Source organism: Ochlerotatus camptorhynchus, unplaced genomic scaffold, assembly GCF_037179485.1.
Source record: "Ochlerotatus camptorhynchus isolate MF236.1 unplaced genomic scaffold, CSIRO-AGI_Acam_v1.1 ptg000232l, whole genome shotgun sequence".
Classification (NCBI taxonomy): domain Eukaryota; kingdom Metazoa; phylum Arthropoda; class Insecta; order Diptera; family Culicidae; genus Ochlerotatus; species Ochlerotatus camptorhynchus.
Window position 1 is genome coordinate 9,219,768 of NW_027040722.1, and position 1,059,860 is coordinate 10,279,627.

Sequence of the window (1,059,860 nt, forward strand, 5' to 3'; positions counted from 1 at the left end):
TGATGAACAAAGCAACAAGGAGCTGAAAAGGTGGAGTAGGCAGTTGATGACGTTCAAACCGAAAATCAGAAGATGAGGAGTAAACAAAAACAGAAGACTAGATAAGAAAATGAAGGACACATAAACACATTTCGAAAAAGTAGCACACAAATGCAGCGTCATATATCATATATGTTTTTTTACATTTTAGATCATGTAAAGTAATGAGACATTTCATGACATAGGGGAAATGGATGTAATGTCGGCCTAAATGCCCCACATGGGACCATACATAAATTCATCAATCGACTAAATTTTCAATAGCGACCAAAAATATCCATTAGTACCATCCCAATGACGCGTTCATCTAGATACAATTGATAAATAGCAAATTTTTAGCAATGGGCCCAATCTTAGATCCATAGGCCAACTTTAGAGACATTTCCCCTATTGCAAAAATTGTATGCAAGAATCAATTTTATTGCAAGTTGTTAGCTCAGTGGAATATTTTGCTGAATATTGATTTGAGCGCAAGTTTTTCGGCAATAACCAAGATCAAACTGATACATAAACATCACTGAGCGTAATCTGTAAAAGGTTTGGATTTGTGAATTTGGGAGTTTGGGAGTTTCTAAAACGAAATAAGGATTTGTTTTTGACATAGGACTATGTCTGTGATTTATATATGTTATATATATTGTGAAAACCGAAAATGGAACATGTAACAAAATTACGAAAGATTTTGAACGTTAATGACTCAGCTGTCTCTGGACCAATTTCAATTATTTTATCACCAATCGATCAGAAATATGTCTACGCATTTGTTAAATTTAAGAACTTATCATTTTTTACAATGTCACTTTGTTGTTGCAATTATAGTTAAACTTATCACCGATTGCCTGCGAAAAGCGATTTCCCTAACACAAATTTCTCATTAGAATATTTCAGAAGGTGTCTTAAATTTCTTTTAGGGAAAATCAATCACTTTTATCTGCACTTTATATTTTCTAAAATATAAACGATTAGTCAAAATTACGTTCCTAACACTGGTAAACCATCTTGATTTCTTCATCAACAACTAAAACGAATTATCACGGTATTTGAACATATTTTCAACTTATTAGGGCAGACACTAAGCAAAATTCGCGCTTTACTTCTCTTTTAAGAAAGGATATGAAATAAAAATGGAACGATCCTACATTAGGTGACTTCTAAATTTATTTACCTTTCCATACGCACCAGAGGACTCATTCTCACCCAATCTCATCACAAAAACTGAAAACAATTTAAGATTTTTTTTCTATTTCAGACATTCCATGCATCTGTCTATTTCAATATATTCTTACGATCCCACTCGCCAAGTCTTTTTTTAATAAAATATATCTGGATGAGTGTCGATTCCCCTGATAGGTACTGTTGAATTTGTTAAAGAGTTACAAATTGTTGAGATATTGTTAAATGAATATTGTTAAAAATCTAAACATTTAAAAGAACAATAGTGCCATCTAGCGAGCTAACTCCGAACTAGACAATCCACAATAAAAAAGGTCTTAACCTCTTGAACAACATAGCAGAAAACAGAAACTTTGTATCTAGGAAGGATCTCGAGATATTGATCCAATATTTACATGAAATTCATGAGAACACTAATACCACCTGGTGAGATGATTCCGAACTAAACTTTGCTCAATTCAGAAGGTATTAGCCTCATGAACAACATTGCAGATCACAGTAATTTCGTATCAAGCAAGGATCTCGTGATGTCAACCCTGCAAATATATAAACATACTAGTGCCCCCTAGCGAGAGAATTCTGAACTTAACATTTCACAAATCAAAAGGTCTTTGCTTCCTGAACATCATTGCAGAAAACAGCAACTTTGTATCTAGCAAGGATCTCGAGTTGTCAACCCTCCATGTACCCAGAGTTTAAAAGAATACTAGTGCCACCCAGTGAGATAATTCTGAGGTAATCTATTCAAAATTCAAAAATCCTGAGCCTCCTGAACAACATTGTAGAAAACAGAAACTTTGTATAACTAAAGCAAAGATCTCGAGATGTCGAGATGAGGCATTCACACGAATGTCATAAGAACACTAGTGCCTTAACTCAACTGTCCTCAATTCAAAAGGCCTTAGCTTAATGAACAACATTGCACGAAACATCAACTTTGTATCTAGCAAGGATCTCGAGATGTCAACCCTGCCTGTATGTTCATGAAATTTATAAGAACACTAGTGCCACCTCACGGGAGGAATTCAAATTTTTTGGATGGTATTGTTGGAAGGAGATTCTTATTTTCCCGTAGAATTCGTGTGTCTCTGCTTGTGGGTCCACCCCTCCATTTATGGCTTTTCATACAGCGTTCTTGTTAATTAAGATCGGCAACTTAAACTGATCTTGCTGTAGAGTGGATCCACATAAAAGTCAAGAACTTTGAAGGGACAGTGAATAACTTACATATATGTTTACATACATTTTTATTTTTCGGGTTATTTCTCATCATGCAAGACATCAGTAAGATGAGATTCGCTTTCCATTTTATTATTAGTCCTGTTAGTTATTCATCACACTTTTTTCACAACTGCAAGAAGAGAATATCAAATATCATAAATCTGACATTTCAGTCAAAGTGTTTTTTATGTTACTTCATACGCGAAGTTAACGATTTTCAGAGTTGGTTGGAAATGCTAACATGAAGCTTTAGTGTGATGATTTATTAGCTAGAGAATGATCTTTAGAAGAATGTAGGTGGATAGTTCCGTTAGAGTACGGCAGTATGAAAATTGAATAGAAGTTGAAAATGAGCGAAGGGCCATTAAAGCGACAGTTTTCAAGATGACGCACATTTTTGCCTAGCCCGTACGATGTACGCGGGGACTTGAAGTATGTCTCCAAGTCCACAGGCAAAAATGTGCGTCCCTCTTGTTGCTCATAAACTGACTGCGGCTGTGGAATAGTTCTAGCGACGTTTTCATCACTACCTAAAGCCCCACGTCGCGAGAGCATTTCCAGTCGATGGTGTGTTTATAATGCAGTTCTTCTTTACCCAACTATTGTGTTGCTCCTCTCGTCATGACCAACGTGATCATCTCAGAGAGAAAGCAGTAGGGTGGTTGTTGCGTGCTGTACCATCATCAGCATTGTTGACGGCTACTCCCGCCTTGAGTTGTTACATTCAAAGTGTTTTTTATGTTACTTCATACGCGAAGTTAACGATTTTCAGAGTTGGTTGGAAATGCTAACATGAAGCTTTAGTGTGATGATTTATTAGCTAGAGAATGATCTTTAGAAGAATGTAGGTGGATAGTTCCGTTAGAGTACGGCAGTATGAAAATTGAATAGAAGTTGAAAATGAGCGAAGGGCCATTAAAGCGACAGTTTTCAAGATGACGCACATTTTTGCCTAGCCCGTACGATGTACGCGGGGACTTGAAGTATGTCTCCAAGTCCACAGGCAAAAATGTGCGTCATCTTGAAAACTGTCGCTTTAATGGCCCTTCGCTCATTTTCAACTTCTATTCAATTTTCATACTGCCGTACTCTAACGGAACTATCCACCTACATTCTTCTAAAGATCATTCTCTAGCTAATAAATCATCACACTAAAGCTTCATGTTAGCATTTCCAACCAACTCTGACATTTCAGTGTTCTGCATGTTATTATGTGAATAATATTATCAATTTTCATTGCAGAATATCAACTATTTTATCTATATAATTGTATTCCATTATTTTATATTTTAATGTTCTCATATATTTCATTTCTACATTACATAAATTTACTTTTTTGCTAAGTAATGAACCCACTGGTGATCGAAAACTTTGAGAAGCTTCTGGAGCTAAATCCTCAAACATGTTTTATGACTTTGTACTACCTATATTTAACACAGGATGTCAGCCCTTCAAGAAATATTCCCAATCGTGTAGTCTTCTCCGATTTCGGCAATTCAGTGAATTTTGATTTATCTATGACGCAGGAAATCCGCGGAATTCCAGAACATCATCGTCCTATGATTGCTTCGTCATTATACGCTGCAAAGTTTGGCCATGTTGATTTTGCAAGAACGTTTTTCACAGATGGATCTCTAATAGAGGAGTCCGCTGGTTTTGGTGTATTTAATGAATTTCATAGCGCCTCTCGAAAACTTGAAGCTCCTTGTTCTGTGTATGTGGCTGAACTGGCAGCAATTCACTACACTTTGGAAACTATTGCTTCACTTCTTCCACACCACTACTTTATTTTTACGAATAGTCTCAGTTCTGTCGAGGCTATCCGTTCCATTAGGCCGGTAAAGCACTTCTCGTATTTTCTCTTGAAAATACGAGAACTGCTTAGTGCTTTATCCGTGCGCTCTTTCATCATCACCTTCGCGTGGGTCCCTTCGCATTGCTCAATTTTGGGCAATGAGAAGGCGGATTCACTTGCGAAGGTGTGCGCTATGGAAGGCGACATTTATGATCGACAAATCGCCTATAGTGAACTTTTTCCTATTTATCGTGGGCAGTCGCTCGATAGCTGGCAACATCAATGGAGTGAAGGGAGCTTGGGACGATGGCTACATTCAATTATCCCTAAGGTGTCGAAGTTTGCATGGTTCAAAGGGTTGGACTTGGGTCGAGACTTCATACGCATGATGTTTCGTCTCATGTCCAATCACTATTGTCTAAACGCTCATTTGTTCCGTGTGGGGTTGGGAGACAGCAATCTCTGTGAATGTGGACGAGGTTACCAGGACGCTGATTGCATCCTTTGGTCTTGTGCGGAGTATCGTGGAGTTAGATCACATTTTTATGATTCCCTTCGGGCACGAGGTAGACAACCTAATGTTCCAGTTCGGGATATTTTGGCTAGACGCGATCTGGAGTTTATGAAACTCATATATATTTACTTTAAGAATATTAACCTTTGATTGTAAGTTTGATTAACCTTGTGTTTAGTTTGTATTTTGTACGTGTGGGGGGTTTTTTTTCAATGTTTGTTTTCAAGATGAATAGAAAGAATTTCATGCTTTAGGATTAATTAAAACAGTTGTATCGTAAACCACATTTGAAACCTCTTTCTTCCCTTTTCCCATCCAAAAAATTGTAAATCTCCACTAACCTCGAGACAACCGCGAGTACTCGGTCCAGTTCCTTTAACTTTAAATTTAAGACAGTAATAATGTATAACGCAAAGGATAACTCGGCTCTGTAAAGTTTATTCGATTGAGCCTGTACAAATAAAGTAATTATAAAAAAAATTACTTTGTAAAAATGAATACCAGCTTGGGTGTCAGCATCAGGGTATTATTTGACCTGGAACTGGGTAATGAAGTGGTATGACAACCGGAGTCTAGGAGAGAATAATCACTATCATTTTATTTATCCAACCGATTCGATTGTGGTGGTGTGAATGCTACTCCACCAGTTTCAATGAGATTGCTGCGCCCTTCTTAACAAACCATCCTGTTGGAAGCTTAATAAGGAAAGGAGATTCTTAAATTTCCGTGAATTTCACGAAAGTGTCTCTACATACGGATCCGCCCCTCCATTTTTGGCCCTTCATACAGCGATATTGTGAACTCAGATCGGTAGCTCAAATTGATCTTGCCATTAAGCGGACCTGCATGCAAGACAAGATGTATATCACAGTTCCAAGTGTTTTTGAAAAACTACAAGGGACAGCCCTATGGGGTTGTACGAAATGGTGACGTAGGACTACGTGGTCTTATATAATAAATCTTATTTGTTAACTGCAGCAGGAGCATGTGTTTTGTGTAGGAATAGGAATTTGAGCAGGGCTCTCTCTGTTTATATTATTATTATTATTTAGCTTTATTTAGGAGGCTTTCAGCCTTAGGCTGGTTCGCCTCCAAGACTCTCTGTTTATACTCTTTAGTATGACTTACTTGACATAGATGGCCCACAGCGACTCACAAAGAACTACTGATTCCGATCAATAGTGGTGCGCAGTGTTGGGAAAATATAAAAAAAATCAAATCTCACCAACGCCCAAGATCACGTTTGATTTTCGTAGACAAAAATCAACAAGCAAACAACTGCGGTTTATTTTGAAAGCTGTGATATCGCAGCTCGGAATATCAAGCAAACAAAACTCACCAACTGCAAATCTCACCAAACTGTGGTGAGATTGAGTTTACTGATTTTTGCTTAGCAATCGAAACTTCCATACCGGCTTGTAATAGTCCCTTCGCGTCTGCCATCGGTGAAGATTGAAAAGAGATAGCAAACTATGCTTTCTCTTTCTAAGAAAATGATGTGCAATGGAATCATTTTTTTTTTTTTTTTCCTTTGGTTTGTTTTTTTTGTCGATCTTGTTTTCCGTGCTGAGCACCAATGCTACCGACGTGCCAGGAAGGCAGCTCCCACACCTGGACCCTACCTATCGACCCATCAACTCATGAACCGGGGACCAACGGCTTTACTTCCCATCCGAAGGAAGGCGTGATCAGAGATGTTATGCCTCAGAACATCCCGGCGGCGCCGGCTGGGATTGAACCCAGGCCTGCTGGGGTGAGAGGTAATCACGGGAATCATTTTTGTGTCGACTCAACTATCAGCTTGATTTTTGCACGTTGTGAATAGTCTCGCAATATCAAAGGAGCTTTTAAAATCAATATCAAGCATGATATTTTGTTCCAATATCACGCGTGATATTGTGAGCGCATGAGAGCGGAAAAATATCAATTGATTTCTGATTTTGCCAACACTGGTGGTGCGGCTTCTTGCAGGCAGTCTTTCGTTGTGTACTGAAGAACAATATTCAACGCCACAAGCCAAAAGCACTGCTGATGCTAATACCGACCACCAGACACCACCACACACGGTGATTGAAATTAAATCAGCGGTGAGGGCAGTCTTGATAGCTAGCTGCTTGCGGGGAGCCTTTCGTTATGTACTGGAAAACACCACCACTCATCACGCGGTGATTGAATAAACACCGTTTGGTGAGACCGGATGGAATTCCAACTTAGAAATCTGTGTTAGGGAAATTGCTTTTCGCAGGCAATCAGTGATAATTTTAACTATAGCAACAGATGAACATTCGTGCAATTTTCAATAATGACATTTTCAAAAATGATAAAGACTTAATTTAAACAGATGTGTTGAAATATTTCTGATCGATTGGTGATAAAATTATTAAAATTGATTCAGGGGCAGCTGAGTTATTAACGTTCAAAATCTTTCATAATTTTGTTACATTTTCCATTTCCGGTTTTTACAAAGTGTACCCCCATATAGATCACAGACGTAGTCCTACGTCAAAAGCACGGAGCTTTAGGATCAGTTTCATGATTTGACCACTTTTACGGATATTCCGAATCTGTTAGTGGACCTTCCTGTGGTCCTCAATGTAAATTAGCTGGTCTCAACTCCGAATTTATTGTGATAAGACGTTTATGAGTGGTTTCTAAAAAATCGTGGAGCTTTAGGATCAGTTTCATGAATTGACACCTTATGCGAATGTGCCAGATCTTCTAGTGGACCAACCCGTGATTCTCAGCGTCCAGTTACTGGACACAACACAGAATTCATTTTGATAAGAAGTGTTTGAGTGGTTTAGAAAAAATTGCTGAGATCTAGGATAAGTTCCATGAATTGACCACTTTTACGCATGTTCCGGATCTTCCACAGGGCCAGACTTGTGACCTACTGGAAACTGACTATTCCCAAAAGGTGGCCAACTATCTGCTTAACAACTTCTCCAAAGACATCAGGAAGTTTTGGTCCCAATTACCTCAAAACCCATATGGTAAGTGAATTCGATAATGCCGGATCAACCGCATTATAGGAACCAGTACTGAGATTTGTCATTGTCATTGACAGACTTTTGCGCGATATTGACAAAATTGTTTTTCATAAAGTCAGGGATAGACTTGATCTTTAAAAAAAATCTTTGTCAAAATCTCATTCATTTTTTCGTTAATGACAAAGATTCACCTGGTAACAGAAAGGGTAATTTCTTGCATTCTGAGACACATTATTGTTATCCAAGCTGTTCAGGCCGTAGATGCTTGTTCACTTTAATGGCTCCATGTAATTGTTTTCCTCAAGCCATTTAATTTCATTTTAAATTTAGCTAATAAACAAATCAGCACATGTTCGTCACTGACAAAAATGCCACTGACAATTGACATGGTTTGCCTTGACGATGACTGTTAGCTCAAACGAGTGACCAAAGCAGAATTTTGAGTATCACCGTGTATTGTCGAAATTGTGCAGCAGTGATAGGAACCCAGTGGCACCCGTAATATAGGAATCCGGCAAAAACGAATCCGTACTATATTAATCTTTTCTGTATACAGCCATTGCATAGCAAAACGATATAGTGAAGAATTTCGTAAAAATTTGTAGTTTTATTCCTTATCGCAAAATATCAGACCAGTATTTTAGTTTTATTTTATCAATTGGCTGACAATTTCCATGTTAAGATGGCCCAAAAAATATTTTTTTTTCAAAGATGACTTTTTTCAAAAATTTATAACTTTTGAACCACTGAGCCAATTTCAAAGATTAAAATATCAAATGAAAAGTAATAAAATATTCTTTTTAGCGAATCTTTAATGATATTCAAAAAATTGGATTTTGCATTGACAACATTGATTGTATTTGTTTTTATGGTTTGTAGACAGAGGACGCAACATGTTTTTTATATTTTTTCTTGAACATTTAGGTTTTTTTACATAAAATATCAAAAAATCAGCGGTAATTTTTTGTTTGTTTTCGTGTTATATTTGTTTGTTGAAGTTATCTAGTTTTGGGTTTTCGCTCAATACTCCTATGTGACTAGACCTATGCGGCTCCATTGATACAGTGCTAACAAAGTAACATAATTTATACCTATTTGATTCGATCTACATTTATTTGCATGATTGTTTGTTATGAGCACTCACTTACATTGTGCAAAAATTCTGCCATTTTGAATCTTGCAATTTTTTTTAAAGAAATAGAAATGACGTCTTTGACAAAGCTGAAGGATAGAATAAATTATCCCTATAATATAGGGGAAATGGATGTAATGTAGGGCTTAATGCCCCTAATTTGAGCCTTTAAATAAATTCAGCAATGGACTTAATTTTCAATAGCGACCAAAATATTCATTAATACCGTCCCAATGACGCGTTCATCTAGATTAAACTGATAAGTAGCAGATTTTTAGCGATGGGCCTAATCTTAGATCCATAGGCCAACATTCGAGCCATTTCCCCTATATCAAAAGATTTGGACTCTTAAAAATTTACAAAAATCGTAAACCAACAAGTTATGGGCAAATTTTTGAACTTTCATTGAGCAATTTTGAAATTTTTGCAAAGAAAACAGTTTAAATGGTTTTGATAAAAACGATTCATTATCGACCGATGCCTTTGATTCCCCTTTATTCGTTTTGTATTAAACTCAGACAAATATTTATGTTCCTTTTTTTTAATCCAGGAGAAGCACCTACTCTTCCCAACTGGTCGCCCTTTATCGCTGCAGAGGAAAAGCATTGAAACGGAACCGAAAATCTATCAAGTTTCCCTGCAGGGGAACTCCACGGCATAGCATAGTAGGTAGTTAGGCAGACGAAGACATGCAGACAGACAGACGGACGGACAGATAGGGCTGCTGCTGCTGCTACTGCTCGCTACTACTGATGATGCTGATGCTCACTACTGATGGGGCAGTGAAGGAAAGCACCCAGCTGAACAGCTTTATTATCGAGTAATTTCCTGTTTCGAGACAACAAGGCGCCTCCGAAATCGTTCCCGCGCGTTCCTTGCTTTCCATATAACGATAACGAGCTCCTATGCCTTGCCCGTCGGCATCGCAGCGGCCGTGCTTGGGACACTACATCAGGAACCGGACGAGCAAATCGAGGCTTGAAGCTTTTGGGAGATTTTTTCTTTTGGTCGGATAATCTTTTGAGAATGTGTGTGTGTGTGTCGGAAGATCTCGGTTGTCGGAATCTTTGATCCGGTGCGATAAGTATCGAAGCGAATGGTGAGTACTCGAAGTCAGTGGGAATTGCAGGTCACTCGATGGCGAGCAAATGACTGATTTTATCGTGTGAACATGCTGCTGTCTATTCTGGGCTGTTGGCTGAGGGATTGCCGGAAAAAGATTTTCGGAAAAATGGATTTGGTTGATTGATATTCCAAAGAAGTATAACAGTTTATTTTTTTCTCATTTTTATCCGAAATGCGAAATGTTCTCTATGTTGTTGTTGTCAATAGATAACGAAAGACAGATTTTAAAGAATGAATAAGCTTCCGCTTTTGCACTCAGAGGCCCGTACCAGCAGGATCAAACCTATATTTAACTTTTCGCTTCACTTTGTCGACTCATTAGCTGAACCTCCCAACAAACTGTGTACCTTTCTGTCTGTAGTATCGACTACGCTTGGCACTGAATGATTGAGTGGTTCCTGGAAGACGAGATTGGGTAAACCACTAATTTGCGAGCCAATATCTGCGCCAGTAAACAACCTTCATTACACATCCAAGCGAAATACTACCCGACCACTTGACGTTTCTAATTAGCCCCAGCTTGATAGCAGCAACCACCGACCAACCAACGACATAAGGATACATCCCAACACAAGCCCATTAAATTTGCACGATTCGTTCGCGAAAGCCAATCAACGGTTGCTGTTTTCGCTAATGGATATTATTGAGGATGAAGCGGGAAACTCAACATCAGCCTAATTTCTACGCCACACAATATTGCCATGCTGCTGGAATTTTCCGAAGGAAGCGGCAGCAAATCGAAATTGCGGAAACCGAACCGGAACTTTGGCTCGATTTAGGGGAGGAATGTAAGCGATACTCGTGCGAACGACGAGAACAGAGCAAACAAAAGTTATATGGCTTGTGCTTGTGATGGTTGTTTGTGTGTGTGTGTAGGATGTATCCGGATTCGATTCGGAAACAAAACAAACCAAGAAGCACCATATTGTGCCACATTCTCCGTGCTCAATCGGCACGTCACGAGCATGGCCAATTGAAATTTGACCATAAATCATAGTAAGAGTCATGGGAGACGGGCAATGATGAATATATTTGCTTTCGGCTTCCGATTGCCTCTGGTGATGGATGCAATGAATAAGAACACAAACAAAAAGGGAATGATTGCCGTATTTTAAGACGTTGGCATTTGGGAAATTCAGCAGCACCGGTGGTTCAGTGGTAAGCGTGATTACCTCTGATATTCTAAACTGATCGCCAATTCTAAAATTAACAGTTAATTCCGTTGTTTGTGATAAATTTCACTTTCGCCTGTTGTCCTTCGTTCATCTTTGGCTTGTACATTTTTGCTACCTTTCTCGGTAGGATGACTTTGGTTGCGTATGGATTTACGTCAATCCTCATTCTACTTCAGTTCAGAGAAAGACAAATTTCCCGTAAAAACATGGCACTGTTGTTTTATTACCAATCAATTCAACCTTCCCGTAACTCAGTGTCGGATTTTTCCAACCGGATGCAAAAGGAACAAATCACTGTCAATAATTGTACAAAAGCATCTTAACCATAAAAATGGGGTCACTCATAATTGATTCGATCGCTTTGACCACGCCTAGATCACGTCCAAAAGTCTGGTTCGATTCACCGCTCAGTATTTTTCAGTTCAGCATTGAAAAGCTGAGTAAAGTTCAGCCCCTCTGAATGGGGATTCATTCGACGTTGCCCTAATCTTTGGTCATCTAAAGACCCATTCAGCCGAGGGTTCTCCCCTTGCCGGACCTTTGAAACGATACAAAATAGCACACGGCGATTTCAAGAAAAAAAAAGAAACATAAAGTGGTACACCTTGTAATGGAATTATGAAACCACTCTTCTTTCAAGCACTCCCTCGAGACGATATGGTCCTATATGGAACAAAAAAAAAAATTGGATCCAAAACGGTGAATGTGGCAGCAGAATTGTAATTGAATTTGAAACCCGGCCTTCGGTTCTTCTCCCAGACAAGTGCGCGGGTCCCGTACGAACCTTCGTGGTAGGATAACGATAACCAGCTCCGGGGTGGCGTGGCGGTGGCGGCGGAAACATCAAGTGGGAAAATTGAGTGCGAAAGAAAAATTCTCGCCAAGATATGAGCACCCACAGAAAAAAAGAAAAATGAGACCGACTCGAATTCGATTTGGAGGCAGAGCCATCCAACGGACGACGCTCGGAAATCGACTGTTATTTATAGAAAATTTTTATTGCATTTCACGCCGATAAAGTTTCCACTTTCGAAGGGCAATTCCGATCCGATTGGATCGATGGCAACCATTTCCGACTACACATTCCCGGCTGGCTTGGACGCTGGGGCGTAAGTTGTTCGGTTTTAGAGACTTTCAATCGAGCCGGCTGTATCGGGGAGTCGTAAAATGGGCTACAATTTGCACTAATCGATCGGCAGTAAACTTTTGCCATCAATCCGTTGCGGTTTGCGGAAAATTCCGTTGAAGGTTGTTGGAAGTTTAGTCAATATAGTTGAACTGGGTCGGATCGACTGACGGAATGAGAGAGGAACTAGGGTGCATCTCGAATTGGGAAATCCTGCCGATCTAATGCCGGGACGCCAGATTTGCAGACATGTATGTTTGCAATGGTGGATCTGCTAAGATCGTCAGAAAACATTTCGAGCTACATGGGTCCGGGTTTTGCCGGTTTTCATGCATTTCTTTGAGGGCTCTCTTTAAAGCTTTTCAAATCGTTGACAGTAGGCCGAATGTTGACCCCCTTAATAGTCAAAAATGCATGACATACATCAATTTGGTGTAGTTCTACGTCATACTGCGGTCATGTCTAAGATACAACACTTTATTTTTTGACTTAGGATTACATCTCGGATTTCTAAATGGGTATACACTTTGTGAAAACCGAAAATGGAACATGTAACGAAATTATGAAAGATTTTGAACGTTAATAGCTCAGCTGCCCCTGGACCAACCTCAATGATTTTATCACCAATCTATCAGATATATTTCTACGCATTGATAGCAATTCCGACTGCTGATTTACAGAAACTATTGAAAAAGTGATAATGTCAAGCATTGTCCAGTGTACAAATAAAAATTGATTAAGTTATCACAATCTTCGTTCCGGTGAGAGTGGTCGCCACATCAGCAGCGTGCCATCCAAAGCTCCAAAGGACATCGAACTAGCCGGGGAAGGTGAAAGCCCAAATAAAATGTCTGCGAAGACAAGTGGAGTTGGAGCAAACGGAACCTCTCAAAGGTGTGGCTCCGCAGGGCCAACTACCGTTCAAACGAGCGGCACGAAGGCCTAGCGAATACGAAGGTATGCCATGTTTTCTAAAACTTCCTGCGTGTGAAGCGGTTAACATGTAGGTAGTTAAACCATTTATCTTCCATAGGAAAACACCGTCTGCCAAAACTGGAAAATCTACCGAAGGCGAATGGTAATGATACATATACTGGACAGCCGTTGTAAATCTCAATTACTTTAATACGATTTTGACTGTGAAAGCTATTGCTTATTTATAAGAAAACAAATAGAACTCAACCATATTCAGTGTTTTCTATAAGTTTGGGATATTTTATAGCGTAAATGAATGTATTATTGCATTAGCAATGAATTGATGTGATCGACCATAATACAGTCATGTACAATAGTACATCTAGCGACATCTGTTGCAAACATGGTTGAACAGAGTTTAAATTTCAATCCAACAGGTGGAGCTAGCGTAGCAACACTAGCGTTCTGGGTGGCAAAGAAGTGCAGAAACGACATGAAACTTAAACTTAACTCTTGATCGAGAATCCATAACGGCGGATTCAAATGTGCAGCGGACCCATCTGTCAAAACCACAGAAATTTGTTATCTAGATAAAAATAATTTGCCCGGAATAGATTAGACACGAACCAACTCATACATTTTGTATGCGAGTTCGTGGCTAGGATACACATTTTCCGCGAACACGGCGGCAGATGTCAGTTTTGCGATCTGATCATAAATTTGACGGTATCTTGTATGGTCATTCATGTCGGTTTGTCGGTGGTTCAGTTGCCCTTTGCTTTCAAGGTAATTCTTGCTCAAAATGACGCTACTGTAGGGGAACTAGCGGCAAGAAGGTCATCCGGGGAAAGTGTGCCACCCTCAATATATTATGAAAATGAAAACATTTCAATCCTATCTCACCATGAATCTATGCATGGTATTCTTATGAAGCTTTCTAAACAAATTAAACCGAAACGAAGTCGTAAAAAATTTAAAAAGCTTTTCGACCCATCATTTCATAGACCGGGGATCAACGGCTTTACTTCCCTTCCGAAGGAAGGTGAGACCATAGATTTTATGCCTCAGAAAATCCCAGCGGCGCCGACTGGGATTGAACTCAGGCCTTTTGGGGTCACCGTTTTTGCACTTACTCATATTTTGGGGTTAATAATCAAAATGGAAGGTATAAGAAATTTATCACTTTTATCAAAATGAAAAAAAGCTTCTCACCATGAACCTTTAAAACCCATTCTTCATTGAAGTAACATGGATTTTAACTAAATTTCTTCTCTCTTTCAAGAACTGCTCATTGCTCCGGGAATATAAAATTTAAATGCCAAAACGCTTGCGGATTGGATTGCTTATTTCGGCAAATTCTTGCAATTTTCTATCTAGGGCTGTTCTGAAAATCAAGGCCTGAAACTCGAAACACCCTAACCATTCTGCTCGGAACGGAACGCCCGTCCTGAGAAAATCCTCTGGGCTGTAACATTCTCAACCGAAGCCGTCCTTCTTTCCACATCCAACCGCTCACAAGAACGGCAATTTCCACTGCTAATCGAATGGAAACGGCAACCGCCTAGCTTCAAGTGAAAGCATCCAAATTTATCGTCGCCCTAAAGCATTGCTTCACTACAACACGGCTCAATGCACCGAAAGGCTTCTTGCCACCAGCCACCGCACCGGAATGCATAAATGTTTGCCCATTGCGAGCTGCACACGGTCGTCGTCCCGAAACATGCACTTGCCCACGAATGGCGGTGGCGTCCGACCGTCGTCCGTCCACTACTGTGGGGCACAAGTTTTGCTTTTGAACCGGAACCAGCAATGACGCTGAATTGCTTCGTAATTGTGTTTATGATAGTGTTTTTGCCGGTGCTTTTTTTTTCTGCCTGAGCGTTGGGATTTCGACTCTGTCGGGTACCTACGCCGTGGGAAGATAAACGATCGAACTCAATAAAAGTCATATCATGGATGCTCTGTTCATGGAACATTGGCACCCCTCGGTGGTTTGGGGTATCGCAGCAATTGCTCTCGAGGGACGGGCGGAGGAAATCGAAACTGTTTGACTAGGATTGCTTGCATTAAATTGGGAACGGAAAATTGCTCGTGGTTTGCAATTGTATCCGAGGGAAAGGGATTTTAAATTTCACAATCTTTATGAAACTAGTGTGCTTTGCAATAAGATAAGCACAAAACCTAAGAATAGCCCAAAAAGTTTCGGATTACCGTCCTTGCACAGTCTAAAGAAACGATTAGGTAGTATACCACAAACATTCACCCTCGTGGTATCAAATTTGTCGCCTGCCGAACTGCGCCACCTTCCGTCAACTATATCCCGTACCATCGTATGGCCAATAACCGAACAAAGTACGGTTCTACATTCGACGGCCTCGTCCAAGGAACTGAACAGACCAGAACAATCACACAAAAGCCCTAGGGAGGTGCAGAGGATAATCCGATAATAAATCTACTAATCTCCGTGTGCTGCTTGCTTTCTGTCTCTCTCTCCTGGGTGATGAACCTTTTGTGAGTGTATGTCACTGGACCAGGACCAAAACCAGGCCGGAAATCTTGAACGGCAAAACTTTTATTGCCGCATTAATTTTTGCTCCTCCGGTCCCGGTGCGACACCGGTGGTGGACAAGTCAAGCTCTTTATCGATGGCCATGGGGACCCGGTTTCGTATCGAGACAAGCTTATTATCGCAGATTCCAGCAAACCTGCCAGGTCAGACAACAGTCAGACAGCTGGATGGGGGGGAAGGGGAGGGGAGGGTGTCGGTTTGGGGTGCAAACTGTTCCGGAGCCAACTTCTGAAAGCCGGAATTAAATAATTGCTGGAAGCACAATGTCTCGCTTCTCGTTCTGCGTGGCTGCGTCAACTTGCTGCTGTGACGTCGAAGCGATACAACAAAGAGCCCGTTGGACTTTGGGAAGTAGGAAATTACTTCACCAAGCTCCGGCTTAGCCGGTGAGCTGCTCTGTGTAACGAGAAAATGAATAATTTCCAGCTGTCCACTTTGTCAGGATCAAACAGGACTAGCAAGATTGATTGCGGCGAGGACTGCTGCAGAAGTCAGAGAGATTTTTGCGGCGGAAAAAGTTAATGAAGTCATTGCGGTTGTTCTCGGAAGGTGGCGGTCGGTGACTGGAGGTTGTCGAGGAAGCTCATTTCGAGATAATTTCACGAAGATTTCAATGTTTGGGGAAGTTTTTGCACGGTACTTACAACCGGTGTTTTGTGGTGGTATACCTGAAAAAAGGGAGAAAATACAATATTAATGAACGTCTGATTTTTGGCAAGGGGGGCAAAATTTCGAGAAAGGCATAATAGGTAAATGATGCATGGAGTATAATTCATCTTAAACGATTTAAGTTGTTGTTGAAATTTTACTGACAGGTTCAAGGTCGTTCAGTTCGGTGAAATCAGATAAAGTTTGTGGAAGTCGATCATCAAAAATCGATTCAATTTCAGTGATTTCAAGTGGGCTACACAGCAAAAAAATAATTTTGATATCACGTCAAAGTGGATGCACTACAATCATGTCGAAAATATGGTGTAATATTACTTGCTAAAAAGGACAAAATTATCATTAATACAATGCATGAACTGACATTACGCTGCTTTTACTGCATTTGTTTATTTATGTGGTCATAAAAATTACATGAAATTTTCGACATGATTGTAGTGCATCCACTTTGATGTGATATCAAAATTATTTTTTTGCTGTGTAGTAGGACATCGATCTGTCAAATTGATTATACCATAGTTGGAGATGCTTAACGTCAAATATCAGACTTAAAGGGGTCAAATAATTATCGATCATTTCAGTTAGGTTACTCTAAGCCAAAGCTTGATTTGTGTGCTTTACATAGCATATTTCCATTTTTTGAGTACCCAAGTAACGATATAGTTGCAATATAGCTTGTATATTCTTACTTTGTTGAGTATGGTTAGTTGGGGAATCTGATGAAACTGTCACTTCTTGAAACTGATCCCTTTCGTATTTCTTTTATTCTCTTTTCGCACACGTGCAAAACAAGAAAAACCCGGAAAAGACGGAATCATGTCAAAACTGACCACGGACGATCTACGGAAGGAAATTTCCGGTGAAGCACGGAATGAAATACGAAGCGTTAGAGAAAAACTCCAAGGGATTTCAAAAGAAGCAACTAACGGCGGCGGAAGAGCAGAATATGGTGAGAGCTGTCCAAATTAAATGTCAAAATTTAACTAAATAAATACATGCCAGGTTTGAAAATAATATTTTCGAACCTGGATATCCATTTGATAATGGTGATGCATACATGCGAGGCTTATTGTGAGTGAAAGTAACCTCGGAATGGGCGTGACTTTCCAGACATTCTGAAATGGGTTGCTGGATCTGCAATAGAGCTATCATCTTCTAATTCCCGGACTGTCTACAATGACCATAAATGCGACATTGTAGAGAGAGTTCTTCCATAATAACACTGCTGGCCAGTGGGGGTTAGAGGGAATACACACACACACACACACACACACACACACACACACACACACACACACACACACACACACACACACACACACACACACACACACACACACACACACACACACACACACACACACACACACACACACACACACACACACACACACACACACACACACACACACACACACACACACACACACACACACACACACACACTCACACACACACACACACACACAAACACACACACACACACACACACACACACACACACACATGGTTACCAATATGAAATCTGTTGGTTAGCTCTGAAGAAAAAATATTTGTTCCAAAAGTCTCATGGTATCTTCATTTACAATTTATGGAAAATAATCATTGAAACGTTTTTTACAATGCGATTTGATTAAATTTTTACGTTTGAAAACGTGCATTATCTACACTACCCGTCAAAAGGGACGACTCGCCTGGAAAAGTATTGCTACACTCATTTGAATATTGCATCACTCCCAAAAAAGTTTAGCATCACCCAAGAAAAGTTTATATATTCACTCAAATTTGAACAAATTCACTGTATCACTGTTTAATTATTGTGGTAAACATTCAGAAAGCCCTAAATTAGACTAGGAAAGTTTTGCAGAAAGTGATGGCTCACGGTAGAGAAGTTAGATATCACTATGGATAGTACTGAATCATTTTGAGCTAGAAATCATTTCAAATTTATTGATCCTTAGTAGATAAGTTTGGAATCACTATGAAAAATAGTAAATCATTAAATATATTTTACCCGTCATAAGAATAATATCGCTCCACGTAAAATCAGACCTGAAAAGTTTAGAATCTCGTGAAGTCGTTGCGATTCTTTACACAAAACTTTGGTATGATTTGAATTTGAACTGAATCAGAACTGAAAAGTTTGAAATCACTTGAATTTGATGTGAATCAGACCTGAAAAGTTTGAAATCACTTGAATTGGATGTGAATCAGACCTGAAAAGTTTGGAATCACTTGAATTTGATGTGAATTTAGACCTGAAAAGTTTGAAATCACTTGAATTTAATGTGAATCCTACCTGAAAAGTTTGAAATCACTTGAATTTGATGTGAATCCTACCTGAAAAGTTTGAAATCACTTTTTTTTTTTTTTTCCCTTGGTTTGTTTACCGTCGATCTTGTTTTCCGTGCTGAGCACCAATGCTACCGACGTGCCAGGAAGGCAGCTCCCCCACCTGGACCCTACCTATCGACCCATCAACTCATGAACCGGGGACCAACGGCTTTACTTCCCTTCCGAAGGAAGGCGTGATCAGAGATGTTATGCCTCAGAACATCCCGGCGGCGCCGACTGGGATTGAACCCAGGCCTGCTGGGGTGAGAAGTAATCACACTTACCACTACACCACCGGCGCCGTTTTTGAAATCACTTGAATTTGATGTGAATCCGACCTGAAAAGTTTGAAATCACTTGAATTGGATGTTGATTATTCTTTCCTCGCCAATCGAACGCAAATAACCGGCATCATCGGATAGAGGAAACTTTCACCAAACCAAAGATGGTGTTAGTTTGCGTAGACGAGCCTTGAGTCACGAGAAAAGGGTTGCCGAAGTTTTGTTAGCAATAGCTGATAGGCTATTTTCTGTTGTTGGTCGTGATTTGCTCGATTGGTTCCACTATTTGAAAGCTCAATTGGTTCCCAAGATTCTATCCACCAGACTTTGAATATAGCGACTATAGATTACTCTGGTTTTCTGCGAGAACACAAATAACTGGGCATATAGTTTTGGTTCCTGATCCTGCAGCTGATCCTATTTCTAGTCTCGGTTCTAAACATTTATTATTTTCTCTCGTAAATCACAAAAAATATTTTTAAAGATGCAATTTTATTCTTCATTTGAGTGGTAGCCAGACGATATTTCTAATTAATAATAATTAATTGAAAAGTTAGCTGAGCGCAAACGTCTTAGTTTTCTTTATTATGGAGGTTTTCAGCCTGAGACTGGTTCGCCCCCGTAGTTTAAAAAAAAAAGAACTTTTGTTGATTCACCATCACAAAAAAAACTTTTGCTTTTCCAACTAAATGGGCATAAGAATACCAACAAAGGACTCACGTTTAGATTCGCGCACGGAACTTCGCGGAAGGCACATAGTGAAACATGATATATCGGAATTTCTAGGGATACTAAAGTTTCATGTTAATGACCCAAGGAATCCGGAAACTCTCAGGAACTATGTGTCTTCTATTGATGGGGTCTCAAATTTCTCAACCACTGTTACCTTGTTCAAAAACGGTGTCGAATATCGATTTCTGATCACTTCATGTTGTTCCTGTTCCGGAAATATTCAAACTGAAATCATAATCTTTCTAGATAATTCTCAAAATAGAGCTAACGGAAGACCTTATTATTACTTGTGCCACATTGTGAGAACATTTTGAACTCATATGTCTAGCACCTGCAATGTCATGGTCATGAGAACAACTTTATTGAAGACACCAATTTGAGATATGGTCAAAATGGTGCAGGCTAAGACATCCCCATTAACAACAGTGGATGTTCAAAGAACACTAAGTTGAGGGGGTTAGAGGCAAAGGGGAACAAGTGATTTTGATCGATTCTTTTCATCGGCTTTCTCTTTTCATAATCACGGCTTTGCCAACCAATTTCAAGCTATTTTCGCTACATAGTTTGATAAAGGAGGTCATCATCTGTCATGCAGGATAGCAACCGCATCAAGGAATATGTTTGCCGGTGATTTATTAACGAAAGACAAAGCCATGAAGAGAATAGATCAAAATCAATTGCACCCCTTTGCCTCTAATCCCCTCAGTTGAGAGCAAGCGTATAATTCTAGTTGGGGTATAGTAGCCAAAGAAGATTGCATTTTTTCTTTTAACCACTCAAATAGCTTGAAGCATGTTTGCAAAACTGTGGCTCTTCAATTAGAATATCGAATGAATCATGAAATTAATAGACAAATGCAGACAGGACGTCTTGAAATGTTAATCTAGATCTGTCCAGTATATACATACATATACATATACAAAGCTAACTGTCATTTCAAAACGTAGTCAGAAATGATACCATTTTATTCCACATTAAACTGGTTTAAATGAACACGCTAAATATAAAAGGATTGTAGTAATGCATGAATTTACTGTTCCTTTCTTTGTCCACATGTTCGGTTCGGTATGGGTATGGAAATAAATAAATTTTCGGGTTCGAGTTGGACCGGACCAGGCATCGAACTTACCACTTGCAGCCATGGTCAGGCCCGTTTTTACTGCCAACACACTTAAAAAAAATTTTTTTTAGATACTATGAGTCTGACATGTACACATGACATAGTTTTGACATAAATTCAAGTCATAACAGATGCGAAATTCAGCTTTATCAAACGAACTTTTCACCAAGTACCGAACTAAAATTAGTTATTTCTAAGTGTGTATACTATCAGAAAATCCTCCAGCTTTGAAGGCCAACAAAACGTAAACTTAAACTCTTGCCATTATCAGATGTAGCACAGAGCACAATCAAACCGTCCCTTTCGGGGATCAAGTAAACAGCAATTGAAATAATCTTCCAAAACCCTCACCGAAGGAGGAGGACTGCCATCCACTTTAGCGAACAAGATTGCCCCGTTCTCTAAGAGCCCTGTGCGACGTGCTTCGCGATGAAAATAGCTTCCTCGTTCCAAAGCAGCGCGCTACACAAAGTGTCACTTTAACACAATTTAGTTGGCAATTTCCATCTCCATTCTGGCAACGTTTGTATATTGTCGGTCCTCGTGGGGTGCTTTTGCGCTGCCTTAGTACAAGCATTCGCTTCTTCGTACTCAATTCACTCTTCTACGGAGGACCAATCATGATCCATTTTTCGACGCTCGCAAGAATGGTGCTATTCCGTTTTGTTAACACTTTATTTGGCGCGTTGTATTGAAAAATATATTTGGAGGGGAAACTGCCAAAATGACCATTTGCATTGGATATAGTTATAGTACTCAAACTGCTTTGATTCAGGTCTCAAACTACTTACACTTTGGCATTACCATTCTCAGAATTACACAATAGCCTTTGAGGCACATTTTAAGCACCGTTTAGGGCTTGTAACAGTTGGTCATGCAAGAGTCCCCCCGAAGAGCTTTGTTTGAAGGGCTGTCCACCCTTCACTCTTTATGGACTGTCCTCCAACCTATTGAGCTGATTTTTTGCAAATCAGCTACAAAATAACAACTCGATTGGTGTGAGAAGTGCCAAACTAGCCGGTTACTAGCTAGCATGAATACAAGTATCCTCCAAGTGATCAGATTTGAAGAATCTTTTAAGTAGATTGATGTGTTTTTAAGTACAAAATAGTGTGATGTGATTAAATTGTCTCAAAGAATGTGCTTTGAAAGTCATATGTTGAAATGAAGATGGGAGTGTACGTTGGGATCGTTATTTTTTGGTTGTCGGATCGGTGCTTGAAATATGTATGTGTGCGTTCTATACATCCGTGACATTCGCAAATAGTGAAATAGCAGTGAAAGTGTTGAGGAACAGAAAGGGAAAAAATAGAAGGAAAAATAACCGAAGCCCGGTGCTATGTGTGTGCGCCGTGTTGTTAAAGCTGATATGTCTTCGTCATTGGAGTTGCTAGAAAATTTATCAGGAGGGGGCCTAGGAGGGGCCTGTTGCATTTATTTATTTGCTAAGCTACGGTTAATGAAGAATGAAGATGCTATTGAATCAAATGGCGTCAAGGCAACATATTTTTGGGTATTTTTTTCCTGTGACCAATAATATGACATTGAGTGAGGCTTACGATGATTTGAGTGGTTAAACAGATATGATTTTGTTTATTTCATAAAAATGATTGCGACCTCGATTTTGGGAACTCACTGATTTTGAACAAGTAATGATCGTTTGTTCATGCTTTTGACGTTGCTGTGATTTCTATATGGGGGTACACTTTGTGAAAACCAAAAATGGAACATGTAACAAAATTGTGAAAGATTTTGAACGTTAATAAATCAGCTGTCCCTGGAACAATTTCACCAATTGATCAGAAGTATTCCTACGCATCTGTTAAAGTTAACTTATCATTTTTCAAAATGTCACTTTTGAATTTTGCACGAACGTAAAACTGTTGCCATGATAGTTAAAATTATCACCGATTGCCAAAGTTGAATTCCATCCGCTCTCACCAAACGGCGTTTATTCAATCACCGTGTGGTGAGTGGTGGTGTTCTTCAGTACACAACGAAAGGCTCCCCACAAGCAGCTAGTTGTTGTTGTTGGCCTCAACCGTTCTTCGGATTCAGTTCCAATTACCGTGTGTGGTGGTGTCCGGTCGTAGGCATAGGCAGCAGCAGCAGTGCTTTCGGCACGTGGCTTTTAACCTTGTTCTCCAGTACACAACGAAAGACTGCCTGCAAGCAACGAGCTGGAGCCCACATGAGCATCCATAGAAGGAGGAAGCAGCCGCCCACCTATTGATCGGAATCAGTAGCTCTTCGTGAGTCGCTGTGGGCCATCTATTTCAGCTGCAGTTAACAAATATGATTTATTATATAAGCCACGTAGTCCTACGTCACCATTGCGTACAACCCCATAGGGCTGTCCCTTGTAGTTTTTTGTAATAAAATCATGTAGCGTCCGGATCTCATAAAGTTAAGCATCTCCAACTTAACAAAATTAATTAATTATTTAATTAATTAATTATGCATAAAACCGTGTTTAAATTGGATGATAAATAAAAAAGATATCGTCAAATGAATGGGTCCGTTTTATAAATTGAACAGTCTTTATGTGACTGGTTTTGTGGCGTCATAAGTATTTTTTATGGCTTAATTTATTGCTTATTATCTGGCATTTATTACAAATACCTTTTAATCGCATGATTATTACTGAATGGGTTGTGAAATTTTCTTTAGGTGCACAGCAGCTGGAGGCATTGAAGCGGACTTATTGTTTCTGTAAACGTTGTGCTACAGAATGGGTTTGTTCGAATCTACAGCAATATTTGTGATGGATGGTTGTTGTAATCTTTTCTTTTGCCTCTCGATGTTTTGATTCCTCTTTCGAAACATACACAGAAAGATGCTTCTGCTTCGAGAGAACACCGTTAAGCTGGGCATAGACAGGGCAAGTTAGTTGATCAAGTCAGTTGGATTCAACTGACTTGAACGCAAATTGAACGTCTAAACCATGCTATTTAACTGACTTGATCAACTCACTTGAATTGAAAAAGTTGAACCAGGCTCAACTTTTCAAGCCAATTGAATTCGACTGAGTTGATCATTAGACATGCCTAGTCTAAGCCCAGCTTAAGGGTGAGGAGAACTTTGCCACGACTTGTTGTGTGAGTTCCACGAGCTACGATCCGTATGACACATAATGACGACGATGATCATCAGTTCTGCCCATTACTCCTTGTGATTACTTAACATTTTCCTGTCTTTATTTCAAATGTTATTTCATATTTTGGTAGTTAGTAAGGTGGCTTATGTGTTAACATTGATAAAATTGGCATTGTTTGCATTTTATTGACTTTTACTGGATGATAAACCCTGGACAATCTTTCAAAGTGGAATTATTCGGTTAAACAGATTTTCGAGACCGATTTTCTTTTTTTTCAGTGAATGTGCTCAGGGGAGGTCCGTGTTTGCGTAAATGGCTCTATGAACTGTTTTGAAGTTAATTCACTAAACACATAATTATCGACTCGTTTTTTTTAATGCATCATCAATCTGGAGTGTGCTGGGCGATTACTGGGGGAGACAACCTCCAAAATGTTTATTGACATCAACATGATTCATTATTCACCACAATTATTCCGATTCGGGTTTGAGTTCCATTTGCTCGGGTTCGCTCATTGACTGAGTGAATTTTCCTAGGTTTTCCTCAGGGGTCTGCGGAGAGAGAATCGGGGGATTTTTAATCAGTCTTTGAATATACTGAGTGGGACTGTTTTAGATTGTCCTTACAGTCGTGCGAATGCTTGGGTAGCCTGCGTTTTTGAGAATTTGAGTGGATGCGGCTCGGCTTTAAGTCGGATGCAACGGCTGTGTGCATTTGAAAGATTTTTTTCCAGCGCTTGATTTATATATTTTCAGTTGTGTAACCACAAGACGAGAAAATTATGATTAATCTGAACGACAGTTCGTGCATATAAACGAGGTAAAATTTAAATTTGAACTTCGAGTAACTCTACGCCCATTAGAAGAACGATATGCTGGTAGCCTTATTTGCTGTTTTGTTTTGATCTGTGTTCCATTTCACATCGTTTCATTTCGCTTTTCACCACTTCATATTATTTTCTTCGGTCATATTAAACATTTAATATTATTGTATTATGTTATATCCACCAGGATCTTGGATCTAAATTATACAGTCGTCATGTAATGTATTTCCTAGGAATGATATTTTACTGTATGTAATATTTTATCAATTTATTTTATTCTTCTTTTTTTTTTCTTGATTTGTTTCCCGTCGATCTTGTTTTCCGTGCTGAGCACCAATCCTACCGACACCAAGGAGGCAGCTTACACACCTGGATCCTACCTATCGACCCATCAACTCATGAACCGAAGACTAACGGCTTTACTTCCCTTCCGAAGGCGGGATTAGAGATGTTATGTCGCAGAACATCCCAGCGGCGCCGATTGGAATCCAAGCCTGCTGGGGTTAGAGGTTTATTTTATTCTTCATATTAGTATGTTTTCAAAAACAATCAAAACGATTTTTGTTCTGATCATCGATATTTAAAAGTTCAAATTGTAATCTAATATTACTAATGTTTGTCTCAGACAGCATTTCGATCAGAAGTGATGTTTTCGTGCTATAATTCATTGAAAAATGACAAGGACGCCATTTTGAAAAAGTAGAAGGGTCTGTGCCTAGAGGCACGAACGGAAACTTGACGTAGGACCGCTAGTCTTCTTCTTCTTCTTCGAATTTCAAGCTTATTGCATATCGCATATTATCTTATTGCGTGCTCTCAACTTAGTGTTCTAGATGCACTTCCACAGTTATTAATTGAGAGCTTTTGATGCCTTTACCATTTTTGCATTAGTATAATTGTGTGGCAAGTCCAATCATACTTCTGTGCTTAGGGAAGTCGAGAAATTTTCCAAAATTCCTAGACCGGACCGGGAATTGAACCCAGCCACCTCCAGCATGGTCTTGCTTTGTAGCTGCGCCTTTACCGACTGAGTTAAGGGAGGCCCAAATGGACGTGGACCGCTAGTGGACGGAACAAATATGTTGATCATTTATTTCTTAACTCTTTTCGTTTTTGAATGAGTGGCCCTGAAAATGGTCGGTTGTTTTTCAAATGGTGGCCACACCAGTGCAATAGTCAATGCCGACCGAATGACGACGGCCTAGTCATGCTGCCTATTGCGGGAAGCCTTTCCTCCGGTCGATGTGGGTGTTTTCATCGTCGTCGTCGTCTTCGTATTGGTGCGATGCGTGCTGTTCCACTCGGACGTCGTGTCCGACGCTAATCCGTCCGTTGCTCGAAAGCAAATGACGAAGAAAACGATATGGCAAGCGTTTTTATTACCGCTGCTTTTCTCCTCCCTTCCTTTCATTGGTGAAATTGTGAGCGGTTAACCGAGAATTGAGCTCGCTTATGTGAGAAAGGGAATGTGTCGTGTGTTCGATTTGCGCTCTATCGTTGCGTCCGTGTTTGGGATTTTTCGTTACATGTCTGAATTTTGATTGTTTTTAATGTAACCCCAGTATAGAAATTTAAGACGTAGTCCTACGTAAAAAAAAAATGATACAAGATCCAACATGGCCGAAATTAAGCAAATATCGGAACGATTGCCCGTAGCAAACAACTTTGCAAAGTTTCAAGAAAATCGGAGCAGATCGAGTCATAGACTTGTTTCTATTTGGGTTGGAAATGCTCAATATTGGTATTTAGGTTAGGTCTGACGCTACTAATAAAGTTTTCTTGAAACTTACAATATTTTCTTGACAATGAAGTTGAAGTTTTAAAATATTGATTTTTGCGGGATCTAGAACCTAAAAAAATTTAATCCGGAAATTTTTGAAATTAGAACTCCAAAATGATCAAATTTCAAACTCCTTCAAATATCCCAGAACCATTCTTAAAGAAATCTTAGTCTTAAATTATCAAAATTTTCTGAAAAGAAACCAATTGCCCAATCCATCGGGATCAACTGATTTTATCTCGTCTCCGCTCGGGACATACTCGGACGACCCATAATATGGGGAGTGCGACTTCGTTCAGAAAACATTGCGATATTTGCAACAAAGATGACGATAGGGCACCCTTTAGTAAACTGCACAGGTTTTCAGGGAATTAGGGAGCTTTATGGGATCCCAACCAACAAGAGAAACGCACTGGCCAATGACCCTTCAACCGGAGCAGCTGTTATATGCTTCATTAAGGACGTCAACGTGTATAAGAAAATCTGGCCTACCACACTGACAAGAACCAACCCACTGCATCGAACAAGGACCAACAGCTGTAACGAACTCTAAATACACCACCGACAATTTGCCGACTCTTCCTACTTCTCGTTGCAGTCATGATCTCTTGGAAAAGAACCAATCAGCGTCTCAGCAGACAGGTTTCCTTGCATTCGGTCCTTGGCGGTATGTTGGGACCAGCCTTGTAAGCAATTTCTTATGTGATTCCTAATCTTCTATTCATTGTTCCCTAGTTTGAAGTGGTTAAGACTAGGGTTCTGATGTATGGTCATTATCGGTGTCATAGCTTATTTTTGTTGCCAAGGAATCCAATTTTGACTGGCAAAGGGGCGCGCTTTTGGAGGGTGTTCCTACACTCCGAAGGATATAAATAGTGGGACCTTTCAATTAGAATCGATTCCTTGTGATGAAGGCAAGAATGACAACTGTATTTAAACCGAATACTTCATCATTTCTCAATAGTGATGGAGTAATACGACATGCACTAAACTAAGGACACGGGATAAACTACAATAAAAAAAAGCGGTCACCGTAGCTGACACAGTTTCTGTGACAATCTACTGTCTTTGCTTGCAAAACAAGCTATCAAATTACAGTACCAAACTAAGATGTCATATGACATGCTCTGTCATACGACGCTGTCGCCGCATGTATTTTAGTTTTTTCTCATTAAAAGAGCTGCTGATGTTGTGCTTGGGTGTATTCTGAAAATAGCAAACAACGATGTCCTAGTAAGAACATATCTGGTCAGAAATGGTTTAATTTACACAAAATTGAGGAATTAGAACGAAATCACATATGTCATATGATAGTTATTTGAAAATTTTATTTTTCCTCGAATGTTGTTCTGCCGTTTGTGTTGTATAAGAGAGACGACGCAAGAGCATGAGAGTACGAACACAAACAGACTGTCAAGCATGACAACGAAGCGAGTGTAGTAAAAAACGTCAACTGTTTCATCCCCTGGTTGGGACATGTCCATTTCTAGTAAAATACCATTCAAGCGAAAATCAAAGTTGTCTCTCGGGGTAGCAGTCCGTGCTGTATGAACAAGGGCGTTAGTAGGTGAGGGACCGATTACACACGGTCGTCTCGGGGCCTAGCAAGGGTGGGTTTTTCATGTGTGAAAGGTGTTCTACGGGCTTACCAACGTTGGCTTCGTGCGCGAACAATAACCTAACTTGAAGAGAAACCTTTAAATGTTCCTAATTGCCAGTATACGTTGCAAATTTTATCAAGTGAGGGTCTTGAAAAAGTAAACTAAGAATCTTATTATTGTTTTTCTTTGCCTTTGATCTCTCAATTTAGTCGAAGTTCCAAAATATTCAAAAATTGTTTACGTTACGTTATGCATTTAGGAGTATTTTCATGTCCACAATTTAAACAAAAAGAAGTGTGCAATACACAGCAAAAAATGTTGTATCGAACAATGTAATTCAAGCTGATGTATGAAATAATGATGTAATAGCAAAAAACAGATACAATATTACATCAATGGATGTAATTTTGTTCGCAAAACCGATGTACATCGTGCAACTTTATATTACACAACCGATGGATTGACCTGGTTGCAGCAGTTTGGATGTAATATTCAACAACTTTTTTTTTCTGTGTAGTTCGCCAATAATTTAAAAATTAATAAAGGCTAACAAGAAAGCTTAAAATGGCACTTTTGGAAAAACCAAATCTGCGGCAATCCCGGGATGATTCTTGAGAAATTGAAAATAAATCCTGTTAAGAGTTCCGCGGATAATAATATCAAAAATCAAGCACAGAAAATACTTCAAGATCTGAGGCTTCTAAATACCTCTGAATAAAGTTTATTGAATTACTCTACATTTTTCTAAATTCCACGGTAATGATTTTTTTTTTTGAAGATCAATTTGCCGTTTTATTTTATTAGATGAGTCATTACAAAGATAGCAAAATTTGACTTTGTCCAATCTACATTGAAAACTTTCATAAAACTCTGCAAATAATTTATTTTTTTAAATTCATTTATAATTAATTCAAGAATCACTCTGAAATTCACTTTAAATTATCATACAACAGCTCTGAAATTCTATGCAGGGCACTCCTAGCAAAACGTTATTCATCTTATTAATTATAGAAATATTAAAGAAAGTATAATTCTAGAATGAATTCGAATAATTATCCATAGAAATGTCACGCAATTCACCTTATAAAAGTCTTCAAAATTTATTCAAATCTGTCAATATTCTTCTCAAAATACCATTGTAGTGCCGTAAAACGGGGTAACATTGATAGTTTTTTAAAGTATATTCTAAATATTTTTTACAGCAATGAATGTTTTTCAAATTTTATATTTTTATAACAAGTACTGAGGATCCAAGAGTAAATTCGTTAGTAATATGTTGAATGAAAATTAAAGCATTTGCACTATTTTTTTAGTTTTGTGACCGAACTTCAGTATTTTGATTTGGGGTTACTTTGATAATGCTCGATGAATGTAGAAAAAAATAAGTGAAACTCAAGCAATTTAGTTCATTAAATATGAAACTTTGAAAGATTATATAATCAGAAAACTTCATAAGGAATAAGAATACAACATTGAATTTGTGATGGCTGTATCGGAAATACATTTCATAAGTGATGGTTTGAGTGGTTTTTCAAAAAAGCGAAAAATACGAAAATGGTTTTTTAATATTTTTGTAAAATATGTAACACATACTATATAAAAACTATATACGATATCAACGGAAAAACCTTATATGGATCCAATGTTTCTTATTTGGAAAAAGCACAGCGAGTAAATTTATTATTTATATTATACTATCAAAGTTACCCGCATTATCAAAGATACCCTGTTTTACGGTACATTATAACAAGGGCATTTTGAAAAAAGCAAATAAAAGCTGACTAAATGTAAATTGGTTCGCACAAAAAGACCAGTAATTCGTTATTCAATAAGTTTAAAAAGTCCATTAATAGTTGCTTTTCAGTACTTTTATCAAAATTTCAAAGTCGCAGCATTAGATGGTTACATTTCTCCAGTTTGAACGGAATCTCGAACCTTCCTCTTGATGGAGCTCAACAGCGCCCGCACAGTGGAAACGGGACATGGAGTCAGCACATTTCTTACATTTTACCCGCATTTGCTGGATTTCCTTGACCACCCCACCCTTCGTCAAAGTCGCTACTTTGAAATTGCCCAGTATTTTTCGATTGGTCGAAATTCTGGGCAATTCGGAGGATTCATTAGCATGGGGACAAAATTGATCTTGTTGGCAGCATATCACTCCAGAACCACCTTGGAGTAGTGGCAGCTGGCGAAATCGGGCCAAACGATGACTTTGCCCCTATGCTTGCGGATGAACGGCATTACACGCTTTTTAAGGCATTATTCGATGTAAACTTGGGATGTCATCGTCGAGGATGTGACAAATGGTTCCGTTTTCAGGCCACAACTGCAAATCGCTTGCCAAATCTTGGCCTTCTTCACGAACTTGTCAGCAAACACGAACTTGAATCTTCCCGACACATCCCCACATCCAGTCGCGATGTAAAACTTTTGACCGGGAAGCTGCTGCAAATCGAGTTTGACTTATGTTTCGTCATCGATAAAAGTGCAGCCCTAGTGTTTCGTCAAAACACGGTCGCACAAGAGCCTTGCACGCTTTTTGGCCACGGAATTCTGCTTCATGTGCCGGTTCGGATGTTTACTGGCTTTGTACGACTTGTATCCTTCCCTGGCAAAGATATTCCGCGCAGTTTGAAAGTTGGCGTTGTACTTTCTGGCCACATCTTGGATTTAATGACCGGGGTTGGCTTTAACGCACTTTAACACCTTGCTGCGCAGCTGACGATCACTGGTTCCAGTTTTTTTTTTCGTTGGTCGGCTGATTCCTTCTTTTCCTTTATTTAACGTCGGTCTCTGTTCCGCAATCTAGTGTCAATCACCGACGGACATCGATTGCTATCCATTGACGGCAATCGAATGTGCAGGAAGGCAGCTTCCACACCTGCGTAGGATATCGCACCCATTCAACACACATGGGCCAACCAACGGCTTTACTTCCCTTCCGAAAGGAAGACATCACCAGAGATTTTTATGCCTTAGAAAAATCCCACCGACCTCGGCTGGGATTGAACCCAGACCCATCGGAGTGTTAGAAAGCAGTCACGCTTACCACTACACCACCGGCGCCGGCGGCTGATTATTTTCCAGTGGAGTTTCCACACTCAGGGTTTCCTTGTAGATTTTGAGCACTCGACAAACTGTTGTTTTTGGCATCTTCAGCATTTTAGCCAGTTTGGAACCGGAGCACTCTGCATTTTGCAAGTGTTTTTCGAGTCACATTTGACGTTATTTCTGAACGCGATCGACTACTTTGATCAAACTTACACCCGTTGTTATCTATAGAAGAGTAAACAAACCACTGTCAAAGATTTTCGATTCCCAACACTAGAGGCGTGCTAGCGGCGCGCGAGGGGTGCACCAATTTAAGTTTAGTCTGCATTTATTGACAGATTTGAACCGATTTTCGACACTTTTCTAAGGTGAATTGTATGAAATTTCTATGGTTGATTTGTGAATTACATGAAATTTCGAAAGAATCAATTCAATCACATTTATTCAATAACTATGCCCAGGCATGGAAAATCATTTGCAATCATTTCATACATTCATTTACATTAACGGCGCCGGTGGTGTTGTGGTAAGCGTGATTACCTCTCACCCCAGCAGGCCTGGATTCAATCCCAGTCGGCGCCGCCGGGATGTTCTGAGGCATAACATCGCTGATCACGCCTTCCTTCGGATGGGAAGTAAAGCCGTTGGTCCCCGGTTCATGAGTTGCTGGGTCGATAGGTAGGGTCCAGGTGTGGGAGCTGCCTTCCTGGCACGTCGGTAGCATTGGCGCTCAGCACGGAAAACAAGATCGAAGGAAAAAACAAACCAAAGGAAAAAAAAAATTCATTTACATTCATTTGCCTCTAACTTTTTTCATCAACAGCATTCCGCAAAATGATGTGAAAAGTATTTGTAGGTTTTGTTATTAGCTACAACTTTTGTTCATAACTCAAATCTGTATCTCTTATGCATCACGAACTAGAGCGGGCAGAACTTGTTACTGTTTTTTTGTGAATGTAAAATACATTCACTGAAAAACAGTAGTGGCTTCTGTTCGCTCTGGTTCGTCGTGCATAAGAAATACGAATTTGACTGAATAACAAAAGTTGTAGCTAATAAGAAAACCTACAAAAGTTCTATAGATCATTTTGCGGAATGTTGTTCAAGAAAAAAGTTAGAGGCAAATGAATGTAAATGAATGCACGAAATGAATGCAAATGATTTTCCATGCCATGCCTTCTTTGATAATGACAAAGTGATTCTCATATTTATTTTAAAATAATTTGGAAAAGAAGTTTTTGAAGGACAATGCATTTGCAGATAATTCATCAGAACAGTAAAAAAAAAAACTCTGTGAATAGTTATATACGAGTTTTTAAAGTAGCTAGTATATAAACAAATGTTGTTATCTGTTCAATGTTTTCAGAACTCTCTTGAATCTATCTTGAGAATTAATTTGAAATTAGTCTTAGATTGGTATTTTCCCTAGAATTATTGGGAAATCTGAAAGTCTATAAAGAAATCTAATCTTATCTTCTTATCTACTCTCTTGGAGATCTCTCCATAACTCCATTAAAATTTATTTTTGGCATAGGAGAAATGGATCTAATGTTGGCCTATGGCCCCATTGCTAAAAATCTGCTATTTATCAATTTTATCTAGATGAACTTGTCATCGGGACGGTACTAGTGGATATTTTTGGTCGCTGTTGAAAATTTAATCGATAGCTGAATTTATGTATGGTCCCAAATTAGGGGCATTTAGGCCGACTTTACATCAATTTCTCCTACTATGTTATCATTTTTAGATTTTTTTTAAATCTCTTGAAAATTGCTTTAGAGTTTTCTTATGCTTAAAAGTAATTCAAGGGGACTGTATCTTGAAAACTGAGTCCAGTATAAGGGTCTTTCAATTTCTTCAAGGTCCAACATTTCTATTTTTTGTAGAGAGGATGAATTAGGTATCATCATTAACGGGATTTCCCTGGTATTTTTTTCCGAATTAACCGCCTTATCTTTTTTTAATGAGGTTATGGCTAATTTCAAACAAATTCGAGTTTCTGGGTTTCTTCTCAATCAGGAAACGTGATAATTTTTCCGCTTCAAAAGAAATTTCCTACGAAAAAAAAGATTAATAACCTACAGTGAATTTCAACGAAAGTAAGAGCACAATAAGCAATGAGCGAGTCAGAATTTTTGGAATATATGATGTTTTTGAAGTTCTGAAGGGCATTTGCAACATGTACTGGTGTTTAAATAATATGTTAGGTTTTATTCGTTTTTTTTTATGATTTTGGGCCACGATATTATTAATAATGGTTCTGGAAAAAGTTTATGGGTCTTTGAATTTCAGGAATTCAACATTTTATTTTATTTATTGTTATGATTTAATTTTTTCCGATATTTTGGACTACGAACAATTTTCAAGATTCTGGGGCGTTTGTAATTGTGACCACGCAGTGAATGAATTCCAATATGGTACGGATGGATATAGAGCTCTCAATTTGGACATTAAATTTAAGGCAGGCCCAAAGCATCAGGTAAGAGGAAAAAAATTAAAAGTTTTACCAGATATGCTCCACCGAAAATTCCAGTCAATCCTTCTGCTAGCTACCTTCATTGAATTTCCTTCATTCATTGTGTGTCCTACCGAGAATCACTATCCTTAAAAAAAAACACAACACTGAAACTGAAACCCAGCCCAACCGTATCACTTACTTTGTTGGCAATGCTAAACTTCTCCCATTCAAGTACACTTTCTCGCACAGGCAAAAAAGAGTTCATCTTCCCAAAGTAAATTCTTTCTAACAGGCTGCTTCCGGTTTGTACCATGCTAGGCATGAAAAATGAATAAAAAATAAAAGAGAAACTCCTCTCTTGAAGCCGGATAATTTTCCATTTTCGTATGAAAAATCTTCAGTGAAGGATGCAGGTCGAGGTGGGTGGTGGGATGTGAGTGGCAGCTCGACGAAATGAAATGAAAATATTTCCTCATATGTACGTGCATTACGACGACGACGACGACGACGACGACGCCGACGACGACGATGGGAGCGCCGTAGATAATACTCTGGTCTCGGATGCATATTCAGCATTTCTGGAGATTCAATCCGGTCGGCGTGCCGCTCGGGGTGGTGGCGCATGTTTATTCAGTCTTCGCTGATGCCGCTGTCACTGCTGCATATGCATGTAAAGAGGCTGACGGGGATTTCGGAAGGAAACGAACCGCGCTTGCATATGCACGAAACATTCTTTGCAACTAGCGCGGTGCAGAAAAGTGTCTCCCGTGACGGGAGGTGGGAACCGGAAGGACAAAGGGAAGCTCTGTTTGTCTAGAAGCATGGGAAATGTAGAAAAATACAGTTTTAAATTCACGTCACATTGTAACGCTGGTCGTTGGGTAGGTGGTGTGGTGGTGGGGGAGGGGAAATATATGTCTGGTACATTTAATTTCGGTGAAGGATGGTTTCGTACAATGAAATATTTGTTCGGAGTTAATAGGAAGAAGATTTACAAGAGAAATAGTTCGGCGGAAATGGATCCTCAAACATTGACTCATGTTCGGTGGAAAGCAAATTTCAAACACAGTTCTTTCTAGAGCTCTAAGGGTTCACCTCACTTCATCATGTGCTCTTGAAACCTGCCGCTTCATGCACGGTTCATCACAGATTCTTGAAATAACAAACGACAACGTGTGCATCACAAAGTTGATAGGATGTGTAAAATTAAAGAAATCCAAAGATTTCTGATTTTCATTTGCTTAAAAGTCAATCCAAACATCCACATGCATCCGCCGTCCGGAGAATCGCTTCTGACAATAAATTCTATTTTTTACCACTCTATGAACTTCCCGCAGCAAACCTAATCAACTGAAAGTGTTTTCAAATTTCCTTCCCGAGTCTAGAGTCTAGGCAAAGAGTTGTTCTTTTTTTTTGTTTCAACCATTTATTAAGTTGGCCATTTCCCATCCCACCTCGATTCGTACGAATCGCTCGCTTCATGCCACTAGGGTAACAACCGCAAATTTGTTCTTTCAGCTGTAATAGATAAACTTTAACCCAGTGCCTAGGCGCCGAACCAGAAACGGGCGGTGGTCGGGGAAACTTGCTTTACGTGTTTCCTTCTGCAAAGCAATCAACTCGAAAAAAAAAGACTAGCAATAACACAACTGTATACTTGTCCTCGAGGAGCTAGTCGGAGGTACCAATGCAGAAGGAGATTTCCACCACCACGGGACTTCCCTTATAGGTGAACACGGCAATCACTTTCACACTCCAGTGGAGTCGTACCTCTCTCACCCAAGGGACAAGGTGTCATGTAAGAAGTGTCATTTTTGCTTATTCCCACCTCACCAGTGCCGGTCGTTGCCGGTCCCAGGCCAGGCCCCATTTGGGTTGGAAAGTTTTGCTTTGGTTCATTTTCACTCTCGGTTTAATTTCTGTTGCTGTCTTCTGCTAAACGGAGTCCGTCCGTCGTGCTGTTGGTTGGCTGGGTAGGTACGACGACGACGACGACGACGGGTGTCACTTCCAGCTCAGAAGACAACCGCACAGCTATCAACGTGCAACAACTTGAAACAAATGATACCCGAACGACGGTCGTTTGATGCGAGGGAGAAAGAAATGGAAACATCAACGACCTCTGTTTACTTTTCTTGTTTTTTTTTTTGGTTTTAAAAGCTGATAGTGTTGTCATGTTGTAGTGGAGTGAGATTTGTAAAGGCGAATCGTTGATTTTAGTATTATTTGAATGTTCTTCATTCTGGGTAGCAAAGTGATCGAAATATTCAAGTGGATAGGACAACCTATAACACGAGCAGGAACGAATAACTCGTTACCTTAAATTTTTATGGATGCCAGGCTTAGAGGTTGCCTTGATCAAGAGAATGCTGTTATGTCAAAATTCAAATGCATGCTGGTAGTTGGCCTATCGTTAAGGTTGTCTAAGTTGAGTTTTCCCGAAAATAAACTTTGAACCTTGGAAACTTTTCAAGGAGGTTGGTCTGTGCTAGATTTTCAAAACCATCATTCAAGAAATTTTAATTAAAATTCCAAAGAAAGTTTGAAGAGAGTTTTTTAGAAATTCTATTGATGACACCAAGATCTTCCTGATAAGACTACCATAGTAGACACTTCGAAAGTATCATGTAAATTTAGGTGCTGGGTCGATTTCTTCACCTTCGCTTAAATCTTAAATCAGGTTTACCCACATAGTTAAAACTAGTTTAAGGGTTTAGCGGAGGTAAAAATGTCGGCCCTGGGACTAATATTTTTTGGAAGAATTTCAATATAATTGAGAGAAGAGCTTCAGTTGCATTTTAACGAGAGCTCTGAGAAATTTCTGTGGCAATTGGATGTGGATTGTTGCTCCGAATTCTAGTATTTTTTAAAAACAATTTAAAAGAAATTTAAGAGGGCTCTGATGAGAATTTCAAGGAAATCTCGTGAACTCTGAAGGTCTTCCAACTCTGCGGATAGTTTTATAGGCATTTTCGGGTGATTTCTGATGCTAATTCCAAGAGAATTCTACAGAGTTCGAAACTCCAGGAAAATAAGGATAATTGTAAATTGCTATTTGCTGGCATCATGTATAACGTAATCAAAAGGAAATTATTTATTCAAAACATTTCAAAAGCTCTTCATACGAGATTTCGTTTAGAGATTCGATATAAGTGAAGTTAAAAAACATTCTGGGACGCACCGATGTTAGCACCATGGAAGCCACCAATTCTCTCTCCACAGTCGAGCCATTCGTGCCAGCGTTCTAAAGTCGTCCTGGCCCTGTGTGTGAGTTGAAAAGGTGGTCTTCCAGTTAGGTTACGTTAGGCAAGTATCATCTGTTTCTCGACCAGTACCACTCCTGATTCGTTCATTGGTTCCAGCTCATTATCAGTCATCAATCATCCGTCACCTACCGGTCGCCTAAGAACTCTGGGACGCATTGAAGTTTGCACTACGGAAGCCCCTTCTTCTCCCGCCACAGTCGAGTTAATCCAGTCATCGTCCTGCAGTCGTCCTGGACCTGTGTGTGGGCTTGGAGAAGGGGTCTGCCAACCCGCAACTCAAGGCAAGTATGATCGTGTCATGATCTGTCCCGCTCCTGATTCGTCCATTGGTTTTAGCGCTATACCAACCTTCAACCATCCATCGCCCGCCTGTCACCTGAACACTCTGGGACGCATTGAAGTTTGCACTACGGAAGCCCTTTCTTCTCCCACCACAGTCGAGTCATTCCAGTCATCGTCCCGCAGTCGTCTCGGACCTGTGTGTGGGCTTGGAGAAGGGGTCTTCCAACCCGCATCTCTAGGCAAGTATGTTCGTGTCATCACCAGTTCCACTCCTGATTCGTCCGTTGCTTCCAGCGCCTCACCGTCTCAAGAGCAACAACCGGCTGGTTCGAATGAAACGTCATACTCCGATGGCTTCAAATCCCACATCACCATGGGATGGCACTGCACTGCACTGGATCTTGCTCGGCACGTTTTGGAACATCCCAGACCAGAACGCGCTGCCTGCTGCCTCAAGGAAGTCCCTGAGCCACTCAACCCAGTCGCGCTTGCTGATTCCTGTCATCGAAGTCGTTCTGGCCCTGTGGTTGAGAATGGTGAAGGGGTCTTCCAACCTTCTACATCAGGCAAGTATGCGTTTGTTGAAAAAAGTTCTTCTCCTGATCCGTCACTATGTTCCAGAGTACCACCATGCTCGTTTCGGCTGATCGATCATTCTGCAGACCTCCAACCGACTTCGTTCGACTGCCTGTTGGTGTATTACCAGAACGTTCGTGGCCTGCGAACAAAGATTGATGATTTTTTCCTGACTGCCGTTGACTCTGACTACGATGTCATAGTTCTTACGGAAACCTAGCTCGATGACCGCATTAATTCATCTCAATTATTTGGCAGTCTATTCATGGTATTTCGAAACGACCGCAACCACCAGAATTGTACCAAATCGCGTGGGGGAGGCGTCTTGATTGCGGTATCCAAACAGCTCCTGCAGCGATCCTGCTCCAGTTTGCACTTCTCTAGAGCAGCTGTGGGTCAAAATAACGACGCCTCGTAGATCAATAAGTGTTGGCGCTATGTATCTACCTCCAGTCCGAAAATCTGATAAGAGCAGCATTGCAAACCACATCAGTTCGATTGGTACCGTGTTCTCTCGACTAGAACAAAACGACCTAGCTCTGGTATTTGGTGACTACAATCAGTCTCGGCTCTCATGAAATGTTCCTGCAAACGATCATCCTAGCATTGATGTTCTTCGCTCGAACATGCCCGCATGCTGCTGTGCTCTCCTTGATGATTTCAACCTGCATGGTTTTACGCAACTCAACTCGATACTGAATAGCAACTCTCGGCTGCTTGATCTCGTTCTGGGGAACGAAGCTGCAGGACTGGAATGTTCTATCCTAGAAGCCCCAGAGCCTTTGATTGGTATTGGCACCAATCATCCTGCGTTGGAAGCGTCCATCAACCTATCTGTTCCTGTTCGCTACGATAACCCCCCTGTTGATGTACATGAGCTCGACTTTCGTAGAGCAGATTTCGTCGCGCTAAGTCACTCGCTTGCCCAGGCAGATTGGCAGTTCCTTGACACGTGTTCATCTATTGATGAAGCTGTCAACTACTTCGCTAAGGTCGTTGGCCCTCTCCCAAACCCGCATGGTCCAATGCTCGACTACGGAATTTGAAGCGACTGAGATCGAAGGCCCTCCGTAAATACTGTCGTACTCGTAACCCATTCACCAAACGATTATTTTCAACAGCGAGCAAAGAATATCGCACATATAACCGCATTCTTTACAAGAGCTACACAAGGCGTGTGCAGGCTAATTTACGGTTTAATCCAAAGCAGTTCTGGTCATTCGTGGATACCAAACGAAACGAGGAGGGGCTACCAGTCGAAATTCACCTGGGTGATAGAATCACCAGCCATGTAATCTTCTGGCAGAACATTTCAAAAGCATTTTCAATGACACTACGGCTTCGTTGTCCCAAGTTGCTGAAGCGGTGAGGGACACTTTCAGTGATGCTTCCAATTTTTCGATTACCTCGGTTACAGCAGACCTCGTCGAATCCGCCATCAAAAAGATGAAATGTTCTAATGCTGCTGGCCCTGACGGGATCCCCTCAAGCATCCTGAAGCGATGCTGTTCAGAGCTTACAACACCGCTTTCGAAGCGGTTCAATATTTCATTACAGCAGGGGAGTTCCCTACGCGTTGGAAATCGTCATTCATGTTCCCGATCTACAAGAAAGGAGACCAGAGAAACGTCGAAAATTACCGAGGGATCACATCACTCAGTGCCTGCTCTGAAGTTTTCGAAATCACCATCAACGACGCATTATTCTCTAGCTGCAGAAATTGCATTTCTCCTGACCAACACGGTTTTTATCCCAAGAGATCAACAAATCTAGCTTCGTTCATTTCTTTATGTCTTCGGAGTATGGAAGCTGGAGCGCAGGTGGACGTTGTATATACAGATCTCAAGGCTGCATTCGAACGGGTTGACCACTCCATACTGCTAGCTAAAGTTGAAAAACTCGGTGTATCCTCGGGTTTAACTCGTTGGTAGGACTTGAACCAATCTGACCAATCGGGAACTTTGTGTTAGAATCGAATCAGAGCAATCGGACTATTTTACAAACAGCTCCGGTGTTCCTCAAGGTAGCAACTTGTGAATGAGACCGGACGGATCCTCCCAACTGGTTGTCGATCGTTCTACGCGGATGATGTGAAGATCTATGTGATTGTTCGTAGCTTCGCCGATTGCTTGCGGCTTCAGCACCTAATCGATACTTTCGAAGAGTGGTGCTCAAGAAACTATCTCACGTTGAATGTACAAAAATGTAATATTATCTCATTTCATCGCAAGCTGAAACCAGCGGCATTCAACAATACGATAAATCATCAACTTCTGCAACGTGTGGACATTGTTCGTGACCTAGGAATCACGCTGGACTGCGTCTTAACATTCAAGCTTCATTACTCGGGCATCGTTGCGAAAGCTAACAGGCAACTCGGGTTCATTTTCAAGATCGCTGACGAGTTTCGCGATCCTGCCTGTCAAAAAGCTCTATACTACTCTCTAGTGCGATCGATCTTGGAATTCAGCTCGGTACACTGAAAATATATTTTCGTTAATTTATTCACACTCATTTCGTAAAAACTGATTTCGTTGATGAAACAAATTTTTCGTTAATAGTGCGAAACATTCGTATTCCATGTCACTAGGCTCAATACCAACATTATGCATGATTCGTACAATACAAGAACGGTACTTCGTACGGACGTATGCAATGCATATGAAAATAATTCGTGCAACAATTTGTGCACCTACGAAAAATATTCGTGCATACAAGCTATTGCACGCGCGACATTCGTGAATATTACGAAACTATTCTTTGATGTACGAACTGGATTCGTTTGTGGTACAAAATGAGAATGACAGTCAGTAGAACTTGTTATTATTTGTCAGTGAGATTTTTAATATCGTTAAGAAAAGCGAATGTTTATGGATTTGTGAGAGACCATCATGCTGGATTGTGACTGTGGAATTTATTGGACACGATCCCCGGCATCGAGCATCATCTACATACACAGCACCTGCAGTGTAATAAAAAGCTCACCGTCATCTCCAACAACGGAGGGCACATCTTGGAGGATTCAAACAGATTTTTTTTTTCTGAGGGTGGACAACATGACGGATGATGGGGTGAGTAATTTACCAAACTTTTTGTGATTCCTGTTGGAACTAATTTTCTCTTCTGTTTCCTCGACGTTGCCTGAAGATCGTTTCCCAGACGAAACAAAACGTTTGCGTGATTTCCAACTACTATATGGAGTTCAATTACCCCTGCGAAGGTGCGATGGATTTTGACATGAAATGATTGCGCACTTGAAGAAGGTTCGGGTATTATCAAATTCCTGGAACGTTCCATCGGCCAAGAAGCAAGGTTTTCGGCAATACTAAAGCTAAAACTATCTTTGATTTGAATTATCTTCCGAGTTGAAAATGCACTCAATGAAAACGATGAAGATATTCAATAAAGTTTTATTGATTTCTTAAATAGACAATTTTATTTACCCACAAATGTTTCGTGTGCCTTCGCGTTCTATTTCGTACAATGTATATGTTTTATTATGGGTCTACGAATGTTTCGTACTATTTGAAATACATGAGCTATTACACACGAATAATTCGTATATGTTTTATGAAACATTCGTAACGAATGAGATAACGCTTCGTAAAATACACGAATGTTACGAATCAAACGATTTTATGAATTTAAACGAAACCAGCTTCGTAAAAAGTACGAATCTATTTCGTTGCAGATAACAACGAATGTATTCATGAAACAAACGAACGATTTCGTTATATAAACTAAATTTAATTTTCAGTGTAGTACGGTGCCCGTATCAAGCAGTTTGGATAGCGAGGATTGAATCTGTTCAAAGGAAATTTGTTCGGTATGCCTTTCGTCACCTTCCTTGGAATGACCCTGTGAACCTTCCGCCGTACGAGGATCGTTGTCAACTCCTGGGTCTTGAAACACTAGAACATAGGCGGACGATTAGTCAGGCCGTGTTCGCAGCGAAAGTACTTATTGGTGATATTGACTCTCCAGGAATCTTGGCTAAATTCGAAATCTACGCACCCGAACGAGTTCTTCGGTCGAGAAGTTTCCTGCATCTTGGACCTCGTGCTGCGAACTACAGCTTTCATGACCCAATACGGTTCAAGTCTGGGCGTTTCGACGAGTTTTACGAGTTTTTCGACTTTAACTGTGCAGCGGAAACCTTTCGTCACCGTATTCAACGCAGACTCCTGACAAGGATTGTGCTACGTGTTTATTTTTTTGCCGGTTCAACTGCATGACGAGGACTTCTACCTGATTCACGGACAACTCTATGCCATAGGACGATAACTTTTTTTATGCTATAGACTTGATTATTGTTCGTTGTAATTCTATTGTATTATTGTGATTCATGTATTTCGAAAATATGTGGGCTTTTTACGCCTTTTCTAGGCTTTTCCCCATCAGGCTTCATTTAGACACGTTAAGTCCGATGAAGAAAAACAAATAAAATAAAATAAATTAAATTGAATAAATCAAATTTCTTGATCACCAGTCAGCAAAAATAATCAGATGAATTTTACTTTTAAGTAATTTTATGTTCCATGATTAAGGCGGAACGAGTTGGATCTGAAGTACGGGAGATTCACTAACGAGGTGGCGTTAAAATTCGAAATCGGTTACGACTACGATGCGGGGTGATGTCGTGTGTATCATCGAAAACAATCTCAAGCCAACTAAAAGACAGATTTTCTAGGGCTCCTAGCACCGTATTTAGTTTTTGGAAAAGTACTGATTCAGAATAACGACTAAGAATCCGCTGGAATGACAAGATAGACGATCGGTTGGACCGAGATGATTAATCATATCAACAGCGTTCGCATACCAAGATGCTACTATCGAAAGGCAGGGGACAGAGCTCTACAGAATATACAACTGCATACATTTGTCGATGCAGGCAAAGACGCATGTGCGAATTGTCAACGAAGACGGTGAAGTGGAAGTGGCGTTAGCCTCCGCAAAAACGAAGGTCGTGCCGCTGAAACCCATCACCATTACAAGGTTGAAGCTACAGGCCTGCATGTTGGGAGCACGCATCGTCAAGTATATAATCGACGGCAATTCCTACCCGATCAAGAAGCGTGTATATTGAAGCGACTCAAGTGAGCGGATCTTCGAAAATATAGTCCGTATGTAGCGTTCCGAGTGGCCGAGATCTTGGAAGCTACGAATCGTAACGAGTGGCGCTGGGTAACACCGGAGGAATATCCTGCTGATGAAGCTACGAAGTGGGGCGCCGGACCATACTTCAATTCCAACAGTAGCTGGTACAACGGTCCTAACTTTCAGGTAAACAAGAGTGGACGATCCGGAATCCAACGGAATCGGGAGGAGAGGAGGTACGAGCCTGTTACCTTCATCGGGAGATTCATACCCCGGAATAAATAGTGGACATCGATCGATTCTCTAAATGGACGCATTTGCAACGTGTTATGGCTTACATCCACCGCTTCGTCAATAATTGTCGTAAGGTTGGTCGTAACACCTAGGGTTTCACGGCAAATGAACTTTCTGCGAATAGTTTGCACCTGACAAAGTAACAATTTCAGTTAGAAAAGTCGAGCAGCATCTACGAAGCGACACCAATCCTGGATGAATGTGGAGTTGGGTGGGGCGAAAATGGATAGAGATATCGCCAAACGGACAACAATCACGTTTTTACTTAAAGATGCACTAGACTTGTTCAAAAATCGGCTTCGTTCTACATCTTAACGAAAGATGATGATTTTGAGATATGTTGTTCATTTGGCCCTAGTAATCTTTTTCCACATGAGAAAACAGTCCGTTAAGCCGATGACCGAATACCCTATCATCCTTTCGAAGAAACATAGATCGGCAGTGCTACTGGTTGATCACTATCATCGTCACTTCAAGCATGGCAACAAAGAGACGGTAGTTAACGAGATTCGGCAACGATTCCAAATTCCAAGACTTCGTTCCCTAGTGACCCCAGTTGACCACACTTCCGCAAGCTAGATTGTCACCCTTTATCCGCTCATTCAGCTTTTTTGGACTGGATTATTTTGAACCCTTCCTAGTGAAGGTTGGACGCAGTCACGTGAAAAGGTGGATTGCGGTCTTTACTTGTATGACTGTACAAGCCGACCAGCTGGAAGTTGTAAGCAGCATGACCGCTGAGTCCTGCGTATCATGCGTTCGTCGATTTGTGTGCCGTAGGGGATTTCCCGTTGAAATCCATAGCGACAACGGCACAAACTTCCAAGGCGCAGAGCGGTTATTGCGATAGCAGATCAATAGCAAACTTGTAACGACATTCACCAGTTCGACAACAGCTTGGCGCTTCATTCCGCTGGGTGCACCTCACATGGGTGGTGCCTGGGAGCGATTGGTAAGATCTCTTACAACAGCGATGAATGTGGCCTACGACAATGAAAAGCTGGACGTCGAAGCTCTTCACACGATGATCGTTGAAGCATAATCTATAGTCAACAGCAGACCGTAGACCACTTCCTGTTAGGAAGCTCATCCGGTGTCAAGCAACCTGCGGTACAATTCGAGGAAAGCAGTTTACTACTGAAGCGATCGTGGGTGATGATTCAACACCGGCTGAATTCATTTTGAAACCGTTGGATACGGGAGTACTTGCCGACACTGATGAAAAGAACAAAATGGTTTGGCACAACAGAGAATGTGAAAGCAAGGGACGCTGTATTCGTTAGAGATGACACCAGAAGGAACAGGTGGACACGCGGTCGTATACTGTAAGCAATAACAGCGGCGGATAGCAGAGTTCGGCATGTGATCGTTCAAACGAACGGAGGAGTATTAAGAAGATCGGTCCCCAAGTAAAATTGCAAGCTTTATAGAGGTTTTATAGCATTCTACAAGTCTAAATCATGGTCTACAGAACCCTCATTAATCCATAATGGTTACTTGGGTCTCTAAGCTTACAGTTCTTGATGTGGCCACGAAAGATGGACCCGAGGAGGCTCACGGGTTCCACCGGGAGGAGAATGATGCCACAAGCACGGACAGTTGGCAGCCCGGCCATGGTATGATGGGATGACGATGAGTTGAAGAAAATAAACTTATTGGACGGTTGCTAGAAGCTTCAGCTGGATTTTTATCTGGTTTCTAAAATTGAAACAACTTTTGCATTTTTTCATGTATCAGGAAAAATTTCCAAATTGAATCATCTGTTATATTATTGTACCAAAAAAGAAAAGGTTTTCTCTAGGAGTTTTTTTGAAGAGGATATAGAAAATTTCATGATCATCTGGAGCTTTCATACTATGAAACTTTTAAATTATAGATTTTACTTCATCCAAAACCAGTCCTCCAGGAATCATCAATAAAAGTGTTCCGAAAATCCCAAGCAACCGTATTATCAATTGAACTTGTAAGACCTCAAGGAAAATTATGGGAACTTTGAAATTTCTTTGCAAGTTTCTGAGTTCTCCGAATTTGTGATCAAAATTTAACCACCTTTCAAAAGCGTTGGAATTGGCTTTTAAGGTTTTTTTTTTTCAAAACTTCCAAGCTTCCAAAACTGCCAATGATCGCAAGTCAGTCCCATCTGCATTTTTATCAATTTTGAGTTAGCAACATTATTCAGTTTACCTTTCTATGTTTTTTGAGATGTGCTATTCAAAAAAGGTGGTTTGTTCAAGAAAAATGAAAAGCGATACCAAGTCAAATTGTCTCACAGCGAAAAGTAACCGCAAGTCAGTCCCATTAGAAAAAAAACTATGTTAGAAATGTTAGACAACACGTCGCATCATGAGATTTGTGTCAATACAGATTTTGTCCACTTCCCCTAGGGTATCTGGAACATGTCCGGATGTGGCCAATATAGTTCTTACGCTACTCAGTTTGACCGCCAATGGATATGGCTTTGAATTATCATGTGATTTGATGGATTTTATAACATTCCCCAGAAAACCATTCCCCAGAAAAGATGATGAAATTTGTAATTTATCACTTTTTTTATTGGTTATTTGATATTATATTTCAGTTTTTCTATTACAGAACAGCTTAATATACATATTTTATTTATTACTTTTATGGAACTATGTAGTTATCAATTCCAAACCATTGTATAGCACATTAGAAAATGACAACCTTCTATTTTATTCTTTTTTATGTACGCGAAAGAAGATTCCAGGAGTGACTATAATAAACAAAAATAGTCAATCTAAACAATGGCATACTTTTCTGAGGAATGGTACATTCTGGGGAATGGTTTTCTGAGGAATGGTGCATTCTGGGGAATGAGATTCTGGGGAATGGTTTCGGGGGAATGGTTTCTGGGGAATGGTTTGCTTGGGAATGGTTTTCTGGGGAATGTTATAAAACCGATTTGATGTATCGCTTGATGGATTTTGATTTAAAAGGATTTACCACTTCCCCGGGGATTCCCCTGGTCATCATGACTCTTATTGATCTTATTTTTGAATTCTCATGTAAACTGATTTATCGCATGGTGGGTTTGGCACGTTTATGAAAAGCTCTAGTCTGATGAAGACCCATACTCACCGGAGTATGTTTCGGCCATTGCTCTGGAACCAGCGGAACAAATCCAAAAACATTCAATAACGTTCTATGGGACCATGGTATCTTTCTACTGTCCAATACTGTGCTAAACTAATATAGCATCGTCATGGAATTGTGACTGACTTGCGGTTATTTTTCTCATTGACTTTAAATGTAATCGCAAGTCAGTCCCACTCAGATTTTGGCCATTTAATGAAAAATTATTATATAGATATTTTTCCAATATTTTTGGGTAAACATAGATGTATTATATCACATTGTACGTTAATTTTTAAATTTATCCCTCCAACGTAAGTGTCAAATCAGAAAACTTGGAAACTCTTTGAACGCCTTTTTCTCATTTTCAGTTTTTTACAGATGGGACTGACTTGCGATTATGAGCAGAACAGGGGTTGGAACTCGGAATTAATTTCGAAACATTATTTTCAAAACTTCTACTCCTTAGGGCAGAGAATCGCTTTTTAATTTGTTTTTTCAAATCCCGCCAGATAACTTTCATGACAAGATCGCGTTTTTTTTTTATACTACCACCTACGGACATTTTTCAGACGCATCAAGAGCTAAAAATCATCGTCAATTATAATTGAATCGAATTTAACCGCGCATTTTGGTACTGACGCAACTCTTGCTTCAACTATAGAAGTAGTCAGAGATTCAAGACCATAATTGATTTCATCTTTGGTTTGCAAAGGAATGTTTGGATCAAATTTATGTTCCATAAATGTTGAATATTGCTCACAACCAGCTCTATGGTAATTAAAAGTAGAGCTGTTGGGATTCGAAATTATTTCATGGGAGACTTCAAAAGCTACGGGAAAGTGATCAGAACCGAAGGCAGCATGGGTTGACAGTTGACATTAATCAGTTAAGACCATATCAATTGCTGAGAGATTTCTTGCTGAAGAAAAGCATTTTGAGTTGTTTGGATATTGAATATTGTAATAACCTGTAGAACAATCATCAAACAAAATATTACCATTGGAATTGATTTGAGCATTATTCAAAGAGTGATGTTTTAGAAGAATTAAGATCCATGACGGGTAAGTTTCTCAAGGTCACCCTTGAGAAAATTCTTTTCATAGCCTACGCATTGGAATGGCAAATAGGCAGCTATAAACGTAAGTTGTACAAATTTAGGTTCGACAGAAGCTCCCAAAGTTTCAAAAACCCTAGTTTTAAATGAAGAAAGGATTTGATGTTTATTATGTCTATGAACAATGATAGCAACGCCACCACCGGCTCCTTCAAGACAATCATTTCGATAAATGAAATAATTTGCGTTTCTTTTAACCTTATGGTCAGATATGAGAAACGTTTCAGTTAAAGTATAAAGGCAATATGCACGTTATGACCTCTCAAAAAGTTAAAAAAAAACTCGTCCTTATTATTTTTAAGAGATAGAGCATTCCAATTCAAAAAATTTAATGATTTAAAATCCATTACTAAATTTAAAAGTCATAACGATATTGTTCGCAAATTAAACTCCAGTTTAAAAAGCATCAAACATGTTCAATTTAAACATATCAGTAATCATGTCAATTAATGATTTCTGTAAGAACTTCGTTTTAGAAGCAGTAATTCTTCCTAAGTCAAAATTATCAAAATATCCTTTAGATTCATGTAGGCTACAATTTTGATTTCTACCCGATGCAATAGCAGCATAGGTAGCTCCATTTACTCGCTGAACATTGTTAGCAGTGAGGGGAGCAGTTGTAGATGCAAAATTTGAAGCAGGGGTGATGTTTGTATCTACGGGTACGAATGTAGAATTTTTTTACTCGCTGACCGTTGTTAACAGCAGAAGAATGTTTCTTCCGCTGGAAGGTTCATCCAGCTTCCTCTGCAAGTCTCTGAAAACTGTAATTGGAAGTTTATTCATCCATTTCTAGCGACTTCCTTGATAAGCCGTCTTGGCTTCGCATAAAAATGTCTTTTGATTTCCCCAGAAGTTTACCTAAATAAACTTGGAAATTTCTTCTGGTGACCCTCGAAAAAATTCTCCAATTTCTCCTGAAGCATTTTTTTCCGATTTACCTTAAAAAAAACCTTCAGACATCCTCTGGAAGTTTCTTGAAACTTTCTTCCCCTCTTGAAACTTTCTTATTACTTCCTTAAAAGTTGTGCTAATTTAATTTGTTTAGAAACCACCTCGCTTATCCATTTTAGATTTTAATATTTTTAAGTCAAATTAAACCTCAACTCTCATGACTTGTTTCAAAAGTATTTTTGGTTATTCTGTTAAGATTTAAGCATATTTGAAATGGAGACCTTAATGTATCAGGGTATATTTAAAATAAATTAGGCTGCATAAAAGTCTTCCGGATGCTGTGATTCAACTAAAATTTGACGTGTTTCAAATTAATCAGCATATCTTTTTACCACACATATGCTTAAGTGGTCCAGTAGGTAGGTTGTAGGTATGATTGATGCCTGTGAATCAGTGACTTCCGGTTCGAATCCTGAAAGTCAATGGTAATTTTTAGACTTTTAATAACAAAATAAATATGTAAATCCAATTAGTCAGCACCTTGTTGCAGTCCCATTGAAATATATATGAAATCTGCGCTCTTCCATTTTTTTTCTAAATAAAACTAGATAGCTGAACAAGGGTTGGAAAAGACAGTTACTTAATGCCTTAAAAAGCTTATAATTTATATATCAGTTAAGCATTCAGCTGATTAAAATCACCAGATTTAGACGTTTAAAAGCTGAGCAAAAGTTAACGTGGTCTATGTACAAGCATTATTCAAACTAAGGCTGAATTAAAATCGATTAAACAACACTTGTTTAGCATCAAATTGTTACCTGGGTGTTTCATGCTGCTATCTGGAATGCTACAGAAATGCCAGACTGTTGAAAAACAAGGTAATTATAAGAACTTTGAAATTATTTCAATATGTACGATTATTGGGAACGTCAATAACTCTTGATCGGCTAAAGATATTGACAAACTTTGAGTAGCAAAAATTTGCACCTTCTAAAGATCTAAAAGCTTTCTCAAGACACCTTTGCTGAGAAGTTCGAAATAAGAAAACTAGAGCAAAAAAACTGTTTTCTTAAGAGCCACCCTAATTTAATTCAAGAAAATAGCGCTAAATCGGCTAATTTAAGAGATACAAAAAAGTTATGTTTAACAAAGTTGCTTGAAATTAGCTCAGCTATAACTTTGCCGAAGAATGTACACCTTATTATATTCAAACAAAAAGTTAGATTTTTGATTTGAATGATAATAGGAACCACCCTAGAATTCATTGTCATAAACATGAGGGCGTAACTATAAGGAACAACTTTGTAGAAGAAACTTTTAGTCTAAAGTTCAAATTTCAGGCTCAAAACATATCATTCCACCTATATCTGCATTCTGGGCCACTGTCTATTGGAGTTGCATGGAAGAGAAAACAAATTCAAAGTTATAAATGGTATTTAAAGTACAAAATAATTTAAAATTTAAAAATCTGATAAATAATTCTCAGCACTGCGGTAAAAACCAAGAATCATGAGATTTTCGTTGTCCGTAATTATCAAGAAAAATGATTATTGTTGTTTTTTTTTAGTTATCTGATATAATGAACCTAACTTCAAGCTGATTCGGAAACTCAAACAAATGTGGAAGTTATACATTTAAAAAAATTGACAAAGGCTGGTTAAACTTAAACTTTAAACGTGCAAGTATAGACTTGCATTAAAAAAAAGTTACGCTAGTTTAATTCATTTTAGAATGCACCCACCCTTGACAGATTAAAAATGAACTTCCATTCTCATGGGTTGTTTCAAACGTGTTTGAGGTAATTCTTGGAAATTCTGCTTATTTTTCCTGGAGCATTCTTCCGATTAACCTTAGAAGATCATTCGATTTCCTCTGGAAGTTTCTTAAAACTGTTTCTTATGACTGCTCTTGAAATGTTGTATAATTGTATTCCAATATTCCCTCAATACTTATGTATGTTAATTTAATTTGTTTAGAACCACCTGGATTTGCTATTTCAATTTGAAATAATTAAAGTCAAATTGAACTTCAGTTATTATTAGTTGTTTCGAATATATTTGAGCATATTATGTGAATATTTTCACATATTCGATTCTTATAAAATTACATGTATCGAGGCATATTTGAAAATAGTTGTGCTAATTTAATTTATGATAAAAATCACCCTGCTTTGTCATTTCAGATTGAATTATTTCTAAGTTGAATTGAATCTCAATTCTCATGAGAAGTTTTATAGTTATTTCAGGTTATTGTGTAAAGATTTCAGCATACTTTGAGCTTAGGCTGTCATATACCGGGGAATTATTGAAACAAAGTTTGGCTAATTTAATTTATTTTCAAAATCATCTGACTTTGCCAATTCAGATTGAAATATTTATAAGTCAAAATGAACCTCAATTCCCATGAGTTATTTCAATAGTATATAAGGATATTCCGTGAATATTTCAGCATAGACTTGCATGTTTGTGGGTAGTTATGAGAATAATAATGCTGATGTAATTTAATTTAGAAATCACCCAGCCCTGCCATTTCAGATTGAAATATTTATAATTCAAAGCCAACCTCCACTATAATAAGTTTTTTTTTCAAATGTATTTGAATAGTTTCTCGGGATATAGTGACTAATTCCCGGGAATCAGGAATCGTGATTTTTGGTAAATTTCACGGGAATAGTTTCTCGGGATGTACTTTTATGACAATGAAAATTCAGACTTGCTGAAACTCTTCCAACTCACTGGAGGTTTTAAAACACTCTTGTTCTGCGAGTTAAGCCTGGCTGGCCTCACCTCAAGTGAGTGGCGGCAGGAATATGAAAGAAGTAAACAAAAACTCCTCGAGAGAGAGAGGGAGAGTGAATATCAGCGAGAGGATGATTTGACGTGAGGTGCGCTTTTCGAGACTCCGGATGACTTTTTCGTTCGACGCAAGAAGCTCAGAGTTCACCCTGAGTGAGAGTAAGAGCGTGTGATAGAAAACATGAACATGAATGGGAGCAAACCTCACACCATTCCCCCCCCCCTTCGCTCACAAGCTCTGAAGCTCAGTGGAATGATTTGACAGTAGGCAATCTACTTCTCAGAAAAAGGCTACGCTCGACTCATTTCTAACTCGCGAGTGAGGCTCCATCAAGCCTGTGAAAATTACACAATATTTTCGCAATAGCTTTTGTTGATGATGTATAGCACAACTTTTAAGGCCCAAATACAATGTGGGCGTTAGCGGAATGGACACGGACAGTTCGACAGCTATCACAAATGACATCATAATGTTTAATCGAAGTTGGTTTGGTTCAAGCTCTGCCTATAGCAGACGAGATTTATTTTTGCATTATCAACGTATTTTTTAGTCGAAGCTTACTTCATCACGACAATCCGACAAAAAAAAAACATGTACTCAAGTCGGGCTAATCCTCTGCTGACACGCGAGCGCACAATTTTTAAGATCTTTCAATACCGTCTTTGTAAAAACAGCAGAAAAATACAATATTTGGTGCAAACTATGTATCTTATATGCTGAAGATACGTGAGATAACATGGGCTTTTAAACTTTAAAAAAATTACAATGAAAATTATTACAATCTCAGTTGTTTGGAATTTAGGTGAATTTCGCAAGCTACGCGGATCTTAGAATTCAAGCGGGCATTTTTACGAGGACTCTGTAATTTACGCGGTTTTATCAAATACGCAACACGTATCCCCCGCGTAAAAAGCGACTCCAGTGTACTTGCATTTAGCTTATTTTTCAGTTTCTCGTGTGATAATGAATAGAGAAGCTTTGCAATGCTTATGAGACACTTTTTAAGTATATTATTCAGGCAAATTATACAAGTAGAATTAAAGCGATAATGTTGATGCAAATGCGTTCTGTTCGGCTTTTCGCTAAGCTGGCCAGTCTTACATAACAAAAGAGATCGAAAGGACTTATAAAACATTTTATAAGCATGCTATTACTCGACCATTATTCTATTTGCCGGATTAATTACAGCTAATTATTGTTTATTGGGTTCATCCACTTAATGCTTCAAAAAGTGCGATTAGCGGGCAATTAGCGGGCTTGTTGGCCACATGGAATTTTCTTCTGCGATCGGTGGTTGGCTGGGTCTCGCTCTTTGTCCTTTGAAAGATACCATGCACGAAATGGGTAGCAAAGTTCCACATTTTATAATTATCCGCGTCTCACAAAAATGTAATGGCGTTTAACCTTTCAGAAGCTTAAACATTTAACTAACTGACACCAATTTGACAGCGCTAAAATGTGGTGGGTGATGTAAAAGACATCATAAATCATGCTTAAAATTGTAAATCTACTCCAGTTTCGTATCCCTCCTCGCTCTCGCTACTTGAAATCAGTATCAAATTGCATTAAAATTTCTATAAACCAAACCTTTTCGATCCATTAACTTCGCTTCCAGACCGTGTGTCCAATTTTTTCGCCGCCCGCACTAACTCGAAACTTCACGCTCCCTGCATCCAGATGTTTGCCATCAAAAGTGACGACTGAAACTCACACAATGCCTGCTGCGTACGCTCGTAATTTAATTCCACTGTTCCTGCCATCCAATTTGACTGACATTTTACAGATACCCTATACCCCCCTCCCCTTCCCGGTTCTGTTCACTGTGGAAGACAAATATTTTGCATACTTTCGAGCACTACGTGAGTAGAAATCGCCTTTTCTTTATCCCTGGTAGTACTCACTTCCATCTTGGCCCAACGACGGCGGCCACCAGGAGGACTTACGATGCTGAGGCCAATTTTAATTAAGCATTGTTCCTCCTCCACTTTATCTTCTCGTCTCAGGGTGAAAATTAGTCTAAAAGGTCCCGTAAGCTAATTTCGGCCCATAAGAATAGCCAGACCCGCTCCACTTCGACAGAGAGCATTCTTCACCAAGTTGAGCCGAATTCAAATTAGGAACCAACAAGAGATAATACGCACGGCTCTCCGTCTCACTCGAAGGGACACAAAAAGCCTCGGTCAAGGGAAGCTTCTTTGTGGACAAATTTCCATCTCCAACGAAGAAGGCAAGGCCACTAGGTACTGTTCGAAAGCTTCTTTCTAGTTTTGAAGAGGGTTTTCTTCTGCCAACGAAAAATGCAAATCAGTCCAGTTGGGTTAAGTTGACCCAAAAGTGAAGGCCACTTTGTAATAATCTCCTTCGGAATGGGGGGTGATTCCGGACCGAAAGGGCGGAGACACCCAGTCAGTGGCAGTGGCGTTTTTTGCTCTGAAAGTGTCACTGCGGTCCGGTCGTAGTTGATGGAAAGAGGATTTCCGTTGGTTTTGCTGGAATTGTTGTTTTCGGGTGAAGAATTAGTACGTGTGAAAGAAAGGATACTCACAGCTGAGCTAATCAACCCAGGCACTTGGATCGAGAAGGATTAGATCCGACTAAAGTGCTGGATTCTTGTGGAGCTGAGTAGCACATTATACCGAATGAGGGCGACAAAGCTCTTAGAAGTTATCAGAATGATGAGATAATTATTTGATTGTAGTGCGGAGGGAACTTTTCTCGTCATGAATAACCTTTAATTTAAGTGAATTTTGCCTTTGTGAACTGGTAAACTTTTTTTTTGGGTCGAGCTCGGAAAAAAACATTTCACAAAATGCTCAGTCACTTCTGGAATATCTCTGAAATAGCATGTCAGTCTGTCTATTGAAAATGTGAAAGAACCGTGAGCTTTCACAACTATACAACCAAAATGAAAACAGGCAATTCATGACGGCACTGCCAATGCGATGAAGGCAGTGAGATGAGCACATAATGAAATGCGAACCAAATTATCCAACAGTGAGCAGTTGCCAACCCACAAACTATGGCACAAGTTTTTCCCTGTATAGTTTGATCCTTCCTGAGTGCACTCTGTTTGACATGCTAATAACGATTTGCATTTCGGAATGCCACTTTCAGAGGAATAAAACGATGCATTACTCATGGAATTGCAATTGCAATTTTGATAGAATGATTTTCCCATTCCGTCCCGGTGAAGCGATCCCATGACAGCTAAATTTTGAATACACTAATTTACCATCAAACGATTGCTCCCGATGACGATTGGCATGTTTCTACAGCGACCAAAGCCGGGGAGACAGAGAGATGTGTTCATAAATATTCACCGAGCTCTCTGTGGTCTTTGGCGCTTCTCCATGGAAACCGAGCTCGCTCCGTCAGGTCGTTATGCCATTCAATATTGGCCAAGTGGAAATAATTTATCAGCGCTCGCGAGCTCGAATCAGAGCAATTTCGTTACCGGTGAGTGAATCGTTTGCCACAGTATTCGCACAGACAGGGGCGAACTCGGAATTTCCCAACGAAAGAAGACGAAAGATGTCTGCCACCCAAGACGCACCACGGGCGTACGATGAGGACGGTTATAACAATCGAAGAAAATTGCAGCATCTCGCCAATCAATTGTACTCCTGCAAACCTGGCCGTCGGCTAGACTGGCTCACGATTGTATAAACTACTGTTCCGAACATTCAAAGCAGGGTATTCTACAGCGGTCAAGCCCCTTACAGTCAGTTTTAATGCAACATGTCTTCGATATTGATGTTTTGGTACAGAGGTGTATTCTGATTCAAGAGGTTCTTTAAATTAAAAAAATATATCGTTTACTATACTGCCTATAATCGCATATCAGTCCCATTTGGATGTTCGTCAATTTTGCGATAACAACGCTATCCACTATCAGTTGGCATCTACTTTCATATTGTGCGACTTTGATCAAGAAAAATGTGTAAGCAACATCAAGTCAGTTTGTCCCATTAAGTTAAGTAATCGCAAATCGATGTAAGAAAATTTGTTTTCGTTAAAATAACTATTGCGAAAAAGGTAATTTCTATTAGATATTTTTGCAAACAGTGACAGATAGCAGTCATGAAAATCCAGTGGAGGTGCCGGGCAAAGGTGTTACATCAAGACCAGCGATTGAGAGGGGTCTCAGCTCCATTTTGTGGACGGGCCTTCTAGGGCCGTTTTTTAGCGAGCCGAGGCCTGCATTCACAAACCTAAAACACGATCGGGTAGAGGAGAATTTCCCGGAGGATTTGGTGGACTTCAGTTCATGACGAGGTGGCCTTGCAGGGTGCGTTTGCAGAGCGGAGTTCAGGCATTTTAAGGTATTGACATCCTAGACAAATGGTAAGTTCCAAATTCACTGTTGTCGCCGTCGTAGTTACCGAAGGCAGTACCATTCGTATTTTTAAAATTAACCATCAATCACTGAAACTATATGAACCATAGCGTATCTCTGTTGTTCGTGACATACCAAGTGTTCGAATCACTCAGTTTTACAAACTCGTTTTTGTGCTCAATCTTTATTCACCACAACACAGTAGCACAACGGGGACATATGCACTATGGCAGGTAAGTTTCTTGAGGTTTTTGTTCTCTTTTTAGCCTTCGCGGGGGCTCACAGCACAAGTAAGTATCTTACGATAATCTTAGTTCATTTATTTATCACTTCACTAACTTCAATTATAACTACTAACTTTATTTCTAATTACTACAAATAATTCAAATTCAATTTTTATGACTTCTCTACTGGTTCACTACCGGGTACACTTGATGACAATGATGATGATGGGCGTCGTGTTGTCACTTTTACATCGAAACAATCTTGGTTCGGCTTTTATAACAGGTCGTCTTCTGTTTGGTTCGCCGGAAGAGTTGAATCGCAAAATCCCGAAGGGAGCCATTGTCGATGAACGAGATGGTTGGTGCTAACATGCCGCAAATATTCACACCTAGGTGACGTGACGATGCTATTTTCGTGATGCGAACATCCTGGCCCCTTCAGAAATCACATTTCTGATAGTCGAATACTCGGTCGAATCGATTTGCTCACGTTCGTATTGTGGTTCCCATTGAAGATGTGTGGCAGCTGTCATCGGTCGGCTCTTCTCGTCTTGATATCGATGATCATCAGCAGGAGTAGAATGTAAACATGCAAAGGAAGACCCGGTAGAGGGTTTCGTAAATTTTATAAATTTGGACAGGTTCTTACCTTGTCCCTTAATTCAAAGGGCCTTGTATTTCATTTTAGGTGATCCGGACGGCTACTATCAACAGGAACGAGGAATGGGCCAGCATATTGTTGCAAACGGTGAAGTTTAAGGACTCAAAGTTGGATAGTTGATGTTGCACTTGGACGCCGAGTTCATTGTTGTGTTGATTTGGTAATGTGCTGGTGGATCGATGGTTATATCTTCTGTAGGTGGAATTGGCAGGATGCAAATTTTTGCTACGGGACGAGTAAAGCGACCGGTTGGTGTCTGAACGGTCACTACCCGTGTGATGCCATCAGAACCCGGATGAACGTCGACGATTCTGCCCATCGGCCACGACATTGGAGCCGAATTTTCATCCTTGAGGAGAACCAGTTGATTTTGCTTGATGGTGATCGGTGGACTGCACCATTTCGAACGGGATTGAAGTGTAGCCAAATATTCGGATTGCCATCGTTTCCAAACCAGTTGAAAAATCTTCTGTGTTTGCTCCCACTGTCGCAGACGGTTTAGCGGAACTTCGGTGACGTCGGTGTCAGGAATAGCCTTGAGCGCTGATCCAACGAGGAAATGACCAGGCGTCAGTGGCTCGAAATCGGACGGATCTTCGCTGAGTGGAACGATGGGACGAGAATTCAGGCAAGATTCGATTTGAACTAATAGCGTCTCCATTTCATCATGTGCCAGAGTTCGAGTGCCGAGTACACGGATAAAATGCTTCTGTGCAGAACGAATCGCAGCTTCCCAAAGTCCACCGAAGTGTGAAGCCTTTGGTGGATTAAAATGCCAACGGATTCCTGTACTGGTGCATTCATGTGCGACGGCCTGACGATACTCCTTACTGCGGACCAATTTTCGCAGCTCGTTGGCAGCTCCGACAAAGTTGCTACCGTTGTCACTGTAGATATCGCTGCACAGACCTCGGCGAGATACGAAGCGACGTAGTGCTTGAAGAAATTTAGCCGTACTCAAGTCGACGACCAGCTCAATATGTACGGAGCGTGTTGAAAAGCAAACGAACACTGCCACGTAGGCCTTTTGGGGTGCTGCCCGACGGTGTATGGGTTGCAGCGAGATGGGTCCCCAATAATCAATACCGGTCACGGAGAACGGTCGAGATGCTGTGACGCGTGGCGACGGTAGTTCAGCCATGAACTGTTCCAGAAGTTGCGGACGTGCCCTAGAGCAAGTGACACAGTTGCGGTAAATGAATCTGGCAAGACTTCTGGCCCCTATGATCCAGTACCGCAGACGCAAAATGGCAATGATGAGTTGTGGAGCAGCGTGTAGGTGTTTTTCGTGGCATGAACGAACCAATAGCTTTGAGAGAGGGTGAGAAGCTGGAATGATGATCTGGTGCTTGCTATCGTAAGGCTGTGGCGCTTGCACAAGACGGCCACCAATGCGAATAAGCCGATCGTCCGACACAAACGGATGAAACCAGCGCAAGCGGGACTTCACTGAAACGTGCATGAATTTCTCGAGATCTTTCCACTCCTCAATGAAGGTTTGTTGCTGAACCAATCGAATAAGAGTGGCCTCTGCTGCTTTTTTCTCATCCGATGTGACGTAAGTTGAATGGTTGCTTGCTGCGTTTTGGCGACAATTGTGGATGAATCGACGACAGTAAGCGGTTACTCTGAGCAAACGGTCGTAGTCGGAGAACTTTGTTGAGAGTTGATCGACGAATGTTGGTTCAGAGGATGCTGTGCATACAGTTTTCCGCTGTTTACCTGCTTCTGCTAGTGCTTCGGTGTTGGGTGCGATTTCATGCTGCTTGATCGGCCAAGACGTTTGAGCGAGTTGCAGCCATTTCGGCCCGTGCCACCAGAGTTGATTGTCCAAAATATCTTCTGCTGCAATTCCTCGTGATAGGAGATCTGCAGGATTCTCTTGCCCAGCGACGTGATGCCAGGAACAATTTTGCGTAGCTTGCTGAATTTTAGACACGCGATTCGCGACGAAGGTGGTCCATGTTGACGGCGTAGCATTCAGCCAGCTGAGAACCGTCGTCGAATCAACCCAGAAGAATGTTGCACCGGGTAGTTCGAGTGATTTCATGACCTTTTGATAGAGCTGGGCTGCAAGAAGTGCCCCACATAGTTCTAACCGAGGAATGCTTTGCTGCTGGAGTGGTGCTACTTTAGACTTGGCTGTGAGAAGGGCTACCTTGAACGATCCAGAATTGTCTGCCGATCGGATGTAGCAGCACGTGCCGTATGCGTGCTGAGAAGCGTCCGAGAAGAAATGGTATTGAACGAATGCTGGTTTTGCTGAGAGGATATAGCGCGTGATCCGTAGGTCATTGAGAAGCGGTAATTGCGATGTATAATTATGCCAAGGTTCCTTCATTGGCATTGGAAGCTCTTCGTCCCAGCTCCAGCTTCTTCCGCTGTCATCCTTCAACGTCCAGAGGGCTTGCATAAAAATTTTAGCGGAGATAACGACTGGACCTAGTAAACCGAGGGGATCAAAGAGGCGAGCGATTTGTGATAATGCTTTTCGCTTAGTTAGTGAAGCATCAAATGTGTCAGCTGGCAGTTCAATACGGTACTTCAGCTGATCTGACGCAGGTTCCCAATGAAGACCTAACGACTTGATGGATTGGTTATGATCCAGTTCAATGGAGGTCTTTAGTGCTCGATTTTCTGGAGCGATACCTTCCAGAACAGCTTCTTCGTTAGATGTCCACTTTCGAAGTTCAAACCCGCCTTTGGCCAGGAGTGCTTCTAGCTGCTGACGGAGCTTAGTTGCTTCTTCGACGTTGCTTGCGCCCGAGTAAAGATCGTCCACGTAGAAGTCCTTACGTAAGACTTCGGCTGTCTCTGGAAAACTGTCCTGTTCGTCATCTGCAAGTTGCAGGAGGACACGAGTAGCGAGAAAGGGTGCGCTTGCAGTGCCATAAGTTACAGTTAGCAGCTCATAAGTACCCAGAGGTAGCTTCTATGATGTCGTTCAAACAATTCGTAGAAGCGGAGTGTCACGTTCGTCTACGAGTACTTGTCGGTACATCTGCTTGGCGTCAGCGATGACCATTATTCGACGGATCCGGGAGCGCATGATGATTGACCGAATCTCTTGCTGCACGGTTGGGCCTACCATAAGTGCGTCGTTGAGCGATGGTCCCTCCGGAGTCTTGCATGATGCGTCGAAGACCACTCGCAGTTTCGTAGTAGTGCTCTCTTCTCTAACTACAGCGTGGTGAGGCATATGATAGCATGGAGATGGAGGCGACTGGTAGTCAAACACCTGCTTCATGTGGCCCAAAGCAAGGTATTCGTCCATGAAGTCACGGTATTGCTGTGCTATGCCTGGGTTACGAACAAGTCGACCTTCCAGCATTCGAAAACGACGGACGGCAGTAGAACGGTTGTCGCCAAGTTGTTCGATGACGTTTTCCTTCACGGGTAAGCGAACAATGTACCTTCCCTCAGAGTTGCGCTTCACGGTGTGTCGAAAGTGTTCTTCGCAAGCGGCTTCTTCGACGGAATGGTTTGGAGTGCTTTCGTCTTCTTCGATTGACCAAAACTTTTCGATGAGCTTATGTAAATCGGTGATCGTTGCAACATTGGCGATGATTGGAGACCTCGGAGTGCCGTGCGAAGTCTTTCCAGACACTATCCAGCCAAGGACTGAGTTGACCAAGGTCGGAAGGGATTCGCCAAGCTGAATGCGACCTGAAACTTTAAAGAGCTCAAAGAATACTTCTGCGCCAATGATAATATCCACTGGATTTAATTCGTAGAACAATGGGTCGGCTAGCTGAACACCGGGAGGAATGGTCCAAGAAGAAGTGTCTACTTGAACAGAGGGCAAATCGATGGTGACTTTGGGCAGAACAAGGAACTCAGCAGAGGTGGAGTAGTCACAAACCCTTGATTGAATCGAAGCGACGATCTTGTACCGTGCGTACGTTGATGATTGCCCAATGCCACTGATCGGAACGGATATTTTTGTGCGCTGAGATTTGATGACTTGCGAGAGTGATTCGGTAATGAAGCAACATTCACTACCGGAATCGAGAAGCGCTCTGGCAACATGTTCAGTGCCGTTGTCGTCCACTAATTTAACGACTGCGGTAGCCAAAAGCACGCCCTTTCGTGCTTGACCGGTGCTTGCATGGCTTGAAGGTGCGGTGACGGTAGCGGATACAGATGCTTTCGGCTGTTCGAGTTTCGCAGAGGATGCTGTAGCTGTTGATTGAGGACTTGGATGCCTGGAGCTTACAGAGGCAGAATTCATCCCGGAGCAGAGCTGTGTGTGGTGACGACCTCGACACTTTCGGCAGGAACTGGATGACGAACAGTCTCGAGCTTGGTGACCCGTGCGCAGGCAGTTACGGCATAGTTGATGGCGGCGAACTTCCTTTTCCTTCGCTTCGACGTCGAGTTTTGAGAACAGCTGGCACATATAGAGTGGGTGATGATCAGAACACACGACGCATTTCCGACCAGCTTGAACTTGACTGGCCCCATGACTAGCAACGACACGTTGACTGGATCTTTTCATCTGTTGAGTGGATGCTGGAGTATCGACAGCTTTTCCCTGGATCGTTTGCAGAACAGTCACTCTTCGCTGGATAAAGGAGGTCAGATCCTTGAACGTCACGTCTGGTTTAGTTGAAGATAATTCCTCCCAGTCCCTTCGAGTTGTGGGATCTAGGCGGACGCTGAGCATACGGATCAGAATGGAGTCCCAAAACTCGGTTATCTCACCGAGCTGCTTCAACACCTTCACATTGGCTTCGAAGTTCTCTACCAGCAGATGTAAATCGGCCGCAGATTCGCGTTTCAGGGTACCGACTTCGAAAAGAGCGTCGAGGTACGATTGTTTCAGACGCGAAGGGTTTTGATAATGCTCAACCAGCAGATTCCAGGCCACGTGGTAGTTATTGGCACTGATGGTAATCGTTTGAACCAGTTTTAAGGCCTCTCCAGCCAGAGAGGAACGAAGGTAGTAAAACTTCTGGATGTTAGATAATTTGACAGAAGAGTGAACCAGAGAGACATACAGATCATGGAAATTCAACCAGGTGTCGATGTTTCCACTAAACGTAGGAAGTTTTAAGTCGGGTAAGCGTACATGCGACGATGAACCATGGACTTGTGAGCTTGAAGAAGAAGACGTAGTCATGGACGTCGATAGCGGAGATTTATTTTTGGATAGCAGAAGACCTTTCACCCGGTAGTAGGCAGTTTCAAAGTCGACCCGTTCTTTAAGCTGCTCGTCGATCGTCTCATCGACGGATTCAAGCTCTGATTGAGTGCTCTGAAAGTCGGTCCACACCTTGTCGAGGTTCTCAAGGCGTACTGGTATCTCGAAGGCATCCCTTTCTTCCTGGTAATTGTTAACGAACGTCTTGATCAGGTTGAATGAGACGGTTAGGCTCTTCAGCTTGGTCTTCAATCCCTTGATGCGACGTTCCGTTGACATGATGAACGGCGACAGTGGTCTGTAAAGCGAAAGACCGCGCAGATCACACGAGAAAGAGTAGAGGAAATAGGAAATCTAATTACCTTTGAAAAGGCAAAATGTGCCTTGTATAGCTATTCAATTAGCGAAAGTGATGGCGGATTCCAAAGCTACTTCGCGATTGTTCCACGGACTATGATGGCGGACCGTGCGCTAGGTGGCTTGTAGTAGCGATGGCGGTTGTCTCACAATGGACAGTTACCGGAACGGACGGAGTTTGACGGTCGTAATCCGGTGCAAAGGACCATATGTTCGAATCACTCAGTTTTACAAACTCGTTTCTGTGCTCAATCTTTATTCACCACAACACAGTAGCACAACGGGGACATATGCACTATGGCAGGTAAGTTTCTTGAGGTTTTTGTTCTCTTTTTAGACTTCGCGGGGGCTCACAGCACAAGTAAGTATCTTACGATAATCTTAGTTCATTTATTTATCACTTCACTAACTTCAAATATAACTACTAATTTTATTTCTAATTACTACAAATAATTCAAATTCAATTTTTATGACTTCTCTACTGGTTCACTAGCGGGTACACTTGATGACAATGATGATGATGGGCGTCGTGATGTCACTTTTACTGATCATCGAAACAATCTTGGTTCGGCTTTTATAACAGGTCGTCTTCTGTTTGGTTCGCCGGAAGAGTTGAATCGCAAAATCCCGAAGAAAGCCATTGTCGATGAACGAGATGGTTGGTGCTAACATGCCGCAAATATTCACACCTAGGTGACGTGACGATGCTATTTTCGTGATGCGAACACCAAGTGAAAATTTAATCATATTTTGTCGTGGAGTGTTGTGAATTTTAGAAGCTTGATAACCCTGGAGGTAAATATTATAAATTAACTAAAGACGATGTTAAATAAGAGACGCGCGAAGATTGAAGCCAAAAGTTCCAATCGAACCGTCAAACACGGTTCCAATCGAGCAATGTTAATAAACACGAGCGCTTCATGAGGAAAAGCGTGAGGAGTGTTGAGATTGCGGTTGACATTTAATTATAATTATGTTTCCTTAAAAATATAATTAAGTATTGCGTAATTAAGTTTCAAAAAAATACCATAAACGAATGATAACCTAAATTATTGAACTTTTCTTAAATGGTTTGAATGATACCCGAAGCACGTCGTTAAACAATTTCATAATGGTTGCGAATGAAAAGTGCAATTGGTTACTATTTGACTTTTGGAATACAAATAAAACACAAGTAAAATCTTTTGAGATTAATTGTTTATGGCATCATTGCTATAAAGCAAATATTTTAAAAAATTTACGCAGTCGCTGATCGACTCTCAAGTTTTTAATCACAAGTGAATTTGGAGAAAGACTTCAAAAAAGGGACTTCTCGATTACTTTAAAAAAAAATTTTTGATCGTCGGTTGGCGTAGCTGGTAGCTCATCCACGCATACAAACACCACTAGCAGATAGTGATGGTAGTGTTACACAGAAAAAAATCTGAGTTATACGTGGCATAAACAGCAAAATCGTTTACAATATTGCTTATTTATGCAATATTGCGCTTAAATTTACACGAAATATCGCATAAATTTATGCCACATCTAGCGTTAATTTTATGTGCGCTTTATCTCGCAGAAATTTGCGTAGTTTATGAACAGCCCCTAAGTTATTTTTTCTGCCAGGTTTGGCAACCCATAATGTTGTCAACTTCGAGTGAATTTTAATTTGAGCGAATACTTTTTTGATAGTTTCGGTAGTATCGGTATTCAAACGAAATATTTGAATAATCAATTTTTGGCAACACAGAGTGAAATCGAAGATAATATTGTAACAAATATTTTACAGAGCGTTGCTCAAAATTATGCAATCTGCGGTTCATGCATCTCCTATCTAAAGTCCTCTAGATAAAGTATGGACGACTATCAGCACAAAACTGAAAAAAAAAGCTGTTCCAATCGAGCAAAGCGGTGCATACTTTACTTTCCATACTGTAATGTATGAATGAAATCTCGATTATTTTTTCGAAGGGACGTATCAGCTTTTGTAAACAATGCATTTGATCGTCGATTTGACGAAACTGGTAGCTCGCTAACACATACTAACACTACCATTAAATAGGGGAAAATTTCCTCTACCTGATAGTGGTGTTAGAGCCTTTGACTGTGTTCCAATATTATAATGTTCGAGAACCCCTCTCGTGTTGGTTGACCGATTTTCGAGAAGGTGTTTGTTAAAATGGATTGTTTTTCTGTCAAAAATGAGTCTTATGAACTACCAGGGTTATTGCAAAATTTCTCATCTTTAAAATGTTAGCGAAAACTTACCAAATGGAACACAGCAATTCAACGTGTGTTCGATTTTGACGCTCTGGTTCTATGGGATGTTACACACCAAATTTAAATCGCTGAAAATCAGCAAAATTTAGCTGATTTTAGATTTGATGAAAGATCAGCAAACTTCCCAGCAAAATAAAGCTACGGAAGCATTCAGCTATTCGAACTTCTGTCAAAATGAAAACATTTGACGGAATCTTCAGTAAATCCGATGCTGCAGCAAATGTCTTTCGACAGTACTTTGCTGGATGTTCAGTAATATTGTTGTTTGCTACGTTTGCTGGAGTATCAGTATCATTTGTTTTCGCTTTCGTAAAGGGCATAAATTAATGCAATTCACTGTATTGAATCATCCTTATTTAAATAAATCCAAGTAGATAATAAGCAATTGATACGGTGAAAATTATTCGCCGCAGCGCCATGCGATCTTGTATTTACTACTGACAACACCTTGCGAAGAGTGCTAAAATTATATGGAAATATTGCTTAATTAATCAAATGATAAATTCGAATCTCTTACTTCGGCTATCTTCCTGGTCAATTTGGCTAGTAATCGCACGATGAATTTGTAAAAAAGCGCACATTCAAAAAAACAAAAAACGCGGGAATGTGAATCTCAAAACAAAAATTTGTGTTGACAGATCATATTGTTAGCTGAACATCCAGCAACATTTTCTGGCATGCTGATTATTCAGTATAAAGTGGTTTTGCTAGAATAAGTTCAGCAATCCATTTTCCTGGAACTCGATTCAGATTTTTGGTGTGTAGGTATTGGTTTAGAGTGCTGAATCAATGGTAAAATTAACAGATTGCTTAGATGTTCCTTTTCATGTTGGTTTCAATCAGCGATGGCATGTATCTTAATTTTTGTTCATGATAAAAGAAGGGATGGTTTTAAGGCTGTAAAGCTGAATTTTTCATGCAAAACCGCTAGACTAGATCATTGTCTACACCCAACCGGGGAATGTAATGCCTTGTTCAGACTGGAGAGTTATAACATGTTATAACAGTTGTCAAATAATTGCAACACAGAAACCACCATCAAGATAGCGCTATAACATGTTATAGCTCTGTAGTCTGAACGTACTATAAATAAGATTCGCTTACAATTATGTGGAATTCATCATCAGAAAATTTTAGTGAAATTTAATCATATCGAAAAAAGTGCCGATTGGGGGGGGGGGGTCACTCGAACCACGAACTTTGCGATTAACAGACCTGTGCTTTCTCCACTGCTCTCTCTATGCTTCTGGATATGGAAAGGCTAAAAGCAAACAAGAAGCGTTCATTTCCTCGCATACTCGACTTCGTTTGATATTTTCTACTGGAGAGAATCGAGACAAGTGTGTGCGTCGTTGTACCATGTTATACATAAAAATCAAGGCAAATGCCTGCTTGTGCAGGTGCATATTCAGAACAATGAATAAAAAAAGATTAAAAATCATTGGTCAGCATCTAACATTCCCTGCGATGTTCATGAACAGAGGATGATAGGAAATGGAACTAACATACATTCTAATAAACTTTTGGTTTGCGTGTAGTTAAAAACTGAATTATTAAGTTTGATGCATTTTTCAGAAGAATAACGAGAAGATGAATTGAATTGATAACGACTTCAAGTAATGAACAATCTTAATTGATAAAAACTCATTGTCCTCCTTTAATGTTAAGAAAAGAATCTCCAAACCTAAAACGAAATGTCCTCCTTTTCAAGGTTTTTGATATGGTAACCCTACTCATTCTGGCAAACCGAAACCAGCATCTGAGAGATAATTTGCTCTATCCAAGCGGTGTGATACTTCATGATGGTCGAAAAATCTCTAGCAAATCAATCCACGAAACATATGTTTTCATCTCTTGCATCATAATCCATCTACTCGCATCGTCTCTACCCTCGGCTCTATCACATGATATAATTAGTTTGAGTTGGTGTGTTTTAATTCTTGAACCATCTACGTTTCAAAGCATTGTTTACGTTCGGCTTGTATGCCTTTTCACATGTTGCTGAATAAAGATCTGGTGAACTCAAATCTGCACAGTAAGAAAAAATTATCCAAAATTAAGTTCACTTTCACTCAACACGCGGCGTCCGTAGGGCTTGGTAAAATTAATTTAATGAAAAAAAAAAACTACATTTTGAGTAATTTGCCACATTTTTTATATGGACCTTAATTGATTTTTGTAAGGCTCGTCACAGTTTCCAAAACCTTCCTCCCCCCCAAAAGTGTGACATAATTAATGGACGATCCCTAAGTGTTCTACTACTACTTTTATTTCAAAATATGGCCAACCCAATTCTGAGAAAATCAGTCACGATTCTTGAGAGTAAGTTTTGAAAAATAATGTAACTTTGAGTGAAGCACACAAAATTTGAAAATTATATTCAACAATTTGCCTGCGAGGAAAGTTCCATTCAATACCTTTCAAATGATCTAAAGAGAACGAAAATTGGACGTAACATGACAGAGATATGAACATAAAAAATTACCATGTTTTTTTTGGGGTGTCCTTAAACTTATGCTCGGGAGTGTACATTCAGACTATAGCTGACATTGACGTTCTGTTATTGATATCAACTATAGTCTGAACAGGTCTGAACGTAGAATAATGTCATAACGTCAGGGTTGGCAGGTAAAATTCATGACATAGCTAATACTATCTGCCACACCTTTTATTTGATTATAATTATGAATTGATTACACGCTTAAATAATAAAGCCACGAATGGTTATAGTAACCTTTCTCATGGGGAGAGGGTATTTATTACTGTTGCGTCTTTTCAGAAACATATGGAAATTCGGGAAGTGAAGCATATTGTTTATTTATAATATTTGGTGGAGGGATCATTTTTGCTTGATGAGCAGAATATGCTCTCCGACAATAGAATAAAACGCCATCGTTGGGTTCCGAGAGCATGAAGCGCAGTAAATAACGAAAAGTTGAATTGTTAAAACCATGAATTTTGGAAAGGGTTTATGGGTGATCCAGTTTGGAAGACATTGTTGGCTGCTTTCAGGGACGTTGCTTCATTTAAATAGCTTTTTGTTAAGTCAGTCGTAGATTGTGGTATTGTGCGGGGTACGATGGCTAAAGAGCGACCGGTTTTGCTTATTGAGTAGAAGATCATGGGTTAAAACCCAAGCGTCATTACATTATTGAGTTGATATATGCAGGCCTTTTTTGTAGAAAATCGTTAATAATAGAAATTGGTGGAATGGTTCATAAAATTAATATTTATATTTAAACAAATGTGACGTACGCCTACTTTCGGGAATTTCAATTCATATTAATAGCTTCTTGTAACCGATAATGAACGATCGTCGTTCGTAGGTTGTTGTGATGTAACGGGCACGGTGGCCTTAGAGCGACCGTTTTTGCTTACTGAGCAGAAGATCGTGGGGTAGAACCCAAGCTCCTACTACACTACTGAGCGTAATGAAATTCAGTTAAAAAAGTAATAGAGTAAATAGATGTAATTTCGGCCTATATGCCCCTAATTTGGGCCCATACATATATTCAGCAATGGACTTAATTTTCAAAAGCGACCAATAATATCCATTAGTACCGTTCCAATGACGCGTTCATCTAGGTAATTGCAGATTTTTAGCGATGGGCTCAATCTTAGATCCATAGGCCAACATTAGTGCCATTTCCCCTATTTGAGTTTTAGGAAAGACGTGTTGATTGAAGATGGACATCAAATTCTTTGATGTCATCGTCGATGAGGTCGTCGCCGGGATCGAAACAAAGTAACTACATATTGAACGGAAACTTGATCGTAATTGTTTGGTGATATAAGGAGCTCGGTGGCCTAGTGGCAACCTATTTCGCTTACTGAGCAGAAGATCGTGGCGGTTCAAACCCAAGCTCCTTCGCACTATAGAATCGTTAGGACATCAATTCAGCATATCGTTTACGATAACAAAACGAATCCTGTTTCAATCCCAACCCTTTTATCCAACATCCCAGTGATTTCTCGCGAAGGTGCAGAGGTGTTCTCAGCTTTCATTAAATTGAGTATTACGTCAACATATTCCTACCCATTCCTTTCTTGACCAGCATTTGGACGTGGCTGGCGCTGGTATTGCCTAATGTTAGATCACCAGTATTTACCCATTGAGGTTGAATGCTAGTCCCAAACAACGTCTATTGGTTCTCTGTGTAATTACATTTGATCTGACAATAACAGAGCTGCATCCTTGGGTAGTCAATCAAGCTCATGATCATGCTCATTAGAGTGATGCAAAATTGGAAATTTTCGCTCCACAATACTTAAACGATTCCAAATCGGATCCTGACTAACCTCTCAAAATTTGAACTCATTTGGTGAGAAACTGAGATGGCACAAACCATTTGAAGTTTGTATGGGAATTACTATGGTAAAACCAAGATTTTTGTTCATATCGATCTAATAATTCACCATATCGGTCTGCTTCAAAAGCTTTCAATTTTACTTGTAGGAAATTTTCCCAGCTAAAACATTGCTGAAGACCATTTTTTGATTAAATGCAAGGATCGAAAGTTATCAATGGTTCAATGCGCTGATGTCTTATGATCATGCTCAATCAACTGCTCAGCTGGGGATTTGAATAGGACACAAAAATCATGGCTACTATGTCACACTGCAAAATACAGTGTTGCCTACAGAGCAGCTGCTTGATCATATCATAAGTTTACCAATCTCTTAAATAATTAATTACTTTTTCCTGTCTCGTTTTACATAAAAACGATCTTCAGCAAAGTTGTAGCTGTAGTAATTTTCTATAAGATAGGTTATCGAACTGTTTCGTAGCTCAATATGGAAAAACGCTAGAAGGCAATGAACAAAAAGTTGAGATTTCCAATAGTATTTTACATGTAAACTTCAAATGGCTTGTGCGAAGTCTGTTTCTATCCAAATGAGTTGTAACTTTGGGAGGCTTATCAGGACCCGATTTGAAACCATTTAAGCACTGTGGAGCGAAAAAGTCAAATTTTGCATCAGTCTAATGCTCATGCTTAAGCAAAGTAATCGCATATCAGTCCCATACTGAAATTTAATCGTCCAGAGGACAAGTTACAGTTCTGCTTTTAGAGCTGCTATTTTTTTCGCTGATATAACAAAGCAAGCAATGCAACTGCTTGAATGCAACTGATTTTTACTTAAACAAATTATGAATAAATTTAATATGATTATGGAAATTGCACTTCGTAACGCCAACTGCCATTTTATCAATGCCAACTTTTTTCATATGGAACTGAAATGTGATTAAAGCATTTTTTTTGTCTCGATTTTACAATCAAAATTTAAAGCAAAATAACCACTTCACTATTTGACACAAAATTAACAAATTAACAGCTCGTACCGCTGAGGGGCTCTAAGATGGTGATTTTTGCTAATGTAATTACACATAAATTTAAAACCGATCCAGTACTCCAAAATTGATGAAGTTCGGGAGTTCGGTTCCATCAAAATTCAGATTACGAATATGCAATTACCTTAATACAACTAAAGAACCCAATTGCTAAATTAACAGGTTTCAAATTGAACCTCAGTAACAGCCCCCTAATCCAAAGAATTGTAAAGTGAACCAGTCTGAGCCCTGGTGCGGGAGTAAAACTCCAAGCAACGGTGGTCCATGGTAACTAGATTGGAGACACACATACACAGACAATCACTGACTGAAGAGAATGGAAAGCCCCTCCCTTTCCACCTTCAACGGGGTCCAATATTGGAAGAGGATGAAAAATTCATATTATTTGATTTGATTGATCCGAGCTAACATTTGCACCGTGGGCTCGGCGGTGGATTCTCCCGAACGAATTTGATTTGATTTGAGATACTATGATGAATGAAAATCGAGCTGGTATAATTGGCAGGATAAACATTATTTGCTTGTTTTTGGGGAACAGTAACCTGTGTGTGTGTCAAAGTTGAGGACCGCTGATATTTGGATCAGAATGTGGATAATTCATGTAGGTTCACCGTACAACTATGGTTGTTTGAAGTGTTTGTAAATTTAATCTGCATCAGATTCGGGATACGTTTTTCTCTAGTAGGGTAAGTGAGCCAGATATGGCACTTGTGCTCCAGTTTTTGGTCCTAGAGACTTACTCAAATTTGAAGTAAATTTGCATGACTTTATTTGTGTAGACATGTGACAAAATCTACGTTCTAATCGAGCATGTAAATAAATTTGGTAGAAACTGAAAAAGAAAAGAAAAGTAAGATAGGGTCAATTAGGGAACCTCTTGAGCATGAGCATGAGCATGATTGATCACCCAAGGTTCTTTTTCTTCTTCGCATTTCAAGCTTAATGTTTATCGCATTTTAGCTTATGGCGTGCTCTCAACTTAGTGTTCTAGATGCACTTCCACAGTTATCAATTGAGAGCTTTCGATACCTGTATCATTTTTGCATTGGTATAATTGTGTGGCTAGTACAATCATACCTAATGCACAGGAAAATCGAGAAACTTTCCAACCAAATTATTCTTAGACGGAACTGGGAATCGAACCCAGCCACCTTCAGCATGGTCTTGCTTTGTAGCTGCGCCTTTACCGACTAAGCTACGAGAGGCTCCGACCACCCACGATTGGTACTTTGTTATTGCAAGATCAGTTTTAACTACACAGAGAACCAATAGACGATGCTTGGGACTAGAATTCATCCTCAAACTGGGCAATACCAACGCCGGCCGCACCCGAACATAGGTCAAGAAAGGAATGGGTAGGAATGTGTGGACGTGACACTCGCTTTGCTGGAAGCCGGGTAGTCCTCTACACTTCCACGAGAAATCACTGAGATGTTGGGTAAGAGGGTTGGGATTGCAGCAGGGTTCGTTTTGGTAAACGATAAGCTAAAATGATGTCCTAACGATCATATAACGCGAAGAAGCTTGAAATTGAACCCAAGGTCTTCTTCTCAGTAAGCAAAAACGTTTGCCATCAGGTAAACGAGCTCCTTTTTAATCATCGAGTTGCTGTTATTGCCATGCCATGTAGTCATATTAACAAAGAAAATGCTTGACGAATCTTGAATGTGGATGGGTCTGAGATAACACTCGTAATGTTTTGCTCAGTAAGTAAAAACGGTGGCTCTAAGGCCACCGAGCCCCTTATATCACAGCATACCGTTAAACGTGTTGTTGTTTGAATGGCACCGACGACAACGACAATTTCCGATTTGACTATAAATCTCTTTAATATTCAAAGACTTTGGATTACGTTTACTTAGTAAGCAACCCAACAAACAATTTGAGTTGATCAACAGCTGATTAAGCTATTTTTTAGCTGAAAAAGGTTGGTTTTGCCTGAATAAGCTCTTATTCAATATTCAATGTTTGTTGGGAAGCCACTGCTACCGACGATCTTTCAAATTCGTACACTAAAAGCTACGGCTTTCATTAAGTTCATTAAGTTCCTCCAATCGAGATCGTTTAATGTTTCGATTGGCTCTTTACGCATTGTTCAGGTTACCATAACAAGCTTTGACCGACGTGACGATTGTTTAAGCCCTGATTAAACAAGCTATTCAAATGAAATTACGTTCTAGAAAGTAGTATATAATATATCTCAAACTGAATCACACGAGCGCCTTTTTTTTCTAAACAATTCGAAGCGTTCCACTCAATATCTATCAGTTGCGATTTTCTGCAATAGTAGCCTGGGATAAATCGTAATGTTTTTTCCCCCACCATAATCAACTATGATATTACACCACTGTGCCGTTTAAGTTGATCTTATTACTCTCAGGCGGAACAATTCTAGGAGATTTGGAATGAAGAAATATGATGACCTGGGTCTTCACCACGTTTATACGGATCTTCCAGCTGTTGAAATAATCAGACAGGACATCCAGTCCTCTCTGAAGTTTGGCGGTCAGATCTCCGATTATCATACCCTTATAGACGATGGATGTTTCATCTTCGAACAGGGATAACGATCCACCATCAGGGAGGGCCGGCATATGGGAGGTGAACAGGCTTAACAAGATGGGTCCAAAAATGCTTCCTTTGTGGAACACCTGCACCGATGTTAAAGGCATCCGATGTGATGCCATTCAGAGAGACCCGGAATTTCCTGTCCGAGAGATAGTATTTTTTTTAAGATCTTCACAAGGATGATCAAAAAACCGTATCACTGCAATTTGTAGACCAAAAGCCTTTCAACGTCCAACAATGCCATGGTAGATGTTTTGGATACAGACTTCTTCCGTCAGAGAATGTTTGTCACCCGAGTCAGCTGGTGAACAGTCGAGCGACCTCTACGGAAGCCGAGCTGTTGCTCGAGCAACAAGTTGTTTTCATCAGCACATGCTAGGAGCCAGTGGTAGACTGCTCTTTCGAACAGCTTAGATAACCCCGAGAGAAGGCTGATGGGTCGGTAATTTGAAGGAGAGGACAGATCTTTCCCAGGTTTCCGGATGGACTTAAGATGACTTCCAGCACGAGGGGAAGCAGCCAAGTCTAAGGCAAATATCAGTGGTAAATATCAGTGCCAGTTGGTTGAAGAACCAGGAGCTCAAGTGTTTGAATTCTAGATTAAAAATTTGGTCGAAATCTGGGACCTTCATGTTTTTAGATGATTCCATATTCCATCCAACAGTTCGTCGTTGTTGGGAATTCGATGGAGGATGGCTGCATTTTCAGCAACTGTAGTATCGTATGGACTTGCCATGTTCAGTGCGAGATTATGAGAGCTGAAAAAGTGGCTCATATGGCAATTTTTCGTGCCATGGCCGTAAGAGAGGCAGTTCATGCACTGCGTTACACCACGGTGTTGAGGTCTGTACGACTGCCAAGAGATGATAGCCTGGAACAGTTCCCGGATGTTGTCCTTCAGCCCGGCAAGTGTGATGGAGCCCTTCGTAAAGTGGGCCAGGAATAACTGGCCCGGTACCTGGTGTTCGGCAAGGGTAACTGATTCATCGGATACATTGCCTCTGGTTTAATACCAAGCCGCTCCAACTAAGCCTTTACAATGGCCGCCTCAACTGACGACAAACCTCGCAGAGCCACCAACAATGGCTTCAGCGACGGCAAATCATAAGGGTAAAAATCCACCTTTTTGTCCTTCAGGATACTCTCGACCGACTTGTACCCCTCCAGGCTGGTACACATAATTTTCCTACAGACGCTGCAGAGTATAAACCGAGGCTGTAGGTTGTGATCTGCCAACACAGTCCTAGGTTGGTCGACATCCGGGGGAATCCGCTCCTTTTTTTGTGATGGCAACGGCGTCATCACCACCTCCAGAACTGGTTGCATTGTATCACATGGTTATCAGTGTTCGGGCCTTCTTCATAGGGTCCCCTACTGGTGATACGCTAGTACGCTGACATACCATTTGTTGGTTTTTGGCAAGTTGAACCAAACTATTAACGGATTAACGATGCAGCTTCCACGAGCTCCCTTCTATTGCTGCTACTGCTGCTGCTGCTACTTTTGTTGCTGCTGGTGGTCCATCACCTCCAAAATTCGTCACAAGAATACTTTCTATGAGCCCGTATTGATACCCTACGTTATTTTCATCTGTTTCTCTATTGGCTGCTAGCTGTGACGGGATTTACCTGCACGATTTTTCACGCCAACGAGATTTTACTCAAATTGTGTGTTTCATTACCCAAGTATTTTTTTTTATACCTTGATATTAAGTTATCATTTTTATTCATTAATATTCCACTCTATATACCACATGTGTGACGATGACGACACTTCCAGGAAGCGAAACGAAAAAACAATAACGAAACAAACTTTAACCGAACAACTCGAGAAATTTGAACTGAACTGAACTGCTTGACGGCCACGCAGAGAATGATCATAATGGTTGGTTGATAATAGCTAAACAGTTTGATAAATTTTCAATAATTAACCACTGATAACACCACTGATAACACCAAACAAATCATGCATTCCATCTGAATCAAACTGTGTAATCAAAATTGAAAATCATTCATAAATGACCATGTTATAAGCGTTAAAAATCTAACACTATTTCATCACAGAATTCATGATCATGATTTGCACCCCAGTTAAGTTAACAGTCCTACGTCAAAAAGATCCAAATGTTGTCTCCTTGGACCACAGTGCAATGATAGGCCTTCATATATGACCACGTGGGCCCGAAAGAGTAGAAATAATTGGAAGAAGCTCAAACCTGTGTGTGCTGAATCCAACTAATGTGATATGATTGTAATTGTAGTGAGTCGTGTACCTGAAAGAAAGGAAAATAAACACAATGTAATGTAAGTACGACAGCTAAATATGTGTGAAAAATTTCAAACATCCACGTCGTTCTTAAAAAAATCATTTGAATTTCTGCATTTTACTAGAGGATCACAATCCGCTCATGAACAGAGCCAAAGGAATAATTCAACAGAAAATTTTCATTATGTCAAAAGTAACATTCACACCGATCCGAGAAAAATAAAGTTTTGTTTTCATTACGGAAAAGTTATTCCTATTTTTATTAAACACATATAATCTCATAGTGATAGCAATGTTTAACACATTAAGCAGGGGTTTAATAATACAAAGCAGATTGCTAGCTTTCATGCTACAATATACTGGTGTTTGAGTCAACAGTTATTAAACGTCGTTGGGTGGCCCCCTAATGTTACTTAAGTCAAAGTGTATTTACCAGGATATTCGGGTGAATTATCAATTACGTCTCCTTACGGGGCTGCACGTTCATCATTTTAGGATCACCGAAATCATCTTAGCAACACTAATTAATAATGAGAATGCGAAACGACGAACGTACACTTTTCACGGGTTTCTCTGGGCTGTTACTTAAGACAAACGGCATCTCCATAGAAATCGGGTGACTTAAGTAGCAACGAAAATATTTCGATTGGTCAAAAAGTAAAATTGTTTTGTATGTATGTATGTAAGGTAGCCACCATCCCTTCACAGATCTTGTCTTGTATGCAGCTCCACTTAATAGCAAGATCAATTTGAGCTACCGATCTGAATTCACAATATCCAAAAACGGAGGTGCAGACCCGTAAGCAGTGACACTTACACGAAATCCACGGGAATTTAAAAATCTCCTTCCAACGATACGATCTAACAAATCGAATAACACAATTCGCAATACTTATTAAGCTTCCTACAGGATGGTTTGTAAAGAAGGGAGCGTCAATCTAACTGAAACTGTTGAAGTAGAATTCACACCACCACAATCGAATTGGTAGGATAAAGAAAATGATAGTGTTTATTCCCTCCTAGACTCCGGTTGTCATACCACTCCATCGTCCAGTCCCAGATCAAATGAGACCCTGATGCTCCCTCCTAACCCAGTATTTATTTATATAATGAAAATATATGTAGTGGAGAAATGAAATATTCAAAACATTAAATATGAAATAATGAATATAAATTTATATAGATAAAATAGTTGATATTCTGCAATGAAAATAATAATTATTTTACATATAATAAGATGCAGCTCTATGTTTCCTCAGCTCACAATATCAAGTGGTGGTAACACTGAAATTTCAAGGTTATATTAAGCAAATATATATTTTTATCTCTAATTACTAAAAATGTAAGGATGTAAATGTAAAGTGTAAAGTGTGATGTATAACTAACATGACTAACAATAGAATGGAATTGCGAGAAAAATAAAGAAAAGATCTCACCCAATATGTTGCAAAGGAAACCATGACATCACGATGATTTCGAAGAACTCCAATAGATATGCTGCCGCTACTTCTTCAACCGGTGTTAAAAACAGCACTCTCGCCTTTCGGTTCTCACACAGCACAGCAAACCCTATCAACCACGAAATACACTCTAGAGGGATCTCAGCAGAGAAAAAAAGGACTGTATCCACTTTCCATCACCAATCACTCGCGATGGCAACTCTTCACCGGCCCAATCAACTCGCGACCAACGCCGAAATCAGAACCAAACCAGGGATGTGTTCATAATTTATTATATAAATAATGCTCATGTTTAAAGTTTGTCATACAAGTGTATCCACGGCATTACACTGACCAGCAGACGATCACTTTTGTAAGCCGTAAACTTGCTAATTCACGGTAACGTCGACTACCGAATCACCACCAAAACTCGCAACGGACACATTATCAGCACTTTGCCAACCGGACCGAGTTCAAACTCGCACACGGTGACGAGACTCTCGATAGAACTACACGATCAAAGCGTGACATCCGAACACGGTGAACCGGCCCCCGGGAGGTAATCGCAGGCAAACTTACGCTAGCTACAAAAAAAAATCCGTGCAAAGAAACGGATCCAATAAACGTCACTCTCGCGAAAGCACACCCGTCGTCCTCGAGCGGCAAAAAAAGGAATCGGTGGGCAATTTTGTGATACGGAATTTCTACAATAAACCGGGAATGTACGAATTTCACCACATCCAACTGCGAAACACGTTTAGGAGCACTTTTGGTACACTTTCGATCGAAAACACTTAATTTTTTTTTTTCAAAAATTGTTGCGAGTGAACCAACATCATCTCCGCGTAAGTAAACTAAAATTAAAATTATCACTCGCGATGCCACAAATTTCGGGTCCGGTAGAAAAAAAATCAAACAACGCAGATGGCGTCAAAACTTCTGTTGCTTGCAAACATGATGAATCATGTTTTCTTTCTCGATTCTAAAACTTCTTGGAAAGCGAGAAACCACCAATCAAACACGCATAACCATCCGGGAGGCAGAATGCCAGCACTAATCCAGCAAATGCAACCGAAAACTATGAATGCGAACGCACGCACAAAACAGAGAACAAACTTAAAACACAACCGTATCCAAAAGCGAACCTCACACGGTAAGAAATATTGTCAATACTTACAAGTATTGACAATAATATTGATGATGTGAATACAGAAATATTGTCAATACCGATGTATTGACGTCAATATAAAATGTATTGACAATACGATTATTGTCAATACAAACTGTCGTGTAGGGTCCACTAAAGGCATTCGAAACACCGATCATAGCGAAAATTTGAAAATGGGATGTGATCCTATAATCGTACCGTATATAGTGTAATAGCAGGAGCATCGATTGGCACTGACAGCTCGACTTTGTTTACCTTTGCTACTTTCGACGTAATGAAAATTTGCTCTTGAGTTCACCAGTATGAACGCTCACCACACACCACCACTCATAGCAGACAGATGAGCTAGTTGTACTGAGCGGGAGTGTGAAAGGAAGCTGAACGATAGCGTATGTTTTATATGTGACCAGAGGTTGAAACAGTTGACGTTTTTTACTACACTCGCTCCGTTGCCGTGCGCGACAGTCTGTTTGTATTCGAACACTCATGCTCTACCGTCGTCTCTCTCACACAACACGAGCGGTAGAATAACATTCGAGCTAAAAGAAAATTATCAAAATAGCTATCATATGACATGTGTGATTTTGTTGTAATTCCTCAATTTGGTGTAAATCAAACCATTTCTTATCAGAAATATTATTACTAGGACATCATTGCTTGCAGAATTCACACAAGCACACCATCAGCAGCTCTTATTATGAGAAAAACTAAAATACATACATTCGTGACGGTCTTCGGCCTGTCATACGACATTTTAATTTGGTACTGTACTATGATAGCTTGTTTTGCAAGTGTCGGAGGCAAAGGCAGTCAATTATCACAGAAAATGTGTCGACTACCGTGACCGCTTACAAGACTGTATGTGACAGCTGAGCTAGAACTAGTTCACTGAGCGAGAGCGTGAACGTGAGTTCGACGAGAGCGTCACTAGAATAAATGTTCCGGTTCCTTCCAGTGATGAATGGTGAGAGCAAATTTTGTGGAGCAATAATATCAGCAATGAAAGTTACACCTACACTCAAAAAATTTCACACATTTGATCGAAGTGTTTAAACACTTGATTTTCTAAATGCACAATCACATTTACTTTAAGTGTATTTCACCTTGGTTCAATGTGTTACACACGTTAATTTATAGTGTTTCAAACTTTGAAATGTTGAAAATCTTGCACTATCTATTCAAGTGTATTGCACATTGAATCACGCTACTGTTCAAAACAGATGGATTTAAAGTGTTTTGCATTTCAATACGATGTGAATTGCTTGCTCAGAAAGGTAAACATCGATAACAAGAGTTGTGACTTTATCCTATCAACCTGCCTCATATATGAGAACAACCGTGGCACAGTGAGATCGAACGAAGACTCCGGCAGCAGCATACCCCAACAGTCCATGATCGAATCCCAAATCAGATCCATTAAAAATATATGTGAAAGCTCTGGCCTGTGGCAGTTTTGTTTTATATATTTGTCGATTCATTTTTAGAGTCGGTAAAGTAGAATTCGATAAAGTAGAATATTGAACTATGGTGTGCAAAGCTATTGATATCACCATATGAGGCCCATAGAATCCAAGTGTATCACAATTCAAATCCATAGTGTTCAGGCATGGTTCATAGCATAAGTTTCACACATGAAATGGATGTGTTTCACAATATGCGCAAAATTAAGTGTGAGACACATGATGATGACGTGTGGAATTTTTGGAGTGTAGATTAGATTCGACGAGGTATGCCCATCAAACAATTCAGAGTCACATATAATGAAATGCTGAATAAAACGAGTTGTCAAATGTGTTACCGTTTCCGCTTTCCAAGTAAAAGGTCGTGAGTTCAATCCCAAGCTCAAAGCTTTTTTTTTATTTGTGTTCTACGCCTAATTAATTTAAATTGTAATCACCTATCATATGACTCACGACAATGAATGCAGTGATGTAGTTTAAAAAATATTTAAATATTCAAAAATTTGCTGAAGAGCTTTTCCAAAGAACAAGTTCACCTTAGTGAGCTGAACGGGTCACATCCGTTCAGTAAGCTGAGCTATTTGGTCCTTCTCTACATTTTACAGCGTACATGAAGTTAATACTAGATTTGGCGTAAATTTACACGATAATTTCTAAAAATATAGGTGAAATATAACATAAATCGGCAATATTGCATACAAACTTGCTATCGAGTTTGCCATTTATGACAAAATAAAGCTGAACATTTCACGAGGAAGATTTTACGCGATGAATGTAACTTAATTATTCATTTTGTAATTCTTGCACCTTCAACGCATAACTCTAGATAAAGCTGGGATTAGGGCGAAACAGCTTTTGTAAACAATGACTTCTCTCGATGATTTCTCGGAAGTCATAGCTCTCCCTGGCGAATCGACATCACCATCAAGTAGAGGAAGACTTTTTCTACTCGATGGATAAGTTTGTTTGTGTAGGCGTGCCTTGAATTCCGAGAAATCAGCAAGAGAAGTCATTGTTTACAAAAGCTGTTACGCCCTAGTTTCAGCTCTATCTAGAACTGCAGCTACGCTTCCAAATTAAAAGGATACTGGTAACACACACTTTAAAATAACTACTTGTTTCTACGCTTTTTGCTTTAATATAGAGGCTTTCAGCCCTGAACGGGTTTGCCTCTTTAAGAAATAACAAATATTACACGGACGGAATCCATCTTTTGGAAGAAAGAAGGAGACTTAAACAAACATGTCATAGTTGAAGATGCTAATAACAGACTAAAGTGTTCATTTTAAACGATGGATGAGGAGATGAAAGTATAGAGTTGATAAATAGTTCCGTTATTCCGTTACGGCAGTGTGGAAATTGTATATAGAGAGTAGAAGGCGAGCAAGGGCAACATTGAGGAAGGTACGATTCGGGTTGATCATCTCTCTTTACCAAACTCCCCCGTTGGAGAGGGATGGTGAGGGGTATTTCCCTACCCCCTCCGCCACCACTGGCAATAAGAGATGATCACCGATCTGCTCATGTACCGACGATGTGTTTGAAACAGTTCTATCGATTGTACCACACTTAAGTCGTAATCTGAAGGGAGACATCGAGTCGTAGGTTTGCAGCTAAAGGGTGATACGGTCAAAATTTGGTCAAGGGAAAACGCGTGTAAATCGGTGAAATCGTTTATTTAAAAAATCAAATTAAATTTCTTTTTCAAGTTCAATTAGTATAAAATTCCGCTTTTCCAAATCCGAATTGCCGGGCCTTACGCTTGACCCCTGCCATCAGATTTTGTACAGCCACCTTGTCCACCTTCTTCGCCGCAGAAAGCCAGTTTGCCTTGAACTGCTGCTCGCCCTTAGCAGTTTTTTTGGTCTTCTTTAGGTTCCGCTTGACAATAGCCCAGTATTTCTCAATTGGGCGGAGCTCTGGCGTGTTGGGAGGGTTCTTGTCCTTGGGAACCACCTGCACGTTGTTGGCGGCGTACCACTCCATGGCCTTTTTACCGTAATGGCAAGATGCCAAATCCGGCCAAAACAGTACGGAACAACCGTGTTTCTTCAGGAAAGGCAGCAGACGTTTATTCAAACACTCTTTCACGTAAATTTCTTGGTTGACAGTCCCGGAAGCTATGAAAATGCTGCTTTTCAAGCCACAGGTACAGATGGCTTGCCAAACCAGATATTTCTTTGCAAACTTTGACAGTTTCATGTGCTTGAAAACATCTGCTACCTTTCCCCTTCCTTTTGCCGTATAAAACTCCTGTCCCGGAAGCTGCTTGTAGTCGGCTTTGACGTAGGTTTCGTCGTCCATTACCACGTAGTCAAACTTCGTCAGCATCGTCGTGTACAGCCTCCGGGATCGCGCTTTGGCCGTCGTATTTTGCTTATCATCGCGATTTGGAGTCACTACCTTCTTGTAAGTCGATAGTCCGGCTCGTTTTTTGGCTCGATGCACGGTTGTAGACGATACACCCAGCTTATTTGCGGCATCTCGGAGAGAGAGGTTAGGGTTTCGCTTGAAACTACCGGCAACTCTCTTTGTCGTCTCAGCGGCTTCCGGTTTTCGATTTCCCCCCGATCCAGACTTCCTGGCTGTCGATAAACGTTCCCCAAACACTTTAATTACATTTGTAACGGTTGATTTGGCAACTTTTAGCGATTTTGCCAATTTTGCGTGCGAGTAGCTCGTATTTTCGCGATGCGCGAGCAAAATTTTGATACGCTGCTCTTCTTGCTTGGACGGCATTTTGACAACTGAAGAGTGAATTCCAAAATCAAAATAGGAGCAACATTCTACACACACACACCTTCAAAATGAGGGGTGTTCAGGTTTTTTAAATGCAAAATTGAAAGAAATACGTCAAGTTGATATTGACCAAATTTTGACCGTATCACCCTTTATTGCTGCCTCTATCACTGTATGTGCTTTTGTTATCGTTGGCTTGACGATCTCGAGGATACACTAAAGCTGGGTTTAGACTAGGCAAATCAAATGATCAACTCAGTTGAATTCAATTGACTTGAAAAGTTGAGCCTGGTTCAACCTTGTAACTTTTGAAGACTTCCCACCATATTTGGCGCGGACGTCTTCACTAGTCAGCTGAGTTAACTCACCTCTTTAATAATTCTCAGGGTCTACCAAACTTACTAGTGGCAACTCACCTGTCCCTTTTGCTGTTGAAAGCGAACCAAGCTGAAATCAATTTTCGGTGCACACAAGAAAAATATTCAAAGCAAAAATTTACGGAAATCAAACTAACAAACGGTTTTTTCAAATATTTAACTTCATAATTTATTGGAAGTTTACTACGAGAATAAAAAATAAGAACGGACCCACTGAACGAATAAGCTGCTCCTGCTGCTGGTCGTGATACCGTCACCACGGTACCGTCGGAGGCTGCACCACACCGGTTCTCCACCGGTCGACGTCTGCTGTGCTGAGCTTCACTGGGTCCCAACCGGCCTTGGGGAACTCCTGCTGCTACTGCTTTCGGTTCCGACTTTGGTCGGAGGGGATCTTCACGGTAGATGGCCGTATGTTGATGGACGACCTTTGGCAAACATGGATAGCGTTCGTGTGCACACTTCCTTCAAGAGGAATTATTTTCGGTTTAGTTCACACTCGCGACACCTTGCAATTCCGGTCGGCTAACTTCACGGACAGTCTATGTGCCGACTTCTAACGTCTCGACCGGTTTGCGACCTCTCACTCCACTACTGGCCTCAACGTTGGCGATAGGGAGGACCAGGGCCACGTGGTGGCCTTACAAGTTATCACTTTCCGCGAACCGTAATAACTGTTCGTGAACGAAACCACTATTTGCTAAAGCAAATCTTTAAACACGTGAATTTGAAAACGAAGTTTAGACTTTGTCTGCACAATTTCACTTAATTCACGCTTGTCAAATGTTCTATTCCAGGTATAAGAGACCGTCCTTGTGGGCCGGACGATCCTATATAGCATTCCTGGTCCCATGCTTACATATACCGGATCACGTTCAGGGTGAATTGCGCCTTTTGTAGTAGAGTAGCCGCTGTAATGGTTTTGGTCTTGGCTACCTAGACCAATTTCATAGAGATGCGAGCAGTGAAATCCCCCTACAATCCCTAGGCTAGCTATGTTCGACTTTCGAAGTCTACCTACGCTACTCTAGCTCCTGACTGGTCAACCGGCTTGAGAGGGGTCGTATTTGACGACACATCGATTCTTTTTGCCGTGCTGCAAGTTGTTCGATTTAAACTTTTTTTGGAAATTTACGTGACAACCCAACTCAACACCGGCTGCCAGAAAATTAATATTTTTAAATTCAAAAGGCGAAATTTGATTTCAATTCATTTAAATAATTATAGTTTTCAATCATTCTCTGGTGTTAAAATTTACATTTACTCACAACATTTCAGGTGTAATTTATTATTAATTTCAAAGCTATCACCAAGCATTAAATTTCAGCTCGTAAACTTTGGAAAAGGTTAAAACCTTTTTCAATTCAAGTGAGTTGATCAAGTCAGTTGAATGGCATAGTTCACACGTTCAATTGGGATTCAAGTCAGTTGAATTCAACTGACTTGATCAATTGACTTGCCCTGTCTAAGCCCAGCTTAGGCCTTGTCAAAGTTGTCCTTGCTGGCTTTCTACTCTCTATATTTATACAATTTTCACAATGCCGTATTCTAACTGGAAAAATCAACTCTATACATTCATCATCTATGACCACTTTGAGTCTGTTATTTGACGCTTAAGATCTTCAACTATGTAAATCGTTAACTTCACGCAGAAGTAACACAAACACAAATAGTTAAAGTAAAAAACATGATCCATGACTTAAACAGTTCAATACTTGACGTAGAGCACGTTTGAATGAACTAAATTTCGCTTCTGTTATCACTAAATTTAAATCTAAAGTTGACGTTCGTATATGTGAGCACCTGTACATGAATTTGTCTGAGTGTATAGAGTTCTATGTGATTCAAACGAAACATCGACCTCTCTGATCCGTCACCATCGAAGCGAGTTTTCCTCACCGATGAAGACCTGTTTGATTAATCTCATTCTTATTTCATGTCACCTTAGCAGCCTCCGTCTTTGTTCGATGGACCAACCAATGTCGAATGATGCCGTGAAGATAAGATCCCTATCCGATAAACATCCACAGTGGGGCCTTCGTTTTGTGTTAGTGTTCAGAATTTAGATAGAAACAATGCAATGGCTTCATTCGTTTCTTCCTTCGGACCGGAAAGGAAGCGTTCATCCCATCACTTAACGAGATCGAATTCGCTATCATGCACAATGGGGATGCAGACCGAGTTGGCCCAGCAGTTTCCTTTGATCTGAACTGCCCCGGGAAGCAGAAGAAAAATAAGAAGAGAAGGAACAAATGTTTCACCGGTGGTCGAACCGGAGAGCTATTGCTGTGGAAAATCGGAAACAATTTTATTTTCTATCAAAAGGTATGGCGCAGTGGAATCAACTTTTCTCCAGAACCGGTGATGAAACGGTTGCTCATAGCGGAACAAGGAACGGAAAGCTGCTGTTTCGTTTTCTCTGGGATTACGGTTGCAGAGGGGATGGGGGTGAGGGTAAACAATCAACTGTGTATAGTTGGAAAACAAAAACAAAGGAAAAAGTTAAATTTTCTGTAAGGCTATTTGCATATTTCACCACTCACTTTCGGGGCTTCTTCTATTGCTCCCGAGAAAAGTTGTGTTCTTTGGCAGGATCGTTTTCGCCGGATCTTGTTTGGTTGTTTCTAACGGGTGCCTCTTGTCTACCGTGGAAATTTGTTTGAATACAACTCACTCGGAGGATGAAAATTGGGAAAAAGTTGGCAAAATGGTTAAAAGGAAGGAAGGGGGTTTTCCGGGGGGAAAAAACTGTATGCTCACAGATTATCTCCCCAGGACGATGATTATGGGCCTTTGGAGAGATCCCTGCTCTCAGGGGGTAGGGGAGAGAGGTGAATCTTGACTGCACACGGTTCAGGAGGTCGACACGGCCAGTTGAACTTCAAAAGAGAGAGAGGGAGAGACAGAGATGTTGCTTCATTTCAGCTGATGCTGGTTTTTCTTCTGCTTCTGCAGCTGACGGCGAAGGTCTGGTGTTGGAATTCTTCCGGAGTTGTGGAGGGAAAGCCCAGGCAAACAAATCCTGGCAGAAGTATTTGAATAATACAAACGAGGTCTGGATATAAAAGGAAAAAGGTTCATCATGGTGAATGCCTTCTGTAGAGCCATGGTTACGAGCTTCCAGTAACATCAATAAAAGTGAGGCATTTTCATCGTGCTCGGGAGATATCTTCACTAATTGCAAAACGGTATTGATTGTAAAATAGTATGCTGCACTTGCGATAATGAAGACATTAATGGGTACACAACAACTTAAATAAACAATTCTTTTGAGCAGTGCTGGAAAACTGTTTGCCTCTCATGTAAGAACTTTAACATCCACGAGACGACACTTCCATTTTTCGCACTCCTCTATGTTTGTGTCAGATCGTTCAAAACTGGACCTACCAAAAAATGGGTAAACTATGTTGGGAGTGACAAGTTGACAAATGGATAACATCGACATGAATCTAATCGACTTTGATCATTTGTTAACTTGTCACTCCAAACATAGTTCACTAACTTCCGTGAAAGTTTAGTGTTGACCGATCTGGGTGGATTATACCCAAATTTGGGTAATATTGATATAGCATGTAGATAACCTCATAGATGTTTTAACATACACAGCAAATATTTGATTTTCTTATTAGTGTTCGAAAAAGTAGTGTAAATTTCTGTTCAATATGATGCACATAAAAGGAGCGTTACAAGTTTACATTATAAATCATGTAAAGTTCTGAGACATTTCATGAAATGTTGCAAATATTGTATACAAAAGCCTATATTTTTAAACAACATTGCTTACAAGTTGCTCGTTTGCCTGAAATGAAATACAAGTTTACGTGATTGAATGCTTACATCACAATTAAAATTCAGATTTTTTGCTGTGCACGGCTCTTCATGGGGTTCTAGAAAACTTTATAGAATCTGTGCTCTATTTACTTCCGAATTCTTTCCACAGAAACTCACAGAACCCCCAAAAAAAAAATGAGGGCGATCCTCAGGACCAATGCACATCGCAAGACAATTCTCGTGTCACTTTTCAAATAGACCAATTTAACATATCCACCATTTTGAGAAAATCGAAGTTAAAGTTCAACATATTATTATTTTAACTGTTTAGAAACTATACATTTTGCACTACTATTTTTAATGTAGTTAGCGAATAATAACGTTGAAAATTCAGTATAAACGGTAAAATCACAATTTTGAATTTCATGCTACAATATAGACAAAACCACATAGGACGTTTTGACTAGTCGGACATGTTAAATTGGACGATTTTTCTCAATGACATAACTTTAACCTAACTTTAGATTGGCCCTGCCTTTAGAAAATGAGCACCAATCATGTTAGGCAGTCCGAATGACCGAAGTAACAATCATGTTCCCCTTTATTTCAAACTGTACATTGGACAATTTTTGACCTATGATTATCTTAAATAAATGAAAGTAAATTTGGATGGGTATTTTTGCATCATATACAATGATAGAAGAGCAATAGTTTGTATCGCTTAACTCGATTTTTTTTACATTTGATAGTTAGGACCGTTTGAAAAGTGACGCAAGAATTAATTGAGGCACACCGCCTCATTTCATGTTAAAGTCTGACTAAAATTAAATTGATAGGCACAAAAAGACCTGTAATTCGAGAACGAAATCTCGAACCTTCCTCTTGATGGAGCCCATCAACGCCTGCACAGTGGAAACGAACACGGTATCAGCGCTTTCCTCAATTTAACCCGCACTTTCTGGATGTCCTTGATTGCCCCGCCGCTTCGTCGAGGTCGCTGCTTTGAAATTGCCCAGTATTTTTCGATTGGTCCAAATTCCGGGCAATTCGGAGGATTCATTAGCTTGGGGACACAATCGATCTTGTTGGCAGCATACCACTCCAGAAACACCTTGGAGTAGTGGCAGCTGGCCAAATTGGGCCAAAAGATGACTTAGACCCTATGCTTGCGGATGGACGGCAATACACACTTTTTCAGGCATTCTTCGATGTAAACTTAGGATGTCATCGTCGAGGTTGTGACGAATGGGCTCGTTCTCAGGCCACAACTGCAAATCGCTTGCCAATTCATGGCCTTCTTCGCGAACTTGTCGGCAAACACCAAACTTGAATCTTCCCGGCACATCCCCACGTCTTGTCGCAATGTAAAACTTTTGACCGGGAAGCTGCTTAAAATCGAGTTTGACGAGTATGTATCGATCAAAGGGCAGCCCTTGTGATTCGTCAAAAAACGGTCGTACAAAAGCCTTGCACACTTTTTGACCACGGAATTCTGCTTCATGTGCCGGTTCGGATGTTTACTGGCTTTGTACGACTTGTATCCTTCCCTGGCAAGGATGTTCCGCACCATTTGAAAGTTGGCAACCCAACAAACATTGGAAGCGTAATAAGAGCTTATTCAGGCAAAACTATGTTTCTTCAGCTAAAAAATAGCCTATTCAGCCCTTAATCAGCACAAATTGTTTGTTGGGAATGTACCTTCTGGCCACATCTCGGATCGAACGACTGGGGTTTGCTTTAACTCACCTCAACACCTTGCTGCGCAACTGACGATCCCTGGTTCCAGTTTTTTCGTAGGTCCGCTGATTCCTTTCCACACTCAGGGTTTCCTGGCAGGTTTTGAACACTCGACAAACTGTTGTTTTCGGCAACTTAAGCACTTTGCACAGCTTGGAACGGGACCACTCTCCATTTGACGTTATTTCTGAACGCGATCCAGTTGTTAACTATAGGAGAGTTAAAAAACCACTGTCAAAGATTTTCAACCCCCAACACTAGAGGCGTGCTAGTGGTGCGCGAGGGGCGTACCAATTTACTCTAACGCACACAAGCGAGGAGCAGCAAACAGTAATTTTATCCCCTGGGTGGATCGGAGAAACCATTCTTCATGAAAGTTCAGAGTTCGTCAGCTGGTAATAGCTTCCTTTTCGCCTACCTCACGTTTGGCATTGAAAATTGTTTACGGTTCACGGAACTATGGAACTGTTCGTTCACGGATTTTTATTAAATTTTAGGAAACCTTATCGAAATTTTGATTTATTAAAAGAAGTTTAGGTAATTTCCAAAAAAGAACACGGAAGCTATGAGAAGTGCAAGGAACATCTAGAAAGTCACGGATCTTCATGGATTCAGAGAGAACGTTCTGGACGTTTTGAAATTTCCGGGAAGTTAGCCGAACCTTGAACCAAACTTATGAGTGGTACGCTTAACTTCTGTAACGTAGGGTAAATGGCTCTTATGTTGGCCTATGGATCTAAGATTGGGACCATCGCTAAAAATATTCCCCTTATCAATTTTATCTAGATGAATGTGTCATTGGGACGGAACTTATGGGTATTTTTGGTCGCAATTGAAAATTTAGTCGATTGCTGAATTTATGTATGGGCTCAAATTAGGGGTATTTAGGCCGATATTACATCCATTGCCCCTACGCGGATTTTTTGACATGATCCCAGAAAGATTTCTACTGGAATTCCAGGAGAAATTCGGACGATTATTGATGAGTAGCTTGTACCGTAGCAACATGGTACCGGCTTTTACTTTCTATGTCGAAAGTGACTTAGGTGTTCATTTTCTCCGAATTTACTGCTTCTCTTCTTGCATGTAAGAACTTTGCGCACTGAAATCTAGCACTTTATCCTTCTTGGATGCCAGCTTGTGGATCGTAAAAAAAAACAGCCAGCAAAACAAAGATTCTGGAGCTACAATAGAAAAGGGTCCATCAGTATTTAGTAGTTAGAAGATTCTGAGAGGTAAGCACATATCATCGGTAAGAGACGGGTGCATTGCCAATTATACAACGGTGGACCTATGGTCTACGGATGTATTTGGCTAATGACATTTGAGTTTCGAATCCGTTTCCCTCTCTAGTCTTTTTGGGCAAGCGTTCTCCAATACACACCAATCGTCTATTACCGACGTTATATGCTTGTACCGCAACCACTCAGTATCGGTCGATGTGAACAAACACAGCTCGTATCAACATGTTGCACACATTAAAGAAAATTTTAGAACTTGTTGTTAAAGGCCAGCTGTAGTAATAGTTTGTTGATACCAGAACAATCGGGATATCGGGAAGGTCATTCTTGTGAAACCGCGTTGAATTTGGTATTAGCAAAGTGGAAAAATGACGATAATAAGATGCGATCGTTGCTGTTTTTTTTTTTGATCTTAAACGCGCTTTAGAAACAATTTCTAGGCCCTTATTGTTGAGATCAATCAAGCGCTTTGGAATTACGAGTACTGCATATAAATGGTTTGAGAGCTATTTGTCTGACAGAACTCAACGGACTGTTTTTAATGATTCTGTTTCCAGTCCCGTGGGGAATAACCTTGGAGTGCCCCAGGGAAGTGTATTAGGGCCCCTGTTATTTATTATGTATATTAATGACTTGCGACGTGTTTTACGATTTTGCGACAATAATCTTTTTGCAGATGATACTGTGTTATTCATTGCAGCTAAGGATTTAGATGATGCCGTTTTACACTTGAATGAAGATTTGCGTTCTCTAAGTAGATGGTTGAAGTATAAGCAGTTTGAATTGAATACAAGTAAAACTAAATTTATGGTAATCTCGCGGAATCGAGTAAATGAGAACGTCTCTGTTGTAATTGATGATGAGGCTATTGATCGCGTTCGGGAGATTAAATATCTTGGTGTGAATATTGATGACACACTTAAGTGCAACTCTCACATTTACAATGTCATCAAGAAAATTGCCAAGAAGTATGGAATTCTATGTCGACTGAAAAACGATTTAACTATTGCCAGTAAAAAACAGCTATACAAATCAATCATCTCTCCTCATCTAGACTTTTGCCCTTCCATTTTATTTCTGGCCAATGCAACACAAATATCGAGATTACAGCGCTTGTTGAATAAAATAATGCGTTTGGTTATGAGATGTAATAGATTCACTTCCTCAACTTTGATGCTAGACGCCTTACAATGGTTGTCGGTGAAGCAAAGAATTGCATATTTGACTATGGTGTTCATTTTTAAAGTAGTTAACGGTTTGCTGCCTCGATATTTGTGTGATCGAATTGAAAGAGGAAGTGACTTTCATAGATATAATACTAGAAACGCGGTTGAAATAAGAACACCACATTTCTTGACTTGTGCTTCACAAAATTCATTATATTATAAAGGAATAAATGTTTTCAATTCGATGCCTAGACATATCAAACGTTTAGCAACACTTACAGAATTTAAAAGACACTGCATTTCAAACGTTAAAATTGTCTTTTGAGCAGTTATCCAGTGATTTTTTTTTATGAATTTACAAATTATGTATCTTGACGAAGTTATCTCTAACGGATTATGTTATATGGATAGCTGTCAAAACGACTTCTTTAATAATTATTGTAGCACTGCAAAAACTATTTCTGTTCGCCACGATGGTGATAATGGATTTTTAATATTTGATTTAATAGTAGATTAATTAAAAAAAAGTAGTCTACAAAGGTTTGAGCCTCGCGCGCGTATTACGGATAAAGAGGACTGAATTTAAAATTTTATAAAAAAAAATGCAATTTTGAAGCTTATTTGGAAGATACTAGAGTTAGTAGTAAGTTGTCTGGCAAATTTTGGGGGTTGGTGAGCATTCCTGGCATTGCTGAAAATTATGATAGCATCAGATTGCGGGGTTGCTTGTGTAATAGGATGCTTTGTTGATTGTTCATTAACTCTTGATTGATTGTAATACTTATGAATATTTTAGGTGGACAACAAGGCAAGCTAAGAGTTGGACGCCTGAGCTTTTCCACATTTATATCGCTGTGAAGCAATTGTAAACTCTAGAGGGAGTTTATATCTGTAACTGAAACCAGTTCGATGTTGTTTGCAAACCTGGTTAAATTGTCATATTTAATTATCTTAAAGATAAACCGTCCAGCTCAAACCTTTGTAGGGGTAAGAGTTGGTACCATCATCATCATCATCATCATCATCATCATCATGTGTTCTACATCACACATGTTGGATAAGGGATGTCCAATGCAGTATGAATAGAGCAATGAGTTGCTGGTCCCACCTCCGACCACTGGGCCGTAGTGATGATGGTAGTTTTCACATAGTGTTTTTTTTCCAATTGAAAAAATAATTATGTTTATCTGAATATCACATAACATAATATATTCTATATGTGTTATCATATAGAATTAATGGGACACATAAGATTCATGTGATTTAATGGTGCAATTTTAAACTATGGGATCACATTAAAGTTATGTGAATATCACATGCATATTTTCCACTGGTCATGTGATTTATTTTTTCAGTGAGTTTAATCCTCTCTTGGTTCTTACCGAATCGAGGATTGAGATTTTATCCAAATTTTCGAAAATCTGGATGAAATCGCATATGACCCTAGATGGAACTTACCGCCTTTGATGTCAGTTAATAAAATAAATAAGTTGCTTAAGGTGCATTTTCGAAACTTTAAACTCAGTTAAAGCACTAAATAAATTCAGATTGCAAAAAGTTGTTGCCATTTTATTTAAAAGGCAGGAGAAATGCAATCGACTTGTTAATGCAATCTTAAATGATGGGTTTGGAATTTTGAAAACGCAGCAAAGTAAATGTCATCTGAAAGCAAGCTCCTTCTGCATTAGTTTGTTTTTGTTTTGCTCCTGATGTCTCAACTTCAGAGAATGCTTCAGTTCCTATTAAAGAGTTAGATCGAAGAAGTCATATCAAGAACATTGGCAACATTGCCATAATCGAAGGGACAGATACAGTAGCACCAACCGGTGGTAACTAACGGTTTTTAAATTGGCTCACTACTTGACCAGACTATTGGTTCCAAGCAAATCGATTAATGTACCCCATTCTAGTACTACACAATGTTTGTTTTGAATCGCTATGAAAGTTTGACAGATAAAATGAGGGTTAAGTGGATTTTCCTATGTTTCGAGGGGTGCATCGATTAACTTGGGACCGAAGATAGTTCCAGAGCAGAGCCAAAAAGTTGAGCACGTTTCTTCGGGACCTACTAGTCTTAGAGTTACCTCTATGGTAGCACTGCACTTAAGCGAAGCCGGAAGTAACGCATAGAAAAATGCCCAAACGCACAACCCTTATATATAAGGTTGGATTATATGCTATCAAATTCAATCGGAGCATTTAGCTTTGAGCAGATTATGCTTGTCTTATAGCAGTCGATTTAGAAAACGGGAGAGTTGCCAGTCACCTTGATATGCTTTCTTCGGTTAGATCCAATATGTGCAATGGTATTTGCTAGAAATTAAATTTATATTTTTAGCAGCAGTTATGTAATGTTATGTAATCCAATGTTTGGCCGTATAAGCTAATATGCAGCTAACATTTTTAGCTGGGAATGTACAGTTTTTTTTTCCTTGAATTGTTTTCCGTCGATCTTGTTTTCCGTGCTGAGCACCAATGCTACCGACGCCAGGGAGGCAGCTCCCACACCTGGACCCAACGGCTTTAATTCCCTTCCGAAGGAAGGTGTGATCAGAGATGTTATGCCTCAGAACATCCCGGTGGCGCCGACTGGAATTGAACCCAGGCCTGCTGGGGCGAGAGATTATCACGCTTACTACTACATCACCGGTGTCGCTGAGAATGTACAGTTGATGAGTCTACTTTACGTCAACTTTTGTGTTATGGAGTGTTGACTGTCATTGTATAGAAGATCTGTCAAATGTTCGACTTTCATTTAATCAAATCAGTCCGGTTTCAGCCAACATTTGACAGATCTCATATACATGGCTAGACCTAAAAGTTAATGCTTCTTGAACGAAGCTATGCATCGTAAGTTTTTTCTTATCCACTGTAATGTAAGTATATTGAATGTAATACACCTCCGACTTGGTAGTTAACGTGCATGCAAACAGAAAAAAAAGTGGGATAGTAACTGTCTAGATGTTCAATTCAAGCACAGTTCTGGATCAACAATAGAAAAGATGGGCCCATCAGCATTTGAAAACAGACCGTTCCAAAGCCCTTCACTCACGAAGCGAAGGCCACCCACGCAAACCAACACCATCATCGGATAGAGGAAACTTCTACCCACACGATGATGGTGTTGGTTTATGTGGGCGGCCTTCGATTTATGAGGAATGGGCTTTGGAATGGTTTGTTTACAAATGCTGATCGGCCCTTTTCTATTGTTGATCCAGAATTTTCACAACGTAAACTATACGATATGAGGCAACCTTTACTCAACCTCTATACAAGGAAATCTGGCGAACTTAGTCAGCTACTTATGGCTGTTGGGACGGTTGTAATAAGCTCTTATTGCATATATTTACGCTTCTATATAGCTGTAATTCATCTGTTTATTTGTATATGAACTTGAAAGGCGCTTATTCAACCTTTTCCCGATTATCCAATAATCACTTAGCTTGATCTTGAAGTCGGGTTGAATATTGTTTACTTTTTTTATGGGAGATATTTGTTGATTTTGACGTAGGACTGCTTCTGTGATTTCTATATGGGAGTACCCTTTGTGAAAACCGAAAATGGAACATGTAACAAAATTATGAAAGATTTTTAACGTTAATAACTCAGCTGCCCCTGGCTCAATATCTATCATTTTATCAACAATCGATCAGCGATATTTCTACGCATCTGTTTATCTTAAGACTTTATCATTTTTCAAAATGTCACTATTGAAAATTACACGAATGTGCAACTGTTGCTATGATAATTAAAATGATCACCAATTGCCTGCGAAAAGTGGTTTCCTTAACACAGTTGAATTCCATCCGGTCTCACCAAACGGTGTTTATTCAATCACCACAGGGTGAGTGGAGATGTTTTCCAGTACACAACGAACGTCTGCCTGCAAGCAGCGAGCTGCAGCCCACATGAGCATCCATAGAAAGAAGAAGAAGCTGCACCGCTATTGATTGGAATCAGTAGCTCTTCGTGAGTCGCTGTGGGCCATCTATGTCAAGCGCGTCATTTTTAGGAGTATAAACAGAGAGATCCCCGCTCACATTCCTTTTCCTGCACAAAATATAAACCCCTGCTGCAGATAACAAGTCATATTAAATTATTTAAGACCACGTACTCCTACGTCACCATTGCGTACAACCCCATAGCCGTTGGTCCCCGGTCCATCAGTTTATGGGTCGGTAGGTAGCGTCCAGGTGTTGGGAGTTGCCTCTCTGGCACCCTTAGCAATAGTACTCAGTACGGAAAACAAGATCGACGGAAAACAAATAAAAGAAAAAAAGTTATTGATTTTATTTAGCTGCGAATCAAATTACTCGAAATTAATTAAAAGCACACCATCAATTTATTACTATGGACTGGAACATGGACTTGAACTTGACCGAATTGTCAAACCTGACGTAAACGAATCTACATGACCTTCTACTACAAGACCGCTGAGGAGAGACTTTAAAATAGTGCACATGAATCACTTTTCTTGACTAGTTGGTTTAGCTTTGTAAAGGAGCGGAGTAAAAGCTGTAAAACTACACACGTCTAATAATAAACCTAGAGTCTTGCTTCCAAAGTAACGCTCACACTGTTTATTAGCTGAATACAGGTTGTTTAGTTGTTGAAAAGTCATTTTGAAGTTTAAATTATTCAGCAAGAGTAGTTGGTTGTTTAGGAGCCATCCATGAGTAATATATTCACTTTAAAAGCTTTGTTTTGCAGCTGCAAGATGAAAGCTGATTAATATGTGCATAGAAGTGACATAAGCGTGTATTGGCTGCTGTTATTCAGTGCGACTGACAAATTTAATAATGATGATAAAAATGTTACGTAAACGCTCTCCAAATCAATTTTGCTTACTTCTGATTGTAGCTGTATCTGCAGCCTCTTTTCTGCTACTTTACAGCACAATGTTGGAAAAGGTGGTTTATCAAGCAGAAAATGTTAGTTTGGTACAGAGATGCCAGATTTACAGACATTTTTTTTCGGTACAGACATTTACAGACTTTTGTAATCAAGGGAAAATTTTAAAATTTATTTAATCACACGTGCGATCCATTTTGCAACATGCATTAGAAATTCGCGCATTTTCTAATCCACCACATGAATAAGCTGTCACTGTTATAGACGGTCTTAATTATAGACCTGTGAGTGTGCTGCCATGTTCTATCATTTTTTGAACATAATTTTGGAATATTGTGTAATTTTTTCCTGAATCGGAATTATTTATTCCCTCAACTATGTCTAAGAGAGCATTTCGATTGGAAGTTTCGTTTTCGAGTTTTGATTTGTTGAAAAATATCGAATAAGTCATTTGAATTTTGTTTTACCGAGATTCAAAATGGACGAATTTTTACATAAATATGAATGTTTGAGCATACCAATTAATTATGCAAAATTTCATGCAAATCGCAGACGGTTGAATAAAAAGTACATTTCGTTTTTTTATTTGGCCTGGAACTGCTCAATGGCCTCATTGTATTTCAATGCACTATGCCCATCTAATTCAAACTGACCCCCCATATTGCAAATGTAAGATAACGGATTCGCTTCCAACTATCAATTTGGTTTTCTATTTTTCATCGCCCCCGCTCCGGTTCCAGCTTAGAACAATCGTTTGCCTACTTTTACGTCCAAAGTAAATTTGCCACTCCTTGCAACGAATGCACTTCCACACCACCTCACTGACTGCGTCAAGTAAGCAGCCAAGACAGTTGCCAAGTTGATAAATACACATTTCTGGTAGACCGGAGAAAGAGGCTTTGCATTCACCACTCTTCTTTACTTCTTACTCCGCTGGCCTCCCGCACGCCTGTCGAAACTCAAACTGGGAGGCGACGAAGGCCGCTTCCATTTGAATTGAGATAAACCATGGTGCAATAACCACCCCGGGGCAGAGGGCACGAGGTAGAAATCTTTTCGGTCCAAGAATGTGATACACTTTCACAGAATCTCGGTTTTCTTTTGGCAGGCAGCACACAACTTTGCGTTTTCCTTGCTGACGTCCTATGGATGAATAGAGGACTATGCTTGGGCGTTATTGTGTTAGTGTACTGGGTCGGATGAACAGAGTGGAGCTTTGAATTCGGGTTCTTTTGGTTTTCTTGAAGAGTTCTTTCACACTGCATCACTGCATGCCAAGTAGATACCACCGTCATCTACGGAACAAAAAAAAATGCCGGGAATGGGGGACGGCGACCAGTTCGAAATGGCAAAGTGAAAGATGATAAAACCTTGGTTACTGGAATCCACTATTCCCTGTGTAGAGATGTAAACGTCTGTGGGTGCTGGGGCTTTCATTGCGTTCCAACTTTGGTTTACTGCTGTTGAGGTCGGCTTTGGTTTACGTTTGCTGAAAGAGGAGTCCGTAGTGGATAGATGGGGTGTCTTCTGGAAACAATAACACGTCCTATTGTGGTTACGTTGGTACTAACACGAACAAAAACGTATGATTCAAGTGATTGCACACAGCGGAAACGTTGTAGAGAACTTGGTAGTTTGTATCTGAAATGGTGGTTGTATTTTTACCTGCATTTATGCCGTTGTTGGTGTTATTGAAATGATTTTGATTCTAATCCCGGACACGTCGTCTTACAACAGTTTACTCATTGACAGATAGATCATAGAGATTCATTTACCCTTCGTCTGTAACTTGGGGTCAATTTGGCCCCAAATTAAAATGGTCATATCTCAGCGAAGGCTCAACGGATTTTTTCAATCTCAAAGGTTTTGTAAAGTATGTTTAATACTTTACTTTTAGTTTAAATTATCAAACCTTAAAGCTTGATTTATTCAATATCTGGACATACTACGCTCTGTTTATTGTACTGCAGTGTTCCTAGCAGTCAGACCTGGAATGTTCTGACAGCAGTTTGTTTTGAAATGTTTCCTCTTTCAGTGCTGAAAAGTTCGTTTCGATTCAGATTATTTCAAAGAAGTTACACTTGATGGAAGCCGCGAACCGAACATCAATTTTGAACACCCACTTGGAAAACCCGAAGTGGTTCAAAAATCGCGAAGTCGTTGAAATTGGCTAAATCGACCGTGTGCAGTGTTCTCAATCGTTTTCGTGAGCGGCATACTATCGATCGGCAGGATCATTGCAAGCGTCGTAGTGTAACTAAGGATCGGAAGCTACATTTGAAGGTGTTGAGAACGGTTAAAGCAAACCCAGGGCTGTCGGATTATGATATTGCCAAGAAATTCAATACCAGCATAAGCACCGTCAAAAGGATTCATTAGCGAGTAGGATTTCGATCTTTTCGGGCCAGTAAACATCCAAACAGGACACTGAAGCAGAATATAGTGGTCAAAAGACGTGCCCAGAAGTTGTACAATGAGGCTCTTACAAAGTACGAAGGATGCATCCTCATGGACTACGAAACGTACGTGAAGATGGATTATGGGCAGCTTCCCGGACCTAAGTTCTATAAAGCCACTGCACAGTGGTCCACAATGCATATTTAGGTGGAAGGATATGTTTTGAGCCTGAAATTGAAACTTCAGACTAAAAGTCTCTTCTACAAAGTTGTTCCTTAAAGTTAGACCCTCATTTATATGATAGTGAATTATAAGGTGGTTCTTATTATCATTAAAATAAAAAATAAACTAATTTTTTTTTGTTTGATGAAATTAAGGTATGCATTCTCCGGCAAAGTCATAGCTGAGCTAATTTCAAGCAATTTTGTAAAAATAATCAAGATTTCCCTGTACGTTTTGAGCACGTGCCATACGGTGTGTCTAGGAAAATTCAACACTTTAGCCAGCTTGGGCGTGGACCATGATGGATTTTTCTACGCTCCTCAAGCATGGTTTCCAAATCGAGAGCGTTTTATGAACTGAAAAAATAAACTGTAACATTTGGATTTCACCATGCCATGATGTTTCCAAACCACAAATATGTCTGATAATTTGTCAACAAACAAGAATATTTTGTTTCATTCAGGCAGAGCTCTCTAAAATCTTATATCTATTTCTAATTACTTCAGATGTATTGCAAGACCTCTTGCTTGTCTTTGGGAAAGGTAATGAGTGTTTATGGTGTTCATAACACTAGTTTACAAAACAACATAAAAAGTGTGAACTTTAGTGGTTGACCAACGTTTCTAATGCAAAATTTTACGCTGAATTCAATGCCGTGGTCAGAAAAAATTAAAGTAGAGCCATTTTTGAGATATACAAAAATTTTGATTTTTTGAATTTTGGACAAAACTACGATTACTAAAATGTCAATATATTTGGAACTAGTGCACCAATTTTAAATCTTTTTTTTTATGAAAATGAAGCTAAATAAATTGGGCGGCGCCGGTGGTTTAGTGGTAAGCGTGATTATCTCTCACCCAAGCAGGCCTGGGTTCAATCCCAGTCGGCGCCGCCGGGATGTTCTGAGGCATAACATCTCTGATCACGCCTTCCTTCGGAAGGGAAGTAAAGCCGTTGGTCCTCGGTTCATGAGTTGGTGGGTCGATAGGTAGGGTCCAGGTGTGGGAGTTGCCTCCCTGGCGTCGGTAGCATTGGTGCTCAGCACGGAAAACAAGATCGACGGAAAACAAATCAAGGAAAAAAAAAAAAAAAAGCTAAATAAATTTTCTATCGTTCACTAGAATATTATGTTTTGATTAAAAATTTAATTTTGAAGTAATTTAAAAATTTACAGCATTTTTTTTTTATTTTTCCTTTGAACTTTCCATAAAAATCTTGTTTTAATTAACATTTTTTATGGGATAAAAAGATTTAAAAAATCGTTCCATAATTTATTCTTAAAGTCCATTAAAAACTGGAGAAAATGAGCCTTTAATGGATGAAATCGGTTGGAAATTGTCGAAGTTATGATTTTTTTGTTAAATCATGGAAATTGAATGTTCCAAGATTGGCCGTTGTCCCGCTCCTACGTTCATGCACCACTTCCAGTAAGCCTTTCTGCGGACGTGTACGCATACGGTGCATTTCACTAACACTACCAGCTGTCACGCAAAATTAAATGGGATATTTTCAACAATATAATTTACGCTAGTGTTTGTGAGACCGCTCGGCGAGAACCTAACACAACCAACTCAATTTGACAGCTTTCTTTCTTTAACATTGCTTAACGATGTATACGACAAAACGTGAATTCAAGTGTAAAAATGATCCTTAAAAGTTTTGTTATGCGTGTGGCAACTATATATTTACAAAATCGGTCAATTTCACTGCTTCGTTGCAAACTGCATACAGGCATACAAACAATTGATCCTGGAGACTTTGACGAACCGTGGATTCCAAAAGTATTATGTAGTTCGTGCAAAACGTGCTTGGCTAGGTGGATGTCAGGCGCAAGGTAAATTGATTTTTTGAATAACTTTCATATAAACAATTTATGTAGTGCTTTGTTTTTTCCTGATCGACATTATCTTACTTCATCTATTTTTGATAAGCGTTAATGTCTTACTTACTAACTCACTTATTTATTATCTGTCAGTCGCTATTTGTCCTTTGACATGCCCACCATATGGCGTCGACCGTTTTGTCATGCAACGGATTGTTATTTCTGCTTGACAAAAGTTAAGCAACAAGGACGTCACAAAACAGTTGAGTATCCACAAGTGGCTTCTATGACAAAACCTGTTCCATACTCAAGTTCGGTCCCGTATCCTGTTTATCCAAAGCGGAAACGAGCGCCCTCTGTTGAATCGACCGTTACAAAAAGTGAGGAGGAATTCAAGGAGGAATGCGAGGAAGACTTCGAGGTGGAATTGGAAAGAAACCCAAAACTGTTTACACAATCCGAATTTAATGATTTGGTGCGAGATCTCGACTAATCGAAGAAGAAATCCGAATTGCTGGCATCACGCTTGAAAGAACACAACATGCTGAGCAAGGAGGTCAAAATTTCTTGTCACAGGAATCGTCACAAGAAATTTGACAAATATTATTCTACAAAGGACAAGGCATGTTTTTGCCATGACGTAAACGGCTTGTTTGAAGAGTTTGGTGAGCCATATGATCCAGCTGAATGGCGTTTATTCATCGATAGCAGCAAGTTGAGCTTGAAAGCCGTTTTACTGCATCAAGGGAATGAGAAACCTTCTATTCCATTAGTTCATGCCGTTAATATGAAGGAAACGTATGAATCAATGGCTCTATTGCTCAATTTGATAAATTACAATCAACACAATTGGAAAATTTGTTCCGATCTTAAAGTGGTTGCCATGTTGACTGGATTGCAACAGGGATACACAAAATATATGTGTTTTTTGTGTAAATGGGACAGTCGAGCTCGTAAGGAACACTACGTCCGAAAAGATTGGCCAAAACGGGATAATTTCACAATTGGTAAAGACAACGTTAAAAATGATCCTCTTGTGGTAAAAGAACGCATAATACTTCCACCACTACATATAAAACTTGGGCTATTCAAAAATTTCGTCAAAGCGTTGCAAAAAGAAGGGCCGGCATTCCAGTACTTGAAATCAATATTTCCAAATTTATCTGACGCATCTACCTGACTGTTGGCCCACAGATCAAAAAACTGCTCAATGATTCCGCATTCAATACAGTTTTGACACCAGATGAGGAAGAAGCGTGGAAATCGTTCCAGCGTGTTGTCACAACCTTTTTAGGAAATTTCAGAAGCCCAGATTATGAGGAAGCCGTCGATGAATTACTCAAAAATCATGAGAAAATAGGTATAAATCAAAAATATTGTGTTTGTTACATATAATTAATTTCAAATCCTTTTATTTCACTGAACACAGGTGTGAATATGTCTTTGAAGATACATTTCCCACATTCTCACATGGATTTTTTCCCGGAAAATCTTGGTGACGAGAGTGATAAGCACGGCGAACGTTTTCACCAACAAATGAAGATGATGGAACGTCGTTACCAAGGGTTTTGGGATGAAGCAATGATGGGTGACTATTGTTGATTTCTGATTCGAGAAACAAGTTCAAAACATCGATGACAAAGTCATTCGATTCTCAATCATTTTTAATAAAACCTAAATAAATTTCTTTTGTATCAACTCGGTTTTAAATCCTGATATGCCTTAATCAAATTGATATGTAGAGAAAAAAATCTCCCATGAAAACTTTACATGCGATTTGGATGCTTACAATGACACCTAGAAAAGGAACTCTAAAGCTGTTGTATTTCAGCAACATTTTTAAGTGTTTTACAAAAATGCTCATAACTTCAACAATTTCCAACCGATTTCATCCATTAAAGACTCATTTTCTCCGGTTTTGAATGCACTTTAAGAATAAATTATGAATTATTTTTGAATCTTTTTATCCCATTAAAAATGTTGATTAAAACAAGATTTTTATGGAAAATTCGCAGGAAAAATAGAAAAAAAAATGCTGTAAATTTTTAAATGACTTCAAAATTAAATTTTTAATTAAGACATATTATTCTAGTAAACGATAGCAAATTTATTCAGCTTCATTTTAAAAAATTCAAAATTGGTGCACTAGTTCCAAAGATATTGACATTTTAGTAATCGTACTTTTGTCCAAAATTCAAAAAATCAAAATTTTTGTGTATCTCAAAAATGGTTCTACTTTAATTTTTTCTGACCACGGCATTGAATTCAGCGTAGAATTTTGCATTGGAAATGATCATCACCTTACCGAGTTCAAAAATGCTGTAAACTAGTGTAATTAGTCCGTTTTGTGTATTCCTACATCCCTAGCACTACTGATCGACGAATCATGTTTTTCAATCAATAATTGTTACAATGTTCTTTTTGCATTTCAACTTTCAGCAACATTTTCTTCAACCAACCAAGCTGTTTTCAAATTTCAGTTCAATTAATTTGATTTGAGTTCAGTTGTTTGTTCAGTTGCTTGTAGATTCGAAGAAATACTTCAAATCTCCTCGTGCATTTTACGAGTTAGGTAAGAAGTGTGCGTTTGACTAGTACTGTCGCATTAATGGCCCTTCACTCATTATCAACTCCTTACTCCTCAACAACTTACAACTTTCATACTGCCGTACTGTAACGGAACTATCGACCTACTCTCTTCAGACCTTCCTCTTGTAACTCTACTGTCTGTATCCCGGTAAAAACGCTCAGTAGCAAGAAACCTCTCGAGCTGTGTCTCAAGGTCGGCTTACTACTGGGTAATCTGGAGGGGCTTCGCGATCCTATTATGCAGTACTGTCACCTGACTAAAAGCTATGGAAAGTTTAAGTGACACAGTAATCGAAGAGTGTATACTAATTATTTATTAATAAAAGCTATAGCAGGTGTGGATTGGATTTCTAATAGTAGTTCTATTGAATTTTCTGGGTGTACAGTGGGTTTTTACTATGGGGGTTTGACGTACCGGTACTGAACTACTGTCGTTGATTCTGCTCCGCCGAAGACTACTCTGCCGATGTGCGAGCGCTCGCCGATGATCCTACGTACGACGAGCTTGACGTCGGGCGAATCAAGACTGACAGGGTGGTGATGTTGGAACAACAGCTCGACTTAACTTGATGGCGATCTGCGCTCTCCTGGCGTCCACCCTCGTTGACGAGAATCACCAGAGTCCAGGCAAGGCCGGAGTGACTCTGCTGAGAGGGGTCCTCTTTTGCGTTTAGAGCCGCCTTGGCCCGAGGAATGCGGCGATTTTGACCTTGCAATGCCAAATCGAAATGATGTCCTTTACTGTTAGGATTAATAGCCACTAAGGACCAATAATCCGACTCGTGTGCTTCCTGACCGACTTAGTCGGTTGGTTCACAAAATGGCGCTTGAAATCATAGTTTCGCCCGAATGTTGTTGTACCCACTGATTGAATACTCATAACCCACTGTACTGTTGTACGGTTTTATACAATTTTCAAATTTAAAAACAATTAATCCTACTAACAAATTAACATTTTTTTACAACGACCCTACTAATCCAACACCAAATAACTTTAAGAGACGTGACGGTACATTTAACAACTATGCACAAATTAAAAATCTAACATGTTTTGTTACAAACGGTTACACTCTAGCTAATAAATTATCACACTAGAGCTTCATGTTTGATAGCATTTCCAACCAACTCAGTTGTTTATTATTTTTGACATTTCGATGTGCGGTTATTCCAGTTATAAACAGGGATGGTAAATCATTTACATTCATTTCGTGCATTCATTTATATTCATTTGCCTCTAAATTTTTTCATCATCAGAATACCGTAAAATAATGTATGAAGTTTTTTTTTTTTTTCTATTAATTTATTTGATAAGGCTCAACCGAATTAACTTTACAGAGCCGAGGATTCTTGTTCACTATACAATACATCTTAAAACTATAGTCAAAAGGTACAACACAATAAACATTTTATCTTCCGCTATCCAATAAGCCTCCTCCACGAGAACGGGAGCCGCTTCCAGTGGTTTACTTGTATGGCAGAGCCAACGAGGGTCAGAGCACTTCCATTGCAGCAATGGACGCAAAACGTGGTCAGCACTCACACATTCATCACGAAACGGTTGTTTTCCAAAGTCGACGACGCATCGACTGAAAGAACTGCTGATGAAGAACAATGAGGAGGACCACACAATGGTTGCTGCCGAGTAAACAGACAATCGCGTGATACACATTAAGAGTGGTCTGCTTCTGTCGACAGCCGAGTGAACACTGTAAGAAGTTTTTGTAGCTTTTGATATTAACTACAACTCTTTTTAGTAACTAAAATCTGAATCTCTCTGAAATAGAGCTGGCAGAACATGTTATTGTTTTTCAGTGAATGCAATTTACATTCACTGAAAAACAATGGTGGGTTCTTATCGCTCTGATTCATCATACATAAGAGATACAGATTTAAGTTGTTGACAAAAGATGTAGTTAATATTAAAGCCTACAAAAGCTTCACACACTATTTTACAGAATTCTGTTTATGAAAAAAGTTAGAGGCAAATGAATGTAAATGAATGCACGAAATGAATGTAAATGATTTTCCATCCCTGTTTATAACAGAGAAAGGAGAGCAAAATAACTTCCCTTGTTGGCAAGCATCTAGATCGAAATATTTCCCCAGCACCATTGCTGGTTTTTTTTTCGGGAACTTCAGGTGGCAGATCATATACTTGCACATATTGAACAAATAATTGGTCAGGGTAATGCAGCAGTGTATGCAGCGTCAAAAAAATAGGATTTGAGTTAGATGAACAGGAGTTTCTCCTCAGCTATTCTGTATATTACTTCTATCAGGACAGGATCCACGTCCAGCGCCTTAGTGAAATTAATAATATCGCTTAACGACGGCCTTCCAGCACCGTTTCAAAAGTTAACTTTTCACTTCAACACTGCTACTCATCTTCAATGTTTGTAACAAAAGAAACCACACACGACCGAGTTGTGGGTAGACGCAATGCGAGCAACAAACAAAGCCCTGATAAAACATCTGTCGATAGCACTATCGACACCGGGAATCAACATCTGTTGTTCACAGCTTAAAGCGAACTGATTCTCAAACTTATCTAGGAGATCTAATCATGAAGTTCTACAGACCCAACAAAGGTACAAATGTTAGAAATAGTAAACGTTGATTGAGCACCATGATAAATATTTGAAGTGACAAAGTATTTCGAACTCTCCAAATTATTCAGGTGTTGATATTTCAATGTTCTACATAATCAACACGGTGTTTTACGATGTCCTAACAAACTATTTGACCCCGTAGAGCTTTATGGGGCTCCATAATATCATGTTGGATACATAATTACGATGACGAAGTATTTTGGGGTCTCCAAATAATCCTGAAGTTTAGAACAGTGTGCTTTGCATCTCAGAATCTTCAATTTTTTACAATTTAAAAATAACTTGCCTTAAAACCGATCAACCGTAGAAAAGCTTAAATTAAAGTAAATTTTACCCAAATATTCGTTAGCCCGATAGATTTCAGGTCAAACCAGTGAACCATCTTCCTTAATAAAAAAAAAAGAGAATCCAGTGAAACGGAATGAATCTGTTTGCATTCCCCATTCAGGACCTCCCGCCCCCCCACCGGCAAGGTCGTTAATTCAAATTGTTTCGTGATTTATCTTCGTGAGCTGGGACGGTTCGGTCCGTGTTACTAAGCTGCTATATAGTAAGGGGAAAGTTTCGCAAGGTGATACCAGTTAGCGTGTGTTTGCATTGCACAGCCCCGGGGTTGGCTCAAGGTGTGCTGAAACTTTTCGATACTTAAAAAATACATTGAGTGTAGGAAGGGGCGGTGCGAGTGGCGAAAATTTGCACAGCATAAAGCCATTTCGGAAGAATGGAACGCCCGCTGCATTCGCTGACAGTTGCAGCAGCGCGCTCGCAGCTTGACTCGGAACCGGAAGCGGATGGTTCGTTGTTCGACGATTGAGCGAGCGTGTGATAAAAGGTGCATGTTCGACATGAACACGTACTTGTCGGTTGTCATGAGCTGAGCGTGTTACTTGTTGATGGATGTTACGAACGTGGATGTGTGTTTCACATGTGTGCTCGGAAAACATGGAATTGATCTTTAGTTGCACTGGGAGAAAGGGGGGGGTAAAGACTTTAATAATCATTTTTAACAGCGTTCAGTGTTTTAGTGCACCATGGACGTAGATTTCCATTAATTACAGATTTTAGCGAGAGGTAGACAATAGGCAGAAAAAGCGTCCTGTGGACGTATCACTTCAACGTCAGCTGCAATAATTTCCATCGGCCGCTAATATTATTCTCAAATAACGAAATTTATCCCAAACCAAACAACCAATCCGCCTCAATTGATTCCACTTCAATTTTCGGGATGACCACTTTCAGGGGACCAATTATACAACGGCACTCGCCCAAACTAGTTCATTAAATTGATGACAAAATGCGACCAGTCAATTTTTGCGTCATTCAAAACGTGCTGATTGTATAACCGACATTCCTCCCCTCCTCCATCACCACACACACACACACCAAACGACCACCTGACCACAATCAGCCAAATGAAAATGTGACCAAACTGAGCGCGATAATGATCCACTCATCGTTGAACAAAACTCGGTGGCCTTTGCCCCATTCACCGTCAGATCTAATCACCTCAGAACAATGGACCGACTTGATTGTGTTCCGAAAGTCCAACCGAGGCCAACTCTCTCTCTCTCTCTCTCTCTCTCTATCTCTCTCGCTGTGCAACGATAAACAATCAAAAATCAACAAAATGTTCGAACCACCGCTTGCCGCAAACTCGCGTCGGTCTATTCCACTAATCCGGGCTATTTGTTTTAGATGGTGCAATTTCCGAGACCGAATCATGCGTGCGAATGGCCTATTTCGGCCTGCGAAGAGTGCACTGCAAATATTTTCCGCCAAATTTAATGTTCGCAAATATTTGACTCTGATACCCCCCCTCAGCATGGGACCGCGGTTCACCCGGAACAGGCAGACCAGTGCATGAGGTGGGATTTTTTCCTTCGTTCTTGTTGGCAACCGAGAAAATAATCAAATAATCAGAGAAGTGTGTTGCTTCATGTCGAACAATGATGACGAATTTCCTAAAGCACAACGATCGAGAGAGTAGTGAAATTGATAAAGGTTTGCACTCATCAACTAACGTCATTGAGAACCGCAGGTGCAGTCGAGTGCTATTTCGAATTTGGCATGGGACTGGTTCCGAAACAAACATAGCGAACAACGAAACATATTTTAAGTTTTACCTCTCAGAATTCCATGAATATTCGCATAATTGTTCGCTAGGGGCAATGAAGCAAGTTTGAGCTGGAATTTTGCTATTTTGACATGCGCCAAAATGTTTCGAAATGGTGTAATCGTTATTTTTCAATAAATCATAGCCCGAAAACTAAACGACTAATCGAAATGTTGTCTGAGACAAAGGTGTAGGACACTGGATTTCCCTTTCAGAAAAAAAAATTGGTGGGATTGTGTATAAGACACGACCGCATGGTTGACGTCGCCTACGTTAAGCTGGGTAGTGAAATTCTCGTGCATTTTTCTAGATATTGATTTAAAAAATAGTACAAGTAATCTATGATTTTGGTCCTTTGTACATATTTTGGATTTCCTACTTAGTAAATCTCATACAAATGCGAATATATATTCTATTTCATTTGGTTCCTAAATTACAATCAGAAATGAGTAAGGCTTTCTTCAGGTGATTCATTGCATCGTCCAACAATGACTTCAAGATTTCTAGGGCACAAATCTTGGACGGTTGTGACATCACTCATGAAATTGAAACTCCTTGTGTACTGGGCAGCAACAAACGTGAAGTTTCAGTTTCAGTTTAGTGAGAGCTGATATGTGTGCTCTTGAAATTTTATGAGGTAATGAGATTGATCAGAAATAAGGTTTCCATAGCGATCCAACTTCAATGCACAAAAAAAAACCAGAGTGCACAATGTTGTAGTTAACGTTATTCTTTGCGATGTGGTGTAACCATGACACCTTTCTGGCGTTGATCCACTCGAACCAGGACGTTCCAGATATACAAAAATTCCACTACCTGAAGTCATCATTAATTGGAGAAAAGCTGCTCAGGTCGTCGAGTCATTCACGATTAGTGCTGCCAACTATCCACTGGCCTGGCAAGCACTGGTGAGCAGATATGCAAACGAATACCTCCTCAAGAAGCGACACCTGCAGGCGATGTTAGAGATGCAATGGGTGTAGAAGGAGACGACAGCTTCGTTGCACGGCAGCTTGGTGAACCAGTGGACGCTTGGAGCACAATATTGGAGCATTTGCTGTGCGTTCGCCTTCCGGACGATTCTCTCAAGGCGTGGGAAGATCATGCATCAACGACCGAGAACCCAACCTACGATGCTCTCATTGAGTTCCTGCATCGGCGCATCCGTGTACTGGAGTCCATTTCGGTCAATCACGCTCAACCTCCGCCACAGTACGTCACCTCTCATGTTTTTTCCACTCGAAAAACATCCAACATGGAATTTTCGTCCCATGCAGCGGTCGATAGTCCTCCCATCAATTGTTATGCTTGTGAACAGCGCCATCCGTTGGTGAAGTGCATGAAGTTCGAGAAAATGAGTGCAGCTGACCGGCTAACCCTGGTCAACGTGAATCGGCTTTGCTTGAACTGTTTCCGGTCTGATCATTTCTCGAGGAACTGTCCGTCGAGATACACGTGCAGGTTTTGCAAGAGGCGTCATCATTCTCTACTCCATTCTGGATTCGGAGACAATCCAATTACATCCGAATCAAGTAATGAGACGCAGGTGTCTGCCAACGTAAATCTGGCCTCAGCGAGTGACGAGTCAACATCGTCCGTTCTATCAGCAGCCGCATCCACCCAACCAACGCAGACCGACTGCAGTCTACAGCCTCAAGAGATTGAGAGAAACGTTTTCATGCTAACAGCAATCGTTGTGGTCGTTGATCGCTATGGCAAGGAGCACTTGGCACGTGCTCTGTTGGATTGTGGATCCCAACCCAACCTGATTACCGAGAAGATGACTCAATTACTAAGGCTGAAGCGAAGCAAGACGAAATTTCTTGTCCAGGGAATTGGTCCACAACCACAGAACGTGAGGGAGTCCGTTCACGTTCAGATCCGGTCCAGGAAGGAGAACTTTTCCGTGGATGCCGATTTCCTGATTCTTCCGAAGGTCACTCCTGAAATACCCGTCCACAATGTTCCAGTAGATCATTCTAACCTTCCACCGAAGCTCTTCCTGGCTGATCCCCAGTTCCATAAGCGTGCGCCAATAGACATGATTCTGGGGATTAAACATTTCTTCTCATTCTTCCAATCGGCGAACAGGATCAACTTGTCTGAATCGCTTCCCACGCTGATCGACAGCGTTTTCGGGTGGTTAGTGTCTGGCTCAGCAAGCAAAGAACCTACTGTAAGTCAGGATCCTCCACGCTCCATTGTAGCGGTATACCTGTTCAATCTGGAAGAGAGCATCGAGCGATTTTGGAAGGTTGAAGAGTTGCCGGTCCGGTCCGATTATTCATTAGAGCAGTGCGAAGAACTGTTTTCGTCTACCCCTTCGAAAGATCCCGAGGGGCGATACATGGTACACCTGCCTCGTCAATCCAATTTTGACGAGCTGATCGGCTACTCCAAGTCAATGGCACTCAACCGATTCAATCTACTCGAACGAAGACTCGAGCGTAATCCTGAACTGATGGAAGAATATCACAAGTTTATGGCAGAATATCTCTCCCTTGGTCATATGCGTCGTGTTCAAGACAGCAGCAAGAACCAGTCTAAAGGATACTATCTCCCACATGGTGAAGGAAGCCAGCACGACGACAAAGGTACGTGTAGTCTTCGATGCGTCGGCCAAAACCTCTACAGGCTTTTCTCTAAACGAAGCTATGTTAGTAGGTCCCGTGGTACAGAATGATCTCCTGGTGTTAGTATGCGTGGGCAAGCTATCAGTTACGCCAAACCGACGATAAAATGCGTTGATTACAAATGCTGATATCTCGCGTCACTTTTCAAATAGACCTATGAAGAACCAATGAGAAAATCGAAGTTGAAGGTCGACAGTTTAGAAACAATACATTTTGCAATACTATTTATAAATAATGTTGCACATTCAGTATAAATGGTAAAATCACAATTTACTTTGAATTTAATGCTACCATATAGAAAAAAAAACACATAGGACGTTTTTTTTCCTTGATTTGTTTTCCGTCGATCTTGTTTTCCGTGCTGAGCACCAATGCTACCGACGCCAGGGAGGCAGCTCCTACACCTGGATCCTACCTATCGACCCATCATGAGTTGAACAACTCATGAACCGGGGACCAACGGCTTTACTTCCCTTCCGAAGGAAGGCGTGATCAGAGATGTAATGCCTCAGAACATCCCGGTGGCGCCGACTGGGATTGAACCCAGGCCTGCTGGGGTGAGAGGTAATCACGCTTACCACTACACCACCGGCACCGCTATAGGACGTTTTGATTGGTCAAGTTGTACATCGGACATGTTACAAAGGACGATTTTTCTCAATGACATAATCAATGACTGTTACATTGGACGTTTTGTTCTAAATGATACTAGATTCCCTTTCACAGATTTCAGAGTAGAGTACTTATCTTTAGATTGGCCCCGCCTTTAGAAAAAGAGCACCAATCATGTTAGGTAAGTTGTAACAATCATGTACCCATAATTTCAAACGGTACATTGGACAATGTTTGACCTATGGTTATCTTAAATAAATGAAAGTAAAGCTGGATGGGTGTTTTTGCATCATATACAATGATAGAAGAGCAAAAGTTTGTTTCACTTAACCTCGAATTGTTTACATAAGTTACTTAGGACCATTTGAAAAGTGACGCGAGATATGTCCTTTCGAAAAAGTAATCGATATTTGTAGGACGCGAGATCGTTATCACTCAGGCACAGTCGTTATCAGCAGTCACAGTGATCGCGACAGGAACGATGTGCAAGGTCTAGTACAAACATCGAACGCTGCGTGCTTGACAGGAACCGCTGCCTTCCTACTGCTACTGCTGTTCCCTTCTCACCCGCCGTCCGAGGCAAAAATGAGATGAGGCACAAAAGCAGCGCTGTTTTATAACTTTTAAATGTGCAACCAAATGGTACTCGACTGGGTTGAAAATATTGATAAAATTATCACTTTTTATTTGTACAGTTTTGAACAGTTTTTTTTGTAAAATTGGAAAAGCATTTATTTTAGCTGATTTTGAGAGTTATTTCCTATAGCTTGGTGTATTTGGATTTTAATTTCATCTATAAATGACAAAGTTATAAGCGTTCAAAACCTTACACCTTTTTGTGACGGTCGCAATTTTAGATTTTCGATTTTCCCTTTCCGTAAGACGTAGCCTATGTCAAAAATAAGCACTCCAATCAATTCTCGGTATAGGGTTTTTGATCTAATTTTCATCCCACTAAGCACAACCCACGCTTTACCTCTCTTTCTTAAACGGGTTTTAACAATATATGAAATGTTTCTATCAAAGATGACTTCTGTATTCCCCTTTTCCTAAGTATCGTTTGATTTGTTACAGAGCCGCACATTGTTGAGATATTGTTAAAAATTCAACAGTGCTTCTTGATTCCAAATTTATTCTACGAGTTTCAATACCTACGGATAAAGGTAGAAAAAGCGAGTTCGCTAAGAGCGTTTCTTTTGTTTTGAGAACAATGAGCGTAAATATTCATATAATACGCTCTAATAGGCATTGGTACAAACGTATCACTGATTTGTGCACGGTAAAATCATTAATTATACTGATGTTTTCTGCTCGATAGAACGGAAATGGACGATTACGACGAATCTATCGAGTGAGCAAACTAATTGGCTAAATATTACTTTTTTAAGATTACGTACGTTTTGTTGACATGCGTTTCTGTGGTGCAAAAGGTGATTTCCCTAACACAGATTACAGATTGCAGTACCTAGCACTGAAAAAACCGGACGGTACAAAACATGCTTTGACGGTTTTATGTACTGAGAGGGTGAACCAGCCGATGGATGAAAGCCTTGTAAATAAAGGGGGAAAAATTACTTAGAGTGCCTCGAAAAAAATTGCTCGAATGTTCCTTGAACATCTATAGCTGATTGCATCTGAAACTGGACTGTCCTAGAAATGCAAAAAAGTGTGATAAAAGTGCACGTTTCAGTTTTATCACACTTTTTAATAAGTGAAAACGTGCTTGTTAGTCCAATTTGGTGTGAAACGCATAATACAAAGTTCCCTAATCCTTATTTCTGGTAATTTTTCTCAATTTCTATGAAGTTTCATCAATTTGGTCCATAATATTTTTTCCAAGTTCTTTCAACTCGACCAAGATCTCAGAACATCCATAACCTTCCACAAACATCCTAAAAGACCTTGATTTTTCTAAATATCTGGGAGAAGCTATGTTCCAAAAATTGCCGAATCAAACTCTGAAGCTTTATGAAGTATGCTCAATTTGTACAATACTCCCTCAGATTCTTCAAAATTTCTTGAACTTCTACGAAGTATACGGAGCTTCCTCAATTTTGGCTAAACTCCTACGAAGTTCCTTGAACTTTAAAAAAATTTCAACACTTCTATGAAGTTTTACGGGTTTCCTCGAATTGCTGTGAAGTTTGCTTGATTTCTGGGGATTTTTTTTTACTATCGGACAAAATGGTGAGCATGCTTGGCATGCACAGTTGTACACACCAACTGCTCATTTGGTAATAACTTTTCACTCAGATGTTGAAATTTATTTTTCTTTAAAGTAATTGATAGATTAGGCTCATATATATGCGAAGATTAGGTTAAGATTTACATTTGAATCAACAATAATCAATTTAACACTTCAATTCCGAGATGTGTGGTGAGCATTTCCTCCTCATTTTTACAACGCAAAAACAAATACAGTTTACTACTAGCATTAAAATCTACTTTTTGTTAGATATCTATAACAAGCTTACACTCTATTCTATCAACTGCCTCAAAAAGAACTATGTTCCGTCAACTGTGTGCAAAGTTATTAGCAAATGAGCAGTTCGTGACCAAAACTGTGTATGCCAAGCATGATGGTGAGAACCTTCGGACATGGCCCAAGCAACAGACATCCATCAAAATAGGTTGCTGCAACTTGATTGTGACTGAAATAAGGTGCATAAAAGTAACCACAACAGTTAAATGACAAGTGTGCTGCTAGGGGGTGACAATGCTATGAAATGTAGTGCTGGCATACCAAAACTACCGCCTCATGCAGTATTCCAACGGCTGTCGCTTTATTTTTCCTACGACAGCCTTGAGATTGAGCTATAAGCGATAGCCCACAGTGAGGCTGTCATACGTTGCCGTCTTGTGCAGTACACGACAGCTCGTTCTTGTTCATTCGGCTATGACAGTCTCAGATGGTCATTCGTAACGCTCCTTGTTCATACAACAATCAGTCTGTCAAACAACCGATTTGTTGCTGCTGTCTTTGAAATTTTGTTCGTATGTCGTGAGACTGCTAATACACTACCAGTGTGACGCTGAAGCTCGTTCGGTTGCTATCAAGTTCGTGCTGCCCATTGCAACATTTTGATCCTATATATTTTTTTCTAAACGTGCGGTTTTGAGCAGATCAGACATTCCGACATTCCAGCAAAAAATGTAAGCCTACCTGACACCAACCTGGCTTCTACCAAAACCCAACATGATGTTGGCCCGAAATTGACCCTATATAAACGAAGAATTGATCCGACATCGACCTGAAATTTGGCCGACGTCGATCATAAATTGACCTAACATTTATCCGACATCGGACCGACATATCTGTTCGGGATCATTTTTCTGGGTTTCTTCCATACTCCACTGCCGTATATCAATTGTATATGTGGAGTATATCGTGACAGCCTTTTCAAGACAGCCACTTGGGTAAGCTGAGGGATGTCGTCGGAAGGCTGTCATGACGACAGAAACATTGAAAACCTGGTCATTAAGAAATGTATAAATACAGCCCATTCGGTCCACGACGTTCCAAGCACGGTGATTTTCGCAAAGCGGATATAGACGCTTTTATTTGTTCTAACGTGTGCTGTTGCCAATACACTTCGAATTCAGATCTGAACGTACGGTAGCAAGCGGTAGTAAAGCACACATAGCAACAGTCAATTCATGTATAAACCAACTGTCGCAAGAAGGCTGTACTATTTGGAAGCCTGATGTAGTGTTTATGATAATATGAATGGTAAAATTTTAGTTGAAGTTTATGGGATTCCCCGGACGGTATTTTCAAAATTCATAATAGATGAACAAGCATCGTAGAATAAATATTCTGTAGTGAAATGAAAACCTCAGCAACTCATATAACATATAGTCTAAAAAATGTTTCCCACGAAAATGTTCACGATGGAGAAAAATCACAACGAAAAGCAGGAAAATCTACCCAGGAATTAAGAAACAGCTGATCCTGGTAATTCCTGGAAATCTGGAAATACTTTTATTCAGAGAACAAATAGGTCCATCAATATGTTCAATTTTAGTCTTCCTGAAGCTTATTTAATCTTCCCTTAGAAGTTTCTTCCTACTTTCCCCTTAAATTTTCTTCTCCCTTAATCCGTAAGATATTGTACGATTCTTCCTGGAAAGTTATTTCGACATCCCTAGAAAGCTTCTTCTGACTTCTCTCGAAAGGTTATTCCGTCTTCTTCTGCCGGAACATGAGAGATGCTTCCAGAGTTTCATTGTAGTTCTATTAGCTTAAGGAAAAATGCAGGATCTTTTAAGAAGTTCCGTAGCTGCATAAAAGCCTAGAAATTTGAACAGTTCCATTTACTTCTGTTAATACTCGAGATCCCGGAAATTTGAGGTAAATACAGAGAACACCAATGAACTTAAGGAAACACAAGAAATATTTCAGAAACATCACACGTCCAAAGAACTTCAGGGAATTTCAATGGATTTCAGGGCAGTTCCATTTGAATCAGGAGAATTGAGAAAACTTTAGAGAAGCTCTGAGGACATCAGGACCGATCAATTACTTTCATGGAAATTTCTGAATCTTTTTAAGGAGTTCCGAGAAATTCAGGGAGTTTCTGAAAACTTCAGCAAGTGTCAGAGATATTGAACATCGAAAAATTCTGCGATAATTTTAAGGGAAGTTCTGCGCTTTTAATGGCAGTTTTAAGATCTTTTAAAAGCTTTGAAAATCTGGAAGAACTGATCAATGCTGATGTTCAATTCATTTCAAGAAGTTCCAAAATCTTCAAGAAAGCTTAGAGACTTTCAAAGAAGATTAGATATTTTCCGTTAGTTTCATTTTAATCGGGGACGTTTCGAGTTCTTTGAGTATGATCAGAGGTTAGGTTAGGTTATTAGCGAGAATTTCAGCCAGAGGCTGGTACATCTCTTGAGTATGATCAGAGAACTTCATAACATTCCTATTGAATTCAGGAAAATTGCAAGAACTTTCAAGAAGGTCCGAGAAATTATGGAATGTTCCGAAGTGCATTTCAGGAATGTTTGATGTCATCAAGGATATTTTATGAAAATAACTGGATAACTTGAACGTGTAAGGAACTTCATGGAATATTGTTCCATCATTCCGAAGAAATCCCTTTCTTCAGTATTTTTTTCCCAACCAAAAAGCTGTTTTTTCGACTGTTCCGCAAGCCTTGTGGCTTCAGACTTTCTCCAGCGGTTTCCTCCTCTCTATCTGAAGAAGTTTCTTCGCGCGTCTTCAGGAAGTTTACTCCGTCTTCTCCAGGAAGTTATATTAGGGTTCTAGCGGATGTATCTATCGAATTCTCCCAGATGATTTATTCTTCTTCCATAAACCATTCTCCGTTGGTTTTTTATCTCGACTTCTTTTGAAAGGTTTTTCCTAGCTTCTTCTGGCTTCCAATGGATTTCCGAAACTTTTATGGTTTCTTTTGGATATGTCATTGGATTTTTTTCCGAAAGCTTCTTTAAATTTTCGCCAAAAGTTTCCCGTTATATTTCTAGGAAATTCCTCGGATGTTTTCCGACTTCCTTCAATCTTCCTTCAGAAGACCTTCTTTATTCTCTCTGTGGAAGGTTTTCAGCTTCCGTCAGAAGCTTATTCAAACATTCCCCAGAAAGTAAACTTTCCCTTCTTAGTCCGAAATTTGCATTTTCCCCCTGAAAGACGACTAAAATATAAATTTAATTAAAATAGTAAATACCAATAATTAGACCTTTTTTTAAAACATGTAATACCGATAAGCTTGAACCTGGACTATGCTCGTAGAGGACCAACGCGCCCTTGGTGTTGCGAACCATCTACGGTGGAGTGCAGATGGATGACGGAGCGTGGATGAGGCGGATGAACCACGAATTTCACCAGCTGCTGGGAGAACCATCCATCGTCCATATTGCAAAAAATAGGCGACTACGGTGGACTGGGCACGTCGTAAGAATGCCGCACGACGACCCAGTGGAAATGGTTCTCGAAAGTGACCCAACAGGAATAAGAGGCGGCAACGGGGAAGTTGGATCGACCAAGTAGAAACCGACCTGCCAACCCTTCGCAGACTACGAGGCTGTCGAAGTGTGGCCATGGATCGAGTAGAGTGGAGACGACTCCTTTGTACAGCAGAAGACATCAAGGCCTTAGTCAGGTCAATTTCAGTTCCACCCCTTTTCTTCAGTATGTACTTCAAAATTGACCAGTATTCCTCAATTGGGTTCTTTAATTTTGAAAAATAAAAAATTTGCTGGTTCATGATCCCAGAAGTAACGAAAGTATCGCTTTTCAGCCCACAACTGTTTGCCAGATTGCTTGCCAGACAAGGAACTTTTTGGGAAATTTCGAGTTCTTTTTGAATTTACATTCTTCCGAGGCACTCTTCCGGTCAACCGAGGTATCACAATATGAACGAAAACTGACAAATTCAATAGTTTTGCTAACTCTCGAGAGGATAGACCGGGATTTTCGTTTCGAGCGCGCAGGATCGAATCGCGATGGGCTTGCTCCGGTGAAGCCATGATGTAAATAAATGAACGTATCCTGACTATTGTTGTCTATTGTAATTATATACCCTCTTAGATTAGTAGAGTGAAATTTTGTAAAACACACTCAAAAAACTATAAGGGACAGCCCTATGAGGTTGTACGCAATGGTGACGTAGGGCTACGTGGTCTTATATAATAAATGTCATGTGTTAACTGCAGCAGGAGCTTGTGCTTTGTGTAGGAATAGGAATTTGAGCGAGGTTCTCTCTGTTTATTTTCTTTAGTATGACTATTATTACCCTGAAAAGAACCTATTGATATGAATTTTAGTTGGGACATGTTCAGAAATATAACTCGTTTGGAAAATCTTGGTGGCCCTGAAAAGGCTTAAAGACCTCGGCCCGTCTGCTGCTGGACAGGGGTTGAACTAGTGTCTGCGACAGGTTGGAAGGCCACAACGAGGGAAACCTCAATCTTGCTACGATGAATGGGTACTCGGAAGACGGCGCAACTGCTACTGGACACGGGTTGACTAGGTGGCTCGACGGCTTGGAAGGACGCAGTGAAGGATACCTCAAAGACGAATGGGCACTTGGAAGAGTATTGGCCTGGCTACTGCTGGACACGGGTTGACCCGGTCATTGTAAAGGCGCAGAGAAGGATACCTCAACTTCGCTGAGAAATGAGCAGTCAGAAGAGTCTCGGTCCGGTTGCTTCAGGATTGGAAGCTTGGTTTCTACCGTTTTTCTGGTTCCTTTTGTTGATCGTCGCGATGATTCTACTTCCACACGGGGGTAGTTGCTTTGTTGCTTATGTGACTAGATGAGATCATCAGATGATCAGACCAGAGATACGTTTGACACCGCCACGGCGAGCCATACGACCGATGGCGGGCTTGGTAATACCCTATATATTATCACGAAGAACCTTGCGATGACGCTTGGCGCCTACTTTACCAAGACCTGTTCCTCCTTTGCCACGACCAGTCATTGTTGCTTGTCAGGTCGAAGAGTGAACTACCTAGCCTGCCACCACCTTCCTACTACTGCTATTGCTGCTTTAGCTCGTCGTCCGAAGCGAACATAAGTTGAGGCTGGAAAGCAGTGCTCTTTTATATCTTTTCAGGTTAAAACAGAATGATGTGCAACCAAGTGGTACTCGATTATGACGACCGGGTTTGGGAAGAACGTTTTTTTTTTCACGAAAACAGTGATAAAATTACCATTTTTTATTTGTACGTTGAACAATGCCTAACATTTATCACTTTTTCAATAGTTTCTTGTTGAAAATCAACTGTCAAAAGCAATGCTTTTGATGCATAGAGATATGTATGATCGATGGGTGATACAATTATTGAAATTGGTCAAGGGGCAGCTGAGCTATTCACGTTCAAAATCTTTCATAATTATGTTACATGTTCCATTTTTGGTTTTCACAAAGTGTACCCGCATATACAAATCACAGACGTAGTCATTTGTCGAAATGCCTTAATGGCAATGGCGTTGTTAATGCATTCGGATTTTTTCGTGTGCAACCTTTAGAAAGTAAAGAAATCAAAAATCGCGTGTGGTCAAAAACTGGAAGGCACTGAATGTACACGGGACTTGAAAACAAATTGTACAACATAATCCTCTCCTCTCCACACAATCGAACAAACCTCTAACAAACAGCTTCCATAATGCAACATTGCTCATGGGATACATCTGGACATTCCCGGACCCACAGCCAATCCATTTCCATAATGCAACACTGGCCTCAATAGTGCTGCATAATAGCTTCCGACGGATTCAGCAAAAACGCCCCTCAGTCGCCCTCGCAGGGCACAGCTAATTTAAATCAACCAAATCGCAAACCACAATCGGTCCCACACGAGTACCGTTGACCCTCCACAGGCAGTCCCGTTTCCGTAGTTTATCGGTCGTTTTCATTACGATTCAACGTGACCAATTTGGTATAAATGTACGTAGGAATAACGACGACGACGATGACATTTGGGGACTAACTAGGGCACCAGGGAACCCTCCAGAGGTCGCTCTTTTTAATAGCTGCCGCTCATTTTCCATGTGGTCTGGAATCAACACAGCACTGAAGGGCAGCTGTGTGGCCCAGAAACGCCGTTAATGGAAATATAGCTCCCAACAGATGACGATTTGCAACCACGCGCCACACTTTCCATCGATGAGAATGATGGCGATGACGACGGCGATGGTGATGGTGGTGATGATGATGATGATAATGTCGAATGTGACCAGCTCTCCGGTAGGATGCGAACGGTCCGGCAGTTTGCAAATGTTGCCCCCGGTGCTGATCGTTGGGATTGCTTTTGGCAGGATTTGACCGATAATTTCGGGATAAATTATGAGCTTTTCGCTGAGCACCGTGGTGCATTCTGCTGCACCAATCTCTGACTGCACGGCATGGGTACCTGATTGAGGTGGGGGCTGCAGGGCAAGGCGGATGGAATGGGTTTGAGTGGAAGTTATGCCGCACGTGGGACTGTTTTACGTTGCGTTAGAGAGATATGGTAAACGAATTAATGCGTTCGTTTTATGGAGCTGACTTTATTGATGGTTGGGATGCTTTTTATCGGAGAATATTTAATGTACTCTTAGGGGAAAAGCAGGATCATTAACCAATGCTTTTCAATGGCGGAAGGATTTTAATATGCTGTCGAATTGATGAGTTCAATATAATTCGACGGTAGCTTTTAATTGAAAATCAATCATTTAATAATGTTGTTTAGAAGGATTTAGCATTATTCAGCATTTTTTAGCATTCGCTGTTTAGCGAACGTATTGTGATATTGATTTAAAACACAATTTAAGCAACCTATTATTTCGGTCCTATGTACATATTTTGGATTTCATACTTAGTAAAACTTGGTAAAATTTAAGAACCCATAAAAATGCGAATGCATTACATTAGTTCCTAAATTCCAATCAGATATGCATTTTAGAATAGGAACATATGACGAAATATGTACAAGCTAATTTTTTTATTTATGAAGGGTGGAAATTATCGATTATCATATTCTTCAGCATTATTGTTGTGGGATAAAACAATTCCCAAAAAAATACGTTAATTTTCTCCAGTAGCTCCACCATTAGTTTTAAATTAGGGCTCTGAAGGGTGGGTGCTTAACTCACCTCGTATGCTCATTATGCCCCTTCCTCTCATATTAACAGAATACTGTGACTTTTCTCAAATCGAAAATTCGAAACCATAAGTATGTGTTTAGTATGACATTAATTGAAGATTAGGGGGATTCAGTTATTCAACTTCAGAATCAGAGCAAAAGCTCGTATACATTTTCTTCATTTGAATGTTAAAGGCTTGTAAAAAATTAATTTGAATTTCCTGGCTCGCGTTAAAGGACCTTCTCTAGCGTCCAAACCAATAGATGGTGTCTAGACTGATGCAAAATTTGAAAATTTCACTCCACTCAAACGGTTCCAAATTGGGCCCTGATTAGCCTCCCGAAATTTGAACTAATTTTGAAAGAAACTGACTTGGCACAAACCATTTGAAGTTTATATGGGAATTACTATGGAGAAACCATAATTTCGGTTCATATCCATCTCAAAATTCACCAGTCCACTCTACTTTAGAAAATGATAGCTATGCTTATTGAAAATATTCTCAGCTACAACTTTGTTAAAGACCACTTTTTGATCAAATGTAAGGAACAAAAATTATTAATAATTCAAGTCACTGATGTCTTATGATTATGCTCAATCAACTGTTCAGCAGGCAACATTGGTGTTTATGGCGCGTAGAATAGAGGACAAAAATCACGGCTACTATGTCACACTGCAGAATGCAGTGTTGCCCACAATACAGTTTCTTAATCTTGCCATAAGATTATCAATCTCTTAAACAAATAATAACTATTTAATTTGACGTTTGGCTGACAAACGATTTTCTGCAAAGTTGTAGCTGATAAAAATTCTCATAAGAATAGCAATAGAATTTGTTAACAGTACAATATGTAAAAAGGCTAGAAGACAATGAACAAAAAGTTTTGTTTTTCCACAGTAATTTCCATACAAACTTCAAATGGTTTGTGCCAAGTCAGTTTCTCACTAAATGAGTTCAAGTTTTGGGAGGCTAATCAGGGCCCAAATTGGAACCGTTTGAGCACTGTGGAGCGAAAATTTCAAATTTGCATCAGTCTATTGGTTACCCATTACCTCTGACTGTTTGAATGCTTTTAGATTAGCATTGAAAATACCTCTTACATGAAAAATTATGCTATGATGGAGTATAACCATTGGAAAAAAAATTCCAGGATATTGCGATAGTGTTCGCGGTGTTTGATGAAGCATCGCCCGCCCCAGCATGGGTAAACCGCCGCGTGTTGATGCAACTGCTATTCCGGCTGGGAAACGATCCCGATCGGACACCGGCAGTGCACAATTGACATCGAAGAAGCTGTTGGCCAACAACCGTTACGCCATCCTAGAAAACGACGGTGAACCGCCGTTCTTCGTAAAAGGATTCCCGGAAGGCTTGCGGGATAAAATCAACTTTTACATCGGTAAAAGTTGAGGCGACAAAGCTGCTTAAGGTGGTCTTGTCTGGCTTTTCCGACATGGAAACAGTCACACTGTCAGATGAATTGAAGCAACATGGACTCAAGCCAATCAACATCTTCAAGACGTCATGACGTTTCACGTAGGTACCGCGACTAGCTGTATGTGGTCCACTTGGAAAGAAATTCAACATTCTTGAAGGACCTCCAGAGCATTCGGGCCCTTTTCCGCATCGTGGTGATTTGGGGACAGTACAGTCCACCGTGATGTCACCCAATGCGCAAACTGCCCGAACAGGCATGGAACGAGAAACTGCCACATGACCTACCACTGCAACAATTGTGGCAAGCAGCACCCACCTGATGCCTGTGATGTAATGGAGGGCGCAGCACATCGGGCAAGACATGCCCGAAGCGAGTAGAATTAATTAATATCCGCAAAAAAGTCTCACGCAGAATCAACCTGGCCACAGAAGAGTGCCAGAAAATAACGGGCAAAACATTCCTGTCATCCCGCAACGGTGTCAAATTCCGGTGTTTCCGCTACTTCCACTCAACAACCGTTTTGCTGCTGCTGCATCGGTCGTGCCAACAGCTGGGGTGCCTAACACTCCGGAAAACTCAAGACGTCAGTCATATGCGGCAACCGCTGCATCCCAAAGCACCTCTCCACCTCCAGGGCTATCGTTATCGTGGAAGCATGAAGGTGTCCCCTCCCCTTCACCAACGATCGAGAACGTAGACTCGTAGACTCGTGACAGAAGTCATCATGATCCAGCACACCTACAGGACCCGAACAGAACAGCGTCATGCTGCAGTATCCCTCATCAATAAATATGGACCGTGAAGCCAACAAAATTACCATTGAATTCCTCAACGAACAAAACATCGATATCATCATCATAACCGAGACGCACCTGAAGCCCGAGATTAACGTCTTCCTTCCCCCAAACAAATCATGCTGACGGGTCAGCAGCAGACCTGCGACGAGACATTAACAAGCTAACAGAATCGCTGGCGACCTGAACGCCAAATATCACAGGTACATTGCAGGTCACTGCAAGAAGCGCAGTACAACTTATTGAGCCCGGACACTCCCGGACTACCCGATTGAGAAGGTTCGGTCATCATGCTACCATCGACATCTACAGGGTACCTGACGAATTTTTGCAGTAAATGGCATATTTGAGAAAAAATACACCAGTTGGTTATTCTAGCAATGAATTTTGTGCGATTTATTTTCTTTCGCAACATATGGAAGTTGTAAGTAAATTTATTCAAAAAAAATTGCCTTACCTTTCGACGACTGTAGTTAGACGCTTCCGGAAACTGCAGTATGCACGTTTTAAAATGTTTCGATCCATAGATGTCATCACTGCCTTGATTTTAGCTTTTAGCGACTTAAGTGTGGTGTGAGGGGTTCTATTGGTATCCCGTTGGACGACGCCCTATACAAAATAATCCAACGGATTGATATCGGGACTGCTTGGGGGCCAAATTTCTTCCTCCCAAATTTATGAAATATTTTCCGTAAGCCATTTCTGTGCTTTATTAGCAGTATGAGCAGGTGCTCCGTCTTATCACTTTCCCAAGCCTTTTTTAATATTATTCACTGTTCTTTCAGACACATTTACCGACCGAATTATTTCTTTCATGCATACTCCGGCACGCAACAAAGCGACAACGGCTGACAGATTGCTCTCTTGTTTCGACATATTTACGTTTACTCAACATTGTTTGTTTAAATCTTACACCTAACAGTATAAGCTATCCAGTGCTGCCAAATATATCTAAATCATGATGCACAAGCATGAGAAATTACTATTTGAAATTTACTGCAAAAATTCGTCACGCACCCTGTACATAAATATTGACAACATTAATGACAACACGCTAAAGCGCTCGATACACGGGTCAATATATTGATAGTAAATTGACATACTGACAATATTATTCTAAAGGTAATATTGATATAGATGGATTGATGACGAGTATTGTTGAACTGATCTTCATTTAATTTTGTGAATATTCTTCCCCTACCCAAGAGGAGGGAGAACGTACGTCATTTAGATCGACTGACTCACAAAGCACCTTCACGCATGCAGCGATGCATGCAGTGTTGCCATTTGTTTAAATCTTCGTGTGTGATATAAAATCGAATTCAAACTAAATACAAAATATACCTTTTTACAGCCACCAATCATCCAGGCTACTTTTATATGGATGTACATTTTCTACAAAATCCCAAGCATAGTCATGTTATTTTTTTACTTTAAAATAAAATAAATACTATCAGCGTTTCGCATACCTACACGTACCGTAAAATAATTATTATATGCATAATTTTAATTTATGAATGTTTACGAAAACATCAGCATGATAGATTCTATTTGGGCAACTGCGTACCGTGAACGTGGGTTATTTCACACTTGTAGTAATTCCGCGCACTCGACAATCGTTTTGATTAAATTCGATCAATTATGAAGTACATGTCATGTTATCTGTTGTTGTGTATTTTCTGTGTTCTATCAAAAAGTTACAACATTTGGAATACCAATTTCAATTTCAGAATAATCCACGTTCACGGTACATCCTATGTTAATTAATAAACTATATGTGTGGTGCGCCAGTGGTGTAGTGGTAAGCGTGATTACTTCTCACCCCAGCAGGCCTGGGTTCAATCCCAGTCGGTGCCGCCGGGATGTTCTGAGGCATAACATCTCTGATCAGACCTTCATTCGGAAGGGAAGTAAAGCCGTTGGTCCCCGGTTCATGAGTTGGGAGTTGAGAGAGTCCAGGTGTGGGAGCTCTGCCTCCCTGGCGTCGGTAGCATTGCTGCTCAGCACGGAAAACAAGATCGACGGAAAACAAATCAAAAGGAAAAAAAATCTTGATTAAACAAGTGTATCATTATGATAAAACTAAGCATTATATGTATGGGTAACATTGATTACCTTCGAGTAACGGTCATTTGAATTTTTTTTCCAATTTTTTCAGTTGTTCAAAAACTCGGAAAAATTTACCGACTTCGGTGATCCAAATTCAGTGTGTAGCTAGTATTTTCAATACATACAGGTCCAGCAATCGTTTCTGTTTGGACCCGATTGCAAACATTAAATCTAAACACACTTTCTTTTGCTGATCCATGTTTCTTGTGTGGGGAAATTGAGACAAGTAACATTGACTTTAATACATTGAGGTAAAAAGACTTCTAACGTATTTCCATTAATGTTGTCAATATTCGTATATTGATATATTGATGGCAAAATTGACGGTTTTTTGTTAATACATTCTGAGTATTGACAAAGGAAAATTAAAATAAGCGTTTCGTCTATACTTGTCATCAAATATCGTCTTCAGTATCACCTTTTCAATAATATTGTCATTATGTCAATTTATTGTCAATATATTGATATGTGTAATGGGCGCTTTAATCAGAATTCGGATCCATCATTACTTATAACCCCAGTTGAAAAGGCCAATGCTCTTGGTCAACATTTTGCGATTTCACATAACCTTGGCCAAGTCATGGTGAGTCCCCACGAACCAGCAGTATCGGAAGCAATGTCTTTTTTTATAATTACTTTATTTGTACAGGCTCAATCGAATAAACTTTACAGAGCCGAGTTATCCTTTGCGTTTTACATTATTACTGTCTTATATTTAAAGTTAAAGGAGCTGGACCGAGTACTCGCGGTTGTCTCGAGGTTAGTGGAGATTTACAATTTTTTGGATGGGAAAGTGGAAGAAGGAGGTTTGAAATGTGGTTTACGATACAACTATTTAATTAATCCTAAAGCATGAAATTATTTCTATTCATCTTGAAAACAAACATTGAAAAAAAAAACCCCCACACGTACAAAATACTAACTAAACACAAGGTTAATCAAACTTACAATCTAAGGTTAATATCCTTAAAGTAAACATATATGCCTAAATGTCAATGTACTTTTCTTCGAGTAACGAACTTTTCAGTCTCGGAGCACTTAATTTTACATGGCATGTTTATTTACGTCTCATCCTTTATGTCAAAGATGGATTCCGTCACGTGTAAAATTAGGTATTTCTAAGTGTGTATATTTTGTCCCTGACGAAAGTAGAATATCGGCTGATGAAGTGATAGCAGCCATTAAACCAACCAAGAACATGAATGCCCCTGGGCAACCTCGAGTTGAAAAACTAGAGTGTTGATTTCTTCGAGCTCCTTTTTTTAACTAGTTCGTTTATTTGAAATGCTCAATCGCGTTAGCTTTACGGAGCCGATAGTTCATTGTTCTTTGTTTGTAACAAAATTTACTTAATTCTATGTCTAGTAGGAGTTGGGTCGAATACTCGCGGCTTACTCGAGGTAAGAGAGGTACATTGTCGAAGGATAGGATCAGGGGAAGAGCTTTCGTTGTCTCATCAGAGCGTTGTCACCAGTATGAACGGTAGTGCGGTTCTAGTTTCGCCTGGAGTTCGACGAGGAGACTCATCGAGACAAACAAAAACTATTAAAGAAAGACAAAAGACAAAGGAATTATTTTTTTATACAAGACATGTAAAGAAACACATAAACAGACTGCATATAGCAGATATCGTGACACGTCTCTGATAGGAACATAGGGACATAGGAACAGATATCGTGACACGTCTCTGATAGGAACATGGCGGCGTCATTATCCGTACATTGCTAAACTGCGTGATCGATGTCATCGTAACCGATTCCACACCGACAGATGTTGCTGTCCACGAGGCTTATTCTATTGAGATGCGTATCTAGCGAATAGTGGTTGGACATAAGTCTACTCATCACGCGAATGAAGTCACGACTCAAGTCCAAGCCTTTAAACCACGCTCTCGAAGAAACATGAGGAATAATTGATTGTAACCACCGTCCAAGATGTCCATTGTCCCAATCGATTTGCCAACTCGAAAGCGTACTCTGACGCACTGAGTGGTAAACTTCATCGTGTGAAATTTGCCTGTCATAAAATTCGCCTTCCTGCGAGCCCACCTTTGCGAGAGAGTCATTACCTGGGATTGAGCAATGTGAAGAGACCCATACAAAGGCTTTCGCCCAGCACACTCACCTGCTCCCTTACCTTTGAAAGGAAATAAGATGAGTGCCTACCTTGTTTCATCGACTGAATAGCCTCTATCGAACTGAGACTATCCGAGAAGATGAAGTAATGGTCTGCGGGCATGTTGGAAATCATTCCAAATGCGAAGTTGATTGCTGACAGCTCAGCAACAAAAAAAGGAACAAGGTTCCTGGAGTTTGCGGAAGGCGCTTGAGCTTATTACGCGGGAACCGGATGGCTGAACGACGGTGCAATGCGAGAAAAAAAACAAACGGTTGCGTCCTCTGCGTAAGATGGCCGAAAGACGAAAAAGAAGGAATGGATGGTTTGTCCTTCAAAAAAAGCTAAGTACAATAGTTTTGTGTTGCGTTAAATGTAGAGGGTGGGAATGGGATGCAGATTTTCCGGAAAAGCTGCAGTAATGTGGGTGACGTTTCCTCGAATTTGGGTGGAATTTTGTTCATTAGTATGTGGATACACTTTTTGCGCTTTTTGAGTGAACTGATATGAGCACACTGATAAAATTTCAAAGGTTATTTTTATGTGTCCCACACATGAATTTTTGAAATGTGATCAACGAATTATATCTATTTGTCAAACGCATACTTAATATGTGTACACATAAAAGCCATGTGTAACCAAACAAACTTTTCTTTTGACTAATAAATTTTATGTGTACTTCTGGGTGGATTCTGTTTATGTGTGGTCACATAAAAAAATCATGTGGAAATTCGTCAGTAAAAATGTGTGGAATTGTATTAGTGTAGCATTTTTTGTCTGAGTATAGAATGGTAGAGATAGGCGAGACAACAACCAATTGAAGCGTTTGTTGTAATGCCATCTAGTGTCAATTTAAAAAAAAAGTATAGATGTAATGATAGTACACGACTAGAAAATGGTTCCCAGCGACCAGTTCACTTTTCCTTACTTTTGATAGTTTGTCTCATTTTCTCCTTCTAATGTTGCCAAAAACAATGAAAATTAATGAGATAAGATTAAATTTGTTCGTTTGTGGTTGTGTATGAAAAAAATGCTTAAGGTTGTGTTGATTCTGCCATGGTTATTGTATTTGGTGGGTTTTTTTTTCAGTTATGTCGCTTTCGTTATTGCGGTGTAGCACCGGTGTAGTGTAAACAGGAATAAGCGCGAGTCTTTGACAGCTTAACATCATTAGTTTTTAAACAAAGGTGCAACCTATATCAACACCCTAAATTATTTCAGTGTACGGCAGTGTAGCACCGCAAAACGAAAACGAAATAAATTTCGTATAATTTGAGTGCATCACATGAACTTAAGTTTACTTTAATTGATTATAATTCAAATTGAAAAGACATAGAGGTTTTGGGCCTACGGGAGAAGAGGTAGTATAATTATTTTCACTCCCACGAGTTTTCCTCTCAATCAATAGAAGAAAAAAAGATAAAACACAACATATTTCCTTAGCTACGAGTGTGACAACGATGCGGCGAGTTCACTATGTTATATTTTCATTTTATTTCAGCAACCTTATCTTCCAGCAGATGATCCGGACAGCAATTTCAACATTAATAAAAAAAAACTACATATCCCAAGTAACATTTCTGGTTTTATAAGGGTTCTGTAGATCATGATTTATACTTGTAGAATGCTATAAAACCTCAATAAAACTTGCAATGTTTCTTGGGATGCCAGCAACACTGACTGGGTGTATCCTATGGCTTACCTTCCCTACTAACATAATTCCTAAATTCCCGAGACATTTATGAGGGGTCGTAGAGTTCTCTGCATCTCTCTTAAGTAAATGTTGGACTAACATACCTTTCCTATCCCTACCAGTTGTAAGGACGTGGCCAGGACAATCCTTAACTGTTGGAGCGGGATATGTCTTTATCTGGGAGATAGTAATTACCTCCTACTTACTATCTGTCCAGTAATAGATATCCGTCTTGCTCTTAATAGTTTTGAATTCGTACCACCTACGATATTGTGCAACTTGTTCGATGCTAATGCTAATGCTAATGGTGTGTTCAGCCCAAGAATTTCATCAAAATTTGCAATTATAAGTGTGTTTGTCACTCTGCATTTGATTAGTATTCTGAGAGAGAGTTTCCACACAAATAAAAATTCTGAATATTAATTGTGATGTAAACATTCATTCACGTAAACTTGTATTTCATTTCATGCAACTGAGCAACTTGTAAGCAATGTTGTTTACAAAGATAGGCTTTTGTATTCAATATTTGCTACATTGCATGAAATGTGTCAGAACTTTACATGGTATATAATGTAAACGTATATGATATGTGACGCTCCATTTATGTGCATCATATTGAACAGAAATGTACACAACTTTTTCGAACTGTGCAGAAACGGTTCTTGAGGGGTGTTACTCCTGCCCAGAGATGCAGGACTTAGAGACATATCTGTGAATTTACAGACTTTTATTTTTTTCACCGACATTTGTTTGGTTTCAGACATTTACAGACTTTTTGGTTTTTTTTTCACAGATATTTACAGACTTTTGTAATCAAGGGAAAATTAAAAAAAATATTTCCTTACACTGTTTTACACCTTTAATCAAATTGTACGTGCGATGCATTTTGCAACACGCATTAGAAATTCGCGCGTTTTCAAATCCAACCAACGAGCTGTCATTGTTATAGACGGTCACAGTAATAGACCTGGCAATGTGCTGCAATGTTGTACCAAAAACGAGCATTTCCATACAATTTGTCGGTTTGTTTGGATACGTCAACTAACGTTGGCCGGTCTATAACTTGACTGTCTATAGTATAGTGTATTATAGTGTAGTATAGTGTTCCAATCTTTTCCATCTTTTTATTCAAGAGCCCACCCAGAACAGTTTTAGTGCTGAACGAAGTGTCGTCAAAATGTGGAAAAAATCGAGAAAAATCAAAGGGAACCCGAGAGGAAACCCCATAACAAACTTTTTCATAGGATCAAGAAAGCTATAAGTTAATGAAAATATTTGCACTAATCATTATGTTGCGTTCCGTGTGATTTGAGGTATCGCACGATGCAATTCGGCGAATGTCACGTGTCACGTATCTGGAGATGGTGATCACAAACCGGCTAAACTTTAACAGCCACATCGAATATGCATGCGAGAAGGCGGCAAAGGTCATCCACGCAATAGCCAGAATCATGCCGAACAATTCTGGTCCAAGCAGCAGCAAGAGGCGTCTTCTGGCTAGCATGTCCTCATCGATACTAAGGTACGGAGGTCCAGGCTGGATTGAAGCGCTGAAAACGAAGCAGACCCAAAGGAAATTGAGCAGTACGTTCCGGCTCATGGCCATGCGAATCGTGAGTGCGTACAAAACTATTTCAATGGCAGTATGCGTATGGCCGGTATGATCCCAATCGGCATCACCTTGACAGAGGACTACGAGTGCTATATGACGATAGAAACCAGTCTGAAACGAGTATATTTGATATATGTTCCACATCGAAGTTTGAAGTTGTCACGACTAGGATTCGGCGGTAGATCTTATATCAGTAACGCACCATACAAAGGTGATTTCCCAACGTTACTGGGTTGAAAAGAAATTGGAACGAACTCATCAAGTTTAGCCAATTGAACTGAAGGCTGGCTGACATGTGTTGATGTAGAAGTCCAAATTGTAGACGAAGCTTGACGAAGATCAATATGAACTAGTCCAGTTTATGGTAGTTGCGCGGAATGTCTTCCGTCGATTTGAGAATACAAATATTCGGATGTATGTAGTTGATTTTTGATGTGCATTGGCAAGCTTTTTCGTGGCCAATAGTCAGGTTCAACGTTGCAACTCAACGAATGATGGAACTAATGATGGGACGAAACGAATGTTGGGACGCCTCGTGGAGGTTCTACTTGTCTTCGGAACAGCTTCTCAGCTACAAATAATAGGGACTGAGGAACTAGAAATTGTCTCCTGGGCCTGGTTTTGACCAGATCAGCAACAGATTATAGATAAAAAAAAAACTCCACGGAAAAAACAAACGTCAGGTTCGCTCACACGCACAACCTACTCCGAGAGGAGATACTCACCCTTAGCACGGAAAATGTCGTCGAAGAAATGTGTCGAGAGGAGGGCACCTTCAACGCCGTCAGCAGAGCAGTAACGCAGATCATGTCAGCACTGCAGCAAAAATGGCGAGAAGACCAGCTGGAAAGTAGTAATGTGCTCACACAAGTGCGAACTGAAAACCGAAACCGAAAAAACTCTCCGTCAGAGTAGGCTGAATCCACCACTGGGGTTAACCGAGTAGAACGCGACGCTGGAAGCTAAAGAGCTCACAAATTGGAGAGACGATCAGCGAACTGGAAGCGCCAATTAGCTGAGTTAAAGTGAGGTGCGTAATGCACGGCCCCCTCACAAGTAATACGACAAGTGGTTCCGGGGGGAAAGGGCAAAACGTCCATAGAGGTTTTAGTGCGGTAAGAATCCCACACACCGTGTCACCGCGACTGTGCGCCCAGTCATCAGGCGGTGGCACGATGGCATTTTGAAGGTTTCCTCCTTGCCAAAACAAAATGAGCTGACGAGTGCAACGGGAAGAACAGTAGATGTATAGACTAGGGTGTTACACCCTAGATACGTCAACTTAGTGGTTGGCACAGCCTATACACCGAACAATTACAAATTACAATTACAATAGATTAAGTAAATATTGCCATCGAGATTCGCAGCTTTTCTCGGTGCCTTCGAATTCCCGGTTCATTGGGTCTCGTCCCACACCTGTCCGGTTGCACTTTTGGTCCAGAGTTACTCTCATTGCTCGTCCACTAAAGTATCGTACCAGGATTACTAGCTGAAAATCCTCTGTAATCGCGTTGTAAGCGTCCTCTTCCGACGACAATCGTCGTTAGGTACAAATGATCCCATTCTTCTCCAGCAACGCTGATCTTAGTTCCGGCTCAGTGACAGCGAACAATTTGGACCCGCTGCCATTGCCATCGCTCCATCGGATTGCCACACCACACTTACGGCTTTTGTCACCTTGTGCGATTTTTTGGTGGTTTCTTTTTTTTTCCTAAAAAAGAAAAGAAAGATGAAAAACCCACCCAGCGTTTTGTTTGCGGAAGGGGAGGCAGGAGAGCAAACTTTTCTTTTCATGATTTTTTTCCATCCAGCCCCCGTAGTTGTTGCCGCGCCGCGGAACAATATTTTTTCAAGCGTAAACGGCGGCCAAAGGAAAGGAGAGTTAAATGAAAAAATGATCAACATGGAACCGACGACGACGATGGAGGTGCTTCCTCTAAAGCGGACTTCCGGGAGAATGAGCACCAAACGGCTGTTTGTGAGAAAATTTTCAGCACTTCCTAGCGTAATAATGATGCCACCCGCTCACCCCGCACAGCATACAGAGAACGAGGAAAACGAGAGTGAAGGTTGACGCGAGCAGGGATCAAGATGTGAGACGGCCGGAGCACCCGGGTCAGACTCCAAATGTTCAATGACAGTAAGTTTTAACGAGATGACTTTTCCAACAAGTCGAGAGTTTATTTCGGACGTTTTGAGTGGCCAACGGGAACGAGGGAAAAGTAAGCGAAAGTGGGAATGGTTGAAAATTTAAATAAAGCGGATGCCAGTTGGCGAGCTTCGAAAGTTTGCGAGGAAAGTTCCGCTGGGAGCGGTGGATTTTGATGAAACATAATGCCATGGTCATCGGAGTGTGCTTAAGTCAATGTGCGGGAATTGGGGCTCTTTGGTGGACGCCGTTGGGACACTGTGATGGCTAATCGAGTGGGTTATTTAGAGTGCTATGTTTTTTTGTGTGTGATTTAATGTGGGATTCAGGCTGAGAGTGGGAATTTTGAGAGAAGCTACCTATAAGGCACTTTCACGATTCGTCTGATGAGGCCGGTTTTGTTCGTGCCTTCCCTCAACTATCGTTCTTTGAGTACTTGCACAGTTGTTAATTGAAAGCGTTGTTAATTGAAGACGAATCCTGTTCTATTTTACCATTCGTATATTGTGCAGCACTCCAAACTACTTTTCCACAAAGGACCAGATTCCAATCTACGAGTTTCGCTAGAAAGATTTTCATCCATCAATCGTTCGCCTGGTCTCACGGACAGCTATATCATGTGTCCTGTCTGCAAAGCGATGGATACCTCCCACGGGGATTTGTCTCGTACGTGCTTCGGTACGAGGAAAATCGATTTCCACTAAATTTCATCCGGATATGAGAATCTAGCGTTCTGGGAAAGAATACACCATCAAAACAAAAGATGATCGCACAACCTACCACGAATGATGATGAATGCATCATCTCTCGACGCTCGTCGTCGTCGTCGTCCTGGTCGTTTCGATATCGAACTGAGTTGATTTTTTTTTTCTGTACACGGTAGGTAATTGAATTGAATGTGATCTCGGAACGACAAAAAATCGATTTTCATTCGTTGCTGTTACAGGACAAACATATTGATTATTATGAAAGTTTTTTCCTTAAAGACTGTTGGCAGTATGATACAGTATTTCTTTGCTGTTCAATTATTATGTAGCACTAATTCACAGCACACTTTTTCTCCGTTTCCACCTAATCGATTAATGAAACTCTCCTCGAGAGCTAATTAGCTTCCGGAAAGCAACTCAAATGCAGATTTCCGCAGTTTTAAATAATTGTTCGAGTTGCAGCGGACGGGAACCAACGAAGCGTACCTTCAACCATGTCGTCCTTGGGAGAGCGGAAAACTTTTCTCACCACCAACGGCGCGGTAAAGTTTCTCCAACAAATTTGTGCACAAAGATTTTCCTTGCACCTGGATCTCAGCGTTGTCGCTACGGTCCCACTACCGGCACACGACCAAGTCTAATGGCTGCAGCTGTCGTCGACGGCACTCGCGCACAGAGTCGGTGAATCGGAGATGAATAATTAAGGAATGGATTTCGTTACCAACTCTGTCGTTCTCCCTCTCTCTCTCTATCTGTATGCAAAGTTAGGTTATCGAGCCTCGATTTGAGCACCTGTGGATACAAATATGCATTGGAGCTTCGACAGGTCGTGAGAATTGGCAAAGTGCAGCGGTGAGTTTGAGTTTGTCGACCAGGGCAAAAGTTGCCCACGAGGTTGGATGCAATCTGCATTCCCCGATTAGCACATAAGGTTGGCATTATCATGAATGTTTAATCTGAAAAGTTTGAAGGCTTTTTAATCAAGCCTTATTGTTGCAGCGGTAGAAGTTTGGTGATCTGCTCATTGAGTGTATCGGCTACCGCTAGTGAGGCTTGTTTTGATGACCCAATTAACAGTATTAGCCTGCAGAGCAGACAATAATTTACTTATGCATAAGCTGTTGTGCAGCTACGATTGTTTGATGGAGACGACGAAGGTAAGTATTTACATGAATTGGTAGGGTAGTGCCTCCATAAATCATCCCCTTCATATTTTGACCACTTGGTAGATCCTTATTATTGGTATAAGGTATTCTCCATTTTTTTGCATTGGACCACAGCTCGGTATAAGTAACGCATCCTCCGTTTATGCGGTCTCCACTAGCATCTTGCGATGATCAATCCCCCATAATTGTAATTGTATCCTCCGGTTGGGTGTATAACTTTCGAATTTCACGAATTTCAAAATAGGTTTTTGTTGAATGAAACTTCACACTATTTGCCGCCATTTCCCCTCAAAATCTCAAAACTGAAAAATTTAGACTTGTGACAGTTGTAGCCGTCACTGGTCGATCTCGAATAAGTATGCGGCTTAAGCGCCACTCCGTTAAAGGAGACCGCATACCATGTTGAGTTTGCCCGGATGAGACTGCCTCAAGGGCGAGTCCAAGTGTAATCTTCCTAAAAAGAAGAGATCGAGCCAGCTTCACTACCACCGAAATTGATCGGGTAGAAAACCTTATTGCTAAAACAGCATAATCTCTCACACCCCGAAATATTTCCCCGAAGCTCACGGTAAGAGATCACACAAACCTAAACGACGTTACACGTCAAGCTTTCCTCATCGGTAGTTCCACTTATTTCCGCCAGAGGTGCAGCTTCAACAAAAGAGGTACGCCACATACAAGTCAAATTCCGACCACGCGGAAGACAACATAATTACCCGGACCCGAAACAACGTGAAGACACTTTCTTCCTTTCATTCAAAAGTTTTAATAGGACTGATCAACAACATTACATTCAATTCAAATCAAACATTCATTTTATAACGGAAAACGGTAAGTTGAGGTTTATTGTAAACTCATGCTTTTCAGAACTTTGGATTGCTTGTATTTTCCTACTCCTCTTTATTCTATTCCTCTACCTATACTTGTGTGCGTGCGGTTCTTCTATCTACCTATCATATTGTGCTGTGCTCTTGTGTTTTTCTTCTCGGTTAATCTCACGACGATGCAGCAAGCGGGGAACGGCAAAGCTTGGCACCCGGGTGTCTCACATTAATGGGTTGGGTGGGCATCCATATATTACGATACGGGTGCACGTTGACCTGCCGACACCCAACCTCACAAATATTGGACTTATCCAAATCTTAGCAATTCATGCTCTTCGACCTTATGGTCGGCAAAAAAGGTCCTCCGTGGCGCCCTCGCCCTCGCCACACTCAACAAAGAAACAATTGGAACGGACTCACCAGTTGATGATGCTGCTGTTGACTGCTGCGCTGCTGTTACGGGCGGCGACGGTGCTACTTAGCGTTCGACCGTTGGTGATTAAACGGCCAACGATTTCCACGTGGTTGGACGGATGGTAATTCTACCACAGGTGGCGCTTGACAACCACCAAGCCCCGACAAGCGATGTGGATGCGGATCGCTTTCCACCGGCCAAGGTGACGGTTGCCGGAATCTTTCGCCCCGGGGATGCAGATGATGGCGTTGGAAGAGGATGTAGCCGTCGGCTGTTGAAAATACCATTAAGCACATTGCACAGATTGTCTTTACCGAGCAGCACATTACCTGGTCTAGCTTGTTTTTTTCACACACAAAGTCTAGCCTATGACGCACACTACTTTTAGATTGATAGCTATAACTAAACAATCAACGAGGAGAAATTAGAATTCAAGAATAAAGTAAAACCACGTTGCTTTAACTCACTATACAAAACTATCAAATAACGCGAACAAAAAAAGGACACACTTCCACTGTTATCTGCGGTTCGGACGAAAGTGAGGCGAAACCGTGACCCTCAGATTAGGGAAGGTGACCTCGGCCGAACTTAACGGAAGTTCGATTTTCCCGCGAACTTCTTCGAACTAGATCGGCAATGCGAGAGATCATTCCGATCGCTGGTCCTTCGTTCAATGTCGGGTGTAGCCACAACTCTCTCTTTTCCCAACTTTCCCGAAGATTTCACTGGACTCGGCCTTGGGAGAAATTGCACAAGGTCGTGTGGCTTTACTCACGAGATATTCTATTTTTATAGTAAATCGACCAGTGTCGTTTCGCTACTGGCGTAGTTTTTGGCGTATAGATTAGATCCATTTCATCCTACTTTAATTATAGCTAATTTGATATTTACAACAATGAGTGACTGGCTGTTTTAATATTTGCAACATGGAGTGACTGACTGATTTAATATTTACAACACGGAGTGACTGACTGATTTAATATTTACAACATGGAGTGACCGTTACATCACTCCCTACTGGATTACGAAAATTTAGTTGAATTGATTCAACTAAATTTTCGTACCGGATTTCTTAGATAAATGTTTTAAATTGAAAGCTAGCTCAACTATTGAAGTATTAACAGTTCGTGGTCATATGTGGTCATCGTCAATCCGAAGGTCGACTCATCCTCTATTTAGTCCTCACAATCCATCACAGACCGTGGCACGTACTGACCGTCAGCGTTTCTCAACTCAGGTCTCCAGCGAAACGTCAATTTACGTATGCAATTTAATTATGCTAAACTTCCATCTATGAATTTGGATATTTGGAATCTGGTCTAAATAACTTTACAACGGAAAACAGTTCTGATTGCTGACTTAATTCGGATTGTTTAGTGCTTCCCTTCATCCCCACAACATCATAATATGCTTTCCTCCGAGTTCGTTCCAAACTCAGTGAAAACATCCCCAAATAAAAAAATATCCTTAACACAAGCTCATTCAGCGTTGATCCCTACCCCAATCATTACGTTGAGCACCGAAATCTCGACTGAATTCACCGCAAAAACTGTTAAGCAAAACTGGCCCACCCCGGAGCTTCCCTCCAGGCAAATTGTCCATTTCTTACAAAACGCAAATTCCCCAAACTCTTAATTGAATTTCCACATCAGATTTATTATCTGCTCAACGGAAATTTAACAAAGACTCCAACCGATAACGCGTAACGCCTACGCTTCACACTTGACTTCACACCCAAGCACTAAACACACCTACTGCCATCACGCAATCGAACTGTCAGAGCAAAACTGAACCTCAATCAAAACGAAGTGAAAAAAATGTGCTGCTGTAGCTGTCCGTAATTTTATTGTTTCGGAAAAAAAAAACTGAATTTCATGTCGGAAATTACTTCAAAACTACGCTGTTACTGATCTGCTGGTTTTCCATCGCAATTGGATTACGGGGAGAGTATTCTACTGCTGATTCTAATTGCAAGATTTAATGTACTTTGTGTTTACTTTACAGGAGCTGCGACGTGGGATACTATTGCAACAACAAAAGGACTACTTCGGATTACTGTTCACTACCAATGCTATGGATTTGGATGCTATTACACGAAATTGGCCAATAAAGTATCTGAATCTGATGTTAAATGGACAAACTGAATGAAACTGCTCTATCTACCAAATTCTGAGGAACAAGAACCATGAATGGGATTGCGCAGGCTTGTTACCGTGAAAAAAATGTGAACTGGTGCCCGGATGATTGACACACAGACAGCGACACGAAAAAGGACTCAATACTGACGATGGAAGCGCAACTTAAAACGAAAACCTACATCTACTATGTACAACAAGCAAAAAGGACGACTGAAGCAAATCAACCGACACCAAACAAAATGATTTATATTACAAAAATGGATATGTACAATACTGGTGTCAACTAGAAACTACAACTAACCCTAGAAGTAAGTGCTAATATAGAATTAATGTAGGATAACTAACAACTAATATTCAAATTCATTCAGATTAGGTAGGTTTTATTTACTGCTTATGTGGTTCTCTTCTTCTCTTTGTTGCGTCGTCAGAATGCTCTAAGCTGTTGTTAATGGTCAGCTGAGATACTGTTGTTTCATTCATTACTTCATTATATCCGAGCCCATTCATAAAGTTCGTCACCAGTAGATATTCATTTTTTGTGGGACGGCTCAACTCTTTGCTTGAGGAGCACTTTCTGAACGGCTGGTTATGTTTTTGTGCTAGCTCGAGGCTGCTTTGTCCACTCATTGAGAATTCATAGCTTGACGAGGACTCATCTCGATAAACGAGGAATTGATAAAGTTTCTGCAAATTACTTGATTTTGGTGCATTCTAGATGCTTAGTTGCCTTTTAAAAAGGTATCATAGCTGAACCAACTGCATCCACTCAACTCGTTTCCAAGAAGTGAGATTTGATGCCATAAATGTTTTTTCGAGTATCCATAGGATACATCGTTACCTTGAAGAGGCTGCATAGCTTAAAGACAAATAAATTAGGAGGCGGGCAACCTGAGCTTTTTTAGGTATCGACAATTAAATACCCCGAGCCTTTTGCCCACTTCGTCCTCTAAATCATAACAGTGATCTCCTACTACTCTCTTGACAACCGCAGGGATGTACTTAGGGGCCAATTTCGCGCAATAACCTTTCCCCTTGTCCGAGAGTTCTGTGTTTTTCTTCAAAACTTTTTCTCCCACGGTAAACTTTGGACAATCCGTATTGGCTCTCAGATTGTAATATCTGGAATGCTTTTCAAAGGCTTTTTTAATGTTTTCTCTAATTTCCGAAAACAGTTTCTCTCTATCCGGGTCGCGTAGTATCTGGACTCCATCCGCCGTGTCTCTCAGATGCCGATACTCTCTGCCATCTGAGACCATGTTCCGGCCGAACATGACAAAATAAGGTGTGTATCGGGTAGCCTCGTGGACTGAATTTCTTATGGCGTTGGCAATGGTTTGAATATTGTTCGCCCACTCCTTGTGGTTGTTCTTAATAGTCGCCCGAATGGCTGTTGTAAGGACACGGTTAACTCTTTCTGCGTCGTTTATTTGAGGATGGTAATTGGGAGTGCGCCAATGAGTAACATTGTAGCGCTTCAGCAGTTCCTGAAAGGATTTCCCCACGAATTGAGTCCCATTGTCCGTAAGAACAACTTCAGGGACGCCAAACAATTGGAACACCATGTTCTCTACGAACGGTACTAAAGACTCCGCTGTTGCCTGTCTAAATGGTTGGATGAGCACAAATTTGCTAAAAACGTCCGTGATTACGAGCAGACACGTATTCCTGCTCTTCCCTGACACAGGAAGCGGTCCAACGTAGTCCATGGTAATGAATTGCCAAGGGTAGTCAGCAATCTTCTTCTGTGCTACCAACGGTGCTGTTGTATTGACATTCGTTGCCTTGCTTGTTTGGCACACCATGCAGTCTCGGCAGTACAATTTGACTTGTTTACTCATTCGTGGCCAGAAATATTTTTCCCTAATCGACGACAGTGTCTTTTCAAAACCCAAGTGCGCTTTCCCGTGAATGCTCTTGATAATTTCCTCTCGTTCCGTTTTTGGTGCGTATCGTTTCCATGAAAATCTGGTGTCTTCCACTTTCCCTTGCTGTTTCACCAATTTGTAGATTTGGTTGTCTATCACTCGAAAATCTGCGTAATTCTGTGGGTCTCGATTGATTTGGTTCCTTAGGTCTTCGTGCTCCGGGTCTATTGCTAGGGCAGATATCATATCCAGTGAACGCGACAAACAATCTGCTGTGATATTCTGTTTCCCTTTCCGATACTCTAATTCCACATCGTACGATTGGATTTTTAAGGCCCATCTTAATAGCTTAGAATTCCCAGATTCGATTCCCATCGTAAATAGCCAGAGTAGGCTTCTCGCGTCCGTGATCACTTTAAATCTCGTGCCCTCCACAAAATGACGGAAGTGCTCTATTGCGAGTAAAACTCCAAGGCATTCTTTTTCAACACTGGCGTATCTGCGCTGTGTACTAGACAGCTTTTTACTGAAATATGCGACAATTTTTGACTCTCCTTCTACCTTCTGAATCAGTGCAGCTCCAAGTGCATTATCAGATGCATCTGATTCAATAATAAAAGATTGAGTGAAATCGGGATTCACCAGTATAGGTGCAGACACCAATGCCGATTTCAAGTTTTGAAACGCCTCTTCTGCTGCCTCGGTCCAAATAAACTTCTTCTGCCCCTTCCTCAAAAGATCCGAGATTGGAGCGACGATCTTGCTGTAGTTCTGAATGAATTTCTGGTAAAATCCGGCTAGTCCCAAGAGTCGTCGAATATCTTTTATAGTCTTTGGCCTTGTGTAATTCAGGATCGGTTCAATTCTCGAGTTGTCAATTGCCACTCCCTTTTCAGTCAACACGTATCCTAGGTAGTTGACCTGTCTTTGGCAAAATTTAGATTTGTCCAGAGAAATTGTAAGGTTAGCCCTTTTTAGACGTTCTGCCACCGTTTTTAACAACTTAAAATGTTCTGACAAGGTTTTTGTCGCCACCACGATGTCGTCCAAATAAACAAACACGTGAGGCTCCAAATCAAACCCTATAGCTTTGTCCATTAGTCTGCACATCGTAAAGGGTGCATTTGTCAGACCAAATGGGCAAACTTTGAAACGGTAGAGGCCTTTGGCTGTCCTGAATGCGGTGTAATCCCGTGATTCTGTTTTCAAAGGAATCTGGAAATATGCGTCCTTAAGATCAATCACCGAGAAAAACCTCGCGCTTTCCAGACGATGAAAGATTCCCCTCATATCCCGCATAGGATACGAATCTTTCTTCGTGAGAGCGTTAATTCTACGGGAATCTAAACACACTCTCAGTTTCCCGTTCGCTTTGCGAACAGGAACTAGAGGGTTTGCCCATTCGCTAGAGCATTCCTCGATAGCGTCCAATTCTTTATATCGCTCTATCTCACGATCCATCTCGGCTTGGATTGCAGGCGAACATCGATATACCGGTTGTCTCCGAGGTCTTGCTTCCTCTCTGAGCGTGATCTCATGCTCTATTAACATCGTGCGGCCCAAACGACCATCCGACGTGCACGGAAATAGTTTGACCACATTCGCCAATTCTCGTCTCTCATCTTCTGTCAAATCGTGTTCCGTTTCGATAGTATCGGGGGTGATTTTTGACGGCTCTGGAAGATCTATTCCCGGAATGTCCAGTGATTCGTCTGGTGCTGGTTTCTCCATAGCTGGCAGCGTCTCTATGGGCTGGATGTAAAAATGAAACAGTTCGGTTGGAAGTTCTTCCGATGCACTTATTTCTGTTATTTCCTCCAGTCCAGTCACGCCTTGCATCATCGGCTTAATCTGGAACGCTTTCCAGAAATTTATTCCTAGAATTATATTCCTAGTTATTTCGGGTACTACCACGACTGATATAACCCTGGTGATTCCTCGAAAAGTTACTGGAAGATTTGCATAACCGCTGCAGGAATATTGGGTCTGATCAGCTGTGCATACGCGTATTGGAGAAGGCAAAACTTCCAGTCCGTTCTGCTCAATTAGTTTACTAGAGTTCATTACGCTAATACTGGCACCTGAATCCAGTAAAGCTTCCATTTCCGTCTCGAAAACTTTGACCTTAACGTGTGGACAACGGTTAGTTTGAATACGAATTTCTTGTAAGCTTTCGAAAGGGTCTATGTAAGTTTGAGAAGCTGTTAAGGGAACGTCATTAAAATCTGGAATGCTTGTGTTCCCAACCTCGCACCCCGGACTCAGTTTCCCGACTCGCCTGCCTGGTTTTGTCGGTTTCGCCTCGGATGGTTGTCGCAGGTTGTTGAAATTTTCCCAGGATAGCCGCAAATGTAGCAAAAGGTTGTTTTTTGCTCTCTGCAATCCCTCCAAAAGTGTCCATGTTGACGGCAATTCCAGCAGAGGGGTTGTCTCGTTTCGTCTTGACGATCATCCCTCCTTGGCCTGACCTCTCGTTCCGGTTCTCTGCCTTGAGTTTGGTTTCTTGATGGCTTCTTCCCCACTACGTTGATTTCCTCTTCCTCCGAATCTTCCTCCTGTTCCTCGATGTTGTGAATCGTGTGTTTTGGTCCTACCGGATGTAGTGATGGGTCGTTAGCGTCGATTCGGTAGTTAAGTTGTATCAATTGTTCTAGGTTCTCCACTGCGAAACATGCCAGTTTCGAACGATAATGTTGTCGCATATTCTCCCATATGATTTCGAATTTCCTGTGGCACGAGAGACGTTTCGTTAGGAGTTTATTCAACCGCTCTATTTCCGTAACGAATGCTATGAATGTTTCTCCTTTCTGCTGTTTCCGATCATAGATTCTTTGTCGGTTACCCTGATCCTGATTAGGGTTTCCAAATCTGAATCTAATCCGGGTTTCAAAGATCTCCCACGTCCATGAGGGTTGGTAATACGTAAAAAACCAATTTGAAGCCTCCCCTCTTAACAACAAGTGAATGTTACTCAACACATGCTCGCTAGGTATGCTGTTCATGCTCGCCAAAACTTTCACCTTGAAGATAAAATCTTCTAAGGATGGTGACCTTGCATCTCCTGAGAAAGAGAGATTCCACTTCTCTATCTTTCTATCGTGATGGGTCCTATCATCTCTATAACCTCTTCGATTCAGTTGTGGGACCTCCCATCCAACACCCCCATCTTCCCCGCTACTGTACGTATACTCTTCCGGGACGAACCCGTTTTCTCTGAAATCGCTCTGGTTATCTGACCCTTGATTTCCTGTCCTTCCGTGTCCCGTATTACGTTGTCCCTGTTGGTGTGCATTACCGTGTGTCGGCTGTTGCCACGCTAACCTTGGCTGTCTGTTCCCGGGCATCCCCCTTGGAGGTTGATTTTGGGGTGTGTTTGCGATTGACCCTGGTGGCACCCAATTTCCTAACCGCTGAGTCTGAGGCTGAGTATTTGGTATCCAATTTTGTTGTGAGCTTAAACACAATTTCAAGATGTTTAACTGCGATTCTAACTCTGCGATCCTCGATTTCAGCTGATCCTCCTCTGTATCCTTTTTACCTTGTTTTTTAATTGCTCCCACGTTTTTCTTGACCTTGTTTTTCTTGTTTCCCGTCGGTACCGAGAAACCAACTTTTTTCTTTTTCTGGTTTTTGGAAACTGTTGGTTGACTTTCCTCATCTGTGTTTTTGGATCCTTCTGAATCAGTTTCCTTCGTAGAGTCTATTTGTTCCGTATCTGCTGGTAATAACGGGCTCAATGCATTCTGAACTATCAACAGGTCCGAGATGTTCCCTAATAGATCTTGTTTCATCTTAAGAGATTCATCGTCCCTCGTATTACTCCGCTCCACCCTGAGATAATAATGTTTCAATCGAGATATTAGTCTCATATCTGAACCCTTTGCCAATTCTGTCCTTATTCCGTTTACCCGTGAAGAAACTAAATCATACTCTTCCTCAATTGTGTAAGGAGACCGGTATTCTCGTTTCTCCTTAGCGTCTTTGTAAAACAGTCTCCTAAGTAGTCTCTGTTTAATTCCCAACTCTTGCTCTAGATCTTCCTCATAATTTCTTAATTTAAGCTCATAATTCACCTCTTCCTCCCGTAAGTGCTCGGCATACGGAAATCGAGCACCCATTTTGAATTCAATTAATTTTCCTTACTAAATTAAACTAAGATAAACTATATTATATTTAAGCTAGAATTTAAACTAAAAAAATATACAACTCAAATATAGCAGCAATTCATTAAACTTTACTTGACCTAATACTCCAAATATCCGAAATCCGAAAAAAAAAAAATTTATCCTAAAAAAAAATCCACAAACTCCAGTACTCCACAAAAACTTGAACATAACAACATTTCACATTAACCCAAAAATCAACACAAATAGTCTATAAAGCTAACTGCAGGTTCGAACTTGCAGTTGGGCGCCAATTTGTAGCCGTCACTGGTCGATCTCGAATAAGTATGCGGCTTAAGCGCCACTCCGTTAAAGGAGACCGCATACCATGTTGAGTTTGCCCGGATGAGACTGCCTCAAGGGCGAGTCCAAGTGTAATCTTCCTAAAAAGAAGAGATCGAGCCAGCTTCACTACCACCGAAATTGATCGGGTAGAAAACCTTATTGCTAAAACAGCATAATCTCTCACACCCCGAAATATTTCCCCGAAGCTCACGGTAAGAGATCACACAAACCTAAACGACGTTACACGTCAAGCTTTCCTCATCGGTAGTTCCACTTATTTCCGCCAGAGGTGCAGCTTCAACAAAAGAGGTACGCCACATACAAGTCAAATTCCGACCACGCGGAAGACAACATAATTACCCGGACCCGAAACAACGTGAAGACACTTTCTTCCTTTCATTCAAAAGTTTTAATAGGACTGATCAACAACATTACATTCAATTCAAATCAAACATTCATTTTATAACGGAAAACGGTAAGTTGAGGTTTATTGTAAACTCATGCTTTTCAGAACTTTGGATTGCTTGTATTTTCCTACTCCTCTTTATTCTATTCCTCTACCTATACTTGTGTGCGTGCGGTTCTTCTATCTACCTATCATATTGTGCTGTGCTCTTGTGTTTTTCTTCTCGGTTAATCTCACGACGATGCAGCAAGCGGGGAACGGCAAAGCTTGGCACCCGGGTGTCTCACATTAATGGGTTGGGTGGGCATCCATATATTACGATACGGGTGCACGTTGACCTGCCGACACCCAACCTCACAAATATTGGACTTATCCAAATCTTAGCAATTCATGCTCTTCGACCTTATGGTCGGCAAAAAAGGTCCTCCGTGGCGCCCTCGCCGGACGCCACACTCAACAAAGAAACAATTGGAACGGACTCACCAGTTGATGATGCTGCTGTTGACTGCTGCGCTGCTGTTACGGGCGGCGACGGTGCTACTTAGCGTTCGACCGTTGGTGATTAAACGGCCAACGATTTCCACGTGGTTGGACGGATGGTAATTCTACCACAGGTGGCGCTTGACAACCACCAAGCCCCGACAAGCGATGTGGATGCGGATCGCTTTCCACCGGCCAAGGTGACGGTTGCCGGAATCTTTCGCCCCGGGGATGCAGATGATGGCGTTGGAAGAGGATGTAGCCGTCGGCTGTTGAAAATACCATTAAGCACATTGCACAGATTGTCTTTACCGAGCAGCACATTACCTGGTCTAGCTTGTTTTTTTCACACACAAAGTCTAGCCTATGACGCACACTACTTTTAGATTGATAGCTATAACTAAACAATCAACGAGGAGAAATTAGAATTCAAGAATAAAGTAAAACCACGTTGCTTTAACTCACTATACAAAACTATCAAATAACGCGAACAAAAAAAGGACACACTTCCACTGTTATCTGCGGTTCGGACGAAAGTGAGGCGAAACCGTGACCCTCAGATTAGGGAAGGTGACCTCGGCCGAACTTAACGGAAGTTCGATTTTCCCGCGAACTTCTTCGAACTAGATCGGCAATGCGAGAGATCATTCCGATCGCTGGTCCTTCGTTCAATGTCGGGTGTAGCCACAACTCTCTCTTTTCCCAACTTTCCCGAAGATTTCACTGGACTCGGCCTTGGGAGAAATTGCACAAGGTCGTGTGGCTTTACTCACGAGATATTCTATTTTTATAGTAAATCGACCAGTGTCGTTTCGCTACTGGCGTAGTTTTTGGCGTATAGATTAGATCCATTTCATCCTACTTTAATTATAGCTAATTTGATATTTACAACAATGAGTGACTGGCTGTTTTAATATTTGCAACATGGAGTGACTGACTGATTTAATATTTACAACACGGAGTGACTGACTGATTTAATATTTACAACATGGAGTGACCGTTACACAGTTTTGCATGAAACGACATACCCTAGCAGCACGCATGTCACTGAACAATTGTGGTTACTTGTGTGCCACTTATTCCAGTCACAATCAAGTTGCAGCAGCTTATTTCGATCGAAGTGTGCTGCTTGGGTAGTCGTCCGATGTTATCCATTATTCCATCCAGCCGATTGCAAGCAGAACGATCACGGTACCATTCCTACTCCATAACATTCTTGACAGCATTTAGGGTAGCAATTTACTTTAAGGCATGTTCAAAAGCCTGACATATCTTAAAGAAGTTTCCCCAAAATTATCTGAAGTTCGCAGAAATTTCCTCAAGCTCGCATAGCTTCATAGAAATTCAATTAAAATTGCAGAAATCCCCCGAAATCCGCAGAAATTTTCTGAAGTTTTCAGAGATTCTTTGAAGTTTGAGAAAAAGCCTCAAGTTCTCTAAAGACCACAGAAATTATTCAATGTTTTCAGAATTCCCTGATGTTCACAAAATTTCCATTAAATTTCGTAGAACTTCTCTCCGGTTCGCAGAACTTTCCTGAAGTTGACAGACATTTTTTGAAGCTTGCAGGAATTTTTGGAAGTAAGCAGAAATTCCGAGAAATGTTTACACATTCCCGGAGGTTTGCAGAACGTCTCTCAAATTATCAGAAATCCTTTGAAGTGTGTAGAAATTCTTAAAAGTGCACAGAAATTTTCTTGAGTTAGTAGAAATTACCTCATGTTCTCTGAAGTTCGCAGAAATTCTATGAAGTTTGATGAAATTTTCCGAAACGCACAGAAATTTCTGGAAGTGTGCAGAAATTCCTTGAAGTTCATGTTTGCAGGACATCTCTGAGGTTTGCAAATAATTTCCTGAAGTTCTGAAAAATTCTCTTAAGTTTTCAAAATTACCACAAGCTTCCTGAAGTTCGTTGAAATTCTTTATTGTTTGCAATAATTCCCATACAGAACTTTCCTGAAGTTCACACAAAATTCCTGAAATTTGCAGAAATTCCCTGAAGTTAACAGAGCATCCCTCAAGTATGCAGAATATGTTCACAGCAATTCTGATGTTCACAAAAATTGTCCGAAGTTTGCAGACATTCCTTGTAGTTCTTAGAAATTTCCTGAAGTTCTCAGAAATTCTCTGAAGTTCACAAAAATTCATTGAAATTTGCAGAAATTCCTTAAATTTTGTATATTTTCTCTGCAATTCGCAAAACTTTTCTGAATTACGCAGGAATTCTTTGTGAGAAAAGTTCGCAAAAATTCAACAAATTTCTAAATTTTGCAGAAACTCCCTGAATTTTTCAGAAATTCTCTCAGTGTCACAGAACATCACTGCAGTTCACATACATTATTATAAACAGGAATTCCCTGAAATTTTCAGAACATTTCTAAACTTTTCTGCAGGTTGCAGAACTCAACGGAAATTTGCAGATCTTCCCGGAAGTTTTCAGAAAATTTTGAAGTCTAAAGAACTTCCCAGAAGTTTGCATAATGTTATTGAAGTTCGCAGAACTTCCCTGAAATTCTGCAAACTTCAGTAAACACTCTGCTCGTGCGTATAAAATGCTTCTCAATAGATAAATTTTTTTGTTGTAGGAAGTATGTCTCTAATTTCAAATGTTTTTGGAAGAATTGGTGGATGTCATTTATTATTTTGCCGTGAATGTAATGGTTTCTATTAGTTATGTCATATTTTAAATTTTTATCAATTTATTGCACTACCACCGAGTCCAGTTATTACGGTCCACGGTATCTAACCAGTTTATTCAATACACATTTAATTCATCCCAACTAACTAAGACATAGACAATGGCAATAACATCGAAACATGTCCATGCAGATTAATAAAGTCTATACGTATCATTTGCGATCAATTTCCATGCATAAGATGTGCTAGTTAATCCAAATAGTTTTGAAGTTCAGATCAAATGATCTACTGAATCATCCACGGCCTAAGCAACGAAACATGTTCAAACAGGTTCATAGTCTAAGCGCATCATTTACGATTTAATCACATAAAGGAAATTGCTCTAATGTTGGCCTATGGATGGATGGATATTTCTCTTAAGACCTTCAGTTCCTTTATGAATTTATGTCCTCGACAGTTAATTAAACCACACTTAGCTGCTGCTGTAGTCATTCCAAGCCAATAACGCAGTCCCATGTCCCTTCCAGTGACTCCATATCGATTGCAACGAAACGATTGCCAAGTAGGTCGTAAACGGACCCCTTCAAATTTTACATCCTCTTGGTATTTCGCGGCCAATCCTGCTACCTGTTAAAGAACCAAGATGGAAATCAGAAATTATTTATTAGAATCGAAAAAAAAATATTATTTGAAGTCACTGTGCACACCAATCTTGGGTCAACCTTTTTCTCAGTGCCCCGGAAGTGTGACGCAAGTGTGCCGACTGTGCCGGTCATAGAGCAAGCTGCGATTTTTTGTAAAATACGAATATTTTGGTATATTTGCAACCCGGTATTTATGACAGCTTGAATGCACACATCTTGGACACTACAAAGAAAAAAAAAAGAAGCTGGAGAGCAACCGAAAGTGTCCCCGCATCGAAAACCGTTGGATGCTATAGTTGAACGGCCCCGAAAATGTCGAATATCGTGCTCGATAAGGAACCCTTCTACCGACCAATAAAACACCTCTACGCCAATTGGAAGGAACCAGAGTTTTCCCATGATGATTCACTGCAGAAGGCGGATTGCATTCTGACGGCGGTCGGCGTAGATGAGGAAACCATCTACAGCAAATCCACCTCGCTGCCGACCTGGCTGCTGGGATACGAGCTGATCGATACGATTACGGTGCTGTGCGAAAAGTCCATATTTTTCCTGCCCAGCAAAAAGAAGATCGACTTCTTGAAGCAGATCGAGAAGGACAGTGAGGAGGGCGTTGGTAAAGCTGTTGGTTTGGGATAAGAACGACAAAGACAAGGTCAATTTTGAAGAGCTGCTAGAGGCGATCAATGGATCCAAGGATGGCAAAACGTTGGGCGCCTTCTCCAAGTACAACTTCCCGGGTGAATTCTGTGAATCGTTGCGAGTCTTCGTCAAGAACAAGAGCTTCGATACGGTGGACATCACCATCGGGTACCGGTGTGGATTCCAACTAGTTGGACATGTGCTACCCGGCGATTATCCAGTTGTGTGGCAATTACAGCTTGAAGTTCAGTGCATTCAGCGACAAGAACTATCTGCATTTCGAATCGATCATCTATGCTCTGGGTGAACGTTACAAGTCCTACTGCTCCAATATCGTCCAAACGTTGCTGATAATTCTACTCTGAAGCTCTACACTTTTCTGCTCAATCTGGAAGAGGAACTGCTGATGGTGATTATTCCTGGCAAGAAGCTCTCGGAGGTTTTCGACGTCGGAATGGATTATGACAAGAAGGAGGATCCCAAGCTAAGACGTTTGGTTTTGCCATCGCGTTGGAGCTCTGGGAGAATTTGATCGTAGTAACCAGGGCAATTCGGTTTAAAAATTGGAAGGTTGAGGTACTACGGTTGAATGGAAGCATAAAAAATGTATGGACCCTACTTTTCACTTTTTCAGCTGAAAATCACCAGCAATCGGTCAATTTATCATCTACCAAATCAAACTCACTTGAACAATACCGAAATATCTTTCACGGCACTATCACATGGAATTTGTATTGCTTCCTAACCTAATCGAAAACCATTTATTCCCTCTCGTAGAAGATGACACATATGCGACAATAAAGCCACCGACAAGCCGACATGAATGACCATAGCAAAAGCAATAAAATTTCTGACCAAAGCACACTACTGACATCTGGCTCCGTGTTCGTGGAAAATATTTAGCTAAGCCATGAACCCGAATGCAAAACTTATGAATTGGTTCGTGTCTGATCTATTCTGGACAAATTATTTTCATCTAGATAAAAAAAATCCTGTGGTTTTGACAGTTCGGATCACTGGACATTTAAATCGACCGTTTACGATTTTCGGGCATAAGTCGGAATTAAGTGTCATGTCGGTTTGTCGGTGATAAAACTACTCTTATACTTAATTCTAATTTAAACAGAAATTTCACTTAAAATTTACATTCGTCGCATTGGTGGTGAGGCCACATTTGTTACGCTTCACCGCCATCAAAGCATATCCATCGTTTCCGCAGTAGTTGGACCAGGAGTTCTTGATTAGCCAGTAATCTTCTCCTTTGAGTTTTCCGTATCCAACCGCCACCACTGCATGATCCAATCCATCCAAACTGTTCTCGTATTCCGGTTCGTAGTTCACTCTATTTGCGTAGAAGCTGAAAGATTTGTGACCAGCATCGATAGCAATCGACAGCCCTCGGAAACCTGCATTTCGAATTCAATTGTGAACTGAGAAGTGAATTGCTGGTCTGAGATCCTCTAGTATATTTAATTAGAGTATGTTTCTGAAATACACAGTCAAACAGCACGTAATGTTGTGAACAACTTAAATGACTGCTGTCTAGCAGTGCTCCCATTTTATTTAATGAACAATCCAATGCCTACGAAATTGTGCTGATGGATGGGACCAAACTGTGCCGAATCTTCTTTCAGCACACTATGTTGAGTGGCTTACCCCTTGTTTGAAGTGCAAACTTACCAAAAACAATACTCCATAAACCATATATATATTCTCGTCTGTTTACACCCGACAACCCTTGCCACTTTAAATCGTCACTTCAGTACGACTTTTGTCACTGAAAAACGACTGTGAGAATAAGATGAGAGTTCATCCAAAGTGACTTTTCTCACCTCACTCGCCAGCCGGAACGGGATAACACAAGTGAATCGGGTCATCTCACCTCATACGCAGCGCAGAATAAACCTCAATACTAAACTTCCAATGGAACTGACAACAGCGGAAAATCGAAACACAGCTCCAACGAGTGGAATACCTTTGAAAATGTCCTTCGTTTGGACATCAGATCCTGTAGTCGCTCATTTTTTTTCTGAAAAATGTTGTTGACTTCCAGAGTGCCTCGAGCCAAAAACCGAAAAATTTCCACGGAAAAATATAGACGAACAATTTCACAACAGGAAAACTTTCGGGTCCGTTTTGAAGCAGGGCACACTTTGATATCCAACGTTTTCGTCTACACGGTAAAAAAAAAGTACCCAACGGCCGGTTCACTTTTACCTCATTTTGACTAGTTTGTCTCCTTTCTCCTTCTAATGTTGTCAAAAACAAGGGCAAAACCATCCAACAGGGGTAGTAAAGTGTGGGAACCCAAAGTTGAGTAAAAGCATATATATCTACTTTTGAGCACAACTGCCAATATTGCATACAAGTAAATCAAAACTACTTTGACCCACTTTACCTACTTTTGGGTTCCTTCATTAAAGTGCCGAAATGAGTGAAAAGTACTTACTCCTGGGGTTATTTTTTTCTTACCGTGTAGGCTTTAGAAAACAAACAAATTCCATTTTGCCGACACAATAGAGATTTCTGACGTTTTTCGTACGCACACTACGTATACGCAAAAAATTTTAATCGGGAATAAAAACTTCATAGTGGAAAATTTTCCCGATGAAAACAAATCACTGACACAATCATATTTTAGCAATCTCCATTGGCGTAAATAGAGGGGGGCCGGGGGGCCTGGCCCCCCAGGCTTTGGGTTGCCCTCCCCCCAGAAAATTGCAGAAATAAATACCGGAGCAATTTATTTTCCAGATTATTCGGAATAAATTTTGCTGCGATTTTAAATTGCTTAATATATTGCATATTCATGGTTGATAATTGGTTATCATCTTTTATTTATTGTTTCGTTGATTCCCTTTAGTGTAGAAACGTTATGCCTTGATGACGCTTGGTGCAGTAACTAACTTTTTAAATTGGCATACCGTTACTGTAACTTCACTCCTCATAGACTTCTCTGACACCGTTGGTATTAGTGAGTAAAAAAGCCCGCTGACAGTTGATTTTGCGGTTAAAAAAAAATAAACAAAATCGTTTTTACTCTGTTAGACTAGCACAATTGTGTTAGTGAGATCTCGCGGCAAGAAGTCTATGTCATCCAATGACGTTTATATAAGGTTCGGGCCAATAGGCAGCTTGCTGATGTTAGAAGCATAGTAATTGTAAGTAATCTCCCTCCCCATACTACCGATGGTTTAAGTCTTGTCAGCTAGGGACATGGCCCCCTCCAACCCAACATGGTAGTTACGCCTCTGCTCTATAGAGATTTTCACGTCCAGTTGGATTGGTGCGATTTGTAAGAGCGTAATAGTGAAAATCCGAGAAAAATACGTAACAAATCGCTGTCAATCTCATATTGACAGATATAATTTCATGCATTTTTGTGTGCGTGAGTTAAACGTCACTAATCTCTATTGACTGATGCACGAACAGAACTTCACGAAAAATTAAACGTCAATGGCGCCTTGTTTACTAAAAATGAACACATGACGTAATGTCTGCTTAACTTTAGAAAAGGTCCTATCATCTTTTATAAACAACTTGATCGGTTTTTATCACGCAAACCAAAGAACGCCCCGCAAACCAAAAGCACTATCGGGAAGAGGAGAATTCACTCCACTCGATTTTGTTTTGGTTTACGTGGGCGTACTTTGGTTCGCACAAAAAAGGGCTTAACAAGTTTTGTGAACATTATTCATGTGTTCATTTTTAGTAAACAGGACACCGCTGTTGTGTCAATTTTTATTCAGTAGATGAATAAAAGTTCACCCGTGCACTCGTCTATAGACGAGTGCATGGTTGGAATTGAGTTCACTCACTCAAAAAAAAGTGGCACAAACTGCAAACACTTTTTACCAATCATGAATACTAATGGCGGTAAGCTGCACCTCGTTTTAACTTTTAGTTCCGACTCCTGATTAACTCTGATGTCGACGTCAAAGCAGCTGAATATTTTTGATCGCGAGTTAATCCGAGGTTAATACTGGTTGGAGCTGACCACCATAAATGTTCTTTATTCAGCTCCAACCGGTATTTTCCAGGGATTAAATCCCGATGACAGCCTTTTTTTGCCGTCGACGTCGATGTTAATCAATACTATCCTTACAAAAACATTTGGCAGATCTTTCAATCATGGACAGTATTCAAAATTCGAATTGGAGCTTACCGCCATTAGCGTTCATGATTAGTAAACATTGCCTTAGACTGAGATGGAAAATAACAGGTGGGCAGGAATTCACGGTCTCCCAGTGTTGGTGAGTTCTTTGCCGTTAATGTTCACGAAAAGTTCACTATTTTGCCCTACAGAAATTCAAAATAAATTTTTTTATGGGTGGATTTGGACAGTTTTTGACTTGTTTTATACGACCGGAAGGTGTATGCTGGTCACAAATGCCGGACCAAACTGATTTCCTACGCAATTAATCAATCTGTGATGTGAATTTCGCTAATAAACACGAGGAGCATTTCTTATAGCAAACTTGCCATAGCAAAATGTAAACAAACTAACACTTCTTCCTACTGTGTCACCTCTTTTACTCGCCTAGGCCTGAGACCGCCCGCTACCTTTTTAAGTAGTTGTGATATCGCGATGCCTTTCTATTGCTTCTTCTTTTTCATTTTTATTTATGGATGTTGCATTTTAGTGTTGGTAAATAGCACAAGTGAGAGGCAAGTTTATATGGCCGTAAAGCAATGATTATTAGACTGCAAGAGAATTCACTCAAGAAGAGCTTCACATACTTCTCACATATAATCAAAATATGAAATCAAAAATAGAGCAGATGGAAACAGAAGCGACCGGCAATCAAGGAACATGAGTTCGAATCTTGCTTTGAGAAACACTCGACGGAATAGAGGTTAATTATGTTTATGTGTTAAAATGCAAACATTAATTTAAGACATTTATAATATAATCATTAATTTAATTTCTAGATAAGTTCTTTCAATTAACCATTAGAGTGATTAATTGAAAGAATATCAATCCAAGATTGAACAGATGCTTATTATTACTTACTCTATCATCACAGAATGAGAAACTTATACCAAACAATATGTCGCACGAAATTTGTCTCTGTTTTGGACTACAGAATAACAAATTACTTTCTAACACCCCAATGGGTCTGGGTTCAATCCCAGCCGAGGTCGGTGGGATTTTTCTGAGGCATAAAAATTTATGGTCACGTCTTCCTTCAGAAGTGAAGTAAAGCCGTTGGTCCCGGCCCATGAGTGTAGTGAATGGGTGCGATATCCTACGCAGGTGTGGAAGCTGCCTTCCTGCACATTCGGTTGTCGTCAATGGATGGCAATCGATGTCCGTCGGTGATTGGCACTAGATTGCGGAACAGAGACCGACGTTAAATAAAGGAAACGAAATACCACTAGTCAGAAGGAAGCTGTGTCCAAAACTCAAAAGTTGGCTAAAAGATATATCTGCCCAACTGTGTAATCTAGTATGGAGTAGCAACATCAATACTCATCTCACCATAAACCACATAATCTAGCAAAGGCATATTTAAAAAAAAAAAAACCCTCTTTGTTTTGGTTATCTCAAAAGAAGCTCTACACGCCGCACCGGTCAAATCCACCGGCATCCAGCTAGCCTTGTGTCTGCTCCTAGCCGCCCTAAATAATACTTGGACATGTCCGAAACCAAAATCCATCAAATGATTGCTCGTCAATTATGTATTCATCAAACGCCTTCTCCGGCAACGCAGCGATCCGTAATATCGTAGGTAGCCATCCGCTGCTAGGGTAGGAGAAATGATTGATTTGTCGAATGTCCAAATACGTCCCACGCACTCATCCAGCTGCCGCTGCGTTCAACTCGCCCAATCGGAACCCCACTTCAGACTCACTGAGCCGAATAATAGTCTAATCAGCTGACCGGAAAATTGATAGATTAGAGGGAAAGAAAATTGATGACTCTACCTCGACTTTGTCTTAATGCGGGAACTCTAGTATCGCTGTTTGGCCGTCGTCCGTGATTGCAGTTGCTCGTACCTGAAAGTAGAGAAAGAGGAGACGAGGGGAGAAAAATTAGAATTTAATGTTAATCTTTTGTTCGGAGATAACAAGCCTAAATTTCGCAGTAATTAAATTAACATCATCAATTACATATGCAGATGCTCTATTAACCCTTTTAAAGGGTGAGGTAGCCAAACATGGAATCGACTCGTACTCTTATTTAAAGATAAAGTTCACGTGGTGTAATTATTTTTGGAAAAAATTAACTCACATATTGTGTGTGAAAATAGTTAGTCCAAATTTGGGTTTTTTTTTTATCAAAAAAACAAAAATTTAAAGAGAGTTGGGTTTTTCTGGACGTGCTTCAAAATTCCAGAAATCTTGATTGTTGATAGATCAAATATTCAAGGTTTATCTGTTGAGCTTTGGGCTTGATTGATTTTGTTACAAGTTGGAGCAATTTGAGCAAATCTCTATTTTTTAATATTCTTTTTCAAACTGCTATACTTATAAGAAATTTTCAAGATTTTGCCCATTTATTATAAAATCATAGTACTTTTATTTGGCTACAGTTTTACTAAAATACGTTACGCTTGAAATTAGTTGCATCACTCATTTTTTTTAAGGAAAAATGGTCATTTGTTGACTGAAATATTGCTCTCAAATTGTTTATTTTTGCTTTGAAAAATAAGGAGTGTTGATAAATGCCAAAAGTTACTACTAGTTACTGAACAAATATTAATTGTTGGTGGCAATATAGTTGCCACTGCCTTATAAAGGGTTAATGGACCCAGAAGAGTCGTTACGCGGCGTGGATCAGCTGCGGAGCCTTTGTCGGAATGCTGCTCTGCTCTACTCTCTAAGCGAGATTAAATTAATTTACCTAGGCTCGACAACTATGGCGGGGAAGGAGTGTGAAGGTGATTTAATTCCGCATTAGGTGCCTGGCAGCGAAATCGGTTTGCTCGTCCCTAATTAGCTTCATTGTGCGAATTTCCGCACAGGCCTTTCACCGGCACTCGTCTTGCCTGATGGATAAACAAGTTCCAACAGGCATCATTGTGCTCGACGGTAGTGCTAGGCGAAGTTATCAAATTACTACTCATTCGTAGTCACATGACCAGCAGCTGCGTGAACGCAACGAACGGAAGTTCTATTCAATTCGCTACATCATCGCCGTAATGGACGTCGAATACTTCGGTTGTAATCTGTTTGCATTGTCAAAGGGACGGACGTGCAGAGCGATAAACTAAACGATCCGCTGTTCCAGACATTTCTCGACGCACATTTCAAAGGGTCAGTTTGCTAGATTAACATTCTAATTTCCAAGATGATCTAATTGTCTACGTTTGATTAGCAGCCTAGTCCAGAAATAACAAAACAGTTATTGAATATCACATACTCTGCACCGGGGATGTAAGATTTACTTCCAATTATGAGGGATTCATCATAATTTGGTGGAGAAAACTTCCACGAAATAGACAGTCTTCGGTTTCCACGTTTTACCAATGTTCGTACCACCTCTGGATAGCGATGCCTATGTTTCCACCTCGTTTGTCAGTTCAGATCAGCAAATGACGTTCGAAAGAATTATTTACATCATGGTTTTGGATTATTTGCTTTATGCCACTGAACCAATACAGCGGCGCCGGTGATGTAGTGGTAAGCGTGATTACCTCTCACCGCAAAAAGGCCTGGGTTCAATCCCAGTCGGTGCCGCAGGGATGTTCTGAGGCATTGATTACGCCTTCCTTTGGAACGGATTTAGCTCCCCGGTTCATGAGTTGATGAGTCGATAGGTAGGGTCCATGAGGGATTCATCATCGCAGGATGTTATTGTAGACCACATGAACTGGGGATGATATCAGCGCTGCCAGATTTTATTTAAGCTTTTCGATATTAAAATCGCTATTTATTAGACCTGTTCATTTTAAACGAAATGTTCGGAATGTAACGGGTCAACCGTGATTACTGTTCGTCATGTTAATTTGTACTTCTGTGTAAATTTTCAGCAAAATCGGTGATGATTTTGAGGTGCTTCAAGTTAATTTTATGTTTTCAAGGTAATTCACGGCTTACAATATTTGTATCTCGAGACTGAAATAACGGAAACTGCTGTAACAACTTTCATAGCAAAGTTTAATGTGTCATGTATCAACTTTGTGACCAAAGGTTGACTATTAGAAGTGATTTTATTGAAGTTTGACTTAGTTTCATGCTCGAAGATATCTTAAAAAGTGAAGAATTTTAAAGTATTTGTTCTACGTATTTTCCACCCGTATGATATAAAAATGTGTAGTGTACGGCATAATGTTCCTCATATTGTTCTAGAAGTTTCATTCCAACATAGTTTTCGTGTTTATTTCATAGATTGACAAATAAAAATCAGAAAAGAGGCCGTTTTAGCTAAAATTCACAAGACAACAGAACCAATAAATGTCAATTAGATTGACAGAACATAGTTGCATTGCTTTTCAATGACGACCGATGACTGTTTCATTGATATATGATTTTTTCATAAATATGAATCCTCAGTAGACGTGTTTTTTATCAAAGGCAAGTGTCACTCGAACCATAACAGCAATTTATAAAATAACGAATATTTTGAATGGCTCGAGTGACACTTGCCTTTGATAAAAAAAACACGTCTACTGAGGATTCATAGTTATGGAAAAATCATATATCAATGAAACAGTCATCGGTCGTCATTGAAAAGCAATGCAACTATGTTCTGTCAATCTAATTGACTTTTATTGGTTCTGTTGTCTTGTGAATTTTAGCTAAAACGGCCTCTTTTCTGATTTTTATCTCTCAATCGTCTGTGCCTTGTCTTCTATGATGACGTCAACTGAGAGCAGCGATTGACCACTAACCTCCAAAAATCTTCCATTACCTTCCTCGTCGTTCACGATTGGGTACGCTGACGTGTTTCCGCTCACTGATGGCTTCGGATCAGCTGCTTCACCACTAGCTTGCCTTGAATTTGATTCGTTTCTCCGCTTGAAACAGGTTTCCTCACCATGACCCACTCAATTGCACACGGGGCAACGGGGACGACGCTGTGGCTGCGGACAATTTATCGAGATATGTCCGGAACCATGGCAGTTGAAACACTCGTCCTTCGTATTTCGTTTCGGTAGTACTTCGGCATCCCCATTTGTTCGGTTCTTTTCATGCTGCTTCCTGCTACCCGGATTCATCACACTGGCTTTTGGAACGTTCAATCTGACAGCATAATTTCGACGCTTGCACATCTCCTGGTTCGACTCGCAGTAACGAATGTGTTCGAGTAGCTCATATATACTCTCGTAGCGCCGGGTTACCACACTGTTGTACAACGGATCGTATGACAATCCGATAATCACGTACTTAATGATCGCCGAACTGCTCAATTTCCCCTTCTGTCCGATGGCATTCATCCGAAAAACATAATTATCGTAAGACTCTTTGCCATCCGTGACGCATTTTGCCAGCTTCCGATGAACGTCCGCTTTGTCTTCATACTCCGGATAAGCAATACAGATGCTGGCCTTGAAATTTTCCCACGTTCGAATACACTGCCGGACACCAAGATACCACTGGTACGCTGCTCCACCAAGCCGACAGGATGCATACAACAATGTCGAATTTGACGTCCACGCATACAGCTCTCAATAGTGATCGATTGTCTGAAGCCAATCCAATACACCGCTTCCCTCCTTGAACAATGGAATGAGCTGCTTAAGTTCCTCCGGATGGAAATGTCGCTCTCCACCACCGGCACTCATTTTTACATCATCCTTCGTTTCTTCCTCTTCTTCTTCCTGGTCGTCGGCATCCTCATCGGGTCCCTGAGACTTACGGCCTCCCTTTCGTCTCGGCATCTTCATTCGCTCGCTGGAGGATCCAAAATCGCTGTCTCCGGATGGGGCTAGAGTTATGCCACTCGTTTTCGCTGGTCAACGCTGGCTCGATGCACTCCCACTGGATTCGCTTGACGCTCGAATCTCGGTTTTCGACATCCACAATCTCGATACTTCGGTGCGGATAATTTCGAACACTTCAGGATTGCCACGTTTTACGAAAGGCCAATCCGATCAGGCCAGATCCCACTTCTGAATAAATTGTAGTGATTTTTCGGATCTCGCACGAACACGTTTTATCTGGAGAAAATAACTTCTATGTATATACTGTTCGACTGTCGTATCTCGAATGTTCTGTTAATTGCGTCTTCTGTTTTTACTACTTCCGCTGTGGCACGTATAACGGAAAGCGCTTTAACTGTTGAGCATCTGCCCAACGGGCTCATTACTGTACGTTTGGACAACTCAAACTGCTACAAAAGAAATATAATAAGAAGCGTCTGGCGCAAGTTTAAAGATACTTTCGGAAAAAAATCGTGACATCTAGAGGAATTCAGAAAGGTTTCGTACCAGAGATGAAAATTCCTGGAGTACCCATTTCCAGTGGAAGCTAGAAGAAACTCGGAAAAACCTTACAATAGAAGTCGAAAAAAAAAACTTCCGGAAGAAGCTCATGGAGAACTTCCAGAAAAAGAAACTTACTGGAGAGACGGTAGTTTGGAAGAAACTTCTGAAGAAAATCGGATGCTTCATCTGGTGCAAGCCAGAAGTTTTTCCGGGCAGTCGAAATAAGCTTCCAGGAGAAGATGGGCATAAACATTTCGGAAACAAAGATTTCTGGGAACATCTGGTGGCCAGCGGCAGAGTCTTCTAGGGAAATTAGCACAATATTCCGGAGGCAGTTGAAAATACTGGTGGGAGAAGACGGAAGAACCTTTCGAGCGAAGCCTGAAGAAGCTTCCGAGGGAAGTCGAAATAACTTTCCGGGAAGAATCAGAAAGAAACTTACGGGGTAAGAAAATTCCAGGGGAAGATTAAATAATCTAACATTTTGATGCACCTTCTTGGTCAGATAAAAGAGAAATGTACCTCTCTAATTCCACCAAAAAACAGTTGGTGACACTTGGAATAACTTTAAGCAATAGATAAAGTAGTAGTATACATCATTGATTTAATTGAATGTTCGAGAAGAGCGGCGATTTTTTATCTTCTTTCTCCTCTCCATCATTTGCAAGCATTCCTTGCCAGTGCTGCAAAATCTCGACAATACACGGTGATATTGACAATTCTGTTTTGGTCACTCATTTGAGCTTACAGTCACAGTCAAGGCAAACCATGTCAATTGTCAATGACAATGCTGTCAGTGACGAACATGTGTGTATTTTTATGTTAATTAAATTTTTAACGAAATTAAATGACTTGAGCAACACAAATTACATGCAGCCATTAATGTGAACAAGCATCTACGTCCGGAACTGCTTTGATAACATTAATATGACACAGAATGTACGATACTACACTTTTTTTACCAGATGAATCTTTGTCATTGACGAAAAAATTAATTAGATTTTGACGATGGTTTTTTGAGGATCAAGGCTGCAAGTGACTAAGTGCTGCTTTATTAAAGGTGAATCCTCATCTCGAAGCTTAATTACAGTAACGTGCAATAGTTAAGTGATAACATAAACAGCCACCTTTCACAAAATGACGGTTATTTGCCACTCTTGCACCATCTAAGTAACAGATAAACCTGGCTTCATACCGACATTACAAATGCTGAACTCGCAAGCAACTACACAATCTACCGCTGTGACCGGAATTCTCGCACCAGCGCACTCCGACGTGGCACTGCCGTCTTAATTGCCGTGAAATCCGAGCTGAAGTGTAAGGCTGGCATCTTGTGGGCGTTGAGAGCCTCGAACAAATTGCTGTTCAAGTCGATTTACAACATCAATCGATCTTCCTGTGCTGCATATATATTCGACCAAACAGCCAGCCCGACATTTACACCAAACACGCTGAGTCCGTACAACAGCTCCTTGGTATGGCGAACCCTCACGATATAACCATAGTTGTGGGCGATTACAATCTGCCAAATCTAGCTTGGGACTTCGATGAGGACGTCAGAGGATTTCTGCCTCTCAATGCTTCATCAGGACAGGAACTCGCTGTAGTGGAGTCCATACTGTCTACTGGATTGAAGCAAATCAACGATATGGTGAACACGAATGGTAAGCTTCTAGACCTGGTTCTCGTCAGTGACTCCGATTGCATCGAGCTATTTGAACCACCCTCTGCAATTATGAAAGTTGATTGTCACCACAAGCCTTTGGTTCTAAAAGTTGACACCCGTTCGAGAGATCATCCGCTCCCGTACCCGGCAGCCCGCAGGGACTATAATTTTGCACAATGTGATTTCGATGTTGTTAACACGAGGATTGCCGCCTTGGATTGGGTACAAATACTTGACCAACCAACCATTGATGCCGCCGTCTCCGTATTCTACGACAACATCTATAAAGTAATCCAAGATATTGTTCCGGTGAAGACACGAAAATCTTGTTTGCAATTCCAACAACCTTGGTTGAATCCGCCACTCCCGTTATGTCTATTTTCAATCGATCACTTAAGGATGGCGTTTTTCCGGATGCCTGGAAGCTCGCCTCAATTACACCAATCTTCAAGTCCGGTAACATGCACAAAGTGGAAAATTACCGACCTATCTCGATCCTGAACTGCTTGGCCAAAGTTCTCGAAAGTCTTCTGCATGAGAAGTTGTATCCAGCTGTTCAACCCATAATCTCAGAGTTTCAGCATGGATTCATGAAAAAGCGCTCGACAGTCTCTAACTTGATGACCTACACGAACACTCTTATAGGTAGCATCGAGAAGCGTCAGCAAGTGGACTCTGTTTACATCGACTTCTCTAAGGCTTTTGACAAAGTCCCTCACGACCTAGCCATTATGAAGCTGCACCGCCTTGGTCTTCCACCGTGGCTCGTTTGTTGGTTGAAATCATATTTTCTTATCATCCAGGAAGGTTTTCGTTAAGGTACGTGATTCCAGATCCGAGGTATTCCATATACCATCGGGGGTTACTCAAGGGAGTCACCTAGGACCTCTCATTTTCGTTCTGTTTATTAACGGCGTGTGTGATATGCTAAAGGTTAATGCCATTAAGGATCTTGGGCTCATCTTGGACAGCAAACTACGGTTTAACGAGCACATATGCATGGCAGTTGCAAAGGCCAACTAGATGTGCGCTTATTGGACTGCAAACACTAACAAATCGCCGAGTCTTTCTCCAGAGGATGTTCATATTTGACATTAGTAATCATCTTGACTGCAGTTGTTTGCTCGGGAACATCAATTTCCACACTCCAACTCGCCGTCTCCGCAACTATTACTTTCTGTGGACTCCCGGACATCGTACTGCTTACGGTTATAACAATCCTCTCGATAGATGTTGCCGACTGTTTAATGATGTGTGTGATGTTTTTGATTTTAATATAAGTAGACCAGTTTTTAAGAATAGGATTAAGTCACTTTAAACAGTCTGTATGGCTAAAATGTCAAAGATGGTGGTTAAATAAATAAAATAAATAAAGATGTTCCAATTACATGTAACGGCTTTTGTAAAGCTGTGTTCCATCTCAAATGCTCCGGCGTCTCTCCTACAGCCTTGTTGGAAACGTCCAATAACAAGCAATTGAGTCGGATGGGCAAATCGTGTACCATGCTTATGGACGACATCCGATTCCGTACCTCTGTTCGACGCACTTACGAAGCTGGGAAGGAAATTGCTCTCAGCGGCCACAAGGAGATCGTCGAGAAATTAAAATCAGACATTATGTCTAAGCTCAAGCAGGAGATCCGTTCAAACTTCTCCGCTTTGGTCAACTCAAGCTCGATTAACGCCTAGGTCTTCATCAAAAACTGCTCGACGTCGTAGCCTTTTTGGTAAGCCTTAACCGAGTCACACTTAGGTGAATAACCAAAATGATCTAATGTGCGGGACAGGTGGATTCTTATCTCCATCGCTTGGTCACTTATCCGCACCACCACCGGAACAAAAGTTCTGGCTATACTTTTCACGAATCTCTCGTGATGTCACCACCGGTCAAGAACGAGATTTCGCAATGAAACGTCTAGCTACAGAAGATATCGAGGTTGTGCGTATGGTGGCAAAATGAAAGGATGTAAATACTATGACGTTAATCGGACTTAGCCCGGACCTCAAGTCAAGAGCCCTATCAACGACAACCTAGCCCAAGGGTGTCATATTCCGCGATAATTAAGAACAATACTAATGGAAATTTGTGAAGCCTCAACATACGCCAAAAGCTTTCATTGGACTTCAATTCTCCCAGTGGACCAGATTCGGAGGAAACCGACATGACTACACCTACTCTTCAACCCCGGGACGCAACACTTCTGGTATCACGGAAGGCCTTGATCCCTCCCCAGCACAGTCGAGTTTTTCCTGCCAGCGACCAGCAGCCTTCCGGTCCTGTGCCTGGGACTGGTGAATGGCCGCTTATCCAGGCAAGTACAATTTTCATTTAGGTACATCGATTCATGATGCGTCAATCACTTCCAGCATACCGTCTTTTCAACGCTTCCATTATCAACATCTGATTGCCCACTTGGACGTACCGCCACTGGCATTACGGAAGCCTTCGATCCACCCGCCACAGTCAAGCCATTCCAGCCAGCGATCTGCAGCCGTCCCGGTCCTCTGTGCGGGCGTGATGACGAGGTCATCCAACCCGTCGGTTCTAGTTCGTCATTTCATAATCGATCATCGCTGCATGGCCAGTTGTCTATCTCGCCTATCGCTACGCGTCACGCAAATGGGAGTCACCGGATAATGAGACGCACCGCCGTTAACTTTATTGAAGCTCCTGAACCCCCCATCATCGTCTCGCCAAGTTCAAGCGGCAGTCCATAGAAACGATACGCAAGTATCTTCTGATGTCTTGCTGTATTATCAAAACCTGGGTGGAATCAACAGCTCCCTATCAGAGTACCAGCTTGCATTCAGTGACGCCTGCTACGAAATCAACGCTTTTACCAAAACTTGAATCAATGGCAATACATTATCATATCAGCTGTTCGACCGTACATACACCGTTATGCAATCAATCCAGGTGTGCCCAAAAGGCCAACTGAGCAATGCCAGCCACTCAACTCTGACGAACTTCACTCGGCTGACCGAGTCCTCTGTCGACTAGCGCAACTGGATAACTTCCAAGAAGAGCGGAACCATCTTGTCGCTCGTACAAACGTAACGAAATCGAGTTCGTTGAAGTGGTTGAAGCCCTACGTTGTTGAATTAGGATTGATCCATCTCGACAATGCCGAACTACCTGAGTCTACCAAGCACCCTATTATCCTATGCGCCAAACATCCGTTAGCCAGCATGCTCGCTGTACACTGTCACAAAACGTTGCTTAACGCTGGCCAACAATTGATGTTGGCTACCCTCCGCCAGAAATGTTGGGTTCTGGGCGGACGAAACCTCGTCAGACGCACGTACCATCAATGCATCACTTGCTTCCATAGCAAGCCGAAATTGATTCAGCAAACTGTAGCAGGTCTACCAGCATCCCGTGTCACTCCTTTCTCCGTCTGTGGTGTAGACTACTGTGGGCCGTTCTATGTCAAATCGGCAGTCCGGAAGTCATCTGCTTTTCCACACGATCCGTCCACATTGAGCTCGTGAGCGATCTTACGTCTGCCGCATTCGTCGCCGCACTGCGTCGCTTAATAGCTCGAAGATTACCGAGCTGCATTCAAATAATGCCACGACCTTCAAAGGAGCTTCACACGCCTTGCATCGAGCGTACCAAATGCTGAAGCAGGACGCCACTGACCGAAACCATTTCCTTTCCTGGTGCGCAAACCACGAGATCCGGTGGAAGTTCATTCCGCCACGTGCGCCTCATTTTGGAGGCCTCTGGGAGGCTGCGGTGAAGTCCGCGAAGACCCACCTCCTCAAGGAAATTGGCAATACGAATCTTGCCTACGAGGATATGCTCAACTTACTAGCGCAGGTTGAGATGTGCCTCAATTCGCGACCATTAACGCCCCTGTCCTCAGAACCATCGGACCTGGAAGCCCTGACACCTGGTCACTTCCTGGTAGTTTCCAACCTCCAATCCGTTCCCGAAGCAACATTGGTCAACATTCCCGAAAACCGGCTCAACCATTAGGAACAAACTCAGCGCCACCTTCAACGAATCTGGGCACGTTGGTACCCGGAATACCTCCAGCAGCTGCAGTCCAGGGCTGTTCAAGACTGCAAATCACCTAGCAAAATCGAGATCGGATGGCTTGCCGTGATCAAGGACGATTGCCTACCACTCGCTCAATGGCCCCCGGGCAAAATTGTGAAGGTCCATCCTGGGAAAGACGGGATCGTCAGAGTGGTCACGCTGAAGACTGCCTCCTCGGACAACGTCATGCAACCCGTCGCGTGGATTGCCTTGCTACCAATACCCAACGATCAGTCCGATGCAACAGTCGGAGACCATTAGAGCAGTACCAAACTGGCTCCAGGCTCAAGTAGAAACCAGGTTATTACCATTCCAATAAATCTAATCCACCCGTATGATCTACCCTTTTTGTTTTCGGCTGACAACAACGAGGTCAACGCACTCAATCTATCTACTGCATCACCGCTGTTAAGAACACCCGATTGAACAGAGAGTCGAGCAAACAATCCTCTCAGGTGACGCAGATACCACTAGCAAGCGAAGATGCATAATTAGTGATTGAGTGAACTAGTATTAGTGTTGAAATGATAGGGCTATTACAAAGCTGGCCGGAATGTTGAGGCCTTGCCGTAAACCTAAATCTAAATTAATATATACTTTAGTCAAAGATTGCCAAACCTACCCTAAAACTACGGCTTATATACTTAAGGATGCATGTGTGATAATGGATAACAGAGAGAGTAATAACGAATACCATTGTAAAAATACAAGTATTTCACTTGGTCAACCCGATCAAAACAATCAGTCCAAACTCAACTCACAGCGTGAATACACGGTCGATTGTGCGCGTCAAAACGAAACACAAATTTCTTGATCCAAGGTCCGAAAGTAGGTTTTTAGTGCTTGTCCGCGACTTTAGCGCAAAGTGGGAAAGCAGAAGATTATTCAATTCCTACAACGGTGCGCGATCGATGTGTGCTAGTCTAGCGCTCTAGTGAAAGAGCGAGGATAGCAAAAACAAGTGCAAGTTAGTGCAGCCGTTTCGACGGCGAAAAAAAAACCTTCGGTCCAGCAATTACAGCCAACTGGCTTGTACACCATCTCATCATCATTTTGAAATGCACAAATTTTCCGGATAAATTTCCTTCGACTGAAACTTGTTCCAGTTAGCAGATTTTCAGTTTTTTTTTTAATTTATTTGTACAGGCTTAATCGAATAAACTTTACAGAGCCAAGTTATCATTTGCGTTCTACCTAATAGATGCTTTAAAGCTAAAGTTAAAGGAATTGAACCGATTACTCGCGGTCGTCTCGAGGTTAGTAGAGATTTACAGTTTTATGGATGGGGAGAGGGAGAAGGAGGTTTGAGTTATGATTTACGATCCAAATATTCCATTATTCCTAAATCATGAACTTATTCTTATTCAATACGGTATCCGCAGTGGAATTATAAAATTATTACAGAAACAAACATTAAAAAAAAACCACACGAACAAAACAAAAACTAAACACAAGGTTAGTCAAACTTACAATCTAAGGTTAATATTCTTTAAGAAAACATATATGAGTTTCATAAACTCCAGATCACGTCTACCCAAAATATCCCGAACTGGAACATTAGGTAGTCCACCTCGAGCCCGAAGGGAATCGTACAGCTCAGATCTGACTCCACGATACTCAGCACATGACCAAATAATATGACCGGCGTTCTGGTAACATTGTCCACATTCACAGAAATTGCTGTCCCCCAGCCCAACACGGAACAAGTGAGCGTTTAACGAATAGTGATTGGACATGAGGCGAGACATCATACGAATGAAGTCTCGACCCACATCCAACCCCTTGAACCAAGGACTCCTCGACACCTTAGGGATGATCGAATATAGCCATCGTCCCAAACTTCCTTCGCTCCATTTATTCTGCCAGCTGACGAGTGACTGTTGGCGATAAATGAAGAAAAATTCATCGTAGGCGATTTGTCGATCGTAAATATCGCCTTCCATAGCGCCCACCTTTGCAAGCGAGTCCGCCTTCTCATTTCCCGGAATCGAGCAATGAGATGGCAGCCATGCAAAGGTGATGACAAAAGATCTTAAAGATAAAGCACTTAGAAGCTCTCGTATTTTCATGAGAAAATACGAGGAGTGCTTTACCGGCCTCATAGAGCGAATAGCCTCGACAGAACTGAGACTATCCGTAATCCGCCAGCTCAGCAATATACACGGAACAGGGAGCTTGAAGCATTCGAGAGGCGCTATGAAATTCGTTAAAAATACCAAAACCAGCGGACGACTCTATTAATGATCCATCTGTGAAGAACGATCTTGCGGAGTCAACTTGGCCAAACTTTGCAGCGTAAATTGACGGAACAATCTTGGAACGATGAAGTTCTGGGATCCCACAAATCTCCCGCGTCATAGATACATCAAAACTAACTGAATTGCCGAAGTCGGAGAAGCATACACGATGAGGATTATGCTGGGAAGGGCTGACATCCAGTGTTATATACACGTAGTACAATGACATAAAACGAGTTTGAGGGATAAACTCAAGATTCTTTTCAAAGTTTTCGATTACCAGTGAGTTCATAACTTCACAACGGGTGAGGAGCCTGAGGGACAATTCCGAAAACCGATCCCATAGTGGCAACATGCCCGTCAAAACTTCTAGACTCATCGTATGAGTCGAGTGCATGCATCCTAACGCGATACGAAGACAACGATACTGGATACGTTCCAGTTTGATGATGTGAGTTTTAGCCGCCGACTGGAAACAAAAACTACCGTATTCTAAAACCGATAAAATCGTTGTCTGGTACAACGTAAAAAGATCGTGTGGATGAGCTCCCCACCACGTTCCGGTAATTGTTCGGAGAAAATTGATCCTTTGTTGGCATTTTCGTCTCAGATACTCAATGTGGGATCGCCAGGTGAATTTGGAATCGAACCAGACCCCAAGATATTTGAAAGACATGGAATGAGTGAGATGTAAGACTTTCAGTTAATGGTCTTCAATTCTTTACGATAAAATTCTTATTAAATTGTCCGAGATTTGTGCTCTAGAAAACTTGAAGTGATAGGGCATGGACGCTCCAAGGAATCACCTTAACTTTAGTTTCATATATTAAAAAGAATGAATGATGCTCGACCGATACCATCCCTGCCTACTGCCGATAAAAAAGCATTCAAAGTTATCCAAGCATCAAGCGAGAAATTCAACCCACATTCGCCGAAAAATCATCATTTTGCTATCTCTTTTCTGCTTGGTAGACTAGTAGTTCCATCGCGTAAATTTCCTACACCAACAATAATGAAGCGTTACATCCTCCTCCCTTAGATAAATAAGATGATGATTGATTTTTGACACTGCGCGCGTTGTGGTACAGAAGTAGGCTTTTAAGAAAACTAAACAAAGTGAGCCCGGGGATGGATGGACGTTCATCGATTGCCAAGTGAGAAGCGAATGAACAAAGAGACAAGCATATCCTAGTACCCTCTTCATGTTGGAGTGACAGCTCATCCTTATCAAAATATATCCCGAAAAAGAGTTGAGCCACGTGTCAGTTTTTCGGATATTGATTTCTCTCTTCCGAACACGAGTTAAAGCAGCAGTTTGAAGGCAATTTTTTGTACAACCAAGCACTCTGATCACGAGAACATTGCACGTATACCACGCAAATATAGCCCAATCCCCTACAGGCTCATTAAAAAAAATTGGAAACTTTCAATCTAACCTCTCGTGTGCTCCGGTGCTCGTTTCAACTTTAATCAATTCCGCGGGATCCCCGTGAAATTTTTAACGAGTCTACTTTCCACAAGGCACGCAAGCACCCTCAAACAGCCTGCAGGGTGAATGTGGGAGCTTTTTCGCTTTCTGGTTTTTGTTTCATTTCCCTCCGCGGTGCGCGGGTCAGCAAAGTATCCGTAAAGTTTGCGTTCGGGGTTTTTTTTTGTGGGCATCCATTTTTCATCGAAACGGATGTGGCCGTGGAAAAGTCTGCAAATGAGGTTCACAAATTCCGGTGAAATATTCAACGATCCCATCGGATGCTTGTATCGGCAGGCCTATCATAATGTCGGTGATGGTTGTTTGAATGGGTATAATTAGTGGAAAAGGGAGAGAAAGAATGAACGGGTACCTGCCCACGAATGATCCGGATGCAGTAAGCTGATGTTTTTGTGCTGCAAGAGACTTTTGTTTTGCAATTTTCCCTCCTCATGGACACGGAGGTTGGCGGTAATGAAGCAAAGAGTTATATTAAGTCTCTTTATATTTGCAACTATGGTGATTTTACATAGTGAAACGAGTACTGCAAAATCTTGACAATACACGGTGATATTGACAATTCTGCTTTGGTCACTCATTTGAGCTTACATTCATCATCAAGGAAAACCATCCCAAGTAACATTTTAAGTTTTATGAAATACTACAAAGCAACTATAAAACAACATTCATAAAACTCTGGTCAACGCTGTTTTGTCATTACTGCATCCACCAAAACCTCATTAAGACTAGAATATGTCTAGCTGGCCCATTCTGGAGAAGGTTCTGAAGGGTGTATTCTCAAAGCTCTTCAAGATTGATTTACTGCAAAAAGTTGTAAGACGAACGCATTGAGAACCATTTGAAAGCTACAATAAAAGCTATTTAGAGATAATAAAATCGCTTTTCGAGTCATTTCCCCTAGCTACTTGCTAAATCCACTGCTTTACTATCCGATTTATGAATCCGATCTTATCAAAATAATTAAAATAGAAACTGATGGTATAAAAATCTTGTTAAATATCCAACTTTATTACAATAGTTCTCATTAAGTCGCCTAGTTTTAAGTGCCTTATTAAATTTTATGTGAAATCTACATGAAAACATCGAAATAAACAAGTCCGCCCTCGTAAAACGTCGATTTGACTAATTATTTTACATTGAAGAAAAAAAACAAATTAATCTTTAGATCGAGCTTGGCCGAGATTGTTTTTTTTAATGATTTTCGCATTTAAATGTTTTCTTATTGCAAAATTTACCAAAATATAGTTAAATTCAAGGAAATATAGATTGAAAATCGAAGAATGTAAAAAACAAGCCAACTAATTGTAACATGACGGTGGCATAAAAGTTGATTTTCATGGGTCATTTGTGAAAAAGTTGTTTTGCTTTCAAGAAATCCTTAACAAATTCATAAGGTTTTAAAGTGGCTTTTATGAAGAAAACTTGCAGGCTGAATTGTATTTATCTAAAGCTTGCATTTTGCTTGATTCTAACCCGTTCAGATTTATGGCAGCATTTATGGAGGCAAAGTTGCCTGCGAAAAGTTAAACGTCAGAGTTTGTTTATCTTTCAATATTTAGTTGCGCTGTGGGATCCAGTGTTCTTCCAGGCGGTTTTCTCCCGATGGATTGGGAGCAGTTCCTCGAACAGGATTTCGAACAGCTGGAAGCGCAATCGTTCCCGAAAAAGATCCCCTTCTTCCAGATGGTTACAGAAGTGCACCATCCAACGATGCAGGGATGTACGCTTGAATGAAATTTGCGAAGAGTTGATTCTTTCGCCGAATAAAATCGCTGCTATGGATCGGAAACCAGCTATTCTCCGGTAGCTAACAGTTTCAGTGGTTCGCTGCCGGTTGTTATTTCGATTGTCATCCATACGCAACATCTGGATAAGGTTGGTATGTTTTTCAACTTTCGACAATGTTTTATGAATTCGAGGGCCCCGCTCACTTTACTCTTATCCGCGAGATGGTAAGTCGTTGATGGTGTGCTGGTTCTTCTAAAGAAGTAAATTTTGCTAAAATCGACTTGAATTATTCATCCGACCTCGGCTATCCTTCGAGAATTCCTTGTCATAAATTTGGCTTTAATTAACTATATTTTAAGCTCAAATTTTAAACAAAGTAATTGGGAAGTTTATGATGCCCTTTAAGAAGCCTAAAAAGCAACAATAAATGATTTTTGCTCTAATGTAAAACCTAATGGTTTTATGATTGCTTTTATAATGATAGAACACGTTTATAAACTATTTTATCAAGACACTAATAAACAATTAATCATTTTGTTCGACCATTTTCCACAGAGATGGCGCTGTTCCCCTGGTAGGAAGTGATAAAAATCCCCATATAGAAATTGAGAGAAGTGGGAATAATTCGCTTTCGGTGCATATTCAGGTGAAAAACAAGTGAACGACAACCTAATGAAATTTATTAGGGACTTTGTCGTTCAGTTTTTTCCCGGAAATTATAGTTAATCAAGCTACAATTAATTAGAAATGATTTTTCCCCATACAATTTTACCCGCTTTACTACCAGTCCCCAGAGAGCCAAAAAATTCAAATTTGAGAGAGAAATTCTCTCTCACGAGCTCAATCCCTCAACAGGCCATGTATTTTGTTGACACTCGATTTGTGATTTCCCTTTCACAGATTACAAAATAGAGTACCTGACACTACAAAACATGTCTGGTACCTCTATGTTTGCATTTGCTTTAACATTTGAAGTCCCTCCTTTTTACATATTCTGCGCAAAAGATACTTTATGCCCCACCCCATACATAAAATTCGGCAGGAAATTCTGTGAGGGGTGAGCTATTTTGTGTGCAGAATGTGTAAAAAAGGAGGGACTTCGAATAATAATCTAAATGCATATATAGAGGTACCAGACATGTTTTGCACTGCAGTGTCCTCTGTGAACAATTATAGGAAAACAGATTGTGTGTAGTTTCCGATAAATGTCACCGCAAACAACAGCTGTGACATCTGATGGAACATGAATGCAGAAGCTTGACAAAATGATCAATTGCTAATGACGTTTATGCTTGAATTACAGAGCAGTTTTAAGGAGGGATTGAAAGCTGCTTTAAATTTATTTTTAAAACAAGACAGTTTTTGACTTTCTTGCCAGACTATAAAAAAGGTTTTTAAAACAGCAAAAAGCTGAATTACGAATCAGGAATGTTTTACACTTTGAAATGCTGTATTTATACTAAATGGATTGTTCATTGTCGTTATAAAACCATCATAAATCAGAGTGGATGCCAAATGGTTGCTGAATTGTTACTTGGGTGGTTACTGAATTGTTACTTGGGATGTCAATTGTCAATGACAATGCTGTCAGTGACGAACATGTGTAGATATTTTTTTTATTAGCTAAATCTAATGGAGTAATGAAATTGGGTTGTTAGCGGAATGCTTAAATAAACCGGCAAAGAAGGTTATCTTCCATTTACTTCCACCAAATTAATTTTGGTATCCATGACAGATACATTTCATTACTTCATTATTATGGCTACCAAGCCTTTGGGATTTTTTTCCTTATTAGAGATTTGAATAGATATTTCTCCTTTACTTAACTTAATTTTTTGGTTATTATTAGTTAGGTAGGTCCCGATTCTACACGATGTAGTTTCATTTTTAAACCTGTGATCTTGAATTTTTTACCTAGGGGATGAGTTCTTTAGGGGATTAGGCTTTTGATAAGTCTTTAGTGGGGATGAAGACTGTCCATTGTAGAATTAAATGGAAGATATCCGTTTTTGCTGTTTTATAACTAAATCTGTAACGAAATGAAATGACTTGAGTAACACAATTACATGGAGCCGTTAAAGTAAACAAGTATCTACGTCCTGAAATGCTTGGATAACAATAATGTGACACAGATTGCACGAAATTACATTTTTTGTTACCAGGTGAGTCTTTGTCATTGACGAAAAAATTAATAAGATTTTGACTAAGGTTTTGGCGTAGGATCACGTCTTTCGGCAACATATTGAGGGTGAAATAAAAAAACCACGTTACGAAAAGTAGTAAGGTTTTGACCACCAATAACTCAGTCAATAGCGGATGGATTTTAATTCGAAACAAGCCAATCGATTGGAAATTTTTCTACGATCTGCTAAAATGAACACTTTATCAATTTCCAATAGGTCATTAAAAATGCCACGTACATTGAAGTCAAAATACGTATCTGTCATTAGTACTATTAATTAGGTGGAATTAAATGGAAGATAACCTTTTTTGCTGATTTATTTAAGCAATCCGCTAACAACTCAATTTCATTACTTCATAAATGAAATGTTGCGTTCCCATCCACATTACTATGCGCTCATTTGAGCAAAACTGCGCTGAATACATACAACCAATCCTGTGATAGTAAAATAATAACAGGTGAGTCGTAATTTTTCTCAAGTGGCGACAAATATGTTAGGACGAAATTCAAATGATATGCATATCCAAAGCATCACTTGGCTGAAGCAATGGAATATCTAAATTATCGGTTTAACAAAAATTATCTGTAAGGGTAAAATTACAAAGATAAGAAAGACCACATCATGAGAACGGATTGTAAGAATTTCAAAAAAAAATGAGAATGTCGAGAACTTCGCGATGATGAACCATGAGAATTGATAAATTACACAGTGTTACCCAAGCGACACCATTTGTTTCTCGGTCAGCAACAACAACCTTAGTGTGACTAAATGAAGGTCTAAATTATGGATAACGCATCGTATATAAAACTTCATTGTACCATAAAAGGGCAAAAGTGGAAACTAATGTTTGTTGCAATAGGTGTTGTAAATCAGTTGCATGTAACGTTATATTTGGATGATTCAAGTTGCAAATGAGGTTTACTGACTTAACAGTGTAACCCGCCAGCCTGTCGAGCTTTCCGTTCACAACATGCGTGGTTTACGCGCCAGTCCCAACGGGAGACCACCCAGCAGATTGCAGGTTTGCCCGGCCTGAGACCCTCCTGAGGATTGGGTCGATGTTTCCCGAATACGGGGAGAATGCTGACTGGCTGCGGGGAAGATTCGCCCAAGAAGATTTCCCGTGAAGTCCCTTAACATTACAAGTGCACAAGAACAACAATTTGTCCAGAACAGAAGTCACGTGAGCGGGGTTTTCATTGCGGGCCTACCCAGAACGATCTATCGTACCAACTGTTAAGATTCGAGAGACGCCAGAGATCAGAATCGGGCTGATCATCCCAGTAAACTACCAAAGCGAACGGAACGACATGGAAACCCCCAAAGACGTTAAAACCTGAGAGTTTTTCCTAGTACGCTATCATAAGAAAACCATGTAATTGGGTGTTCAACGGTATTTATTCAGGGGAACATCACAATTGTTGCAAGCTCATCTCGACACCAAAACTCCACTCGAATAAAACAAGCTTTTCCGATCGGTACATTCGTTTGTGTATTGTTTGCTCTCTACATGTCTGCTTGCGTAGGCCTTTATCTAACCTTCCCTTTCCTCTCCTCTTTCCTATCCTTTAGTGTGCACTACCAATGCTATATCCCAGACGTGTGTTCAGCGTGTGTCCTAATAACCATTCATGTTCTTCGAGTGCTTCGAGTTTTCACTGGTTAACCCATTCAGTGAGACTACCACGGACTTTCGTTCGGTCTCATGCGCATGGACGATACAACGAGAAATGGGTTACATGCATGTACTCACGATTGACTACCTAGGGCTTATGTCGCTGCAGCTTGATGAGGAGAAGGCGGCGCGCGGTACCGAAGCTGCGTACCAGTGCTGATAAAAATCATTTCTTCTACACTCAATTTAGCTGAAAATGAAGAAAACCTCAACAGATAGACCAACTACCTGCATGAATTTGAATTTTGATATAAACAAATTCCCTTGATCTAGGCAACCTCTGAGTATCAAAAATAACATTTGTTTTTCTTCATTCGTGGCTGGATTCTCATTATCGCCTCTGTTGTTGTAAATATTGATATTCGTCTTCATCTTGGTCGGGATGATATTGAGGATCAAATGCAAAATGATTATTTTCATTTTAAACAAATATAGCGCTGAAGAACGTGGTTTTTAGACATAAGTCGACGGCAAATTATTGCCTCAAGCTGAACTGATGATAATATCGATGATTTAGGCAGTGTGGTCGACAATATTCAAAATAATCATTTTTCCCAAAATGTCGTTGATTATTTTGCTTTTGAGGATCACTTCTGATTTTGACAATTTTGGGTTTGATAATCGAGCACTGGTGAATATCAACAAACGCGTATTCGTTGATGTATAATAAACTCATTTGTTCATTTCGCTCGTTTCGTAACTACGAAGATGTTCAAAACAAACGCAATTCATCGACACTGGGTTGAAGCGATACTCCTTGCATGTGATGGTAAATGATAAAAACAGACACTGCTGCGTACGCACTACTTTGGCCCAGAAACTATCGCGGATGCGATCATACGATGCTGATTGGTCCTCACCGGAAGCGCGGGCTTACGCGGGAACGCGGCACATGCGTTCGTTCGTCCATACCCACGACCACGTGTTGCGTTGGTTGATCGGTGTTCCGACAGATACCGATGACGATTTCGTTTGGCCTGCCTGTCTAGGTCACGTAGATTAACGGACGCGACCTCTTCCGACCACGTGTGCCTCAGGGATACTCCGAAGTCGACAGCGGTTTCTCATGAAAGGTGGTCTATCGGCAAATGGCCTTCGCTGCCACGAACCTATGGGGATAACACACGCGCGCGCTAGTAATTCGACCTATTTTGTAGTCTAGAAATTACTACCTTTTCCTCATTAACTTCTGGATCCACACACTTTGCCGCCCACTGCACTGCACTAGCTAGAGTTTGCCTAACTTGTCTCTAAAGGAAAGGGAAATGTTTTAACAATCCTACTAGGGATTCTCATGTCGTTAACTACCTGTTTAAACACACCACGACACGATAAGAAAACTGACCACTATTGCCTCTTCCACAAGTCGATTTGAACGAAGTCCAATTTCACTAATGCCAAAATTCTCGCAATTGTGCACCTGATTGTTAGAGCTTCGCAGCATCTCTTTCTAACAAGCTGTTCAAGCATCCAGACAATTTCTCCCCGAAATTCAGGGGGAGGGCGCAAAGCCGAACGGAAAAAAGGTCAACGCATTTTAAAATGGAAATTTGGCGGGTCGATGTCCGCTTCTCGACGTGGTCCCGTCGGTACGCTCAACAGGAAGTTACATTTTATTTTGCGCTTGCATCTGAACGCAGGGAACTCATTTTGTATGACAAGTGTAACTCAACATGAGTGGATTTTCTTTGGCGGTGAACACCTTTATGAATTTAAATGAAAAAACGAAACTTCATGCAATTTGATTAAATGAGTATATTGTAAAAATATGAATTCTGAACTAACTAAATAAATAACTATCTATATGGAAAGCGTACTTGTTACAACATTTTAGTGATTTTTCGTATTCATGTGAACGACAATCCAATTATTCACATAAATGCATTGGAAATACTTCTATGGTGATGCGGAAAAATAATACTTCCTAAGATTTTAATGGTTTTAGGAAATCGTTAGATATCGATTTGGGTAAATTTTTACACGTATTAGCTCATTTAATATATTTGGAGCACGCCAGTGACAAGGCCTATACCAACAGCAGCGTTTGACAGTAGGCAGCATGTCCCGGGCTCAAATCGTTTATTTTGCTGTGCTGGGCCCACTGTCGCGGTATAACATGTTGCGTACGCACCTGCCTGATTTGGAGGAGTTTTGGTGCATCGCTTAGGATCAAACCAGATTTTCAGCCTGCTAAATTGTATTTATGAAAATGTCAACCCTCTCTCTCAGCTGTAAGAAACTGTAAGAAATGTTGAGACTCAGCAAAATTCTGAACTGATTTAATTTTTTTATATTTGAAATATTTGTGAACATTCTCCATTATAGCTACATAAATTCGACCGGTAATGTACGTTTCATCCAGATATAATCCAAGTCACTGAACTGTTGTTATCGGGTTATTAACGGGCTTGGTGGTTACTTGGAAATCTTGTTATCTTCTTAAATTTAAACTGGGTTTAGACAGGGCAAGTCAATTGTTCAAGTCAGTTGAATTCAACCACTTGGCTCCACTTTTCAAGCCAATTGAATTCAACTGAGTTGACGATTTGACTTGCCTAGTCTAAATCAAGCTTTAAGTTGGGTTCAGACAGGGCAAGTTAATTGATCAAGTCAGTTGAATTCAACTGACTTAAACGCGAATTGAACGTGTATACCATGCCTTTCAACTGACTTGATCAACTTACTTGAATTTAAAAAAGTTGAACCAGGCTCAACTTTTCAAGCCAATTGAATTCAACTGAGTTGATCATTTGACTTGCCTAGTCTAAACCCAACTTAAAGCTTGGTTTAGACTAGGTAAGTCAAATCATCAACTCAGTTGAATTCAATTGACTTGAAAAGTGGAGCCAAGTAATTGAATTCAACTGACTTGATCAATTGACTTGCCCCGTCTAAACCCAGCTTAAAGGTGTATTCAGACCTGAGCGAGAGCGAGAGTAGCGGAGCGTACTTTGGGTATTCGGGGCACTAGGCTCTCTGAAGATGGCTTGATTGCTACCACGCCACAGCGGGCTTCAAAAAAGTCTCTGCAATGCAATTGCAGATTAACAGATTTTTTTTTTCAGAAAAAAAAGATTTAAATGTGGCAACTCTGCTCGCAGCTCAGCTGCGGTGCTATTTAGATGGAAAAGTGCGCAGCTAAGCTACTTCTGCGTGCTACTATTCATGAAGAGGCTAGCATTCGCGTCTCTTATGTCGTAAGGACCAGTCAGTGTTACGAATGGGCAAGGGGGAGCACAGGCTAGTGAATGCCACCCACCGTCTCTTATAATTCAATAATACATTATTTAATCCTTTCTGATGTCCAAAAGTACCGCCGAGTGACTGGGTTGGAAGACCCCCTCTCCACATCCGACTACAGGTCCGGAACGACTATGGTGAGCGGCGGCAGCAAATGGCTGGACTGAGACGGAGGGATCAGGGGCTTCCACGAGGCTTTCTACGGTGCGTTCCGGGCTCCGAGGTACGAGAGTTGATTCGGCGGCATTCAAGGTGCTGAAATTTGGATCGGCATCAGACATCGTATTTGCGCTATTAATTATGTACTCGCCTGTTCTAGCAAGTTGAAAGACCCCCAATCCACATCTAAAGTCAGGGCCAGGACGACTATGATGAACGCTGACAGGAATTAGCACGACTGAGTTAGAGGAACCGGGGGCTTCCATAAAGCTTTCCACGATGCGTCCCGGTTGCAAAGCAGATTGGTTCATCCAGAGTTCAGAAGACATCGAGCTTACTACGTCGTTTTCAGAAGGCGAGGTTGGATCGGATGGTTGCGTTAAGTATTCGCTGCTGGAAGCGGAAGGTGGCTCAGAAAAAGAAGGTTTTGGAACGTATCGAAACTTGCCTGTAAGTACAGGCTGGAAGACCTCGTCACCGATTCCAAAACCAGGGCCAGGACGACTTCTGATGATTAGATCTACAAACAGCTCGACTGGTTCGGAGGGATCAGAGGCTTCTGAAGCGCTGTGTTGTTGCGTCCCAGATCCGCCCAACAGCACGTTAGTAATTGAAAAGGAAGTATCCTGGAACTGGTGTCACTGTGCTGGACCAATACGAGTGATTTTGGTCACCTTCTTTGACCGGGAATCATCGAACTCACGGAACTGAATGCCCTCCGGCCACGAATAGCAGGAAAGGGCAACATCTCGTTTGTTTTGGTTGACGCCGACTTTGAAGGAAACGTAGTTTAACGTTGACGGATCTTTTCCTCTGGGAACCAACTTGGCAACCCGAGGTTTCTCGTCTGTTTCCAGACACAAACACTTAGAGACAAGAGATGAAATTTCATCGTTCGTAGTAGTGGGATGAAACGCCGATGTGTACTGGAGAACAATGTTCAACGCCACGCGCCGAACGCACAGGCACAGGCTAGTGAATGCCACCCACCGTCTCTTATAATTCAATAATACATTATTTAATCCTTTCTGATGTCCAAAAGTACCGCCGAGAACGCATTTTTTGAAGCCCGCTGTAGCGCGGTAGCAATCAAGCCATCTTCAGACAACCTAGTGCCCCTGAATACCCGAAGTCCGCTCCGCTACTCTCGCTCTCGCTTAGGTCTGAATACACCTTAAATCTGAAATTCAAATTTGAATGAAACCTATGACGTCTCACTCGTGACATCCGAGTAGTTGGAACAATCTGAAGTTTTGGAAAATATTTTATGGAAAAAAACATGTTTTAAGCAAGTAGATTCTTTACTGAAATCCTTTTTTGATGATGATGATGATGATGATGATGATGATGCCTGTATAAATCTGTAAAATAACCAATGTCTGTATAATGTGTGTGTCCTGCATACAGGTATAAATACAGATATGTCTGTATATCTGGCATCCCTGCCGATCACTAGTGGTGTGGTTTCTTCCTCCTTCTTTTGTGGGCTGCAGCTCGCTGCTGGCGAGCAGCCTTTCGTTGTTTATTGTTTATTGTTGCCATACATCAACAGGCTGGCTGTAGCCCAAATGATGTTAATAATACTAATCATAATAATAATAATAGTAAAATTACATGTCAAATAATCACAGAAAGAAAAACAAAGCAACATGGTCAGAATGTAAAAAAACATAAATGGAAATACACTAATTTTCTCTGTCAGTCACTGCGGCCGGCGAAAACAGATGAGAATCTCCGACGAAGCGCATCACGTGTGAGGTGAAAGTCGAATACAGATGCGACTCTGTTGAACACACGCTGTAGTCCGCAAATCGCACCATCGTAGTTCGTGCGACGCAGTGGCAGTCTCAGCATGAGGTTGTTACGGAGTGGTCGGGGTTGCACGTTTAGGTCAATTTGCCTTAGGATAGCCTCACAATCTATTCGTCCCTGTAGAGTGTCGGCGATAATCAAAGCTCTGTTGGTGTCCCTTCTAATCCGGAGAGGTTCAAGGTTTATCAGTTGGCAGCGACTCTCGTAGCTGGGCAGCCGAAGCGGATCTCTCCAGGGAAGTCTACCAAGCGCAAAACGAAGAAAGCGACGTTGAACAGATTCGATTCTCTCGGCACCATTGTTGTAATTTGGATTCCAAACCGCAGAACAATACTCAAGCGTCGATCGTACGAGGGAGCAGTAAAGAGATTTTAAGCAGTAGACATCGGTGAAATTCTTAGCTATCCTGAAGATGAATCCTAAAGTCCTAGACGACTTATTGATGACATAAGAAATGTGTTGCCTGAATGTTAGCTGTGAATCCAACACCACACCCAGGTCTTTCACCTGATTCACGCGTTCGAGTGTCGTTCCAAGCAGGTCATAGCTGAATACAATCGGTTGCTTTTTTCGTGAGAAGGTTATGGCAGAGCACTTTGCTGGGTTCACTACCATTCGATTTAAAGTACACCAACTGGCGAAGACATTAAGCTGATGTTGAAGATTGTGGCAGTCAGCGATCGAGCAAATTCGTAAAAATATTTTGAGGTCGTCTGCATATGCTAATCGAGGTCCTTCGATAACCAGGTTCACGTCGTTGAAGTAGAGTAGAAAAATCAACGGTCCCAGATGGCTTCCCTGCGGTATATCTGATGTGGCAAAGAAGCTAGCTGATTTGCAATCTCTTATAGCAACCATAAGTTGGCGACCAGTAAGATACGAACGGAACCAACTCAAGAGATTACCGCTCACCCCAAGCCTGTCGAGTTTAGCAACCGCAATGTCATGATTCAACTTATCGAATGCCGCGGATAGATCGGTATATATAACGTCCGTCTGTAGCCGTTCAGTCATACTATCGGTAATGTAGGATGTGAGGCATAGCAGATTGGTGGTTGTAGAGCGACCGCCAGTAAACCCGTGTTGATCAGCACTCAGATACTGCTTGCTGTGAGAGAGCAACGGTTCCATAATAACAAGCTCGAATAGTTTCGAAACAGCACTCAGCGATGTAATTCCACGATAGTTATCCACGGCTCATTTGCTTCCCTTTTTGTGGACAGGAAACATGTGTGCACATTTCCAGAAGGATGGAAATATACCACTGGAAAGAGACATCCGGAATAGACGGTGAAGTGGAGTTAACAAGCAAGCAATATGTTTCTTCAAAAACACGGACGGAACTCCATCGGGTCCAGGGTTGAAGGACGATTTGAGCTGCGTTGCAGCGTTAGAAATCATCTCAACGTTGACATCAATTGCACTCAGCGTTTGACCATTTAGTGGGATGTTCCTGGCTGCGAGGGAAACATGGTCGTCACTTAGTCTCTCATCAATGAACGCACTGGCAAAATTGACAGAAAAAAGGCGACAAATATCCTGCGGAGTGGAAGCGACTTCACTGTTCAATTCCATTGACGATGGGAGGCCAGATTCTCTGCGTTGCTCGTTCACGTAGTTCCAGAAGGATTTCGGGTGTAGTTTAAGGTTACGCTGAATACCTCGTTGAAATCGCAGAAAGCATCGACGACTGGCTCGCTGATACTCGTGATTAAGCCTCACGTAGTGATGTTTCAGAGGAAGCGTGCGATACTTCGTAAATCTTCTCAATGCTGCTCTCTTGATCGACTTCAACCTACGCAGCTCAATCGTCTGCCAGGGAGGGTGAGAGTCTTTGCGTTGAATTCTTTTCGGGACGTGTCTGTCAATGACATATGCCAAGACATGAGAAAAAGTTTGCGCAGCGGCCTCAACGTCGTCATGATCGAGAATGTTCTCCCAGTCCATGTTTGACAACACATCTACAATGCTTCGATGGTCGGCCTTTCGAAAGTCATTAGAAACCGCAGCAGGAAGACTATCGAAATCACAAACGAGATTGTCCTCAACAGTGACAATCAGAGGAGGGTGGTGCGGAACAAGCTTAACTAGTGGACAAGGTGCTGTGGAAATGAACGGAGCGTTGTCCTGAGTGCTCACGAAGCAGAGGTCCAAACTACGGCTGTTCTCGTTGACTACGTAGTTAATTTGAGAAAGCGTTGCTACGCTATAGTTATCGAGAAGGCCGATAGCTCCTGCATGAAATACAGAACGTTCTGGATCTGGATAGAGGAAGCCGCTATGGGATGGTCTCCACGAAACGCCTGCTAGGTTAAAGTCCCCAAAAATGAATAGCTCATCAATTGGAGTCGCTCTTTCCATTACTGTGAAGACTGATTGACAGTGAGTCTCGATGAGTTCAAGATCACGAACTCGATCTGGAGGCATGTACAATGCGCACAAAAATAATGTGCGATCGCCCAGTTTAATGGCTGTCCAAACCTGTTCCACACTGTTCCACGATTCATTTTCGATTGCTCTCGCCTCCAATCCGGAACGGACAGCCACAAGAACGCCACCACCAGTAGATTTTCGGCTGTTGTTTGGATTCCGATCGCAACGAAAAACCTCATAATCGGATCCGAACACCTGGCTGGAAAGCGTTCGCGAATCGAGCCACGTCTCGCATAGGACAATCACATCATAGCAACGATCAACATCAGAATTCATTCCGCCGGCGTTTTGGAAGAAAATCACCATGTCCTGCTTGCGGCTTACAATCGAACGTCTGTTCTCCCTGGAAATCACGGAAGCATCAGGCAGCGAATGAACATTAAAAATACCATGTGGATACTCGCCATAGTGACTGGGTTGGAAGACCCCCTCTCCACATCCGACTACAGGTCCGGAACGACTATGGTGAGCGGCGGCAGCAAATGGCTGGACTGAGACGGAGGGATCAGGGGCTTCCACGAGGCTTTCTACGGTGCGTTCCGGGCTCCGAGGTACGAGAGTTGATTCGGCGGCATTCAAGGTGCTGAAATTTGGATCGGCATCAGACATCGTATTTGCGCTATTAATTATGTACTCGCCTGTTCTAGCAAGTTGAAAGACCCCCAATCCACATCTAAAGTCAGGGCCAGGACGACTATGATGAACGCTGACAGGAATTAGCACGACTGAGTTAGAGGAACCGGGGGCTTCCATAAAGCTTTCCACGATGCGTCCCGGTTGCAAAGCAGATTGGTTCATCCAGAGTTCAGAAGACATCGAGCTTACTACGTCGTTTTCAGAAGGCGAGGTTGGATCGGATGGTTGCGTTAAGTATTCGCTGCTGGAAGCGGAAGGTGGCTCAGAAAAAGAAGGTTTTGGAACGTATCGAAACTTGCCTGTAAGTACAGGCTGGAAGACCTCGTCACCGATTCCAAAACCAGGGCCAGGACGACTTCTGATGATTAGATCTACAAACAGCTCGACTGGTTCGGAGGGATCAGAGGCTTCCGAAGCGCTGTGTTGTTGCGTCCCAGATCCGCCCAACAGCACCTTAGTAATTGAAAAGGAAGTATCCTGGAACTGGTGTCACTGTGCTGGACCAATACGAGTGATTTTGGTCACCTTCTTTGACCGGGAATCATCGAACTCACGGAACTGAATGCCCTCCGGCCACGAATAGCAGGAAAGGGCAACATCTCGTTTGTTTTGGTTGACGCCGACTTTGAAGGAAACGTAGTTTAACGTTGACGGATCTTTTCCTCTGGGAACCAACTTGGCAACCCGAGGTTTCTCGTCTGTTTCCAGACACAAACACTTAGAGACAAGAGATGAAATTTCATCGTTCGTAGTAGTGGGATGAAACGCCGATGTGTACTGGAGAACAATGTTCAATGCCACGCGCCGAACGCACTACTGCTGCCGTTGCTGATGACGACCGACCGGACACCACCACACACGGTGATTGAATAAGCACCATTTAGGGAGACCGAAAGAAATTCGATTTTGAAATCTGTATTAGGGAAAGTGCTTTTTGTAGGCAATCATATTTTAATCACCATTGCAGCAGTTGGACATTAGTGTAATTTTCAATAGTTACCTATTGATAATTAGTAAAGTTTTCATTTTAGGTTCGTAGAAAAATTTCCAATCGGTTGGTTTGTTTGGAATTAAAATCCATCCGCTATTGACAGAGTTATAGGTGGTCAAAACCTGACAACTTTTCGTAACGCGGTCATTTTTTTTTTAAATTGCACCCCCAATATGTTGAAACACGTAATCCTACGTCAAAACCTTCGTCAAAATCTTATTCATTTTTCGTCAATGGCAAAGATTCACCTGGTAACAAAAAGTGAAATTTCGTGCATTAATAATAATCGGTTTTCGGAGCAATATAAAACATGAAATATCTACACAAATCACGGTTAATATTTCCTTCTGAATAGTAGGACTTCTGATAGAAAAGTTCGGTGATGTCGAATTAATTCAGGTGCTTCAACTAGTGCTCTAATATTCGATCCAATTTTAACGAGCCAATAACGTATGGCACGAAACTCGGATATCAACTCCAGATAGAGGTAGCGCAAATAAAAACCTACCCACAAATCACTACCAAGAGTCCACCAATCTGATCAAAGGCAATCGAATGGAATAGAATCGAATCGTAAACCCCTTAAAAGTACCTACGACCAGCCCCTCGACGACGATGACGACAACAACGACGGAGGATTTGTGCCGAAATCGACGCCCATTTGGAATGCAATCACGATCACGATTTGCCACTTCAGTCTCCGGATTTTGCACGCCCGTTTTGGCTTGCTACTCACGCGTGACGACAATCTTCCGTGCGTGATGAATTCATTTGCCATTATCGATAAGCGTACAAATGGCACACGGGCCCGGATGGGAAAGATTGCACACCCCCATAAAATCTCTGCTGATTCCGAACAGAAAAGAAATTTTCCGCAAGTCATATGCCAAACGGCGGCCGAACGAACAGACGAACGGGGTGAAAATTGTGGAAAAATCCATAATCATAACGATAATAATGGTGGCGATGTGTGCGATTGCATCCATTGGATGCTGCGAGGAGCTTAGGAACACAGTTCTGTGATTTTTTTTCCCCCACCGATAAGCCATAAACGGATTTGGACGGAGCCGGTCAGCTATATGTTCGCACCCTCAATTTGATGGGAAATTGCAGCACTTAAGGGGACACAAAAGCAAGTGCCCCATCAAATGACAGAAAATGAGATTTCGACCGAACGAGTTATCGGTGTCCGATGATGGAAAATTGTATGGACTTTGATTAGATTCTTGAAATAGCTCTTTCCAACCTTAAGTGGATAAGAATCTAAAGATTGCACTGGTTTCTATTTCCTGAAATTCTTTTGATGCCTTCATCTCTGAGCATTGTGGAAGATTGAATCAGGATGCGAGTGAGTGTTCCTTACAAAACATCCAATTAAATCACCCCCCATTAAGTCCATGCAGAAGAAACCTTCAAAATTTAAATTTTTCCCACCATATGTGAGCAACCTGGCAGCGACGACGAAGCATTAGCATCTAATCCCGCTTAATGTACCCGGACTTGTCAAAGTTTTTGGCAACATCCTTCCCGGTTAACTTCGCCTCGCTCTCGCCCAAACGCCCTTCCGCACACCTATTCCCACCAAGAAGCTGAAAGCTCCTGCTCTGTTGAGCTGATAGAAAATGTGATTTTTCCTTCAATCCTGCACATCCGCTGTTGTTTCGCTGCTGGGAGCTGACTGACTGCCTGCCGGCCTTCCTACGACGACTCGCACGAGCGTAAAATTTATAGCCGAAAAAAAAAAGTTGAAAACCATAAATTCAGGTGATACGACAGCCGTGTGACGGATGGTAACCGTGAAAATGTTGCTCGCTCGCATTCCCTGGAAAATGGGGAAAACTTTCCGGCGGTTTTTTTTGATGTTTCACTTTACTCCTTAGTGCGGTGCGTGGGCCGTGTGCTGCGAGTGAGTGGATAAAACATCCGACAGCTTTATGTGGCAGTTTTGCGACAGGATGCTTACCGCGTGAATGAGTTTCCTCTGTTTTCGGGATGTTGTGTGGGTAAACAGTTCTTGTTCGCTGTTCAGCGGTGATTTTTTTTTCTCATTTCATTAGAGAATGCAATGTTGCGGGATGTCGGTTTTCGGGGATCCCGGTTCAGGCTTCCGGTTCTGGTTCCGGTGGGAAAATATTAAGGACGAATTCCAGGCGGGGAGTTTATCGCTGGGTGGTAGTAACGTCCACGTGGGAGATTAATTATCCCCAAGGCGGCGTAATAAAGTTCTAGCTATGCGCTTCTTGCTGAGGACGGACCATCAAAAGTGCAGGTTTGCGAGCTGAGGAAGTAAATCTTTTGTGCAAGACAGGATGGCCAACATCGGTGGGAGCAATTTTTGGGTTTGCTTCAGGGACTGCTCAGAGCTTTTGTTATTATAAAACTGACGTTCATGAGCATGATGGCGATGTTGATGATGATAAACTTGATTATGGTACTATGAAAAGAACGTAAGCTGGGTATTTTTTGCAACAAGGAGCGTCTTGCGGCTTCTGAGTGGAGCTGCGCTGGAAGCTGACTATTGAAATTAATTCTACCGTTTCATCTCTACAGTATGTTGTAAAATATAAAGATAGTGTGTGAGGATTTTATTTAATAAACTATCGTTGCCATGCTTCTAAATACGGTACACTATGACTAGCGAACTTTTCCCTTGGAGAACTTCATGAAATATCGCGAACTTTTCCAACACTGATCAGGATGATAAAACATTATAGAATAAATACTTAAGGCTAGCACGGGAAGCATTGAAGTCAAAAAAGTTATAACATTTATTGAAAATTTTACACATGCTAGTAATTGGTTCGTTTGCACCATAGTTTGTGCGAGAAGTCGGAAATTGACTCGTCTTATATTAATGTTAAGCTGTTGCAAAAGTGGACAACAGTCAATGTCCGAACGCAGGAGATCGGCGATGAAGACAGCCTTAGCGACGTCACGGCGAGCACTGAGAAGTTGTAGGCTCAGCAAGTTACAACGACTTTCATAATTAGGGAGGTTTACAGAGTCTCTCCAGGGTAGCCAACGAAGAGCATAGCGAACAAATCTCCTCTGAATAGACTCAAGTCGATTCGTGGCATTGTTGTAAAACGGCGCCCAAACTACTGAACAGTATTCCAGTGTCGAACGGACTAGTGAACAATAAAGCGTTTTCAAGCACGAAGTATCTATTTATTTATTTATTTGTATGCATCAACATGCTGTGTATAGCCCCAATGATGATTTAAGTAACTTATATAGGTAAGTCAAAAAATAAAAACTAAGAATAAAATACATAAATAAAACACACAATCATTCACGGTTAACTGTGCCAGAAAAGAACGATGAGAAGTATCTTCGTAGCAGCTGTCGAGGCATATGGAAATCGAAAAATGCCCGAGACTCGATTGAACACTCGTTGCAGCCCACCGATTGCACCGTTCATGCCATAGTTTGTGCGCTGAAGTGGCAATCTCAGCATAACGTTGTTACGTAGCGCACGGGGTTGGACGTTAATGTTGACTTGTCCCAAGATTGCACTGCAATCAATTCTACCTTGTAAAGTGTCCGCAATGAACAGGGCCCTAGAGGTGTCTCTTCTAGTTCGGAGAGGCTCCAGATAAATCAGCTGGCAACGACTTTCATAGCTGGGCAGATGAAATGGGTCTCTCCAAGGCAGCTTCCGCAGAGCGAATCGAAGAAAACGGCGTTGAACGGACTCAACTCTCTCAGCACCATTGTTGTAGTTTGGACTCCAGACCACAGAACAACATTCCAGAATGGATCGCACCAAGGAACAGTACAGTGACTTCAAACAGTAGATATCGGAGAAATTCTTTGCTATCCTGAAGATAAATCCCAATGGCCTAGACGCCTTGTCGACAACGTACGAGAAGTGCTGCTTGTACGTAAGTTGAGAATCCAGAATAACACCCAGATCTTTCACATGGTTCACACGGTCGATTACAGTGCCGATAAGTTTGTATTCAAATGTGATTGGTTCTTTCTTCCGAGTAAAAGTGATCACTGAACACTTAGTGGGGTTAACCCTCATTCGGTTCAAATTACACCAGCTGGCAAAGGCTTCGAACTGACGTGACAGTCATCAATCAAGCGGATTCGTAGGTAGATTTTAAGATCGTCTGCATACGATAGTCGTGGGCCTTCGATGACCAAGTTCACGTCATTGAAGTAGAGTAAGAAAATCAAAGGTCCCAGGTGACTTCCTTGAGGTATTCCTGACGTAGCTAGATAGATATTGGACTGGTTGTCACCAATGGCAACCATCAGTTGCCGATCAGTGAGATATGAACGAAACCTTCGCAAGAGGTTGCCGCTGACCCCAAGTCTATGCAACTTGGCAATCGCGATGGCATGGTTTAGCTTATCGAAGGCAGCTGACAAGTCGGTGTATATGACGTCTGTTTGAGTCCTCTCTGCCATGCTTTCCGTAAGATACGATGTCAAACACAGCAGATTTATGGAAGTAGAACGACCGGAAGTGAAGCCGTGTTGATCACCACTTAGATACTGCTTACAATGAGAGAGTAGAGGCTCCATGATAACAAACTCGAATAACTTCGAAACTGCACTCAACGACGTAATTCCACGATAATTGTCCACATCCCGTTTGCTGCCCTTTTTGTGGATAGGAAACATATGTGCGAATTTCCAAGAAGATGGAAATGTACCACTCGAGATGGACAATCGAAATAGGTGAAGCATGGGCATCAGCAAGCTGGCGATATGCTTTTTCAGGAATACGGATGGAACGCCATCGGGTCCTAAATTGAAGGACGACTTGAGTTGTGATGCGGCAGTGGAAATCATCTCGACGTTGACATCCATCGCACCCAGTGTTTGACCGTACAGTGGAACATTACAGTGGGGGAAATTCGTTTAAACGCAATGTCATTTTTGCGTTTATTTTCAACACAAAAGATCGAGACAAAAAATCAAATATAGTTTGTCATAGCCCATCAGAAGTCTCGTATTTGAGAACACAATTTGATTGGAAGTTCATAATGACTTTTGAAAAAATCCCAAAAAAGGTGATTTTGGGGGGGAAATTCGTTTAAACGCACACTAACGTAAAGCCGCATTGAGCGTACCTATGCTCCTGTTATCTTGCGCATCTGTCATATTTACACTGTATAGCCCTCGTTCGCCATTAACACGAGTTTAAATTTGCGTTGCGCGGTAGTTGTTGCTTGTTTTCGGCAAAATGGGTAAAGGAAAGTATTTAAGCCAGTTGGAGCAAATACTGGTTCGAGAACTCAAAAGTCGCGGTGAGAGCAATCGCAAAATTGCACGTGTGATCCACAGATCGGAAGCAGCAATCAGGAACCTGCTGAAAAAAGGCAAGACGTATGGCGTAAAAAAGAAAACAAAGGGAAATTCGAAGATCACCAACCGTGTCCGAAACCAAATCATACAAATGGGAGACTCTGGAAACTTCTCTGCTGCGCAAATCAAGCAAGAAATGGGGCTTTCCATTTCTAAGAGGCGTGTACGGCAGATTCTACATGGAAGTGGCCACTTAAAGTACACCAAAAAAGCAAAAAAACCCAATCTTCAACCGGCCCACATTAGCGCCAGATTGAATTTCGCTAAAAAATACATGTCTTGGACTACGGAATGGGACAATGTTATTTTTTCTGACGAGAAGAAATTCAATTTGGACGGCCCAGACTGCACCGCATATTATTGGCACGATTTGAGGAAATCTCCGCAGGTTAAGTTGAGCAGGAACTTTGGAGGTGGTACTCTAATGTGTTGGGCTGCTTTTTCGATCCATGGAAAGACCCCTATTGCCACCATTTCAACCAGGATGAATTCGGGAAAGTACTTGGAGCTTCTGGAAGATGTTTTGATCCCGTTTACTGAAGACGTTATGCCGGAAAATTTCGTATTTCAACAGGATAATGCAGCAATTCATGTCAGCAAGCAATCTTTGAAATGGTTTTCTGAACGAGACATCAGTCTTTTGGATTGGCCAGCTCGTAGTCCGGATCTAAATCCTATCGAGAACTTGTGGGGCATCCTGGCACGTCAGGTTTACAAAGGCGGAAGGCAGTTTAAAACAGTTCGTGAACTTGAGTCAGCCGTAAGAGAAGCCTGGAGCTTGATACCTGATACAACTCTGCAGAAGCTGGTGAAATCAATGCCGAACAGAATTTTCGAAACTATTCAGAAAAACGGAAAGCAAACGAAGTATTAACTATTGTTTATTGTTGATTTTTGAACTGTGAACTCGATTTGATTAATAAAACTAAAAGTGCGTTTAAACGAATTTCCCCCCCAAAATCACCTTTTTTGGGATTTTTTCAAAAGTCATTATGAACTTCCAATCAAATTGTGTTCTCAAATACGAGACTTCTGATGGGCTATGACAAACTATATTTGATTTTTTGTCTCGATCTTTTGTGTTGAAAATAAACGCAAAAATGACATTGCGTTTAAACGAATTTCCCCCACTGTACTAGCTGCTAGGGTAACGTGTTCGTCAGTTAATCTCTCATTCGTGAAAACACTGGCGAACTTCTCAGAAAACAACCGACAGATCTGCTGATGAGTGGAAGCAACTGCTCCATTCAACACCATTGAAGAAGGTAGGCCGGATTCCTTGCGCTGCTCATTTACGTAATTCCAGAATGACTTCGGGTGCGACTTGAGTTTCCTCTGAATCCCTCGTTGATATCGCGAATAGCATCGACAGCTAACTCGCTTAGTGACGTTTCAGCGAAAGCGTACGATACTCTGAAATCTTTAGCAAAGCGAAAAATAAGCCAAGCTGAGAAGATGCTTTACTGGCGACATATGACACATGCTCCTTGAAGGTTAGCTGACAATCTAACATGACTCCTAAGTCTTTGACTGTAGACTCCCCATTCAGTGTCTGACCGTGAAGGCTGTACGTAAAGCAGGTGGGTGATTTTTTTCTGCAGAAACTGATGATGGAACATTTGGAAGCATTCAATACCATCCTTTTCTTGTGATACCAAGTAGCAAAAACGTCCAGCTGTTGTTGAAGGAAAACTGAATCACTACGATCCTTTACGACAAAATACAGTTTAAAATCATCCGCTTAAGATAGCTTCGGACACCTGATTGAATAGTGAATGTCATTCAAACACATCAGAAATACGAACGGCCCAATATGACTACCTTGGGGTACACCAGAAGAAACCGGAAACGACTGAGAAATACGGTCACCTATTTCCACTGACATTTGACGACCGGTGAGGTAAGAACGAAGCCAATTAAGAAGAGGACCATGGAAGCCTAATCGCTCTAATTTGGCAACAGCAATCTTGTGGTTCATTTTATCAAACGCAGCAGAGAGATCCGTGTAGATAGCATCAACTTGTTCGCCTTTTTCAAGCTCGCGAATTATAAAAGATGTGTATTGCACGAGATTTGATGCAGTGGATCTCTTCTGCATAAATCCATGTTGTTCGGAGGCAACGTAACTGGAGCAAGTGTGTTTAAAATAATCCAAAACTATCAGCTCAAAAAGTTTTGAAACTTCGCACAGAGCCGCAATGCCTCGATAGTTGATTACTGACTGTTTATCGCCTTTCTTGAAGACAGGAAAAACAAAAGAATTCTTCCAGCCATCAGGGAAGATTCCAGAATTCAACGAGAGGTTGAATATAAATGCTAGTGGTGCGCTCAAGGCTCCTCTACAGTTTTTAATCACCACTGATGGAATTCCATCCCAATACTGGAAGAATGTTTTAAGCGAAGGCCTGCTGTTTGAACGTCATCTCTTGATAAAAGTGGATGAGATTCAACGACTGAACGTATGGAAGCCTCACTTGCTGCATCTGAAACGTGTTCGTCAGAGAGCTCCTCGTTGACGAAAACACTGCAGAAATGTGATCTGAATAGATCCGCGATACCATCCACATTAGACATTTCTCGATCCCCGCTGAACATCGTAGAGGGCAGACCCGATTCCTTTCGTTGATCTTTCACGTGATTCCAGAAGCTTTTAGGATTAGTTTTGAGCTGGTGTTCTAGGTAGAGTTGCTTGTTGAGCTGTTTGTACTGCTTGTTAATGCGTATGGATTTCTTTCTCGACACGTCAGTTCGCAGTTTGCAAAACTTTTTCAAGGAAGCCCGTTTAGATGATTTAACACGTTTCGAACGAGGGTTTGACCATGGAGGGTGAGCTGGTATGACTGGAGTTTTCTTAGGTGCGAAATATTTACGTCATGATCACGCAGTTCTTCATCCCAGTTTACGCTCTCGAAAAAGGCAGTCATTCCATCGAAGTCTGCCTTCCAGTAGTCATATGAAATGCTATCCATAGTGTTACGAAAATAAAATGCCTGGTTCAATTTCAATGATATATGCTGAGGTGGATGATGCCTACAACGCTTAACTAGTGGCTCAGGCGCCTCATAAATCGAGCAACTAGAAGCAACCTCACGGCTAAGAAAACCTAAATCAAGCAATCTATCATTCTCATTGAAAACACTATTTAGTTGCAGGAGATCAGCAGTACTGTAACTGTCCAGAAGAGCTGTTTGAGCAGCTAGATTGAGGATGGAGGAACCCGGCGTCATTCCAGGACCATTTGATAGACGATAGATTGAAATCACCAATTACGAGGATGTCGTCATTTGCATTGATCTTGGATATGATCCAAAAGAGAGAGTTTAAGTGTTGATCAATCAACTCGGAATCTCCAAGGCAGTCCGGGGCAGATACACCACACAGACGAAAACTACTTTCGATTGTAGAGAGTTGGACACCCACAGTTGTTTGACACCAGTACACCTAGGTGGATTGAGCTGCCGAGATTGAAAGACTGATCGAACAGCAAGTAGAACTCCACCATCAGAATTTTTGGGGCTCGTTTCTCGAGATCGGTCAGTACGATAGACAGTAAAGTCCAAACCATATATCTGTCTAGAGAGCGTGTTGCTGTTTAACCATGTTTCCGTAAAAGCGTAAATGTCGTAGCAAGCATCCGAACAGGCCAGTTTGTACGCTGCTACAGATGTATTTATGCCACCGACATTCTGATAGTAGAGTAGTACCGCATCATCCTGCGTTTTTGTTGCATTACGGTTGTCGTTGCTGCGTTTGGTATCATCATGGCATGAGACGGCTGAAAGGGTGGAAGAACTTTGTACGGCAGCGTAGTGATCATTTTCTGCTTCGGCAGGGCATATACTATTAATGGAATTACCTGAGAGAACAAGCTCAGTAGCTTGGATCCACACTGACAAAACTGGGCCAAAAGTCATTTTTTGTTATGGTGTTAATGTAAACCGGGTCGTCCAATACGGATAATTTAAAGGACAGGAAGCTTAGAGGGCGTCCCCTACTAGCGGTTGACGTCAAGGGCTGGCAGCGGAACAAGGTCCTAGCCCAATCGGTCGAATGGTTTGATGTAAAACTGTTTATAGTTGACAGAAGGCTCAACGATTGCGGATTGAGTTGATGCAGCAGGTGCAATTAATCCATGGTTCGTACATGAATCAATAGGGGTTCGCAGTGTCGGGGTCGGATTTGAATCCGAAGACATTGTACTAAGCGGTGCAGGAGTTTGAATTTGTTGATTCACTAATGGTAAAGCAACATGCTGAGGTACAGACGTATTTGCATAGTTTGGATATTGAAGATATGACGGTGGCGGTGCACACCACGGCGCTAGAGGATTAGGCCACGCTAACGGGTTCGCTTCCCCACGGTGCGGCGGTAAGAACCAGTATGGCATAGGAGTACATGCAAATGGAACTGATGCTTTTGGTCTAGATGATGCAGGTGTAGAGGATGGTTTCCGAGTTTTACTCTTTGGCGGCTTTCATGTCTTGGAGCTGGAATCGGATGGAAAGCCTGAATTGGAAGTGCAGTACCGTTGCCCGCTCCAGCTGGACATATACCCGTTGTCAAATTACCTGGCAGGAGTACTGGTGGGAGACAATTTTTATATGACTCGGTATGGTCCGGAAACCAAATTGTGTATTTGAAAATAGATTGTTTGATTCAACCCAATGGTCAAGTCTTAAAAGGATAATTTTTTCTAAAAATTTCCTCAGGCATGATAACATAGAGATCGGACGGTAAGAATTGTGATCAGACGCTGGTTTTCCAGGCTTTTGAATAGCTATTACCTTAACCTGTCTCCATGCTGGTGGAACTATATTGAATTCCATAAATGAATTATGTAGGTTAAGTAATCGTCTTTTAGCGATATCGGGGAGGTTTTTTAGATGATGATGATGATGATGATGATGGTCCCACCTCTTACCCCTACAAAGGTTTGAGCTGGACGATTTATCTTTAAGATAATTAAATATAAACATTTTAACCAGGTTAGCAAACAAAAACGAGCTGGTTACAGTTACAGATATAAATTCCCTCTAGACTTTACAGTTGCTTCACAGCAATATACATAAATGTGAAAAAGCTTAGGCGTCCACCTCTTAGTTCGCCTTTTTGTCCACCTAGAATATTCATAAGTATTACAAGCAATCAAGAGTTAATGAACAATCAACAAAGCATCCTATACACTAGCAACCCCGCAATGATGCTATTATAATTTTCAGCAATGTCAGGAATGCTCACGAACCCCCGACATTCAGCCAGAAAACTTAATACTAACTCAAAGTATCTTCCAAATAAGCTTCAAAGTTGCATTTTTTTTTATCAAATGTTAAATTCAGTCCTCTATATCCGTAATACGCGCGCGAGGCTCAAACCTTTGTAGACTACTACTTTTTTTTTTTAACTACTACTTTAATTCAAATATAAAAAAAAATCCATCATCACCATCGTGGCGAACAAAATAGTTTTTGCAGTGCTACAATAATTATTAAAAAGTCGTTATGACAGCTATCCATACAAAATAATCCGTTATAAATAACTTCGTCAAGATACATACTTCGTCCATTCATAAAAAAAAAAAAAAAAAAATCACTGGATAACTGTTCAAAAGACAGTTTTAACGTGTGAAATACAATGTCTCTTGAATTCTGCTAATGTTGTTGCACGTTTAATATGTCTAGGCATCGAATTGAAAACATTTACTCCTTTAAAATACAATGAATTCTGTGAAGCGCAAGTCAAGAAATGTGGTGTTCTTATTTCATCCGCGTTTCTAGTATTATATCTATGAAAATCACTTCCTCTTTCAATTCGATCACACAAATATCGAGGCAGCAAACCATTTACTACTTTAAAAATGAACACCATAGTCAAATAAACTATTCTTTGCTTCACTGACAGCCATTTTAAAGCGTCCAGCATCAAAGTTGAGGAAGTGAATCTATTACATCGCAAAATCAAACGCATTATTTTATTCTGCAAGCGCTGTAATCTCGATATTTGTGTTTCATTGGCTAGAAATAAAATGGATGGGCAAAAGTCTAGATGAGGAGAGATGATTGATTTGTATAGCTGTATTTTACTGGCAATAGTTAAATCGTTTTTCAGTCGACATAGAATTCCATACTTCTTGGCAATTTTCTTGATGACATTGTCAATGTGAGAGTTGAACTTAAGTTTGTCATCAATAATCACGCCAAGATATTTAATCTCCCGAACGCGATCAATAGCCTCATCATCAATTACCACGGAGACATTATCATTTACTCGGTTCCGCGAAATTACCATGAATTTAGTTTTACTTGTATTTAATTTCAACTGCTTACATTTCAACCATCTACTTAGAGAACGCAAATCTTCATTCAAATGTGAGACGGGAACTTCTAAATCCTTAGCTGCAATGAATAACACAGTATCATCTGCAAAAAGATTAATGTCGCAAAATCGTAAAACGCGTCGCAAATCATTAATATACATAATAAATAAAAGAGGCCCTAATACACTTCCCTGGGGCACTCCAAGGTTATTCCCCACGGGACTGGAAACAGAATCATTAAAAACAGTCCGTTGAGTTCTGTCAGATAAATAGCTTTCAAACCATTTATAAGCAGTACTCGTAATTCCAAAGCGCTTGATTGTACTTAACAGTAAGGGCCTAGAAATTGTTTCAAAAGCGCGTTTCAGATCCAAAAAAACAGCAACAGTCGTATCTTTACGCTCCAAGTTGTCTTTCCACTTTGCTAACACCAAATTCAACGCAGTTTCACAGGAATGACCTTCCCGATATCCTGATTGTTCTGGTATCAACAAAGAGTTGCTATTCAAATACTCCAACAGCTGGCCTTTAACAACAAGTTCTAAAATTTTCTCTAATGTGTGCAACATGTTGATGGGACGAAACTCTTCGGCTTTAATCGTTCCAGCAACTTTTTGAATAGGAACCACTAAGGATTCCTTCCAAATTTGTGGCACATGTCCAGTCTGCAAAGATTCATTAATAAGGTCCAGCAAGATGTGGTCAATGACATGAAAGCAATCTTGAATAACTCTAGAATTAACATTATCTACTCCAGCCGATTTTCCTAATGAAAAGCAAATAACTCTAAGTTCATCTAAAGTAATTTGGTGAAAACCTTCAAATCTACAACTACTATTAACTGGCTGTTTTATTTCGTCAGGTTCATCGACCAATTCAATGGATTGATTAATCAATGAAACACTTTCGACAAAATAATCATTAAACATAGATGCAATTACTGGTTCTGACTGTTCTAATGTGCCATTAAAAGTTATGGACCGCGGTTTGCAATTACTAGGTTTTAATAAAGATTTCAAAATTTTCCATAACTCTTTGCTGTTGTTTTGATGCTGATCAATCTTCCTCTGGACATATTCACAACGAGTTTGTTTTATCGATTGTGAATATTTATTACGCGCGATTGTGTACCTATTCCAATGATTATCATTATTTGATCTGCAAAACTTTTTGTACCATTTGTCCCTCTTACGTTTAAGACGCAAAAGTTCCAAATTGTACCAGCTGTTCGAGTTTTTCAAAGAAACAAACTTTTGCTCAACTAATTGATTGGTACACGTTTTCAAAGTGTTAGTTAGAACAGCTGCAGATTCATCTAAATTACCGGCCGCGAATGGAAAATCCACGCTTCTCTCAACAAGATTTGAAACAGCCTGTTTCGAATATTTCCTCCAGCACTTCAATTTGACTAAGTCATCGTTATTATTGATATTATCTAATACATTAATCACTAAGGTCTCATGATCGGTTATTTTCAAATCAGCATCCGGAACTGAACAAATGGAATCAAAATTGGAATAAACGTGGTCAATTAAAGTTCTACTGTGCCTGGAAATACGCGTATACTCATCTACCGTTTGTTTTAAATTGAAAAAATCAGCTAAACGCTTCAAATGATTCGAATTATGGTTGTCACGCCAATTAATATTAAAATCACCAGCTAATATATTTAATTTACTTGAATCAAGGAATGTCTCTAGCCAGTTATCTAAAACATCAACAAAACGCTGGTCACTAGAACTGGGAGAATGATACAAAACACCATAATTACCCATCTTCATGCCACGCACAACTGTAATGCCCAAGAACCAGTTACCATCGATAACTTCGTTGATTCGAAGGTCGAATTGAATTGATTCTTTGACATAAATAGCAACACCGCCAGTGTGTCTAGAATGTGATAAACAAGCAGCAACAATATATCCCGGAATACTATACTGATCAAAAGCTTCAGTTTCTACAATATGAGTTTCAGATAATAAAACTAAAAGAGGACGTTTTTCCTCAACAATCTGACGTAATGCTACGTAGTTTGTTGACAACCCCGCAATATTCAAATATAAAAAATCAAATTGATTCACATTCCTGGAACTTGGCTGCTATTTATTGAAACGCAAGCTGCTTTTCTTCTGTTCAAAAAGTCTTTTATAGAGCAAACATTCAGGACTAAATGCGGCATGGTTGACGTCCAAGTTCATTTTACGTTCTTTATTCATTTTCAAACAATTAACACATTTCAATACAGTTGACGTACACTCCGATGTTTTGTGTTGTTGGCTGCACCTAGAGCATCTCTCACAATTTTTGCAATCCATGCTCTTGTGCCCAAATTCTCCACATTTGAAACACCTCAATACATTAATCGCGGGAACTATAGAGCACCGATCAAACCCTACATTTACTTTTTTCGCGCATAACAAACATTTATACGTATCGAAATCGACTTCAATCACAACACTGAACTTGTTGTACGTGAAGCGTGGATTTTCAAACATGTTAACTACTTTTACATCATTTATAGCGATGTCTTCATTTTGACTTTTTAAATAGTCAATGAAGACATCGGAGGAATACTGATCGCTCATGCCCACTATTTTCAATCTCGGCACCGAAGTGGGAACAACAGCACTATAGTTTTCACCCAGATTGCTTTTAATACCATTTTTGACATCACTTACATTTGCTCCTGTTGCACACTCAACAATAATGGAGCCATCTTTACCATTTCTAAAATTACTGATTTTGTGTGTTTTTGGATCCAACTGAGTTTTCAAAAACTTACGAGTGTCTTCGCAAGCTTGTTTGGACTCTTTCGGTTTAATCACAATGACCGGACGAGTCTTACGATTATCTTGTTTGTTACTGTTACTGTTATTTTTACTGTTACTGTTACTAACATGTTTACTTTTACTAGCACGACTGTCTCTTTTTACAACATCCGCAAAACTCGCATTTTCTTGAAAAACATCATCATTATCACTATTACTGATTACTAATTTACGTTTTTTGCGTCTGGTATTTTGGTCCGATTCCGACTGAATCGTCCTAGATACACTGCACTGATCATTCATTACCGCTAATTTGTTTTCCGCATCAATTTTAAAAAATGAACTTTTCATATTATCCAATTTCTCACAAATTAAATTTTCAAAACCATTTACATTTCGGCTTATATCTGCCATCCCGCTTTTAACCGCGATGTCTATCTGAGCAGCAATGTGATCTCGTATGCCAGTGATAGAGTCCGAGAGTTGAAAAACTTTCTTCATCTCTTCTTCTATCCTATTGACGCGCGAGATCAGATCATTCTGCTCGCCACAACACTGACCTGATAGACAGTTACCACATTTGAAAACAACATTTGCATTATCTGCTATTAGGCGCGCCGCAGTCTTAGTGAGTGCCGCACAATTGAAGTGGAACATTCCATTGCACGGACCTACACATGTGACTGGGAGCCCACTAATAGTAATAGACTCCTTGCAGACATTACACACATCCATATTACCACGCCAAATTAAACGCGCACACTGTTAGCAGTAGACATATACAGGGGAAGAGAACACAAAATAAAATTTTACCGCCGCAGCTCACTATACAAAATCAATAGCGCGCTGGGGGGAAAATCAAAATTAAATCCAAAACGAGTTGCTAGGCAACGGTTCTCTACTTATCCTGTTAAAAACAACACAAGGGGCACGCGTTGGGATGATCCTTTCGCGGCACACGGCACTATTTCACACGAAATTATGTATTTATTTCCACAGCACAACTCAACAAAAACACTACTTTGTTCGCCATATCACGGTATGGTTTAGAAGGTCGAATTTGATCATATCGCTTCCCGGAGCAGAGTTATTCGGTGAAAGAAGTGCCATTGAAAATTCCTGTATTGTGAATGGTTCATCCAGAGAACCGTTACTTCGGGCTGTATCCCGTAAAGTTGGTTGTGCTGGAACAGAATCTGGACAAACCTTTTTAGCGAAGTCGAATATCCATTGTGAGGAGTATTCTTCACTCTCATTGGAAGATGAGCGGTTTCGCTAATAGCGAGCCTTTTTCCAAAGCGTTGTCATCGAGGTTTCTCTAGAAAGTCCCTCGATAAAAGTACGCCAGTAATTTCGTTTCTTTGCTTTTAGTATGTTTTTAAGCTTTTTTTCAAGCTTTAGATACTTTTCAAAAAGCTCAGATCTTTCATGTCTACGATAATCTTTAGAGGCAAGATACAACTTTGTGCATTCGTCATCCCATCCAGGGGTGGCGGGTCTTCTTTTGAGGGATGCAGTTGGAACACGTCGTTTCTGAGCTTCTAATGCGCTTTTGTAGATTAGTTTGATAAAGAAACGATACTCTTCCAGTGGTGGTAGAGGATCGGTAGAATCAATACCAAGAGTTACCGCCGATACAAATTTTTGCCAATCAATATTCCTCGTGAGGTCAAAAGGAACTTGAATTGACTGATCTGTTTTTAGACGACCACTTTTGATTGAAATAATAATTGGCAAGTGATCACTACCATGGGGATCATTGATAACCTCCCACAGACAATCTAATGATAGTGAGTTAGAGCACAAAGATCTCGAGCAGGAGCGTTTGCTATACGTGTTGTTTCACCAGTGTTCAAGATAGTCAAGTTGAAATCGTCACACAAATCATAGAAAATACCCGCTCTATTGTCATCGTATGATTCGCCCCAACCAGTACCGTGTGAGTTCATATCGCCCAGTATTAGAACTGGAGATGGAAGGATATTAACTGAACTCCAAAGCTGACGGCGGTTTATGGAAGTCCTTGGAGGGACATATACAGAAGCTATGCAAAAATCTTTGTTCTTCACATTTATTTGGCACGACAATTGCAATGCAATGCCTGAAATTATTGGGATTGAGATTTTATAGAAGGAGTAGCACTTTTTGATCCCCAAAAGTACGCCACCATATGAATCATCTCGGTCCAGGCGGATAATGTTAAAATCGTGGAAGTTTAGTTCATCTTCAGAAGAAAGCCAAGTTTCACAGAGTGCAAATATATCACAATCAGAATTGTGAATCAAATACTTGAACGAGTCTAATTTAGGTATTAAACTACGACAGTTCCATTGTAATAAAGTTATCATATCTTGATCCTCACTCGACGAATTATCCATCGAAAGATATGAATTCACCATTTTTGGTAACCCCTTACGATTACCTTTATTAGGTAGCTGCAGCAAGGATCAGATGGAGCAGCAATTAGCGATTTGTTCGGCTTTTTCAATGAATCCCCGCTACCTTCAGATTTTTGCATGCTTTTGAGAGTGGTTTTATTTTTTTTTCCGGCTCACGCCCGGGGAGCTAGTCGGCTTCCTTTTACCGGCGGCGTGTACCTCCGGAGACACACTCTCATCTGCTATGTCAGAATCTCAAAAGTGTTTTCATTTTGAGCGCCTGATGCCAACGAAGCAGAGGTTCCATTTTGCAACTTAACCATTTCTGCAAACGTCAGCTTGGAGCGTTCTTTTACGCTTCACATTGTTGGTACGCTTCTTGTACGCGGGGCAGTCCTGCAAAGCATGAAGAGGTTCTTTGCCACAGTAAGCACATTTAGTTGCTTTCTGTAGGTAACATCAGTAGTCTTGCTGTAATAAGTAGGCGCTCAGATTTAGAATTTTGATAATTTACCTGCAGAGTTCTGTCAGTTAAACAATCACGAGTTCAAATGTCACCTGCGGACAAGTGACGAATGACCCAAGACTGTAATTTTAAAAAAGAGAGAGAGAGAGAGAGAGAGAGAGAGATTTTCTCTTCACCCCAAAATCACACACGCATATCGAGCAACATGGGCCTTTCGAGAGAAAAGCTGCTCCAAAATCCATTATCTGCACCTCTTCTCCAAGAATCACTGGGAGGCGAACTGTGGAGAAAAATCCGTTCCAAATCTCCAATCCTGGGGTGTGTCGGATAATGACAACCGCAGCCCCAGTGATCTCAATTTCACAACCTCGTGTGTCATCGTCATCGTCCTCGTCGATCCGATTGCTTCATGCATAATAACATTATTCAAATCACTTAACGAAATTTGAATAATTTATGGAATACTTGATCCCGTGTGCCACCGTGTCACATTCTGTTGCGCCACCAGAGCGGAACCGTAAAGATATTATGCAGCACTGTTATAAGAAGAAAAATCCGTGCGCGTGTGTGTGTTTGTGTGTGTGTGTGTGTGTGTGTGGTTTGCACGAAGAAGAAGAAGGAGCCGACATGGAGAATCGCTCACAGCTTGAACGTTCTCCACCTCTGCCTCTGTGAGGTGTTGAAAGCATCACCTTAACGATTTCCACCTTGGTGGAATCTAGAGGGAGCCGCATTCTTTCCGTCTGAGGGGACTTAGTGCCTGCCGAGAGGCTCTGTGTTGGAAATTGAATGACGAGGATTATACGGCAGGAAAATGGCATGTTTCGTACTCGTTTCCCCTGGAGATTGATCTGATGATGAGCTAACAATGATATCCGGGATGATTAGACTGCTGGCTGGAAAGGGGGTGGGTAGTTGTTGGCACTTTGGATTTAGATGACTTTTGAACATTGTGTCGTAAAAAGAATGAAGATGATGATGAACATTAGACGGAATGGGATGCCGAGCTTTTACTGCCATTTGGACCGTGGAAATAAGAAAATTGTTTGAAACTGTTAAAGAATTAAGATTTTCGGTTATGGGAGACAAACAGCAAAAGGAGAAAACCATATTTGTAGACAAAGCAGAATTACTTCTGATTGCTTCGATCCCTTGGCATAATTCGTATCAAAAACCATTTTCGAAGCGAGTGGCAATGGGAATTCCCTCAAAACCCACCACCAATCAACGAAGGCGACAATTCCCAGCGCTCACGACACCGAACAGATTGTGCAATTATTTTCAACCCCCGGTTTCGGCTGGAATCCAATCGCGGAGCAGCGCTCATCACTTCCATCAGCAGCGGAAAACCTGTTGTATAGCATTTCGAAAACATCCACCTTTCGCTCGAAGCCGCACTTTCCACAGCGGAGGTACAATGTTATAATTGATACTTGACAAAATAATAAACACGAACTCACTCCAACCGCACTCCAAGGCGGGAGAAAAACACTTGGTTTGAACAGTTGCCATCGTCTTCTTGCTAGCTTACTGCTGGCTCGATAAACTAGAATGCTATACACATCTCCGTATACAGATCGTTAGCATTCGAAGAGCTTTCATCAGAAGCTGGAGAGCAGTGAACAGGAGCGTGGAGAGATTTTAATTGACGACCACAACAACAAGTGGAAGGATTCACTTCGCATTGCGCGATGCTTCGAGAATAGGTATGTACATATCTATATCCTACAAGCATACCGAGTATCTAGCACTAGTAAAATACTTTCAAGTGATATCAAACAACCGGTCGGTGCACTAATGAATGCGGCTCACTATGTTGTGCGATTGTTTTGATTTTTTTTCATTGTTTTGTTTCAACTAGAGCTGGAGTAATGAGTGCAATATTTATTTATGCACATATTTTTCTATATATATTTGTAATCATGCACTGATTGGAAACTGCAATTGAAAGTAACTGATATGAGAGTATATTTATTTACATTCGTTGTTTAACTGCCATTCATTAGCGCTTCAGACTCTTCTACGAATGAATGTTTTTTAACTCTTTATTTGTTCCAAATTCAATATCAATTACATTTCATTTTAATCAAGGTGCTCCAGCTACTACAGTAACTTACCAGCATTAATTGCTACGATTTATATCTAAGTGTTTTTACGTTGTTCCTGCCTTGGCAATTCCGTATTTTAAACAGGTTTTTTTTAACGTACATGTCAGTATAACAATTTTCTATGTAGAATTTGTTCCTCGCTGACCGTTTTCAACAGCAGAGGAATTTGTACCGTTTCTTAGGATCTTTCTTCACAGGACAGCCGTCCTTTGCGTGAGAGGAATCACCACAATTCATGCATTTAGCTGGTAGTTAGAAATTTTGGGCACTTACGGCACTGGGTGAGGTTTTGGAAACTCACAGTGGCACAACTCCAAGCAATTTTGCCAGTTCATCCTTGATCTGATCCAGGGATTCACCGCTGGGAAGACCTTTCATGACAACCTTGATTAGACGTTCACTTTTGGTGTCGTAAGTAAAAAATGTGTCCTGCTTCTCAGTAAGATGCTTGAGAAGACGTTTGAATCCATCCAAGGTTTCAGCCAATACAACGGCAGTAAAAACTTGAATTTCACGAAGTTCAAAAGTTCCATGCGAAGAGCATGGAAATCGGAAGCGGTTTTCACAATAGGGGGAATCTTTTCCTTTTTGGCATTAAGTTTACTAGAATTTTCTTGGATGATGGATCATTCTCATCATCCGAGAGCAAATCAAATTGATTGCTCGAATTAATTTCATCAGAAGGGGGATCAAGAGATTGCCCCTTTCTTTTACGGTTAGGTGCCATGGTGGCGGTAAATTTTTTATTCAAATCGTCTTCCAAGCAGATTACTAGAAGGATTGAAGAGGAATGTTCCAAATTGATATCCAAGAAGGATTACCTCGGGTAGGGTTCAAACAAGGATCGAAGAGAAATAAAAGTCAAACAAAGTAGAAAATTTACAGGTAAACTGAGCACTGAAAAGTGCTGTTTAATTTTTTTGTAGCTTTAGGTAGTAGTAACACTTGCTTCAGCAAAAAGCAAAGAGATCCGCACGACAAGAGAGCACGATGTGGACTGATTATACGAATGAATGATTTTTATGAAGGGTATGATGATTGATTATTCAGCAAAAGTGGATCAATCGTGGCTCAACAATGTATTTAATTTAAATATTGGAAAATGCATATCGTTACATCAGAGTTTTTTTTTCTGATACGTTAACGTTGCCAAAAAATCATATTAACGAATTCTGGTGAATCTACACAGAAACAAAAAAAATGAATTTAATGTGCCATCGGCGTGAAGGAATTCAAGAAAAAAAAATAAACAATTTTAAATAGCATTAATTTTCCACCAAAGCTCAAAACAACCACTTCTCATCTGGTCATATCTCAAAAACTAATTTTTCAAATCGTTTGCCCTTGGAATCATATCAAGTAGAACGGTTTTCAAAGTTTGTTGTAAATTTGAGCCCAAAAGACCATTTTTTTGCCAATTTGGATACCTGCCCGTAATCTGCCTGTTTACTGTAGTTATTATAATAAAGGTAGAAGGGTCTGTGCCTAGGGGCACGAACGGAAGCTTGACATAGGATCGCTAGTGGACGGAACAAATATGTTGATCATTTAGTTCTTAACTCTTTCCGTTTTTGAATTGGTGGCCCTGAAAAGGGCTGGTTGTTTTTCGAATGATGGCCCTTAAAAGGGCCGTTATTTCTAGATAGAGCTGGAATTAGGGCGTAACAGCCTTTGTAAACAATTAATTCTCTCGTCGATTTCTAGGAATTCAAGGCACGCCTACACAAACCAACATATCCATCGAGTAGGGGTAGTCTTCCCCTACTCGATAGTGAAGTCGATTTGCCAGGGAGAGCCATGACTTTCGAGAAATACTCAAGAGAAGTCATTGTTTACAAAAGCTGTTACGCCCTAATTCCAGCTCTATCTAGATTTGTTCTTTTCTGGTGTCCTTTTGATCGTTTGGGACGGCTACCGTGTAGCTGTTGTAGTGATTATTGATACCTGTTATTTTAAAAGTTTGTTTTTGACATTAAGGTTATTCGCTGTGATATCTTTATTCTCTTAACCACTTCGAAACTTCAAGTGCCCAGAATATACGCTTCTATGACACGTGCAAAATTTAACAGCAATTTCAGGTGAAATGGGGCACCGATCTCCGAGATTGTCTACGTGGCGGCCATTTGTGGAATCAACTTGGAATCACCTTAAATTCTGACTGATGATATTACTACTTAACTATATCAGTAAGTATAGGCCGATGGTAAGAAAAATAAGTGACGAATACAGTCAAGATTCCTAAAGTGCGGATTCATTCTTGCCGGATTCCTATAGTACTGATAGATTCCTATAGTACGGTTGATCCGGCATTAACGAATACACGTAGCATAAGGGATTACAGCTAAGTGGGACCAAACACTGATTGTACGGCAATTTAAAGAGATAACTTCCTGATGTTTTAAGAAGTTGTTAAGCCACCTTTTGGGACGATTCAGCTTCCGGTAGGCCACAAGTCTGGTCTTGTGGAAGATCCGGAATATCCGTAAAAGTGTTCAATTCATGAAACTGATCCTATAACTCCGCGGTTTTTTCGAAACCACTCATAATCGTCTTATCAGAATGAATTCAGAGTTGTGACTGGAATATGGGCCCTGAGACAGTTCTTTCATACTGAGTCTCTTCAAGATCAAGTGCATTTCAGCGCTGAGCAAATTTGTTGTACTGTAATTATATCAAGGAGAGGTATCTAGGTTTTGAACGTAATGCACAACCTGATCATCGAGCGGACTTTGGATAGTTGAGCCAAGCGATGAAGCGACATACTTGCCGATCGCATTTGCTTTCTCCTGTGGGGTGATTTTGAGCCGATCGTCATCATTTTCGACTCTGAGAGGTGGAACGGGTTTGGGATGAGTTTTCAGGACCCTGGCTACCTTCCAGAATGGTCTGGAGCGGCCGCTCAGATTCTGGACAACACGCCCGAAACTTTCAGTTCGAATTGAGTCCATTCTGGAAGCAATCTGCCTGCTCAGATTGGCCATTTCACGTTTTTGTCCAGATCTGCAGTCCTCTGAAACTGGCGTCTACGAAGATTTCTCAACCGAATCAGTAATTGGGTATGGGAATCAATAGCAACAAACTTACCCCTTGTCTAAGCATGTCTTGTCAGCCACGGATATGGCCTGTTGAAGTCCTTCCAACGCCCGGTCGATGTCATCTACGGTGTCGAGCAGTGGGTTTTCTTCGATGTTGCTGTCCACTATTTGTCCATACTGCACCCAGTTGACAAAATGGTAGTCTTTACGAAGGCAGCTTCTAGCAGAAACCACGTTGACACCGACTTCAGTCATCACCGGTTGGTGGTCGGAGCTGAGATCGTTGTGCCGACAGGAAAAAGTCCAGGGTGGAGGGATTTCCCGTCGGAGAGATGAAAGTTGGTTCGTCCGGAAATTGCACGGTGTACAGTCCATGTTGTGTGTGGTCGAACAATAGACATCCGTTCCGGTTCCTCTGGTAGTTCCGCCAAGCTTCATGGCGGGCGTTCAAGTCCAAGTTCACCTCCACACTAGCGGCCTCGATGATAGTTACGAAGAAACCGATATGGCAAGCGTTTTTATTACCGTTGCTTTTCTCCTACCTTCCTTTAATTGGTGAAATGGTGAGCGGTTAACCGAGCATTGAGCTCGCTCATGTGAGTAAGGGGAATGTGTCGTGTGTTCGATTTGCGCTCTATCGTTGCGTCCTTTTTTTGGGATTTTTCGTTACATGTCTGAATTTTGTTTTTTTTTCAATGGATAGAACTTGAAGACGTAGTCCTACGTCAAAAGGCTATGGTTTGGCAAGCCATTTATGAGTGGGGTATGCTTTCCAAACGGTTTGCAACAACGGAGACCATGACAATCGATGTTTACGTGCTTGAGTGTTTAAACAAGCGTCTGTTACCCATGATCCGCAAACACGACGCCTCAGTACTGTTTTGGCCGGATTTAGGCGTCGGTTCATCCCTCCAAGGACACGGTAGCCTAGTATAAAGCCAACAAGGTCCAATTCGTACCCAAGGAGATGAATCCGCTAAACTGTTCCAGACCAGGCCAATCGAAACGTTTTGGGTCCGGACCAAAGTATATTTACGGAAACATGAAAAGGCCGTGGATTCCGTTACAAAGTTTGCGAAAGACTGGGAAAAAATATCCAAAATTATTGGAAAGGCATCTGTGCTGAAGCTAATGAGTAGTGTGAGATCAAAAATCCACTCCTTGACCTACGACTGATCGGATCTCGGATTTTCTACGTTTAAATGCAAGAGAATACTATAAAGATCATCAATACGAAATAAAAATTTAATTTGCTGTAAACAGAGATTGGTTATCGTTTTTTTTAATCGTGCTGAGACATTCTGGGACATCCTATATCATCGGTAAGAGACGTCTCTTACCGATGATATGTGCTTACATTTTAGTATCTTCTAACATTCCTATAAAACAACTAATACTGACTGAAAAATCTTAAGCCGCAATTAATGAAAAAAAAATTATGGTTTTTTGATCCACGAGAACTGCATCATACGATAAAACTGATTTTATATCAAACTAAACATATTTCAAGAGCAAAAAATGCTTTTAGATGAGGGACCGATGTTTTGCTAAGCAACTAGAGCAGATGAACATTGTTTATCGGGAAAGTTATCAGTTAGCTAAGGACCAGCGCTGTACTTTCTCGACCGTTCACGATGCTCCAGGAGCAAACTGGTTAACTGAATTCCACGTCAATTCCGAACATATTTAAATTCCAATTGCGTCGCAAGCTACTTATCCGACTTTATAATTACAGCCAAATTTGCACAGATTTTCCCAAATTTCCACCGAAGCAATCCCTAATTAGCAGCCAAAATCTTTTCCCACTGCCACCGGCAACTTCTCCGCGGTTAAGCCCAGCTGAGCCTTGGGTCTTGTGGCGTGTCTAAACTTTTTTTTCACCCCACTTGCTACTTCTTTGTTTCACCATTTGGTGTGCTGCTTCGGGGCTGAGCTACTGGTTTTGAAATTTAATTACGACATGAGAAAAATCCAATCAAAATCATGTAATCTAATTTTCGCTTTTATTCGCTGCCCGTCTCCGTCGACACCATCGACATTCGTCCGGGTAGTGGTTTTGGCGGTGCTTGGGTGGCCACGTGTTGGGAAAAATCACGGATAATGTACTTTGTTTTTTCCCTTTTCATCAGCTTGTGCGACTTTGTCGTCGTCGTCGTTGGTGACGTGATGGCAATAGATATAGGCTGGGGATAATCCGGAAGATTGCCGTGGGAAAACGGAGCCGAGAATCAAATGCAATCGTATTCACAGAGTTTGCTTGAGCTGTGGTGGCTTTTCCGTTCCACCAGCAAGTGAAAGCTCGGTTCGTTCGGCAGGCGAGGATTAGAAGCATTCGAGCCATTAATTCGTATTTTCCGGAACGTGAACTTACGGACGGATGACATAGTGAGACAGAAAGAACGCCAGCGCCAGCTAGATAAGAACACGCTAGCACAGTAAGCTCATACTACAAAAAGCCTCGATCGCCGATAACAGTTGAGAAATGGAAGCGAATGGACGTCAGCTCCTATTGGGGAAATCGTTACATACAGTGAGGAATCTTTATTTCCGGATGGTTTATTCGTTCGTATTATTTTATTCGGATACATGGACGCCGTTATTTAACTGAAAAGGATAGCATATCCGGTCAGTATTCTACCTGCCGAAGCTCAAGCATTTAGGTATCCGAATAATGGAATACGGAATACGGAATAAGGATACCCGACTGTCGTTTATACCCGAATGTTCAATTCCATTATTTGGGTTTACGAGATAGTTAGAGCTGTTGAAACATTTAAGTTTTGAGCTAATCTCGCATTTTTAGGAAATTTCCACTGTTTTAGGTCATATGGGCAATTCTATAGTCTGATGCAGTCGGAAGCACGTATAATTTTATTGAAGCGCCCCTAGTGGTCAGTTCAGGAAAGACATCAGTTTGTTTGGAAAGTGCTCCTCTTTTAATGCTGGAAATTCCGTCACGATTCGTGATGATTTTAAAACCTGGAACCTGATGGAAGACGAGAGAAGAAAATTTACTTAACGCAAAATAATAAAAAAATCCAACCTCTTCCACTTCAAAAATCACAAAAACGAAAAACGAAAGAAGAACATCCTGAAAGCACGAGAAGATGTCTCTCACCAGTTTAAATTCATTTCAGCAGACAAATTCGCCCGGAAGCGATGACTTGGCAGTGTATCTGAAGCTGTGGTCGTAACAAACCCAGAGTTTCGTCACAAACAAGTTGGCGAATCTGAAGGTGTACAGACAAGAGTACCAGGAATAACGCATTCTATCGTTAATTAACTGACAGTACCCCAGGTCATCAAAACTTGCTCAAAGATTTATAGTTGACATAACTCGTCATCGGCAATGCGATGATCAATCGTTTCGATTCAGCCACCATTCGAAAGGTATAACAATCTACTTTCATTTGCTATAGGAAGAAACCCAATTACACCTACACAGTTTGACAAAGTAATGTAAATTTCTGTCACATGCGTCATAAAGGGCAAACACGAAATTATTGCAACACTTACAACTGACTGTATCTTTATGCCTACAAAGCGGAAATTAACCAAACTTTCCATAGTTTCTCTTGGAAGTGAATTGTTTACATCCTGTAAATTGCGTTATTGTCGCTAAGATGAAAGTGAGAAAATGTTGTACGCTCACATGGAAAATCTGGAGCTGTCCCATCTTTAGGAAAAATACTGTATATCAATAATTCAACCGTATCAAGAGATATAAGCAGGTTTGTTCCGTCTCCGCCGCAAGTGAACCAACCATCTTGACAATCGCCACTGACGAACAGCGACAAACAACACTAACCAATCAGCGACGTCCATATCACCATACGCAGACAGCGCGCTTCTATAGAAGTGGCACCCATTAGGCAAACTCAAAGGACCAGATCATTCTGCATCAAACCGTTGTGCAGTACAGTCGGTTGTTTGATTCGCTCGCTAAGTGCCAGTGATATTAATAGTGCTACGCGTTTGTTCACGTTTTCGGTCGTTTCGGTGCATCGCGTGTGATGTCGAAGCGGAAGAAGTAGACAGGCTCGAACCAGGGTTCGAACCCTGCAACCCAGTCTAACGCTGCCCAAGGCGGCAAAAAGACGAAGAGAGACACATCCGACCGTGGAAGTGTCCATATCCCAATGAATAGTGATCCCCAGGATAACGCAACAGCAATCAACGATAGTGACGTCGGTGATTTCGGCGGGTCCGTTGAAAACATGGCCACGAGCGGTCAGAACGGTCCGAAAGTGAAACTCCCACCTCTGGTGGTGAAGTCAGTACCACTTGACAAGGTGGCTCAAGAGATCGCATCCCTTGGCGTCGCTGCCGAGTACAAACTGTGCGGGGTTGGCACGAAAATCATCCTCCTCACCAAAGCGGACTACAACAAAGCTTTGGCTTTGCTGAAGAATTCCAAAGTGGAATTTTTCACACACGACATCCCGAGCGACAAGCCATTTAAGGCTTTCGAAACGAAGGTGATCGAAGCTGAAATTAAAGACCGGTACAAGCTGGCCCCCATCGCCGTCTTTCAGATCAAGAGGAGGCACGAAAGCCAGAGGAAGTACCAGGATTGCCTTTTCCTGGTACACTTCGAGAAGGGGACGGTGACGCTTAATGCGTTGCAAGCGATCCGCTCGCTCTTCAACGTCATCATCCGTTGGGAGTCCTACCGTAGTGGCCGCCGCGATGTAACGCAGTGTCAGCGCTGCCTCAACTTCGGACACGGCACCCGAAATTGCAACATCAACCCACGCTGCAGCTTTTGCACCAAGGACCATGCCTCCTCCGACTGCCCAGATGACAGTCCTGACGTTATGAAGTGTGTCAATTGTGGTGGTGATCATCAGGGCTCTGACAGGCAGTGCCCCAAACGCGAGGAGTTCAAGCGTATCCGAAAGGATGCATCGACCTCCAACCAACCAGGACGTAAGAAAAATAAGTCCCCGACTTTCGGGCCAGGCGATTTTCCGCCTCTTCGAACCAACCAGCATCCGCGAGTGCAACCCGGTCCCCCCCCCCCCAACCAACGCCCGGTGAACAAATTCCATTCCCCCCCGGATCCTGGAGAACACCGCCAACGCTAGAAGGTGCATGTACCATGTACTCGGTGAACGAGTGTTGGAACATGTTCGTCCATGTTACAAGCGTTTTCCGCAAGTGCACCAACAAGAACGAACAGTTCGAAACTATCTATGGTTATGCATTATGGCGTCTAATCCACTATGCATAGTCAAATGGAACACTTGCTCCTTAAGAGCAAATACCATCGACGTGGGCCTCCTCATCGAGACCCACCTCAAGTCCGGAGACAGTTGCTGGTTACCGGACCACAACATCATTCGGCTTGAGCGTACTAGCTCCAGGGGGGGGGGGGGTGTTGCAATCATCGTCAGAAAAGGGATAAAATACCGCAGTCTGTCCCCATATCCGCACCTCTATCATCGAGGCCCTTGGTGTGGAGGTGGAGTCGGCGACTGGATACGTTAAGTTCATCACCGTCTACTGCCCTCGACAGTGTGCCGCCAGCAGCGGACTCGCGGCTAAATTCAAGAAAGACCTGTCCACCATCATCCGTACCGGTTCCCGCTTCGTTGTTGGAGGAGATCTGATTGCTCGCCATGAGGCCTGGTGGAACTACCAGCAGAACCAGAACGGTAGTCTGCTGTTCGACCATTCGCAGGATGGGCTGTACTCCGTTTGGTTCTCGGATGAACCAACATTTATCTCACCGGCGAGCAACCCATCGACGCTAGACCTGTTCCTGACAAATACCGGCTTGTCCAAGCCGGTAGCCTTGAACGAACTCAGCTCCGACCACCAACCGGTGGTGGCTGAACTGGGATACAACGTAGCTCCTGCTCCAAGCCTGCGCAAGGACTACCATCGCGTAAACTGGGCCCAGTTTGGACGCGTGGTAGACAGGCACATCATCGATAACCCGCCGCTTGACTCCGTGGATGACATCGACCGAGCGTTGGGGGGACTTCACCAAGCCATAACCGTGGCTGACGAGGCGTGTGTCCGACGAGTTCCTGTGAGGGGTAAGTTTATTGCCATTGATTCCCACACCCAACTATTGATTCGACTGAGAAATGTTCGTAGACGCCAGTTCCAAAGAACCGGAGATCTAGCGTGAAAACGAGAAATGGTCGATCTGAACAAGGAGATTGCTTCCAGAATGGTCTCACTCCGGAACGAAAGTTTCGGGCGGCTCATCCAGAATCTGGACGACCGTTCCAGATCATTCTGGAAGGTTGCCAAGGTCCTAAAGATGCACCCCAAACCCATTCATCCACTCAAAGATGAAAATGATGACGATCGGCTCATAATCACCCCTCAGGAGAAAGCAAATGCGATTGGTGAGCATATTGCCAAATCGCACTTGCTTGACTTCAACATCCAAAGTCCGCTCGATGTTCAGGTTGAGCAATGCGTACTCAACCTTGATTCCTCCCCTTGTGCCATCCCTCCGGAGGATAGAATCACAGTGGAACAGATTTGCTCAGCTCTGAAATGCACCAAAAACATGAAGGCCCCCGGGTTTGACGGAACATTTAACCTATCGGCACTGCCGAAAGGGAAAGTGCCTTCCCAGACCGAACAAGGTTCAAGGACCGGTTGCCATTGGATCACAAGCACGGACAAGGAAGGAAACCGGGAGCAGCATGTAGGAAGACGGAGAGAAAGGTGGAGGGTAATTTCACCCGCATTAAACACGTGAAATTTCCGTGCAGAAGATCAAGGCAAGACCTGGATTACATGCATTCAAAATTCAAATCATCCCAAACCACGATGAACGCCAGCAAACTATTGCCGAATCTGGGTAAGGAAACTCTACACTGAAATGTAGACCAGATACAGTTTCTGTGTAATGGATGATGAAACATACATCAAAGCTGACTTCAAATAAATACCTGGACAGGAGTTTTACACCGGAAAAGATAATTTCCAAGTGGATGATCGTTTCAAGAAAAAGAAAATGTCGAAATTTGCATCAAAATACCTTATTTGGCAAGCTATCTGCACCTGTAGAAAAGGAAGTAAAATATTCGTGACTGAAGGCACCATCAATTTACAAAAATGAATGCCTCCAAAAACGTCTGCTACCATTTTGAAGTAGCACATTAAAACACCATTGTTTTGGCCAAACTAAGCTTCATGTCATTATTCTAAAAGCGTGCTGGAATGGTATGAGGCTAATTCAATGCATTTTGTCCCCAAATACACGAATCCACCGAACTGTCCCGAATTACGCCCAATCGAAACCTATTGGGCCATGATGAAGCGGGAACTCAAAAAGGCCAAGGAGAAAGTAAAGGATACAAACTACATGCGGAGGGAATGGATAAAAAATGAGAAAAAGGTACCGGATATGAACGTACAAGCTCTTATCGATGGCGTGAAGCAAAAGTGTCGGGCATTTTGCTAAAACAAAAATAAAATTAATCCAATATATGTATACTGAGCTAAATACGTGTATAGGAGCACCCTAAAAATTTTATATAATCTGATATATAAGTGAAATTTGAGAGCAAATTCAATGTGTTGCAATAATTTCGTGTTCGCCTTTTATATCATACAAGTGTAAACGATTGTCTAGCGCTGCTTTCCACAGATATTCAACTGGTCCTTGCGCATAACGAGTAATTGGCTTCAGTATTCTTGGACATTAAGGGGGCTTTTGATTCCACACAGATGTTAACTTTCTGGAATTTAAAATAATTTCTTGTACAATTGGATGTTAGAAAAGCAAATGAACTTTTCCCTCGGACAACTGACAACTTCCAGAATTAGCTATATGGTCCTGTCTCAAGTATCAGCCCTCTTATAAATGACTTTTATGTCAAAGATATCGACAACTGGTTGACAGAACAATGCACGCTAAGACAACTTACAGACGACGGTGTGGTTTCCGTACGATGTCCACATGCCATGGACTTGCAAGAACCATTGCAAAGTTCCTTAGATAAATTGTCTTCTTGCGCTAGGAATTGAATTCTCGCCGCTGAAAACTGAACTGGTAGTGTTTCCTCGAAAGCGGTACCCAGCCCAAATGAAGCTTAATCTTTTGGGCAGAAACATTACTCAATCATTGTCCTTCAAGTACCTTGAGTTTGATTCAAAGTGCACTTGGAATATCCATATTACGTATTTGAAGAAAAAATGTCAGCAGATGATCAACTTTCTCCGTTCAATTTGTGACACATGATGGGATGCTCATCAGGGATACTTCATAACGCTTTATAAAACAACAATTCTCTCTGTTCTAGAGTACGGCTTCACTCTAGTTCACTTTAAAGCCTCATTAATCGTTTTGTGTAACAACGGCGCCGGTGGAGTAGAGGTAAGCGTGATTGCCTCTCACCCCAGCAGGCCTGGGTTCAATCCCAGGGAAGTAAAGCCGTTGCTCCCTGGTTCATGAGTTGTTGGCAGTCTGGCAATCACTCAATCAGGACAAATCAATTTTGTAATTTGTCCCTACGTTTCGGCTCTGACAAATTACAAAATTAATTTGTTCTGATTGAGTTATTGCCACACTGCCAAGCCGAAAGTGATTATTGTAAAACCTCACAGTCGAACACTCCAACACAATATAGTTCTAAGAAATGTCGGGAAAACATTTGAGGAACTCCCAACAGGGGAAGCCAGAAAACATTTGGAAATCGGAAACAAATTCTTGTAGTAGTCATTTAGATGAAACTTCCTGGAGGCGCTGTTGCTGTAGATTGGAGGAAGTTTTTGGAGAAAGTCGGACGCCAGAGGGCTGTCGCTATTCTCAATCACGCCCATCTTTACCATAACTAGGGATAGGGAAGTGTTATGTTTGAGTATATAATATTTAGAGTGTATTGTACTTAGTTTCTGGATTCTCCAGACGAATGATTCGTTAAACGATTAATACTTACAGATACTAACACTGAGTGAACATGCTCTATACGATTGTAATGTATTGTTGTAAACCCCTATATAAACCCCATGGAACAAATATACAAGATCAGTAGTAATTCTTCAACCCAACTATACGCGTGCATTGCATAGATATCCGAGTGGCTGCAGTTCCTAGAATATTATAACTGACGACGAGGAAAAAGTCGGAAGAGTAGAAGTAGTGAGTTGATAGTGAGTGGTGATGGTGAATTCTGTTTTGTTCACTGCAGTAGGTGCTTTCTGTTGTATCGACGGCAGTGTGGCGCATTGGCTGTTGTGAAGTGCTGATCGTCAAAAGTTTTCTTTTTTTCAAGTGCATTAGCCGTAAAGTGTGCGACGGTGCTGGACGAAGAAATTCTGCTCCCTTGGCCAAGTACTTGGCGGTGCTGAATTGGGAAAAAAATTCTCGCAAGGTGCATTTGCCGGAGAATGCGAAATTTTGAAATTCATAGGAAAGAAAAGTGTTCCTAGTTGATGTTTATGCTGTTGGTGCTGATCGGTTTTCAAAGGCCATGTTTAACCCCGTACGGTTGCGCTGCAGTAGCGTCGTCGGGTGGCACATTAGATTAAAAAGTAAAATTGTAGGCTTAAAAAGACATTATTAAAAAAAAAAAAAAAAAAAAAGTTACGAAAAAGTGTGAAAAACGGCTGTTTAGATCAGAAATTAAAAGTGGAATCAAAGTGAGCAGGCTAAAAAAAGAAAACAAAATTAAATAAAAATAAAGTGCAAACAAATCGGAAGCAAAGGAAAAAGTGTAAACTGCAGAAGAAAACCGGAAGAGCGACGAAAAAGGGCAAGAAGTGCTACCAAAAGACCGGCGGGTAAGCTGGCGGGACCGCCATTGGAATTTTTCAAGGACGTTCAGGACGACTGTTGGGTGAAATAAAAGGTGCAGTAAAAAAAATGGCTTTGATTGGTGCTGTTGACCCCTACGTGCCTGGCACGTCTTTTTCAAATTATGTCGAAATGGTAGAATACTTTTTTTCTTCTAACAACATTGAAGTGGTTCGCAAAAAGGACATTTTTATTAGCCTAGCGGGTATAACAGTTTTTGAGGAATTGAAACTGTTATACCCAGCTACAGATTTGAAAACCTTATCGTACGCCGATATCACAAAGAAACTAAAAGAGAGATATGACAAAATCGACTCTACCATTGTACTTAGATACAAATTTAGGTGTAGGAAACAAGGCCCATCTGAGTCGGGAGAAAATTTCGTTCTTGCGGTCAAATTGCTGGCGGAATCTTGTGAATTTGGCAACCATCGCGACGATGCTATCCGCGACCAATTAGTTTTTGGAGTTTTTGATCGTGATCTTCAAAAGCGACTACTGAACGAGGAAAATTTAACAGTTCGGACAGCAGAGCGTTTAATCAAAAATAGCGAAATAACCGTTTCCCAGGCACAAGCGATTAATTCTGAAGTAAGTGTAAATTCGGTGAAATACCGCCTGGGCAATAGGTCTAGCCGTTTCGACAGATTTGAAGAAGAACGTGGTCGTGGTAGAATGCGAAGTAGAAGTCGTGAATTTTATGACAAACGTGGAGCATTTAGAGGAAGGTCACGATCGGACGACAGATCGGTCAGCCGTGGTAGATATGCAAATTTCACTTGCCATTTTTGTAAACGGAAGGGCCATATACAGAAAAACTGCTACCGCTACAATAACAGCCAGAGGACGACGGTGAAATTTGTGGAGGAGACTTCGAAGCCAGACAAAGTTCACGAGTATTTTAAACGTCTTAAGGTAGACTATAACAGTGACAGTGATGAGTCAAATCGCAATCGGTTCTCACCCAGTTTCGGCCCACCGGGGGCAAATGAGGGTACCAGCGAAAACTGAACGGCGCAAAGTGGCGCTTCAGTCGGTTCATAAGAGAGGTACGAAGAGGAGTTATGACGATTTAGAGGAAGATATGGATCCTCCAATGCTTGATTCCTTATTCGAAGCCCCTCCACCGTCTAGAAGCGAAATCCACCCAGACGCTCTACGATCGTCATCGATGCAAAATTCAGCTACAACTAATCAACATGATCAACCCATGGTAAGAAGATCAACTCGAACAAAGAAGGCAAAGATAGATAACAGTTTCGTGTATTTTTAAATTATGTCAATATTTAATTGATTTCGAATATAAAGCAAGGTAGTACTTTTAGCGCATATTTAATTATGAATTCAATAATTTGAAATCTGAATAAATTTGAAATTTCAAATAGAAGATTTTAACTTAAGTGGAAAGGTATTGTTATGTTTGAGTATATAATATTTAGAGTGTATTGTACTTAGTTTCTGGATTCTCCAGGCGAATGATTCGTTAAACGATTAATACTTACAGATACTAACACAGAGTGAACATGCTCTATACGATTGTAATGTATTGTTGTAAACCCCTATATAAACCCCATGGAACAAATATACAAGATCAGTAGTAATTCTTCAACCCAACTATACGCGTGCATTGCGTAGATATCCGAGTGGCTGCAGTTCCTAGAATATTATAGGAAGGAAATGTTAATGTAGTATTTACTTAACGAGAGGCCACCGATTTAGCGACACCCTCATAAGTGCTACGGAGTTGGAGGGTTGGGTAGGGTATTCAGTTAGGATTCACCTTAAGTTGGCGAAGCAACCAAAAGCATGTATTGTTTATTTGTTGTTTATTTAATCTCTCGATAGCCGGCTATCGAAAGAACATATTCATTCTGTTTAGTGATCATGAATTTTAAGAGTCATGACGGAGAGCTTGGGATTAAACCCATGATTTACTGCTCAGTAAGCAAAAACGATCCCTCGAGGGTCATCGAGCATCTCAGAACCATAACGCTTCACGACAATACAGGACTACGTTTTCGCTTGATATGCAAATAGTTTCCAAGGTAAATGTTCAATATCAAATATACAAATGATGGTGGCGATTTATTGTGCGGTGGAAGAGCTTGGAGTTAAATCCATGATTTTCTGCTCAGTAAGCGAATTCGATCCCTCCAGGGTCATCGAGCATCTCCACAGCGCTTCGCGTCAAAGTACGAATAAATGGATAACATATCTATTATTGAATAACTTTTATTTACGACTGTTACATGAAAGAAATAAAATATAAACTACAAACAAAACGTGACTACTAAAATCTCAAAAAGATATTCTCACAAATATATTTCACGCAACCAGGAATCTCAAAACCATTACACGCTATAATGATACTCTGCACATGTTAGACACAAGAAGAGGCCAAAAAGCAAGCGTCCGACACACAAAACCCGTCAAATCCACTTGCAGTCACAATCAACGATTCTACGAATCGCGAGCGCTCACGAATCATAAAACCGCTGACTGCGACACTCTGAAAGCGAAATTGACAGGCTCTATGCGTCAAACACCCGCCCTGCAATCTCCTCCCGCATCCAACAACACAAACCTCCATTACAACATCTAACGAATTCAAAACTCCGAAAATCACTCATCTATAGCAAGTGAGTGGAAGCAACCCTGCATGCAACTATTCTTCATGATACACTTTTTCTGCCTATCTTTCTATTAGGCCGGTGGACATGCGTTAGCTTCGAAACTTCTAACCAAACTTGACCAAACGAAATTAAACATAACCCTTTGCTTCAGTACCGTCAACCTCCATGTCCATGGGAAGAGGGTATGCAATTTCAGCCTCAGCGTGCTCAACAAAAACTCTTCAGACCCACCATGATCACAGAAAAGGGAACTTTAAAGTACAAGCACATCACTGAAGACATCAAACGTCTAAAACCAGAAAAAAAAGCACTTGGATGACTCTCTTGCCGTTCCTACTCGATATCAACATGCGAAAATTGGGCGCTCGATAAATTACAGCATGAACGTGGCTCTTGGAAAAGATGTCCAATACAAAATTGTAGAAAACTGATAGATGGTATCGAAACAAGTAAACAAATAAACTGGAACGAACTCACCAAATGAACGATGGTTTGCACGTGAAGCCAATAATTGAAAGACTGTTGCATCTCCTAATTCTAGCTAAACATTTCATAACATTCCTTCGGATCTTCAAAGAAGCTCTTGCACCTGCTTCCAATCAGAATCATCGATTATGATGAACGAAAACACTTTGGAATGCATTTCCAACCGATCACTTTCACTTTCTTGCACTAAAATTAGAAAACGCCAAGAAAAAATAAAACCGTAAATTTGACACTCGGAAATTTTTCGCAGAAAATGGAGTACCGTAAAACGGGGTAACATTGATAGTTTTTCAAAGTATTTTCTAAATATTTTTTACAGCAATGAATGTTTTTCAAATTTTATATTTTTAATACAAGTACTGAGGGTCCAAGAGTTAATTCGTTAGTAATATGTTGAACGAAAATTAAAGCATTTGCACTATTTTTTTAGTTTTGTGACCGAACTTCAGTATTTTGATTTGGGGTTACTTTGATAATGCTCGATGAATGTAGAAAAAAATGAGTGAAACTCGAACAATTTAGTTCTCTAAATATGAAACATTGAATGAGTATATAATCAGAAAACTTCATAAGCAATAAGAATACAACATTGAATTTGTGATAGCTGTATAGGGAATACATTTCATAAGTGATGGTTTGAAAATTGTTTTTTAATATTTTTGTAAAATATGGAACACATACTAAATAAAAATTAGATACGATATCAACGGAAATACCCTAAGCTACAATATGGAACCAATGTTTCTTATTAAGAAAAAACACAGTGAGTTAATTTATTCTTTATATTATACTATTGTGGTAGAAAGTTTGTTTATATATATATCGGCATTGACGGTGGTGGACTTCCGGCGGACTGACTAGACTGTAATTTTAAACAGTCTCCAGAGAAAGAGACTGTCCACCAAATGGACAGTTAGATAGGGAACCTAAACGGTTTCAAACAGGGACTACCCAGAGGGATCCCTAATAAGAGCGTAGAGGCTATAAGTACTTGTACTGAATAGACTTCAGAACACAACTGCTTTATTAATCAATTTCGTTGGCCTTAAATAGATGGGCCCCTATGTTGCGCTACATTGTGCATTTGCACGGATTCTAATGGGGAGACTTCTGGAGTGACTTATGCTGAAGTCAGCGTGACAAAATAATCAATGCTTTGCGTATAGAACTTTGCATTCAGCGATCGATTGAACTGCAGTGCACTTGCCGTGGCGTGGTGCCTCGATACAGCGTATCGGTCACGTAAGCATAAAATTATATGCGCACCGCATTTAATTTAACAAAGAATGGGCACATCTTTTATTTCGTGCACCACACTATCAAAGTTACCCGCGTTATCAAAGATACCCCGTTTTACGGTGCTAACGCTAGTACCCTGTTTAAAACCTTTGTATACTAAAACTTTTTAGTTTGAGTTTTTCGATTTTTTCAATGTTCTACAAAGTTGTAAGTCCTCTTAAAATGTACATTTTTTCTTAATGAAACAAATCGCTATTTCTTCATGTAAAGGATTTACATACGTATTTATAATTTTTCAACACTAACTTTAAAGGGGTGTATCTTGCAGGTTAGCAGGTATTAGCAGCTAAACTCGATGTAATTTCTTTCAACAACTTATACCCTACTATAACACATACAATTCATAGGGGGATCCAAGGGGATGCCTAATGAATTATTTAATAAAGTACCTCAATGTTTTGCTACGTTTTGATGTTTCATGACCATTTATCCAAGTATGTACCGCATGCGTGATAATGTTTGCACCATCGTACAAATAAGATTTCCGTTTCACCTGGGCATACAATGCCTTGGTTTTTTTTTTGCATTCACGTAACCTATAGCTCATACCGTAGTAGGCTGTGTATAAAAAAATGATTTACTTAGTTTGATAGTTGCACCATGACGAAGTGGCAGCGTATTCGTGATTTGTCCCACGCGCAAATGTCGCAAAAAGACATTTCAATCACCGTGGGAGTGTCCCGGTGGACCGTCAAAAGGGTTTTAGACCGAGAAAAGAAAGGACAACTATCCGCGAAGGTGGCCACAGGTCGTCCGAGGTCAGCTCGGGTTCCGAGGGTTATCGCTGCTATCAAAAGGAAGATTCGGGTGAATCCAGTGCGTTCAATAAGGAAAATGGCGAAGGAACACGGTATCAGTGACTTTATGGCACGGAAGATCGTAAAGGAAGATTGCGGGGCAAAGTCAAAGGCACGGAAATGATGATGATTACACATGATTACCAACCACATCCGGGAGCTTCGAGTCGAACGATGCAAGAAAATCTTGAACTTCCTTAGGCGAAAAAATCCAGCAATCCTGTTCACCGACGAGAGCATGTTTACCGTCGATCCCGAACCAAATTCCAGAACCGACCGATGTATTAGTTCTCTTCTGGTGAAAGACGTGGCCGACGATCACAAGAACGCTTATCTGACCAAGTATCCTACTAGCGTTATGGTGTTCGGATTGGTGGCTTCCGATGGCAAAAAAATGGACCCGGTGTTCATTCCAGAAGGCGACAAGGTCAACACGGAGGTCTACATCAGGATTTTAAGTAAGTATGTTCTTCCGTGGATCAAAGAACAGTACGGACCGAAGCCAAATGTTGTATTTCAACAAGATGGGGCTCCGTGCCACACCTCGAACCGCACTCAGAAGTGGTTGCAGGAACATCTTCCGTTGTGGGCGAAGGATATGTGGCCGCCACCCAGCCCCAATCTTAATCCGCTGGATTACTCAATATGGCGCGTCATGAAGGCCAAGGCCTGTTCTAAACGCCACCCGAGTACAGCAAGCCTCAGACAAACATTGACCCGTACCTGGAGAGAAATGGATCCAGACTACATTATTAGAACCTGCCGTGCATTCCGGAAGCGTGTGGAGGCCGTAATTGCAGCAAGTGGAAACTCGATCGATGATTTACATAGTTTAAGACTCTGAAAAACATCCCCCTTTGAATAAATAAAAAAAAAAGTAGAAGGGTCTGTGCCTATGGGCACGAATGGGAGCTTGACGTAGGACCGCTAGGGCACGGAACAAATGTGAAGGAAATTTAGTAAAAGAACTTGATCGGTTATATATTCTCTATATTCTCTACATTCAATCTCAGGCATTCTGAGGCATAACATTTCTGATCGCGCCTTCCTTCTGAAGGGAAGCAAATCCGTTGGTCCCCGGTTCATGAATTGATGGATCGATAGGTAGGGTCCAGGTGTGGGAGCTGCCTCCCTGGCGTCGGTAGCATTGGTGCTCAGCACGGAAAACAAGATCGACTGAAAACAAATCTCGACTCACTTATCAATAGGTCCTATCTACATTGATCGATTATCATCAATTCTCTCTCTTTCGTAAATAACTCGGCTTCAAAACATTTTCCTGTCGTCTTCGTCGAATTAGATGCTAGGTTCCCAAGTAACCAAAAGTTCCACATTCAACGATTAAAATCACTTTCAAGTTCCGTTAAATTCAAATAAAGTTCCAACCGAACCTTCAAGTTCCATACAGTTCAAATAAAGTTCCGACAGAGCTCTCAAGTTCCATAAAGTTCGAATAAAGTTCTGACAGAATTTTCAAGCCACATGAAGCAATCCGCACAAGTCTTTATTAGTAACAAAATTTAATGTACGTAAATATTAAATGATCAGTGGCCCGAATAAATCATTATTCTTATATTCATGCAGTGCATCAACATTCTATCCAAACATAAAAAAAAATTAATTAAAAATTAATTTCCTGGATTCAAACCCGTGTATTCGGCATGCAATCTACTAACGCTAACCACTGCGCCACATATGTGTTGGAATACCATGCGGGCAAATACCAATTTAAAATTCATCAAGGTCTTGTGTTTTGTATGCAAGTCAATTAGTTGGGACTGAAAACTCCAACAGTAGGCGGGACAACAGCTCACTCTAATATATTTCAGATGACGCAGCGGTTCGTGCTGGGGCTCTCACGCAGAAGGACTCTGAGTTTAATTCTTCAAACAGCTCCAATTTTACTACTAATGCTGATAAATCAATAAACATTAATACCTGTCTTTATAAATAACTTTCATAAAAGTGCGAACTATAAACATAGAATTGGTGTAGAGGACAAAAACCTTTTTTAATTTATTTTCTAAAAGTTCCGTTCAAGTTCCGCCAGAAGCTGCTTAGAATGCTCTGCAATTATGATACAGGAACTTTCAAGTTCTTATAACGACTTAAAAATGAGGCTGCTTAGAATTCTAAAGACCATCACCAACTAAGCTGCTTAAGCCACCAAATGGCCTTTTATCAGAACTTTTGGTTACTTGGGTTGTTGCTTCTTCCATTGAACTGTGTGTAGAAAATATCCGGCCGTGGCGATTAAAAGTTGATTAAGAGAATCGATTAAAATCTTTTGCACCCCTGCTTTCAAGTTTGGTTACAAGAGCATTTTGTGTGGTCGTTGGGGGCGAGTGGTGCTGAATATGGACAAACAGCCAGATAAATTCTATTCCTACTTTTAACTGTAATAAGCTTGGTGGCCCTGAGAAGGGCAATCTTGTTGCCAAAGTTGGCGATGATTTAACCTCCGAAACCGTACAGAGTTCGTCTGTCGCTTCAAATCGTAGACGACACATCCGCCGCTTACACTTGGCGTGTTCAGTGTAGGTGGCAGCATCACGGATCTCATTTTCCAAGAACACCTTTAGCACACCTCGTAGATCAGACCGGAGACACGTTTGACACCGCCACGGCGAGCCAGACGACTGCTTTTGCAGCTTCTGCTGGCTGCTCACCACGGCGTCCGAAGCGAAAATGAGTTGAGGCTAGACAGCAGCGTTTTTTTTTGTGCATTAATTTATTTGATAAGGCTCAACCGAATTAACTTTACAGAGCCGAGAATTCTTGGTCAATATACAATACATCTTAAAACTATAGTCAAAAGGTACAACACAATAAACACTTTATCTTCCGCTATCCAAAAAGCCTCCTCCTTCAGAACTGGAGCCGCTTCCAGTAGTTTCATTGTATGGCAAATTGTTGTACGCCAACGAGGGTCAGAGCGCGTCCATTGCAGCAATGGACGCAAAACGTGGTCAGCACTCACACACTCATCACGAAACGGTTGCTTTCCAAAGTCGACGACGCATCGACTGAAAGAGCTGCTGATGAAGAACAATGAGGAGAACCACACAATGGTTGCTGCCGAGAAAACAGACGATCGCGTGGCACACATCGAGAATGGCCTGCTTTTGTCGACAGCCGAGTGAACACTGAGACAGCAGCGTTGTTTTATATCTTTTCAGTTTAAAACAGAATGATGTGCAACCAAGTTGTACTTGATTATGACGACTGCGTTTGGGAACAACGTTTATTTCATGAAAACTGTGAAAAAAATATCACTTTTTATTTGTACTTTGGATAATGCTTTTTAATATTTTCTTGTTGGAAATCATCAGTTGGAAGCATTGCGTAGACATATTTCTGGTCGATTGGTGATAAAATTATTGAAATTGATCCAGGGGCAACTGAGCTGTTAATATTCAAAATCTTTCATAATTTTGTTTCATGTTCCATTTTCGGTTTTCACAAAGTATACCCCAGTATACAAATTAAAGCCTTAGTCCTACGTCAAAAACTCCAAAACGAAATTTTTGAGAATTTTTTCTTATTTTGACATTGTTCAATGGTGCAAACATTATCACGCATACGGTATATGAACTTAAACCCAAAAGCGCCAGCCCGTGTAACGTCAAAAAGGGCTGAAACATTCAGAGAGTTGTTATCTCACCTACTGGCACGATTCAGGATTTTGGCCTGTGGAAAATATGAACTTTTACTTTTTCAATTGTAATCTAGTTGATACGCAGCATAAGCTGCCTGTATTTTTATGCAATATACGAACAAAATGCACATATAAATTCAAGAATGAATATCTGCATAATACTTACTTGAATCATGATGCTGTTTTCAGAAAAGTTGTTCCTTATAGTTTAAGCTACGTGTGCTGAAATTCTGAGCTTAATCGAACTAGCTGAACCAGTTCTATGCACGAAAGAGTGTACATTTCAACCAATATCCCCATATATTGTATAATATAATTTTTAGAGAGTGGTTTTCTCACCTAATAACAAATAATTATAAAAAATTTCCCCCACATAAATTTGGGCCAGTCTAAATAGCACATGTGGTCCAGAATGTTCCATATTATATGATGATGATGATGGTCCCACCTCTTACCCCTACAAAGGTTTGAGCTGGACGATTTATCTTTAAGATAATTGAATATGACATTTTTACCAGGTTGGCAAACAAAATCGAGCTGGTTTCAGTTACAGATATAGATTCCCTCTAAAGTTTACAGTTGCTTCACAGCGATATAAATGTGGAAAAGCTCAGGCGTCTACCTCTTAGTTCACCTTTTTGTCCACCTAAAATTTTCATAAGTATTGCAAGCAATCAAGAGTTAATGAACAATCAACAAAGCATCCTATTACACTAGTAACCCCGCAATCTGATGCTATCATAATTTTCAGCAATGTCAGGAATGCTCACAAACCCCCAACATTTGCCAGAAAACTTACTACTAACTCAAAGTATCTTCCAAATAAGCTTCAAAATTGCATTTTTTTTTTATCAAATGTTAAATTCAGTCCTCTATATCCGTAATACGCGCGCGAGGCTCAAACCTTTGTAGACTACTTTTTTTTTTAATTAATCTACTATAAAATCATATATTAAAAATCCATCATCACCCTCGTGGCGAACAGAAATAGTTTTTGCAGTGCTACAATAATTATTAAAAAGTCGTTATGACAGCTATCCATATAAAATAATCCGTTAGAGATAACTTCGTCAAGATACATAATTTGTCAATTCATAAAAAAAATCACTGGATAACTGTTCAAAAGACAGTTTTAACGTGTGAAATGCAGTGTCTCTTAAATTCTGTAAGTGTTGCTAAACGTTTGATATGTCTAGGCATCGAATTGAAAACATTTATTCCTTTATAATATAATGAATTTTGTGAAGCACAAGTCAAGAAATGTGGTGTTCTTATTTCAACCGCGTTTCTAGTATTATATCTATGAAAGTCACTTCCTCTTTCAATTCGATCACACAAATATCGAGGCAGCAAACCGTTAACTACTTTAAAAATGAACACCATAGTCAAATATACAATTCTTTGCTTCACCGACAACCATTGTAAGGCGTCTAACATCAAAGTTGAGGAAGTGAATCTACTACATCTCAAAATCAAACGCATTATTTTATTCTGCAAGCGCTGTAATCTCGATATTTGTGTTGCATTGGCCAGAAATAAAATGGAAGGGCAAAAGTCTAGATGAGGAGAGATGATTGATTTGTATAGCTGTATTTTACTGGCAATAGTTAAATCGTTTTTCAGTCGACAGAATTCCATACTTCTTGGCATTTTTCTTGATGACATTGTCAATGTGAGAGTTGAACTTAAGTGTGTCATCAATAATCACGCCAAGATATTTAATCTCCCGAACGCGATCAATAGTCTCATCATCAATTACAACAGAGACGTTCTTATTTACTCGATTCCGCGAAATAACCATAAATTTAGTTTTACTTGTATTCAATTTTAACTGCTTATACTTCAACCATCTACTTAGAGAACGCAAATCTTCATTCAAGTGTAAAACGGCATCATCTAAATCCTTAGCTGCAATGAATAACACAGTATCATCTGCAAAAAGATTAATGTCGCAAAATCGTAAAACACGTCACAAGTCATTAATATACATAATAAATAACAGGGGCCCTAATACACTTCCCTGGGGCACTCCAAGGGTATTCCCCACGGGACTGGAAATAGAATCATTAAAAACAGTCCGTTGAGTTCTGTCAGACAAATAGCTTTCAAACCATTTATATGCAGTACTCGTAATTCCAAAGCGCTTGATTGATCTTAACATTAAGGGCCTAGAAATTGTTTCAAAAGCGCGTTTAAGATCCAAAAAAACAGCAACAATCGTATCTTTACACTCCAAGTTATTTTTCCACTTCGCTAATACCAAATTCAACGCGGTTTCACAAGAATGACCTTCCCGATATCCCGATTGTTCTGGTATCAACAAACTATTACTATTTAAATACTCCAACAGCTGGCCTTTAACAACAAGTTCTAAAATTTTCTCTAATGTGTGCAACATGTTGATGGGACGAAACTCTTCGGCTTTAATCGTTCCAGCAACTTTTTGAATAGGGACCACTAAGGATTCCTTCCAAATTTGTGGCACATGTCCAGTTTGTAATGATTCATCAATAAGGTCCAGCAAGATGTCGCCAATGACATGAAAGCAATCTTGAATAACTCTAGCATTAACATTATCTACTCCAGCCGATTTTCCTAATCAAATACAAATAACTCTAAGTTCATCTAATGTGATTGGGTGAAAAACTTCAAATCTACAACTACTATTAACTGGCTGTTTTATTTCGTCAGGTTCATCGACCAATTCAATAGATTGATTAATCAATGAAACGCTATCTACGAAATAATCATTAAACTTAGCTGCAATTACTTGTTCTGACTGTTCTAATGTGCCATTAAAAGTAATGGACCGCGGTTTGCAATTACTAGGTTTTAATAAAGATTTCAAAATGTTCCATAACTCTTTGCTGTTGTTTTGATGCTGATCAATCTTCCTTTGAACATATTCACAACGAGTTTTCTTTATCGATTGTGAATACTTATTACGCGCGATTGTGTACCTAGTCCAATGATTGTCATTATTAGATCTACAAAACTTTTTGTACAATTTGTCCCTTTTCCGTTTAAGACGCAAAAGATCCAAATTGTATCAGCTGTTCGAGTTTTTCAAAGAAACAAACTTTTGCTCAACTAGTTGATTGGTACACGTTTTCAAAGCGTTATTAAGAACAGCTGTAGATTCATCTAAGTTACCGGCCGCGAATGGAAAATCCAGGCTTCTCTCAACAAGATTCGAAACAGCTTGCTTCGAATATTTCCTCCAGCACTTCAATTTTACAAAATTATCGTTATCGTTAACATGGTCTAAGACATTAATCACTAAAGTCTCATGATCGGTTATTTTCAAATCAGTATCCGTAACTGAACAAATGGAATCAAAATTGGAATAAACGTGGTCAATTAAAGTTCTACTGTGCCTGGAAATACGCGTATACTCATTTACCGTTTGCTTTAAATTAAAAAACTCAGCTAAACGCTTCAAATGATTCGAATTATGGTTATCACGCCAATTAATATTAAAATCACCAGCCAATATATTTAATTTACTAGAATCAAGGAATGTCTCAAACCAGTTATCTAAAACTTCAACAAAACGCTGGTCACTAGAACTGGGAGAATGATACAAAACACCATAATTACCCATCTTCATGCCACGTACAACTGTAATGCCCAAGAACCAGTTGCCATCAATAACTTCGTTGGTACGAAGGTTGAATTGAACTGATTCTTTGACATAAATAGCAACACCGCCAGTGTGTCTAGAATGTGATAAACAAGCAGCAACAATATATCCCGGAATACTATACTGATCAAAAGCTTCAGTTTCTACAATATGAGTTTCAGATAAGAAAACTAAAAGAGGACGTTTTTCCTCAACAATCTGACGTAATGCTACGTAGTTTGTTGACAACCCCGCAATATTCAAGTATAAAAAATCGAATTGATTCACATTCCTGGAACTTGGCTGCTATTTATTGAAACGCAAGCTGCTTTTCTTCTGATCAAAAAGTCTTTTATAAAGCAAACATTCCGAGCTAAATGCGGCATGGTTGACGTCCAAGTTCATTTTTCGTTCTTTATTCGTTTTCAAACAATTAATACATTTCAATACAGTTGACGTACACTCCGACGTTTTGTGTTGTTGGCTGCACCTAGAGCATCTATCACAATTTTTGCAATCCATGCTCTTGTGCCCAAATTCTCCACATTTGAAGCATCTCAACACATTAATCGCGGGAACTATCGAGCACCGATCAAACCCTACATTTACTTTTTTCGCACATAACAAACATTTATACGTATCGACATCGACTTCAATTACAACACTAAACTTGTTATAAGTGAAGCGTGGATTTTCAAACATGTTCACTACTTTAACATCATTTATAGCGATGTCTTCATTTTGACTTTTTAAGTAGTCAATGAAGACATCGGAGGAAAACTGATCGCTCATGCCCACTATTTTCAATCTTGGCACCGAAGTGGGAACAACAGCACTATATTGTTCACCCAGATTGCTTTCAATACCAGTTTTTACATCATTTAGATTAGCTCCTGTTGCACACTCAACAATAATAGAGCCATCTCTATCATTCCTGAAATTACTGATTTTGTGTGTTTTTGGATCTAATTGTGTTTTCAAAAACTTACGAGTATCTTCGCAAGCTTGTTTGGACTCTTTTGGTTTGATCACAATGACCGGACGAGTCTTACGATTACTCTGTTTGTTACTGTTACTGTTAATGTTACTGTTACTGTTAATGTTACTATTACTGTTACTAATATTTTTACTTTTACTTGCATGACTAGATCTTTTTACAACATCCGCAAAACTCGCATTTTCTTGAAAAACATCATCAGTCGAATCGTTGTCACTATTTCGAAATTTACGTTTTTTGCGTCTGGGATTTTGGTCCGATTCAGAATGAACCGTCCTAGATGCACCATTCGTTGCAGCTAAATTTTTTTCCGTACTAATTTCAAAACATGAACTAGTCATCTTATTCCATTTCTCACTAATTAATTTTTCAAAGCAACTTAAAGAATCGTTCATATTTTGTTGCATTTTTTCCACGCCAATTCTCAACGCGTTGTCTATCTGAGCAGCAACGTTGTTTCGTATACCAGTGATAGAGTCAGCAACAGAAGACAATTGCTTCATTGCTTCCCCAAGCATTTTGGTATCCGAAACCGATACATTCTGCTCGTCACAACTCTGATCTGACAGACAATTACTACACTTGAATAGAACATTTGCATTATCTGTGATAAGCTTTGCCTGAGTCCGCGTGAGTGTAGTGCACTTGCAATGAAATACACGAGCACACTTACCCACACAGATAACCGGCAAATCACTTACCAAAATCCCCAAATTACATATTGCACACTCAGCCATATATATCACCTATACACATAAACTTTACATGCAACACTACAGAGACACAAGTAAAAAAACGAACGAAAGCAAAAATTTACAATGCCGTAGCTTACTAAAAGGTCACCAATTAGCTTGCCGGGCGAAGGAAAATACAAAAAATGAACGAGAACCAGCGGCAACAGCAACCGTTCTCCTACTTATCCAATAAATTATCACTACGGGGCACGCGTAGGATCACTTCTACCGCGGCACAAGCACAATTTCACACTTAATTAATTGATTATTTATCACAGCACTGCGAAATAAACTATAACGTTCGCCATTACCAATACTGATGATTCCATACACAACCATAGTCACATAGAGATTTCTATTCTTTGGTTATAAATATAATCGTTTCGGCTTACACCTCAAAGTGCACAATGAGATTTAAAATGGAGGAGAGCAAACTTTTGTGAAAATGTGAGGATGAGTGCTACAAAGAGTGGATGCATTTCTCTTTGAGTATGTTGATTAAATTATCTCTTTGTTCACTTTTTTAGAGGGACTAACATATCTGAAGATGGGATAAGCAGAGTTTTGGTAGCGTAGGATCCAATCTTTTTCAGGGATTCAGGGAAATAATAATCAGCTTAGCAATCTAAAAAATAATGCTTCCAATCTGGTCCACTAAAAAGCCTCAAGCCTTCCGAAATTAGCTTCTGAATACTCCCTTTGATAAAAGCATCGCAACTTATCCCGGCTTCTGGGTAAAACCTATCAAAGCATAATTTCAGATGCTTCATCAGATTCAAAGCCTGCTGGAGTTTTTCCCATTTTCTACCAGCACTTTCCGATCCATCAGCCGGCTAAGCTAATCAATTTCGCACAGCACGAGTAAATCCCAAAGAAATTACTTTCAACTATCTCCGACATGCTGTAATGTGTGTATGTGTGTTCTTGTGTGGCATGTCATTACACCTTCGGAACTTTCCCAGCTTTCATAGTGACAAAAAGTAACTGTGATAAGCTGTGCACTGAAATAGGCAAAACCTAGCAAAACCACTCACTCCGCAACAAATGTCATAAAGCTACCTTTTGTACGCTTCCAGTCCAGGTTCATTTATCATCCGGTGTTATGATATCCCTACCGACGGACGACGACTTCGAAGACCTTCAAGCTTCCAGGCCTAAGTTCTTCTGACGGAACTACGGAACAAGAGCGTCATTGTTTGTTGATGCTGCTGAGCATGTCCATGTAGAGACGGACTTGATTGCATTCACATGAACTACAGGAGGGAAAAGTCAACCGACCAACGACGTGTATGTTACATACATATTCAGATCAACCGAGACGTAGAGAGGGGTGAGGGTTAAATGCCAGAATACCATGGTGGGCAGGGTGAAAGTAAAGTGTTTCTCCTCAGATGAAATGATATTGTGCGGTTGGGTGGAGCAAGTAAGCAGGACAAACTGACCTACCTAGGAGCCTAGTCGGGTGCGGTGAGGTGCCGGATCCATCTTGAGCTTCGGGTTGAATGTGCGGTTAAGGGGACCCTTTTTACGGTTCGTCACCAACTGAATGTGTCGGTTGCGTTGAGGCGTGCAAAATGTGTTCATCAGAGCATGTATATGTGTGTGTGTTCTTGTACGTACACAAACCTATAATAACAACAACGGGCAACGGGGCAGAGAATGTTCGGGCGGATGGAAAGGGGGAAGCTGGGACCGAGTGGGATGGCCAAGTAAAATATTTCTTAGGTTGGTCCCCGCTGGGCTTTATTTATGCACACGTGTCGTGTGTGTGCGCTATAGCCTCGCGATAGCCTGGCCAGTAAAAGTTGGGCAAACATTCTGGAGGCGGCGGGTTCGATTCCCGGATTGGCTGAGGAAAATTTTTTGACTTTCCTGCGCATAGAGTGGCGACGAGTTCAGGCCCAAATATCTGGTTGGGACGTATTGGACAATGACGAGAGAGAGAGAGAGAGAGAAGACTCAGTGCGTTTTCGGAACGAAGAACACGCACCGAGCATTGCATTCGTTAGATGTGGCATGGGTTCATCTGGGAATTTATCCAGCTTGCTGGTTTTAATTCAAAGATCATAATTCAACGTTCATTCTGAAATAATAAACATTGGAATTCTGATAATGCTCTGCATTGAATTCTGATAATCTCACACTTAGATCTCTGATTAACCTATGAGAATTTGATTAGCATATCAGGATTTCATTGTCTTACCATCTGTTAAACTATTCGCATGCAACTATCTTCGTTCTTCATATTCTAGAAGCAGGAAATGCGGAAAATGATAGTCAATTTGCACTCGCAAGCAGGAAGTAGGAAAAATTCCATCAATTTTATTTGTTTTGTCCCTAGGCATATCGATAACGATAATGGAGAACGACAGGTTCACAGCCCAAGTAAATTGAAATGCCTACGGCATAGCTTCGTTAGATGTTCCTCGGCTGAAAGATAAACCACCATCAGGAATAAATGTCCATGCTCATGTCCATCATCTAAAGCAGCATAAAGTGAATCAATTACCTTTTCCCTGAACCGTTTCCAACGCAATGTACTTTAATGCGTTTTACTGGGATAATTTAAATAACAGAACGATCATAATGCAAGTGGAAAGGACATTCTTCTTTCCTTTGTCATCCACCAACGACACTCCTCGGAGCGCTACTTAATTCTTAAGATTCCTACGAACGACGACGACGACGCCGGGCGAAGGAAAACTCTGTGAGCAGGACTTCCGGGAAAAACTTTCCGCCCAACCGAAGGAAGATGATATTGTTTCTAAAACTTTCACAGACAGTCGCAAAAAGGAAACCCCTCGCAGGAAAAGTTCCCAGCGTTGCAGTTTACAACTCGCTTGCACAGACGAGTCGAGAGTGCATTATCGACCGGTGACGGTGGAATCCGTGCTGACGTTTAACTGACTGTTGCCAGAGGGTGCTGGCTGCTGCTGGCCGTCGGTGCGGTGTTGAAAAAGGGATGATAAGAATTGAAGTTTGCTCTCGGAGCTAATCGACGTTTGTTGAGGGAGAAGGAACTTCGTTTCCTAGAGATCAAACTTTTCGAACGGTTAGTTGCTTCACGCTTGAGTAAAGCATGATTACGAGTGTTGCAACTTCCAAAGTATAATTTTCACGCGACGGAGGGTAAGGTATATTATAGTAAGCGGTTTTTTCGATTAGTTTTTATTTAACATACACAGCAAAAAATTAATTTTGATATCACATCAAAGTGGATGCACTTCAGTCGTGTCGAAAATATGGTGTAATATTACTTGCCAAAAAGGACAAAATTATCATTAATACAGTGCATGAATTTACATTACGCTGCTTTTACTGCATTTGTTTATTGTTGTGGCCATAAAAATTACATTAGATTTTCGACATGATTGAAGTGCATCTTCTTGGATGTAATATTACAATTTATTTTTTGCTGTGTATGCTTCAAAGTGCAGAACAACGCCAAATTCAAGATTCATATTATTTACATGAAATTCAAACCATAAATTGAATATAATTCTAATGAGAGATTTTTTCACATTAAAAAGATTCGCATGAGGACGGTTCGCATAAAGCACGTTTATGTCAGTGCACAATATGCAAAATAGGCGTTTTGCATAATTTATCTCATAAGATGTCTCCACCAGTAGCGATATGATGATGACATATTCTCTCTATGCCAAAGATTGCTTCAATTGCTTGGCTTTTGGGCACATCAGACTAAGATGTCGTGCAGTAAAGGCCGCTTGAGGGAGATGTTCCGGAGATCATCACCGAGGACAGGTCCTGTACAAACTTAAAGTTCTGAAAATATGAAAATCCGACAAACACGATGTGTCGGATCGCTCCTGCCCCAGTTACACCTGGAAATCCGAGGTACAGAAAATTAAAGTCGAAAGCGACCTTCCATATCCCGAAACCCATCGTCTGTGTAAACAAAGCAACGGGACGAGGTCCTACTGTGGAGTCGCTTCAGCCAGCATTGAAGCCAAGTTCGTCGAATTGAACAACCGAATCGAGGACTTGGCTAGCCATGCTAGAGACAAAGATAGGACGATCCTACAACTACAATCTGCCCTACAGCTAAGTAACATCAACCCCGGGCCTACACCGATCGACACACCCTATGTTGATCTTGTCATGGTCATCCTTGTTGCCATGATTCAAAAGCAAATGCAACAAACCAGTCAACAAATGGAACACATGAGCAGCAATTTCTAGTCAGTTATCAAAGTCATTCAAATCGATACCCAGCGCAAGCTGATGCTTATCAAGACACATTACAGACCCTCCTCCAGCAGCGACATATCCTTCTCCAAGGAGGAGAATTTGGATACAACCATCAACCCTAATAATATTTTTCTTATTATATTAATTTCAGGATCTTTAATTACTATTTCTTCTAATTCTTGATTAGGAGCATGAATAGGGTTAGAAATTAACTTACTATCATTTATTCCCTTAATAAATGAAGGTAAAAAAAATTTAATAACTTCAGAAAGTAGATTAAAATATTTTTTAACTCAAGCTTTTGCTTCATCAATTTTATTATTTGCAATTATTTTAATAATATTATTTTTTTAATAATAATTGAATAATAAATAACAATTTTAATGATTTATTAATTTTATCAACTTTATTATTAAAAAGAGGAGCAGCTCCTTTTCATTTTTAACACCGTTACCAAACCAGATACTCTTCTGCCAAACACTAATACTCCGAAATCTGTCAAAAATCGCTCACCACGCATAGCTTAAGCTCCCAAAGTCCAAAGACCGCTTCACAGTTCACCGGAGCCACCCAAAAACGTCAAGCCTCTCAAAGAAAAATTGAATTAGTTATTTCACAATCACTTCCAACTATCGGCTATCTGACCCTCACTTTTCTTTCTGAACACTCCAATGACTAACTAACCACCACTACGCACATCGAACACTCGCAAAAACCATCGCCAAACATACCTGTGTATGGCATCAGGTAGCCGGGGCACCGTTGAAACGGAAGCTATATCCCAACCGGAATCATCGGACACCCCCCGATGCTCGAGCTACCCAGACGAAGATAGCTGTGCCTTGGGCACGCAGGGCAACGGCAGTGCGGACGTTTTTTTCCACACCGGAACTACCGGACCACCTCTGCAGTCCTCGGACAAGGGAAAAACAGAAGAGCCCAGTGGTAGCCCCTGGTAGCCGGAGCCCCGTCGGTGCGGACACCACTGCCACGCCGGAACTGACGGCAACACCGCGACGCCGGAGGAAGTATGGAAGAGAGAGACAAAAAGACGGCAACGTCTATCCCCTTATCGACCTCGAGGGAGTCAATACAGCTATGAATATCGGGACGGACAAGGGTACACTTACTCATGCCCCGAAGGACACCGAAGGAAAGCATCAAGCCGCTCCAACCACGACCAGCACACACCCAGGTAAAGAAAAAAAATCTCTCGTTGGGTGGATGAAACACCTCCACCTGCCCTTGGTGGGGCTCTGTTTCATTCGGTTCACTGCTCAAGCCCACCGACCGTACCATCCGTTGTGTCATCCCCGCCCTGGTTGGATAGAACACCTCCGCCTGACCCCGGTAGGGCCCTGACTGAATCGGACCATCCTATGGAGCCAATCGTCGACACCAGTCATTTAGACACCTCCAAGTACCTACGATATCCACCACCCCGTAAACCCTATCTACCAAGGTGAGAGCTTTAACGTTTTGTTCCCTACGGCAGCTCTACCGAAGCCCACGAATCCTGCAAATGGAATATAAACGGGTTTTTCATCCATTTCCCATCGAAATTGGTCATTGGCTTGAAGGAGGTCAACAAAGTCTCGGCCGATTTGATGAACCGTTCGCTAGGAGGAAAATACAGCTGGACCCTCAAGCGGGGAAATAATATCCGACACACCGTAGCCCCGATGGTGCTACGTGGGATCCCTTTCCGTCGTATCGATACCAGCTCATAGCTTCCCATCATCGCCGTACAGATAGACAATTCCTCTAGCATTACCGTAGCCTGTGCGTACCTGCCATGCGGCCGTATTTCCAACCTCGAAAAACAAATAAACGAAACTCTAAACAAGCTGTCCGAACTGCGGATCTTCGTCCGTGACCTGAACGGACACCTCCCAAGTAACAATTTTGGTTTTATGAGGGTTCTGTAAACCATGGTTTAGATGTGGCATGCTTCAAAACCACTATAAAACTTGCAATGTTACTTGGACATCCGCACTGATGCACGTTTGTGAAAGGGAGGGCTTTTATTTATTTTATTTATTCGTCAATCAATCAAAACGTAGACTACATATAAGCATTAGGACTTATGTTCTATGACCTCACAGGGTTCTGACATATATTTTGAATTCTGTTGAGGGCATATTCAGGTCAATCATTTCACAATGATGATTATAAACAGTCATCATCTGATTTACCGGTCCAAATTTAGCGTAATTGGTCCGATGGCGATCCACTGCGAACAAGTGTCGATTGCGTAATTGTCGGAAAGGTGCATACACATTTAATCTTGACAATAGATCAGCTGAGTCAATGCATTGCGAAATGATATTGCTTAATAAAGAAATCATTGCGTAATCTCGACGTTCTTTAAATGTTTAAATGCCAGGGCTGGTAGAGATCACTGCTGTCAAAAATAGTGTTTTTAGTGACCATGTTGAAGAAAAACGTGACCAAATAGTGACTTACAGTTGCAACAATATTGACTAAAAAGTGACCTTAGAGATGAAATGTAGACGTTATGATCGCATACCAAATAAATGTTTGATGTTTTAGACTTAGGGTAATTGATTCTGGTTGGACCTATCCAAAAACTGATGATGGTTGGACCTATTTTTTCAATCGCTAGTTTAGTCAATCTTCGCTAAAAAAAATTTCAAAGATCACTTTAGTATCATAAAATACTCATTTTCTTCAATTTGCATGGGTGTTTTATTGAAAAAAAAACTTCAAAACAATTGAGTTTCAATGAGTTTTCAGAACAGTTCACTTTCCACGCATTAGCTCGTCATTATGCCTTACTTTCAAACACACAAAAAAGGAATACTTTTTACATTTATTTTTATTTTCATGCAGTAAAATACTGCTTTAAGGTGTAAACAACACGTTAGTATGCCATTTATCCATTGGTTTCACTAAAATGTTTGAATAATTGACGAAATTTGAAAAGATAAATATGATCATGGTTGGACCTATGTGTTTCCTAAGACGGCCGCTAGGTGCGCTTCGGTTTGTCTACATCCTACGCGCAGCTGATTTGAAATTCGATTTCGTTTTGGCCGAGTGATCAGTTTCTTCGATTGAAAAAATGGCTAAAGAAAAGAGTTATACGGTCGAAAATCTACAAGAGACTGTTCTTTTAGTAAGAAATAAATCACTTACCGCGTACCAGGCACAGAAAAGGTACAATGTTCCGAAAACGACACTTCACGCAAAAATTAAGGGAAGCCACGGCAAGAAATATGGAAGGGAAATGTGTTGAGTGTTGATTTGGAGAACCAGTTAGGGGATTGGGTTTGTAAATGCGCTGCTTCTGGCAGTCCCAAGATGACCAAAAAGACCTTGGAAGCTGCTAAAGACCTTGCGTCACTAGTTGGGCGTAAATTTAAAGGAGGAATTCCATCGTCAGGTTGGCTGAAAGGGTAACCACCGATTTCCAACCTACCACGAAAGCGCCGAAAGAATCTGTTAATATGAATTTACATTAAGCACTTCTCATACACCTTCTGTGTGTGAATTAACTTGAAATAAAATGTTATCAAACTTAACATTGTTAACTGAAACCAATTTCCGAAAAAAAAAACTTTTAGGAGAAAAAGAACTACCCAACAAACATTGGAGGCAGAACAAGAGCTTATTCAGTCAAAAATTAGCTTCTTCAGCTAAAAAATAGCTTGTTCAGCCTTTAAGCAGCTCATATTGTTTGTTGGGTATAAAACTGGAATTTAGTTCTGATATTTGGTCATTTTAAGCCCCTAAATTCCCCGAGGGTACCTAGAACATGCCCGGAAGTGGCCAATGTGGTCCAAGGCACTCAATTTTGTTATTGATCTTGTTATTGAATTTGGAAGCAATGTGAAGTGTCGCATGATAGGTTTTATTCCTTCCATATAAAAATTAGGTCCATGATCCATATACCCTGTAACTTGTTCCGGCCATATCTCCGGAACCAGTTGACCGATTCCAAAAATATTTGATAGCTTTCAATGGGACCACAATACCTATAGTTTGACGTTAAAAAAAAATTCCAAATCGGGTCAATGATTTCCGAGAAAATAAGCCATGATGAATAGCTAATGCGTGGAAAGTAAACTTTTTTAAAAACGAAGTTAAACTCAAATTTCTTGATTTTTTTTAAATAGCAAATTCATAAAAACTGTATAAAAAGGGTTTTTTCATGATACTAATAAGGTCTAAACAAAGTTTTTGAACAAATATGGGCTAAACTAGCATTTGTAAAAATAGGTCAACCATCATCATTTTTAGGTCCAACCAAGATCAGTATAGGTCCAAGGTTGTTCATAATATTTAACTTTTTATGTTATTATTAGAAACAAGAAAGGTAGATCTTAATCACGCATTTTTTATAATTATATGTTGAATTCATAAAAAAATACGACATGAATGTTGACGTCGTGTGAAACCGGCCTAAATAGGTCCAACCATCATCAGTTACCCTATTCAATTAATATCTCATAAGCACTTATATCGTACTGAACCCTTAAAGCAAAAGATTCAATACAAAGTTTATGGCCAAACCTACGGTATTAGTCTACTAACTGCAAAAACCTGGAAAACCGGGATTTTTTTCCTTAAAATACCTTCCTAAATAAGGATATAACAAAAAAAGATGTATGAATGAACTTTATAGATACATTCGCAGTGGATTCACAAATAAATAATAAGTAAAACAGAGGCTTTACATGTTTTTTTTTTTTATTTTGAAACATTTATTTTTATTTATACGACCTATCCATATTTCCTAGAAATTTAAAATTTGAAATAGTTCTGGACTTTAAAGCTATTATACTTCAAGAATCCAATTCCATGCACTATTTAAAGGTTTGTGGAATTTTATTATAAGTTCTCGAAATGTTTCTGAAGGCCACTGTTCTTCTGTGATATTTTAGAAGTTTTTCTAAATTTCTGGATTTTTTGTTCTCTCTCCATTTTCATGGAATTAGAACAAAATAATTAATTAATTTTCACTGAAGTTCTCAAAATGTCACGACGTCCCTTAAATTATCGACACCAATTATAAACTCCTTCAATAGTCTAGGTGTTATTTAAACTGCCTTAACGATTACTGAATTTATTTAATGTTGTATGTAAGAACCCACAACTGTACTGAAATTATTTGATTTGTCTTGAAGTTGCGACAATTTTCCTTAAGTATTATAGCCATTATAAACGCTCACTAATTTTCCTTGAATTTAACTATGCTTACCTGAAGTTCTCTGAATTTGTTTAGTGAACCAGAAAATTTTCTAATAAATATTCATAATCCCTTTGATGCTTTTGAATCAATCATAGAGCTCTTGGAATGCCCCAGAATTCCATGGAATTCCTTGTTAGTTGCTGCAAACTTGCTTAAGTTAATGGGATTATTCTGAAGCTATCTGGTCATTCTTGAAGTACTTGAAACTTTGATTAAACTATAAAATATCTAAATTTATTAGAAGTTTTCTGAAATTTCTTGAAGATATCGCTGCTTGCTAAAAGTTCACGCATGTTTTTAATTAATGGAACTTCGTTGATGTTCTTTCATCAATTTAGCTAAATTAACACACTTTTTAAATTCTTGTGATCTCAATAATATAACACCCTTATATAACATTAACGTTTTCCCGATGTTCATATAATTTATATCACGTTCCAAAAATTCTCTCGGAGCTTTGCTGAAGTTTTCGGAAATTCCCTGAGTTCCTCGTTTTTTTTTCCTTGATTTGTTTTCCGTCGCTACTGTTTTCCGTACTGAGTACCAATGCTACCGATACCAGGAAGGCAGTTCCCACACCTGGACCCTCCCTATCGACCCATCAGTTAGACCGGGCTCCAACGGAAGGCGTGAAAAAAGATTGTATGCGTCAAAAAATCCCAGCAGCGCCGACTGGGATTGAACCCAGGCTTTTTGGGGTGAGAGGCAATCACGCTTACCACTAGTCCATCGGCGCCGCTCTTCTCAAATCTTCTTTAAGGTTTCTACAATTTCCTTGAAATTATGTGAACTGCTCTTTGATTCTCTGATCTCTCTTGATGTTCTCGAAGCTTCCCTTAAGCTCTCAATTCTATTGAAGATCTCGGTTCTGCTCGGAAATAAATGGATTTCCCGTAAACACCTTTATATTTCCCTGAAATTCTCTGGACTTTTGTGAAGTACCTGAAACATTTCTGAAGTTTTCATAAATTCTCTAAAGGTCTCTGTTCTTCCCGGTACTTTTCGGAACATCTTATCGCATCATGGAACCATCCTGATTTTGTCCTAATTTTCGATTAAATTTTTTTAAACTGCTCCACAAGTGTGGACTAAAGCTACGGAAACTGTACTTAAGATCTGAAATTACCCAAACATCTCTAGATCTAGCTTTTCTGAGGTGCTTAGAATTTTTTCTTGCACAATACCTCTCAAGTTTTCTATATTTCTCAAGTTCGCTTGACACCTATGAAATTCTCTGAAATTCTAGGAACTTCATAAAAGTTCCTGAAAATAAAGGAACCGCAGTAAGTTCCCCATGTTTTCAGCGTATTAACTTCCCTTATGTTCCCGCAGTTTGTTTATGGAGCTTCACTGAAATTCTTAGCATTTCCTTTCATTCATCAGAACTTCTCCTAAGTTCCTACAGTTGTTGTGAAGGTAATGGGACGGCAATGAAGATCTCTAATCTTTCATAAGGTTAATAACGAATTTGAAATAAATCATTTATTTTTTTCCATGATTCTGGAAGTTGGAAAATTTTCAATATCTTGAACTTGTACATGGAATACGAAACTTCAAGACACTGCATATTTTTAGACATTGGACTTACTCAAATTAGGTTAGTTTTTTTTTAACTTTATTAAAGTGGGAAATTAAGTTGGTGTTAAACTTCAACATTCATTGGATTTGATTGTAAAACTGTTTCTTTAAATTTGATTTCCATGACTTATTTTTTTGGGTTAATTGCTGTTGTTTTTTATCCAAAAAAAAAAAAAACATAATTGTAACGCATTTAAAAAATAGCTTTCTTATTATCAGCCTGGAATTTATCCGTTAAAGTTCTAAGACTAAGATTAAGTGACTCGCTACCAGCCCTGTTGAATGCTGATCAAATAGCAACGTGCTTAGTATGACGTATGGCTAACTTACCTAGTGCATATTATAAAAACTGCTTTTGGTTTGTCTCTATTCGTTCTTCGTGCTTTTTCATACAAGGTGACCAAACAACGCTACAATATTATAATATTGACCTCACATAAGCAACGTAAAGTGTAGTCCTCAATAATGGACCTCCCACTAATTTTTAATGGACGTCACGCCTACGCAATCCAAATCATAGCAGCTAGTCGGACCCTTTCCGGTAAAATTATGTAGAGTGCCAACCCCAACCTCTATGGCAGCGACAATTACCCGGTCCATCTTCAGCTCCACGCCACCGCCGTCCCTGCAGTCACCAGCAGACCCGGCAGGAGATATAGGAAAACAGGAGACTGGGCAAAATACGACGCCAGTATCCGTTCCCTTCTAGAGCAATGCAATCCGGATAACATCCAAGACTTTACGAAAACGAGTAGCAACCCAGGACAAAAAGCCCTTCGCTGGTGGAATAACGACACCGAAAAGGCTGTTAAGGCACGTCAAAAGGCACTGTAAAAGTGTTGGAGTTAGAAACCTAGCAAGCGACGAATAATCGAAGCAACCTACAAATAAATGTATTCTCATAGTCTGAAATAAAATGCCATTCCAAGTTTGTCTCTCATCAAGCTAAGACGTATTTTCAAGTAGTAGTAAATCCGGTCTACGGCCATATCACATTCAAGAGGTTTTGGGCCCGAAGAAGTTCAAGATGGAAAGATCCGGAATAACGAAGCTGACGAACGAAAACTACGAAACCTGGAAGCTGGAGGTGGAATTCCTGCTGGTTCGCGAAGGACTATGGAAGTACATCGTGCCCGGAGTCAAGCCGGAAGAGGCTGCAAACCAAGCGAACGCGGCGGAGCTGATTGCCTGAGCAGGAGTCAACACGGCCTTATCCGGGATACGCAAACCGCAAAGGAAGTATGGAAGAATCTGGAGAAGCAACATGAAAAGAAGTTACTAACGTCGAAGGTTCACCTGCTGAAGCGGATTTGCGATCTCATGTTCTAGGAAGGAGACGACATCGAGGACCACCTGGTAGAATTCGAGAGTTTGTTTGAAAAACTGGCCAACGCTGGTACGAAGCTCGACGACGATTTGCAGGTAATCCTAGTGTTCCGCAGTCTACCAAGCTCTTTCGACGCGCTGACGACTACCCTCGAAAATCGGTCGGAGGACGAGCTGATGCTGGCCCTTGTAAAGGATAAAATTATCAATGAGGTGCAGAAGCGAAAAGGGACTGTTCCGGCGGATTCAGCGGTATTAAAGGTGGCCGGGAAATCGAAATCCATTGTGTGCCACCACTGCCAGAAGGTCGGCCACAAGAAGCGAGACTGTAGAATTTGGCAGAAGCAGAGCCAGGATGAAGTTTCTCGAAGTGAAAAATCGGTTGCCAAGAAAACCAAGAAGTTTGCCAAGCAACAGGCAAATGCAATAAAAACGGAGTCCACTGAAGAGGATATCGTTTTCAGCGCTCGTGAAGGACCAGTGACGAAATGGATCGTGGATTCTCGAGCCAGCTCCGGCGCACATGTCGAAAGTTTTTCGTATCCGTTGAGAAACCACGAGATGATATCCCAAGTTTCGTTACTGTCGCTTATGGGAAGAAAGCATTGGTGAAAGGTGTGGGAAACTGCCAGATCCATTGCTACGGGAAACACAGCGAAGCAAAGCAAATCGTGCTCACCGGTGTCCTGTACGTCCCAGATCTGGATATGAACCTCGTTTCCGTCGGGAAACTCGTCCAGAAAGGCGCAGCGGTAGAGTTCAACGACAATGGCTGTACGATTGTCAAAGGTACACGGATTGTGGCTGAAGCAAGGTGTAGCAACGGTCTCTACCACTTGCAGATGGAGGAACGCGTGGGTGCGGCAATTGAGCATTGCAATAAGAAGAACTGTTTGCATGACTGGCACCGTAAGCTCTGTCACCGTGATGTGAAGGCAGTCCAAGAACTGGGGCAACGACAATTGGCAACGGGCATCAATATTAAGCAGTGCGGTTTGGTTTTGCCTTGTGAGACCTATCTGCAGGGAAAGATGGCACGACTGCCATTTCCAAAGGAAGCAACGAAGAAAACGACGGCTGTGATGGACCTGGTTCACAGTGACCTGTGTGGACCAATGAGGACGGTGACCCCGGGTGGTTGTCGTTATTTCCTGACGCTTATTGACGACCACAGCCGGTACACAACGCTGTATCTGATGCGAGAAAAATCAGAAACATTTGACGCTATCCAGGACTATGTTCAGAAAATGAAGACGGAGTTTGGCAGACCGCCGAAAGTGCTGAGATCCGCCCAGAGAGGCGAATATCGTGGCTCGAAGATCATGACGTTCCTCAAGCGTGAAGGTATCCAGCAACAATTTACGGCAGCATATTCACCGCAGCAGAACGGAGTCGCAGAAAGAAAGAACCGTTCCTTGGTGGAGATGGCCAGGTGTATGCTTTTGGAAGCAGGTATGCATAATCGCTACTGGGGAGAAGCAATCAACACAGTAAGTCATCTGCAAAACATGTTGCCAACGAAAGCGGTTAATCAAACTCCGTACGAGATTTGGCATGGAGTCAAGCCGGACGTTTCGAACCTGCAAGTGTTCGGAACATCAGCATACGTATTTGTTCCTGAAGTCAAACGATCGAAAGTCGAATCCAAAGCCGAAAAACTTACTTTTGTCGGCTACTCGTTGCAACACAAAGCGTGGCGTTTCATCAGCATGAAGACGAACAAAGTGACGATTAGCCGGGATGCCCGATTCCTGCCTTCGATGATCGACAAGGGGGAAATTTCCACAGAGGACGAAGGTACGCTATTCTTTCCGTTATCGCTATTCAATCAAAACCGTAGTGATACGGATACACCGGAGGAGCTGAGACAACCTGAACCAGTAATCGATCGTGAAATCATGGAAGAGGAAGATCTCCACGATGTTGAAGAACATTCGGATGAAAGCCTGTACGAAGATGCTGATGAAGCAGAAGCACTCGATGGAGGTGAGTCACAGGAGGAGTCGGTACCAATCCACGTAAAGCAAGATGTAGGTACACAGCGACTATCAACCAGGGTGACGAAGGGTATTCCACCTCAACGCTACTGTGCCGACAGTCGGGTTGCACATTACGACAATGACGAGCCGCGCACCTATCAAGAAGCTGTGACTGGTCCGGAGAAAGACATGTGGAAGCAAGCCATACAGGATGAATTGCAATCGATGTACGAGAACAACGTTTGGGAGTTGACCATGTTGCCGGCTGGTAAGAAAACCATTGGATGTCGCTGGATCTTCAAAAAGAAAACGGACGAGAATGGAAGGGTCATCCGGTACAAGGCGCGACTTGTCGCTCAAGGGTTTTTGTTACCGTGGTGAAGCAAACAACGCACCGGACACTATTCTCCGTCGCCTGCCAGAAGAAACTTCTCATCAAACATGCAGATGTCAAGACAGCGTACTTGAATGGTGAGCTACAAGAACCCGTGGTTTGTTGTCTTCGCAAAGGATTGTACGGGTTGAAGCAAGCCGCCCGTATTTGGAACCACAAATTGGACAAAACGCTGATACAAATGGGGTTCAAGCCGTCCAAGAACGATTGTTGTCTCTATGTCATGCAGAACTGAGGTAAAATCGCTTATATTGCTGTATATGTTGACGATTTCATTATAGCATGCGAGACTGAAAACGACTACAAGGCCATCGTTAATGAGCTGAACCAATATTTCACGGTAACGTCGCTCGGGGATATCCAGCACTTCCTTGGTGTCCAGGTCTTCCGTTCCGAGAAACACGTTGCACTAAGTCAGAGAGCCTACATCCAGAAGCTTCTGACAAGATTCGGTTTGGAAAACGCGAAGCCATCCGCTATACCATTGGACCCAGGCCACCTACATCCAAAGGAGGAGACCCCGCTGCCCAATAACCATTAGTATGCCAGCTTGATTATTGGGTTGTTGTACGTGGCCATGTGTACTCGACCTGATGTTGCAGCAGCTGTTTCAATCCTGGGGAGAAAAACTAGTTGCTCATCACAGGCTGATTGGGTGGAGGCGAAGCGTATCCTGAGGTACTTAAAAGGTACTATTGACCACGAGCTAATCCTGGGAGCCGATTCCACGCAATTGGAGGTGTACGTAGATGCCGACTGGGCTGGTCACACTAAAGATCGCAAGTCAACCACAGGCTACCTGATCCGGTATGCAGGTGGTATGATTGGATGGTGTTCCAGGAAACAACATTGCGTAACATTGAGTAGTTCGGAAGCCGAGTACGTTGCTATAACGGAGAGCTGCAAGGAGTTATGCTAGATATTACGACTATTCGACGATCTGGGAATCCACGCCAAGTTTCCGGTTACTGTGAATGAGGACAACCAGAGCGCCATCAAGCAACTCGAATCCGACTCCAGCGAGCGACGTTCGAAGCATGTTGACACGAAGTACCACTATGCGTGTCAACTGAAGGAGCAAGGAATCATCAGTCCACAGTACCTTCCAACAAACGAAATGATTGCAGACATGATGACGAATCCTCTTCAACGTATCAAGCAAACGCGGTTTCGAGATGCAGCCATGATTCTTTCGTCGAGGAGGAGTGTTGGAGGTAGAAACCTAGGAAGCGACGAATAATCGAAGCAACCTACAAATAAATGTATTCTCATAGTCTGAAATAAAATGCCATTCCAAGTTTGTCTCTTATCAAGCTAAGACGTATTTTCAAGTAGTAGTAAATCCGGTCTACGGCCATATCACATTCAAGTAAAAGCTCAAGCGCCTCTGCCATAACGACCCCGATCGCGATGCTGCCCTTGGCAACCACCGCAAGCTCCACAACCAGTGCTGCGAAGAAGTGAGAATTACTAAGCAATCCAGCTGGATGAACTTTCTTGACAGCATCAACGAGTCGCAGTCCTCGGCTGACCTTTGGAGTTGAGTAAACGCCTTCAGTGGCAAGCGATGTACAGGGTGCGTGACGAATTTTTGCAGTAAATGGCATATTTGAGAAAAAATACACCAGTTAGTTATTCTAGCAATGAATTTTGTGCGATTTATTTTCTTTCGCAACATATGGAAGTTGTAAGTAAATTTATTCAATAAATTGCCTTCCCTTTCGACGACTGTAGTCAGACGCTTCCGGAAACTGCAGTATGCACGTTTTAAAATGTTTCGATCCATAGATGTCATCACTGCCTTGATTTTAGCTTCTAGCGACTTAAGTGTGGTGTGAGAGGTTCTATTGGTATCCCGTTGGACGACGCCCTATACAAAATAATCCAACGGATTGATATCGGGACTGCTTGGGGGCCAAATTTCTTCCTCCCAAATTTACGAAATATTTTCCGTAAGCCATTTCTGTGCTTTATTAGCAGTATGAGCAGGTGCTCCGTCTCATCACTTTCCCAAGCCTTTTTTAATATTATACACTGTTCTTTCAGACACATTTACCGACCGAATTATTTCTTTCATGCATACTCCGGCGCGCAACAAAGCGACAACGGCTGACAGATTGGTCTCTTGTTTCGACATCTTTACGTTTACTCAACATTGTTTGTTTAAATCTTACACCTAACAGTATAAGCCAGTGCTGCCAAATATATCTAAATCATGATGCACAAGCATGAGAAATTACTATTTGAAATTTACTGCAAAAATTCGTCACGCACCCTGTATAGCTCCACTGTATCTCCAAGTCAATGGCTCCGCGGTATCCGACTCTGACATTGTCATGGACTTCTGGTAATTTCCACTATCAACGACAATCGATGATCAACCAATGATTTTTGTGAGTTTTGAGAAGTTCTACCGATTGGATAGGCTAAAAATTTAGCAAAAATCGAGATTAATGATTATTGGAACTTACTCTTCGATTAATTTGGAGCCGCAATAATTGATAACATGCTACATCATGCTTCGAAATTTACCAATTTTCCATACATTTTTGTATGGCGTCCTTATGTTTATTTCCGTAGGGGAAAATCACATTTTCATTTACTTCTCCTAGGTATATTATGCAATTGGTTCATTCTTAGGTTTATATTGTAACATGATAATGTGACTTCCAACACACACGATTTAGAATTTATCTGATTCTTAAAGTTGGAGGAGCCATCTATAAAGTGTCTTTATATATATTTCCACTAGTGTATATATAAAAAAAAACACTGCCATTCCACTGCGGAAAACATTAAAGGTCCTGAGCGTCCTCATAAAACGCAAGTTTTGTTTTGAGCCCCACTTTCAAGCCGTCAGGATCGAACCTGACGTTTGTTTTTTCCGTGGAGTTTTTTTTTTCTATAATCGGTTGCTGATCTGACCATAACCAGGCCCAGGAGACAATTTCTAGTTACTCAGTTCCTATTATTTGCCGCTGAGAAGCTGTTCCGAAGACAAGTAGAACCTCCACGAGGCGTCCCATCCCTAGTAGCACGGTTGTCACAAATCGGTTGTGGCATCTTCTATACAACTTAAATCAGTCATAAACAAGTTTCTGCAACTTATTGTGACGGAAATGTGCTACTCGGGATCATTCATCCCATCATTCGTCCCATCATTCGTCCCATCATTCGTTCCATCATTCGTTGAGTCGCAGCGTTGAACCTGACTATTGGCCACGAAAAGGCTTGCCATCAAAAATCGACTAAATACATCCGAACATTTGTTTATCTCAAATCAACGGAAGACATTTCGCGCAACTACCATAAACCGGACTAGTTTCTGTTGATCTTCGTCAAGTTTGGTCTACAATTTGGACTTCTACATCAACACATGTCAGGCAGGCTTTAGGTTCAATTGGCTAAACTTGGTGAGTTCGTTCCATTTTGTAAATTTTATCTGTTCAAACTAGTAACGTTGGGAGATCACCTTTTTGTAGTACGTTACTGGTATAAGATCTACCATCGAACCCTAGGCGTTACAACTTCAAACTAAGGAATCAGGATTTTCCAGTAATCAACGGATTACATTTTAGTGTTTGTTACTTTTTATGACTTGATAATAGTGACAAGACTCGGGTAGTGACCACCGCTGTTATGCATTTCTATATTGCATATTTTAAATCAAAATTATTGATTATGTTCATAGCGTTTACATAATTATTTTCCCTTTGTCCTTCTCCTTTTCCTTTCTCTCTTCTTTTTTCAGAAAGCGATTAATGCCGCTATAGCCTTAAGCCATAAAAGGTGACAAAAGAGTTAGTGCTCATGTCCCAACCGTCAGAAGAAAATGGAGCATCACTTAACCTTTCTAGCTTTGATGCTTCCAACAACCAACCAATCATATAATTACCAAAATTGGAACGTACGGTACGAGATGTCCACGTTTCATCCATGTAATGGATTCTGAGGCATCGAAGATTTAAACAGACCCGATGTTTTCTGAATCATCTTGCCCCTTAAATGCTGCACAGTAGGCCTGGCCGTTTTGATAGGTGTGACGCATCTTCGATGTGAAACATATATCAAATCGACAAGAAAAATTATGGAGGTATATCCATCATTGTCCAGGATGCTTTCAAAAACTGGCTGTGTTGGTGTTAGATTAGATTAGATTAGATTAGAGCCCCACTTTCAAACCGTCAAGTCCGTCAAGCTAAACCTGGTACGGACAATCTCCAGGCAGCACCAATCCAACATCCGCAACATTCGGTTTAAAATTCGACAGTCGTCTGCTCTACGGCCTTGAGCTCAGCTGTTCAGTCGCCGAAAAGCTGATGAAAACCCTCGCAGCTATGTCCACATTGTATCCGGCCTTTTCCCATCAACGCAAGCCGATGCAGCTTGAATACATACTTTCCGGTTTCGCACACATGCAGCTATTGTCAACAAGACCGCTGCCTTCTCCGCAAGAACCCAGGATGCGGAGGGTTCTTCCCATTTGTTATCAATATTTCTCTTTACGCCAGCTTGCAATTTTGTGTTCTTTGGGCACTTCCACAGGTGAGAGCTCCCCGCCTTCAGCATAGTTTTTTATTCCAAGCGCACCTTCATTAAATTATCCAGCGGCACAATGTATCAATGAGAGCTTCAGATAGCCTTTTCGTAAAAGGAATGATTTTACCAAACCGGAGTTGGAAGGTTCGATTCCCGGTCCGGTTGATTAAATCTTTCGAGTTGTAAATTTTCTCGACTTCCACAAAATTATACATTGGCATAGAAAGCTCTCAATTAAAAATTGGAGAAGTGCATCTAGAACCCATTGTTGAGAACGGGCAAATCGCTGGCTGCAGAAAATCCTAGAAGAAGACCAAGAAGAAGATGAAATGTACCTAAATTAATCTGCTCGCTGAATGTTTAATAAATCTGAGAGGTGTTCTGACGAAACTTCACGGGCCTTGAACGCTCATGCTAATGGTAATGTTTCATTAAATGTCCCCGGATGCTCACTGCTCTCCAGCAACATTGGTTTTCCGCTAGAACATAGAAAATGCCTCCAAAATCGTCAACCCCAGCCAGATAACTCCTGCACGCGAGTTAGCTTCCATCCAATGGATTAGAAGCTCAACTTTATCAACTCCTTGTGGCGTATCATTGCCCGCATACACCAACAGTCAAATCTAGAGAGTTAAGCATCTGTCTGGATTGCAAACAAAGTGCGGCACCAGCTCAACTTTCCCGCATCGCCTCGGGTAGCAGAAATTTGCATACTTGAAGACCACACCGTGCCACCGAGAACTGAGCAGCAACCCATCCACTTCACCCCATACAATATCACCGACGGCGAATATTACCCTTGAAATGTTGGCAGCACGAAAACAAACAGTTTGTCGGATTCCCCAACGCCATAGAGTCGGCTCCTTTCATGCTGGTTGACTGAGCTTTTGCCATGCCATCGGCAGTGCGTCAGCTTTTATGTTAATATCCACTCATCATCATCATCATCCTCAGGAAGGAGGCAGGGCCGATGTCGGTGTTATGAAGACGTTAAACATATACCTATCCACCGTTTGGGAAACGAGGAGGATGGGACGTCGTTCTCGTTGAAGTCAAGCTTCGGCCATCCGATGATGATGATGATGATGACGACACGTAGGGATGGACGAGGACCATCTCAGGCCCAGATATTTCTGCATCAGCGAAAATAATCGTCTTAAAGTTGATGACACGGTAAGAGTTCCCCACCCCGCACCTACTTAAGAATGAGGATGTAACGGGCGGGAAATGATGATGAATGCTCTATTTTTGTACCGCCACCACTACCCATGGATTGGGTTCGATCATCACATCAAGACGGCTGGTTGGCCTCCCTTCCCCGCATCTCAAGATGTCGTTGCTGTCTGATGGTTGCCTTTTTCTTTTGCATGACGACATCGGAAAATATGCTAGCGGCAGTGTTTATTTTTGTTGATTCTTCGCTTCCTCCTCCTTGGTGTCTACCAGCGCGCCCACATCATCGTCTTCAGTTCTGTGTAGTTTTGGAAGAATATTATACATTGCATACGGCGAGCTTTAGCGGAGGGCTTTAGCAAACGGATCCGGCAGCATCCTGACGCTTCATTGTTGCTTGGCTCGAGGATGTTTGTTTATACTTTCCGGAAGCTGGCAATTTGTTGTTTGCTCAAGTGAAAGCGGATCGAAACGGGTGGTGGAAGGGGAAGCGGACCGCTATTCTATCCGCTGGCTCCTCAGCACGATGACAGTCAATCATGTTCGGCAAATGGAAGGAAATTTAATGAGCGAAAGGATATTTAATGTCGCCGGGAATAGAAATTGAATTTAGTACGAGTATGGGAAGTAAGATTTCCGGATGTGGTTTCTGCACAGTTGAAGAATTTATTTTGGGGTGGATGTATTGCTTTGTATCTAGACAACCAACCAACCCGGGGGGTACCCGTAACATATCCGGATGTTGCCAGTGTGGTTATGGACACTTCAAATGACTACCACTGAACTAATTTTTGAACTCTCATGTGATTTGGTGCGTCACATGATGGGTTTTCATCGATTCAGGTCAGATTTAGAACCAGTTAACCGATTCCAAATATATATGGGACCTAATGGCATTATATGGGAATATAGATCCTTTTTGTCGATTCGGGATAATATCTGGGGACAAGATTCAAAATTTGAAGACAGTTGAAGATCGTCTGGATAATACTAGAACAACCTTCTTCTTCTTCTTTCTTGGATTTCAAGCTTATTGCTTATTGCATATTAGCTTATTGCGTGCTCTCAACTTAGTGTTCTACCGATGCACTTTCACAGTTATTAATTGAGAGCTTTCGATGCCTGTACCATTTTTGCATTGGTATAATTGTGTGGCAAGTACAATCATACTTCTATGCCCAGGGAAGTCGAGAAGTTTTCCATCCCAAAAAAATCCTAGACCGAACCGGGAATCTAATCCAGTTGCCTCCATCATGGTCTAGCTTTGTAGCTGTGTATTTTACCGACTGTGCTAAGGGAGGCTCCATCAATCTGCAGCCTCGAAAAATATCCAGAGGAATTTACTGAAATCTTCGATCTGCTGTAAACCTTTTGAATACTTCCTAATCAACACTGGTGAGAATATTTGAGCGACGTCATTTGAATGTACAACACTTTATTTTTTGAACTTCATCAATCCCAAGTCTTGAAATCAGTGTTCACTCGGCTGTCGACAGAAGCAGACCACTCTCGATGTGTGTCACGCGGTCGTCTTTTTGCTTGGCAGCAACCTTTGTGTGGTCCTCCTCATTGTTCTTCATCAGAAGTTCTTTCGGTCGATGCGTCGTCAACTTTGGAAAGCAACCACTGGAAGTGGCTCCCGTTCTGATGGAGGAGGCTTATTGGGTAGCAGAAGATAAAGTGTTTATTGTGTTGTACCTTTTGACTATAGTTTTAAGATTTATTGTATAGTGAACAAGAATCCTCGGCTCTGTAAAGTTAATTCGATTGAGCCTTAATGATCACACTAAAGCTTCATTGTAGATAAAGGGTGTCCACGATGAAATTGCCACACTATGAAATTGCTCTAACTTTTTAACCGTTGGGTAGAATTTAATGAAAATTTGGGTGGATTTAGTTCATAGTGCATTATTTACATCCTGCAAGTTTTAAAGTCCTGTGATCAAAACTCGCGGAAATGGAGTCGAAAGAACAGCTCGTGCGTGATAAAATCTTGCGCATTCATCACGAGAACAAGGATCTCTCGCATCGTTCCATCGCTAAAACGTTGGGAATCGCGAATTCCACGGTTTCGCGAGTGATTAAGCGGTTCGAGGAACGGTTTACCACCGATCGGAAGCCCAGAAGTGAAGGAAAAAGTATTCCGTACAACACCAAAAATCACAACCGCGTAGTTGGGGCCTTCAACCGAAATCCGAACGCCTCCGTTAGGGATGTAGCTAAGAAGCTGCACCTAAGCCGAAATTTTGTCCAGAAGGCCAAAACTAAGGCTGGGCTTCGAACGTTCAAGGTACAAAAGGCCCCTAATCGCGACGAGAAGCAGAACAAGTCCGCCAAAACCCGTGCCAGGAAGTTGTACCTCAACATGCTGACGAAAGTTGAATGCTGCATCATGGACGACGAAACATATGTGAAGGCCGACTTCAAACAGATCCCCGGCAACCTGTTTTTCACGGCCAAGGATAAGTTCAGCGTTCCGGAGCATGTCCGCACTCAGAAGATGTCCAAATTTGCGAAGAAATTCCTGGTTTGGCAAGCCATCTGCACGTGCGGGAAGCGGAGTGCACCTTTCGTGACCCAGGACACGATGAACGGACAGGTGTACATAAAAGAGTGCCTCCAGAAGCGGCTGCTTCCTCTCCTGAAGGCCCACAACGTCCCAACAATCTTCTGGCCGGATTTGGCCTCATGCCACTACTCCAAGGACGTGCTGAAGTGGTATGCGGACAATAAGGTCAATTTCGTGCCGAAAATATTCAACCCTCCCAACACTCCGGAGCTCCGCCCCATCGAGAAGTACTGGGCGATTATGAAGCAGCACCTTCTTAAACGACCTAAGGTAGTGAAGACAGTCGAGGAACTGAAGAAAGTATGGGTTTACATGCAAAAAACGGTTGATTCACAGGTTGTGCAGAATCTTATGGCCAGGGTTAAGGCCAAGGTGTGGGCATTTGCGTATGGACTGTAAATAAAATACGAGTAAAATGGTTAAATGAAGTTTAATAGTTATTTCTCAATCCCTGAAAATTTGATGGCAATCGGATGAAAACTCGAATTTTGCGAATCAATTTTGTGTGTGGCAATTTCATCGTGGACACCCTTTAGCATTTCCAACTAACTCTGAAAATCGCAAACTTCGCGTATGAAGTAACATAAAAACTTTGAATGTTTCCAGAGAACTTTATTGATATCAAGAAGCATTTCTTAAAGATTCTAAAGACCATTATTTAGACATGTAAAATGCTTTAAAACCTTAGTCCGATAGCTATCTGCTCTCCTCAATGTTGAACTTGATCAAGCTTAATACCCTCTGTCATCAGCAAATCACTGTATGAAGGGCCAAAAACGATCGGATGGATGTTTTTTCCATGATTTATTTTCCGTCGATCTTGTTTTCCGTGCTGAGCACCAATGCTACCGACGCCAGGAAGGCAGCTCCCACACCTGGACCCTACCTATCGACCCATCAACTCTTGAACCGGGGACCAACAAGTCGGAAGTAAAGCCTACTTCCCTTCCGAAAGAAGGCGTGATCAGAGATGTTATGCCTCAGAACATTCCGGCGGTGCCTACTGGGATTGAACCCAGGTCTGGGGTGAGAGGTAATCACGCTTACCACTACACCACCGGCGCCGCTAGAATGGATGGATTGATAGGCATTGGACATGTTAAAAATTTTCTAACAATTTGATCAGACGATTGGTCAGAAAACGAGCCGTCCAACAGGAAGATGCCCCCAATAAATGGGGAGAAGAGCCCGCTCTTTATCTACGAAATGTTAGCAACAGGGAGTTGACATTCTTACTCTCTCCATCCAAATCGCTTCATTTGGGTGCCTTGATGGTCCTTCATTATCCATAATTTTTGATATATAGTAATATGTAATATATAATAATCAGCTTTCAGAAGCATTACGCCTACAAAAATATGCGAGTCGCTTGAAATCTGCCAAAAATAAATTAGGGCTAAGCGTAGATGTACAGGTGAAGAATAAGAGAAAGGAGAGTCAAAGACATGCACAATTACAAGTCGTAATTTCTTCCACAAAGTTCCTCAGCGTTAGCGTTGTAATGATAAACTTCGTAGATTGGATCTTCTGAAATTCTCAGTTAGACTACTTTCAGGAATAATGCTGGGGAGTAAACATTGGTTCCAATCTAAACAATAGTAACAGAAGCATGACTATCGCTATTCCCGGCCAAACCCATCTTTACCATAACTAGGGATAGGGAAGGAAATGTTGATGTAGTACTTACTTAATCATAGGCCACCGATTTAGCGACACCCTCATAAGTGCTATGGACCTACCCTACCCAACCCTCCAAGTAGGGTATTCGGTTAGGATTCACCTCAAGTTGGCGATGCAACCAAAAGTATGTATTGTATAATGTATGTATTAAAACAACAAATAGTTTATTTAATCTCTCGATAGACGGCTATCGAAAGAACGTATTCAATTTGTTCAGTGATTATTAATTTTGAGAGTCATGACGGAGAGCTTGGGATTAAACCCACGATTTTCTGCTCAGTAAGCAAAAACGATCCCTCCAGGGTCATCGAACATCTCATAACCATAACACTTCGCGACAAAACACGACTACGTTTTTGCTTGATATGCAAATAGTTTCCGAGGTTGACCTCAAGTTGGCGAAGCAACCAAAAGTATATATTGTTTATTTGTTGTTCATTTAATCTCTCGATAGCCGACTATCGAAAGAAAATATTCATTTTGTTTAATGATCATGAATTTTAAGACTCATGATTTTCTGCTCAGTAAGCAAAAGCGGTTGATCTAAGGCCACCAAGCCCCTCGTATCACATCATACCGTTACCCTTATACCCCGTTCACATTACAGCCCATATCACGTAATATAGGCTGTCTTGCAATGAGCACTCATACATAGGATTTCCAGTGAAAACTAGATATATGAGTGCTCATTGCAAGACACCGTATATCACAACTTGAATGCTTTTTCTGATTGAAAGTTGTTGGGTTTCATACTTGAATCGAAAGTACCTGATGACGGCCAACTCCGACGGCAAACGGTTTCTGGGAAAATGCTTCCTCGTAATACCGGTTATGAGATCCGACTTGAGCTTGGTTTTTGGTGACATGATTTTCTTTTTTCGTTCAGCTTGCTACGGCAATCAAATGGAAACTAATAAATTGTGTGATCCCTCTCTGATCATGTATCCTCCTATTGAATTCTAGAAACTTCGAAACAAATGTTATCAAGTGATTTGCAACAAAGTAGGTGATTTGTATTTTTATCGATTTCAATGATAGTTTGATTTTCTGGTGGACATACTGCAAGTATTGAAATTCTGAACTTTTCTTTCCACAGTAAATCACGAATAACTTTTTAACGGTTAAAAATGAGGTAAAAGTGTCTCCGGCAAAGTTTTTCCTTATAAAATTTCCCATATTTTTGCTGCATTTGATTGATAATAACGCTATGTTTGATACCCACTTTTGATGATTGAATGCAGAATGCAAAAAACATCATTTTGGAAAATTTGAAAAATTGTAACTAACAAATTGGTCACAGAACATCCCGTAGCAATTTTTTCTCTTATAGTTTTGACCCTTGGTAATCTGCGAAAAATACAAAAGGGTGAGATTTCACTGAAATTTAAAGAACTAAAAATATTTATTGGATAATACCTATGAAAAATGGACTTTTTTCAAAAATCTCGTCGGGGCGACCTCTAAACAACATTTCTCAGAGTTGCCGCCATACAAAAGTTTGTTTGTAACACCCTTAGCTATCATTTGGAGGGCGAGCCCCCAGATTTCCATATATAGTGCAATTTTGGGACACCCTAACACGCATACATCCTTTCCGAAACTGATGGTTTAAACAATTCAACTATTAATTATTACCTGCAGAACCCAAAGATGGCAGTTTATTTTGTTGAAGGAGAGCTTGGGGTTAAACCCTCTAGGGTTATTGAGCATCGCAAAGCCACAACACTCCACTGCAAAATATGATTAAGTTTTCACCAGGTATGTAATAAACAACAGAAATGCGCGAGTTTCAGTGGCTGATGGTTAATTTCAAATATACTAACGGTACTGCCTACGGTGACTACGACGGTGATTACGACAGCGACTACGACGGTGCATACGACGACGACAACAGTGAATTTGTAACTTAAAGTTTGTCTTGGGTTACTGTTACTGTTTGCAAAAATATCTAATAGCAATTACCTATGCTGTAATACTTCCTTCAACGAAAACAAATTTTCTTGCATTGCCATGGTCATCTGGGAGGAGGTTCAAGTCTAGTGCTTTCCCCAGGAACCGTTCACGGTCACCAGCTACCGCCCGTCCAGTCTTGGGCGTATCCAGCGAGGCATCCTTCAGCTTGCGCACAATCTACGACACTGGCGAGAGACCAGCAGACAAGCACTTTTGCAAGCCGTAAACTCGCTGATTCACGGCAACGTCGGCCACCGAATCACCACCAAAACTCGCGACGGATACATTTGCCAACCGGACCGTGTTCAAACTCGCACACGGTGAAGAGACTGTCGATAGAACTACACGCCGAAAGCGTGACATCCGAACACGGTGAACCGGCCTCCCGGGAGGCAATGAAAGTTACAAGCATACTCACACACCGCTGGTTACAAAAACACACCCGTGAAAAGAAACGGATCCAATAAACGTCACTCTCGCAAAATCAAACCTGTCGTCTTCGAACGGCAAAAAAGTAGAAGGGTCTGTGTCTAGGGATACGAACGGGAGCTTGACGTAGGACCGCTAGGGCACGGAACAAATGTGAAGAAAATTTAGTTCTTTTAATTGATCGATCATCTATTATCTTAACTCTTTCCGGTTTTGATTTGTAGGCGTACCAAATTTGTAGTATTTTTTTCCAATGAGAAAGATGATGAAGAGAATCGATCAAAATCATTTGCACCCCTGCAATATTAACAATATTACAACTCTGGAGAGCATTTTGTGTGGTCGTTGGGGGCATGTGGCTCTGAGTATGGACCAAGGCAGATAAATTCTATTCTAATTTTTTACTGTAATAAGATTGTTGGACCAGAAAAGGGCCGTTTTGTTGCCAAAGTTGGTGATGATTTAACCTCCGAAACTGTACACAGTTCGTCTGTCGCTTAAAAGCGTAGATGACGTCGTTGGCCGCTTACGCTTGGCGTGTTCAATATAGGTGGCAGGATCACGGATCACATTTTCCAAGGACACCTTCAGCACACCTCGTGTTTTCTCGTAAATCAGACCGGAGACACGTTTGATACCGCCACGGCGAGCCAGACGACTGCTTTGGCTGCTTCTGCTGCCTGCTCATCACGGTTTCCGAAGCGAAAATGAGTTGAGGCTAGACAGCAGCGTTGTTTTATATCTATTCAGGTTAAAGCAGAATGATGTGCATCCAAGTGGTACTCGATTATGACGACTACGTTTTTTAAACAACGTAAAAAAATAAGACTTTTTATTTGTACTTTGGATAATGCTTGACATTACCACTTTTTCAATAGTTTCTCGTTGTAAATCATCAGTTGGAAGCATTGCGTAGACATATTTCTGATCTATTGGTGAAAAAATTATTGAAATTGATCCAGGGGCACCTGAGTTATTAATGTTCAAAATCTTTCATAATTTTGTTTCATGTTCCACATTCAGTTTTCACAAAGTGTACCCCAGTATAGAAATTAAAGACGTAGTCCCACGTCAAAAATGGAACTCGGTGATCAATTTAGTGATACGGAATTTCCACTGAAAATCAACAGGAAATGCACGAATTTCACCACACCCAACTGCGAAACACGTTCAGAAGCACTTTTGGTACACTTTCAATATCAATTTCAGCCGAAAACACTTAATTTTTTTTGCAAAAATAGTTGCGAGCGAACCAACATCAGCACCGACCGTGCCGAGTTCTTTCACGCACCTTACAGCGCGTAAATAAATTGAAATGAAAATTATCATTCGCGATGCCACAAATTTCTGGCCCGGGAGAAACAAATCAAACAACGCAGATAGCGTCATCTCTTCTCATGCTTACAAACATGATGAATCACGCTTTCTTTCTCGATTCTAAGACTTCCCGGAAAGCGAAAACCAATCACACACGTATAACACACGTATAACAAAACAGAGAGCAAACTCAAAACACAACCGTAAGCGAAGGGGTTCAAAACTACACTCGGTAATTTCTTCCACAAAGTTTCTTGAACATAAACTCAGTTCCTGAACTTCTTGCCAATCCATTTAACTTAAACGATCCCTGAACGTATGGAAATTTCCATGTACTTCTTTTAAGTTTCCTGATCTTCTAAGATTGTTTCCATTAGATTAAACAAACTATAATTGAATTTCTTTCAAGTAAACATCTGCATTAGAGTGATGCAAAATTTGAAATTTTCGCTCCACAATACTTAAATAATTCCAAATCGGATCCTGACTAACCTCTCACAATTTGAACTCATTTGATGAGAAACTGAGATCGCACAAACCATTTGAAGTTTGTATTGGAATTACTATGGTTAAACCAAGGTTTTTGTTCATGTCTATCTAATAAAGGGTGATACGGTCAAAATTTGGTCAATATCAACTTGACGTATTTCTTTCAATTTTGCATTTAAAAAACCTGAACACCCCTCATTTTGAAGGTGTGTGTGTGTAGAATGTTGCTCCTATTTTGATTTTGGAATTCACTCTTCAGTTGTCAAAATGCCGTCCAAGCAAGAAGAGCAGCGTATCAAAATTTTGCTCGCGCATCGCGAAAATCCGAACTACTCGCACGCAAAGTTGGCAAAATCGCTAAAAGTTGCCAAATCAACCGTTACAAATGTAATTAAAGTGTTTGGGGAACGTTTGTCGACAGCCAGGAAGTCTGGATCGGGAGGAAATCGAAAACCGGAAGCCGCTGAGACGACAAAGAGAGTTGCCGGTAGTTTCAAGCGAAACCCTAACCTCTCTCTCCGAGATGCCGCAAATAAGCTGGGTGTATCGTCTACAACCGTGCATCGAGCCAAAAAAACGAGCCGGACTATCGACTTACAAGAAGGTAGTGACTCCAAATCGCGATGATAAACAAAATACGACGGCCAAAGCGCGATCCCGGAGGCTGTACACGACGATGCTGACGAAGTTTGACTGCGTGGTAATGGACGACGAAACCTACGTCAAAGCCGACTACAAGCAGCTTCCGGGACAGGAGTTTTATACGGCAAAAGGAAGGGGAAAGGTAGCAGATGTTTTCAAGCACATGAAACTGTCAAAGTTCGCAAAGAAATATCTGGTTTGGCAAGCCATCTGTACCTGTGGCTTGAAAAGCAGCATTTTCATAGCTTCCGAGACTGTCAACCAAGAAATTTACGTAAAAGAGTGTTTGAATAAACGTCTGCTGCCTTTCCTGAAGAAACACGGTTGTTCCGTACTGTTTTGGCCGGATTTGGCATCTTGCCATTACGGTAAAAAGGCCATGGAGTGGTACGCCGCCAAAAACGTGCAGGTGGTTCCCAAGGACAAGAACCCTCCCAACACGCCAGAGCTCCGCCCAATTGATAAATACTGGGCTATTGTCAAGCGGAACCTAAAGAAGACCAAAAAAACTGCTAAGGGCGAGCAGCAGTTCAAGACAAACTGGCTTTCTGCGGCGAAGAAGGTGGACAAGGTGGCTGTACAAAATCTGATGGCAGGGGTCAAGCGTAAGGCCCGGCAATTCGGATTTGGAAAAGCGGAAGCCTAACTGAATATTTTTCCTGAATTTTATACTAATTGAACTTGAAGAAGAAATTTAATTTGATTTTTTAAATAAACGATTTCACCGATTTACACGCGTTTTCCCTTGACCAAATTTTGACCGTATCACCCTTTAATTCACCATATCGGTCTGCTTCAAAAACTTTAAACTGTGCTTGTAGGAAATTTTCCCAGCTACAGCTTTGCTGAAGATCACTTTTTGATTTAATGCAAGGACCGAAAGTTATCAATGGTTCAATGCACTGATGTCTTATGATCATGCGCAATCAACTGCTCAGCAGGCAACATTGGTGTTTCTGGGGCGTTGAATAGGACACACAAATCATGACTACTATGTCACACTGCAAAATACAGTGTTGCCTACAGAGCAGCTACTTGACCATGTCATAAGTTTACCAATCTCTTAAATGATTAATAACTATTTCCTGTCTCGTTTTACATAGAAACGATCTTCAGCAAAGTTGTAGTTGAGGAAATTTTCTATAATAATGGCTATCGAACTGTTTTGCAGCTCAATATGGAAAAAGACTAGAAGGCAATTAACAAAAAATTGAGATTTCCCATAGTAATTTACATGCAAACTTCAAAAAGCTTGTGCGAAGTCTGTTTCAAACCAAATGTGTTGTAACTTTGCGAGGCTAATCAGGACCCAATTTGAAACCATTTAAGCACTATGGAGCGAAAAAGTCAAATTTTGCATCAGTCTGATCTGCAAAGTCCCATTATCTTTACGTCTAAAAAATGATCCCATCTTGCCTGAACTTATTCCATGTTTTATAATTATTATTTTTTCCATGGTCGATCAAGATCTTAGAACATCCATGAACTTCTCCAAACCTCCGGGAAGACCCTGAACATTTTCTATAATTCATTTGAGGACCATTCCGTGATCCCCAGCGTCCATTTTCTTATCACTACTTCGATAAGAGTGAGTGGTTTCTAAAAAACCCGGAGCTATAGGATGCGTTTTATGAACTGACCACTTTTACATATGTTGCGGAGCTAAAAGTGAACGATCCCATATTCCCCATTTTCTGTTCACAAGTTCAAATTTATTGTATTACGACGTATATGAGTGGTTTCTAATAAAAACCACAGACCTCTAAGATCAGTTTCATTAATTGACCACTTTTACGGATGTTCCGGATCTTTCACAGGACCAGACTTGTCTCATACCGGAAACTGACTATTCCTAAAAGGTGGCCAACAATCTTAAGATCTTAAGATCTAATCTATCTGCGATGAGCAGGGCCCGCGAAGTGTCTCTCCGAGTACGTAGAAGCTCCAGATCAATCAGTTGACATCGACTTTCATAACTGGGTAGACGAAAAGGGTTTCTCCAAGGCAGCTTCCTCAGAGCAAATCGAAGAAATCGACGCTGAACGGACTCAACTCTTTCAGCACCATTGTTACAGCTTGGGTTCCATACTGTAGAGCAATATTCCAGGGTGGACCGCACCAGGGAACAGTATAGCGATTTGAGACAATATATATCGGCAAAATTCTTTGCAATCCTGAAAATGAATCCCTGCTTGTTGCTTATACGTTAACTGGGAATCCAGAATAACACCCAGGTCTTTTACGTGGTTGACACGGCTGATAGTTGTTTCCTGAAGTGCATAATTGAACATGATCGGTTCCTTCTTGCGAGAGAAGGTGATATCTGAGCATTTCGTGGGGTTGACCTCCATTCGGTTTAAGTTGCACCAGTTAGCAAACGCTATGATTATTATTATTTAACTTTATTAAGGAGGCTTTCAGCCTTGGGCTGGATTGCCTCCAAATAGCAAACGCTATGAGCTGGCATTGGAGGAAGTGACAGTCATCGGTAGAACGGATCCGGATATAGATTTTAAGATCATATGCATACGATAGACGAGGGCCCTTAGAGGACCAGATTCACGTCGTTAAAGTACAACAGGAAAATCATCGGGTGACTTCCTTGAGGTATCCCTGACGTGGCTGGGTAAGTAGCAGACTGACATTCACCAACGGTTACCATCAGCTGGCGATCACTGAGATAAGAGCGAAACCATCGCAGGAGGTTGCCATTTACCCCGAGTCTATCTAACTTAGCAATAGCAATTGCATGGTTCAGTTTATCGAATGCAGCCGACAAGTCGGTGTAAATTACGTCCGTTTGAGCCCGTTCTGGCATGCTTTCCGTGACATACGAAGTCAGACAAAGTAGATAAGTGGTAGTAGAACGACCGGAAACGAAGCCGTGTTGATCACTAAATAGATACTGCTTACAATGAGAGAGCAGGGGCTCCATGATGACTACCCAGACAACCAGAAGTCGTATAACAATGTACAGACAGTATCGTAAATTGCTACAGGTTAAGTCAAAATCGCACATAAGAATGGCATACCTCACATTATGTTTAAGTTCAATCGTATAGAATGCAAATGTCCGACTAATATGCGATGGCTCATTTTTCTCTCGTACTGTATCATAAATTAAATCGGATTACATCGTCAGACTTTTAAAAATGAATTTGTTATTACAGATTAAATCGTATATGATGTTAAATGAACTCGTTTAAAATTAAACGAAAATATGCACGTATATGGCCACTTTTGTACGTATAAGCCATTTTTTTGCATTGTATACGAGTTGTTTGTTTGTATATATGTTTGTATATCACGAAAACAATTTTGAATATACGTGCATTCTGGTTGTCTGGGTAACTCGAATAACTTCAAAACTGAGCTCAACGATGTGATTCCACGGTAATTATCTACGTCCCGTTTGATTTCCTTTCTGTGAACAGGAAACATACGTGCAAACTTCCAACAAGATGGAAATAAATCACTCGAGATGGACATGCGGAATAGATGCTGCAACGGTGTCAGCAAGCTGGCGATATGCTTCTTCTGAAATACTGATGGGACACCATCGGGTCCAGGGTTGAAGGACGACTTAAGTTGTTGTGCGGCAGTGGAAATCATCTCGACGTCGATGTCAATTGCACCCAACGCTTGACCGGAGAGTGGTACATTACTAGCTGCTAGGGTAACGTGGTCGTCGATTAATATCTCATCAGAGAATACGCTGGCAAACTTGTCTGAAAACAAGCGACAGATCTCCTGAGAGGTGGAAGCAACTTCTCCGTTGAACATCATTGATGATGGTAGGCCAGACTCTTTGCGCTGCTCGCTAATGTAATTCCAGAAGGACTTCGGGTGTGAGTTGAGTTTACTCTGAATCCCACGTTGATATCGCGAAAAGCATCGATGGCTAACTCGCTTGAACTCATTATTGAGCCTAACGTAATAATGTTTCAGGGACAGCGTACGATACTTGGTGAATTTCCTTAGTGCCCCTCGCTTGGTCGATTTCAACTTTCGCAATTGGCTCGTCTGGCAAGGAAGGTGTGACCTTTTTCGGTGAACTCTCTTTGGAACGTGTCTGTCAATGACATACGCCAAGACATGTGAAAAAGTTTGCGCAGCGGTTTCAACGTTATCAGGGTCCAGGACGCTTCCCCAGTCTATGCTAGACAGCACGTCGATGATACTACTGTGATCAGCTTTCCGAAAATCGTATGACACGTTTGTGGAAATGTCTTCAAAATCCCGAACGTGACTATCTTGGACAGTGACAACCAAAGGAGGATGATGAGGAACTTGCTTTACTAGTGGAGAAGGTGCCGTGGAGCAGTGTCCTGAGTGCTAACGAAACAGAGGTCTAAGCTTCGATTGTTCTCGTTAACTACGTCATTGATTTGAGATAGCGTTGCTGCACAGCTTTAAGAAAGTATTGAGAAACTTTAAGACGTACCGAGAATTTCAGGAAAGTCCAGAGAGCTACAGTTTCATTATTTTCGGGGAGGATTTGAGTATTTCGAGCAACTCCGTTAATTAATTGCAAGAACTATAGCGTATTCCGATAATTACAGAACTGTTCCAAACATTTTCGGAAACTGTGGGGTATTCAGAGCAGTTCCATGATCATCAGGAAAATTTTTGGTACGTAGCTCGGAAAAAAATCCATTACCATATTCGTGAACTGTTCACGGTCAGCGCGTAGAAGGAAATGAACACATTGAACTATATATTGCGGCTCTCGTTCGCAAATAAGGGAACGGATTTGAAGAGAACGAGAAGTGCCGAAAAATTCTTGAAACTATAGAGGACTTCTTGAATGAACGGAAACTCCACGCAAGGGAAAATCAGGGAAATTTATAGATTTTAAATAAAGTTCCTTGAGCTTCATTCAAGGGAGTATGTATCAAATCTCGGGAGCTTCTCCATTGACCGAATAATTTTATGGTTTTTCAATTTACTTCACGGAAGTTGCGGCAACTTTAATATATTCTGAGAAATTCTGAGAAATCTAGAGATCTTTTTTGGAGAACAGTTATATTAACTCCGAAAATTCAGAATAGTGGAGACTTACGGCGAATTTGAAAAATCTAGATGAATCGGTAATTTTGATTAGGTTTTTTCAGTGAGTTTCCAGCTCTTAATTTACCACGACAGCACTGGTGCTGGATTTACTTTGAATTCTTGTAAATTTCGGATGCAAATAATAGTTGAACTACTCCTCCTTGATGAAAAAATAACGAAACAAAATAATCAATCCAACTTTTCTTAGCAATCGAAATCATCATCCCATGCCCCCTAAAATGAGCTGCTAAATGTTCTGTCCACAGCGCAATCCAACCCACCGCATTCCGACGAAAACAGACGCCGACATGGCCGTTAACTCGGGTCAATTTACCGTGCATCAAAGTAACAAATGGGCTCACTTTGGCTACGAAAGTTTTCCTCATTAATTTTTCTTCCACTTGCTTTCAAATCCCCGCTGCTGGCGTCCACAATTTCGGAAAGGTGCCAAAAGCAGAACCACATAAAATGTCTACTAATCACAGCTCCAGCGGCCGCACCTTCGAGCGACTTTGACGGAGTATGTGCTGCGTGCTGTGGCAGGGGGGTCCAACTTTTGTCATCTACGTAATAAGTTCATGTCTCGCTTCGAAGGTTTCACCGTGTCTTTGTTCCTCACAAAAACGAACGAAAAGGTCCTAAGTTAGATGGGAAGTTCAAAAAGAAAAAAATAATGGAAATTCTTTCTCCTAGCTCAGCAATCCTGGACGGTGTCCGACAAAGTCTGGCTGCTGACTGGACATGGGTGCGCACATACACACGTTTCTGCCCACCCACCGGTTGACTTTCGCATCCTTTGTTGTCGTCGGGAGCATCAAATCTTGCTTCAAGGGGATGATAATGCGGTTTGATGAATTTTACGCTTGGCAGGTCGAAAGGTATGCTCGGCCGGCTCGGCTCCATCTCCGTCTCCGCTCTGGTTAAGAAGATTTAATCAGCATCGGGTGCGTGTGCGTAAAGGTGGGTAATCGTATGTGATTTGTGGTATGTCAGTATACCACCCCCAAAAAGGAATGTGTACGAGGATAGGGAAAAGTGAAATCACAGACCGTGAGAAACCCTTGGAATCAATCTCGCTGGTTGCGCACACCAGGTTGGGATTTGTTTTACATTTACGATTTGCTCCGAAGTCTATCTCCTTGCTTTGTTACAAAGAAGGGCATTTAGATCAAACACTGGATTTGTTGCTCTGTTTCCGATGAAATGGGAGATGATGGTAATTTTAATACCTATTTACCTGTAACGAAGGAAAGAGAAAACAGAACGTTAGACTTCGGTTACGAGGGAATCGGCTTACTGGCTGTGGTTGGTACGAAAGTTAATTACGACAGTGATACCGTGAACAATAATACCGTCTTCTGGCTTCGATGGAACACCTTGCTTTATGGTTAACCAGTGGTTTATTCATATTTTGAACAAGGATCGGAAATCACTTTTCATGTAAATGCATGGATCGTATGTGTATCATATGTATGAAAATTAACGGTGATTAGAATTGAGATTATTATTTATAAATCCAAAAGTAATTAAATTAATATAAGAAACGAAAGAGTTATTTGTTGTTGAAAATTGTTTGTTTGTTTGTTTATTGTCCAGTAGCGTAAGATACATATCTTTTCAAATAACTACCTCTGGTTTAGCAATCGATACAAATATCAAAAAAATACTAATTGAATCAATCATTACTACCTATCCTTTTCAATTTATAAAACTCTCTAATTCATTTGGGATCAAAAATTAATGCAGCCACTCTTGAAAATTGCTTCCGACGAAGAGCGCTTTACTGCGGGTGGTAACGAATTGTAGTTTAGCACACCTCGAGCCAACAGTGAACTGGCGTAACCTGCGGTGTTGTTAGCTGGTATTACTAGGTTCTGCAAACGACGACCTCGAGCTAGGATGAGTCTGCCATGAAGTATAGCTGGGGACTGTGTTGATAGCAGTTTTCTCAGGAAAATACAGGACCGATATGCGTAGATGTTTTGTAACGAACATCCCATGAGGTTCTGTTGCAGGTGACTCACATGGTCGTAGCGGCTCAATCCATAGACATATCTCACACAGCAGTTTAGCGCCACACGTAATCGGTCGAAGCAGCTTGCACTAGGAAGGATATATAGAACATCGCCGAACAAAAAATGTGGTTGGATCAAGGATTTGAAGAGTTTCAATCTGGTCGCAGGAGTGGAACTCCGGATCAGAAAGTGGCTAAACTTGTAATTTGCGAACACTAGCACACCTAGCGGTAGAAGGCATTTTCTGCCTGCAGTTAAGATAGGCAGCATGCTATGATAGTGTGAGTGCACATAGAAAGCCCGTGTGGAACGCTAGCACAACATGTTGCTTGTTGAGCAGAAGAACGAACTACTTTTTGATTCATTGATTTGTTTACACTTCCCCTTCTGTTCTGTGATCTGGTCTCAGTCGGCGCGGTGGAGGTACAGCAGTATAGCGAGCGAAGACAAGCATAGATCTTGTGATGAACATCGCCTTACTCTTTGCTGGATTCACGTGAAGGTCGTTTCGCCGCGACCAATCCGCAACTCGTTCGAGATCTGCATTCACCATCCTGACCAACTCACGAGCCGGCTGACGTAAAGTTCCACATCATCGGCAAAAATCTGAAAAGAATAGGACTGCAGCACCGTCGGTATGTCGTTAATATGGCAGCAGAATAGTAGAGGACCAAGGACTGAACCTTGAGGTACGCCTGACGGCACCTCGGCGCTGCTGGAGCAGCGATCCCCACAGAATACCGTCTGTCTTCTTCCACGAAGGTACGACTCCATCTGGTTTACAGCACCAAAGGAAAAGTTGAATCGTACTTCCAGCTTTGCTAATAGTTTGCTATGAGGGATAGTATCGAAAGCCTTGGAGAAGTCCAGAAGTAGCAGTATACTAGCACCTTTTTTATCAACGATGGCTCCTAAGTCGTCGTGCACTCTAAGTGCAGTTTTGATACTCTGGCCTCCACGAAAACCAGCTTGACAGTCAGTCAGCAGGTTGTTAACTTTGATGTACTAGGACATTTTCTGTTTGAGAAGCTTCTCAAAAACCTTCGACAACGCGCAAAGTATGCTGATTGGACGCAGATTGGTAATATCGTTTGAATGCGCTTTCTTTTTCCGAGGCAAAATTTTTGTGTGCTTCCAGCAATCGGGAAAGGTAGATGTTTCTATGAACATGTTAAACTGATGAGTAATGTGTTGCAGGACAAACGGTAGGATGATCCTAACGAAGGTAATCGGTAAACCGTCCATCCCAATAGCGTTTGATGTAATATCCCAGATAGCATTGACAACTTCCCAGTACCTCACAGGTTGGAAAGAGAAGCTATACGGTGAAGGAAGTGCTGATCTCCAAGCTCTTGCTACTCGGGTGCTGTTTGTAAAGTTGGCTGCGAATGTTTGATTCACTTCGCCCGGATCAAACTCACATGGAGGTGACGATTTATCCTTGCCGACTCCAAGGCTCTTTACCCGTTTCCAAAGGGTTTTCGACGGAGTTCTGCTGTCCAAGAAACGGTCTATATACTACTGTTTGGCTTGAACAATTTTCATGTTAGGACGGTTCCTCAGCACCTTATACCGCTGTCACTTTACGTCCTTCAATTGCGTTGTAGCTTGCAACCAGTCCTTGTACGCCAAGTCTCGTTCGAGCAGGGACTGACGTACACTATCAGAGAACCACGGTGAATCATGCACAGTTTTGATATGCTCATTGAAGAATTCCATAGAGTCATTCGGGTTTGCGATCTCGTAAAAGTGGTTCCATGGAATAGACAGTAAAGCATTTTCCAGACCATGCGGATCGAAATTCACATAGTCACGATAAGTGCATCGGCTGGGGGGCCGTGAGATGTCGAGATCTACCGACGCAAAGATAGGATCATGAACTGGACCTGGCCGAACCGCATAACTTTTTCGTTGCTATGTGTTAGGAAGAGATCAAGTTGTGAACCTCATGGCTGCGGAGCATCGATTCAAATGGCGTGCGCTTGTAGCTAGGGCGGAGCATGTCAGTATTAAAATCTCCCACAAGAAAGATGTGTTCATAGTGAACAGCGAAATCGGCCAACTTCTCTGTTTCTAACTTGTAAAGTAGAATGCTAGCAAAGGTCAATTTTGAGGAAGGTACAAATCAGGTTGATCACCTCCTTTACCAAACTCCCCCATTGGGGCGCCACTGATCAAACCTGATCAGATTCTAAAACAATTTTATAGGGTTGAGGAAATTTTTCAATCCCTTTACCTTAAAAAAGAATAATCCAAGCATGAAGCAATTTTCAAGATTCTGGATTGAAGATTCAAATTTTCGATCATGAAATATTTTCCAAGTTCGCAGATTTGAAAAAAAAAAACTTTCAATGGATCTTAGAAAATTGACAATGTTCATGGGCTTGAAAAAATATTCATGAATTTCGTGGAATTACCTTGACAATTTCTGAAGCATTTTGCGGCGAACTAAAAGGGAATTCTAAGAGAGTTCTGACTGGAATTTCATTTTAGATTTGAGGAGAACTTCTAGTGAAACCTATGGAATGCTTCCAACGTATTTATGTGGACCTTTTGATGGAATGCTCAGAAGATTTCCAAGGGAATTATTAGAAGAATTCCTAGGTAGTACTGAGCAGAATTCAAATCAGAAGAGCCACAATTTGATTCTAAGCAGAATTCCAAAGTGAGATGAAAATTCAAATCAAAAGATTATTAACCCTTCGTCTGAGCCAAAAAAAAAACTAACGTTGTCTGTACCTTGGGGTCAACTTGACCCCAAATTCAAATTGTCATATATCAGCGATGGTTCAAAGGATTTTTGAAAATTCAAATGATTTGTAAAGTAAATGTCATGTAAAGGTCTTCAAAACTATTGAAAATGTAAAACAGAATTTACTCTTCGCCATCTTATAAACACATTATATAACACTATCTACAGTGCCTGCTCATATGAAAGGTTCCCGTCTTCAGCAAAGTTGTTAATATGGCCAAGACTTATCCTAAGGCAAAGGGTTTAGTTCAGAACTAACTAACCAGACAGTACTAGCGTGACATTAATTTTGAATTGTTAGCCCTTACTTAGCATCTTGACTAGATAGAAGGTTTCCGTCTCCAGAAAAGCTGTTCAGATGGACAAGTCTTATATTATGGTAAATTATTCAACTCAGAACTAACTCACCTGCTGTCGCTATTGTGACATTAATTTTACATTATTTGCGTAACTTAACATATGGACTAGATAGAAGATTTTCGTTTCCAGTAAAGTTGTTCAGATGGACAAGACTTATCCTACGGTAAAGAGTTCAGAATTCACTCACAAGACAGTACTAGTGCAACATTCATTTTTAATTGTTGTCCTAACTTAATGTATGGACTAGATACTCTATCTCAGTGGTGCTCATCCATTAGTCATACACTTTCCGAAAATACCCGTATTGTAGGGTATATGACAGTATTTTTTGATGGCCACCGTCTTGGATTTCAAAATTACGTCTGACATAGATTCCCGGCTTCTACATGTCATTCGATTTTCAGAAAGCAGCCACATTGTAGGGTATTTGACAGTTTTTCTTGAACCGATGGCCGCCATCTTGGATTTTAAAATGGCGTCTGGCATCGATTTTCGGCCTCTACACTTTCTGAAAATACCCATATTGTAGGGTATATGACAGTTTTTCTTGAACCGATGGCCGCCATCTTAGATTTCAAAATAGCGTCTGGCATAGATTTCCGACCTCTACACGCCGTTCCCTTTCCGGAAATAACCATATTGTAGGGTATATGACAGTATTTCTTGAACCGATGGCCGTCATCTTGGCTTTTAAAATGGCGTATGGCATCGATTTTCAGCCTCTACGCTTCCAAAAATACCCATATTTTAGGGTATATGACAGTTTTTCTTGTACTGATGGCCACCGTCTTGGATTTCAAAATGACGTCTGGCATAGATTTCTGGCTTCTACACGTCATTCCCTTTTCAGAAAGTATCCACATTGTAGGATATTTGGCAGTATTTCTTGAACCGATGGCCGCCAGTGAAGGTCCCAAAGAAGGGGGATCTGACTGTGTGCGACAATTGGCGAGGCATCATGTTACTGTGTATTGTTCTCAAAGTTCTGTGCAAAGTTATCCTGAATCGGATATAGGAGAAGGTCGACGCGACTCTCCGATGGCAGCAGGCAGGATTCCGTGCCGAAAGATCTTGTGTGGACCATATTGTCACACTCTGCATCGTCCTGGACGGCGGGTCTCATCATCAACGTCAACAAGACCAAATCGTTGAATATCAACACGGGCAACCCTTCCAACTTTACGGTAGCGGGGCAAGCAGTGGAGAAGGTCGAAAGTTTCCAATATCTTGGCAGCCAAATAGCGTCGGACGGCGGGACCAAGAGCGACATAGGTGCACGAATCAAGAAGGCTAGGGCTGCCTTTGCGAGTTTACGAAACGTATGGAGATCCAACCAGATAAGTCAATGCACCAACATCCGAATTTTCAACTCGAACGTGAAATCTGTGCTAATGGTGCACAGGACCCCATCTTGGATTTTAAAATGGCGTCTGGCATCGATTTTCAGCCTCTACACTTTCCGAAAATACCCTTATTGTAGGGTATATGACAGTTTTTCTTGAACTGATGGCCGCCATCTTAGATTTCAAAAAAATGTCTGGCATAGATTTCCGGCCTCTACACGCCGTTCCCTTTCCGGAAATAAACATATTGTAGGGTATTTGACAGCTTTTCTTGAATCGATGACCACCATCTTGGATTTTAAAACACATCATCCCAATCTACACATCATCCCAATTCCGTTTCGTGTCCTCACATTGTACAGCAACATCTTATATGGACAAACTTTCCAAACATAACATATTACGGACGTTGCGTTTAGTAAATAGAGAGAAGAGCAGCTATTTAGCAACGCCAGCTAGCGCTGAGAGTACCAGAACTGCATGAGCACAGCCACCTCCCGAAGTAGTCGCTTCGCAGTGGTCCCGGAGGGATCCAAGCAGAGGAGAGAGTAAGGAATTGTTTTTAGTGGAGCTGCTTTAGGCAACTAGTGGATACCATACCATGCCAACTTCACTACAGACCAGGCTTCTTGTATGCTTTCCTAAACCATACAATAAAAAAAAAAAAAAACACACACACACACACACTGACACACACACACACACACACACACACACACACACACACACACACACACACACACACACACACACACACACACACACACACACACACACACACACACACACACACACAGCACACACACACACACACACACGCACACACACACACACACACACACACACACACACACACACACACACACACACACACACACACACACACACACACACACACACACACACACACACACACACACACACACACACACACACACACACACACACACACACACACACACACACACACACACACACACACACACACACACACACACACACACACACACACACACACACACACACACACACACACACACACACACACACACACACACACACACACACACACACACACACACACACACAAGGCCATATTGCAAGAGGCTGCACGAAGCATCCGAGGTGTATGCTCTGCAAAAAAGAGGACGGTAACGATCATACGACGGGAGGCTTCAAATGCCTAGCATACAAAAAGGCGATGGCAGGCCAACAGTAATGGAGGTAACCCAAATAAACCTCAATCATTGCGATATTGCTCAGCAACTGTTGTGGCAGTCGACAACAGAAACAAAGTGCGACGTTGCAATCATTGCGGAACCGTATCGAGTCCCTCCCGATAACGGTAACTGGGTTGCGGATAGAGCTGGGATGGCAGCTATACAAGTTATGGGCAGATACCCCATTCAAGAAGTGGTTGCGAGCTCATACGAAGGCTTCGTCATCGCCAAAATCAACGGAATCTTCATGTGTAGTTGTTACGCAACCCCCAGATGGACGATGGAGAAGTTCCACGAGATGCTTGATGGACTTACCGAAGAGCTGGTCGGACGACGACCGGTAGTCATCGGAGGAGACTTCAATGCTTGGGCAGTGGAGTGGGGAAGCAGGTGTTCCAATGCAAGAGGGCACAGTCTGCTGGAAGCTCTGGCAAAACTGGAAGTTATGCTGGCCAATAAAGGCACCAGCAGCACTTTTCGCAGAGATGGCCGAGAATTCATTATCGACGTTACTTTCTGCAGTCCGTCGCTGATGGCAAACAAGGATTGGAGAGTGTGCGAAGGATATACCCATAGCGACCATCAGGCGATACGATATGGCATCGGTCAACGGAATACTGTGGCAGTACGGAGGACGAGAACTTGTGACCGAAAGTGGAAGACGAAAGCTTTCGACAAGGATTTGTTCGTTGAGGCACTTCGTGTGGATGGGAGTCCCGTAGATCTAAATGCGGACGAGCTGACAGAAACGTTAGTGAGAGCATGTGACACGACCATGCCGAGGAAACTGGAGCCAAATAACAGACGGCGTCCAGTCTACTGGTGGAACGAGGCACTTAGTACTCTCCGCGCTAGTTGTCTCAGAGCCAGAAGACGTGTTCAGAGAGCAAGAACGGAAGCAGACAGAGAGGAACGAAGAGAAGTGTTTCGAGCGGCCAGGGCCGCTTTTAAACGAGTGATTAAGCAGAGCAAGTCGAACTGTTTTAAGGAGCTGTGTCGAGACGCTGATGCCAACCCCTGGGGCGACGCATACCGAGTCGTGATGGCGAAGATCAGAGGTCCAACGATGCCCGCTGAAATGTGCCCAGAGAAGCTGAAAGTCATCGTGGAAGGACTTTTCCCGAAGCACGACCCAACAACCTGGCCACCTACACCGTACGGAGAAGGAGAGGGAGATAACGTCGAAATCACCAACGAGGAGCTCGTAGTAGTGGCGAAAGGATTGAAGGTGAAGAAAGCTCCCGGTCCGGATGGAATCCCCAACGTAGCGTTGAAAGCGGCGATCCAGTCATCCCCGGACATGTTCAGGATGGTGTTGCAGAAATGCCTGAACGAGGGTCACTTCCCTGACAGGTGGAAGATACAGAAGCTAGTGTTGCTGCCGAAACCAGGAAAACCGCCGGGGGATCCAGCATCATACAGGCCTATATGCCTGCTGGATACACTCGGAAAACTCTTGGAGAGGATCATCCTAAACAGGCTGACGAAATACACGGAGAGTGAGCACGGATTGTCGGAGAGGCAGTTCGGATTCCGGAAAGGGAGATCGACGGTGGATGCAATTCGGACAGTGGTCGAGAGAGCTGAAAAGGCGTCCAAACAGAAGCGGAGAGGAGATCGATATTGCGCCGTGATAACGATCGACGTCAAGAATGCGTTCAACAGCGCCAGCTGGGAGGCCATCACCGAAGCACTGCATAGAATGAGGGTCCCTGACTACCTGTGCAGGATCCTGAGGAGTTATTTCCAGAACCGGGTTCTGGTCTACGAGACAGACATGGGACAGAGATCGATTAGGATCACAGCGGGAGTTCCACAAGGCTCCATCCTTGGTCCAACGCTCTGGAACGGGATGTACAACGGCGTGCTAACGCTGAAACTGCCCAAAGGAGTTGAGATCGTTGGCTTTGCGGACGACGTCGTCTTGACGGTAACAGGCGAGACGCTGGAAGAGGTGGAAGTGTTGTCAACCGAGGCAATCGACATGATTGGTAACTGGATGAAAGGAGCGAAGCTGCAAATAGCCCACCACAAAACGGAAGTGTTATTGGTCAGTAACTGTAAAGCGGTACAGCGGGCAGAAATCACCGTCGGAGAGCACACCATAGCCTCGAAGCGTGTGTTAAAATACCTGGGAGTGATGATCGATGACCGGCTAAACTTCAACAGCCACGTCGAATATGCCTGTGAGAAGGCTTCGAAGGCCATCAACGCGATAGCTAGAAGCATGCCGAACAACGCTGGTCCCAGCAGTAGCAAGAGGCGTCTTCTGGCCAGCGTGTCATCATCGATACTGAGATATGGAGGTCCAGCCTGGGTTCCAGCGCTGGAAACGAAGCAGAACCAAAGGAAACTGAGCAGTACGTTCCGGCTCATGGCCATGCGAGTCGTGAGTGCGTACAGAACCATCTCGTCGGAAGCAGTATGCGTTATCGCCGGTATGATCCCTATCGGCATCACCCTGGCGGAGGACAGCGAGTGCTACAGGCAGAGGGAAGCCGGAAGAGTACGGAAAGTTGTGAGAGTGGAGTCATTGGCTAAGTGGCAACAGGAGTGGAACACGACGGAGAACGGTAGATGGACACATAGACTAATACCGATTCTTTCGACCTGGGTGAACAGAAAACACGGAGAAGTCAATTTCCACCTAACGCAGTTCCTGTCTGGCCACGGCTGCTTCAGGAAATACCTGCATCGGTTCGGACACGCAGCGTCACCCCTCTGTCCGGAGTGTGGCAACGTCGATGAAACGCCGGAGCATGTGGTCTTTGACTGTCCAAGGTTCGAGGCAGTGCGAACGGAGATGCCCGTCCTTAACGTGGAGAATGTCGTTGATGAAATGTGTCGAGAGGAGGACTCTTGGAATGCCGTCAGCAGGGCAGTCACACAGATTATGTCAGAGCTGCAGCGTAAATGGAGAGAAGAGCAGCGATCTAGCAACGCCAGCTAGCGCTGAGAGTACGACAAGTGCATGAGCACAGCCACCCCCCGAAGTAGTCGCTTCACAGTGGTCCCGGGGGGATCCAGGCAGAGGAGAGAGTAAGGAATGGGTTTTAGTGGAGCTGCACTACAGGCCAGGCTTCTTGAAGCTTTCCTAAACCTTACTATAAAAAAAAAACACACACACGTTTGCTTCGTTGAAGATCGAATTAATCTATTTTTTGATTAATAAAGAATCGATCCTAAAAATCGAAAATCGAGATCAACTATCTCCTAATGATCGATCCAAGATCGCTCAATCCTGCTTCGTGTTTGCCATGGGTGAAGTGTAGAGAAAGAGATAGCAAACTATACTTTCTCTTTCTAAGAAAACGATGTGCAACGGAAACATTGTTTGGTGTCGAGTCAACTCTCTGCTCCATTTTACATTGAATAGTCTCGCAACATCAAAGGAGCTTGTAAAATCAATATCAAGCATGATATTTTGTTCGGGAAAAATATTGTTTGATTGAAGGTTTTGTCAACAATGAATACTGAATACCCTCTATCTGTGGTTGTACAGCACGCGTCTCCGTGTTGCTTCTAAACGTTTCTTTAATTTGCCTAGTTTTTCCGTCCGGTCGCGACTTAATCTACTGAAACCGGGTAGCACACGTTCCGGTGAATCCGACGTACCTAAAATTAGGTCAGGAATCGTGAAAACTCGAAGATAATTGTTGAATCTCTTCCCGGTCGCGTCTCGGTCTGCGCGAGGAAGTTTTTCACCATCCAGTCGCCATCTTTAAACTCAACATACGTAGCAAGATAGCTACCGCCGGGGCATTTTGCTGTACGACGTTGGGAAACTGCGGCCACCGTCGGGGCTCCCAACTGTTCGGGCTGGTTCTGCCACCGTCGGGGCACCCAGCTGCTAAACGAAAATTCATGAGAACGCAAACTCATCCAGAAGTGCGCGAAGCAAAGCTACCATCGTCGGGGCACCTTGCTGTTTCGTAGTTAGGGAATTGCGGCCACCGCCGGGACCCCTAACTGACTGCTGCTGGTTGAATCATGCCTCCGCCGGGGCTCCAAGCTTATCTGTGACTTCCTAATGACTGTTTCCTCTGTGAACATTGCCTTATTTTCGGCGAAAAACTTTTTTGTAACTTGCTGATCCAATGCATCACTAATATGTGAACTCCATTGAAGTCGTCGTTTGGTAGTGCTAATATCATCATGAGTGACGAAGATATCTGTGGTAGCTGTGGCCGTGAAAATCCACCCACGACCAAGAAGATAAAAGGAAAGCCGAAGCAAGGAAGCAAGGAAACGGAGAACATCAGTTGAATAAGCTGTGATAGTTGCCTGAAATGGTTTCACACAACTTGCGTCCTAATCAGCGATCTAGTTTCACCTGAACTCAAAAGCTTCTGGTATTTCTGTGAGACTTGCAGCATGCTAGGAAATCTAATCCCTAAGCAACAACAGCAGCAACAGGATTCGACACCAGCACCGGACAATGACGCTCACGAACGTCTGGTGAAGTTAATCGAAGAACTGTCAGCAGAAATGCTCAAGCTGCGTGAGGAGGTGGAAGTTTCACGGTCCTGGTGTAAGAAACAAGTTGAACGTCTTCAGAATCGTGTGCTCGAGGTCGACAGAACATACGACCGGCAGTCTGCACAAACCAAGTTTCTCGAAACCACCGAACAGAAGATCGAAGCGATTGAATCGGGAGCCAAGCTTGCTGTCGTATCCTCGCAAACTGTCAACAGTTACAGAGTCGCTGTTAACAAAGTTCCATACCGAGCCGATGAGAACCTCGGAGCCATTGTTAGGTCAGGTATTTCCGTCTACCAGTTAGATCTTCAAAATGGTCGGATCGCTCGCTCACACCCACAATTGTCATCGTGTTCGACGGAAACGAAGCCAGGAATTTGACGCTGCGCGTGTACTACAAGAAGCACAGGGATGCAAAATTGTGTATGCTGGATGATGATCCTCCGCTAGACTATCGGTTCACTCTGAACGAAGGCCTGTCCCTCACAACTTTCCGAATACGGAACCTTGCTCTGAGACTTAAACACAAAAAAGTCATCAGCTCTGTGTTTATTCGAAATGACACAGTTTCCGTTCGTCTCATTGATCAATCCGAATACACGCTAATCAACTATACCAATCAACTCATGGAACTCATTGGCTCGACAACAGAAGGTGAAAATTCATCGCTGTTCTTCGACGCACAGTCCTCAGTTTTTTCGCTTGGATTAACACCCTAACTGCACTACCATTTCGACGACTTTAATTCCACCAGATGACTACCCAAAACAACTTCGTGTAGGACATCTCAACGTTCGCAGTCTCGAACGACATATTGATGGTGTCAAGTTAATGCTCGACCGTGACAAATACCATTTCTTCTGCGTAACTGAGACTAAAGTGATACAATCCTCATCGGCTGGACCTATTCGGATTCCCGCCTAAAACTTTATTAAGCATTCGCTTTCGTCTGGACGTGGTAGGAGTGCCAAGACGTGACGAGGGGCAGGAATTTATGTTAAGAAGGGTATCAAGGCGGTGCCGATTTTGAAATCAACTTTCGACCCAACCATTCCTATCAACCAACGGCTTGAATTTATGGCCATCCAAGCTAGGTTTGGCGATGCCAACAAGTGCATCGTCGTTTTATACAACCCCTCTGGTTGCAACGCACTTTTTGCCCAACAATATGAAAAGCTTCTACTCGATCTGCTGGAACACCATTTTGACAGGATCTTCCTGGTTGGTGACTACAATATCAACGTCGCTGCGAGTCAACCCACTGCGAACCTACTTGCTTTGAAACGGATTCATACCACCTTCAATTTTACGGTGCTACCCACGTCGGCCACCCGGATCACTGAACACAGCTCTACTACCATTGATCTAATGGTAACCGATCACCCACTGTTCATCAAAAAATCCAAAGCTGTAAATGCGAACTCCATTTCCGATCACGAAGCTGTGTATCTGATCGCTGACGTGCGCATACCTGAAGCTCTACCTCGTCGTATGAAAGTACGGAATCTCGGTAGGATAGATCCCCTACGGCTGCAAGCTGATTTCCAGGCAAAGGACCTACAGCACATCTACCAAGAAGAAGACATCGACATCAAAACACAACTTCTCACTAGCGAACTCTATTCGCTTTTGAATCAGCATGCTCCGGAGCGGATAATTAGTGTTCGTGACAAACGCACGCCATGGATAACGAACGTAATCTAAGCTGCAATCACCTTACGGGACCTAGCCTATTCTCTTTATGTGCGAAATCCGAATCGTGTCAGAGGAGATACTCAATGGCGAGACTACATCTCCAAAAAAAGTAGGGCCGGCAGCCTAATTGGTGCTGCCAAAAAAAGGTATGCTGATTCGCAGTTTGGCATGGATCTTCCTGCTAAGCAGCTATGGTGCAACCTGAGGAGAGAGGGCATACATAACAATGTAAAGAAGAATGCGGCCATGGAGGAATTTGATGCTGACCGACTAAATCAGATCTTTGCTGAAGGCCAGCATATGTTACAGCATAGGGCTGTACCTTCGCAAGCGAACGCAGAATCCGATCGACCACCCGCAAATGTGGCCGACGGCCAATTCCAGTTCAGGCTCACTAACGTCAACGAAGTCACCAGGAAAATTTAAGAGATTGGGACCAACGCGAAAGGGATGGATGAAATCCCCATCTCATTCATCAAGCTGCTCTGCCCGTTTATCCTCCCCCTCCTGACTCACCTGTTCATGCGATTATCGATGCTCAAACTTTCCCCTCCGTCTGGAAAAAGGCCATCGTTACCCCGATACCGAAATCATCAAACCCTACTTCACCGAAGGACTTCAGGCCCATTAGTGTCCTACCTGCGGTGTCTAAAGTACTGGAGAAGATTCTACTGTCGCAAATAACGGATCATCTCGATCAGGAATACAGGAAAAACCACAGTACCACAACTGCTCTAGTCAAGGTTGCTCACGATATCCTCAACAACTTTGACGATAACAGGTGCACAGTAATGGTTCTTGTCGACTTTTCGTTGGCATTCAACTGTGTCAGACATGGTCTACTTGAAACGAAGCTGAGGAGGGAATTCGGGTTTTCAAACTCCGCGTGTAATTTGATTTCATCTTTCCTGGCGCAGCGAAGCCAGGTTGTAGACCTGGGTGGTACTCCCTCGAATCCCCGGAATCTCACCGACGGTACGCCACAAGGATCCTGTCTGAGCGCCCTGCTGTTTTGCCTATACATCAACAGCCTGCCTGGTGTGCTAAAATGCGAGTATCACCTATATGCGGACGACCTCCAAATCTACATATCAGGCCCCGCAAGCGAAATTAACAGGCTCGTCGAAGCAATCAACCAGGATCTCCTCGCTATCGAACGTTGGGCCACTGAGAATCGTCTGTTTCCCAAACCAAAGAAGACGCAAGCTATAATATTTTGTAGAGATGGGGCCATAATCCCTCAAAATGACATCCGCTTCTGTGATGAAACCATTACTTTGTCGAACAAAGTTACCAACCTTGGTCTCATTATGGACTCTAACCTAAAATGGACCGACCAGATAAACGAAGTCACCAAAAAGATCTACATTACTCTTCGTACGTTCATGCGCTTCCGTGAAGTGCTTTCCAGACAGATTCGTATGAAGCTCGTCCAAGCTGTGGTGATGCCGTTCTTCGCATACTGCGACGTCGTGTACTACCCAGGACTGTCCTCCGCGCTCAAGACTCAGTTGCATCGATGCTTCAAGTCGTCGGTGAGGTTCGTGTATGGAATCCGAGGGCGTGACACGACCAGAGAAGTGCGACACACCATACTCGGATGCAATCTGCCGGAAAACTACCACCGTCGTATATGCTGCTTCATGTACGGGGGTCTACCATGGAAACCTCCCAGAGTACATCACGCAGTACACACCTAAAGGTCGGAACGAGCGAGCTAGATCCTTTGTCCTACCGCATCACACCACAAGTTCCCGAAAAAGTGTTCTAATATTCGGAGCGTCCACCTGAAACGCACTACCACTAGCTACAAGGCAGCAACGGACTCTCACTTCGCTTAAAGCGGCGCTTCACAGAGCTGATTAATTCACTAGGCTAATACCAATAGTAGCTGTCGATTTAAGAAATGTCAAATGTTTAGACTTAGACTTTAATTTCATTCTTAACTCCCCAAAATGGTTGCTTCCTTGACCTGATTTATGGTTCTGTAACTGACAGGTTTTCGTTATGCTATCAATAAATTACAAATTATGAATGTAAATCTTAGTATGTTAATAGTTAGTATTTTTAAGTTTTATAGCAAGCTGTTAGCAGACAAGTTTAACGTTATGGATGCTGAATGATGTGTACAGGCACTTATACATTATTTTATTGCAATCAAGAACGTATCTGATAGGGGGCACACTCTAAAATTTACCATCACAGCACTGATCCCGCTCCAAAAGTAAATACCCGCATCAAACTACCATAATTAATGCTAAGGCCGTAAAACCCACTAACCCACCGAGCAGCCAAAAGTGAATCATTGTCCCGGTCCAGGATTTTTCGTGCTCCGCCAGTTGAGCGTAAACAAAAACAAATCATTTCCCAATTAAGTGGGATTTGGTTTGGTCGCAGCGTCCGATGAGAAATTCGCTCCATAGTGGGTAATAAAGTGCCAACTTTTCCCCTACGGGCGATGGAACTCCTATGTCGACAGTTTCTCGTTTCCCATTCCGTGGGAACAGTTGCTAAAATAAGCTGCTCGCCATCAATGTCAACGAGCTTTATCTTCAACAAATTTCCTTATTGTCCCCCCATTAGCTATATTACGCCCCTACTGGGACTATACGCCGTCTCTCAAAATAGTGTTCTAGATACACTTCGACTGTTGTTAATTGAGAGCTTTCTATGTTTACATCAGTATTATTGAGCGGCAAGTACTATCATACTTTTTGCCCAGACCGGATCCAGCCGCCTCCAGAATGGTCTTGCTTTATGGCTGCGCCTTTACCGACTGATCTAAGGAAGGCCCCCTGTGAAAAAAAGTACACTCAGTACAAAACCTTCTTGGCCCGAGATTGAAATCCGGTGATTTGGTGATATGGCTATTTCCTACGGTAAACTCCATACGACGATTTACGGGAAGAGAACTTTTTCAATTAAAAGTCCTGTCCTGAACCGAGATGTGGTAGTCGACCTGGGAACTGAACGGCGAACTTCCCAACATCGGCTGGTTCCAGCGTACAAAACAGGCATGCATTGGTTTGGAAGGTAGACCGGCATATCCGGAAAGTATGCCAAGATGTAAAAGTTTCCGTTCCATACGTGGAACCACAACCATATTTTCCTTCAATCTCGGCTTGTTTGTTTCCTTCCGATATGCTGTGTACGGCCCAAGGTGCGGTGTGGTGATGGGAAAACGGGAGTGTATGGTCTTATGGCTGTCGTGCGGCATGTGTTGTATGGATTGGCTTTTGGGCTTTTGTGGATGTACGTATAAATGATGTAATTTTGGGTGATGTTATAAAAATTGATATTCGTAAGGTTTGAAAAAAGAAGCCCATCTGTTGGCTCCAAAATTCCATCTGGAACTAGCTCATCTTGACTAAACCCAGCCACTTTACCTAGAATAACCATTCCATGAATTAAGAAAAGTAAACACTCAATGCCATCATATGTGAGTGCGAGCTTGCACTCGGTTCCGGCCGTAAAGTTCAAGCGATTGCATTACCCTCGCAAATGTCAGCAACGTACAATGTATGAGTTAAAAGTTTGTTATTTACAGTTACCTCCCGGAGGGAACCCCGAACGAATGACGTGCATCGCCCCTGTTGGCAGCTGGATTGCACAGCTTGACGCACAAAAGGTAAGCACTAGAGGCAACTAATTCCAATTTCCCAGCAGAAACTATCCAGGAGGCAACTTTTGCTACACTTGTCAATCGGAGGGAGCTTGAGAATGTTCCGTCGGTTCGGTGCATGGAAAATTTTCAAATGAATTTCCAGGACAACCCACTGAAGGAGCAGGCTTAATGATTGCATTCAGTCCTTCTGAGAAAGCATGTGAGAAGTTGGTGTGCCCTGTTAGAGAAATTCGATTTCAAGCAATTTGAAACATTGTCGTAACCATTTTCAGAACTTGTCTACTGTGTATTCTGCCAGTAGAGCAACTTGACTATCGAAAGGCTCGTCGAGATAAAGCAGATACGATTTCAACGTTTTACAGAACGAAATCGATTGTGCAGCTTTTAAGAAAAATGATCGTAAAATGCTTTTAAATCCATTATCACTCACAGATTCGAAAAATGAAAAAAAGCATAGCGCATAGCACCGAAAAGCATGTACCACTCAACACCAACCTGTTCCCATCTTCACGCCTGGAAACCCTTGCAGCAAGGCAGAGGGATGGGATTGATTTATGATGTTGTGGGGTTTGACCAAGTCCCATAGCTCATCTTCACCCGACCGATGGATGATAAAAGAGCTTAATGCAGCTATGTTTTCTGCGAGGCAAGAAGCTGTTGATAAAACTCAAACGCATACTCACACTCAGACGCCCACAAAATCATGTTTACACTCCCGAGAGGGAACCCATTATCATCATTTATCAATCAACTTCCTCGCGCAACCAGACGGCTTCCACAACTGACTGGCTTCGGGAGGTGCTTTGTTGACTACACCTACCTTGGCTTCTTGCTCTGCTTTCTTCGTTGGTTGGGTTTGGATTTTCCCGGCGCAAAGTGTTTTTCGTCTTCTCACTTTGGTTGCAGTACTTACACTGGCTCCTATGGCTCCTTCGTGGAAGGAATAAAGTACTGTTTACATCATCATCCTCATCACCACCAACTTGCGGGAACGGTCGGTGATGTAAATAGGATATATTTGATGAGATCTCAGATTGATGTGTTTGTGAAGCAAACTGAATTTATTCAGTCCGACCTAGGCTGGATTTCTAATCCTCTTCTAATACTAACTGTATTATTCATGAAAATTGCATAGAGGCTCCCTTTTTTTTCCCTCTGTTCAGGACATAAAACCACTGCGACAAGTAATCTGATCTATTGTAGTATATTCCGTGTCCTTAGTTTAGTGCATGTCGTACTACTCCATCACTATTGAGAAATATGAAGCGTTTGGGTTTAATACAATTGTCATTCTTGCTTTCATCGCAAGGAATCGATTCTAATTAAAAGGTTCCACTATTTATACCTTTTAAAGAGTGAGAGTACCCTCCAAAGGTGCGCCCCATTGGCAGTCAAAATTGGATTCCTTAGCAATAAAATTAAGTAATGACATCGATAATGATCATGCATCAGAACCGAAGACTTAACCATTTGAAACTAGGGAACAACGAATAGAATATTGGGAATCACATAGATGATTACTTGGGTAGTCACAATTAAAGCTGAACATTGAGAACAAAAGCTGATTTAAGGTGTACGAAGCTGCTTAACACCAGATTGAATATAAAGTTGATTAGTAGTGCATAAAGGGAATTGTATCCTCATAATTCAACCTCTAAAATTTAGCTGATTTAAAGACTGTACAAGAGTTATTTATGCTTCACACTTCTCTACAAATCAGCAACGCACTACAAATATTTTGATAGCCTAATAGAACAATATGAATCTTTTGCACAATATTGTTTAATTACGTCAGTGTCATTTCCGACATTTTAGTTTTTCTTAATTCACTGCCGACCTTTCTAATCCCAAGCAGCGCCAGCAGTAAAGACAAGCAAAAGGACCTTTTTAGCTTTAGCTTCCAGTCCTCCGAAGACGTCGGAAATATTAACATTTGTATTCCTGTGTTTTGTCTGTTCACCACCTTACACCTAAACCTACCCAAAAATGGGTAAACATGCATTTACCCAAATCTGGGTGCACGTACCTGCGACACAAACTGGGTAACGGTTACTCAGATGTTTGTATATGATAAAAGGGTAAACTTTAGCAATTTTAATAGAAATTAGATTACATGACCGTTGCAATAGCTCTATCAAACATAACCTCACCCGACTAGCTCCTCTAGCCTGTTATTGATTGTTGATGTCGTATTGTCGGAATAATATAAACTACGGAATACGACATTGAAATACCAAAAAATGAGCCTTCCAAATAAACGAACTAGTTATAAAATCCCCAAAAACGATGCCGTTACAAATGCTAACCATTTATTGAGATTCGATTTTAATAGAGATCTATAAATAAGGAACTACAACAAAGATTTGGCATCGCAAAAAGCGTCACAGAATATCTCGATAACCTAGAATTAGGAAAATGTTCAAAGTCCAGAAACTAACACTATACTTACTAACTTAAGCTGCTGGTAGCATTCGCCATGAAACAGTTACATATCTGTACATTGTTTAGCATCAGATTGATATATTTTGAGGATCTTAACTTTAACTGGCAGCTCCACAATCTCCCTTTCATACCTGCGCAATTTTTAACTTGAGGAAAATTTCGATTGGAACTATTTACCCAGAATCTGGGTGGATCTGGGTTTAAATTGTGTATACTTACTTACTTAAGGGTCCTGTGCACCACCAGCGGTGCAAAGGGCCAACGTGAAAGACTTCCATCCTGGGTGGCTGCTCGCTTTTGCCTTGACCTGGGCCCAGGTCAGATTTCTATCGACTTTCTTAATTTCCTTATTGAGGCTCCGCCGCCATGAGCCCCTGGGTCTGCCTCTGCTGCGATGTTCTGCCGGATTCTAATCCAGCGCTTGCTTGCAAATTTCGTTTTCGCCCCGTCGAAGTGTGTGTGCCCGACTCACCTCCACTTTCGCTCTCGAATTTCTGTTGCTATCGGCTTCTGATGACATTGACGATGGAGCTCGGCATTCGAGATCCAGTTGTGAGGCCACCAGGCACAAATTATATACCGCAGGCATCGGTTGATGAAGACCTGCAGCTTTTGAGTGTTCTCCGCTGATACAAACCACTTCTCGCTGGCGTATAACAACACAGATTTCACGTTCGAGTCGAAAATTCGGATTTTGGTGCGTTGGCTTATCTGGTTGGATCTCCATACGTTTCGTAAACTCGCAAAGGCAGCCCTAGCCTTCTTGATTCGTGCACCTATGACTGACGCTATTTGGCTGCCAAGATATTGGAAACTTTCGACCTTCTCCACTGCTTGCCCCGCTATCGTAAAGTTGGAAGGGTTGCCCGTGTTGGTATCCAACGATTTGGTCTTGTTGACGTTGATCGTGAGACCCGCCGCAGAGGAGCGTTCGGCTAGGTCATTGAGCAACATCATCAGCCAAATCGAAGTCGTTGAGATGCTCCATAGTGATAGGCTGCCAAAGCAGCCCACGGTTCGGTACACGGTCAATTGCACCATGATCTCGTCGATTACGATGAGAAACAGCAGCGGTGATAGTATACATTCTTGTCTCACACCAGCGACTACCCGGATAGGGTCGGACAAGGCTCCGTTATGCAGAACTCTGCACGTGAAAGCCTCATACTCCCTTGCGTTAGGACTCCCTTGCGTCTCAGGGCACCCCACATATTCTCGTGATTGAGACGGTCGAAAGCTTTTTCGTAGTCAATGAATACCAAATAAAGGGACTCTTGGAATTCATTGACCTGCTCCAGGATGATGCGGAGCGTAACAATATGGTCCACACAAGATCTTCCGGCACGGAATCCTGCCTGCTGCCGTCGGAGAGTCGCGTCGATCTTCTCCTGTATCCGATTCAGGATAACTTTGCACAGAACTTTGAGAACAATACACAGTAACATGATGCCTCGCCAATTGTCGCACACAGTCAAATCCCCCTTCTTTGGGACCTTCACTAAGATGCCCTGCATCCAGTCGGCCGGAAAAGTCGCGGTGTCCCAGATATTACAGAATAGTTGATGCAACATTTGTGCGGATAGCATGGGGTCAGCTTTGAGCATCTCTGCTGATATGCGATCGACCCCTGGAGCCTTGTTGGATTTCTTGCTTCGGATAGCTGCTTTAATCTCCTGCAGTGATGGGGCCTCGGAATTGACGCGAGTGATGCGCTGCACCCTAGGTGGATCATGCCGAGATGTTGATGGCCGGTTGGCCGTCGAAACTTGAAGAAGTTGTTCGAAGTGCTCAAACCAGCGTTTCAGCTGGTCAGTGGGGTCGGTAAGCAATTGTCCAGTCGTGTCCTTCACTGGAATCCTCGGTTTCATCCTTGCTCCACTCAGGCGTCGTGAGATATCGTAGAGGAGGCGTATATCGCCAGTGTTTGCGGCTTTCTCCCCTTCGTCGGCCAGGGAGTTCACCCACGCTCGCTTGTCCCGTCTGCAAGATCGCTTGACTTCCTTCTCTAGAGCCGAGTACCGTTGACGGGCTTCGTTCTTGGCTCCTCTGGTTCTCGCCCGCTCTATCGCGGCTTTTGCTTCTCTACGCTCCTCGATCTTCCTCCAGGTTTTCTTCAGTGATCCACTCCTTCCTCTGAGTGCGCAGCTCACCCAGGTTGTTCTCGCATGTTTCAATAAAGGCATTCTTGATGGCCGTCCTTTGTTCTTCTACGCTGCCACCTTCTGGAACGTCCGCAGCTCGAGTCTCAAGTTCTTCAACAAAAGACCTTTTTACCGCTGGATCTTCAAGTCGGCGTGTGTTGAACCGCCGCCCGAGTCTCTCCTCCCGTCGCTGGATCCGCGCCATGTGTAGGCGGATTTCACCGAATAGAAGGTGATGGTCAGACACGATGTCGGCGCTGCGTTTATTCCGGACATCAAGAAGGCTCCGTATCCATTTTCGGCTGAATCAGATGTGGTCGATCTGATTTTCGGTATGTCCATCACGGGAAACCCACGTGACTTTGTGCACTGGCCGATGGGGAAAGAGCGAGCCCCCGATCACCATGTCGTTATTGCCACAAAATTCTGCAAACAGCTCACCGTTCTCGCTCATTTCGCCGAGACCATGGCGTCCCATGACACGCTCATAGTCCGTGTTATCGGAGCCGATCTTCGCATTGAAGTCACCAGTGTAGATCTTGATGTCACCCTTTGGAACCTTATCCACGACGGCATTCAGTTAACTGTAAAAATTCTCCTTGTCCTGTAGCTCGGCAGCATCGGTTGGCGCATAACATTGGATTATGGTAAGGTTACGAACCCGTGTTCTAAATCTGGCAACGATTATCCTCTCATTAACAAGCTCCCACTTGATGAGCGCAGCACTTGCCTTGACGCTAAGTAGGAGACCAACTCCACGATGGCGGGGAGCGTTTTCACCTCGAATACCAGAGTACAGTATGACCCATAAAAAAATGCGACATTGATTACAGCTTATTTTTGGGTTTATTTTAAAACTGTTTTTACCACTATTTTATATGCGTGTATTCGTTAGAATCTCTACTGTCAAGTGATGTAAACAAAACAGTGATTTTTGTTTTAAAAGTTTGCAAAAATGTACGCAAAAGAAATTGTTACCAGTTTGCCTCTCGCCCAAAAGTCAGTGAAAGAGATAACAAAGATCGTAGGATGCCACCGGTCCACTGTTCATCGAATTAAACGTTCTCTCCTTGCTGGACCACATCCACGGAAGCCAGGAAGTGGACGTCCGCGATCGGCACGCACTCCAGGGGTCATCAGATCGGTCAAAAGAAAAATAACGGTGAATCCGGTAAGATCGATCCGGAAATTGGCAAAACAAGCCAATATCTCCAACACCTCGATGCAACGGTTGGTCAAAGATGACTTGAAGGCTTCGTCTAGGGCTAGAGTGAAGCGCCACCTGATAACGAACCGGATTAAGGGACTGCGGCTTGAGAGATCTAAGCGGCTTCTCTCCATCTTGAAGAAGAAAAAAACAATAATCGTGTTCTCTGACGAAAAACTTTTCAACATCGATCCGGTGTCCAACACGCGCACTGACCGGTTTATTTCGCCGAAGAAGATCGAGGAGGTTCCTGAGAACATAAAATTTAAGTTTACCACCAAGCATCCTGCAGGAGTTATGGTTTTCGGAGCAGTCGCGTCCAACGGCTTGAAAATGCCTCCGGTATTCATCAAAGAGGGTCTAAAAGTGAATACGGAGGTCTACATCGGCATTTTGAAGGACCATCTGATGCCATGGATTAAGGTCAACTTTGGAGAAGACCAATTAGTCGTTTTCCAGCAGGATGGAGCGCCCTGCCATACTTCTAACAGGACCCAAGCTTGGCTCACCGAGAACCTGAATTTTTGGTCGAAGGAGCTTTGGCCCCCCAGCAGCCCGGACTTGAATCCATTGGATTATTCAATATGGGCCTATGTTCAGGCTAAGGCCTGTGAAACCCCCCATCCCAGTGTGGATTCGCTCAAGTCATCCATTCGCAAGGCATGGAACTCGATGCCAGCGTCATATATTACGACCGTGTGTTCCAGATTTCGACCCCGCCTGGAGCAGGTGATCGAGAACCAGGGAGGACACATTGAATAAATGTATTCAAAACATGTCAAATAAACATGGGAAAGCAAAAATATATTTGTTTCAATCAGCAGTTTAGAAGGAATCACATTTAATTGGAAAAAAGTTGGAAGGGTTGTATACTAGATACGACCGCAGGGTTGGCGTTGGATAACGTCTGTTATGTGTTGTATTTAATTGTGTATATTATATTTTAGGAATATTCCTTAATAACTCTTTTGCGAAAGTTTGGTGGCCCTGAAAAGGGCCGTTTTGTTGGGCTGATGTTGTTGGGTTTGCTCTACTCTGTCGCCCTGGAGGAGCTTTGGAATGATGTTGGTAGTTCGAAGACAGACAGCATCTCCCCTTCCAGCGTTCCCACACCCCAGTATAGTCCCCAAATTTAAGTGTAACTGTGATATTCTGGATAGAAATTGTCTTCAAAACTAACTCTTTGTCGAATTATTGGTGGCCCTGAAAAGGGCCGTTTTGGTTGTGGTTTTGGAATGATAGACTGAATAAATGATTATGTTTGAAAAATTTCAGTTTTTGCTCCGATCAACAACCATACGGGGCAATATGAGCACCCTAGTAAAAGTTAAGGTTTTGACAGGTTTTCACTAGAAAATAACATGCATGAATCAAGTGAAATAGAAACATAAGTTCTTTTAGCAACAGTTACGTGTATTGCTCGCTGTAGAACCAGCGGACCAGTAAAATGTAATATAGTGAATGCGATGCTTGTTTTCTTGACTGCATATCTTATAATATTCTAGAGATTTTGAGCTAATGTTACATTTCCATTATTATCTTAGACATGTAATTGAATTTTGATACGGTTTTCATGGAGATGCATATTAGAGCATTTTCAACAAGTTTGTAAAAAAAATAGATTGAGTTAATAAGTATTATGCCCAAACGAACGGTGGCCCATCTCGCCCCGTATGGTCTTCTTGCCCCCATCGCCTCTATTGGACTGAATTCGGAAACGCTCATGTCCAACCGGTTTCGTTTTGGGCTGGAAATTCTCTAAAGCAACATATTTAAAAAATCTGGGAAAATCCGGAACATAATTAAAAATTCTTGAAATAAACGTATTAACATATAAGTGAATTATATCAAGAGCAAATTTTCATTATGTCGTAAGTAACATTCGCACCGATCCGAGAAAAATTAAGTTTTGTTTTGATAACCGAAAAGTTATTCCTATTTCCAATTAAACACATATAATCTCATAGTGATTGCAATGTTTAACATATTTAGCCGGATTTTAATCATACAAATGCAAATCGCTAGCTTTCATGCTAAAAAATACTGGTTTTTGAGTCAAAAGTTATTATACGTCGTTTGGTGGCCCCTATTGTTACTTAAGTCAAAGTGTATTTACCAGGATATGCGGGAGAATTATCAATTACGTCTCCTTACGTGCAGCCCATTCATCATTTTAGGACCACCGAAATCATCTTAGCAACAAACAGTTCGATTTATTCACTTTAATAATGAGAAAGCGAAACGACGAACGTACACTTTTCACGGGTTTCTCAGCGCTGTTACTTAAGGCAAACGGCATCTCCATAGAAATCGGGTGACTTACACGCAGAAAAATGGATTTTTGTTTCAGGGCCTAATGTATTTTGTTCTTGATTCAAACATATTGTATCACTATTTCAACAATACATATTTTTTAATCAACAAAATAGTTTTTAGAATCAACAAACAGATTATTAACTCTACAACCGGTTTCTTGATTCAAAAATATTTTTCTTTGAATCAACCGAATAATATATTTGAATCTATGCCAAAAATATATTAGGCCCTGAGCCAAAAATATATCCATTTGAATTTAAGAATCATTTCTCTGCGTGTAAGTAACATCGAAAACTATTTTGATCGGAAGGTGATTACGTCAAAAAGCAATTTGACTGGTAAATACATTTAAAAATGGAATGTGATCCTATATTCGGACAGTATATAGTGTAATAGCAGGAGCATCGATTGACACTGATAGCTCGACTTTGTTTACCTTTGTTACATTCGACGTAATGAAAATTTGCTCTTGATATCTGGGTTAGTATCTGGCAAGACGATTGAAAATCTGGAAAATCAAATAAATCAGGAATACTGGCAACGCTGTCTCGTTTTATGCCCGTAGAGACAACCGACACTCATCCCATTTTGAGTATTTTGCTACCCACAGTATTTATTGTACCGTCCCTGTATTCATAATATGCTACTCGACGCAGGTATAAAACCACCCTCGACGGTCGAAATGTCATCATTCGCTGCCAGACTGTTGAGCAGTTCAGTCGATTTGAATTCTCTCTAGTTTCGTTCGTTCGTTCGCAAGTCGAATTAGCTCCGCGTTGTGTAGTGACGCTCTCGCTGACCCAGCCATGGGTAAGAAATCGCGCGGTAACACGAGTGCCGGTTTACCGGGAAAACAGACTCTCCCAGGAGATAGCGCGACCACCGAGCCAGCCCAGAAGAAGCAGAAGAAAACCCCATTGCCCATCCCGACAGGCATTGCGGACCCGCAGCCGGGGCCTCCCGGAACTAAACGACCCAGACCTGAAGACAGCAGCGCCACCGCATCAGCAGCAAAAAAGCTGCTGAGCAACAATCCGTTCTCCGCCCTGCAGAACGGAGCCCAGCCGCAGTCGGACCCTGAGACGGTGCCGAAAAAAGTTAAGTTGCCACCCTTCTATGTGAAGGGCTTCCCTCCCGGGCTATGGGAGCAGCTGGATTTCTACATTAAGCAGGGCCTTCGCTGCACCATTCAACGGTGCACGGAAGGCTACAAACTGATGGTCCCGGCCGAAAAACACTTTAACGCAGTTCAGGCCCTCTTGGACAGAATGAAGCTGGAGTACTTCTCCCACGACATCGAGGCCACCAAGCCGCTGAAAGTGGTGCTGCGCGGGCTCCACGACATGGACACCACCACCTTAATGGACGAGATTAAGGCGAACGGCCTCAAGCCGGTCGAAGTCCACAAGATGACCCGCAGCAAGGCCATCAAGTATCGTGACCAGCTCTACCTGGTCCATCTGGAGAAGAACTCCACAACCGTGAAGGATCTCCAGACGACACGCACACTGTTCCACATCGTAGTGAAGTGGGAGCGGTATAAGCCCACCCACCGTGGCGTCACTCAGTGCTCGAACTGCCTATTGTTCGGGCACGGCACCAGGAATTGCCGCATGGCCAGCTGCTGCATCAAATGCGGCAAAAACCACAAGATCGACAACTGCGACAGCATCGAGGAAGCCACTCCCACATGCGCCAACTGCGGTGCCGCCCACAAGGCCACGAGTAAGGCCTGTCCGAAGCGGGCCGAATACGCCGAGATCCGGAAGAAGGCCTCGTCCAACAACCAGCCCGGTCGCAAGAAGGTTCCAGAAAACAACGCGCAGAACTTTCCTCCGTTATCACCGGTCCAATCACGGCCAATTCCAGTGTTGCCGCCGCTCCCGCTCAACCAACAGTTGGCTGCCGCTGCAGTACCCGGTCAAGCCTCCGGGCCATCGACGGATCCCCCTGCTCCGGGATTGGCCGGTACAACCGGCGAAGCTACAGACGATTCTCCGCTGTCAACGGATGAGATCGTCACACTGTTGGCCCAGGCCATCATCATCAAGCGCACCTGCGCAACAAGAACACAACAGCTCCAAGCTATCATCTCCTTCGTCGCTAATTATGGACCGTGAACCCATAAAGATCGCCAACTGGAACGCTCGCTCCGTAGGGGCGAAAAACATTGAGCTTGCAGACTTCCTCCGCAAGCACGACATCGACGTGGGCCTTCTCACCGAGACCCACCTCAAGACCGGTGACAGCTTCTGGCTGCCCGACCACAGCATTGTCCGGCTTGATCGCACCAGCTCCAGGGGGGGCGGTGTCGCGGTCATCATCAAGAAAGGCATCAAGTACTGCACCCTACCCCACTACCGCACTTCCATCATCGAGGCCGTCGGCGTTGAGGTGGAAACATCGACCGGAAACGTCCGGTTCATCGTTGTCTACTGCCCCCGGCAATGTACCGTTAGCAATGGTACAGCACAGCAGTTCAAGAACGACCTTGCCATCATAACCCGCACCAATGCCCGCTTCGTAATCGGAGGGGACCTGAACGCCCGGCACGAGGCCTGGCGGAACTACCAGCAGAACCAAAACGGCCGCCTGCTATTCGACCATTCCCAGCATGGTCTCTATTCCGTCTGGTTTCCGGACGAACCAACCTTCACATCACCGGCGGGCAACCCATCGACGCTGGACCTGTTCTTGGCAAACACCAGATTAGCCAAGCCGGTTGCCGTCAACGACCTGAGTTCGGACCACCAACCGGTGCTGACCGAGCTGGGCTACAACGTGGCCCCTGCACCGTGCCAGCGGAAGGACTACCATCGAGTCAACTGGGTCCAGTTTCGACGCGTGGTCGACCGCCACATCGACGACAACCCACCACTCGACACAGTGGAGGACATCGACCGGGCCCTGGAGGGTCTCCATCAAGCCATATCCGTGGCTGACGAAGAGTGCGTTCGACGAGTTCCTGTGAGGGGTAAGTTTCAAGCAATTGATTCCCACACCAAACTCTTGATTCGGCTCAGAAATGTTCGTAGACGCCAGTTTCAGCGGACTGGGGATCTGCAGCGTAAATACGAAATGGTCGATCTGAATCGGCAGATCGCTTCCAGAATGGTCTCAATCCGGAACGAGAGTTTCGGGCGGCTCGTTCAGAACCTGGACGACCGTTCCAGACCATTCTGGAAGGTTGCCAAGGTGCTGAAGTCTCACCCCAAGCCCATTCCACCACTTAGAGTCAATGACGAACGGCTTATCACCAACGAAGAGAAGGCCAATGCAATTGGGGAGCACATTGCCCAATCGCATTTGCTTGGCTCTACAATCCCAAGTCCACTCGAGAACCAGGTTGTGCAGTGCGTCCAGACGTTAGATACCTACCCTTGTGCCGTCCCTCCAGAAGAACGGATTACAGAGGAACAAATTTGCTCAGCGCTGAAATATAGTAAAAACATGAAGGCTCCCGGGTTTGACGGAATATTCAACCTAGCGTTGAAAAATCTCAGCCCGAGGGTCCACTCGCTGCTGGCTGCCATCCTCAACAGATGCTTGGAGCTGCACTACTTTCCAAGCATCTGGAAGGTGGCAAAAATCATCCCGATCCGCAAACCTGGGAAAGACCCTTCACTACCGTCAAGCTACAGACCGATTAGCCTGCTCTCAGCGCTGAGCAAGCTGTTCGAAAAATTGATCCTCAGCCGACTAAACAAGTTTGTGGAGGAACATGACATTCTTCTTCCGGAACAGTTCGGGTTCCGCAAGGGGCATTCCACCAATCATCAGCTAGTGCGGGTGATGAATAACATCCGAAGTAACAAAGCTGTATCCAAGTCCACAGCCATGGCCTTGTTAGACGTCGAAAAGGCGTTTGACAATGTCTGGCACGACGGACTTATATACAAGCTTTGTAACTCCAACTTTCCACCATACCTTGTGAAAATCACCCGTAACTATCTCCAGCAAAGGTCGTTCAGGGTGTCGTTGAATAGTTCCCTTTCGGGACAATTTCCGATCCCAGCAGGTGTTCCGCAAGGGAGTCTGCTGGGACCACTGCTTTACAGCATCTACACGTCGGACATCCCTCCTCTAGGAGACGGTTGCGTGTTCTTTCTGTTCGCAGATGACACCGCGATAGCCGTCAAGGGTAGGATGCCTCGTGAAATTACGAACAAGCTGCAACGATGCCTTGACACCTTTACTGATTATGCCACCACGTGGAAAATCAAAATCAACGCCTCGAAAACCCAAGCGATCATGTTCCTTCACAGACAATCACCAAAACTTAAACCGTCTCCCTCCTGTACCGTAATAATGGATGGTACAAGGGTCGAGTGGTCCACTGATGTTACTTATCTCGGGATGTTGTTCGATGAGAAGCTCCTGTTCCGCTCGCACATAGAGAAAACCCTAGTTAAGTGCTCCGCCTTGGTTAGGTGTTTGTATCCGCTCATTTGCCGCAGATCCCGCCTCTCAAGGCAAAACAAACTGGCTGTTTACAAACAGATCATAGCCCCCGCGATCTTCTATGCCGCCCCGGTGTGGGAATCGTGCGCTCAGACCCACAGGAACAAAATCCAGGTTGCACAGAATAGAGTGTTGAGGATGATCCTAGATCGTCCATTCGACACAAGAATAGCAGACCTCCATCAAGAGGCAGAAATTCCCAAAGTAGATTCCAAAATTGATGATATGACAACTAAATTTATTCAAAAATGCAATCTTTCTGAACATGCTTTAATAAGCAATTTGTACATAGTAGGTTAAGTGTATATAGTAGAGTAAGTTAGTTTTAAGCTGTAAATAGTAGTATTAAGTAGTTTCTCTTCAAATTCTAAAAACAAAACAAACCAATCCCACCAAGGTGGTCGACCGTGTACTAAGTCTAGGACTAATCCTGTAAAACAAATTTTAAATTTTGCCCATACCTAAAGATGAAGAAAGCAATTAAATCACTTAGTAAAAAAAATTTATATGGTAATCGTCCAAGTTAAACTAAAATAAAGATCATTTAAACTAAAAACGAAATGTCATCATTACAGTTTCAGCATCGAACTGTTCGTGTCGTTCGTTGCATTATGTCTGGACGTGGAAAAGGAGGCAAAGTCAAGGGAAAGACAAAGTCCCGTTCGAGCCGCGCTGGATTGCAGTTTCCAGTCGGTCGTATTCACCGTCTACTCCGAAAGGGCAACTATTCCGAGCGTGTTGGAGCCGGTGCTCCCGTCTACCTGGCTGCCGTGATGGAGTATCTGGCCGCTGAAGTTCTCGAGTTGGCAGGAAATGCCGCTCGTGACAACAAGAAAACCCGAATTATCCCACGTCACCTGCAGTTGGCCATCCGCAACGACGAAGAGCTGAACAAACTTCTTTCCGGAGTGACCATCGCTCAGGGTGGTGTCTTACCAAACATCCAGGCCGTCCTGTTGCCCAAGAAGACCGAAAAGAAGGCCTAAATTCGATCCAAGTTCCTACCCTTTAACAAAATCCGTCCTTTTCAGGACGACCAATTTGATGGTAAAGAGTTTCGTTTTCAAAACAGTTTCCTTCGTGGTGCGCAAGGAGTGATAAAATGAATCCATTAAAAACATGGTTGAATCTTTCTGTCATGCTCTCCCTAGTTAATTGATATCCTCATCGAGTAGGTTCGATGATGGTTGATGGGCCCAATCTTAGATCCATTTCCCCTACCTTGCAGAGCTGCGGTGGCCCTGGACTTATGGCCTACATTGATGCAGCGGAATGAAATTCATTAGCAAATTACGGTTGAGATTTCAGAAATGATCATGGTGTGCGTCCAATTTGAAGTGTGGTGTGATTTCTGATAATGACATCGGTTTACTGGATCCCGGTTAATGTACCTTACTCTCCGCTTTGGACGTAAACTGCTTGCCTTCAATAAATTGAGTGATTTGACTAGTAACTTCAAAAGAGGTTTTCCTCGGACCACTGATTCTGAACTGTATTGTTCCTTCATTGCTCAACATTTACCGTTACCGTTGGGACTTCCGGTCTTCTTTGCTTAGCCAACAAGTTAATCGTATTGAAGCGATACTTCTAGATTATTATTACGCCTATACTGTGGGCGCATAGAACAATAAAACCGAGCCTGGTTAGTAGGTGAACACAAAATACTAAAGTAGAACATTCTACCAACATATAGAGTCTAAGAGATTCCTTCAAAAAGGCACAGTATATGCGACCGAAACTTCGGATGAAATCCAAACAGATATTTTGAGAGGAACCAGTCGATCACAATCCTCTTATTGAGTTTAACCGGTATTACCAGAGAAATAAGACGCGTTAACCACGAATCCTTGGGAATGATCGTGACACGCTTCATATGGATGACGAACCGTCCTCATCTCATCCTCAGAAAATGGTACCCATTATTTTAATCGGCATCCTTTTGAAAAATTCCCCTCACAAAAAGGCTTTTCATGTACTGCCAGAGGGTAGGGGGAGAGAGGCAATTTAATTATTACTAAAATGAACAAAATTTACGATGTGCGCTTCCATCGTGCAAACTTTATTGTGATTGCCGAAGCATACACTCAAAAAATTTACCACATAGGTATCTAATGGATGAAAACCATGTGAATTTCACATAGCTAAAAATCCCACCACAAAATCACATGAATATCAGGAGGACGATGAAAGTCATGAAAAAAGTGTCGGAAAGGTATTAGAAAATTAATCGTTCAACTCTTTCTTGATAATGTTGTGGCCCTGAAAAGGGCCATTTTTCCAACGCGCTCGGCGTAGTTGCCCTTTCGCCCCCAGGCTCTGCTGCCGCTGCTCTGCTGCCGTTGCTCTGCTTCCGCTGCTCTGGTACTGCTGCTCTGCTGCTGGGTCGACGATCGGATAGACAATGATGGAACGGGCGACCTTGTTGGACGCTTATATAGTAGAACAGAAAATATCAGAGGTGTCAGATACTCGCATCTGATGTCTCGGTTGGAGAAAGTATAAGAATATAAAAAAATCAATCGATTTTCACCATCTTTAGACAATGGTTTACTTTTAACCATTTTTCAATAGTTTACAGAATGAAATCAATAGTTTTGAAATATTCAGCAAATTGCTAGAAATATTTCCAATCGATTGATGCCATTATCTCGTAAATCTATCGAGAGACGGTTGAGTTATTATCGTTCAAAATCTTTTAATTTTTCGTAACTCATCCAAAATGACTGTATTCAATTTTGTACCCCCGTATGTTGCCGAAAGACGTTATCCAACGTCAAAAATGTCCCATGTCGCATTTTTTTATGGGTCATACTGTATAGTAGTACCTGTCCCGACGGCAGTTTGTGTTCTCCAAAGTTTGGCCAACGAACTTCACTCAGTCCCAGGATTTCTAGCTTCATGCGTCGCGCCTTGTTGGCGAGTTGTGCCAGTTTACCCTGCTGGGCTAACGTCAATACATACGATCCAATTCGTGTTCGTTGTTTTGCGCTAAAAGTTGTTGCCGTTATATCAGTTCGATGTCTTTCTCTATTGGTTTCTGTAACAATTGTAAAGGTTTCAGAGACAGTAGGTGGTTGGCCTAAGGTCTCCTATCCGCCGTGATGGGGCTGCCATCTTAGGTGTAGCTTCCGGGGAAGAGCATTTCTTATTCAGCCGCTGGATGCCAGTCAGACGCTGTTTGAGCCGCACCTCCATGGTGAATAGACGCTCGGGTTGGTCGCACCTCCTCGCTCTGCTATTGTCGGATTGACAACATTGCCCAGGCTACGCCAACCAGCTGTGTCCATGTTTCAGCTGGCAGTCTTTTGTGATCATATGACTTGTGGAGGCGTGAGGTAGGAACTTGTGAGGACCGGAGCTAGGTATATCGCTCCTTCCAGATTGTCACTCACCATTTTGTAGCCCACATTGTGTTTACTGCACTTGAAAATGAGAGGTGTGTTTTACTGTCACCAATTGTTGTTTACAATTCTGAATTGCTGTATAATACTCTTCTGGCTGCTGTTATTCAACTTAAATTTGACGTGATTCAAGTTAATGATCATACTTGCTTTAGTGGTCCAGTAGGTATAGTTGACGCGTGTGAATCAGCGACTGCCAGTTCGAATCCCGAAATACAAAGGTAATTTTTGGACACATTATAACAAAATAAATATATAAATCCAATTAGCCAGCAAACATGGTAAAAAATCTCATAAAAAAATATAAGATATTAAGTGGTCTTCCATATTTTTTTTGAAATAAGAATATAATGCTGAACAAGGGTTGGCTGACTGTTATTTAACGCCTTAAATAGCGCTTGAATAACTCTTGTTCAGTCTTTAGAGCAGCTACTTTTTAGAGGTTGAATTATGAGGATGAAATTCGCTTTATGCACTATTAATCAACTATATAGTCAACCTGATGCTAAGCAGCTTCGTACACCTTAAATCAATCAACAATCAGCTTCTGTTCTGAATGTTCAGCTTGAATTGTTACTTGGGATATTTTATATTACTGTTAAGCTTTCGGATGATTAAAATCACCAGATTTAAATGTTTAAAAGCTGGACAAGGGTTAATGTGGTCTAAGTACAACAATTATTCAAACAAAGGCTGAATTAAAATCGTTGAAACAACACTTCTTTCCTTTATTTTAACGTCGGTCTCTGTTCCGCAATCTAGTGCCAATCACCGACGGACATCGATTGCCATCCATTGACGACAATCGAATGTGTAGGAAGGCAGCTTCCACACCTGCGTAGCATATCGCACCCATTCAACACACATGGGCGGGGACCAACCGGCTTTACTTCCCTTCCCAAGGAAGACGTGACCAGAGATTTTGACGTTGGATAACGTCTTTTGGCAACATACGGGGGTACAAAATTGAAAACAGTCATTTTGGATGCGTTACGAAAAATTAAAAGATTTCAAATGATAATAACTCAACCGTCTCTTGATAGATTTACGAGAGAATGGCATCAATCGATTGCAAATATTTCTAGCAATTTGTTGAATGTTTCAAAACTATTGATTTCTTTCTGAAAACTATTGAAAAATGGTTAAAAGTAAACCATTGTCTAAAGATGGTGAAAATCGATTGATTTTTTTATATTCTTATACTTTCTCCAACCGAGACATCAGATGCGAGTATCTGACACCTCTGATATTTTCTGTTCTACTATATAAGCGTCCAACAAGGTCGCCCGTTCCATCATTGTCTATCCGACCGTCGACCCAGCAGCAGAGCAGCAGTACCAGAGCAGCAGTACCAGAGCCTGGGGGCGAAAGGGCAACTACGCCGAGTGCGTTGGTGCCAGTGCTCCGGTATACTGGGCCGCCGTCATGGAATGACCAGCTGCTGCAGTTCTCAGTCGGTCGTATTCACCGTCTGCTCCGCAAGGGCAACTACGCCGAGCGCGTTGGAAAAATGCCCCTTTTCAAGGCCACAACATTATCAAGAAAGAGTTGAACGATTAATTTTCTAATGCCTTTCCGACACTTGAATCTCGAATGTTGAATCTTTGCAAGCCATATTTTATCTCGAAAAATAATTTTAAAATTCTTAACAATGGATACGAGAATCTTGAAAACATAATAAAATTTACTGAGAAAGTACCATAAAATATACGTTATTTTCTAGTGGATTGGGCTACATGATGCTACATGAAAAGGTGAAATTTATTTCCAAATCATACTGGACCCGCTGTGTTAGTTTTCAAAATCTCGAAAACAAACCCCCGTACACGTTTTACTTCTTTACTTAATCTGGACTAGAACGGAACGAGCGAATTAAAATTTTAAAAGTTCACTACAACTCTCTTGAATTATTGTGGTGGCCCTGAAAAGAGCCGGTTTTTGTTAAGAATTCGACGGAGTAAATAAGCGCGTTCTCCACGAATACGACGAGCCAGCTGGATGTCCTTCGGCATGATAGTGACACGCTTGGCGTGGATGGCACACAGATTGGTATCCTCGAACAGACCGACCAGATAGGCCTCGCTAGCTTCCTGCAGAGCCATAACAGCTGAGCTCTGGAAGCGCAGATCGGTCTTGAAGTCCTGGGCAATATCACGAACCAGACGTTGGAAAGGCAACTTTCGGATCAGCAGTTCGGTGGATTTCTGATAGCGACGGATCTCACGCAAGGCGACGGTGCCTGGCCGGTAGCGATGGGGCTTCTTTACACCTCCGGTGGCTGGAGCGCTCTTACGAGCGGCCTTCGTTGCCAACTGCTTGCGAGGAGCCTTCCCTCCAGTAGACTTGCGAGCGGATGATTACAATCACCAGATTTAAATGTTTAAAAGCTGGACAAGGGTTAATGTGGTCTAAGTACAACAATTATTCAAACAAAGGCTGAATTAAAATCGTTGAAACAACACTTCTTTCCTTTATTTTAACGTCGGTCTCTGTTCCGCAATCTAGTGCCAATCACCGACGGACATCGATTGCCATCCATTGACGACAATCGAATGTGTAGGAAGGCAGCTTCCACACCTGCGTAGCATATCGCACCCATTCAACACACATGGGCGGGGACCAACCGGCTTTACTTCCCTTCCCAAGGAAGACGTGACCAGAGATTTTGACGTTGGATAACGTCTTTCGGCAACATACGGGGGTACAAAATTGAAAACAGTCATTTTGGATGCGTTACGAAAAATTAAAAGATTTCAAATGATAATAACTCAACCGTCTCTTGATAGATTTACGAGATAATGGCATCAATCGATTGCAAATATTTCTAGCAATTTGCTGAATGTTTCAAAACTATTGATTTCTTTCTGAAAACTATTGAAAAATGGTTAAAAGTAAACCATTGTCTAAAGATGGTGAAAATCGATTGATTTTTTTATATTCTTATACATTCTCGAACCGAGACATCAGATGCGAGTATCTGACACCTCTGATATTTTCTGTTCTACTATATAAGCGTCCAACAAGGTCGCCCGTTCCATCATTGTCTATCTGACCGTCGACCCAGCAGCAGAGCAGCAGTACCAGAGCAGCAGTACCAGAGCCTGGGGGCGAAAGGGCAACTACGCCGAGTGCGTTGGTGCCAGTGCTCCGGTATACTGGGCCGCCGTCATGGAATGACCAGCTGCTGCAGTTCTCAGTCGGTCGTATTCACCGTCTGCTCCGCAAGGGCAACTACGCCGAGCGCGTTGGAAAAATGGCCCTTTTCAAGGCCACAACATTATCAAGAAAGAGTTGAACGATTAATTTTCTAATGCCTTTCCGACACTTGAATCTCGAATGTTGAATCTTTGCAAGCCATATTTTATCTCGAAAAATAATTTTAAAATTCTTAACAATGGATACGAGAATCTTGAAAACATAATAAAATTTACTGAGAAAGTACCATAAAATATACGTTATTTTCTAGTGGATTGGGCTACATGATGCTACATGAAAAGGTGAAATTTATTTCCAAATCATACTGGACCCGCTGTGTTAGTTTTCAAAATCTCGAAAACAAACCCCCGTACACGTTTTACTTCTTTACTTAATATGGACTAGAACGGAACGAGCGAATTAAAATTTTAAAAGTTCACTACAACTCTCTTGAATTATTGTGGTGGCCCTGAAAAGAGCCGGTTTTTGTTAAGATTTCGACGGGGTAATTAAGCGCGTTCTCCACGAATACGACGAGCCAGCTGGATGTCCTTCGGCATGATAGTGACACGCTTGGCGTGGATGGCACACATATTGGTATCCTCGAACAGACCGACCAGATAGGCCTCGCTAGCTTCCTGCAGAGCCATAACAGCTGAGCTCTGGAAGCGCAGAATATTCCTAAAATATAATATACACAATTAAGTGGTGCCGGTGGTGTAGTGGTAAGTGTGATTACCTCTCACCCCAGCAGGCCTGGGTTCAATCCCAGTCGGCGCCGCCGGGATGTTCTGAGGCATAACATCTCTGATCACGCCTTCCTTCGGATGGGAAGTAAAGCCGTTGGTCCCCGGTTCATGAGTTGATGGGTCGATAGGTAGGGTCCAGGTGTGGGAGCTGCCTTCCTGGCACGTCGGTAGCATTGGTACTCAGCACGGAAAACAAGATCGACGGAAAAAACAAACCAAAGGAAAAAAAAAAAAAAAAACAATTAAGTACAACAAAAACAGACGTTATTCAACGCCAACCCTGCGGTCGTATCTAGTATACAACCCTTCCAACTTTTTTTTATGCCTCAGAAAAATTCCACCGACCTCGGCTGGGATTGAACCCAGATCCATTGGGGTGAGAAAGTAGTCACGCTTACCACTATACAACCGGCGCCGGCACTCTCTATGGTCAAAACATAGCTGACCGAATCATACAGAATGATAACACGTTCGTTTGAAGCTCTCGCTGTGATGAGGGCCACCTTCATTGCAAAGGCCTCCGCAGAAAACACGCTACACTGTGATGAAAGTCCTAAAGATTGTACTCGAAAAAAAAATGCAACATTTTCGTTTATGTATATCTTATTATTGCATGGGTAGTCAAGTGGGGTTATCGAGGTGGCTTCCAAGCAAGTATTCCTTCGACAAAAAATTATGGGAGCTGTCGTGGAAAATCCAGGCCAGTTCCACAGGTGGATCACGAAACAGTTTGGAATCGACAATACGACCGTGTCCCGTGTGGTAAAATCGTTCAAGGAGACCTAGAGGACCCAGCGGCGAGCTGGCAGCGGAAAAAAAGCGAAGACGACCGACACCACGAACGCATGGAAGATGAGGAATTACTTCAAGCGCAATCCGAACCTTTCGAATCGTGACGTGGCCAAGAAGGTCAATTCTTCAAGCTGATTCGTCCAGCAGACAATAAAGCGGGACGAACTTCTTGCCTTCATGGTATGGAAGGCGCCTATCCCGTGCCAGGAAGCTGTACCACGAGTGGTTGGTGCAGCCGAAATGCATCGTAATCGACGATGAGACGTACATTAAAGTGGATGGTAAGCAGATCCCCGGCTTGGAGTTTTTCGTTGGCAAGTCCCACCTGGATGTTCCGGAGAAGTTCCGACAAATTTGCCAAGATATACTTAGTGTGGCAGGTGATCTGTGGGTACGACCGGGACCATCAACGGCCAAATTTATAAAGAAGAATGCCTTCAGAAGCGCCTGCTGTCCTTCGTCCGGTCTCACCAAGGCGACACTCTGTTTTGGTCGGATTTGGCATCGAGTCATTACGCGAAACCGGTGATGGAGTGGTACGAAGCCAACGATGTTGTTTTTGTACCCAAGGAGGCAAATCCGCCAAACTCGCCAGAGCTTCACTCAATAGAAAAATTCTGGGCAATTATGAAGGGAAAGCTCCTAAAAGCAGTGAAGGTCTTCAAAAACGACACGGATTTGAAAAAAGGGTGGATGAAAGTGTGTAAGCAAGATGGCGCAAGTGATGCACAGGATTTGATGGGTAGCGTTAGGTTCAAAGGGCGGTCATTTAGCCTAGGAGAGGAGGTTGAATAAACCAGCTTAGCTAATATGTGTTTATTTATTCCCTGAGAATTTCAAAAAGTCTTTATTGTTTGTTGAATGCTGTTGCTGAATACACCTGCTCCAACTATGTTCTGGCACTTAGAGCCTTCCGTAATGGTCAAAGCACGGTTAAACCGGTTTGTCAGCAACTCCTGCACAATGGGACGCACTGTATTATCCATCAAACGAATTCCAACACGAATTACAGCTTGCAGAACCATTAGATCGAACGGAAATGTACCTGCTTCTGCCATGATCGCTGGAATCGGACTGGCGACGTACGTCCCTGAGGCTAACCGGTTCATCCGGTTGTAGATGGGTGCAAGAGTCTGCACCACCGAATCCTTCGCTCTATTGACGAGTCCGATACCGTACATAAGTCGTGACGTGACGGTTGCCGATACAGAAAATCGCGTTACGCTCACGGAAGTTTAGCCCCAATCATCTTCAAGATCCGCAGCCTAGAGTCACACGTTACTTTGACTATGTTGCGATGGTGTTTGAAGGACAGCGACCGGTCAAGGTTGACGCCGACAACTTACAGTTTATTCGTCCTCGGTACAGCTGCGCGGTCGATGAAGATATCGTTGCTGGGTTCTCAAAATTCTGAAGCCGATGCTTTTCGCCCACTTGTCGACAGCTTTCACTGCAGCCTGTAGATCTCGATACAGAGGACGCTTCTTATTCCTCTGTACCACCAGCAAAGTATCGTCCGCATGGAGAAGCACGGTGAAAGTATGGGGCACCACTCTGAAAATCGTCTGCATCGCAATAAGGAATAGCGTGACCGACAACACTGATCCTTGAGGGACTCCGTTCTCCAATGGCATTTCATCCGATAAATGTTCTTCTACGATCACCCGGAAAGACCTGTCAGCGAGGAAGCTGTTCAGCAAGATTCCGTACCGCCAAGTGGTGTTGTATGCTTTCAACAGATCAAGCGATGCTATCAAGCAGTGTTCGTCTCGATTTGGCAATGACCGATCCAACTCCGCCAAGTATGTATCGATGGCTCTCCCAGCTCTAACTCAGTCGTCAATCTGCGATTCACAATACGTTCGAACACCGATACAGTTGGTCGAAGTCGTGTCCTATTTTGTCGTTCATTGCAGTTTGGTGCTTTCTGTACCTTGAATGAACGTAGTTCTGCTCGTTTCTTGGCTTTCTGCACGAAACTTTTGGTCAGGTGCAGTTTTTTTCACGACATCCCCAACGGAATAGTTCGGTTTGCGTTTGAAGGCAGCAACCAGTCGCATGTGATCTTCAATGCAGTACGGAACATTTTTTCTTGCAGTCATGTGCTTCCGATTGACAGTTAAACGTTCTCCGAAACGTTTTATGGCACGAGAAACTGTAGACTGTTGGATTCCCAAACTCTTTCCGATGGCTCTGTGCGAAAGATGTGGATTGCTACCAGAAATTTCACATTGAAACTCACGCCGTGTAAACAATACACACTCAAGCCATCTTACCCAAAATTTAAATAAAATTATCCCAATGGGCAAAATGTTTTAGCTTTTTTAAAGTGATGCAATTTAACTGTGGACACCCTTTAATATAAGATTTTATGATGATAATTTAATAAAAATAAAACATAACTTAAATAATACTTTCCAGCATTCTACCATTTGCACCATATTTAAGGGCATAACTTCAGCATTCTTCATTGTAAATAAGATAATCGTGAAAGTCTTTTGAGAAAATGAACAATGTAAATTTCAAACATAATTTAACAGTTGTTTTTCCCTCGGTGTACGTTTTCTTTAAATATAATTTTAGTACCTACAACTTCTTCCAAGACAATTTAAAACAATAAATCGTTTTCATGCTATGGTTTATTGATAAAATACAACCTTATTTTTACAGATGCTCTGATAATGGAAAATACCTCCTTGGGCACCAACAAACCTATGTACAAAGTTTTACTCAAATCTGAAAGGGTCAAGGTCAATACAATAGCTAATCAATAACTGGTTGTTTAATAGAATAGTTAAATCAATAACTTTTAAAAATTCGGACTAATGATCCATTGGATGTAACGCATTCGGCCTAATGGCCCTAAACCCTTAATTCTGAGTAGCTTTATTGGGGTTCCTGATACAGTGCCTTTCCGCAGTACATTTCAGGATAGTTTGGAGACCCTAAAATTACAATCGAGCGCCACGAAGCTCTTCAGGTTTAAATGGTATGAAATGGTCGGAACATTGCAGAATATTTTGTTAAGTGTGTAAAACATTTTGAGCCAATTTTTAGGATAGCTTGGAGTACTCGATATCATTTTTCTTTCATCAATATGCTCTGCATGAGATGATGGGCCTGTACGAACGTTTACCGGTCCTGATTTTTTTTTTCGAGCCATAGTAGAATCCTAGAGGTAACGTGCTCAACTTTTTGCCTCAGCTCTGGTACTATCTTCGGTCCAGAGCTAATCGATGCACCCCTCGAAACATAGGAAAATCCACGAACCCCACATTTTATCTGTCGAAATTTCATAGCGAATCAAAACAAACATAGTGTAGTACTAGAATATCGACTAGAATGGGCTAATTTAATAGATTTGCTTGGAACCAATAGGCTACCCAACAAACATTGGAAGCAGAATAAGAGCTTATTCAAACGGCGCCGGTGGTGTAGTGGTAAGCGTGATTACCTCTCACCCCAGCAGGCCTGGGTTCAATCCCAGTCGGCGCCGCCGGGATGTTCTGAGGCATAACATCTCTGATCACGCCTTCCTTCGGATGGGAAGTAAAGCCATTGGTCCCCGGTTCATGAGTTGATGGGTCAATAGGTAGGGTCCAGGTGTGGGAGCTGCCTTCCTGGCACGTCGGTAGCATTGGTGCTCAGCACGGAAAACAAGATCGACGGAAAAAACAAACCAAAGGAAAAAAAAGAGCTTATTCAGGTTAAATCATGCTTCTTGAGCTGAAAAAGTGCTTATTCAGCCTTTAATTAGCTCATGTTGTTTGTTGGGTAGTCAAGTAGACAGTCAATTTAAAATCGTTAGTTTCCACTGGTTGGTAGAATGCCTTGGAGTCTGGAGAACTTCAAGAGCACATCTCTGAGATGTAGAATTAAAGTTATTTTGTTACCTCAGCTATGTATCTCATATAATGTTAAAGGTAAGCATACATCTCACAACACTCGACGAAGAGTATGTGGTTCTCCCATTTGCTTCTCACACTTTTTTCCAACTAAACTGTGAGAATGCGATCCACTCAATGAACGGTACACTCTGTGCGGCGCAGGGAGCGAATAAATTCAACAAGTGCTATTGTCTTATTTGAATTCTTTGCAGTCGTTGCTTACCATGACTGCAGGCATAGGAAATGAAGAAGGGCATAACAAAGAAGAATTTTGTCTTTTTGCTGTGTTTCCCATTTGCAACCCTACACTGAGTGGTGCTCTTTGCGTTGGAGCCGTCGGAGCGATGGCTACACATTGAGCTTTCGTTATTTCTGGGTGTGTGTGTCTGTCTTCTCTCTTTCGCTGCTTTACACTTACGCAGGGTGAAAGACAAGCTAACTTTGTGTTTGCTTGATTCTCACTTTGTTGATTTCAGAAAATCAGTACATTGCGTGCATTGAGCGATCAGATGACAGCCTTGGATATGTGCAGCCATTTAACAACTTAACGATGATGATGGATGTCGAGATTTCAGTGCAGCAAAGAAATAAATTTGATTCCTGAATGGAATTGATGCTGCAAATGGGAAAAGGACTTGACAGTCAGCAAAGCATCCAATCAGTCTGACAGCACTCACCAACCCAAGTATGTAAAACCGTCGTTGATGCCGGACGATGCCAGAGTTGTTGACTTACTAATCATGACTCAGGATTGGGGATTATGTTTACCATTCAATGTGTTTTCGCTCTCCTCTTTTGGTGGGGATGAAGATTCTGATGGGAATGGAATTGACCATTTCCGGAGCTGTGCTTTCAAGTCGTGCTGTGTGTGCTTTTGCTGAGTCGTTTTCTCGTGGATGAACTCTACTTCCGGCTTTTGATGGTGAATCTGCTCTAGGCGTTTTCTTTGGAATGGAAAATTGTGTTATGTGGGTGCAGAGCGTTGAATTATCGAACCGATGCGTTCAAATCTGTAAACAAATCTATATTATGATGCTTACGACGACTCTTCACGTAGGAGTCACTTATCAGAACTTTTCGGAAGTAAACTTGACAAGCTCAAAAGTGCCAAGCAGGAATTGATCCCCTAGCACCATCTGTTACGAGTGGCAGCTTTTCGATTCGAAACCACTTTCCATCATTTCTTCACCATCACCATTTCGTTGCCATTCATCATTATGGCCCCCCTTTCTCAGCCAGTGGATCGGCAAAATAGCTTCAGCAGCTCTAGCAAAGTTTATTATTTCATTATTCACGCTTCAATGCACCCATCCACATACAAACTTGCTTGTGCTATAGTACACCCTCGTCCCACCCACGAGCAACCAGACGAAACCGGAACAAAGCTGACAGAGGGTAACAGCTGCCAGTGCGCCACTTGAAACGTGAATCTCGCCGCAAAACTTGTCAAAGTAGCACTAAGCCGCGAATGGCTGACTGGCCATCGCCAGCACCAACCATCTGCCACATCAGTTTCACATATACACACACCCTCACACTCACGTCTTCTTAGGTCTCAGTGGGAGCGGCAAGACTTTTGACGGAGCTTACCCTCAATTGAGCACACTTTATCATCGATACGTGATGCATTTCAGTCGGTTGATCCATCTTCTTCCGAGTTCCAATACGGTGCGGTTGAAACGTCGCGTCATGCACTGATACTGTAGTTCCGACACAAAGACGCGTAAAAGTTTGATTTAGAGGCCATCGGGACTATCACAAGCACTTTGCTGCGCTGTGCACAATTGAGGTGCACTTTGTTGCTTTGGCAGCAACATCCGGAGAAAATTTAACTTGTACTATATGTATTTTAAAATTGGAAAATAATCGTTTGAAAAGTGATGAATTGACAAATGACCAATGGATAGTCAAACAAATTTATTAAGTTGGCGCGTTGAAAACTGTTGAAACTTTCAATGGATAAGTTGACCAATTGACCAATCAACAATTGACCAATCGACAATTGACCAATCGACAATTGATCAATCGACAATTGACTAATCAACAATTGACAATTGACCAATCGACAATTGACCAATCGACAATTGACCAATTGACCAAATCACAATTGACTATTTGGAAATTTACCAATTGGCAATTGAAATTTACCAATTGGCAATTGAAATTTACCAAATTCCAAATCTTTGTCAGCAACATCCGGAGAAAATTTAACTTGTACTATATGTATTTTAAAATTGAACAATGATCGTATGAAAAGTGATGAATTGACAGATGACAAAGATGATATTATTATTATTATTTAGCTTTATTTAGGAGGCTTTCAGCCTTAGGCTGGTTCGCCTCCAACAACAAAGATGATAGTCAAACAAATTTATTAAATTGGCGCGTTGAAAACTGACTCATTTCAATGGATAAGTTGACCAATTGACCAATCGACAATTGACCAATTGACAATTGACCAATCGACAATTGATTAATCGACAATTGACTAATCAACAATTGACTAATCAACAATTGACCAATCGAAAATTGACCAATCGACATTTGACCAATCGACAATTGACCAATCGACAATTGACCATTCGGCAATTGACCAATCGACAGTTGACCAATTGGAAATTGACCAATCGACAGTTGACCAATTGGAAATTGACCAATCGACAATTGACCAATCGACAATTGACCAATCGACAATTGACCAATCGACAATTGACCAATCGACAATTGACCAATCGACAACTGACCAATCGACAATTGACCAATCGACACTTGACCAATCGACAACTGACCAATCGACAATTGACCAATCGACAATTGACCAATCGACAATTGACCAATCGATAATTGACCAATCGATAATTGACCAATCGACAATTGACCATTCGGCAATTGACCAATCGACAGTTGACCAATTGTAAATTGACCAATCGACAATTGACCAATCGACAATTGACCAATCGACAATTGACCAATCGACAATTGACCAATCGACAATTGACCAATCGACAATTGACCAATCGACAATTGACCAATCGACAACTGACCAATCGACAATTGACCAATCGACAATTGACCAATTAACCAAATCACAATTGACCAATTGGAAATTCACCAATTGGCAATTGAAATTTACCAAATTCCAAATCTTTGTCTCAGGCATCATTTCGAGCAGAAGTGTTTTTGATAAATTTCATTACGCCAATATGAAAATTTAAAATGATTCAAAATGGCTGAACTTTAGCAAATCAGTGAATCATCTCCCTTAAACTTAGATAATTTGACAGGAGTCAGCATTTTTCACCGCGTTTTTCAATTTCTGGAAAAGTCAAAAAAGTTTAAACTTTTTTCCACACAAATCCACAATTCAAAAACCCAGTAAAACCTTACTGACTGGATTAGTGTGCATGACAAACATCAATTGACAATTTGCAATTTACCAATTGACAATTGGCCAACCGGCTAAAGTGCAATTGACGATTGACCAATTGACGATCAGCCAATTGACGATCGAGCAATTTACAATTGACATATAACAAATAGACTAATTGACAATACCGGAGATAAACCAGCCTTTGGGAAAAAGATCTTTATTTAAGAAACAACAACAACCAATTGACAATAAAAAAATGACTCTTTGAATATTAAGCGATTAAAAAAATTCCAACTGACAATTGACCTACAGATTAATCGACATGTGACCCGAACAACTATCCATTGGAAAAAAAAATCAGTAGAAAATTGAATGTTCGCAAATTGCACAATTCACAATAGAAAAGTTTATAATTCACTAATTTTGAATGGATCAGTTCAGAATTTTCCAATTAAAATTTAGAATTAAACAATTTAGAATTGACCAATTCAGAAAACATCAAATTCACAATCGACCAATTTAAAATAGACCAATTCAGAATTGACCAAGTCAGAATTGACCATTTCAAAATTCACCCATTAATAAATGACCAATTTAGAATTGACTAATTTAAAATAGACCAATTCACTATTGACGAATGTAGAATTGACCAATAATTGACCAACTTACAAATGACCAATTCTGAATTAATCAATTCAGAATTGATCACTTCTGAATTAACCAATGCAGAATCGATCGATTCAGAAATGACTAATTCAAAATTTACCAATTCAGAACTGAGCAATAATTGACCAATTTTGAATTGACCAATTAAGAATTGATGTTTCAATTCAGTTTCAATTAATAATGTTTTAATTAATTGATCAATTCAGAATTCACCAATCCAGAAATCACCAAATAATAATTGACTAAATGAAAAATTTACCGAATCAAAATTGACCAATTCAGGATTGAGCAAATAATAATTGACCAATTCAGAATTGACCAATACAGAATTTACCAATTCAGAAATGGCAAAATAAGAAAAACAATCTTAAAAAATTTACCAATTCCAAATCGACCAATTCAATGACCAAATAATAATTGACAAATTAATGAATTTTCCGAATCAGAATCGACCTATTCAGAATTGCTGATTACAAAAATTCATTAATGTAGAGTTGCCCAATTTAGAATTTACCAATTCCAAATTGACCAGGTGAGAGTTGACGAATTTATAATGGATCAATCAGTTACCAACTAAGAAATGACCAATTCAGAATTGACCTATTCAGAATTGATCAATTCAGAAATAACCAATCCACAATTGACCAATTCAGAATTGACCCATTTTTAATTGATCAAATAATAATTGACCAATAAAAGTATTTAACAAATCAAAATGAACCAATTGACAAATGAAAAAAATATCAATTCAGAATTGACCATATTAAAAATTTACCAATTCAAAATTGACCAACTCAGAAATTACCAAATAATAATTGAAATATCAAAGAGATCTTCAAATCAGAATCGATCAATTCAGAGCTGACCAATAACAAAATAGACCAATTCAGAATTGACCAATTCAGTATTGACCAATTCAGAATTAACCAATGCTGAATTGACCAATTTTTAAATGACCATTTAAGAATTGACGAATTAAAAATTGATCAATTCAGAATTTCACCAACCCAGAAATGACCAAATAATAATTGACTAATTGGAAAATTTACCGAATCAAAATTGAGCAATTCAGAATTGACCAATTCAGAATTGACCAATTCAGAAATTACCAGTTCAGAGTTGACGAATTCAGAACTGACCAATTAAGAAATGACCAATTTTGAATTGACTAATACAGAATTTGCCAATTCAGAAATGGCAATATAAGAAAAGATAATCTTAAAAATTTACCAATTCAGAAATGACTAAATAATAATTGACAAATTAAAGAATTTTCCAAATCATAATCGACCGATTACAAAAATACATTAATGCAGAGTTGCCCAATTTAGAATTTACAAAATTCAGAATTTACAAATTCAGAGAAGACGAATTCAGAATTGATCAATAATTTACCAATTAAGAAATTACCAATTCAGAATTGACCTATTCAAAATTGATCAATTCAGAAATAACCAATCCACAATTGACCAATTCAGAATTGACCAAATAATAATTGATCAATAAAAATAATTACCAATTCAAAATTGACAAATTGACAAATGAAAAAAATATCAATTCAGAATTGACCATATTAAAAATTTATCAATTCATAATTGACCAACTCAGAAATTACCAAATAATAATTGAAAAATCAAAGAGTTTTCCAAATCAGAATCGATCAATTCAGAACTGACCAATAACAAAATAGACCAATTCAGAATTGACCAATTCAGAATTGACCAATTCAGAAATGACCAAATAAGAATTGATCAAATTATAAATTTACCATCTTTTTTTTTTAAATTGACCGATTCAGAATTATCCAATTACAAATTTGAACAAGTCAAAATCGACCAATTCAGGATTGACCGATTCAGAATTTACGAATTTGGAATTGACAAATTCAGAATTGACCAATTCAAAATTGACCAATTCAAAATTGACCAATTCAAAATTGACCAATTCAGAATTGACCAATTCAGAATCGACCAGCGGCGCCGGTGGTGTAGTGGTAAGCGTGATTACCTCTCACCCCAGCAGGCCTGGTTCAATCCCAGTCGGCGCCGTTCTGAATCATAACATCTCTGATCACGCCTTCCTTCGGATGGGAAGTATAGCCGTTGGTCCCTGGTTCATGAGTTGATGGGTCAATAGGTAGGGTCCAGGTGTAGAAGCTGCCTCCCTGGCGTCGGTAGCTTTGGTGCTAGGCACGGAAAACAAGATCGACGGAAAACAAATCAAGGAGAAAAAAAAATCTGAATCGATTTATTCAGAATTGACCAATTCAGAATTGGTCAATTCTGAAACGACAAATAAAAAAAAATAATGAATTCAAAATTGACCTATTGAGAATTATCCAATTCAGAATCGACTAATTTATAAATGACCAAATTAGAATTGAACCGTTATAAAATTTACCAAACATTATTTAACCAATTCAGAATTGACCAATTACAAATTTGACCAATGCGAAATTGACCAATTTAGATTCGACCAATTCAAAATTGACCAACTTAGAAGTGACCAATTAATTTAAATTGATAATAAACTAAATTTTTAACATTATCCATTTGAAAATTGACCAATTGAAAACTGACCAATCGTTAATGGCCACTCAAAAATTGAAGGTTCGAAAAATGATCAATTGAAAATTGAGACGATAAAAAATGACTGGAAATCGAATGGCTCAAAGCACTTTTCAATCTTGATGGCGTTTCAAAACCTGAACAACAACAAAAGTCAATCAAAAGCTATTTTCATTAAGCTTTCGATCAAAGCAACGCCTGAAGGGCAGCATGTTTCAGAGTCCCATAAAAGCTTTGTCGCATTTTCTACGTAGAATTTACTTTTATCTTAATCCATGATGGGGAAGCGAAACTTCAGTCGACTAAAGCACGTGGCCTCGGTAATGAGATTTATGATGTTCAATCTGTTTTCGCTTCTAGCTTCTATACTTTACATCGTTCATTAATTATTCCGTACCCTGTATCAGCCGATGGTTGATCGGAGCTGCATTTACGTGTCTGTTTGGCTTTTTGCCAGTAAGATAAAATTCAGAATCAGCAAACGATAAAAGCTAAAGAAAGGATTCTCTAAAATTGTCGCAGAAACATTGGGAACGTGCACAAAATACGCTACGAGAGGGTTCTAAAATTGATCAAAAATAGGCTACGTCATTTATAGGTGGTACCTGTGAGAAAACTTTTGATGACGTAAGACGATGTTGCGTCAATCAATAAAGGCTGCCTTATTTCAAGTGACAGTGTTGCCACGCTAGAACGAATTAGACTTTGAGCAAATTCGCTCAAAATCGCTGATCTTAGTTACTCTTAATTATACCTGTAGCGTAAACCAGTCTTGATTTCATCAATCAACAAGGACGAGACATTCTCGAAAATGAAACCAGTTCAAATATTTGCTTTTTACAGCAGCTGCAGTGAGAATCATTTCCGCGAAGCATATAACTTTCCCCAAAGCAGACAAACACCGAGAAAAGAACTAATTTGAAGCGGCAGACGACGCATGGTGGTGTTCCGTCCGTCGTCGACAGCTGTCTTGGCAATAATGAAAGCTTTCGCATGCTTCTGGCGAGGTTGCGAAGCAGACGTTTTTGTACTACGTCACGGAAAAAAAATAAAACAAACATCATGTTCCAGGCAAAGGATTCGACGTGGAGCTGAGATGAGGGAGGAGCGAGTTTCAATTACATACCCGGAGAAAACGCGAACGACGACGACAACGGTAACGCATTGCGTTACAGGGGGATTTTCCATTATACTAACATTCGTGTGGGGCTTTGGGACCGGAGAATAATCCGGTTCTTATTCTCCACCCAATTCCTTGGCACGTGTGGTTCGAAGAGGTTCGCAGAAACAGTTGACGTCGCGTCGAGGGTCGATCGAGGCTAGACCGAGAGCAGACTCTCCCAGGTTGCGAATGCCCACTATAGGTGGATTATTTGGCTTCGTTTTCTCCTGGGAATCGATAAATTTGAACTCAAACACATGTCCTTGAGTTCGGGCGATTGGCAATTCTAGGACACTGGAAGCTCAAATTTCGTTTATATTTGCGTCGAAATGCTCAATTTTGGATTCAGATCCATCATTGTGGAATGCAAAATGACTTTGAACTGTGATTTTCAGAAAAATCACTCGTTCGCTTAGTGTTACTCAACCGCTTCAAAAGGATTCAATCTCCCCATGAATCGAAAGGTTCCCATCTTTCAGTCTCTTGGTTGTGACCTTTTCCATCGAATGTTGCAGATGGAGTGGGTGGACATTTTTAAAATCGAGGCTTTTTCCACCGAAAAGATAGCCATGTCCCAAAAAAACACCCCCGTTATGCTTCGAGGGTGGTTTTTTTTATGGGAAGAGATCGTATTTCTAGGTTTTTTAAATTCATTTTTCGACTTCAGCATCCAGTTGCGCTGTTATAATCCAGACACCATCGGGCGGGTTGTCTTTGATATCAATCGGATTAAGTGTTTTATGGGTTAATCGATTTCTAAAACGGAGATAATGCGATTGACCGATGCTATCGGGGAATGGCTGGCATGGTTGATGGCATTGGATGATGCAAGAAGAATTGGCAGGTGAGAGGGTATCGATTTTCTGGTGTGGCCTTGATTCAGTAGAGTTGATTTGCGAACCATGTGTGAACCAAGCTTGAGCTTAAGATGACCCCACATTTCCTAGTTACTACTCGATAATTGACAAGAACCAGCACAATTCCACACAGATCCAAATAAATGAGGCTTGGGATGAGCCTCTATGTATATTGGGATGGGTTAACTATACAACCCCTTGCTCCCCACTACTCTTTTGATCTGTTTTGATGGCCCCGGCAATTATATTTTTCTAGTAAGTTCAAGATTCACGGAAAATGTTGATGCATGAACATGAATTAGCTTGAGTTGGAGAATCTAGTAGTTTTTCAAAAACCATCTGATCAAACGTTATTGAGATGTTTTGATCGAGAGACTTAAATATTGGACAGTAAAGCTTGATCTAAGTTTTTTTTAAACCATTAATAAAAAATATATATCCCAGGTAAAGCATTTCGAAATCGCAGACATACAACAAAAATTTCAAAGAAAATCTTTCACATTCTGAGACTCATTTAAATTTGCAAGATGTCGGGCTTTAAAAAAATCCAAGAAACAGCATTTTAAAAACATAATAGACGATTCTGGGCTTTGAGATCGAAGTGTGCTCTGCTTCTGTAAGGACGTGAAAAATTTCCGAGTGTCAAATTTTAGGCTTACCTTTTTCTGTCATTGATTTTTTCATTGCTTTGTAGCCCGAAACATTGTGCCACTCGCTAACCTAGTTCTAGTAAAGAACTTTAGTGCAAAGCAAGTGCAAGTGATCGGTTAATATCCATTTCAAAGTGTTTTTTTCATCAGCATCCTTTTTGTCAGAACTGTTATTAGGCGGTTGGCAAGCTGGCCCGATGTTTCTGATTGGATTGGAGGCGGATTGTGCAAGAGTTTCTATGAAGATCCGACGGAATGGTTTAAACTAGAAAGTGCAACAGTCTTCCAAGTTTTAGCTTCACGGGCAAACCATCGTTCAATTGGTGAGTAACCTGTTTTGGTTTCTACAAGTTTGTCTTAGACATTATTTGGAAGAGCCGCTTTCCTGCTGTATTTTGATGAGAAATCAAATGTCGAGTGCGCTATTGTCAAAAGTTGGGAAAGAGTGGGTATGGCCAAGTTCCAACAAAGCTTGCCTAGTGCTTTTCTGGTTTAAGACGTTTGATGTTTGTACCTCAAAGTTTCATTTTTGTGATCATGATTTGCCTGAAGAATTTTTGAACTAGTATGGAAATAACCCGGAAAAGTCTTTGAAGTGCCTTTGGTTCAATAGTAGTGCAGTAGTACAGAGTACCAGAGTAAGAATACAAAATTAATGAAACTGGCTGAGATCTTTCCTCTATAAATAAAAATGTTCTTAAATTTATAATATACTAGCTAAGTGTGCCTGGCCTTGCTCGAGATTCAATATTAGCTTGAGTTTATGCGCCAATAAAGAAAGCAAGACAGACAGACAGACAGACAGACAGACAGACAGACAGACAGACAGACAGACAGACAGACAGACAGACAGACAGACAGACAGACAGACAGACAGACAGACAGACAGACAGACAGACAGACAGACAGACAGACAGACAGACAGACAGACAGACAGACAGACAGACAGACAGACAGACAGACAGACAGACAGACAGACAGACAGACAGACAGACAGACAGACAGACAGACAGACAGACAGACAGACAGACAGACAGACAGACAGACAGACAGACAGACAGACAGACAGACAGACAGACAGACAGACAGACAGACAGACAGACAGACAGACAGACAGACAGACAGACAGACAGACAGACAGACAGACAGACAGACAGACAGACAGACAGACAGACAGACAGACAGACAGACAGACAGACAGACAGACAGACAGACAGACAGACAGACAGACAGACAGACAGACAGACAGACAGACAGACAGACAGACAGACAGACAGACAGACAGACAGACAGACAGACAGACAGACAGACAGACAGACAGACAGACAGACAGACAGACAGACAGACAGACAGACAGACAGACAGACAGACAGACAGACAGACAGACAGACAGACAGACAGACAGACAGACAGACAGACAGACAGACAGACAGACAGACAGACAGACAGACAGACAGACAGACAGACAGACAGACAGACAGACAGACAGACAGACAGACAGACAGACAGACAGACAGACAGACAGACAGACAGACAGACAGACAGACAGACAGACAGACAGACAGACAGACAGACAGACAGACAGACAGACAGACAGACAGACAGACAGACAGACAGACAGACAGACAGACAGACAGACAGACAGACAGACAGACAGACAGACAGACAGACAGACAGACAGACAGACAGACAGACAGACAGACAGACAGACAGACAGACAGACAGACAGACAGACAGACAGACAGACAGACAGACAGACAGACAGACAGACAGACAGACAGACAGACAGACAGACAGACAGACAGACAGACAGACAGACAGACAGACAGACAGACAGACAGACAGACAGACAGACAGACAGACAGACAGACAGACAGACAGACAGACAGACAGACAGACAGACAGACAGACAGACAGACAGACAGACAGACAGACAGACAGACAGACAGACAGACAGACAGACAGACAGACAGACAGACAGACAGACAGACAGACAGACAGACAGACAGACAGACAGACAGACAGACAGACAGACAGACAGACAGACAGACAGACAGACAGACAGACAGACAGACAGACAGACAGACAGACAGACAGACAGACAGACAGACAGACAGACAGACAGACAGACAGACAGACAGACAGACAGACAGACAGACAGACAGACAGACAGACAGACAGACAGACAGACAGACAGACAGACAGACAGACAGACAGACAGACAGACAGACAGACAGACAGACAGACAGACAGACAGACAGACAGACAGACAGACAGACAGACAGACAGACAGACAGACAGACAGACAGACAGACAGACAGACAGACAGACAGACAGACAGACAGACAGACAGACAGACAGACAGACAGACAGACAGACAGACAGACAGACAGACAGACAGACAGACAGACAGACAGACAGACAGACAGACAGACAGACAGACAGACAGACAGACAGACAGACAGACAGACAGACAGACAGACAGACAGACAGACAGACAGACAGACAGACAGACAGACAGACAGACAGACAGACAGACAGACAGACAGACAGACAGACAGACAGACAGACAGACAGACAGACAGACAGACAGACAGACAGACAGACAGACAGACAGACAGACAGACAGACAGACAGACAGACAGACAGACAGACAGACAGACAGACAGACAGACAGACAGACAGACAGACAGACAGACAGACAGACAGACAGACAGACAGACAGACAGACAGACAGACAGACAGACAGACAGACAGACAGACAGACAGACAGACAGACAGACAGACAGACAGACAGACAGACAGACAGACAGACAGACAGACAGACAGACAGACAGACAGACAGACAGACAGACAGACAGACAGACAGACAGACAGACAGACAGACAGACAGACAGACAGACAGACAGACAGACAGACAGACAGACAGACAGACAGACAGACAGACAGACAGACAGACAGACAGACAGACAGACAGACAGACAGACAGACAGACAGCCATTGGTATCCACATACCTCTACTGTCCCGTATCATCGACACCCATCCCGACCTCCCGATAATTGCGGTACGAATTGAAAATCCGATCACGGTAACGGTTGTTTCAGCATAAATATTTGCCGAATGGTAAGATTGTTAATCTGCAGGCGCAGCTATTTAGTTTCATGAAAAAGATTTGCGAACCCATCCTCCTTCTGGGCAATTTCAATGGGCACCATCAGGCATGAGCCTGGGGCAGCCCACTGGCAAACTGCCGAGGTATTGACGTTTTCAACTCAGCGCAAACCCTAGGCTTGGTCGTGCTTAATGACGGGACACCCACCTTCACCAGAGGCCAAATGGAATCGGCAAATGACCTTACACCTTACACCTTACAGACCACGCTGGCACGCCTGACTGGACTGCCTACCAGAACGTAATTGAAAGCCTATGTACCGATACGGGTCCTTCATCCATCGACGAACTCACGCAAGTCCACGTTGATGCCGCCTCCGCCACCACCCCGAAAACAAGCTCCAACCCTTTTAGGAAAGCCCTCCACTGATGGTCGCCCGATACTAAATCCGCTTATAAAGCCAGACGGAAGACCCTACGAGCTGCTACGAGACTCCCCCCAACAATCCTGATCAAGAGGAGGCCGTTGCACACTACCGTCGCCAAGGAAGGAGAAGCTACTAATCTATTGCCCTCAAGACAGAAGACACTACCACAACGGATCCCGACGTCATCGCTGATAGGCTTGGATTTCATTTTCAATCCCCGTCAGTTATCGACAGTTGCTCGGCGGACTTTCAGCGTAAGCAAAACGGAACTGTATATTCCATCGAAAACTTCCCCGAGTAGTACACTTCCGTTAATAAAAGTTGCAGCAACTTGTTAATGACTGAAATAAGTCATAAAGAAGTTTGTACAACCGATATATGACAAGCGTCCCTATCCCCTACGACGACTCTAACGCCCACTACAATCAGCCGTTCATCTTCCGAGAACTAATTTTCGCCCTATGTGGAAAGCAAAAGGGAATTCCGCTGACCCTGATGAGGTCGGTTACCCGCTTCTAACACATCTGCCTCTGACTGGTAAACTCAAGCTGCTGGATCTGTTGAACAGGGAATGGTTAAGCGATTCTATCCCGTCGCTATGGAATCAATACCTGGTTGTCCCTATCTGTAAGACTGGCAAACCACTAGAAGATTACCGCCCAATTCCCCTCAAGTGCTCCTTCTCCAAGATTAGAGAGAGGATGGTCAATCGTCGTCTTTGCAGATTCTTCAATAAGCACAGCTTAGATCACGCTTGGACAAGCCCTTCATGACACCTTGGCGGGCGCTCAACATGTCGAGATAGCTGCACTAGACATCTCTGAAGCTTATAACCGCACCTGGATGCCGGCGGTTGACTAGGGACTCAAGGGACATGTTCTTCATTTCGCTCGGAACTTCGGGAATCGGGAACCATCGACGTGTCAGTATGAATGGTGTATTCTGCAATCCCCCAGTAGATATTTTTATTATCGTCTACTCCAATGATATCGTCATTATGGCCGCCAAGAATACTATATCAAAATCCTCTGGACGAAACTGGCACAGGCCGGTTTGTGCATCGTTGGGCATCTGGTGCCGGATTCCAGTTGTCAGCGGAGAAAAGTTTGTTCACCCACATCTGCATTCATGGCCACCGGTCTTTGTCCACACCCATCATGATTGGGACCCAGGTTATATCGAAACGAAACACCGTCAAAATCCTCGCCGCCCACTTCGATGAGACCATCTGCCAAATTCTGCTGAACCTACTACACTTCCTCACAAGACGCCATCCCGACAGCAACCGGCACCTACGAATCCGTATCTCCAAGGCGATCATCGACTCCCGGCTTACGTACGGGATCAAACTCAAGTGCAAGGCTAGATCGAACATCGTAGAAAAAACTATCTACTGTCTATCAAAGGGCCATCCGCATTCCCTCCGGTCTACTTCCATACTCCCCTTTGACCGACTTTTCGACATGACCATCTGCCACCGAACCATCGGATTCCTTGAGAAGACTACGGGTTCTAGCAAAGGAGTGTTCGTCCTCGGGGAGGCCAACCAACTCCTTACCAGAACTGCCAGCTAGACCCTCCCTCAGTGTCCAGGGTCCTCTTATGTGGAGCCAGGGGTTGGAACCTGTCCAAATTGCCATCGATCAGACAATGAAACAAAAGTTCTAGGCCGGTTCCAACGCCCATGCCGTTACCCACACACTTAAAATTTTTCGTCGAGATTCCAACAGCCGAGATTCCGTAAAACAATTGCCGAGACTCAGCTAACAAATATCATTATGCTGAGATATCAGCTAACAAACAGATGTTTTGCAGATATATCAGCAAAAGTAAATGCCGAGGTAATCGGCTGTTGGAGATTTTACCGAGCTAGATTAAGTGTGCAGACCCACCGTAACCTAATCAAACACCGTTACAAAGGATATAGCTTACGTTACTCTGACGGATCACTTTCGCAAGGTAAAGTCATAGGGTTTCTCGGGTGAGGCCACCTCCACTTTCTTTGCCAGCATCAGCTAACCAATTGTCCTATTCACCGACTCAGTCAGTGTTGTAGCCGCCACTGCCGATGCCGAACACCCCACTCACCCATGGATACAGGCCATCCTCTCGAGTGCTCTATTGTAATTTTTCTTGCTAAAGAATTGTTTAGATTTTCCTTCTTTACTTGAATCTTGGTTTAATCTAGGTAGGATTCGATTCTGCACGTGGTGGTTTCATTTTTATACCTGATCTTAAAATGTTCACCTAGTGGATTGAATTGCACATTTCGGTCGAAATGCGGATCTGTCATGGATTCAAAATACTAAGTGGAATGAAATGGAAAATAATCACCTTTCTCGCTCTTGTACGTATTCCACTGAGAACCCAATTCACAACTTCCATCTGTTATAATCATGTGTGCTAATCAGTGCCAATAAGCCATGACCATGGGACTTGCCATGAGTAGTGTAGTAGCATCGAGGATATTTATGCAGTCCATGTGTAGCGACGTCGTGGATTTTTCAGCAGTAGAAAAGAGGTTCTGCAAGAAGTTGCATCAGGTTACAATCAGTACAGACAAGATCCCATATTATCGCATGTACCCGAAAAACGGTTCACACAACACATCATCATGGCATAGGAACATTCAAAACTCCCTCGCAACTCGCACTCGAAACACCACTGTCGCTGTAAATTACTCGTTTATATCCCTGTCAAACCGATTGGCACATTAACAGGAACGCATTACGAAACTCAAACAGCTTTCACCCAAGTGGCTTAATGTACTCATCGGATATCGGAACAAGATAATGCTCTTCAATCCAAGGTAAACAAGCAAGACAACAGGCAAAAAACGCCTACAGCCTCTCGAAAACGACGCTGTTAAGTAGTTGACACGTCCTCCCTTATTTCCCAGGGTGCGGACTTTTGTTCGCATGCCGAAAAGCGGGAGGGGCATTTCCAATTTCAACTTTCCAAACAACAACGCAGTACCAAAAATAGACAGTCGGACGGCGGCGCTTGACTCGTCCCATACGGCGAAGTCATAGTGGACGTACATTGAGATGAAGAAGACGTCGAGGCGGCGAAATGACACTTTGACGTTAAATCGATTGGATGAATATTTGGGGAACTTTGCTTAAAATTCCATTCAAATGGAACGGAAATGGTCACCGAGGGATGGCCGTGATGGAGTGCCATTGTGTCGTTAGAATGTAATTTGATCACCGTCGATTTGTAGGTCAGAAGAATATAGGTTGACGCCAGCAGGTTGGTCTTGAGTTGAGTTGCTACAAATCATCTCGACCACAATCCTTAAGGGAAACCACATTCGGAATTGCAGAATAATGGCACCCTTTTCCGCAAAATTAAATCTGACGATTTATGTGGCTTGTTTCGTCTCATATAAATATATCAAATCTTATTAGCAATAACAACGTTTACTCTTTCGGTCGGTGGGTTGAAGACGGGCGGTTTATCCCATTGAAATTCCACCGGCACGCAATTCGCAGCCAGAAAGTCACAAGTCACTTCCATCGTCCCCGCTTCAATCTGGCCTCACAGATGCACTGTGGGGAATCTCCGTACAACGAGGTGGTCAGAAATATGTTCTTGCTTATTCTGCATTTTGAGGGGTTGAAACCGTTGACGGTTCTTACTACACTCGCTTCGGTGTTGTACTCGACAGTCTGTTTGTATTCGTGAACTCAAGCTCTACCGTCGTATCTCTCACACAACACAAACGGTAGAACAACATTCGAAAAAAAAATTAAAATTATCTAATAATTATCATGTGACAATGTGTGATTTTGTTCTTATTCCTATATTTGGTGTAAATTAAACCATTTCTGATCAGAAATGTTATTACTAGGACATCGTTGCTTGCAATTTTCCGACTTCACACAAGCACAACATTAGCATCACTTGTTGTTAGAAAAACTAAAATACATAAATACGTGACTTCTTCGACGAAAGTGTCGTATGACAGAGACTGACATTTTAATTTGGTACTGTAATTTGATAGCTTGTTTTGCAAGTGTCGGAAGCAAAGGGAGTCAATTATCACAGAAAATGCGTTTGTATGTACCACTTCAATACTGTTAAGCATTTGACCACAACTGTTTGGTTGCTGGGTACATTTTTGCAGAGTGCTAGTACACTAGCGCTCGCAAATCCGCACAGATTTAAACACCACACAAGCAACAATAATGTATGGTGGCCTTGAAAAGAACCGCTTTGTCGTGATGGTTGAGCAATGCTGAACTATTGGGGTGTTCAACACATATGAGACTGGAGAGCTGTATGTTGTTTGGAACGAGGAGGACGCATATGGTATAGATGGCCCACAGTGACTCACACAGAGCTACTTAAAAAACACAAAGAGCTACTGAATCCGATCAGTAGCGATGCAGTTTCTTCCTCCTTCTTCTGTGCATGGACACTCAAATGGGGTGCATCTGACGATAGCTTCATCGAGATTTCGAGGAATTCTCCGTTGAAAATTGAATGGACGATTTTGAAGTCGTCAGAGCCACTTGAAAGTTCTCAAATTTTTTCTGAAGTTAATGAAACTGCCTTGAAGTTTTGTTGTAGTTTGATAAACTAGCCTGATGCTCACAATACTTCTCCTCAAATCCGGAACTATATAGGACTTCTTAAAGTTTCTCAATTTTTCAAACGATCACAGAGCTCCTTTAAAGGTTTAACAATTCACTGAAGTCCTCTAAACTTCTTTAAAATCTATGTGACTTCTCTAATGTTGACGGAACTGCTCAGAGGTTCTCTGTTCTTTTCTTAAATTCTCAAAACTTCTCTAAAGTTTTTGCAGTTATCATGAAGCTTGTTTTACTGCGCTGATTATAAATCGTCCTAAAAATGTTTAAGCTTCAGTGAACTTCTGAACTTATGCGAAGACCTCAAATAACTTTTTAACGTCTCTGAAGTTATCTTTATCTGCAAATCTGGGAACTGCTTTAAATTCACCACTCATTTTCTGAAACTAATTTTCGGAGCTTACTAACTTCTTTCAAATGCTCCCGCATTTTTCTAATGTTTATAAAATTTCCTGACGTTCACGGATCTTATCTTAAGCTCCATTGAATTATATGAAGCAATGTTTCTGAAGACCACTTTCTTGCTGTGAAGTTTTCGAAGTTTTTCTAAATTCCTGAAACTTTTGTGCTCCCGAAACTTTCATGGAATTCAAACGAAATAATTAATATAGTTCTAAGATTTTCACTGAAGTTCATAAAACTTCCCTTGAATTATCGACTCTAATTTAAAACTTCTTCAATAGTCTAGACTTTCATGGTGCCTGAACGATTATTGAATTTCTTTAAAGTTCTCTAGACTGCCCTGAATTTATCAGTATTTTTTAAGAACCCGAAACTTTACTAAAATTAGTTAACTTGCCTTGAAGTTTCGACAATGTTCCTTAAGAATTATAACCATTATTAATACTCACTAATTTTCTCTGAACTTATCTATGCTTACCTGAAGTATGCTTGTTTAATAATCCAGCAAATTTTCTGATACATATTCATAATTCCCTGACGCTTCTGACTTTCTAGGATCAATCATAGAATTCTTGGAAAACCCTTTAATTCCACGGAACTCCTTGTAAGTCGCTACAAATTTTCTTAAGTTAATGGGATTTTTCTGAAGCTATCTAAAAATATCTAAATTTAGTTCTTTGGAATTTCTTGAAGATATGACTGCTTGCTAAAAGTTCTCGCTTTTATTTTATTAATGGTGCTTCGTTGATGTCCTTTAATCAACAAAGCTAAATTTTCGAAATTTTTTAAGTTCTATAAATCTCAATGATATAACACTCTTAAAATACTGTTACGTTTTCCGGATGTTCAAAAAAATTCCAGGACTGCTCTCTTTGCTGAAGTTTTTGGAAATTCACTGAATATCTCGAAACTTCTTTAAGGTTTCTAATATTTCTTTGCACATCATGGAACTATCTTGAATTAATCTAAATGTACGGGAATTGTTCATAAGATCTGAAACTCCCCAAAGATATCTAGATCTAGCTTTTCAGAAGTGCTTTGAACTTCTTTAAAATTTGCACAATACCCCCCAAATTTTCCGAATTTCTCAAATTTGCTTGACACCTGTGAAGGTCTCTGATATTCTAGAAACTTCATAAAAGTTCCTGAAAAGTCACGGATGCTGAAAGAACCGCTTTGAGGTTCTTAGAGCTTCCAGTAAGTTTCCCATATTTTCACCGTGTTAACTTCCCTTATGTTCCTGCAGTTTGTTAATAGAGCTTCACTTAAAATTCTCAGTATTCCTCGGCTACCCGCTGCTCAAGAACCTGCCTATCCCGGGTAAAATAAAAATGCTGGAACTTTTCAACCAGCTTTGGCAGACAGACTCGTATCCAGAGCATTGGAGGGAGAGCTTGGTTGTCCCCATTCCCAAAGCAAACGAGCCGACACGGAATGTGGCGAAGTTCTGACCCATTGTGCTCACCTGCTGATCAACCGACGACTGAAGTAGTTTCTCGAGTCTGGCGGCTTTCTAGACCATCACCAACACGCATTCCGGCAAGGCTACGGTACATCTACGTATTTTGCGACGCTAGGAGCGTTCCTCAAGGATGCCAAGGATAATGGTCTCCATACGGAGTTGGTTTTCCTGGACATTGTGAAAGCCTACAACCGTACATGGACGTCCGCGATACTGAAGCAACCCGTCAGCTGGAGCCTTAGCGGCCAGCTCATCCATTTCGTTCAAAATTTCCTGACTGGCAGATCCTTCCGAGTCTCGGTAGGTAATATCAAATCCCGCACTTTCTGCGAGGAAACCGGCGTTCCCCAAGGTTCTGTGATCGCTGTCACTCTGTTCCTGGTAGCCATGAACAGTGTCTTCGAGCGGTTATCAGCAAACATCGTAGCTACAGGTCAAACTTCGGGACGAACGAGGATTAGAGCCCAAGCAGGGGTTTCCACCGTAGCCAGATGGGCCACTTCGAAAGGTTTTCAGCTGTCTGCTGGAAAGAGCACTAGGTGCCACGTTTGCCAGTACCGACATCGGGTCTGCGGACCTCCCATAAAGATCGGTAATCAAGCTATCCCATTGAAGAAAACGGTGAAACTGCTGGGGGTTGTCATTGACTGGTCACTGAGTATTGACCAGCACCTTAAAGGGGTCAAGGCCAGCTGTCGCAGCAGGATCAACCTCATCCGCACAATCTCCCGTCCCCACCGGTCCAACAACAGAGAAGTACGTTTCCGTGTTGCCCGGGCCATCGTAGACAGCCGGCTGATGTATGGACTGGAGCTGACCTGCATCGCTACGGAAAAGGCAATACAAATACTCGCTCCGGTGTACAATAGCTACACGCGCATCATCTCCGGTTTCCTACCCTCGACGTCGGCCGATGCCAGCTGTGTCATTGCCAACAAGCATTTTCAGTAAATACCGCCGGAAACGACAGAATCTGCCTCCTCAGCGAGGGGGCGGAGAGAGTTCTCCGTACAATCGCCAACGCAGATTCACTGGTACGGAGAAAAGAGTTGGCAATCTCACGCACCAAACATCGATAGCCGGATAAAGGAGAAGTTCAGAGCCGGGGACAATTCCGTAGCCCTTAGGAGATCGGTAGCAGAGCTGACCGGATTGTACCCAAACTACATGCATCGTTACACGGACGGGTCAAGATCTAGAGCTAGAGTCAGAATGGGAATCGCTGGTGACATTTCCCCAACGAGTAGAAGTCTGCCAAAACAATGTTCGGTGTTCTTGGCAGAAGCAGCGGCTATTCTTCATGCCATCACGGTTCCTGCGGATCGACCAATCCTGATCCTGTCGGACTCCCGCAGTGTTATTCAGGCCCTTTCGTCGGAGGACCCGGTCCACCCCTGGATCCAGGGCATCTTGAAGGTTGCGCCACCAAACACTACATACGCATGGACTCCCGGACACTGCGGGATCCCAAGGAACATCGAGGCGGACAACCTTGCCGGGTCAGGCCCATCGGGTCCTCGGTACTCGCACAAGGTACCGTTGCAGGACGTAAAGACATGGATCACTTGCACAGTGCGGACAGCGTGGGCAACGGAATGGTCCAGTGCCAGACTTTCGTTTATTAGAAAAATTAGAGGTGACATAGGAAAGTAGACGGACCTTGCAAACCTGCGAGATCAGAGGATTTTTTCCAGACTCCGGACAGAACACTCCTTAATCTCACAAGATTTCAGCAGAGGACCCTTCAGGAAGACCTGTGAGTTCTGCCATATTCCTTCGACGGTGTAGCACGTGGTATGCGTATGTCCACAATTCGAGCACCTTCGTTGCCTCCACGGTCTGTCTGCCAGCGTACGGGACACGCTAGCAGACGTGCCCTCAACTCAAGCAGCTGTGCCAACCGGTGGAAACTAACAATTTCAAATTGGCTCACTTGTTGACTAGCCTATTGGTCCCAAGCAAATCGATTAACGTACCCCATTGTAGTCAAAATTCTAGTACTACACAATGTTTGTTTTGATTCGCTATCTATGTTTGCCAGATAAAATGAGGGGTTTGTGGCTTTTCCTATGTTTCGAGGGGTGAATCTATTAGCTTGGGACCGACGATAGTACCAAGAAAATCCACCTTTTACCGCTGGCTTACTACTGCTACTGTTGGTACTGGCTCACCACACCGTCCTATGCAAAAGCAAAGCGAACAGCAGCGCTGTTTTATAACTGTTCAGGTTCAAGCAGAACGATGTGCAAACAAGTGGTACTCGATTATGACGACTGAGTTTGGGAAAAAAGTTTATTTCATGGAAACAGCGATACAATTATCACTTTTATTTGCACATTTTTCAAAAAAAAATATGAAATATTAGGAAAGCTATTATTTCAGATTTGCACAGCTATTTCCTATCGATTGGTGTATTTGGATTTTCATTTCATCTATAAATGACAAAGTTACAAGCGTTCAAAGCCTAACACCTTTTCGTGCCGGTCGCAATTTTAGATTTTTGATTTAACTCCTGTACCTCCTCGTAAGAGGTAAATATCCGAAAATAACATCTGAAATTTGTTCCTGCAATAGCGGTCTAATAGTAAATTAAGCAATGACGGTATCAAATTAATAACAAAGTACTAAAGCTTAGGTATTTATTTGATATGCAATTATCATGATTTTTTTAAATGGTGTTCGGTGTGCTTTTTTTTATTTTATTTTTTGATATTTCCCCTCTTATGCAATGTGAATCCATATCAACTTCAGTATCAATCGTAGAGATTTTATCCGGGAAAAAGCCTACTGACAACATGCACATCATGGAATGATATCATTTAGATATTTATTGCTCTCCAAAGTATTTTGAAGCTAGGATCTTCAAGATCTACAGGCTCAATGATGTCTTCAAAACCTTTATGAATACGTGAATAAATTTAGTATAAGTTTAATAATTTGGGTTTTGAACAGTTCATACGTCATTTGAAAGCTAATGAGTATTTCTCGTTAAAACCCGGCAGCCATTGCACAGTGGTCCAGAATGCAGATTTAGGTGGAATGATATGTTTTGAGCCTGAAATTGAAACTTTAGATTAAAAGTCTCTTCTACAAAGTTGTTCCTTATAGTTAGGCGCTCATTTTCATAACAATGAATTCTAGGGTGGTTCCTATTGTCATTAAAATCAAATATCTAACTTTTTTGTTTGAATAAATTAAGGTATACGTTCATGGGCAAAGCTATAGCTGAGCTAATTTCAAGCAACTTTGTTGAAAATAACTTTTTTTATCTCTTAAATTGGCCGATTTAGCGCTATTTTTTTAATTGAGTTAGGGTGGCTCTTAAAAAACCAGTTTTTTTGCTCTATTTTTCTTATTTCGAATTTCTCAGCAAAGGTGTATTGAAATAACTTTTAGATCTTAAGATGGCGCAAATTTTTGCTGCACAAAGCTTGTCAATATCTTTCGCCGATCAAGAGTTATTGACGTTTTTATACTAAAAGTATTCACTTTTCAAATATTAATATCTCTGGTTGGGGCAAACAAAAAAAAAAAGTTTTTTTATGGCATTTGAAAGGACGTATGTTATTCTCAATAATATGAAAAAAATGGAGGTATATTATTTTTTGAACTCGTTTAAAATCAATTTGAATTTATTCATATTTTTACAATATTTGGGTATATATTTTTTTATTAGAAGAGATACAGGCAACAAATTCAGCTATAAAACATTCGTCTTAAAGAGTTTTAAAAGTCTCTACAAGATGACTTTCATGATAAATTTCAAATAAAAAAGTTGTTGGCAAAAGATGGATTTCATAGGACCACTCTAATGAAAAATTTATATAAAATGTGCTAGTACATTTGTTTCAATATTTGGACATATAGTGTCTTCGAAGAAGTTTTTTCTTCTTAAAAATTCCCTTCTTTTGGTGTTTGCAAACGTCAGGGTGGTCCTCAAATAAGGGAATTTTTTAAACTAACTTTTTTGTTTTACAAAATAAAAACATGTGTTGTTTAAAAAGTTGTAGTTAAGTCAATTGCAAGCAACTTTGTCGAAGAAAACATTTTTCTATCTCTAAACGTTCTCTTTTTAGAGTAATTTTTCGGAGTTGACTTAGGGTGTTCCTGGAAAAATTTTTTTTTAGCAATAACTTTTTTATTTGGAATTTCTCATGAAAATTATTTTCTAGAGAATTTTAAAACTTTTTAAGACGAATGTTTTATAGCTGAATTTGTTGCCTGTATCTCTTCTTATAAAAAAGATATACCCAAATATAGCAAAAAATATGAATAAATTCAAATTGATTTTATGCAAGTTTAAGAACTAACATACCTCCATTTTTTCATTTTACTGAGAATAACATACGCCGTTTCAAATGCCGTAAAAAACTTTTTTTTTGTTTGCCCCAACCAGAGATATTAACATTTGAAGAGTGTATATTTTTAGTATAAAAACGTCAATAACTCTTGATCGCCTAAAGATATTGACAAACTTTGTGCAGCAAAAATTTGCGCCTTCTTAAGATCTAAAAATTATCTGAAGACACCTTTGCTGAGAAATTCGTAATAAGCAAACTAGAGCAAAACAACTGTTTTTTTGAGAGCCACCCTAACTCAATTCAAGAAAATAGCTCTAAATCGGCCAATTTAAGAGATAAAAAAAAAGTTATTTTCAACAAAGTTGCTTGAAATTAGCTCAGCTATAACTTTTCTCATGAATGTATACCTTAATTTATTCAAACAAAAAAGATAGATATTTGATTTTGATGATAATAGGAACCACCCAAGAATTCATTGTTATCAAAATGAGGGCCTAACTATAAGGAACAACTTTGTAGAAGAGACTGTTAGTCTAAAGTTTCAATTTCAGGCTCAAAACATATCATTCCGCCTAAAGCTGCATGCTGGACCACTGTGCATTGACCTTTAAATATTTAACTATATCCGGTGGGTGGGCCGAAAATAATGAAAAAAATGGTATTTCCGCTTTTCTTAGCTCAAATCAATGGACCCCTCTCACCAAGGGGCCTTACAGTTTTCAAAAAAATATGTATGGATCCCTCCTGCAAACAGCACGTTATTATGAAGATGAAGAATAAGCATTTCATTCGGATTGGATATTTTTTGGCGGCCATCTTGGATTTAACCGCCATATTGGAATTTATCAGAAAACGTATTTTTCACTATGTTCGCAACCACCGATTTCGATTCTGAGGTCACCGTGGAATAGTCTACTACCACTGGACGAACACGAATCACGAATAGCAGAAAGGCAATTTCCAACTATTGGCCACCAGCAACCCCATAGTGCGCTGTTCCGTCAGCAAAAAAAAAAAAACGATCATCGTAGACTACACAAACGCAACGAATTCCAAATACAGCATTCAATGCACGTAGAAATGTTTTCCTCCCGTTTATCCCTTATCTTTATTATCGCAATTTGGTGGCAGTCGTGGCTGGACTGGCACTGGCAACGTTCTACTACTGCTCGGTCCGTGTCCATACAACGGACACACTGATGGCCACTAGGTAGCAAGTGATTGAAACGTTGCCGGCAAAGGGGTCGGTAGGAACCGGAGAGCTGAAGGTCACGTCTACAAAGACGTCTCCTCCTGGTCGCGGTTGAGAGCAAGCACGGTTAGAGTAGGATGACGGCAACGGATGACTGGTGGTAAATATTTATGGATCAGTCTCGAGCGCGCAATCTCGTTGCCGCCAGTCGTGTCCCGTTGACAGTAATGGCCTTTGGTGCGGTGGTGCTAGATTATTGCTACAGTGGAATTTGTACTCTGGGAATATGCATTGCTGGCTGTGTGACCTATAAAAGTGAGATGATGGCTCGGTTGGGGCGGGATCCTGTACGGATCGGAGTGGTTCCTTTAATGGAACGTGGTAGTTCTCGGTCGTGTACCATGCATGGAACGATGAAAGGTCAACCGACATTTGAAAACAAAGAAACATGTTAGAAGCTTTATAACATTTTATAAATAATTAAGAATTTGACAGGGGGACTAGGATATAAGAGGATTTCCGGAGTGATGTGCGTTTTCCATGCTTCAAGGACACTCTCGAGTCTTTTCGAATCTCAAAAAGGGGTACGACAAGGTGATGGACTTTTGTGTCTGCTGTTTGTTGGATTGAAAGGTGTGTGATACGATCTTCAGAAAGTTCATCCTGCTACTTGGCTTCGCCAACATGACACGGAACTTAGTGGAAACGTTCATCAGACTGAAGGCTGAAGCCAATCGGATTGGACTCTAACCCATAAAGTACCAGGGCGAACAACTTAAAAAAAACTACAAGGGACTGCCTTATGGGGTTTTACGCAATGATGACGTAGGACTACGTGGTTTTATATAATAAATGGTAAGGTGTATCTATATTGAACCAGGTATTAATCTGAACCATATTTTAATTATTTTCCTTACCTCATTTTTATATTTTGATTTTCTGTTCTATTTACTATCGTACAGATTTGTCGTAGGTACAAGCAGAAGCAATACTTTTGTGTGCGGAATCTGACGAAATATTGCTTGGAGCCAATGCTCATGATTGTGCTGGGTAATTTTAACATGGACCTCATGAACGAAGGGAAACTTGAAGTTCGTCGAGTTCATGAAGAAATATTTGCACCTGGACATGGACTTAATTTTCGTTCACAACGTCCGCCTTGCCAGTAAAAAGAAGAACTCTTACACGTTAAACCATCGCCCAGTTTTGTCACTTTTCGAGTTCTAGGCTCTTAACTCAGGGCGTTTATCATCGTTGCCAATCTGCACCGTACCGGAGTGAAAAAAAAAAACTCAGAACTCATCTGACAAATCAAACGGCCCTTTTCAGGGCCACAAAAATTTTCTGGCTATTTGAATCTCTATCTTCTCAATGCAATTAGGCAGTTCTGTGTCAACCATATAAGATCACCATAAATAATTTTTTGTACGGCTACGCTGGACACGGGTAGACCTGGTGGTTGGAAAGGCCTTCATTGCTACGAGAAATGGGCACTCAGAGAGCCCAGTTGCTTCAGGATTAGAAGCTTGGTTGCTACCGTACTGCTGGTTCCAGGAATTTCATTCATGCCAAGATTAGTAGAATTCCTTAACAATCTCATTTCAAATTAGTTTCGGATAGGGAAAATGAACGAAGCTTAACCTCAGGTGCGTCCCGGACGCTTCAGGTAACAGCGCCACGAATGACGTTTTCCAGCATCACCTTATCTTGAGCACACTCGGGTTTTAGATTAGACTGGAGATACGCTTGACATCACCACGACGCGCCAGATGACGGACGGCGGGCTTGGTAATACCCTGTAAGTTATCATGCATCACAGCTGGCTGCTCCTTTGTCCAGTCCTTTGCCTCACTTGCCACGTCCAGTCATTGTTTATGCTGTTGATGTTTCTTCGGGTAAGGTTGAAAAAAATTTGACAAGAAATTCAAATTTTCTGCTTTTTTATACCTACTTGAGGGTTAAATTCTTCTTGCTGTTGTATTCTTGTTCTTTCATCGTTTATGATTGGTTGAACATGGCAAAAGCATGTTATAAAAGAGAAATTTTTATTCAACACATTGCATTCAACGTATCCACAGTTTCCAGCGTCTGGTCCGTGAAATTGCCCAGGACTTCAAGAACGATCTGCACTTCCAGAGCTCGGCCGTTAATGGACCTGCAGGAATCCAGCGAAGTCTATCTGGTCGGTCTGTTCGCCATCCACGTCAAGCGTGTCACAATTATGCCAAAGGACATTCAGCTTGCTCTTCGTATTTGTGGTGAACGCTCTTAATTTTTCCGTCGAAATCTATCAAAACCGGCCCTTTTCAGAGCCACTAAAAGATTCCACAAGAGAGTTGGGAAGGAAATTTCTGCTGCTTACAACTGATCGCATCACAGTGAATCTTGATTCAAAAATTGCAACCACCAAGGGCCCTAGAACCAAAAGCGGTGCGATGCTATGACGATGACTGTAAGGGGCTTAGAAGCAGAAGGGTGAAAGCCAATTCTCTTTATCGATTTCTTCTTTTGTGATGACCATGGATTCCTATTTCGCACTACTTCTGCTATGCTCTTCTATCATCCACAATAACAAACGTATCAATGAATGTGTTTGCCGTCGAGTTAACGTTATCAGACCGTGCACTTCGTAGTTGCTCCTCCGTAAATGATCAGAACTAATCCACTTGCTCAGAGAACTAACTAGGTGGTGCATGGGATAAGCTTTCAATCTTCAATGTACAAGGATATTAATTCAATCTATAGATCAATTCACAGCGCCGGCCACGTCCTCATGGTCTTTTGGGGAGGGAAGGATGATTAGTTCAACGTCCGATTGTTACTAGAGACAGAGAATACCTCTACATCTCCACGGCTGTCTCGGGAAGGATAGTTGTGTTAGTGAGGTAGGTTATTCAGGATTCACTGTGGTAAGTGACGCGATCGGTTAAAGCAGAATTTCTTTTTATTTAAATCTAGTGGGGATAGAATAAGGCAAAGTGAAAAATTGCAAAGAAGGGGACAAGCCAGGGATTGAACTTCCTACCTTCTGCTCAGTAAGCAGAAACGGTAACCACTGAACTATTGAACCTCGTCGTAATGCTACATCGACATGTTTCGTCTAGGAATGCTTCTCTGATAACTGTGTTGGGGAAGCAGCATATGCATGTGCTTAATCGGTGGATTTGTTAGTTAATTCGACGCTTTTGGACAAAGCTGGACATTTACCACTTTTTCAATAGTTTCTTGTTGAAAATCAAAATTCGAAAGCGTTGTTATCGATGCGTAGCCATATTTCTGATCGATTGGTGATAAAATTATTGAAAATGGACCAGAGGCAGTTGAGTTATTAACGATCAAAACCTTTCACAATTTTGTTTGATGTTCCATTTTCGGTTTTCACAAAGTGTACCCCCATATAGAAATCACAGACGTAGTCCTACGTCAAAAAATCGTTTTGAGCAATGCCCCATTCGATTTTCATAAACATAGATTTTTATGTAAGAGGAATAGTTAAACTAATTTTTGATGTAACTACCATCGATGTAGAACCCTCCCCGTTCTTGGGAGATGAAAATATGTGTCTGTTTTTTGTACTTTAAATGTTTTAAATATTCATACGAATTGGATTTCTGGCGCATCAAATTATACCAGTGGCAGTCGTGGCTTTTACTTCTCTACGCTCCACAATCTTTAAATGTTCCCTCATTTCACATCCGTTGAACCATTTTGAACGGCCATCCCATAGTGGTTATATCACATCATTGCTAATGATGTATATATCTATATCTTTTCCAGTACCATGGAGTCAACAAAGTAAAAATGAAAGAAGAGCTGCAAAATGGAGCACATTCGATACGACAATGGAGTGATGCTCGTTAAGCAAATACCCGGAGACACTGTCCATTTTCAGCATTGTTTTTACGGTTTTATTAGACACAACTAGGAACTTAAGATCATCATACAATGATAATGGACGTCGACATATCGTAGAACACATCAGAAATAACATGGGAGACTTTCGGGAGACTAGTAGCGACTAGCAGTGGTGCAGAGAAGGGCAAAAAGTTCACAAATAGGCACGACAAGGGTGAAGAAACAGGGAAAATTGATGAGATCGTTTAAGTTTTTAAATTTTTATTATTGTTCATATAAAGTAAACAATGCTGGGATTGGGAGGGACCATCAGGTTACCTGATTGAAGCGATTTGGATGAAGAGGATTGAATTGTCAACTGCCTGTTGTTGGGAAAGGGCGGGCTCTTCTCCACACTCACTGTTTTATATCTTTTCAGGTTCCAGCAGAACGATGTGCCACCAAATGGTACTCAATTATGACGACTGGGTTAGGGAAAATCGATTATTCTATGAAACAGAGACAAAATTATCATTTGTACATTTTTCAAATGTTTTTTGTAGAAAATTGAAAAAAATATTTATTTCAGCAGATTTGTAATGTAGTAGCCTATCGATTGGCGTATTTGGATTTTATTTTCATCTATAAATGACAAAGTTACAGGCGTTCAAAACCTAAAACTATTTCACCACACATATTTTTTGATTTGCACCCCAGTATAGTCGACAAAGACGTAGTTCTACGTCAAAAATCTACAAACTATTAATTTAAAGCAATTCCACTAATCTGACTGACCAATTATTTTACAGTAATCTCATCTTTTATTTGGCTTCAAAATTTTTGATATAACTTCATTATAACCGGAGATATTGGTATTTTAGAAAAAAAAAAAATGTTTAAATTGAAACTTCTCTTTTCATCTGTACTTGAAAACTTTTCTTCTGATATTTGTCTGACTACATTTTTGGATTCAGCGCACTATTTTACCAGATAAATGATCATCATTGTACAAAGTTCTAATATGCTGTAAACTATTGTAGAGAATTCTGAAATAGAAAACCATAAATCTAATTCAATTATTTTGAAAAAGAACAACGTCTTTAATTTCTATACTGGGGTCACATAAAAAAAAAATCAAAATTCAGACATGTAACGAAAAATCCCAAACACGGACGCAACGATAGAACGAAAACCGAACAAACGACACATTGCGCATGCTCACATGAGCGAGCACAACACTCGGTTGATCGCTCACCATTTCACAAATGGATGCAAACTTAAATGGATACATACAAAAAATTTCCTTGTTGTTCACGGATGAGTTTGATAATATCTGTTTCTATAATCCGTAATTTACCGTTCATAAATGAGGAAACAGGGTTATTTTTATATAGAAAAGGCCAAACACGTGAATATTCAACGTGATCCTATTCACTCACTTATGAATTGGCGCTAACCAAACCTTCACTACTTTGTAGTATAGAGCCTAAGCTTTAAAAAGTGTACTTTGTGCTGTGTTTCGGATTGCCACCTTCTCCCCTATATGCAGCTGAAATTAAGGAAAAATAAATGTACAAAGTACTATAACTTTGAAAGGGATGATTTTAGCCACAAACTATTTTGAGCAAAAACATGTAATTGTATGTTTTTTACATTTTTCTACGATATTGTTTACATCAAAATTTGCAATAAAAAAAGTTATACTAAAAAAACTTAATTTAAGGGGGTTCCATCAAAAACGCTTCATATCTTTACAAGTATTCGTCATACAAATTTGGTGTTTTGAACAAAGTTTCATCTTTTTGTGAGTACTACAACTTTGCTGAAAAAAAAATACCATTCCATCTCTTTTGCAAAAAAGTTAGTTTTATTTTTTTTTACAGTATGCCATGACAAATATTGGCAATTGTCATAATATGCGCAATGTTTTTATGAACAATTCTTCTGAAGACAGTTTTTGGATTAAGTTGACGGTTTGACCACAAAACAATTAAGTTCACCAAATTGGCATCTCCGACCACTGTGGGCCGCCATCATCCGGTCGGCATCGAATTAAATGACCAACATATTTATTCCGTCCACTAGCGGTCCTACGTCATTCGTGCCCCTTCTACTTTTTTTTAATTTTTAAGCTCTTCTGTAATGAGCAGAAATATTTCGAGCTTTCCGGGATTCGGGCATCCATCCCGAGGCATATTTAAACCATATTATTACTTTATTGATTTACTAAAGTGCATTCCAACAAAATCCATTTTCGATCATAAAAACCAACAAAAGCTTTTCATTCTCATCTGATTTCCCTAGGACATTAAGGCATCCTATTCCATTAACTCATTTGGTTCCAGAGTGCTCATGTATCTTCTGCTTGTTGAACCAATCGGATTCAAAAATTCCATATCAGTCATGGGATGATGGGAACCATTTCCCAACAACCGCAACGGATTATTTTTTATAGTTTACATCAAACAAACAATCTCCCTTAAGTAAACAAAAAGTTGAGCCCGAAAGGGTAGTGCATTGATCAGGCCTCGAAGGGAAAAGAGTTAAGGCATCATCGGAAAGTGTATTATCCTTCGGGTACCTATCCAGACCGGTTGTGGGTACAAGCTGGCGGGAGAAACATTTAAAATCCATTAACAAAATCGATTGAAAGTGACGACAGCAGAGAACATCCGGTACAAAAGGATGACTTGCATCCCCACCCTCAACCGCAGTCTCTCTGACGGTAGCTCTCTTGAGTAGAATCACGTCCAGCACTAGAACCAAAGCAGCGAACAGTTTTATTCAATTTTACCAAGAGACGCCTCCTGCTACAAGTTAATGAAAATAAATTAAACCTCGAGGGCGCAGCAGGACGACCGGTCAACAGCGCACGTTCTACGTCATCGCACTGACTGCGGCGCTCGGTGGGAGGAAAGGACCCGTGGGGAGCATTCTTTATCGTTTCTTAAAAGTCATAACAAAAGGATAAAAGCCAGTTGCCGTGATTCCGGTTCTTCGTCCGATGGATAAAGAAAACTTCGTTCCGAGGAGCCATAGCGATGATGATGATGATGTCGAGCTGCGGCGCGCAGTAAGAACAACACCAACACGGACGAACGGACGGACAGACGGACGGAAAGGCTGAAAGCTCTCCCCGGAGCCGGAGATGAAGCGAAGGGATAATCTGTGTGCTAGACCTCAATCCTCGTTCCCCTTCGCTTATCGGGCTCTGGTCCAGCGGCTCAGCCGTTTGCTCAACACCATGTCTGGGTCCGGTCCGGTCATCATCAGTCAGGTGTCGGATGAATAATGGCCAAATACGGCGCTGAAGGCGGGCGTAAGCTTTTGTTATTTTTCATCACTTGAAGGTGGGCCGGAAAAGTGGGGACGAGGGATAGGTCATGGGGACGGAGGCTTTCTTGGATAAATAATAAGCATCTTGGGATCGGTGATGATGATTTTATGCCGGGATGACGTTAGCCCAAAGTGTCTATATGATGGTTTGCATCAAGTGTCGATCAATTTGAATCGGTGCACTACACGGCAATTGATTAGAAAGTACGTGAATAATTTTAATTAAAAAAAACTTCAGAAATTCTACGCTAATCAGAATCAGATGAGAGTTTTACGGCTCTCTATTAATAGTTTAAATTAAATTGTTTTGATCAAATAGGAAATTAACTGTATCGGCAGATTATTTTTTCCAGCCTTTCATCTATTTCTCCACAATGCTGAACGCAACCCGGAAGCATTCGGTCACCTTCTCGGCTCCCCTCTGCGTCTTGATTTCCACGTAGAGCCTCCAGTCGCCAACGAATGTGTCCGGTATGTTCTCGAAGCCCATATCTCCCATGATGAGCATCTCAAACTTTTCGGTGTGCTGTAAGTTACCCACATGGTTCAGAGCGATTCTCAACTAAGCTATCAATCAAAATTACTCACTCCTGCTGCGTACGGGCAGTCTTGCTGTTTCATGGCCGCTGTGAGTACATACCACGGTTCTCCGCTGCTCATAATCAGCGGACAAGCATTGGGCACATCCCGGGAAATTTCCCCATCAACCCACGAGCCCTGCTTCAGCCGTGTGGAATACATCTTCAGCTGGAAAAGCATTCCCGATGGAGTTTACCTCGAACTCCAAGAATTTTAAGAGCATCATATTACCTCAATCGGATCGTTGTATTCGCCATCAAAAACCATATTTCCGTTCATCACCGAGTTACCATCGTCGTCTTGGAGCGTTTGCAGCTCGTCCATGTTGATGGCCGGAGCCGGTTGCCCATTGTCACAATCCTGGAAGAAGTCCGCTATGTCGATAATGTTCTCCGCCTGTATCCACCCAACGGCCAACGCAAGCACCATCGCAGCTACTGCCAATCGAAGAGAACACATTTCACTCACAATCCGAGCTCCGGTGTACTTACTACAAGTTTCTGCTTCCCTCGGGCGGAAGTTACAGCGAGACGTTCCAATCCCAAACTGGGGTGGTAAATTGGAAAATTGGCCGATTTATAATCCATACGTGCCGGCACGCATTGTTTGGGGATGGCGTGTTTCACCCACCTAATCGTTACCGTTGAAATCTGCGTGTTAATGGCGGAAGTTGCCAGACGAACATGCCGCCGCGGGCTTTTCTATATATCTCTATAACAGACAAACGGCGTGGTGCGGAGGGAAGGAGGGAGCTTTCGTTCGGGAAATTCGTGACGTGAGTCAATTCGGATGATGTGTGTTCGCTACTGGTCGTGATGCTGATGAAATCGAGCTATTCGAACGTTGCCTTCAACATCGGAAACATGAAATGGGCGGATCGTCATTTCCCCGGGGAAGTTTGATTATGGTTCGTGTGTAAAGTGATAGTGTTCTGTGTGGATCGTGTAGCTCATTTCTAGAAATGTAATAATTTTGGAAATATATGGACAAAAGTTCTCAAGAATTAAGCCGACAAAGTTTGAATGCTTATGGGTGAAGGTGAGACCAAAAACAAAATTAATCCACCAATAGTGAGATCTTACCCTTCCAAGTAAAATAAATTCCAACATTGCTCATATCATGTGAAGTGTTCGATGATTAATCATCAGAAGAATCGCATGATGGATTTTGACCCTAGCCAGAAACTAGTCACTGCACATTGGTCCAGAATGGAAATAAAGCAGGAAATGTCCATTTAGAGCATCAAATTGAAACATTAGTGAAAAAGTGTCTTCGACAAAGTTATTTCTTATAGTTAGGCTCTCATTTTGGCATCAATGAATACTAGGGTGGTCCAATTTATAATTTAAACAAAAATTAAAACTTTTGTATTTTCAAAAATAAAGGTATTCTTCGGCAAATTTGTTGATCAGCTAATTTCAAACAACTTTGGAGAAAACTTTTGTTGTTGTTGTATTGTTAACTCGTCGATATCTGTTGCCGATCAAAAGCTATTGACATTTTTTCTTTTAAAAATACGTCATTTTTGTTTACTAATACCATATTCATAATGGGTAATCATAAAAATATATTGCAGAATTTAAAAAAGCATATTTTATCAAAATAATAAAAAAAAAATTGTAGATAATTTAATTTTAAAACTTCTTTAAAGTCAATTTGGTTTTGATCTTTATTTAAAAAAAAAATGGAGATAACCTCTTTATATAAGAAGATGCAGACGATGTTTTTTATGGCATTGCATGCGTCTGATAATGCTTCAAAAGTCTCTACACTTGTGTCTTACTGGTCAGGGTGGCCTTCAAATAAATTGATATAAAAAACTTGCTCTTTTTTTTTTTGAATATTAAGACACATAATATTTAGTAAAGTTGTAGCTGAGTTAGTTTTAAGCAACTTTACTGAAAAAAAAACATTTCTTTTATCGTGAAGTAATGAAATTGGGTTGTTAGAATGCTCAAAAACACCAAAAACATTTATCTTCCATTTTATTCTACTTAATTAATGTTTGTATCCATAAAGGATGGCTAGAAGTAAATTGGTACGCACAAAAAGACCTGTAATTCGCGATACAATAAGTTTAAAAAGTCCATTGATGGTTGCTGTAACTTTTATTAAAACTTCAAAGCTACAGCATTAGATGGTTACATTTCTACAGTTCAAACGAAATCTCTAACCTTCCTCTTGATGGAGCTCATCAGCGCCTGCACAGTGGAAACGGACACGGAATCAGCGTATTTCTTCCATTTTGCCCGCATTTGCTGGATGCCCTTGACTGCCCCGCCGCTTCGTCAAAGTTGCTGCTTTGAAATTGCCCAGTATTTTTCGATCGGTTGAAATTCCGGGCAATTCGGAGGATTCATTAGCTGGGGGCACAATAGATCTTGCTTGCAGCATACCGATCCAAAACCACCTTGGAGTAGTGGCAGCTGGCCAAATCGGGCCAAAAGATGACTTTGCCACTATGCTTGCGGATGAACGGCTTTTTCAGGCATTCTTCGATATAAACTTGGGATGTGGTTCCGTTTTCAGGCCACAACTGCAAATCGCTTGCCAAATCATGGCCTTCTTCGCAAACTTGTCGGCAAACACGAACTTGAATCTTCCGGCACATCCCCACGTCCAGTCGCGATGTTAAACTTTTGACCGGGAAGCTGCTTCAAATCGAGTTTGACGTATGTTTCGTCATCGATCAAAGTGCAGCCCTTGTGTTTCGTCAAAACACGGTCGTACACTTTTTTTTTGCTTCATGTGCCGGTTCGGCTTTGTAAGACTTGTATCCTTCCCTGGCAAGGATGTTCCGCACCGTTTGAAAGTTGGCGTTGTACCTTCTGGTCACATATCAGATCGAAAGACCGGGGTTGGCTTTAATGCACCTCAACCCTTGCTGCGCAGCTGACGATCCCTGGTTCCAGTTTTTTCGTAGGTCCACTGATTCCTTTCCGCACTCAGAGTTTCCTTGTAGGTTTTGAGCACTCGACAAACTGTTGTTTTCGGCATCTTCAACACTTTAGCCAGCTTGGAACCGGACCACTCCGGATTTTCCAAGTGTTTGTGCACAATATTTTTTTCTTCTGTCAAGTTCCATTGGACGTTATTTCTGAACGCGATCGACTACTTTGATCAAACTTGCACCAGTTGTTCTCTATAGCAGTGTAAACAAACCACTATCAAGAATTTTCGATTCCCAACACCAGAGGCGTGCTAGCGGCGTGCGAAGGGTGTACCAATTTACTTTTAGTCAGCCTTTACGTATTTTGACCAAGGTTGCAAAGACTCATTTCAGCTAAAACAATGTTTTTCTAAATTATGAAATAATTAGATGCCATGATCAAATTTTGAATTGGTAGGATACAAGAAGAGGTTGCAAAGTATGTGTTTGACATATTAAACCTGTCTATTTCACTTCATGAGAGTCACAATCAGCTATTTTTCACAAACTCACTCACTCACTCACTCACTCACTCAGCGATCAGCAAATCGCTGATTGTGACTCATAGAAAGCAAAATTTACAGGTTTTATGTTTCCAACGCATACTTTGTAACCTCTTCTTGTAAGTTACAAGTAAAACATGCCATCATACCAATTTTTGGTTTTATTATTCCGAAAAACATTATTTTAGCTGAAATGAGTCTTTGCAACCTTGATTTTGACTCATTCGAGTTCGGGACATCGTTGTTGTCTATAGCAACCGCGTACGCGCTCGGAATATTGCTGTGTTTTGGTGATATTTCGCGATCGATTGATTCGCGCAGCTAGTGGCTAGTGTTAACTAGTGACAAACGTTCAAGTCCGATCATAATCGGTGAAAATTTGAGTGATAATAGTGCGATTAAAGTGCCTCACCGCGTGGATACAGTGGAAACAACAAACGGCCATCGCGTCGTTCGACGGTTGTGTAGTGTGGTCCATTGAGGTTTCTTTGCTCGATTTTTTTTTTTGGTTTGTGGTAAAAAGTTTTTCACTGAAAAGGGAAGTGACTGGAGTCACTTTTTTGGTGATTTCGCTTTGTAGGCGTGGAATTGAAGGAGCGTAAGGTAGGAAAATCTTTTGTTTTTCTTTATTTTACCGTCTCTGGGGTAAACAACGGGTGACCGTTGTTACTTTTTACCTTTTTCCAACGTCCGCCGTGTGTAAGCGCGAAAAAGTGGTAGAGTAGGGTAAGGCGGTAATGACGGCCGCTAGTAGCGGTGACCCTGGAGGGTCAAGGGAACAATGGCCAAGGTTAGGAAATTCAACGCGTGAATTTGGTGCACTGTCATACCTTCTGTTAACCAGTAAGGATGCAGAAAAACCATTAAAGTCGGATCCTTTCATTGTTGGAAAGTCGGTAGAAGATGCTGCAGGCGGGTCAATTGAAGGAGCATCGACAGAAGCTCAAGGAACTCGATACACGCTCAGAGTTAGGAATCAAATCCAGGTCAATAAGCTGCTAAAGTTGTCCACTCTTTTAGATGGTACTGAGGTCGTCGTTCAACTGCATCCCAACTTGAATGTGAGCCGTTGCGTTATTTCATGCTTTGAGGCGATCCGCATGGAGGAGAAAGATTTCCTACTTGGTCTCATTAGCCAGGGGGTCATTCGAGTCCAGCAAATCACTCGCAAAGAGCACGGTAAGCCAGTCAGCACGTCAGCCCTGATCCTTACATTTAACAGGAGCAACTTCCCGTCGCATGTAAAAATTGGTGTCCTTCGTGTCGCTACCCGTCCGTACTACCCTAATCCTCTCTTGTGCTATGGGTGTGTCCGATACGGTCATCCCCGTGTCCGATGTCCTGGTCCGAAACGCTGTTTTAACTGTTCTGCCGATCATGAACTGGCGGAGGATGAACAGTGTGCAGCAGCTGCCCACTGCATCAATTGTGGTGGACCTCATCGTCCGAACAACCGTCAATGCCCGGTTTATAAGAAGGAAGTGGAAGTGATCCGTTTAAAAGTGGGTCATAATCTGACGTACCCTGAGGCACGCAAGCGAATCGAAACAGGAACAGGAAGCTACGCCGCAGTTGCAGCCTAGCAGACTGCCGACCGGAAAAAATTGGAGGACCTAGAAAAGAAAATGGAGGAGAAAGACGCCCAAATTGCTCAATTTCTTGAAGTGATGAAGAAGAAGGACGAAAAGATTGACAAATTAATGGGACACATTAAACTGTTTCGAACAACGCAAGTTCAACAAACCCCTCTGGCCCAGCCGAGTAAACCGATCCATCCTTCCGAAAGTCAATCGAGCCAAGCAATCGAATCGAACCTGCATTCTCAACTCGTGAGAAAATCCGGAGAATCGCAGATAGCCGCACCGTCGATGCATCTCAGAAGTAGATCGCCAGCGACAACGGAATCTAGATATAACAAGACGAAAAAAAGGCACGACAGGAGCAAAAACAACTCACCCGGCCGACAAAGCCCACCGCTGAAGAAGCCTGTTGAAAAAACATTGACATCCGACCAGAAAACGATAAGCGTCGACGAGGATGAGATCGAAGAGACGCCCCCTAGTCAGCATCTTCGATAAGATTCATGCATTTACCGACCAACAATTCATACCTGACATGCGAAACGGACAACGACATCGATCGACTTGAAGGGAGGGAAAGTGTAGTACCCCCTTCACTCTCACTGGAGAGAGCGCAGCAGGCCGGAGGACCCCAACCCGTTGATGGAGAATCCCCCTCTGCGGGGACCACCTACCCTACCATAATACCACCTCGTTTTTTACCCACAACAATTGAAAATTCGCCAGCGCTTTTGATAACCCCGTCTAACAACAACGTTTGGATAACAATGATGACCTACGCACGAATACTGACAACGAAGGTAATCGGTTTGGATGTGAGGAAAGTGAAGTACTCCTTCCAACGCAGGTAGTAGCCGATGGAAACTACGACACAGCCCTGGCCGCCGCCCTAAACGAGCAACCAAAATCAACAGCACCCCATCACTCTCTTCACTCCGAGCTCTTCCATGGATTTCAACACCTGACAGCACCGTAGCAAGCAACGATACTACACAAAGTCTTTCCCCAGTGTCGGCTGTTGCCGGCAATTTGGGAAGAAATCGTGTAGTAGTTTCGGCAACGGCTGACACTGTGGGGCAAGACGTCCCATCTCGATACAACCGCGAAAAAATACTGCCGTGCCCAATATCTTTACAGATCATGTTACATCCCCACCAGAGCTATATCCCGGAGAAAGTCCTTCAAGTACTCGTCGAGCAAATATTACACAAAGTGCTTCCCCAGTGCCGGCTGTTGCCGGTATTGGAAAAACTAGTGTAATGGTTTCGACGGCAGCCAGCACTGTGGGGCCAAGCGTCCCACAGGCAAGTTCTGAATCGATAGAGTTACCAGCACGGATTACTGCGGCACCTTGCGCTTTTACAGGCGACCCGCCACCGACACGAAGACCATCATTATCCTCATCGCCGTCCATCACACGGTCAGCTAGTATCAATTACCACTTCGTGGGCTCAGGGGCAACATCAGCGAACTGAAACTCCTCATAGCTGAGCTCGAACCCTGCATCATCGCACTCCAGGAGACCAAGGTGAATCAGACTGTCGCACCACCAGACTACATCGGCAAGAACTACACGCTACTGTTGGAATCCAATAACACGCACTACTGGCAACACGGGGTTGGTCTTGCTGTCCAAGAAGGCATACCTTTCGAGTGACTGCAAGTAGACAACTCCTTACACCTCGTCGCTGTGCGCATCCACACACCGATTCAGATAACTGTAGTCTCTATCTACGTCCCGCCGAGCTCAACACAGTGTCAGGATGCGTTGAGTGATCTACTCGACCGACTGGAAGGTCCTATCATGTTTCTGGGGGATTTCAACGCTCATCATCTAGCATGGGGATCACAAACAGTGAACGCACTCGGCCGTTTCATCTCCGAAGCTACTTTGAACAAGCGGCTGGTAATTCTGAACAATGGCTCACCCACTCGCATCGACCTGGCCACAGGCAACACCTCAGCAATCGATTTGACCTTCTGCTCCAAGAGTGTGGCTTGCAGATTCACGTGGTGAACCCTACCGGACACGCGCAATAGTGACCATTTCCCGATAACAGTTTCAATTCCTGGGTGGTCATCCTCACGAACGACGCGGTGGAAATGGTTGTACGTTATATGAACGTATCACCACAGAAACCATCCGGCCAGATGTTGAATGGGACGTAGACAGCTTCACGGAGAAGATAATTGCAGCAGCAACTCGTGCCATACCGCAAACCAGCGACCGTATGGGGCCTAAAGCGGTACCATGGTGGTGCCCTGAAGCGAAGGCGGCGATTCAACATCGACGAAAGTGTCTTCGATCTCTGCGGCGCCTGCGGACATCTGATCCTGATCAACCCGCTGCATTGGTGAGGTTTCAGGAAACCAGAACTGTAGCACGGAAGACGATAAAGGAAGCAAAAGCACGATTGTGGGAGAACTTCGTGGCCAAAATTGCACTTAAGCAGCACGACAACCGAACTGTGGCGAACGGTGAACACGCTACGTGGCAGCCGACAACAACGTACCATCGCACTCAAGCGATCGGATGGCTTCACCGATGACCCCGAAGAAACTGCGGAAGCGCTAGCCAGTTTTTACAGCGATAGATCTGCGACCTCCAGTTACCCTACTTCCTTTCAGAAGACTAAGGCAGCAGCTGAAAGAGAGTCCATGGATGTTTCGCCAAACACGGACGACGTGTACAACAGCGACATTACCCTAAGCGAACTTCTAGGGGCTCTCGAGAAAGGGCGAGCTGCCTCGACAGGACCCGACATGATAGGGTACCCAATGCTTCGACGTCTACCTTTGTCCGTGAAGATGACACTGCTAGAGCTGCTCAACCGGATCTGGCGTAGTGGAGAGTTTCCCACCAGCTGGCGAAATGCAATCGTGGTGCCCATTCCGAAGCCAAACTGCCTCGATACCGGACCCGCCGCGTTCCGTCCAATCTCGCTCACCAGCTGCATGGCGAAGCTCCTTGAACGCATCATAAATCGACGACTGATCACCGAGCTAGAGTCGAGCGGGCGACTCGACAAACGACAGCACGGTTTCCGTGCCGGGCGAGGCACCGACACGTTTTTTTCCGAGCTCGAGAGAACGCTTCCAAGCACAGACGAGCACTGTCTGATAGCTGTCGAAGGCTCACGACACCACCTGGTGGCGCGGCATAATCCGCACTCTGAGGTCATGGAGAATTCGTGGTCGGATGCTGAACATGATGAAAAGCTTCCTCTCGGAGCGAACGGGGGCATATGTCTCGCCAGTATCCGTTGGAAAACGGAGTTCCGCAGGGCTCTGTCCTGTCAGTGACGCTGTTCCTCATCGCGATGCAGCCCATCTTCCGAGTAGTGCCCAACGGAGTCTTCATTCTTTTGTACGCGGACGATATCCTCTTAGCAGTGCGAGGTGCTAAAACTGAAGGCTTACACCGAAAACTACAGGTCGCTGTCAAAGTCATCAACAAATGGACGAAAAGCGTTGGTTTCACTGTGTCGGCAACAAAGTCACATGTCTTCTACTGCAGTCCGAACGCACGACGGGATCCCATGCGGGGTATCTCTATCGAGATATCGAGAACCGGCTGAGAATTTTAGGTGTAACCATGGAACGAACGTTAACCTTCAAACCTCAATGCAATATGGTTAAGAAAGCATGCGAATCTCGGTTACGGATTTTACAGATGACCGGTGCAAAACTTCCACGTGGAAAGTTGGGTCAGCCATAGTTACTGCGAAGCTGCTCTACGGGATTGGACTTGTTAGTCGAGGAGGGCCAGCAACCTTGCAGACTCTCGCTCCTGCCTACAAAAAAATGGTTCGCTTTGCTTCCGGAGCATTCGTGACGAGCCCGATTACTCGGTGATGGCTGAAGCTGGAACCTAAACAAACAATTTTAGCTGCAAACTAGCTTATACAAGCAAATATTAGCTGTATAAGCCATTTTTTGGCTGTATAAGCTAATCTGCAGCTAAAATTGTTAGTTGGGACTCTACCCTTCGAACTGCTAGCAGCACAGACCACAGTAATCATTGCGATCCGAATGCTCGCAAAGAATCCAAACAGCAGCACCCTACCTCTGATTACACGCGCTTCAAATCGCCTCCAAGAATTTACCGGTTCAATGCTTCCTGCTGTCGGTTCACTTGTGAGGCAGAGCAATCGTTTGTGGCACGCGCGAAAACCGACGATAGTGTGGGATGTGAAAAGAAGCATACGCGCTGGAGACGCACCGGAGAAAGTTCGTCCAGTTGTTCGACAATTACTGGAGACCTGCTTCCGTAGTTCAACCATCGTCTACACGGACGGCTCCAAGTGTGAAGACACGGTAGGAGCTGCATTCTTCAACGAAAGGCTATCTAGGACCTACAGTCTTCCGAAGGAATGTAGTGTTTTCTCTGCGGAGGCCTACGCTATTAAAATGGTCGCCACCATCCCTAATGTTCAAAATGAGTTGGTTATTCTCACGGACTCCGCAAGCTGCCTACTGGCTTTGGAGGCTGGAACTTCCCGGCACCCTTGGGTGCAGGAAGTAGAGAGAATCGTGCAAAGCAATATCATCCGTTTCTGCTGGATCCCTGGACACGCCGGCATCAGGGGAAACTCTGAAGCTGACCGACTAGCCAATGAGGCTAGAAGACAACCAGCCATCGACGTACCGATTCCAAGCGAGGATGCGATAAAAGCGGTGAAACATACGATACGTGGTCAGTGGAATAGGCAGTCGTTTAGCACAACAGAATCGAAGCTGAGGGAGGTGAAATTTGACACGCACAGATGGACAGAACGAGGAAGTTCAGCCGACCAGCGTATGCTTACACGTCTGAGAATCGGCCATACGCGACTAACCCACACGTTTCTTCTGAAGAAGGAAGCCCCACCGGTGTGTGAATGTTGTGGCACGGTGTTGGATGTAAAGCACATCATTCTTGAGTGCAGGAAATACGACAAAGAGAGAAGGAAAAATGGCATCAGGACCAATCTACGTGAAGCTCTGGACAACACGGAAGAAAGAACAACACGAATGCTTAATTTCCTACATGAAACGAATTTGTACAAAAAGCTCTAGAATAGCAAATTACAAGAACTTTATAATAACAAATTGCACAGGTGAAAGAAAGATTAACCAACACATAGTAGAAGACTAGAATAACAAATTAAAAGAACTGTAGAATAACAAATTACACAGGTAAAGATGGTAGAAAGATGAAGAAATTCGTGAAGAAAAGCGAAGTAGGAGAGTAGTATGAAGTGAAGCGAAGGAGAAAAGTAATTGTTTGGAAGCAAAGAAGAAAATAAGAGAGAAGCAACTGAATTGTAGCACTTACACTAACAAAAACACTTGCACACCATACACAATACACCAAACAACAAATCGAACGGACATGAATGCATCGCGGAGATGTAAAATGTCCTTAATAAACAATAAAAAAAAGTATTTTGACTACAATGTGTAGTCCTTATCAGTGTCATTTCTATTGAAGACTTATCAAAATCTAACCGCCTCAAGTACTCATTCCACAGGTAAACAAGTCAAAATCACAGGTGTAAATACAACGTGTAGAATTGGAACCTACCTAACCAATAAACAAAGATTTAAGTAAAGTAATCAAGGAGAATCTAAGCAACTCTTAAATAAGAAAAATCCCCACAGGCTTGATTTCCATCGTGATGCAGTAGGGAAATTGGGTAGTTATACCTTTTAAACCTGTGACCTTGACATGTTTAACTAGAGGTTGAGTACTAGACTGATGCAAATTTTGACATTTTCGCTCCACAGTGCTCAAACGGTTCCAAATCGGGTCCTGATTAGTCTCCCAAAATTTGAACTCGTTTGATAAGAAACTGACATGGCACAAACTATTTGAAGCTTATATGGAAATTACTATAGTAAAACCAAATGTTTTGTTCATATCCATCTAACAACTTATCATATCGCTCTGCTTTAAAAAATGATAACTGAACTCGTAGAAAATTTTCTCAGCTACAACTTTGTCCTGAACCACTTTTCAATATAATGTAAGCATCAAAAGTTATCAATAATTCAAGCCACTAATGTCTTACGATTATGCTCAATCAACTGTTCAGCAGGCAACATTGGTGTTTCTGGCGCTTGGAATAGAGCACAAAAATCATGGCTTCTATGTCACACTGCAAGATACAGTGTTGCTCACAAAACAGCTGCTTGATCATGCCATAAGATTATCAATCTCTTAAACAATTAATAACTATTTTATTTGCCGTTTGGCTCAACAACTATATTCTGCTTAGTTGAAGCTGAGAAATTTTTCCATAAGTATAGCTTTTGAATTTTTGACCAGTGCAATATGTAAAAAAGTAAGAAGACGATGAACAAAAAGTTTGGATTTCCCATAGTAATTTCCATATAAACTTCAAATGGTTTGTGCCAAGTCAGTTTCTTTTCAAATGAGTTCAAATTTTGGGAGACTAATCAGGACCCGATTTGGAACCTTTTGAGCACTGTGGAGCGAAAATTTCAAAATTTGCATCAGTCTATTGAGTACTTAAGGGATAGATTTTGATTCAAATTTCTCATGAATAATATCTTCAAGAGACTTTTGGATCATCATGAGACGCATGTTTTGTGTTGGAAACATCGTCGGTTTCTCTTTTAGTGAAAAAGTTAAATTTTATTATATTTTTAAAAAATATCAAAGTCAAATTTTCAAAGGCAAAGCAGTCTAAAAACCTAGAAATCCCTTTCACAGATTTCAAAATAGATTCCTTGACACATCAAAACATGCCTAGTACCCAAGGGGAAATCAACTCTGCACACCTTAATCTATGCCGATAGTTTTCGCTGTGCCGAAAGTTACGTGAAACGCTGTACCGAAGCGTGTCAATCAAGTATCCCATGAGTTTGGCAACCCTGAAGATTTATTGACTTTTGTTTATTTACGATTGTGCAATAAAACAAAGCGTGCTAAAAATAAATTGATGTATGCATGCGTGCTAAAAATAAATCACTGCTGCACCACGGAAATTTCACCTGAATCAGCTAACCAAAACAAATCTGTTCCACTGAAAACTGATTGTAGCCCTGGTGTATGCCGGTTCCTTAGCTATACTCCGTCGGATGGTTTCCGGAAAGCTGGATGTAGTTCTTCATCCGAGGTGTTGACCATGAAACAGAACAACAAAGATAATAACTGCGAAGTGAAGGTGGAACTATTCAATCGGCTGCAAGCGGAGGACGGCTACATGAAGATTAGCGGGGATTTAAAAAAAAGTTTATCGATTTCCTCGAGGTGAACTTCTTCGAGGTGTCCAATGTGATTCTTTTGTATGCCAAGGGGGAAGGTTTGCAGGGGTTAAGGATCGGGTTTAGGTTGTTGAAATGTATTCAGGTGTAACGTAACTGTCACTTTTGACTTCCATCACTGATTTCTAGCTAACAATCATTAAATCAAGCAATGCAATAACACCATCGAAGATATAAGACAATCCTCCATCGTTTGTTCATGCCAATTTGAATAATTGAATTGTTATTTGTGAGATGTCAACAATGGAAGTAAAAAGTAACAGGTACTTTACATTGAGGTATAAAGGGTGTCCACGATGAAATTGCCACACACAAAATTGATTCGCAAAATTCGAGTTTTCATCCGATTGCCATCAAATTTTCAGGGATTGAGAAATAACTATTAAACTTCATTTACCATTTTACTCGTATTTTATTTACAGTCCATACGCAAATGCCCGCACCTTGGCCTTAACCCCGGCCATAAGATTCTGCACAACCTGTGAATCAACCGTTTTTTGCATGTAAACCCATACTTTCTTCAGTTCCTCGACTGTCTTCACTACCTTAAGTCGTTTAAGAAGGTGCTGCTTCATAATCGCCCAGTACTTCTCGATGGGGCGGAGCTCCGGAGTGTTGGGAGGGTTGAACATTTTCGGCACGAAATTGACCTTATTGTCCGCATACCACTTCAGCACGTCCTTGGAGTAGTGGCATGAGGCCAAATCCGGCCAGAAGATTGTTGGGACGTTGTGGGCCTTCAGGAGATGAAGCAGCCGCTTCTGGAGGCACTCTTTTATGTACACCTGTCCGTTCATCGTGTCCTGGGTCACGAAAGGTGCACTCCGCTTCCCGCACGTGCAGATGGCTTGCCAAATCAGGAATTTCTTCGCAAATTTGGACATCTTCTGAGTGCGGACATGCTCCGGAACGCTGAACTTATCCTTGGCCGTGAAAAACAGGTTGCCGGGGATCTGTTTGAAGTCGGCCTTCACATATGTTTCGTCGTCCATGATGCAGCATTCAACTTTCGTCAGCATGTTGAGGTACAACTTCCTGGAACGGGTTTTGGCGAACTTGTTCTGCTTCTCGTCGCGATTAAGGGCCTTTTGTACCTTGAACGTTCGAAGCCCAGCCTTAGTTTTGGCCTTCTGGACAAAACTTCGGCTTAGGTGCAGCTTCTTAGCCACATCCCTAACGGAGGCGTTCGGATTTCGGTTGAAGGCCCCAACTACGCGGTTGTGATTTTTGGTGTTGTACGGAATACTTTTTCCTTCACTTCTGGGCTTCCGATCGGTGGTCAACCGTTCCTCGAACCGCTTAATCACTCGCGACACCGTGGAATTCGCGATTCCCAACGTTTTAGCGATGGAACGATGCGAGAGATCCTTGTTCTCGTGATGAATGCGCAAGATTTTATCACGCACAAACTGTTCTTTCAACTCCATTTCCGCTAGTTTTGATCACAGGACTTTAAAACTTGCAGGATGTAAATAATGCACAATGAACTAAATCCACCCAAATTTTCATTAAATTCTACCCAACGGTTAAAAAGTTAGAGCAATTTCATAGTGTGGCAATTTCATCGTGGACACCTTTTACCTGTATTGTTAGATGAATAAAACATAAAACAATGTTTAAAGAAAGCCTATCTAATATGTCGAAGACTGCACAATAGGGTATCATAATATTTGTTGAACGAATGCTGATTATTTAAACAGCGTGAGCTACCGGTGGCTATGAAGATCGCTCATCTGAGGGGGATGATTTGTATGACGCTATGTATTTGGCCACCGTGCCTGTGGAATTGACCCATGTAAACCGTGATTACCGATATTGTCGCTACCGGAAACGACAAGCAATTGTTGCAATCATGTTTGTTGCAAAAGTGGATGACCCTGAGGGTGATCTAGTTATTGCTGTTGCTGGTTATGATTTCGGCGCTGCTATTTATCACCACACTTAAACAACTCTTGCAGGGAATTAGACGAAGTACTGGCTGCAGAAGAGTTCCGAGCAAAGTCCTATAGGTTTGGCTTCTAATCCAGGATACGATCGTCTAGTCTGATGGATTTAATAAATTCATCCTGAAGCGAAGATCAGCTACTGTCAACAAAGTGCGAAACCTCAGCAACTATTGGAAAATCGTCAGCAAAAAACAAATATTCTGTGTCATTCTTGTCAATTTGTGCCCTAGCGTACCGAGCAGTGTGCACGTGATGTGATTCGGCACAGTGTGCAGAGTTGATTACCCCATGGGTATAACTTTTTTTTTTGTATTGGCTGAAATTTCAAAGTAACTAGAAAAATGATAGACATTATGGTCTACTGAAAATTTAAACAGATTGGCCAAGTGTTTCAGGTTTTATTCCGGGTCTCCGAGATGCCATCGGGGGGAGAAAAGGTACCAGTAGTCTAGAACTAGGTGAAACCACAGCAACATCCATCTATTGGTAGAGCTGATTTATATTTTAACAAAACCAACCCACAACCTGGTTCTAAATACTGAGTATCCACCGGAACGTAATCCGATGACCCGGATCAACCTTAATCTTGATTATAATGTATTTTTGATCAAAGTAGGCCTTGATTGTTATCTGCAACTATAAGAAATTAAGTAAAATTGAGATTTTTTTTTAGCTGGTCATTGGCTGGCAAACCAAAAGTTTTGGAACATCCGTAAAATTGATTGCTACGTAAATTTGGTCACCGAACCGATAAACAGAATACGGTAGCCACATCCCGCGCCAGGAAACTGAACCTCGAGTGGTTGGTGCAGCCGAAATGCATCGTAATGGACGATGAGACGTACATTAAAGCGGATGGCAAGCAGATCTCCGGCCTGGAGTTTTTCGTCGGCAAGTCCCGCCTGGATGTTCCGGAGAAGCTCCGGTAGAAGAGGGTCGACAAATTTGCCAAGACGAACTTAGTGTGGCAGGCGATCTGTGGGTGCGGCAAATTCAGCAAGCCGTACATAACGACCAGCATCATCAACGGTCAAATATATAAAGAAGAATGCCTCCAGAAGCGCCTGCTGTCCTTCCTCCGGTCCCGCGAAGGTGACACTCTATTTGGTCAGATCTGGAATCGTGCCATTACTCGTAACCGGTGTTGGAGTGGTACAAAGCCAACGATGTTGTTTTTGTGCCGAAGGAGGCAAATCCGCCAAACTCGCCAGAACTTCGCTCAATAGAAAAACTCCGGGCGATTATGAAGGGCAAGCTCCGGAAAACAGGAAACGTCTTCAAACCCGACAAGGATTTGAAGAAAGAGTGGATGAAAGTGTGTAAGAAAGATGGTGCACAATGTTGCACAGGATTTGATGGGTAGCGTTAAGTCATAGGTGCGACCATTTAGCCTAGGAGAGGAGGTTGAATAAACCAACTTTGCAAAAACATATCTGTGTTTATTTTTTTTTCCTTTGATTTGTTTTCCGTTGATCTTGTTTTCCGTGCTGAGCACCAATGCTACCGACGCCAGAGAGGCAGCTCCCACACATGGACCCTACCTATCGACCCATCAACTCATGAACCGGGGACCAACGGCTTTACTTCCCTTCCGAAGGAAGGCGCGATCAGAGATGCTATGCCTCAGAACATCCCAGTGGCGCCGACTGGGATTCAACCCAGGAATGCTGGGGTGAGAGGAAATCACGCTTACCACTACACCACCGGTGCCGCTGATGTGTTTATTTATTATCTGAGAGTCTCAAAAATACCCGACTTAAAATGCATTTTTGGTGATCATTTTTGTCTGTTGCATTTTTTTCGAGTACAGTCCTTAAAAACTATTGTATACTGGACAGCTCAGATCAGAATTCTCATAACTGATTGTTTGCTTAAAATTGACTGCTCTGCTACATGGAATGTTGCTGTCTTTGGAAAAGTTTTCAGATGAATTCAACAAATTCTGTATTTTATTGTTACGTTCCATCTGGAATTATGCGTTCGTCATCAACTTTCATTTTATTTTTCGGTACTTGGGAAATGGTGACCTTATAAACACATTTTTTTTTTGCCAATCACCCCTATTCTGTATTTCATTTCGAACGAAATTCTCATACAAAAAAATATTTTTTTGTATGAGAATTTCGTTCAAAACGAAATACAGAATAGGGGTGAATATCTCACGATATATGGGTCATTCAAAACGAATCGATTACGGCACGTGTGATCGGCCTTCTACAATTTAAATATAGTCATTTTGGGTGAACATATTAAAAATTAATTAGATTGTGCTGATGAGGCACCCATCCATCTTTCCTGCAAGTCGATATGGTGATGACATATTTCCTCTATACTCATGATTGTATGCCATTTGGAAAAAACTCGCGGATCTCTCGGTCTACTTTCAGTAATTGACCATTTTCCCGGTGTTTTCGGATATCCAGAGGACTATTTTCTGGCCACTTGGTTGCAGAATCGATATGATGATGGTATATTTCCTCTATGCTCATGATTGTATGAAATTTATAAAAAAAAATCGTTGATCTCAAGGTCTACTTTCTGGAATTAAATATTTTTCCGGTGATTCCGGATATCCAGAGAACCATTTTCTGGCCACTTGGTTGCAGAATCGATATGATGATGGTAAATTTTCTCTATGCTCATGATTGTATGCAATTTAGAAAAAAATCGCAGATCTCTAGGTCAACTTTCTGGAATCGACTAGTTTCCCGGTAATTCCGGATATCCAGAGGACCATTTTCTGACCAATTGTTCACAAAATCTATATGGTGATAGTATATTTCCTCTATGCTCATTATTGTATGCAATTTTGAAAAAAAAAATGCGTAGCTCTAGGACTTCTTTAAAGAATTGACCATTTTCCCGGTGATTCCGGATATCCAGAAGGGCGTTTAGTAACCACCGCAGGACCAAATCAATATGGCACTGAGATATATATTCTTAGCTTAGCGTTCTTCACATGTTCTTAAAAAAGCACGGATCTCCAGGTCTATTTTTAAGAATTGACCATTTTCCCGGTGTTTCCGGATATCCAGAGGAATGTTTTCTGGCCACTTGGTTGCAGAATCGATATGGTGATGGTATATTTTCTTTATGGTCATGATTATTTGCAATTAAGAAAAAAAATGGGGATCTCTAGGTCCACTTTCTGGAATTGAACATTTTCCCGGTAAATCCGAATTTCCACAGAGTGACATTTCAACTCCAATTGGTTCCTTGTCTGTTCCGTTTGAAAGTAGATAGTCATACCTTTCAAGTAGTGCCTCAATCTTAAGATGTGGTAACCAAATTGCCGAGAACCAGTCTTGCCAACATGAATCGACACGCATTGTGCAGCCTTGAGGTTATGTCAGTTAAAATACAGCTTTCCCCCGAAGAACGCGGTACCCACTGAGTTGCACCCACCGCTTTTTCTCGGTGGGTTTTCAACCAAGCGCACAGTGGCACGAATATGAATAAAGACGGTCAAAAATATTTTCTACCCTTTTTCGACGTTTTAGAGACTGGGTGTCTTGGGAGAAGTTGCTCAAAATTATAACTCGCATCTTTTGAAATACACACCTGAATAATCTTAAAGCTAGTATTACACATATAAATTCTAACTTTATCCAGTTACGAGATAATGGTTCCATGTCTTGGACAAAGTTGCAGAGCAGATGATTTCATGAACATTTGCTAAAGGCACCAAATTTCTACATCATAACTCTGTAGAGCTATAATAGATTTTCTTTTAACACTACCTTAATATTGGTTTTTTAAGTTAATTAGTGCTTTTTTCAAATTTGATCAATTTATCATGTTGTAAGAAATTGTTGGCATCATTAAAATATACAACTTTGCTGAATACACCAATGCTCTTCATTGACATCAATGTGATATACAGCCCATCAAGCGTTTTTGTGACGTCATACTCACCGGCTCGAAAAGAGGGTGGGCGGGCCCTGGCGGGGTCTAAAACTGGTTGTATTTTGAAGATTACCTTATAAAATAGTACTTCTGAAAATTTCAGCGTTGGGTACTGAGGGGTACCTAGCCAAATCTCGATTCGAAAATGTCAATATTATATACAGCCCATCGGACGGTTTTGTGACGCCATATTGAACGGCCCGAAAAGATGGTAGGCGGCCCCTGGCAGGGTTTAAAACCGATTGAATTTCGAAGATTACATTATAAAATAGTACTCCTGAAAAGTTCAGTGCTGGGTTTCCAGGGGTATCTAGTCAAATTTCGAGACGAAATAGTCAATGTTATATGTACCCCATCATGCGTTTTTGTGACGTCATATTCAATGGCTCGAAAATAGGGTAGGCGGGCCCTGATCTAGTCGAAAACTGATTGTATTTGGAAGATCACCTTATAAAATAGTACTCTTAAAAATTTGAGCGTTGGGTACCGAGGGGTACCTAGTCAAATCTCGTTTATATATATTTAGTACAAGTTATAAACCAATGTGTGCTACGAGTGTGCTACTTACTCATGATAAAATTTACAACTATATAAAAATTGCATTATCTTGAAATGTTATCAATGGGTTTGTTATCAACTGCATATTCTGAACTTTGATATTTTGAATATGCCAATATTGAAAAAAATATGCTTTAATTACTCCTTACCTGACTATCTTCGATAATATTTGACATGACGATTTCCATGAATCTGCTCCGCCCACACTTTGAACAATTTCATCCGACAAAGATTGAATGAATTCATTTTGAACCACAACTTCAATACAAGTTGTTCGTAAAGAGACGAACCAGCTACAGGCTGAAAGTCTCTATAATAGAGCAAAAAAAAAAAAAAGTTGTTCGTGAAAAAAATCACACCTAGATAATTAAATAAACTCTATCGCTCTTTGCTATCGCCAAAACGTCAAGCGCAAAATAGTCATCTGCAGCAGCGTTCAGCGATGTGCACGAGGAAGTTTCAAACATCTGTTGTGAAGTCACGTTCCATGTTCTGAAAAGAGGGTGGTGTGGGTAGGTCCAAAGTTGGAACCCTTTAGAACCGTAGTCAGAATTTTATCATTTATTCTAGTTTTCTTGAAAGTTATACCGATATTTTAGTCCATATTGTATATAATAAAGGGCAAAGAATATACCAATATTATTAGCTTGCATTATAATATTTCCAACTATCAACATATGAGTATCAATATTGCAATGAATGTACATATCAATGTAGGTACACTGAAGAACAAACACATTAAGAACAAACCCATTAAATACATCTCCAGATTAAGCTTAATAATTTAAATAATTTGCAAGTTCAAACATGTGTAGGTTAAAATCTGGGTACTGCGGAGTCGACCAATTTTATTTTGCAAGCCAATGGAAAACTGCTTGAAAATTTTCTCAAGTTTAAAATTGATTTGCTCTTTCTCAGTTGATTCCCGCCAAAAGCTCTGAGCCAGGAGTGCTCGAGCCCCCATGACTCTATCAAAGTTTGTTTACATACATGTTTCGCCAAAGTATGTTTTACTGTAATTGAAAACTCAGCTGCCTCATAAAAACTATGCTGGTTTTTATACTTTCATCACTAAGCTTGTTGGTTTTTATCTTTGAGCTTAAAATTAAGAACGTGTTATGAAAAAGTATAGAGCATTTTAATGAGATTACAATGCTTGACGGTCGATAAGAACAGTAACTGCATTTGCTGCTTCTGAATGTTTGGCTCCCACTTGGCAGTTCACACTGGCTCCCAAGTGACAAGCACCTTGAGTGAGTCCGCAGTACTCAGGTTAAAATCATTGATTCATAGCTCAATACCCAACGCGGAATTTTTCAGGAGTACTATTTTATAATGTAATCTTTGAAATTCAATTGGTTATAAACCCTGCCAGGGGCCGCCTACCATCTTTTCGGGCCGTCCAATATGGCGTCACAAAACCGTCCGATGGGTTGTATATAATATTGACATTTTCGAATCGAGATTTGGCTAGGTACCCCTCAGTACCCAACGCTGAAATTTTCAGAAGTACTATTTTATATGGTAATCTTCAAAATACAACCAGTTTTAGACCCCGCCAGGGCCCGCCCACCCTCTTTTCGAGCCGTTGAATATGACGTCACAAAAACGCTTGATGGGCTGTATATCACATTGATGTCAATGAAGAGCATTGGTGTATTCAGCAAAGTTGTATATTTTAATGATGCCAACAATTTCTTACAACATGATAAATTGATCAAATTTGAAAAAAAGCACTAATTAACTTAAAAAACCAATATTAAGGTAGTCTTAAAAGAAAATCTATTATAGCTCTACAGAGTTATGATGTAGAAATTTCGTGTCTTTAGCAAATGTTCATGAAATCAACTGTTCTGCAACTTTGTCCAAGACATGGAACCATTATCTCGTAACTGGAAAAAGTTAGAATTTGGATGTGTAATACTAGCTGAAATATTATTCAGGTGTGTATTTCAAAAGATGCGAGTTATAATTTTGAGCAACTTCTCCCAAGGCACCCAGTCTCTAAAACGTCGAAAAAGGGTAGAAAATATTTTTGACCGTCTTTATTCATATTCGTGCCACTGTGAAGCGGTCTGATTTTCTGCGAGTGACTAGTTCTCTATTGAGTCTACTCACATGCAAAACATCAACCCCACCGAGAAAAAGCGGTGGGTGCAACTCAGTGGGTAACGCGTTCTTCGGGGATAGCTGTAAATTCATTCCAAGTTAAGACTCTATAGGCGACTAACGTCACTAATAAGGCTTGTACTCGAAAAAAATGCACCATTTTTATCCGTGTGTAACTTTTTTATCCGTGGGTAAAAATTGATGAAAATCTGGGTATAACTAGTTTGGAGTGAATTGTTTACATGTGCAGAATTTCATAACAATCGGTTCAGTGGTTATTGAGATGTCATCGAAACAAGAAGAAAATCGCTGGAGAATTTCGTGCGACGCATGGAAAATCCGACTGCGACCATGAGATGGATCGGAAGACAACTGGGAATCACCCGTACAACTGTGTCTCGGGTGGTAAAATCGTTTAAGGAGTCCCAGACGACCGAGCGGCGGGCTGGAAGTGGAAGAAAATTGAAGACAACTGACCCTGTGAAGGCCCGGAAGGTGTTGGATTATTTCAAGCGTAATCCGAACCTTTCGATTCGCGACGCGGCTCTGAAGGCAAAGTGTTCCGCCTGGTTCGTTCAGCAAACCATGAAAGGAGCTAGGCGTGATCAACAAAACATGGCGGCCAAATCCCGCACAAGGAAGCTGTATCGAAAGTTGTTAACGAAACCGATGTGTGTGGTTATGGATGACGAAACCTACATCAAGGCAGACGCAAAACAGGTACCGGGGCTGGAGTTCTACGTTGCCAAATCATGGTTTGATGTTCCGGAAGACATAAAGAAGAAGAAAGTGGACAAATTCGCCAAAAAATACTTGCTCTGGCAGGCCATATGCCAATGCGGTAAACTGAGTAAACCGTACATCACAATGGGTACCATGAACAGCGAAATTTACCGCACCGAGTGCCTCCAGAAACGTCTGTTGCCCTTTCTGCGGTCCCACGGAGGCGAGGCATTATTTTGGCCGGACCTGGTATCATGCCATTACGCGCGATCGACGTTGGATTGGTCTTTTTCTTCATGTTCGCATTTCAAGCTTATTGCTTAGCGCATATTAGCTTATTGCGTGCTCTCAACTTAGTGTTCTAAATGCACTTCCACAGTTATTAATTGAGAGCTTTCGATGCCAATACCAATGCATGAGTTTGTATATTGTGTGGCAAGCACAATGATACTCTATATGCCCAGGGAAGTCGATACAATTTCCAACCCGGAAGATTCCCTCGACCGGACCGGGAATGGAACCCGCTGCCTCCGGCTTGGTAATCGTTGGATTGGTACAGAGACAATAAAGTTGTTTTTGTACCAAAAACCGCCAACCCCCCAAATTCACCAGAGATTCATCCGGTGGAAAGATTTTGGGCCATAATGAAGGCCAAAGTTTGAAAATCGTGCAAGGTGTTTAAAAACGAGCTGGAGTTGAAGAAAGAATGGATGAAAGTGACCAAAAAGGTCGGCTCCACTATTGCACAAGATGTAATGAGGGGTCTTAAGGGAAAGGTACGGGCTTTCAGCGATAGAAAGGAAATTGAATAAAGTAATTATGCCGAAACATAATCCAGGTGTATTAGTTCATTCCCTGAAAGTTTCAAGAAAATGCGACTTAAAATAAATTTTTGGCGAACACTTTTGTCTGGTGCATTTTTTTCGAGTACAGGCCTTGATATCCAAACTCCGGTTCTGCCACACAGCACAAACAAAAATAATTTACATTATTTGAACTCAAAATGAGTATATTCTATTAATTTTGAATCAAATACAAAGAGGTCTACTTCAATGCGGTATATTCTGGCGTCTGGCTTGGCATCAAATGACCCATATGGAATTTCCGTGGGAATCTTTCTCGAATGAAGAGAAGAGAAAGAATAATGCAAGTTTTGAAAACTTTAACTATAACTAGAACTACTATATGTCGTTTGTATATGTATCGATCTTATTTTCCATACTGAGTACCAATGCTATGACGCCAAGGTGGCAGCTCCCACACCTGGACCCAACCACCTATCGTCCCATCAAATCATAGACCGGGGACCTATATGTTTACTTCCCCTTGGAAGAGATTAGGTGATCAGAGATTGTATGCCTCAGAAAATCCCGGCGGCACCGACTGGGATCGAACCCATACCCTTTGGGGTGAGAGGCAATCACGCTTACCCCTACACTACCGGCGCCGCAGTTATGAATTCTAAAGGACCTAATTGTCTTATTTAAAAAATTTAATCTTAATTTAGGGTTTATTCCATATTCGTCCAATTTCAAAAATTTGAATGATGAATTGTGTATTTTGGAGTTGAGTTTATAATTCATTTATTTTGTTATTAATATATGATTGACTGGAGCAGCAAAACTAATCTCGTTGCCATTTTTCAACAATGCGGTCGTGCTTATTATGAACAACATAAGTTGATATGATAAGTTATAATGTTGTTATTTCCTTCTGATCGGGAAACTTCTCCTCGAAACTTCCACTGAATTCAAAAGGAACGATATGAGAACAAAATAAAATGTGGGCGGCCCAGATTTCGATGGAAACCGTTGGATTGTATGCATTGGATTTCTTCGGAAATAGGCTAACATGACCCAGCATAAAATACATGGAAATTGTCTAAACAAATATGAATAAATTGCCATCGCCCGACACGGAGATCGGTTTACAAACGCAAACATGGCGGCTTACCTGTTCAAAATCCGCTTCGACGGCTTATCCTTCTCCGATTATTCCCTTGACCGGTGATTCCACCAAATCAGCGCAGTTGCACCTGCTCCGACAATCCCAGCTCACGGGTACTTTTTTTTTTGGATTCAGCTTATCAGTATTTAAACGATGTCGATCACCGTATTAAAAAAAAAGTCGTATCCCTTTCGATTCCAAGCGAGTCGTTGAATCCGGTTGTGCCCTGTAGTGGAGATCTTAATCCCTGCTCGTAGTCCCGAGGCGAATTTATTATTATTTTTCAGCACAGCACAATATCAGTCAAATAAAATGCATTCACAAATACTCGTGAGCACCCACGATGGAAAGCCTCGAATTGATGGTCCACTTTTCATTTGATGGATGACAGCACTACGTGTGACACGTTCACAATGCACCGACCGATCGACCGACACATACACACACAATCGCACACAAACGCGCAACTAAAAGCCGCCCGTCACTTTCCACGTCGGTCCTGGAGCTACCCTGCCGCCTTTTTTTTTCAAGCTATAATTTTGCGTCAAGGATTTAATCCACTACTCGTCTGGTTCCCGACGCCACCCGAGAGGAGGAACGAGAGCAGCTATTTTACCCATTAATGCCCGGTTCAACTACACATCCTGACAGACTGGCAATGCAGAAACGGCACCAGCAGCAACAGCAGGCGACGGAACGATGGAACCTATAATCCGCTTTGGGCCGGGTGGTGGTGGGTGGCATCCAAGCAATCGAGGAATATTTGCGAATTTCTATGTGAATGTTGTTTGTATACTTTTTTGTCGTTACTTGAAATTTGCGGCGTTTTTGCACTCTGTGTTTTCTCTGTTAGGGACAGGAATGCAAACAATGTGTTTGGTTTTTTCACGTATTGTTTTTTTTTTTTTTTCTTCCGGGTTTGTGCACTTGGTTTATGTTTTTGTAGGGAATTTGCTGTTTTATAGAAATTTTATGGTTTCGTTTCTTTTTCCCCTTTTCGGGACGCTTTGATTAATAGGTATGGGTGTGATTTATGATCGTTCTCGGGCGCAACTGCGGCAATGGGTTGAACGCGGCACTGACCTCAGAGCGATTATTAGTAATTAGAGCAAATTTGCACTACCATTAATCATACACAGCACACGGCGCTGGTCGGATCCGAGGGCTTCAGAGTCGATTTCACGGAGCACCGGTTTAAGGAAGGATATGGAAGCTGCCTCTAATCCACCGAGCACGAGTCGTGGCACGCATTTCCCATAAATTTTCCCACCATCATCGTCAGAGAGTAACAGCAGCAACCGCGTACCAGGCGGACGTCACGTTCGCTTCCTTGTACAGCAACTGACACTCGTCGGATCCGCACTCCTGTCGCACCACTTTGACCCACTTGCCACAACACTATCGCGTCTCGTAAATTATTCACGACTGCATCAGACTTACTTCCTCATTCGCATTTCACTCAACACCCCTCTCGTCAGCTCCTCGCACCATCCACCCAAAACGGCTACCGCCCAGCTACTTTCACCTTGATAGCTCGTCCTTCCCACGGAAAACAACAATAATTTCACCAATTACAACTCTTCACATCCATTGTCCACCCAAAAGGCCAAATTTCCACCCCACAGCGTTGACAACAACAACAACAAATCTTCAAGCGAAAGTGCTTTTCCTCGGGAAAAGGGAAGCCTCTCTGAATCGACGTCGCGTCAAAGGCGCCTCTCAACGCGTCCACGTCCGAAATGATCTGACAACGAACTAAACGGGCTGCTGCTTCGACAACGACGGGATGACCCTACCCTAGGCCCAGCACAGTAGAGTTGAAGACGGCAGCAGGCACCCACGGTGCCCAATTCGGATTCGGGACCACTTTCACTCCTTTGCAGCAACAGCAGTGGCGATTTCCGCTCGTGGTGAATCCGGTGTGAGCCTTTCTCTTCCAACGACCTGTAGAACAAGAGCCACGCTTTCTCTCGCTCTCGGCAGAAGGATGTCACGTGGGGTGGTGCGATGCAACAGCGGTGGAAAAGTGTCACTCCGCTCTCACTGGTTCTCGCTGTAGGAGAGCAAGGGATTCGGCTCTCGTTTGGAAAAACAGGTCAACAGGCAACCGGATCGGATGCGAGAGCAACAAGTGTGTGTTGTTTTGATTCTCTTCAGCTGCACGGGAGAACACGACGCTACCTAATGGTGCGAGAGTGTTTGGGACATCCTGCTGCGTGACAGCTCCGTGGGGGTGTCACGTGTGACAGGTTGATTGATGTAGCGTTAAACGCAGTGTGCGGTCGGTGTATCAACAGATGCGTGTTGCTTGGGAGAGAGAGAGAGAGAGAGCGAGAGGTGGAGGGATTTTTTATTCGAAGTGAGAAAAGTTGCTTATGCTAGACGCCGCTTGACCGCGCTGTGATAGGTAGAAGGGAATCAAGGTGGTGTTTGAATCGATCAGTAAGGTAAAATGAGATGCAGAAGAGCGATTCTACATTTGTAAATCTATATTTGTCTGAAAATTTGCAGAAACGTTCCCTATGATAGAAAATGCAATTTTTTTTTAACTTTATACCCCGGACAGACTATGGCTTATATCATGTGATATAGGCTGTCTTGCAATGAGCACTCATATATCTAGTTTTCACTGGAAATCCTATGTATGAGTGCTCATTGCAAGACAGCCTATATTACATGATATAAGCCATAGTCTGTCCTACCCTTTAGATCGCATTTTTAGATCCAGCCTTATTTTTGAAAAGGACCTATAGAAAAAGGCTAAGCTTGACTTCAGGAATCTGTTAAGGGCTGAACAAAATGACAGTGGCAAACGCACTATGTATCAAAATTACTCTAACCGCTGTACCGCTGCCACTTTGCCACATTTCTACCCACAATGCATGCGCGCAAAATCTATTTATGTTTCCTCTTCCGCTTCATGTTGTACGTAAAGAAACCACGTAAGCGGCATTATTTTGATCGCAATTTTGAGCTTGGGCGACTGATATTTGTATGGCAATAAGTATTAATAATTATTTATATCAAGACTATCTTGATTATTTCAGCCACGATGGATCAGTCTGTTTCTGTTTAATCTGACCTCGGAACACAGCAACAAGTAGAAGATGAGAATAATGTGTTAAATCAGATCGAGCCCAATTCTGGTGTCCAGGAAAGAGAACATAATCCTCAGTTGGGTATACTTTTGGCGTTATTCTTGAGCTACGAGAAGAATTAAAAACAAAACAAAATACTTGAGAGAATAGAATTTTCTAGCATCATATTGGATTGGGTCTTAAAAGAACAGAAAATTTGACGCTATCTGCATTGTTTGATTTTTTTCTCCCGGTCCAGAAATTTGTGGCATCGCGAATGATAATTTTAATTTTAGTTTATTTACGCGGTGACGGAGTTGGTTCACTCGCAACTATTTTTGAAAAAAATAAGTGATTTCGAACGAAAGTGTACCATAAGTGCTTCTGAACGTGTTTCGCAGTTGGGTGTGGTGAAATTCGTGCATTCCCGTTTGATTTTGGAAATCCGTATCACAAAATTGCCCACCGATTCCTTTTTTTTTGCCGTTGGACGACGACGGGTGTTCTTTCGCAAGAGTGACGTTTATTGGATCCGTTTCTTTGCACGGGTGTGTTTTTTTTTGTAACTAGCGTAAGTGTGCCTGCGATTTGCATCGAGTGTCGGAGATTGTGAGTAATCTGAAGGATGCCTCGCTGTATACGCCCAAGACTGGACGGGCGTTAGATGATGGCCGTGAACGGTTCCTGGGGAAAGCACTATATGCGAACCTCCTCCCAGATGACCATGGCAATACAGGAAGTATTACAACAAAGGTAATTGCTATTAGATATTTTGCAAACAGCGACAGCTAGCGACATGAAGAACCAGTAGAGGTGCCGGGCAAAGGTGTTTATCCTAGACAAATGCTAGATAAACATTTCAAAAGGTCCTATCTGCATTGATCGATTCTCTTCATCAACTTTCTCTTTCGTCAATAACTCAGCTGCAAAACTTTCCCCTGTAGTATTTGACGTTTTGGACGCTAGATAAGAACCTTCTTTATCAAACTATGTGGTAGAATTAGCGCGAAATCTGTTTGCATAGCAGTGGTTATGAAAAGAGAAAGTCGATGAAGAGAATCGATCAAAGCAGATAGGACCATTTGGACCAATGTTCATCGAGAATGGTAGGTTACAAATTCGCTGTTGTCGTTGTCGTGGGCGCCATCGTAGTCGTAGGCAGTACCGTTAGGAAATTTAAAATTAAACATCAACCGCTGAAAATATGAATTATCGCGTATTTCTGTTGTTCATTACATTCCAAGTGAAATTCGAGAACGTAATTTCATTTGAATAGCTTGTTTAACCAGGTCTTTAACAATCGTCACGTCGACCATAGCTTGTTATGATTGTCTGAACCATGCGTAAAGAGAAAATCGAATCATTAAACGTCGCGTGAAACTGGATCTTAATGAAGGCCTAAGTACTCTTTCGTAGCTTTTAGTTTTAGGATTGCAAAGATCGTCAGTTGCAGTGGCTTGCTTACTGAGGCGAAAAACGCGGTCCCAGATCCTTTCATATTAAAAATGTATGGAGAGATCGCTTGTTTATGGTTTTTTTTTTTTGTAAAACTTTTGGTTGTCGTTGGTGCCGCGTTTGAATAGTTATAAAAACTTGAGTAACGCTATAATGTGATATGTGGGGCTCGGTGGCCTTAGAGCAACTGGTTTTGCTTACTGAGCAGAACATCATGAGTCTAATCTCAAGCATGACTACATGGTAATAACAACAACTCGATGATTGAAAAGGAGCTCCCCAATTAACCATAGGCACGTTATTTCGCCTTTTTGGCTATATACGGGCCTCATCAGAACTTGCAAACACTGGTGTAGCCGTTGTTCAGTTGTATATAGCCAAAAAGGCGAAATAACGTGCCTATGGTTACTTGGGTCGTCTGCCTAGTGGAAAACGTTTTTTCTTACTGAGCAGAAGACCGTGGGTTCAATCCCAAGCTCCTTCGCGTTATTTGACGGTTAGGACATCAATTCAGCTTATCGTTTACCAAAACGAACCCTGCTGCAAACCCAACCCTATTACCCAATATCCCAGTGATTCCTCGTGGAAGTGCAGAGGTGTTCTCGGCTTCCATCTCGCGTTTGTGTTTTTGGTCAGGAGTGAACTTGCGCGGGACCCAGCGGCACGATAACTTTTTCATACGCAGAATCTCGCCCAAAATATGGCGTGTGCACTCAGTACTAATCTTTGCGGTATCTGTTAGCTCGCGCACCTTCACCTTCCGGTCAGCCAACACCATTTCATGTATTTTGACGTAGACTACGTCTTACGGGAAGGTACTGGGGGTAAATCGAAAATCTAAAATTGCGACCGTCACGAAAAGGTGTAAGGTTTTGAACGCTTATAGCTTTGTCATTTATAGATGAAATTAAAATCGAAATACGCCACCGATATGAAATAATTCTCAATATCTGCCACAATAAATATTATTTTTTTTTTCCAATTTTTCGTAATAAAACAGTTGAAAAATTCAAAAATAAAAAGTGATAATTTTACCAACATTTTCATGAAATAAACTTTCTCTCGAAACCCAGTCATCATAATCGAGTACCACTAGGTTGCACATTGTTCTGATTGAACCTGAAAAGTTATAAAACCACGCTGCTGTCTTGGCTCAACTCATTTTTGCTTCGGACGGCGTTAGAGAAGGTAGCAGCAGCAGCAGTTGTGGTTCCGGTCAACTGTAGCGTTCACCATTTCAAACCCCGAACCTTGTGCGACGGGAACGACGAGAACACTGGCTGCTGGCAGCGAGCCCTGTCGTCTCGATGGCCCAAGCACTCTGCCAGAATGATGTGATAACGAGCCCGCGTTCTACAAACACTTCTTGACCTGGGTCCCAGTTGCCGAGTTAAATTCTACTCGTGGTTAAAAGTGACATTTTGAAAGTTACTTTTAATGTTCGTAAAACTCGGTGATTTCAGGCTGTTAACCATTTGCCGAGTTAAATTTAACTCATGATTAAAAGTGACATTTCGAAAGTTATTTCTTATGTTCGAAAATCCCTGTGTTACCGATCGATCGGTTTTCGAGAAGAACTCAGCTGCGGTTGTCAAAATTTAACATCTTGTTTGTCAGAGATAACCACGCTTAGATAGGGTAGAGAACTACTTCGGCCTAATCGCCCATTTTGGGCCTATCGAGCAGAAAACTTCAAAGAAATCCTTGATTTCAGAGTTAACAAGTCAATTATGCGTTTGGTACGATACTTTAGGTAATAAGCTCCGGAACGAAGTCAATGAGAACGCGCCCATTATTCCCAAAAACAAAAGAAGCGCTCCGACCGAATCAATTTTTATCTTAATTGATTAATTAATTTATCTTTATTAGGGAGGCTTTCAGCCTGGGGCTGGTTCGCCTCCATATTTTTATCTTCATCCGATAGGCCGAAGTGAATTCATAGGCGTTTCAATGGCGTTGCAATCTATTAGGCCGAGTTTAGAATCCGTAGGCCGAGTTTGGCGTCAAGAAGCAGTGTTAGACTTTTAACCATATCTCAACGATTGGTTTATCTTTATCAAATCTTACGATACGTATGGAAAGGTAAATAAATTTGAAAGCCATCAGTTATAATAACATTCCGTTTGCTGCTAAAATATGCTAAATTAAGAACGACTAAGTGCGGGTTGTGCTTAGTAGGCTGGAAATGGGGTAGTTAACCATAGCAGGGTTTTTTTGTCTGCTTTTTCTAAATTTTTTGTCAAAAATCCGCCAATGGTTCACCGCCCTCAATCATTTGGTTTTCAAACAGAACTCAGCCACGGTTGCCAAAATTTAACTTCTAGTCAGTCAGAAATAACCATGTTCGAATAGCAGGGTTACTCGATAACTTTCCATCTGTCACTTTTAACCACAAGTTAAATTTAACTAGCCAATCGGGACACAGGCTTGGAAGTAAAATAAGGGATCATCCAAAAAAAGCGTAGCATTTTTTAGACCATTCAACCCCCCCACACCTCGACAATAACCTAAAGAAATCATTCATGAACTTTGCCTTTTTTTTTTGCAGAAAATTAGTGCAACGAGCTAAAATTATATGAAAATATTTTTTCTCATACATTTTTAACCGTCTAAAAAATTAAAGTTATCAGAGAAAATTCTGTCTCGAGCTCAATCTCTCAACATGGCATGTTTTTTGATAATACTCGATTAGTGATTTATCTTTCACAGATAACAAAATAGAGTACTTCACACTACTAAACATGTCTGGTAGGTACCTCTATATATGCATTTAGATTACCATCCATATACATATTTTGCAATATAGATACTTAAGAGATACCAGACATGCTTTGTATTGCACTGCCCTCTATAAACAATTAACGAAAAACAGATTATCCGGAGCTTCCGATAGATGTCACCGCAAACAACAGCAATGACATCTGATTGAAAATCAATGCATGAATTAATGAATGAATTTTTCTAGCGTTCTGAAGAAGAAACGCTGTGGAAACCTCATTAACACATAACACATTACACATAACACATAAAAATTTCAAGAGCACAAATATCAGCTCTCACAAAACTTATAACAATGAAACTGGAACTTCACGTTTGCTGTAGTGCAGTACTCAAAGAGTTCCAATTTCATGAGTGATGTCACAACAGCGTCTAAGATTTGTGCTCTAGTGATAGGGAATATCAGCCATCATGGCGGCCATTGTTGGACGCTTCAAGGAATCACCTGAAGAAAGCATTACCTTCATATGTATCATATCTGATTGTAATTTAGGAACCAAAAGGAATTGAATATGTATTCGTATTTTTATGAGGTCCTGAATTAAACAAAGTTTTACTAAGTAGAAAATCAAAAATATCTAAATTCGACCGAAATCATAGGTTACTTCTACTGTATTTCAAATCTATATCTAGAAAAATGCTCTAGAAGTTCACTAAACAGCTTAACGCAGTCTACGTCAACGATGCGGTCGTATCTTGTACACAACCCCACAATTTTTTGTGACATTGTCCTCTGTAACCGGACTGCCACTGTGGACTTGATCGTTGTGGAGTTGTGGCCGTTTTGCCTCTCGAAAAATAATGTTTCATGAGAGAATGAAAATCGTTTTTATCCATACTCAACATGATGCCAAAAACGTCAACAACAATCAGCTGTCAAAACAAAACTATAGACAGTATCGCACTGAAATTTGGCAGCGCATTCTGGTGGTCAAGGAGGTTATCTTTAACCCCACCGTACTTGAAGGCATCAAATTCGAGAGTCGTCTCTATCATTTTCAATCAGTTGGAGAACTAATCGTCATGAAGTCATACGGTTATTTGAATGATCTTCGATTCAGCTGACATAGTGAAGATTTTCTTTTTTTCCCCGTCGATCTTGTTTTCCGTGCTGAGCACCAATGCTACCAACGTGCCAGGAAGGCAGCTCCCACAACTGGACCCTACCTATCGACACATCAACTCATGAACCGGGGACCAACGGCTTAACTTCCCATCCGAAAGAATTATTATTATTTAACTTTATTAATGAGGCTTTCAGCCTTGGGCTGGTTCGCCTCCACCATCCGAAAGAAGGCGTGATCAGAGATGTTATGCCTCAGAACATCCCGGCGGCGCCGACTGGGATTGAACCCAGGCCTGCTGGGGTGAGAGGTAATCACGCTTACCACTACACCACCGGCGCCTTTATAGTGAAGAAATATGTGACGGATTATTTGATTGAATAGTTGGTCAGTTCTGAAAAATGAATCAATCCGGATGCTTGTAAACTTATCCAAGGGGCTTTGAAATTCTCCGAAGTTCAGTGATCGTCTCTGAATATGCAATAACTTCAAAAAATTTGGGAGCACTTTGAAGAAGTACTATGAACCGTGAGGAAATATCGACAGCTTCGGAGAAGAGGTATGAATATTAGGAATACTGCAGGAGCTTAAGAAAAGTTCCGTAATTTTTATGGAAGTCCAGAGAACCCTAATTTATTGAACAGTTCAAAGACCTTCTGGGGAGTAAAGATATCCTTAGGGAAATCCTGACTATCGGGAAAGTTCTGACTAGAACTTAGTTCTGAGGAGAACTTCAGAGTAGTTCTGAGGAGAACTTCAGAATAGTTCTAACAATCATCCAATCAACAATCATACAATCGAGGGGTGCGAATATAGACTCCAAGAAATATATGGGGCATTCCAGCTCAAGTAGGTGCAGAATTTGAAAACAAAAATTGTGGTCGATGTAACCGATTTGACCCAAACTTGACCAAACGTTTATTTTGGCATTCTGAGCAAATGCCCTTTTTGATTTTTCTCTAAAGTGCCTAGATCCTTCTGGACTGCAACCCTGGATTTTCGAGATCTTTAAAAATGTCATCTTTCAGAAGAGATTACTCCACAACCAAATAAGCTATTCGTGATCTTAGAACGTCAATTTCAAGATTGTTTAATGTAGATTCATATAGATGCACCCAAATTTTGCTTTTGTTGTATTAACTACAGTAAACAGGCTGATTACGGGCAGGTATCCAAATTGTAAAAAATGGCATATTTTCACTATGGGCGGGATTTTTTATTTCTTAATAATTTTGGCCCACATTTTCACCACACTTTGGAAAACTCTTCTACTGAATGTGTTTCCAAGGGCGAATGATTTGGAAAAATAGTTTTTAAGATATGACCAGATGAGTGAGTGGTAGTTTTGAGCTTTTCTGGTGGAAAATCAATACTATTTTTTCTTGAATTCCTCCACGCCGATGGCACAATAATATGACATCGACCACTGGTGGTGTACCCACTTGAATTGGAATGACTCATATTCAAGTTAATTTCATTAATTACATTTAGTATGTAATATGTAAATTTGTATGACTTGTAAATTTTGTCATCAAATTGGGGGAGGTAGCTCATCGATTCTTCCGGTTCGCCTCCTAGCATCGTGCTATAAGGTACCAGGCGATAACCAGGGTAGTTGATCGATAGCTCGATGACGTCATTTCGTTGGCGTCTGCAACGGGAAATTCTCATAGCAGGCGTTGACGATGGGACGTTGTCGAGTTGTTGAATAGCAACTATCGTGGTAACTCACCGATTACCTGTCGATCTGCCAAATTTGGAAAGACGTCTCATTGAATTGTCTCATATAATAATATTCCGCCCACTATATCACAAGAAATTGCGAGTAGCTGAGTGGAATGGAGATAAGTTAAGCATTGGGTACAGGACCAAGTCTCCCCTGGGTGGTGCCAAAAGATGAGCGCAATAGAATCATCAAGTTGCCATAAGGCACGGAATGAGACTATTGCATGGCTGGGTAGTCAAAGTCTTCCATTCGTTAGTCATTTCAGGTGGATTAGAACAGGTTTAGGTGGGCGTTGGCCAGATTTGGATTTTTCAGATGTAATCCTGGATAGGACCCTGCCATTGAACGTCGCGTGAAAGTGGAACTTAATGAAGGCCTATGTACTTTTTCGTAGTTTTTAGTTTTCGGATTTGAAAAATCGTCAGTTACAGTGGCCTGCTTACTGAGCAGAAAAACGCTGTCCCAGGTCCTTACATATCAAAGAGATTTATGGTAAAATCGCTTGTGTATCGTGTATTTTGCGAAACTCGTTGTTGTCGTTGGTTCCGGGTTTGAATGGATACACAAATTTGAGCAACGGTATTATGTGATATGAGGGGCTCGGTGACCTTAGAGCAACCGTTTTTGCTTACTGAGCAGAACATCATGAGTCTAATCTCAGGCCCATCCACATTCAAGATTCGTCAATCGTTTTATTTGTTAATATGACTACATGGTTATAACAGAAACTCGGTGAATAAAAAGGTGCTCGTCTGCCTAGTGGCAAACGTTTTTGCTTACTGAGCAGAAGACCGTGGGTTTATTCCCAAGCTCCTTCGCGTTACATGATCGTTAGGACATCAATTCAGCTTATCGTTTACCAAAACGAACCCTGCTGCAAACCCAACCCTCTTATACAACATCACAGTAATTCCTCGTGGAAGTGCAGAGGTGTTCTCGGTTTCCATCAAAGCGAGTGTCATGTCAACACAATCCTTCCCATTCCTTTCTTGACCTGTGTTCGGGCGCGGCTGGCGCTGGTATTGCCTAATTTAAGATCACCAGTTTTTACACATTGAGGATGATTGCTAGTCCCAAGCATCGTCTATTGGTTCTCTGTGTAATTACAGCTGATCTGGCAGTAACAGAGTAGCAACCGTGGGTGGTCAATCAAGCTCAAGCTCAAGCTCAAGCTTGTAAATTTTGTCATCAAATAAAATTATATGCTGAAATACATACATTAAATATATATTATACAAATTATCATTTAGCTTACGCATCGTGAAGATAAACAAATACAATGGTAGCCTTTTAGGCCATATAGACACTGAGCAGTTGAGCGAAAGAGTGGATCATATTGTTAATATAATATATCTAGATAGAGCGTAACAGCTTATGTAGACAATGACTTTTTTCGATGATTTCTAGAAAATCAAGACTCGCCAACGCAAATCAACATCATCATCGGGTAGAAGAAGACTTCCTCTATCCGACGGTTATGTTGGTTTGCATGGGCGTGCCTAGAATTCCTAGAAATCATCGAGAGTAGTCATTGTTTATAAAGGCTGTTACGCCCTAATTCCAGCTCTATCTAGATATTTGACTTCAAAGAAATTCTGAGGAAAACTTCAGAGTGGTTCTTAGGAGAACTTCATAGTAGTGCTGAGGAGACCTTCAAATAAGTTTTGAAGAGAATTTCCGAGAACTCCAGAGGAGTTCCATTGGCCTCAGGAAAATTTCGGAAAATTTATGAAACTCTCCGAGAGCACTCGGAACATGTCTAGTCAGCGTTGTCTTGAGTACTTAATATTGATAAATACTTATGTGTTTATGTTAGCGTGTATCCTGGTTTGGTTGAGTTTTCGTGTTCCCGGTGTTCTAAATCAAAACCGATCTCGGTTTTCGAGTTGATGTACAGAACCGCAGCTTGAAAACCGGTCGATGTGCTAGAATTTTGGTTTTGGTTCACGAGATCTGAACCGTGCGCATGGTTCAAATCTATGAAACCAAAACCGGGTGTACCGTTCTTGGTTCAGACCATTGGCAAGAATTAAATAGCAGTGCTCCCAAAACGGCAAGTAAAATATGTGTGCAGAGCGACAGTTGTTATTAATATAATGTCAAATATTTTGATTGCCAATACTGGTAGCAAAGGAACGGGAATACATTTGGAAGCCTGACAAATACCCGTCAATATGAGTATTTTTGGAATCGGGATGAAGCCTAGAGTTTGAAAAATAAATGACCCATCCGATATGGCGGCTTGCAGCTATTTAAAAACTGGGAAATCTATAAAATACCCTTCAATATAGGTATTTTCAGAATCGGGATAACGTCTAGAGACCATACGTCATCCCGATTCCGGAAATACCCATATTTTTGGGTATTTGACTGTATTTCCCAGCTTGTCTATAATCAGAAGCCGCCATTTTGAAATACATCAATTCTTACATCAATTTCCGGTCCCTAAACTTCATCCCGATTCCAAAATATTAATATTGAAGGATATTTGACAGTATTTCCCAGATTTTTTGAACCAAAAACCGCCACTGAACAACTTTGCCGAAGAAAGCAACTTTCTAGATGACAAGGATTTCAAGATATCCAAAACAAGGATCAAAAATTCATATACACTAGCACCGCGTAGTGTTAAAATTCCGAACTTCTGTCCACCAACCTTTAGGTATTGATCAACTGAACAACTTTGCCGAAGACAGCAACTTCCAAGATGGCAAAGAGTTGAAGATATGACATAAACAAGGAAATCTCTGATAGATGCACACTAGCGCCGCGTAGTGAGAAAATTTCGAACTTCTCTCCCCCAACCATTAGGTTATAATCTACTGAACAACTTTGCCTAAGATATTCCATGTTGATCCCTATTAGGTCAAATCCCATATGCTACGTGTACTCCATTTACGGGATTCCCTCGCGTAAATGGAATCATTCGACACCAACGTAAATGGAATTCGTGTAGACCAAGTTTGCGTTCTTCGGGGGGAGGGTGTAATACAGAAGTAGGGGAAATGACGGCTTCGGCATGACAGAATATTTTCGGCAACCCAAATTGATACGCTTCTTTCACTGGATTTCCCTACGAAAACACTTCGCCAAATGCATTAAAACGATTCTTTGGACATTTAGCTTCAATTTGATTATATTTTTACCACTGAGAAAAAGCCAGCTAGCAAGGTTTTCTTTAAATGAAACACACGCACTACAAAATGCCGCTGATTTACAGTTGCCGATGAAAGCACAGCTTTTTAAAACGCAGCTCAAATAGAAAGGTTGCCGAGTAAAAATCAAGGAGTGAAGGTGGCTGTCAAACACGAACAATCGTCGCCTACCTCGCATAACTGGTTCCAAACCTAAACAGCCCATAAGAAACCTACAGGGTTTGTTTACGTTTGGAACCTATTTCATACAAGAATGCCTGATTTGACAGCACGTCCCTCCAGGTTAAAACATGTTGCCCACAATAGTCGCTCTTACTAGAGAAGTTTTGTAAAAGCGTTTCAAAACTGTGTTTGACAATTATTTCGACTGAAAATGTTAGAACAGCTGGCAGTAAAAGTTTGTTAACAAACCAATACTGCATATGTGTGTGTTTCTTAGAGAAAAAGACTATAGAGATTAGTGACGTTTAACGCACGCACACTAGCGGGTGCATCGATGTGTAAAGTTGTTTACTATTTTCCTCTGGCTAACTTAAAAAACGTAGCAAATTAGATCTGTCAAAATGAGTTTGACAGCGATTTGTTTTGTATTTCCCTCGGATTTTCACTAACACGCTCTCATATATCGCACCAATACAACCGGATGCGGGGCTTCCCTTAGTTCAGTCGGTAAAGGCGCAGCTACAAAGCAAGACCATGCTGGAGGTGGGTGGGTTCGATTCCCGGTCCGGTCTAGGAATTTTTCGGGTTGGAAAATTCCTCGACTTCCCTGGGCATAGAAGTACGATTGGACTTGCCACACAATTATACCAATGCAAAAATGGTACAGGCATCGAAAGTTCTCAATTAATAACTGTGGAAGTGCATCTAGAACACTAAGTTGAGAGCACGCAATAAGCAAATATGCGATATGCAATAAGCTTGAAATGCGAAGAAGAAGAAGAAGAAGAAGACAACCGGACGCGAAAATCTCAATAGAAAGATGGTCGCTGCTTAGGTTGCCGAGAATACGTTAATTCCCCTTATAAGATGACTCCTGCACACTTAGAAATAACTAATTTTACACGTGACGGAATCCATCTTTGACATAAAAGATGAGACGTAAACAAACATGTCATGTAATATTAAGTGCTCCGTGACTGAAAAGTACGTTGCTTGACGAAAAGTACGTTTGATTGAGCTATATTTAGCGTATGTTATGATATAAAGTTATGTCAAAATTGAAGCGTGTATATGTCACTCTCAGAGCACCTAAACTTACATGAATTTTCTAAGTGTGTGTGTAGGTGTAGTACAGCAAAGGACATCCACACACTTAGAAAAAATAATGTAAATTTAGGTGTTCTGAGACTGACAAAAACGAGCGTCAATTTTGATATAAAATTGAGTCATAATAGACGCACAATTCAGCTCAATCAAACGTACTTTCGAACTTTTCAGTCTCGGAGCACTTAATTTTACATGACATGTTTGTTTACGTCTCATCCTTTATGTCAAAAATGGATTCCGTTACGTGTAAGATAAGCTTTTTCAAAGTGTGCATGCCATAGCCCGACTGATAAGGTAACAGAACCAGGGCGAGAGGAGACCCAGGCCAGGCTGTTGAAACTTTTCTTCTTACTATAAAATAACTAAATGGATATCACACACACACATCGAGTTTTGTATATTTATTGAATCCAACACCCATCTCACTCACCACCAATGGATGAAACGTCCATGCGCCTCCCTTGAGACTTGTTCTACTAATTAGTCATCACATATAATTTGGCAAAATACTAGAACAGCAGTCATAGCAAGGCATACCGGTGTGTCTGCGAAAAGACCCCAACCATCATTGAGAGGCCAAATTCGTCCTATAGAACCGGTCATAGTCATATCGACAGCATAAAAGAACATCGAATTAATTTTATTGCACATCGCAGTTGCCCTAGGTAGCTATTCATCTGGACTATAACATTTCCTTTGTGGTCATTTTTGCTCTCTCCTTTGTCCATAATATTCCACCGACACGGGAGAATACCAAGAGACCGTCCATTCACGTCCACAAAGCCAACCAGCCAGCGAGTTGGTGGCAGAATCCTTTGACTCCCCGTATGGGTACGTTACTGGACATGAGAGCAATGATGGAAGTCAAAGTTCTATTCTGCTGGAGAAAAGAAAGACGTTTGACTTTTAGCCATGTGGATCCAGTTCAGGCTGTCTATTCATCCGATTGAATTGTGTGACGATGAATAGAGTTGGGCCCGTGCATCGCTTTTCGTACTGCTCTGTCCAAACTTCCGACTGGTTGTCGTCTTTTGATGTGTTTTCAACGATGACCAACGGAGAGTCGATGTATGTTGACGTCTCTTAGTGATAAATATATGTCTAGGTAGAAGGTGCCTTTGTTTTGCGTGCCTTTCTTTTCCACCAGCTTTCTACTTGCATTGGTGTTTCGTGCTTGACAGAGACTGTCGTGAGGCAAAAGCCGTGTTGTCAGCGCCGCCCCCCCCCCCCCCCTGGGAGTAGCATCAATCGCAATTTCGATGCGGTGACTTGTTGTTGACCTGAGCGGTAAGGCTTAAGTTCCAGTGGAAAAGAAAGTCAACACAAGGGGTGGTACAGTTAGAAGAATTTTCGTAGGTGGATTTTTTTTCATCCCAAAGATGGAACATCAAACAGGACTCACATCACCTTTGAACATCTGCAGTTTGAGGATTCTGTTTTGATTGGACATCGATGAACCCCTGTGCCTGCCGTCATCTTCATTGCCATCATTCTGTGTTGCCTTTCTTGGACACCACCGGCCGAAAGACTATAATATCACTTGAAAACACACACTATATTCAAGAAATATTAAGCTAATTGAATTTACAACTGTAGTACGAACAGTACAATCCCATTATACGGTTCGTGTTAACCGTGATAGGATCCTGAACAAAAGAACGTTCCATTCCTCGCCGATAGCTTGAAGTAGCCGGACGTAGTTTGTTCGTGTCTCCGTTGCGGGTATTGGTTTCGTAGCCGGTGGAGTTTTTTTTCCCACCATAGTGGTTTTTTATATCGCGCGTTTTACCTACCGTGGACGAAGTTCAGTGCCCAAGGCAACCGCAGTCAGCAGAGGAAGTAGCCACCTTTAGCGACGCTATAGGTGGACTATCATCTCACCGTCATCATCTCATCACCACTCCAAAGCAGCAAGCAACAACAACAAAGCAGCAAACGGAGTGGCTGCACCAGCTCACACAGCCGGCACCGGCCGGTGTTAAGTATACCTACTATACAATAGTCTTCTCTAGCCCATTGCCGCGCTTTTGTTATTCAATTTTGCGCGTGGCTTTGCCCTCTCCCCTGATAGGGTTGTGAGGGCTATAGTGGTGCAACTTCTTGCAACTAGTGAAAAGTTTTTTTTTTTTTTTTTTTTTTGATAATTTTGTTTTTGTTTTGCTTGGTTGTTTATACACTGGGCAACAAAATATTAACATCTAGTAGTTAAGTAGTTTAATTGGTGAAGGGTTTTTTTTTAGTTTTTTTTTTCTCTTTCCTTTTTAAGCGGTTGTGCACCGCTTTTGCGCAACACTCATGGCGTCTTCGGATACCTACGTTGCGCGAACTAGATACTACCAACCGTCTTCGAAAGGACCATGGGTTGTCTTTTTTCGGCCTAAAAATAAACCTTTGAAAACTCTCGACATTTCGAGAGACTTGCTGCGGAAGTATCCGGGAATCTTGGTACATAAGGAGAGATTCAATAAACTGCGTGTAGAAGCACCGACTTATGATGTGGCAAATAAAATTGCTGAACATGAGCTGTTTAGTGTTGAGTACAACATCTACATCCCTTCTCGAGATGTGGAGATAGAAGGTGTGGTCTCCGACGCGAGTCTGAGTGTCGAGGATTTAAAACGAGCATCGGGTTGCTTCAAAAACTCGAAAATCGGTCAGCAGGTACTATACTGTACTATACTGGATGTTAGGCAACTGCATTCAGTATCTTTGCAAGATGACAAGAAAGTTTATCAGCATTCAGACTCGTTTCGGGTGACTTTCGCTGGTTCAGCTCTCCCAAACTTTGTCAAAGTTGATGGTGCTTTTTTTCCGGTGCGGTTGTTTGTACAGAGGGTATATAATTGTACCAACTGCAAAAGGCTGGGACACTCGGCCAGCCATTGCGGCAACAAAACTCGTTGTGGCAAATGTGGTGAAAACCACAAAGAGGATTCTTGCCACAAAGAATCAGTAAAATGCGCTTATTGTAGCGAGAATCCTCACCCCTTGCAGGAGTGCCCGATGTACAAGCAGCACTCCGATAAAGTGCAGCGTTCAATCTCTGGACGCTCCAAGCAGACGTATGCTCAAATGTTGAAGGCTGCATCAGCCGTCCAAGATGCAAACCAATTTTCGGTTTTGTCAGTTGAAGAATCGGACTCTGACTCATCCGATGAGGGTGACTCTACGGTGGTACACGCACCTTTGAAAACGAACGGATCCTCAAAACGAAAATGCTCCTCCCCGAAAGTGCGCCGTAAGAAAACTAAAGTCACTCCCAGAGGATTGCAAAATTCCCAGGGTAATGGGGCTGAAAAAATTAAATCGAAGGCTCCTACTGCTCCACTTCCTGGCTGCAGTAAGGATTTTCCGCCATTACCCAACAAAGAAAAGAAAAACAAAAAAGCTGCTCCTCAAACTTCTCAAAAGAAATCCAAGTCCGAACGCGGTTTGCTAGCTTTTTCGGACATTGTGGAATTCATAATAAATATGTTCAACATACAAGACCCTCTTAGAAGCTTAGTTTCTGCCTTGCTTCCAACATTAGAATCATATCTTAAGCAATTGACTGTTTCATGGCCCCTCCTTGCATCAATCATATCTTTCGATGGATAATTCGTCGAACGAGGTTGAAGATATGATCACTGTGCTACAGTGGAACTGCCGTAGTCTAGTGCCTAAACTAGACTCGTTCAAATTTTTACTTCACAATTCTGATTGTGATATATTTGCTCTCTGTGAAACATGGCTTTCTTCCGATAAAGAACTCAACTTCCACGATTTTAACATTATTCGCCTGGATAGAGACGATTCTTATGGAGGAGTACTTTTAGGGATCAAAAAGTGCTACCCTTTCTACAAAATTTCCCTTCCTGCTCTATCAGGCGTCGAAATCGTCGCTTGCCAAATAAATGTGAAGAACAAAGATCTTTGCATAGCTTCAGTATACGTTCCACCAAGAACCTCCATTAGCCGTAGTCAACTCTGGAATCTAGTTTCGATTCTTCCATCCCCAGTATTAATTCTGGGTGATATGAACTCCCATGGTACTGGGTGGGGCGATCTATATGACGACAATAGAGCGGCTATTTTTTACGATTTATGTGACGATTTCAATTTGACTATTTTGAACACTGGTGAAGCGACACGTATAGCAAAACCTCCGGCTCGAGAAAGCCGACTCGACCTATCTTTGTGTTCAAGATCGCTATCATTGGATTGTCAGTGGAAGGTTATCAATGATCCCCATGGTAGCGATCATTTGCCAATCATCATTTCAATTAAGTGTGGCCCTCACTCTGCAGAACCATCTCGGGTTCCATTTGATCTTACAAGGAACATCGACTGGCAGAAATATGCAACGGCGGTGACAATCGGTGTCGAATCAATAGATGCGCTTCCACCATTGGAAGAATATCGATTCCTAGCCGATTTGATTTACAAAAGCTCACTGGAAGCACAAAAAAGAAAAGTTCCAAGTGCACCCTTTAAAAGGAGACCAGCCACACCTGGTTGGGACGAAGAATGCACAAAATTGTATGTAGAAAAATCTGATGCTTTCAAAGCTTTTCGTAGACACAAAACCTCCACTTACTTCGAGGAATATTCAAAGCTTGAGACAAAGCTGAAACAATTAATCAAAGCAAAAAAACGCGGTTATTGGCGCAATTTCGTCGAGGGACTCTCACGAGAAACCTCAATGAACACCTTGTGGAGGGTGGCTCGCAACATGCGTAACCGCTCATCTTTCAATGAGAGTGAAGAATACTCCAACCGATGGATATTCGATTTCGCTAAAAAGGTCTGTCCGGACTCAGTTCCAGCACAAAATATTCTTCGAGAAGCGTCTCCTAGCGGCGGCTCTCTGGATAGACCATTCTCAATGCTGGATTTCTCTATGGCTCTTCTTTCATCGAACAACTCCTCACCGGGAAGCGATATGATTAAATTCATTCTTCTGAAAAATCTCCCAGATATTGCTAAAAGACGCTTGCTAGATTTATTCAATTCCTTGCTAGAAAACAACATTGTACCGCCTGAATGGAGACAGGTCAAAGTAATAGCCATTAAAAAACCTGGCAAATCAGCGTCTGACCATAACTCATACCGTCCGATTGCTATGCTTTCGTGTATTAGGAAATTGTTGGAGAAAATGATCCTTCGGAGACTCGATCACTGGGTCGAATCAAATAACTTGCTATCAAATACACAGTTTGGGTTCCGCAAGAGCAAAGGAACAAACGATTGTCTAGCGCTGCTTTCCACAGATATTCAACTGGCCTTTGCACACAAGGAGCAACTGGCTTCAGTATTCTTGGACATTAAGGGGGCTTTTGATTCAGTTTCCATTGAAATTCTGTCAGACAATCTGCACAGATGTGGACTTTCCGGAATTTTAAATAATTTCTTGTACAATTTGTTGTCAGAAAAGCAAATGAACTTTTCCCTTGGACAACTGACAACTTCCAGAATTAGCTACATGGGCCTGCCCCAAGGCTCATGTCTCAGCCCTCTTCTTTATAACTTTTACGTCAAAGATATCGACAACTGTTTGGCAGAACAATGCACGCTAAGACAACTTGCAGATGACGGTGTGGTTTCCGTAAGAGGTCCACATGCCGTGGACTTGCAAGGACCATTGCAAAATTCCTTAGATAACTTGTCTTCTTGGGCTATGAATCTAGGGATCGAATTCTCGCCGCAGAAAACTGAACTGGTAGTGTTTACTCGAAAGCGGTACCCAGCCCAAATGCATCTTAATCTTTTGGGCAGAAACATTACCCAATCATTGTCTTTCAAGTACCTTGGGGTCTGGTTTGATTCAAAGTGCACTTGGAATGCCCATATTACGTATTTGAAGCAAAAATGTCAGCAGAGGATCAACTTTCTCCGTTCAATTTGTGGCACATGGTGGGGTGCTCATCCGGGAGACCTCATAACGCTTTATAAAACAACTATTCTCTCTGTTCTAGAGTACGGCTCTTTCTGCTTTCTCTCGGCAAGAAAAAGTCACCTAATAAAATTGGAACGAATTCAATATCGTTGTCTGCGTATTGCTCTAGGCTGTATGCACTCAACGCATAACATGAGTCTCGAGGTTCTGGCAGGAGTAACACCCCTCCAGAACCGTTTCTGGGAGCTCTCTCTCAGAATACTAATCAAATGCGGAGTGACGAACACACTTATAATTGCTAATTTTGAAGAAATTCTTGGGTTGAACACACAATCTCGATTTATGAGAATCTACCACCACTACATATCATCAGATATGTGTCTTCCTTGTTATACTCCAGACCGTGTTCACTTCACCAATCGCAGTTCCTCAATTGAATATGATCTGACCATGAAACAAGCAACTCATGGGATTCCCGATCAACTTCGACCTTTTATTATTCCGCGTATTTTTACTGAAAAGTACCAACAAGTCAATTGCATGAAAAGATATTTTACAGACGGGTCTCGTCTCAGTGGATCCACTGGCTTCGGTGTCTTCAATGAAAACTCTAGCGCCTTCCGCAAACTCCAGGAACCTTGTTCCGTTTTTGTTGCTGAGCTGGCAGCAATCAACTTCGCATTGGGGATGATTTCCAACATGCCCGCAGACCATTACTTCATCTTCTCGGATAGTCTCAGTTCGATTGAGGCTATTCGGTCGATGAAACAAGGTAGGCACTCATCTTATTTCCTTTCAAAGGTAAGGGAGCAGATGTGTGTGCTGGTCGAAAGATCATATATGATTACCTTTGTATGGGTCCCCTCACATTGCTCAATCCCAGGCAATGAGAAGGCGGACTCTCTCGCAAAGGTGGGCGCGCAGGAAGGCGAATTGTATGACAGGCAAATTTCACACGATGAATTTTACCATTTAGTGCGTCAGAGTACCTTTTCGAGTTGGCAAACCGATTGGGACACTGGAAATCTTGGACGGTGGTTACATTCAATTATTCCTAATGTTTCTTCGAGAGCGTGGTTTAAAGGCTTGGACTTAAGTCGTGACTTCATTCGCGTGATGAGTAGACTTATGTCCAACCACTACTCGCTAGATGCTCATCTCAATAGAATAAACCTCGTGGACAGCAACATCTGTCGGTGTGGAAACGGTTACGATGACATCGAACACGCAGTTTGGCAATGTACGGATAATGACGCCGCCAGAGAGCGACTTTTGAATACCCTCGAGGCCCAAGGAAGACAACCCTATGTTCCTATCAGAGACGTGTTGGCAACCCGTGATCTCTGCTATATGCAGTCCGTTTATGTTTTTCTTCAAATGTCTAGTATAAGAATTTAATTCCTTTTGTCTTTTGTCTCTCTTTATTAGTTTTTGTTTGTCTTGTCCCCCCGTCTCGATGAGTCTCATCGTCGCCCACTGGTCACCCACCATAGCCGGTCGAACTCCGGACGAAGCTAGAACAGCACTACCGTTCATACTGGCGACAACGCTCTGATGAGACAACGAAACCCTACCCCAAGCTCCTCCCCTGATCCTATCCTTCGAAAATGTACCCTTCTAACCTCGAGTAAGCCGCGAGTAATCGGCTCAACTCCTACTAGACATAGAATTAAGTGAATTTTGTTACACACAGTGAACAATGAATTATCGGCTCCGTAAAGCTAACGCGATTGAGCCTTCCAAATAAACGAACTAGATAAAAAAAAAAAAAAAAGAACGTTCACCCAGAATTGCAAGTTGTATTAGATAAACTAATGGATGAAAAACTAATAAACTTTATTTAGCTATAAGCTTTCCCTCACAGAAAGTGGTCTGCTAAAAAGATTTTGGAGTATTCCTCTCCACAACAACGAGAAAGACACTTGCCACCGCGTAGGTGTCTAAATCAGAGCTTTTCCCTACATACATGCCATTTCCCTGTGGAATTGATTTGTCGTAATATCCTTTCGCTAGCTCCCTCCATTGATCAATTGTTCAAGCTTCTCCGGCATAAGAGACACGACAGCAGCAGCACAATCTACTAATTAATTGATAGCTGTATTTATTGATACATTCACTTGGTATAGAAACAAGTTAATAGCATTTCAGCGAGTTCATGGAGTAGGCGTTGCTGGCGAGGGAGTGCTAAGGTGAAGCAAAGTTCCTAATTTAATGGTTTCTATTTTGTTGGAACATATTTGGTGACACACTAGCTATTACTTGAATGGGTTGTCGATGAAAATATTGCCGTTGAAACTGTTTGTTTGCTGTAGGGCTAGAAAAATATGGCTTTAGGAATGCAGTTATGCATTTGTGAAATTGGAAATATCACTTTGATCGTTTGCTGTCCGACTTGTTTGACTGTTTATGAGAAACGGAAAACCGGAAGTGAATTCATGCTATACAGTAGCATACATTTGATAAACAGTTTTGTAGACAAATTTCATACCAAAGCAGTATCACGTCCAGTGTTGGAAAAGTTCGCGATATATCACGAAGTTCCCCAAGGGAAAAATTCGCGAGTCATAGTGAGTTTTCGCGAACTTTTCCATCACTGATCACGTCAAATGACGAATCGATCAGACTTGACCTTCTCCGATTTACATGAAACTATGCATAATTGTTTGCTATGGGCAATAATTCACATTTTTGCTAAAATTCGGTCCTAGAAATTATTTCAAAATGGTGTATTCGACATAAATCCTAGCACAAGAACATCAGTTCCAGAGCTGGTAAATATCACGGCCGTCATGTGACGATGAGAAAACAGATATTTCCACTATCACGAGACGAAACTACCTATCAATGTGATGAACTAGCCTACGGCTAAAAATCACAAAAATAAAGAAAAAAAAAAGAAAAAAAAAAACTACCTATCATTAAATAGCTTTCTTGTCATTTTTCAACATTTCTAACTGATTTAGATGATTTTTTTCTTCAGTACAAGTAACTTTAATAGCATTAAATTATCTAGTAATTACGATGATCACAACACTGTCACGTTCTGTCATGACACAACATTTGATGAGATTTTGGAAAAAATCTTCTATCATCGTTTTCTCATCCAATGATAGTGACAGAACTATCTCTGTAAATATCGCTTGAGATCTTTAATTGAAAATGACATTTGCCAGCCATGATCACATTTAATCAAAGTGATGTCTGCCACAAAGTTTTAAAGTATAATAAATTATATCTAGGAAAAAAAATACACGGTAAGTTCATTTTAGTAATTTTGATAGACAAATTTAAAAAGTGTAAAATACTTAAAAAGGCACTCATTCAATACTTTAGAATGTTTTAAGGATAGCTTATCATAAAATAAATTTGCTTAGATAAGAGTCGTCCACTGATTATGATATGGTTTTGAGAGATCATTAGACACTGTCAAATTTTCAGATCACTCCCTACCCGCCTGAAATTTTAGTAAGAGTTCAAAAATTGTAGAAAGTCGTTTTATATAGAGATGGGAAATTTTAGTTTAAAAAGGTCAGTTAATCATACGGTCATTTAAAATATATTTACGATTTTCGACATAAAGGCGGTTAAGATCAAATTATTTTCTTAAACATTGAATTTAACCTAAAACAATAGAAGCCCCAAAGTTTACCAAGATTATTTTGTTTTTTTTTCAGGAAGGATATTAATCAAGAAATGCCCATCGCTTCTAGCCTCCACACTTCAAACGGGTTTCACTCGGATATTGACGCTATCGAAGCTGCTGATTGCTCAGCTCCGGCTGCTTTTGTCCAGCTGTGACTATGAAGTACTTGTCTTTACGGAAACATGGCTCCGTGCTGATATTTACAGCAGTAAGCAAATTTCATTGGATTACGTTTTCATCCGCTGTGATCGCAATGAGTTAACCAATTCTCATTTGCGAGACGGTGGTGTACTAATTGCGGCCAAAAACTACCTGGAGTGTGAATCTATTTCGATAGCTAACTGTGACAATCTTGAGAAAATTGCAGTTTGCATAAATTCGCAATCTCATTCGCTTTATGTAGTAGCCATCTATCTTCCTCCTAACTCGAGTGCCGAGCTATATATTGCTCATGCAAGGGCCGTTCAACAGGTGGCAGATCGTTTATCGGAGACTGACATAATCCTTCAAACGCCTTTACTGATACTGAGATAAACTTTGCAGAAGCTATGTTTTCCAGATTAATAACATTGTCAACACGAACGCAAGACTCCTTAACCTGGCGTTCACCAATCTCCCGGAGTATCTTGACCTGATTGCCGCACCTGCATCGCTGTTAACTGTTGATAATCATCACACACCAATCATCTTACTACTTGACGAGAGTGTTGTACCATCCGTACTTGACGGTCAGGACAAATGTTTCAAATTTGACTATTTGGCATGCGACTTTGACTTGTTGAGTTCTATTTTTATGAATATTGAGTGGGAACAATTATCAAGTTATGCTTCAGTAGACCAGATGTTATCAGCTTTCTGTGAATCTCTCTCTGAAGTTATAAATCATCATGTACCTCGAAAGAGACAAGCTCCGATTTTTGCTTTCAACAAACCGTGGTGGACTGCAGAGTTACGTACGCTTCGTAAACGACGCAACAGGTTTTTCCAAACTAAAAATGAGTCCGATAAAGCTAGACTCGTTGAGCTTGAGTTGGAGTACAAAACCACCCTTTCTACAGCACACGAAAACTATTTGTGTAGGATACAGACAACCATCAAGGAAAATCCTTCGCGCTTTTGGGATTTCATTAAGAAACGCAAAGCTGACTTCGGCATCCCTGGATCGGTCAACTTCGAAGGAACCACTTCTCGCTCATGCTCGGAGACAGCTAATTTCTTTGAGAGCGTATTTAGTAAAGCATCACCCGTTCAACGTCAAGCAGGCTTCGAGCAGTTCCGTCTCATAACATAAATCTTCAATGCATCCAGTTTTCTCCAGACGACGTTCAGAAAGCCCTCGAAAATCTCGATTCAACGGAAGGACCCGGAACGGACAGGCTGCTTCCTGTATTGTTGAAAAACTGTACCGCTACGCTTGCGTCGCCCATCGCTGATTTTTTCAACCAATCGCTCCAAGCAGGGTTCTACATTTTCGAAACAAAATCGCTTCATTTCGAGCAATATCATTTTCGTGTAAGTCATCGTGTTTCTTGTTATCGAGTGACGATGAACATTCCTCTTTTCAAACATGACAGGACTATCACTTGTTTTGTTCGTCGAGTGCTTCAGTTAATTTCATATGAAGCAAAGACTTGTTTCAATTGACGCAATGAATGACTCGAAAACTGCTTCCTTCATTTTTTTCCACTTTCACTTCAATTCGGGGCTCATTCGACTTGTCACGACCTGACGACGCAGGCATCAAAATATAGTATCCGGATAGTATCCGCACAATATAGGTTGCCGATAGGGAAGGCATCCAGATTAGGTGTAGTAATAATATATTATTTAATATTGAACGAAAATTAAATTAACGAGGCCATTCTGGACTCCAAGATGGCGGCCATCGGGGTCAGGGAAAGCCTCAAATACCCCACAATATGGGTATTTTCGGAACGGAGACAACGAAAATCGATATCCGATGCTATGTTGGACTCCAATATGGCGTCCATAGGGTTTCAGAACATGTGTCAAATAACCTACAATATGGTTAATTTCAGAACAGGGACAACGCGTAGATGCCAAAAATCGATATCAGATACCACTTTGGAATCAGTGTTCACTTGGCTGTCGACAAAAGCAGGCCACTCTCGATGTGTGCTACGCGATCGTCTGTTTTCTCGGCAGCAACCATTGTGTGGTCCTCCACATTGTTCTTCATTAGCAGTTCTTTCGGTCGATGCGTCGTCGACTTTGGAAAGCAACCGTTTCGTGATGAGTGTGTGAGTGCTGACCACGTTTTGCGTCCATTGTTGCAATGGACGCGCTCTGACCCTCGTTGGCGTACAACAATTTGCCATACAATGAAACTACTGGAAGCGGCTCCAGTTCTGATGGAGGAGGCTTTTTGGATAGCGGAAGATAAAGTGTTTATTGTGTTGTACCTTTTGACTATAGTTTTAAGATGTATTGTAAAGTGACCAAGAATCCTCGGCTCTGTAAAGTTAATTCGGTTGAGCCTTATCAAATAAATTAATAAACAAAAAAAAACACTTTGGAATCCAATATGGCGGCCATCAGGGTTCAGAAAGTGTCAAATACCCTACCATATGGGAATGACGACAACGTGTGCATGCCAAAAATCGATATTCGATGCCATTTTGGACCCCAATATGGCGGCCATAGGGTTTCCCAAAAGTGTCAAATACCCTAAGATCTGGGTATTTTCGGAACGGGGACCACGCGTAGATGCTTAAAATCGATATTCGATGCCATTTTTAGGCTATTTGATACTTCTTCTTAAATTGAATTTCAAGATGGCGTCGCACATCGATTTATGGCTTCTAGGTGTCAGCCCGATTCCAAAAAAGACGGCGTGACATCAATTTTCGGCATCTATGTCTCATCCCCATCCTGAAAATACCCACATTTTAGGAAATTTGACAAATCTGCAAATCGGAAGCCGCCGTTTGGATTACAAAATGGCGTCGGATATCGATTCCCGGCTTCTAGACGTTACCCGGATTCTTAAAAATAAAAATCGTTTGTATGGGTATTTGACGGATTACAAAATGGCGTCGGATATTGATTTCCAATCTCCAGACGTCACCCTGATTCCAAAAATACCCATGTTGATGGGATGGCATCAGCATTTCCCATTTTCTTTCTGAAATAGGAAGCCGTCATATTGGAAATCAAAATGGCGTCGGATATCGATTTCCGGCCTCTAGACGTCACCCTGATTCCAAAAAATACCTATATTGATGGGTATTTGACAATATTTCCCACTTGTTCTGGAATCGGAAGCCGCTATCTTCGATTTCAAAATGGCGTCGGATATCGATTTTCATCCTCTAGACATTATCCCGATTCCTAAAATACCTTTTTTGATAAGTATTTGACAGCATTTCTAACTTTTTCTTAAACTGGAAGCCGCCATCTTGGATTTGAAAATGGCGTCGCATATCAATTTTCGATCTCTAGACGTGACTCCAATTCAAAAGGTAAACAAATCACCCAACAATGATAAATTCTACAACCAAATGTACAGATCTATGCGCACACGCTTAAATGAACCGAGTGAACAACCATCAAAGTCATAAAAACTGCGCGAATTTGGATCAAACAGCTTCATTTCAATGCAAAAGTATGTTCATTTGACAATGAAAGAAGAAATGAACACGAGTCAAGCCAAAACAAACAGCATGAAAACCGATCGAAAGTGGTTCTGTTGATGTTGACGGGGATCTGCTCGAAGAGAGGACAGAATGACTTTCAATTGAAAGTGATGGTTGAGAGCTTCATCGTCACTTGAAAGTGACTTTGTGGGGCCCTGATCGTAACTGCCAAAGCATACACTGGTGCTTGGTTTCATTCGTCGTTATGCTTCTGGTTTCGCCGACGTTTATTGCCTCAAGACACTATTCTGCTCGCTGTTTCGTAGTATCTTAGATTATGCTTCCCCAGTGTGGTCTCCATTTTACACTACGCATATTCTTACGATTGAACGGATTCAGAAAAGCTTCATGTCATATGTTAAAAATAAACTAAAAGCTGAAACATGGACACAGCTGGGCGGCATAGCCTGGGCAATGTTGCCAGTCCGGCAATAACAAAGTGAAGAGGTTCGATGCGAACACTGGCGTGGTAGCCATAAATACGGTGAAAGAGGAAATGATTCACCAAACCTGAGCGTCTGTTCACCATAAAGATGCGGCTCAAAACGGCGTCTGTTCTCCATGTTAGGAGCGGCTGATCACCGTCCTAGTGCCAGCGTGGGACTCTAAACAGAGCTGTGCACGATGGTCTCCTGGCGAGACAGGGGGTTGTATCAGGCCTAACAAGCTGCCCTGAAAAAAAAAAACATAAAGTTGCAAATACCGAAGAGAGAAATACGGATCGGAACAATCGGTACAGACCTACGCGACGAACTACGATTGGAAACTCGGTACATGGAACTGCAAATCGCTCGGTTTCCCGGGCTGCGATAGGTTAATCTATGACGAACTTCAACCACGCAACTTCGAAGTCGTAGCACTGCAGCAACTTTGCTGGACGGGACCAAAGGTATGGAAAAACGGGTATCGAGCGGCTACTTTCTACCAGAACTGTGGCACCACCAACGATCTGGGAACCGGCATTGTAGTGCTGGGTAAGATACGCCAGCGCGTGATTGGTTGGTAGCCGATCAACGCGAGGATGTGGAAGTTGAGGATTAAGGACCGTTTCTTCAACTACAGAAGGAAGTGTTATATGCGCAGCTGGAGCAGGTGTACGAAGGCTGTTCGCAACGAGACGTCAAAATCGTCATCGGCGACATCAACCCTATGAACATGAAGGTAGGACGGAAAGCCAATGAGTAGACCGGCAATCAGCGCATGCCGTATCGAACGACAACGGCCAACGATGCAGGAACTTTGCAGCCTCTCTCTGTATGGTAGTCTGATGTGTCTTTTTTCCCCGCAAGGATATCCACAAAGCCACCTGGAGATCACCTGACCAACACACAGAAATCCAAATCGACCACGTTCTAATCGACGGGAAAATATCAACGTCCGCACGTACCGCAGTGCGAACATAGATTCGTACCACTACCTAGTTGCAGTATGCATGCGCTGAAAACTCTCTAAGGTGCATAGCACCCGTCGAAGTCGAACGCTGCGACCCAACATTCAGCAATTACGGGATGCCGGACTTTCCCAAGACTACGCGCAGCAGCTGGAAGTTGCACTACCCACAGAAGAGCAGCTTGGCGCAGCTACTCTTGAAGATGGGTGGAGGGATATCCGTTCCACCATAGGTAGTACTGCTGCAGTGGCACTATGTACTGTCATCCCGGACCGAAGAAATGACTGGTTTGACGGCGAATGCAAACTGTTAGTAGAGAAGAAGAGTGCAGCACGGACGAGAATGCTGCAACACTGCAGGAGATTGAATGTGGAGCGATACAGACAAGCGCGCAACAGACAAAACTCGGTTTTCCGAAGGAAGAAGCGTCAGCAGGAAGACCGAGATCGCTAGGCGATGGAAAATCTGTACCACGTAAACGACACACGGAAGTTCTACGAGAAGCTAAATAGTTCACGCAAAAGCTACGTACCTCAAGCCGATATGTGCAAGGACTTGGACGGTAACCTTCTCACGAACGAGTGTGAGGTGATTGAAAGGTGGAAGCAGTACAATGACGAGCACCTCAAAGCAAGGTTGCAAAGACTCATTTCAGCTAAAATAATGTTTTTCGGAATAATAAAACCAAAAGATGGTATGATGGCATGTTTTACTTGTAAGTTACAAGAAGAGGTTACAAAGTATGCGTTGGAAACATAAAACCTGTAAATTTTGATTTCTATGAGTCACAATCAGCGATTTGCTGATCGCTGAGTGAGTGAGTGAGTGAGTGAGTGAGTTTGTGAAAATTCGCTGATTGTGACTCTCATGAAGTGAAATAAACAGGTTTAATATGTCAAACACATTCTTTGCAACCTCTTCTTGTATCCTACCAATTCAAAATTTGATCATGGCATCTAATTATTTCATAATTTAGAAAAACATTGTTTTAGCTGAAATGAGTCTTTGCAACCTTGCCTCAAAGGTGAAGCAGCAGAACACGAAGGTGGCACGTCAACAGACCTTGGAGCACGCGCAGAAGACGACAGGCTACCGGCCCCTGATCTTCAAGAAGTTGAGGAGGAGATCGGTCGGCTGAAGAACAACAAAGCAACTGGTGTAGAGCAACTACTAAGTGAGCTATCAAAATACGGTGGTGAAGCACTGGCTAGAGCACTGCACTGGGTAATTGCCAAGATTATAGAGGAGGAGATATTACCGGAAGAGTGGATGGAAGTTGTCGTATGCCCAATCTACAAAAAGGGCGACAAGTTGGATTGCTGCAACTGCCGCGCGATCGCACTGCTGAGCACCGCCTACAAGGTACTCTCCCAAATTCTGTACTGCCGCCTGTCACCATTTGCAAGAGTGGGGCAATACCAGGCGGGATTCATGGGTGCCCGCGCTACCACGGACCAAATTTTCGTGATTCGGCAGGTTTTGCAGAAATGCCGCGAATACCACGTACCCACACATCATTTGTTCATTTGTTCAATTGATCGAGATCAGCTATGGCAGATTATGTACGAGTACGAATTTCCGCATAAACTGACGCTATTGGTCAAGGCGACGATGGATCGAGTGATGTGCGTTGTACGAGTATCGGGGACACTCTCGAATCCCTTTGAATCTCGAAGGGGGTTACGGCAAGGTGATGGACTTTCGTGTCTGCTATTCAACATCGCGTTAGAAGGTGTGATCAGAAGAGCTGGGATATACACGAGTGGCACGATCTTCAGGAAGTTCATCCAGCTTCTTGGCTTCGCCGATGACATTGACATCATGGCACGGAACTTTGAGATGATGGCGGAAACGTACATCAGACTGAAGGCTGAAGCTAGGCGGATTGGACTTCCCATCAACGCATCAAAGACAAAATACATGAAAGGAAGAGGTTCTAGGGAAGACAATGTTAGCCTCCCACGCCAAGTTCAGATTGACGGTAACGAAATCGAGGTGGTCGATGAGTTCGTGTATTTTGGTTCACTGGTGACCGCCGAAAATGATACCAGCAGAGAAATTCAAAGACGCATTATGGCTGGATTTTGGATTTAGGGAACCCAAACTAATTAAGAATATGTCATAGAAAGTCACTCCAAAGCCAAATGAGTTGTTTATAAATTTCACCCAATATCTATATTTTCCAATTTGAGATTTAAAAAATGTACATAAACAAAACAGAACACTCTTTATAATAAGTTATCATGCGGAACGATAGCATTATCATATTCGATTGATTTTGATATCAAAAGTTAGTCAATTTTATTTAATGTAAAAAGTAACTTCTATTATTACAATTTATGCGATCAATTTGACCCCGAATAAAATCGTTTAAAATCCGCACACTTAAAATTCAGTCGCAAAATTCGCATTTGCAACCAAATTTTCAGGGAGTAAAAAGAAACAAATTCACCTCTATACCTGAATGCACGAGCCTTGGCCATAAGGTTCTGCACGACTTCAAAATCGACAGTTTTTTTTTCATATTAACCCATGTTTTCTTCATTTCTTCTACATTCTTCACCACTTTAGGTCGTTTTAGAAGGTGTTCCTTCATAATGGCCCAGCATTTTTCTATTGGGCACAGTTCCGGAGTGTTTGGGGGGTTCAGATCTCTCGGCACGAAATCGACATCATTCACCTTATACCACTCTAGCACGTCTTTCGTGTAATGGCATGACGCCGAATCCGGGCAGAAGATCATCGGACCGTCATGAGCCTTCAGGAGAGGGAGAAACCGCTTCTGGAGACACTCTTCCAAATACACCTGTCCATTGGTGCTTGCCGTAACGAAAGGTTTACTCCGCTTTCCGCAAGTACAAATCGCTTGCAGAATTAAGAACTTCTTGGCGAACTTCGACATCTTCTGTGTCCGGAGGCTCTCGTGAACATCGCACTTATCGTTGGCAGTCACATACAGGTTTCCTGGAATCTGGTTGAAGTCCGCCTTCACATATGTCATCCATTACGCAGCAGTTTGGTTTCGTTAACTTCTGGTCGTACAACTTCCGGGCACGGCTTTTTGCAACCGTATTTTGTTTTTCGTCACGGTTTGGAGAATTCTGAACCTTTAACGTACGTAGTCCAGCTCGAGATTTGGTATTCTGCACTAAAGTCTTGCTCACATGCAACTTTTTAGCCACATCTCGAACTGAGGCGTTCGGTTTCCGTTTAAAGGCCCCAATCACGTGTTTGTGATCGTTATCGTTGACCAGACGTTCTTCGAACCATTTTATGATACCCGACACCGTGGAATTCACGATTCATAACCTTTTTTTTCCGATGGCGCGATGCGACAGATTCTTATTCTCAAAGTACTTTTTCGCGCATGCACCATTTTGAAAACTTTTGCGCACCTGATGAAATCAACTCACAGAGTGTAAGCAATACACATTAAACTATGTCCACGCAAAATTTCAATTAATTTTATCCAACGGATCAAAAGTTAGAGCAATTTGAGTGTGTGCGGATTTTAAACGGTACACCCTTTATTTCACAAACGCAGACAGTACATGAGCAAGTCGAACGCACACTTTTTTGCCCGCAGATTGGAAAAAATACTTCCAGTCTCCTCATCCATTAATGTATGAGTTAGGTAAAGTAGTGTGTATTTGACAAGTACTGTCGCATTAATAGCCCTTCGCTCATTTTCAACTTCTATTCAATTTTCATACTGTTGTACTCTAGTGAAACTATCTACCTACCCTCGTCAGACCTTTCTCCAGCTTATAAATTATCATGTTACCATTTCGACAAAAACATTACCAAACCATTGATTTCAAAGCTTAGAAGTTTTGGCCTAGATTTAGTATTCAGCAGTAGGATAAATCAGCTGAAGTCACTGTTAGGATCAACTAAAGATTCAATAAATGTCTTAGGGAAAGCCGGAGTCTACAAAATCTCTTGTCCAGATTGCAATAAAATCTACATTGGTCAGACGAAAAGGACTTTGGAAACAAGGTTTAAGGAACACATCGCAGAGGTAAAAAAGACTAACAAAGAGATGGATAAAGGACTTCATTATGAATTTAAATCCAAGGTTGCAGAACATATCGTTAAAAAGGGGCACAATTTGATTAAGGAAAACATTAATATCCTGCGGACTGTATCTTCACCTTGGAAACTAGACGTGGCCGAAAGTCTAGAAATATTTAAACATAATCCATCAACATTGCTTAAGAGAGATCAAGGAAACAGATACTCGAGACTCTTTAGCATGCTACCTAAAACAACACATCATAACATGCATCTACCTGTTGGAGACTAAATTTAGGTACCTGTTTAGGTAAATTTTGACATGGCAGTGGATACCTGCTGATTTTTAGTACCTATTGATTAGTATATAGCTCGTAGATAAAAGATGGATTCTTCAGTGGTGTTGAGTACTTGGCACTGTTGAAGTTTACAACTAGTAGACGAAATACGCGTATCTGTCAAAAGATAAGCAATTATAACGGAATTTAAAGGAAATAAACCAACCCACTCAAAGCTCTTCATAAAGGGATTCCGTTAAGAGGTTCGACAAATTTAAAGGATGTTAGATAGCATTTCCAACCACCTCTGAATACAAATTCCATCCGTGAAGCATTGATGCCTCCATTTAGCTTCAATGTATCCATCAATGCTACAAAATTAAGCTTAAGAACATTACTTTCGATGTTCAGCAATCAAAATGAACTCAGCCATTCATCAGTTATCGATGTCCTCAATGACCTTAACTGGCAGTTAATCAAACATAATTTGCAGATAAATCTTTTACCTCAACTCAACAAGCTGACAAGGTGACCAACAAGCTGAGATGTATTGGTTGACAAACGTATAACATTAAATCCGAAGTTCAGTAGAAAGTTATAACTAGCTGAGTGTGCCTGGACTTGCTCGGGATTCAATATTAGCTTGAGTTTATGCGCCGATTTAAAAAAAAATATGCTATATTGTACGTAGCCCCCTCCCCTCATATTTAAGGGACTATGACCTCCACATGCCAAATTTGGTTCCATTTGCTTGATTACACAGATAAAAATTCTGAATTTTAATTGTGATGTAAACATTCATTCACCTAGACTTGTATTTCATTTCACCAAAGATATCTAAATAGCAAGATATCCCACTAATCAATTCCTCATACAAGATGTCACACATGTCATCATAACATATAATTACCACCCTTATGTGCTTGCAGTGCCATCTGTTGAGTTCATATTGAAACTCTTGGGAGTTTCCTGTAAACTTCACCACCAGGGCTCAATAATTGACTGGTGTCAGCATTACAGATGTCAACGCGGGCATTGATGATCAGCCGAGGGAAGAGGACAATATCATTCTCGAAGTCATCATCATTATATTGCCATAGCAAGATTTTTACTTGTTTGTGATTGCTTCGATTATCAATCATTACCACTTTATACGCAACAGAAACAGTTGAGAAAATACACATCCAAGCGCGCATCATGATGTGCTTGCAGTATGTTTTGCTTTCGAGCGAAAGCGTTTCCAATATACCGCCGTTAGCAGTAAGATGCAAATCTCTAATAGTAAGTGAAGATTTGCGGAGCTGTTGCTCAAAGTAATCTTAATAAGCATAGAAGTAAACATTGGAAAAACATTCAATCTCTATTAAGAATTATTCCAATACCCAAGCCACTGGAAATGCAACGTATTGAAATCATTGCTAAACGTAATAAAATATGCCGTCTTCTTTGGCCAACGCAGCTCGCATTCCATTAAAAAATTACGTTGCAATAATCATTACTTTCCTATTTTATACCGTAGGAAGTATTTGTCAACGCCGGTGAAAGCAAACGCAAACAGAAGTAGCCGAAGCTGAATGATGACGATGAGGTATGACACGGCTTCGTGTTTTGATATGCGCTGTACCGTCCGCTCAGTTGTGTGGGTTCGTACATGTATAGATGTTGCGTTGGTGTGCGTATTTTCTTCAAATGCTGCAGTTCAACGTTGTCTCGTCACAAACCGTTTGGCGCTGTTACTTGTTTCTATAAATACCAAAGAGTGAAAGGGGTCTGATTTCACGCAACCGAGCAACTTGCAAACAATATTGTTTACAAAGATGGGCTTTTGTGTACAATATTTGCTACATTGCATGAAATGTCTCAGAAGTTTACATGATATATAATGTAAACGTATATGATATGTGACGCTCAATTTAAGTGCATCATATTGAACAGAAATTTACACTACTTTTTCGAACTGTGTAGTTCTCGAGTTATGCAAAAAATTTCTGTTTCATTTGTATTGGAGCCCCCCTTTACATAGGGGGAGGGGTCTCGAACCATCATTAGAACCTTTTCCGGCCCAAAAAAACCCCTGCATTCAAATTTTCACGCCGGTCGGTTCAGTAGTTCCCGAGTCTATAAGGGTCAGACAGACAGACAGAAATTCATTAATACATATACAAGTTAAGAACGAACCCTCTTGGACCACAACCAACCGCTTCATCGGTGCATCTCTATTATCATCATCACCGTCAGCAACAACAGCAACCAATCACTTCATTGGTAAATCTCTATTATCGTCATCATCGTCATCATCCATACCAACAACAACAACGACAACGCCGATGACGACGACTAAGACTCAGCAATCGGCATAGCAGCCAGCACGATCACTAATCCGCACCCAAGTCCAAACATCAGCAATTCTTCCCCAGCAACACAAGGAACACAAAGGTAGCACAGTAACGAGCAAAGCATATTCCTACATCAGCAAATGGCCATCCGGCAGCCAAAGATGTCACCAACCCTTGAACCTGCCAATGATCGAAGACGCCTCAGCAGTTTTGTCGCCTTTGCAACAGAAACACGGCGACCACGTTCCCTCTTTAAATTTATCTTACTCAGCTGCAAGGTTGCAAATACTCATTTCAGCTAAAATAATGTTTTTCGGAATAATAAAGCCAAAAGATGGTATGATGACATGTTTTACTTGTAACTTACAAGAAGAGGTTACAAAGTATGCGTATGAAACATAAAACCTGTAAATTTTGCTTTCCATGAGACACAATCAGCGATTTTCTGATCGCTGAGTGAGTGAGTGAGTGTGTGAAAAATCGCTGATTGTGACTCTCATGCAGTGAAATAAACAGGTTTAATATGTCAAACACATTCTTTGCAACCGGGGGGCGACCTCGGCGTAGTGGTTAACATCCATACCTCTCACGCCAAAGTCACGAGTTCAAATCTCACCCCCGAACAAGTCACGAATGACACAAGAGTGTTAAAGTGACTATAATTAAAAAAAAAATCTTTGCAGCCTCTTCTTGTATCTTACCTATTTAAAATATGATCATAAAGGGTGATACGGTCAAAATTTGGTCAAGGGAAAACGCGTGTAAATCGGTGAAATCGTTTATTTAAAAAATCAAATTAAATTTCTTTTTCAAGTTCAATTAGTATAAAATTCAGGAAAAATATTCAGTTAGGCTTCCGCTTTTCCAAATCCGAATTGCCGGGCCTTACGCTTGACCCCTGCCATCAGATTTTGTACAGCCACCTTGTCCACCTTCTTCGCCGCAGAAAGCCAGTTTGCCTTGAACTGCTGCTCGCCCTTAGCAGTTTTTTTGGTCTTCTTTAGGTTCCGCTTGACAATAGCCCAGTATTTCTCAATTGGGCGGAGCTCTGGCGTGTTGGGAGGGTTCTTGTCCTTGGGAACCACCTGCACGTTGTTGGCGGCGTACCACTCCATGGCCTTTTTACCGTAATGGCAAGATGCCAAATCCGGCCAAAACAGTACGGAACAACCGTGTTTCTTCAGGAAAGGCAGCAGACGTTTATTCAAACACTCTTTCACGTAAATTTCTTGGTTGACAGTCCCGGAAGCTATGAAAATGCTGCTTTTCAAGCCACAGGTACAGATCGCTTGCCAAACCAGATATTTCTTTGCGAACTTTGACAGTTTCATGTGCTTGAAAACATCTGCTACCTTTCCCCTTCCTTTTGCCGTATAAAACTCCTGTCCCGGAAGCTGCTTGTAGTCGGCTTTGACGTAGGTTTCGTCGTCCATTACCACGCAGTCAAACTTCGTCAGCATCGTCGTGTACAGCCTCCGAGATCGCGCTTTGGCCGTCGTATTTTGTTTATCATCGCGATTTGGAGTAACTACCTTCTTGTAAGTCGATAGTCTGGCTCGTTTTTTGGCTCGATGCACGGTTGTAGACGATACACCCAGCTTATTTGCGGCATCTCGGAGAGAGAGGTTAGGGTTTCGCTTGAAACTACCGGCAACTCTCTTTGTCGTCTCAGCGGCTTCCGGTTTTCGATTTCCCCCCGATCCAGACTTCCTGGCTGTCGACAAACGTTCCCCAAACACTTTAATTACATTTGTAACGGTTGATTTGGCAACTTTTAGCGATTTTGCCAACTTTGCGTGCGAGTAGCTCGGATTTTCGCGATGCGCGAGCAAAATTTTGATACGCTGCTCTTCTTGCTTGGACGGCATTTTGACAACTGAAGAGTGAATTCCAAAATCAAAATAGGAGCAATATTCTACACACACACACCTTCAAAATGAGGGGTGTTCAGGTTTTTTAAATGCAAAATTGAAAGAAATACGTCAAGTTGATATTGACCAAATTTTGACCGTATCACCCTTTAGCATCTAATTATTTCATAATTTAAAAACAAAAAACATTGTTTTAGCTGAAACGAGTATTTGCAACCTTGCTCAGCTGATTGATAGGGCTTCGGTAGGTTTGGAAATAATATAATTCAATAAATAAGTTCAGTTGGTTTTAGACCTTAGTAGAGTTAACTAGTGTTTTTTTTTTAAACTTAAGTCTGGATGACACATCCAAAAGTTATATATAGAAGAAGATATATATATATATATATATATACATGCCATATCGTATTGAAGTTGAATTCGGACGCTGGTAAATGATCATGATCATCATGCTATCAGAAACCATCACCACTTTCGTTATGTTGCCATATCTAATCTGTTTGCCCGAGCACTCATCCCGTGCTGTTCAACTAAAACTTTTCTACAATCTTCCTCAAACAATACCGGTAAGTGTGCTGTATTCTTTCACAGATCTTTTATCTGAGAAAACAGCCTCCCCTTCCCGTTTCAACAAACCAATCTCGCTAAACCTGAAGCACGGCTTACTATCCAGCCCTCTGCTCCCCGGAAGCAAGTACCATCGTACACCAACTTGTTGAGCCCCATGCTCGAATTCGATCCGCTCTGACGCTGCTGACTAGGTGGGAAATGTTCATAAGCCATGTAAAAAATAGGGCGGAGGGTGAAATGTCCATACAATTGAACGACCGATTGTCTACGTGGGAAGAAGGAGAGTGTGTGTCTAAAACTTCTCAAACCCGGTCTACGTAGTTTATGAACCGCCCCTTGGTTGGATCGACAAAGACGGACACCCTCAACAAAGACTCCGTCGCGGCAAACTCCTGGGGCTTCCCCTCACACCCACCGTGCAGCATTGTAAAACCATCCGGGAGGCATCATAACAACACCGCACCATCGAGTGAGCTGTTTGCTCCCGCATCCTCCCCGATTCACGCACATCTCGGAAGTAGGCACCAACCTACCCCTACCCATCCCGGAAGATCGATGAAATCACACATCTGCGACACATCACGACCAGCGAACACGGACTTCGGCTTCGGCCGTCGGGATTTTCTTCGCATTTTCCACAAAGCTGATGCTGCAGAGCCGAGTTCGGCTCAACGGCAGACGGCACTCACTCTCGCCCGTTATTGTCCGGTTGCAGAATCCTCTCAGCGGAGAGATAAGTCATCGCCCACAATGGGCGAGAAGGATGAGGAAGCAACATGCAACATTCAACCCAAGAAATGTCGCGCGACATCGAAGTGACGCACGACTCCCGTGTTGCAGAGAGCGCATCAGCTGCGCCTGATCGGCTCGAGGAAATGCAGCCACATGCCAGCACGGGGACGGGGCACTTCCGGGGGAACCTGGTGGGAAACCGAGGTCGGAGAAACCGAACAAAAACAGATTGGAGGAAACTCAGCGGCGAAGACTTTCGCCTTTTCCCAGCACCGACCCAGAGGGTGTAGGAAGATTAGCGAGTCAGTCGGTTAGAATTCGTCGGACAGCCACCAGGTGCGCGCCTTTCGGTTCGTCGGAGATCCGGTCGGGAACCCTACATATCCGGACAGCGGAAATATCGTGGTCGCGTGCGTGCGTGAGTCAAATCAATTCGCGAGTGCCGGGGGCTGCTGCTTTGCCGAAGAGGGGTGGGTGTTTGTTTGGATTTCCAAGCTACGGACGTGCGATTCGTGAACAGGTGTGTACGTGTGTGTGTATGTGTGTGTGTGTGTGTGTGTGTTTTTATGTCACTATTGTGTGCTGGAAGTCGAGAGTTGACTCATATTTGACGTTGAGATTTCAAATTGTATTACCTAGAAACTATGTAGCTGTCGTGGATTCAAAAAAAGATCAAATGTAGTTTGGTGGTGGGTTTCAATAACACGTGAACATAGAATTGCACCAAATGGATAGTAAACTTTGGTCATGGATATGAGTTAAGTTTCCTCGTTTAATTTTGATGTTTAGTTTTCCAATGAAATATTAACAGCTTGCCAAATATTTCCTCGAAACGGAGCATTTCCATCATTCAAATGTGCAATAAATTTAGGAATGTTGTTGTGCGGCTGACAGTGCGGCATTTGCTCATCTCATATTTGAATCATTAGCATCATTAGTTGCTCACATGAAAGAGCATTTATTTTCAGACGATTTTATCATAAAAAACTACATAACAATTTAACAATTTTAGATGGAATGGTTTCGTGAATGAATATAACATCAAACAGATTTTACGATTTTTCGATGAATTTCCAAACCAGTAATCCAGTTTGTAGCCGACAAACTGGACAAACTATCTCAACTAACAACATAGCTAAACTTCAAGCTTATTTCTCATCGCATATCAAGCTTATTGCAAGCTCTCAACCTAGTGTTCGAGATGCAGTTCCACAGTTTTTAATTGAGAGCTTTCGATGCCTGTACCATTTTTGCATTAGTATAATTGTGTGGCAAGTACAATCATACTCTTTACCCAGGGAAGTCAAGAAATTTTCCAATCCAAAACATTACTAGACTGGACCGGGAATCGAACCCAGCCACCTCCAGTATGGGCTTGCTTTGCAGCTGCGATTTTACCGACTGAGCTAAGGGAGGGTGTTCCTACAATCCAAAGGGTATATCTAGCATCTAGTATACCTAGTATACCTATCTAGTATACCTTACAGCTAAAGTCGGATCCTTGCGATAAAAGTAAGAATGACAACTGTATCGGACTTCTGTACGGAAACCCAATTTTCTTTCATATCTTCCTCAGATTTGACCTCCTTGCGATGCTTCCGTAGTGCGTGCCTTATAATAGCCCAGTATTTTTTGATGGGCCTTAGTTCCGGTTCGTTGGGGGCGTTCATGTCCTTGGTTCGTACCCAAGTGACCCCGTTGGCTTTGAACCACTCCAGGACAACATTTGAAGAGTGGCATGAAGCTAGATCCGGCCAGAAGTTCGTAGGGCCCTCGTGTTGCTTCAACAGAGGAAGCAGACGCTTCTGTAGACACTCCTGGAGGTAGATTTCCCCGTTTACAATCCCGGTAGTCACTCCGCTTGCCACATGACCAGATCGCTTGCCAAATCATGTATTTCTTGGCAAACTCTGCTTCCTTACTTCCTCCGGAACATCAAACTTGTGCTGGACGGTAAAGAACAATAGCCCCGGAAGCTGCCGGAAGTCCGTCTTGACGTAAGTCTCATCATCCATCTGGGTGTACAATTTCCGGGCCCGTGACTTTCCCACCGTATTTTGCCGGTCTTCACGATTTGAAGCCTTCTGCACTTTCAGTCCCCAGAAGTCGTATAACAATGTTCAAACAGTATCGTAAATAACTACAGTTTAAGTCAACATCGCATATAAGTATGACAAACATTGCATTATGTTTAAGTTATAACGTATAGAATGCAAATTTCCGACTTGCGACGAATAATTTTTCCATCGTACTGTATCACAAATTAAATCTGATTACATCGTAAGGCTTTTCAAATGGTATTTGTTATTACAGATTAAATCGTATATAATGTCAAATCAACTCGTTTAAAAAGAAATTAAAATTCGCACGTATATGGCCTTCACTTTTGTTGGTATAGGCTAGGCCCTCTTTTTGCATTCTATACGATTTGTTTGTTTGTATATAAGGTTGTATATCATAGAAACAATTTTGAATATTTACTGGAGTCGCTTTTTACGCGGTTTTTTTACACGGTTGTTTTTACGCGGTTAGGGCCGCTGAGTCGCAATTTACGCGGTACTTTTTTAACGATTTCTCGACAACGATACGACCTATCGAGTTGATTCCAATCACATTATCCGTTTCAAACTATATGTAATCAAATGGCATACTTTAAAAAAAATCACAATTTTTTGTGTAAATACAGAATTTTTTTTATAATATGTCTATATGGACCATAGCATGCTATAATAACGAATGGCATCAAAATCCGATTTAAAAAAATATTTAAGCAGGTGAAAAATCAAAATCTCGGATGTTTTATTTAACGCGGTTTTTTTTTTCACGCGGCACGTATCCCTCGCGTAAAAAGCGATTCCAGTGTACGTGCATTCTGGTTGTGTGGGTCCCTCCCGGTCCTTGGCTCTCTGAACGAAAGACTTGGACAGATTCAACTTTTTGACCACATCCCTGACCGAATCATTGGAATTCCACTTAAATGCTTTCGTGACACGCTTGTGATCCTGATCACTAATAGAACATCCATTCTGACCGCAGTTCTCCTACCGTTCGATGCTCAGAGTTTGGTAGTAAAGTTTAATCACACGACTCACCGACTCACGACTGCACGATTCCGAGTTGTTTTCCAATATCCCGATGAGAGAGTTGAGGATTTTCCAGGTGCTTGCGCAAAATCAATTCGCGACGTTGCTTTTTGGGTGACGCAATTTTTAAACAATACAGCATTTTTTCTACAGTAATTTTTTTCGTGCTGCTATTTGATGTGGGACACCCTTTATTTGTTTCTAAGATATTGATAAAAGAAGGAAGTGATTTCTTGGAAATCACTTAAAATAGAAAATGCTCCCCTGGACCGAGGGGTGCTTGGATCGGCACAAAAATTTAATTTCACTAAAGTTAGACCAAAATAAACATCTCCTCAAAGTTTGTCAAAATCGGAAGAGGTCAATCGCACTTTTTTTTTCTAGGTCACTTGACGCGCACCATAATAATTGTAATGGTATACTAATCTTATAAGAGCCAATAACAATAATCCAAATATCAGAAGAACCGTTTTCCAGCAACCTGGTAGTAGAATCGATAAAGTTTGGGCATATTTACGCTATGCTCAAGATTGTATGCACTGTGGCAGGAATAGCGATCTCCTAGTCAACTTTTGGGAACTGACCATTTTCCAGTGATTTACCGTATGCGTGATAATGTTTGCACCATTGAGCAATGTCAAAATTAAAAAAAAATCAAAAATTTCGTTTTCAAGTTTTTTTATTTATTCAAAGAGGGGATGTTTTTCAGAGTCTTAAACTATGCTAATCATCGATCGAGTTTCCACTTGCTGCAATTACGGCCTCCACACGCTTCCGGAATGCACGGCAAGTTCTAATAATGTATAATGAGAGAGAGAAGGATTAGTATTTTCCATTTAATTCCACTATTTTATTTGCTTATCCTTGACAGATACGCGTATTTCGTCTAAAATGAGCAGACTTCTTCAGTGTCTTGTACAAATACTCGACTAGTCTGGATCCATTTCTCTCCAGGTACGGGTCAATGTTTGTATGAGGCATGCTGTACTCGGGTGGCGTTTAGAACAGGCCTTGACCTTCATGACGCGCCATATTGAGTAATCCAGCGGATTAAGATCGGGGCTAGATGGCGGCCACATATCCTTCGCCCAGAACGGAAGATGTTCCGGCAATCACTTCTGAGTGCGTCTCGAGGTGTATCACGGAACCCCGTCTTGTTGAAATACAACATTTGGCTTCGGACCGTACTGTTCTTTGATCCACGGAAGAACATACTTACTTAAATCCCGATGTAGACCTCCGTGTTGGCTTTGTCGCCTTCTGGAATGAACACCGGGTCCATTTTTGTTTGCCATTGGAAACCACAAATCCAAACACCATAATACTAAATAGCAGGATGCTTGGTCAGATACACGTTCTTGTGCTCGTCGGAAGCAGTCGGAAGAGTACTAATATTCCTTTCGGTTCTGGATTTTGATACGGGATCGACGGTAAACATGCTCTAGTCGGTGAACAGGATTACTGGATTTTTTCGCTTAAGGAAGTTCACAATTTTCTTGCATCGTTCGACTCATAGCTCCCGGATGCGGTTGGCAATCATGTGAGTTTTTTTTCCGTGCCCTCGACTTCGCCCCGCAATCTTCCTTTATGATCTTCCGTGCCGTTCCTTTGCCATTTTCCTTATTGAACGCACTGGATTCACCCGAATCTTTCTTTTGATAGCAGCGATAACCCTCGGAACCCGAGCTGACCTCGGACGACCTGTGGCCACCTTCGGTCTAAAACCCTTTTGACGGTCCACCGAGACAATCCCACGGCGATTGAAATGTCTTTTTGCGACATTTGCGCGTGGTACAAATCACGAATACGCTGCCACTTTGTCATGGTGCAACTGTCAAACTAAGTAAATCATTTTCTTCTATACACAGCCTACTACGGTATGATCTATAGGTTACGTGCATGCAAAGAAAACTAAGGCATTGTATGCACTGGTGAAACGGGAACCTTATTTTTGTACGATGGTGCAAACATTATCATGCATACGGTAGGATATCCAGAGGACCGTTTTATGGCCACCCGGTAGGATAATCGATATGGTGATGGAATATTTCCTCTATGCTCACGGATCTCTAGGTTTACTTTTAGCCTAAAGTTTTAGGAATTGACCATATTTCCGGTGATTTCGGATACCCAGAGGACCGTTTTCTGACCACCCAGTAGCAGAGTGGATATGGTGATGGCATATTGATCATATTCTCGGTGATTCTGGATATCCGGATGTCTACTCAGTGATTCCGGGTGATTCTTCTCACGGGTTTTCCCGTTCCGACTGGTCAACCGTAGGTTCAATCGGGTTTCTACCTGTTTATAATGAAAATAGATAGTTCTACCTTAATCATAACGATTGAAAATCGCATTTTTGAGCAGGGTTGGCTTTCTGTCAGTCAAGTTCCGATTTTTGTTTAAATGTCGCATGACACATTTTAGTCCTGGGACGTGTTCGGAATGGCCATAGTCGTTTTCGCCACCAATGATCGATATTTTAAGAATAATGAAGTAAGGCTATATACAGCCATTCCATAACAAAACGATATAGTGGTTCTCAAAATTTCGTAACAATTGGTAGTTTTGTTTCTTATCGAAAAATATGTATCAATGGAGACGCAGTCGTATTGTTGCAAGTTCCCCGGTAGCGGTAGAGAAAAACTTCCATAGGGCGGAGTAATCACAAACACTTAAAGCAATGTGCACCAACAAATCAAAAATAAGGCATTACAATCATCTTAACAACCGTGTATTATGGCTACCATCTTCCTGAACATCCTTCCTACTTTCCTTTCTCAACTGTGAGATTCTTCAAGAACTCCCTGCCATTTTCTTTTCTACTCTACTGCTATGTCACATAAAAGTTTCACTACTCACGATGGGCCAATCTTCTACCTTTGGCTGCTGCTGATGGGTGCACCTGCATCGCCGGTACTGCTTGGGTGAATGTACTTCATCGTTCCGGCCGTGGACGCACCGTGTACCGCTTCCCTCGTACGCCACTAACAACTTCCGTGTTGGTGCGACACCGTTGGATTTCCGTCTAGATAGCGAGCAAACGTAATCGCTGGGGCTCACCTCGCTTCCTGCTTCTGCTGCTGTCTTCATCCGCTGAGCTGTCACGCAAGCCAGCGCTTCTCCGCCCGGATAGCGAACGAGTGTTGCTTCACTTCGACCGTGCACGCGGACGCTCGTGTCCACACCGGTTGCCACCACTGTCGTCTTAGTCAGCACATAGCTGCCCGAGGCTCGATCGGCCACCGATGCTCTCGTTCGTGTGCGTGAGCGCTCCCTTTCCGTTTTCTATTGCTGCGGTCGCAAACCGAACTCCAGAAAGCTAGAGGAAAAAATGGCCTATTGAGGTTAGGTTTGGACTCATCTCACAAACCAGCACGTGACCTACTTCTCTTGAAGGCCTTTCTTGTTCGGATGTAGACCGGTTCGCTTTGAGTAAACCAGCCAGTTCGTGCAACGTAGGTCAGCCTGCAGAAGAGGTTGATTTAGCCGATTTGTTCTCGGAGGGTGTGCTGGCTACTAACCTTGCTATACCACGCGAATTTGCACTGGGTGCTTTCCAAGGGGATTGCTACAGTCGATAGTGGATCTTTTCGCTCCGTTTGCCCACCAAACCTCGGTCTGGGTGAGAAAAAGGCTTGCTTTATGGTTGGCAAAAGCTTCTACAGCGTGTTACCTTTTTGCAGTGTTGATTCCTCCTAAATGGACCTCTGTGGCTTGGATGTCTCACGAACGTCAATGAGCAGCCAGTGATCTGTGCGTTTTCGCTACGCCCGTTCGTAGAATCTCAATCGGACACAGCCGTCTCGCCAACACCAATTGAGGGCCGAACAGATCCGTTGTATGCCACAGCAATGGCTGTCTTCTCTTGCACTGGTAGCTTATTTCTTCCTCCTGGATCAATAGCCACACGCGAGTCACTTTTCCCGCACCGGCAGCTGTTATTTTCTACCCGGGCCAAACAACAATTTTCAGATGACTATTTTTTTCCGCACAGAAGATCGAACACACGTGAACTTTTCAGAGCACAAAGACGATTTGCCTATCTACGCACTCTTCTCCTTTGTTTTCAGCGGAAGCCAACGGGTTCGGATGCATTCAGCACCTAACCGGGTGCAATATAATTCGCTGTATGAAGTCAGCTGTCAAGCAGTGCACCCATGCAGCATACGGTTTCACCGTTGGCACGGAAACTTTTCGTTAACGTTTTTGTTTTTTACCGTTAATTTTGCTTATTTACATCTACATATTAACTTTAATCGAAACTCCCCCCCTTGTCCGACTGCGCATATGATATAAATCTCATTGTTTTTGAATAATTCAATAATTAATCTAAACATACAAAGTTGATGACATGAGATACTCCGAAATTATTATTTGACCGGCAGTGTTGGCAGGAAAAGTGATTTTTGGCATTTAATTCAAACCATATATATTTGAACGGTTATAACTTATTTTTAGATACATTCTAGCACCGTACTTCCTTGAGCAAAGTTGTTAGGTACTTTCTGGACTATATTTGAACATGACTAGTTGCATGGTTCAAGCCAAATTGTGGTCACTAGGAATGAAAATGCAAAAAAACTAGGTTTTCCCATACTAATTCCCATACAAATTTCAAACAAAACGCGGAAAGCAGGGTTATAACCAATCTTCCCCAAATTTTGCACAGTTGTTTGGAACCAAAAATGGAACCAAAAAAAGGTTGTTCTCGCTTAATGAGTTCAAGTATGCTTTTTTTTATATAACGGTGACCCACCCTATTGGGTACCCACGTGCTACTCCAAAATATATAATGGCTTGTCAAGGAGCCCACATTTATTACATTTTGGGAAAAATATTTGAACCAACATTGAACTATAATCACCAAAAACAATAAAATACTTGAAAAATTTAAGATGAAGTATAATAGTCACAATATAATGATATAGGGGAAATGGTTCTAATAGTAGCCTATGGATCTAAGATTGGACCCATCGCTAAAAAACTGCTATTTATCAATTTTATCTAGATGAACGCGTCATTGGGACGGTACTACTGGATATTTTTGGTCGCTATGGGCCCAAATTAGGGGTATTTAAGTCGACATGACATCCATTTCCCCTACATCAATTTTGCATAGGTCAACGTGATACTGCGGTCGTGTCTAGGACACAACCCTTTAAATTTTTTATAATAACCTTTCATTTGAAATCATCATCAAGTCATTCAAATCGGCCAGTGCACAGTGGTCCAGAATGCAGATTTAGGTGTAATGATATGTTTTGAGCCTGAAATTGAATTAATTAAGGTATACGTTATAGCTGAATTAATTTCAAGCAACTTTGCAGAACACAACTTTTTTGTATCTCTTGAATTGGCCGATTTAGAGCTATTTTCTTGAATTGAGTTATGGTGGCTCTAAAAAAACAGTTGTTTTGCTTTTTATTTGAAATTTCTCATGAAAGTCATCTTCTAGAGACTTTTAAAACTCTTTAAGACTAATGTTTTCTATCCAAATTTGTTGCCTGTATCTCTTCTAATAAAAAAGATATACCCGAATATAGTAAAAAATATGAATAAATTCAAATTGATTTTATACGAGTTTATAAATAACATACCTCCATTTTTTTCATATTATTGAAAATAACATACGCCCTTTCAAATGCCGTAAAATAACTTTTTTTTTATTTGCCCCCAAGAGATATAAACATTTGAAAAGTGCATATTTTTAGCATAAAAACGTCAATAACTCTTGATCGGCGAAAGATATTGACAAGCTTTGCGCAGCAAAAATTTGCGCCTTAAGATCTAAAAGTTATTGAAGACACCTTTGCTGAGATATACGAAATAAGAAAACTAGAGCAAAACAACTTTTTTTTAGAGCCACCCTATTTCAATTCAAGAAAATAGCTCTAAATCGTCCAATTTAAGAGATACAAAAAAGTAATTCTCTACAAAGTTGCTAGAAATTAGCTCAGCTATAACTGCCGAAGAATGAATACCTTAATTTATTCAAACAAAAAAGTAAGATACATGTTTTTAATGATAATAGAAACCACCCTAGAATTCATTATCATAAAAATGAGGGCCTAACTATAAGGAACAACTTTGTAGAAGAGACTTTTAAAGTTTCAATTTTTAGTCTAAAGTTTCAATTTCAGGCTCAAAACGTATCATTCCACCTAAATCTGCATTCTGAAACACTGTTCAGTGGTTCAAAAGTTACGATTTAAAAACAAAATCATTTTTGGAGAAAAAAAAATAGGAAAGAATCGATTTTTTGCACCACTTTTTAACATGGGAATGGTCACCATAAAAAAAAAAGAAAAATACGGGTCTAATATTTTTCGATAAGGAACAAAACTACCAATTGTTACGAAATTCTGACAACGACTATATCGTTTTGCTTTGGAATGTCTGCATAGCGGTGCCAGTGGTGTAGTGGTAAGCGTGATTGCCTCTCCCACCAAAGGGCCCGGCATTACATCTCTGATAATGTCGGAAGGGTAGTAAAGCCGTTGGTCCCCGATTGATGAGTTGATGAGTCGATAGGTAGGGTCCAGGTGTGGGAGCTACCTCCCTGGCGTCGGTAGCATTGGTACTAAGTTCGGAAAATAAGCTAGATAGAAAACATTAAATTCAATTTTGACAACATTAAATGTTCAGGCTTGTTGCCAAAATCGAACGGACAGTGTAGGTGATAGTAAACGTATTTCCCCTCCGGTTTATTTTACAGTGCATCAACAAACGGAACCAACCCACGACGGAGCTTACCCATCGCCACTCCGGCTAAGTACCATCATTCACGTCAACATCAACAACAGCCACTTCACCGCTGGAAGACAAGTTCACTCTCCATGCGAAAAGTGCTTTAAATTAAAAGTCAAAAGAAAAACATTGATTGCCAAACTTGCTGCCGCCGCCATCACATCAGGTGTCTTTCGGTTTGGTTCGGGGCCACTTCCGTCGGAGATTTCCGCAGGTACGCAGCAACAAAAATCGAAAGCGAAGCCGAAACGGTGTGAAAGGAAGTCCAAGTTTACCGGTTCTGCCCACCCATTGACCTTAATAGTCGTCGTCGTCTCCGAGATCGTCCCACCGAGCTTCAGCTTCCCGTGAAGCTCGCCGGTGCCAACAACCAAACAGCTCAACAAATCCGAAACTCGAGACAGCGCTTCCTAGAAGTTTTCCATCACTTTGTCTTCTTCGCCTCCGAAGTTCGCGTTGAAAACCCATCAGACGAAGAAGACTGTTTTGTTTTATTGTGAGCGCGAGTGTGTTCCAAATTGGAAACCGGAGTATTGGGAAGGATAGCCAATTCTGCGGTGGGGAAGCGACAGGAAAATAAGTGTAAATTGATATTTATTGCCAGTGGGATTCCGGAGCTGTTATTCCCGCAGCGTGTTTTGTCCATTCTGTGTCGTGGACCCAAAACGGACGTAGTTGAATGGTGGAAGAAGCAGCATTTGAGCATCCTTTCTTTTTACAGCAGCAGTGAAATAACAATTAGAAGAAATTGGAAAAGAGAACTTGTTCGCCTCAACAACAACGGAACGGAATCAACGGTAACAAGGTTTCGAGAGAAGTGATTGAAGGCCAGAACTTTTTATGTTTGTTTGCAGTGAAAAGAGTCGAAGTGAATCGGATTCCGGAGTGTTGGGGGTTGCGAAATCCTGTCCAGCTGTGTAAACTAATTGGGTAAGTTTTTATGGGCGGTAGAGGTTTATTTCAGTGCTTTAACGTGGGATGGGACGACACGTCTTTAACATTCAATCGAGAGCTTTCCAAGAAATCAGTCATCATAACCCCGTTCAGTGGTAGGGAATCAAGCTTGTCGATAAGCGTCGGGAGGTGGTATTATGATTTTCTGAAAGCTCCCAAAGTCAAAACCGTGATTGGAATTTATGCTTCATATGAGGCTTTGTGAAGCGAACGTTTCTAAGACGAATTTAAAAGGATCTTGACTCCGATTCTGAAGCAGCAGACCCACTTACAACATTCCTTTGAATATAGCTTTGGAGCAATAGAAACATTCACCTAGATAAGATTCACTGACGTAGGCAGGAATCAAACCCCTCCCCCAGACCGCAGCTCGTCGAACCAATCCCAGAAAGAAAAGCAGAATCATAATTAAATGATTGCCAAAGTGCAACAATGTATGAGTCATCGTTGAAAATCCACTCAAAGCTAGTTGGGATACCTCATTTGAATTCATCAATAATCCTACAGAACGGAACTGCCTAGAATCGCATTTCAGTCCCATATGACTTTTCGACGATTTTGAGATACGTGCACTAATGGGCCTAATTTTTATTATTCTTCATCTACATAGTATCGAGTTGTTAGTTCTGAAATAATAGGAAAAAAAGATGAGGTCTGTTTGTCCCATGTTAAAAGTAATCGCATATCAGTCCCACTATGACAAATGTATAAAAAAAGCAACCATAGGCATTTAGCAAGTATGTTTAGTAAGGATTCTTATTTTCGTGCTGTTCAATACATAATATTGAATGAAAACAAAGGAAAATATAATAATAAAGGCATATTAAAGCGATGAAAAAAATAAATTAGCCGTCCTGTTTTCCATGGGCATCAGGTAACTTTTCCCAAAACTGTTTTTTCCTTCCTTTACCAATGGCATAATAGTTGCAGCTTTTCTGTCCAGGTCAATTCCCCTGGGTTGACAACTCTTTATCAAATGTTCCTCCTTGAAGTGCTCTACTGAAACCACTTTTTCCTGGTTGGCTGTTAATATCTTACAGCTGTTCAAATCGTCACCTTGTGTTGGAGTGTTCGACTGTGAGGTTCTGCAATAATCAGTTTCGGCTTGGCAGTCTGGCAATCACTCATCAGAACGAATTAATTTTGTAATTTGTCCCTACGTTTCGGCTCTGATTAAGGCCTTCTTCAGGGGAAACTGAGGGGAATTTTATTTTAAGAATTAATTGTTTCACATATCAAAAATATTTTGCACTCACAATTGTTGGATTTGTTCTTTGTCTAGATACTGTTTGAAGTCTAACGTCTAAGGGCTCAGCTTGTTTAGCACGTACTGGGAGACAGGGAAAGAAATGCTGTGGAAGCATGTCCAATACTTTAACTTTTTTTCGCCTTCAACCACAGGTGTAAAGTCTGGGTATGTCATCGGTGGGTTTCGTCTCATTGCACCTTCAACTGCGGCGTGGAAGCTGTCTGCTGCCAGGAAGGTGTGCCCTGATTAAAAAAAATTAGAACCAACTCCTTCATCTCCACATTTTTGGAATTTATATGAAGGATGATATTCGGAAAACTTTCAAAAAAATTGCACCACTGTTTTGTAGCAGCTGATTGACGCAGCTCAAACTGCAAATTTAATATTCAAATTAGTGTTTTACGATGTACAATTTAACACTCTACTTACAAAAGATAGTTTCTTCTCTACACCTCTTGCTAGAAGCGATTTGCGGTGATTTGTCGATCTCAACACGTTTCTTCACTAATCTGAGTTCAATCATGGATAATTAGATTTTCATATAATAATACCAATTTAGGTTTTGAATACTTACGATACTAGTCTGGACTTAAATCCACAATTCTAGTCACTAGACATTAGATTTAGTTTTGTGTACTAGTGCTTGCCAACCTAGATATAAGATGTTGTTTTCAGTACATTATTTCTACTTACATGATCAAATTTACCGTATATCCAATTGAACACACTTTCTGATACGATTAAATGCACGTTTAGATACCTTAAAACTAGTTTTGATTATTTTTTCAACCGAAATATGAGCTAATTTTGCTAAACGCAATCCAGAATGAACGACTTTCTTTTTGGATACATTCCTCCAATTCAATTCTACCGTTTACCTGACAGCGACGTAGCATGTTCGCTAGACTGGTATTTGGCCCAAACCATGTTCCCAGTTTGAGATGAGGTGAAGGAAATGATTCCAATTTTTGTTTTGGGACGCACAGTTGTCCAGCCACAAAACAAGCGTTTCCAAACCCCTAAAGCTTGTGATGCTCCTATGAAAACACCCAGCTAGGTCGTTAGAAGATCGGCCGTTCACAGCTTCGTGTACTTCCCGAAAGGAACGAAGGTTTCATTAAAGGCTATTAGCCTTTGTGAGAACACAACTGTCTTCAGTCCATCTCACGGTACTCCGCACCATCCTCACGGTACTCCGCACGGGATGCTTTGACTAGCTGAAAATGTTCACTGTATTGCTTACATGTGGCACAAGAGTCGTTTGTTGGTGGAGCCTCGGTCGTATGTCCGGAAGTTTTCTGATGTTGAAGTGCCGAAACACATGTTTCGCATTGCTCGTGTCCAAGTTTTACCATCGATATGTTTATATCCTTCAGGATACGCCCCTAAAATTGGTAGCTGACACCGATATCGTGAGTTGCCTGGTAGTTTTGGTGCATGGCCGTTTTGGTTAAACCCGATGGCAAATACAGCCGATTTGGACCATGAGCACGTCGATAATGTGATATGGTCGGTTTGTATTTATCGATATGTGCTCTGACTGAATCACGCTTTCTAGTGCTGCCAACATATTTTCCTCGCTTGGGAGCCTTTGATAGTACATCATCGTCGTCAGGATCATCAACGAATCGGTAGATAATATTTCTGCAATAAGGTTAAAACAAACAATAGGTTTAACGTATTAGTTCGTATGATCAAAGAAAACTTACCCGCAGTGTTCCCCGTAGCTCAGTATTGAGAATAAATTTCTACACACGGTCGGTGATTCGTCGCTTGCCACAGCTCAAATGTGAAAATCATACGAGTGACGCTTTCTAAGTTTATCGTCGGTGAAACGATGTCGGGTACGTCTTTCCACGGCTTTACGCTGGACCCTTGCTCGCATGAAACATTTTTGCTCCGAAGCATACAGTGTCCAAAAAAATTTGTTGGTGTCGATCCTGTTATCTTTGGAGACCAATTTGGCATATTCGTTGGCGCAGCCACAATTCTCCAAAATTGCAGCATGTGCACTAGACTGATACAAAATTTGAAATTTTTGCTCCACAGTGCTCAAACGGTTTCAAATCAGGTCCTGATTAGCCTCACAAAATTTGAACTCATTTGGTAAGAAACTGACTTGGCACAAACTATTCGAAGTTTATGTGGAAATTACTATGGAAAAACCAAACTTTTTGTTCATTGTCTTCTACCCATTTTCCATAGTGCTGTTTCTAAAATTGCTATATTTATTCTTACAGGAAATTTTTTAAGCTACAACTTTGCGCAATATCGTTTTTCAGCCAAATGTCAAATTAAATTGTTATTAATTGTTTAAGATATTGATAATCTTACGGCATAATCAAGCAGCTGTTCTGTGGGCAACACTGTATTCTGCAGTGTGACATACTATTTGTGCTCTATTCTTCGCACCATTAACACCAATGTTGCCTGCTAAACAGGGATCGACTAAAAACTCAGAGTGGTGCAAAAAACACTGGTGCTACTCTAAAATAAGGGTGCGCGGCCCTTATGTTTGGAAGGAGAAAGAGACTAAGGAGAGAGAGATTTCATATTTAGGAGAGACTAGTTGGACAGCTCAGGTGCTACTTGCGTATCGCACAATCGAGTAGTGCACGGTGTTATGACGGAAGTAGTACGGGTCAATGTCGGTCAACATCGGGTTGAGGTTTGGTTGAAGTCAGGTTGGAGTCGGGTTGGCTTAGCTGTTTCACCGGAATGTCGAATAGAGCTCCGTTTATGTTTAACTGGTGACAATAGATTACGTTGCAATTAACCACTTCATTCGAGCAGTTATAATGACGTTTACTACCACTCAAACTTTGAAATAAACATTATTTTACAATTTTTTCTTCTAGAACCTCGAGAAAAGTAGCCAACATTTGTGCGTTTCATAAAAAAATAGAAATTAGTTGGTCCAGTTTTGTGAAATCGCTGTTAGAAAGTCACGCCAAAACTCCTTGACAAAGTGGTCAATTGAATTTTTTTTATGGTAATTGTATAGTTATAGCGGCAAGCGCAAACTTTCCAATACACTGAAAACCGTTTGACAACCCAGAATGAGCACGTTGCAGCAAACGCGGCATTGCACTAAAACGCGTTTTTTCAACATTTTGGAAAAACGGCAACCTGAGAAGTGCTCAATGTTTTCAGTTGATTTTTTTTGTAATTTTTAACCTTCAAGAGGTTAATCAAATAATCATTCAAGGTCGTAGTAAGTAGTCAGAACGATGTTAGACGCATCCGGACATCTTTCGGGTACTCCCGGGAAGTGGTCAGATTATTATTGAAACAACGACTCATCAAATTACATGAGATTTCAAAAATATGATCTTTGGTAGCCACGCTGGCTAGACATAATCTGGGTGCTCCCGGGGAGTTTTCTTAAAGTTTTCGAAATTTTCCTGAGGCTAATGGAACTTCTCTGGAGATTTCGGAAATTCTTTTCAGAACTACTCTGTAGGACTCATCAGAACTACTATGAACTTCTCCTCAGAACTACTCCGAAACTCTACACAGAACTACTCTGAAGTTCACCTCAGAACTACTCTGAAGGTCTCCTCAGAACTACTCTTAAACTTTACACAGAAATGCTCTGAAATTTTCTGCACAACAACTCTGAAATTTTTCCCAGAATTACGGTGAAACGGTAAAGTTCTCCTCAGAGCTATTTTGAAGTTAGCCTCAGAACTACCTTGCACTTCTTCTCAGAACTACTCTGAAGTTCTTGTAAGAATTACTTTGAACTAATCTTCTCTACTCTTAAGTTCTCCTCAGAACATCTTAGAAACTCTCCATTGAACTACTCTGGAGTTTTCCTCAAAACTACTTTAAAATTTCCTCAGAGTTACGCTGAAGTTCTCCTCAGAACTACTTTGAAGTTCTTCTCAGAACTACTTTAAACTTTTCCTCAGAACTACTCTGAAGTTCTCATGAGAATTACTTTGAACTTCTCTTCAGAACTACTCTGATGTTCTCCTAAAAACTACACTAGATCTTCGATTTAGTTTTCAATATTTTCCAGAACTACTCTACAATTATCATCAGAATTACGCTGAAGTTCTCCTCGGAACTACTTTAAAGTTCTCCTCAGAATTACGCTGAAGTTTTCCTCAGAACTACTCTGAAGGTCTCCTCAGTATTAATTCTAACTTTTCCTCAGAACTATTCTAAAGTTCTTTTTGAACTTCTCATAAGAAATACTTCAAAGATCTTCTCAGAACTACTCTGAAGTTCTTCTCAGAACTAATCTGAAACCCTCCATAGAACTACTCTGAAGTTCTCATCAGAACTACTTTAAAATTCACCTCAGAATTACAGTGATGTTCTCCTCAGAACTATTTTGAAGTTCTTCTCAGAACTACTTTGAATTTTTCTGAAGTGCTTTTAAGAAATATTTTGAACATCACATCAGAAATACTCTGAAGTTCTCCTCAGAGCTACTCTTAAGTTCTCCTCAGAGCTACTCTTAAGTTCTCATCAGAACTACTTTAAAACTCTCCATTGAACTACTCTGGAGTTTTTCTCAGAACTACTCTAAAATTTCCTCAGAATTACGCTGAAGTTCTCCTCAGAACTACTCTGAAGTTCTCATCAGAATTACTTTGAACTGCTCTTCAGAACTACTCTGAAGTTCTCCTCAGAACTACTTTGAACTTCTCTTCAAAACTACTTTGAAGTTCTCATCAGAACTACTTTTAAGTTTTCCTCAGAACAACTTTGAACTTCTCCTCAGAAATTCTCCTCAGAAATTCTCTGAAGGTCTCCTCAGCATTCATTTGAACTTTTCCTCACAACTATTCTGAAGTTCTTTTCAGAATTTCTTTGCACTCCAAAAGCCTCTTCAGAGCTACTCTGAAGTTCTTCTCAGAACTAATCTGAAACTCTCCATAGAACTAATCTGAAGTTTTCATCAGAACTACTTTAAAATTCACCTCAAAATTACACTGATGTTCTCCTCAGAACTACTTTGAACTTTTCCTCAGAACTACTTTGAAACTTTACACAGAAATATTCTGAAGTTTTCCTCAAAACAACTCTGAAATTTTCCCCAGAATTAAGGTGAAGTTCCCCTCAAAACTACCTTGCACTTCTCCTCAGAATTACTTTGAAGTTCTTTTAAGAATTACTTTGAAATTTTACTCAGAACTACTTTAAAGTTCTTTTAAGAATTACTTTGAACTTATCATCAGTAATACTTTTGAAGTTCGCCTAAGAGCTACTCTTCAGTTCTCCTCAGAATAACTTTTAAACTCTCAATTGAACTACTCTGGAGTTTTCCTCAGAACTACTTTAAAATTGTCCTCAGAATTACGCTGAAGTTCTCATCAGAACTACTTTGAAGTTCTTTTCAGCACTACTTTGAACTTTTCCTCAGAACTACTCTGAAGTTCTTCTCAGAACTAATCTGAAACTCTCCATAGAACTACTCTGAAGTTCTCATCAGAACTACTTTAAAATTCACCTCAAAATTACAGTGATGTTCTCCTCGGAACTACTCTAAAGTTCTCCTCAGAATTACTTCGAACTTCTCCTCAGAACTACTGTGAAGTTCTCATCAGAATTACTTTGTACTTCTCTTCAGAACAACTTTGAACTTCTCCTCAGAACAACTCTGAAGGTCTCCTCAGCATTAATTTGAACTTTTCCTCAGAACTATTCTGAAATTCTTTTCAAAATTTCTTAGAACTTCTCCTCAGAAATACTCCGAAGGTCTGCTTAGAGCTACTCTGAAGTACTTCTCAGAACTAATCTGAAACTCTCCATAGAACAACTCTGAAGTTCTCATCAGAACTACTTTAAAATTCTCCTCAGAATTACGCTGGAGTTCTCATCAGAACTACTTTGAAATTCTTCTCAGAACTACTTTGAACATTTCCTCAGAACTACTCTGAAACTTTACACAGAAATATTCTGAAATTTTCCTCTGAACTACTCTGAAACTTTCCATTGAACTACTCTGGAGTGTTCCTTAGAACTAGTTTAAAATTCTCCTCAAAATTACACTGAAGTTTTCCTCAGAACTACTTTGAAGTTCTCCTCAGAATTATTTAGAAAACTTTTCCTCAGAACTACTCTAAAGTTCTCTTCAAAATTACTTTGAATTTCTCCTCAGAAATACTTTGAAGTTTTCATAAAAACTACTTTGAAGTTCTCATAAAAAGTACTCTAGATCTTCGATGAAGGTTTCAACATTTTTCTGAACTACTCTACAATTCTCCTCAGAATTATTTACGCTGAAGTTCTCCTCAGAACTACTTTGAAGTTACCCTCAGAATTACTTTGAACTTCTCTTCAGAACTACTCTGAAGTTCTCCTCAGAATTACTTTGAAGTTCTCCTCAGAACCGCTCTGAATTTCTCCACAGAAATACTCTGAAGTTCCCCTCAGACTTATTCTGATACTCTCCACAAATACTCTGAAATTCTCATCAGAATTACTCTGAAGTCAAATATATTATATTAACAATATGATCCACTTTTTCGCTTAGCCGGTGAACCGAATTTTTAGTGATGACAGCTTCTGTGTGGCCAAAAAGGCTACCAATGTATTTTTTATCTTCAAGATGGGGAATCCATATGAAAATTTGTTTAATATTATAAATGTATGTATTTCAGCATACCATTTACAAATGTTCGTGTCATATACTAAATGTAAGTAATGAAATTAGTTTGAATATATTTTTTGGAGTAAGTGCTATATTCTCGCCCCTCGATTGTATGATTGTTGATTGGATGATTGCTGCTGACCTTTTTCAACGCTAGATGGTGCGAGAAGCAGTATTTTTTAGGTCGCTATTACAATGTACCTATGGAAATGGCATGAATGGATCATATTGTTCATATGCTATATTTGTTGAAGTTATTTCAGAACTACCCTGAAATTTTCCTCACAGCTAATCTGAAGTTCTCCTCAGAAGTAAGTTCTCGTCAGAACGTCAGGACATCCCTAAAGATATCTTTACTCCCCAGAAGGTCTTTGAAATTTTCAATAAATTAGAGTCCTCTGGGCTTCCCTAAAAATCACGGAACTTTCGTTAAGCTCCCGCAGTTTTCCTGATATTCATAACTTTTTTCCGAAGCTCTCGATATTTCCTCACGGTGCATAGTAGTTCTTCGAGGTACTCCCAAATTGTTTGAAGTTATTGCATATTCAGAGACGATCACGGAACTTCGGAGAATTTCAAAGCCCCTTGGATGTTTCAGATTGATTCATTATTCAGAAGATCTTCTATTGATCAACTATCCAATCTGAATTTTAATAGTGATGTAAACATTCATTCACGTAAACTTGTATTTCATTTCACGCAACCGAGCAACTTGTAAACAATGTTGTTTCCAACAATGGGCTTTTGTAAACAATATTTGCTACATTGCATGAAATGTCTCAGAACTTTGCATGATATATAATGCTCCATTTATGTGCATCATACTCAACAGAAATTTACACTACTTTTTCGAACTGTGTAGCGTCCGTCATAACCCAAGTAACAATTAGAGTTTTATGAAGGTTCTGTAGACTATGAATTAGACTTGTAGCATGCTATAAAACCATTTATCATGGTCTATCTTGCAATGTTACTTGGGAAGTAATATGAAAGTGTCGAAGACAGTATAGCTTTATATGTTGAAACCAGGGATGCCAGATATACAGACATGTCTGCATTTACACAGACATTTGATGATGCATACAGGCTTCATACAGAGTACATAGATTATACAGACATTGGTAAAAATGGTAGATTTATACAGACATTAATATCCATCAGCATCAAAAACGGGTTTCAGTAAAGAATTTACTTGCTTAAAACATGCCTTTTTTCCAGCAGATATTTGCCAAAATTCAGAGCTGCTACGACTACCCGGGTGTCACGTGTGAGACTTCGGAGATATAACTTGAATTTGTATTTCCAATTTGAGTATTTGTAGCCCTTCATAACTCTGAAATTTCTAAGACCTCTCAGAACTTCCACGACCTTATTAGTTCCCTGAATACTCTCCACAGATCTCTGAGCCTCTCCGAAGTTCATTGAACCTATCAGTAGTTCTCCAAATGTATCAGAAGCTCTTTAAGTTTCGCTGTTTCTTCTTTTCATTATTCCTGATTATTTAGGAATTTCTCTGAGAAGTTTAGAGAAGCAGAAGTCTTAAAAAGGCTCAGAGATCACCTTTATGTTTTTGGATGAATTTCAGATGAGTTTAGTGAACTCTACAGAAATTTGGAAAATAATGGAGAAACATCTTGAATTGAAATAAGTTCAATGGACTAAAGATAAATTCAAAAAATTTGAACGCATATTCACTGAAATGAAGGAAATATCTCAAATAAAAAACACATCAGACAAGTTTGAGCGGACTTCAGCGAAGCTAAGGAACCGTAGAAAGGTTACTCGAAGACGTTCAAAGTAACCATAGTTCTAGTAGTTGATGGGTTTCAAAGAAGTTTAGGGAATTTCCACAAAGTTTAGGAAATCTTGAATTTGCTTTGTTAAAAAATGCTTTAAAGCATAAAATAAGTTCAGGAAATCTTTCAAAAATTAAGGGAATCAGATTGAAGTATATTATAGGTCACTTAATGAAAGTTCAGAAAATTTAAGAAAGGTTCAAGATTGGATCAGAGAGGTTCACAGAACATCCAATACCCATTGAGATATTATAGGTTGAAAATTTCTTATTTCAAAGTTTTTATAAACCTTAGAATTATGGTTCGAGTAGATTTGGAATGGATTATATTTAAAATCTCTCGTAGCTCCGCAATTAACCAACGCAGGGTTCAGATTTGTTGGTGCTTCTCTCATTGAATGTGACTGTAATGTAATTATCACGAAATAACGATAAAAAAATGTTTCACGAATATGCTCAGAAATGACTTTCACATCTGTCCAGGGTTCCTTCCATTCATTTTGGCTATAAAAATGTTTTATGAAATTATGGAATAATAAGATATTATTATAACATTTTATTTGTGTAAGCAACAAGAAAAGATTGTTAAGCTTGTGTTTGACACATAATACCTGCCAATTTTGCTACATGAGAGTCGCAATAAGCGATTTTGTCATTTATCTCACCCACTCTTCGCTCTTCACTCTTCGCGAAGAGGCGACCAGAAAATCGCTCATTGTGGCTCTGTCAAAGCTAAATTTGCAGGTTTTATGTGTCAAACACAAGCTTTAAAATCTTTTTTTGTTCCTTACACATACAAAATACCACCATAATATCTTATTATTCCATAATTTTCTAAAACATTTTTTTAGTCAAAATGAATGGAAGGCACCCTGCATCTGTCACTCAACTTTCCCTCTTATCCCTACTCTCAGTATTAAAAATGTATGGTACAGACAAATGCAGACATTTTATTAGAATTCATACAGACAATTTGAAAAACCATCTGCCATCCCTGATTGAAACAAATGAGATAATCGACTACCGACCTATTAGTGAAAATCCCATAAGCTGTGGGTATCCTTATTCGTGGATAGCTCGGCAATAAGGATTCCTGACTGTAGCTTGTTTCATCTATCTTTGCGCTGAAATTATCTGACAATGTCTTTACATGGCCATGAGGATGCAACGATATGTGTTATTTAGGATCTAATGCATTGTTCAGCTTGAATTATGCAAAGTTTCATGCAAATCGGAGATGGTCGAGTTTTTCCAATTTGTCATTTGCAATCCTTTGGCACGGCCATTCATTCTTGAAGCTGCCGTCAGTGATAGCGGTGGCGTTGATGTCGGCATGATTTTAAGCATCGTTCATACGTTATACCATTGATAGACATACAAAGCATAAAAGCGTTAAATATTTCTTCACTATGTCAACTGAATCAGAGATCATTCAAACGACCATATGACTTCATGACGATTAGCTAGTTTGAAGATTTCGAACTGATTGAATGTGATAGAGATGATTCGCGTATATGATGCCTTCAAGTAGATCAAGTATTATTCTGAGGAACTTGGACTGATAAAAAAAAAGTGACGTCTCGTAAGCATTCTTTTAAGATGCATGCTAGACCAGGGATTATGCAAAAGGTCTCCAGATGATCGAAAATTCTTTCATTTCAAATATTTTGTTTTTTTTTATACATACATAGTACATTGCGCGTTTGCAGCTGTGCCGCTATCATTGTGTTCAGCCCTTTACTCAAAAATGAGTGACATCAACCTCACTTCTAACGATTTTGAGTTAGTTTCCCCGGCCGTGTAAAATAATCAAAATGCTGTCTTTGCTGTTTTTCCTCCAACAATAGCGGCTCAGTGGCACTTTGAAACTTACGTCAAAATTTGCTTTTGACTAGGCTTTACTAGGAACTCACGCTGAGCCCCCGTTGCACCCATTGTGGCCTTTCTTCAACCTGTCATGGCGTGTGTCTAAATTCTACCACAATATGTCGATGAAACCACTCAAAAGTCACTTTTTCCTCATCTGTCAATAATTTGCACGTATCTATGGTCGTCACCTCTAGCCCGCTAGTCGTCGGTCGGTTACCATAGCGCTGATTGAACTTCGTTTCGGTGTAAAACGGGTGATGCCCAACCGAAAGCGGAAATTTCCACGGTTCGGTAATGATCAAAGGGATGCGGTTTCCAGGTGATGATTTTTCTCTCTCGCAACGGCTCACTACTATTTTGCAGTGCCAACCCGCTGGAGGGGGCCTTTCGTAATGAATGGAAGCCAGCAGCGTGGCCAACCGGAGTAGAGGCTGTCGTTGCCATTTTAAAATTGTTAGGTTTTGGAAGTGGACGAATGGGCGGGAGCAGTGGTTCACTAAATGTCTGGAAAGTTTCCCCGAGCGTGAACGGGCAGCAGTCTATCAAAGGGAGCATTGTGGGTTGGGTTGAACTTTGCGGATCGAAAGAACATTCGGAGGTCGTAGGTTTAGTGCATATCAAACCGATTCAGGGTGAAAACTATTTTCGATAGCTTTACATTAGTTTCATCAATGCATACACCAGTCTATCGCATACCGGGCATCCCAAACCGGAGTGGGTGGACGTGTTAAATGAATGAAATCAACATAAAATGGGGAACTTTTTATAGTGTTCTGTGGTGGTTCATTAAAGAGTGGGGATTCGTTTGAACTTTTGCTCACTTTTTCAAAGTAAGCTATGTGGCGGTGTAGTAAAATAACACGCTAGTAACGAGTTTCCGGAACGTGCACGTTGATTAGTACATGAGGCTATGTTCCGGGCTTGAACTTAGCCAGGAAAAGGTAAACCAGAAAAACGTATCTTTTTTTTTAACCTCATTTAATTACAATTAATATTCAGGAGAAAATGAAAATAACTTTTTCCAGCGCGTTGCTTCCAGTGATGAATTTAATAAGCTCATCGAAAGCGCTTTTTCCCAGTTAACTGCCAACATTTAACCTCCCCCCGCACGGGTGGTGTGGGTGATTGCGCAGTTTTTCCGCTCTTTATTGACTGCCTTTTTTCCTCGTTAATGTAGTTTTATCCATCGTTGCTTGGTTCTTGTTCGCCCGTTACCGCAGGGAATGCGATCAGTTGCTTTTTGGAGAAGGATGGAACCCATTGAATTGGGCCAACCGGCGCTGACCTTGTTGGACGGGATAACAAGTTTGTTCGGTTCGGTGGACCGAAAATAATTGATGGGGCTTTATTTTCCAACGCATGGGAAGTTTCTTTGCTCGTGAATGTTCACTGTACAAAAGTGTCATTGACGCAAGGGTCTGGTTGATGTCTGAATGGTATTGGGTTGGCTCAGGCTTATGATCCGAGCTCCCGCTGTCCGATGAATCGGTTATAAATGAAAATTATCGATAAATTTTTAGTCGATTATTCCTTTACGTCTCCCTTTTCCGATAATCGATTAATAAGGTTCGATTATCGTTCGATTAACGCCCGATTATTTTGCATTTTTTTTTAAATTGAAAAACGCATACCGGTTTAAAATTTATTATCAAGTCAACACATCACTATCAAAAGCTCTTGAACTGCCCAAACGATGAGCATCCACGTTTCACTCGAGCGGATTTTTCTGCACAGAAAATCAAAAGTAAAAGTCGAAGTTGAATTGAGAAATTAGATTGGAACTGTTCTCGTCGAAAGTTACTCATCAGAAAAACTAAACCTTTTACACATGAATTGTCAACTCTACACAATAGTTATTCTAGCGGTGGTGTAGTGGTAAGCGTGATTGCCTCTCACCCCAAAGGGCCTGGGTTCAATCCAGGTAATTTTCTGAGGCAAACAATCTTTGATCACGCCTTCCTTGGGAAGAGAAGTAAAGCCATTGGTTCCCTGTTCATGAGTTGATAGGTGGTAGGGTACAGGTGTGGAGCTGCCTCCCTGGCGTCGGTAGCATTCAGCTCAGTGGCAGGCGCTTAGGCAACATGTTATACCGTGACAGCGGGTCCAGCACAGCAAAAAAAAAAGATGTGAGCCCGGGGGCGTGCTGCTGTAGAATCGTGATCTGCACTTGTACTTTCGGATTATGGACGGTAACCAGGAACACAACTTACTGTAGAGAAAGTTCCACTTTGAATGAATTTATTCTCCCTTTCTCCTCTCTGAACCTCTGTATATCACAGCCTACTGCATCTCTCCTTCCTTCTTAATGAAATTGATAATATTCTCTCCTGCTGATACTAACCAACTCTATTACATTTGTATATTAAATAATCTTTCAAATATTCTGGTTTTCCAGCTTCACGACGTCTTCTAGTCCTAATTGGTCCAGTAGATGTTGATTCAACCGGAGTATCTACTGCTTCCTGTTCGAGTGGTTCTTCCGATGTCTTTTCATCCAGGTTCACGATTTCATCGAAAACTAATGCTGGTTCTTCAAGGTTGAAGAAACAGCTGCTACAAGTTAACCGTTTAGTATGTCATACTCAATACCGGTTTCCAGATTCTTCACAGTTAGTCGCGTTCCATTTTTCTTTGTAACTATGTACGGCTGTGGATCAAAAGTAGGCGTTAACTTGTTACGTTTCGAGAAATTCGTAACTACTACGTGGTCTCCAACATCAATCACTGAATGTTTAGCTCGTCTTCGGTTGTCACCATATATCCTACCCTTTTCCTTCTTTGTTCGATCGGTTTCTTTTATTTTAGCGTATGCTTCTCTTTCATTTTCAACGGTAAGGTTGGGTAATTTATCCTTCAAGTTACGACCAAACATTAATTTCGCTGGAGTTTCGTTGGTAATGGAATGTGGGGTATTTCGATAATCCAACAAGAAATCGTATGGATCATTCTTCCAGTCTCGTCCTTGAGCAACACTTATTTTTACAGATTTCTGTAGTATTCTGTTGTAGCGTTCAACTAATCCATTTTGGAATGGCGCATTTGGTACCGAGTGTTTGACATCTATTCCTGATGTTTTACAAAAAAACCACGAGTTCTTCTGATCCAAACGGAGGTCCATTTCACAAATTAATTCGTTTGGAAAACCAAACCGGGCAAAAATCGTGCGCAATTTCAATATTGTTGCCTTAGCGGTTATTGTTGTCATAATTTCTATCCCAGGAAATCGTGAAAAATAGTCCATAACAACCAGAAGGTGTACACCATTCGAAACTTCTGTAAAATCTAATGCTAATTTCTTTCATGGCCCTGCTGGTAAAGGTACTCTTACCATTGGTTCAGTCACTGGATTTGAAACCAATAAGCATCCGTTACATGCTCTGACAAACCTTTCAACCATCGTATCGATCCAAACCCACCATACCTTTTCCCTCAACCTTTTCTTCATTGCGACAATGCCTAGATGAGGTTCGTGGGCAAGCTTTAGAACCCGAATCTGTAAAGCTTTTGGCACAATAATTTTATTGTTTTTCAAAACCAGTTCTCCGTCTGTAGAGAGATCGCTTGATATCAATTTGTACCGGATCAACGTTTTAGGCCATGAATGTTGTTATGTATTGACATTTTTCACGGAGCATTAACTGATGGAACGCTTGTCTAATGTCGAATTTAGCGAAAACTTTGCTATTCTTCAACTGACTAACCATTTGTTCAAGAGTGGGTAAAGGATGAACTTCCCTTACTATAATAGCCTTATCAGCCTCTCTAAGGTCAACTATTATTCTTACTTCATCTGCACTCTTACGCTTCACCAGCATAGGCGATATTACGCTTCACCAGCATAGGCCTTACGGGTGGAATTGATTTGTCAATTTTGATGTTTGCACAATAGTCTACATAGAATTTATATATTTTGGATAACAAATAATTAGCTAAATTTTTACGATATATTATGATTATGATTCCTTACCTTTAATACAGGGCAACACTTCATCAGTTACTGCATGTAGAAATGTAATGATTCCGAGAGCTTCTGCGGTATTACCAGAAAGCAATGAGCATTTTCCATCCTGGATTACGAAGAGCGTTGTATCGAAATATTTCTCACCTACAGAAACCCGAGCATCCACTTCGCCTAGAACGGTCAATGACTTCATGGATCCATAAGCACGAAAAACTTTGTCGCTTCCTTTCCTAACGTCAAAAGCGTTGAACCCAACCTCAACACATCTTCATCAGCTCCGGTATCAATCGAAACTTACTTACTCCTCCGATTTTATCATCCGCAGTATGTTTGCCTTCAAGATGAAAAAGTTCACGGATTTCCACCATATTTGTCCCATCGTCCACTTCACGCACGAATTTCTCCTTCCGGTCATGATGATTCTGGATTCTGTTGTAGCCAGCTTTCTGAGTTGATCGGTTTTCGTTTGTTCGGATGTGGTGTTTTACAACATGTCCCAGTTTGTCACATTTTCTGCAACGAGAAGCTTTCGCAGGACAACGAGCATCATTGGCCAAATGGTTTCCCATCCACCTGGAGCAGGCAAACCTTCCTTTTTTCAAATCGTTACCCGCTTCACCTACCGCATTTAGTTCATCCAAAGGAACGGATTTCCCTCAAAGTTCTTGCAGCTGCAATTTCACTGATTCTTGAGTGCATGCGATTTTAAGCATGTCTTCCAGAATAGAATCAGCTTCTAGGTACTTGGCACGAAGTTTGTCTTCATGTTGTGTAGCAAACACAATATGGTCCATGATCATATCGTCAACTTGATCACCAAAACTGCACTGAGCGGCCTGCTCCTTCAAGCGAATCACGAATTTGTCAATTTTCTCATTCGGGTTGAACATAAGCTGACGAAATTTGAACCGCTCGTATCTCTGTGACATTTTTGGAGAGTAGTAGTTATCCAACACTTCCATAGCCAATCTGTAGCGGTTATCTAGAATAGCCGATTCACACACGGTGACATCCCGTGCTATCTTTCGGACGTCTGGCCCACCGAAACACATTAGAGCTTTGAACATCTCATCGTGATCATCGATGCCTTTCTAGATCAGATAGGAAACGAATTGATCTTTCCATAATTTACAGCGTGTACTCGTTGATCCGTCGCCAATTCCAGAAAATGGGTGGATGTTGAAGTTCAACTGTAAATTATTATTTATTTATTAGTATTAGTGTGAAAAACACTGACATGTTTACTCATTAAGTTAGATTGTTGCTCAGCAACCTGTTTTCTCCTGTTTTGGAGTAATCAACAATTTGTATGAAGTTGTCATAGCAACGCCCAAAATTTTCCCATGTTTCGTTTAACGGACCGGAATAATGTATTCCCTTCGTTTTATTTTTCTTTAGCGCTACGAACCAGATTATTTTACATGGAATTTCCTTCATTTCTTTGTAAGAAATGGGCCGAAATTTTCATGAATCCCTTCGTTTGCTTGGACCGAAACGGGCCGGAAAATTCCCTTCGTTTCTAACCGGAGAGCAGACCGAAATTGCTTAATGACATTTCCTTTACTCTCTACTTTACTTATGGGCTCTGAATTATAGTTTCCCCTCACCGATTAAGAATTTTCTTCTTAATTTCACTATTTTTTCAAACACCCAACCCCACTAATGAATATCAATAGTATTGTTAATTACCGTAGCCATTTCTTCAGCACTCTGCCTTACAGCTTTCCTTCTTTTTCCAGATGATTTCCTCCGATCGAATTAAACTTTCCGCTTGGTTCGTCTCCGGACTCGTCGCCAATTGTAGAATCGTGATCTGCACTTGTACTTTCGGATTATTGACGGTAACCAGAAACACAACTTACTGTAGAGAAAGTTCCACTTTGAATGAATTTATTCTCCCTTTCTCCTCTCTGAACCTCTGTATATCACAGCCTACTACAGCTGCTTCCTGTCAAACGTTGCTGTTGGTATAGGCCTTGTCATTGGCCTGGTACCATTGGTACTCAGTACGGAAAACAAAATCGACTGAAAAGAAATCAAGGGAAAAAAAGCATACAGTCAAGATTCCTATAGTAAGGTTAATAGGAACCGGCATTAACGAATACACGTAGCATATGGGATTAAAGCTAATTGAGGACAGAGGCTTATTGTAGGGTAATTTGAAAAGATAACTTGCTGGTGTCTTCTGAAAAGTTATTAAACAAAAAATTTGCCACCTTTTAGGAACATTTACTCTGATCCTCCGGAAGACCCGGAAAATCCGTAAAAGTTGTCAATTCATGAAACTAATCCTAGAGCTTCGCGTTTTTTTTTCGAAACCGCTCATAAAGACGTCTTATCAGAATTAATTTGTAGTTGTGACCTGAATATGGACCCAAAGAACCACGGGATGGTCACCCGGAACATCCGTAAAAATGGTCAATCCATGAATCTGATCCTAGAGCTCAGCAGATTTTTCGACATCACTCCTAGAATAAATTCGGAGTTGTGACTGAAATATTACCCTGGGGATAACGTAATGGTCCTCTGAAAGTTATGAAACATCCGTAGAAGTGATCAATTCACGAAACTGATCCTAGCGCTCAGTTTTTTTTTTTCGCAATCACTCATAAACGCTTTATCATAATGAATGTGACCGAAATCTGAAACCTGGGGACCACGGTATGGTGGACCAATTTTGCATTCGAAAATCCACAAGTCTGGTCCATCGGAAGATCTGGAACATCCGTAAAAGTGGTAAATCAATTAGACTGATCTTAGAGCTACGTGTTGGTTTCGGTTGTTCCGGATCTTTTTGGGAACCATCCCGTGATCCACAGCATCCATTTTCTGGTCACAACTCCTAATTCTTAGTGATCAGAGAGTGGTTTCGAAAAAAAACATGGAGCTCTAGGATCGATTTCAAATAAGGACCAGTTTTGCGGATGTTCTGGATCTTTTAGTGGACCACCCCGTAGTCCCCCAACGTCCATTTTCGGGTAAAAATCTTAATTAAATGTGAAAAAACATCTATGAGTTGTTCCGAAAAAAAAAACCGCGGAGCCTTAGGATCTGTTTCGTCGGAGGACCATCGCATAGCCCCCAGGATCCATTTTCTGGTCACAACTCTGAATTCATTCTAACAAGACGTCTATGAGTGGTTTCCCGTATTCTCCAGAGTCTATATTCTATTCACAACTCCAAATTCATTCTGATAAGACGTGGTTTAGCAGAAAAACCGCGGAGCTTTAGGATCAGTTTCATAAAATGACCACTTTCACGGATTTTCCGGATCTTCCACAGGACCAGTCTTGTGACTTACCAGGAACTGACTATTCCCAAAATGTGACCAACGATCTGCTTAACAACTTCTCCAACGACATCAGGAAGTTATCTCTTCAAATTGCCGTACAATCAGTGTTTGGTCCCCATTAGCTCAAATTCCATATGCTACGTGTATTCGTTAATGCCGGATCGATCGTAATATAGGAATCCAGTGGAAACCGTACTATAGACGTACTATACTATGCAAGAACGAATCCGTACTATAGGAATCTTGACTGAATAGATTTCTCTCATGGAAAGTCGGTGTCTTCTATTTACATGAACGGATGCTCCCCGCGGTAGGAACGGTTATGTACGATGCTTTGTTTACTTTGGTTTTTGCGAAGCACCGAATTAAGCCAGCGCACATCACAATTAAGCCGGCGCGGTAGCAACTGTTTATAAACGACTGACCGTGAAATGTGTTACTTTCTCACTGCTGCTGTTAAGTTGACAATAGTGTATTTTCTCCTAGCGTATGGGGCAAGAGCATAGCCAGGCTTCGAGCTAGGGAGGGGCAAAAAAAATACTATGGAAAATTTGGCCGAATGCCATTTCACCGAACGCCATTTCCCCCAAAAGCCTTTGTGTTGCTGAGTTTGAGGGGGGGGGGGCAGTTGACCCCCACTGATCCTCTCTGGCTACGCCTATGGTATGGGGGTCTTTTACTCGTTAATTTCCTCCTCGGATTGATGTTGGAATTTTAAACCTTTGTAGTCCCGTCCATTCAACTTAGTGTAGAAAATGAGTTGCAGCCAGTCATGAATGGTAATTTAAGAGCTGGTTACTCACAGATGTTTCAAATGTGCACTCCCACCTATCTCAAATCCGTACCCCTAATAAAAAAATACCGTACCCGAACGATAGCCCAAATGGTAGAACTATGGTTTGGAGGATACCCTGAACACGTCGTTAAGTGAAATAACCATACAAATGTGATTAGGGCCCCTTTATTATTTAAAGCTTAGGAATGTACACACAATGAAAACTTGTCTGCAATCAGTTCGCCATGAAACTTAAAAATAATAACCGGTAAATCTAAACGCTACGATGCACAGTGCGGCCCATAGACAAAAATCGATTTTCATTTTGTTTCATTTGGGTAAACTAACCCTGCAATGTAAACAAGTATGGGTTTGCTTGAGAAAGCATCACAACTACTAATACAGCCATGTGAACTGTCAGTGTTCAGAGAGGAAAATAAACTCGAACATCTTCTAGAAATTTCACTAATTTTCAACATACTCGGAAATATTTTCTTCTGCGTAAAATCAATTCCAGTAAAATGGACAACAACAGTCAAGGTCAATATAAGTGTGTTACAATTACCCATTGGATTAATGTTGGTCTCAGTTCGGACATTGACGCAGATCATGCCGATATGTTGATGGCTGGTAGAAGAGGTGTACATATATCGTAGAGGAGGCGTATATCACCAGTGTTTGCGGCTTTCTCCCCTTCGTCGGCCAGGGAGTTCACCCACGCTCGCTTGTCCCGTCTGCAAGAGCGCTTGACTTCCTTCTCTAGAGCCGAGTACCGTTGACGGGCTTCGTTTTTGGCTACTCTGGTTCTCGCCCGCTCTATCGCGGCTTTTGCTTCTCTACGCTTCTCAATATTCCGTCAGGTTCCATCAGTGATCCACTCTTTCCTCTGGATGCGCAGCTCACCCAGGTTGTTCTCGCTTGTTTCTATAAAGGCATTCTTGATGGTCGTCCATTGTTCTTCTACGCTGCCACCTTCAGGAACGTCCGCAGCTTGAGTCTCAAGTTCTTCAACGAAAGACCTTTTTACCACTGGATCTTCAAGTCGGCGTGTGTTGAACCGCCGTCCGAGTCTCTCCTCCCGTCGATGGATCCACGTCATGCGTAGGCGGATCTCGAAGGTGACGGTCAGACGCGATGTCGGCGCTGCGTTTTTTTCCGGACATCAAGCAAGCTCCGTCTCCATTTGTAACGTCGTGCGTTTATTTGGTTTAAATTTTAAGTTTAGTTTAGAATAACTATGGTTAGTAATTAAAACCCGTAATTAATTAAGAATTTCAATGCAATAAAAAATGAGTGATTCGTTTCCAAATTCAAAATAACAAAAGTGTCTTGACTACGTGCACTTGTCGGGATTGTATAGTATGATTCGGTTCAAATGCAATGTAGCAATAAGTTTCATGATACGTACATTTGTCAGGATATTTATGGCAAGATAAAAGTGAGCATTGTAGATATGAAGCATTTATAGCAAGCTAGCATATATAGCTTTCCTTAATAGATTGGTAAATACGTGAAAGAGAGAGGATTAAAATGAACACCTGAGTAAAATGGAGAAGCCGAACATTGATCCTTTTATATTTAAGAAATTCCGTGGTTTTTTGGGAAAAAGAATTGGAACTTCGCTAACAAATCGGCTGGAGAGCAGTAGTGTTTGACGTGGTTTTCAAGTTCGTCAGTCAAGTGTGAACTCAGTGAAATTCAATCAAAAAGACAAAGATTTTTCTTGTCTGAAGCAAGTAGTTCGCTTTTCAAACCGCTGTGTAAATAGTTTTTGTTCAACGAGCTTTTTTTTGTACGGGCTGGAATTTTTCGGCGAGACCGTCTGGTTTCTCGTGGCGTCAACTTGACTGCCATTTCCGTCCGTTGAATTCGGACAAAGACCCGTGTGCATTGCGAAGGCCTGCCTGTTGTAGGTAGTTAAACGGAGTGTCGTGAAGTCACTAGTTTGATTAAGCGATTTTTTTCTCGACGGTCGCCAAAAGCCTTTGGTAGAGTCCCCATTACGCTACAACCCCGGTGACCATGACACTCGAGAGCTCGGACCGCAGAAGTACGAAGCCAATTGCGTACCTTGGTTCGGATTTTAACCCAAGAGGGGGAGATTTCATTTCATCTCGGGGGGGTCATAGCGGAAACATAGTACGTGAAGCCATGCGACGGTACGTTGGTCTCTCTCCTCCGTGGAGCGAGTCTTCCGGGAAAAACTCGACTCCGTCGATGCTCAACTCTCTCGAAAATAAATCGGAAGCCATCCGTCCAGCCGCCACTACCTCCACACCTCTTTTTTCGGCCATACCGGACGTGGGTCACCTTTCGTCGCTGAACGCCATTACCGCAGCTAGATGGACGTCATTCCGAAACCGCCACCATCATCATAGGTCATCGGAAGGTCGACAGTCACCATCGCCAGGACCTTGGTAAAGTCAACGGCCGCCATTGCCGCTCGATCAGTCGCCATCACCATTTCGTCCGTCGCATCGCACCAAAAAAACCTGGGCAGGTATGTTCGTACTTTTTGTTCATGGCCATGAATAGTTTGCTCTTTTGAACCGAGTTTAGTCCAACCCGAATGAATGTAGAAGAATGATGTTAATATAGATTGAAATTTGAAGTTTTTCGTCGTTACTTAATTTTCCGTTACGATTTTTTAGCTGGCTCGCTCGTAATGGAGTTCTTGGGCTGGTCTTGGATTCGCCTCAGACACATTCATTCTAGTTTGGTTCGTTAGGGTTAATGAAGATTGGGACTATAATTTGTGGTCTTCTTTAAGATTGCGGGTTTCCCTGATGGTAAATGAATCGTAAAGGGTGTCCACGATGAAATTGCCACACACAAAATTGATTCGCAAAATTCGAGTTTTCATCCGATTGCCATCAAATTTTCAGGGATTGAGAAATAACTATTAAACTTCATTTTACCATTTTACTCGTATTTTATTTACAGTCCATACGCAAATGCCCGCACCTTGGCCTTAACCCCGGCCATAAGATTCTGCACAACCTGTGAATCAACCGTTTTTTGCATGTAAACCCATACTTTCTTCAGTTCCTCGACTGTCTTCACTACCTTAGGTCGTTTAAGAAGGTGCTGCTTCATAATCGCCCAGTACTTCTCGATGGGGCGGAGCTCCGGAGTGTTGGGAGGGTTGAACATTTTCGGCACGAAATTGACCTTATTGTCCGCATACCACTTCAGCACGTCCTTGGAGTAGTGGCATGAGGCCAAATCCGACCAGAAGATTGTTGGGACGTTGTGGGCCTTCAGGAGAGGAAGCAGCCGCTTCTGGAGGCACTCTTTTATGTACACCTGTCCGTTCATCGTGTCCTGGGTCACGAAAGGTGCACTCCGCTTCCCGCACGTGCAGATGGCTTGCCAAACCAGGAATTTCTTCGCAAATTTGGACATCTTCTGAGTGCGGACATGCTCCGGAACGCTGAACTTATCCTTGGCCGTGAAAAACAGGTTGCCGGGGATCTGTTTGAAGTCGGCCTTCACATATGTTTCGTCGTCCATGATGCAGCATTCAACTTTCGTCAGCATGTTGAGGTACAACTTCCTGGCACGGGTTTTGGCGGACTTGTTCTGCTTCTCGTCGCGATTAGGGGCCTTTTGTACCTTGAACGTTCGAAGCCCAGCCTTAGTTTTGGCCTTCTGGACAAAACTTCGGCTTAGGTGCAGCTTCTTAGCCACATCCCTAACGGAGGCGTTCGGATTTCGGTTGAAGGCCCCAACTACGCGGTTGTGATTTTTGGTGTTGTACGGAATACTTTTTCCTTCACTTCTGGGCTTCCGATCGGTGGTCAACCGTTCCTCGAACCACTTAATCACTCGCGACACCGTGGAATTCACGATTCCCAACGTTTTAGCGATGGAACGATGCGAGAGATCCTTGTTCTCGTGATGAATGCGCAAGATTTTATCACGCACGAGCTGTTCTTTCGACTCCATTTCCGCGAGTTTTGATCACAGGACTTTAAAACTTGCAGGATGTAAATAATGCACTATGAACTAAATCCACCCAAATTTTCATTAAATTCTACCCAACGGTTAAAAAGTTAGAGCAATTTCATAGTGTGGCAATTTCATCGTGGACACCCTTTATAAAGGTGTTCTTTCGATAAATATTAGTTTCCGTCATAAGTTTCGAATTTCACTGAGGAAGGTTAAGCATCTAAGTCGGGCAAAGCAAACACGACCGGTGGTCTCTCTTAAAGAGAGTGGTGCTTAAGCGAACGGTTACACATTTTCGGCTGATGCAGTCGTCGTTATTGCCACAAAATTCTGCAAACAGCTCACCGTTTTCGCTCATTTCGCCGAGGCCATGGCGTCCCATAACACGCTCATAGTTCAAGTTGTCGTAGCCGATCTTTGCATTGAAGTCGCCAGTGTAGATCTTGATGTCACCCTTTGGAACCTTATCCACGACGGCATTCAGTTGAGTGTAAAAATATCCTTGCCCTGTAGCTCGGCAGCATCGGTTGAGGCATAACATTGGATTATGGTAAGGTTACGAAACCGTGTTCTAAATCTGGCAACGATTATTCTCTCATTAATAGACTCCCACTTGATGAGCGCAGCACTTGCCTGGACGCTAAGTAGGAGACCAACTCCACGATGGCGGGGAGCGTTTACACCTCGAATACCAGAGTATAGTAGTACCTGTCCCGACGGCAGTTTGTGTTCTCCAAAGCTTGGCCAACGAACTTCACTCAGTCCCAGGATTTCTAGCTTCATGCGTCGCGCCTCGTTGGCTAGTTGTGCCGATTCGTGTCCGTTGTTTCACGCTAAAAGACGTTGCCGTTAAATCAGTTCGATTTTTTTCTTTGTTGAACAATTATGAAGGTTTCAGTGACAGTATGTGGTTAGCCTAAGGTCTCCTATCCGCCGTGATGGGGCTGCCATCTTAGGTGTAGCTTCCGGGGAAGAGCATTTCTTATTCAGCCGCTGGATGCCAGTCAGACGCTCTCTGAGGCACTCCTCCATGGTGAACAGACAATCGGGTTGGCGAAACGTTTCCTCTATCGGCCATGTTTCAGCTGGCAGTCTTTTGTGATCATATGACTCGTGGAGACGTGAGGTAGGAATTTGTGGGAGATTTCTAGGTACATCGCTCCTTGCAGATTGTTACTCACCAATTTGTAGCCCATTCGGTAAACAAAATTAAATGTGTACATTAACCGGCGCCGGTGGTGTAGTGGTAAGTTATGCACGGTGGAAAAGTTGGAATCGTATTTCTTTGCCAAATCACGTATGAAGACACCTGGGTTACTTTTCACGTACCTCAACACCTTTCTCCTCAGCTCTGTGCTCTATCCACACTCAGAGTATCCTTGTAACGTTTGATTACAAGACTCACCGTTGACTTTAGGAACTTTAACACTTTTGCTATTTTTGAGGCAGACCACGAAGGGTTCTCTAGATGTTTGTGCACAATTAATTTTCTTTTCTCAAGTTCCATGATCTGTTAATTCGGGATGCGTCGATCAATCGAGACAAACTTTTCACCAATTTCTTTGTCAATAAAACATCATCAAATTCCTGTCAAACGTCTTTTGTTCCAACCACCAGGGGCACGGTGGTGTATTAAACCGTGCGTCCAGATTTACTTTGAATCGAGCTTTATTACATATTACTAAACAAATTACCGAATTTGGTAAAATTTTACCGAAATATCTACAGCTGCGCGTTCAGTAAACCAATACTTACCGTTCGGTTATTTATTTTATAGATTTTCGGTTAAATTTATTTGTCAAACTTACCGAACATTGATAAATTTGAATATGACCAGTGAATTTGACGTGACGTGAAATTGATATCGAAAATCTGTGAAACTCTTTACTAAACTTTCTGTAGTTTTCAACGAACACTCAGCTGTATATATTTCGGTAAAACTTTACCGATTGGATGTGTCATCCAGACTTAAGTTTAAAAAAAAAACACTAGTTAACTCTACTGAGGTCTAAAACCAACTGAACTGATTTATTGAATTATATTATAACCAATCCTATCAATCAGCTGAGTAAGATAAATTTAAAGAGGGAACGTGGTCGCCGTGTTGCTGTTGCAAAGGCGACAAAACTGCTGAGGTGTCTTCCGTCGTTGGCGGGTCCAAGGGTTGGTGACATTGTTAGTTGGTGGTGAAACTGCTGAGGTGTCTTCGATCGTTGGCAGGTCCAAGGGTTGGTGACATCGTTGGCTGCCGGATGACCATTTGATGATGTAGGAATATGCCTTGCTCGTTACTGAGCTACCTTTGTGTTCCTGGGGAAGAATTGCTGATGCTTGGACTTGGGTGCGGGTTAGTGATCGTGCTAACTGCTATGCCGATTGCTGAGTCTTAGTCGTCGTCATCGGCGTTGTTGTTTTTGTTGTTGGTATGGATGATGACGATGATGACGATAATAGAGATGTACCAATGAAGTGATTGGTTGCTGTTGTTGCTAATGGTATGGATGACGGTGATGATGATAATAGAGATGCACCGATGAAGCGGTTGGTTGTGGTCCAAGAGGGTTCGTGCTTAACTTACACACTTAATCTAGCTCGGAAAAATCTCCTACAACCAACTACCTCGGCATTTACTTTGTTGATATCTCTGAAAAATATTTGGCTGAGTCTCGGCCATTGTTTTACTGAATCTCAGCAAAATAAATTGCAGAATTACTCGGTTGAGATCACTGTAAATAATATGACAAAAATTTGCAGTTTTATTTTTTTCAAAGACATCAATTTTATTTTTTTATTTTTCATAAATAATAGTTATGTATCAATTGCAATAATTATATTGCTACTGATACATAAATATTTTTGCTTTTTTAAAATAATTAGTTTAGAAGGCGCATCACTTTCCTGCCATCTGATAAATGATGTAGATGGGACGAAGAATGTGTGATCTCTTGAATTCTGCATATTCCGACGTCATAATTTTGTGCGTCAATGTCATCTGCATTTAAGTGCTCATCAAACTCGTAGTTTTTATAAATATTGCAGACGAATGTTATCTCATCGTTAATTTTGATAAACTGGCGCGCTTCTTTGAATTAATAGACTTGTCTCTTGATAATCAATACAGTTCCAGATTTGATTTTCGGTTTTCTCTAGCATTGCGTAATTCAGTACTTGAACGACTTTACTAGCATCGACAGAAATCAATCCATCAGGAATGGGTATGCAATCGAGTTTAATGAAAATTCCAGACCCTTCTTGCAGTCGTAACGGTCTGAATAGTATGTTTCTGAATACGTTGTATGCCATCTTGAATTGGTCCTTAATCGCTAAAGTGAGGGGGATATTTTTTCTTGATGCTGTGGTTGATGCCATTTTTTTTAAAATATTTATGTTTCATTTTGGGAATAAACGTGGACGTAAGATTAAGATTAAGTCTCTTATCATTAATGTGATATTGTCCACGAAACATTTCATTTGCCTTGCTGACATCTTAAATTTCGTCTTTGATTCCTGGAGAAGTACTCTTACGCTCATTATAATCATAATCGTATCGTTGGATACGTTGATTCAGTATTTGTAGTGAAAAATATCCTTTTGAAATAAAACGTAAAATACTGCAGGCGAAGGCATCATGAGAAAATGCTTCATAGAAGTCGTGCATACAGTCTACTACCTTTAGGTCAGTAATATGAAAGTTCGGATTCCTGTTTCCGAAAACCGACCGTTTTCAAGCGCCATATTGTAGGATTCTTCAGTGCGGTATAGTGTGATGGATCGTCCACTGTACGTTTCCTTATGTTTTCAAGATTCATTGAACAAATCCTGCATGGATGATTTGCAACGAATGATCTACTGTTATACAGAATTTGAACAGTATTCTGTATTACAGTAGACCTAAGCCTCAAAATAAGAAAAAAATACTGGTATCCTTCTGTTTTGACACGTATTTTCACGGGAGTTTTTTTTCAGATGACTGATTTCTTGAATTAAGCTAAGTAGTATTTCTGCAGATTTTTCGACAGCTAAGTATACAGGAAGCCAGGAACAATGTTTCAATTTTCCCATGAATATGCCTTGGTAAACTGGAAAAATTTATGCAAAATCAAGTAAGCGCTTGTTTACCAGCTTTCGAACCCAATGAATTGTTAATTTTAAACAAATCTGCGATTTTTTTTTTAATCTTTATTAAAGAGATTTTTAGCCTTAGGCAAGTTCATCTCTAGTCTGCGAAAATAAAGTAAGGAATGCAAATTTCATCTGGCCTTTTTTCAACTTTTTGCTTCCAGAATTTGCCTTTAACAAAATTTCCAATTACACACGGCGAATGAGAACGACTCAAATTTGAGTTTAGTTAACTCATAATCGCCAAAAGTGCAGGAACTCAGCGATGAGTAAAATTTGTCCCATGGTTTTCTGTGGAAAACCTAAAAAAATTGCAGGAAAATGGGGAAATTGACGAAAATTTTATTCAGTCTCGGAGTAGTACCAATAGACTGAGTGAATCCAATCTTTACTTTTCTCAAATTCGGGAATTTTTCCCTGGAAAATCCTGGAAAAACTTGGGAAAACATGAGGCAAATTAACTCATCGCTGAGTTCCTGCACTTTTGGCGATTATGAGTGAACTAAACTCAAATTTGAGTCGTTCTCATTCGCCGTGCACCTTCTGACGAAGTAGTAAGCTCCTGGTAACTGTCCAATAATGCTTCGATATTCACTCCAACAGCAATGTCATCCTTTTTCAATAATTTTTCTACATCCTCCTTTTGCTCGAATATGTCCTCCTTTTTATTCCTTGAACTCTTTCCAGTAACATATTCTAAACATTGTTTTCCAAGAGCGTTGTTTGCAGGGCTTATTTGTTTAATAGATCACTGCACGAAGATTTGTTGCACTCTTCTCTCACCCGTAAATTTTGACAGTTTTGGGTGGTTTGTTTTGGCTCCCATTCGTTGCCATCTCTTTTACTCAGAGACAAAATGATAGCAACCAAAAAGTGAGGTTAGGGACCGTGCACTGCTCTTTTATGTCGTAACCTCATCTTATCCAATCCTCTGCCAAGAATGAGGGTTGCTGAAACCACCACCATCGGTGGTGTCAGCACTGTAGCCTACAGTTTTTATGCTATGTTTATATGTGCATTGACGACACGTATGCGTTAAAAATTCTTGTGTGAATAATCATTAATGAAACTTGAATATTTCATGATTAGCTTGCCTAATTTAAAAAAATTATATAATAAATATTTAATTCCTACAAGTACGCGCTTGTTGAACATTTATCACGATTATTTTGCCACGCAACAAATCAAACATCTATGTAAACGGAGCATAATTTCTCAATGTTTGCATCAGCTGTCTTAGATTGGCAGATAATCGAGCCAAAGAACCAATAACTTTGGCTTCAAGCCAAATGTACGTGGATGACGTTTCTGCCACCGGAGTGATCTTATCTAGCAAATGCCATTCGAGGGTGGGACTAGGAGTATTGAGATTTTTACATCCGGTTGTATTGGTGCGATATGTGAGAGCGTGTTAGTGAAAATCCGAGGAAATACATAACAAATAACTGTCAAGCTTATTGTGATACACGCTGATAGAATCCACCCAGATCGGTCAAAACTGAACCTACCCAAAAATGGGTAAACTGTGTTTGAAGTCATAAGTTGACAAATGAACAACGTCGATCGAATTCATGTCGAATTAATGTCGATGTTCTTCATTTGTCAACTTGTCACTTCAAACACAGTTTACCCATTTTTGGGTAGGTTCAGTTTTGACCGATCTGGGTGGATTCTACCCAAATTTGGGTAGTTTTGAAATAGCATCTAGATCTAATTTCATACATTTTTTAGGTTAGGCAGAGGAAAATAATAAACAACTTTACACGGCGATATACCCGGTATTGTGCGTGCGTTAAACGTCACTTATCTCTATACTACAGCTGTTAACCCCTCTACATTTAGGCTGCGGTTCATTTGGTGAATTTTAATGTTATAATGGTCGAAAATTTCTCCGTTGTTGATCGTGTGATTTTCGAAAAGGTGCTTGTCAAAATTGATTCCTGGTCTGCCAGGAATAAGTCTGGTACAATAGAAGGTTTATTTGAAAATTTTCTATCTGTCAAATTTAAGTTAAAATTCACCAAATGGAACACAGCCACACATATTGAATCTAACATGTTTTTGATTTTGACGTTTTGGTTCTATTGGATTTTAGGTATTTCAAGCACAACTATTCAAATCGATGTATCTGATTTGAATAGTTATGCTTGATTCGCCTTCGGCTGAAAATCTCTCAAATAAAGATTTAAAAAAAGTTACGCTTGATTTTTTTAGTCCGCTGCCTTACTGAAAGCGAAGAGGCACGCGTGAAATCGAATGTAAGAAATAATATCCATAATAGGAATTCTTTTGTATAGAACGCTAAGCGCGCCTCTTCGCTCCCACTATGGCAGCAGCCTTAGAGTCCTGTGCTGAATAAATGGTAAAATTAACAGGTTGCTTAAATGTTCCATGTAAGGCTGTAAATTTGTAGTTTTCATGCAAATCAGCTAGATTGATTGATTGATTGATTTATCTTTATTTAGGAGGCTTTCAGCCTGAGGCTGGTTCGCCTCCAATCCAAATCAGCTAGACTAGATCATTTCCAAGTATCAAAAATGAATTATGAAGGCTCAAACTAATGCGTTTTCATTTTTTTTTAAATTCTTTATTTAAGAGATTTTTAGCCTTAGGCTAGTTCATCTCTAAAAATGCGTTTTCAGAAGTATAACGAGAAGATGAATTGAATTGGTAACGACTACAAGTTATAAACAATCTCAGTTGAACCTTTGCAAACCACGAATTTTGTGATAGCGCACATATTATTAAAACGTTTGATAAAAACTCATTGTCCTCATTTAATGTTAAGAAAAGGAATCATTGTCCTCCTTAATCTCCAAGCCTCAAATTAAATGTCCTCCTTGTCAAGTTTTTGATATGGTAACCCTAATTTCACGAGATGATTTTTTTCTTTTTTCATGATTTTTTATTCATGAAAATGGTAACGAATTTGTTTCCGTGTATGACTGCAGATAACCAACAGTCTCATATATAGAAAAATCATTCCTAATTTCACCAGAAAGTGGGGAGTAACGGGCAAAATGGGGAATTCTCATTAGTTTGCACTAAACAAAACCAGCGGCCTTCGATTCCTCGGCTTTGTTTACTCAAGAACAAGTGACTGAACTGACTCTTGAAACCAGCGACACGAAATAAGTGCGACTCTGTGTCAGTTTTTGCCCACTACACAGTGGTCTAGAATGCAGATTTAGGTGGAAGGATATGTTTTGAGCCTGAAATTGAAACTTTAGACTTAAATTCTCTCCTGCAAAGTTGTCCCTTACAGTTAAGCCCTCATTTTTATGACAATGAATTTACGGGTGGTTCTTATTATCCTTGATATAAAAAATATAACTTTTTTGTTTTTTAGAAATTAAGGTATACATTTATTGGAAAAGTTATAGTTGAGCTAATTTCAAGCAACATTGTAAAAAGAACTTTTTTGTATCTCTTTCATGAGACATTTTAAATAAAAAAAGTTAGTGCTAAAAAACTATTTTCCGAGGAACACCCTATGTCAAACCAAAAAATAAATGCAAAACGAGAACTTTAAGAGATAGAAAAAAAATATATATATATCTCCGACAAAGTTGCTTGAAATTACCTCAGCTACAACTTTTCTAAACAATACATGTCTTTATTTTGTAAAACAAAAAAGTTAGTTTTTAAAAATCCGCTAATTTGAGGACCACCCTGACGTTTGCAAACACCAAAAGACGGGAATTTTTAGGCACAAAAACTTCTCCGAAGACACTAAATGATCAAATATGGAAACAAATGTACTAGTACATTTTATTTAAATTTGCCATCAGAGTGGTCCTATGAAAACCTTCTTTTGCCGATAACCTTTTTATTTCAAATTTCTCATGAAAGTCATCTTCTAGATACTTGTTTTTATCGCTTCATATAAAAAATATATACCCAATTATAGTACAAAATATGAATAACTCCAAATTAATTTTATACGATTTAAAAATATTGCAAATTTTTGCGTATTATTGAGAATAACATGCGCTCTTTAAAATGCCGTAAAAAACTTTTTTTTGCCCTGACCAGGGGTTTTTCATATTTGAAAAGGGCATATTTTTAGTAGAAAAACGTCAATAACTCTTGATCACCGAAAGATATTGACAAGCTTTGTGCAGCAAAAATTTGCACCTTCTAAAGATCTAAAAGTTTTTTCATAACACCTTTGCTGAGAAATTTGAAATAAGAAAACTAGAGCAAAACAACTTTTTTTTCAGAGCCCCTAATTCAATTAAAAAAAATAGCTCTAAGTCAGTCAATTTAAGAGATTCAAATTAGTTCTTTTTTATAAAGTTGCTTGAAATTAGCTCAACTATAACTTTTCCGAAGAATGTATACCTTAATTTCTACAAACAAAACAGTTAGATTTTTGATTTCAATGATAATAAGAACCACCCTACAATTCATTGTCATAAAAATTAGGACCTAACTATAAGGAACAACTTTGCAGAAGAAACTTTTAGTCTATAGTTTCAATTTCAGGCTCAAAACATACTTTTCCACCAAAATCTGCATTCTGCACCACTGTGCACTGTGCGTTGGATGTTCTTGTTCAATATCAGGCGCTTCCATCGCGTCGCATCGCTCGGTAGTGGTCGATGGCGACCGTCTCCGAAATCCTTCCATTCGTTGGCTGGGTCACAAAGTAGGGAAGGAAAATATTTATTTGTAGTTTTGAGAATGGCACGATCAAGATAGAAGCAAAAAAAAAATCATTCATCTCATGCCATTGATTCGCTGTGGCCTGGATCCTGCCTGAGTCAGGTGGAATGAAAGGGAAGGGAAGCAATTTAGAGCGGATTATCTCTTCCTGCTGCGAAGCAACGGGCAAGTTGGATTCCGGTTCAGCGGAGATAAAATGCTGGCAAGTTGGTTGCTGCTGGCCGGAACGGGTAGCTACGGAACTCCAAATGATAGTGTTCGGAAGTAAGGGACGATAACAAATAAGAACGAAGCAACGACGACGTGCTTCTGGGAGTTTCACCCGGGAGCTACTGGTGTCGATTTGAGTTCGGTATTTTTAAGTCAATTTCACAACTTTGATGCTTGCTGGAGAAAGCGATTTGGAGGGCTTTGGGAGTTGGTGGGCTGGGAAATAGTAATGCAAGGATTATTGTGAATTGCAATTTTTATCGAGGGATTTGAATCCTTCTTACTGGTTGGAGCAAAGGTACTGCTTGTGAAAAGGACCTATTTTCTTTGATCGGTTTTCTTCATCGATTATATTGTCGTTGTTATAAGGAGGGTAAATTTCTTGATATTTATATACTTATTCGTAACCTACTTAAATCCTTTCCAAGCATTACTCACACACACACACCCGCCGATTGCATACTCTAAACATTCTAGGTCAACCGGTTGTCCCACAGTCTGGCACCGTTTTACCTGCACAAGAAAGAAAAAAAAAAAAATCCGAGATCAGCCTGGTCCCAAACGAGGAAAACTTTTCCCATTTTTCTTCTGCTGCCGTATCCTTTTCCCCGGTGGTGTTGTCGCCGTGCCAAAGGTCAGGTCTTTGCTGAATTACTCTTTCTCGTAGCCAAGTTTATACCTGACTCAGCCATTACGTTTTCCTACTTTAAAATTGATTCCTTTCCCGAAAACTTGCACCGACATTAGATAAACTAGTTGACTTGCTGTTAACCCATTTTTTCGGCTTCCCTCCCTGCCGGCAGCAGTCGGAGGAAATTTATCAAAAAACTTTCGGTCATTTCCGACGCTTTAGTCCGAGTGCAACTGACGATGCCGGCAGCAGCAGCAGCAGCAGCAAGTGCGAAAAATGGGACTGTTTGTTCAACCCGACGACGACGACGACGACGACAACGGCGATGGCAGAGAGCCGCCAGATCGGTGACGGTTGTCGGTGCCAAGCAGCAGTTCCGGCAAAATACGCGCCAACGCTGGCTGCAGCCCGAACAACCGAAACCCCAAAGCGTGTGGAATGCAGTTTTCGGACAATTTCCTGTGCAACTTGGACGACTAATTGGATGCCCAAAAGTATACGCGAATTTGAAATCGGATTTCTGAATGAAAAGAGAAAAAGAGGACTTTGAGCAGCAAAAAATAAAAATAAAAAAATTAAACGAGGCCATAATTAAACGTCAGCTTTTGAGTGCTGGCTCTGGAGTATGGCTTTAAAAGTTGACATCCGGGTTTGCAGCTGTGAATTGATTTTGAAATGACCGGAAAGACTGCTGACGCAATGGGTTGCCCCAGAGTAGACTTGCTTGAAGGGTATGAATTCATAAAAAAAAGTGGCTTATTATGTATGTAGTTATTATTTTTATTTACGAATTTAAACAATTTTGTATTCTCAGTCAAGTCCATTACAAGAAGCATGCAAAGCCACAATGTGTTACATTTGTGCTTCAAGAACAATATTTAGGCAAACAGGCTATTCAAGGAGTTCCACCTATTCGACTTACCTCAATTCCTCGTATTTTTGCTGAAAAGTATCAACAAGTCAATTGCAAGAGAAGATTTTTCACTGCTGGATATCGCATTGATGGATCCACTGGCTTCAGCGTCTTCAATCAATACTCAACCGCCTTTCGGAAACTTCAGGAACCTTGTGTCTATGCCCACAGACCATTACTTCATCTTCTCGTATGGTCTCATTTCGATTGAGGCTAATCGGTCGATGAAACCAGGTAGGCACTCATCTTATTTCCTTTCAAAGGTAAGAGAGCAGATGAGTTTGCTCGTCGAAAGATCATATAGGATTAACTTTATATGGATCCCCTCACACTGCTCAATCCCAGGCAATGAGAAGGCAGACTCTCTCGCAAAGGTGGGTGCACATCAAGGCGAGATTTATGGTAGAAGAATTTCACATGATGCTTTTTTCCCATTAGTACGTCATAGTTCTCTTTTAAGTTGGCAAAACGATTGGACAAGTAATTCTCTTGGGCGGTGGTTACATTCCATTACACCAAATGTTTCTTCGAGAGCGTGGTTCAAAGGTCTGGATATAAGTCGGGGATTCATTTGCGTGATATCAAGACTTATGTCCAACCACTACTCACTAGACGCACATCTCTGCAGAATAAACCTCGTTGACAGCAATATATGTAGGTGCAAAACCGGTTATGATGACATCGATCACGCAGTTTGGAATTTCCCGGGTAATGACGCCTCTAGAGCACGACTGTTGGGTACCCTAGTGGCCCGAGGTAGACAACCCTTCCGTAAAGTATGAAATGTATTGGGAGCCCGTGATCTTCCCTACATGCAGGCGATCTACAAATTCCTTTGTTTGTCTGATGTTAGAGTTTGATGTGACCATCCCTTCCTTTCCACACATTTTCCAGCCATTGTATCCCAGTCTCATTATCCACCTGTTTCTGTGCTACTTGCCTCTGCCCAGCCAGCATTTGGTCAACCGGTCGAGAGTAGTATCTGAAGGAGGCTTTAGAAACCTGTTTCCTACCTAGATCCTTCCAATCGAAATTGTTACCCATTAACCCCGAGCCCGCCATGAGTAATTGGTACCCAATATTAACCTAGAAGTACTGCTGTTTAAAATGTTACTTACGGATTTTTGGCTCCGCAAAGTGTCACACACTACTGCGCCTAGTAAATAAATGAACTAGTTATAATAACAAGTCAGTTAGGAATGTGCTGACATGATACTTTATTTTTTGGATGCCTCTTGACTTCGACGAGAAATCACTGGGATGTTGAATAAAAGGGTTGGGTTTGAAGCAGGTTTCATTTTTTGCAAACGGTCCGCTTAATTAAAATGATAGGTTCAAGTTAAGAAAGAAAGCGACGAACGAATCTTGAATTGTGAAAGGGCCTGCGATTAGTCTCATGATTTTCAGCTCAGATAGCAAAAACGGTCACTCTAAGGCCACTGAGCTCCATCTATCACATCACACCACTTATGATCCAGATGTTGTTTTATCCCTTGATTTGTTTTCCGTCGATCTTGTTTTCCGTCCTTACCACCAATGCTATAGACGCCAGGGAGGCAGCTCCCACACCTGGATCCTACCTATCGACTCATCAACTCATAAACCGGGGACCAACGGCTTTACTTCCCTTCCGAAGGAAGTCGTGATCAGAGATGTTATGCCTCAGAATATCCCGGGGGCACCAACTGAGATTGAACCCAAGCCTGCTGGGATGAGAGGTAATCACGCTTGCCACTCCACCACCGGCGCCACTTCGAGATGTTGTTGTAACCATGAGCGAGCAATGAGACTATAAAACGCCTTAACATAACGGGGCCTGGGTTTGACCCAACGATTTTCTGCTCAGTAAGCAAAAAAAAGTAGAAGGGTCTGTGCCTAGGGGCACGAACGGAAGCTTGACGTAGGACCGCTAGTGGTCGGAATAAATGTGAAGAGCATTTAGTTCTTTTAATTGATCAATTATCTATTATCTCAACTCTTTCCATTTTTTAATTGTAGGCGTACCAAATTTGTAGTAATTTTTTTCAAAGAGAAAGTTGATTAAGAGAATCAATCAAATTCACTTGCACCCCTGCTTCCAAGTTTGGTTACAAGATTAAAACTCTGGAGAGCATTTTGTGTGGTCGTTGGGGAGTTTGTGGTTCTGAATATGGACAAACAAGCACAGATAAATTCTATTCAAACGTTTGACACCACCACGGCGAGCCAGACGACCGATGGCGGTTATCTGGAAGAACTTTGCGATGACGCTTGGCGCCTCCTTTACCAGACCTTTTCCTCCTTTGCCACGACCAGTCAATTGTTGCTTGTTGGGTGTGAAGGAGTGGACTAGCCACCACCTTCCTACTGCTGCTATCGCTGCTCACCACGCCGTCCGAAGCTAAAATGAGCTAATGCCATTTTTTTTTCAGTTTAAATGATCTTTATTTCTTGTGTTTGTGTGGTTTACATGTATGAATTTTTTTTTTTCAAGTGACACAGATGCGTCTTTTCAACTTTAGTACAGTGAGATTTTAATTATTATTTACTGTTTCTAGTCCTATCAGGCCTATTTTAAAGTATGACCACCTTGGTGGGATTGGTTTGATTTGAATTGGAAAAAGGAGTCTACTTATAACTACTATTTACAACTACACCTAATCTACAACTACTATATACACCTAACCTACTATATACAAATTGCTTATCAAAGCATGTTCTGATAAATTACATTTTTGTGCAAATTTAGTCTTAATTTCGTTAATTTTGGAATCTATTTTGGCAATGCCTGCCTCTTCATGTAAATTTGTTATTCTAGTGTCAAAAGGACGATCAAGGACCATCCTCAGCACTCTATTCTGAGCGACCTGAATTTTGTTCCTGTGAGTCTGTGCACATGATTCCCACACCGGAGCTGCGTAGAGGATCGCAGGTGCTATGATTTGTTTGTAGACGGCCAGTTTGTTCACCCTTGAGAGGCGGGATCTGCGGCAAATCAGCGGATACAGACACCTAACCAAGGTAGAACACTTGACTACAGTTTTCTCTACATGCGAACGGAAGAGGAGCTTTTCATCGATCAACATTCCGAGATAGGTTACTTCGGCGGACCACTCAACCCTTGTGCCATCCATGATTACAGTACAAGATGGAGCCGGTTTCAGTTTGGGCGATTGCCGATGTAGGAACATGATCGCTTGTGTTTTGGAGGGATTGATTTTAATTTTCCACGTGGTGGCATAATCAGCAAAGGCGTTAAGGCATCGTTGAAGTTTGTTCGTTATTTCGCGAGGCATCCTTCCTTTGACGGCTATTGCGGTATCATCTGCGAACAGGAAGAACACGCAACCGTCTCCAAGGGGAGGAATGTCGGAAGTATAAATGCTGTAAAGCAAGGGGCCCAGCAGACTGCCTTGCGGCACTCCTGCTGGGATGGAAAACGTGTCGGAAAGACAACCATTCAACGATACCTTAAACGACCTTTGCTGAAGGTAGTTACGGGTGATTTTAATCAGATGTAATGGGAAGTTGAAGTTACAAAGCTTGTACACAAGTCCGTCATGCCAAACATTGTCAAACGCCTTTTCAACGTCTAACAAGGCCATGGCTGTGGACTTGGATACAGCTTTGTTACTTCGGATGTTATTCATCACCCGTACTAGCTGATGATTGGTGGAGTGCCCCTTTCTGAACCCAAACTGTTCCGGAAGGAGAATGTTATTTTCCTCGACAAACTTGAGCAAACGATTGAGAATGAGTTTCTCGAACAATTTGCTCAGCGCTGAAAGGAGGCTGATTGGTCTGTAGCTTGAAGGCAATGTTGGATCCTTACCGGGTTTGCGGATTGGTATGATTTTTGCTACTTTCCAGATACTTGGAAAGTAGTGCAGTTCCAAACATCTGTTGAAGATAGCGGTTAGAAGAGACTGCACTTTCATGCTGAGTCTCTTCAAGATCAAGTTGAATATACCGTCAAACCCGGGAGCCTTCATGTTCTTGGTGCATTTCAGCGCTGAGCAAATTTGTTGTACTGTAATCATATCCGCCGGAGGCACGACACAAGGGGAGGCATCTAGGTTTTGAACGCATTGCGCAACCTGATCTTCGAGCGGACTTTGGATATTCGAGCCAAGCAAATGCGATGAAGCGACATGCTCGCCGATCGCATTTGCTTTCTCCTGTGGGGTGATTAAAAGCCGATCGTCATCATTTTCGACTCTGAGAGGTGGAATGGGTTTGGGATGAGTTTTCAGGACCTTGGCTACCTTCCAAAATGGTCTGGAGCGGTCGTCCAGATTCTGGACAACACGCCCGAAACTTTCATTTCGGAGTGAGTCCATTCTGGAAGCAATCTGTCTGTTCAGATCAGCCATTTCACGTTTTTTGCCCAGATCTCCAGTCCTCTGAAACTGGCGTCTACGAACATTTCTCAGGCGAATCAAAAGTTGGGTGTGGGAATCAATGGCAATAAACTTACCCCTCACAGGAACTCGTCGGACGCACGCCTCGTCAGCCACGGTTATGGCTTGGTGGAGTCCCTCCAACGCTCGGTCGATGTCCTCCACGGTGTCAAGCGGCGGGTTGTCGATGATGTGCCTGTCTACCACGCGTCCAAACTGGGCCCAGTTAACGCGATGGTAGTCCTTGCGCAGGCTTGAAGCAGGAGCCACGTTGCAGCCCAGTTCAGCCACCACCGGTTGGTGGTCGGAGCTGAGTTCGTTCAAGGCTACCGGCTTGGACAAGCCGATATTTGTCAGGAACAGGTCTAGCGTCGATGGGTTGCCCGCCGGTGAGATGAATGTTGGTTCATCCGAAAACCAAACGGAATACAGCCCATGCTGTGAGTGGTCGAACAGGAGACGACCGTTCTGGTTCTGCTGGTAGTTCCGCCAGGCCTCATGGCGAGCATTCAGATCTCCTCCAACTACGAAGCGGGAACCGGTACGGGTGATGGTGGACAGGTCCTTCTTGAATTTAGCCGCTAGTCCACTGCTGGCGGCACACTGTCGAGGGCAGTAGACGGCGATGAACTGGACGTATCCAGTCGACGACTCCACCTCCACACCAAGGGCCTCGATGATAGTGGTGCGGATATGGGACAGAGTGTGGTATTTTATTCCTTTCTTGACGACGACCGCAACACCACCCCCCCTGGAGCTGGTGCGATCAAGCCGGATAGTGTTATGGTCAGGCAACCAGAAGCTGTCGCCGGACTTTAGATGGGTCTCGGTTAGAAGGCCCACGTCGATGCTGTGCTTGCGGAGGAAGTCGGCAAGCTCAATCTTTTTTGCTCTTACAGAGCAAGCATTCCAGGTGACGATACTTAGCGGTTTAGACGCCATACTGGATGATGAACTTACCGAGCACTTGGATCTGTTCGGGCTTATTGCGGCACTTACGAAGAGCACCGGACATGTTGACGAAAATTTCCATCAGTTCATCCGCTGTGAACAGATCGGGGTTGTTGTTTTGCGCTGTTGGTTGTCTCCAGAATCCAGGGGGGGATGGAGAGCTTTGACCAGCAGAATCACCGGAAGCTTCTTGAGGGGGGGCGGGTTGCACCCGCGAATTCGCTTGCCTTTGCTGGGGAGCACGAAGAGGCGGAAAATCCTCCGTCCTGAATGATGGGGTTTTGTCCTTCTTGCGTCCTGGTTGATTGTTGCTTGACGCCAGCTTTCGGATGCGTTTGAAGTCCTCGCGTTTGGAGCACTGTCTGTCAGAGCCTTGATGTGCACCACCACAGTTAGCGCATTTTATCGCCACGGCTCCATCCGCAGGGCAGTTGGAAGTGGCGTGTTCTTGAGCGCAGTTGCTGCAGCGTGGCTTGATGTTGCAGTTGCGGGTACCGTGTCCAAAATTGAGGCACCTCTGACACTGCGTTACGTCACGATGACCACCACGGTATGGCTCCCACCGTACGATGATGGAGTAGATCGATCGGATGGCTTGTAGCGCATTGAGCGTCACCGTCCCTTTCTGGAAGTGCACCAGGAAAAGACAATCCGGGTACGTCTTCACGTTTTCATCTCTCCTTGTCATTCGGAAGACAGCGATTGGGGCTAGCTTGTACCGGTTGATTTCGGCTTCGACCATCTTGGGGTCGAAGTTTGGTAGGCCCCTGATGACTACCTTGAAGGGCTTCTCACCGGGGATGTCGTGCGTGAAGAATTCCGCCTTGGTATCCTTCAGATATTTCACGGCCACTTCGTACTCCGCTTTGGTTCGGAGCATCACCTTGGTGCCGATCCTGCCGAGCTTATACTCAGCTGCAACGCCCAGCGATGAAAGATCGCCAATCAGCGTGTTGAGTGGGACTTGCTTCACCACCAGTGGAGGAAGCTTCATTTTTGCTGCACTCGGGCTGGCAGCAGTTTCGTTGTCGACGGCGTCACCGAAATCACCAATGACGCTGACGTTCGTCGCGGTGGCATCGTCCCGTCCACTCGCACCATCGGACTGGCCTTGATTTTTCTTCCTCTTCTTAGACCGCTTCACCGTGGCTGAGGTGGGATTCCCTACATCGGTGGGAAGAGTAGCGTACCTATTCGAAATAGGTACACTCAAGCTACCCTCACCGCTGTTCTTCTTCTCTGTTTTCTCTCGGAGCCTGCTCCGGGAGCGCTGTCTTCCCATCACACGACGCGAATAAACGTTTGGAATAACTATCGAACAACTCGACAGAGCGAGCAAATACCGGACTGTACTGCTTGACGAACAAGCAGAGAATCTCTCTGAGCTAATGCCATACAGCAGCGCTCTTTTATATCTTTTCAGGTTAAAGCAGAATGTTGTGCAACCAAGTGGTATAAAATCTACAAAGACTCCTCCCATTATAAGTAGTTTGCTATCAAGTAGCGACAGTGGCTCTTTTCCTTTTGCGTACACGGCGAATGAGAACGACCCAAATTTGAGTTTAGTTCACTCATAATCTCCAAAAGTGCAGGAACTCAGCGATGAGTAAATTTGTCTCATGGTTTCCTGTGGAAAACCTCAAAAATCTGCCAGAAAATGAGAAAATTGACGATAATTTTATTCAGTCTCGGAGTAGTACCAATAGACTGAGTGAATCCAAGCTTTACTTCTCAAATTCGGGAATTTTTCCCTGTAAAAACCTGGGAAACCATGAAGCAAATTTACTCATCGATGAGTTTCTGCACTTTATTTCTTATTTCTGAGATAACTAAACTCAAATTTAGGTCGTTCTCATTCGCCGTGATATCACCTTGAAAGATATCGGCGCCGGAAAACAGATCTCGCGTCACTTTTCAATAGGTCCTATCTACATTGATCGAATCTCTTCAGGGGGGGGGGGGGGGCAAAATCTTTCTCAATTTGTTACATGTTCCATTTTCGGTTTTCACAAAGTTTACCCCCATATGGAAATCATAGACGCAGTCCTACGTCAAAAATTCCATTGGCCTACTGACCTTAATCCCACGTGATGCTGTATATGTAGAGATTGGTTCACTCCCTTTCAACCGGTACATTGCCAACATCATCTGTCGAAGAGCGATCGGGATAGCTTCAAAGACAACATGTCAGGGAGGGTTCCTCATAGTGGAGACTAATAAATTCCTGATGAAATTTGTCAACCAAGAGCTCCTCAGGAACGTGGAACGAATGGTCCAAGATGGCTACCTTGGGGAACACCGGATGTCACGGGGAAGGATGAAAAACATAGTCTCCAATCTTGACAGACATGTTTTGACCAGTCAGGTAAGTAGCCATCGTGAATAACACCTATTCTGTCGTATTTAGCCAACGTAATGTGGTTCATTTTGCCAAATGCTGCGGAGAGGTCTGTGTAGATGGCATCTACTTGATGGCCACGTTCTACTTCACGAATGATGAACTAAGTGAACGTAACTAAATTGGTCGTCGTGGAACGCTTAGGCATGAAGCCATGCTGATCCGTCGAGATACAGTGTGCAAAGCTTTGAACCAATTTTTCGAGTATAATAAACTCAAAAAGTTTGGAGGTAGCACTAAACGAAGCTATTTCACGGTAGTATGAAACAGTTCTTTTGCAGCCTTTCTTGTTGATTGGGAACACGAAAGACTCTTTCCAGCAAGCTGAGAAAACTCCAGACATAAAGAAGAGATTGAAAACGTTGGCTAGAGTTGTCGCGAGAGCATTCAGGTAGCATTTGAGAACTAACGACGGTACGCCATATGGACCGGAGCCCGTTGAAGATTTTAGCTGCCTCCCGGCTGAAATAACCATTTCGCTGGTGGTAAAAAATGGATGGCTGGAGAAAGTTGATGGAGAGACGTTTCTAGACGCAGAAATTACATCCTGAGTCGTTGAAAACACTGCTGAATTGTGTGCGAAACAATTCGGAAATACCCACGATAGAGTTCACATCCACTACACCGGTCGACATACTTGAGGGTAGTCCGTTTTCCTTGCTTTGGGCATTCACATGGCGCCAAAAGCTCTTAGGATGTCATTTCAGACGACCCTGAAGTTGGTCTTGGTGTGCATGGTACAGTTGGTTGTTGAGTTAGGTATTTGCTGTGCTTACGAAGAGCAGCCTTTTTTGTTCAATTGCTTAAGCTCTGAATTCGACCAGGCAGGTTTAACAGGTTCGCGACTGATTCGCTTAGGTACGAATTGATCGATTGCGCACAAAAGAATGTTGGATGTCGTCGATGCGACGAGGTTAGAATCACAGTCACGCAGTACCTCTTACCAGTCGACATTTGAGAGAAAATCATTCATTTAGCTGAAGTTGGCTTCGCCAAAGCTATAAAGGACGCTCTATACAGTGCCTTTGAAATTACGATGAACGTTGAGCTTTATGCTCACCAGTAGAGAAGATGTTGCCTACAGTTTTTAACAAGCGGGGAGGGCGCTGATATGTTGGAACAATCAGTGCAAATCTCCTCACTTACAAAACAGAGATCGAGCATGCAGTTTTTATGGTTTGAACCGGAATTTTCAGAGAGTGGTTTTCTCACATAATGGCACAAATCGGGGGGTTGACCCGTTAAAAATATCTGCCATATAAACGTGGGCCAGTCTAATAATACAGTCATATAGCATAGCCCTGCAAGTCATACTAACAACGTAAAAATAAAGTGTGTAAAACATGGTATGAAGTTAGTTATGAATTTAATAATTTCATGTCAAATTGAAAGTTCCCAGATTCGAAAAATAGGCAACTCGTTGTAAGTCAATACTGATTAAGTTGAAATATAAGTCTCGGAGCACTGCATTATCTATTTGGAACGCCCTGCTAGGTGTTCTAAGCTTTGACACAATTATGCAATTTCAGCGCACTGCTGTTGATGGATGCTTCAGTCATCTTGCATCATCCATTCATACGTATGTGAGTAGTGAAAATGCATCGTTGCTACCAATTTTTCACCCACTTTAACTAAAGATGTGAACAGCGTCATCAGAAGCATCCCATCCAACGCCCTCGCATCACATTGCATCGCTCTTACGCGGCGGGAATAAGTATGTTTGCAAACCATATGGAACTCTTTTGCAGTGCTTTACGACGTGGTGCAAGATGCACGGGAAGTGGAAGAGGGTGCATGGAATTTAATTTATCCGTAGATTTTTCATCCTCCCGGTGCAGATTTTTCTTCTCGTTCGCTCCAAGGATCCATGAATAAGGCCAACTCAAATCAGAGCAGCCTTGCGGGTGATGATGAGCGGGTGGTGCTGGGTGACCTGGGGGTGTATTATTTGTCATGCTGTCTTCATGTGGAAATCATTTTAATGGAACAATTCTCATCATTTTCCGGAGAATTTTGATTGATCATCCAATCAACACTAACATTTTATTGATTCATTGATATTAGTCAACCGGTTCTGAATGAAACTCATAAATTTAAATTATATTTCATGTTTTAGTGCAATGCGAAGAAACCAATGATTTTAAAGGGTAAGGTCTAAGAATATATTGTAAGCAGGAAACGAGCACCGTACAAAACTCTTGAGCTTTCCTAGATTAAATGTGAATGGAAGAAAGTTTCCAAGCAGCTCTTGTTTGAAAACAACATCGAGAAGCTGCGAGATTGTATGCATTTCACAAATGGGTCGTCAACAAGAAAATTGAAAGCAGCTGCTTATATGTACCGACTATGAGTAGGCAGCAGTTACTGTACATGGTATAATTAGAGCACTTGTGCAACTGAAAATTATGGCATGCAAAGCTCTTGAGAGACCACAAAACATACCTCCCTGAACTGACTCCAAAAGCTAACTGACTGCACTCACTACCATTTCATTACAATTTCAATGCTTTCCTTATTTTTCAGATTCAACATACACTAATTACAGAGTCATAAAAGGTAAGTGGTACGCATGAACCCCTATAGAAAACGTTATCCTTACCACTGACCTCGAACGAATATCATCCCGACACAAAAAATAAACTCCAACAAAAAGTCGAGAAAGTAAATCCGGGAAGTTGTTCACCGCGATTCCAGCAGCAGTTTGCAAACTTGGTCAATTTCATTTGGGTCGAAGGAAGTTCAAACGAAAACAAACACCGGCAGCGTGACAAACAAGTCGTAAAATGGGTTTCTTCCCGATTCGATGATGATGATGATGATGCTATAATGCCATGGAAACAACAAGTTGGCAAAAAGTAAGAAAAGTAATGAAAAGTGGAAAACGATCCCCACTCATTGCGGGAAGGCAATTATCGGGAAGGGTTGCGAATCGATTTGGTCGATTTGAGAGAAGTCTCGATACGAGCTTTGAAGGCGAACCAATTAGGAATGATTAATTTGTTGATGGTGAACCCGTTTGAATTTCGGCAGAAAAAAAAAAGAATTTTTATTGAGAAGGTAGACTATTTTTTTTTTGTGTGTTAACAGGGATTAAATAATTGAATTTCAGAGAACAGAGAAGACAAACAGTGGAAATTTTGGATGCGAATAAGGCTTCTAACGCTGCTAACGTACCGCAACAATAGGGCTGTTTCCCCTATCTGAAAATTTCAGCGCATTCGGATGTAACACGATCTGACGCTTTTGGCTTAAAGTTCATATGGGGATTTTAGTTGAAATGTATGGAGAAATAACATCCCTTCAGCACCGGTGGCATGAGGCATGATTGGCAGTTAATTTCATATAGATGAGTGTGTGGTAGTTTGTATTGTCTACTCATTAAAATTATATACGAAAGAATTTTGTCTTCAAACTGTCATGAGTAAAAATATTCTTTAGCTGAATTTGCGCAGCTAAAAATTCCGAGATTTCTGTATATTGTGACATTGAGTGAATCTAATCGTTGAAAATAGTGAGCTTAGAGCTGGGGCAAGACAGCTGTACTCAGAGTAAATATATTTGCAGCGAGTAAATTTGAGTTACTCATATTTACTCAAAAATAATCAAAGTAGTCTCGATTTTCTGATCAAAGAAAATATCGTCTGACAGCATATTTCGTTTGAAGCATCTGTTCGCCCATTTGACAGATCAAATCGCTCGTTTAAAAAATCGAATTGTGGACAAACGAAGTGCTCCTGTGGTAGTTTGACCGAGGTTTGACTGCACGACGGTTTTACGGGGCTTGTCGTTCGTGTGTGGCTTGGATGCCTTTCAGTGAAGTTTGACTCATTTACATGGATGAGTGGATTTATATAATGGTGAATAAATATCGAAGGATATTTCAAAAAGAAGAAGTAAACAAATTATTTACCCTTTGTGGAACCTTAACATTAATAATCATGCCATGGCCAACAACCAAAAACAGTGCCGTACCGTTTTTGGAAACACGGCCTCATATGTTTATTTCCTCAATGTTGTGCCCAGAACACAACATTTCATGAAACATCAAGCGTCTAATCCCTAAAGAATGATCGAGTTATGTTATAAATCGAATAAAGCTTTCGATGAATTTATAGATAGCATAACATACAAAAATCATATGTTACCAATAATATGAAGGCACTGTATTCTTATCTTTTTGAAAATCGTGCAGCCTGTATGTACTCTATTATTTTTATATATTCGTGTAAATTACGTTTTCATTGAGTTCCTGGAAGTTAAGAAAAACATATATAAACGTGAACTATATTGCTCTAAGAATTGAATTTATTGAATTAATTTAGCCTAATCCAAACCTATCGAACCACCCCAACCAGAAATTCCAAGAAAGCACGTCAACTTACTTTGCTTGACAGCATCGGTTTCAACATTATGTTCAATATAACAATCAGGTTGCTATGTTTATATAAGATATGGAGCAACGTGACTTGCTCAGAGTTACTCAAAATTAACTCTGGTTTTACTCATGATCGAAAACTGTCTTGCCCCCAGGCTTAGAGTGGCTAATGGGAATGAAACTTGGATGTGATTGCAAATCAAACATGATGTCATTCATAAGAAAAATTGTTTGTAGGATCTGAAGTTGTCTGAATATTGTTATGGTGAGTGCTGAGCTGTTTAACATATAGTTTATTTATTGAGATAGGAATGGCTGCTTTATTGCACATAATCAAATCAGTTCCATGTGGCAGTAGGTCTCGGAGAGGCCTTTATGTAATGGCAGTTAGATGCTTGTAGGATTCAATTTTCTTCCATTGTATTTTTGTGTGAAGAATATAAAAATGCTAATTGCAATAAAAATAGGTTCCTGTACATTTCTGTTAATTTGCAAGAATAATGTTAGTAAAGAACAAATGGAAATTAATGAATTAGTTCTGTTTTACTAAAAACTAAGAGATCTAAATAATGATCAGCTCCGTGAAGCTTAATGTTCCGAGTTGCCTAGCCTGAATATTGTGAGATTTGAGTGTCTCCGAATGTAATTTTTGTTTTTGATCAATGTGGATATGAATATGGTATATTGGCTCTGAGTTGCCTGTATAATATGTTTGAACGAATGAAAATAAACAAATCAGCTCTGGGTTGCTAAAGACGTAGAGAGATCTAAATAATGATAAGCTCCGTGTGGCTGAAGGCTCTAAGTTGCCTTAATATTGTGAGATTTGAGTGTCTCCGATTGTAACTTTGGTTATGATCAATGATATGATATACTGGCTTTGAGTTGCCTGTGTGATGTTTTTGAACAAATGAAAATAAATAAATCAGCTATGTGTTGCTGAAGACTAAGGTCTGCATAATGATTAGCTCCGTGTGGCTTAAGGCTTTAAGTTGCCTGAATATGATTATTTTTGAATAAATAAACATACATAAATCAGCTCTGTGTGGCTAAAGACTTAAAGAGGTCTGAATAATAATATGATCATGTCATTGTTTTGAGATTCGAATCTCGCCAATTGTAAATTTGCTTGTAACTTATACACAAGATGCTACATAAAATAATAGTTATCTGCTCTGAGGTGCCTGTATGTTTTATATTTTAATGGAAATAATTAAATCAGTTATGGTTGGCTGTTTAGTTACATGCAACTCCATGCTCGGAGATTCCGGAATATTGTAAGCATTGAGTGGCTCAAATTAACACAGAGTCTTCTGCATCTAAGATCAGAAAAATCGCAACCGTTTACAGTCAGGAATACGATGATGATAACGGAAATGAGATTGTAAATGAATTGTTTTCAGAATAAGTTTTAGATTTTTTTTTTCTTTTTGCTTAATTTGAAATAATTTAGAGAACAATTTTATATCATTGGATTCATAGCGGGATTGCAAGTCAAGTTCTTAATCGACTCGGGGGCAGAAGTTAATACAGTGGATAAGGAAACTTTCTTTGCTCTGAGAAACAACAATTCCATCTATTGTTTGAGAGATGGTTCGGATAAACAACTTAAAGCATATGCGACGGATTGCTGTATCGGATCGTTGCTATGATGTGATTGTCCTATGCGAGACGTGGCTCGATTCTCGAACGCTTTCCAGCCAGGTGTTCGGATCCGATTATGAGGTTTTTCGTTGCGATCGGAATCCAAACAACAGCCGAAAATCTACTGGTGGTGGCGTTCTTGTGGCTGTCCGTTCCGGATTGGAGGCGAGAGCAATCGAAAATGAATCGTGGAACAGTGTGGAACAGGTTTGGACAGCCATAAAACTGGGCGATCGCACATTATTTTTGTGCGCATTGTACATGCCTCCAGATCGAGTTCGTGATCTTGAACTCATCGAGACTCACTGTCAATCAGTCTTCACAGTAATGGAAAGAGCGACTCCAATTGATGAGCTATTCATTTTTGGGGACTTTAACCTAGCAGGCGTTTCGTGGAGACCATCCCATAGCGGCTTCCTCTATCCAGATCCAGAACGTTCTGTATTTCATGCAGGAGCTATCGGCCTTCTCGATAACTATAGCGTAGCAACGCTTTCTCAAATTAACTACGTAGTCAACGAGAACAACCGTAGTTTGGACCTCTGCTTCGTGAGCACTCAGGACAATGCTCCGTTCATTTCAACAGCACCTTGTCCACTAGTTAAGCTTGTTCCGCACCATCCTCCTCTGATTGTCACTGTTGAGGACAATCTCGTTCGTGATTTCGAAAGTCTTCCTGCTGCGGTTTCTTATGACTTTCGAAAGGCCGACCATCGAAGCATTGTAGATGTGTTGTCAAACATGGACTGGGAGAACATTCTCGATCATGACGACGTTGAGGCCGCTGCGCAAACTTTTTCTCATGTCTTGGCATATGTCATTGACAGACACGTCCCGAAAAGAATTCAACGCAAAGACTCTCACCCTCCCTGGCAGACGATTGAGCTGCGTAGGTTGAAGTCGATCAAGAGAGCAGCATTGAGAAGATTTACGAAGTATCGCACGCTTCCTCTGAAACATCACTACGTGAGGCTTAATCACGAGTATCAGCGAGCCAGTCGTCGATGCTTTCTGCGATTTCAACGAGGTATTCAGCGTAACCTTAAACTTCACCCGAAATCCTTCTGGAACTACGTGAACGAGCAACGCAGAGAATCTGGCCTCCCATCGTCAATGGAATTGAACAGTGAAGTCGCTTCCACTCCGCAGGATATTTGTCGCCTTTTTTCTGTCAATTTTGCCAGTGCGTTCATTGATGAGAGACTAAGTGACGACCATGTTTCCCTCGCAGCCAGGAACATCCCACTAAATGGTCAAACGCTGAGTGCAATTGATGTCAACGTTGAGATGATTTCTAACGCTGCAACGCAGCTCAAATCGTCCTTCAACCCTGGACCCGATGGAGTTCCGTCCGTGTTTTTGAAGAAACATATTGCTTGCTTGTTAACTCCACTTTACCGTCTATTCCGGATGTCTCTCTCCAGTGGTATATTTCCATCCTTCTGGAAATGTGCACACATGTTTCCTGTCCACAAAAAGGGAAGCAAACGAGCCGTGGATAACTATCGTGGAATTACATCGCTGAGTGCTGTTTCGAAACTATTCGAGCTTGTTATTATGGAACCGTTGCTCTCTCACAGCAAGCAGTATCTGAGTGCTGATCAACACGGGTTTACTGGCGGTCGCTCTACAACCACCAATCTGCTATGCCTCACATCCTACATTACCGATAGTATGACTGAACGGGTACAGACGGACGTTATATATACCGATCTATCCGCGGCATTCGATAAGTTGAATCATGACATTGCGATTGCTAAACTTGACAGGCTTGGGGTGAGCGGTAATCTCTTGAGTTGGTTCCGTTCGTATCTTACTGGTCGCCAACTTATGGTTGCTATAGGAGATTGCAAATCAGCTAGCTTCTTTGCCACATCAGGTATACCGCAGGGAAGCCATCTGGGACCGTTGATTTTTCTACTCTACTTCAACGACGTGAACCTGGTTATCGAAGGACCTCGATTAGCATATGTAGACGACCTCAAAATATTTTTACGAATTTGCTCGATCGCTGACTGCCACAATCTTCAACATCAGCTTAATGTCTTTGCCAGTTGGTGTACTTTAAATCGAATGGTAGTGAACCCAGCAAAGTGCTCTGCCATAACGTTCTCACGAAAAAAGCAACCGATTGTATTCAGCTATGACCTGCTTGGAACGACACTCGAACGCGTGAATCAGGTGAAAGACCTGGGTGTGGTGTTGGATTCACAGCTAACATTCAGGCAACACATTTCTTATGTCATCAATAAGTCGTCTAGGACTTTAGGATTCATCTTCAGGATAGCTAAGAATTTCACCGATGTCTACTGCTTAAAATCTCTTTACTGCTCCCTCGTACGATCGACGCTTGAGTATTGTTCTGCGGTTTGGAATCCGAATTACAACAATGGTGCCGAGAGAATCGAATCTGTTCAACGTCGCTTTCTTCGTTTTGCGCTTCGTAGACTGCCCTGGAGAGATCCGCTTCGGCTGCCCAGCTACGAGAGTCGCTGCCAACTGATAAACCTTGAACCTCTCCGGATTAGAAGGGACACCAGCAGAGCTTTGTTTATCGCCGACACTCTACAGGGACGAATAGATTGTGAGGCTATCCTGATGCAAATTGACCTAAACGTGCAACCCCGACCACTTCGTAACAACCTCATGCTGAGACTGCCACTGCGTCGCACGAACTACGGGGCATATGGTGCGATTTGCGGACTACAGCGTGTGTTCAACAGAGTCGCACCTGTATTCGACTTTCACCTCACACGTGATGCGCTTCGTCGGAGATTCTCATCTGTTTTCGCCGGCCGCAGTGACTGACAGAAAAAATTAGTGTATTTCCATTTATGTTTTTTTTTTACATTCTGACCATGTTGCTTTGTTTTTCTTTCTGTGATTATTTGACATGTAATTTTACTATTATTATTTTTATGATTAGTATTATTAACATCATTTGGGCTACAGCCAGCCTGTTGATGTATGGCAACAATAAACCAAGGAGAAATTTCAGTAGTTGAAAATTTTGTTTCAGAATTGTATATTTCCGAAGAACGTTCACGCTTCACGGAAAAATTCTATACTGTTGAAAACGGAAGACCTTTGTCAGGCAGAAATACTTCAGTCCGGTACAGTGTACTGCAAGTTGGTTTGAATGTCCCAATTCTTACACCTCCTTACATCGACTGCAGATTGCAGCCAGGGGAAATACGAGCTTTGATATGTTCAGGAGAGTTTCCAAAATTCAATGTTTCGCCAGTAAAACTCGTATACGATAACAACAGACCTCCGTCACGAAATATATTAACCAACATACCACCAGCATTCAAGGAAGAAACTGAAAAAAGATTAAAAATCTGCTATCTATGGGAATTATTGAACCGGTTACTGAACCAATGGATAAATCATTCTGTTCGTCGTTGTTAGTAGTACCGAAGGGCAAAAACGACATCCGGCTTGTAGTTGATTTAAGGGGTCCAAACAAAAGTATAATTCGAACACCATTTCGAATGCCAACACTGGAAAGTTTATCAGCAGATTTGGATGGAACTAATTATTTTTCTACAATTGACCTCACAAGTGCATTCTTCCATGTTGAACTTCATGAAAACTCAAGACACTTGACCAATTTATTCGCTGGAAACGCAACTTACCGTTATAAGAGACTACCTTTTGGATTATGCAACGCGCCTGATATTTTCCAAGAAATCCTCCAAACAGTAGTGCTTGCAGGATGCGTAGGTTGTCACAACTATTTAGATGATATATTGGTATCTGGAAGAACACAATCTGAACATGACAAGAATCTCAAGGTTATTTTATTGTACAGTAATTATATAGTACTCCAAGCAAAATATTCATATTGAACAATTTTTCTATAGGTGGTTCTTCGCTGCCTGAATGAACACGGCGTTAGTATAAATTATAAAATATGTGCAATAGGCAAGCAAACTGTGAAATTTCTAGGGTTCTCTCTTTCTCATGACGGATTACGGGCTGATGAGGACAAATTGATGGTCATACAAATGGCCGGAAAATTAATCTGAGGTTAAAAGTTTCTTAGGGCTGATGAACTTCATGGAACGATTTATTTTGAAACGAGCGGAACGAACCAAGAATTTGAGACAACTTGCCAAAGCCGAAACCTTTTATTGGAGACAAGATGAAGAAGATGCATTCGTTTATTTGAAAACTGAGGCATTGAAGTCTATATCGAAGCTAGGATATTTTCGTTCCGAAGATCAGACCGAGTTATTTGTGGACGCTTCTCCTATTGGACTGGGAGCTGTATTAGTTCAATATGATCAGGTTGCCAGAGTAATATCGTGTGCTTCAAAAGCATTCAGAGATGCGGAGAGGCGATATCCACAAACCCAAAAGGAATCATTAGCGATGGTGTGGGCAGTTGAAAGATTTTCATTTTACCTGTTGAGCAAATCTTTCACCATTAGAACGGATTCGGAAGCGAACGAATTCATATTTGGCAGAGGAATTAAAGCAGGGAAGTTTCTCGTGCAGAGGCCTGGGCTCTCAGACTTCAGGCTTATGATTTTAAAGTAAAACTCATACCTGGTCGTTCTAACGTTGCAGATTCATTATCTCGTCTTATAAAGAGTACACAATGTGACGAGCCATTTGATGAGGACAACGACAAACATATTCTTTACGCTTTGGACGCAGGCTCACTATAAATCACATGGAAGGACATAGAAAAATCTTCAGAAGACGATGCTGAGATAATCGATATACGATTTGCTCTGGATACGGGAAGATGACCAGAGAATCTTAAACGATTTGAAGCTCATGCGAAGGAACTCCGTGTTTCGGATCCAATAATTTTCAAAGGAGATCGAATTGTTCTGCCAAGAAATCTACGACACGTGGCTCTTCAAACAGTCTAATATAATTTTTCAATTAAAATGGGTACGGATGTTCCAATAGATCATAATTTGATCAATACTGAACACAGTTTGAGCAATATTTTACCAGACGAGGTTCAAGAAAGTGATGTGAAGCCTACTAATAAACCGAAGAGATCAATTCAAAAACCATCTAAACTTAATGACATGTTCTTGTATTGTGTATATGAATAGAGAGTAGATAAGGAAAGGGATGTAGAGAATAGGACAAATTTATCGGTTGTTATGCTGACATTCATTAGAGATCGATATCTTTTTTTTTTTTTTTTTTCTTTTTTTTTTTTTTTTTTTTTTTTATTATAGTCACTTTAACACTCTTGAGTCATTCGTGACTTGTCCGGGGGTGAGATTTGAACTCGTGACTTTGGCGTGAGAGGTATGGATGTTAACCACTACGCCGGGGTCGCCCCCGAGATCGATATCGTTTGAGGTAAAGAAAATGATCGGTGAAATCAATTGTAGGCTTGTTGATAAAATGGACACAATAAATCAGTCTTAAGAGTGAGTTCGTAACGAAGGGAAGCAAAAAAAAAGAAAGAAGGTTCCAGATAAAGCCGCTTGGAAATGGATGGTCCAGAAATCGAGTCCGGTCACGACGATAACTACTCGCTCAAGGGGTTGGTCACTCTAAAATGTGTGCCAAAAATACAGATGGGCACACCTGGGCACTTTGATTGGCACCCATCGTTAGAAATTTTCATGGTATTTAAAGCTACTGGCAACACTGTACTATATCTGCGCCTACTCTGTGCATGTGTCAACATGTTAATCATTGCTGTTGACAAAATCCAATTTTTGATTTCATAACTTCAACCGTGAATTTCCGGCGAAGTTCTGCCATGGATTCCTCACAGCGCACATATTTTCAAAACATTAGGATGAGCGAGGTCATCAAGGCGATGACCGTTGCCAAGTACAATTGTAATCTGGAGGTCATACTGGAGTTCTTCCGGATGGAGATTCTACCGACTTCGAGATCGGAGAACCTCCACTCAAGACGATCGAACTGTTCAAGGATCTGGTGCGGAAGGCTGTGGTGTTTGAGAACAGTTTGATCGAAGTTGGGCAGGGGTGGCATCGTTCCGGAAGCTGATTGAAAAGATGACCATGAAGGGACTGCTACTGGTCATAATGCCGATTCGGAATGTGATTAGTGATTTGGTTAGCAGGGGGAACGAGACCCTGAAGTAGGAAGTGAAGGGAACGTTGAAGACGTTGGTAAATCGATTTCGGGCGGGGAGATTCGTGACGGAGCTGAAATCACAGCCGAAGGAGGTTAAGTGGAATTGTAAGATGTTGATTGGTCAGTTGTTGAGCTTGGTTAGGTTTAACTCTCAGACACGCTCCTAGTAACCCAGCGTTTGAAAAATAATATGCATAGGTCCCAGCGCAATGTAAAGTGACCGGTGTTTACCATGGAGCCCAGCAAACAGTTCGGTAAGCATTTCAACATCGCGATGTTAGCAATAATCCTCGTAGAACTTATCCGAACGCAGCTTTTCAATATCATTATGGAATCCGAGCTGCACAGAAGGTCGAAAGGGGATCGGTGTCCATACAAAGGCTACCATCTGGCCGTAGTAGTTTTATCACTGGTCATTAACCATGTTTGATACCGTAACGCTTCACCACTTCGTTGATCAGCCAACCGATGAATTCGCCTTCGATGATAACTCGGAACATGTTCGGAGGTGGAATCCTACCATCGACAGCGCCCCAGCTTTTTGCCAGAGACATCATACTTCTCTCCATTTGTCCGATCGTTGGACTATCTTACCGTGTGGAAATATTAAACCCCACCTTCAAGTCTGATTCCGGTTGAAACTCCCGCTGGCGACGCATCTTTGACTGAGTCGATGGCTTTCGGGAGAAACTCCTCCCGGAAGCGTTCATCAGAATCTGAAGAGCATCTGGCCAAGTTTCCTCTGATGCTGCACGCTCGCTTCGTCTACTTACCACCGTCATCTGTGGTTCATCCAAGTCCTCATCATACTCCAATCCAGAAGAAATTATTGTCCTGTCGGAAATTGGAAGTGCCTCCCTCGGAGAACGTTCTCACTCTAAACTTTAACCCACATAGAATTTTCACTTCTACACGTTATTCTGGTTCCAAAAATACCCATACTGTTGAGTATTTGACAGCTCTTTTTTTCAAAAATCAAAAGCTGCCATCTTGGATTTCTAGATGGCGCCCAACATCGATTTTTGACCTCTACACGTCATCCCCGTTCGAAAAATACCCATAGTTTAGGGTTTTTGACAGTATATCTAAAATCGATAGCTGCCATCTTGAATAGCAAATCAATCTACGAAAAATCTTTTTTCATCTCTTGTATCTAAATCCATCTACTTGCATCGCTCTTCACCTTTTTGCAGGAAATCTTCAAAATCTTCATCAATCTTCCTTCTATCTTATAAGTGTGCGTGCATCTAACAACAGCACAGCAAATATATAGATAGAGTCGCTCCCCTCGATTTTCAGAATATATTTGAAACACACTTAGAAATTCCTAATCTGACGGAATCCATCTTTGAAATGAAGGATGAGACTTAAACAAACATGTAATGTAAAATTAAGTTCTCCGAGACTGAAAAGTTTGAAATTACGTTTGATTGAGCTGAATTTTGCGTCTATTTTGACTCAATGTTACGTCTAAATTGACGCTCGTTTATTTCAGTCTCAGAGCACCTAAATTTACATCAATGTTTCTAAGTGTGCAGTTTTTATAGAACCAATGGCCGCCATCTTGGATTTCAAAGTGGAAAAAAGCATAATTGATCGACCTTTATACGTCATCCCCGTTCCGGAAATACTCATATTGTAGGATATTTGCAAGGGGTAATCAACTCTGCACACTGTGCCGAAACGCAGCATGGCACACTATTCGGCACGTTAAGGCACACGTTGACAAGTAGAATACAAAAAATATTATATTATATGGCATCACTGTTGAGCGTGGAATTTTTAACCAATCGTTGCTAAGGATGAATACTATGTTGCTCCAATGTAAAACCCAATAAGTTCGTGGATTGTGACATGCTGCATTTCGAAAATATGTAAGTATTTTCTGCACCATAAATCCAATCAAACTAACAAGACTCAGTCCATCTAATCTGATTCGCAGTGAAAACCCTTGCGGCTTGTGGTTTTGTAAAGTCGACCGTAACGTTTTACCTCCAACGAGGGTTGATCAAATGCCTAGAAGATCTGGTTTGGAATGCGATCGGCGAAATCGTTGAGTTTGCTTTTGCTGTAAACAGGTTGGTACATGGAGTTCAAAAGCAAACCGGTAGACATTGAACGTCAATTTATGCACATTCACAGTACATATCTCTGTAGGGAAAAATCTCCTCTGAAAGGTGACTAGATTGTGCTGGCTGCAGAATACATGTTGAAGAAGTTTGTTTTCAACGGTAGTCGATCAGACTCCCGGAAAGAGTGATTTTATGTAAGTAGATTAGATTGTTACTTCCAACGGTCTATCAGCGGCCGGAAAGAGATGGAACCGGTGGGAACATTGTTGGAGACCAACTATAGAGGATGATGACTTCTGTAGTTTGTTTTGTGTGAGTTGTATAATTTTTTTGAATTTTGGGTGCTAATAGGGTCTGAATAACTGCCTCTTTCTCTTGAGCCCACTCTAGAACCTACATTTCGTATTTAGATCTATAAGTGAACTACTGATCTGAGTTCCTCTGGTATATTCAATTAGAGGATGTTCCTGAATATACAGTCAAACAGCACGTAATGTTGTGAATAACTTCAATGACAGTTATCCAGTAGTGCTCCCATTGTATTTATCACAACCCAATGCCTACACGCAGGCAAAAGAACGTAAGAATTCCATAATAAACAATTGAATTTTAGCCATAAAAAAATGAGTGTGAAGTTCATTGATTTGCCTTATGAAAAATAATGTTGACAAAAAAATAACAAATCGGAGCAGACTGGAACCGGAAAATGGACGTTGAGGTTAGGGGGCCCGTGTGTCGACCACTCGGTTTGGGGAAATGAAATGGTTAAAGGCATATAAGAGCTACCTCATGTTACCCGAAAATCATTGATAAGTCACGCTTATGAAATTCATATATGTTGTTTATAAGTTGAGCCTTATTAATTTCTTAGGTCTATTTGCCTCAGCGTTCGAGATTGTGCCGAAGGTGTGCCCAAGGTATCCCGGAGGTGTGCCGATGGATGTTCTGAATCTGATTTCGGCACAATGTGCTGAGTGACTAACAGAGTGTCATACTGTTTCGGCACAGTGTGCAGATTTGATTCCCCCTTGGATGACCGCCAACTTGGATTCAAAAATGACATGCAATATCGATTTCCATTAGGGCACTTGACAGTGTTTCAAGAACCCATGGCCGCCATCTTGGATTTCAAAATAGCGCCCAACTTCGAATTTTGAACTCTACACGTCATCCCTGTTCCGAAAGTACTCACATTGCACAGCAACATCCTAACTGGGCAGTTTTGACGTAGACTACGTCTTACGGGAAGGTGCTGGGGGTAAATCGAAAATCTAAAATTGCGAACGTCACGAAAATGTGTAAGGTTTCGAACGCTTATATTTTTGTCATTTATAGATGAAATTTGAATCCAAATACACCAACCGATAGGAAATAACTCTCATAATCTGCTACAATTAATGTTTTTCTAATTTTTCATAAAATAACTGTTGAAAATTTACAAATAAAAATAAAAATAACAATGTTGTCACTGTTTTCATGAAATAAACGTTATTTCCAATCCCAATCGTCATAATCGAGTACCATTTGGTTGCTAATCGTGCTGCTTGAACCAGAAAAGTTATAAAACAGCGCTGCTTTTGTGCCTCAACGCATTTTCGCTTCGGACGGCGGTTGACCAGGTAGCAGTATCGATGGCGCAAGCGCTCTGAAGTGGATCAACGTCCTTGTCTGAATGTTAATGATCCCGCGTTCTACAAAGCTCGATTACTTTTTCGAATGGACATATCAGCTTTTGTAAACGACGCATTTTATCGTCCGTTTGGTGTAACTGATAGCTCGCCCACGCATACTACTAACACCACTATATCAGGTAGGGGAAAATTCCCCCTATCTGATGGTAGTGTTAGCATGTGTGCGTGAGCTACCAGTTACGCCAAATCGAACACCAAATGTGTTTTTTACAAAAGCTGATAAGTCTCTTGGAAAAAGTAATCGAGAAATACTCTTGGGCGAAATTTCGGTTGTTTTCGATTCAGTTTTGTTGGAAACAGTTCAGAATTTGTTTTAGTAGATTTTTATTTGCTGCATGATACTTAATTACATCATATTCATATATTAATTGAAAATTATTATTAGTTGAAGTTACTTAATATTTTCGCTCTACGAAGATCCTTTGATTGAAGAGTTACCTAAAAACAGAACAAAAATATTAGAACATGAATTCTCAATTTTCTACTCGACTGGATTATTACATTAATCCAGAGGATTTACTGACTGATGAAGTTTTTTTTTTATCTAGTTCGTTTATTTGCAAGGCTCAATCGCGTTAGCTTTACGGAGCCGATAATTCATTGTTCTTTGTTTGTAACAAAATTCACTTAATTCTATGTCTAGTAGGAGTTGGGCCGATTACTCACGGCTTACTCGAGGTTAGAGGGGTACATTGTCGAAGGATAGGAAAAGGGGAGGAGCTTGGGTAGGGTTTCGTTGTCTCCTCAGAGTGATGTCGCCAGTATGAACGGTAGTGTGGTTCTATCTGACTGATGAAGTTGACTATGAGTTGAAACTGAGATGCTTGCCAATAGATGGGTCACTTCGTGTCAGATGCCAGAGATTGAGACAAGCGCAATTGGAAGAAATTCGAAAACCAAAAACGTTGAGAGTAAAAAAATCAATTGCTGAAGAATATGGGACGTTCAAAGAAAAGGTTCAGGACATCAAACATGCCATTCAGTTTTACCCCGAACCTAAATTGATTTCTCGCCTAAGACATTGTAGACTGAGAGTTCTGCGATCCAATGCGGTAACAAGAGAGCAGGTGCGATTGAGGAAGGAATTTCTTTCGGAGATCGAGGGCCTATTAGACCATTACGGTGACCCAATAGATCGTAGAGGCACTCAATGGCCTCCAAACATACACATGAACCACTCTCGTACTCCAGGGCAAGAGCAGTTAGAAGAAGAAGAAGGTTTGTTGGATGAGACAATTGGCGGTGAGGGGTCACAGACTAGTGACGGATTTAACGAAGGGTTAGACCATCTGTGGGAAGACATTCGCAACCGTTCTCAAAGGCAAGAGCATGGGAAACAGGAACTGCTGTTACCCAATAGGAGGAGGCAAAACACACCACGAACCTCATCCAATATTCCCGCAGTACAGATGGACCACTTGAAGGAAGAGATAAACCAATATATACAACAGGCATTAACACAGCAGATGGCGGCATTAATGGACAGATTGACCCCGATGTTAAACAACCGTATGACATCAACACCCACAACCCCAAGATCTCCAGCAACACCATAGTCAATGCCACAGCCGTTACCAATGCCACCACCCTATCCTATGCCACCACCTTGTCCTATACCACCCCCATCACCACCTCTACCACCACCACCATCACCACCTCCACCACCACCGGCACCTCCAACTCCACCACTACCTGTACCACAGCAGCCGCCTCGGATACGCCAACCGAATCCAAGAAATGATCGATATCTTAACTCTCTAGCATCACATGTTTCTTCAGCGGGAGACCTCGATCCAGTTCCGTATGTTTGACCTCCGTACGATTCATGAAACCGTTGGCAGGTCCCTGTTAGTAAGTGGCGCATTAACTTCAGTGGGAATTCCAGAGGCCCAACTGTCACTCAATTCCTAAATAGAGTTGAGGTATTAGCTCGTAACAATCGCGTCTCGGACGAAGAACTTTTGAGTCAGGCTAATTTCTTTTTCAAAGAAGGGTCAGAGGCTAAAGAATGGTATTTTACTTTTTGCAACAAATTTATCAGTTTTTTTTTTTCCTTTGGTTTATTTTTTCCGTCGATCTTGTTTTCCGTGCTGAGCACCAATGCTACCAACGTGCCAGGAAGGCAGCTCCCACACCTGGACCCTACCTATCGACCCATCAACTCATGAACCGGGGACTAACGGCTTTACTTCCCATCCGAAGGATGGCGTGATCAGAGATGTTATGCCTCAGAACATCCTGGCGGTGCCGACTGGGATTGAACCCAGGCCTGCTGGGGTGAGAGGTAATCACGCTTACCACTACACCATCGGCGCCGTTTAAATTTATTCAAACATCAACTTAGGTTACGTTTTGAACAACCCAACAAGGACAAGGTGATTGAACGCCAAATCCTTGATAGAAGGCAGCATCCTCAGGAGACCTTCAATGCGTTCGTTTCGGTTATTGAAAAGCTTACTCAGCAGCTGACTAGGCCAATGTCAGAAGAGAGGAAATTGGATATCCTCACCGAAAATATGAAAGATTGTTACAAGCCCTTTTTGACAATTTATAGGGTTGAGCGAGTCGAGGAACTGGGTTGGACAAATCGATGTATCGGAGCTACAGTAATTACTCCAAGAATAGGCCACCCCAAATACACCATTTAGAGGAGACAGAACAGGAATGGGAATCGGAGTAGGACCAAGAAGAAGAGTTGAATGCTATTGGACAATCACTGAAGCGTAAGAAACCGATTGAAAAACCTAAAGAGTTGACTGGGGCGGTACCAAAAATACCACTAGCGGAACAAAATAATATTTTGTGTTGGAACTGTCGGCAATACGGCCATTATTGGCGCGATTGCGAAAAGCAAAAAAAAAAATTGTCATTTTTGTGGGCAGATGAATTACATCACTTCAAATTGTCCCAACAAACATCGTTTCCAGACTCATCAGGAAAACGAGAATTCAGAAAGATCGTAGGGAGGGACCTTCTGCCTCGTCACAAACCTCCCCTGTAGAGGGTCCATATGATCAATGTCGTCCGTATTCAAAATATGCTACTGCTTTTTCCATCAACACAAAACCCAATAGATGTCCGTACGTTGATGTTGAGGTACTTGGAACTCCCTACTTGTGCTTGTACTTGAAAGCCCTCTTGGATTGCAGCTCTCTTGTGAGCCAAATCTACAAACTCATTGCCTTATTGACTATTTGTTCAGACAATTCCTTTGCTTAGTCATCTAAACAGTCGGTTAACTAGCTTGATTCCAATTCGCTGCGGTCGTTAACAAAAGAGGAAACTTTCCCTAAAGTACCATACCCCGCGTCGTAAAGCACCCATTTTCCATATCCAGTCTGCTCTAAGTGACGAACCTCCCCCGAACCACACTCGAATGTCATGTAATGAATTACACGTACCGGAATAAATCATAAATAATCGAGTCTTCAGCCAAAAGGAAAACACTTCAACGACGCAAAACGAAACACGATTTGTGGGAACTTCTTCCAAGTCGGCGAACCACAGCCATGCAGGAAGACGTGTTGATAGGCAGTTAATTTTCCACACTCCTAATGCGATTAGCGAAGCGCTAGGGGACGGTGGAGCATACATGTGGAATTATGTTTCATTACACGGCATGTCGGAGAGGTCCTAATTGATGTCTTTGTTTTGCTTTGTTTGGAAACTTGGTGGAAGCTGGGGTTGCCCAACGAAACCACCCAAGGGGGCAGTTTGTTACGAAGCGAAAGTTTTAGCTCGGCTCTGGCGGCAGATCAACAGATTCTTCCTGTGATTCAATTAATGGGGGGAAATCCATCATGCTCTAACCGAGAAGTGTAGGTGCTTGTGTTGGCAAACTTCTGACGGAATGCTGCAGGAGCAAAAGAAGATGAGATCAAAGTAGAAACATTGCATTACAGTGTTTGGTGGGAATCGAGGCGAAATCAGGAAGCATTCTCTCGGGCCAAGCAACAAAGTAGCAATTCGTAATTGGCAATTGTTGCTGGAGTGGTTCTGGATATGTGGCTAGAAGGGGGTGGAAGGTGCAAACAAGTTCCAAGATACAACTTTGATTACTTTGCTGGTGTTTTCTGGTGATTAACAGTAGGAAAGTTGTTCCTGTAAAGCTTCGAGCATCGACGGGGATCTCCGGGCTGAATATTGACTTATCAAATCAGTTCGAGCAACTAGATTACACGGTTCGTTTAATCAAATAAAGGTAGTAAATTCTGCTGGCGCTTGAGCAATATTTTCGACTTAAAGCACTTTCATTTTCACACGCTGAACTTAAAGCTCACTCAAAATAATTGCCACTCATTTGCATTGATGTTGTCGGAACGAGCTCGAATTAACCACTCAGCCGGTCCCCTTTGCAATAGACTTCGTAGCCTACCGACCGGCAGGTTAAACGATTGCCCTTGGTAGCTGCCTACTCACTTCACGTACAAAGTGACTACTAAATAGCTCGTAGGAAAGTCATTTTGGGGCACACTTTCTCCTTTTTCGCACATTTCACGGTTGGTCACGGCTGGATTGCGCTGGTCTGCCAGGTCGACGAAGGCTTGTCAAAAAACACGGCATGGAGAGAGACTGGTATTTTCCATGTTGTCCACCCACTCCCATCCATAAAGCTGTAATCCGTTTACCTACGAGCAGGGTTCGAGCGAAGGAGCCCGAAGCGTGTCTCCATTTTTCCGCAGTTTTGTTGTTCCGCACGTTGTAATGGATTGACATAAATAAATCGTAAAATGGCGTGTCCTGTTCATTTCGGTTGCGTTTCCTTCTTCAGTTGGTGCCTGAACAGCTGACTGCCATCACGTTCCCGGTTTGATGAATCTTTTAGTGTGGGCTAGCCCGCGGTGAAGAGGCATTTCGAGCAATAGTGCACACAGTTTGGTCCAGATTAGAGTGAAATTTTCGTGAAGGATTCTGCCCTATAGCAAGTGGTTGAAGTAGTAAGTTTCTTTTCTCGTTCCATGTTTTACAGCGAACTGATCACTACGATACATTTGTATTTTCTAACGTTAGTCTTGGAGTGGCTGTCATAGTAGCCATGATTATCGTAGAATGACATCAAATGAACTCTTCAGCTTCTAATCTGACTACGTGCAAATTAAATCATCCAAAATGTCGATCTGTAAATCCGCAATTTCTCCAAAAATCGACACCAGACCGCCGATTTTGTTCGTAGAGAACGTTCTGCATTCGACAAAGCTAGTGCACGACATCCGGCGACAGCGCGAGATTGCCAGAGATAACAAGGAGCTCCTGAAACGAATCAACAAGATCAATCGAACTGAGGTTTCCGAACATTCAACTCAAATGAAAAAAAAGTTGGACTTATCTTCGAAATTCTTTAACAGGGATTCCTCGGAGTCAAATACGATTACAAACCGAAGAAGTTGCTTCACTTGGAAGCCCGGAAATGCAATGCCAACCAGATTGAACAGGACAATCTGGCACTGCTGCAGAGGATCTTGAACGTTGTAAGTATGCGAACGTGGAAATTGATGCCATGTATTCTAGAAATTTACATCTTCTCAAAATCCAGAAACCGGAGATAAACGCCTCCGCTCAGGAGAAGTCCTACCAAAAATTAATCAAATATAGAATCATTTGCAACAAGTTCTCCAAGCAAACTGAAAAACTACCGAGGAAATCGAAATCTCCCACTTGTTCGCGGTAATGATCGATGATTGTTGATTAGAATAATGTAAAATTAAAATGCTCATTTCCAGCATTCGGATGGAACTCTTTGAACGCACCGATCGCAAGTTGGGTTCAATCAAAATCAATATAAATGTCACTGCTCTAGTGGATCATTTTAGGAAGGAGAGGATCAACTGCCTTGACGGAAGCATCCATCGGATCTATCAAAATCAATACATCGTAATCCGTGGCCACTTCGGTGCGGTTGATTATGGCAAAGAATCGCAAAGGCTGCTGCTCGAACATGTCGGACGAGGATCGCTGCTGAGAGCAACTGTAAACGATCAGCCAGCTTTGTTGATAACTCTGAAGACATTTCCACGGCTTGCCAACTGCGAATTGATTGGAATCGTGGATGACGACTGCGAAAGGATGCTTAATGTTTTGAACTTTTACGGTTCAACGAACGGAAGAACATTGGAGCCTTTGTGTTTTCGAGTGAAAATCGATCGACAATAATCAATTGGGAGGAAATTATACATTCTGATCACAAATGTTTGAAAGGTTTTACAATTTGAAATATTTCATTGAAAGTTTAACTTTTGTTCGACGGAATCCTAGAAGTTTCTGAAATTTCAAGATTTCAAACATTGTTAGCCTGTTTACTTAGTCAAAATTATTATGTCCAAGATTATTAATTATATAATTTGCTTCAGTAGGGAAATCCCTCCCCTGGGCAAGTTTTTGCACCTTGCTGCTGGTGGGCGGCCCTAATTTCATGATTCACAATGGAGTTTTGGAGACGGTAGGTTTATGGCCGGCATTGCTGACTCATGCCGCGATAGAATGGCGCCATGTTTAGCCGATGGGGATTACTAAACTTCCCCTCTCTGATCAACCACTGTATGAGAGAATCAAAGATCTAGGGGCCTTATTACGGGTGTCACTACGCGGTGATAAGGAAGTGATACTCATAATAAGAGCCGTGATTGCCGTACAAATCAAATGGGAATCACTTCACCGTGCCGACAAGTGACAAGTTTTCACCGTGAAGTGACATCCGTAATAAGCCCACTAGTCTGGCAGTGATAGTATAACACTTGTTACTCCTTTGTTTGAGAGCCGTGTCGTAGTACGCTTACGTATACTGCCTTTAAAAGCATAACTGTTCCATATAAATAGGACAATTATGCGAGTATCGGCAGAATAGGTTCTGAAGTTGGGTGCAATACTGCCGGGTTTTGCCGCCAATCACTTTTATTTTATTTATTTTTACGCGGATAGATTTATTTGGGTTTGCAAGGGAATTATAATACTGAAATTTTTCAGAAAGTGCCAAACAGTAACATAAAACACCATTTTCGTACATGGTATTGTAACTAATTTTATATGTGCTTCATTTTGATGTGGGATGAGTGTTTGAACTATGGCTCTTATTACGGATTTCACTTCACGGTGAAAATGAAGTGAAGTGACCACTTGTCACTCATGTTGAAGTGATTGCCGTGTAAATCAAATGTGAATCACTTCTGCGGGTGACCACCGTGAAGTGACATCGGTAATAAGGGCCATAAACGTATATGTATTTTTGTGTTGCGAAACGGAACATATACTATATATAATTTAAAAATCAGTTAGGAAACTAACTTCAAAGTGGTGCATTTTAGTCCCTTGAAGGTGTCACCTGGGACGAACAAAGGTCATAGTCCAAAGTACTTGAAACAGGTTAAATTTTAGATTTCAAGTACATATACTTAATAAAGCATAGGTTATGATTGATTAGGTAGATTAATAATATTATTAATAATCATCGCATGAACTGCGACAAGGAAATTCAGACAGTCTAATAATATTAAACAGATTAACAAAAGAGCTAAGACGTGGGGGGGGGGGGGGCTTAGGTTTAGGTTTAGGAAGGCAACTAGCTTTTAAAGTTATAGAATGGATCTTTGTATTTAGTATATTTGTTAATTACAGTCAATAGTGATAGTTATATCTTTGATCAGGCGCTTATGAATAAGTGATGTTTTGGAAAGGATGTGATGAATATGTTGAAATGTTTGAGGTGAGAATTAGGACTGTAGTGCTTTAGAATGTTTTCGGTAAGGTAGAATACGTAAACTAAACCCTTTTGAGTAAACTTTCTAGAATCAATTCATGCAATTTACAGAAAAGAGATATGCTAAATGAATAATTTATTAAGTAGTAAACGTTCATTCATACATTGCCTTGGCGATGTAAAACAGTATTCTTCTCTAACGATACTTGATATCTTCGTCTAACGTAGTCACGGGGTAAGTCACTCAGCACATTGTGCTAAAATTAGGTTCGTCACACCTTCGGAACACCTTCGGCACACTCTCGTAGGCATTGGATTGTTTGTAAATAAAATGGGAGCCCTGCTGGACAACTGCCATTGAAGTTGTTCACAACATTACTTGCTGTTTGCCTTCTAGATTTTCTAATTGAATATACCCGAAGAACTCAGACCAGCAGTTCACTTCTCGGTTCACTTATAGATCTTTATAAGAAATGTAGGTTCTAGAGTGGGCTCAAAAGAAAGAGGCAGTTAATCAGACCCCATTGGTAACCTTAATTCAAATAATGCTGAAACTTTCACAAAACAAACTACAGAAGTCATATGCATCATCCTCTATAGTCGATCTTCAACAATGTTCATCAACTCTTTTCAGCCACTGATAGGCCGTTGCTTTTCACATCACATTTAATATCCTATGAACACAAAACACGAAAATTTCGCACACCCGCCACTTCCCGCGTCATCCTCAATCCAATTTATCCATGCTATTTCAAACCAAAACATTCAAGGTGTCAGAAATGCAGGGTTGCCGGGACGGGTATTTCACAAACAGTCGCAGCTTGCTCTATGACCGACACAATCGGCACACCTGTGGCATACTTGCGGCACACTGAAAAAAATTTGACCCAAGATTAGTGTGAGGAGTGACCTTGAACGTAGTAGTAGTAGCAGTGTCACATGATCTTACAACAATTGCCTGCAAAAAGTGCTACAGGGGTTGGCAGGGCTAAATACGGATCTAACACTCATCCATTGCATCAACAGAGCCTTATTACCACTGTCACTTCACGGTGCAAACAAAGTGAAGTGACCACTTGTCACTCACGGTGAAGTGATTTCCGTGTAAGTCAAATGAGAATCACTTCACCGTGAATGATAAGTTGTCACTTCACCGTGAAGTGACATCGGTAATAAGGGCCAATCATTTTATTTTTCTACTAATCTACAGCTAGGTTACTCAAAATAACTAGGATAGGCAAATTTTTGGTCAACTTTGAAGTATTGTAACTTCGTCAAATATGATCCGATTTTAAATCTTCCAAGAGCATTTGACTGGAAAACTAATATTGTTCTACTATGTAGCCATGAAAATAATCCTGGTAACCAGATACCGGAGATATTCCGGGTTTCCGGAGGGCTTATCCAACTTGCTAAATTGTTGGTGAAATTTTATATATGATGCTGGTTAATTATATATATTTTTAGTAAATACAACGGCATGTTTTTGAGTAAAAATGCAACTGCTCCCTACTACAGGTTCCCCCGGAGGTATCCCGTGATTACGAGAGCTGCCAATGTGGTCACTGATCCATTTGAAATTTAATGAATGCCTATTCCTGAAAAACCATGAAGAATGAGCTGTCGCACGGCATGTTTTGGTGTAAAAATGCAATTGTCCCCTGCTCCAGTTTTCCCCGGGGGCATACTGGATGTTCCGAGAGTGGCCAATGTGGTCAATGATGCGTTTAAAGTTTATCGAAAGTCTATTGATGAGAAACGATGCAAAAAGAGCTGTCCCACGGCATGTTATGAGTGATTAAATGATCTGTCCGCATTCAGAACCCTCCACCAGAACTGATTCCAGGGAAATGGCCATATCTCGGTTGATTATAAGCTGATTTTAGTTCTTGGCATATGATTCGCTTTAGAAATGGTTCTTCTTTCGTTGTATTTACTAAAAATATATATACTTAACCAGCATCATATATAAAATTTCGGAAACCCGGAATATCTACAGTATGCGGTGACCAGGATTATTTTCGTGGCTACACACTAAAACAATATTAGTTTTCCAGTCAAATGCTCTTGAAAGATTTAAAATCGGATCATATTTGACGATGCTACAACATTCCAAAGTTGACCAAAGATTTGCATATCCTATTTATTTTGAGTAACCCCTGTATCTATGCTTCTTTTCAAGGGGTAATCAACTCTGCACTCTGTGCCGAAACACAGCATGATACACTGTTCGGCACATTAAGGCACATTTTGACAAGTGGGACTCAGGCAATATAATATAAACCGGCATCATTGTTTTGTGTTGATGTTTTGCCAATCGTTGCTAAGGTTCAATACTTTGTTTACTCCAAAATGAAACTGGTGATACAAGGATTCAATCAAGTATTTAAAAGTGACAAACGGGTACCCACCGGGTGTTGAAGTTCGTTCGAAAAATTAAGTGTTGTCTGAATCATAAATCTCTTCAAACCTAGCAAAACTAAGTCCGTCTCTTCCGAATCACAAAAAAAAAATCCAGCGGATCGTGTTTTCATCTAGAACAGCTTCTATTTGGGCCTCACTTCAATCGAGTTCATCTACATCATGACCGGTCCAGAGCGTTTTGTCGATACGGCAGTGAAGATGGTTATAACGGGCTACCTCTAGACAGGGTTGCTTCCACTCTTCTTCTTGTTTGCATTTCAAGCTTATTGCATATCGCATATTAGCTTATTGCGTGCTCTCAACTTAGTGTTCTAGATGCACTTTCACAGTTATTAATTGAGAGCTTTCGATGCCTGCATTAGTACAATTGTGTGGCAAGTACAATCATACTCTATGCCCAGGGAAGTCGAGAAATTTTCCAACCCGAAAAATTCCTAGACCGGACCGGGAATTGAACCCAGCCAGCTCCAGCATGGTCTTGCTTTGTAGCTGTGCCTTTACCGACTGAGCTAAGGAAGGCCTTGCTTCCACTCACTTGCTATAAAAAATATTTTTTTCGGAACTATTCAATCATTAGATGATATAATGATATGTTGTACTTGTGAGTAAAAAAGAGAGCGTAAAGTAAGTGTTTGATTCAGAGTGAGCGCTCACGAGTCGTAGAATCGATTATTGTGACGCACTGAAAGCAATATTGACCGATTCGATGTATCAAACACGTACTTTACGATCTCTTCTTGTAGCTTACAAATACTAATTATCATTATACCATTTAATGATTTCATAATTCCGAAAAACATTTTTTTTATAGCAAGTGAGTGGAAGTAACCCTGTCTAGAGGTCTAGAGGACGATTCGTTTTCGATTGAGGAAAGGTTCCAAAGGCCACACCACCAATTTCATCAATATCAAGCAGATGGATTCCAACTATACGACAGGGAAGGCGGAACACCTACAATATGATTCGTTATGTTATGATGAACATCGAACATCTATAGCTTGATGAATACTCACATTCAGTATTAGAAAGTTCACCAAAATGCACTACGAATCATGAATTTTTTCATTGATGAACTTCGTGCAATATCGCGAACTATTCCAACGCTGCTAAAATGCTCGCTCACATGCTTTACCCAAAGGTCATTCACTGGAGACCTTATTTCAGAATACACTTCTAATTTTTGAACTTAATATTGTATACTATCGTGGGTATCCTATCTCGAAGCGTACAACGAAGGATCACGGCAAGATCTTCTGAGAGAGTTGAGTTGGTTATGCAGAATGATAAGAAGAAAACAAGCTTATCATACGGAGCAGCCAGATTTGAATCCCGGTCTTGCCGAGTATCTTCGGGACGGACATTTACACATTTTCTCCAGCGTTTTTTCTCGGATTTTCTTTCCAGTAATTTGGTATTGACTTTGACAGGATAACCACAGGACTAGGACAGGAGTCCATAAAATTTTGAAAGATGTATAAGTATTGCTGAAAGCTCTTGAATCGTGAATCGCCCACGTTTGTCATCTATGTGGAGCTGAGTGGATTGGGTGGAAACTTCTCGACTGCTGACCTACAGGCGCCGGATAAAGCAATTCCGCTGAAGTCTGTGGTGGACGAGAATCCTATTTTCGAAGCATGACAGGTCTTCAGGGGGAGATGTTTGATAGTTTTCTTCGGTGGAGGGAAGGTACCACAACAAAATCAGATCGTAGTTTGGTAGGCTTGAATGGTAGGCGATACGATAGGCTTGGATTATATCTTTGAATACACGCACTTCCGAGTCGATCAGTTGATTTAAAACTGGTTCGACGGTGTTGCTCCTAGCGTAGAATTGTACTATCGCCTGTTCGAGTTATGGGTTTACTTTAGTCGGGGAGGGATTTCATTCATCAACGATCGGATTTCTCCTTTGTTTCTGTACACCTGCAAGGCATCAAGAATTCAAAAAGGTATCGAGCCAGAATATTGTGGATGGGTTGAATTTGCATGATCACCGTATTGGTTTGATGATTTCCAGTTCCTCTTCCACCTCCCGACCCGCTAACGCTTTAATGAGAATGAAGGTGAACCATTTGTGCAGAATTAATGGGCGAGGTGATAAGCTAATCCGACCCATCGTTCAAAATTTTTCATTTTTTTTTTATTATTTTTTCAGGTGTGGTGCCAAAATAAACAATGTTTTTACACACTGAGCGAAAATTCACAATTTTTCGTTACGTTTTAACCCAAAACCATTGATAAACAGGTGTCCACTTTCTTTAATGAACGGTCCTTAGATTCAAACAATTTACCGGTTACTATCAGCCAAAAATATTAACTATGGTTAACGGTTAAAAATACTATATAATTTATTGCTAGTGCATGGTACTTTCTACTGAAATACGGTAAATACAATAAGAAGTGTCGTAATTTCAACTATTTTATGACATGGTTAAAATAAACATAGTTTTCTTGCATGAATTACTAAAAAAATATGCTCAGTGAAGAAGCGACAGAGTGCCCGAAGAAAGGACGGGAGTGGTCGTAAAAGTGGTCCAATGGACAGTAAAATGACCAGGAAAGTGATGCAACAGTTGAAGAACCGTCCAAATATGTCAATTCCAGATGTCGCTACCGGGTGTTCAATAAAAGAATGAGAATTTTTTTGTCATATAGCTAGTACAAATTTTTTTTTTGTTCAACGAATTCAGTATTTTTTTTTTTTAACATAATGTTTATTCTTCAAAAAACCGTCAATGAATATTGGAGAAGGGGCCCTGGTCAGCCGTACGACGCAACTTAGTCGCGATGCTCTCACAAGAGCGCTGGACGGCACTGAAATCATTCTCATTTTTTGTGGAACACCCGTTAAATAGTCCAAGGTATCAGTCAGTTTTGTGCAGAAAACCATGAAGCGTGCTAGGTTCTACGTTTACAAGGTGCAAAAATCCCCAAACCGGAATGAAAATCAAAACATCACTGCGAAAACCCGCGCCCGGAAACTTTACACGGAGTTGCTCACCAAATCGTGTTGCATCGTGATGGATCACGAAGCTTACGTCAAGGCCGACATCTTCTTGGGCAAAAATCTTTCGTATTGTGCAACACTAACAATTTTCGCAATGTAAACGCTTTACTCATTTCATTTATAAAGTCTCAAGCTGTGCAAATCTGGCGAACTTAGTCAGCTACTTATGGCTGGTTGTGACGGTTAGGACAAGCTCTTATTGCATATCTAATTACGCTTCTATACAGCTTTTATCCTTCTGTTTAGTTGTGTGTGAACTTGAAAGGCGCTCACTCACCCTTTTCCGTTGAGCCAATAATCGCTAAACAGCTTTCTCTTGACGCCAGGTTAAATATTGTTTACGGTTTTATTTAACGGAGAAATGTATCATGTTTATTTTACTGCAAAATCAAATAAATCGAAATAAGTTATAATTATTATTATTTAAGTTATAATTATTACCCTGCACTGGAACCTGGATTTGAACTCAAGGCGACCGCATTGGCAAAACTTGACACTACCAAATGTGCTACGCCAACACTTTGAACTGATGTAAAAATATCAACATGCCCTTCTTGAACAAGATCGCTGAGTAGAGGCTTTATAGTAGTGCAAATGAATCACTTTTCTTGACTAGTTAGTTCAGATTTGTAAAGGAGCGGAGGAAATGGTGTAAAACTTCACAAGTCTAAAAATAAACCTAGTTGACTGTAAAATAGCTTCCACAGTAGCGCTAACACAGTTTATTAGATCAGTACAGGTTGTTTAGTTGTTGAAAAAGCACTTTTTATGTTTATGGTACTCAGCAAGAGTGGTTGGTTGTGTAGAAGCCATTAAATAAGTAATAGATTTGCTTTATTAGATTTGTTTCGAAGCTAAAAGTTGAAAGTTGATTAATATTTGCATAGAAGTGACATTAGCGTTTGTTGGGTGATGTTATTCAGTACGACTGACAAATTGAATAATGGTTATGAAAAAGTTGAGTAAACGCTCTCCAAAACTATTTTGCTAGCTTCTGCCGGTAGCTGCATCTCCAGCTTTGTTTCAGCTACTTTACAGCACAACGCTGGAAAAGTTGGCTTTTAAAGCGGAAAATGGTAGTTGGGTATGTATTGAGTTTAAAGGCGATCATGAAAAACATCTTCCATGACTATCACTGACAATGTGTGTTCAACTACACTAAATGTTGCAGTCAAGCAGGTTGTACTGAAACTTATACAAGTTATCTAAGGAACTCTTATTAGATCAATCTATTTATGTGGTTTTATTGCTTAATAGACGTATTATACGGGTTTCCAACAAACAATTGAGAGCACTTAAGAAACGCATAACCCAAGTAACAATGTTTATTTGGAGAGACGCTTTCGTTTTGATTTTGTTCAGCTGCATGCTGAATAATAATTGCCGAATTTGTTTATCACAACTTCTGTAAAACCCTTGTTTACAATGATTCGGAGAATCTGTTCAACTACAACATTATATGTATACGGTATAAGAGTAGAAGCATCTTTTATAAAGGGCGAACACGAAATTATTGCGACACCGAAAATGTCATGCCAATTTTCTTATAATGTTTAGAATCAAACCAAAATTTTAGGGTAGTTTTATACATATATTTACTTCAAAAATCAAAAGAAAAGTTAATCGATGGAGCCTTGAGTGTAAAATTGAACGCATTTTTGCTTGCTTCCCTCCATCAAAGTCTTTACAGTGTCATACGGTACCAGTTTCTCAGTTGTTTTTTTTTCCATTATCTTAACATGTACTTCTCGTCTTTGACTGTCTTCTTGCTCTTCCGAAGTTTCCGCTTCATTATTGCCCAGTACTGCTCCACCGGGCGCAGCTCCGGACAGTTTGGTGGATTCATGTCCTTTGGAACAAAATGGACAGCATTGGCCTCATACCACTCCAGAACACTTTTAGAATAGTGGCATGATGCCAAATCTGGCCAAAATAGCGGAGCTTTGTCGTGCTGCTGCAAGAACGGCAAAAGGCGCTTCTCGAGGCACTCAGATTTGTAGATCTCGCAATTTACTGTGCCCTTTGTCACGAAAGGCTCACTCCTCAGTCCGCAAGAGCAGATGGCCTGCCAAATGAGATATTTGGAGGCGAACTTCGACATTTTCTTTTTCTTAAATTTGTCGTCCACATCGAACTTGCTCTTGCCGGTGAAAAACTCCAATCCCGGAATTTGCTTAAAATCGGCTTTTATATACGTTTCGTCGTCCATTACACAGCAGCCATATTTTGTCAGCATCTTCTCGTAGAGCTTCCGTGCCCGAGTTTTAGCCGTCGATTGTTGCCGCTCATCGTGGTTTGGGAAGTTCTGTACCTTGTATGTATGTAGTCCAGCTCTCTTCTTTGCATTCTGGACGTAGCTCTGCGACATGCCGATCTTTTTAGCCAAATCACGGCTTGAGACGTTGGGATTTGCTTTAATCATCCGCTTCACCTTTCCCTCCGTCTTTTTGTTCTCCGGTCCCGGTTTTCTTCCAGCTCCTTTGCCGTGGTCCAACGTCAACCGCTCCTGGAACCGCTTCAACACTCTGGAGACGGTTGAATGGTGAATGTTCAACATTTTTCCCAACTGCCGGTGCGAGAGGTCAGGAAAATCCAGGTGTTTGGAAAGAATTTGTTCTCTCAACTCGCGTTGGTTCACCTCCATTTTCGTTGAATAGAAAAACACGACTTCGAGTTTGACAGCATGTACACAATACACATCAATGAGAAAGTGTGCAAAATTTGGTTGATTTTTACCCAATGGTAAAAAAGTTATGCCCTGTTGAATGTGTCGCAATAATTTCGTGTTCACCCTTTACTACCTTTATATATTTAAACTCAAGTTTTATTGTTTTGGTGAAAGCTCTTATATCACGTTTGTAGACACTTCCTAACAGCTGCTTCGAAATTTAGTAGAGAGTAAACCTGAAAGGCGTTTGTCACGCTTTTTCATGACTCCCAAATAACCACTATACAGCAAGCGGTGAAAAGCGTCGCGTGCACCATTTTGATACGTTGCTCGTCTTGCTTGGACGCCATTTTGATACACACCTACAAAATGAGGGGTGTTCAGGTTTTTCAAATGCTCGATTAAAAGAAATGCGTCAAACTTAATTCGATCACAGTTTGATCGTATCGTATCGTACAGACATTTTTGAAAAGTATCTGGCATCCTTGCACTCAGTCAAACTGATTGAAAAGCTGCCGGTCCGATCTGTAAACAATCATAACTTTCATTACAGCAAACAGTTCATTATTATTGTTCATATTTACCTTTACTTGGCAGGTACAATACATGAATAAACAGAGCCAGAAAAAAACACTTTCGCACCCACGATGATCCCCTTCTTCTTATTTTCCTTGGTTATTACATCCTAACTAGCACTTAACGCCAGCTCTCAATCCCAGTGTTCTTGAAGTACATCAAGAGTTGTCAATTGACAGTTTTCTAAATGAATCATTGCTTCCGTGTATTATGTCGCACCCAACACCTCCTGCAATGCTACACTGCACCTTTACCAGACCAGACCATCGGGAATCCATACCAACAAATCAACAGTGCAGCCACCCAGACCAGTTCGTACTTCCAGCCACCAGAAGCGAATTATGGCAACCGCTCCAAACAGGCAGCAGCCCATAATGAAAATGGTTGTTTGCGTTGTTTCAATAAAGATAACAATTTTATGAAATTATGTTAATTATGATTATTTGATTTGCACCGCAGTCTCCGGGTGGGTGCGCTGCAGTTTCCCATCGTTGCGATGAAAGTAAAGCCAAATAATCACTGCTGTGAGGGCAAGCTTTTGGGAAGGGGGGGCTGTCCATAGCAGGCAGAAGAGAAAATATTCGTGACAACCCTTGGCCCCGGGTGGAATAATGCAATCGAAATTCCACCCGGGTGCCATTAATCAACGGGTAGTCTCACCGATTTATGCGTGCGGGTGTGTTTGCGCTGAACCCGGGATTGGGTGAAAATACAACAACAGTAGCTGAACCGAGGAATGAGGTGAAATTAATTAATAATGATGAAAAATCGTTGCAACAAATAATGGCATTATGAGGCAGAAAATTGATTACAGATTCCTCGTTTTCCGATAGCACTTCGAAGGTCGTAAAAGCATTTTAACGGTTGTTGATTCGCTATGACTGAGTGCAGTGCCAGTTTTTCTGTTTTTTTTTTTCTTTTTTCAAGCGGTTCAGTTTTGAATAACTCCGAGATTAATCGGTAATCGAATCAATGGGGTGAATTTTCAATTTGTCAGTGTTTATTCTGTTTAAAGGTGTGCAATTTTATTCATCGCCTGCGAAATGCGATTTTCTGAGCTTATATTCTCATTATCCGATCCGGAGGCTGCTGTTGCAAATCAAATATGCTTAATGCAGCGAACATTTTCATTGTTTCCCGTGCAAACCTTTCGGACTCGCTTCATTAATCACATTTTCGACGATTAACGGGAGCCCGCATGTTGAACAGCCGGTGGAAATGTGACGTTTGCAGGTTTGGTGCATGAAATGCCTACCCCTGCCACCGAAAGTTCCGTTCATCAACCGGGCCTGTCCTTTGACCAATTGAGCTAATGTTCTGTCGATGATTGACACTAATCACATACAAAAAATCAGCTCAATCAGTTGAAAAACAGCCTTCAGGGTTTTAGATGAAGGTTCTAACGAGGTATACTGATAACCACCACACCTCCTGGATATACTTAAAAGGTGATTCTAGCTCACATAAGTTCACGTGCTGGTGGATAAACCGGTACTAGGACACCAATGAAATTTATGGGTAAAAGTGACCATCAAATTTTTCAAACAGACCATACATTAAAAAAAAAAGACCCTAAGCAAGAGTTGAGGTTGTAGCCGGCGCCGGTGGTGTAGTGGTAAGCGTGACTGCTTTCTAACACCCCAATGGGTCTGGGTTCAATCCCAGTCGAGGTCGCACAGTGGTCGGAAATGCCAATTTGGTGAACTTAATTGTTTTGTGGTCAAACCGTTGACTTAATCCAAAAACTGTCTTAAGAAGAATTGTTCACAAAAACATTGCACATATTATGACGAATATCAATATTTGTCATGGCATACTATTAAAAAAATAAAAAAAATAACTTTTTTCACAAAAGAGATAGAAGAGTAGTTTCTTCAACAAAGTTGTAGTACTCATAAAAATATGAAGCTTCGCTCAAAACATCAAATTTCTATGACGAATACTTGTGAAGATATGAAGCGTTTTTGATGGAAACCCCCTTAAATTCAATTTTTTAAGTATAACTTTTTTTATAACAGTTTTTAAAGTAAACAATGTTCCAAAAAAACGTAAACAACATACAAATACATGTTTTTGCTGGAGACAGTATGTGGCTAAAATCGTCCCTTTCAAAGTTATAGTACTTTTTACATTTATTTTTCCTTAATTTCAGCTGCATATAGGGGAGAAGGTGGCAAACCGGGACACAGCACCAAGTACTGTTTCTAAAGCTTAGACTTTGTACTACAAAGTAGTGAAGGTTTGGTTAGCGCCAATTAATAAATGAGTTGAATGTTAACGTGTTTGGCCTTTTTGTATATAAAAATGAACGGTAAATTACGAATTATAGAAACAGATATTATCAAACTCATCCGTGAACAAAAAGGAATGATTAATTTGAACAAAACATTTTCTAAGACAAGCACTTTGTGTGCTTAGTTTACTCCAGTTGTCAATATAAATTTTGGTTAGAAAAGAGTGAAGCTAAAGCGGTGGTGCACTGTTTACCATCCTTAACAAACCCTTTACCATCTTCAACAAGATACTGCTGACCCGTGCGAATTCAGTTGGCTAGTGAGACGACTGAAGTTACCCTCAAAGAGCATGTGGATAATAAGATCCAAAATCTTCGGCCAACGGAATTCGAAATCAATGGTCGTCGGATCCGAGTCGAATATAGGCTACATATGACCATGGTTGCAAGTAACATTACAGGTTTTTCGCGGTTTTATAGCATTCTACAAGTCTACAGAACCCTCATAAAACCAAAATTGTTACTTGGGAGGTCTCTTTCACCCGAAACAAATTACGCACACGCAAATCAACAACACCATGAGCACGAGCACGAGCATGATTGACCGCCCACGGTTGCTACTATGTTATTGTCAAATCAGCTGTAATTACACAAAGAACCAATAGACGATGCTTGGTACTAACAATCATCCTCAATGTGTAAAAATATAAATGGGATATTGAGTAAGAAGGATTACAGTAGGTTTCGTTTTGGTAAACGATAAGCTGAATTGCGAAGGAGCTTGGGATTGAACCCATGATTTTCTGCTCATTAAGAAAAATCGTTTGCCACTAGGCAAACGAGCTCCTTTTATAACAGCACACCAATGATCGATTTGTTTTTATTCCAATGTAATAACATTTACAAATAAAGCAATTAACGAATCTTGAATGTGGAAGGGCTTGAGCTTAAATTCATGATGTTCTTTAGCATTAGCATTAGCATTAGCATTATTGACCGCCCACGGTTGCTACTCTGTTATTGCCAGATCAGCTGCAATTACACAGAGAACCAACAGATGATGTTTGGGACTAACATTCATCCTCAATGTGTAAAAACTGAAGATCTAATATTTAGCAATACCAGCGCCGGCCGTGTCCGAATGCAGGTCCAATAGGGAATGGGAAGGAATGTGTTGACGTGATACTCGCTGTGAAGGAAACCGAGAAATCCTCTGCGCTTCCACGAGAAATCACTGGGATGTTGGATGTGGGGAAAGGTTTGCAGCAGCAGGGATCGTTTTTGGTAAACTAATGCTGATTGTAGTGATTTATGATAGGTACACAAACACAAAAACACACACACGCACACACACGCACTCGTGAGAATAAACAGAATATAAAATGATATTTAACTGAACTTTAACTTAATTTTAATTTTAACTTAACTTTAACTTAACTTTAACTTACCTTTAACTTAACTTTAACTTAACTTTAACTTAACTTTAACTAAACTTTAACTTAACTTTAATTTAACTTTAACTTTACTTTACTTAGCTTTAACTTAACTTTAACTTAACTTTAACTTAACTTTAACTTAACTTTAACTTAACTTTAACTTAACTTTAACTTAACTTTAACTTAACTTTAACTTAACTTTAACTTAACTTTAACTTAACTTTAACTTAACTTTAACTTAACTTTAACTTAACTTTAACTTAACTTTAAATTAACTTTAACTTAACTTTAACTTAACTTTAACTTAACTTTAACTTAACTTTAACTTAACTTTAACTTAACTTTAACTTAACTCTAACTTAACTTTAACTTAACTTTAAATTAACTTTGCCTGAACTTTAACTTAACTTTAACTTAACTTTAACTTAACTTTAACTTAACTTTAACTTAACTTTAACTTAACTTTAACTTAACTTTAACTTAACTTTAAATTAACTTTAACTTAACTTTAACTTAACTTTAACTTAACTTTAACTTAACTTTAACTTAACTTTAACTTAACTTTAACTTAACTTTAACTTAACTTTAACTTAACTTTAACTTAACTTTAACTTAACTTTAACTTAACTTTAAATTAACTTTGCCTGAACTTTAACTTAACTTTAACTTAACTTTAACTTAACTTTAACTTAACTTTAACTTAACTTTAACTTAACTTTAAATTAACTTTAACTTAACTTTAACTTAACTTTAACTTAACTTTAACTTAACTTTAACTTAACTTTAACTTAACTTTAACTTAACTTTAACTTAACTTTAACTTAACTTTAACTTAACTTTAACTTAACTTTAACTTAACTTTAACTTAACTTTAACTTAACTTTAACTTAACTTTAACTTAACTTTAACTTAACTTTAACTTAACTTTAACTTAACTTTAACTTAACTTTAACTTAACTTTAACTTAACTTTAACTTAACTTTAACTTAACTTTAACTTAACTTTAACTTAACTTTAACTTAACTTTAACTTAACTTTAACTTAACTTTAACTTAACTTCAACTCAACTTCAACTTAACTTTAACTTAACTTTAATTTTAGTTTAACTTAACTTTAACTTAACTTTAAATTAACTTTAACTTAACTTTAACTTAACTTTAACTTAACTTTAACTTAACTTTAACTTAACTTTAACTTAACTTTAACTTAACTTTAACTTAACTTTAACTTAACTTTAACTTAACTTTAACTTAACTTTAACTTAACTTTAACTTAACTTTAACTTAACTTTAACTTAACTCTAACTTAACTTTAACTTAACTTTAAATTAACTTTGCCTGAACTTTAACTTAACTTTAACTTAACTTTAACTTAACTTTAACTTAACTTTAACTTAACTTTAACTTAACTTTAACTTAACTTTAACTTAACTTTAACTTATCTTTAACTTAACTTTAACTTAACTTTAACTTAACTTTAACTTAACTTTAACTTAACTTTAAATTAACTTTGCCTGAACTTTAACTTAACTTTAACTTAACTTTAACTTAACTTTAACTTAACTTTAACTTAACTTTAAATTAACTTTAACTTAACTTTAACTTAACTTTAACTTAACTTTAACTTAACTTTAACTTAACTTTAACTTAACTTTAACTTAACTTTAACTTAACTTTAACTTAACTTTAAATTAACTTTGCCTGAACTTTAACTTAACTTTAACTTAACTTTAACTTAACTTTAACTTAACTTTAACTTAACTTTAACTTAACTTTAAATTAACTTTAACTTAACTTTAACTTAACTTTAACTTAACTTTAACTTAACTTTAACTTAACTTTAACTTAACTTTAACTTAACTTTAACTTAACTTTAACTTAACTTTAACTTAACTTTAACTTAACTTTAACTTAACTTTAACTTAACTTTAACTTAACTTTAACTTAACTTTAACTTAACTTTAACTTAACTTTAACTTAACTTTAACTTAACTTTAACTTAACTTTAACTTAACTTTAACTTAACTTTAACTTAACTTTAACTTAACTTTAACTTAACTTTAACTTAACTTTAACTTAACTTTAACTTAACTTCAACTCAACTTCAACTTAACTTTAACTTCACTTTAACTTAACTTTAATTTTAGTTTAACTTTACATTAACTTTACTTTAACTTAACATTAACTTTACTTTAACTTCACTTTAACTTAACTTTAATTTTAGTTTAACTTTACATTAACTTTACTTTAACTTTACATTAACTTTACTTTAACTTTACATTAACTTTACTTTAACTTCTGTAGGCTAGTTCTAAGCTGAATAAGTGAATATTTATAATATAAAATAAATGCAAAGTTCAATAATATAAATGAATTATTATAATATAATCCTAGAGGTGTTTCATCATCGAAGAGCTGAAAGCAAGCATAGATAATTAAAATCCATACATCCCGCATGAATGAAAACTGAAAAAAATGTATTATTATTATGTAAATCTAATGATGTCACATATTCAAATATTCAACGAGCTGAAAATAAACTTATGTTATTTAAAAAAACGGATCTAACTTGAATGAAGGCTGGGAAAAACTAATCATTACGTCATCGAAAAGCTGAAAATAAACTTAGAGCATGAGCATCAGCAAAATTGACCGCCCACGACTGCCAACACCAAGGAGCTGAAAACCAATTCAAACAAATCAAATCAACATACAAAACCAGGGTGAAAGCTGTAATAGTGTATCATTACACTATAAATCTAATGATGTTCCGTTATCGAAGAGCTGAAAGAAAACTCAAATAATTTAAATCAATAGATCCAGTCTAAATGAAGGCTGAAAAAAGAGAATAATTATACAGCAATGACCCTATTTTGCCAGCTAGCAAAATTATGTGTATCTTAAACATCCACTTTGAAGGAGGAAGTGAATCAAAAATAACATTGAACTTTAAGTGCTATCATGCATTAGAATATTCTTGAAATAACCTGAAATAATTCTGAAAAAAGAATGAATCATTACACTGCCAATCTAAAGATGTTTCTCCTTTGAAGAGCTGAAAGAAGTTGAAAACGCTGAAAAAAAGCTAAAAGTTTGGTTGAAGTAAAGCTAGATTTGGGTAATCCGCTTTTAGCGTGTACGGGTTTTTATCATGAACTACTCTTCAAAATTAATAGCACCATCATCAAAAGTGCAAATTGAACACCGACGCAGCGAGACAGCACCGATGCGCGGTATATACTAAGAGGTGAGGAGAAAGGAAACCATCGGACTCCCCCATCCCGACAGTGTTCTTATAGACCTTTTTGATGTTTAATAGTCTTTCTCTATCTAGTACACAGGGATGAATGAATGGTTTGTTTTCCCACTAATCTGTTTCCCTCTTGCTCGCACTCTTTTCATTTAAATAATGCATTAGGGTGCGCCGATTATACGTCAAAAAGCTCAATGCAGCAGCAGACGTGACGTCACGTCTACTGTTGCGCAAGTAACCGCGAGAACGAAATAGCCCACCAGTCTCCCCCCCCCCCATCCCCCAGCACCGCGCATCGAGACAGTACAACTGCATCGTTGTCTATAAATTAACTCGTTTTCAGCATCGACCCATAGCCCATAGGGGAAGTGCACCAGCATTGGCCACGCTCTCACATCGGCCACTTCGGAACGACACTTCACGTTCCACTACTTCGAGATGTTAAGCTGCGTTCATTTTGTGGGCACAAACCATACCCACCGGTGTAACACAAAACGCACGAACACTGCGATTCTATCGGTTTTCTAAGGGCCATGTAGGATTTATGAAATACATTAATTAGCGTTCAAATCCTCTTACCTTATCACTCAGGTCGATACCTGATTTACCTGATCTCCCTTCCTCCGCCTTTCACTTGCTTTGTTTTGCTGTTTATTTTTTTTTTGTTTCCGCCCCTCACTTATACGTGGGACAACAACGCGACGATCACTCGCAGGTTGACAGATGTCGAGCCATCCGCACACACATTCATCATTCGAACCCCTCACTTGGGGGAGCTCACAAACACCATCTTACTCTCTCGCTTAACACATTTTCTCCTTTATCCCACAAATTCACCACCATTTACCGCCTCGATCCAACACAAACACAAACATAGACTAGATATTTATTTTGGTTGAATGAACCATCTCGCGCGTGTGTGTTCGTTGCACTACGGCTAATACATCGCACTCGGGTATCGCGAACTAGAAACATCGCCACATCAATGACGCAGCATTATGCAAATAATAACTAATAAAACAACGATAAAACATTCGACTTTCAGGCATCCTCGGTAATATTTCGGACTACCGTACAGAAATTCACACCTATCACTCGGGAATTTCACCTCTAGAGATCTATTTTCAATAAAAAATCGATAAAAATATAAGCACCGATTTACACACGACAAGACGCGTGGCCAGGGTTGCCAGCGAGCCTGAGCTTAAATTCATGATGTTCTACTCAGTAAGCAAAAATGGTCACTCTAAGGCCACCAAGCCCCTCATGTAACATCATACAAACTACGATCGTGTTGTTATTACAACCATTAAGAACCGGACCATACGGTGACGTTGATAACGATGTTAAGTTTCAGAAAACACACGATAACCAAGAAATATTACTATAAGCCTCTTTATTATAATAGGACCTGGGATTAATTCAAACTCAAACTTGACGGTGGTGCCTTTTACACAAAAATAAGCCTCTTAAACGAAAATCTTTAAAACCAGGAGACAAAAAAGCTTCGCAAAAAGCGCTTAAACCTTCAATAAATTCTATTTTTAAGCGACGTTCGTTGTTTAGATTTCTTCCTTACGTAAGATGGATCAAAATCCATAAAACTTTCACATTTTGTTTTTTTTGGGCTGCCGTGCCCCTTACTTTTTTTTTGCTAGTTTGCTTATTTGGAAGGCTCAATCGCGTTAGCTCTACGGAGCCGATAGTTCATTGTTCTTTGTTTGTAACAACATTCACTTAATTCTATGGCTAGTAGGAGTTGGACTGAATACTTGCGGCTTGCTCGAGGTTAGAGAGGTACATTGTCGAAGGATAGGATCAGAGGAGGAGCTTGTGGGTGAGGTTTCGTTGTCTCATCGGAGCATTGTCACCAGTATGAACGGTAGTGCGGTTCTAGTTTCGTCTGGAGTTCGACCGGCTATGGTGACCAGTGGGCGACGATGAGACTTATTGAGAAGGGGGGACAAGACAAACTAAAGAGAGACAAAAGACAAAGGAATTAAATTCTTATACTAGACATTTGAAGAAACACATAAACCGACTGCACATAGCAGATATCGCGAGTTCCCAACACGTCTCTGATAGGAACATAGGGTTGTCTTCCTTGGGCCTCAAGGGTATTCAAAAGTTGCTCTCTGGCTGCGTCATTATCCATACATTGCCAAACTGCGTGATCGATGTGCCGCTTACTTCACATAGTAAATTACAACTGACGCGATGATTTTACCAGCGAACAAATATTGCACATTTTTTAAGTTATCTCGACTGAACTCTATTGCGTTTTAAAACGACTGTTTTTTCTTTCATATTGCACCGGACCACCCTGATTGTGCCGTGATAACCGTCAGTCTTCATCCACTGTCTCATGATCGTGTTACGGACACACCTAAAAACAAATCGGTCAAGTGCCAAGCTTGCATGTTCGATCGCGACATTTATTTAACTAACGAATTTTGCTTCAACATGAAACAAAAAATCATACTGAAATATTCATGCCTCACGCGATCGAGGTCGTCCCTCTGGCAAATGGGAAACGATGAAAATAAATAAAGCATTCCCCCGAAGGGACGCATCCACTCCCGCAAACAATGCATCCAAGCCCAGGCACGCGTGGCCTAGCCACCAGCCACACCAAACCAACCATCAAACGCGTTGCCCACAAAAGCAAGACACGTCCCCTCAAAAATGCAAACGAGAAATGTATGAGAACAATCTTCAACTGGAACGTACTCACATGCCAAAACAATCCCATAAAAACCAATAAACTAGAACAAACATGAAGAGCCAAAGGCTAACCAATTGAAATGTTAAAACAAATGTTAAAATAAACATAAATTTTATTACACTACAAACGTATTCACATCATTCGCTGCCAGACGTTTTTTTCTCTCGCTCTCTTCTTTCGTTGCGTTGTTCCGTTTTTTCTCGCGGTGACCCAGCCAGGGGTAAAAAATCGCGCGGTGGCACTAGTGCCGGCAATCTCGGGAAACGGTCTAGGCCTTAAGACAACAGTGATATTGCGACAGCCGCGAAGAAGCTGCTGGACAACAATCGGTTCTCCGTTCTAAAGGACGGTGTATAACCGATGACGGAAACAACAGGACAGAATGCCGCCCGTCTACTTCCCGCGGACTGCGGGAAAAAATAAACTTCTACATCACGCAGGGTGTCCGGTGCACCATCCAGCTGTGCACGGAAGAATACAAACTGATGGTTCCGGCATTGAAATATTACAAGGCGGTACAGACCATACTGGACCAATCAAAGGTGGAGTACTTCTTCCACGACACTGAGACTGTTAAGCCGTTCAATGTGGTCCTGCGAGGACTATATGACATGGACACAGGCGTCCTCCTGTAAGAGCTGGTGGCTAATCGACTAAAGCCGGTCCAAATTCACAAGATGGCCTGCCACAACAAGGCCGTCAAGTACCGCGACCAGCTATACCTGGTTCATCTTGAGAAGAATTCAACAACTTTGATGGACCTCCAGGGCATCCGCGTCCTGTTCGACATAGCGGTGAAGTGGGAGGGGAACAAGCTCTGGGGGTGGTGGAGTGGCCATCGCTACCAGGAACAACATCTGCTGCCGGCTGCTACCCAGTTTCCAGCTGAAAATGGTTGAAGCATTGGGAGTGGAAGTTTTCACATCCGTCGGCGCCGTCACCATCATTACGGCCTACTGCCCGAAACAAGCAAACGCCAGGGATGGATCCATGGAGACCTGTGGAGGGATATTGTCAAGATAGCACGACGCCGTACCAAATTCATCATCGCTGGCGACCTGAACGCCAAACATCAAGCTTGGGGCAACCAAAGGCGGAATCAAAACGGCACCATCCTGCATGACGACCTGCAATAGGCTCACTACACTATCCTGGCGCCGGACACTCCCACCCGGCTGAGTCGGTTCGGCGTGCACTCCATCATCGACATCTTCGTCAGCAATATGGGAGGCAACATCAAGCAACCTGTGACCCACCAGGAGCTGAGTTCGGACCATTATCCGGTGGTGGCCGAAGTGGGCTCATCCGTCAACCGATTCAAAGCTTCCCGACGCAACTATCATCGTGTCAGCTGGCGATATCCCGGGCCAGAGAACAACACATACTGACAGGTGAGCAATACTCTGAACCTTGACAGATCTACCAAAGACCTTATAAGACTCCGTAACACCATCCGAAGGCAGTACCAACACTCTGGTCTGCCTGTCCTTAAGACCCACTGTTATCGCCTTACAAAAACCATCCAAGCCAGGATGGTGAACCTCAGAAACCAGGACTTTGCTAACAGGATCCGTTCTCTCCCAGATTGTGCAAAGCCCTTTTGGAAACTAACCAAAATTCTTAAAAATAAGCCAAGACCCATTCCACCACTGACCCCACTGAATTGCTATAGCAACCCAGTGGTTCATCTGATAACTCCTTAAGAGAAGGCTACCGCGATAGGTTAACACTTTGTCAGCTCCAATGCTACCGACGACGCCAGGAAGGCAGCTCCCACACCTGGACCCTACCTATCGACCCATCAAGTCATGAACCGGGGACCAACGGCTTTACTTCCCTTCCGAAAAAAGTTCGTTCGACCGTCCACCAGCTGACTCGAGTAACAAACATTCTCAGACGGAACAAGTCTGTTTCGAAAACATCTGCCATGGCGTTGTTGGACGTTGAAAAAGCGTTCGATAATGTCTGGCATGATGGCTTGGTGTTCAAATTGCAGCAGTACGGTCTTCCAATCTTCCTAGTGAAGATAATAAACAACTATCTATCAGAAAAGACGTTCCGAGTCTCTCTGAATGGCATCACATCGGATGCTTTCAACATCGGATGCTTTCAACATCGGTGCCGGGGTTCCACAAGGAAGCATCCTTGGCCCCATTTTGTTCAACCTGTTCACCTTCGATATGCCGGCTCTCCCTAATGGTGGATCGTTGTCTCTGTTCGAAGATGACACATCCATCGTTTACAAGGGTAGGGTCATCGGAGCACTGATTGCCAAACTTCAGAGAGGCCTGGACGTCCTGTCTTATTATTTCAACAGCTGGAAGATCCGTATAAACGTGGCAACGACACAGGACATCATCTTTCCACACACTAAATCTTCCAGACTTGTTCCGTCTGAGAATAATAAGATATTGCCTCAACGGCACAGTGGTGGTCGAAAGAGGTAGTCTACCTCGGCTTAACACTAGACAGCAAGCTGATTTTCAGGGAGTGCGTTGACAAAACCAAAACCAAGTGTAACATCTTGATAAGATCACTGTATCCACTCATCAACAGGAGGTCTACTCTATCCCTGAGAAATAAGCTTGCTGTCTACAAACAAATAATCCTACTCGTAATAGAATACGGGATGCCAATCTGGGAGAGTTGTGCCAAATGCCATCACCTTAAACTTCAAAGGATCCAGATCAATATCCTGAGGATGGACCTAAACAGTCCCCCGCGGACTAGAAATTCTGAGATCTACCTCCTGGCTGGAATTCAGACATTAGAAGAACGGAAAGCATTCATCCTGGAAAGATTCAGAGACACCTGTCTGAGATCAAATCATCAGATCATACGTGATCTAGCACGTTAGGTTAAGTTATACTCGTAGTTAGGTAGGTTTTCACTTTTTTCAAATCAAACAAAACACACCCCCAATAGGGATATTCTGTACTATAGTTGAGAAATGCTAATATTAATTTAGAATATCAAATTAAACAAATATGAAGAGCCAGGTATGCTAATCAACTAAAATGTTAAATCAATGTACTATCATAATCAACAGAAATAATCATATATTAACTACTACTACGAACGTACTCACCAAATCAATATATCCGGGAGCGCATTCCCGATGCTTCCACGCATATTTTTCTCTAGTCAGCCACACAATAACTAAATATCACTTTTCTTTTTCAAATCACTCTGTGCATAAAAGCAATGCAGATCACAAAAACCTAACAAAAGATCAGCGCGGTCGAGTCACATCGGCAACAAAGGGGAGCGAGAGCACACCAGGCCCCAAAGTAAATAACAGGGGGAAAACATCAGCACAACCCGAGCAGGAACGAATTTCTCGGTACCTCAAATTGATATGGATGAGCCTGACATAAGAGGTAAAATACCAAAAAATAATACCGAAAAAATGTTCTCATAATACCAATATCAAATCACAAACAAACAGACGTAACACTTCATTGTGTATCTTCGTTCACGCATTTAACGGTTGATTTGAATATTATCAGTTCCGCGAACTACTCGCCGCAACGCTGGCATCGGATCACTTTGACGTTTCTATACATTCTATAGAACTTTGATGCAATATTGTTTGCTAGTTAGCGAGCAAGCTTGTTTTCCGCGAGAAGGCCGAGAGATGTCGTTACTGAGTTCCTATGTTTTGAGATACTATGTTTACAAGAAAAACTTTTTCAAAGAAATATGTCTGTTTGTCTGTGACCAAATGCCTCCGTTAGTGAGGCAAACCGATTCCGGCGAATCAGTTCAGAAGCAGGAGCTCACGTTTCTGTCAGGAACTATTCAACCGAATTGAGGCGCTCAAGAAGCCGAGGTTAGTGATTTCGAAATTTATATCGACAAAAATCCACGACTTTGTTATATCAGTTCGAAATCAATATTAAAGTTTACCCCAGTGTAGTCGACATAGCCGATTAGTGACAGTTGTAAACGACAACAAACGACAGGTTGTAGTGTTCTCAGGTCACGGGAAAAAACCCGTTCCGAAATTCGTCAATCTCCAGTCACGATTTTCGGAACAAGTAAATTTTTCGTTTACGAAAGTACACCATGAATAAAAATCATGAAATCGTGAACATTGTTCCACAAAATAAACGTAACGCCTGCAAAGGCAACAAAAGTCATAGAATCGTGAATTCTGTTCGGAAAATCATGATCTAGTTCTGGCAAACGTGATTTATTTTCATGCGTTGTGATTGATACCGAGAACCTTGTTCTCGAAAACGGACTGTAAAATGTCAACTTCATTATAATTACCAATATTTTAAATAGAGTGAGGAAGTGGAATAAATACAACAACAGCCTTGATGCAGGTTTTACCCGCATCCCAAACTGGCATCAGCAGGTATCTGTCCAGCAGATGGAATGAACACACTTTCAGCTGAGTTTTCAGTTTAAAAAATCAACACTACCTTCAACTTCCATCGGAGCGGCGGGAGCAAGAACACCGGATGCGTTCGGGGATTCTTTTTCTTCGAGGACGGCCAGTATGATGACATGTACCAGCCACTGCCATTATACCGGACCACCATTCTGATGATACGGCTCAGCTCAATCAATAATAATCGAGAGACTATTCTCGACGGATACGAGCACTCTAAAAGGATGAAATCAACAACAACTGAAAATGACAGCTGCAGCATTGAATGTGATCCAAGTTCACGATTTCAGGAACGAAAATCACACGAAATCATGATTTTATTTTGTGTTTTCTGTAGCGTTATGAAATCGATGGTCGCGCTGAACAGGCGTGACTTAAGTTCATGGATTTGGGATTTATTTCATGAAAATGTTATTTACTCGATCACGTTTACGGGAACTAAGTCATGAATTCAAACGAACTAGCAGTTCATGCTGTTCTAGTAGGGTACAGGCAAGGGAACTCTCGGATAACGGCAATTAATAAATCTTACTTAATCAACGAGTTCTTTATTTAGTCCGCTCAAGTACGCGTCGTCGGTACAACTGATTTCTACACTTTCATCAGAAACTCATCATATTTAAGTATATGCAGAGGGGCGTGACAATTTGGGTAACTTTGAATTATCACAACATCTTCTCTCTTTTGCAAAACAAATACAACAGATTTAAGAAACAATAAAATCTCTACACTAAGCTGGCATTCTGATTTCTCTCTTCGGACGGCCCCGACGTGATGGGGTAACGACAACATCTCTCCTGGAATAGAACTAACATTCAAAACATCGGACGTCTTATCGGTGCACGGTTCAGCCTCATCCAAGTTGCTGGTGTGAAATGGTTCATCGGTCAGAACGGCTGTCTCCGCTCTTGATGTTTGTGGAAGATCTACAGGCACTGTTGATGATTTGCTTGTTTCCACCATTGGAGAGCCAATTGATGCAAAAGAAACTGCAGGTTCTTTGCGAGGCTTAACGTTTACAGCATTCCGACGATAATCGGTTCCATCCACAATAGGTAACTATGATCGATCACTAAGTTGATTACTGACGAATCCCGGAGACCAGACCTTAGATGATTGTGGCCGTGCTTGTACGTAGACTGGCGATCCAATTTCTAAAGCTGGCAGTTGACGTGAGTGCTTATCGTAATTGTACTTGATCTTTTGACGGTTCTTCCTGATTGCTTCTGGAACGCCTTCCACGACTTTCTGCAATAGATTCGTTGCCGGAATTGGTATTCCACAACGGGTACTGCGTGAGAACAATCTGGATGCAGGACTAGTACCGATATTGTTGGGTGTGTTTCTCCAAAGTTGTATTACGAACCAAAGATCCTGCTGTTTGGCGATTTTTACAGTGGCTTCCGCCTTACCGTTGGCCTGTTGGTGGTGTGGCGCAGACGTAGAATGTTGAAATCCCCATAGTTTTGCAAACTGAGTCATCTCCTCGTTTACAAAGTTAGTTGCATTATCAGTAATTACAAACTGAGGCGTCCCATGACAAGCCAAGTTTCGCTTACACGCATCTATAACAGAAGCCGGTGTCAAGTCCTTTATCAGATCCAACTCGATTAATCTGAATACTGATCAACTGTCACTAAGAAGTTTCGTTGCTTTCCTTTGTATGCTTGAAAGAAAACGTCCTTTGACACCAATTGAAACGGGTAGATCGGTACGGCGTGGCTCTTCATCGGTGGGCTCCAAATTTGGCGCATATTGAACATTCTTGGACACGATCCTTAATCTGTCGACTCATTCCCGGACAGAACACGTTGGTTCTAGCCAATCTCAATGTGAACTCAATGCCGGTGTGACTGGTGTGCAACTTTTCAATCAACGAACGATGAAGCTTTGACGGGATAACGATTCGATCACCTCGAAAAACCAATCCACTTTGAGTAGCGAGCTCATGACGATGTTTGTAGAAGGGTTTTACAGGAGCTGAAACTTGATCCACTTTTTCCGGCCATCCATGATTGATGTACAGCAGTATTGTTTGTAAGGCACTGTCGCTTGCAGTGTGCTCAATAATCTCATTAATGCGATCGTCCGAAATACTAAGATAACTGCTTAGATCGATGTTTTCTACTTCGCCGAAGACTCTGTATATGTTCATTTTCCTATAGTCTTTCAAATCGTTCTGTGTATCGGGTGCTCGCGAGATGGCATCAGCTAGAACGTTATCTTTACCGGATACAAACTGGAACTGAACGTTGTACCTTTGCAGATTTAGTAGCATGTGCTGCAACCGCTTCGGAGCCTTGAGAAGCGGTTTCTGGTAGACGTTTATTAGTGGTTTATGATCTGTTTTCACAACTACCCTCGGGTTTCTGATGATTATTTGATCAAACTGGATACAAGCGAATAGCACCGCTAGAAGTTCTTTCTCTATCTGAGCGTAGTTTTTTTTTTTCGTATGTGTCAGTATTCGCGATGCATAACCGATGATCCTGTTGTCCTGGTATACTGCTACTCCGGGCCCGAAAGAACTAGCATCACACTCGATCCAAAGGGGTTCCTTCACATCGTAATACTGAAGGGTTTTGACGTCGGACACCATTGCCTTGATCTTGTCGAATTCCTTTTGTTCAACGGAACTCCATATCCACTGAACTTTTCGGATATCAGCTTGCGTAGTGTGTGGAGATCCGCGCTAAGGTTGGGAAGAAATCTGCTCAGATAATTCACCACCATTCCTACGAACCGCATAAGGTCCTTGCGGTTTGCTGGAGCTGGATAGTTTTTAATAACTGATATCTTCGACTCATCGGCCTGAATGCCCCTATCGGTAAGAATATGTCCAAAGAACCTAACTGACGGTCTACATAACACGAGTTTCGAACGATTAAGCTTTATATTGCACTACTTAACACGTTCAAAGAGTTTCTCCAGACAACGGTTGTGATCCTGCATCGCCTCTTCCAAGGTTTCACCGCATCCAAAAATCAGCAAATCGTCCGCAAGACATTCTACTCCATCCAAATCTCCAATCGCCTCCCACAACTTCAACTGGAATCTGCCAAAGGGAGTCCAGAAGGTGGTTAGGAGGCTGCTGACATCATCAAGAACAACTTGCCAGAACCCTTTCCTTGCATCCACCGTTGAAAATACTTTTGCTTTACCCAATTCCGGCATGATCTCCATCGAGTGTATTGAATTGAAGATTTGGGCGTTTAGCTTTATTCAAAGGTATAGGATCTAGACAGATTCTAAAGGACTCACCTGATGATGAACGATTTACCAAAAGTATATTGCTCACCCAGTCTTTGAGGGCGTGGGTTCGAATCCCACTTCTGACACCATGTTCTAGTAGGGTGCAGACAAGGGAACTCTCGGATAATGGCAATTATCAACGAGTTCTTTATTTAGTCCGCTTAAGTACGCGTCGTCGGTTCAACTGATTTCTACACTCTCATCAGAAACTCATCATATTTAAGTAAATGCAGATGGGCGTGACACTTTGGGTAACTTTGAATTATCACAACACATGCTTTCGTGATTTGTTGTTCACGAATACCGGAACGGGTTTTTTATGCGTGTAGAGGAGTTGAGCAGTAATAAAGCCGGTGCCGGTGGTGTAGTGGTGAGCGTGACTGCTTTCTCACCCCAAGCCTTTTTTCCGAAGCGAAAGTGGCGATTTCATTGCCAACATCTCAAATGGTAACCCATTCTCTTTCCGTTTAGAGTTGACAAACTTCCAAAAATGTTGTTGATGTCCGCGTAGATTTTCCTGAGTTCGTCTGCAGTAGCGCTTGCACAGATAACGGTTATAGGTGCAATGATTGTTACTAGCACGAGCGAAATGTTGCTTGGCAGAAGGATCACGAGACTGGCAGTAGGTTTCGAGTGCTTTGGATCTTAGACGTTTGAGTCGTGGTTTCGAGATGGTCTGCGCTTTGAAAATAAACCAAGTAACTCTTCAACACGCTGTTAAAGTACTCTCCAACTACTTTGCTTGGGTGGTCGATCTTACACTGTAACGCACCACGAAGAGATTATCTACCCGCGTTACGTGGGAAAATCATCTTGTTTTTTTTTTTTTTTTAATCGATTTTTAAATTCTCAATGTGGGTTGCAATTAGCGAAAAAATGTAGTCATGGATTTTTCATATATTTCCGATCAACAAATGTCACTATTGGTCGTTTTTTCTAATGTTTCAAAATCACAATTTGGTCACTTTTTTGTTGTTTTAGTCACTACAGTCATTACTATTATATAAAATACCCACTACCAGCATGCTTGGCATACACAGTTTTTCTCACGAACTGCTAATTTACTAATAACTTTACACAGAGTTGACGAAACATGGTTCTGTTTGAAGCAGTCGATAGAATAGAGTTTAAGCTTTTTAAAGGTATGTAAAAAAAAGGAGAGAGATCTGGCAACCCTGCCACGCGTTGTGTCATGGAAAAAGTCGGTCGTGATAATTTTGATTTTTTTGTTAAAAGTGGTGCTCTAAAAATCCAACTTGCCTATGCTCAGTGTTAAATTCGATATCGTTATTCGAAAATGTATCGAGGATGCATTCAAAATCACCCATTTGTAGCTGATTTCTGAATTTGTGTTTTCTTCGTGCGCGATTGGGAATGCGATGTTTTCCGTCTTGTACAAATGATACTACCACATACGCGCGAGTGTCGACGTGCGACTCACACACACCACCCCAAACCAAGCAACAGCTAAAATGAACCAGGAGATTCATCGGCGAATTGCACAGGGATACGGGTTATGGTTCAGAAAGTGTGCGTTTGGGAAATATAAATTGCATTCCGCGATACATGGAGATAGCCTGAGAGCCTGACAGCTGTTACCTACTATATTTTGCAACCCAGCAACCTTGCTATGAATAACGGTGCTCATTCATAAGCCATGCAGCGAGCAAGCTAAAATCAACCCGACAGTTCATTCGGCACGGCGGCTTGTTTGTGTGCCATTCTTCTTTCCTTCTACTAGGCTGGCGTTTGTATTGGTGGAGTTAACCCAGCTCACCACTCGGCGAGCTGTCACTGTTTGTTTTGCTCTAGGCAGAGAGTCAGTGGTAGTGCCGATCAGAAAATATTCATCAAAACAACGACGTTCGAGAAGCAGATAATAGCCGTGGAGGAAAAAACTAATCAGATTGTGAGCCGGGATCAGTAGAGCGATACGTTAGGTGACAATGGCTAATGTGATCACAGTTCCTTTTTATCATCCGGTGGAAAAACACCCGTGATAGGTAACCGGGATGCAAAATACCCCGGAAACGAAAATGCAGCCAGACATGCATTCGTACAGCTGGGGTGGTTTCGGAGTGGTCCCTCATGAACCGATTTTTTGTTTTTTGCCTAGCCCAATAAGGTAAGTACCCTCACCATTCCTAACCCCATGTTTTGATTCTATCTCCGTAGGATCGGGTCAGTCCCTACCATGAGTCTATCGTGGTACTGACAGGGATTCTCTTGGATGGCAGTGTTATCGATCAGCCAGTTGACTGGGACGATTTACTGTGGATAGAACGACTTGAGAACAATGGTATGTCGTATACAATTACTCTTGGGCAAATCCGCTTTAACTCAAGAGGTAAGGTAAGTGAAATTCGATAGAGGTGTGAGCGAAATGATTGCTGTTATACCGTTGATGTACGTGTGATGATTTTGGAGAGAGTACCAGCAAAACCTCTACAATACGATAAACATTATTCCTCCATTACGATGTGCTGGCTTCTTGCAGCTGATTAAAGAGTGTTATTGAACGATTCGGGAGCATAGGTTTTCGCATTTTTGAGCGATGATTCGCGTGTCGATTTGTCCAAGCTCTCGGTTTGCGCATGCGAGCTTGCACCACTATTTTACTGCGGGAACGTAGTCCTTCCTGATGATGGTGTTGGCTTGCGTGGATGGAAGGGGAGTTTAGACGGGTTGATGATTTGGTTTTTGTATGTACAGGAGGATGGGTCTGTTTATGAATTTGTTCTTGGATGGGTGTTTCAGTAGTGGTGCGCTGGGTTCCTGTAGCTTTAGGTGGGGTGTCCATAAGCAGCTGCTGAAGCCTAGGGACCATCCATTAAGTACGTCACGTAAAATTTGGGAAAAATTAACCCCCTCCCCCCTTCGTCACGCTTTTTTCAATACTAAATACATTGTTTGTCACAGAAGCTGTAGGCAGTCAAGGTTAACCTCCTGCAGACACGCGACATGGACATTCTGTGACAAGAAATAGTTGTCAATCGCTTCCTGCTTGCTCTTCATACGACAGCCGTGGACGTTGAGCGATGCCAACCGTAATCCGCGACTAGCATCTACAAATACTTCAACCTCAACAGTTTCCTGAGATGCTGACTGTTCGTAACGGGACACTTTGGAAGCAATCAATAGATGATCCGGCGGTGGTTTACGACGCAACTGAGCGGACACTGATGGACGAAGTCTTTCCAAAGAAACCACACTTGAGTACACATTACAATCACCTCGATCCTCTTCAAGAATGTGGACGGATGCAACACTCGCAAGGCCCATCGGATCAAGTCGACGTGTTTCTTTAACGTCACTATGAATGAAAATAGTTATACGAAACAGTGACGCCATAAGGGACAATGCTGCCAAACCGGCATCATGATGGCCAATACGCAACCGAAATAGATAAGAAGCTAAATCTTCTTGTTTGCAATCGATTCCGCACAACTCCAACAAATTCGGCTGAGTCTCAAGTTCACTTGCCATCAAACCTCGGTAGATATTCAAACTCTCTTCAGTTGGCGGTACTCGAGTGAGTTGATGGTGCAGCGATGAAAATATTGATTGATTGGTATCTCCAACAGATACGACGGTGGCTGCGATACTTACATCAAACAGCAGAACTGTATTCGATTGAAATCCAGCGTTAGAAAAGGCAGGTAATTCCCGAGGACGAAAACATAAAACGCTGTCATAATGGGTGCGAACCCCATCATGCATACCCCGATAAAAAATATTATAAACGGGCCATTCCTGATGTTCGGATCTTGCTGGGACAAACTCGATCTTTCCGTTATCTTGGTGTACGACTATAGATATCTGATGATGGTTGCAAATTGCAGCAACAGATTCTGCACCACCCCAGAAGCCGTCCGACCATAATGCATCCAAATATCTTCGAATTTTAACGTCAATCGGAACATTCTCCAGCACGAAATCTTCAGCAAAAGTGATCAAATGACCAGTATAAAATTCCAGGTTTTCACGGATCTCATCAACAGCTGCTACCCTTAGCTGCCTGCTATATGAGCAAAACAGATCATGGCTGGGTACTATACCAAACAGCTGATGAACAATTGCCCCAAAGAGACAATTTCCGTCTCCCGGAATTTGCAGTAACCAGTAGAAATCGCCCTTATTGTCAGTCAAAAAATCCATGGTTTTAACCTAAAAATACATGGTTCGTTGCGAATATACCTATATTAACATAATCTATAATATATTTAAGGATTTCATACCTCAGAGATCGTTTTGGGAGTATTATGGGCACTATTCTTAATGAAACACTTTTTTTTTTTTAATATAATTTCGACTTAAATTTTAACGAGGGAGTAAGTAGTTTTACCACGTGATGATTGCAGGGAATATCTTGTAGATCTTGCTGCCTTTTTTCTCAATGATAAATGAGGCGTGGGAGTGTGGGGGTTTGGAGGAGGAATAAACACAAAGCTGTATTAGTGTGTGTGGAGACAGAACAAAAAAATTATGAATGAACGTTGAATGAATTTTATTCTATGACTAAGAGTGTGAATGAACCCAAAATGCATGAGTGAATGTGAATGGGGCATACGTGATACCAGTATGTATTGTATAATGGTATTTTTACAGTTTGTACCGTTCTGATTCATATTACGAACACGCTCAAATTCTGAGCACTTGTGTTTTTGTATGGGACGGATTTTGAAAAATTTTCTTTTAGGATGTCCATATTACGATAAGTCGTGAGTTTAAATACATTCTGAGCGGATCAGCAATATTTTAGGTAAAAAAGGTGTTTTTCAAAGGATGATTTTAACGCACTGTTCGGAATTTGAATCAATACGGTAAATCGCGCGATGATCGAGACGTTTCCGTCGGATAAGATTATTTTGCGGCCGAGTGTCTAGGAAGCTATGGAAACCGAAATGGCTCTTGATTTTGTTTTATGCCCTTATAGTATAAACCACCACCGCACTTCGTGAGTTGCCCCAATAGAACCCTTGCTTTTGGTTTGAATCAGTACAAATTCGTTCTATTAGGGTAGAGCACTACTTCGTCGTAATCGCCCATTTCCGTTCTATCGATCAGATAAGATCAATAATATCAATGATTTCACCATTCACAAATCAATAATAGGTTTTTTCTGATGCGTAAGTTCATTAGCTACAACATAAATCCAGTTAGAGCGCATTATATGAATATTTACGCTCATTGTTCTCAAAACAAAAGAAGCACTCCTAGCGAATTCTCTTTTTCTACGTTTATCCGTAGGACGAAGAAAATCTAATGGCGTTTCAATGCGTTAGGACGGAATTGAAACTCGTTGAACGAATTTAGAATCAAGAAGCAGTGTTAGATTTTAAACAATATCTCAACAATTTGAGACTCTTTATCAAATCCAACGGTACGTATGGAAAGGTGAATGAATTTATAAGTCATCTTTGACATAAATATTCCATTTTTTGTTTAAATTCGTTCAGAAAAGAGAGGTAAAGCGCGGGTTGTGCTTAGTAGGACGGAAATTAGATAAAAAACCCTATATAAAAAAAAGAAGTATACATATTCATTTTCTTCCGAACTGAATAAACCACCATCACACTTTGTGAGTGGCCCCAACAGTATCCTTGCCGTTGGTCTAAATCGGGTCAAATCGGTTCTAATAATTATTTTATATTCAATCAAGTAAACCACCATCACACTTTGTGAGTGGCCCCAACAGCATCCTTGCTGTTGGTTTAAATCGGTTCAAACAGCTTATAATTAATTATTTTGGTCATTGATAAAATAAAATAAACCATCATCACACTTTGTGAGTGGCCCCAACAGTATCCTTATTGTTGGTTTAAATCGGTATACACACATCTAATAATGATCTACATCTCTAGACAGCCGGCTGTTTAGAGCATAAATCGAAAACACTTATAAATAACTACACAAAACAAAAGATCGCATCACTTATCAAGGTGAATCCTGATCCAACGAACCTAACCCACTAACAAAACCTCCTTCCTGTGACTTTTGTGGGATGCAGAGGTAAACACGGTCCCAAAACAACAAAAGTCACACACTAACATTCCTTCCCTCTCCCACCTGATTGCAAGGACGTGGCCGGTGACGTTATTGATCTTTAAAGGTAGGAGTCACTGGAACATGTACACTGAGAATGGCAGGTTACTCCCAAGCCCCATTCAGTTGATTCTTTGTACAATTTCACTGGTTCAGATCAATCACGGAGTGCAACTATCGATACGTGCAGTCAGACTAAGCTAAGCTAAGCTAAGCTAAGCTTTAAAGGTATGTAAAAAAAAAGGAGATTGGAATTCTAATAATAAACTGTATTTGATTTTGAGTTGCAAAAATGAAGTGAGAAATGCTCGCTGCACATCTCGGACTTTAAGTGTAAACATTCATTGGTGTTGATTCAAATGATAAGATTTACCTACTCTTTGCATGTCTACAGTAAACTATGATCCTCATCTATCAATTACTTTAAAGAAAACTAAATTCCAACAACTGAGTGAAAACTTATTAACAAATGAGCAGTTGGTGTGTACAACTGTGCATGCCAAGCATGACTACCAGCCCTTCAATGTAGGCTGAAAAGACTGCTTCGGCAATACTTTTCCCAATTATCGTTAGGGTAGGTAAATGAAGTCCTTGAGCACTATTTTTTATGAGCGTGATGTTTCCGAGCATGGATTGGCCAATTTTGAACGCCCAAGGACTTTTTTCGCCCTCCTTTCGATAAAAGCTAAAGGAGATACCAAAGCCAGCATTTCCTCTGCATGACAAAATGGTACTCCATACTTTGGAAAACGGTGGCACACATGACCTTTTGCAACAAAATCCCTCCATATCACTGCTCCACACCGGCTAAAATTAACCCCAGGCTGTCGATGTACAACCACACTGATTGACCTTTACAACAATGCTTCGACAAGCCTTCAGGAAATGACTGAAAATATCACTTCTACTGCCTACCGTTGAAAGGCGCACTGCCTCAACCGAAATGATGTTAATCACACGCCAACGGAAATTTTATTAATTTTCCACTCAGCTACTCGGAAAATCCATCCTGCCTGCCGGCGGCAAGTGACCAGTTGATTATCCACTGACCGGTCGAAAGCTAGATTTAATTTAACCTGCTCCCTACTGAAGCAGGAAACCATCACTAATCTAAAATTTGATTTGCCTATGTGCATTATCAGCGGTTGGAGTCAGGCGGCGGAAGGGGGGGGGGGAGCACTTGAATTTAATGAAAATGCGAAACTGCTAGTTTAATTAATTTGCAAAATTTATTGAGTGTCACTTATGATCGCTGCTAGCAGTTCCAGCCAACAGCAGTTTAATTACCGGAATGCGAGGTTTGTAGCCTGCACCGTCGAGTGCGGTTATTGAAATAGTATTTGTCCTGTCAACTTTTTATTTCGTTTTTGAATGTCCAAATTGAATGAATGATTTGGGGATTTATAGAGTGTGAAAATCGTTTCGATTTGCCAACAAGTGACTGATTGTGTCAATTCCGTCAGTGCCTGGTAGGATACAAAGTGATTTTGATGTTTGGATTTTAGTGGAATCTTCATTAACACTATTCGATATGTTGGGGGGCCCCTTAGCTCAGTCGGTCAAGGCCCAGCTACTAAGCAATGCCATGCTGGGAGTGGCTGGGTTCGAATCTCGTACTTGCCACACAATTATACTTATGCAAAAATGGTACAGGCATCGAAAGAGCGGAGATATTTGTCAAACGAATAGCTTCGACGAAGCAATCCGGTGTTTGCGTTTTTGATTTTTACAGAGTTGAGGAACTGTCACCGAACCTTGACCTTGTGTGAAAGTCGATAAGTTATTCGAAGAATATCACCTTTTTCAACTCTCGGTCAGGCGGAAGCACCACTCCGAATGGAACACGACATCGGAACCAGCCGGTGACTCCGCTTCCGGCTGTGCACGAGCTAAGGGGCGATGTGTTGAAGTGATGATGACGTTTCCCATGCATAACACACTTACCTACATTCACTCCCGAGGACAAACGCCGCAAACTGGTGAGCGTTGGCAACATGACGCCTTTCGTGCCGGGAAACGGAAACAGGGAAACTGGTCGGCGCTTCTGGTAAGAATGTATGAGGCAAAACATAAGTTCGGTCTCGGGAATACATGGAGTTCTTCTTTTTCTCGATTTTTTTTCCGTTTCAACATGGTTGGGCAAAAAGGAAATGTGGAGCACGTGAACCGTGGGAAGCAATATTTCTTCCCAATGAAAAAGCTCGTTTTGGTGAGGTACATGTTTGAATTTCCATGCTCAGCCTCGTTCGCTAGTGCCACGTCGTTCATTCCAGCCGAGACCAACCGTAAGATGATTTAAATTTGGCTGGATGTGAGAAGTGAAAATGTTCAACTCAACTTCGGTTGGCAGCAAAGAGCAAGTAAATAAGGGCAACGCAAACGAGCTCAGATTTCCACCCAGTCAACGTTCATGAATATATTAAAGTAAAATCCAAGTCGCAGCTTTGCACTTTTCCCCAATCCTGAACCAAACAGCTAAATTTGAATCAAAACCGAACCGCATCGTTCCCACTTTTTTTTTTGGAAACAGCGAAAATTGTTCCCGGCTTTGCGGGTGGCTCACCGCAAGACGTTTCAATTTTTCACTTTTCCGACAAAATGCGCCCACCAGGATTTGCTGGTTTCTGGCCGGCAGGGAGGCACCGAAAACGATCCCACCGAGTGCAAGCAGAAGAATGAAAAGAGTAAATATTTGGGAAAGTTTCTCGCATATTAAAAGACTTCCTGCTGCTTTTGTTGTAGCAAGTCTGCATTACGATGCCAAGACGACGAAAATGATGACGATGATGGAATGGCTGAGGTTGACTCCGGCTCCAGCGGGGAAACTTTCGACAGAGTCTTCGAAGGCAGCTTTGTGCATCAAATTGCGAGGACGTAATGTGCAGATGTAGGAAATTCTTTCGGAAAGTACAATATGTGTACAGAAATGGAACTATTTGAAGAATGCACCGAAAGTGGATTTTTTAAGATTGGAAAGCTGGAGAAAATTTTGTAGGTTAGGTTCATTCTTCCGTATTTGGTTGTGCTGCTCGTGGTATGCAAGCTACTAACGGGATGAGTAAGGATTCTGAATTTTGAAATTGAAACTGATATGCTGATTTTGAAATTATATGTATTTGTCTTTCTCAAAGACCAAGGGCAGGGCCATCTTTACTACCCTTGGGGGCCCTGGTCTATTTTTTATGCTGGTGCTCTCTATTTTATTTTCAATTTTCAAAATTTACCTTCCATGAAATAAAGGTGATTTTATTCTAACATATACTCCCGATCATATGTTGGGGTCACACCAAAAAAAATGCAAATGTGTAATTTTCAAAACTCTGTCATTTAACGTCCAATATTCGTTTTCTTAAGATTTAATAAAATTATCCAATTTCGTTTACTAAAAGTTCCCACAAAGGTACAAAAATTTTCAAAATTTACTCTTAAGAATCATGCCTGATTTTCTCAGAATTGAGTTGGCCAAATTTTGAAATGGAGGAGGAAAAGAACCCTTATTCTGTACGCAACGGGCCAGTTTTGTAAAGTTTGGAGGAAAAATAAAAAAAAAATTAATAAAAATATTTAATCGAATAACCGATCACAAGTGTGGGGTGCTGTTTCACTGTTGTAAGTTAAGGTGAAATTTTACTTAAAACAAATTAAAAAACATGTTAAGCCTTCTTATTCTCTACTTATTATTTTTCTTCCTCTTCTTCTTCTTCTTCTTCTTCTTCTTCTTCTTCTTCTTCTTCTTCGTATTTCAAGCTTATCGCATATAAGCTCATTGCGTGCTCTCAATCTAGTGTTTTAGATGCACTTCCACAGTTATTGATTAAGAGCTTTCGATGCCTGTACCATTTTTGTATCACACTTCTATGCCCAGGGAAGTCGAGAAATTTTCCAACCCGGAAAATTCCTAGACCGGACCGGGAATCGAACCCAGCCACCTCCAGCATGGTGTTGTTTTGTAGCTGCGCCTTCACCGGCTGAGCTAAATAAGGGACGTCCCAAATATGTTATGCCACTGCATATCTAAAATTGGACGGAAAATAGCAAAGATATGATCAAAAAACATTTTCAGGTTTTGTTATGAAACTTATGATCGGGAGTGTACATTACAGTCAAGAATCCTTATTGCCGGAGTAAGGGGGGGAGGGCGTGAATAAGGAACCGCGAATAAGGGTACCCACAGCTTATGGGATTTTCACTAATGGGGGCTGTGGTGGATTACCTCGTTTGTTTCAATATATAAAGTACTGGGATAGACCAACAAGCCTGTGTCATTGGATCCAGTTTTTTTTTTTGGAAGTTGAACCATTGCGTCTATTATTTGAACTTTTGTGGTACCCCTGTTTACTGTTCGTATCATGCAAGCTGACCACCATTTAATGAGTGGACAGCTAATTGCCTGGACACGTCCTTTCCCAGTCAGGTATGATATGGTTTATGAAACCAACTAATCCTGGAAAGGTCCAGGATTAGTTTCACGTTCTACAGAAACGGCAGATATCGCTCTGAACCCGACCAATGTTCTTCAAATGATAACTACTCACACAATGCCCAGTTACTAGGCCAGTGTATATACTAAGAGCCCGTTTGTTGAGCTCCAAGAGCTTTTTGGTATGTGTTACATTTGGAGCTATAAATCTGTTCGACTGGTTGCACTTCGTGACGGCCATCCAGTTGGCCATCACCCTTTGTTCTTCCCAGCGTTTGAGTTCCATTTTTACCGTACAGTTTGATATTCCATAGTATGGTTCTGGGCCAATAAACGGTGAATTGGAACCTAATTTTGCGAGGTCGTCTGCCCTTTCATTCCCTTCAATGCCACAGTGACCAGGAACCCAATATAAGTTTACTGAGTTATGTTTACACAGCTGTCGCAACAAGAGAATACATTCACGATTTCCGCTTGAAACACTGTTGGACAATGTCCCATCGCTACTGAAATATTTGTGCCAGGGCCAAAGATTCCTGCACCTGTTTGTGTCCCAATTTTTGAGCCATCTGTGAAAAATATGATTGATCCTTGACGAACGCTAGGACCACCGACTTCCCAATCCGAACGCAACATTTCACATACGTTGAAGGGAGTGTCATAATTGGTTTCATCCAGTCTCCATTCATACTCATCATTGGTCCTATTTGAAAGTATTGTAAAATGCTTAGGTGATCAACCAGGTCACCAGGCATGACTTTTTTAGACCTTTTGAGCCTTAGAGCACTTCTTTCCACTTCTAGTTGCACGTATTCATGCAAGGGCAGTAGATTGAGAATTGGCCACCACACTAACGAAGCATAAGTTACTTTTGGACGGATTACTGATGTGTAAATCCACATTGTCATTGTTGGTTTCAAACCCCATTTTCTATCAACAGTTTTGGAGCATAACCACAGGGCACTGGTTGACTTGTTGATCACAGAATCAATCTGAGCATTCCCAACAGTCCGCATCGTGCTCTCTTGCCGTGCGGATCTATTTGCTTTTTGCTTAAGGAAGTGTTACTACTACCTAAAGCTACAACAAATTTAAACAGCACTTTCAGTGCTCAACCTGTAAAAATTTTCTACCTTGTTCAACTCTTATTCCTCTTCGATCCTTGTTTGGACCCTACCCGAGGTAATCCTTCTTGGATATCGATTTGGAAAATTCCTCTTCGATCCTTCAGATTCTTATAGTAATCTGCTTGGAAGTCGATTTGAATACAAATTTACTGCCGCCATGGCGCCTAAACGCAAAAGAAAGGGGCAAACTCTTGACCCCCCTTCTGATGAAATTAATTTGAGTAATCAATTTGATTTGCTCACGGATGATGAGAATGATCCATCATCCAAGAAAAATTCTAGTAAACTTTTCCGGCTTAATGCCAAGAAGGAAAAGATTCCCCTATTGTGATAACCACTTCCGATTTCCATGCTCTTCGCATGGAACTTTTGAATTTCGTGAAAGTTAAGTTTTCACTACAAATTGGACGTCGGGGTGAATGCCGTGTATTGGTTGAAACCTTGGACGGATTTAAATGTCTTCTCAAGTATCTTACTGAGAAGAAGCACATTTTTTTTACTTACGACACCAAAACTGAACGTGTGTTCAAGGTTGTCATGAAAGGACTGCCCAGTGGTGAATTCCTGGATCAGATCAAAGATGAACTGTGTAACAGGTGGGGTACTCCCTGCCCAGCACTAATGAGACCCCCCTCTAAACTACCTCAGGGTCGGCATGCGCGCTTGAATATCACGGCCAAGGAAACACTCGAATATCTAACACACACAACACTTGTTTAATTATAGGCACCTTTATTGTTCCCACTTTCGTCCCACTTTCTTATTCGCTATCTCATACCTCGTTTCTTCTAATTCTTCAGCGCGGGCCCGCTGTTGGTCCTTCCACAGCCACTCCTTCACCTTCCTCAGCTTCCTTCTGGGCACTTTTCACAGGCCAGTCGGTTCCTTTCCTCGACTTGATTCGCAAACCGGTCGCGTACTTCGGTACTTTCCGCGACGGTTCTTCAATCTCTCTCTCTCTCTTCACTATACTCGTGGCGTGGCGATGGGCCGTTGGTTAGTATTCCCGGATACCTTCGTATCGAAAGATGCTCCGTGTCTAACCGCGCCGTATGCCGAATGACGGACACTACGGGGTCTGACCACGCCGTGGATGAATTGCCAGCGGTAAACTACAGGGTCCTGTGGACATAATGAGGAATCAAGATGGCGGTTATTGGCGATCGAGAAGGTGTTTCTCTAAAAGGGAATTTTACCTGGATGGTTCTGCACCTCACTCTCCTTCTTCACTTTTTTTTCACGTCCTCACGGTTTTTTACTGGTTTCGAACTTGCTTGAACTAGCTTTACGAAGTATCACTGTTGAGTATCGCCAATCAAATAATTTTCGACGATGGCGGCTGACCTATCCTCTCTCCTCCTCGCTGAGCCATCGTCCTTCCGCCCTATTTCGCCTCATCATGGCCCCATTATGCCACCTCCTAATGGCCTCCAAATCCAGTAAACGATGCCATCTGGTGGTAGGTAGCGGATCTTCCTGTCGTTTAGGCGGTGTGGCTGTGTACTGTCCAGTGGGTGATTTTGTGGGCGATGGGTGGTGTTGGTAGCTTGTATTCAAACCTTTCCTTGGCATATTGTTATACATAAAATACGAAACACTAATCGCGACAATCTCACTAATCTCAGACAAACAGACACACCACTGGTTACAACTGGCAAAAATAACTTGGAGTTGTACCACTCCAAGTAATCAAAATGAAAATGAAATCCCCTCCTGGCGATTCGCGCAACGGGATTTCTAATGATTTTTATTTAGTTCACTTCAAGTCTAGTGAACTAAACAACCTTAAGGCCTAGGAGAAAGCTAGCCTTATGCTCCATGTCCGAGTGAAGTGGGAACACTTCAGGGAGACTGGAGGAAATTTCCAAAACCTTACCCAGTGCCGTAAGTGCCAGGGATGGGGTCACGGAACTAAAAATTGCTACATGCCAGCTAAATGCATGAACTGTGGTGATTCCTCTCACGCAAAGGACGACTTTCCTGTGAAGGAAGATCCTAAGAAATTTAAATGTTCAAATTGTGGTGAAAACCACAAATCCAATTTTTGGGAATGTAAGACTCGCAAAGCGATCCTACAATCTCGTTCTAACCATCAAGTAGGAAACGCTCCACGTTTCCGACCAGGTACAAATTCCTCTGCTGTTAACAACGGTCAGCGAGGAACAAATTCTACATTCGTACCCGTAGGTACAAATATCACCCCTGCCTCAAATGTTTCATCTGTACCTACTCCCCTCGCTGCTAACCATGTTCAGCGAGTTAATGGAGCTACCTATGCTGCTATTGCAGCGGGTAGAAATCAAAATACTAACCAACGTTCTAACGGAAATTTTGACAATTTTGACTTAGGAAGCATTACTGCCCCTAAAATGGAATTTTTACAGAATTCATTAATTGACATGATTTTTGATATGCTTAAATGTAACTCCATGTTTGATGTTATTCAAACTGGAGTAAAATTTGCTAATAATATTGTCATGACTTTAAAATTCAGTAATGGATTTTAAAGCATTAAACATTTTAAATTGGAATGCTCGATCTCTTAAAGATATTGAAGACGAGCTATTTAACTTTTTGAGAGTTCATAACGTGCATATTGCCGTTATAACTGAAACTATCCTTAAACCTCCTAAGGAGCCTCCCTTAGCTCAGTCGGTAAAGGCGCAGCTACAAAGCAAGACCATGTTGGAGGTGGCTGGGTTCGATTCCCGGTTCGGTCTTGGAATTTTTCGGGTTGGAAAATTTCTCGACTTCCCTGGGCATAGAAGTATGATTGGACTTGCCACACAATCATATCGATGCAAAAATGGTACAGGCATCGAAAGCTCTCAATTAATAACTGTGGAAGTGCATGTAGAACACTAAGTTGAGAGCACGCAATAAGCTAATATGCGATATGCAATAAGCTTGAAATACGAAGAAGAAGAAGAAGAAAAAGTTCCTTAAACCTGGTCATAAGGTTAAGAAGGACTCAAATTATTTGATTTATAGAAATGATCGTCTTGATGGACCCTGTGGTGGCGTTGCCATCATTATTCATAGACGAATCAAACATAAAATACTTTCTTCATTTGAAACCAAAGTTTTTGAAACTTTGGGAGTTTCTGTTGAAACAAAATTTGGACAACTTACGTTTATAGCTGCCTATTTGCCATTCCAATGCGTAGGCCAGCAAAAGAATTTTCTCAAGGGTGACCTCCAGAAACTTACCCGTCATAGGTCTAAATTCTTCATTATTGGTGATTTTAATCCAAAACACCGCTCATGGAATAATGCTCAAAGCAATTCCAATGGTAATATTCTGTTTGATGATTGTTCTGCAGGTTATTACACTATTCAATATCCCAACTGCCCAACATGCTTTTCTTCTGCAAGAAATCCCTCAACTATTGATTTGGTCTTAACTGATTCATGTCAACTTTGTAGCCAATTGGTTACCCATGCTGACTTCGGTTCTGATCACCTTCCAGTAACTTTTGAAATATCCCAAGAAATAATTTGTAATCCCAACAGCTCTACTTTCAATTACCATAGAGCTGATTGGGAGCAATATCGAACATTTATGGAATATATTTAACTTCGATCCAAACATTCCTTTGCAAACCAAAGATGAAATTAATTATGCTCTTGAATCTCTGACTACTTCTATAGTTGCAGCAAGAGCTGCCTCAGTACCAAAATGCGAGGTTAAATTCGATTCAATTATAATAGACGACGATCTTCAGCTCTTGATCCGTCTTAAAAATGTCCGTAGGAGATAATATCAAAGAACACGCGATCCTGCCATGAAAGTTATCTGGCGGGATTTTCAAAAACACATTAAAAAGCGATTCTCTGCCCTGAGGAACAAAACTTTTGAAAATAATGTTTCTAAATTAGACCCGAGTTCCAAACCCTTTTGGAAACTCACAAAATTTTTGAAAAAACCTCAAAAGCCTATTCCTGCGCTTAAAGAAGGTGGTAAAATTTTGATCACAAATATGGAAAAAGCTCAGAAACTTGCTAAGCAATTCGAGAGTTCCCATAATTTCAGTTTGGGTCTTACTAGTCCTATTGAGAATCAGGTTGCTCGGGATTATCTGAATATTTTCTCTCGGGAAAATATTTTTGATGATTCCTGGGGGACTGATTTGGACGAAGTAAGGTCTATAACTAAAAAGTTTCAAAATATGAAAGCTCCAGGTGATGATAGAATATTCTATATCCTCATCAAAAAACTCCCAGAGAGTACCTTGTCTTTCTTGATACAATTATTTAACAGATGTTTCCATTTGGCATACTTTCCTAATAAATGGAAAAATGCAAAAGTTGTTCCAATTTTGAAGCCGGATAAAAATCCAGGTGAAGCTTCTTGCTACCGTCCAATAAGTTTGCTTTCTTCAATAAGTAAACTTTTTGAAAAGATAATTTTGAATAGAATGATGCTTCACATCAATACGAACTCAATTTTTGCAGATGAGCAGTTTGGATTTCGCCATGGGCATTCAACTACTCTTAAAAGTTACCAATTTAATTCGTTCAAACAAATCTGAAGGCCACTCAACTGGAGTTGCTCTTCTAGACATAGAAAAAGCCTTCGAAAGTGTTTGGCATGAAGGTTTGATTGCTAAATTGAAAAAGTTTAATTTTCCACTTTACATTATGAAATTAGTTCAAATTTATGTAACTGACAGAACTCTGCAGGTAAATTATCAAAATTCCAAATCTAATCGACTACCTGTTAGAGCAGGAGTTCCTCAGGGTAGCATTCTTGGGCCTATATTGTATAACATTTTCACTTCGGACCTCCCTGATTTGCCTCAGGGTTGCCACAAATCTTTGTTCGCTGATGACACAGGCATTTCCGCTAAAGGAAGAAGTCTTCGTGTTGTTTGCAGCAGACTGCAGAAAAGTTTAGATATTTTCTCTTCTTATTTACAAAAATGGAAGATTTCTCCCAACGCTTCCAAAACTCAACTTATAATATTTCCACATAAGCCTAGAGCTTCGTTTTTGAAACCTAGTAGTAGTCACATAGTCACTATGAACGGAGTTCCAATTTCCTGGTCAAACCAAGTGAAATATCTTGGATTAATACTTGACCAAAAATTAACTTTTAAAGATCACATTGAGGGTATTCAAGCCAAATGTAACAAATATATAAAATGTTTGTATCCTCTTATAAACAGGAAATCCAAACTTTGCCTGACGAATAAACTTCTAATATTTAAACAAGTTTTTAGACCGGCCATGCTTTACGCTGTGCCAATATGGTCTAGTTGTTGCACTACCAGGAAAAAAGCACTTCAAAGGATTCAGAACAAAGTTCTGAAAATGATTTTGAAGTTACCTCCCTGGTACAGTACAACCGAAGTACATATAATTTCGAATGTTGAGACTTTAGAACAAATGTCCAACAAAATAATTAATAATTTCAGTCAAAAATCGTTGCAATCCTCAATTGCAACGATTAATTCCCTTTATACTTAGAAAAGATTTAGTTTTAGTTTTTAGTTTTAAGATATCAATTGTTATACTGACATGCAGGGTTAAAAAACCTGTTTAAAATACTGAATTTCCAAGACAGGAACAATGTAAAAATACTTAGATATATATCATAACAATTAAGGCAGGTAAGTTACTGTAGTAACAGGAGCACCTTGGTTAAAATGAAATGTATTTTATTTTGAATTTGGATCAAATAAAGAGTTAAAAAAAAAATCTGAGCATTCCAATTCAACTTGGCATCCTATATAACTCCTAGGTATTTGACCTGTTCACTAAGATGGATCTGTTCTCCTCCAAGCTGGAACTCCTTTAGGTTGAACTTCATCTTTCTAGTAAAAGGAACGATTACTATTTTTGACGAATTAATGTTTAGGCCCTCCTTAATACACCAAGATTAGGTTAACTTTAGAGCCTGTTGCATTCTTTCTGAAATTATAGCGTCAAACTTTCCTCTAACTACGATGACTATATCATCCGCAAAGCCCACAACTTCGAAACCTTTCGCCTCTAGGCTTCTTAGAAGATCATCTACAACTAAAGACCGCATTAGTGGTGAGAGGACTCCTCCTTGATCCTTGAGGACAGTCTTTCGTTGCCTTTACTGTTATAGATGAGCTTCCCAGCCCAGAAGTGACTTTTCTGTTTTGCAAGCATAGTATGAATCCAGTTGACGATGTGCGTGTCGAAGTTCGTTTTCTTCATGGCGTTAACCATAGAAGAATAGGATGCGTTGTCAAAAGCTCCTTCAATATCCAAGAAAGAACAAAGTGCGATTTCGTTAACTGAAAGTGATTTTTCGATTTTAGTTACCAAAGTATGGAGAGCACTAACTGTTGATTTTCCAGATTGATACGAAAACTGAAAATTAGATATTGGATGCGTTAACATGTAAGTTGAATTGATGAACACCTCGGGCCTAAATGCTTTTGGCTGCGTTTTATCACGTCTCTCGTTTTTCGGTATGAATATAACTCTTACCAATCTCCATTTTGTGGAATGTAGTTTAATCTTAAACTCGCCTTGTAAATCTTAGTTAGAGACGGAATCAGCATTGTTTCACCGTTTTGAAGTAGTGCCGGGAATATGCCATCCAGGTTTTATTGGAAACTACGCTGCTAGAGGCGCTCCACTTTTATGTTACTTTTAATGGGCGCTATAATATATGGATCTTACCCAAGTAACAATTCAAGCTGAACAGTAAGAACAGAAGCTGATTATTGGTTGATTTAAGGTGTACAGCACTGATTAGCATTAGGCTGAATATATAGTTGATTAGTAGTGCATGAAGCTAATTATATCCGCATAATCCAACATCAATAAGTTTGCTGATCTAAAGATTGAACAAGCCATATTTAAGCTTCTCACAACTCCACAAATCAGTAATGCGTTACACATATTTTGATACCTTGATTTGTTAAATTTCGTTAGTATCTGTGTCACTCGTTGCATTTCTGGCAATTTAGATTTTCTAAATTCACTGCCCACTTTTTTAATTACAAGCAGCGGCAGCAGTAGAGATAAGGAAGGGGAGATTTTTAGGAATAGCTCCAGGTAGATATGGGCTGCGACGACGTCGGAAGTATGAGCACTAGACTGATACAAAATTTGACTTTTTCGCTCGACAGTGCTTAAATGGTTTCAAATCGTGTCCTGATTAGCCTTCCAAAGTTACAACTTCGCACAAGCCACAAGGATTGTTGGATGATAGACAGAACAATTCGGAATTCCTCCACTAGGTGGCGCTAGTGAGCATTTGAAGTTAATATGTTTGTACTGCTGTATCTCAAGATCCTGACTTTTTAGACGGAAGATTTCTGCGGCAAAGTTGATCAGGGTGTCAAGGATTGTTGGATGATAGACAGAACATTTCGGAATTCCTCCACTAGGTGGTGCTAGTGATTATTGATAGTGAATATATTTGTGCTGCTGTAAATCAAGATCCTGACTATTTAGACGGATGATTTCTAGGGCAAAGTTGATCAGGGGGTCAAGGATTGTTGGATGATGGACAGAACAATTTGGAATTCCTCAACTAGGTGGCGCTAGTGAGCATTGAAAGTGAATATATTTGTGCTGCTGTATCTCAAGATCCTGAATATTTAGACGGATGATTTCTTCGGCAGTTGAATTTGATTTTATTTTTAAATTTTTATTTCCTGAAATTGGAATTGTTGGTTTGTTTCAGTGGGCGCTATGGATCTTTAATTGAATTTAATGTTGTGTGTTTATTTTGATGATGAGCATGCTCGTGAAGGGCGTTTGAAAAATGGGGAAATTGGATGTATTTTTTTGTTAACTTTGGTGATATTAATGAAACTGAAAAGCGTATGAAATGTTTTATGAAATTGGAAATGTTGGTTTTAATGTCCCTTAAGTAACAGGGAGTTCAAGTGATATTGAATTGAATTTTATTATTGGTTTTGTGTCGTCTTAGTGTTGAATCATTTACTTTATAATCTAAATTTTTGAAAAGATATGTGTCTAACAAACAACATTTTTTAAAGGTTTTCGTTAAAACTCGAAATTTTTCAAAGAAAATCGTGAAAATCTGGAAAGCTCAAGGAAAATGTAAGTAAGTAAACATTAACTCTTCAAAATTATTGGTGCCCTCAAAGCTATGAAGCGCCCCCTTTTGGTAGATGCCTCCCCCCCTCAAATGAAGAAGGCTGCGCACGCCAGTGATGAAATCTCGAACCTTCCTCTTGATGGAGCCCATCAGCGCCCGCACAATGGAAACGGACAGGGAATCAGCACAATTCTTCCTTTTTGCCCGCATTTGCAAGATGATCTAGACTGCCCCGCCGTTTCGTTGAAGTGACTGCTTTGAAGTTACCCAATTTTTTTTCGATTGGTCGAAATTCCAGGCAATTCAGAGGTTTCATTAACTTGAGTATAGCGGCACCGGTGATGCAGTGGTAAGTGTGATTACCTCACACCCCAGCAGGCCTGGGTTTAATCCCAGTCGGTGCCGCCGGGATGTTTTGAGGCATAACATCTCCTTCGGAAGGGAAGTAAAGCCGTTGGTCTCCGATTCATGAGCTGATGCGTTGATAGGTAGGTTCCAGGTGTGGGAGCTGCCTCCCTGGCGTCGGTAGCAAGATCGACGAAAAACAAATCAAGGAAAATATTTAGCTTGGAGTCAAAACCTATCTTTTTGCAGCAAACCTCTCCAGAACCACCTTGGAGTAGTGGCAGCTGCCCAAATCGGGCCAAAAGATGACTTTTCCCCTATGCTCGCGCATGAACGGCAATACACGCTTTTTAGGCATTCTTTGATGTAATCTTGGGGTGTCATCGTCGAGGATGTTCCGTTTTCAGGCCAGAACTGCAAATCGCTTGCCAAATCATGGCCTTCTTCGCGAACTTGTCGGCAAACACGAACTTAAATCTTCCCGGCACATCCCCACGGCCAGTCGCGATGTAAAACTTTTGACCGGGAAGCTTCTTAAAATCGAGCTTGACGTATGTTTCGTCATCGATCAAAGTGCAGCCCTTATGTTTCGTCAAAACATGGTCGTACAAGAGCTTTGCACGCTTTTTGGCCACGGAATTCTGCTTCATGTGCCGGTTCGGATGTTTACTGGCTTTTTACGACTCGTATCCTTCCCTGGCAAGGATGTTCCGCATCGTTTGAAAGTTGGCGTTATAAATGTTATTTTGTACAGAAGAAAAAGAAGTGATAGTGACGAACACCTTAAGAGTAACTTAAAAAGCCGTTGGGTACAATGATGATTGATTTTTATTCCAAACAAATTGACATCAGACGCACAGTTTGTTTCCTACATAAAAGCTGTCAAAAGCTTGACTTGTGCTAAACGATCAAAACCCATTCATCGAAGTGTCGATACAAAGTGCAACACACGATTCCAATCTTCCTTCCTTTCTTCCCTCCAAAAAGCAATAAAGAAAATCAACAACAACCATTAAAAATCCCTATCGGTATAATTGGCTTCCCATTCTGCTGGATTGGCATCATTTTTGCCTCTATATGCTACGCATATCCTGTTCATCCAAAAATAATGGCTAACAGGGCACCAACCAACACAGAAAAAAAACGACGCGACGACGACGACGCCGCATCCGCGAAAGTCAACTGCCGCCTGTCAATCGAGGATGGAAATCCGACCATCATTGGCGGGAGGGAGAAACGGAAAGAAGAAAGTCAATTGCGACATCATTTGTCGGTGGTATATTGTTCTGATGTCTTGATGGAAGAGGAGGGCAAAGTGCGTAGGGTGGTGAACGTTCGGTTTCACTCTGCCACCCTTCATTTCTTTTTTCGAAGCTTGTCGTGCCACAATCAATGAAGTATGACACCATCGTTAAGGTCGAGCCTCTCCAAGACCGTCCCATGGGACTTGATCGTCGCTTTGATGGATCTTGGGAATCATACAATATGCCAAGGGGGGGGGGGAGCGATATGAGTATAGTAATAACGACGATAGCACGGGATTTGAATATTCCCGGGAGTAGGAATTCCCCTGCGGGGCCGAATGAATCGTGACGGGACGTCATTATTGCTAGCCCTATGCGGAAGCGGAAATTCCGAAGTACGGAGCGGCTGCACGGGGAAATGGAGCGAAATTTATTAGCCATCAATAACGCCATCGGAATCAGAAAGCGTTCAGTAACAAGGCTTGTGGACGTAATTGGAATAACTTTCCAAAATGATACTGATTGTCATATCATAATATGGAAGTGTGTGAGTCATTAATCAATACCGCATACATGTTTCGATGAAGAACAACCGATCGAATTTCCATCATAACGATGGTGCAACCTTGCTTCCACAGCAAAAAGAGAAACACCGATAAAAACGCTTCGAAAAAAGCAAGTTTAATTGAAAATCTGTCACCACCATCTGGATGTGTGGCAATTTTTGTGCCAGGAAAAGTTTTTCAAACAATTTCGACTCCGTTCGTCATCTATGCTCTCTTGAATTCCACACACACACACACACATACACAAACGCACGCGGTCATCGAAACTGAGATCGTTGATTGGAAAATGCCGAGTGCAAACCTTACTCCAAACCGCAACGAACAACCCCCATCCTGATTCAGGAAAAACTTCCAACCCCACACCAGAGTGACTATCGGTTATGATTTGATGGCATTTGCCACAGCCAGTGCAGCTTTCGACACCGAAGAGGTCGCAGCAGTTGACCTGAACCTGAGAATGAATAGTCCATACCCGCTGCCATATGCCGCACCTCACACGCGACAACAACATTCTGGTGCTTGGATGTCAAGGGTGGTTGAGAAGGGAGGGAGAGGGGGGTGGTGTAGTGGTAAAACGGTCTGTGTCGTTGGCATATTTCTAAAAAATGAATGTTGATCTAACCGATACCCAAAGCGACCAGCTGTGTGAGTGGATCATTTGAGTCCACCAGGTCGGTGCAGGCACAGATGCATATCGAACGAGAGTGGATCCCTGAAATAGAACCCAAGTGGGTTTCGAATGGCTTTCATGCACTTCCTATGAACGTCAATCTGTGCGGATGAACTGCTGCGGTAGTGGCATCCGTGATGGTGCTGATACAGATGGTCCAATGAGGACAGCCACACAGTTTTGTCGGTAATGGTAGGTCATCGTGTCAGAGTTTATACGAATGGCAGCAGTACATCTGTAGGTACTTTTTACTAATACGTAGGGACCATTCTGAGTTTTGGGAAAATAGCCTTTGCATTATCAATAGACTTTGACAAGTTCTTGCATTTTGGCACCCTTGTGAACACCGATTATGACCCAGGAGAAGCATACAAAGATGCATTGTGGCACGGAATCGTGATTACTTTGGACTTGTAAGGAAGCTACGAAGTTGACTATTCGCAAATATACTGTATTAGCAATATAGTTCACTCTTCACACTCTTCATGTAACTAATGTATGCTATAAACATTACGAGAAATGCTTCAAAACTACATCAGAGATTCGAATCAAACTTTTATTTTCATATTCCAATAGGTATCCACAGGCCTAAGCAATGTGCACACCTTTTTTCCCTGATTGTAGTTAATGTGATTAAATTAAATTATTTTCGAGTGTAATAATTGCAACTCTCTCACCTGTCGACTGTAATCAAATGCATGTTGGTTGCCTTTTCTGACGTTTGGTGGTTTGTCAAACAGGAAGCTTCTGTCCCCCTGTGTGATGTATAGAAAATATATAGCCTATTTACTATCAGTCAACTGGAACACCTCCTCGAGCGAAACATTGACATTACCGTCATAACCGAAATTCCCCTGAAGCCCGAGATAAACGTCTAACTTCCCGATCTCCAGCTCGTGACGCTTGATCGAACCTGCTCCGGGATTCGGGAAATATTTATTAGATATCCCGGGAAGTGAATAAAGATAGTAGATTGTTTTAATAGTAGTATTTTTCGACTTTTTTTTAACGATGTTCTGAAATGTATGTTTGATGAAATTACATGATTTGTGAAGATGTTTGAAGACATGCGAAAGCTGAAGAAGAAGGATTTTTTTTTTATTTTAAGCTGGCATGTGAATATGTTTGATAAATAAATGAAAATTGGTGGGGTTGTGTATAAGGCACGACCGCAAGGTTGACGTAGACTACGTTATGCTGTGTGTGAAATTCTTGTGCATTTTTCTAGATATTGATTTAAAATACAGTACAATTAACCTATGAGTTCGGTCCTATGCACATATTTTGGATTTCCTACTTAGTAAAGCTTGGTTCAATTCAGGACTCCATAAAAATGCGAATACATATTCTATTATATTTGGTTCCTAAATTACAATCAGATATGAGTAAGGCTTTCTTCAGGTGATTAATTGAAGCGTCCAACAATCACCGTCATGATGGTTAATATTCCCTATCACTTCAAGATTTCTAGGACACAAATCTTGGACGTTTGTGGCATCATTCATGAAATTGAAACTCCTTGTGAAACTTGACTAAGTAACCGTGGCTGAGTTCTGTTTGAAAACTGATCAATTTCCGGCATTTGAAAATAACTTTCGAAATATCACGTTTAACCACGAGTTAAATTCAACTCGGCAAGTGGTACACAGCCCAAAAAGTATTTCTCGATTATTTGTTTGAAGGGACGTATCAGCATTTGTAAACAACGCATTTGATCATCGATTTGGCGTAACTGATAGCTCTCCCACGCATGATAACACTACCATCAGATAGAGGAAATTTTCCCTACCTGATATAGTGGTGTTAGTATGTGGGGCGAGCTATCAGTTATGCCAAACCGACGATAAAATGCGTTGTTTACAAAAGCTGATATGTCCTTTCGAAAAAGTAATCGAGATTTGCAGTTATCATTCACGCAAGGAGCGCTTGCGTGCCATCGAGGCGAAGCCACTACCAGCAGCCAGAGATCTCGACGGGAACGACGCGCAAAGGTCGAGGTGAAAAACTCGAACGCTGCGCGCTTGACAGGTTCCGCATTTCTACTGCTACTACTGCTACTGTTGCTGCTACCGGCTTACCCGCCGTCCGAAGCGAAAATAAGTTGAGGCACATTAGCAGCGCTGTTTTATAACATTTCAGATTCAAGCCGCACGATTTGCAACCAAATGGTACTCGATTATCACGACTGGGCTTGGGGAGATCGTTTATTTCATGAAAACAGTGATAAAATTATCACTTTTTATTTGTACATTTTTAAATCAGTTTTATGAAAAATTTAAAAAAGCGTTTATTGTAACAGCTTACGAGAGTTATTTCCTATCGATTGGTGTATTTGAATTTTAATTTCATCTATAAATGACAAAGTTATAAGCGTTCAAAACCTTACACCTTTTTGTGACGGTCGCAATTTTAGATTTTCGATTTACCCCCAGTACCTTCCCGTAGTAGGACGTAGTCTACGTAAAAAAAAAACTCTACAACGTGGGTATTTCCGAAAAGGGGACGACGTGTAGAGGCCGTCGATGCCATTTGATCTTTGGTCACAAAATAAATTGAAATGGTTGAGTATTGTCTTGACCAAGTGTTCAACAGCGATGAAACAAAACTGTTTTACGAAAAAAAAAAACGCCAAAAATGTTATGTCTCAGAGCATCTGAAAACAATGATGGGTTCGAAAGGGGACAAAGAAGGGTTCTCAATCATGTTTTGCTCTAACACGAAAGGGTCTGTGATGATGAAGCCGTTGGTTATCAACAATGTCGCGAATCCAAGGGTCTATAAATATTTACAGAAAGCGAATCTCCCTGTGCACTATCGTAGGAACAAGAAAGATTTAATGAGGACTGGATAAACGACTGCTTCTCACCACAGTTGGAGGAGTTCTGCGCAGCCAAGAGCATTAGCTTCAAGACTTTGTTGCTCCTTGAGAACGCTCCGTCGCATCCGCCCACCATAAGCAATCCCAACATAATGCTTTCATACATGCCACCATAGATCACGTCTTCGATTCAACTCCTTGATCAAGGCATCATAAAAAACTTCAAGCTGAACTATGTCAAGAGAAACTACAGTTTTCTTCTGGAAACGGCCGAGAATGAAGGCCTTTTCACTAGTGGATACATGGAAGAAGTTCAGCATCAAGAATTGTTTCGACTGCTTGGATGTGGTTCTAAAGGATATAAAACAAAGCACGTCGGTATACTGCTGGAAGAAAATTCTTCCGTCGTATTTCGTGAATTCACAAGGCAATGAAGACGACAACGAGGATTTGTAGATCATGTTCGAAATTCAACAAATCGATGGAATGTCTAGGGCGCCGGGGATGGCACATAGTGAAATCAACGAAATCATAAGAGATGAACCGGCAACAGAAGATCAAATTATTAGTGAACTGGACTCATTTACAATGAATTTGGATTAAATTTTCATCCCAAAACGTCAGAAATCGAGTACGAAAACTTCTGCACATTGAACAGTGATGTCGAACATAGTGCAAAAATGCAAGATTTGCTAAGGGAAGACGAAGCCCTCCTTACGGAGTGGAAGAACAAGGGTGACTAGAGTGCATAAAACATGACAGCGCTGATTGGTTCTTTGTCATGGAAAAAGGAAATACATTGTGCAATAAATCTACAGTTCACAAAAGAAAAAAAAAAAAAAAACAAAATATACAAAAGCGTTTAATTGCTTTGAGGAATTTTCCACGATACGTTGCCAAGAAGCTCAATGCTACGCTATACACAATAAATTATACACAATATGCTTGGTAAGCCTTATTCAGGAGACTTAATGCGATGCCAGATTTTGAGCTCCAAAATACCAATTAGACAAAATTCTTTTTTCTAGTGGATTATCGCCAAACCTCCTCTGTGAACCCATATTGTAGGGTAATTGTCAGTTTTTCTTAAACCTACACGTCGTCTCCTTTCCGGAAGTACCCATATTGTATATTTGGTTTCCAAAATGGCACCTGGCATCGATTTCTGGCCTCTACTCGTCATCCCCTCTTCGGAAATACGATTATTGTAGGGTATTTGACAGTTTTCTTGAATCGAACTTGGGTTCGAAAATGGCGTCTGACATCGATTTCCGGCCTATACACGTCATCCCTTATTCGGAAATGCCCATATTGTAGGGAACCGGACAGTTTTTCTTAAACCGACGACCGCCATATTGGATTTTAAAATGGCGTTCGAAATCGATTTCCGGCCTCCGCACATTATCATTTTTCCGGTTTCTGTTCTCACATTGCACAGCATCATCTTATATGGACAAGCGTTCCAGACAACGCACATTGACGAAGTTCACGAGCACACTAGCGCCGCATAGTGAGAGGGTTCTGAAATAATATGACCAACATCTGAAAGGACTTGGTCACCTGCACAACTTTACTGAAGACAGCAACTTTCTGCATGGCCAGGAACACGAAATATTCTATGTTGGACCTAAGATCCATATATTATAGCAACCATCATAAGTAAGACAACAGTGGAGGGCCTCTAGCAGCGTAGTTCCCAATAAATCCTGAATCCAATGACACAGGCTTGTTGGTCTATCCCAGTACTTTATACATTGAAACAAATGAAGTAATCCACCACATTTCAGAATGTCTGGAGAGTCACGCCCATTCCGAGGTTACTTTCACTTACAATAAGCCCCGCATGTATGCATCACCGTTATCAAATGGATATTGGTATTACATACACGCATCCAGGTTCGAAAATATATTTTTAAACCTTGCATGTATTTAGTTTAATTTTGATACATATTTTTTTAATAATTGGAAAGCTCTCACCATATTCTGCTTTTCCGCCGTCGTTGATTTCTTCTTTTGGAATCCCTTGGATTTTTCTATAACACTTCGTACTCCATTCCGTGCTTCACCGGCAATTTCCTTCCGTAGATCGTCCTTGGTTGGTTCTAGTATGATTCCGCCTTTTTTGGTCGGTTTCATGTCCACCATCTGTCATTGAATTGCCATGATGATCTGGAACGAGGCTCACGTCCACGTCGCTGTTGTGAGAAAAGAAAATAAAAGAAATACGAAAGGGATCAGTTTCAAGAAGTGACAGTTTCATCAGATTCCCCAACTAACCATACTCAAGCAAAGTAATAATATACAAGCTATATTGCGACTTTATGGTTACTTGGGAACTCATATGGCCGTCAGAATGGTTCATCGGTTGCGAAGTGAAGTATTTCTGAAAGTGATGCGTTATATTTCTCAATGTTTTGATTTTATCCTAACGTTACCTCAATGCTATATCACAGAAAAGCAGACACAACACATTGCACATTTATCATTGTAAACCCTTTCGCCATCTGTCGTATATACTTTGATGGGCAATACCCTCAACACATGATTGTAGTGTGTAAACGTCAAACGCTAGGGAATTGATTATGTGCACCACAAGTGGCGGTACTACCAACTAAGAAACATTTAAATTGATCGTTAAAAACGATTTTGATGAACGTTTTATTAGTGTTATGTCTGCATGTCTGTGATCATACCTTCATTATCGCAACTTCGGGTAATCTGCGAAAGTACTTGCATTTTTCTCAGACACTTTTGATCTAACTGTAATTACTCTCTCATACTCGAAATGTGCCACGACCAAATTGGCACAACGACGCCCTATACGCTCTCGGACCGAAGCGCTGGAAGTCCAAACCTGTTATGCCGTATATCTCGAAAACGGCTAGAGATGTCGTCAAACGGACAAAAATTTGAGTTTTAGAGGGTTGGGTTTGCAGCAGGGTTCGTTTTGGTAAACGATAAGCTGAATTGATGTCCTAACGATCATATAAGGCGAAGGAGCTTGGGATTGAACCCACGGTTTTCTGTTCAGTAAGCAAAAACGTTTGCCACTTGGCAAACGAGCTCCTTTTTAATCATCGAGTTGCTGTTATTACCATGTAGTCATGTTAATAAATAAAACGATTGACGAATCTTAAATGTGGATGAGATTGAGATTAGACTCATGATGTTCTGCTCAGTAAGCAAAACTGGTTGCTCCAAGGCCATCTAGCCCCTCATATCACATTATAGCGTTACTCAAGTTTTTATAACTATTCAAACCCGGCAGCGACGACAACGAAAAGTTTTACAAAATACACGATAAACGAGCGATCTTACTATGCCTTTTTAATATGAAGGAACCTGGGAATGCGTTGTTCCGCTCAGTAAGCAAGCCACTGCAATCGACGATTTTTGAAATCCTAAAACTAAAAGCTACGAAAGAGTACTTAGGCCTTCTTTAAGATCCACTTTCACGTGTTGTTCAATGTTTCGATTTTCTCTTTACGCATGGTTCAGGCAATCATAACACGCTATGACCGACGTAATGATTGTTTAAGACCTGGTTAAACAAGCTATTCAAATGAAATTACATTCTCGAATATCACTTGGCATGTAATCAGGGCTGATAGCGTGTCACTTTTTAGTGACTTTGTCACTTTTTTGAAGGTGGTCACTAAAAAGTCCCTATTCTCGACAAAAAGTCACTAAAGTCACTTTTTTCGCCAATCCCGCTTGAATTGCAATGTAAAATTCGTTAAAAAAAAATAAAAATTGTAACAGTGCTACACTGCTTAGTTCTTAGTTGGAAGTACGCAGAAGAAACCTGGACGATACATAATCAAAGCACACTTTTATTTGCGATTTCACACCTTTGATGAATCCAGATTCAACTGCAAAATTAAATAATCAGGGTGACCGGGACTAGATTTTCAGGATACAGTTACTTTGAAGAACTATTCAAAGAACTTTTTCCAAGTAGGCCTGTGAACAATTTCTTGGGTACAAATTGGACTAGGAACTACTTGGAAAGCAGTTCCAGATAATTTTAAGGAGAAATCCATGCGAATTTTCAGTAGAACTTAGAGGAGAACTCCAAGACAATTCAGATTAAAAATTTATAAGAACTCAGAGGTGAACAGTATAAGAATTTCTAAGGGGGTGAATTCTTTAAAAAAGTTTATAATTCAAAGAGAATCTAAGGACGAATTTGATGATTGTTTTAGTGTTCTGCAGAGAATTTCTGCACTGTTATAAAAAAAATTCAAGGCACTCCCAGAGATAAAATCGAATTTATTTTAGATGAACTCTATAAAAATAAATTCTTTTAAAGAAATACTTCAACTTAAATATAATCCTGTTAAGCTCTGTAAAGCTCTGGAACTTCAAATACGGCAAGTTGGAATTTAAATAACTGAACAGTCTCAAATACTCATGTTAAATATTTATTTCGTTACAATATATAAGAACCTTATGGTAATTAAAATCAAACACTTCATCAATAAGTAGCTTTTGGTTTTATATATAATTAATCTACTGATTGGTTTAAGTTAAATTTGAATCCATGTCTCTAAAATTTCACCTTTCATCAAGTTCATATACCTGTTGAGTTTAAATTTTTATTCTTGTCAATGTGTATCATTTTCAATGTCCTAGAACTCTAGTTTTGTAGGCAATTCTGAGGCAATTCCAAGGCAACATTGAATAGGATTCAATACAAATTTTAATGAAAATTCATAACAGCTTTTGACTCTTATTCTTAAGGAATTATGAGAAAATTTGGACGAGAAGGAGGATTACACCATGATCATTCTGAGGAGAACTTCAAGATAATACAAAAAGAGGACATTCTGAGGATAATTTAAAGAAGACCCTGAGACAAAAGAACCCAAAGCATATTTCTATGTGAGTTTTTGGAGAAATCATAGGATTACAATTGAATATGAGTATAATTTCTATAGAACCTCAAATGAATTCGGTTAAAAATTTCAAGAGGGTTCTGACAAATTTTGTGGAGAAATTTAAGCAAAACTGAAAGTAATTGTTCAGGTGAGAATTGCATAGTTCCTAGTAAGAATTATTAATAATGTAATGAGCATTGCAGAGTGAATTAAAATAGTTTTCTAAAGATGTTGTAATATTTTTTTAAATCTTTTTTTTTCTTTACACTAGTCAATAATACCTATCAAATTTCTGGCTCCATTTAAAATGTTTCCATTATACATTTGGATTGTATTTTTGAAAAATGGGTGAAATTAGGATCATAGGTTAATGAAACTATGGTACTTTATGGTAGAAACATTCGGAAAAACCTGTCCCAAGACGACCTGATGACACATTCAGCCTTTGTTCGATCCAGTAGATGTTCGGCCCAGTAGAATGAATAGCAACTCCTGTTGTAGAAGAATTCTGCTTTTTTTCAGTAATTCAAAAACTAGATCTGGGTATCTATGTCATTAAATATTTTAAAACATCTCGCTTCCTCATTTCCCTGTCTTCTTATTAGGTAACTAAGCAAACGCGGAGCACCTTCGTGAAGCAAATCCGCAGATCGCATAAAGATTATCATAGTTCATAACTAAAACGCGTAACGTGTTAGAGAATAGATTTATTCTAAACTTTAATTCGGGAGACCATAATAATTTCAAATATGGTAAATTATCTCTGTTATTGAAAGTCGTGTTACACGGTGTTGTTAGTTTTTAATCTAGTTGTGCAAGATCTTGCAATATAAACTTTTGACGAATGCGTACAGATAGGAAATCAATGTCTACCTTTTTTGGATGACTAATAAATCAATTTGCATGATTCTATTTCTGGAAGTTTTCTGATCATGTTTAAGTCACATTTTGGTAACTTTTTAAAATGATTTTGGTCACTTTTTAGTCACTTTTTTAAATGCTTTTAGTCACTAATTCACTATTTTTATTGCTTAACACTGCTATCAGCCCTGCATGTAATGAACAACAGAAATACGCGATAATTCATATTTTCAACGGTTGATGGTTGATTTTAAATATACTAACGGTACTGCCTACGGCGACTACGACGGCGATTACGACAGCGACTACGGCGGCGCCTACGACATCGACAACAGAAAAATTTGTATCTTACCATTTGTCTAGGATATAACACCTTTGCCCGGCACTGGGGGAGAGGTAGCTCATCGATTCTTCCGGTTCGCCTCCTAGCATCGTGCTATAAGGTACCAGGCGATAACCAGGGTAGTTTATCGAAAGCTCGATGACGTCGTTTCGTTGGCGTCTGCAATGGGAAATTCTCATAGCAGGCGTTGACGCTGGGACGTTGTCGAGTTGTTGAATAGCAACTATCGTGGTAACTCACCAATTACCTGGCGATCTGCCAAATTTGGAAAGACGTCTGCATTGAATTGTCTCATATAATAATATTCCGCCCACTATATCACAAGAAATTGCGAGTAGCTGAGTGGAATGGAGATAAGTTAAGCATTGGGTACAGGACCAAGTCTCCCCTGGGTGGTGCCAAAAGATGAGCGCAATAGAATCATCAAGTTGCCATAAGGCACGGAATGAGACTATTGCATGGCTGGGTAGTCAAAGTCTTCAATTCGTTAGTCATTTCAGGTGGATTAGAACAGGTTTAGGTGGGCGTTGGCCAGATTTGGATTTTTCAGATGTAATCCTGGATAGGACCCTGTCATTGAACGTCGCGTGAAAGTGAAACTTAATGAAGGCCTAAGTACTTTTTCGTAGTTTTTAGTTTTCGGATTTGAAAGATCGTCGGTTACAGTGGCCTGCTTACTGAGCAGAAAAACGCGGTCCCAGGTCCTTACATATCAAAGAGATTCATGGTCAAATCGCTTGTGTATCGTGTATTTTGCGAAACTCGTTGTTGTCGTTGGTTCCGGGTTTGAATGGATACACAAATTTGAGCAACGGTATTATGTGATATGAGGGGCTCGGTGGCCTTAGAGCAACCGTTTTTGCTTACTGAGCAGAACATCATGAGTCTAATCTCAGGCCCATCCACATTCAAGATTCGTCAATCGTTTTATTTTTTTTAATATGACTACATGGTAATAACAACAACTCGGTTATTAAAAAGGTGCTCGTCTGCCTAGTGGCAAACGTTTTTGCTTACTGAGCAGAAGACCGTGGGTTTAGTCCCAAGCTCCTTCGCGTTATATGATCGTTAGGACATTCAGCTTATCGTTTACCAAAACGAACCCTGCTGCAAACCCGACCCTCTTATCCAACATCCCAGTGATTCCTCGTGGAAGTGCAGAGGTGTTCTCGGCTTCCATCAAAGCGAGTGTCATGTCAACACAATCCTTCCCATTCCTTTCTTGACCTGTGTTCGGGCGCGGCCAGCGCTGGTATTGCCTAATTTAAGATCACCAGTTTTTACACATTGAGGATGTTTGCTAGTCCCAAGCATCGTCTATTGGTTCTCTGTGTAATTACAGCTGATCTGGCAGTAACAGAGTAGCAACCGTGGGCGGTCAATCAAGCTCAAGATATAACACCTTTGCCCGGCACCTCCACTGGTTCTTCATGTCCGCTATCTGTCACTGTTTGCAAAAATGTCTAATAGCAATTACCTTCGCTGTAATACTTCCTGCATTGATATGGTCATCTGGGAGGAGGGTCGCATCTAGTGCTTTCCCCAGGAACCGTTCACGGCCACCAGATACCGCCCGTCCAGTCTTGGGCGTATCCAGCGAGGCATCCTTGAGATTACTCACAATCTCCGACACTCAATGCAAATCGCAGGCACACTTACGCTATTTACAAAAAACACACCCGTGCAAAGAAACGGATCCAATAAACGTCACTCTCACGAAAGCACACCCGGCGTCGTCGAACGGCAAAAAAAGAAATCGGTGGGCAATTTTGTGATATGGATTTCCACAATCAACCGGGAATGCACGAATGTCACCACACCCAACTGCGAAACTAAAATTAAAATTATCACTCGCGATGCCACAAATTTCTCCCAAATACAATCCAGTAGTGCTAAGTTAATAAACTAGTTTGCATGTTCCGAGATATGCTCTAAATAAAATTAACCGTCGCGAGTTGATTGGCTCGTTACTGAAAACCCTAACTTCACTGTTCCAGCGTTCAGGAGGAAACATGCAATAATTGAAGACATTGTAAGGGGCATGGAGACTGGCCCTATTGTGTGGTTGGAGTCAATTCACCAGTAGATTTTGGATGCGGAAATTATCCCCGTTATCTACTGCTGAGCTATCCGCTAAGGTTATAGATCCTCCCCTTTCACCTTAAGTTGCGGTACGTTAGAAGCGATAGGAGACTCCACACACAACTATAGGAACCTAACACTTCTAACGCACTGCAACTATAGGAGCATTTACCCTATGAGTTAACCGAAGGAAATATTTCAAAACGACCGAAAGCCGCCCATCCAAATCTCCTGTGGCATTATAATTAATTGACGAGGCAGGAGTTTTCCCCCCGTACCGTCGTTGTCGTTCATCCTCATCATGTCATCATCATCATCATCAACGGATGCGTGATTTCACTTTAGAACACATGCCAACCAGCATCAGCTAGGTAGCTACGCGAGATCCGGCACAAGATGAAGATTTATTAGCGTCATTAGAAAGGGTCAAAACAAGAGTATCAGCTTTGCCGTCAGGTTAGGATTAAAAGAGCTTTTCACGGTGATTTTGGTAGGGGTCTGCTCCGGAGCTGTACCTAAATACTCTGGCTCTGCGTTGATAATGAAAAACTTGATGCAGGATTCGGGAATAGAATTAACCTATCTGATGGTCCCATTAGATTTCCACGAAATGGATGAATACTGCTTAATACACACACATTTTTAGGTCGTCAGCTCAGGAATTCTCTTGTGCAAGCTATGCAAGAATATTTTTCGAGCGGATAACAACCTGAGTGAAACATTGTTGAACATACTTTCAAGGCCTCTTTAAAACTGAGGCGATTCAATTGAAACTATCTGCAACTACCCGGAAAGCTACCGTTTTAAAAATGTATTAAAATCATGACCCGAAAGGAGTAAAACCTCGTTGAACAGAATCCCTGTATACCAAAAAAAAAAGGTACTAGTAGGTTCCTATGCACATATTCAGGTAAATTTGGCAAGGATTAACTGAGAGGCCCAGTACCAGCCAGTACACCTCATCAACGTCCATCACATCCGGATCCAACAACTGGCGAAAAAGGCAAAGAGTTTCCCACTCTACCATCGATGTACATTTCCCCACTTGTCTGCATAAGTTTCCTTCCATATGGCTGTGTATGTTTGTGTCAGGAAATTAAATGGAAGTTTGGCCTGATTCGCATCCAAAGGCCTCCAGCCCTGACTGCCAATGCATGGCGTTGAGCATTTATACGGCGATGATGATGACGATGATGGGTGAAGTCGAGGAGCCCATCAGAGAGAGAAAAAAAATACAAGGAAGACGAGCAGGAAAACTACCAACAACCTGTAAAATGTGGAACGAAGCATACAGCTGTCCTGCGAAGAACGCGTTACCCGCGGAGTTCTACCCACCGCTTTTCCTCGGCGTCACTCGCAGAAAATCAAAGAGATTGGTTGAAGCCCCGCCGAGAAAAAGCGGTGGGTAGAACTCAGTGGACAACGCGTTCATCGGGGGAATGCTGTACATGGTAGATTCCGGGTTCAACAAAGGCAGAAATCGAGCAGCAGTTCCGAAGCTGAAGTGCTCGCTGTTGTTGTAGCTGTTGTTTCAACTTGTCGGAAAAGTGAATCGACTGCTCTCTGCTACGCAAGGGTTGGTTGCTACTTTTATCGATTTTCCTTCGATTATACGCCATATCGGGTTACATAATCAAACACACGAGCTGGCTGGCTGGCTGGTTGGCTGGCTGGTTGGTTGGTAGCGGAAGGTATCTAATTTTCTCCGGTGATGTGCAAACGTGGAACAGTCAGTGGAGCGCTCGACTGGAAGAGAGATAATCGTGTTAAGTTGAGGGAGCCAGGTGGGGTAAACTGCATGGCAAAGCAGCTAGAAGGTGGGATGCATTTCAAGCACATCGATAAGTTGGCGATAATGGTTCGAGGACCTGTTCGGGGATATATTTATAACTCTTGAAGATGAGTCTGACAAAGACTTACCTGGATAAACTACAGCAGCGCTATATTATGTGAATTTTCGCGAATAATTTCTTTTAGATATAACATTATTGATTGGCACAGGAAGCTCACAATTAATAACCATGGAAGTGCTACAAAAACACGAAGTTGAGAGCAGGAAAACTGCTCGCATAAGAAGGGATAAAAGTACAAGGATATAGACTAAGACACGTTGAAGGTCACGAGTTCAAAAATCAAACCAAATCAAAAATCCAAACCAAAAATCAAACCACGGTGAAAGCTAGGAGAAAAGCCCTCCGAGCCGCGAAGCGTTAACGAAAAGGTCATACACACAAAGAACACTCAACGATTTCTTATCGTTCCAAGCGAAATGAGTGACGCCAGAGCATAAGATAAGGAACGTCAAAACCAGCAGTTGCAACGATTTCCTAGAAAGCATCAACTCTGACCAAACAGCGTCGGAACTTTGGAGCCGGATTAATGCCCTGAACTGGAGAAGGAAGGCCAAAAGCGTGGCTATCCACTTGCCACATGATGTCACGCGCGATCCTTTAAAGATTGCTGACGCACTTGTCAATCATTTTGAACGTTACGACTGTGCTTTCATCCGACGAAACAGTGCCTCTACACGTTCACTAACCAATATGACCATCCCGGTAGACAACGATCCCTCACCCATCAATGCATCCTTCCGTGGTACAGATGACATAGGCTACCCTATGCTACAATACCTTCCACCTAGCACCAAAGCTGCTTTTCTAGACATCTTGAACGGTCACTGGACGGGTAACACTTTGGTAGACACACAGCATGGTGGTACATATACCCAAGCAAGATCAGGCAGCTTCTACCACTAACAACTTTCGTCCTATCTCGTTGAATTGCTGTGCCAGCAAAGTTCTGGTTAATCGCCGTCTATTCCGTCATCTGGAGGATAACAATCTTTTCGACCACCGACAGCACGCTTTCCCTCCTGGCCACGGTACGGGAACGTACTTCGCTGGGCTTGGAGAAGTCTTGCAGAAGGCGATGGACAACGACATGCAGGTAGACATCGTATCTCTCGATCTGGCTAAAGCTTACCACTGCACTTGGACTCCACGGGTCATCCAACAGCTGGCAGATTGTGATCTAAGTGGCCATCTGCTGCATTTTGTACGAGTCCAAGTCATCATCGGCCTTTAGGAAAGGCGTCGCACCCCGATAGGCTTCGTCCTATCGGCGGAGAAGAGCGTGATCTCCCTTCTCTGCAGGTCTCGCCATCGTCCACTTCCAACAGCTATCACATCAAACGGGGTTCCGATGCCCTTAAACATGACCACAAATCCTCGGAGCTCGTATGGATAGACGCTTGATGTTTGGGAATCACTTTTCCGATATCAAGGCCAATTACGATCGGCGAAAGCGACAATCAACAACCGCATTGTCTACGGCATTGAATTGTTCTCTATGGCCAGCGACTCCCTGATTAGTTCCAATCTATAAAACCGCAACCTGGATCGTTGCTGGCCTCCTGCCATCAACACCGGCCGATTCAGCGTGTATCCAACTTGGAGATCTCACTTTTCTTGTACCAATTTGCTGGAACGTTATGCTGCAGAGCTACATGCTATCTGGAGTAGACATCCGGAAATTCCGAGATCTTTCTCCTCAACGAGCGAAATAGAGTCCTCAGAGCCCTCGCCCATCAGGATCTCCACAGGGTGCACTGGAACGGAGCAAGGAGCCCTACACACCCACGTCACCGAAATGCTAGAGCATGCAAATATCGAATCTTCCTTCACCGGTATACCAACGGCTCCAGGGCCTCCAATGGGGTCGGCTTTGGGTTAGCTGACCAAACCTGCAGCACATTCTACCATCTCCCAAACGCTTGCTCGGTCTTCTAGGTCGAGGCTGCTGCGATTCTCTATGCTTCCACCATTCCAGCTGACAAACAGTTCTGCATACTCTGGGATTCCGCATGCGTCATGGTCACCTTGAGATCCCCGATTTCCAAGCACCCTGCCTTTTATGGATCCCGGGTCACTGTGGCATGCAGGGCAACGACTCTGGTGGCTTTATATCAACAAAGTCCTCGGTCCAGACGCGAAGAAATTCGCCAAACTCACTCTCCGTACCACTTGGTCCCAGGAATATCTCATATCAGAGGAGTTTTCATCCGGAGAATAAAAAGCGAAATCAATAAATTCCGTTTTCGATTCGGCCATACACCCCACGCACAATATGGGGGGTGGGTCCCCTTTTCAAGAAACGGTGCAATACATGCGACACAACGATGACTGTGCAGCACATCATCGTCAACTGCTCATGCTTCCAAGGTTCCAGAGAACTTTATGCGATCCCGGGCAGTATTCACCGCCCTACCAAATGACCCGTAAGCAGAAGCAGCACTGATCTGCTTCATTAAGGACCACCGACACGACAATACCTCTCTCAATCTCGAAACCATCCTATCGAGTCTATATCGCTTGCAGCGGACGTCCCAGCACCATCCGCTGGCAGTCAGCCGTACAAAGTAAGCAAGTTCATCAAATGAGACAGCCGAGCAGTGCTGTTGTTGAGGGTAGTCGCAGGTAGTCGACGACTAACTAGCGACTACCCAAAATTTCATAATTCGTTCAATTGCTGCGCCCTTATATTACTTCTACGACTACTACGCTCAAATTTTACGACGACAGCACTGAACCCGAGACAGCACCCGATATTTGTTTATTTAGATTTAGTTAACTATTTCTAGTAATCCTTTCTGGAAAACTCCCTTCCGAAGCCTCCACCAATTTTTCTAAAACTCTGTAACTTAGGAGGCCTCCTTCATGGACCTCCGGAAGCGAACCAGCCTCTGGCTGAAAGCCTCTATAATAAATAAAACTTTATACCTAACCATGTCAGAACTTTACTGAAGTTTTCGGAAATTTTCTGAGTTTCTTGGAACTTCTGTAAAGCTTCTGAAATTTCCTTGGGATCTACTGAACTGCCGTGAGGCTCCCGAAGCCATCCTGAAGTTCTGGCTATGTTTCTGAACTGCCCTAAAATAAATGGACTGTCCTAAAAATCTTTAACTTTTGTAAAATTCCCATAACATGTTTATAGTTTTCCAAAAACTTTAGGAGATTCCTGGACTTCTCTGAAATTCATCGATCTTCTTAAAGTTTCTCAAAATTTTGCAGACTTTCATGTTGCTGTCCCGAATTAATCGAAACTAATGTTCATAGATCTTTAAACTTTCCCGAGAGTCTATTCGTCTTTGAAGTTATCGCGCCAGCCTTAAGTTTGGTATAGTTTAGTTTTCTTTATTAAAGAGGCTTTCAGCCTTTGGCTGGTTCGCCTAATGACACCCTAAGATCTCTGAGCTCTCTTGGTAATCTCTAGATCTCTCTGAGTTCTTGAAACTTTAAAGTTTCCACAATTTTCCTCAACTCATCTGGAATTCTCTGAAGTTTTCATAACTTTCCTAAAGCATTCTGGATATCCCTGAAGTTCCTGCTGTCTCCCTGAAGCTGATGCACCTACATGAAAGGACTTGAAGCTGATGTGCTCGAGATTTTATAGAAGTTTCCCTACTATGTCTTCAAAATCTTCGGTATTTCCTTTCATTCCTCAAAATTTCTTCAAAGTTCCTAAAAATTTTGTTGACCGCCCTGAAGTTCTGTAATCATTACTCGGCATTAGCCGAGCCAGTGGAGGCAGGGGTAGGTGCGATTGTCCCCTAAACTCAGCAACTTCAAAGCGTTTGGCCAAATGACATTCGGCCAAATCCACCAAAGTAAAAAAAGTAAGAGGTTGTATTCAAGACTCGACCGTAGATTTGACGTATGATTACGGGCTCGCTATCAATATTTGGTGACTATGTTTGGGAAACCACTTTTTTTGCAGGCAATCGGTGATAATTCTGATCACCATTTCAAGAGTAGGACATTTGTGTAATTTTCAATAGTGGCGTATTGAAAATTGATAAAGTATAAATTTAAGCAGCTTCGTAGTAAAATTACCAACCGATTGGCTTGTTTAAAATTAAAATCCATCCGCTATTGACAGAGTTATAAGTGGTTAAAACCTGACCACTTTTCGTAACGCGGTTGATCTGGGTTTTTTTTTAATTGCACCCCCAATATGTTGCTGGAACATGTAATCCTACACCAAAATCTCACCCCCCCCCCCCAGTTGGAAACCTGGCTTCACCCTTGTCACTGGAGCTCTCACTACTCTCCTGATAATGTTCCTGGAATAGCCCTGAAATTAATAACACTGCTCTAAGGGGGTTTACGAAGACGTGACCAAATGTGACAAACGGAGGAGGTGGGGTTTGTTCAACCGTGACGTCACGTAACCATATTTTTTAGTTTTAAATTATTGTATGCGTACATTAAATTGAGTCGAATTGGCTAAAAATTAAAATATTTTAACATCGTTGCTATATGAAACATTTAATCACTTTCAAAATGCTCAGATTGCTGATTTGTAATTATCCCGAGCAGGCTTGGAAATTTTCAACCTCATGACAATAAACTATGTAACAAAGACAGCACCAACAAGGCAACGCTCATGTGACTGCATCTGCTTGAAAGAATGATCTACTGTTGCGTGACGTTTCCCAATAACAGTAAGTTGTTTCGCGTACGTTGGACGACAAGATTGACGGATACTGTTGACATGGTTATTGACAAAAAAAAGTCTTGTTATTCTAGCATTCTGTAACGACAAAGCTGCCACTGGTCGTTTTCTAGTAAATGCATGTCGAAACCTAAGAGGAAGAGGAGACAATACTATAGTCGCTATATTCATAGTCTGGCGGATAGAATCGCGGGAACCAATTGAGCTGTCAAATAGCGGAACCAATCGAGCAAATCACGACCAACAACAGAAAAGAGCACATCAGCTATTGCGAACAAAACATTGGAAACCCTTTTCTCGTGACTCAAGGCTCACCTACGCAAACTAACACAAAGGTTGCAAATACTCATTTCAGCTAAAACAATGTGTTTTTTTAAATTATGAAATAATTAGATGCCATGATCATATTTTGAATTGGTTGCAAAGAATGTGTTTGACATATTAAACCTGTTTATTTCACTTCATGAGAGTCACAATCAGCTATTTTTCACACACTCACTCACTCACTCAGCGATCAGAAAATCGCTGATGGTGCCGCATAGAAAGCAAAATTTACAGGTTTTATGTTTCAAACGCATACTTTGTAACCTCTTCTTGTAAGTTACAAGTAAAACATGCCATCGTACCATTTTTTGGTTTTATTATTCCGAAAAACATTATTTTAGCTGAAATGAGTTTTTACAACCTTGACTAACACCATCTTTGGGTTGAGGAAAGTTTCCCCTATCCGATGATGCCGGTAATTTGCGTTCGATTGGCGAGGAAATAATAATCAACGTTTTGTTTAAAAAAAATTGATACTACATTTTCTATTGTTTGTCTAAAATATATCGAATTGGTTCCGCTTTTTGATGGATCGAAATTCTATCCGCCAGGCTATGAATATAGCGACTATAGACAATACGGGGGCGAAAACGAACCACTTTTCTGACAAACGCGAACCAACTCGTGATTGGCCGATTTGAAGTGCGTAAGATACAAATAGATAAAGATATAGATAGAGAAAGAGATAAAAGAGAAAGAAGCCAGTTGTCTCCTCTTCCTCTTAGGTCGATACGAGTCATAACAATATTGAAATTACTGGAATTATGTTGTTTTGACGGGATTTCCCCTCTGACTCGAAGTAGCTTGGCGTTATTGAACTTTGTGTTTGGAAGTACCTAAGTGATTTCTAGTGAGTATTTTCGCATCGGGGATGACGTTTATATGCCAAAAATCGATGTCCGACGCCATTTTGAAATACACAATGGTGGCTCTTGGATTCGGAAAAGCTGTCAAATACCCTAGAATATGGGTATTTTTGGAACGGGACGACGTGTAGATACCGAAAATCGATGTCCGACGCCATATTGGAATCCACGATGGTGGCTTTTGAATTCGAAAAAGCTGTCAAATACCATACAATATGGGCATTTTGACAATGGGACCGACGTGCTGATGCAGAAAATCAATGCCCGATGCCATTTTGAGTTCCAAGATAGTGACTCTCAGATTCAGAAAAGCTGCCAAATACCCTACAATATGGGTATTTTTGGAACGGGGACGACGTGTAGATACCGAAAATCAATGACTGACACTTTTGTTGAATCCAAGATGGTGGCCATTGCTTTCAGAAAAAAACTGTAAAATACCATAAAATATGGATATTTTTAGAACGGGGACGGCGTGTAGTTTCCGAAAATCGGAATTCTAAAATATCGGTTTTAAAAAATGGCGTCTAACATCATTTGACAGTTTTATTTATAAAAAAAAAACAACAACAAAGGCCTGCTGTAATTTTGTATTCCAAAATAACGTCGGACAACGGTTTTTGGCAACTACGTATCGTCCCCACTCCGAAAATACCCATATTGTGGAGGTATTTGACATTTCTTTCCAGTTTATCTGCAACCGTAAGCCACCATCCTGAAATCAAATAGGGCATCGTACAACAATTGCTAGTCGTTAGATTCTGAAAATATCCATATTGATGTGAATTTTACTGTATTTCCCACTTTTCTTGTAACTGGAAGACGCCATCTTGAATTTCAAGACATCCATTTCATATTTCTAGACTTCATCCAAATCCCGAAAATTTCTATATTGAAGGGTATTTCACCGTGATTAGCACTTTTTCTGTAACCAGATTTCAAAATGGCGTCAGACATCGACTAACGATATCTACCCGTCACTATGATTCTGAAAATACCCATATTGTGGGGTTCTTGACAAGATTTCCCACTTTTTCTGAAACTGGAAGCCACCATTTTGAATTTGAAGACAGCGTCGGATATCGATTTATGGTCTCTTTACGTCCCTCTGATTACAAAAAACAAATCTAGATAGAGCTGAAATTAGGGCGTAACAGCCTTTGTAAACAATGACTTCTCTCGATGATTTCTAGGAATTCAAGGCACGCCTACATGAAACAACATATCCGTCGAGTAGGGGAAGTCTTCCTCTACTCGATGAGGATGTCGATTTCCCAGGAAGAGCCATGACTTTCAAGAAATCATCAAGAGAAGTCATTGTTTACTTACTTAATTATCCTGGTCCGACATCCCTCAGGATTGCACCTGCATCACAATGTTACGCCAATTCACTTGGTTCGTGGCTGCTTGTCTTCAATTTCTTGACCGTCCCACACTTCCAAGATCCTGCTCCACTTGTTCTAACCACCTTGCTTGCTGTGCTCCTCTGCGTCTAGTACCGGCTGGACTCGAGGCAAACACCATTTTTGCGGGATTGTTGTCTGGCATTCTTAAAACGTATCCCACCCATCGTACCCGTCCAGCTATCGCAACTTTCTGGATACAGGGTTCGCCATAGAGTTGCGCCAGCTCGTGGTTCATCCTTCGCCTCCATACACCGTTCCCACATACCTCGCCAAAGATGTTCCTAAGCACTCGTCGTTCGAAAGCACTCAGTGCTTGCAGGTCCTCCTCGAGCATCGTCCACGTCTCGTGCCCGTAGAGATTTACCGGTCTTACATGGTACATTTAGTACGGAGGTGATGTTTACCTGACCTCAGGGTCTTGTGAAGTCCGTAGTAAGCACGACTTCCGGCAATAATACGCCGACGAATTTCCCTGCTGCAGTTGTTATCCGACGTCACCTCGAACTCATCTCCGTCGATTATCACGCTTCTGCATATGCGAGCCCTATCCCACTCGGTTTCTCCAGCTAACAGATACTTTGTCTTCGACGGATTCACCTTTAATCCAACCTTCTCTGCTTCACGTTTCAGCCTGGTGTATTGCTCCGTAACGGCCTGAAACGTTCTTCCGACAATGTCCACGTCGTCAGCGAAGCATATAAACTGGCTGGACTTATTGAAGATCGTGCCCCGCATGTTAAAACCCGCACGTTTCATAACACCTTCTAGCGCAATGTTGAACAGGAGGCAGGAAAGACCATCGCCTTGTTGAAGTCCTTTGCGAGCTTCAAACGAGTCCGATAACGCACCCGATATCTTCACGCAGCACTGCTCACCATCCATCGTAGCCCTGATCAGTCTAGTCAGCTTCCCGGGAAAACCGTTCTCGTCCATAATCTTCCTTAGCTCTTCGCTGTCAATAGTATCATAAGCGGCCCTGAAATCGATGAATAGGTGGTGCGTAGGGACTTGATATTCACGACACTTTTGGAGGATCTGCCGCAACGTAATGATTTGGTCCGTTGTCGATGGCCCGTCCACAAAACCGGCTTGATAACTTCCCACAAATCTGCTTGCTAGCGGCGATAAACGGTGAAAGATGATCTGAGAAAGCACTTTGTAGGCCGCGTTAAGAATAGTGATCGCTCGATAGTTCTCACATTCTAGTTTGTCGCCTTTTTTATATACTGGTCATATTACTCCCTCTTTCCACTCCTCCGGTAGTTGTTCTGTATCCCAGATCCTGACTATCAGTCGGTGCAGACAAGTGGCCAACTTATCCGGACCCATTTTGATAAGTTCTGCTCCGATACCATCTTTCCCAGCTGCTTTGTTGTTCTTAAGCTGTCGGATAGCATTCTTAACTTCACCTACCGTGGGAGCTGGCATGCCCGCTTCATCCGCTGTACCGACGAAGCCATTCCTCCTGCCACCTTGGTCCTCCACCTCTGCGCCGTTCAGATGTTGAAGTCATTGTTTACAAAAGCTGTTGCGCCCTAATTCCAGCTTTATCTAGAAATATTGAAGGGTATTTCACAGTACTTCTCACTTTTTCTAACTATAAACCACCATATTGAATTTCAAATGGCGTCGGACCATAGGCATAGCCAGTGGAGGGGGGGGGGGGGTGTTATCTGCCCCCTTAACCCAGCAACACAAAGACTTTCGGTGAAATGGCATTCGGCCAAAATTTACATAGCCTCTCCTTAGCTCGAAACCTGGCTATGCCTTTGCGTCGGACTATGATATCCGGTCTCTAGGCATCACCCTGATTCTGAAATAATCCATATTGAAGGGTATGTATTTGACTATTTTTTCCACTTTATCTGATACCGAAAGCCTTCATATTGGATTGTAAAAAGGGCGTTGGACATCGATTTCTGGTCTTAGAACGTTACCACAATTCCGAAAATATTCAAATCAAACGGTATTTGACAGCATTTCCCACTTTTCTGATACCGGATTGGATTTCAAAATGGTTTCAGATATCGATATCTGGTCTAAAGACGTAATCCTGATTTCGAAACTGTCCATATTATTGGCCCTTAGACATCATCCCGATTCCGGAATTACCAAAATTAAAAGGGATTTAACAGAATTTCCCTCTTTTTCAGATATATGGCATCCGTATTAGAATGAATGGATTCTTGTCGTTATGCTATTTATGCTCTGAACCATTTGGTGGATTATTTAACTTTTGGTTAAAATTTGACAGATGGAAAGTTATCGATTAACCCTGCTATCCGAGCGTGGTTACTTCTGACAGACAAGAAGTTTAATTTTGACAACCTTGGCTAAGTTCTTCTTGAAAACCGGTCGATCGACACCACAGGGATTTTCGAACATAAGATATAACTTTCGAAATTTAACTTTTAACCAAGAGTTACATTCAACTCGGCAAATGTTTCACAGCCTTACAAAGGATGTCTGAAAGAATATCGTGTAGCCTATGCAACGTTCCTTCAACATCTACTAAGGTCCCTTGAGTTTTACAAAATATCCTAACATCCTACGAATTAACCTGAATTTTTACCAAATTCTTTATATTTTTCTATCCATCTTAATTTTCCAATTACTTTTGGAATGATCCAAATCACCTACAAAAATTCTTAAACATCTAGGATGTTCCTTGAAATTTAATGAAGTTCCGGAAACTTCCAAAAAGTTCAATTGAGGTTTTTTGAAGTAAGATCTCTGACAAACTGCACCGAAGTTCCCTAAACTGTAGCGAGGATCCCTTATGATCTTTGAAGTTTGCTGAACTGTTTTTAGATCTTCTAGGAAATTCCATGGAAGAATATGAAGTTTAATGTAGCTTTTCAAAATGCTACGAAATTCACAAAACTTCTACAAAGTTTGCAGCACTTCTACGTTTATAGTTGTTTTTCCGCGAAGTTTTACGTATCTAATTTCTTGAACTGGTACGTAATTCCCTGAAGTATCCTGACAATATACGAAGATTCCCGAGTAATAATGAGGTTCCTTGAAATTAAATAATGTTTAATTTCCACGAAGATCCCAAAACTTAAATAGAGTTCCCACTTCTACGCAGTTTTCTGAACTATTCCAAAGCACCCTGAGTTTCAAAGATTTTTTTTTTCTGAAGCTCAATGAAGTTCTCAGAATATCTCCTAAGTTTCGTTAATTTCTGTGAAATTCCATGGGGTCAAAGAAAAACCCCTGACCAATAGAGCCTGGAGTAGCCTTATTATGCTATCGATTTGTTGCTGATATATTATAAATTCTCGACATTGTTTCTTCTAGTCTAGAACATTATTAAAAGTAGACATTCATCAAACTCAATAATAATTCGTGGAGGGGGGGGCTAGAAAATTCTGGAGGGAGCCTGGCCCCCTTGGCACCACCATTAGCTACGGTAATGTGAAATTCGAGAAGTCTATGGAACATGTGGAGGGGGGTCGTGGAGAATGTACTTTTGTTATATTTCTTCTTCTTCTTCTTCTTATTCTTCTTCTTCTTCTTCTTCGCATTTCAAGCTAATTGCATATCGTATATTAGTTTATTGCGTGCTCTCAACTTAGTGTTCTAGATGCACTTCCACAGTTCTTAATTGAGAGCTTTCGATGCCTGTACCATTTTTGCATTGGTTTAATTGTGTGGCAACGGCAAGTCCAAACATACTTCCTATGCCCAGGGAAGTCGAGAAATTTTCCATCCCGAAAAATTCCTAGACCGGACCGGGAATCGAACCCAGCCACCTCCAACATGGTCTTGCTTTGTAGCTGAGCCTTTACCGACTGAGCTAAGGGAGGTCCCATTTGTTAAATTTTACTCACTTTTTTTGCAATTTTGAGTCAATTTGCCTCAGCCACTGAGCTACTCTCATCGGCCGTGTTTTTTCAGTTCATTGAAGGTTTTCCTCCGCACAGCAGCGGGATGCGTTAATTATTTATGGTTATGATTTCCCCCCTTCTGTTTGCACATTATTCAACACAACTCGTTCGTTGACTCGTTTCGGTTTCTTTTTCGTCTTTTCCTTCGTTATCACGCCTTTGGGTTCGTTTTAGAACCAAATTAACATGAAATTCACAGCAGTTTTTCCTTCAACCAGGACCGCTGTCGGAGACGATGGGAATCACTGCCAATCGTAGTCTCTCTCGCTCTATTTCTTTCGTTGTTGTCTCTAAAAATAAGCCACATTACAGTTTTTTTTCCACTGGAGCACTGAGGGAATAAAACAAATTGACTTCGCTGTCTCATGGTGGGTACCTCCGTATTTTCTTGCCGTTGCCAAATGGAAGAGAAAAGTGTTGCCTTTAGCCAAGCAGCTGCGCCGTTTTCTAATTTAAATATTTATCTTATCCCAACGCGACAAACGGCAAATAGAAATTGAGAAAACAACCGAGATCTGGACTGATTCGCCCGGTAGGTATGCGAGATTTCCAAGAAAGAGGCTGATTTTTTCTAAGTAGATGATTGTGCCGATTGAAGTGAGTTGGCACATTGTACGATGGGAAGCATCGGAGTGCAAATTCTCATGAACTACGATGGGGTGATAGTAATCCATTACGGCACTCACTCGCTACGACGGCTGTTTCATGCTGGGCAATTTACGACGGCACTACACAGGTGCTTCGACTGGCAATATCAATAAAATTAACCTTATCATATTTCAAATCGCTCGAAATATACGCACACTTTCATAAAGCATAAAGTCGCATTCGCTTCGCTTTCCAGCATACTGTTGAATACTGTTTCCGCCTCGTTTTTCCACGCCACACATCCGCATAATATTGAAACGTAAAAAAAGCATAGTAGGCTTTTTGTCGGAACGGAACCAAGCCAAACAAAAAAAGCATCACAAAGCACGCCACCAACTCCCGACAAAGCGGCTGCCAGGCAAATAAAGAAATCCTAAGCCTAAACCATAAGAAAAGGATTATTTCCATAAATATTATCCTTGGAAATGCCGGTGTGGCTCCCCGCGCCGGTGTTCGCTGTTAGGTGAATGTGTGCTGGTGTTCCCCTTGATGGCTTTGAAATTTGAAATACACGCAAACTGCACGGAGCCGGCGCACTATGGGGGGTTCTCCGTTCTGGTGGACATAAGTCGAAAAACAGACAAAATATGTTGTTGTAACATATTATCACAGACAAACAGACATATCACTCGCAAGTTGTTCATCGAATAAGCATTTGACGGTCAATTTAAAAGTATCGTAGTTGGTAGTACCACCACCTGTGGCGCGTATAGTCAATTCCCTTGCGTTTGACGTTTACACACTACCGCCATCTGTTCAGTGTAGTGCCCACCACAGTGTACTCAACAGATGGCGGTAATGTTTTAGCGACGATGTTTTACAGTGAGACATATTCCATGTGTTATGTCTGTTTGTCTGTGATATTATAGTGAATACTCTAGCTAAGATAACCTCAAAATATCTCTGCCTAATAGGATGACTAGCATGTTATTAAGTTAAGGTTTGTATCTAAAGCACGACCGCGTTTTTGGCGTAGAACTATGAGATATTCTTTTTACTGCTCCATTCAATAACACAAGTTCAAAATGAACAATTCATTTTTCAAATTTTTATTAATAGGGTGGTTTTGGAATAAATGCTAAAATTAAGATTCAAAACTGCAGGAAGCCAAAAGTAGGTCAACGGGTCAAAGAAGTTTTAATTTACCTTTACAATTATTAATTTATTAATTAATTAAATATTAATTAATTTACAAGGACACACACATTACTATCCTCATTGGGCGGTTTTGACAAGGGACTGACTGGCGTCCATTTTTGTTACTAATGGCTGACTAAAAGTCAATTGGTACGCCCCTCACGCGCCACTATCACACCTCTAGTGTTGGGAATCGAAAAACTTTTATAGAGAACAACTGGTGCAAGTTTGATCAAAGTAGTCGATCACGTTCAGAAATAACGTCCAATGGAACTCGATGGAAGACAAATTTTGTGCACAAACACCTAGAAAAGTGCTGAAGATGCCGAAAACAATAGGAAAACAAGGAAACCCTGAGTGTGGAAAGGAATCAGCACCTACGAAAACTCTGGAACCAGAGATGGTCAGCTGCGCAGCAATGTGTTGAGGTGCGTCAAAACCAACCCCGGTCTTTCGATCTGAGATGTGGCCAGAAGGTACAATGCCAACTTTCATACGGTGTGGAATATCATTTCCAGGGAAGGATACAAGTCGTTCAAAACCAGCAAACATCCGAATCGGCACATGATGCAGAATTCTGTGGCCAAAAAGCGTGCAAGGCTCTTGTACGACCGTGTTTTGACAGACACAAGGACTGCACTTTGATCGATGACGAAACATACGTCAAACTCGATTGGAAGCAGCTTTTCGGGCAAAAGTTTTACATCGCGAATGGGAATGGGGATGTGCCGGGAAGATTCAAGTTCGTGTTTGCCAACAAGTTCGTGAAGAAGGCCATGATTTGGAAAGCGATTTGCAATGTGGCCTGAAAACGTTCGTCACATCCTCGACGATGACATCGCAAGTTTAAATCGAAGAATGCCAGAAAAAGCGTTTATTGACATTCATCCGCAAGCATAGGGGCAAAGTCATCACAATCAGTTTAACAACATATTTTTGGTCACCTGCTGGTGAGAAGCACTTTCCCATAGTGCACCGTCGTGGTGGTTGTCGTCGTCGTCTCAACGGGGTGGCACATCACCCAGAAACAGCTCAGCGAAAGTAGGTTTTCCCATAGCCACAAGCCGAGATTTGCCACAAAAATCCCGGGTAGGCTCCCCCTCCCCGTAGCAATCGCGACCAAATCTTTGCAATCGCTTTAATTTGCTAAGCCTTGATGAGAACACAGCTTTGGGTGTTGTGCCCCGACTGGTATTAATGTGCCATATGTGTCGGGGGTTCGCGAATAACCATGAGCGCAATTCTCACTCCCATCGAGGCTCTTCCTGCATCACATCACACAAACGATCTGTTGAAGGTTGAAGACAGGCTCAAGTTCCAATGGGAACGTTGTGAGCGGGCAAAGAAAATTTTGCGTGGATATTTTCCCTTCCTGGATTAAGATTGTGGTTGAAAGCGAAAAGAATACACAGTTGCTAAAAAGCACTAGGCTATGCGCGCGGAAATGCCTTCTTCCGGTGGGGCTGCAGCTGAAGTTTGCTGAAATTGGCCGACCTGGAGCCACTTTGAAGGATAAAGTCACTGTAGGGTTGCAAGGCTCGGAAGGCGAGTGGTGGTGGAGAATGAAAGATTTATTTTATTACCTTTTAAATGTATCCCTGAACGTACCATGAGTGGATTTATTTCACATAGGTTTGAGCAAATATTGCAAATCTTTTTAATTTAATTCTAAGGCATTGGCATACTGTATAATTAAACATAATATTAATGTACAAAATACAATGTAATGTAAAAAATGGACTATGCAAATTCACATATGAAATCATGAATGGTGGTTTGTAGTTCTCAGGGATTATAGCTCGGATGTGCCTGATGAAGTGAATAAAAAAAAACTGTCTGAAATCCTTAATCTTGAATTTAGAAAAAATGCCAGCAAATCTTACGAAGAGTTTTAGGCGGCACCCATAAATTTTGAAACTCCTAAAGGGGATGGGAAGAGGTCACCTTTATAGTTACGAATTGTTTGATTTTATTTAGAGTATTTTGAATTACCTTGAAATAAAAAAGCTATAATCAAATCATAAATTTAGACAGCGGTCCGGTGGTGTAGTGGTAAGCGTGAATGAGGCACCCAAAGGGGCCTGGCTTCAAACCCCATCAGCGCCGTTGGAATTTACTGAGGCATAACACCTCTAATCACGCCTTCCTTCGGAAGTGAAGTAAAGCCGTTGGTCCCCGGTCCATGAGTTGATAAGTCGATAGGTAGGGTTCAGGTGTGGAAGCTGCCTGCCTGGTGTCGGTAGCATTGGTAATAAGTACGGAAAACAAGATCGACGGAAAACAAATCAAGGAAAAAAAAAGGTTTCATCTGATCGCAGTACGATTACTGCCTCTATGGGAAGCACCAAGGAAATTCAACAGTCTTCCTGGGAATCAAGATTCTACGAGATCGTGAACAAGGAATCATGAAGCTTTCGCATACGGGATTGATCGAGAAGATTCTACACCGTTTTTGGATGAGCAACTGCAAACCATGCCAAACTCCTGCTGAAACCAGGTTGCAGTTGGAAGTGGTGAACCAATTGGATGTCTAATGTACCTGTTGATTGGTACCCGACCGGATTCGTGTTTCATCGTCGGGTATCTTTCGAGGTTTCAAGACACAGCAAGTCTGGAGCACTGGCAACATGCGAAGAGAGTCCTGAGGTACATTCAGGGTACTAGGCATTTGGAGATGGTTTACCATTGCAGCCCGAATAACGCCCCTGTTGTTGGTTTTATGGATGCCGACTACGCAAATGATGAGGAGGACCGGAAGTGCGTTCCAAGATTCCAACTGAAAGTCTTCGGCTGTACGGTGGCGTGATCTTCTAAGAAACAAGGCGCGATGGCGATGTCATCTACTGAAGCTGAATATATCGCCATGAGCAGCTGCATCAGTGAATCCATATGGCTCAGTGGATTAATGGGTGATCTGGCGCATATCAAGTTGTTGTATCCGGTTCCAATATTCGAGGATAACCAAGAATGAAGCAACAGGAAGAGACGAAGAGGACAAAGCACATAGATGTAAAGTACCATTTCATCCGTGATGCTGTAGTTGTGGGTTGAATCCAGTTGGTCTACGTTCCGACGCAACGACAAGAAGCGGACCTGCTGACAAAATCTCTGGCAGCTCCATCGTTCCTGAATCTACGCAGTAAATTAGGATTCGAAATAAGCAACTGCGAGGGGGTGAAGAAGAATGAAATTGTAGTAGCAGTTGACTTACTGAAGAGCTTATATAACTATGTTACCTGACAAATTTTCATTTACATAAACGAACTTTCCATTTCTCAGAGCATATAAATTGCAAAACGTAAGCATTATTTTTTCAAGATTTGCTGCTTGAACGTCGAGCAGTTCAGTTCAAATTGTCATTCGCTCCGTCTAAGCGTACTTATGAGTGTATCGAGCATTTCAAGCGTAGCTATTCAAATCGATGTATCTGCTTTTGTAGACATTCACTACAGTTGACGATTTGTCTTAACTGCTAACTCACTCACGAAAACAAACACCATCATCAGGTAGGGGCATATTTCCCCTACTAGTTGGTGTCTTTAGTTTCTTTGAATGATCTAGCAGTAGCCACAAATCGTCGATTTAAGTGAATGTTTACAAAATCAGATACGTCGATTTGAATAGTTATGCTTGATTTGTTCGCGACGACAGTTGATTCGGTCACATCGTGTATGTGTGCATGCCCTGAGATGGGACGCTCGCGGAGCATCCAACGCGGGAAAATACCGGTGAAGGGACCTCAAAAAGTAGCGCACCTTTTTCGAATAGATACGCCACTTTCCCCACCGATGAAGTATACAGCCAGCGGGCTGCCAAGGAAAAACGCAGCAAAAAGATTAGGAAGAACCACCAATCCGATGGCGCAAGTGGTCAAGATGATGTTGCCGCGACGAACGTCAGCGACTTCGGCGACGCTGCCGAAAATATGAATGCTGTGGGTGCAGCAAAAGTCTCCCCCATTGGTGGTGAAAAATGTTCACCTCAACGAACTCATTGCTGAACTGCCGGCTCTGGGTGTGAAAGTGGAATATAAGTTGGGACGAGTCGGTAAAAAAATGGGGCTTCGAACAAACGCGGAGTGGTAAGCGTGATTACCTCTCACCCCAGCAGGCCTGGGTTCAATCCCAGTCGGCGCCGCCGGGATGTTCTTGAGGCATAACATCTCTGATCACGCCTTCCTTCGGATGGGAAGTAAAGCCGTTGGTCCCCGGTTCATGAGTTGATGGGTCGATAGGTAGGGTCCAGGTGTGGGAGCTGCCTTCCTGGCACGTCGGTAGCATTGGTGCTCAGCACGGAAAACAAGATCGACGGAAAAAACAAACCAAAGGAAAAAAAAAAAAAAAACAAACGCGGAGCACGATTTGATCGTCGCCCACTTGAAGAACGCCAGTACGGAATTTTTTCAACATGACATCCCCGGTGAGAGGCTATTAAGGTGGTTGTCAGAGGTCTCCCAAACTACGACCCGAAGCTGATCGAGGTCGAGATTAGAGACCGGTACAAGCTGGCTCTCACCGCGGTTTCAGAATCACGAGGAAGGACGAGACCGCGAAGGCATTTCCCGAAGTGACGCTAAATGCGTTGAAAGCCATCCGCTCAATCAACTTGATCAATGTTCGATGGGAGCCATATTGTGGCGGTCATCGCGTTGTGACCCAGTGCCAGCGCTGTCTGAATTTCGGACACGGCACTCGTGTGCCCAAAATTACGTCACCACCGAATGTGCGGACGAAGCTGCGGTGGCCAAATGCGTCAACTGTGGAGGAGCGCATCAAGCAAACAACAGGCAGTGCATCAAACGCGAAGAATTCAAGTGGATCTGAAAACAATAAACCAGGACGAAGGAAGGAGAAGACGCCGGCCTTTAGACCGGAAGATTTTCCCGCCGCTCCGCTCAACGAAACAGGGTCTTGCGAATCCATGGACCCGATTCGCCCCCTCCCAAGAACCCTTTGGCGCTTCTGCTGGACAAAGCTCTCCATCCCCCCTGGATTCCGGAGTCAACCAACACCAAAATCATACCACCGCCGTTAACGAGTTTCGGCAGATCTTTCGGATTCCGAAGATCAGGCAGCTGTTCCAAGGTGTCAATGCGAGCTGTCAGAAGTGCAAAGACCAGCGGGCTATTCCACGTCCTCCCCCGATGGGCGATCTTCCTGCGGCAAGGGTGGCGGCCTTTACAAGACCATTTTCATTTATTGGCATTGATTATTTTGAACCTATGTTGGTGGCAGTAGCGTGTCGAACTGAAAAGCGGTGGGATGTGCTAATAACGTGTTTGACTATACGGGCGGTACATTTAGAAATCGCACATTCGCTCAATGCGAGTTCGTGCATAATGGCATTGAGAAAATTCATGGCGTGGCGGGGTGTACCAAGAAGGAGATACAGTGACCGTGGTACGAACTTTATGGCAGCAAGCAAGGAACTGGCGGCAGTGCGTGAAGAACTTGAGGTGGAACTCAATGAGATCGATCAGGAGAGGATCGTCCAAGCAGTCGTTGGACCTGAAACGGAGTGGACATTTCCTCCTCCAGCGTCTCCGCATACGGGTGAAGCCTGGGAAAGGCTCATTCAGTCGGTGAAGAAGAACCTAACCTAACGACGAAGTACTCCAGAATATGTTGGCCGAAGTGGATAACGTTATCAATTCTCGTCCATTGACGCATGTTTCGGTAGAAGATCCAGAGGCTCCAGTTCTAACACCCAACCATTTTCTCCTGGGTTCTTCGAGCGGTATCAAGCCGACCACTGTCTTCGATGACAGCACGGTGGTTCTGCGCCGGGCATGGTGTGCCTCACAGGTCGAAGCGAACATCTAACCAAGCGGACAAAGTGGTTCAACGAAGTCAAGCCGATTGAGGTGAACGACATCGTGGTAGTCGTCGACCCAGGACTTCCACGAATTTGTTGGCCCAAGGGACGGGTAATTTCGATCAACAGGAGCAAATACGGGCACGTGAGATCGCAGCAGTTCAGACCCAGGAGGGTATCTACGAGCAACCGGCGACAAAGCTAGCGGCCATTGAGGTTCGACGCGACGAAGAGGTAATCCAAGGAATTGGCATACCCGGGGGGAGTGTTACGACCCCACGGTCGGTGCGCCTCACCTTATAAATCGAAACAACCTTGCAATTCAGCGGATGTCCAGGAAGGAAACGAAGAACGACACGACAATGCGACCGGCTCTCGATTCATCGAATGTCACTCCGATTTGACAACTACGTGGCCGTCGGAAGAAACGTCATTCACCGAGATATTGCTTGACGTGGGTAAAACAATAATGATAAAGCAATTTAACGTGGTTTGATTGATAGTGGAAGAACTTAAATAAGTGCCTAACTCTAGTTAAAATCTACTTAAAACCTTTAAAACTATTACTATTTCGTGAATTGATCGAGAACTTTTTGCTGGTTGAAAGCTAAAGGACTAATTAATCTAAAGTATTTACAAAAGCTTGTTAAGCTAAACGTTCAGTGTTAATCATCCGGCTAGTAAAGCCAGGCCAGTGGACATAACATGAGGTGTTGTTTGTGAGGCACTTAAATTTCAACCCGACGTTAAAGAGGACTGAAGGAAGCACTAACAAAACAAGTTAAAATACTAAACGAAGTTTTTAACGCTTGTATCGAAATATTTTTGCTTCGTTTTCGTGCTATGATTAATTGAAAATATATCGAACACGACATTTTGGAATATAAGGCGTTAGTCAAAATGGCCGAATTCCAGCACAAACTTGATTTAATGCCTCAAACGAAAAGGTTCTTGGAATTCTGAGAGATAAAATCTAAAATTTGTTGATTTTTTCGCTATTTGGCATGGAACTGCACCGCATGGAACAATTAGAAAATGAAAACCCTAATACCCACAAATTTCAGCTCTGAATGAATAGGAAGTGCACGTGCCTTTCATTTATCCAAATGCTCTCTTTTGTGCATTATAGGATACATTTCACACATACAGGATAACTACCAAACAGCAGGTGAGCAGCTGCTTTCTGTTTTTTTCCTGCAATCATTCCAGTCTGGCCAAATATATGTTAAACAAGGTACCAGCAGAGTAAATTCACCAAATGATACCGGCATCCAACATTTCCCCGCATAGCTCCAACATGAATTGGAAAGATACAGAAAGAAACCCTAATGCTTCCGCGTAGGAAGCCTAGCATAAAATTCATTTCGAATTCCCACCACAATAACAGCCACACGGTCAGGGCCGGAGGCCGAGACACAGCAAGCCAGCCAGCCAGCCAGCCAGCCAAGCCTCCAGTTCCGAGAAGAAACGAATCCCGCTGCTGAATCACGTGCAAATCAAATACCGTCGTCGAAATAAATGTTAGCAAATAAGCTTGCCGGAGCTAATTTCATGCTATTTACGTTTTCTCATAAATACACATCTATTCAATATTTATCATTCTAAATCCCCTCTCCCGGCTTGTGCCTCTTCGTCACCGATGTCGATGTGGTGGTGGTGTCTGTGTTCCGTTTTAGGACTCCCCCAGACGTCTCGCAGCCCTCCGCCGGACACGTGTCGAGGATTGGCTTAACATTTGACAATCCTTGAAAAAGTTACCCTCTGCCCCGACGTACGCCACTGGACCCAGCTGCCTCCCAGAGAAATGCAAATGTAGGATTAGTCGAGTTCCTTGTTTGAGGGTGAGGGGGGATTGTGGATGGCACGAAGCAATGATTTAAAAAGCACCAGAGAAAATAGAGGCTCAGTGTATGGTATCACGCACATGAACACAAAATGGGGAAACATTTCTCATTCGTTCGGAAGACGACTCTGCTCCACCGGGAACTGAGTGCTGGAGATGATTTTTGCCGCAGTCGTTGGTAATCGGCGGGAGCCTTACCATTAAAGCCGGTTTTCGGGAGATTTTCAATGCCAACCCGGACTGGAACGATTTTGAATTCCCGCAACGTTGGCGGCGAGTGCAACGGTGTATGGTGGTAACGATTTTCATACGAGATTAGAATAAATTTGGGAAAACATATTTCCATTTCCGGAGAATGGAGGCCGTGTTTGCGTGAGCAGCATATGTACGTGGAAGCTTGAATATCAATTGAATGTGCATGCAAAAAGGCGGAATACCCCTTTTAATGAACGTCAATTTGTTCACGGTGGCTGGCATGTCTACCAAAAGAAATCCGATTAGATTGGAAATCTGACCACTCTGGATCGGATAAAGATCTGACGGGCCGGGTTCGGAAATCGATTGGCAGTGACTATTTAGTACTTTGAAAAATAATTAAATTCAACAAACTTGTCAAACTAACGAACTTGCTTACCTACGAAGATGTATCGATCACATCCAGGCGCCATGGAGCGATCCAATATTAATTCAGCTACGTAGTCTGTACTTTCTATATGGGGGTAAACTTTGTGAAAACCGAAAATGGAACATGTAACAAAATTATGAAAGATTTTGAACGTTAATAACTCAGCTGCCCCTGTACCAATTTCAATAATTTTATCACCAATCGATCAGAAATATCCTACGCATTTGTTACATTTAAAATCGCACGAATGTGCAACTGTTGCTATGATAATTAAAATTATCACCGATTGCCTGCGAAAAGCGATTTCCCTAACACAGATTTCAAAGTCGAATTCCTTTCGAGTGGTGGTGTTCTCCAGTACACAACGAAACTGCTTGCTTCGTGTTTTCATCTTTCACTTCAATTCGGGGCTCATTCGATTTGTCACGCGTCGCGTCTTCAGGCATCAAAATATAGTATCCGTACAATATCGGGTGCCGATAAGGATGGCATCCGGGTTATATGTAGTAATATAATGTTATTTTATATTAAACGAAAATTAAATTAACGAGGCCATTCTGGAGTCCAAATACATTACTATATCGGTATTTTCGGAACGGGGACGACGTGTAGATGCCAAAAATCGATATTCGACGCCATTTTGTAATCCAATATGGTGGCCATCAGGTTTCAGAAAAGTATCTAATGCCGTCAGATCTGGGTATTTTTGGAACGAGGACGACGCGTAGATGCCGAAACTTGATACCTGACACCTGACACAATTTTGAAATCCAAGATGGTGGCCACCGGGTTTCAGAAAAGTGTCAAATACCCTAAGATATGGGTATTTTCGGAACGGGGCCGAAGCGTAGACGCCAAAAATCGATATTCGAAGCAATTTTGGAATCCAAGATGGCGGCCATGGGGTTACAAAAAAGTGTCAAAAACACTAACACTTTTCGGAACGGAGACGATGCGTAGAAGCTGAAAATCAATATTCAACGCCATTTGGGGCTGTTCATAAACTACGTAGACAGTTTAGGGGGAGGGCTGACAATTATCCACGGCCCATACAAATTTTAAAATTTTTGTATGGACAATTGTCTACGCGGGGGGGTTAATAAAAAAAAAAGTGTATACGTAGTTTATGAACAGCCCCTTCGTAGGGTATTTGACACTTCTTCTGAAATCGGATGCCACTATCTTGAATTTCAAGATGGCGTTGGACATCGATTTCCGGCCTCACCCCGATTCCAAAAATGTCCACATTGATCGATATATGATAGTATTTCACACTTTTTCTGAACCAATCCCTCCATGTTAAATTTTGAAATGGCAAAAATCAAACAGTGGTTTCTGACCTCTAGATGGTACTGGGATATCGAAAATACCCACATTGCATAGTGGTCCAGAATGCAGATTTAGGTGGAATGATATGATTTGAGCCTGAAATTTAAACTTTAGACTAAAGGTCTCTTCTACAAAGTTGTTCCTTATAGTTAGGCCCTCAAATCTCAAATCTCAAATCTTACTTTTTTGATTGAATAAATTAAGGTATACATTTTTTGGCAAAGTTATTGCTGACCTAATTTCAAGCAACTTTAAAGAAAACAACTTTTTTGTTTCTCTTAAATTGGCCGATTTAGAGCTATTTTCTTGAATTGAGTTAGGGTGGCGCTAAAATAAACAGTTATTTTGCTCTAGTTTTCTAATTTCAAATTTCTCAGCAAAGGTGTCTTGAAATGACTTTTAGATCTTTAGAAGGCGCAAATTTTAAAATAAAGCTTGTCAATATCTTTAGCCAATCAAGAGTTATTTACGTTTTTTTACTAAAAATATGCACTTTTTAAATGTTAATATCTCTGGTTGGGGCAACCAAAAAAAAAGTTTTTATACGGCATTTGAAAGGGCGTATGTTATTCTGAATAATGTGAAAAAATTGGAGGTTTGTTATTTTTTAAACTCGTATAAAATCAATTCGAATTTATTCATTTTTATGCTATATTTGGGTAGGGTAAATGTTGGCTTCGGCACCCATTGACTGTTTTCGGCAACCTAAATTTAAACGTTGATTTAACTATGTTTTCCCATCAACGCACTTCCCTGAATGTGTCCAAACGATTGTTTAGCCTTTCAGCTTCAATCTGATTATATTTGAACGATCGAGCAATCCAGTAATGCTACATTTTTCTTCAAATAAAGCATACGCACTACAAAATGGGGTTGATTTCGAGTTGCCGATAACAGAACAGCTGGTTAACACGCAGTTCTAATGGGAAGGTTGCCGAAGAAAAAGAGGCTGCCGACAATAGTCACACTCACCTGAGAAGTTTGGAGCGTTGTAAAAACGCTTTCAAAACGTTTTGAAAAATTCTGTCGATTGGAATGGATAGAGAAGCAAGCAGCAGATGAATGTAAACAAACAGACACATCATATATGTGCGGACGCTGAGAAAATGCTAGTAAAAGTGCAGACGCTGCTTAGATTGACGAGAATACGTAAATTCCCCTATATCTTTTTTTATTAGAAGAGATGCAGACAAAAAAATTTGCTATAGAACATTCGTCTTAAATAGTTTTAAAAGTTTCTAGAGGATGACTTTCATTAGAAGTTTGAAATAAAAATGTTAGTGCTAAAAACTATTATTTCCAGGAAATCCCTAAGTCAACTCCTAAAAATTACTCTAAAATGAGAACGTTAAGAGATAAAAATAAATTCTTCCACAAAGTTTCTTGCAATCATTTTAATTACAATTTTTTCAAACAACACATGTTTTTATTTTGTAAAACAAAAAAGTTAGTGTTAAAAATTCCCTTATTTGAGGACCACCCAGACGTTTGCAAACACCAAAAGAAGGGAACTTTTAAGAACAAAAACTTCTTCTAAGACACTAAATGTCCAAATATTGAAACAAAAGTACTAGCACATTTTATTTAAATTTGTCACTAGAGTGGTCCTATAAAATGCATCTTTTGTCAACAACTCTTTTATTTGAAATTTCTCATGAAAGTCGTCTTCTAGAGACTTTTAAAACTCTTTGAAGCGAATGTTTTATAGCGAAATTTGTTGGCTGTATCTCTTCTTATGAAAAAGACATACCCAAATTTATTAAAAAATATGAATAAATTCAAATTGATTTTATACGAGTTTAAAAAATAACGTACATCAATTTTTTACATATTATTGAGAATAACATAGGGTTACGGTATGTAATGTGGGTCTAGTCCTTTCATTCGGCCTATCACGCAAATAAATAATTAATTAAGGAATATTACACAAAAAATAAGGAAAATATTGATCACTGATGGTTGATAAATGTGTACCACACACAAATCAATTTATATCACAACATTTCAATACATTTTCAGCTCTCGTAAGTAATAAAACTGGTTGAGAATATCACAATGTTCGGAGTTTTTAGCCGCCATGACTTATAAGGTTAAGATGGGAAGGTTGACTGACGATCATCAAATGGCCTGATTATGGCATTTATTGATTGGAATTACCTGATAATACACACTAGACGTAAAACTTACAGTTGCTGTTTGAATATTTTATGTTTATTTTAATTGTTTAACAACGTTTTCACAAGTAAAACATGGACCCAACTTTAGGGACACATTTCTTTTCTATGTTCCTAACTATGGCCCATGAAATTCATTTGACAGCATATAGCAATAAGAGTAACGTCAACAATGTTGTTTTGCATTTGGATGATAAGGAACGAACAGGAAGGGAGATTTTTTCTGGCAAACCTGTATAATGAACATCACAATGTTCTGATTTAGATATTCTGCGGTCAAAAGACGATAAGCGAAATTTTTAATTTTTAATTTTTAAATTGAGTGATTTAATGTAGTTTTCGTAAAATTTTCTCTAAGAAATGTTTTGAGGAATGAAGAGCATTAAGTTAACAGTGATAGTGATAAAAAAAAATACATCAGAAAACGTTACCAAGAGCGTTTTTTTGAGGATCAAACAAGATAGGACGAAGTTGCATCCATAAATAGACCCAATTTGGGGACAATAGACCCATATTACATACATTTCCCTCGTGAGTTATTGTCTTAAAAAAAGTAAGTTTTTCAACTTTTCGTGGTTTCTGATAGCAAACGACATGATAAGCATATCTAAGCATACCATTTAGCAGTAGAATATCGTTTGCAGGTAAATTCATTGATGAGTTATGATTAAAAACGTAATCGATGGCTGCATATTAGACCGAGGTTAGGGACGTATACCCTACGTCCTTTCAAATGCCGTAAAAAAAATTTTTTTTGCTTGTCCCAACCAGAGATATTATCATTTAAAAAGTGCATATTTTTAGTATAAAAACGTTAATAACTCTTGATAGGCGAAAGATATTGACAAGCTATTTGGAGCAAAAATTTGCGCCTTCTAATGATCTAAAAGTCATTTGAAGACACCTTTGCTTAAAAATTTGAAATGAGAAAACTAGAGCAAAATAACTGTTTTTAGCGCCACCCTAACTGAATTCAAGAAAATAGCTCTCAATCTTCCACTTTAAGAGATACAAAAAAGTTGTTGATCGCGCACGGACAGGACCCGGTTTTAACGTTGTGTGATAAAAGGAAATACACGACCGATTATTTTGGCCGTACTGCCATGGCAGAGGCATACGTACTATTGACTTTTTATTTGTTATCGTCTATCATACAATACAATACTACACAGTACAGAACAAGACTATAGACACTGTATATACAAGCAACGACATCTGTGTGTGGATGGATACATCTTTAGTGTGTAGGGTAGTTGCACATATGTTCGACGTGTGCCCAAACATACTGCCCCCCAAAACCAACGGTTTTAAACTTTGATGAAACGAAGAAGACAGTGAAGCATACACGCTAACTGTAGAATAATCCGACAAATGCACTCACCCGTTAACAGTGAGCATGTTTCCTGACCAGAACTATCGTAGTTCACGGTGAGCCAGGAACGTACATGCTCAGCCAGATGGCTACCTTGAGAGCCACACCATCGTAGCTGGAAGTGAAGTGGATTCCACGGAGTTGATGGCGTAATTCACTCTGCATCTTCATCATCGTCACAGGTTTAAAAATGGTTACACAATGCACTGTTGTAGTGATGCCCGTCGGTCAAGTGGTCACGGCACCATTATGATCGCGCACGGACAGGACCCGGTTTTTACGTTGTGTGATAAAAGGAAATACACGACCGATTATTTTGGCCGTACTGCCATGGCAGAGGCATACGTACTATTGACTTTTTATTTGTTATCGTCTATCATACAATACAATACTACACAGTACAGAACAAGACTATAGACACTGTATATACAAGCAACGACATCTGTGTGTGGATGGATACATCTTTAGTGTGTAGGGTAGTTGCACATATGTTCGACGTGTGCCCAAACAGTTGTTTTCAACAAAATTGCTTGAAATTAGCTCAGCTATAACTTTGTCTAAGAATGTAAACCTTAATTTATTCAAACAAAAAAGTTAGATTTTGGATTTTACTGATAATAAGAACCACCCTAGAATTCATTGTCATAAAAATGAGGGCCTAACTATAAGGAACAACTTTGTACAAGAGACTTTTAGACTAAAGTTTCAATTTCAGGCTCAAAACATATCATTCCACCTAAATATGCATTCTGGACCACTGTGCATTGATGGGTAGTTGACAGTATTTCCCACTTTTCCTTCAGCTGGAAGCCGTCATCTTGGATTTCAAAATGACGTCAAATATCATTTTTCAGCCTCTAGTCGTCAATACCCATATTGATGGGACGGCATCAGAATTTCCCACTTTTTCTGAAATCGGAAGCCGCCAGCTTGGATTTCCAAATGACGTAGGATATCGATTTTCAGAATCCAGACGTGACCCCCCAAGTAACATTGCAAGTTTTATCATGGTTTTAAAGCATGCTACAAGTCTAAATCATAGTCTGCAGAACCCTCATAAAACCCTAATTGCTACTTGGGCCCGATTAAAAAATACCCACATTGATGGGTATTTTACAGTATTTCCCACTTTTCTTGGAAGCCGCCACCTTGGATTTCAATATGCCGACGGATATCGATTTGTATTCTCTAGACGTCATCTCAATTCCAAAAATACCCATATTGATGGGTATTTGACAGTATTTTCCGTATTTACTCGAACCGGAAGCCATCATCTTGGATTTCAAAATGGCGTCGGAACTAAATTTGTATTCTCTAGACAGAATCCTGGTTCGAAAAATACCAATATTGATGGGTATTTGACAGTATTTCCCACTTTTTCTTAAACTGGAAGCCGCCATATTAAATTTCAAAATGGCGTCGCATATCAACTTTCATCATTTCTGTAGACTTCAGCCCGATTCCAAAAATATCCATATTGATGGGTAAACAAACCACCCGACAATGATAAATTCGACATCCACGTGCGCAAATCTTTTGGGCATGCGCTTGAATGAACCGAGTGAACAATCAACAGAAGTCAGGAAAACAGCGTGAATTTGGATCGAACAGCTTCGCTTCAATACGAAAGTAAGCTCATTTGACAATGGAAGACGAAATGAACAAGAGTCAAGCCAAAACAAACAGCATGAAAACTGATCGAAAGTGATTCTGTTGATGTTGAAGGGGATTTGCTCGAAGAGAAGATAGAATGACTTTCATATTGAAAGTGAAGGTTGACAGCTTCGTCGTCGCTTGACGATTTTCAATTGAAAGTGACTTTGTTGGGCCCTGATGCCAAGCGCGTCACCCTCATTCCAAACAACAAACAGCTAACCAGCCTCATCTGTGTTTAACACCCTAATAGCTCAGCATTACTCAACCATCACGACAAACGGTTCTTTTCAGGACGACCATAAATTTGTAAAAGAGCATTTTTTGGACATTTGACAAGGTCATCAATCGGATGTCAGTTCCCATATCAAGATAGAGCTGGAATTACGGCGTAACAGCTTTTGTAAACAACGACTTCATTCGATGATGTCTTGAAAGTCAAGGCTCGCCCACGCAATGACAAACTGACAAGCGGAGAAATCATACAATATCATATCAATTTGTTATTTTGACAAACTAAGTAGCTTTCAGTAGCTATTTCAGATAAATTAATAATGTAAACACAATCACAAAAGTCTAACTTCAGTGTTGCCAAACTCATGGGATATTGACACCTTGATTGATACACCTCGGCCTACTTCGGAATGATCGGCACAACGCATGGCACAGCTTTCGGCATTGCCAAAACTCTTGGCACAGATTAAGGTGTGCAGAGTTGAATACCCCTTGGTCCGTATTCTATCAATATTTATCAAGTAATCCATGATACTGTTCCGGTAAAGGCTCGTGTAGACCTTCTATGCATTTCCAAAAACCGTGGTGGAATTCGCAATTGCGTAATCTGTGTAACCGTCAGCAGGACTGCTGAAAACAAGTATGGTGCGCAACAAGTACAACAGTTTGCTAAAGAAAGAAAGAGAAGTACAACAGTTTGCATGAAGTTACCTCCAGAGTGGCATCAAAGAAAACCCGTCATCGTTCTGGTCTTTCGTAAACGCACACAAAAGAAGCTCCTCCACCGATGCCAGTTCTGCAAACCTCTTCGCTGATTTCTTCCGAAGCGTTTTAGAATTCGATCAATCTCCTCCGCATCAGCAGTACATAGACCAGTTGCCGAACTACAACATTCGTCTGCAGCAGCTTAACTTCAGCCATGACGCTATTTTCAAAACCCTTTGTTCGGTGGATGCATTGAAAGGCCCAGGTCCGGATCGTATTACACAGTCTTTCATCAAGAATTGTGCAGCATCGTTGGCCACACTCGTTATGTCTATCTTCCGGAAATGTGCTTTTTGGAACGGTCAAATTTTGTATAAGCCAGTATTTTGGGTGTACTAGCGTAGGAATCCCATGTTAGATAGAGTGTCTGTATTTACCCACAATTTAGTGATTTAATATTGACCAGCACTGAAATCAAACAATCCAAACTGGAAAACGCTTTATTTGAACGCAGCATGCTCCCATCCTTCTCAGAATAATCTCTTCTGGAGTTCCACTTCTTAATTCCTTCAAAGCAAACTTCCAGCGTTGGGACCTTCCACTGAAACCCTACGCTTGTTTCCTCTTCCATAGATTTAAACGTTTTGCCATAAAATAATCATTCACCACCACTTGAGCACCCACACAGTGGAAAACTCAAAACCCATCCACTCACAAGCCAAGACCGACTACAGTAATCACTCAATTTAATCAGCCCTTTTTGAAATCGTTCATCATCAACGAAACCAATGCAATTTTTCAGTCGTCTTATTGCCACCAAAGTATACGTTACACATCCATCCTGAAAACGAATGAGAAAGATTGTGAAATTTGGCGAGGCTGACAAAATCCGATCATAGCTGTATATTCATAATTTCTCGAATCGCCTTCCTCGCTGCATCCGTGTTTTCCGAGAAGCTTTTCCGTAGATTACACTCAAACCTCAACCCTTCAGCTGTCTTTCGGTTCGGTGAAGGCATTTTCGGCATCAGCCACGCGCTCGGTCTCGTGTCGTCTTCCGAGGTTGTGGACGATGTTCTTCCTTAAAGCCCAGCTTGAGGGACAAAACAGGAACTTTGATGGCGTTATTTTCATCTCTGGCGGAATGTTGGAATTGAATTTTTTCATATCCTCCTGCCAAAGGATGGGTTCTTTGTTGACGACAACGGTGTTGCAGCCGGGCCAGGGCGGACAGTTTAGGAGGATGATATTTTTCGGAAAACTCGATTCTAAAAATACCACCTTTACCTTCTGGACGACAACCGCAACGAGCGACAAGGAACCTAGTTAGTGGGACGAGCACACTTTAGTGAGATTTTCGACAAATAGATAAGCGGCTCATTCCAGCGCTTATTTTTTTCTGAAGGGAAAATTTCCCGCCATCATCGCCGTCGTTTGAAAGGGCTGAAGCTGCTAGAATTGGGTTGGGGGTTTCCCTTTTGAAGCTTCCAGCCTCCCGGTGCCGTTTGATGTGGATCGAAGTGGGGGGGAAAAAAATCACCGGAAATTGTTTCGGGGTGTTTTCAATGATTCTTCTATTTGCCTTTCGATCCAACCATCCGTGCAACCCGGGCGTGTGTGGATCTTATATTGTTGGCAAAGATTATTCATAGCATGATAAGGCGGAAAAGGGGATCAACAGCAACGGCAGAACGGTGCGGTTGCCGTGATTGGGAGAGGATATTTTTGAGTGATATTTTCTATTTGTGTCTATTGTGAGGTAAAAGAAATTTACCTCGTAGGAGGTTATTGGGGATTCAATATCCGGAGAAACATCAAAACGTTATCTGTCTAGTCTACAGGTTTTTGGATTTCCTTAGGATAAAAATATTCTAGTATCGAATTTGAAATTTTCAATTGAAAACTAAAATGATTTTTTTTTTCAATTTCTATGCTCAGTTTTAACATGGTGTTTTCAAAATAATTCATGTTACAGAAAGACAGTTATTCAGGCTTTATGAGCATGACCATGATTGACCGCCCATGGTTGCTACTTTGTTATTTTCAAATCACCTGTAATTACACAAGGAACCAACAGATGATGCTTGGGATTAGCAATCATCATCATCAGAACTTCCAGTAGTGATTATTGATTAATTATTCAATAACTACTTTCCAACATGAGGTCAAACTTCTCTGGAATGATGCAGTAATTCATAAGTACCAGTACTTTCCGAACACATTCCGATATTTTATTAAATGATTCAGCACTTTCCAAAGTGCTTTTTAACTGTTCTGAAGTGATTCAGTAAATTCTGAAGTAATTCCAAATTTTTCGGAAGTGTTTTAGTACTTTCTGAAATGATTCAGTATTTTCCGAAATGTTATCAAGCGTTGCAGTCCTTTTCGAAGTGATTCCGTACTTTCCTGAGGTGATTCAGTATTTTACTAAGTGACTCATATTCAAACCTTTTTTTTTTCTTGATTTGTTTTTCGTCGATCTTGTTTTCCGTGCTGAACACCAATGCTACCAATGCACACCTGGGCCCTACCTATCGACCCATAAACTCATGAACCGGGGACCAACGGCTTTACTTCCCTTCCGAAGGAAGGCGTGATCAGCGATGTTATGCCTCAGAACATCCCTGTGGCACCGGCTGGGATTGAACCCAGGCCTGCTGGGGTGAGAGGTAATCACGCTTACCACTACACCACTGGAGCCGCTTATATTCAAACCTTGGTAAACATTTGAAGTCACTTCCTTGAAACGATACAGTGATTGAGGGGCACGCAATACAAAGAACCGGTGCGTTGAACTAAAATGCAATCAAAAGTACTTAGAGTAATTAATGCGTTTTGAAGTAGTACTGAAGGTAATTAAAATTACCTATCCATAATTAATGGTTGGTAAATGCTGGGTAATGCGCAAGACAGATCCCATTGAGATCACTAGCCTCTTTCTAGCAACTCCTATCCCTACATCCCCATGGTACCGGCAGAGAACTCTGAGCAACTTTAGGGAAGATCGGGTAGCCAACCCCGGTGGGAACTTTGGTCATACAGCTGGTATGGCTGATAGGGAAGGGGGGGGGGGGTTTGCTTCGACAAGCCTGAGCGTCTGTTCTCCAGGAGGAGCGGCGCACAACAGCGTCTGTTCCCCATGTTAGGGGCGGTTGATCTACGTCCGAGTGCCAGTGAAAGACTCTAAGCACAACTGTGCACCCTGGTCCTCGGGAAAGTTAGGGGGTTGGTGTCAGGCCCTGCAAGCCAGCCGTTAAAAAAGCATTGCAACGGAAAATCAGCAACAGAGGAATACGAACAGAGACCAACGGCAACGACCCCAGCGACGGAATAGGACTTGCGATTGGAAACTCGGCACGTGGAACTGTCGATCTCTCAGTTTCATCGGGAGCACCCGAATACCCGCCAATCTACTGAAGGACCGGGGATTCGGCATCGTAGCGCTGCAGGAGGTGTGTTGGACAGGATCCATCGTGCGAACATTTAGAGGTAATCATACCATCTACCAGCTTTCATCGTGATGGGCGAAATGCAGAAGCGCGTGATCGGTTGGTGGTCGATCGACGAAAGAATGTGCAGGTTGAGGATCAAGGGCCGATTCTTCAACTTTAGCATAATCAACGTGCACATCCCTCACTTCGGAAGCACTGATGAAGACAAGGACGCATTTTACGCGCAGCTCGACCGCGAGTACGATCACTGCCCAAGCCACGACGTCAAGATCATCATAGGAGACCTAAACGCTCAGGTAGGCCAGGAGGAGGAGTTCAGACCGACGGTTGGAAAGTTCAGCGCCCACCAGCTGACGAACGGGAACGGCCTACAACTCATCGATTTCACCGCCTCCAAGAACATGGTCATACGTAGCACCTTTTTCCAACACAGCCTCCCTTATCGTTACACCTGGAGATCACCACAGCAGACGGAATCGCAAATCGACCACGTTCTGATTGATTTATTTATTTATTTCATCAACCGATGTAGACTAGTACAAATACATATACAAATTTGTTTTTCTTAAGAATATTAAAAAATATATTGTCAGCTATTATATTTTTACTTCCTACGAGTTATGATTCCGTATGGAGTTAAAATATTGTTTTAGTTTATGCCGAGACATTGAAAAGTCAATGGTTTCGCAGTATTGATTGTAAGACGCCATCATGCGATTTAATGGCCCAAATTTTGCATAATTTGTGCGATGATGGGTTACGGCAAATAAATTTCGATTTCTGAGTTGTCGAGTAGGTACATAAAAATTTAATTTTGATAAAAGTTCTGCTGAGTTAATGCGCTGCGAAACGATATCGTTTACAAACGAAACCATTGCATATTCACGACGCTCTTTTAATGTTTGTATGTTTATAAGCATGCAGCGTGCTTCATATGATGGAAGAGGAAATGATGTCCAACCTAATTTACGAAGGGCATATAATAGAAATTGCTTTTGTACTGATTCTAATCTTTCTTCGTGCGTGATTGAAAATGGAGACCATACAATGCTGCAATATTCCAGTATTGACCTCACATAGGCAATATATAGTGTTTTAATTGTGTATGGGTCCTGAAAGTTATAGCAAAAGCGCTTGATAAAGCCTAGCATGTTATTTGCCCTGTGAATAATTGTATTGTAATGGTCTATGAAAGTTAGTTTGGAGTCTAAGATAATCCCTAAATCCCTGACTCTTTCACATTTTTCTACATTCTGATTTCCTAATGCAATTGAAATGTTTGATGGTGTTCTTTTTCTGCTAAATGATATTAAGTTGCATTTTTTTACATTCAGTTCTAATAGGCTTTTTTTACACCATGTGTAGAATATGTGTATTTCACTCTGGAATATATTGATGTCTTCATCATTTTTTATTTCCAAAAAGAGCTTCATGTCGTCGGCATAGATTAGCAATTTTATTTTTTTGAGAATGAAGGAAATGTCGTTTACGTACAGAATAAAAAGAAGAGGTCCCAGATGAGAGCCTTGCGGGACTCCTGAGGTGACTTGAATTGGGGTCGATTTCTTTCCGTTGAATTTAATTATTTGTTGGCGGTTAGTTAAATATGATTCAAGCCATTTCAGGTGTCCTGGCTCAATTCCATTTTTTTTCAATTTGAAAAGAAGCATTGGTATGTCAATTCGGTCAAATGCCTTGCTAAAGTCTGTATAGAGAGCTTCTACGTGGTTTCCATTATCCATTGCATTTAATGAATAGTCTATAAATTCAAGTAAATTTGTCGAGGTCGAACGTCCTTTAAAGAAGCCGTGTTGCATGTCAGTAATTCTATTTTTGGTTTGAAGAAATAATTTTTCATTTACAATTGCCTCGAAAAGCTTTGGAATGCAAGAGATAATGGCTATTCCACGATAATTACGTACGTCAGATTTTCGGCCAGATTTAAAAATAGGTACTAAAAATGAGCTTTTCCATATTTTTGGGAAGGTTCCGGATTCCAGTGACATATTAAAAAGCCAAAACAATGGAGCAGTGAGTTCCATTGCTAGACTTTTTAAAAATACTGGAGGAATTCCGTCAGGTCCAGGACCTTTTGAGGCGTCTAAATTCTTTAAAGCCTGCAAAATATCCTGCACTTGAAGTTGATTGACGCCAATGTCCCTTGAAAATTCTGGATGAAATGCAAAATAATCGCGGTCGCGATCTTCATCGGAAAATGTCGTATAGATTTCTTGAAAAAAAATTGCAAAAAGCTTACAATTTTTTTCCGAGCTATCCCCGACACGTTCGTCAAGATGCATTATTGATGGAAAATTGTCAGATTTTAATTTGGTTTTTACGTAATTAAAGAAGTTCTTTGGGCAGGACTTTATTTCAAGTTCAGTTTTTGAATTAAATTCTTCAAATGCATTACTGATGGCTAAATCTAGTTGATCGCATAAGTCCAAATAGATAGCCAAATTTTCACTATTATTGTGTTTTTTGTAATGTTTATGTGCTTTCTGTTTTCGATTTTTTAAGTTTTTTATTTGTCTGTTATACCAGACTGGATTTTTTGTGCTTCTGTAGCGTCTTTTTTTCTTCAAAGGTATTTCTTCCAAAATTATTCCTGATAAAATTTGGTAGAAGATGTCTACAGCAGTTTCGACATTTCCTTCATTCCTTAGAATTATTTGCCAATTGACGCTGTTTAATTTATGTTTGATTTTTTCGTAGTCTGCTAATTTGCATTCAAAGACTTCCTCGTATTCGCAGTCGTTGGGTCTTTGGTATGCGTGTACAAATAAAGAATATTCAATTGCTGTGTGAAACGCTTCGTTTTTCCACAATGGGTTTAATGATTCGGTCACACAGAAATCTTCATAAATATTCGTTAGTAAAAAGTCCAAATAGCAATTTTGTTGATTTTTGATGTGGTTAATTTGGTTCAGTCCTAAATTAGCAGTTTTGTCAAAAATGAACTGCAATGTTTCATTATCCCCAACGACTGGGAGTAAGATACATTCATTTTCAGAGTCCAGAATGAAGTCAGCATGGCGTTGATTAAAGTCTCCATAGATGTGAACTTTAACCTCAGGAGGAAGCTCAGATAGAATTTGTTCAGCACTTTGGAAGAAGGCTTCATAAGTGCTTTTATGAGCATGGTCTGGTGGAAAATACACTGAGGCGAACACGTGCGTTTCGCCGGCAATGTGTGATTTCACCCAAATATGCTCAAATTCTGTAAATTTTGGTGTAAAGATAATTTCTGAGTTAAAATTGGCCGAAAGAGCTATAAGGACTCCACCGCCTGACTTCTTCTGAGTTGCATGAAAATTTCTGTCGTCTCTGAATACATTAAAAGCATTTCCAAAGATTTCTTCACTTTTCACGCTTTCGTCCCAGCTTGTTTCAGTTGCCAGAATGACCGAGAAGGATGAGCATAATAAATTTTGATAGATTTCCTTCATTTTAGCTGGGCTTTTCATGCGATTGAAATTTTGACAGTAAATCAAAATTTCAGTCGCATTCTGTTTATGTGAAGAGATCTTTGGAAGTACGTCGGTTGATAAAATATTTTCATTGGTATTATTATTTACCTCTTTCTCGTCGAAAGGAGTCATTGCTTTCGAAAATTCGGGTTGTGAAATTTGTCGGCGCTTTCCCTTATACGCTGCAGGTGTTGGATCCTCTGGTTGTTAAGATGACGCCGATAGGATTCCAAATCGTCAGATGCCGCCTGTTTTGGTACACCATGTTCTTCATGCACCTCGAAAAAGATTTTCCGAAGTTCCTCCGCTGAAGTCGGTAGTCCTTCGGATGCCAAATTAATTTTGATGCTAGTAGTGGTCATTCCTTCATGGCAAAACGATGGCTCCTTGTCATGCATATATGCCAAATAAAGGCGAACGATGTACATTATTTTTGTGTCCCGTAGTCGTGCTTTCAGGAAACGCCCGTCCCCATCAGCTGATTGCTGCGTCAAGCTTACGATGGGTGGGCGCATAGGGTCGAGTGACCATCCAGATGTTTGATTTGATGTATTTGTATTTGATTGCAATGATGACGGCGTTTCAGTCTTGTTGTTGTGTTGTACCTGCTTTTCTGTCCGGTATTGGTTGATGGTTTCACCCTTCCTGAAGTTGATGAATTTTGGGACCGAGAGGGCTGCAATTGGGTGGTCGGTGGTCAATGGCGGACCAGCAAATTGTACTTTCGCTGTGGCCAGTAGTTGCTTGTCCGATCCCTTGGCGCGGCTGTATTCATTTCCTTGGATGATGTTTTTGGTACTGCTGGTGTGGATTTGTTGTTGTTTTCGTCGTTTTCTGCTGCGTTTGGATTTTTCAGCAGCTTTTTCCTGCAACCTGCGAGTCCGTTGTTTTGCGTCAAATTTAGACCAGTCCTGCTTCCAGTGCCATTTGTTGCCTAAAAACCGCCATCCAGGAGATGAATGGTCAGTTTTTGGAGATATTGTATTTTTGTGTACTGGAGGACTTTCAGCTAACTCTTCCTCCAAGGTCTTCTGATGAGGTTCTGCAGCATTTATCTGAAGACTAGAAACAGCCCCAGATACAAATTTCACTTCCTCAAGAATTTCCAGAAGTTTCGGCTCTGGATGATGATGATGAGGTGATGATTCGGCCCCTTTTATTGAAAGTGCCATGTCATTAGATAAGCTTGATAGCCGTTCGTCAAGTAATTTTGTAATTTTTTGTGACATCAACGAATTTGATTCGTTGATGCCGGTTATTGTCGCGTGCGCTTGTGAATCACACGTTTTCATATGCTGGCCGACCGCGCTGCACATGTTATTATTGTTTTTATTTATTACTGCCAACGTTTCTTTTACGTCATTTAGCAGGTGCTCAATGCTGTCGAATAATTCTGATACTAAGCAGAATTTTTTTAGGTCAGCAGCAATGCGGTGGTTCGCGTCCGTTTGAGAGTGGATTGCTTCCACAAGTTGCTCCTGTTGATGAAGCAGCTTCCTCACGTCGGCTTCCTTCCGTAAAATGTGCTGGCAGTCAGCACACATAGGCACCATGAATGCCGTGATGAAATGCTCCCGTTGTCGCTGTACTCCGACACAGGCAGCATGGTATTTTTTGTTGCAAAATTCGCACTTCCATAGAAAGCGGTCGTCGTTGATGCTGCATGATATTACACCGCACGGCATAACTGCTTATGTTTTAAATATTCGACGCGATACTATAAGGTACAAATGGCCAGCGAGACCCACACGCGTCGTTGTCGAAGTGTAAAAAAAAAATATATATATATATACAAATTACTTGCGGACCAAAATGCAAATGCGTCCGCGCCCGAAGACAGCTCGTGGCGAAAAAATGGACGGCACTTCTCCGACATTATCGACGTCAGGACCTATCGTGGCGTTAACATCGACTCTGATTACTGGACTTGGTGATGGTCAAACTGCGCCCAAAACTTTCCGTAATCAACAATGTACGGTACCGACACCCGCCACGGTACAACCTAGAGCGACTGAAGCAACCGGATGTCGCCTTAGCATACGCGCAGAATCTCGAGGCAGCGTTGCCAAAGCAGGGCGAGCTCGATGTTCCCCCTCTAGAGGACTGCTGGAGTACAGTAAAAGCAGCCATCACCGACGCAGCCGAGAGCACCATCGGGTACGTGGAAAGAAGTCAACGGAATGAATGGTTCGACGAGGAGTGCGATTTTGGAGGAGAAGAACGCAGCGCGGGCTGTAACGCTGCAGCATGGAACTCGACAGAACGTGGAACGGTATAAACAGAAGCGGAAACAGCAGACCCGCATCTTTCGGGAGAAAAAACTCCGCCTGGAAGAAGCGGAGTGCGAGGAAATGGAACTGCTGTAACGTTCCCAAGAAACACGGAAGTTCTACCAGAAGCTCAACGCATCCCGCAACGGCTTCGTGGCGCGAGCCGAAATGTGCAAGGATAAGGACGGGAGCATCTGGACGGACGAACGTGAGGTGATTGAAAGGTGTAAGCAGCACTTCGAAGCGCACCTGAATGGCGAGGAGAACGTAGGCACGGGAGACCAGCGCAATGGAGGGAACGACTACGTCAGTGCAGCAGAGGGCGGAACTGACCCAACTCCCACGCTGAGGGAAGTTAAGGATGCCATTCAGCAGCTCAAAAACAACAAAGCAGCTGGTAAGGATGGTATCGCAGCCGAACTCATCAAGATGGGCCCAGAAAAGTTGGCCAGCTGCCTGCACCGGATGATAGTCAGGATCTGGGAAACAGAACAGCTACCGGAGGAGTGGAAGGAGGGGGTAATCTGCCCCATTCACAAGAAAGGCGACCATTTGGAATGTGAGAACTTCAGAGCGATCACCGCCTACAAAGTGCTATCCCAGATCATCTTCCATCATCTATCACCTAAAATGACCGATTTCATGGGCTATAGAAAATCATGGACGAGAACGGCTTTCCTGGGAAGCTGATCAGACTGGTCAAAGCAACGATGGACGGTGTGCAAAACTGCGTAAGGGTTTCGGGTGAACTATCCAGTTCATTCGAATCTCGCCGGGGACTGCGACAAGGTGACGGACTCTCATGCCTATTCTTCAACATCGCTCTAGAAGGTGCAATGCGACGAGCCGGGCTCAACAGCAGGGGTATGATTTTCACGAAATCCGGTCAATTTGTGTGCTTTGCGGACGACATGGACATTATCGCAAGAACATTTGGAACGGTGTCAGAACTATACACCCGCCTGAAACACGAAGCAGCAAAGGTCGGACTGCTGGTGAGTGCGTCAAAAACAAAGTACATACTAGTAGGCGGAACCGAACATGACAGGATTCGTCTAGGAAGTAATGTCACGATAGACGGGGTTTTTTTCGAGGTAGTGGAGGAACTCGTTTACCTTGGATCCTTACTGACGGCTGACAACAATGTGAGTCGTAAAATACGAAGGCGCATCATCAGTGAAAGTCGTGCCTACTACGGGCTCCAGAAGAAACTACGGTCAAAAAAGATTCACCCCCGCACCAAATGTACCATGTACAGAACGCTACTAATACCGATGGTCCTCTATGGGCACGAGACATGGACTATGCTCGAGGAGGACCTGCAAGCACTCGGAGTTTTCGAGCGACGTGTACTAAGGACGAGCTTCGGCGGTGTGCAGGAGAACGGTGAGGGGTTGGCGAAGAATGAACCACGAGCTCGCTGCACTCTACGGCGAACCCAACATCCAGAAGGTGGCCAAAGCCGGGAGGATGCGGTGGGCAGGGCATGTTGCAAGAATGCCGGACAACAACCCTGCAAAGTTGGTGTTCGCTACTGATCCGGTTGGCACAAGAAGGCGTGGAGCGCAGAGAGCACGATGGGCGGACCAGGTAGAGCGTGATCTAGCGAGCATTGGGCATGACCAAGGATGGAGAGCGGCAGCCGCAAACCGAGTATTGTGGCGTACTTTTGTTGATTAAGTTTTAACTTAAATGTGATGTTGTACAAATAAATGTATGTAGGGGAATTTACGTATTCTCGGCAACCTAACCAGCGACCTTCTTTCTATAGCCTTTTTCTCTAAGGAACGCTCACATATGCAGTATTGGTTTGTTTACAATCTTTTGCTGCCAGCTGCTCTAACAATTTCAGTCGAAAGAATTGTCAAAAACTGTTTTGAAACGCTTTTACAAAGCTCAAATCTTCTCTAGTGAGAGCGAGTATTGTCGGCAACCAGTTTTTCTTCGGCAACCATTCGATTTGAACTGCATGTATATCTGCTGTTCTATTATCGGCAACTCGAAATCAGCTACAATTTGTAGTGCGTGTGTTGCATTTCAAGAAAACCTTGCTAGATTGCTTTTTTCTCAGTGGTAAAAATATAGTCAAATTGAAGCTGAAAGCATAAAGAATCGTTTGCATGCATTAAGCGAAGTGTTTTCGTAAGAAAATCCAGTGAAAATAGTGTTTCAATTTGTGTTGCCGAAAATAGTCTGTCATGCCGAAGCCGTCATTTTCCCTATGTATCCGTAATTAATGTAATTAAAAGTATTGAAAATGTAATCAATGTACTTTAATTACGAAAATTCAACAGTAATTAATGGAGTTAAAATGTAGTTAATGCTCTACATTGTGTAATTAATGTAATAAACGCAGTAGTTACTGGAATTAATTTAATTACAGCCGTTGCCTGCGTTGGAGTTAAAGGTTATTACGTGCCCCTAGGTCCATAGTTCATGGTAAATATTAAGCATCACTCATTAGAATGAGAGCGGATTGGGTTGTGCAAGAGGAACTGGAAGCAATACAACCTATATGACCCGTCCACAAGAAACGGATGGTGGACGAAATTTTCCCCAACTGCCAGTAAAATGCTCCCCGACATATCCAGAACTCGAACGTACGAAAGTTCACTCCCACCCTAGAAACAACATCTCGAAGACATCACCAAACCCCATCGTATCGCAGATTGTGATGTCTCCTACCATCACCCAATTACACAAGTTCAAGCCTATCACGATCTTTTGCAGATGTGATACCTTCCACAAAGTACCACCAATCAAAACCAATGGCAATGGCAACTGTACACTGTGGTTGTTGTTGTTCATCTGCACGCCCATGGGATCTTGCCGAACAGCAAATTACTTAGAGTCGTCATGCGTCATGCACTTTCAAAATTGAGCTAGGCTTTATAATTGATTGATTGGTAGGCCACCCATCGCACCGGATCCTTTTGAGACGAACCAGTGCAACAGAAGAGTGCAAAATGGATCGTTTGTGATGGGGTGTACTCACGGAATAGAATATAATTGCATCAAAACGATCGACATCCCTCAATAAGTACTGGGACATGTATGGATTTCCAATCGGAGTCCATACCAATTAAAACCAATGACTGACAAGGATACCAAAAGAAAAACGTAGGAGAAAACGATAAAATGTTCATCCCGAAAGAACCTTGGCAAGCCGGATTCAAACCTGGCCGAAATACAAAACCCACCACACACACCCTCTATGATGTAGTTTTTTTTTTACATAGAACACGTTTGTGATTTCTATATGCGGGTACACTTTGTAAAAATCAAAAATGGAACATGTAACGAAATTATGAAAGATTTTGAACGTTAATAACTCGGCTGACCCTGGACCAATTTCAATAACTTTATCACCAACCGATCAGACATATTTCTACGCATAGATAGCACCGACACCGACTGTTGATTTTCAACAAGAAACTATTGAAAAAGAGGTAAATGTCAAGCATTGTCCAAAAGCGTCGAAAGAACTAACAAATCCACCAATTACGTACATGCATATGCTGCTTCCCCAACACAGTCATCAGGAATCGCTTCTAGGCGAAACATGTCGATGTAGCATTGCTACTTTCCCAACACTCGTCGTTAGTAGACGAAACAAGTCGAATTGGCATTCGCCTCCGATCTCCGGGCGTGTGCAAATAGGGAGGATGCAATTGCGTAACATGTTGCACACTGATCGCCTTATTCAGAACCACACGCCCCCAACGACCCCACAAAATGCTCTCCAGAGTTGTAATCTTGTAACCAAACCTGGAAGCAGGGGTGCAAGTAATTTTGATCTGTAGTGAATTTAAAGACAACAATTTACATTTCCTGTTCCATTTTTTCACGAAACTTCATTTTATATAATTATAAAAAATAGGGGAAATGCAGATAATGTCGGCCTAAGTTTCCCTCATTTGGGCTCATACATAAATTCAGCAATCGACTAAATTTTCAATAGTAACCAAAAATACCCATTAGTAACGTCCCAATAACGCGTTCATCTAGATAAAATTGATAAATAGCAGATTTTTAGCGATGCGCCCAATCTTAGATCCATAGGCCAGTATTAGAGACATTTCCCCTATTTGTATACAATTCGTATGGAATTTTCACTCGCTTTCTACCCAAAAGTAAGTTAGTTGTACCCAAAACTATATTAATAAGAATATACAACGTTGGGTTCCCACACTTTATTACCCCTGTTGAGTGGATATGCTCCTTCTTTCTTGACAACAATACAATGATTTTTTTTTTTTTTTGTTTATTAATTTATTTGATAAGGCTCAACCGAATTAACTTTACAGAGCCGAGGATTCATGGTCACTATACAATACATCTTAAAACTATAGTCAAAAGGTACAGCACAATAAACACTTTATCTTCCGCTATCCAAAAAGCCTCCTCCATCAGAACTGGAGCCGCTTCCAGTAGTTTCATTGTATGGCAAATTGCAGTACGCCAACGAGGGTCAGAGCGCGTCCATTGCAGCAATGGACGCAAAACGTGGTCAGCACTCACACACTCATCACGAAACGATTGCTTTCCAAAGTCGACGACGCATCGACCGAAAGAACTGCTGATGAAGAACAATGAGGAGGACCACACAATGGTTGCTGCCGAGAAAACAGACGATCGCGTAGCACACATCCAGAGTGGCCTGCTTTTGTCGACAGCCGAGTGAACACTGTACAATACAATGATAAAAGAAGACAAACTAGAGAAACAATAAGCTGTCGAATTTCGGATGATTTTCTTATGGCTGAATTTGCCATAAACTGATGAGCATCCTGACTGTTCTCTAAATAAAGGATGATATTTATTTGAAAATTGGCTGCAACACATGCAGGGCTCAGAGGACAACAATTTAAGAAAAGGATGACTTGCAAATGCTTTAGATTAGATTATCAATTCAATTGATTACATTTCAAAACCTCCCGACCCAGTCGCACTTGCTGCAAACATCCGCCATCTTCATCGTCCCGGTCCTGTGGTCGGTGATGGTATCGGGGGCTTCCGGCCTGCAACCTCAGGCGAGTATGATTGCGATTCCGAGCTTTCGATACCTGATGTCCTTTCGATTTCCAGCTCCCTCCTCCAGATCTACTACCAAAACGTGCGTGGGATGAGGACTAAAATCAACTCATTTTTCTTGGCTGCTGGAGAGGCAGAATATGATTTGATTGTACTGACGGAAACGTGGCTGCCCTCCGACCGCAAAAACGACTGCACGATCATCCGTGAGCATGTGGAATCGTTAGGCTCGATTTCTTCTCAATTAAGACCCTGCTCTTCCGCTTTCGTATTTGGCGATTACAATCAAGCTGGTTTGCATTGGCGCTTTACAGATAGTGGCACTCCATCAATTGATCCACTGTGTTCGGATTTGCCGGTTGTTTGCTCTGCTCTTTTGGACGGTTTTAACTTTTACGGGTTCACACAAGCGAACACTTTTCCGAACAGATCCGGAGATGAACCAGCGTCTGGCTGAAAATCTCCTTAATAAAGACAACCAACCAACTTTTCCGCACCGAAATGGACGTTTGCTAGATCTTGTCCTGGCAAATGATTCCGTGTTACCGGGCACTTCTGTTTCCTTGTCGGTCGAGCCACTGATTTATCTAGATGCCGATCATCCCGCTCTCGTCGTGTCATTTAGTTTACCTTCGCCGATTGTTTTCACGCCGTCATCTGAGTGATACTCTTTAGACTTTCGCTGAGCTGATTATGTTGCATTGAACAATGCGCTTGCGGAAATTGATTGGCAATTTATGGAAACAGCCGCTAGCGCGAATGATGCTGTGGATTTTTTCAGTGCTGCACTGGAAGATGATATTTTTCGCATTGTCCCAGCACGACGACCCCCGCCAAAGCCTCCACGGTCTAACTCACGCCTACGCGTACTGCCCTCCGAAAGTATTGTAACTCTCGCTCGCCGTACTACAAACGACTGTTCAATTTTGCGAGTCGTAGTTATCGAAATTACAATCGTTTTCTCTATAATCGACACGTGAGACGCACCGAAGCGAACCTTCGCACGAATCCGAGAATTTTTTGGTCGTTTGCCAACTCCAAACCGAAGGAATCCGGGTTGCCTTATTCCATGTTTCTCGGGAATGACTCGGCTAATAGCGAAAGAGAAAAAGGCGACTTGCTTGCTCGTCATTTCAGGCAAGTGTTCCACGATTTTTCCGCTTCGCCGGCACAAGTGCTGGATGCCACGTGATGTGTTTAGTTTCGATATTCCACGCATTCCAAAAGACATGGTGATAGCCGTAATACGCAAGCTGAAGCTCTCGTTCGCCGCCGGGCCTGACGGCATTCCGTCATCAGTTCTAAAACGTTGTGTAGCCAATCTCTGCCTTCCACTTGTGAGGCTATTCAATCTCTCGGCACAGCAATGTGAGTTCCTCTACCGCTGGAAACTTTCATATCTGTTCCCAGTTGGAATGTTGCAAATTATCGTGGAACACCTCCCTGTGTGCCTGCTCAAAACTGTTCGAGATTATCATAAATGATGTTCTGTTCGCGTGTTGCAAAAATTATATCGATACAGAACAACACGGCTTTTACCCGAAGCACTCCGTGTTCACGAACCTGGTGCAGTTTACTTCTAACTGTTTGCGATGCATGGATTCAGGATGGCAAGTCAATGCTGCGTATATGGATCTAAAAGCTGCATATGACTCGGTGGACCATAATATCTTGCTTGCCAAGCTGGAGATACTTGGCGTCTCGTCAACAGCTGTGGTTTGGTTCAGATCTTACTTAGTGAATCGCTATATACGGGTTAAGATTGACACGTCAACAACTTGGGAGCTCCGGGAGGACCGCTACTGTTTTCGATCTTCTTAAACGACGTTGCCTTTCTGATACCATCAGGATGCCGCGTTTTCTATGCAGACGATACGAAAATCTACAACATTATTAAAAGTCTCTCAGACTGTTGGGACTTCCAGAATATGTAAGGTATATTTGCAGACTATTGCTCAATAAATTTGATCAGTCTAAGCATAGAAAAATGTAACATTATTTCCTATCACCGAAAAATCAAACCAATCATGTTTGACTATGTTCTCTACGGACGCTGTCTTGCTCGTGCACATAAGGGATCTGGGCGTTACCTTGGACTGCTGCCTCACTTTCAGAAGCCACTACAATGACATCATCTTCAGAGCTAATCAACAATTGGGTTTTATTTTCAAAATTGTCGACGAGTTCCGTGACCCGCCATGCCTCTACTCTACTGCTCGCTTGTGCGATCCTTGTTGGAGTCAAGTTTAGTTGTTTGGTGCCCTTTCCATGCTAGCTGGATCACTAGAATTGAATCCGTTCAACGCAAGTTTGTGAGATATGCTCTTCGTTTCCTCAACTGGCGGGACCCAACCAGAGTTAATGTACACGTGCATCCATCCCGCGTAATAGAGACACACTTTCTATAAGATCGTAGGTGCCTGGTACATTTCGAGACGTATTATTTCGCGTTTCTTTTTTCTTCCTACGTGCCTCATTCGTGTCACATTCACATGTGCTGTGTCTTATGAAATAGCTCGGCGAGCTCCAGGGAGATCGGCAGCGTACCTACGTCCTGCGTACATGCTAAAAGTGGCTGGTTGGTGATAAAAAAACAGCAGAGAACTGTTGTAGTCCTGTCAAATTCTCGTGTTGCTGGTACAACTGATTGATTTCAATCAGTTGGTATTCAATTTTTGAGGGTTGAGAGATTGCGGAAGATGAGTTAAACGATTACGAACCAATTACCGGCGGGGTTATTTGTTACCGATCCATGCGCATGACTTTTGCATGGTTCAAAATATTGATTTAGCTCCACCAAGTTCATACGATCTAAAATCAGCTCCTGATCATTCTCACAAAATTTGATCTCATTAGGATGCGAACTCATACTGCACTCGGCCCTTTGAAGTTTATGCGGGAATTGAAAAATTGAACGTTAGGATAATCAATTATTAATTGATTAGGAAAATGTTGTTCTTCTGACATGGTTCATTTACTACTCAGCAGACAACATTGGAATAATAGGAAAAAAAACGAGGCTATTATATCATAAGGGTAAGATGCAGTGTTGCCCTGAAAACAGCCGATTAATCCTACCAGCAAGTTATCAACTTGAAAATTAATTAATAACACATTTTCTTGACATTCAATTAAAAAGTGGCTTTCAACAAAGTTGTAGCTGGGAAACTTTCACGTAAGAAAGGAGGTGGGGAGGGCTCTCATGGACAACTTTTCCGAAAATCATTATGGTGCAGGGCTAGAACGATGAGGACAAAAAATACACTTTTCTTATAGTAATTCCCATATAAATTTCAAAGAGCCAGTGCAGAATCAGTTCGCCACCAAATTAGCTCAAATTTTGGGACATTGATCAGCCTGATTTAGTGGATCAAATTGATAGGTATTTTGCAGCTGGAAGAGAACCAATAGTTCGGAGGGCCCTTTAAAAAAGCTTCGTTGACGTGACTTCATCCATCAGTACTTTCAGCCTTTCAAGCTGTAGCCGACATCATTAGTTAATTCAAATATGTACTTAGATTTGAGAACTGTTCAAATATATTTAGACAAAAAGCATGGTGTGTTCGTCCCAAGTAGTATTCAACCTGAAAATATGATGAGAAATAAAAAAACTGGATTGTAAATTTTGGGATGAATCCAACATATTTGTCACACTCAACGGTCAGTATCTGAATCGAAAACCATTTTTTCCAAAATGTTTATTTAGTAGGCTCAATATCTTTGAAAGCTCTGCGGAGCCGAAGGACTAAACAAATATTACAATGGAGATCTAAATCGATTTCCTATATTTTTTTGTACAACACAACGCATCGAATCTCGACAGATCCCACCCACCCTTTCTGCCGAGGATGCTGATGTTCGTTTTTGCATGCTTTATCGGCCTCATGAGGGCACGTCCATTATCACCACCTCTTCATGCAACACCTCTACCACTTCCTCTGTTGATTTGCTGGTGCTGTCTGACAATGCACCTCCAGCCACTACACCAGGGTACGAACTGCTATCCGAGTTGCAAGGAATTTTGTAGTTCTTCAAGAAATTTCGTAGTACTTCAGGGAACTTTTTAAAAGTTCAGAAAACTTTCTTGAAGTGCAGATTTTTCTTTAAAGTTCAGCTAACTTTGTAGAAGCTCACCGAACTTCAGTGAACTTCGTAGAGTTTCATTGAATTGCTTCGGTAACTCTTCTTCTTCGTACCTGAAAAAGTTATAAGACAACGACACTTCATACACCTCGCAGCTCGTAATTGACAGTATGGGCTGAATGAGGCTATTCATACTGTCGCTTATGTGATTAGTAACAATTATGCTTCGTTTGACTCTAATGTTCCGTTAACTGTTTTCACTAGAACACTGTCCTGATTTTGAATGTTTCTTTGGTATTATTATTATTATATTTTGTTTTATGCATTAAGATCAACATATGTCAGATGAATCATGAGCTTAATTGAGTGAATTATTTGAAGTTCTGAGATCATGTAAAAGTTCATAAAACTTCGTAGAAGTGGGAACTTTATACAAGTTTAGGTATCTTCGTAGAAGTTTATTGTTTGATGGCAGGGAACCTCTTTATTACTCAGGGACCTTTATTATAACTTCAGAGCTTTGATGAAACCTCATGGACTTGAAATAGTTCAGAGAATTCCGCAAAAATTCAGGAAATTTCGTGCGTCGAACATTGCGGAAAATCAACGAGAAACATAGACGTGAAGCAAGCTTTGATGAAGTTTTGTGGACTGCGTAATAATTCGAGGAACTGCGTGTAACTTCATAGAAGTACAGGGCATTTTGAAAAAGTTCAGGGAATTAGTTAAGTTAAAATAGAAGACTTCAGGGATCTTAGTTTTAGTTTAGGGAGCTTCATAGCAGTTTGTCAGAGATCTTAAAAATCTCAATGAACTTCCTGAAGATGAAGATTTTGCACCATCGTTTAATTTCAAGGTACTTTGAAATTTGAGTAAATTTTCTAAAACTTAAGGAAATTTTGTAGATGTTCAGGAAACGTTGCATAAGTAACAGGATATTATTTTAGATATGCTCCCTAGACAGCCAGGAAGATTTAAAAGATCAGCAGTTCTTTTGATCTGAATTAGCGAGTTGCTAAAAAAAAAAGATGACTTAAACATGTGCTTAAGTTTTTGAATATCATAATTTTTCAAATGGATGGATCAACTTTCAACACGGTATTTTCCAAATTTAAACCATACACTCTGGCAACATGGTGATTTGATTGGTTGATCTGTTGCAGGTTGTAGCAATGGCTGTACCACTTCCTGGTTTGTTTTAGCGAGATGGTGGCGCTTGGTGGTCACTTTGTGGAATTGGTGCCGATACTCAGGCGCTTCCTTCTGACACTGTTGGTATACAAAGGCAAGGTCGCCCATTATTCAACCGAAAAGGTTATTTCTTCTTAGCGATTATGGACATCGACGCGAAAACGATGCCATCGAAACCCGCAGAGCAATGATCAGCAGAAGCCACCTAGATCATACCGTGCCAACCAGAAAGCGATTTGAAGGAACGGAACAGAAGGTCGGTAGACTTGGTGATATTAATAATTGGAATGGTAAATATATCACTTCACTGGTCTACACGCTCATCTGAGTTGCAGCCAACGATGCCCGCTCATGTCACTATTTTGCTGCAGCTATTTCTAGATAAACATTTCAAAAGGTCCTATTTGCATTGAACGATGCTCTTCATCGGCTTTCTCTTCCATTAATAACACAACTTCAAAAGCATTCATTGCTGTGTTCAACGTTCTAAGCACAAGATATGAACTGCTGATATCAAACTGTGAGGCAAAATTAGCACCAAATGCATTTGTTTAGGCGTGGTTATCAAAAGAAAAAGTCGATGAAGAGAATCGATCAAAGAAGATAGGACGATTTGAAATGTTTATCGAGATTTAGCATAGACCGCACCATCACCCAGTGGGCCACCGCTTCTGTTATAGAATTTATCTGAATGCTCGATCACATGAGGCACATTAAAAAAATCTGAACATTTCTGGTAACAAAGTACAAGTGAAAGCGTAAAGGTAACACGCCAAGAAAAAAATGTTCTGCAAAAAATCTTCCACCCATTGAATTATCATAACATTGTTATCATAATCTATTCAAAATACGTAACATCCCATCTAACAATGTATACCAGTTGTGTTGCCGATGAATGGTTAAATTATGTACGTTGAAAATGTGTGAACGTCTTGCAACGGTCAAATCCCCGTACTAAACAATACCGATACACTTTTTGTAGAATTTTTGTCCATTCTTTATTTTGAAAATAACGTGTCAAAAATGTTAGTCATGCAAGTGCTGTTAAGTGTTGAACCGGAAAAAAATAAACAAAGAATATTCTAATTGACCGGCAAATTAAAGGCTTTTCCTATTAGAGGATTGCAAGAATTTAAGCACTGCAAATCTATACTACCTTTCCTCTAAATAGGAATGGTTTGTGCTAACGCAAATGAAATGTCGGTCAAAGCAACCAAGTTTCAACAGCCTGTATTTCGCTTACCTACACCTTCCAGAACTTCGAGCTCTGCAGTTCTAGCATTAATCGTAGCACATAAGATGAGACACATGAGATCAGCGCGAGCTTCGCGCACGCCAGGATTTTTGGGTGTCGCATTTGTTTCTCGCTCGTATCTTATGCTCGCGTATCTCTTTCTCGCTCGTCACATGTTATTTTCATTGCGACGGGAGACGGTTTGTTGAAAGTCTCGGCAGCACATTTTTGCACACACGAGGAAAATGTAACTCTGGACCCAACAAACTTGCCACCGTACGAGGAGCGTTGCCGTCTCCTGGGGATCGAACCATTAGAGGTGAGACGGACGGTCACTCAAGCTATGTTCGTTGGAAAGCTGCTTACGGGTGACATTGACTGTCCAACACTGCTGACTCAGCTAAATATGTATGCCCCTGAGAGGCCTCTTCTTCAACGCGACTTTTTGTTTTCGGAACCACGGCGACGAAATTATTCACAACACGAGCCAATTCGAGCAATCAACCGACAATTCAACAACTTCTTTTATATGTTCGACTTCAATGTATCAGCTGACGTGTTTCGTGATCGGCTACTTGGCCTTTTCTGTACCGTTGACCGTTACTATTTAGATTAAGTTTTATTCATTTAGACAATGATTTTCAGTTGAATTTTTCAATATTTCCATATTGAATAGCCATGAGCAGCCATTAATCATGGATGCAAAATTGACTTGTTGATAGAGGAAACTTCCTCCACCACGAAATAGACAATCTATGGTTTCGATAGCGATGACTATGCTTCCACCTCGTTTGTCTGCTCAGAGCAGCAAATGACGTTCGATAGAATTATTTTCATCATCGTTTTGAATGATTTGCATTAAGGGACTGAAACGATACCAAATGCATTTCAATTTGAGATGACTACCATTCTGAAGAGAGCATTACGTATTCAAATTGAAGGCCCTATCCCTTCTCATAACAATGTTCATCCTGTATTCGAGAGGAAAATCATCTGATTTCAAAACAACCGTCATCCTGTTGCAGCTATCATTCGAAAAGGCGATTTCGATGTTTCGATTTGAATGGTCTGATGTTTCATTCCAACAGAGGACGCTGGTTTGGTACAGTGTACATCTTGTGTAAGGATCCATGCTTCGGTGATTCAACTTTGACAGTTGAAACATCAGGAGACGATACCCATGTGCCTGCAGGCTGCTCTACTTCATTCAAACGTCACTCAAAGATACTCACACCACCTTAATTTCATCTTACACTCACACATATGCGTTCGGGTGGTTCGAACACTGAGTAGTTGATGGAGCATGTTAGATGTTAGAAGAACATCATCTTCTAACGTGTAAAACTGACAACGAGAATTTTGTGTGTATTTTCTTTTTCCTTTATTTAACGTCGGTCTCTGTTCCGCAATCTAGTGCCAATCACCGACGGACATCGATTGCCATCCATTGACGGCAATCGAATGTGCAGGAAGGCAGCTTCCACACCTGCGTAGGATATCGCACCCATTCACAACACACATGGGCCGGGACCAACGGCTTTACTTCCCTTCCGAAGGAAGACGTGACCAGAGATTTTTATGCCTCAGAAAAATCCCACCGACCTCGGCTGGGATTGAACCCAGACCCATTGGGGTGTTAGAAAGCAGTCACGCTTACCACAACACCACCGGCGCCGGCTTTTTTGTGTGTAGTAGTAGGTAGTTGAAATGACTTTTGATTGATCAAGGTGTAACATTTCAATTTATTGACTCTGATGCACTCTTCATATTTGGATTTTGATTGGATTTAAATAATATTAAATTACATTTTCCGTTTTAAAACTGATATCCATTATTCCCCCATGGAGGCATATTTAGCAAGAATTGAAAAATGTGATAACCCACCCGACGAAATTCCTTCGCCTCACTTTCCAGGCTGAAGCAGAGATGCTAAACATTACCTTCCTTCCGCCCCCTGCCGCACGTCTCTGTTGAAAAGCGTAATCTCCCATCTTCATAGCTCCGCTCCGTCCACCTTTCCCGTCCTGTTCCGAGCAAAGAAGCAACCCTCTTGACCCAAAGCCCCATTAAGTTGCAAATTGAAAGTGACGGCTGAGGCTTTTAACAAATTTGACACGTTACCTCTGACCCTCCACCAGGCCATCGTCATTTTCTCCAGGTAACAAGAGAAACACTACTTGACAGACGGGAGGTTCTCTTACCAAATGATGACCTAGTTGACCGTCGTCGTCGTCGGAGTTGATGCTTTCCATTTTTTGTTTGAAGACGGTCGTTAAATCCAATATCGTACAGAAAATTGGGAAAAGATTCCTACTAAGGCTATTCAAATTTAACGATGCAGGCACGTGACTTGTGGTCTGTTTACTTACGTTCTGCTCGCTGGGAACCGACACACATGGCATCATGCTAACCGATTTCAGCCGCTGTTTATTGGTTTCCGCTTCAACTGTTCAGGAATTTTGAATACCAGTTTACGACCAACAACGAACCTTAATACTTCTACTTGTACTTGTGGAATTGGAAGATCCATTTTGGAAACGCAACGGTAAACATTTGCAAAAGCTTCGTAATATGGTTACTCTACTATTCAATCCGAACTGTGTCTTCAGCAACTCGGAATGCTTCCACAACTGAAAAGGCACAGCAAGTCGTAAATCACACACAACAACCTGAGGCAAGCTGGCAAACTGTTTGCCGCCAGATAGCAACATGTTTCCCATCATCGTATTGTGTGTGCAACATCTGGAAATTGCTGACTCCGGGCAAACCTGCTCACAGTCCATACCATCCCAGGGACTGGGGCTCCGGAAACAACTATAATAATGATACACAATCGCTGAGTTATGTGTTTAATCTTCGGTAGCTGCACACCTGAGCATGGATGGCCAAGATACTATCAAATTCAAATGTATGCATAATCGATGGGATTGGAGAGATGGGACTGCCGCGTTCAAAGAAATGAACTATTTCAACAGGTTTACGAACTGAAATCAGTGAAAAATGAAAATGATTTGCCTGGTTTGAGTTATGGCTGACAAATTGCGATATTGCTATCTTAGAACTCGAATGAAGGATGGTTTTCAGATGGCAGATCAATTTTACATGATGCATTTCTCAAGTACTTCAGTTATGAGTCTCATTGTTGATGTTTGTTCAAAGAAACTCTGACGAAAGATCCAGCGGTAAGCCACAAGCAACCGGAGCACATCTAATGTTGGAAATTTCAGCAGCTATCTGTTGGAAATTCCGGAATTCAAATATGTTTAAAAAGTTTTTAATATCTACATCGAAGTAAACATGTCTGTGTCATGTGTCATGTCATGCAATGCGATTCCCAGAGTTTATGGAATATTTTGTTTTGTTCCAATATTGCACCAACTATTCATCTTCCTAACTCGATATTCTCACGAATTCGATGGAAATCCTGTTTACTTTAACCACTTTTCCCATGCAAACATTCCTAACTTACCTCCTTCACTCAATGGTCACTTCAATATCGTGTTAAGGTGAGTTGGAAGTACTATCTTTTGGGAAATATTCTTGTCTCTTGGACTAGGAAAAATGTACACGGCCGTTCAAACTCCCTCACAGAAAGAGTAACTTCTACTCAGATGAAAGAGACATTTCTAAAAACGTAGGTCACTAAACACTGAGTAACCTACAGTTTTCGAGATTTCTAACTAACATAAACATATTTGTTGTTATTTTCTCAAGACAGCAAACAGTGAGGTTTGCTTGGAATTTCAAGTTGTAAAACAATGAAAGATCGCAGTGTTGAACTTGATTTTCTCAAATTAATCACAGAACTCAAGAGGAATTAATTATAGCTTATTAACCAACATAATTTAGATTTTGAAGTATTTTTATGGAGGATTGAGCAACTGTAGTGAGTTCTAACTGCTCAACGGAGAACCTGGATTAGGCCCAAATTGATTAAAAAAATTGATAGGTTCTTATTCTACTAGCATGGTAATTTTCACCTAGGATTGGTATAGTGATTTTATTTGTCGAGAAAAGAGTATGGAGCACATCACCACCGACTGGATAATTCCGATCACGTCATAATGTTGCTTTGTAAGTGTATGAGGGTTTTATGTCTTCGGAGGTGCTGCTACTGTACCTTTCAGCAAACTGTACGTGCGCAAATCAGCGATCATCTCTTTTTCCAGTGGTGCCGGGGGGAGATACCCCTCACCATCCCTCCCCAACGAGGGAGCATGGCAAAGGAGATGATCAACCCGATTTGTACCCTTCTCAAAATTTTCCTTTGCTCGCTTTCTACACTCTATATACAATTATTTATTTGTCGTCAATCAGTGTAGACCGTTTTACAATAGTTCTGTTGCTTTACATGCTATTTAAATTCAAACGTTTTATTTGAAATTGTCAATAAATGTAAATTACATATACAAATATCTAAGAAATAAAAATTGTTTAAACTTAACGAGATGAAAGCCTAGCAGTTAGTGTTCTCCTTACTGTATCTTTAGACATCGTTAGATCTATACGCTCACAATAATTATTATAAACTCACATCATTCTGTTGATTGGTCTATTTTTACCATAATTCGTTCTGTGAGGTGACAGTTGAAATACATTTCGAGTTCTTAACATGCGTGATGGTACGTTAACATTTAAGCTTGCTAATATTTTTTCTGAATTTAAGGCGTTGTGAGATAATATCATTAACAAACGAAATCATGGAAATTTCTCTTCGTTTCTTAAGTGTTTCAATGTTTATCAACATGCAACGGGACTCATAAGAAGGAAGGGGAAAAGAGGTCCAGCCTAGTTTCCTAAGAGCAAATAACAAAAACTGTTTTTGAACTGATTCTATACGATTTATATAAGTTTCATGATATGGAGCCCAAACCACACTGCAATATTCGAAAATTGATCTCACGTAAGCTATATAAAGTGTTTTGATGGTATATGGGTCTTTAAAATGATAACTAAATCTTTTTATGAATCCCAACATATTATTTGCTTTGTGAATTGTGGCATTCACATGGTCTACAAATGTCAACTTCGAGTCTAGAATTACTCCTAAGTCCCTAATTTTCACACTGCCATACTCTAACGGAAGTATCAACTCTATACTCTCATCTACCCATCTATCGTATAAAATGACCATATATATATTTGACGTTAAGCATCTTCAACTATCAAAACCTTTGCCAAGGTATAAACTAGAGGAGCGTAAAGAGCCTGAATTTATAAAGAGACGACATCTTATCCATTTGACAGGTCTTCTGCTCGATTGGAATGACTTTTCCTATGACTTTGACAGATAATCGATTGTTCCAATTTTGACACGTCGTCTCTTTATAAATTCAGGCTCTTTAGAGGAGCGGACTGGCTGGTTTTGAGTCAAACGAACTATCAAAACCTGTCAAAGCCAGAGCCAATCAAGCAGCACCTATCTTGATTGCGTTGGCAGTGTTGCAAGAAACCACCTAGACATAGATTGCCAAGGCAGTTTGTTTTCAATCCGCTCCTCTACTAGACTAGACCCTTTCTACAATTAACTAGAATAAACTAAACCACACATTTGGAAGAAAACGGTGAAAATCATGAAACAAATGTCAATTACAAATTTGAGTATCTCCCAAAGCGCAACGAATCGCAACCTGAGATTTTCAGGAACAAGTAAACAATTCTCGCACAACACGAGAAAAGGGCCTATCATTGTTGATCGATTCTCTTCCGCGAATAACCCGGCTGCAAATGAATTTCCTATTGAGTGTGTTGTTTTAGGCGCAAGCTAACATCATCTTCTGTAGAACTGCACTGCGAGATTAGCGAGAAATTCGTATATGTTGCCGTGGTAAACCAAAGAGAAAGTCGATGAAGAGAATCGATCAACGAGGATAGGCCTTTTCAAATGTTACGCGAGAATTCTTAATAAACAGAATATCAAAAAAATCATAGATGTATAATTTGGTGAAAGCGAACTGTTTGCATGGTGGTCGAGATGTTGGTAGAACGTGTTTTCAGCATTTTCTTTGAAATTTGAGTTTGAAATTAGTTTATTCCTTAGCATAAGTAATGTATTTAGTGAATTAACATCAGTTTAAAATAATAACTCATCAAATATTTCTTGATTTTCATATACATCGGAATCTAGGCTCTAGGGTATGTAGATTATTTTGATTGTTAAAAGGTTGAAAATAGGGTCGTCTACCTTTTTAAAACCGAAAAGAGTCGGTACACTTTTTTTTTCCAAGGTGTGCTTGTGAGTTTTGAAAGTGGCGATTAATGGGCACAAATGTGAATGTGGTCAAAAAACACTTGAAACTGTGAAATAAATATTGACCCTGATGACCATGAGATCATCCTCCTAAAGATCTGGATAATCCTTAAAAGTGGTCAATTCATGATACTGATCTTAGAGCTCAGCAGGTTTTGAAAAACATTAGGAATTGTCATGATAAAATTAATTTGGGGTCGTGACATAAACATGTACCCGGATGGCCATGGCACCGTCCTCCGGAAGATCTGGAACATCCGTAAAATGGCTAATCCATGAATCATCCTCCGGAAGATCCGTAACGTCCATAAAAGTGGTCTTCCATGATTCTGATTCGGTTTTTTCGAAAACACTTCAAACTGGGATATTTGAAAGAATTTACGATCGTGACATAAACCGTGGACCTGGATGGCCATTGGACCGTTTTCCATGAAGATCCGGAACATCCGTAAAAGTGTTTCATCCATGAAATTTTGAAAAAAGCCACGATTTTTTCGAAAACTCTTGGAACTGTGAAATAAGATAGAATCTAGGGTCATGACATAAACATGCATCCAAGAGTTCCACAATTTTTTGAAAAATTTGGAACCAGGATCGTCTAAAAACTCAGAGTGATGCAACAAACGCTGGTGCTACTCTAAAACAAGGGAGCGCGTCCCTTTTATTTGGAAGGAGAAAGAGACTAAGGAGAGAGAGATTTCTTATTTAGGAGAGAGTAGTTGGACAGCTCTTGCGTATAGCACAATCGAGTAGTGCACGGTGTTATGACGGGAGTAGCACTTTTCAATCGGGAGAGACGTGGTTTAGGGGTCGTCCATTAATTATGTCACACATTTAGGGGGGAGGGGGGTTTTGAAAACTGTGACGAGCCATACAAAAAAAAAATAGGTCCATACAAAAAATGTGACAAAGGGGGGAGGGGTGGTTGAAAATGGGCCAAATTTGCGTGACATAATTAATGGACCATCCCTTAGAGATTTGCAATAATGACTGCATATTTTAGGCTGGGTGCATAATATTTTTACACTCATATGATACATGTTGCAGTGACTGTATGGTATTCAAAAGCGTAGGAAAATGCAAATTTTAAGGGGGTAGTACACTTTGAACATCCAAAAAGTAAGGCATTTTCGTTAATTTTTTTAAGCAATTAAGCACTCAGGGAGGGCAAATATGTTATAACCCATTTATTAGTCATCCTTCGAACTACAATTTGTATTTTTTTGAACTCGATTGGCGTCTCCCCGTGGCCGGTGCACCAGGTCGCGCAGGCGTCCTCGCGCGGAGGTCGGAAAACGGCGTGGGAAAATACTCCTTTCCATGTGATCTTGGAACATAAATCAAACAAAAATCCTGATTAGTAATGAAATTTGGGTTAGAAATACGTATTCCAATTTATTTTAAATTATTTTTTTCTAAAGTTGTGGCTTTAGGAAGAAGGTCCATTTTTTCAACCTTAAAATGCTTACAAAACCGTGGTTTAAAAATCCATTTTTGACAAAATCGAAAATGTGGATACGTATTTCTAAGCAGAATTTAATTTTGAACAAGAAAACCTAGGTGATATCCAAATTTGATGATAACTGGTTAGAGTTATTTCCCGCGCCAGTTTGAAAAACCCCGTTTCGAGATAAACGCGTTTAAAGATAAAATTGCTCTCTCAGCGCGCTGGTACATGTTTTAGGAAATCGCTTCGTAAAGCGGTAAGGAATATTCTGGCGGACTTGGAGTCTCTTCTCAATTAAAGTATACATCCATTGAACATTTTAAGCTAAAAAAAAATGCATTTTTTTGAAAAGTCAAAGTGTACTTTCCCCTTAATGCTTTTCCTAAAGAGATTTTTTTAAGATCGATGTGTAATTTTCTTCACAAGGGGGTCGACATTCCGGCAAAAAATCTAAGCCAACCCGACACCAACCTGACTTCTATCAAACTCCAACCCGATGTTGACCTAACATACACCCAAAATTGACCCGAAATTGGGTCGACATCTACCTTAAATTTGCCTTACATTGATCTGACATCGGGTCGACATGTCTGTTTGGGGCTATTTTACACTGTCGGAGTGAAAGTACACTATCGGAGAAACAAAGAGAGAGAGAAAAGCTCTCCAACACAAAAAGAATGAAATGTGCTGCACGATTTAAAATGCTCTTTCACGTCTCTTTGGAAATGAAAGTGCAGCCTCGCAACAGCGTGTGTTTTACTCGCAAAAAATTGGGTAGCACCCGTTCCCTGCTTGGAACTGTGATGTAATAAATAATGTTGGGTCGTGAAGTAATCCTGGTGGCCATGGGATCGTCCTCTAGAAGATCCTGGACATCCGTAAAAGTGGTAAATCCTTGAAACTGATCCTAGAGCTCCACAGTTTTTTTTTGTTTTTTTTTAAAATGTTAGGAACTGTGATATAAGCCTGAATTTGGAGTCGTGACATAAACATGGACCCAGATGGCTATGGGCATCAGCCAATCAACGATCTTGTTTATACGAAAACCCTGGACATTTTTGTAAACTAAGTTTTTAGCATCAGCTGAGGATTTCAAAATGTCTGAAACTTTGCCAAAAATCTTGAATTGAACCAGTTCACTTTAACTTCGTGTGTGTGTGCAAATTTAGAAAAACAAAAAAACGTGGAGCTCTAGAACCAGTTTCGTGGATTGACCACTTTTACAAACGACCGTTCCGTTGTCTCCAGGATCAATATATAGAAACCATGACTTTATTCTTGCATATTATGAACATTTGGTATAACCAATAAATGGTTAAACTATGTCATTGCAAACTTCCCGCTTCACGTTTTTCTGAGGCATCATGTTCGGAGTGTTAAAAAAATTAAAGGGTTGTGTCCTAGACACTACAGCAGTATGACGTAGAATCTATCTATTCATCTCGTTCTATGATGCATGATATATGCATTTAAGTTAACATTCGACGTCCCTCCTTTTTTACATATTTTGCAGAAAAAATACATCCGAAGTCCCTCCTTTTTTACATATTCTGCACAGTTGTTGTGAAGAGGGGAGGGGGTTAACATAAATTGCTTTTCCTCATTCCTTATTGTGTCGCATTCCTCATTGTGGTCACGCCGTGATCCACCTTTAGCCACTGACCAAGTGCCACGCCGTCCGAAGTGACAATGAGCGAAAGCAGTTTTTTTTTTTTTTTTTTACAGTTAAATGATCTTTATTTCTTGTGTTTGTGTGGTTTACATGTATGAATTTTTCAAGTGACACAGATGCGTCTTTTCAACTTTAGTACAGTGAGATTTTAATTATTATTTACAGTTTCTAGTCCTATCAGGCCTATTTTAAAGTATGACCACCTTGGTGGGATTGGTATGATTTGAATTGGAAAAAGGAGTCTACTTATAACTACTATTTACAACTACAACTAACCTACAACTACTATATACACCTAACCTACTATATACAAATTGCTTATCAAAGCATGTTCTGATAAATTACATTTTTGTGCAAATTTAGTCTTAATTTCGTTAATTTTGGAATCTATTTTGGCAATGCCTGCCTCTTCATGTAAATTTGTTATTCTAGTGTCGAATGGACGATCAAGAACCATCCTCAGCACTCTATTCTGAGCGACCTGAATTTTGTTCCTGTGAGTCTTTGCACATGATTCCCACACCGGAGCTGCGTAGAGGATCGCAGGTGCTATGATTTGTTTGTAGACGGCCAGTTTGTTCACCCTTGAGAGGCGGGATCTGCGGCAAATCAGCGGATACAGACACCTAACCAAGGTAGAACACTTGACTACAGTTTTCTCTACATGCGAACGGAAGAGGAGCTTTTCATCGATCAACATCCCGAGATAGGTTACTTCGGCGGACCACTCAACCCTTGTGCCATCCATGATTACAGTATAAGATGGAGCCGGTTTCAGTTTGGGCGATTGCCGATGGAGGAACATGATCGCTTGTGTTTTGGAGGGATTGATTTTAATTTTCCACGTGGTGGCATAATCAGCAAAGGCGTTAAGGCATCGTTGAAGTTTGTTCGTTATTTCGCGAGGCATCCTTCCTTTGACGGCTATTGCGGTATCATCTGCGAACAGGAAGAACACGCAACCGTCTCCAAGGGGAGGAATGTCGGAAGTATAAATGCTGTAAAGCAAGGGGCCCAGCAGACTGCCTTGCGGGACACCTGCTGGGATGGAAAACGTGTCGGAAAGACAACCATTCAACGATACCTTAAACGACCTTTGCTGAAGGTAGTTACGGGTGATTTTAACCAGATGTAATGGGAAGTTGAAGTTACAAAGCTTGTACACAAGTCCGTCATGCCAAACATTGTCAAACGCCTTTTCAACGTCTAACAAGGCCATGGCTGTGGACTTTGATACAGCTTTGTTACTTCGGATGTTATTCATCACCCGCACTAGCTGGTGATTGGTGGAGTGCCCCTTTCTGAACCCAAACTGTTCCGGAAGGAGAATGTTATTTTCCTCGACAAACTTGAGCAAACGATTGAGAATGAGTTTCTCGAACAATTTGCTCAGCGCTGAAAGGAGGCTGATTGGTCTGTAGCTTGAAGGCAATGTTGGATCCTTACCGGGTTTGCGGATTGGTATGATTTTTGCTACTTTCCAGATGCTTGGAAAGTAGTGCAGTTCCAAACATCTGTTGAAGATAGCGGTTAGAAGAGACTGCACTTTCATGCTAAGTCTCTTCAAGATCAAGTTGAATATACCGTCAAACCCGGGAGCCTTCATGTTCTTGGTGCATTTCAGCGCTGAGCAAATCTGTTGTACTGTAATCATATTCGCCGGAGGCACGACACAAGGGGAGGCATCTAGGTTTTGAACGCATTGCGCAACCTGATCTTCGAGCGGACTTTGGATATTCGAGCCAAGCAAATGCGATGAAGCGACATGCTCGCCGATCGCATTTGCTTTCTCCTGTGGGGTGATTAAAAGCCGATCGTCATCATTTTCGACTTTGAGAGGTGGAATGGGTTTGGGATGAGTTTTCAGGACCTTGGCTACCTTCCAGAATGGTCTGGAGCGGTCGTCCAGATTCTGGACAACACGCCCGAAACTTTCATTTCGGAGTGAGTCCATTCTGGAAGCAATCTGTCTGTTCAGATCGGCCATTTCACGTTTTTTGCCCAGATCTCCAGTCCTCTGGAACTGGCGTCTACGAACATTTCTCAGGCGAATCAAAAGTTGGGTGTGGGAATCAATGTCAATAAACTTACCCCTCACAGGAACTCGTCGGACGCACGCCTCGTCAGCCACGGTTATGGCTTGGTGGAGTCCCTTCAACGCTCGGTCGATGTCCTCCACGGTGTCAAGCGGCGGGTTGTCGATGATGTGCCTGTCTACCACGCGTCCAAACTGGGCCCAGTTAACGCGATGGTAGTCCTTGCGCAAGCTTGAAGCAGGAGCCACGTTGCAGCCCAGTTCAGCCACCACCGGTTGGTGGTCGGAGCTGAGTTCGTTCAAGGCTACCGGCTTGGACAAGCCGATATTTGTCAGGAACAGGTCTAGCGTCGATGGGTTGCCCGCCGGTGAGATGAATGTTGGTTCATCCAAAAACCAAACGGAATACAGCCCATGCTGTGAGTGGTCGAACAGGAGACGACCGTTCTGGTTCTGCTGGTAGTTCCGCCAGGCCTCATGGCGAGCATTCAGATCTCCTCCAACTACGAAGCGGGAACCGGTACGGGTGATGGTGGACAGGTCCTTCTTGAATTTAGCCACTAGTCCACTGCTGGCGGCACACTGTCGAGGGCAGTAGACGGCGATGAACTGGACGTATCCAGTCGACGACTCCACCTCCACACCAAGGGCCTCGATGATAGAGGTGTGGATATGGGACAGAGTGTGGTATTTTATTCCTTTCTTGACGACGACCGCAACACCACCCCCCCTGGAGCTGGTGCGATCAAGCCGGATAGTGTTGTGGTCAGGCAACCAGAAGCTGTCGCCGGACTTTAGATGGGTCTCGGTTAGAAGGCCCACGTCGATGCTGTGCTTGCGGAGGAAGTCGGCAAGCTCAATCTCTTTTGCTCTTACAGAGCAAGCATTCCAGGTGACGATAGTTAGCGGTTTAGACGCCATACTGGATGATGAACTTACCGAGCACCTGGATCTGTTCGGGCTTATTGCGGCACTTACGAAGAGCACCGGACATGTTGACGAAAATTTCCATCAGTTCATCCGCTGAGAACAGATCGGGGTTGTTGTTTTGCGCTGTTGGTTGTCTCCAGAATCCAGGGGGGGATGGAGAGCTTTGGCCAGCAAAATCGCCGGAAGCTTCTTGAGGGGGGGCGGGTTGCACCCGCGAATTCGCTTGCCTTTGCTGGGGAGCACGAAGAGGCGGAAAATCCTCCGTCCTGAATGATGGGGTTTTGTCCTTCTTGCGTCCTGGTTGATTGTTGCTTGACGCCTGCTTTCGGATGCGTTTGAAGTCCTCGCGTTTGGAGCACTGTCTGTCGGAACCTTGATGTGCACCACCACAGTTAGCGCATTTTATCGCCACGGCTCCATCCGCAGGGCAGTTGGAAGTGGCGTGTTCTTGAGCGCAGTTGCTGCAGCGTGGCTTGATGTTGCAGTTGCGGGTACCGTGTCCAAAATTGAGGCACCTCATACACTGCGTTACGTCACGATGGCCGCCACGGTATGGCTCCCACCGTACGATGATGGAGCAGATTGATCGGATGGCTTGTAGCGCATTGAGCGTCACTGTCCCTTTCTGGAAGTGCACCAGGAAAAGACAATCCGGGTACGTCTTCACGTTTTCGTCTCTCCTTGTCATTCGGAAGACAGCGATTGGGGCAAGCTTGTACCGGTTGATTTCAGCTTCGACCATCTTGGGGTCGAAGTTTGGTAGACCCCTGATGACTACCTTGAAGGGCTTCTCACCGGGGATGTCGTGCGTGAAGAATTCCGCCTTGGTATCCTTCAGATGTTTCACGGCCACTTCGTACTCCGCTTTTGTTCGGAGCATCACCTTGGTGCCGATCCTGCCGAGCTTAAACTCAGCTGCAACGCCCAGCGATGAAAGATCGCCAATCAGCGTGTTGAGTGGGACTTGCTTCACCACCAGTGGAGGAAGCTTCATTTTTGCTGCACTCGGGGTGGCAGCAGTTTCGTTGTCGACGGCGTCGGCAAAATCACCAATGACGCTGACGTTCGTCGCGGTGGCATCGTCCCGTCCACTCGCACCATCGGACTGGCCTTGATTTTTCTTCCTCTTCTTAGACCGCTTCACCGTGGCTGAGGTGGGATTCCCTACATCGGTGGGAAGAGTAGCGTACCTATTCGAAATAGGTACACTCAAGCTACCCTCACCGCTGTTCTTCTTCTCCGTTTTCTCTCGGAGCCTGCTCCGGGAGCGCTGTCTTCCCATCACACGAAGCGACCGACACTACTGACGACGCGATTAAACTGCGAATGTTTGGAACAAACTAGAAACTTTAGAACAACTCGACAGAGCGAGCAAAGACCGAACTGTACTGCTTGACGTTCAAGCAGAGAATGATCTGATGAGCGAAAGCACGACAGCAACGCTGTTTTATATCTTTTCAGGTTCAAGCAGAACGATGTGCAACCGAACCTGATAGGATATCCCACCGTTCTTCATGAATGGGGCGGAGCAAAAAGTTTCTTTTGTGCAGAATATGTAAAGAAGGATGAATTTTGGATGTTAATATAATTGCATATATAGAGGCACCAGATATATTTCACCGTCAGTTGTTGGTAATTCATCGAGTGTATGTCTCCTATTAAGCAATATATTTTTTTTAATGTTGGCTCTGCATGTAAAAAATTAATTGTTTATACATTATTAGGGTGTGCTTAAAATTTATTTCCCAAAAATGATCGTCAAAGTCCATGTCTTTTTAGGGTTATTGTTGAGGGGGAGGGGGAGGGGGTAGTTAAGCGGGAGGGGGTTTTACATGCACATTTTTTCAAGTCTCATCCCTCATTGTGGTGGACACGCCGTGATCCACCTTTAGCCGCTGACCGAGTCCTGCTTGATGCAGGACCTAGTGCCACGCCGTCCGAAGCGGTAATGAGCAGAGGCATGAGAGCAGCGCTGATTTATATCTTTTCAGGTTCAAGCAGAATGATGTGCAACCAAGTGGTATTCGTTTGTGATGACTGAGTTTGGGAAAAAGGCTTATTTCGTGAAATCAGTGATAAAATTATCATTTGTACATTGTCAATAGTTTAATTACAGAAAAATTGGAAAAATATTTATTTCAACAGGTTCGGAATGTAATATCCTATCGATTGGCGTATTTGGATTTTAATTTCATCTATAAATGACAAAGTTACAAGCGTTCAAAACCTAACACTCCTTCACCACACATATTTTTTGATTTGCACCCCAGTATAGTCGACAAAGACGTAGGTCTATTCTCTCAGAGCCACATGCTGCTGAGAGAAATAACAAAACAACCTGCTGCGCCGCGTTGCGGCTGTTGTGTGAACTTGAAAAAAAAAACTGCTATCATTGGCAGAAGCACAATTTAAAGGCCCGCGCTCGGGGTGCCATCGGTATGCCCTAGCTTCCTTCTTAATTGTATAACTCGAGGTATGTGACATAATGTGACGACCATATGATAAAATGCAAACATGGAACGGGGGCCGTCTCAGTACCATCCTCCGGAAGATCCGTTACGTCCATAAAAGTGTTCGTCCTTGATTCGGTTTTTTCGAAAACACTTCGAACTGGAATATATGAAAGAATTTGCTATCGTGACATAATCGTGAACCTGGATGGCCATTGAACCGTTTTCCATGAAGATTCGGAATATCCGTTAAAGTGTTGCATCCATGAAATTGTGAAAAAATCAGCGAGTGCGAATTAATCTCCACGACTATCGACCGTCCTCAGAAGTGACATCAGGGCGTCAGTGTTTTTATCACACATGGCTTGGCAAACCTGTATTTTCTTGTTAGACAGATGTTTGCACGTTCTATGATTGCTTGAATTTCTGCTTGAAATACTGTTTTAAATATGCGTGAAAGTCCCGTAGATTCCCGAGTAGCAGCTATATAATAAGTGATTCTAGGTTTAGTTTAGTTTTATAAATTCATTTTCTGCATCATCACTGCATAAACTAACCTACGCTTACAATCGTACTATTTCACCGTACTATTAGTTCTAGTTCACTTTTATTACCAAATGCATTATATTCACTAATTTAAATAGGATAAGCAAATTTTAATTAATTTTCACTAGCAATAAGTAGGAATTATATCGAATTTAAATAAATACATTTTCTTCGATTACGGCCTTTCTTTTGATCTGTGCCTGTCTGTCTGTCTGTCTGCCTGGCGTTTTGTCACAGTGACTCACCGATAGTGGGGTACGTCAGAGCGGACAATGTATTAACATTTTAAGGTACGTACCATCGCTGCAGTTGGATGTGTGGTGCGGCGCAACGAGTTGTTGCGACACTCCCCCCAGTACTTCGACGTCATTGGTCCGACGTACTCACAGTTGCACCGATGTCCAACACTGCGATTTTCACGGCTGGTCTCTCTAGAACTCCAGTCGCTGTCTGCACCAGAGCACGACGGACCTGTCCATCCTTGGACCGGATTGCATGGACCACCCGACCTTTCGGCCAGCAGTTCCTTGGCAGCGTTTCGTCCACGACGACGACAATGTCTCCCTCCCCGACTGGTTTGACGCGATGATACCACTTCGTCCTACGCGTGAGGGTTGGTAGATATTCAGTGACCCAGCGTCGCCAAAATCTGTTTGCGTAGACCTGCGACATCTTCCAGGTGTGCTTCAGCGTGTAGTTACAGTCATCGAATGCGATCGGGGGCTTTGAATCGTCTGATGACCCGAGTAAGAAATGATTCGGGGTAAGCGGTGAAGACAGCTCATCGTCTAGCGGTAATTCAGTTAACGGCCGAGAATTGATGATTAGTTCGATTTCGGCTAACATGTTCTTTAGTAGCTCATCAGTGGGTGTGCATGTGAGTTGGAGGTGCTTCAGGGCCTTCTTGACAGATTGTACGAGGCGTTCCCAGGCTCCGCCGAAGTGTGGAGAAGCAGGTGGGTTGAATGACCATTTGGTGTCAGTGGTAACAAAATGTTCCATCAGCTTGTCCTGGTTAACTTGCTGCAGCGTTTTCTTTAGTTCTCGACTGGCTCCGATGAAGTTGGTGCCGCGATCGCTAACTATTTCCAGAGGGGTACCTCTCCTGGCGATGAAGTTTCGGATGGCGAGCGTTAGCGTTAGCGTTAGCGTTAGCGTTAGCGTTAGCGTTAGCGTTGTTATGATATACTTCGTAGATTGGATACTAGCGACACTCACGTCTCTTCTGAAATTCTCAGTAAGACTACTTTCAGGAATAATGCTGGGGAGTAAACATTGGTTCCAATCAAAACAAGAGTAACAGAAGCATGACTGTCGCTATTCCCGGCCACGCCCATCTTTACCATAACTAGGGATAGGGAAGGAAATGTTGATGTAGTACTTACTTAACGAGAGGCCACCGACTTAGCGACACCCTCATAAGTGCTACGGAGTTGGAGGGTTGGGTAGGGTATTCGGTTAGGATTCACCTCAAGTTGGCGATGCAACCAAAAGTATGTACTGTTAATTTGTTGTTTATTTAATCTATCGATAGCCGGCTATCGAAAGAACATATTCATTTTGTTTAGTGATCATGAATTTTAAGAGTCATGACGGAGAGCTTGGGATTAAACCCATGATTTTCTGCTCAGTAAGCAAAAACGATCCCTCCAGGGTCATCGAGCATCTCAGACCCATAACGCTTCGCGACAATACAGGGCTACGTTTTCGCTTGATATGCAAATAGTTTCCGAGGTTAATATTCAATATCAAATATATAAATGATGGTGGTGATTTATTGTGCTGTTGAAGAGCTTGGGGTTAAATCCATGATTTTCTGCTCAGTAAGCAAAATCGATCCCTCCAGGGTCATCGAGCATCTCATAATCCACAGCGCTTCGCGTCAAAGTACGAATATATGGATGAACTATCTATTATTGAATAACTATTATTTACGATAATTACATGAAAGAGATAAAATATAAACTACAAACAAAACGTGACTACTAAAATCTCAAAAAGATATTCTCACAAATATATTTCATGCAACCAGGAATCTCAAAACCATTAGACCCTATAATGATACTCTGCACATGTTAGACACAAGAATAGGCCAAAAAGCAAAAGTGAGACGGACACAAAACCTGCCAAATCCACTTGCAGTCACAATCAACGGTTCTACGAATCGCGAGCGCTCACGAATCATAAAACCGCTGACTGCGACATTCTGAAAGCGAAATTGGCAGGCTCTATGCGTCAAACTCCCGCCCTCCAATCTCCTCCTGCATCCAACAACACAAATCTTCACTACAACACCTAACGAATAAAACTCCGAAAATCACTTTTTCTGCCTATCTTTCTATTAGGCCTGCGGACATGCGTTAGCTTCGAAACTTCTAACCAAACTAGGAAAATTTTCAAATCACAAAAAAAAAAAACTTTTAAACGTAATTACAAAATAAATATTGATTATTTTACGCAAAAACGAGCACTTTTGTATCGTATGCTAAAAATAAAGTATTAATATAATTAAATGCAAAATTTACTAGAAAATCATTACTTTATTGGTGAGAAGTTTCTAATAAGCCCTCCCAGTTCCTCCGTATACAGAACAAATTTGATACTATAATCAGAATTGCTCAGTCTGCATGAAGCAGCCCATTTCATCAAGGAAGTTCTATTAACAACCAAGAATTAATCGTTTGAGGCCTACTGAAGCATTAAGAAGGTGATATTTGTCACTATAGGAAATCATCATTGTTGCAAATATAAAGAAATTAAACATAACCCTTTGCTTCAGTACCGTCAACCTCCATGTCCATGGGGAGGGACTGTAACCGACGATCTTTCAAATCCGAAAACTAAAAACTACGAAAAAGTACTTAGGCCTTCATTAAGTTCCACTTTCACGCGACGTTCAATGACAGGGTCCTATCCAGGATTACGTCTGAAAAATCCAAATCTGGCCAACGCCCACCCTAAACCTGTTCTAATCCACCTGAAATGACTAACGAATGGAAGACTTTGACTACCCAGCCATGCAATAGTCTCATTCCGTGCCTTATGGCAACTTGATGATTCTATTGCGCTCATCTTTTGGCACCACCCAGGGGAGACTTGGTCCTGTACCCAATGCTTAACTTATCTCCATTCCACTCAGCTACTCGCAATTTCTTGTGATATAGTGGGCGGAATATTATTATATGAGACAATTCAATGCAGACGTCTTTCCAAATTTGGCAGATGGACAGGTAATCGGTGAGTTACCACGATAGTTGCTATTCAACAACTCGACAACGTCCCATCGTCAACGCCTGCTATGAGAATTTCCCATTGCAGACGTCAACGAAATGACGTCATCGAGCTATCGATCAACTACCCTGGTTATCGCCTAGTACCTTATAGCACGATGCTAGGAGGCGAACCGGAAGAATCGATGAGCTACCGCTCCCCCCGATGAAGTTTCGGATGGCGAGGATGCACGAATCTGTTGTGAGGCTGTGGGCAACCTCGAGATGTATTGCTCGCACAGTGAGGCAGGTGATCAATACACCCCATCTTTTTTCGGTTCTCCGACCGATGACTACGGACATTGGACCGAAATAGTCGATACCGACATAGGAGAAGGGACGACAGAATGCTTTCAGACGCGTGGGGGGGTAGAGCGGCCATTTCTGGGGCTATTGGCTTTGCCTGGCGATTCTTGCAGTGCTGACATTGTGATCGCACACGATTGTATGTCGATCGTAGCTGAGGTACGTAGAATCTACGTCTGATTTGGTTGAGCGTAGTCTGGTGGTTCATGTGACAGAACTGCTGGTGAATACTGGCTATAATAAGGTCTGTAACTGGATGACGCTTTGGCAACAGTATCGGGCGCTTCGTACACTCGTCCACACTTTCGCAAGCGTCTATGCGGCCCTTCATTCGTAGCAGTCCACTTTCATCCAGAAACGGACTAAGTCCATACAGTGGACTACTTCTAGATAATGCGTTCTTCCATGGCTTTGGATTTGGTTTCATCAACTGGGCTATTTCCGCGGTGAACTCAGCATTTTGCACTGACTTCAGAATCAACAGTTCCGCCACTCTCAGCTCCTCTTGAGTTAGCGGACCGGTGACAATAGGCTCCTTCGATAGTCTTTTGCGTAGATTCGATGGATATCGCTTTACGAAGGCCACATGGCGCAGCAAACGTTTCCATCTGGAAAACTCTTCCCACCTGAACAGTGCACGTTCGACGGAGTGGTGTAGTACATGCGGACGCTTTTCTTCCGCGGTGCTATCGAATCTCGACATAGCAACTGGCCATTGCTCTCTCAATCCCCAGAGGAATTCAGGACCACGGTACCAACGACTTGCAGGCGAAAGATCCGGTAGCCTCTGCCATTTCGTGGCATCGTCAGCAACATTCAGCTTTGATGGGATCCAGTTCCATTCTTTTGGTTCTGTCAATTCCAACATCTCGCTTATTCGCACCGCTACGAATTGGCTATATTTGCGGTGATCTGAGTTCAGCCAGCAAAGAACGTCGCGTGAATCTGACCAAAATAAACGTTCTGTAGGTTTCAGCTTTTGTGACTCTAGAATGTCGTTCGCCAAGCGGGCTCCGATTACGGCTGCCTGAAGTTCTAGTCTGGGAATTGACACGAATCGCAATGGAGCTACCCGTGTCTTCGCGCCGACGAGCGCACATTCCACTACGCCATCTTCTTCAAATCGCAGGTAGGCAACTGCAGCAAACCCGTTTTCAGATGCAGCCACGAACACATGGAGCTGAATCACATTCCGTTCGCCTGTGCTCGTCTTCATCCGGTAACATCTAGGCACGCTGACAGTCTCCACTTGCGGAAGAACTCGTAACCACGTCTGCCATTTCTCCCACTGCTCGTTCTTGATAGGATCGTCCCAATTAACACCGCTACGCCAAATTTCCTGAAGTAGTATTTTCAGGAACATTAGGAAGTGCGCCAGTAGTCCCAGAGGGTCGTAGATCATCATCAGTGTACTTAGGATCTGCCTTTTTGTTGGTACGATGAGACCCTGAAGTAACTCGGTGTTAATCCTTGACGATAATTTGAAGGTAAAGGTATCGGTAGCAGTGCACCACCACAAGCCAAGGACTTTTTCCGTTCCCATCTCGCTCGGCATACTAAGGCTTTTCTCACTTGGCATTGCTTCTAGTTCTCGCAGCACTCGACTTGAGTTCGACAACCAATTCCGTATTTCGAACCCTGCCTGTGCGTGAACAAACCGGACATCTTTCGCTAGCTTTATCGCCTCTTGTTCCGTCTCGACACTAGAGAGCATATCATCAACGTAATGTTGTTTCACTATCGCTTCAGCTGCCCTTGGAAACTGATCCTGGAACCGTTGCGCATTGTGGTTCTTTACATACTGCGCACAGCTTGGTGAACACGTTGCTCCGAATGCCATTACTTTCATCACATAAACATCTGGACTACGGTTTAGTTCTCCGTTCCGCCATAGGAATCTTAGGCATTGTTGATCGAGCCAGTTCATCAACACCTGAAGGAACATTTCTCGAATGTCACCCGTAATGGCAATTCGGTATTCCCGCAAACGGTGAAGGACGGATACAAGACAAGTGAGTAGATCCGGTCCAGTAAGCAGGTATGAATTCAGCGATACTCCCGCTACCTTTGCGGCGGCGTCCCAAACAATACGCATCTTCCCCGGTTTATTTGGGTTAACCACAGGAAATATTGGGAGGTACCAGACGCGTGTGAATTTTTCGGCGAGTTGGCTATCCGTCAGCTTCTCGATGTACCCGATTCGCTCGTAATCCCGTATTTTCTCCTTCAATGCTTCAGCTAGTTTAGGGTCACGTTGCATTCTCTTTTCTAAGCAAATCAGACGTCTCATCGCCATCGGCTTGCTGTCCGGCAGTCGAACATCATCGTACCGCCAAAGTAATCCTGGTACATACCGCCTTTCCTTCACTTGGGTCATGGACTTCAGCAACTGTTCCGCTCGTTCATCGTCTTTCGATAAAAGTGGTTTCACAGGGCTCGTTACTCCAATACTGTCCAGTGAAAAGTAAGCTTTAACCGCATTATTGTAAAATACAATAGATCTGGAAATTATGTTTGGCTCACCAGACTCCCATGTATGGCGGCTTGGTTGAACCACTTTGAAGGGAACATCGTAGTATGTCTTTGCTACCATCCAATCTTCTATTGTTTTTACAGCTGAATTTAACTTGAAATCCTTAAGGATCCTTAGATGTTCTACCAAGTCACCATCTAAAATTTTATTTTGACTTTTAAACTGTAAAGCACTTTTTGCTGCCTGTAGCTTAACAAATTGGTGTAAAGGCAAAATATTGTGGATGGCATCCAAAGCATCTGATAATGTGCTTCTCATTGCTCCTGTCATTGATATACAAGCAAGTCTTTGTATTTTTACTAACTTGTTTTGAGCGGTTATTCCAATTATTTTGGGCCACCATATCATTGTAGCATAGGTAATTTTTGGTAGAACTATGGCCGAATATATCCAGTGTACCATATTTGGTCGTAGTTCCAGTTCAGATTCCTATCCAAACTAACACCTAGGTATTTAACTTCATCTGCGAACTGAATTCGAACTCTATCTAGAGTAGGCTGTGTCAACATTTTTTTTTTTCCTTTTGGTGAAAGGAACTATGACAGTTTTTGAAGGGTTTACATTTAAGTCCTCTCTCCTACACCAGTGGAAGGTCATGTTTAGGGCAGTTTGTAACCGATTTGAAATCGTGTTGTCAATTTTTCCCCGCGCTATAATGGCCACATCATCTGCGTAACCAATCACCTCGAAACCCTGCTCCGCTAAGCTTTTAAGGAGCTCACCCAAGTAACAATTTTGGTTTTATGAGGGTTCTGTAGACCATGATTTAGACTTATATCATGCTTTAAAACCTCAATAAAACATACAATGTTACTTGGGCGTTCACTACTCCTCCTTGAGGACAACCCTTCATCGATCATATAGTTAGTTGCGCACCTCCAAGATCTGCAGAAATTTCTCGATCTGTGAGTTGTTGGATGCATTATCGAATGCTCCTTCAATATCAAGAAAAGCAACCACGGCTATTTCTTTGGCTTCAAGCGATTTCTCGATTTTATTAACCAGCGATTGTAATGCCGTTATTGTAGATTTACCTGATTGATAAGCGAATTGAGATTTGCTAAGACGTAACCTTGCTTAACTTGAAGTCATCCACATTTTTTTCCATTGTTTTCAACAGAACAGAAGAAAGGCTTATGAGTCTGAAGGCTTTCGGAGTCGTTTTATCCCTTTTATCAGCTTTTGGAATGAAAACAACTCGAAACTTTCTTCATGTTTTAGCTATGTGGCTTAAAGCAACACTGACTTTAAATTGTTCAGTTAAGAGGGGAATAAGTACTTGTTTTTCCTGTTGAAGTAATGCTGGGAATATTCATCATCATCAATATTCATCATTCCTGGCAGAGTTGAAAGGTTGGAAAGAACTCAACGCCCATTCAACTCTAGATGGTGTGAAGATTTCACAAGCATTCAGATAGCCATCTTCAGACCATGCATGTCTTACCTTGTCTAAGTCCTGTTCTTCTTCAGCCGCCAAAGGGGTCGACCCTGTAAATGTCCCATCTTCTTTTTTGAGGCAACCAAGACCATTTGAATGGTATTTTGAAAGAACTTTATGCATCCTCGCAGCTGTTGGAGCGATATTGATGTCTTCATATACCCGTTTCCAGTCCTTCCGTTTGGCTCGCCTCAATTCTCTGTTGTATTCAGTTAGAGCCTTTTTTGTATTGGTCCCAATCTGAAGTAGCCTTTGCTCTGTTGAACAGCCGTCTGGATATCTTCCTCAATTTTGCCTGCTTATCGTTCCTCCAAGGAACATTCCTACTGGATGATTTATGTTGGGTAGGGCAGCTAGCATGATATGATGAGATCATTTTATTGATGACCGCATCAGACGCACTTTCTAGTTGCATGCGCGTCCTAATCTGTTCGTCATTAATCGAATTGTTATTTAGTAACTGGAAACGATAGAGGTCCCAGTTAGTTTTTCTTGGGTTTCTATACTGCTCATAATCGCATATCAGTCCCATCTTTGCTTGATTTCCTATCCATATGGGACTGATATGCGATTATGGGTAGTATAGTTTTCTGAAATTACTGGTCCGGCTTTATAATCAAACCTGATTTGTGTATGATCCGACAACGATTCTTCATCAGAAACATGCCAGTCCACAATCTTTCCTGTTAAAAGGTCACTGCAGATCATGAGATCGAGAACCTCTTGTCGCATAACATTGATAAATGTTGGAGAATTTCTTCTATTACATACGTCAATATCGCTAGACGATATGTAATTCAGGAGGGATGTAGAAGGAGGGACTTCATCAACGTCTCCTGGAAAATAAGCTGAAGCAATGCATACCTCCGTTCTTCCTCAGGTCGTAGGTAGGTATCTCCATCTTGATCGCAACGATATCCCTACCAATTAATTAAGTAATTGGGATAAATTTCAGTCTCCTATTTACTAAAATTGCTGTCCTTGGTTAGAACAGACTCTCGTCATACAATAATCTGCAATGATGTGAAGAGCAACCCAGTACCCTACCATTATTCATCCAGGGCTTCTGGATCAGACCCACGTCCAATTTTTCTTTGGTAAATCTTTTGCTGAATACTGCTGATGCACCCTTCGCATGATGAAGATTCACTTGAATAAATTTTATATGGTTCGTTTAAAAAAAAACATTTATTGTTAGAAACTATTCAGACGGAATATAAACGGGTATTTCAACATTACTTAACCTACGTAGATTTATTTACATGTTATATTTATTGATTTCAATTAACTTGTGTGTGTGTGTTCGTTCCTGTCTCCTATGAATGTGCGATTTCTCTCTCTTTCTAACTAAAGTACTCATGTGCTCTTATCTGTTCATTTAAACGACGTCACTTTATCGGCAACTCAGCTCCAAACGAGCGCATATTTTACAGGCGGGAATGCCACATGACGAGTTCCGGAAAAGCGTGTCACGGAAAACCGGCACTATTCGCTCATCAGTCACTCCGTGGCACCCTCGCCGTACGCCAAACAAGGCTTGACTCAACAGATGATCTTTGGCTTACGTGATGGTCACAGTCGATGCACTATCGACGGATTCGACGCACTCGTTAGTGATCGTCGAAGTTGGTGATCTGATGAATGGAGCTCGCTACAATGGCGCTTCACAAGCCGATGCGCTGGTGATTACTCTGACGTGCCGGTAGGTTGACGAACCGGTGGGTGGACCGTGTCCACGTGGAGATCGCCTGGGTCTCCTCGGACCTATTTTGTAACGGATCCGTCCGCTTCCGACCGGTTGACGATTACCGGGGAAATTCCGTTTGTCGGGGCTGCAGCAGAACAGTGAGCACAAGCACGAGCACGGACACGGATAACACATCCCATGTAATTCACTAGCCTGTCTCCTGATCGCACACAATTCTCTACACGCACACTTATTTTACTAGCTATGGGAACGAACAAAAATCTTGAATTAATTTGAATACTTCACATCACTTTAAATTACATTCTTCAACTACTTTAAACGACCACGAACAAACGCGCACACTTCAAAATCGTTGGAAAGCAAGTCCCCGGCAAGATAACCTTAGTTTCACGAACCCACTTGCAAATAGTAGATGTCGCCACACAACATAAACAAAGGGACTGCCCTTCACCACCGCAACGGTATTTCTGTAAGGGAAACCAACTTTTTGTTTCACCATGTGTGGATGTCAACAACAAGCAAGAATGAAAAGAGCGAATTTATGATGGTCGTGGTGAAATGAAATAAATCAAAACAAATAGAAACAGATTGATGGAGGTCTTCCTTATATAATCAAATGGAAATTAATATACTTTGGTTACTTCTATTATATTTTGCTCTTGAATATTATCAGCCTTGAGAATAATGTTTTTTGAGCATAGTTGTGTGATGAAGACATGCAATAAAAAGCCTTATCAATAAAAAGGAGTTTACTTCCCCATATTTCTATTGCAGGGTAAAAGAAATACAAAATTGATTCTTATTCGCGATGAGTTACAGTTTTGCTGTGTGAACACTAACATTTCGCATATCCATTCACTAACATCGTGTAGTACTAGAATTTCGACTAGAATGGGGTACGCTTATAGAACTTGGAACCAATAGGCTAGTCAAATAGTGAGCCAATATAAAATCGTTAGGTTCCACCGGTTGATTGTACTAATGTTGTACTCTTTTAAGCTATTACCTCAAATTGTATATTTTGCAGTACTAGCTGCATTTAATTAGTACGCTCTTTCTCGCTGCAAAACCATTCTTTCTTTGTTCATCATCGACGACAATAGCAATAACGTCGAAAACATCGAAAGTATCCTCGCTCAATTCTCATTTGTTTCGATTCATTCGATGATGATGATGGTCCCACCTCTTACCCCTACAAAGGTTTGAGCTGGACGATTTATCTTTAAGATAATTAAATATGACATTTTAACCAGGTTGGCAAACAAAATCGAACTGGTTTCAGTTACAGATATAAATTCCCTCTAGAGTTTACAGTTGCTTCACAGCGATATAAATGTGGAAAAGCTCAGGCGTCCACCTCTTAGATGGCAATCACATATTTTCGTTTTTCAAATCATATGTTTAAGCTCAAAGACATACGCGCCTACACATAAAAAGATCCATAAACTGATTATGTTTATGCAATAAGATTATTTTTAAAATTACTTTTTATTTATTTACGTCATTTCCGCATTTGTCCTATTCAGATAACACTTCTGAAATTTGTTAGTTTGACAGAACCACCAGCACCAAATTTTCGGGGAACAATGGAAATGTACTGGACTTGTCATGTTGCCCCGGGGTTGTTGGGAAGTCACGGACGAAATGACCGAGACCGTGAATCCCCAGATTGAGGAAAGTAAAACTTGGGCGAACCGGAAGTCCATCATTTCCCTAAACCCTTCGTGTCCTATAGTGAATCTAAAAACACAAAAGATAACTTGACTCGTTTAATTGTACGGCTGTCTCTTTCCTATCGTTATTCATGAAATAAATGGACCCGTCTTTTCGAAAGATTTCACCTACTGCCTACACTTAGGAATTTAATTCAAAACAGTTTAAACCTTTAAATTATACACAAATGTATACAAAATTCCTGATCGTTACAGCAGTTCAACTATTATCTACAAAGTTTTCAAAAGTTCCCTTTACTTTTAAGAAGATCTCCAAGCTTCTACGAAAGGCTCTGAAATCAAATGACAATTTCTTATTTTTTAAGAATTGCTCTTGACTTCCAAGATGGTCCCCGAGGTTTCATATCAAAAAAGAAAATTAAATATTCAGTTTAAATTCAAACGGAAGGGGGAGGGGGGGTTCGAGAATACACTATATCTAAACTATTTCCACAAGTTGCCCAGTCTCTCTATCTATCTGGCTAGCCCAACCGTCCACACGTCACGTACAGCTGAAATCAACCAATTCCACAAAACACGTGCCCTTCGTCATTCGAACACTACACTCACGTGTCTTCTTTTTCTCTGTTTCTTTAATTTATTTACATTACATCAAACGGCAGTCCTTTTCCATGCTGCTCGCCAAGCCAACCCATAATCGTATGCATATGCATACATTCCACCTCGACGACACACCGGCAATCAACAATTTCGCTGGTCGCTAGCATGCCGGTGTCTGGCGGTGTGGGTGTTTGTGGGAGTGTTTGTGTGCGTACCACGGAGCCAAATATGGGAAGGGCTGCCCCCTCCCTGACAGAGGAAGGATTGTGTGCATGTTTTGACTTTTTGAATTACAACTCTTTGTGTACCTATTAGGGTGGTTCAAAATATCGATTTTGCTCTACCCCACACAATTGGTTCCAGAATCAGGATTATACGCCTTTTCAATAGAATCTAAGCGATCGCAACATCAAAGAGTGTTGTGAGCAGACATTTTTGCCGTGAGGCATACGAAGCGGAACACTTTTTCACTATTCCTGATAAATTGATTCATCTGAGATGCTCCAAAGCCTGATGTACAGTTGAAAAATTTAATTATTCGTCGTTTTTGGGGGATCCTGCTGGTGCTCAGGAATATTTCTGCTGAGGAAAACGGAAAATTAGAATAGTGCTTTAGTGGTTATGATCTTTCGGATTTCTTGTGTGTGACTAGTTTAAATGCAAATCAGTTCAAATCTGTGGAACATCGTTAAATAAAACAATTACCGATGGAAATTGGCAAAATGTCCAATGACAAATTCTCTAAATTGTGTGTGTAAAATCTTTATTCTGATGTAAACAAACGGTTTGGTTGACGTTTCCTCTTGAATTCGCAGGGCGCACTCTACGTTGGTGGTAAATTAAAAATGCCTATTCAACCAAAATTTGAGCTCATTTGGTTGTGATCTGATACTGGGAATTACTATGAGAAAAGTGAATTTTTTGTTCACCACCAGTTCTTTCACCAGAATGATTTATGGATAACTTTGCTGAAGACCACTTTTTAATTGGACAACAGGTTAATTAGTTGACAATTGACTTGCTCCAACATTGGTGTACTTAGCGTGAAGAATAAGGTGGCAAATCCAGGTTACTATGTCATACAGAGTCGATGTTATAATAAGAGTCCTGAAAAGAGAAATTTTTGCGAACAAGCAGCACTGTTTGTGATTGATTTTTTTTATCAGAGTGAACGGAAACCACATTTTTTGTGTTTGCATCGAATGATTTTCATTCAGAAGTAAAACAATTCATTTCGGAAACGAATCCTCTAGGAGTTAAAACCAATTATGGGACCTGATACAATTTCAAACAAGTGCTTGTTATAACTTATCAATACCGACATGCACTAAATGAAGAAAATTATGTTCTGCAATGAATGCAGTCCACCGGCTTTGGGAACAATAATGTTTATTGACTGCCCGTTAGGGTACCCCGCTTGACAGTTCGATTGGGACTTCTGGCTTCACTCTTTGCGGGACTCCTATTATAACATTGACTCTGATAGTTCAAGATGCATTGTTGCCTTGAAGATAGTGGATTAATCATTTCAGAAAGTTATAGCTAAGAAAATATCCCATAAGCACAGATAGCAAGCTACACCTGGTTATTATTAAAGTAAAAGCAAAGACAACATATCAATAACACTGCCAACTCTTCCATTTTCTCATGCGAACGCTATGAGACAGGTACAATCGTGTCATCTGCCGCTCAAAGGTAAATGCTTCGATCGAATTTGATAGCAAAGATTACATCTTCAGAAGAAAGGTTTGTGTATTTGCTTATTTTTCTATGCGTTGCTTCCACCTTCACTCAAACGCAGCGCTACTGTACTGCCACTTGGGTTATGGCAAAGTTGCCAGTCTTCTTGATAAGATGTCTTCGGTAAAAGGCAAGGCAAATGGGATGAAAAAGTTCGCTTTTTCAAAAGTAATTCTCATAGAAACTTCAAAAGGCCAGTGTAGTCTGAGATCACAGCCAGAGTTGCGACCTATCACAATCAGCGTTGCCAGTATTCCAGATTTATCTGGATTTCCCAGATTTTCGGTCATTCGGCCAGATACACAGACAGATCACGTATATTTTCAGATTTTAAAAATATGTTCCAGATTTTCCCAGATTTCTCAAACATGTTGCTTTAAAAATATCATTGCTTTTGATTCACACTATTATCAAAAAATAAAAAGTTCTTCAATTATTAAAGGCCACCAACCTTGGAAATTATTGCATCATCGTACATGGAATTGTTACAACATAGTTGCATGTTAATGGGTTGCAGAATCATGAAAATAGAGCCATTTTCTAAAGATTATTCGCTGAAAAAAATCTTCAAACTTTAAAAAAATAGTGGGCCTGAATGTTTTTTTATTGGAATTTTCATTTATTTTCTATATTAAAAAAATCTAAATTTCAATACGGAGGAATTTTCATATTTTTTTTTTTAATTTAGAAAAATCGAAAACTTTTCAGGATTGAAAAAATAAACTCAGCCTTGGAAAATTAGCAAGGCTTTGCATCTAGACAACCACCAGAACTTTGAAGCATGTTGGTGAGATTTTTGTGAGATTTTTGAGGATAATTCATAAGGAAAATTTGAAAGGCATCTGATAATTTTTAGCATTCTTTTAAGAACCTGTGAACAGGGTTACTTCCACTCACTTGCTATAAAAAAATGTTTTTCAGAATTATGAAATCATTAGATGTTATAATGATAATTAGTACTTGTAAGTTACAAGCAGAGGTCGTGAAGTATGTGTTTGGTACATACAATCTGTCATTATTGCTTTCAGTGCGTCACAATCAGTGATTATACGATTCGTGAGCGCTCACTCTGAGTGAACGCTCACGAATCATAAGATCGCTGATTGTGACGCTCTGAAAGCGAAATTGACCGGTTTTATGAGTCAAACACATACTTTACACCCTCTTCTTGTTATTTACAAGTACAACATATCATTATATTATCTAATGATTTCATAATTCCGAAAAACAATTTTTTATAGCAAGTGAGTGGAAGCAACCCTCGAAAGCCTCCCTAATAAAGATAAATAATAATGGAAGCAACCCTGCCTGTGAATATTGAGTTACAGTAAAGGGTGATACGGTCAAAATTTGGTCAAGAGAAAACGTGTGTAAATCGGTGAAATCGTTTATTTAAAAAAATCAAATTAAATTTCTTTTTCAAGTTCAATTAGTATAAAATTCAGGAAAAATATTCAGTTAGGCTTCCGCTTTTCCAAATCCGAATTGCCGGGCCTTACGCTTGACCCCTGCCATCAGATTTTGTACAGCCACCTTGTCCACCTTCTTCGCCGCAGAAAGCCAGTTTGCCTTGAACTGCTGCTCGCCCTTAGCAGTTTTTTTGGTCTTCTTTAGGTTCCGCTTGACAATAGCCCAGTATTTCTCAATTGGGCGGAGCTCTGGCGTGTTGGGAGGGTTCTTGTCCTTGGGAACCACCTGCACGTTGTTGGCGGCGTACCACTCCATGGCCTTTTTACCGTAATGGCAAGATGCCAAATCCGGCCAAAACAGTACGGAACAACCGTGTTTCTTCAGGAAAGGCAGCAGACGTTTATTCAAACACTCTTTCACGTAAATTTCTTGGTTGACAGTCCCGGAAGCTATGAAAATGCTGCTTTTCAAGCCACAGGTACAGATGGCTTGCCAAACCAGATATTTCTTTGCGAACTTTGACAGTTTAATGTGCTTGAAAACATCTGCTACCTTTCCCCTTCCTTTTGCCGTATAAAACTCCTGTCCCGGAAGCTGCTTGTAGTCGGCTTTGACGTAGGTTTCGTCGTCCATTACCACGCAGTCAAACTTCGTCAGCATCGTCGTGTACAGCCTCCGGGATCGTGCTTTGGCCGTCGTATTTTGTTTATCATCGCGATTTGGAGTCACTACCTTCTTGTAAGTCGATAGTCCGGCTCGTTTTTTGGCTCGATGCACGGTTGTAGACGATACACCCAGCTTATTTGCGGCATCTCGGAGAGAGAGGTTAGGGTTTCGCTTGAAACTACCGGCAACTCTCTTTGTCGTCTCAGCGGCTTCCGGTTTTCGATTTCCCCCCGATCCAGACTTCCTGGCTGTCGACAAACGTTCCCCAAACACTTTAATTACATTTGTAACGGTTGATTTGGCAACTTTTAGCGATTTTGCCAACTTTGCGTGCGAGTAGCTCGGATTTTCGCGATGCGCGAGCAAAATTTTGATACGCTGCTCTTCTTGCTTGGACGGCATTTTGACAACTGAAGAGTGAATTCCAAAATCAAAATAGGAGCAACATTCTACACACACACACCTTCAAAATCAGGGGTGTTCAGGTTTTTTAAATGCAAAATTGAAAGAAATACGTCAAGTTGATATTGACCAAATTTTGACCGTATCACTCTTTAGTCTGTATTTCTTTAGAATTCTGAATTGACCTAGAATTTCAGAATTTTAAGGTAATGTTGAAAATAGTTTACAGTTCTTTGCGAAACCACAGGAGAATTTCAAATCAATTCTGAGTAGAGTTCCATCCAAAGAAAGTTCTTATGATGAAACTTAAGGAGTAGGCTGATACGAATCGTGAGAATAATTTCAATTAAATTCTGTTCAATGTTTCTATGGAAATTCATTTTAATAAATTTTAACGGAATTGTGCCAAAAGAACGTCTGGCAATTTCTAGGAGACTTTCAATGCCATTTTGGCAAAGTATCTGAGTAGTTAGCAAATACTGAAAAGGATTTCAAAAACAATTCTGACCTTACCTACAAAGCAGCTCAAAGGAAATTATCGGATAGGTCTGAGAATAGCGTGACGGTCATTCTGAAGTGTGTGCCAAGGAAATTATTAAGAATATTCTAATGGAATTCCATAGAGAAAGATGAAAACAAAATTGTCGCATAACATTTGAAAAAAGCCTATCCTCGTTGATCGATTCTCTTCATCGACTTTCTCTTTGGTTTACCACGGCAACATAAACGAATTTCTCGCTAAGCTTGCAGCACAGTTCGACAGAAGATGATGTTAGCTTGCGTCTGAAACAACACACTGAATGGGAAATTCATTTGCAGTTGTGTTATACGCGAAAAAGAAAATCGATGAAGAGAATCGATCAACAATGATAGGCCCTTTTCTCGTGTTGTGCGAGAATTATGCCAATTCTTGGAAATTATTACTAGTTTGAGGGAGTTGTGGAATCGGAGAGTGATTTTTAAGAGATAACAAGAGAACTCTTAGAATGTTACTGAAAACGTTTGGATATTAACAAGATTATTTAAAGGTTAAGTCCAGAAAAGAAGTATGATGGAATTCTAGAATGATTCAAATGGAGCTCTGAAAAAAGGACGAAGATATCCTGCAAAGAGTTCCATGTCAATTCAGACTAACAAAAAGTTTCATGATCTGGGACTTAGGAAATATATAAATTCCGCTTTCAGACATTTAAAATTATTCGTAATGGTAATGCAAACAGTTGAGTTACCTGTAGTTTAGGTAAACTGTGTGTGAATACCACGATGTTAGGCTTTGATTTCCACTTCAGCCTGGGGAATTTTACTTTAAAATAAAATTGCATACTGCCTACTATGACGTCAAGAACTACATTGCTAGATCAACCTCAGGGTAAGACAAATTATGGTACTACATCAAAAAGTAAGGACTATTAGTTAAAAAAAATTATCCCATCAAAGTTGCTTGAGTCTTTGCTTTTCATTCTTTTTAAAAAAAGTTACAGTTTAAAAAGCAATTCTTAAAATATTTTCTGCGTAATGGATATTCAAACTTTTTGGGCACACTGTGTCAATACTTTTCTTAACTTTTGGACGATTTAAGCAGTGCTAACAAGAAATTTGTTTTATATAATTTATTTAAACATGTAATTCATAAACATTCTGGTACTTCGAATAAATTCCAGATGATCATACTGACCGATTTTTACGGGCAGATTGGCACATCACTTTGATTTCAATAGCATTATGTTAAAAACAGGATTTTTGGAGCCTTCCAGATTTTATATTTAAACTGGTCCAGATTTTTATGAAAATGACCTGGCAACGCTGAAATCACAATCGTCAAACAGATGATGGTAGTAACGGTTGGTGCATTTCTATCAATGTGCTTGTCGAAGCACTCTCCATGACCATCGATCAAGTTAAAGAAAGAAGTAAAAAGCAACTCGACAGTGAGCATACATAAGGGCGTAAACGCGTTGATCGATTCTCTTCGTCGACTTCTCTTTTGTGAATAACTCGCTAGAATTAACGTTTCTCGGTGCGTTTGCTGCTTCTTTTGATAGCCAATACAACCTGTCACAACTCTGCATTGAACAAATTCTAGAAAATTCTTTCGCCTAGCTGTAGCAATGCAAAGAGAAAATCGATGAAGAGAATCGACCATCGCATATACGCCCTTATGAATACTCACTGTCGAACTGGTGAATGCCGTCTTCGGTGGTGATCTATCACCGATATGGTCATTCCCGACAATCACAACACTCATCTGTGCTCGTTTTGAACCATTACTGGTGATTGTTGTTTGCCATGGCTGTACCTCTCACTGTGTGACAAAACGTTCTGTCAGCGATAGTCGTTTGATGTGTTTACGAGTGTCGACATTTTGAACCACCCTAGTACCCATGTATGCAATGGGATCTATGGATATGACGCCGATGATGGCAAGCGTCCACCGCCGCATAACTGATAGGAAAATAATCGCTCAGTAATTGTACCTTTCCCAGTTCAGGACCGACGACTGGACGGCTAATGACAGGGCGTTAGACGAAGGGCACTTCTGTATGTACGGGTGAGTGGCTGTTGTATTCTGTTTAATTTTTTCCATTGTTTTTTGTCTGTCAGAATGGTCGGTCGGAATACACTTTTCAGCCAGACGGACGGACGGAACCATGCAAACCGATTACGGTGCAACTGAAACCGGCGTTTTTCGTAATTACAGCATATCGTGTGGGAGGATTTGCGTCAATAAAACATCTGAGGGTGAAATCTATGATCATTAGTGATTTGAACACACAGAGCGATCGTTTGCTGCGGGTTCAATCGAAATAGTCGAAGGGCACCATTCGACGTAGATGGTGATTTTTTTTCCATTAGCAATGCTTATTCTGCTAACTGTCAAACCGTTTTACACATTCAGTACCTATTCCAAAAATATCTTTTAGTTTTATGAAGTGATTTATATCCATTCAAATCGATTTTATCCCATATTGTTTTTTTTTTTTTTTTTGGTGTCAAGCTGAATCTGCGTGATAGCTTAGTTTTCAACACTTGACCCATTTGAATTAATTTTGCTTCTATCTTTTACAAAACAGCAGAAGGACTAGCCTATGTTGGCAGCTTGAGTGCATCCAAAATAAATGTGATAAGCTAGTTTGGCAAGTTAATTAATTTTGGTTTCCTCTCTAGATATTCTACTTATTTACTACTGAGCGTTGTATCAAATTAGTTAATTTAACGGACGAATCAATCATATCAAGATTTCGCGACCGTACTGAACAAATTCTATATTACATAAACTCAAAACCGTTTGACAAGCTCTACCAAATTGCATATCACTTCTGCGTAAGCTCCGTAGACGTAGGCGCGATGAATCCGACAGCCGCAAAAAGTTAAATATGCATCAATGCCACATAAGGAAAGATCGATTTTACAGTCACGTAGGGCTAGTTCATAGATTAAGATTGAGTGCACTTCAATCGTGTAGAAAATATGGTGTAATATTACTTGCCAAAAAGGGCTAAATTATCAATAATACAGTGCATGTTCTGACATTACATTGCTTTTACTGCATTTGTTTATTTATGTGGCCATTAAAATTAGATGAGATTTTCGACATGATTGAAGTGCATCCTCTTGGATGTAATATTAAAATTTTATTTTTTGCTGTGTATCAGAGATTTCACGTATTGAGAAAATAATAATATTTATAGTAATCGAGTACAATAACCTCATAGGAAAACAGTACCTACAAAAGATTAAAAGTTATTAATTGTCACATACCTCTAATTTAACTAATTATTTCCTAAACTATTCCTCTCCTTGTTATTCTCCTTAATGCTATTGGTCTGCTTGAGTTTTCTTATTGAAGTTCAAGTTAGTTGCCTCCCTAAGCGGACCCTCCGCATCCTCAATACTTTTGTGAATCAACTTAATGTTATTAGACTTTCTGAAGATTCTTATTTAAGTTCATTGGATGATTATGATATCTCATTAGCCTAATTTAATAAATAATTGAAATCTCCAATTCTCCTAATCAATCATAATCCATGCTTTATTAAGTACCTGCACTCAGGGATGGAAAATCATTGACATTCTTTTCATGCATTCATTTACATTCATTTGACTCTAACTTTTTTCATAAAAAGAATTCCTTAAAATAGTGTTTGAAACTTTTGTAGGCTTTGATATTAGCTACATGTTTTGTAAAAAATTTAAATCAGTATCTCTTATACATGATGAATCAGAGCGATAAGAACCCACCATTGTTTTTCAGTGAATGTAAATTGCATTCACTGTAAAACAATAACATGTTCTGCCAGCTCTAGTTCGTCATGCATAAGAGATTTAGATTTTAGTTCTTAACAAAAGTTGTAGTTAATATTAAAAGCTACAAAAGCTTCATATACTATTTTACGGTATTCTGTTGATGAAAAAAGTTAGAGGCAAATGAATGTAAATGAATACAGGAAATGAATTTAAATGATTTTCCATCCCTGCCTGCACTTGTGCTTGTAATCTAAGATTAAATGTGTTTCAAGTACTTTTGACTTTGACCTATATTTATTATATTTTAGTTCGACCCAGGTAAAACCTTCAAGTGACTAAAATGCTTCACTTTAAAGTTAGCTTCCTAGTTGATGTATAATTTATATAGAGTATCTGCTTCAAATATGCTCACACGTTTTCACTATGTCGCACCACAAAAATACGTTAAGTATGTCACAATAGAAGCACGCCACAGTGAAAATCTCGAGCCATAATTCAAACACTTATCCCAAATCAAAATTAAATATATATGTAATGTTGTAATATTTCAATGAAAACAACAATGAAAGCTTGCCACGCAAATAGAAGGAGCATTGTGGGACACGGGTGCACGACGTTAGGCATACGGTCGTTAGGCATACGGACGTTAGGCATAATGTACGATAGGCATAATGGACGTTGGGCATAAAGGACGTTAGGCATAATGGACGTTAGGCATAATCTACCGGATGAATTCCAGAAGGATGATAATGGAGACCGTCTATTGATTGCTGACTTCGGTGACAATAATGAAAGAGCCTTAATTTTTGGAACTCATGAACGACGTCTTGGACAGGCAAAGTATTGGGTTACAGATGGTACGTTTTGCCACAGTTCCTTGTTTGTTTCGGCAACTCGTCACTGTTCATGGAAGTATCGCTCCCTCACATCAACAGACGGTTCCGCTAGTTTTCATTCTGATGACAACAAAATCAGAATCGTTGTATCGAAAAGTATGGCAGAAAATCCTGGAAGCAGCAGGTATGTTTTTTTGTTATTGAATGAAAAACCACAGAATTAACCATTCTTGATTTCATGAGCTGTTCTTTGGCATCATATTTTATTCAACCTTGGCTGTTTTTTTGTTATTGAATGAAAAATCACAGAATTCACGATTCTTTATTTCATGAGCTGTTCTTTGAGGAAAACTTTTTCTTCTTTGACTTTTGCAATATGTGTAAGCATATATATCAACAAATGTGTGATTTTTTATTTCTAGATGCGATTGATTTAAAGATATAGTTCAAAACTAAGCTGAGTTTTCATTGTAAGATTACTTAACCGCTATCGCTTTTAATCATGGATCTAAGTAAATATGTAGATACGTCACTTAGGATATGATAAATAAAACTATGCTTATTAAATAAACTATGCTTGTTTAACTTGTATCACTTTTTATTCAACGCTAAGCCTAATTTAAGCATTGTTTACAGGTTTACAGGTTAAGCAGGTTTCTAGAGTTGCACAGCAGCAAGGTATTTTATGCCTAACGTCCATTATGCCTAACGTATATTATGCCTAACGTCCATTATGCCTAATGACTTTATGCCTAACGTCCATTATGCCTAACATCCGTATGCCTAACGTCCGTATGCCTAACGTATTTATGCCTAATGGGGTACACTCATATTCCGTTTATCAGTTCGGTTAGGCGCCTTCCTTACCTTGAAGACATGAAGTCCGGCCCGCTTCATTGTCTGCTAGACGAACCAGACAGAAGAATTGACCTTCTTGGCCACGTCCCGAAAGGTTCGAATTGCGCTTGAAGTAATCACTCACCGTGTTTGCGAACCAACAATGCTGAATTCTGGAAACAATCTTAACGCACAGCAGAAGCATGTATATCATCAAAGTAAAAATATCAAATTCCATTAAAGACCCTTTAGCGCCCCTGTTGCATCAGTGACATTAAAACCAGCATTTACAATTTTATCAGACATTACAAGCGCCTTTCAGTTGCATTAGTATCATCAAGATACGAAAAAGAATTTTAATAGAGACACCTAGCGCACCCTGTCACAAACCAATTATTTCAATTTCAGGAAACCAAAAATAAAAAATTAAATTCAATTCAATTAAAGATCACTTGCGCCCCTGTTACTTCAGGGACATTCGGTTGGTCACTCTACACAGTGTGCCAACATTAAACTTGGGCACACCCGGCCGCAGTCATTGGCGTTGTTTGGCACCCATGGTTACAATTTTTATGATCTTTAAAGTTACTGGCATTACTGAACCTTTTCTGCGCCTGCAGAGTGTGCATGTGTCAAAATTTGTGTTTAATGTTGCCACAATACAGTACAATTTTTAAAAACCAGAGTCGTGAATCTCCATTAAGTCCCGCCAGTGATTCTCCAAAATCGAATTGAATTCCACAAAGTACAGTCAGCGTACATCCTATCCCAAGTAACATTGCAAGTTTTATCGCAATATTAAAGCATGCTACAAGTCTAAATCATTGTCTGCAGAACCCTTATAAAACCTCAATTGCTACTTAGGACTGTCTGTCCGAAGAAGTAGGTACATGAAAAAAATCAGGGCAATCGCTTGCATAGAAACACCACTCAATCAATCTCAACATTACCAGCTCCAGCTCCGTTATTAAAGTCGTTACTCAGACTCCCGTTACCGGAGAAAAGTACGTCCTACGCATTGGCGTGCAAAGGGTGGGGCAAGGTGGGGCAATTGCCCCTCCTTTTATAAATAAGATGTTTATTTCCACATTTCCAAATTACGATATAAAATAACTTGTTTTCTTGATAACTAGATTTGAAGGTAAAATAACTTCATTTCATACTATAAGGGCACTGTTGACCTTTTATTGCGTCAATTCCTTTGAGATGGTGTCTGAAAATTGCACCACAAAGGTGCATGAAGGGACAAACTTCAATTAAATTTTTTGGCCAAAAAATTGAACCACAGTGGTGCATTCAAAACATTTATGGTGTAATTTTTTTTTTCAAGATGGTTCATGGAGGGCGTAAAAAAGAGGGTTAATTTAAGGTTGAAAAAATTCACCTTAATGGTGGTAAATCGACGAGAAAGCTTTTTATTGAATATCTGGTGTAAAAATATCATCAATCATGGAGGGACTAATCAAAATGAATAACCCTGGTGGAAAAATTGAATCACGCTAAAAATTTGGAAGTGCACATTTAACTGAATATTAATTGTGGAACGTTCGCAAATTCTGTGGTGAATGTAGTAGCAAGGTTTATTCATTTTTCTGGTGCATAATTTGCATCGTTCTGATGAAGGCAAGCTTCATTGAAAATTTATGGTGGAAAATTTGCAGTATTTGCCTGAGAATTGCACCACAAAAGTGCATGGTAAAACAAACTTCACTGACAATTGTTGGTGCACCATTCTGGCGAATGGAGGAGAATGCTTTATTGAAAATTTCTGGTGCAAAATTTGTATCGCTCTGTTTAATGAAATTAACACAAAAATTTCTGGTGGAAAATTTGCACTAGTCTGGTAAATGAAGGCACAAGCTTTATTTAAATTAAGCTATATTGAAAACTTCTGGAGGAAAATCTGCACCGTTCTGGTGAACGGATGGGCAAGCTTTTCGGAAAATGTTTGGTCTCAAATTTGCATCCTTTTTTTCTGGTGTAAAGATTGCTCCATTCTTTTGATTGGAGGGAAGCTGCTTTACTGAAAATTTATGCTGAAAAATCTGAAAATAGGGGCAAGTTTTATTTGGTGGAAAACGGTGAATTATTTGCATCATTCTGGTCAATTGAAATTCCGTGGTCTAAAATTTTCTGGTGTACAATTTTCTGGTGTTAAATTTTCTGGGGGCAATTTGTATTGAAAATTTCTGGTGTAAGACTCAATCTGCTGCATGAAGGGGCTAGCTGAATTGAAAATTCTCGATGTAAAAATTGCACAGTTCTGGTGAATGGCGGGGCAAGCTTTATTGAACATTTCTGGTAGGAAAACTATAATGTTTTGGTGAATGGACGGACAACTTAAACTTGACTTCCGAGAAGAACCTCAAGGGTATTGAATTTTGAAGAGAAGTTCCAAAAGAAAAGATTTCTGGGGATGATTTCATGAAAATTCTGCGAATAATTTCTAGTGAATCCTGCAGATAGTTGCAAGATAATTTCGAAAATTATATCGAGAGAATCAAATTTTGAATGGAATTCCAAATGGATATTGGGGAAAATTTCAAGGAAACTCCGGAGATAATTTCAAGTTCATTTTGAGAAGAATTTCTGGAGAAACAGAGGAAATTCTTCTGGAACATTAGGGGAATTTAATTTCCAAGGTGTTCTGAGAAAAAAAGTTCTAGAACATTCCGAGAAGAACCTCAAGGATATTGAATTCTTAGGACAGTTCCAAAATAATTCTGGAGAGATTCCAAATAAAATTCTGCGGATAATTTCTAGTGCATCCTGCAGATAGTTCCAAGATAATTTCGAAAAGAATACCGAGAAAATCAAATTTTGAGTGAACTTCCAAAGGGATTTTAAGCAAAATTTCAAGCGAATTCCGAGGATAATTTGTAGCTCATTCCGGGAATAATTTCTGAAACTCTAAAAGAATTTCAGGTCCTAGGTTTTCTGAGAAAAAAATCATGAAGAATTGTAAATATAATTCCAGTGGACTTCTAAGAAGAATTTCAAAAGAGCTCTTCGGAGAGTTCTAAAAAATCCGAGAAGATCCTCAAGGAGATTGAATTCTGAGGACTGTTCCAAAAGATTTCTGGGGAGTTTTCCAAGAAATGTCTGTGAATAATTTCTAGTAAATCCTGCAGATAGTTCCAAAAGAATACCGAGAAAATTAAATTTTGGGTGAAATTCCAAAGGGGTTTTTGAGGAAAATTTCAAGGGAGTACCAATAATTTCTAGCTCATTCCGGGAATAATTTCTAGATAATATTGAAGAAATTCTTCTGACACTCTAAGGGAATTTAAGTTCCAAGGTGTTCTGAGAAAAAGTCAAGAAGTATTCTCAAAATAATTCCAGAGTACTTCTGAGAAGAATTTCAAAAGAGCTCATAGAGTTCTAAAAATTTCTAAAAGAACCTAAGGAATTTTGAGGATGGACTTTTTCACAACTGTACAAAGTTTAAGACAGCTTTTGGATTCCCTAATTGAAAATTAGGTATAAGTTTGCCATTGAACCTTGATCGATTGTTGTCTTACTAAGAATTTGTCTAAGAATCTTCTATGAAAATTTCAAGCAATTTGTTACCGTGGTTGACATGCTTAATCCTTCGCACAAGTCGTCATTCCGTTAACAATCCTGTACTCGTTTATCAAAATAGTTTTGTGCGCCTTTGGTCCAATCTTTATATAGTTTTAAACCTTGGCATTTACATCAAAATTTGAAAACAATTAAAACTACAATTTTCGCTGAAAATGAACAAGTTCAACGTACTCGCAACGGAACAGTAGAGTGACTATAACAGCATATAAGGGCTTACAAAAATACTTACTTGAAATAGTCAAAAATTGTAACGATGCCTTCAAAATATACAAAAACCTACTGCACAAAATTTCAGAAAGGTAACTGAAGATGATACCAGTACCTTGAACAATATATTTTCTTTGAATTGTATTGTTAACCTGTAAAGAAGAGCATGACGCAAAACATTATTACAACGATTCCTACAGGGTTCAGAAATTTGGAAGAAATCGACCGAGTTGCTGGGCAAACACAATCGCAGTGATGCCCATGTTGGTAGTATGGAAGCGTGAAAGAATTTCAAAACCAGGAAGGCTATCGACGAAGAACTGGACCACCAAAAACAGCTATAATTGCTGCTAGTAAGGCAAAGCGGCTACAAAATCGCTATAAATGGAACATTTCATCGATATTGTGCGCATACTTTGCAAAGGTAGCCGACCACTTCGTGGACATTCGGAAGGAGCGGAAAGTGTGCCACCCAGTTGGTGGCTAACTACGATCCTGTGCTGGAAAAACACTTGGCGAAACGTGCGAAAAATTGCCAGTATACAAGTAACCGTATTCAAAATGACATGATTACGTCGTTGCACAATGTAATGTAAAGAAGATGAACCACCACCGGAGCAAAAAATAAATAAAATTAGCTAAATTGAACAGTAGGGAAAAAGTGGGAGGAGGACAGCACCATCTACCACGTACTTTGGAGTACTCCCCATCCCCAGATTAAATGCACCATAGAAAAAAATTGCCCCTCCTTAACAAGATTCCTGTGCACGCTACGAGTGGTTCTGATCAACCTTGAGCCGGGAACTATGGATTCGGTCCGAGCGAGACTTTTTGGACAGCTGTTCCGATCGAATAACTTCGTTTTCGGACAGTCCGGTGCTGGTAACAACTGAGTCAAACGACACTAAACCAAGGGTGCTGAACTGGTGGATTCTGTGCTGGATGTTGTCCGTAACAAATCCGAGGGTTGCGATTGCCTGCACGGCTTTCAGCTTACGCACTCGCTTGGCGGTGAAACTGGCTCAGGAAAATTTTAAATCTTTTGTAACGTTGGCAGAATTCAGTAGCAAAAATACTTCGATCGATACTGATCTCGAAGATTCGAGAAGATTACCCAGATCGCATCATGAACCCGTTCTCCGTCAATACATCGCACAAAGTATCCGCCACCGTCGAAGAGCCATACATACGTTTGCAAATTTCGTCCACCTTCATCGCCGATTCAGGAAATTTTCAAACGCATCGTCGAATAATTTACGGCCATTTTCCGCCGGAAGATCACCTTACACTGGTACACCGGGGAGGGAACAAACGACATGGAGTTCACCGAAGCCGAGATCAACATGAATTGACGAGGAAAGTGCCGACGGGTGATAATAGATGCACATGGTTAAAATGGTCGTTTTCATTATGCTACCATATACTACTGGTAATAATTGCTGAAATAAAATCTGGTTATATTAAAAATTAACACTGTTAAATTAATTTTGTTACAAATAAATTGCAGCAGCATGCGCACAAACACAACGCGTTTGGTAAATTTTTCATCGAATGTCCCCTTTTAGCATCCAACTGACCAAAGAATATTTTTACTGTTTGTACAATGCTTCCGCCCGCCAGATGGCACAGGAAATGTGCCCTCTTAATGTGAGTTAAGGTAATTAAGTTGAGGTAATCTTCCTTCCGAAAACACTTGTCCGGAATCTCCAGCAGTAAATCTACTTTCAGTGGCTTGCCATAAAATGTTCCCAAACGACTGGATCCAATATGGTGCACGATCCGTTGCTGAACGAATTTGAAGCTTTCCTTGGCGAGAACATGCGACCCGTTGGGAAATGCCAGCGGAAAATCAACTCCTTCATAATTCACATCCTTCAGAGATCATTCATTGTCCGCATCTTTTACCGTCCTCAAACTCTTCCGGAAATCGCCCAACGCTCAATATAATTTATCACCTTGAATTTCACCTTCACCTTGCTTAGCATCTCTTCCACCTGCAGCCGTAATAGATTCGAGTGGTAGAAATATTCCGTTTCCTTCAACCGATTGATTTCCTCAACCGTCAGCGGTTTGTACAGCTGCTTCATGGCTATGATCTTCCGTTGGTGTTCTTCGTCTGTCCGTCGCTTGGAATGGCTTTGCACTTAGCGCCTTTCGATTCCGAAGATCCGACAGTCGTGACTAGCACAAAGCGTTCACCACTTTCTTGACCGCTGTCGCTTTCCGGCTCCGGCCGCCCAAAATCGTCGCCGTCAATTGAGTTCTTAGGTTTCGAAAAACAAAACAAAATCAAGAGTTGTCAAAATACCGGGTTGCCAAACAAATCATTATTCTCAAGCAAACAAAAGTCAGTTCAATTACTTCTCGGTACTGCCATGCCAGCTGCGGCACACTGAGGTACGCTGAGGTACGCTGAGAAAATAGTTGGCGCAAAACAAGTGTGTAGAGTGACCACCCCTTGAAAACCAACATTTTCAATTTGATAAAACATTACAAACACTTTTAAGTTTCATTAATATCACCAAAGTTATCTAAATATCAAATTCAATTAAATACCTATTGCACATCCAATTTCCCCATTTTCAAACGCCCTCCACGAGCATGCTCATCATCAAAATAAACACAAAAAATTAAATTCAATTAAAGACCCCTAGCGCCCCCTGTTACAAACCAAAAATTCAGGCGTTAACAGTAAAGGTCTAGCATTAGGAGCATCGCATAGGGTATGAAACACAAATCATTTGGAGGGGCCATGGCCTCCCCTGCCCCCCCCCCCTTGCGCACGCTACTGCTGAAGATGATTTTGAAGTTGCCTCTCTGGTACAGTACTACCGAAGTACATAGAATTTCGAATGTTGAGACTTTAGAACTAATTTCCAACAAAATAATTAACAATTTCAGGCAAAAATCGTTGCAATCCACAATTGCAACGATTAATTCCCTTTATACTTAAATAAGATTTAGTTTAAGTTTTTAGTTATAGGATTCCAATTGTTATAATGACATGCAGGTTTAAAAAACCTGTTTAAAATACTGAATTGCCAAGGCAGGAACAATGTAAAAACACTTAGATAAATATCATAACAATTAAAACTGGTAAGTTACTGTAGTAGCTGCCTTGGTTAAAATTAAATGTAATTTAATTTGAATTTGGAACAAATAAAGAGTTAAATTAAAACTGTTGAGCAAAATAATTTCTCGACAATTGTCCCTTCTGCCAAACGTCCATTCGTCAAACGTTTGCCCCACTCACTGGTTGGATTTTTGGACATTTGATGTACCAGTTATGGCTTTACGTTCCTATTATGGGGTGATCCATTTATTTCCTTTGGGTATTGCATACATGCCATAATTGGAACACGAAAATAATAAAAAAAGGAAAGACTGTTATGGCACCTCAATACATTTGAGCGGAAGCCGAGTCTACGTCAGCACAATACTTACTTCCACCAACGGCAACAGAAGACCGACGGCCCACGCTATGTCTGAAGGCACTTTTTTTGCAACATTAATGTACCTCAGTTTTTTTCATCACAGGAAGTTAGAATGGATCTTAACAATCAAATCAGTGATGGTTTTAAAATATTTCATCTTGGGTTTTTTGAGAAAAAGTATTTTGAAGTATACTTAGTCGTTTATGAAGGCGTGTATGGACCATTGACAATACAAAACTGTTACGGATAGAAACAAATACAGCTGCATATGATTGTTGGAGATTAAGGTAGTCAAAATACTTCGTTTCAATGGTATAGTAAGATTTCCTCTTCGGTACCGTAAGATGTCGTAACTTTGTCGTGAACTCATAATGTTTAAAATGATGAAATAATTTACAATGGAGAGAATAAACTAAATTTACTATAATTATCAGTTCCATATGTTTCATCCATTTTTATCAATGCTTACATAAATATCTAAAGAGAATGATAAAATACCACCGCTTTCATCAAGTTTTTGTCGTATCTGAAATTATTTTCCACTGCTTTATAGATACTCCATGTTTGGGAAAAATCATTATGAACAGCTTCGTTTGTTTTTTTTTTCCGTGAACCAGGCTAAGACTTTTCCTGTACTATTGCAAAAATCTATAATGTGATGTTTTACAATATTGAATTTTGGGGCTACCGGAAGGTTTCGGTGGACCAACTTTCACAAAAAAGACCTATGCACTCATCCATGAGTTCATCACCAAAACAATGTCTCATCATAGCATCCATATTATCCAAAACCATTAGCTGATGATCAAAATTGCATCCTTCCAAAATTACACGTTTATCAAGCACCTAAAATGGCGACCAGCGAATCCAAATTGCGCATGATGAGTCGCATTTGCAGCAGCCACAGAATTTGAAGCGTTATTGAGATCATTATTGGCCGCGTTGTCTTTCGTCATAGCTGATTTGAGACCGGGCTGGATAGTTTGACGGTCGGTATATCTCATACGTTGAGCCAATTTTAGCGTATGTAACATAATACAAATATAGTGTAAAGCTATGTACATACTGACCTTATTAACACTCGGATTAAGATCTTTCTTAAAGCTAAGTAAATCTTCGTGAGAGATTTTTTACCATATTTACATCTCTTTGATGGACTTTCAGTAGGCCGATTTGACAGCACATCCCACCCCTGCTGTCGCCCTGCTCATGCCGTTGATCACATTTCATTAAGAAAGTGTGAAAGAGAAAGAGATATCGCAACAAATTCTCTCTATCATACCTGCTTTCTAAGACATGGAGTGGGAGTTGTTCCACCAACGACCCGATGAGACAGCTTATAGAAGTTAAATACATTCAAATTCATATCCCTCCATTTGGTTTTTCCTTGATTTCGTTGAACTTCGATGAAATTCTTCAATTTTTTCTGATGTTCTTAGATTTTTTTTAAGTTCTCAGACCGTCTCTTGTGAGTCGTAAAACTTATCAGAAGGACATTGAACTCCCCTGAAGCTCACAAAACGTCCCTGAAGTTGGCAGAATTTTCCTGAGGTTTATAGACCTTCTCTGAAGATCGAAGCACATCTTTGTAGTTTGAAGAATTTTCCTGAACTGAGATCAATGAGCTTCTATGAAGGTTGTTAAACTTCTCTGATTCTTTTGAGGAACGTCTTTAACTTTTCTAAAATTCACTATAATTCCCTATAGTTCGCAGAATTTCCTAGAAAGTCGCTGAGCCTTCCTGAAAGTTTCCTTAGACAAAATATGGGAACTGCAATGAAACTCCAGCAATTCTGTAGTAGTTAAAAGTGAAGGCTACCTAAACTCACTGGGCAAGAGCAGCTAATATCATGTGAGGTTCATTCCTGTATTATCGGCATTATCTGTTAAATGATTTTCAAACAACTTCGGCATGGGTTCCAAAAATCCAAACTAATTTTCTATTCCTTAGGGTTGTAAATGCCACCTTCGTCACCAGCTGAGTACGAGACACAAACATTTCAGATACCTACTAACTCTTTTATTGAACTCTGATAAAAATCTTTCAGCGAACGTCGCTACTAAAGTGGCGTGGTATTTTTTTTTTTCTTTTGATAATTTGAAGCACAGCAAGCGAACTCTCTATTTTCTTCGAGAGATTCAAAAAACACTCGAAACAGGCAGAAAATCAATGCCTACTATGATTACGTGGCTGTCTTGGACTGTCCTGCTCGTTTATTTCTCTTTTACTCTTATGAGGGAAGAGACATTAAACAAGAAGTTGTGCTAGCAACAAATATTATTTAATTTTGCGCAAAGTTGACATAATCAATACGCATCTTGCTTGAGAGTCAAAGAGAACTCTTTAAAGCCATTTTGATTAATTCAACAACTTTTGAACCTGATTTAACTGCATTTGTTCAATTCGCAACAGTTTTGTATCGTCAATAGTCCAATATACGCCTTCGTTATCGGCGTTGTAAACTCCAAAACACCATTTCTCAAAAAACCCAAGATGAAATATTTTCAAACCAACACAGAGTTGATTGTTAGGATCAATACTAACATCCTGTGAAGAAAAAACTGAGGTACATGCATGTTGCAAAAAAAGTGCCTTCAGACATAGCGTGCGGCCCCTTTGATGAGTATAATCCACTCGACAGGATCGGAATTGGACCGAAAATTTGACTATTATCTCATTTTCTCGTGGTACTGACAAACCGAATGATTGACTAACTGTCAGTATGTTCGATATGCATACCTACAGCTCAGCTCAGCCAACGAACCAAACAAACGTACGCTTGACTGACAGACTCCGGGTGCTGTATCTGGCATCTGGTCGGACACAAAGCACGAGGAAAAATCCGAGAAATTCTTTTGATTTCTGATGTTCTCGGTGATAATGAGCCTTTTTTTGCGTCTATTCAAAACGAATTACAATCCACTTCAGATGCAGTTATGGCATTTCGCTCAAAGGTGTTTATGGAATTGAAAACGCAAAAAGTCTCGACAGCGCAAAGCATTTGAAGGGTGGAAACCGGAGCCTGGATGTTGTGTATCTTCCATTGCCAACGAGCGGTCGAGCAGATTTTGAAGGTAATTTTGAGTGACAGCTGATGCCGGTATGCGTGCCGTGGGAGGAATGTGGTGTCGTTTTGCACATGCAGAAATCCCAAGTAAATTTGATACGACAAACATCAGAAAGATGAAAAGGTGCATTCTTATCGCAGGGATACCATCTGGTTTGCTGCCGGTGAAGAGCAAAATTTTGGTAAGTGACTTGAGAAAAACATTTTTGAATCAGTAGAACTCTACATAGGTACAGGTCCTAGAATTCCAAAAATTCATATTTTTCTTCCAAATCGTGGAGCTGAATTCTTGTTTAAATTTGCCCATCCGATTCAAACCGGTCTTTCATCATCGATATTGTGCAACCACTTCAATCAAAGCAATATTTAACCTCTCACCTACGGGTGCGGATCGAACCAAACAAAAAAAATCAATCGGATATTGCAGCGGAATGCAGTGGAGGAAGTATTCAACCAGAAGCCTTTATTTCAATCCATTGACCTGGGTTTCAACGGCACAGCGGTGGCTCTACTGAATTGTGTATCGATTATACCATTAATCGTTTCTACAGCCTGGGTTGGCCCCTCGTCTATTAGGATGACCGCATCAACAGTGCCCCCACTTGCCCCCGTCATCGTCATCGTCTCGATTACCGTCTCGTGTGGAAAAAATCAGGATCATCAATTGAAAAGGTCACATCACATCAGCTTAAAACACCACTTCTTTCACGTTCATCGGAAACAGATGGGACCGTTTCGGTTGTTGTTCCCGAAATGTGCTCCACTTTTTGTCGTGCGCCCGTGTGGGGAATGATTCAGCGCTTGCCACCGATTTTCCGATTGCACCTATCTACAGGGACTTCGATGTTTCGTTTGTGATGTGCGAGATTGAGGCTTCGCTCCAACAGCGCCGGGAGACGGGTAAATATTTTATTTTCAATCAATCTACCGTACCAGAAGAGCATCGGGTCAATTGAACAACTCCGAGATAATCCTCCAATTAACACTACAACTTTATGATTCCTACTTCTCAATGAACCTTAAACTTCCTGTGACCCTAATTACCATTAACCCGAAACAAACTGCCACGCACAAATCGTTTTACAGTGCAAGCCCCATTTTATCCAGCCCCAGCCTGTCCCCAGCAAGAAAGCAGTAAACTTTCTTGACGAAGGTTTTACAACTCCTACATACTGACACTCTTCCCCCAACTTCTCCGTTCTCTCTTCTCTAATTACAGATTGTGAACTTTGATTCCACCTTCCACCTGAAGAGGGACCGGCTCCCAAAGACTAGTGGTAAGTATTTTTCGGAGGATTTGCTTGCTTGTCGAAAGCTTAGGGATTATCTTACCGCTAGGAAAACAGATAGCCCCTTCTGATTGCACTCAGTGGGTCACACTTTCCGGTCCCATGTTTACGATGGAGGATTTGGAGATTGATCTCTCGAATGGGGCTGGATTATGCTTTGGGAGCTTACATAGGCGCCTATCAGATGTAGGTTGGGTATTACTTGCTAGGATAGGTTTGTTTGTGTGGAAATTGAACAAAGGAAAATTACTCCCCTACTCCGACAGCCTTGAAGCTAATATAAAATTGTCTTTTTATACACAATGTGATACTACTTTTACACATACCTTCAGCCTTGCAAAATAAATAGGTTAGATAAAAATCAACTGTTACACATCAACAGCTCCACGGCGAATCGGGAAAACTCGACCTTCTCCGATTTGAGTAAAATTTTGATAAATTGTGTGTTCACTTCCTATCGGAATGACGTCTGAGACAAAGTTCTACCGAATAATAAAGTTTTTCTGATGTTGAAAACACTTTTTTTTAAAGGTGTATACATTCAAAAAAAGTTATAAAAAGCTCAAAAGAGTATCTTAATCCATAAAAAAATTAAGTTTTTAAAATTCTTAAAACCATGGACACTTGAAAATTGACAAAAATCATTAAACAAGAACTTTAGGTTAACTTTTTTAACTTTTTGTGAATATGCTTTTTTGCCATCGGAAGCCACCAATCCAAACACCATAACGCTAGCAGGATGCTTGGTCAGATACACGTTCTTGTGCTCGTCAGCCACGTCTTTTACTGGAAGAAAACTAATACATTGGTCGGTTCTGGAATTTGATACGGAATCGACGGTAAACATGCTCTCGTCGGTGAGCAGGATTACCGGAGATTTTCGCTTAAGGAAGTTCAAGATTTTCCTGCATCGATCGACTCGTAGCTCCCGGATGCGGTTGGTAATCATGTGAGTTTTTTTTTTTTTTCGTGAACTCGACTTCGCCCCGCAATCTTCCTTTACGATCTTTCGTGCCGTAAAGTCACTGATCCCGTGTTCCTTTGCCATTTTCCTTATTGAACGCACTGGATTCACCCGAATCTTCCTTTTGATAGCAGCGATAACCCTCGGAACCCGAGCTGACCTTGGACGACCTGTGACCACCTTCGTGGATAGTTGTCATTTCTTTTCTCGGTCTAAAACCCCTTTGAAAGTCCATCGGGACACTCCCACGGCGATTGAAATGTCTTGTTGCGACATTTGCGCGTGGGACAAATCACGAATACGCTGCCACTTCGTCATGGTGCAACTGTCAAACTAAGTAAATCATTTTCTTTTATACATAGCCTACTACGGTATGAGCTATAGGTTATGTGCATGCAAAGAAAACCAAGGCAATGTATGTACAGATGAAACGGAAACCTTATTTGTACGATGGTGCAAACATTATCACGCAATCGGCAATGTAATATCTATTTAAAAAAAATGACACATTCCTAATCGTTTTCTGGGAAAAATTACATAAAAATGCTTGCTAACAAGAGTTTTAAAACACGACCTAAAGGTGATGTTCTATGTTTGACTTATGTTAATTTTAAAGTGTCCATAGCAGTGCTGATAAAAATCATTTCTTCTACACGCTATTTTGAGGCTACTCATTTTTTAGTCAAAAATCACTCCGGTCAGCCAAAAGGAAAGCTACCCACACATGGGTAAACATGCTTTTACTCAAGTTTGAGTAAACGTGCCTATGGAGGAAACTAGATAACAGTTACCCTGTAACCGTTCTGTTACAAAGGTCCAATACAATATTTGAAATATGCACCATGTGATCGAGCATTCAAATAAATTTGTGTAACACTTGCGGTGAAACCCACTGGGCAGACGATACGGCCATGCTTAACGGCCGACAACTGAATAAGGCGCGCATGGCCGTGGCAAAATGGTGACACGGAGTCACAGGTGATGAGCTGAAGGGTTCTGCGATGCTTAGAGAACGGCCATCGTGCACTTTATCTCAGGCGAGCGTGTAGACCAGAAGTGTCTCTGACGGATTTCACGCCAACTCGTCTTCGGAGTTGGCAGCACCCTCTCAGAACCTTATGAAACTTTGTGGGTGTGGAGACTTAGCAATTTTAAGCAACTTTGAGTACTTATTTTTTTCAAAATTTATCTCGCCTAACATTTGATAAGGGTCAAAGTTTTTTGTCGATTTTTTTTTCAAATCGATATAGCTTAAAAATGACAAGCCTTACAAAATAGTGATGTATGGCGAACTTTTAGCAAATAATCTGAAATTTTATAAAAAAATTTAAATAAATTAAAAAATTGGTTTCTACACTCTAAAAAAATATATTTAAAAATTAAAAGTCATTTTCCCAAAAATGGTACCCCTCAGATTTGCTTGATATTTTTTCTCATGAAAGGCAATATAATTACCTAACTTTTCTTCATACATCGCAAAGTGGGCGCTTTTAAGGAAAAAAAGTTGTTCGAACAACAACTTTTTCATGTTAATTTTTTTTTAGCGTGTTTCACTCAAAGTCGAATAGTAATACGCGCACAACCTTATTAAAATCCGTTGAAACTTAATGAGCATAAAGATTTTGACCTTTTGATAATCTGGGCGTGCTTAAAACAAAAATCTAGCCTAACATTTGAAAGGGCCTAATACAGAGGATTTTCCTGCATTTCGAATGGTGTTTTAATAAATGAAAACTCTAGTGTTTTTGTTTAGTGCATAATTTATTTTCCTATAATTCTCCATACATAATTTGAGTTTTTCATTGATTATTAGTCTATCGGAAACAGAGTGAAATTTTTCGGAGTTTCCTTTGAATGTGAAAATCGCTTAGTAGAAATTATGTTTTGAGAAATAGGTACAAAACAATGAAATTTTTGTGTACCAGGTATAGTTTTTACATGACTGAACAGCTCCTTGAGTTCATCGGACATCTTTGTGTATTGATCATTTGATATGAAGCAGAAGTTCAATTTTGTTATGCTTGTATCTGTTTGTTTAACTGCCCAGTCATACAGTTCTTGTGGAGTTGTGATTGTGTTTCCATAATCTCGAGCAAGACTTGCTCTCTTTGCCATTCGTTTGAGAGTTCCTCCAATTGCGTCACATGGGCCTTTCCCATGAGACGTTGCGAAGAAGTGCCATTCTGCTTCCAATCCATACTTGGACTTGAAGTTGCACAAACTGGCAAAATTCTTTTTATTTTTGTAATGAGCCGCTGCTCCATCTGACATGAAAGTAATTTTTGTGAAACTAATAGATTGTTTAATGAAATCTAACAATTTTGATATAAATAATTGAACTGCTATTGTATCATGGGTCAATACTTCTGAAATAATAATAAAGCTTAAATTTTCCAACTTGTTTTCTTTTATGTAGTAAATTTCGAAAGGATGTATCGTAGCTTGATTATTGTTCCAATGATACCCCTGTGCTTTCCTAATGTTCTGATTGCTGATGACTTGTTGATGGTTGCGGCTCTTCAAACTTCCGAGCATGGCTTGATTCTTTTCCATCCGATCGCCTCTTTTTCGGGAGAGGTGTCCTATTGTGCACTAAAATTCCACGACACGATTCACAAATACGCATTGTTACATCCAATTGATGATCAAAGCCCCATGAATGTATTTTCTCTATGAGACTTGATGATAAATTACGTAAATTATTGCGGCTGCAATTGGGATTGTTTATGTTGGCACTACATTGCACCCTTTTAATAATCAATTCAGCAGATTTTTCCATTGTTGTATATATAAACACTTTTTCGTTTCAACAACTATGCAGCACTACACTTTCAACAACTATGCACTACAGCAACTATGAGCATTGTTGTGATATCACCAAACTTAAATATTAGATTATGTCGGTAGAAACAGACTGCGGTGCTTTAAGTTTATACCTTATATCTCTCATGTGACTACCTGCGTTGTTATATAACTGCTATATAGCAGGTAACTTAACGATTATTTTAGGCATGCCTTAAATAATCGTTAAGTTACCTGCGCTATTATATGTATTCACTTGAGAGATGAGGTATAAACATATATATGTATATTGCTTACTAATGGACACACCTAATACATAAAAATAAATGAATGATTATTTTTCTAATTAAATTAATCACAAATACATGAATTGAAATCTTTTCATGAATAAAACATACTAAGTGATTTTTACTTAGTTTACCTGTTGATTTGGAACAATTTGAGGGTGGTTTTATAGAAGTTGGATAGAGTGTATGCATATATTATAATACAATCCATCACAGGAAAGTGCAAACCATGCTGAGATGGCTGTTCCTCATTAGAACGTTTTGTTCTGAACTCTTATTGGACGATTTGCAGGTAACTTCTCTGTAACCTTTTCAAATGTTAGGCTAGATTTCGCCCAGATTATCGAAAAGTATACCCATAAAGTTTAATCGAATTTTAATAAGGTTGTGCGCGTATTACTATTCGACTTTGAGTGAAACACGCTAAAAAAAAATTAACATGAAAAAGTTGTTGTTCGAACAACTTTTTTTCCTTAAAAGCGCCCACTTTGCGATGTATGAAGAAAAGTTAGGTAATTATATTGCCTTTCATGAGAAAAAATATCAAGCAAATCTGAGGGGTACCATTTTTGGGAAAATGACTTTTAATTTTTAAATATATTTTTTTAGAGTGTAGAAACCGATTTTTTATTTTATTTAAATTTTTTTACAAAATTTCAGATTATTTGCTAAAAGTTCGCCATACATCACTTTTTTGTAGGGCTTGTCATTTTTAAGCTATATCGATTTGAAAAAAAAATCGACAATAAACTTTGACCCTTATCAAATGTTAGGCGAGATAAATTTTGAAAAAAATAAGTACGCAAAGTTGCTTAAAATTGCTAAGTCTCCACACCCACAAAGTTCCATAAGGTTCTGAGAGGGTGCTGCCAACCACTGGATGAGTTGGCGTGAAATCCGTCGTCTGTGGAATACATTTTAACAGAATACAGTGCGAGTAGTGAATCAAGGTGAAGTGTAAATCACCAATTCAGCTGATTCAGGACCTTTCTTTTCAACCAATCAAATGGTTTTCTGGTTGGCGAGTCAAACACCGCCATTGCACGCTACGGTCTAGGTGACATTTAGTTACCTTGACCTAACCGTAAAGGACATTGTTCTCGGGGCTGAAGGCCCTAAACACCAAGGAGAATTCCACCAATCCCTTCCCGGTTCGACAGAGGGCGGCCTTGCCGTCGTCGACCGGCGTCGTCGACCGGCTTCGTCAGAAGGAAGCGCCTGTGCATCGGAGCCATCTCCACAAACCGCTATACCAGCCCCGGTAAAACCAACCCGCCATCGCACTACAGCCGCCGTTCGGTCAGCCTCGCTTCGTCCGCCATTGTCGGAATTGTACCGAAATTTCACCGAGCGGTGGTACCGCCACCTTGCCAACAAGATCGGCCTTTAAGGATGTTTCCGGAACCACAGCGAGCGCTCGCTGGTCTGCAGTCGTCGTAGTCGCCATCGTCATCAAGGGTATGTGCCAAGAAAATCGAACACAACACCACACAATCCACACTATCGGTAATTGGAGAAATACAGTGTTTAAATTGATCCGCGTTGTGTTTCAGTTTAATTGAAAGCTTGAGTGCCTTTTCATCCGCGTAGCCCCTCCAGTTTGCCCAGTAGTGCGCCAACTCTGAGACACAGTTCAAGGAGACTCGTGCTGCTGAGTTGTTGTCGGGCAGAACATTAGTTTCAACCCAGATGATGACATTTCAAGAGCAAATTTTCATTATGTCGAGAGTAACATTCGCACCGATCCGAGAAAAATAAAGTTTTGTTGTGATGGCGGAAAAGTTATTCCTATATCCAATTAAACACATATAATCTCATAGATATAGCAACGTTTAACATATTAAGCAGTGTTCTAATCATACAAAGCAGATCGCTAGCTTTCATGCTAAAAAATACTGGTGTTTGAGTCAAAAGTTATTATACCTCGTTTGGTGGCCCCATAATGTTACTTAAGTCAAAGTGTATTTACCTGGATATTCAGGAGATTTATCAATCACGTCTCCTTACGTGCACCCATTCATCAGGACCGTCGAAATCATCTTAGCAACAAACAGTTCGATTCATTCACTTTAATAATAAGAAAGAAAAGCGACGAACGTACCCTTTTTACGGGTTTATCTGCGCTGTTACTTAAGACAAACGGCATCTCCATAGAAATCGGGCGACTTAAGCAACTTCGAAACATAATTTGATAGGAAGGTGATTACGTCAAATAGCAATTAGACTGGTAAATAAATTAAAAAAAAAATACTCTTGATTTGTCAACTAAGTAAACCTTAAATAATTAATTTAATCTAAATACAGAAAACAGAAACCGTCTGGAAGTTAAAAGTACATTATAAAACAGATTCTTAAGCCATAAACGGGAGAAATTAAAATCAAAGCAGTTATAGCCTTTATTGAAAATCTTGCACTTGCTAGTTAACGGCTCATTAGCGCCGTAGTTTGTGCGAGAAGCCGGGATGTTAAAAAAATAATAAGCGCGTAAATTTACGCGTCTGATATTGACATTCAACTGCTGCAGAAGTAAACCGCAAGTAATGTCCGATCTAGGAGATTAGCGATGAAGGTAGCCTTAAAAATGCCTCGGCGAACACTAAGTAATTTTAGGGACATCAAATTACAACGACTTTCATAACTAGGGAGGTTGAAAGGATCACTCCAGGGTAGCCAGCGAAGAGAGAAACGTGCAAATCTTCGCTGAATGGCCTCAATACAATTCACCCCGTTGCTTTAAAAAGGAGCCCATACTACGGAACAGTAATCTAATGTGGAGTGGACTAGCGAACAATAGAGTGTTTTTAAACAGAAAATGTCCCTTGAATACCTCATTGTTGTAAGCAAACCTTACACTGAACCAATATGACATATTCCTGTTATGTGGAACTCTAATAAATTTGCGCTATAAGATTATCCAATGAAAATGATATGATTGAAAATGTGTCAGGTAAATTCTATATGCTGATAATTTGGTAACTTTTATATTTTTTTTTATATTAATTTATTTGTACAGGCTCAATTGAATAAACTTTACAGAGCCGAGTTATCATTTGCATTATACATGAATAATGTCTTAAATCTAGAGTTAAAGGAATTGAACCGATTACTCGCGGTCGTCTCGAGGTTAGTGGAGATTTACAATTTTTTGGATGGGGAAAGGAAGAAGGAGGTTTGAAATATGATTTATTATACAAATATTTAATTAATCCTAAAACATGAACTTATTTCTATTCATCTTGAAAACAAACATTAAAAAAAAAAACTAAATGCACAATACACAAACTAAACACAAGGTTAATCAAACTAACAATCTAAGGTTAGTATTCTTAAAGTAAACATATATGAGTTTCATAAACTCCAGATCACGTCTAGCCAAAATATCCCGAACTGGAACATTACCCGAGCAAAGTAAAATATCAAATTGATAATAAGTTCTATTACCCGGTTATCACTTTTTGATAGCTGAATATGTTATCATTATGGTTGAATTAACAGCCAACATAACAAAAATGATAACAAAAAATTTCTCGTTGGAGATCACAAAAATACCTAATTTTGTTATCATTGATAATATCTTGATAACAAATTCTGTAAGCCATACAAATTTATTCCATAAATTTCAAATCATGTTATCATTTTGATATCAAAGCCTTACCCTGATAACTGAAATATGATAAGGGATTAAAAGCACTATTTTTTATTGTTTCAATGCGAATAATATTTAAAGTTTTGAACTAACCTTGCAGCGTTAATAAATATATAGTGAATTTTTCATGATAACAACTGATAACAAATTTTATCAAGGCTGATAACTAAATAAGTTATGCGATAACAACTGAAAACAAAATGATATCTGGGATAACAATACTTATTATCTAGATGATATCGGGTTGTTATTTTACTTTGCTCGGGTAGGTTGTCTGCCTCGAGCCCGAAGGAAATCGCACAGCTCAGATCTGACTCCACGATGCTCAGCACAAGACCAAAGGATGTGATCGGCGTCTTGGTAACCTTGTCCACATTCACAGAGATTGCTGTCTCCCAGCCCAACACGAAACAAGTGAGCGTTTAACGAATAGTGATTGGACATGAGGCGAGACATCAGACGAATGAAGTCTCGACCCACATCCAACCCCTTGAACCAAGGACTCTTCGACACCTTAGGGATGATCGAGAATAGCCATCGTCCCAAACTTCCTTCACTCAAGGTTGCAAAGACTCATTTCAGCTAAAATAATGTGTTTCGGAATAATAAAACCAAAAGATGGTATGATGGCATGTTTTACTTGTAACTTACAAGAAGAGGTTACAAAGTATGCGTTGGAAACATAAAACCTGTAAATTTTGCTTTCTATGAGTCACAATCAGCGATTTGCTGATCGCTGAGTGAGTGAGTGAGTGAGTGAGTGAGTTTGTGAAAAATCGCTGACTGTGACTCTCATGAAGTGAAATAAACAGGTTTAATATGTCAAACACATTCTTTGCAACCTCTTCTTGTATCCTACCAATTCAAAATTTGATCATGGCATCTAATTATTTAATAATTTAGAAAAAAACATTGTTTTAGCTGAAATGAGTCTTTGCAACCTTGCCTTCACTCCATTTATTTGGCCAGCTGGCGAGCGACTGTTGACGATTAATCAAGAAAAATTCATTGTAGGCGATTTGTCGATCGTAAATAACACCTTGCATAGCGCCCACCTTAGCAAGTGAGTCCGCCTTCTCATTGCCCGGACCCATGCAAAGGTGATGACAAAAGATCTTAAAGATAAAGCACTAAGAAGTTCTCGTATTTTCATGAGAAAATACGAGGAGTGCTTTACCGGCCTCATGGAGCGTATAGCCTCGACAGAACTGAGACTATCCGTAAAAATAAAATAGTGATCTGGTGCAAGTGAGGCGATCGTTTCTAGCGTATAGTGTATTGCCGCCAGTTCAGCAACATATACGGAACAAGGAGCATGAAGCATTCGGGAGACGCTATGAAATTCGTTATAAATACCAAAACCAGCGGACGCCTCTATTAGTGATCCATCTGTGGAGAACGATCTTGCGGAATCAACTTAGCCAAACTTCGCAGCATAAATTGACGCAACAATCATGGAACGATGATGTTCTGGGCTCCACGAATCTCCCGCGTCATAGATAAATCAAAACTAACTGAATTTCCGAAGTCGGAGAAGCATACACGATGGGTATTATGCTGTGAAGGGCTGACATCCTGAGTTATGTACACGTAGTACAATGACATAAAACGAGTTTGAGGGTTGAGCTTAAGAAGCTTCTCAAAGTTTTCGATTACCAGTGGGTTCATAACTTCACAACTGGTGAGGAGCCTGAGGGACAATTCCAAAAACCGATCCGATAGTGGCAACATGCCCGCCAACACTTCGAGACTCATCGTATGAGTCGAGTGCATGCATCCTAACGCGATACGAAGACAACGATACTGTATACGTTCCAGTTTGATGATGTGAGTTTTAGCCGCCGATTGGAAGCAAAAACTACCGTACTCTAAAACCGATAAAATCGTTGTCCGGTACAACGTCAGAAGATCTTGCGGATGGGCTCCCCACCACGTTCCGGTAATTGTTCGGAGAAAATTGATCCTTTGTTGGCATTTTCGTCTCAGATACTCAATGTGGGATCTCCAGGTGCATTTTGAATCGAACCAGACCCCGAGATATTTGAAAGACATGGAATGAGTGATCGGTTTACCCAAAAGTTGAAGCTTCGGTTGTGCTGGGCCTTCCTAGAAAAAACGACGAACTCAGTTTTCTCCGTGGAGAATTCGATACCTAGCTGGATAGCCTAAGTAGACAAATTGTCTCAGGTATCCTGTAAGGGTACTTGCAGGTTGACCCCTTTGGGCCCTGTCATAGACACTACGCCATCATCTGCAAGTTGTCTCAACGTGCAGTTGTGACTTAGACAATTGTCAATTTCTCTGACATACAAATTGTACAAAAGGGGGCTTAAACATGAGCCCTGGGGGAGACCCATGTAACTAAATCGAGAAGCTGTAGAGTTTCCATGAGAAAAGCTCATATGTTTCTCTGACAGCAAATTGTACAAAAAGTTATTAATTAATGGGGAAAGGCCACAAGCGTGTAGTTTGTCTGAAAGGACTTCAACCGATACTGAATCAAAAGCCCCCTTAATATCCAAGAACACAGAAGCCATTTGCTCTTTTTTTAGCAAATTCCAACTGGATTTCTGTGGAAAGCAACGCGAGACAGTCGTTCGTTCCCTTACCCTACGGAAACCAAATTGAGTATCTGAGAGTAGGTAGTTCGTCTCAACCCATTTGTCGAGGCGAAAAAGGATCATTTTCTCCAACAATTTTCGAATGCACGATAACATCGCGATGGGACGATACGAGTTATGATCTGACGCGGGTTTTCCAGTCTTTTTAATGGCTATAACTCTCACTCGCCTCCAATCATCTGGAACAATATTGAACTCCAGGAACTGACAAAACAAGTTCAACATGCGCCTCTTAGCAACGAAAGGAGCGCAAGTGAGAGTTCCAGCATTGAAAAAGGCTGGCTGATCTCGTCTACCGAATTCGTCGTTTTGCGAGGAATCATCTGTGCCGGCACGGAATCAGGACATACTTTTCGCGCAAACTTGAGAATCCACCGATCCGAGTACTCCTCGCTCTCGTTGTTTGAAAACCGGTTACGCATCCTTCGCGCCGTGTTCCAAAGCGTATTCATCGACGTTTCGCGCGATAAATCGTCCACGAATTGCCGCCAGTATCCGCGTTTCTTGGCTTTGATGAGGCTCTTGAGTTCGCGTTCAAGAGTCGAGTACGCTTCGAAATACTCGGGTGTTTCGCGTTTCCGGAAAAGCTTAAACGCGTCGAACTTTTTACGATAAACCTCAGTGCATTGCTGGTCCCACCAAGGGGTAGGAGGTTTTCTACGAAAAGACGTTCCTGGAACCGGCCGAGTTTGAGCTCGAAGCGCGCTGTCCAAGATCAGATTGGAGAGGAAGTTATATTCCTCCAACGGTGGAAGCTCTTCTACCGACGACCCGGCTTCATCTATCGCGGTCTTGAACGTTGTCCAATCGATATTACGGGTGAGGTCGTACGCGACGATAAAGGATTCCGATGAATTGAACCCACTGGCAATCGAAATGCCGATCGGAAAGTGATCACTACCGTGGGGATCCTGGATCACATTCCACGTGCAATCCACCGATAATGAATTAGAGCAAAGTGTGAGGTCTAATCTACTTCCATTTGAGGATGGACCAGCCAGACGTGTTACTTCTCCATTGTTAAGAATTGTCATATTAAAGTTATCACAGAGGTCATATATCAAAGTAGAACGGTTGTCATCATACAGTTCCCCCCAGCCTGTACCGTGGGAATTAAAATCTCCCATAATCAACCGTGGAGTAGGAAGAACTGAACAGATATCTGAAAGTTGTTTTTGGCTAATCGAAACTCGGGGAGGAATATACACAGAAGCAATACAAAGGCTCTTGCCTTTAACAAAAGCCTGACATGCGACAACTTCAATACCTGGAAATTGTGGAAGATTCACTCTATAGAAGGAATGGCACTTTTTGATCCCCAAAAGTACTCCTCCTCCACGCGAATCCTCGCGATCCAGTCGAATAATGTTAAAATCATGAAAAGGAAGATCGATATCTAAAGAGAGCCAAGTTTCACACAGAGCAAATGCATCACAATCATTATTGTGAACCAAAAACTTAAACGATTCTATCTTAGGAATAAGACTTCGACAATTCCACTGTAGAACAGTGATCAAATCCCCGACCTCGTTTGGAAAATTATCCATCGAAGGAGATGATTGCTGCAAGGAGGGGCCACTTCAATGTCAACTGCTTCAAGAGGGTCTTCACAGTAGGAAGCATTGCCAGAACAATGCTTTTCAGAGGATCAGAAATATCGAGGTAATTGAGGATACTGTCCACAATGTTATCAAATGAGAACAACCCAGATGAAGAAGGGGCTTGTGTTCTGAAAATTGGGGCATCAAGGGTTTTGGATGTCCCCGGGAGAGGTGGAAAATCCTGGGTATAGTCAGTTCTGCGGAATCCAGGAGGAGTAGAAGTCTCCTTTTTTCCACCACTCCTTGATTTGGGCAAGCTGATTTGGGGTTCTTGATCTGCAACTTTCCGCGAACGGATGCGTTTTCGTTTCCGGGCAGAACCTTCCGGAAAACTGAAAGAAACTCCCTCCTCAGCCAAGTCAGAGCCAGACTCGTCATCTGACAAAAGAGCGAAGGGATTTGTTTCGTTGGTCGATGGCTTGGCTGTCTTAAGCATTTCTGCACAAGACCGCCTGGAACGTTCTTTAAGAGAGCGTTCTAGTTTCTCCCCGCGTTGTTTGTACCCCGGACACGACGAGAGACCATGAGGAGGAGATCCTTTGCAGTACACGCATTTTGGTGCCGTGACTGTGCAGGCGCCATTCTCGTGCTTCTCCCCGCATTTGGAACAGCGTGCCTTGCTGCCACAGTGAGAGGCCGTATGTCCCAACTGTTTGCAGTTTTGGCAGATCATGACCCGAGGAACAAACAAGCGCACAGGTAGCCGAAGTTTTCCCAACTCGATGTACTGAGGAAGGGCTGAACCAGAAAAGGTCACGCGAAACGAGTCTGTGGAGGTAAAACTCTTTTTACCCTCGCTGACAGATACTGAGCCCAGTTTTTGGACATCCAGTATCTTCACCGGGGGGAGCAAGGGGTTCTTGAAACGGCCAACCGCCTGCTTCTCCAAGATATCGGGGGTCAGACTCGCTTCGGTGACCACACCTTCGATCTCCACATCACGAGCTGGAATGTAAACCCTGTACTCAATCGTAAAGAGCTGGGAGGCAGCAATTGGTAACTTTTATATGATCGTCATGTGATAAATGAAAATCGGTCAAATTATAATAATTAAATGAAATGGATTTGAAACCCATAAGCATAAGCTTTACTTTTCACCACAATACAATATATGTGTCATAAATCAATCGAAGTAAAGTTTATGTGAAAATCACATGAAATTTACTTCTTTTTTTGACACATATATTTAATAAATTTCAAAAAATAAATCGAAACATAAACATCAGGAGCTTCCACAGTTGTGTATTTTTTTTATTGTAGCTGATTTGAGATTCGATCAAGAACTGTTGAGGTGGGATGTTATCGGTGTTTGCGCTCGATTCCACTGGACCACGGCTGACTTCAAGATTGAGCTCGTTCAATTAGCATGAAGTAAGAACAGCTCTCCCGACATGGAATGTAGTGCAACGTTATGCTCGTTTTGCTAGAGTGAAGAAAAATAGCACTGACAAATGTATGCTCCGTTTCGGTGCTGTCGTGTATTCAAATCTTGCTTAATGATCCTGTGTGCAATAAAACAACGACTACGTTATATGAGTTCATGGAACCGGTTAATGAAGTTCGTGTACTAGTGCTGGAATCTGATTTAGCTGTGCACACTAAGATTTTGTTTCCGTGTTCGGTAAATTTTACCGAAATCAGAACAACTGAACATTCGGTAAAACTTTGACATTCATTTTAAAGGCAATTGAATTTGAAAATAGTTTCAAAACATGTTCAACCTTGTATGATCAAATATTGTCATTTTAGTAGAGATATAGTTTCAAAGTAACTTTTACCGAACAGTTCAGCTGTTCAGATTTCGGTAAAAATTACCGAAGTCGGCGATAATTTCTAAGTGTGTGTAGGAGGCTTACAATTAGAATCTTAGCACAGTAAATATTGCAGTAGAATCATTCTTTTTTCAATCTCAATACATTCTTTTCCGGAACCTCTTATCTTATGGAACAATAACAAACAAGGATTATTCAAAACAGTATCACTGTTGTTAGCTATATTTAATTCGACTAATCATTTTAATGCGTGTACGATAACATAGTTGAAAATTGTTTCAATAATTTATGAAGAACAATCATGTAAGATGTATTTTATGGAAGAGATATTTATCACAGAAAACTTTTTCAAAAAAAAAAGTTTGCTGTTGGATTTCTTAAAAGGCAAATCTATATGACCATATAATGATTGGGATAGATCTGTTTACAATCTTTAAACGTCAAAAATCAAAGGAAGCTATTATGATGAGATATGTATGTTTTCCTATACTGCAAAGTTAAATAACTGTCCAATAGTTTCTACATGTCTGTTTACACGCGACATATCAACAAACGTCAGAAATCGTTAAAAGCAACTCCAATAAAATAAACATAATTATCTTGTAAGATATATCTTTAAGTGAGCAATATTCATCATGAAAACATGTATATTTTACAGAATTTTCTGCAAACTTATAGGATTTTCCATTAGTTTCTAGATGTCTGTTCCCACCCATTACATATCACCAGTTTTTCACCATGAAATATATCAGACAATATTCTACATCTTATCTATCGCTAACCACGCTCGAAGCAAAGTATTATCAAGTACTAAGTATGTGAAATTACAATAGAAATCATTCCATATCGTAGTCATGGTTTTTAAGTGATAATCCAATGGAATCTATCAATCATCACCTTGAATGAATAAATCTGCTGACATTGCTATGTTATAAGATGGATCCAATAAACCGTACATGTCGATTTGTTTCAGTGTACATCCCCGGATGGGTGCACTCATTCTCAATCTTTGAAAATAGTGCGCTCGACTTTTTTCAACAAATTACAGCACGAAATTGTCTCCACGAAATGATGTCTAGTAGTACTAGTAGTAGTAGTAGTAGAATTTTGATTTGTTACGTGGTTTACAATTGCTAATACAAGGCAAGAGGTTAGCCAGAAGGGCTTTTCATCTTTGGTGAAATTTTTGATTTTGTGTTTGTACAGGGCGTGTTTTATTGTTGTAATGTTTTACAATTCTCTTCTTGTGAAGAATGTTTGATTTAAATGTTTTAATGTGTTATTCTACCTACTTAACCTAACTTAGCTTAACCTAACCTAACTTGCCAGATCCCTGATGATCTGTTGATCGGATCGTCTACAGCAATCTCTGAACCTAGCGATGGAGTCAGTTCTCCGAAACTCCAGTGTCTGAAGACCAGCCAGGCGGTAAACCTCAGAGTTTTCTAGTCCGCGATGGTCTATTGACGATCATCCTCAGGTTCTTATTAAGGATCCTTTGTAATTTTAGATGGTGGCTTTTTGCGCCACCCACCCAGATTGGCATCCCGTATCCTATTACGGGAAGGATGATTTGTTTGTAGACAGCGAGCTTATTTTTCAGGGACAGGATAGACCTCATGTTGATGAGTGGATACAGTGATCTTATCAAGAGGTTACACTTGGTTTTGGTTTTGTCAACGTGCTCCCTGAAAATCAGCTTGCTGTCTAATGTTAGGCCTAGGTACACGACCTCTTTCGACCATGCCACCACTGTGCCGTTCAGGCAGATCTTATTATTCTCCGACGGAACAAGTCTGGGAGATTTAGAGTGTGGAAAGATGATGACCTAGGTCTTTGCCGCGTTGATACGGATCTTCCAGTTGTTGAAATATTCAGACAGGACGTCCAGGCCTCTCTGAAGTTTGGCAGTCAGAGCTCTGATGACCCTACCCTTGTAGACGATGGATGTGTCCACCATCACGGCATATCGGAGGTGAACAGGTTGAATAGGATGGGGCCAAGGATGCTTCCTTGTGGAACCCCGGCACCGATGTTGAAAGCATCCGATGTGATGCCATTCAGAGAGACTTGAAATGTCCTGTTCGAAAGATAGTTGTTAATTATCTTCACTAGGAAGATTGGAAGACCGTAGTGATGCAATTTGAACACCAAACCATCATGCCAGACATTGTCGAACGTTTTTTCAACGTCGAACAACGCCATGGCAGATGTTTTCGACATAGAATTGTTCCGTCTGAGAATGTTTGTTACTCGAGTCAGCTGGTAGACGGTCGAACGACCTTTCCGAAAACCAAACTGTTCCTCAAGTAACAAGTTTTTTTCTTCGGCAGAAGTTAAGAGCCGGTGGTAGACTGCTCTTTCGAACAGTTTTGATAACCCTGAGAAAAGGCTGATTGGTCGATAACTTGAAGGAGATCCTTCCCAGGTTTCCGGATGGGTATGACTTTAGCTGACTTCCAACACGAGGGAAAGTGGCCAAGTCGGAGGTACGGATTAAAAATCAGCGCCAGATGGTTGTAGTATGTGCAACTCAAGTGTTTAAGTTCCAGATTCAGGATGATGTCGAAACCTGGGGCCTTCATGTTTTTAGATGATTTGATAAAGGCCAACAGTTCGTCAGCCGTAATCTCGGATTCCTCTGGAAAAATGTTAGGAATCTGATGAAGATTGGTTGCATTTTCAGCAACCTCAGATTCATGAGGGCTGACGATGTTTTGTCCGAGATTATGGGAGGTGACGAAGTGTTGACCTATCACGGCAGCCTTATCTTCAGGAGTTATAAGATGAACCAAACCGTCCTGGCGACCCTCCAATGGGGTCAGTGGTGGAATGGGTGATAATTGCGTCGGGAAGCTTGTAATCGGTTGACGGATGAGCCTACATCGGCCACCACCGGATAGTGGTCCGAACTCAGTTCTTGGTGGATCACAGGTAGCGAGATGTTGTCTCCCATGTTTCTGATGAATATGTCGATGGTAGAGTGTACGCCAGACCGGCTCAACCGGGTGGGAGAGTCGGACACTAGTATGGTGTAGCGAGCCTCTTGCAGGTCGTTGTTCAGGATTGTCCCGTTTTGGTTGCGTCGACTGTTGCCCCGAGCCTGGTGTTTGGCGTGCAGGTCGCCTGCGATGATGTACTTTTCGCGCCGTCGAGTTAGTCTGATGATATCCCTCCGTAGGTCTGCTGCTGACCCGTCCCTGATGATGACTTGCTTGGGGCAGTAGGTCGCAATGATGGTGATAGGGCCGACAGGAGTGGAGACTTCTACCCCTAAAGCTTCGATGGTTTTCAGCTGGAAGCTCGGCAGAAGCCGACAGCAGATGTTTCTCCTTACAGCAATGGCCACTCCTTCTCCTCCTCCGGAGCTGGTTCGCTCAAGTCTTAGAAGCTGAAAGTCAGGAAGGTAGACGTTTATCTCCGGTTTCAGGTGGGTTTCAGCGATCACGGCAATGTCGATGTTACGTTCGTTGAGGAAGTGAACGAACTCGATGTTCTTGCTCTTGAGCGAGCAAGCGTTCCAGTTGACGATCTTGATGGCTTCACGGTCCATAATTGTCAATGAAACGTGATGCAGCAAGAATCTGCTCGGTTCTGGCTCTGCAGGAGCGCTTGATGATGATTGCTTCTGCCATGATGGTTATGAGTTCTTCTGTTGTGAGCAGCTCTTCGTTTTCGTTTGATGATGGGGCGTCATCTCGACGCCACGATAGTCCCGAGGGGACGAAACCGTAGCCGCATTGGACTGACGGCTTGGATTAGCCGAAGGGCTTGGCGCCTCAGCAGATGGAGGGACCGATGCAGCAGCAGCAGCAGCCAAACGGATGTTGAGCGGAAGTGGCAGAAGAACCGGATTCAGACGTCGTTGACTAATGCCGGGAAAATTCTGCTCATTGCGTGCCGGAACCTTTTTTCCGACCCGGCTGGTTCTGCGTGGAGGCCCTTTTGCGGATTTCCATGAATTTCGCACGCTTTGGACAAGACTTGCTAGGAGCTCGATGTGCTGCACCACAGTTGGCGTATTGTGGTCCGGCGTTCTCCATCCTGTCGCATGCTTCAGGTGCTTGCTGCTTGCCACATTCACTTCAGCGATGAGCAATGGGCAATTTTTGGTCCCGTGCCCAAACATGAGGCAGTTTGAGCATTGGGTGACGTTGCGGGGATGAGGTTGGTAGCGTTCCCACTTAACCACGATGTAGAAAAGCGCCCAAATACACTGCAGATCCTTCAAATACGTTGTGTTTCGCTCGAGGTGAACCAAATACAACTGGTCACGGTACTTACGGGAGACGTCGTGCCGATTCATCTTGAAGACTTGCAACGGCTTTAGACCATTCTTCTTCAGCTCATCCGACGGTGCGGCGATTTCCATATCGGGTAGACCACGCAGGACCACTTTGAATGGCTTGTCTTCCTCGACCGCTTCAGCAGCTCTTCGATAGCGTTGTAGTACTTCCTTGCTGGTACCATCAGCATGATGCCTTCAGTGCACATGCGCATGGTGCACTTCAAGCCTTGCTCGTTGTAGAATTTGATGTTCTCCTGAAGCCCGGACGGGAATCCTTTGACGAAGAAGGGTGGTATTTTGTATTTTTTTTTTTCTTTATTTCCGGTTCATCACCATTTTCGAGAATGGCGTACCGTTTGTTTGGCAGCAGCTTTTTCGATGCCGACTAAGCGTTGGCGGTTTCCTGTCGGGGACGCTTCCCGGACGAGCTTGCAACCGCATGACCACGCGGCGGTTTTCCCATGCTGGGATCAATCGATGTTTCGCTTAACACTGCACGAAATGATGTCTAAAATAAAGTTGTATATAACTGATTAAAGGTACCGAAACAGGTGAATATATAAAAAGAACTAACTCACCAAATGAACGATGGTTTTCCGTGGACAGGGTCTACACCTTAGAAATGCCTAATTTTGCACGTGACGGAATCCATCTTTGACATAGAGGATGACAGGTAAACAAATATGTAATGTAAAGTTAAGTGCTCCGAGACTGAAAAGTTCGTTACTCGACGAAAAGTACGTTTGATTGAACTGAATTCCGCGTTTGCTATGACTGAATTGTATGTCAAAATTGACGCTCGTATATGTCAGTCTCAGACAACCTAAATTTACATGGATTTTTCTGAGTGGAGAAAGGAGCGGATTGATTGCATTGGCAGTATTGCTAGAAACCACCTAGGCGTAGGTTGTCATGGCAGTTTGTTTTCAATCCGCTCATCTCCTATACTAGACCCTGTCTAGTTCTCCCGTGCAGTAAAAACTTAAAAGACTGTTGCTCCTAATTCTATCTCAACATTTCACAACATTCTATCGAAACAATTTGCACAATCCGCCTCCAATCAGAAATCATCGGGCCAGCCTGCCAATCGCAGTTCTGACGAAAAGGATGCTGATAAACACACACTTTAGAATACATTTCATCCGATCAATATAGTATATTTTTGATCAATAATCAGTGAGAATCGATCATTTACTTAGGGGGTGCTTATTACCCCATGTTCCCCTACAACGGTTTGCATAATCTATTTTTTACTAATCACTTCAGAATAGTATTTTCAGACTTAATTTTACATTTAATGCGATGCGCAACATAATTTTTGCAGTATGAGGCACGCTTTCCCTTTCACTGCGACATTTCCTTCATCAGCACATCAATCTGCACAAATCCACTGCATAAATCAAACAAATTTGCAATTCAGAATCCTCATCTTTTTCCTCAAACAATGCCAGCAATTCAATCTACGGAAACTATACCATTCGATTGATAAACGGAATCCGGTTAGCTGCTGCTGTTCATGTGGAACCCAAATTGGAGGTCGTTTCTCTTATCCTCTGATCCGACCCTTCGAGGAAAACAGAAAGCGACTCCTTCGCAAATCGATTTATCATCGACCCGATTTCTGCCGAAAAGTCCGTTTGTCTTACGGTCCGATTCTCGAAATCCTCTTCACTGATCGTGATTTATCAATTTCCTCACCCGACGACGACGACCACGACGACAACGTCCAACGTCGATGCCCTGGACGGAGGAGGAAGTGCTTCATCACGTTGTGTGAAGCTGCTGAAATCTCTACAACCATACAGGAGGAGAAGAAAAGGTCGCCCGACAGCAACGGTCATATAAACAATTTTCTCCCAGTAATTGCGATGGTTATCTTTCGCCTTCGTTTCCACTTTCAGCGACCGCTTGCTGACTGGGGAACAAAGTGGCAAAGTAGCAAGTCATCCCCGTTGCTCGTTGGACTTCCGGATAATGGGTCCGAAATCCTGCAAAACCGATTGGAAACCGATTGCGAAGTCCATCCGGTCTTTTTTCACTCTCGATTATTTGCCCCTCCCCCTCCCTCCTGGACCTGAAGAGTTCGAACGATCCAACCAAATTCGATTCACTTGTTTCTGAGCTGAACCATTTTGTTTTAATAGTGTCCATTCCTACGGTCAGCGGATGGTTGGGAGACGGAGGGCAGAGATTTTTATCTTTGCGAGAATTTCCAATCGATTCTCTGTTGTCGATGGTGCTGACCATCAGGGTTGCCAACACAACAGATTAATAGGTTTTGTTTTTCCTTGATTTGATTTTCGTCGATGTTCCGTACTGAGTACCAATAAAGATTTTCACGCATGGTTGTATTCGTGCGCTGTGCTAAATTGTGGTAGTGAAAATCCGAGGCAAATACATAACAAACCGCTGTCATACATTTTGAGATTAGCTCGAGGAAAATAATCAACAACTTTAAACGGCGATAGATCCCCATTAGTGTGCGTGTGTTAAACGTCATCAATATCTATAGTACCGACGCTAGGGAGGCTGCTTCCACACCTGGACCCTGACTATCAACCCATCAACTTATGGACCGGGGACCAACGGAATCACTTCCCTTCCGAAGGAAGTAGATTAATCTGTATTTGTACAGATTTTAAAGAGTATTTCAATCGAAAATCAGTATTCACAGATCACAGATTTTAAAATTTCAAACAGATTACACAGATTTTCAAATAATGCTTAAACATTCCAAACGAAATCTTAATTTGTTTAAATAACAAAACCTTATGTCCAGTTCAGTGTCAGAAACTGTCAGAAGCATTCTCGCTATGCCAATGTAAACATACCTAGATAGAGCTAGAATTAGGTCGTAACAGCTTTTGTAAACAATGACTTCTCTCAATGATTTCTAGGAATTCAAGGCACGCCTACACAAACCAACATATACCTCGAGTAGGGGAAGTCTTTCCCTACTCGATGGTAATGTCGATTTGCCAGGAAGAGCCATGACTTTCGAGAAATCCTGGAGAGAAGTCATTGTTTACAAAAGCTGTTACGCCCTAATTCCAGCTCTATCTGGATACAGTTTTATGACCTTATCAGAAAAATATGCGAAATCACCTTGCTAAGGTATTAATTCATAAAGCATTTAATTCATAAATTTTTAACACAGATTCCATCACAGATTTTCTGGACAAAAACTAAGATGGATAGATTTTTTGAAGAATAAAAACACAGATGTCCTTTTGGCAACCCAGCTGACCATGTTAAACCTCGTCTCCCTCAACCCTTCCACAGCGGGCGAAAGACACAATCACAATTGTGTCGAGTTGGGACATAGCTGCCGGTTGTTGGAACAAGTTCGGAAAGACGATTTATCTAAGGAACGAGATAAATTATGCTCTCGGAACAAAGGCGAGATGGAATCTAGAGTACACAATTGAATCTCGACCGGAGAGTTGCACACCATGGCTGTCGGTGTGGCTTGCATTCCGTGGTGTAGCTTCTGTGGGTAAGGGCCAAGACTCTGGGAGCTTGAGTAACGAGCGGTCAAAGTGGAGTGGCCACTCCCGATGTGGTATTTGGAGAATGGTAATAACTGTTGAACTCGGGGGATTCATTACTATGGCGGTCAGTAGGGTGAACAGATTTAAAACTGGGAAACATCGGGAAGGATTAGCGGGTTGCATTGTTGAGTCAGTAAGACTTCCATGAGATAGAGCAAATGCTTATTGGGCGACAAATTGGATGTGTGTTGATTTTACATTGCACGCCTACAATGCTCAATAACAGAATATCGATAAAAATTAAAGACTGCTTAAAGCGAGCCTTGCTTCAGTGGCAGTCGTAAATAAAGGTCTACAACTTTTCACTGCTACTTGAGAGCACTTAGAAAAGTATACCGAACAACCACAATCAATTGGTGCTGATCATCCGTGAGTGAACTAATTTGCGATAAATCAAAATACTAGTAAAAGCCAATTTCCTTCAGATTCCCATCCCACTCACAATCAGTTACAACAATAGCCATCGCCGAAAGGAAAGCTACATCGCAAGTTGCCAAACTGGCATCTTTAACGCCCTACAAAATTCGTGTCCAAACAAAAGTCAACAAGCCCATCCCCCCGCTCACACCACCCCCGTCACCGCTCCGACGCTTCCCAATTTCTGTTTAATTTACCGTTGCTCGTTATCAGGCATTATCTGAATCCGATACCGAAGGGGGAATGAGGTGGATGAGGTTTGCCGTTGCGGAGAAAGAGAGACGTCGTCGATTTCATCCGGACGCAAAACTTCAACTCCAACTGCTGACTAAACAAAAGGATCAATACCCAAATCAGTACCCCCTAGACAAACACCCGGCTCGGAAAAACACCGAATCTAGCTTATCAGACACACAGGTCCGTGCGTTTGCCACTTTTGCTTGCCTGCTTCTCCTCGGATCAACACGAAGGTAAGGCAAATTGAAAGCAAAAGTTTCCTCCTTCAATTCAATTCAGTCGCCGGATCAACGAAATGGTAGCGCGGTTGATAATCCCGAACTTCCATCCCAGACCCAGGCTGACGGAAATAGGTGGTAAGGTTTTTGATTTGGAACTTTCCAAATGGTCGATGAGCTAGGTTGTTTGTGATTTCTCTGTTCGTTTCAACTGAAATGGGGTGGAAGAGTCGGGGGACAAAAAGGTGGAGGCCCGAAGGACGAGCGTAATTAGCCTTCCGTAATTTTGAGACCCCCCACAATACAGGCAGATTGAAAAGGGTCGATTACAGATAATAGTGCGATGGATTATGTAAGCAATTCTGTATATTCACAGAAATCGAATGGGGTTTCACTTTTGGCCTATTGCTGGGCAGTTTGGTCGTATGTCAGGAGATCTTTCTGATGGTATTATTTTTGTAAAGCCTTTTATTCTTGGTTTTTTCGAGGTTAGTAAGTGAAGGTTGTTGGGTTTTGACTAGGATTAGGTTGCTCATATTTCGAGTGTAAAGACAAAACAAGGTTTTGAAACGTAGCATCTAGGGTTTTGAGTTCAACTGAATCATGCACTTCGTAAGGATGACGCTACCCAAGTAACATTTTAAGTTTTATGACATACTACAAAGCAACTATAAAACAACATTCATAAAACCCTGGTCAAGGCTATTTTGTCATTAATGCATCCACCAAAACCTCATTAAGACTAGAATATGTCTAGTTGGCCCACCCTGGAGAAGGTTCTGAATGGTGTATTCTCGAAACTCGTCAAGATTGATTTACTGCAAAAGGTTGTATGACGAATGCATTCAGAACCATTTGAAAGCTACAATAAAAGCTATTTAGCAACAATAAAACGCTTTTCGAGCCATTTCCCCTAGCCACATGCTGAATCCACTAGGAAAGCATCAATCAAGATAGAAAAGGATTTATGAATCCGATATTATCAAAATAATTAAAATATAAACTGATGGTATAAAAATATTGTTGAATATCCAAATTTATTACAATAGTTCTCATTAAGTGACCTAGTTTTAAGTGCCATATTCAATTTTATGTGAAATGTACGTGAAAACATCGAAACAATTAAGTCCACCCTCGTAAAACGTCGATCTGACCAATTATTTAACATTGAAAAAAAAAATATATTCTTCAGATCGAGCTTGGCCGACATTTTTTTTAAATGATTTTCGTATTTAAATATTTGCTCATTGCTAAATTTACCAAAATATAGTTATATCCAAGGCAACATAGATTGAAAATCGAAGATTGTAAAAAAATAAGCAAACTAATTGTAACATGGCGGTGGCATAAAAGTTGATTTTCATGGGTCATTTGTGAAAAAGTTGTTTTGCTTTCAAGAATTCCTTAACAAATTAATAAGGTTTTAAAATGGCTTTTATGAAGAAAACTTGCAGGCTGAATTGTATTTATCTAAAGCCATTTTGCTTGATCCTAAACCATTCAGATTAATGGCAGCATTTATGGAGGCAAAGTTGCCTGCAGAAAGTTAAACGTCAAAGTTTGTTTATCTTTCGATAGTTGCGCTATGAGATCCAGGATTCTTCCAGGCGGTTTTCTCCCGATGGATTGTGAGCAGTTACTCAGATAGTTTGCGATACTGTTTTACAACATTTCGCATTTCGAACAGCTGGAAGCGCAATCGTTCCCGAAAAAGATCCCCTTCTTCCGGATGGTTACAGAAGTGCACCATCCAATGATGCAGAGATGTACGGTTGAATAAAATTTTCGAAGAGTCTTTCGCCGAATAAAATCGCTGCTTTGGATCGGAAACAAGCTGATCTCCGCTAACTAACAGTTTCAGTGGTTTGCTGTCGGTTGTTATTTCGATTGTCATCGCAAGATCTGGAGAAGGCTGGTATGTTTTTCAACTTTAGACAATGTTTTATGAGTTCGAGGGCCCCGCTCACTTTACTCTTCTCCGACAGATGGTAAGTCGTTGGTGGTGTGCTGGTTCTTCTAAAGAAGTAAATTTATCTGAAATTGACTTGATTTTTTCATCCTACTTCGTCTATCCCTCGAGATTTCCTTGTCATAGATTTGGCATTTAGTAACTATGAGGAACCATCTTTTAAGCTCAATTTGTAAACAAAGTAATTGGGGAGTTAATGATGTTTTTTAAAAAGGCTAAAAAGCATCAATAAATGCTTTTTTCTCTAATGTAAAACTTAATAGTTTTATGGTTGCTTTTATAATGATAGAATACGTTTATAAAGTATTTTATAATGACATTAATAAACAATTGCTAATGACGTTTATGCTTGAATTATAGAACAGTTTTAAGGAGGGATTGATAACTGTTTTAAATTTATTTTTAAAACAAGACAGTTTTTGACTTTCTTGCCAGACTATAAAAGGTTTTTAAAACAGCAAAAAGCTGAACTACTAAGCAGGAATGTTTTACACTTTAAAATTCTATATTTGAACTAAGTGGATTCTTCATTGCCGTTATAAAACCATCATAAATCAGAGTGGATGCTAAATGATTACTGAATTGCTACTTGGGTAGTGTGCCATTTACCATCTAATCTAATTGCTTGATTTAACTTGTAACCTCAAACAAAGGTCGTGGACAAAGTTATTCACATGAATAAGACCTTTAGGAAGGTGCACAGCTCAGACTACACTTCTTCTTCTTTTTATTTTTATTCAAATTTCAAGCTTATTGCTTATCGCATATTAGCTTATTGCGTGCTCTCAACTCAATGTTCTAGATTCACTTCCACAGTTATTAATTGAGAGCTGTGCCTGTACTATTTTTGCATTAGAATTGTGCAGCAAGAACAATCATACTCTCTCCCCTTGGCTAGTTTTTGCACCTTGTTGCTGATGGGCGGGCTTAATTTCATGATTTTAGTGGAGTGTTGGAGACGGTAGGTTTATGGCCGGCGTTGCTGGCTCATGCCGCGATAGAATGGCGCCATGTTTAGCCGATGGGGATTACTATGCTTCCCCTCTCTAATGAACCACTGCATGAGAGAATCAAAGATCTAGTCTGGCAGTGATAGTATAACACTTGTTACTCCTTTGTTTGAGAGCCGCGTCGTAGAACGCTTACGTATAGGCACTGACGTTGGGTGCGATACTGGCGGGTTTTGCCTTTTTTTTTTACTTTAAATGATCTTTATTTCTTGTATTTGTGCGGTTTACATGTATTATTTATCAAGTGACACAGATGCGTCTTTTCAACTTTAGTTCTTTTGAATTTCAGTTATAATTAGTTACAGTTTCTACTCCTATCAGGCCTGTATTGGAGAATGACCACCTTGGTGGGATTGGTTTGTTTTAAATTTGAAAAAGGAGACTACTTATTACTACTATTTACAACTACAACTACAACTAACCTACAACTACTATATACACCTAATCTACTATATACAAATTGCATGTTCTGATAAACTACATTTTTGTGCAAATTTAGTCTTAATTTCGTTAATTCTGGAATCTGTTTTGGCAATGCCTGCCTTTTCGTGTAAATTTGTTATTCTAGTGTCGTAAGGACGATCAAGATCCATACTCAGCACTCTATTCTGAGCGACCTAGAGTTTGTTCCTGTGAGTCTGTGCACATGGTTCCCACACCGGAGCTGCGCAGGTGCTATGATTTGTTTGTAGACAGCCAGTTTGTTCACCCTTGAGAGGCGGGATCTGCGACAAATCAGCGGATACAGACACCTAACCAAGGCAGAACACTTGACTACAGTTTTCTCTACATGCGAACGGAAGAGGAGCTTTTCATCGAACAAAATCCCGAGATAGGTTACTTCGGCGGACCACTCAACCCTTGTGCCATCCATGATTACAGTACAAGATGAAGCCGGTTTCAGTTTGGGCGATTGCCGATGGAGGAACATGATCGCTTGTGTTTTGGAGGCATTGATTTTGATTTTCCACTTGGTGGCATAATCAGCAAAGGCGTTAAGGCATCGTTGAAGTTTGTTCGTTATTTCGCGAGGCATCCTTCCTTTGACGGCTATTGCGCTATCATCTGTGAACAGAAAAAACACACAACCGTCACCGAAGGGAGGAATGTCGGAAGTGTTAATTCTGTAAAGCAAGGGGCCCAGCTGACTGCCTTGCGGGACTCCTGCTGGGATGGAATACGTGTCGGAAAGATAACCATTAAACGATACCTTAAACGACCTTTGCTGGAGGTAGCTACGGGTGATTTTAACCAGATGTTATGGGAAGTTGAAGTTACAAAGCTTGTACACAAGTCCGTCATGCCAAACATTGTCAAACGCCTTTTCAACGTCTAACAAGGCCATGGCTGTGGACTTGGATACAGCTTTGTTACTTCGGATGTTATTCATCACCCGTACTAGCTGATGATTGGTGGAGTGCCCCTTTCTGAATCCAAACTGTTCCGGAAGGAGAATGTTATTTTCCTCGACAAACTTGAGCAAACGATTGAGAATGAGTTTCTCGAACAATTTGCTCAGCGCTGAAAGGAGGCTGATTGGTCTGTAGCTTGAAGGCAATGTTGGATCCTCACCGGGTTTGCGGATTGGTATGATTTTTGCTACTTTCCAGATGATTGGAAAGTAGTGCAGTTCTAAGCATCTGTTGAAGATAGTGGTTAGAAGAGACTACACTTTCATGCTGAGTCTCTTCAAGATCAAGTTGAATATACCGTCAAACCCGGGAGCCTTCATGTTCTTGGTGCATTTCAGCGCTGAGAAAATCTGCTCCACTATAATATTTTCTGCCGGAAGGACGACACACGGGGACGTATCCATGTTTTGTACACATTGTGAAACCTGATTTTCAAGCGAACTTTGGATGATGGAGCCAAGCAGATGCGACGAAGCAATGTGGTTGCCAATCGCATTTGATTTCTCCTGTGGGGTGATTAAAAACCGATCGTCATCATTTTCGACTCTGAGGGGTGGAACGGGTTTTGGATGAGCTTTCAGGACCTTGGCTACCTTCCAGAATGGTCTGGAGCAGTCATTCAGATTCTGGACAACACGCCCGAAACTTTCATTTCTGAGTGAGTCTGGAAGCAATCTGCCTGTTCAGATCGGCCATTTAACTTTTTTTTTGCCCAGATCTCCAGTCCTCTGAAACTGGCGTCTACGAACATTTCTCAGGCGAATCAAGAGTTGGGTGTGGGAATCACTAGCAATAAACTTACCCCTCACAGGAACTTGTCGGACGCACGCCTCGTCAGCCACGGTTATGGCTTGGTGGAGTCCCTCCAACGCTCGGTCGATATCCTCCACGGTGTCAAGCGGTGGGTTATCGATGACGTGCCTGTCTACCGCGCGTCCAAACTGGGTTCAGTTTACGCGGTGGTAGTCCTTGTGTAGACTTGCAGCAGGGGCCACGTTGTAGCCCACTTCAGCCACCACCGGTATGGTTGGTCGGAGCTGAGTTCGTTCAAGGCTACCGGCTTGGACAAGCCGATATTTGTCAGGCCCGCCGGTGAGATGAATGTTGGCTCATTCGAAAACCAAACAGAGTACAGCCCATGCTGCGAGTGGTTGAACAGCTGACGACCGTTCTGGTTCTGCCTGTAGTTCAGCCAGGCCTCATGGCGAGCATTTAGATAACCTCCAAATACGAAGCGGGAACCGCTACGGGTGATGGTGAACAGGTCCTTCTTGAATTTAGCCGCTAGTCCACTGCTGGCGGCACACTATCGAGGGCAGTAGACGGCGATGAACTGGATGTATCCAGTCGACGACTCCATCTCCACACCAAGGGCCTCGTTGATAGAGGTGCGGATAGGGGATAGAGTGTGTTATTTTATTCCTTTCTTGACGACAGTTGCAGTTGCAAGTGCCGTGTCCAAAGTTCAGACATCGTTGGCACTGGGTGATATGGCGATGGCCTTCACGATATGGCTCCCATCGTACGATGATGGAGTAGATTGAGCGGATAGCCTATAGCGCCACCGTTCCCTACTGGAAGTGCCTCAGGAAAAGACAATCCGGGTACGTCTTCACGTTTTCGTCTCTCCTCGTTATCCGAAAGACAGCGATTGGGGCCAGCTTGTACCGGCCCTTGAGTTCTTATTTGATCGCCTTGGGGTCAACATTCGGTAGAGATAAGATAAGCTCACAGCAACGCTTCCAAGATACCTCTGAAAGCATCGCCTATGATTTCAGAAAGGCTGATTTCAACAGCATGAACGAGTTCCTCGCACATGTCGATTGAGACGAGGTGCTTCAAAATTGTGATGCCAACCTCGCTGCGTCAACCATATCTGGTATCCTGTGGTATGCCATCGATCAGTTCGTTCCCGTGAAGTCTAGACACGAGCCGGCTAAGCCAGCCTGGTCAAATGCTGACGTCAAGCATCTTAAGACTGTGAAGCGGGCAGCTCTCAGACGACATAGCAAGAATCGCACTCCACGAGAACGAGATATATGGCGGCGAGCACTGAATACAACCAACTTAATAATCGTTTGTACAACGCATATTAGGACCATCTGCAAAGGCGCTTCAAGACAAATCCCAGAAGTTTTTTGCGTTACGTCAATGACCAACGGATGGAATCCGGACTGCCGTCTACGATGACTAACGGATTGTTCGAAGCTGATTCCACCACTGACATCGCCGACCTGTTCCGTTCTCAATTCAGCAATGTTTTCACTAATGAACACATCGACCCGCAGGATGTAGCCGTCGCCACCATAAATGTTCCTCGACTTTCGGCCTCTGGGCTACAGTTCGTGATCATGAACGATATGGTTATATCAGCCGGAAAGGATTTAAAATCCTCCACGGGATGTGGTCCGGATGGGATTCCATCGCTTGTCCTCAAATGCTACGCGGATACACTTGCAACACCACTAGCAAGAGTATTCAACCTATCTTTGGCTATTGGTGTATTCCCAAACTGCTGGAAGCAGTCGTATGTTTTCCCAGTTTTCAAGAAAGGCTGCAAGCGGATTGTTTTGAACTATCGGGGCATAGCTGCGTTGAGCGCCACTTCTAAGCTGTTTGAGGTGATCGTTCTGCATAAGCTGGTTCAGAACTACGCACACTATATTTCGGTTGATCAGCACGGATTTATGCCTAACCGTTCGACGACAACTAATTTGACTTGTTTCACTTCGTTCGTGATCCGCCAAATAGAAAATGGTCAACAAGTAGACACTATTTACACAGACTTATCCGCGGCGTTTGATAAAATGAATCATCAAATCGCAGTTGCTAAATTCGACAAGCTGGGAATGAACAGTAACTTGCTTTCCTGGCTTCGATCCTACCTAACCGGTCGAAATATGTCCGTCAAAATTGGAGACCACGTTTCGCCCTCCTTTCCAGTTTGGTCCGGTGTTCCACAAGGAAGTCACTTGGGGCCGTTTCTATTTCTGCTGTATATGAACGATGTCAATTTCATCTTGAAATGTCTAAAACTCTCGTATGCCGATGACCTGAAGCTTTACTACATGATTAAGCAACCACAAGACGCGTTTTTTCTGCAACAACAACTGGAAGCCTTCGCTGAATGGTGCCATATTAGTCGAATGTCGCTGAACGTGTCCAAATGTTCGGTTATTTCATTTGGCCGCAAGCAATCACTCTTCCATTTTAGCTATGCTTTGGGAGGCGTGAATCTACAAAGTGATTCGACAGTCAAGGACCTGGGGATTCTGATTGATACAAAATTAACCTTCAAGGATCACGTCGCGTACGTTGTGTCTAAAGCCTCATCGCAACTAGGATTTTTATTTCGCTTTGCAAAAAAGTTCAAGGACGTTTACTGCCTAAAAGCTTTATACTGCTAAATTGTGCGCCCTATCTTAGAGTATTCGTCTATCGTCTGGTCTCCTTATTACCAGAATGAAATCCAACGCATCGAAGCTGTTCAGCGAAAATTCGTCCGGTTCGCTCTACGTCATCTTAGGTGGAGTGATCCGTTGCTGTGACGTTGTCACGTCCACTCGCACCATCGGACTGGCCTTGATGCTTCTTTCTCTTTTTCGTCCGCTTCACTGGGACAGGGTTGGTATTCCCAACATCGGTGGGAAGAGTAGCGTACCTATTCGAAATAGGTACACTCAAGCTACCCTCATCACTGTTCTTCTTTTCCGCTTTCTCACGGAGCCTGCTCCGGAAGCGCTGTCTTCCCATCTCACGAAGCGACCGACACTGACGACGCGATTAAACTGCGAATGTTTGGAACAAACTACACCCAACCGGGGGATGTAAGATTCGCTTACAATTATGTGTGATTCATCATCAGAGGATGTTAATGGAGACCGCATGAACCGAGGATGCGATATACCTAGCTGCGGTCCGATGTAAGAAAATTGGATACCAAAAAATGTGGAGTGTATTAGTAAGTGAAATTAATTATGTCGAAAAAAAAAGGTTGCCAACTGGACTCGAACCACGGACGTTGCGATTATCAGACCTGTGCTTTTTCCACTGCTCTCTCCATGCTTCTAAATATGGTTAGCCTAAAAGCAAACATGAAGCGCTCATTTTCTCGCATGGTCGACTTCGTGTGCTTTTTCTGCTGGAGAGATTCGAGACAAGTGTGTGCGTCATTCTACAATGTTCTACAATGTGCGTCGTTCTACAAGGTTACTGGTTTAGTCGAAAGCGTAGAAAGAACACGAAATGAAAAAGACAAAAAACCATTACATCGCCTGTAAGGTCAACTTCTAACATTCGCTGCGATGTTCATGAACAGAGGATGATAGGGAACGGAACTAACATTCATTGTAATAGATTTTTGGTTTGCGTGTAGGAACTTTCGAACAACTCGACAGAGCGGGCAAAAACCGAACTGTACTGCTTGACGTTCAGCAGAGAATGATCACTGACTGTCGGCAGTTTTTTTTAAAGTTAAATGATCTTTATTTCTTGTGTTTGTGTGGTTTACATGAATGCATTTTTCAAGTGACACAGATGCGTCTTTTCAACTTTAGTACAGTGAGATTTTAATTATTATTTACAGTTTCTAGTCCTATCAGGCCTATTTTAAAGTATGACCACCTTGGTGGGATTGGTATGATTTGAATTGGAAAAAGGAGTCTACTTATAACTACTATTTACAACTACAACTAACCTACAACTACTATATACACCTAACCTACTATATTCAAATTGCTTATCAAAGCATGTTCTGATAAATTACATTTTTGTGCAAATTTAGCCTTAATTTCGTTCATTTTGGAATCTATTTTGGCAATGCCTGCCTCTTCATGTAAATTTGTTATTCTAGTGTCAAAAGGACGATCAAGAACCATCCTCAGCACTCTATTCTGAGCGACCTGGATTTTGTTCCTGTGAGTTTGTGCACATGATTCCCACACCGGAGCTGCGTAGAGGATCGCAGGTGCAATGATTTGTTTGTAGATGGCCAGTTTGTTCACCCTTGAGAGGCGGGATCTGCGGCAAATCAGTGGATACAGACATCTAGCCAAGGCAGAACATTTGATTACGGTTTTCTCCACATGCGAGCGTAATAGGAGCTTTTCGTCAATCAACATCCCGAGATAGGTTACTTCGGCGGACCACTCAACCCTTGTGCCATCCATGATTACAGTACAAGATGAAGCCGGTTTCAGTCTAGGCGATTGCCGATGGAGGAACATGATCACTTGTGTTTTGGAAGCATTGATTTTTATTTTTCACGTGGTGGCATAATCAGCAAAGGCGTTAAGGCATCGTTGAAGTTTGTTCGTTATTTCGCGAGGCATCCTTCCTTTGACGGCTATTGCGGTATCATCTGCAAACAGGAAGAACACGCAACCGTCACCGAGGGGAGGTATGTCGGAAATATAATTGCTGTAAAGCAAGGGGCTCAGCAAACTGCCTTGCGGGACTCCTGCTGGGATGGAAAACGTGTCGGAAAGACAACCATTCAACGATACCTTAAACGACCTTTGCTGGAGGTAGTTACGGGTGATTTTAACCAGATGTTATGGGAAGTTGAAGTTACAAAGCTTGTACACAAGTCCGTCATGCCAAACATTGTCAAACGCCTTTTCAACGTCTAACAAGGCCATGGCTGTGGACTTGCATACAGCTTTGTTACTTCGGATGTTATTCATCACCCGTACTAGCTGATGATTGGTGGAGTGCCCCTTTCTGAATCCAAACTGTTCCGGAAGGAGAATGTTATTTTCCTCGACAAACTTGAGCAAACGATTGAGAATGAGTTTCTCGAACAATTTGCTCAGCGCTGAAAGGAGGCTGATTGGTCTGTAGCTTGAAGACAATGTTGGATCCTTACCGGGTTTGCGGATTGGTATGATTTTTGCTACTTTCCAGATGATTGGAAAGTAGTGCAGTTCTAAGCATCTGTTGAAGATAGTGGTTAGAAGAGACTACACTTTCATGCTGAGTCTCTTCAAGATCAAGTTGAATATACCGTCAAACCCGGGAGCCTTCATGTTCTTGGTGCATTTCAGCGCTGCGCAAATTTGTTGTACTGTAATCATATCCGCCGGAGGCACGACACAAGGGGAGGCATCTAGGTTTTGAACGCATTGCGCAACCTGGTTTTCGAGCGGACTTTGGATAGTCGAGCCAAGCAAATGCGATGAGGCGACATGCTCGCCGATCGCATTTGCTTTCTCCTGTGGGGTGATTAAAAGCCGATCGTCATCATTTTCGACTCTGAGAGGTGGAATGGGTTTGGGATGAGTTTTCAGGACCTTGGCTACCTTCCAGAATGGTCTGGAGCAGTCATTCAGATTCTGAACAACACGCCCGAAACTTTCATTACGAAGTGAGTCCGTTCTGGAAGCAATCTATTCAGATCAGCCATTTCACGTTTTTTGCCCAGATCTCCAGTCCTCTGAAACTGGCGTCTACGAACATTTCTCATGCGAATCAAGAGTTGGGTGTGGGAATCACTAGCAATAAACTTACCCCTCACAAGAACTCGTCGGACGCACGCCTCGTCAGCCACGGTTATGGCTTGGTGGAGTCCCTCCAACGCTCGGTCGATGTCCTCCACGGTGTCAAGCGGCGGGTTGTCGATGATGTGTCTATCTACCACGCGTCCAAACTGGGCCCAGTTTAAGCGGTGGTAGTCCTTGTGTAGACTTGGAGCAGGGGCCACGTTGTAGCCCAGTTCAGCCACCACCGGTTGGTGGTCGGAGCTGAGTTCGTTCGAGGCTACCGGCTTGGACAAGCCGATATTTGTTATGCCCGCAGGTGAGATGAATGATGGCTCATTCGAAAACCAAACGGAGTACAGTCCATGCTGCGAGTGGTTGAACAGCATACGACCGTTCTGGTTCTGCTGGTAGTTCAGCCAGGCCTCATGGCGAGAATTTAGATCTCCTCCAACTACGATGTGGGAACCGCTACGGGTGGTGGTGAACAGGTCTTTCTTGAATTTAGCCGCTAGTCCACTGCTGGCGGCATACTGTCGAGGGCAGTAGACGGTGATGAACTGGATGTATCCAGTCGACGAATCCATCTCCACACCAAGGGTCTCGATGATAGAGGTGCGGATATGGGACAAAGTGTGGTATTTTATTCCTTTCTTGACGACAACTGTGTGAAAATTGTAAATAGAGAGTAGAAAGCGAGCAAGGACAGCTTTAAGAAGGTACAAATCGGTTTGATCATCTATTTTTACCAAACTCCCCCGTTGGTGAGGGTTGGTGAGGGGTATTCCCCCCGCCACCACAGGCTGGTACTCTAACGGAACTATCAATTCTTTACTTTCATCTCTTCATCTATCGGATTAAAATTACCACTTTAGTCTGTTATTTGAAATTAGCATCTTCTTCTTAGCAACTAATACAAAACATATAGTCAAGGTATAATTTTACTATAACTCATGTAGAAACAGGTACTCAACAGGTACTGCTAACTCGTTGATGTGTCCTAGGTAGTAAAAACCATGTGTGTCCGTTTCCATGATCCATGTTGAGTAAAGTTGAATTCCGTTGTTTATTGATCTCGAGGCTATCTGCAACATCCAGTTTCCATGGAGTGGATACGGTTCGTAAAATCGTGATGTCCTCCGTCGATAGTTGGTGGTCCTCTGTGAAGATGTGTTCTGCAATCTTCGATTTGAAATCATATGTTAGGCCTTTTTCCTCTTACTGTTTGGCCTTATTAACCTCCGCTATATTTATTTTAAATCTACTTGCTAAAGTTCTCTTGGTCTGTCCTACGTATACTTTGTTACAATGATTGCAGCTTATTTTATGTACACCTGCTTTACCTAAAACATTAACTGGGTCTTAAGTGGATCCTAAAAATGATTTCACCTGGTTATGTCTACTGGTGAAAATTTTACATTTGGTCAAGATATTACTAGTAAGCTAAGACCGCAGTTAAACCGATTCGAATGAGAATTAGTTGTAATTTAAAAAATATACTCAAAAAACTTAGTAGGATAGTTTTCTACATACAGCTAAAACGATATTTCACTTAAAATAAAGTTTGTTTACTAAAATTCATAGAACTCCGGCTGTAATTATATCAATCATCTTATCACCAAATTAAAGGTACGGGTTTTCGATCAATTGGGTATTATTTTTCAGTTAGGTTAGTGAATTGTTGCATATTAATAAAATTGGATTTCTGAAGCTGAGTTTTTAGACAAGGTGAATATTTTTTTTGCTGTTTTTGTGCCTACAATTCAACTGATCTAACTGAAAAATAATATGGGATCGATCGAAAGCAAACTGGCGTTAGAATAATTGACATAGCTTCACTACAGCTGGAGTTTTATATATTTTAGTAAACACACTTGTTATGACTGAAATTTCATTTTTGGTTTCAGCTCACAATTTTACATGGAAAATTACCTCCAGTGTACAGAGTTCAAATATTCTGTGTTATATAAATATCACAAATTCCATTAAATTTTCTTTGCAAATCAGTAGAATTTTCAGAAATCCATCAGAATTTCGTTAAGATACAGCAATTTGAATTAAGCTCAAATTAACCCCAGGGTACAGACAACGTAAGTATTTCATTAAAACATTTCCAATAAATAGGTTTTCGAGTTTTTGGAGCAGGTTCCAACTCATATTACAGAGCTACGGTGGGCGCATCTAGTCACGAAAGAGTTAGTAAAAACATCGACAAATAAAAAAAGTTACAACTTTTCGAAGTGGCCTGGGGTTAAATTGGGTTCTTTAATTTTGAAAAATATATCGGTTTTTATGTATCTTATCAAAGAGCTTCGTTTTCTGACCACAGCTATATTTTTTTCGAACCCACACACTTTCATCTCGATTTTTAAATCAATATTTAAGCAAAATAATGACTTCACCGTTTGACACTAAACTGACAAACTGACAGCTCGCTCCCATACAAAGTGACACCGAGGGGCGCTAATAAGGTGATTTTTGCAAATGTAATCGTACTTATTTAAAATAGTTCCAGTGTACCAAAATTGATGAAATGTTGGGTTTGGGTTCCGTTTTTAATGCAGATTACGAATATGCATTTACCTCAATACCCTAAAAGAACCCAATTGACCCCAATGTACAGACAAAGGGTGAAAAATGCAATACATCGCGATGTATTGCATTTTTCACCCTTTGTCTGTACATTGGGGTCAATTGGGTTCTTTTAGGGTATTGAGGTAAATGCATATTCGTAATCTGCATTAAAAATGGAACCAAAACCCAAACGGTAAGAAAATGTTTTCCAGTAGTACCATTGTCGGCACTCCTCACTTCTTCTTCTTCTTCTTCTTTTTCTTTTTCTTCCTTGCATCTCAAGCTTATAGCGTATTGCATATTAACCGACTGAGCTAAGGGAGGCCCCAGTAGATCACTTGTAGGATTCGATTCCGAGCAGCTCATCTCCCCATTGATCAACTTAAACCTCCGAAATCAATCTGACCACTAATAGCTATACAAACAATCATCTCAATGTTCCCAACTCTTGCCTAGGAACGAACAACTTCTGTTCAAACGACAAAGCCACAAATGATCCTCAAACGGTCCTCTCCAGATGCTAAGGTAAATCGAAAATTAGTCTCACTCTGTCGCCTTCCCTCCGATCCCAGCCTCCCTCCTCCCCACATTCGAATAATCATTTGTCTCGACCAGGTCACTCTTGGTGCCGTCACGGACATCAGGTCCCCCCAATTGGTTAGGTCAAACATAGGCCCTGCCCTTGCCAAGAGAAACCTCTGTGTCCGTGTGTCTTCTGGCGCACTCCTGCTGCGATCTACGACTATCTTCTAAGTTGATTATTTGATGCCAAAGTCGAAAATCACTGCGTCCGTCACACTGAAAAGGAGAAAACACAGCAAGCAGCAGTCCGGCAAAATCCGAGAACCTCCCAAGTGCGGAGAGTGCCCGCCCGTCCATTGAAAAACTGACTGACCAAAGAATGGATAAAACGAAAAATATTTCGCATTCAAAGCAGGACCCTCCCTACACCGCTTATCGTCTTATCACGGGCCCGGTCATCCTTCTTGCTTGGGAGCAAAAAATATAAAGGAAACATGAAATGGACCAAAGTGCAGGACTGGAAAGTTCCCATCACAATGATGTGTGTCTGTGGTGCGGTTGCCTTTCTGCCTCTGTTGCCTCTCCGGTCTCGGTGACTAGTGGAGTATTTATGTACCTAGTGCATGCCATTGCCTCCGTGATCTGGGGAGCACGTTGCCTAAGAGACGATGTGCGGCCATCAGGATAGCAGGCCCCCGGAGGGCAAACACTGATTGTCACTCTGAATCGGTGCCGGGCGGGGACGGTTCGGAGGCAGGTGGTAGTGGTAGTTGGTTTTTCTGTTCGTTCAAACTAATTTCAAGGATACTTGGTAGTCTGTCAATGCTTGGAATTACGCTTGGCTGCCATTGGTAATGGGAAGGGTATTTCAATGATGCTAAAAGTTTCCTGTGTACTTTATGAAAGTCAAAGGGCTTGGAAAATAATTTCTTCTGAAATGTCACGGATAACTCACTTCTATTTTTCATATTGTAAGCTAGTAGTGTCAAATTGCTCCGGCCAGCAAGGTGTACTTCGCTGATAATATGAAGATCTAATAATTCAAGCAAATCCCAACTGGCCGAAACACGCCTATCCGCCCTGCTACATGATTTCGCCCCAACATAGCAAGGCTCGCTTTATCATGTGTAGAAGATGCATTCTTGCATCTGGTACCAAGCCGAGTCACCATCTCTCCCATATATAGCAAAAGCGGTAAAAGAAAGCATCCAATGTGTTCCGCCAACCAACCATGAAAGTACATTGCACATGCCGTTCGATCCGCCAGCAGCCGGATGTGGAACGTAGCTTTGAATAGCTATGTCCTCTGCCCGGGCGATTGAGCATTCGATATATGAGACGTTGCAAAATGTTCACTTGCAAACGAACTGTTTGCCATTGTCCTCGAACGGTTGGCGCATCCTCTGTCCGACTAGCTTTGACTTACTGTCGAAAGAAACACAAAAGATGTTCACCAACGGGCACCTGTTGCATCAGCTTTATCGCAACCCTCCGGACTCGCTTTAATGATGCATAAAACCCGCGCATTGACCCTTTGTTTCAGAGCGACGCTTACGGTAACATTTTTGTTTTTCATTCATTATAAATTTTATTTATTTCGCACAACCCACCCCGCTTCATCGAATCCAGACAACGCGACAAATGGCTTCCACCAGACGTTCATTGGGGTTTATAGCACAGTTTTAAAGGATCATTATTTCCAATCTGCTCTCATCCCACTCGACCGGACACCACCAGCCAGCAGCGCCGCGACGGAAAGTCGGGAATTCGGGCTTTAATTTGCAGTAATTCAATTCCGAGGATTTCGTTCTTAACGTGAACGGAACAATGTCGAACGGCGTTTCCGATTGTGGTGGCACCATCGTCGTCGTCGTAGTCGTCGATTGCGAGGATGTCGTGCTTGGAAATGTTTACGGCCAAGGAAGGCTTTTATGAGATTAGTGTTAGCACACATATATGTGCTCCGATTGCTGGACAAAATGGGTTACCCGGGTGCTGCATTTGCTAAGTTTTCGGTGTTGTAGAAATGTAGGTACATACGGTTTTGTGGTAGGGTTGATGTACCAGTTATGGTTAGGCGTTCCGATTATGGCATATGAGAATTCCATAGGCCATAACTAGGGCATCTACCCTGTATATAACTGCGAGGCAATCGATTGGCGATGGCTTAGAAGAAAAATCCAACAGCACGAATTCGAAGATTGTTGGCTTTTAAAATATTTACGGGCTGTGTGAGATTTGTGCGCGATTTTATCCGATCAAATTGGAGCAACTTTTCTTTGGTCAACGTTTCATCGCTAGGTGTAATCCTATAGTTACAGTAATTAAACGTATTACCAGCGAACTCTTTCAAATTCCATACCACCAGGCATTGCCCAATTTGTAAACACTAAACGGACATTTAGATCGCCTTAAAATGAGGTGGAGAAGTCGAATGATGCGAGGATTCCTAATTTTGAATTTTTCTTGTATCAAGTTTGATTTTTTAGGAGAAGATTAAATTTTTTGAACGTAACCGGTATTAGAGCAAAAGTCAATGTTCATTGTTGCCCAATCGTTACAATATCATACCGCCGGGCATTGTTCAATTCGTAAACAATGAACGGGTCTAGCAAAGTGAGCTCGAGAAGTTGAATAGTGCGGGGAATATTAAAGTTGTTTATTTTATTATTTTTTTTTTTGGAAGCAGTTTTAAAATTTCAATCTGTTCTAGTGGACGTTGTGGACGATATGGTCTAAGAATTTCAAAAATCAATCAATGAAACCTAGAAGGTTTATAAAAATCTCGGGATTTAGGATTTTGATTTTTTTTTTTTCTTAATGCTTTAAATAACCAAATTGAGCATGAGTATAAGCAGGATTGACCGCTTGCGGAAACTAGGCAATACCAGTGACGGCCGCGCCCGAACACAGGTCAAGAAAGGAATGTTTCGGAATATGTTGACATGGTACCCGCTAAGTTTGAAGCCAAGAAATCCTCTGCACGTCCACGATAAAACACTGGGATGTTCAGCTTGAATTGTTTCGCTTCGCTGTAGCAATGTCTAAAAGCATAAATAGAGGTACCATCTGAATATTTCTAGATAGAGCTAGAATTAGGGCGAAACAGCTTTTGTATACAATGACTTCTCTCGATGATATCTAGAAATCCAAGGCTCGCCCACTCAAATTAACATCACCATCGAGTAGGAGAAGACTTCCCCTTTCTGTTTTTTTTACCAATTCGTTTATTTACTAGGCTCAGTCGTGTGTGACACTTTGCGGAGCCAAAATCAGTAATGTTTGAATTTACATTTTAAATAGCAGTAGTTCTAGGCTAGTATTGGGTACCAATTACTCGTGGCGGGCTCGAGGTTAATGGGTAACAATTTCGATTGGAACGAGCTAGGTAGGAAACTGGTTTCTGAAGCCTCCTTCAGATACTACTCTCGGACGGTTGACCAAATCCTGGCTGGGCAGGGGCAAGTAGCACAGGAACAGGAGGATAATAAGACTGGGACACAATGGCGGGAAATTGTTTGGAAAGGAGGGGATGGTCACATCAAACTCTAACATCAGACAAACAAAGGAATTCGTAGATCGCTTGCATGTAGGGAAGATCACGTGTTCCCAATACATCTCTTACTTCACGGAAAGGTTTTCTACCTCGGGCCACTAGGGTATCCAATAGTCGTGCTCTGGAGGCATCATTACCCGGGTAATACCAAACTGCGTGATCGATGTCATCATAACCGGTTTTGCACCTACATACAGGGTGTTTGGTTCCGGGTTTTACATATTTTCAGGGTAGATAGGGCTCCTAAAGTTATGAAAAAAATCCCCATGAAACATAAGGTCGGACATGACTTCTAAGGTAGTTATTCAACATTTTATGTTTTTTTTTTTAATTGCCAACTTTGGTTAGCTATATTTTTTCAATCTTAATGTGGTTTTCGGATTTCAACATACCAAATGAAAGATTAAAGTCTTAGCTATCAATGCTCTTTAGAAAACATCTCGATTAAAGTTAATTATCATACGTTAAAATTGAAAAGTATGTTGAAAGTACCAAAAAGCTGCGGTGCTGATTCGATGGAGGAGTATGCAACTCCGCTGCTTCTGTATACACACTTAGATTTTTTTTACAGGAGTCAGTATTTTTTACTGGATTTTTGGATAGATGAATCTACGCGAAACTGCACCAGTGCATGCGACACCTAGGTTTGAAATCCAAAACCACAAAAGTGATGATGGACTAACAAATATTCCATACGATTTGACAGCTAACAAAACGTCATTATCATTTTCACATCATTTCCATCTGCTGGCCGACCGTAACGTAGATTCTTCAATTACTGAGTCGGTTAAAATTCAAATGACTGTTATTCGTAAAGATTGGATAAAATCGATAAATTTTATTTTTCATCATTACACGGGGTTAACAGAAGTTAGTCTGTAAATTTTCGTAACACATTTTCTCAACTTTGAATTTTTCACAGATTTTTTAAATTTTACCGAAGAGTTTCGCAATTCAAAAACTTGGTAAAAATTACTGACTCGATAAGTGTGTGTGTGTGTGTGCAATTTAGTGCCTCAAATCGCAATAGTGCCTGAGATTAACTCCCTAGAAAACTCGAAGTGGCAGTGAAAGTGCCTATGATTTGTAGACGCTGAATCATATCACCTTAAGAACTCAGTATGTTCCATTCCCAGGTTGGAAATTTTCTCAGCTGCGGTCGTCGTCAAGAAAGGAATAAAATACCACACTCTGTCCCATATTCGCACCTCTATCATCGAGGCCCTTGGTGTGGAGGTGGAGTCGTCGACTGGATACGTCCAGTTAATCCCCGTCTACTGCCCTCGACAGTGTGCCGCCAGCAGCGGACTAGCGGCTAAATTCAAGAAGGACCTCTACACCATCCCGCATCGTAGTTGGAGGAGATCTAAATGCTCGCCATGAGGCCTTGCGGAACTACCAGCAGAACCAGAATGGTCGTATGCTGTTCGACCATTCGCAGCATGGGCTGTACTCCTTTTGGTTCTCGAATGAGCCAACATTCATCTCACGGGCGGGCAACTCATCGACGCTAGACCTGTTCCTGACAAATACCGGCTTGTCCAAGCCGGTAGCCTTGAACGAACTCAGCTCCGACCACCAACCGGTGGTGGCTGAACTGGGCTTCCCACCGCATGACACCGTGGAGGACATCGACCGAGCATTGGAGGGACTCCACCAAGCCATAACTGTGAGGGGTAAGTTTATTACCATTGAGTCCCACACCCAACTCTTGATTCACCTGAGAAATGTTCGTAGACGCCAGTTTCAGAGGAGATCTGGGCAAAAAACGTGAAATGGCCGATCTGAACAGGCAGATTTCTTCCAGAATGGACTCACTCCGAAATTAAAGTTTCGGGCGTGTTGTCCAGAATCTGGACGACCGCTCCAGACCTTTCTGGAAGGTAGCCAAGGTCCTGAAAACTCATCCCAAACCCGTTCCACCTCTCAGAGTCGAAAATGATGACGATCGGCTTTTAATCACCCCACAGGAGAAAGCAAATGCGATCGGCGAGCATGTCGCTTCATCGCATTTGCTTGGCTCGAATATCCAAAGTCCGCTCGAAGATCAGGTTGCGCAATGCTTTCAAAACCTAGATGCCTCCCCTTGGGTCGTGCCTCCGGCGGATATTATTACAATCCTACAAATTTGCTCAGCGCTGAAATGCACCAAGAACATGAGGGCTCCCAGGTTTGACGGTATATTCAACTTGATCTTGAAGAGACTCAGTGCAGTCTCTTCTAACCGCTATCTTCAACAGATGCTTGAAACTGCACTACTTTCCAAGCATCTGGAAAGTAACAAAAATCATACCAATCCGCAAACCCAGTGAGGATCCAACATTGCCTTCAAGCTACAGACCAATCAGCCTCCTTTCAACGCTGAGCAAATTGTTCGAGAAACTCATTCTCAATTGTTTGCTCAAGTTTGTCGATGAAAATAACATTCTCCTTCCGGAACAGTTTGGGTTCAGAAAGGGGCACTCCACATGGATAACATCCGAAGTAACAAAGCTGTATCCAAGTTCACAGCCATGGCATTGTTAGACGTTGAAAAGGCGTTTGACATGTTTGGCAAGACGAACTTGTGCACAAGCTTTGTAACTTCAACTTCCCATTACATCTGGTTAAAATCACCCGTAACTACCTCCAGCAAAGGTCGTTTAAGGTATCAATGAATCGTTGTCTTTCAGACACATTTTCCATCCCAGCAGGAGTCCCGCAAGGCAGTTTACTGGGCCCCTTGCTTTACAGCATTTACACTTCCGACATTCCTCCCCTCGGTGACGGTTGCATGTTTTTCCTGTTCGCAGATGATACCGCAATAGTCGTCAAAGGAAGGATGTCTCGCGAAATAACAAACAAACTTCAACGATGCATTAACGCCTTTGTTGATTATGCCACCACGTGGAAAACCAAAATCAATGACTTTAAAACACAAACGATCATGTTCCTCCATCGGCAATCGCCCAAACTAAAACCGGCTCCCTCTTGTACTGTAATCATGGATGGCACAAGGGTTGAGTGGTCTGCCAAAGTAACCTATCTCTGGATATTGTTCGATGAAAAGCTCCTCTTCAGTTTGCATGTAGAGAAAACTGTAGTCAAGTGTTCTTTAATTAATTAATAATAATAAATATTTAAAAGAGCTAAAGCTGAAAAGACGCGTCACTTGATAAGTTATACACGTAAATCACACAAATTCAAGAAATATAGATCATTTAAAGTCAAAGTCAAACAATTTCAGTACTTTGTACAAAAATCTGTAATCTGTGTAGGGAACCCTTTTTTTGCCACCACAGAAACACCCCGTGCTCTCAACTTAGTGTTCTAAATGCACTTCCACAGTTATTAATTGAGAACTTTCGATGCCAATACCAATGCATGAATTTGTATATTGTGTGGCAAGCACAATGATACTCTATGCCCAGGGAAGTCGAGAAAATTTCCAACCTGAAAGATTCCCTCGACCGGACCGGGAATCTAACCCGCCGCCTCCGGCTTGGTAATACCGTGCCTTTACTGACTAGGCTATGAGGCCCCCGAGGTACCGAGAATTAAATGGAGGTATTTAAAGCTAAAACGTTCTGATCGCGAGATATTCACGACCAATACCAAAATTTCGCATAAATGCCCAACCCGTTTTGTGTGTGTGCTACTGATTTTCACTGTTGCCCAATGCTTAAGGAACTTTCATAAATAACGTAGTAGTTGAGGGGGGAGAGGGGTTTCAGAAGTTGTAACCGGCCATGTATAAGGTATAACAAAACATGCTACGAGGGGGAAGTAAAGCCCTACAGTAAAAGTATGGACGTCTGTCAAAAGTTGTTCCAGAATGTGCAACTGTTGCTTTGAAAAATAAAATTATCACCGTTTGCCTGCAAAAGGTGATTTCCCTAACACCGATTTCAAAGTTGAATTCCATACCGTCTCACCAAACGGTGTTTATTCAACCACCGCGTAGTGAGTGGTGGTGTTCTTCAGTGCACAACTAAAGGCTCCCCGCAAGCAGCTAGCTACCAAGGCTGGCCTCAATTGCTGATCGGATTCAGTTCCAATCACCGTGTGTGGTGGTGTCCGGTCGTCGGCATCAGCAGCAGCAGTGTTATCGGCGCGTGGTGTTGAACATTGTTCTCCAGTACACAACGAAAGGCTACCTGCAAACAGTGAGCTGCAGCCCACATGAGCATCCATAGAAGGAGAAAGAAGCCGCACAACTATTGATCGGAATCAGTAGCTCTTCGTGAGTCACTGTGGGCCATCTATGCCAAGCGCGTCATGCTCATTTCAACTAATAGCTCAGCATTACTAAACCATAATGCCATACATTTGTATAAGAGTATATTTGGACATTTGTCAAGGTCATCAATTGGATGTCGGTTCTCATATCCAGATAGAGCTGGAATTAGGGCGTAACAGCTTTTGTAAACAATGACTTCTTTCGATTTTTTTTTAAATTGTACTAAGTATTTTTTTTTTTGTGAAAAGCTTTTGGATGGCTCCATCTGTATTTATCTATTTATTCATATGTTTTATCAACTTTATTGTGTTTTAATGCACATAACCTTTATTTGGATGTTTAATAGAATTGCATAGAATATTCTTTATGTCTGATATTATGCTTGTCAAATGTCAAAATATCCAGTTAACTGTTCGACTCACAAACTGTAATCAATCAGCTTGTGGGTTGTTAAAACGGCTTGTTTACTGATTCGACAAATAAAAAAAATATATAAGGGCCCTATGAGGTTGCCCGCAATGGCCACGTAATACTACGTGGTCTTATACAATAAATCTTATTTGTTCATTGCAGCAGGAGCTGGTGTTTTGTGTAGGAATAGAAATTTGAGCAGGGTCGGTTCTCTCTCTTTATACTCTTTAGTATGACGCGCTTGACATAGATGGCCCACAGAAACTCACGAAGAGCTACTGCGGCTTCTTCTTCCTTATATGAATGATCATGTGGGCTGCAGCTCGTTGCTTCCAGGCAGCTTTTCGTTGTGTACTGGAGAACAATTTTCAACGCCACGTGCCGAAAACACTGCTGCTGCTGCTGATGCCGACGACCGGACATCACCACACACGATAATTGGAACTGTATCCGATCAGCGGTTGAGGTCAGCCTTGATCGCTAGCAGCTTGCGGTCAGCCTTTCATTGTGTACCGGAGAACACCACCAATCAGCACGTGGTGATTGAATAAACACCGTTTGGTGAGACCGGATGGAATTCAACTTTGAAGGCTGTGTTAGGGAAATCACTTTTCACAGGCAATCGAAGATAATTTTAATTATCATAGCAACAGTTGCATATCCGTGAATTTTCAATAGTGACATTTAAAAAAAAAATGACAATGTAATCAGATGCATAGGATGCGTAGGAATATTCCTGATCGATTGGTACTAAAATTATTGAAATTGGTTCAGGGGCAGCTGACATATTAACGTTCAAAATCTTTCATAATTTTTTTACATGTTCCATTTTCGGTTTTCACAAAGTGTACCCTCATATAGCAATCAAAGACGTAGTCCTACGTCAAAATCATAGTACCTGTCACCATGTGATATGGTTAAATAAACAATAGGAATGAGAAACTAAAATCTTCTCTAACGAACAATGAGAAATCAGAACATCTGAGCATCAAAAGTCCGTTCAAAATTAACGAAGGTAATAAAATGGAAAGTGAAAAATTTGTATTTGGTTACTCGTACCTACTCAAAAGAAAGAATGAATTATTTATGGATATTAAGAAATATAATCCAGAGCTAAACATGTATTCCACTTATTTGAAAAATCTGAATATTTAAAAAAAAATCTGTTATCTGAATATGCTGTAATCTGTATCCATATCTGTATCAAAATTTGAGTTTTTTTTATCTTAACTGATAAATTTGTATATGTGACATCACTGGCTGCTACCTGCACACCCGTTGTCCGAAGCGAAAATGAGTTGAGGCACACAAGCAGCGCTGTTTTATAACTTTTCAGATTCAAGCTGCACGATGTGCCACCAAATGGTGCTCAATTATGACGACTAGGTTTGGGGAGAACGTTTATTTCATGAAAACAGTGATAAAATTATCACTTTTTTTTGCACATTTTTCAACAGTTTGTTAAGCGAAATTTGGAAAAGCCTAATGAAGTAGATTTGGAGAGTTATTTTCTATCGATTGGTGTATTTGAATTTAAATTTCATCTATGAATGACAAAGTTATAAGGGTTCAAAACCTTACATCTGTTCGTGACGGTCGCTATTTTAGATTCTCGATTTAACCCCGTACCTTCCCGTAAGACGCAGTCTACGTCAAAATTCTGGAGAATTCTAGGATGTCTAGAGAACTTAACGAAGTTCAGAGATCATAAGGGCAGTTTCAATCACATCAGGTCTTGAGTTTTGGGATCGTTTTAAGATAATGAAAAATTTGTTTTGATTATTGAAAACCAATTCCATGAATTTCAGAAAATTTTCAAAAAATTCAAGTGTAATCTACCGTTTTATTTATTTTTTTTTTTTTAAATGCGTTTATTTTTCCAGGCTCATTTGCCGTAGCTTTGCGGAGCCGATATTCATTGTTTGGATGACAAAATTTCTTAAAACTAACGTTAGTAAAGCGGGGGCCGATTACTCGCGGCTATCTCGAGGTTAGGGGTAACAAATTGTAACAAATGGATGGCAGGGTAGGGATTGAGAACACAAGGTTTGGAGAGCAATGTGCTTTTTATCTCGAACTAAGCGACCAACTGACGAAAAAGACAAACATGGGGGTACACCGATGGGCAGCTAACAACTTGGGGGAACACAAGATGACACTAACTACTAAATCCTCAGATCGATCCGTTTTAAAAACACATAAATTAAATTAAAATATTCGAGATCTCGGCTCGCCAAGATGTCTCTAACGGGCCGCATAGGTTGTTTTCCTCGGGCCCTGAGGGATGCGGATAACTCGGATCTAGCAACACAATGTAGGGTGCATGACCAAAGCACGTGGTCGATATCGTGATAGCCACTACCACAAGCGCACAAATTGCTGCCTGCGAGCCCGATTCGGAAGAAATGCGAGTCTAACGAGTAGTGATTGGACATGAGCCTTGACATGACACGTATAAAGTCACGGCTCATGTCCAATCCTTTGAACCATGGCTTGTTCGACACCTGTGGGAGAATAGAATGTAACCATCTTCCCAGATCACTCTCATTCCTTTTTTGTTGCCAGTTGGTGAGGACGTGCTGACGGGTAATTGAGAAAAATTCCGCAAAGGCGATTTGTCGATCAAAAATATCGCCTTCCATAGCGCCCACCTTAGCTAGCGAGTCCGCTTTCTCATTACCCGGAATTGAGCAATGAGATGGGACCCAAGCTAAGGTGATAGTATAGGAGCAGTTAGATAAAGTACTCAATTTTGCTCGGATTTCGGTCAGGAAATACGAGGAGTGCTTCATCGGCCTCATTGATCGAATAGCCTCCAACGAGCTAAGGCTATCAGTAAAAATAAAATAGTGATCAGATGGTAGTGAGGCAATTTGCTCTACTGCGTAAAATATGGCTGCTAGTTCCGCAACGTATACGGAACAGGGTTTTTGCAGTTGATATGAGGCGCTATGAAATTCGTTGAATACTCCAAATCCAGTGGAAGCGTTTATAGTTGACCCATCTGTGAAAAAACTCTTATTGTTACTAACATGGTGGTACTTGTTTGCAAAAATTAAGGGAACAACCATCGATCGATGGTGATCTGGTATTCCACGGATTTCTTGCAACATGGTCAGATCAAAATTTACAGAGGAACTATAAAAGTCTTGGAGGCAAACACGAGAGGAATTGAATGAAGAAGGGCCAATCTCCAGCGTCATGTACTCGTAATAGAGACTCATGAATCTTGTTTGAGGATTTCTGTCGAGCAGCTTCTCAAAGTTTTCTATTACTAATGGGTTCATTACTTCACAACGGATAAGAAACCGGAAGGACAGTTCCGCGAAACGATCTGTCAGTGGGAGAACACCCGCGAGTACTTCGAGGCTCATCGTATGCGTCGAGTGCATACAGCCAAGCGCGATTCGGAGGCAACGGTATTGAACCCATTGCAGCTTCAGGATATGTGTTTTCGCCGCGGATTGAAAGCAGAAGCTTCCGTACTCTAGAACCGACAAGATGGTTGTTCGGTACAACCTGATCAGATCTTCCGGGTGTGCTCCCCACCAAGTTCCAGTGATTGTACGAAGAAAATTGATTCTTTGTTGGCATTTTTGTTTCACATACGCAATATGTTTTCCCCATGTGCTTTTGGAATCGAACCAGACACCTAAATACTTGAAAGATATACTTTGAGTGATTGTTCTACCCTTTAGTTGAAGCTGTAACTGTGCAGGATGATGCTTCCTAGAAAAAACAACCAACTCAGTTTTCTCCGGAGAGAATTCGATACCCAGCTTCATAGCCCAAGTAGACAAATTGTCTAAGGTATCTTGCAATGGTCCTTGCAGGTCCGGTGCACTTGGCCCTATAACGGACACAACGCCGTCATCTGCAAGCTGCCTTAGCGAGCAATTTTCATCAAGACAACCATCAATGTCTTTTACATAAAAATTATAAAGAAGGGGGCTTAAACATGAGCCCTGGGGGAGACCCATATAACTAATTCGTGAAGTTGTCGAGTTTCCATGAGAAAAGCTCATATATTTCTCAGACAACAAGTTGCTCAAATAGTTGTTCATAATTGGTGAAAGCCCACAATCGTGGAGTTTATCCGAAAGGACATCGATACAAACAGAATCAAAAGCCCCCTTAATGTCCAAGAAAACTGAACCCATTTGCTGTTTTTGCGCATAGGCCAGTTGAATTTCAGTTGAAAGCAACGCAAGACAGTCGCTCGTTCCTTTGCCTCTCCGAAATCCAAATTGCGTATCTGAAAGTAAACCATTCGACTCGACCCATTTGTCTAGACGAAAAAGAATCATTTTCTCCAACAATTTCCGTATACAGGACAGCGACGTCTGGCAGATTTTTGAGCAAGTTGAACTTGATTCTATCCATTCCTGGAGCTGAGTTGTTTCATGAGAGGAGAGCAAGTGAGAATTCCACCATCGAAAACGGAGAATCTATTTCGTTACTACCCGACGGACTATTACGAACATTGGTTTGAACCGACACCGAATCCGGGCATACTTTCCGCGCGAAGCTTGATACCAACTGTCTGAGTACTCCTTGTCTTCGGTGACCGGTGAAGACGCGTTTCGCATTCTCCTGCCGACATTCCAGAGCGTTCTCATGGAAGTCTTTCGTGACAAACCATCGACGAACCGACGCCAGTAACCGCGTTTTTTGGCTTTAATCAAGCTCTTATTGCGGATCGTCGTAAATATACTTTTAGTTCATTTGAAGTTCAAAAATAGTTTGTTCATAGCTTAGCATCTTAAAGAATGACTTAAGTTTGCTCTCTGAAGAATGAACCTATTTAAAAGACCTCGAAATCCTGCATCTTGATTTTTTATTTGAAATTTGTATCATTTGTAAATACAAAAAAAAATCAAGTCTCAGTAATGCGAGACAATCCTGATCAAAAAAATTTTTGTAGAAACAATCACATTGTTGTAAAACTTGAATTTTGTTTATCCGAGATTCTTTAAACTTTTTCAGGTCATTTGTTTATTTTTTTTTTCACTCAACAATTTTAGAAAATTAAAAATAGGTATTCAAATTTTATGAAGTATAAGTTGTAAAATGTTATGCTCGATGTATCATTTTCTCAAATTCTTCTAATCAAAACAAATTACAACTTGAACTTATCTTTTGGCAGATTAAAAGGGTATTGAATTCGCCAGCTGTTGCTTGAACCTACATACTTAGAAATTATCGCCCACTACGGTAATTTTTACCGAAATCTGAACAGCTGAACTATTTGGTAAAATTTATGTTATTCAATTCAATTGCTTTTCAGCTACTTTGAAACTAAATCTCCACTAAAATTACAAGATATGATCAATAACCTGTAAAATGAAGTTTAAAGTTTTACCGAACGTTCAGCTGTTCTGATTTCGGTAAAATTTACCGTACACGAAAACAAAATCTTAGTGTGTATATACCTAATTGTACTCAGTATTTTTTTGTGAAAAACTTTGGGATGGCTTCATCTGTATTTCTCTATTTATTCAAATGTTTTATCAACTTTATTGTATTTTGATGCACATAACCTTTATTTGGATGTTAAGTAGAATTGCATAGAATATTCTTAATGTCTGATATTATGCTTGTCAAATTTCAAAATATCCAGTTGACTGTTCAACTCACAAACTGTATTCAATCAGCTTGTGGGTTGTTAAAACGGCTTGTTTACTGATTTGACAAATAAAAAAAAATCATAGTACCTGTCACCATGTGATATGGTTCATTAAACAATAAGAATGAGAAACTAGCATCTTATCTAACGAACAATCAGAAATCAGAACATCTGAGCATCAAAAGTCCGTTCAAAATTAACGAAGGTAATAAAATAAAAAGTGCATGTGTATTTGTGTATTAGTGTATTTGCTCATACCTACTCAAAAGGAAGAATGAATTATTTTTGGATATTAAGAAATATAATCCAGAGCTAAAACAAATATTCCACTTATTTGAAAAATCTGAATATTTAAAAAAAAATCTGTTATCTGTATATACTGTAATCTGTATCTGTATCTGTATCAAAATTTGAGTTTTTTTTATCTTAACTGATAAATTTGTATATGTGACATCACTGGCTGCTACCTGCACACCCGTTGTCCGAAGCGAAAATAAGTTGAGGCACAAAAGCAGCGCTGTTTTATAACTTTTCAGATTCAAGCTGCACGATGTGCCACCAAATGGTACTCAATTATGACGACTGGGTTTGGGGAGAACGTTTATTTCATGAAAACAGTGATAAAATTATCACTTTTTATTTGCTCATTTCTCAACAGTTTGTTAAGGGGGTAGTCCACTCTGGCGGCATGAAAAATAGGTCATTTTCACGATTTTTTTTTTTTTTTTTGTGAAAGACGATCAATTCAAAAAAGGAATGCATGGTTTTGTCAATTGAAATGTTCTCTTTAATTGAGATTTTTTTTGGCGCAATTGGATGTCTCTTGTAGCCGCTGCACCAGGTTCCCCAGGAGACCTCCCGTCTGAGTCGTCGCGGAGCGGGACGTCTGGCGGTCACACCACTGGAGATGGATCAACGAATTTTTTTGTGGTTATTGTCTGATAAATGACTCAGTCTTGTACTTAGCCGTTTTTGATTTGGTTGAAAAATAAAAATTTGGCGACGTTTTGAAACAAAAAAAAAAACAGTCCGTTTTTGTACCCTAAAATTGGAGATAAAAGCTTGCACCAAAAATCCATTATTGATTCTTTTGAAAATCGACTACGTACAAGACTAGGAAAAAAGGTACTTAACTCGAAAATTCAATCGCCGTTTAAATCGAATGAGCCGTTTCTAAAATACAGCGCATGCCAATTTTGAAAACATCGTTTAGAGATAATCGCGGCAGCAGTTGGAACTACTAAGACACACCGTTTCGCCGGTAACGGGTGGGCACTCCGAGCACACACCCGAGCGCGCTTCAAGCGTCTGGACACGAGTCTACTAATCGGTCTACAACTTTGGAAAGAAGTCACTTGCGGACTTGCGGTCAAGTCTATGTCAAAGTAGACATTCCAAATTATTTTTAAGCAAAAAAAAGAGTTTTTTAAAATTTCCAGAGTGGTCTACCCCTTTAAGGAAAATTTGGAAAAGTCTAGTGAAGCAGATTTGGAGAGTTATTTTCTATCGATTGGTGTATTTGAATTTAAATTTCATCTATAAATGACAAATTTATAAGAGTTCAAAACCTTACACCTTTTCATGACGGTCGCTATTTTAGATTTTCGATTTACCCCCCGTACCGAAGACGAAGTCTACGTCAAAATACTGGAGAATTCTAGGATGTCTAGAGAACTTAACGAAGTTCAGAGGTCATAAGGGCAGTTCCAATCACATCAGGTCTTGAGTTTTGGGAACGCTTTAAGATAATGAAGGATTTGTTTTGATTATTGAAAACCAATTCCATGAATTTCAGAAAATTTTCAAGCAATTCAAAGGTAATCTACCGTTTTGTTTAACAACATAAATTATTTCGCAATAATTTCTGGAAATAGTGGGCACCTTCAGAAAGTTTCGTAAATTTCAAGGAAGTCCAACTACTCCATTGAAGTTAAGAAGTTTCAGGAGAACTTCGAGATCTTCACAAGAGTCCAGAGAAATCTCCGGGAACATCAGAAGAAGTTCAGAAAGCTTTTGGAAATTTCCAAGAATTTAAAGGAAACTCCGAGAACTTCACGAAAGTTAAATGATCGTTAGGAAAATGCGACAGTTCTTTTTTAATTAAGTGCTTTAAGCTTTAGGGCAGTTTCAAGAATCATGAAACCTCAGTAGTTCCATTAAATCCTGGAAAATCGCAGAAATTTTTTTTTAGAGCTTCCGATATTTTCAAGAAATTTAGAGAACTTCAGCAATGCTTTTTTTCTGTTTGGACCTAACATCACTGCGACCAGTAATTGTTCAATTTTACCCCTACCTGAGACTCACACTTAAGCGTAAAGAATTATTAAGCATCTATTTGTGGTCTACTAATAAGTACCTACGTATATGAAGGCATGCTCAAAATATTGAATTCTAATCGGTAATCAATTGTTTGCCTAGAAATCGTATCGATTAACGATCTCCAACAAAGTTTTTCTGCACAAATTGCTCAATCTTAGTCTCGGAAATGGGTAAATTGGAGCAATTCGTGATATTTTGACATGCAAATGAAAATGTCTCCGTTTACAAATTTAAAAATTCTTTCGTTTATCCAAATCGTAACCGAATTCGTTCGAGTTTAGTAAAGATGTCAGGGAGCTCAAAAAAATTGAAAGAGAAGTGTAGAACAGGAGGCTGTCGAATTTACCAACCCTATCGATCCATCTCCTCAGAATACCGGGAAAGCCTTTCTCGTTCTCTCCTGATGCAGAGGTTCCTTTAAGAATTTAACCTGTTCCGAGAAGGCTTCTTCGTCTTCTCCATTCCTTTATTTAACGTCGGGCTCTGTTCCGCAATCTAGTGCCAATCACCGACGGACATCGATTGGCGACAATCGAATGTGAAGAGAGGCAACTTCCACACCTGCGTAGGATGTCGCATCCATGAACACACATGGGCCGGGACCAACGGTTTAACTTCCTCTACATCACCGGCGCCGGCTTTCCGAGAAGGCAAATGATCTTCCGAAAGCACCGTTTACATTAGCACACTAGTGCTCGTGCTTTATACAGAATTATCTCAACCAGTGCTGAGATTTGCCATTTTCATTGACTGACTTCACGTGATATTGACAACATTATTTTTAGCATCGTCACTGGAAGGATTGATTCTAAAAAAAAACCTTCATTAATATCTGATTCACCTGGTAACAAAAAGTGTACTTTCATGCATTCTGTGCCACATTATTTGTATCCAGCCAGTTAAGGACGTGGATGCTTGAACGGCTCCATGACAATTGGATTGCTTAAATAATTTAAATACAACTGCACATGTTTGTCACTGACAGCATTGTCACCATGACAATTGACATAGTTTCCATTAACAATGACTTTTATCTGGAAGGAGTGACCAATGCTGTTTTCTCAACATTAGAGCATTGTGTGCGAATTCCTGAGGCGGTTGGCGGCGGGTTCAAATCAGAGTTGTGAAGCCTGTGGAGGACCGCAAGTTTGATTAATTTCGCAATGCGAGCCGCTATCAACAATTTTTCGTTTCGAGTATGATGACTAGATACTGAGCCAATAAAGTTCTAACTATTTAGACATTTTATGCTATCTGTCACGTGACTGCATGATGTTTCTGCCAACCCTGCTCATAGAATGAGTTAAAGGTTATTTTCGCCACTTCCCTGAAAAACCAAATACATATTCCGGCAAGCTTAAGCTAATCCTCAGAATTAGCTTCTGCAACCACAGTAACCTTCTGAAAGACCACATAGCTTCCAAGCAGCATGCGAAACAGGTACATGAAGCAAAAAAAAACGATCTACCTGCTACAACCCATCATCCGACAACTCGTTGAAAAGGGTTTCGTTTCTAAATCTGGATAAAGATAGCAACCAAACACTAGTGAAGCGATTCAGAAAAAAATAAAATAAAAAGTAGAATCAAACCTCTACCCCTTTTCCGAATCTCGGTACGAAATCAAAAGCAGCGATGAAAACGATGAACAGTAGTTAGATGAAATGCAAACACCTCTTGCCTCACCTTTCAGAAAAAAAAAAGAGACAGAGAGAGAGAGAGAGCGCACGGGGTTTCACAGCTTCCAGGTATTAAATCGGAGTGAATCCTACACCCAAACACGATTGGCAAGCGCACAGGGTTGCCAACAGCTTTTCAAAAATATTCAGCAAAATGCATTCAAAAATTCCCTTAAAAAACTACAAGGGACAGCCCTATGGGGTTGTACCCAATGGTGACGTAGGTCTACGTGGTCTTATATAATCAATCTTATTTGTTAAGTGCAGCAGAAGCTTGTATTTTGTGTAGGAATAGGAACTTGAGCGGAGTTCTCTTTGTTTATACTCTTTAGTATGACGCGCTTGACATAGATGGCCCACAGCGACTCACGAAGAGCTACTGATTCCGATCAATAGCGGTGCGGCTTCTTCCTCCTTCTATGGATGCTCATGTGGGCTGTGGCTCGCTGCTTGCAGTCAGCCTTTAGTTGTGTGCTGGAGAACACCACAACTCACCACACGCGGTGATTGAATTAACACCGTTTGGTGAGAGCGGTTGGCATTCAACAATGAAATCTTTGTAAGGGAAATCGCTCTTCGCAGGCATTCGGTGATAACTTTAATTATCATAGCAACAGTTCCACATCAATATAGTGACATTTTGAAAAATGATAAAGCCTTAATTTTTAAATCAATGATTTTTAAGAATTCAATCAAGGCATGCCCACTAGACTGATGCAAAATTTGACTTTTTCGCTCCACAGTGCTTAAATGGTTTCAAATCAGGTCCTGACTAGCCTCCCAAAGCTACAACTCATTTGGTTAGAAACAGACTTCGCACAAGCCATTTGAAGTTTACATGTAAATTACTATGGGAAATCTCAACTTTTTTTTCATTGCCTTCTAGTCTTTTTCCATATTGAGCTGCGAAACAGTTCGATAACCATTCTTATAGAAAAATTTCTCAGCTACAACTTTGCTGAAGATCATTTCTATGTAAAACGAGACAGGAAAAAGTTATTAATTATTTAAGAGATTGGTAAACTTATGACAAGATCAAGCAGCTGCTCTGTAGGCAACACTGTATTTTGCAGTGTGACATAGTAGTCATGATTTTTGTGTCCTATTCAACGCCCCAGAAACACCAATGTTGCCTGCTTATCAGTTGATTGAGCATGATCATAAGACATCAGCGCATTAAACAATTGATAATTTTCGATCCTTGCATTTAATCAAAAAGTGGTTTCCAGCTAAGTTGTAGCTGGGAAAATTTCTTACAAGTACAGTTGAAAGTTTTAGAAGCAGACCGATATGGTGAATTATTAGATAGACATGAACAAAAATCTTGGTTTTACCATAGTAATTCCCATACAAATTTCAAATGGTGTGTGCCATCTCAGTTTCTCACCAAATGGGTTCAAATTTTGAGAAGTTATTCAGGATCCGATTTGGAATCGTTTAAGTATTGTGGAGCGAAAGTTTCAATTTTTGCATCACTCTAATGCCCACGCAAACTAATATTACCGTCGGGTGGAGGAATGGTGATGTTAATTTGCGTAAACAAGCCTTAAATTTCAAGACATCATCGAAAGAAGTCATTGTTTACAAAAGCTGTTTCGCCCTAATTCCAGCTCTATCTGGATATGAGAACTGACATCCGATTGATGACCTTGACAAATGTCCAAAAATACTCTTTTATAAATTTGGTGGTCCTGAAAAGGACCGTTTTGTCGTTATGGTTTAGTAATGCCATTTTAGGGTCTTAAACACAGATGAGGCTGGTGAGCTGTATGTTGTTTGGAATGAGCGTGACGCGCTTTGCTAGATGGCCCACAGTGACTCACGAAGAGCTTCTGATTCCGATCAATAGTGGTGCGGCTTCTTCCTCCTTCTATGGATGCTCATGTGGGCTGCAGCTCCCTGCTTGTAGGTAGCCTTTCGTTGTGTACTGGAGAACAATGTTTAACACCACGCGCCGATAACACTGCTGCTGCTGATGCCGACGACCGGACACCACCACATGGTGATTGGAACTCTGCTTGCGGGGAGCTTTTCGTTGTGTACTGGAGAACACCACCACTCACTACGTGGTGATTGAATAAACACCGTTTGGTGAGACCGTATGCAATTCAACTGTGAAATCTGTGTTAGAGATATCGCCTTTTGCAGGCAAACGGTGATAATTTTAATTTTCAAAGCAACAGTTGCACATTCTTGCAATTTTCAATAGTGACATTTTGAAAAATGATAAAGTCTTAGATTTAACAGATGCGTTGACATATTACTAATCGATTAATCATATTTTTTTTTGAAATTGGTCCAAGGGCAGCTGAGTTATTACCGTTCAAAATCTTTCATAATTGGTTACATGTTCCATTTTCGGTTTTCACAAAGTGTTCCTTCATAAAGAAATTACAAACGTATTCCTACGTCAAAAATACGGATCTAATATATTCCTATAAGGATCAACATTACCAATTGATACGATATTTTATGATCCACTCTAACTTATTTCTATGCAATTGCTGATTAATTGTTGAAAAACAGGATAAAACTGGATGAATTTAAAAAATAAATAAATGATTTCAAACATTTACTGTTTGCCTGGATGCGTCCAAAAAAAGAATTCAAATTAAACTAAAATGTTGGCAGCACTGCAAACTCGTTCCCCACTGCCGATGATGCGATGGTTGGTCGGCTTGGTGTGGTGTGGCTGTTACACAAAAGATTTTCTTTCTGCTACCGATTGCAACATCGCTCCTAGGTTGGGCCCCGTTCATGAAGTTGCTACTGTTGTTGAATCCTGCCAGACCGAATGCTTTCCTGCTCTAACGAGGGTCTCCAATTGAGCGAAGAAGGGTTGTTGAATTTTCGTCGAGAGGCAATTGAATGGAGGGGGTGGGCAGGCACGAAAGTTTCGCCAGGTACTTTTTTGACTGAATCGTCTGAGGCGTGCGTGGCAATGCGATACAGTTTTGAGAGACTATTTGAGATTATTAAATATGTATTTAGGTCCGGTAGGATTTTAAATTGGCACTAATGCAATATGTATGTTTGTAATAAAGTAATCGTTTTCAAAGGGTTACGGAAAAAGGGATAGCAGAACATTTGCAAGCACGGATTTCAGCTCGAGGTTGTTCGAGTTATTTTTCGGAGGAAACTTAGTTTGGAAATATTTCGCGGCTAATTGGGCTTGTTTTTTTTTTTGTTTCTAGCCACAATGAGCAGCAGCTCAAGGCGGTTCATTAGCAGTATTTTTCTTGAGTTTAATTTTACGTTTGTTATTTTGCTGGTGGATCTTTTCTAATGCGGCACTAATTGGTGGTCGTTAGATCAGGAAACGACGGATCTTAGATTCACCGAGAAAATTATTTTACCAAGTTGAAGTGAACTTTCACGGGCTAATTTATACCAGAACACGTATTCAAACCTTCACAAAGCCTACATTTTCATTACCAAAACACCATTAATAGGATTACATTCCAACTATCGCTCCGAGTGCTATTGTCTGTTTCCATTTTCATTTCAAACAAACCACCTCTCTCTATCTCGTTCTACTACATCCCAATATCCATAATTGATGCCGGCTGTAACATGGTAGCAAAACACAATTCACCTCGGTTTTTGTGCCATCCTCCTCCACACAGTCATTGACATTAAGTACAATTTTATAGCTCTCGTGATTGTCCATAGTTTTATCGAGCTGGTTGGTTGTTGTCATTCGATGCAAACTGTGTGTGTGTGTGTGTGTGTGTATTTAGGACACTACCCGGGTCGTCATCATTGGGATCGACCGAACTAGGTAGGTACCTAGGTACAGTGTAACAGTTGGACAATTTTGCTCCTTGCGGTTTGAGGGGATGGACGATGCTAACAGCACGGCAGCTTTGGCTGTCTGGACCATAAAAACGTCTCCGGTTGATATTATGACATTCGTCGGATTCCGCTCGGTTGGCTTTCAATGCAGGAAAGATGGGTGATTACCAATGGACTTTTGAACCCTAATCCGGCATTTGCTCAGTGTTGATAGCATGTAATTATTCGCTATCAGCACTGGCTTATACAGGCCTTCCTCGTGGTAGTTGATGATGGGACGGCTGGTTGCGATACTCGGACCAGTTTATCGATTAAGCAGTACCTATGGTATATACAATGCGTGTTCGAAACATATATTCAGTATGATACACTTGTAAAAGTGTTCGACTGCTGGATGGAACCAAAGATATCTAATGAAAAAGATATAACAATTTTCAATTCTTCGAACAATCCAGTGGATACATCTCTATTTTTTGATAGTAGTGCTACACCGAGTAGAGCAAAACCAGAGCAAAATAACATAAAATTTTACTGTCAACATCTTATTATGTTATTGGTAAGGCTAATGGGGGTTTCGACTGGTTGATTGGAATTACTTTATGGGGTGGTTTTCTCAGTCTTTCAGTAGAAACGATTTGTTTTTTACGTTCCCGACATCTCGACCGTTTGGTTTCGGCCTTGTTGCTAAAATAAATGTATTGCACTTAATTACATTTTTTTTTATTTAACTCACTAATGTCTATCGTTTCCCGTTAAAAACTTTTACGCATCGTGAACAGCGTACATGAGGATTTTTCATGACCTGTCTAATTTAATTTGTATAAATAAACGGTGTGATAAAGTATTTTTTTTTTTTTTTGGTTGAATAATAATAAATTGATATTTTTCACAGCACTCCAACGTTTGTTTTAAATAAGATGGTGGGAGCATCAAACAAAGGGTGGGTCATGATCATCATTCTGAGCCAAATGATTTTGGAGTGTTTGATCAGATGGTAACTCAGTTGTGTTTCTTCTACGTATTGTTGACTTTTTAATTGTGTGTAACAGACCTGCATACGTGGTGACAAGACCTTGTACATCTGTACGGTGGTTGACTGTGTTGGATGTGTGATATCTTGTTAGTTGTGTCCAGAATTTTTGATTGTGTTAGGTTGAACATATGGGATTCTTCGATGATGTGTTTGATCATGGCTCCTTTTTTTCCTTTAGGCTACGTATGTATCTCTTCATCTCTATTCGTGTGGTTGTTTTGGGTTAGTTTTGTATATTGATTAATATTGCTTCGGTGTCCACTGATTCTTGTTTTGAGTTTGTTTCTCGTCATGCAAAAGTACGTGTTCTGACAATCTAAACTATAGACAACGTTGCGTTGGTCGAGAACATTAATAGGATCTTTGACCGGTCTAAGTATGTTTTTGGTAATTTTAACTGTTCTGTAGGCGACTTTTACCTGCGGGTAATCATTCTTGAGGAGGCTGGCGATTGTGGGGCTGAGATGAGCGATGTATGGGATGTTCTGAACAGCAGATGGTGTTGTTGGTTTGCTGCTGGAAAATCATCAACCGGTGTTACTGTTGGATTGTTTGTTTGGTTCTGATGTGAAAAAATCTGGTGGTGGTGTAGATGTTGTGTTGTTGGGGTAGTTGAATTTGTTCGACTTATCATTCTGTTGATGAGCGATGATGGATAGTGTTACGATGTAGTTTGTTTACTTGGTATTGTGTCGTTTGAAGGTGACCGAAATATGTACATACTAGTATAGAAGCAAGAAAAGCAACTGCACTAGCTCCACCAACGGGCAATTCAAATTGCACCTCTCAACTGTCGAACCAAATAATCGATCATCGATAAAAGGCCTCTTCGCAAAGCAGCGAGATAAAAGCGGTGCTTCCCGATCGCAGCGCAGCAGCGCGACGGAAAAAACACACACACGCACAAGACACCGGCGCTGCCGTTTCACAGCAAAGTTCATTGCACGTATAACCGCCATTGTGGCATCACGCGATTGAGCAGTGTTAGGAAGTTCCGACACGAGTTGCCGTAAAACAGTGTATTCCACACCCGGTAAAGCGTTGGGCTTTCCGTTTGATTTTGGCTGACACCAACCACACGATTTGGTCGCAGCACGTACTGGTTCAATCCAGTGAAACAGCGGGAAAAGGTAATTTAATAATAAAAACAATCCCGTCCCGTCCGCTAATTAATTTATTCGGGCTCAGGCAGCACGTTTCGGATCCGGTTTGGTCTGACCGTGAGGAACTACCGATCGCCACACCAACAGCTCGTGAACCAACGGAATCGCACACGGACTGATCATAGGCCAAACTTGTTCGGTCGAGAGATCCAGCGAAGGAAGCACGTTGTCGTCACAGCGTGGGAATCGCTCGGACACGGAAGGCAACCGAAGTAGAAGGAGAAAGAAGCGTCCCATACGAGGGTGAGTTGCACCGAATGTGAATCCTGAATCTCCGCTAAAACTAATGGATCGACTTCCAGGGCGCTTTTCTCTTTAGTTCGATCTTCAAACTCTCTGTGCGAGTGACAGTTGCGATCGTTCGGCGAGCGACGGACTAGGTGACGGCAAGCAACGGATACCCGGGTGACGGCCGCTGGTTGGACCGCACGGCGAGTGGCACTCCTTGCGCCACAACGGCGAACGACGGACTGGGTAGTGCTCGAAGGCGGAAGTACACGACGTCGACCCGCAACAGTGAACTCTGTGACGAACAGCAATTTCACTGCCACACGGAAAGGGCGATAGAGCGACGATTGTCTCGACGGTCGTAGGCGGAGGTGCGCGTCGACAGCTAGCTCCGAAGATATCTGGAACGAGTTGGCGCGAACGTTCGGCAAGTCGCCGGTCTGACGACGGAGGGAAGCCGATAAGCCGGTACGTCGACGAGGCGCATGGGTGCAGTGAGGCCATGAAGCAAGTCCCTTAGTGGCAGCAACGACGGCGAGCAGGAGAAAATGTGAGTACGTTCCAATGTACGTAGTGGACGGAAGCTTTGCGACGCCGAAGAAAATAAGGAAAAGCCATGTAGTATAGCGAGCCCTAGTTAGGACCAGAAAGAGGAGTAAGAACAGGAGAGAGAGAGAGAGATAGAGATAGAGAGAGAGAGAGAAAAAAGGAGCAGTGGATAGAAAGGGGGAGTATGTGGGAAGTGAGAATACACATTTGTTGATGGCATATATTCTCAAGTTTTGTTTTATTAGTTGGTGCACATTGCCCTAAGTGTTTTGATTGGTCCGCCCTATGGTAGTTTTGCTCTACCGCTACCGGGGAACTGTAACAATAGTTGTTCCGGCGTAGTAGTTGAAAAATTATGTTGTATTGTTGTTGATGGTTGGTGGTGATTTTGGTTAGAGATGTGACTCGTTTTATGAAATTGTCAGCGACATTTATATTCATGCTAGTGGGTTAGAACAAGTTGTAATTCAATAGCCCCTGATGAGATTGGCTTTGAATACCAATGGCTTTGAAAGCCAGGATGAGATCATCCACGTATTTTTTGAGAACTGGAACGGGGAAGTCTAGTTTCTTGGTGACAGTCCTTAGGGCCCATGCATTAATAATGTCACGCTAAATCGAGGAGAAATGTACCCCCGCCCCCTATCGTGACGTTTTTCAAATACCTAATGCATTGCTTGTCACAACACCTTAGACCCCCCCACCTCTAGAGCGTGACATAATATATTCATCAACCCTTAGGAGGATTTCCATTACCAATTATGCCAGAATTGGGGAAAGAGGACTCCCCATAACTGTTCCAAATTGTTGTTGGTAGTATTTGTTGCAAAACTGGAAATAGTAACTGTCCATACAGAATTTAACCATCTCTAGGAACAAATCTAGGTTTATGTTGGTATCTTTCCCTATAGTGTCCCAGTTCATGATGATATCGTGTTCGATCAGTTTCTTCGGTATGTTCGTAAAGAGGGAGACTACGTAGAAAGATACTTTTTTTTTTTCCTTTAGTTTGTTTTTTTCCGTCGATCTTGTTTTCCGTGCTGAGCACCAATGCTACCGACGTGCCAGGAAGGCAGCTCCCACACCTGGACCCTACCTATCGACCCATCAACTCATGAACCGGGGACCAACGGCTTTACTTCCCATCCGAAGGAAGGCGTGATCAGAGATGTTATGCCTCAGAACATCCCGGCGGCACCGAGTGGGATTGAACCCAGGCCTGCTGGGGTGAGAGGTAATCACGCTTACCACTACACCACCGACGCCGTTGTCTGGAAACCGTTCGACATGATTGTTGCGATGAACTCCGAAATTTAACGGTGCAGTTATGTTGGGTACTACTGGGCGCAGGGAGATACCATATTTGTGGGTTAGTTGTGTGAATTCAAGAACTTATTTTGATAAAAAAAAAAACAAAAGCTTGGTCCTCTCTGAACTCAGTCGAAAAAGGCGCAGCTAGAAAACAAAACCATGCTCGAGGTGGTTGGGTTCAATTCCCGGTAGGAATTTTTCGGATTGGAATATTTCTTGGCTTCCCTGGTCATTGAGTATGATTATACTTGCCACTCAATTATACTAATGCAAAAATAGTACAGGCATCGAAAGCTCTCAGATAACAACTGTGGAAGTGCATCTATAGAACACTAAGTTGAGAGCACGCAATAAGCTAAAATGGTGATAGGAAATAAGCTTAAAATAAGAAGAAGAAGAAGAAGAAGAAGAAGAAGAAGAAGAAGAAGAAGAAGAAGCATAAAAAGAAGAAGAACTCATAGCTTGATGAAATATAATTTGTTATGATTTTTTATATTTATTAGATATGGCAACAACTGACTATTGCTATTTTACTGTACCCTTTTTTCGCGCAGTTTTTTTTTACATAGAACTTCGTCTTTCTTAACGAAACATACTAGGGGTCACATTGAAAAAAATCAAAAATGAGGCATGTAACGAAAATGGGGGCAGTTTTCAAAACGCATATTCCTCAAAATCATTAATGAGAAATATGTCATACAATATCTCATTCGACGGAGGTAATCTTATAATAATCTGCTTGTGAATCGATTTGGAGAAATGATTTACTGCCGCCATTGTGCCTAAACGTAACAGAAAAGGGAAATCTCTTGATCCAACTTCTGATGACATTTATTTGAGCAATCAATTTGATATGCTCACGGATGATGGGAATGATCCATCATCCTGGCAAAATTCCAGTAAACTTTCCCGGATCAATCCCAAGAAGGAAAAGGTCCCCCTATTGTGATAACCAGTTCCGATTTCCATGTTCTTCGCACGAAACCTGTGAACTTCGTTAAATCGAAGTTTTCACTTCAAATTTACCGGCGGGGTGAAAGCATTCGACAATGTTTGGCATGAAGATTTGATTGCTTAATTGAAAAAGCTTAATTTCCACTATATATTATGAAATTAGTTCAACATTATTTAACTGAAAGAACTCTGCAGGTAAATTCGCCGATTACACAGGCATTTGCGCTAAAAGAAGATGTCTTCGCAGGCTGCAGAATAGTTTAGATATTTTCTCTTCTTATTTACAAAAATGGAAGATTTCTCCCAACGCTTCCCAAACTCAACTCCCAACTATTTCCACATAAGCCTAGTGCTTCGTTTTTGAAACCCAGTAGTAGTCACATAGTCACTATGAATGGAGTTCCAATTTTCTGGTCAAACCAAGTGAAATATCTTGGATTAGCACTTGACCAAAAATTAACTTTTAAAAATCACATTGAGGACATTCAAGCAAAATGTAACGAATATTTAAAATGTTGTACCCTCTTATAAACAGGAAATCTAAACTTTGCCTGAAGAATAAATTTCTAATATTTAAACAAGTTTTTAAACCGGCCATGCTTTATGCTGTGCCAATATGGTCTAGTTGTTCCACTACTAGGAAAAAATTACTTCAAAGGTTCAGAACAAATATGTTCATTATTATTTGTACTGACACGCAGGTATAGAAAGCCTGTTTAAAATACTGGATTGCCAAATAAAAACCAATGCACACACACTTTGATCTTCAGGTCGGACTCGATTATCCGGAGTATCGATTTTTTTGTTCACTCCGGATAATCAAATCCTCCGGATAATCGAACCACAATATAAAAAATCAAATCTGTAATTAAAGAACGTAAAGTTCTAAGACCAATTTCATGAATTGACCACTTTTACGGTTGTTCTGGATCTTCCAGAGGGTGATCCTGTGGCGTTTAGAGTTCATTTTCCGAATATAATTCTCGAACAACTCATCATAGAGTCTAGCAATCAATAAAATACCATCAAAGAGTGTAGAAAATAGTTCACCTCAAACCAAGGGGTTGGTCACTCCGCACAGTGTGCCAAAAATTCACATGGGCACACCTGGCCACTTTCATTGGCACCCATGGTTAGAAATTTTCATGATATTTAAAGTTACTGGCAACACTGTTGACACAATCCAATTTGTGGTTTCATAACTTCAACCGTGAATTTCTGGCGAAGTTCTGCCATGGATTCCTCACAGCGCAAATATTTTCAAAACATTAGCTAAAAACCGGTCAAAACTCAACGTGGTATGCTTGCGGGATGAGCAAGGCCATCAAGATGATGACCGTTTCCAAGTACAACTGCAATATAAGGGAGATACTGGAATTCTTTCGGATGGTGCTGGAGTCGCTACCGGAAGACTTCGAGATCAGAGAACCTCCACTCGAATTGTTCAAGGATCTTGTTGTTTGAGAACAGTTTGATCGAAGTTAGGAAGAGGGTGGCATCGTTCCGGAAGCTGATTGAAAAGATGACCATGAAGGGACTGCTACTGATCATAATGCCGATTTGGAATGTGATTAGTGAGTTGGTTAGTGTGGGGATAGCGATACCCTGAAGGAGGAAGTGAAGGGAACGTTGAAGACGTTGGTAGATCGGTTTGGGGCGGGGAGATTCGTGTTTGAGCTGAAATCATAGTGGAATTGTAAAATGTTGATTGGTCAGTTGTTGTGTTTGAAGGTGAGCTTCTGAAAGTCGACATCGGTGAATTGGTTGAGGTTTAGCTCTCGGACACGACTCTGGTAACCCAGCGCTTGAAATAGAATATTTATAGGCTTGGTGGAGAAGAAGTCTCGGCGAAGTGTAAAATGACCGGTGTTTTCCATGGTGCTTAGTGATGAGAGCAGTTCGGGAAGCATTTCAACATCGCGATGTTTGCAGTAATCCTCGTAAAACTGATCCGAACGCAGCTTTTCGAACTCTATGAGGTACTAATTGATTATGGAATCCGTCCTAAAGGGATCGGTGCCCATACAAAGGCCACCAACTGGTCAGTGGTCGTTTACCATGTTTGATTCCGTAACGCTTCACTACTTCGTTGATCAGCTAACGTTTCCCGTTATCCCGCGTTCATCAGAATAAGTTTCCTCTGATGATGCACACAGTCAATTGTGGTTCATCCGAGTCCTCATAAAAACTCCAATCCAGTAGAAGTTATTGTCCTGTCGGAAATTGGAAGTGCCTCCCCCAGACAACGTTCTCGCTCGATGCTTCGATTCGGTGGCCGAAGCCGTTGCTTATTAGGTTCAGTGTAGTCCTTTTCCGAGAGAATTTGGGAGCAGCGAAGCGAGAGTAACGACAGTTACGATCTGGGATAAGCTTCCACTGCTTGTTGTTTTGTTTCTTCAAAACAAAACATGTGGACTGTCAAATTAACCGGGTTGCCAAACATACCATTATTCATACAAAAAAATCAGTCTGATGACACTCTCAGCACTGTCGAAAAAACTGCTGCACACGGGAGGCACACTGAGAAAAAAGTTGGTGCAGAATAAGTGTGTACAGGGACCACCCCTTGCTTCAAATGAGACAAATTAAATCCTACAGGCTGACACAAATTGGTAAAAAAGCTGACAAAATTGGATCACCACTGTAGTCATATTATGAATGAATATAAAATAAATAAATTCACTTATTGATTTACGTTTTAGCAACTTGCAGTCATTTTAATTGTTTATACTATAGTTTCAACATACTGAGAGGTAAGCACATATCATCAAACACATATCATCAAACTATGTTATAAACAATTAAATGAACTGCAATTCGCTAAACCGTAAATCAAAAAGTAATTGATGATACTCATCACTACGGCCCGGTGGACAGAGGTGAGGCTGGCAGCTCAAGTGTTGTATTTCATACTGCACTGGAAATAGTTCAGCATGTAAGGAAGCACAACAAAAATGAGCTGTGTTTGTTCACATCGACTGATACTGAGTGGTTGCGGTGCAAGCACATATCGTCGATAATAGACGATTGTTGTGTATTAGAGAACGCTTGCGCAAAAAGACTAGGATGAGAAACGGATTCGAAACTCAAATGTCATTAGCCAAATACATCCATAGACCATATAGGTCCACCGTTGTATAATTGGCAATACACCCGTGTACTGAATGAAAATTTTGGGTTCGAATCCCACCGGTGCCCTTATATTTTTTCGCAAACTTCCTCACATGCACACGTCTCTTACCGATTATATGTGCTTACCTCTCAGTATGTTCAAACTATCTTATATTCACATTAATTAATGAGTTTGATATACATTGCGGTTAACCGAGTTTCAATATACAAAACAACACCTCTTTCAGACCCCTCCTCCTAGCTAAGTCCAATACTGTTAAAACAAATCATATTGTATATTATAATACTAAATTATTTCAAATTTCTGCAAAAACGCTAACAAAAAACTCTGGGTAATCGAACCCTGGATAATCGAGTCCAACCTGTATATTTTAACAATTTAGGCTGATAAGTTACTGTAGTAGCTGGAGCACCTAGGTTAAAAGAATTTGGAACAAATTAAGAGTTCAAAAAAATAAACGAATAAAATAAAAAGCAAATAAATCGAAATACTCTTTACTAAGGCAAATAACCATAAGAATTTCATAAGGCTCGACCTATGATTGACACATATGAATTTCATAAGCTTGACTTATAAATGATTTTCGTCAAACATCAGGTAGCTGTTTCTTATACGTCTTTAACCATTTTATTTTCCCAAGCGTTGAAAGACGAGTGGTCAACTTACAGGCCTCGTAATCTCAACATTCTTGGGTCAGTTCCAGTCTGCTCAATTTTATTAATATTATATCAACATTATTTTTCACAAAGCCAATGAAAATCACAGTGGTTTTAAGCGGCTAACATTCATATTTGTTTTTTTTTTCAGCTTTATTTAGGACGGGCTGGTTCATCTCCGGAAATTCATAACTAGTTCTAATGGAATTCTTAAGTTCTTTTGCCTCAGTGTACCAGCAAACACATTAACTTTCTCTTGAAATTGCTAAACGCCTTGCCGCAAGCGTCTAAAGGAAGATTCTGAAGAAAAAGCATCTTAAGGAGATTCTAAATGAAGCTTCTTTCGAAAGCTCATTCAAGACGCTTGCCCGTCGCTCCGCTACTCACACCGGCAGGTTTTTTTTTTTTCAAAGATTAAGGAGCATTTCATCATCTTAAGGTGAAATTGGATCGGTTTAGAATGACTAACTTCATCGATTTTTACAAAATAACGCAGCTTAATCGAAAAAACTCTTCCGTGTAAAAATAAAGAACTACAATTGCTATGTCTTGCAATTTTTTTACAAGATTGATATATTGTTTAAATTTTCTGAAAAAGCATTTTTTAAGTTCAATTTAAGGACCACAATCATAGTGGTCGCTAACTTTGCTCATCAATTACACAAGTATTTCGCTGGCGATTGTTTTGGTCGTTGTGGTATTGCTCAACAGTGAAAATCTTTTCATCGGTGAATGCCGGTGTGATGCCGTCCATTTCCGAAATCCTTCAATAAAATCTTGGATTTTTAGTACCGATTCCTTTTCATCCTGTCATTTAGGTAATAGTTCTTCAAAAATTTGTAAGAATGCAATCCTAAATCGTTCGTACTGACTTTGGGCCGATTTTCAATGATTCCGCCATTTTACGGATAGAACGTCTAGAATCTCGATTAATCCTAAGACGAAGTATGTTTCGGTTCTGAGGGATCCTCGCACTTCTGTTTCTGCCTCTTTTTGAACGGTCCCTCAAATTTCCGAGTTCTTGGTACCGTTTTATAACATCCCGAACTGTTTGCGAAGGCATTTTCAATACGAATTCCTTGTTTGCAAAGCTTAATTACCGCACTTCGTAGTGGACTGGACTCCATTACGGCAATACACGTGAACCGAGTCAAATGAAACTACATTTGTTTATTTATTATGTATCAAGGTCTCAATTGGCAGATGTGAGCCCATTTCAGCATCTGTCAAATTCGAGCTATACACTGAGAGAAAAAAAAACACGGATAATTTTTCCTCACCCTGTATGCGTAAGCTTATTTATTTATTTTTTTAATTTAATTTGTTTTTCTTCATCGGACCTAACGTGTCTAAATCAAGCCTGATGGGGAAAAGCCTAGAAAAGGCGTAAAAACCCCATACACACTTAGATTTTTTTGCCAATATGGGCACCACCGAGCAGCTCGGCATTTTATTTTGTTGAATCTCAGTGAAAAACTTGCCGAGATTCAGCAAAATTTTTGTTTGTTAGCTGAGATGTCGGCAAAACTCCCGTTTGTTAGCTGAATCTCGGCAAGTTTTTAACTGAGATCCAGCAAAACAAAATACCGAGCTGCTCGGTGGTGCTCATCTCGGCAAAAAATCTAAGTGTGTATCTTTTCGAAATACATGAATCACAATAATACAATACAATTACAACGAACATTAATCAAGGCTATAGCATAACAAAAGTTATCCTCCTATGGCATAGAGTTGTCCGTGAATCAGGTAGAAGTCCTCATCATGCAGTTGAACCGGAAACAAAAAATTAACAGGTAGCACAATCCTTCACGTGTACATTAAATGGACAGCTACTCACCTTCTCAGGAGTCTGCGTTGAATACGGTGACGAAAGGTTTCCGCTGCACAGTTAAAGTCGAAAAACTCGTAAAACTCGTTGAAACGCCCAGACATGAACCGTATTGCAGGAAAACCCTCGACCGAAGAACTCGTTCGGGTGCGTAGATTTCGAATTCAGCCAAGATTCCTGGCGAGTCGATATCACCAATAAGTACTTTCGCTGCGAACACGGCCTGACTAATCGTCCGCCTATGTTCTAGTGTTTCAAGACCCAGGAGTTGATAACGATCTTCGTACGGCGGAAGGTTCACAGGGTCATTCCAAGGAAGGTGACGAAAGGCATACCGAACAAATTTCCTTTGAACAGATTCAACCCTCGCTATCCAAACTGCTTGATACGGGCACCATACTACCGAGCTGAATTCCAAGATCGATCGCACTAGAGAGCAGTATAGAGCTGTTAGACAGGCAGGATCGCGAAACTCGTCAGCGATCTTGAAAATGAACCCGAGTTGCCTGTTAGCTTTCGCAACGATGCCCGAGTAATGAAGCTTGAATGTTAAGGCGCAGTCCAGCGTGATTCCTAGGTCACGAACATTGTCCACACGTTGCAGAAGTTGGTGATTTATCGTATAGTTGAATGCCACTGGTTTCAGCTTGCGATGAAATGAGGGTCTCCTCAATGGGACAGAATCAGCTATTGCCCGGCCAACGAACTTAGCGAAGTAGTTGACGGCTTCATCAATAGATGAACACGTGTCAAGGAACTGCCAATCTGCCTGGCCAAGCGAGTGACTCAGCGCGACGAAATCTGTTCTACGAAAGTCGAGCTCATGTACATCAACAGGGGGGTTATCGTAGCGAACAGGAACAGATAGGTTGATGGAAACTTCAAACGCAGGATGATTGGTGTCGATGCCAATCAAAGGCCCTGGGGCTTCTAGGATAGAACATTCCAGTCCTGCAGCTTCGTTCGCCAGAACGAGATCAAGCAGCCGAGAGTTGCTATTCAGTATCGAGTTGATTTGCGTTAAGCCATGCAGGTTGAACCAGCACGGAGAGGATACTCTGTGAAAGTTTCAGCCTATTTGATGGAGGTTTTCTGATATATCTGGATATTTTTAAAGATTAATTGAACTATTTTAGAAATCACATATTGTTTCACAGGTATTTGAGAATATTCTGCGAAAATTTTAGCCTATTTGATGAAGGTATTCAGATATTTATTGGTATATTTAAATATAATAAGGTAAATTGAACTATATCTTCAATTATTGTAGAAATCATCCACCTTTGCCATTCATCAATAATATATTTTTTAAGCCAATTTGATCTTCAAATTTAACAAGTTGTTTCACAAGCCTTTGAGTATATTTTGTATAAATTTCAACCTTTTTGATGAAGGTATTCTGATATATCATGGCATTTTTAAAGAAAATTAGATAATCCCAAGAACTTCGGCAGAACTTCCCTGAACTTCAGCAGAACTTCTCTGAACTTCGGCATGTGTTCCCTGAACTTCAGCAGAAGTTCCCTGGACTTTGACAGGCCTTCCCTAAACTTCAGCAGGAGTTCCCTGAACATTGGCAAGACTTCCCTGAACTTCGGTAGAACTTCTCTGATCTTGGGTAGGAGGTTTATTTGATATGGCTTTCTCAATCTAGGGTAATCCAAACAGTCAGTTTTGCATTTCCCTGTTTGGATTACCCTAGAATGAGAAAGCCATATAAAAGAAATCTCCATACGTACCAGTCGAAAAATCTAATAAATCACTTCGGTAGGATTTCCCTGAACATTGTTAGGACTTCCCTGAAGTTCGGAAAAACTTCCCTGAACTTCGGCAAAACTTCTCTGAACTTCGGCAGAACTTTCCTGAACTTCTCTAAATTTTCGCAGAACTTCCCTGAACTTCATCAGGAGTTCCCTGAACTTCGGAAGAACTTTCATGAACTTCGGAAGGAAGTGAACTTTGGCAGGACTTTCGGCATTGCTTCCCTGAACTTTATCAGGACTTCGCTGAAGTTTGGCAGTCCTTCCCTGAACTACGTCTAGACTTCTTTGAGCATTAGTAGGACTACCCTGATCATGGAATCTTGGAATTGAAGTTGTCATTTCAGTAGTAGAATTATTATAACTATACAATAATATTGCGTCTACGAATATGTTCATTTTTTTTTGCAATACTTGTTGGTATTGGTGCATTTCGAATTTGGGTGTGTTTTGAACGGGTGTGGATTCAGTATCAACGGAAAAGCATTAACTTTCACCTTAATATTACTTTTCTTTAGACATCCTTTAATCTCAGACGGGAATTATTAACTTCTCCAGCCTGTTCAGAGGTTTGAATTTCCTACAATTTCAATTCTTACAGCAACTTTCTGCGCAACCTTTTTGTGTAAATAGAAATCCCATCAATTTTTACATGCAAGCTTACGGGAGTTGAAAAGAAAATTCAAAACCTCCGTCTCCACCCTCATTGAACTCTGTACGTCTGCAAATCTTGGCCGAGGGAAGAAAAAGGCTTCGTTTCGCTCAATTTTTAATGCAATTTTCTCGCGCCAGTCTGAGTCACCAAAAAAGGAATTGGCTATTTTCGTCCCCTTGCTCTCCCGGTGCATGTCTCGTGTTGCCCATTTTCAGCCGGGTTCGTTTTCAAGTGTTGAATTATTAAACGAAACATACATTTATTTGATTTTTAATTAATTTCCTCTGGAAAAAAGCAACCAGACCAGGGGGACCAGACGAATGCAGCAGAGCCGGGGGGGAATTGCAGGGGGCATGGAATGGAAGAAAAATGATTCCATTCTTTATTTCTCAAACGAACAAAGTGCAATAAGACGGTCGGTTGGATTTAATGGGCGGGGGAGCTACTAGCGCTACTCACCCCCGCCTCGCCAAACCGTTTCTCATTCAAAGGTTTCCATGGATCAGTGGGTTTCGAGTACTACCGAAGCAGCAGCCAGCAGAGTAAGTCGAGTGTGTTTTTGAAGAAGGAATAAGATTTGCCTTCTTTATGGCGTGCTCTGCCCTGTGTTCTCTTCACTTCACCCAGGAAGAAAGCAAGAAAGCTTTCCCGGCTTCGAATTTAGGAAGGGGTGGCAAAAAGGAAAGGCACGAACGAAGTCTGTGTGGTAATCGGGGAGGACTTGTGCTGCTGCACCATAGTGGTGAAATTGATTTTTCTCCCTGCGCACTTTAAAAGGAAATTGAACGCCCTGGCTTTTATTGCAGGGAATGGCAGCCAGAAGTGTATAGTGGGATGATGGTTTTCCGTTCCTTTGCTCCAGTTTCCATTATAGTCGGTGGAGGTGTGTGTAGGTGTAGCTACAACGTACCGGGAGAGAGAACTCAATTTTTGTGGATTGATCCAACCTGGTTCCAAGGCAGGGCTGCTGCCGCGAATGTGGTTCACTGGGTGTGCTCTACCGGGGCAGGCTTAGCAGCGAGTTCAGCAGAATCCAATGCAGTGGAAGTTTGTTGAGCTGATGTGCGAGATCAAAGAATTTTACGAGTTGTAAAGTAATTTTCAATTTGTGCAACCTCTCAGCACCAGGGAAAAATAAATCATGGGGAAATTCAGCGGAAGTTTTCGATGAAGAGTAGTTGAAAGAAGGTTTCTTTTTCTTGAAATTGTTATGATCCTGCAGTTAGTTTGATGTTATTTTCCGTGGCTTCCATGGTCCTAAGAATAGGTGAAAATGGTTAGAAATTTCCAAATGCTAAAAGCTGAACGCAAGACGCACACAAATACTGACCACTTCCGTCATTTAATTTCCCTTGGAATATCCGACCGGCTTCCACTCAGGCAACAAACCGCGCCTTAACCGCTTCATTTACGACTTAATCAGTCCATCGTCACGAAACTCAATTATGCCATAATACTCATCAGTCTCGTTAGCCCTGACATATATCTGATCTGATCTGTTTATCCTCACCTCATCAAATAAGATCCGGCTGCCGCTGCTATTGCTGTTGCATTAATGATGCACCATTGTTCCCGAGGCAAACATCTAATCAACTCGCCGTCATCGTCATCCTATAGCTAATGCAGCTGTCGGCGGGCAAGTGTTACGAACCGGGGAGGTATTGATTTTCGCGCTAGCCCTTATGCTATCTAGAGGTTATCGGAGGCTGATCTCCTCGACGTCATCATCATCATCACCACCATCATCGCTGCATTCATCGGCAACCCTTCCGTACGATGCATCATAAAATAATAAAAATCAACGCATGCATCACAACCAATCACCGCGCACAACTGCAGTCAGCATGTATCCATACAATCAAACATGTACACACATATGCAGACAAACATGCTGCTGGCAAGAGTCATCCTGTTGATGCTGCTGCAGCTAAACCCATCAAATCAGATCAGATGTCACCGCAATCTCCGAGGGAGTAATTTGAGATTGTATCAATTTTCTACCCTTCCCTCGACCTTCTGATTCTCCTGCTTTGGAGGAAAGGGTTCATTGAGGCAAGTGTCAATCGCTAGGCACTCTGGGAACTGTGCACTTCCAAACGCTCTCGATTGCAGTTTGCTTCAGCTAGCTTCATTTCCTCCAGTGCATTTCCGATCATGCTGCATTGAACGCGTTGGTTTCCCTTACTTCCTCGCTCGCGGACTCCATTTTTCCCAACTAAGCTACCAGATGGCAACAGCAACAAATGGCCGGACCACCAACCAGCCAGACAGCCACCACATCAGAGCGCCCACACAAGTCATAATTCATTATCAATTAGTAGCGAAAATCATTTACATATGTTACTGTCACTGCTCCCGAGTCCGGAATAGGGCTACGCCGTTGGTTGCCAATGCTAGATGAATGTACTATCAGCCATCATGGTTGGTTTGCTTCGGATGCGGCTTCTAGATGGATTCACTTTATTTGTTCAGTTGACATCTGCGCTGCTGCACTGGATCAGTTTGGGTAATTGATTCGAATTTAATGGAAAAGATTAAACTGACAGTTGGCAATACACTCAATTCTGTATTTACGCGAATTTGATTTTCACATAGAACTACACTCTCCCACCGAAGAGCGCGAGTAATACGTACCGCATAAATCGAATTCGCGTAAATAGTGTACACGTAACATATGGGATTTGACCTAATAGGGAATAACATGGAATATCTCGCGATCCTGGACATAGAGAAGTTTACTGTCTTGGACAAAGTTGTTTAGTGGATCAAGACCTAACGGTTGGTGGACAGAAGTTCGGAATTTTCTCACTACGCGGCGCAAGTATGGTTGAATTTGGGATTTATTTTTTATGTAATATCTTGAAATCCTTGCCATCTAGGAAGTTGCTGTCTTTGGCAAAGTTTTCAAAGGATCATTACAATTGCAATTGATTATTTTTACAACCATATCAAATATGATTATTATTTAGATTTTAACTATCTACACGCAAAATAAAATTAGCAGTGATTAGAAGTGATTTTGCTGAATGACGAAGTCTACTCTCCTTGACTACTTTCCATGTTGAACTTTTTTGTTGCTCGAAGTCGTCTCCTGCAGCAAACAATGTTTAAGGGCAGATTTCATAATGTTATATTTTCCTAGAGTGACAGGTTCTTGTTATAAAGCACGAAGAACATCTCACATATACAGCAGCAGGACGAAGTTGCCGAATTATTAACTAATTTATTTTTAAAAACGAAGGTCTTGGTCCACTGAACAATTTTGCCGAAGACAGCAACTTCCTAGATGGCAAGGATTTCAAGAAATCACATAAACTAGGGAATCACAAATTCAAGCACGGTAGCGCCGCTTAGTGAGAGAATTCCAAACTTGTGTCCACCAACCATTAGGTCTTAATCCACTGAACAACTTCACCCTGGACATTAACTTTCTAGATGGCAAGGATTTCAAGATATCACATAAACAAGGAAATCACAAATTCAAGCACACTAGCGCCGCGTAGTGAGTAAATTCCAAATTTATGTATGACAGTCATTAGGTATTAATCCACTGAACAACTTCACTGAAAACAGCAACTTTCAGGTGGCAAGGATTTTAAGTTATAATATAAACTAGGGAATCAAAAATGCAAGCATACTAGCGCCGCGTAGTGAGAGAATTCCGAGCTTCTGTTCATCAATCATTAGATCTTGATCCAATAAACAATTTCACTAAGGGCAGCAACTTTCTAGATGGCAAGGATTTTAAGCTATAACACATACTATGAAATCATAAATTCAAGCAAACTTGTGCCGCGTAGTCAGAAACTTCTGTTAAAAACTTCTGTCTGACTTCTGTCCACTGAACAACTTCGCCGAAGAAAGGAACTTTTTAGGTGGCAAGGATTTCAAGTTATAACATAAACTAGGGGTCTCCCTTAGCTCAGTCGATAAAGGCGCAGCTACAAAGCAAGATCATGCTGGAGGTGGCTGGGTTCGATTCCCGGTCCGGTCTTGGAATTTTTCGGGTTGGAAAATGTCTCGACTTCCCTGGGCATAGAAGTATGATTGAACTTGCCACATAATTATACCAATGCAAAAATGGTACAGGCATCGAAAGCTCTCAATTAATAACTGTGGAAGTGCATCTAGAACACTAAGTTGAGAGCACGCTATAAGCTAATATGCGATATGCAATAAGCTTGAAATGGGAAGAACAAGAAGAAGAAGAAGAAGAAGGAATCACAAATTCAAGCACGCTTGCGCCATGTAGTGAGAGAATTCCGAACTTCTGTTCACCAATAATTAGGTCTTGATCCACTGAACAACTTCGCCGAAGACAGCAATTTTCTAGATGGCAAGGATTTCAAGATATCACATAAACAAGGAAATCACAAATTCAAGCACACTAGCGCCGCGTAGTAAGAAGATTCCAAATTTCTGTATGGCAATCATTAGGTCTTGATCCACTGAACAACTTCGCTGAAGACATCAACTTTCAGGTGGCAAGGATTTCAAGTTATAACATAAATTAGGGAATCACACATTCAAGCACGCTAGCTCCGCGTAGTGAGAGAATTCCGAACTTCTGTTCACCAATCATTAGGTCTTGATCCACTGAACAACTTCACCGAAGACAGTAAGTTTCTAGTTGGCAAGGATTTCAAGATATAACACGAGCAAGGAAATCACAAATTCAAGCACACTAGCGCCGGGTAGTGAGAAAATTCCATACTTCCATACTTCCATACTCAACCAACCGTTAGGTCTTGATCTTCTGAACAACTTTGACGAAGACAGTAACCTTCTATATGTCCAGGATCGCGAGATATTCCATGTTGGTCCCTATTAGGTAAAATCCCATGCGATACGTGAACTCCATTTACGTGATTTCCTCGCGTAAACGGAATCATTCGAGATCAACGTAAATGGAATTCGTGTAGACCGAGTTCGCGTTCTTCGGGGGGGGGGGGGGGGGAGTGAACGTTTACTATACTGGGGGTCACATAACGAAATAAAAAATGAGGCATGTAACGAAAATGGGGGCAGGTTTCAGACGAATATTTCTTAAAAAAATTAATGGGAAATATGTCATGCAATATCACATTCGACGGAGAATTTATCCAGCATTTTTTTTTTGTGTAGTACAAATTGTGCAAATAGTTGAAAACTAAAGAAATTTATCGAAAAAAATAGGTATATTTCACGAACTAATCAGAATAGCGGACGGATTGGATGAATCCTACATTCTCTCGCACGGATATCACTTTCCAGCTTGTGTGCAAATTTGTCTTTCACAGCGCTTTCTAGGAAAACGGTCCATCTGATCGGAGCTCGATGAAAAATGATTACGAAAGAATAGTAGGAGAGGAAAAAGAGTCGTATCTGATGGGCGTAATACATTGTACACCCAGTGAGCACTGGAACTTTTTAACAGTTCCACTTATTTCAGAAAAGCAGTTGATCCATCAAAAAGTATCGAAAATGTTAGGAAAGTCTAGTGATATTTAAAACAGTTTCATAACTTTCAGGATAGTTTCAAGAACATTATCAGTAGAATAGTGAGATCTTCAGAAAACTGCAAGGTAGTCACAATAACTTCACTAATTGATCTTCAAAAAGCTCCGAAAAATGAAAGCAAGTTTCGAGAACTTCGGAGCTTCTGGAAATATTTCGATCTCTTCTAGGATGCTTCAATAACTTCAAGGCGTTTCCATTAGCTACAGAAAACTGCCGCATCCTTTTAAAAGTTATGAGAACTTCAGAGTTATTCGGTGAACTTCCAGAAAGTCAAGAAAACTTCAGCGATGTTCAGAGAACTTGAGGAAAATTGTTATAACTTTAAAGAAGTTTCAAGAAACTCGGGGAAGCTAGACTTCCCTAGCAAGCACACTTATCACTGAACAATTGTGTGCAACTTATTCCAGTCACTATCAAGTTGTATCAACTTATTTCGATAGATGTGTGCTGTTTGGATTAGCTCAGAGATCTTATGGGTAGTTCCAGTAACTTCAGGGATATTCCGAGAATTTTATGAAAGTTCAGAGGATTTTTTAAACTTTCAAGGATTGTAGAACAACATATCCTTACGTAAAAGGACACACAAGACATCGACACAGTACATCGAAGGAAAAAAAAGGCGAGAATCGCCAAAAAAATCATAAAAGTTACGTGAACATCAAAGAAGATCAAAGAACCATAGAGCAAATCAATGAATTTTAGGGATATTTTCAGATATTTTGCAGAAATTTTCATATATTCAGGGATGTTGTAAACACTCCAGGAAGTTCCTAGAATTTTTAAAATTGTTTGAGCTACAAGAAGGATCTACTCACATTAAGAAAATTGTAGCAAATGGTACTGGTCCGAAACGATGTTTGCGTCGCGATAGGTCCTGACGTCTATAATGTCCGAAAAGTGCCTTCCGTCGATCAAAATGTGGTCGATTTGCGATTCTGTCTGCTGCGGTGAGCTCCAGGTGTACCGATATGGTAGGCTATGCTGGAAGTAGGGGAGTAGGTCATGGCTTGGGCAGTTGTTGTATTCCCGTTCCAACTACGCGTAAAAAGTGTCTTTATCGTCATCGCCACTTGCTAAGTGAGGACTGTGCACGTTGATTATGCTGACATTGAAGAAACGGCCTTCGATCCTAATCTTGCACATTCTGCTATCGATTAGCCACCACCCAATCAGCATAGGTCGCACCGGGGTTTCCTATGGTTACTCGTACCCCAGCCGGGGGAGGTAGGGATAGGAGTAACTGGACAAGAGGCTAAGTGACCACGCCCACAGAGGTGATGGAGTCTATTTTATACCTGCAGATACGCGAAGTATCGATAGTACGCATTGTCCAGGTGTTTACCACCCAGACAAACAGAAGTCGTATAAGATTGTATATATTACATCGTATAAAATATGAGTTTAAATCACTATCGCATATCTGTGTACGCTATGTACGGTCGATGTGTAAAATTCATCGCATATTATGTTTTTTCACGAACTTATTACGACGAATAAGCCAGACTCGCATAAATATACGCACGATCCCATATTATGTTCGTTTAAAGTCGTTAATATTTCACACAACGATGAATATGCATGCATTAGCCATATTATCCATATTACATCGTATTATACATGGTACACATCGTGTAAAGTTTTACCTCAAAACACGATTAACGATTTAAATTATGTTAACAATGTAATGTACATCATATGTATAAACCAAGTCAGTTCATGTTGATTTTAAATCGTATGTAGTGTGAATTTTACTCGTAAGGATACAATTAAAGCACAATATCAAAATTATTAAAGCTTGAGTGTTTTCATTAAGATCAGCAAGTATTAATAAAAAATGCGTGATTATTTGACAAAAAGGAGAATAGTTAAGGCTCGAAAGAGCGGAACCTATAGCCGACTGCTTCAGCGATATAGAAAGAAGTGGAAACTTTCTAGAAACAACAACCCAGATCCTAGCGAACAGATAAAACGAGCCATAGAGCATCCTGATGAATTTCTGCCTGAGATTCAGAACCATGTGATTCCCGAGACATTACCTATCAACGATGCTGATGATCTACCAGACATTTCCAACGAGGACCAGTCTGTGTCGGAAATCCGTAAGCTTAAATTTATCTAATTTTGCTTCAATTTACAGTCATACATTTTCAGCTGGTCGTCAAGATCTTCTTGCTGAACTCCGCAGCTGGTCTGCTGAGTTCCACATTACTCAGGCTGCATTGAAATCTCTTGTAGGGATTCTCAACTCCAACCTAAGTTTAAATCTGCCGAGTGATGCCCGCACCATCATAAGAACTCCAAGAAACTTGAACATAATTGAAATGGGAGAGAACGAACGATATTGGCATCAGGGTGTTGAGAATTGCCTACGAAAAGCTTTGGAACAGCTTGATCGACCATTATCAATATCTTTGAATTTTAACATCGACGGTTTGCCAATTCACAAAAGCAGCCTTAAAAACTTCTGGCCAATCCTGTGTAATATTCACGAATTGCCCCACATATCTCCTATGGCAATAAGAAGATTTTATGGAACCAGCAAGCCAAAAAACGCAACTGAGTTTCTAAATCCGTTTATAGACGAGCTTTTGCCAATTCTAGAAACAGGATTGATGATAAATGGATACCAGGTTGCGGTACAAGTGCGTTGTTTTGTGTGCGATTCTCCTGCCCGATCATTCATCAAGGGAGTGATGAATTTTAATGGTAAACATGGTTGTCTCAAATGTACAACCAAAGGTAAATTTTGTCACACAGCTGGCACAGTAATATTTCCTCAAATTGATGCACAACCTCGAACCAATGAGAAATTTAGAAACAAAGAGTATCCTGGACATCAAAAGAGCGATACACCTTTGCTCCGTTTACCTATTGATATGATTGAGCATATAATTGTCGCCGACGCACTTCATCTTTTGGAATTGGGTGTAATGCGGAAGTTACTGAATGGATGGCGTACGGGATCTATGACGAAGCGAGCAAAGTGGAGTACTGTAGAAAAGGCTGAAATATCTAATTTACTCGTAAGAATTCGTTTTCCTAAGGAAATTCACCGTCGAATGCGTTCATTAGAGCATGTTTCCCTATGGAAAGGCTTAGAATATCGCAATTTTCTGAATTACGTTGGTTTGGTTCTACTTAAAGACTATTTACCAGAAAAGTACTATCAACATTTCGTGTTTTTGTTTTGTGCCGTTAGAATTTGTTCTGTTGGAATGTATAAAAGCTTCCTTCCGGTTGCAAGGGAACTGTTCAACGATTTTGTAAAAGATTATAAGGATTTGTATGGTATAGAATATATCACTAGTAACGTTCATAATCTGTGTCATGTAGTGGACGAAGTAGAGACGCTTGGACCGTTATCTACCCTATCTGCTTACCCATTCGAAAATTATCTTCATTCACTCAAAAAAATGCTTCATACTGGACCGCTACCTTTAAATCAAATTGCAAACCGTTGAACTGAACTTAGTAGAGAGGGCTCGAAAAATATTAGAAATGCTTGTCAAGTGATTACTAGAACCATCCGGTCAGTCGAAGAAACAGAAACGAAGGTGACAATAAATCTAACAGATTCTACTTTGAGCACTAACTTTGAAGATAAATGGATTCTTACCAAAGATCTTACAATACTGTGCATGAAAAATGCTAGACCAAACAATTCTGGCTGGAAAATTCAAGGTCGTTCCATACTTCTTATATATGACTTTTCAGTAAACCATTTAAATCATCATTTATTCATATTTTTGCTGCCAGAGAAGAGAAAAACAATTATTCTAAAGAGCAAGATTACGATTAAGATTGTATAATGTGCAAATTAGTTGCTATTCGAAGAAAAAGCGAAATTGTATTTGTACCTCTCATTCATACTATAAAATAAAAATTGAAACTGTGGTCGGTCATTCAGTCCACATTTTATTTTGAATATCTTTGTTTTTTGTCTTATTTTGATTCATCGTAAAAATAACAAAAACAATAAAAGTAAGCAAGTGACTTAACATGTTTAACCAAAAAATATCCGTCGAAATACGAATAATAAATTTAAACATCAGCGAATCCAGCAAACTCTTGCGACTCATCTTCAGCGGAGCTCATTGAAGTGTCAGCCGGTTCAGGTTTATCCTCAACAACATCCGACCCATCTTCATTAGAATCAGTGGTGGCATTATCGGTTTGTACACTATCCCCGTCATCATCCTTGCCATTGACATCTTCAGCTTCATTTTCATCATCATTGGCTTTTTTATCCCGTTTTTGGCGGCATGTAGGCTTCCGAAGCTGCTTACTTGTGGATCGTGCTTTAGAGTAACGGAAAAGTTTATCCTAACAGAAAGACTCCAGTTTTTTAATCGTGTAAAATGGGTCTCCAACGCGAACTATTTTCAGAAGCAGTTGAAGGACATTAGCGAATTCACGGAAACCCCGTTTTGATTTATTTCCTCTGTTGATGCCTGTCCAGGTAAAGTTGTTCCAAAATGCTCGGGTGAACAAACAGTCTACGATTAAGTTACATGCCGAATCGCCTCTTTCCGAATAGGTATCTGGAGCAATTATTTTTGAGAAATATTTGACCTGTAAGATACGTTTTGATTTAGATCTCTCTGATAGATATGTTGCGTTGGATATTATTCTGGGAACATTACTAATTCAGAGAAAAATTAATATATGTCGTCAGATTATTTGAAAACCGCGTTGAAAAATTTTTTCCTTGAAGTGGCAATATGCATGGGTAATATATTGATCTTTTTAGCGCAACATTAAATACAAGCCGAAAAATTATTTCAATATATAAGCTAAACTTTCGTAATCGTTGAATACATCTACGTTCGCTAAAAGTTTGTTGAAATTCATTACATCTTTCTCATCGTTAATGAGGTTGTGCTCCTCAACTGACTTTCCTTCCTGTGCCTGTGGTGTAGGCCCTTCAACCCTATTGGTCATATCCAACATTGTGACAAAACGAGGAAGATTTTTCTCGAAACAATCTTCTACTGCTTGTCGAACACCTGTGTTGATTGAATCGATTATATCATGCTTCATTTGTTCCATTTCTGTCTTCAATTTGGCCTTTTCAGATTTCACCGATTCTATCTCGAGTTTAAATTCATCGCGCGAAATCATATTTCCTCAAATCATGTAAATGGTTAAGGGCCTATTCAAGTCAAGAATATGGGGTGATGTATCACTTCATCGTACGTCATTTATACAAATGAACTAATACTGTGGGCATAGGCATCATACGACGAAGTAGCATGGATAATCCTGGATTAACAATAGAAAAGGGCCCATCAACATTTGTAAACAAACCGTTCTAAAGCCCTTTCCTCTCAAAGCGAAGATCACCTACGCAAACCGACACCATAAACGTTTAGGAGAAACTTTCCCCTATCCGATGATGGTGTTGTTTTGTGTGGGTGGTCTTCGCTTTGTGAGGAAAGGACTTTAGAACGGTTTGTTTACAAATGCTGATGGGCCCTTTTATATTGTTGATCCAGAAACAATATGGCAATTCATTTGATTTCATACCTGCTGCGTTGATGGCTCCGGAGTCATTTGTAGATGGATTGATGTAGACGATGCCGTCATCACTTACGAAAATAGATTGGTGTTGTTCCTGATTATGAGTCAGTTCAAGCAGGTCTGCTGGTATCAGATCTGCATCTATTAAAAACATGAAATTAATAAAGCGTTTACTTATGGGTTGTATTTTTTCACCTTCCCGGAATGAATTGTTTCGCTTTTCTGAAATGGCGTTTGACGGATGTGATGCAACGGAGTCAGATGGATGCGATGGCATTCCTAGCGATTTTACCGATGGACCCTGTGGTGATTGCAAAAATACACCCTGTCCTGCGTCCGGAACTGCTGGATTCTGTTCCTGATATGACAACCCGTTTAAACTAAACTGAACTGCTGTGTTCGATGAAGTAATTTCTAGGAAATTAAAAATAATAAGTAAATTTAATCAGCGATAGTAAACCAGTAGCCATACTCTCGATTATCTTGTTGTAATCGCTAGATCTTTGCGAAGTAGCTGATTTCGTTTTGCAGTTCTATAGTAGTTTAGTAGTATGTCATGTTTAAGAAGCTCTTCGATGGCTGCTTCTGCTACTTTCAGGCTTTTATATTTACGAGAAGTAATTGCCGGTATTTTCTTTGTGGCACCGTGGAAATCAATACCATTCGTCCGCATTTCATGTATTTTTTTTTTTTTTTTAATTATTGTCACTTTAACGCTCTTGGGTCATTCGTGACTTGTCCGGGGGTGAGATTAGAACTCGTGACTTTGGCGTGAGAGGTATGGACGCTAACCACTACGCCGGGGGTCGCCCCCCGCATTTTATGTAGTTTTTCGTTTGATGACAGCTTGGGCCACATTAAGTAACCATCACGTACCCACGAAGCAGGAACCGCTAGCACACGCAGATGCTGCTTCTCAAAGAACTGTACCACAGAAAACATCTTGGGAAAAATTGAATATTATTCTTACCAATCCGACAATAATTCATTGTATTATTAAGAAACTTACTGTTATGAAGTTAATTTCGATAGTTTATAGCAATTCCGAGCAGTTATTTTGACACTCTGATACACTAAATGTTTGGACAAACAGACGACGAGACGAACGCGAACGCGAATGTAACATTATATCGCGCATATTTACAAAGTTTCTCGTATATAATTACAAATTAAATCGTGAAACAGTATCTGGTAGACTTTAAATTATACGATTTACTTTGAGCTTATAAACGGTGAATGTAAAATGTCCTAGTTAAAAATCAGTACATTCGATATCTAGGATGTGGTGCAGTGTACTGGATGCCGTTTATCAACATGAAAATTTGTAGTTCGAGGCTGAGCCGGGGGTGATAAGGTAATAATTTATAAATGATAATAAATGTAAATTGATGGGAATTTGTCAGATCAATTGAAAGGATGGGAAATCTGCTAGTTATAATAGGGTTTGTGCTATGAGAGAATAATTTTTATTTTTATTTCAAATAAACTATACAGATCAAGTCGCATAGAATACCAAATAATATCATAACAATATACATCGGAAATCGTGAATTATGGTTAAAGAAATCACTGAGCAGAAACATCGTCGTAATTGAACCCATTTTACATCGCAAATAATGATATAACAAGTCGTACTGTGGCTTGAGTTTAATTGCAAATGTGTAGTTTTTAAGTCACATAAAGTAATGAAAAACGTCGTAACAATACACATAAAAAATATCAGACAAGTAATTAAATAACTCGTAAGAAAGTCTGTGAAGTCGTATATATTAAGCTATTAAATCGTTGTCGTTTTCTAATTATCAGGCACTGCACGTATATCGCCTCCACTTTTATACGTATAAGGACTTTTATTTTGCATTATATGCGATTTAACATGAGGGGATATACACATGTATATCACGGCCATACATTGTGATATCCATGTAAAATGGTTTACTGGGCAGCCACCAGATTTTTCTAATGTACTTAAATCGTTGGAAAATGAGAGCTTAGATAACCTCATCCGAAACGTCATGCAGCGATCGCAAGCCATGTGAATAAGATGACTTCAGCGTTGGCTGTGCTTAATATGCTGGTTAGCAATCTCACGTGGCCGGTCGTACCTGGATTTTAGCTTCTCCAAGGCAGATCGGTAATTGGCATCCTCGATTTTCAGATGCAAAATCAACGAAGTCGCCTCAATAGCGAGATTTATTTTCAAAAAGTACAGGGGCCACATTGCGCATCTCGAAACGAAAAACATTTTCATGCAAGCATTCGTACGAAAAGTGTTTCGTTTCGAGATGCGTAATGTGGCCCCATGCGCAATGTGGCTCCATGCGCAATGTGGCCCCAGCTTTTGGCTATTGGTTTTTGGTGAACCAAACTGTCGAACAAGTCATAAAAAGACTCCCACTCAAGTCTCATCATCAATTACAATAGAGACGTTCTCATTTAATCGATTCCGTGAAATTACCATAAATTTAGTTTTACTTGTATTCAATTTCAACTGCCTTTACTTCAACCATCTACTAAGAGAACGCAAATCGTCATTCAAGTGTGAAACGGCATCATCTAAATCCTTAGCTGCAATGAATAACACAGTATCATCAACAGAAAGATTTATGTCGCAAAATCGTAAAACACGTTGCAAGTCATTAATATACATAATAAATAACAGGGGCCCTAATACACTTCCCTGGGGCACTCCAAGGTTATTCCCCACGGGACTGAAAACAGAATCATTAAAAACAGTCCGTTGAGTTCTGTCAGACAAATAGCTTTCATACCATTTATATGCAGTACCCGTAATTCCAAATCGCTTGATTGATCTTAACAATAAGGGCCTAGAAATTGTTTCAAAAGCGCGTTTAAAATCCTAAAAAAAACAGCAACAACGTATCTTTACACTCCAAGTTAATTTTCCACTTCGCTGATACCAAATTCAACGCCGTTTCACAATAATGACCTTCCCGATATCCCGATTGTTCTGGTATCAACAAACTATTACTATTTAAATATTCCAACAGCTGGCAAGGTCTAAAATTTTCTCTAATTTTTCTAATAAATTTCTTTAATTGTTCCAACAACTTTTTGAATACAAACCACTAAGGATTCCTTCCAAATGTGTGGCACATGTCCAGTTTGCAATGATTCATTAATAAGGTCCAGCAAGATGTGGCCAATGACATGAAAGCAATCTTGAATAACTCCAGCATTAACATTATCTACTCCAGCCGATTTTCCTAATGAAAAACAAATAACTCTAAGTTCATCTGTTGTAATTGGTGAAAACCTTCGAATCTACAACTACTATTAACTGGCTGTTTTATTTAGTCAGGTGTTCATCGACCAATTCAATGGATTAATTAATCAATGAAACACTGTCGACAAAACCATCATTAAACTTAGATGCAATAACTTGTAACGTACGACGGAAGAAGTGGTGGAAGAGGCCTTTGTTGTCCTCACTCACATCCAAAATCTTCTAATACACTGCACAAAAAGCTGCCCACACCTTACTCATAGCGTCCAGCTCGATTTGGATATCGACTTCTTCAACCGTTTCTGACATTATTTTGCCCACTGTATCCGTAATGCGTTTTAATCGCGGTTTGAGTGCATTTCGTTCGCGGACGACAAGTCACTGGTCTTTAAACACTGTTCACACCATTTGTTTTCTGCTCCACTGAGGTACCGATCGGCAGAAGTACTCGGGGCCTGTAGGGCGGTGACGGGGCCAATTTACGGGCACTAGCGGTTACAGAAAACGTGGTTCGCGGCGAAATGTTAGCTATTCGGCTCAAAGGACCATATGTTGGCGTGAGGTTCAAAAAAAAAAAACAAACAGCGCGGAAAATCACACGGTGAGGCAGACAAATTTTCGGCAAACTTTCGAGATACGGGATAAATTAAAACGACGTAGGCTACTTCTATCAATTCAATACTTGATCTATATTTCCTATTCAGTGTGGGTTTATCGAAGACTACAAATCAAGAATACTGGCAAGTGTTCCCTTCTCCCATACAAATGTCAAACGACACTGATAACAGCGCCTCTGTCAATCAAAGGTGGAACTTTAAAGCAATAAGTAACATCACCGAATTGAATAATCATAACACTGTACTCGTTGTTGTTTTTGTTTTGCTCTACAAAATTTCACGGCAATTTGTATCCTAATCACAGCAAGCCAGTAGTTTTGCAACACCAAACCGAAAAACTTGTCATAGTGGATCAAGTAGAGAATTGAAATTCGGATCGATACCTAGTGAAAGTAACTTTTACTTGTGAACGAGGATCCAAAATATTGTTTATTTTGCCTGGTGGAAGCTATCAATTATAAGGAATTGGAAGCTTCCATCACTATTTGTGAGTTTCCGCTAGGTCGATTTGGGAGTCGCCCAGCGTTGGTTCCTGTAGGAGCACGTCTTACCTCTTGCAGCGTCGATGATTAACGATGCTGCGAGAGGTAAGACGTGCTCCTACAGGAACCAACGCTGGGCGATTGAGTGAACTACCGTCATCCAGAAGCTGGTGAAAATTCAAGGATTCAAGAAAAAGTAAGATCCGGTACCTACAAAACTATCCCACGGAAGACGTAGCAGGATCTAATGTTGGAGAAAATGAATATGAAAGGTTGAAGACCTGCAATCCCAAACGGAACGTATTGATAAAAAATATATTTAGATGTTGTCAGAACATGAAACCACTGGACAGTGATCCTCTGTATGCTCTAGCAATTCTTGGAATCGACCACCGCTTCCAGATAATGGTAACAACAGTGTCGGATTGGCCAGTGACATTCAAATGATCAGCGAGTACTGCGCCAAGTTGCCGAGCGTCACAACTTAACTCCCCCCGCTGTGGCCAGTTGACAAAGCCGTGCGGAACAGTCATGCATTTTACTTAGGCACCATACGAATGCCCATAAACGGTTTATTAAAGGGCTTAGGAAAAGTGGAAGATATTTCTGAGATAGCAAATTAATGATCGAGGAAAGTCCTACCATCATTGTGAATGGCATTATTGCCATGGTTTTAATTTTCAAAACAAATTTATTTACGCATCTGTTCAATTTCAGCTAGAATTTTACTCGTTGTCAGCATAAAGCAATGAAAGAAACAATCATAACAAAACCAATAAGTGACAGCTATTCATTTCTACCTATGTACCAAGTAACATTTAACTTTTTATGAAGTACTATAACGCTTCTATCAAACAACTTTCATAAAACCCTCGTCAAGATAGCTTTGCCTTTTTTAAATCCCCCAAAACTCATTAAGACTAGAATCTGTCTAGCTGGCCCACCCTGAAGAAGGTTCTAAAGAGTGCATTATTGAGACATTTCAAGAATGACTTGCTGCAAAAAGGTTATATGACGAATGCATTGAGAACCATTTGAAATCCTTATTAAAAGTACAATAAAAGCCATTTAGCACCAATACTTGTACCATTTGCCTTTGACGCTTGCTAAGCGTACTAAACATAAAGCATCAATCAATTTAAAAAGGAATACATAAATATCTTCCGATCTTGCCAAATTCATTGTTCGAAAATGAATGTGTTATTTATTATGTTAGTCATTGCTCCCAGTCGATACAATTTGATGATTTTCGTTATCTCTATTACTGCTCATTGATGAAATGATGAGAATAAAGTTATTTTTAAGGAAAAATATCTTGAAAAATGAAGATTGTAAAAAAGCACAAGGAACAATAACAATATGGCGATAGTATAAATAATAATTTTCCATAAGCCATTTGTGAAAAAGCTGTATTGTTTTCATGAAATCGCTAACAAATGCAAACAATTTTAATGCGGCATTTATGGAGATAATTTGCAGGCTGAATTGTTTTGATCTGAAGCCATTTTGCTTGATCCTATTCCGTTTAGTTTTATGACGGCATTAATGGTGACAAAGTAGCCTGGAAAAAAGTTGAACGTCAGAATTTGTTTATCTCTCGATAGTTTTGCTGTTCGATCATTGCATCGAGCTTCCACTACAGCGTTGGATCAACAAGTTGCGTGGCATCATCGATAAGGGCGATTATCATCCATTGGAAGCAGTCAATCAGGAAGTGTGTATACATAACTTGGAACAGGTGGAAGCTCAATCATTTCCAAAAAGTTTCCCTTCTTCCGGATGAGTGTGCTGTCAACAGTTTTCCGCAGTCCCAGTTTGGCACTGATACTGTTTGGATCATCATCGCAACGTTATTACTGGAGTAGGCTGCCATTGACAATATGCTGTGAATTCATATCAATGTTAATTAGACGGCTTCCAGTGCTTCGTAAACCGCATTCACTTCGCTCCTCTCAGTCGGCTGCTCTGTTGTTGTTGACCGATTTTGTCGGAGCTGCCCTTCCAGAACTGGAATTGGATTCCTTTTCTCTTCCGTCGACAGCATTGCTAGAATTATTTATTTATTTGTCGTCAATCAGTGTAGACCGTTTTATAATTGTTGTCTTAAGTGCTATTTTTACAATTTTGTCTTTGTTTATATTTTTATAATATGTCTTAAGAACAAGTTAAAACATTACTTCTAGTTGACGTTATGCGTTATTACTTGCGTTATTACTTGATTATCCTTTGGCATTTTTTTGTGACTCTGCGTTTAAATACCCCACCCGATTATATTTTTCTCTGTCCCTAGGCGGATCCATCTTTTTAAATTTATTTGTAAACAGTGGGAGGTTTTGTGATACACTTCATTGACACCAAAACGCATCAATATATGCTTTTTGATCCCGTTTGAAACCGGACGGTTTCATAATTGCTTTGAAAATGATAAAACACCTTTATGGAGAATTTTGTCTTGACATCGATAAAACAAATACCAAATGATTTACTGAACAGTTTTATAAAGGGATGGAGTGCTGCATTAAATTCATTTGAAAAAAAAACAGACACTTTCTGATTTTCTCGTCAGACTTTAAAGGGTTTTTAAATTATGCTGTAAAATACAGTTAAACTAAATCAAGAATTTGTTGCACAGTTAAATGCTGTATTTAAAATAAAATGATTGCTTATTGCCGTTATAAAATCACAATAAACCAGAGTGAAAGCCAAAAGGTTGTTAAATGGTTACTTGGGGTGTGTGAATGAACTCGTGAATTAACACACGCCATCATATATGGGTTCCACTTTTGCTCAGAAGAGGCGTTACCATTACCGTCTCCTGATTTTTGGCAGAGTTGCCACTCTTCTTAATTTGTAGTCTTCGGGTTTATATAACCCATTAGAACAAAAGGCAGATGGCTCAGAACATTCCCTTTAGAATACAGTAAAGGAGAGATACACAAATTTTACTGTACTTAGTGCCCTTAAGTTGTTAGTTGGTTGATGCCGTCCGTGTGCGGCAAAATAATTCATTCTCGCGCCAACAAATTAATAACTATTTAAATTGATGTTTGGCTGAAAAATTATCCTGTGCAAAGTTGTAGCTGAGAAAATTTCCCATAAGAATGGGAATAGAATTTTTAAACTGAGGAATAGCAAAAAGGCTAGAAGACAATGAACAAACAGTATGGATTTCCCATAGTAATTTCCATATCAATTTTAAATGGTTTGTGCCAAGTCAGTTTCTTACCAAATGAGTTCACATTTTGGGAGGCCAATCAGAACCTGATTTGGGACAGTTTGAGCATTATAGAGTGGAAATTTGAAATTATGCATCAGTAGAATAGCCATGTTAGCGAACACCCTACTAGCAAATCTCCGCTGAATGTGAATTTATTTTAGTTTTTCGATACATAGCCATTTGTTTTTCGGTAACGAATCGTTTCGACGAAGGTTTTCGCGGTTGATCCCTGCGATGATTCAATTCCGACATAGTGAGACTTTTATGCGGCAAGTGTCAACCTTCATGAGTTCGATTAACATCGTGGATGTTCGGTAATACTTCCAAAAATCAACCTTAAATTCCATCATTTTAGTTTATCAATAAATACTAATGTAATTTTAGGGAAGTGTAAACGTGTTAATTTCTGCGTACGCATTTTTTTGCTTTCGCCCATTTTACGACTATGCATCTTGAACAAACCCAAAGATAAAAACGAAAACTGTTTGCAATTTTCTCTCCTAAAAGCATAAAATTTGTTTGACCTAAAACAATTTACGTGGTCACCGATGCGTCCCTCCTCATTCGCAAACTTCCTTCCTCTGATAGCGTTCAAGGCCTCCCGAAGTCTCACTGAACAAACAGAACAGTATGTACGTACACACAAATACCTTCCTCTACCGATCCTTCTATCGGTCAGACTCTTTCTCGACTTGGGCTTTGTGCTGTCGTCCTTCTATGCTGCTGCAGCGCAACACGGCCGAAAGAAGCAGGTGCCAAAACACGTGATTGTGGACGGCAAAGATTTATGGGCCCTCGGGTCCTTGCCATTCTGACCAACTACGACGATGACAACGAATACAGACAAACATAGAAAGCAGGCCACACTTTGCCGGGTCCAGCATCCAAAGCAAAATTTCGGGTGTAGGTATGTGTGTTTATGTTTTTTTGCATCCTTTTTTTTCGGCGTTCTGAAGTCGGTCGGAGGGGTAGGAACATCACCGAAAATGGTTCCCGCAAAGGGACACAAAAATCAAACCCCCGGGTCGGAAGGACACCGGAGAGAGTCGTAAAACGCAAAAAGGCATTAGAATACGAACGAACGAACGAACCCGGAGGTGGTTGTGTGTTTGGCTGTGCGTTCTCGAGAAGATGATAGTAGGTAGCAGGCAGCAGGTCAGCGTAAGGCCCACAAGAGCAAGAGTCAAATTCCATGAATTTTTAAAAACTACTCCCTCATCCTTTGGTCCTCGGCGCTCGGAGCTGCAGGGTGAGGTGAGGGAGAGTGAAAGTTTGGCAAAAGTTTATTGTTTCTTCGTTGATTGTATTTTCTCTGTCTCTGTTTTATTTCGGAAAAATATACTCAACTGAATCGAGCGAGGAAACAAAAACGAAGACAAGGTGTCACATCTAAGGGTAAGGAACGCCTAAGTGTTCGTATATATTTACGTGGAATTTACTCTGTCGGAGGTGAAGTGGGGTGCGATTTCTTTTTGTAGTTCGAGCAGGTACTCTCTCTGCAGACTGAAGGTGTTGGTTGAAGAAGTTTTAAATATTGATAGGTTGAGGAAATGCTGAAATTCGACAGTGAGCATGCATAAGGGCGTATAAGCGATGATCGATTCTCTTCGTCGATTTTATCTTTAGTTAATAACTCGCTAGATTTAACGTTTCTCGGTGCGTTTGCTGTTGCGTTTGATAGCCAATACAACCTGTTACTACTCTGTATTGATTAACTTCTAGACAATTGTTTCACTTAGCTGTAGCAATGCAAAGAGAAAATCGATCGAGAGAATCGACCATCGCGTATTCGCCCTTATGCATGCTCACTGTCAAATTGTTGAATTAGTCAAGAACCTATGTATGGCAAATGATAGATTTTTTCTCTGTTAAATACAAATACCACAACCAGGCTATCGAACAGTTAATTAATAGGTTGTTTAACAATTTCCTACCGGCACTGATAGCCTCCAATTTGCCATGAAAGCTAGTCATTCGGCACCAACAGCATCCAATCGTTAAACTGATTTATGACCCCCTCCGGATTCCAGCTACATGCAGATGTGCCCGATCCAATGCCATCATTGCATTTCCAAACTCATAATTAACACTTCCATTTCATTCGTCGTCGTTTGTAATAGACTGTCAACCCAGAGTGCACCCAACAGACAACAATTGCAACAAGTAACATCATTCGGAATTATGTAACCGAGCCAAGCTGCTGCGGGCGAGTCGGGGCTGATAATTGAAATTAACTTTGATTTGTAAATGCAGTCGATACCGTGACTGGTACAACAGAGCCAGCATTTTATGGCCTCTCTCTTCAGTCTGGCTTTTCGTTCCATATTCATATACAATGGTTGTGGGTGGTTCTCAGAGTCTTCCTAACAAGAGACAAATAAAAGTTGAGATCGTCTGGTTTGGAAACGACCGAAATGGACGTCATAACCATCAAATGCACCCATAATACTACGGAGACCCAGAGTTGATGGTGGTATTTAAGTGCGAGTAAAATTTCAATCCGTACCTGGTGGATGGTTTCCACATTTAAGTACCTAGACGGGTCGGAAAATGCAAACGATCCTTAGTGGTAGTAGCTAGCACCGATATCGATTCCAATGATGGCTCAATATTGAATTTTAAACGGCAAGAAGACACCAAATTCTGCTGAAATGGATTGAAATTCAATTTGACCAGTTTTATTTCTTCAGAAACGACATCCCATTTCGAGGTTGGGTGTATGCTTAGCAAGAGAAAGAAGTAATCATAAACGGATTTGAAGGTTGAAAGCAGTACCACCTACTTATCTCTACTTGGCAAACTAAGGATCTTGCAGGAACTGCTGGAATTTCGATGCTGCTGAAGAGAAAATAAAAATCTTTAAATCATGATCATTCAATAGTTTTGAAGTTGAGACTAGAGCTGCAGGTTTTAATTATGTTTTGATTTAGGACTACGTCTTTGATTTCTATATGGGGGTACACTTTGTGAAAACAGAAAATGGAAAATGTAACAAATTAAGAAAGATTTTGAACGTTAATAACTCAGCTACCCCTGGTCCAATTTCAATAATTTTATCACCAATCGATCAGAAATATGGCTACGCATCGATAACAATAAACTGGTAAACGTCCAGCATTGTCCAAAAGCGTCGAATTAACTAAAAAATCCACCAATTACCTACATGCATATGCTGCTTCCCCAGCACAGTCGTCAGAGAGTAGTAGGTAGACGAAACAAGTTGAAGTGGCATTCGCCTCCAATTCACTGGCGCGTGCGAAAAGGGGGGATGGAATTGCGTAATATTCTGCACACTCATCGCCATACTCAGAACCACACGCTCCCAACGACCACACCACTGTGTGGTGGTGATCGGTCGTCGAAAGCGCTTACGGCGTGTGGCGTTGAAAATTGTTCTCCAGTAACAACTAAAGGCTGCCTGCAAGCAGCGAGCTGCAGAGCCCACTTAGGCAACCATCAATGGAGGAAGAAGCTGCACCGCTATGCTATGGATCGGAAGCAGTAGCTCTTCGTGAGTCGCTGCGGGTCGGTCATCTATGCCATGCGTGTCACCCTCGCTCCAAACGACATGCAGCTCGACAGCCTTATCCGTGTTGAACACCCAGCTCAGAATTACTCAACCATCACTACAAAACGGTCCTTTTCAGGGCCACCAAAAATTTGTTAAAAAGTATTATTTGGACATTGGTCAAGGTCATCAGTTCCCGCAAGAAGCTAGCTATCAAGGCTCAACCTGTCTATAGAAGGTGTGGAATTGTAGGCCAGAATGTATTGGTGAGATTAATCATCGTCCGACCATTTTCCAGAACACGCTGGTAGGAAGTGTTAAAAATCCATATATAATTTTAGAGAAGTGGGAATAATTCGCTTTGGGTGTATATTCAGTCCCCAGAAAGCCAATAAAATCAAATTTGTGAGAAAATTAGCTCTCATGAGTTCAATCTCTCGAAGTCCCTCCTTTTTTACATATTCTGCACAAATGATACATTCCGCCCCGCCCCATTCATATAATTCGGAAGCAAATTCTGTGAGGAGTGAATTGAATACACTTTAATACCAAAATGCACAAAACTTAAAAATTCATAAATAACAAAAAATTCAAAATACACCTTTTAAAGTCGGGTAGATGAATCGAAAATACTCAAGTTGATAGTCCCTTGGATTCTCCTCATTAACTTTCTCTACAAATTTGATACGCTTGCAAATAAAAGATGGAAAGAGTTAAGATAATTGATGATTGATCAATTAAAATAACTAAATGTTAAACTACAGTAAAAAGCCACATTATATGGTATGCAATTCATCAATAAATGGATTTTTTTGACGTAGGATTACGGCTTCCGGCAACATATTAGGGGTGCAATTTAAAAAAACCAAACTTGACCGCATTACGAAAAGTGGTCAGGTTTTGACCACATATTACTCTGTCAATAGCGAATGGATTTTAATCTAAACAAGCCAATTGATTAGGAATTTTTCTACAAATCTGCTAAATTGAACGCTTTATTAATTTTCAATAGGTCATTACTGAAAATTACAGAAATGTCCAACTGTCGCAATAGTGATCAAAATTATCACCGATTTCCTGCAAACAGCGCCTTCCCTAACACAGATTCCAAAATTGAATTCGATCCTGTCTCCCTGAACAGTGCTTATTCAATCACTGTGTGTGGTGGTGTCCGGTAGGTCGTCAGCAGCAGCACTGCTTTAGACGCGTGATGTTGAACATTGTACACAACGAAAGGTTGCCTGCAAGCAGCGAGCTGCAGCCCACATGAACGTCCATTCACCGAAGAAGGAGGAAGAAGCCTCATCGCTACTGATCGGGATCCATCTTCGTGAGTCGCTGTGGGCCATCTATGCCAAGCGCGTCACCCTCGTTGCAAACAAGTTACAGCTCGCCAGCCTCATCCGTGTTGAACACCCTAAAAGCTCAGCATTACTCAATCATCACGACAAAACGGTCCTTTTCAGGACCATCATAAATTTGATAAAAAGTATTTTTTGGACATTTGTCAAGGTCATCAATCTATTTGTATATTTTGAATTGATTGCCGGTCGAAAAAGGCATATGAATTCTGCATATCTTAATCGTTCGCTACATACCTAAAGAGAACTTCATCGTACTTTGACGCGAAGCGCTGTGGATTATGAGATGCTGGATGACCCTGGAGGGATCGATTTTCCTTACTGAGCAGAAAATCATGGATTTAAACCCAAGCTCTTCCATAGCACAATAAATCGCCACCATCATTTGTATATTTGATATGGAACATTAACCTCGGAAACTCTTTGCATATCAAGCGAAAACGTAGTCCTGTATTGTCGCGAAGCGTTATGGTTCTGAGATGCTCGATGACCCTGGAGGGATCGTGTTTGCTTACTGAGCAGAAAATCATGGGTCCCAAGCTCTCCGTCATGACTCTTAAAATTCATGATCACTAAACAAAATGAATATGTTCTTTCGATAGCCGGCTATCGAGAGATTAAATAAACAACAAATAAACAATACATACATTTGGTTGCATCGCCAACTTGAGGTGAATCCTAACCGAATATCCTACCCAACCCTCCAACTCCGTAGCACTTATGAGGGTGTCACTAAATCGGTGGCCTCTCGTTAAGTAAGTACTACATCAACATTTCCTTCCCTATCCCTAGTTATGGTAAAGATGGGCGTGGCCGGGAATAGCGACAGTCATGCTTCTGTTACTCTTGTTTAGATTGGAATCAACGTTTACTCCCCAGCATTATTCCTGAAAGTAGTCTAGCTGATAATTTCAGAAGAGATGTGAGTGTCGCTAGTATCCAATCTACGAAGTATATCATAACAACGCTAACGCTAACGCTATTTGTCAAGGTCATCAATCGGATGTCAGTCGTGGCATGAATGTGATCTGATTTTGATCCAGAGATGATGGATTTTAATTCTGAACACGCAAATGGATAGGAAATTTTTCTAAGAATCCGCAAAAATTAACACCATCAATTTTCAAAATGGAACTTTTAAAAATTGCACGAATGTGCAAGTGTTGGTATGATTATAAAATGGTCACCGATTGCCTGCGAAAAGCGCTTTCCGTAACACAGATTTCAAAATTGAATTCCATCTGGCCTCACCGAACGCTGTTCGTTAAACCACCGCGTATGGTGAGTGGTGGTGTTCTCCAGTACACAAAGAAAGGCTCTCTGTAAGCAGCTAGCCATCAAGGCTGCCCTCAACCGCTGATCGGATTCAATTGCTCGTCGTGAGCCGCTATGCAAGCACTGAGCATGCCAGACCGTAAGAGATGCCAGATTTGTTTCTATGCAATTCCGTAGACTTATTCAAATCTACGGATTTTTTTAGTCGAAGGCCCCATTTTTTTTAGTTCTAAAGTGATATTTTACGTTAAATGATAAATTGAAAGATCTTTTGAAAAAACTTCTAGGGACAGCCCTTTGGGGTTGTACGCAATGGTGACGTTGGATTACGTGGTCGTATATAATAAATATTGTTTTTTAACTGCAGCAGGACTTGTGTTTTGTGTCGGAATAGGAATTTGATCGGGGCTCTCTCTTTTTATACTCTTCAGTTTAGTTTAGTAGACATGTTCAGAAATTTATCGCTTTTGGAAAATCTTGGTGGCCCTGAAAAGGGCCGATGGTAGTACAGGCATGAATACCATGATACTGTTGCACCTGAAGTTTTTGACATACTTTCACTGATTGCTTCCCGGGGATCCTTGTTCAGCCATAGCAAGATGTGCGCGTCAGGACTTCCACGGTGCTGAAATTCAATCGTGTCAACCAGCTTGTTGAAGTACACACAGCCCATGACTGGATCATCATTGACCAGAGTTGCTCTTTGTAGTGCAGTCAATTCCTGGATAGGATTTTTTAAGTCATTACCATTGTGCCCTTCTGACAATCGATGTAGGAGATTCAACAAATGGGGTTACTTCATCTCATTTGCACTGAGTGTGAGGAACATCATAGTCTTTCCCAATTGTCACATCATGGTGAACAAATTTATCTTCCTTTGTTGCCAATACTGTACTGAATTTGGTATTGAGGAAGGATAGATTTCGCTCAATGCACTGCTCCATGAATGAGGTGGTCCTTAAGGTTGACACGTGTAATGTTTGCAGTCCCCGTGCACTTAAAAGTGCATTGCAAGCCTTCGGAAACTCTAAGGCGAAGAACTTTCATTGTCATATACAACAAATGTTGTGGTTTGGCCAAACGGCTGTCTTGACGACGAGTTTCACTGGATGCCACCATGAAATATGTCACCTGAACCCCTGGCTTGAATTTCCGTAGATGGCCGAAACATATGGCAGGAAAAGCCATCTCTTTGCCGTGCTCATCATATATTAATGACAGAGGAGCCCTGTTTTGCGCGGCAGCGATCTCCAGGCATTTCATTCCATAGGATCGTTTCCTGTTGCCCAAGTAGCCATTCTGTCTCATTATCCACGGCAAAGGTTTCCAGCTCAATTTGAGGATCCACTGCAGGGGTTTCAAGACCATCTTTGGCGATCTGATCAATTGTGATCCCGTAGCGGCGGTACAGTGGTGTCGTAATCTAATAAGAAAGCCACGCTTTAACCGTAGCTTCCTTTATAAAGTCGGACAAGTACGACGACTTATGGATTGCGTGCTTTTTTATGAAGGTCTGATCATCATCGAGCTGACGGGGAAGAGAGCGTCGTCTCTCTTACACAACGCAAACGGTAGAACAACATTCGAGAAAAAAGAAAATGATCAAAAAACTATCATATGACATACTTGATTTCGTTCTAATTCTTCAATTTGGTGTAAATTAAACCATTTCTGATCAGAAATGTTATAACTAGGACATCATTGCTTGCTATTTTCAGAATTATCACAAGCACAACATAAGCAGCTCTTAGTATAATAAAAACTAAAATACATACATTTGTGACGGCCTTTGGCGACAGTATCGTATGACATTTTAGTTTGGTACTGTAATTGTTTTGCAAATGTCGGAAGCAACGGCAGTCGATTATCACAGAAAATGTGTCGACTGAGATTCTGAAGGGAGACGTTCACTGAAGAAAAAAAACCGTAGAAACTGTACCAAATTCCGTATATTTTGCCTACGGATCCGTATTTCCGCAAAAATTTGCAAAATCCGTAGATCTACAGAGATTTCCGTAGATCTGGCATCTCTGGACCGTACCTATCTTTATTCCTTTTTATGCAAATTTTAAGCCCCTCCAATTAAGAGAATTATGCTAAACAAAATCTTGCCAAATTCTCTTAATTTGCATCAAAAAGCATAAAAGTAGGTACCGTGCGGTAGGCTCAGATTATTTGATTGAAATGTTTTCCCTAATACATATTTCATTTCCACACCGCTATCATCTCCAAGAACATCGAGAACATTGTCCTACACTGGCTTCCAAACTTTCAAACCATCGCGATGCAGCGGTTCTTTTCAGGACCACAAATGACGATAAAGAGTTAACTAAAGAGTAAGTGCTTGTATCCAAGACATATCGTCAAGGATTGGCTTGTAATACATGGACATCGGCAGAGCACCTCACAAACAGAACTCTCATATTGCTTCCGAATTTCAACCAATCGAACTTTTTCACTGATAACGAATTTACTATACTTTTGCTGTGACATCAAAACTACCTTTCGTCCTGTCTTGGATACAACCTCTTTTTTTTCATTCCACGCAAAATTTGTTGTTTCCTTAATAATGACCTGAAATTGACTCCAGTCATTGTAAAACCAATTTACTAGGTGTTCAAACAGATGAAACAGATAATGATTTGAGCATAAGGTTTGTGAGATATGGCTATACGAGTGGCTATAAAATTTTGAACTTTTCAGCCGGAAAATCACTACACTTTATCTTAGAATAGAGAATACACCGCAACCAAACAAATTATGTGTGTTCTGGATACTTCATTCTAAAGGGATTCCAATGTGGGATGTGATTTATTAATTAAATTTTAGTTTTAATGTATTAAAACTACAGAAGAGAAATTATTGGAATGTATCCTAAATATTAAAAAGGGGTCTTTTCCAAACCGCTATGATTTTTCATTGTTTTAAGAATTCCTCCACATACTGGAAAATTATGTTTTCCGAAAAGAAAATGGTTTACCAGCAGCACTATTTTGATAAATTTATAACTGGTTACTAGCACATGTTTCATATGTGCACCCCCAGCCACCTGAAACCAATGTGCCCTTTTTAGGAGCGCCCATAACCTACGATGTTTTCTGACTAAGATACAAAATTAATATTTCTCCAAGCTCTTGCCTCTTCCCGAAAGCCTAGACTTTTCGGAAGTTTTCGGAGCTTCTCTAAAGGTTTCTGAGCTTCATAAAAAGTCCTTTAGACTTCTCTAAACTTCTCAGATTTTTTATGTTAAAGTTCCCTCAATTTTTCTAAAGTTAGCTGATCTGAAAAAAACACCAACAATCTATCCTTGAAGCGACTGCAGGCACTAGCGTGCACAGGAATCTTGTTAAGGTGGGGCAATGTTTTTTCTTTGGTGCATTTAATTTGGGGATGGGGGAGTACTCCAAAGTGCGTGGTGGACGGTACTGTCCACCCACCACTGTTTTTCTACTGTTCAATTTAACAAATTTTATTTATGTTTTGCTCCGGTGGTGGTTTTTATTCTTCAATGCATACTGCTTTCAGACAGCCAATGAATATTAGTTCTTTTTTTCAAATTTTGACTTTAATGCTAAGATCATTAAAAAGGTTTAAAAAATATGTAACGATTCAAACAAATGCGCACAAAACTATTTTGATAAGCGGGTACAGGATTGTTAACGAAATGATGACTTGTGCGAAGGATTGAGCATGTCAACCCTGTCCTAAAGTCCGCCAGTCTGAGTGACAGAAAATGATGCCAAACATTCAACATTTAAAACATGATGATATAAAGAACAAACCTGACTTGAAATTTTCAGAGAAGATTCTTAGTACGACAACAATAGACCAAGGTTCAATGGCATACTAATACCCACTTTTCAATTAGGGAATCCAAAATCTGCCTTTAAACTTTGTACAGTTGCAAAAAAGTCCATCCTCAGAATTCCTTGAGGTTCTTTTCGAAATTTTTAGAACTCTATGAGTTCTTTTGAAATTCTTCTCAGAAGTCCTCTGGAATTAATTTTAGAACTCTCATTGACTTTTACTCAGAACATCTTGGAACTGAAATTCCCTTAGAGTTTCAGAAGAATTTCCTCAGTATTATCCAGAATAATTCGCTGAATGAGCTAGAAATTATCGGTATTCCCTTGAAATTTTCCTCAAAATCCCTTTGGAATTAACTCAATATTTAATTTTCTCGGTATTCTCTTCGGAATTATCTTGGAACTTTCTCGTTAGGAATCACTTAAAGTTATTCGCAGGATTTTCTTGGGATACTCCCCAGAAATCCTTTGGAACTATCCTCAGAACTCAATATCCTTGAGGTTCTTCTCGGATTTTTTAGAACTCTCCTAAGAGCTTTATTGAAATTCTTCTCAGAAGTCCACTGGAATTATATTTAGAACTCTTCATATTTTTTTTCTCAGAACAACTTAAAACTGAAATTCCTTTAGAGTTTCAGAAATTTTTCCCGGAATGAGCTAGAAGTTATCCTCGGAATTCGCTTTAAATTTTGCTTAAAATCATTTTGGAATTTCACTCAAAATTTGATTTTCTCGGTATTCTTTTCGAAATTATCTTGGAACTATCGGCAGGATGCACTAGAAATTTTCCGCAGAATTTTTTTTTTTTTAATTCTCCCCAGATATATTTTGGAACTGTCCTAAGGATTCAATATCCTTGAGGTTCTTCTCGGAATATGTTGGAACGTTTTTTTTTTCTCAGAACACCTTGGAACTGAAATTCCCCTAAAGTTTCAGAAGAATTTCCTCTGTATTCTCCAGAAATGCTTCCCAGAATGAGCTTGAAATTTTCTTCAACATCCCTTTGGAATTTTATTCAAAATTTGATTTTATCAGTATTCTTTTCGAAATTATCTTGGAACTATTTGCAGAATTCACTAAAAATTATTCGCAGAATTTTCATGGAATCATCCCCAGAAATCTTTTCTTTTGGAACTGTCCTCAGAATTCTATACCCTTGAGGTTCTTCTCGGAAGTCAATTTTAAGTTGTCCGTCCATTCACCAAAACGTTGTAGTTTTTTCAACCAGAAATGTTCAATAAAGCTTGCCCCTCCATTCACCAGAACTGTGCAATTTTTACATCAGGAATTCTCAATTCAGCTTGCCGCTCCATGCAGCAGATTATTGCAAATCTTACACCTATACAAACTTGCCCCCAGAAAATTTTACACCAGAAAATTACAATTGACCAGAACGATGCAAATTTTTCACCAATAATGTTCAATGAAGATTGCTGAAGATCTTCTGATTAGTGCAGATTTCTTTTTTTCATTTTCCACCAGACATTTGCAATATAGCTTGCTTCTAATATCATCAGAATGTTGCAGGTTTTCCACCAAATAAAGTTTTCAGATTTTTCATCATAAATGTTCAGTAAAGCAGCTTCCCTCCAATCATCAGAATGGTGCAAATTTTGCACCAGAAATTATTATTAAAGTTTGTTTCTCTATTCAGCAGAAGGATGCAAATTTGAGACCAAATTTTTTTCGAAAAGCTTGCCCATCCGTTCACCAAAACGGTGCAGATTTTCCAACAGAAATTTTCAATATAGCTTAATTTTAATTAAAGCTTGTTCCTTCATTTACCAGACCAGTGCAAGTTTTCCACCAGAAATTTTCTGTTCTTTTTATTTATCAGAGCGATGTAAATTTTGCACCAGACATTTTCAATAAAGCATGCTCCTCCATTCACCAGAACGGTGCATCAAAAATTGTCAGTGAAGTTTGTTTCACCATGCACCTTTGTGGTGAAATTTTCAGGCTTTGCCTCTTCATGCAAATTTGGTGCAAATTTTTCACCATACATTTTCAATGAAGCTTTTATTCATCAGAACGTTGTAAATTATGCACCAGAAAAAATAATAAACCTTGTTTCTACATTTACCACAGTGTTGCAAACTTTCCACTAGAAATTTTCAGTTAAATTTGCCCCTTTGTGATTCAATTTTTTCACCAGAATTATTCATTTTGATTAGATGCCCCACCTTGATGTTATTTTTACACCAGAAATATTAAATAAAAAGCTTTTTCTTCGATTTACCAGCGCGAAGGTGATTTTTTTCAATCTTAAATTTACCACGCCAGTGACTGCAGGACTTTTTGCAAGGCGACGCGCTCGAAGCAGTGAGGAGTCGGCTCGTTCTGCCGGATTCCGTTCCAAACGTGATTTGTGACCTTCGGAATCTATTCGGAAGACCGAAGAAGCTGCTGAAGTCGCTGCTGACGAAAGTGAGGAACGCTCCAGCGCCGAGAGCTGATCGACTGGAAATGTTCGGTAATTTTGGGATTACGGTGAAGCAGTTGTGCGACCATCTTGAGACTACGCTGAGGATGTTCGCGGATTTCATGTCCGAAATAGTATCCAACGTGTCCGAGGTGACGGAGTTTTCTACGCTGTCGGTGAACAAGCGAGCGTGGCATGGGCGAGAGAATCCTAGATAAAAGGAGTTTGTGCATGTGCACGACTCTGAGCAGAAGCAGAGCGAAGAACTACGCAGAGATGTGGTCAGCCGTCCTTGTTGGATTTGTAGGCGGACGGATCACATGATCAAGAGCTGCGGTAAGTCCAAGCGGATGAATATCGCAGAACGGCTAAGAGAAGTGGAGAAGCAGAAACTCTGCGGAGTCTGCCTCAACAAGCACGGTGGAAATAGATGCTTCTCAAAGATCCGGTGTATGGTGCGAAATTGCCAAGGCAACCACCATTCTCTTTTGCATCGGGTTGAAGAATCGGTGCAATTGCAGAGAGCAAAATCAGATTGCACGGTGATTTCCCGGATGATGCCGGTGACGCTTCATGTCGGTAAGCGGCAGTACGACACCGTCGCATTGGTCTGCTACGTTGGTGAATGATGGGATGGCCAAACGGCTGAAGACAGAAGGGACTCTCGAGCCGCTGATAGTAACGTGGACCGGAAACATCAACCGGTATGAGAACGAATCCCGTAGTGTGGAAATGATGATGTCGGCGAAGGGATCTAAGGAGAAATTTCCGCTATTCAACACACGAACGGTGTCCGAGTTGTAGCTACCGCAACAGAAGGTACGGTATCCTGAAGTGGTGAACCGGTATTCACATCTTACTGGAGTGTCGGTGGAGGATTTTCCGTCCAGACTGCCAACGATTCTGGTCCGTTTGGACAACCTCCATCTTTTCGCGCCGTTGGAGTCACGGGTTGGGAAACCGAAAGAACCCATTGCCGTGCGGTCGAAAATGGACTGGACAATCTATGGTTCCGAGAAGCTGATGCCTAGCGTGAAGACTCACCTGAACCTCAATTCTGTCACACCGGTATGCAATCAAGAGTTCCATGATTTGATTCGGGAGCAGTACGTGTTGGATGAGACGGCGATTACATCGTTTGCCGTACCAGAACCGGCGGAGGAGAAGCGGGCTCGAGAGATTCTCGAAACTACAACGAAGGGAATTGGCGATCGTTTCGAGATGGGTCTGCTGTAGCGAGAAGATGGTTTCCTGACAGCTAGCTATCCAATGGCCGTGCGAAGAATGAAAGCACTTGAACGAAATCTAGAGAAGGATCCAGCGTTGAAACGAAATATGTGCCAACAAATTGAGGACTATCAGCTCAAGGGATACGCACATAAGATCAGTGCAGCAGAACTTGAAACTCCAAGCTCGGGAGTTTGGTATCTGCCAGTAAATGTGATGCGAAACCCAAAGAAACCTGAAAAGGTTCACCTGGTGTGGGACGCTGCAGCATCGGTTGGAGGAGTCTCGTTGAAGTCGCAGTTGTTGAAGGGGCCGGATTTGTTAGTTCCTCTTCCGAAAGTTGTCAGCTGCTTTCGGGAGGGTTCGGTTGCATTTGGAGGAGACATCCAAGAAATGTATCACCAAATGAAAATCCGAGCTGAGGACAAGCAACCCAAGCAACACGGCTTGTCATAAAGAAGTTGAAAATACTTTGTAATGACTAACGCAAAGAATCACTAATACTTTAATATACATCATTTAATACATTTATACAACCTAAAAAGCGCAAGACATGGAGCTTATACAACTAAATACTGGTCTTATAACATGTTTTGGAAACATCATAAAAACCAGCGACAAAAAAAAAAACAATAAAAAAATCTTGAGCATGGGATTCGATCACTGGTCCTTGGCGTGGTAGACTAGTTTCTACCTAACTAGACCAACACCGCTTGATGAAAGGTTTGTTATAAGTATCTATCATGTTCTTGCCAATTGCATGAAAATTATTTTCTCGTTCAACACGCCTTCGATCCGTCATGAAGACGTTTTGTTAGTAGCAAAGCGTACATCTAATTGCCAGAATGTTATTTAAACGTATTTTCAACTCCTTATAAGACAACCTGCACATTTTCAGTTGTATTAATTTATGAGATGTCATAAAAAAGTATTTTCAACTTTCTTTATAACAAACCTCCAAATACCTCATAAGAAACTGTCAATCACTGCATGAAGAGACAGTCCGGCTCAATGGCACCGTCAATGTTTACGTCAATCTGGATTGATTTTGTATACGACAAGTTTTATAGGGGTATTAAAACAGTAAGATGCACGTTCAAATAACATTTAAAGATAAAAGCAAAAGAAAACTATTTTGGAAAATGTTGAATCGAAGAAGTATGAAGAAAACATCTTTAAACCTCATATATAACGTAGGATGTTTTCTGCATCTCTTATAATACATTAATACAACAATCCGTTCTAATTCTTTTTCAAAAGATGTTTTATGTGTTACTTGGGAAGCGCTCCGATGTTTGTTCGGAACATATCATTTGGCGCTACGTGCTCGCCTGCTTCAGCGCAATTTGTAAAGAATCTGAAGACGGAACAATTTGCGGAAAAATTCCCTGAGGCAGCAGCAGCGATTATAAAGAAGCACTAGGTGAACGATTACTACGATAGTGTGGACAGCGTCGAGGAAGCGATCCAAAGAGCCAAGGAGGTGAAACACATTCACTCGAAAGAAGGATTCCACATACGTAACTGGATGTCGAACTCGGAGAAGTTTCTAGAGGACCGGGATAAACACGGAATACGAGCGTGTACAGGGGATCGTGTGGAACATGATCGAAGACGTCTTCTGTTTCGCAAAAGCTTCGAAATTAGAACAGCTGAAAGTCCTCCGAGGAGAAGAACGTCCGACGAAGCAATTAGTACTTAGCATCGTGAAGGCGCTGTTTGATCCGGTGGGTTTCCTCGCACCATTCACCATCCTGGGAAAAATGTTAAAACAAGACCTGTGGCGGACTGGTTGCCAGTGGTATGACATCGTGGACGACGCATCTTTCAAGAAGTGAAAACGGTGGACGAACATCGTGATGGACACTCAAGCCTTCAAACTACTTCGGCAGTGCGCGATCAGATGAGATCGATGACGTGCAGCTGCATATCTTTGCGGATGCGTGCGAGATGGCCTAGGGATGCGTGGCGTATTTCCGAGCCGTTGTACGAGGAGATGTGATGTGCGCAATGGTGATGAGTCGAGCGAAGGTAACACCATTTATTGCGCGTTTCACACCAAATTGGACTAATAAGCGCGTTTTCACTTATTAAAAAGTGTGATAAAACTGCAAGCTTACGTCTAATCGTCTTGGTGTCTTCGGTGCACTTATTTCTTATGATGCAAGCAATAAGTGCTCCCAAGACATCAAAACGATTTGACGGAAACGTGCACTTTTATCACACTTTTTTTTCATTTTTAGGACAGTCCAGTTTCAGATGCAATCAGCAATAAATAGCTGTCGATTCCGCGTTTGGAGCTTATGGCAGCGGTACTCGGTGTACGACTATCACAGACAGTGCGCGAAAACCATACCTTCTCCATTAGTCGAGTGGTCTTCTGGGTAGAAGCGGAGGTGGTGCTATCGTGGATTCGACCCGATTAGCGCCACTACAAGCAATTTGTCGGTTTCCGTATAGGAGAGATCCTGAGTGCAAACTGGCGGTGGGTACCGACGATATTGAACGTGGCAGACCGGCTAACAAAGTGGGGCAAGGATCCGGAAATACATCCGAACTGCTCGCGGATAAAAGGACCGCAATTTCTGTACAGCAGTAAGGAAGAGTGGCCGAAGAAGAATCTACCGCCGGCGAACACGACGGAGGAACTCCGGGTTCATCTCCTACTGCACAATGTGAAGGCGCCAGCGAATTTGGTAATTGCAGACCGCTTCTCGAAGTGGACGGTGTTGGTTCGGACGATGGCGTGTGTATTTCGTTTCGTGTCGAACTGCAGGTGAAAGTTCAAAGGGCTGCCTATTGAGACATTGCGGGCGACGAGCGAGCAGATGAAGGTGTAAAAGTCAACCACGGTGGCGAATATTTGCATACCGTTACAGCAGAACGAATGCGAAAATGCAGAGCGGTGCCTCCTGAAATCAGTGCAGTCGGAGAGTTGCATCGATGAATTGAAGGTGCTGTCCAGGTGCTACCAATCGAGAAGTCAAGTCCTCTGTATAAGCTGACTCCTATGGTCGATGAAGATGGACTGATTCGAATGGAGCGACCCTGGTAGTGCTGGACGATCAATCTCGTAATCCGATGGTCATTCGGCAGAATCACTGGAAATCGCAGATCGAACGGTAGAAATTCTGCTCGTTCCACTCGACCAGTGGAACGAGCAGAATTTCTACCGTTCGATCTGCGATTTCCAGTGATTCTGCCGAATGACCATCGGATTACGAGATTGATAGTCCAGCACTACCACGAGAAGAGTGGCCATGGGTACACCCAGGCGATGAAGAACGAACTGAGGCAGCTGTACTATATTTCACACATAGATGCAGTTGTCCGGAAGGTGTCAGCGTCCTGCGTGTGGTGTAAGGTGAATCGGCGTTGTCCTGAAGTTCCAAGGATGGCCCCGCTGCCAGTACCTACAGCGGGTCACAGCGAATCTTCGAGCCTTTAGCTACGTCGGTGTCGATTACCTGGGACCATTTGATATGACCGTAGGCCTCCCTTAGCTCAGTCGGTAAAGGCGCAGCTACAAAGCAAAAGCATGCTGGAGGTGGCTAGGTTCGATTCCCGGTCCGTTCTAGGAATTTTTTGGGTTGGAAAATTTCTCGACTTCCCTGGGCATAGAAGTATGATTGGACTTGCCACACAATTATACCAATGCAAAAATGGTACAGGCATCGAAAGCTCTCAATTAATAACTGTGGAAGTGCATCTAGAACACTAAGTTGAGAGCACGCAATAAGCAAATATGCGATATGCAATAAGCTTGAAATGCGAAGAAGAAGAAGAAGAAGAAGAAGAAGTAGGACGCAGAACGGAGAAGAGGTGGATTGCGCTGTTTATGTGTATTGGTAACACGTGCCGTGCATTTGGAGGTGGCACACGGGCTGACCACTCAGTCGTGTTTGATGGCGATATACCGGGTTATCGCCAGCTGGCCGATCGAATTCTTTTCGGACAACGGAGGCTGTGCACGGCATTACAGACGACTGTGCAGATCAGTTAACAAACGCGAGAACGAAGTGGACGTTTAATCCTCCCGCTGCACCTCACATGGGAGGTGTTTGAGAGCACCTGGTCAGCTCAGTGAAGAAAGCGCTGACAGCACTCGACGAAGGAAGGTGCACTAATGGACGAGATCCTGCAGACAGCAATCGTTGAAGCGGAGGACATCATCAATTTCTGTCCGCTCACCTACGTGTCGCAGCAGTCCAACAAAGCGGAAGCGCTCACCCCAAATCACTTCTTGAGGGGAGCGTCACCAAACCAACCAAGTGGCACTCGCCACCCATCGTGCCGTGGCACTTCGAGATGCGTTCCATCGTTCACAGCAATTGGCCAGCGTGATGTGGGAGCGGTGGATTAAGGAGTACGTACAATCGTTGAACCAGAGGACGAAGTGGTTTGGCGAGGAGGAGACCTGGTGTACGTCGTGGAGGGAGCAAATAGAAAGTGTTGGATCAGCGGAGTAGTGGAAGAGCCCATCGTATCCGGCGACGATAGGATCCGTCAAGCGTGAGTGTGTGATGGTAGCCGTGATGGAGTTAGTTGAGGGTAATCCTGAGCCGGGCGTGACCCCTCGGACAGAGTTACGGGCCAGTGAATGTTCCGGCAACACCGACCGTTCCGCCTCGCGATCGGCCGATGAGGCGAGAAGTGGTTTGGCCGATGAGGCGTGACAAGGTAACGGGTGTCGATTGAGATTTAAAGCGTGTTTTGTTGGAAAAGGTGAAATTTCAGTGCGTTTTGGGAAGTTATATTAATTCAACGACCGCAGTTTAATACACCAGGTTAGTTCAACATACAAAGATTGCAACACATTTATAACGAAATAATTAAACTACAGTTTTTTACAACACAAAGAGGAGGCTAGTCGATGATCGACGGATCGACAATATAGATTGGCAGACAGGTAGAACGTGCAGAAAACGTTGAAAATAAATAAAACTAATGCGCTTAATTGTGTCAGGCATAGTATTGGAAGCGAGATTGGAAATACAAGGAAAGTTTAGAGGAGGAAAACAAACTAAAATTGTGAGTTATACTAACACTAAAACTCATGAAAACACTGTACTAATTTCAATGACTTTCTCATAAAAATTGCAGTTTGATCTACCTGTACGAAGAGGTTGAATCAAGAACGGTTTGTTTAATCGATCCGAACAATGTGCGTTGTTCGAGTTTCTTTGAATTTCGAAGGGTGTTACGGCAAGGTAATGGACTTTCGTGTCTGCTATTCAACATCGCGTTAGAAGGTGTGATCAGAAGAGCTGGGATAGAACACGAGTGGCACGATCTGCAGGAAATCCATCCAGCTTCTTGGCTTGCCGATGACATCGACATCATGGCACGGAACTTTGAGACGATGGCGGAAACGTACATCAGACTGAAGTCTGAAGCTAGGTGGATTGGACTTGCCATCAACGCATCAAAGACAAAATACATGAAAGGAAGAGGTTCCAGGAAAGACAATGTTAGCCTCCCAACTCGAGTTCAAACTGACAGTGACGAATTCGAGGTCATCGATGAGTTCGTGTATTTGGGCTCAATGGCAACCGCCAAAAATGATACCAGCAGAGAAATTCATAGACGCATTATGGCAGGGAATCGTGCCTACTTTGGACTTATGGATGACGAAACGTGGAGAAGGCGAATGAACCACGAATTGCACCAGCTGCTGGGAGCACCATCCATCGCCCACATTGCAAAAATTGGACGACTACGGTGGGCTGAGCACGTCGTGAGAATGCCGCACGAAAACCCAGTGAAAATGGTTCTCGAAAGCGACCCAACAGGAACAAGAAGAAGAGGCGCGCAGCGGGCAAGGTGTATCAACCAAGTAGAAGGCGATTTGTGGACCCTTCGCAGACTACGAGGCTGGCGAAGTGTAGCCATGCATCGAGTAGAGTGGAGACGACTTCTTCAGACAACAAGGCCTTAGCCTGATTGGTAAGGTAAGTAAGAGGGCAACAAATATAATTTTGCAAAATATTATGCCATCACTGCTTCAGTGTCTTGTACTAATACTCGAGTATTTGAAGACGTTATAAGTGGGAAAGCCATTGTAGAGGATCATTTCACATTTCAAACGATCAATTATCCCTTCCAATAGCGGAAACTCTGAATGAAATTCGAATGCATTGACATGCAATGCCACAGTAACGCCAGTCAATCAGTGATGAGTCCGAGAAGAACAAACAAATCGAATGTGTCATGTCACCGAAGCCAACTTTAAATTGAATTCATTGACAAGTGTGACCACATCTCGAATGATATGTCCACGAACGTGTCACCAGCATGTAACATGAGCAACCAACCGATAGATGCGACAGATACAGGAAATCGAAGAAAACTTATTGGAAAAGTTTTACACCTCGTTACGATGTGTTACACCGGGGCAGTTGGCCATCAGCTAATGTCATTCATTCGCAAGCACAGTAAAACACAAACACACCCACACACACACATACAACCGGATTGGAGATTCGTTGAAATTTTATTCAGTACCCACCGCTTTTTGTTTGCATTCCGACAGAGCTCTCTATTACTTTCGACTGATTTGACCTCGCAATTTTCCGCTTCCGTCACCGGAGTGGGTTTCTCAAAGTTGGTAAAGTTTGTTTACCGCTTTGAATGGGGACTGGCGAAGGAAACTGCCCCGGTTTATTGAAGCTGCATTTTTCCCGTTCTTGAGCACCGGTGAATGAAAGATGGGATTGGGAGCGCATTTTATTCTTTTTTTTTTTTCCTGTGAAGGATCTTGCTTTTGATTTCCCTCTTTTATAGTATCTTACTTCACAGGCTGGTTGGAAGCAGTTGTGCACTTCCGTTTGAATGGGAATCAATCTCGGGAAGATTTCATCGTTTCTGGACATCTTCGCTGTTTGGTTGGACGTTACGCAGGTACCATCGAAGGGGAGTGGATAACGGGAAATTGGGAAACGTTAGATTATCTGTAAGGATGTACAGAACAGTATTTCAGATTCAGCGGACCGACTTCCTTTTTTCCATCAGCCCTACCCACGCACGCCAATGTGTATGTCAGGACGTTCCCAATGGGCAGCATCTATCCAACATACAAAAGTAGAATATCTACAACAGCAACAAACACAAGCTTTCAACCGATGCAATGTAAAAGGCACAAAAGCAAAGTAGAAATGTGCATCAACCATGGCTCAATGTTGTTGCTGGTGTCCGTCTTGTAGAGGATCGCCCTTGGTTCGGCTTCCTACTGCGCAAAATTGGAAAAAGAAAAAAAAATCCTCCGTTGACGGAAGCAAGGCAGCTGCAGGAGGAGCTTTTATTTTACTTACTAATGATAAGACGTTTCGCCTTTTGTATTCGGATTTTTTTTTCCTGTGCTGTGCTCTATCAAGATACCATCAGCCACGGAAGCTTTTTCATACCATTGGAATTTTACATTATTTTTCCGAACTCTCCTGATGACGGAAATGATGCTTCCTTATTTTGCCACTATTGCGAAACTTTCCATTCGAAAACGGCCCTTCCCAAAACTATTTCCCCAACTTTGATTTATTTGACAATCATCTGCTTCCGGGACATCCATCAAACGACAAATAACGGAACTCTCTATTTGCCATTACATTTGCCAATCCATCAAACAAACCTCTCACATTCACCCTGCTAGAACGATAGAGCAAACATCGGAGCTCACCCCCGCTCCCTAAGCAGACTCTCACCGAGTTGCTCTGTTTCCAGCAGGTTGTTGCATTGAACCGGAAGAAATGCTGCCATTCAAAATCTGCAAGAAGGTACAGTCTGCTTACATCTCCGTGTACCTTCTTCTTCGTCCGTTTGAATATCGTTCGAAATGTGTAACGGAGTGCATTCCCTGCTCGATCAAAGGAACGTAAGAACGAACAAATTGGTCAGTCCGGTTGTTGGAAGCTTTGCTGTAGCCGCTTTTGCGCTGCCGGAAAGTGTTTGAACATGATTCTCGGTAATGCCATCACATTTGTTAGGTTGTTCAGACACGATGTGCAACCGTATGCGCCTTTTGAGACTTTTCCCAAATGGTACGGTTGTGTGGGTTTGTATACCACTATCCGGGGAATGGTAAAGTGAAACTATTATGTTCGATATTGATGAAATGTAAGTACATTACTGTCAGCGTAATATGCAAAGGGATGATGGGCAGATGTTCGGGAAAACAATTGCGGTTGGGCAGTACTGTTCGTGCATTTCATACATGATTCTAAGATTCTGTTTTCCACTTCTGAATCTGCTTAGAAGCATATAGACGGATTCCACGCCACCTCGACCAGTGCACAGTGGGAAAAAATCGACATAAAAGTAGGGTTACCATATCAAAAACTTGAAAAGGAGGACAGGTTTAGAGGTAAAGGCGGACAATGTGCCTTTTCTCGACATGAAAGGAGGACAATGCATTTTTCATAACTTGTAGTCGTTATCAATTCAATTCATCTGAAAAATACTAGTTAATTTATTTTTTATACTAGAAAATGATCTAGTCCAGCTGTTCTGCTTTACAGCCTTTAAACCATCCCAACTTTTATCATGTGCAAAAATCAGGATACATGCCATCGCTGCCACCAACATGAAAAGGAACATCTAAGCAACCTGTTAATTTTACCATTGATTCTAGTCTAGTCTACACATACACAGCCAGTACTTGAAAGAATCCTGGAAAATGATACATCTATCATTTTTCTTGTCATTATTAAGGCCTGCTGTACATCAAGGATGTGAAACAAACAATAAAGCGGCCAGGCCTACTGTGTAGCGTTTAGTTAATTTTTGTGGAAGTGAATGTTTACCATGTCTACTTAATAAGTATAGACAGTGGTTAACATTTAATCCACAGGTAATCAAAGAGCGGGGACATACCGTACCAACCGCTCCGTATGCAGGATTTGAAAATAGGCTATATAAATCGTTGGGAGTGACAGAGCTAAGAAAGTTAATGTACACTCCTTGGTTGTCCGATCTCCTGGGATGGAACACAGGTATTTATCCCTTGTGTTCGAGCGTACAGTCCTCCCTCCGTACAAGCGTGGACGGCACCGCCAACCCACTGCCATCCCTCAATCAATCCAGCCGACCTCAGTCGAAGGACAACAGAGAGCGGTGTGCGGACGTAACCCATACGGAGGGAATGCTGTATTCGCCTAGGTTATAGCGCCCTTGCTCGCTACCATTTTCTTCTAGTGGTTGGGACCTGAGCACTAACTCTTGTCCTAGCCCTATATGGCATATGGTTATAGCGCCATTACTCGCTTTCTGAAAAGAGAAGAAGGGAAGGGAAGGAGAGGAAAAGGACTTGGGAAAAGGAAATGCGGAATTCCTTTCCTCATTAGTATTTGTATCGTCAACTTTTATGAAAACTATATAAATCATTTTTCCTTGGTCAGAGGTATTATTACGACATTTGAATAAGATTGTATTATCATTTGTTATTCAAAATTTAATGTTATAATGATCAACATAGCTTTGGATTATCCAATATAAATCGGTAACACTGTCCTGCAACCGATGATTTTTCTAATCCGAAAACTAAAAGTTACGAAAAAGCACTTAGGCCTTCATTAAGTTCCACTTTCACGCGACGTTCAATGTTTCGCGGTTTGCTCTTTACGCATTGTTCAGGCTATCATAACAAGCTATGACCGACGTGACGATTGCTTAAGCCCTGGTTAAACAAGTAAACAATTTATTAAAATGAAATCATGTTCCCGAAAGCAGTCAACAATGTATCTTAAACCGGATCAAGCGTGCGTCCTATTTTTCTAAACATTCCGACGCGTTCCGCCCAATATCTATCAATTACGTTTTTCTACAATAGTAGCATGTGATAAATCCTAATTCGAACGACACTATGACAAAACTATATTCTGATAAAATTGGATCATTGCCTAGACCAACTTTTGAAACTAAAGAACAAAACAATTGGCCACATGTCTGGAATAATATTAACTTAAAGAACCTGAACTCAAATGAAAAATATATTCTTTATTTACTTTATAATAGGAAAATTGATCACAGAGCTCATTTGTATCGCATAGGTATTGCTGACAACCCTAATTGCTTATCATGCGGATTCCTCGAAGACCTTGAGCATATATTTTGTAAACGTTTTTCGGTCAATCAGTCATGGAACTATTTTATTAGACATTAACTTAACAGATTTGATCCTCGTTTAATGCGCTTCTTAACCTTTTCCAGTTTGATAGCTCCAACCTTAGAAGAGTTTGGCAGGGATGACAAAATTATGATTCTAAGAAAATTTGTTCAGTTTAGTCAATATATTTTGGAAACAGAACGACATATGATCTCCTTGCCTAGCTTCAAATTCTTCTTAGAAATAAATGCCTGTAATTAGTTTAGAATAGCTTAGCTTGTAAGACATGTTTATATGTTAGGATTAGAATAAAGATTTTATAAAAAAAAAAAAAAAAAACAGACTAATTTTGACACATTTGACTGATGCAATTTTTCATTCGTTCATTTATTGTATGTACTGTATGTATCTACAATCACACTCCTGTCTGGCAGTGGTATTATGTATAAAATCTACCTGTAACCATTTCTTTATGACTGCAAAAAGTTTGAACTCTGGAGTTCAAAGGTGACAGCTCCACCGTATACCCATTAGCCCATTTCAAGATCGCATGCTTCCGAAGATTTTGCTTACAATAAGCCCCGCTCCGGTACAGTATCGATGCTGATAATGTACTGAAACTGTTTATAAAACAGTAGCGCAAAATTTGATTGACGCGTATTTAATGATTTAAACAAAAATATTTACGATAAAATTACCACAAAAATTAAGGAACGAGCTCACCAAATTAGTATCCAGAAAAGAACGGCATGGCTTAACAGGGTTTAACCAATGGGAATCTTTTCTTTACATGCTGATTTCACGGTCTAATTCACTAACACTGGCACAACACGGTTACTGAATACGTAAAAACTGAACTGGACTATACATTTGTAAATAATTCAAACGAAAATTCTTCCGGATGGCGTAGCGCCACCAGCCAAAACGCTCCTATTAATTTTACCATTGATTCAGCATAAAACTCCCCTAGAAGCAGAGCGTCAAAATCAAACACATGTTGGATTGCTGTGTTTCATTTGGTGAATTTTCACTTAAATTTTAAAGATGGGAAATTTTCAAATAACCCTGGTATTTCATCAGAATTATTTTTGACAGACAAGCAATCCATTTTGACAAACACCTGCTCGAAAATCGGCCAAACAACACGGGAGGGATTTTCGATCATTATAATATATTTTCGAAATTTCAACATTACATGAAAATTCCTAAATTGTTACACAGTCTAAGGCTCTAACACCCTATTTAATGGTAGTGTTAGTATGCGTGGGCGAACTACCAGTTACGCCAAATCAACGATCAAATGCATTGTTTACAAAAGCTGATACGTCCCTTCGAAAACTTCAAACGAATCGAAATTTGGTGCGTATGGCATATTAGCTTTTTGCGTGCTTTCAACTTAGTGTTCTATGATCGACAGATCGCCTATAGTGAATTTTTCTCTATTTATCGTCAGCAGTCGCTCGTTAGCTGGCAACATCAATGGAGTGAAGGGAGCTTGGGACGATGGCTACATTCAATTATCCCTAAGGTGTCGAAGTTTGCATGGTTCAAAGGGTTGGTCTTGAGTCGAGACTTCATACGCGTGATGTCTCGTCTCATGTCCAATCACTATTGTCTAAACGCTCACTTGTTCCGTGTGGGGTTGGGAGACAGCAATCTCTGTGAATGTGGACAAGGTTACCAGGACGCTGATCACATCCTTTGGTCTTGTGCGGAGTATCGTGGAGTCAGATCACATTTTTATGATTCCCTTCGGGCTCGAGGTAGACAACCTAATGTTCCAGTTCGGGATATTTTGGCTAGACGCGATCTGGAGTTTATGAAACTCATATATGTTTACTTTAAGGATATTAACCTTAGATTGTAAGTTTGATTAACCTGTGTTTAGTTTGTGTTTTGTACGTCTGGGGGTTTTTTTTTTTTCAATGTTTGTTTTCAAGATGAATAGAAATAATTTCATGCTTTAGGATTAATTAAATAGTTATATCGTAAACCACATTTAAAACCTCCTTCTTCCCTTTTCCCATCAAAAAAATTGTAAATCTCCACTAACCTCGAGACGACCGCGAGTACTCGGTCCAGTTCCTTTTACTTTAAATATAAGACAGTAACAATGTATAACGCAAAGGATAACTCGGCTCTGTAAAGTTTATTCGATTGAGCCTGTACAAATAAAGTAATTACAAAAAAAAAAAAACTTAGTGTTCTAGATGCACTTCCACAGTTAATTATTGAGAGTTTTTGATGCCTGTACCAGTACAATAATATTCTATGCCCAGGGAAGTCGAGAAATTTTCCAACCCGAAAAATTCCTAGACCGGACCGGGAATCGAACCCAGCCACCTCCAGCATGGTCTTGCTTTGTAGCTGTGCCTTTACCGACTGAGCTAAGGGAGGTCTCTCTGTTGTTGATCATCCGAATTTCGAGGAATTGTTTGTCAAAATTGATCACTGGTCTGTCAGAAATAAATCTGGTAGAATAGCAGGTTTATTTATTAAAATTTCATCCGTCAAATTTAAGTGAAAATTCACCAAATGAACCACAGCCTAAATGTAGGGGGTTGACAGCTGTAGTATATTCCTGATCCCACTATTGAATGGTATTTGCTATATAAGATGAGGTTGCGACATAATTAAACAAATATTCTCTGCAAACAACGCTCTTGAAAATAATTTTATAAATATGTTACGGGAAAAAATGCAATTATTAAAAAGGAGGACATTTTCGGGCAAAAGGAGGATGTAGAAAAATTATTGAAAAAGGAGGACATGTTCTCCTTTAGGATACCATATGGTAACCCTACATGGTATGGTAATAAGTATATCATTACTTGTTTTCTTCAGTAAAAGGGGGAAATCGGGCAAAATGGGTAGTTTACTAAAATTTTCTCATGATGAAACCATCATCATTCGATTCTTCAGTCATTTTTACCTACAGTAATACAGTACATGAGGGTATAAATAGTATGACAATCACTACTGATTAACTTCATAAAAAGGGGAGAATTATGAGAAATAATGGCTCCATACATCAGCTTACCTTTCGATGCAATCTAAAACGTATTTTTTTGAGTCCTTAAGCTGTTTTCTTTTAAGAAGAACTATCATTGAACAGGTTTTCTTATCACGGACAACTGTCTTTTAAAAAAATATTTCGGAAATAAGGTAATAGGGGTAACATTTTCTAAAATGCATAGTCTGCACATATTGGTGATATATGAAACCATTTTTAATGGATTCTCCAGATGTTTTTTTTTCTAAAAAAAATTTGAGTAAAATGCTCCAAAAACCCCAATTTGCCCTGTTCTGCACAGGACGAAACTATTTCCACTAGATTTCTGAGCCTTTTTCCCATAAGAATGATTATATTTGCAAAGGTTAAATCAGCTAGATATTGAATTTTGCTCTTTTAATGTCGATTTTTCCCACTGTGTAGATTCCAATAAAACTTTATGGGTGTTAAGATTTGGTCTACTTAAGCAACTTTGCATACATATTACATAATGCATAGAAACGGCTATTCTGCTCAAAATGACGACTGAGGCAAAGTTGTAGAGAATAATTTTTTTTTCGGCGAACACAATACAAAATTATGTTTTTTAGTAATTGTGTGTGAAAACGCAAAAAAAAAATCAAAACCTAAAAATCTCAAAATGCCCTGGCCTTGTTATTTTATTTAAAAAAAAACTCATTTGGAATGCTTTTTTTTAATCCTTGTCGGGTGTTTTCAGCACTGCAACCATTTTACTGTTCTATTGTGATATACTCCCAGTATGGCCATTGTTTGACTAAATAATAGCATTATCCCAGCAAGACATTACAAAGTGCACTGCCATACTGGGAGTTGTTCTCTAAATGCCAAAGGGTTCTATCAGCCCCTTTTTGAAGAACTTTCGTCTTTCAATGAAAATTGCCGGACAGTGGCATACCATATTTTCCGAGACTTTCTATTCTATGCCACAGAAGCGACATACATCAACTTGAAGTTTTCCAATCAGCTTCAAGTGACAACGGTTCAGACAATGACCTGTATATATGCTAAGATCTTTCTTAGAATGTTCCAGGATTTTGGTGGTCACAGGAATTATTGGATTAATGAATCGCTTCGACTGCCTAGCAATGGAAGTGTTCTTCCAGTTTTCCCCCACTTTTGAAGATTTCCACGCTTGCTAAAGCATCAGCTCTTTCATTTCCGTCAATCCCGCAATGACCAGGAACCCAATATTATTTGACTTGATTGTGACAAGAAAATTTTTGAAGTGATTGAACACACTTCAGCTGACAAGTTTTGATGTACATGTCGTTGATTTTAAAGCATTTAGAGCAGCTTGACTGTCGGACATTATTCATTCATTTGAACTCTTATAGTTTCTACGCAAACATATAATAGGACAGTCAAAATTGCTTGGATTTCAGTTCGCCATCTGGCCATAGGAACCGATATGTCTATCCCTGGGCCAGTTACTCACTTGATTGTTAAATCTTTAACCATGTGTATAAAAAACAATCGAGTCTGGACGAAGAATCGGACCACCAAATTGCCACGAATTACGCCCAGGGTCTAAGGTCTACTTCAAAGAGTTTTACTGACCTTGTAATCCTTAGAGCACACTTTTCGGCTTCTAATTGTAAAAAAATTATGCAATGGTAGCATATAAAGCAAAGCATCCAATGCTTTCGATGGTGTACTTCTCATTGCACCTGTTATTGAGAGAGTTGCTAACCTTTGAAGTTTTTCTAACTTTCTCTGAGCAACACTCTCTTTTGTTTTTGGCCATCAGACCAATGCACCATAAGTAACCCTGGGTTTCGCAATCGCCGATTAAATCCAATAGATCACTGTTTACCGAATGTTCTTTTGCTTATCCATAGAGCATTATTAGCTTTGTTTATTGCCTGCTCTAGATGCATGTTCCAATTAAGTTTACTATCAAGGATTACTCCAAGATATTTGACAGCATTAGAAAGTTCTAAAAGTGTGCCTTTCAATCTTATGTTGTCTAATAAAAATGTCTTCCTTCGCGTAAATGGCACAATAGTAGTTTTAGAAGGATTTATGTTCAATCCTGCCCTATCACACCATGATGAGACAAAATTTAAAGCAATTTGCATTCTGTTAGCGATAATACAATCATATTTACCACGTACAATTATGACTATATCATTTGCGAAGCCAACTATTTCGAAGCCTTGGGCTACTCAATTTTTGAGAAGATCATCAACTATTAAAGACCACAATAGAGGTAATAACACGCCTCCTTGCGGACATCCTGTGGTTGTTCTTACACTGATGTGTGAGCTTCCAAGGTTTGCTGATATGTCTTTTTTTGATAACATTTCATTGATCTAATTTACAATGCTTTGATCGAAACCACGTTTCAACATAGCTGTAGCCATTGAATCGTGAGATGAATTATCGAATGCACCTTCAATGTCAAATAATGCATCAAGTGAAATGGCTTCAAAAGATCTTTCTAGTTTTGTAACAACCGTATGAAGTGCTATGCAAACTGATATTTGCTCAGAGGATTTCTAACTATACATGATGACTTTATGTGTTCATCCATTATTTGTTTCCATTATTTTTAGCATAATAGACGAAAATCTTATTGGCCTGATGGATCTTGGTGAAGTTTTATCTTTTTTTATAAGCCTTGGGGATAAAAATAACCCGCACTTGTCGCCATACTGCCGGTATCTAGTTTAATATTAAGCTAGCTTGAAATAGCTTTGTTAGAATAGGCGTTAAAACCACTTTTCCTTTCTGTAGTAAAGTCTGTAACGCGCAAAAATTGGTCAACTTCAAATTGGTGTATTTCTGTTAAAAATGCATTAAAAACCTGAAATGCTGCATTTGGATGTTGAGTGTATATACAATGGTTGCTATGATGAGTTTTCACCGTTTGCTCTCCAATTTTCAAAATGACGTCCAAGCAAGAGGAGCAGCGTGTCAAAATTTTGCTCGCGCAGCAGGAGAATCCGACGTTCTCACACGCCAAGTTGACAAAATTGCTGGATGTGGCCAAATCGACCGTGACAAACGTTTTAAAAGTGTTTGGGGAGCGTCTGTCGACCGCCAGGAAGCCTGAAAGCGGTGGTAATCGTAATCCGGACGTGGCAGCGACGACAAAGAAGGTGGCGGTGAAATATAAGTGGAATCCTAACCTCTCCATCCAGGACGTCGCTGGCAAGTTCAATGTATCCCATACTACTGTGCAGCGGTCCCGAAAGCTGTATACGAATCTGCTCACAAAATTCGACTGTGTCGTCATGGACGACGAAACTTATGTGAAGGCGGATTTCTAGCAGCTTCCGGGACAGGAGATCTACGTCCAGGAGTGCCTGGAAAAGTGGCTGCTACCATTCCTAAAGCAACATAATAGACCTGTGCTGTTCTGACCGGACTTGGCGAGCTGCCACTATGGGAAAAAGGCAACCGAGTGGTTGTTCGCATCCAACGTGGTTGTGGTACCTAAAGACCACAACCCTCCCAACAGCCCAGAACTCCGCCCTATCGAACGGTATTGGGCCTTGGTCAAATGGAATCTCAAAAAAACTAATAAATCCATGGAAAACGAGCAGCAAAATTTAATGGAAGGGGTTAAGCGGAAGGCACGGCAGCTCGGATTTGGCAAACCAAAAGAATAAACGAATTGAAGTACCAAAAGAAAAATAAGAAGATTTTTGAGATATGAATTTTGACTGAAAGGAACGATTTTTTTGTCGACCAATTTTTGCGCGTTCCAGTCTTTAGTGCAGGAAAAATTCCATCACTACCTGGTGACTTGAAAGGTTCAAAGGAGTCAATCGCCCATTCAACTTTTCTTTCATTAAAGATTTTGTTGGCCTTAGTGCAAGCATCAGCTTTTGTTCTGCCTTACTCAGACGATTCATTCAATATTTCATGAATATTCGTCCTGGTTTCATCGATACCAATTGCTGTTGTCGTTGCGTTTTGGTCTTCGTTTGAATTGATAATAGAACATGGAAAATGCGTTCTAATCATCAACTCTAACGTTTCATTTAAAGAAGTAGTAGCCCCGTAACGTGGGTAGATCACCTTTTCGTGGTACGTTACGGGATGTAAGATCTACCACCGATTCCTAGTCCTGACCAGAGCTGGTAAATATCACAGCCATCATGTGACAATGAGAAAACAGGTCCTCTCACTATCACGAGACGAAACGACCGATCATTAGCTTTCTTGTCATTTTCCAATGATCAAGCACTCATGAGAATAATTCTTATGCAGTTTTGACATCAAAATTTCTAACTGATTTAGATGAATTTAAGCAAGTAACCATATGTAATCGGTAGAGTGAATATATTATTAAGATATCCTCGGTTCAAGTAACTGTAATAGCACTAAATGAGCTAGTAATTACGTTGATTTCAACACTCTCACGTTCCGTCATGACAAAAAATTCGATGAGATTTCGAAGAAAATCTCTAACATCGTTTTCACATCCGATGATAGTGACAGAAGTATCTCTGTAAATATCACGTGAGATCTTTCATTGAAAATGACATTTGCCAGCCCTGGTCCTGACTACTTCAAACTAGGGGAACAGGATTTTTCAGTAATCCAAGGAACACATCTTAGTCCTTGTTACTTTTTATGCCTTGTTGATAGTGACAAGACTCGGCTTTGTCTACCGAGGATGATCTTGAAACAAGGCAAAAAAATGAGTTAGTTGTCTTCATCTATGTGATTCCTAATCTTCTATCCGTTGTTCCCTAGTTCCTGACTACTTCATACTAGGGGAACAGGAATTTTCAGCAATCCAAGGAACACATCTTAGTCCTTGTTACTTTTTATGCCTTGTTGATAGTGACAAGACTCGGCTTTGTCTACCGAGGATGATCTTGAAACAAGGCAAAAAAATGAGTTAGTTGTCTTCATCTATGTGATTCCTAATCTTCTCTTCGTTGTTCCCTAGTTTGAAGTGGTTAAGACTAGGGTTCTGATGCATGGACATTATCGGTGTCATACCTTAATTTTGATGCTAAGGAATTCAATTTTGACTGACAAAGGGGCGCGCCTTTGGAGGGTGTTTCAACACTCCGAAGGGTATAAATAGCGGTACCTTTAAATTAGAGTCCGATCCTTGCGATAAATGCAAGAGTGGCAACTGTAAAAAATCGAATACTTCATCATTTCTCAATAGTGATGGAGTAATACGACATGCACTAAACTAAGGACACGGGATATACTACAATAGATCAATTTACTGGTCGCAGTAGTGTTAGGTCCCGAACAGAGGAAAAAAAAAAAAAAAAAGAAGTAGTAAAAGCATCATCATCATCTTTCTTCAAACTGCCCAGCCCATTGGAATGATCTCTAGCGAGTATTTTCTGCAACATGGTAGGTGCTGGAGTATTTTATATGTACTCACATGTATGCCTCCGGTGTATCCTCTTTGATCTCCGTATTTCCTGATTATAAGCGGTGCCTTATTAATAAGTTTCTGTAGCCGGTTGTTCCACCAAGATACATCCCTGTTTGTAGAGCTTTCTTTTTCGGTGCAACTTTCATAAAAAGGCATGTTGGATCAATCTTGAAAGTTGTTTAGAACTATTCTCAAATTCTTCACAAGTGCTTGAGCTCTTCCTGTCACTAGCTCTGAATTATATAACTTCCAGTCTGTTTTCCTAGGATCTCTAAAAAATTGTGTGAGCTGTTGTCCAGCCACATATTCAAACAAGTAAGATTTGATGTTTAGTCTGATACATGCCAATTTTTGATTTTGTCCGAGATTATTGGACTACACAAAGTCAAATCAAGAACTTCTTGTTTAATTGCATTTATAAAGGTTTGAGCATCTCCTCTGTTACATATATCTATATCATTGTTAGAACTATAATCCAAAACCCTAATTTATCCACCTATGGTGTCATCAGACCCTTCTTACTTATTCAAGTTTATTTATTTTATTGTCATTATCAGTGACCAAGCCCCCCACCCCCGTGTCATCCAGTGACGCTACGCCACTGCCTGGGGGTACCCGGAATATATCCGAGTGTAGTCTATTTGGTGAGGCTACCAATCACCTTATCATCGTATTTTAATGTGATTTAATGGGTTTTAATTCAATTCATATTCAAGCAACTTCCCCGGGGTACCCGGAACATGTCCAAGTGTGTCCAATGTGGTCTGGAACACTTAACACGACTTGCATTGATCTTATTTTTTAATTCTGTAGTAATTTAATGTGTCGCATGATGGTTTTGATACGTTTTCCGTTAAATCCAGTTAAATAAAAATTTAAATATGTGTTAGTTGATAGCACCTCCGCCGGTGGCGCCCATAGTTAATTTAATCTTGCATTCAACCCCTTCGTTTGATTGTTGAAAAAAAATATGAGGCGATAGTTCGATCACAGACAAACAGACATAACACATTGAATAGTTTCCACTGTAAATCATCGTCACTAAAACACTACCGCCATCTGTTGAGAACACTGTCACGGCTAGCACGCCCAACAGATGGCAGTAGAGTGTAAACGTCAAACGCAAGGAAATTAACTATGGGTGCCACTGGCGGAGGTGCTATCAACTAACACATATTTAAATTGACCGTTAAATGCGTGTTCGATGTACAAGATGCGAGTGTTACTTCTGTTTGTCTGTGGTTTTCAAAAGATATTGTTTTCGTTCTTAGTGACCTTCATGGCCTATAAAATGCTCAATTTATTTTTCAAAGTGCTAATTTTATACGTTTCTTGCTCATTTCTTATTTTTTGTTGAGCGTTTTTGAAATTTTCATTCATTGTGCTTTTTGTGTCTTTTTTTACCTTTATATTGCTCAAATGGCATTTTCTAGTGCTCTTTTGCGATGTATATATTGCTCAAACAGCTGTTTTTAGTGCTCTTTTGATTTTGTTTAATGGTACCTTTTTCAATAAGACCCACATTCGTTAATCTTCTTTATCGACATCGCCTTTGTTAGCCAAGACACAGTATCATTACTTATCGCTATCTTGAAAGTACCATATGGAAATTGATCTGATCTGGATGAGCCAATAAACTTTCAATTTAAAGGAATATTTCCTGAATATCGTTGGATTTTTTTATATTTTATATTGCGCAGTGTTCGTTTTTAATTGCTCATTTTTACTTTCCTACATGAATTATTTTCTTTTCTTTAAGAACGATTCATATTTTACGATGGCTCATCTTCATGTTCAAGCATACATTTATCTCCTGGTTTCTGGAACTTTTTCAGTTTTTAAAAGATATTTTAATTTTCTTTTTGGGGAAATAATCACGATTTTACAGCATATTTGGATTTAAGCAGTGATAACTGTAAAGCGCACAGTGGGACATTTAAGATTTATTTATCGCGGTTATTCAACATAACATTGCTCATTTTGCCACTTTTATAGGAAAATATGTTCAACTGCAGGTGACTTAGGTGAGTTATTTAGTGCTCAAATTTCCTAATTTAGTGGAGATTCATCCTTATTTAATAGAGCGTATACTATTTGCTATTGCCCTTTTTGCCACTTTCACCCCTCACATTCAAATTATTAAAAGAAGCTTTTTATTTGTTTATTGCCTTTTTCTTCATTTCTATTGCAACTTTTGTTTTGTTTATTGGTGCACCCCTGTAGTATTTAGTGGCCAATTTGAGATTTTTTATTGCTCATTTCGCGTTTTTTATTGATGATTAATTGCGCTGCCGAAAAAAAATTCAACGGAACTGACAACCGCAGTCTAACGCCTAATTCTAATTTTTCTCCGTATTGACAATACATATTCTTCAAATTGTAGCAAAATGAGCGAATTGATGCCAGCCCTGAATTTTTGTGTAGCAAATGTTACTAGAAGCATCATCGCTACTCAACGATTAATGCGTCCCATCCATTCGGCCCGATAGCAATAACAATCCTCCCAGCAAAGCAGACCTTCCCTTAAATCTTATCCTATCAATCCTAGACGATCTTCATTCGGATGCTTTTGCTCATTTGTTTCACCATTTCTTTATCCCCAGCAGTGGTCCCGGTTCAAATTTTCAGTTTGATCGATTCCTTCTCCCATTTCACCTGCTGAGCTGTGTTCGGCTGTGCTATTACAATAATGCTGCAGGTACTTCTCCTCCCTTAAAAATGCCAACTGGAGAGGACGGTGGTTGCCCTGCATCGCACCTTCCATGGGTCAGGGATCACGGAGGAAGGACCAAGCAAAAAGTAACAACAACAAGCGCGACAGAGACGGGGAGAGGCAGTATTAAAAGTTTAAGCCTCATTTGGATTTACGATCTGTGAAGAATTTTCAAATTCCATATTACCCTGCTGGCAGACCTATAGAAAGGCACAGTACAGTGCAACCCGTCTAGAGAGGAACCGATTGTCATGATTCTCTCGTTCGCCTCCTGCATCCTTCGGGAGAAAGAAGGCGAGCCAAAGAGCGAGAGTAAAAATGCGTTACTCTCCCGTTCTCAGGAATGTTCTTACGCGGGTGAGGTGAAAAGTTATGTGAAAGCATAAAAGGAAATTGAATTTCACCGTGTAACATTGCATGTGGAAAATGAAAACAGACAAGTTTTGCGAGCGCGAGCACGGAACAACAGTGAGAAGTGAAGAGAGTGAGAGCGACAATCCGTCGGTCGACTCTCCCGCTAGTGGCGGTGTGGTTCTGTGAACGTGCACCGTCTGGCTCTGCAGCAGGTCCCGCTCCGGCCGCATGTCGGTAGGGGGTTCTGACCTTTTGTTTTCGCGTTCCGAAGGCAGTCTAGGATTACCGCGCGGACGGAGCGGAAGTGTTGAGTTGACGTTGGACGACCTAGAGTAGGGACCGCGTGAAAGTGTGTCACTTTTCCCTTGAGCAAAGTACGATTTTGGCGCGACTAGAGTCGGCGAATGTGATTCGACCTCCAAGCACGTGGCCTAAAAAGACGAAGACGAAGCGGTCGGCTGGTTTTGTAGAAGGTGAAGAAACCAGCACCCGGATTGAATCTTAAGTGAAGTGTTTCGTTTAATGATGATGATGATGAAGAAGAAGATCGCACTTGGGTGATGAAATTGCGCCATCGACGAAAGGATAATCACTTTTGCGAATGAAAATTGCATCAGGAAACTGTGTAGCAGAACGTGCAAATTGTGTAGTTTAGTGCTTTTGTGTGCTTGTGAGTTCGCTAGAAAAAGTGAGCTGGATAAGCGATTGTGACGCTGAAGAAAGAGAAACATTGAAGCACTTGTCACCCGAGAAACACGCCTCCGCCTTCGCTTACCCGGCATACCGAAGGATTACCGTAGACTTTGCTCATCAAACTGCAGAAAACAATCAGGTAGGTAAGGCTCAAGTGCTTCGGTGGAAAATTGGAAAACAAACAATCCGAAGCTCGTAGGTGTCGCGTTCGAAATTGCTCGTTTATGATCGGCGAAGGCTTCTCGTGGTTCCGGGAAAGCGCTCCTCCAAAAGGCAATTGTTACAATCCATCACTGTCAACGCTTCGGCACGCCGCGGGCAGGTAGTGACGGAGGAACGTTCCGGCTTCTCAACAGTGGATGTAATAAATTTTCCAATCGATTGTTACGTGACGAATGACTCCATTGAGAAGTCTTGAAATTGTGGGGATTTCCCAGCCACTGTCGCAGAATCGAATCGTTGGGCCGTATCGTGATAATGAATGCTTTCTTTTACAGCCTCGACCGGGAGGTGTCACTTGGCAAAATGGCATCGTATTAACTGGCGGCGATAAGAGCCGTGTTTCGTCGTGATCAAAGCTTTCTATTGTGTCAGGTTTTTGTTCGCAAATCACCTGCGGTGAGTTACTGTTTCTGCGAATCCAGTCGACAAGCCGGCTTCTCAACAGTGGGAGAAACTTTTTCGAGAATTGGTAAAGGTTCTTGAATTCGATCGAATGTTCTGCTAGGCATATTAAATCCCTCGAAGCGCACGGCGTATGAGCATGTTTCGAATCGTTCGGTTCAGTGGAAATTCGATTTTGTTTACGGTGTGAGCGGATCTGAGAGTGAGGCCGTCATTATCAATACAATGCTGTTGGTCAAGTATATGACTTATTTGTTTGTTTCTTGGCTATCTATTTATTTTTTGCCGTCAATCAGGTGTAGACCGTTTTTTAACTAAGCAGTGTTTACCTTAATAATATTCTATTTTTAAGTGATAACATTCCGAATTCAATTGAAGTGTTGTTTCAATTTGGTTTTTCTCATTGTAAAGTCAATAGTTTCGCAATGCTTGATGTAAGTAGCCATCATTGGCTTTAAGGATTCAAATTAAGCATAATTTGTACGATGGTGGTTTGGCGCAGTTGTCGAGAAGATACATAAAAATTAAGTTTTGATAAGAGTTCTACTAAATCAATACGATGCGAAACGAAATCGTTTGCAAATAAAACATTGCAAATTCATGACGCTCTTTTAATGTTTGAATGTTGTGAGCATGCACCGTGCTCAGGGCTGGTAGCGTGTCACTTTTTAGTGACTTGGTCACTATTTTGAAGTCAGTCAGTGAAAAGTCACTTTTTACACCAAAAAGTCATTAAAGTCACTATTTCCCTATAAATAGTCACTATACCCAAGAAACAATTTTGGTTTTATGAGAGTTCTGTAGACCATGGTTTAGTGTTGTAGAATGCTATAAAACCTCTATAAAACCTGCAATGTTACTTGGGTAGTCACTTTTTCTCTACAAAAATAGAGTGAAATTTATCTGGGGGCGACCTCGGCGTAGTGGTTAACATCCATACCTCTCACGCCAAAGTCACGAGTTCAAATCTCACCCCGGACAAGTCACGAATGACCCAAGAGTGTTAAAGTGACTATAATAAAAAAAAAAGAGTGAAATTTAAAAATATCAACAAAATGTTTAAATTTAGTACTTGGCACCAAGAAAGTCTACAGTAGTTTTAACAAAATATACATATCTGCTAAAAAATTAAAATTTTAACTAGGGTGACCAGTGAACCGCAGAACTTTAGAACACTAGGCAAACTTTTGGGAAATGCCTTCAATTTCGATTAAAAATCGGGGAAAATATACCTCCTTTCCCAGAAAATAAATTGTAAACCTTGAAAACTTTCCAAAGGTATGTCTGTGATAGATTTTCAAAAGTCTTTCAAGAATGGTTAAGAACTTTAAAAAATTCAAAGTAAATTTTAAGAGACTTTTTAATGATTCTAGGGATGACACCAAGATATATCAGAGAGGAATACCAAAGTACAGACTACGAAAGTCTCATGTAAAATTAAGCTCTCTGAGGACCGATTTCTCCGCTTCAATCTTAAGCCAGGTTTACCTACATAGTTAAAATTGGCTTATTACACACCGAGTAGTATGGCGTACAAAGCAGTGTTTTTGTTGAGTTGTGCTGTGAAAATAAATTCATAATTTCGTGTGAAATAGTGCCGTGTGCCGCGAACGGACTATTCCAACGTGTGCCCGTTGTGTTTTTTAACAGGAAAAAGTAGAGGAAAGGTTGCCTAGCAACCCGTATTTGTTTAATTTTGTATTTTTCCCCTGGCGCGCTATTGCTTTGTATATTGAGCTTTGGAGGTAAAATTTTATTTTGTGCGCTCCTCCCCCTGTATATGTCTGCTGCTAACAGTTTTAGCGTTTAATTTGGTAAAATGGATTTGTGTAATGTATGCGAGCAGTCTATTGCTATAAGTGGGCTCCCAGTTACATGTGTAGGTCCGTGCAATGGAACGTTCCATTTCGATTGTGCGGCACTCACTAAGACTGCGGCGAGGCTTATAGCAGATAATGCAAATGTTCTGTTCAAATGTGATAGTTGTCTATCAGATCAGAGTTGTGACGAGCAGAATGATCTGATCTCGCGCGTCAAAAGGATAGAGGAAGAGATGAAGAAGGTTTTTCAACTCTCGGACTCGATCACTGACATGCGAGATCACATTGCTGCTCAGGTGGACATCGCGGTTAAAAGCGGGATGGCAGACATTAGAATAAATGTAAATGGTCTTGAAAATTTAATTTGTGAGAAATTGGATAATATGAAACGTTCATTTTTTTTAAATTCATGCGGAAAACCAATAAGCTGTAAAGAATGATCAGCGCAGTTCATCTAGGACGATTCAGTCAGAATCGGACCAAAATACCAGACGCAAAAAATGTAAAATTCAAAATAGTGATAATGATGATGATGTTGTTTTTCAAGAAAATGCGAGTTTTGCGGATGTTGTAAAAAGACATAGTCGTGCTGGTCAAAGTAAAACTAATAGTAACAGTAACAGTAAAAGTAACAAACCAGATAATCGTAAGACTCGTCCGGTCATTGTGATTAAACCGAAAGAGTCCAAACAACCTTGCGATGATACTCGTAAGTTTTTGGAAACTCAGTTGGATAGAAAAACACCCAAAATCAGTAATTTTAGGAATGGTAAAGATGGCTCCATTAATGTTGAGTGTGCGACAGGAGCAAACGTAAGTGATGTGAAAATGGTATTGAAAGCAATCTGAAAGCAATGAGCGATCAGTTTTCCTCCGATGTCTTCATTGACTACTTAAAAAGTCAAAATGAAGACATCGCTATTAATGATGCAAAAGTAGTGAACATGTTTGCTTTGTTTGCACGCTTCACTTATAACAAGTTTAGTGTTGTAATTGAAGTCGATGTCGATACTTATAAATGTTTGTTATGTGCGAAAAAAGTAAATGTTGGGTTTGATCGGTGCTCGAAAGTTCCCGCGATTAATGTGTTGAGATGCTTCAAATGTGGGCACAAGAGCATGGATTGCAAAAATTGTGATAGATGCTCTAGGTGCAGCCAACAACACAAAACGTCGGAGTGTACGTCAACTGTATTGAAATGGATTAATGGTTTGAAAATGAATAAAGAACGAAAAATTAACTTGGACGTCAATCATGCCGCATTTAGCTCGGAATATTTACTCTATAAAAGACTTTTTGATCAGAAGAAAACAGCTTGCGTTTCAATAAATAGCAGCCAAGTTCCAGAAATGTGAAACAATTCGATTTTTTATACTTGAATATTGCGGGGTTGTCAACAAACTACGTAGCATTACGTCAGACTGTTGAGGAAAAACGTCCTCTTTTATTTTTTTTAACTCTTTATTTGTTCCAAATTCAAAATACATTACATTTCATTCCAACCTAGGTGCTCCAGTTACTTCAGTAACTTACCAGCCTTAATTGTTATGATATATAGCTAAGTGTTTTTACATTGTTCCTGCCTTGGCAGTTCAGTATTTTAAACCGCGTTTTTTTTAAACCTGCATGTCAGTTTAAAAATTGACATCTTAAACTAAAAACTTAAACTAAATTTTATCTAACTATAAAGTGAATTAATCGTTGCAATTGAGGATTGCAACGATTTTTGCCTGAAATTATTAATTATTTTGTTGGATTTTTGTTCTAAAGTCTCAACGTTCGAAATTCTATGTACTTCGGTAGTACTGTACCAGGGATGCAACTTCAAAATCATCTTCAGAACTTTGTTCTGAATCCTTTGAAGTGCTTTTTTCCTGGTAGTGCAACAACTAGACCATATTGGCACAGCGTAAAGCATGGCCGGTCTAAACACTTGTTTAAAGATTAGATGTTTATTCGTCAGGCCAAGTTTGAATTTCCTGTTTATAAGAGGATACAAATGCCTTTAATGTAATCTTTAAAAGTTAATTTTTGACCAAGTACTAAACCAAAATATTTCGCTTCGTTTGACCAGGAAATTGGAACTCCGTTCATAATGAGTATGTGACTACTACTAGGTTTCAAAAACGAAGCTCTAGGCTTATGTGGAAATATTATAAGTTGAGTTTTGGAAGCGTTGGGAGAAATCTTCCATTTTTGTAAATAAGAAGAGAAAATATCTGAACTTTTCTGCAGTCTGCTGTAAATAACACGAAGATTTCTTCCTTTAGCGGAAATGCCTGTGTCATCAGCGAACAAAGATTTGTGGCAACCCTGAGGCAAATCAGGGAGGTCCGAAGTGAAAATGTTATACAATATAGGCTCAAGAATGCTACCCTGAGGAACTCCTGTTCTAACAGGTAGTCGATTAGATTTGGAATTTTGATAATTTACCTGCAGAGTTCTGTCAGTTAAATAATTTTTAACTTATTTCTTAATATAAAGTGGAAAATTAAACTTTTTCAATTTAGCAATCAAACCTTCATGCCAAACACTGTCGAATGCTTTTTCTATGTCTAGAAGAGCAACTCCAGTTGAGTGGCCTTCAGATTTGTTTGAACGAATTAAATTGGTAACTCTTAAGAGTTGATGAGTAGTTGAATGCCCATGGCGAAATCCAAACTGCTCATCTGCAAAAATTGAGTTTCTTATTGATGTGAAGCATCATTCTATTTAAAATTATCTTTTCAAAAAGTTTACTTATTGAAGAAAGCCAACTTATTGGACGGTAGCTAGAAGCTTCAGCTGGATTTTTATCCGACTTCAAAATTGGAACAACTTTTGCATTTTTCCATTGGGATTACAAATTATTTCCTGGGATATTTCAAAAGTTACTGGAAGGTGATCAGAACCGAAGTCAGCATGGGTAACCAATTGGCTACAAAGTTGACATGAATCAGTTAAGACCAAATCAATAGGATTTCTTACTGAAGAAAATCATTTTGGGCTTTTTGGATATTGAATAGTGTAATAACCTGCAGAACAATCATCAAACAGAATATTACCATTGGGATTGCTTTGAGCATTATTCCATGAGCGGTGTTTTGCATTAAAATAACCAATAATGAAGAATTTAGACCTATGACGGATAAGTTTCTGGAGATCACCCTTGAGAAAATTCTTCTGCTGGTCTACGCATTGGAATGGCAAATAGGCAGCTATAAACGTAAGTTGTCCAAATTTTGTTTCAACAGAAACTCCCAAAGTTTCAAATGAAGAAAGAATTTTATGTTTGATTCGTCTATGAATAATGATGGCAACGCCACCACAGGGTCCATCAAGACGATCATTTCTATAAATCAAGTAATTTGCGTCCTTCTTAACCTTATGGTCAGGTTTAAGGAACGTTTCAGTTATAACGGCAATATGCACGTTATGAACTCTCAAAAAGTTAAATAGCTCGTCTTCATTATCTTTAAGAGATCGAGCATTCCAATTTACAATATTTAATGCTTTAAAATCCATTACTGAATTTTAAAGTCATGACAATATTATTTGCAAATTTTACTCCAGCATCAAACATGGAGTTAGATTTTAGCATATCAGTAATCATGTCAATTAATGATTTCTGTAAAAATTCCATTTTAGGGGCAGTAATGCTTCCTAAGTCAAAATTGTCAAAATTTCCGTTAGAACGTTGGTTAGTATTTTGATTTCTACCTGCTACCAAAGCAGCATAGGTAGCTCCATTAACTCGCTGAACATTGTTAGCAGCGAGGGGAGTAGGTATAGATGACAAATTTGAAGCAGGGGTGATTTTTGTACCTACGGGTACGAATGTAGAATTTGTTCCTCGTTGACCGTTGTTAGCAGCAGAGGAATTTGTACCTGGTCGGGAACGTGGAGCGTTTCCTATCTGTCGCTTAGAACGAGATTGTAGGATCGCTTTGCGAGTCTTACATTCCCAAAAATTGGATTTGTGGTTTTCACCACAATTTGAACATTTAAATTTCTTAGGATCTTCCTTCACAGGACAGTCGTCCTTTGCGTGAGAGGAATCACCACAATTCATGCATTTAGCTGGCATGTAGCAATTTTTAGTTCCGTGACCCCATCCCTGGCACTTACGGCACTGAGTGAGGTATTGGAAATTTCCTCCAGTCTTCCTGAAGTGTTCCCACTTCACTCGGACGTGGAGTATAAGGCTAGCTTTCTCCAAGGCCTTAAGGTTGTTTAGTTCACTAGACTTGAAGTGAACTAAATACAAATCATTATAAATCCCGTTGCGCGAATCGCCAGGACGGGATTTCATTTTCCTTTTGATTACTTGGAGTGGCACAACTCCAAGTAATTTTGCCAGTTCATCTTTGATCTGATCCAGGGATTCACCAATGGGCCTCATGGCAACCTTGAACAGACGTTCAGTTTTGGTGTGGTAAGTAAAAAATTGTGCTGCTTCTCAGTAAGATACCTGAGAAGACATTTGAATCCGTCCAAGGTTTCAGCCAATACACGGCATTCACCCCGACGTCCAATTTGTAGTGAAAACTTAACTTTCACGAAGTTCAAAAGTTCCATGCGAAGAGCATGGAAATCGGAAGTGGTTATCACAATAGGGGGAATCTTTTCCTTCTTGGCATTAAGCCGAGGAAGTTTACTAAAATTTTTCATGGATGATGGATCATTCTCATCATCTGTGAGTAAATCAAATTGATTGCTCAAATTAATTTAATCAGAAGGGGGATCAAGAGTTTGCCCTTTTCTTTTGCGCTTAGGCACCGGCGGCAGTAAATTTTTTTATCCAAATCGACTTTCAAGCAGATTACTATAAGAATCTGAAGGATCGAAGAGGAATTTTCCAAATCGATATCCAAGAAGGATTACCTCGGGAGGGTCCAAACAAGGATCGAAGAGGAATAAGAGATGAACAAGGTAGACATTTTACAGGTTGAGCAGTGAAAAGTGCTGTTTAAATTTGTTGTAGCTTTAGGTAGCAGTAACACTTCTTTCAGCAAACATTGGGTCTGATTTAATGTTAGTTTCAAACTCTTCTATTGTGCTCTTCATATGCATTTTCAATTTCTAAATTAAGTTGGTCACAAATGACCTTTCTGCTTTCTATTTCTTAGATTTATTATCTGTCTGTTGGACCATATTGGTGCTTTTGCATTGGCTTTTCTCTTTTGCTTCATGGGTACTGTCTGTTCTAGAATAGAATAAATATTCTGATAGAATACATCAACTGCACCAATCTATATGTACTGTTCAATTTATTTTTGATAGCTCCATAGTCTGCCGTACTGAAATCAAAATAGGGGTCTGACAAATTATTATCCACCATTGCGGTTTTTTTTTTTCATCAAGTATCATTATGGAATATTCAATAGCAGTGTGGAACAATTCATTTTTTCAAAGAGGAGAAGCAGACTCTGATACGCATGGTAGTAAATAGCAAATCTAAATAGCAATTACTTTGATTTTTTATATGATTAACTTCCATGCATGTGGGTGGCTTAGTGGATTACATGTATAAAGAGAGAGAGAGAGAGAAAGATTAGTAATTTCCATTTGATTCCACTACCTTATTTGCTTATTCTTGACAGATACGCGTATTTCGTCTACAATGTGCACACTTCTTCAGTGTCTTGTACTAATACTCGACTAGTATTAGTACAAAACACTGAAGAATTATGCACATTGTAGACGAAATACGCGTATATGTCAAGGATAAGCAAATAAGGTAGTGCACACTTAGAAAAAATCATGTAAATTTAGGTGCTCTGAGAGTGACATATACGAGCGTCAATTTTGACATAAATTTAAGTCATAACAGACGCGAAATATAGCTCAATCAAACGTACATTTTGTCGAGCAACGAACATTTCAGTCTCGTAACACTTAATATTACATGACATGTTTGTTTACGTCTCATCTTTTATGTCAACGACGGATTCCGTCACGTGTAAAATTAGTTATTTCTAAGTGTGTGGAATAAAATGGACATTACTAATCTTTCTCTCTCTCTCTTTATATGATTTACTTGATTTAATCCAATTTTTGTGAGGCGACTCCTACGTAGTGGTTAGAATCCATACCGCTCACGCTAAAGTCACGAGTTCAAATCTCACCTCCAGACCGAAGATCGTTAAAGTGACTAAAAAAACAATATCTGCACATTTGTTAAACAAAGTATGAACTGTTTCATTTTCTCCCCTAATCGGAATCAAAATGGATTTATTTTCGTCATCTACAGTAAAATTAGCTGCCCGTTGATCTCCGTATATGTGAACGTTTGCTTCAGCCTCGATATAATACGGCTAGCAAGACCAAAAAAATGTTCAAATGCTTCTTTTTTGGCATGTTCTGGTGGAAAAGGTCCCAGAACGCTTCGAATGATGTGGAAAATCACATTTTAATGAGGCTCTTGTGTGAGAAGAGCAAGTATGTATGATTTAACTGTACTGACAACGAATACCTCATTAATTTCCCATAGTAATGAAGTACTTCGGCATGTACTAAACAAAGAACACGGACATATCACAAAAGTTCAATTTGTTGATCGCATTGATTTTGACCCGAACAAAGGGCAGAGAAAAAATCCATTCGTCATTAATTCAGTGTACGTGCTGCCGAAAAATTGATTCGACACGATGTCAATATGCTTCATTTCAATGTGGACGTTGGCGATAGATTATCGCAATCAAAACACTGTACGTGCCCTCCCAACCAGCCCATGACTCCCCGCTCGGGCCATAGTTCACTATCCAATCGATCGATTTCCAATGAACTGCTGAACCATATCCTTCCTAAGATCTCTATGCTAAAATGTAATCACCTCCAGCCAATGAACCTAAACTCCATCCGTCGAAAAGCGACATTAAAAAGCACTCAAGCTCCGTCCATTGGTCCCCAACGCCTGATTAACATCGCTCCATCAACTCCCGCAGGAGACGAGACCGGTTCTCTCCATCCACCTCAAATTAGTAATCAAATCCATTACCCGAAAAACGGAACGAGCCTCTCAACCTAATAAACTCCACTTCGCCTGAAAAGGTGTCCTCTTCCTCCCCTTCCCTAGCAGATAAGTACGCACAATATTCCACGACGACATTGTCCTCATCAGTCTCCTGAAGGTACAAAAATGTGCAACCATTGCCACCATCTTCCACCCGTCATCTCTCGGCCCGGAATGACTTCACTGCCAGCTGATTTTATAACCGTAAAATTTTAATTAAAATTTAGATAACTCCAGTTAATCACGTTGCTGCTTCGGAGAATCATTCTTCGTCATTTGCCTACACCACCCTCCTCTCCCTCTCTGAAACGCAGCATAAAGCACAACCAGTGCGAGAGGCAGGAGGAAGGCGTTGAACCACATTAAAACGATAGTCCAACTAAAACACGGCACCACTGGAGTACTACAACCGTATAAAACGGTCACACTGCAATAAACATAATGCTTCTCCAGATCCACTCCTCTGCACTTTGCTGTTGGTGGTGATGATGACGACTGTTTGAATGTTCTCCCGTTCTTCTGCTGTAGAGGTCGCATACACATGTCGTTCAATTTCCCTCTGTTCGTCTGTCTGTGTCTGTCTGTCTGTCTGTCTGTCTGTACGGCTAGGACGATGACGGCGGCCCTGGAATGTACTTCACACTGGATGCTGGCTGTGGCTGCTGGGGTTGGTGCTCAGTAAATTAGAACTAATTTTCCCCATCTTTGAACTTCATCGCTTTCTTCTCGACCGACCGACCGACGACGACGACGACGACGACGATGCGTCGTCGCTACCATATGTGAGCATTATATATATGTTCCACTCCCATGTGTTTGAATGCGTCCGTAAATGTATGAATGCAAGTTCATTCTTTCGGTTACGGTCTTCTACAGTCGGCCGTTCCGGGGTGCGTCAGGACCGGCGGTGCACAGCTAGCAAGGGATCCCAATAATCATAAACCATTTCCCCGTACGGCACTTTTGGTCGGAATTTGTGCTGCTCCTCTTCCTGGCTGCTTTGGCCACGGTTTATGCTGCTGCTGACATCATCTTTATTGCCGTCATCGTCACGAACAGAAAGTAATGCGATACGGTGTGCGGTCTCTCTCGCTCTCTCTATCTATCCGTAGTACACGCGTAATGTCGTCCCCATTCCAAGCGACCTAGACCTCGGGATGCGTCGGTTATTCGTGACAGAATAAAGTGCAATGTGGTTGTTGCAATAATGACGTTATGAAATCATAGCCGACAAGAGCTGATAACCGGATCGTGGTACTCGTATTCAAAATTGATTCAACATCAATCTAGCGTAGATGGGTGGGAGTAGCACTTACCCGCCTTATCAAATGTTTATTTATGGACATGCTCACGGTCCTTGGTGGATGATAGATGATGGATTCTCGTTCCAGCTATTGTCGGAAATGTGTCCTGTTGTTTCAGGACTATATTTAACGAACTGTGACATTTTTGATCGGTTGCACGACCCACAGGCTATTCGAGAGAAGCTTTCCAAGTAGTCTGAAATTAGCTTAACAAAAAAAGGAACCGAGAAGTCTGTTCTCTCCAGATCAGATCAGCATGTGGAAGGTCAATGCTGCTTTGGGTTATCTATAATAGACTTCGGGGTTTTGTTTTATTTTGAGAAATTATGATGACCATTTCAATTATTTTCAATGTTGTCCCTAAACTGGTTAGCAGTTATTTTGGGGAGTTTATATACGGAAAGTTTCCATGAAATGAGGATAGGTATAAAATTTCATATTGTAAGATGGTATTTTTAAAATAACGTAAGGCTAGTGGGATGCATACTACCCATATTCTTAGCGCAAACTTATGGGATATTAAATATAAAGAAAGAGAGAAGGATTAGAAATTTCCATTTAACGTCATTACCTTATTTGGTTATCCTTGACAAGGGTAAGCATATAAGGTAGTGGCATTAACAGAAAATTACTAATCCTTCTCTCTTTCTTTATACAGGTTTATTCCACTAAGACGCCCACATTCATCAGGATATGGGTATTGTGTATTAAGGAACTGATGAAATGTGATATGGTTTACCTTACTTACCTTACCAATCAGGCTAAGACCTTGTTGTCCTCTACTGTCCGAATAAGTCGTCTCCACTCTACTCAATCCACCTTGCCCGCTGCGTGCCTCTTCTTCTTGTTTCTGTTGGGACGCTTTTGAGAACCATTTTCACTGGGTCGTCATGCGGCATTCTTACGACGTGCCCAGCCCACGGTAGTCACCCAATTTTTGCAATGTGGACGATCGATGGTTCTCCCAGCAGCTGGTGCAATTCGTGGTTCGCAACACCTTACGTTCGAAAACACCAAGCGTTGGTCCTCCACGAGCATAGTCCAGGCCGTAAAGGACCACCGGTGTAATCAGCGTCTTGTAGTTAGTCAACTTCATGCGGCGGTGAATTTTATTCGACCGGAGCGTCCTCCGGAGTCCAAAGTAGGCACGATTCCCTGTCATAATTCGTCTTTGAATTTCTCTGCTGGTATCATTTTCGACGGTCACCAGTGAACCTAAATACACGAACTCATCGACCACCTCGATTTCTTCACCGTTAATCTGTAACATACCTTTCATGTATGTTGTCTTTGATGCGTTGATGGCAAGTCCAATCCGCCTAGCTTCAGCCTTCAGTCTGATGTACGTTTCCGCCATCGTCTCAAAGCTCCGTGTCATGCTGTCGATGTCATCGGATTTCCTGAAGATCGTACCACTCGTGTATATCCCATCTCTTCTGATCACACCTATGTTGAATAGCAGACATGAAAGTCCATCACCTTGCCGTAACCCCCTTCGAGATTCAAAGGGACTCGAGAGTGTCCCCGATACTCGAACAACGCACATCACTCGATCCATCGTCGCCTTGACCAATCGCGTCAGTTTATCCGGAAAACCGTACTCGTGCAAAATCTGCCTTAGCTGATCTCGGTCGATTGTGTCGTATGTGGATTTGAAATCGATGAACAAATGATGTGTGGGCACGTTGTATTCGCGGCATTTCTGCAGAACCTGCCGAATCGCGAAAATTTGGTCCGTGGTAGCGCGGGCACCCATGAATCCCGCCTGGTATTGCCCCACGAACTCTCTTGCAAATGGTGACAGGCGGCGGCATAGAATTTGGGAGAGTACCTTGTAGGCGGCGCTCAGCAGTGTGATCGCGCGGTAGTTGCAGCAATACAACTTTTCGTCCTTTTTGTAGATTGGGCATACGACACCTTCCATCCACTCCTCCGGTAATATCTCCTCCTCCCAAATCTTGGCAATTGCCCAGTGCAGCGCTCTAGCCAGTGCTTCACCACCGTATTTTAATAGCTCACTTGGTAGTTGATCTACACCGGTTGCTTTGTTGTTCTTCAGCCGACCGATCTCCTCCTCAATTTTTTAAGATCAGGGACCGGTAGCCTGTCGTCTTCTGCGCGTGCTCCAAGGTCTGTTGCCGTGCCACCTTCGTTTTCTGTTGCATCACCGTTGAGGTGCTCGTCATAGTACTGCTTCCACCTCTCAATCACCTCACACTTGTTCGTGAGAAGGTTACCGTCCAAGTCCTTGCACATATCGGCTTGCGGCACGTAACCTTTGCGCGAACTACATATTTAGCGTCTCGTAGAACTTCCGTGTGTCGTTTACGCGGTACAGATTTTCCATCGCCTCGCGATCTCGGTATTCCTGCTGACGCTTCTCCTTTCGGAAAACCGAGTTTTGTCTGTTCCGCGCTTGTCTGTATCGCTCCACATTCAATCTCGTGCGGTGTTGCAGCATTCTCGCCCGTGCTGCATTCTTCTCCTCTACTAACTTTGGTCCGGGATTGCAGTACCTAGTGCCGCTGCACCAGTACTACCTATGGCGGAAAGGATGTCCCTCCAGCCATCTTCAAGAGAAGCTGCTCTTCCGTGGGTAGTGCAATTTCCAGCTGCTGCACGTATGTAGTCCTGGGCAACTTCGGCGTCCCGTAGTTGCTCAATGTTGGGTCGCGGCATTCGACTTCGACGTGTGTCCTGAATCTATGTTCGCACTGCGGTACGTGCGGACGTTGATAATGTCGGAGAAGAATTTCCCGTCGATTAGAACGTGATCGGTTTGGTTTTCTGTGTGTTGGTCAAGTGATCTCCAGGTGGCTTTGTGGATATCCTTGCGGGGGAAAAAGGTACTTCGAACTACTATTCCTCGAGAGGCTGCAAAGTTCACGCATCGTTGGCCGTTGTCATTTGATACGGCATGCAGGCTGTTTGGCCCGATTGTGGTCTATTCATTGCCTCCCGTCGTACACCTGCTCCAGCTGCGCATAGAATGCTTCTTTCTCGTCGTCGGGTCTCCCTTCGTGTGGGCAGTGCACGTTGATAATGCTGTAGTTGAAGAAACGGCCCTTAATCCTCAACTTGCACATCCTCGCGTTGATTGGCTGCCAACCAATCACGCGTTGGCACATCTTACCCAGCACTACATAGATGGTTCCCAGCTCGTTTGTGGTGCCACAGCTCTGGTAGAAAGTAGCCGCTCTATGCCCGCTTTTCCATACCTTTTGTCCCGTCCAGCAAAGTTCCTGCAGTGCTACGACTTCGAAGTTGCGTGGTTGAAGTTCGTCATAGATTAACCTATCGCAACCCGGGAAGCCGAGCGATTTGCAGTTCCATGTTCCGAGTTTCGAATCGTAGTCCTTATTTCGTCGCGTAGGTCTGTGCCGATTGTTCCGATCCGTATTTCTTTCTTCGGTATTTGCAACTTTGTTTTTTTTTCCAGGGCGGCTTGTTGGGCCTGCCCCAACCCCCTGTCTCGCCGGGGGACCATCGTGCACAGCTCTGTTTAGAGTCCCACGCTGGCACTAGGACGGTGATCAGCCGCTCCTAACATGGAGAACAGTCGCCGTTTTGAGCCGCACCTCCATGGTGAACAGACGCTCGGGTTTGGTGAAGCATTTCCTCTATCACCGTACTATGGTTACCGCGCCAGTGTTCGCGTCGCACCTCTTCACTTTGCTATTGCCGGACTGGCAACATTGCCCAGGCTACGCCACCCAGCTGTGTCCATGTTTCAGCTGGTAGTCTTTTATTATCATATAACTCGAGGAGGCGTGAAGTAGGAACTTGTGAGGACCAGGGCTAGGTCCACCATTTTGTAACCCCTTTGATCATTGACTTGCAGCACGTAAAATTTAAGCTGAATAACAGCAACCGGAAGAGTATTAAACAGCAATGCAGAATTGTAAACAACAACTGGTGACAGTAAAATGTTCCTCTCATTTTCAAGTACAGTTAACACAATGCGAACACAAATGCGTGATTTATTTCGATGGTCATTTGGATGTTATTTTAGTGCCATAATTGAGTTATATTCTTGGAATGCGGTCTGAAACTTCAGTGCAATATAACATACAAAACACAGGAATACAAATGTTAATACTTCCGGCATCGTCGTAGCCCATATCTACCTGTAGCTATTCCTAAAAATCTCCTCTTCCTTGTCTCGACTGCTGCCACTGCTTGTAATTAGAAAGGTAGGCAATGAATTTAGAAGAACTAAAATGACGACATTTAACAAATCAAGCTATCAAAATATGTGTAACGCATTGCTGATTTGTGAAGTAGTGTTAAGCTTAAATAAGGCTTGTTCAATATTTCGATCAGCTAACCTATTGAGGTTGAATTATGGGGATACAATTTGCTTCATGCACTACTAATCAACTATATATTTAGTCTGATGTTAATCAGCTTTCTACACCTTAAATCGACCAATAGTCAGCTTCTGTTCTTACTATTCAGCTTGAATTGTTAAACTTTTATAGCACCTCAGTTAAATCGATTGACAAGAGCTTAATGGACTTCTTTTATGCAACATGAGTTTAACATGATTATGAAAAACAGTTTCAATGACTATCACTGCACATATTATTCAACTGCACCATGAAGCATCCCACTCTAAACATAGTATTTCTCGCGTTGTACACAGAAATTCCTTACTGATATCTAAGATACCTGAAAATACTTCAAAATACTTAGCGTTAGTTTGAAACCACCGTTGCTATACACATTTCATTTGTTTGTTTATCCAATGTCGTCTAGCATTATTTAGCGAATATTTTTAAAGAACATATGCTTTGGCAGAAATACAATCCTTATTTTTTTTTTTTCCTTTGGTTTGTTTTTTCCGTCGATCTTGTTTTCCGTGCTGAGCACCAATGCTACCGACGTGCCAGGAAGGAAGCTCCCACACCTGGACCCTACCTATCGACCCATCAACTCATGAACCGGGGACCAACGGCTTTACTTCCCATCCGAAGGAAGGCGTGATCAGAGATGTTATGCCTCAGAACATCCTGGCGGCGCCGACTGGGATTGAACCCAGGCCTGCTGGGATGAGAGGTAATCACGCTTACCACTACACCACCGGCGCCGTTATACAATCCTTATTTATATGCCTTACATTTAAAGTGACGGAATGTTATCCCGATAATGGTTTCTATTTTGAGAACGTCCAAACCCCTCATCTGTTTACACTTGGAAAATGAACTATGCTCAGGGCACATAAAAGCTAACTCGTATGCAAGCTATCCTAAAGTGCTACAGCTACTACTACTACCTAAAGCTACAACAAATTTAAACAGCACTTTTCAGTGCTCAACCTGTACAATTTCTACCTTGTTCAACTCTTATTCCTCTTCGATCCTTGTTTGGACCCTACCCGAGGTAATCTTTCTTGGATATCGATTTGGAAAATTCCTCTTCGATCCTTCAGATTCTTATAGTAATCTGCTTGGAAGTCGATTTGGATAAAAAATTAACTGTCGCCTTGGTGCCTAAGCGCAAAAGAAAAGGGCAAACTCTTGATCCCCCTTCTGATGAAATTAATTTGAGCAATCAATTTGATTTGCTCACGGATGATGAGAATGATCCATCATCCAAGAAAAATTCTAGTAAACTTTCCCGGCATAATGCCAAGTAGGAAAAGATTCCCCCTATTGTGATAACCACTTCCGATTGCCATGCTCTTCGCATGTTAAGTTAAGTTTTCACTACAAATTGGACGTCAGGGTGAATGCCGTGTATTGGCTGAAACCTTGAACGAATTTAAATGTCTTCTCAAGTATCTTACTGAGAAGCAGCACAAATTTTTACTTACGACACCAAAACTGAACGTGTGTTCAAGGTTGTCATGAAAGGACTGCCCAGTGGTGAATCCCTGGATCAGATCAAAGATGAACTGGCAAAAATAACTTGGAGTTGTGCCACTCCAAGTAATCAAAATGAAAATGAAATCCCCTGCTGGCGATTCGCGCAACGGGATTTCTAATGATTTTTATTTAGTTCACTTCAAGTCTAGTGAACTAAACAACCTTAAGGCCTTAGAAAAAGCTTGCCTTATGCTGCATGTCCGAGTGAAGTGGGAACACTTCAGGAAGACTGGAGGAAATTTCCAAAAACTCACCAAGTGCCGTAAGTGCTAGGGATGGGGTCACGGAACCAAAAATTGCTACATGCCAGCTAAATGCATGAATTGTGGTGATTCCTCTCACACAAAGGACGACTGCCCTGTGAAGGAAGATCCTAAGAAATTTAAAAGTTCAGATTGTGGTGAAAACCTCAAATCCAATGTTTGGGAATGTAAGACTTGCAAAGCGATCCTATAATCTCGTTCTAATCGACAGGTAGGAAACGTTTCCGACCAGGTACAAACTACTCTGCTGTTAACAACGGTCATCGAGGAACAAATTCTACATTCGTACCCGTAGGTACAAATATCACCTCTGCTTCAAATTCTTCATATAGACCTACTCCCCTCGCTGCTAACAATATTCAGCGAGTTAATGGAGCTACCTATGCTCCAAAAATCAAAATACTAACCAACGTAATTCTAACGGAAATTTTGACAATTTTGACTTAGGAAGCATTACTGCCCAAATGGAATTTTTACAGAAATCATTAATTGACATGATTTCTGATATGCTTAAAACTAACTCCATGTTTGATGCTATTCAAACTGGAGTTAAATTTGCAAATAATATTGTCATGACTTTAAAATTCAGTAACGGATTTTAAATCAATACATATTTTAAATTGGAATGCTCGAACTCTTAAAGATAATGAAGACGAGCAATTTAACTTTTGGAGAGTTCATAACGTGCATATTGCCGTTAGAACTGAAACGTTCCTTGAACCTGACCAAAAGGTTAAGAAGGACGCACATTATTTGATTTATAGAAATGATCGTCTTGATGGACCCTGTGGTGGCGATGCCATCATTGTTCATAGACGAATCAAACATAAAATTCTTTCTTCATTTGAAACCAAAGTTTTGAAACTTTGGGAGTTTCTGTAGAAACAAAATTTGGACAAATTACGATTATAGCTGCCTGTTTGCCATTCCAATGCGTAGGCCACCAAAAGAATTTTCTCAAAGGTGACCTCCAGAAACTTACCCGTCATAGGTCTAAATTCTTCATTATTGGTGATTTTAATGTAAAACACCGCTCATGGAATAATGCTCAAAGCAATGCCTGCTTCTATAGTTGAAGCAAGAGCTGCCTAAATACCAAAATGCGGGGTTAAATTCGATTCAATTATAATAGACGACGATCTTCAGCTCTTGATCCGTCTGAAAAATGTCCGTAGGAGACAATATCAAAGAACACGCGATCCTGCCATGAAAGTTATCTGGAGGGATTTGCAAAAACAAATTAAAAAGCAATTCTCTGCCCTGAGGAACAAAACTTTTGAAAATAATGTTTCTAAATTAGACCCGAGTTCCAAACCCTTTTGGAAACTCACAAATTTTTTGAAAAAAACCTCAAAAACCTATTCCAGCGCTTACAGAAGGTGGTAAAATTTTGATCACAAATTTGGAAAAAGTTCAGAAGCTTGCTAAGCAATTCGAGAGTTCCCATAGTTTCAGATTGGGTCTTTCTAGTCCTATTGAGAATCGGGTTGCTCTAGATTAGCTGAATATTTTCTCTCCGGAAAATATTTTTGATGATTCCGGGGGGGACTGATTTGAACGAAGTAAGGTCTATAACTAAAAAGTTTCATAATATGAAAGCTCCAGGTGATGATGGAATTTTCTATATCCTCATCAAAAAACTCTCAGAGAGTACCTTGTCTTTCTTGGTGAAATTATTTAACAGATGTTTCCATTTGACATACTTTCCTGATAAATGGAAAAATGCAAAAGTTGTTCCAATTTTGAAGCCGAATAAAAATCCAACTGAAGCTTCTAGCTACCGTCCAATAAGTTTGCTTTTTTCAATAAGTAAACTTTTTGAAAAGATAATTTCGAATAGAATGATGCTTCACATCAATACGAACTAAATTTTTGCAGATGAGCAGTTTGGATTTCGCCATGGGCATTCAACTACTCATTAAATCTTAAGAGTTACCAATTTAATTCGTTCAAAAAATCTGAAGGCCACTCAACTGGAGCTGCTCTTCTAGACATAGAAAAAGCATTCAAGAGTGTTTGGCATGAAGGTTTGATTGCTAAATTGAAAAAGCTTAATTTTCTACTTTATATTATGAAATTAGTTCAAAATTATTTAACTGACAGAACTCTGCAGGTAATTTATCAAAATTCCAAATCTGATCGACTACCTGTTAGAGCTGGAGTTCCTCAGGGTAGCGTTCTTGGGCCTATATTGTATAACATTTTCACTTCGGACCTCCCTGATTTGCCTCAGGGTTGCCACAAATCTTTGTTCGCTGACACAGGCATTTCCGCTAAAGGAAGAAGTCTTCGTGTTATTTGCAGCAGACTGCAGAAAGTTTAGATATTTTCTCTTCTTATTTACAAAAATGGAAGATTTCTCCCAACACTTCCAAAACTCAACTTATAATATTTCCACACAAGCCTAGAGCTTCCTTTTTGAAACCTAGTAGTAGTCACATAGTCACTATGAACGGAGTTCCAATTTCCTGGTCAAACCATGTGAAATATCTTGGATTAGTACTTGACCAAAAATTAACTTTTAAAGATCACATTGAGGGCATTCAAGCCAAATGTAATAAATATAAAAAAAAATAGTTTCCTCTTATAAACAGGAAATTAAAACTTTGCCTGACGAATAAACTTCTAATATTTAAACAAGATTTTAAACCGACCATGCTTTACGCTGTGCCAATTTGGTCTAGTTGTTACGCTACCAGGAAAAAAGCACTTCAAAGGATTCAGAACAAAGTTCTGAAGATGATTTTGAAGTTGCCTGCCTAGTAGTAGTACTACCGAAGTGCATAGAATTTCGAATGTTGAGACTTTAGAACAAATGTCCAACAAAATGTTGCAAAAAAAAGTGCAACAGCTATAGCAAAATCACAATCTCGGAGAAGCAAAAGAGAGGGAGAGAAAATTACTTGACACTGTTGGAGCGGCAGCTCTCACGATCTCAAATGCTCTTTCAAGTCTCTTTGGAAATGAAAGTGCTATTTCGCAACAATGTGTATTTTACACTAGCAGAAAATTAAATAGCACCCGATCCCTGACCGTAGTGAACAATTATGCAAAATTTTATGTAATTTGGAGAGGAAAAAATAAAATCAATTCGCCAGTTGGCGTGGAAATGCTCTGCTGCTAAAATTGATAGTTGTGATCCTACTCGACGCCAATGCCTAACGGAAGTGTTTTTTTTTTCATCCACACAATGTTTCCATTATCAACTGAACAGTGCAGAATTTCCCATCTTTTCAATCACTTCTGGTTGTTCCAGTGCACTTACCCACTAATCCCATCGGCGGCAAACACCCACCAGGTACCCAAGCCAAGCGAAGCACTGAAGCTGATGGCAGCTGATGGAATGCTCTCAATGCACGTACCTACCTACTGTTTCATTATCACCCATTCAAGTGCTGCACCGCGATGCCACTCCGAGATGCATTCAACGTTTGGCGTTGAATCCCCGACACTAGCGGACAAAGAACTACTATACGGTGCTGGGAGAACTATCTATCGTTCAAAACAACATTGCTCATAACTAAGAACCCTCCTCCTACCACTGTTCCATAGCAATTTCCCAAACAAGAATCACCTCCACCGTCACCATATTGTACACACAAATATGAAAACAAAAATAAAACCATACCCACATGTAGCCAAGGAGCTGGTGGGAGGGGGGTGCTTGAGGTCGCCTGGGAAAGGAGTGAAAGCCATCGAGAGCTGATGCAGACCGGCGTGGCGTCGTTCCTTCGTTCGTTCGTCGCCGTCACCGCAGCTAGGCACTGTGGAAGCAGCACGGTACGACGACGGCGGTGTGTTTTTCCTGTGATTCCAAATAAACATAAACATATCAGGATGGGAATATAAACAATACGGTGTATATCATCATATAGGAGCGGGCGTCGTCGTCACTATCGCCGTCATCGTCGTCAGTTGGACGATTCGATGGAACGCGGGAGGGCGGAGTGGATGCATGGAACGATATCATTTGCTCTAGATCTCCCTAAATGGGAGCCAATGATGAGCCTGTGGAATCGGAAGTGGGGGGGGGGGGGGGAGACTGGGTAGTAGTGCCAGTGGACCAAACTGAATAAACTCGGTTCTCTCAAGCTGCAGAGATGGAACTCGACGAAAACAACGATCAACTCCCTTGCCTTGTACCATCCTAGGGATAGCATAGTTACGCGTGATGACGATGTTTTTCGAGTAACATAAATAGTAAAAACAACAATAAATAAATATGTGTTTGCTGTGCAATGCAAACCACGTGGTATGAAGAAGAGCTATCCAACCAACAACCGGAAGATCCATTCAATATGGAGCCTGCGGGAATCTCGGTTTGCCGAGGGAAATGGAAGCAGTCGTGTTATGAAAATGTGTATCACGTGGGAACCTGAGGCCGAGGCACAGCAATTGTTTACTTTGAGGGTCGTCCCGATGGTTGGATGTCAGGTCGACTAGTCAGGTAGTCACCCGTTGGTGATGGATGGTGCGGATGAATGTTCCATGAAAGCGCTCGTCAGTACGGCTATCGCATTTAGTGGTGTTTGATTGCATCCAGAGAATCAATCAACCCACATATTGCAGTGATATTTAATCAATGAAGCTAATGATGTTGGCGTGGGTGAATTACCATGCAGTAGTAAGCTTAGAAAGTTATCCATTAATAAGAAAAGTTTGACTTTGACAGAGTTGAGGAAAATCTTAAAGTTGCCCTCATTCCACCAAACGGAGCAACCAAAAATAACAATACAACAGCAGGACAAAAACCCCTTTATACAACGAAAAACCTCTGCCGAGTCCAACAAAAATAGTTATTATTCCTGGAACCCCTAGCCACATTCACCCATGACACGCAATGTCGGCCAGATTCATACCCATGCACAGCAAAAAAGAAAACCAGGCACCATATATCACAATATGTCAACTTCCATTCGAGTGCTGGGAACTGTTGCGTCATGTGGTATATGAAATGTGTCCCCATCAGGTCACCCTCTCGGTCTGGCAATAATAAATGGACACTTTGTTCTAATTCTAGCTCTTGAAACCCTCTGCGGAATCGGACCATGGACCCCGTCCGGTAACCATCAGCACTGTCAGCTCAGATTTGCTCCTCACAATGTTGCGTTGGGGCACACTCGTGTTAATATTTGATGCATATTTTCTCCGAGGGGGGGAGCCACTCCTCTTGTCAGGATAACACACGGTACCGGCATGACATCGCTCTTACGCTCTTGATTGTTGGGTGACTTTTATCTCACCGATATACTGATTGTTCTTTTTGTTTTGTCTCTGTTTCATTTCTTTGCAGGTAAGCAGCCGGCTTGGGCCACCGGAGGAAGAAAGATAGGCTTCAAGCAATTTGTCGTTATTTATTTAACACTGACAGGTATGAATTCAATGCAGGTTGTTTCGTGATTTATTGATTGGTGTCTGTTTTAAAGCGATGGGAAATTTTCGAATGAAGTTCAGATGAATAGGATGGAGGTTTTTTTTTTTCGAATATGTACTTCAGAGATTACAAAGTTGGTTTTGTTTATTGTGTTTCATTAACAATCTTAAATCCTGGACTGCAAAATATACGTTAAGTGTTGCGTTCGAAAATATGGTTACTTGGAAAGTATAACCATATCGGTTGTTGCAACATTAATTTAATAAAAAAAATATTCTTGGATAGATAGACCTTAAGGTGGTTCCCTGTAGTGTTTTTTTTTTTCATTACGAAATTTCACTAGTAAACATTTTAGGGTACACACTTAGCTTAAACTTAGTCAATTTTCCATTTCTCAATATTGCAGCGTTGATGGTCCTTAGGAGGGAGTGATTGAGAAATTATATTAAAAGTGATCTGCTTACTGACCGACTAAGAGCACCCGCACCAATTCATTGCTATTCGGGCTGCTAGTTTGACAACTTTAGCCATTGCTATTTTAGTTGGCTACTTGTCTACGCACCGGTCGTTGCTATCACGATTGTGACTTTACGTTTTCGGCTTTCGCACCGATAGTTGCTAAACTTATCGTCGAACTTCGAACTGGAAGTGATCACAGAGTTTCGTGATTGTTTCTTCGACAATATTGATACACCTAACCACGAAGACTGAAGATTGAAGGTTAAGATCCAACTACAGACCCACGTACTCAAGAAACGGTCCTCCGAAAGATCCGAATAGCCCAGCGATTTTTTTTAAATCACTTGTTGTGATGCTATATGAATGCATTTGGATCTGGGACCAGCATGCGCACAATGGTGGTCACGAAACTGTCCTCTGGAAGATCCGGATTATCCATAAAAGTGGTCGATTCGTAAAAATGATCGAAATATCGATCTTCGTATGCTCATCTTATAAAAGTTGCGCACCAAAAGGCATAAAGGCATTTTTGGATGCCCATCTGGATTACATATTTTAGCTTGTGAATGTATCAAAACATGTTGAAACCTTTAAGAAGCTCTAATTGATAGAAATGTGGGGAAGTTAAAAGATCTTTAAGAGTAAGTTTTGACAGCTCCAGGGAAATCTAATAGATTCAGGAAAATTTAAGCTTAATGCCCTATGAGTAAGTTACGTGAACTTCGGGTAAGTTCTGAAAATGTTAGGGCAGTTCCATGAATATCAGGAAAGCTGTGAGAACTTGAGGGACGTTTCAAGAACTTTATGGCAGTTCCATTTATTTCAGTAAAATAGAGGAAACCATCAAGAAGTTCTGAAAATTGAAGGATAGTAAAAAACTTCAGGCATGGAACTTAAAAACATTAAGAAAGCTACACAGAAGATCCATGTTTAAATGGAAGTTTAAAAATCATCTGGACAGTTCCATTAATTTTTTAACAATTAGGCAGTTTTAAAGGCAAACTGTGGGAACAAAAGATAAGTTCTGAAAGCTTCTGCAATTTTGGTGAACTTAAGGCTAACTTCAGGAAACTGCAGGAACTTTTAGGAAAATTTTAAAAATATCCAAGGGATATCCAGAGAACTTTAGAGAAGTCAAAATAATTTCAGAGATGTGGAGATAACTTGAGGAAAATTGACATTTTAAAGAACTTCCAAGTACCTCAGAGAAGTTAGACTAGAGAGCTTTAGCGAATTTCAAAGATATTAACGGCACTTCCAATAACTTCATAACTTTGTGGAATTCAAGGAATTTGAGACTTTCAGGGAAGTTCGAAGATTTGAATGGGTAAGGTTCGATAAATTCCGGTCATTTCCATAAACTTCAGAAAATTTCGAATTTTTTTTGACAGTTCTATTTAGTTCAGGGTAATACCATAGAGGTAACTCTAAGACTAGAAGGGTCCGAAGAAACGTGCTCAACTTTTTGGCTCAGCTCTGGTACTATCTTCGGTCCCATGCTAATCGATGCACCCCTCGAAACATAGGAAAATCCACGAACTCCTCATTTTATCTGTCAAACTTTCATGGCGAATAAAAAAAAACATAGTGTAGTACTAGAATGTCGACTAGAATGGGGTACGTTAATCGATTTGCTTGGGACCAATAGACTAGTCAAGTAGTGAGCCAATTTAAAATCGTTAGTTTCCACCGGTTGGTAATACCAAGAATTTCAAAAGAATTGAGAGTACTTCAGGAATGCTTCGAGAGCTAACTAAGAACAGTTCAACAAATTTCAATGAAATTTTAAGAATGTTTAAGAAGTTCCAAGAAACTCAGGGAATTTCCGAAACTTCATCAAAGTACCAAGACCTTTATTTAAATTTCAGAAACATAAAAGATGTACCATGAGCATCAGGAAAATGTGAGATAATTTTAAGGGAGTTCCATGGTTTTCAATGCAGTTTAAAGAACTGCAAACATGCAGGAACTTCAGCAACGATCAGATTATGTTCGAGAAAATTATAATCGTAGATGATTTGTGATTTTCATATCAGTTTCATATATTTATGGAAAATTGCAGGTTAGTTCAAGGAATTCAAAGGAATTATGGGATATTTCAAGAATTTCATGAATTTTGTGATATTTTTGATGCTTCAGAAACAATGCAAGGTATCCAGGAAATTTTATATATTTTTTTTTTATATTAATTTATTTGTACAGGCTCAATTGAATAAACTTTACAGAGCCGAGTTATCATTTGCATTATACATGAATAATGTCTTAAATTTAGAGTTAAAGGAATTGAACCGATTACTCGCGGTCGTCTCGAGGATAGTGGAGATTTACAATTTTTTGGATGGGGAAAGGGAGAAGGAGGTTTGAAATATGATTTATTATACAAATATTTAATTAATCCTAAAACATGAACTTATTTCTATTCATCTTGAAAACAAACATTAAAAAAAAACTACACGCACAATACACAAACTAAACACAAGGTTAATCAAACTTACAATCTAAGGTTAGTATTCTTAAAGTAAACATATATGAGTTTCATAAACTCCAGATCACGTCTAGCCAAAATATCCCGAACTGGAACATTAGGTTGTCTACCTCGAGCCCGAAGGGAATCGCACAGCTCAGATCTGACTCCACGATGCTCAGCACAAGACCAAAGGATGTGATCGGCGTCTTGGTAACCTTGTCCACATTCACAGAGATTGCTGTCTCCCAGCCCAACACGAAACAAGTGAGCGTTTAACGAATAGTGATTGGACATGAGGCGAGACATCAGACGAATGAAGTCTCGACCCACATCCAACCCCTTGAACCAAGGACTCTTCGACACCTTAGGGATGATCGAGAATAGCCATCGTCCCAAACTTCCTTCACTCCATTTATTTTGCCAGCTGGCGAGCGACTGTTGACGATAAATGAAGAAAAATTCATCGTAGACGATTTGTCGATCGTAAATATCGCCTTGCATAGCGCCCACCTTAGCAAGTGAGTCCGCCTTCTCATTGCCCGGAATCGAGCAATGAGATGGGACCCATGCAAAGGTGATGACAAAAGATCTTAAAGATAAAGCACTCAGAAGCTCTCGTATTTTCATGAGAAAATACGAGGAGTGCTTTATCGGCCTCATGGATCGAATAGCCTCGACAGAACTGAGACTATCCGTAAAAATAAAATAGTGATCTGGTGCAAGTGAGGCGATCGTTTCTAGCGTATAGTGTATTGCCGCCAGTTCAGCAACATATACGGAACAAGGAGCTTGAAGCATTCGAGAGGCGCTATGAAATTCGTTAAAAATACCAAAACCAGCGGACGACTCTATTAGTGATCCATCTGTGAAGAACGATCTTGCGGAATCAACTTGGCCAAACTTTGCAGCGTAAATTGACGGAGCAATCATGGAACGATGATGTTCTGGGATTCCACGAATCTCCCGCGTCATAGATAAATCAAAACTAACTGAATTGCCGAAGTCGGAGAAGCATACACGATGGGGATTATGCTGTGAAGGGCTGACATCCTGAGTTATGTACACGTAGTACAATGACATACAACGAGTTTGAGGGTTTAGCTCAAGAAGCTTCTCAAAGTTTTCGATTACCAGTGGGTTCATAACTTCACAACGGGTGAGGAGCCTGAGGGACAATTCCGAAAACCGATCCGATAGTGGCAACATGCCCGCCAACACTTCGAGACTCATCGTATGAGTCGAGTGCATGCATCCTAACGCGATACGAAGACAACGATACTGGATACGTTCCAGTTTGATGATGTGAGTTTTAGCCGCCGACTGGAAGCAAAAACTACCGTACTCTAAAACCGATAAAATCGTTGTCCGGTACAACGTTAGAAGATCTTGCGGATGAGCTCCCCACCACGTTCCGGTAATTGTTCGGAGAAAATTGATCCTTTGTTGGCATTTTCGTCTCAGATACTCAATGTGGGATCTCCAGGTGCATTTGGAATCGAACCAGACCCCAAGATATTTGAAAGACATGGAATGAGTGATCGGCTTACCCAAAAGTTGAAGCTTCGGTTGTGCTGGGCTATGCTTCCTAGAAAAAACGACCAACTCAGTTTTCTCCGTGGAGAATTCGATACCTAGCTGAATAGCCCAAGTAGACAAATTGTCCAAGGTATCTTGTAAGGGTCCTTGCAGGTTGACCCCTGTGGGCCCTGTCATAGACACCATCATCTGCAAGTTGTCTCAACGTGCAGTTGTCACTTAGACAATTGTCAATTTCTCTGACGTAGAAATTGTACAAAAGGGGGCTTAAACATGAGCCCTGGGGGAGACCCATGTAACTAAATCGAGAAGCTGTAGAGTTTCCATGAGAAAAGCTCATATGTTTCTCTGATAGCAAATTGTACAAAAAGTTATTAATTAATGGGGAAAGGCCACAAGCGTGGAGTTTGTCTGAAAGGACTTCAACCGATACTGAATCAAAAGCCCCCTTAATATCCAAGAACACAGAAGCCATTTGCTCTTTTTTAGCAAAAGCCAACTGGATTTCTGTGGAAAGCAACGCGAGACAGTCGTTCGTTCCCTTACCCCTACGGAAACCAAATTGAGTATCTGAGAGTAGGTGGTTCGTCTCAACCCATTTGTCGAGGCGAAAAAGGATCATTTTCTCCAACAATTTTCGAATGCACGATAACATCGCGATGGGACGATACGAGTTATGATCTGACGCGGGTTTTCCAGGCTTTTTAATGGCTATAACTCTCACTCGCCTCCAATCATCTGGAACAATATTGAACTCCAGGAACTGACAAAACAAGTTCAACATGCGCCTCTTAGCGACGTCTGGGAGGTTCTTCAACAAGTCGAACTTGATCCTATCAGCCCCCGGAGCCGAATTGCGACACGAAAGGAGCGCGAGTGAGAGCTCCAGCATTGAAAAAGGCTGGCTGATCTCGTCTACCGAATTCGTCGTTTCGCGAGGAATCATCTGTGCCGGCACGGAATCAGGACATACTTTTCGCGCGAACTTGAGAATCCACCGATCCGAGTACTCCTCGCTCTCGTTGTTTGAAGACCGGTTACGCATCCTTCGCGCCGTGTTCCAAAGCGTATTCATCGACGTTTCGTGCGATAAACCGTCCACGAATTGCCGCCAGTATCCGCGTTTCTTGGCTTTGATGAGGCTCTTGAGTTCGTGTTCAAGAGTCGAGTACGCTTCGAAATACTCGGGTGTTCCGCGTTTCCGGAAAAGCTTAAACGCGTCGGACTTTTTACGATAAACCTCAGTGCATTGCTGGTCCCACCAAGGGGAAGGAGGTTTCCTACGAAAAGACGTTCCTGGAACCGGCCGAGTTTGAGCTCGAAGCGCGCTGTCCAAGATCAGATTGGAGAGGAAGTTATATTCCTCCAACGGTGGAAGCTCTTCTACCGACGACACGGCTTCATCTATCGCGGTCTTGAACGTTGTCCAATAGATATTACGGGTGAGGTCGTACGCGACGTTAACGGATTCCGACGAATTGAACCCACTGGCAATCGAAATGCCGATCGGCAAGTGATCACTACCGTGGGGATCCTGGATCACATTCCACGTGCAATCCAACGATAATGAATTAGAGCAAAGTGTGAGGTCTAATCTACTTCCATTTGAGGATGGACCAGCCAGACGTGTTACTTCTCCATTGTTAAGAATTGTCATATTGAAGTTATCACAGAGGTCATATATCAAAGTAGAACGGTTGTCATCATTCAGTTCCCCCCAGCCTGTACCATGGGAATTCAAATCTCCCATAATCAACCGTGGAGCAGGAAGTACTGAACAGATATCTGAAAGTTGTTTTTGACTAATCGAAACTCGGGGAGGAATATACACAGAAGCAATACAAAGGCTCTTGCCTTTAACAAAAGCCTGACATGCGACAATTTCAATACCTGGAAATTGTGGAAGATTCACTCTATAGAAGGAATGGCACTTTTTGATCCCCAAAAGTACTCCTCCTCCACGCGAATCCTCACGATCCAGTCGAATAATGTTAAAATCATGAAAAGGAAGATCGATATCTGAAGAGAGCCAAGTTTCACACAGAGCAAATGCATCACAATCATTATTGTGAACCAAAAACTTAAACGATTCTATCTTAGGAATAAGACTTCGACAATTCCACTGTAGAACAGTGATCAAATCCCCGACCTCGTTTGGAAAATTATCCATCGAAGGAGATGATTGCTGCAAGGAGGGGCCACTTCAATGTCAATTGCTTCAAGAGGGTTTTCACAGAAGGAAGCATTGCCAGAACAATGCTTTTCAGAGGATCAGAAATATCGAGGTAATTGAGGATACTGTCCACAATGTTATCAAATGAGAACAACCCAGATGAAGAAGGGGCTTGTGTTCTGAAAATTGGGGCATCGAGGGTTTTGGATGTCCCCGGGAGAGATGGAAAATCCTGGGTATAATCAGTTCAGCGGAATCCAGGAGGAGTAGAAGTCTCCTTTTTTCCACCACTCCTTGATTTGGGCAAGCTGATTTGGGGTTCTTGATCTGCAACTTTCCGCGAACGGATGCGTTTTCGTTTCCGGGCAGAACCTTCCGGAAAACTGAAAGAAACTCCCTCCTCAGCCAAGTCAGAGCCAGACTCGTCATCTGACAAAAGAGCGAAGGGATTTGTTTCGTTGGTCGATGGCTTGGCTGTCTTAAGCATTTCTGCAAAAGACCGCCTGGAACGTTCTTTAAGAGAGCGCTCTAGTTTTTCCCCGCGTTGTTTGTACACCGGACACGACGAGAGACCATGAGGAGGAGATCCTCTGCAGTACACTCAAGTCTTTTTTTACACGGGGGATACGTACCGCGTAAAAAAAAACCGTGTAAAAAAAAACCGCGTTGTTTCAAAAAACCGTGTAAAAAAAAACCGCGTTGTTTCAAAAAACCGTGTAAAAAAAAACCGCGTTGTTTCAAAAAACCGTGTAAAAAAAGACCATGTGTTTCACAAAACCGTGTGATAAAACCGTGTTATTTCAAAATTCATCATAACAAAAAAACTGAGCAGTGTGCATGGAATTTTATTCGGTACTTGTAAGTCATGATCACCTAGAACATATTCGTTCATGATAAAGTTCTTCTGGAGGTAAAGACCTTCTGAATGCTTTGATCACACCATTACGGAATTTTCTCTCATTTGTAAATCCTAACCATCTTGAAAGCAGCTGGCTTCCACAAATCCAGACAATGAACCAGGTTTGTGTTGGAATTCAGCCATTTCCACTCTTGCATGGTATAATCTAGACGTGTAGAGGCCGGAAATCGATGATACATGCCATTTTGGAATCCAAGATGGCGGCTTCCGGTTTTGTGAAAATCTGTCAAATAGCCAACGATATGGATATTTTCGGAACCGAGACGACATGCAGAGGCCGGAAATTGATCATTCATGCCATTTTGAAATCCAAGATGGCGGCTTCCGGTTTTGTGAAAAACTGTCAAATAGCCAACGATATGGATATTTTCGGAACCGAGACGACATGCAGAGGCCGGAAATCGATAATTCATGCCATTTTGAAATCCAAGATGGCGGCTTCCGGTTTTGTGAAAAACTGTCAAATAGCCAACAATATGGATATTTTCGGAACGGGAACGACGCGTAGAGGCCGGAAATCGATGATACATGCCATTTTGGAATCCAAGATGGCGGCTTCCGGTTTTGTGAAAATCTGTCAAATAGCCAACGATATGGATATTTTCGGAACCGAGACGACATGCAGAGGCCGGAAATTGATCATTCATGCCATTTTGAAATCCAAGATGGCGGCTTCCGGTTTTGTGAAAAACTGTCAAATAGCCAACGATATGGATATTTTCGGAACCGAGACGACATGCAGAGGCCGGAAATCGATAATTCATGCCATTTTGAAATCCAAGATGGCGGCTTCCGGTTTTGTGAAAAACTGTCAAATAGCCAACAATATGGATATTTTCGGAACGGGAACGACGCGTAGAGGCCGGAAATCGATGATTCATGCCATTTTGGAATCAAAGATGGTGGCTTCCGGTTTTGTGAAAAACTGTCAAATAGCCAACGATATGGATATTTTCGGAACGGGAACGACGCGTAGAGGCCGGAAATCGATGATTCATGCCATTTTGGAATCAAAGATGGTGGCTTCCGGTTTTGTGAAAAACTGTCAAATAGCCAACAATATGGATATTTTCGGAACGGGAACGACGCGTAGAGGCCGGAAATCAATGATTCATGCCATTTTGGAATCAAAGATGGTGGCTTCCGGTTTTGTGAAAAACTGTCAAATAGCCAACAATATGGATATTTTCGGAACGGGAACGACGCGTAGAGGCCGGAAATCGATGATTCATGCCATTTTGGAATCAAAGATGGTGGCTTCCGGTTTTGTGAAAAACTGTCAAATAGCCAACGATATGGATATTTTCGGAACCGAGACGACATGCAGAGGCCGGAAATCGATAATTCATGCCATTTTGAAATCCAAGATGGCGGCTTCCGGTTTTGTGAAAAACTGTCAAATAGCCAACAATATGGATATTTTCGGAACGGGAACGACGCGTAGAGGCCGGAAATCGATGATTCATGCCATTTTGGAATCAAAGATGGTGGCTTCCGGTTTTGTGAAAAACTGTCAAATAGCCAACAATATGGATATTTTCGGAACGGGAACGACGCGTAGAGGCCGGAAATCGATGATTCATGCCATTTTGGAATCAAAGATGGTGGCTTCCGGTTTTGTGAAAAACTGTCAAATAGCCAACAATATGGATATTTTCGGAACGGGAACGACGCGTAGAGGCCGGAAATCGATGATTCATGCCATTTTGGAATCAAAGATGGTGGCTTCCGGTTTTGTGAAAAACTGTCAAATAGCCAACGATATGGATATTTTCGGAACCGAGACGACATGCAGAGGCCAGAAATCGATAATTCATGCCCTTTTGGAATCCAAGATGGCGGCTTCCGGTTTTGTGAAAAACTGTCAAATAGCCAACAATATGGATATTTTCGGAACGGGAACGACGTGTAGAGGCCAGAAATCGATGATTCACGCAATTTTGGAATCTAAAATGGTGGCTTCCGGTTTGTGAATGTTTCAAAAAAATGTTATGCAACAAATTTTAATTAACTTTTTTTTCGATAATCTGTAATTAATCTTCTTACATTTACAAGAACTTCATAAATTCAATGTTGAACAACATGTGATACCAGTGACTTGGTTGTGGAATGCATGTAGCACTAGAGGTTGTACAGGTACAAGTGGTAATGGCCTGCCGAGATTTGCTCAGCCGAGCTCGGTAGAAAAAAAAAAACTTAGTGTGTGGATAGTACTTAACATAACAGGAACTGGGGTTGAAGTTGTCGCCGACCGAATAGTCAAAGTCATGAAACACAGTGAACGAAGAATCCTTGTCACTGAAATCGATGTTTAGCCAATAAGACATCATGGACACTGCCACTGCCAAAGTAACTCTAGTCGGAAACCTGACAGACTTAAATCTTATTTACATAACTAAGACTTATCGATACTTAATACAAGCAAATGATGAAATTAAAGCATACCCCGTCAGTCAATGCTAACCAGTATATTATTGCGGTAATGCTCTTCGACAGAGGAACCATGCCATTAGTGCGAAGCATTTTTAGTCCACTGCACAGTGGTGCAGAATGCAGATTTAGGTGTAATGATATGTTTTGAGCCTGAAATTGGAACTTTAGACTAAAAGTCTCTTCTACAAAGTTGTTTCTTAAAGTTAGGCCCTTATTTTTATGACAATGAATTCTAAGGTGGTTCTTATTATCATTAAAATCAAAAATATAACTTTTTTGTTTGAATAAATTAAGGTATACATTTTTCGGCAAAGTTATAGCTGAGCTAATTTCAAGCAACTTTGTAGAAAATAACTTTTTTGTATCTCTTAAATTGGCCGATTTAGAGCTATTTTCTTGAATTGAGTTAGGGTGGCTCTTAAAAATACAGTTTTTTGCTCTATTTATCTTATTTCGAATTTCTCAGCAAAGATGCCTTGAGATAACTTTTAGATCTTAAAAAGGCGCAAATTTTTAATGCTCAAAACTTGTCAATATCTTTCGCCGATCAAGAGTTATTGACGTTTTTATACTAAAAGTATGCACTTTTCAAATGTTAATATCTCTGTTGGGCGCAAACAAAAAAAAAGTTTTTTTGCAGCATTTGAAAGAGCGTATGTTATTCTCAATAATATGAAAAAATTGGAGGTATGTTATTTTTTAAACTCGTATAAAATCAATTTGAATTTATTCATATTTTTTACTATATTTGAGTATATCTTTTTTATTAGAAGAGATACAGGCAACAAATTCAGCTATAAAACATTCGTCTTAAAGAGTTTCAAAAGTCTCTAGAAGATGACTTTCATAATAACTTTGTATACCTTAATTTATTCAAACAAAAAAGTTAGATTTTTGATTTGATTGATAATAAGAACCACCCTAGAATTCATTTCCATAAAAATGAGGACCTTACTATAAGGAACAACTTTGAAGAAGAGACTTTTAGTCTAAAGTTTCAATTTCAGGCTCAAAACATATCATTCCACCTAAATCTGCACTCTGTACCCCTGTGCACTTATACCAGCGCTCATTTCTGAAAAAAAACTTGTAATTTATTCATTGCTTGCAAAAAGAATAGATGAATCAGGGCATATGTATCAGTATAAATCAAATTATAAAACTCTATAGTGTGAAAAAAATCAACAAATTGAAAAATTTACTCGGAGTCGTATGTTTGCGAAAAGAATTATTTCGCGAAGTTCTCTTTGGCGCAATTCCGATTTGCAGAATCCTATTTTGCGGTATAAGGATAAAATTTCTGCAAGATAGGACATTACGCGAAATGGGATATTCTGCCAAATAATATTCCGCTTGATGAAATAGGTTACCCCGTAAATCGCTATTGAAATGCCACTGCCGTCAAACTATAGGGCGCCTTGATTATGTTGAGCCGACTCTTTCAATTAGTAATGGATGAAATGGTTTTGCAGAACATACATGTATACCACATTTTTTTTTGACCATGTCAAACAGTGGAATTTAAATTGAAGTTTAATTTAAAGGGTCTACTTCAGTACATACCGTGCACTGGTAGTGGCAGTGTCCATGATGTCTTATTGGCTAAACATCGATTTCAGTGACAAGGATTCTTCGTTCACTGTGTTTCATAACTTTGACTATTCGGTCAGCGACAACTTCAACCCCAGTTCCTGTTATGTTAAGTACTATCCACACAATTAGTTTTTTTCTACCGAACTCGGCTGAGCAAATCTCGGCAGGCCATTACCACTTGTACTTGTACAACCTCTAGTGCTACATGCATTCCACAACCAAGTCACTGGTATCACATGTTGTTCAACATTGAATTTATGAAGTTCTTGTAAATGTAAGAAGATTAATTACAGATCATCGAAAAAAAAAATTAATTAAAATTTGTTGCATAACATTTTTTTGAAACATTCACAAACCGGAAGCCACCATTTTGGATTCCAAAATTGGGTGAATCATCGATTTCTGGCCTCTACACGTCGTTCCCGTTCCGAAAATATCCATATCGTTGGCTATTTGACAGTTTTTCACAAAACCGGAAGCCGCCATCTTGAATTCCAAAATGGCATGAATAATCGATTTCCGGCCTCTACGCGTCGTTCCCGTTCCAAAAATATCCATATTGTTGGCTATTTGACAGTTTTTCACAAAACCGGAAGCCGCCATCTTGGATTCCAAAATGGCATGAATCATCGATTTCCGGCCTCTACGCGTCGTTCCCGTTCCAAAAATATCCATATGGTTGGCTATTTGACAGTTTTTCACAAAACCGGAAACCGCCATTTTGGATTCCAAAATGGCATGAATCATCGATTTCCAGCCTCTGGATGTCGTCTTGGTTCCGAAAATATCCATATTGTTGGCTATTTGACAGTTTTTCACAAAACCGGAAGCCGCCATCTTGAATTCCAAAATGGCATGAATCATCGATTTCCGGCCTCTACGCGTCGTTCCCGTTCCGAAAATATCCATATTGTTGGCTATTTGACAGTTTTTCACAAAACCGGAAGCCGCCATCTTGGATTCCAAAATGGCATGAATAATCGATTTCCGGCCTCTACGCGTCGTTCCCGTTCCAAAAATATCCATATTGTTGGCTATTTGACAGTTTTTCACAAAACCGGAAGCCGCCATCTTGGATTCCAAAATGGCATGAATCATCGATTTCCGGCCTCTACGCGTCGTTCCCGTTCCAAAAATATCCATATTGTTGGCTATTTGACAGTTTTTCACAAAACCGGAAGCCGCCATCTTGGATTCCAAAATGGCATGAATCATCGATTTCCGGCCTCTACGCGTCGTTCCCGTTCCAAAAATATCCATATGGTTGGCTATTTGACAGTTTTTCACAAAACCGGAAGCCGCCATCTTGGATTTCAAAATGGCATGAATCATCGATTTCCGGCCTCTACGCGTCGTTCCCGTTCCAAAAATATCCATATTGTTGGCTATTTGACAGTTTTTCACAAAACCGGAAGCCGCCATCTTGAATTCCAAAATGGCATGAATCATCGATTTCCGGCCTCTACGCGTCGTTCCCGTTCCAAAAATATCCATATTGTTGGCTATTTGACAGTTTTTCACAAAACCGGAAGCCGCCATCTTGGATTCCAAAATGGCATGAATCATCGATTTCCGGCCTCTACACGTCGTTCCCGTTCCGAAAATATGTATGTACTCATGTTGTCCGGTGAATCCACTAGAAGTACTCTTCCAAGTTTGTTTTTTTGGCTAAGTCCATTCCTCAGAAAACACTTAGAATGTTTTGGCTCTTTAACCGCGTTATTTCAAAAAACCGTGTAAAAAAAAACCGCGTTATTTCAAAAAACCGCGTAAAAAAAAACCGCGTTATTTCGAAAATCGTCGTAAAAAAAACCGTGTAAAAAAAAACCGCGTAAAAAAAAACCGTGTAAAAAAAGACTTCAGTGTACACGCATTTTGGTGCCGTGACTGTGCAGGCGCCATCCTCGTGCTTCTCCCCGCATTTGGAACAGCGTGCCTTGCTGCCACAGTGAGAGGCCGTATGTCCCAACTGTTTGCAGTTTTGGCAGATCATGACCCGAGGAACAAACAAGCGCACAGGTAGCCGAAGTTTTCCCAACTCGATGTACTGAGGAAGGGCTGAACCAGAAAAGGTCACGCGAAACGAGTCTGTGGGGGTAAAACTCTTTTTACCCTCGCTGACAGATACTGAGCCCAGTTTTTGGACATCCAGTATCTTCACCGGGGGGAGCAAGGGGTTCTTGAAACGACCAACCGCCTGCTTCTCCAAGATCTCGGGGGTCAGACTCGCTTCGGTGACCACACCTTCGATCTCCACATCACGAGCTGGTATGTAAACCCTGTACTCAATCGTAAAGAGCTGGGAGGCAGCAATCTCGTTAGCCTGCTTCAGGTTAGAAACGACAACACGAAGTTTATTATGCCTAACCTTCGTGATTTCGGTCACGGCCGAGTATCGCTTCGTCAGATCAGTGGAAATTTGCATCAAGTTCAAAGGTTTGTTTTTGGGCTGAAAGTAGACAACCCATGGCCCAGTCGAGTCATCTGGATAGGCTCGCGATCGGTGGCTTTTCTGAGACGAACCATGAATGACAACACGTTTTCGTCTTTTCTTGCCATCGAGTGGCAAACTGGTGTCATCTTCCGACAAAATGTCCATATCGTCTTCTGACGAGACGTCCATTTTGCCGTACTAGTGGGAGCGGTAAACGTGGAAATTTTATATATATGATTAAAATTTCCGGAACAATAGAAACATTAATGAACCTCACGGAAGTTCAAATAAAACTAGGATTTTAACGCGAATTGTCTGCTTTTGTGGATGTTCAAATTCTTCCAGAGAACCACACAGCTACCTGGTTGCATGTACTAGTCCTAGATCCTAATTCATACATGTAGCTTCAGAAAAAGTGAATCGTGAAGTTCTTGAATCTTTTTTATGAATTGATCACTTTCACGCATGGTCCGGACCTCCCGAAAGACCGGGTTGTGGCCAGCAGAGTTCGTATGCTGGTCCCATATCCAAATTAATTAATGTAGCATCAAAATAAGTAAACTTTTCTATAAATTGATCCCCTTTACGGATATTCCAGATCTTTCGAAGGACCGTTCCATGACCACCAGAGTGCACATACATAGTGGTTTCAAATCCAAATTCATTCATGCAGCATAACAACGAATGGATTAAAAAAAATCTAGATCATTTTTTACTGATTTTCCACACTTATGGATGTTCCGGGTCTTCCAGAGAAATGCTTTGCTGTCCCTTGGGTCCACATTTTTGTCCCAGATCCAAATTCATTCATATATCACAATGTTCAAATGAAAAACAAAACTAACATTTCATAGATAGCAATGCTTAGGCCGGTAAAAATATTAATTTTTATTTAAATCACTGGTAAATTCTATCAGAAAGTGAATTCCAGTTAGGTGCGTTGGTCATGACCGATCAGAAAGTTATCAAGGCATTTCTCATGATGGAGTTTTCCAAGCAGCACCGTGCGTCTCCATAATTATTATTCATGAAATTATCGGTTTCGTTCGAAATTAGTATATTTTTAAGTGATGCAAATAAAAAAAACTGTTTTTGGTCCTCAAATTGGCTAGAATGCACTTAAGTATAAGGTTTTTATTTGAAATTGGGCTTAAATTTTTTGAGGAATTCGTTTGAAATGAATTACAGATTCGTAAAGTACGCATTTGGTATGTCACATTTCCGTAGAAATCTGGTCGATCGACTTGGCCATTGCTGAAATCGCATGTCTAACCACCCGAGCAAAGTTAGAGATCAAATTGAAATCAGAATTTGCTGTTATGATGTAACTTACTTTGAATACTCCATTTGATCTCATTTTGGTTGACTTAACGGTTAACACATCAAAAATGAGAGCAAAATTTTACACTGTTGAAGCAAACGGAAAACTAATCCTGCTTTCAATGAAATCAATTTGATTACTGATTTTGCATTCATAATGTTTGACTGAATACGGGCCTGGTGTAAATGGTTAGCATCCAAGCTTCTCACGCTGAAAGACTTGAGCTCAAATGTCACCTCGGGTTGGTTGCGAATGACCTAAAATTAACACAAAACAATTAAACAATAATCGTTAGTTCAACGACAGATAAGCTTAACTTAAATCTTAAACAAGACGTTAACAGCAGAACTTCAAGTTAAGTTGCTTTCATTTAAAATGTCTTGACTGCATAATGAAAGCACAATATGATATCAGACTAATGTCGTGACAATTGAAATCAAAATGAGTATTCATTATGATAGGAACTGCAATCTTTAATATCGATTTGCTTTCATTTTGTTAACCGACTTTGCTCGGGCAGCGGGACACGGGTTTTCCGGGAAGCTTTGAGGTACGTTCAAAATCCTTGAAGGTACGCTATGGTACGCTATTGGTACATTCCAAAACACGTATCAACTTTGAAATTCGTTAAGTTTGTCCCGCTGGATAGATTGACGTCCCAGTGCGGTTACTGCGTTATGGTGGAGGTTGCTAAAATAGCTTTAGCAACGCATTGGTGCGCTTTACCGATCTGTGTGCTGAAAATACCTGGGAATGTCTTTACATGTTCGTGGGGATCAAATGAGAAAGTCGACGAAGAGAATCTGTCAATATTACTTAGCTGTGGTTCAGGTGCGGTAGCTGCCTCCCTGGCGTTGATAGCACTGGTACGGAAAACAAATCAAGGAAAAAGTCAAAAAATGTTTAAACTTCTCTGGTATTACGAAAACTTTTCGGAATATTCTGAGCTTCGCGAAAGCTCTTGTAAGTTCTTTGATGTTTTATGATAAACATATTGTCCCTGTTCTCTGCCCCCTGTTTTGGGAGTTATCTTAGTTCAAAAGGCGCAGACATATCTGAGACGTGATTTGAATTTTTGGGCAGTTCTAGATTTACGGAATAATACCTGGTCATCCTGAAGTATTGAGAAAATATCATGAGGACTTCCTTTAGATGTATATCCTGAATGTCTTTGTAATAATTTTTAAGCAACCTGGTACTGAACAAAAAAAATCTGAGAAACGTGACTTGAATTGTTGGTCACTTCTAAATCGTCAGAATAATACCTGTTCCTCCTTGTTCATCCTGAAGTCTTGAGAAAATATTCTGATGACTCTCTGTTATCATTATAGAACATTTCAGAGACGTAATTTGAATGGTTGCACAGTTCAGTGTTGGAAAAGTTCGCGATATTTCACGAAGTTCACCAAGGGAAAATTTCGCGAGTCATAGTGATTTTTCGCGAACTTTTAAAAATAAAACGTTAGAGACGTGATTTGAATTGATAAACAGGTGTAGATCTTCTAAATTATACCTGGTCATCCTGAAACAAATTCCAGATAACTTCCTTAATATCTTTGATATCCCGAAGGTCTTTGTTGCCCTACTCTAGCGGAACTATCTACATACACTCTTCAGACCATGCTTGGCATACACAGTTGTACTCACCAACTGCTCAGTTGCTAATAACTTCGCACAAAGTTGACGTAACATAGTTCTTTTTGAAGCAGTAGATAGAATAGAGTTTAAGCTTGTTAAAGATACGTAATTTTTTAATTCTAGTAATAAACTGTATTTGTGTTTGCGTTGTAAAAATGAAGTGTGAAATGTTCGCTGCACATCTCGTACTTTAAGTGTAAAAATCATTGGCGTTGATTCAAATGTTAAGATTTACCTACTCTTTGCATATCTATTAGAGTGATGCAAAATTTGAAATTTTCGCTCCACAATACTTAAACGATTCCAAATCGAATCCTGACTAACCTCTCAAAATTTGAACCCATTTGGTGAGAAACTGAGATGGCACAAACCATTTGAAGTTTGTATGGGAATTACTATGGTAAAACCAAGATTTTTGTTCATGTCTATCTAATAATTCACCATATCGGTCTGCTTCAAAAACTTTCAAATTTACTTGTAGGAAATTTTCCCAGCTACAACTTTGCCCAAGACCACTTTTTGATTAAATGCAAGGATCGAAAGTTAATAATGATTTAATGCACTGATGTCTTATGATCATGCTCAATCAACTGCTCAGCAGGCAACATTGGTGTTTCTGGGGCGTTGAATAGGACACAAAAATTATGGCTACTATGTCACACTGCAAAATACAGTGTTACCTACAGAGCAGCTGCTTGATCATGTCATAAGTTTACCAATCTCTTAAATAATTAATAACTATTTCCTGTCTCGTTTTACATAGAAATGGTTTTCAGCAAAGTTGTAGCTGAGAAAATTTTCTATAAGAATAGCTATCGAGCTGTTTTGCAGCTCAATATGGAGAAAGACTACATGGCAATGAACAAAAAGTTGAGATTTCCCATAGTAATTTACATGTAAACTTCAAATGGTTTGTGCGAAGTCTGTTTCTAACCAAATGAGTTGTAACTTTTGGAGGCTAATCACGACCCGATTGGAAACCATTTAAGCACTGTGGAGCGAAAAAGTCAAATTTTGCATCAGTCTAATATCTATAGTAAACTATGATTCTAATCTATCAATTGCTTTTAAGAAATCCAAATTTCAACAACTGAGTGAAAAGTTATTAACAAATGAGCAGTTGGTGTGTACAACTCTGTATGCCAAGCATGCTTCAGACCATCATCTAGCTAATAAATAATCACACTAAAGTTTCATACTAGATAGCATTTCCAACCAATTTCAGTCACCATGTGACGTTACTCCCCTAATAAATTTGTTCTGGTTATTTTTCTTAACGACGTGTTAAGGAAATCCTCCAAACAATTTGTGGAATAGTTCGATCACTCGGGCTATCGTTCGTTTATGGTATTTTTTATTAGGGTCGTTACTGAGTTATAAAAAGTGATGGAAAAGTGACGCTCATAATCGCTCCAGTGACGCGACTCGTCACCAAGTGACAAAAAAGTGATTCTAAAGGGTGTCCACGATGAAATTGCCACACTATGAAATTGCTCTAACTTTTTAACCGCGGAAATGGAGTCGAAAGAACAGCTCGTGCGTGATAAAATCTTGCGCATTCATCACGAGAACAAGGATCTCTCGCATCGTTCCATCGCTAAAACGTTGGGAATCGCGAATTCCACGGTGTCGCGAGTGATTAAGCGGTTCGAGGAACGGTTGACCACCGATCGGAAGCCCAGAAGTGAAGGAAATAGTATTCCGTACAACACCAAAAATCACAACCGCGTAGTTGGGGCCTTCAACCGAAATCCGAACGCCTCCGTTAGGGATGTGGCTAAGAAGCTGCACCTAAGCCGAAGTTTTGTCCAGAAGGCCAAAACTAAGGCTAGGCTTCGAACGTTCAAGGTACAAAAGGCCCCTAATCGCGACGAGAAGCAGAACAAGTCCGCCAAAACCCGTGCCAGGAAGTTGTACCTCAACATGCTGACGAAAGTTGAATGCTGCATCATGGACGACGAAACATATGTGAAGGCCGACTTCAAACAGATCCCCGGCAACCTGTTTTTCACGGCCAAGGATAAGTTCAGCGTTCCGGAGCATGTCCGCACTCAGAAGATGTCCAAATTTGCGAAGAAATTCCTGGTTTGGCAAGCCATCTGCACGTGCGGGAAGCGGAGTGCACCTTTCGTGACCCAGGACACGATGAACGGACAGGTGTACATAAAAGAGTGCCTACAGAAGCGGCTGCTTCCTCTCCTGAAGGCCCACAACGTCCCAACAATCTTCTGGCCGGATTTGGCCTCATGCCACTACTCCAAGGACGTGCTGAAGTGGTATGCGGACAATAAGGTCAATTTCGTGCCGAAAATGTTCGAGAAGTACTGGGCGATTATGAAGCAGCACCTTCTTAAACGACCTAAGGTAGTGAAGACAGTCGAAGAACTGAAGAAAGTATGGGTTTACATGCAAAAAACGGTTGATTCACAGGTTGTGCAGAATCTTACGGCCGGGGTTAAGGCCAAGGTGCGGGCATTTGCGTATGGACTGTAAATAAAATACGAGTAAAATGGTAAAATGAAGTTTAATAGTTATTTCTCAATCCCTGAAAATTTGATGGCAATCGGATGAAAACTCGAATTTTGCGAATTAATTTTGTGTGTGGCAATTTCATCGTGGACACCCTTTAGTGACACTCATAATCGCTCCAAATCGACGGAACGATATCCGTTTGGGTCAAAGTGGTGGCTGTTAATTGTCCGCGCTGGTTACTGCAGATGAAACCGCTGGTTTGACTGTGGATTTTTTGGACAAATCTGAAGAGTCCTGCCCGCTGAAAGGGTGATTGGATTCAGAAGCCGGGCACGGATGTCGTTAGTGGACAATTCTCGCGTCAATTTTCAAATAAACAAATCTACATTGATCGTTTCTCTTCATCGAATCTCTCTTTCTTAATTAACTTGGCTATAAAAACGTTTTCGTCTTCCATCGAAGTGTTAGTTGAAAATATCCGGAAATATCTTAACACGGCCACGATTCAAAGAGAAAGCCGATTGAGAGAATCCATCAATGTATATAGGACCTTTTAAAAAGTGACGCGAGCATTTTTAGTCCTGTTATGTTTTATGCAAATGACATTCGTTGTGTATGTGTATGTGTGATAGCGGAGAGAGCCAGATTTTGTTTTGGCTGCGTACTTGTTGAAAATCTCGTATCTTCGGTAGCTCCCACGCCTGGCAACGGCGGAGTGGAATGATTTGGGGTAGGTCACTGGTTCTGGTTCACGGTGAGAATGTTCTAAACTCTAGCCTTGACAAAGGCTGTTTGGGTGGCTTCGGTCGGAGGGAGAAAATGAAGTTGCTAGCTGCGTTGCTTTGACCGGTTGTATTTCACGTGTATATGAGACAATAGTTTGGTTTGAACTGACTACTTGGCCGGGATGCTGGTTGTATTTATATCTGTTGGTTGTGTGGTGTGTGGTACAATATACTTTGTGTGGGTTTTTCGTCTGGTGAATTGTATACTGTTCTAACTGTTCGCGTTGTTCGCGACACGGGGTATTAAAGTGAAATCCGAGATTTAAATTGAGGATAATACGCCATGGTGCTTAGCAAAATCGAGGATAGTACGAGATTTATGGAGCTTACCGCTATTAATGTTCTCGTTCAGGAGTAATTTTTTGGAGTTAACGTAGGGTGTTCCTGAAAAAAAAAGTTTCATAGAACTTACTTTTTTTATTTAAAATTTATCGTGAAACTCATCTTCTAGAGACGCTTAAAGCTCTTTAAGACTAATGTTTTATAGCAAAAATCTCCTTATAAAAAAGATATACCCAATTATAGTAAAAAATATGCATAAATTTAAATTGATTTTATTGCAGTTTAAAAAATAACATACCTCTAATTTTTTTCATATAATTGATTATAACATACGCCTTTTTAAATTCCACAATTAAAAAACTTTCTGTTTGCTTGCCCCAACCAGAGATATAAACATTTTAAAAGGGCATATTTTTAGTAGAAAAACGTCAATAGCTTTTGATCGGTGAAAGATATCCACAAGCTCTGCGGAGCAAAAATTTGCGCCTTCTAAAGATCTAAAAGTTATCTCAATACCTTTGCTGAGAAGTGGGAAATGAGAAAACTATTTCAAAACAATTGTTTTTTAGAGACACCCTAGCTCAATTCGAGAAAATAGCTCTTAACCGGTCAATTTTAGAGATAAAAAAGGTTATTTATTACAAAGTTGCTTGAAATTAGCTCAGCTATAACTTTGCCGAAAAGTTTATATTTTGATTTCTACAAACAAAAAAGTTAGATTTTTTAATTCAATGATTAAAAGAAACACCCTACAATTCATTATCATAAAAATGAGGGCCTAACTATAACGAACAACTTCTTAGAAGAGACTTTTAGTCTAAATTTACAATTTCAGTTACAATCAATTACAATCTGCATTCTGGATCACTTTGCAATGGTTCGAAGCTAACTCAACATGCTTTTTTCGGCTTGCTGATTTGTGCTATGGAACGAGCTTGTCATGGGCGGCAGTATACTTCTTAATAGTAGGCTGTAGTGTGCACGAATTATTGCACCTACTGGTTTGGTCAAATATAATTTTGCGAACATTTTTGAAAATTGCCGTCATTCAAAAAAATCATCTAGCATCCCTGAGTATAGTTAAGATAAAACTTTTGAACGTATCTTTCAATCACAATTCTTTTGCAGAAGTAGCTTTACTAGAAATTATTTTCTTATTACAAGTAATGATGTGCTGTTAATCTACATTCCCTAAAGTTCACATATCGCACGTGAGCTGTCATCACTTGTTAATTTGCAAATCAAAAACCTAAGGACAGCCCAGCGCATCACAATTGCCTGATAATGGATTCAATTATGCAAAGCTCAGGAAACAAAACACCACACTCAGCATATTTATACCGATAGCACCTGCCACATCTCCGGAGCCAAAACACTAAGCAAATATCGCGAATGAGCCCCTGTACGTGGTTGACAAGCGCACTTGGCTCGGAGAAAAAAGCAATCCAGGATGAAACTCCACGTACATTTATTTACATTATTTCATACTGGGCGTTTTTCCGATCCACCCGCGCTGCCATCCGCTAGGAAGCTCTCCTGCTGCTGGCAAGGTGGGCGGGCACCATGGGGACTCCGTTTCAATTATTCGCTAATTAGCATATGTTAATGTTTGGCATTTTCGGTTGTGCAATGGTGGTATCAGTGTGCTCAGTGTGCTCATAATTGCATTCGAGGCATGACGCGGGGTTGAACATCAGAACTGCCGCCGTAACATGCAGCAGACGAGCTGTTTATTTTTCATTAAGAATCGATGATCGGGCGTGATGCAACTGGCAGCTGAATAATGATGCATCCATCGAATTTGGTTGGACGGTTGTGCAGTAGCTGCAACAGTAGTCTGATATAAATTATGCTCAGCTCGATGCAAGGACTGCGGGTTGGCGACTACCAGGTGTGTCATTAATTTTTTTTTTTTTTTTTTGACAAAGGGTGTTGTTTAAGTTTTTATTTTGGACAGGTGGTGAAATTTTTACAATGTATGCGCAGTATAATATATAGTTCGGTCCACCAACCACCTGATTTTTTTCTCTGTAAATCACCGAACGTTGTGTGCAATCTCTTAAAATTAATAAGACACAACCTGGGCTCGGGAATACACTCCCCAAACAATGGCTTTACCAATCGATTAAATCTATCAAACTTCCCATAGAACAAACCACATTTCAAGCTATAATCACACCACCGCCGCTGACAAGAGTGCATTGCGTGTAATTTAGAACAAGCAATTCAAAAGCCGTATGTGCGTGCAATCAACTTCAGTCAGTGCCTAGTAGAGTTCAAAGACTCTTGAACACACACACGCACACACACACACGCGCGCACCGAGGCCACTAGAAGGCACGTCCTACATGCACTCTGATCGAATCGATCGAACCACTACGCACGGGTGTGGTAGCCGACTTGGTGTCGACACCACGTAACCGTCGTCCGATCGATGAGCGTCCCGGAACATCATAACCGACTCTAGTCGTTTACCTCATCCATGCATTAGGTAGAAGTGCATATAATATCACTCAATCTGACCTTTTCAAACGACACCCCTCACACAATGGCTAGGGTTGTGAACAGGAACAAGCGGGACACACGCACGAGGTGATGCTGGGTCATTAGGCCGAATGGCGATTAAGTAAAACTCGAAAAACTGTTCATGTTCGGTAGAAGGAGAAATACTCAAAAACAATGCATTTTAGTTGCTTGGCAAAGTTGAATCTTTCAAATTTCAGAGGATTTATGAAAATCAAAAAAATTCAGTCCGAGAACTCTAAAGAAGTTTTCCATGTCCGAATTGGATGAAGAACATTACTAAATGTTGAAAATCTAAAAATATAACGGTGTAAGGAAGCTTGTCAAAATTGAATTAAGTCTATCAGCTGGAAATCATTCGACCTAATGACAATTCGACCTAATGACCGAACACGGCACAAGGCATATACGTGATACTTTTTAATTATTGAAAATTGCCAGTTCTAATACACCCGGGATACATATTGGTTCCTTCCCCGCCCTCCAGCAAATTCCCCGTATTCGTGCGCCGTGGTCTGGCAGCATGTTCGGTTCACCACTAATGAGACGTGTGCGACACACAGGGACACACGCTTAAAACAACACGCTCCGTTCACCAGAGCGGGTGGAGTTCATTAGACTTGATGGGGTAGATCGTCCGCGCTGTAACTGTCATTCCGATGCGGTTTTGCGTCGGGTGGAAAAGCGAAGATTTTAACGAGCTCAAGAATGAGATAATGGTGGGCCATAGAATGTTTACTTGCATGAGAATGAGATATTGATTTCTCATTCACTTGTGATGAGTGGGTTGGGAAAACGGTGGGAGGTGCGGAACGAGCCAGTGAGCTACGATCGGGTGTTAATTAGTTGTTAGCACGCTGCGGTTTTGTTTGATGGAAAATCACGACAGCTGGTGGGGGATCAGAGTTTTCCGATGTACCATAAATGGGTTGGATTAGGGCGTCTTGTAGGTATTTTCCGAGGAGGAGTTGATTAAGCGTTGGTTGGAACTACGCAGGTTCGTTGATTTATTTTTTGGAAAAGACAGTCATGTTTTGAAGCTTCGGGTAGTCAAGTTAAGCATGAACATTTTAAGGCTTTTCTAATCATCGAACATAAATTTCTCATCATCTCTGCAGGAACATAATTCAAAAGAGGTGTTCGATTTAATCCAAAATAAAGGATTGGAATCCAAAATAATGTTTTTCGATCACAACGATATTACTTTTTTTGTCATAGACTAAGTCTTACGGGAAGGTACTGGGGGTAAATCGAAAATCTAAAATTGCGACCGTCACGAAAAGGTGTAATTTTTTGAACGCTATAAGCTTTGTCATTTATAAATGAAATTAAAATCCGAATACACCAATCGATAGGAAATAACTTTTTTTTCAACGTTTCATAAAAAAAACTGTTTTAAAAATGGACAAATAAAAAGTGATAATTTTATCACTGTTTTCATGAAATAAACGTTCTCCCCAAACCCAGTCTTCATAATCAAGTACAATTTGGTTGCACATCGTGCTGCTTGAATCAGAAAAGCTATAAAACAGCGCTGGAAATGTGCCTCAACTCTCTCAGCTCTCATTCTTTGCTCGACTGTCAAGCTGTTCAGTCCGTCTTTTCGCTCGAGTTCTCGGTTCGATTTTGTTTCGTTTTGTGCTGTCGCGTTGCGCCGTGGAAGTGTTGCCACCTTCTCGCGTTCTGGCAAGTTTAATTGAACTTACAAACACGAAACAAATGGTGCGTAAACGTGCCAATGAGCCAGCAGCGGGCCCTTCAAAGAAGGTGCTAATCAAGCCCAGCGCGTCGCAGGATGACGCCGGAAAACGAGTACTGCAAGCCAACCAGTATGCAGTACTCCCGGAAGAAAATGGCGATGGTGACGCCGTTCCCATTGCAAGACGAGAGCGGATTCCCCCGCTTTTCACGCCGGTGAAGGATGTTGCCAAGCTGGGTGCCGAAATGGCAAAACACAAGCTGCTGCCTCGCTTGAAGCTTTGCAGCATCGGTACCAAAATCATGTGCTCCAGCCTGGAGGAATACAAACAAATAGGAAGTTTCCTGAAGAACAACAACGTGGACTTCTTCACGCATGATCTGCCATCGAGCAAGCCACTGAAGGTGGTTTTGCGTGGATTACCGTCGTTCGAGGCTGCTGCGGTGAAGTCCGAGCTGGAGCGGCTTGGGCTCCAACCTGAGGCCGTGTTCCAGATGAACCGGCGTCCCAACCAAAACACCAGCTTCCGTGATCAGTTGTTCCTGGTTCATTTCACGAAGGGATCCACCAGTCTTGCGGCTCTGAGATCCAAAATCCGGGACCTGTTTCAGGTCATCATCAGTTGGGAGCATTACAAACCCCAACATCGTGATTTAACGCAGTGTATGAACTGTCTCTCATATGGCCATGGCACCAAAAACTGCCACATGAAGACAAACTGCGGCAAGTGTGCTGGAACTCACTCAACTGTGTCCTGTGAGCAAGTCGATGACATCGAGCCAACGTGTGTCAACTGCGGCGGAAACCACCAAGCCTCCAATCGCGGATGTCCCAAGCGAGTGGAGTTCATTAATATCCGTCGGAAGGCCACAATCAACAACCAGCTCGGTCGCCTTCGTAATCATCGTTCGCCTCCTGTACTAACGGAAGTCCTGTACCCATCTCTCCAGCCCCGTCGACATGTTCCGAACCTAGCCCCGCTTCCGCTCAACAACCAACAAGCCAATCCTGCGAGTATCCAAATGGTTCCCAACAGTCGGACAGTTCAGCACCGCCTCGTTGCTGCTGCGGCCCAGCCAATTCCAGGTTCATCCACCTCCCCTGGTTTATCATACGCTGGTGCTGTCTCAGGTGAATCCGTCCACGATTCTCCGTTCACCTCAGAGGAACTTGTGACGCTCGTGGCCGAGGTCATCATCATCATGCGTACCTGCAAGACTCGATCTGAACAGCTTCATGCTGCCTTGTCACTCGTCACCAAGTATGGACCGTGAAGCTATAAAAATTGCAAACTGGAACGCTTGCTTACTGACGAACAAGCATAGAGAGCTATTCGATTTCCTCAACACCAAGGAGGTCGACATTGCTATCATCATCGAGACGCATTTGAAGCCCGAACTGAACGTATTCCTTCCCGACTTCCGGCTCGTCAGACTTGATCGCACCTGCTCTGGAGGTGGAGGAGTGGCCATCGCTGCAAGACGGAACATCAGTTGTCGGGTTGTATTAAACTTCCAGCTGAAAACAATCGAAGCCATCCGAGTGGAGGTGAGCACACCACTTGGCCTAATCACCATCATCGCGGCCTACTGTCCCAAGCAAACCAACATCAGGGACGGGTCGTCAGTGACCCTCCGCAAAGACATCATCAAACTCACCCGGAGGAGCGGGAACTTTATCATCGCTGGCGATCTGAACGCAAAACACCAAGCTTGGGGCAACGGTCGGAGCAATAGAAACGGCATCATCCTCAATGAAGACCTGCAAGAGGGCCACTATACCATCTTGGCCCCGGACTCTCCCACCCGGTTGAGTCGGTCTGGGGTCCATGCGACCATCGACATCTTCGTAAGCAACATGGGACACAACATCTCGCAACCTGTGGCATTCCAGGAGCTGAGCTCGGACCACTACCCGGTGGTGGCCGAAGTTGGATCCTCGGTAAACCGATTCGAAGCTTCCCGGCGCAACTACCATCGAGTCAACTGGGCGCAATATCAACACTGCGTCGACACAACCATCGACTACGATTTCCAACCGGGGACGTCCGAAGATGTTGACCGGTGTCTACAAACCATCGAGGAGGCGATTTTCCGGGCCAGGGAACAGCACGTGCCAGTATCCAGACAGGTGAGTAACACTCTGAACCTTGACAGCTCTACCAAAGATCTCATTAGACTCCGTAACACCATTCGTAGGCAGTACCAGCGTACTGGCCTGTCTAACTTGAAGACCAATTGTAATCGATTAACAAAGATCATTCGACCAGGATGGTGGATCTCAGAAATAACGATTTTGCTAGTAAGATCCGCTCTCTCCCAGATTGTGCTAAGCCCTTCTGGAAACTTACAAAAATTCTTAAAAACAAGCCTAGGCCCAGTGGTTCATCTGATAACGCCTAAAGAGAAGGCTGCCGCGATAGGTCAACACTTCGTCAGCTCCCATAATCTCGGACAAAACATCGTCAGCCCTCATGAATCGGAGGTTGCTGAAACTGCATCCAATCTTCTTCAGATTCCTAACATTTTTCCAGAGGAATCCGAAATTACGGCTGACGAACTGTTGGCCTATATCAAATCATCTAAAAACATGAAGGCCCCAGGTTTCGACAACATCCTGAATCTGGAACTCAAACAATGGAGTTCCAGATTCTACAACCATCTGGCACTGATTTTTAATCAGTGCCTCAGACTTGGCTACTTCCCCTCGTCTTGGAAGTCAGCTAAAGTCAAACCCATCCGGAAACCTGGGAATGATCCGTCCTATCCTTCAAGTTATCGACCAATTAGCCTTCTCTCAGGGTTATCAAAACTGTTCGAAAGAGCAGTGTACCACCGGCTCCTAACATATGCCGATCAAAACAACTTGTTACTCGAGGAACAGTTTGGTTTTCGGAAAGGTCGTTCGACTGTCCACCAGCTGACTCGAGTAAATAACATTCTCAGACGGAACAAGTCTGTTTCGAAAACATCTGCCATGGCGTTGTTGGACGTTGAAAAAGCGTTCGACAATGTCTGGCATGATGGCCTGGTGTTCAAATTGCAGCAGTACGGTCTTCCAATCTTCCTAGTGAAGATCATAAACAACTATCTATCAGACAGGACGTTCCGAGTCTCTCTGAATGGCATCACATCGGATGCTTTCAACATCGGTTCCGGGGTTCCACAAGGAAGCATCCTTGGCCCCATCCTATTCAACCTGTTCACCTCCGATATGCCGGCTCTCCCTGATGGTGGATCGTTGTCTCTGTTCGCAGATGATACATCCATCGCCTACAAGGGTAGGGTCATCGGAGCTCTGACTGCCAAACTTCAGAGAGGCCTGGACGTTCTGTCTGAATATTTCAACAGCTGGAAGATCCGTATCAACGCGGCAAATACCCAGGTCATTATCTTTCCACACTCTAAATCTCCCAGACTTGTTCCGTCGGTGAATAACAAGATCTGCCTGAACGGCACAGTGGTGGAATGGTCCAAAGAGGTCGTGTACCTCGGGCTAACACTAGACAGCAAGCTTCTTTTCAGGGAGCACGTTGACAAAACAAAAACCAAGTGCAAAATCTTGATAAGATCGTTGTACCACTTATCAACAGGAAGTCAACCCTTTCCCTGAAAAATAAGCTTGCTGTCTACAAACAAATCATCCTTCCTGTAATCGAGTACGGTATGCCAATCTGGGAGAGTTGCGCAAAATGCCATCACCCTAAACTCCAAAGGATCCAGAACAAGATCCTTAGGATGGTCCTAAATAGTCCCCCGCGGACTAGAAATTCTGAGATCCACCTCCTGGCTGCAGTTCAGACATTAGAAGAACGGAAAGTATTCATCCTGGAAAGGTTCAGAGACACCTGTCTGAGATCAAATCATCAGATCATACGTGATCTAGCACGTTAGGTTAAGTTATACTCGTAGTTAGGTAGGTTATCACTTTTTTCAATTCAAATAAAACACATCCCCAAAGGGATATTCTGTAAACTAGTTGAACAACGCAAATATTAAATTAGAATATCAAATTAAACAAAGATGAATAGCCAGGTAGGCTAATCAATTAAAATGATAAATCAATGTACTACCATAATCAACAGAAATTTAAAAAAATTATACTAGTACTGCCTCAACTCATTTTCGCTTCGGACGGCGGGTAAGCAGGTAGCAGCAGCAGTAGCAGCAGCAGCAGTAGCAGCAGCAGCAGTAGGAAGGCGGCTCCTGTCAAGCGCGCAGAGTTCGAGTTTTGCACCTCGAACTTTGCGCGTCGTTCCCGTCGAGATCATTGGCTGCTGGTAGCGGCGTCGCCTCGATGGCGCAAGCGCTCCTTGCCTGAATGATAACTACAAATCTCGATTAATTTTCGGAAGGACATATCAGCTTTTGTAAACAACGCATTTTATCGTCGGTTTGGCGTAACTAATAGCTCGCCCCACATACTAACACCACTATATCAGGTAGGGGAAAATTTCCTCTATCTCATGGTAGTGTTAGTATGCGTGAGTGAGCTACCAGTTATGCCAAATCGACGATCAAATGCGTTGTTTACAAAAGCTGATACGTTCCTTCGAAAAAGTAATCGAGAAATACTTCTTGAGCTGTGTACCAATTTCCGAGTTAAATTTAACTCGTGGTTAAACGTGACATTTCGTAAGTTATTTTCAATGTTCGAAAATGCCGGAAATTGATCAGTTTTCAAACAGAACTCAGCCACGGTTACCAAAATTTAACTTCTAGGCGGTCCGAAATAACCACGCTCGTATTTTCAATGTTCGAAAATGCCGGAAATTGATCAGTTTTCAAACAGAACTCAGCCACGGTTACCAAAATTTAACTTCTAGGCGGTCCGAAATAACCACGCTCGTATAACTCATCTGTCACTTTTAACCACGAGTTAAATTCAACTCGCCCATTGCGACACAGTCTTGGAAGTAAAATTAGGGCCATCCATAAAATACGTATATTTTTGACCAATTAACCCCCCTTCCCCCTCGGAGCGTGTTTTGCAATACACCTAATACATGGAAGGTCCCAACTTCTCCCTCAACTAGTACGTTATTTATGAAAGTTCCCTAATCATTGGGCAACACTGAAAGACAGCAGCACACACCACATAAAATGGGTTGAATATTTATTCGAAATTTCGGTATTGATACTCAATATTTCGCGATCAGAACATTTTAGCTTGAAATCCCTCCATTTAATTCTCGGTACATCTTTAATCTATTGATTGAATTAAAAAAAATCTTAATATGGTTTTTAAGATTTCGTGCGTTTTGTGAACGCGCATTCATTATTTTGCATAAGAAAACAGGAACGGGATGTTTCTGTGGTGATAAAAAGGATAAATGTGATAAATTATCAGACGGTACCTCTATTTATGCTTTTAGATTAGCTATGAAAGTCTCTCCTACTTGGAAAAATATGCTATTTAATGGTTTATACAACCCCAGCTTTTTGCATAATTCTTCAAGTAGGAGGGACTTGCAATGCTTATCTCTTAGCATAAATAGAGGTACCGTCGTGTTTATTTTTAGTGCTTGGTTCTGAAATTCGACAGTGAGCGTTCAAGTTGTAATGTTCGATTCTCTTCATCGATTTTCTGTTTACAGCTAAGCGAAACAATTCATGCTGAACATTGCATTAGGTCCCAAGTAACACTGACAAGATTCTCTTCGTCGACTTTTTCCTTGAATCCACTTGGCCCAGGTATTTTCAGCACACATATCGATAAAAGAAGTTTTTATCTAGCATCTAATACGACAAACACAACAAGAAACGATTCTGTGCTCAAGTTTTTAAGGCTGTGTTCCATTTGGTGAATTTTTACTTAAATTTGACAGATGGAAAATTTTCAAATAAACTTCCAGCAGTCTTATTACTGACAGACAAGGAATCAATTTGACAGACGCTTTCTCGAAAATCGGCCGATCTACAACAGAGGGATCTTCGAACATCTTAATTTATTTTCGAAGTGTCAAATCTAATTGCAAATTTTCCAAATGAAACACAGCCTTAGTATTTTTTTTTTTATTTGTTCAATCGGTAGACAAAAGATGTACCGAGAACTTATTGGAGGGATTCATGGCTATTTCATATCATCTCGATCAACTATGAAATGTTGCATAACATTAATGCAAAATTGTGCACTCCGTTTTTGTGTGTGCATTTATTTTTAACGTTTTGAAGTTGAATCGCTGAGGATCCATCTCATTACCATAGAAAAATTCCAAGAGTACAGATATCAGCTCTCTCAAAACTCATAAAAAAGAAACTGGAACTTCACGTTTGTTGCAGTCCAGTACACAAGGAGTTTCAATTTCATGACGGTCATTGTTGGACGCTTCAATGAATCACCTGAAGAAAGCCTTACTCATATCTAATTGTAATTTAGGAACTAAATGAAATAGAATATGTATTCGCATTTTTATGAAGTCCTGAATTTAACCAAGTTTTACTAAGTAGGAAATCCAAAATATGTACATAGGGCCGAAATCACTGTATTTTAAATCAATATCTAGAAAAAAATGCACGAGAATTTCACTACACAGCTTATCGTAGTATACGTCAACCCTGCGGTCGTGTATTGTACACAACCCCACCAATTTTTTGGGACAGAATTGTGCTACTTGGGTAGCAGCAGTAACAGCAGTAACAGCAACAGCAGTAGTGACAACAATACAGGTAGCGATAAACCAGTTGCTTTCGTGTAGCCGTGACAAAAGCTGGAAACCACTAAATTTCCACTTGTTTCCAAAGCACTGTTAGTTGCCATGGAATTTCCCCGAGCTTCAAATTTTGAAATGTTTGTTTTAAAACCAAAACGAACATTTTAAGAGGTTTAATTTACAAATTGGTCGAATTTCTGAAAATAAGGGACGGCCTATAGTGTGCGTTTGACTTGCTTATGTCTGAAGGCACTTTTTTGAAACTTTCATGTACCTCAGTTTTTTCTTCACCGGAAGTTAGTATTGATCCTAACAATCAAATCTGTGAAGGTTTTAACATATTTCATCTTATGAAATATTATGATTATGAAGGCGTCCATGGACTATTGACCAAACAAAACTATTATGAATTGAACAAATGCAATTAAATAAGGTTGAAAAGTTGATTGAAATAATCAAACTGGCGTTAAAGAAGTTCCCTTTGACTCCCAAGTTAGATCCATATTGATTATGTCAACTTTGCTCAAAATCAATTAATATTTGTTGGTAGCACAGCATCTTCTTTGATTTCTTTTCCCTTATAAAAGTAAATGAGAAATAAACCAACAGGACAATCCAAGACAGCCACGTAATCATAGTAGGTATTGATTTTCGGCCTGTTTCGAGTGTTTTTTTTATATCGTGTTTTACCATTTCCGCATCTTAAACTTCAATACTACAATGGACCGATTTCAGACAATCAATGTTTAATAAAATATTAAATTCTCAATGTATAATTATATTTGATCGCACATGGACGGCACTATAGGATCATTATAAAATTTACGCGACATTTGGATCATATTTGGCCTTGATAATCAACTTCTAAAAGTGTCCGGTACATACAATCACAAAACCTTTAATTAGCTTCCCTCAAATTGTCATAGTTTCCCTCCTACAGCAGCAGATGCTACCTCATTTTGTAACCTTCGAAGAAGTTTCCACCTAGAAATGATGGCTTGGTGAGAAATTTGAACTAAGATCTACAGGAATATTGTCAGTAAATGTAAATAATCATGCAAAGAAAGTTTGAATTATATAAAGAAAAAGACGATTAAATGCAATAAATGAAATTAAATTAAATTTTGAAATTATCATGCTGAAAGAGGATATAATTCGTTGTCACGCTGTCCTGAAAAAAAAAACAATTTCAGAAGACTAGCATGGTGCAAAAATATGGGATGTGCTGCCAAATGAGACGGATTGTATCTCTTTTGAGCATTGTAGAAGCAGCTAGGGCCATCTAAAATCTAGGTAGTGTTAGGGCGACTCGCATGTTCGAATTCGACCGGGCTGCCGATACTCGAACCCAACTGCTCGAACGCACGAAGTGAGCCGAAGGCGCGCAGACTCAGGCGATCGAGAATGGCGTGATGATCGTACGATGAGTTGGAATGCTACCTAACTTATCTTGGCAAAGCTATATAAGCTCACTTCACCCCCACAAATCTCTCTTAATCCTGGGAAGTGAAGTTATACGGAGTGTTCGACAAAATTTTCTAAAAAAATTCAGAACAGAAGTTCTTTTGCCGCGTTACCTTTGATCGGTCGCTAAACGTCAAGGAGTGTTCTCGCATTCGAGTAACGTTGTGCCCAATTCCAACCGTGTTCCACGAACTTAGAAAGTGGTCCTGTGAATCTTTTGGACATTTTTTTCTAAACGACACGTGTTGAAGAGCGTGCAGTGATAGTTTGTAGCTACCGGTCAGAAGCCAAATAGTTCCGGAGTGCTATCCACGCTAGACCGCTTCCCAGGCTGTCGAACGGACCGTCCGTCACCATACGGTCCTCTCCAAAAACTCCATCAACGCACCGTACCATCGGAAAGTGCGAAGAAGCTAGCGGTTTCATCGAGGAGGCGTGTTAGGCGGTCGGCCGAGCGCGGGAACGAGGTCAGCGATCCACGTGGTGCACCACCAACGAGGCAGCGGTAGCAGTGAGCAGCATCAACGAGAGAACAGTGAGTCAAAAGTGTCTAAAAAGTCCCAATTCCATTTTGAATAAATTTTAAAAGTTTAATATTCAATCTAATTTGCTTGTGTCGCGAACATCTTTTGCATGCACCAAAGAAATCGATCTAGTGTGGTTTCCTTTACGATAGTTGGAGTGTTTCGCCTTGAGTATTTTCCTAGCGTGGTTTTGTGCCGACCCTGAGTTTTATTATTTGGTGAGCTAGTCCGGCAAACTAGCAAAGACGGCCGTCCCGGCAACGGGTGGAAGTCTTCATTAGTTACAATTTCCAGCTGGTTGGTAACTACCGACCGGCAACACCCCAATTCCTCATCAGCACCGTAAAAATCTTCAAACAAATGTCACTTCCAGACCGTCAAGGAACCGCCTATACACTAACTACCATCCGCCCAAAACCGTTTACAGGTTCCGGAAGCGAAAGGGTACGACTAGGTATGTACGACGATCGCTGCATGCTATAGGATTTTAACGCCCATCCCACTCTCTAATGTTTAGGTAGGTAGGTACGTTGTTGGTACACAGACTTTCTCTTCCTCCCATCATTCCCACTCTCAATTTACCTAGAACGACGACGACGACGACGCACACCCATCTTTCACCCGTTCCAGAAAATCAAAACCCAATCCCATTAAGCGTTCTGTTTTTGTTTTTGTTGATGTAACTTTTCAACAACGGATTCTTGTTTATTTTATGCTTTTCACTTTTCGGATGCGCGACCCCGAAATAAAAAAGCCAGCATTCAAAAAATATTAACGAGAATAAAACAGAAAAGTCCAACAACAAACGTTCAACGGTGCAGAAAGGGAAGAATCATTCGACTGCTAGACGTCGGGTAAACAGTCTCTAAATCGAACAAAAAAAAACCCACAAAACAAAACAAAAAACGGGTTCAACGCGGGAGAAAAATCGAATTAAAACAATTGAAATCAGTCACATGCGAGCAAACCAACAAAGTTCTATAGGGCCAAGGCACTTCCCACACTCACACACTCGATCGAATGTGGAATAAAGCGGAATAATACGACTACGAATGATGGCGGGAGTAAAAAAAAAAAGAATCAAATAACCAGCTGAACATTGCGCTATTTTAGTGACGCGTAAAATATGCCGCTCGATTAAACGGTAAATTTATTGGCCGTTTCCGTGCTGGGTGGTTTGAGGTCCGGTGAATGTGCAATGCGTGGGTACCTTTAAATTGAAGCTGTTACGGGGTTCCCTGCAATGGATTAATTGAATGTTTAAAGTTCTGTGTTATTCTTTTGCGGCACATGGTTTTAGATGGAAATTTCATTCGTTTACTTTACGCATGATTTGCAAAAAATAAATATAAAATATTTTGTTGTTTGTTAATTTATTTGATAAGGCTCAACCGAATTAACTTTACAGAGCCGAGGATTTTTGTTCACTATACAATACATCTTAAAACGGGGGCGACCCCGGCGTAGTGGTTAACATCCATACCTCTCACGCCAAAGTCACGAGTTCAAATCTCACTCCCGGACAAGTCACGAATGACCCAAGAGTGTTAAAATAACTATAATAAAAAAAAAAAAAAAAAAAAAAAGACATCTTAAAACTATAGTCAAAAGGTACAACACAATAAACACTTTATCTTCCGTTATCCAAAAAGCCTCCTCCATTAGAACTGGAGCCGCTTCCAGTGGTTTCATTGTTTGCCAGATTCGCCAACGGGGGTCAGAGCGCTTCCATTGCAGCAATGGACGCAAAACGTGGTCAGTACTCACACATTTATCATTATACAGTTGCTTTCCAAAGTCGACGACGGATCGACCGAAAGAACTGCTGATGAAGAACAATGAGGAGGACCACACAATGGTTGCTGCCGAGAAAACAGACGATCGCGTGACACACATTGAGAGTGGCCTGTTTCTGTCGACAGTCGAGTGAACACTGATACATAAAATATATTTGCGAAATGTTAAACGCGCAAACTAGCATACAGTCCATTTGCTGGGCAATTTACATTCAAATAATATTAAAGATCCAAACATTGTGTTTTATAAAGTTTTTAGAATTTTACCAAAAAATGCCTGAATATTATAACTGCTATTCTAATTGAGACGGATAAAAAGATTTTTCGAGCATTGTAAATTATCGTAAATTTTAGTCAAAGTTGTGGCTAATTTAAGTTGAAAGTCTGACACATTTTGTTTCACAGAAATTAGATCCTTGCAAAAGGTGCACAGCTGCTTCCTTTTCACGTAAACTATCAACTTGTAGGGAGTATTGCATACAAATATGGATGGTTGCATACAATGTTTGGAATATTTCATAAAATGTCTCATAGCTTTAAATGACCAAAATGTAGATTTGTATGATATGTGTGGCTCCTTTTATTTTTTTTTTCTTTATTATTGAGATTTTAGAGATTTTTAGTTCATCTCTTAAGATAGTATAAAAAAGGAGAAAAAAAGTGGGTTCTCAGAAGGAGATTCCCAATCTTGGCTGTGGTACATTTATCTTGCTATAATGAAAAGGTGTAGAAAAATGCCAAAAGTGCAAAAAACACGGAAATACAAACAAGGAACACTCAGATATTGTGGTAAAGGTTCGCCTCCTTTAGGAGGTGATGAGGGCGGCTGCTACCGGGGACGCGTCACTCAATAGGTTCCGAATGCTGATTGACTCCAAGCCAAAGGCAGCCCGAAGGTCCGGTGGTCGCCTTGATCTGCTGAAGGTAGTGTGTCCTTTTTTTTTTTCCTACACTCGGTGTCCCAGGCTCTCCGAATCGTCCACTTAATCTACTTTTTGACATCTTGGAGCGGTACATTGCCAGTGGACCTGAGTCCGGTGTGGCCTGAGCCGGCTCACCGGTACCGGAATGCAAGGCACAGCTCAGTATCGGGACGGATGAGGGCAGTCGTTACCATTCCCCGAAGGACATTCGGTACCGAGTGCTGCCACAGCAGCCCGACTGGAACACATCAAAATTCCAGCTGCTACGCAATCAGCCATCACTGTTCAACCTAACGACCCTCAACCAGCGGATTGGAGCGTGGGTACCGGTTCCTGTGAATCTGATCCTGTTTAGTACTTAACTTTTTACAGAACGAGCGACCTCGAAACGAACAACCCAACAAATAGAAAATGACTGAGCGAAAATGGAAGACCTTCTTTCAACTACGTCGATGTACACTGGTGTAGAGTTGTAATACTCAAAAGCATTTTATTGTACCCCTTCCTTCTTCGAGGAGCAGTCAAATTTATTCCTGGTGTTACCTTTTAACTCATTCTTTTGTTCCTTGCTTGATCCTCGTTTGTTCCTAGCATCTGCGGGACATCTATTGGAAGCGTGCACACCTCGGTACTGGCCCGTTTGAACGTTCCTCTTGCGGTTCGAACTAGAACCACTCTTACGCGACCGTCGCTCCCTGGGAACGTTTGCACGACGCGTCCCAAATTCCATTGCAGGGGTGGAAGGTTCTCCTGACGCAGCAAAACCAATGCGCCTTCGGCCGGATGGAACTGAGTGTCGGTTTGCCATTTCGGCCGTTGATGAAGCTGACTCACGTAATCGCGGGACCACCGGCGCCAAAAATCTTGTACGGATCGTGTCAACTCCTGGAATCGATTTAATCGATTTAGATTCAAACTGGTAACGTCTGGTTCAGGAAGAGAGAACATTGGTTCTCCAATAATAAAATGACCAGGCGTTAAGGCATTCAGATCTTCAGCGTTGTCAGATAACTGAGTTAATGGTCTAGAATTATGTATACTCTCAATTTGAGTGACTGCGGTTATCATTTCGTCGAGCCGAAGAGACTTATTACCCAAAATTCGACGAAAGTGGTATTTAAATGATTTTATGCCAGTTTAAACCCACCAAAGTGTGGGGAACGAGCCGGGATAAAATTAAACCGTATTCCTTTTTCCAAGCAGAAACTGTTCCACGATTCAGCTTTAAATTGCTCGAGGAATTGCATTCGAAGCTCTTTCAGTTGACGGTTTGCTTCTACAAATGCTGTTGCGTTGTCGCAATACAAGCTTAATAATCGACCGTGCCTGGCAATAAAGCGTTTCATTGCATTTATGCAAGCTTGTGACGATAAGCCATACACAATTTCCAGATGCTTGGCCTTCGAGACCATACAAATAAAATTTGCAACGTAAATTTTAACCGAGGCACCTCGACCTACGAGCGGTCGAATGAGAAAAGGTCCACAATAGTTCAAACCACAGTTGGAAAATATTCGGGCTGGAGTGATCCTTACTTCAGGCAGTGGAGCCATGATTTGGTTATTTCCACGGGGATTACACCGGAAACACTGGATACATTCGCGAACTATCTTTCGGGCAATATTTCTTCCATGGAGTGGCCAAAAACGTTGTTGCATCGTTGATAATAGCAATGTGGGACCGGAATGTAACGTCTGAAGATGGATTGACCTAACTATCAATAAGGTGATTTTGTGGTCTGAAGGCAATATAATAGGACATCTCGTATCTAAGGGTGCAGACAACCGTTCAAGCCGCCCTTTAATTCGAAGTAATCCTTTAAACCTTTCATGAGTGACTTGAAATTCATTTCAGGCTGATTGCAATCTTCACTTCACTTCTAATAACTGCAACTCAACATTTTAATTTCATTTGGGAAAGATTGTTGCTGTGCAACTCGAATTAACAGCTTCAATGAGAAGCTCAACTCATCAGGTATCAACGCACCAGACTTTCTTGAGTGTTTTTTCGAAGCATTGTTGTAAAATCTTAAACACCACGAAATGACCTTCAACAATTTGGATAGTTCTGAGAATCTATCAAACACATTCCAGCAATTTTGTGTATTGTTTGTTGTAAACAATGATACGATAAGTCGACGTTCTGGCAGCTGAGCGTCTTCTCTATTTATAACAGACTCATTTGAAGGCCACCAATTTTTAGGTTTCAACAGGAACTCTGGACCATGCCACCACAACTTATCGGTTACAAGTTGATCTGGCTGAACTCCTCGTGAGATTTTATCTGCCGGATTCAATTCAGATGGAACATGTCTCCATGAATGTCCTTCGGAAAGCTTTAGAATTTCTGAAATTCTATTTGATACAAAGACCTTCCAAGCGAAAGTTGACTGCCTAGTAAAGCAGCACACAATTCTAGACGTGGAATTGATTGTGTCTTCAGGGGTGATACACGTGATTTAGTTATTAATAAGTTGCTTAGCCGATCACCCTTTTCGTTAGTAGAAACTATATACACGCAACACCCATAGCCACGTTCAGATGCGTCGCAAAAACAATGAACTGAATACGGTTTGCTCGCGATAACGCGTCGAGGTACCTTGAGCTGATGCAGTGCCGGCAACTGTTCGCGATAATGTTGCCACCAGACTTTTAATTCTTCTGGGAGTTGTTCATCCCACGCGTATCGGCCTATCCAAAGGCGCTGTACAAACATTTTAGACGCCGCAACTACCGATCCAACGAGGCCCATTGGGTCGAACAACTGTGCCATTTCTGATACTACAACACGTTTAGTTGTCGTATACGTGTCAGGCAAATCAGGTATTTTAAATGAAAATTGATCACTATGAGGATTCCAGAGTAATCCTAATGTTTTTACCGATGATGACCGATCTATTTCAATTTCATTTGGCATCTCAATTAGTTCTTGTGGAATTTCCCGTAAAATTCTTGAATCATTAGCACACCACTTGCGATGGTTAAATCCGCCTGAAGCTAAGAGTGATCTTAATTGCACTGTAGCTTTAACAACTTCGTTCAAATCATCTCCACCAGCCAAAGTATCATCCACGTAAGTATTTTTTCTAATAATCTTTGCACCCAACGGAAACCGTGATTCTTCATCGTCAGCCAACTGAATCAACACTCGTGCAGCTTGAAAAGGAGCACACGTAGTCCCGTAAGTAACAGTTGTCAATTGAAATATGGATATTGGATCAGTCGGATTTTTCCTCCATAAAATTTGAAGCCAACGCCGATCCTCGGGGTGGACCCAAATTTGTCGAAACATGTTTTCACTGTCAGCTACAAACACATACTTTGGTATTCGAAAGTTCAAAACAATAGATACTAAAGTTGGTTGAACCGTAGGTCTAGCGTATAATGCTTCATTTAATGATAGTTGATTAGTTTCACCCCATGAACCATCAAAAACTACACGAATTTTAGTGGTGGTACTATCATAGCATAGCATAGCATAGCATATGCGATTGTACAAATCGTGGGTGGCTATATAATGGTCAACTAATACGTTTTGCAGAAAATATCGAGTGTTGACGCAGAAAATATCACTTGGGATTAGTGATTTTCCCCACACGAAAATAAAATCTACAATAGAAGCATCGCATTATACACCTGGCCACATCCTTACAATCGCAGGGGAAGGGAGGGAAAGTTAATCCAACATCTACTTAAGAAGGTGCAGGGAACCCATACTACCTTCATAGGTGTCACAGGAAGGAAAGAGTTGTGTTAGTGGGAGGGTGAATGATTTGGCAACTCTATTCGTCAATATAGAGCATTTGATAAATCAGTGACAAAAAATAAAATATTAATAGATAAAATGGAAAGATCTCACCCGATTGGCCTAGAGACTTTGCAGCGTCATGTTTTCAGAAATGCTTTATTTAATTTTCCTTGAACCATCGCAATCACTGATAACGCTCTTCTAGCTCGTACGTACAAAAGAACGCACTCCACGCATAATCAAGGTCATGTATTTTCGGACTGTCTTCTTTAACACCACACAAAGAAGTTGCTCATCGCAGCAACAGAAAAATATATCAGCGTGATAGAGGTTGTACGGGGCAACAAAGACGCAAGACCACACCAAGAACCATTGCACAGCAAAAAAAAAAAAATCACGCACGGTATTAAAAACTTTTAAATGCGATCACCAGTTCACCTCCAGTCACTCGAGAACCAAACGCATGCGAAAAGGTTTTCAGCAGCAAAAAAAAGCACAGAAGAAACAAAACACTTCCGTTTCGGTCGCTGGTTCAATCAGCACTCTCAATTTTAGTGGTGGTACTATCAGGGCAAAAAATAGGATAGTGGAGTAAAAATGATAGCGGTTTACCTGTATGCATGGTCGGTTCCATGTGCCCTAATCTTGCGTATTCATCCATGAATTGATGATAACTCTCACGCAGGGTCGAATCGTTCCTGAAACGCCGCTCAGTCGACAGAAATCGACGCTGTGTCAGCTGATACGCGTCTCCTACGTAAGGCAGCCGGTCCTCACGTAGTGGCAGTCGAACTACGTAGCATCCATCAAGTTCTCGCGACACCGTTCTTCTAAAATGTTCTTCAAACCGTTGCTCGTCCAAAGTCATCGCCCTACCGTTGTCGAAATTTTCGAGTTCCCAAAATCGTTGAAGCAAGCAAATGCAAATCGGCGGTTGATTTGCTGCGGACGAGTACATTCCCGACATCACGTATCCGAATACGGTGCTCTGTAATAGAGGGTAGCCTTGAGCTAACGAAAATCTTCTAGGCTCTAATAACGAGAAAAATAATTCCGCGCCAATCAAAACATCGGCTCCCGCACTGATGTTAAACCGAGAATCAGCAAGAACAATATTTGGCGGAATCTTCCAATCAGAAATGTTAATGTTCTTGCTGGGCAATATGGCAGGAATTTTTGGTATAACTAGACACGACACGGAAGATGCAAATTTACTCACACGAGAAAAGATATTAATTACGACCGTTTCTGTTATGTGCACTTTTCCCGTACTGACACCGATTACATCTACATTCGTCTTACATCTTTTGAGTCCGAGTTTCGGAGCCAGTGACTCAGAAATAAAATTACATTGCGAACAGCTATCGAGAGCAATACGCGTGAAGTGACACTTCACAACCGACGTTGCGTGAGGATACATCTCTGTAGATGTTGACTCGCACTCGCTCATAGTCTTGTTCGATTGTATTGAAGATGACTCCGTTGTGATAGATGGAGTAGACGAGAGAGCCGCGAGGGTGAGAACGACCGGGGTATGGGTAGTGTTAGCAGCCGACGGCGAAGCTTGATACGATGTGTATTGTATCGATTTGCATGAGATTGTTCATCGTTGGGAATCGATTGTTCATTAGCAATAAACGAATGTGATACTAGTGTGTTAGTTTGCGAGATTTCCGAATTATCAATGTTAGGTAGATGTAAAAGTGTATGGTGCCGATTGCCAAACACTCCACAGTGATATCCACTAAGACAATTGATACACAATTTGTAACGTTTGGTGAGGTTGAAGCGTTGCTTTGGTGGTAGCTTTTTAAATTGTACACAATGGTACAAATAATAAGCAGGGGGCATTTAATAGAAGGTTCAGTAATCACCAAAGTCGAGGTAGTTTTCGATGGACGCTTGGCGGCGTTGTTCAATACACATGCATTTTGGGATAACCTTACTGATTGTAACATGCGAGCTTGTTTCCTGACAAAGTTCACCAGCTGCTCGTAAGTTGGACGTTCGTTTTCTTTACATTGTTTCTACCATTCTTTTAGAGTTACCGAATATAATCGCCGGCTTAAACTATCCACAAGTACCGAATTCCAGTGTCAATCTGGACCTTCTAATTTGTTCAGCACACTAACGTGGCGATCAAACTGATCGAGTAACTCAGATAAACCTGAGGCAGATTCACGTTTTAATGTGGGAATGGAGAACAATGCAGATATATGACGCTTGATTAATAGATTGGGATTATCATATCTTTCTTCGATAGCCTTCAAGGCTATTAGGTAATTTTCAGTGGATACAGAAATTGAATAAATGACATGGTGTGCTTCACCCTTCAATGCTGCCTTCAAGTAATGCAGTTTTTGAACGGAGGTGAGCTGCCCGTTGGCATGCACAAGTGACTTGAAGAGATCTCGAAATTCAATCCATTCTTCCGGATTCCCATCAAACTCTGGGATTCTAATCTCCGGAAGACGGATTGCTTGTGTAATCTGAGGCTGTACCTGACTTACTGACACTCGAGAAGTTTGCTGGAATTTTCTCACGTGGCATTTTAGTGACAAAAGAAGATTTTAAATCAATGTACATGTTCTGAAATGAAACACGCTCTTCTGAGAGCTCTGCGGAATCGTCAGATTCTTCATAAGTTTCGATCTCGTATTGGACCGCAGCAAACTTTTTCCACAAATCATCAATTAGATCGATTCTGATCTGTACTTGATGAACCATGCTTTTATTGTATCCATCATTGAAAGATTTAATAAGCCCTGCAGAGCCGAGAATATTCGATCTGCGTCTGCATAAAATTTTCAACCGACTTGCTACACTAGTGCGGGTTTGTTTCTTAGGAGATATTGGCATGATCGCGGACAAGCAACACGAAACCAGTGACGAACCTGTTAGCAAGGATAACCTGTGTTCTGCTTTCGGTGGTTCTGTGACGCGCGATGGCCGCTGAGTTGATCTCACGCTTTCTGAGGTGACAATAGGTGGCCACACGTGCTTAAGCTGCCAAATTCTTCGACCAATGCGATTGTGTCGACCAAAGGGTGTATCCCTGACACAACAAATCACTGCTGCAGCACACACTTTTTGACCCGATAGTTATCCGGCGAGACGAAATCCCGGGTTTCGGCACCACTGTTTAGTACTTAACTTTTTACAGAACGAGCGACCTCGAAAGTGAACAACCCAACAAATAGAAAATGACTGAGCGAAAATGGAAGACCTTCTTTCACCTACGTCGATGCACACTGGTGTAGAGTTGTAATACTCAAAAGCATTTTATTGTACCCCTTTGGGCTATTTATACGAATTGCAATACTGATAAAAAGAGGATATAACATGCGATATAACTCTAGGGCTTCAAGCCAGTATCGATTTCAGATCCTTCAATGGAACATTAGCGGCTTCCTTCTCCACCTGGCTGAGTTGGAACTCCTCTGCAGCGACGCGTCCCCTTGGGTGCTTGCCCTGACATAGGTCAACAACGTTACGCTGGACCAGATGAACAGAACACTAGACGGCCATCAAAAAAGGGTCCAACCTCTGGAGATCCGTTGCTATAAGAATCCGCAAGGACGTGTCCACAGCCAGCCGTTCTCTGGCGGGCAAAGTGCTCTGGTCGATTAACCCAGATCTGTGTGGCAGCGACCACTATCCGGTACAGATTCGGTTATCTGCCGCATCGCCCCCAGAGAACACCCGAAGACCGCGGTGGCACTACGAGGAAGCTGATTGGGAGGGCCCTCGCGTACCGAGCCCTCGCGCAGAACCAGGAACCCACGATCATCCCAAACATCACGGAAATCATCTATAAAGCCGCTAGCACCAGTATACCCAGAACTGGCTGTGCCCCCGGGCGGAAGGCACTCCGCTGGTGGAACGACGAAACCAAAAGAGCAGTAAAAGCCAGGCGAAAAGCACTCCGGAAGCTCAAACGCACCTCCCCAAACGATCCAGCAAGAGAAGAGGTCCTGTCGAACTATCGCCAGCAGCACAACAAATGCCGACAGGAGATCCGGACGGCGAATCAAAATTGCTTTTCGGACTTCCTGGAGAGTATCAACGCCGAACAATCGTCAGCGGAGCTATGGAGTCGCATCAACGCCCTTAGCGGCAAGCGGCGATCATCTCCGCTCCAGATTCGAACAGACACCGTCACCATCACTGATTCAACCGTCGTAGCAGACGAACTGGGCAAATACTTCGCCAAACTATCCGGCATCTCGGAGTACAGCGAAAGCTTCTGACAGCGAGTCTGCCCTGTTCGTAACTTACATAAAACTTGAAGACATAAATCAATTGATTATTGAACTATGATTTGGACTCCAATTCAAACTAGCAATTGCTGTTCAATTGAGCAGTGCAGAAACTGAGACCAATAAAAATAAAAATATTCATTAAGGCCTCGTATATCTATGGATAATATCAAAAACGAGATTATTACACAATTGGAGATTGGTTCTATTCACCTGCCGGGGGGATCAATATGGGTCTTTAGGATTATATCTGTAAAATCCAAATCCAAACCAGCTTTTATTTAGCATCTAATACGACAAACATAATAAGAATCGGTAATTAACGAAAGTGAAAGTCGACGATGAGAATCTATCAATGTTACTTAGGATCTAATGCAATCTTCAGCTTGAAATCATACATCCCCCACTTGAGTGTATATTAAATTTATTTCCATACAGCAAATAGGGCACCCATTCGCTGTTTTTGGCAACCAAAACGTTAATTTCGATGTATTTTCTCATCAAAACACTTCGCTGAATTTATTTAAACGATTCCTTAATCTTTCAGCAATCTGATAACATTTTTACCACTGAGCAAAGTTAGTGTCTTCAGCAAAGTTTTATTTAACAGTGTGTTCTACAACTTTGCTTGAGACTTCAACGCATTATATTGACAATTGATAAAAGGGGATGTTCATAAATTACGCAGACCGATTTTGATAGGTCTTAGACACCCTTCTAGAAGATCGTAGAAGATCGTCCATACACATTTTTGGAAATAAGTACCTATGGACCGTAGACACTTGCCAATCCCCCTGAAGGGATTGCGTAGTTTATGAACAGGCCATAAAGTTAATTTTCTAGGGTGAATAATAAAATAATGTTAAAGTGGCTATAATAATAGAAAAAAAACTAATAGGGGAAATGGATGTACCGTCGGCTAAATGCTCCTAATTTGGGTTGTTACATAAATTCAGCAATCGACTAAATTTTCAGTAGCAACCAAAAATATCCATGAGTACCGCCTCATTGACGCGTTCATCTAGATAAAATTGATAAATAGCAGCTTTTGAGCGATGGGCCCAATCTTAGATCCATAAGCCAACATTAGAGCCATTGCCCTTACGTCAAAATATAGCACAATTCTAAGAAACTTTCCCGAAGACACTACCGGCTCAAATATTGAACCGTCACGTTTTTGCGTGTTTAGACCATTGTGTCAAGGTATGAATTACCTATAATCAATACGACTGAAGAATTGGTGCACAATCCCCACATACCTTGCTCCAATTTGATTAACAATGAAGGGATGTTTAATTAAAATCTTTGTTTTTAAATGTCCGTTAGTGCCTCATATGAACAGTCACCATTGAAGAAAAATAAATGGAAGATAAAAATAAAAACAATCAGTGTTCTCAACTCCTACTCCCACGCATAAGTCACCGTTGAATCTTCCGAAGCTGCTACCCACATTGAACCACATTTAATTTAAACAAGTTCAGGCGTATAGACCGATTGCGGACGGAATTTTCCTTCAACACCCTACCGCACTAGCCCGTTCATTATGGAGCCCTCAGCACGGCAGGAAGTAGAGAATAAAAACCCGAAAGGACCCTCCGCCAGATGCCGGAGCTGAAAGGGTGAAAATGCCATTATCCCCTTCTCGAGTGAATGCGGATCCTTCTTTCCGATGCTCCCCGTATGGAGCTTTCAACAGCTCATGGTCCCGACGAGAGTAACACGGCCGATGAGAGTAACTCAGTAACTGAGTCGAATTAAACTCACAATTGAATCGCTCAGCGATGAGTAAATTGCCTCATGTTTTCCTGTGGAAAACCTCAAATATCTTCCGGCAAATGAGGAAAATTTACGAAAACTAAACTCAGTCCAGGAGTAGTACCAATAGACTGAGTGAATCAAATCTTTGGTTTTTTCTCATATTCGGTATTTTTTCCTGGAAAAACATGATGCAAATTTACTCATAGCTGAGTTCCTGCACTTTTTTCGATTTATGAGTAAACTGAACTCAAAATTTGGGTCGATCTCAATGGTCATGCAGGAGAATACTAACAGACTGATTGAAAGTTTTTCCTGGAAAATCGTGAAACATTTTACTCATTCACTGAGTAACCACACTTTTTTGCAATTTTGAGGCAAATTCGACTGAACTTTGAGCGTCTCTCATTGGCCGTGCACCAGTGCGGGGCAGCGGCCACCTTTATTCCGTATCTCTAGCCAGCCCCACACGGCTCCGGATGGTGTAGAACAAAACATCGCATCATCGTCGACGTCCTCGACCTCGTCGGATATGACGATCAAATGTGACAGGAAGTTAGGACAAAAAATGTGACTCACACCACAGGATATACCCACGGGAAAGGAGGAGGCCCAAAGGTCGCAGCTTCATTAAAGTGTTTTAATGAAAATGCCAGCTGACAGCCGGAGAAGAAAAACTGGACCGTCGCTGTGGATGTTGACTTTTTTGGTTTTCCTCCGCTCATTGTCGGTGTTGGTGTTGTTGTGTTGTCCGCAGGATCGGATTCATGGGAAAATTTAATTCCAGTCTCACAGCTGCGGCAACGTGGGTCGACTTTTGTTGGTGCATCAACTGTTCCTAATATCCGCTAACCAAAATGTGCAACCGTTCAAAAGATGAATTATTTGCACTTGGATGACCTTCCCTTGAGGTCCGTTTGAGGTACGATAATGCATCAGGAGACCAATTATCACACATTGACTCGCTCGTCAGCTGGTGAACTCTGATGACCGCAGGTCGAAACCGCTACGCTCTTTTGTTTGGTTCTATTGAAACTTTCTGTTTGATAAATCCGTTTTGGGTCGGTTGATCTCCTGATGAAATGAGACTCATTACTTTCCTAGGTTGAACACTGAGCGGAGCGAATGTACGCTCGGTGATTTGCGGTTTTAATTCGATTGAACTGTGGAATCATTTACCGATAAACGGGTGCGGTTTGCAATGTTGAAATGTGATCTGTGGTTGAAGAAGGAGGTTCTCCAAAATCAAAATGGATTGCAACAACGATTGATTAATTGGGGTAGGTGAGGCAGTTTTGGTCCTAGCTGCAGTATTTGGCTCACGTTGGAATTGTTGCTGATAATCATTGGCGTAGCTAATTGGGATGCCAGGGGGGCCAGGCCCCCTCCAGAATTATCTAGCCCTCTCCAGAATTATCTAGGCCCCCTCCAGATAAATTGTCTAGCTACGCCAATGCTGATAATAAGAAAAACAAAGATTTATCGGGCTCTGAGCGTCTGTATTTTAGCACAGCAACATGAATTAAGAGGAAAGGCAACATTTCAGTTCATAATTCCTCAATACAGTAGCATTAAATAGACTTCCGAAAATTGCTTTTCTAAGAAGGTCACTTTTTTAGCCGTACGGCTGAACACCGGACATTCTGTTTCGAGATTTTTTTTTACCAAAATATGCAAAATTTTGATAATATACATGCTCAAACGTGAAGTAAACAATTAATCATATCGTCATGGGAATAATTTTCTTTTGATCAGTGCTGTTAATTTTTATATCATTCAGTTGAAGATAAACCAATACAACCATTCAATAAATTCTGTGAATACGAATTCTCACATGACCATAATTTGAAGAGCCCCTTTCTCATTCGAAGCACATCGTCACTGTGAATTGAGTCACTCACTATCATTTGATCGATTTAAGGTCGATGTCGACCCAATGTCGTTTTTTTGTCGGGTCAGTGTTGGGGTTATGTCGGGTCAATGTCGGGTAAACAACGGGTTGGGGTTTGGTGGAAGCCAGGTTGGTGTCGGGTTGGCTTAGCTTTTTTGCCGGAATGTCGACCAGAGCTCCGTTTATGTGTAGGTTACACTCAATTGAATGATATCAAGCGTTTCTCAAATGAGAATGATCCATGCCTTCGTCAAATGACTAAGTAAAGGCTCAAGCGCAATGACAGCGGAAGCGGAACGGCAGTGACAGCGAAAAAGCCCGATCTGAGTAAGCCTACTTGTCGGATTGAAAACTAGTTAGAACCAAATCGACTTCGGTTAGGCTTTTTGATGTCATTTGTGACAACTGTCAAACTTTCCGTTTCCGTTCCGCTTCCGCCCACATTGCGCTTGGGCCTTAACTGATATCACCCATTCGAAGGAGGTCCCATTTGATAGCTGATAGCTGCTTTTCTCATTTTCATCAAAAATGTTCAATTGATAATGAAAATTTACAGCACTGCTTTTGATGCAAGTTTAGGTCACAAAAGTGAACAAAAACCTAAAGAAATCAATCAGAGACTTTTTCGTTCAGTTTTTTTTTTTTTAATTTGAAGCTACAATGAAAAACAAAATAGTATTTCCCATACATTTGCACCCGCTTTTCTAAAGCCCGTAAATAGAGGTTCGGCGCCATATTGAAATTCAATTTTTCGGAATCAGGGTGTAGTCAAGAGATCGAAGATTGACTTCCGACGCCATTTTGAAATCAAAGATGGCGGCTTCCGGTTCCAGAAACAGTGGGAAACACTGTAAAATACTCCTAAATATTTAAGAGGAAGAGGAGACAATACGGGGGCGAAAACGAACCACTTTTCTGTCAAACGCGAACCAGCTTGTGATTGGCCGATGGTGAGTGCGTTAAACAGAGATAGAGATAGATATAGATAGAGATAGAGATAGAGATTAAAGAGTAAGAAGCCAGTTGTCTCCTCTTCCTCTTAGCTAAATATGGGTATTTTCAGAATCGGAAAGACGTCTAGAGATCGGATAACAATGTTCGGTGCCATTTTGAAATCCCAAATGGCTGTTTCCGGTTCCAGAAAAAGTGGGAAACACTGTCAAATACCCTTCAATACTTAAATTTTTGGAATCACCATGACGTCTAGAGGCCGTAAATCGATGTCCGGTGCAATCTTGAATTCCAAGATAGTGGCTTTCGGTTTTGGAAAAGTAGGAAATACTGTCACATACCCAAGTAACATTGCAAACTTTAAAGAGTTTTTATAGCATTCTACAAGCCTAAATCATGGTCTACAGAACCCTCATAAAACCAAAATTGCTACTTGGGTACCCTTCAATATGGGTATTTTCGGAATCAGCGTGACGTCTATAGGCAGAAATCGATGTCCGCTATTTTTAAATCCAAGGCCACCATCTCCGGTTTCAGAAAAGTGGGAAATACAACAATATGGGTGTTTTTAGAATCGGGGTGCTGTATGGGGACCGAAAATTTATTTTCGATTTTTAAATCCAATATGGCAGCTCCTGGTTTCAGAAAAAGTGGGAGCAACTGCCAAGCAAGGTTACTGAAATTCGCTTAATTTCTCTTATATTCATTCATCGTGTGCGACGGTACTCGAAGCATCGGTATCTCAGCAAAATGTCTTGAATGATGTTGATGCCCACATAAAAGCAAATCGTAAAAAATGCTCGGTGAGTGAGGAGTGTGAGTGCCACTGTACCACTCAAACCTTCGGGCTGCGTGCTCTTCTTCTCTTTGTCGTTCGCATCGCGAGCGTTGGAGAGTGTTCTTCGTATGGTTTAGTCTTCATGACGATGCGAATGGTTTTTCACATCAACGCGATGCTCATGCTTTGATCATCACGAAGAATTTTTGAACATGCTCTAATGATGTCGCACAAAGTGTATTGGCGCTGACAACGTCTCTCCGTCGGGAAGCTTTTTTTTTCTCCAACTATGTTTCTCATTAATGTTTGTGTAAATGAAACAAAAAATATTCCCTTTTGCACTAGCTCGCGTACACCCACTATCAAAATCAAGACACTCGTCATCACAAGCAACCACACAAAGCCTCGTTCATGAACGATAATAGCAATGATGCTCTTCATGAAAAGGATCAATCCGGGTGTATTCTTGTACGAGTGGCATCGCTCGCGAAAAACGATTGTTGGGATCGTGTTGCTGGATAATTGAGAGTGACTGACCCATGCTCAATGGATGCATGTGGTCACTCAGTAAATGAAGAGAAGGGTGTGGGAAACAAAATAACATGAATTGCTTCGTCAATATAAGCGATCGCACACGAAGAATGAACTACACACACACATTGCTGCTGTTCTTCTACCGCGATGGGAAAATATTCCGATCATCAGTAACCTTGCGTCAAGTTTTCTTAAATATGAATATTTTCAGGATCGAAATGTCAGCTCGATGGTGTCTGCCGGTTTCAGAAAAGTGCCAAATACCCTTCAATATGAATATTTTCTAAATCGGGATGACGTCAAAAGACCGTTAATCGATGTACTATCTTGAAATCCAATATAGCGGCTTCCGGTTTCATAAAAATGGGAAAACTGTCAAATCAAGCTGAACATTGCATTAGGTCCTAAGTAACATTGACAGATTCTCTTCGTCGACTTTCTCTTTGCATCCCCACGGACATGTAAGGACATTCCCACTTATTTTCAGCTCACAGATCGATAAAAGATCGATTTATGTAGCATCTATTACGTCAGCCAGATAAAGAAACGGTTATATGCTCAAGTTATAAACGAAAGAAAAAGTCTATGAAGAGAATCGATCGCAATCAATGTTACTTAGGACCCAATGCAAAGTTCAGCTTGAAATATCCATAAATATGGATATTATTGCAATTGGAATGACATATAGAGTGGCTTTCGGTTTCAGAAAAAAACTGAGAAATACTGTCAAATACCCTTCAATATGGGTATTTTCGGAATCGGAATGACGTCTATAGGCTAGATATCGATGTACGACGCCATTTTTAAATCCAAAATGGTGGCTTCTGATATCATAAAAGTGGAAAATACTGCCAAATACTTTTAAATAAAGATATCTTTAGAAATCGGGTTACGTCCAGAGGCCAGATATCGTTTTCGACGCCATTTTAAAATCTAAGATGCCAGCTTCCAGTTTCAGAAAAAGTTTATTTTTGGAATCGTAAATATGAACATTTTCAGGATCAGAAATCGACGTCCGACACCATTTTTAAATCCAAGATGGTGTCTTCCGGTTTCAGAAAACTGGAGAATACTACCAAATACCCTTCAATATGGATATATTATAAATCGGGACGACGTCCAAACACCGTTGATCGATGAACGGCGCTATCTTGAAATCAAATATGGTGGCTTCCGGTTTCATAAAAGTTGGAAAACTGTCAATTCCCTTCCTTGTGGGTATTTTTAGAATCGGGCAGCCGCATAGGGACCGAATATTGATGTCTGATATTATTTTGAAATTCAAGATCCAAACCAGAAACTTTCAGAAAACGTGGGAAATAGGGGAATTTACGTATTCTCGGCAACCTAAGCAGTGACGTTCTTTCTATAGCCTTTTTCTCTAAAGAACGCACACATATGCAGTATTGGTTTGTTTACAATCTTGTGCTGCCAGCTGCTCTAACAATTTCAGTCGAAAGAATGGTCAAAAACTGTTTTGAAACGCTTTTACAAAGCTCCAATCTTCTCTAGTGAGAGCGAGTATTGTCGGCAACCAGTTTTTCTTCGGCAACCGTTCCATTTGAACTGCATGTAAATCTACTGTTCTATTATCGGCAACTCGAAATCTGCTACAATTTGTAGTGCGTGTGTTGCATTTCAAGAAAACCTTGCTAGATAGCTTTTTCTCAGTGGTAAAAATAACGTCAAATTGAAGCTGAAAGCATAAAGAATCGATTGCATGCATTCAGCGAAGTGTTTTCGTAAGAAAATCCAGTGAAAATAGTGTTTCAATTTGGGTTGCCGAAAATAGTCTGTCATGCCGAAGCCGTCATTTCCCCTACTTTCAAATATCCATAAATATGGGTATTATTGCAATCGCAAAGACATCTAAAGTGGCTTTCGGTTTCAGAAAAAGTGAGAAATACTATCAAATACTCTTCAATATGGGTATTTTCGGAATCGGAATGACGTCTAGAGATTGGATATCGATGTACGACACCATTTTTAAATCCAAAATGGTGGCTTCTGATTTAAAAAAAAAAGGAATTTTTTGTAATCCGGGTGACGTCCAGAGGCCGGATATCGTTTTCCGTTGCCATTTTGAGAAACTAAGATTTCGGCCTGCGGTAAAAATCTCGGTAAAACATTCAATTGCCGTGAGACCGGCAAGCAAAATTTACCCCAACTGTCAAATTTTGCCAATCCTTCGGAAAATTGGTTTACCGTTTATCAGTATTTTTTTTTGTGAATCCTGGCTGTTTTTCATTTTTTGTTGTTTGCTTGATTACGGTTGCGATTTTAAAGGGAAATAAAAGTAGTAGGATACAACATTCAAGTTAGTGGTTCCACGAAAAATAAAACACTTTAAATGGCTATCAATCTAGCCATAAATAGTCAAATTTACCGTATATCGTCGGCGAAGGTTTGACCAACGTGACCAATAAGAGTGGTGAATTCGGGTGATCCGGTGCTTCTGGCTCCTCTTCGGTTCGGACTGAACGACTGAGAGTCGTGACGGGCCAAGGGCAAGCCGTGGCTCGTTTGATCAGATCGGTTGCTTTGACTTTGTACATATTGGACCGGACAAGGACGTTGAACAGGGACTTCTTGCTGACGTTGGTGCATCCGACCAGATAGATGTCGCCACGTGTTCCCCAGAGTTGTGGATTTTAGTGATCAGCTGTTCGACTCCATAACCGGTGGTGACCGAGATGAGCAATACGTGTGTGATGTTATTTCTGGTGAAGCCAGCCTCCAGGAAAGTTGTTCCGAATGTTGTTCAGATAGTCGGAACAGTCCCGAAGAAGAAGGTCGTCTTTGTTCGCAACAACGATTATCGATTATCGTTTGGGTCCAAGAATTTCCGACAAACCCGGCCAGATGGACGGGAGATCGAGGAGATCCACCTGAAAGGGATTACAAGAGAAATTAATAACATTTTTTTAAATAGAAGCCTAGAAAAATTGTACCAACCAGTGACAGGACGGATGACTTCATATCTTTGATGGTGGATATCATCTCGACGTAATCTGGCACCTCTGGCACCTCTTGCAGATGCTGGTCATTAGTTGCTACTTGGATTTATTCTTAAACAGCTACTGGGCAGGTACCCGGGAATGCACGGTTCGGCACATTGCAGCAATGCACCACAGTCACTTCAAGGAATTTTAGAAACTGGTTGCTTCGGATCTGGCGTTCCGGAGAAGGACGTTCGATCGTCGTCTTCATCATCTTCGTAGTACTCGCAATCGGACATTTAATCTCCGGTTGTCGGTGCTGCTTTTTCCGTCGAGGAAGATTCATCCCGGGGCACCCGTTCCATCTTTCTCACTGATTTTTCTGAACTGCGACGCTACTACTTTTAAATTTTCATGCGCACCTAACCTAATTTCATTCTGGCAGTTATTTGTGTCCGTCTTCGTTGACAGATATTTGAAGTATTTTCGGCAAAGAAAAATGTGAATGCCGTATAGTCCGTTAAATTGTTTTGCTGATTTCGGCAGTTTAAGATTTGGCCAATTAGATCAGTGATTACAATTGGCGAAGCTTGGTAAATGATTGTTTTTACTGAAATTTGGCTAAAACCAGATACAGTTTCAGTGAACTATATGTTTAACGAAACTTCGACAAATTTTTAGTTTACTGAACTGTTACGGCAATATATTTAACCGAGGACAGATTTTGATTATAAGTGTGTACAAGCAACGTAGCTCAGCTTTGTGCTGTTCATTTTTCGACCGAAAAAAAAAAACTCTCCCTTGCCCAGCGTAAACGATTTCGAAGTCTTTGAAGCTCGTTGTTCCACCAAGGTTGTCTTTTCCTGTGGACACGACTCACTGATGATCCCGTAGAGCTTATTGTAGAAGTCCTAAACGGCTTCATCAATACTACAACCAATTAGGAGGTTTTCCTAGGAGGCATCATAAATCATTGAGCTCAAAACCGCTAAATCACATCGATTGAAATCTAAGTCCAACTGCATGAACAATTTCTCTTCCACTCTTAGTTTCAATCGCCAGCACTAATGGATCATAATGATTATCAACACGCAGTAGCGGTGTGGAGGTTCCATAAGTTGGAGACTATTGGTATCACTAGTGAAAACCAAATCTAGAATCCTACCATTCATATTGGCGCAGCGATTCATCTGATACCATTGGCAATAAACGATTCAACCACAGTTAACTCCTGCTCAGATGACGCATTTAAGGGCAGCAAGCATCTCAATTCATCATCGACATCCCCAATGCAAACACGGCAGAATGTACATGGCGAATCAGAACGACCAAAATTTGAGTTTAGATTACTGATAATCGCCAAAAGTGCAGGAACTCAGCGATGAGTAAATTTTCCGCAAAAATCTGCCGGAAAATGAGGAAAATTGACGAAAATTTTACTCAGTCTAGGAGTAGTATCAATAGACTGAGTCCGATATTTACTTTTCTCATATTCGGGAACGTCGACAAAACTGGAAAAACCTAGAAAAAAAATGAGACAAATTTTTATCACCGCTGAGTTCCTTTATGTGATTAATGAGTAAGCTAAACTAAAATTTGGGTCGCTCTTATTCGTCGTGTAGTCACCAACAACAACAACCACACCACGATCTCCGGCTTGTTCCAAAAGTTTTTGAACACATACACAGTGCTGTTTGAAATCGAAACAGCGGCACTATTCAAAACACTTCTGACTCAAACCATAACACCTCTACCACGTTGAAATCGCCATGTTGAGGCGTTGCGATCACAGCGATAGATCTTAGAGTTCTTGGTGAAAATTTGGTAGGGGACGACTTCCTCTACCCAAAGGTTATGTTAGTTTGCGTGGGCGTGCCTTGAATTCCTAGAAATCATCAAGAGAAGTCATTGTTTACAAAAGCTGTTGCGCCCTAATTCTAGCTTTATCGAGAGTTGTGTGATGATTCAGAGTTTGAAATATCAGGACCCGAGCCAGGTTTCGGTAAAAGCTGCTACATAGTAGTCACATTGGGATAGTGCTAGGAACACTCCATTTGTTTTGGTGCGTAGCCCATGTACATTCTGGTGATGAAGTGTGAACGACAACTGGATATTGCTTACGGATTGGTTTTGGAACTGTATTGTTGTCGTTTCGTTTGAATTATGTTTAATTCACCAAATTACAATTATATTTGCTCCTTAAAGGAGGCGCCTGGTGCTAAGATCGTCGGGCACACATATGAATAATCAGTGAGTAACCTGCTCTCAAATTACTATGACAGCCCTGGTTACAAGTAGCAAGTTCATAAGACTAGGAGACTCTCAGAGAATTGCACATTTATATAATTTAAATTGTCGGTATTAGAAGCTCAAAGCCTGAATTAATCTTGAAGGAGGCAGGCACCCTACGCATCCCCATTAGCCACGCCAATGGCTAGTCCACAGCAAAGTTTTCGTGAACTTTTCCATATCTTCGTCTTCTGGAATCTCAGGAGAGTTTAAGGACAAGCTCGGATGACGTCATATGGGATCTACAGTAATCATTCTGAGTTCGAAATTTTACCAGGGCAAGGGAAATATGGACGAATTCAGGAGACTTCGGATTGAATCCATATGAGTTCACCAAAAACTCAAGGGCCAGTTTATCGATCTTAAAAGTACCTAACTAGGCACTACCTCGAAAATATTTACATCACTCGCCAGTGGGTGAAGTCTCTCAAATGACCCCCCAGCTTCGAAGGATGCGTAATCGAACTGCACTGGACTTTCAGCATGGATTTATCCTGAAAGTTCACCTTTCTTTAGCCGTCTCTTACTACCAGCTTGACGAATGTTAGCCAGACCTTATCGATTTCTTACTTTACCCCGTGAAACGTACAAACCGCCATTCGCAATGCTTTCAACTTCCAGCAATTAGAAACATTTCCTTCAAGTCAATCGTTTCACAAAACTCCCCCCTCCCCCCCCACACACACACACAAAGAACCATTAATCATAATCATCCCTTCATACTATCGCCTCAATAACCCCACACCCCACAGTTCCACCATAATCGCAGTACGATATAATTCCCATTGTTTAACACGAAGAGACTGGTGCACTGCACTGCGAGTGGTGGAAAATAGCTTTTTTGCCCTTGGGCGCAGGCAACTAGGCCGACGTCAGTCGAGAACCTAGTTGGGTTGAAAAATCTTTTTCCTCATCCTGCGCCCGCCACCGGTCGTTAGTCGTTTTAGGACTTCGATGAATATGAACACGACAACAAACGGAGCTATAGAGGGAGACGGATTTAATTGAATTTGACAATTGACAATGACAGCTTGTGACGGAATCGGGTACACAACGAACAGGGAAGCAAGCCCCGAGGCAGAGATCCGAGTGATATAATGGCATAAACAAACATACAAACAATGCGATAATGCAAAGGGGGAGGAAACGCTGTGGAAGGGCGAGTGAAAGCTTTCCGGTCCGAGGAAAGAAAGTGCGATCCTTGAAGACGCTGAGACACAGGAAGAAGAAAGCACACAACACGAAAAGTGCGATGAGAGGAGGTAGCTACGTTGCTGCTTGAAACCATCTTCTGATTGTAGTCGAGGAGGCTGGCGGCGCGCGGTGGGAGGGAAGCCAACGAGGGATTTTAATTAAAGCGAGGATCCTGGTTTCGTTTCCTGGTGCGATGATGATGGCGACAGGAACGTTCTCTCGCTTTGTCTCGGGCTTCCTAATTATGGGTGACAGTTTTCGTTTCAAGTGATGTTAAGCAGAATGGAAAGGATGTCTTCGTTTTGAAGCGAAGAGAAGAAAATTACAGTTCTGTGAGGGGCACACTTGTGAGGAGGATAGTCATTCTCCAAGGGTTTCTCTCTGGAGGCTGCGATCCCAATTATGCCTCGCATGTGGGACTGTGATAGCAGCGGGGATGAATAAGTTTTTCTATAGATATGAGGCGCGTAACTTTCAAAATCTTGCGGGGTATGAATTTTGTTTCTGTCGATGCTAGCAGTTACACTTTTCGATTAATTCGGATCGTTTCTCTTTTTCTCATTACAGGTAAGCTTGAGCACTTGATCAGCCGTAAGACGACAGATATGGACTGGGTGAGAATGCTTGAAAGTCATTATCTCTATGATTTTTTGATAACTTTAAAAAAGTGTTGACTCTGTGAAATCATTAATTACCCATGGTAAATTTAGGGCGGGTTACTCACTGATTTTTCGGTACTTTCCTGAAGTTATTGGAACTGCCAAAGGCATGGAAAATGATTCACATTAATTTCGTGCATTAATTTACATTCATTTGCCTCTAGCTTCTTGCATCATCAGAATCCGCAAAGTAATGTATAAAGGTTTTGTAGGTTTTGATAAAAGCTCCAAGTTATGCATGATTAACAAAAACGAACAGACCCCAACATTGTTTTTCAGTGAATGAAAATTAGATTCACTGCAAAACAATGACAAGTTCTGCTCGCTAGAGTTCGTCATGCATAAGAGATACAGATTTGAGGTATGTTCAAAAGTTTTAGCTAATATCAAAACATATAAAACCTTTATACAAAAGGGGTAGGTCACTCCGAAAACCAATCTTGGGTCATCTTTATTGTCAGTGTACCTCAAGTGTGCCGCAGGTGTGCCGATTGTGTCGGTCATAGAGCAAGCTGCGATTGTTTGTTAAATACCCATCCCGGCAACCCGGTATTTCCTGCACCTTGAATGTTTTGGTTTGAAATCACAAGGATAAATCGGATAGAGGTTGACGCGGGAACTGGCGGTTGTGCGATATTTGGTGAATTAAGGGTACTAATGAGGTCTGATGACCTGCCTCTTTCTCTTGAGCCCACTCTAGAACCTACATTTCGTATTTAGATCTATAAGTGAACTGCTGGTCTGAGTTCCTCTGGTTTATTCAATAAGAGGATGTTCCTGAATATACAGTCAAATAGCACGTAATGTTGTGAACAACATCAATCACAGTTGTCCAGCAGTGCTCCCATTTTATTTACAACAATCCAATGCCTACAAGATTGTGCCGAAGGTATGCCAAAGGTGTGCCAATGGATGTGCCCAAGCTGTGCCGAATCTAATTTCGGCACAATGTGCTGAGTGACTTACCCCTTGTTTATACATCATGTAATGGAATTATGTTGACAAAAAAAAATTAGAGGCAAATGAATGTAAATAAATGCCAGAAAATATATTTTCCATGCCTGACCTACCCTAAAGATCTCTGAATCTCTCTGAATAAATTTTATCAGGCTTGAAGTTATTTTTCCCTGAGGTTTTCGATACTTTATTGCAACTTCCCTGAAAACCTCTCAACTTCTCTGAATGTATCACACTTGCAGAAGATTCCTTAATTTTAAAGAAGTTCTCGAAACTTCTCTATCGTTCCATCAATTTTCTTAAAATTCTTGGAAATTTCATAATTCCTCGGAACATCTCGAGCTGAATCCCAAAAAAAAACTGCCTAAAAATCTCAACGTTTCTCTGAAGTTCTGTGGACATGGTTTCGGAACTCTTCTGAAGATTTCGGAAGTTCCCTGAGTCTGTTGAAAACATTGCAAAGTTCCTGCAATTCCCTTAAAGTTAATTGAACTACTCTGATGATCTCTGAATCTTTGCTGATTCTTCTGAAGTTGTTGAATCCGCCCAGAAATAAATAAAAATGTCTTAAAAATCTTCAAATTTCATTCATCACCTTTCATTCTTCGGAACTGCTTTATAGGCCTTACATTGTTGAGGACCACACTAAAGTTCCTGAAACATCCCTGAAGCCCTCATTACTCTTTTGATGATGTTCCTGTAATTTCCCAGAAATTGATAAAACTGCCTAGAAGATCTCTAAACTTCCCGAAGTTCTCTGCTTTTCCGGGAATTTCTAAGTTTCTGTGAAGTTTGCGAATTTTCGTTCTTAAGTTCCAAGCTGCCATCCACGGCAAGTACCCTTATTCTTTCGACGTTGCTCTGCCTGATGCTGCCTCCACTTCCATATTGCAGCCCGCTGTTCCATGCGTCCCAGCATCTTAAATTCTGCTATACTACCAGAACGTCGGTGGCATGAACAGCTCACTCGCCGAATACCAGCTAGCATGCAGCGACGCATGCTACGACATATACGCCTTCTCGGAAACCTGGCTGAATAACAACACTTTGTCAAAGCAGTTGTTTAACGATACATATTCCGTCTACCGTCAAGATCGATCAACCCTCAACAGCAACAAGACCTCCGGTGGTGGAGTCCTTCTGGCCATTCGCTCCTGCTTCGTATCTCGCTTACTAAAACCTCTTGAAGATTCGACGGTTGAGCATCTGTGGGTTGCATTTTCAACTCTAAGTGGTACAATCTATATCTGCGTGATATACGTTCCTCCCGACCGCGTTAACGACCACAGCCTGATTGAGAAGCATGCACTTTCGCTGGATTGGATTGTCTCTCAAATGGATGCCAGGGACAGCATCGTCATCTTGGGCGATTTCAACCTTGGCACTGTATCATGGCTTAGCGATGCTCACGGCTTCTTCTTTCCTGACAATTCCCGTTCATCGTTCAGACCGGCTTCTCTCTCCTTGCTTGACGCGTATTCAACCGCAAGGCTTCAGCAAGTGAATGGCGTTCTGAATGCAAACAACCGTTTGGTCGATCTGTGCTTTGTCGGGGAGGATTTGGGACAAAGCTGCTCTGTTACCCATGCTCCGGCACCGCTCGTCAAAAACTGCAGACATCATTCACCTCTACTGTTGACGCTTGCAATCGATCCTGAGAAACGCTTCCAAGACCACGCCGAAACCGTCTTCTACAACTTTCACAAAGGAGACATCGAGCGAATGAATAACTTTCTCGCTAATGTGGATTGGAATGCGACACTAGACTCCGGGGATGCGAATCTGGCTGCCTCGACCATGTGTGGTATCATATTCTACGCTATCGATCAGTTTGTGCCTAAAAAACTACGGTGTAAACCTGCCAAACCCGCCTGGTCGAACTCTGATCTTAAGCATCTGAAAAAGGTGAAAAGGGCTGCACTGAGGAAACACAGTAAATATCACACAGATTCTACGAAGGCTAATTACGTCCGCGCCAACAACGAGTACAGAGATCTCAATGCAAGCTTGTACAACGCACATCAGTCTCACTTGCAGAGTCGTCTCAAAGCTAATCCTAAGGAATTCTGGCGATATGTGAACGAGCAACGGAAAGAAACGGGATTGCCGTCCAATATGACTGATGGCGTTACTGATGCCAACTCCGTCGCAGATATCGCCAATATGTTTCGCACACAATTCAGCAGCGTTTTTTCAGACGAAGTTCTTGATGCTCAGGAAATTGCTGCTGCCACGAGTAATGTCTCTCGTACGTCGGTGTTTGGTTCTCCATTCACCATCCACAGCGACATGGTGATTTCAGCCGGGAAACAGATGAAAACATCAACAGGATCTGGTCCAGATGGCATTCCCTCATTAGTACTGAAACGTTGCTTAGACACTCTCTCAGAGCCCTTAGCTAAGGTCTTCAACTTGTCAATGACCTCCGGAGTTTTTCCAGAATGTTGGAAGGATTCGTTTGTTTTCCCTGTTCACAAAAAAGGATGCAAGCAGACTGTCGCCATTTACCGCGGAATAGCTGCATTGAGTGCTATCTCCAAACTATTCGAGCTAATTGTCCTGGAAAAGTTGGTTCAAGACTGCTCGTACAGTATTTCTCAGGATCAACACGGCTTCATGCCTAAGCGCTCGACGACGACTAATCTAACTGTTTTTACATCGTTCATTATTCGTGAGATTGAACGTGGTCATCAAGTTGACGCCATATACACCGACCTCTCTGCAGCTTTCGATAGAGTGAATCATGAAATTACCATCTCTAAATATGACAAAATGGGTGTTCATGGGAGTCTACTTACCTGGCTTCGCTCCTATCTGACTGGCAGATCTATGTCTGTTAAGATCGGTGACTACGCTTCTCCACCCTTCATTGTTACATCTGGTGTTCCTCAAGGCAGCCACCTGGGGCCATTGTTTTTCCTGTTGTATATGAACGACGTGAACTTGATCCTCAAATGCCTTAAACTCTCGTACGCCGACGACATGAAGCTCTACTACGTAATAAAAGGGCCTCATGACGCTCATTTCCTCCACCAAGAACTTGAAGTCTTTGATGATTGGTGCCGGATAAACAGGATGTCTTTAAATGTGTCCAAGTGCTCGGTCATCTCCTTTGGCCGTAAACGGGCGATGCATTTCCACGATTACACCTTAAAAGGAATAAGCTTGAAACGCGAATCGACTGTCAAGGACTTGGGAGTCATGCTCGATTGCAAATTAACGTTCAAGGATCACATTGCCTATGTTGTATCTAAAGCTTCATCGCAGCTAGGATTTTTATTCCGTTTCGCCAAAAGCTTCAAGGACGTGTATTGCCTGAAGGCTTTATACTGTTCCCTGGTTCGACCTATACTGGAATACTCTGCCGTTGTTTGGTCGCCATTCTATCAGAATGCCATCCATAGAATTGAAGCTGTTCAGCGAAAATTTATTCGCTTTGCGTTGCGACACCTTCGTTGGCGCGACCCGCGTAACTTGCCGAGCTATGAAAGTCGCTGTACCCTCATCGACCTGGAGCTCTTGGAAGGAAGGCGTAATGTGGCGAAGGCTTGTTTCGTTGCGGATCTTCTGCAAGGGAACGTCGACTGCTCCACACTTCTCAGTCTTCTTGACATCAACACTCAACGACGGGACCTCCGGCTGCATGCGTTCTTCAACAACCGGCGTTCGAGGACCAACTATGGCGTACACGAACCAATGTTGAGTATGTGCCGCGTTTTCAATAGTTGTTATTATGTGTTCGATTTTAATGTGTCCCGCGAGAAAAATAAGCGTAGCTTTAAGAGATGTTTGCGTTAATTTTGTGTTTGAAGCAGTTTTGATGTTTAGATATAGAAAATTGTCATTAGGGTAACTATTTTATCTGTTGACAAGTAGAAATAAATAAAATAAATAAATATTTCTAAACTTTTCTGGGATATTGTCAAATTGTTTGTCAGAGTCTGAATTATCAATTTCTGGCAGGGTAAATGGCTCGTATGTTGGCCTATGGATCTAAGATTGGCCCATCGCTAAAAATCTGCTATTTATCAATTTTATCTAGATGAACACATCATTGGGACAGTACTAATTTATAGTTTTAGTCGCTATTGAAAATTAAGTGGATTGGTGAATTTATGTATGGGCCCATATTAGGGGCATTTAGGCCGACATTACATCCATTTCCCCTATATAGAACCGGTTTCAACCTCGATTGGCCACAAGGAATCGAGTCGAAGCCAGGTGCCACAGTTCCATTATGTTGGTCACTCATCAATCGATAATCTTTAAGGGAGTGGAACCTAGATGTATCAACATTGTGAAATCAATACCTTACTGAGGACAATTGAGGGTTTCATGCTTCATGTGACTTCACCCGGATGTTCCGGTTAACGGTTCCGGTGGCCACAATCAACTTTTTCATAATAATTGTTATGGGACAGATCAAAACATATCAAATTGATGCGTATGAAACGATTAGCCAAGTATTTTGCTAATATTCTGGATACTGATGGCCAGGGACCTAATCTGGATGTTCCAGGCAGGTTCCAGTGATTTCTCAAATATGTTGTCTAATATTCCAGTTATTAGTGACCACTTGTTCCGGATACTGGTTCCAGTAGCCACAATTATCTTTCTCATAAGAATGGTCAAGCGACACAACAAAACACATCAAATTGATACGTATGAAAAGATTCTCCAAATTTGTTACCAATATTATGGATACTAGTGGCCACTGACCTAACCCGGATGTTCCGGATACCAGTTTCAGTGGCCACATCGAACTTTTTAGCGACACTTGAAAACATATCAAAGTGATGCGTATGAAACGATTCTTCGAATATGTTAGCGATATTCTGATTACTAGTGGCCACTGACCTACCCCGGGTGTTCCAGATATTGGTTCCGGTGGCCACAATCCACTTTTTCATTACAATGGTCATGCAACTCATCAAAACACATCAAATTGATGCATATGAAACGATTCTGCAAGTTTTTCAATACTTCTGATACTAGTGGCCAGTAACCTCTCCGGATGTTCCGGATATCGGTTCCGGTGGCCACTATCAATATTCTCATAATAATGGTCATGCCACACATCAAAACACATCAAATTGATACGTATCAAACGATTCATCGAATATTTTTTTCCAAAATTCTGGTTACTAAAGGCCATTGACCTAACTCGGATAATACGGATATTAGTTACGGTGGCCACAATCCTCTTTCTCATAAGAATGGTCATGCCACACATCAAAACGCATCAAATTGATTCATTTGAAACGATTATCCAAGCATTTAGCCAATATTTTGGATACTTGTGGCCAGTGACCTAATCCGGATATTCCGGATACCGGTTCCGGTGGCCACAATCAACATTCTCATAAGAATGGTAATGCGACAAATCCAAACACATAAAATTGATTCGTATGAAACGATTCTATGAAAATTTTGCTAATATTCTGGTTACTAGTAGTCACTGACCTAGCCCGGATGTTCCGGATAACGGTTCCAGGGGTCAGAATCAGTGATGGAAATCAAGCGAGCATGATCCGATTTCCAGTTTGTCGTAAACTGTACAGATCGTGATCTGTACAAACTACAACCAACAATTAGTCCTCTTCCACCTTGAAAATACGTTATTGCGTAGGCAACTCACAGATAACAAATACATTGTGAGACTGAGTCAAGCTCAGAGAAGTCAGTTACCCTTTTCGCTCATAAGATCCACAAATCGCAACATGTGCTTATTTCACGAGACGAGAGTGAGTGTCTCTATGTGAGTAGCATTCTTTGGCAGAGCAATAGCGAATTTGTTTATTCCCAGGTTGGTACCAGTACCAACCCAGTGCAAACCCGAACTTTTTGTCCGCGCGAAAGTCGACCCGTGCCAGGTTATAAAAACATACGATAAAACTGACGTTTGCTAGAAAACAAGTCTACCCTAACTTGATACCCAATCCAGGTTGAAATTGTATAATAAACAAATTCGCTATAAGCAAGCATCAGCAGATAGGGGTTGACCATCGGTAGGGGAAAACAGTCTATAATGCACCCCTGGGGTAAAATGGTGCCGTACGGGTTTTCGTTGCTTTCCCATTACTAATTCGTGAAATATCATGTGCCAGAATGTTAGTTCAAGTAGGTACTGAACTAGCAATGCTGATTGTTAAATTAACGAATTGATAATCGGAAAGCTATAAAAAACAGCGAAGGGTCATTTTACCCCAGGGGTGCGTTTTGAACCATCCTACCCTAACTTTTAACACGAAGGCTGAAACGGGGTGATGTGCGGTTTCTATAAGTGAGGAGGATGCAAACAAGTCGACTCTTTCGTTCTCTCGGTTTCCAATGCAGCAACAGACGTGACGTAACGTCTGTTGCTGTATAAGAACGCGATGAGAATTAAAGAGTCGACTAGTTTCCTTGCACCTCACCTGTAAATAGCGCACATTTAGCTCGGTAGTTCATCGGCTAGTTCTGTCAACACGGTGAACTGTTCCTTTTTTTTTCACTCCACCGAAAGGACCAATGCCGTCAACGCAAATACATGCGTCTTTCCTAATTCACAGACTGAAACAAGCAAAAAAAGTCACGATCATTATGGCAATGATCATGATCTGATCACGGTTGTTCATCAGTGATAAGTAATATAAGTAATCGTAATAAGTAATGTATCGTGAGTGCACACAGCAATGATGTTGCTACCGTCTTACTCTCTTGATATCTTGGTAACTCACTGTTCGAAATGCTCTCTGTGTATTAGTGTTAAGAGTCAGAGTGCATCGCTAGCTTATGATGATGCCAAAATATCTTGTAGCAGGTGTGTGCGTATTAATTGATCGCTATAAGCGATTTTTTGACATCACTGGTCAGAATCAACTTTTTCCTAAGAATGGTCATGCGACACATCAAAACACATCAAATTTTGATACGTTTGAAAAGATTCTTCGAATATTTTGTAAAATATACTGGTTACTAATGGCCACTGACCTAGCCCGGATGTTCCTGATATCGGTTCCGGTGGTCAAGCGACACATCAAAACGCATCAAATTGAGGTATGTGAAACGGTCCTTCGAATAATTTACCAATTTGTGGCGACCGGAACTGGGTATCCGGAACATTCGGGTTAAGTTGCATGAAGCTATGTATTTCACTATGATAAAAGATGAACGATATTTGATGAGTGGCCGACATACCGGCACTGTGACTAAACTTGACCACATTCAGCATCAATTCCTTATGAACAATCGTGTCTAAATAGGTTCTTTGTTTAAGAAACTGAAAATTCAGACTCTGATAAATAATTTGAGTATCACAACATGTAGATTTGATTGCAAAAACCTTGTCCAAAAACAATTTGAAATCCGGGTAGATATTACCGAAGACAACAAATCAAGAAGACTGGCAACTTTGCCAGAATCCAAGCAACAGATACAATGGCGCTGCGCTTGAGTGAAGGTAGAAGCAACGCATGGAAAAATGAGCAAATACACAAACCCTTCTTCTGAGAATGTAATCTTTGCTATCAAATTCGTTCGAAGCATTTACTTTTGAGCGGCAGATGACGCGATTATACCTGTCTCATGGCGTTCGTATAAGAAAATGAATGAGTTTCCAGTCTCCTTGATTTGTTGTCTTCGATATTACCCTTCAGAAACGTCCAAATTAAATGATTTTGATGCTGGAATGTAAGTCTAGTGTTAGGAAAAAACAAGATAATACAGATCGCTAGATGCTCACTGTAAACGTTTATTCCATTTTGAACGATCATTTCAGGACATACTGGCCCTAACACCTATAGAATATTACCTGAGGCCCTCGGAACTGAAGTTCCCGAAATGTGCCTGATAATCATGGAACTGCACTGAATTTCTCCAAAGTTCACGTAACGTCCCTTAAGATCATTGACGCAAATGATGATTTGGCAACTTCCATAAAACTCCTGTAATCCTGAGTTTAATGGAACTACCCTAAAGCTTTTTTTTAAAGATTTGTTTTCCGTACTGAGTACCAATGCTACCGACGCCAGGGAGACAGCTCCCACACCTGGACTCTACCATTCAACCCATCAACTCATGGACCGGGGACCAACGGCTTTACTTCCCTAGGAAGGCGTGATCAGATATTTTATGCCTCAGCAAATTTCGATGGCGCCGACTGGGGTTGAATCCAGGCCCCTTAGAGTAAAAGGCAGTCACGCTTACCACTACATCACCAACGACGCTGCTCTGAAATTTATGAAACTCCCCCGAACCTATCGCAGCTTAACAAAAACGATGTTCTCTGAACTATCCTGAAGCTTCCGGACCTTCTTTTACATGCTTGGAATTCCTTTGAAGTTCTTAGGACTTCTTGAAGGTTCCGCAAATTTTTTCTGTGGTCAATAAAACTTTATATAAAGTTTCCAAAAATTTCTGAAATTATTATACCTCCATAAAAGGTCCCGCAAATTACTGACAACTTCTTTGAAGTTTTCTGGACTTTGTATTTGGAACATATGTGATTAATCGAACAGCTCTGAATATCTCAAAATTTTCCTGAAGTTTTTCAGAACTATCCTTTAGTTAAAACATTTATTCGGATGTTCATTGGACTGCCCTGAAATTTTCAGAACATTCCCGAAGCTCTCTGACTATTTCTATAGATCTTTAAAGTTTCCCTAATTGTTCATAAAGTTCTTGTAAGGAATCTAAATTGTTTTCAAGGACCTGTTACGATGAAGATCAAACTAAGAGTTCCGTGATGTTAATGGAACTGCCCTGAAGTTCTCAGAACTTATAGTTAAAGCTATTTAAACTTGACAAAAGTTCTGCACTTTCTCGATTAAAGTAGTGATGGTGATGACTAGGATCAAAAGAAATTGCTTGGCTCGAGGCCAAAATGAGAGTGAAGAGAAGCGAAAAGGAAAGCGAAGCGTTGAAATAAATGTAAGTGATACATTCGTTACAACGCTTTGCGCGCCTCTTTGCTTCTCTTCGCTCTCACTAAGGAATCGGCCTAGCAATAACCCTTGAAAAAGACCAAAACCCATGGCCGAAACGTGGGGTGGATTATATTGGATTCGTTAGAGTAAATTTATTACTGAGAAAGCCGTTAAAACAAGTAGGTTCTGAACTTTATTGTAGTTCACGAAACCTGAATATGGCAGATATTACCTAAAGTTCTTGAAATATCCTTGCAGTTTTCCGAAGCTTTCCTGAATAATTATAAATTGCTTTAAAGAGCTCTGAACTTTCCTGATTTTTTTAGAACTTTCCTAACTTCTATAAAGTTCTTTCAAATTTATTTAGTCAATAAGCAGTTTTTTTTTTCAAATCGGCTGAATTTTATTTCAGTGTTTGTTTTTTGTCTTCTCTTAGGGAAGGTCCATTAATTATGTCACGAAAATTTGGCTCATTTTCAACCCCCCCCCCCCCTCTCCCCCTTGGCCCAATTTTTTGTATGGCTAGTCACAGTTTCCAAACACCCCCCCCCCCCCTAAAAGTGTGACATAATTAATGGAGATCCCTTTTTAAAAGTGCTTATTTTTATCGCTAGGGGTGGAGCAAAATGTCTTCACTTCTAAAGCGCTTAGTGAAAATTGAATTCTAAAAAAACCGTTAGTTGGAGATGTAGGTGCCTATCTTCAAAAGAGCATGTGAGCAATCATAATGTGGCCCAAATTAACTCAAACTTTTTGTATCTGATGAGCGTAGAGCATTTTCTACAGCACATTTGTTGGTATTTATAATATTGTTCATATGTTTGGTTTTTTTTTTAGTTTGTTATATTTTAGTTCCAGATTTTAGGGCACTGATTTGATCTGGAATTCAATGTATAACTCATGTTGCATGCATACAGCACAATTTTATTCATATAAGCACACATTAATAGATGAGCGTCTAAAAATTCCCCTATGCGACTGTTATAAGACAAGCGATTTATATTTCAAAGTCAACTGATAGTGGCTATTCAGTGCTACTTGAGCGATGCTATTCAGATTCATATAGCCCATTTGAATTTTTTGTTTGTAACTAAAGGAGAACCTTTAGATCTGCCAAACAATTTTAATCTTCGATAAAAATCCAAAGTTCTGATGATATCTGCACAGCACAGCGTCCAGCAAAAGGTTAGTTGTTCCTTGTGGTCGCTTTTCAATTGCGAGGCACATCGCAGCAGCATTGAAATCCTGAGTCCTGAAACTGCACGCCTGTAGCAGAGCATTCCATTAGGGTGGTTCAAATTTTACATTTCGCTGCACACAGTGCACTTCCAAAATTCGAGCTTAATTATAAGAAGCTGGCCACAAATCATATTGGCTGTGTTTGAGTGGTCAATCATCCATACATTTTTTTTTGTTTAAACGATTCCTTCCCTCTAAACTACTCACGTGATTTGTGTGCAGCCCCTAAGTGCACAGGCAGTTTGAAGTTTATATGTAAATTAATATTTGAAAACGAAATTTTCACTTGCATCACTCTTGTTTTGCTCCACTTGTAGTAAAAGATTGTATAAGATGTATGAAGCTAAATGAAGAATTTGAGCCACCCTAACACACAACCACTCATCATATACCGAACGGCAGAGTTTCAACTTGATAGCAATAGTGGGCCACCGTTCATCGTGGATCGATGCTGCAATTGAGCAACAGTCTCATGTTATCTTGCCGCAACGTGTGTCTGTGTGTAGATAGACAAGTGCTTACTGCCTTTCGAGGATTTCGTACGGATCTAAGCCGGGAACCAATGCAGACTGACCACACTGCTGGTACAAATATGACAAACCATCCCAGCCAAAGTGAAAGTGACGATCCCTGTGTTGACAGCCATTCCATATCCCAGGGGCAATGTGGATTAAAATTAATTGAAATGAAATGGCACGAAATAAACGTTCTCGTTGAAGTTGCAAAGTTCAATTAATTTAAATTTGTTCAGTCATAAACCGTCCCTAGCCCAGTGACGAAAACAATGATCGGTACGGGTTTGGTCAACCCGGCTTCTCGGTCCACACGCAATAATCAATATCTGCGGCAATAAATTCTGGTTCTGAGAACCATCTTAATGAACATTCCTGCCATTTATAACTCAATGAATGGTCAATCGACTGACGATGTTGTCCTAAACTAAGCTTCATCCAAAGACGAAGCCCCGATTCACGACGACGATGGCCAGTTTGGATCCTGGAGCTTATGCTACATCATCACCAATTAAAATGCAAATTCCAATTGCAAACGCTTTCTTCATTATAAATTTAATTGAGACCACTCTCGGGCCAGCAGCACAAACACAATTTTGCTCTCTTAGTGTGCCACATTTCTGCCTGCCGTAAACATGCAAGAATGGTTCATGATGGGAATGTTGTTATCCCGTACTATGTGCTCCGCATCCCCTCTCTTTCTCTCACTCCACATAGTACCCCAAGATGCCAATCATCCGATGGAGGAATTATAGAATGGTGCTGCGGCGTTCCCAGCTTTGCTTCGGAATACTTAGTTAGATTCGAGCGACGATGCATCGCTAGGTACCGATGGTGGAGGAATCCTTTTGATGAAAGTATGCAAACGGTGCAAGTGCAATCTGTAAATTATTCAAAACCACCGGCACCGATCGGACATTATTGAATTCTTGGCGTTTTAAACTCACTTGGTAAATAAATAATAAAAAAAATCAATTCAGTTTGAATTTGACTCATTTGGCAGAGCTACCCAACAAACAATTTGAGCTGATTAAAAGCTGAACTATGCGACACTTTGACTATGACTATGACTATGACACTTTATGAACTATTTTTTGCGAATTTGAGTGAATCGAACTCAAATATGGATCAAATTCAATGGTCACATAAAAAATCGTCTTCACATGAAATTTGGTCACACACTTTTCCCCCCGGGTGGGACTGACGATAATCCCGTTCTCCGTACTGTTCGTTCAGGAAGGAGTCCAATTACTTCACCGGATCAACACACATTGCTCTGGGCAATTCATTTTCTTCGTTGTTTCCCAGTGTTTTAAATTCCTTCCAGAAACAACCATATAACTCACTGCACTTCCTTTGATGATGATGATGATGATCGCCTAGCGACCTGATGTCATCCTATTCTCCTCCGCTGTATGTACACCTAATCCTGGCGAGGGAACCCAGCGTGTCAGACTCAAGTGCGTGTATGTGTCACACATGACATATCAAACTGAGTCACAGCGGAGAATGACGAAAACGGAAGGTATTCTCCGATTCTCTTGCCGACGACAAACGACGAAACCACCGGGTCATATTTCAAACGCGCTTGCCATATTTTATCAAAGAATAAGAAATGCATTTACATACGTAGGACCAAACTACACACAACCTCCGCCGGGTTGAACACGGAGGAAGCATACATCATATGCAAGATGTAATGTAAAACAAAACCAAAAAATGCTGGAAGCAATTTTGACTCGAGGGTCTTCGGAGGAATTAAACAGAATAAAAAAAATGCAGTTGAAAGTGAGGTTAAGGAACTCTGAAGGCGCGAGCGCACGCGGCCGTCCCTAACGATTGAAATCGAATAAAAATAAAAGGGGACAAACGAAACCGGAGAAAGAGTAAAACATTGGAGTGTAAATCCGAGAGAGGGACAAGTATTTGTTTACATTTCCGATTGCCACGTCAAACGTATAATTTAATACCCGAACAAGGGGTATGTACGGCTGGGCTGGGGGTGCGGATAGGGACATAAGAGGGCCAAATGTTTGTTGTGATTGAATTTTAAATTTTAATGCGCTCCGATTTCTGTTTGCGCTGCAGTTGAGTTCATTCGGAGCGAAAATGCTGAATCAGAGATTTATCCGATTGTTGTACCATGTACTTTAAAGCAATCGGAATATTTTCCACCATCGATATGTTTAATTTATCAACACGGGGAGCGTGGAAAGTAGCATAAATCAGTGTTGGTATTTTCGCACCACTGTTAGCCTTTTTACGTTTGGGGCTGTTTATAAACTACGTAGACAATCGCTCAGTGCTATTTTTGGAAATTTGTATGGAGCGTTGACACTCAACAACTCTTCTTAGGTGTCTAAGTGGCTGATAAACAGTAGGGTGCTATTATCACAAAGTTAACCCAAAATATGAGCCTGAGCAAAAACTTGTAAAACTTATGGAGCTTTAGAGGTCACGCAAATGGATTGAAATTTGAATGGCCATTATGATACATCTTTAAATTTCACTACTATCTTTCTATTTTTGGTTAAAGTTGTCAGAAGACTGTTATAATATGTGGTTGCCATGCCAATGATAAACAAGCCTATCGTTGTCATTGCGTATAGGTTTTTTAATGAACCACAATGCAATGTAGAGTACGCCAAGCGACTTAAAGAGAAAACGTTATCCAAACCGTTAGTTTTTTTTCCTTGATTTGTTTTCCGTCGATCTTGTTTTCCGTGCTGAGCACCAATGCTACCGACGCCAGGAAGGCAGCTCCCACACCTGGACCCTACCTATCGACCCATCAACTCATGAACCGGGGACCACCGGCTTTACTTCCCTTCCGAAGGAAGGCGTGATCAGAGATGTTATGCCGACTGGGATTGAACCCAGGCCTGCTGGGGTGAGAGGTAATCACGCTTACCACTACACCACAGGCACCGCTAAACCGTTAGTTTATTTGTTGATTTTTCTCTAGCATCCAAAACGTCAAATACACAGTGAAAGGTTATTCAGCTGAGTTTTTAACGAAAGAGAAAGCAGGGTGGCCAGCAAACCGGGAAAACCGGGAATACCGGGAAATATCCGGGAATTTGAAAAGTAACCGGGAAAACCGGGAAAAACCCGGGAATTCGGTGAGAGAACCGGGAAAATAAATTAACCATACCATAGGATAAATTTTTAAACCAGAATTTCAGAATAAATCATTGAAACAGAGTTATCCTTTACCAAATGAATGTCTTGCTCTATTTGCTGCATATTTTTTTTTTTCAATTTCCCGTGTTATTGTTTTTAGAATTTAATCACTCAGCAATATTGAAAATTGATTTTTGTCGCCTTAATTTCAGATGTAAAGTGCATGGTCCTTAAAAGAAAATATTGAAGATGCTGGACTTTCAAAACAAAGATTTGTAAAAACCGAAACTAAATTATTCTTTTCCGGGGGTTTAATTTTTCGTTGTTCAAAATTCTCATGACATGAATTCCAGAATTAACTTGGAATTCGGCTCTGAATTATCTTGAAATTGTTCTGAAATAAACCAGAAGACACTCCGCGTAATAATTGCCGTTGAATTTTTTTGGAATTTCCTTGCAACCCCGTCTAAGAATTTAATTGGAATGCTTCTTAGAATTCCCTTAAGCCTATTCGAAAACTTTGATTCCTTTGAAAATATTTTCAAAAATTTCTTTTAACTCTATTCAAAACAGCAGAAATCTTTCGAAATTTTATTTAGAAACCCCTTGGAGTATTTTAAAGAATTTCTTTCTAATTCTCAGAATTTTTTGCAATAAATTTTGTTGGAGTTCTGTGATGAACCTTTCGCACTAGGGTTGAAATTATTGCCAGCACAATCTAAGAACTCTGTTTCTTGTTGAATTCTGATCATAATTCTCTTTGAATTCTTCTTAAAATTCATCTCTAATTTTCTTCACGATACCCATACCAATCTCATCAGAATCACGTAGGAATTTTCCGCAATGTTTTGTTTTTGACAACTCCTTTTTAAATCTTCTAAAATTATCTAACAATTTAATTTAGAATTTGTATTCTTCTCCACAGAAATCCTTCCAAATTCATCTAACAATTATTAAGGTTTTCATGTCAGAATCTGCTCAAAACTTTTCCTTCGAAAACTGTGTGGGAATCTTAAAATGCTTCCAAGTCTCAGAGCGTGACAATTATGACTCCACGACTCATAAGTATGATATTTATTTAAATTTTCAAATCTGTGATCTTGAATTTTTTCCAAAATCTCACATTTTAATTATTTTTACTCCAAATCTTGCATCACAAAGATTGTTAGTAATCACAATTTTTTTGAAAAAAATTCTAGTTTCAGACACTACTCAAATTTTAAAGCCCCAGAATCTTGAGAATCTACGATATCTCACGACGCCTGAGTGGAGCAAGGATGAATCCTAGGATGCCAGTGAAGGACGCGACTGGTCAGTTGCTCACCGACCCCACTGATCAGCTGAAACGCTGGTTTGAACACTTCGAACAGCTTCTACAAGTTTCGTCGGTCAACCAGCCATCAACATCTCGGCATGAACCGCCAAGAGTGCGACGCATCACTCGCTTCAATTCTGAGGCGCCATCCCTACCGGAGATCGAAGCTGCTATCCGAACCATGAAATCCAACAAGGCTCCCGGGGTCGATCGCATATCAGCAGAGATGCTCAAAGCTGACCCCATGCTATCTGCACAAATGTTGCATCAACTATTCTGCAATATCTGGGACACCGCGACTTTTCCGGCTGACTGGATGCAGGGCGTCTTAGTGAAGGTCCCAAAGAAGGGGGACCCAACTGTATGCGATAACTGGCGTGGCATTATGTTACTGTGTTGTGTTCTCAAAGTTCTATGCAAAGCTATCCTCAACCGGATACAGGAGAAGATCGACGCGACTCTCCGACGGCAGCAGGCGGGATTCCGTGCTGGAAGATCCTGTGTGGACCATATTGTCTCGCTCCGCATAATCTTGGAGCAGGTCAACGAATTCCAAGAGTCCCTTTACTTGGTTTTCATTGACTACGAAAAAGCTTTCGACCGACTCAACCACGAAAACCTGTGGGGCGCCCTAAGGCGCAAGGGAGTTCCGGATAAAATCGTCAACCTCATCGAAGCTCAGTATGAGGCTTTCACGTGCAGGGTGCTGCACAACGGAGCCCTATCTGACCCTATTCGGGTAGTCGCTGGAGTGAGGCAAGGATGTATTCTATCACCGCTACTGTTCCTCATCGTAATCGACGAGATAATGGTTGGTGCGATCGACCGTGTGCCGAACCGTGGGTTGCTCTGGCAGCCTATTACAATGGAGCATCTAAACGACCTAGATTTGGCGGATGACGTTGCTTTAGTATCACAACGGCGTTCTGACATGCAGAGTAAGCTCGACGATCTCGCCGAACGCTCCTCAGCGGCAGGTCTCAACATCAACGTCAGCAAGTCTAAATCGTTGGATATCAACACGGGAAATCCATCCAATTTTACGGTAGCTGGTCAGGAAGTGGAGAAGGTTGAAAGTTTCCAATATCTTGGCAGCCAGATAGCGTCGGACGGCGGAACCAAGAGTGACATAGGTGCACGGATCAAGAAGGCAAGGGCTGCTTTTGCGAGTTTACGAAACATCTGGAAGTCAAATCAGATTAGTCTCCGCACGAAGATCCGAATTTTCAACTCTAACGTGAAATCTGTACTGCTGTACGCTAGCGAAACATGGTGCGTATCAGCGGAGATCACACAGAAGCTGCAGGTGTTCATCAACCGATGCCTGCGGTATATAATTCGTGCTTGGTGGCCTCACAACTGGATTTCGAATGCCGAGCTCCATCGACGGTGTCACCAGAAGCCGATATCGACAGAAATTCGGGAACGTAAGTGGAGGTGGGTTGGCCACACTCTACGGAAGAGCGGAAATGAAATCTGCAAACAAGCGCTGGATTGGAATCCAGCCGGACATCGCAGCAGAGGCAGACCCAGGGGCTCATGGCGGCGAAGCCTAAACAAGGAGATTAAGCAAGTCGACCGGAATTTGACCTGGGCCCAGGTCAAGGCGAAAGCAAACAATCGCCCAGGATGGAGATCTTTCACGTTGGCCCTTTGCGCCAGGGATGGCGCTCAGGACACTTAACATAACCAGAATCTTGGGAATCTTCTTAAATCACATTTTTTGTCCTTTTAGTAAATTCCTTTCAGAGCGTTCTTAAAAACACGTTCAATTTGGTTTTCTTTGTTTAATATTTACAACCGGGAATTTTTTAAGATTTAAACCGGGAAAACCGGGAAAAAACCGGAAATTTCAAAATGAAAATTCACTAGCCACCCTGAGAAAGTCGATGAAGAGAATCGATCAATGCAGATAGGACCTTTTGAAATGTTTATCTAGAAATGTTGTTACTAGCTCAGGACTATTCAGAGAGAGCTTTGCATTGAGCTTGTAATTCATTGAAAGGTCCCAGTGCTGAACCTGATGTTCTAAAGTTGATTTCAGACCTCTTAAAAATAAATAAAAAATAATTCACATAACGAAAGAGGAGTTCAATGCAGTTTATAAACCCAAATAATTTAGAGTTTTGCAGCACCTTACTTACTTGAATACTTGATGGGCTACGAATCGCCTTGTTGATTCTGGGCCGAACGAAGTAGCCTTCTCCACTGGACTCGGTCCTGAACCAATCGCTTCCAGTCGCCACGACCGTTAAGCGCCCTGATGTCCTCCTCGACTGCAAAAAACCAACGTGTGCTAGGTCTACCCCGGACTCGACGACCTCTACGCCGTTTAAAAAAAATCATGTAAATTTCTGAGAGATATAGTGCACATGTTTCTATATATGCTGATGACATGAAACTTTTCATGGAGATATCTAAAGCACCTGATCTTCAAATATTTCAAAATGAAATTGACGTTTTTTACACATGGTGTAAGAAAAAATTGTTAGAACTAAATATTAATAAATGCAATTCTATATCGTTCAGAAGAAAGCACGCTGTAATACACGACATAATTACTCTTGGCTAGAAAACAATCCATAGATCCTATCAAGTCAGAGACTTGGGTGTTATCATCGACTCCAAGTTAACTTTTGCTGATCACTACAATAACATTATCTACAAAGCAAGCAACATGCTTGGGTTCATTAAAAGATTTAGTTTGCACTTCAATAATGCCTACACAATCAAAACACTTTACGTAGCATATGTGAGGCCTCTTCTCGAATATTGTAGCATAGTTTGGGCTCCATATCATGATACACATGTAAACCACATTGAATCAGTTCAAAAGCAGTTCTTGTTGTTTGCTCTAAGAAAGTTGGGTTGGACGAGTTTTCCACTTCCATCTTATGAATCGCGTTGTATGCTAATTAATTTAGATGAGCTCAAAAAGTGAAGAAAGTTCGTAATTATTGCTTTTATTTTTTTTGTTCATTAATTTATTTGATAAGGCTCAACCAGATTAACTTTACAGAGCCGAGGATTCTTGTTCACTATACAATACATCTTAAAACTATAGTCAAAAGGTACAAGACAATAAACGCTTTATCTTCCGCTATCCAAAATTGCAGCAATGGACGCAAAACGTGGTCAACACTCACACACTCATCACGAAACGGTTGCTTTCCAAAGTCGACGACGCATCGACCGAAAGAACTGTTGATGAAGAACAATGAGGAGGACCACACAATGGTTGCTGCCGAGAAAACAGACGATCGCGTGACACACATCGAGAGTGGCCTGCTTTTGTCAACAGCCAATTAAACACTGTGATTGCTTTTATAAACGATGTGATTTCGCAAATAGTTAACAGCCCAGAGATTTTGGAAAATATCAATTTTTATGCTCCCACTCGCTCACTGCGGAATAGAAATTTGTTCAGCATCAATATGAGGTGATTGAACAACTGAGCAACTGAAATCCGATCAGTGGGCTGCAGAACGCGCTAGCGGACATCCTTTCGTCGTGTACTGGAGAACAATCTACAACGCCACACGTGGTGATTGAATAACCACCTCGATTTTTAAATCTGTGTTAGCGAAAGCACTTTTTGCAGTCAATCGGTGAGGGTTTTCATTATTATAGCAACAGTTGCACATTCGTGCAATTTTCAAAAGTGATCTTTTGAAAATTTATAAAGTGTTCATTAAGCAGATTTGTAGATGTCATTCCAATCGATTCGCTTGCTTAGAATTAATATCCATAAGCTATTGACAGAGCTATAAGTGGTCGAATCCTGACCACTTCTTGTAACGCGGCCGATTTTGGTTTTTTGAAATTGCACCCCCAATATGATGCCGAAAGACGTCAAAAAGGAAAAACAGTAATGACCTTCGGTGAAATGTCCTTCGGTGAAACGTCTTTCGGTGAAACGTCCTTCGGTGAAACGTCCTTCGGTGAAACGTCTTTCGGTGAAACGTCCTTCGGTGAAACGTCTTTCGGTGAAACGTCCTTCGGTGAAACGTCCTTCGGTGAAACGCCATTCGGCGAAACGTCCCTTGGCGAAATGCCCCGCTTCCGTTTTTATCTCTTAATATCATGATTGTTTTATGTTTCCAATGAAAAAAAAATGAGATTTGATGAACACATGCTCCTTCCTAAAAAGCAATGTACGCTCTTGATAATGAAACAATTGTCTTTCGTATGACTGGATCTAGGCCAACAACACTCATCGCATCAATTGAACAACCTGAAGTACGCATAGTATAGATTGTATCAAAACACTTCAACAATGCTTACTGACTCCGAATGGGAAAATTATCCAATCAAACAAGGGCCAAAACCAATTGTTCCTGTTGATTCGCGAACGCACTTCAGCACATCACCAGTGCCAATCTCTCTACCGTTAGGCCACTCATAGAAACAAGCAAATAAAACCATCATGATCATCATCATCATCATCCTGGCATCTTCACATTGTCGTCGTCTTCCAAATCAGGACGCGTTCCTGTTGCTCTTTCTTCTCAGGACCCCTCAAAACAGGAAACTGTTCCCAATCTGGCCTGGAGTGCCTCCGCGCCAGATGGAGGCCGTTAATGTTTCAATCTAGATTTCCTAACAAAATTTTGCCAAATTGAATCAATCCGAAGCGAAAGAACGTGCCTTTTGAGAGCGCGGTGCTGGTGGCGACGGTATGTGATTATCAGAAAGTAAAGAAAGAGGGAAATTTTCCATGAGCCTTTTTTTCCCGGTTGTTGCTTTTTACAAGGGTGCCCGTCGATCCGATGCTTGATGGAGGAGGGTTGAAGAAGCTCCGTCTTCACTTATCAATTGTCAGGATTGATTTCCTGATTCGATTGAACGCCGCAGTTGGGGAGGTAGGTTTTTGCCAAATCCCTTGCGGAGGCTCTAGGCGGCTTACACAATTGGACCAAGGGGGAAATTATTACTTTTGGGTAGATCTATCTTGTGCCTGCCTAATATGGAGAATGAATTTGTAATCAAGTTTCGCTGCCTAATTTTCTCGGAATTATCCGTCCTATTGTTGACTGTGGTAAGGGCATACAGCTCAAATGGGTAGAATTTATCTGTTAGTTGATATTTTGGCATTTTGATTAGATAATTCCGAAGGAAATTCTAGCGTATTAAGTCCACTTCCTGGCCCATCACAAATCTGATTGGCAAATAATACACTGTTTACCGGTGCACCTACTACAGCCATCAAGATTCGATTAGATTGGAATCGTTGGTCATGGCCAGGTGCTCTGCTTCGCACTGATCGCAGAATAATTGTGTTCTGTATAGACGCTATGTAGCGCTATATTCTACTGTTTATTTCACAATCCCAAGCCCCCCAGCCACAGAAGATGGAAGTCGGATTGATTGCCTGCGGTAAGATTAGTGAAGCCTAGAGAGGATTCTGAGCACTCGTTCCAGTTTTTTGTTCGTCCATCCCTCTCCCGAGATTCGTTCGCACACGCAGAAGCCAACGTGTGTAAGAGGATTACTCTTGGCTTCGGAAAGGTTGGTTAGGTCCCGGACCCGGAAAGATGCTATATGATGTTATGAATTTAGAATGACGTGCGAAACAAGTGTGCCGGGTTGCGGTTTCGTCTTCCTCGTCTCAATGCCACAAAGCGAAATGCGGGATGGATGAATCATCATTTTCTCTCTCTCTGTTCTCAGTCCGGCGTCGTTGAGTGAATGTCTAGTCCTTACAGTCTATTCATCTTCTGCAGTCGTAGTCGTATACTGGAACTATGGGTTCCATGATGGAAGACAATTCAAGCCGGCAATTTGTAAGCGATTCCGACTCGGTCGGAGCTGAGTAAGTTGCGGCAATTTGGTGCGTCACTTCTCGACGACTGTTATTCGTATTCATTTCGCGTTTGAGTGTGCTTGGACTCAGACTGGTGGGAACATTTTCATTCATTAATTTCAATGGCTTGGAGAACGGACTGACTGACTTTGCAACTGTCAGCTGGCATGGTGGTGCAGCTTCTGTTTTGGAAGTCATCCCATCGGAATTAAATTAGTGATATTAAACCTACATTTTCCGTCGATTCGTGCCGACTGGAATGCAGCATCGAATCGGTCCCAATCCCCGAAAGAAACCGTTGAAATTGATTCGCTTCGCAGAGAAGTGGATCCGACGATTACCCTCGCTAATATTTGTTTATTTTTCCATCTGACTCTCTACCTCATCATCATCGTCGTCGTCGTCGTCGAAGACGTCCAGTTTGAATTCCCGGGGTCATCAAAAGGAACCACACGGTGAAATGGTTCTCCAACCCAACTGCCGTATCGAATTTCAGAACGATATCGGGTTTTATCGTTTCACGGCTCCCTCATCTTCATCATCATCGTCGTCGATTGAATTCTTCGTAGAATGTGAACGGTGCGTGTTATAGTTTGAACTTTCCGATGCCGGCTTGTACGGGGAAATGGAAGTCGGCCGATGCACGGCGAATGAGAATGACTCAATGACTGAGTCGAATCCGACTCAAAATTGCAAAGTTTACCGACTCTCTTTTTTTCTCATACAAATTTCACTCAGTTTAGCAAAAAGTGGAGTTAATCGTAGCACTGAGTAACTCCATTTTTATCGAAAATGAGTAAAATTTGTGTGGGAAAAAATCAAAGTGACTCAACTTGACTCAGTCTCTGAGTTACTTTCAACGGTTATGAGTGGACTTACTCAGTTTTTTCTTCGGAAAATCATTGCACTTCTGAGTCAAATTCGACTCCCTTTTGGGTGACTCTCGTCGGCCGTGCGTGGCAGCGAGTCAAGTTCCACGTACTGCCACTTTTGCGGTTCGGCTTTGGAGCTAATCTGCTTTTTCGGTTTCCTTCGAATTGAGCCGTATGCGATGCCGCTCCCTTGTATGTTTGAATTTTTTGTGTCTCCCGAGCTGAGGAAAATATTGAATTACAACCCCGAACCCCGATTGGATACGATTCACTGGGTAGGAAAAATATGCGGGTGAGCTTTAGCTTCGAATCTAAACGGTTGATCGTTTGTTAAATGAAGGCAAATTTTATTGATATGCAACACGCTGTTCAGTCCAAATAGCAGGACCGGGCAGGTAGGAGCATGTATGATTCGTCTAATTTGGTTTTGGGTCCGAAAATTCTCATTATCTTTCAAGCTCTTACAGTCTGGAAACGAATTTCTTTGTTATGCTTCTCAAGGTTCGATTATAAGAGGTTGTCAGACACCTTGCGAGCACTCTTTGCGATGCAATTTCTCGATGAAGTATTAGTATCTATTTTTCACAAGCTCTCTTTATTCCACCAGCATTCATGAACATTAGGGTGCCAATGAAAATGGTCATCTTAAATTAAAAAAAAAAAACTTCAAGGGACAGCCCTATGGGGTTGTACGCAATGGTGACGTAGGACTACCTGTTGTTATATAATAAATCTTATTTGTTAACTGCAGCAGGAGCTTGGGCTTCGTGTAGGAATAGGAATTTGAGTGGGGTTCTCTCTATTTATACTCTTTATTATGACGCGCTTGACTTAGATAGCTCACAGCGACTCACGAAGAGCTTCTGATTCCGATCAATAGCGGTGCGCCTTCTTCCTCCTTCTATGGATCCTCATGTGGGCTGCAGTTCGCTGCTTGCAACCAGCTTTTCGTTGTGTACTGGAGAACACCACCACTCACTACGAGGTGATTGAATAAACACCGTTAGGTGAGACCAATCCAAGTAGGCGTCACTGGGATGTTCTGAGGCATAACATCTCTGATCACACCTTCCTTCGTGGTCCCCGGTTCATGAGTTGATGGGTCGATAGGTATGGTCCAGGTGTGGGAGCTGACTCCCTGGCGTCGGTAGCATTGGTACTCAGTACGGAAAACAAGATCGACAGAAAGCAAATCAAGGAAAAAAAATATGAACCACCCTGATGTAGCCTCAAATCATGAAAGTGAATGAAAATGAAAAAAACTTGATAGAAGTTTGACAAGACGATTTTGAACAACTCCAGAATACAACCTGATGATATTTTCCAAATTATTTTTTGATGCATTTGGTCAAAAGTTATGCCTTTTCATGTAGGTATTTGGATTTTTTGGACCACCTTTATGACAAATAAGTGAACCACCCTACTGAAGCATCACGTATTACATGCTAAATTGTGGATTAAATCAATACGAAAGCAGTTTGGCGGAGACTGTGAACAGTTTTAGAAGCCAATTCATGAAGAAGCGAATCATTGCATACAACTCTTGAAAAATTCCATGTCCCAGATATTCGAAACAAAATTTACTTGCTAACAAAAATCTCGTCGCACACATGCACTTTTAGACCATCTTTAATTTCCGAAGAAGCCGAATCAAATTTACCCTTCAAAAAATTTCAAAATTCGTAAGTCTTATCTTTTCTGAACATTTCGATTCTTCCCTGAAGTGTACAGGGTGTGGGTAGATCCATGATAATTTACATAGGAGGACCTTCAGATTGACGTTCTAAGATCGCGAATAGCTTGTTTGGTTGTGGAGTGGTCTTTTCTAAAAGTTGAGGTTTTTGGGAGTCTCGAGAGTCCAGGGTTGTGGTCCGGAAGGATCTCGAGTGCTATGGAGCAGAATTGAGGAGAGCGTTTGTTCAGGGTGCCAAGTTGGGCGTATTGGCTGGATTTGGCTCGGATGGGTGACATCGACCACAACTTTTTCAAATTCTGTACCCACTTGAGCTGGAATGACCCAAATTTAATGTTCTGATATATTTCATTTCTCTATTACATAAACTTTCATTACATAAATAAATACTGGGTTGGGTAGCATTATTCAAACTGTAATTGGACGATGGTATGATTGACAGCCGGATTCTAGGAGGGAAAACACACTATCATTTTATTTATCCTACCGATTCGATTGTGGTGATGTGAATTCTACTCCAACAGTTTCAGTGCACCTTCTTAACAAACCATCCTGTAGGAACCTTAATAAGATCGTATCGTTGAAAGACAATTCTTAAATTCCCGTGGATTTCGCGTAGGTGCCTCTGCTTATGGGTCCCTCCCCCCTCCGTTGTTAGCCCTTCATACAGCGACATTGTGAATTCAGATCGGTAGCTCAAATTGATCTTGCTATTAAGTGGTGCTGCATACAAGACAAGATCTTCGAAGGGATGATGGTTTCCTTACATACATACACACTTAGAAATAACTAATTTTACACGTGACGGCATCCATTTTTGTCGTAAAAGTTGAGACGTAAACAAACATGTCATGTAATATTAAGTGCTCCGAGACTGAAAAGTTCGTTGCTCGACGAAAAATACGTTTGATTGAGCTGTATTTCGTGTCTATTATGACTCAAATTTATGTCAAAATTGACACTCGCATATGTCACTATCAGAGCACCTAAATTTACATGATTTTTTCTAAGTGTGTACATACACATTTCGATTCTTCCTTAAAGTTGGTGGAATTGTTTGTAAGATCTCCATAACGTCTGCTAGACTTCCCATAATTTCTCATAACTTTAACGGAAATTTTCCTTGAACTTTCTCGAAATACTTCGGTCTATTCTGATGCTCCCGCAATTTTCCTGAAGATTTACTTACATACTTCCTTGAGACTTGTGGAATATCGTTAACAATTCCTAAAATGCCCCGAGGTTTTCTGGACTTGCCTGGAGTTCTCGGGTCCAATAATTTTCCTGATACTCATGGAACTTTTCTGAATACGCCACAGTTTATTCTTCTCGGTATATTCTAAAATTTCTCCCCACTTTTTTAATGTTCCTGAAATTAATTCCTCGGAACATCCCTGACAAAAATAAAACTGCAGTTCTTAGGACTTCTCTGAAATTCACGGAACCTCTTATAGTTTCTCAAAATTTTCCTAAAACTCGTGATGCTGTCCTGATTTATAGAATTTACATCACATAGATCTTAGTACCATTTAGTACCTTCCCCCAAGAACTACAGATCTTTTAACTTCTCCGAAAGTCTGTTCTTTCCTGAAGTTTTTGGGACTGCCCGGGCTGTGTTTACTGGGAGATGCCTAGAGCTAACTTTTTTTTTAATGTTTTCACAATTCTCCTAAAGTTCTGCAGACTTATCATGACATCTATGAAGTTTTCTGGATGTTCCTGAAGTCATAGAATTCTTTAAAAGCGAAGACAACATATCAGGAGGACTGGCAATTCTTCCATTTTCTCAAACGACCGACATGAGACAGGCACAATCGCGTCATCTGCCGCTCCGAACGAATTGGATAGCAAAAGGTTCCATCCTCAGAAGAAAGGTTTGAGCATTTGCTCATTTTTTATGCGTTGCTTTCACCTTCGCTCGAGCACAGCGCTACTGTGCCTGGCGCTCGGATTCAGGAAAAGTTGTCAGTCTTCTTGATATGTTGTCTTCGTTAAAAGTTACTGCTGTTTTCTTGAAGTTGAAGCTGATAGGCCCAAAAGGTTGTGGGACAAATGTTCAAATGACAAAACGTCCAATGATTGAACGTCGAATGGCAAAAGGTCGAAAGGACAAAAGGTCAAAAGGACAAATGGTCAAAGGTACAGAAGGCCGAATGGACAAAATGTTGAATGATGCGAAGGAGGACAAATGGTCGAATGGACAAAACGTATACATAAAACAAAATATCGAATGGACGAATGATCGTATGGTTAAAAAAGGGACAGAAGGTCAAATGGATAAAAGGTCGAATGAAAATAAGGTCGAATGGTTCAAGGAGGGATAAAAAGTCGAATGATTCAAAGAAGGACGAAAAATCAAATGGCCCAATGAGGGACAAAAAGTCGAATGGACTAATCGTCGAATGATGACAAATGATCCAATGATCAAAGAACTTCAAATGGTCGAATAATTATTAGGTAGACAAAAGGTCTAATGGATAAATGATCCAAAGAGGGACAATAGATCCAATGGGCAATAGGTCGTATGGTACAAAAAGGAAAAGGATGGTGAGGTGTATCTCCTCCAACCAGCACTGGCAAAAGAGAAGATCGCCGATTTGCTCACGTACATTTGGTGTGCGGAAACAGTTCTATCGATTGTTTCACACTCAAGTCGTCATCGGACGTAAGCATCTAGTTGATTTCTAAACCTATCAAGACAGGACACTCTTCTCATGGTTCGACCTTTGGTCCCTCTTCTTACCAATCAAATGTTTGTCGCCCTTCTCATCATTTGTCTTTTGTCCATTCAACCATGTTTTCATTCGAATTCTTGTCCCCCTTCTCATCATTTAACCTTTTGTCCATTCGACCTTTTGAACTTTCGACATTTTTCATATTATCAAATAAAATTTTACAGAAGTTCCCTTATTGTGAACCCTTTGGAAGCTCTCTAATCCTTGCTGAAGTTATCACTGCTCTTCTAGATATGTTTCTGGAATTTTCCTAAAATAATTAATATCTCAAAACTTCCCGACATTTTCAGAACCTTCAGTGAAGCTTCCAAAAAATTTCTGATGATTTCAGTGATTTTTCAAACTTCTAGGTTCTCATTGGTTTCTCATTGAATTCAATGAAACTGGCTTAAGGTTCTCGAAATTTGCCTGGAGTTCCGCGGAATTTTCACAATTTTCCTTAAAATCGTGGCATAAGTTCTCACAACTTCCCTTTAGATCTTTGAACTCAAGGTAAGTTTTTGGTTACTTCTGTTGAAAACAAAAAGTTTGTCCCGGGCTTTTACGGGTTAAAGATCTCAAAGTTATGAACTTTTCGCGCGTTCTCGGAACTTACCTGAACCGGAAGTTTTTTTTTTATTTCTCTGAATATTTTGGATATTCCCTGAAGGTCTTGGATGTTTTCAAAATTGCTCCTTGATTTTATTCTGGACTTCCATTAATTTCTCAGAACTTCTATAACATTCTTGTTTATATTTAACTTTTATAAATGAAACGCATGTTGATCGATGCTTCAGCGCCCAGGCCCAAGCTTTCGGAGTTGGTTACTCCATGACCAAGAGATGACAAAGTCTGTGAAGTTTTACGAAGTTCAATGGAGTTAAATAAAAATCTCTGTACTTGAACTAACAGTCTCGAAATTTCTCTAAAGTTCGCTAAATTTCAAAAAAGTTTGATGTAGTTCTCTGAACTTCTACAACATTTGCTGAATTTCTATAAAATTATCTGCAGGTCTACGAAGATCACTGAGCTTCTACAAAGTTCACTGAACTACTATTTGCTGCAATTTTAGAAAGTTTACAAACATGCTACGCACTACCTGTGTGAGGTTTTCTCAAGTTCTACAATGTATTCTGAAGGTCTATGGAGATCCTTGACATTCTGTAACGGTCTCTGAACTTTTTCAAGGCTCCCAAAATTTCTATGAAGATTTGTTCAGTTAACTGATGTTTTCTTAACTCATACGGATTGCCCTTGACTTCTACGAAGTTCCCTGAGCCCAGTACAAGAATTTCGCCGATCACGTTGGAGCTTTTTTTTTAAATAACGCTGTCATCCCTACTTAGAGGAGTTTACAGATCAGGCTGCAGATGTTTGTGTTCCCGATGTGTTCGTTTCGCCTCCCAGTTATCTTATTCGATTTTGTAAATGTTACATCCGGGAAATATGATGTTTTTTTTATTTTTTTATTAATTACTTTATTTGTACAGGCTCAATCGAATAAACTTTACAGAGCCGAGTTATCATTTTTGTTATACATTATTGATTTCTTATATTTAAAGTTAAAAGAGCTGGACCGGATACTCGCGGTTGTCTCGAGGTTAGTGGGGATTTACAATTTTTTTTGGATGGGAAAAGGGAGAGGAAGGTTTGAAATGTGGTTTACGATACAAATATTTAATTAATCCTAAAACATGAACTAATTTCTATTCATCTTGAAAACAAACATAAAAAACCCACACGTACAAAATACAAACTAAACACAAGGTTAATAAAACTTACAATCTAATGTTAATATTCTTAAAGTAAACATATATGAGTTTCATAAACTCCAGATCACGTCTAGCCAAAATATCCCGAACTGGAACATTAGGTTGTCTACCTCGAGCCCGAAGGGAATCGTACAGTTCAGATCTGACTCCGCGATGCTCAGCACAAGACCAAATAATGTGATCTGCGTCCTGGTAACCTTGTCCACATTCACAGAGATTGCTGTCCTTCAGCCCAACACGGAACAAGTGAGCGTTTAACGAATAGTGATTGGACATGAGGCGAGACATCATACGAATGAAGTCTCGACCCACATCCAACCCCTTGAACCAAGAACTCTTCGACACCTTAGGGATGATCGAATATAGCCATCGTCCCAAACTCCCTTCACTCCACTTATTCTGCCAGCTGACGAGTGACTGTTGACGATAAATGAAGAAAAATTCATCGTAGGCGATTTGTCGATCGTAAATATCGCCTTCCATAGCGCCCACCTTAGCAAGTGAGTCAGCCATCTCATTGCCCGGAATCGAGCAATGAGATGGGACCCATGCAAAGGTGATGACAAAAGATCTTAAAGATAAAGCATTTTCATGAGAAAATACGAGGAGTGCTTTACCGGCCTCATAGAGCGAATAGCCTCGACAGAACTGAGACTATCCGTAAAAATAAAATAGTGATCTGGTGCAAGTGAGGCGATCGTTTCTAGCGTATAGTGTATTGCCGCCAGTTCAGCAACATATACGGAACAAGGAGCTTGAAGCATTCGAGAGGCGCTATGAAATTCGTTAAAAATACCAAAACCAGCGGACGACTCAATTAGTGATCCATCTGTGAAGAACGATCTTGCGGAATCAACTTGGCCAAACTTTGCAGCGTAAATTGACGGAACAATCATGGAACGATGATGTTCTGGGATCCCACGAATCTCCCGCGTCATAGATAAATCAAAACTAACTGAATTGCCGAAGTCGGAGAAGCATACACGATGGGGATTATGCTGTGAAGGGCTGACATCCTGAGTTATGTACACGTAGTACAATGACATAAAACGAGTTTGAGGGTTCAGCTCAAGAAGCTTTTCAAAGTTTTCGATTACCAGTGGGTTCATAACTTCGCAACGGGTGAGGAGCCTGAGGGACAATTCCGAAAACCGATCCGATAGTGGCAACATGCCCGCCAACACTTCTAGACTCATCGTATGAGTCGAGTGCATGCATCCTAACGCGATACGAAGACAACGATACTGGATACGTTCCAGTTTGATGATGTGAGTTTTAGCCGCCGACTGGAAACAAAAACTACCGTATTCTAAAACCGATAAAATCGTTGTCCGGTACAACGTTAGAAGATCTTGCGGATGGGCTCCCCACCACGTTCCGGTAATTGTTCGGAGAAAATTGATCCTTTGTTGGCATTTTCGTCTCAGATACTCAATGTGGGATCTCCAGGTGCATTTTGAATCGAACCAGACCCCAATATATTTGAAGGACATAGAATGCGTGATCGGTTTACCCAAAAGTTGAAGCTTTGGTTGTGCTGGGCTATGCTTCCTAGAAAAAACGACCAACTCAGTTTTCTCCGTGGAGAATTCGATACCTAGCTGGATAGCCCAAGTAGACAAATTGTCTAAGGTATCCTGTAAGGGTCCTTGCAGGTTGACCCCTTTGGGCCCTGTCATAGACACTACGCCATCATCTGCAAGTTGTCTCAACGTGCAGTTGTCACTTAGACAATTGTCAATTTCTCTGACGTAGAAATTATACAAAAGGGGGCTTAAACATGAGCCCTGGGGGAGACCCATGTAACTAAATCGAGAAGCTGTAGAGTTTCCATGAGAAAAGCTCATATGTTTCTCTGACAGCAAATTGTACAAAAAGTTATTTATTAATGGAGAAAGGCCACAAGCGTGGAGTTTGTCTGAAAGGACTTCAACGGATACTGAATCAAAAGCCCCCTTGATATCCAAGAATACAGAAGCCATTTGCTCTTTTTTAGCAAAAGCCAACTGAATTTCTGTGGAAAGCAACGCGAGACAGTCGTTCGTTCCCTTGCCCCTACGGAATCCAAATTGAGTATCTGAGAGTAGGTGGTTCGTCTCAACCCATTTGTCCAAGCGAAAAAGGATCATTTTCTCCAACAATTTTCGAATGCACGATAGCATCGCGATGGGACGATACGAGTTATGATCTGACGCGGGTTTTCCAGGCTTTTTAATGGCTATAACTCTCACTTGCCTCCAATCATCCGGAACAATATTGAGCTCCAGGAACTGACAAAACAAGTTCAACATGCGCCTCTTAGCGACGTCTGGGAGGTTCTTCAACAAGTTGAACTTGATTCTATCAGCCCCCGGAGCCGAATTGCCACACGAAAGGAGCGCGAGTGAGAGTTCCAGCATTGAAAAAGGCTGGCTGATCTCGTCTACAGAATTCGTCGTTTCGCGAGGAATCATCTGTGCCGGCACGGAATCAGGACATACTTTTCGCGCGAACTTGAGAATCCAACGATCTGAGTACTCCTCGCTCTCGTTGTTCGAAGACCGGTTACGCATCCTTCGCGCCGCGTTCCAAAGCGTATTCATCGACGTTTCGCGTGATAATCCGTCCACGAATTGCCGCCAGTATCCGCGTTTCTTGACTTTGATGAGGCTCTTGAGTTCGTGTTCAAGAGCCGAGTACGCTTCGAAATACACGGGTGTTCCACGTTTCCGGAAAAGCTTAAACGCGTCGGACTTTTTACGATAAACCTCAGTGCATTGGTGGTCCCACCAAGGGGAAGGAGGTTTCCTACGCAAAGACGTTCCAGGAACCGGCCGAGTTTGAGCTCGAAGCGCGCTGTCCAAGATCAGATTGGAGAGGAAGTTATATTCCTCCAACGGTGGAAGCCCTTCTACCGACGACACGGCTTCCTCTATCGCGGTCTTGAACGTTGTCCAATCGATATTACGGGTGAGGTCGTACGCGACGTTAACGGATTCCGACGGATTGAACCCACTGGCAATCGAAATTTTGATCGGCAAGTGATCACTACCGTGGGGATCCTGGATCACATTCCACGTGCAATCCAACGATAATGAGTTAGAGCAAAGTGTGAGGTCTAATTTACTTCCATTCGAAGATGGTCCAGCCAAACGTGTTACTTCTCCATTGTTAAGAATTGCCATATTGAAGTTATCACAGAGGTCATATATAAAAGTAGAACGGTTGTCATCATACAGTTCCCCCCAGCCTGTACCGTGGGAATTAAAATCTCCCATAATCAACCGTGGAGCAGGAAGTACTGAACATATATCTGAAAGTTGTTTTCGATTAACAACGGCTCTAGGAGGAATATAAACAGAAGCAATACAAAGGCTCTTACCTTTAATAATAGCCTGACATGCGACAACTTCAATACCTGTAAATTGTGGAAGATTCACTCTATAGAAAGAATGGCACTTTTTGATCCCCAAAAGTACCCCTCCTCCACGCGAATCCTCACGATCCAGTCGAATAATGTTAAAATCATAAAAAGGAAGATCGATATCTGAAGAGAGCCAAGTTTCACAAAGAGCAAATGCATCACAATCATTATTGTGAACTAAAAACTTAAAAGAGTCTAATTTAGGAATAAGACTTCGACAATTCCACTGTAGAATAGTGATCAAATCCCCGACCTCGTTTGGAAAATTATCCATCGAAGGAAATGATTGCTGCAATGAGGGGCCACTTCAATGTCAATTGCTTCAAGAGGGTCTTCACAGTAGGAAGCATTGCCAGAACAATGCTTTTGAGAGGATCAGAAATATTCAGGTACTTGAGAATATCGTCCACAATTTTATCAAATGAGAACAACCCAGATGAAGAAGGGGCTTCTGTTCTTAAAAATGGGACATCAGGGGTTTTGGATGTCCCCGGGAGAGGTGGAAAATCCTGGGTATAGTCAGTTCTTCTGAATCCAGGAGGAGTAGAAACTTCCTTTTTTCCACCACTCCTTGATTTGGGCAAGCTGATTTGGGGTTCTTCATTCTCAACTTTCCGCGAACGGATGCGTTTTCGTTTCCGTGCTGAAAAACAGAAAGAAGTTCCCTCCTCAGCCAAGTCAGAGTCAGTCTCGTCATCTGACAAAAGAGAAAAGGGATTTTTGTCGTTGGTCGATGGCGTGGCCGTCTTAAGCATTTCTGCAAAAGACTGCCGGGAACGTTCCTTAAGTGAGCGTTGTAATTTCTCCCCGCGTTGTTTGTACACCGGGCATGACGAGATACCATGAGGAGTTCCCTTACAGTACACGCATTTTGGTGCGGTAGCTGCACAGGTGTCATCCCCATGCTTCTCTCCGCATTTGGAACAGCGTGCCTTGCTGCCACAGTGGGAGGCCGTATGTCCCAACTGCTTACAGTTTTGGCAGCTCATGACCCGGGGAACGAACAAACGCACAGGTAGTCGAAGTTTTCCCAGCTCGATGTAGTGAGGAAGGGCTGAACCAGAAAAGGTCACACGGAACGAGTCTGTGGGGGTAAAACTCTTTTTACCCTCGCTGACAGATACTGAGCCCAGTTTTTGGACATCCAGTATCTTCACCGGGGGAAGCAAACGGTTCTTGAAACGGCCAACCGCCTGCTTCTCCAAGATCTCGGGGGTCAGACTCGCTTCGGTGACCACACCTTCGATCTCCACATCACGAGCATACTCGAGCGTGAAGAGCTGGGAGGCAGCAATCTCGTTAGCCTGCTTCAGGTTAGAGACGGAGACACGAAGTTTATTGTGCCTAACCTTCGTGATTTCAGTCACGGCCGAGTATCGCTTCGTCAGATCATTAGTAATTTGCATTACATTCAAAGGTTTGTTTCTGGGCTGAAAGTAGACAACCCATGGGCCAGTCGAGTCATCTGGATAGGCTCGCGATCGGGGGTTTATCTGAGCCTGTCCTTTGCCAGACTGAGACGATGAACCAGAGAGAGATGACGTACGTTTTCGACCCTTCTTGCCATCGCGTGGCAAAGTGGTGTCATCTTCCGACAAAACGTCCATTTCGTCTTGCGACAAAATGTCCATTTTGCCGTACTAGTGGGAGCGAAAAACGCTCTACCACTGAAACGATAATCACTCGGACACAATACACAAAAAAAAAACTACAAACACAGAACACAAACTTAAAATTTAACTGTGGGCGAAAGAGAGAAACAAGAACAAAAACTTATCTGATAATCCTATACTACTACCACCGAGCGTTTAAACGGCAGCAGCGGAGCGACGCGCAGCGTGGATGATCTTCGATCAGCGTGTGCGGGCGGTCTTCGTTGGTGTGTGCTTATGTGAGGGTCGGCACTCAGCTGAACACACGATGATAGATGAGCGGTGTAAATGCGGAGGCAGATGCTGACACTCGATGACGATGATCCGTGTGCAGGTATGCGTTACCACGCACCGATGGTGCGCAAAATGGTTGGCGAATTGGCAATCGTAAAAACAATTTTCCTTCCGATGATGCCGAAAACACACTTTCTTCTCAGAAAAAAAACTCACTTTTAGTTAATTATTTAGCTGGGAACTCTAAGCGAGAAAAAACTGACAATTTAAATCAAGCGAATAGTGAGAAAACTTCCAAAATAGCGGAGCGCGAACTAAGTCGACCGTACTTCTTGCTAGGACGCAGTGGAATGGGAAATATGATGTGCCCTGTTAGATTGCTTTTTCTCAGCGGTAAAAATGTAATCAAAGCCGAAACCCTAAAAAATCGTTTGAATGCATTCAACGAAGTGTTTTCGTAAGAAAATCCAGTGAAATAAGGGGTTTCAATTTGGGTTGCCGAAAATAGTCTGTCATGCTGAAGTTGTTATTTCCCCTAGTAATAGAATACATTAGTTGCCTTTTCTGACCCAAAGGTGCGCTGATTGGTCCAAAATCATGTCTTCAAATAAACAAAAGAGTGAATTTGATATTATATAGGTGTGTGTTTTGCTAGAGAGGCTGAAACAAGATTTCTCCAGCATATAGAAGGAGTTCTCAAATGCAAAACCAAAACAAGCAGCCATATTGTAGGTTTATTGGGCTGACAGTTTTAACATCTTTGTTCTTCATTTCATTCCAATAAAAAATGAGTGCGACTGAAAAAGGGGTCAATTGTTCTGATAGCCGATAGAATATCCGTGTTTACAGATATATTGAATCTCACGTTCGTTGCTCTGAAGCCTGAATTCGGAAGATCTACAAAATGTTTGTTAAGGAACGAATTGCTTAACATCGACGTCGACAACAAAACAGCCCATCATTCTTGATCGGGATTCAATAATCCCTTCTTCTTCTTCCTCACATTTCAAGCTTATTGCATATCGCATATTAGCTTATGGCGTGATCTCAACTTACTGTTCTAGATGCACTTCCACAGTTATTAATTGAGAGCTTTCGATGCCTGTACCATTTTTGGAAGTTGAGAAATTTTACAACCCGAAAAAATCCTAGACCGGAACGGGAACCGAACCCAGCCACCTCCAGTATGGTTTTGCTTTCTAGCTGCGCCTTTATCAACTGAGCTAAGGGAGGCCCAATAATCCCGTACCACCATCAATGTTCTATGCCGTTTTAGTTTGGAGAAGCAGGTTCGAAAATGGGTTGCTTTTTTCAAACTATCACTCTCGCTATGAACTGGGTGAACTGAAATGTTGTGTACATGTGTATGTGTAAAAGGCAATGACAGCTAGCTGCCAAGGGATTCCTCAACATCAGTTTTCAGTTTAAATATGCACTGGGCACTTCCTTGCTCGCTGCTGATTGAGTCCGCTGCCATTTTATTTTTTTATTTTCCAAAATTTATTTGAACGCACGCAAATGGGTACCATCAATTACAAGCTAGCTTATGACCATGAAGGAGATATAATCCAACAGGATGATAAAATATGCTTGAAGAATTGCATTGAAATTGCATATTTCATCATTGCTCAAAATTGTATGAAGTTCAACAAAACCGCATATATCTCGTACCATAATTAAAAATTGACATTACTTGCGGTGATTCGGCATATTCATAGAACCGTTTTCTGGCCACCCAGTAACAGAATCGGTCTGAGGATTGCATGTTATAGCGATGCTTAAGATTCTGTGCAATTTAGAAAAAAAAATCATGTATTTCTAGGACGACTTTCAGGAATTGACCGTTTTCCCGGTGATTCCGGATATTTGGAGATTCGTTTTCCTGCCACCCAGTTACATAATCGGTATGAGGATTGCATATTTCATCTATGCTCGATATTCCAAGCAAATATACAAAAAATCTCTTATATCTAGGCTGACTTTCAAGAACTGACCATGGGGTTTTCCAGGAAACTTCAGACCATAATCCTTTCACTAGTTTTCCCGGTCCGGCTGTCCAAATACAAGTCTAATCAATTCCCTATCTGTTTGGATGAAAATCCAATACCTTTCAAATTAGGGCTCAATTTCAAAATATGATGGACGCATTGCTGAGAACCAGCCTAGCCAACATGAATCGATATGCATTATTCTCAGGAGTTACAGGTTTTTTTTCGATCCGATCGACCAAATGCAGGTCCAATCAGGTAACATAATATTTCATTTGAAAGTAGATTCCTATATCTATCAAATGGTGGCTAAATTACAAATATAGATAATCACAATGCTATGGACCAACCATGCTAACATTAATCGATACGCTGTTTGCAGTCTTGGGCTTCTGGCTGTTAACGGATGTTCCGGATTTTCCGGAGGACCAGTAAAGTAAAACGACATTTGAAAAAAAAATCGCTAGGATTTAGATTGATTTTCATGATTGGACACCCGTAAGTGTTCTGGATCTTCTGAAGACTACTTCTCCAAATGGTTTATAAGGCATATGGCGCAGCATCATATTTTCACAAAAATTTATTCGCAGAACAGCCGGTTACCATTCTCCCGGACCCACTCCGGATTGTAGTTGATTCCGTGCGGTCATGATGACCAAATGGAATTATGACCGCTTAAATGGCAAAAAGAAATTTGTGCAGTTAGATGTCTCGCACTCCTCTTGCTGCAGTTAGATTGAAAATCACCCTCAAATTGTGAATTTCTTAGCAGGAACAATATTGGATCCTAAAAGACCCAGAAGCCGGGCGTGTAACTGTTTTATTCTGAGACACTGTACGTGCTCCAAAACTTTTGAAAGTTTACCAGAAGTTTGGAAAAGTCACCAAATTTCAAGATCATTGAGCTTTTGGCTTCAGAGATACAGTCATTTGAATAGCGCATTTGGGCCGAAAAAGGCCCGAATACCATTGCATGGTAAAAATAGATTTAGACGTTCATAACAATGCAATATTTTCTGTCTGACTGATTTTTTGTTGTTTACCTTTTTGACTTTAACCCATACCATAAGTTTTCAATTCATGCGTGAAACTGATGAACCTCGAAAAAAATCCGGGTTCGAACCTAGTCGTTTTTCAGGTTCCTTGGTGGTGAAGCTAGGTTGGTAACTGGTGGTCAAACTATGAGTTTGACAGCTCTTAGGTTACAACCTGGGTGAGGGTTCGATTCAAACTAAAACGGATTTATTCACGGTTAAATATGAAAAGCTCCTTCATAGTTTCTGCTGCTGATGCTTCTTCGTGACAGTTGTGTCGTCGCTGCCGTCACCGAGTTTGAATGGCATGGAAAGCAATTTGATGATGATAAGTGGTGTTATATAATGTAAAGAGTCTTGCAGTTATGGCTACCAATTTTGCTTACAGATCAGAATATTGAAGGAACAGTCCCATGCTCATTCATAGTATAGATTCGATAATTTCGTGTAACTTGCTGACTTGACATGACCAGTTTACTATCACTATTTCCAGCCTTGACTGGTGTTAAGGGGCTGTCCGTTTATTACGTGAACACTTTAGAGCGGGGAGAGGGTTGAGAAGTATAAACGGTCCATGTATATATATTTTTAATTTGGAGCCTCCACCTGTGTCTAAAATCTCTCGAACTTGAGTGAATTTTTCTCATATTCTTTCCTTAACTGACTAGACTTTTCAACAATGTGCCTATAAGTGGCGCAAAACCGTACTGACGCTATTCGGATTTCATAAAAAATAAATTAATCGAAGCAAAAATCATGTTCAAAAGAAAAAGCTATCGCTCGGAAAACTTTGACAACAGAACCATCCAACTTCAAATGATATAAATAAGACAATGTTTCCGGGAAATCGTGCAATGAAAACACTCTTCCCAAAAACAATCCTGATAAATGGATTCCTTCGGATGGCAAACACTGTCTGCCCCTCCCCGAAATCCGCCCCGCTCGGCTAGGTGCTAGGGGGTGGGTGTGCCTCAAACAACACCAAGATTGAATTACCCCAACAGCTGGCAGTTGTGCGGAAACGCAAAACAAGACGTCACCGACGACGGAGGAAGTGGAAGGATTTCCTCTACAAATTGAATACACGCGTTCTCACGCGACACCAACCAGCCTTCTTGCCAATTTTCTGGAGAGCCTTGCAACCCAATACACATGATGTTGGGTTGCGTTGAGTTGGTACTTCCCCCAGCACTACGCAATCCGTGGAATCAACCAGCAACAGCCGTGATGTGTTGTAACTCGAGTATTCTTATCGAGAGAGAAGAAAAAAATTAAGAGACTCGACACAAGAGGGAAGCAGTAGAAAGTGAAAAGTACCTAATTGCGAAATCGAACAAAAACCCCCTACTCACGACGATGATGATGCTAGGTAGGTACAAACGAGAGGGGATGGAAAGTCAAACCCTGCGTTTGGCTTGGCTTCTGCCTTGTACCTACGGAGCTGCAGACGGCAAGCAGTCAATGAGCATCGCAGACGGCGAGCGAGGCCAGGGCAAAAAATCAACAAGCTGACGACGATCGATCTCTCGATTGGCATCGGGAATAAGGGGGGGTTGAGTGGAAAAAGTGAATCGTTGATTCGGGCCCTCGGCTCGGAGTTTTTCAACCGATGAGGGAAAAAATCGACTTGTTGTGTAAGTACTTAGTGGATGGTTGTGTGCCGTTACCAAAGGTTTTCTTCTATCAGCAAGGGTGTGCAATGTTTCGAATATGTTTGAGAACTTTGATGTTGTTGCCACTGCAGTTCTAGTGTTAGAAATCTAAAAACTTTGACAGAGGTTTGTTTACACTTCTATACACGCTAACTTGAAAGTACCCATAAATGGTTGAAAAATACCCATTTTGAAGAAAAGTGGCTTAACTCATTAAATGAGTAAATTTTTTACCCATTAATGAGTATCTGTTACTCATTAATGAGTAATTGTTAATCATTAATGGGTAACAGATACTCATTAATGGGTAAAATTGTTTAATCATTAATGAGTTAAGCCACTTTTCTTCAAAATTGGTCTTTTTTTACTCATTAATGAGTACTTTCAAGTAAGCGTGTAGAGAACAACTGGTGCAATTTTGATCAAAGTAGTCGATCGCGTTCAGAAATAACGTCAAATGGAACTCGAAAATAGCAAAAATATTGTGCTCAAACACCTGGAAAATCCAGAGTGGTCCGGTTCCAAGATGGATAAAGTGCTGAAGATGCCGAAAACAACAGTTTGTCGAGTGCTCAAAACCTAAAAGGAAACCCTGAGTGTGGGAAGTAATCAGCCGACCTACGAAGGAATGCGTTGAAGTCAACCCCGGTCTTTCGATCAGAGATGTGTCCAGAAGATACAACGCCAACTTTTAAACGGTGCGGAACATACTTGCCAGGGAAGGATACAAGTCGTACAAAGTCAGTAAACATCCGAACCGGCGCATGAAGCAGAATTCCGTGGCCAAAAAGCGTGCAATGCTTTGACGAAACACAAGGGCTGCACTTTAATCGATGATGAAACATACGTCAAACTCGATTTTAAGCAGCTTTCAGGTCAAAAGTTCTGCATCGCGACTGGCCGTGGGGATGTGCCGGGAAGATTCAAGTTCGTGTTTGCCGACAAGTTCACAAAGAAGGCCATGATTTGGCAAGCGATTTGCAGTTGTGGCCTGAAAACGGAACCATTCGTCACATCCTCGGCTATGACATCCCAAGGGAAGCTGCCACTACCCCAAAGTGGTTCTGGAGTGGTATGCTACCAGCAAGATCTACTTTGACCCCAAGCTAATGAATCGTCCGAATTGCCCGGAATTTTGACCAATCGAAATACTGGGCAATTTCAAAGCAGCGACTTCGACGAAGCGGCGCACAGTGGGCAAAAATTGACAAAACCGCGACTAAACGGCTGCCAAACGATTTCAGTGAACATGTTATACATATTCTCAAAGGAAAACATATACTGAATCGATTGGTGGTAAACTCATTGACCGGAGACTTTTGCGTACCGAGATAGAGGGCCAGGATCAACCCGAATTCCCGGTAAAGTAGCAAATTTCACTATCTATCGACATAATTTTACACTTAACTTATCGTATATTACTGGAAATTGATAGTACTAAGTATATATGGTGTGAAGACACCAAATACGCCCTCAAGGAAACTCTACTGGCCTGAAGGAGGATTCGGAACGACCGATAAAGTGGCCACATTATAAAAATGATCCTAGAGCCTTGCGATTTTTTCTATGTTGTTCAGAATCAAGAGATCAAAGCGTATTTTATATGGAAACTATATTTTGGGGGTAGCGTGGCCATATTCTGGTTCTCCAGATAATCTGAATTGACCGATGAAGTGGCCACATTATAAAAATGATCCTAGAACCATGTGATTTTTTCGATGTTGGTCAGAATCAAGAGATCACAGCGAATTTCATATGGAAACTATATGTTGGGGTATAGTGGCCATATTCTGGTTCCCCGGATAATCTGAATTGACCGATAAAGTGAATTCCGTTCAGTGGGACATCCACTCAGCAACCAAAAAATCAGTACGAGGACATCCTGCACTCACTCACCTGGAAGTGAAGTTGGAAGCCAGACAAATTGCTGACTGCCTTGAACAACATTTCAAAGTACAGGTTAACCGTCCGAAACCAGGAGGAAGTGGTAGTTCCAATAACGGCAACCTTGCCCGCCGTTTGCTTTCAGAGCCTGACATATTTGCCGATATTTTAAATGTTAGTAGGAATATGATGCAAAATTTGAGACTGATCAGCAATTTGGCGCTTATTAGAGGCCCGGATGGGTCTAGATAAGCCTTTTAATTTTACACGTATCACAATACCTAAATTGAAAATTTTTCCCAACTTGTGCGGTAGACAAATGCTGAACAGTTTAGATTGTACGACCTACTTTATCGGTCTAGCCGGATTATTCGGAGGACCAGGATATGGTCATTTGATCCCAAACTATAAATTCCATATTAAGTACGCTTTAACCTCGTGATTCTGAACAAACAACAGTTCTAGAACAATTTTTAAAATGTGGCCACTTGACCGATAACAATCCAGATTATCCAGAGAACTAGAATATAGCCACTATACCCAAAAATATAGTTTCCACATTAAAAACGCTTTGATCTCTTGATTCTGAACAACATAGAAAAAATCGCATGGTTCTAGAACAATTTTTATAATGTGGCCACTTTATCGGTCGTTCCGGATCCTCCTTTAGGCCAGTAGAGTTTACGTGAGGGCGTATTTGGTGTCTTTACACCATATATACTTAGTACTATCAATTTCCAGTAATATACGTTAAGTAAAGTGTAAAATTATGTCGATATATAGTGGCATTTGCAACTTTACTGGGAATTCGGGTTGATCCCGGCCCTCTATCTCGGTACGCAAAAGTCTCGCCAATGTCGGCCAATGAGTTTACCACCAATCGATTCAGCAGAATTTTTCCTTTGAGAATATGTATAACATATTGACTGAAATCGTTTGGCAGCCGAGACATTCAATTTGGTCGCGGTTTTGTCAATTTTTGCCCAGTGTGCGGCGGGGCAGTCAAGGACATCCTGCAAATGCGGGGAAAATAATAAAAAAAAGCGCAGATTCCGTGTCCGTTTACACTGTGCGGGCGCTGATGGGATCTATCAAGAGGAAGGTTCGAGATTTCGTTCGAACTGGAGAATTGTAACCATCTAATGCTTTTACTTTGATGTTTTAATAAAAGTACTGTAAAGCAACCATAAATGGACTTTTTAAACTTAATCACGAATTACAGGCCTTTTTGTGCGTACCAATTTACTTTTAGTCAGCCTTTAAGACTCTCGAAGTGTTCATAAACTAGTAGGCAATAATCTGAATGATCTGGTAGGTAAGAAGTTCATTGGAATTGATTATTTGAATATGTATTCTTAATGTTTTCTTAATTTCCTACAAAAAGAATTTGATTCTTAAAAGATACATAAATTAGTAAAATTAAATGAAATCATCATTCTAGAACAGTAGGTTAACTATAAAGTGAAAGTGTGCTGAAGATATACTATATTTCTGTAAGGATCCTAGCAGATTTGTTTACGGTAAAAACTGGATTGATTGGAGAATAATTTGGAAAAATAATGCACTCTTAAATGTAAGTAATGAAAGTGAAAGTTAATGCTTTTCCGTTGATACTGACTCCACACCCGTTCGAACCACACCCAAATTCAAAATGCATCAATATTAACAAGCATTGCAAATTCGCAAAATGGGAAGTATTTAAATTTTGACAAATACAATGTTATTGTATAGTTATATTAATTCTACTACTGAAATGACAACTTCAATTCCAAGATTCCAAGGACAGAAAAGTGCTACTAAAGGACTTCAGGAAAGTCCTGCCAAAGTTCAGGAAAGTCCTGCCAAAGTTCAGGAAAGCCCTGTTAAAGTTCAGCGTAGTCCTGCCGAAGTTCAGGGAAGTCCTGCCGTAATTCAGGGAAGGCCTGCCAAAGTTCAGGGAAGTCCTGCCATTTCATTTCTTGGAAATCAGAGTTGTCCTGATGAAGTTCAGAAAAGTCCAGCCGACGTTCAGGGAAGTCCTGCCGAAGTTCAGGGAAGTATTGCTGAAGTTCATGGAAGTCCTGCTGCAGTTCATGGAAGTCCTGCCGAAGTTCAGAGAAGTTTTGCTGAAGTTCGAGAAAATTCTGCCGAAGTTCAGGGAAGTCCTGCCAATGTTCAGGGAAGTTCTGCCGAAGTTCAGGGAAGACCTGCCGTAGTTCAGCGAAGTCCTGCCGAAGTTCAGGAAAGTATTGCTGAAGTTCAGGGAAGTCCTGCTGAAGTTCAGAGAAGTCCTGCCGAAGTTCAGAGAAGTCCTGCCGAAGTTCAGAGAAGTACTGCCATTTCAATTTTTGGAAATTAGGGAAGTCCTGATGAAGTTCAGAGAAGTCTTGATTGAAACAGTTGATCTTCGAATATTATAATATAGTTATAATTATTCCAATACTGATATAACAATATCAATTTCGAGATAGAGAATAAATTTCAAAAGGGTGGATTCAAAATGACGATTAGTTAAAATAATCGTGGATCCAAGAAGGCGGATGAATTTCAAATTATTAATTTCAAGATGTTAAGATGTTTTGTGCGGACGTTCCAAATCACATCGTTCTTCCACCAGTGAAGACAGCTTATGCACATATACATGCAAAAGCTAATTTATTGCTTAGGAAAACAAAATCTAATGATTCGGGTTGCATTACAAAAAAAAAATGGTTTTTATTGAAATAATGCATTTAACAGGTACATTGTCTTCGGAAGAAATGTTCCTAATAATATTTTGAAACGATCTACGGAAGTGAAATATGACCTTTCATACGAAATACTTGTGTAATTGATAAGCAAAGTTAGCCACCACTATGATAGTGGTCCTAAAATTGAACTTAGAAAATAGTTTTCAGAAAATTTAAACAATAAATCAATCTTGTAAAAATTTGCTAGAGATGGCAATATTAGTTCTTTAATTTTGCACGGAAGAGTTTTTTTGATTGAGCATTGCGTTATTTTGTAAAAAAAAATCGATGAAGTAAGTCATTCTAAATCGATACACTTTCACCTTGAATCAGTTACTAGGAATCAATATATCTATTGAAACTATTTTATGTTTGAAGAAATTAATAAATAAATTTGCTATCAGGAAGAGTGCTTAGTTTTGTTTTTTTGCAAAGGAAATGTTTCGGAATTTTTAATAATTTCAAGGAGCTGTTTTGGACTTATTCATATAGGGTAAATGGATGTTTTTTCGGCTTAAATGCCTAAAATTTGGGCCTGTACATAAGTTCAGCAATCGACTAAATTTTCAATTGTCACCAAAAATTAACATTAATGCCGCCCAATGACGTGGTCATCTATAAAAAAATGTTAAGTAGCAGATATTTAGCGATGGGCCCAATCTTAGATCCATAGACCAACATTAGAGCCATTTCCCCTACTTAAATAAGAAACATATATGCATAAAAAAGTTTGATTAAATCAATTCTGGAAGTTGTTCATCATTTTTGTGTTCATACATACACAAATCCTCCGAGAGCACGGTAGGTAATTAGATCTACTTACTGCTATTCTCGTCTGTTTTATAACCAACCCTAACCTAATTTTCATTTCCGTGATTCATGGGTTGAATTCTGCGACTTAGATTTTGTTTCGTGGTTAAAGGCTTGTAGTAACAAATGTTAATACTAATTCAAAGACTTGAAAAAATATTATTCTGAGAACAAAATCATGATTTTTATAGGGAATTATTTTTGAAAATCCTCGGAACATTTCTATTGTCGGAGTCCAGGTACGAGTGAAACGCAAAAGGTCGAAGGACAAAAAGTTCAAGGGGCTACAAGCCGAATGGACGAATTGTCGAATTAAATAAAAATGGGCAAAAGGTCGGATGGACTAAAGTTCGAAACGGACGATAGGTTGAAATCGACTAAACGTCGAATGAAAAAAAAAAAGGCAAATGGAGAACCGAATGGTGATCTATCGTTCCTTCAGTGATGTTGTCCCAACGGTACGTGGATGAAGACCAGTGCTGTTGTCATAAAATTTGGGCAAAGCAGTTATTTTTTTTTTTTTCATTTGGCGCTTCATAAACAAAATCTAAATGGCACTAACGGGATCAAATCTATGCATCAAGAAGTATTTCATACATTTTGCCATTACTAAGAGTAGAATTAGTGACATATTTTAAAACTCCGAACACGATGCCTCTGATAAAATGTGTAATGGAAAATTGGCAATGATTTTAAATCTATTGATCTTTACAGTATTTAATTTCAAACAATGCCAATAAAATTGAAATTCGTCAATAAATGGCTGAGCTATGAGTTTTCAAACATTGCAAGTTTTCCGTTACAAATTTTACCGGAGGCATCATACGGAGTGTTAACTGGTCATTATACTTCATATTCGTCAATTGGTACAAGGCGATATGACCGGGTGTCTGCTACATGAAAAAACCCTGGAAAAACGGGAATTTTCAAATTATCTGATTATGGATATTTTCAAGAATGCAATTTAATTTAATTTTACTATTTATATTCATTCAGTACTCGAACTTAAAAGATCCGCAGTGAATAATTCTACAGTATCACATATCATTTTAAAAATGCAGAGGCTGGCAATATATTTTTGTTGATGGTGGAATATACATAGGGGAATTTACGTATTCTCGTCAATCTAAGCAGCGTCCGCACTTCTGTTAGCATTTTTTCAGCGTCACGCACATATATGACGTGTCTGTTTGTTAAAATTCATCTGCTGCTTGCTTCTCTATCCATTCCAATCGACAGAATTTTTCAAAACGGTTTGAAAGCGTTTTTACAACGCTCCAAACTTCTCAGGTGAGTGTGACTATTGTCGGCAGCCTCTTTTTCTTCGGCAACCTTCCCATTAGAACTGCGTGTTAACCAGCTGTTCTATTATCGGCAACTCGAAATTAACCCCTTTTTGCAGTGCGTATTCTTCATTTGAAGATAAATCTGGCATAATAGGATTGCTCGGTCGTACAGATATAATCATATTGAGGCTGAAAGACTAAAGAATCGTTTGGATACATTCAGGGAAGTGTGTTGATGGGAAATCATAGTGAAATTATCGTTTAAATTGTGGTTGCCGAAAACAGTCAATGGGTGCCGAAGCCGACATTTACCCTATTATACACAAATATTAAACTTTAAAAAGTTTTTTGTAATTCTGAGCTAAAAGTCATGATGTTTTAAGACGTTTTCCAGAACCTTCTTCTTCTTTCCTTTATTTAACGTCGGTCTCTGTTCCGCAATCTAGTGCCAATCACCGACGGACATCGATTGCCATACATTGACGGCAATCGAATGTGCAAGAAGGCAGCTTCCACACCTGCGTAGGATATCGCACCCATTCAACACACATGGGCCGGGACCAACGGCTTTACTTCCCTTCCGAAGGAAGACGTGACCAGAGATTTTTATGCCTCAGAAAAATCCCACCGACCTCGGCTGGGATTGAACCCAGACCCATTGGGGTATTAGAAAGCAGTCACGCTTACCACTACACCACCGGCGCCGGCTATTTTTCCAGAACCTGTATCGTTTCAATTTGGCGTCTTCCAATAAATTGTAACTTCTGTTCGCTCGTAGCTGTTGACGAAAGCAGCTGTGTGTTTTTTTTTTTTTTTTTTTTTCGGTGCGAGTCATCGATAATGTGTTTTTCGATAGCTGTTCATTGTTTGGAGTTCGTTCGCTTTTGCTGTTACCCCGTTGGAAGCAAACAACTAACGAAGATGTCGGTCTAAATAAATCTGACGATAAGATTCAGCTGCCCACATGGATCGGCGAAACCATCTATGGAGGATATTGCGAATTTTATGACATCGCTGGATGCGAATCCCACTCAGATGATTGCCACATATCGCATACTGGAGGAAAAATCTATGTTCATTAAGTTCAAATCAGATGAGTACAAGCTTTATTGTTTTCTACACAACCGTGAACAATTAAATTTTCATTATGCCGATGGGACGTCAGTCGAGTTACGCATGTCGCACTGTTCAGTACGTTTACGAGTTTACGACCTACCACCAGAAGTCCCGGATAACGATCTAGCATTGAGCATCTAGAAAGGAACACGATAATTCCCAACTCACACTGCTTCAAACCGTACTGTTCTTTGATCCACGGAAGAACATACTCACTTAAAATCCCGATGTAGACCTCCGTGTTGACCTTCTCGCCTTCTGGAATGAACACCGGGTCCATTTTTTTTCCATCGGAAGCCACCAATCCAAACACCATAACGCTAGCAGGATGCTTGGTCAGATACACGTTTTTGTGCTCGTCGGCCACGTCTTTTACCGGAAGAGGACTAATATACCGGTCGGTTCTGGAATTTGATACGGGATCGACGGTAAACATGCTCTCGTCGGTCAACAGGATTGCCGGATTTTTTCGCTTAAAAAATTTCAAGATTTTCTTGCATCGTTCGACTAATAGCTCCCGGATGCGGTTGGTAATCATGTGAGTTTTTTTTTCCGTGCCCTCGACTTCGCCCCGCAATCTTCCTTTCTGATCTTCCGTGCTGTAAAGTCACTGATCCCGTGTTCCTTTGCCATTTTCCTTATTGAACGCACTGGATTCACCCGAATCTTCCTTTTGATAGCAGCGATAACCCTCGGAACCCGAACTGGCCTCGTACGACCTGTGGCCACCTTCGCGGATAGTTGTCCTTTCTTTTATTGGTCTAAAACCCTTTAGACGGTCCACCTGGACACTCCCACGGCGATTGAAATGTCTATTTGCGACATTTGGGTGTGGGACAAATCACAAATATGCTGCCACTTCGTCATGGTGCAACTGTCAAACTAAGTAAATCATTTTCTTTTATACACAGCCTACTACGGTATGAGCTATAGGTTACGTGCATGCAAAGAAAACCAAGACATTGTATGCACAGGTGAAACGGGAACCTTATTTGTACGATGGTGCAAACATTATCACGCATACGGTATGTTTTAAACTCCTCCAAAAGTCTGAACATTCCTGCAGCTATGGAAGCTGTCCTTAAGATCTCTTAATTTGATTAGTTGTGTTATAATATGCAAAGAAGAGTTGCATTATTACACAAAATCGTCAAAAAAGCATATTTTTGTTTGAATAACCTCTTATAAAGCTATCAATGTTTGTTGGGGACAACTATTCCACAGCCGCAGACAGTATATGGGCAAGTCAAACGTGCACTCTTTTGCCTGTATATTTGAGCAAATACTTCAAATCCCCTCACCCATTAAGTGAGCTAGGCAAAGGAGTGCGCATTTCAATAAGTAATCAATCGAATTAATTTTGAAGAGCTGAGGATTGTTCACCATACACAACATCGTCAAACTATAGTCAAAAGGTACAGCAGATTAAGCACTTTATCATCCGCTATCCAATAAGCCCCCTCCATCAGAACGGGATCTGCTTCCAGTAGTTTCATTGTACGGCAGTATCGCACATTCACACACTCGTCAAGAAACGGGTGCTTTCCAAAGTCGATGGGGTTTGTACAGGACTGTGCACGATCAATTTTTTTCTCGTCTAAAAATAATGCACGCATCGCGACGAAACTTTTACCACAGAAGAACGTGTACTTTCAAAACAAATCGCTGTCAAAACATTCTAAATCCAACCACTAGAGGCGCTGCTTTAGGATTAATAAAGTATCCGGATTCTAAGTGGACCAGTTTTTAAGAACATAGCCCGCAAATGATAGTAGACTAAAATAGAGCTGTTTATTATATAAGGTTTTGTACATTGTGTGGCCAGCACAATGATACTATTTGCCCAGGAATTTCCAAACCGAAAGACTCCCTCGAACGGACCGGGAATGGAACCGTGCCTTTACTAACTAAACTAGCTGTGCCATTTGTAGTCACAGGAGCCCCTAGATTAAAAATGAATTTAAATTGGTTTGAAGTTATTGTACATTCCCTTATTTAACGTCTGTCTCTGTTCCGCAATCTAATGCCAATCAAAGGCGGACATCGATTGCCATCCATTGACGACAATCGAATGTGCAGCTTCCACACCTGCGTAGGATATTGCACCCATTCAAACAAACATGAGCCGGGATCAACGGCTTTACTTCGAAGGAAGACGTGACCAGAGATTTCGATGCCTCAGAAAAATCCCGCCGACCTCGGCTGGGATTTAACCCAGACCCATTGGGGTGAGGCAGCAGTCACGTTTACCACTTCACCAGCGGCACCAGCTAGTGAAGTTATTGTAGTTATTGTTATTTTCAAGGTCTTTCACTACATCAAGCTTTCAAAATGTCATATCGCACACCCTGCTAACGTACGCTAGGTTGACAAGTCTGCTAAAATATGTGACACTTTCCGCTGTATGCCGCTGACTCGTGAAATCCTGAACGCATGCTAAAAGCTATTTGATGTTCCACCTGTAAATCGAAATTTCCGATCCAACTGTCAATCAAAGCCGAAAGATGATGTCCATCCCACTCCGGTTGGCACTTGCACTTAGCTATTAACGATCCACATCGTTGCTGCTTCATCTCCCTGAAAAGGTCTCCGACGCAAACTTGATCATAAATCTGACATCTTCCGCTCAATCATCACCGGGGACCAGTCCGTCAATTCGGTTTTTTTCCCTTCGTTAATGCCGAGAAAATTCGACAGGTCGTTCAAACTCTTCCACAACCGGTAAACTTTCAAAGCTGGAGAAACATTGTAACTCTATGATTGAAGGCTTGAGTCAGGAACTTACCGTCGGGAGCCAATCAAAAGAGGCAAACACGGAAAGAGCAACGCAGGGATAAAGAAGAAGGAAAAAAACTTTTGCACAAATTAGCTTCTCGCCTGTTAAAGTTGCTCCTTTTTCCGATAAAAGAGCTGAGCTGCAGGCGGGCGTAGGTGGTGTGAGAGCAGCTGCCTCGATTGACAGACTTGGGCTTCTCGGACCAGCTAGGCGTGTAATGTTTTGATGGTTTGATGGCTGATGCTAATGGAAGATTGGCAAATTTTCCCTCCCCGGTGCTGCTGCTGCTGTAATAACTCAAGTTCCAGGGATTGGCTGCGTTGTTTTCACCATCCTGACTCCCTGTCGGGTAGTTGTGCAGAAATCCAATCAATATTACCAGCTTGTTAGAGAGCTGAGGGAAACTCGATCGGCCCAGCAGGGAATTCCATTTTCGATCGACTCACACGCGCTCATTAGAAAGCTGCCTTTGACATCAAGGGAAAATCTTCCGTGCTGCAGAACTTACGTAACGATCCTATAATAACCATTAAATCCTAGGCATCGGATGCACCGTTGCGTGACCTCACCACCGAGGAGGGGTACGGAAAATCCTGCCTGAGTCATTTTTCATCCTCTTCGATTGGCAGCAGTATGCGAAGGGACGGAACGGTGTGTGCTGCCTGCAATAGTTTTTGATTTGCCCTCTCGCTCTTTCTGCGTCACTCTCACAGCCCTGCAATTGGGTTGCAGGAACTCGGTTAGGGGTTGGAATTAACTTTGCAACTCTGCGGGAGAGTAAATTTCACACATGGGAAGCCGTCAGGAAATTTTGATGATTATTAATATGCTGGTGATTGGGTTTTGTGTGGTGTGAAAATCTTATTTACCGGTCTAGGGTGGAGAGGGGAATACCTATGCAGCTCGAATTATTAACTCATCTGATGGCAGACAACCTTTTTGAAGGTTGAGTCGCTTTGGAGAAATATCAATTCAGCAAATATTGTGTTTGCATTCTGAAACGACCTCAACCCACTGACAGCTGCAGCAGCAGTCAACAACAATGAGAGAATGTGTTACCGTCTATCAGCAGCACGTCATTCGCAAGAATTTCCCAAGCAAAGCTGTTCGCTGAAGGACTCCCAGCCGAGCGGAAAGGTAAACACAAACAACGGGTTCTCGTTCCTCGGATCTCTCGATGGGTGGCAAAGTTTTACCGCACAAAATCTACCAGCTTGAGGCTACCTAGCTGTACAAACGAAAGCAACTACAACCTTCCAAAAAAAAATAAAAGTCGTAATGATTGCAATTCTGGATATGAGGGTTGGACTCTTGACGTATGAAGTCCATTTTTCAACCTCTCGTTTTTACCTCATTGTTACTGAATTTAATCTTTTATTCGAGGCTCGTTTTGCGTCGATATTGTTGGAATTCTTCCCGTATTTGTAAGCGAATTGGTCCAATGACGACGACGACGACGGTTATGTGACCGGGCGAGCTCGAGAGAGAAATATGTTGGATAATTCATTACTGATTCTATTATATATATAACCGAATAATAGGTGGCATTCAGTCAGGAGCACAGGGAAAAGCGGATAAAGCGAGGATGCAAGAAAATAAATGAAGTTTTTGGCAAATATTGGATTCGCCATAGTGGTCCCCCATGATTGTGCGTTGGCTGATGGGATTGGTTCGAATTATGTACTCTCGTTACGGTATTTGGCAATCGATTTGAGTCTGTTTTGGCTGGAAGACGAGCTCATTTCGGTTGAAATCGATGTCGGTGTCGGTTGGCTGCCCGTTCAAATTGTCCAAATTTGGTGGCTAGTAGTAGTAAAATTATGTTTATTTCTGTTGATTATGATAGTACATTGATTTTAACATTTTAATTGATTAGCCTACCTGGCTCTTCATCTTTGTTTAATTTGATATTCTGAATTAATATTTGCGTTTTTCAACTAGTTTACAGAATACCCCTTTGGTGGTGTGTTTTGTTTGAATTGAAAAAAAGTGAACATCTACCTAACTACGAATATAACTTAACCTAACGTGCTAGATCACGTATGATCTGATGATTTGATCTCAGACAGGTGTCTCTGAACCTTTCCAGGATGAATACTCTCCGTTCTTCTAATGTCTGAATACCAGCCAGGAAGTGAATTTCAAAATTTCTAGTTCGTTGGGAACTGTTTAGGATCATCCTAAGGATCTTGTTCTGGATCCCTTGGAGTTTGAGGTGATGGCATTTGGTGCAACTCTCCCAGATTGGAATCCCGTATTCTATTACGGGAAGGATGATTTGTTTGTAGACAGCAAGCTTATTTTTCAGGGATAGAGTAGACCTCCTGTTGATGAGTGGATACAATGATCTTATCAAGATGTTACACTTGGTTTTGGTTTTGTCAACGTGCTACCTGAAAATCAGCTTGCTGTCTAGTGTTAAGCCGAGGTAGACTACCTCTTTCGACGATTCCACCACTGTGCCGTTCAGGTAGATCTTATTATTCTCTGACGGAACATGTCTGAGATATTTAGAGTGTGGAAAGATGATGACCTGGGTCTTTGCCGCGTTGATACGGATCTTCCAGCTGTTGAAATATTCAGACAAGACGTCCAGGCCTCTCTGAAGTTTGGCAGTCAGAGCTCCGATGACCCTACCCTTGTAGACGATGGATGTGTCATCTGCGAACAGAGACAACGATCCACCATCAGGGAGAGCCGGCATATCGGAGGTGAACAGGTTGAATAGAATGGGGCCAAGGATGCTTCCTTGTAGAACCCCCCAACTAACGAAAAGTTCTGTTAAAAAGCTATTTGCAGCTTAAGCAGCTTGGTTGAAAGTGGTCTATAGAATTAGCCTCATTTTTAAGTCGTTAAAAAAACTTAAAAGTTCCGGTACCATAATTGAAGAGCATTCTAAGCAACTTCTGGCGGAATTTGATTGGAACTTTTGGAAAATAAATTAAAGAAGGTTTTTGTCCTCTACACCAATTCTATATTTAGTTCGCACTTTTATGAAAGTTATTTTTCAAGGTAGGTATTAATGTGTATTGATGTATCAGCATTAGTAGTAGAATTGGAGCTGTTTGAAGAATTAAACCCCTTTCCTCCTGCGTGAGAGCCCCAGCACGAACAGTTACGTCCTCTGAGATATATTAAAGTGAGCTGGTGTCCCGCCTACTGTTGGAGTTTTCAGTGCCAGCTGACTGACTTGAATACGAAACACAACACCTTGATGAATTTTAAATTGGTGTTGGTCCACTTGGTATTCCAACATACTTGTGGCGCAGTGGTTAGCAATCGTAGATCGCATGCCGAATATACGGGTTTGAATCCAGGAAATTACTCGTTAATTTATTTATTTTTTGGATAGAATGTTGATGCACTGCATTAATATAAGATTAATGATTTATTTGGGCCACTGATCATTTCATATTTACTTACATTAAATTTTGTTACTAATAAAGACTTGTGCGGATTACTTCATGTGCTTGAAACTGTCGGAACTTTATTCGAGCTTTATGGAACTTGAAAGTTCTGTCGGAACTTTATTCGAGCTTTATGGAACTTGGAAGTGATTTTAATCGTTGAATGCGGAACTTTTGGTTACTTGGACCCAGCACCTATGTTGAAAGCATCCGATGTGATGCCATTCAGAGAGACTCGGAATGTCATGTTCGATAGGTAGTTGTTAATTATCTTCACTCGGAAGATTGGAAGACCGTATTGCTGCAATTTGAACACCAAGCCATCATGCCAGACATTGTCGAACGCTTTTTCAACGTCCAACAACGCCATGGCAAATGTTTTCGAAACAGACTTGTTCCGTCTGAGAATGTTTGTTACTCGCGTCAGCTGGTCGAACGACCTTACCGAAAACCAAACTGTTCCTCGAGTATCAAGTTGTTTTCTCCGGCAGATGTTGGGAGCCGGTGGTAGACTGCTCTTTCGAACAGTTTTGATAACCCTGAGAGAAGGCTGATTGGTCGATAACTTGAAGGAGAGGACGGATCCTTCCCAGGTTTCCGGATGGGTATGACTTTAGCTGACTTCCATCATGAGGGGAAGTAGCCAAGTCGGAAGCACAGATTAAAAATCAGTGCCAGATGGTTGTAGAATCTGGAACTCAAGTGTTCTAGTTCCACATTCAGGATGCTGTCGAAACCTGGGGCCTTCATGATTTAGATGATTTGATATAGGCCAACAGTTCGTCAACCGTAATCTCGGATTCAACGGAAAAAAAATTTTGGTTGGTTGCGTTTTCAGCAACCTCAGCTGACGATGTTTTGTCCGAGATTATGAGAGCTGACGAAGTGTTGACCTATCGCGGCGTCAGGAGTTATCAGATGAAACACTGGGTCGCCGGGACTATCCGGTGGGGTCTGTGGTGGAATGGGTATTGGCTTATTTTTAAGAATTTTGGTTAGTTTTCAAAAGGACTTTGCACAATCTGGGAGAGAGTGGATCCTGTTTGCAAAGTCCTGATTTCTGAGGTCCACCATCCTGGCTTGGATGGTTTTTGTTAGGCGATTACAGTGGATCTTAAAGACAGGCAGACCAGAGCGTTGGTACTAGCTTCGGATCTTGTTACGGAGTCTTATAAGGTCTTTGGTAGATCTGTCAAGGTTCAGAGTATTGCTCACCTTTATGGATACTGGCACGTGTTGTTCCCTGGCCCGGGATATCGCCTCCTCGAGACACCGGTCAACGTCTTCGGGTGTCTCCGGAAGGACACCGTAATCAACAGTGGAGTCAAAACAGTGTTGGAACTGATCCAAGCTGACACGATGGTAGTTGCATCGGGAAACTTAGAATCGGTTGACGGATGAGCCCACATCGGCCACCACCTGATAGTGGTCCGAACTCAGCTCCTGGTGAGTCACAGGTTGCGAGATATTGTCTCCCATGTTGCTGACGAAGATGTCGATGGTGGAGTGTACGCCAGACCGGCTAAAGCGGATGGGAGAGTCCAACGCTATTATGGTGTAGTGCCGTTCACGATTTTGCCGTTTTGGTTGCGTCGACTGTTGCCCCAAGCCTGGTGTTTGGCGTTCAGGTCGCCAGCAATGATGTACTTCTCACGGCGTCGAGTTAGTTTGATGATGTCTCTCCGCAGGTCTGCTGCCGACCCGTCCCTGATGGTGATTTGTTTGGGACAGTAGGCCGCAATGATGGTAATAGGGCCGACAGGAGTGGAGACTTCCACACCCACCGCTTCGATCATCTTCAGCTGGAAACTCGGTAGCAGTCGACAGCCAACATTTCTCCTTAATGCGATAGCCACTCCTCCTCCACAGGAACTGGTCCGGTCTAGCGTTACGAGCCAACATTCGGGGAGGTGAACATTTATCTCCGGCTTCAGGTGTGTTTCGGTGATGACAGCGATGTCTATGCTATGTTCATTGAGGAAATCAACGAACTCAATGATTTTGCTCTTGGGCGAACAAGCGTTCCAGTTGGCTATTTTGATGGCTTCACTGTCCATACTTTTGCACGAGGGTCATAACTGCACGAAGCTGTTCAGGTAGTGTCTTGGTGGTGCGCAAGATTATTATCACCTAAGTCACGAGGATCACTAGTTCTTCGCTTGAGAGTGAGGAATTGTCTTCTGACACACCTGACACAGCACGGGCGTACGATAATCCCGGGGCAGTAGAGCCATGGTTCGACTGGGCCGCAGCATCAGTGAGGCGATGCTGAACTGAACGGTGACTGAAACCCGCTTGATCTGATGTTGGATTCGCAACGGGGGGCGCTGGTTTAGTGGAAGCGGTGCTAGGTTTGGGACCATGCGACGAGCCGGAAGTACAGGAAACGTGTTTTTGTTGACAATAGGAGCACGATTATTGCGGAGGCGACCAGGTTGGTTCCTCGTGGAAGCCTGTTGTCGGATCTGGATGATGGCCGCTCGCTTGGGACATCACCTATCGCTGCCCAGATGGTTGGAATCACAGTTCACGCACATAGGTTCAGCTTCTTCTTCTTTCTTGCAGGCGGTAGTATTGTGATCCCCAGCCAATTTGCCACAAAAGCCTACATGTGACTATTCAAAACCAACAATTGAAATGGCCTCAACTCCATTTTGTAAACAAACCTTGTAAGGCCATTTTCTCGCGAACCGAAACCTTCATTCGCCAACTTAAACCACAATCGGGTAGAGGAGAATTTCCCATGCCTGTCCATTATGTTGGTTTGCCTTAGCGGACTTCGGTTCGCGAGAAAATGGCCTTACAAGGTTTGTTTACAAAATGGAGTTAAGGCCATTTCTTCGTACCGTGCCCAAATGCCAGACAATTAGTGCACTGTGTCACGTTACGGTGCCGAGGGCGATACTGCTTCCACTGAATCACGACGTTGAACAGCGTGCGAATCTGCCGCAGTGCAGCCAAACTGGTGGAGTCCTTATCGAAGTGCACCACCGAACTGGTCCCGGAATGCAATGGTTTCATCACGTCTCGCAATGGGAAAAATGTTGATTGGTTGGAGATGAAAGTGCTCCAATTCCGCTTTTATCTCCGCAACAGGGAGATTTGGAACACCACGGATCACAATTTTCAGTGGTTTTCTTCCATTGACGTCGTGAGTGTAGAACTCAAACCGGTTCAGCTGAAGAAAAGTGCCAATAGCGTTGTAGTCCGTCAGCGTCGAGCACACGATTTTGATCCCCGTGCTGCACAACTTGAACAGCGGATGGATTTGATTTTTAGCCAGCTCATTCCTGAGCAACGCGAGTTCCTTCGTCGAACAGTGGGGGCACTTTTTACCGTTTCTCAACTGATTCTATATCTGCTTCTTCGGGGAGAGCCGAGAACGGATTACTCTGAAGCAACCTTTCCTTGTGGTTGCTGGCGCCAGCTTGCTTGCGAGGCCTTTTCGGGGCATCTTGATCGAATGCGGTTGCATCCACACTTTAACCACCCATCACTTTTTGTTTTTTCAACGGGTGAGTGTCAATTGTTGCTCCACTACCGCCGATTAAACGACTTCCACAAGAGAGGCGAGAACTGACGACACGTAGGGTATACGTCCCTAACCTCGGTCTAATATGCAGCCATAGATTACGTTTTTAATCATAACTCATCAATTAATTTACCTGCAAACGATATTCTACTGCTAAATGGTATGCTTAGATATGCTTATCATGTCGTTTGCTATCAGGAACCGCAAAAAGTTGAAAAACTTACTTTTTTTAAGACAAAAACTCACCAGGGAAATGTATGTAATATCGGTCTATTGTCCCCAAATTGGGTCTATTTATGGATGCAACTTCGTCCTATCCTGTTTGATTCTCAAAAAAAACGCTCTTGGTAACGTTTTCTTATGTATTTTTTTTTTATCACTATCACTGTTAACTTAATACTCTTCATTCCTCAAAACATTTCTTAGAGAAAATTTTACGAAAACTACATTAAATCACTCAAGTTAAAAATTAAAAATTAAAAATTTCGCTTATCGTCTTTCGACCGCAGAATATCTAAATCAAAACATTGTGATGTTCATTATACAGATTTGGCAGAAAAAATCTCCCTTCCTGTTCGTTCCTTATCATCCAAATGCAAACCACATTGTTGACGTTACTCTTATTGCTATATGCTGTCAAATGAATTTCATGGGCCAAAGTTAGGAACATAGAAAAGAAATGTGTCCCTAAAGTTGGGTCCATGATTTACTTGTGAAAACGTTGTTAAACAATTAAAATAAACATAAAATATTCAAACAGTAACTGTGAGTTTTACGTCTAGTGTGTATTATCAGGTAATTCCATTCAATAAATGCCATAATCAGGCCATTTGATGATCGTCAGTGCAACCTTCCCATCTTAACCTTAGAAGTCATGGCGGCTAAAAACTCCGAACAGAGTGATATTCTCAACCAGTTTTATTACTTACGAGAGCTGAAAATGTATTGAAATGTTGTGATATAAATTGATTTGTGTGTGGTACACATTTATCAATCATCAGTGATCAATATTTTCCTTATTTTTTGTGTAATATTCCTTAATTAATTATTTATTTGCGTGATAGGCCGAATGAAAGGACTAGACCCACATTACATACCGTAACCCTAGTTAGCCAAAGCGAAAATTCTCGACGAGTTCCACGACCGACTTAAAACACCGAACTACTCGAGAGAGCGAGCGAAAAGAGAACCGGACTGAACAGCTTGATGGTCCCTTTTTGTGGCTAGGTGGTCATTAGGGTTGTAACAGTGATAGATCGTTGTTTCCATGCAAACGAATCATATTTTTAAGTGTTGACCAGCAGCAATCTTGCCACTGGTCAACCACCTATTCTGGCGCCGCCGTGATGTTCTGAGGCATAACATCTCTGATCACGCCTTCCTTCGGATGGGAAGTAAAGCCGTTGGTCCCCGGTTCATGAGTTTATGGGTCGATAGGTAGGGTCCAGGTGTGGGAGCTGCCTTCCTGGCGTCGGTAGCATTGGTGCTCAGCACGGAAAACAAGATCGACGAAAAAAAAAAAACAAAAACAACCACCTATTCCAAACCTGTTTGACACAATCAAAAGTGTCGTATTACGCATGCCTCGACTTAACTGAGTTCACACTTTGCATTATCCTCTATTTTGTCAACCAACAACTCTCACTCTCTTTCGATCGATAACCACCGACGAGCCGACATGCCACTGGAACATTTCGTTTGTCCACAATTCGATCTGTCAAACGAGGCGAGAGGCAAACCAAGTCAATATAAACTTTACGTGTGTTCATGTCGTTGGTCACGATATAACGCGATCGGATAAGTAGATGGCGGTAGTGTTTAACGTATTTTAAATATGGAGTTTTGGTGTAAGAATCTGAACACAACTTCTATGAGATGGCACGTCGGTTCGTCCTTGCTACAACTGATGCATTAGTGTTAATCAATTATGATTGGCGCGATCGTGATTTGTGCGATCGAGAGAGTACGGATGGTTCCAGGCACCTTCCGTAGGTACAATGTAAGTTTGGAAAGACAACAATTAATCAATCTTCAGTTAAACAGCGAGTGTACTTGGTACACGACATTCATATCACACTAGTCCGTGAACTCAAATGTTTCAAATTTAAAAAAAGAAGGTTATGAAATATGACCCTGTACAAGAAATTGTAAAAATTGATGAAGGTTTAGAGATCGCCTAAAGCGCACAGTGGGCACAAATTTACATAACCGCGACCAAATTGAATATCTCGGTTGCCAAACGGTTTTAGTCAACATGTTGTACATATTTTTAATGGAAAAACTCTTCTGAATCGATTGGTGGTGGTTTCATGATTCCTTCCTATATTTCTTTGGATCCGGCCTACCTACAGCAGAAGGAGGAGGAGAATCGACTGCCGAGCAACGCAAAGTACCTCAGTCTGATAAGTGTTTTGCTGTAAGTGGCCAATTCATTCACGTCCGGACATAGCGGTTAGCACATCGATTCTGGCACAGAAGTCGAGTTGTCCAACGCAACTGGATTGGCAGGAAGCGAAAAGGGTGCTCAAGTACTATCAGAAATACACATGCTTGGAGGTTTTTGCAGATGTTGACTGGGCTGGCAACCATCGCGACCGGTATCCAGATTCGTTTCGGAGATGGTATCAAAGCTCGAAAACCACGAACAATGGTACAGCGTTCTTGGAAAATGTGAACTACGACCCGTTTTGGTTTTTGATTGAAACAAAACGAAGAAAAGTGTTTTCTATAATTGTTTACCATTATAATGAAGTATTTGCAATGTCCTATAACGTGGTAGCAATAACTCAGTTGGTTTACATTTGCAACATTGGCCCTCATGAACGCCCACTGTCAAATTAATCGAAAGATGACTTCAAATGAAATCATAAATTCTGCCGAAAACAAACAAATTTCACCAGGAAAAACGAACAATAAAATTTCCACCAAGCAAGCAAATCTCTCCCGACACTAAGCGCTTTTAATCGTCTTAAATTTGGAGACCATTTTCCCAAACATCATCACCCCCTCCGGCACACGAGCGGTCTCTGGCTGTAATGGTAGGTGGTAATTGGCTTACAGTTCACACATCGTCTCAAACCCTTTCGCTCCCGAAGCAAGCATGCTCGGAGATTTGTAAACGCAACAATTTTTAAGCGAATTCAACGTCCTTATCAAGGTTTGTTCAGCCGTCATCCTGGGTGAACACTGCGGATTGCGTGTGGCAGACTAACAGTGCGTGCACTGCTCGTCCCGGCTGCGGCCTAATTGAATCCTTTCAAATTAGCATTAAATTCTGTGCGTGGCGATGTGTGCACATAATTAAAACGCGACCACGTGCTGTCTGTTTCCATTCCTTAATGGAGCATCGGGTCCGAGGGAAGGAGGGACGAAAGAAAAGATAATGAAATGTCTTCTCTACTAATTGTCGACAGGGGAAACTCTTTTCGTCCAACAGGGCGGTTTTACGCTGTCACGTGAAGCATTGCGTGCACTTTTGCGGTTGTCTTCGTGACACCGTCATCAACCGGTCAGGACTGTCACTAGGAGGTGGTGCTAGTCGACGGCTTCCCGCACGGATTTCTGTCGATTAATTATTGAGCATCGATAATGAGCCGAGGGTGATTGGTGTGTGCTATTTATGGCAAAGTTCTGTGCAAACATAATGGCTGTAATTTAGCTGGATGGCTCAGCTGCGGTTTTGAAGTTTGTTTGCTTAGAGTGGAGCAATTTTCAGGTTTATAAAGTATAGTATAGTGGAGGCCTCCGACAGTATTGGCGTGGAATATCTAAAGGGATACTGCACATTTGATTATCAGGGTGGTCAAAGAGCTCCTCCATGAGATGGGGAAACGCCAAAGACGCATATTGCATTCCATTCTACCCTTGTTACGTTGCTTGTGAATTTTAGGAATGTTTGAGTTTGCCGAAGCCAGTAAGCTCTATTTCCTTTGCCAGATTGCTTTGTAGCATGGTGAGTGGAGAGCAAAAAACTACAAAGGACAGCCCTTTGAGGTTGTACGCAATGGTGACGTAGGACTACGTGGTCTTATATAATCACTGTTATTTGTTAACTGCAGCAGGAACTTGTGTTTTGTGTAGGAATATGAATTTGAGCAGGGTTCTCTCTGTTTATACTCTTTAGCATGACTATGATTGCCCTGAAAAGAACCTTTTGATATGAGTTTAAGTTGGGACATGTTAAGAAATGTAACCCTTTTTTGAAAATCTTGGTGGCCCTGAAAAGGGTCAATAGTTGTACAGGCTTAACGCCTTTGGAAGATGATGATGACGCGTAGGCAGCTCGATCAAAAAATTGAACCGGATGATTGGGCACTCGCAAGAGTCAGTTGACGACTGAATTAAGGCTTCACTAACCTATTTCGCACTATATATGCTTTGCTCTTCTATCATCCAGAACAACAAACGTATCAATGAATGTGTTTGCCGTCGAGTTATTAACGAAATAGAAAGTCGCTGAAGAGAATCGATCAAAATCACATGCACCACTGCTTCCTGCAAGTTTGGTTACAAGATTACAACTCTGGATAGCATTTTGTGTGGTCGTGGGGGGCGTGTAGTTCTGAATATGGCGATGAGTGTGCAACATTTTACGCAATTGCATCCTCCCTATCCGCACACGCCCGAAGACCGGAGGCAAATGCCACTACGACTTGTCTAGTCTACTAACGACTCTCTGATGACAGTGTTGGGGAAGCACCAATGCTACATCGACATGTGGCGTCTAGAATCGATTATCTGATGACTGTGTTGGGAAAGCAGCATATGCATGTAATTGGAGGATTTGTTAGTTATTTCGACGCTTTTGAACAATGCTTGACAATACCGACCAACAGTCGATGCGTAGAAATATTTCTGATCGATTGGTGTTAAAATTATTTAAATTGGTTCAGGGGCAGCTGATTTATTAACATTCAAAATCTTTCATAATTTCGTTACATGTTCACAAAGTGTACTCCCATGGTTTTCGTCAGTTTTGTGATAGTAGCAGAAGCATCAAATTACTTGTTTACGTGTTGTTTACTTCTCCATTCATTAAGTTCACACGTTGCGAGCTGTCCAGAATAGTGCCCTTTGTTAATATCAGTTGCGGAAAACATCTACTCGTTCAACTTCTGTTGTGTCTAATTGAGGTTAACCCATTTGTAAACACAAATGAAAAGCTGCTTGATTTGGCATTCACTACCAATCCAGACGTTTTTGATCTCCTTGAACCAGCGGTTCCACTGCTTAATGTTGACATCCATCACAGGCCATTCATTCTGAACCTCGATGCGCACTTCAATCTACCTGATCGTCATGATGTCCCAGCAGTATTTGAACTTAAAAACTCACAGTCACACTCACAGCCGCCCTAGATCATACTTACAGCAGTTAATTGGTCCCTGGTTCTGAACGGTGATTCAGTTGACGTCATTACAAACCAGTTCTACGAAATTTTCCACGAGTGTGTTCCTCTTCGTAGACCTTTCTCCGGCTACTCTGCGTGGAAACGCTGGTAGAATACAGAGCTGCGTAACTTCCGCAACAAACTCCGCAAGGCCCGCAAACGGTTTTTCATCTCTAAATCCGAGGACAACCGAAATACTCTTCGTTCAATTGAAACTCAATACAACGAACTACTCGCCGCTAGCTACGAAGAACATGTTCAACGAACACAGTCAAACGTGAGACAAAACCCATCGAATTTCTGGAAATTCGTGAAGTCGCAAAGGATGTGCAATCGCCTACCCAACACAGTTGTTCTAGACGGCGTAACCGCAATCGCCGGAAGAGATCGCAAATTTGTTCGCTACGCTTTTTCAATGTGTTTATGGTGCAAGGCAAGCTCGCCTCTCCGCTTACAGCGTCAACGATTGACATGAATATGACTTAAATTTCCCCTTACTACGCTTCACGCCAGATGATGTCATACAGTTTTGACCAACTTAATGCATCAAAAAGCCCCGGATTTGACGAAATTCCTCCGAATTTCCTGAAATACTGCGCTCGCTCGCTGGCTTTACCGATTCGCTGTATTTTCAGTCATTCGCTGTCCGAGAGGACGTTCCCCAGCTTATGGAAAACTGCTGCTATCGTACCAATACACAAATCCGGTAGCTGTAACCACGTTGACAATTATCGTGGTATTTCGCTTATATGCTGCATTAGCAAGGTTTTCGAAACCCTAGTGAACGGAGCACTTTACAGTGTTGTTCAGCCTTTAATATCGGAGTATCAGCATGGGTTTGTTCAACATCGTCCTACATCCACGAATTTGATGTGTTATACCAACACACTGTTCCGCGAGGTCGAACTTCGCAATCAGGTTGACTCTTTTTACATTGATTTTTCAAAAGCGTTTGACACGGTACCACGTGCTTGTGAAAAACTGAAAGCTATGGGACTCTCCGATTGGATGGTTGACTGGATTCGGTCTTACCTGACGAATCGTAATGCTTTCGTGTCGTTAAACTCTACTCGTTCGGAATCGTTTTCAATCACTTCCGGTGTACCACAGGGCAGTGTGCTGGGACCATTAATTTTCGTATTGTTTGTAAATGATTTGTGTCAAGCAGATGTTTTCCGATGACTTGAAAATCTACAGAATCCTCGACTGTATTGTACTTCAGCGTGATATTGACAATGTGTTGCTATGGTGCAGTGAAAACGGAATGAAAGTCAATATAAAAAAAATTCAAAATAATTTCATTTTCTCGTCGCTGCGCCCCTATCACTCACCAGTACACGCTGGAATCTGTAATATTGGAACGAGTGTCATCAATTCTTGATCTAGGGGCTACGATTGACTCAAAGTTGAGGTTTAACAACCACGTAGCGATGGTTACTTCGAAGGCATATGCTGTTCTGGGTTTCATTCGGCGGTACACTTGGAAGTTCACGGATATCTTCGCCCAGAAGATGCTGTACTGTACCCAAGTAACATTTTAAGTTTTATGAAATACTACAAAGCAACTATAAAACAACATTCATAAAACCCTGGTCAAGGCTATCTTGTCATTAATGCATCCACCAAAACCTCATTAAGACTAGAATATGTCTAGTTGGCCCACCCTGAAGAAGGTTCTGAAGGGTGTATTCTCGAAGCTCTTCAAGATTGATTTACTGCAAAAGGTTGTATGACGAACGCATTGAAAACTATTTGAAAACTACAACAAAAGCTATTTAGCAACAATCAAAACCCTTTCCGAGCCGTTTCCCCTAGCCGCTTACTAAATCCACTAGGAAAGCATCAATCAAGATAGAAAAGGATTTATGAATCCGATCTTATCAAAATAATTATAATAGAAACTGATGGTATAAAAATCGTGTTGAATATCCAAATTTATTACAATAGTTCTCATTATGTGGCCTAGTTTTAAGTGGCTTATTAAATTTCATGTGAAGTGTACATGAAAACATTGAAAAAAATAGGTCCGCTCTCGTAAAACATCGATTTGACTAATTATTTTACATTGAATAAAATAAATTATTTTTCAGATCGAGCTAGGCTGAGATTATTTTTTTATGATATTCGCATTTAAATGTTTGTTCATTGCTAAATTTACCAAAATATAGTTATATCCAAGAAAATATAGAGAGAAAATCAAAGATTGTAAAAAAACAAGCAAACTAAATGTAATATGGCGGTGGCATAAAAGTTGATTTTCATGGGTCATTTGTGAAAAAGTTGTTTTGCTTTTAAGAAATCCATAACAAAATCCTTATGTTGTAAAATGGCTTTTATGAAGAAAACTTGCAGGCTGAATTGTATTTATCTAAGGCCATTTTGCTTGATCTTAACCCGTTCAGATTTATGGCAGCATTTATGGAGGCAAAGTTGCTTGCAAAAGTTAAACGTCAAAGTTTGTTTATCTTTCGATAGTTGCGCTGTGAGATTCAGCGTTCTTCCAGGCGATTATCTCCCGATGGCTTGGAAGCAGTTCCTAAGAAAGTGTTCACAATATTTCGCATTTCGCACAACTGTAACCTCGATAATTCCCGAAAAGATCCCCTTCTTCCGGATGGTTCTGGAAGTGCACCATCCAACGATGCAGAAATGTACAGTTGAATTAATTTTTTCCAAGTGATGACCCTTTCACCGAATAAAATCGCAGCTATGGATCGGAAACCAACTAGTGTTCGCTAACTGACAGTTTCAGTGGTTTGCTGTCGGTACTGACACAAGTTATTCCGATCTTCATCTATTCGCAAGGTCTGGAGAAGGCTGGTTTATTTTCAGGCTGTTTTGACAATGTTTTATGAATTTGAGGACCACGCTCACTTCTCTCTTCTCCACCAGATGCTCAGTTGTTGATTGTAACCGTTCCGCCGGACGTGCTGGTTCTGAAATCGACCTTCCTTCGGTCGTTAGCATCGCTTGAATTTTTCTTCCAACTTCGTTTATCCTTCGATATATCCTTGTCATAAATTTGGTTTTTATTCACTGTGAGGATCCATCCTTAAAATTCAATTTGTAAACAGAGGAGATTTTATGATACACTTTTAAAAGCCTAAAAGGCAACAATATATACCATTTGCCCTCATTTAAAACTTAATGGTTATATGATTGCTTTTATAATGATAGAACAGGTTTATAGAGTATTTTATCAAGACATTAATAAAAAATTGCTAATGAAGTTTATGATTGATTTATAGAACAGTTTTATGGTGGGATTGAGAACAACTTTAAATTTAATTTTAAAACAAGACAGTTTTTGACTTCTCGACAGACTGTAAAAGGTTTTTAAAACAGCGTAAAGGTGAACTACTAAGCAGGAACGTGTTACACTGCAAAATGCTGGATTTAAACTAAATGGATTATTCATTGCCATTATAAAACCATCATAAATCAGAGTGGATGCCAAATGATTGCAGAATTGATACTTGGGTACTCTAGTAAGGAGCCTCCTAGAATATGCAGCTCCCATCTGGGCTCCGTTCCATACCTCACTCGTTTTAAAAGTTGAACGAATACAGAGACTAACCTGAAGGGGACATGTTGTCAAATCAACCTACTGATCATTCTTGTTTTGAAATTGGTTTCAAACGTGAATAAACCCTGTAGGATTTTTATGGCTTGTTTACGTTTGGAACCAGTTATGCGAGATAGGCGACAATTGATCGTATTTGACAGCCACCTCCCCCTTGGGATTAGCAGTTCTACATTGGCTGAAAAACAATCGGAATGGGAGAAACTGAAAACCAAAATCAAAACAAACAGAAACTCTGACCTCGGGACATCTTCAGGTTCCACAGAACCACACTAGACAAGAAAACTGTAAAAATTGGTAAAAATAACAAATTTTGTAAAAATTATTAAAACACATTTTCAATTAACTAAAATGTTAATAAACAATTTTATAGTCCCTGAAGAAGGTCCTAAACGGACCGAAACGTTGGACAAAAATTAAATAGCAGTATTTTGATTTTGTCGAGACTGAACAGCCATTCACAACACACTTGGGATTAACGACAAGAATTCACGCGTGTTGAATGAAAAAGATAACAACAAAACAAACCGAAAGTGAGAAATTCTCTGAAACGTCAAATCATTGTGACTAGACATGTGCGCCGAGTAAATTTTCCTATACAGGGTGCGTGACGAATTTTTGCAGTAAATTTCAAATAGTAATTTCTCATGCTTGTGCATCATGATTTAGATATATTTGGCAGCACTGGATAGCTTATACTGTTAGGTGTAAGATTTAATCAAACAATGTTGAGTAAACGTAAAGATGTCGAAACAAGAGAGCAATTTGTCAGCCGTTGTCGCTTTGTTGCGCGCCGGAGTATGCATGAAAGAAATATTTCGGTCGGTAAATGTGTCTGAAAGAACAGTGTATAATATTAAAAAAGGCTTGGGAAAGTGATAAGACGGAGCACCTGCTCATACTGCTAATAAAGCACAGAAATGGCTTACGGAAAATATTTCGTAAATTTGGGAGGAAGAAATTTGGCCCCCAAGCAGTCTCGATATCAATCCGTTGGATTATTTTGTATAGGGCGTCGTCCAACGAGATACCAATAGAACCCCTCACACCACACTTAAGTTGCTAAAAGCTAAAATCAAGGCAGTGATGACATCTATGGATCGAAACATTTTAAAACGTGCATACTGCAGTTTCCGGAAGCGTCTAACTACAGTCGTTGAAAGGGAAGGCAATTTTTTTGAATTAATTTACTTACAACTTCCATATGTTGCGAAAGAAAATAAATCGCACAAAATTCATTGCTAGAATAACTAACTGGTGTATTTTTTCTCAAATATGCCATTTACTGCAAAAATTCGCCACGCACCCTGTACTTTGCCGGGGAAAACTTCTAGAATATGGGGAAAATTTAAAAAATTGGACACAGATTAGAAGTGAACTATACGGGGAAAAATCTGAGTCCATTTTTATGAATTAAAAATCATGAATTGGAGAAACTTGCCATTCCATGGAATTATAACAATGATTCATAGATTCGTGATGGAGATTCATGATTTTATTATGCAGCGGAATCATGACCGCTACAAGCGTTACCTGACAAACCGTGTTCACCGAACTACATAGGTATCTCTTATACGACTCTTGCCTCCCTTATTCAAGTACTGATAGTTTAGTGGTCAAAGTAAGGGTTTTATGATCTTAAGATTTCTTGGTTCGAGACCAGCCTGATGTTTTTTTTTTTTGTTTTTTTTTTTTTTTTTTTTTTAACATTGATGGTTTAAAAGCTAAAAGTTAAATTCATGAATTTAGTTCATGATTTCAACTCGGATGATTCATGATTTAGGGAATTTTGGTTGCGTTACGCAAACATAGCTCATGATATCATGAATATAATTCATGGTGTATTTTCATAACATGACAATACACTAAGTTCATGAAATCATGAGTAATTTTTCTCATTTCGGAGATTGGTTTTGTTTCCGTGTAGTATTTAAAAGCAATCTGTTGCATTATGTAACGTTTTAATGGCCCCTAGGAATTGTTTCATTTATTGAGCATTACACGACATTAATAAGTTGATAGCTACGCCGCTGGTGTAGTGGTAAGCGTGATTACCTCTCACCTCAGCGGGCCTGGGTTCAATCCCAGTCGGCGCCGCCGGGATGTTCTGAGGCATAACATCTCTGATCACGGGAAGAAAAGCCGTTGGTCCCCGGTTCATGAGTTGATGGGTCGATAGGTAGGGTCCAGGTGTGGGAGCTGCCTCTCTGGCGTCGGTAGCATTGGTGCTCAGCACGGAAAACAAGATCGACGGAAAACAAACCAAGAAAAACAAAACAAAATGTTGATAGCGATAAATGATATGCTTGTATTACTCTGATACGTATTTGAATGTACACGCCTTGTAGTCATATAACTATTTATATGAAATTTAAAATGATGTATTTCGGATGTACGTAGAATCCCGCACAACTTGGACATGTAAGAGGTCAAATATCAACGTGTTGTTAATAAAAGTGACTTAAATCCGATCCGAATGATTCATTCCTGAGTGCTGGATCGAGAAAGTGTGAACAAACGGCAAAAAATTAAATGACAATGGTTGCATCACACACAAGTTCTAATTTCACCTCAAAGGTGCTGCGGATTTTTCATCGGCGTGTTTATTCGGTGGCTGTGGAGTTCCGCTGGCCGCTCCAGCGGATCGGAGTCGTCCGGTGGAATCGCTCTGCCAGTTGGGGAGCAACTCACCTATACGTGTGTCTTTGGCGACGGTCTGCGAGAGAAGAGGCCCGTTTGCTGCGCTACCGCGCTGACGAATGCTTCCGCTGTCGCTCTGGTGATGCAGGGGTGTGTTCGCATGCATTGACGGCCCACATCTCCTTTATCGGGCAACACCTTCCCCACATCCCCCTTCTCCTCCACTTTAAAGAAGAATACAATATAAGTCAACTACTCGATTTGAGCAGATGAAAATTACTCTAAGTAAAACTCGAACCAAATTGTGTTTATTTATGTTGCGAACCATTGGAAAAATAGTCTAAACGTGCCATTAATAAACAACAGTAATTTCCCAAATCGTTGATAGGAAATCGTGCCAAACTGGTTCATATGTATTGTTCGACAGCCCAAACTGCACCTAAGGCCTCGCGCTGGTTCTGGGCATATTTTCTTTCCGTTGGCGTCAGAGCTTTCGAGGCGAAACTTATGATATAGTATGCGAAACTTATGATATAGTATGGTTTTGTCGTGTTCTGAGAAGTATCCCAACGTGGTTGTGCAATTAGAGATCTTCTCCTTCACTGCCTCAAATGCTTTTTCCTGGTCTGGACTCCAACACCAGGTTTGGGCAGTGGATACAGCCCAAAGTGGACTTGTCATGTCAACGAATTTCTTAATGTAGGGGCTAAGGAATCATGCTAGGCCCAAAAAACTACGTAGCTCCGAGACGGTAGCTGGCCATCGAAATTTTCGAATGTCCTTGATTTTGGCTTCGTCTATGTGGAATCCATTTCCATCCAACTCGTGCACAAGGAATTTGGTGTAGCTTTTCTCGTATTCGCATTTCTCCACGTTTAAGGTCAAATTGTTGCCTCTTAGAATCTGCAATACCCTAGTGGTTGATGCACGGAGCGCTTCTAGTGTATTGGCGAAGATTAGTACATCGTCTATGTAAACTATCACATGTTTTACTCCTTCTAGCAGCCGGCACATTTCTCGCTGAAAGATTTCAGGGGCACAATTCACGCCGAACATCAAACGGGTGAATCGGTACATCCCGGTTTCTGTTAGGAACGTTGTCAGGTCACGTGATTCCTTCGCGAGTTCGAGGTGGTAGAAGGCATTACTTAGATCTAGTTTGGTGAAAAATCAAGATCCATGTAGCTTTACCTTCATTTCGTCCAACAAAGGAAGGCGGTAATATTCCCGTTTGATGGCCTTATTGGGTGAACGCATATTCACCACCAAACGGAAATCGATTTTACCTTTCAGCACGGCCGACATTCCGCTAATCCATTCGGGTGCCGTACTGACCCGCTCGATAATACCACGAGCCTCCATTTCATCCAGACGTTTCCTAGCTCCTTCTCGATAAGCATCTGGGACGTTATAGTAGGTGTTTTTTTCGGGTGGGATCGTTTTGTCTACACTAAACTTTACCTTCACTCCCGGCATCTTTGGGAATATTTCCAACAGGTTAGAGTTCGCGCAACTGTTAACCGTCAATCCCACTTTCAATAACTTCATCTCACTTGCCGTCGATCTTCCAAGTAACGATCGGCGGCCTTCATCAATCACGAGGAATTCTGCTGATACCGTTGGTTTCGTGGACCCTATGACCTCTACCTGAGCTCGAAAAACGTGACTCACTGACATAGGCTTCTTAACGGTATACGCCCGAACTTCTTGATTAGGCTGAAGATTTAATGGTTCCAGACCAACCAATCCCATGCGTAATTGATTACTCAGATTCTCCCAGTCGGAACCACCGATGATATTTACGTTGGATCCCGAATCAATCAAGAAGCTGATGGGACTTGATGATCCGAGACGGCAGTATACCAGTAGATCTTCGATAGAAATAGCGCTTATACCCTGTAATGAATGTGTAAACGTTTCGGATAAGATACTGTTGTGCTACACTTACGCAACCCATGTTTTTTTTTATTTCTCTAGATCTTTTAAAACAATTCACCGTACCTGTTCAGCTTTCTCGTCTTCGGTTGAATCTAGCGAATCAGTCCGCTTTTGTTTCACTTTCTGGTGGTCTTGGACGAAACTGACGCGCCTTTTACGGCAAGCTGCGGCGAAATGGCCCTCAATGCCGCAATTGTTGCATTTCTTTCTCTCGGCTGGACATCAATTTCCAGTATGGGACTGTCGGTTACACCTTGAGCATCGTGATCGCCGGCCCTGACCATAGCGTCCTGATGACCGATATGGTTCTGTCAGTCTCGCACGTGTCTGTTCTGACTGTCTGAAATGCTGCTTCTTCTGATGTTCGTTGTTGGACTGCTGGGTGACAGCGAGTATAGCCTGAGGGTGATCATCATTCCGCTTGTTTTCTGCTTTGTATGCCTCATCTTTGGTTGCAGACTGCACGATGTAATTCGTTTTATAATTGAACGTGCGAGCGGTTTTGGCCAAGTCCTTGTTCAGCATACCCTTAAGCAGCTGTGTTCGGACGAATCTCTCTTGGTCATCTAAGCTGTATCCACACAATCTCACTTTCTCTGTGAGTCTAGAATGAAAAGCAACGACGGGCTCGGCCTTGCCTTGCTGCATGCTGGTAAAAGCTTCGTGCTCCGATGCCGAATCCGTCATTGACCTCAAATACGTATCAACATTCGTTAAGAATGACGAGTAGGAAGTCGATTCATCTAGGTTCGGCCTAAGCTTAGCGGCTCTGACTATCCCTTGCAATTCTGTGCCCATTGACAAAAAGAGGAGCTTGGCGCGACAAATAGGATCCGACACATTCGAAAGCGATATTGCTATCTCGAAATTTTCGAGAAACCGCTGCCAAGCCTCCCACAGCTTATTGGCGGGCACGTCTTTGGGGAAGGCTGGGATCTGTTCCCAACGGATGCTTGAGGTGTTTTGAATAGTTCCGCTGGCCTCAACGGAATTGCCCCAGCCTTTTTCCCTTTCATGCGGACGATCAGATCCTTTTGGGACCTCGTGTAGAACGTTTCCTTGGGCAGTTTCCATGGATTTTACGAGCTGCGTTAAGACGTTTTCAAGGCGAGAAATCCGTCCATAGAGGCTTTCATCAGCTTCCATTGTGGGTGCACTTCAGTGTATTCGATTTATTTGCCATTAACTATAATGGCAAACCTGGCAGGATCGCCAATGTGGAGTTCCGCTGGCCGCTCCAGCGGTTCGGAGTCTTCCGGTGGAATCGCTCTGCCAGTTGGGGAGCAACTCACCTATACGTGTGTCTTTGGCGACGGTCTGCGAGAGAAGAGGCCCGTTTGCTGCGCTACCGCGCTGACGAATGCTTCCGCTGTCGCTCTGGTGATGCAGGGGTGTGTTCGCATGCATTGACGGCCCACATCTCCTTTATCGGGCAACACCTTCCCCACAGTGGCATAAAAGATTTTACCGGCTCAATTTCATCAGCGGAGGCGGTAGACAGGTCTAATTGTGTCCTCCGTCAAAAAAGCAAGGAAAGGATTTTCTGTGAACATTTGTGGACTGATGTGTATCCTCTAGTGATTTTCAAAATTCAAGTTCAACAATATTTAACTCTACCATATTGTATTTCATGAACAAATGTCCAAAAAGCACTAATATGTCTAGGTACAACTTTGGAACACCCCTGCTTGTTTCAGATGACGTTTAAACAGCTCATTATCACGCTGAATCATTGTTTACATTTCAATCAACAGTTTCTTGTATCGCAAGTGTCAGTTCTTTACATGTTCGTGACAATGCGAACCAAGAAATTTTCTCCGGAAACAAGTGTACTATCTCCAGCATTTCTCTGAGTCTATAAGCGAAATTGGAAGGTGTAAGCATTGGAGCCGTTCAAAACGCGATTCGAAATTATGATGATGAAGCAACTTTCCAAGACAAGCAAAAATCTGGACGAAAACCGAACCCTGTTGACCGAAATCTGGACGAAATCCGAACCCTGTTGACCGAAATCTAGACCGGAAAATCGAGCAAGTCTTCACTCGCATAAAAAATTGTTTCGATTCGAGACGTGGCTAAAAAATTGGGATTCTCGAAGAGTAACGTCCAGCAAGAATGAGTCTAAAGACGTATAAGAAGCAGAAGAAGCCAAAGCGCAGTGACGAACAAGCCGCATCCGTCAAACCGAGGGCTCGAAAGTTATACGACCAATTGCTGTGCGGAAAATCGATGTACGTGATTATGGATGATGAATCATACGTTAAATTTGATTACAAAGCTCTTCCTGGTGATCAGCACTACACCGCGTTTGTGATGGCCGAAGTGTTGACGACGCGGGTGAGTCGATTTTTACCGAAGAATTCGGTAAAAAGGCTATGGTTTGGCAAGCCATTTGTGAGTGTGGTATGCTTTCCAAACCGTTTGTGACAACGGAGACAATGACATGATCCGCAAACACGACGCCTAAGTACTGTTTTGATGTCGGTTCATTACTTCAAGGACACGTTAGCCTGGCATAAAGCCAACAAGGTCCAATTCGTACCCAAGGAGATGAATCCGCCAAACTTTTCCCAGGCCAGGCCAATCGAAACTTTTTGGGCCCTGACCATATTTGCGGAAACATGTAAAGGCAGCGGATTCCGTTACAAAGTTTGTGAAACACTGCGAAAAAGTATCCAAAATTGTTGAAAATTGGAAAGGCATCTGTGCTGAAACCAACGAGTAGCGTGAGATCAAAAATCCGACTTGGCTTACGATTGATCGGATCTCGGATTTTCTACGTTTAACTGTAAGAGAATACTATAGAGAACATGAATACGAAATAAAAACCGAATTTGCTGTAAACAGAATTACGTTATCGTTTTTTTTTAATCATGCTAAGACATTCTGGGACACCCTATACATATCTGTGGAAATTAATAGCTGAGGAAGTCGTGTTGCCAAAACCGGGTAGGTACTGTTATTCTTTTGAACCTTTATGGAACATCAGGGAATATCAGGGAATTTGGTTTTCTTCATTGAGTAGAAACCATGATAAAGAGTTTTGTTTCATAAGTAGGGTTTTTGATCTAATTTCCGTCGTACTAAGCACAACCCACGCTTTATCTCTCTTTTCTGAACGAGTTTAAACAAAAAGGGGAATATTTCTGTCAAATATAACTTCTAAATTTATTCACCTTTTCATACGTACTATTGAATTTGATAAAGAGTCACAAATTGTTGAGATATTTTTTAAAATCTAATACTGCTTCTTGATTCTAAATTTGTTCTACGAGTTTCAATTCCGTCCAAACGCATTGAAACGGTATTAGATTTTCTTCGTCCTACGGATAAACGTAGAAAAAGGGGATTCGCTAGGAGCGCTTCTTTTATTTTGAAAACAATAGGTGTAAATATTCATACAATGCGCTCTAATAGGATTTATGTTGTAGCTAATGAACTAACGCATCGGCACATACCTATTATTGATTTGTGCACGGTGAGATCATTGATATTATTGATCTTTTCTGATCGATAGAACGGAAATGGGCGATAACGACAAAGTAGCGCTCTACCCTATAGTAGAAGTAACCTACAACAATCAAGAGCATCACAAAGATTTGAATTTGGGATAATCCTTGAGGACGTACCAAGGACAAAGATATCAGCAATTACCAAACTTGAATGTGTATTGTGTGAGCTAATGTTTGTGGTCTTCGAAGAGATAGTAAGATGCGTCATAAAAAACACCGGCTGAGTATCACCTTACTGACACGTATTCATTGTCCCAAAACAGCTACCCAGTCAACGCAAATTATACCGCTGCCCGAAAATAAATTAATTGATCCAGAAATCGAGCATTGCAACTAATTTCGTTTATTTTAATTTCGCATCTACAAACTTCAAGCCCAATAGTTTATGAAAAACCACAACTGAGGATGCAATTGCAAACATTACCCAAAGCTTCTGCATACATCGGGCCAAACATTATTGCAGGCCGGCCTCTACTTCCGCTCTGCAATCTGCAAAATCAACAGCTTCCCCGCCCTCGAGTCACCAGTACATACGAGAAATGAAAGTTGACTCATTCGGCCATGTTTGCGCTTCTATTTCACCATCAAATATGAAAGCAATCAAATACACTGACTGCAAGGACAACTCAAACACTGACTGTGGAGGACCTGGTAGAGTTCTGCTGACTACGGGCACTGTTTGCTCATACCTCTAGCTACTAACACTCTCGTGAGTTCGGCACAGTGAATTTGGTTGGGAAAATAAAACAGGCCACCGTCAACGCAACTTTGGGTGGGAGTTGTGTACTGAACGGACTGGCCGGTAAATTTGGAGATATATGCAAAGACTGCATGATGTGCTATGTTTTCGGTGTTGATTTTCGATCCAATATTAATGAGCTATGATTGCTCTAAATATTTATTCGTCCTATGTTGGTAGCATGTGGGTATCAGGATTTTGTTTCCGGCCATGGAGGCGCAATCGAATAGCACTCCAACAATGCACTAAAGGGTTCGCACAATGGTTTTCAGCTTCAATAACAGGTCGGCGTTTTGTTTGCTGTTCGGATGCCGGGTGATGAGTTAACGGATGATTAGCGATTTTTTTTTTAAATTAGCCTTTCAAGGATCGAACAATAGGATGATAGTATGAATTCATCATTAATCGTCCCCTGAAGCAACAACGGTGACGACAATGACCACGCCGAGCATTCAGGAAAATAATTCATTCGGAAAATTTATTTCGACTACGGATAAATAACTGAGCCTTTAATGGCTTTTGTTTTGCCCAGGGGCTGGTTCAGGTGGATAAGTTTAAATTATTTAGAATCCCATGGATTCACATATAGTTGAATCAAAATTAAAATAAAACTGCTGTTGTTTTGCATGTTGATTCCCCTTCAATTTGAGTCAAGTAATTAAAAAAAAAGTCCACTGCTAAGGTGATTGCTGCCACCCACGCTCCAGCAGAACAAAAAAAAAACTCCTAATCCAATAATTGCCCCATGATTTTGTATTTCTTTCTCCGTTTAATTGCAAAAAAAAGCACTCCCAGCCAAACGCGTGTTTCCTCCCGTTGCAGAAATAAAACGCCACCCAAATAGCAAAAACAAACAATCCGGATTAGTTACCCTCGCGCGTCTTCCAAACAAACAAAACATCAGCAAACCGAACCGACCGAACCTATTCGCTTCCTTGAACCGTAAACTCAGAACAAACGAAATCAAATCAAACCAATTAGCGAATGGTGTTTACATTTCCGCTTTTTCTCCTCTCTTTCTCACTTTCCCGGTGTGTTTACCTTTAGCCGTTTCATCTAGGATTACCCCAACCACCGGGCACGGTTGACCTGTGAAAACCAACCGTCTCTACAAAGGAAGAAGGAAAATCCCTCAGTCATGTCTCCATCACGAACAACCTGCTCACGGTCGAGCTTAGCAACGCTGGCGCTCATTCTGTCAATCACCTCGACCCTTGCCAGAAGCTACGAAAAGGATACCCACCGAAAGGGGAAATCCACACAGATCTACGCCTCGCAGCCCACGATCACCACTCCGCTGGTGGATATCTGCTCCGAGGACATCAACATGAAGTTGGCCTGCCATTGCTCGCCGGAAGGCCACGCCAAAGCCCAGAAGGTTTCCTGCTCGATCTTCGACGGTGAACTCCCCCGGAAGGATGCCAACTGGTTGGCCTTCCACACCCAGACCAGTTTGGAGAATCTCAAATTCACCGTCCGAAAGTCCGGCAATCTCACCTACATCCCATCGGACGTGCTGTTCACGCTGAAGAAGCTTCGGACGCTTTCGATCGAGTACGGAATCATTGCGGATATCCATCCGTACGCGTTCGGGAATCTGACTGAACTGCGAACGGTGAACTTGCCAAACAATCAGATCAGGATGCTACACCCCAACGCATTCGCCAACCATCCGTCGCTGGATGAGATCATGTTGGAGAATAACGACATCCGCAAGGTAGACCGGGAAGCGTTCGTCAACTTGCCGATGTTGATCAAGCTGAATTTGGCCAACAATACGATCAGTGAGCTGCACGACAATGGCTTCATCGAGCTGTCGAAGCTGGAGGAGCTACGGCTGGAGATGAACATGATTTCGGTGCTGGCCAAGGAGTATTTCAAGGGACTGGACAATCTGAAGATCTTGAAGTTGTCGTTCAATGACGTCAACTACGTGGGCGGTACGGTGTTTGCCGATCTGTGGAGCCTGCAGATGCTGTTTCTGGATGGGAACAAAATTGAGGTGAGTTGGGATGGTACTGTCTGCATAGAGAAAGAATTCTAATCAATTTTACTTTTATCTATTTGACTTCCGACAGAAATTGGACGAACGAGCCTTCGACGGGTTGAGCAACCTTCATTATCTGCACCTGGAAAACAACCGGTTGATAACGCTGGAGACTGGTACGTTCACGAGCGTTCCGGCCCTGAAGGTACTCAACCTGGATGGCAATGCACTGGAAACGCTGAGCTACAACCACATCGTTCCGCTGATGGATAACCTGGTCAACAAAAGTGCGCTGCTTTCGATCAGAGGTGCGTATTGTGCTAGTGCTATTGATTTCGAGTTAATTGCCAAAATCAACTGATAAGTCGAAGGTAGTTGTGTAGTTCAAATAAGGCATCGGAAGCAATTTAAAAGTATCTCCAGGGCATATTCACGTCATCAAATCATAAACATTTTATAGAAAAGGTGAAAAGGTCAGAGAACTTCGATCATATGTCAGAGGTTCCAGTTAACTTCGAAATGAGAAATCGTGTTTGAGAATTCAGTACACATTAAGGGAAATCCAGCGTCATAATCATATGGGCACTAAAAATTTACAAAAATCATAAAACAACAACTTTTGGACAGAAAACCATTTTTTTGGGCTAGCAATATCATTTCAAGCCAGAATTGTCGATGCATATCATGAAAAGTAAAGCCATATTGCACTTTCCTTGAACAGAAAAGAATTCTCGATCTTATATATCCCAAGTAACAATTTTGGTTTTATGAGGGTTCTGTAGACCATGATTTAGATTTGAAGAATGCTATAAAACCTTGATAAAACCTGCAATGTTACTTGGGATTTCTATCCGGTATTGTAAATTCCCGAAATTTAGGGACTTTACTGAAGTTTTCAGAGCTTCTCCATCTAGGAAGTTCTTTAAATAATCTATAATTTGCTCAATCATTTGCCGAAAATCACCGGACCTTAAGGCCAAAACCAACCCTTTAAAGCATTTCCCGTGCCAGTAGGCAATCTAAATAATCATGTTCTTCTTAAACTAATCTCCCAGAAAATTAAAACGCCCCATTCCACCGCATCTTTTTCCCCGCAGAAAACCGCTTCATCTGCGACTGTCGCCTGGCCTGGGTTTACGATCTCAGTAACCGCACCAGCAACGAGGACCTCCGGGAAAGCCTGAGCAAAATCGAGTGCACCCTCGGTAAGAAGACCTCCTACAGCAACGACCCCCGGCATGCGCAGTCCGTGGACCCGACCCTCCTGGAACCGGCATTCGACGACGACGGCGAGTACATCGAGGATGCCGCCGAGAACGAATTCACCGTCGAGGAGCAGCCCGAAGTGCTCAACCTGATCAAGGTGGGCAAGGAGCGGCTTCCCTGCCCGGAGGAACTGATCGGCCCGACTGACGGGCCCTATCCGCGTGAATCCAAAGGCTTGGTCGATCGATCCAGGGGACACTCCGGAGTCAGTGCCATTCGGCCAAGCAGCAGTAGCACGATCTATTCCGCTGTAGCATGTATTTTCGTTTCCTCCGTAGGCTTAGTGATGATCTCTAGCGATAGATTGTAAATTTGCTTAACTTATTTCCCTGCTGTGTATGTATTAGACGTGTAAGAGTGTACCGATAAAAACAAAAGACAAAGATTTACGAAACCAAGTAAAATGCATGATTTTAAGAGACCCCCTAAGGTAAGAACTGCGCTACCAAACTAGGATGTAATGTGAATTTCGGTCCCAGAAAATAATTAAAAAAAACCAAAAGTCGGAGAACGAGTATTTGTGTCCCCGAGGAAACCTCCTGATCTTTACAGCTACTTCTCTTTTTAACTGGTAAAAATAGACTTAAGCTAACCAATAATCCGATAAGAAAGACAAAATCACTCACACAGACACAGATTCTTCTTCACAATAACAAAAAGAGACATAATGAAACAAGTGATGATTAAGTGAGACATTAAGGAACTAAGCAGAAACCAATCGCCGAAAATGATTTAAGGAAGTAAATTTTAACGGTAGTCAAATCTTTTCAGTCACTTCATTACAAGTAAGTAAATAACAGAACTAAAGAAAAAAAAAACCCAAGGAAAACAGAAGAAAACAAAGAATTTGAAAATCTACTTTTTAGAATTATTTTTGATAAAGCAATAAAAAATTGATTTTCAAAGCGAAACCGTTTGCTCCCTGGCTCAGAACAAATCCGGGTGATATCACTTCCATTGATGCGTGCCACCCTTTTGCGTCCCTCGGATAAGCGGAGAGAAACCATGCTCGCTTTATGCACCCCCACCGAATCATCGAAAAGCAAGTATGATCCTTTAGGGTGCATGCAAATCGTTCCAAGACTGCCGAAACAAGCAAATACCTGGAACGGGCGACTTGCACGTACAATCCGGGACGGGTTTGCGGATCCAAAATCGAATCGTATCATCACTTATTCACCGCTCTGCCCCCAACCGCTTCTATCGGTTCCGGTAAATCAAATTTGCAGTCGGTGGAAAATGCGCTGATGCTGATGGGATTTTGCTTCTGCTTGTCATATTTCGTTTTTCTTATTGTTTTTCTCTCGAGGTTGGGTCATCTTGAGGCGGAAGCAGAGAAGGTCTGTGCTTCCGAGTAATGGATCGTTGAAAATTTGATAACGGGATTAATTGAAATGGTGCCGCTGGCGGATGGTTCTATGGATCAGCGAGGATTGAGGGCATCCGGTGAGTATGATACTAGGGATATTGGCTGGGCGTAAGTGGAATTTCGTAATTGACGTAGCTAGGAAATTTATCTGGAGCCTGTTGCACTTTTGTTTGATTTTGATTAAACTACGGTTGCGAAGATGCTATTGAATCAAATTGCGTCCAGGCAACTTGTTTTTCGGTAAAATGAGACTTGTAACAAAAACGGGGGGTGTTTTCAAACCCATATTTCTCCAAAGCATTAATGTGACATATGTAATGCAATATGCCATTCGACGGGGAATTTATCCAGCAATTTTGTGGCGTATAGTACAAACAGTGAAAATAGCTTTAAAAAAAATCAGAAATTTAACTAAAACTGGTAGCATCAAAATTTCCTATACATTTCCTTATACCACAAGGTGTCTTTCCTAACAGAGCCATCACATAGTTGGTACCAAACGAAACAAGCCGAAGCTGCATTTATTTTCGAACGTTGGACGTGTTCCTACCGTTCATCACGAAGCAGCTCTACACAAACGGTATGAAGAGCACTTCAGCCAGAAAAAAAATAGTGAAGAAGCAACACCGGCATTGTTCGAGTCGATGCTCATCGTGAGAAACACCACTGTTGGCCATCTTTACCAAGTGTCATGCTTACAAAGCGCTTATAGATCTCAGAATTCCTCAACCACAACAAAGAACAATTAACCCGGTACCGTGCACCAAACTCGCCACTGCCAGAAGAATATGAACCTGTGTGTAATCCACGCTAAGTGTGTCATAACCATCCCAAAAATCTCCAGCTCGTTGCTCGTATTGTCAGCCTTCTACACTTACTTAACAAAACCAAACTGCCATCATTTTTTTTAAACATAGGACTACGTCTTTCGGGAAGAGTGCCAATCCAGGGAAATGTAGCCAAAATTGGAAAGATTTCAAATGCTAATAACTTCACCAACAATCAATGGGTATTGACGATTTTTAAGTCGATCGACTCGGCAGTCTTATAAGATTTGTGTGATATGGCGCACATTATAATTTTTTATTATTTAAATAGCTTATATCTAAGAAATATGGAAACATTTCAATTTCTCATACATTTTCATCGACCGCACGGTGCTCGCCTCTAACACAGGCATCAGAAAATTGGTCCCTAACAAAACAAGCCAAAGCCGCATAATCATTCACCGTTGCACGTTGGACGTTAGATCCAAAACTGATTTTTGGATTCTGGGAACATTTTTATGGTATTGTTCCTCTGTATTTTACAGCTTTTGTCAGGTTAATCCATACCAAACCGACATATTCGTTTCAGCTCGGGTGCCGTTTTTTTTTTTATTTTAGAGTCCCAGAATTTTATAAAACTTTGCCCAAAGGTAGAATATATGGTTAAATTAAAGATACAAATATTCAAACATCACATCAAAGGTTGATTAATTGCGTAGGAAATCAGTGTGGCACGGCAGTTGTGATCAGCATACACCTTCCAGTCTAATGAAACAGGTCAAAAACTGTTCAAATCCACCCATACAATTTTTTGTGTTGAATTTCTGTATGGCAAACTAGTGAACTTTCCGTGAACATTAACGGCAAAGAACTCACCAACACTGGGAGACCGTGAGCCCACCTGTCATAAAACCATCTCGACCGCGAGTGATGGAAGAAGTAAACAAAAACTCCTCTAGAGAGAAGGAGAGTGAACTTCAGCGAGAGGATGATTTGACGTGAGGGCAGCGTTGCCAGGTCATTTTCAGAAAAATCTGGACCAGGTAAAATATAAAATCTGGAAAAATCTGGAATGCTCCAAAAGATCCTCTTTTTAGCATAATGTCATTCAATGTTGTGTCTATTCTTAGACTTATCCGATAATTTCTTTTAAACTGCTTTGTAGGTAAGGTTAGAGTTGGTTTGAAATCCTTTTTAGTATTACCCAAGTACTCAAGTACTTTGCCAAAATGGTTTTCAAAGCCATTCAGAAACTGCACTTAAAATTTTAGTAAAATTAATCTCCAGTTTGGCTTCTTATTTTTTTATTAGAGGAAAGAGCAATTTAAAAGTCTGGGTAAATCTGGAACATATTAAAAAAAATCTGGAAAAATACGTGGTCTGTCTGTCTATCTGGCAAGGCGACTAAATATCTGGAAAATCCAGATAAATCTGGAATACTGGCAACGCTGCGTGAGGGGCGCTTTTCGAGCTAGGCGAGTAAGAGAGGTGACACAGTCGGAAGAAGCGTTTGTTTGTTTACTAAAAGAACCATGCCCATTTTGTTATGGCAAGTTTGCTATAAGAAATGCTCCTCGTGTTTATTAGCGAAATTCACATCAAAGATTGATTAATTGCGTAGGAAATCAGTTTGGCACGGCATTTGTGACCAGCGTACACCTTCCGGACATATGAAACAAGTCAAAAACCGTCCGAATTCGCAAAAAAAAAAATTTGTTTTGAATATCTGTATGGCAAAATAGTGAACTTTTCATGAACATTAACGGCAAAGAACTCACCAACACTGGGAGACCGTGAGTTCATGCCCACCTGTCATTTTGCATCTCGCTTTTTGAGACTCCGGATGACTTTTTTGTTCGACGCAAGGCTCTCAGAGTTCACCCAGAGTGAGAGTAAGAGCGTGTGGTATAAAAAGACATTTAGAAAATATGAACATGAGTGGCCGAGATGGAAAATGACAGGTGGGCAGGAACTCACGGTCTCCTAGTGTTGATGAGTTCTTTGCCGTTAATGTTCACGAAAAGTTCACTATTTTGCCATACAGAAATTCAAAACAAAATTTTTTTTTTGCGAATTCGGACGGTTTTTGACCGTGGTCCTTATTATGATGAGAAACTTTGCCCAAGACACCAAGTCGCGGAAATGCTTCGTTTCGGAGTTATTAATTTTGCTCCGCTAGATTGCATTCCTGGCCCAGTGTGCCAACCTCACCTTACCAATCAGGCTAAGGCCTTGTTGTCCTCTGCTGTCCGAAGAAGTCGTCTCCACTCTACTCGATCCATGGCCACACTTCGCCAGCCTCGTAGTCTGCGAAGGGTCCGCAGGTCGCCTTCTACTTGGTCGATCCACCTTTCCCGCTGCGCGCCTCTTCTTCTTGTTCCTGTAGGGTCGCTTTCCTGAACCATTTTCAGTGGGTCGTCATGCGGCATTCCAACGACATGCCCAGCCCACCGTAGTCACCTAATTTTTGCAATGTGGACGAAGGATGGTTCTCCCAGCAGCTGGTGCAATTCGTGGTCCACGTTCCGTCATCCATCGGCACTCCACCGTAGATGGTACGCAACACCTTCCGTTCGAAAACACCACATAGTCGAGGTCTGGTGGCCGTAGAGGACCATCGGTCTAATCAGCGTCGTGTAGATAGTGCGGCGGCGAATTTTATTTGACCGGAGCGTCCTCCGGAGTCCAAAGTATATACGATTCCCTGCCATAATGCGTCTTTGAATTTCTCTGCTGCTATCATTTTTGGCGATCACCAGTGAGCCCAAATACACGAATTCATCGACCACCTCGATTTCATCATCGTAAATCTGAACTCGGGGTGGGAGGCTAACATTGTCTAACCTAGAACCTCTTCCTTTCATGTATTTTGTCTTTAATGCGTTGATGGCAAGTCCAATCCACCTAGCTTCAGCCTTCAGTTTGATGTACGCTTTCCGCCATCATCTCAAAGTTCCGTGCCATGATGTCAATGTCATCGGCGAAGCCAAGAACCTGGATGGATTTCCTGAAGATCGTGCCACTCGTGTCTATCCCAGCTCTTCTGATCACACCTTCTAACGCGATGTTGAATAACAGACACGAAAGTCCATCACCTTGCCGAAACCCCCTTCGAAATTCAAAGGGGCTCGAGAGTGTCCCCGATACTCGAACAACGCACATCGCTCGATCCATCGTCGCCTTGACCAATCGCGTCAGTTTATCCGAAAATCCGTACTCGTGCATAATCTGCCATAGATGATCTCGATCGATTGTGTTGTATGATGTGTGGGCACGTTGTATTCGTGAAATTTCTGCAGAACCTGCCAAATCGCGAAAATTTGGTCCGTGGTAGCGCGGGCACCCATGAAGCCCGCCTGATATTGCCCCACGAACTCTCTTGCAAATGGTGGCAGGCGGCGACATAGAATTTGGGAGAGTACCTTGTAAGCGACGCTCAGCAGTATGATCACGCGGTAGTTGCAGCAATCCAACTCCCCATCGCCCTTTTAGTAGATTGGACCTTCCATCCACTCCGGTAATATCTCCTCCTCCCAAATCTTAGCAACTACCCAGTGCAGCGCTCTAGCCAGTGCTTCACCACCGTATTTTAATAGCTTACTTGGTAGTTGATCTACACCAGTTGCTTTGTTGTTCTTCAGCCGACCGATCTCCTCCTCAATATCTTGAAGATCAGGGGCCGGGAGCCTGTCGTCTTCTGCGCGTGCTCCAAGGTCTGTTGCCGTGCCAGCTTCGTTTTCTGCTGCTTCATCGTTGAGGTGCTCGTCATAGTACTGCTTCCACCTCTCAATCACCTCACACTCGTTTGTGAGAAGGTTACCGTCCAAGTCCTTGCACATATCGGCTTGCGGCATGTAGCCTTTGCGCGAACTATTTAGCTTCTCGTAGAATTTCCGTGTGTCGTTTACGCGGTACAGATTTTCCATCGCCTCCGATCTCGGTCTTCCTTCTGCTTCATTCGAAAACCGAGTTTTGTCTGTTCCGCGCTTGTCTGTATCGCTCCACATTCAATCTCGTGCGGTGTTGCAGCATTCTCGCCCGTGCTGCATTGTTCTCCTCTACTAACAGTTTGCATTCGCCGTCAAACCAGTCATTTCTTCGGTCCGGGATTGCAGTACCTAGTGCCGCTGCACAAGTACTACCTATGACGGAACGGATGTCCCTCCAGCCTCTTCAAGAGAAGCTGCGCCAAGCTGCTCTTCCGTGGGTAGTGCAACTTCCAGCTGCTGCGCGTAGTACTGGGCAACTCCGGCGTCCCGTAGTTGCTCAATGTTGGGTCGCGGCGTTCGACTTCGACGGGTGTTATGCACCGTCGAGAGTTTTGAGCGCATGCATACTGCAACTAGGTACTGGTCCGCACTGTGGTACGTGCGGCCGTTGATAATTTCGGAGAAGAATTTCCCGTCGATTAGAACGTGATCGATTTGGTTTTCTGTGTTTTGGTCAGGTGATCTCCAGGTGGCTTTGTGGATATCCTTGTGGGGGAAAAAGGTACTTCGAACTACCATTCATCGAGAGGCTGCAAAGTTCACGCATCGTTGGCCGTTGTCATTCGATACGGCATGCTTTCTGTTTGGCCCGATTTCCAGTCTATACATTGCCTCCCGTCCTACCTGAGCGTTCATGTCGCCGATGACGATTTTTACGTCCCGTTGCGAACAGCCGTCGTACACCTACTCCAGCTGGGCATAGAACGCTTCTTTCTCGTCGTCGGGTCTCCCTTCGTGTGGGCAGTGCACGTTGATGATGCTGTAGTTGAAGAAACGGCCCTTAATCCTCAACTTGCACATCCTCGCGTTGATTGGCTGCCAAACAATCACGCGTTGGCACATCTTACCCAGCACTACAAAGACGGTTACCAGCTCGTTGGTGGTACCACAGCTCTGGTAGAAAGTAGCTGCTCGATGCCCGCTTTTCCATACCTTTTGTCCCGTCCAGCAAAGTTCCTGCAGTGCTACGACTTCGAAGTTGCGTGGTTGAAGTTCGTCATAGATTAACCTATTGCAGCCCGGGAAGCCGAGCGATGTGCAATTCCATGTTCCGAGTTTTCAATCGTAGTCCTGATTTCATCGCGTAGGTCTGTGCCGATTGTTCCAATCCGTATTTCCTTCGTCAGTATTTACAACTTTATGTTTTTTCCAGGGTGGCTTGTTGGGCCTGCCCCAACCCCCTGTCTTGTCGGGGGACCATCGTGCACATCTATGTTTAAAGTCCCACGCTGGCACTAGAACGGTGATCAGCCGCTCCTAACATGGAGAACAGACGCTCGGGTTTGGTGAAGCATTTACTCTATCACTATACCATGGTTACCGCGCCATTGTTCGCTTCGCACCTCTTCACTTTGCTATTGCCGGACTGGCAACATTGCCCAGGCTACGCCACCCACCTGTGCCCATGTTTCAGCTGGTTGTATTTTGTTATCATATGACTCAGGGAGGTTTGAAGTAGGAACTTGTGAGGACCAGAGCTAGGTATTCCGCTCCTTCCAGGTTCTTAACTCACCATTTTGTAGCCCAATGGCCCAGTGTGCACTATCATCAGTTAGTAGTTTCCGTCCTACTAAACACAACTCACGCTTTACCTCTCTTTCTTGAACGGGTTTTAACAATAAATGAAATGTTTCTGACAAAGATGACCACACATTGTTGAGATATAGCAGGCGCCGATGGTGTAGTGGTACGCGTGATTACCTCTCACCCCAGCCTGGGTTCAATTCCAGTCGGCGCCACAGGGATGTTCTGAGGCATAACATCTCTGATCACGCCTTCCTTCGGAAGGGAAGTAAAGCCGTTGGTCCCCGGTTCATGAGTTGATGGGTCGATAGGTAGGGTCCAGGTGTGGGAGCTGCCTTCCTGGCGTCGGTAGCATTGGTGCTCAGCACGGAAAACAAGATCGACGGTAAACAAATCCAAAGAAAAACAAAACAACAAGGGACATCCCTACAGGGTTGTACGCAATGGTGACGTAGGACTACGTGGTCTTATATAATAAATGTTATTTGATAACAGCAGAAGCTTGTGTTTTGTTTAGGAATAGGAATTTGAGCGGGGTTCTCTCTGTTTATACTCTTTAGAATGACTATTATTCCCGTGAAAAGAATCTTTTGATATAAATTTTAGTTGTGACATGGTCAGAAATTTAACTCTTTTGGAAAATCTTGGTGGCCCTGAAAAGGGCCGATGGTAGTAGAGGCTTAAAGTCTTTGAAAGATGATGATGACGTGTAGACAGCTGGATCAGCAAATCGGACCGGACAATCCCATATTCTTCGGTTCAATGATTGGGCACTCGCAAGCGTATCGGCCCGTCTGCTGCTGGAAACGGGTGTCTGCGACAGGTTGGAAGGCCACAGCGAGGGAAACCTCAACATTGCTACGATGAATGGGCAGTCGGAAGAGTCTCGGCGCGACTGCTACTGGACACGGGGTGACTAGGTGGCTGCTACGGGTTGGAAGAACGCAGTGAAGGATACCTCAATGACGAATGGGCACTTGGAAGAGTCTCGGCCCTGCTACTGCTGGACACGGGTTGACCCGGTCGGTTGCTTCAGGATTAGAAGCTTGGTTCCTACTGTTTGCTGGTTCCTTGTGCTGATCGTAGCGATGGTTCTATTTTCACACAGGGGTAGTTGCTTTGTTGGTTATGTGACTAGAGATATCATCAGATGATCAGACCAGAGATATGTTTGACACCGCCACAGTGAGCCAGACGACGGATGGAGGGCTTGGTAATACCCTGGATGTTATCACGAAGAACCTTGCGATGACGCTTGGCGCCTCCTTTACCAAGGCCTTTTTCTCCTTTGCCAGTCATTGTTGCTTGATGGGTAGAAGAGTGAACTACCTAACCTGCATCCACCTTCCAACTGCTGCTATTACTGCTTGTCCGAAGTAAAAATGAGTTGAGGGTGGACAGCAGCGCTCTTTTATATTTTTTCAGGTCAAAGCAGAATGATGTGCAACCAAGTGGTACTCGATTATGATGACTGGGATTGGGTAGAATATTTATTTCATGAAAACTTTTTATTTGTACATTGGACAATGCTTCACATTTACCACTTTTTCAAAAGGATTTTCAATGAAAATCAAGAGTCGAAAGCAATGCTATCGATGTGTAGAAATATTTCTGATCGATTAGTGATAAAATTATTGAAATTGGTCCAGGGCCAGCTGAGCTATTAACGTTCAAAATCTTTCATAATTTTGTTACATGTTCCATTTTTGGTTTTCGCAAAGTGTACCCCCATATAGAAATCACAGACGTAGTCCTACGTCAAAAATTGTTGAGATATTGTTAAAAATCTAACACTGCTTCACGATTCCAATTCCGTCCTACGAGTTTCAATTCCGTCCAAAAAAGAAAGTTTGCGCTTCTTTTGTTTTGAGACCAATGAGTGTAAATATTCACACAATACTCTCTAATAGGCTTTGTGTTGTAGCTTGTGAACTAACGCATCAGTACGTATTACTAAATTGTGCATGTTGAAATCATTGATTATACTGATGTTTTCTGCTCGATAGAACGGAAATGGACGACGCTCTACCCTTATTCTACCAACGTTCAAAAATCATTTCTTCAAAGTATGCTCATATGCTAAATAATAATTAATTACGACGGAAACCAATATCTAAATTGGTCCATGTATCTTTATTCCATCAAAAAAAAGTGCCAATATCGCAAATTTTCCAGTATACATGTTGTCACGTTTGCTACGACAGAGTTTCCATTCACATAATACTGAAAATGTGCTAGGTTTGACTTTCAAAAACTACGGCAACAACGACGACGGCGACGATTAAAATCGTAAGTTTTTATGAGCTTTAATGGATGTGTCGGGCATTTCTCATATCAAAAACAACTGCTTCAGATCCCTCCCCTCCCCTCTCCTCATAACCAGGTAGGAAGCACTCAGTTTTAACCGAAGCACATGACTGTGGCAAAAGGGAAAAACCCATCAAGCTAAAGCTCTCCAACGCACCAACTTGAACCTGGTTGAACGTAGGAATTGGATTTTACGATTCCCTAGACCTTTTGGGGCAGATGCTTTTGTTTTTTTTTTTTGCGCCAGGATATTGGTTGAAAAGGGAAACAATCGTAAAACCGACATTTGGTAGCTGAAGTGTGTCGTACTCCGGAGGGGCTGTTGCTATTTTATTGTTGATCCATTATTAAAAACTATATTAATGTTTGATAAAACTTTGGCCCCTTCGGGTTCGTTCTACATGACATGATTCTCTTGCTCAAAAACTGTGCCAGTGCCAGTGGGTGATCCGGGAAAGATTATGTCATCCATCAGAGCGAACGAGGACGTGATTTACAACGTGCTTTCGAAACGTTATGGAAACCGAGCGCTATGATGGAAGCGAAATCTTTGGAATCACTTTGAAGCATATGAATTGAAACAGTAAGCACAGATAGATTTACCTTTCAACGGTAAAGTTCTCTTTGTTTGATGCACAAAAGGAGCTGAAAGGTACCCATTCCTATTTCCAACGACAATTTCAGGGCGTTTCCCAGCCCTGCTATTACATAGTTTATGATTATGTGATTATATCATCGCTGAAATGTCTGTTTCTTTTCGGACACGAGCCCATGCCATGCACCAGCGAACATATGCTTCGGCAGCGTTGGAGAACGACATAAATTTCCCGGACCCCACCGTCCATTCCCATCCATCCGCCATTCATTGCATTGTTTGTAGGTTTCCTGCAACTGTTATAGTAGTTCGATTATAGTTGTTTCACTGCTCACCCGAAATAATGTAATAGTACTTCGCCAACCCCCTAAAACCAACCGCCTGTGATGTGCTGCTATTACCGAATTGCGTGACCTGCTCCTTTCCTGCGGACGGAGAATGACGGCAGTCCTAGTAGTTACATGTATAGATAGATCAACCAAATTACTACTTCGAGGGGACACTTTTTGTTTAATGGGTTTCGACGATGAATGGAGCCGGAGTGGTGTGTTCCAGATAAAAATCGAATAAATTTGAGTGTATGCTAATCAATAATTCGTTTCCAGTCAGTCGTCCTCCTAGGCAAAAGAAGGAGTGCTCGCCTGATTTGGTTGCGTTCGGTAAATGAGCTTGAATCATTTAATTTCCATCAGAAGTGTGTTTGGGTTTCTGTTCTGAACCTTCAATGTTGAGTTCAAAGCATTTATTGATCAATAGTATAGCAGCGCTGGTTGATGAGAAATGGAATTTGTAAACAAAAATGTACTAAAGGTAAAACCTTACCAATCAACTTCAGTTGCCTAGATATGGACTCCAGATCAGAATGATAATTTAATGATTGGTCTAACACTTCCGAAATCCTGATGTGCCGAAGTGTTGGGTATTTTTTGTTTTAAAGCTCCTTGAAAATTTTAATGATCATGAAATACACCCAGCTCTTCATAACTTGATATTGAAGGGATCTTCGAGTTAAAGAATTATCGACTTATATAATAGAATAAAAATATAAGAGTCTGTGCCTAGGGGCACTAACAAAAGGTTGATGTTGGCCGCGTTTGGGTGGTACAATTGTTTTTGCGCTTAGTTTTTTTTTAGATGATTAAAATCTATAAACTTAAAACTCTTTAAATATTGAAACTGGTGGCTGGTTGTGTGAAAAGGGCCGAATTAATAAACGAAGTGAAATGGGTACCAACAGTAAGAGCCAGTGACTGTTTTTCTCATTTACCCTCACACGAACTGACAATCGCTTCTACCCAGTGTATAGATGAATTGCATTGAAAATCTTCGCTGTCAACGTACGAGTGAAATGAACAAATTAGTTGATTATCTAGCGATGAATACACGTTTGTTAATATTCATCAACGCTTGAGATTCCAACCCAAAATTTTCAAAATCGGATATGATCCTCAAAAACAAAAAAAAAATCAAATTGATCGCAGAGGTTCAAACTTCGATATAATCATCAATTCTGCAACAGGTGCAAGACCATATTGGCACAGCGTAAAGCATGACCGGTCTAAAAACTTGTTTAAATATTAGTTGTTTATTCGTCAGGCAAAGGTTGGATTTTCTGTTTATAAGAGGATACAAAAATTTTATATAGTGGAAATGTTGGCTTCGGCAATACCTTAACCTATTATCGTCTGGGGGGTAAACAACGTCCTCGAGAGCTCAATTTAGGCATGTGGATACATTGTGTTTCAGAGCATCTATTGGCCAAATTTGAGTACTCTAGGAGTTTGATTACCCCCTGACGATAACAGGTTAAGGTATTGCCGAAGTCAACATTTCCCTTATTTGTTACATTTGGCTTGAATGCCCTTAATGTGATCTTTAAAAGTTAATTTTTGGTCAAGTACTAATCCAAGATATTTCACTTGGTTTGACCAGGAAATTGGAACTCCGTTTATAGTGACTATGTGACTACTACTAGGTTTCAAACAGGAAGCTCTAGGCTTATGTGGAAATAATATAAGCTGAGTTTTGGAAGCGTTGGGAGAAATCTTCCATTTTTATAAATAAGAAGAGAAACTATCTAAACTTTTCTGCAGTTTGCTGCAAATAACACGAAGACTTCTTCCTTTAGCGGAACTGCCTGTGTCATCGGCGAACAAAGATTTGTGACCTCCATGAGGCAAATCAGGGAGGTCCCAAGTGAAAATGTTATACAATATAGACCCAAGAATGCTACCCTGAGGAACTCCTGCCCTAACAGGTAGTCGATTAGATTTGGAATTTTTGATAATTTACTTGTAGAGTTCTGTCAGTTAAATAATTTTGAACTAATTTCATAAATTAAACTTTTTCAATTTAGCAATCAAATTTTAATGCTAAACACTGTTGAATACTTTTTCTATGTCCAGAAGCGCAATTCCAGTTAAGTGGCCTTCAGATTTGTTTGAACGAATTAAATTGATAACTCTTAAGATTTGATGAGTAGTTGAATGCCCATGGCGAAATCCAAACTGCTCATCTGCAAAAAATGAGTTTGTTTTGATGTGAAGCATCATTCTATTTAAAATTATCTTTTCAAAAAGTTTACTTATCGAAGAAAGCAAACTTATTGAACGGTAGCTAAAAGCTTCAGCTGGATGTTTATACGACTTCAAAATAGGAACAGCTTTTGCACTTTTCCATTTATCAGGAAAGTATGCCAAACGGAAACATCTGTTATATAATTTTACCAAGAAAGGGAGTTTTTTGATGAGGATATAGAAAATTCCATCATCACCTGGAGCTTTCATATTATGAAACTTTGTAGTTGTAGATCTTACTTCGTACAAATCAGTCCCCCAGGAATCATCAAAAATATTTTCCCGAGAGAAAATATTCAGAAAATCCCGAGCAACCTGATTCTCAATAGGACTAGTAAGACCCAAACTGAAATTATGGGAACTCTCGAATTGCTTAGCAAGTTTCTGAGCTTTTTCCAAATTTGTGATCAAAATTTTACCACCTGGAATAGGCTTTTGAGGCTTTTTCAAAATGTTTGGAAAAAGGGTTTGGAACTCGGGTCTAATTTAGAAACATTATTTTCAAAGTTTTGTTCCTCAGGGCAGAGAATCGCTTTTTTATTTGTTTTTGCAAATCCCGCCAGATAATTTTCATGGCAGGATCACGTGTTCTTTGATATTTTAAGGCGGATCAAGAGCTGAAGATCGTCGTCTATTATAATTGAATCGGATTTTAACCTCGCATCAACTATAGAAGCAGGCAGAGATTCAAGAGCATAATTAACATCGTCTTTGGTTTGTAAAAGAATGTTTGGATCGAAGTTATATTCCATAAATGTTCGATATTGCTCCCAATCAGCTCTATGGTAATTTAAATTTTTTTTTTTTTTTCTTTATTTTTGTGATTTTTAGCCGTAGGCTAGTTCATCACATTTGATAATCGAGGGTCAGGCTTAGGGCCTGCCTCGAAAGAAAGCGTTTCAGTCTATCATTACATAACGTACAACTGGCTCTGATTACCCACCAAAAGGGACAGACAACATTTTAAAAAACTTAATGTAAAGTGGGAGTTACATCGGGACTGTGGTGAGGAATGGATGCGCGAACAAGGTAGAGCTCCACCGTAAGAGACAGTGCCCCAGTCCGGCAGAGATACCCCGACGGCAGGAAAATAGGAAGGTGAAAGAACACGGACAGCGCAGCCCACGACGAGAGGGCTAGATTTGGTTGTATAGGTGAGCGTCCTTCAAGAATGCAATCAGCGCAGTCAACGTCGAGGGGTCGTTGCCAAGTAGCTCCCTGATGCTCTCTGGGAGTCGGTGTTGTTCGCGTAGCCTCTGAAACTCTGGGCAGACACACAGCACGTGTTCCACCGAGGCAGGGATGCTGCAGATTGGACAAACCTTGTGGAAGGGTGTCCCACCAAAATTGTGGGAAATCCTCGCATGGCCGGTCCGGAGTCTTGAGATAATCCGCTGGTCTTTGTACTTGTGGCTGTCTTGCCAAGGTCGTACGGTTTCTTTGATCTTTCGCAGGAGGGTGGTGCGTGACTGAAACCATTCCTCCTGCCAGGCTTCCATGATGATATTCGCAATCCAACGCCTGACGTCTAGGAGTGGTACGTTCCTGGTGAAGCGGGGTCCGGATGGACCAGATCCCACCAGCCTGTCCGCTGCCTCGTTTCCAGGAACACCGCAGTGCCCGGGAATCCACGTAAAAACGGTTGAGGGTGGGGCAAAACGTGTAATGGCTTGTATCCAGGGGTGGCTCGGGGCTTCGGCTTCCAGCGCCTGGATGACGCTGTGTGAGTCCGTTAGCACAAGGATCGGTTGATCTGCAGGAGTGATGGCTGCGTCAAGAACAGCAGCGGCTTCTGCGGAAAAAACGGAACACTCCTCCGGAAGACTTTGACTTGTTGCGGTGTTTGGTCCTGCCACTCCGAGTCCCACTCCGGCCCGTGATCGCGATCCGTCCGTAAAGCGATGAACGTGCCCCGGATAAGCCGACCTAAGAAGTTCTGCAACAGAGCGCCTCAACGCTACAGAGTTATCTCCGGCTTGGAATCCTCTCTTAATCCGCTTATCTATTTTGATAACGTTTGATCGCCAACTTTTCTCTCCATGCCAGTGGACCCTGGCCACCGGGGGGAGGTCTACGTTGGCTGCAGTGCGGAGGGCTCTGTTCCCCTCGTTGAGGAGAAAGACCCTATCGTTCCCGGATGTCTTAGCAGCGAGGGCAGCGGCTTTGGTGGCAGAGGCTGCAGCAGATCGATAGCGGAAAGGGAGGACTCCGGTTTCTGCACAAGCGGCGTCTGCGGGCGTGGAAGGTAGGAGGCCGGATACGATGCGTACGTAGGTATTGTATACCGGAGCGAGGATGCGGTTCAGCTTCTCGGTGGCTAAGCAGGTAATTTCGAGGCCGTAGAAAAGTCGACTGTCGATAACAGCCCGGGCGACACGAAGGCGGATCTCGCGGTTACTGGAGCGGTGCGGACGGGAGATTGTCCTGACGATGTTGATGCGGCTACGGCAGTTTTCTTTCACCGTTCTGAAGTGTTGGTCGAAACTTAGAGTCCGATCCAGAACTACCCCCAGAACGCGGACTGTTTTCTTAAGCGGAATTGGATGGTCCTGGATGGTTGGTAATTTAAAGTAGAGCTGTTGGGATTACAAATTATTTCTCGGGATATTTCAAAAGTTACTGGAAAGTGTTCAGAACCGAAGTCAGCATGGGTAACCAATTGGCTACAAAGTTGACATGAATCAGTTGAGACCAAATCAATAGTTGAGGGATTTCTTGCAGAAGAAAAGCATGTTGGGCTGTTTGGATATTGAATAGTGTAATAACCTGCAGAACAATCATCAAACAGAATATTACCATTGGAATTGCTTTGAGCATTATTCCATTAGCGGTGTTTTGCATTAAAATCACCAATAATGAAGAATTTAGACCTATGACGGGTTAGTTTCTAGAGGTCACCCTTGAGAAAATTCTTTTGCTGGCCTACGCATTGGAATGGCAAATAGGCAGCTATAAACGTAAGTTGTCCAAATTTTGTTTCAACAGAAACTCCCAAAGTTTCGAAAAACTTTGGTTTCAAATGAAGAAAGAATTTTATATTTGATTCGTCTATGAACAATGATGGCAAAGCCACCACAGCGTCCATCAAGGCGATCATTTCTATAAATCAAATAATTTGCGTCCCTCTTAACCTTATGGTTAGGTTCAAGGAACGTGTTTCAGTTATAACGGCAATATGCACGTTATGAACTCTCAAAAAGTTAAATAACTCGTCTTCATTATTTTTAAGAGATCGAGCACACCAATTTAAAGTTCATCCTGCGATCAGATAACATAAGCTTCTGTGCCCTAAATCCACGTTCAACTAAAATCTGTGTAGCTGAACTTGACAGAACGATCATTGCAACTCTGTAAAGCTCGGGATTGATGAATTTTCGAGCTTCCCTGTATTTAACCAGATGGTTCATTGCTCTTAGATGATCTTGGACGTGAAGTTTAAATGGTAGGTACCTTCTCGCTCGTTTCGAGCTGCTAAATCTTTTGTGCTGGTCATCGATGAGTTGCCTTGTGTATATCATTAAAAAATCCTTCCAAGATTATCTCCAGATCAGTAGGTTTTACCAAATATCCCTCTGAAATTTTAAATTTAATGATGGAAACACATTTTTCAGGTTCGGCATTGTGTGTGGAATGAGATATGTAATTCTGTTTCTGTTGATGAAATGTGTTCTATAGAGACCTCGCCAGTGTCTCAGAGAACAGAAAAACACTATACCATATATCTTCTTCTTATTCCTTTATTTAACGTCGGTCTCTGTTCCGCAATCTAGTGCCAATCACCGACGGACATCGATTGCCATCCATTGACGGCAACCAAATGTGCAGGAAGGCAGCTTCCACACCTGCGTAGGATATCGCACTCAATCACAACACACATGGGCCGGGACCAACAGCTTTACTTCCCTTCCGAAGGAAGATCCATACCAGATATAGCTGATGAAATTTTCACAATTGCCAGAGTGGAGAATACTGTGCGATCTTTTTAGCCTTTTAAATCTGCGGGTGTGGATGGCATATTCCCGGCACTACTTCAAAACGATGAAGCAATGCTGATTCCGTCTCTAACTAAGATTTATAAGGCGAGTTTAAGATTAAACTACATTCCGTCAAAATGGAGATTTGTAAGAGTTAGATTCATACCGAAAAACGGGAGGCATGATAAAACGCAGCCAAAAGCAGTTAGGCCCATTAGTCTCTCGTCAATTTTACGAAAAAAACGCAGTAGGCTCTGATCGCAAACGGTTGGTTTTGTTTTCGCTGGCGTTGATTTCATTCATTAAATTAAGATCTATCACGTCTTAAGAAGTTTTTTTTAGTGATATTGTAATTAACGTGAAAAATCTGGGACAAGAATTTGTTTCGAGAAGCTGTGTTGCTGTGGTGTCGCGTCGGTTGGTTTTTCATTTCGTTTGTTTTTGGTGCTTTACCTCCCTCCCAAGAAGAGTTTTACCGGGTATTTTTTTTATTTTCTTGGTGCTGTCGTTCTGCCTTCCGGAGGATGATGAGGTGTCAAGCAAAAATTCGGTGCAAATGAAAAACTTCGAATGTGATTCAAAATGTCGTGTTGGGTTGTAAAAACAACGCGGAAGATTTTTTAGATTACCGCGAGTGAACAAACCGGTCCTTTTTTGGAGGCAGAATTTGGTGAGATCCATCTGATTTATAATCTATCATAAATGCATATTTTCATATATTACTAGATACGCGCCAGATTTCGAAACATCACATTTCGAAATCTGGAAGTGTGTTTGCAGTACCATTATTCATATGATAACGGTAGTGTTTACATGCGGGGCTTATTGTATGTGAAAGTAACCTCGAAATGGACGTGAATTACCAGGTATACTGAAAAGGATTGCTGAATCTGCAGTAGAGCTATCGCTTTCTAACTCCCGGATTAAACTTGCTTCAAATTATAACATCAAGGATTGTTGTAAGCAAATTTTTTACATAATACCACTGCCGGCCAGTGGGGGTTAGATTGAATACACACACACATTAGCCTCTTCGTCTTCATCAATTCAACTTACATGTTATCGCATCCAATATCTTATTTTCAGTTTGCGTATCAATCTGGAAAATCAACAGTTACTGCTCTCCATACTTTGGTAACTAAAATCGAAAATTCACTTTCAGTTAAAGAAATCGCACTTTGTTCTTTCTTGGATATTGAAGGAGCTTTTGGCAACGCATCATATTCTTCTATGGTTGACGCCATGAAGAAAAGGAACTTCGACACGCACATCGTCAATTGGATTCATACTATGCTTGCAAAAAAATAAGTCACTTCTGGGCTGGGAAGCTCATCTATAACAGTAAAGGCAACGAAAGACTGTCCTCAAAGAGAAGGCCTCTCACCACTAATGTGGTCTTTAGTTGTAGATGATCTTCTAAGAAGCCTAGAGGCGAAAGGTTTCGAAGTTGTGGGCTTTGCGGATGATATCTTACTGGTCGCCAACTTATGGTTGCTATAGGAGATTGCAGATACGCTAGCTTCTTTGCCACATCAGGTATACCGCAGGGAACTTTAGGATTCATCTTCAGGATAGCTAAGAATTTCACCGATGTCTACTGCTTAAAATCTCTTAACTGCTCCCTCGTACGATCGACGCTTGAGTATTGTTCTGCGGATTGGAATCCGAACTACAACAATGGTACCGAGAGAATCGAATCTGTTCTCTGCCCTAAAGAGATCCGCTTCGGCTGCCCAGCTACAAGAGTCGCTGCCAACTGATAAACCCTGACCACTCCGTTAAAACCTCATGCTGAGACTGCCACTGCGTCGCACGAACTACGGGGCATATGGTGCGATTTGCGGACTACAGCGTGTGTTCAACAGAGTCGCATCTGTATTCGACTTTCACCTCACACGTGATGCGCTTCGTCGGAGATTCTAATCTATTTTCGCCGGCCACAGTGACTTACAGAGAAAATTAGTGTTTTTCCATTTATGTTTTTTTACATTCTGACCATGTTGCTTTGTTTTTCTTTCTGTGATTATTTGACATGTAATTGTACTATTATTATTAGTATGATTAGTATTATTAACATAATTTGGGCTACAGCCAGCCTGTTGATGTATGGCAACAACAACAATATAGTCATCGTAGTTAGAGAAAAGTTTGACGCTATCATTTCAGAAAAATGCAACAGCATTAAAGTTTACCCAATCTTGGTGTATTAAGAAGGGCCTAAACATTAATCCGTCAAAAGTAGGAATCGTTCCTTTTACTAGAAAGAGGAAGTTCAACCTAAAGGAGTTCAAGCTTGGACGAGAACAGATCCATCTTAGTGAACAGGTCTAATACCTAGGAGTTATATTGGATTCCAAGTTGAATTGGAATGCTCAGATTGATTATGTGATCAAAAAATCAACCAGTGCCCTGTGGTTATGCTCCAAAACTGTTGGTAGAAAATGGGGTTTGAAACCAACAATGACAATGTGGATTTACACATCAGTAATCCGCCCAAAAGTAACTTATGCTTCGTTAGTGTGGTGGCCAAAAACGAAAGAGGCTACCGCACAGAGGAAGCTGGCAAAACTACAACGTCTAGCATGTATTGCTATAACGGGTGTATTGCTCAATATACTGCCCTTGCATGAATACGTGCAACTAGAAGTGGAATGAAGTGCTCTAAGGCTCAAAAGGTCTAAAAAAGTCATGCCTGGTGACCTGGTTGATCACCTAATTATTTTACAATACTTCCAAAGAGGACCAGTGATGAGTACGAATGGAGACTGGATGAAACCAGAGGACAATTATAACACTCCCTTCAACGTATGTGAAATGTTGCGTTCGGATTGGGAAGTCGGTGGTCCTAGCGTTCGTCAAGGCTCAATCTTATTTTTCACAGATGGCTCAAAAATTGGAACGCAAACAGATGCAGGAATCTTTGGCCCTGGCACAAATATTTCAGTAGCGATGGGACATTGTCCAACAGTGTTTCAAGCGGAAATCGTGGCCATTCTTGAATGTGTAAGTGTTTGCCTAAGGAGAAAATATAGATGTGCAAATATTATATATTAAATATTAAATATTATATATGTAGAATATCTGGAATATAACGATATCAAAAATTCATGCAAGCGTTCGATCGTTATGACCATTTTTAAAAGGGACAGTTATTCCGAATCACCCTGTATAGGGTAATGGCTGCCTGTTGTATGTTGTAGTTGAGTAATTCTTCATGGATTCTCTATTTGACTATTTCACAACTATCATCACAAAACATCGTTGGTCCCCGGTCCATGAGTTGGTTGGTCAATAGGTAGGGTCCTAATGTGGGAGCTCGGTCGGTAGCATTGGTACTCAGTACGGAAAACTAGATCAACGGAAAACAATCCAAGGAAAAAAAAAAACAAAGTTTTTTGATTTGTTTTCCGTCGATCTTGTGGAATGATCACGGGTTTATTATTCATTTCGAATTGAGTTTGAAAACTCAGTTTGAGGAGACTCGGGTATCAAGAGGATTTGCCCGCACTTGATCAAACTTTTTGGAAGATTTGATCCTCCAAAGTGTGGACTTGTTCCCGGGATGTGTCTTGTAATAAATATCTAAATGCAAATGCATCCTTTTAATGAGGATTGCTATTTGGATTGTGTAAAATTGTGAGGCAAGTATTTATGGTATCTAACATTCAGGGAAATTCCGGAAAACCCCTCCAATAGTGAGCATCATACAGATGCAACATTTGAAATTTTCACTCCGCAGTGCTCATACGGCTCAAAATTGATAATTGAAATATAGATATAAAGCCATTCCATAGCAAAACGATATAGTGGCTCTCAGAATTTCGTCGCAAAATATTAGACCCGTATCTTTTATTTTGTCGTTAGGGTCACCATTTCCATCTTGGGGTGGTCCAAAATAGCTGTTTTTTTCAAAAAGACCTTTTTTCAAAAATTAATCAATTTTTAATTTTGGGATTTCAAAGATCATATTATCAATTTATTAAAAAAAAATTTTTAGAATCAAATATAATAAAATTAAAAATTGAGATTTTGTATTGAAAACATTGATTGTATTAGTTTTTTATAGTGTTCATGGTTTTTAGATAGAGGACGCAATATGTTTTAATATTTTTCCTTGAAAATTCAGGATTTTTAAAAATATTATATCATAAAATTAGCCATGGGTTTTTTTTTTTGTTTTTGCGTTTTATTTTTAAGCTATCAAGTTTGTGTTTTCGCGCAATACTCCTATGCGACTAGACTACCTTACGTCTCCATCGATTTCTAGCTACTGTAACATGGTCACGACGCATGGTAGTCTACCTAGTTGCATAAGAATACTAAAGAACTTTTTAACACTACAATATGGAAAAGGCAATGAAAATAAAGTTTGGTTTTCCCCTAGTAATTTCTATACATACTTCAAATGGTTTGTGCCAAGTCAGCTGGTTACCAAATGAGTTTAAATTTTGAGAGGCAAATCATTTCAAACCACTGCATTATTTGGACATAAGCTTGCTAACAGTGCCAACAAATCCTTCAATCTTGAATCGTTCAATTTAAATTGCCCCTTCACAGACGACGAGAAGTATCCTCATTAAAGTCATCTAAAGCATATAGCATACATGCTTGTCAACTGCTAATTAAACGACTCAGGAAAATTGCAATTTTCTCAGTCCGGATAAAATCCGACAGCAGACCTCTAGGAAGCAGTCAGAGTAGCAACAAAAGCGACACATGCTCCACCACCGACTGAGAAATCAGAGCAACGAACCAACTAACCACTATTCTCTCACCCGTCCTCTAACGAATCATGTTCGCTAATTATCGTGCAATCAAAGATGATCATTTCATCGGATGTTGGACTAGCTTGGTGATGGTGTGGTCTTTTTTTAGCTCTCTGCTGTGCTTCACTTTCTGATTCAGACAGAAGAAGCTTTCCGAATGGCTTTGAGCTTTGACGTCGTATTCGAGGAAACTGCTTATTGTATTCCCCAGCGAAGTGGATATAATTATGTGCCATTATTGACTTGAGTGCGTTGGTTGGTTGGTTTGTGCAGAATTTCCTTTTTGTATGTGTGCCTCCAGGTGTGGGTATTTCGCTGAAATCTGACGGTCTCGATCAGAGGCAAGCAGAAAAAAAAATAAGGACGCAGGAAGGTTAATGAATTGGAAATCAATCATTGATGCGAATTAGAGAATCGGATTCCTTCGGAAAACATTCCTCACTTGTACTTATAGTTACTACCGGAAGAGGAGCAAAATGTGATATTCAGTGTTTTGTCATGCGGTGCTCGATTGTTGAAGAATCTTCGAGATTTTTTCTTCGACTTTTCTGAATATGTAGGAACTCTTCTTGTCCGTTTAAGCAGCGTCCGTGATTCTATTAGCATGTTCTCAGCGTCACGCACACATTTCTGGAGCAACAATAGAAAAGAGCCCATCAGCATTTGTAAGCAAACCGTTATCAGTCGGCTGCTCTGTTGGTGTTGACCGATTTTGTCGGAGCTGCGGGGCCTCCAAGAAAGTTCTGGAATTGGATTCATTTTCTCTTCGGTCGACAGCATTGCTAGAATTATTACTCGATTATCCTTTGGCATTTCATTGTGATTCTGCGTTTGAAAGCCCCACTCGATTATGTTTTTCTCTGTCTCTAGGCGGATCCATCCTTTTAGTTTTATTTGTAAACATGGAGAGGTTTTTGATTCCGTTTGACACCGAACGGATTAATTATTGCTTTTATAATGATAAAACACCTTTAATGAGTATTTTGTCGTGACATCAATAAAACAAATACCAGGCATGTTTATGTATCTTCCGATTTGTGGAAAACTAACAAATATGCTACAATAAGAGCATTTTGACGTAAACTACGTCTTACGGGAAGGTACTGAGGGTAAATCGAAAATCTAAAATTGCGACCGTCACGAAAAGGTGTAATTTTTTGAACGCTATAAGCTTTGTCGTTTATAGATGAAATTAAAATCCGAATACACCAATCGATAAAGAAATACCTTTCGTAAGCTGTTGCAATAAACTTTTTTTCAATTTTTCATAAAAAAAAAAAAACTGTTTTAAAGATGAACAAATAAAAAATCATAATTTTATCACTGTTTTCATGAAAAAAAAAAACGTTCTCCCAAACCCAGTCTACATAATCAAGTACAATTTGGTTGCACATCGTGCTGCTTGAATCATAAAAGTTATAAAACAGCGCTACTAATGTGCCTCAACTCATTTTCGCTTCGGACGGCGGGTAAGCAGGTCGCAGCAGCAGCAGCAGCAGCAGCAGCAGAAGCAGTAGGAAGGCGGTTCCTGTCAAGCGCGCAGAGTTCGAGTTTTGCACCTCGAACTTTGCGCGTCGTTCCCGTCGAGAGCATTGGCTGCTGGAAGCGGCGTCGCCTCGATGGCGCAAGCGCTCCTTGCCTGAATGATAACAACAAATCTCGATTACTTTTGGGAAGGACATATCAGCTTTTGTAAACAACGCATTTTATCGTCGGTTTGGCGTAACTAATAGCTCGCCCCACATACTAACACCACTATATCAGGTAGGGGAAAATTTCCTCTATCTCATGGTAGTGTTAGTATGCGTGAGTGAGCTACCAGTTACGCCAAATCGACGATCCAATGCGTTGTTTACAAAAGCTGATACGTTCCTTTGAAAAAGAAATCGAGAAATACTTCTTGGGCTGTGTACCAATTGTCGAGTTAAATTTAACTCGTGGTTAAACGTAACATTTCGAAAATGCCGGAAATTGATCAGTTATCAAACAGAACTCAGCCACGGTTACCAAAATCTAACTTCTAGTCGGTCCGAAATAACCACGCTTGTATAGCAGGGTTATTCGATAACTCATCTGTCACTTTTAACCACGAGTTAAAAACTCACCCATTGCGATACAGCCTTGGAAGTAAAGTTAGGGCCATCCAAAAATTACGTATATTTTTGACCAATTAACCCCCTTCCCCCTTGGAGCGTGTTTTGCAATACACCTAATACATGGCCGGTCCCAACTTCTGAAACCCCTCTCCTCCCTCAACTACTACGTTATTTATGAAAGTTCCCTAATCATTGGGCAACACTGAAAGACAGCAGCACACACCACACAAAATGGGTTGGACATTTATGCGAAATTTCGGTATTGATACTCAATATTTCACGATCAGAACATTTAAGCTTGAAATCCCTCCATTTAATTCTCAGTACATCTTTAATCTATTGATTGAATTGAAACAAATTCTTAATATGGTTTTTTTTTAAGATTTCGTGCGTTTTGTGAACGCACATTCATAAAAAGGATTTTCCTACACAGATCACAGTTGTCTGTACCAAGCACTGAAATTACCAGACGGTACCTCTATTTATGCTTTTAGATTAGCTATGAAAGTCCCTCCTACTTGGAAAATTATGCTATAAAACGGTTTATACAACTCCATTTTTTTTTGCATAATTCTTCAAGTAGGAGGGACTTGTATGGCTTATCTCTTAGCATAAATAGAGGTACCGTCGAGTTTTTTTCAGTGCACAGTCATATACTACGATCAGCACTCACCCAAGCAACACAAATTCATATGATTATGTTGAGTAAACTGCTATATAACCAAATTCAGTCATATAAAGGTTATATAAACTGTTATAGAACATGTGTGTTGCTTGGGCAGTGTGGTCGAACGCACGTATTCTTTTCTCCCGTGTTTTCGCAAGTTTATTCTCGCGCGTTGTCGAACGTTTTTTCGTTCAACCCAAGCATGGGTAAACCGGGCCCAAGCAGTAGCCAGAAGCAAGGCGGCAAGCGGCCGGCGGATAACAATGTCGATGCCAGACATACGAAGCGGGTGCTAGCCCTCAACCAGTTCTAGCTGCTCCAGGAGGATGATGGTGAAAGGTGTTAAAGCGTTGAGAAAAAGGAGAAGTTGCCTCCTTTCTATGTCAAGGGACAGCCACGCGAGCTGCTTGACAATCTGAATGTGCTAGTCCGTAAAGGGCTGCGGGCCGAATTCCGTCTCTGCGCTGATGGCGTGAAAATCACCGTCCCCTCGGCGGAACATTATAAATCCGTGGCGGAGACACTGCATCTCTTGCAGGTGGAATATTTCATCCATGACGTGCCGTCGACGAAGCCCTTCAAGGTCATTCCACACGGGCTGCACGAGCTGGATGTTTCGGTTGTGGAAGAAGAGCTGAAACGCAACAACCTTCAACCCGTGAAGGTTTTCGTGATCAAACGCCACAACGAGGTGATCAAGTATCGCGACCAACTGTACCTGGTGCATTTGGTTGGCGGATCCACAAACATGAGGCAACTTCAAAGCATCCGAGCGCTGCTCAGTGTCTTCGTCGAGTGGGAGCGGTACAAGCCGGTCCACCGTGAAGTGACGCAGTGTACCAGCTGCTTGAATTTCGGACATGGCGCGCGCAACTGCCATATGAAGTCACGTTGCTCCAAATGCGGCCAACAACATGTCACTGCCCAATGCATCGTGGACATGAAGGACAAGCAGCCAACCTGTGTCAACTGCGGGAATGCCCACACATCGGCTAGTCAATCGTGTCCCAAGCGGGCTGAATTCATCGCACTGCTGAAGAGAGCAACCCGAGCAAAGTCGGTTAACAAAATGAAAGCAAATCGATATTAAAGTGTGCAGTTCCTATCATAATGAAAACTCATTTTGATTTCATATGTTGCGACATAAGTCTGATATCATATTGTGTTTTTATTATGCAGTCAAGACGTTTTAAATGAAAGCAACTTAACTTGAAGTTCTGCTGTTTACGTCTTGTTTAAAATTTAATTGAAATTCATCTGTCGTTGAACTAATGATTATCGTTTATCTGATTTGTTTAACACATTTTAGGTCATTCGTGACTTGCCCGCGGTGAGATTGGAGCCTAAGTCTTTCAGCTTGAGAAACATGAATGGTAACCATTTACTCTAGGCCCGTATTCAGTTAAACATTATGAATGCAAAATCAGTAATCAAATTGATTTCATTGAAAGCAGGATTAGTTTTCCGTTTGCTTCAACAGTGTAAAATTTTGCTCTCATTTTTGCTGTGTTAACCGTTAAGTCAACCAAAATGAGATCAACTGGAGTATTCAATATAAGTTACATCATAACAGCAAATTTTGATTTCAATTTGATCTTCAGCTTTGCTCGGGAAGCCAGCCGAGACAGCAGAAAAAGAAGTAACTACCCGGAATCGATATGGAAAATGATTTTCCACCGCTTCCTCCAACCGAAGGACGCCCACCAAATCTTCCTCCTCTTCCGCTGCCCAGAAGGCAGTATAGGAATTCGACGCAAGCCGAACCTAGCAGCACTCCTCTAGGATTCTGGGGAACCCAGCCTGGTGCTGTACCGTTGGTCCCTCCAACCGATGGTCTGACACAGGTAATCAGTCATCTGACAACGCTTGTCAGTGAAATGCAAAACATGATGGTGCAAATGATGCACTTCATGACGAACTTTCACGTTCACCATCAACGCCCTTAATTGGAACGCCCATTCAGTGGCGAGAAAACAGCCGGAAATCGTAGATTTCCTGCGCTAACATAACATCGATGTCGCGTTTCTAACCGAGACGTATCTCAAGCCGGAGGTCAACTTTAGCCTGCCAAATCACACAATTGCTAGACTGGACCGAGTTCGAGCACATAGGGGTGGTGCGTTGCCATTGCCATCAGGAGAGGACTGGAGTACAGGATGCTGCCTGACTTTCGTCTATGGTTCGTGGAAGCCATTGGAGTCGGGCTGGCATCACCGGATGGTCTCATCACACTCATTGCCATCTACTGTCCTGCCTAATGTAAGGAGTCGGATGGAACAATCGATCGTCTCAAGAATGACATCCAGAAGTTGACTCGTCGGAAGGATTAGTTTATCCTCACCGGTGATCTCAACGCACGCCACTCGCTGTGGGGTAACGCAAGAAGTAACAAGAACGGAGCAGTGCTGGCCACGGACCTGCAGGCGGAATACTACGTGGTCCTCCATCCGGACTCGCCTACTTTCTACTCACCAGCCGGTGTCGGATCCACCCTCGACATCGTTCTCACCAACATGGCGGATGGTTGCTCTGAGCCCCGTGCCATTACCGATCTGTCATCCGACCACCTACCGGTGGTTTTCGAAATGAATCAAACCATCAACCAAAGTCAGCAGCATCGTAGGCGAAACTAGCATCGATCGAACTGGCTTCAACTCCAGCGGTTTATGGAGGATCGAGTGGTCGAAAATCATGCGCTAACGACGACGGAAGAAATCGACGGCGTACTGCAAGCGCTCTCCGATGACATAGACGAAGCGGAACAACGGTTCATCCCGACAACCCCGGTGACTTGTAAGTTTACCAACCTTGATGATGAGACCAAGCGTATAATATCTTTTAGGAATTGTGTTAGGAGGCAGTTCCAAAGAACGCCAAACGTTGGTAGGAAAGTTTTATATAATAAATTAAACAAAATTATTGCCATTAGGGTGGAAAAACTTAGGAACAGGCAGTTTGCAAAAGACCTTAGTAATTTACCAAATTATTCTAGGCCCTTCTGGCGTTTAACAAAAGTGCTTAAAAACAAACCAAAGCCCATGCCACCTCTTAGAGTTGATAATGAGGTTCACATAACAGCCATCGAAAAGGCGAACTCCATTTCTCAACATTTTATGGCTTCGCATAATCTGGGTCGAGATATTGTCAGCCCGATGGAGGGTCCGGTGCTTGAGAGCATCTACCAGCTAGCTACTGAGTCTAGCGAGCTTCCGGTGGACCGGAAAATCACACTTGATGAGCTGGTGAACACCATCAAGTCGACGAAGAACATGAAGGCACCGGGTTTTGACGGACTCTTCAACATTGTCCTGAAGAATTTGGAACCGAAAGCGCATACTTTTCTGGTGAACGTCTTTAATCGCTGTCTGGAGCTTGGACACTTCCAAGCTACCTGGAAACGGTCCAAGGTGGTACCGATACCGAAGCCGGGAAAGGATCCTTCCAACCCGTCAAGCTACCGTCCGATCAGTTTGCTTTCCTCGCTTAGCAATTTGAAAAACTCATTTACGCCAGACTCCTCGAGTACACCGAGGCGAACGACATCCTACTGGACGAGCAATTTGCATTCCGACGAGGTCACTCGACGGTGGACCAACTCAAGCGGGTCTCAAACCTCATCAATCAGGCGAAGTCGGTCTTGAAGACAACGGTCATGGCGATACTGGACATCGAAAAGGCATTCGATAACGTGTGGCACGTGACTTGGTGCACAAGCTTCTGCAATTTTGTTTCCCCAGCTACCTGGTGAAGATCATCTCGGACTACCTCGACGGCAGGACGCCTCAAGTATGCGTAGGCAGTGCTCTCTCGGAAGAAGTTGAAGTTGAATCGCTGAGGATCAATCTCATTACCATAGAAAAATTTCAAGAGTACAGATATCAGCTCTCACAAAACTTATAACAAAGAAACTGGAACTTCACGTTTGTTGCAGTCCAGTACACAAGGAGTTTCAATTTCATGAGTGATGTCACAACCATCCAAGATTTGTGTCCTAGAAATCTGTCCTAGAAGTGATAGGGAATATCAGCCATCTTGACGGTCATTGTTGGACGCTTCAATAAATCACCTGACGAAAGCCTTACTCATATCTGATTGTAATTTAGGAACCAAATGAAATAAAATATGTATTCACATTTTTATGAGGTCCTGAATTTAACCAAGTTTTACTAAGTAGGAAATCCAAAATATGTACATAGGACCGAAATCATAGGTTACCTCTACTGTATTTTAAATCAATACCTAGAAAAAATGCACGAGAATTTCACTACACAGGTTAACGTAGTCTACGTCAACCCTGCGGTCGTGTCCTATATACAACCCCACAATTTTTTTCGAACGGGGACGACAATGTTTGACACCATTTCTATATCCAATATGGCAGCATCCCGTTGTTGAAAACTCCCAAATACCCAACAAAATTGGTATTTTCAGAACAGGGAGGACGTGCAGAGGCTGGAAATCAATGATTGAAGCCATTCTGGAATTCAAGCTGGCAACTTCCGATTTGCGTCAAACTGTCTAATATCGTACAACATAGATATATTTGTAACGGGGACGATGTGTATAGGCTGGAACTCGATGTCTGATTTCGGTTTTCTAAAATCCAAGATGATTTCTTCCGGTTTGTGGAAATCTGTAAAATACCCAATACTGTCTTGAGCTTGAGCTTGAGCTTGATTGACCGCCCACGGTTGCTACTCTGTTATTGCCAGATCAGCTGTAATTACACAGAGAACCAATAGACGATGCTTGGGACTAGCAATCATCCTCAATGTGTAAAAACTGGTGATCTTAAATTAGGCAATACCAGCGCCGGCCGCGCCCGAACACAGGTCAAGAAAGGAATGGGAAGGATTGTGTTGACATGACACTCGCTTTGATGGAAGCCGAGAGCACCTCTGCACTTCCACGAGGAATCACTGGGATGTTGGATAAGAGGGTTGGGTTTGCAGCAGGGTTCGTTTTGGTAAACGATAAGCTGAATTGATTTCGTAACGATCATATAACGCGAAGGAGCTTGGGACTAAACCCACGGTCTTCTGCTCAGTAAGCAAAAACGTTTGCCACTAGGCAGACGAGCACCTTTTTAATCACCGAGTTGCTGTTATTACCATGTAGTCATATTAACAAATAAAACGATTGACGAATCTTGAATGTGGATGGGCCTGAGATTAGACTCATGATGTTCTGCTCAGTAAGCAAAAACGGTTGCTCTAAGACCACCGAGCCCCTCATATCACATAATACCGTTGCTCAACTTTTTGTATCCATTCAAACCCGGAACCAACAACAACAACGAGTTTCGCAAAATACACGATACACAAGCGATTTTACCATAAATCTCTTTGATATGTAAGGACCTGGGACCGCGTTTTTCTGCTCAGTAAGCAGGCCACTGTTACCGACGATCTTTCAAATCCGAAAACTAAAAACTACGAAAAAGTACTTAGGCCTTCATTAAGTTCCACTTTCACGCGACGTTCAATGACAGGGTCCTATCCAGGATTACATCTGAAAAATCCAAATCTGGCCAACGCCTACCTAAACCTGTTCTAATCCACCTGAAATGACTAACGAATAGAAGACTTTGACTACCCAGCCATGCAATAGTCTCATTCCGTGCCTTATGGCAACTTGATGATTCTATTGCGCTCATCTTTTGGCACCACCCAGGGGAGACTTGGTCCTGTACCCAATGCTTAACTTATCTCCATTCCACTCAGCTACTCGCAATTTCTTGTGATATAGTGGGCGGAATATTATTATATGAGACAATTCAATGCAGACGTCTTTCCAAATTTGGCAGATCGACAGGTAATCGGTGAGTTACCACGATAGTTGCTATTCAACAACTCGACAACGTCCCATCGTCAACGCCTGCTATGAGAATTTCCCATTGCAGACGCCAACGAAATGATGTCATCGAGCTATCGATCAACTACCCTGGTTATCGCCTGGTACCTTATAGCACGATGCTAGGAGGCGAACCGGAAGAATCGATGAGCTACCTCCCCCTGTAAAATACCCAATACTGTCTGCCAAATACTCTACAATATGAGTATTTTTGGAACGGGAACCACCACAGTATAAAAAAATCATGCAAGCTTAATTTGGCGTAATTTTTTAACGGAAAACAAATAAAGGAATAAAAATACACTGGAGTCGCTTTTTACGCGTTTTTTTTTACACGGTTTTTTTACGCGGTTTTTTTTACGCGGATTTCGGAATTTACGCGGTTTTTTTTACGCGGATTCCGGAATTTACACGGTTTTTTTTTTACGCGGATTCCGGGATTTACGCGGTTTTTTTTTACGCGGGACGTATCACCCGCGTAAAAAGCGACTCCAGTGTAATACAAAAGCTCACTCCCATGCAAAGTCCTATCGATGTGCGTTAAGAGTGTACCAACATTCATAATCAACTAAATTTCACAGAAATTCAAGAACCTCTCAAAAATTCCGATATATTCCGAGAACTTACATGAAATTTCTAATACTTTAAAAAGTTTTCGGAACTCTCGGAGCTTGGGAGAAAGTCTCGGGATTTCTGGGAAGTTCTAAGATCTTCTAGGAAGTTTTTAGGGTTTTTCGAAAATTCCTTACTTAACAATCCTCCAGGGGTGCAAAAGGCCTTTGTGAACGATTTCCATCCTGGGCGATTACTAGCTTTGGCCTTGACCTGTGCCCAAGTCAAATTTCTGTCAACGTTCTTAATGTCACTGTTTAGGCCCCGCCGCCACGAACCTCTGGGTCTGCCACTGCTGCGATGTCCTGCTGAATTCCAGTCCAGTGCTTGCTTGCAGATTTCGTTTCCGCTCCGTCGTAGTGTGTGGCCGACCCACCTCCACTTCCGTTCACGAATTTCTGTCTCTATTGGCTTCTGATGGCACAAACGATGAGGCTCGGAATTTGAGATCCAATTGTGGCACGAATTATGTACCGCAGGCATCGGTTGATAAACACCTGTAGCTTCTGAGTGTTCTCCGCTGATACACACCATGTTTCACTGGCGTATTACAGCACAGACTTCACGTTCGAGTTCGAGAGCTCTCCACACATTTCGCAAACTGGCAAAAGCAGCCCTCACCTTCTTAATCCGTGCACCTATGTCGCTCTTGGTGCCGCCGTCCGACGCTATCTGGCTGCCAAGATATTGGAAGCTTTCGACTTTCTCCACTGCCTGCCGTGAAATTGGAACGGTTCTCCGTGTTGACATCCAACGATTTGGTCTTGTTGACGTTGATGGTTAGACCTGCTTCAGAGGAGCGTTCCACAAGGTCGTCGAGCTTACTCTGCATGTCAGAGCGCCGTTGCTCTAATAACGCAACATCATCAGCCAAATCGAAGTCGTTGAGATGATCCATGGTAATAGGCTGCCACAGCAACCCACGGTTCGGTACACGGTCAACGGCTCCAACCATGATCTCGTCGATTACGATGAGGAACAGTAGCGGTGATAATATACATCCTTGCCTTACACCCGCGATTACCCGAGTAGGGTCAGACAAAGCTCCGTTGTGCAACACTCTGCATGAGAAAGCCTCGTACTGCGCTTCGATGAGGTTGACGATCTTATCAGGGACTCCCTTGCGTCTCAGAGTGCCCACAAGTTATCGTGGTTTAGTCGCTCGAAAGCTTTTTCGAAGTCAATGAATACCAAGTACAGGGACTCTTGGAACTCATTGACCTGCTCCAAGATGATGCGGAGCGTGACAATATGGTCCACACAGGATCTTCCAGCAGGGAATCCTGCCTACTGTCGTCGGAGAGTCGCGTCGATCTTCTCTTGTATCTGATTGAGGATAACTTTAAATAGAACTTTGAGAACATAATGTCTCGCCAGTTGTCGCATACAGTTGGATCCCCCTTCTTGGGTACTTTTACCAAGACGCCCTGCATCCAGTCGGCCGGAAAAGTCACGGTGTCCCAGATATTGACGAATAGTTGATGCAACAATTGTGATGGTTGGTTGACTCACCCTTGGCGGATCATACCGAGATGTTGATGGTTGGAGTTGTTCAAAGTGCTCAAACCAACGTTTCAACTGGTCAGTGGGGTCGGTGAGCAGCTGTCCAGTTGCGTCTTTTACAGGCATCCTTGGGTTCATCATTGCCTCGCTCAGGCGTCGTGAAATATCATAGAGGAGGCGGATATCGCCAGTTGCTGTGGCTTTCTCCCCCTCATCAGCCACGCTCGCTTGTCTACAATGTTTCAATAAATGCATTCTTGATGCTCGTCCACTGTTCTTCTATGCTGCCACCTTCCGGAATATTAGCTGCGCGAGCCTCGAGTTCTTCGACGAACGATCTCTTCACTGCTGGGTCTTCCAGTCGGCGTGTGTTGAATCGCCGCCCGAGTCTCTCCTCCGGCCGTTGAACCCGCGCAATGCGTAAGCGGATCTCACCGACCAGGAGATGATGGTCAGACGCCATGTCAGCGCTGCGTTTATTCCGAACATCAAGAAAGCTTCGTCTCCATTTTCGGCTGATGCAGATATGGCTGATTTGGTTGTCTGTATATCCATCACGCGAGACCTATGTGACTTTGTATACTGTCGTTGTTGCCTCAAAACTCTGCAAGCAGCTCGCCTTTCTCGCTCATATCTCCGAGACCAAGGCGTCCCAAAATGCGCTCATAGTCCGAGTTGTCGGAGCCGATCTTCGCATTGAAGTCGCCTGTGTAGATCTTGATATCACCTCTTGGAGGCTTATCCACGACAGCATTCAGTTGACTGTAAAGAATCTCTTTGTTCTGCAATTCGGCAGCATCGGTTGGCGCATAACATTGGATTATGGCAAGGTTTCTGACCCGTGTTCTGAATCTGACAACGATTATTCTCTCATTGATAGGTTCCCACTTGATGAGCGCAGCCTGTGCTTTTGCGCTAAGCAGAAAGCCATCTCCACTATGTCGCGAAGCGTTTTCACCTCGCATACCAGAATATAAAAGTACCTGTCCCGAAGGCAGCTTGTGTGCTCCACGGCCAGCGGACTTCACTAAGTCCCAGGATTTCTAGCTTCACACAGCAGATCTCACTGGCGAGTTGTGCCCTGTTGGGCTAGCGTCAGTACATTCCATGTTCCAATTCTTGTCCGTTGTTTAGCGCTAAAAGTCGTTGCCATAAAATCAGTTCGTAATCTTTCACTATAGGTTTCTGTAACAATTTGAAGGTTTCGGAGACAGTAGGTGGTTGGCTAAACTATCCGCCGTGATGGGACTGCCATCTTGGGTATAACTTTCGGGGAGAAGCATTTCGTATTCAGCCGCTGGATGCCACTCAGACGCTGTTTGAGCCGCCCCTAACATGGAGAACAGACGTTCGGGCTATGTAAGCCACATCCTCCGAAAAGGATGCAGTTCCCTCTTCCCTGTCAGCATACGACCAACGTTCCCACCAGGGTTGGCTACTCGATCTTCCCTAATACCCCGTTCACATTACAGCCTATATCACGTAATATAGGCTGTCTTGCAATGAGCACTCATACATAGGATTTCCAGTGAAAACTAGATGTATGAGTGCTCATTGCAAGACAGCGTATATCACGTGATATACGCTGTAATGTGAACGGGGTATAAGGTTACTCGTACCCTAGCCGGCAACGCGGGGAGGAAGAGATAGGAGTTACTGGGCAAGAGGCTAAGGACCACTTTCACTTGCGTGACGGGTCTATTTTATAACCTTCAAGTACGTGAAGTACCGGTGGTACACATTATCCCAGTCATTTGCCAGGGTTTTTCGAAAGGTCATACAAATTTTGGGAACACCTACTAACTTCTCAGAAGTTCTCGCAATTTCCGAGATGTTCTCGGATCTTGTGGGGAGTTCTCGGAACTTCTGGGAAGTTCATGGAAACTCTGGTATGATCTAGGAAAATGTGTAAAGTCTCGGAATATTTGGGAAGTTCTCGGGATTTTAAAGTATCTTACATTTTGGGTACTTCCCGAAACTCCTGGAAAGTACTTGCCATCTTCTGGGAATATTTCTAAATTTTTGGGAAGCTCTTTATATTTTAGTAAAGTTCTTTGAACTTATGAGAAACCCTTGGAATTTCTAGAAAAATTGCAAATCTTATTTATTATTTATTTATTTATTATTACTATAGTCCATCTGACTTGATTGTCTCAATGAAACACTGAAATCTATATGTAGTCACTCATTAAAAATTAAAAATTGGCCGGCAGCAAACGATGACGAAACCTGGAGGCATTGATGTCAAAGTCAAATAGGTCAGAGGCTTCGTTGAATTGATGAATCATGGCGACAAAGGAACTGTTTGCAGCAAAGTTGGTTGCATGTACTACTTCATGTAGCAAGGTTCTCGGACGGAGTGTTCGGGCAGGAGCATACAGATTGATTTTGGCCAGTAACTCAGGGACATCATATTCTGCAAGCAAGACTTTAGCAACAAAGACGACCTGTTTCGTCGTTTAGCAAGAGTATCCAAACCCAGTAAACGACAGCGGTCAGCATACGGTGGTAAATTCAGCGGGTCACCCCGTGGAAGATAGCGCAGTGCGTATCTGACGAATTTGCGTTGAACAGCTTCGAATCGTCAACTACATACTGCTTGGTAGGGATTCCAGACAACACACGCGAATTCCAGTAGTGAGCGTACCAATGAACAGTAAAGGGCTTTAAAACACAGAGGATCACGAAATTCATTAGATATTTTGAACATGAATCCAAGCTGACGATTAGCTTTGTCGATCGTGGTTGAGAAGTACATCTACGGCAAAAACATCCATGTTTACGACGTCAGTTGGCACATCACGGACGTCTCGCTCAATTTCTGCTTGCGATGGGGAGTCATTCGAGAAGACGCTTCAGAAATGCCTAGCAAATAGGCTGAATTTGTCCTCAGTTGTCAATGCTACGTCATTGCCGAGAAACATTTTTGACGGCAGCCCAGTTTCCTTCCTCTTCGTATTCACAAACGACCAGAATCCCTTGAGGTGGCATTGCAGATTATGTTGAGTACGAATTACATACCTCTTGTAAAGAAGCTTGTTGTAGTGGCGATAATCATAGCTGGCAATTGAAAAATTACGCTTAGTAAGGGAACATCGTCGATGAGTGAGAGCACGGAGAGGTCTAGATCGCACTTGTTTCAGGTTGCGGATAGTAGTGTTAGACCAAGGCGGTATTTTTGGAGGTAGGCACTTCGGTACTGAAGCACAAACACAGTCGCGCAAAAGGCTATTATAGTGAGCGGCTGCTGTATCGATATCAGGGTCATTCAAAACTTTCCAGTTGATCTGCGATAAGAAATGCCTCAGCAAACGGAAATCGTTCTTCCGGAAATTGAGCCGAGTGGCAGTCATGGTTTCATCAAAACGAATTTAAGATCCGTTCGCGATAGATATATCCATAGCAGGGTGGAAATATTAACCTTCGACATCAGTGAGCTACAGAATCTGCTGAATCGGCGAGACATGGGGATCCTCGATGGGGATCCTCCAAATTTGGCGTCTGCTTAATCTATCGGAAAAAGGAAATTTGCTATTTGCAAGATTTGGAGAGAGTGAGTGAGTGAGATGCTGGAGAAGTTCGAGAGCGAAGGAGGTATATAAGGCATGTGGGCATGCGGATCGGGGCTAGTCGTAAAGACAAGGATAGAAAACACTAGTTTACGGTGATTGCGGTTTCTCGAACGAAGTCTGAAAAACAGAAAAAGTTACTATCGGGCGTTTTATATCCAATTAAGTACAGTGTATCTGATTTGTTTCACTTCGTGTGAATAGTTTGAGGGGAAATTATTTAGTGAGTGGTGTCCTTAGTGACCGAAAAGCGCGCCGACTCGACCGGAACCCCAGGTCTGGTGTAGTTAGAGGTCGGTCGGTCGTCGTATGCCCGATATAAAATTACAGTACAGAATTTCCCCCCCGGAAAACCCACTCCCAAAAGTGCACAAAAAGATACACGGACAAATCTAGTGTTCCCGTTCGAGCCAGTCCAGACCGTCCGTTACCATACGGTCCCGCCATTTCGTACCCAAACCATCCCCAAGTGGATGAATCTACCTCGTTGGACAGTCATCCCGGCGAGAGATAAAAAAACCCAGACAACCGCACCATTCCGAAGGCATTGGTGTTAACACGTGTTGGCGAGTGATAGGTGTATTGCACCCCGACGGCGATCGGCAGATCGCTCCCCACCATCTCAATGGCGATTGAGGCAGTGTCTCCCACTACCACGACGGCGATCAGCGTGTCGCTCTTCATCACCACGACAGCGATATCCATCTGCTCACTTCTCCATCATCTCGGCAGCGATCGGGGTATCGCTCGTAAAGGTACGTGTCAAGATTTCTCTCATCCACCCCTGTACGATCGACGTTTCCCTACGGATCGACAGTCAGTCAGGAACCTGCAAAGGCGCCCACCCGACGACGGCCGCACCAAAGCTAGCCAACGAACATTGTTTAAATGCGCACACGTTCTTTTGTTTTGTTTAAAATATAACATCTCCGTTAATGTAGTAGTTGCATAATAAATTTGCATGTACCTCAATATTCGGCATTCGTAAATTTGAAGAAGAAGTCCTACTAAATGATAGTGAAGTTCTTCACGTACGAGTAAGTGCCAATTTCTCGATTGTTTCCTCTAGATTTGCCCTGAAAAGCGAGTGTGTGGTAGTGTTAGAGCCGTTTCTATAAGGCCGGTAAGGAGAAACGTAACAAGATGCAAGAAGAGGTGGTTAAGTTTGTATATGACATATAAAATTTGTCAATTTTGCTTTCAGAAGGTCACAACTAGCGATTTTATGATCGCTGATTGCTCGCTCATCGCGTTGCTCATCGTTACAGCTAATCGCTATTGTGACCCTCTGAAAGCTAAATTGACATGTTTTATGTGCCATACACACACTTCTCCTTCTGTTCTTGCATCTTGTAAATAAGAATTATCATTAAAATATCTCATAGCATTATAAATCCGAAAAATAGTATGTTAGCTGTAATGAGCATTTGCAAGCTTGGTTAGAAGACCCCTTCACCAGGCTCGCACACAGGGCCGGGACTGCTGCAGGTCGCTGGCGGGAATGGCTCGACTGTGGCGGGGGGCTCGGGGGCTTCCATGATGCCACCGCAGTGCGTCCCAGTAAACAAACAGACGTTGATTCATCATAATGTTGTAAGTCGTCAATCTTCGGCAGGACTAGATCAGAGGATCTGGATGCATCTTCCGGTGAATTTTCTGTGGGGCGTCTCGGCTTCTGGTATGGTGGGGCTGGTATACTGTTAATGTCATCTTCAGACCACAATTTTCGAGGAGCAGACAAATACAATGGCACTCTGGAAACCAAGAATTTTACAGACAGAGCTGTTGTTGCTTGCTGATTGTACTTGCCTACAGTTGGAGTTTGGAAGACCCCTCTCCTAACTCAAACGCAGGGCTGGGACGACTGTTGAACACTGGCAGCATAGGCTCGACTGCGATGATAGGATCCGGGGCTTCCACAAGGCTAGTTGCAAATGTGCGTCCGAGTGAGCAGGTTGTGCTTTTATCGGAAATGATCGGCTGTAGGCATAATACATTTCACGAAGTGGATTGTTCGAAATAATGTCGTACTTGCCTGAGAAAGGGTTTTGGAAGACCCCTTCATCAAATCCAAACACAGGACAGGGACGGCTGGATGTCACTGGCAGGAATAACTCGACTGTGATCGATCGATGAATTAGGGGTTTCCATAACACATATGGCAGGCGTGCGTCCCGGTGTCCAACTTGGGTCAATCACGAAGGAGTTCATTGTTGAAGTTCGACAGTTCAATGCGGCTTCATAAAGATGTTCTGCGATGACGGTTTGGAAGACCCATTCTCCATTCTCATACACAGGTCCGGGATGGCTGCTGAGCGCTGACGGGAGAGTCTTGACTATGCTGAGAGGATTAGGGGCTTCCATGAAGCTAGCAGGAGTGCATCCCGGTGCCGGAACAATTGCTTCATATGGAGAGAGGCGAACATGAAGTGGCTGGCTAGAAACGATGGACGTATCAGGTACATAATTGCTGTTACTGAGAGCGTACTTGCATGAAGTAGCGGATTGGAAGACCCCTTCACCAGATCCAAACACAGGGCCGGGACGGCTGCTGAACGCTGGCAGGAGAAGCACGACTGTGATGGAGGGATCAGAGGATTCCGAAGTTCTCAAGCTGGTGCGTCCCGGGATGAAGCTGATTAATTTGCAGAAGTGATCGAAGGAGTATCTGTTGTTGGTTTCCGGTTCTGATATCACAGGTAGGAGGACCCCGCCTCCACTTCTGACCTGAGGGCCGGGACGGCTAATACGATGGGAGCTAACGGCAAGGTCGACTGAGTCTCAAGGATAATTTGCTTCCAAATGTTCCAGTTGAAGCGTACCGATGTTTGATTTGGAATCGAGAAACTCGTTTTCGGTAGTTTTTGAGCGAAGTTTCAGTAGCCTAGAAGCCAAAGAACGATCAACAAACAAAATGCTGTTACAAGCGAGATACTTGCCTGTGAGAGGATTTTGGAAAACCCCGACACCTTCCTTGACCACAGGTTCAAAACGACTGTGGAGACTTCTAGAAAGTTCTCAGAATTTCTGGAAATTTCTCTGAAGTTCTGAGAAGTAGGCTTGCTGAAACTCCTCAAACTCACCGGAGGTTTTAAAACACTCTTGTCCTGCGAATTAAGCCAGCCCTCACCTCGAGTGAGTGGCGCAGAAATATGGAAGAAGTAAACAAAAACTCCTCGAGAGAGAGAGGGAGAGTAAGCTTCAGCGAGAGGATGATTCGACGTAAGGTGAGCTTTTCGAGACTCCGGATGACTTTTTTGTTCGACGCAAGAAGCTCAGAGTTCACCCAGAGTGAGAGTAAGAGCGTTTGATAGAAAACATGAACATGAATGGCACCAAACCTCACTCTCATGTTATCCCCCTTCGCTCACAACCTCTGAAGCTCAGTGGAATGATTTGGCAGTAGGCATTCTACTCAGAAAAATGCTACGCCCGGCTCATTTCAAACTCAAACTGGGAAGCTTTTGGAATTTTTGTAAAATTCGTCGATTTTCTGCGAAGTTCTCGATATTTTTTCGAAATATCTTGGAAATCCAAGAATCTTCTAAACAGTTTCTGGAAAGATCTTCTAGAAATCTCACAGAAATTGTGAATAGCTTTCGGATGTTCTTCGTAGTGCACGCATCTTGTAAGAATCTGTAGGAAATCCTGGAAAGTTGTCCGAAATTCTTGACAGCTTTGGGAAGTCATCAGAATTTACAGTAGAAACTGATATTGGTACGCCCTGGTCGAAACATCTCCGGTTGATTGCACCAAGTCGGTAATTGACTGATAAAGGTGGGTTACAGTGTGTCAACCCTCCCGTTGTGGGACGCTAATTGAAATCCGTTCGGCCGCAAATAATGGATGGTCCTTGGAGTAAGATTGAATCAGGAAACTGTCGTATGGGAAAACGATTAGACTTTGATTGAAATTGACCATCCATCGAACCCGTATGCATCAATGGAGCAGTCTCTCCCTCGTGATGCCCTTGTCTTGTTGGAAGCCACCCCCTCCAACATCATTTGCCAACGCCTGAAGCATTTAATTAAGCAGATGAAATTGCTTACCTATTCATATAGGATGTTGATGGTGGTACATAATTACCAGACTACACCCGTTGGGCGTTACACACATTTATGCACATCACACACGCAGCCACTGTAAATACAAATGAACCTGATCGAAACGGGGCGCAGAATGGCGCTAACCGTCAGCTTCCGGCGATTTACCCGATGCAGGTTGGTTAATTAATTTTCAATTGTTGAACACAGGACGATGCGGAAATGCTGATTCGACTGGATCTGAAATGTCAATTTTGCAAGCATTATAACATCAACCGCGGACAGAAGGGTACCGGCAATCCCCGGTCTGTCGACGAATTTGCATAAGCGAAATGAAAAAGCAAATTTCAGCTGATTTTGGAATTTAGAAACCTTCTCAATACATTCACCATTTGATGCAGATGTCATGTAGGAAAGCAACTTAAATGTTGGGAAAAATGACACCCATCAAAATTACGCCCTAAAAACGCTCAACGCCAACTCGGCAGCCTCGGAGGGGAAAAAGTTGTCGCAGTAAAACGTTAATTTTCATTCACCGAGAGTGAGATTTATTCTAATGGCTTGGGCTGTACAGTGATACTGGAGAAACAAAAAATAAAAGAACCTCCTGCTAGCAGGTGTAAACTCGCTCTCGTCGTATTTAATCCCGGACCGGTAGTAGCCGCTTCCGGAAGGTGTTTCCGCCCATATATTTCCGTTAGTGCGAGTCGCCGAGGTGAAAAAGTCGTTCCTTTCTGCTGCAACCTCCTCGCGCTCGGGACGGTCATAAACAAATCACCCACATGCGAGGGTCAAACGCACATACCTACCAACATCAGTTCCACGTAGGTACACTCCTCAGTCATCAGCTGCAAATTGTCCTGCTGAAAAAAAAATGCCCGAAACGTCTGGCCAGTGTCAAATGGAATGTCATAATTCTTCTCTCGCTAACTGGAACCTGATTTGGTTACTTTTTTTTCGCTTCCACTTCAGCTGTTTGCCGGATAGCTCGGCATTCGACGACGTTTCGATGAGGGGTTGACAGCTATGCTATTTACCGGCGGCGGCAGCGGCGACGACGACGACGACGATGACGACCGACGGCTGGGCCAGCATTGGTAATTCTTCTAACTGGGAACGGACGGTTGAGCTGAGTTAACGTTCGCAGTTATTTTAATTCGCAAAATAGTGCGCTACATGGAAAGTAACTTTTCCAGCAGTGTCCACCTGAAAGGATTGTCTTGTTTTAGGGACTGTTTTATTTGTGAGATGGTTTTAGATTGTTGTGTACGGTGAGTGGAACCAGGAAGGGATCTTTTCATAGGTTATATGGCAGCGATGGAAGCATTCCGGTTAGGATCATTTCAAATACAGAATTTTTGACATAAATCACTTTTTTCTTGACTTTTGCCTCCCACCTGGAACGAAGGGTACAGGCGTGTATAAAACGCCGCACCGGTCCAAAACACACCCTCTGCCTAAGAATCCAGGATTAAAATACATGCAGAATTGATGGGCAAGCCAAATATTTAATGAGACCACTTTACTATGGAAGATTGACAGCTGTCATGTGCCATTAATCAATAATATCCTGAATAGCGTCCATCCGATGTAATTCTTAACGTCATTTTTAAGATATTTAATCTATCATCTATAATATTGAGGTCTGGAGCATGTCACACCTCGGCAAACTCTACAGAGCCGAGGTTTCTTGTTCATTATACACACAGCAAAAAATGAATTTTAATATCACATCAAAGTGGATGCACTTCAATCGGGTCGAAAATATGGTGTAATATTGCTTGCCAAAAAGGGCAAAATTATCATTAATACAGTGCATGTGCTGACATACCGTTGCTTTTACTGCAGTTGTTTATTTGTGTGGCCATAAAAATTACATGAGATTTTCGACATGATTGAAGTGCATCCTCTTGGATGTAATATCAAAATTTATTTTTTGCTGTGCAATAGAATAAATCTTAAAAAATTAGTCTATAACCTGGTCAAGAATTACAATACAAAAAAACTGTTTATCTTCTGCTATCCAATAACCTCCTTCCATAAGAACGGGATTGATTTTAAGTGTTTTCCAAGTATGGTAATATCGCCAAATGGTGGGGACATACCCAAGGAACAATTCTAGCTGAACAGTTGAACATCAGCTGATTATTGGTTGATTTAAGGTTTTCCAAACTGATTAACATCTCATTAAGTTAGCTGAACCAAAGACTGAACAATACTTAATTAAACTTAACACTACTTCACAAATCAGTAATGCGCTACAAATATTGTGATAGCCTAGCAGAAGAATGGGAATCAATTCCACACTATTGTTAAATGTCGTCAGTGGCACGCGTAGCATTTCCGGCGTTCTGACTGTGTTTTGACCAGGGATCGACTAAAAACTTAGAGTGGTGCAAAAAACACTGGTGCTGCTCTAAAATAAGGGAGCGCGTCCCTTATGTTTGGAAGGAGACAGAGACTAAGGAGAGAGAGATTTCATATATAGGAGAGAGTAGTTGGACAGCTCAGGTGCTACTTGCGTATATCACAATCGAGTAGTGCACGGTGTTATCACGGGAGTAGCACTTTTCAATCGGGAGAGACGTGGCTTAGAGATATACAAGAATGGCTGCATATTTTAGGCTGGGTGCAGAATATTTTTACACTCATATAATATATGTTGCCGTGACTGTGTGGTATTCAAAAGTGTAGAAAAATGCAAATTTTGATGCTTTTACTAAAGAGATTTTTTTAAATCGATGTGTAATTTTCTTCACAAGGGGGTTAGCTCTGGTCGACATTCCGGCGAAAAATTTAAGCCAACCCGACACAAACCTGACTTCTATCAAACCCCAACCCGATGCTGACCCGACATTGTCCCGACATTGACCCGACATAAACCCCAAATCGATCCGACAACAACACGACATTGGGTCGACATCGACCTTAAATTAGCCTTACATTGATCCGACATTGGGTCGACTTGTCCGTTCGGGACCATTTTTCTGGGTTTCTTCCACACTCCACTGTCGTATATAAAAGGATAGTTGATGACTCAATTGACAGTGACAATGAGCTTCGAATGAGAAAGGAGCTCTTCAAATGATGGGCACGAGAATTTTTTTCACAGAATCGATTTAATAGTTGTATTGGTTCATCTTCAATCGAATGATATGAAAATTAACAGCACTGATGCTAGCTATCCTACAACGCTACAGTTATAGAGAAAGTACACAGTCGGAGAAACAAAGAGAGAGAGAGAAAGAGACTTAACACCGTTGGAGCGGCAGCTCTCCAACACAGGAAGAATGAAATGTGCTGCACGATTTAAAATGCTCTTTCACGTCTCTTTGGAAAAGAAAGTGCAGTCTCGCAACAGCGTGTGTTTTACTCGCAACATATTGAGTAGCACCCGATCCCTGGTTTTGACAGTTCACCACTTTATATACACTCACTGCACTGATTTTTCAGACCGAATTCCAAAAATATAATTGAATTATGGCTCTAAAATAGCATCCAAATGACCATCAACATAAATCGCGCACTTGTGTGCACATTGTGTTTACTGCACTTTTTTTTCTTTGATTTGTTTTCCGTCGATCTTGTTTTCCGTGCTGAGCACCAATGCCCTACCTATCGACCTATATACCTATGGACCCTACCTATCGACCCATCAACTCATGAACCTTCCGAAGGAAGGCGTGATCAGAGATGTTATGCCTCAGAACATCCCGGCGGCGCCGACTGGGATTAAACCCAGGCCTGCTGGGGTGAGAGGCAATCACGCTTACCACTACAACACCGGCGCCGCTGTGTTTACTGCACTTGAAATTGAGAGGAATGTTGTACCTGATGGGCGACGACTCGTTGAATTCAAATCTGCGCCGAACGAAGTAACCGTCTCCATTGGTCTCGGTCCTGAGCCAATCGCTTCCAGTCGCCTTGGACGTTCAAGGACCTAATGTCCTCCTCAACTGCACAAAGCCAACGCGTGCGTGGCCTACCCCGAAGCCGACGCCCTCTTCCGGGTTCCCTGCTGAATATTGACTTCGCTTGACGCTCTTCCGGCATTCGTGCCACATGCCCAGCCCACTGTAGCCTGCCGTGTTTTATAAGCTTCACAATATCCATGCCGTTATATACTTGGTACAACTCGTGATTCATGTGACGCCGCCAGATGCCATTTTTCAGTTTACCGCCGAGTATTGTTCGCAGCACTTTACGCTCGAAGACACCGAAAGCTCTCCGATCGGCCTCTTTCAATGCCCACGATTCGCGGCCATAAAGGGCTACCGGCAGAATCAACGTCTTGTACAGCGCAAATTTCCTTTTCGTAAGCAAGTTGCGGGACTTCAGCTAGCTACGCAACCCGTAGAAAGCCCTGTTCGCGGCTGCAATACGTCTTTTCACCTCACGGGTAACATCATTATCGCACGTCACTAAAGTACCAAGATAAACAAATTCGTCCACAACTTCAAATTTTTCGCCATCTAGCACACTTCACTACCAACACCACTATTGCTCCCACGCTTTCTACCGGCGAACATGTACTTAGTTTTGGTAGAATTTATCGTGAGACCAATCCTCGCTGTCTTCATCTTAAAAGGAGCGAACGCCTCTTCCACTGCTCTACGGTCGATTCCGATGATGTCGATGTCATCCGCAAAACCAAGGAGCATGTGCGACTTTGTGATGATGGTACCGTTCCTCTGCACGCCAGCTCTCCTAATCGCTCCTTCGAGGGCGATGTTGAATAGCAAGTTCGAAAGAGCATCTCCCTGCTTCAACCCATCTCGTCTGGTCTCGAGGTCAAAATCTCGTCTGCAACCCGTACACATTATTTCAAACCATCCAGCGTTGCACGAATCAGCCTAATTAGTTTCGTCGGAAAACGGTTTTCTTGCATTATCTGCCATAGCTCGTTTTTCTTTACTGAATCGTACGCTGCCTTGAAATCTATGAACAGATGATGAGTCTGCAAGTTGTATTCCCGGAACTTCTCAAGGGTTTGACGCAGGGTAAACATTTGATCCGTCGTTGATCGACCCTCACGAAAACCAGCCTGGAATTCGCCGACGAAGGATTCCTCAAGCGGCCTCAATCTGTTGCACAGAACACGTGATAATATTTTGTACGCCGAATTCAGAAGCGTGATTCCTCTGTAATTGGCGCACTCCAGTATGTGTCCCTTTTTGTAGAGGGGACAAACGAGACCATCCAACCAACTAGCGGGCAATTCTTCCTCCTCCCATATCTTGAGCAGTATACGGTGGATCATCTGGTGCAGCTGCTCACTTCCGTGTTTGAGAAGTTCGGCCGGGAGCTCGTCCTTCCCCGCAGCCTTACTGTTTTTCAGCTCTCGTATCGCCTTTTTCACCTCTTCTAGCGTTGGTGGTTCCACAGCTTGACCATCGTCGTCGATGTGTGTTCTGTTTGTAGATGCTCTCTCGTTCTCTCCGTTCAGCAACTTCTCGAAGTACTCCTTCCACCTGGCAGCCACCATCGTTTTATCTGTCAGCAGATTACCTGCACGGTCATAGCACATGGCGGGAGACGGCGCTGTCTTACTCCTCACGCCATTGACAGTTGCGTAAAACCTTTGCATATCATTCTGCTCCATACTTTCTTGCGCCTCAGCAATAACGCGTTCCTCGTACTGCCTTTTTTTCCTGCGATGGGTTCGTTTCTCGGCTGACCTTGCTACCCTGTACCGCTCTCTGTTCTGACGGGTACCAGACACCAACATCCGGCTTCTGGCGACGTTCTTCTCCTCTGTCACTCGCAGACACTCCTCGTCAAACCACCCGTTCCGGGGGCGCCTCTGAGCTGAACCTATCACCTCTCGTGCTGCTGTGCTCACCGCTCCGTGGACAGCTTCCCAGCTTCCATTCATCTTCTTGTGGTACTCTGCAGCAACACCATCTACTATCAAACGCTGGATGTTGAAACGCATCGATCTCCGGTTTCTCGAACTCGAAACAGTCGATAGACGCGCTCGAATTTTCGCGACAACGAGGTAGTGATCCGAGTCGATATTAGGACCCCTGAAGGTCCTGACATCTACGACATCCGAGAAATGCCGACCATCCACCAACACGTAGTCGATCTGGGAGCAAGTTTCGCCATTAGGGTGTCTCCATGTGTGCTTTCGGATATCCTTGCGTGCAAAGTGGGTGCTACTGATGGCCATATCACGAGCAGCAGCGAAGTTTATCAGCTTCAGGCCATTATCATTCGTTGCAGAGCGAAGGCTCTCTGTTCCAATGATTGGGCGAAAGAATTCCTTTCTTCCGACCTGCGCGTTTGCATCTCCGATGACAATCTTCACGTCGTGTTTAGGGCACTCATTATAGGTTTTATCCAGGCTTTCATAAAACGCGTCCTTCACGTCATCGGATTTATCGTTAGTCGGTGCGTAGATGTTGATCAGGCTGTAATTGGAGAATTTGCCACGAATCCTCAAAACGCAGATGCGCTCGCTAACCGGTTTCCACCGCATATCCCGCTTCATCTGTTTCCCAATCATTACGAAACCAACTCCGTGTTCTGCTCTATCGCCACCGCTGTAGTAGATATGGTATTTGAACGATGTGTTGGTGATAGGATCTACCGCCCTGAATTCACTGTCTCCAGATCTAAGCCACCATACTTCTTGAATAGCAGCCACACTCACATTCACCTTTTGCAGTTCACGGGCCAGAAGGCCCACTCGTCCAGGTTCATTTAACGTTCTGACGTTCCAAGAACCGAGTTTCCATTCATTGTCCTTATTTCGTTGCCGTTGGGTCAGTTGCCGAAAATTCCGTTCGTTTTATCTTCTTCTTGCTTCATTTTCTGAGTACTTTTATAATTCAGTATGCTACCGTACCAGGGTCGCGATACCTACATCGTGTTGATGGGGCTGCCATCTTGGATTTAGCTGACACTATACAGCATTTCTTTTTCAGCCGCTGGATCCCAGACAGACGCTGTTCGAGCTGCACCTCCTGGTGGACAGACGCTCGATGTTTCGCACCTCCTCAGCCTTGCTATTTTCACTATATGGGTTAATCGTGATGAAATTGCCCACATTGCCCACTACCAGCACATATATGGGCATATACTGGCTGTCATCATCCGACACGTGGAAGCGTGAGGTAGGAGCTTGTGAAGGCCAGAGCTATGTTGGACGCTCTTTCCCCTGTGGTCCTCACCATTTTGTTCTATGGAATCAATCTTTTAAAAATGGCAAATAATTTAGCTCGGAATCAACTGACTAGGTGGTGTTAGTGTTTGCAGAAAGCTTCGTATCATTAAATTTAAAGAATAAAGTTCTCGTGATAAGTGTTAGATAGAAGGATGCGGCATTCTGCAAGATTGTTTAGATACACTACAGTGTATTCAGTTGTTCAGTATTCTCTCATAAGGTGGCTATAGTGCTCATGTGATATTTGTGAACATGCAATATCACATGATCCAGCCTATAGGCAAAGTTGCTGTTTTCTGCAATGTTGGTTAAGATAAACACGTGACGATTTGCAGTCGATTATGAACGTCACGAGAAATGAACAGGGTTATTCCGAACATCACCTCACTGTCACTGTCCACAAGCTACGCATCACTGAAACTGCTTTTCGCTGAGCTGAGCATCGACAGTATTTTCATCTCTCATTCTTCATCGATTATTCATTATCCTCTCCCAGCCCAAACGTGAAAATATCGCTCTCTCAAAATCGGTGAGAACACTTTTTTATCCCCCATCGGACACCGAAAATACTCACTCGAGTGTTGCTGGAGCCCGAGCAGAAGTGTAGAAAATAAGTTTTTGAGTCGAATGTGATGTCAACACTCAGCGATGTCACATTGAACAAAAACGAAAAAAAAAGTTAGTTAGCTAAAAAAATAGTTAATTGTCGCAACTATTTTTTGATGTAAAAAACTTGTTAAAGTATCTTACGGTATCAACATAAACAAGGGGGTCCCTGCTTTTGTTGTCTACAAAAATCAGATAAAGTGGCATCGCTTTTAACAGCTAAGGCGTTGTCGGTTCTTTTCTTCTCCCACTGTTTAACTGTAATGACCCAATTAATTGAGTTATTTTGGAAATGTTGTTAAGTAAATGGATTGTCTTGTTCTGTTTCCCATTCATTTTTCCATTCAAGTGTTAAAGCTCTCCCGCAAATCTAGATCGTAACTGAATTCATTCAAACTTAGCTGGGGTTCCGAATACGAATCGAAAAGGCTGTTGTGGTTGTTATTTGTGATCCACCATATAAAGTTGACCCGCCCTTATATACAATATACAGAATCAAAAATCCTCAAATAACGTTAGGCATAGAAATCCCAATACTTAGTCCATAAATCCAAAAAAAAATAAATATTGAAAAGTACACGTAAAAATGAAATAAAAACCAAATTTCCGCTTTCATGAACCATCAGTATATCTAAAAAAAAAAAAAAAAAAAAAAAAACACGCAAAAACTGATCTGAACACCGACCGAGCGACCAAACAGACAAAATTATTGCTCTAGGAAGTAATCCTCCATTCGTCCCCTCTTTACGATTCATTTCCTTGGTATTGACAAGCTCTAACCAAATCGTACTGCCGAAGTTGTTTGTCACCAGAAGTAGTACTTTTCCCTTCCGCTATCGGCGACAATTCCGGCAGACAGACGATGAGGCTTTTATTTTCTTTGGATCATGTTTTGCCCTCTCTCACCATTTTCCGGAAGGGGATCAGCACGTAGACACACACTCTTCTGCGGAAGTATAAATAAATGTAGTCATTTTATTCCATCCCGGTTCCTGGAGTGCTCCGGCGAAAACGGGACGACGGACGCCGGCAACGCTGACGATGGCGGTATTATTTCCTATCATATTTATGGCATTTATTAGCCGAGCATAGCTTTGATTTCCGCTGCTGATTTAATGGACTAACTAATGGCACCATGGCGGGTAATAAGATGGTCTTTCATCGACGGCCGGCAGCTCTACCGGATCCGGAGATTTATGCGCTGGATTTTCGACTAGGTTTGGGTTGTGTTTGGCTGCGTCGTCTGGGAAACCAGAGGTTGATTCATCTTCACGAAATGCTAACATCGATCCCATTCATTGGAACTCATACGATTACGGTTCTGCTAACGACGGTATCTGTAGCTCATTAAGCCTTTCACGGGTAAACCTAATCCCGACGAAATCCTCAATCTCCGTGGAATACATTGGAACTTTGTTGTCGCTGAGCCTCCAACGCTTGAATGGGTGAAAACAGGCAACTTTTTCCTGTTTTGTTTGGAAAAGTTTCACCATTTTTTCCGCGCCGATATCATCTCCATATCGGACAGCCGCAGAGCGCTGCTCAACGCACGAAGGGTAATCTCTGATGCCATTCAACGAAATCCCCTGTTTTCGCATTTGCTGCCGGTCGACTGCCCTAGTGGGTTTCTCCTGATAACAAAGCGAGGATAGGTCCCATTTCCGTCGTGGAGGATACGACGCGTAAAAAAAATATAATCCACCCCGCACTACTGCTGTCCAAGCATAGCAACATTGTAAGACCGGGTGAGGGGGCTTGGTGGGTGAAATGTGCTGGAAAAAAAATCGTATGAATATTTTATACAACTTTTAATGACACTGTGAAATCCACTTTTCCCTCGCCTCGGAACCCACAGCACATGAAACGGCTGACAATGATTTTGAGCTCGGAAAAGTTTGACTTATACGACGTGTGTGGGGCTAGGTTTCTCATGTGAGAGAAATTTTTCACACCCATAACATCTATCCTGCTATTCATATACGAGGGATGGAGACATTTTCCCGCTCGACGTTATTTTTGATGGTTATGAAAACGAGGGTGCCGTTAATCTGAGCAAAACTGACAGCTCGGGGTGGTGGAAACACAAACTAACTGTATGAAGCGAATAATCGTCAAAGCAGAATATGCGGTCGTGGTGATGCCAAGTCCTTCAATATAAACAACGCTCGACTGCGAAACTTCTTGCCATAAGTTAGAGGGAATGTCCCGGTTGATCCATGGTAAGTGCAGTTGGAATTATAATAGCAATATTTTAGCGCTGGATTCTCAAACATGTCGCAGTGGAATAGTTCTTCAACAAGCAACGTAAATGAAGAATCATTGCTTAAATGTTTAGCGGAGTAAATTTCAAGGGCTGGCACAAACATAATCCTTTTTTTTTAAATATGTTGTGTAAACGGAATTGAAATCTAAAAATATTGATTCAATAAAATGTTAATATAGAATTAAATAACACCTAATCAAATAAATAAATCATTCATAGAGCTTGAGTCATTTAATATCTGGACGCAAAAACACGGATGTATCTTAGAACCATTTTAATGAAATAAAAATGTTGAGTACTCAATATGAACGTCATATATTGCACTTTGAAGGAAAAATATCAAAACAAATATTCCGATTTGGTTTTGATGAAATTGTGAACTTTTCTTGAATACCACTCATCATATTTTGAACACTCTGTTGGCTAGCCTGAGCGACCGTTTTGTTCCACCATCTTTATATCACTGTCGCATCCCAAGTCACCTTTCCACCCTCCTTCATCTTCTGTTTGACAACTGCCCAATATTTCTCGGCGGAATTGAGGGTAGTTGGGTGGATTGATGTCCTTTTCGAACACTTTTCGATACCACTGTAGAACTTCTCCGCTGTAGTGGCAGCTTGTCAAATCAGGCCAAAACTCTACAGGTCAATTGTGAGCCTTAATGTACGGAAGAATATGGATTTTCAGGTACTCCTGCGTGTAAAGGGTTTTCCATTAAGCGTTTCCTATCTTCAAAGTAGAATAAAACAAACTGTGTGTGAGATATTGATGACTTTTATTTTTCGATTGAAAGGCCTATCAATACCATTATGTATGGAATATGACATCGTTCAAATGGCCTCCTCGACTTCGCTTGGTGCCATGCATCCGAGAGGTCCAATTTTCCATGACTCTGGCGCACAAATCGGGCTGAATCTCGTAGATGACTTGTGTAATGTTGTAATGACTTGCGATTTAACATAACCTCACAAGAAAAACTCTAGGATTAAATAACACGATCTTGGTGGCCAGTTGACATCGCCTCCGAGCGAAATAACCATGCCCGGAAATTGCTCATGTAGAATATTGCTTGTTTCTTGCGCTGTGTGGCCCGTTGCACCGTCCTGTTGGAACTACATATCGTCCACATCCATCACATCATGGACGATATCACTTTAGGCCAGAAAAAGTCGGTAATCATCGACCTTTAGCGCTCTCCGTTGACGGTGATGGCCTCGCCTGAGTTGTTTTCGAAGAAGTACGGACCGATGATGCCTCCGGCCAAAAATGCACACTAAACAGTGACTTTCTGGGGATGCATTTCCCCTTGGTGGACCTCGTGTGGATTGGCCTTGTCCCAAATTCGACAATTCTGCTTGTTCACATACCCGTTCATCTACACACTAAGATTTTTTTTGCCGAGATGGGTACCACCGAGTAGCTCGGCATTTTATTTTGCTGAAAAATCAGCAAAAAATATGTTTGTTAGCTAGGGTCTCGGCCAAATTCCCGTTTGTTAGCTGAATCTCGGCAAGTTTTTCACTGAGATCCAGCAAAATAAAATGCCGAGCTGCTCGGTGGTGCCCATCTCGGCGAAAAAATCTAAGTGTGTAGAAATGGGCCCCGTCGCTGAAGACGATTTTTCGGGCGAAATCGGGGTCTGTTTCCAACTGCTCCAAAACCCAATCAGCGTTAAGCTTGAGCTCTTAGGTCAATTGGATCTTTAATGGGTGTAGATTCAAGTCTTGACGCAGAATTCGCCAAGTTGAAGCCTGCGAGAGGCCCAGTTCTTGTGCACAGCGTGGAATCGACTGCCGCGGAATATCCTGCACACTTTCGTGTACAGGGGCGATATTATTGGCAGACATTGCGTTCCGTTAATGTACGGCGTGAGCGTTCACCGAACCAGTTTCCTCGAATTTGTTCAGCACATTGCAAATAGCCCTCTCGGCTTATTGCGACCGTAAAATGGGCGAAGCGCTCGGAACGTTGCACGTAAAGAACACTCACTTTGATAAAAAAAAATCTTGTGCACGTCCTTTTGGACGCAATAACCATAAAGATAACTCTAAAGCTGGGTTTAGACAGGGCAAATTGAACGTGTAAACCATGCCATTCAACTGACTTTATCAACTCACTTGAATTGAAAAAAGTTTAACCAGACTAAACTTTTCAAGTCAATTGAATCCAACTGAGTTGATCAGTTGACTTGTCTAGTCTAAACCCAGCTTAAGAGTAGAAAGTCCCGAAGAAACGTGTTCAACTTTTTGGCTCAGCTCTGGTACTCTCTTCGGTCCCAAGCTTATCGATGCACCTCTCTAAACATAGTAAAACACCTACAATTTATCTTTCAAACTGTCATAGCAAATCAAAACAAACAGTGTAGTACTAGAGTTTTGACTATAATGGGGTGCGTAAATTAATTTGCTTGGGACCAATAGGCTAGTCAAGTAGTAAGCCAATTTGAAATCGTTAGTTTCCACCGGTTGCTATAACTCTCCATGGTAATTTGGCAACCTAAGTAACAATTTTGGTTTTATGAGGGTTCTGTAGACCATGATTTGGACTTGTAGAATGCTATAAAACCTCTATAAAGCTTGCAATGTTACTTGGAAAGACACACTGAATAAATGACAGCTAACTTAACACTTGTAGCTTCAACAATATGACTGCAATTAACTGTCAAAGTTAGGGAAACCCTTAACATGTTGGAATCCACGTTTGTCACGAAAATCTGGGTTTTTTGTCCGCAGCTGCAAAAACCTTACCAGATCATAAGCTTTCTTGCAAATTTATCGGCAAAAACGAATTTGAACTTTCTAGGGACATCACTTCGACCAGTGGCTCCATCTTCACGTACGTTTCATCGACCATAGGGATGCATCCTCCGTACTTTGCTACATGCAGTCGAATTATGTGTTTCTGCAAATGTCTAGTATATGAATTTAATTCGTTTGTCTTTTGTATCTCTTAATTAGTTTTTGTTTGTCTTGTCTCCCGTCTCGATGAGTCTCATCGTCGCCCACTGTTCACCATAGCCGGTCGAACTCCAGACGAATCTAGAACCACACTACCGTTCATGCTGGCGACATCACTCTGATGAGAGAACGAAACCCTACCCCCAAGCTCCTCCCCTTTTCCTATCCTTCGACAATGTACCCCTGTTACCTCGGGTAAGCCACGAGTATTTGGCCCAACTTGTACTAGACATAGAATTAGGTGAATTTGGTACAATCAAAGAACTATGAAATATCGGCTCCGCAAAGCTAACGCGATTGAGCCTTGCAAATAACATACCTTACCTTACCAATCAGGCTAAGGACTTTATTGTCCTCTGCTGTCCGAAGAAGTCGTCTCCACTCTACTCGATCCATGGCCACACTTCGCCAGCCTCGTAGTCTGCGCAGGGTCCGCAGGTCGCCTTCTACTTGGTTTTTCCACCTTGCCCGCTGTGCGCCTCTTCTTCTTGTTCCCGTTGGGTCGCTTTATAGAACAAATTTTTACTGGGTCGTCGGGCGGCATTCTCACGACGTGCCCAGCCCACCGTAGTCTCCCGATTTTTGCAATGTGGACGATGGATGGTTCTCCCAGCAGCTGGTGCAATTCGTGGTTCATTCGCCTCCTCCACGTTCCGTCACCGTAGATGGTACGCAACACCTTCCGTTCGAAAACACCAAGGGCGCGTTGGTCCTCTACGAACATATTCCAGGTCTCGTTGCCGTAAAGGACCACCGGTCTAATCAGCGTCTTGTAGACGGTCAACTTCGTGCGGCGGCGAATTTTATTCGACCGGAGCGTCGAAAGGAGTCCAAATTAGACACGATTCCTTGCCATAAACCGTCTTTGAGTTTCTCTGCTGGTATCATTTTCGGCAGTCACCAGTGAGTCCAAATACACGAACTAATCGACCATGATGGCAAGTCCAATTCACTTAGCTTCACTTAGTTTCAGCCTTCAGTCTGATGTATGTTTCCGCCATCGTCTCAAAGTTCCGTGCAATGATGTCAATGTCATCGGCGAAGCCAAGATGCTGGATGGACTTCCTGAAGATCGTGCCACTTGTGTCTATCCCAACTCTTCTGATCACACCTTCTAACGCGATGTTGAATAGCAGACACGAAAGCCCATCACCTTGCCGTAACCCCCTTCAAGATTCAAAGGGACTCGAGAGTGTCCCCGATACTCGAACAACGCACATCACTCGATCCATCGTCGCCTTGACCAATCACGTCAGTTTATCCGGAAATCCATACTCGTGCATAATCTGCCGTAGCTGATCTAACGTTACAAATAAACGAACTAGATAAAAAAAAATCCTCCGTACTTTGTAAGAACCTCATTGTACAACTTCCGAGCACGTCTTTTGGCCACTAGATTCTGCTTCAGTGCCCTGTTTGGTTGCTTTACTGGCGCGAAAAGATCGAAATCTTTCTTGCTGACGAATCCTTCTGACGGTGCTTTGGTCCTTCTGAATTTCTTGGCGATATCATAATCCGACAGGCCTGGGTTTGCCCTAACCGTTCTCAACATCTTCAAATGCAGCTTCCGATCCTTAGTTCCACTACGATGCTTGCTATGATCCCCGCATGCTGCTCACGAAAACATTTGAAAACACTGCACACGGTCGATTTAGCCAATTTCAACGACTTGGCGATTTTTGAACCTGACCACGTCGGATTTTCCTAGTGGGTATCCAAAATTAATTTTCGGTTCGCGGCTTCCATCAAGTATAACTTCTTTTGAACAAAATGAATCATGGTGAACTTATCAGCACTGAAAGAAGAAACATTTCAAAACAAACTGCTGTCAAAACATTCAAGATCCGACCGCTAGGAACACTGCAGTGAAATAAACAGTGCGCCCAGATATTAAATGACTCTTTATTTGTTCAGAGACCTTTCTAAAGCAAGTATGCAGCAGTATTAGTAGGGCCAACAACAATTTTGACAGTAGAGGATTAAGGTTCTCTTGAGTTGAGTTTTGCATGATAACAGTGAGAGTTGAACTTAAGTCTGTCATCAATAATCACGCCAAGATATTTAATCTCCCGAACGCGATCAATAGTCTCATCATCAATTACAACAGAGACGTTCTCACGAAATTACCGTTTATTTAGTTTTAATTGCATGCAATTTCAACTGCTTATACTTCAACCATCTACTTAGAGAACGCAAATCTTCATTCAAGTGTGAAACGGCATAATCTAAATCCTTAGCTGCAATGAATAACACAGTATCATCTGCAAGAAGATTATTGTCGCAAAATCGTGAAACATGTCGCAAGTCATTAATATACATAATAAATAACAGGGACTCTCATACACTTCGCTGGGGCACTTCAAGGTTATTCCCCACGGGACTGGAAACAGAATCATTAAAAACAGTTCGTTGAGTTCTGTCAGACAAATAGCTTTCAAACCATTTATATGCAGTGCTCGTATTTGCAAAGTGCTTGATTGAGCTTAACAATAAGGGCCTAGAAATTGTTTCAAAAGCGCGTTTAAGATCAACAAAATCGTTTATTTACACTCCAAGTTATTTTTCCACTTCGCTAATACCAAATTCAACGCGGTTTCACAAGAATGACCTTCCTGATATTCCGGTATTACTATTTAAATACTCCAACAGCTGGCCTATAACAACAAGTTCTAAATTTTTCTCTAATGTGTGCAACATGTTGATGGGACGAAACTCTTCGGCTTTAATCGTTCCAGCAACTTTTTGAATAGGGACCACTAAAGATGCCTTCCAAATTTGTGGCACATGTCCAGTTTTCAATGATTCATTAATTAGGTCCAGCAAGTTGTGGCCAATGACATGAAAGCAATCTTGAATAACTCAAGCATTAACATTATATACTCCAGCCGATTTTCCTAATGAAAATCAAATAACTTTAAGTTCATCTAATGTAATTAGGTGAAAAGCTTCAAATCTGCAACTACTATTAACTGGCTGTTTTATTATGTCAGGTTCATCGACCAATTCAATGGATTAATTAATCAATGAAGCACTGTCAACAAAATAATCATTAAACTTGGCTGTAATTACTTGTTCTGACTGTTCTAATGTGCCTGTTAGTTAATCTTTTTACGGGACTAACTTCAACCGAATTTACGAGGATTCTTCGTTCTTTCTTTTCGACACTGTGAGGTAGAGTTTTGATTTACTAGTGAGTTCTTTATTCTAAATAATTCTCGATTTTATACCCAATACCATACAAATACAATGATACCTCAAACTACCGGAAACTATCGCCGTTACTATAGAATTATTACTCAATACAATTCCAGTTATAATCAATCCAATGAACTGTATTTCAGGCGAATTCACAGTCACAGTAACAAGATTTCAATAAAAATAAATTAATTTCAAGAATTAACACACCGGCGCCCGTTGAAAAGTGTATTTTCAACATACTCATTCATGCAATTGTAGGTTTTGAGTTGCTTCCTTCCCGTGAAGGTTTTCGTCGAACACCATCCGTACCTCCTTGCTCTCTTCCTTGTCGATCTTCAGCGAAACGTCTATTGGTAGAAGACACACTTCTGTTATTGCTCTTTTGAATAAACCTCTTGAAGTTTGCACTAGAACTACTCGTACGTGCCCGTCGCTCTCTGGAAACATGTCCACGATACGTCCTATGTTCCATTGTAGCGGTGGAAGGTTTTCTTGTTTCAGCAAAACTAACGCGCTTTTAAATAGATCGCGGTTTACCATTTCGAACGCTGATGAAGTTGACTGATATAATCGCGAGCCCATCGACGCCAAAAATCTTGAATGGGACGCCTCATTTCCATTACACGTCGAGGCACTTCTACATTATGCAGTCCAGGCAATTGATTTCAATATTGCTGCCACCAAGTTGTCAACTCTGTAAGTTATCGATCATCCTACGACAAATTTGCGCTCCACAGTTTTAGAACAAACATTTTTGCCACGGCTACCACTGGTCCAACAAGACCTAATGGATCAAATAGTTGAGCCATTTCTGAAACCACAAATCGTTTGGTTATGACATCAGAGTCCGCAAGTGAAGGTATTTTGATACTAAATTTATCTGTGTGATGATTCCAAAATAGCCCTAACGTTTTCACCGATGCTTCATGATCAAGTTCTACTTTGTCAGGCATTTCTATTAAAATAGATGGAATTTTGCTCAATACTCGACAGTGACTTTTATGACTACATTAAGGTCATCACTGCCAGCCAGAGTATCATCCATGTAAGTCCCCTTTCGCAAAATACAAGCTCCTAACGGAAATGTGTGACCGTCTTCGTCTTCCGCTAAGTGCAATAAAACTCGAGTTGCTTGAAACGGAGCACAAGCTGTTCCATAGGTTACCGTGGTTAAACTATATTTCAAGAGTGGATCACTTGGGTTACGTCGCCAAAACACTTGTAGTAAGCTGCGATCATATGGAGGGGTCCAAATTTGCCTAAACATTTTTTCAATGTCAGCCTTGAAGATACATTTAGGGATTCGATAATTACATACTATGCTCAGCATGGTGGGCTGAACCGTTGGGCCCGCATACAATACATCATTTAGAGCTAGTTGGTTACCTCCCGTACAAGACGCGTCAAACACTATTCGTGTTTTGGTAGTTGAACTATCCGGGCGGTATATGGCATGATGAGGCAAATAAAATTGTAGATTACCTGTAGATCTGCAGGGCTCCATATGTCCTAACCGCGTGTATTCATCCATGAACTGCATGAACTGGAAGTATGCATCTTGAAAATTCGGATCCACTTGGAAATGTCGCTCCGTCGTTAAGAACCGGCGTTGGGCTTGCTGATACGAGTCGCCGAGGAACGGGAGGCGATCTTCTCTCAGACCAACTTGCCCGGAATATTCCAATCGAAAATGTTTATACTTCTGCTTGGCAATACCGCAGGAATTTTGGTGATAATTAGACATTTACTCACAATGCTGAACCTGTTCAAGCGAGAAAACACTTGTTCTTCAACCATTTTAGTGATATGCACTTTTCCTTGCCCGATACTGACGACATCCATGGTTGTTTTAATGCGTTTCAACCCGAGATTCCTGGCTAATGATTCGGAGGTAAAATTGCATTTCGAGCAATTGTCTAACACGACGCGAGCAAACCGAGGCGTACCCGAAACGTCCTTTAACTTTATCACTGAGGTAGCTAAAAAACTTCACAACCATCGCGTAGCAGATGCGCTTTATACGAATCATCAACCGGTTCGATTGGCTGTGTCGGTTTCACAAGAGTATTCTGCGATGCACTATCCTCAGAAACGTGTGGAACCAATAGAGACGAGAGTGTCAGTGAAAGCGAAGGTACCAGCGCGCGCGACGCAACGGAGGGGGTTGATAAAACTGGTATGCGTATTGTGTGGTAACTCAGATTCATCTTGGCGTGAGTGATCTGTTATCATCAACGTATTCGCGATACTACCACCATTAGTCACAACTGTTCCGGAGGTTGGTGATAAGTGTAATAGAGTGTTATGCCGATTGGTACAAACACTACAGCCGATCAAATTGCAATTTTTCACTAGATGAAATCCGTTCAAACAGTTGATTCACAACTTATGCCGTTTAGCTACGTTAAACCTTTCTTTTGGTGATAACCGTTTAAAGTGATCGCAACGATAAATAGGCTGACTTTGCTTGCACACTGGGCATTTGTTAGACGTTTCAGAAATTACGGAAGTAGACGATTTTGGTTTTTGGACCGGTTAAACTTCGTGCGCGGATGGATTAACCTGGGACAACTTAACCGATTGAAGCTTCCGGGCTTGTTTCCGAATAAACGCGATTAGTTCATGGTAGGTCGGTCTCAGTTCTTCATTGCAGTGATTCTCCCATTCCCTCAGTGTGTTAGTATCTAAACGACGACTCAACCCTTGACAAGCACTGAATTCCAGTGTTGTTCCATTCCTTCCTACTGATTTAAAATACTAACATGTCGATCAAACTGGTCTACCAATTCCGACAAACTGGTAACAGACTCACGGTTCACCGGCGGAATCGAGCGGCGAGATGTCTTTTTATTAATAGATTGGGGTTATTGTACCGTTTTCTGATAATTTCCAAGCTATCAAATAATTTTCGGTGCATATTTCGAGAGACGAGACGATTTTCTGTGCCTCAGACTTTGTACTGGTGTTAGTTGCAGATTTCCATTAACAAGGGATTTGAATACATCTCTAAATTCTATCCAATCCTGCAAGTTTCCATTGAACTAAGGAATTTGTATTTCTGGTAATCGGACGAATTGGGCGATTGTACCAGAATGTGGAGGCTCACGTTGTAAATTACGAACGGTTTCACATGGCAATTTCGAAATTAATGATGATTTGAGTTCAACATACATGTTGTGAAAGGCGATTCGCTCTTCGGACAACTTTCATTCCTTATTTTCGTCAACCACTTCCAATGATTCAATTTCATCTTGGACTTCGGAGAATTGTTTCCATAAGTCATCTAGCAATTCTAAACGCACACGCACTTGAGAACCTTGTTCAAGTTGCAAATCATCATTAAATGATTTTATCAAACTGGCTGAGCCCAAAACGGTGGGTCTTTTGCAATTCAACATCTTCAACCTGCTGGTAACCGGGCGACTCTTCCTTTAAGGAGTCATATACCCAAGACAAGACGGCGTTCAAGATGGCGATGCCTCGTACTTCCCTTCAGTGGCGACACACACAGGGCTTCCAACACGAGTCGATTCGTGTGCTCGAACGGCCCTCATATAAATTCCAGCAAGCACGGCATTGATGTCGGTTGCCGTAGTTATTTCCACGAAAGGGGATCGAGATGATGAACACTAAAGCACTACTGTTTCACGCAGCGACAAACTTCAACCAGCGACACGATTCCCGGGTTTCGACATCAAAACTGTTAGTTAAACTTTTTACGGGACTAACTTCAACCGAATTTACGAGGATTCAGTGAATTAGTGATGATACGTTCTTTCTTGTAGACACTGTTAGGTTGAGTTTTGATTTACTAGTGAGTTCTTTATTCTAAATAATTCTCGATTTTATACCCAATACCATACAAATACAATGATACCTCAAACTACCGGAAACTATCGCCGTTACTATAGAATTATTACTCAAAACAATTCCAGTTATAATCAATCCAATGAACTGGTTTTCAGGTGAATTCATCTTCGCACAGTAACAGGCTATGGGGCCTCATAGCCTAGTCAGTAAAGGCACGGTATTACCAAGCCGGAGGCGGCGGGTTCAATTCCCGGTACGATCGACTTCCCTGGGCACAGAGTATCATTGTGCTTTTGCCACACAATATAATATACAAATTCATGCATTGGTATTGGCATCGGAAGCTCTCAATTAATAACTGTGAAAGTGCATTTAGAACACTAAGTTGAGAGCAGGCAATAAGCTGATATGCACTTAGCAATAAGCTTGCAATGCGAATATGAAGAAGGAGAACAGTAACAAAATTTCAATAAAAATAAATTTCAAGAATTAACAGTGCCCTTAAATGTTATGGACCGTGGTTTGCAATTACTAGGTAAAGGGTGATACGGTCAAAATTTGGTCAATATCAACTTGACGTATTTCTTTCAATTTTGCATTTAAAAAACCTGAACACCCCTCATTTTGAAGGTGTGTGTGTGTAGAATGTTGCTTCTATTTTGATTTTGGAATTCACTCTTCAGTTGTCAAAATGCTGTCCAAGCAAGAAGAGCAGCGTATCAAAATTTTGCTCGCGCATCGCGAAAATCCGAGCTACTCGCACGCAAAGTTGGCAAAATCGCTAAAAGTTGCCAAATCAACCGTTACAAATGTAATTAAAGTGTTTGGGGAACGTTTGTCGACAGCCAGGAAGTCTGGATCGGGGGGAAATCGAAAACCGGAAGCCGCTGAGACGACAAAGAGAGTTGCCGGTAGTTTCAAGCGAAACCCTAACCTCTCTCTCCGAGATGCCGCAAATAAGCTGGGTGTATCGTCTACAACCGTGCATCGAGCCAAAAAACGAGCCGGACTATCGACTTACAAGAAGGTAGGGACTCCAAATGGCGATGATAAACAAAATACGACGGCCAAAGCGCGATCCCGGAGGCTGTACACGACGATGCTGACGAATTTTGACTGCGTGGTAATGGACGACGAAACCTACGTCCTGAATTTTATACTAATGAACTTGAAAAAGAAATTTAATTTGATTTTTTAAATAAACGATTTCACCGATTTACACGCGTTTTCCCTTGACCAAATTTTAACCGTATCACCCTTTATTAATAAGAATTCCAAAATTTTCAACTAGTTTTCTTTATCGATTGTGAATACTTATTACACGCGATTGTGCACCTACTCCAATCATTGTTATTATTATTATTGCTTCCTTGATTTTTTTTTCCGTCGATCTTGTTTTCCGTGCTGAGCAACAATGCTACCATCTCATGTTGGTTTTATGAGGGTTCTGTAGACCACGATTTAGCTTTGTAGAATGCTATAAAACCTCTATAAAGCTTACAATGTTACTTGGGCAGGGAGACAGCTCCCACACCTGGACCCTACCTATCGACCCATCAACTCATGAACCGGGGACCAACGTCTTTACTTCCCTTCCAAAAGAGATGTTATGCCTCAGAACATCCCGGCGGCGCCGACTGGGATTGAACCAAGGCCCGCTGGGGTGAGAGGTAATCACGCTTACCACTACAAGACCGGCGTCGCATATTGTCATTATTTGATCTACAAAACTTTTTGTCCCTGTTCCGTTTAAGACGCAAGAGATCAAAATTGTACCAGCTGCTCGATATTTTCACAGAAACAAACTTTTGCTCAAATATTTGATTGGTACACGTTTTCAAAGCGCTATTAAGAACAGCTGTAGATTCATCTAAGTTACCGACCGCGAATGGAAAATCCACGCTCCTTTCAACAAGGTTTGAAACAGCTTGCTTCGAATATTTTCTCCAGCACTTCAATTTTACAAAACTATTGTTAACGTTAACATGGTCTAAGACATTAATCACTAAGGTCTCATGATCGGTTATTTTCAAATCAGTATCCGTAACTGAACAAATGGAATCAAAATTGGAATAAACGTGGTCAATTAAAGTTCTACTGTGACTGGAAATACGCGTATACTAATTTACCGTTTGCTTTAAATTGAAAAAAACTCAGCTATGGTTATCACGCCAATTAATATTAAAATCACCAGCCAATATATTTAATTTACTAGAATTACTCGATGAACTCGTGACTTTGGTGCAAGAGTTATGGATGTTAACCAAGGAGTCGTCCCAGCTTCATTGCAATTTCGGAAACGAATGGGAAGCTACATTTAAAGGGAATTCCGTAATTTCCCTGGCCATTTCAAAAACTTTAAAAAATACGGGAACTTCAGCAAAGATCAGGAAACTTCAAGGCAGCTCCATTACTTATTAAATACATGCCAAAAAAAAAAACATCCGAGAAAGGGTTCCTGACTGATGTTGTCAAATGCATTGCAACCTAAAATCAATCACAGTTAAAATTATATGTCATACGACATGAGATTCAAAAGCATATGCCTCCCCAATAATGTCCTCACTCCAATGCCCACATGATTCCTGTTTATAACTTGCGTCACATCGTTCCAGGGTCATCACATCAAAGCGTACATATTTTCACAAAACTTGGTCGTATCCGTAGCTCGGGCAACCTTTTTTGATTCCCTAGAAAAACATACACTGTTCGAACAATTAGTACAAATCGCTGATAAATATGATGTATACTCAAGGAGAGTCATACATCAAAATCGTCAACCGTGTAAAGTTATGAAACTTGTCATGAAATATTTGAAATGTTGTATACCTACTAACGTCCATCTAGCTAACAACAGTGTGAAAGGAAACACAAATTTACGTACGTTTGAACGTTTAGGTACATCATCATTCAAATATCCAACATTTTTTCCAGTGCAACACGAACCTAACCGCCTCAAAACTGTTTTGCAATCAAGTGGTGAACAAGTCAGATGCAGAACGGAGAGCGGTTGGAAACGAAAACAAACAAAAGTGCTCCGAAGGGTCGGCGAGTCGGTCGAAACGAATCGTTGGTTGATACGGCCCAATGAAAGCAAGTGTGTGTGTGGGAGGGGGGGGGGGGGGAAAGGAATGGTGCTGTCTACATTTGTGTCATCAATTTCTCCGTCCCTTTTTATCGCCACCCCGCCCTCCGGGTTCTTCGGAGAAACTTTTCCCCCTTGTTCATCGGGTCGGGTCCTTTTCCAAACACGAGCATACATATCTGCTTCATCGAATTTACACACTCTCGCTTATTTTTTTTCCTTTCCTAAATAAAGTCATATGTGAAATGGCAAAAAGGAAGCATGCACGCAATTCCATATAGCTGAAGTGTAACGGAGCAACGGCAGTAGTTGTACAGCAACAGAGAGGCAAACAAATAACCTAGTGGAATTTGTAAATGTTCCTGGAGTGTGTTCGATCGATTTGTGGCACGATAGGTTGGTTTTCGATTTGGAAGTGCTTTATTTTTTTATTAGACACTGGTTTTTTGTTTGTAGAGCAGAATTTCAAGGGGGAGGATGATGAAGTAGGGGAGAACTTGTGGGATTGCCATCTCAGTGTCAGATAAAATTTGTTTTGTAAATTTGTTGGTTTTTAAGTAGGTACTGCACGATGTCTTTTCTACATGCCTGATTTTTCCGCCTTGCGTTGATGTTTATTTATTATCGTTGCTGTAATTAATTCGTGTCAAAGCGTTCTCGGGTTCGCATTAATTAATAACTCTTTCTCTTGCTTTTGTGTGAAAAATGATCTTCAGCAAAGTTGTTTTTGATAAGATATCCTATACAGCTCTCATTAAGACTATTGATTAAATGTATTTTTTTCCTAGCTTTGTTTTCCGTCGATCTTGTTTTCCGTGCTGAGCACCAATGCTACCGATGCCAGGGAGACAGCTCCCACACCTGGACCCTACCTATCGACTCATCAACTCATGAACCGGGGACCAACGACTTTACTTCCCTTCCGAAGGAAGACGTGATCAGAGATGTTATGCCTCAGAACATCCCGGCGGCGCCGACTGGGATTGAACCCAGGCCTACTGGGGTTAGAGATAATCACGCTTACCACTACACCACCGGTGCCGCTATTGATTAAATGTAGTGTCAGTAACAATCTTGTGATTAAAAACTCATTGAGCATCCAGTCTAGATTCGTGCGAATCTATCTTAATTATAAGTCATCGGATATTAGCCTTCCGTGCTATAAACCCCCTCGTGTATGCTTTACTAACTACAGCTCCCCCATTAACTATGATCTCTCCATGAAAGAGGCTATTCAAGGAGTTCCAGATCAACTTCGACCTATCTCATTCCCCGTATTTTTGCTGAAAAGTACCAACAAGTCAATTGCAATAGAAGATTTTTGACTGATGGATCACGCATTGATGGATCCCCGAGCAGGAAAAAATAACTTATTAATACCAAATTCAAGTATAAAAATAGCATAACTGGCAATCTAAATATGGTATTAGTGAGGCTGACATAAGAGATAACATACCAAAAATAATACCTCAAAAATATTCTACGAATAACGAACTAATACATAATTTAGTTATTACAATAAAAGACGCTTTTTAAGATACCACAATACCATACTTTGTTATTTTGAAGGCCTTCAAATACCAATTCAATAACTCTTTTAGGTGTTATTGTCTAAATACTGAAAGATCACATTTTTTTATTTGGGTATTCATTTGATATTTTACAAAATATTTCAATATCTGAATAATATCAAAACAAGGTTTTATACCACAAGCATACCAAAATCTGGTATCATACCACATTAAAATACTCATTTGTTATCGATTATCTATCGGCTCCTGCTCGGGTTCAGCGGCTTCGGTGTCTTCAATGAATACTCAACAGCCTTTCGGAAACTTCAGGAACCTTGTTCCGTTTATGTTGCTGAGCTATCGGCAATCAACTTCGCATTGGGGATGATTTCCGATATGCCCATAGACCATTACTTCATCTTCTCGGATAGTCTCAGTTCGATTGAGGCTATACAGTCGATGAAACAAGGTAGGCACTTATCTTATTTCCTTTCAAAGGTAAGGGAGCAGATGAGTTTGCTGGTCGAAAGATCATATATGATTACCTTTGTATGGGTCCCCTCACATTGCCCAATCCCAGGCAATGAGAAGGCAGACTCTCTCGCAAAGGTGGGCGCACAACAAGGCGAGATTTATGATAGACGAATTTCACATGATGAATTGGTCCCATTAGAACGTCAGAGTTCTATTTTAAGTTGGCAAAACGATTGGACAAGTAATTCTCTTGGGCGGCGGTTACATTCGATTATTCCAAATGTTTCTTCGAGAGCGTGGTTCAAAGGTCTGGATGTAAGTCGGGGCTTCATTCGCGTGATGTCAAGACTTATGTCCAACCACTACTCGCTAGACGCACATCTCTACAGAATAAACCTCGTTGACAGCAATATATGTAGGCGTAGAACCGGTTATGATGACATCGATCACGCAGTTTTGTATTGCCCGGGTAGTGACGCCTCCACAGCACGACTGTTGGATACTCTAGTGGCCCAAGGTAGACAACCCTTCCGTGAAGTAAAGACGTATTGGGAACCCGTGATCTTCGTCACTCCGCGTGGCGATCAAGTGTACTATGCGCGCTGCAAACAGACGTCAACAGCAACGCACGGTGGGGTTGAATTCGTGTTTTACGCACCCGTTAATTATCGACCCAATATGATGTGTTTAGTACGAAATTGCGACAAAACTAAACAAGATATAAAATTAGTGTCAAAGAGAAAGTTGTAGAACACATTAAGAGCCATCTTGTTGTTAGACAAAACAATACTTTTTAATACGTATTTTTTTTTTATAATAAGGGAAAACCCGTAGGAAAACTCGTTGATCCCTAAAATGTGTCTAAATGCAGTTTACTTAAAGAAAAAATGAAACTATTAAGTAGAAAATTTACCAAGCTGTACAATGGAGGCAAGAGTTTTGTGCTAAATGGCATAGTTTTCGAGTTAGAAAAAGTTCAATATTTCAGTAATTTTTGAAATTTGATCATATGCGTATAACAATGTTTTACTTCAAATATGATCTTCTATCGCCCCTTAAATTATTTGCACTAAGGAACCGAACACTCTGTATATGTGACCAAATAGTTAGGTTAGGTTAGATTAGTTTATTAAGCCGTCAACGCCTAGTGATCTATGTACAGATCATTATTTTTTATCATGTCTTAACAGAAATTGGGAACGTAAATTATGTTTTCAGCATTACTAGAATGATCCTTGGAATATCCTTAACATCTTGTTTTCAAATAATGTGAGAATAATCCTTAGGCTACTGTTGGAAAAAATCACGCATTGTCCGGAGATTAAAAACGACTTGGGCGTTAACGGGTTATAGAGACTTTCAACTATTGACTGGTTCGTCTCTGGGATCATCAGAAGTGGGTTCCCCAAGTGACAGAGTTTAAAAATTTTGAGATCCCAGAAGCGGATTTCTGGGAAAGAGGGTGGGAAAATTTTGGAAACTGAGAATCCTCAGGGGATTTAAAAGTTTTCTTACTATTTAGCATTAGCATTGACCAAGTTACACAATATCATTGGTGGTGCGAATTCCTAACTGTTGTTAAGAGAAAACGGATATCTATTGCTGAGTGCATAATTAACAGAGTCTGATTACCATCTTTCAGATAAAGATATATTCCTCTCCAACAGTTAAGAATTTTCCTTGCAACTGCTGGGGATTAGAGATGGGCGATCCGCTCCCGAGCTGTTCTAAAGACCCAATTCACTAAAGTGAGCTGATGACCCGCGGTTCATTTTTTTAGGAACCGCAGCTCATCAGCACATTGTTATCACAAATCTAAACCATTCAATCCGTGACTTATAGTGCAATTTTTCAAAAAAGCACGCATTGCTCCTTTACGCATTGAACAGTCACCGCGTAAACCAAGATGCGCGCGTAATTCAACATGTGCATACTGATCGATAGCATCAACCGTAAAAGCAAACTTCCAAGCGGCTGTATGGGAGAGAGAGAGACATATCATGCTGAATATTGCATTAGGTCCTAAGTAACATTGATCGATTTTCTTCGCCGACTTTCTCTTTTGTTAATAACTTGAGCACAGAACCATTTCTTGTTGTGTTTGTCGTGTTACATGCTAGATAAAAGCTTCTTTTATCGATCTGTGTGCTGAAAATACCTGGGAATGTCTTAACATGGCCATGGGAATACAAAGAGAAAGTCGACGAAGATAATCTGTCAATGTTACTTAGGACCTAATGCAATGTTCGCTTGATATGTACATGTGTTACACGATGTTAAATTTCTACTGGTATTATCCAATTTATTTACGTATTCAAATCTTATTGCTGATGTTATAATTCCAGCATATGTGCTTTCTCCTCTCCACCCATCATTCTCTGGGGGTGCGGAAGATCCGCACAAATGCAAATAACCGAAAAGCTAAACGGCTCGAGTGATTCAGTGAGATGACAGCTGTCGGACCCGTCCAGCTCTTCGGATCTTTTTCTCTCTCGATTCTGCTCCAGATCCGGATCTGAGCTGGTGATCTAGAGCTGAAGCCGAGAATAGAGAGAGCTCCACTTCGCTAATTCACGCTCTGATCTGAATACACTGGGAGCAATTGTGCTGGAGAATCAAGGTAGATTCCGTCCTGAGCGATATTTCACGCGCGGGGCGAGATTTTGCGAATGTACGAGAGGGAGAGGAGTACTAGTTGTCTCTCTCATTCCAACACAAATTCTGCTCCGCTCCGCAAATGCACGCTCATATTTGAAAACACCATTAGACTTATGATATCAGTGAACTGATGAGCTTCGGTTCCTAAAAATGACCCGCGGGTAATCAGCTGACTTTAATGAATCGGGTCTATAGAACAGCTTGGGAGTCCATCTCTAGATCTGAGCTGATGATCTGGAGCTGAAGCCGATAATAGTGAGAGCAAATCTGCTGAAGAATTAACATCAGAAATAAAATCTGTATGTAGACTGGATTACAAAGCTATAGAAAAGGCGTAACATCATGTAGCACGATGTCGCGTGTGAAATTTGTGTAAAAATTTCCATAATTTAAAGGTGAGCTGAAGAGCTGTTCAAAATAATCGACTCCCTTGTGGGTTGTGGGTTGTGGGTCTGATCCGCTCAGCCAGATGAGCTATTTTTCCCACCTCTACTGGGTATAGGAAAGGAATATTAGTCCAACATTTACTTAAAAGAGATGCATAGAACTCTACGATAAATTTCTCGGGAACTTAGGGATTAAGGGTAGGTAATAGGGAAAGTAAGCCACAGGATACACAAGTCGATGTTGCAGGCATACGGAAAATAAATGTTTAAAGTGTAATTGCTATTCGCTCACAAATTTTGTTGCTGAACCAGTATCAAGAAAGAAAATGGATATGTTGAAATCCGAAATCCCAATCGATGTCACATCATTAGCATCTTAAATAGATTAATACCTCTTCTCCCGTAGATACAAAACCTCTGTGTCTTTTCAACTTTACTGAAGTTGCTAACCAGAAAAATTATAAAAATATATTACAAATTTTAACAAGCAAAATTACGAAACGACATTTACTTTGAGTTTTTCAAAGAAATAAACTTTTGCGCAACTAGTTGATTGGTACACGTTTTCAAATCGTTATTAAGAATAGTTGTAGATTCATCTTTGTTCCCGGCCGCGAATGAAAGATTCACGCTCCTCTCAACAAGATTCGACACAGCTTGCTTCGAATATTTTCTCCAGCACTTCAATTTTACTAATTCATCGTTGTTATTGATATTATCTAATACATTAATCACTTAGGTCCGTAACGTGGGTAGATCAACTTTTCGTGGTACGTTACAGGATGTAAGATCTACCACCGATTCCTAATCCTGACTACTTCAAACTAGGGGAACAGGATTTTTCAGTAATCAAAGAAACACATCTTAGTCCTTGTTACTTTTTATGCCTTGTTGATAGTGACAAGACTCGGCTTTGTCTACCGAAGATGATCTTGAAACAAGGAAAAAATGAGTCAGTTATGTGATTCCTGATCTTCTATTTGTTCTTAATCTTCTATTCGTTGTTCTCTAGTTTTAAGTGGTTAAGACTAGGGTTCTGATACATGGTCATTATCGGTGTCATTCCTTAATTTTGTTGCTAGGGAATCCAATTTTGACTGACAAGGGGAGCCTTTCAATTTGAGTCGGATCCTTGCGATAAATGCAAGAATGACAGCTGTGAAAAACGAATACTTCATAATTTCTCAATAGTGATGGAGTGATACGACATGCACTTAACTAAGGACACGACTACAATAGATCAAATTAATAGTCGCAGTGGATATGGTTTCGAACAGAGGAAAAAAAAATCACTAAGGTATCATGATCGGTTATTTTCAAATCAAGATCCGTAACTGAACAAAAGTAATCAACATTGGAATAAACGTGCCTGAAAATACCCGTATACTGATTTACCGTTTGCTTTAAATTTAAAAACTCAGCTAAACGGTTCAAATGATTCGAATTATGGTTATCACGCCAATTAATATTAAAATCACCAGCCAATATATTTAATTTACTAGAATCAAGAATGTCTCGAGCCAGTTCTCTAAAAGTTCAACAAAACGCTGGTCACTAGAATTGGGAGAATGATACAAAACACCATAATTACCCATCTTCATGCCACGCAAAACTGTAATGCCCAATAACCAGTTGCCATCAATAACTTCGTTGGTACGAAGGTTGAATTGAACTGATTCTTTGACATAAATAGCAATACCACCAGTGTGTCTAGAATGTGATAAATAAACAAGCAGCAACAATATATCCCGAATTACTATTCTGATCAAAAGCTTCAGTTTCTACAATATGAGTTTCAGATAATAAAATTAAAAGAGGACTTTTATCCTCAACAATTTGACGAAGTGCAACGTAGTTTGTTTACAACCCCGCAATATTCAAATACAAAAAATCAAATTGATTCACATTCCTTGAACTTGGCTGTTATTTACTGAAACGCAAGCTTCTTTATTCATTTTCAAACAATTAATACATTTCAATACAGTTGACGTACACTCCGACGTTTTGTGTTGTTGGCTGAACCTAGCGCATCTCTCACTATTTTTGCAATCCATGCATCTCCACATTTGAAGCATCTCAACATATTAGTCGCGGGAACTATCGAGCACCGATCAAACCCTACATTTACTTTATTCGCACATAACAAACATTTATACATATCGACATTGGCTTCAATTACAACACTAAACTTGTTGTAAGTGAAGCGTGGATTTTCAAATATGTTCACTACTTTTACATCATTTATAGCGATGTCTTCATTTTGAATTTTTAAGTAGTCAATGAAGATATCGGAGGAATACTAATCGCTGATGCCCACTATTTTCAATCTTGGCACCGAAGTGGGAACAACAGCACTTTGTTTTTCAACCAGATTGCTTTCAATACAATTTTTCACATCATTAAGATTAGCTCCTGTTGCACACTCAACAATAATAGAGCCATCTTTACCATTCCTAAAATTACTGATTTTGTGTGTTATTGGATCTAACTGTGTTTTCAAAAACTTACGAGAATCTTCGCAAGCTTGTTTGAACTATTTCGGTTTAATCACAATGACCGGACGAGTCTTACGATTATTCGGTTTGTTACTGTTGCTGTTACTGCTACTAATATTTTTACTTTTAATAGCACTCTAGTCTTTTTTAAAAATCCGCAAAACTCGCATTTTCTTGAGAAACATCGTCAGTCGAATCGCTGTCACTATTTTGAAATTTACGTTTTTTGCGTCTGGGATTTCGTTGCAGCTAACTTCTTTTCCGCTCTAATTTCAAAACATGAACTAGTCATCTTATTCCATTTATTACTAATTAAGTTTCAAAGCAACTTAATGAATCATTTAAATTTTGATGCATTTTTTTCCATCCCTATTCTCAACGCGTTGTCTATCTGAGCAGCAACGTTGTTTCGTATGCCAGTGATAGAGTCAGCAACAGAAGACAACTGCGTCATTACTTCTCCCATCATTATGGTATCCGAAACCGATACATACATTTGTTTCCTCAGTCGTAATCACCAAACAGTTTCCGTTATTTTTCGTAACTACACCCCACACACTCATCAAATTTATGCTAATCTTATATAAAATTGGCCAAGAAATCGATTGCCGTCAATAATTTTTATATATGGCACTGTCTGATACCGCTTTGCCACAATTTCCGTATAGGTAGCAATGCACACTGATATTTGATCCATTTCATGACTTTAAAAAGGAAATGATTGATGAACTTCAGCTCAATATACCAGAAAATGTTAAAGACATCGATTGCAGTAGGTATAATTCACAACCAAGTACGATAATTGCCCGTTTAACCCCAATTTCCCTGTAAAATATAAGTTTTGCTTTGCGGAGGGGCGACCCCGGCGTAGTGGTTAACACCCATATCTCTCACGTCAAAGTCAAGAGTTCAAATCTCACCCCCGGACAAGTCACGATGACCGTGTTATCCGGTTGTCCTATTATCGGCACCTCTAAATAAGCTGCATTATGTAAAAATCTGGCATGACAAATTTGTTCAGACATCAAAATCAGTTTGTAGCTGATTAACCAAGGAATCGTTTGAATACATCTAACAAGATGTTCAGCTGTGCAATTACCGCTTGAAAATTGGTTGCCGAGAATAGTCGTACAAACTTAATATTTTTCGTTCAAGACTTGTTGAAGCTACCTATATGTCTCATTGAGTTCAGAGTCGTATATAAATTGTTATGGGCCGTTTCTAGTTTCATTGAAGACGGTTAAACATAAGTGTGCACATGGATAAACAAAACTATTATTTCACTTTTTGACGTAAAGCTAACGCATAGCAAAAAAGTATAAAAAACATTCAAGTATACATATTTGTGAACAATGTCATATCCACGTGGAAAAGCAAACACGACTGCAGGATAAAATTTACAAACTTGTCAGTAAATACAAGGAAAAGTGGAGTCAATCTCAACGAAAAAAAGAAAGATTCGATTCAGATCATCGGAGTTGGCTCGAATCTAGTTTTGCCATCACGGAATTCATCGAAGAGGAGCTATAATAATAAAAAAATAAAAAAAATAATACAAGTTTTGCTAAGAATTTCAACATTTTCCCAAAACGCAAACGATTCTTCTTCTTCTTATTCGCATTTCAAACTTATTGCGTGCTCTGAACTTAGTGTTCTAAATAATGCACTTGCACAGTTATTAATTGAGAGCTTTCGATGCCTGTACCAATGCATGAATTTGTATATTGTGTGGCAAGCACAATGATACTCTATGGCCAGGGAAGTCGAGAAAATTTCCAACCCGAAAGATTCCCTCGACCGGACCGGGAATCGAACCCGCCACCTCCGGCTTGGTAATACCGTGTCTTTACTGACTAGGCTATGAGGCCCCCACGCAAACGATAAAATAGCACTTTTCGTATGCAAAAAAGTCCAAGTAATCGATTTAGTAGGTATAACAGGTATAACAGACGGCAGAGCACGGAAAACGCCCGTTTTACCCTAATTGTTTCAAGATTGGCGGTGATTTGTACTAAAGAATTTAGTTTGTTCTTCGTCACTTAAACAATTTTTTTTTTTCGAGAGGCTCTATGCAGTAGATAGTTGGCTATGAAATATAGTTCAAGAGTAGTTCTTGAGTGCAATAGTCAAGGCTGGTAGCGAGTCACTTTTCTCAAGCCAGTCACTAAAAAGTCTCTTTTTGTTAGGCCAAGTCACTAAAGTCACTTTTCTTGTAAACAGTCACTATTTTCAAATGTTTTAGCGTGAATTTATTTCAAGATTGACCATTCTTTGCTTTGTGACGTTTAATCGTCTTTCTCTTTCTATGTACAGGGTGTTTACTCATTTTTCTAAATAAAATTTCCTAAGTTTTTCAGGTTTTACCAGAACTTTAATGGATAAATTCTAGGCTTATAATAAGAAAGCTATTTTTCAAATGCGTTAAAAATATGCGTTTTTGGAAGATCAAAAACAATAGTATTAATTCAAACATTTTTAAGACATGGCAATCAATTTTAAAGAAACAGCTTTACACTCAAATCCATTGAATGTTGAAGTTAAGCACTTGATTAATTGCTCACTTTAAAATAGCTTTAAAAAAACGCACTTAATTTGAGTAAGTCCAAGATCTAAAAATATTAAATGTATTGAAGTTGCGTATTCCAAGTACAAATTCAATATCTTGAAAATTTTCAAAGTGCCTGAATTAAGGAAAATCAATAAATGATAAATTTTAAGTTCGTAATTTACTTTATCAAAGATTAGAGATCTTCATTGCAGTCCCATTAGCTTCACAACAATTGTAGGAATTTGAAGAAGTTCTGAGGAATGAAAGGAAATGCTGAGGATTTCGGTGAAGCTCCATAAACAAACTGCAGAAACATAAGGGAAGTTAACACACTGCAAATATGGGGAACTTACTGGAAGCTTTATGATCCTCAAATTGGTTTTTTTTAACATCCGAAAAACTTTTATGAAGTCACTAGAATTTCAGAGCAGATCAAAGGTGTTCAGCGAACTTGATAAATAAGAAAATTTGAGGGGTATTGTGTAAATGTTTAACAAGTTTAAGCACGTCAGAAAAGCTAGAGATCTTTGGGGAATTTCAGTTCTTAAGAGCAGTTCCCGTAAATTTAGTCCAGACTTTTGGGGCAGTTTAAAGATCTTTAAAGTAAATTCAGAAAAAAATGAGAACTCTTAAAATGTTCCGAGAATTTCAGGGAAGTACAGAGACCATGAGAAAATTTATGAAAACCTACGTAAATATTCCAGAGAATTTCAGGAAAATTTATCTTCAATAGAATTGAGAGCTTTAAGGAAGCTTCGAGAACATCAAGTCATATCAGAGAATCAAAGGGCAGTTCAAATAATTTCATGGAAACTGTAGAAACCTCCGAATACTTCAGCAAAGCTTCAAGAGAATTTATGTGACCTGATAACATTTTTATGAACATCCGGAAAACAAGAGAGTATTTTAAGAGTGTTTTATCATGGAGATTTCATGAACTTTAAAAAATGCAAAAAAATAGCTAAGTTGATTAGAGAATATCAACGAAGTTCCATTAATTTAAAAAAATGCGAGAACTTTTAGCAAGCAGCTACATATATCTTCAAGAAATTTAGATAATTTCATGATATTCAGCAAGTTTCCGAGTACTTCGAGGACGATCAGAGAGCTTCAGAATAATCTCATTAACGAATTTGCAGCAACTTACAAGGCGTTCCGTGGAATTATGGGGTATTCCAAGAATTCTATGACAAAAAAATTCTATGATTGATCCGAAAACGTAAGGGAATGTTGATATATATATATATATATATATATATATATATATATATATATATATATATAGATATATATATATATATATATATATATATATATATATATATATATACAGCAATTCCATAGAAAAAAGTTATAGTGGGTCTCAGAATTTCATGAAAATTGGTATAGTTCTTCCTTATCAAAAAATATTAGACTCGTATTTTTTTATTGCGCCATTAGGGTGACCATTTCCGTGTTAGGGTGGTCCAAAAAATCATTTTTTTTTCAAAAATGTATTTTTTCAAAAATGTATTACTTCTGAACCTCTTGACCGATTTTTACGATTGACCCTTCAAATGAAAGATGTTTTAATGTAGTTTTAAGAAAAATTATGAAACACTCAGAGATATTTGATTTTGTAGGAAAAAAATATGTTACAAATGCTTTTTCTTGATTTTCACTGCGAGGGTCTTCAACAACTTCTTATTTTAGTATTTTTAATTGAAAGATCATTTAATTTTACATAACATATCAAAAAATTAGCGATGTCGGAGAAGCAGTTTTGGAGATACAATTTTTTTTAAATAATCATCCTATCGGGTTGAAGTCCACGTTTCCTGCTGACTGGGCTGTCGATGGTGGCTGGTGGTTGCTGGGTCCAAACTTTCTGCTGACGGTTACCGATGGTAGCCGTCGGTTGCTAGGTCCAAGTTGCTGACGGGTTGCTTTGTGGTGGCTAGTGGTGTGTCTGTCGTATTGTAAATATATATATATATATATAACATAAATATATTTCCTTTTTTATGTCGAAATCTGTTGCGGAGGTACTTAAGACCCCGCAATGGATGAAACCAATGATGGCGGGGGTATTTCGCTAGCTGATATCTCCGATGATGAGTCTGTTAAATCTTCATCATTCGAAAATTTGCTTCTCACTGAAGAGGAAATGGATACCTCAGGGGATTCTACTTCGGACCCCAAAACGAGCACTGGAGCTTACCCAAAGGTGATGTGTAAACAACAACCTCCTTCCCCCCTGCCCCCCCCCCTTCTCCACCATCGCCCCCTCGTCCACCTGTTCCCCCTATTCCAACCGTTCCCTTAAAAATTTCTGCGACCCCCCGCCATAAAGCTTACCCAAGCGACTCAAAAGGTCCGTGGGTTGTTTTTTTCCGGCCCAAACAAAAACCTTTGAATAGTTCTCGGATTTCGAAGGATCTGACAAAACATTTTTCGGCCGTAACCGATATCTTTAAGGTGACGTCAAACAAACTGCGCGTTACCGTTGATGACCTGAAACAGGCAAACCGGATTGTTGCCTGTGAGCTTTTATCGATCGAATATCGAGTCTACGTCCCCAGTTGTGACGTAGAAATTGAAGGAGTGGTCACCAAATCGAGTCTGACTTGTGAGGATTTCCTACAAGTCGAATCTTTCGGCATTTTCAAAAACCGTGCCCTCCCGAAAGTCAAGATACTGGACTGCATTCAACTGCAGTCAGTGTCGCTCATAGGCACTAACAAAAAGTATACCCTCTCAGATTCGTTTCGTGTGACCTTTTCAGGATCGGCATTACCTGACTACGTCACAATTGGGAAGGTTCGACTACCTGTACGCTTGTTTGTACCGAGGGTAATGAATTGCTTGAAATGCAAACAACTAGGTCACACCGCGGACTTTTGTTCCAACAAACCGCGGTGCAATCAATGTGGGGAGGAGCATACGGAGGGTCCTTGTCATGCTACACCAAAATGCGTTTATTGTAACGATGCTCCGCATGCTCTGAGTGATTGCCCGAAGTACAAACAGCAGGGAGAAAAACTAAAGCGGTCTTTGCAAGCTCGCTCTAAGCGTTCGTTAGCAGAAATTTTGAAAACGACCGCTTTATCTTCCCAACCCACCCCAAAAAGCAACAACACATTCCACCTTCTGCCAGATGATGATCAGGGCTCTGACTCAGAGGTTGGTGAGAGTAGTCCTTTTGTATTCAACGGCAACACGAAGAAGCGATCCAAAACAAACGTCACCCAAAAACCTCGTAAGGCCTCTCGTACGGACTCTCAACCTACCTTGACAAATTTAAGAGGTAGCGGAAATGTAGCAAAACCCCCACCACCGGGATTTAAAGTTTGTAATTTTAACAAAGACTTTCCGCCACTTCCGGGATAATCTAAAACCTCAGATATCCCAGTTTTTCAACCAGAAAAACAGCTGAATAACCAGCAAGAACATGATGCCATGTTCACGTTTTCTGGAATTTTGGAGAGCATCTTCAATATATTCAACGTCTCTGACTCAACTAGGAACATTATTAATTTAGTGCTTCCATTTGTGAAAACTCTAACTCTGACAACTAGCTTCTAGGTGGTCCTTCCTTGCGTCGATCATATCCTTTGATGGATAATTTTCCGAATGAGGTCGGGGATATGATCTCTGTTCTTCAGTGGAACTGTAGAAGTCTTATACCGAAACTTGACACATTCAATTTTTTACTTCACAACTCACTTTGTGATGCATTTGCTCTTTGTCAAACATGGCTTTCTTCAGACACCGATCTCCCTTTCCACGATTTTAACATTATTCGCCTTGATCGAGCAGATTCGTATGGAGGGGTGCTTCTCGGGATTAATAAGCTCCATTTCTTTTACAGAATCGATCTGCCTTCCGCGATAGGCATTGAAGTTGTCGCATGTCAGGTAAATATTCGAGGTAAAAGCCTCAGTATTGCCTCAGTATATCTTCCTCCAAGAACTGCGATTTCTCGCCAAGGTTTCTCTGATATCTGCTCAGCTTTATCTGAGCCTCGGTTGATCTTAGGAGATTTTAACTCCCACGGTACAGGCTGGGGGGAACTGTACGACGACAACCCCTAAACCATGATATACGACCTTTGCGATAACTTCAATATGACAATTCTAAACACTGGGGAAGTAACACGAGTGGCCAAACCTCCAGCAAGAGAAAGTAGATTAGACCTCTCCTTCAGTTCGAGTTCACTATCGTTGGATTGCTCGTGGAAAGTAATTCAAGATCCCTACGACAGTGACCACTTGCCAATCAAAATTTCTATTACCAATGGTTCATCTTCCACTCGCTCGGTTGACATCGCGTACGACCTCACGAAAAACATCGACTGGAAAAAAATTGCGGCCACGGTTCTCGGTGGTATTGAATCGGTTGAGATACTCCCTCCGCTGGATGAGTACTCCTTTTTATCGCGACTTATCGTTGACTGCGCTCTTCAAGCACAGACGAAACGCGTTCCGGGTGTTTTCGTTCGCAAACGACCTCTCACTCCGTGGTGGGATAAGGATTGCACCAACGCGAACAGTGAGAAGTCCGCCGCGTTTAAACGCTTCCGCAAACACGGTAAGGTCGAGGATTTCGAGCGGTACACCGACCTCGAGAAAACTTTTAATGGTTTCATTAAAGCCAAAAAACGCGGTTACTGGCGTCGGTTCGTCGATGGTTTGTCACGAGAGACTTCCATGAGAACACTCTGGAATGTCGGCAGGAGAATGCGAAACGCGTCATCACCGGTTAACCAAGACAAGGAGTACTCAGACAGTTGGATATTCAGCTTCGCGCGGAAAGTTTGCCCGGATTCGGTGTCGGTTCAAACCAACGTTCGTGATCGTCCGTCGGGTAGTAACGAAATAGATTCCTCGTTTTCGATGGTGGAATTCTCACTTGGTCTCCTCTCATGTAACAACTCAGCTCCAGGAATGGATAGAATCAAGTTTAACTTGCTCAAAAATCTCCCAGACGTCGCGAAGAGACGCTTGTTGAACTTATTCAATCAATTTCTGGAGCACAACATTGTTCCGGATGACTGGAGGCAAGTAAAGGTTATCGCCATTCGAAAACCTGGTAAACCCGCGTTGGATTATAACTCGTACCGTCCCATCGCGATGCTGTCCTGTATACGGAAATTGTTGGAGAAAATGATTCTTTTTCGTCTAGACAAATGGGTCGAGTCGAATAGTTTACTTTCAGATACGCAATTCGGATTTCGGAGAGGCAAAGGAACGAGCGACTGTCTTGCGTTGCTTTCAATTGAAATTCAACTGGCCTATGCGCAAAAACAGCAAATGGGTTCAGTTTTCTTGGACATTAAGGGGACTTTTGATTCTGTTTGTATCGATGTCCTTTCGGATAAACTCCACGATAGTGGGCTTTCACCAATTATGAACAACGATTTGAGCAACTTGTTGTCTGAGAAATACATGAGCTTTTCTCATTGAAACTCGACAACTTCACGAATTAGTTACATGGGTCTCCCCCAGGGCTCATGTTTAAGCCCCCTTCTTTATAATTTTTATGTAAAAGACATTGATGGTTGTCTTGATGAAAATTGCTCACTAAGGCAGCTTGCAGATGACGGCGTTGTGTCCGTTATAGGACCAAGTGCACCGGACCTGCAAGGACCATTGCAAGATACCTCAGACAATTTGTCTACTTGGGCTATGAAGCTGGGTATCGAATTCTCTCCGGAGAAAACTGAGTTGGTTGTTTTTTTTTCTAGGAAGCATCATCCTGCACAGTTACAGCTTCAACTAAAGGGTAGAACAATCACTTAAAGTATATCTTTCAAGTATTTAGGTGTCTGGTTCGATTCCAAAAGCACGTGGGGAAAACATATTGCGTATGTGAAACAAAAATGCCAACAAAGAATCAATTTTCTTCGTACAATTACTGGAACTTGGTGGGGAGCACACCCGGAAGATCTGATCAGGTTGTATCGAACAACCATCTTGTCGGTTCTAGAGTACGGTAGCTTCTGCTTTCAATCCGCGGCGAAAACACATATCTTGAAGCTGCAACGAGTTCAATACCGTTGCCTCCGAATCGCGCTTGGCTGTATGCACTCGACGCATACGATGAGCCTCGAAGTACTCGCGGGTGTTCTCCCACAGACAGATCGTTTCACGGAACTGTCCTTTCGGTTTCTTATCCGTTGTGAAGTAATGAATCTTTGATAATAGAAAACTTTGAGAAGCTGCTCGACCGAAATCCTCAAACAAGATTCATGAGTTTGTACTATGAGTACATGACGCTGGAGGTTGGCCCTTCTTCATTAATCTCCAATCGTGATTGCTTCCAAGCCTTCTATAGTTCCTCTGTAAATTTTGATCTAACCATGATGCAAGAAATCCATGGAATACCAGATCACCATCGGTCGATGGTTGTTCCCTCAATTTTTGCAATCAAGTACCACCATGTAAGTAACGATAAAAGATTTTTCACAGATAGGTCAACCATAAATGTTTCCACTGGATTTGGTGTATTTAATCAATTTCATAGCGCCTCTTATAAACTGCAGAAACCATGCTCAGTATACGTTGCGGAACTCGCAGCTATATTTTACGCAGTAGAGCGGATTGCCTCACTACCTTCTGACCATTATTTCATTTTTACGGATAGTCTTAGCTCATTGAAGGCTATTCGTTCAATGAGGCCGATGAAGCACTCCTCGTATTTCCTGCCTGAAATACCATCTAAACTGAGTGATTTATCTAACTGCTCCTATACTATCACCTTAGCTTGGGTCCCATTTCATTGCTTAATTCCGATTAATGAGAAAGCGGACTCGTTGGCTAAGGTGGGCGCTATGGAAGGCGATATTTTTGAGCGACAAATCGCTTTCAACGAATTTTTCTCCATTGCTCGTCAGCAAGTCCTCATCAGTTGGCAACACAAATGGAATGATGGTGAATTGGGAAGATGGTTACATTCTATTCTCCCACAGGTGTCGAACAAACCATGGTTCAAAGGGTTGGACATGAGCCGCGACTTTATACGCGTTATATCAAGGCTTATGTCCAATCACTGCTCGTTAGACTCGCACTTCTATCGAATTGGGCTCTCAGGCAGCAATTTATGAGCGTGTGGCAGTGGTTATCACGATATCGAGCATGTTTTTTGGTCGTATACCTTACACCGTGTTGCCAGATCTGAGTTATCCACATCCCTCAGGGCTCGAGGAAAACAACCCGCGATACCCGTTAGAGATGTCTTGGCGAGCCGAGATCTCGACTATTTGAATTTAATTTATGTGCTTTTCAAACGGATAGATCTGAGGATTTAGTAGTTAGTGTCATCTTGTGTTCTCCCAAGTTGTTAGCTGCCCATCGGTGTACCCCCATGTTTGTCTTTTTCATCAGAGTGTCGCTTAGTTCGAGATCAAGAGCACATTGCTCTCCAAACCTTGTGTTCACAATCCCTACCCTGCCATCCATTTGTTACAATTTGTCACCCCTAACCTCGAGATAGTCGCGAGTAATCGGCCCCCGCTTTACTAACGTTAGTTTTAAGCTATTTTGTAATCTAATCAATGAATATTGCCTCCGCAAAGCTACAGCAAATGAGCCTGGAAAAATAAACGCATTATATAAAAAAAAATACATCATGCGTTCATTTTTAGTAAACACGGCACCGCTCAAAAGTCAAATTTTATCGTGAGTTCATTCCGTGCATTGGTCAATTGTCGGTTATAGTTCCCTCTTATTTATATTCTTTATGCAGAACATTTCATCTAGGATTCAGGGAATATAAATAAAGAAAAGATCACATTCATTTGCGCACAGTGATTTTTTTACCAGTAGTAATTTGAAGCGTGCGCAGCGCAGCGAAGAAACTGGTAGGGGAGAATGGTAGATAACGCATTCCAGGGTAGAGCGCACTTTTTCATTTTATTTTGAGCTTTTCTTGGCATTTTTAATCCAATTCTAGGATTTATCATGGAGCATTTCGAGTTCAGATATTAAGCAAGAAGTGTTTAATGAGAGAGAGAAGGATTAGTATTTTCCATTTAATTCCACTACTTTATTTGCTTATCCTTGACAGATACGCGTATTTCGTCTACAATGTGCAGACTTCTTCAGTGTCTTGTACTAATACAGTCGAGTATTAGTACAAGACACTGAAGAAGTCTTCACATTGTTGACGAAATACGCGTATCTGTCAAGGATAAGCAAATAAAGTAGTGGAATTAAATGGAAAATACTAATCCTTCTCTCTCTCATTATACAGGTATTCCCGAGGGTATTCCACTAAGACGCCCACATTCATCAGGATTCAAGAAGTGTTGCTTGATAAGTCATCACAAATTTACGAAAAAAAAAACCTCGAAAACACAAATGAAAGTGCTGCCGCGTTCTGCCCAGGGGGTGCGTTATAGAGATTTTGACGTTTAATCGGCGCACACTAATGCAGTATTTAAATTGAAGGAGTGCGAGCAAGAGGGAAACAGATTAGTGGGAAAACAAACCATCCATTTATCCCTGTGTGCTAGATAGAGAAAGACAATTAAACATCAAAAAGGTCTATGTACCATTGTTCCCTATGTTTTGGTTATGATTTTATTTTTTTCTCCTCGTTCTTAAGCCTATAGTATACAGATCGAAGCGAAATGAAAATTGGAGCACGCGAAAAATCATGAAATTTCGCTAGCGAAAAAGGTTGTGAAAAAATGTTTGTGGAACATTTTCCGGTTTCCTTTTTTCGCAGTTTACAGTTCATGTGAAACGAAATAGATCAGTTTACACTTCGGGGGAAGTGAAAATCTGACAGATACGCTCTCCCGAAACGTCAACTTTTCGCTTAGCTGCTGCTCTTTTCGCGAGCGCTGCATGCGCGAAAAAAAAATAAAAGTAAAGGCCTGTATAGAGATCGAAGCGAAGCGAAAATCTCATACAAAATACTGCATTTTTCACCTGCGTGAAAAACGCAATTGGCAAATATTTCGCTTCGCTTTGAACTGTAAACAGATACGATTCAGCGAAATCTAATGTTGTGGGTCGCATGTTTTTCGCTTACGTTTATTTTTTTTTTCGCGCATGCAGCGCTCGCGAAAAGAACAGCACCTAAGCGAAAAGAACAGCAGCTAAGCGAAAAGTTGACGTTTCGGGAGAGCGTATCTGTCAGATTTTCACTTGACCGGAGGTGTAAACTGATCGATTTCATTTCACATGAACTGTAAACTGCGAAAAAAGGAAACTGGAAAATGTTCCACAAACATTTTTTCACAACCTTTTTCGCTAGCGAAATTTCATGATTTTTCGCGTGCTTCAAATTTCGTTTAGCTTCGATCTGTACACTAGGCTTAAGCGAAAAAGATGTGATCCACAACATTGGATTTCGCTGGATCGTATCTGTTTACAGTTCAAAGCGAAGTGAAAAATTTGCCAACAACGTTTTTCACGGTGGTGAAAAATGTAGTATTTTGTATGAGATCACCGACGGACATCGATTGCCATCCATTGACGGCAATCGAATGTGCAGGAAGGCAGCTTCCACACCTGCGTACGATATCGCAACCATTCATTCAACACACATAGGCCGGGACCAACGGTTTTACTTCCCTTCCGAAGGAAGACGTGACCAGAGATTTTTATGCCTCAGAAAAATCCCACCGACCTCGGCTGGGATTGAACCCAGACCCATCGGGGTGTTAGAAAGCAGTCACGCTTACCACTACACCACCGGCGCCGGCCCTGTGTACATCTGATTGAGAAAGGATAAACGATGAGGTTGACGGTACATGCTTCACACTTTTATTTGGAAATAAAAAATAATGCTACCAAGATAGTTCAACTTGTTTTTCAACCAAAATTATTTGTTGAGGTGCCGTGTTGCTATGCTTGGAACATTCATTACGTGAAATGAATGAACTTTGCAGTCGTTGTGACATACCAAGATGAACGTGAATTATTTCCTGGTTCATTCTCATTGAATTTAAATACGAATGAGTGTGGAAAGATGAAAGATTGCGTAAAATATCAAATGCATAGAGAGTGGAAGCAAAAATCATTAGCGCCATTCCCGAGCAAAGTCGGTTAACAAAATGAAAGCAAATCGATAATAAAGTTTGCAGTTCCTATCATAATGAAAACTTATTTTGATTTCAAGTGTCGAGACATAAGTCTGATATCATATTGTGCTTTCAGTAAGCAGTCAAACCTTTTAAAATGAAACCAACTTAACTTGAAGTTCTGCTGTTAATTTAAGTTCATCTGTCGGTGAACTAACGATTATTGTTTATTTGTTTTGTTTAACACATTTTTGGTCATTTGAAACTTGCCCGGGGTGAGATTTAAGCTCAAGTCTTTCAGCATGAGAAACATGGATGCTAACCATTTACATCAGGCCCGTATTCAGTTAAACATTATGAATGCAAAATCAGAAATCAAATTGATTTTATTGAAAGCAGGATTAGTTTTCCGTTTGATTCAACAGTGTAAAATTCTGCTCTCATTTTTGCTGTGTTAACCGTTAAGTCAACCAAAATGAGATCAACTGGAGTATTCAAAATAAGTTACATCATAACAGCAAAATTTGATTTCAATTTGATCTCAAGCTTTGCTCGGGTTGTCTTTCATTGGATGGAAATCGTGGAAAGATGCATAATGAATTCCGTATAGACGAGTGCACGGGGGAACTTTTTTTCATCTACTGAACAAAAATTGACACAATAGCGGGGCCCTGTTTAATAAAAATAAACACATGAATAATGCTCGCGTAATTTTTGAAAAGGGCCTATCATCTTTTGTAAACCTTCCTAGGTCCTTTTCACGAGAACTGAAGTACGCCCACGCAAACCAACAGCACTATTGGAAAGCGGAGAATTTCCCCTACCCGGTGGTGTTGTTAGTTTGCGTGGGCGTATTCGGTTCGCACGAAAAGGCTTAACAAGTTTTGTGTACAAAAATTGATAGGCCCGTTTCAAATGTTACACGAGTATTATTCATGTATTTATTTTTAGTAAACAGGGCCCCGCTGTTGTGTCACTTTTTGTCGAGTAAGTGAACTCAAATCCATCCGTGCACTCGTCTATTGAAGGCCGGCGCACAATAGATACGTTTTCAGGTTTTTTGACAGTTAGCCCATGCATTATCTTTCTAAAAACCCGAAAACGTACGCATTGTGCGCCAGCCTTGACTCAGTTTTCGCTGCGTCCGCAAAATGAATTTGATTTTTTGCAACTCTGATAAAAATAAATGATAGGGTTTTTGATCTAATTTCCGTCGTACTAAGCACAACCCGCGCTTTACCTCTCTTTTCTGAACGAGTTTAAACATAAAATGGAATATTTCTGTCAAAGATGGCTTCTAAATTTATTCACCTTTCCATACGTACCGTTAGATTTGATAAAGAGTCACAAATTGTTGAGATATTATTTAAAATCTAATACCGCTTCTTGATTCTAAATTCGTTCTACGAGTTTCAATTCCGTACTAACGCATTGAAACGCAATTAGATTTTCTTCATCCTACGGATAAATGTAGAAAAAGGGGATTCGCTAGGAGCGCTTCTTTTGTTTTGAGAACAATGAGCGTAAACATTCATACAATGTGCTCTTACAGGATTTATGTTGTAGCTAATGAACTAATGCATCGGAACAAACCTTTTATTGATTTGTGCATGGTGAAATCACTGATATTATTAATCTTTTCTGATCGATAGAACGGAAATGGGCGATTACGACGAAGTAGTGCTCTACCCTACTCTTTTTTATTATTATAGTCACTAACGCTCTTGGGTCATTCGTGACTTTATAAATGATACGTTTCCATTAGAAATATTTTTTTTCTTTGATGTTTTCCGTTGATCTTGCTTTCCGTGCTGAGCACAAATGCTACCGACGCCAGGGAGGCAGCTCCCACACCTAGACCCTACCTATCGACCCATCAACTCATGGACCCGGCCCCAACGGCTCTTTTTTTTTTTTTTAACTCTTTATTTGTTCCAAATTCAAAATAAATTACATTTCATTTTTAACCTAGGTGCTCCAGTTACTACAGTAACTTACCAGCCTTAATTGTTATGATATATATCTAAGTGTTTTTACATTGTTCCTGTCTTGGCAATTCAGTATTTTAAACAGGTTTTTTAAACCTGCATGTCAGTATAACAATTGATAGCTTAAAACTAAATAACTAAAACTAAATCTTATCTAAGTATAAAGGGAATTAATCGTTGCAATTGAGGATTGTAACGATTTTTGCCGGAAATTATTAATTATTTTGTTGGACATTTGTGCTAAAGTCTCAACATTCGAAATTCTATGTACTTCGGTAGTACTGTACCAGGGAGGCAACTTCAAAATCATCTTCAGAATTTTGTTCTGAATCCTTTGAAGTGCTTTTTTCCTGGTAGTGCAACAACTAGACCATATTGGCACAGCGTAAAGCATGGCCGGTCTAAAAACTTGTTTAAATATTAGAAGTTTATTCGTCAGGCAAAGTTTGGATTTCCTGTTAATAAGAGGATACAAACATTTTATATATTTGTTACATTTGGCTTGAATGCCCTCAATGTGATCTTTAAAAGTTAATTTATGGTCAAGTAATTAATTAATTTAGCTTTATTTAGGAGGCTTTCAGCCTTAGGCTGGTTCGCCTCCGATGTTATGGTCAAGTACTAATCCAAGATATTTCACTTGGTTTGACCAGGCAATTGGAACTCCGTTCATAGTGACTATGTGACTACTACTAGGTTTCAAAAAGGAAGCCCTGGGCTTATGTGGAAATATTATAAGTTGAGTTTTGGAAGCGTTGGGAGAAATCTTCCATTTTTGTAAATAAGAAGAGAAAATATCTAAACTTTTCTGAAGTCTGCTGCAAATAACACGAAGACTTCTTCCTTTAGCTGAAATGCCTGTGTCATCAGCGAACAAAGATTTGTGGCAACCCTGAGGCAAATCAGGGAGGTCCGAAGTGAAAATGTTATACAATATAGGCCCAAGAATGCTACCCTGAGGAACTCCTGCTCTAACAGGTAGTCGATTAGATTTGGAATTTTGATAATTTACCTGCAGAGTTCTGTCAGTTAAATAATTTTGAACTAATTTCATAATGTAAAGTGGAAAATTAAACTTTTTCAATTTAGCAATCAAACCTTCATGCCAAACACTGTCGAATGCTTTTTCTATGTCTAGAAGAGCAACTCCAGTTGAGTGGCCTTCAGATTTGTTTGAACGAATTAAATTGGTAACTCTCAAGAGTTGATGAGTAGTTGAATGCCCATGGCGAAATCCAAACTGCTCATCTGCAAAAATTGAGTTCGTATTGATGTGAAGCATCATTCTATTCAAAATTATTTTTTCAAAAAGTTTACTTATTGAAGAAAGCAAACTTATTGGACGGTAGCTAGAAGCTTCAGCTGGATTTTTATCCGGCTTCAAAATTGGAACAACTTTTGCATTTTTCCATTTATCAGGAAAGTATGGCCCCAACGGCTCTACTTCCCTTCAGAAGGAAGGCGTGATCAGAGATGTTATGCCTCAGAACATCCTGGTTGCGCCGACTGGGATTGAACTCAGGCCTGCTGGGGTGACAGGAAATTACGCTTACCACTATACCACTGGCGCCGCTGAAATTTCTTATTTGATAACAACCGAGGGTTAACCTCAATCTGATGATAGTTCAGTGGTACTGCTTACGTGGACCTAGACGATTTTTTCTTGGGTAGATTTTCTCGATAATTTTTAAGACTGCAATGAGAGTAAACCACACTTGTGCAATGCCCACGAGCAACATCCTTTCACCGCGCTTTTGCTCGGCATCTTTCAAGTTAAAATTCAGAAATTTCAGAATATTTTTTTATTTTTTCGAAAAAAAATTACTAAGGCTGTGTTCCATTTTCACTTAAATTTGACAGATAGAAAATTTTCAAATAAACCTGCTATTCCAGCAGACTTATTTCTGACAGACAAGGAATCAACTTTGACAGACACTTTCTCGAAAATCCCTCCCTTAGCTCAGTCGGTAAAGTGTGACGTGTGCATTCCACATGTCATCGAATCCCATCCAGCACATCGTGAGAAATCAATTATTCCCATGCCATCGAACTGCTTATGCAACGAATGCAATGTGTGCATAAAGTGGTTCGATGACTTCAAACAGTTTCCAATAATTCTAACATGACACCAAAAGTGCCATGGTCATATTTCACTTATTCAACGGCGCACTGATCGCATCGTTGTCAAGCGCACTTGGCCTTCTCCACATTCTCTCCCTTTTTATCATTCTATCTCCCGCGAACATCGATCGTTTACATAACGATTTTACATAATTGTCTCCAAGCGTCTCCAGTAGGAAAACTGTAAACTTGAAAAAGGATTAATAAAAACCAACTACCATTGTCTTTTGAACTCTAAAACAAAGCACATCAATTAATTTGATGAGATATCACGTTCGTGGAAACGAGGGACGTTTCAAAAGGCGCAGCTACAAAGCAAGAGCATGCTGGAGGTGGCTGGGTTCAATTCCCGGTCCGGTCTAGGAATTTTTCGGGTTGGAAAATTTCTCGACTTCCCTGGGCATAGAAGTATGATTGGACTTGCCACACAATTATACCAATGCAAAAATGGTACAGGCATCGAAAGCTCTCAATTAATAACTGTGGAAGTGCATCTAGAACACTAAATTGAGAGCACGCAATAAGCTAATATGCGATATGCAATAAGTTTGAAATGCGAAGAAGAAGAAAGAAGTTTCTCGAAAATCGGCCGATCAACAACAAAAGGATTTTCGAAAATCTTAATTTATTTTAGAAGTGTCAAATCGTATCGAATGATTAAAAATTAATCCTCTCTTTCAAAAAATTAAGCATCTGATATTAATCTTAGTTTAATCATGGTTGATTAGATTGTAGATTATCTTTTTTTTTAATAAACTTTAATCATATTTGATGCTATTTTAATAATTTTTGATGGTAAATTTCCATCTTTTTTGATTATATATCAATATTGAAAAAGAATAAAATTTAATACTGGAAAGATTATTTCGAATTTAATCATGCATGACTACTGCCGAAGTAATCATGGCTCGGACTCAATAAGATGAAGCGGGAATCTGCATACTTTTTAACCTTTTTTTTTTAATTTATCTTCGAGTGCCGCCTAAGTGCTTGTAAACAGCACGGTAACCAGCGTAAACCAGCTGGCTGGCATGCCGCCATGTTATTGAAACCAACATCTGAAACGTCACAATTCCAGTGTGAACTGCAAAAATGGCGTGACTGAATTGTCTTATTTTTATCAAATGAAATTATTTTCCCTTTTATGCCATATAAATGGTTGACTTCGTGGAAGAAAATCAGAAAATAATATTTTATGAGTCCTAAGTTTATTTTTTTACAAAATGTAAGCAACAATATTAAGAATATCCATAATATCAGTCACGCCTTTTTTGAAATTCTGGCTTGAATCTTCTATTTGTTTACAAATTATGAGCTGTCAGTGGGGCCCGCAATTCGCGGGTCCGCAGCGATGTTAGCTCTTTTCAAGGCAAGGCAAACAAGATAGGGATGCCAGGTACCTGGCGTAAACACATTAATGAGTATATTTTTTTATGTTTACATGCAGCTGTCAAAAAATGTGCAAATTTGGAGATTTTAAAATGTGTAAAAAAATACACATTTTAAGATCATAGTACCAGTCAAAAAATGTGTATTTGTGTATACTCATTAAAGGGTAAAAAAAAACTTCTGCTTCGTTGATGGACGCCATTTGCCTAAGCGAAAAACTTTCAGCAATTTTAATATTTTTTTTGGGAAACTGCAGTCCAACTGTAACAGAGCACCGGTGGACAAGCTAGAGGCAGGGTTACTTCCACTCACTTGCTATAAAAAAATGTTTTTTCGGAATAATGAAACCATGAAATAGTATAATGCTAATTAGTACTTGTAAGTTACAAGAAGAGGGCATGAAGTATATGTTTGACACATAAAATCGGTCAATGTTGCTTTCAGTGCGTCACAATCAGCGATTTTACGACTCGTGAGCGCTCACTCTGAGTGAACGCTCACGAATCATAAGATCGCTGACTGTGACGCTCTGAAAGCGAAATTGACAGGTTTTATGACTCAAACACATACTTTACACCCTCTTCTTGTTACTAACTAGTACAACATATCATTATAACATCTAATGATTGCATAATTCCGAAAAATATTTTTTTATAGCAAGTGAGTGGAAGCAACCCTGGCTAGAGGGTTAGTGATTTATTTTATTTTCATAGCTAAGCCCTAGAAAAATAATCTTTATTATGGTTTTCATTGTCCGGTGTCTGGCTGCGATTATTTTTTGTTCGCTGTGCTGTCATTTTTCCACCAATGAGAGTGCAGCACATGTTTGAAACGATCGGTGATGATCCTCTGAAGAAGTTAATGCTTATATCGCCATGATATAACCGATTACAAATATTTTACTTTTCGGTTCGTTAATCGATTAATCGATTATTCGAATGTAAATCGGCCATCACTAGAAGAATGTGAAACGTCATTTCAAACATTAGGTTTTGCACCGTCGGGGTAACCTAACTTTTTTGACATCTGGCAGTGGTTTGTTTACATGGACTTAGAAAAAAAAGTTTAAAAAATTTATTAATTTTTTTTAGATTTATTGGAGAGGAATATTTTTCAAATGAACATAGTCGGATATCATATCTTTTAATTCTTTTTATTTAAAACCTCAAATCTAGATAAACATTTCAAAAGGTCCTACCAGCATTGAACGGTTCTCTTCATCGACTTTCTCTTCCATTAATAACTCAACTTCAAAAGCATGCCCTGCTGTGTTCAACGTTCTAAGCACCAGATAGGAACTGAAGCTATCAAACTGTGTGGCAAAATTAGCACCAAATGCATTTGCGTAGGCGTGGTTATCAAAAGGGAAATTCGATGAAGAGAATCGATTAAAGCAGATATGACTATTTGAAATGTTCATCGAGAAATCCACTTGAATTAGGTTTTGCACCGTCGGGGTTAACCTCAATCTGATGACAGTTTAGTGGTACTGTTTACGTGGACTTAGCCGATTTTTTCTTGAGTGGATTTTCTCGATAATTATTCAGACTGCAGTGAGATGTAAACCACATTTCTGCAATGTTCACGAGAAACATCCTTGCAATGCGCTGTTCCTCGACAATTTACAAGTTAAAATTCGGAAATTTTAGAATTTTTTTTTCGAAAAAACGACTAAGTGCTTGTAAACAGTACCACTGAACTGTCAAAAAGGTTCAGCCGATTAACACTGAGTTCATTCGTGACGTCACGCTGCAGAACCTAATTGACTAACAAGCAAAGGTAAGCAAACCACCATTGGATGTCAAACTGATGAATTCGGGTTCATCGCGTTCATTCGTGACGTCAGTGTGCAGCATCCTATTATGACGTCATAAATGAACTCAGTGTTAATCGGCTGAACCCTTTTGACAGTTCAGTGGTACTTTTACAAGCACTTAGGCTCTGAATCATTTGGCGAATTTTTTTTTACTTTTGGTTAAAATTTGACAGATGGAAAGTTATTGATTAACCCTGCTATCCGAGCATGGTTATTTCTGACAGACAAGAAGTTAAATTTTGACAACCGTGGCTCGAAAACCGGTCGATCGACAGCATTAGGTACTGCAGCGTGACGTCATAAATGAACTCAGTGTTAATCGGCTGAACCTTTTTGACAGTTCAGTGGTACTGTTTACAAGCACTTAGGTTCTGAACCATTTGGTGGATTATTTTAACTTTTGGTTAAAATTTGACAGATGGAAAGTTATCGATTAACCCTGCTATCCGAGCGTGGTTATTTCTGACAGACAAGAAGTTAAATTTTGACGACCGTGGCTCGAAAACCGGTCGATCGACAGCACGGGGATTTTCGAACATAAGAAATAACTTTCGAAATGTCACTTTTAACTACGAGTTAAATTTAACTCGGTAAATGGTTCACAGCCTTAGTCGTTTTTTCGAAAAAAAATTTCTAATTTTTTTGAATTTTAACTTGAAAATTGTCGAGGAACAGCGCGTTGCAAGGATGTTGCTCGTGAACATTACAGAAATGCTGTTTACATCTCACTGCAGTCTGAAAAATTATCGAGAAAATCCACCCAAGAAAAAATCGACTAAGTCCACGTAAACAGTACCACTGAACTGTCATCAGATTGAGGTTAACCCCGACGGTGCAAAACCTAATGGGGATTTTCGAACATAGAAAATAACTTTTGAAATGTTACTTTTAACCACGAGTTAAATTTAACTCGGCAAATGGTTCACAGCCTAAGTTCTTCTCGAAAACTGGTCGATCGACAACACAGGGATTTTCGAACATAGAAAATAACTTTCGAAATGTCACTTTTAACCACGAGTTAAATTTAACCCGGCAAATGGTTCACAGCCTAAGGCTCTGAACCATTTGGCGATTATTTTTTGACTTTTGGTTAACCGATTTTCGATAAGAACTCAGCCACGGTTGTTAAAATTTAACTTCTTGTCTGTCAGAAATAACCATGCTTGGATAGCAGGGTTAATCAATAACTTTCCATCTGTCAAATTTTAACCAGAAGTTAAAAAAATCGCCAAATGGTTCAGAGCCTTAGCCAAGGTTGTCAAAATTTAACTTCTTGTCTGTCAGAAGTAACCACGCTCGGATAGCAGGGTTAGGCTGTGAACCATTTGCCGAGTTAAATTTAACTCGTGGTTAAAAGTGACATTTCGAAAGTTATTTCTTATGTTCGAAAATCCCTGTGCTACCGATCGATCGGTTTTCGAGCAGAACTCAGCCACGGTTGTCAAAATTTAACTTCTTGTCTGTCAGAAATAACCATGCTCGGATAGCAGGGTTAATCAATAACTTTCCATCTGTCAAATTTTAACCAAAAGTTAAAAAAATTCGCCAAATGGTTCAGAGCCTTAATCGATAACTTTCAATCTGTCAAATTTTAACCAAAAGTTAAAATAATCCACCAAATGGTTCAGAGCCTTAGTCATTGCGTGCCCCTAGCGCTAAAGCTAACCTTATACTTTTCGCTCTGATATTTTCGTTATCCATGAGAGTAAACGAGATAGCAATGAATGGGTGCCTAAATTAACCCGGCAGAATTGTCAAAGATTGTGGGGAAGAAATGACTAGGGGGTGATTTAGGTTACATTCCATGGAGTGATCTTTAGCATACATTACCTTTGAAAGTTGTGGAACTTTAAGCATCGATGTCATTATGCATAGCAAATTATCTGCTTCATCAAGACTTGGAAGAATGAAAACAATTCTTCGGAAAAGGCTATCGACTCCTTGCACTGCTGTAGCCCAAATATTCGCACTGATGTTATCTATCGGTAAACTTTGCAGATATTCCGATAAATTTCTCAGTATAATTGGGAGCATATCAACCGGAAGCGTTTTCTTGGAGTTAAGAGTTTCTACCAACAGTTGCACAGGACTGATCGGGTTGAGCTCCGTGAAGTCATTCAAGCTAATAGCTACACTTTTATAGAACTTCCTGCGTACGGTTTCTGAAACGATAAAAAAAAAACTACATGTCAAGCTGAACATTGCATTAGGTCCTAGAGGTCGTGTATACTAGGGCTGGTAAATTTGGTAAATTTTCACTTAAATTTGACAGATGGAAAATTTTCAAATAAACCTGCTATTGTACCGGACATATTTTTGACAGACGATGAATAAATTTTGACAAACACCTTCTCGAAAATAGGAAGATCAACAACAGAGGGATTTTCGAACATCTTAATTTATTTTCGAAGTGTCAAATTTAAGTGAAAATTCACCAAATGGAACACAGCCTACAAATACTCAAGGCCGGCGCACAATAGATACGTTTTCGGGTTTTTTGACAGTTAGCCCATGCATTATCTCTCAAAAAACCCGAAAACGTATCTATTGTGCGCCGGCCTTCAGAGGGAGAGATGGGCGGAGAGAAGGTTTTGAGCCAAATGAACTGCCAAAATCTGAGCCAATCGAACATTCTTATTAGAATTTGTCCGATGATTTCTTATTCTTACTAGATAAAATATGAGAGTATTGAATCGAACAGAAATTCAATCACCTTTATGCTTCGTGTGCTTCTCAAATTCAACTAGTTTTTGGAATCAAAAACAATATTCGAACTCTATTGATTAATTGGTCTTAGTTGGTTAATTAATGGCACCAAGAAATGTGCAAAATATTGCGATGCAATCAATTATTATTTTGCACGTAAATCGAATCAAAAATAAAAGTCATGTGAAATGTTGGCTTCTACCAAGGGTTGCAAGATAATTTAGGTACAAATCCCTGCTGCCGAATTGTATTTTGTTTTCTCCGCCTATCTCTCCCTCTGAGTATTTCTAGTGTATACATGCCATTTTGAGATTACTGTTTTTAGTCAAAAACGCCTCAGTCCAGCCAAAAGGGAACATGCGTTTACTCAAATTCGAGTAAACGTGTCTATGGTGGAAACTGGGTAACGATTACTCAGATGATGACATTTATCAACTGAGTAAACCTTACCCATTTCAATAGAAACGAATGAATGCTTTATATATAAATATTGTGTCCAAGAAGAATATTAAAAAAAAAAACATTAGGTGGCAATAAGCAAACGATTAACGTACCCTATTCTAGCCGAAATTCTAGTACTACGCAATGTTTGTTTTGATTCGCTATGAAAGTTTGACAGATAAAATGAGGGGTTATTGGTTTTTCCTATGTTTCGAGGGGTGATTCGACAAGCTTGGGACCGAAGATAGTACCAGAGGTGAGCCAAAAAGTTGAGCACGTTTCTTCGGGACCTACTTGTCTTAAGGGCCACCCACATTAGATCCGTTTGCGTTGCGTTGACGTAAATTTGACAGTTAGACAATAGATTTAGCTGTCACTTTGCCGCAACGCGTCCGATCCGGATCTAATGTGCGTGGGCCTTTAGAGTTATCTCTATGACTATAGTGCCGAGATGAGTGAAAAGAACTTACTTTTGGGAACTTTTTTCTTACCGTATATAGAGATTGCTGAAGTATTGTTAAATTCTCGCGTCACTTTTCAAATAGACCAATGTAACATATCCACCATTTTGAGAAAATCGAAGTTGAAGTTCGACAAATTATTATTTTAACTGTTTAGAAACAATACATTTTGCAATACTATTTTTAATGTAGTCAGTGTATAATATAACGTTGAAAATGCAGAAGAAACGGTAAAATCACAATTTTACTTTGAATTTCATGCTACAACATAGAAAAAACCACATAGGACGTTTTGACAAGTCGCGTTGTACATCGGACTTGTTACATTGGACGATTTTTCTCAATGATATAATCAATGAGTGTTACATTGGACGTTTTGTCTACATGATACTAGATTCCCTTTCACAGATTTCAGAGTATAGTACCTAACTTTAGGTTGGCCCCGCCTTTGGAAAATGAGCACCAATCATGTTAGGCAGTCCGAATGACCGAAGTAACAATCATATACCCATCATTTCAAACTGTACATTGGACAATTTTTGATCGATGATTTTCTTAAATAAATGAAGGTAAATTTGGATGGGTGTTTTTGTATCACATACAATGATAGAAGAGCAATAGCTTGTATCGCTTAACTCGATTTGTTTACATTTGTTACATTGGTGTATTTGAAAAGTGACGCGGGAATTCTCAGTTGATGACGTTTAACCCCGCACATAAGGTTTCTACAAAGGTGTGTAACACGGACATAAAATTGTTTGCATTGAACCAAAAAAAAAACTTTATTTGTATTTAAACAAACAATTCCGGTTGAAATTATATTGCATTTAGTTGTTACAATAATACTTATTCATATAAATTCAAAATAAGATTTTTGTTTTGTTTTAATAAGCCTCTTTTCAACTGCAACTATTGTAAAAATAACAATATTCTAATTATTAAGCCAACAATAGGTAATTTTAATTTAGCATTTATTTGCTATTTCCATTCCCCGGGCCATGAATGCAAAAATAACTACCAACAATTCCCTCGTTTTCACCCGGACAAAAATGTAAACAATAAAAAAAACTTGTGAATTTCGGGAAATAAGCGCAAAATTTCCGAAAATCTTGAGACTTGAGTAAGTAAGTTATAGAATTGAACCATTTATTATTTTAACACGGATCTCTGGAATAAGTTTTTATTCGGGTAATCCCTCTTTTATATTAGAAGTTCATTTCTAAGGTTCCACGATATAAGAAGAGACAATAATAGCTACCAGCCCTATATTTAGGAGAAGACAGAAGAATATTATAAGTCACAATAGCAAACAAGTAGAGGAAGAATGAATATCTAAAGCTGATATTGTAAAGGTAACTTCATTCACTTACAAGTAGAGTATAGTATAGTACTTTGCTAAGGTTGAGTTAATAAATGCAAGCTTTGAAGTTTATTTAAATCTTATGATTTAAACTAAATACACCGAAAGAAATTCTTATTTAGGAGGTTAGAATTCAGATGGAGTTTTCCATTGAATTCTTCGCTTAAATACTTCAAATCAAATTTCTCGTTGAAGTCTTTCCTCGAGTCTTTCAAGAGAAATTGATTAAAGAAGATTCTCGAAAATTCCACCTTGCTACTGACTGCTCACTTCAACAGGTTATCGGCGCAGACAAAGTATTTTGTTGGGGAATTTTCAGACGAAGAATGTTGTTGGGGAATTTTCAGACAAAGCATTTTTGTTGGCATTTTTCAGACTAAGTATTTGGTTGAATAGTTCAAATTTTTGAGCAATGGATAGGTCTAGAAGAGTGGTTGTTCCAATTTTCAGAGGGGACGAAAAGTCGTACCCGTTCTGGAGGAAGCGAATGGAACATTATTTAAAACAAGAAGAATTGTTTTACGTTCTGGAGAAACGACCAGAAGAAGAAGAATTTGCTAATCCGGTAGCGAATGCTACGGCAGAGCAGGAAAGGGAACGAGAAATTAAATTTGCCAAACGCTTGAAAGATGACAGAGCTGCCATTAACGATTTGTTTATGGCACTGGATGATGATCCAATGGCTCATGTTTTTCAGTGTACATTTGCCAAAGAAGTCATTGACAAGCTTGATGGAATTTTTCAGCCGAAAGGGCCTGTGGCCATGCTCGGTCTTCGTTCGCAGTTGTACCTGCTGAAAAATGAGAATTTTGAATCCCTACAAAAGTTATTCTCTTCTCACGAAGAGATTGTGCGTCAGCTAACTAGTATGGGAGAGAAAGTCTCTCATGAAGAGCAAATGAATTCATTGCTTGTAGCAGTTCCAGATGCTTACAAACATTTGCTTGGGGCTCTCTCCATTCTGAGAAGAGAGGAGCTAAATAACATGTCCATGGAGCAAATAAAAAGGATCTTCTTTGATGCAGCTTGCAACATTAGCAAACCAGATTCGGACGCGAACAGATCGGCGGTAGCATTCCTGAACCGGCAGCAGTACCAGCAGAAGGGTCACCAGGAGAAGAAGAACCAGCCGAAGAATAAGTACCAGCAGAAGAACGAAGCAATGAAAAACTGCGTATGCTACGAGTGTGGCGTCAGAGGACATAAGCGGCAGAATTGCTTTGTGTTCAAGAAGAAGAAGCGTGAACAGCAGAATGCGCAAGCTGACATCGCCCTGGTTGCGAATGCGACAGGGAACGAAAGTGTGGAAGCTGATCCGAAAAGTTTGGTGGTGTCTCGCGATAATGGATCTGTGAAGGTGGACATTCCGTTTGACCGTATTAACTTGAGCTGGATTGGGAAGATTCGCCATGAGCGCGGCGATCCATGGAGTCAGCCTTTGAAGGATGCCGTTGCGGACCAGTATGTGCAGATGATGGACCTCACAACTATGCCAGTCCCGTTCCCAATCTACCTGGATTCTGGTGCCAGCCGGCACATGGTGAACAACCTTCGTGCGTTCAATGAGATGTGGGATTCCGAGATGGTTAACATCGAAACGGCCAAACAAGGTGATAAACTGTTGGGGAATATCACCGGGAATATTCAAGTGAAAAGTTACGTTGATTCTGGAAATAGAGAAGTGAATATTACACTGTACAACGTGTTGTTCGTTCCTCATTTGAGCTCCAATCTCCTATCGGTTTCTCAATTAGAGTCAGCTGGAAATTCCGTCGTATTCAAAAGTGGTGGTGTCACCATTTTGAATAAATCTGGGTTGAAAGTCGCTGAAGGCAAGAAAGTGAATGGTTTGTATAACCTTAACTTTGTGTTAAGAACAAAAGAGAGTGCATTTCTGAACAAGATGGAGGACAATTTAAGTCAATGGCATAAAAGGTTTGGGCATCTGGGGATGGCAAATCTGTTGAAACTTGAAATGCATGATATGGTGGACGGGTTGAGAATTCAACAGTCTTCAGAGGCATCTGGTAAGATGATCTGTGAACCATGTGTCATGGGTAAGCAAACAAGGGAAAGTTTTAATTAAGACAAAACGACCACTTGAGCTCATCCATAGCGATGTTTGTGCGCAAATGGCCGATAATACTCATGACGGTCATAAATATTTTGTATCTTTTATAGATGATTTTACCCATTTTGTGGTTATTTACCTCATCAAGCATAAGAGTGATGTCCTACAGAAGTTCAAGGAATTTGAGTCAATGGTCACTGCTCAATTTGCTTGCCGTATCTCGAAGTACATCAGACAACGGGGGAGAATATTATGGAAATGCTTTTAAGAACTTTTGCAAGGACAGGGGTATCCAGATGATACCAACTGTGCCTTATACGCCGGAATAGAATGGGGTAAGCGAGCGCATGAATCGCACTCTAATGGAAAAAGTTCGCACAATTTTACTCGAAGGAAACTTACCAGTTGAGTTGTGAGGTGAGGCGCTGTGTGTATCCACATATGTGACGAATAGAAGCCCTACGAGCGCACTTCCTTACAAGAAAACCCCGTTTGAAATGTGGTTTGGTGATAAACCAAATGTCAGTAAATTGAAAGTGTTTGGGTGTACTGCTTATTCTCATATAAATAAGATACACAGGGGTAAGTTGGACGTGATGAGTCAAGTTCTTGCGATGGTAGGTTATGCTCCAAACGGGTTTCGACTATGGGATAACGGTTCCAAGATGATAATAATATCCAGAGATGTTATTTTTGATGAGAGTAAATTTTACTTTGGAAAAATTGAACAGGAGAAAATTACAGAGACGTCTGATGAAAATGATATGGTTGTGGTAGAATTACCAACCAAAAATGAAGAAATGGTGTCAGAAGTGGGATCCTTAGCCTAGAGATCCTCAAATATGATGATGTTTTGAAAATTTCACAGAAGTCGTACATTGAGAAAATCTTCAAAAGGTTTGGCATGGAAAATTGTAAGCCAGTAAGCACTCCTACTGCAGCTTCAGTCAGATGGGCAAAGGGAGAAGGAAATCCTACAGAACAACCGTATAAAGCTCTTCTGAGTTGTCTGCAGTATTTGGCACTAATGAGTCGTCCCGACATATGTTTTTCAGTTAATAATTTCAGTCAATTTCAGAGCAATCCTATGGACGTACATTGGGCGGGTTTAAAACGAATTTTACGTTATTTGCAAGGGAGCAAATCACTAAGGTTGGTGTACAACACTGATTCCGATAAGCTGCTGGTCGGATATATAGACGCCGATTTCGCCAACAACCAAGAAGATAGACGGTCCATCTCAGGCACAGTGTTCACTGTGTGCGGCAACGTGATTTCTTGGACAACGAAGAAGCAAGCCTTGGTGGTACTGTCAACAACGGAAGCAGAATTCATTTCACTGTGTGGGGCGGTTAAGGAAGGCATCTGGTTGTCAAATTTATTGTATGAGATCGGGTTCACAGCAACTCCATTTATAATATATGAAGACAACATGCCTTGTATAAGTATAGCAGAGGAACCACGTCACTACCAGAGAACTAAACATATCGATATAAAGTATATGTTTATACGTGAAGTGATTAGAGATCAAAAGTTGTGTTTGAAGTATATTCCTACAGAACATCAGATTGCAGATGTTTTTACAAAAGCGTTAGCAGGTAATAAGTTTCAAATAATGATCAAAATGCTTAAAATGAAGATATGAGGGAAAGTATTGAATTGAACCATTTATTATTTTAACACGGATATCTGGAATAAGTTTTTATTCGGGTAATCCCTCTTTTATATTAGAAGTTCATTTGTAAGGTTCCACGATATAAGAAGAGACAATAATAGCTACCAGCTCTATATATAGGAGAAGACAGAAGAACACTATAAGTCACAATAGCAAACAAGTAGAGGAAGAATGAATACCTAAAGATGATATTGTAAAGGTAACTTCATTCACTTACAAGTAAGAGTATAGTATTGTACTTTGCTAAGGTTGAGTGAATAAATGCAAGTTTTGAAGTTAATTTAAATCTTATGATTTAAATTAAATACACCGAAAGAAATTCTTATTTAGGAGGTTAGAATTCAGATGGAGTTTTCCATTGAATTCTTCGCTTAAATATTTCAAATCAAATTTCTCGTTGAAGTCTTTCAAGAGAAATTGATTAGAGAAGATTCTCGAAAATTCCACCTTGCTACTGACTGCTCTCTTCAACATAAGTATGCTGCAGTTGCTAAATATAATCAATTTTTTGTTTTTTTCCTTGATTTTTTTTTCGTCGATCTTGTTTTCCGTACATAATGCTCCCGACGCCAGGAATGCAGCTCCCACACCTGAACCCTAGATATCGACCCATCAACTAATGAACCGGGGTCCAACGGCTTTACTTCCCTTCCGAAGGATGATCAGTGAAAAAGAAAACAAAACATAAAAAACTTGGCCATATTATTTCCGGAGTGATTTGAGATAAAAGCTCAATCTCGGAAAGTAATAACACTATATGAGGTAGAGAAATGATTCCTCTATCATTTGGTATAGTTTGATTTATTCAAATCTACCAGCAGTTAGGGGCTATTTTTTTTAACTATTGGTTTCAAATTCAAAATAAATTATATTTTACTTAAACCTAGTTGTCAGCTACAACAGTAACTTACCAGCCTTAATTGTTATTATATCTATATGTCGTTTTCGTTTTTGCGGTGTAGCTACACTGGTGTTACACCACCGCAAACCGAAAAAATTCAGAATGTAGCAATCGGTTGCTCCTTTGTTCACAAACAAATGATGATGAGCTGTCACTACACCGGTGTAGTTACCTCTATGGGTGTAGTGTTGTAAAAAGGAAAACGACATAAGTGTGTTTAAATTGTCCCTGCCTTGGCAATTCAGTATTTTAAACATGCATGTCAGTATAACAATTGACGCCTCGATGGCGCAAGCGCTCCTTGCCTAAATGATAACTACAAATCTCGATTACTTTTTGGAAGGACATATCAGCTTTTGTAAACAACACATTTTATCATCGGTTTGGCATAACTAATAGCTCGCCCCACATACTAACACCGCTAAAAGGTTGGGAAAATTTTCCCCTATCTGATGATTGTACTAGCATGCGTGGGCGAGCTACCAGTTACGCCAAATCGACGATAAAATGCTTTGTTTACAAAAACTGATACGTTCCTTCAAAAAAGTAATATAGCTTGAAACGGATAATGTGATTGGAATCAAGTCCATAGGTTGTATCGTTGTCGAGAAATCGTTAAAAACGTACCGTGTAAATCGTGGAAAACCGTGTAAAAATAACCGTGTAAAAAAACCGCGTAAAAAAAACCGTGTAAAAAAAGACTTCAGTGTATATTAAAAGAAGGGAATATTCCCTTCGTTATCGTTTATCCAAAGAATTAATTATTTCCTTTTCTTATATTTTCAAAGAAAGGAAAACCCCTCGATCCATTACGAATTTTTATATTCTTTTTTATATGCGAAAGAAGATTCCAGGAGTGACTATAATAAACAAAAATAGTCAATCTAATACATGGCATACTTTTCTGGGGAATGGTACATTCTGGGGAACGGTTTATGGTTCATTCTGGGGAATGCTTTTCTGGGGAATGGTGCAATTTGGGGAATGAGATTTTGGGGAATGGTTTTCGGGGGAATGGTTTTCTGGAGAATGTTATAGAATCAAACCAACAACATCATCGGGTAGGGGCAACTCTCACCTTTCCGAAAGTGGTATTGGTTTGCGTGAGCGTACTTTGGTTCGCGTGCAAAGGACCTTACAAAGTTTGTTTACAAAAACTATTGTACCGTTATCAAATGTTACGCCTGACTTCTTCCTTTAGCGGAAATGCCTGTGTCATCAGCAAAAAAAGATTTGTGGCAACCCTGAGGCAAATCAGGGAGGTCCGAAGTGAAAATGTTATTCAATATTGGCAAATCAAAGTTGGCACTCGTGGAGTATAGAAAAACTATGCGAGTGATGATGGTTTCAAAATTTTCGATGGGGATGGGTTAATGCTACGCTAGTAGAAAACTTAAGGACTACTGAATAGACATATAATATAGAAAAAATAATTTCTTTTCAGATTTTATGTGTAGACATAGATTTCAGCTTTTCTACAACTGTAGCAGCAACCAGATTTAAATAAAATGCTCCATTTGCAAAAAAAAAAAGCATTTTAAGATTGCACTCGTGTACCTAACCGTGTAAAATTTTGAAACCATCATCACTCTCATAGTTCTTCTATTCTCCACGAGTGCCAACTTTGATGTGCCAATAGGCCTAAGAACGCTACCCTGAGGAACTCCTGCTCTAACAGGTAGTTGTTCGGATTTGGAATTTTGATCTGCAGAGTTCTGTCAGCTATAGCGGCCATAAGCGCTCGTAAAATGCTGGATATCCTCATCAAAAAACTCCCAGAGAGCACCTTATCTTTCTTGGTCAAATTATTTTACAGATGTTTCCATTTGGCATACTGATAAATAGAAAAATGCAAAAGTTGTTCCAATTTTGCAGCCGGCTTAAAATCCAGCTGAAGCATCTAGCTACCCGAGCAAAGTCCAGCATCAAAATGAAAGCATATTGAAATCAAGTTTTGATATCAACATCAAACTGAAATCCTAATTTGATTTCAGTTTATGCAATTGACAAATTTTGTTTTCATTTTGCTGTACATTTGCTCTTCAAAAATATGTTGTTGCGGGTTTGATTTCATTGCCTTAGCATAACATCAAATTGAATACTTGTTTTGTTATCAACAGGAAAAATTGATATCAAATTTAGTTTTCAGTCTGCTCTCACTGATAGCAGAAATAGTTTTCAATGTGATGTCACAGGAAGATATGTTTGCTCTCAATTTTGATATTTTAACCGTTAAAACGACCAAAAAGATAGCAACCTGAGCAATCATTATCAGCGAAATCACAACATCAAATTTAGATTTCAATTTGATCTCAGACTTTGCTTTCTCCAATAAGTAAACTTTTTGAAAAGATCATTTTAAATAGAATGATGCGTCACATCAATACGAACTCAATTTTTGCAGAAGAGCAGTTTGGATTTCGCCATGGGCATTCAACTACTCATCAACTCTTAAGAGTTACCAATTTAATTCGTTCAAAAAAATCTAAAGGCTGCTCAACTGGAGTTGCTCTCTCTTCTAGACATAGAAAAAGCATTCGACAGTGTTTGGCATGATTGCTAAATTGAAAAAGTTTAATTTACTATATTAAAAACTCACTATATTATAAAATTAATTCAAAATTATTTAGCTGACAGAACTCTGCAGATCGAAATTCCAAATCCGAACAACTATCTGTTAGAGCAGGAGTTCCTCAGGGTAGCGTTCTTAGGCCTATTGGCACATCAAAGTTGGCACTCGTGGAGAACAGAAGAACTATGAGAGTGATGATGGTTTAAAAATTTTACACGGTTAGGTATACGAGTGCAATCTTAAAATGCTTTTTTTTGCAAATGGAGCATTTTATTTAAATCTGGTTGCTGCTACAGTTGTAGAAAAGCTGAAATCTATGTCTACACATAAAATCTAAAAAGAAATTATTTTTTCTATATTATATGTCTATTCAGTAGTCCTTAAGTTTTCTACTAGCGTAGCATTAACCCATCCCCATCGAAAATTTTGAAACCATCATCACTCGCATAGTTTTTCTATACTCCACGAGTGCCAACTTTGATTTGCCAATATTGAATAACATTTTCACTTCGGACCTCCCTGATTTGCAAAATGAAAACAAAATTTGTCAATTGCATAAACTGAAATCAAATTAGGATTTCAGTTTGATGTTGATATCAAAACTTGATTTCAATATGCTTTCATTTTGATGCTGGACTTTGCTCGGGTAGCTAGATGCTTCAGCTGGATTTTAAGCCGGCTGCAAAATTGGAACAACTTTAGCATTTTTCTATTTATCAGTATGCCAAATGGAAACATCTGTGAAATAATTTTACCAAGAAAGATAAGGTGCTCTCTGGGAGTTTTTTGATGAGGATATCCAGCATTTTACGAGCGCTTATGGCCGCCACAATCTGGCTAAGTTTTTGGTAGGGAACATATGATTTGACGTTTGGGTTGTGTCGTTTGACTGGTAAACGTTCAAATTTGATCGTTTACACGTCAAACGACACAAGCCAAACACCAAATCTTATGTTCCCTACCAGAAACTCAGTCATATTGTGGCGACCATAAGCGATCGTAAAATGCTGGATAGAAAATCCCACCATCACCTTGAGCTTTCATAATATGAAACTTTTTAGTTATAGATCTTACTTCGTCCAAATCAGTCCCCCAGGAAATATCAAAAATATTTTCCCGAGAGAAAATATTGAGATAATACCGAGCAACCTAAATTCTCAATACGGCTAGTAAGACCCAAACTGAAATGAACTCTCGAACTGCTTAGCAAATTTCTGAGCTTTTCTTCCGAATTTGGGATCAAAATTTTACCACCTCCTTTAAGCGCTGGAAAAGTCTTTTGAGGTGTTTTAAATTTTTTAACCTTATGGCCAGGTTTAAGGAATGTTTCAGTTATAACGTTATGAACTCTCAATTGCACGTTATGAACTCTCAAAAAGTTAAATAGCTCGTCGTCATTATCTTTAAGAGATCATGCATTCCAATTCAAAACATTTAATGATTTAAAATCCATTACTGAATTTCAAAGTCATGACGATATTGTTCGCAAATTTTACTACAGTTTGAATTGCATCAAACATGGAGTTAGTTTTTAACATATCAGTAATCATGTCAATGAATGATTTCTGTAAAATTCCATTTTAGGAGCAGTAATGTTAGGAAGCAGTCAAAATTATTAAAATTTCCGTTAGAATTATGTCGGCTATTATTTTGATTTCTACCTGGTGCATTGCAATGCTTGGAATATGTTTGGCTTGTATACGTTATTAACGCTGCTGTACATTGTAGCCTCTTATGAACTTCAAACGCGTTTCATATGAAAATCGTAATTGAGACGTGCAATTTGCATAAGCCTGCTATGGAAAACATACGTCTCTTATGAAATAATTTTCAGAGTGCAAAATACTCGTTCATACGTAACATAATTCTAGCTTTCTAAGTGTAGATGCCTGTTGCTGTGGATTTCCAGCATCACCTTGTTCTATACGACCTGGAATAAAACCGGAACCACAAAAAAGTTATACACAGTGTTTCGCAAAAACCCATTAATGGGTATAAAAATACCCATTTTCAAACCATGTATGCAGCTGTCAAAAAATGGGGGAATTTTGAAATCATAAAATGGGTGAAAAAATACCCATTTAAAGAATCAGTTCCCGGTTGAATAATGGGTATATTTTTTACCCACTAATGGGTGAAAAAACACTTTGAAATTTTATCGTCTTATTTCTGTCACGGATTCATTGGGAATGCAAACAGCTGCTGTCAGCAGCTTTTTTTTTTAGCGAAAATGGACGATCTCCGGAAAAGGTTAGAATCCCGAACATTGGAGAGGCTTACGGATTAGTAAATACAATTTTATCCAATATGGTATCATAATATTTCGTGTAATACAATTTGATCGGAACACCTGCATTTATTTCCAATGTATTAGAAAGTTTTTTATGTTAACGAGGACATGGGTATTTTTTTACCCATTTTGAGAAAAACACAATTTAAAAAGAAAACACCCATTTATTGACAGATCCCCCATTTACCCATTAATGAGTAAACCATAGTTTACCCATCAAATGAGGAGGGGCACTTTTAGCTGAAATGGGTGTTTTTATACCCATTAATGTGTTTTCGCGAAACACCGTGTGCTGTAACCTGCGTGTTACAATTTATCCCGTTATGTGTAGTTTTGCCGCCGAGTGTAATATTGCTGTATTTCACACGAGATTGTGCCGTGTTTGTTATGCTTTGTTTTTGTTTTCATTGCACGGCCGGCAACATACTCATCCCTATGTCTTCGTGATTAATTTAAATTTTAAATTTTGCACGTCATTTTATTTAGATTTTTATGTTGTTAATTTATTTAGCTAAGGATAAAATTATCGTTTCATGTTGTCTCACGTATTCAATAAAGTTAGGTCTTGATTCTCCTCTCGCTGCAAACGAAGGCGAAAAACATAATCAACATAACAGTCGAGCGCGGTTGCAGGAGCGATGGCGGTTTTGTTTTGGTAATTGTGACTTTGTGAAACAAGAAAGGAGAGGTATCCGAGCCACGGTGGAGTGAACGCGTGTTTTGGATTCGGAGACAAATTACCCCGTTTCAGGCCGAAATCGTTCTACTGGGAAATCGACTCTCAGCCGTGTCGCGAGTCGCGAGTACGTCAACTTTTGTGTACCACGAGTGAGAGCCGGCCCCGTGGCTGCGGAAAAAGGAACACTGTTCTAGTAGTGCAGTGAAAAGGGTGTCGGATCGCCATTGTGGGATGCCGAGCCTTTCGTTTCCTGGCTAACCGTAAAGGATCCGGTAAACACCCGCCGTCCTGACTGCGGTGACTCAGCCATTATCGCCAGTCTCGCCACCGCAGTTAATCGACAAGCAGGACAAAGCAGGCAGTTCCAGAGGTGAGTTCACCTGGGCAGAAAACACTGCGGTGTCTGCCAGGGTTGCCTACGGCGAGTAGGCAATCCGGTGATTCGTCACCAACGACGCCGGGGGGGGGGAGTTCCAACAGACGAGCCCAGCTCACCCCCCCCCCGCTAAGTGTTAAGGACAGCTGCTAAGCAGTCGAAGAAACAAACCGCTCAGCACAGTCCATGCTTTGTAGCAGCAGAACCAAAGATGAATACTAAGATGAAACTGTCGGAAGAAAAACTTTCTGTTTTAGTGTCCTCTTTCACGGTCCCTTTCATCCAATGAAAACCCCCCGTATGCAGGGTAATTTTGTGGTTTTGATGCCCCCTCGGTAGAGAAAAAATTATGCGCACTTTTTTATCAAAACAATTACACCAAAATCAGAGATGTCCCATTTTTTAATTACTCGATTAACAACAAATCGATTATTTTTTGTTCGCTGTGCTGTCATTTTTCCACCAATGAGAGTGCAGCACATGTTTGAAACGATCGGTGATGATCCTCTGAAGAAGTTAATGCTTATATCGCCATGATATAACCGATTACAAATATTTTACTTTTCGGTTTGTTAATCGATTAATCGATTATTCGAATGTAAATCGGCCATCACTAGAAGAATGTGAAACGTCATTTCAAATATAAGGACCATACATAAATAATAATACAATTTGAAAGGGACCGGGGTGAATAACAAATTACGTCCCCACGGTAACTGAAATAAACACGAGTGTTCACCGGTTGGCAGAACCGCCGCCATACCGTCGGCCCCACCGAATAGCAGCAGCAACGGCGAGGAGGAGGACAAAGTACAGATAAGTAGATAATAGACGTCTAAAATTGATTCCTTCTTGTTGTTTTGTTGTTTCACCCAAATCCGAACGACTTTTTCTCCATACAAACTTCAAGTCCTTTGAACGTGAACCAAATGACTTTAAATTTTGGCAGGGTGTTTCTGACGCCCTGTTTTAGTGTTACGGAGTCCTTTTTCAAAATACTGCAGCCCGGAGGAAGCGTTTTCTCGCCGAGCAAATTGTTGCGAGTACGGCAACTGACCGCCAAGTGGCTCCACCCAACAAACAATTGAGAGCTCTTATAAAACACCTGAGTTGATCAAACGTTGAATAATAGTTTCCAGAGTTGAACAAGAATGTAGTTGTATTGCCATTTGATTAAAAGTTTTAAAAGCTGTTGGAGCACTCTTAAATGATTGTTTACGTTCGGTTTAACTATATGCTTTATAAGACCTACGATAACTTTTATAGCACCTTAGTTAAACTGATTCACAAGAGCTATACAGAACTTGGAATAAACGCATCAAAACAAACAATTGGAAGCTCTTATAAAACACCTGAGTTGATCAAACGTTGAATAATAGCTTCCAGAGTTGTACAAGAATGTAGTTGTATTTCCTTTTTGGTTAAACGCTTCGAAAGCTGCTTGGAGCACTCTTAAATGATTGTTTACATTCGGTTTACCTATATGCTTTATAAGACCTACGATAACTTTTATAGCACCTTAGTTAAACCGATTGACAAGAGCTATATAGAACGTGGAATAAACGCATCAAAACAAACCATTGGGAGCTCTTATAAAACACCAGAGTTGATCAAACGTTGAATAATAGCTTCCAAAGTTGTACAAGAATATAGTTGTATTGCCATTTGGTTAAAAGCTTCAAAAGCTACTTGGAGCACTCTTAAATGATTGTTTACGTTCGGTTTACCTATATGCTTTATAAGACCTACGATAAATTTTATAGCACCTTAGTTAAACCGATTGACAAGAGCTATGTAGAACGTGGAATAAACGCATCAAAACAAACCATTGGGAGCTCTTATACAACACCTGAGTTGATCAAACGTTGAATAATAGCTTCCAGAGTTGAACAAGAATGTAGTTGTATTGCCTTTTTGGTTAAACGCTTCAAAAGCTGCTTGGAGCACTCTTAAATGATTGTTTACGTTCGGTTTACCTATATGCTGTATAATTTTTTTTTTTTTTTTTTTATTCTTTTTTAAGGAGATTTTTAGCCTTAGGCTAGTTCATCTCTAAACTATGCTGTATAAGACCTACGAGAACTTTTATAGCACCTTAGTCAAACCGATTGACAAGAGCTATATAGAACGTGGAATAAACGCATCAAAACAAACCATGGGAGCTCTTATACAACACCTGAGTTGATCAAACGTTGAATAATAGCTTCCAGAGTTGTACAAGAATGTAGTTGTATTGCCATTTGGTTAAAAGCTTCAAAAACTGCTTGGAGCACTCTTAAATGATTGTTTACGTTCGGTTAAACTGTTTGACAGGAGCCATATAGGATGTGGAATAAACGCATCAAAACAAACCATTGGGAGCTCTTATAAAACACCTGAGTTGATCAAACGTTGAATAATAGCTTCCAGAGTTGAACAAGAATGTAGTTAAATTGCCTTTTTGGTTAGAATCTTCAAAAGCTGCTTGGAGCACTCTTAAATGATTGTTTACGTTCGGTTTAACCAACAATCAATACGAAACTAACGATTTTAAATTGGCTCACTACTTGACTAGCCTATTGGTCACAAGCAAATCGATTAACGTACCCCATTCTAGTATAAATTCCAGTACTACACTATGTTTGTTTTGATTCGCTATGAAAGTTTGACAAATAAAATGAGGGGTTAGTGGATTTTCCTATGTTTCGAGGGATGAATCGATTAGCTTGGGACCGAAGATAGTACCAGAGCTGAGCCAAAAAGTTGAGCACGTTTCTTCGGGACCTTCTGGTCTTAAAGTTACCTCTATGGTTTAACTATATCCTTTATAAGACCTACGAGAACTTTTATAGCACCTTAGTCAAACCGATTGACAAGAGCTATATAGAACGTGGAATAAACACATCAAAACAAACCATTGGGAGCTCTTATAAAACACCTGAGTTGATCAAACGTTGAATAATAATAGCTTCCAGAGTTGTACAAGAATGTAGTTGTATATGGTTGTATTGCCTTTTTGGTTAAACGCTTCAAAAGCTGCTTGGAGCACTCTTAAATGATTGTTTACGTTCGGTTTACCTATATGCTTTATAAGACCTACGATAACTTTTATAGCACCTTAGTCAAACCGATTGACAAGAGCTATATAGAACGTGGAATAAACGCATCAAAACAAACCATTGGGAGCTCTTATACAACACCTGTGTTGATCAAACGTTGAATAATAGCTTCCAGAGTTGTACAAGAATGTAGTTGTATTGCCATTTGGTTAAAAGCTTCAAAAACTGCTTGGAGCACTCTTAAATGATTGTTTACGTTCGGTTAAACTGTTTGACAGGAGCCATATAGGATGTGGAATAAACGCATCAAAACAAGTTGTTGTATTGCCTTTTTGGTTAGAAGCTTCAAAAGCTGCTTGGAGCACTCTTAAATGATTGTTTACGTTCGGTTTAACTATATGCTTTATAAGACCTACGATAACTTTTATAGCACCTTTGTTAAACTGATTGACAAGAGCTATATAGAACGTGAAATAAACGCATCAAAACAAACCATTGGAAGCTCTTATAAAACACCTGAGTTGATCAAACATTGAATAATAGCTTCCAGAGTTGTACAAGAATGTAGTTGTATTGCCATTTTGTTAAAAGCTTCAAAAGCTGCTTGGAGCACTCTTAAATGATTGTTTACGTTCGACCAACCACCAACCACAATTTTGTTGCTAAAAATAGCACGAGTGATAGGCACGTTATGACCATAAGGCAATGATTATTCGACTGCAAGAGAAGTCACTCAAGATGAGCTTCATATACTTCTCTCATATGATCAAAATATGTATTCAAGAATAGAGCAGATGGAAACAGAAGCGGCTGGCAATCCGGGATCATGAGTTCGAATCTTGCTTCGAGAAACCCTCGGAGGAGTAGAGGTAAATTATATATAGGTGTTATTAATAAATGAAAACATTAATTTAAGACATATATCATATAATCAACGATAACATTTCTAGATAAATTCTCTCAATTAATGATTAGAGAGATTAATTGAAAAAATATCAATCAAAGATTAAACAGATGCTTGTTACTACTTCCTCCATGATCACAGAATGTGAATTATGGCATAATTACATATTTTTTCAATGTGCACAAATAAATTAAATTAATAAAAACTGTACAAGCAATTATTTTGGCGTGCCACGACAATTGTTAAACTAATTTTAATCTGTGAATATTGTGAGTACTTACACAACGGTTATTAAGGAGTCATTAAAAAGTGCTATAAACGCTTTTCACCGCTTGCTGTATAGTGATTATTTAGGAGTCATAAAAGAGTGTAACAAACGCCTCTCAGGTTCAATCTCTAATACATTTCGAAGCAGCTGTTAGGAGGTGTCTACAAACGTTGTACACACAGAAAAAAATATTTTAAAAGTAATAAAATTCAACGTAAAATCAATGAGAATTTCATTCTGTTTTGGCTGCAAAAAGAAATCATTATTGTTTCAACAATCCAGTATTTTTGTTTCTTAAAACCCATGGATTGTTAAATCAAAAAGTAAATCTGTTAGAATTTACAAGAGCTTTCATGGTTTTGACGTAAGCTGTCAAATTTGGCAGCTGGGTCAACATCAAAAATATGTTTGTTTTTAAAAGAGATTTCTTGTTGATTCAATCATATTTATTTCATAAAGTATGACAATTCACGCAGTAGAAATAAAAATATAAAAATATGTTTATTGATGCAAAAATAATCTGGCAATGTTTTATGAAACAAAATTGCAGAAATTGCAATTGAATTTCTGAGGCATAAAATAAAAGCCCCCGGTTCATGAGTTGATGGGTCGATATGTAGGGTCCAGATGTGGGAGCTGCCTTCCTGGCGTCGGGAGCATTGGTACTCGTCAGTACGGAAAATATGGTCGACGGAAACAAATCAAGGAAATAAAAACAGAAACATTGATTATATTTATCAACTGCAGCTCGAATTGCAGCATACTTACTTACCTCAAGTCTCAAGATTTTCGAAAATCTTGCACTTATTTCCCGAAATTCACAATTAAAAACAATACTTACGTGGAACACGGAAGTATTGTTATTGTTTACATTTTTGTCCGGGTGAAAACGAGGGAATCGTTGGTAGCTATTTTTGCTTTCATGACCCAGAAAATGAACACAGCAAATAAATGCTAAATTAATATTAACTATTGTTGGCTTAATAATAGAATATTGTTATTTTTAGAATAGTTGCAGTTGAAAAGTGGCTGATTAAAACAAAAAGAATCCTATTTTGAATTTATATGAATAAGTATTATTGAAACAACAAAATGCAATATAATTTCAACCGGAATTGTTTGCTTAAATACAATTAAAGTTTTTTTTGGTTCAATGCAAACAATTTTCTGTCCGCGTATTAGAGCTTTCACCAAAACAATAAAGCTTGAGTTTAAATATGTATCTATAAACGTTGTATAAAAGTTGCTTCTATCCGGTTATTAAAGAGTCATTGAAAAGTGCTATAAACGCTTTTCACCGCTTGCTGTGCAACAAACGCCTCTCAGGTTTACTATCTACTAAATTTCAAAGCAGCTGTCAAGAAGTGTCTACAAACGTTGTATAAGAGCTATCACCATAATAATAAAGCTTGAGTTTAAATATGTATCTATAAACGTTGTATAAAAGTTGCTTCTACTCCTATACCGCGTATACATACACACTTAGAAATTATTACCGTATTCGGTAATTTTTCACCGAACTTTCAACAGCTGAACGTTCGGTAATCAGTTCGGTAATCGAAACGATTACCGAACGATCGGTAAACAGATTTTTTGATGAGTTGTCAAAATTACCGAACAATTCGGTAATTATTTACCGAACTATTCAGTAATTTTTTACTGAAATGTCCCGTAAATGAAAATTTGTTGATTTTGTGTATTTTTTGTTTTTTCCGGTGAATTAAAATTTAAATCTCTTTTTGCATTATTATTAACGAGATTTTATTCAATAGTAAACATCTAGGTAAAAATATATTTTAAAATAACATATATTGCTCACTGGAGTATTTTTTCACAGGTGGCTGCTTCCATGCGGATGCCAGTCCAGAAACATTGACTAGAACCTGATCCCAAAAGCACAGAATTCCTGGCTGTGTCTGAAGAGCAATCATAAAAATGAAATAAATGTTACTATCAATCTCATTAGGAATATTTAATAGATGCATTATTCATCTGTATTTGCGAACACACTTACATTGTTTTCACTGGATTTTCTGGTCACTTTCCATTGTTACTGTTTACTTTAACACTTGATATAAATATGACCGTCTTTCGATTGACAGCCCGAAATTATTTACTGAAGTTCGGTAAACGTTTCTGTAATTTGCAGTTTGTTCGGTATTTTTTAACCGAATTCGGCGTTTGCTTTGTTTTACAGTTCTTACTGTAATCTTTTCAACGAAGTTCGTCAATATAAAAGCCAGATTACCGGCACTTCGGTAAAACATTACCGAATGTTGGTAAAAAAAAAATTATTTACCGAAAAATCTGTAATATTCTTCATTTACCGATTATTTTCGGTAAAAAATTACCGAACAAGGAAAATGTTGCTGAGTGTGTATAATGCTGTAGTTGAACAGGTTCTCCAAACCAGTGTAAACAAGAGTTTTACAGAAGTTGTAATAAACAAATTGTACAGTTATTATTCAGCATGCAGTTGAATAAAATCACAATGGAAGCGTTTCTTCAACAAGAAATTGATTTTGGGTAAATGTTTTACTGAATACGTTAGACAACACCTTTGTGTTGCAGTTGTATAGGTTCTCCAAACCAGTGTAAACAAGGGTTTTATAAAAGTTGTGGTGAACACATTGTGCAATTATTATTCAACATGCAGCTGAACAAAATCAAAACGAAAGCGTTTCTTCAACTGGAAATTGTTACTTGGGCAGTTTGCCGGTGTCGAGCCTGCTGCTCATACTGATGCACACAAAACTGAAAAGTGTGAGAAACGAAGATTTAAGTTAGTGAGCTACGTCGATCTACATTGATACTGAGTCTATATTTTTCCTTTGTCCGCAGATACCAACTGACAATCCGACTTTTGTTAGACTACAGCAGAAATGTAGACCCGAGTGTAGATCCTCAAACCTTCGAAAACTCTATAGATAAAATTTCAAAGATTGTTTTTAAGTGTCCCACACATGACTTTTTGCAATGTGATCAACAAATGATATCTGTCGGACACATACTTAATATGTGTACACATAAAAGCCATGTGTAACCACACATACTATTCATTTGACTAATTAATTTCATCTGTGCTTCTGAGTGGATTCTGTTTATGTGTGGTCACATGAAAATCATGCAAAAATTTTATATGGAAATTCGTTAAAAAAAATGTGTGGAATCGTATTAGTGTATGAAGGAAAAAGTTAAATGACGTGTTATAAAAGTCAATCGTGTCGCTGGCATGCCAATAACATGTTCAATTCAAATGCCAAGGGCCCGGGTGCCACAGGGCCAGAAACGGGAACGGATTCCGGTGCCAGCGAAGGAGCCGACGGTGAGTCCGAGGCAGATGACGACGGAATGTCCTATGCGGAAGTGGAAGACAATCCTAACGAACTCGGGCACCATGCTCGGAGCTAATTTGAATTAAATCGCTCTAATTAACAATAAAATATTCGAATGTCACATTTTTTTTTATTATTTACAAAATAAAAATAAAAACAAGCATGCAATAAAATGAATGACAGCAAGGTCAAAACCCAAATACGAAACATGCTATTTATAAAGAAATTTTATACTAAATTCGTATTATCATCCTTTATATCAAGCTATACGTCGGCTAGGAGAGTTTAAAATTAGCGTAACTCTTAATTAATTTAGATTTGATAATCTTTTGAGTGTAGATCATCCAAATTGCCGTCGCTCCTTTGGACGATGAGGGGCAAGCAATGGATGTGAATGATTTATTTTAATTTATTTTATGATTTTTATCAATATATTTGGCAATACTGGAGTGACCCCCGAGTAAACTCAAACGTAAATTACATGAGGGAATCTATCTCTGAGCTGACATGCGCTGTTCTAGATTGCAACATTATTGTTAACATTTTGGTGGATTCTACCAAAATGCGGGTAGGTTTGAAATAACATGTTGGTTGTAAAAAAGTTTAATCGATGCTTACCATTTGCTTGTGTTAAAAATATTTGATAAAACACGCCATTTGGAGCCAACTGATGCAAAACACACCGAATAAATTGATGTGCTACTGATTGGGATCCTCCTGGAAGATGAGTCGCACTTTCACACTGCCACGGAAATGTAGAATGAAGAGCAACTCTAGAAAGAATATAGGTTAATGAGCTAAAAACGAATGAAAAAATAAATATAATCGAGTTACTTGGAAACAATAGCCAAGATATCTGGTAAAAACGGAGCGGCGAGTGATGGTTCTCGATGGATGAATGTACCTAAAATTATAAGCATTATTCCCATCTCTTCATCTGTATATTCTTCTTTAACAGCGCCGCATTCGGAACATCTTTCACAGATGCATTCGTCTCCAACTCTTGACACACTCTGTAAATTTAGAACTAGTAATTAAGAATGAAAATCTTATTAAAAAGTAGATCGATACCGGTTTTTCTGAGCTATTGTTACCCAACTGGGTATCTTCTCCATCTGAGTCCTCTCTGCTAGAAGGGGCCCACAATCCAGCGTATCGCATCGTGCTGTCAGACGTACTTATTGAACCGATGGCGAATGGTCCTACTTTACGTAGTCTTTGTCTAGTTTGTTTGGTTCCATCGCGGCTATGCGCCTCTGTTTTAACATCTGCTGAAACACTTCGTAGAATGGTGTTGTGAGCGTCATCTGCTAGCGGAGGAGATTCCAATGCCACTTGCTTGATTAATTTACGCGGTGAAGCGCAACGACTGCTCAAGTCATCTTTATTGCTGGCAGCACTCTGTCAGATACAAGCACAGAAAACATAGTGAACAGACAATTATGGCTCGAACATATTTTATATAAAAAATAATGTAGGGGAGCGGGGGGTAAGCCGGACTCCTATGCAATAGGATTATTTTAAAATACTAGAGAGCTAAAATTGATATCCAACCTTCACAGAATATTTATCTAGATAATTTTTAATAAAAAGGTTATTTTATTAATTACCGTTCATAACAAAATCTTGGAAAAAGTTGACGTGCATCAACCAGTGCGAAAGGCCCAAACAAAATGTGGGTGCAAGCGCTTCGGAACGACAGCAACCTTGAAAAAGCTCGATCTGAGTAAGGCTACTTGTCGGATTGAAAACAAGTTAGGCTGTGTTCTACTTGGTGAATTCGTTAGATATAAAAGGTGGGGGCGATGTTTCTATCAACGCTGTCACTGCACCTCAATGCTGCCAACGTCAAGGTAACGATCACTTTATCATTCTCTGTCAATAACCGAACAATAAAGACGTGTGAAGCTAATAGTCCGTGTTGAGTGTTATTTCACTGTCGCGAAACGCCATTGGAACTTCGGTCGGTTGTGTGCTCCGTGCTGCGCCACCTGTTGGGTTGTCCGGTTCTGTAACCGGTCCGCTGGTGTCCCAAAGGTTATGGGCCCAGGGCGTGTGGCAGGAGAAAAGTGATTCCGGGACTGTGAATGTTTCCTGAAAGGCATAGTGCGTGAGACGGTTCGGCGTGCGTACATTTTTTTTCGGTGTGGTGGTGGCTCGGGTTGTGTGGCAGCACGCGTTGAATTGTAAAAGTGTGCGTGTCATTTCGGTGGTGACTCGAACGGTTTGCCTTCGGTGTTGGTGTGTGTAAGGCCGGAAGAAATTTGGTTGGACTCGACTCGGTGTGTGTGTGTGTGTGTGTGTCATCCTCTATCCCTCACCCAGCCGGGGGCGTTGGACAAGTAGAACTGCGAATAATTTGATCAAATCTCATGCTCCGTAATGGTGCCCTTTATGTTGTGAAGACTAATACTTTAAAAAGGATAACTTTTGAGGCAAGACAGGGTGTCCTCAGCAAGTCAAGGGAACAGGATGCACTAAATGTCCACAACAGGTACAGCAAAACATCACATAGACGCCCTTATTCACACTAACTACTCAGGGGGTAGAAGGTCAAGAAGAGCCACCGCCGCCAACTAAAGCTTGAACCGGGTACCTGGGACTCCCACGATATACCCGCGGCAATGGTCAGCAGACGATGCTCTGTGCGTATTTAGTATGTAATATGTTTTATTTGGATACACAAAATGTTTGAAGCCATGCGTCATCTAAACCATAATTTGCATCACCACAAATACACTTGTCAACAATCTTCAACTGGAACGTTCTCACCAAATCACTTCACCCGGGAGCGCATTCCCGATGCTTCCACGCATATTTTTTTTTCCCTCCACTCCAACCGCACAACAACCAAATATCACTTTTCTGCACTTTTCTTTTTCAAGTCACTCCGTGCACAAAAGCAATGCACATCTCAAAACCCTGACAATAGAACAGCGCACTTCTCATCGCCGCGTAAATAAACAGAAATTAAAATTTTCACTCGCGATGCCACAAATTTCTGGTCCGGGAGAAACAATCAAACCACGCCAATTTTACAAACATGATGAATCATGTTTTCTTTCTCGATTCTAAAACTTCTCGGAAAGCGAGAAACCTACACTCACACACGTATAACCGTCCGGGAGGCAGAGTGCCAGCGCTAATCCGGCAAATGCAGCCGAAAACTATGAAAGCGAATGCACGCACAAAACAGAGAACGAACTTAACACACGACCGTATCCAAAGGCGTTAGAAACTCGACCAATTCGTTGAAGGTGATTTGTCGCTCAAAAATATCGCCTTCCATAGCGCCAACCTTAGCCAACGAGTCCGCTTTCTCATTACCCGGAATTGAGCAATGAGATGGGACCCAAGCTAAGATGATAGTATAGGAGCAGTTAGATAAAGCACTCAGTTTAGATCGTTTTTCAGGCAGGAAATACGAGGAGTGCTTCATCGGCCTCATTGAACGAATAGCCTCCAATGAGCTAATACCAACAATCAATACGATACTAACGATTTTAAATTGGCTCACTACTTGACTAGCCTATTGGTCCCAAGCAAACGATTAACGTACCCCATTCTAGTCGAAATTCTAGTACTAGACTATCATTTGGTTGGACTCGACTCGGTAGTTTTTTTTGTCTCGTCGTTTGCTTTGTGCGTCGATCGATCGAAGCAGAAATGAGTGAGAAATTTCTATTTGCCCCCCTCAACAACCAAAACTTTTCTGTGTGGAAGACGCGCATGGAAATGTGTTTGAAGCGCGTCGATTTGTGGAGTGCCATAGTGGGAACAGCACTGCGGCCTGGACGAAGGCAGACGAGAAAGCGCTGGCTACCATTGTGCTGTATGTGGAAGACAGCCAGCTTAATCTAAAGCCCTACAGTAAAAGTATGGACATCTGTCAAAAGTTGTTCCAATCGAACCGTCAAAATGCACCGCTTTGCTCGATTGGAACAGCTTTTTTTTCAGTTTTGTGGTGACAGTCGTCCATACTTTTACTGCAGGGCTATTAAGCTAAAGCTCGTGCGTAATGCTACACGCAGAAAAAAATATTTAAACGTAATAATATTTGACGTAAATTTAAAAAGCGTTTCATTTTGTTTTGGCTGCAAAAAGAAATCATTATAATTTCAACAATCCAGTATCTTTGTTTCTAAAAACCCATGGATTGTTAAATCAAAAAGAAAATCTTTTCGAATTTACAAGAGCTTAGACGTAAGCTGTCAAATTTGGCAGCTGGGTCAACAAAAAAATATGTTTGTTTTTAAAAGAGATTTCTTGTTGATTCAATCATGTTTATTTTATTAAGCCTGAAAATATACGCAGTAGAAATAAACATATGTTTATTGATTCATTATTTAATAATTTGCGATAATTTTTATGTTTTGTTTTCTATTTTTAACAAACAGAATAACAATTGCAACCTTTCTGAGGCATAAAATCTCTCCGGTTCATGAGTTGATGGGTCGATAAGTAGGGTCCAGGTGTGGGCGCGGCCTTCCTGGCGTCGGAAGCATTGGTACCCAGTACTGAAAATAAGATCGACGGAAAAAATCAAGGATAAAAAAGAAAAACTGTTTATGTTTTGCAACTGCAGCATACTTGCTTACCTCTAGAGCTGAATCAAACGAGAAATTTTTTGTTATTTTTTACATTTTTGTCCGGGTGAAAACGAGGGAATGGTTGGTAGTTATTTTTGCATTCATGGCCCGGGGAACAGACACAACAAATAAATTTTAAATTTAAATTAACTATTGTTGTCTTAATAAAAGAATATTGTTATTTTTACAATAGTTGCAGTTGAAGAGTGGCTTATTAAAACAAAAATAATCTTGTTTTGAATTTATTTGAATAAATATTATCAAAACAATAAAATGCAATTAATTTCAACCGGAATTATTTGTTTAAATACAAATAAAGGTTTTTTTGGTTCAATGCAAACAATTTTCTGTTTCTGTTCTGAGTTTCGGACCCAACGTGTTCTTGACGTCATTCAAACTGTCGTGTGTGGTCCAATGAAGAACGTAACGCCGAGGGGTGCCCGCTATTCGATGACCATAATAGATTATTACAGCAGGTACACTGTGGTGTGCCTACTGCGGCAGAAAGGTGATGTGGCAGATTGTATTAAACGTTTTGTTGCGCACGTCAAGAACAAGTTTGGTCGGGCTCCATGCGTTATAAGATCCGATGGTGGGGGTGAATACACCAGCCATGAGTTGAAGACATTTTACGAGCGGGAAGGCATTCAGGCGCAGTATACCGCGGCCTACTCTTCTCAACAGAATGGAGTGGCCGAGCGGAAAAACCACTCACTCCAGGAGATGGCCACCTGCATGCTGCTGGACGTAGGATTAGATAAAAAGTACTGGGGATAGGCGGTAGCCACCGCTGCGTATTTGCAAAATAGATTGCCATCTCGTGCTGTTGATAGAACCCCTTTCGAAGGGTGGTTCGGCAAGAAACCTACACTAGCTCATTTGAAAGTGTTTGGTTGTCCTGCGTTCGTCCACATACCGGACGTTAAACGTTCCAAGCTAGACAGTAAAGCCCAGAAGCTGATTTTCGTGGGTTACTGCAGTGATAGGAAGGCTTACAGGTTCTTGAACACCGAGACAGCTGCAATCAACATTAGTCGTGATGCTCGGTTTGTGGAGATTCAGGAGGAGCCACCGACGCTTGGTGGGCTGCCTCCAACGGAAGAACTTGTTGAAGTCGAGATCGCGAGCAACGGAAGTCAGCAGCAAGAAGATGTGTCAAGTCCTGGACAGTATCAAAGCGAGGACGAATCGGAAGATTACACGGATGCCGAGCAGGAACAGCACGATCAAACGGATGCGTCAGTGCAAGAAGGTCAAAAGCGGAGCACCCGAGGCGTGCTGCCAAGGTGGTTCGCCGACTATGAAGTCAACGCAGTCATGTTGGTGCAGGAGGAGCCAGTGTCGTACGAAGAAGCCATATCTGGTCTGGAGCAAGAGTTGTGGAAGGCCGCGATGACGGAAGAATACCAGTCGCTGATGGAGAATCGAACGTGGACACTCGTTGAGCTACCTGCTGGTCGTGCTCCTATAAGCTGCAAGTGGGTATATAAGAAGAAGCACGACAACGTGGGCAACGTGTCTCGGTTCAAAGCGCGACTTGTAGCAAGAGGGTTTTCGCAGAAGTTCGGAGTAGATTATGATGCCGACTTTACGGATTCTCCTAACGATCGCTGGACAGAAGAAGATGTCAGTTCATCACCTGGACGTCAAGTCTGCTTATCTACACGGCAAGCTGACAGAGGAAGTGTACCTGCAGCAGCCTAAGGGATTTGTAGATCCAAAGAAAGAGAAACTGGTCTGCAGGCTCGAGCGCAGCCTGTACGGCCTAAAGCAGGCGGCACGTGTGTGGAACTTTAAGATCAGTTCGATGCTGAAAGAGCTTGGTTTCTTGCAATCGGGATCAGATCCGTGCCTGTACGTGAAGGCGTTGCCGGACGACATGGTAGTCGCGAGCACAACTCAGAAGGAGATCAAGCGAATCGAAGCTGAATTGCAGAAGAAGATTTCTTTGACTTCGCTGGGAGAGGTAAACCAGTTCCTTGGAGTTCGAGTGTCAAGAGACCGTGAAGGGTACTTCTGTTTGGACCAGAACGTTTTCATCCAGGTGCTTGCGCAGCGTTTCGATCTGCAGAACGCGAAAGGCTCAAGTATTCCGCCTGATCCTGGGTATTACCACAGTCGGGTAGGCAGCCCGAAGCTGGACACGAACCAGCACTACCACAGCCTGGTAGGTGCGCTGTTATTTGTTGCAGTGAATACAAGGCCGGACATCACCGCAAGTGTTTCGATCCTGAGCAGGCAGGTTAGCAACCCAACGGAGATCGACTGGGTCGAACTAAAACACGTTGTACGATATCTGCTGAAGACTGCCGACTACAAGCTGAAACTGTCAGCTGCGAACGGTGAACCATTAACTCTCATTGGTAACTGTGATGCAGACTGGAGTGGTGTTCCTTCGGACTGCAAGTCAAATTCGGGATACATGTTCCAGTTGGGAAGAGCTACGATTTGCTGGGCAAGCCGCAAGCAAACAAGCGTGTCTTTGTCTAGCATGGAGGCCGAGTATATTGCACTGTCGGAAGCTGTCGAGAGTTGGTTTGGCTCCGGCAGCTTCTTGAAGAGATTGGGGAACCTCAACGTGAACCCACTGTAGTACTGGAGGACAACCGCAGCTGCATTGATTTTGTGGAAACAGATCGCAAGTCCAGACGCTCGAAGCACATAGATACTAGGATGCACTACACCAAAGATCTAGCTGACAAGGGAGTAGTGGTGCTTCGTCACTGTGGCACAGAGGAGATGGCTGCAGATGTCCTAACGAAGCCGTTGGGTCCTGTTAAACAGAAACGTTTTGCGCTGGTGATGGGCTTGGTCGCTACCGATGATCTGGCCACACCGGCTGCCTGAAGAGAGAACATCGAGGAGGAGTGTTAGATATAAAAGGTGGGGGTGATGTTTCTATCAACGCTGTCACTGCACCCCAATGCTGCCAACGTCAAGGTAACGACCACTTTATCATTCTCTGTCAATAACCGAACAATAAAGACGTGTGAAGCTAATAGTCCGTGTTGCGTGTTATTTCACTGTCGCGAAACGCCATTGGAACTTCGGTCGGTTGTGTTCTCCGTGCTGCGCTACCTGTTGGGTTGTCCGGTTCTGTAACCGGTCCGCTGGTGTCCCACAGAATTTTCACTTAAATTTGACAGTTGGAAAATTTTCAAATAAACCTGCTATTGTACCAGACTTATTTCTGACAGACCAGGAATCAATTTTGACAAACACCTTCTCGAAAATAGGAAGATCAACAACATAGGGATTTTCGAACCTCTTAATTTATTTTCGAATTGTCAAATTTAAGTGCAAATTCACCAAATGGAACACAGCCTTAGAACCAAATCGACTTTGGTTAGGCATCTTGATGTCATTTGCGACAGCTGTCAAACTTTCCGTTTTCGTTCCGCTTTCGCTCAAATTGTGTTTGGGACTTAAGACCGTCACCCAAAAGGGCGGCACTCTTTATTAATCAGTTCCTTTTTTATATATTTTAATTTTAATAAATAGGTACTATGTTTATGAGTCAAAATCAATATTGATAGCATGATGCATTCATGATTTACGCCACCTACACACAAAGAACAAAAAAAAAAAACAATGCATTATCAAATTAAAAGTTTCCCAAAATTTTTAGTTTCAACTATGAACATTTTCAAAATAAAACTTATTGGTTTATAAGTGTTTTTTTCACTTTTGGCTTGTAATTTTAAGAGTGTATTTTTTAGTATAAAAGTTGGAAAACTGTAAAAAAATTCCTTTGCAAAGTTTTTGACAGTATTGGACCTCCGCTTCCCGCCAAATTGGGCATGCGAAAAAAAAAACAAAACGAAAGCAGCTGTGAGAACTAGCATGAGCAGCAGTTTCTCCTACATATTCATCCGCTGGCGCGCGTGGTTCTCTTTTGCACGATACGGATATGAGATATGGAGACATCTGCGGGGACGATATCTATTGGAAGAATCGGAAATATACTCAAGTTGTGGGATTTGAAGGTAAATTGATGTAATTTTCGAAGACTTCCGATTTTACTAATTGATGTGTTTTAATCTTCAGCAGCCTCGTCAGTCTTGCCAGAAAAGAAGGCTACTCCCATCGTTACCATCACCAAATGCATCATTTGCGTAAAATGCTACCCATGGAAGATTCCACAATGCCGTGCTCTTTCAGTAATCATCGAAAATATAAACTAAAATATTTTAAATAAATTTTTCTATTTTAATTTTTTCCAATGAATCAAATTAAAAATAATTCATGTTTGAGATGAAAACATTCATCCTTGCGATAAAAATGTCCATCTTTTAAATTAAATCCTTTCATGAGTCTATCTAAATAACAGGTTTTTATATTGACAGTTCTACAATAGAGATCTCCCAGAGACGTTGATAGAAACGCACAAAGAAAATTTCTGTCAAAACAGCAGCACGGTTTTTGAGGGATCCTTTGGCAATGTCAATGGCAACCATGCTTCTGCGAAAGGCTTCAAATGACTTTCATACAGTGTCGCAATGCTGTTTAGAAAATTTGAACGTTGCCGTACTCTAACGGAACTATCAACTCTATACTTTCATCTCCTCATCTATCGCATAAAAATTACCACTCTAGTCTGTTATTTGAAATTAGCATCTTCAACTATGTAAATCAGAAATAATACAAAACAAATAGTTAAAGTATTTTTGGTTGAATAAGTGACTATTTTGTTGAATTTTGTTGGGAGAAATATTGTGTACGGTTGGCTAATTAGGCATTACATCAATTTGTTCATGTTGTGTGTTTTGTACACAGGTAGATTGAGAATGAGGTGACGTCACTGGACTTGAACCATTAATTACTTACGTCTGATATATCGAGGCTGCCGTGTTTCAGGTGACTTATATCGGAAATAGTCAATGCTTCTCTTACTTTGTCAACTAACGTACAAATACCATCTTTACCATATTGTCCTATCGGTAATAATCGTTCAGGAGTAGGTATTTCTAACTGTGCAATACTTCTGGGGCTCAACAAAGTTTCAGCAGCTTCCGTCGTTGGCGGTATCATGAGGTCCATTTTGGATAAAGGTGTTTCTGGGGAGGCATAGTTTTGGCAACGATCGAATTGCCTAATGTCGTTTTTATGGAAGGGTTTTGGAATGTCCTCTTCTATATTCAGTGAAGTGTTATTGTTAGAAATTGGAGTGCTTGCTGGTGTCAAACTGGGCTCAATTATCCGTTTCTGTCGACCTAACGTTTTAAGTGCGGGTGATACGGATCTTTGTTCAGACCAATTTGATGAGCTATCATAGCTACACGCTAACGGCCTGGCTTCGTCAAGCGGATGTTGCTTTTTATTTTTACCATCACTGTATTCTTCGCCTAGAAGAGATAAAAAAGATTTTTTAAACTGCGTCTCAAGCCTAAAACATTACCCGGGAGTTATAACTGAATAGTTCGACAGAAATGTTTTGTGTTATGATCCACCAAAAAGAAGCTATTTAAAAAAAAAATAATATTTGAAAACCTCCCTTTCTAAATAGCTTGGTGAAAGGTACACCGGGGCAAGTGGGAATACGAGGAAAGTGGAAATGGAGGATATAACTCATTTTAGAGCAACCGTAACGGTACGCTGCTGAACTCATTTTAGCAGCCCTCATCATAGCGCAGCTACCGTATCGGGGTTGCCATACGAGTAACTAATAGCGTATTCGTTTATTATTCAGTTCCAACCTGGATCGGGTATCAAGATTGGGTCTGCTTGTTTTCTGACAAACGTCAGTTTGCTCGTTTGTTTTTAAAACCTAGCTCAGGTTGAGGTTCACACTGACAAAAAGTTCGGTTTCGCACTGGGTTGGAACTGGTGTTAACCCCGATAATAAACGAATTCGCTATAAAATAGCACTCGGCTTCTCGGTGAGAAGCGCGTTACCAAATTTAGCAGCGCGGGAGAAAGGTTGCTATTCGTAGAAATGTCAAAATGCTCACTACCGGTACGGACAAAGGCGAGTAAATTGAAAACCGCGATTGCACCGACCGGTGTGGAGAAGAGTGACCAAACTAAAATGAGAACGCTGTGCGCTGTTAAAATAGTCGTGCAAATGACAACGACCGTTACGGTTGCTCTTAATCGTAATTTCTAGGGTTAAACCTACACGGTAAGAAAAAAGTACCCAACGGCCAGTTCACTTTTACCTACTTTTGACTAGTTAGTCTCCTTTTCTCCTTCTAATGTTGTCAAAAACGGAGGAGCAAAACCACCCAACAGGGGTAGTAAAGTGTGGGAACTCAAAGTTGAGTATAATCATATTCACCTACTGTTGGGTACAACTAACTTACTTTTGGTTAAAAAGCCAGTGGAAAATTCCATACGAACTGCACACAAGTAAATGAAAATTACTTTGACCCGCTTTACCTACTTTTGGGTTCCTGCACTATAGTGCCGAGTTGAGTGAAAAGAACTTAATTTTGGGTACTTTTTTCTAACCGTGTACTTTTTATACAAAAAAAAAATCATTGTTTTCAACCACATCTCCAGGGTGCATTTTTTTTGTCAAAAAATTACTTTTAACTAAAAACTTTACTTTTAACTAGCAAATAAAGGTGAGCGCATTCATATTTATGCAGCATTTTGTGATCATTTATAAATAAATTTACATAATAAAAATTACTAGTTTTAACGAGTTTAAAACGAGTCCCAGGTGCGACGGTATTTTGTAGCACCCGGAGCAAGTGAGAACTATCTAAGCAATGTGTTCGAACCCGATGCTTTCGCTTCTTTTTGAGCATGTCGTGTACATTTGTAATTTGTTCTGTTCAGAAATATCACATTTAAATCTAATATGATCATCTGTCACTACCCACACGCGGCTGGCAATTTGCCAACAGTCCGCCAGTGGATGGGGCCGACAACCAGCGGTCCACCATTCATCCGCCAGCAAACGGATTTGCAACATTTGAGCGGATAAGGCGAAAACGATACCTGTCAAAAAACTGATCGTTTTAGCCATTTTGTCCGCCCTTTGTTCGCCCCCATCCACCCCGGTGCGCTCCCCGTCCACATACAGCGGACGAGTCACCAGCAGCGCACACACGGACCGCCCGGCGGACTTGGTAGGAACGCTCCCGTATCCCACACGTATCAATATATTGACACCTGGGTACTGCGGAGTCGTTCGATTTCATTTTGCAAGCCAATGGAAAACTGCTTGAAAATTTTCTTAAGTTTAAAATTGTTTTGCTCGTTCTCAGTTGATTCCCGCCAAAAGCTCTGACCAGGAGGACTCGAGCCCCCATGACTCTATCAAAGTTTGTTTACATACATGTTTTGCCAAAGTATGTTTTACTGCAATTGAAAAGTCAGCTGAGTCATAAAAACTATGCTGGTTTTTGTTATTTCATCACTGAGCCTACTGGTTTTTGTCTATGAGCTTAAAATTAAGAATAGGTTATGAAAAAGTAAGGACAATTTTTATGAAATTACAATTCTTGACGATGGATATGAACAGTAACTGCATTTGCTGCTTCTGAATGTTTGGCTCCCGTTTGACAGTTCACACTGGCTTCCAAGTGACAAGCACATTGAGTAAGTCCCTAGGGGAAGTACAACTTGATCTGAAGTAATATTTGGTGTAAAAATTGCACAAAATGGTAGTTATTATAGATTTTAGTATAAATATTAATGATATTAACTGTCAAGCGGAAAGCTAAAAAGCATAAAAAAAATTAACAGTGTAACTTTAACGCATACATTCAATCACGTTTCACCGTTTATGTTTATGTTTACTGTAGCTTTCTGTTGTTCATCATTTTTGCCTAGATTTTCGTTTTTCTTAGCTCTGATCGTTTTCGGCATCGGCTCTTAATGATAAAAGCGACACTGGACGCTCCCCCAGCAGCAAATCTCTCCAGGTTACAGGCTCATGGCGAATTGAGAGTAATATGACCACGGAAACATCACTCTGGGACTCCGTTTACAGGGACGGCGTAGTTAGTCGATTCCCGTTCCATCGGAGGACAGTATATTGATTCGCAGACTTGGAAATTAATGGCTATTTCCTGGGAACGGAAGTGTGGCCGAATTTATTAGAACAAGGAGCGGATTTCGGTGGCGGTGGCCAGCACGATCATCATGGAATGACTTGCCTCTCGTGTGAAATCTATTTTTGATTAAACGAATGTCAAATGTACACTTAAAACCAAACATAGTCAAACACAAACAAACAACTGTCAGACTTGGTATAAGATTCGCAAATATCACACATATTAAAATATTTAATATTTCCACCATCGGTATTGATGCCGATACTTGGAGCTGTCCTTCCCCTAGGTAAGTCCACAATAATCAGATTGACACGAACCCCACACGAAGGGGAATTATTGACAATAATATTGCTGATGTGAATACATAAATATTGTCAATATCAATTATCAATATCAATATCGAGCGAGGGGCACGCAATTGCCTTTTTGCCTGCGTTGGATTTAAAGTACAAGGTGTTCAACCACCGACAAACCGACATGAAACTTAAACTTAACTCTTGATCGAGAATCCATAACGGCGGCTTCAAATGTGCAGCGATCCTATCTGTCAAAACCATAGAAATTTGTTATCTAGATAAAAATAATTTGCTCGGAATTAGGTTTCGCACCGTCGGGGTTAACCTCAATCTGATGACAGTTCAGTGGTACTGTTTACGTGGACTTAGTCCATTTTTTTTTGGGTAGATTTTCTGGATATTTTTTCAGATTGCAGTGAGATGTAAACCACACTTCTGCATTGTCCACGAGCAACATCCTTTCACCACGCATTTCCTCGATAATTTTCAAGTTAAAATTCGGAAATTTTAAAATATATTTTTTTCGAAAAAACGACTAAGTGTCTGTAAACAGTACCACTGAACTGTCAAAAAGGTTCAGCCGATTAACACTGAGTTCATTTGTGACGTCACGCTGCAGTACCTAATTAGGTTTTGCACCGTCGGGGTTAACCTCAATCTGATGACAGTTCAGTGGTACTGTTTACGTGGACTTAGTCGATTTTTTCATGGGTGGATTTTCTTGATAATTTTTCAGAGTGCAGAGAGATGTAAACCACACTTCTGCATTGTCCACGAGCAACATCCTTTCACCGCGCTGTTCCTCGACAATTTTCAAGTTAAAATTCGGAAATTTTAGACTTTGTTTTTTCGAAAAAACGACTAAGTGCGGGTAAACAGTACCACTGAACTGTCAAAAAGGTTCAGCCTATTAACACTGAGTTCATTTGTGACGTCACGCTGCAGAACCTAATTAGGTTTTGCACCGTCGGGGTTAACCTCAATCTGATGACAGTTCACTGGTACTGTTTACGTGGACTTAGTCGTTTTTTTCTTGGGTAGATTTTCTCAATAATTTTTCAGACTGCAGTGAGATGTAAACCACACTTCTGCATTGTCCACGAGCAACATCCTTTCACCGCGCTGTTCCTCGACAATTTTCAAGTTAAAATTCGGAAATTTTAGAATTTTTTTTTTTCGAAAAAACGACTAAGTGCTTGTAAACAGTACCACTGAACTGTCAAAAAGGTTCAGCCTATTAACACTGAGTTCATTTGTGACGTCACGCTGCAGAACCTAATTAGGTTCTGCAGCGTGACGTCATAAATGAACTCAGTGTTAGCCGGCTGAACCTTTTTGACAGTTCAGTGGTACTGTTTACAAGCACTTAGTCGTTTTTTTCGAAAAAAATATTCTTAAATTTCCGAATTTCAACTTGAAAATTGTCGAGGAACAGCACGTAGAAAGGATGTTGCTCATGGACATTGCACAAGTGTGGTTTACATCTCACTGCAGTCCGAAAAATTATCGCGAAAATCCACCCAAGAAAAATTCGACTAAGTCCACGTAAACAGTACCACTGAACTGTCATCAGATTGAGGTTAACCCCGACGGTGCAAAACCTAGTTCAGTGGTACTGTTTACAAGCACTTAGTCGTTTTTTCGAAAAAACAAATTCTAAAATTTCCGAATTTTAACTTGAAAATTGTCGAGGAACAGCGCGGTGAAAGGATGTTACTCGTGAACAATGCAGAAGCGTCCCGAAAAAAAAATTACAGTGAAATTTTCAGTGGAAACAATACTCTAACATAAATATTTATTGTCGACAATTAAAATGATTGTTATAATGTTGTACTCTTCCGAAAACGGCAAAACTGCTACCTAGCTGTACAATGAATGTACATAATAAAATGTTGTAACAATGTTTTTTATCGTATTTTTCATTTATTTTATTGTTAACATGATTCGATCATGAACAATAATGAACAATTCTATTACAATAAAAAATGTTGTTACATTAAATATTGGTGTGTTTTCATTGTGGGTTACTTCACGAACAATAAAAATAAATCTTATTGTAGCATGCAGACTGTGAGAGGGTCAGCAACACTGCCAATGTAATTTAGAAGATAGGCGCTGGTCGTATGGCTCTGGCTTTGACAGTTCGTTTGGCTCAAAACCAGCCAGTCCGCGTCCGCTCATCTCTTATCCTAAATCCCGCTTAATGCAGACCTTTTCCGTGCAGTCAATAATCATACAATAATAATAAAAAATTCCACCACTTGAAGATGTCAGGAAGGAACTCTCAGGTGGAAGCATATTTTTCATGGGCGATTCTCTCCAGTTGAATGCATTAACTTATCAACGACGCTCAACCACCAAGGAGACGTGACCTAGGGAGATCGAGTGCAGGGGAGTTGGCCTCCATTTCTCACAAGTATCCGGATCGAATCTCAATCCATAACCAGTAAAAAAAAAGACCACCCGTAACAGACATACCACCCCCTTCCCTTCCCGGGGCAATGTTTCATTTTTTCGATTTATTTTTAAAGTCGATAAAGTAGATCTGTCAAGCCAACACATACACTCTAAAGTACAGTTATTTTTTTTAATCAATAAATTCGCCAACCAACAGTAAAATAACAATAATATATAATGTTATTGAAAAAAAATTATATGGGAAAATCACGAAAATTTCATTGTTACGATACTTAACAACCCCCCTTTTTTATTGTAAATTTTCCATTAACCATGAAATTTACTGTTTTGTACAACATAAATCAAGGTAAATTTATTGTAGACGTAACAATATAAATCATTGTTAAGACAATAATTTTTGTCTTATTGTTACATTGTTTTTTAATGTATTTTTGATGTTATTTTTTTTCGGAGTGGTTTCAATACTTTTTTTTACATTAATTATTGATAGATAATTTAAATTACCGTCAGTACTACTTCAAAACGCAGTAATTACTTTAAGTACTTTTGATTGCATTTTAACTTGTTCTTTGTATTGCGTGCCCCTCGCTTCCCCGGCTTAATGCCAAGAAGGAAAAGATTCCACTATTGTGATAGCCACTTCCGATTTCCATGCTCTTCGCACGGAACTTTTGAACTTCGTGAAATTTAAGTTTTCACTACAAATTGGACGTCGGGGTGAATGCCGTGTATTGGCTGAAACCTTGGACGCATTTAAATGTCTTCTCAAGTACCTTACTGCACGGATAGAAATCTTCTTATAACTTTTGGAAAATTTCTATTGCTGATTATTCATAAAATGTATAAGTTCACTAATAAGCAGACGCCTTGCAAAAAGTTAATGAAGATCATGTGTCAAATGAAATGTATAAGCGGCCACACATACCTTTTATGCATTCTTATAGGACCTATGTGGTTTGATTTATGGAATGTATAAGGCTGATGTTTTGCCAAAAATGTATAAGTGAAACACATGAAAAAAATAATTGATTTTCGTTTCGTGTGAGAAGCAGCAGTGGTGAATCCCTGGGTCAGATCCAGAATGAACTGGCAAAATTACTTGGAGTTGTGCCACTCAAAGTAATCAAAATTAAAATGAAATCCCGTCCTGGCGATTCGCGCAACGGGATTTCTAATGATTTTTATTTAGTTCACTTCAAGTCTAGTGAACTAAACAACCTTAAGGCCTTAGAACAAGCTAGCCTTATGCTCCATGTCCAAGTGAAGTGGGAACACTTCAGGAAGACTGGAGGAAATTTACAAAACCTCACCCAAGTGCCGTAAGTGCCAGGGATGTGGTCACGGAACAAAGAAATGCTACATGCCAGCTAAATTCATGAATTGTGGTGATTCCTCTCACGCAAAGGACGACTGCCGTGTGAACGAAGACCCTAAGAAATTTAAATGTTCAAATTGTGGTGAAAACCACAAATCCAATTTTTGGAATGTAAGACTCGCAAAGCAATCCTACAATCTCATTCTAAGTGACAGGTAGGAAACGCTCCACGTTTCCGACCAGGTACAAATTACTCTGCTGTTAACAACGGTCAGCGAGGAACAAATTCTACATTCGTACCCGTAGGCATGCTTGGCATAAACAGTTGTACACACCAACTGCTCATTTTTTAATAACTTTTCACTCAGTTGATGACATTTTACATATTTTCAGGGTAGATAGGTCTTAGTTATGAAAAAATCTCCATTAAACATAGGGTCGGAAATGACTGCTAATTGACTTATTCAACATTTTATGCTATTTTTTATTGCTTTGGTTAGCTATATTGTTTTTAATCTTGATGTGGTTTTATGATTTCAACATACCAAATGAAAGATTTAAGTCTTAGCTATCAATGCTCCTTGAAAAAAAAAAACTCGATTAAATTTAATTATCATACATTAAAATTGAAAAGTATGTTGGAAGTACAAAAAAACCGGTGAAATTTCATACATTTTAGTGTCTTTAAGTTGAAAATTTTCATTTCTGTTTATTTAGTTGTTCTACAAAACATTCTCCATGCAGTTCCCTAGATTTGTGCCTTTGGTAACCTTGTAGGCTTTATGGTTACTTCGGTAGGATCTGCAATGTTTAAAACTTGGTCTACGTGGTATATGGACAGCCCACAGGTTGAACTGAATGTTGCACCCAGCTTGTAAGTTAAGGCCGGCGCACAATAGATAAGTTTTCGGGTTTTTTGACAGATAATGCATGGGCTAACTGTCAAAAAACCTGAAAACGTATCTATTGTGCGCCGGCCTTTACTCATAGATTTCGTTAGGCACAGCTGCTGTGACTCAATGGAGATTCATTGTGAACTACCTTGAGTCTTCATCGTTTCCATGCACGTTTGGTGTATATATTGCGGAACAATGATTTTTTATTTTAAAAAAAATGTATCTCCAAAACTACTTCTCCGACATCGCAAATTTTTTGATATGTTCTGTTAAATGTTAAATGATCTTTTAATTAAAAAGATCAAAAAATAAGAAGTTGTTGAAGTCCCTCGCAGTGAAAATCAAGAAAAAGCATTTGTATCGTATTTTTTTTTTCATATTAAATAAAATATCTCTGAGTGTTTCATAGTTTTTAAAACTACATTAAAACATCTTTCATTTGAAGGATCAATCGTAAAAATCGGTCAAGAGGTTCAGAAGTTATAAATTTTTGAAAAAAGGCATTTTTGAAAAAAAAATAGATTTTTCGGACTACCTTAACACGGAAATGGTCACCCTAATGGGGGAATAAAAAAATACGAGTCTAATATTTTTTATAAGGAAGAACTATACCAATTTTAATGAATTTCTGAGACTCATTATAACTTTTTTCTATGGAATTGCTGTATATGTACATCCATAGCAAAACGATATAGTGGCTCTCAGAATTTCGTAACAATTGGCAGTTTTGTTCCTTATCGAAAAGTATTAGAGGATTTCATTGGGCAAACGCATAGAGCACTATACATCCATTTGCTATTTATTATAGAGATGATCATACCAAAGATTTAATGTTTACTAGTTTCACTGCAATCGCGGTGTTTACCAAGCACAACCATGTTTCAGTTCGATTATTCGTAGTTAATTGTATAAATTTCATCAAGAGTAAGATACCCAGCCTTAAGAAAATTCACTTTTTCTCAGATGGATCAGGCAGTCAGAACAAAAATAAGATGACAGCTTTTTTTGTGCCATTTGAAAAAGGATTTTATAGATATAGATGCGGAGTGGAACTTTTTCGCCACATGCCACGGTAAAGTTCCATGTGATGCTTTGGTAGGAGTCTTGAAACGTAATGCTACTGCTAAAGAGCTTTATACATGGGCAATTTCTAAAATCGATTCAAAAATGCACTATGGCTTTTTTCAGCGCAGATCATAAAGCGAAGGAAAGAAAACTTAAAACTCGTTATAATCGTGTCAAACAAATTTCCGGAACACAGTCATATCATAGTTTTAGGCCAGAAAATTAAAATTATATTATTGTGAAACGATTCTCGTTCTCAGAAGAAGAACATTCTGTGAAACTTTGAAAGTATCTTTAAGCATGTTTTATGTCTACAAATAAAAAATAAATAAAAAATTATTGAATTTTATTTCAAACCAGCCATGTGCATAGTTAGAAACCATAAGATTGTCTTATCAAAGCATTGATTCTAGTCCAATGGACTAGATATGGAGTTCCAAACAGTCCGTGAAAGATGTACTACCCAAATTTAATATCAATATATTCTATTTAAATTCCTATGCTATGAATCACTGTAGTAATTATTATTTACACATAACGCAAAAGCAATCAATAAATTTGATTCAAGTTTCTATGAATGTCATGGTAGTCTAGGATCAGACATTGAAATAAGTAAGTAATTTAACCATGTTACATTCGATATGTATCAATGGAGACGCAGGGAAATCTAGTCGTATTGGAGTAATTAGCGAAATTTCTAAACATGATAATTTCAAAAAATCGTAACTCAAAAACGAAGACAAATACATCGCTGATTTTTTTATATGTTGTGTAGAAAAGCCTAAATTTAAAAAAAATATAAAAACGTGTTACGCCCATTGTCTACAAACCATGAAAACCATAAAAAACAAATACAATCAAAGTTTTTCTATACAAAACCCCAATTTTCAAGCAAAAATATATTTTTTTCTGAAAAGTATTTTTAAAAACCTTTCATTTGATATTTTGATCATTCAAATCGGTTCAATGGTTCAAAAGTTATGATTTTAAAAAAAGTCCATTTTTGGAAAAAATAGAAAAAAATCGATTTTTTGGAACACCCTAACAGGAAAACGGTCAGCCTAATGAGGAAATAAAAAAGACATGCGTAAAAAAATAATAATAATAAAAAATAAGAAAAAAAAACTTATCCAAAAATTATAACAAAACGTATCTATTGTGCGCCGGCCTTTACTTAACTCTCCACCAAAGCGTATGGAGTGTGGCTGATGACGATGATCGATCCTGATGTGAGGATGATGGTGATTATCGTTCTATTTTTGCCCTCGAGTGTTTGCAACAAAGCACCGGCTGCCTCGCCGGCTGGTGAACTCGATGAGCTTGATGTTGCAGTGGCGTGATACGATGAAATTTGTTGGTTAACCCTCCGTTACTCGCGCTGTTGTACTTTGTACAACACACATGAGTTTTCTATTGCCATTTTGTTCCTAAGTTACCAATCGATCTGAAACCAACGATTATTCCTCAAAAAACTTGTTTTTAACTAAACAAGCTTATCTTTTATCACAGTTAACCCCCAAAAAATGCGGATTATAGAGAAAATGTGAATGGAAACCGCGTAAACGGTGTCCGTACTACGTGGGATTTGACTTAATTGGTTACAACATGGAAAATCTCGAGATCCTGACCAGATAGAAAGTTACTGTCTTGGGCAAAGTTGTTCTAGAGACTATAAACTTTTTGCTGGTGGATAGTAGTTCAGAATTTTCTCACTACGTAGCGCTAGAATACATGTGAAATTCTCGTATGTGATATATCTCGAGATCCTGACCAGATAGAAAGTTACTGTCTTTCACAAAGTTTTTCAAGAGGTCAAAGCCTATTGCTTGGTGCTCAATAGTTCAGAATTTGCTCACTACGCGACGCTAGTATACATGTGAAATACTTATATAAAATATCTCGAGTTCCCAACCAGATAGAAAGGTACTGTCTTCGGCATAGTTGTTCAGGATGTCAAAGCTTTTTCGCAGGTGGACAGTATTTCAGAGTTTTCTCACTTTGCGGCGCTACTATACAAGTGAAACTCGTGCATATAAAATATCTCTAGATCCTGTCCAGATAGAAAGTAAATGTATTCGACTAAGTTTTTCAGGAAGTCAAGACCTTTTTATTGGGTGACAATAGTTCAGAATTTTCTCACTATGCGGCGGAGAAATACGTGCCTTTCTCGCACTTTCAATAGCTCGAGATCTTGATCAGCTAGAAAGTTACTGTCTTCGGCAAAGTTGTTAAGGGGGTCAAGATTTTTTGGCTGGTAAGCATTATTTAAGAATTTTCTCACCACGTGGCGTTAGTATACATGTACACTTCTCGCATATGCTATATCTCGAGATCCTGACCAAATAGAAATTTACTGTCTTCGGCAAAGTGGTTCAGGAGGTCACGGTCTTTTGACTGGTGAACAGTAGTTCAGAATTTTCTCACTGCGCTGCGCTAGTATACACGTGCAATCCTTATATATGCTACAGCTCGAGATCCCGAACAGCTAGAAAATTACTGTCTTCGGCAAAGTTGTTTAGGAGATCAAAGCATTTTTGCTGGTGAATAGTAAATAGTTCAGAATATTTTCGGTATGCGGCGCTAGTGTGCAATATTTGTATATGCTATAGCTTAAAGTCAGGAAGTACCTGTCATCGTCAAAGTTGTATATGTGGCAAAGTTCTTCCGGATGGTGAACATGCAAATTTTAATTTCAATTTTTTTTTTTCAAGTCAGTTCTGAGAAAATCAATCATGATTATTCAGAGTAAATTTTGAAAAATAGTTTAACTTTGGGTGTTTTTTAGGGAGTGTCCTTAAACTTATGATCGGGAGTGTACGGTTTTATAAATTTCTTCATTCAACTGAGCAAAAGTGCCTCACTCTCTGAGTTATTCTCGATGTCCGTGCACACGTAAATACACGGATTTTTTTATCCTAGACACCTCGATAAGACATTTCGAAATTAGCCTAAAATGAAAGGGAGACTCTAAACATTCATTTGGTGGAAGTTTCAGCGATATTGATCTTTTAAGATAATGTTTTCCGTCTGAGATAGGTGTTACCACTAATTTATCAGAGATATACAAGTGGAAGACTCACACCAATTTATGTATCCACAAATCTGCATGAAAATTTTCATCAGTCAAAGAAATCCAGAATACATTTGTCTTATCCCACTTAGGCTGATGTAAATTATATTTTTATTTTATGATATTTGATATGCGAGAATTGCCTGCCAAGTTTCGAGAAATTTCTGAACTACTGTTCATCAGCCAAAAGATCTTTATCTCCTTAACAGCTTTGCCAAATACAGTAAATTTCTAGCTGTTCAGGATCTCGAGATTATATATGCGAAGATTTCACGTATATCCTAGTGCCGCGTAGTGAGAAAATTCTGTACTGTTGACCAACAAAAAGTTTTGATCTCCTGAACCAATTTGCCGATGACAGTTTAGCAGGTCTCGAAATATATCTAATGCGAGAATTGCACGTGTATATAAGCGCAATTATGGGAAAAAAAATCTGTCGACCATCCAAAAGGCCTTGGCTCCATGAACAACTTTGCCCAAGACAGTAACATTCTATTTGGTCAAAATCTCGTGATAATTTACATGTGAAAATTTCACGTGTATACTAGCGCCGCTTAGGAAATTCTCAACTATTGTACACCAAGCAATAGGCTTTAACCTCCTGAACAACTTTGTCGAAGACAGTAACTTTCTATCTGATCAGGATCTCGAAACAAACCACATGCGAGAATTTTACGTGTATTCTAGAGCTATGTAGTGAGAAAATTGTGAACTACTGTCCACTAGCAAAATCTATCTTATCAGAATTTTGAGATATTTTACATGCGAGAATTTCGCGTATATACTAACGCCACGTAGTGTGAAAATTCTGAACTATTGTACACCAAGCAATAGGCATTGACCTCATGAACAACTTTTTCGAAGACAATAATTTTCTACCTGTTCAGAATCTCGAGCTACTGTCCACCAGCCAAAAATTCTTGACCCCCTGAACAAGTTTGCCGAAAACAGTAACTTTTTATCTGTTCAAGATCTCGAGCTATAGTATATGCGAGAATTGCATGTGTATACTAGCACCGACTAGTGAGAAAATTCTGAACAACTGTCCACCAACGAAAAGATCTTGACTTCCTGAACAAATTTGCCAAAGACATTTACTCTCTATCTGGTCAGAATCTAGTAATGTATCACATGCGAGAACTTAACATGTATACGAGCACTACCTAGTGAGAAGATTCTGAACTACAGTTCACCAGCAAAAAGGCTATGATCTCATGAACAGCTTTGCCTAAGACAGTAACTTTCTATCTGGTTAGGATCTCGAGATATTTTAAATGAGAATTTCACGTGTATACTAGCGCCGCATAGTGAGAAAATTCTGAACTATTGTCACCCAACAAAAAAATCTTGACTTCCTGAAAAACTTTGTCGAATAAATTTACTTTCTATCTGGTCAGGATCTAGAGATATTTTATATGCACGAGTTTCACATGTATAGTAGCGCCGCAAAGTGAGAAAACTCTGAACTACTGTCCACCTGCAAAAAAGTTTTGACCTCCTGAACAACTATGCCGAAGACAGTACCTTTCTATCTGGTTGGGAACTCGAGATATTTTATATGAGTATTTCACATGTATACTAGCGTCGCGTAGTGAGCAAATTCTGAACTATTGAGCACCAAGCAATAGGCTTTGACCTCCTGAAAAACTTTGTGAAAGACAGTAACTTTCTATCTGGTCAGGATCTCGAGATATATCACATACGAGAATTTCACATGTATTCTAGCGCTACGTAGTGAGATAATTCTGAACTACTATCCACCAGCAAAAAGGTAATAATCTCTCAAACAACTTTTCCCAAGACAGTAACTTTCTATCTGGTCAGGATCTCGAGATTTTCCATGTTGTAACCAATTAAGTCAAATCCCACGTAGTACGGACACCGTTTACGCGGTTTCCATTCACATTTTTTCTATAATCCGCATTTTTTGGGGGTTAACTGTGATAAAAGTTTAGCTTGTTTGATTAAAAACAAGTTTTTTAAGGAATACTAGTTGGTTTCATATCGATTGGTAGCTCGGCTGCAGAATGGCAATGCATAACTCACACTGTTGTACAAAGTACAACGCGCGAGTGCTCGTGTTACAAAAGTTGGCGCGAGTAACGGAGGGTTGAAAATGAACAGCTCATCTGCCGGACTCGGCCGGAAATGACTGCTTCCTTTCTCGAACAATTGAGCAGCAATTGCAATTCCACGATGCTCACTACACTGATGTATACTATAACACCACTCAGTATGAAAGCGAATTGAAAAAACCTCAATAAGGGAAAAAACTAGTACTGAAAACGGAGTGCAAGCAACACTAGAACGAAACAGTCGAACGTTCGATGCGGAATGGCGCAAAACCTTATTGAGTGTAACCTACGCACAAACGGAGCTCTGGGCGAAATTTCAGCCAAAGAGCTAAGCCAACCCAACACCAACCTGACTTCTACCGAACCCCAACCCGATTTTGACCTGAAATTTACCCGACATAACCCAAAATTGACCCGACATCAACCTGTCATCAACCCGACATTGGGTCGTAAAAATATATATATTTGCCTTCCATTGATCTGACATCGGGATGGCATGTCTGTTTGGGATCATTTTTATGGGTTTCTTCCATACTCCATTGTCGTATATCAAATGATAGACGAGGATTTCCCGTGCTCGATTAAAAAGTAAATTTCACTAACATCTTTAAAAACCAAAAAAAAAAACAGAATGAATACCTACAGATCGCTACAACGAAACAAAGATAAATGATTGAATTTACACTAGAAAATAAAAGTTCTCTTTTTCCACGGGCTAACCACTACATTTGTTCGTTTAGGTGAGAAAACCATTATCCGAAAGTTTTAGCTCATTTGGTCGGTTAGTTTGAATTTTATATGGGGAATTTGGTTTAATTATAACTCGTACCGTCCCATCGCGATGTTGTCCTGTACACGGAAATTGTTGGATAAACTGATTCTTTTTCGTCTAGACAAATGCATCGAGTCGAATGGTTTACTTTCAGATACGCAATTTGGATTTTGGAGAGGCAAAGGAACAAGCGACTGTCTTGCGTTGCTTTCAACTGAAATTCAACTGGCCTATGCGCAAAAACAGCAAATGGGTTCAGTTTTCTTGGCATTAAGGGGGATTTTGATTCTTTTTGTATCGATGTCCTTTCGGATAAACTCCACGATAGTGGGCTTTCACCAATTATGAACAACTGTTTGAGCAACTTGTTGTCTGAGAAATATATGAGCTTTTCTCATGATAACTCGACAACTTCACGAATTTGATACATGGGTCTCCCCCATGGGTCATGTTTAAGCCCCCTTCTTTATATTTTTTATGTAAAAGACATTGATGGTTGTCTTGATGAAAATTGCTCGCTAAAGCAGCTTGCAGATGACGGCGTTGTATCCATTATAGGGCCAAGTGCATCGGACCTGCAAGGACCATTGCAAGATACCTTAGACAATTTGTCTACTTGGGCTATGAAGCTTCATCCTGCACAGTTACAGCTCCTGCTAATGGGTAAAACAATCACTAAAAGTATTTCTTTTAAGTATTTAGGTGTCTGGTTCGATTCCAAATGCACATGGGGAAAACATATTGCGTATCTGAAACAAAAATGCCAGCAAAGGATTAGTTTTCTTCGTACAATTACCGGAACTTGGTGGGGAGCCCACCCGGAAGATCTGATCAGGTTGTACCGAACAACCATCCATTCGGTTTTAGAGTACGGCAGCTTTTGCTCTGCAATAAGCAGCAAAAACACACATCCTTAAGCTGCAGCGGATTCAATACCGTTGCCTTCGTATTGCGCTTGGCTGTATGCACTCGACTCATACGATGAGCCTCGAAGTACTCGCGGGTGTTCTTCCACTGACAGATCGTTTCGCTGAGCTGTCTTTCCGGTTTCTCATCCGTTGCGAAGTAATGAATCCTTTGATAATAGAACACTTTGAGAAACTGCTCGACCGAAATCCTCAAACAAGATTCATGAGTTTGTACTATGAGTACATGACGCTGGAGGTTGTTGTCAAATCTGAGTTATCCACCAGTTCGAGGAAAACAACCCACGGGGGGAGGTAGCTCATCGATTCTTCCGGTTCGCCTCCTAGCATCGTGCTATAAGGTACCAGGTGATAACCAGGGTAGTTGATCGATAGCTCGATGACGTCATTTCGTTGGCGTCTGCAATGGGAAATTCTCATAGCAGGCGTTGACGATGGGACGTTGTCGAGTTGTTGAATAGCAACTATCGTGGTAACTCACCGATTACCTGTCGATCTGCCAAATTTGGAAAGACGTCTGCATTGAATTGTCTCATGTAATAAGATTCCGCCCACTATATCACAAGAAATTGCGAGTAGCTGAGTGGAATGGAGAGAAGTTAAGCATTGGGTACAGGACCAAGTCTCCCCTGGGTGGTGCCAGAAGATGAGCGCAATAGAATCATCAAGTTGCCATAAGGCACGGAATGAGACTATTGCATGGCTGGGTAGTCAAAGTCTTCCATTCGTTAGTCATTTCAGGTGGATTAGAACAGGTTTAGGTTTAGGGTGGGCGTTGGCCAGAGTTGGATTTTTCAGATATAATCCTAAATAGGACCTAGATTATTTAATACACTAGTAACCTCAACTTCTGTCCCAATGTTTCATTGTGACTAATCAACACTCAATGGGTAAAATATCAAATTTGCGGTAAATTTGAAAAAAAGGGAACTTGGAGTGTAGAGCGCACTGCCCACTGGACGATTCTGAAGCCTGACCAAGTGAGTGGGTTACGGGTTTATTTGGTTGTACGTCATTTTCAAGTTATATATAGATACATTCATACCATTGGCATTTTGTATTTGAGATAAAACAGAGACAGGATGCGGAGGGCCCGCCTAGGGGGAGCGTAACCCATGTTATGGCTTCCATTTATTAAATAGTTCAGATAGGCTGGAAATGATAGGTTCATGGTGAGAAAATGTACCATATGGTGCCCGTTCACTGATCAAAATTAGATTCAAATCGTCAGGCCCTGCCCTGGAATAAGGGGATTGACGATGATTTGTCAAGTTTCATTTTGTATTTGCATATAATTGTAGTTTAGGTTTGCTTTTGTAACTGTAAGATAGATAGTTTGCCTCAATTGAACCATTGAGTTGTATAAACTTGACGAATCATACCTCTAAAATAGTAGTAGTTACAGTGCCGCATTATCTAACAACCACTGCCTGCAACTAATGTTGGAGGGGTCGGCAGGGCTGATTACGGATCAAAACTAACACTGAAATGATCCCGAAACTAACGCTCATTAATTGCACTTTGAGTCATAAAGTAGTTTTATTTATTTTCCTACTAATATATCTACACACTTAGTTTTTTTCTACCGAGCTCGGCTGTGCGGGTCTCGGCGGGGAGGGTTTCGCTGCGATCTCGGCGAGAGTGACATTTGATTGCTGAGTCTCGGATAATGGCTTTTCTAATAATCTGCCTACTTTCTTTTCTTTGTTATCTACTTTATTCCCTTTTTATTTTTCTGCTCTTCTTTCCTCTTCTCTTCTTTTGTTTTGTTTGTTTACATATAACTAATACTAATACCTCCTTGTTTTCTCTCTAATTTGTCTACTATGTCCCACCATCACGATGAGAGATGAGCTACCGTACATGGTACACGCTCATATACACTCCCAAAATAGTATGCCGCAAGTAAGTATATCACAGAGGCAACTAAAGATCCAGAAACAAAAACCGATAACGCTGAACGGCAGATTGGTTTACACTGGTCGACCAGGGTGTGTGCTGATAAATTACAAAATTACAATTACATCATTATTTCATACATCAGCTTGAATTACGTTGATCGATATTACATTTTTTTTTTACTGTGCACTACACCACCGGAGCCAGCAAAGTTCAACAATCCATCGTTGCTTATGCCTTTGTTGTCGTTTGGAACCAGTTTTGCGAGGTAGGCGACGATTGTGCGTATTTGAAAAGGGCCTAGCCTGAACAATACGTAAAGAGCAAATTGAAACATTGTACGTCGCGTGAAAGTGCGAAACTCGTTGTTGTCGTTGGTTCCGGGTTTGAATGGGCACAAAAATTTGAGCAACGGTATTATGTGATATGAGGGGCTCGGTGGCCTTAGAGCAACCGTTTTTGCTTACTGAGCAGAAGACCGTGGGTCTAGTCCCAAGCTCCTTCGCGTTATATGATCGTTAGGACATAAATTCAGCTTATCGTTTACCAAAACGAACCCTGCTGCAAACCCAACCCTCTTATCCAACATCCCAGTGATTCCTCGTGGAAGTGCAGAGGTGTTCTCGGCTTCCATCAAAGCGAGTGTCATGTCAACACAATCCTTCCCATTCCTTTCTTGACCTGTGTTCGGGCGCGGCCGGCGCTGGTATTGCCTAATTTAAAATCACCAGTTTTTACACATTGAGGATGATTGCTAGTCCCAAGCATCGTCTATTGGTTCTCTGTGTAATTACAGCTGATCTGGCAGTAACAGAGTAGCAACCGTGGGCGGTCAATCAAGCTCAAGCTCAAGCTCAAGTTCGAGGAAAACAACCCACGATACCCGTTAGCAGGGTGCCTTCCATTCATTTTGACTAAATAAATGTTTATGAAATTATGGAATAATAAGATATTATGATGATATTTTGAATGTGTTAGTTATAAGAAAAGATTGTAAAGTTTGTGTTTCACACATCAAACTTGCAAATTTAGCTCTGACAAAGTCACAATGAGCGTTTTTCTGATCGTTCGCGAAGAGTGAAGAGCGAAGAGTGGATAAAATAAATTACAAAATCGCTTATTGAGACTCTCATGTAGCAAAATTGGCAGGTATTATATATCAAACACAAATTTAACAATCTTTTCTTGTTGTTTACATAATCAAAATATTTTCATAATATCTTATTATCCCATAATTTCTTAAAACATTTGTTTAGT

General features: G+C 41.1%; 9 protein-coding genes, 1 long non-coding RNA gene and 1 pseudogene across 11 annotated transcripts; 6 read left to right on the top strand and 5 right to left on the bottom strand.

The window, feature by feature from the left end:
* Positions 1-59,300: 59,300 nt before the first annotated feature.
* Positions 59,301-73,362, bottom strand: LOC135704278 (uncharacterized). Its single transcript, XM_065225741.1, has 3 exons — positions 73,075-73,362; positions 72,888-72,994; positions 59,301-61,797 (listed from the first exon to the last, which is right to left on the bottom strand). Exons 1-3 carry the CDS (start codon positions 73,360-73,362, stop codon positions 59,301-59,303), a joined length of 2,892 nt encoding a protein of 963 aa, XP_065081813.1.
* Positions 73,363-106,975: 33,613 nt separating this feature from the next.
* Positions 106,976-117,824, top strand: LOC135704280 (uncharacterized). Its single transcript, XM_065225742.1, has 2 exons — positions 106,976-108,596; positions 117,787-117,824. Exons 1-2 carry the CDS (start codon positions 106,976-106,978, stop codon positions 117,822-117,824), a joined length of 1,659 nt encoding a protein of 552 aa, XP_065081814.1.
* A 44,957-nt stretch (positions 117,825-162,781) lies between these two features.
* LOC135704281 (uncharacterized) lies at positions 162,782-163,468 on the top strand. The gene is made up of 2 exons (XM_065225743.1): positions 162,782-163,072; positions 163,145-163,468. The coding sequence occupies exons 1-2, from the start codon at positions 162,782-162,784 to the stop codon at positions 163,466-163,468; spliced, it is 615 nt and encodes a 204-aa protein (XP_065081815.1).
* Positions 163,469-293,386: 129,918 nt separating this feature from the next.
* On the top strand, positions 293,387-294,287 carry LOC135704170 (histone H2A-like). Its single transcript, XM_065225603.1, has one exon. The coding sequence runs from the start codon at positions 293,387-293,389 to the stop codon at positions 293,759-293,761; it is 375 nt and encodes a 124-aa protein (XP_065081675.1). The 3' UTR covers positions 293,762-294,287.
* Positions 294,288-298,083: 3,796 nt separating this feature from the next.
* Positions 298,084-300,021, bottom strand: LOC135704282 (histone H3-like). Its single transcript, XM_065225746.1, has 3 exons — positions 299,911-300,021; positions 298,161-298,518; positions 298,084-298,097 (listed from the first exon to the last, which is right to left on the bottom strand). The coding sequence occupies exons 1-3, from the start codon at positions 300,019-300,021 to the stop codon at positions 298,084-298,086; spliced, it is 483 nt and encodes a 160-aa protein (XP_065081818.1).
* Positions 300,022-337,094: 37,073 nt separating this feature from the next.
* On the bottom strand, positions 337,095-337,799 carry LOC135704171 (uncharacterized). Its single transcript, XM_065225604.1, has 3 exons — positions 337,544-337,799; positions 337,322-337,480; positions 337,095-337,259 (listed from the first exon to the last, which is right to left on the bottom strand). The coding sequence occupies exons 1-3, from the start codon at positions 337,769-337,771 to the stop codon at positions 337,095-337,097; spliced, it is 552 nt and encodes a 183-aa protein (XP_065081676.1). The 5' UTR covers positions 337,772-337,799.
* A 61,940-nt stretch (positions 337,800-399,739) lies between these two features.
* LOC135704283 (uncharacterized) lies at positions 399,740-469,839 on the top strand. The gene is made up of 2 exons (XM_065225747.1): positions 399,740-399,878; positions 469,550-469,839. Exons 1-2 carry the CDS (start codon positions 399,740-399,742, stop codon positions 469,837-469,839), a joined length of 429 nt encoding a protein of 142 aa, XP_065081819.1.
* LOC135704215 (connectin-like) lies at positions 400,003-917,881 on the top strand. Of its 2 annotated transcripts, XM_065225689.1 has the most exons (7): positions 400,003-400,194; positions 409,476-410,437; positions 454,753-454,785; positions 634,990-635,047; positions 915,299-916,253; positions 916,330-916,546; positions 917,336-917,881. In XM_065225689.1, the coding sequence occupies exons 5-7, from the start codon at positions 915,390-915,392 to the stop codon at positions 917,812-917,814; spliced, it is 1,560 nt and encodes a 519-aa protein (XP_065081761.1). In that variant the 5' UTR covers positions 400,003-400,194; positions 409,476-410,437; positions 454,753-454,785; positions 634,990-635,047; positions 915,299-915,389; the 3' UTR covers positions 917,815-917,881. The 2 variants fall into 2 exon arrangements, with proteins under 2 accessions (XP_065081761.1, XP_065081760.1); XM_065225688.1 differs by lacking the exons at positions 400,003-400,194; positions 409,476-410,437; positions 454,753-454,785; positions 634,990-635,047 and adding an exon at positions 760,278-760,866.
* Positions 473,202-474,248, top strand: LOC135704284 (uncharacterized). The gene is made up of 4 exons (XM_065225748.1): positions 473,202-473,381; positions 473,444-473,566; positions 473,632-473,762; positions 473,819-474,248. The coding sequence occupies exons 1-4, from the start codon at positions 473,208-473,210 to the stop codon at positions 474,246-474,248; spliced, it is 858 nt and encodes a 285-aa protein (XP_065081820.1). The 5' UTR covers positions 473,202-473,207.
* LOC135704286 (uncharacterized) lies at positions 715,841-731,699 on the bottom strand (annotated as a pseudogene).
* A 90,935-nt stretch (positions 917,882-1,008,816) lies between the features above and the next one.
* Positions 1,008,817-1,041,206, bottom strand: LOC135704238 (uncharacterized). The gene is made up of 5 exons (XR_010517781.1): positions 1,040,693-1,041,206; positions 1,032,348-1,032,677; positions 1,032,111-1,032,289; positions 1,031,895-1,032,049; positions 1,008,817-1,010,361 (listed from the first exon to the last, which is right to left on the bottom strand). It is a non-coding gene; the product is annotated as an uncharacterized LOC135704238 (long non-coding RNA).
* Between the last annotated feature and the right edge of the window lie 18,654 nt (positions 1,041,207-1,059,860).

Bases quoted from the DNA above. Each gene is read 5' to 3' on its own strand.
- LOC135704278 (XM_065225741.1), bottom strand. From the start codon at position 73,362: ATGCAACCAGTTCTGGAGGTGGTGATGACGCCGTTGCCATCACAAAAA. The intron at 72,995-73,074 runs GTAAAGGCTTAG...GCCGAACACCAG, and splicing joins CGTCAGTTGAGGCGGCCATT to GTACCGGGCCAGTTATTCCT. The intron at 61,798-72,887 runs GTACAGACCTCA...TTCGCTTTACAG, and splicing joins GCTATCATCTCTTGGCAGTC to ACCACTGTCGCCGTTCATCA.
- LOC135704215 (XM_065225689.1), top strand. From the start codon at position 915,390: ATGTCTCCATCACGAACAACCTGCTCACGGTCGAGCTTAGCAACGCTG. The intron at 916,254-916,329 runs GTGAGTTGGGAT...GACTTCCGACAG, and splicing joins TGGATGGGAACAAAATTGAG to AAATTGGACGAACGAGCCTT. The intron at 916,547-917,335 runs GTGCGTATTGTG...TTTTCCCCGCAG, and splicing joins TGCGCTGCTTTCGATCAGAG to AAAACCGCTTCATCTGCGAC.
- LOC135704280 (XM_065225742.1), top strand. From the start codon at position 106,976: ATGGGTGTAGAAGGAGACGACAGCTTCGTTGCACGGCAGCTTGGTGAA. The intron at 108,597-117,786 runs GTACGTGTAGTC...GAATCAACACAG, and splicing joins AAGCCAGCACGACGACAAAG to CACTGAAGGGCAGCTGTGTG.
- LOC135704283 (XM_065225747.1), top strand. From the start codon at position 399,740: ATGTCGCGCGACATCGAAGTGACGCACGACTCCCGTGTTGCAGAGAGC. The intron at 399,879-469,549 runs GTCGGAGAAACC...TATATACAACAG, and splicing joins GAACCTGGTGGGAAACCGAG to GCATTAACACAGCAGATGGC.
- LOC135704281 (XM_065225743.1), top strand. From the start codon at position 162,782: ATGCTGAAGCAGGACGCCACTGACCGAAACCATTTCCTTTCCTGGTGC. The intron at 163,073-163,144 runs GTAGTTTCCAAC...CTCAACCATTAG, and splicing joins TGACACCTGGTCACTTCCTG to GAACAAACTCAGCGCCACCT.
- LOC135704171 (XM_065225604.1), bottom strand. From the start codon at position 337,771: ATGTGTTCTCTTCGATTGGCAGTAGCTGCGATGGTGCTTGCGTTGGCC. The intron at 337,481-337,543 runs GTAATATGATGC...ATGCTTTTCCAG, and splicing joins AATACAACGATCCGATTGAG to CTGAAGATGTATTCCACACG. The intron at 337,260-337,321 runs GTGAGTAATTTT...GGTAACTTACAG, and splicing joins ACTGCCCGTACGCAGCAGGA to CACACCGAAAAGTTTGAGAT.
- LOC135704282 (XM_065225746.1), bottom strand. From the start codon at position 300,021: ATGGCTCTGCAGGAAGCTAGCGAGGCCTATCTGGTCGGTCTGTTCGAG. The intron at 298,519-299,910 runs GCTCGTCGTATT...TCCGCTCGCAAG, and splicing joins TGCCGAAGGACATCCAGCTG to TCTACTGGAGGGAAGGCTCC.
- LOC135704284 (XM_065225748.1), top strand. From the start codon at position 473,208: ATGTCGATCTGTAAATCCGCAATTTCTCCAAAAATCGACACCAGACCG. The intron at 473,382-473,443 runs GTTTCCGAACAT...ATTCTTTAACAG, and splicing joins ACAAGATCAATCGAACTGAG to GGATTCCTCGGAGTCAAATA. The intron at 473,763-473,818 runs GTAATGATCGAT...GCTCATTTCCAG, and splicing joins AAATCTCCCACTTGTTCGCG to CATTCGGATGGAACTCTTTG.
- LOC135704170 (XM_065225603.1), top strand. From the start codon at position 293,387: ATGTCTGGACGTGGAAAAGGAGGCAAAGTCAAGGGAAAGACAAAGTCC.